General features: G+C 38.4%; 1 protein-coding gene, 1 long non-coding RNA gene and 1 pseudogene across 20 annotated transcripts; 2 read left to right on the forward strand and 1 right to left on the reverse strand.

The window, feature by feature from the left end:
• Positions 1-24,367: 24,367 nt before the first annotated feature.
• On the reverse strand, positions 24,368-957,675 carry TRPM3 (transient receptor potential cation channel subfamily M member 3; the record flags this gene model as incomplete). Of its 18 annotated transcripts, XM_082401338.1 has the most annotated exons (28): positions 539,673-560,748; positions 279,348-279,427; positions 277,795-277,999; positions 261,571-261,784; positions 258,320-258,444; positions 244,528-244,699; positions 227,033-227,107; positions 204,848-205,022; positions 184,955-185,078; positions 151,431-151,503; positions 126,822-126,922; positions 125,292-125,426; positions 119,428-119,478; positions 112,186-112,221; positions 111,887-112,027; positions 110,698-110,727; positions 109,619-109,908; positions 108,741-108,969; positions 106,401-106,568; positions 101,565-101,705; positions 94,837-94,965; positions 90,066-90,317; positions 83,486-83,660; positions 44,945-45,095; positions 44,629-44,828; positions 42,523-42,655; positions 32,457-32,740; positions 24,368-30,793 (listed from the first exon to the last, which is right to left on the reverse strand). In XM_082401338.1, exons 1-28 carry the CDS (start codon positions 539,847-539,849, stop codon positions 30,771-30,773), a joined length of 4,089 nt encoding a protein of 1,362 aa, XP_082257464.1. In that variant the 5' UTR covers positions 539,850-560,748. The 18 variants fall into 18 exon arrangements, with proteins under 18 accessions (XP_082257464.1, XP_082257477.1, XP_082257472.1 ...); XM_082401351.1 differs by lacking the exon at positions 539,673-560,748 and adding an exon at positions 952,310-957,675 and having other exon boundaries at positions 24,368-32,740; XM_082401346.1 differs by having other exon boundaries at positions 24,368-32,740; positions 125,346-125,426.
• LOC309633142 lies at positions 58,924-83,474 on the forward strand. The gene is made up of 3 exons (XR_014247341.1): positions 58,924-72,561; positions 72,884-73,039; positions 74,396-83,474. It is a non-coding gene; the product is annotated as an uncharacterized lncRNA (long non-coding RNA).
• LOC309633115 (transcription and mRNA export factor ENY2 pseudogene) lies at positions 228,396-229,310 on the forward strand (annotated as a pseudogene). Its single transcript has one exon. The product of its transcript is annotated as a transcription and mRNA export factor ENY2 pseudogene (transcript).
• Positions 957,676-1,086,844: the final 129,169 nt, after the last annotated feature.

Genomic DNA, 1,086,844 nt, shown 5'->3' on the forward strand with positions numbered 1-1,086,844 from the left:
AATCTCATCTCTGACTTAATTCTCATCTCTTCTCTTCCCCTCAGGAATGGGGACCTGAGGAGGAAGGCATGGTGTACTCTTTCCCTTCCTGCCGCCTCTACCAGGCGTCCCCTGTATGCAGGTGCTGGAGAAAGGATGAGGAAAAGGTACAGGTCTCTCTTTTCGTAACCAGCTGCTGAGATAGTTTCGTCTTTCTGCTAGTGTCTCTGGCTAATGGAGGCTGTCTATGGAGCAAGAGTTCACATGCTGATTCTTGCAGGTTGGGCTAGGTTATGCTGTGGTGACGCATCATTCCCAAATTTAGTAACTTAGATCATTAAAGGCTTACTTCTCTTTCATGCTACATGTCCACTGCAGGCCACGAGAAGCTCTGCTCACCGGATCACTCGGACTCAGGCTCATGGGACAGCCCTCACCTCCAACGTTGTCAGACCCTACGGAGGGAACAAGAGCTTGCAGAAGATCTTACACCAGGACTGAATCCGGAGGCCTGGAATGACTTCTACTTGCATCTCACTGGCCAGGACTGGTCATGTGGCCCCACCCAACCAGAATGGGAACAGGAAGTACAATCTTACCACGTGCCCAAAAGGAGTGCTCTGAACATTTGAACATTTGGGAGCAGCACTGATGATTACAACAGGGCACACGTGTGAGTTCTTCAGAAGATTCAGCATGGCCTCCGTCTCCGGCAAGGAAGGTCAAACTCCTGGCTGAAGACCACTGTCCCTCCCCTCACGTTACTGAAAGTATTACGTTCCATGGCATCTTCCTTCTGGATCTCCTCTCCCCACAGGCAGCCCTGGGTGACTGACAAGATGGCTGAAGCCCAGCTACTGTTTTTTAAAGAAAAGTATTGTGGTCAAATATACAACATGAAATATGCCAATTTATTTTAAAGTATACAAATGCGTGGTATTTAGTACATTCATAGTGCTGTGCAACCATCACCACTATCTAGTTCCCGAACCTTTTTTTTAAAGCATCTTTATTGGAGTATAATTGCTTTACAATGTTGTGTTAGTTTCTGCTGTATAACAAAGTGAATCAGCTATATGTATACATATATCCCCATATCCCCTCCCTCTTGCATCTCCCTCCCACCCTCTCTATCCCACCCCTCTAGGTGGTCACAAAGCACCGAGCTGATCTCCCTGTGCTATGCAGCTGCTTCCCACTAGCTATCTATTTCACATTCGGTAGTGTATGTATGTCCATGCCACTCTCTCACTTCGTCCCAGCTTCCCCTCCCCTCCTCCCCCGTGTCCTCAAGTCCATTCTCTACGTCTGCATCTTTATTCCTGTCCTGCCCCTAGGTTCTTCAGAACCATTTTTTTAGATTCCATATATATGTGTTAGCATACGGTATTTGTTTTTCTCTTTCTGACTTACTTCACTCTGTAGGACAGACTCTAGGTCCATCCACCTCACTACAAATAACTCAATTTCGTTTCTTTTTATGGCTGAGTAATATTCCATTGTATATATGTGCCACATCTTCTTTATCCACTCATCTGTTGATGGACACTTAGGTTGCTTCCATGTCCTGGCTATTGTAAATAGAGCTGCAATGAACATTGTGGTACATGACTCTTTTTGAATTATGGTTTTCTCAGGCTATATGCCCAGTAGTGGGATTGCTGGGTCATATGGTAATTCTATTTTTAGTTTTTTAAGGAACTTCCATACTGTTCTCCATAGCAGCTGTATCAATTTACATTCCCACCAACAGTGCAAGAGGGTTCCCTTTTCTCCACACCCTCTCCAGCATTTATTGTTTGTAGATTTTTTGATGATGCCCATTCTGACCGGTGTGAGGTGATATCTCATTATAGTTTTGATCTGCATTTCTCTAATGATTAGTGATGTTGAGCATCCTTTCATGTGTTTGTTGGCAATCTGTATATCTTCTTTGGAGAAATGTCTATTTTGGTCTTCTGCCCATTTTGAGGTTGTTTTTTTGATATTGAGCTGCATGAGCTGCCTGTATATTTTGGAGGTTAATCCTTTGTCAATTGCTTCGCTTACAAATATTTCCTCCCATTCTGAGGGTTGTGTTTTCGTCTTGTTTATGATTTCTTTTGCCGTGGTTCCCGAACCTTTTAATCACCCCAAAAGTAGACCCTGTACCCATTAAGCAGTTACTCCCTATTTCTCATATCCTCTAGTTCTTGGTAACCACTAATCTGCTTTCTGTCTATGAATTTGCCTGTTCTGGGTATTTCACATACGTGGACCCATACACTATGTGACCTCCTGTGTCTTAAGCACAGCTACTTTTTGAGGTGTGCTGGTGATCACGAGAAGCCCAGGCAGAACTGTGGTACCAAATGGTGGCTGTGCAGGTGCCCCACAGCTGCCTTCTCTCTCCACCTGCTGTCACTCAGATTTCCTTTTCCCTGGCTCAGAGGGAGAGCAGCGCCCTGCTGCCTAAGCAGGCAAAGGATGGCTGCCTCCCTGTCTTTCAGGTGCCTCAGTCTCTATGGGAATCCCTCCCAGACACCGGTGGGAGGTAGGGCGGCGAAGAAGGCATGTCCCTGCTACACGGAGGAGGCAAAGCCACTGTGTCCCCACCCCTCCTGACCCCCACCCCCTCCCCAGTGGAAGTGCTTATACAGCTCTTCAAAGTGGGGGGGGGATTAGAGTGGAGCCACAGCTAATCAGCTGTGGAAGAGTGTGGTATCTGGCCCATGTTTTTCCTTTATTTTTCACAATATGTGTTACTTAACTGCTGTTGTTTTCAGCTGTGGTCCGAGCGCCAATCCTGCTGCAACAAGAAAGGCCCTAGTTTGATATCTTCTTATACATCATTTTGATAATGTTCCTCTCGCTCCACGACCTTCCATATCTCACTATTATGAATGGAGAAATTCCGAAGGCTTGTCTTGGCATTCAAGGCTCTCTTTACCCCCCCATCCCTGCCCCCCTTCCCCAGTTATCCTCAATAGGATAGGTCAAAAAGCAGCCCCAGCCCAGAGTGTATTCCTCCTTGGCAAGCTCCTCTGTGTGCTGTGCCCAGCTTTGTTTTTGTGTGTCTGGTTTAGTTCGTTTCAGTGGGAGGGACTGATTTGTGCCTTGGAGGAATTATTCCCAGCCCTGGAGAAATGCCTAGCCCAGAGCTATGGCCACATCCCAGTGCAGTCTGACCTTTCTCAGGATGGCCTAGAGCCACCCTAGACCAGAAATTGCCCTTGGTCATGCAGGCACTTGGAAGTGGGCATGCCCGGTGCCTACTGCCCCACAGCCTGCAGGGGTCGGGTGCACTCTGTCTCCTTTTAGGGTTCCAACTAGCCAACTAGGTCTCCCTACATCAGACCAGGCTGGCAGCATTCTGTGTTGAGGCACTCTGACTTTTGCAAATCCCTTGCTCCCCTAAAAGTGAAGGCAGAGGCTAGAGGCACAAGGTGTTTCAAGAAAGTTCGCAACACTCCAGGCTTCTGTAAGGCCTATGACTTGGCTTGCCAGGTGAGGGCGGCCCACTGCCCTCTGTTGTCTAAACATTCTCTTTTCACTTCACTTCAATAATGCTAAACATTATTCCCCTTCACAAAGACTTCTCACTTAGACCTCTATGGCAACTCTCCAAGAAGCTCTCTTCCTCTAAATTCTCCCCTCCAATCCATTCTCTCTGTGGCTGCTAGATTCATTTTGCTAAAGCCGTGTATCTTGTTATTCTTCCACTCAAAAACCATCAGTGGCTCTTATTGCCTGTGGTATAAATAATTAGTCTGTGTAATCAAGGTATCCTGTGCTTAACTCCAGAGGATACAAACCCCATAAATTCTGCCACCCCTCCCTGAGTGCAGGCCTGGGAGCTGGGGAGAAGGAGGGACAATATGTCATATCCCATTTCCAGTTCTGAGGGGTGCCACTTGGGGTGCTGGTTCTGGGATGCTCCTGCCTTTTAGCCAAACACCCTTTATATTTGGGACCCCCTCTTATCCTAGACTTTCCATCAGGCCCTCTAACAACATTACTTATATGAACCGAAAAAGGGAAGTTCTAGATGAGATAAGAGTAAGCCAGTGATGGCTAGTTCTTGGCACACATGCTATCACATTTCTCCTCCCCTACCCATAGCAGATGTGACTAATCCACATTTGCCCAGTAAGCCCAACGGAGGCCTGAAAAATCCTTTTCAACACTACTGTAGGCAGCCCCTACCAATCAACTGAACTTAGCAAGTGAGACGAAATCTGTTACCCCTACACCCAGCTCTTCCAAGGAGTGAAACTTTAAACCTTGTCAAGATGGATACAAAAGACACGGACAGGCCGCTAAAGTGGACCCACAAGTGGCCAGGGGCTCACTATTGTGGGATAATTGTATTATTTTGAGGTTTAACCAAAGTTTTCCCCCTCATTTCATTATGCCCCTAGTCCTTCCCTGAATTCAGGCTAATGACATTCTGCTTCTAGTCTCTTGGTGAATGAATGACTCTGAAAATGCAGAGAGAGAGCTAAGAGTCTAAACAGACTTTTGAAACTCCTGGCAGAGATGGTACTTTGAGAAAAAAAAAAAAGAAAAGCTTAAGTTTTGGAGTTTCAAAAGCATTGTGTCATAAGGGGACTCAGAGCACAGAAAATATATGATGAGTAGAAAAAAAGAATGAAAACAGGCAAAAAGGGAAAAGCTCTTCAAGAGTGGAAGTCAGAGTGGGGAGAAGAAATATGGGGAGAGGTGGGCCTTTGGGAAGAATTTCTGTGCCCTGCATGGCCTTGGCCCAAGTCTGGAGGAGGAATGATGGCACCCCAGGTAGTTTTGAGAAACTGAGGCACAGGGCATGAAGGTTGAGCCCAAGGAAGTGCCCAGCAGAGTATGGACTATGAAGGTCCTCAGACAAACCCTCTGAGTTTCTTGAAGCCCAGGATAGTGTGAGAACTGCAGCCTGGACCCTGTGCTTCTGAGAGTAGCATAGACGAGGCTCAGGGAGCCAGTGAGCAGGGGGGACCAGAACAATATGGCAGAAGACGGTGGGGGTGGGGACCCCTCTGTGATGCCAGCACGGTGGATGACGACACGGAGGACCTGGCGACGCCTTCCCCTGAAATCCTGGGAGCCCTGAAGGAATGGGGATCTCCAGGAATCCTGAACGTACTGAGATTAAAGTTCTGCCACTGAGCAGAGTGGGAGCTGAAAAGGGGAACTTAATCACAGAAAAGAGAGTTATTATACACTGTGGGCACAGTTTAGCTGCTATTTGTATGCGTTACACATAGAAAGGCTTTCCTCAAACAATGAGGAGGAGGTGACATTTTCTGGCTCTTGACTGTGGCCTGGGAAACATACCGGTGGTCTCTGGTAGGAAGCGTCCAGCTCACGGCAAGGCTCCCCTCTATCTGTAGTACTGGCTGTGGATCTGGTCCTGCACTCCAGGAAGGACCGGCTGTACGGCCTTGGAGAAGATGCAGGGATGGGCAGCGGTGAGAGAAGCAGGAAAGTTGGCGGGGACAGTGCTGACTCCCGATACAGCTGTGTAGTTACGACTGTGGCCTGGAATGCACGGCGCTGATAGGAGATTTAATGAGAGTCGACAAGGTGAGGATTTAATCCATGAGGGCCCCATGGATTGTTCGTGAATTCCTGGAGCACCGCAGATATATAAACCAGGCCAACTAACTAAGATCGGAGGGAAGGGAAGATTTTATGGCTCACAGAAGGTAGTATATTTCTGGGCCTGTTAGCCCTGTAAGAATAGGCAGGTTGGAAATATAAATATTTTAAAGAAGGGGTTAATTTAGGGTTTCTCAACCTTGGCACTACTGGCATTCTGAGTCAGGGAATTCTTTGTTCGGGGTGGGGATTCTTGTCCTGAGCATTGGAAGATGTTTAGCAGCATATCTGGCCTCTGCTCATCAGCTCCTCCCCCACCTCTGTTCTGATAACCAGGAATGTGTTCAGATAGTGCCATATGTCTCCTAAGGTGCAAAATTGCCCCCAGTGGATTAGTTTAATGTTCTTCTCAAATGGAACATGGACTAGGGGGTCATACAAAAAGAAAGTGGGGTCTATAGTCCAGTAAGTCTGGAAATGCTGAATGAAAACAAGCTAAACAGAGCATTTTATTTGTAGGGCTTCTCAGGCCTGCAATATGCTGACGGATACATTAAATCTCCAAGAGGGAAGATGTGGCATTAGCGTGCATTCAATACATGCTGGGCGTTGCTTTTAGGTACGTTCATGGGCTGTAAACACAAGGGTTAATGACAACAAACGTGTCATTAGTGCTTTACAAGTTAAGTGTTTGCCAAATAGATTTTGCGTTTTCCTTATCACAATTCTCCAAGGTAGGTATAATTATTCCTTCTCAGAGGAGAGAGAATCGGGACTCTCTCGATTAAAGTATTTGCCCATGGCCACCCAGCCAAGAGATGGGGAGACTGGGGCTGGAACAGATTTAGATTCTCAGTTCCATATTCTTAACAGGCCTCTGTGCGGCCTCAGGGGCACGGCCCTGCGCTCCTGAAATTAATGTTGTGCCAGGGTCAAAGCACATCCTCACTCTTGGGGACACGGATTCCTTTATATTTACAGTTCTCCTGAGAGACACTGTTAGCTGCATCCACATTTACGTGGGCAAACGGGGGCTTGATGGAAAAATACTGGCTTATCTGTACGGTGAAGAAAGTTTCTTTTCATTACAATTCCTATGTAAAACTTTTTTCTCCTTTCTGAAAATGAGAATTATATAACTGTGTTGTTTTATTTTTCCTTGGTTGCCAGGAAGCTCAGATTCAAACTTTCCATCTTGTCTGACAGTCTCGTGCCCTTTGCCTTTGCTTCTATTAATCATGTATTGTATGTACTTTTATATGGTATGTACACTGACTCAAAGGCTTTTGAGGATAAGAAGGGATATAGAAATACATATAATTAATAAATGGAAACTTTTCAAAATATTCACCCCTTTAAAAAAAACCCACATTGCTTAAAAATGGTTCCATCTGATTTTATTTCCCAATTCTATTGGAATGCCCATGTGTGGATTGCAGCTAGGAGCGGTTACACTTGAGTGAAAGATAAGTAGCCATCTATATGGGATGATTAGTTTTTTTTAAAAAAATCAAACTGATATTTGCATAGTGTTCTGGGCTTACAAAGCCTTTGCATAGACATTCTCTTATTTGATCTCATCGCCTGACTTCTCCGAGAGCTGCAGCAGTATCATTAATGACTATCCTCATTTGACTGCTGATGAATAAACCCTGGCTCAAATATTTTAGGTGACTTATTTTTGCTTTCTAATGTTCCTGGCCCGGACCAGCTAGTGGAAGAGTTTAGGAGTAGATCTGGGTCTTTTGCCTCCAAATGGGCTGTTGGTCTTGAGCAGGGGTGGCAAATCTGTGTTATGTGTAATCCACACATCCCTCCCTTCCCTCTGTCCCCCCCCAGACACACTCCGGGGGCCGAGAGGTGGCAGTTGCAGCCCCAATTGATCTCAGCTCTCTTTTCCCATTGAGCTCAACCCTAACCAGAGTCCTCAACACAGTGCCCCAAACATACCACCAGTGACATGATACAATACATCCCAGGACTAGACATTTTTTAGAATTTTGTTAAACTCAAAAAATTCTCCAATTGTATGATTGTATACTATATTAGAAACCCGAGATCATCAAACATGATGGATTTATCTGTAGCACCTGCATGGCAACTTTAAAAGTAGCAGTGTGTTAGTCTGCTCGGGCTGCCATAACAAAATACCATAGACTGGGTGGTTTAAACAACAGAAATTTATCTCTCACAGTTCTGGAGACTATAAGGCCAAACTCTGGGTATTGGCCAACTTGGTTTCTGGTAAGGGCCCTCTTCCTGACTGGCAGACTGCCCAGATTCTTGCTGTTCTCACATGGCCTTTCCTTAGTGTGCTGGCATGGAGAGACAGAGAGATAGAGATTTCCCTTTTCCTCTTCTTATAACTCCACAGTCCTATTGGATTAGGACCCTAACTTTATCACCTCTTTTAAACTTATCACCTCCTAAAAGCCCTATCTCCAAGCACAGTCACATTGGGGGTTATGGCTTCAACATACGAACATAGGCAGACACAGTTTAGTCCATAGCAAGCAGATATGTCATTCAGGAGTAATTTTTATTCCCAAGGTTCTTTCCAGTCTGGATGTGCTAACTTTTAAATCAGCCATTACTAATGGACTAAAATAGCATAGCCAAACACCTAGAGCAAGTATTATACCTTAAAAAAAATCTGGTTGCTTCAGCTACATGGCACTGAATTCCCTTCTTAGCTGAGACTTGGAATCCTACACTCACAGTAAATGCAAGTCTTTCTCCAGGTCCAAGATTTTGACATAGGCCAATATTACAGGATAGTAGCTATAGAAGCTGTTTGGGAAGAAGGAAAAATGTCTTCTTAAAGGATGACTCAAGCAGAACCCAGTTCTCTGTCCTCATGGACTCCACAATGTCAGGGTTTTGGTTTAAAAACAAACCATTCATTTCTCTAAAGCCTTGCCTTGTGTCTGACTTGCAGAATAAATTAAGAGCAATTAAAACCAACATCCTCCTCATTGCATTGTATTGTTCATAATAAATTTGCTTCCTTTACTCTGTGGTCATAGATGATATAAGATCTCTATTATCATTGAAGAAATCACAGCCTAGTGTTCTTCATCTAAGGATTGTTTGTTATTTAAGGCCACGTTCTTGTTCTTTTTGATCCCATTTTCTTAATTTCATATACATGTGCTAGAAAATGACCAAATGAAAAAGGAATCTTTGGACCATTGATTGACAATCATGGATCATCCTGTTTCCAACCTTTCTCTCTCTCTCTTTCTCTCTCTCTCTAAGTATAAGGGATCCTGAGCCTTGCACGATAAAGTCACAAATGGAACTAAATTATGCTGAGCAAAAATAACTTCTTTTACTGAGAATTTCCCAGGAGTTTTGATATTTTTGACTCTTACTCACTAAATATGGAAAACATTGAGACACCATGAGAAGCAGGGGAGCTGTTCTGCTTTTTTTAGTCCTTCTTTTAAGAAATCATTTCATCCCTTTAATGCTGTGTTCACAATATATCCGAAATCCCGTCCCTGTAGAAAAGTCACAGCCCTTGGCATGGTCACAGTTTCTGGAGATGCTCTCTGAGCTTCCATTTTTATATAAAGAGTATATATTTTTATATATATTTTAGACAAAGGATTTATATATTTTTATATAAAGAATATATATGAATTATAATTTATATTTTCTAATGGTCTGGGTGTTGTCCAACACATGGAAATGATAGAAATGGACATTTCACAGCATCTTTCATCTTTAAGGAATCAGACCCCTTTAGACATAATCTCCTCTCTGTCTCCCATTCAACACAGGTTCAAAGTATTATCCAAATTCAGGGGGTGCATCAGGGGAAATATGGTGGAAAGTATATACATATACATATATATATATATATATATATATATATATATATATATTATTTATTTATTTATCCACCTGTGTATAAGGGCTAGGGAGGGAATTTTGTCCTTCCTTATGCTTGTGTAAGATGCTTCCTTATGAAAGAAAGACATGATCAGAAACTTCAGGGTTTATTTTGAGGATATGATTGTGGAAGTCAAGAAGAGGTGGAACAATCTGAGCAGTTAGGTGGCTCAGCTTCACTGAAAATGGACACATTGTCAATAATCCTTAGGACTCATTAAGAGTTTTAGCAGTTTGACAGCGATGTCAATCCGAGAGCAACCTAGTAACCTGCAATACTCCTGTTTCACATCTTCCCCTGGTGCCATTTAATGCATTTCTCTATCCCTTGTGGCGCATGGTGCGTGAAAATTTATAGTTAGACACAAACATTTGGGTAGATTCTCCTCCTCACCCCTACCGCCTGGCCCCCACTCTTCCCCCTCCTCCTTTTCTTGGCTAAGACTTCAGAATTGTTCTTGTATTTCTGTTTGGTTATCTCTCCCTTAGGGTTTGAGCCATTGATATTGATTGCCTGGATGCATTAATTCATTGGGGTTGCAAGATGGTAGCAGTCTAATTTTATCCTTCTTTACTGGCTGGAACACATCTATGAAGAGAAACCTTCCCATGTCAACTATTTGGTTGCCTTGACATACAGCTCCTTTGGAAAGCAGAATAAATGCTTGATTCTTTCCTTCTATTTGTTATTTTTCAAGATAATGAGTTGGTTCATTAGCATCTTCCAAAAGTAATCAATGATGATGTTTAAAAAAAAAGTCACTATGAAAATACAGATATAAACATATTTGTTGTGTTTTCAATCTCTTAGTATCTTTATCTTTATTGATTGCCAAGTTTTCCCATTTTTGACCAATAGGCTGGTTCCTGAGTCTTTGGTATGATCCCAGTGATCTTTGGGAAATTCCTTGCTTTCAGATATGACAAAATGTTCTAGGCTCGTCTTGTACACTTTTGGCTTCAGACCAGAATCAGCAATTTTTCTAAGTCAGCCTGGTTCCTTATAGTGGAAAATGATCTTTAGACTTTACCGTCAGGGGTGCCAGAGGAGTTCATTAACACTGGCTTGGTCATTGTTTCAAAGTTTTTTTAGGAGACAGAGATAGGGAATTTTAATTTCTGTTTTAAAGACACATTATGAATTCAAAGTGAAATTTCAAATTTAAATTTAGTTCTACAGGGTTTTAATTTATCAGCCTTATGTCTGTATCTCCTTTCTCTCATGTTAAAAATTATGATTTCTAATGATACAATATAACTGCTAAATTGCTTTATTCTTGCCCCCTCAGTCTAAAAATAAAAATACCAACACCACAACCAATAATTTAATGACTAAAATAGGGTCTTTTTTTTTTTTGCAGTTCTATATCATGAAATGATTTAGATTAGTTCATCTCTATGTGGTTCTGCCACCAACTAGACATATGGTTAGGTTCATTTGTTTTATTCTGCTTCTGACTTCTCAGGTTGTTTTTCTATTATATTAACTTTGTTGTAATTACGCAAAATAGTAAATAGTTCCAAAGTTAAATCTACAAAACAAAGGTATATTCAAAGAAGTCTAGCCTTTTTTCTGTTCCCTCTACCTATTTCTTCCTCTGTCTATAGGTAACATTAAAAAATTGTTTTATTATTCCATTAAAAATTATAAGCAATGTGAATATATCTACTTATATCCTCCTACTTCTTAGATAAATTAAGTCTACCATACACACTTTTTCCCCTTCTTGTTTTTTTTGTATTTAACAATCTATCTTGAAGATTATCCTGAGTAGCATATACAGATATTCCACATTTCTAAAAGGGCATATTTTTCACTGTATTCATGTACTAACCAAATCTTAACAGTCTTCAGGACCACACAGGAAAAAACTAGACCCTATTAGGAGAACCTTCCATACACAATTGCTGGAACTGTCAACTGTTGCAACCACTTTGAAAGGCAATTTGACAAAATCCGGAGCAGACAAAAGTGTTCTGGCTATAACTCAGCAATTCTCTTTCTAGAGAAACTTAGTATTGAAGGTGTACAACATCGTTCGTAATAGTGGGAATAAAAAAAGAAAACCCTAAATGTCCATCAAAAGGAGAATGGCTAAATTAAATCATGATATATTTAAGTGATAGAAAACTATATAGCAATGAAAAGGGATGAACTAGTTCAATGACAACCATACAAAATCTATGGGATGCAGCAAAAGTAGTTCTTAGAGGGAAGTTCATAGTGATATAGGCCTTCCTCAAAAAACAAGAAAAACCTCAAATAAACAACCTAAACTACCACCTAAAAGAATTAGAAAAAGAAGAACAAGCAAAACCTAAAGTCAGAAAAAGGAAGGAAATAATAAAGATCAGAGACGAAATAAATAAAATAGAGGTTAAGAAAACAATAGAAAAAATCAATAAAACCAAGAGTTAGTTCTTTGAAAGGGTAAACAAAATTGACAATCCTCTGGCCAGGCTCACCAAGAAGAAAAGAGAGAGGACCCAAATTAGGTCAATATATAACAACAAAGGTTTCAAAAACATAATATTAAATTAAAGAAAAACATTATAGAATGAATCCAGTAACATCATTTATGAAAAATTGAAATCCATAAAACAGTACTGTGTGTCATGTATGGCTACATAAATAGATAGTAACAGTATTAAAACATGAATAAAGGTCTTTTTTTTCCATGAAAGAAGGAAACAGAGAGTTGTACTTTGTAAATTGAAGTGGTTTTATAGTGTTTTTCTCTCTGTTTCTCTGCTTATTGCTCTGCCTTGCCTTTCAGCTTTCCCCAATGATTTAGGATTGATTGATTGATATTTTCACTTTGACTCATCTGTGCCAATGGGTACCAAGAAAAAAGTATTGACCATGCTGGGCAGCAATGCACCCTGGGGGACGAGGGGGAGGCAACAATGGTAGCTGAAGTAAGAGAGAACCCCAAGGCCATAATTACTTGGTTACCTCTGCAACTTTCCAGAAGGAAGAATATTCTTGTATAAACATGTCAGATCTGTCAAAAGTACACCAAATCAGCTCCTGAAATTGTGAAATATCAGTTACAGTGTTATATGTTCTATGACAGTGTAAAGTGCAAATTTTCATCATCGTAGAAGACAGAAACAAAAACTGAGCCCTGGGCAATGTTAGGCAGGAGCCACAGTGTTTTGGGTTGGGAGAAACAGTCTTACACCATGAGAAATGAGATTCGGAGCTACAGGACACAAACTGGCATCCCACAGACATTTTTTGTTGACACTGATTTCGAAAAAAGAATTTGTTGAATTTTTATTGAAAAATACTAAAAAATGTATTATTGAAAAATTTGTGAACATTTAAGTATTAGAGAAATAGGTGAGGGAGATTAAGAGGTACAAACTTCCAGTTGCAAAATAAATGAGTCATGGGGATGAAATGCACAGGGTGGGGAATATCGTCAATAAGTATATAGTATCTTTGTATGGTGACAGATGGTAACTAGACTTATCATGGTGATCATTTTGAAATATTATATAGAAATATCAAATCACTATGTTGTGTACCAGGAACTAACGCAATGTTGTAGGTCAATCATACTTCAAAAACAAAGAAACAAACTCATAGAAAAAGAGATCAAATTTGTGGTTACCAGAGGTAGGGGGTGAAAGAGGGAAGGGGGAATTGGATGAAGGTGGTCAAAAGGTACAAACTTATGGTTATAGGATAACTAAGTACTAAGAATGTAATGTACAACATGATAAATATAATTAATACTGTCATATGTTATATATGAAAGTTGTTGAGTGTAAATCCTAAGAGGAAAAAATCATCACAAGGAAAAAATATTTTTTTCTATTTCTTTAATTTTGTATCTATGTGAGATGATGGGTGTTCACTAAACTCACTGTGGTCATCATTTCATGATGTATGTAAGTCAGATCATTATGCTGTACACCTTAAACTTACACAGTGCTGTATGGCAATTATATCTCAATAAAACTGAAAGAAAAAAATGTATTATTCGAAAATGTATAAACATCTGTGTTGGAAGATTTCACATAAAAAAAAAAATCCAGATTTCTAGAATTTCTTGAAAAGAGAGATTTGAGAGAAAAGCTTTGGTACCACGGGGCCCACGGTATAGCGAGGTGGAGAGCCGTTGCCTGGAGGTGCTGCCCCCTTTAGGTGGAACATGTGCTCTCCTGCTAACCACAGTCCCCACCTGACAGTGCCACTTATTTACGTTATCTCCCTGATTATCAGATTGGTAATGCCTAGTTTAGGGCAGTAGATAATGGCATTTGTATTTTCCCCCTAACACCTTTTCCTCCCTCTAAACATTTTAGTCATGTGTTTCCAAACTAAATTCAAATTGAAACTCAAAGGATGTGCAAGACAGGGCAGCTAGGGCCTCACCATCCTTCCTTAGGTCTTTGTGTTTTGGTGGGGGGGGGGTTGGACAGTGTGATTCAATTAAAATTACGATCGGAAGGTCCTAGAGACCCTGCTTCCTCAGTGGCAGGAATATGACCTTAGAGCTCATTCTTGGTCCTATGTGGCTGTGAAAGATGAGTAGGAATAGCAGAGTGCACCAGGCCACCAAAAATAATTTTCACAATTCAGAATGCAGACCACTCTCTAATATTTATAACACCCACAGAAACAATTCCCAAAAAACTAAGTCAAATTAAGAATTCCTGCTCATCTAGTGAGAAAATAGATTAGAATGCGTCCCAGATGCCATCCATGCCTATGGCATGGGGATGGTGGGGTGGGAGGATGAGGGCTCCCCAGGTGGTCTCTGTCGGGAGAAAGGGAGGCCCAACAATAGGCTCAGATAGGTCATTCAATCAAGGGACTCATTTCTGCAGGGCAATCTCTCAGAAGATTTCCTATCCTATGCTGTGGGCGGAGGTGGGTTCAGACGAGTCAGTGCAAATTGAAAGACCCAGATGTGGCTGGACTAAGTAGAACACATGCAACTATAGCTAGACTTTTTCCAAAAAGTGGTCGCATGCATTATGTGAACCTAAGGATGTCGGGAAGAGATGATCCAAGGGATATCCACCACCACTACCAGGTTTCAAATTTCACTTTCTATCTCTGCTTCCTTGCCTGACTGACATCCCATCATTAGAGTCATTCTTTGTATTCAGGCACTATCCTTAGGCATATCTCCTCTTATATAAATATCTTATGGAGAAGCTTTTAAAAAGCTTAAAAAAAAATTTACTGTATGTGCCAGGCTGTTTCTTATGCATAAATTCATGCCCAAGGTTACATAGCTAGTAAGCGGTCACCTGGATTGGAGCTCCTCTAACTCCAAGTTTATTGCTCCATGCAGTGATTTTCAGTGTATGATCCTGGGACATCTGGGGGTCCTGGAGACTATTTCAGTTGATCTGTATAATCAGAACTATTTTCTTTTTTAAAATTATACTTTTAAAAAATTTTATTTAATTAATTAATTTATTTTTTGGCTGCGTTGGGTCTTCGTTACTGCGCATGGGCTTTCTCTAGTCGCGGCGAGCGGGGGCTACTCTTCACTGTGGTGTGCAGGCTTCTCCTTGTGGTGCCTTCTCTTGTTGCGGAGCATGGGCTCTAGGTGCGCGGGCTTCAATAGTTGTGGCACGCCGGCTCAGTAGCTTTGGCTCACGGGCTCTAGAGCACAGGCTCAGTAGTTGTGGCGCACAGGCTTAGTTGCTCCACAGCATGTGGGATCTTCCCAGACCAGGGCTAGAACCCATGTCCCCTGCACTGGCAGGCGGATTCTTAACCACTGCGCCACCAGGGAAGTCCCAGAACTATTTTCATAGTAATATTAAGACAGTATTTGCTTTTTTTACTCTCATTCTCTCATGATTGTATGGTGTTTTCCAGAGGCTACATGATAGGTGATATCACAATGAATCAAATGCAGAAGCAGATTTGAGAATCCAGTTGCCTTCTCTTAAGCCAGACATTAAAGAAGTTTGCACACATAAAACAACGCTGTTCTTTTTCTTTTTTTTTTTCGCTTTGGAGCTTTTTGGAGTCCTCAATAATTTTGAAGAGCGTAAAGCATCCTGAGATCAAACTATCTGAGAACCACTGTTCTGTGGCATAGCTAGTGTGGTGCCTAGCCATCTTCATCAGAGTGTCAGCTGAATTCCTTTTTCCTGAGATAGCAGTCAAGAAAGGCACTGGGTATGGGAGTGGGGTGGGGAGAGAGATGGTCTTTGTCCATGGAGGATGCAGACTTGGAAATGAGAAGATAGCATGGTCTTCAGGAGAAGGAGTGGGCACAGAGAGGGGAGTCAGGAAGAATTAGGAACAAGACTTTGTCCCTGGGCTTCCCTGGTGGCGCAGTGGTTGAGAATCTGCCTGCCAATGCAGGGGACACAGGTTCGAGCCCTGGTCTGGGAGGATCCCACATGCCGCGGAGCAACTAGGCCCGTGAGCCACAACTACTGAGCCTGCGCGACTGGAGCCTGTGCTCCTCAACAAGAGAGGCCGCGAGAGTGAGAGGCCCGCGCACCGCGATTAACAGTGGCCCTCGCTTGCCACAACTAGAGAAAGCCCTTGCACAGAAATGAGGACCCAACACAGACAAAAATAAATAAATAAATAAATAAAAATTAAAAAAAAAAAAGACTTTGCCCTTGCCCAGGACTGATAGTTGGATATTGTGATGTAGTGGCAGGAATCAAGACCTGGTTCAGAAGACCTGCTGGAGCAAAGCCACTTAGAAGTGGTGTGACCTGGGCAAATCACTTATCTTCACTGGGGCTTTACTTTCCTTGGCTGTTGGTTGAACTAGATCAGGATTTTCAACCCAGGATTACGGTAGAATAATAGATAATAATATGTATAGCAGTAATTAAAGATAAAATAATAAAGTTGCAAAGTTTGTACACATTTACTTAATAAAAAAATGAAAGCAGATTTAGCACTGTCTCCTATCATAATGTCACTCAACTCATTTGAGTTCTGATGTGCTTTCTTGAATGAGACTACTGCTGGCACAGAATGGCTTAGCCCAGGGAGCATAAGTCATCATAGCAGAGAAGAGAGGCAAAGAGCCGTTGAAAGTGGGTAGCTTAGTAAGTTTCTCTTTCAGCTCAAAGTCTCCAGAGGCTAAAACAGTGTTTGATGCCCATCCTTTTGACACATGTTCTTAAAGAACAGAAGAGGGACATACTTAGAAGGAGGGTCAAGAGTTATCAGACTAACCAGCCACACAGACCTGGGATTATTTCTCAACTCTGTTATGTGATATTTGCATGTCCCTGAGCAAGAGATATAATCTCTCTAAAAGGGGGATAATAATGCCCACCTTCTAGGGCTGTGGTAGCTGTTCAATGTGAACATGTGTCAAACTGGCTGGCTCAGAGCCAGCACTCAGTAAACACCAGCCCTCTTCTCTTTTATCAAAGTGGGCAAATAGAGAACTGAAAGACAGCACATGGAAAGTCTGTCTTTTTTTGGGTGTCTCTTGATGAGAGGGGGTGCTGCCTCAGACAAGTGAGATTAGAGGACTCAGATGCTGAATAAGAGGGGAAGCAATCTGGCAATGCTGTATCCTGAAGCTGAGCAGGTATGGAGATGCCATGTTGGTGGCCTCTTCCTTCCTGGCAGCCACATGGGAGGTCTCCTCACTCATATCTGCTCCCCTGAGTCTCACTTCCTGGGAGACATCATGGATGAACCACAGCCAGCAAAGACTCTGCTCCCCATTTATCATCTCTGGCTTGCTTAGTGGAGCCATTTGCCTTCCAACAGGTGAGTTGGATGAGATGGATTACATATTGTCAAAATAGAAAGCAATGGGATGTTGTGGTCATTCTTTTGTGATGTGGAAGTGGGAAACATTTAAGCATTTCAACTTAGCTTACAGCAAGCTCAAGAAATAGATATTTATGACTCCAGGCCTCTCTCCCGTTTTACTTATTGACTTTAAATTTAACACAAAAAGTGCCTTATTCGGGTGCTTTAAAAAACCGACTTTCTTGGCACAAAAGTATTTGGAGAAGATAAACACTGTCTAAAACTAAACATTATTTTACAGTACTTTATATAAATAAATATGGTAGGCAGAGATCTGAGAAGTGGTCTGATCTGGGCCAGACATTTGAGGCTGTGCAGGGCCAGTGTTCAACAGTGACACCCTGTGACAACAAGAAGTCATGGCAGCGGCAGACTGATCAGACCTAATCCTCACCTCACTTGAATGTGAAAGTAGGACTGATCCTTTGGATTGAGTAATTCTGGAGGGAGGGAGGGTGCTTTTTGCAATCCGCTATGTAATAATTGATTCAGTCAAGGGCTGTATCAATGGTTACTAAAACCATTAGGTGAAAGGTCGGTGGGGGAACGGCACATTCACGTGTTAGCTAAGTATCACCCCACAGGTGGTGTATGAATTGTGGAGGTAAAATATATCTTAACATTGGAGAGATCTGGTGGTCAAACTTAGCACTACTATTCCTAGCAGAAACACCTGGCATTATGCGTTTCCTGGTGTGGTGTGAAAGTATGTAAGATACTTGTGAAGTATTCCTGCCATAAATGTTTAACCTGAATCTGATGAAGTCTTTAGACCAAGCTTTCAGTTTCCAGGAAATAAAGGGGACAGAGGAGCATGAACAGGACAAAAGGAAATAATCATACAAATTTAGAGTGTGGGGCGTTCTGTAAGACAATTGGCCGGGACTCTTTAAAAAGTCATTGTTGTGAAAAATTAGTGTGTGCTGGGGCCTTGCTCTAGGCTAAAAGGCTAAAGAGATATGTCAACCAAATGTTATGATTTGGGGAATAAAAATTAGCCACAGAAGTAATTTGGAAACAACTGGGGAAATTTGAATATGGACCAGATATTAGATGGCATTAAGGATTATTGATAATTTTCTTAGGCATGATAATGGCATTGTGGTTATGGAGGAGAATATCAGTATTCTTAGGACATAAATTTTGAAGTATGTGTAAGTAAAGTGTTTCAATTATTGCAACTTACTTTCATACAGTTTTGGAGAAAAATATATACAGAGAGAAAGCACATAGAGCAAAATGTCAATAATCATTGAACATAGGTAGAGGGTATGAAAGTCTTCATTGTCCTGTACTTTCAATGTTTCTGTATGTTTGAAAATTTTCATAGTTAAGAGTTAGAGGGAAAAAAGAGGGAGTGGGAGACTCAAGAGCTGTAACTTGTCTCAGCTAACAAGATGTGAGGGTTCAAAGAGATATGACAATAGTTGTACTGCATGTTTGTGGAACAGCAGCTCATACTGCTTTAAAAAAAATAGCAGACGAAGCCTGTTCACTTAGAATACCCGGTGTGACAGAGAGGAAATCTAGTTATGTGTCAACCCCATAAAGTCACGATGAGAAAGGCTGGGTGCTTAGATAGGGGTGGCTTTCTCATCAGCAGACAGTTCTTCATGAGATGCAGGCAGGAAGCCTGATCTTAAGACATACTGAGATAATTGAGGAGACTATTGGTTAACCCTCATTTGCAGGCAGAGCTTCCAGTTGGAGGGCTGGGGAATCTCTGGATTGCTGGAGACTTGAAAGTGCACAGATGGTTCACATTGCTTTCATCGGGAATAGACTGACTGACTTAATTCGGGATCCTTCTGTATCGACTTCAGTGCATTTGTTCAGCAGCTGTGAAGGAGGACGGGTGAGCGCCTGACGCTTGCATCATGGCTCATCCAGCTGTCAGCCTGATTTCTTCTGCAGACAGATGTTTCAAAATGACCCTGTGCTTTCTGCTTTGCCAGGCTCCATGGAGTCTCAGAACTCTAGGGCTGGAGAGACATTTGGTTCTTAACCTGGGTTTCTCAGAGTCTTCCCTTGGTGACACTGGATGGCTTTCAGGGCTTCCAGGAGCCCCTTTAAACAGTCTCCCAAATCTAAGCTTTTTTCCCTAAGAAGGGTTCCTAGCTTTCAATAGATCCCATAAGTGGTTATAATTCAAGAAATTTAAGAGCCACTGATCTGGTCCAACTTCTAAGCCCCACATAACAGACAGAGAAACCGAGAGAACAAATTAGGAAAAGAAGCAGTTATTAAAATTTTTGGAAAGTCTGTATACTTTATAGGACTGACCTGGTTTTCTGCCGCTGCAGACTGAGCTAATGGCCCGGTAAAATTGGTTGAATGAAATAGAGCCACTAGGGAGCTTTTGCTGTCAGCATAGAGATCCCAAATAGCAGAGGCAAGTCTGGTCGAAAACCTTAAGAAGGCAACATAATTTAGGAGCAGCTCCTGCAGTCTCTGGAAGCCAGAGTCATGGGGGAGACCAGTTAGGTTCTTTTGTGTGGATTACATTTGATCTCTGAGAGAAAATATCATTAAAAAAGATCTCTGTCAACAAATTCCATCCCTCCACCCACCTCCTTTCCCACATGGCCCCTTCACCCACTGTCTTAAAAAAATGTGGGTCCCTTGGCAGGATTGACACAAAAGAGGCAAAAGAGAGCTTGATTTTCTTTTTCTTTTTTTGGCTGCACTGCCACGTGGCATGTGGGATCTTAGTTCCCTGACCAGGGATTGAACCCGTGCCCCTTGCAGTGGAAGGGCAGAGCCCTAACCACTGGACCGCCAGGGAAGTCCCTCAGTTTTCTTTCTGAAACAGAGACAGCACTCTATTTGATGAAGCACTGCTGTGCTTACCAAATAAGTAAGATAAGACAGAAAGTTTCTTAATTAAACACTGAGAAGGATAGGGTTGTGTGTATTGTGGGGGGAATTATTGGAGAATAATTATAACTAAGAGCAATGCCATTTAAGTAATTTTTGAAAGGCTTTAAGCATCTGGGTCCTGTATAGAAGGGTCTGGTGGGTCCTGAGGCTGCCTCATCTCCCCATCTCAAGATCCTTAACTTAATCACATCTGCAAAGCCTCTTTTGCCATATTAGGTAATACGCATAGGTTCTGGGGATTAGGACGTGCGCATCTTTGAGAGACCACTATTTAGCCTACCACACAAGGAATTTAAGGACACTGATGTTTTTAGACCCCAAAGGTGAACTACAGTCACGTCCCAGGAAGAGTCTAGAATTTTTCTGTTTTCCATAATTGCTTCTATCTCTGTATTCCTTGTTTCTGTCTTTCTCCTCAGACTGACTTCCTCTGCAGCTCAGCCATATGTAGGAACATGAGGGTAGACAGTTCCTGAGTCCTTAAGTTATGGTTTCAGTAGCCAGAGATTGTCCCCACCCCTACCTCTATTCCAAGTTCCCAAGGAAAAAGCTCTGATTGGCACTCTTGGGTCAATGTCACCTTTCGCCAAAGATGTAGCCAAAACTGTGGCTGAGGGAAAGGGTACAGCTCTTCCACACTGTATAAAACAACTGCCAGCAAGGAGGCATCTCAAAGGATGCTCAGCTGGGCACACAGTAAAAAATAATCCTCTGGAAAGGATGACTAGTTATTCACCAGGGAATTAAGTAAGAGGTTGACATTTCAAACAGAATGTGCCAGCACTTGGTCAAGTGTTTTTCAAATAGTGAGTATCCATGAAATGTTTCTGGAATTAGGAAGAGTTGTGAAATTTCTTCAAAGTGTCTTTTTATCCAGGGGCTTTTATCTCCTTTTGCCTGGAATCCTGCAGTTCTTCTGACTGTACCTCTCCTTCCTCGGCCATGCCATTATCTTTACATGTCACATTTTCGCCCAGAATTCTTCAGGCACTTTCTTTATCTCAGAATAAAGTCCAAATTCTAACCTGGCATTTATGTATAAAATGCCGAGTCACCTTTTCCCCATTTGGGACAGGAGAATAATAATGCCAAATTCACTGATGTACTGAGGAGATTAAGTGAATATCAGGGATTGTTATCCTTTCCCACAAATCTCCAGCGCGAACCCTCTGCCCTTTCAGGTTGGCTGCCCAGGGCTGTCCCAGTGTGCCATATGTGTTCTCACGGCTACGCGTCTGTTTTGCCTGGGGCTCCAGCCTTGGAAATATCTGACCCTCACCTCCTATCTTTTCAGTCCTGCATATTACTTAGGGCCCTGCGAGGCTACAAATACTCATTCTTACCTCTTACTTCTAAGGGCGTCTCTCCTCTATTCTCTGCAGAGTGTCAGAGTACATCATGCAGCCCAATAGCCCAATTTCCTGCCCGAATGTGAAAACCATCCACACGGTGCCTTCCTGGTGGCCATGTTGCTTCTACATGAACACTTTTAGTGTTGATGAGCTAAACTTGGGCCGCTCATCCCATTTTTTCAGCAGCTCTAATTAAATAACTGCAATATGTAATTATCTTTTTAGTCACGACAGTCTTGCCTTTTTAATAAAATGTTCAGTTCTTCCAGAGGAACAGTACCAGCTGGAAAGGCATTGATTGTATTTGTGCCTACAATTTCATGACATTAGTAGTTAAACCATTGCTACCACTTTTCTTTTCTTTCACCTTTACCATTTCTTGGGGGGAGAGGACTTGCCATTACAGGGCTTGTGATTATTGTGACAATGCCTAGAGCAGAAAGAAGGCAAAGAAAACCCTCTTGATTGATGTCTATTTTTTTTTTTTTGGCCACAGTGCACGGCACGTGGGATCTTACTTCCCCGACCAGGGATCGATCCCACTCCCCCTGCATTGGAAGCATGGAGTCTTAACCACTGGACCGCCAGGGAATTCCCTGGTTGATGTCTATTGATGCTTAAACCAACTTCACTTAGGCCACTTTAGATTACTCTTAAACAGTATTTGAATTTTTGAAAAAAAAAATTTCTACTGCAAAACTTTTACTCCTTTCTCTCCCTTTTGGTGTATTCTTCCAGTCTTTTTACTATTTATATACAAATATATCCATATCTATACACTTGGTTTAGTTTTTATAAAAATTGGGATTACACTCTATATGCTGCTTTGTATTTCCTTTTAAAAAGACTTAACAATATACCAATGACACTTTTTCATGTCAATGTACAAAGATTTAATTATTTTTAATGGCTCCATGCGGTGGCACAATTGATCTATATTTTTCTCCTGTTGATCAACATATTTCCAATTGATTCTTGAATTCTGATTTCTTTACCTTAAAAGATATTAAAAAGACAGGTGTGTGTGATAGTGTGACCATCACACTCCTATTCACAAATTCACCCAGTGTTAAGGGTTAAATTTTGCCACCCCAAAATTTATATGTTGAAATCTTAGCCTCTAGTACCTCAGAATTTGACCTTATTAGGGAATAGGGTCATTGTGGACACAATTAGTTGAGGTAAGGCCATACTGGGGTAGGATGGGCCCCATACTGGTGTCCTTATAAAAAGGGAATATTTGAATACGGACCACAGGGAGAACATTATGTGAAGATGAAGGCAAAGATCAGGGTGATGCTTCTATAAGCCGAGGAATGCCAAAGATTGCCAGAAACTCACCAGAAGCAGGAGAGAGGCCTGGAACAGATTCTCCCTCACAGCCCTCAGAAGGAACCTATTCTGCCAGTACCAGATCTTGGACTTCCAGCCTCCAGGTCTAGATTCAATACATTTCGGTTGTTTAAGCCACCCAGTTTGTGCTGTTTTGTTAGGGCAGTCCTAGCAGATTAATACAGTCTGTAAAAAAAAAAATTGTTTAGTGCCTGAGGTAAAGAATACTGGGGCAACAGTTCATGATTTTGAGTGAAGGCCTTTCTAGGGTGTCCGCATTGTGTCATCATGTCTATCTGATGATATACTGTAAGATAATGACTGTGACACAGCCCAAGGTTTCTGGGAAATGGTTCATACTATAAAAAAGTAATGTGCTGTACGTTAGGGCAGAGGCCAAGTTAACGACCAGAGATCAGGCATGGTGAAAAGGAAATAATTACTGAGAACTTTCCACAGACAAGGGTGTGGTAAACCAGGCCTTTCTATGGTAAGCTGTCTTCCGGCTTTTAATCAAATTGGGTAATGTAAAAAAGGAAATGATGATATATTGTCTCTAGAGAGTTTAGTCTTTCTCTACCTCCATTAATACGTCCTTCAAGGAAGCCCCATGTTGGTCTAAATCTGAGATTTTGGCAGCGAATGATGGTTGACCTGATTTTACAGGAAATCTGAGGGCACATGATTGAATATTGTATGTGTTACATAAATGTGCAGAAAGCTATGCCAGCCATTCCATTTTCAAAAAATTGACTAGACAGAGCCAGTGGGAAAAGTAAAGATAAAGGTGCTCACTGGAACAAAGCCTCATTCTCAACATCAGGGTCCATGCTGGAGATGCAGCCCGTGAAGCTGGGGCTGCTTAGAGGTTCTAACCAGGATGAAGCACTGTAACATTTGGCTGCTTATCAAATTAATGTCCCCCTTACCTTTAAAAATTGTGAATCACTATATTGTACACCTGTAGCTTATACCGTATTGTACAGTAACTATGCGTCAATTAAAAAAAAAAATGTCCCCCTTACGTGGAATGTCCTCGTATCGGCTAGTTAAACTCCCCTTGTTCTTCAGGGCACATTCTGGTGTAGCCTACCCCATAGGGCCTTCCTTGCCCTGAGACACAGAGCACTGTCACTCCTCTGAACCTACAGATTCTTACTTTTCATGCTCTATTTCTTAGGCGGCGAAATGGTAATTACAAAACTATATATGATTACACTTTATTACAGTTAGGTTTAAAACTCCACAGGGGTAGGGCCTTTGCCTGCGTTATTCACCTTGGCACACTACTGGGCACAGAGTAGGTGCTCAACAAATATTTTTTAAAATAAAAGACTGTACATATATGTGTTCTGCAATTTCTCTTCCCACTATTATTTGAAGTGAACATATTTGTGCTGGACAACAACACCCCTTCTCTGCTGGCTAGATATGACCCACAGACCACCAGTTGCAGCCTCTGCTCTACAAGTAATTTATGGAGCCCAAGGCAATTGTCTCTCTGTACCCCAACAATTCTTGGCATGAGAATGGTGGAGATCACATGGTGGCAAATAAATGCACAAGGAAGTCCAAGTCATGTTTTGAACTACTGAGTTTTTCTTTTTTTTTTATTGCAAAACATTTGTTACAGAAATTTCAGAAAGTTTCTCCCGTAGTATCTGCCAACTTCTGCTTTGAATTATATATCTAAACGAACAAGCTCAAAGTGCACTGTGAATCCAATAAGAGACCTTTAAAAAAGAACAATTCCTCTAAGGATTTATATGTATTTATAATGTCGATAGATATGCAAACCACTGTCTGTCTATACACAAAGAACGAAAAGATGTATATGTCTTTAAGAAACCCAACTGCAAAATTGTTTATAGGAATTCATTTAAAAATGATATTTGAATAATTTTCCCCATTATAAACTATGGTTAGAACGTTTACAAATGAGAGGCTAAGTCCTGTGTTATGAAACGGCTATGAGTACAGTATACCGCATGGATCGTTCTGCACGGCAGCAGCAGTAAGAACTCAGGTCAGACACTGTAGTGACAGGAAGCAGACAAGCCTCGATACAATGCTACGGTCCTCTTCTTCTGAATCTTCCTCACAAAGATCCTGACTTTAGGTCCAGAATGATGCAGCTAGCAAATATACATGCACATATCATTTGGGAGAACACGAGGAACCCTGAATAGGGTGAGTTTCTTTCCCTCCCACCTCCATTTTCAGTGTATTTTGTGTATATACTCAGTAAGTTGGAATCAAGAATATGATCCTGGTTGGCTCTGATTCAGAGGTCCCAAACTATTGCCTCTGGGACTGAAAGCTGCTGGCAGACACGTTTGTTTGGCTAGCACAGTGTTTGCACATCTGAATGTGAATGTCTTTGCAGCAGGACACATGTTCTCTCGTGCCCTACAAACCCTACTTCTTCCTGTTGTCTTTCGCCAGCCCAACTGACACATCTGTGTTCTGGATCCAGCTTCTCCACATATTTGAGTTTGCAACCCCACAATCTAGGTGCAGATGGCCGGTGCTGACGACATGTGAGAAGCTGGGGTGAAGATGTGAGGGTTGGGATTCAGACAGGCAAAGAACTGATGAGGCTGATGCAAACACCAGCCAAGTTAGGAGCATGTGGGGTAGAGTTGCGGGGAGGATGAAAAGCCAGTGGGAAGGTGAGGGCTGGACAAAGTCTGAATGTTTGTAACCACTGTTTCAGTTTACTGTGCCAGTGTCCAGAGGGTATTGAGGTAATAGGAGCAAGAGTCAACTGGTCTGGCAAAAAACACCTGGTGCTGGGTCAAGAGAAAGGAAGAAAGTTAAAGGGGTGAAGAAGGCTGTGCACCCAGGCACAAGGTTGAACTCCCCTCTGTGTCCCACAGCTCTCAGCAGCCTGCCTGCTCCAGAGGAAGGCCTGGGTCAAGGTTGGCACTGATGTTCATCAGAAAGCCTATGGCCTTATGGCCACACATGTCCTTTTCACTTCCCAGCACACAACACTGTGTAAATAGGCAATGGCCTGAAGGTTTAATGGGGCCAGTAGACTAGGTAAGTTAGGGGAGGGAAAATTCACCTCACTCTTACCGCCGTCGGGATTACTGGGCCACTGAATTCCTCTCTTAGATGACATGTAGACACGGTCATGTCTTGATTTCATTAGCAGCGATCAGTGCAAGGAATTCATCAGAGAAAAGGTAACACAACTACATTCTCAAACGAATTACAAAAGAAAAGGAAAAAAAATCTTGTTTTCCTTAAATCAGAACCAACCCCTCCTTTGGCTGACTCCAATCTGAGAAAGAGACTGTTTGACAGGTAAAAAGGAGAGAAAGCTTAGGCCAGTGCAGGCTGAGAGAAAAGTTCTCTCTACTCGTTGAGAAGCCATCATTTGTAAGATGTGTAAATTGTGCAAATTGGCTCCTCTCTTGTCCAGATGTTGAATGGCTTCTAACAATGAAATGGTGATTTCCTTACAAGGCAAACTCTTCAGAGTCACCCAGTGCTCAATCACACACCCAGTCACCCATCTCTCGCCCTCCCCTGGGCCAGGCTCACACAGAAGGTGAAAAAAGCCCCAAGGTAGGAGCGTGGTCATATGTTGTCCACTGGATTCATTCATACTGATATGTGGATTTCTACACTGTCACGAATGGACTTCTCCCTCTCATCTCTGTTTTAGCAATCTGCACCTAATGGCCCTAAAGAATCAGAAACATGTCTTTCATATATCACAGATGCACCAACACCTAGACCTTAGTATTGGCTAGCTACATCCAGGTCTCGCATGGCTATATGCCCTGTGGTTAATACTTTAGTCCATATTATTTGTGCAGAGCTTAAAAAAATAATAAAAAATACTTGGTTGCTTTTTTGTTTTTAATTTTAAAAAACTGGACATAATCCCCAAACAGTGTAAGAAGCCCGACATTTTGAGTGAGTTCCTAACTGGTTTAAGTGTCACAGCAGGCAACAGTAAAATGTTAAGTGCCTTTAAAAAGTCAAAAGAAACGCATAAAGCAGTGCATGCATTTTGTTGCCACAAAATTAAGACTGGATTTGGAGCGGGATTACTTCATTTAAGTCACATTACTATTATTAAAGAAAAGTGAGCTATAATGCAATATCTAGAACAAGGATATAACCACCTACACACTAGCATCACTTTATCTAGAGACAAACATATCAGTGTTACTACATGAACATATTTATAAAATACTGTACACTGCTTCCACATTGGGTTAGCAGATGTAAACAAACAGCTAATTCAACTGGAGCTTAAAATACTATTTTCAGTTCATTTGTCATATAGTCTTTTGTATAACATGCCAGTTTGTCTTTCACAGAATCACAACTTGCCTACCACAGCTCGCAGGGCTGGTTAGAAGATGCACATCAGCTTATACGAATATTTTACAGTGGTCTACGGGAATGTGAAAGACATAAAGCAGATCAGGAACAAAAGTGCCCATTTCACGAGGATGCTAAATAACGTGGAATTGGGAACATCATTAATCCTTGCAACATGTGCTTCTTTATTGAATGTTACAGATTTGTAAATGATTATAAAGCTGTCCTGTAACGTTCATTAATACAACCACATGCTACAACTATGCTGAGTTAAACATGGGTTACATATATGTTTACATGTGTTTTATAATACAGCATTGCCCCACACACATCGAATGGTATAGCCTATAGATATAGCATGATCGATGACTGGATAATATTTATTATCATTACAGAAGTTAAACAGCCCAAACATTCAGAAAGATTAGACTGTACAGCCTCAGAAAGTAGAAAAAATGTGCTATCCAGTTACCTACCATAATATTATCTATAGAAACCATCTTTTAGAATACATTTGAAACATTCAGAAGAAACACATTTTGTGTTCTTGCAAGTACATTTTTCTCATTCGATTATTCTGATATATATTTTTTAAAGGGGGAACTTTCAAAGTGCTATATAATATCCTAGACCTGGAAGCTTAGACTTAAAAAAAAATCCAGTTCTGTAAAGTGCTGCATTCTGACCCCTAATACACCTTTTGGCTGGAGAAATACTCAGACTAGTCACGACAATTACACTCAAGCTTTCCAGCTTCACTGAAATCCATTAAGGAGGGAGTTTCTAAGTATAAGTATAAAGTATGTTGGTTAATCAGGAATTTCCATGGTCATTTTCATTAGACATCCTTACTTTTTTTTTTTTCAAAAGGACTGAGTAATTTAGAACAAATCATTACATATAGTAGTATATAAAAATTGGCACCTCAGAAGCATATGATTAAACCAAAGCTATTACTTCCTTGAGCGCTCTATGACTTTATTTACATTCCTCAGTAACTTGCTGCTCACGGGCTGCTTAATTCACAGAGACAGGTAATTAATGTCCCCTCGATCAGGGACATGGTGAAATAAATGAGCTGGACACAAGCTGACTGTACAAGGCCACAGAACCAATGCCACGTCGGTGTGCAGAACACCCAGAAATGGAAAGAAATGGGTGGAAACATAATACACATGTAAGTGCAGAGGAAAGAAATGGCTCATGAAAGTTACACAGGTTGTGTTTAAAGTCACTTAAATTTGGCTTATATATTTCACACACTTCACAAAAGATGTAAGAACTTCATTTTCATGCACAACAAAAGGACCAGGTAGTCACAAGGTCAGGGCTGTTAAATACTTTGTTTCCCAGGTTCTGCTCAGTTCTCTCCAGAAATCACGATGAATGGAAACACGCATGCTCATAATTTCTTTCCCCTACTTTCAATCTGGTCCAGAATGAGGCTCTGGAGGTGCTGTGATATCCTGCTCTGTGGTCAAAGAATAATGATTTCACCTCCTTCTTAGATTCCTCTACAGATTTAGAGAGGCTTCTGGCTTTGTAAATGTGCTCCATACGTAAAACCATCAAAGTGTTAGGATGTAAGTACATCAGACTAGCAAAAGCTAATCTAAGGAACAAAAATAACAAAATCTTGGTTCAAACTCTGGTGCTGAGACTTGGCCTTCCTGAGAGTCACAGAGAAATGGTCTTGAAATGTAAAGTGCCTACTACAACTGCATTGATTATGAACAAACATGGTTCCTCCTCCTCATTCTCAATCAATATGGAACCAGGGGTGCATGAACCCTTTAAGGTATATTGCAACTTTGCACGTACGTACATTTTTTTCTGGGAAGCGGGCCCAGAGCTTTCATTAGATCCTCATAGAGATTCGTGACTCAAGGAAGTTTAAGGGCAACTGATCTATTCTCAAACGTGTGTTTGCTGAGGGGGAAATAGCCAATATGGAGTTCAATAAAAATTAAGTGTTTCTAGAGCAATTATATATGAGGGACTCTGGTGACTTATTTCTTATTCACTTAAATCCAAGGAGTGAAGAAGGAATTCTTTAATTCTTTATATGTGGCCACATCATTATCTCTACGATTGAAAAGCTTGTGCAGAAGGTTTTGGGTTTTGTTTAAATATTTAAAGGCTAGAGATTTTGTCCACGTACTTACTTGATTTCACATAGTGAGACAATTTGGAGTTCATAACTACAGAGAAACAAAAGAGCCAGGTAGTATTTGGGGTCAGAGACATTAAGTCTTTTTCCTTAAAGATGTTGATTCGCTTTGAAATCAGTGATCCAAATAGGAATCCGAAGATTTGAGGGTCAAGAATTCTTTATCCCACTTGAAATCCAGACTCGGATCTAGAAACATATGCCTGTATTCTCGAGTCCATAATACTATCTGGCTTAGACTGGCATGTCTATTCTGATTGTACTTGGCATAATCGCTTTGTGTAGGAGAAACCAGACTAAATGAGACGTCATGACAGCAAGTGCTTCCGCACAAAAAGGGGCAGAGGGAAGGCAGTGAGTCATGTTCTAGTTTGGTACAAGGAAAAGCTGAGGTCATAGGGATTTAAAAAATTCATAATTTCAACATCTGTCAAAATTTAATATAATGAACTCTTTCAATGGAACTCCTTGGATAGTAAAAAATCCTGGTTATATCTCAAGGTGATAGAAAAGTCCAAGCCTTTTAAGAAAGCTCTATATGTCTGTTTATATACTATATATTAACATGTCTCCCTGGGTAAATGCATATATATGTATATAAGCAGCATATACTACAGAACTCTTTACATGTTTGTTTTCTATTTTAGTCTACTGTATCTTGTTTATAACTCTGTGTATAAGAAAAATATTCATGGTATGCCTGCAACTGATGGCTTGGGTTGATACCAAACTCCCAGTCAATTCTAAGGTTATTTATGGTTTTGAAACTTCCTTAAAAAGTGCTTTGGAACATTCCATAAAAAAGATACCAGCCCTTGAAAAACTCCAATTAAATTTATGCTGAGCTCAGATTAAATGGCAAAACTCTAGGTATGAAAATATCCACATGTAACCAGATATTCATATACAAAATGCTCATGTGATGAGTGGTGCAGGAAATTGGCAGTTACATCCTGGAGACGTTCAGAAGACATGGTAGACTCATACAAATGATGAAGGTCACACAGCAGCATCACACATGACATGGATGGTGAGAAGATAACAGTATCTCATATGGCAGTTTTAGGTGAGTTCTGCCTACTATTTTTTTAAGTTCACTATTACATATTCAGTGAGTGGCTTCACTGAAGACAGGTGAGATACAAAATAAATTAAAAAATATAAAATTATTTAATTACATTCATCCTGAGCTTGCTTGACTATGCTTGAATGCCCACTGTTTATAATAAACCACTTGACATTTGTTTTTAACATCAATTCTTCTTTCATTTTGATTGCAATACAAAAAGGCATTTCTTTTCCCTTTATTTTCTTCAAAAAAGATAAAAGTTGTGGCACCAGAAACGAATATATAAGAGACAGGTGAACTATGACTGTTACCTTGTTTTTTCTTTATAATGATCAATTACAGAAGTGTTGGCATGAGAAGGATGTGGGACGTTAGGTAGAACTGCTTGCTGCCGGCTTATACTGAATAAAAAGGATGCTCTTCATCAGTCACCAGTGATGGAGCCAATGTGAAAAGAAAACAGAATTGAAAGTTTAGAATATCTCATTTGTATGCTGACTATTTTATTTTATTTTTGCAATTTAGCCCTGCATCCTAAAACTCTTGATAATGGTCAGAAATGGAAAGATGCCTCCTGGCACGGACAGTGCTTGAAGCCCCATTCATTCCCAGAACTCATGGCTTTCTGAAGTGACTAGTGATACACATTCACCTCAACCCTTCTTCTCCCTCTTTCCCCTCCCTACCCATCAAGTGTGAACATGACTTAAATCCCGTGTTTGGCACTGGGCCAGAACAAATGCTTTCTTGATCTCTGGCCAGAAGTCACCTTTGAGTTAATACCTCCCAAGGCAATATTTGTTTTGCTCAGCTAAGAATAAAGCAGATAAGTTTCAAGGAAGGGGAACAGGTGAATTTTGGGGAGAGTTTTAGGGCTGGATTCTTGAGCCTCCTGCAAAGCTTATTAGAAGGTTTAGTTGTGTTTGCTTTCAAAGCTGTGGAAAGCGGATGTTCTGGAGAGTCTCCTCATGGACAGACTGTCCCCTTGGCCCTCTGGCTTGGAGGACTTACTCCTCTGGAAGGCATTTCTCAGGCTTGCTGCGTTCCGCTGCCTGTCAAGTTTGTCACTGATGGAGAAGCTCTTCCTGGTGTGTGCATATGGCACACTTGGCTCCTCTGCTGAGTAGCTGTTGGCACGCTCTATCCTGGGAACTGTGATGTTGTTGGACAGGGTTCTGTCTGAATTATCACCCTCCTGGGGGCGTACTGCAATGGCGGCTCTCCGGCCCTTGGCCTCATTCTCCTCACTGTCAGAGCTGGGGTGACTCAGTTCTGCTTCTCGTTCGGGATGGCAGCATGATGAGTCCTCCACTTTTCCTCCAAGACCTCCCGGGAAGGTGGCTCTGTCAGCAATCACTTGGGGGGCATTGACACACCTTGTGTCAATACAGTCTGTAATACTTGTGTATTCTGCTGTTTTCACAGGCACCCCAAGGTTGGCATAATAGCTCCTCGAAGGAGAAAACATAAAGCTGTGAGATTTCACGATGGGGGCCTCTTCTAGAAGAAAGGGGGCGGTGGCTAGGTAGCGGCTACTTTTGGAACGCTCAATGGTGTGGTGCATCGGAGGCTCAGTGTCCCACAGGTTTTGGCATTCCGGGTGGTGGGTGTAGTCTGAAGAAAAAGATTTAGTGTCCATGGAGGTGATGTCCTCGAAATCAATGTTCCGGCTTGGAGGTCTGTCTGTGGGTGCAAGAGTTGCATAGGCACTACTTGAAGGAGCTGTGGAAGGTACTGGAGCCGAAAAGCTTGGCTCTCCCAGCCCAAGGATGTTCATGGAATTGTCCAGAGGGTCTATATCACAGTGGAGCTCATCCATGGCAGAGACATAGATGTCTATACATGAAGACGGTCTCCTGGAATCAGGAACAATGGCCAAGGTGTTTGCAGGGGCTGCAGGAGCTTTGGATTCTTTTGCTACAGAGTGGGAACTAGTAGCCCGGTGTAGGCTCAGGGACCTTTCTTTAAAAAGACTCTCCAACTTTTCTATCCCACCTTTGTCTTTCATATTGACTGAATAGAAAGAGTGGCTTCGCATACGGGGCATTAGGGTTGGAGAAGTTGGGGACAAGGTCTCCTCACCTGCAGGATCTATGCTTTCCTGGAGCTTGAAGGTGTTCCCCTCCTGGCTGTTGAAGCTGCTCTGGCGGACAATGTAGGCTGCGTCTGTGCAGTCTGAGGAGGTCCGCGAGCGGACTTTGTTGGACTCGGCCCGCTCCAGACCCGTCAGGCGCTCCAGGGCTGTAGCCATGCGCCCGATGAGGTCCTCGAGCTGTGCCAGCCGGATGTCCACGGTCTGGAGCGAGGCCCTCATGCAGTGTTCTCTCTCGTTGACTTCCTCCAGCCGCATGGACATGTTCTCCACCCTGGGAGGGAAAAGAGAACCAGAGTCACTTGGGGCTGGTTTCTCTGTGGGAGGCTGGAGAGCACAGAGGGGATCACAGTTGCACCCAGACTCGGTGCCCTCGCTGTCCCACTGGAGGGAAACTAAGGGGGGTGGGGAGGAGAGGATGGCAGTGACCCTGCCACTGAGAATCACAGAATCTCCATCTTCTGGAGCTGGAAGAGGCTTTAGAGATTACTGAATCCAGCGGTTTTTAGCTACTAATCCCCTTTTCCCTCAGTGAAAATTAATGCTCAATCCCAATAAATAAACACCAAAGTTGAGTAGTTCTTCTTGAAGTAAAGTGGGCCAAAGTCCCACCTTTTCTCACCCTCCTGGCTTTGCTGTGGCTTGGGGCAGGGTTCAATGACCTAAATAAGTATTAGGGTGTTGGCTTATCAGTCACCAACAAAATGAGAATGTTACATTTGGATAACTTTACCCAGAATTTTGCAGTGGAACTGCAGAATGTAGCTGTTCTTACTGCAGTGTACATTTAAATTTGTATTCTATGGACTGGGATTATGTTTATTTTGCCTTTATATAATAATCTTTTGTTGTTGTTGTTATTCACAACAATCCTTTTAGAATGGAGTGCCTCCAGAGGAACTGATATAGTACTGTTACTGAGTCACCTGGAGCTGATCTAATTTAACCAAATCCTTTCATTAATAAAGGAAAATCAAACATCAAGAAATTCAGCCAAGATTACATAGAGTGATTTATGGTAAATTACTCTGGAGTGGCTATCAATAAATGAATAGTCCTACTCCTCTCTCTCTGTCTCTCTGGGTAGCTGATCACAGATGCTTTATATTACAGTTATTTCTCCAGGTCTTGACCCTCCCTACTGGAAATTCTTAGGCGTGTGATCTGCCTCATATTCCTGTTCCCATTTCCGTGTTGCCAGCCCAATATGTGCCAGGTGTCAATAAAGGTTCACTGAGTTAATCACTGTGATGAACTTGATTTCAACTGTCTAATAGGTTGCCTGGCCATTTATTTATAAAGACAGAGACCACACATTTAAAATAAAATTGTGCCACATTTTCACCTGCTCAAATTAACTTGGAAAGGACAAACCAAAGCCAAGTTTTGGTTTGAGCTCAAACTTTCACTTTTAGATGCCCAAAGGCAAATCTTTTGGAGAGTCTAAATAAGACCCATTCACAACTTTTTTGGGGAGGATAAAGATACTTTTCCAATACTTCCAATATGCACAGCTAATCACTTGACTGCTGACCCTGAAAAGGAACATGGCTGCATGCATTACGAAGAGCGGTGGGCATCAGACCTGGGTCCCTCCAGCTGGGGTGGTGGTGGTGGTGATGGTGACGGTGGGTTGACAGTAGCAGTGCCTCTATCAGAGAAGACTATACGTTTCAGTGCCAGAATGAAATGAGAGGCATGTGGTCCCCCTCGCTGAGGGACCTGAGGCCTTTTAAAAGTCTCCTCCTCCTTCTCTGCTGCTGCGGCCTTGGGGCCCATCTCTGCCTCTCTTAGCAACAACCTCCCAACTCACTCTACCTACTCTGCTCTTTTACCTCTCAGCTTCCCTTCACTGGTCCAAGGTTGTGGACTGTTCTCAAGAGCCCTGCTTTGGGAACATCTTTTTCTTTTGCTCCTTCCTGCTGCTCCATAGCCAATCCAGAGCCTCCCAGGGTCCAGGCACACTCTGCCATCATGCCCAGGTGTATTTCCAGAAGACTTATAAATCGAGCAATTCTGTGTCTGGCAAACACAATGTTATTCATTCAGCTAACACAGATGATTCAGAAGGAAAATTCAACTTTCCTCTGTTTCACTTTGTTTTGTGGTATAAACATAGCCTGAGAAACAAATTACTTACAATAATAAGTTTGTGTGTCTTACAGACTTACAATTCACTTCTTCACCATCTAGCCTATGGAGTTTTCAAGTATTACAATTTCATTTTTTTTGTAATTCAATAAGCTTTGAGTAAGTGGACAAAAATACTTCTTCATTAAAGTCAAGAGAAGGACAGATGGTACATTTCTATAGAATGAGGAGTTTTGTTTTGGATACTCTAGGTACTGGGTCCACCTAGCTTTTTAGTGTTGGCAGAGTAACAAAAGGCAGGATAGTTTTCTTCCTCCCTCTCCTGCCCTTTCCTGGAGTCTGGTGCATACAAGGTCGGTATGGAAAGAAATAAAGATGCTCTCTGAGCATAACTGCATGCGATCATTGGTTTGAGCATGGTGAGCTATCTCCCTGCACTGTGGGACCCTCCCCTCCCTGCATCCCACCTCGCTTTAGCCCCAGGATCCAATACTGCAGAGAAAACTAGCAGGTGAGAGTCCAAGCTAAGGCACCAAGAGGCAATTGAAGACTAAGGACTTGGTTGTGGGGAATAAATGGAACCCAGAAACTAAGGAGCCCAAGGGGATGGGAGGAAGAGAGAGGAGGTACAAGGAGGAAGAGGGTCGTCCAGGAAAGCAAGGAGGTGCCCAGTGGAGCCTCAAGAGCAAAGATAAAGAAGCATGGCTCCAGGGGATGGAAGTAGGGGAGGAAAGCCTGCTAGAACAGGACCAAGGAGCTATTCTTCACCAAATCTTAACTCTCCTGTGGGCTCTGAGGTGCTTTGGAATGTAAGATTTGAATTTAAAAAAGAAAAAAAAAAAAGGACTGTTTGATCCATTTCCTTTCAGAATTCTAGATGTGTTTAACCACCTAATTATATCATCAATTAGGGCACGGATATAACTGATAGGGGTTTAATGTAGGAGTTATAAAAGAATAAACGTTCCTAGAGTCAAGTTTACATATGCTTGTTCCATAAATAGAGTACTTCTCTTAATCTTTAAAAAAGAATTCTTGAAAAGTTATTTGCAAATGGGCACGCATCACAGATAAAAATAGGTCTGAGGAACAAACCGAGAGTTTCGAGTCATGATTGTAGTTTCTAGGAGCTGACTCCAGTCAAATAAATCAGGAGATAAAATGGAGATAAGAATTATAAGAACTTAAGGATCAATAAGAATCCTTAACGAGATAGATATGGGAAGTGACTAAGTAAGAAAAGAAGAAGGAACTGTGGAAAGGAAGATGTTGTATGAAGGAACACTTTATTTTTCTTTCCCTCTTTCAAATCTCCAGACCTTGCATGGCTTATTTCAGAATAACTCACAAGGCAATCACAACAGGGACCCAACAGAACCCTGGAAAGATGTGAGGTGGCTCCTGTTCCCGGGAGGCCAAGAAAGTGACAGCAAGGAGCCCATTAGAGAGGACTCAATAGGCTGGTAAAACAAACAAACAAACAAAAACCAGGTAGTAAAACAACCAGCCTCTAACAGCCAGTGTGATAAGGAAAAGGGCATTCAAAAGAAGATTCTGGTGGCACAGAAAACTTCAACTTCAATATGTAATTTCTTAAGGATTATTGTATTACCTTCCAGAAATTCATCTTCTTTTCTGATAACCTCAAAATGTAGTTAAAGCAAATATGGTAAAAGGAAAAAGAGAATTGGCAGACCATGCCTGCTCTAAATTTCAAATACTCCCTGGAGTGCTAGCAGTAGAATGGGTGTAGGATGAAGAGCAAAAACAATCCCAGAACACATGAACCCAATTGTGGGGACTCTTGCGGGGGGGGGAAAAAGGGTATACTGACACAGGTTTTCAGGTCAAAGGCAACGATGCAGAGCAGCTAAAGCTAACTCTTGCTTATCCACAGACTGATACCTAATTTGTGAATTATTTAAGTCCTTTAGGGTCACCTACCCTTCCCTTTGGGGCAATTATCCTTCTCACTAACCAAAAACAGGGAGAAAGGTTTAAACTTGGTTCTATCAATGGAGATATCAAAGATCAGTTTTAGAAAAAGTCATGGTGGCAAGTGGGTGAAGCCCATTTTTTTGGCTTACATTATTTTTGGATTATTTATAAATTTCATATATCCTAAGTTATTCCTCTCTCTTTGTTATGAAAAATTATAAGTTGTATATACTATTAATAGTCATTGTCTAATACTTTTGGGATCTAGGTGAAGTGAAAAAAGGGTATAGAGCCCATTGGTCTGGGAAAGATAATGTTAGATTAAAAGATGACAACAAGGAATACTGTATATCCCAGTTTGCTTAAATTGTTACTGTCAAGGAGAAAATTCAAACTGAAACTTCTGACAGGTGGGGCCCTACGGGTGGGGTGATGGTGAGGATTAACTGGAAGCTTTAAGTTAGGGGTCTGAGAATCAAATGCCTATAGAAGGGCAGATCAAGTAAGTAGGTGAAGCAGGCAAGGCATAAGAGAACAGAGGCAAGGATTCTGTGGCAGCAGAGAGCACACCCAGTCCAAAGGCATTCGGAGTGAATTTTAACAATCACTGCAAGCTCAACACAACAGCCCTCTGTGGGCAGATGCTGCCCACGAGCAACCAGTTTGCAAATTCTGCTTTAAATGAGTTAAAAGAACCAGAAAAGAACTTCCGTCTCTGATCAACAGAAAATGTACGTGACCCTTAAAAACCAAAGGGAAGTAAAAAGAAATGCCGGGGACTTCCCTGGTGGTGCAGTGGTTAAGAATCCACCTGCCAATTCAGGGGACATGGGTACGATCCCTGGTCCGGGAAGATCCCACATGCTGTGGAGCAACTAAGCCCGTGGGCCACAACTACTGAGCCTGCGCTCTAGAGCCTGCAAGCCACAACTACTGAGACCGCGTGCCACAACTACTAAAGCCTGTGCGCCTAGAGCCCGTGCTCCACAACGAGAGAAGCCACCGCAGTGAGAAGCCCGCGAACTGCAATGAAGAGTAGCCCACTGCTCACAGCAACTAGAGAAAGCCCACGTGCAGCAACGAAGACCCAATGCAGCCAAAATAAATAAATTAATTTAAAAAAAAAAAAAAGAAAAGAAATGCCAGGAGACTGCAGATAGGAAATGTTTTCCTGACATTCAACATTCCTGGATTCTAGGAATTCTGGGAGTTTGACATCAATTCTAGGCAGCATTACAGAATGGCTTCGTCGTAGGTAATTAAGCAGATGGTATCTTTTGAGTACTTTAAAGAGATAGGATTAGTTAACAGAGACTACATGGGCTCAAGATTACAATGTTAATCTTGCCTCTCTTTTGATAGTCTAGACTAATAGAGAGACACAGATGCACAATACTTTTGATGAAGTACATTGTGATTTTAGAAGGGAGGTTGACACACTGGAGTGACTAAAGAAATGTGGACACCTGGCTGCCTGATTAACCAATGGGCCGATGTCGCCATGAGAGGTATTTTTTGGAGTCATGCAATATCTTAGTTCTGTCTTGGTTCACCTGATCTGTGCTGGTGACATTTTGGTGGATTATGTTGAAGGCATAGTAGGTATGCTTATCAAGCAAACAATGATATAAAAAGAATAGGATGAAAAATTAATAGACTGATGATAAAATCAAGATCCAAAGTTGTCCTTAAAAATGCTAGAATAATGAGCCAAAGGGGGAACAAATTAAAGAAAAATTTCACAGCGATGGATGTTAAGTCTTGATTTTAGGTTAAAAACAAACATTTCACAAGAAGAGGTTTGAGGATATTTGAATTAGCTCACATGAAAAAGCCCTGGTTTTAATTAATTGTAGTCTCACTCTGAACCAAAGACATGACTTGGCTGCTATGATTGTAATGCAATCTCATAGCAAATAAAATGTATGGATCAAACAATAACTAACAGTTACTGAAAGCATAATATCTCATATATGTTATCTCAATAACTTTTCAGATTCTACAGTTAGGTATTAATACTTCATTTTACAGATGGGGACATAGGTTCAGAGAAGTTAAGTAACTTGTTCAAGGTCACACAGCTAGTCACTGCAGAATTAGTATTAAAAACTTTCCATTATACTGTGTTCCTTCTCTTGTAACATGAAAAGAACTGCTTGTTCTATTGTACTCTGTGATTATTAGCCTAGCATATAGTAGATGATAAAAACAGTAAATGAATGAATAAAGGAATTGAATCTAGGCTCTAACTAAAACACAGAATTAAGTTCCATTTAGAGACTACATTTAAAGGGTGACGTTGACAATTTAAAGTGCATACTGAGAAAGTAAGCAGGGTAGTGGGAGACCTGCTGTATGCATGGTAAGTGGTTAAAAGATCTTGCTTGGGATATTTAGTTTAGAAAAGACAAAGCAAAGTGGGGAGATGATAGTGATCTTCACCTATGTAAAATACTTTCTCAGAGAGAAATGAATTTAATTTTTTTCTGTATTTATTCATAAGGCTGGTATCTAAGGCAATTTCTCCTCTTTCTAGGAGGTGCTCAAATAGAGGCTGAGTGTAACGACTATGCATTCTTTCAAAGCAAAGTCCTTATATCCCCACCCCTAACACAGGCCCTGCTCAGTACATGCTTGTCAAAGTGCTGTTGGTCAGGTGTGTGGGAGAAACACTGCTTTGGGTACAAGTAATCTGTATTCACTGACCTCCCAAACTTATTCTGAATGTAAGGTGCCGAATTTTGCATGTTCCACAGTGAATAATTTTGCACCGTCCTCTCCTACTTTAACTTTTATCTTGTCCATCGTATTCTATTAGTGGTCCCCAAAGTGTGGTCCAGAACCAGCATCAGCATCACCTGGGAACTTGTTAGAAATGCAAATTCTCAGGCCCCACCTTAGACATAGTGAATCAGAAACCCAGAGTGGGGACGGACGCCCAGCAACCTGTGTAGTAACAAGCCTTCCAGATGGTTTTCAGGCCTTCTAAAGTCTGACAACACTGAGTTAGATGTTTCTGGCTGTTCCTGCCTTGGGTGTACACTGGAACTCAATGAGACTGTGTTTTTTGAGGACAGGGTCCTGCCTTATTGTCTGGTATACAGTAAAGGTCCAGTATGCATGTACTGAAACAGAACTGAACTAGTTAAAGGATGATGAGCACAGAATTTGATGGAACAAACTCCAAGGATTGGTTATCTTCAGCCAATAGTCAAAAAATCCTCAGAAAAGAAGCCAGTCACCAATGTTGCTTAATAGCTTAAAAATTTGGTTATTTTAATATAATTATCACCAGCTAGATATTGTCCCAAATAAGTGAGGGCACTGGTTACAATCAATTAGCTCGTTATATTCTGGAACAGTACTGCTTTAGATACATCATGGTCATTGCTATATAAAAATGGGAAAGCCAAGGAGTTTTCAGGATCAAGTTCCTCCAAGGTGTTAATGATCTCCTGAATATTGTATTGAGCCCTATACATACCATTTGGTGACAAAAATATGATTTAATAATGATCCATTTAAATAGACAATTATGGAAGTATCTTTGTATTTCTAAAAAGATTCATGCAAATAGAACAAGTATAAATAAATTGTATTTTAAAGGCAGTAGCAGGGGGAGAAGCATGGGGCTCACTACGTGAAAAAACCCTTTTCCCAAGTTTTTAGTAGAGCAAAGAACCAGCTCTTAATTTTTCTGATTTCAAATCTCTGTATTGAGGTTATCTAATATGAAGAGAAAATTATAAAATATTTTATATACTATATAGAATGTGCACAGTCAACTTATGTAAATTTAACATATGTATTCAAATATGTGTTTATACATATTTATCTATTTATCACTTTCTACCCATCTATCTATCCATCTATCCATCTAGCTAGCTAATGTAAAACAGGACAGGTGATTTCGCACGCCACTCCACTTAGAAAGGACACGGCCTAGAGAATGTGTGAGATTGGTAACATGGACACACTCTTCCCTTGGTTGATTCCCTTATGCACCTCGTGGTGCTTCTATTGTGCTGAGTATAATCCTAGTGTTTAAAGATGTTATATTTGGGTACATTTACAAATGCAAAACAAACCAAAACTACCACCACCACCAACAAAAGCAAAACCTCAAATAAACACAGACAGAAGCAACAGAAGCAGAATGAGGCCTGGGCTTAAGTTCACTTCTCTGGCACCTGGGCTTGGCTGAGAACTCGTCCTGGTCCTCTAGGCCAATGTTACTCCAGGAGGTCAGCTAACGCCTGGGACACAGGGAGGGTGGGCCTGCACGCTGTCCTGATTTCTGGGAATTGTTCATCTTGGTCACGCTCTGAAGGGTGGGGCTCTGTAACCACCCACAGAAGAATAGGGCCTTGGGGAAGAAGTCTCCTGGAAGCGTTTGTAGGTGTGGGGTAAGAGCCTTAGTTGGAGGTGCTATAGATCCTTTATGTTTCCATCCAAAAGGAATTGGTGACAAGGTCACAGTTTACATGCCCTGGCGTCTGTACCTCTCATTCTAGTTCCCCAGAAAGAAAGACAAAGACTTCCTTGCATCTTAACACTCCTTCCCCTACCTTTCTTTCCTCCCAGGTCTGTGGTTTTCTGAATCCAAAAAGCATTTCAAAGGCCCCTGGACATATGCTTTGGAAATATGTCTGAGCAATGGACAATGTGTCCACAGGGCACAATTTTCTGGGAACCACGTGGCTGTATGTCCATTAATAAATAGCTTTTTCAAGACCTCAGCATGAGAGAGATCTTTAGATTTGCAGCTCCTTCCTCTGTTTGCTGGAAAATTGCTTCACACCATATCATCATAAAATGCTCTATTTTGCAATGACAGATGTGTATAAAATCTGTCCATGGCTTTAAACTTTATTAATATTGGCTGAGTACCTATGGATACAATCACTCAATGGCATATGTGTATATACTCACTTATCTAGACTGCATTCTTTAAAGAAATAAAGGGCCAGGGACAGAAAAATGCCATTTGTGTAATTTCTACAGAGCCACTAGAGAAAATGTATGACATGGGTAAGCAGACAGAATGCCATTTCATGAAAACTAGAGGCAACTGACTCAAATCTTAGTAGTCTGAGTCATATATCATCTGAAGTCATCAGTATACCATCCTTTTCCCATTATTTATAATTTGCTTCTGCCATCTTTATATTGAAAGTGCTTAAAATTTAAAGTTACACTAATGCTTTGTAACACTCGGGGTGTTCTTTAGAAGAGTAGTTCCTAAATGCTGGGTTCTGAGTGCCAGCCTGGAATGAAGTTTGTATTAGTCTACAGCAAAATGGGGAAAATAAGAAAATGTAAGTTCATTTACATAAACTTATATTTATTAACTTTAAAGGATTCTCTTCTCTTCATTTTGAGATTTTTTTCTTACAGCCCTACTAGTCTACAAAACTATTTGGCCAATGAGATCTAAAATTATATAATAAGTAAGTAAAAAATCTGCTTTTATTTCTTTGCTTTTATCTTGTTCTATAAGAAGAAAAAACAAAACAATTGAAAAAAAAAAAACCCTCAACCATTATTCTAACTAATTCACAAGTCTCTTGCTATTGTTTATTCAGAAGGTATTGGGCACCCATATAAGCCAGGCACTAGGACCATCCTCACCTTTGGAGAAGAAGCTCAGTGATCTATATGAAACACAAACTTGATGGAGAGCCTTGAGTTGGGCTGGGTCTCTCTTGGTTTATGTCTGTGTCAGAACTTTCCAATTTCTGGTCTGAGCCAGCAACTCTTGCCTTGTCCTGGACTCAACAATCTCTAGTGTCCAGGAAGGCGGCTGCTACTGCCTGCTGGAGAAGTCTAGGGTCTATAAGTCTGGGACTTTGATCTATAGACATTTCAGACAACATTCTGTTCTCTCATAAGCTCGATGATTTCTTGGACAATAAAAATAAGCACAATGGGGTCTCTGTTTTTTTGCAGTCCTGCAAACAAAATCAATTGATAAGGCATGCCATGGTATAAAACATCCCCAGGAGGCATGTGCCCGTGGGAACACACCTTTCTGAAGTCACTCGTATCCTCTCATCATTGGACGAGTTGAAGCGGTCATCCTTTTCTCTGAAATATTCCTCTATGCACTGCTCTTCAAAATCATGTACTTTCTTGAGCTCATCATCAGTTATGAAGAGCTCTGTGGAAAAGAAATGAGAGATATGAGGCAGAGAAGTAAAAGCGATGGCACCTGACTTGTGGGTCTAATGACATTCCTAATCTAACTCAAGGTTAGGGAATGGGGCCCAGATTCTTCACTGAGTCTCAAACTAAATCCAAATGTGGTCAGGCAACTTGTGTCACTGTCCTCTTTCTCTGTGTTAGATTCATTATGGGTCTCTGAAGCTCACCTGAGTATACCTGGATTACTGCAGAGACCAGTTAGAATTATATATATTGTAAGGACAAGAATGTAGCTAAATAAAGGAAAGGGGAGCTATGCAGAGCATGGAGGTTTCTTAAAAACTCAACTTCAGGGCTGAGGAGTGTGGCAGACAAGACATTGTTCATTCACCTTACTAAAGGCCCTTTGCAACCCAATTTCCCTTTTCCCTTTTCCCACTACTGAGACTGGAAAGCCAAATACACATGTTTCCAGTGTCCCTTCAAGCTAGCAACAACCATGAGACCCAGTTTGGCTCAAGGAACAAAAAAAACCTGCTGCAGGAAAGGGTTGTGTATTGAGAAGAGATTTTGCTTTCCTGATAAACTATAAGTATGTGGCTGTTTCTTTCTACCTTTTTTCACCTTCATGCTTCTTTCTGCCCTGAACATGAATGTGATGACTGGAAGTGCAGCAGCTATTTTGCTACCATGAGACAAGACAGTGTGACAAGGAACAGCTGAGCCTAAAAATAGGACTTGGGGTCTTTGACTTCAGTGAGTCATTGTTGAGCTCTGGGCTATTTATTTACCGTTTCACTTTCTGTTGTGTGAGAAAAGTAAAACCTTATGTATTTGTGTTACTGTTAGTCTGGTTTTCTGTTTATAGCTGGTAAACAAATTCATAACTGATTCAGTGGTAGAAAGAGCCCAGTGGAAATCTGAACCTTTTCTCCCCCTGAGCTTTCTACTTGCCTAAATTGGTGTTTCAAATGGAAACAGTGAATTTTGGAATTCTTAACCCCTCTCCAACTTTCCAATTTTAATGTCTCGAAAGAAGTCAGGCACTGCTGTGTCAGAGAAGTTGTTAAAAGCTTCAGACTTAGAGAAGCAGTTGATTATTAAGTGGCTTTGGTTTCAAACTTTAGTTGCACTAGTGATCACCTGGAGGTAATTCTTGGGCCACAATCCTAGAGGCTCTGGTTCAGTAGATTTAGTGTAGGTGGTCTATTTGACACACTTTGAGAAATCACGGTAGGTTGCTTGTATGGGGGCTGGATTCCCAATGGTTCTTAACTGTGGGTGGTACCCAGGGGACATTTAGGAATCTGCAGGAGCTATTAGTATTCAATGTGTGCAGGCCGGATGTGCTAAATCTCCTGCAATATGTGGAACAATCCTATATAATGAAGAATTACTCCACCCCAATGTCAATCTAATCTCCTTCTAGAAACACTGGGCTAGAAGGTGGTTGGTGGAGGGTCTTTTTTTTTTTGTCCTTGGAATCATGGAAAGCAGGACTGGTTTCCTCATGAAGCCATATAGGCACAACCCTTAAGGCTTGGGAAATGTTTAAGACCTAAAAACATGATAGATCCAAAAATGACCATGGAAAATCAAACTTAGTCACCTACAACTCAACTCATGTCAGGATACTTAAATTATATATACTGCAGCATTGGGAGCATATTAACATGGTTGATATATCTTGTGGTGGGATGTCTGTAAAGTAAGAAGCTTAGAACCTATGAAGATGCTAAAACAGCCCTGCTAGAGCCTGGTTTTATCTCACTAAGAAAGGTGTGAGGCTAAGAATGCTCGCTTTCAGCCTCTCCTGTCTTCCTTCCAGCACCATTTCTCATCACGCATACCCTCCCATCCCTCCCAAGTCTTCAGAGCTGTGGGCAGGAAGTAGGAGGAACCAGGTGCCCAGTGGTCCTCCATGACCACCTATAGACGCGGTGGGGATTTCTGCTCTGTAGTTGCAGGGGGTGGTCACTCAAAGCTTACTCAGGCCATAGTCCCTTTCATCTGGGTCACTCTCGTGTTTTCTCCATCGGCAACACAGGTGCTGGAATATCATGGTCATGTGGCTGAATATGATCAGAGGTGGGGGCAGAACGGGCCTTTCATGGAAAGTCATGATGAGCTGATACCTCTGAAACTTCCACACTTGGTTGGATATTGATTTTACCTCAAAAAATGTATTGCTGAAATAGAGACCAGAGAGAATCAAGTGAGGAACACCCCTGCTTTCTGGAGCGTCATGCCCCGCTCCTGCCTCAGTCTCCCTACTTCCAAGGGCTCTGAAGAAGGACCCTCTTACTTAAAGACAGCGATGAGGAGGTTGACCAGCAGGATGTTTGCCACTAGGAGGTAGCAGGCCATGATGGCCGGCACGATCCAGGCTCCTGTCTTGCAGGGAGGCAGTTGGATTATTTTACCATCCTCTCGAGTCTCATTCTGTCCACAGGGAGCTGGAGGAAGCAGCACAGGCAAGATGTGAGAAATCGTGTGGCTCTGTGATTGAAATCACAGACTGATTTGAAGGAGGGGTTTTTAGATGAAGGAAAAATACAGCCATCTCAAAACAAACAGAAAAAAAGAATTCCAGAAAAGCCAAAACAAACAAACGAAAGCTTCATGAATATCTCTAGGGGCTGTCTCTGCAGAGGGGAGTTGGTTCCAACAGTCTCCCAAGTTGTCATCTGACACGAAAGAGGTGGGTGGAGCCCCCTGCTGGCTTGCCGAGTCCCTGGGGCACTTGGTGTCCCCAGGAAGCCTGGTGAAGGCTTTCCCAGGGAGTGCAGGAGGGGCAGATTCTCACTGCCCCATCAAGTTACTTTCAAAATGTGCTGTGGAGGCCAGAAGCCGACAGCTGTAAGAGCAGCAGCATGGAGGGGCTATTGACTGGGAATTAACACCGGGGCAGCTGTTAATTGCTTCAAGAAACAACCCAGGGACTCTGAGTTAACGATTTGCTGTCTCAGTGTGGAAGGAACGAAACAGGGCAGCACTTTGGGAAGTATTTAGGGGGACTGTAGCTCAGTGCTCCTGATGGATGGCATTTCATGGGGAGGGGCAATGAGGGGAGATGGGCCAGGACCCTGGAGCCTGGAGCCACCTGTTTTTTTTCCAGCAGCATTTCCATTCCAAAAATGTTCTTCTCAGGGCACAGGGAACAAAACCCAAGTGCACTGAATAAATGGGCAAACAGAGAAAAATAAAACATCTGACTGCACAGGGGACCATGTGGGGATCTTTAAAAACTGCCAATGCCCAGCTCCACTCCAGTCAATTGAACCAGAATCTTTGAGGGTGGCCCCGGCATCAATATTTCTTTCAAAATTTCCCAGGTAATTCTCAGGTGCCACTAACATGAGTCTACTGAACTAGAATTAGGCTAGAAACATTATGTGATTTTTGACATGCTCTGAAGTCCAAAATACATCTTCTCAATTTACGAGGCTTTTAGTAATATCGGGACACCAAGACTCTGTTTTTATGGCCAGAAAAAGATGGCCAAAGTGCTTCCTTTGGACCTGCTTGTAAGATGATCAGGTGTTGATGGACTCAGATGTTCTCAAGGAGCCGGCATCTTTTTTGTTGTTGGCAGTTGTGGCACTATGCACCCAAGACAGCCCTGTAGGAGGTTCTGATCATTTCCTCCTTTGGAAGGAAAACCCAGTGATAGAGCCCGCACTGACTCCAGGATGAGGTCCAAACTCTGAGGGTAGCTAGCCTGGTGCCATCTCTTGCTACTTCCCACATCTCCCTCTGAGCACAAACTGGACCAAGTTTCTTGCAGTTCCTAGAACTGTCATGCCCTCTCTTACTTCCTGATTTTGAGCCATGCTTCTTCTTTCGCTTCCAGAAGGCACCTCTGACACCTTGCTCCCACTCCCATGCTTTACCTGGATGAATCCTATTCACTTTTCAGTGCTCACTTAGCTTTCAGCTAACTTTCTGCTCCTTTCCAGCTGGGACTGGGATAGGTATTGACAAAGATCCTCTGCTTGACCAAACTCCACTCAGGCTCTTCTGAGCTCTTTTGTGGCCTCAACTTGTGGACTTCCATGCTTGTCTCTCCATTTGTCCAATTTCAGCAAGAATCCTGCTAAGTACGTTTAGCCAGAATCCCCATCCTCAATTTCTAATCACCATCAATATCTAATCAGTTTCCTCATTCTCCACCATCCTCCATCTGAAGTCTGATCACACTGGTCTGTCTTCAGTAAGAATCCATTACGTCAGGTAAGCCAGAACCCCCCTTACTCCTGATGTTTCCTCTTAGTGATCTTCCATCCACTGACCCACACCCAGCTCCTGGCTATAAATTTCCTTTTTTTTTCTTCACTCAGAGTCGAGCCCAATCTCTCTCTCCTATTACAGAACCCCACCGCAGTAGCTCCCCTTGAACAAAGTCTTCCTTACCATTCTTACCAAATGTCATGAATAATTTTTTCTTTAACAAATAATTTTTTCTTTAGTAATTTTGTCTTCCATATAATCCCAGAACTCCCTTTGCTTGCCCCTTTGGAGGGTTTCTCAACACCGTATCACTGCTGCCAATTTACTGGTCTCTGTGTCCTACATAACATTTCCAGTGGTAACATGTCTCTTCATGGTTTCCAATTACCTGCCTCAGTGCATACACACAGCACATACACAAATCTCCACACATGAAAACTGTTGAGTGAATAAAGATCATTAAACACAGTTTGGTTGTTGCGCACTAACACTCACCACAGCTCTGCAGGCCTACTCATGACGGACAGTTCTAGCTCTAAGCAGTTGCTGGCTCCTTCCTTAGATTCTTTCAAGAAATCCTGCCCTTGGTCTGGCAAGAAGGCTTCTCATGCTCAAACAGATGCCTGAGTCTCTGATACCCACTTGGCTGCAGGCCTCATGGAATAGCTCACTTTGCTTTTCTCTCCTCAGCGAAGCTTGCCCAGCCACCCTACCCCCTTTCTCCTGAGTTGACCTCCCTTGGGGCTGTCACTCCTGTGCTGCCCTTTTCTTTGGTTCCTGCTCAGATCTCTATGGGGAAGCCGACAAAGAGCAGGAGAAAGAACTGTTTGGGGTAGGGTACAAAGTGCACACAGTTTTTACAGGTGTGATCCCTGATCTCCATTTAATGATGTCATTCTGAGATTTCTCTTTACATTCTGGGAGAACGTAAAATAAACTTGTGAGGGGCAGAGCTCATCCAGCTTTTGACCCCGTATTTAGTGAAGATGCAGACACTTCCTCCACTAGAGAAGAAACCTTCTTCCAGCCTAGAGAAAAACCCAGGGAGAATAGTAGGTGCTGGCTAGTTTCAAGTGGCCCCTGCACATTTCCATGGGTCTTTAGATAGTGTCATTAACATGTCTCTAGATCTCTGCTTTATTCCCCTACTAGCTGGAAAATTGGACCAACTCATTACCTTTATACAAGATTTGATTTGATTTGATGTCATCATGATTGGCTCTGGGAACTCTCTGCCAATTCTTTGGGTGTTAATTTATTCCACTTTCCCCCACCTTTTTTTCATCCTGCCTTTATAGAAGTAGTATTACTTTAGTGGTTAGGAACATGCATTATAATCTGGCAGACCTGGGTTCAAATCCCGATTCCACCATTTTCAAATGATGCGACATTAGCTTACTCCATGAACTTCAGCCTCCTCATCCGTAAAATGGGGTAGTAATAGTATATATGGGGGGAAACTGTCAAGATCATTAAATGAGATAATGCATGGAAAGCACTTAGCTCAGTATCTAGCATACAGCACTTAATTAACATTAGTTGGTGTCATGATTGGTATTGTTATTTTGTAATTAGTAGACTTGAAGCGTCTCAAGGTTAGGGACTATGTCTTATTCCTCTTTATTTTACAATCACTAAGCATAGCACTTATTCTACAAACATTCATTGAGTGGTTATAATATGCTGGGTACAGGAGATGCTGGGGATGAAAGAGACAGTCCCTGTTTCTAAGGAACTCACAGTTTAGTAGGGGGCACAGAAAGGCAAGAAAACATTGCATTTAACGGGTGATGTGAGCTCTGCTGGGGGCTCTGAGGAAGCACAGCAGAACTGCTGCAGTCCTTCTAGCCTGGGTCACACTGAGCAGGCTGGTAGTCAGGATCAGCCTTGAGGACTGTCATCTAGACTCTACAGCAACAAGCGCAGTATACATGAATTAGATGATCCTTGTGATAATGATAATAAAAATGAATCAGTAAGAAACAGCCTTCATTTGGTAATATCACCAAAGAGGCAGTTTGCTGATATTATATGCAGCAGTTAGTGCAAAACATTGCTTTGTAATGGCTCCTAGCCGTGTCCTTGCTCAGAGCATTTATCTGCACTAGAAAGTGCTATGACTCAAACTTACAGATGTCGACCACTGATGAAGACGAACTGGGTGCCTTAAAGCCCTGACAAGCAGATTTTAGGTTGGGGAATAAGTTATCTGGATTGTCGAATGGTACCAACCAGTATCTGGGGGCTCATATTCCCAGGGAAATACTCCAGGGCACACAGACCCAAGATGGCACACGGGTGGATGTTTAGCAACGTGTGGGCTGGTGGCTACCATTGCGCCTCCTCCTTCCCTGCTTTGGAACCTGACACGAGTGGTTTTTCTCCCAACCCTCCTGCAAGAAGTAAATGCACAGTCACTACCACCCTTATACCAAGTGACATGTTGTCATCTCCCTCTTTGTCGGTGACAGTCAGTGCAGAGTGCCTCTGGTGGATGTTTGGTGGTTCCACCTGCCTAGTATATACGTTTCCCCTTCCTCTGCTAAGAGCATGCTGGTTTTCCTTTGTGGAACTGTCCCTCCCTACTCTCAGTGCATGAAGTTTGGGCGAAATGAGCTGCATGCCGTTCCATACTGAGGAAATTAATCCGTGTATTTTACCTCCTGATTGCAGTGATTAGTTCAGGGATGGACATGTGATCCTAGCCTGACCAACCAGAGCCAACGAGCATAAAGCTTGGGACTTTTGCTAGAACTCGTATTAAAGAGAAGCTCTTTTTACAATGCGATATAAGTCTACCAAGCCAAGAGAGCCTGCCCAGGAGTGACTCCATCACAGAGAAGAGAAACAGATTCCTGATTCAGCCATGCCTAAAACCAGAATTCTTCAGTTATATGAACCATAAAATTCCTTTTTTCCTTAAGTCAATTTGAATTGGGTTTCTATCACTTGCAGTGAGTCCTGGCTAATACAATCACCCTTGCCTCCCTGTCCCCTGTCCACGGTCATTAAGGATGTTGGTATTTTGTTTATACCACTCCTGGGAGGCTACATTTGGAGCCTTGGGGTAGCATGAAGAGATTGGAAGAGGCAACTGGCAATGTGAAATCTGACCTGACATCAAGGTTGAATCACAGTTTCAGGGTTTCAGGAGCCAGAGGCTCTGTTGCTCTTTTTCTTCCCCAAGCATAGAAGAACTTAAGGGGTCTACACTGCTCAAAGCTCAACTGTCCTCTGACTCAGAAACTAATGATACAGATTTCACTTATTATCAAGTCAGCAGGGTAAACACACTTGGGAAACTGGCCAAAGTTTCCAGCTACTCCCAAAGTGAAGAAAACCTTGCTCTAGAAGCTGATCATAGACAGATTAGGCCAAAGAAGCCCCGGGGGGTGGGGTGCGGGTACAGAGTGTAAAGGCTACATCTATGCAATTATGGCCAAATGAGAAGGGATCAAACATTTGGAAATTCAGATTCTCTACGGTTTATCTACGTGGGTCACAATGACACATCACAAGGCAGAAAGTTGGAAGTGCATTAACGAGTAGAAGTGAAATTGAAGACTGGGCTCTAGAACAATGATAGGTTTGTGCAGTTATAATCCAGCCAGATTATGCAGGTCAGAGTAAGAAAGTCTTCCCTTTTCTGTACATGTTCTGGAGAGCAGCTTTCCAATGGTTGGAATTTTTATCATAAATAAATTTTTATAATAACTAAAATAAGGGTCAACAGAATCCCTCACTAGAACGTAAGCTTCGTGGGGAAAAGTGTTTTTGTCTGTTTTGTTCACTAAAGAAACAACAGCTATAACATTGCCTGGCACATAGCAGATGCTCAATAAATACTTGCCAAATGAATGCAGGCAGGAATATCACATACTGTACATTTGACCTGCAATGTCAGGCATTTCTGTAAGGGTTACATGTGATCAATTTCACTGGGTCAGTGTTTCTTTTCTTATTTACTTCAAGATCTTAAGTGCCACCATGACCTGCTAATATGAGATGTTTCCTGTAAGAGCAAAAATCTGAAAGAGGGGAAAAAATAGATTCTTGATTATTTGTTTGTTTTTGCAATTAACTTGCAAAGGAACATGCCTGGCTTCGGTAAAGGCTATAGAAAATCTCCCTTCTGAATGCTGTTGCATAAATCTCCATGGCACACCAGACATAACACCCCATGTTAAACTCACGGCAGACATTTGGTAATCAATCATTACACTCTTCTGTCAGGCTGTAGCCTTGGAATCCTTTTTACCACACAACTCCCCAAAGCACGACTAACCAACTGAAGTTGACACAAGAGATGGAAACTTTCTTAGTTCTTTCAAAAATGAGAACATGAGGTCTCAGGGAAAGATAATTTCTATACCTCTGTTCAGGATCCTCCTTATGCCCACATGGCCTGGCCTTTGCCCAATCTATACTACCTTGAAGTTGCCCAGGAACAAAAAAGGGTCAAATTAGACATCCTGCTTTTCTTAGACCCTGACATTTTTGATGAAGGGCCACCTACATACGTCCTGGGCTCCTGGACACTGCCCACTGCCCATTTTAAAAGATACCTTTTAAAATGGATACTTCTGGGACTTCCCTGGTGGCGCAGTGGTTAAGAATCCGCCTGCCAATGCAGGGGACACGGATTCATTCCCTGGTCCGGGAAGATCCCACATGCTGTGGGGCAACTAAGCCCATGCGCCACAACTACTGAGCCTGCACTCTAGAGCCCACGAGCCACAACTATTGAGTCCGTGTGCCACAACTACTGAAGCCCATGTGCCTAGAGCCCGCGCACTGCAATGAAGAGTAGCCCCCCGCTTGCTGCAACTAGAGAAAGCCCACGCGCAGCAACAAAGACCCAACACAGACAAAAAAAAAAAACAAAAAACTAAATTAAAATGGATACTTCTAGTGGAACTGCTGATCCTAGTTTGTTATTTGGGATCCACTAAAGTGAAGGACAGTAGAGATTTGGAATAAACAACTGTGGAAAGCATAGCATGTGGCAGTCTCTGTGCTGTGTACTTCACATCAGCCATTGCACTTAAGCTTCCTTGCAACTCCATAACAAATGTATTATCCTTGCTTCATAGTTGTAGAAACATGCACTGAGGGGTGCAATGCCTTATCTAAGATCACACAACTAAGAAGGGAATATGCCAGAACCATTCATTCATCCATCCAAAAAATAATGAGTTCCTGCTACGTGCCAGTGGGAATTGGCTCTGGAGATGCACTTATGAATGAAGCAGAAATGGGTCCTCCTCCTCTCTGACCCCAAAGCCTGTATGTATGCCTCTCTATCTCATACAGCCTTTCCAGTGTAATATTGCTAGTGACTACCAATCGCAAGCTTCAGTGTAAGGCCCTGTGCTATGAGCCGTACCTGTATCACCTTATTTTAATCTTTATAATACTTTGACACGATCGATTTTATTGCCCCATTTAAAGGTGAAGAAGTGAGGCTCAGAAAATTTTAGTATCTCTGTCAGTATTTCAGAGACAGTAAGAACAGAATCAGGATGTCCATGCAAACCTGTTCAACTATAAAGTATCTTTTCTCTGTGCCTCTGAAGAAAGAGCCAACATGGGGCTGAGAGGAATCTCAACTATGAACAAATGTAAAGACAGATTGATAGACATCTGAATTTTTCTTGTTTCCATCAACACGAATAAAGCCTGAGCTGTTCAGATCATGTACAAATGTATAGAACACTAAAATTCGAAGTGTGGAGAAAGAAATTTGATTCATATAACAGGTATCAGGTGTAGGAACCCACATCCCAAAGATTAAGACACTTGCCCCTTTGATTTTATCCTATAAGGCATGGGGAAAAGAAACATTTGTTTACTTAATACGCATACCATACTGTTTCCAAAAAGCTTGAGAGATTAAAAATGAAACACTAATATATGACACAATGAGCATCATCTTTAAAAATATGAAGAAGAAGGATATTTCCAGAAGATCATCTCTTCCTCACCTGGCTGAAGAAATGTCTCAATAGCATATTCCAAATCACAGGCAATGGAATAAAGAGCTTAGTTAAACATATGACTACATTTATCCTATTTTTTTTAAACAAAGGATATTCAACTAAAAATCCATCCTGAAAAGGAGACAAAGAGGATTTCCCCACCTCATTTTGAAAATCCATACAGTTTGCCATGGAGGGTTTAGAATGCCATTACACAGCTCCTATAGCTTACTCCAAGGAACCAGATTTAGATAGCTCTGTTTTTTTGGCCTTTTTCCTGACACACTGCTTTCCTTGGCAAGAGAACTGGAGATGCCTCCTTTTGTGTGGCTCTATCTATCCAGAAGCTCCTGATCTAAGAGTCCTGCATAACAGTACATCCAGGCAGAAGTCTTCTTTATGTAAGTAAGGGGGTCTTTCTGCTTCTTTTAATAGGCTATAGTCAATGTCCTCTAGAAATGGAGGTCAGGAAGAACAGAGGTAATTGAATACCAGGTAAGCTCCAACTTTGTAGAGTCGAAAGCATCACCCACCAGCTCTTTTACTTCTTTTGTAGTTCATTTCTTTTCCCTTCCCCTATCCTAAGTGTTGGGCAAGATGCAAGTTGGTAGTGACATGGTACAAAGGCAACCATGAGAAAGAAGTAAGAGGTCTCAGCTCCTCCGTCTGTGAACAGAGGGGCTTGGACTACTGATACCCCCTACAGTGCACTGCCCACACAACTCAGGAAGCCCAGGATGACTGTGGGATACAGGCACAGCTCACTAAGCAGCACTGAATTGGACAGTGAGAAAGTGATGACCTTTTCAAGCCTCTTTCCATCTTCCTGACTCCATCAGAGAGAATGCGTCAGTTTGAGGATAATATTTCTTTAACACTTCCTTCACATCTGCTAAACTTCCTTTTCAGTAAAGACTGGGCAGGCTGAAGGCTCAAGCATCTGGACAGAATTTCCTAACAATGCGGTGTTTTCATTCTGTTTATTTTATGCTCATTTTCTATTACATCAAATCACACTGATTTTTCAACTTACAGCCATGATGTAAATTTTTAAAAATAAATTAATTTAGGTTTTAAAATTGAGCCAATTTAACTAAAAACATTAAAGAGTGGACAGATGTTACAAAACAGTGAATGGTTTATGTGACTAACTAAAGGTTGGGAAACGCTAGATGATCTCTAAGCCCCATCTAGTCCAGACATTTTATTACTCTATGAATCTAAGAAGAGGAGCAGAAGACCAGAATAAGCCCCAGGCTGGATTATCCATCCCAGGAGCTAACTGTAGGTCACCTATAAAAGCTGTATTCTTTTTATTCCTGTCAGAAAAGCAAACAAATACCTAGCCCCCACCGCACAACAGAGAATCCAGCCACCACTAAGGGGGAAAAAACTCACCAATGACAGAGCCTCTAACTCTTCACAGGGTTAGGGTTACACATGCTCAGCTTTCAGCTATTTAGGAAGCACAATTAAATTAATAAGCTTTGTTTTTTAATCTAGTGAATCAGAAAGCAGGATGTGCAACTACTGAAGCCTGCACGCCTAGAGCCCGTGCTCTGCAACGAGAGAAGCCACCACAAGGAGAAGCCAGGCATCGCAACAAAGAGTAGCCCCCGCTTATCACAACTAGAGAAAGCCCACGTGCGGTAAGGAAGACCCAACGCAGCCGCCCCCCGCAAAAAAAAAAAAAAGAAATACATACATACATACATATATATATATATATATATATATATAAAGCAGAATGTTATAAGCCTAGGTATGTTGTGTGTGAATTGTGGGCGGGGGAGGGGGGAAGGGGAGAACATCCAATTCCCTCTGTTATCTTCGTTCTGTGTTTTAGTTATTCTTAATTTCTAGTTTTACTTAGAGACAAACCTGTCATTTATTTGCTGTTATTTGAGAAGGATTCAAAATTCCAACCTTGGGAGTTCATTATTTGGGATCAGGAATGAGTATCAGTAAGATCCTATGCAAATTTTGCCAGCAAAGGATGTGTATCTATACTAGCCTGTAGTACATGTCAGTGAATTTGTTGCCATGATGCAGCAGATTGATTACATTAATAGCTCCAATTTCTCTCTCTGTATCCAACCTCCTTTGCCATGTGAGTTGACAGTTTCATTTCTTTCAATAAACAGGCAGGATCTATTTCCTTGCCCCTTGGTTCTGAGTTTAGCCATGTGAGTTTCTTTGGCAATGGGGATATTAGCAAATGTGACCCATATAGAAGCCTGGAAAAAACCTTGAGTGTTTTTGTTTCCACTCTTCCACTTCAGCCATCACCACGAGGAACATGCCTGAGCCAGTCTGCTGGAGGATGAAACACGGGAGCCTCTGCTCCCAGTCATTTCTGCTGTGTGAGCTAAGGTTGTTTTGGATCAGCTGACAGCCAGCTGACTCCCTGGCATATGCCCAAGCCCAGCCAAGACAGAAGAACCATCCAGGCAACCCACAGGCTCCTGAGCTCAATAAATGTTGACAGCGTTAAGCCACTGCCTTCTGGGGTGTATGTCAAAGATACCTGATATACATACTCCACTTCCCTTGCCCTGCTCACAGCTAGAAGAGGTAGCCCTCTTCTAGGGCAACCTGTAGCCCTAGGTCTCACAGGTTAACACACCCTTTCCTAATTTCTTCATCCTCCCCCCTCAATTCAGGTCAAATCCCATCACTACCCAAGGAGCGAGGAGCAAATCCATTGAATGACCAATGGCTAATCAGACTTGGTTTTTAGAAATTAAACTGAGATGCAGAGACTTTAGTTAGGTGATGGCAGGTACTTAATTGAAGATCATATAGAATCAGACCAAGTTAGGTCATTTAAAAGTAAAGCCAGGGACTTCCTTGGTGGCGCGGTGCTTAGGAGTCTGCCTGCCAATGCAGGGGACACGGGTTTGATCCCTGGTCTGGGAAGATCCCACATGCCACAGAGCAACTAAGCCCATGCACCACAACTACTGAGCCTGCGCTCTAGAGCCCACAAACCACAACTACTGAGCCCACGTGCCACAACTACTGAAGCTCGCACGCCTGGAGCCTGTGCTCCACAACAAGAGAAGCCACCGCAAGGAGATGCCCGTGCACCACAATGAAGAGTAGCCCCCACTCTCTGCAACTAGAGAAAGCCTGCAGGCAGCAATGAAGATCCAACACTGCCAAGAAAAAAAAAAAAAAAAAAAAGGGAAAGCAAGCCATCTGAGAGAGGAGAGGGGAAGGAAGGGAAGGAAAGCAGAGAGACAGCTAGAGAGCAAGAGAGATGATTGATTGATTGAGCCTGGAAAGAAGTAGAAAGAAAAGCAGACGAGTGGTCATGTCTTCAGATTCTGGCTTCCCAAAACAACTTCCAGCTTCATTTCCAGTCAGTTTATGTCATGCTTTGCTTCCTGTCTTTGAATGTTTTTGAGGTTTCCTCTTAGACACTTACAGTCAATCTTTCTTTATTTAATCTAGTTTGAGTGGGTTTTGTTTTCTTGCAAGCAACGTTTCTCTAGTTGAGGGCACAGCCATTAACACCTTAGAGAGAATCAGCTTCTCAGGCTGGTAGTTTCATCAGAGCAGGCCAAGATCCAGCAGGCTGGGAACTCATGGCAATTAGGGAGGGGGCCGGGGACGGGGGAAAGGGGCCCAGGGAAGGGTCGGAAGGATGGGAATAAAAAGCATTTAACTTACAATTTTACTGAGGGCTCATCTCATTCCTTTTGATAGTTGCCTAAGCAAAATAGGATTAGATAAGCTTTTTTCTGCTTCAAACCAAAAACAAAACCATTCAGAGAAGAAGTCAAATAAATGATTTACTCTCCCAGATTTTGTGCTATGTCCACTTCCACTGTAACTCTTGACTGTGACGTTCTTGTACCAACTCCTCATGTTGGAAGAATACACTCTCCAGAGCTACAAGGGCAGAAACAGGTGTCCCTTCCATCCCAGGTGCAGGGAGCGTGATTCCCTTCTCATTGCCTTAACTGGGAAAGGCTTCCCCTGTGGGTCCATTCTACCTGAGCCACCATGCCTGACGTTAAGGAACATGCTTCTTGTTTTTGTTTAAAGAGGGACTGCATAATTTTTCAGAAACCCGTACATCTGTCCTGCTGGCTGTATGAAGTGGGAGGAGCCAGGGCCTTCTTCGAGAGGGAGTGTCTCACGAAAAGAAACTAGCAAGCTGACATCAGGGTTCTTTGTGCTGAGAAGGATCAGTCTAGCGAGCCAGGCTATGTACATCTGTGTGCGGATGTACATCAGGGAAACTAGGCTGGACCAGCTCCACGGAAATGATCCACAGCTCCTGCCAGCTCCCATTGGATTGCGCCCCCGGGATTATAGGACATAAAGGGAAACAATCAATGTGGCCCCTAATATTCAGGAATGTGCTGGTAAGCAAACACAAGCTCCTGCTGACGTTATTTACAAATCCCCTGGTAAGTGACAGATAACGCAGGAAATCCATTTGTACTCAGAGCTCACGCTCCTGGCTCAGTCTCCTGGCACACGGCCCTCTTGGGGTCTCTCCTCCCCTTGCTGCCCCCTCCAGATCCCAGGCTCTGTTCTCCCCGCCCTCTTCTTTTTACTTTAAGGCCCCTCTGCCCACTTGTTTCTGTTTACTGCTAAAATGTGAGCTTTTCACACTTCAACTCCTGCTCTTCACACAGCAAAGAATCTGGACCATAGTCAGTTCACGGGCGGGCTCAGATTACTGACATCATGACATCACTTACTGTCATGTTGTGAACAGGCGTCCAACTGTATGCAGAATATAAACATTATTATTATTATAACAAAAGACTGGGTGACAGTACACCCTCGTACAGTGGACTACCAACTTTTTTCTTTCCCAGAGCAATGTTAGCAAATGTCAGTGAAAATAAAATAAACAAACACTTTTATCTTGAAAGATTTATCTGTTAAAAATTAGAAACTCAGGTGCCAATCAAGTGGAGAAGCAGGGTGGGGGGCATAGAAAGGAGCAAGATGGGAAAGGCACTTCGCTGTTAATTGTGGTTTGAATATTTTAAATAATCTCCTTGTTGTACATTTCCTGTTTGGGGATCTATCCATAGGTGACCCATCTTATTAAATCACTCTTTGAAGTCACTAGACACAAGCTACTAATCTTAGTGAGCTCAGTTTGAGTCCTAGACCTGACATTTGCCATCTGTGCACGTCATAGAGTACGTCAATTAAAATGTCTAAGCCTGATAAAATAACAGTAATGTTAATAGAATATAGTAGTAATAGAAATAATATTAATAATGATGATGATACATGCCCAGATTCCCTCATCATTCATTCAACAAGTATTTATGAACCCCCTACGATGTGCCAGACACTGTTCTAAGTGCTTGGGATACACCAGTGAATGACGCATCAAAGATTCCTGCTCTTCTTCAGCCTGCATTGGGAGAGGTGGGTGGACAGAAAGTAAACAACAGCATCATAAATAAGTAAACTAAGTGGTGTGTTAGAAGGTGATAAGTGCTGTAGAAGAAAAGAAAAGTAAGGCAGGGCAAGAAGGATCAGGCGGGCGTGTGGGTGCCTAGGAACAGCAATGAGAAGGTGAGACGGGAACAGACTCCAGTCTTGGATGAGGGAGTTAACCAAGCAGCAATCTGGGGAAAGGGTGTTTGAAGCTGCAGGCAGGGCTAAGGCAAAGGCCCTGGGGCAGAAGTGCTCCTGCTGTGTTCTGTGTCTGCCGTAATGCAGAGGAGAGCAGAGAAGAAAAAAAGAGTGCTAAGGGGTGGAGGGAAGTTGAACTTCAGGTGTGGCCTATGGAAGGACCTCCCAGGATCCAGTCAGATAATAAGGCATTGCTATTTATTGTAATCCTTACTGGCTTTATTAAAGAAGCTGAGTAATTCCTCTTCATCCATTCCAGCTCCTGTTGGACGGTTTTTTGACTTACTCAGTAAGCCCTCTCTTCATTATTTCTGTTTTTCCCAGTAGACCCCCAATGCCCCTAAATGAAATAGGGACCAACGCTCTGTCCCCTGGTGGTGAACTGAAGGCAGCTGAATCCTGGTTCTCCACAATCTGCAATGAACGGTAGCTCTCAGACTCCCTCTGCGTCCACCTACCATAAAGAGATGGAAGGCTAATGAGAACAGGTGCCTGGGCTCGCTCTTTCTCTCAATCCTACCCACATCAACAGCTATCCTCCCTTTATCGGCCAAACAAGCAGCCTGCTGAGGGAAAGCTGATTTCTAATCTAATTTGAGCAAAATCAACTTTTATAAATAGAAGAAGTCCTCACAGTATGAGGCTTGGGAGAGGGAACAAGGTTCTTACTAATGACTTTAGAGTACAATCCAGCTTTTCTCATTGCTGCTAAACTCCTCAGTGGTTGCTGCTTAGTGCAAACTATTTGCTGTACCTGGTGTGTCAAAGAACAATAAGCTTAGGGACAGGCAAAGCCCCTTTGTTCCTTAAGTATCCTAACCTTTCCCGAGGCAGGAAACCTAAGCAAAGGCTGTAGCCAGCAGTTAGTCTGAAAAACTTCTAGACGGTTTTATTCAACAGTGTGCCTACCCACCACAAAGTATATGCAGAGAAAGGGTGGATTTAAATTCTCATTTCTTTTCTTCGTGAAGATAGGAAGGTTGTTACTTCTTTTTAAAGTGAAAATAGATGGTTTATACAAAATCTGTATTTTTCTCCTGTACCTGGACAAAACTCACACATACAAAGATGTTGCTTTTTTCCACAAATGATCAACTGAGTTGACCATGTTGATTCATGTATTTGAAAATTGGATGGCTTCACTTTGTCATTGCACAAAGTAAACTAGTGACATGTGAAAGCCGACATACATATACATACACACACGCATATTTTTTAAAAGTCTTTCCCAATTTTCATAAGCTTATGCCTCATGCAGCTCTACTCTAAGCAATGCTGTGCAGTGGCATTTCCTTTGGCCAAGTTGGTCTGAATAGACCTGTGGGAAAATCTGAAAACTAAACCAAAAAGCAGTATAAAATTGGCTAGTTTCTGGGTCCTACATAGAAAGGAAACAAGTTGGGCTTCTTCCACTATATCCCTTGCCTAATTGTGAAACAAAGGCTGTTCTTTGGGCTCTGGTGGACCAGCTTGTGGGCTGCAAACTTGGGGAGTTTGTAAGTGAATGTTCTGCCTTCCTTTCTCCGTATCTTATACAACTATTTAGTAAAAAGAGGATGGTTAACATGCAGGCTCTGGGCTGCATGCTCAATGCTGACAAGCATACACGCATGCACACAACCCCACCCCCAGCAGGAGAGAGAGCGGAGAGAAAAGGAAGGAAAGCTAAAAGAAAGTTATGGGGTAAAATCCAGCTTGATTGCTAAGTTAGCTAACAAGATGTAAAGGAACAGTCTCCTATACGCATTTAATGTATGACCTGACTACAATCAAATCCCAGTGCAAGATGCAATTCTACTTAAGACGACGTAAAACCAATGTCCAGTGGATTGAGTGTGATCACTGTTCCTTGGGGCCACAACAGGACATGTGGACTTGGACAGACATAAGGCAGATGGCCAGGTTTTTCACTACAACTTTGCAAAGAACAGGGTTGATATGGGTCTGATGAAACAAGTTGCGAACTCAAGTACAACAAGCATTTATAATTATACAACAAACAACTGTGGTTACAAACACCCTAGAGATGGGTGTATCAGATTCTATGCCAGATGCCTTCACATATATTAGCTCATTTGTCATGATAACAAACACATTTTTAAAAAGATTATTAAGATTATGGAGGCTGATCATAAGACAAAGTGGTGGAAACCCTGCAAGAAACACATTAGAATTTCCCACCCATTCATTTTTTTTTTTTAAATTTCATTTGACAATCAATTAATAAAACACTTGCTATATTTTAGGCATTATTCTGCATGCTTTATAACTTTCAGCTCATAAAAATATGAGAAAAAAAATAAGGTGGTGTCTTAGCTCAAACAGCCATAAGAGAAAATACCATAAACTGGGTGGTTTATATAACAGACATTTCTCACAATTCTGGAGTTTAGGAAGTCCAAGATCAAACAGCCAGCTGATCTGGTTCCCCAGTGAGAGTCCTCAGCTTGGCTTCAGATGGCTACCTTCTCACTGTGTCCTCATAAGGCAGAGAGAGAGGAAGAAAGGTCTCTGCTGTCTCTTCTTATAAGTGTCTCACCCTTGTGATCTCATCTTATTACCTTCCAAAGGCCCCATCACAGTCACACTGCAGGTTAGGGATTCAACACATGAATTTTGGGGGGACACAATTTAGTCCATAACAGGTGGATTCTATTATGTCCATTTTAGAGGTGAGTAAACTGAGGCACAAATAGGCAAGTAACTTGCCCAATGCCACACAGCTAGTAAGAGAAAGAGACCTCAGAGCCTGGATTCAAACCTAAGATTCCATCATCTTAACTACCGCATTGTGCTCTTTCTCACGGTGAGGGAGTTGAAAGTTACATTAGAGTCATGAAGGTTTGAATGTCCAGACATCTGTATTTAGACTACCCTTGTGTTTCATTCTTTTGTCTGGGTCAGTGGCTCTCAAGTGGTGATGTCCATAAGTAATACTCTTTCCATGATATAAAGACTTTTGAGAGTAAGTTGGATCAGAAGTGATTTTTGGCCAACATGCTTACTTTAGAACCACGTTTGTGTGGATAATACATTCAGTGTAAATGGAAAATGTATATTTATCACCACAAATATAATGAAAGAAATTTAAAAGCCCAGTTTTTATTTTATTTATTGTCCAGTGGTGCCTTTGAAAATGAGTAAACTAATATTCTTTGGAAGGGGTATGAATAATGCCAGGCCAGGAAATATCATTTAGAGTGCCCTGGGCAAGGCGCTTCATCCCACAGGCTTGAAGACTCGATTTAAGCCCTCCTTGGGTCTCATTTATCCCAGTTAACTGTGTAAACAGTCTGTTTTTAACCCATGGAAACAGAGATTTCTCTATTTCACTAGAGTGTGTAGATGGGCCCAAGAATAAGCCGTTTGCTTAGGCATAGCTGTTTACACCCACCATGACTGATAGCTTCATTTAACATAGTAGTGTTGGGTTGGCAGTAGGATCTCTGTTGAGAAGAGGCTGAGGACCAAAATAGTGTACAATCAAGGAACAAAACCAAATCTTGTTTTGCTATGTGTTATAAAGAATAGACTATTATTTCATATTACTAGGTGAGTGAAGGAATTGGCTATACTGACGGCTGCCATGGATATACACTGCTCCAGCTGGTCCCACATTACAACAGGAACCAGTGATGTCAAGTCGAGGAATATCAAATGAAGGGATTTGGCTTTACTAACTGGTGGAAGTCTGTGTGTCAGCATCTGAGACCAACAGAGATGTTCACAATCATGTTTATGTGCTTCAAAATGCAAGAGACTTGCCACTGTTATGGCAGGTATACAGGGCCAAGTGGGCAGAGGGGTGCCAATAATACAGTCCTTGCAGTCTCTTTCATTTAATTAATTAAATGTTCATATGAATTAGTTAATAATTTTTTAATACTTATGCCTTGTTTAGGCCTGGCTCTAGTCTAAGTTATATTTCCGCAGAACTGACCCAGAATATTGACCCACAAACAATGGTTCATGGGACTTAATTTATTTTATTTTGAGATTTAAAGAGATAAAGTTAAGGATGTTTCCATATTTTTGTAGATTTGGTGATCTGAATTATGTACTGCTCAAGATTTAAATTACTTTAGATTCTTAGACTCTTTATTTGTGTAGAATCATCTTGCTAGGCAATCCATAGCTAGCCTAACTTAAGATATTGTACATGAAAAATAATAAAACTGCATTTAAAAATATTCTGTAATTCAGATTTTTTTTTTCTAATTTGATTCATCTGATAGTTAAACTTAGCAGAGTTTTAGGTCATATTATTAAATGATACTTTAAAAAGTTAATTTGCTGGACAGCAACATTTGGGTACTTTTTTCTTCTCTGCCTAAGAGAATCTGGGTGTAAATTAAGTAGACTGAACATCGGGCCATTATGACATGACTACTAACTGTTCGATAGAGTAGATCCAAGCACCAGATGTCCACTGAATGGCCAGCCAATCATTTAAGAGTAGGAAGAAGCTAGCCAATTGCAAATAAAATACTTGATTCCAAATATCTCCAGCATAGAAACATCTGAAATACCTTCTATAGTCCATCTTCCAGTCTTTCACATTATGTTTCTCTCAGTCTGTTCCATTATCATTCATTCTCTCTTTTACTTCCTTATTTTTGAAGAGATTATGAGGTCAATTTTCTATTCCATCAGAATAACAATGTCATTCATTTTGAGCTGGCCAGAAAATACAATGTCCCCTTCTTGTGTGTCCTTCCAATGCAAAGCCCCTAGCAGCTGTACTGAGGTTTGACAGGAAAAGCCTCTCCTCTCCAGATTATTGGGTGATTATCATACCTACCCTCAAGAGTAGTGACGCAAAGATATATGAGTTGTTGATACACGTAAAACTTTAGACAGTGCCAGGTACACAGTGTGCATTCAGTAAGTGCTGGCCATTTCTATAAGAGGCCCTCTAGCTGGTAGTCTTCCAGTCTAGACTCCTGACCCAGCTGCCAGGGTTCAAAGTTCAGCTCTGCCTCTCAAAATAGCCATACACTTTAGGCAAGTTACTTATTAGGTCAGACCATATGAACTTTCTGAGAGTAGATCATTTTTGACCTACAAAAACGGCAGCTTCACAGGGTTGAACCTAACACGAATATAATATTCTCTGTGCCTCAGTTTCCTTACCCATTAAAAATAGAGGCAACGGGCTTCCCTGGTGGCGCAGTGGTTAAGAATCCGCCTGCCAATGCAGGGGACACGGGTTCAATCCCTGGTCTGGGAAGATCCTACATGCCACGGAGCAACTAAGCCCATGCGCCACAACTACTGAGCCTGCACTCTAGAGCCTCCAAGCCATAGCTACTGAAGCCCCGTGTGCCACAACTACTGAAGCCCGCACGCCTAGAGCCCATGCTCTGCAACAAGAGAAGCCACCCCAATGAGAAGCCCACGCACAGCAATGAAGAGTAGCCTCCGCTCGCTGCAACTAGAGAAAGCCCGTGCGTGGCAACGAAGACCCAATGCAGCCATAAATTAATTAATTAATTAATTTTAAAAAGAGGCAATGACCCTACCTCATAGGATTGTTATGGGGAATACATGAGTAAGCATTCAAAACATGTGGGACAATGCCTGATTACAGAAAGTGCTATTTAAGTATTTACTATTATCATTTTTATTACCCTCACATCTCACTACTGCTTGACACAAACTTTTCCCAAGAATAGCCTGCTTCTGTCAATCAGCCTTTCTGTCTTGCCTGCAATGCCACTCTCTCTCCTTCAAAGCTTGGTCTCAATTCATGTGATCGACTCCCCCACTCTATTCCATTTCTGCCATGTCTCTTGGCATTTGTTTATTCACTAAGGACAAGTTATTTTACATCAGCTGACAGTGGTTCCCATGTTGTCTTTGTCTTCTTCATATATTGACCCTGGAGTGTGAGGGTCCAGGAAGGTTATGACATTTCTCCTGTTTTAATTGTATCTTTTCATGTGGTGATTATTTTATATCTTTAGAAAAATTAAGTGATCTTTAAATGTGGGACCCCTAATGCCTTCCTATGTTTTTTAAAAAAGACTTAAAAAAACCCTTGAATAATGGACATCCACATGCCAAAAGAAATAAACATTGACCTAAATCTCACACCTTATGAAAAATTAATTCAAAATGGGTCACAGATCTAAATGTAAAATGTAAAACCATAAAACTTTTAGAAGAAAACACAGGAGAAAATCTCTGTGACCTTGCATTGGGCAAAGATTTCTTAGAAATGACACCAAAAGCACAACCCATAAAAGAAAAAAAACTGTTAAACTAAACTTCATAAAATTTAGAACTCTTCTCTAAGAAAGACATTGGTAGGAGAACGGAAAGACTACCCACAGACTGGGAGAAAATATTTGCAGAGATATATGTGATAAAGGACCTGTGTCCAGAATATATAAAGAACTCTTAAAACTCAACAACAAGAGAGCAAACAAGTCAATTTAAAATGGGCAAAAGATCTGAAGTCACTTCACCAAAGAAGACCTATGGGTGGCAAATAAGCACATGTAAAGACGCTCAACATCACTAGGCACTAGAGAAATGCAAATTAAGACTATAACAAGATATCACCACAAGTCTATCAGAATGGCCAAAATAAAAACGAAACAAAGAGGAAGAAGAACAACAAAAGTGACAATACCAAAGAGGATGTAGAACAATCAAAACTCTCATACATTGCTGGTGGGAATGTAAAATGGTACGATCACTGGGAAAACAGTTTGGCAGTTACTCAAAAAGTTAAACATAGAATTACCACATGACCCAGAAATCTCAGTCCTAGGCATTTATCCCAGACAAATAAAAATTTATGTTCACACAGAAACTTACACATGAATGTTTACAGCAGCTCTATTCATAACTGCCCCAAACTGGAAGCCACCAGAATATCCATCAACAGGTGAATAAGCAAACTGTGATACATCTATACAATGGAATCCTATTCAGCAATAAAAAAGAATGAACTAATAATACAAATTATTGATATGCAACACCATGGTTTACTTTCAAGGGCATTTTGCTGAGTGAAAACAGCCAGTCTCAAAAGGTTACATACTATACGACTCCATTCATGTGATATTCTGGAATATAGTTGTCAGGGATTGGGGTCAGGGGGAGTCTGATACAAAGGAGTTTTTTGGGGGTAATGGAATGACTCTGTATCCTCATTGTGGTGGTGGTTACAGAAATCTATGCATGTATTAAGACCCACAGACCTGTATACAATCACCACTACCAAAAGCCAATTTTATTATACGCAGATTAAAAAAATATAGCTCCTTGCTTATTTTGATACCTAGATCTACCTTGGTCAATAAAGCAGAAACCTGAAAAAAAAAACTTGAATAATTTTAGGTTTATAGAAAAGTTGCAAAGGTAGTACAGAGAATTCCTGTGTACCTTTTACTCAGTCTCCTTTAATGTTAAGGTCTTAAACAACTATTGTGCATTTGCTGAAATGAAGAAATTTATATATATTGGTATATTACTGTTAACTAAACTCCAGACTTGAGTCAATACTTAATCAGTTTTCCACTAATGTCCTTTTTCTCTTCTAGGATCCCATCCAGGATGCTACGTTGCATCTGGTCATCAAGTCTCCTTAGTCTCCTGGTTTGTGACAATTTCTCAGTCTTCCTTGTTTTTCATGATCTTGACAAGGTTTTGAGGAGTACTGGTCAGGTGCTTTGAAGAATATCACTCAATTTGTGTTTGTCGCATTTTTTTCCCCTCATGATTAGACTGGGGTTATGAAATTTAGGGACGAATACCACAAAGGTCAAATGTCTGTCTCATCATATTCTACTGAGGGTAAATGACACCCACATGACTTCTCACTGCTGGTGTCAACCTTGATACCTCCCTGGGTTATTTAACAAAGTAAAATTTTTACATAGAACTCTCGAGGTATTAAAGTTCCCAAGAGACTCTTCAGAGATAGTAAGTAGCAAGATTCCTAAAATCATAGTATTTTGAATTACCAAACATGCTTGTTCAGTTGTTATCAACCTTATCAGACCCAACACCTCTTTTTTATAGTAAGTATTTTCTACTGCCTCCTTTACTGTTCTGAAATAAAATTACTGATGGCATAATTTACTTGTGTGCATAATCAGAAAAACCAGAAAAATCAATATAATGTCCTAATTTTAAAATAAAGGGAAAATAAAAAGGCCAGTGATTTATAATATAATAATAAATATTTCAATATATAAATGCTCAGGTCTGACTATTCCACAAGCCACAGTGAAGTGGTCAGATGCTTACACCTACATGAAGAATCTCCACGTATGAGAGAGACACAAATGCAGACTGACAGAAGACTCAAGTATAATGGGCAGGATTGTCACTGGTGAGTTGATTTTCTAAAAGGGTGAACAACCCTTGGGAAAGTTCCAAAGCAAACAAAATACCACTGCCGTCAATCTTCATGGTGGTTTCATTCCTGGAAAAATTTACTGCTTATTAAAAACATGCAAAAATATTGTATCTTTAAATGTAAAACAGAGCTAGGCTCAGATAATCATAGCCAGGTTTTTCACCTACATGAATGCCTGCAGGGACTCTGGAAAGCTGTGTGGGACAGAGAACAATGCTTGATTGTGGGAGTGGCCTGTATATTGCAGGACAGGGGCCCTCCCTGGACTCCACCTACTGAATGCCAGTGTCCCTCCCAATCAGGGAGGGCAAGCAAAAACACTCCTCGAATTTCAAGATAAAATTTCCAAAATATGGAGGCCATGCTGCCCTGTCAAGACCACCACTCATCTAGTTTAAGTCCAATCAATTCAGTCCACAGCAAGGGGCTGGGTTTAGGTCCACGTAGCCAGCATACGAGGGCAAAGCTTAGCCTGAAATTCAGGTCTGTGCTCCTATCCTGCATGATTTGGTGCTTGCTGAGCCCTCAACAGTACCCATGGTAACTGTTGGATTGAGGCTGATTGATCAAATCATGCAATTCACATCACATACACCAACACACACATAAGCATGCACACATATATACACTACCACAACCACCACTGTCATTACTATAGCTAAATTCCTGTACCAAACCCTTCAAAGATTTTCCATTAAATGTAAGAGAAAACTCATATCCTTACACTGGCCTAGAAGGCCCTGGACAACTTGACCTTCATTTGCTCTTCAGTTTTTTTTCAAACTATATTTTCCCCTATATGTTATGCTTTTACCATGCTGGTCTTCTCCCAGTTACTGGCAAGAATTACCTCCTTCCAACCTCAGGGCCTTGGCACAGACTATTCCTCCTCCCTGGGTTCTTCTCCTGCTCGTTGCTTGACAAACTCCTACTTATTCTGCATAGCTTAGCTCAAAAAGTCACTTCCTCAGAAAGCCTTTCCCTGAGTCTCCATGTCTGATGTTCTCATATCACCTCTATTTCTTGAACACACACTTAACAGAGCTTATGATTAAGTATCTCTGTGATTCTATGCTTGTTATCTGATGCCCCCACTCAGATTTTACTCATTACTGTACCCCCAGCACCCATCATAACGCCTGGAACAGAGTAGGTTCATAAACATTTGCTGAATCCATGAATGGATGAGAAATTGTGTTAGCTGTCCAAAATGACTTTTGGGTTGGCTAGAAGGCAGACACAATAGGGCAAACAAGATCGTCGTTTTTCATTATGATCAGCAGCAACAGACTCTTGGTTCTATTTTGCTGTAAAGAGAGAGAGGCATACTATTATTTGAGACAGATTGTTTTGGCTTAACTGTTTCAATGGGCTTTGTTTGAAAAGAACACAGTGGAATAGAGGATGCTGGAAAGCACCTTGTTGTTTGGATGACTCAAGGCTCCTGCACCTATTTGGAGCTGGCTTCCCTGCTGGAAGGGAACAGAGGCTCAAGCAACAGATTTGCAAACTTTGGCTTTATAGGACTCAACCCTACAAGCAACCGCACTTCATCCTTTCCCTGTTTACTACCAATAACACCTTATCTCTGATTAGTCCTTGGTATTGTGCCTTTTAAAGTGCAAATTTTGGGACTTCCCTGGTGGCGCAGTGGTTAAGAATCCACCTGCCAATGCAGGGGACATGGGTCCGAGCCCTGGCCCAGGAAGATCCCACATGCCGCGGAGCAATTAAGCCCATGCGCCACAACTACTGAGCCTGCACTCTAGAGCCCGCAGGCCACAACTACTGAGCCTGCGTGCCACAACTACAGAAGCCCGCGTGCCTAGAGCCTGTGTTCCGCAACAAAGAGAAGCCACCCCAAGAGAAGCCCATGCACCGCAACGAAGAGTAGCCCCCACTCGCCACAACTAGAGAAAGCCTGCACGCAGCAACGAAGACCCAACACAGCCACAAAAATAAATAAATAAGTAAATAAATAAATAAAGTGCAAATTTTGTTTCATTCTTTCCCAAACTTCCAGTCCTTTGGGTATCACTTTCATTAATTTGGCATATCTGCACATCACCAGGGTTATTATTCATTAATGTTTTCTTTGAACACATCACACCTTGACACTGATGCAGATTTTAGGTTCATCATAAACACTAATATGCATGAACTCCTGTATTTCTTGGGCTTATTATACCCATTGGGGAAAGACTGCTCTTTTTCTTAACAGTGTTCCTGGCGGGAGGTTTACCAAGCCAGACCTCCTTACTGTCCTTAATTTGTTAAGAATACTGAAGCACAGAGAGGTTCACTAACTTGCCCAAGGTCACAGAGTTATCAGAGGTGACAGAACTGGGATTCAGAGTTCCTGGTTCTTGGTTCCATCATGGGCTGTCCCTGCTACAGTAACTCAAACCATTCTTAACTGAGTTCTGCATGCATACCAGGCACTCATTTGTAAATGTGAACTGCTAAGGGACTAATAATGATCACTCCCCAAAGCAAACTTTTCTGTAAGATTTTTTTCCCTGAGTACGTTATACCCAGTGCACAGTGCTGGTATCTCAGGGCTAACACTTTTTAGCTGCCTCTTCCCAATTTGTAATCTTCTGACCCATCTGTGAACACGTCTCATTTACAAGTGCTGTATTCTTGTTTACATTACTAAGATGTTCACCGTTTTGATGATGGATGCTATCTGAGATACTCATAGCGACAGGTAAATCTCCTCTTTGGAGGTACAATGTGTTATTCATGTGGGTGTCTAATTCATCCATGATGGGTGCTTCTGAGAGTGTCCAAAGTATCACCATCCCAGTGTCGAAGGAACCCTTCAGTGAGGCCACAGGATGGCTCCAACAGTGGAGGCAGCTCCCTTCCTGATCCTGGAAGCCACCGGCTTCTGGAAGATTCCCTACCCTCCTATCAGCACATGGTGGCATGCTGTTTCCTGAATGACTGCAGAGTTGTTGATCTGTTCTTAAATCCAGTCCCTAACTTAGAATTAAGCCACACATTTGCACCCAGGATTTCCACTATGGCATGTTAATACCAACCTGAGCTGCTTTAGATCTTAAACTCTAGTCACACTGGTATCCTTTCTGATCCTAGTTAAGCACAACTAATAGATCATTTTTACCACATGGCTTTTGTCCTTGCTGTTCCCTCTGCTGGAATGTTCTTTCTCCAGTTCTTGCCACACTTGTTTTCATCATTCATATTTCAATACAACCTTATCACTTCAAGGTCTTCCCCTGACCATTCTATGTAAAATTGTACCCTAATTCCTTGCCCCAATGACTCCCTAGACTACTACTTGGATTTATTCTCTTTATGGAACCTATTACTATCCCAAAGTATCTTATTTATTTGTTTACTAATTGTCTACCTCCCTCCTGCCCCCAGTAGACTATAACTCCCACTAAGGGAAAGATGAGGTCTCTCCTGTGTACCACTTTCTCTCCAGGGCCAAGTAGAGCACTTGATAAGTAGTTGCTAAGTAAATGAATGCATAACTGTGGTCCAGTCACTGGAGCAAGGTGCAGGGGAGAAAGAAGGCCTGTGGAATCAGATGGAAGCAGCCTTCTGTTACAGTGTAGAAATGAGAGCACTGACTTAGCAGTTAGACAGGTCTGGGTTCCAATTCCGCCTCTGCAACCCTGGCTGTGTGCCCGAAGGAAGTTATTTAATCTCTGCTCTTTCTGTACATCAACAGTAAATCAGGATTAAGTGGGTTGCAGCATATCCTGTGCCTGGTCTGGTGCCAGCCACTGTAATAGGATCTCAACAAATGTTAATTGACTTCCCTTTGCCTAGAAATGCCAGAAGAAACCCATGAAACTCATGACACAGCCTTTGTAACACACCTGACAGCTAATAAAGCACTCAGGCATCCTTATATTTAGTACAATCTGCTTAAGTGCAACTGCTGTACATTTTTCAAAAAGCAGTGACATTTTCGACATTTGGTTATCTTATGTAGACTCCTGACAGGTTGTATAATCTTAAATCCACTGAAAAGAATCTAGTCTTTTAGTGCCTGACCTGTTTGATGGAGATGTCCCCCACCCTGTATATTCAATTACTCGCTGTATAATAGAACCGCATGCGCCATACACAGTTCCTCTGGTCGTTGAACACTATGTTCCTCAGGTGGCATCTGTGACTTTGAAGTACTTGTCAGCAACTGGCTTTCCTGCAACAGTACTGCAACCACTTAGTTCACAGTGGCGTTTTACTTCTAAAGCCCTTGTTCAGAATATTAAAAAGGGCATGCCACAGACTCTATTCCTTTGCTTCAAGGACTGTGATTTTGTAAAGCTGGATCCTGTGGTCTACTCAGGAGAGAGTCACTGGCTCCAGCACAATGTTTAAAAACGGTTTTGGATTTGGTCCAGTGGTGTTAAGTTGGTCAGTAACTGTAACTATTGAGTCTGATTATGGGGAGTGTGGTTCTCCTTCCTGCTTCATCTCAGATGATGAGCTAGACTGATTGAACTGGACAATTTCACAGGACTTCTGAGGTCACTGAAGCCACTTTCTCTGGTCATGCAGGATGATCCTTTCCTATTAAAAAATCACTGACATCTCTCAGATAAAAACTTGGGAAGTGTTTGCTAGATTTTACCTGGATCAGCAAAATATTTGGTGAATTCTGAATGATAAGTTAAGACCTCTGGGTTCTCCTCATTCTTCACCGCAATGGTAGCTGGATTTATTCCATCCAAAACTGGTCCCCAAGAACAGGAGATGGGACCTACTGGTGTTTGCTAAAAGTGGCTTGTCATGTTGACCATTCTGACACCATAACTGCATGATGTCCTAACTTGGTCTTTGGTCTGAAGATCAAATGAGTGAGCAGAGTGGAGAAAGATGTGAAACTCTGTAAGCAATGGCAGATGGGGGCCTAGAACACTGTTCCTGGCATCAGGTAGTGAGGACTTGGGATCTTTTCAGATCTGTCCTTTAGGACTTTGCAGATGTTGACGGCAACTACCTTGTGCCATTTTTTTTTGAGAAGCAACAATAAGTTGAATTTTGGATTCTAATAAACCAGGTTTTCTCAACCTCAGCACTACTGACATTTTGGGTTGGAAGGTTTTTTTTGCTTGGGAAGTTGCCCTGTGTAGTAGCATCCCTGGCCTCTACCACTAGATGCCAGTAGCATCTTCCGAGTTGTGGCAAACAAAAATACTTCTAAGCAGTGCTAAATGTCCCCTGGGGGTGGGGCTGGGGGGCAAAATTGCCCCTGGTTGAGAACCAGTGAGGCAGACCTAACTGTGGGAGATTCTGCGGTCACAAGAAAACTTCTTTGAAGGTATTCCAGCTTCTGCTGGCTTTCCCGGGGCTTTTTTAGACCTTTGAGTTCCCTGGGAAATAGATTTTTAATGGACCTGAAAATAAATAAAGGATGAACTAAAGGAAAAGGTGAGAGAGGGTGGTACCTGAATGCATGTGACTCCTCCCCTCTGTCTTCCTCTCTCTCTTTTGCATCTGTTAGTCTCCTAGCAGGAAGGGGCGGGGTGTAGGTGAGGAGAAACCTGGCTGAACTGGAGAAGCAGGAGTTGGGAACTCCAGCACCTGCAGCCTGAACTGGGGGGAGCCTGAGGCTTTTAGAACTTCAAGTAGTCCTGATATTTAAATTCAGGCATCAGCAATTTATTGCAGACAGCATAGAAGATGGTTTTTGGAGGCAAGCCGGGCATCTGCCAGGGCCCTTGGCAAAACTGCAAGGTAGGCGTAGCTGCTTCTGCCACCAGCTCTCTTTCCGAACCTTCCCCACACCCCGTCTCACTTTCCCTGCCCTCCAGGCACACAGTCGCCTCACGATGCCCTCTGGCTGCTCAAAGTCTGCCTCACCCTCCGCTGGAGCCATCTGCTTCCTTCGTGACCTGCCCCCATTTTAACTTTCCTTCCCTGAATGATGATTTCAGCTTTTTTGGGGGGTTAAGATGAAAGATTCAAATACTTCACACTAAGGGGAGAACAGTCAGTAGGTTTAACCCATTCAGGGGATGTTTTGACTCTTCAAAACTTGCTATTTCTCTTTTAAAAGACATTTTGGAACAAAGGGCTTTTCTATGGCTCACCGAGCTTCCCTGAAATGAGCGTCACGGTTGTATACTTTCCAGCCACAATATCCCCACTCGGCATTCACAACCTGCGAATTCCATAAACTACAGCCTTAACTTAGAAATGAGCTCCACACAAGGTAAGCTGTACCTTTCCCATAAGAAAAGATTCAAATTCCTTAGCCTGGCATACAAAGGCTTTACAATGTACGTTTCTAACCTCTTCTCCATTCATTGACTCAAATATGGTGAAAAAGATGGACACGAACCCCGGCCTTCACCCTCCCAAAATGCATATAGTCCAGTGGGGGATACACATAAGAAACCAGAAAAACCCAATATGGTGCCATGTGTTAACCCAGGGTAGGTAAAGGAGGCTTGGGAGCACCTTGTAAGGGGGATTAACCCTAACTGACCGGTCCAGGGAGGGAGTCTCACTTCTCTGCTGTCTCCACATGCCTACACCTGGCATACCTTGTCACCTCTCTCTAGCTTTGTGCATGATGGTCCCTCTGTCTAGAATGCCCTCTTTATGATCTGTCTGGGAAACTCTTAATACCCTTTATGATCCAGCTTAACTGTTACCTCCAGGAGAATTTCTCTGGCTGTACTTTGCCTTCTCTTGTTTTTCCACTTCAACACGTTCCCCTCACCCCACCAACCCTCAAATAAAAGTATGTTCTTAAAAAAAAGAAAAAAAAAAAAAAAGTATGTTCTTTCCTTTGAGCTAAGTCCTTATACATCACGTCTATGGAAATATATATCATACTGATTTGTTTACTTGTCAATCATCCCTATTAAACATTTTTCGAAGCCAAGGCAATAACGTATGTTTCTTTTTACTCCCCAGCTCCTCGCACAGTGCCTGGCACACAGAAGCGCTCAGTAAATGTCACTGAATGAATGAATCCATTCTAACTAGAACCTAGAAAATGTGATAGCAGCCTGTCTGCTTTATTCCTTTTTATATTACATTGTGAGATACATCATATACACAGAAGAGTCCATAAAACATATATGTCCAGTGTAAAATGAAAACCCATGTAACGACAACCCAGGTCAAGAGATAGCTCCTCAGGTTTTGACCCATCAGTGGATGTCATGTACTTGAACTGGGTGTGTCACCATGGCAAGGACTCACAATTCTATACCTGATCTGAAGTTACTGGGGTCTTCTGCCAAGCATGCCCTCATCTTGAACCTCAGGCCTGATACTCTAGACACCAAATATCTGGCTGAAGGCCAAGCGATTCAGTCAAATGTCACTTGCCAGACAGAGTCTGAAATCTAGCGGCAGGAAGCTCTTCACTCCACTGGACAGTATCTTGTAAAAGATCTTGAGCACCTAACTTCCCCCTCCTCACTGAGGCTGCAGGCTTATTTGGACTCTTGTCACATTTGAGAAAAAACAATTAACATGTGAATCTTGCTGGCCCTGTCTGTTAATAGTTAACCTGTGTGGAGGTCAGTCTATTTTTTGGTTGTTGTTGATACAGGTCAGTTAAAATCTTGCCACGTTATCAGAAGGGATGTACTCTGCTCTGCTTTGAGTGGAAATCAGCCATCTGCCTCGTTGCATTTGGTCAGAACACTGTGCCTGTGGAAAGGCCCGTAGTTACACGATGCATGGCAACCACCTCCAGTGTGGCACAACGTGGAGCTGGCAGGGCTCTCTGTTTGGGTCTCATCCAGTCCCACTGCTGGGCTCACACAGCTCTCTCTTCCTTCCTCAGCTGCCCTCAACAACCAAATGCCTACCCTCCCTCCCTCCCTTCTTTCCTTCCTCCCTCCATCCCTCCCTCCCTCCCTCCTCCCTTCTCTCCCTCTCTTCCTTCCTCTCTTCTAGCTACCCAACAATCAATCTCTGCACATAGTCTAGAATGATGACTTGTTCAATAAATATTTCTTGAATGTGGCTGTAATTCTCTTCTTGAATACAAATTCAGCTAAATTGCAGGAAGTTATCAACTCTAGGATCCCATTTGAGTTCACTTTTCTGTGTGTGTGTGTGTGTGTTTGAAGTATGAATCCATGATCACTACATTTGACTTAACCCAAATTTTAAATTCCTTTATAATAAACTTTTCACCCTCTCAATTGAAAATTTTCAAATTTCTTTATATGTATCATTGAAATCTTCTTTTTTTAAATTATGTAAAGCAGATAACAACCTTACTTTCTTTCTATTCCTTACGTCAAGGGGTTTATTTCATGCACCAACTGTTTCCTGAGCACCTACTTTGTGCCAGACAGTTTGAGATGCTGAGGCTACAGTAGGGAACAAGGCAGATGTGCTTCCAGCTCTCACAGAGCTGGTGTTCTGAAGGACTAGAACTGAGCTGTCCCATAGGGTAGCAATTAGCAATGTGCAGCCCTTTAAATTAAAACTTCAATTAATTAAAATTAAACAAAAATTCAGTTTCTCATTCACACCGGCCACATTTCAAGGGCCCGCTAGCCACGTGTGACTAAAAGTACAGGACTAGATCAGTTCCACCATCACAGAAGATTCTACTGGACAGGGCTATTCTAGAAGAACTTGCAAGACCTACTACCATTCTGAGAGTTTAGGAAATCCCCGCAGCAACACCATGAGACGATTTATGATTCCTTCACATTCCCTTTGAAACACAGAGGTTACATCTAGCATGCCTGGCGCCAATGAGTTTATTTTTATTTGGGGCATCCTGTTTTTACTTACAAGATGGTTAAATCAGTGTGGCGGGATAGCACTATGAAATGCTCATTCACATTTCCTGCTTGTTTTGCAAGCAGGTAATGGCTCTGTATCAGGGAAGGAGGGGTTGTAAGGCACAACCCAGAGACAGCCTTTGAGTCTCTGGCTGCTTTTGTGGTCCGGATGTACAAGCTCTCAGGACTTTCAAGCATTTGTAGAAGGGGTAACAGAGAGAGGAATTTGGGAATAGATGAAATTATGCTGGCAGGAGCAAGACTGGAGGGGAGAGGAAAGAAATGTGTGTCTGTGTATACGTGTGAGGGTGTTTGGGAGTGAACGCCAGCTTGCATGTGCTTTGTGGGCTCAGGCTGCGTGGTTTTCCTGGCAGTTCTTTTGTGGGTAGCAGGGCCCCAGAGGGAGCAAGTGTCTAGGATTTGGGACTGTGGGGAGACCTCATAAGTCAGCTACACTTGGAGGGTCACACTGACAGGCATAATGGACATTTTAGCAGCAAACTGTGTGGACAGATTACTCAGAACTACAACCTGCTCCCACCCCCCCAACATTAACCCACCTCAGGGAAGGTAAAGAGGGCTGAGCCTGAGGTCATGATTTTCCCCCAGCATAAGGGGGTAGGTGTTCAAAAGAGAAATAAGCAGAATTATAATAAAAAAAAAAAAGTTGATTTTCTGGCAGCCTCTGCATCTGTGATCTGGGAGCCACACCCATTCCTCAGGCACCAGAGCAATTTGTCCCCAACACAATTTTGGAAACCTGAGCAATGACCACTCTAGTCTGCCTCTGAGACCTAGATCTCATCAGCCTCATCTGGCCTCTTATGCTACTAGGGCTCCAGTCTCCAGCTGCCTCAAAACTCTGGAAAAGTTATTCCCACCATACCTTTCTTACCTATGATCCTCTATATCTGCAATGCAAACTCCTCTGGTTAACTATCCTGCCTTATGCTACTGTCCTCATATGATGTTGTGCTTTCTGCCCACTGAATTTTCCCATTTCTCCCTTTCCTCCCTTTCCCCAGAGCCTTCTGGAAAACCCTTACCACTGAACACAAACTCCTCTGCTTTCTTACACTTAACATAAGAACAATACCCCATTTTCTTGGCTTAGCTAAACCCATTTTGTAGGAAGACATCACCTCCCTGTAACCTTCTCAAATGGAAATCCCACATTTCTGCTCATCTGCCAGTGTGGTTCCCATAAGTAATGTCTGCATTCTCGCTGATACTCTTTGCCTCTTCTAAACCACTGCTTTTCACTGTTGTGCAAAAAGCCCTTTCTCCTTTGGGTTTCAGGTCATCCTGCTCAAAGTCTTCCCCTCTCTTGTCATTATCATGGACACTTCAACATCTGTAAGTGACAAACACAGAAGAACCTAGCTTCACGATGTGTGACCTTGATTCCAGCATATCCTAGAACCCATCCTTATAGCCACTCCTGGCTCTTATCATTATCCTAAATTGTTCCACCTCTCAATTTTGAAGGCCAGTTTACCATTCTCTGACCACAGCACGTTATCATCACTACTCTCAGGATCCTTAGTTCTCAGTGTCCTTGGTGTTCAAGTTAGAATTCTAGTCCTTTGATTATTCTTTTTTCCTCCCAGGTACTTACCAACATTGTACCTTTATTTTCTTCACCCCCCATCCTAGACCTTATAATGCAAAACTTTAAGAACCCTTGCAAGCCTCTTCAAAATCCCTAGGCCCCTTTCTTTCTGCTGTAATGGCACAAAAAATCTTCAATCTTGACTTAATCCACCGATTTGTTTTTCCTGATCTGGGCTGCTAAGTCTTGACTGAGAAAACAGACAACCTAACTATGCAAAGAGGCAGCCCTAGGCAATTCTTTGATATGTATGGGTCAGTGACTTTCCTGAGGGGTGATTACAAAACAATACTCTTCTTTTCCAAGCCTCACTGCATTGACACCCCCGGCCCCATACATATACAACACTTGTCTCCCTCCCTTTTCCCTGGTAAATGCTTTGCCTTGCTACTCATTTACTCTTAAATCACTGTAAATGATTTTTGCACTCTCCACTGAAATGCAAATTCTCTGGCCAAAGTCACCAGTGACTTTCTAAAGGTCAAACTGAATGGACTCTTTTAAATATTCACCTAGTTGCACTCTTCTCTTGCATTTGATACTGTTGACTCCTCCATTCTCAGTGTTCTGCTCTGGCCTTCTCTTCTCTCTCTACTTGTGCTCTCTGGAAAGCTCACCCACTCCCATGGCTTTGACTGGTGGTTTATATTCTTGACCCCCAAATCTATATCTCCAGTCCAGCTTTTTCTACTTAGCTCCAGAGTTCTATAAACAAAATAGCCTTCTTCATAATTTTTTTGGAATTCCAATGGAAACTTCAAGCTCCATCCAAGCCCAAGTGAACAAGTCCCCTTCCCCCCACAGTTCCTCCTCCCTGCTCCTCTATCTCAGTAGATGACAGCACTGTTTAGACTGAGCCAGAAACCTTGGAGTGAACTTCATCTCCTCCATCTTAAATCCTCATCCACTTCCTGCACTCCCGCCTTCTGCACCATCTGACTTCTATCCAGGTCCTTCTGATTTTACCTTCCTGAAGTTTCATGCTGCCTATCTTCTCCATCCCAACTGCTACTGCATTAGCTAATGTCCTCCCACCTTCCATCTCCATCCCTTTTATGGACCCTTTACATTTTGCTTGATAGCTCCAACTAAAACATATATCACATCATGGTACTACCCTGAGCAGGGAGTATAACTCCGCTAAGATCTATACTCCTGTCTCTCTTCAGACCCATCTGTCCTGCTTCCTGCCTCCTGCCTCTCACCCTGCAGTCAGCCATATTAAACTACCTGCTGTGCCTGGAACTTTCCATGCTAAGTCTCGGTTTGGAATGTCATTCTTCTCCTTCACACCCCCCTGCTCCCATCTGTCTAGCAAATATCTACTTAAATTTCAGGGCTCAGCTCAACCTTCCCACTCTTTGCAAGGCTTCATCTACTGTGCTCTTCCTTTCACCCCAGGCAGAACTGACAACTTTCTTTCTGGGGCTCCATCTCCACATATATGGACCACGTCAGTCTGCCTCTCCTGGACTGTAAATTCCTTGAAGACAATGTCTCTGTCACATGCATCTCTGTACCTCGATGCTCAGCTCATAGTAGGAACAAAACAAATACTCATTGACTGAGAAATGAACAAATTAAAAATGGAGCCTAACCTGTGAGCAAAGGCTAAAATCAGTATGATGACAATGGAACAAATGTTGGTTACAATAGTGAAATGAATCATCACAATGGCCTGTCTGCAGATAGTTCTGCTGTTTGTAAGCCCGCTAACCCTCAGGTTGCATTAGTAAACAAGTCGGGCGGGGATTCTCTAGAGTGTAAGCTGACTTTCAGGGACAGAAAATGGGGTGGTGCCTCCTATTGGCTTGCTTCCTTAGCAATTTGCAAAAACAAAACCCAGCAAAACAATACCCCCTTTCCCAAAAGTTGGCACAGGCTCGAGTTTGTCTTTTCCAAAATACTTTCTTTCGTCAGGGAACACTCCCCACGCCACAACTGTCAGGCATAGTGTGCTCTGAATCCATTAGAGAAGGTCAGTCCTGAATACCAAACAGATGCAGAGCCCTGAGTTTCCAGAACTGGAGTCTATGGATTGAAATGCATAACAATAGTCATCTTCTCTGTTCTTGCTGTTCTAAGCTTCACCATAAGTAGGCATATTTTAGAGACTGGCCTTGAGCTATCCTAATTTCCACACCTGAAGTGAGCAACAAATGATTTGAGACAGAAAAGTAATACAGGAGAATGTCTGAGCTTTACATGCCCATGCATGCTCCTTGTTTCCTGACAAAAACAACACTTTAAATCCAGTCAACATCACAGAGACAACAGGCCTATAGAGTTTTTGAACAGCAAAACTTCAGTACTAAATAAATAAATGAGCAAAACCAAATCAAACCAAACAACAACACAAATATCCCTCTTACTCCAGATAACCTATTAATTTCAGACGGAAAGGCCCTAGGCAATAAGGGAAATAAAATGTGATCCATGCATTAAGTAGGTTGGATGGTTAATTTAGGGTGAATAGAAACGGCTAAATAATAAGTTGTCACGGTAGAAAGTAAGTTTTGGACATTCTGCTTCCACATTACTAACCAAACTTGTGAAAATACTCAGAGAGACAGAAAAAAGGACTAAATTTAGATGCTGATTTAATGTATTCAAGAGCATGATTCATTTTCCCCCTGCCCTGGTACAGCCTGGGGAATCTGTGTGTATGGCAGGCAACACAAGGATGCCCAGTAAATAAAGGGAAGTCTCATTCATTCAGAGGCTCGAGGAAGCTAGAGACACCCCATTTTCTCTGCCAACAGAGGTGAACTTCCAAGCACCTCACACACAAAAACGTAGAACCAGATTTCTTAGCTGGCGAAAATCCATCTAATTTTAGCTTTGCCCCCGCCTTGGCATGAATGTGCTGGAAATTTATTCTGTTGCTCCTCTACTCTCAAGTGGTTTTTTTCCCCTCAGGCTCCAGTGGGATCCTGACCAGCTCTCAGAAGCCATGCAACATGGGTCATTTAATGAGATGCCCAGAAGGATATCATCATTCGGTAGCAATGCTTTTAGCAACCTGGAGCCCAAGTCCCCTCACGGTAGCCCATAGATTGGGTCTTAGAGAGCTAGTATATATAACATAAATACCTGAGATGATTTTGGGCTATGTGAAAAAAACAAAAACCAGAAACCCACCAATCAGACAATGACAGCAGGTTCAATTCCCATCCATTAATCAGGGTGTTAGGCAAAGTGTGTAGACGAGCAGATCATCACTGTTCCTTCCTGAGTTTCATTATCTGCTGTTTCCAAACACGTTCTTGCACTCACTTCTGCTCCCAACACCAAAGCACATGTTTTAGCCTCTACAGATAATTGAGATTAAGGCTGGACTATCGTTTGTGTTAACCCAACTTGGCTTAGAGGTCAAAGTATATGTCATTTTGTAAATTTACATTCTTTTTTTCCTTTTGCTTTTAGTCTTTAAGCACATTTGGAAAGTAACCTTAGAAGTCTCATTCTAGCTTTTTTGGCCTTATTGATAGTCTCTGGGTTTAGGACTAACTACAAGAAAAAAATGGAATGTATATTAAAAATCTGTAGTTGGGTAATATTGCCTCCCAGAAGTGAGGGCATTAAAGCTGTCCTCCCTTCTGAGGTGTGAGACAGATGTTAATAACCCACCCCGAGGGCCCCAAGATACAGCCATATACACTCACTTAATTAAGAAAGATTATTTCTGCAAACATGAAATAGGTATAACAATTTTGCAGCTAAAAACAAAAAGAGTTAGACATGGAGCGCGTGCATTACGTTGGAAATGAGCTGCTCTGAGAAGGTGTGCGAGAATGAGCAGCACTTGGAGAGGTGCCCACAGGGCACATCCACAGGATGGGGTTGGTGGACCCTGGGCAGGGCTGTGGGTCCAGGTGGATATGAGATCCAATCAGCCTGAATACATGCTTCACAAACCGACCTGGACACGGCACGGAAAGTAGGCAAGACACCGCAGGGCAGCATAAATGATTTGTACCTTTCTCAAATAGCTCGGTACTTGGGTCTCCTGGGCAGTTCTGAATGTCCGGGCAGGGCCATCACCCAATCCCCCTTTGGCCCACTCAGTGCCATGACATGAGAACCAAATCATTTAGAGGACAGGGATGTTCAATGACTTTGGCCAAGTGTAATGACAGATTTGGGGGCAGTGTTCTATGCCCATTTGAGAAAGGACAGATACTCTAACACTCTAGACAGAAAACTGGCTGATTTAGCTTAGAACAGTGGCCACCATTGCAGCCAATTTCAGAATATCAAAAAGGAAGGTAAGTGGTCGGGGGAAGGGTGTCATGAAGGTTACATCCATCCAAGGCTGAGTTGGCTACATACTGGGATATGTGGGATATGGGGTAGAAATTTCTTCTCACACACATAGAGCACCACAGACCTAATTAACAATGTGGGAAATCTGTATTCATACTTCACTCACACAAAACACTGCACTTCCATCTCCAGGGTTTTTTCAAGTTCTAAACTACAATCAGCCCTTCTTTTAAAATAACAATAATAGAACCTCTGATTCAGCCAGATGGTGGTGTTTGTTGCACTAGGCTGGGTTCATAGTACAACATCAATAAATGGCCACTTGTAGACGGACGGACAGAATCCCACTCATAAAGCACACCTACACCTCCCTCCTTCTCCCATCCCAAAATGTTGCATTGTCAAAAGACCCATGGGGGCTTAATTTCATTTGGGGAAAGAAAGGAAAGATAGAAAAAGTAAAATAATGTAAGTGGAAAAGCAATTTCTTGGGGAAAAATAGTACATTTAATTTCTGAGGAGAATGATCATAGGTGGGCTTTTTAAGTGTTGTTTTGTGTTTAGGGACCATTTGAAAGAAGGAATTCAAAAGAGTTTTCCCCAGCCCCTGGAAAGCTGTCTTGGTGAAGGCTGCACATTGTCAAAGATATTCCAACTGGGAGATGGAGTTAAAATTCTTGCTCAGTGAGATGGCTAAGTCTCATGAAATGAGTATTTGTTCCAATTAGGTGTTACAAAAAAACTTCTTGCCTCAGATAACTCATTGTGAGAAGGAAAGAGTATTTGTTCAAAACCCATCATGGAAGGGAAAATGAGAGACTGGTGTGTCCTGTGGCCAGTGTACACATGCTCTTCACAGGCCTGTAGGACTCACACTTTTTGGTGCTTTGTCCTTATTTTCCTGGTCTCAGTCCTACCTGGGACTGGCAGGGGTGGGGTGGGGGAGATGCTGACTAGTCTTTGCTCCTGTTCTTAATAAGCTATACTACCTAGTTATGTAACCCTAATCCATGTCCATAGTCCAGAGCTCAGATGGCTGGCCTGTCAGCAAAAAATGTTAGAAAAATGTTAATTCAACAATGTTGGAAGGATGTTATTTCTAGAGTTAAACTCCTCAGGGAAAATGAGAAATGGTTGCTCCCGGGATTCAACTCCTCCAAACTGAAAGATATTTCTTTCCTGATGCTTTCTTCCCAAATAATTTCCCAGTGCCTGGTATGTCCTGACATTTTATCCAAATAAAATGCTGGAACAGACTCCTAGAACACAACTATCTACAAACTCTGTACAAGAAGGGTGTTTATTACAGAGAATCAGCATCTATTAGGGCATGAAACATCGGGGGCCTGCTGGCACTCGCTCCTCACAATGAATCACTTCATGATATAGATACTATTTTTTTTTCTGGCATTTACAAGCAAGCAACTCATTTTATAACCTAAGGCATTTTCCATACTTCCAGGCAATGAATACTAGCTTCTTTTGAGTCTCAACAGCACATAATTTAAGACAGTGGGAAAAGGAGCTGGAGAATAGTTTCCAGTGCAAGGAAAACATGCAGATGTTTGCCCTCACTCTTGAATTCTGATGGCGAAATTGAGAATTGTTTATTTGTTCTGAAGTCAAACCCAAGGAATTTATTTTTTAAAGGCTGGGGGCTGGGGTAGGGTGGGGAGTAGTGACATAATATACTCCTAATATTGAAATATTCAACACATGGCCCTAGGATTTTGAATCCCCAAAGAATTTAGACCTTTTTAAATGGTTCATTCTTGATCAAATTTGGCACATCAGATGTCACAGAAAGGACATACCTGAAAAAAGCACCCGAGGACTACTTTGCTAAAATTGTATATTCACCTTCTGTAATTGTTTTTTTTTCCTCCAAGATAGCAAGCTAGGAATCAGTCCTCTATCTTGAGCCATTTATTGAAAACAAACAAATGAACTTGGAAAAGATGACCCAAATGAAGTTAAATACCTGACTTTGGTGTATGAGAATCATAAACTTGCTTACGGTCTATCTGGTCTGCAAACACTTCCCCATAAATCATCCAATAGGGCATGTAGAAGATGTTCTTGGCCAATTTCCATGATGGCTCCTCGTTGGGAAACAGAATGGCTTGCCTGGCGACCCCAAAACTCATCAGTACCACCAGCATAATGATGACAAAGTACATCATGTCTATCATCTGGAAGGGTGGGGAAGCAGAGGGAGAAACAAAAGAAAACCAGAATGACTGAGTATTCCTGTGGTGCTGACATTGATGGAAACCTTTGAAGGAGGTGCACTTTTGAGACTGCTGATAAGGGATGTTGACATAGGGAGCTGTGTTCAGGTAAGAGAACACCTGGTCTATTGAAGCCAATGTCCATACAAGCTTGTCAGTAACTCAAAAATCATTAAAAAAAAAAAAAGACAGCACATGCACAATGGAACCCCTTCATCTTTCATTATTTTCTGTGGGACCTAGTCAAGACTAGGCATGAGAGTCATATAACACAGAGGCTTGAGTCTTTATATTAATGCAGTACTAACTTTTTTTCTGCTCCTGGGAAAGGCAAATGTCCTTGCTGGGTCTCTTTCTTCTTAGCAAAATTGGAATTGAGATAGTTGAACTATTTCAACAACTATTGCAATGCTGTAAATTCCCTAAATTCTGAAAGGCTTATGGAGAGCTGAAAAGCTCAAGAAAATCATTTGTTAACAAGGCTAGGACAACCCAAATATCCACCTTATACCGTCTTATCCTTGTGGCCCCGACCTCACTGAATGGTATTCTACCACAAACCAGTCTCAGAGAACCACTTCTTCTGTGCTTTCCTCTGCAGTGCGTCCTATCAGTTACGGGGCGTGTTTTCGTAGGCATTAGAATCAGGTAGCCTAATGGCCCATTCCAGTGTTTGCTGTTGAAATGTTGGATTTTCATCTCGACATGTTTATAAAATTCTCGACTCCATTCAAGTACAGTGTTATCTCTTATCCCTCTTTATTCCTTTCTTTTTTGCTTGTTTTCATGATACATGTTATCTGGGATCTGTTTCTCACATGCCAAATTACTTTCCTTTTATCACCGAAAGTAGATGAGGATGTACTAACTATTATTTTGCCTGGCCAGACAGAACCCACTGCCTCCTTCTTTCAGAAACAGTTCCCACCCATTTTGGCCCTAAAGGTAGGTGTCTTTTCCAGGCTGGGTTAATCATGGTACCTTGCCCTCTGGCAAGTGACAAGAGGTAGGCATGCGTCACAGACAAGCCAACCAGAATCCCTTCTTTGGATTTTTTTTTTTTTTTTTTTTTTTAACTGAAGCAGGAGAGAGAAGCTCCCTTACTCTCTCTGTAATGATGTGAATTCAGAGTGTCTGAGGCTGAGTCTCCCACTAGTGAAACTGACCAGAGTGAATGAAGCAGCTATTCCAGAGAGAAAGAGTGCGCTGTGATGGTAGTTGGGGGCCTGGCTGCAGTAGCTTTTAAGCCCAGTTCCATCATGCCCTGCTGTAAATCAATTTACCCCTCCTGGGCTTAAGCTAGTTGGAGATTGGTTTCTATCCCTTACATAAAACCACCTAATACAAAAGGCTATCTTTTCTTGGATACCAAATTTCCTGAAGGAATGCCCATCCACAAAGAAAAACTGATGATAATTTTATAAATGGTAATGAAGGCTTTAAATTAGTTTTAAAACTTTATTTTGCAAGACTACATTTCATGGTGCCAGTTATTGGAATTAAAACATTACAGCCTTCCTGTATGCCTTAGGACACTGGGGGCTCAATACATTTTAGGCAAATTAATCAACTTTCAAGGCAACTTAAAAATCTCTCAAGTATTGTCTGACTTTGAATCTAAATAAGAATCTCTCAAAATTTGACGTTCATTCATATTTGTTCACTGTCCTTAAAAATATATGCTGGTTAATTATTCTTTTCACAACTTAGTGGCCTCAGAACTCTCTTAGAAGTGAGCAAGCCAGCTGTGCTGAAACAGTTTTATAGGGAATGTGGGTCTATTTCTCATCCTCTCTCTCTCTTATAAAATTCTTTCATCATTTATTTACAAAAAGTTCTGTTAGTGAGAAAACACAAATGGGTCCTTCATGTTATGTTTATTTAGACTGATGAAAAGGTGGGTGGGGAGAGGAAGGTGTGTACTTATGAGACTTAGGAACTAGTCTGACCCAAGAAAACTCAGCCAGTAAATACAGCAACTGTTCTAATCTAATTTCTCAGGACTGTTTTCATTCAGCTTGATTGTAATATCTATTCAAAGGGTCAAAACAATCAAAGAAACATTGTTCCCAAACACTCAACTTCATATATTTCAAAGGAGTCTTAGCTTCCATACAAATACTGATATCTGTTGGAGTGAACTGCAGAAACAGGACATTATTAGTGAGAACTGGGTCTGGCTACCTTTATTTTTATTTTATTTTTTAATTAATTAATTTATTTATTTTTGGCTGTGTTGGGTCTTCGTTGCTGCGTGCGGGCTTTTTCTAGTTGCGGTGAGCGGGGGCTACTCTTCATTGCAGTGCGTGGGCTTCTTATTGCGGTGGCTTCTCTTGTTGTGGAGCACGGGCTCTAGGCGGGCGGGCTTCAGTAGTTGCGGCACAGGCTCAGTAGTTGTGGCTCACGGGCTTAGTTGCTCCGCAGCATGTGGGATCTTCCCGGACCAGGGATCGAACCCGTGTCCCCTGCACTGGCAGGTGGATCCTCAACCACTGTGCCATCAGGGAAGCCCTGACTGCCTCTGTTTTTAAAGCTAAGTTGTCCAATTGGTTTAATATGAAGAGAGCTGATTGTGTCTCATTCTTTCAAATACCCTTTGGTTGGTTTCTATAGAGGAGAGTACATACTGTAGCGGTTAAGTATGTGTCCTCAGGTGTCAGACTACCTGAGTTTTCACCTTGACTCTGGTAGTAAAAACAACTAGGTAATCTTGGGCACGTTGTTTGGTCTTGTTTCTTTTATTTGTAAAGTGGGGATAATAATAATAATGTATATTATTTTTGTAAGGATTAAATGAGATAATGTGTGAAACAATGTGGGTAGTTCTCAGTAAAAGTTTATTATTAGAATTGAAAGGAGGTCAGGCTGTGGAGTCAGATAGACAGGAGTTTGAATCCTTCCTTTGTTCCTTGTCTAGTTTCAGTTTGTTCAATTATGAAATGAAGATACTAAAACCTATTTCATGGGGTTGTAATGATGATTGACATGTCTGACATGGTATTTGGCACATAGTAAATGAAACCTATTATTGTTGTTTTTATTCCACATTATATAAGTGAGCTTAGTGCTAGGTTTAGAGACCCATTGAGAAGTGGAATATGAAGAAAAGGGGTTGGAATTCCATTAAGTGATCCTGGATCTGAAGATTAATTGGAATCATACTTGATCAGTATTGAGTCCAGGTACTTTAGCAGCCTGCAGTCCCTAGACCACAGGGCATAGTGAGTTACTTGGCTGTTTAGTACTAAACAGGGGCTCTCTAATATTGGGGGCTTTCGGTATAATCACATCTGGGCATATTTTGTTAAGCTTCCATCCTGGCAGTCCATCCAGCTCACTGATAATTTCTATAGGCATAGTTTACCTACCTTCTGGATCAGTGACTCTATTACTAACGATCTTAAAAGCCCCATGAAAGCGAACAAAGCCCCCAAATATACTCATTTTCTACTTATGAATGACTTCACTAATCAGTCAAGAATAAGTTAGAATGTAGAAAAACTGCAGTACAATCTCTCTCGCTCACTCCATGGTAAGGTTTCATTCTCATCAAAACTGGGGATAATTATGCCATTATTAAAAAGATAGATATGAATTCGAAAATAATCTTACTGCGCTTCCCTGGTGGCGCAGTGGTTGAGAATCTGTCTGCTAATGCAGGGCACACGGGTTCGAGCCCTGGTCTGGGAAGATCCCACATGCCGCGGAGCAACTGGGCCCGTGAGCCACAGTTACTGAGCCTGCGCGTCTGGAGCCTGTGCTCCGCAACAACAGAGGCCGCGACAGTGAGAGGCCCGCGCACCGCGATGAAGAGTGGCCCCCGCTTGCCACAACTAGAGAAAGACCTCGCACAGAAACGAAGACCCAAAACAGCCAAAAATAAATAAATAAATAAATAAATTAAAAAAAAAAAAAAGAAAATAATCTTACTGCATTAGTGTGACTTTAGTTATTTCAAGTATTTAAATGTGACTCAACCTCTTAAAACTAATATATCTGGCTTGCTTGGGTCTTTCCCAATTTTATTTATTGAAATAAGATAAGGTAATGATCAATTACGAAAAACAACCAATCAAATAATGTATTCACCTAATGTACTGGTTCTCTACAGAGGGCAATTTGCTCCACAGGGGACATATAGCAATATCTGGATGTTTTTGTTGTTGTGAGTGTGTGTGTGTGTGTGCGTGTGTGTGCGTGTGTGTGCACATGCATGCGTGCACACATGCGCTCACGCACACACGTTACTGGCACCCAGTGGGTAGAGGTCAGGGATGCTGCTAAACATCCTATGATGCACAGGACAGTCCCCCGCCCCCAACGAAGAATTATCTAGTCCAAAATAGCAATAGTGTCAAGAATGAGAAAACTTGGCTTAATTTTGCAGCTGTTATAGTTCTTCACTTTCACTGGGTCTATTTGAGAATATATTTGAGAATTTCACATTTGAGAATCTCATAGATGGTCTGTCCCCTCTGTCCAGAAAATTCATACATCTACACATTTTTATACATAAATTGTGTGGAAAGCCAACAGATCCTCTCTCCTAAACCTCTTCCATAGACTAAGTGGAGACTCTGCTTTTAGATGTGGAAATTTTCACCACCATCTCAAATTCATCACTAAAGTACAAAGATGATGTAAGAGGTAGTGTTGTACAGTAAGATACGCATTTGTTTCCTACTCAAAAACCCCCCAAATGAACTGGGATTCAGCTTTGGGTAAGTAACTCAAGCTTACTGAATTCAAGTTTTTCCACCCTAGAGTGGGCTTTGTGATATATTCCCTAAACAATGCTGGTTTTATAAACACCAAGCTTTTGTACAAAAGGATTAGGAATAGAGCAAATAAGTATGCTCACCAATTTTTCCTTTTTCCATTGTACTTTAACAATGATAACAGATATAATTTATCAACTACCTACTGTAAGCCAGACATTGTTGACCACTTAACCTGTGTTATTTCTAATTATCACCACAACCTGACGAGATATGCATTTATTATTACTACTTGGAAATGAGTGAACTGCATCTCAAAGAGGTTAAATAAATTGCTCAAGGTTTTATAATCCTTTCCTTTTAGATTCAGTCTCCCTCTCTTTGTATGAGTTTGCCAGTGCTTTTGTAGGAAAAGTTTTTGTTATTTAAGACTCATTTTAGTAGAGTTACATACATACACACACACAAAATAATAATAATAATAAATATTGATCTGCTGACTGAAAGGTAAGCAGTAATGATGTAAATAGTAAAACTTGAGTGAGAATGATGAAAGATATCTGTTGATCAATTGTTCAACTGTTTCAAGAGCTGATACAATGGGAGTAGAGTGGAGGACATTAGGAATGAGATTTTTCAGTAAGAGCTGTTTGCCACAGTAAAATGGATGTACTTGGCTTTTCCATATATGCCCTGTAAAGGTTAAGTAAGGGGACACACTTAGAAAAGTGGGGTAACTGATAAAAAGCACCCAGTTTCTGAGCATCAGACTCTGATTCTTCCTCTAGTAAGTTTGGAGAGGGGGCTGATTTACTTGTGCATTCCCAGGGTTACACCGATGCTGTCCTGTGAGGGCTCAGTCTTTATGGAGAAAGTCTGGAAACTAGTGTATGGTCCAGGAATACCAGAACAAGTCCACAGCCATATGTGGGGAAGCATATTAACTTGGCACTTGGGATTCTTTTTTAAAAAGAATAAGATAAGTAGGAGCATCATTCTGGAACCCAGTTTTCAACAGATATCATTCTCCAGTAATGTAACAAAACACATAATATATTGACAGAACTTAATGTTCAGCTCAAACTCAACCTAACTCAACTCAAATAAACTATGTTTTTTTCCCCCTCTGCGTAGGGAAACATGTTTTTCTAGAACTTCATTAAGAAAAAAGGAATCTGTTAAAAATTTACAGTGGAGATCCATACCTTCTCCGATATAAAATGTAACTTCTGTGTGAAGGCTTCCCTGACCAACCGTCTCTTTTCTATGCTCCTGAGGTATTTTATACACAACTCTGTTGCAGCATTCTCACACTGTATGGTAATCACTTCTCTCTTTCTCTCATCATCTACCTCATTAAATGAGAGCCCTTACATACCCAACTCCTACCCAGGTGCCTGGCACAAAATAGATGATGTTTATAAATATTTGTCAGTAAGTGAGTGAGTGATAGTTAATCCTCCAGTTATGTATTAATAATATATAGTTATAGTCAAACTTCTGAACACTCAAAAGGAATTAAAAAATAAAACACCCCCAGGGCCATCTCAGACATTGATAGCAGACCCAAATGAATGATTTCCCTCTTCCTATGATAACCACTCCTTCCCTGAGAACTTATAACATGGAATCAGAGGACCCTGCTTACCATTTTTCCAATCATCATTACATATGGGCCCAAATACTTGTTCACGCCGAAGATGTCTAATAGACGAATGTACCAATAGATGATGTTCACACAATAGATGACCCTCCCGTCACTCCTGAAGGGCTGGTCTTGGAGACGAAGGATCATTCCAACAGAGAACAGAAGGATGGCTATGAGGTCTGTGACATTCCAGTACTCTTGCAGCCACACCTTTACTTTTTGTAGCAATTTCCCTGGCTCTGACATCAAAATCTGAAAGTCAGGAAAGAGAGTGGGGTTAGGTTTGATTTCTGTCTATATTTTCAGCCCAGTTGGAAAGTGCTTGGTCTGTTAGCTGACAACAGTAGCTTGTTTTGTCTACCTGTATCTACTCATCTGGGTAGCCTAAGCTTAGCTCAGTTGTATATAAGCAATAAGTTTGATCCTTTGGGACGCCTTACAATTCTAAGACACGCATTAGGGTTTTGCTATAAAATTATTGATTCCTAATACCCTGCAAATCTCCAAAATCCTCCTTCATCTGAGTAAACGGTATCACCATATTGAGTTACTCAGGCCACTAACTTAGGAGGACTCCTTCATTCCTCTTTCATACCCATATCCTCTGCATCAACATGTCCTCTTACCTATATTTCCAAATACGACCTAGTCCAACCACTTCTCACCACCTTCAGTGTCGCCACTCTATCCTAAGCCCCATTACATTGCCCAGATGATTGCAACAGCCTTCTAACTGGTATCCCTGCCACCACTGTTGCCCGACCAGCCTCAGTGTATTCTCTGAGCAGCACACAGAAAGACCTTTAAAAGCCTAAGCTGTGAGCTGGGTGGTGATTACACAGTTGTATGGGTAGGTAAAAACTCATCAAGCTCTACCCTTATGAGTTGTTCATTTTCTTACTGGTGAATTATACCTCAATTTAAAAAAGAGAGAGACTTGAGAGACATATGAACAACAGCAAAACTAAAGTAAATTGTGATAACTGAAAACTTAAGCCTTCTGATGGCTTCCATTATGAATACAGAAAGATCCAAACTCCTTACGGTGGCCTCATTTCATGTCCCACCATATTATCCCCATTCACTACCCTGAGGCCGTAGTGGTTTGCTCTTAAGCATAACACATCCATTCTATACTCAGGACATTTGCACTTGTTCCTTTTGTTGGGCATTTTCTTCTCCCAGATTTTTACATGTCTGGGTTCTCCTTATACTCAAGGTCTCCACTCAAATTTCCCCTTCTTAGGAAGAACTTCCTTGACCACCTCCCTGCAGTGGTCTCCACATGCCCAAGCCACTAATACATTATCCTACTCTATTTTTTGAAGATTTTTATCACTATATGGAAATCTTCTGCATGCATGTATATGTGTGCGTACATGTACACATGCCAGTCTAGCTAGCTAGCTATCATCTATCTATGCATCCCTCTCAACATCCATCCATCTCTCCTCTCATCTATAACTGTAAACTTTGAGGACAGACCCTTTGTTTCCCAGGCCCTGCTACATAATAGACACTCATGTGTTGACTGATTGTTGCAGAGACACCTCATAGCAATTCTCCACTCCCTTGTATATCTTAACTGCTGGGTGGTACTCTGAATTATCTTAAATCTAGAGGGGTTTTTTGCTGCTCCACACTCTATAAATGAAGAGTTGGACAGTAGGAGTTGACACCCATTCTGCAGCACAGGATGTGAGGAACCTGGTGAGGCTATACAGCAGGGCTACCTTCACGAATCACTCGTGTTTGCCTCTGAGATTTCCACCTCTTCAAGCCATGACCCACCCCTTTCCCGACTCAGGACCTCTCAAAGGAGAGGAGTGCAAAGACGGGGGCCAGGTCTAATCTACAGCTATTTATTTGAATCCTCACGGTGCCTTTAATAGCTTGCCTTGGCCTGAAATATTAAGGAAGGGAGGTTTTATTAGTGAGTCAGGACTGGGGCTTGGAAGGCTGAGCAAGATACCAGGAGCCACGTGGTAGCCTCATTCTTCATCCTCTAGTGCCTCATTCCTAAACCCTAGCCCTTAGCATGCATCGGAATCACCTGGAGGGCTGGTGAAAACACGGTTGCCTGGGCCCCAGTCCTGGAGTTGCTGCTTCAGTATGCCTGTGTGGGGCTTGAGGATTTACATTTCTAAAAGCTCCCAGGTCATGCTGGTGACCACCGGTTGGGAGCCACTGTCCTACCCATGAGGAATTCCTGCAGCAGCTATTGTCCTGATGGCTTCCCACCCAGGCTCCACCTTAACTAGGGGAAAAAACCTGTCTGCGCACAAGCGTACGTGCTGGGGTGGGGTGGGGAATGCCTTAGAGTTTCTCTAACCCTTTGCCCACACTCGCCTAAGGTTTTTAGTATATATGTATATATATTTTAAATAGTTAAAGTATTTTTCTGAAATCTCAACATAAAAAGAGATAAAAGCAGAGTGGCCGGGGTGAGGCCTCTCTTAGGATCCCAGGGATCCGGGGCGCGTCTCAGTTTGCAACCTCGCGGGAAGTGGAAAGAGCCGTGGGCCTCGGGCCGGGTCAGTCGGGTTTAAGACCCAGCTCTCCTCTCTAGCTGTGGGATGCAGAAAAATTGCTCAATCCCTGGGTCTTGGTTCCCATACCTGTGCAGTGGAGATGTCGTCACAGCGCGCCACCTACCTCACGAGTCGCGGGGAGGAGGCCCCACGTGAGAAGCTGTCTAACCGCACCCGGGAGCTGTTACGGGCTCTTACGGCATGACCGGGCTTGTTTGGCCGACCGCGCTTAGAAGCAAGTGTGCCGGGAAGGGGCGGGCCCAGGGAGAAACCACAGAGCCCGCCTATGTCCCCGGGGGCGCGGAAGCCTACAGCCTTTCCCCTGTTCTCAGGCTCCTGCGTCTGAGGTCTGGAGGGCCCGCGTGCTGTGAGGAGGCACCAGGCGGGACGCTCGGCGCCTGAGCATGTCCTTAATGGGTTCAGGGACGTGGGGTGAGGGGCCAGGGGGCAACCTCATTGGGCCGAAGAGAAGGTCAGACACTTAGGTGGTCAGTGCCTCCCGCCCACTGCTTCCTCGGAAACAAGGACTCTTGGTTGACCCCCCGCTGACCCCAGGCTCCAAAGCCTGCTCTCCCCGCTGTTATATGCCGCCTCAGGAGAAATGGATAGCCAGCCTGGAGATTCCTGGCAGCCCGCCGGCTTGGCAGCCTCTTCCAGAACAGTCCGTGGAGTACAGACTGCTCCCTGTCTTCTTCCAGTCTAGTCCCTGGAGAGATTCCAGTCTCCCTGCTCAAGTCTCTCCCTTTTCTGCTTGTCCTGGGGAAGGAATAGGCATCTGGGCTTTAAATCACAAAGCCAGGGAGCTGGCGCTGCACAGCAACAGGTCCCGCAGCAGTCGCGGCCTCAGTTCTCAGAGAGCTACACAAAGACCAAGGCGAATTTATTACTGTTTTCAGTTTACAAACGGGAAATGCACAACAGTGGTCAGGAAGTGGAAGGCATTATGAATGGGAAAGCCTAAGGGGAGACAACTAGCTGGAATGAGGCAAAGGCAGCCACTTAAAAAAAAAAAAAAAAACAAAACCCAGTCCCTTATAAAATGGGACTCTCAGGATAGGGGCATGCTGGTTAGAATTTAAATATCCCCAAAGCAGTTAAAAAACCCAAGGAAGGGCTCTAAATATTTATACGTTTGTTTTTTTTTAAAAATGATCCCACTTTTTCTCTGGAGAACATTCTAGAGCTAAGCCCTAAGATAGTAAGGCCCTTTTAACCTTAGTAATGAAGGCAAGGGTGAATTTGTGGGTCTGTAGGAATCCTTTTTTCTATGGAGCTCAATATACTTTCCTCCTCACTGTAGTACAGCAAGTAGGGTTGTTCCGGAGCTCTCGAGAATGCAGTGGACTTGACAGGGAGTAATTCTTCCAGAAAAACCTCTCCAGCTGATTGTAGTTCCGGGGGGAAATGCAGAGGAATCACCGTACCTTACAAGCCTGCCTCCCCTGTGGGCTTGGGAATGGGCTTTGGGAGCTTGTTGGGCAGGGTTGCAGAGCCCTCTGGTGGATTATTGCTTGACTACATTTATTCTAATGGCTCTGAATCTGATGACCCGAGGCTAGCTTTGACTTCACGTCACAGGAGGGTGGCATTTTGATGGCCCCTTTTATGCGATGGCGTTGGGGGGAGAAGAGAGGGACCCACATCCTCAACCTGAAGGACAAGAAATATGTTCAATTCACTTAGGGCTGGGAGAGAGGCTGGCGCCCAGCAGGGACATAATAAATGTTGAGAAGGAATAAACCAGGGAATAAATTAACGAATGAAAGCATAGTTCCTCCTAGAGCTGCTGAAACGCATTTGCAGAATCACAGGTATTGGTGGACTGTGTCCAAAGAGACACAGAGTAATGGGTTGCAATGGGAGTTAAAAGTGGAAAATTTAAAGATTAAAAAAAACTTTTTTAAAGTAGAAAAAATTTTAAAGTCATGTTTATCAGGACGAGGAAAGACAGGTGTAAACACTGTTGAAGACAACTGGAGGGTTTCTTGGGGGTAAGAGATAACTCTAGCAGAAAATAGACTAGATCCCAAGCACGCATGGACTGACAACCCTATAAACACACACTGAAGCCTCCCAGGTCTGTCAGCAGCCGTGGAAGCCAAGTCCTTTATTTCTGTGGCAGTGTTAAGAGAAATAGTTTCTGGCTTAACTTGGATCCCGAGTGTTCCATGATCCCCTCTATCCACAGATGTAACTAGCCACTGTCTTTCTCCTCTGTTCTCTTTTATGAAAGCAGTTACCTCTCTCATCTTTTCTATTCCCAGGGTGAAAATATAGGAAATGACGATCCATTCCTGGGTGGAAGGCCAGCGCTCCATCTTCACTAACACGATATAGTTGAAGAGCATCAAGTATCCGATGTACGCCAGCTGTAAGGAAACACAATACAGTGCTCTGGCTGCGAAGACCTTGGAGCCCTGCCCTTGGGCCAGGCCACTGTGAGTTAGGACACAACAAGGTCAGCAAGCAGGACTAGGAATTCACGACGAAATGAACTTCTAGGCTCTAAACGATCAAAAGAATTTTAAAAGACTGTAATTTTGAAATAATTTGATATACAATCTTCCTTTTGATCCTTGCGTGTCTCTGCGTCCCAGTACTTTGCTTGTACCTATGTGTCATGATGCACCATTTTGTTTTGCAATTCCCCGTTTCTCGTATTTTCTTGGCTAAACATGGAACCTCTTCTCTCAGGGGCTGCTCTTGCTCATGCATGAGTCTTGCGTCCTTGAACTAGGACAGCACAGTGAATTTTTGCCTAACGAATACCAGGTAGATTAAATGTCTGTAAGAAGGAAAGGCAGACACATGCTATACGTGTCAATTGGTCAAACCGACATAAATAATAGCCCGGAATTTCTTGGAGCCCCACTTTAATTCTCTTCCATGTTAATGTCTTCTTTTTTTCTCCTATCTTAATGTGCTTGGTTTGGCGGTGCCCTGGGAAGGTTTTACCTCTTATCCCAGGCACTGCTTTCCTGCCCTGTCCAAGCTGGGATATTCCTTCCTGGTTTCTGCTTCTTTGAACAAAGCAAGAGAAGACAAGCAATTTATAGGAAAGAATGAGTCTGTGAGGCCTGCTGTGGCTTGGAGTAACGTTTAATCCTCACGAGGCACTAGCACTGGAGGTTGAGCCCTGATGGAACTAGCTGAGTTGCTGGGTGTCCCAGGAAGACTCCTCAGGCTTCAGGTTTGGTGAATGTCACTGGACGACTCAGGTATGTCTAGATGAATGAAGTATAGGAGGGCTAGTGAGGTTCTTACGTAAGGGGCTGAGGAGCCTCTGGAGAAGAAAACTCATCCTAGGGGCAATGGCATAGAAGTTAAGCCTTTTCTAGGCAAGGCTTCAGGTCGAGTAAGGTACCTGCTGCCTTTAGGGGCCTCAGGGGCTGTGAATAGGAACTACGAGTGAATTTATTGAAATCTGCACTCTTTGGAGCTTAGGTAGAAAAGAATAGGATACGGTGTGGGCAAAAGGATTGAGACCTTGAGAATTTTGGAGATACCGCATGATTCCGGAGCCCTGGAGGGCAGCTTAGAAGGTGGAGAAAGATGCAGCCTGGCTGGGAGACAGGGGAACGGGCAGCCCTGCAGAGCTAGAGAAATGCTGCTTTCTCTACTAACGGACCTCTTTCCTTCTTTCCTTCCCTTTTTCTTTTTTCTTCCCCTTTTTTTCCTTTTTCCCCTTCTTTTCTTTTTCTCTCCCTGTTTTTTTCATCCCCCTTTTTCTTTTCTACTCTCCTTTCTTCCTGTTTTATTCCCTTTTCCTTTTTACTTTTTATCCTCTCCCCTTTTCTTTTTACCCTCCCCTTTTCCTTTTTTCCTCCCCCTTTCCTTTTTTCTTCCTTTTTCTTCCCCCTTTTCCTCCCTTTCCTTTTTTATCCCCCTTTTCTTTTTTCTCACCCTCTTTTTTATCCTCCCCCCTTTTCCTTTTTTCCCCCTTCCTTCTCATTTAAAAAATAAATGAATACATAGGCCCTTAATATGAGTCAAAGGTACTTTCTGAGACCCTATTACATTGACGGATTTACAGACACGGTGATATAACGTCTCATCTCTTGAAGGGTGGGCATATGTCAGAGTTGAATGAGATCACGTATGAAAGTGAGAGGGCAGCTGCATAGATGCTGGAGGATCAGCAGGCCTCCTCCTCCTGCGAGATTCGCTTTGGTATACGCCCCGCCCAAGGACCACCATTTATAACCATGCCTCAGTTCCTACCCCACCCCCTTCGGGATCATTAGCACGTTGTGAAAAACCTCACCTGAAAAGAGTCTACTCAACGTGAAATCGTGTAGGATGGTGTTTAGAGTGTAATTTGTTTCATATGATTCCTGTTTACCATTATACACTGGCATCCACTCTCTAGTCCCTGTGAGTTCTGTATTTTACAAAACACAAGGAAAGGACTTCAGTGGATAAACGGTGAAATATGCTCTTAGCCTCCTTCTGACCTGAAATCCTTCTCTCTTTCTAGTTGCTTCCTTCTCCTTGTTGGACCAAATTCCACTGCTTCTGGTGGGCCTTGTTAACTGCCCAGGTTTTGTCATTTTACTCAGTTCATTACAAAACATTCCAAAGCATTATCTTCTCTTGTCACAGGTAGGCCCAGTGACACACACACAATTCTTCCAGAACCTCTTCCTTTTAGTACTTAAATAACTCCTTCAATCTGCCTCTCTCCTCTGAACACAGGTCTAATGTACTTGTTTGGCAGAAGGACTAGTGTTTGGTGGAAGGAATACAGACGCAAAGTCAGTGAAACTTGGATTTAAATCCTGGCTCAAGTACATCCCAGCTGTATCTTTTTGTGTAAAATCACTTCGCCTGCCTGGGCCTCCCTTCTGTGAAATGGAGATGTTTGCTATCGACCCTGTAGAGCTTTCAGAAGGATGGGGGAGGGGAATATGCATCTACCTCCTGATACAGTATAGAGGCCCAATGAATGGTGACTGATATTATTATACACCTCCTTCTTCAAGAAACTTCTACGCCTCTCGCCTCCTCTTATCTCAGTCCTTCCTTCCTTTTTACCCCCCTTAACTACTCATACCTCTCTTCTTTTTTTTTCTTTTTTAAATTGACCTCATGGCTTACGCTTCCTCCACGACCATCCTTTTTAGCTCCTGCCTATTTTTAAAATCAGTTACTCTACAATGCTTTTCTTTCCATAAACAAGCTACAATATAATATTTTGGGACAACTCTCAAAATACAGACTTCCAAAATAGGGCTTTAAACATGTTTCAGGGGTACAACAGAGGACTGGATGCTTCCTTGGAAGAAACCTATCTTAGAACTCGCTAACATTCACGGGGCCTTGCTGCAGATAACCCTAACGTGACATGCTTTAATGTGTGTGTGTGTGAATATATATTCACATATATACACACATATATATTCTGTAAGCTTTAACAAGCTGTGTGTGGAATGCCATAGCTTTGAAAAGAAACAGAACCTTGTGATTCTTAAGTTAGTGGGAATCCTATAAGAATTTGTATTTTATTTGCTTATATATTTTTATAAATTTACCATTAACCAAGGTGCGTGACTCCTAAAGTATGAAATGCAAGCACCAAAGCCTGCTGAAGCTGCGTGGGGATCCCTGGTGGGCCCTGGCCATTCCTCGCTTCTTCCCAGGCCTTTTCCTACTGCCACTAGAGCGTGGAGGGGCCCATCGTGTCAGCAGAGGAAGGAGTCTGTTCCTGCTGGAGAAGCCCGGAGCACACCCGGTGCCCTCTGACCCGGCACCACTTTGCACCTTGAATTGGCATCCCCTCCAGCTGGGCACTTGAAACAGGCTCTCACCACAAACTGGTCTGGGAGCCAGTTGGATCCCTGCCTCCTTTCTTCTTGGAACAGAAGAGGACTCAACCTGCTCCTCTGGAAACTTGCTAAGATATGGAAGTGAGGTTAGGTGGAAGTGAGGTGTGTCCTACCTTTCAGAACCTTGGGAGTGTAGAAGGGGATACTTTGGGAAATCAGGGTGGGAACTACTCTTACAGAAAAAAACACAACCAAAAGCAAATGGGCCCTTTGATCTAAAGCTGCATTTTATTGTTAAGCATCTCTGGGGACTTCAAAGATTGACACTCCGCATCTCCATTTACTTCTTGGAGGCTTTGTCAATACATATGGATTTCTGAAAATCATTGTGGAAACACAATCAGACATGACTGGAGCATCCAGTCTGATGGGTCTGTGGAGGGTAACCCAGTCAGCCATGCAGAAGGGAGCTGGACACGTGGGCCCCACTTCTCAAAGGGACAGCCTCACAACCTGCAGTATATGGTACAAGAAAAGCAGTATGCCCCAAGCTTCCCAGACCACAAGACTCACCTGGGAAGCTTGTTAAACACAACCGCTCGGGCTCCTCCCTGGAGATTTCATTTAGTGGGTCTGTGATGGGGCCAGGAATTTGCATTTCTAACACAATCCCTTATCATCATGGAAGTTTTGGAAATACCAGGCTGAAAATTCAGCCCTTTGTCTAGGGCAGTGGTTCTCATCCCTGGCTACTCATTACAACCACTTGGGAGCTTTGAAATATCCTGATGTCCTGGCTGTGCCCCAGAACAATGTCAACAGAATCTCCGGGAAAAGAACCCAGGCATCTTTTTAAGTAGATAAACATATAGATTAAATAGAACTCAAGTTTTTTTTTTTTTAAGCACTCCAGGTGATTCTAATGCGTAGCCAAGGCTCAGAACCACTGGCCAAGGCATTTGTGATTTAAAAACATTCTTGGCTAACAAACTGCCTCAACTAAGTAAATGGGGACTAGAGGAATCAAGGAAGTAAAATTAATACTGAACTCAGACAAAGAAAAAAAGAGATGCCTTGGAAGGATAAGAGAAGCTAGTATTCTATTTGTAAAGGTGATAGATAATTCTTGATACTACTACTGGTTTCTTTCATGCTCTAGATCAGGAGTCTGTAAACATTTTCTGTAAAGGACCAGATAATTTTTAAGGCTTTGTGGGCCAGATGGTCTCTATCGCAAGTAATCAACTCAACAGTTGTAGCACAAAAGCACCCAGACTGCAGGTAAATGAATGAGTTTGGCTGTATTCCAGTAAAACTTTATTTATGGACACATGAATTACATGTGAATTTCATGTAATTTTCATGTGTCACAAATTAGTCTTCAGTAGATTTTATTTCAACTCTTTAAAAAGGCAAAAAACATTCTTAGCTCACAGGCCACAATAATGGGCAGTGGGCTGGGTCTGGCCTGTGAGCTTTAGTTTGCCTCGCTCCGTCCTAGACAATTAAAGCAGTCTAATATAAGAGAAAGGTAAGTATTCAGTAAATGATAGTTTATCATTATTGACTGGGTGGATGAATAAAACACTGACCGTTGCTCTGCAATGGGACCAGCCTAGGAATAACAACAGTTACATTTATATTGTGCTTACGTGTTCCAGGCCCTGTTCTAAGTGCTTATATATTTCAACACATTTAATCTTTACCAAACCTTATAAAGTAGGTACTATTACTATCCCCATCTTAAGAAAACTGGGAACGTAGTGCTAAAGTAACTTGCTTAAGGTCACACAATAATAAAGAGGCCCAGACAGGATTTCTACTTAGGCTGTCTGACTCCAAAGTCCATGTTTGCCACCACTCTGTTGTTTTCTGCAAGGTAAAAATAGTGTATATCTGCATGCAATAGATAAATAGAAATGATTTCTGTATGCCTTAGTTATTTTTTTTGGGGGGGGAAGGATTTTTTTAATGTTAATAAATTTAAACTTTTTAAATTTTTACCTCACTAAAAAAGTCATATTTGTATTTTAATAATTTCCCATCCTCTCTGAAGAACAAACTTTGAAGTAGTGGTTTTCAGCTTGTGGCAGTTTTACCCCACAAGGAGACATGTGGCAATGTCTGGAGACATTTTGGTTGTCCTACTTGGGGGCTGGACGCCGCTACTGGTGTCTAGTGGACAGAGGCCGGGGATGCTGCTGCGCATGGACAGCCCTCCTCAACAAAGAATCATTCCGCCCCACATGTCAAGAGTGCTGAGGTTGGGAAAGCCTGGCTGACAGCCAGCGTTGAGTGTTAGCATACAGGACCACACAAAAAGGACCTCATCTGGTCATTTGCGTCATCTCGGCCTCAGACTCAGACTCTCCTGTTGCTGACTCAAGTGACTGGTGTGGAGCTGGTTGTGAAAAAGGCCAAAAATACAGATGCACTATCTTTCATCTGGCACAGCTCCACTGTTGGCTGGAGAGCAGCAGAGACGACCTGGGTCAAAGCTCACCTTAAGCTTAAAATATCATGAAAAACGGGGGCAGACAGGCCATTTCTCCCATATGAGGAGGCTATTTCAGGGATAATCTTTTATCTTGTGGGCAGAAAATATTTGCAGGGTGTGCTTACTGGACAGTATTTGCTGTGATTGTAGGTTGCTTTGCATGTTTTTTGCTGCTTTGGTTAGCATGTTGTTTAACCGTGTCAGAGCAAGAAAGGTTGTTTGATGACATACCGGATTGGGAGTAATTACACACTTCTGATCCCCATCTTTCGTGGTTTTCCTTCTAACGCTCTGCTCAGCCCTTACCCACCAAATGTCCCCCCAAACCCAGGACTGGTGTCTAAAATGGGCAACTCTGATCCATTGCTCGTCCATCCAGAACAGGAAGCGTTTTGTAGAAGGACCTCTATTTCCCTTCTAGACTAGACTCATATTCATCTCACCTCTATTTCTGCTAGTTCTCCCTTTTACCATTTCCTTTATTTTCTGCAAGGAGGAGAAATGTAGAAGCTGTGGAAGCTGCCTCACAAACTCCACAAATCTTGCAAAGCTATAGGAAAAAGCAAGGTCATAGAGCCATTATTCCTGCCTGTATGGTCTTTATATAATGACTTGTAGAAGAAACCACCCAGGTGTGTGAGAAACTGACATTGGCTCTTTGTGGCCTTGTCTCCTTTAAGAAAAGGAGAAAAGGAAAGACGCTTACAGTGTAGAACCAGAACTTCACAATGGGTGCGTTGTAGAATTCATAGATTTTTCGGCCCAGGGGGATTAACCGGTGTCTGCTCTGAACCTCCTCTTCATCCTTCTTCCTGGAGGACTCCCCGTTGTTTCGTCCCAACATTGCCTACAGTGGAAGAGAACCGATACCGTCACAGCAGGCTTCTGCAGAACATGTTTCAACATGTATCTCATTTTATAGATGGGGAAAGTGTGTTCATAGAACCTAAGAGCTTTGTTCAGGGCCCCCAGAGATTTAGAGATTGTGCCTTCCCTAAGTGTGCATTTGCATTATACATAGAATCTATGTACCCTTTCCCTGGGATGGAAGGCCTTAGGGATATTTCTTGACCATTCTCTTCTCTTCCAGCCTGGAACCTCTGGAAGATGAGCTGTTGGAAGATACCCAGAGTTCTGAGAGAAAGAGCGTAACCTGGAGAGGCCAGGAATCTGTCATTCCTCCCAACCCCTCTCTCCCTTTATATACTGTGAAACAGGCAGGTCTGGGTTCTCTACTCATGCTAACGACTCTTAAGTCAAGGGTAAATTGGACTAGTAATACCTTATTTATCCAAAGGTGTTGAATATTCAAGAGGTTAAGTTATCTGTAGTGCCTGAACTTAGGAATATCTACCCAACTCTTAGGCATATGCCTCGGTTCCCCGATTTCAAACCCTGTAAAGCCTGAATTACTGCTGGTGCTAGTTTGGTGATTCCTGGGCACACGGCCTTCCTCTGCATGGCAGAGTCAACCAGATGGGACTGGAAGTCAGGCCTGACCAGAAAAGGCCCTCATCTCCCAAGTTGTTGCAGATCTCCTTAAGAATTCACTATTTCCTCCTCATTTCTGACAGGAGAAGCGGCAACAACAATTAAACATCACAAAAAAGGCAGAACTTGAGAAAAAGCGGACATACTCAGAAAGGGACTGGGTCCTACCCTGGACACTTAGAATCTGTGGCACCTTGGGCAACTCTTTTAACCTCTCTGAGACTTAGTTTCTTTAACTGTAAAATAAGTAATAGCACCTGATAGAGGGTTGGTTTACAAATCAATCGGCATCTGGAACGTAATAAGTGCTCGGTAAAGATGAGCTGGTCTTTAAAGTGAACTAAGACTTTCTCGGATACTCGTGACTGAAATGATCTAGTTGGGATCTCTCACAAGAAAAAAAGAAGTGTGATATTAGGCACCTATTACAGCATAATTTATTGGCTTTAATTCTTTCCATATTGTTCTAAGCAAGGTTAGTTTTACAATGTTTGGGAAATGAAATTTTTATTAAGTGTGAGAACAGGGTAAAACCTTATAACTACTGAAGACAGACAAGGATTTGGGGGAAGAAAAAGTATAGGAATATGGGTTTAAAGTTGAAGATCTAACTACCAAAATAATTTACCTTGAAGTTGATAACAGAGACAACCACTAGATAATTCTGGTTTCAAACTACCTTACCCACAATATAGATATATTAGTTTCAACTATTTTTGTCACTGCCTCAAATATCCACTTTACTCAAATATGTAACAATCACAAATGATTTACCTGTAACCATTGGATTTCGGGAAAGGGTAACTTCCATTCCTTTATGGACTCTCTGGCTGGAAAAGTACCTTGAACTAATGAATAGGTAAGATTCCATACTATGGCCTATCTAAGAATTTATTTTGATCAGTGAGCTGAGTCAATCTTTGTGATGGATATAGCACACTAGACAGCAATAGGGTTCTATAAATATCGATCATCGACCTCAGGAAACTCTGAAGTTCATGATATTTATCTTCTATAATTTATAATATATGTAACATAATTATCCTACTTCTATTCTGCTTATTTATATGCTCAATAATACAAGACCATTTGGGTACACAATTAGATGAGAGTAAAGGCAGCTTGGAGGGTTTTAGGCATCTTGGAGAATGGCATCTTGGGGTAACCTCTAGGGATGGTGGCTTTCCCAACAGAGTTGTAACAATGCCCTGGGTCTGTGGATGTGTTGAGGCTTTATTAGGCAAAATTCAAGACACTTACCTAGCAAGGCAGGTAAAACAAAGGGAAAAACAGAACAATCTATTTTGCCTTTATTGTTCAAAAATATTTCAAAGTGAGTGCACTTTTAAGAGGCTTGTCTTTCATGGTTTAAGTAAAGCATTTTCGACATTTCATTAATTCCAGCTTAACTTGCTGATTTTGTTGATTTCTCTTCCCAGTAGTCAAACATTTCCTTAGCCTACATTTCTTAAAGCAGATTGTAACAGGGTCAAATACAGACATGACTGCACAATATGGATTTCAGAATCTTTGCTGGCTAGACACAGATGTCAAGTCCGGGAAAGATCCTTTGAGGTGAACTAAGCTATTAAAGGCTACTAAAGTGAAGCAAACTGAGGCTGATGTTTCATGTATAATTTTGGAAGGGCCAAGGGAAAATGTTCCATTCCAAGAGAGGATATACTGATTTAACACAGAAGCTCAAATATCAATGCTATGAAGGGAGTGGAGTTGTCAACAAGCTGCATTCTCCAATCCTGTCTGGGGTGAGCTGAGACCAGTGGTCCAGCAGTAACAGAATTTGTCATTAGGGTCAAAGAAAGTGCCACCTTAAAAACAAGTGCTGTCCAACCCTGACTTTGCCAGCCCATAAGTCCTTTCCTTCCTTTCCTTCTCCCTGCTGTTTCAGCCTGTGGAGAATCAGCTCAGGCAGTAATGCTGTTGTAGTGTCTTCTACTTGGGTTCTCAGTAGACAATGGCAGGGGCTATTCTTTGGGAAGTAGACTTTGCTCTTAGTCCAGAGATGCATCTTTTATTGTGGCTTCTTGAAAGATCAGATCCTCAAAACTCTGGACCGAGCAGAGAGGCAGCTGCCTCTTTTGTTATCTTCCTTGAGACCCAACCAGAAAGAATACTGCTTTAGCTTCTGGCTACCTTCCTAGGTTCCTTCTTTGAGCCTTCCTAGGATGTACACCAATGTCAAGGCCATGTCATACTTGACACAGGAGGCCCATGCATCCCTATTGGATTCTTTCTACTACGTGGTGGACCAAACCAGCTGAGCTCCTACATTTGAGACTAGGAAGAAATTCTTTGCATCCCTTAGGTTTATCAGGTAAAAGCATGGCCAGTGGAGTCTGCATGCCTGGGTTCTAATCCCGGCTTTGCAACTAATTAGGTGGGTAACCTTGGACCATTTAACCTCTCTTGAGTCTCAGCTTCCTCATCTATAAAATGGTATAACAATAGTATCTACCTTGTGGGCTTGTTGTGAGGATTCCATGAGTAAGTGTACGGTTAAGCATTTAGCACCATTATAGCAATATTAGCAAACATTTACCATGTGCTAGGCACCAGTCTACATTAGTTACATGTACACTTTTTACATAGTTTACATGTACCTGTCAGCTAGTAATACTAATAATGTCATTATTCCCATGTTAGAGGTTAAGAAACTGTGCCCAAGGTTGCACAGCAAGTAGGTGACAGGGCAGGATTCTGGCTCCAGAGCGCACACTCTTTACCCCTCTGCTGAAGCATTCAATAAAGATTTGGTATTACTACTACCAACGTTTCTGCTAATGATCAAAATATCATTTCCTATCCTTGAAGGGGTTCAGAGGCCAAAATTATGGTAAGTTCTTTAGGGAAGACAGTCATTTGATCCTGTCATAGAGGGAAGCCGACTCCTCCACTAATTTATATAAGGATCCTGAAATTGAAAGCAAACATAGGACTTGAACTCAGTAAGTCAAAAGCAGTGAATGATTAATCAATCCAAAGAGTGGCCCAATGCATACCCCCTGTTGTACTTGGGGCTGGGAATGTGCCTGCAAATAGATCTTTAGGAAGGACCTACTGAAGGAAATAGTGTTTATCTGGAGGAAAAAAAATTCGCAGGGTGGTCCCACTTAGGATAATAATGCCAAGGCCTTTTGTCACCTGAGCAAAACCAATTTTTTGCTTTTTCCCCAAACAGCTTCTTCTGGCTCATCACAGTAATTGGTCAGGGTGGTGGGGAGGGTGGGGGGTACCCAGGAAGTCCTATGGAGCTGTTGCCTTATGTCTCCAAAGCTCTGAAGCCTTGTTTGTCTGTGATGTTTTTAGACTTTGGATACAATCCAGTGGTAGTCATGCTGCTCCAGCAGGGGTTGCAGGAAGCTGTCCCATGCCCAGCTGCCCCATTCCCCCTACAGAACAAACCATCCATGCTCTATAATTATACCAGGAAGAGCTAATAAAAGCCTTCCATACAAACCCCCAAATTCAATTAGTGCTGTATTTGTGAGCCTGACCTCGAAGACAGATAAAGGCTTAGCTTCTGATCAGCACAACGGCTCCAGCTCAGTGGAGCCAGCTGCTCCCAAATCAGATTCCCTTTCCTTCTTAGTGTGCTAAGACTGCCACATCACCTGTTGTTTATAAAGTATCGCCTGTTTGGAAAATTCAGGGTGTCTTGCTTCTGAATTTCATTGGGTTGTTGAGTGCCACTTACCTGGCTGAAGGATTAGAATCAGTCCCTTTAGTTATGTTATTTGTGTACAGAGAGGACACTTATTTTTTCTTGGCTGCACCATGCGGCATGTGGGACCTTAGTTCCCCGACCAGGGATCAAACCCGTGCCCCATGCATTGGAAGCACAGAGTCTTAACCACTGGACCGCCAGGGAAGTCCCCGAGAGGACACTTTTATAATAACCTGGTCTCAATACTTAAATGAAAGTACCTGGTGGGAGGCTGACCTCAAGAGTTATTAAATCTTAAGCCATATCCATGGGAGAGGTGGATTAGGGGTTCTCCCCTCTGACAATAACTGCATATTTTTTTCTTACTGTCAATTCCATGTCCTCTTCGTCTTTTTCCTTCGTGGGCTTCTCTGGTTCTTCTTGCTCCTTCTCTTGGAGGTGAATTTCCTGGGCCTGAGTCATATAGGGCATGTCATCTTTGTTCTTGAACTCCAAGCTGAGAATTGAAGGAGGAAGTAGAATTCCCAGAATTACCTAAAGTAATAATAATGATAATAATAATAATCACATTTAAAGGATTAAGATAAGGGTGGTTGCTTAGAATCAGAGAGCCTGGGGGGTGGGGTCTGTGTGTGTGTGATGTGAGGGTGTATGAGTGTTGGCTGTGCCCACAGTGGGGACCTGCATATCTGAGTAACTAAGAACATCCATGCTAAGAGGGTCACTTCTGCCCACGTGACTGGGAACTGTTAACTGTTAACTCACAGTAGCTCAGTCTGATTTTGGAGAAACAAAGCATCTTACCCAAATACATCTTGTCCAATTAACACCTACTTTGCATGAGGGAAACGGAGGAAAAAGATTCTACCCAAGGCAAAAATGGGAAAAAATTCAGATTCCCATTTAGTCACTTGATGGCACTTTGTGAAATCAGTTCATACTTATGTCCATTGGCATTTATTTATTAATATGCCAAGTGGAATTGATTATGTGTCATCTGGTTATCTCCGTAAAAAATACTGTCCTAAGTTGACCTTGAGAAAGTCCATGTAGGAAAACGGTATTCATTTTAGAGCATCCCTCAGCATTTGCTACTATCCAACAGAAACACACACACACACACGTGGGCTCTGCATCACTATGAGAATCCCTCTGCACAAATGCCCCAGGAGGCTCTGCATTGTATTTCTCTCATTATAAACCACATGCTGAAATCTCCACGTGATGACACTAAATTCATTGGCTTTTCTCATGAGAGGGCAATAATTTCATTCTCTATTTCCAGGGACCAAGTTTCTGAATGATAATACTGACATCTGATTTGTGTTCCCTAAATCTTCTCTCACCTCTTCCCTCAGTCCTAAAATGGTTCTGTGTACAAGGCTTCTGAATACAACCCTCCCTGAAGAAAGTATACCAAGGTGAGGGGCTAAGAGAGGCCATGAAGGATAAGTAAAAATGATCCTCAAGTAATGAGGCAGGGACAGCCTGTGCTCGAGTGCCCAGGGACTTGAGAGCAGCTAAGGGAAAGGGGAGAGTGGTGACCCTGACTCAGGGTGCCTGGCAGGCCTGGGAACGCTCAGGTGGCATGCCTGGCAGTCTTCAGGGGACATGACACCCTGTCCTCAGAGCTGAGAGCCAGGCTTGGCGTTGGTTGCAGTGTAGTGATGGAATGCCCATGACCCACTTCATGGAACCCTTCTGTGACTCTGGGCCAAGAGCCCACGGAAAGGGTGGAGTCGGGGAGGGTTGCTGGTTCAATCAGGGTGGCCTCAGCAGATTGCTCTGGTCTGGTGGCCCTTTTGTTTTGGGCTGACCTCAGAGTTACCTAGAGCAGGTAGTTCTAGGTAAGTATAAGCCTGGCTGGCTTCAGTTGTAACAGCCACAGACTCTAAACAGATAGAGCATTTAAAAACATTATTTCCATCTTCCCTTCCCATTTTTTTTGCCTTTTAAAAAATTCTCTCAGTTTAATGTTTTCCTTGTAAAACACTGAAGAAAACAAAAAATCAAAAGCCACTTATTATCCTATTTCTTATACTTTCAACCCCAGGGATAACCACTACAAACAATTTACTGTGTATCCTTTCTATTTTTTTTTTTAAAAAATGAAGTTGTACAATAGAACTATACATGTACATGCTTTAAAAAAACCAAAGAAATGGACTCAGGCTCTACATATTGGTCTGCAACTTGTTTTCCTTCAATGAAGAATAGATCAGGATTACCTAGCAACATCTTTACATATAAATCTATCTCATTTTTATTTCATTTAAAAAATTTCTAAAGTACAGCTGATAAGAGCCAATGTCTCTTTATGGTGCCAAGGAGGGGCCAAGGCGTTCAGGCTCGCATGGAGGTGAAAGGTTGCCTAAGTTAAGTGTCTCCTGGTGCAGCATGGCTTGTGACAGAGCAAATGATACCTCCTATGGTACTTGTGTGTGACCATCACCTTTGGATCTTCTGAGAATATTACTGTCTAGGCATGCCATCTCTAGAGGTTCTGATTTAGCAGAATTTGGGGTAGGCCCTCGTCTCTGTATTCAAAAAAACAACCCATTATACAGAAGATTCTGATGCACAGTTGGGGCTTAGAACCACCCTCCCAAGTTAAGAGAATGCCTACTACCACTGCAGATTTGGCTTGGAAAGCTCCCACCAGCCCTCTGGTCCTCATAGCCAACAGGGCCTTCTGGACTCACTGACCTTGAGGCCTGAGTTCTTGCGCATCCGGAGCCGACCCATCCACATGTCCGTGAGCAACATCTGGCTGCATGTGTGTGCGATGAAGTCACGGTGCTTGGCAGCTACCGCGAGCTGCAGGCATGTGGCATTGCTCCAGTTCTTCAGCTCATACGTCAGCAGTTTCATGGCCAGCTGCTCATCCTGCTTGTAGGACTGGTCCAGGAGCTCCACGGCCAGCTGGCCAAAGTCCCTGAATGAGAGAATGTGAGGAACTGTCTTTTGGCCATCTTGGAGACTTAGATGATGAAAGTGGGGACCCACTGGCCAAGCCACAAAGGGTGGTCGCTGAGTGGTCTAGTTGTTCCTTATGGGGTCTAGTCTGTTCATTCATTCATTCAGCCAACACCCAACACCCACTGTGTGCCAGATACCATGTTTAGAACTGGGGGTGTAAGTCAAATGAAGCACAATCCCTGCACTCAAGGCCCCCAGTTCAAGGCATATGGATGCGGAAGGCAGACCCAAAACTCAGAGTGCAGTATGTCTTCTTAAGTGTGACAGACCTCAGTTCCGAACTGGTCCTTGTCAACCACAAGTGTGTGATCTTGGACAGGTTACTTAAATTCTCTGAGTCTCATTTTCTTCAGGTGTAAAGTATGCATCATAAGGGACCTACCTCTTGAGGCAGTTGAGAGGGTGAAATGAAATCTATGTATCTGTATGTACCTCTGTATCTAGCACTGTGCACTGTAAATGTTAACTGTTTGTGTCCACCCTCTGTGTGCACCATTGGGTTGATTCTGTCTCCCCTTGAAGTACTGGATAGCTCAAAAAACCTGTATCTGGGGACCACCTTCGCTTCTCTTCCCCTGACCACGCCATTTGCTAGGCTGTCCAACCTGGAGTTGTGGTTCAGCTCCTGGGAGATGTCATCGACCATGTCGTTCTCAGAAGCCTCGTGGGCCATGGCTTTGCAGAGCTTACAGGCCACCAAGGCCTTGGCCATGGCCTCCTCGCCGTGCTGCCAGAAGAACAGGGCCATCTTCTGCCGCTTCATCAGGACGGCCCACACCATCAGCTCATGAAAAGGAAAAGGGAAGTGGTTGATCTCAGGGTCATCCAAGTCAATGTCCACCTCTTCCTCACGCTTCTTGGTTGTCTTTCGTCCTCGCCTCAAGGGAACATCATCCTGTAATTTTAGGGAAAAAACATAGAGATGGAGTTAGAAATGAATCCATTCAATTCAGTAAATAGTTCTTGGATGTCTACTACTGGCCCAGCTCTGGGATAGATACAGAAAAAATGAACTATCTTTTCCTAGCTTCTATTCTAAAAGAACTCACAAGCCCCTGCATGCCTAACTTTAAAACAAGTTATAATAAATGCATAAGCACAGTCCTATGGGAACATGTCAGTGTTATACTTTAATTTTAGAACAGTATTTTTTAATGGGCTTTTTTTTTTTTACCTTTTGTCCATTCTTTTCCTCTACAAGTAGGGTTAGTTGTACCTCATGATGGACAGCACTACCCTTTCTGCTGAAAGGACAAGGACATCCTATACTTGAACTTGGATATATGATAATAACCACATGAACAGAAGATGGGAGGCAGATAATCTATCTTGAGTTTCTGAATACGTCATTAGATGCATTTGTGAAGAATTTCTGGTCTTTGGATCTGTTGCCATTTGTAAGCACCCATGAATAGATTTCACTTACTGGAATTTATATGCTTTCTTGGTTTTCAAGTCAGTACTTCAAATAGGATTTATTTTTTTGTTTGCAATGCTAATATAACCCCATGATAGAATTTTCAAAGCTACTGTGACCTGCCCCCTCGACACTGGAAAAAATTTCACCTCCTTATTTTAGAAACATGTACTAAGCCCTACCACTGGAATGAACTTATATATATATTTTGAAATGTTTAATAAAGAGAATAAACAATTGACACTAATAATTTGAGCAAACACTTACCTCCATTCCCAGCAGTTTCAAGGCTTTGGGCTGTTAAAAAAATGTTATGCACAAAGTTAGATCTTTCTTTATAGAGGTAAGAAAAGAATCCTAATGTATCTTAAACAGGTAATGGAACAAATCTATTGTACCATACAGCATTTATTCATTTCACTAAATAAAATACCACAGGGGAAACTCTTTATAGAAATTCTAAAAGAATTAGGGATTTAGTGATTTTGGTGAATTACAGAAAATTAGGAAACTGGAGAGGCATAATGAGATTGCCCAAGGGTAGAGCCTGCAGGTTTATAATCTCTTTTGTGGACCAAGATTTCTTCCATCATCCTAAAACCATCCCGCTAGGCCGACCTCTCCATGACATCAAGCACTTGAGTGAACAATGAGACATTCAGTCAAACCATGAGATGTTTCCCAAACCTCTGAAAGACCTCTATTATCTGGAGACTTGGGATATTATTCAGAAATACTATATGTTGAGATGCTTCATGCTGGCTATCTCTCTTTGCTGCTGTCCAGTAGAGCAGGGTGAGTGGGACCAGAGGGGCATGTGCGGACGGCAAAAGGCACTCAATGGCATGGAAAGTGTAAGCACACACAGTAGCACCACTGGTGACGCTGGGGATGTGCAAAACAGGCACAGACCAAGACGGAAGAGAAGGCAACTCAGCAAATTATAGAACAAGATGGAACTCATATAGATAAAAAGCTTTGGGGGGGGTCCTCAATAATTTTTAAAGGTATAAATAGATCCCAAGACCAAAAACCTTGAAAACTGATGAGGTAGATAATAAGATTATTTGAATATAATTACTATTCTCTGACCATTAAGGTTCACTTTTTTTAAATGAGAAAAATTACTTTTTTAATATACAAAATGACTTATTTAGAAGTTGAGCATGTCATCTCAATTCATAGCATGTAGAAAAGCTAAAAAAGGTTCACTTTCAATGCCAGTTTCTGGTTTGAATTGGATCTAGTGAGGAAAAGAAAGAAGTGTAACACCCAGTATATTCCTTTTTTTCTTTCTTCTTTTTTAAACAGATTTGATGGCAGAAGGAAGAAGAGGCAGGGCAACTGCCTTGTCATCTGATCTCCCCCTTGGAGATGACAAAGTAGCCACACTCCAAATCTACTGCACACTAGTCCTCCCCGGAGTCCAGGAAATGGAATTTGCTGCCAGCCTCACCCTCTTGGGTCCAAAGAGATTGTGGTAGAGCGTCCGGAAGCGCTTGCGCGTGTAGTTGCAGCGATAAGCCCCTCCCATCAGGTACTCGATCACCAGGCCAATGTCTATCAGGCTGATTCTGTAGTCTGGGGGCAGGTTCCCCTATCAGGGAAGAACGGAACAAACAGACACATCCAAAAGACAGCGTGGTTTACTAGGGATTCTATTCCATGTGTTTTGTAACTATTTTAGAGTAAAATAATAATAATAATTAAAAAAGAAACATATGAATGTATTATTATTCTGGTTAATCAATTCACCTTAAAATAGATCCAACCGAAACCTGGATATTCTCGCTTGGAAAGAAGACATAAGTTAAATAAGAAGATGCAGTAATCGTCGGCAATAACAGAAAATCAAAATATTTATTCAAGTCTTCAGCTGGGGAGAAAAAAACACCAGTGTAGCAGAAAGAAACACAAGGCTAGACATGGCAAATTCTACCACTCCCAGCCACTAGGAACTATGTTCCCCAGATACTCCCCCTGGACCCCCTCGCTGCTCTGCCTCTGACCCAGGCCTGTTACTGTCCTCTTGCTGATCATTTATTTCTTCACACTCACTAAATGAAGACTCCTTCCAGAAGATGATTGTGATTACCAGGGACTGCATCAGGTGAAATATGCTGAGAGCTCAAATATCGTTTATACAAAACTTCTATTAAACTTTTAAAAATTGGCACCTTTTTAATAAAAGGAGATCAGGATGGATGTCATGACAAAGCCCTTTATGAACATCCCCTGTGTTTAAAGAGAAAGAGGGGTGAAATAAGAGAAGTTTTATCAACGGAATGTTTATTTTCTCAGAATTAAAGAGGTTTTTCATATTTTCTTTCAGAGAATAGTGCTTCTTAAGGACCTAGAGCTATGGTATAAGTTTAATGTTGTACATATAGATGCAAAAACAAGAGTTTTTATTATTATCTGCTCATTACTGGTTTCTACTTCAAAAGGGAGCTCTATAGGGTCTGAGGAAAATCCTTGTTTTGTTAGGTCCAGGAAGAATTAGTTGTGTTTGTGGGAAATTCTGAGCTCACAGTGAGTTCCAAAGGGTACAACTGATCAAGTCTCACTGTCTGGTTTAGTTCCCTGATGCAGAAGTGTGCTCTATACCATGAATGGCAGGGGTACCACACCGTGTTGGAAGCCTGGCACACTGCATTCTTAGATACATTATGGAGGGGCCTGAGGGCTTTGTCCACTTTGGGGTTTGTCTTTAATGGAGGATCCATCCAGGATGCTGTGTGAGATTCCTGCCACTTCACAGAAGTGGCTCATAACAGTGGTGGTTTTCCAACTTTGTGGCATCTGAACCATCTGAGGAACTTGGTGACAATGCAAAGGTCTGGACCCTATCCTGCTTCGAGTAGAAGACTCTATGCACTTTGTGAGCTGTCCAGGTGATTCTGAGGTCTACTAAATAAAGTTCAGGTGGGATTACACAGCAGAATTGGGAAATTCATAGTGTATGAAGGTAATCATTATCACTAGGAAATTAGCTTATGTAGTTTTATTAACTGAAGGTAGGTTTTCAGTTATCCTTATCAGCTTTCCTGTGGTCAACAGCAATCACTTGAAAGGGCTTCAGGATTACAGGTGGCCCACTGTATCCTGCTATCAAACCTATAACTTCATATTTTTAATTGTTTTATTTATCTTTGTATTCCCAATGCCTGGTGTATGGTAGGCATTCAAGATTTTTTTTTTTTTTTTGGTTAAAAATGTGAATAAGTAAAACACTGAAATTAATCAATGTATTTGGGATCAAGTCTCAGTTTGGGGTTCTTCAGTATTATGTTCTCAGTAACAACTAACTAGTTACAGTTTATGAGTCACTCCTGGGTGGGAAAGCCCCAGCTATCCTCAGGTTATCAAGAAAGACCAATTGTCTGACTTCTTTAAAAGGGAACTTAGAGATTTATTTTAAGGTAGTAACTTTTTATGTATTGTCCTTTCCATAAACATTAAACTGAATCTAAAAATATTACCTGTGCCACACTTCTTCTCCATTATTTTGGGCAGGTTAACAAGACTGCACTTTCTGTATTGTCTGGCTCTTACGGGACGGTTAGGCAAGGCTATTATTTCAAGAGTAGAAGAGCCCCAGAGCTTCTCTGGGCACATCTGGGTCAGCCTCATCTCCTGTGCATTTTGCTCCTACACGGATGACCTCCAGAGGAGGCTCACCCCATCTGTGCTATTTTCCTTGGCACTGTGAAGCTGGCAGGGGAAAGAGCACTGGCTGCGAGTCAGTTGCTCTGGACTCTGTCCATCCTTCACAAATCATCCACTTTCCCTCAAGGCCTCAGTTTTCTTCCCTGTAAAAGGGGCTGAACTCCATGCCCTTTATGGCCTGTAATGCTCAAGTACCAGGTTTCAGAAAAATCCCCAAAAGGTTTATTGTGATGCTACTGAACAACAATCATAGTGGGTCTATGAATTTGTGCCTATTTTTAGTCTTGTAACGATTTTCCAAATTTAAAACGTGGGTAATAGTGAGCCTAACACCTGTATATTTCCTTTTGAGGAACCTATGTGTGAACATCAGTTTGAATTCTAACAAGAAGAACCAATATTGCCTGAAGACCAATATTGAATGGCAATATTTATGCTTTTGAGGTCTCTGTAAGAGTGGGTTGTCAGGAAAGTGATAATAGTAAAATTCAAAATAAACAAAAATTTTAGAGGGGCAACACTTTTTGCAAATGTTCAGCAAACATTGGCAACATTGTTTTGCAAAATTTTATGGAAATTCATAAAGGGCTGATAGGCTTACATACTACCAAAGAAGGTGCTGGAATCTTCTTTTCCTAGAAATTTCTTATATAAAGCTTGATTATTTTGGAGTGATTTTTGTATGATCTGGTCTGAAGTAGGAGAAAAGATTCTGTGACCATTCTGGGTTACTGAGCTTTGAGTGACGGCCTGAAAGGAACTGGCCTGATTTCTGTTTGACTACAACGGGGGCAATGGTCACCTAACACAAGGCAATGAGGGTTCTCTCTCTGTACTTCAATTCATGCTCCGAAAACAGGCAATGTGGACATAGTTACTTATAAGGTCCTGTCTGTTTCTAAAGGTCCAGTTGTTTGATCACTACCTGGAAGGCTGCTCTTATTTCTATGCTGCCAGGTCCCTGGGCAAAGACCCCTGTCCAGAGCTTCCAGAGTTGATGCAGTTTCTAATAATCTGCTGGAATTTGGTTAGTAGAGATGGAGGCTTAGAGAAAAGGGAGGGTAAAGGGTTAGACAGGGATGGGCTTGTGCTCATAACATCCACCTCCTTCAAAAAAAAGCAGAGAAAAATGCCCCCTCATATTCCACAGGTAATGTCCAAAAACCTCTGGAGGAGTCTTCCTTTGCTTGGCTCCTTTTCGAACAGGAAGTCAATATACTGGAGTAATATTCATTCTGCCTGCTGTTTCTGTTATTCCCTGCTCCCATTTTTTGGTAATTACTTTGGTAACTGGTAAAGTCTGAACACTTATTTCCCATTTCATGCCTTAACAACACATAGCAAGCCACAGGATTCAAATAATTTGATCCACAGAGTAAAATAGAGAGGCTTGGATCCATGGGTAGGTAAATTTTACAACTTGAAAACATTGTCTCCTTTTTTTCATGCCATGAGATACTACTCTGAGGCTAAATTTTAATCCATGCCATGCCTAAGGATGTCTTTTAATTAAAAGAATAACTTAAATTCACTTATTAGATCTGCTCTTCTAAATGCACTCTGTTTTTCAGATGTCAGCTCATGATATCACTATCAGATTTCAGCTGTTTAGGAAACTTTTTTTTTTTTTCTTTGAAACTCATAACAAGCCTTCAAAGAATACTGTTTCCTTCTGATGTATGCAAGGTATAAAATGATAGCTGGTTGTCAGATTTACCAAGGGAGAGTGGGGAAAAGACCAACCTGGTGAAAATTCATGGGAAAAGAGGACATTCCCTCAGTGTTTGGCATGGCAGTAGACTGGGCAACCAATCTTTTAATAATTAAGAATGCTTTTGCAAATTTGCATGAATTTAGCAGATGGAGTTATGAAAATGTCCTTTCTTTACCCAAAGTGTGTCCGAAATGCTTTTTCTTTAAAATTCGGCAAAGCTCTGGGTCTTGATTCCCATATAAATGAATTTTAAGTTATAATAATTTCACCACTACTCTTACATAATACTCAAATATCACCCTTCTTTGGTGGGGAAGGATAATTGAGGCAATCTAAAGAATTAGTACATTTAATTTAAGAAAGAAAAACTACTACTTTAAAACATACAGAGGCACAAATTGAGCAGACAGTTAGCTACTAAAATGGCAAGTTAGATTTCATGGAAAAGCGGACAGACTCAGGCCACTCTGGTTTAATATGAGAGCATTGGTACATCCAATGGATTTATGCACGAGAAAGGTTCAGGGAACTGGGTTGGGTGATATTTTAAATTTCTGATTGATACTAACTCTACCTCATTGCTCCTAGATTTCTCCCTTGATATAAATAATTTAAGATTTTGAAACTAGCTTGGGAGTAATTCTCCACGTTCAGTTCTGTTGGTTTCAAAGGATAGTTGGACTTGGAGATATGCTGGTTAACTTAACGATGGTCTGATAATTCCTAAATGCATTCTCTGGGTTCATAAGAGTTATTTACATTTTATTTTACAGACATATTATCAAACACTACGTTTAACGTCCCGAACTGTGTTTCTAATTTTTGAACAGCATTCATTTCATACTAGGGCTTATCACTTACTGATTAACTTTTGTCATAGATTAAATCAATTAATATGTACATAAAGTCCTATAATCATAAAGCACAAAGCACATGCTAATTATTATGTTCCTTAATTTTGAAAACTGTTTAAACTGCCCAAGATTTTCTTAGCATTTTAAACCTAGTTTTTGTAGATTTTGTATATCTTACTGGCATAAATTGATGGAAGTCATCTGGAACCATCTGAGGAAGATGTTTACCAATATTAATTTCTCTCTCATTCACTTCTTAAAAAAACACAAACAAAAAAACCTAATTTTTAGCTACTTTCATCCATAAAACATAGACACTTACAGCTCCTTTGGCTACCATTGTTATTCTTTCTTGCTCTCCAATAGTCAGACACTCACCTTTATCACAGAAATAAATGGAGTCTGCATTTCCTGCCCCTATTTCTTCCCAAGGGAAGAAGCTAAACATAGGCTTTTGTTTCTCCCAACCATATTGGCAGTCTCTTTTCTCAAGAAAAAGGATAAATTTTTCCTAAGCCATTTCAGTACTATCCTGAGTGATTTCTTATTTTTTTCCTGTTACTAAATTAGTAAGTAAATGAATCCTTATATAACTATATTCTTGCTCTGGTATTTGGATCACACTTGAAAGAAAAATAAAACTGCTCCTAACTGATAGTCCTCCCAAATTCTTACCATCCTGTCCTTTCCTGTTAGTCTATATTATTTTTGAGGTATACCTTTAGCTAAGAAGTTAAAGAAAACCCTACCTTAAAAATACTCTACATGCCTTCCACTAAATGTAAGCAAATGTAAGAGGCAGCTAATGGAACTTCAGAAAAAAGAAAATGATATGCAAAGCAAAGTCCTACGAGGAAGAGAACCTATTAGGAGGGATTTCAATCATTTATATTCATTAAAATCTAACTGCAAAAATCTCTTTGAAAATCAGGCAAGACATTGAGAAACTTGGTGATGGAGGTAGATGAGTGACTTTATATGAAGGCTTGGCCTGCCCAGTGGCTGGGACTAAGGGAAAAGGCACACAGCTGTCTCTTCAGAAAGCCTCATAATTCCTTCAGTGACACAGACTAGATTAAGGTGAGGGGGATATTTTACTTATTATTTTAGAAAAACTCAAAACATTTTGAGTTTTGAACATGAGCAACAAGTATCTTGGCAAAGAATACACGCTGGGTGTGTACATCTAATCTTCTGAGATACTTCTGTTTAGTTTCCAGGCAATTTTATGCCAAGATAAATTAAACAAAATAGGAAGACTTGAGGAAAAGAGAAATGGGTTTGTTGAGGGCAGGTATGTTTATGGCTTGAAATGAGGCAGACCATGGAAAGGTGAGATCTTGGTAAAATATACAGATGGCATAGCACCTATTTCCCTTGCTTTGAAAGAACTACAGGCTTCACTCACTCACACGGATGAGAAATTTTTCAGTAAGGTTGTGCAGAGATGGGAGTAAAGTTCCCAAGGGCCTACAGAAGGAGGTTTTTTAGTACTCTTTACTCATTATCAGCAAAGGTCCAGCTGGTTAATAGGTACATTATAATCAGTCCCAGGGCCTTTGATTGGCCTTTCGAAGGAAAAATTAGTAAGTGGCTACAGGACACCTAAAGGGTAGTTCTAGCCTATGACTTCCTATGAGATGAAGGAATGGCACTCTACTTTTTACCTCACTTTGTAGCTTTCTCCGAGTATGTCCTATGGACTTTGGCAAAGAATTGCTACCAACTGGTAGGTGGTATGTGTGTGCGTGTGTACGTGTGTATGTGGTAGGGGAAGTGCCACCATTTATTTTATCCTTTGGTGTTAAAACATCACTTTCTGGGAACCCTGCCAAGGGTTCAGAACTGAAGCTACCTCAGAAAGAGATTGTATGGGGCAGAACAAGCACTTGGTTAAGATTAAATGTAACCTCCCTGTGCCTCATTTTTCTTATCTATAAATGGGAATAACACTATATAGTAAAAAAAAATAAAATAATAACTCTACTTCATATATTTGTTGTGAAGATGAAATGAGCTAAGACACATAGGATTAGTGTCACATACCTTGTCATCACTAAATCCTAGGTACCATTACTTATGATTATGATTATTAAAGGATTTGAGTTCTAAATCTAGCTCCTTACTAACCACTCAATACAGTTCTCACCTCCTTGTGTTTCAACCTCCTCATTTTTAAATTGGGCATGAATCTACTAGATCCAAACCAACTGGCTTTTTCCCCCATCAAATTTGATGATGTGAAAAAATATATTGGAGAAAATAAAGTGTTAGCAGAATGGAATGTATATATATGTTGTAGTCTCTGTTTCTCTAAGACTTTTTGAGCTACACTTACTATATGCTCTGTGTCATGCTAGACGTGGCAGTGATACACTGTATCAGGAGCTAGTAAATAAATATACCTTTCATGGTCAGTTGGATAGCATGGAAACGAGTTCCCCAAATAGTGAGGAGCACATGGAAAAATACAGGTAATGGCATAAATCCACACGGCATGGGGGGAAAGCCTAGGGTTCCACTATCCGAAAGCATTATGTCCAATGAAAGCATCTAAAACCATGGAGACTGGCGATAAAACCGCAGCTGCATCATAAGCAGAGATGTCAAAGTTAAAAGACATACACGCACACTGTGTCCTGAAATGAGGGGGTCTGGCAGGGACAGGAATACTCTGGCAGCTCATGCAAAACAGGCACTTTCTAATCACAGGAAGCAGTCAAGACAGGGCCTCCGACCTACAGTCGAGAGGGTTCTTACCTTTTTGACATCCCTGACCAAGTGGTACAATGTGTTTGAGGGCCCATGTCTCTGAAAACAATAAAGAAGAATCAAATGGTTTTGCTAGTCAGGGGCTCTCATTGGCAAGGCAACAAGGATCTGGAAGGAAGGGTTCTGGCTGGCGGAGGGGAAGTTCATTAAGATGAACCTTGTTCTAGTTGCTCAGTTGTACCTGTCTTTTCTAAACAAATACAGTGGCAGGTTTTTGGATTGTGGCTCCTCAAGAAAAACCACTTGAGGTTCTAGATTCAAACTTTGCAAAGGAGGCCATCAACTCTGTTGACAGCTGGGCCAAAACATCATTCAAGAGGCTAGTTGTGCAGCAGGGGGAGACAAAAGGGCCAGTTTACTGCATTAGAACTACAATTTGGCACACTGCCAATCGCAACTTGTTTATTACCCATAATGAATGAGAAACTGGCTAAAGCAGGGTTTGGCAGACTTTTTCTGTAAATAGCCAGATGGTTAATATCTTAGACTTTGTGGGCCATACAGTCTTCATCGCAACTGTTCAACTCTGCCATTGTGCAAAAGATCCTTACCTTTGCTTAAGGTAAGAATAAAGTGAAGTGGTTTGCCATTCTCTTGTCTTTCAGGAATAGGAATATCAGATGAAACACAGGATGCCTAGTTAAATCTGAGTTCCAGACAGCCAATGAATAACTTCTTTTTTTGTTTTAATTTTCATTCATTTTATTAATTCTTAATGTTGAACTTTTTTTTTGTCATATTGATGGCCTTTTTTTTTTTTTAATCTGTTTTTATTTTTGGCTGTGTTGGGTCTTTGTTGCTGTGTGCAGGCTTTCTCTAGTTTCAGCGAGCGGGGGCTTCTCTTGTTGCAGAGCACGGGCTCTAGGCGCACCGGCTTCAGTACTTGTGGCACGCAGGTTCTAGAGCGCAGGCTCAGTAATTGTGGTGCACGGGCTTAGTTGCTCCGCGGCATGTGGGATCTTCCCGGGCCAGGGATCGAACCCCTGTCCCCCGCATTGGCAGGCGGATTCTTAACCACTGCACCACCAGGGAAGCCCTGATGGCCTATTTTGTATTTCTTTTTAGTATTCATGTATTTTTTATGTATCAAATTAAAAGTTTTAAATGTAACTATATCTCTTAATCTTTTGATTTACAGCTTCTTTTGTTTTTATGTTTCCTCATCTTTTTTAAATTGAGGTATAATTGACATATTTTAGTTCCAGGTGTACAACATAGTGATTCGATATTTGTATATATGGCAAAATGATCATTACAATAAGTCTATTTAATATCTGTCACCATACATAGTTCCTAGATTTTTTTCTTGTTATAAGGACCTTAAAGATCTACTCTCTTAGCAACTTTCAAATATGCAATACAATATTATTAGCTATAGTCACTGTACTGTATATTACATCCTCATGACATTTATTTTATAAATAAATTTGGAATTTTGTACATTTTGACCAATAACAATGAATAATTTTGAGTATAAGTATGTCTTGTGCAATATTTGAGACATACTAAAAATTATTTGCTCTTTATCTGAAATTCAAACCTAACTGGGAATTCTGTATTTTTGTTTGCTAAATCTGGTGACCGTATTGGAAGATCCTGAACAGTGATGGCAAATCCTTAAGCACTGCTGGAACAAATTCAAGTATTCAAGACAATCCCTGTGTACCGCCTCAACCACTGGCCCCTTCAGGCAGACATACTCATCAGAACTCTTTTTCCACTGAGGGATGCAGTATTGTGTCGGGATTAAACATGCAAACTCTGGAGTCAGAATGCCTGGCTCCAAACCTGACCCTGCTGCTTACCAGCTATGACCATGGGCAAGCTGCTTAACCGTGACTCAGTCTTATTATCTATAAAATGAGGATAATACTACCACTTATCTGGTAGGGCTGTTGTGAGGATTAAATGATGAAATGTTTATAAAACTATTAAAATAGTGCTTAGAAAATGTTAGCTATTCTTATCACTGAGGCCATTCACTGTTCCATAATCCTTTTCAAGAGAGTACTCTAGGGAATGTTGATTAGACTTGACTGGAGTGATGAAATCTATTGGCCTTTCTTGATCTATAACTTTCCTACTTACTTCTTTCCAATCATTGGAATAAATCACTCTACTCCCTTGATTCTCTAATTTATATGAAGGTCATTCAACTCTGTGTTTTCATTTATTTATTTTACTGAAAACCCCATTATTATTTTTTCCCCAGTTTTATTGAGATAAAATTGACATGTAACATTGTGTAAGTTTAAGGTGTACAATGTGATGATTTGATGCTCGTATATATTGTGAAATGTCTACCATAATAAGGTTAGTTAACATATCCTTCACCTCACTTAATAATCATTTTGTTGTTGTTATGGTGAGAACATTAAAGCTCTGATCTCATAGTAACTTGCAAGTATACAATATAGTACTGTTAACTACAGTCACAATGCTGTACATTAGATCCCTGAAACATATTCATCTTATAACTGAAAGTTTGTATCCTTTGGCCAACATCTCCCCATTTCCCCTGCCCCTCGGCCCCAAATTTTTGGAGGAACCTCCATATTGTTTCCTATATTTTGTTCCCTTGTCTAATATTAGTTAACTGTATATGCATGAGTTTATTGCTGGGCTCTTGATTCTGTTCCATTGGTCTATGTGTCTGTTTTTATGCTGATACCATACTATTTCGATTACTGTATCTTTGTGATATAGTTTGAAATCAAGAAGTGTGATGTCTCCACCTTTGTTCTTCTTTCTCATGACTTCTTTGGTTATTCAGGGTCTTTTGTGGTTCCATGCAAATTGTAGGAATGTTTTTTTCTATTTCTGTGAAAAATGCCATCAGAATTGCATTGAATCTATAGATGGTTTTGGGTAGCATGAACATTTTAACAATATTAACACTTCCAGTTCATGAACATGAGATATCTTTCCATTTATTTGTGCCTTCTTCAATTTCTTTTATCAATGTCATAGTTTTTGATATATGATCAAAGATCTTTCACTTCTTTGAAAGATCTTTTAAGATCTCAAAGATCTTTTAAGTTTATTCCTAAGTATTTTATTGTTTTTGGTGCTGTTGTAAATGAAATTGTTTTCTTTATTTCTTTTTCAGATAATTCATTGTTAGCATACATAAATGCAATTGATTTTTGTATGTTGCCTCTGTATACTGAAACTTACTGAATTTATTAGTTCTAATAGATTTTTTGGTGGAGTCTTTAGGATTTTCTGTATACAAGATGCTGTTATCAGCAAACAGAGACAATTTTCTTTCTTCCTTTTCAATTTGGATAAAAAATTTTTATTTCTTTTCCTCCTTTTTTTTTGGCCTAATTTCTCTGGCTACGACTTCCAGTACCATGTTGAATAGGAGTGGTAAGAGTGGGCACAATTTTCTTGTTCCTGATCTCAGAGGGAAAGCTTTCAATCTTTCACCATTGAGTATGACGTTAGCTGTGGGTTTGTCATATATGGCCTTTATTACATTGAGGTGTGTTACTGTTATACTCAATTTGTTGAGAGTTTTTACCGTGAAAGGATGTTGAATTTTGTTAAATATATTTTCTGCATCCACTGAGATGATCATATGATTTTTGTCTTTCATTCTATTAATGTGATGTATCACATTTATTAATTTGCATATGTTGAACCATCCTTGCATCTAGGAAGACTCCCACTTGATCATGGTATACCATCTTTTTAATGTGCTTCAATTTGGTTTGCTAGTATTTTGTTGAGAATTTTTGCATCTATATTCATCAGGAATATTGACCTGTAGTTTTCTTTTCTTGCAGTGTCCTTATCTGGCTTTGCTATTATGGTAATGCTGGCCTCCTAAAATAAGTTTGGGAACATTCTCTCCTCTTCAATTTTTTTTGAAGAATTGGAAAAGAATTGGAGTTAATTCTTTAAATGTTTGGTAGAATTCACCTGTGAAGCCATCTGGTCCTGGGCTTTTCTTTGTTGGGAGGTTTTTGATTCCTGATTCAATCTCCTTACTTGCTATTGGTCCACATGCAGCCTTGGCTGATGGAGTGTACTCATGTAGCTGCAGGGTCTTGCAGTTCTAGGGTCTTGCATTTCCACAGCAGTGGCGGTGTGTGTCAGGCCAGCAGTGTACAGGTGCACAGCCAGAGGTGCTAGCTTTCAGAGTGTGCACAGCAGTGGAGGTCAGCCATGGGGGTCTAGGCTGGGTTCTTGCAATCGTGTAGCCACAGAGGCCTGGGCTGGCTGCTGGTGTGGACCCCAGGCACCAGCAGGGGTGAGGGGAGAGGGAGTGGTGAGGGGCTTGGGTGACTGGTGTCTATGAATGCAAATATCTGTAGAGCAAAAGCCAGTGAAATCTGCAGGGGTCTGTGGCAGCTGTGCTGGTTATTGGTTTCTTCACTGGTGAAAAATGCCGGGGTCCTCTGCAGAGCAGGTCTCTGGGAACCATGGTTACTCAGCCTTCAGCCTGGCTGATACTGTGCTCCTAGCTATCACAGTATGTCTCAGCTTTGCAGGTCTCTGGGTGGGGTGAAACCAAAGTGTGTCCTTTGTGCAGTGCCCTGAAAGGCTCACTGGCTCTCTCTTTTCCAGTGAGGGGAACTATTTCTAGCTGAGGAGCTTCCTCTTGGCACAGAGCTGTGCTGGCCTCAGGGGACAGGGTGATACAGACACAATGAAGCTGTTCTTCCTCTCCTTTTTGTGTGGTTATTTTCAGATATTTTTTGTTCCACTGTTTTGCTGAAGTTTCTTAATTGAACTCTTGAGCTCTCCTAGAGCTGTCTTTGTCTGTGGATAGCTGTCTAATTGTTGATCTTTGTTGGGGGGGCGGATAGAGGCTGGGTCTCCCACTCTGCCATTCTGGCGTATTGTTACTGAAAGTCTTAGTATGTGGAACTGAGAAAAATCTGCAGAGAAAACAGAAACGTGGGGTCATTCCGCTAACTTGTTTTCTACTTCCAGCAGTGGGAATGTTACAGAGCCAGGGTGGCACCAGCTAATACCTATCACTGGCTGGGGACAGGTCAACAAGCTCCATCTCATTAGTGCTGTGGGTGGTGGGACAAAGAGGCACTGTGACAAATGAGGGGAAAAACAGTCTCTGAGAAAGAAGCTTTGGTTCAGTACTGGCTTCTGTCTTTACTTAGAAATTTTGTGATGTTGAATAAGCCAATTCTCTTCTTGGCCTCAGTTTCCTCATCTGTAAAATGGGGAAAACAATACCTACTCTTTAAACTTCATTGTATTTTAGTGAGTATCAGCTCAGAGCTGATGTACTTAACTCACTGGATACTCTCAACAACTTCATAAACAGTAGGTTTTCTTTTGATTACTTCTTGGTATCCCTAGTGAATGAATTAACAAATCATTATAAAACAAAACAAAACAAATCTTTCTGGGTAACTCCAAACGAGAGGTTTTTACATTTTATCCTATTATAGTGGAATGAATGAACTTCATAGCTCTGAGGATAACAAGATGGTGCAGGATAGTTAATCGGCCTCCTTTGATGCTTGGAGTTATATCAATCCTCCTCTGCTGATTGCCTCAAACACCCTCTGGGCTTACAGAATAAAGTGTGTTCTAATTTCCAGAGCCATATGCTTTTGTGTAAGAACCTGAGAACATTAACTTTTGGTGATCATGTAACTTTCTGCTTCTTAGATGCTGACAACTGAGCAGTTAAAACAAGTGGATTCTTGGTGACTTGGTGTTTGTTGTCTATACAGGTCTAAGGGAGCATTTGTGGAAAATGATCCATGCATTTGGAGGGGAGGGCAGGGACTCACAGATATGTGGGGGGCAGGAGAAGGTAAAACAAACAAACAAAAAAAGTAGAGAAAATAAAATGTGCCTTAGCTTGGTCCTACCGTATTGTACAATTCCTCTAGTCTGGAGATGGTGAGAAAACGGTGCATGCTTACTCCATTCTCTATGAGCAATTTCACAAAATCCACTCTGTCCAGAACTAGGGCATCCAACATGGCTTGCTCCAGAGACCCCACCTGCAAATCAAGTCAGAGTTAGTCTGACCCAGGGTCTAAGGATGTAGTTCTCTGGCATTCTCCTGAATAGTTTAGAAATGGATGCCTTTGACATCTGGTAAACCTTCAGCACCTCCAAGAACATGCTAGCAAGAGTTTCCCAACCCCACTTTTAGGACAGTCACACTCTCTCCTGTGTTTTGGGGCTTGTCTTTGCAAACAGAACACAAGGATCTCTAGTTCCAAAAGCTATTTCTTCCTTGAATCTCTTTTTTTGTTCTAGATTCTGAGAAGGTGCACGGGTTTAAAAGGCTTTCCCTCTTCCAACTCTCTGACCAAACTTCTACAAAACCAGTGAAGTTCCAAAGTGAGTACTTTACTGTCTTCATTGTCATCTTCCTTAGGCTCTAAATTGGACTCCTGGCTGACCTGAGAGGAGGGATCCTAGTAAACAGACCAGAAAGAAGGCTGCTCTTTTTTTTTTAAGTTAAGTGATACTACCTTGTCTCCACCTCGCCCATTTCTACACGGAGGCCCAATAACTATTTAGGTCATTTGGTCTGTTTACTAGGGTTTTATTTAATTTCTTTCACAAAAATTTCCCAGTGTCCAGACTCCTTGACAAATCTTTCCACACTAGCAATTCATTTGCACTAAATGAAGCCAGGGTTTCAATCCTAGGCAGAAGCTCTCTGGGGCAGAGGAAGGGTTAAAAAAGACCTGTACCTGAAGGTGTGTCCTGCAGTGATTCCAGGCACAGAAATCAAATCCCAGACTGTTGGCTGCCTCCTGGGCATACAAGCATACACTACCCAATGGCCAATTTCCAAGTTTTTATTTTTGGTAGAGCCAGTTGACGGAAACAAACCAAGAACAGTTATATAAAGCTTTGGTTGCCTCTGTATTGTTCTTGGGTTCAGGGAGGACCTGTGCTCAGCCTCCAGGACCAGATGGCACCGGCACGTGGAAGCCTGCTAATTCTGTATCCTAAGGTGCGACCCAGCCCCACACCAGCATGGGGTGCCACCACATGGCAGCAGAAACCTCCGGGACAACCAGAAACAAACTGCTAACTCTGCTCCTTCTTTAGTTTTAATTAACACAATTTTGTCTTATATATATTTTTTCAGGCATATAAAAGAAATGGCATTAGTTGCAGCTAAACATTGCTATCAAAGGCCACTCAGAGAGATGGAAATGTTTGGAACATTTGGAGCTGTGCTTTGTCATATCTTCCACCAGATGACAGTGTTTTCCTAAATATAAGAAAGGGAGCTGAGAATGAGGGCAGTTACAAAGGAACGTTTCTACCCTAAAGAAAAAGCAGCGCTTTCCCGAGCCGCTCTCAGAGTTTCCTTAAACAAATACCCTTGCCCAAGCAAGTGGGCTTTTCAGGGGTGACGACATATACTCTACCGGCCACTGTTGCCCATAAATAAAGATCTGGCTGCGGGCGATGTCGACTCTGTTCCAGGCTAAAGCTAAGCTCAGTTGGTCTGGGGCCGAGGCATTGGCTCCTGTGTGTAGATAAGTAGGAGAGAAGAATGAGAGAGAGAAAACAGCACTCAGTTATTATACCAAGAAGACCCACTCCATCGCTCTCCCATCCACCCCCTCTTCCTGGAGAGCAGACTTGGCTGTACAGCAGGGGTTCTCATACTTGGCCCTATTGCCATTTTGAGCAGGATAATTATCATGTCCTATATATTGTAGAATATTTAGCAGCATCTCAGGACCCAGTAGATGCCAATAGCACCTCCCCCACCAAGCCATGACAATCAAAAATATCTCCAGACATTGCCAAACGCCCCCAGGAGTGAAGGGAGACAATATTAACCCGACTGCTGCTCTACAGCTCTGCTAGTCAAGGTGTGGTTCACAGGGCAGCAGCAGCAGCATCACCTGGGCACTTATTAGAAAGGCAGGATCCCAGGCCCCACCCCAGACCTACTAAATCAGAATCTGTATTTCAACAAGATCCCAGGTGATTCCTATACATGTTGAAGTTTGAGAAGCCTGCTCTACAACACATTTTGTTTCTGCTGGCCAATCACTGGTTTCAAGGCATCATTTGAATTATATATTGCATGGTGATGGTGCCCTTGTCAAGAAAGTGAGCCAGGGGGCTTCCCTGGTGGTGCAGTGGTTGAGAATCTGCCTACCAATGCAGGGGACACGGGTTCGGGCCCTGGTCTGGGAAGATCCCACACGCCGCGGAGCAACTAGGCCCGTGAGCCACAACTACTGAGGCTGCGCGTCTGGAGCCTGTGCTCCGCAACAAGAGAGGCCGCGATAGTGAGAGGCCCGCACACCACGATGAGGAGTGGCCCTGCTTGCCGCAACTAGAGAAAGCCCTCGCACAGAAACGAAGACCCAACACAGTCATAAATTAATTAATTAATTAATTAATTAATTAAAAAAAAAAAAGAAAGTGAGCCAGCTTTAACACTCTATTGAAAAAGAGTTAAGAAGATCTTTTAAGAGAAAGGCAAACAAATGGCTGAGGTTTACTTCGATTTGTGAGTAGAAACCACTGAACAATTTTTCAGTTTCCCATTATTCTCCAGACTCTGTCGCTAGATCTGCACTGTCTACGTGTGGCTATTTAAATCTAAACTAATTAAAATTAAATTAAAACTTTAATTCCTCACTCATAGTAGCCACATTTCAAGTGCTCAATAGTCGCACGTGACTGGTGGCCTTTGAATTGGACAGTGCAAGTACAGAACAGTTCCATCAACACAGAGACAGTTTACTGGGACAGAGCTGGTCTAAATCAATGTATCCTGTCCATAAATGCAACCTGCCAAGCAGCGGGATGTGAGATTGAGAATGAAGAGAAAAATGGGCTACAGTCAGAGGATCTGAGTCTGCCATTTCACTGCTGTGTGGCACTGGACCTCTCTAAGCCACTGTTTTATCATCTGTAAAATGGGGACAATAAAAGTTATCCTGTTTACCCAGCTGAGATGTGAGACTGAAATGGGATTATATAAATGAACTCACACGTGAACAGGGTTATTTCAATTCATCAATATCCTTGGTGTACTGAGCAAGAGACATCCCTAAATATTTGCCAGACTTCATGCTGCTGGATGTCCCACCACCAGGGGAGCAGGATAAAGAGAGGACACTCTTTCCTGCATCAGATGTTTTCGAATGGCAAAGTATTAGGCACATCCACATGTTATCATATGTAATGTCTCAAATAATCCTGGGAATTTGGTCTTACTGTCTCCATTTGACAGACGATACTGAGGTCCAGAGAGGTTAAAGATCAAACAGCTACTAACAGAGGGTAAACAGAATAAGCATTCATTATGTCAGAGGTGAGATTCAGACTCAGAGAGTTTTCCCTTCATTTTGTCCCTGCTGATTCTGATGTTTGTGAAGGAAGGAGGGACAGAAAATGCTGATGCTGCCCATTCCTCTGGGTTCTTCATCAGTGGAAGCCCAAAGCAAGGAGCTGGGGATATGGCTGCTGTATCAGTGATTCCCAATCTCTGCTGTACATTAGAATCACCTGGGAAGCTTTTAAAATATCCCGGTGCCCAGGTTGCACCTCAAACCAATTGTATCACGGTGCCTTGGGTGGCAAGCCAGGCGCAGATAGTTTTTAAGATCTCCAGGTGTTTTCGATGTGCCAGCAGAGTTTGGGGACCACTGTGCCACATGTTTCTTTCCTCTGCTTACCCTTACCTCTTCTCTCTGGGCTTTGAGATAATGATGTGAACAATTAGGTAAGTGAAGTGTTCTCTAGATGACCCCTTCTCAAATTTGAGCATGCATAAGAATAATCTGGAGAGCTTTTTAAAACACAGATTCTTGGGCCCCACCTCCAAAGATTCTGATTCAGTACATCTGGGGTGGGACCTGAGTTTCTGTATTTCTAACAAGCTCCCAGGTAGTGCTGAGGCTGATGATCTAGGGCCACCCTTTGAATAACAAGGCCCTAGAGAGCTGTGGTGCTATGTTCCCTTCATAGGTCAAAGAGCATTTCTGATTCTGGTGTCCAGATATTGATGGGTTCAGTATAAACCACATACCTGTAGTAAATTAATTAGGAATTAAATTAATTGGAATGATAAATATTAATTCAGTTTACATAGGGATTTTTCCATTAAGAAAAGTATTTCTTGTCTCCTCAGACAACAGCAGGGACTGCAAGCTCATACCAGGGTAACTGACATACATAAATGATAAATAGGAACGTGTCAGAATGTACTGTCAACATTTTGAAGGAGAATGAAAAGTGAAGGCTCACTGGAGTTGCATTTGGAAAGGTAGCACTTTATGCTAACTTCCAGCTAAGGAAGCTTAGCTGCCCTATTGGTCCTTGCATTACCTTGCTGTAATGGTTTAATCATTCCCTTTGCCATTTGTATGCCACAAATTTGTATGTCACCCAAGTCAATAGTAGCCACACAAATCTGAACAAGAACACATAGCAGAAAGCAGTCATTGAGGTCAATGTGAACTGCCTGAATGTAATTAGGTAAGTGTCAAATGAAAGCACGAAACTGATGAGTCTTGACTTTTCAAAAATTGAAAATATATCACTCAAGATTGGTGCTGGGTGACAGTTCGAATCAGTGGTTCTCAACTAGGGTAACCAACCATCCTAGTTTGCCTGGTATAGTCACAGTGTTAGCAGTGAAATTTCTGAATCCTGGGAGACCCCTCAGTCCTGCACAAACCTGGATGGCTGGTCACCCTATTCTCAACTGTGGTGGAACATTGAAATTTCCTGGAAAATTTAAAATATACTCATGCCTGGGATGTATCCTCAGAGACTCTGATTTAACTGGTCCTGAGCACTGCAGTTTTAAAAGTTTCTTAACAGCTTTTAAGAACTAGAGATTCTTAACAGCTTTTAAGAACTAGAGGTTCTTAACCTCATTTACACATTAGAATTGTGAAGACAAGGTTAAGAACCCCGAGTCTAGATATTATATGGTCATTCATTCACTCATTTATTTATTTATGTATACATTCAAAGATATTGACCTCATGCCTTCTCATATGGCAGGCACTATGACAGTATGAAGACCAAGGTGAATAAGACAAAATCCTTTGTCTTTTGAGAGCTTACATTCTAGAGAAGGAGAGAGGTCTGTAATTAAATACACTATTTCATGCAATCATTCATTTATTTGCTCAATAGATATTTATTGAATACCTTCGGTGCCAGGAACTGTTTTAGCACTGAATGTCTGGTGGTGAACAAGATAGCTAAGGTCACTCTTCACATAGCTTACTACTTACTTCTACTAGTGGAGGAGTGGCACTCAGAAAATAAATGAATAAATGAATTAATAAACAGTATACTTTCAGAACGTGTAAGTGCTATGAAGGAGCAGTGTCATTCCCAGGATATATGGGACCTGTGTCTATATAAAAAATTTGAGTCATTCCAAATCAAAGTGGCAGCAACATTCTGGCAACCCATTTCATATGATCCCAGGACAAAAGTATTGTGCCAGTCAGCTGGAGTGATCTGCTGGCCAGGCTGCCCTCCTGAAACCAAGGCTGGACATGGAGCCACTGGATAACCTCATAGCACAAGTCTGGGAATACTTTGGGGCATCTGGTTGATCCCGTGTGGGAAACAGAAGTTTCAAAAATGCCCTGAAGTATTGAAATGGGTCTGGGGTCTATGCAGGTCCTGGTGTCAGCTCAGTCCCTGCCCTCCCCAGCATATGGTACTACAGCCCTAGCTGGTGTGGGATCCCAGGTGGCCATGGAGAAGGCCCTTGAAAGCAAAGGTCTAAGGATGGTACTGATAATGATCAGGGTGGTGGAGCTGCTCTGTTAAAATGAGTGAACAGGAGACCCACCCCCCCCCGAGAGAAACACTTGAACCGAGATCTAAATGATTAGAAAAAGCCATCGTGTGAAGAAGTGGGGGGAAAACATTCTGGGAAGAGGAAACATCAAGTGCAAAGGTCCTGACGTAGAAATGAAAACAAGTAGGTATAAGACATTAAAATATGGTTTTATTATTTCCTCTTTCTGCAGGTAATCTTCCCTGCATAAGTAATGGCCACACTTGGTTTTATGGGATTAGTTCACTAGACAAATGAGAGGAAGAAAAGTGTTCTAGCAAAGAGAATCATATATGCAAAGATTGGGGAGTTAAATAACTCAGTGAATTTGGAAAATTCATGGGAAGATATTGAAGATTCAGTGCTTGGGGTATAGTGTGAGTTAGAAGCAGAGAGAGATGAAGCTAGAATAGAAAGACTTATAAATGATATGGAAGAGTTTTGTTTTTTCCTGAAGTCATGAGGAAACCACTGGAGGACTCTGTCTCAGAAACAACGCAGTCAGATTTATGACTTAGGAAAATCACTAGAGCAGTGTGAAGGATGGATTGGAAGAGCAGTGGACTGGAGAAGCAGTTAGGAAAGTTCTGCAGCATTCTAGGAAAGGGAAAATGAGCACCTGAAGAAGCAGCTTGGATGGAGAAAGCAAAGTTGATAGCCTTGGGTGAGATTTAAAGTGGGGAGCAAGAGAGAAAGAGAAGTCAAATGTGATCCCCTGTCTCCAGCTTGGGAACCCAACTGAGATTGGCAATGCAAGATAAAACAAGCATTTGGGGACAGAAAAATTTCATTCTTTAAGATGTTGAGCTTAAATGCCTGTGGTATGTCCAGGTGGGAATGACCAGAGGCCACTAGATATTGAGGTCTGGGGCAGGGGAGGGGTCAGGCCTGGAGATACAGATTTGGGAAACATTAGCATGAAGGTGACAAGAAGAAGAGAGCAGAAGATGGGTAAGTGAAAAACCAATACTTAAAAAGTATGAAAGCAAAGCAAATCTTTAGAAAGAAAGCACACACACACACAAAAACAGAGAGATAGGAAGAGAACTGGAGATCATGGTGTCCTAAACTATGGAAAGAGAGGTTCTCAAGAAAGAGGGTATGGTCAATAGGGCAAATTCTGCAAAAAGAGCAAGTGAAAAGACTGGTCTTCCTTCTTCACAACTCTTCTCATTACTGAGCACCAGCTTATGCATCTATTAGTTTATTACTTATTTCCTTCACCAGAATGTAAACTGCAAGAGGTCAGGGACTGAGTCTTCTTTATTCACTGTTGTATTCTTAGAGTCCAAAACAGTGCTTGGCACATAATAGGTGTTTAATAACTATTTGTTGAATGAATAAATGAACCCAAAAGTGTGCACTGGATTTGGCAATTAAGAAGTCCTTGATGAAAACAGTGTGTGTACTGTCAGCAGAGTACGGGAATGGAAGCATGTCTCCTAACTCTTCCCTCAAGGAAAGTGTGATCTAATAAGAATGGAGGTGGAATGGAATAAAAGGAGAGATATGACAAGTATACAAATCACTGTATCAAAGAACAAAGTGGTAAGTTCTGTAGAAGCTATACACATAAGTCTAGAGCACTTCCTGTCAGTTAAGTCAGAGCAACTTTAAGGAGGAAGTAGAATTTTCTGAGAGATGGGGAAGGATGAGGGAGACTTGAACAAATGGAGTTTGTGGTAGGCTGAGTGATGCCCCCATCTCTCAAAGATGTCAATGTCCTGATCCTGGGAACCAGTGAAGCTGTTACTTTATATGGCAGAAAAATTTTGTTGCTGTAATTAAGATTTTGAAATGGGGAGATTGTCCTGGATTACCTGATGGGCCAAATGCAATGTAATCACAAGAGTCCTTAGAAGAGGAACATAGGGGGATCAAAGTAGTAGCAGGACATGTGAAAATGAAAGCAACAGGGTGGACTGATGCAAGGTAAGAGCCAGAAGTCAAGGAATGTAGGCAGCCTCTGGAAGCTGAAAACGGCAAGGACATGATTCTCCTCTGAAGCCTCTAGAAGGAATATAACCCTGCTAACACCTTAATTTTAGACTTCTGGTCTCCAGAATTATGAGTAAATTTTTGTTATTTTAAGCCACTAAGTTTGTGGTAATTTGTTATGGTACCAATTCTCAAACTTTAATGTGCATATCATTTACCTGGGGATCTTGTTTAAATGGTGATTCTGATTCAGTTGGTCTGGGGTGGGCTCCTAATCATGTTTCTCTAGACAGCAAGCATTAATTAGTTTTCTATTGCAATCATGATAAAATTAAGTGCATGTACCCTTTCTCCCTTTCCTCCACCATTCAATTTTAGAATATAAGATTGTATTTTTAGTGTTTTACTCTGTGCTGTCAAATATGTTTATATTTCTTTTACTAATACTTGAATTGTGTCTTAAATTATGTTCCTTAGGCAAAAGGCATAGATATAATAATGGGCAAAAAGCCTACCAACTTTACCTTCACCCTTTTTCCTCCTGTTAATTTTTGTTGTTGTTATGTAAATGGCAAGTAACATTTACATTCTGTTCTGTTACTCAAATTCCCATTTTTATTTTAAATCTTAGTTCTATTAGATTCTAGTATCAATGCTCACAATTAGTGATTTTACCAACGAAGCATCTCTTGGTTGGTAGCTTGAATTCTCCAATAGTTTTTTTCAAGAGGAACTTAAGGGAACAATACTGCCAGAGTTCTCGACTGTTTTAAACTGTTTTGTTTCGCTTTTTCAGTAGTCATTGTAGCTGAATGACATTGGTTCAGTATAAAATCTGTTCCTCAATGGACTCCTGGCATTGAATGTTACTGTAAGAAGGTCTGAGGCCAGCTTGATTTTCACCTCATAAAAGACTTGATTACTTTTCCTGGTGGCCCAAAGTATCTTTTATTTTTCTTTGACGTTCAGTAACTTTACTAGGATTTTAAGTGTGGGTGTTGAGGATTCTGAATCCATTTTTTTCCTAGCATAACGTGGCCCTTTCAATATCCAGGTCAAAGTTTTAAAAAATTTGAATAAAAATTCTTAAATTATATTTTTAAATTATGTAATTATATTTCAAAATATTTGCTCTGATCCGTTATTTTGGTTGTCTTCTTTGGAGTCACCAAGTATGTTTATGTTGGATCTCTTTTCTATCTTCTATAAATATAACTTCTCTTTAATCCCAATTAACTCTGTTTCATTTCATTTTTGTTTATTTTCCTCATTTCTACTCTTTGTGTCCTGCGCTGGGTTTTTCACAATGTGTATTTGATCTTGTACCATTTTCCATTTCTTCTGCAATTCTGTGATAATTTTATTTTTTCCCCCTTTACTTTATTCCTGAGTGCTATTCACATTTTATCTCCTCTTGCTGCCTCACCTACTCTTACCTGAACTTTGGTATTCCAACTCTGAAGTATTTCTTCATAGGTAAGTGCTTCATTGAGATTTAATTTTTTTAAAGTTCATGGTAAAGTATTTACTCATAATGTTCATCTGTTCCCTGGAAACATTTTTATAGAGTATTAGTCTTCTGTGAATACATTTTGCTCTTTTGTTATTTTTTTCTTAGAATAAATCTGTGTGCTAATTCCTTTTTTATTTTTTACCATTTAGTGAGTTGGGTTATAATGGGCCCAGGGTAGCATTCCAGGCTAGTTATTACTCACAGCTGGAAGGTTTTCTTCCCAGCTACCATGAAGGAAAACTCTCTCCTGCAAACATGGCTTATCTGAATAATTCCATATGTGGCTCACCTCCTCTACTTATATGTACTAAGTCAGGAACAGGAGGGTCTCCTGCCACCATCCAACTCCCTCTTGTTCTTGCACATGCTGTTCCAGACAAAGGAGAGAACTTTGTACCTTAGGGTGTTCCTCACATCTAGGAATTACATTTTTGTTGGTGCTTTCTGAGGACTGTCACTGCTGGTTTCTCTCTCCTCAGCTTTCACCCTTTCCTCCTACAGATGTCCCACATATACAAATATTTTGGAATTTTTCCTAGTTTACCAAAAATGGAGTTTGCTTGCTGTTGTCTTCCTTTTTCATTATTGATTTTTGAAGCTTTCTAGGAAGAGAAAGATACATTTATGTTGCCATGTCTATACTGGAAATCCTGAAGGATTTTGTAGGTAGAAGAGTGTTTTGATCAGATCTTTGCACTAGTAGTATTCCTCTAACTGAAGCATAGAAGATGGATAGGAATATGTTCAACAAGAAGCAGGAAGATCCCTTAAGAGGCCACTGCAATAATTCAGATCAAAAGTCCTGAAGGTCTAATGATGCTGAGCAAGGAGGGAAAAGAAGGGATAGACATAAAGGAAATTATGGTGGTAAAAATGCCCAGAATTAGCAAGAATTTGCTCGAACAAAGGGAGGAAGAACTTGATGAAGGCTCTGAACCTTGACAGCCAAAAGGATGGCTGTTATATGAACATAAATGGCAGAAATCAGCTTTTTGGGCAAAGAATTTATTTTCATTTATTTATATTTATTTTTATGATAATTAATTTGATTGAATTTGACTACCAAGGGAGTTATCCAGTAGGCAATTAGAAAAGGGAGCAGGGAGGGAAGCTAGGGTTGGAGGTGAGTCTGGAGGTTATTCATGCAGATGTGCTGTTTAAAGTTATGGTACTTTTAAAGTTTGACAGAGGCAGAGTGAAGAAGTAAGAGAGTTTAATGAAAGAAACAAAGGAGTAGTCAGAAAGGCAGAATATTCAGTATCTCTGACACCAATGAAAAATAAAAATAATTGCCATCATACATACAATTACATGCTAGGCATTTTACATGTATTATCTCATTTAATGCTCACAAAGATCTGTACAGTGAATATCTTTATCCCCAGTTTGCAGATCAGAAAACGGAGGCTCAAAAATTTTGTGAGTAGAATATGTAGCTAAGCTTTTTGAGATTTTCAGAACTATAGTACTTACTTTCTAAGGAATTAAGTGGGCTCCTGGAAGTTGTAAAAAAATGAGAAAGCAGAAAATGGCTGTCTTCCCCATATAAAGAACTTTAGAAAACATCTTGTCAACATGTAGCTTCATGTCATGAAACGAACATATTTCCAACAAAATTGGAGAAGGTAGGGGCAAAACTGTGTTGAGTATCTGTCTACTCTTTCTTACCTTGATTTTGAAGGATCTCTACTCACTAAATGTTATTCATAGTACTTACTACTAAAATCATTTTTAACTTATTTTTTAAAATAGATTTTCTTACTTTGGGGGATCAGAAACAAGATGACCTTGTTATATTTATGATATGACAGTGAAAAAAGCTTTTTAAAGTATACTCAAATAGATTCTATTTTATTCAAATTTTTATTCCCAGTCCAAAACACTTTGTGAGCCCCTCTTATGGGTCAAGAACTGTTGGTTGAACTAAACTGAACACAATGTATTAACCCTCAAAAATTCCATCCCTCTTTCTTTAGGACATACCATAGAAACCACCCGAGAAAATAAAGACATGATGCTGCTCAGCCTTTGGAATAATTTTGAATCTGTCACTGTCAGTATGAGCTGAAAACAAAACATTGTGTAACATGTTTTAAGCATTATTATAAGTCCTGTGTTAACAGTTTGTGTGTATCCTGCTCTGATTTTGAAACACATATGTATGTAGATAGAGAAGTGGGCATAAATTTTGTTAAATAAAGCAACTATAAAATTTTAAAAAAAGAAAAGAAAATAGAGGCTCAGAGAGGTGGATTAACTTGTAGAATGAGGCTTTAAATTGAGGCCTTCCCTCAAAATAAAAAAGAGTTGCAGTAAGAAGAGGATAAAGATGACATCATCAAGTCACTGAAAGCTGTGTGAATAAATTGGCTGGGAAAGAATATGGAATGCAAGAATTTGCAGAGTGAGTAAGTGAGTCAAGAATTTAGAGTGAGTGGAGGGTGAGGAATGCTGGTAGAAAGGCAGGCTACCTTTCAGAGTTTGATGGTTAAGATGAGAAAAGGAGGATGCTTCCTTGAGGGTCCTGGTGGAGAGGAGCCAGGTCTTCTTAGGTGACAAGTACCTGGAGCGTATTTATAGCAGAAGGGAAAAAGCCACTGGTGAGGGAGGCATTGAAAATGTAAAAGGAAAGAGCAAGTGCGTGATGGTTGAGATCCTGGCAAATGGACGCCAGGGAGTAGTTGGTTTTAGCAAAGAGGGGTCTTCAGGCAGAGGAGGAAAAGCAATGAGGCTGAGTGAAGAAACATATTCATGAGAGGAAAAGAAGGGAGCTTAGATGAACCTAAATATTGTAAGTTAAGTAAGAGGGGATACCATCTGCTGGGAGTGAGAGGAAGTGGGGACTTGAAGGAAGGAACAGGGAGAATGTGTCTGAGGCTGAGGCTTAAAGTATGAAGCAGTTTTGGAGCACAGTTAGAGCCCACTTGAGGTAAGGCATCCCAAATGTCATGGCACCAATGGGTACGTGTTGCAGGCAATATTTATTTAGGGACTTGAGCATTACTATTAGGGAAAGTTATGTTTTGTTTTGTTTTTTATTACCCTGAGGGTCACTAAACACTTCAATGGGTTGTAAATAGAGCTGTGGACCCTCTTTGGGAGAGTTTCCAAATAAAAAAGTTGGGTGAGTCATTTGACCTGGATAGTTAAGCATGATCTTGCTTGATGGACTGGGTGGTAGGGGGAGAGGGCAGGAGGTACTGACCTTGCAAGGTCTTAGTAGTGCGTTGATTCTGTGATATATAGGATGATGCAGCCCATCCCTAATTAATTGAGGAACATTTCTTCTTGCTGGGATCTTTGGGCCTTTCCTTGTCTTATCTAAAGAACCTTGCCTGGATTACATATTCTTCTCAGGAATTCTATTCATTTCTATCAATTTACTTTACTGCTAAGTTTTGCAACTAAATGCAGTAAGTCAGTGAAAACCCATCCATCCATTCATTTAAAGACTTCAGATTCTCTACCTACATGAAAACCACAAAGGTGGAAGGAAAGTAGTTGAAAGGCCCTGCCATGTGACTTGGTTGCTAGGATACACCTTCAGTTATCTCTCAGAGCAGAGACATGACCTAGCCTTGTGAACCTCTCTTAGGAATGCAGCTGCTATGTTGAGAAAAAACAAATTAAAGGCTTGAAACACACACATATAAAGTATGTGAGGTCTGTGGATAATTATTTTTTGCTCTATTTTCTTACCTTGAATGATAACTATCTCCTCTTGGTAAAAATCACTTCAGGTAGACTCCCAGGAGAAAGTTAAAAGGAATCAGGAAAAATTGGATTAACTTTAGCTGAAGAAATTCAGATTTGGCTTGTAAGAGAAAACCCAGACAGCTGAGTGAAAGAGCCCTTTGTGGGGAGATGGAGTTTTCTTTCTTGGTTTATCTTTAGTAAATAAGAAAGATAATAATAACTAATATTTCTTTCATGCTTAGCTTGTGCCAGGCACTGTTTCTAAGTGTTAATGTATTGAATTCTCACAACAAGCTCTGAGGTGCCATTATCCTCATTTTACAGATGAGGAAACCGAGGCACAGAAACTTGTCCAAGGTGAGATGGCTAAGAGGTTCAGAGATGAGATTCAAACTCAGGCAATCTGGTTTTAAGAGCTGAAATTTTTTTTTTTCTGATCATAGAAATTTAGAACATCATACCTACAACAAAAAGGGAAGGAGGCAAACAGGTTTTTGCTTCCTTTATCACAAAATAACCCACATTGCATTAATGAAGTAAGCCAGAATATTCTCTAATGCCCTATGATTAGGTCCAAAATTGACAGTAAAATGTTACCTAAAATTCACATATCAGCTTCTTTAATTATTATTATGATTATTAGTCAAGCCATTTGGGCTTGAGGTTTTATTTGTTTATTAAAAACATCTTCCCCCAGTTTTACTGAGATATAATTGACATAAAATGTTGTATTAGTTTTAGGTGTACAATATAAATTTTGTTAACATCTATCACCTCACATAGTTACAAATTTTTTTCTTGTGATGAGAACTTTTAAGATCTATTCTATTAGCAACTTTCAGATATAAAATACAGCATTGTTAACTAAAGTCACCATGCTATACATTACCTCCCAAGAACTTACTTATAACTGGAAGTTTGTACCTTTTGACCTCATACACCCATTTCACCTACCCCCACCTCCCACTCCTTGCTGAAATTCTTGATGTCTTCATTTCACTGCATCTAGGGGCTGCCTTTAGAGAAGAGAGCTGGATCCCCAGCTGTTTTCATTTACTCAACAGATTTTTATTGAATTCCAATTCTCCATCAGCCTTTCTTTTAGGCCCTGGGGAAAACAAGGTTGAACCAAATTTTCTACTCTCAAAGGAAAAAAAAAAAAAATATATATATATATATACATATATATATATATATATAAAATAAATATAAATATAAATAAAATAAATATATATGCAATCTCCTGAGTCCTCCTTTGGATTCTATTATTGAGTCTCTTATTTTGGATAGAGTCCTTAGACGACTACCTAAGAGTCTATGCCAGTTTTTGAAGTGACCCAAAATGAATTCAGTGTTCTTCATTTCCTTTGGAACAGAAAAGATTGTCCTAAATTGGGCTCCATCCACTCTACCCTACCAGCTCCATTCATTTCAATTATCCCATCTCTACTGCCACCCCTTCCTGATAGTCATAAATAGGAGTTCTCCATTTGAAAGTCTCATGCTGAAACGGAGCAGGACCCTATGGTCCTTTCCCCACCACGTCCACTGCCTGCCTTTCATCTGTAGAAAAACTTTAGTCAAAGAATAAATTTAATCAGAGAAGTGAGAAAATGCAGAAGCAAAGGAAAACAGTCAAACAGGACAAAATAATAAAAATTTAGTCATTAAGGGACTTCCCTGGTGGCGCAGTGGTTAAGAATCCGCCTGCCAATGCAGGGGACATGGGTTCGAACCCTGGTCCGGGAAGATACCACATGCAACTAAGCAACTAAGCCCGTGTGCCACAACTACTGAGCCTGCACTCTAGAGCCCGCGAGCCACAACTACTGAAGCCCATGTGCCTAGAGCCCGTGTTCTGCAACAAAGAAAGCCACCGCAATAAGAAGCCCACACACCGCAACAAAGAGTAGACACCGCTCGCCGCAACTAGAGAAAGCCCACGCACAGCAACAAAGATCCAAAGTAGCCAAAAGTAAATAAATAAATTTATTAAAAAAAAAAAGTTTAGTCATTAAGCAAAGTCAAGGACCTTTAGTTCCTCCTCAAGGGCTATGAATAATATTCTGAGCCATGTCCTATGAGCTGTTTTGTAGATACTAAAACCCCCACCAGGTGGAAGAAGTGAACTACATGATGACCAGGATGTAGCATGACATAAGCTGCCACAATTCTGAGAATTGGCCTCAAAGAAATGGGAACAAACTGACCGGGAACTGAAGACTAACTGTACTGAAAACAATCAAGATGACACTGATCAGACCACCACACGACCAACTTCAAGATGACTGGCAGAGCTGACTGTGCTGTTTCTGCATGTGGCCCCCTCCCTCCGCCCATAAAAGCTCTTGCCCACTGATTGTCAGTTGCAAGGAGTTGGCCTTTGGGCACGACTCCACCCTCCCCCACAGTTGCTGGCCTCTGAAATAAAGCAAACTTTCCTTTCCACCAGCCTTGCCTCTTTATCGGCTTCAGAGGGATGAGCAGCCTGACCCCACTTTTGGTAACAAGATTGTAAAAGTGAATACTTACAGAACAGTGACTTAGGTGATATTTTTGTAAAAGGATTCTCTTTTGCAAAAGGACTTATTCTCTCCTTAATTAGGAATTTACAAGTGTGTCTAAAGTATGATACAGTTCAAAAGATACAATTTACAAATACATTTTAAGGAAGGTACTGATTGGATAAAATGATGCACACTTGTACAGGCAAAAGAAACCCTGTTCGGACATTCTTATATCCTGTTTATTTGGAGGCTCTGATTTTCAGTCTTAGTAAGACTTTTTAAAAAAGTATCTTCTTCTTACAGACTCACAGACTTGGGAGAGCAAACTTGTGGTTGCCACAGGGGAAGGACGGGGGGACGGATGGACTGGGAGTTTGGCATTGACATGTACACACTGCTATATTTAAAATAGGTAGCCAACGGGGACCTACTGTATAGCACAGGGAATGCTGCTCAATGTTCTGTGACAACCTAAATGGGAAAATAATTTGAAAAAGAAAACAAACAAACAAGTATCTTCTTCTTGATTTTAAATTCCTCTGAAAAAATAATTGGCATACTATTTATTTTGGATTTCTCTAGGCTGTTTATTCAATATAATAGGCTTAGTATTCTGAACTGCAGAGGTGCATTTCAAATGCTGCCTCTATAATAAAACTTCCCCTGGACACACAGTCTCTTTCATTTGCACTTTTTTAGCATTTTGTTTACGTTTTACACTGGGGTCTGTACTCTACCATATTTTAAGACTTTGAAGACTTTGCAGCACTTAAGATAATGCCTTATAGTAGGTGCCCCAGCGATTAGGTTGTTTATCCTTGATATTACCTGGGGGGGCTTGGAAACGTTACTTATCCTCCCAAGACCGAGTTTCTTCACGTAAAACAAAGTCAACAAGATCTCCCTCAAGGGACTGAGGATTAAATAGAATAACAGATGAAAAAATTGTTTTGTAAAATTAAAGCACTGTGCAAATATTTTGAGTGTCTTACACGTTCCCGACAATAAATTTACCAGGTTAAAAATACTATTTTAATAATTTTATCAGGTTAATAATGCCATTGCCATGTAGACACTCCTAGATGGAGAACAATTACCACACAGAATACCAACTGTATAGTGAAACAGTAATTCTCAGTAATTACTGAGAACAGTAATTCTCAGAAATAAGTACTGAGGTCCCTAAATTATCAAGGGCTCATATATATGTCAGAGTTGCCAATGGGTGTTAAGAGTGGTTTTACAAAAAAAGGATCTTCCAGTCTCCTCACTGGAGGATGAAGACCCCAGCCACCAGCATGCTGGGAACCAAGTGGAGGGCGAAGGGCTGGGGTCTCAGCATCTGATATCTATTAATTTATTTAGCACCCCCATTGTCAGTTCTATAGCCTAGCCCTCACCTTGCACCTGGTGTCTCCTGGTGCAGAGAATATGCTTTACCCTCTTCAGAGAATAAATCTTTGCTTTTTGATTGGAGAGGGTTTTGGAGTGTAGGGGAGTCTAGGGGAGTGGATATGGCATTCTGGCTACTTCTTTAAAAAGACTCCGTGTACCCCACCTTTCTGGGCCTTTTGAGCATTTTGAAGTGTAAGTCAGCTTGGTATCAGCTTAGTATTCAGTTTTCTTTGGTATGTTATTTTCCATTCTTACATTGGCTTTTCATCTTCCAGGTCTAGAAATGGCTTACACCACTTCTGATCACATCCCTTTGGTCGAAGCACAGTCACATGGTCCCAACCTCTCTGGAAGGAAGGCTAGGATATTTAATCTTCAGTGTGCAAGAAGAGAAATCAGTGTGGTGAACACAAAATATTGTTTCTGCTCCAACACAAAATATTGTTTCTGCTCCAACAACAAAAATATTTTAATAAATAACCATCTACTCTTGTTTTAGAGGGATTCAGTGGGACTAATAATAGTAGATCCACGTATTCAGTGGACCATATTTAACTAGGAATCTGTATTTTTTTTTTTTATACATCAAGGAAAGTTTAGCCACCATTTATTGTTCAGAACATGTGAAAAATGGGGGTAGTCCTTAATATCTGATCCTGGCCATAGAGGCTTAGGATGCAGACCAAGTGCTCTGGACTCAAATAACTTGAGTTCATGTCCAGACTCCATCAATTTCTAGCTGTGTGACCTTGGCCAAGGCAGCCTGCTGTGCCTCAGTTTCCTCAAGTGTAAAATGGCTAATACTGATAGTACCTGCCCCATTGGAATAGTGTGAGAATTAAATTAGTTAATGCTTGTACTATAGTAAATGCCATATTAGTTGTTATTGTTACATGTTTTACTATTGTTATCACTATTACTTTTGTTATTAATGTAAACTATTCATTTTGGAATCATGCTCTTACCAATCTGCATGGTTATGTAATTCAGAATATTCAATAATTGATTTAACTGATGGCTGATTCATTGCTCTCAGGCAAGTCAAGGAAGAAAAGGTACAATTCTACAGCACTGCTGGGCAGTCGGCAGTGTCTTCACAAGCTGAGAGCTGCTCAGGAGCTTTGGGTTCGCAATTAGCTTAATGTGCACATGGCATTGTTCCCGTGCCAATCCTGAGGCATGAGGGAGCTGCAGAGTGAAAGGTGTTTACCTTTTGTGTAACAAGAGGCCAAGGATGACCACATCTGCCACCAGCACTGGCTGCATGATGCAGGGAAGGAGTAACAGACCCGTACATCTGCAGACCTGGATTCCAGTTCCCCTTTGTCTGAACATCAGCAGAGGTCTCTCCCTACCCTAGACCTTTACGGTTCTATCCAGCTGTGTAGTTCTACAACGAGACAATCTTATGGACATGGTCATAATCTTGAAAATCTGCTAGAAATGGCCCGTCCACGGCTGCAGACCTGGGGGCCGACGTTCACAGTTCTTGCAAGCATTTGAGCCTCCTACACATTGTAACTTTTACTGCTGGTGATTATGGCCCTGGAGCAAAGAACATCATACTCTCATCTTCTGATTAGAGACATAAGTCCAAGCCCCACTCTCTCACTTACTACCTACATCAAAGGAGCTGAAGAATCACTCTCTCCTATGCGTTGGAACAGAACTCTGCTTAGGAAGGAGGCTGTCTTTGTTTGTAAAAATACCCTGCAAAGCTGCTTAGGGTAGATGAGCCCTTCAGGGCCAGGGCCAAAATGTCAGAGAACAGGGATGAAATGCTCTGTTTGAAGGACTTTGTTTTACTCTTAGAGGGGAGCATGAAGAAGAGAACAGTGGGAGAAGAGGGGGAGAAGACTGTGAGACAGTGTGACATTGGGGAAGTCAAGGGTGAAGGATCCATGGGAAGTCCCTGTGTGAAATAGCCAAAGGACGTCAACATTGGAGATGCCTGCTGTGCAATTAGAAGCTATGTGCATTATTGAGAAGTAAACTTCTCTTCCATCCCTACCTACTTTTTTAGAAAAGTCTACTATGTCTGTTAAAAGCTTTGTGTAAGTGAATTTTGTTTTTTGTTTTGAAATTGTGGCAAGGCTGAGTTTTACATTTTGCGTTCTGTGATGAGAAACAGAAATATCACACGTGGAATCAGGAACCTGAAGGCAGGGGTGACCAAGAGAACTTACATCTTTCAGGAGTTTGCAGAAATCCTGGGGAGGATGTGGAATTTGCATTACTGTGGATCACTGAGTTGAAAGGCTGGAGTCCACCTCAGTGAACTCTCAAGGGGTAAGGAGGCCCAGTTTATGTCTAGGTTGTTTATATGACTTTAGCCAGTGACTGATGGGCTTGGGACTAAACTTCACTTCTTTCAATCAGTGGACATTTATTGAATGCTTAGCGTATGTCAAGCATTTTTCCTGGTATTGGGATATGAAGGCAAAGAAGACATAATACTTTTCTTCTGGAAACTTCCTAATTGGAAGGTGGGTGTTGTAATCAGGATGATCACTCTTCCCAGTTTACCTGGACATTCTTGGTTCATTCTACTTGTTCTGTCATAATTATCTATACCTCCCACTTTCATGCCCCAGAAGGCCCAGTTTGGAGATAAATAAACTGGCAACCATTCCACAGAGTTGTTATAAAGATTAGATGATAAAATTTACGTGAAAATGCTTTGTGAATTGTAAAACATTACACAAATAGAAAGATTAAGAGATTTAAGTTCTTTTATTGCATTCTCCTATTAGAGACAAACAGAAGTGTCCAAAATTGCTCTCTACCATGGTCTCTATTATCGCTCTGAGATCTACTTGGATATGGAAGAAAATAAACTTGCCAGAAAATTAACTTCATTTTAAGGCAGCTTAGCATGTGCTCAACCATTTTCAAGATTAAATTTCTTTTTGTGGTCTGTCTGTTCCTTTACATGTATGCTCAAGGGTTTTGTTGTTGTTTTTCAAATTTATGTGTCCTTTCAAAATTAACATTTTATGATGCTGTTGGATTTTGGACATGGGGGGCATCCTAATCCCCTAGGAATTTTTAAAGCCTGTCTTAGAAGGGGAAGAGTATCAACGCATTAAGTGCTCAGTATTTACCATGAAGAAGGCACAGTGCCTGCCCTCAGAGAGCTTCCAGTGTAACCATCTCATGCGGCCCTTTTAAACCAACCCACATGAGAAAGGTACAATTTCCCTTTTCACAGTTAAGGGAACTGAGGCATACAGAGGTTAAATAACTTGGTCAATTCTACAGCCAGCAAAGAACTAGGAGATATATACATATATATACATATATATATATATATATATATGTATGTATGTATATATCTCATCTTATCCCAAAGCATGTTGATCATTTATTCACGCATCCAACAAATATAACATATTGAATACTGACGGTGTGCCAGGCACTGTGTATATGTGTATATCATCATGAGTAAAACGGATGTGGTCCCCGTCCTCATTTCTAGTTTGGCATCATCATCATCATGATCTGTCCAACCATCATTTATTAAACAGAACTTTCCAGGTACTGTTAAGTGCTTTACTTGCATTATTAATTACAATTGTTACAATGACTGTAAGTGAGGTATGATAATTATCTCAGTTTTACAGATTGGGAAACCAAGCCTCAATGAAGTAAAGCAATTTGTTCAATCAGGGAGTAGCGATGCTTTGAGTATGGCTGTAATTCTTAACATTATAAGGCCCTTTACTAGTGGTCTCACTGTGGTAAGTACTATTCTGAGGGGTTGGGGTGGTAGTGGAGGATGGGGTGGATGGTGTCTAGTGGGGAAAGCCTGGGACGATTTGGTCTTCCCAGAATCATTTTTTCCTAAGGGATAGACTTTGGTCTTGGGGAAAAAGTGTTAAGAATGTAATCTCCTTTAAAATTTTTGGCAGAAATAATCAAGTACAGACAATTAAAATTGAAAAGGGTAATAATGATTATAGTAATAAATAACAATATATAGTAAATAATATTCATAAATTGCATATTTAGGTCTACCTAAAGTGAACTGTATGAGAATGCCTTGGGAGAATGTCTGAACCCTGATTAGTATTCATTTGACCTAGTTCCCATTTTTGTCTGCTGAGTGAAGAATTTATTCCACTAAGGTGCACGAGGTGCCAGCATGTGAGGTAAATCTGACACTCTTTGACCCTCAGTACTTCTTTTAATACAACTGCAGAGACGTGTATATTTTTTAGTTGCTTTTGGTCTTCTCAGCACTCTTTCCTCCTCTACTTTCTGGCTACAGAACCTCTTTTATGTGTTGTTGGGAATCTGTAACTCTGAGACTCAGGTGAAGCTGATCCCATCTTGTATTTCATGCTTATAGGGATTCTCCCATCTTCTTTGCCACGGTGATGAATTCAGGGATGGGCACTGAACCAAGGCAAGCAAATCCAAATGCTCCCTGGGACTTCTCATTGTAAGTACGAGGAAAGATGGCTCTTTTGAATTGGGGTTTGCTCAGTGGATTGGATGTGAGCTTGGCACTGCTGATTGCTGTTTTGCATAACAAGTGTACAGACTAACGTCTAAGAAATGGAGTATAGACCCTGATGACACCATTTGAGTCCTGCATGCTACTCTGCCTGAACTCATTTTACCCGCAGACTTCCTGGCTGTGTGAACCATTTTATTTCTTTTTGTTTGAACTAGGTTGAACTGTGTTTCTGTCACATGTAACTAAAAAAATTCCTGGTTAAGTCAATATTTCACCAGAGGTCTAATCTTTAAAAATAAAACAAGTGTCAGACTATACTTTTTCTTCCATTACATTAGGTTAAATTGTGGGCATTCTAGTTTCATCATTAAGATATTGTGTGTGCAGCTAAGATCATCTGGCAGCTGAGGGCCCTGGTAAGTGTTCTGATAGTTTTAAGGAAGTAGATGTCCTGATCTGTTATCATTCAGATACCCCTGGAGTCAAAGGGGCAAATGCCTGAAATCTCTGTGGCAGTGTAGAGCCAAGAAATCCTGGATGCCCCAAAGACTCATACATGTATGTAAAGAAAACAACAGAAGTGAGGAGACCTGAGTTTAAGCCTTGGCTCTGCCACTGATTTGCCTAATGATCTTGAATGTCTTTTAGACTCTTTGGCCTCAATTTCCAAGTTTGTAAAATGCAAGGGAGTAGCAAGGTGAAAGAGGGTATTGTGGCTTCAGGGTGGCTTTGGGATGAAGTAATAATAAGAGGCCAGTAGGAGACATAGGTCTGGGGGGCCCATGCTAAGGTTCTAATGCTCATAGCCAATCTGCTCCGTGACATCTAAGTTAAAGATTTGGCTAAAGAGGTAAAATGAACCATCAGGAAACAAGTGCATTTGGGGGAGCCTGATTTACAGTCAAAGGACACAAGGAAGATTAAAAGTGGTCTCATACAGAGAAGGGCTTAATAATACTTTTGTTAAGAAAATACACTGTAAAAAATACTGGGTGAATTTTATCGCTACCTGAAATATTTCACTGTTCTCCCACAGTTTACCCCCTATGCCCTTTTAAACCTAAAATAAATATGCCACACATTTCGACTCTGGAGATATCTTTTGGACAAAATTTCATCTATTTCCATTGCATAATATTTAATAACTTTGCACTGCATATAAATGATGAAAGTGTCAACATGAATGTCTCTTTTTTTTGGCTTTAATAAAGCTATCTAAACAGTTCTGGGTTAAAAAAAACAATATTAAAAAGAAAGCAATCATGCATGTGTTATATTAAGCTGCCTACACACAGAAAAAAGGGTGGGAAAGATGGAACACATAATTAGAAATAATTTTTTAATTTTCAAAGCAGAGCCACAGTAAATTCCCATAAAACCTATTCATTAATCATCCAAGTTTAAGCAAAGACAGCTTCTCAGTAAACATTCTAGGGTGTTAGTTACTTATGAAATGTATCTGGTGCAGAGAATTATTGGACAGAAACTACTTTAGAATATATGTCAAAATTTTTGTTTTATCAAGGATTAAATTAAACCATTTAAAAATGAGTTATTTAGCAAGACTAATTGTGTATTGATATCAGTACTAGTTTGTGACAATAATTCTGCATTTTCTGGTTAATAGAGTTGGAGGGGCATGCATTCAGAAGTAGTTTAAAAACATTAGATTTTACCCACTTTTATTTCAAATTTAGGGTTTTTTTTAAAGATATAGTTTTAAAGGAAAATGACTCTGAAAACAGTGATTTTCATTGTTTTGTATGATCTAATCTAATCAATAGCATTCTTACTAGAAATTTTTTCTAAAGTTAGAACATATTGACTTTCTTTTGGCATTTGAATTTTTATTGTAAACTTTCTTCTTTATAGTTTGAACAAATTAACAAATACATATCTTAAAAAGAGTTTTTCTTCCTCTGCTTAAGAATAGGTAAGTAATTAGTTAGTCTATTAATTACTGATAGCATTAATTATGTCTGAAGAAGTGAACTGTATAAAATAAAATGGTAATTATCTCTGAAATGATTGTATAAGTCCATAGGACATTTATTTCCTACAAATTGTTTTCTGTTAGTTCTGTATTCATTACATGTCTTAGATTCCCCAGTGGTATTTTTAATCGTTTCTTACATCAGTAGTGATCAGCTATTATCCATGCCTATGTGATTTATATAGATTCTTTATATTAAATACTGCCTACGCATGTTATAGTACTTTGATCATATATGTACTTGACTTGTACAGTTAATCCCATAAGAGGCTTTTTCCTTTTTTTGTCATTTTGACATGAAAGAAGTGTGGAGTTTTCTTGGCTACAGTATGTCTCCTCCTCAGATACATAATATATGATAGCATAAATTTCTTATTTTTCCCTTAACATTTAAAAAACCCAACAAACTAAAGTCCATACTTTATTAAGATTTTCCTAGTTTTAACCTAATGCCCCTTTTTTCTGCTCAAGAATATTATCCAGGAAACCACATTACATTTAGATGTCATGTCTCCTTAGGCTCCTCAGGGCTAGGACAATTTCTGAGACTACCCTTGTTTTTGATGATTTTGACATTTTTGAGGAGGAATATATTATTTTTGCACTCTCTTTTAAAATACCTTCCAGAAAAAGAAATAAGCAATAAAAGTTATTCTCTCTTTATGCCACAGGTGAACTTCTTTACCAATGAAGATTAAACCCAAAGAAAAAGAATTCCTCATTTACGGAGGATAGCTATAATCACATATTACACTTCAGTGCATGTACAGAAGTGAAAGAGTATACACCTACACGATTTAACCTCCAAGGTGTATGAGAAAAGATGAAAAAAATTGGAGTAATTTTATGCACAGAAAGGGTCAAGGGACCACTTACAATAACTTCATCTACTATGAGTAGATGTTTTCTGGCTTCATTGAGCCTGGAGCAAGAGGTTTATACTGCTGCATGAGGGATGCAGATAGGATAAGGTGACCAACAGAGCAGGTTGATAAGCACTGGAAAGTTTATTAAGGCAAGTCTGGGGCCCTTTCCAGTGGAAATCTCTGGTTGCTATGATTAGGCCCTGAAGATGCTTTGTGGCTCAACCCATGCATGGTTCCTTAATTCTTCTGCATGTATATATTCTTTAGTTCGTTAGAATGAAATGCTTTAGTTCATTAGGATGAAATACTCAACTTGGGACACACGATACACTTCATCGGATTGTGAACTTCCGAAATGTGATCAGGATCTTGAATGAATGTGCACATGTACCTTTGGGAATGAATGGAGAGGATAGACAGTTTCTAGTATCAAAGGGGTCACACGTGGTACAGTGAAGAACTAGACCTACTTTGGATCTAAGTCCAGCCTTATCAATTAGCATAGTAACCTTGAGCAAGTTACTTAAGCTCTTGTAGCTCCACTTACTCTATCTGTAAAATGGGGATTAAAAATAGCTCTAATGTGATGTAGTTGTTGGAGTAATTAATGTTTACAGTATTTGTAAAAAGCTTAGCACTTAGCATAGTGGCTGCCACATGATGGGTACTCAAGAAACTATTAATAGTGGAATAAGGGTAGGTAGAATGGAACTTAGATTACAATGGCTGCTATTCTGAGTTTAAAATTTGGGATGCTGAGTCTACCACTGAATCACTGAGTAATCCATTCATTCCTTCATTTATTCAACAAAAATTGATTAAATGCTACTGTTTGTGCTAAGAAAGCGGTAATGGACAGGACACATTCTCTGCCCTCGCAGGGCTTATAGTCTAATGGAGACTTACAAACAGGCAGTAATCAGCCATGTGATAAATGCTGCAGCAGGCATAAACTATGGGGCTTAGCGGGAATGTAGGAGATAGCTCTAACCCAGAACCACAGTCAACAAGGTTTGTGGTTTTGTTTTTTCTTATTGTTCCTGTTTTCACTTCAGTGCTAAACAGAGGCAATTTCCTTTTGTTTATTTTAATAGTGAAAATTATTAGTTAAATGTAATATACCTATTAAGGGACATTAAGGGCAGAATCTGATCTGCAGAGCCTGGAGGAAAATGGTCTTTTCCTGGATATGGTTCCAAGGATAAGGACCTCTTTATGATATTAGGACTAGAAAACAGGACAAATGCCCACCTTATAAAGGAAAATCATACAACCCAGGGCATTTCTATTCTTATCTGAACTTCTAGGAAGCTTAAATTTAATGCTCAATTATAACAAATACAGTAGCCCAATTTTTTTGTTTTATTTCTTTCTCCCTTCTTCTCAATGGTTTTGATTTTCATTTTTAATGTATTATAATATCTCCATATCTATCTATCTATCTATCTATCTATCTATCTATCTATCTATCATCTATGCCATATCAAATGGTTTTTGAAAGTAGGCAGGGTAATAATTATTAACTAACCTTAGTAACTTAGTTTCTTACATATTACATTAGCCTTTTAATTAATATATTTTTATGATTCAATGGACACGGATGAATTGCAGTACATTTAAATTTCATGAAATTGAGTCACACTGTAAGAGGTCTATTATAGGGGAATTTAATAGCATTAAGAATGTCTTACAACAGAGGCCCTTATGTTATCAATAATTAGATGTGTCATGGTATCATTTGGAATTATATCCAACTCTTAGGAGACATAAGGTTACTGTGTTAATCCATTTAAATTATTTTTGCACTCTCTGGACGTAGAAAATCTTTACCTTTAAGCAAAGCTGTCAGGATGGCTAAATCAATGTCCTGGTGTCCTTCTGATCCCATCCGAAACACCGTAATCTGAAATTTGAGACAAGGTGACCATTAGCAATGCATTTTTTCTCTCAAGAGAAATTAAATCAATGAGACCATATTTGAACACAGACTATCTTAATATCTATAAGGTAGATTCTTAACCACAGGGAAAGCATGCATAGCAAGAATTCAATTAGAGGGGTCTGCAACTCATTAAGAGGAAGATGCCTCAGTAGCCTCCAAACAGAAACCAACTTAGATAATTCATTGATTATGGTTACAATCTCTGAAACAAGAGACCAAAGAAAATGTCCCCTTCTACCATTTCAGTTTTAGAATTAAAACTTGCCAGATTTGCAAAAATGTGTAAGCCATAATTTAAACTATGAGTTGAGAAATTGTTTAAAAATAGCTAGTTAGTATGCCCTTCAGTGAGTGGCCCCACTATGTATGCATGTGTGCCCGTGTGTGTTTTTGTGTATATGCACGTGTGCAATATAGCCATCACTACACTCTCTCCTCAGCAATAGTTATTCAAGGGTTTCAATATTGTGATGCCTCTAGATCCTTCAGTCCTCTCAATAACCTTAAACCTTCTTGAGAATGACTTAGCAGTATCCAGGTTGTAAGAATGAAAAAGCAGACAATAAAATAACATTTTTTCCTCTTAAATCTGGGAAGAAAAGTATTCTCTGGGGATGAATGATGGGGAGGAGAGTACAGATGTAGCAGTGAAGGGTTAATACATGTTGGATTAATATGAAGTCCCCACATCATGCTTAACGATAATGAAGATTTTTTTTTTCCAAGTCAGATGGAAGCTACTTAAGGAAGCCAAAAGGTTATTTGAATATATACATTGGTTGAATTACTACTGTACTCAACTACTTCAGACTTCAAGTTTCTTTATCTGTAAAATGGGAAAATAATAGGGCTTCCCTGTTTCTAACCACATAGGAAGTAAACTTTGTAGGATTTGCTCATGTATAATTCTAAGTTTTGCCACCATGAAGAGAACAGGCACCTAGAATCACAGACTGTTAAACTGTCAGTTGCCTTAGAAATCCTCTAGTCCACTATCCAGAGACAGAGTAACTTGCTTATGGTCAGCATCAAGTTAGAAGAACAGCTGTGACTGGAATCAAGAACAGAGATGAGAGGCAGTTCTTCTCTGTTCTGAACTCAGAAGTGCCTTAATTGGGAAGAAAACTTCAGGTCTACTGGAGAAAGAACCAAGGGGCAGAAGTGGAATTTTGGCTAAATCTTCAACTTTTTAAGCCAGAGCTGGCTAGGGTTTGAAAGGTATTACCGTGTGCTGAGCTGGTAGCAAGCTGCGGACTACCAGGATAACATCTCTCATTGTTTTAGAAGAATTCAGAAATTAGGCATCAAATGGAATTCCTTAAACATCTGACCTACTTGTTCTGCAGATGCCTAAATTTCACTGCCTAATTAGAGATCCCATTTCAGATGCAAATTCTTCCAAGGTAGCAAATAGATAAATTTACCCTGAAATATAAGATTATCAGGTTTTCTTAGGAACAGCTTTGAGGAGGGGAAAGGAAGGTTTACAGTGTGGAGCTGCTAAAGGATTTCAGGGTGGGGGTGGTGGAGATGCAGATATGTGTGCTGTTGTTTGTCCAGGAGCCTGAAATAGCATAGTACTCTGGGGCTTCACAGATTTTCTGGAAAACTGGTGTGGAGGGGATGGCTGTCCACCTGTCTGTGGCACCCCATCCCCATGGTGTGCTTAGACTGAAGGACCTAAGGATCCTAGAAAGAGGGAGAGGAAGCACCAAAGGGAGGCTGGAGGATCCAAAGATGAAATTTATTTCATAATTTTCCCTTGAGTTGACCTGAGATATTATGTCTCCACTACTCTAAACTTTTAAATTTGAAATTAAAATTTAAAAAATATCAATTACTCAATTTATATGTCTTTCTCAGAAAAAAAGAAAAGTCAAACAAGAAAATCAGAGTCGTCTTCTCCTACCACCCCTGGTGTTGGCAAAGATGCAGAGGATTTTTGCGTCTATGTTCATCAGTGATATGGGCCTATAGTTTTTTTTTTTGTGACATCTTTGTCTGGTTTTGGTATCAGGGTGATGGTGGCCTCGTAGAATGAGTTTGGGAGTGTTCCTCCCTCTGCTATATTTTGGAAGAGTTAGAGAAGGATAGGTGTTTCTTAGCTCTTCTCTAAATGTTTGATAGAATTTGCCTGTGAAGCCATCTGGTCCTGGGCTTTTTTGTTTGTTGGAAGATTTTTAATCACAGTTTCAATTTCAGTGCTTGTGATTGGTCTCTTTATATTTTCTATTTCTTCCTGGTTCAGTCTCGGAAGGTTGTGCTTTTCTAAGAATGTGTCCATTTCTTCCATTTTATTGGCATATAGCTGCTTGTAGTAATCTCTCAAGATCCTTTGTACTTCTGCAGTGTCAATTGTTACTTCTCCTTTTTCATTTCTAATTCTATTGATTTGAGTCTTCTCCCTTTTTTTCTTGATGAGTCTGGCTAATGGTTTATCAATTTTGTTTATCTTCTCAAAGAACCAGCTTTTAGTTTTATTGATCTTTGCTGCTGTTTCCATTGGTGAAAGTGGGGTGTTAAAGTCCCCTACTATGATTGTGTTGCTGTCGATTTCCCCTTTTATGGCTGTTAGCATTTGCCTTATGTACTGAGGTGCTCCTATGTTGGGTGCATAAATATTTACAATTTTATATATTCTTCTTGGATTGATCCCTTGATCATTATGTAGTGTCCTTCTTTGTCTCTTGTAATAGTCTTTATTTTAAAGTCTCTTTTGTCTGATATAAGAATTGCTACTCCAGCTTTCTTCTGATCTCCATTTGCATGGAATATCTTTCTCCATCCCCTCACTTTCAGTCTGTATGTGTCCCGAGGTCTGAAGTGGGTCTCTTGTAGACAGCATATACACGGGTCTTGTTTTTGTATCCACTCAGCCAGTCTATGTCTTTTGGCTGGAGCATTTAATCCATTTACATTTAAGGTAATTATCGATATGTATGTTCCTATTACAATTTTCTTAATTGTTTTGGGTTTGTTATTGTAGGTCTTTTCCTTCTCTTGTGTTTCCTGCCTAGAGAAGTTCCTTTAGCATTTGCTGTAAAGCTGGTTTGGTGGTGCTGAATTCTCTTAGCTTTTGCTTATCTGTTAAGGTTTTAATTTCTCCATCGAATCTGAATGAGATCCTTGCTGGGTAGAGTAATCTTGGTTGTAGGTTTTCCCCTTTCATCACTTTAAGTATGTCCTGCCACTCCCTTCTGGCTTGCAGAGTTTCTGCTGAAAGATCAGCTGTTAACCTTATGGGGATTCCCTTGTATGTTATTTATTGTTTTTCCCTTGCTGCTTTTAATATTTTTTCCTTGTATTTAATTTTTGGTAGTTTGATTAATGTGTCTTGGCATGTTTCTCCTTGGATTTATCCTGTATGGGACGCTTGTGCTTCCTGAACTTGATTAACTATTTCCTTTCCCATATTAGGGAAGTTTTTAACTATAATCTCTTCAAATATTTTCTCAGTCCCTTTCTTTTTCTCTTCTTCTTCTGGGACCCCTATAATTTGAATGTTGGTGCATTTAATGTTGTCCCCTAGGTCTCTGAGACTGTCCTCAATTCTTTTCATTCTTTTTTCTTTACTCTGCTCTACAGTAGTTATTTCCAATATTTTATCTTCCAGGTAACTTATCTGTTCTTCTGCCTCAGTTATTCTGCTACTGATTCCTTCTAGAGAATTTTTAATTTCATTTATTGTGTTGTTCATCATTGTTTGTTTGCTCTTTAGTTCTTCTAGGTCCTTGTTAAACATTTCTTGTATTTTCTCCAATCCATTTCCAAGATTTTGGATCATCTTTCCTATCATTACTCTGAATTCTTTTTCAGGTAGACTGCCTATTTCCTCTTCATTTGTTTGGTCTGGTGGGTTTTTACCTTGCTCCTTCATCTGCTGTGTGTCTCTCTGTCTTCTCATTTTGCTTAACTTACTGTGTTTGGGGTTTCCTTTTTGCAGGCTGCAGGTTCGTAGTTCCCCTTACTTTTGGTGTCTGCCCCCAGTGGCTAAGGTTGGTTCAGTGGGTTGTGTAGGCTTCCTGGTGAAGGGGACTAGTGCCTGTGTTCTGGTGGATGAGGCTGGATCTTGTCTTTCTGGTGGGCAGGTCTGTGTCCGGTGGTGTGTTCTGGGGTGTCTGTGACCTTATTATGATTTTAGGCAGCCTCTTTGCTAATGGGTGGGGTTGTGTTCCTGTCTTGCTAGTTGTCTGGCATAGGGTGTCCAGCACTGTAGCTTGCTGGTCATTGAGTGGAGCTGGGTCTTAGCGTTGAGATGGAGATCTCTGGGAGAGCTTTCACTGTTTGATATTATGTGGAGCCGGGAGGTCTCTGGTGGACCAATGTCCTGAACTCGGCTCTCCCACCTCAGAGGCACAGGCCTGACACCCGGCTGGAGCACCAAGACCCTGCCAGCCACACGGCTCAGAAGAAAAGGGAGAAAGGAAGGAAGGGAGGGAGGGAGGGAGGGAGGAAGGAAGGAAGGAAGGAAGGAATAAAATAAAATAAAATGAAGTTATTAAAATAAAAAAAAATTTAACAAAAAGAAAGAAAGAACAACCAAACCAAAAAAGAAATCCACCAATGATAAAAAGTGCTAAAAACTACACTAAAAAAAAAAAATCTGGACAGACAGAACCCTAGGACAAATGCTGAAAGCAAAGCTATACAAATAAAATCACACAAAGAAGCATACACATACACACTCACAAAAAGAGAAAAAGGAAAAAATATATATATATTGTTGCTTCCAAAGTCCACCGCCTCAATTTTGGGATGATTTGTTGTCTATTCAGGTATTCCACAGATGCAGGGTACATCAAGTTGATTACGGAGATTTAATCTGGTGCTCCTGAGGCTGCTGGGAGAAATTTCCCTTTCTCTTCTTTGTTCACACAGCTCCTGGGGTTCAGCTTTGCATTTGGCCAAACCTCTGCATGTAGGTTGCCTGAGCATGTCTGTACCCCGCCCAGACAGGATGGAGTTAAAGTAGCAGCTGATTAGGGGGCTCTGGCTCACTTAGGCTTGGGGGAGGGAGTGGTACAGACTGCGGGGCGAGCCTGCAGTGGCAGAGGCTGGCGTGGCGTTGCAACAGCCTGAGGCACACCGTGTGCTCTCCGGGGGAAGTTGTCCCTGGATCACGGGACCCTGGCTGTGGCGGGCAGCACAGGTTCCCAGGACAGGAGGTGTGGATAGTGACCTGTGCTTGCACACAGGCTTACTGGTGGCTGCAGCAGCAGCCTTAGCGTCTTATTCCCGCCTCTGGTATCCACGCTGACAGCTGCGGCTCACGCCCATCTCTGGAGCTCTTTTAGGTGGTGCTCTGAATCCCCTCTCCTTGCGCACCCCGAAACAAAATAGAAATAGAAAATATAAACAGACCAATCACAAAGCACTGAAATTGAAACTGTGATTAAAAATCTTCCAACAAACAAAAGCCCAGGACCTGATGGCTTCACAAGTGAATTCTATCAAACATTTAGAGAAGAGCTAATACCTATTCTTCTCAAATTCTTCCAAAATATAGCAGAGGGAGGAACACTCCCAAATTCATTCTACGAGGCCACCATCACCCTGATACCAAAACCAGACAAAGATGTCACAAAAAAACTATAGGCCCATATCACTGATGAACATAGACGCAAAAATCCTCAATGAAATACTAGCAAACAGAATCCAACAGCGCATTAAAAGGATCATACACCATGATCAAGTGGGGTTTATCCCAGGAATGCAAGGATTCTTCAATATATGCAAATCAATCAATGTGATACACCATATTAACAAATTGAAGGATAAAAACCATATGATCATCTCAATAGATGCAGAAAAAGCTTTCGACAGAATTCAACACCCATTTACGATAAAAACTCTCCAGAAAGTAGGCATAGAGGGAATTTACCTCAACATAATAAAGGTCATATATGACAAACCCACAGCCAACATTGTTCTCAATGGTGAAAAACTGAAACCATTTCCTCTAATATCAGGAACAAGACAAGGTTGCCCACTCTCACCAATATTATTCAACGTAGTTTTGGAAGTTTTAGCCATAGCAATCAGAGAAGAAAAAGAAATAAAAGGAACCCAAGTCAGAAAAGAAGAAGTAAAACTGTCACTGTTTGCAGATGACATGATACTATACATAGAGAATCCTAAAGATGCTACCAGAAAACTACTAGAGCTAATCAACGAATTTGATAAAGCAGCAGGGTACAAAATTAATGCACAGAAATCTCTTGCATTCCTATACACTAATGATGAAAAATCTGAAAGAGAAATTAAGGAAACACTCCCATTTACCATTGGAACAAAAAGAATAAAATACCTAGGAATAAACCTACCTAAGGAGATAAAAGACCTGTATGCAGAAAACTATAAGACACTGATGAAAGAAATTAAAGATGATACAAACAGATCGAGAGATATACCATGTTCTTGAATCAACATTGTGAAAATGACTATACTACCCAAAGCAATCTACAGATTCAATGCAATCCCTATCAAACTACCAGTGGCATTTTCCACAGAACTAGAACAAAAAATTTCACAATTTGTATGGAAACACAAAAGACCCTGAATAGCCAATGCATTCTTGAGAAAGAAAAATGGAGCTGGAGGAATCAGGCTCCCTGACTTCAGACTATACTACAAAGCTACAGTAATCAAGACACTATGGTACTGACACAAAAACAGAAATACACATCAATGGAACAGGATAGAAAGCCCAGAGATAAACTCATGCACATATGGTCACTTTACCTTTGATAACGAGGCAAGAATATACAATGGAGAAAAGACAGCCTCTTCAATAAGTGTTGCTGGGAAAACTGGACAGCTACATGTAAAAGAATGAAATTAGAACACTCCTTAACACCATACACAAAAATAAACTCAAAATGGATTAAAGACCTGAATGTAAGACCAGACACTATAAAACTCTTAGAGGAAAACATAGGCAGAACACTCTGACATAAATCACAGCAAGATTCCTTTTGACCCACCTTCTAGAGAAACGGAAATAAAAACAAAAATATACAAATGGGACCTAATGAAACCTAAAAGCTTTTGCACAGAAAAGGAAACCATAAACAAGATGAAAAGACAACCCTCAGAATAGGAGAAAATATTTGCAAATGAAGCAACTGACAAAGGATTAATCTCCAAAATATACAAGCAGTTCATGCAGCTCAGTATCAAAAAAAGAAACAACCCAATCCAAAAATGGGCAGAAGACCTAAATAGACACTTCTCCAAAGAAGGTATACAGATTGCCAACAAACACACGAAAGGATGCTCAACATCACTAATCATTAGAGAAATGCAAATCAAAACTACAATGAGGTATCACCTCACACCAGTCAGAATGGCCATCATCAAAAAATCTACAAGCAATAAATGCTGGAGAGGGTGTGGAGAAAAGGGAACCCTCTTGCACTGTTGGTGGGAATGTAAGTTGATACAGCCACTATGGAGAACAGTATGGAGGTTCCTTAAAAAATTAAAAATAGAACTACCATATGACCCAGCAATCCCACTCCTGGGCATATACCCTGAGAAAACCATAATTCAAAAAGAGTCATGTACCACAATGTTCATTGCAGCACTATTTGCAATAGCCAGGATATGGAAGCAACCTAAGTGTCCATGAACAAATGAATGGATAAAGAAGATGTGGCACATATATACTATGGAATATTACTCAGCTATAAAAAGAAACGAAATTGAGTTATTTGTAGTGAGGTAGATGGACCTAGAGTCTGTCATACAGAGTGAAGTTAGTCATAAAGAGAAAAACAAATACCGTTTGCTAACACATATATATGGAATTAAAAAAAAAAAAAAAGGTTCTGATGAACCTAGGGGCAGGACAGGAACAACGACGCAAATGTAGAGAATGGACTTGAGGACACGGGGAGGAGGAAGTGTAAGCTGGGACAAAGTGAGAGAGTAGCACTGACATAGCTAGTGGGAAGCAGCTGCATAATAGAGGGAGATCAGCTCAGTGCTGTGTGACCACCTAGAGGGGTGGGATAGGGAGGGTGGGAGGGAGACGCAAGAGGGAGGGGATATGGGAATATATGTATATGTACAGTTGATTCACTTTGTTATACAACAGAAACTAGCACAACATTGTAAAGCAATTATACTCCAATAAAGATATTAAATTTAAAAAAAAAGAAAAAAAATCAAATGATATAAAATATGTATAAGCACTGTATAAATGCAGCTTATTGTTTTTCTTGCTACTCCTTTCTTTGAGGATAAATATTACATCCATCACCTGTTCTGAGGCAAATTGGCAAAGACAGTTTTCTTGTCAAGACTAAAAGTAAGACACGAGAGAGACTTGGTGTTGCCCAGGAGAACACATATGGCTATTTAAGTTTGCACTTTCCGAGGAAGCTAATAAAATGAAATAAGAACTTAAAATAAATAAATAAATAAATAAATAAAAAATAATAAAAGCACTACATATTCATTTGGCTGGAGCACTGTGTAAAGGGAAGGTAACTAATGAAGGAAGGTTGGGGCCGAGTTGTGAACCATCTTCAGTGTCAAGGAATTTGGACATAATTCATTATGTACTAGGCCTTGTGCCAAGCACTTTATATATATTACCTTGTGAATCTTCACATCAACCCTGTGAGGCTCCGAGATTAGATAAGTACCCAACAGCGCTTAGCTGGTAAATGGCAGAGTCAAGATTAGATCTCAGATCTGCTCAGCTCTAAAGGCTATGCTCTTAGCCTGCTAGGCTATCTTGCTGAAGTCAAATACTGTTGGATGCAAATTAATCTCAGGGTACAAATTGGAGGTGAGGCCCAGCTTCAGGGCTGTTGCAGCAGGTTTAAGGTGAAGTATAACAAGGGCCTGGATTAGGACATGGCTGTGTGATGGAGAAGAGACTCTGTGCGAGGAACATCAAGAAGAATCACAAGGTGGGTTGATTTTCAGGGGTCAAGAGACAGGAAGGAATCAAAGATGACTCAATTTTTCAGCCTTGGTGCTGAGAGCATGGGGCTGCTCTTAAGAGAAACAGAAAAGCCAGGAAAAGTGAAGAGTTTTCCATAACTTCTATTCTTTTTGACTCAGAAGTTGAGTATTGGCCCAGGGCAGCACACTACAAGGTAGGGGGTGATTTTAGACAGCGCTCTGCAGGGCAGTGAAACCAAAATGAGTAGAATCCTTGCTGCCCATACGCCCTCGAAATCTTCCCACTGGTAAGCAAAAAGATGAGCTCTTTGTTAAAATGCCTTTGACTAGAGCTACACCAAAGCCCTGGGGAGATTCTGAAGAGTAGGGAAAGGGAAGGATTTGGCAAAACTTGAGGCTGTCAACAGCTTTTCAGGTTATAACTGCCACAGAGCAATGTGTATGTATGTGGAGATACCCAGGACTGAGAAAACAGAAGCTCTCATCAAGTTGCTCTCTTTAGGGAGCAAAATTGGAGGCATGTTTTACTTACATCCTATCACGACAGTAAGGAGGTATGTGCACGTGCACACACATACACACACACAGTGGTTTTGTGAGTCACATGACTTGGCAATATTAAATATGCTAACCGCCGCCCCAGAAAGCAACTCTGTACAATTTGAGTGTGGTTCTCTTGGATGGAAGAATGTACCTTTCAACCAGCATCGCCTTTCCCACAAAGAACCCTCAGAAAAATGTTCAGCTTTACATTTACCACTTTCATCAAATGCTTGCATTTTTTACATATTCCTGTTACATTGATTGTACAGTTATATGATGATGTCTATCTTATTTGGAGATATTAAAGAATGATGAATTGTTCTATAAAGGTGAATTTTCTAGTTAAATATGAGTTATTGCTTGACACCAATTGAAAACAAGTTAGTTCTCTTGGATGGAAACTTTTCTAAAATGGAATAGACACATTTGTCTTCTTAGACAACATTAAATAAAATGAAAATCCATTTATTTTTGGTGTGACTTTGTGATGTTCTAATTGACTGTCAGGAAGGTAGGACTACTTCATCCTATCGAAATGACCTCAGACCGTTCATGTTCAGAGTTCATGTATCTGCTATTTATTGGTTCCTCACTCTACAGTCTGACTAACTCTTCTCAAAACCATCCCTGAGGCATAAAGGGCAGGAGTACCAGACCAAAACTGAACAAAAGCGTGGTGGTTTCTGTGGCATTTAGTGCTTTTGACTGTGTGGGATTTAGTGCCAGATTGTCTGATATTAATGACAGCATTCAAATAACTCTCTTTTTTCATTTCTTATTTCCTGGTCTGCATAGTTGAGGTTTCTGTATAAGAGATCTACAGATAAATTAGACATTGTCATACTTTTAGCAGGAAATTTTTCTAATTAATTTTATTTGAACTCTTTCTGCTAATCCCTACTAGGGAGTTAAGAATTGAACATGTCTAACCTCTTAAGGAGAGCAGCTGCTAAGTGACATTAGCACATCTGCCTAAGGTAAGAATAGAAGAGAGCTCTTAATCATAATAATAGCAGCTGTAGTGTGCAAGCACTCCTCTAAACATTGTACATGTACAACTCACTAATCTTCCCAATGACCCTCAGTATTATTATTCTTATTTTCCAGTAGAGATACCTGAAGCTTAGAAAGGTAAAGTAACTTATTCAAAGTCACATAGCTGGAATTCTCATGGCGTGTGCTCAAACACTACTGTTGAAGGCCTCCCCGCTCATTCTGCTGGATGATTCATCAGAGTTCCCTGGGTTTTATGGAGGGACAGAAAGAGAATGAATGGAAGCTGCACTGAGGTCAGAGGTAGTGTCCATATTTGATGTTGATGAAAGAGACAGCATTATTATTCAGTATTGAACCTCCTCTCTGTTGCTTTGCCAAGAGCACTTACTGATTGTCAGATATGCAAACAGATTTTTATCATTTATCATCAGCTCTTTTAGACTTTGCTTTTTAAATAGAGAATTTCCTAGATGCCCCAAAGTAGAAATAACATGGAATAAAGCAAGCTGCTAAAGAAAGTCAAGTTCCCAAAAATAGGCTTGATAGAATGGCATGGAAAGGCATATATTTTTAGCTAGCAATTATAAAGCTACTGCATTAAACTGAAGTAACAGTGGTGCAAAGTAGAATGTAATTATTTTCTGTCCAGCACCTGTCTTTGAGTCTGTCACTTTGTTATTCATTTCTGGACATCAGTGAGAAATATTTCTCTCCTTTTTAATCTTTTCCTTATCATTCAACTGCAGCAGAACATCCCTTAGCTTGAAAGTTATGTATGGAGAGATGCATGGGAACATTCAAGAAACATCCAAATGTTGAGTCCCTCTCTCATGCAAACACTGCATTTCTTTCAGTTATGTTTTTAGCCCCCCCTTCTCATTTCTTCCTCATTCCTTCTCTCCTTTCCTTCTTTGCTTCCAAAATTATTAACTAGGAGCCTTTAAAGGGCCAGGCACTGTGCAGGGACACACACACACACACACACACACACACACACATATATATATATATTTTCTAGATAGAGATTTGTTTCTATGGAATAGGAACAGTAGCTAGGTGAAGCTCAGTTCAAAATTTATAACCTTAAAAACTGCATCAAAGGAGTAATTTTATTAGTTAAAAAAGCAAATATAGTTCTTACATGATGAGAAAAGTGCACCTGAGTTTATCTGGCCATAGTTGTTTAAAATAAGAAACAATATAACATATTAGCAGCTAAATGAAGCTAAATTTAGATGCGAAAAAATTACACAATTATGTACTACTCAGTGGGTCTCTGAAATTCTGAATAAAAAGGAAATTAGTGGGTTTATACCAGATACAATGGATAATGCTAATCCCTTGAAAAGAAAGCAGGTTTTATTTTTATTCACCCTTCAGAAAAGAAAAACCTAGTTTTAACTAAGTAGTAGAGTATGTTTGAGAGAATGACACCATTAGTGGCTCTCCATAATTATATCATCAATCTGAAAAAGCATGTAAGGCCAAGTTTACCCCATATACAGATACCATAATTCTATGGGTCTAAGAGTTGATAGAACTGTGGCAGCCCTAAAATAAATTGGGCAACAGGAAGAATTTTTTTTCCAAAAGAAGAAATATCATGTGAATGACAAATCCTTTTGTTACTCAAGACAATATTTTATCAAGTACCTCATCATCTTTTAAAAAAGGCCACCAGAAACATGACCACCATGCTACTAGGAACTAATGAGGAAGACAGCCCACAGCCGCCAGCATGCCTGATGTTGCAAAGGAGGGGCAGCTCAGGAACTTTTCTCCAGGTTGCTTGGTTTTTTGAGTCTATCTGTCAGGCTAGTTCAATTCCTCCAAGAATTCCCAGATTGACAGGCAGTCACCAGCTTTGCTGGGCAGGACAAGTTCCATTTCAAGGAGTCCAGTGTGTATTTTCAAGTAGACTGGCTGCTGTTATGGGCCCAGTCAACTTCAGGTTTCAATTGCTTTTCAAGCACTGCTTCACTGAGCACACTCAGCAATCACAGAACCACCCAGACCAGTGTGACAAAGGCTGGCAGAGAACTGGAAAGTCCCTTAAAGGAAAAGCATATTTTAGCAGCTTTCTAAATCAAGCATCCTAAACATACCTTTTTACAGTGACTGATCCTATACTTTCTGATATGGACAAGGAAAGGAGGCATTTCTGGAACTGGGATAAAATCGAGGGAGAAGATGTCCTCCTTGTCTTTGGTGACTTACTTATGCTGACTTGTGAGAGAATATTGGACATTCCTGCTCTCTAACTCAAATTTTTATCAGGCTTTACCTACAGTTTCTAAAATAGCCAGGTTTTAAAAATTTACAAATTTTTTACTCAGCGTCAAACAAAAGAAGTTGAAAAATGGCATCCTACATTTTACACTCACACCAAGTACACATATTAAACACACACACTCACTATGCACATGGAATTTTCCAGAACTGTCTCTATTTCAAATGTTCTGCCCAGTTTATAGCTCACATCCAAGGCCACCCTGTCTACATTTTAGTTCTGAAAATATGGTTTCTGGACCCATATTATCCACTATTACGACTCCAAGAGAGAAAGTCAGATTTTGAGTCAACAGATATTTTCTGAACACCTTCTTCAGATGCAAGGTTGGTGTTTTAATTCAATATCTAGTGAAATCAGAAGACCTTTATTACGTGGGATATGGCATGTTATTTTTTCCTGGTTTTCTTTAACAGCACATAATGGACTTATTGCAACCCTCTTCAATGAAAAACAAAATGCACAGAACCTTGCAGGAAAATGGATTTTTGTAAGTTTCAACATATAATATAATAACATTTATTATTATATAACATCATCGTATTGTGACATTTGACAGTTATCATATAAATAACGTTATAGACAATGTAATATAATGATATACACCCACATAATATATTAGGTCACTTAACTGGCTCTGTGGCTTCAAGCAAGTCACCTAACTTTTACAAAACAACAACACTAACAATATCATCTTCATAGGTTGTTGTGGGAAAAGTGAATTAACACGTGTAAAGCAGTCAGAAAAGAACTTGGCATATTCTTGGAGAAACTGAACTGGCTTTACAGGTGAGCTAAAAAAACCAAACCACCTGGGAAAAGGTAAGTGCTCAGTAAATGCTGTTGCTATTGTTATTATTATTGTTATTATTTAAAGTCCTAGTTTCCTCATCTGTAAACTGGATGGGTGGATTTCATCTTGATGATCCCTACAGTTTCTTTGTTTTGGTGACCTCTGTTAAAGTCCTTCAATTTTCTATGGAGGGACCAATATCCTAAATCAGTGGATCAGGTTAACATTTAACACAAATGAAAATTTACCCTGAGGTATTAAGAGCTCATGGCAGCAAATGGAAGCATAAGAATAACTGTTTTGTCTTGCTCCATGCAAATACCTTCTGTTTGTTTTTTTATAGTGCCAGAATGATGAAATGATAATAAGCAGGTAATTTCTCCTGGGGGCTTAAAAACTTGGCCTAGCTTTGAATGCTTTGGGATCCAGAAGGAGAGAGGCCCAGCTCAGCCTTAACAGGGAGTAGAACAGCTTGTCAACTGGTTGTTTTAGCTCCCTGGAGGCTCGCTTGTTCTGATACGGTAATTTTATTTTATAAATCTGGGAGAATGTTTGGACAGGCTGACGGCCAGTTGTTCCAACAACTGCTACTGTAAATCCTTCATTCCCCCAAATGGTTGCTCTCTTTCTCAAATATCTTCCTATGCAGAACAAATGCTAGTCATGGGGGCTATAAGCTGCTTACAATTAGGCTTTGAGCTAGTGAGTATGTCCTCTTTTGAAAAAGAGATTTTTTACCTTACATTTCCCTGTATTTAGGCTCCACCAAAATCCAAGGGCTATATTTACTGCACCCAAATGCATTAAAAAAAAAGTATTAAAAAATTCTGGTGAGAGACAAAGCAGTCAGGAAGGTACAATTTTTCTAGGGAACAATAGTCCAGAGAAGAAAAAAAAAATTGCTATTCATCAGTAGTTTGATTTCAATGGCATTTTACAAAATGAACCACTTCCGATCAGACATAGATTTACTGGAAATACCCCTTGCAAAAACAAAAGGAAAAGAAAGACAAAAAGATAAATAGAGCATATATGAGAGAAAGAATGAAAGGGGATTCTCTTTGGTGGTTCGAACTGGTTTCTAACATTGTCTCTGATACAGCTTTCGCTGAACATAAAGAATATACTGCACAGTGACCCAAGACCTCTTCAATAATAGGTCATTGTTTTGTTAGTCAATAGCTGGTATGTAAGTAAGCTTGCTGGCTGTATAATACCCAGGAAACAGGAAGCTTACAATGGAACTTTTACCAGGGCCCGCATTATAGCCACATTCACGGAGAATGCAAAATCAAACAAGGTAGGACTGGCAGGAGTACATCAGTGAAAGGCTGCATTCATCACAGATGTCAAGTACAAGCTGGGTCTTCATATTTCTTTTTGTCATGCCATTTCTTGTTATGCTGTGGCTCCTTCACATGGACTGTCTATTTAGGGGACAAAGGTTCTCTAGTAGGTTGTATTCCATAATGTCTAAGAATCCATGACACTCACCAAGTCTGCAAATTGCCCAATAAACTGTTTGGACATTAAGTGAATTCAAATTAATTGTATTATATAAACTTCACGAGTGAAAAGGGACAAGTAGTAAAGGTCGTCTCTACATTATCCTCTGTTCAAATGCTGGACTATTCAGTACATGATCATAAACAGCATTCATGTGCAATTTTAATGGTTAGGAAGGGCTTTGTTAAGCAGAGGTGGGGTTGGCATGTTTCTTAATCCAAAGTTTTTTCAAGTGTTCTCAGCAGGGTCATAACACTGATTAACAGGATGACCCAAAAATTTATACTTGCCAAGGCAGATCCCCTACTGAAAGTAGGTTTGAGAATCATGGTGGAGAACCCTGGTAGAAGAAGCTGCTAGTAGTACTGAGTCATGTACCCTTATAACCAGACACCTATTCTTTTCTAATAGCATGGCTGGGGGACTTAAGTGCACTATTCATTCACTTTTCCCAATAAAACTCAACCTAATGTTTTCAGTGGGGAAATCTCACTATAACATAATGAATAATTTAATCCTAAAAATGTATACCTATGAATGGTATGAAAAATGCAAATATTTTAATGTTAAATGAAAAATTTTACTTTAGAAATATATGCTTAATTACAACTGTATTTAAAACAAAATAAATCTAAAAATTTACACATAGAAAAAACATGGAAGGAAACAATAAAAGTCACTGGTGCTTGTGGGGCTGTGGGTGATAGTTTTCCTCCTTTCATTTTTTTGGTGGTCTCTAAATTTTCTATAAAAAACATATTTTCAATCAGCAGATATTACTTTCCCAATGGAAGAAATAAACTAAATCAAAACTACATTAAAAATTAAGTTTAAGATGATTGTTCACTGAGAGATGTAAAATTAATTTGTAAAAAAAAAAAAAGAATTTGAAATATGAAAAAGTCTTTCTTTGTAACTGAATCACAGAATAAAAGAAAAGCAGTGCCAGAGGGACCTAGAGATCTAGATTGTGTGTTCCCTCTGATCAGGTCATTTCAAGGTGAGATTTTTAGGCTGGAGAGTTGAAAGCCTGTTCTTCTCACATTAGAAGAGAGAAAAAGAAAAAAACACAAGATTTTTATTCAAACAAGTCTGGATTCAAATCTTAATGCTGTTCCATAACTCTGTGTCCCTTGGGCAAATTACTTAACCTCTCTCAACTTTAGAGAGGGAAGCTGACAATAATGTCAACTTCTTACTGTGTTTTTCAGGTTTAAATAAGAGAGGGAAATATATATACACACACGTATATAATTGCTTAATCATTAAAGCACCCTCAAAATGGCAGCTTTTAACATTATCATTATTATTTGACTTCTTTGATTCCTCGGTGGCCCCCAGGCCAGAAGTATTTTGATGCCATTTCTCTTGGGTTTAGAAGAGAATGAAGATAAGTACTGAAATCTCTGTCCTGTGTCTCCGGTACTGGATAGGATAAATATTTAAGGTCATGGAATATTTTTTTAATGGACAAGTTATTGTGATATCATCTCTTGATCTCCATTGTCCTCCAGCTCTTCCCCACTTTTTCTTTTCCTTTATTTCAAAATTCCTCACATAGCAGTTTCTACTCTCACTGTCTCATTCCTTACAGTCTCATTCTCTCTTGAATGTACCCTATTCATAGGATTTTTGCCCACAACACCACCAAAACCATGCTCCTTAAGGCCACCAATGAATTCCATCTTGCTAAATCTGGTCGCAGATTTTTAATACTTATAGTACTTGATGCGTTAAATGCACAAGATATATTTATGATAATATATATTTCCATGTATTTATTTTATTTTGTCACCAGCAAAGCCCATTAACAAGTCCCCGGAAATAAAAATAGAATCTGGGTAATAAAGTCTAACCTTTTTTTCCTTTGTGCTTAGTCTAGTGTCACTTGCTCATAGGGTGCCGCCTGCAGAGGCCTTGCGCCTGGCCCTTCAGGCCAGAGTTCCTAGCGCCAAACGCCTGAGCTGACGCCTCGACGCCTCAGCCGGGCAGGCTGTGCGCATAGGCGCTGCGCCCGACACTGCAATTCAAGATGGCGGCAGTGGGCTGTGCGCAGAGGCGCTGCACCCGACACTGCAATTCAAGATGGCGGCAGTGGGCTGTGCGCAGAGGCGCTGCGCCCGGCACTGCCATCTGGAGCCAGAACAGCACAGCCCCGCCCACCCACCAGAACTCCCCTCCCTCCCAGAGGACACGATCCCTATAAAGGAGTTCCGCCCACAGCCTGTCAAGAGACCGTGTACTCTAGAGCGTGAGCTCACACCTCTCCGTTCTCTGATCAAAGAATAAAACTTTGCTTTGCTTCTGCACTGAACACGGTCTCGTTGTATTGGCTTAAATGACATTGGGCAGGAGGACCTTTGCTGGGGCCAGACTCGAAAGGGTCAGTACCAATTTCTTTACTATTTCTTCCCCACTGCAATGTGGGCTGAAATGAGGGCAGGTACTGTTGTATCCCTAGCCCCTAGAATAGTGCCTGGCATGTGGCAAGCGCACAATAAAGGTTAGTGGAATGAATGACTGCAAAAGTAGTCTGTTGAGCAAAAAACGATTGCAGGTAACAACAGACTGCCTTTCCCTGAAGGATACCCTGAGGGGAATGTGAATGTATGTTCCAAGCTGAAGTCCACCCCATGGATGCCGTGAGCAGTTCCTGAGCACATTCTGGACTTCTGTTCAGTGCTTATAATTTGTTGGCATGTGTAATGATTTGGCTTTAAAAAGCGGTGCATTTCCCACTTGGATTTTTCTGCAGTGAGCTTCAGTTGCAAATGCCCATGTTTATGTGTATATGATGTGTGCTGTGCCTGGCATCTGCTCTGCTTCCTGGCCCTCCGTGTGCCTGTGCCCACAGGGCATCTGGGAGCTGACTGGCATGTTACAAGGGTTAGAAATTCTCCTCTCTGAGCTCTCTGGTTTATCCTGTTGGGGATGAGAAAGCTACCAAGTATTCCTAAGCTGGCAGAGTGACAGAATGAACCCACACAAGGAGATAAAACAGCTGTAGTGGAAATGGAGAGCTTCCGAGGACCAATGAAAGAGGAAGACAAAGAGCTTATGGCTCATGGATGGCAGATGGTTGAGGTCTGGTTAGGAATCGAGTTGTTGAGAAACATTTTGTCTTAGGCTGAGTTGGAGCATGGGCATTTAAAGCTATGCATAGGCTAGTGACAGTCCTAGCAATCTCAAACCTTATCTATGTCAGGATTGGGGTCCTCTCACACCCTGATCCATTTTTTTTGTCCACAGTAGAACTTGCAAGTTGGTTCTTGCAAGCCCTGAGTTTTGGGGATGCTGGTGGGGGTGTTATCTGGGCCCTGTACCCTTTCCCCAGAGCACTCAGCCCTTCCAAGGGCATCTCTCTGAAGTTGCAGGGGCTGAGTATGGTGCGTTGAGGTCTGCTGCATTGAGGCTCTAGAAATATAGGTACTAAAAGAGGAGATTTCCATGACTGGAAAAGGAGCTTGCCATTCAAAGTGGCTTTCTGACTTCAGTGTTTCTAAAGGCACTATCTGGGACAGGGATTACTTCCCTGTGTTTCCTGCCAATGGATGTGCATGTTTTTGGCAATGTGAAATGGGGGCATGGGGGGAAGGAATGAACAAATAAAAGGAGAGGAAGAAAGATAAGTGAGAAGCACTGTTGTTCAATTCTTTGGAAAGATTATTCATCCACCCCAATAATCCCTCTTTTTTCCTTAGAGATAGTGTCACAGAGTGAAAAGAGCAAAAGCTTTGGAATTCGATACATCTGTGCTTGAATCCTGACTGTTTCAGTTATGATGCTGGCTTAGGCAAGAAACCTAATTTCTCAAACCTTAATTTCTTAATCTGTAAAATTGGAGAAATAATATCTATCACATAGGATTGTTTTGAGTCTTAAATGAAATATGAGCAAAGTGCCTAGCATAGGGTTTGAAATAGAGCCCACCCTAAATAGTTAAAAAAAAGTTATAAAAAAGGGTAGGGGGAGAAAATACAGCATCAGACATGGCAGACGTGGGCTTTGTTTGCTAATGTATTCAGCAAACATTTAAATGGAGCATCTACATTGTATCTAAAAATGTGTGACTCGCTGGGCAAGATGGATATGCCTTCATAGAGGCTAAAGTTGCAGATAGACAAAAACACATGCAAACATAAATAAATGAGAGAACTGTCAAGTGTGATAAATGCTAATAGGAAACATAGTGGAATGAAAGGGGGAACTGCTTTATACAGGGTGTTCAGGGAAGGCTTCCTGGAGGAGGTGATGGTCAAGCTGAGAATGAAGAATAAGAAAGCACCAGCCACATGAAGACTGGAGGGAAAGGTTTCAGGCAAAAGGAAGGATATAAGCAAATGTCTTGAGACCAAAGAAGACACAGGGGTGTTTGAGGTACTGAAAGAAGACCAGAGTGGCTGAGATGAGAGACCAGTGCTAGAGCAAGGAGAGAAAAACAGGGTGAAAATATTGGTAGTCATTCCTCGGGAAAATCTTTTTTGAGAGTTGGCCACCTCCCGCCCCTAAATGCTGTGTTGTAAGAGATTTCTCCCTTTGGTTATCATTCTGTTCTCTACAAGTATGGAAACAAAACAATGCCATTTGGTTGAAGTGCAGGTTTGCCCAAATGTTTGAATCATTAGTATTTGACTGTTTCTTAGTGTCATTAGATGAGAGGATGGTGGGTTTTTGTGAATACTCTATGCTCTGCTGTTCTCCACAACAACCAAAACTGTCCCCCCATTAGCTCAAGAACAGAAGTCCTCCAGCCCATTTCCTGGGGAAGCCTGGCAAAAGGACTCATACTCCAGACTTTGCATTCATGTAGCACCTGCTGGAACCTGCTTGGTGGAATTTGTTTTTCCCCTGACCCAGGTCCCCTTGGAGGCCAACCACTGCCAGAAAAACTCAAACTCCATTTCTTGGGTCCCAAGTCAGCCTGCCTCCACCCAGAGGGCTGAGAGCTGTAATGCTCCTCCCGCTGGGTGGAGACTGCCCTTCCTCCCACCTGGAACTTTATTTCACTCAGATCTGGAGGGTCTGTGTTCCCTGACCTTCAAAACCAGAGCAGTAGACTTTGAACAGGTGACGACAGTAAGGCAGGAGTGGTAGGAGGAAGCCTGATCAGACCACTTGCTAGCTGAGTGACCTCTAGTCACTCCAAGCAACTTTTTTGTCTGTAAAAATAGGGATGGCATTATTTGCCTCTGCTGTAGGGAAGATAAAATTGCAAAAAGCAACTGGCAAGCTAGGGATGAATTACTCCCTTTTTCCCTCCTCTTCCACTTCCCTCCTTTCTTCCCTTCCCTCCACCAGTCGGCGACGCCTTGAGACTCTTGTCTTTTATCACTGAATGGCTCGTCGCTGGCATGTGCAGAGAGCCCACGATGTGGTGTGAGACCCCAACAGTCATTCTCACCACTGTTATTAGTCATGGCCGAGTGCGTGGAGGAGGATGTGATCACAACATTTAAAATCAAGTCAGTTTGGGGCCAGTTTTACTTAATAATGCTCTTTCTCTGCCCAGCCCCCCACCAGGCCTGCTCTCATTGTATCAGGATACTTCATTTGCTGGTATCTTTGAAAAAGGAGGAGTTTCACATAAGCTAACTTTTAATTTATTTCACAGGGGTGGAGTCCAGACATCAGCAGTTTTTAAAACTCCCCAGGTGATTCTAATGTGCAGCCAAGGTTGAGAATCACTATTAAGTGGTTTCTTAACACCCCAAGCCTCTATACTTCTGTGAACTATGTATCTATGTTTCTAGGAATTAAAAACGAGAAGAAGTAGGGGAAGGAAACTAATGTGGCTGCCATGGGCCAATGCTAAGGCCCACAAGGACAGGGATGAGTGAAGTGTTAGTCACAACACTGTGGAATGAAGATGACAGACCAGCTCCAGAACAAGGCCTGAGCACCGGCCCTACGGTTGATAGCCATGTGCTGATAACAAACAGTAGAAGTGGGCTGAGAATAAAGAAAATACAAAGGCCAAATGAGAAGGAAAAAGAAAGGAAATATTATTTAATGTAAAGGAGGAGGTTAGTGGGTAAAATATTTAAATTCCCTTTGAGGGAGAAGACGGTTAAGTAAAAACCCAAAGATAAATGATAGAGATAATAGTAGCAGGAGTGCTCTTTATGCAGTGTATGTTTGTCTTCCGATTGGGAAAAATTTTCTCAGGTCAAGGTTTGGGTTTGGGGAAGGCAGATCATGGATTGGGAGAATGATATATTGGGCAACATGTGATCAACACCAGACTAATGGCCCTGCCTGAAACCTTGGAATTCGATGAATGTATTCATTTACTGAGCCTCACATCTAATAAGAAGCAGCATAAATACTAATACAGAAAGAAGTGTGGGTGAATGAGATCAAATGATAGAAGGTATTTTATACACATTGATTAGCATGGAAGAGAAAGCAGAAAGTATCTGGTTTCAGAAACCTGGTTTACAAATAATACACGCATATAAATAGCCTCTCTAGCTCCTTCCCATTTATTCCCCCCCCTCCCAACCCTCCACTCCCTTCTTCCTCCTGCAAACACTGTGGGTCAAAAACAAAACTTACATGTTTGAGTAAAATTGTGGAATCAGAAGTAGAGGAAGTGTCTTACACTGTTGGTGGGAGTATAAATTGGTGCAGCCACTATGGAAAACAGTATGGAGGGTCTTCAAAACACTAAAAATAGAGTTGCCATTTTATCCAGCAATCCCACTCCCGGGCATATACCTGGACAAAACTATAGTTTGAAAAGACATATGCACCCCTATGTTCATAGCAGCACTATTTACAATAGCCAAGACATGGAAGCAACCTAAGTGTCCATCAACAGATTAATGGATAAAGAAGATGTGGTATATATATACAATAGAATATTATTCAGCCATAAAAAAGAATGAAATAATGCCATTTGAAGCAACATGGATAGACTTAGAGATTGTCATACTGAGTGAAGTTAAGTCAGAAAGAGAAAGACAAATACCATATGATATCACTTACATGTCAAATCTAAAATATGACACAAATGAACATATCTATGAAACAGATACAGACTCACAGACATAGAGAACAGACTTGTGGTTGCCAAGGGGGGAGATGAGGTGGGGAAGGGAAAGACTGGGAGTTTGGGATTAGCAGATGCAAATTAGTATACATAGGATGGATAAACAACAAGGACCTACTGTATAGCACAGGGAACTATATGCTATATCCTGTGATAAACCATAATGAAAAAGAATATGAAAAAGTATATATATAATATGTATAACTGAGTGACTTTGCTGTACAGCAGAAATTAACACATGGTAAATCAACTATATTTCAATAAAATTTTTAAAAAAGAGTTATGAAAAAAAAGAAGTGGAGGAAGGGAATAAGCTGGGAAACACCTATTTTGGAGAAGTGATTTTCAAACTTTAGTCCTACGATCTTTAGTTGAATGAACTGTTACTGGAGACGGGTTACAGAACTAAGATGAATTTAAAACAGAGAAAGGGTGGGCTGGTGTCTGTCATATTCAGCATGTTTTTTATCCTTGCCTTTACCCATCATGAAGATGCTGTAGGAAGCAGAGTTTGGAAATGGTTTGAATATGACAGTTGACATCAGAAGATTTCCAAAAAAGACTCAGCATCCTACCTCTTCATTGCCCTTCCCACCTGTATTTCCCCCTTCATTTGTTATACTACCTTGAAGTCCCCTAATCAATAATTCCTTTGGTTCAATAAGTTTCCTCTATTGGAAGCTCAAGGATGTTACGGAGGTCAAAGAGCTATCACTCCTGCTGCTGGGATTCCAGGTTCCCAGACAAGATGCTCTGCAGGGAGGACTTGGAATTGTAGGAGGTGGGAGATGGGTAACACTGGAGGAACAAGATGGGGATGTCCCAAAGAAGGGAATGACAATCTTTTCCTTCTTTCCTACTGCATTTCTTGGTTTCTTGCTCTCAGACTCTTCATAGCAAACCAGAATTTTGCTAAATTATTTACATTTCTTTATGAGAAAATGGATTCTGGGTTGTAAATAGATCCTTGGATCACAGCCCATTTATAAGCTGATGACTTCCTGAAATGCATGATTGACTGTTTTGCATGGAAGAAATTACGTGTACAAAACTCTTATTGAGAAATATGGAGGTTCACACATTTAAAAATTGCTCAGAGTTTAAATGTTTATCCAAATGGGATATCTCTGAGGAACTAAAAGGAATGTGAGACAATGTTTATGGCTCCCATGATTCTAATTTGGTTGCTGCCATGGAGAGGTCTCTAATATAGTGGTTCTTAACTCTTTGGGGTTATTTGTACCTTGGGGAATCTGAGAATTGAATGCATTCTTTCCATGAAATGCGTACACACACACACAGAATCTTATGTATATTTTCAGAGGATTCACAGAACTCCCTAGAGACTTCTAGTTGTTCTTGAACACTAGGCTAAGAATTGTTAGCCTATTGAATTCAGGGAAAACGCTAGCCCATGTATTTCTATTTACAACAGTAAAATTCCTATTTGGAAATAGGCTGTAGGGTAGGGGTGAAGAATCCATCCTGGTGCTTGTAGAGCCTACTGCATTTAACATTTGAGAGAGGATTCAAGAGCTTGCACAAAATACAGAAAGATGTATAAGGCATAGTCTTTTTCCTCAAAGAAAATTAGGTATGGAGAGGCTAGAGTATAAGGGACAAGAGTAGTAGTACTGGTAGTTGTGACTGGAAAGGAGGACTAGATCTGGATCACGGAGGATCTTGAATGCTAGGTTAAGAAACTGCAACTTAATTCTGAAAGCCAGTATGTTCCAGCCTACAGTCATCCTTGTACAATCTTCATCTTTTTGCCATATCTATATCCCAACATGACAATTAGATCTTTTTTTTCAAACTGATTCCCCTTTAAAACTTATATTTTTAAAGGCTTAATATACACTTATATTTTGCATTTTATTGTAATCATTTCAAATACATATGCAAAAAACTGTATCTCCTAAAATAAAAATATCAATTTGCATTCTACCTGAAATGATCTCATGCAATCAGCAGTAGGTATTCTTCACTTTGGGAAACACTAGAGAGTGCAATGGGGACTTCTGAGTGGGTGGGAGGTTATGTTATGAGAGATGCTCTGTAAAAGGAATCCTTCAGCAGTTGAGTGTCAGTTGGAATGGAGAGCCTGGCGGTGCTGAGACCAAGCACACACCAATGGTCTAGGTGAACATGATGAGACCCTGGACCAGGGAGGCAGAGGGAAAATGTAGACTGGAGGTGAGATGGAGTCTTCCTAGAGTTGGAACTCAAACCAATTGTCATGTAAACCATTTAGTAAGTCAGCTCCTAAAGGAATAAAATAATACAATAATATGTTTATTTTTGGGCATTATTTATATTTAATTATTTATATTTTAATGCTTGCTATATTTTCCCTTTGCCTTAATCTACTAATATTTAATGAATATGGTTGAAAAAAGTCAGAAGCATTAAAATTCTATGCATTTTTATTGGTTATGAGAGAGAATGTGAGACCTGCATAGTGGGGTTGAAAATCAGATGGCCATTTTCTGTATACTTCTCTGGTCTTTCCCAATTTGTTTAATTTTTCTGGTTAGCTGAAAAATAGACATGATTCTTGTCCCATTGTTGTGCAGCTCAAATGACACAAGGAGTGCAACAGACCTTTGTCTATTATAAAGTGTTATTATACATCATTAAATGAAAGGTGTTATGATCAGCTATCTTGGCAAGGAATTGTGTAAATGACATTTCCTTCAAATTTCTTTTTTATTTCAATGAATATTTTGTGAGAAGACATAGGAGAGTTGATCACTAATTGGGACTTCTAGTTGGTCTGATTAAGGTATTATGCTGGAAAAGAATAATTTCACTTTGCCCTTGATGTAGAAATTTCAAGTGATTTGGACATTGTACTTACATTTTCCTTGTAGGAATATAATGGCTACAGGGGCAGAGGGCATTCCAGGAATATCAACCAACAATGTATTCTTTTTTTTCCTTCCAGGACTCTAAAAATCTAATAAATATTTGTTCAGATTATTCTAGGAATGAAAGAGAAAACTGGCTCCTACTTTAAAGTCATTTTAACTTGGTCATACCTGATATTTTGAATATAGAATCAGCTGAAATATGGTGGAAAGAGCAGAGGACTTGCAGAAAGATGTTCTTGGTTCAAGTCTTGGGGTGGCCACTGACTAAGCTACACGACGTCGGGCCTGTCACTTAAGTCTTTGAGTCTTGGTTTCTCTCTGTAAAATGGAGATTCTAATACTGACCTTAGCAAGGTTGATTGTAGTATCAAATAAGATGACAAGAAAATTGTCTTTGTTAAAGATAAAGTGCTATATAGACATCATCATCACTGTTACAATAAAAGTATTTATTGAATGCTTATTATGTTCTTTACATATATTAACTCATTTAATCCTTATAATTAACCCCATAACATAAACATTATTATTATCTCAACTTTCTGGAGGAGAAAACTAAAGAGATTAAATAACTTGCTAATGCCAAGTATTAAATGACAGATCTGGGATTTGAAACCAGGCAAACTGACTCCAAAGCCTTCATCATCCTTATTCCTAGAATAGTGATATTCTATCACCTAAAAGAGTTTCAGAACTTCCAAAAATTAATCAGTAACTCAGTGTGTTTTGAGAACTAATATGGAAACATTTTTAATGGAACAATATTTCTCCTCTATCCTCTTTCCATCTCATTTAAGACGTTTGGATTTAAATTGTTACGATGATAGTCAAATGAAATTAAAAGGAGCTAGGTACAATTCAGCATTGATCTCAAAGAGCATTTCTATTTCTCCCCATACACTGTGTTAGAGAGAACTGTTTTCTAAACTTGATACCTGACTTTATGACTTTCAGCCGTTTGGCCTAAAAAGCCTTTCTTCAGCTCTAAGAGGTTTTTTTCCCTTCATGACCACACGAGATCTACTGCACTTGTTTGGCCATTGGTGTTAAACAGGGAAGGCGCAGGCTCACTCCTCTCCTATCACATGGGAGTTTACATATAAATATGTTTCCTCTTGTCTGTCCTCTCTGTCCATGGTGATGAGCAAGGAAGGAAGACGGAACATGAAGATGGATGACAAGTGACTCAAGTCAAACTGTGCCCCAGTAACAATTATAACTATCAATAGGACTAGGGAAAAAACAAGGGTAAGAGCAGGTATCTGTACTTGTACTCTAATTAGCATCTGTAGTGACTTGTCGTATAACAGTAATGATAGCTGAGGTTATTGAGTATCTCCTAGGAGCCACAAACTGTGCCAACATTCTTTGCACAACTCTCCCAGCATCCCAGGGTGGTGGAGGGGTAACTGGGATCTTCAGGAATATTTCCTACATGATGCTAAGATATCAATGCGTCAAGGTACACTAACTGCTCCTACCTATGGTATTAAGAGTCTTACAAACATCTATTTTTCTAAGCAAGGAACATCTTGCACTTTGTGGTTCTTCCTCAGATATAGGATACCCATCTGTGAAAGGAGAGGAAACCTGTTTGTTTAGAAGTCATGCTGGCTTGGTTTTTATGAATCTATGAAATGACAAGTAGAGAGTTGTCTCTCAGTTTCCCAAATGTGGTTAGAGAGTTGTGATGGGACATCAGCATATGCTTTACATATGCCCTCATAAAAGTAATACATCTCCCTGCATTGGAAGGTAGCAGAGTTGGGCCTCCAAAGACTCACCTGTAAGGCACAGAAAACACCCCTCTGTTGCCTTCCCCAGTGTCTAGCGGATATTCATCAGCTCTGGAGCCTGGGACCATCAAGCAGAGGACAAGAAGCCATGTGAGTGACGTCTGGGTACTGCTTGGCCTTGGACTTGGCAGGGCATAGAATAGGGCATGTGAAATCCTCGTGCCAGTTTTAATCTTTTGGTATTGTGACATTTGTCTCATTGTGGTTAGAAAAAAAAGAATCAAAGCATAATCTGTACCAGTAAGGAAGAAGCTCTAAATGTGGCAGATCCTGGAACACATAGGTATTATTACCACTCTCTTTAAAAGCTGAGGGCCCTGGGGCTTAATGGAAGTTAAGTCTCTTGAGTGCTGAAGCCAGAATTAGAATCCAGACTTGTCTGCTTCTACAGCTTGCTCCTCATAACCACTGCATTGGGATACCTCCCATAGGTAGAGCAACTTAAGCAGATGGCCCTGAATCAAATCTACGTCCATAAACCAAATCTACGACGCCCTAAGGAGACATGCTGCTGTGTTAATGAAAATTCTAGGGCAATTTATGGATACTGAATATGTATCTTTCTGCCTTAATGTATATTTATCTGAATTCATTCATTCACTCACTCATCCATTAAACAAAGATTTATTGAGCATCTGCTACATATATGCTATGCTACTAAGTACAACTAGGGATGAGTGAGAATAACGAATTGGACAGAGATTCTGCTCTTAAGAGTTTACATGGGAAGTTAGAGATACACATAAATAACTTAAGGTATAAACGATAAGTACCACAAGAGAGTTACAAATAAAGGAGTGAGGTGTCTTCTAGGTGTGTGTGTGCACGTGTGCATGTACATGCATGTGTATTTGCATGTGTTTGGCAACTGGTTACGGCTAAAGAGAGGGTTCTAAACTTGAACAAATTCAGGGAAGTAGGAAATAAAAAAATGACTGCAAGAAGATTAGTTTGGTTAGTGTAAGGGGTCCATAAAAAAGTGATGGAATGTAAGACTGGAACTATAGGCAAAACGTTATACTTCATATTCAAATGACTGATGTGATTGTTTCTCTGCTCCAGCAAGAGTATCTGGCATTACTATATAGCAGGGGTCAGCAAACCACAGCTTGTGGGTCAAATTTGGTCCATGGCCTGTTTTTCTGTGGCCAGGAAGATGAGAATGGCTTTTATATTTTAAAGGGTGGTTTAAAAACAAATAAGCAAACAAACAGAAAAATTATGTGACAGAACTGTATGTAGTACACAAAACCTAACACACTTACCATCTGCCTCTTTACAGAAAAAAGTTTGACAACCTCTGCAGTGTATAAAATGGATTGTTGGGGGGACACTGGATTAGGGGAAGCCATGTTAATAGGGAAGAGTGATAGGTTAGGAAAGGAAGAATGAGGGGATGTCTGAGAGCATGGACTTTGGAAATGAAGGAGCCTGGAGGAAGACAAGGCTTAACATGTGTAATTTGGGAATTGTCTCAAAATGATAACTGAAGTCAGAATAATGAATGAAAGGGGAAAGAGCCAAGAACTGATCTTTGATAAACATCTTTTTATAGTATGGGGAGGAAGAAGGGGAACTAGCAATAGAAAGATAAATGAACTGTAAGAGAAATGGCAAGGAAACAGAATCTACAGAGTCTAACATCATTGACTCCTCAGGAATGTAACTTGGAAGAGGGAAGAGGAGTTAACAGCATCAAATGCTACAGAGAAGTTACTGAAAAGGACACAAACCTGATGACCTAATATCTTTGCTTCAGTTTATTCCATTAGCACATTTCTATGTCCTTGGCTTTTCCTTGCCTTAAGGTGCCCTACCCAAGTGAGAATGTGATGATATTGAGATGCTATAGCTTCAGCTGCTAGGACATAATAGTGACCTATTCCTTAAATTTAGCTTCTCAGGTTGCATGTGTCCATCATTTTCCAAAGAAAGGTGGGTACCAGGTCCCCTCCAATTCTCCCCAAACTACCTCTTCTCTATACCTGCAGACATCCTTGGTAGATTCTTGACATCTGATGTCTTTAAAAAATCAGTTTATCTTCATTCCTGTACATCCTGAATTGACTAGAGATGAATAAAGAGATTGCCCAGTATGACTGAGGACCTAACTGAATTAGAACCAATGACTCAGCTTTGGGAGTGATGGCTTGGACTCTCAACTAGGAGCAGGACAAAGAAAACCACACTTTAAAATATGCTTCCACATGGATGATCTCAAGAATTTGATCTCAGACTAGCAAATTATGGAAAAGCGTGGCATTCAAGTTTGATATGAATAAAGTGATGGTGGTGGGGGGAGGGGAGGGTGACTGTATTTGGAGGTGAGAATGGAATTTAAAGTCTTGGATTTTAGAGCAGCATCAGTTTGGAGTGGAGACATGATCCTCAGGTGTGACTGGGAAGTGGTGGCCAGATGAACAGCACTGGCCCCTAGGAGGTCCAACGGCTGGGAGAGAAGGGTAGCAAATTAGAGGAGCCATCAGTGTGTAAATGGAAGTAGTGAACTAGGAGCCAGGTGGGTGCCATCCTCCACCATGACTTGTTTAGGGCCACACGTACCATGGGGCTTACATTGCTGAGTCTGACCAGTACCCCATCACTACAGAGTATCAGGAGTACAGGTACTGCCCAGCCTGGGACTGGTGGGTTGGAAGTGGTGATGGGGGGAGGCTTCTGCAGGAGCTCGGAGGGCAGGCAGGAGCTCCAAGAGGCAGGAGGTGGCACTGTCCTCTGGAACTAAAAGGCTCTATGGTTTCTACACACGCAATCAGCCTCAGAGTATGCTATGCCACTTTTCCTGTCCTGATGTGCTTTATGACCAGATCCCTCTTGAGAGGAAGGAGGTGGAGGGCCACTGATCCCTTACATTTGCCCCCAAATTACTATACTGGCTGTGGACAGTTTTTATTGCTTTATTTTTATTTTTTTCCTGAATAACAATGATGGAATTTAGCTCATGGCTTGGTTTCTAGAGGGATATATCTTCTCAGAAGATGACAGGATTTCAGGTGTTTTGACCCAAGTTGGGAAGTAAGCAGAGGAGAAGTGAATTTCTTCAAGAACAATATGAAGTTAGTAGAAAGTACTCACACAAAGGGCCCATCAATGCATATTTTCCATAAGGCCACACAGCCCAGAGGCCTGGGTTTCACAAGCATCTATAGTGCAGATTTTTATGACATAGTTAATAGGATGCTGGGATGAGAAAGATGTACGATCAGCTCTAGAACCAAATCCCTAAGTTGAACTTGGCAATGAATGGTTAGGTTGACCTCAGGATATGACATCCCACTTCATTTGTAAAGGAAATCAAAAGAAACTTGAAGAGGAACCTTCCTTCACTATTGGTGGAAATGTAAACTGTTGCAGCCACTATGGAGAACAGTATGGAGGTTCCTTAAAAAACTAAAAATAGAGTTACCACATGATCTATCAATCCCACTCCTGGGCATATGTACCCAGAAAAGACAAAAACACTAATTCAAAAAGAAACATGCGCCCCAATGTTCATAGCAGCATTATTTATAATAGCCAAGACATGGCAGCAACCTAAATGTCCATCAACAGGTGAATGGATAAAGAAGATGTGGTATATATATATATATATATATATATATATATATATATATATATATATTATATATAAAATATATATATATGTGGTATATATATATATATAATATATATATTATATATATATGTGGTATATATATAATATATATATATGTGGTATATATATATATAATATATATATATATTATATATATATATATACACACACACAATGGAATATTGCTCAGCCATAAAAAAAGAAAGAAATAATGCTATTTGCAGCAATATGGATGGACCTAGAGAATAACATACTAAGTGAAGTAGGTCAGACAGAGAAAGACCAATATCATATGCTATCACTTACATGTGGAATCTAAAAAAATGATATAAAGGAACTTATTTAAAAACAAAATAGACTCACAGACATAGAAAACAAACTTATGGTTACCAAAGAGGAAAGGGGAGGAGGGATAAATTAGCGATTTGGGACTAACAGATATACACTACTATATATAAAATAGATAACCAACAAGGACCTACTGTATAGCACAGGGAACTATATTCAATATCTTGTAATAACCTATAATGGAAAAGAATCTGAAAATTCTTTATATATATATAAAACTGAATCATTTTGCTGTACACCTGAAACATTGGAAATCAACTGTACTTCAATTTAAAAAAAAGTTGCAAAGAAACTCTGTACCTAATACTTGATGGATTAAATCTCCAGTGGGGGAATAAAAACTCTAGACTACCTAATTGAGAAAAGAAAAAAAAAAAAAGCAACTTGAAGGATGTAAAAGTGAAGAGGGGCTCCCTGTGCAATGCTGTTGTGTGTGCTAAGCCAGGCGGCATGGAAAAGATACCTGGGCTCTGCAGCAGGACAGACCTGGTGTGGCTCTTCCTGGCTGTGCGCGTATCTCCTCACCTCCCCAGCCTCAGTTCCCTCCCCTGTTTCTTTCAAAAGGAGAAGAATAATGCCTACCTCCTTCCACCTCCTTTCTAAAGCATCTAGTACTGTCCACACACATAGTCCTTCAAAAATGGAAATTATTTTAATGACATTTATGATTTTAAAAATCCTAATTTCTGTCCAGATGTGGATGGAAATCAGGACAATTTACTGCTTGTTAAGATCACATGTCCTTAGCCTAGATCTAGGGATACCTTACGTTTCTTAGAATAAATATCTCGCGTGAAAATGCAGCTGACCTTACAGCAGGGGCCATGATTAAGCAACAAGATAATTATCAGACAGAAAGAATCCCAGGGAACAGCCCTATAACATACCCAGAAAAGTACATTCAACCTCATTTGATTTTATGACTTCTAACTGGTTCCTAGAATTTTGAGCCTGACTGGCTTTCTAGGAAACTTGCAGGACTGCTGAAATGCATAGTTCTGGTAAACTTTCACAGTCATTGGCCTTAGCATTGGAAAATCATTAATCCTCAGTTAGGAGAAAATCCCTGCTGCAAGCATGCAGAAGCTCAGTTTCATGCCCTCCTTGGGAGTGCAGGAAGCACATGGGCTGAAATGCTGTGAGCTAACTGCCTCCGAGATGGGAGGACGCCAGTGGCACTTTCAGGATTGACAGAGACTCTGCTGGGACACCAGCAGTCATGACTGTGAACCCAGTCTGCACGTGGGCTTCCCTCTGCAGGGCGGCCAGACTACTTAGGTTGGATACTCAAGGATTAGAGGTGCTGTCCCATTCTCCTCACCTCACTCCTCTCTCTCATCCCAAACCTAGAAGCAGCTGAAAGGCTTTTCACAAAGGCTGTGTGATGCTTTCTGGAGTTGGATCTTGTTTATTTGAATCGAATCTTTTTTTTCCTCAATATTTAGTTCCTTAAACTCAGAAATTGCCTCCTTCCCTCCTTCCTGGCAGCCTCAGTGAGCACCTGTGCGTGCCAGCCACTGTCACATGCATAGGGACACCATCGTGAGCAAGACAGTTCCAGCCCGGGCCCAGGGAGCTATAGTCTAGTGGGGAGCAGGCTGCAGGCAGCTCTCTCTAGTTCTTCTCCTCACCACCTACCTCCCTGTGGTTGAGCCTTTTAGGGTCTGGCCCTGGTGCCCCTCTGGAGGAGCAGTGCCGCCCTATGTCTCCGGAGATAATCATTCCAGGATGCCTACGCAGACCTGGAGATCGTCAAAGCCTGAGTGAGGCTGCTGCTCAGGTCTGAACTGCTCCTTTGCCTCCGCATCAGCAGGTGGGCTCACGTGGCCTTTGAGAATAGTCTCCTCTCACTGGGGCCCACCTCAAATCGACCCAGAGTGGGCGATTCACTACATTTGCTTCAACGAGACAATTTCTGAATAAAAATACTTCCCACAGAGATGAAGTACCAATGCTTTTTAGTCTAGTTCCTGATTTACTCATCAGGTGACTTTGGGTTTCTGTAAGGTGAGGATAACTACTGTACCTCTCACATTGGGACAGTTGCCAAGATCACGTGAGCTAATATATGGAAAGATCTGGCACTCTGCCTACTCCTTCAATGTTAGCTCAGGTTATTTCTGTGCACCCTAACAGAAGGTCTCTGTGCTGACACACTTCTAAGACATTTTCCCCAGATGTAAGAAATGTTTCAGTAGTTATTGAAGGACACTTCGGAAATTACAGAAATTCCCACCCTTCCTTGGCTACGTTTCTCCATTTTCCACCTGTACAGATGAACAGATTAGCCTGGACCCTGTGTCGCTAAGATCATTGATGCTAAGCACATCAGTGATTCACGACTCACAAGTCAAGTGAAACTCCAAACCTAAGAGAGTATCAACTGAAGCATTTTCCAAGATAAAACCCGTGTTCTCTTCACCTCATTGGGTTGAGGCAATCGGAGCATTCAGGTGAGCTTCAATAGCAAATGATGCTAGAACCCTGCTGCCCACACTTCATTAGATCCAGGCAGAAAAGTTTCTTAGCTACTGAAGGGAGGAAGCTACAGGGGCCAGTGGAGGCTGAGGATGGTTGTGAGCTTGGCCAGAAAGGAGAAACAGCGGGTGTGTGATTCAAGAAAATGGTTAAACACACAGAGGGAATGTGGGGAGGTCTCTGCCACCCACGGACACACTGTTACCTACCAATTCCTTCTTCTTCATGCACTCCATGAGGATGATGAACAGGTGCTGAGCCTGGGTCCGAGTGTATGTGAAAGTCTTCTGGATGGTCACCAACAGCTGGTCCCTCAAAGATTCGTTTATAAGTCTGCAGTGAAAAAATGTTGAAAGCGGGTTAACTCAGCTCCTATTTAGTACATATTTCTGACAAACATAGAACATGAGAAAGCGTTATGAGGATTTACTTTAGATAGGAGTTATTTCTTCCCATATTTTTTTTCCATAGCAGTTATTTTGATTGTGATAATTTTTTTTTTAAAAGTACATTTAAAAATAAATCCATTTCAACATCTCAGTACCTAAATGAGTAAAGGAAGAAGATGGATTTAGTTCTTTTTTGGCTCTCTCTTTTTTCTTTTATATGGCATATGTCTAATGCCCTCTTGCTCAAGTGCTATTATCAAAAAAATACCTTCAATTAATCCTTTGCATCTTGGTAAAAATTTACTATTAATATATTACTAATTTGAAGGAGATTTAAATTTCAGCTTCATGTCTAACTGTGGAAAGAAAAATTTTGTCTCAGTAAGGGATTGCTGAGTATCAATGAGGAGAAATAGGACTTATGTTTCCTCTAAAATCATTCCATGAAGGTAGTAGCTGATCTGGCCCACAATTCAGGTCCTCACTATTTATGCTGAACTTTTGCTGTGTTGTTTGCCAACAAGAGTCTGACCCATAAAGAGGTATTATATTGACTACTTTATTTAAAGATAGTTTTCGTATTATAGAGGAGTGAATTAAAACAAGGAAGGTGCATCATATCAAGTTAAAGCTCAATTATCTCTTGCATATGGACGAATCACAATTAATTTTAACTCCTTTATCACTAGCCTGGTGAGAACTGGTCTATCTCTATCAGCCATCAAATAGCAGGAATGAAAATTCACTTTGTATTAATAGATACTATTCAAAATCAGGAAGATAAAACTGCTCTTAAGGACTAATGACAAAATTATCATAATTTGCCTAGTATTTTACAGTTTACAAATTGCCTTCACATATGAAGTACCAACAACTCCTAGATAAAGTAGTATACTATAATTATTATCTCATTTGGTGCCTACAGAAACTTGATAGACAAGAGATCTGTCCAATTCAAAAGGGAAGGATATTTTAGCCAGAAAGAGCCAGATGCTTAAGGTCACTCAGAAAACAAGTGGCACAGCCAAAACCAGAACCTAGTTCTTCTGATTCCTTGTCCAGTGCCCTTTCCACTACACCATGCTGCCTCGTATTACACCTCGCAATACACCACTGCCTCTCTTCATCACTGTGGCTACTTGAGCAGGAAATTATAAAATTTCCTTTACATGAAAGCAGGACAAATTTTGTTTCTTAAAAGAAAGCAAGATGAGAGGCTTGAGAATGTCTTCATATCACTGACCTGCTGCTGTGCCCCAGGACTGTGTGAAGATTCACCTAGACCCACGAGGCTGCATATTATGGTGGCCCTACTTTGAGGCAGGTGCACTCCCCATGATAGAATTATACCAAGGATCCTGGAATGTCACTCACCTTGATGGAGGGTTGGGTTACCCTTTTGGCCCTCCAGGAAGATTTATATCATGAACATATACATTCAGAAAAAGAGAATGATCCAGATAAAGTTGAAAAATGATACCAAATCCTCTCAAGATTACTGAATTATTCTGGAGGACTCTGTACTCTTAGTTGTGAACCACTCTGAAACCATCCATTCATTCATTCATTCAGCAATTGCTTAGTGATGTCTATTTAGTGCCAGACACTGTGGTGCCTGCCAGGGCTAAAGGGATAGATGAGATATACACACTCACAGCCTTCGATGGGCTTACACACCAGTGGAATAGAAAGACACGATCCAGCAATTCAACTATAATTGACAGTGGTCAAGAAGTAGAGAAGCTTGTGACAGTTGAATACAATCTAATCTAAGGGGTTCAGGGCAGACTTCTTTGAGGAAGTGCTCTTTTATCTGAGACTTGAAGAATGGAGGAGCATGAGCACTTGAAGCGGGTGGGATGGGGATGGGGCTGGGGCCTCGGTAAGAGCATATTTGGCAAACAAAACAGCATGAATAGGCCTAGTTTGGAGAAAATAAAGAAGGCCAGTATGGCTAGAGCACAGAGAGCAAAAGAAAGAATGGAACAAGATGAGGCTGCAGAAGGGGTAAGCAAGGGCAAGATCATGGGAAATTTTCAAGACTGTGTTAGAGATTTTGGATTTTATCCCCCAGGCAAGGAGAACCATTGAAGGATTTAAGTTGGAGAGTAACATGATTACATTTGTGTTGCCAATTAATTTTCTGTAAGAGTCAAGACATGAGCACTCATACCTGGGCATGTGTCTACTTGACAGTCTAGAGGTTTTTGCAAGATCAAGTGTACATAAAGGTTGTACATGATTAACAACAGAAAAGACTCTCTGATTAGCCACTTGATAGATCCAATCATTCATCTGCAGGTGTTTAATTTTGACAACTCAAAATTTGTTTTCTATTGCCAACCATCTGTAATGAAATCCCAGTTCCCTGAGGTCATTAACTGTTTGAGGGATCTGTCTGTCACTTGTACCCAGTCTGTCACTTTGTAAAAATTCAGAAATGATGTACAACTTAGCTGATTGTGGGCTTCAGTGGCTAGGAGAGCTGAAAGACACTAAGCATCTTATACTTTTTAGTCCAATTATGCAACTGACTGAAATTGTGGCCTTGGTTAAATCATTTAGCAACAAAAACCATGGATTCTACTTCTAGAAGTACAAGAATTCTCTAGGTTGGTGTTTTCCAGAGTGTAGGAAAACTGTCTCTTTTGGAGCTGAGATGAATTTAGGTTGAACAAAGGTGATTTGGTCCTTTCAAAGCATTAGGTTATACTCATTAAACATTAAATAACTGTTATTCCTGGTTTACTTCTTTTTCTGTCCTTCTGATTGCATCAAGAGGAAAATTTCATTTTTGATGCTTCTTTCTTGTGAGCCTTTCACAGCTCACAAACACTTACAAATCCCCCCTTTTGACAGAGAAATGACAGGTTTTAGGTCCCATACTCTTTGCAGAGAGTTTAATAATATTGTTTTTAAAAAGATACTGTATAATGGTTTGATGTGTTCATAGTGCAGCAGTGTTTATGACACACAATGGGCTTCACAGAGATAATCTCATTTGCTCTTCATAACAGTCTGTGAGAAAAGCAGGTATTCATTCCATTTTGCAGAAGAGGAGACTGTGGCCCAAAGAGGTGAAATGATGTGTGCAAAGTCACAAAGCTTGATCATCTTAGTGCTTCAGTTGGGTCTATTGAATTCAGCCTTCCTTCCATGGTGTTGCTTTTCCTGATTGTAATCTATAAATATGCCTTTCACTTTCCTACTCATCTGCACTGGAGGTAGACATTTGCATGTATGTGTTGTAGGAAATTGCTTTTCGTTTTAGTTACATGGAAAATATCTGAAGGAAATCAGACACGTTTGGAGAAGATAAGGGGAAACTGGTAAATGAGGACAACGACAAAGTGCATTTAGTACACTGAAGATTACATTTGCTTCTAATTTTCCACAAGTATTTTCTATGCTGACCTAGATGATTTCCATTTGGCACAAAGTCTTACTCTGTCTTCTCCACCGCACCTTTCTTATTTTGTGACTATACTCCTTATGATACTGGGAGGCCTACTTTCTTGAAATTATTACTTTCCTAGCTCTTCACATATTTTTTTCTGTACAACACTGGAATGATTTAAAAATCTTGACTGTTATATTTAATCATGAGCAAAAAATAGAAATAAGCTCATTTTAGATTTCTTTTTATGGCACTAGAATAGTGACTAAAAATTTCTTGACACCAAAACATGGTCATAGTATTATGTAAAATTTTAGTTTTAGAATTGGGTCTTTGACAAAGGGGTGCCTATTTATGGAAACTGTTAATTTGTGGTTCCATATGTACCAATGCTATTTTTGGTACACCTCAAATTAGAAGGTTTTCTGATTAGGAAGTGTAGTCACTGAAGTGAGGAAAATCTCTACACTACAGCATTTGTGTCTCCATTTAAATGCTGTACTTGTGATCTGAAGCTTTTCAGATGAGTCACAGAGTTATCTGAAATAGGTCAGTTTCATCCAGTGCTCAGAGTAACCAACAAAACTTCCCACAGTTTGCTACTAATATTCTGTTCAAATGCTGGCAATTCAACCCACATGTACATATTTTTCTCAAAATGAATTTACCTGCAATATCAGAGTTTTGTTCCTAGATTTAAAAATTGGAAAACGCGTTCAGAATTCAATGGGACTCAAACAGCTAGGCTTAGGCTAATGGCTTTTGAGGAGAGGGGCCCTTCTTATGCCCCCACAGACACTCTCTATTAACCTATTCAGATACAATGGGAGAAAATTTTACTTGTATAAATAAAAACGACTGTTAATAATACAACTGTTTGGTACTTACAAAACATCATTTCCCATGGAATCTCTAATGGTCTAAAAAAAAGAAATTTTATCATTTGCTTGAAACCAAAGCAAATTACTAAATACAACATTAGGGCACAGAAAGTTTACATGTCTTGTCTAAGGTCACAGAGACTGGTATTTTTCTTTTCTTCTCTTCCATTTCTCCTTCTCTTTCTTCCTTAGTAAAAGTTATCAGTTCTTCCCAAATGGCTGAGGTCACAAGTAACAGCATGATTCTTCCCAGAGAGGCAGGAGAGCATCATGAATAAAAGCATCATGGTCACCAGGGCCTGGATGTCTGGAGTTCAATTGCCACTTCTAGCTGTGTGATCTTGTGCAAATTACTTAGTATTTCCAAGTCATATTTTTTGTATATGTAAAATAGGAATTATAATAGTACTTATAGACTTGTGAATGTTAACTGGATTAATCTTTGCAAAATGCTTAGAAAAGTGCCTGACACACAGCAAGTCCTATGTAAACATTTGCTATTATTAGAGCTCAGTCCTACAATGCTCCTTAGGAAAGCATCACTGACCAGCCCTTCTTGTCAAGTAGCACAACCAGTGGCCAGGGCCTCTGTGTGTAATGCAGAGCTCTCCCCTGGGATCAACAGTGCTCTGCATACCTGGAGAGCCCAGCGGTATAAGGAAACTCCAATCCTTATACCACTGGGCTCGCCAGGTACGCAGTCGGAGAAATAACTTTCTGACTTCAGAGAGGTCAGAGATCACCATTCTTTCTTACATTCGAGACAGAGATACTTAGATTTGGAGGTTTAATTATAATGGAGCCTTGCAAACATCCCATGCAGGCAGCACCTAAACATTCATTCACTCATTCATTCAACAAACAATATTGTGTTTACTATGTGCCAGGCACTATGCTAGAGGTAGAAAGATGAATACTATTCAGTCCTAGCCTCAAGGAACTCACAGGATTGTGTGTCAACATATTCTGGTCATTTATTAATAGGTAACACACCCCAACCTTAGCAATGTAAAACAGTATTTATTTATTGTGTTGATAATTTTGTGGGCCAAGAAATCAGGCAGAGGTGACTCATGCAAATGGTACCAACAGATCACTAATTGGTTTCTTCTCTATGTCCTCTACTATATTCCCCACAGTGTTGATTGAATGGTTCTCTTACAAGGCAAATAAGATTCTATCATATCCTTCTTAAAACCCTGCAATAGCTTCCCATCACGGGCAAGATAACATCTCAACTTGCATATGGCATTTAAGGCTTATCATGGTCTCTCTCCCAGCTAGGCTCATCCCCTGCAACTCTCTCACACATATTCTATAAAATGCTATTATCACCCAAACACACCCGACTCTTGCATGCTTCTATGCCCTTGAACTTGCTGTACCTGCTGCTTGAAATACTCTCTACATCTGATCCCGTCACTCAGGCTCATCATTCATAATTCAGCTCCAAGTCCACCTCCTGTGTGGAAGTCTCTGATTACCACTCTCTTGATGTTCCCATAGCACTGGATACATATTAATTACTACTATTATATTGTATGGGAATTATTTATTTACATGTATGTCTCCCTCCAGTAGATTATGAACTCCTTGAAGGAGTGAATGCATCTTAACACTTCCGGTACCTAAGCTCTAGAAGAGTACATAGTTCATTGTTGGTTCTAGAAGCATATCTGTGGATTGACTGAGTGAATGTGTAGCTGCCTACTCATTAGCTACTTTGTGGCAGCTAACCAGGTGGTCTTCCCCATTCCCCTTTGCTCCTCATGCTGGGATGGACTTCAAACCTTTTTGGGAGAATGAGAGAAGTGGCACAGGGTTTTGCCCCTCATCCCCCAAGAATCTGATTTTCTTGATCGTTTTTTATTCAGTCAGATCCATCTCTAAGAAATATTCTAGTTTTTCTTTAAACTCAAAGGGTATTTAGAAATGAATTGGCCACCAAACTAAATAATCTATATTTGGTTTTACTTCTGGAGACTGTTTTCCCCTTTTGAATTGCTTTGTAGCTCGTCAGGAGGAGATGCATATTCACTGTGTCTCCCCCATAATGCTGAGGGCAATGTCTTGCCCATAAAAGTGCTCAATAACTGTTTAAAGACTTTAAGGATTTCAGTGATATCAAGATAATTCCTTAACATAGATCTTGTTGTTTTTTTATGGAAGTAATTATATCACATAAAAATCAACTCACTGTGATAAACTATAATGGAAAAGAATATGAAAAAGAATTATATATGTAACTAAATCACTTTGCTGTACAGTAGAAATTTAAACAAATTGTAAAGCAACTATACTACAATAAAATAAACTAAAATTAAAAAGATCAACTCAACATACATCTACATTTTTTCAACTAATTCCACGTCATACATAGAAGGGGTGAGGTCAGTTTTGCAATCTTCTATAGAAGATGGAATGTTATAATTAAAGCACTATGATATGGTGCCTTTGGTTGGAATCCAGTTCTTTCATTTACTAGTTGAGGGACCTGAGGCAGGTTATTCAACCTCTTTAAGCCTCCATCTCCTTATCTGTTGAAAGGGGGCAGAATATGTCTTTGTAGGTTGATGTATTTGGAAAAAGATAAGGTATAGAAAGCACCTAGCACTGTTCTTGGTACGTAGTAGGTGTTCAATAATAAGCAGTTTTTTCTTATTATTAAATACCCCAGGGGCTTTCGCACCTGCAGGGAATCCCAACGTTGTGCCCAGCTCAGGGCTGAAGCAAGGTACTGAATATGCAAATTAGCTGGAGGAGACCAATTCTACGCAGGAGGGAAAAACTGCAGTATTTCTATAAAATTTGGATGGAGCAGGTCTGTGAATGGGATAGAAAAGGCTATAATTTTTTTTTAATTAATTAATTTTATTTTATTTATTTTTTTGGCTGCGTTGGGTCTTCGTTGCTGCGCGTGGGCTTTCCCTAGGTGTGGCAAGCAGGGGCTACTCTTCGTTGCGGTGTGTGGGCTTCTCATTGTGGTGGCTTCTCTTGTGGAGCACGGGCTCTAGGCACGCAGGCTTCAGCAGTTGTAGCACGTGGGCTCAGTAGTTGTGGCACGCGGGCTCTAGAGCACAGGCTCAGTGGCTGTGGCGCACAGGCTTAGTTGCTCCGCGGCATGTGGGATCTTCCTGGACCAGGGCTCGAACCCGTGTCCCCTGCACTGGCAGGCAGATTCCCAACCACTGCGCTACCAGGGAAGCCCAAGGCTATAATTCAAAACCACTTAGAAGGGTATCAATGAAGAAAGTTCATTAGCTCTTGTATTATGTTCATCAATGTCATGTAAAAACAAACAAGTGATCCTAAGATACCCTAAAACCACTACTCTAGATAATTTTATGTCATCCTGAAGTCAAACTGCTGTTAGTATCAGAACTGTTACTTGACTATGACCTCCTCCTGAAGCTTATATTTTGATATTTCTAGAGTCTGTGTGTTCTAGGAAAAGTGCTAATCCGAAAATTCTATTGAGGAATTTGAAGTTCAGGATAAAGGAATGATACAACTTCAGAACAACCACTTTACAGATGAAGAATCTGAAGCCTGAACAGGTAAACTGACTTGCTAAAGATTACGTAGCTGAAAGCATCAGAGCTGGGCTTAAGAGAACAAGAGAATAAGAAGGAATAATCTTTGACAATGAATTATACTAACCTAAATATATAGGCTCAGCTCAGTGTAGTAAAGTTAGTGATTTGTTTAAACAATTGGATACAAGAGGAGATTTCTTCTGTTTTATCCCTGAGACAGGATGTTATATATCTTATATGTGAGAAGACTGAGTAATGTGATTTCAAGGATCCACTACTTTCTCAGAGTTACTCCCTTAACTTAGCAGATGCCCCAAGTTCCTTTTAATTAATTAAAAGGCAAACAACTATTTTGCTCAACAATTAGAAGCCCTAACGTGATATTTCATGTTAAACTACTTAGCTATAATTGACTGATGTTGATGTTTTTCAGGAAGCACTAGTTGGATAGAAAGTTGGGGAAGATGTGAATGGGATGTAGAAAAGTGACCAAACTACTTTGCCCAAGTTTTACTGAGGATCAACTCCAGGTACAAATGGCCTTTATTAGCTAAGACATGTTAGAAATAGTACCTCTGATCTTGTTTGAACATCTGGCCTAGAAAAGTTGTTCACCTGGGCTTTTCCTGAGGGTTTCCATCTAGCAGTGTGAGGTAGTTGGAAGGATCTTAGAGAAGCTGCTTATAATTGGGCAAGATGCACATACCTTGATGGTACAGTCTGCTCTCTGGCAAATTTCACCTACCACTAACCATAGAGTGATGTGTCTTACATTTCTTTCTTTCTACTTACCTTCCTACCTACCTATTATCTATCTATCTACCTACCTACCTATCTAATATCTATCTACTTTTTAAAACCCACTCTACAATCCTGAGCCAGATATAGTAAAACAGAAGGCTTAGATACACATACAAAAGGAAACAGAAGGTAGGTGGTGAGGTAGGGTTGAGGGTGGTGCTAAGAGAGGCAGTTAACACCTATTATAAGACAAGCTTTGTGCTGTGCATCTTGTATTTGGCATTTCATAAAGAAAGACAGATTAATCTAAGAAAATCCTAACTAACTCTAACTCCTTGGATGCATGGACTACATGTTATATTACTTATGTACTCCTTCTCTCAGTGTTCATGGATGTGCTGTAGACAGAGGCTTTTCCTCTACCTCCTTATCTTGATTCCCCTCACCCTTCTCCTTTTCCCCATAGTATATCACCTTCTAAAATGTTCTACAGGCTTATTTATTATGTATATTACTTATTATCTATCTAACCCTGCTAAAATTTAAAATGTAAGCTCCACAAAAGAAATGTTTGTCTATTTGGCTCACAGGTGTGTTTTTGCCCGCACCTAGAATAGTGCCTGGAACATGGTAGGTGTCCAAAAATATTGAATGACTGAGTACATAATGTTGGTTGGATGAAAGAATGTAATTTAAAAATGAAGGGAACAATTTCTAATAACATTGGAAATCTATCAGACATTCAAGGGTTCCTAGTGTGGTAGAATCCAATTACAGAAATGCCAGAGCTGTGCGAGCTATCAGCCACATGTGGCAATTCAAATTTAAATTTATTACAATTAAATAAAATTTAAAATTCAATTCCTTAGTCACTCTAGCCACAATTCAAGAGCTCAGTGCCTGTCTGATTGGACGGCAGAGATACAGAACATATCCGTCACCACAGAAAGTTCTAGTGGATAGCGCTGCTCTTGAGGCAGAGGTGCCAAATCCTCCACCTTAGTCAGGGACTAGCGGGACTTAAGGTGAAAAATCCTGAACAGTGTTGGCTGCATCTCTCCAATTCCTCCTCTTCTCTTTGCCTTTGGTTATGAATGTGCCCAAGAGTAGAAACTGAATTGTTGCCAGAGGATATGGGGACTGCCACATGGTCAGGTAGCTTCTCTGCTGCCAAAATTGTAAGGAAAACACATCCTCTGATTTCATGCCAAGTGAAATCCCATCAGTGAATATTGCACATAGCCAGGCAAGAGGAATAATCAAACTTTTATTGTTTTAGGCCCTGTATGAGAGACAGAATCAGAGCTGGACTGAGATGTGTAGGCTCCTTGGGCAGGCAAAAACACTGGCACCTCTTCAACTGACATGCTTTAAACATTGGTCCAACATTTAATTCAAAGGAGAAGTTAACCAGCATGTGAAACAAGAAGGAGAAGATGGAAGCTGGGTGCAGCTTCCTCTGTTTGGAGTAACTCAGCTCTGGGGCAAGTAAACCTCCTGCAGTTCCTGGGGCCCATTCTCCTAGGAGGCAACATGGTGCAGCTGCTAAGAGCAGAGGTTCCAGCCCTAATCTTCCTAGGCAGACCACTCTCTAGCTGTGCGATACTGAACTTTCCTAACCTTTCTCTACTCAATTTCCTCATTTATAAAATTGAGATAATTATCATAGTTACCTCACAGCATTTATGAAACAAAGTGTCTAGATCGGGCTCTTGCATGTAGAAGCTTTAAAAAACAGTAATTTCAATTCCTCAAGTATGCTATTGGGGGGAGGGTCAGGGGTGTGGAGGAAAAGGAGTGGTAAATATCACTTCTCTTTCAAAGTAATTTGTCAAAGTATTCCTTCTAACCCTATATCCTACTCTATGAGATGCTGGGGCAAATATACTTTTCTCTATTTTTGTATGTATTCTGTGATGAATTAGTTCCTAAGTTTTTGAAAAAGTTATTCTTTTTCCTAATACATTATCCATTAGCAATTGCACTTTGTCCCTCAGTCCAGCTCCAAACAGCACCACCCCACAATAAAGAGCCTCTTGTCCCTCATATCCTATGCATTATGCTTGTGTGAAAAGGCTCATATCATCAGATAATTTAAAGACTGATGTGCTTCACAGTGTTGATAAAAAAACTGAGTAGTTCCTAAGTATCTTTTAGGCAGATAAGGTTCTTATTTTTCCCCTGGTTTCATAATTCAATGTGCTGCTTGATGGTTGCCTGGTAGTGATATACACAGGCTAGCTAAAAGATTTTGTTTTTATTCAAGAATAAGAATAGACATCCATGGTATTTTGACTATAAATTTCCTTCTTTGCATCACTGCTAATCTATCACAGTAATCTTTCCTGAGTCCAGATGTGGCCTCAGAATCACTCTCAACACATCATCTTAGGAAGCCACTACTGGTTGATTATCGTTGACACTCAAGATGAAAACTTGTCATCCCTCTACCAGAGATAATAAATCTCAAATATACTGTCAAATGGTGAAAACCAATAAGATCATAGGGTCAAAGAGCTCCAAATTTTAGGCCTGTCTCTAAGACACTGAACTGTGGTTTCCATGGAGTTAGAAGAACTGATTCTTTATTGCTTACTTAAGACCTTTAGGGGGACACTGCTCATGGACGGACACTTCATTTACATTGAATAAACCCAGAAAACACAATGAACATGTATATTAACTCTAGGATGGTTGTCCAGCAATTAGGACAATAAAGGACAGGCTTTACTGAAACTGAATGGAGACTTTTCTAGTTTGTACTTTTCAGAAGTACAAACTTGACTTAACCTTGGAGTCCTACTTTAATGCATCTTTAGTGTTTCTCTGGATGAAGAAGCTTTTTTAAGCAGGTAGTTACTGCTGTAAATAGTTTTCATAAATCCTGTGGCTCATAATCAACATCTGAGAATTGCATGGGGAATCTGAGGGAAATCCATTAAGAACATTCCAAACATTATCTATTATTAATGATCACTGGGTGAGATGTTAATACACTGTATTTTTAGCAGCTGCAGGTTCTAATGTCAGCCAGGTTGATTTAGAATTCATTTCCTCTAAGGTAGAGCGAGGGATTAAATACCAGGAGAGTTTATTATCTGCACCTCACCCAGATAAGTTTTAAATGTATTTTTAAAGCTCTTTAAATGTGGGTTTTAAAGTTCTCATGAGAGAGAAACTATGCATTGGACTTCAGAAAGAAAAATTTCCTAGAAATTAAGTGGGTAAAGAAATGTACATGGACATCTCATGCTAAGGCAGAGAGGCCTATGGCAGCATGCTGTGCTTGGAGAGCAGTGCAGGGGGACAGTTCAGCTGGGTTTCAGGTAAATGGAAGTTTCATTGAGATGGCTCTAGAGAGAGGCTGGGGCCAGAATGCAAAGAGTGTTGAGTTTAAGTAAAGGAACGTGGACTTAACATGTAGATTAATGGTCTTCAACTGGGTTCTACAAAGAAGCCCCTGGAATTTTGAGGATGAGCTCCAGAGCTGCTTCAGAACTGCTTTAGTGGGTGAGAACCAGGCAGAGAGAAGGAGGCTAAGCCAGTGGTTCTCGAAGTATGGATCCGGAAGTTCGTTTTAAGAAGCCCTCTGGGTAGTTTTTTTTTAACGCTAATGGTTTTTTAATCTTTTTTTTTTTTTTTTTTGGCTGCTCCAGGTCTTAGTTGCAGCACGGGGGATCTTTGCTGCGGCATGCTGGATCTTTTTTTAGTTGTGGCATGTGGACTCTAAGAAGCCTTCTGGGTAATTCTGATGCAAGGTAAAAATTGAGAACCAGTGGTCTAGGCCTTCCACCCCAGCTTCAACAGAGTAAACCTGTGTCTTGTCTGTTTTATAAATGGCACTTCTACCAGAGATTTCATTTGAGAAGGGGTCCAGGGGCTTTAAAGAAGTGAAAATCAATACTAGAGGCGAGTGGGAAATTGGGACTCTTAAATGGTTATCCATTGCAATCGTCAAGTTAAAGGAAAGTGAGGTAATACCTTCTAATGCTGAAGTTAATGGCCCCAGTGACTGTCAGTGGCTTCTCAAACAGCTGAGAGCCATCATTCACAACCAACTAGCATTACTTCACTTTTAAGTACTATTGCTTTCCTCATCCTCTTTTCTTTCTCTTTTTAAATTGTTCATACCTTTTGAACTACTCAGAAAATAATTTTCAAGAGAAACAGGGAGGTGAGCTGAATAGCTTTAAGAAATCCATATAAATAAAAATACTAACAGAGAAGTCTCCCAGTCCTGTCTAAATGCGTATTTTTATGCTGTATGAAGAGCTATAGCTTGCTCTTCAAGGGAAGAATTTCCAAGTCTGACAGATGTTTGGAACCAAGAACAGCTGTGATAAAGAAAGAAATGAGGAGATTCATGCTAAATACACTTTTCAAGTCAACTGGGTTCCAAAGACAAAGTTCGGCAGAGAGTACAAAGTGCTTGTGGTAACAATGCAATGACTTGTGTGAGTAGAATGCACATGAGGCATAGAAAGTGAAGAAGCTGTTTTTGGAAACACCAGAGAAATATAAAGAGAAATCTAATGTTTATAAACTTTAAAAGAGCTTCTGCAGCCTCACAGATATAGAGAACAGGCTTGTGGTTGCCAAGGGGGGGGGGGATGGGGGAGGGATGGACTGGGAGTTTGGGATTAGCAGATGCAAATTATTATATATAGGATGGATAAACAACAAAGTCCTACTGTATAGCACAGGGAACTATATTCAGTATCCTGTAATAAGCCATAATGGAGAAGAATATGACAAAGAATGTATATACATATGTATAACCGAATCACTTTGCTGTACAGCAGAAATTAACACAACATTGTTAGTCAACCGTACTTCAATGAAATAAATTTTTAAAAAGTTTCTGAAAGTGTGGTCCATGGACCACTCTTATTGGAATCATCTGGGGTTTTGGTTTCAAATACAGTTTCCTGCACCCCAGCCCAGCTACACTGAATCATAATACTTAGGGGACTTTTTCTTTCACTCTCCAGGTGATTCTCAGGCATGCTGAAATGTGATAACCACATGCTTATTTTGAAAGTTTTCTATATAACAAGTGGCTGAGAGTTAGCTAAGCAAATCTCAGGGGAACACAACTGGTACCTTTGAAGTCTTCACTTGCATTGATGGGCTATCTAAAAGTTCTGGGCAGTGGTTCCCTAAAAAGGATTTCTTTACGGTAATGGATTACCCAGCTCTGTGTTTTTCTCATGTTTGCTCTTTATGTTCAAGACTACATTTTCCCAACTTGGAGTTGAGCAATTCTAAAGTAAATTTAATCAATGTAGAGAACTTATCGGCCAATTTATATAAATAAAAGTTTTCACTGGTACTTTCCTCCATGAACTATCTAGATTTTTTTTTAAGTCAATGCTTCATTCTCCCCATGTTGGCACACATGGAGGGATCAAATAGCAAACTCTAGGGAAAAAGTATTTATTTTATTTTGCACTTTCCTAAATAAATGAAGCTACTCTAGCCTTGTGGAACTTGGATACAGTGACCTAAGTATCCATATAACTATATCTTTATACATTCCACGGAGGGAAAAATTGCAATAATACTCTCTTTATGAAACTTTCTCCATCTACTCCAACCTCTGCCTCTTTCTGCCTTTTAGAATTCAGTAACTAACATCTAGTTGAAAATTACTTTCTATTATATTAGTTCAAATGAGATTGTACCTCTCCAGGAAAGGCTTAAAACAAGCACTCAAAAAATACCTGGTGATTGATTTGAAAACTGAGGTTATCAGTCCTACTTTTAAGTTTTCACTTAAAATTTAAACACACACATACATACACATATTATTATCATTTATATATAAGTATATATACTTAATTATATAAAATTAAATTTTATAGTATTAAATTATTAAATTTATTATAAATATTATAAAATATTATTATTATTAATATATCAATTAACTTCATTACATTGAATTTGAGTATATATAAATTCAGTTTAATAATATCTATCTATACACACACACCACCACACAAAACACCATACTGTCTCATATAATTTGTCCCTTTACCAGCTTTACTTCAATCCTGTTCAGATTGATTCTTTTTTCTGTGTTGACTTGCATAAAAGAGGTTTGTATGTTAGCTTTTCCTTGATCATTCATACTGACCCTCACTTTAGATATAGTTTTTGATGGAAAAGGGGAAGGGAAGCAATAGAGTTATTAATATTGCCATTTTGGGGATAATTAACATAAATGTTTTCATTGAATAGATTCTCATGAGGAATGCCACACTCAAGTGCTTTGTGCTCTGGTAACACTTTATACATTTATCATAGCATACATGACCTTCTCGTTATCTGTATTCATGCCTGTGTTGGAGGTCTCCATTTAATCTCCAAAGTCCTCGACAGTGCCACGTCCTGCCCGTCCTCTAACAGTTAAATGTTAACTTGGAAAACAGTTTACAAAACCAGCACTTTTTTATAAATAAAGCCACCAGTATTCTGTGTCTGTACAAGATGTTTCCAATTTTTCTTACTTCCCTTCTGAGGTCACAAAACAGAATCCAGTTTTGACATGCTTTTTATAGAAAATTCTAGAAAAGAGACAAGGCAAGATGAAATTAACAAAAAATAAAATGGACAGTTGAAGTTGGCATGCCTGCTATTGGTTTCCTTCCTTCTCACTTGACATTCCCATTATGTCTAAATCCTGCTGGAATACAAACCATCGAGATCAATTACTTTCTTTCAGCAGATCTTACAGAGACAAATGATCGGCCTGTGGCATCCTTCAGCTTTAGCTGGAAATCTCTTGAGCAGCAGAAGGAAAGAGTGGCCACCGCACAGAATGATATGCCCTAGGGAATACAGTCTACACCTGGGGTTCTAAAATGACTAGTTTTCTGGTGACTTTCTCCTGTCCTTGGTCATTTTGATGTGTATTTGGAGAGAAACAAACTTGTCACATCTCTGGTAGGATAGAGTTATATAATCTGAAGCCATGCAGCAAAATTTTCCTTCTTCATTTCTACTTTGCGTTCCATTTATGCCTTTATTTCAGCTAATCCAAAAATGTAGGGACCCTATTAAGCTCCCTTTAAACAGGCAAATCAGACTTTTATTTCAAATAAAATATTTATCTCCCGTATTCAAGAGCAAGCCATTGCTCATTTATTCTTCACAATATCTGATGCAAATTCCACTGGCACATAAGGATGTGAAGTCTATTGGTGTTTGCCCCATTAATAACTTTCCAAAAGTTATGACTACTTAAAACTTTAAGGCCTTCTGTTACTGCAAGTTCTGCTTCTTGCCTAGGGTATCTAAAAATGGTAAATCCGGATGATTATTTTTGGGACAAACTTGTCAAAATAAACATAAGCATTGATAATACAATTTGGATGAATGGGGGTAATCATCTCAGGACTCACATTCATTCAGATGCCTTTTTCATGCTGACGGTTTTCGTCTGTGAGTCATTGCTCACTAATTGATAAATGAGGGGCTAGACCACATTTCTCTGCAATCTGAGACTTGGGTTGACAATTATCAAGCAAAGCAATCTCCGACTTCAACTTCAGAAACCTACAGCCGGAAAGGTGCTCCTGACTATGGGTAATGCTGGTCATCTTGGTTAGTCAACACAGCAAAAAGGGGAATCCTAGTATTTAAAAACTGAGGTAATTGAATCTAATGCTACGTAGATAGCATTAATCTATTTATGTCTGCAGTGTTGAGTCATTTGTGATTCAGAAATAATATTTCATAATATTTCTAAAGCAATGAAATTAGGTAGGGAAAGTGACTTGTGACTCATTCTAAACTATGACAGATGAGAAATAGAAAATCCAATATGTCAATAAGGAAAAAAACAAAGTTTGACCATTTCTTTCTGGTAGTATAGTCCACAGAACAGAGATGGGGAAAAAAGATAAAAATAAGAATTTAATTGCAATTGTCTCCTAGTCTATCCAAACCCCTTTGCATTGGGAGAGATACAGTCTCCTAGTCTATCCAAACCCATTTGCATTGGGAGAGATACAGTCTGACTTTTTCTACCTCACATAATCTCATCTACAAAAGTTAATCAGTATTTCCAATGATAATTTGCTTCCAGAGCAATTCCCCTTCAAATTCATATTCTTGGAAGGTAGTTAATAACAGGGAATTTAAAGTCAAAATATCAAGTTCACAAAAGTTAAACTACATAAGTGTGTGTAAATTCTATTCACTCCTCTAGGATTATAAAATTGAAAAGCTTTACAGCTGAATATAAAAATTTATAGTGCTTGGGCCTATACTATTTAACAACCTATAAATGAACTTAAAATTTAAAAAATCATATTTAAATTACCAAAGTAACTGAAAAATAAAAATAAGTGATTTCAAATCCTGATTCATGTTTAATAAACAGGGTATGTATGTTTCCTATGTTCAATAGTATATGTACGATCACACACATTTATTTACATAGATTTGTTTATATGAACATATAGTTATGCGTTTATATCTATTTGCAGTGAAACATGTCTCAACTCTGTTGGACTTTGTTGAAAATCAAAGAAGAAATCCTTCTTGATGAATGAAGTCCAGGTGGGCCATTTTTTTCAGGAGCATATAATAAAGCACACTAATGATTTTTAAAATTGGCTGCACATGTGTGGCTGGACAATTTCTTACCAAGGTAAATAAACATGATTAATTCTGGCAGTTATTCAGATGGCACACAGAAACATTCTGAATGCATTTTATCATGTTAAATTTATAACCGGTTTCCTGAAGCAGAGCGTATTTTTATCATAACTTTAAAATATATATATATATATATTTAGACTGGCAAATATAATGCTCTTTTTAGTCTTCTATATTCTTAATAACCATTTCTAAATGTTTCTGAAAATTATTGAAATTTTAATTTTAATAATTCCAAAGATATAAAATTATATCTTAACTCTTTATCTTCACACTAGTTACACGCATGAAAGGGCATGGTATTTTTGACTCTTAATTTTGGAGTTGAGGTATGATGGTCTGGGTGTGAGAAAGAAAAGAATCTACATGATGTAGAGGTGATCAGCTTGGATGTTGGTTTACAACCAGAAATACATTGATTTTATCTTTCTTTGATTACACAGAATAACAAAAAAATTCAATTATAACAGAAAGCGGAAACTGAAGGCAGCTTAAGTACACCTATATATTTAAAAGATAGTATCACTCAAGTACTATATGAGAAACACTAGGGCACATACCACAAAACACATTTCAGTGAATTTTTATAATACACCAGAAATGGCCTGGGATCATGGGCTGTGTGGCCTTGGGAAAGCACTTAATTTCTCTGTGTATCTGTCCCCTAGGTTAAATAATATATAGAGTCTTACCCAGCTCTAAAATGTATAACATTTCTCCTATATTAAAACAGAATCAGGAAAAGCAACTTATCAGAGATTTTAATATTTTTCAAGGTACCCAACCCGAGAGAATGACAAAAAACAAGCACTAAGTCCAGACTTTCACTGTATATAGACCTGGAAACCTGAAATGCTGAGGTTTCTCAAAACGAAATGTGCATTCTGAGTGCAAACTTGTATCTACTTTTTAGGGATACAGCAAAATAATTGCAAGCACTAAAACGAAAAAAAGCACCAAAGCTAAAAACTGTGTACATTCTCTAACCTATTTCTGAATAAAGAACCAACTGCTATATTTAAATCAATGAGAACTATGGCTAAAAGCAAAGCATAGTTGAGGATCTCGAACTCTTTTTGGTAACAGACATGCGGACACATAGGCAAATGTGACTGATATTCACTATTAAAGAAGAAGATAACAGTAACTTCATTGAATTTGCCAGTAAGCAAACTCCAGCTTGGTGCGTACAAAAATTAACTTTTTTTCTTTTAGTATCAAAAGCTTTAACAGGGCCTAAAGCCACTGTCAATGTTTGCAATGTTAAGCTGAGAGTCTTATGTCTCCAGCCGTCTTCCTTTCGCATGTCTAAGTTCACGTACTAACCAGGGAAGTGTGCTGATTTAATGGCTCACCCAGAGTGCTGGGCTGCTGGCAAAGACAAGAGGAAGACTGGGGAGAGAGAGGGTACTGAGCTGCCATGCCGAGTCTATTTTAAGTCAGGCTGGGTGAGAGAGAGGTGGAGGAGGGAGTGGCCTGAGTAGGCAAGCTCACCTGTCATTACTATTATTATAATGATATGCTTGTCTACTTACAAGACTTGCTATGAACTCTTTGGGGTAGGAATAGCTTGTTATTCTTTTTCATATCGTAGTGCTTGGCACCCAGTAGACAATTACTGTATATTTATGAAAGGAATGAATAAAAGACCCCCAACTCCTTCGGGGTTTCTTTCTCCCACTACTTTCATGTGTTAGGAGAACTGATTAGGTTACGAAGTTCCTTATTTAAAACTTCAACTGCTCCCTTGAGTTTTCTTCCTTAAAGTCATTCACACCTTCAGATGAATGACTTTGATCTAATCTTCTGCAGGAGTGCCTGCACTTCAGGATTCACTGAGGGGGATCTCAGATTTGGGGGGGAGGGCCATGAAAGGAAGTCCTCCATGGGGTTGGGTACTTTGGACTGTTGAGAGCAGCATCCGGGGGTTGCTAGACCAAGGAAAGTGCGTGAGGGGGTCAAGAGCAGGTTACACAGGACAGAGTGGTTACCATTGCAGAGAATCTACTTTCCAAGCCAGTCTAGAGGGATCTGATGGGACAGGCCACCAAATGCTTTTGTAAACATTTAGCATTTGTACACACATGGCAGCTTGGGGAAGGTGGTGTTTGGAGGTCAAGCCTGGAAGCTGCACATCCTAGCTTCTCTCAAGTTACTAACCTGTACTGTATAGTCCAGGTTAGCTGTGCTTCACGTGTTAAAACCCAATTCCTGCTTCTCCTCAGTGGGAGGAGGACAAGAGAGGAGAATGAAGAGAACAGAAAGGAGACCACATCCTATGACCCCTCCATTCCCCTAGTTCTCTTTAGCATCAGTGTGGACTAGTAGAGCTTTCATGGAATTTCCCACTTCATAGGACATGTAGATATGTTTCCCTGCTCTTCCCTACCTCCCTCCCACGCCAAATGATTAATCAACTCACACCCTCTCTTCCAAGCTTGGAACACAAGCTTAGCACTCACAGGTCAACTCTGGGGCCTGGAAAATTACCTACCCGCCTTCTTCTGAATATTTATGCCCAAATGCCAGGATGTCGGATGCCCGTCCACTCCCATCACAGACAACAACTGGCACGGGAGGGGTATCTCGAAGGTATTCCAAGACAATTGAGATCACATTGGGTCCTCCTTCCACAATGAGTGCCACCACTGGAACGCCTTGACCGATTCCTGCATTAAAAAAGGAAAAGAAAAGGAAAAAAAGAGAAAAGAACACAAAGCCAGCAAACCAAAGAAACAAAAAGAGAAACAAAAAGCACAAACTAAAATTACTGAGCATGGGGGAGGTAACAACATATGAAGGGCTAACATACGGAGCAAAAATTTACAGAAAACCCTTTAGCAGAATTTTCCCGCTAGAGAGTCCACTTGACTCTGCCCTCTCCCTGCAACTCCCAGGGTTTTGGGGTTTTAAAGCGCTGATGACTATACCTCAAAGGGGAGGCGTAGAGTGAGGAGGGTGGGAAAGGAATTGGTTAGTAGAGGAAGTGCTGGGCCAGCAGCCAAAAGACTGGAAGCTAAATGCGATCTTAAGCAAGTCTCATATGGATCCAACGGTCAGTTTCCTATATGAAAAATGGGGAGTTAAAAAAATGCCACCTCCCTGAAGTCATCACAGTGCTAAGAAAATGCCTAAATGGTTCTTTTTATTAAAGACTACCAAAATCAGCTGGGGGCATATTTTAACTTGTTGAATCAACTAGTGGCAAAATTAGGGGTCTATCATTTCTGACCATAGGTGATAAGCTTGATTATGGATTCTTAACACTAGAATAGTTATAATAAATTACTCAGGAGATATGGCATCTGTCCTCTGCCATTACTGTGTCCTTCACTACTGAGGAAGGTGCCAGGCACACGATGGGCAAACGTTTTCTGAATTTAGTTGAATTAAGGGATTTCAGCTGTTTATGCTGAGCCACAGACATTGCTGTTTTCAAGTAAAAACTGCCCTAACATCAACACTTATGTATGTTCAACCTAACATAGTAAAGAGAAGTATTAAAAACAAATGTCCATGAGAGACATGATGAGAAAGAAATTAAATTAGTTTTCAAGTGACATCTCAAGTATCATCGTTCATTGAATAAGTTTTTTTGCTCAATTTGGTACCATATTGTATTTTCTCACTCTATCTTCTCAGAATAGTTAGGAAATTGGGCAGTGCCATAAAAATGAAAGGGTTTTGTAAGGTACACAAAGCAGTTATCTTAAAAAATAGAGTCAAGATTCTGTACCACTTCCGGAAATATGAACTGAAAAAAAGCCCTTAATCACCTCAGTTCTTCCTTCCTCTTCCTCCTTCTGTTATGGTTTTATCTTTTATCAAGAAACTGCTTCCCTATGAGAAATAATAGGTTGGTGTTTGATTTCTTGCTCCATTAGTAAGAGATTTTATTAGACTTGTGTGACCTGTTTTACTTCTAAAGTATAAGTACATCAGTCTCCTAGGGCCTTATCTCTTCTAAGTCAGTGTTTTTCATGGTTTGATTTTCATCTGGAAAGAATGGTCCAAAATGCCAGTTACACAAAAAAAGAGTGCTGTTTTAAATTTACATTTAAAAAAGGTAAGAAAATAACAATTGTTGATTAAGGCAAGAAGCTAAGATTTTTTTTTGTTCCCCAGAAGGAATTGGGAGAGAGAGATGACCTGTAGTCCCATCAGAGTTTTCTGTGGATGGGGAGTTTTTGAGAATTACTCCTTCAAATCCAAGGAGAGGGAAGTAAAAGGTCATGCTGTTCTCCTTTGACCCAGAAGCTCTAATGACTCAGACAAAAGGCCACTTTAAAGCTCTGTTGGGGTGTCTATGAAGGAGACACTTTCCCATTGCTATTGCTTATGAGGATTAAGTAAGTTCCTGTTGAAAGGCACGTTAAAGATTAAGGGCTAACTTGAAATGTTAATACAGCACACTTCTTTTGGAGGAGAATTTTCTGACATAAAAAATACCCACCCCATATGGATTTATGTTCTAATGTGCCTTGGAAAAGAGACTCTTTTCCAAGGCACATTAAATGTTATTTTATAAAGTATTTTATGTTTAAAGTTTAAACATAAACTTAAATGTTTAAAGTGATTTTATAAGGTATTTCCAAAATACTATGCTATTTAGTTTTTCCCTTTGCTTTTCTTTAGCACATGCTCTCATATTGTTTCATGTCAAGGGACAATACGCTATACCTACTGTTTTATACCAAATGATATCATTTAGACTATTTCTAGGATCTTCTAAGAGAGGCCTTGGCCAAATTCTGATTCTTGAGCACTGATTCTATCAGTGGATCTTTACTCCTACTCACAGACCAACTGTGATCCACTCATGGAGGAAGAAGTCATAGAATGGACCTTCTAGAATGTTCCAGTGATCCAGAGTCTACCAGACAATAGGCAAGATGGCTGGAAAACTCTCCTCTCTTTGAGAGGAAACACAGGTGCAAAGGATCAATTTTCATAGGAAGATTTGAGAGCAATAAGCTGTCAGTTATATTTGTCAATAAATCAAATTGTTATAACCTCTAGAAATACAGAAGCATTTAGATGGTCAGATTTCCTATATTTGGAATGAAGCTATAATTAACTGAAATGATGAAAAGAACTACATTAATTCAGATATATATTCCAGGGCTAAAAATTGGATGGAGTAAAGTATCAAAATATCATCTATTTTTTCATAAACTGAATATATCCAATATATCTATTCCTCCAAATTCTCTCCCATTTCCTTTAGTGATAATACATGGAAATTTGTTCCACAGACAATGAAAAACCCTTATAGCCTAAAACAAAAGCATTTTTGATTTTCTTAGTTATAGGTGGTAGAGAATCAGGCTGTTCCTAAAAATATGCTTTGTGTAAATTAAACTTGCCAATATATGGATATACGGTAACATTAAGCCTTTTTGTCAACACACACACACACACACACCCATCACACATATTACCTTTTTTCTGAGAAAAGAAAATGATATCAAATAATTAGTAATGACCTAAAGCAATGGTTCTTAGCCTATGTTTTGGAGACAAGAATCTTTGAAAACTTTTGTGAATCTGATGAAAGCTAATGATCCTTTTCCCAGAAAAATAAATGCTCATAAGGACAGTCACAAAAATGTTTCTATGCATTTCAAAAGTTCATGGATCCCTGAAGCCTATTCATAAAAATCTTGCTAATGGACCCTTACAAAGCCCCACCCTAAATTAAGAACACTGATATACAGTTGGTCCTCTGTATCTGTGGGTTCCACATCCACAAATTCAACCAGCTGCAAATCGAAAATATTTGAAAAAAATTCCAGAAAGATCCAAAAAGCAAAACTTGAATTTGCCGGGCGCTGGCAACTATTTACATAGCATTTATGTTGTATTAAGTATTATAAGTAATCTAGAGAAGATTTAAAGTGTACAGGAGGATGTGCGTAGGCTACAATGCAAATACTGCTCCATTTTATAGAAGGGACTTGAGCATCCGCAATTTTGGTATCTGTGGGGGTAGGGCTGGAGCCAATCCCCCAAGGATACTGAGGGACCACTAGATATGCAAAGAGCATCAGTTTGTGTTCTTTTATGAAGCTCACTGAGGCCTCTGAGACAGGTTCTAGAATGGGTTTTCAAACAAAACTCTATGTCCAGGGAAACTATATCACATTATTACTACCCAGTTATAGTGACTGGCCGAAGTTTCCAAGGTGAAGCACTGTCTATAGGTTATCTCTCCTCCCATCCTTCACGCCTTTCTCTCTTCCTTGTTTTTCTTTATTTCTTCTGTTCACATTTTCTTTTCTAAATTACATTTTGGATGTAGGATATTAAAAAAAATCTCTAGAGAAAACCACAAATTTACAAATCTGTAGCATATGACATCATTAGTAAAGAAAAAGCATTTTAAAAAACAAGAATGGTATATTCTTTATTAGTGAAATAAAGAAAACATTTTGGGAATTCACTACAGATCCAGCTGGATTCATAAGGACCACTACCATTTTCTTTATGCCCACAAACAAATTAACATAAATTCCTTTGAAGAGTCTCACAGATGTAAGCCTTGCTCAGCTGAAACTACTGACCGTTCACAAAAAGTAGTTTAGATTTATAGTTTTAAAAAAATATGACTTCTATTATCTATTATCACCAAAAAAGTTCTCATTTTATCTAGGCCCCTCAGAGATCTTTTTGGTCAATACTTGTTCTTTTGGTTTTGGGGAAAGTAGGCTAATTCCTTAGTTGATTGCAATAATTTTTCATTTTCTACTATAACCAAAAACTTCTTAGAGATTTCCATTAGAATTTAATTTTAGAGCAATGCAGAGTTGCTTAATCAGGAAGAGGCAAGATGTTTGCCACACTCTTTAGTTTTTGTAATTTTGGAACTGGAAGCATTATAGCCTACAAAAACGTGAGCTTGAGTAATGGACTTAGCAATTACATTCTAGAGGATTCCAGGTTGACCTAGGGCTTTCAAATTATAAATTGAACCCCAGTTAATGGTCCTTTGCAGAAGATAACCTCTTAGACATTTGTCCCATTTTGTTATGACCACTACGCAGTTAAGCCTGGGCTTCCAATAATTCAAATATTGTCAAAATTGGTGTAAACAAAGATTGGGTTGGGTGGTGTAAAGAAGGGAGGTGGCAGGGAGAGAAGAATGTCTTAAAATTCTGAAAGACCCTTTTTTTCTCTCTCTTTCTGCCGACGTGAGACTATTATCTACGATCAGTTCAGCCACCTGTAAAAATATTTGGTGTATTGTAGTGAAATGCTTGGATAAATAGAATTTTGATCAAACCAGATTAATCCTTTGGTTTACTGTCAACATCATCATATATGATCTAAAACGCCAGTGGGCCTAAGGAATAATTTTTTTTGCTGTTGGAAAACGGTTTATATTTACATGGAGATGGAGCATAGAAGATTGATATTTAGCTAAGTCTTAATGATCAAAGCCACAGATCACGTGATTATTACAGTACAGGTCATTTAGAAAGGAGGCTTCAAACTTTACATGAGCGATGACTTCTTGAAGATCTTAATCACTTTGAAAATGAGTCTGTCAGTGATGGGTAGGCATTTCTGTTTACCAGCTAAAGCTGTTTAGCAATAACATGAACACAGTTAACACACTGGCCTTGCCAGTTCTGGGATTATGTGATTCTTGATGATTTAGAAGTTTGTTTGGAGAATGCATATGCTTTGAAAGTGTGCATATAGTGAGAATTTGTCAATATATTTTATGTTGCAAAATTTTAAATTTATATTATTAAAATGTGTATATTATTAAAAAGCACTGAACATGTCCCCTTTATCCCATTTCTCATTTGAATAGTCTGGTCTTTGATTCAATGGTTGACTCGACCAATAGATATACTGGTCACCATCTCCTGTATTTGGACTAGAACGGGGCCATAAAAACTCACTAACCCCTTAAGATCTTGTATTTTACAAACAGAACTTTATACAGACCTGGGGGGCATTAACAATTACCGTAATGCTGGGAGAAGAAGCAGTCAAGCTATTTGCCTCATTTTAATGGGCACCAGTTTACTCTCTACTTGAGAAATAGTGGCTGAAGTTTGCATAATGCCACGGCTTTTCACAAATAGTTTTAGAATTAGGTTCTTGCTCCCCTTAATGCATCTCTTCTATGATCTGCAAATTGTGGGATGGATTTATGAAAATTAAATAAAGCTGGTAATCAGCTGTGTTTAACTGACAACACTCGACACTATTCTTGTTTATTTAGTTTAAGGCGCTTCTTATAATTAGGAAGATTCCCAGAACATGAATATTCAGGTACAACTGTAGAATATTACTGTATAGAAAGATAATATTTTAATATGCTTTTTTTTGGCAAAAAGAAACGTGATTGGAAATCTGTGAGCTACTAAGGAACAGAGTGAGCCCAAGAAAATATCTAGGAATGACATAAGAAAAAAAAAAATGCATCTCATTTTAAAAAGAATGTCTCTTCAGTCTTCAATGGAAGCAGATGTTTTAGATATTGCCTTCATGTTTTAGAGATAGAATACATTATCTATTCAAGACAACAGAACTATTACTGGAATGTGCCTGATCCTACTTGGAAATGGGTAATAAACCCATTCATTTTAGCAAATCCTGATGATGTATTCAATTGGTAAATGCCAATCCCAGTTCAAACCAATTATATGTATATCCTTACTACATTTTTTTTGCCACTATAATTCTGCACCTAAATGGATGCTTAGAAAAGCATTTGGAAATATAAAATACTGCACAAATTATTAAGCAGTCAAAAGGAAACCACATGCAACAAGATGCTTCACTTTTAGACACTTTTGGTTCTCTAGTGGGGAAGAAATTCCTTGAAAGAGGGCTGGGGTCTTTCCCTGAGGCATAAATTTCCAACCCATTGGAGTACTAGGCAGGGGTAAAGATAATGAGAATTGCTTAAATGTCTTTTCCTATCATCACCAATCCCTATGGCAACTCCCTTGTCGATATTTAACTTAACAGACCCCATCCATACACAATCTTTCCATATTTAAAGCTAGTGCCAATATTCCAGAATAAACATACATGTATATTTTATCTTGGCAGTTAAAATCTCAGTAAATCTGGCTGAAGATATGAGGTTGTCAAGACGTTGAAGATATAGAGTTTGAATTCATGGAAACACCTCTCTGAGACAATGATAAAAGACCGAAAACAGATGGTGCATAGCATTTCTTACCCTGGGGACTAAGAATGTTAAATCTACTGAATTAATATGGCCAATCCCCTTTTTTTCTGTTTGTTTCCAATGCATTTTTTTCTGTTGTTGAACCAATCTATTTTTCGCATTATCAATGCTGCAGGTATTTTCTTAGGAATTTAGTACTAGCCCCCACCAGAAGACTATAATTTTGGACACTGCCTTCTTGCTTTGCTTTCCCATGTAGTGACTGAAGGCCAAAGGCCAGAACTGGGAGAGTGGATGAGTGGATTGAATGTAAAATCTTGAAAGCCAACCAAAGAGGTCACTGTGGCATGTGTACTGGCAACTCCCATCATGTCCTCTCTATCCACACTCGCCTATCAGAGAACTGAGCTGTCCGCAGCACAGAAGGGCAGCCTTACTTGGCATCTTTCAAAGCTGATCGGAATGGTGGTAGATTCCAGACCTGCAGTGGGCCAGATTTGCCTTTCTGCAATTTGAATGGAGACCTTGAACCTGAGGTGAGTAACTGGGAGGGACTGGGAGGGCATAAGTATTTGGGGAGTAAAGCCTCTATTAATGGTGGCTCTGATGTGACCATGTCAGGGTGAATAAACAAGCAAAGAAGTCTGTGTGCAGGAAGAGAAGAAGGGAACAGAGGGCATCACAGAGGAGAGATCACGTGGCCTGAGAGGGAGGGAAAGAGTGTGTGTGTTTGGGGGTGAGAGAGAGAGAGAGAGAGCGTGAGAGTGGGAGAGAGAGAGGGAGGGAGAGAGAGGGAGAGAGAGAGAGGGATTTATTGCCTGGATTATTAATGACTTTTCAGTTCAAGATACAGTCACTTGGCTATAGTTTGTACAGAGTCCCCTATAGATCAAAGGTAGAAAATTTTTTTCTGTAAGGGGCTATATAGTAAATATTTTAGGCTTTGTAGGACAATGGGCAAAATAGAGGACATCATGCAGGTACTTATATAACAAGAGAGAAAACAAATTATACAGAATGTTTATGGACGAATTGCAAAACACAATTGAATACTTTTTTTTTGTACTACAGGTCTACTAACCAGAAAAATGGAATTTTCAGATGGATGCTGAAATTTGAATTTGCTGTAGTTTTCATATGTCACAAAACTATTCTTTTATTTTCAAACATTTAAAAATGAAAAAAAAACATTCTTAGCCCATGAGCCATATGAAAACAGGGTGGGCCATAGTTTGCAAACCTTCCTCTAAACACATTTCTGTCTCTTTATCAAAAATACTCCTTTATATATTTTGAGTGAGTTTCTCTTTATTGCCACCAAACATTCCCCTCCTCAGCCTCACCTCTGCTGACTCTAAGGAAGTCTTCGCCTGTCCTTAACAACATGGAAAGTCCTCAGATGCTCTTTTCTCAGCCTGAGGACCCTCACAGGGAGAGAGTAGTTGAGGGCTCTTTGCAAGAGAAAAATTGAGGATAGCAGAGATTTTTTTTTTTTTTTTGAGGTAGGGCTTTTTTTTTTTTTTTTAATTTATTTGTTTTGTTTTATTTTTGGCTGCACTGGGTCTTTGTTGCTGCGCATGGGCTTTCTCTAGTTGAGGTGAGCGGGAGCTACTCTTTGTTGTGGTGCGCGGGCTTCTCGTTGCGGTGGCTTCTCTTGTTGCGGAGCACGGGCTCTAGGCGCACGGGCTTCAGTAGTTGTGGCACGAGGGCTCAGTAGTCGGCTCACGGGCTCTAGAGCGCAGGCTCAGTAGTTGTGGTGCATGGGCTTAGTTGCTCCGCGGCATGGGGGATCTTCCCGGACCAGGGGTTGAACCCATGTCCCCTGCATTGGCAGGCGGATTCTTTACCACTGCGCCACCAGGGAAGCCCTGAGGTAGGGCTTTAAGAGGCAATATTCAGTTCCAAACTGGGTGTAAGGCTACCATCTACACAGTGTCAGGCAGGCCTTCATTTTGAAGCTTAACTGATGCTCATGTGGGAAATCTGGTTACCAGTCATGGTGAGCTGCTCTGCTTCTCTCAAAGAGAAGAGGACTCACTCATGTGGTCAATCAAGGAACTTCACTCAGACAGCGGAAGGGATTTAGATGGTCTTCAGAGAGCTCTAAGCCCAAGAGCAGAGAGAACAATCCATCCTCTCTGAATACCCTTAGCTCCTGGAGAGTGGCACCCTCTTCTATAAGCCAGCCAGGCTGGGACATTTGCTTGCTCCCTCCCTGGCAATGTGGGCCCCAAGACTGGGGTTTTGCCTTGATTTCAGTGGACTTTTCTGGAAGCACTTCTTCATGCAACACCACGACCATCTCTGCCCTATACTCTGGAAGCCTGGACCTGTCTCACTCAGATGATGACTCTTTTCTTTAGATCATGGGCTGCCTGGCTGGAACTGGGCTGAACCTGGGCTGAACCTGTCCTGTTCTGATCTCTGACTTTGATTCCCAGTTCCATGACTGCCTCTACCTTCATTTGTCTGCTGCTTTTTGTTGACCCCCATTTTCTAACTCAGCATGGGTCCCTCTAGTCTATTTTACCTCCATGCTACTGTAAACTTTGACAGCATGTCTAGACATTGTACTACTAACATTGTAGCTGGAACTATGCACATCCTAGAAAGGCATAAATACATCTTGATATGAATTGATAAACCAACAATACATTTTAGAATTCTACACAGTTTCTAACACACAGAGTTGGCACACAATTCATAGCACTGTTTTGAGTAATGAGTTATTTGTCAAGCACTTAGAACAGAGTCTGGCACTTACTGAGAACTATATGGTTAAACAAATATAAAGATTCTTATATATAGTTATTAGGTTTGTAAAAGGTTTCTATTTTAACTGTACAAATGATTCATGACGACAAATGCATTTTATGGATTTAAACCAAAAGTATGCTCCGACAAATAAATAATTTGAAACACACTTTTCCAAAGTTTGAATATTCTCTCATGCAGACCAGTAATATGCTTAGGAAGGCAAATTCCTTTATCTCCTATCCAAAACACAAAAACTTTCTGCTTCGGGGTAGGTGATCTTTTTGTCACTCCCCAGATGTCTTCTACCAAGGGGCCTCTCGTCAGTGCTTCAATCAGCTTAAGTCTTTTGAATTCTGTGGGTTGGACAAAGATGTAAATGCCAAATAACAAAACTCATAAGTTGACTCCAAGTATATTACATGCTAGTAAACAAACTTAGCTTTTGACTTAATCAATGGAAAACAGTTACTCCCTCATGGCCAGACAGCTCTGATTAAAATGTTCTGCTATTAATGTCCGTATGTTTCCAGGACATCCAAGCGACATTCCACGTGAATCGTTTCAAAAGAAAGGGAACGGCCAATTGCATGGGCTGTAAGGCAAGTATTACTCTCATAAAAGGAAAGAGCCAGAGTTTTTTTCTTTGGGGCCATTGTTTGCAGGCTGAATGTTTTAATGTAACTGATCTAAGTCTACAAGAAAACTCGCCCAAACAAAGCTACAGTCTTCTTAGTTTCTGCTCTGTTCAAAACCCACATCAAAAGGCATGCTTGCCTTCTCAAATGTAAGGTAATCAAAGTGATTCTAACTCATTTTACTTTATAATTCCTTGCCCACACTCCCCTATAAATGTGCCAGGATCTAGGTCCACAGCTCGTACAAGATCCTTTGGCTTCTTGGCAGAATTAGTAAGCAGCAGAGCAGCCAGGGGAATTATGATTTGGAAAGACCTAGCCCACAGTGCAGGGCACGGCTGGGTAGGAGAGGTAAATGGTAAGAGAGAGGGAAATGTTGCTGGTAATGGCAAAATTGTATATTAATTTGCCCTTCCAAAATAATTTTTTAAAAAAATCTCTGCGTCATTTGAAGGAGACTGCAATTACTTCTCCCTGCACCAAATGTGAAAAGTTCTATTCTCTCTTTAAGGCATGTTCTTTTTGACTTACTCTTTCTGGAGAACTTACTATGCATCCTGCAGTTCCCAGGCTCAAAGACAAGTCTTCCTTAGGCCCCTCCCTTTCACCCCCACCAGGCAGAATTAACTATTCTCACTTTTGTGTTCTTATAGCATTTACTTTTCTTAAAAGCCCATACCAATGAATATACTTTATAAATTTGTCAATCAACTACTATGATATCAAGGAAAAAATTCTCATAGTACCTTACATATCTCTTGAAGTTTTCTCTCATTAAATTACATGTTTGGACATCTCTTTTCTCTGTAGGTAGGTTTATCTTTGTATCCCCAGCATATCATAGAGTGTTCTACATGTAGTAGTTGTTCACTAAAATCTGGGGTACAGAAGGAAGGCAGGATACTGAATCACCTCAAGTATATCCTGATTGCTCATAGGTTATATGACAATGTAATTATTTCAATAGAAATTTTCAAATGTTTTATGACATAAGCAATTTTCCCTTAATCAACTGACCTGAGATCCAGGGCACTTAGATCTGATTTAAATTCTCCTGAAATCAGGAATGATGCCAAATGCCCGGTTTCTGCGCTGACTGGTTTTCCTGTGGACTACTGAGATTGCTTCCTAACTGATTTCTCTGCCTCTACAACAATCATCACATAACTGCTAGTCATCATCTGTAAATGCAGTCTTCTCTGTAACAATATTTAGTGGGTTCCCATTGCTTATAGATAAAAGCCCAAATAATTTTGCATGACAGACAAGGCTCCCCATATTCTGGACCCAACCTTTATTCACAGCCTCATCTCTCTCTCCAGAACTTTCTGTTCATTCTGATTCTAGTCTCATCCAGACTATCTTCCTTATCCTCCATCTAGGACTATTCTTAAATTTCCCTTTAGCCATCTTAATTTTCAGAGAGGAGTATCTTTCCCTACTCTTGGTTTCATGAGGAGGAATTTTTCCTAAGCAGATCCTTGGGTTTTCTATGCTTTTACTCCTTGGTAGATTGGAGAATAACTGGATTTGCCCACTCAGTCTCTCTCTTCTTTCTCTTGGCATCTTCCTGCCTGCCGGAAGCCTGACATCTCCCAACTCCTCCAGGGCTCCGTCCCTGTGGGTGTATGCGGTGGGGTGGGGAATGAAGGCTTACTGTGGAATTCTGCCTAATTCTGGGGAGTCAATAATCCCACTTGGTCAACAGTCTAAAAGCCATGTCTGCTAACTTGTCCCCCAACTAAAAATGATATTCTGAGTTCCATCAACTACTTCTTTTATTTCTCAAAGTGTTTAGAACTTGGATGAGGAAAAGAGGTGCTATTTACTGCAGCCCCTCAGAAACCCTAACTCAATCTGCAAAGTCCAGTTCAAATGTTACTAATTCCTGAGGCCCTTCCTAACTCCCTCAGGCAGTATTAATTATTCATTCCTTTGTAGTCCCATTATTTATTTATTTATCTACATATCCTGTGGCAGTTTTTAAATTCTGCCTTGCTTTAATGAAAGTTTCATCTACTACATTGTAAACTCTTTGGGATAGAAACACCCACACCCCTCTTAGACAACATTCTGGTTTCCATAGTGCCTCATACTTAGAAGGTAGTTCAAATAAATGATTGTGAAATAAAATTAGAAGGTACAATGCCTAGGGTCTATACCTTGGGACTAGCACAGCTGAAACGACATGAATAGATGGGTTGTTATAAGGGGACTAAGTATCACACCTCAATACTACTGATGTGGACTGCTGAAAGTGGAGATGACAGCCATTTAAGTGGTCCCTGGTGTCCTTTTACAGGCCTTCACTATTGGCCTTAGTGGTGGTCAGAGACCAAGAAAAGAACACGTTGAGTGACCTGGGTGGGTGCTCACACATTGCCTTGTCCATCTGGATTAAGTCTGCAAGAGTCCAGATTCTTAGGAACTTGAATAGCCAATTTCAGTTCAGCTGTCTTGTACTTTTAAATTGAAGCCTTATTATTTCTCAGAATTGGACGCAGCTGCAGTGACAACGTGTCCTGGCCACTGGGGAGAAAGACGCGAACAAAGGTTTACACTCTTCCCCTTGCTGGAAGGATGTCCGTGAAAGCTATTATTTCCTCCAGTTGAAATAAATAGGGAACTATATGACTGAAGTAGAAACCTAATTCTGTTCTCTCTGAGGTGATGGATATGTTTTAGCAGCTAACTTGCTGTAGGCCAGGAGTGACCTTCATTCACCACAAAGGTTATTTAAGTTATTAGAATAACTGACTGCCATTATCATGTATGAGACAAAGGAAGGGTACTGATTATTTGGAATCTAGTAATGGTATTTAATCCAATTTCTGACCAGCAGTTGGGAAAAGCGATACATTTTTATTTGATTATCTGGCATCTTTTCCAAAAGATAATGTGTCCAATCTGATCAAATTTTCACTGTTACTAAATCCTCAGTGAGAAATACGGTGACAATGTCATGGGAAACCTTTCCTCCGGTGTCAAGTTTCCATGTGGAGGGCTCCATTAATGTGACACATCTAGCCCCTTGTCCTTCTCGTCTCTATATATAGAATTGAGTAACCTGGTTGCTGGTGACTAATGTCCATGTTTCTTGATTGGATAGGACTAGTCTACTAAAAGTCTCTCAGTGAGGAGGATTTAGCATCTTTTTTCGTTTTTCTCTATGGACCAGTGCCAGTCAGTGATATTAGTAAAATTGTTTCTGTAGACCTAAATTTCTCCTCTGGTTGGCTGTCTGAGGGCTGAGGTAAGCAGGCAAACCCATTTGGCCCTCACAATAAGTCATTATCTTCAACTACTTCATCATTAATAAAAGTGATATTTTGATCTCCATCTGCATAACTCCACTGTTCAACTCTCAATTTGAATCTTGTCCTGTCAAGAGTGAGTTATAATTTACTGGACTTGCTCAAGCTCCAACACCATGAATTACAATGCAGTCATTTCTGTTTCTGGCATTCATTTTGCAGCAGCATCTAACAAACTTGAACCTCTGGTTCAAGTTTGTGAACGTGATCTTATTTTTTAGACACAAATATGGCCTTTTCTGAAAGACAATTTTTTCTTAATGTCTTTACAGCTCCTTAAAAGGAAACAACAATTGCCACAGATTTTAAAAAAGCTTATTAAAAATGGAACCCAAACAAGGGAGCTTATCAATTTCTGGGTTGCAGTGAATGACTTCATGTAGTGAAGTCCACTCGGCCAACTGACTGAAGGCAGTTTCTTATTCCTGTAGGGGAAGTAGTGGCTACGAAGCACCCACCAGGTGCTGGGCACTCAGCCAGGCGAGTTGGATATGCTCACTTAATCTGCTCACCGACCCTATGATAGAGATATTATCATCCCCATTTTACAGTTAAATAAATTGAGGCATTGAGAGTAAATCTCATGTCTGAACAGGGTTTCAGAGACCTATTAGGAAATTCAGAGCCTGCACTCTGCACTCTACTGGCTTGTCTCTCACTAGGGTGACCAGGTGATTTATCATACAAAAACCAGGACATTCTTGCAAGTGAAGGGGTCATCATTAATAATTATTCTGGGATGACAAACATCAATATAAACCAGAATTATTTAGTTTTGGACAAACCTGTACATATGATCACTCTAGGGTCTCAAACTCGTTTCTAGCAGATGTTTAAAAATAGATGCCAATTCTGGATATTTAGAAAGGGGCCTGAGTTTGTTCACTGTTCCTTTGTTCACCTCTTCCTGGCTTAAAAAGGCTTAAGACTCACTTGTTGCCCCTCCCTGATTCTTGAGATCCAGTTTCTAGCTCCATCTAAATAAATCACAGCTGTTTGTTATCAGAGATATTTCTTCCTCTAGCCACACAGAGGGATGAAGCTCCAGGGAAGGATTAGATCATTAAGCAAAGGAAAATAGAAACAACAGTACAACAGCACCTGCATAAATCCTGTAGGGGGAAAAGATCAATAAAGTTTTTCTCATGTTCTAGCATATCCTTGATGGAGCTGGATATAAATGCCTTCTACTTTTCTCTCTTATAAATAAATGTCCCATTACATTCTATCACTTAAGCACACTGGAGTGTCGTGATGAGGAATCAGAGACAGTCAAGGCCCAGGGGCATGGGGGCGGTTAACCTCATTACCCTACTCTGTCGAGTTGGTGTGAAACAGCCACTTGAGTTATTCCTACTGCTGCCACCAAGAGTCATTTGACATCAATAATCAGTGCTACTACTATCATTCTAGTAAATGGGTTACCCTAATATTACATAGAAGAGCGTGGCACTCTAAGGACTGCTCTTAAAATCCTGATTCTAATGTGCAAAGAACTAGTTTGTGCATTGAAAATTATCACAAGAAGAGGTGTGTGGAAATGCCCATTTCCAGTCCTCAGCTCTTCTTACCAGTGTGTGCTCTAGGATCTAGCAGGATGGCTCTCAAGCCTAGCATGCTCCAGAATCACCTGGAGGATCAGCTAAAATACATGCTGCTGGGCCCCACCCTCAGAGCTTCCGATCAGTAGGTCTAGAATGGGACTTGAGAATGTGCATTTCTAACAAGTTCCCGGATGATGCTATTGTTGCTGGTCCACGGACCACACTCTGAGAACCAGTGCCCTAGCATAAAGCTGTAGGGAGTGGAGACTTTTCACCTGTGAAAAGAAGTGAAATCTAAGATGTGCCCCCTGGAATAAATTAAGATGAAAGCCCATGGAGTAGGACTGAAATGTCCCTGTTATATTTCTAACAGTCTATTGAAGTCTGACTAGGAGTCAGCAAACTTTTTCTGTAAAAGGCCAGATAGTAAATATCTTCAGCTTTGCAGGCTAGATGGTCTCTGCTGCAAGTTCTCAACTCTGCCACTGTAGCATGAAAGCAGCCAGAGACGGTGCATGAAAGATGGAGCATGGACACGGCTGTATTCCAATAAAGCTTTATTTACAAAGATGAATAATGCAATGGATTTGGCCCACAGGCCATAATTTGCCAACCTCTGAGTCTAACTAATGTGATAAATATGATTCATATATTGCAACATCTGTTAGTATGTTGAGCCCAAGCATGCCTATGATCAATGAGAAACCAACCAAGCTGGAAACCTCTGTCAGCCAAGCACTGACACCTGTTTTAGCTGCACGTGATTGGTTGACTATTGCCCGCACTGGAAGATATGCACTCTTCTTGCAATTCAACCCCTACAACCGTTTAAAAACCAATGGCTCACCACTTCATCCTAATTCAACAGGGGTTTCACTGCACTGCTGGAAATTACGTACATTTAATGTATTCTCTACTTGGTACATTGCCTAAAAGTCAATAAAAGTCAATCCTGTGTATCAGGATCATTGATTGAGTTATCAGTTAATTCATATTTCGTTTTAAATTCATTTTTTCTTCTCCTTATTTCCAAAAGGGCCCACTGGGCTGTCTTTTCTCACAAGAGGTTTACGTTGGTGGCCTGAAGATAAGCTCTCATGATGGTTTTTGCTAAAGAACTAAGCTCGCTGATGCCCTGAAGAGGAGGAAGAGAAAGACAAATGTATTTGATGGGGAGAGGTGGAAGCGGATGAGATGGGGAGGAAGTTATCCAACTCCTGGGACAGGCAGAAAAGACTCGCAACATCCCTGATGGTCAGTTCCCGGGTCTCTCCTTACTTGTCCTGTCAACAGCATTTGACACAGTTGGCCATTCCTTCCTCTTGGAAATATGTTCTTTGCTTGGCTTCCAGAGAGCATTCTCCTCTGGTTTCCCTCTCACTTCACTAGCTGCTCCTTCTTTATCTCCTTTGCTGGTCTCTCCTCTGATAGAAGGACTGTCTCGAAGCTCAGTTCTTGGTTCTCTCCTGTCCTGTCCTCTCCTCACACACTACCTTGGTGATCTCATCCACTCACATGGTTTCATATACTGTCGACACACAGACAACTTCCATATTTATAATTTGAGGCCAAATATCTCCACTGAACTTCAGTCTCACATAACCGTGACCCTCTCGACGTCTCCACACATGCTATGAGGCCTCTCAAATCTGACATGTCCAAAGCTAAGTTCCTGATATTGTCTCATCCCTGCCATCCCCATCCCCACAGTCTTCTCCAGACTGGAAAATGGAAACTCCATACTTCTACTGATCAGCCTCCAAAACCTGGAACCATACCCCATATCCAATTTGATGGTAAATCCTGGGCTTCCCTGGTGGCGCAGTGGTTGAGAATCTGCCTGCCAATGCAGGGGACACGGGTTTGAGCCCTGTCTGGGAAGATCCCACATGCCGCGGAGCAACTAGGCCCGTGAGCCACAACTACTGAGCCTGCGCGTCTGGAGCCTGTGCTCCGCAACAAGAGGGGCCGCGACAGTGAGAGGGCCGCACACCATGATGAAGAGTGGCCCCCGCTTGCCGCAACTAGAGAAAGCCCTTGCACAGAAACGAAGACCCAACACAGCCAAAAATAAATAAATAAATAAATAAAACAAATAAAAAATAAAGGAATTCATTTAAAAAAAAAAAACTTGCCTGGTCTACCTTCATATCATAGTTCAAATTTGACTACTTCTCAGCTCCTCAACTGCTACCACTCCTAGTCTAGTCACCATCAGCTTTTGCCTGGATTAGTGCCATTTTCTCTTGACTGGCATCTCTGTTTTCATTCCTGCTCCCAATTTGGACGACTCTCAACTCAGCAGGTACAGCGAGTCTATTGAAACATACAAGACCACTCATTCCTTTGCTCAAAACTCCACAAGCTCCCATCTCCCAAAGAGTGAACGTGAAAGTCAGAGGTCTTACAGTCCTTGCTGGCCCTGGCCCTTGTTTCCTCTTTGGCCTCCTCCCCACTCCTCTCCTACTCTTCCACCCACGTGGTCACACAGGCCTCCTGATGCTCCTCAAACATGCTGCCCACATTCCCACCTCAGCGCCTTTTTAATGTTGTTTCCTCTGCTGGAAATGGTCTCCTCCAAAACATCACACAACTTGCTCCCTCATTTCCTCCAAGTCTTTACTCAGCTGTCCCCTTTTCAGGGAGTCCTCCCCCTACTCTACTGAGAATTGCAGCCCCTTCCCTGCACTTGCCTTTCTGCCTTCTTTGCTTTCTCTCTCTCCCTGGCACTTATCACTATGCAATACACTATGTATTTTACTTGTTTGTTCTCTGTCTCCTTCCACTCAAATGTAAGCTCCTTAAGGGTGGGATCAGCACAGGCATCTGGTCTGAGGGGGCTGCTGTGAAGTGCACTTTGGGGTGCTGAGTCGGGGCTGCAGAGCCCTGGGCACGGGGATGCCAGCTGCAGCAAAGATACCGCTGGCTTTACTCGGCCAGGCAGCACCAGAGCCTTCCACCCTGGAGGGACCAAGCAGGCTTGGGCAGTTGTTTTTATCAGTGGTCACCTTGGCTGGGGGAGGTTAAAAGGCTCTTATTCAGTTTTCCAGGTACACCGTAAGCATGAGAGAGGCGGGTAGGGAGAGAGAGAGGACAGTGGGGTGGGGAGAGAAGAGAGGAGAGGAAAGAGGGAGAGAGGTGGGGGGACAGGCGAGAGAGAGAGAGAGAGAGAGAGAGAGAGAGAGAGGGTGGGAGAGACCTAATAGATAAAGATTGAATTTACCAAAACTAGATGGAAAGCGGGCTTGGAATTGGATTTATTTGAATTAAGGAAAATTGTTATTATGTGACATTTCCTACATACCTAAGTTTATGAACAATAATTCATACTCAACAGTTCTTATTACTTGAATAATGGAAATAAATAAATCAATGGAACAAAACAAACCCTGCTCCACTCAAACCAAGAAAACAGGATAGAAAAATGGAAATACAGGGTATAATGAACTTTCCACTTCTCCCCAAACTCCACCATGATTTCATAATAAATTCTGATGTGAACCAGAGTCAATATGCACTTCCTGTGTTCTCCCTTTGGGTGGACGAAATGCTGCTAATGAGGAAGGGTTCAGCTCAGATCTTTCTGATGACCAGGAAAGCTGACTCTTCAATCCTCATCCCTCTGTTTTAGCAAAGGTGCACCTGTTTTTCCACCCTGCCTCATTCCGCCAGGAATTGCCCACAGAACCCCATGTGGACCCAGAGACGTCAAGGCTCATTAGCCAACAAGAACTGTTGATTCCTCTGCCTGGGATTTAGGACTTGAGTGTTTGCCTGCCGGGTTGCAGCATGTGGGACTCTGTGAGGCTTGTGAAATCTGGCCTCCTTGCAGAACAGGGACAGCCTGTTCAGTAAGGGTAAGAGTGCTTGCTGCTTCAGCGATGGATGCCAAAAAAAAAAAAAAAAAAAAAATCTGCATGCTTATTTGGCCAGTGTTAGGGCATAACATCTCTATTTTTCTCCTATTTCTCAGGGCTTAATGATCTTAAGCTGAGGGTTCAAGTTAAAAGATTTTTATTCTGTTAAAACTTATGACAACTTTATTACTGACATCTTGGGAGCACTACTTCTAGTCATTTTCCTAGCCTATATGAAATATAGCCTTACATCCACTAGTTTAAATGGCTTGAAATGATCCAAACAGTATTTTCAAAGGATGGGCAAATTATTTTAAATCCTGGGAAGGGGCTCTGAAGGGTCCTATGACAATTGCCCTGGCCTGACCCATCTCCAGTGAATTAAAATCTCAGCCTGCTTTTTTAAAAGACCCCTAGAGAATGAGATACCTTATCGTCTCCAAATATATCCTACTGTAAAATTGTTGATTATGGCAGAAAAGTACTCAGTCAGCACGAGTTTTCCCATCTATTTTATGTTTATCTAACTTTCTAAAGTTAGCTATGCATTTCTACTGAATGGTTGATCCTAATCTAGACTGAAAAGCAGCCATGGGCAATTATCACTTTAGATAAGTGCAGAAAAATCAATACTTATTTCTTTTTCTGTGTAAATGGAAATAATGAAGCCATGATGGCATTGGCTGCTACAAAAATGTATATCCTAGACTCTCTAAATCCACAAGATAGAAATGATTTGACAACAAGCACAAGTCAACAGAAATGCAGTCAAATTTCCAGAATAAACGTTTTTATGCCCATGACAGTTGGAAGTATGCATGATGGTCTTTACCTGTACACGTTCCTATTTATTTATCCTCCCTGACACTATGTATTATTGTTTTATTATGTGTCCTTTCTATATAGCTTTTAGTTTCTAAACTCTTCTATTACATTTTTACGTCAGGCTGGAAACAAGAGTTAAAAATAAGGCCAGAAAACCATATACTGATGTTTACAATAAAAATTTATTGAGCACCTACCTACCTGCATGTGCCAGGCACTGTGCTAGATTTGCAGGATGACAAAAGTGAGTATGACTCAGGCTCTGCTCACATGGAGCTCACAATCTACAGGTGATGGGGAGGAGGTGCAGGCAGACAACCACTCTACCAAAGAGGCAATACTACAACACAGGTTTATACAGAGTGCTGTGGGAACGGGGGTTATGTGGTGAATAACTGAGCCTAAGAGGATCACGGTGTGTGTGTGTGTGTGTATGGTTTCTGACAGTATTTCAGAGAAAAGAAGATTTTCAAGCTGAGACTTAAGAGTGTAGGTTTTTGCCAATAAGTAGAGTTGGGAGAGGTTGGAATTTCAGCAAATGTCAAAATGGGACAAAAACACATCGAACAGGGTATGTCCTTTAAGAGAAACTGCAAGTAGCTTGGACTGGGTGGGACATAAGGTCCACAGGCATTAGGAAGGAGACGAAAGCTAGAAAAACAACAAATGAGAAGATATGGAAGGTCTTCCAGTTAGTGAAACGAGGAAGAGACTGAGTCCCACCAAGAAAGTTGCCATCAGAAGAACCTATTAGTTCTGACCAGCAACAGTAAATGTTGCTGACTTTGAGACCAAAATGCCAGTCAAACATTTGCAACCCAAATCTTTCTAATCTGAAAGGAGATCTCAGCATTCTTCCCTACATGTAAAAGAACCTAAGAGTCTTATCAGAATGGTGGACAGTTACCTGTTTCAGACTCATTTGTTTACAGGAACTGTCCCAGTCCCTGAACAGAGAGTTCCAATGTGGAATGGGGTTCCTTCCTAAAAAAGAGAGAGCTCCTAGCTTGAATTGGAAAATAAGTCAGATAAACAAGACAGGCAAATACCAAGAAACAGGTTTCACTAAAATTTGTTCTACTCCTTCAGTATTATTCTTTTGACTCCTTTATTTTCTTGATTGACAGGGTGACTTTTCATTAACAAGCATGGCAAACAGTTCAGTGTCACAGCCAACTTCTGTCAAGCCATTTTATAAAATGAAGAGAGGGCAGATGTTTAAACTGTAATTGTCTTCTTCACACAACCTATCCTTTGAAGGGAAAATTCTTTAAAAGGCAGAGAAAACTTCAAACAACACATTCAGTTGAGAGCATCTGGAAAATGGCAAGTTATCACAGTCCAAAGTTAACTGATCATGAATTTGGTATTTGTATTTTGGATGGTCTTCTACTTGATTGGTTGATTCTACCAGTAGTAAAAAGTCTGAATGATTAGGCTGAACATGTCTTGGATTAGGCATCCAAGGAAGACAATGAGATGTTCCTGATATACATGTAACCTGCCCAGAGGAAGTTTAACATCCTTTTTAGGTCACTTGATTTGAATCCAGGGCTGTCAGTCTCTGAGAATATAAATTCACTGTTTCTTACTTCCAGGGCTCCCTGGATGAAGTTCTGCTATGACCTTTAACTTACAGAGTTGTTATTTATCTCATGGAACAATTATGAGCTCAATGATGGAAAACTTCATGTCATGGTTATCCCAATGCATTGGATGATGGTGCAATGATCAAAAAGATGCCAGTGATGACAATTGAACGTCCCTTTGCCTTCCCAGCCTCCTTCATATATTCTCAGGCATAGGATGACAAAGGGAAGTCCACGAGTCACATGAAGAAAGACTGTAGCCATGGGCACACGATCAGGAGCTCCTCTGTTTGTCTCCACCCCTACCGCCCATGCCACCACCCTGTCCTACTTCCTCCTCATCTTGTTCCTGTGAATTCCTCTACCATCTTGCCACTAACCACTGTCCTCCACCCAAAGTTCTGCTGATGATTATTCCCAGCTGAACCAATATTCATCCCGTGTCTGACACAGAGTTTGTGTTCAAATAGTTGTTGAATGAAATAATGACCCCCAAACCCTCCAAGGTAACAAAATTTTAGGGGAGTGTCTTTTTGAATGAAATAATGCTTCCTACGTGGGGTGAAAAGAGCAAGGGTTTTGGAATCATATCAGCCTAGGTTTGTACCTGTCTGTACCACTAACTGGATATAAAACAAGGGCTTAACTACTCTGAGATGCCATTTCATCTACTATAAAGAAGGAAGATAATAATTCCTACTTTGAAGGGTTTTTGTGACTATTGAAAGAGACAGTATATATGAAAATGCTAGCACAGTGCCTGGAATATACTTGGACCTCAATAAACACTCATTTCTCTCTTCTCTGTCTTATGTGGTATTATTAAGATGATAAATAATAGGGAGTAATTAATCTCTGGTGTGGTTGGATGTCTTAGAAGAGATAAACAGCAGTCACACGGAGGGATAGTGTTAGGAATTTGTAAAGGAAATGATTATTTCTATGGTTAATTTTCTTGGTTGGGGTTTAAGAGGAAATTCATGTTGTCCATTAATTATACTTACCAATTGGGTCTAATTGGCAACTACCCCAAAATGAATAAAACAAGCGGGAGTCAAGAGAGAAAAACGGCAGGCATCCTGTCAAAAAACAAAATCTTTGAAATTTCTACAACCCAATGGTTGGATTCACATTTTATTAAAGCAGTCCAATCTCCCAATTTATAAATTTACACATGTGATGGCAACCCAATTGCATATTCAGACCTATGCAAAGCATCAAACAGCACTCTGTACCAGCTATGCCTTGTCTCATTGCCCCCTCAGATAAACGGGTCCTTAAAATCAACATTCCCTTTGCTGGAGGACATAGCCTTCATTATTCTGTTTCAGCCTAGATAACTGTTGTAGTGGTTAAAGGGTTAAATGAGTTAATCCATGTTAAGTGCTTGTAACAATGCTTGGCACTTAGTAAATCCTCAAGAAATGTTTGTTTTTGTTACACTAATTATAACAATAATTATGTCTTCCAAGGCTGAATAAATACTGGATTCCTCCCTCCCTCCCTTTAAAAATATTTTTTTTTCTGATTTCTAGAGATACATGTCTTATTCTCAGGTAATTAGCTACTTCTGACCTAAAAGAAGTACTTTTTCAGAGGCTAATGTACTTAACTTTTCTTTTTAAAAGGGAACTGAAACCAATGCCAATGTGTCACTCAACATATCTCATGTTCTTTACTGAACAGATCCCCACATTTCCCTCTCTTCTCTCATGGGCCAAGAAAACGACCAATTAGATAGATAGATAGAACCATATATATCTATATCTATCTGTCACATATTATCTGTATCATATACCTCTATCTATCTACCTACCTACCTACCTTTCTATCTATCTTCCAAAAAAAAGTCGTCAAAGACATTTCATTATAATAGGTTTCCTACCAATTCTGGCTATTCTATCCCAAACTGGGAGAGAAATTTAATGGTAAATAATGTCTCTGGAATTGTTAACTTTCTAACAAGCTAGTTTTAGGCTAGATGACTCAGGCAGGATCTCATTTCAAATCTAGGCCTCAGGAGAATCTGCCTCTGCCCGTTTTTGCTCCTTCCCTAAAACAGCATTTACAGAGGGGCCCAGATCCTTGAGTTAGGTCTTCTAGCCCTAGTGTCCTAGGATCAAGCCAGACTTCTAGCGCAGCCACAGCTTGGGGTGGTAGTTGTTGGTTGCTGGTTGGGCAGGGGGTAGCTGGTTGGTGAGAGACATAGTAGGGTCTCACCCCATTTTTCATAAAACATGACTTGGTAATTCCTCAGTGCCCATAACTTGGCAGGGCTGCCTTTCATAAGAACGTACTCATTGGGGAAAACACAAAGCAATATCACTTGAAGCACAAAATATAAGGGTTGGTTCTTCTGGATTATCAATAGTTTGCAAAATAACAAGCCAAGGAGGGTCTAGGTCCGGGCAGCCGAAGAGTGTGGTAGGTAACCGTCGTCAGCGCAAGGGTCATTTCGTCACTGGGAAGGGACGGCCCTTGCCCGCGGTGATGGTGGTTAGCAAGATGAACAAAGATGCGCAGATGAGAGCAGCAATTAACCAAAAGTTGATAGAAACTGGAGAAAGAGAATGCCTCAAAGAGTGGCTGAGAGCTAAATTAACTGAATGTGGCTGGAAGGATCAGTTGAAGGCACACTGTAAAGAGGTAATTAAAGAAAAAGGACTAGAACACATTACTGTTGATGACTTGGTGGCTGAAATCACACCAAAAGGCAGAGCCCTGGTACCTGACAGTGTAAAGAAGGAGCTCCTATAAAGAATAAGAACATTCCTTGCTCAGCATGCCAGCCTTTAAGACTGAATTAGATTGTGTTGTTTTGTGGTTTTATTTCTGAAAGTAAAACTTGCCAGACTTCCCTGGTGGCGCAGTGGTTGGGAATCCGCCTGCCAACGCAGCGGACACGGGTTCAATCCCTGGTCGGGGAGATTCCGCATGCCGCGGAGCAACTAGGCCCGTGCGCCATAACTGCTGAGCCTGCGTGCCTAGAGCCCGTGCCCCGCAGCGGGAGAGGCCACTGCAATGAGAAGCCCGCGCACCACAATGAAGTGCAGCCCCCGCTTGCCACAACTAGAGAAAGCTTGTGCACAGCAAAGAAGACCCAAAGCAGCGGGGGTGGGGGGGGAACTTGCCATAAATTAGGAATCGATTTCCCAAAATAAAATCCTTTTTTGTATGATGGTATACAGTTTTCAGTAATGATGCATACATTTGTATTGATTTTTTTCCCTAAATGTGTTATTTTAATAAATATCTCATGAATTAAAAAAAAAAAAAAAACAAGCCAAGAGTAACTACTGTACATTTTCCAGAAAGTTACTAATTAGCACCTTCCTGAGAACATAAATTCAGCTTGGGAGCACACACCTCCCCAGGTCACTCCACCACTTTGTGCAACAATTAGACAGATTGCTAAATATTACGAGCAAAACCTCAAAGAGTTGATGACACAAACCCTCCTGGAAATTTACCACAAAAGCGCTTGTTTAAGGAACCAAGCACAAAATTGGCTTAGCTGCGTCTTTCCTGCAGACTGAACAGCACACTGGCATTTTTAGTTTCTTTCTTTCCCCCCACAGTTACCAAGCCCTAATGAACAAAAGTTAAATGACATTTTAGTGCAGATCAACCAGATTTCTTGCCTATTTGTTGCACGGCTAAAAATGGAAATGTCTGAACATCCAGTGTCTGTTGATTGTGATTCCAATTCTCTCGATACTTCCTTGCTTACCCTTCAAGATGCAGTGGAGAAAATGGTCTCAAGGGGAAAAACTGGAGAATAAAGGGCTAAGGATTTTGCATCAAATACGTTGATATCCTAAGTGCCCTGATTTTATTCCTTGCTCAGGTGCCTGGAGAACCTTTTCTTATTTGAGTTCCCCTGGTGCTTTGTTAAATAGAATAAGAGAAGTACCTCCCAAACTAAGGTAGTGACAATGCTGAGCAAAGAGTAGCAGTTAGGAGTTTGGAGTCGTGAGTTCAGGTAAAAGCTGTGCCAGTTAATTCACTGTATGAATTTAGGTAGGACACTTGATTGACCTTTTCCAAGTGGGCTTTCCTATCTGGAAAATGAAGGCAATGAACTAGGTGAAATATATATATATATATAATACCAATGATAATATATAGTTATAGATATATAGAATCCCATGAGTATGAATAGCTCTGCTTCTGCCCCATCTATATATCTATATCTATGTATACACAATAATGTCTCATTTATCATATTACACTATCTTCTACCTTTACATCATTCTATTAAGGAGGGTCAATAAAAGGGAAACAATGAAACATCTATATCTTATCCTTATGATTTTGATGATTGCGTTTCCTAAAAAACAAACTAAGCTTAGTTCACATGTAGACCTTATTTATATTTGCAGCTGAAACTTTGCTTATGAAGATAGGAAAAACAATTTAATGAAAGTAAAATAAATGTAATTAGACCACATGCTGTGCACTACCTTTCTAAATGTTGAAAGCTTTCACCCACATGGCTTGCAATCCATTGCCCACATTCCATCTGTCAAAATCTTCCTGAGAATACCTTGACTACACCGCCCCCATGAACATTCTATCCAGAAATGCTTTCTGAATTCCTGTTGTATTTCGTATCATTCAAGGGCATCTGACACTTGTTGCTGTTTGATGCAGCCCTTTGCACACTGAGAGCCCGTGGAGCACACGGTTGAGGCATGGACGCAGGCAGACTTCTTGGCTCTGCCACTTTTTAGCAGTCTGACCTTGGGGGTTATTACTTGACCTCCTTTGTGCCTCAGTTTTCTTTTTGGCCAATGGGAATAATAATGGTACTCACTTCATAGGGTCGTTGTAAGGACTGAATCAGTTATTCCTTGTAAAGTTTTAGAATAGCACTCAATAGCTAGTTATTGTTAACTTATTTGTAAAACTCTAAGTTCTTCAAGTGCACAACTATGTCTTATCTTGCTACCTCTATAGTGCTTTGTATATTGTAGGCACACAAGCAAATACTGGTGGAGTAACAGAAGAACTATCAAGGGGAAAATAACAGAGAGAGCGATCACTACTTATTTTAGATGACAGATATTTTGAGTTCTCATTCTTGCCATATTTAGAAAAGCTGATGAACTTCTGACATGTATTTTGGCTCCATACAAAGCATCTTAAGAGTACAGTGGAGTCAAGAATATAGTAGGAGCCATTTTTTCCAGTGTGAGCATCATAGACAACATTCAACATGAAATGGCTGTTGAATGAGCTGTGTGTGAGCCTACTCCATCACAGGGAGTAGGATCCAGGGAGAGGCGAGCTGGACTTTGGGGTGCCCCAGAGCCTAATAAAAGGAAAATGAATAATTTAGCTCTACTGAATTGTGCTCATGGTAGAGATATAGAAGTAGGGCATTTTCAGTAGCCCCATTATACTAGGCTATCTGGTTATGGCTAAGGATTGGGAATAAATTTAGGCTATTTTGTCATTTACCAACTCCAAACAGGGAAGATAATTTTGGTTCTGATTTCAGCCACTATCAAATATAAGATTCAAACCTGTTATGTTGTCTTACTGTTTTATACACATCCTTTATATGATTTGAGAGTATTATTCTCCATGGCATGTCTTTAACCAGCCTCTTCCCTTAGGTCTCCTGACTTGACTCTTTCCTTTTGTCTTAGATGAAGCAAAGAATTGCCAGCAGACTCAGTGGGCAAGAGAAATCAAGGTGTGTCAAACACAGCTGTGTTGGCTCCTTACCCACAGGTCAAGAATGATAAATATACACTTGTGGGAAGAAAGTACTGAACATGGATAGGCTGACTACTTCCAAAAAGTTTTCTTCCTTCATCCATCCTTCCTCCTCTCTCCCTCTCTCCATCCCTCCTTTTCTCTCTCCCTCCTTCCCTTCCTTCCTTCCTTTTATAAAAGCTATATTTGGTCATTGTCAAAAAACAACATTGAGAGGTTTTTAAAAGGTATTAGTGGAAAATGTCAGTTCTCATCTTACTTCTTACTTACCTCAAGTCTCATTCTCTAGAAGCTATAATTGTTCACCTGTGTCCTTTCAGATATTTTGTAAGCATATATACACACACACACATAATTTTAAAAAACGTAAATGTGATCATAAACACACAGTTCTACTGTCGTACAACAGGCTTTAACTTAAGAAAAGGACATAAAAACTACCACTGGGTATCTTTCCATAGGAGCCCAAACAGAGCTATTACATTATTCATAATAACTTTACAGTCTTTCACTGTTATGTCTACGTATAATTTAATTAGTCACTTATTGGTGAATCTTTGAATTATTTCCATTTTTATTACTGTAAACAATATGGCAATAAATATGCATAAAATAAATCCCTAGAAGTAAAATTACAGGGCCAAAAGGTATGTGCATTTAAAATTTAATAGGGGTAGCCAAATTATCTTCCAGATAAGGTTGCCCATATTTGCACACCCTCCAGTACAGATTTCCATACACACTTATTGACACCAGATATTTTTAAACTTTGTTTTTTGTCAATTTGATAGGTTAAAAAACATTTCATTGTTGTCTTAGCTTTCATTTCTTTAATTTTGAGTGAAGTTGAGCATTTGTATTTTCTTCCCCAAGATTTTCCTGTTGATATACTTTGCCTATTAAAGGATTTTCCTTTTGGATTTGTAGATGCCCTTTACTTATTATGTAAATGAGCTCTTTGTCATGGTTGCAAATATTTTCTTTGCTTTCCCATTTGTTTTTTGAATTTATTTATACTATTTTCTAATGGGGTTTCTAAACATTGAATCTATTTTCTACAGAAACTTAGTTTGTCTGAATGGAAAAGTCACAATACCTCTGAGTTTGGTACTATAAAAAGATGAGGGAAAAAGATATAGGCAAGGCAGAAACAAGGCCAAGAAACTGTTCTATTCAAAGAATACCCAGAGAGGAAAGGCAAGGTTTATTTTTAAAGTGCCGGCCTCTGGCTTCATTAAATCTGTACTGCAATAGATCCTCGTAGGCTTTATTCACTTAAGATAGAAAAGAAACCCCGACTGCTTTTAGCTCTATCTTTTTGGTTTTACTGAGGAACACAAGCTAAAATCAAAAGAAAAACTAACTAGGGTTGGATCAATAATACACATGTATCTCAGTCTCTAAAACAAGGTGACCCAGTTCACCATTTGTTAAGAGAAGTTCTACTGATTAATCTTCTTATAACTGTCAGTGTCAGGAAATACTCTTAATTATATATTTATAGGCATTCAGAAGGTTTCAAGAGCCTTTCAGCTGTATCTTGCCAAATTATTAGTTATCACTTAGGGGTTATAAAATGTAGGAATGTCAAACTGGATAACTGGCATAAGAGAGCTTTAAATCCCTCACAAATGCATCTGCTTTCCAGGTCTCCTCAAACGTTTCCTCAACAGAGTCGGAGGATGCGCTGCTGCTTTTACTCCCTAAGATGGGTTTCTCATCCTTTCTCCCCAACTGGGCCAAGGCCCAGTTACAAACTTTTCCCCTCAGGGAGGATTTGAGAGGCGAGCAATCTCCATTCTGCTGCCTGTTACCAAGAGTACAGTCCTGTGTAGGTCACATGAGAATTATTTCCTAGGATTTATCTTTGAAACATTAATATTAAGTACAATGTCATAGAAACACAGAACTGAATCTTTTCTATTTATTTTTAACACTTAGGCATTTAAGGTTACAAATGATGTGCAAGAAAATATGTGGCTACAGATCCATTATGGAATGTATACAAATTATGCATAGTATATAGCCTATGCAATTACTTTGAGGCTAGGAGGATCTGTTTGAGTTAACCTAAAAAGTTAACTAAACCAGGATGGTCTAAAATAATGTATATAATTTTAGACAGCTAGTCTCAATCCCATTTCAAGGGGAATTACAATTTCCAGAACCAGTGGAAGACTCTTCAACTACATATGACTAAGAACCACACACGTGAAGAGTGAAAGGGCATGATATGAAGCATATGCTACAGGAGTTATTTATGGACAAAGCTACTCAATGAACACACTAGAACATGTAGGTGTATCTTATTTATGAATGGCAGGTATGTTTTACCTCATGTGCCAACTCCAGCCAATTCTTAACAACCATCTGTAATGCTATGCTGGAAAGGTGTGGCAAAAACTGCTGGCTGTACCCTAGTATCTATTTTCCTCCTTCATAGTGATAGAACTTTAGCTGTATGCCCAGGATAAAGACTACATTTTTGAATCCCCCTTTTGCTAGGTGTGAATATGTGACCAAATATTGGCACATAGGATGTAAGCCAAAATCCTGTATATGACTTCCTCATTGTGCCTTTAAGGGAACAGGTTATGACTTTTTCCTGATTCCTTCTGAGCAGAATGTAGATGTGATAGTGAGTTCCCGCAGACCATGAAAACAGGGATGTGCAGAGCAAAAGAAAGAAGAAATCTGAGTCCTCAACATTGTGAGGCTACCACAAAAGGCCTGGACTCATGTTCAGAATAACACATGCATAAGGAATAAACTCCTGCCTCATTGAGGCATCCATTGTTTTGAGTCATTGTAACAGCAGCAGAACCTGTGTCTTAATGAATGCAAAATGGTCCTGAGCTGTATCAAGGCTCAGTGGGAAAAGTGTCTCGCTAGGTTTGCAATGTCAATAGTGGGCAAGGGACCCGATGGTTCCATGCCAACTCTAACCTCTTACTGTATGGCTATCCAACTTACTCCAAAATGGAAAACTTTCCAAGGAAGCTCTGATGTGACTCATACCTTAGACCTTCCCTTTGCCATATGCCTCCCTCTCTGTGCTATTGTTGACACTCAGGTTTGGTCTCTCTGTATTTGGTATAAATACAAAGAAATGAGACTTACTTAACAGTCATAATAAGAATAAAAATAAATAATTTATGTAGTATTTATGATACAAATTATTTATTTATATATAAATGACTACAATCCTTTAAAATAGCCTCCCAGGAAGCTACCTGCTTATTTCAGTAATGCTGCTGCTGCTAAAATATCTTTGGAATTTTTTGGAAACTGTAAATTCACACATTTCTTGTAATAATATGACTGGGTCAAAATCACTTAAATTTGTTTCATACCAAATCAGCAACTCTTTATTGAGCACTTACTATGCATAACATTAACGCTAGTTTTGGTGTCAGAAAGGTTGGTAAATAGTAAGGATTTAATAGTAAGGATGTCAATAGTATTCTTTAGATAATCTATGTCAAATTTCCAGGGTAAGTCGGCTTCATAATTTAACAAGAGAAAAATACTAATACGTATAAGGGGTCTATTACAGTCCAGGGAAATGAGAGACATATATTAGAAATTAAATGTGAATTTTTAAAAAGCACTGCTTTATGGCATTTTACATCATGAATTTATTCATTCACTCAAGATTTATATTACTGCCCTGCTCCCTTATTTCCAACATAATTCTCAGTAATACATAGATTAAAAATTAGAGGTCTCTTTGTATTCAGTTGCAAACTCTTTATTCTCCTAGAACCTTGGTTTATTAAAATATTCCCTTGGCAATGAATTCTAGTTAGTAGGCTCTCCAGGGGCCTGCAGGTAAAGCGACCACATTTCTGGGCTTCTGTTTCTACCCCCAAATCAGTTATTAACTGTGGACTGTAGGATTTCTCTGAACATCAAGGACTCTGACAGTAGAGTCCCCAGCATCGAGCACATTTCTGGAGTCACTGAGCCTGAAACATACAAAGCAGTGGTGCTAAGAGCGGGTGCTGCCGAAATGGAAATTCTGATTTACTTCTTGAGTCAGTTCTGCCTGTTAAGCAGGTCAGTGTGTCTCTTCAAATGAAAAACAGCTTCCTTACAGCCATTATGGCAGAAAGGTCAATTCAAGTCCATTTAGTTTTCAAATAAGCTGAGAGCTCTAACACAGATGATGACTTTGGTCCTCACCCAGAAGAGAACGGATTCAGAGCAAATGAAGTTGGATATAAGGGAGAACTTCCCAACAGCAAGGGATGTTAAGATCTAAAGGACATGTCAGGGCTGACATCCAGCCTATGATGTGGACTGAGGACACTAAAGTCTTCACACGTTGTTCGATATTTTAAATCTCACTGCTGGCTCATGATTGCTGCTTCTTCTACGTCTTTAGACTAGGACAGAGTATCTTGGAAGTGTGTGGTCCTACCACATCAGGTGTGGGCTATTGGAAAGATTTGGGAGAAAAAAAAAAAGAAAAACAAAACTCAAGGAAACAAAATCCGAGTAGTGTTTCCTAAGGGATGGATTGGCATTTGGTCCAGGCAATTAATTCTTCATGTGAAACCGTCCTGCACAAGGTAGAATATTAACATTCCCTCCTCCTCTCTGTGTCATTTGGGAGCACCAGAAATTGTGTCAACCAAACCCCTCTGATATTTTAAAATACCTCCTACGGGACGCAGTGTCACCTTGGTTGAAAACCACCACAGCCATGTTTAAGAATTATCACCAAAAAATGGTGGTAATCGAACAAGGATACAGTCATGAGTATTTTTTCTGATTATGGAAACTTCACTGAAACAAAATGCTGTAAAATTGATGAGTGTCACATCATGATCTTTTTAAAATAAAATCTCCTGGAACCCATAAGACTTTATCACTCTATGGATTAGCCTGTTCATGGGACTCCTGTACCAAACAACTCAGTGGAAATCAGAAACATCTGTTCCCATCATAAAGCATAACTTACCAGGGATGACATTCGGTGCTACTGGGTGACATTATTATCATTATTATTTTTTGTTAGTTTGTGTGAGTTAAGCACACAATCATATATAAATAGGTGTACTGGTTTAGGGACTGCATAACAAAACATCTGTTCTTTTTTCCCAGAGAATTCTAAATAGCAGTATCCTCAAATACCAAATTTGATTGTGTTTTATGAGTTCTGTGATCATTTCTGCTACTTGTTTGCTTAGAACTGCCAAGCAGATTTTAATCTACTGCTTTAGAGAAAGTATTCTTTGTGGCTTCATTAGAGGAGGCTATGCTCAAATGTCAGTTGTTACTCTGGGGCAAAGAAAATGCACAGCATCAAATTCTCTTTCAAGAAAACCCTGATGGTGGCAAAAGCGATGGTTACAAAAATCTAAACCTACTCAGACATCCCCATTCATTAGTACTGCAGAATGGGTGTATCTATAATGACTTGCCGTGGGGACAGAGTCTCTTAGACCAGATTTAGTCTGACATAGATTTCACTTTATAGTATGAAGATGACAAAGTTGGAAAATTCTAGCCTCATAATGAAATTTCCAACAAAGTTAAAGTTCACAAATTAATTAAGATATATAATCCAAATAAAACTTTGCATTTAGCCAAACCTAAAATAAAATTCAAACACAAAGGAGTAACACTTTCATTAATTAGAGCCCAAAACCAACTAGATTTCTGTCCTCTTCCTCCAATCTCCTTTTTAAACAAAATAGTAAATTATAAGAAGGAAATCTGATATTGGCCTAAATCTAAACTTGACATATAAATCTAATCTTATATATTCTGGACCAATTCACATTTAGCCCAAATTCTAACACCTCCACCAAATAGAGTTCTCTGCAAACTTAACTGACATTCATAACGATTGCTCCAAGACACTAGAATAGCTTGACTCTCTAAAGAAATATTAAATTTTCTCCATTATATTCTTCACTCAAGCAAGAGGAACAACTACAGTTTAGAATATATTTTCAACAATAATGAAAAAACAAGAGTTTTCTGTTTATTGCTGCAATGATCAAGACTTTAAATCAACTACTCTTTAAGAAGTAATGTTAATAGAGGCTTGATAATATGTTTCAGAATACAATTTTGAGTCTTATTTTTTTCTTTGGACCCTTTCTGTAACCCCAGAGATACATGGCTTTTCCCTAACAAGCAGAGACAGGTTCGATTTGTGGTAAAGATATTCTGACAGACACCCTAGACTCTGATGTGCTTCAAATGAAGGTCTGGATTTCAGGCTGGAATCTATGGCAGCCCATCAGGCTATATCAACACAGAACATGGTTTCCCACTGGGGGACCGCTGTGCCACCGAGAAGGCAGGAAGGGAATCAGTGTTTCTGAACTGCCACATGCCAGAATCCTTTCATAGGTTGACTCATTTAATCACCACACTGTGAAAAATTATTATCCCTGGTTCACAGACACAGAAACAAAGTCTGAGAGAAATACGGTAATTTACCTAAGGTCACAGAGCCATGAAGATCTGAACCCCCAGGTCTCCCTGTTTCTCTCAGCTTATACCACTGGCAAAAGGCAAAGCCTTCCTTTTTTCCCAAAAGTTATATTCTTCCCTTCAAATGATTCAAAGAAAGCCACAATTGCTGGGGATTTTTCTAATCTTCCTTTTTAAGAACTGCAAGGTAATATTTGTTTTAAATGTTTTTTGGCCAGCTTAGTGTAGAATTTGGGACAAGAAAAAATGATTATCAAAATTTTAGATAAATTTTAACATGTGATAACATAGTTCTTAATTTTTATTTTTTTGAAAGAATTGTTAAAGGGTTCTTGGATAAGTATTTTCCATTATGTTGCTCCTAAGTTAAGGAAATACTTTAAAAATCTACCTTGCATGTGGTCCACGCAAGTTAAAGAAATGCTTTGGTGCTGAAATATTTATAGATGAAATGATACACCGTTTGGATTTCTTTCAGACTTACCCGGAGGAAGATGTAGGTGGTTATATACATAGAGGAAACAAGATTGGCTATGGGCTGGGGTGATAGTTACGGGGGTTATTATAATATTCTCTAATTTTTTTGGAAATTTTTTTAACAGCAAAAATGTATGCAGAAAATATGCTTGGGATTTTATAGGTTCATCAGGCTACTTACATGTTACTTTCTGGAGCAGTCCCTTGGTATTCAGTCTTTCAGGTAACACGTGTTTATTGAACAGCTACTATGTTCCCAGCATTGTGCTAACTTGATTCAACTTACATGAATACGTAAACAACAATAAAATAAATATGAGGAACTGCTTATTATGAACCTTTGCTTACTTAAATGGTTTGAACTTAACATATGTAATGCTTGGCAATACTAACTAAAGGTGTGGGTCACCTTTGATAATTCTCTTAATTACTTCTCTGCACCTTATTCTGATCTTTTAGATGAATGATTTTATGTTCTCGTGAATGGGCACAGATGTGGGTGGGAAACCACTGCTTTCATCCAGACACTGACAATACTCCTGGGATATAGGTATATAGAGTACATATAGCCTCACTCCCTTGCCTCTCTCTTCCTCTTTTCTACTTGCTTAGCAAAATCCCAATAGCCTCTCAACCCAAGTCTCTGCCTATTCTACTATTCAAGCTGAACATGCCTGGAAAAAAACACACATCCCTGATGATTCATGCCACTGCAAATTTATGACCACAAATATCAAGTGGGCAGTCCTACATTTCCCTAGTCAGCTCACTCTCCCAGGCTCTACACTTGTTTTTTCTTTTTTCTCCCTAATCTTCTACACCTCTTGCCTTTCCACACTCTTAGCCAATGACCTCCTGTATTATTTTCTTCAGATATAGAAAGCATCTATAAAGAACTACCTGATCTTCCCAGCAGAAAATGTTCCATTCCACCTACATCTGCACACATAAACTCTGCCTTCCCTCCTGCTACCCAGGATGAAACTCTTCCTGTTCTACCTATGGCCACATTCTTCATTTGTGCACTGAATCTCATCATCTCCCTCCTTCTCAAGGACTTTGTCCCAACTCCCCAGAGATTAGTCCTCAACTCCCTTTTCTGTAAAAACTTACTCCTTAGGGGCTCCCACTAGCCCCATTCTTTGAAGAATACACTGGTGTCTGTAAGGATGACTGTTCAGCATCCTTGATGTGTCTATTCCTTCCCCTGAATGCTCAATTCAGTAGCAAGTTCTCTTGAGCTCTACCTTCAAAATGTATCTTAGGACCAATATCGTATGATTCTACTTATGTGGGTTACCTAGAACAAATTCATAAAGACATGAAGTTGAATCACGGTTACCAGGGGCTGGAGGGAGGGAATAAGAGCGTTTAATGTGTATAGAGTTTCAGTTTGGAATGATGAAAAGTTCTGGGGATGGATAGTGGTGATCATTACATAACAATGTAAACGTACTTCATAGCACTGAACGGTACACTTAAAAATGGTTAAACTGATAAATTTTATGTTATATATATTTTACCACATTAAAAGAAAGATCAGTTAAGAAAATAGATATGTATAAATGTGAATCCAACCGCTTTTTACTACTTTTATTGCTGTCATCCTAATTCAAAACACTGTCATCTCTCACCTGCATTACGGCAATAGCCTACTGAAACATCTACCTGCTTTTAATCTTGCCCCCTGCGTCAGCTGGATCTCTACACACAACAGCAGAGTGGTGTTTTAAACCACGAGGGAGATCCTATAACTTGCCAGATCAAAACTCTGTCAGAATAAAATTCAACTCTTTACAAAGGTCGTACTCTTCATCAAATACCTGGGTCTTTGTTCCTGCTTTCACTCCCTCCAGAATGCTCTTTTCAGAGCTGGCTCCCTCACTTCATTCAGGTCTCTGCTTATATATTACACCATACGCAATCATCTAATCTAAACTATCCTCCCATCACACACATGTGCATGCATGCAGACATGTGTATCCATGACACATACATATATCCCTTCCTCTGCTTTTTCTTAATAGCTCTCTTACTACATATATTTGCCTATTTACTTATTTATTTATTACTCTGCCCCTCTTGACGTAAGCTCAATGAATTATCTACTGCTGCTTTTCTAGACCTTAACCATGACTGGCACATAATAAGAGTTCAAGAAATATTTGTTTACTAAAGGCATGATGGGGATTGTTTGAGGCTTTGCATGTTAAATTTGAAGTTTAGAAAATTTCAGATGGAAGTGTTCCTAAGTGGCTCATGTCAGAAAGGATTCTCCTTTAACAACAAAGAAGTCCTTCAGTAACCAATGACAACACTTCCGGAAGGACTGTTAACAGCAGGAATGAGTGGAGGGAGGGGAGAGTTGAGATAATGGATGCCAGAGTGCTGAGAAAAGTCTAAGATGCTGGTGCTTGTAATATTTTATTATTCATAATTGTCATGTTGATGAGAAAGGGCTTAAAGGTCTCTTGAAAATATTCTTCAGAAGATTATGCTATTTATGCAAGAAATAGACTTGTGGAAAGATTCCTATGTTATGCATGTCATCCCTAAGTGATGAGGAGGAATGGCACTTTAATGAGCAAAATGCTGAGTGTATTCAGACACCCCCAGGGTCGTGCTAAGCGTAATAGGTGGTGATAGTATTATTGTGGTATCCTGGTAGACGGTCTAATTTCAGGAGGCTAAATTGAGGTTTCCCAAAATTGAGTTCCCCTGTTGTATTTTAGATTTCTTAGACTTTTGAAGAGGGAAATTAAGAAGTAGGTGAGATTTTTAGAATTGTTATAGAATAAACTTTTATTTTAATAAGAAGAATTACATTATCACTAATTATGATATAAAGAAAAAAATAGTGTTCAGATTAGAACAGAGAGTTACATTAAAGGTCTATATTCTTAGTTCTGCTGTTTCTTATTTTAACCAGGTCAACTTTTCCTCCTTTTTTCTCACTCAGTCCTATTCTGGAGGCTTCCAGGTTCTCAGTGGGCACTTTGCTTTACTGCTAACTGAATGGAGATCTCAAGGTCCTGCTCTACTTCCAGAGCCTGGGCCACTCCTTAAGCTCTGAGGCCCTCGCTGCTCCTTCCCTGGTTTGCGGGGTGAATGCAGTAAAAAGAGAAGTAGAACTAATGACTCCTGAGTCTGACTTGGAGGGCGACCTGCAATCTCCATTTGCCTGTGATGGAGGGGGCCCAGGGACATGGGACTTTCAATGTTAAATCTGAGAAAGTCCCTGGGAAACTGGGACAAGTTGGTCACCCTCCCACTACTAAGTTCAAGGATAGAACTGGTAGAAGAGTTAACACATGGCATCATTCACTACAGCTTGTGGCAAATTCTTGGCCCTGAGCCTTATAACTTCCTGTGACCTCAGGGATCTCCTCTGGGCATCTTTAACCTTCTTCTTCCTATTTAATTATTTGCACTGAATGGGAGTCTGTGGATTCCTATTAAGCCTCAAATATAGTCTCCAAAACAAAGAGGAAAATTGTGTTTATAAATTATGACGATTACAATGACTATTTGCCTCTCTCTGCCCCCATCCTGTTCCAGCTACTATCACTTAACCCAATCTAGGGGCTCAGCCTCTACCCCAGGTCCGAGGCCTAATCCTGTTTGTGGACTCGGAACATTTTAGGAGTCTCAAGCCAGCTTCTCTGACCTGGTGCTTCAGCTTGGAACCTGGGTCTGTGTTTATCCCCTACTTTGCGCCCTAGACCCTTGACTGGGATTTCACTTGGCAATGTGTTTGCATGCCGCTACCTGCCTTGATGTGCTCACAAGGGTCCAGTGTCACACGAGTGGCATAAGGCATGTGCCTGGGGTCCTGGCTCCTCCAGCATCCCTGATGCCCTGACCACCAGCCTTGGCCTTCTCCTGGACTCTATGCTGCTGGGCTCTGCTCCTCACGGAGGCCTGGCCACTGTCTATGAGCCTCCCCTTCAGGGCAATCCCCACGTATAGCAACTCTGTGAGCTTTGGAGACAGGTGCTTCCCCAGGCACAAAGGTTACAAAACGATGTCCCCTCTGGGATGACTAATTAGAAAAGAGTATCCTTTCCTTGGGCAGCCTATGAGGCACAGGGCTTGGCAGACAGAGCTCTGGCTGGGTTTTAACTCCTGCTGGCACCACCGTAGCTGGGTGTTTAAACTTACACAACCGCACACCTAGCTCTCCTCCTAACACTAACAAATACCTGGCCCAGCTGCCACCAGGACCTGGCACAATGGCATGCTTTGTGTGTCTGGACAAATTTGGTCTCACTATTGAGCACTGAACTTGACCCTGCATTTGCTCTTTGTCTACCCTGCTCCCATCTTCTTCAGCTTTCAGGTTACTCCTATTTAGGCTCATTCTTAACCTGCTGGTGTAAAAAAAGTAATGCTACAGCCAATAAAAACCTAAATGGATAATATTAATGATATGAGTTTTGTCCTTCCTATCAAGTATTATAATAAAATTCAATTTTAGTTTAACAAAACCTACCACCCATTGGCTATAGTGCTTTGTCACTTTGGATCTCTGCTGGTTTCTGGATGGATTTTCTAGTCTTTTTTACTCTTTTGTTCCCAAAAGATGTTTACCTTTGGGTAATCCTGTGTTTTCTCTTTCCAAAGATAGTTGAAGATTCTTAGAAGAGAGTTTTCTAATACAATGTTGACTTCAGGCCTACACCAAAATCTATTATTCCAGACTTCTCTGTGAAAAAGATGAAGGTATGAAACTTGACTGCTTAAACAGTAGTAGCTCCTAAAAGGTGGAACCAGAAAAGAGAGTACAGGAAAGAGAAGTTGTGGTCTGATAGGTTGGATATCCTAGTTCTGGGAGGAAGGTGGCGAGAGCAAGCAAAATCCATTCGGGACAGATGCAGAGAAAAGACTGGAGATGAGAAAAGCCATTTGGACATGTTGAATCATATTACACTGAATTTTTGAAAGCTTATCAAGCCAAAGAGAATCTTTTGTTACTTGGAATTGCAGGTTTTGAAAGTTTAATCAATTAAATCCAAGTTTCCCTGATGGAACATACAATTACCAGAAAGCTTGAGCCTGCCGCGAAGCCATGTGTTACTTTGTGAAAACAAATTGAACTTTATTTTGTGAGGAAGGTCAGTAGATTATTTTCTTACCTCTACCACATTTAAATGCAAGCCACTGAGTGATCTGGGGAGCGTTGCTGTTTTTACAATGCTACCTTCTCATAGTTAAATGGGTACACAATAAATACTGCATAGAACACATAAGTACTTAAGAGATAATTTCAGTGTAACTATGGGCTAAGTATTATGTGGTACCCATAAATACACACATATATCTAAATATATAGGTATCTAGAAACAGTGAATGAATACATACATAAAATTAAGAGACAGAATTAAAGTTTCATCAACATGGTTACACATTATGCTTTAGTTTAGACAATGTCAGTTCCCTCGAAATGCCTTTGCACAGCCAGATCTATGCTAAGATCAAAACCTGTTTCTTTTTCTTTTTTTCTTTTCTTTAGCCACCAAAAATAGCTTAATAAATAGAAAAAAATTCTCCAGGGTGCTTTTCCTCCTTAGAGTATTGTAAAAGATGTAGAAAAAAGTTTGGAAAGAAAAGCTTATCTGCATTTATAAACCCCAGACAGGGTTGAATTTTTCACACATAATAAATGAGCTTGAGTCCACTAATTGTGTAAACACTTATTGCGCCTCCAATCATCCTCCTTTAGATGACCTCCTCTAATTCTAACCACTGGCCCAGTAGAAAATGATCTGTGTTTAAAATTTGCTCAAGTTTTCTCACTTTCAGCCTATTTCCCGTGAAGCATGAGTGGGAACAGCAGCCGACTTACTTGTGTTTATCTTCTGGAGTGAAATATGCTTTTCCAGTTGTCTCCTAAGTTTCACCTCTGCTCCGTACTTTCCGGTGGTCCCATTGTCGGCCAGAATGAAGTGAGAATGCATGCTGTTGAGAACAGTGAGCTTGCTCATGGGATTGGACATGGTCTGATATGGCCGGACAACCTGCAGAATTTCAAAAGGAAGGGGCAGAAGTCAGAGAAAAGAGTGCAAAATATGAAAAGGAGAACCAGACAGACAGGAAAGAGAGAGAGAGAAGGGAAATCAATTCTTTGGTACAGTGAAAGGATAGTCTACATCCTCCTCCTAATACTGCTTTGGGTAGAAGCAAGATTTACAGTAAGTGTTCCATTCATTTTCTGGATTCATACAGAAATGAGAGTTTGTGCTTTCACTGTACTCAAAAACTGGCAAGTGAATGTCTGTTTCATTTTGAAGTTGATTGTTTATATGCTGATGAACCAAAAATAATTTTTAAATTTAGTTATTTTGTTTCTTTCTTTCTCCTCTCCATCATGTCCATACTCTAATAGGCAGAGAAGAGCAATCATGATTCTGGAGTACAGTGGAGGGTGGGGAGTGGAGGGTGGAGAATGGGGTCAGGGGTGATCTTCTTTGTCAAGCCCATTCAGCAATCTGAAGGTCTGTTATTTAAACAGACCTTAAGACACCTTAAGGTGTCTTATTAGACACCTTAAGTGGAAATGCTGAATGTAAAATAACTGTATCATGAGATAAATACAAATCAGGCTCACAATGTTCATCTCTGTCTTAAATTTTTGTTGTGTTATTTTAATTTCATGGTGAATCAGACTACCTGAAACAGAACAATTCTTCGTATGGTCTTTCAGACTTTTGATCTGAAAAGAAAAACAAAGCCTATTGTGCGCTAGTTGCTTTATATACATTATCTATACTCCTTGCAATAATCCTGCAAGGTAGATGCTGTTATGTTTATTTTGTAGATGAAGGAACAGAGATGGAGATTAAGTAGGTTTTACAAGAGTTTACCACGCTCAGAACCAGAAATCACAACCAGGTCTGCCTGATTCCAAAATCTATGCTTATTCATTCCCCTTTCCCAAACTGCTTAGACACAATGGAAACAAGATGATGTGTTGGAAATCTACTCCTAAAATATTTAGGCAGAAATTTCACTCAAGACTATGAAAAGGAACATTTAACAAACTCACTGTTACACGGTCTCCATACAGTTATCTCTGTAGTGTACCACTGAAATTGACAAGACAGAAATAAATGCTAAGGGACTTTTATTTCTGTGCCTTTATGCAGTGTATACATTAATTATAGAGTTGAGATGCACTTGTTCATTTTAAGTAAGTAATAACTCATCAGGCAAAGCTGTAGTAAGATTGAGTAGTTTGCTAAAGGAATTACAAAGTGATTCAGTAAAGACAGCGTCAGTAGAAAAGATCTCATAAAAGTCAAATTTTACACCTTGATGCTGATTCAAAACCCCACATTTCTGTATGCCTGGCAAACAGAATCTCCTCAATGAATAGTGAATGGATTAATTCAAAAGACTTGAGACAGACATGCTTTTATTAAAAGTTGAAAAATAAAAACCCCCTCTTATCTGAATTGTTTGGGAATTGATCTAATCTAAATTTAAAATGGGTAATTCTGAGCTTTTGAAATATCTTTCAGACCTTTTAATAAATGTCCCTATTTGTTAATATACCACTAATATAACATTAATTCACAGCTTATTCTAGATGGCTCTCATTTATAAAGTAAGCCTATAAATTTGTGATTATTGTTTCCAGTAATCACATGGAGCAGTATTCAATTACTCCTTTGTCTAGATGAGTGAATGAGAGTCCCCCCTGAACTACAGAGACAGCGGTTGGCTAACCCCATCCTGAGTTCTTTATCACTGGAAGAGTAGGTCGCTTGTGGTTAAAATTCCCATTTTGCTGTTACGCATTTTTGATCATAAAACATTCATTCTATAACAGAGTGCAAGTTAATAAATATTAATGCTTTGTTGAAAAAGGCTTAGCAGAAAGACTTTCTCCTATTCTTAAAGTACCTCTGCACTGTACTTTTGGACAAAAGAAAAAGCTTTAGGTTACTGTTTTCTCTTTCCTAACGGCAGTTCCCCAAGGCTCCATGCCAAGAAGGAGGGAACCCCAAAGCAGTTCTGTGAGGGTCATGGGACAGTGGATTTTCTAGAGGTTAAACTATTTGTGATGGAGAACTCCAGACACTTGTTCTAGCTGAGATACGGGGCACATTTTCTAATTCTTGGGAGCTTAATTAAAGCCCACCAGTGAAAGTGACGTTTTCAAACAAATAAAGGAGTGAAAATGATTCTGGGTCAACCTGCCTTAATCACCACAATCTGAGAATAAAAGAACATAATGAAATCATCTGACTATATTCTATATATCTGTTTCCCCCACCACAGGATTCTAAGGACATTTGTGCTTCAGCCTTCTGAGTTTTGACCTTCTTTTCTTGTGAAACATGGTGCACCAGCTCTTTGGGAATACTGTACATTTGAATTAATCATGATAAGAGGATCAAGTTTACAGTGTCACTCATGAATTTTAATTTCTTCATCTTACTGCTCCCCATTTCTTTGGATCTTATGTTAAAGTAAGTTAAAGGTAGTTATATTTTGGCAGGGATTTTTTCTGCCGAATAATGGATGATATAAATCCAAAAAATAAGTTAAATGTCCTAAATTATTTTCCAGTCATCATTGGAGGAAGGTATGTTGAATCCTGGAACAATCATGAACGTTTGAGGCATGGAAATCTCTTTGAATCCCAGTTCTGTCAACGGCTGTGTGAATATGAGTCTCACATTTTTAATCTGTAAAAGGGAAATGATAAAACCACTTACCTCATGGGGGTTAGATGAGATTATATGTGCAAAGTACCTGGCACCATGCCTGGCTCCTAGTAGGCAATCTACAAATGTGAATTTCTTCTCAAGTCCTGCTTTATCTTAACAACTATAAACTGATTTTCCAGTTGCAAACTAGTGACCAAAATGAAACGAGGGGAGACAAATCAGTCACTTTTGTTTTACACAGGGATTTAAATCAATCAATATGAGTAGAGAAAACAAATTTATCAGTTGCCAAAATATGCAAAGTGGTTTTTTTTGCATGTCCTCCTAGGTCATTTAAGACGGTGATTTTCTGGAAATATTTGTTGATTAACTGCAAAGTTGGAAATAACTTCCCAAATACTTCAGAGGAATGCATTTTGGTCTAACTTGTCTACAAAATCCACTTAATATTCTTCATAACAAACATACCAGCAGTCTATTTTTGTTCAATTTACAATTTGCATATCTACAAAAGATTTGCTGATCTTCTGTTAAGTTTTTCAAATAGAAAAAAATAATGCCTTTGTATCACATGAATACAAATGAATTTTTCCTTCTGACAAAATTTTGGAGGTAATGCAAAACTTTTATTGTTAAGAGCATAACATAAAAAGGACTTTTTTGGAAATGTGTGTATGTGTGTGTGTGTGTGTGTGTGTGTGTGTGTGCATGCGCATGTGTGCATAGCTAGAACAATTGTGACCTGTAGGTATACAGATTAGCACGTTTCTCAGCCAGTGTTTCCTGGGAGAATCAAGCCCTAATGCTCTGCAGTATTCGTTGTATGTAATGGATCACCTTCTCTCCTAAGAATATAGGATGGTCCACGTTATGTACCATCCTTGAGAGAATTGAGAAGAGAGTCATTCAAATAATTTTCTGTGTTTTGTAGCTCAAATGAGGAATCTGGGTCGAGAAAGACTGAATTGTGTCTGAAAGGACTACATATCAAGTGATCTTTCATGATTGGTAACTACATTGGTATCTATACCTAGAAGGGAAATCTGCTTAGAAATGGATTTTAGATACTTAGTATTTCACTCATTAATCTATTGTACACATTTTGTATTGGCTGATTGGTAAAGCTCTGTTTCTAAGGCCTCTGTGTACCTTGACTTTGCAACAAAGAGGGAATGTAATAGAAGCTGTTCAAGAAGTTAATGAGGTGGAGGGCCTTTATATAAGATATTTGTAGGGCCATTATCATTGCCAGGAGAGAACTGATCTAGAGACACTGCGGAGAAACTGAACATCGTTCGTGTGTTGGTGCAGCGTGCTGCATTTATTTTACTTGGATGGGCTGAAATCAATCATTTGGGAGCTGATCTAGGACACCTGCTGGAGTTTTCCTAGCTATTTTCATGCATGTTCTGGTTTCACCCAGGAGTACTTAGTAGGAAGTCAGGAGATGGGACTTCAAGTTCTAGTTCCCCTAATTACTTTTGTGAACTTGGGCAAGTCTTCAAATTTATTCATTCATTCGTTCACACACCCATTCAGAATTTCTCTAGGAAATGTATGTGATAAGTATTGGACTGGCTTGAGGAGACATATAATCTTGCATCTAAGTAATATCTCAAATAAATATTCAAAATATATTAATTGAAAGAAACTTTTTGGATGGTGGTTTTCTCATCTGTAAGGTAGAGGATTTGACTATAAATTCTGAAGGCTTTCTACCTCTAAAATTGAGTCTGAACAGTCTGTATTAAAAAATACATTTGCCTTTTCCAAGTTAGTATAGAACAATGACCTTCTGGGCATGCTGGCCACAAAAAAAGTAGTTCGCTCATATCTTGGGGTCTCTTCCATTTTGTGGTGCTTTCCACAATGCAAGGGCAGTTTGGGTATCTGTGACTCCTTTCCTGAACAGAATTGAATGGAGTTAAATCAGGTTTCTGAGTCATCAATCACAGGCCCTCTGCAATCCCAGACGTTATTACCTGGTGAGGTGTGTGTCAACCTGCCCCAGGCAATACCAGGGTAGGGGATGTGTAGCCCACTGAGTCATTCTTTCCCTCCTAATAGCACCATGATTATAATTTAGGCAGGAAGAAGATTAGCATTCTTTGACTACTTATTGTACGCCAGGCACTGTGATAGCCACTCTTACATGGATTAATCCATTTCATGCTTATTTTAAAGACACAACTATAGAAGCTCAGAGAAGTAAAGTGTCTTGACCAGATCTGCCCCACTAACCTCACTGTTTCCTATAAATTGCATGTAGACCTTAAATTCCTTTACAGGGCAGGAGACATTTAGAGGAAAGACAGAGGACCCAGCCTGATTTTAAATTTATAAAGGATATTATGGTTGGTTTTGCTGCTGGACATTTTTGTCAGTGACTCAGCCGGGCATTAAAATCCTGCTGACAGCTGATCAGATTATTTCCAGATGAGTTCTCCAGAACTGTATAGTAGACAGAGGTCAGGAAAGGCACCAGCAGGCAGCAAAACGGGGTTTGTGCTTTGGTGAGAGAGACACAAAAGGAGCGGCAAGGTACTCTTCAGATCAGGCATGCGTTTCTGGGAGGGATGAGGGTATACTGCAGAGAAGTGGGAAACAACCTGTGTCTGAGGTAAAGAAACAAGCGGACTGAGAGAATGAAATAAAAAAAAGAAAGGCACTGTGTATCCTCAGAATCATAGCAAGGCCTGAGCTAGAGGGAACACTGCCTTGTTGTTTCCTATTTAGGCAGCTCAGCTGCCAAGTCTAGGTATGAAGCAGGGTCATACTGAAACCCAGATGCTGACTCTCAGCTCAGCAATCCAAACAAGAAACCAGCAAACCCAGGGATCCATCTCTAAAGAATGCCCAGATACTTGAGCCGCGTGACTCCCACTAAAATCCACGGGAAAACAACTGCATCTTTTTGCAGCACTTTGAAAATGTGTTCTTCACCTCACGGGATGCAGAGTTGCACCGTCCACATTTCAGGCTTTCTGCTCGAATAGGCTCGCCTCCCTCTGCCCTGTCCTGAGGTGGACTGTGTACCATTCAGATACAGGGCCTACTGGTTGTGGGAAAAGGCCTTGAGTTCTGAAAGGGGTTACTTGCTTTAGAAATCACCATGTATCAGTGGGGTGATTTTAAAATTTGTTCAGAAATTCTTTGAAAATCTTCCCTTAGTCTGGCTGGATTCAGTGACACACTTCTAAGCAGAATAAAACAGAAGTGATGGTGTGTGGCTTCCAAAACTAGGTCATAAGAGGGTTCCCTCTTAGCTCTCTCTTGGATCACCTACTCTGGGGGGAGCCAGTTGCCATGTTAATAAGGCAGCCTCCTGGAGAGATCCACATGGCGAAAACTCCTCCCAATAGCCATGTGAGTGAGTCATCTTGGAAGAGGGGACTGTAACCCCATTCAATCCTTCAGATGATGCAGTCCCAACTGACATCCTGACCGTGACCTTACGAGAGACCCCAAGCCAGAATTACCCAGCTAAGCCACTCACAAATTCCTGATCCGCAGAAACGGTGAGATAATGAATGTTTTAAGTCGTTAAGTTTTGGGGTAATCTGTTATATGGTGATAGATAACTAATATAATAGTGCATTATTATCGTTTTCTTTGAGACTTCAAAATGTATTCTCTTCCCTCTACTCTGGATTCACTGATGCGTCATAATTTCATGAACTCCATCCTGCCTCACTCTAGTCCTCTAAGCTGCCTGGCATTCCATCCCTGGGCTCTGATCAGTTCTGGTTTCTGTTCTACACTGGGGCTATGACTACCATCCTCCACGCTCCTCATACGTCTGACCCCAAACACTATCTCTCCTCATTTGGCAGATGATCTGACTCCTGTGTTTACACATTTGCCAGCCGGATGACCCAAGGCAGGTTATTTACCTTCTGGTCTCAGTGTCTTCATTTGTAAATGGAGATTAATAATGATTATAACTACCTCACTGGGTCATTTTTAGGATTCAATGAGATATAGAACTCATGAAGTGATCCACATATGAACTCAAAAAAATGAGAGTTGCTCTTATATGAAGAAGTAATATTGCATAATAGGTAAGAATATGATCTGGGGAATTGGATGGCCTACGTTTACATCCCAGCTACATAATTTATTAGTTATGTAACATTGGGCAAGTTACTTAATCTCACTGTGTTTAGTTTCACCATCAGTAAAATGGGAAGGATCACAGTGATACTAAAAATAGCAACTTCTGAGTGCCATTATGAGGATTAAATGACCATCTGTGTAAAGTGCTTAGATGGATGCTGATACTTATTAAACTCTACAATTGTGTTGATATTATCATTGTTGTTATTATTATTTCAGTGATAAATGATAAACCTCCAGCTAAACTTCAAAATCCTGCCATCAACTCTCTGCCTACATATTCTTTCCTCGTCTGCTTCGGTTACAAGGGTACAGATGGTTAATCTCCCCTTTAGCTCTGGACCCCAGCACCTCAGGGCCACTCTAGGACTTATTTCATTAATTATCTCCTCTCCATCCCTAACTCCATTTCTACCATAAACATATAAACAAACTCAGGTCTCTCCCATCTTGAAGAAAAAAACCCTCAAATTATGGCTCCCTTTGGCTACTCATGTCCCTTCTCCTCATCCCAGACAAACCTCTAAAAGGTAGTTTCTACTTGCCATCTCTACTTCTTTTTTTTCCTCCTCAACCCATTGAAATATGGCTTGATCCTCCATCATGCTTCTGAAACAGCTCTGACCAGTGATACCAATCATGTCTGTCTTGATCAACTGGATGAACACTTCCAAGTCCTTATCTTCCTTAGACTCTCAGTTGTACTTGGCATTGCCCTTCACTCAGTTCTTCTAAAACACACTCTTCCCTTGGCTTCTAAAACACTCCCTGGTTTTGCTCCTCCCTCTTAGCCCTTCCTCTGGTCTCCTTCGCAGGCTGCTTTTCCTCTGTTCTCCTTTGCAGGCTGCTTTTCCTCTGCTCAACCGTTAAATATTGGCTATCACCAGGATCCGGGATATCATCAGGCCCTCCTTTTCATCACTCTACATACTCTGCTGTATGTAGTGATCCATCCACTGCAGTGGCTTTAATTATCATCTATATGCAGACACCTTCTGAATCTAAGTGGGTAACCAGATCTTTCTCACTGTCCTGCTGGACATTTTCACATACATATTTCAAAGGAACTTTGAAATCAACATGTCCAAATCCAAACTCAACACTGTGTTTACTGAAACTGTATTACCCATGCAACTGAATGTAGCCCTGAACCTGAGTGTGGTCCAGGTTTAGCTAGCATTGGCTCCTTCATGACTATAAAGACTTGGGTGGGTCTCCTTGTCTCAACCTCTCCTCTCACATCCTCTGAATATATCTTATCTAACCTAGTCATAGAAGTCTAATAAACTCCATGTAAGAACACTCCTGGGAGGTTTTCTGAGCTTACAATATGAAGTCACATTTGGCTTGCATTTGAAGTAAATGAAAAATGTATTGAGTTGAAAACTACACTAGAATTATCAATTGCATTATTAAACTTGATTTTTCTTGGCTTAAAATATAAAAATGACATCAAAAGAACACTTGCCAATTAAATGTAACAACTCTTAAAGGTTATAATAGTCTGAGAATATATATGTAGCTTAGGGAAGACAGAAGATATTGAATGTCAACATAATTTAATAACCACGTAAGATGATGCTTTGGAAATCTACCTTGTGTTTTCATCCTCAGGCTAAAATGAAAAGTGCTTTTTCTTGTGATCATGTCTAGATTTGTCATTTGGCATGTGTTTTGTTAATCTAAATTTGGGAAAAGACAAACCATAAAGGCTTCAGGAACTGTTCAATTACTTGAAACAATTCTGGTCAGATTGTTTTCTAAAGCAAGAATCTAAGTCTGAAATGAGTCATATACAAATCACAATTCACTGGAATTTCTTTCTTGACTTAACACTGGTGACACTTTCATAATCATCATTCCAGATCAAGAGTATTTAGCGACAAAGAAAAGGGCTCAGGTCACTCTCATTGAGTCTACTTTTGAGTTCAATTTACAGGCATAAGATATCTGCCAGTATCTCAACTAACAATAAAAACATAATATCATTAAATATTTTCTTATATATCACTTGGCATACTATTGGGTTGGCCAAAAAGTCCATTCGGGTTTTCCCATAAGATCTTATGGGATAACCCGAATGGACTTTTTGGCCAACCCAATACTAGTTAAGAGTATGGGCTTTGGAGACAGTGGATCTTGGCTTAGTTTTTTTTTTTTATGGAATAAAACATATCTCAGCAGGCTAATATATGCAATCACAGAGAGCTTCCTCAAATAAGAGCTCAATAAATTACAATTACTATTATGATTATGCTCATCGAAGTTGTATAAAATAGAGCAAATGTTTTATAGTCAACTTAGAGATGAAGAAATCAAATCTTATAGAGTTTAAGTGACATGTCAATGCCTTATGTTCATGCAAAGTATTATGTTAGTGGTTACCATCAAACAAAGAAAACAATTTAATCCCTATTTTTGAGGAGTTTTTAATTAAGTTGGGGAAAAAGACAGTTGTGGGAGAACTATAATCAGGCATATGATATTGTGGGTGAAGCCAGGGAAGCCGTCTTGGTGGAAGGGAGCCTTGAGCTTAGTTTGATGGAAGTATAGGATTATGGGTTGCCATAGAAGAGAAGAGCAGTAGGAATAATATGGAGACATCACAGAGGTGGAGTTAACCTTAAGAGCTGGACAATATTCATTTTCAGGTCTAATGGCAGGGAAAAAGATTGTTACTGTCTCAGTATTCATAGCATTATTCTTCACCAAAGTCTGTTGTTTTTATCTATTAATTGAAAGATTTGGTTAAACAGAGTTGAAGGTATTTAAATTTAAAGAATCAAGGCTAGTTCTATCACTCAGTTGGGAGGATCATGCATCTTTCAAAGAGGTTACAGAAGAGCCTCTTCTCATTCCACATTTCTTTGTCTCCATCCCCAACGTGTAGAGGCTTCACCATCCACCTCCTAACCTGAGCTGCTACATAAAAAAATAGTTTTATATTCAGACACTTGGTTAAAAAAATCCCTCGACTATAGCTACTATAGTATGATCAAGCTCTGTAATATGAGTAGAGATTAAGTTGCGGTAAAGTTGTGAACCAGATAAAATTTATCATTATATTTTTTCCATAATGTTTATTTTCCCTGAAGCCTGAATTTCATCATGGCCAATCCATCTCCTCAATATTTATTGAGTACCTACTATGTGTGTGGCTCTAAGTTGAATTCAGAATCCAAAGATACATGCCTTATATCTTTAAAGTCTAGTTAAGAGATCAGACTTGAAGGGAAGTAAATTTTTCAGAATATCTAGAAGCACACCCTAGGACAAATTTATCTTTCTTCTTTATTTTTAGGGCTAGTATTTGCCTTTATGGTGCCATTCCAAAGGTGTATTCAAATTCTAAGATGAATAGCAACTGTGATGTCTACTACTTCTATCAATAAAATAACTCTAGTAGTACTTGAATTTTCAGCTTCTAAAAGTGCTCATCTGAGAGCCAGCCCCACAGAAATAAAATGATCTATATTTTCTATTGGTTTGGATATAAATCTACTGTAATAAAATATCTGGCATAAGATATAAAGCCTTTCTTTTATCCTTATTTTTTTATTTATTTCAAGTAAATTTCCTAGATTTCCCTTGACATTTATTTTGTGCCACTTCAATCTTATTCTGGAACATAGACATAGACTTGACCAAAAATGCAACAATCCTATTTTTTCAAATGATTGCATTTTGATAGAATTCTGAAGTGATCAGGATTTTTAATAATATGTTGATTGTTTTTCTCTGCTACCTGATGTCTGATCCTATAAGGTTTCCTTTTTGATGTTTATTACATGTGTGTTTGTTTATATAAAATGGAAGAAAAAGGATAGAAGGTATTAAATCAAGCTAGCTATGAAAATTATTGTAACTACTTAAGAAGCTTACCAGACAGCACTTCTGTTTTAATGAATTTTAGGGAGATTTTCACCAGTGACTACATATTTCATTCAAATACTTCTTTTTATGACAGCCTAACATCATATTCCTTTTAAATTATCATTTAAATTATACATTAGAATAATAAACACATATTTAAATGTCCCTCAAACTATGTCATAAATCCTGTATACCAAAAACAGCACTTTTGGGAATTCCCTGGCAGTCCAGTGGTTAGGACTCTTCGCTTTCACTGCCGAGGGCCTGGGTTCGATCCCTGGACAGAGAACTAAGATCCCACGAGCCGCACGGTGCAGTAAAATAAATAAATAAATAAATAAATAAATAGAAAAGAGGAAAGAATCTATAGGAAAGAGAAAATCACGATTGGAAAGCGAATCACCTAAATAGGCCAGTACACAGATTAAAAAATAAAATTAAATTAAAAAAACCTCACAAAAAAACAGCGCTTTTGCTCCAAATAATTTACAACTTGAAAAACAAACTCTTATTATATAAGAGCCTGAGAAGTCCTATGTGTATTCTGGTTTCCCAATTTTGGGGGAAAAACATGCCAGAGTGGTTGAAATTCAATAGATCTTGGTCAAAGATTTACTAAAAAATGAAAATACAATTGTTTTTCCTGTGCTCTCTACAACCTGCCAATTTTACTTCCTTTTCTCGGTCTCTCCGCAAGTTCACGTGGATCTTTGTGAGCCATGGCTTGCCTTTATTAGACCCCTGTGAGCAGGGACAATGAACGTGCACATTTTATTGAACTTATAAGTGGCTTTTTCTGCCCCCTGAACTGGGATCAAGACTAGTTTTTTATTGGGAAGTCAGACAATGTAAGTAAGTCCCGTTGGCATAGGCATATGTAAGTTCCTATTGGCACAGAACAGGTAAGAAGTACAGGGAGAAAGAAAAGAAGAGTGAAAAAGAGGAGCACATGTGGAGATGAAACCAGAGAAAAAAAGCTACGATTGGAGGAAAATGAATTAGGGGTGATTCTCCCAACCCAGCAAGGCAAGTAAGTACAATATAAGTACAGTCTTCCACAATCATACAGAATTAGAAGACAAACAAAATGACACAGAAAGGCAGTAGGCCAGCATTCTCTGCAAATGATTAGGCAACTGAGGTAATTATATGGTTACTCTATCTTGAATAAAGAAATAATCAGCTTTCATTTATTCATAGTTCATCTGCATGAGAAAGTTCCAAAATCGAATAATAACAACTCAGGTTTACAAGAGAGATGCTGAAACTATGAACATTTAAAAATGACTTCTGAATCATCACAACATTTTAAATAGTTAATTCATTTGTTAATAAAATGAACTATTAGATGCTCTTGGTATTAGGGGGCATTTTAGCATATTCTAATTCTTTAAGAACTGTATTTGTTCTAGTTCGCAATTGATATATACGTAAAAGCCAACTTGGAATCTAAGGCAAATATTAACCCAAATACGTTCCATCAAAGACTAGTCCCAGATACTTTGAAAAAATTAGTATTACTTTTCCAGTCAGTTCTGCCAACATAACACTTTGGGAATTGCTGCTTGAGATATTCAATTTTTGTATGATACAAAACAGCAAGTACATTTTAGTTAAGAGAATATTACACTGATAAAACTATCTCATTCCTTATTCTACATATTCTGGATAAATTCGTGTTTCTACATGTAATTTGGTAGCAGAGATATGGACATTTCTTATCACTTAAAATAAAGTTATTTATCACTTAAATAAAGTTCTGAAGGATTCAAAGAGTGTTTATTTACTGCTTCCATTTCATGATCTTTGATTTTTAAATTCAAAGTATTTTGCATTGCATTTTAAAAAATTGCACATACTGTGTTGCACTGAAATAAGATGGTTTCATTATACTGCAACACAATAGAAGAAGCAGTTTAGGACCAGTTACTTCTCAACCTCTTTGATTAAAAAAAAAATTTTTTTTTTTTTTTTTTTTAACTCAGACAGACTTCATGTTACTTAGAAAGAACTGCGAAACACATTTATTACTCTATGGCAGGTCTTGATTGGGAATGGAGGATTGTATTGATCTGATATAGAGAAGCATTGATAAATAATTAATTGCTAAAATTATTGGGGACAAAAGAAGTAAATAATGCATGGCAATCTGTGTACATAGTTTAACCCATACCAGTGGAATTTTGGGAAGTATTACATAGGGGAAAAAGTCTGGTGGTTAGTAGGAGAGAAAAACCCTAGAAGGGAGGTGCGGAATGACCTGTTTGTGGTTTTAAACAAACGAAAAAGAGACCCTGGAAATAAGACAGTGACTCAGAAGAAATACGACCAAATTATCTCTGGCAAAACTGTTGATTGATTGGTCAGTGTGTGGCTTCGGACATCAGAACAGGAAAGAGAGGTTGACAACCTGCTGAGTTTGGTCAAGGGCTTCTGAGTAGTTCCAGAGCGGGAAATAAAGATCCCAACTGTGCTCACTCCTCACCCAAGCATTTAGCAAAAGAAAGGCCAACCAGGGAAGCCACAAGTTTGAATGGAAAGAATCTCCCTCTGTAGCCTCCTGTCCTAGGTGAAGGGCACTCAAATAAAGAAGCTGGAGACCTGGGGTGAGGGTAGTCCTCATTTTATGTATCAGTCAATGAATTCATGTTGTTAATTAATCTTAACATAACTGTGCCAAGAGCACTTGCAAAATTTGATGGGTGATAAAAGACCATTGCTTGATTCAAACCAAGAGGGTAGTTGGTAAGTCTTACTTAGGACCTTTCCTAATCCTAAGAGTTGACATGGAGTTCACATAGATAGATACTGGAAAATAAACAGTCTCCCATAACTATTCCTAACATCAGTTTCATTTTGGGAGGTGGGGACTGACAGAGTAATCCAGTATGCATAGTTTGAATTCTAATTTTATTTTACTCTTTTGATATCGCCTCTATGAGAAGTCACATACAGGGAGCTCCCAGGACTTACATCTCTTCCAATCAGGTCCTCCTGGTTTTCCACAATTCCCCAAGGGGCGATACCTATGGTACATATCTTCCCTCGAGACTTAGATGCATGGTCCTTCAAGGCATCTCCAACATGACGAATAACACCTAAGAGGAAAAAGAGAAGTATTACTCTTGCCTTTTAAAGCAATTACTTTCCATTGATCTAAAGGAAATTGTGGTAACTGTTTTTCCTAAGATTAAATGCACTGAATATAAAGTTTTGACACATTTCTACACGAACTACACGTGTTCAGGAGAGAACATAAACTTGCAGCTCTAATGCCAGATACATCTGCTGGACTTGTATATGAACTCTAGTAATACATTTCTTATTCTATCTCATATGAAAAACAGATGTATACAATATCTATAAAAAGAATAAATACAGGGACTTCCCTGGTGGTCCAGTGGTTAGGACTCTGCACTTCTACTGCAAGGGCCATGGGTTCGATCCCTGGTCAGGGAACTAAGATCCCGTAAGCCGCGTGGCCAAAATAATAATAAAACTTCATTTAAAAAAAAAGAATAAATACGATACTTTAAACTTAGAGAATCTTTTCTTGTATTATAAGTATAATGATGTGTTAGTATGACTAAGAACTAATAACATGACAATATCCTATAAAAAGCATCATAAATAATATTATATTAAATCTATACCACAGTTTGTGTATGAGTTAGGGTCAGCAAATAGAGTAATTACTTAGCTCAGATTCTGTTAATCTTGATTTCACCTTCTTATTTATGGACACATAATGTGGAGACCCTGCTTGTAAAGAAAATGTTGATATATTCTGTGGAAAATTTATGTTAAAAATACATAAATACACCTTTTTAGACATCATTCTAATTATTTTCCTCTTCTGTCATAGTGGCCTTCCCATTACCACGCCTTTCCTCACCATAGTTAAGAGTGAGAAAATTCAGTTTACAAGATGGTAGGGAACTACCTTTTATCTTTTAATAAACCATTTAAAGAAGATATAATTTCTAATCTTGTAACTTCTCTCTCAAGTGATCATTTTTATAGAAGATATAAAATACATTCTCTAAGAAAAGATGTTTCCATTTATACTTTAAGGAAAATTCCACCCATTCTTCAAGGGAAAACTCACACCTAGTTCCATCTCCTATATGAAAGCTGAGTTGGATTTGATTTCTTCTCCATTTGAACAGGGTTGCAGTTTGTATATTTTGAATAGTTCAATATGTCACTGAACATATTCTTCTTTGGCTCATAACCACATGTGAGGATGTCTCTGCTCAGAGTAAACTTACTGAGGGGAAGGCTGGAGATCAGCGGCTCACTCTCTTCAGGTGCCAGCACAGAGTGAGGGCTCAGGAACTGGGCACTGAACTAACTAAGCACACAAAACACACCAGGCAATTTAATCACAGGAGACAACAGACATGTGTGAACAACTCAATTCTGAAATATTCCTAAGATCAAACAGAAAGAGCCTCCTTTAAAAAAAATCAAACAACAGAGTAGTGTAAATAGCCACTAATCCATGCTGAGCTGTGCTGGGAGCGTTGGCAAGAATATCAATTTCACTTACTAACTCATCTATGGATCTTCTAAGAGAAAGTACTGATAAAGAAAACCAAATACAAGAGTAAAGGTGTGAATATTAGTGTTAAGTTTTTTCCTATTTATATGCAAAACTCATTTGGGGTCCAGTCCTGGACAAGAAGGTTAACTTCATGGTAGCCCCTCCCTCCATCTGCCACAATTCCACCGTCACCTTTTACCCAAGCAGAGCGTTCAATCGAACACTCAAAAAACCTCACTTAGAGTGTTGGATTGAACACTATGCCTGGAGAGAGGCAGAGGTGAACTCTTTGGTTTACAACATTTACGCTGTTAATTCTTCTTCTGATATTGGATGCATTTCACAAAAGAAGAAAAACAATAAACAATGTTCCAAGTTCCCCCAAACAGAAGATTGGTAAGCATTTCTTTTAGAAACCTTTGAGTTGATCTCCACAGGAGATGCAGGTTATGCCAGGAAAGCGAAAGACTGAATAATTCTAGGCAAATGATGCCTGTTAAACTGCGAGTGAAAGTTGGAGCTTAAAGCCTGAACAGCCACGGAAGAAAACTGCTCTGTAGATATTTGATCGCCACAAAGTAAACAGTAAAGAGCCGGCTGAGCAGGTCATTCTAAGATCATGTCACTACACAGACTGAGTCAGGGTTTCATATGACAACGACGGGCACGGGCGATATGCAGATTTCGCTGTGTAAATGAACCTACATTGTTGTGAGCTGAATGTTCCCAACTTCTAGGTATGGAGGAGAATTCTGAGTGCAGGTCTCACTCAAACATCACCTAAACTACAAACAAATGAATAAACAACATTGAGATAACATTTTATTTAAAACTAGTTGGTCCAGGGTTATGTTCAGCATGTCCCACTAACTTCAAATGTGTCCACATGCGCAGACTTTGAGTCTTGAAACAAGTCTGAATTAATTTACTGCAGCATTACCTGTCTCTTCCAATTGGCACTTCTGACTCAGGCTGGGGAAATATATCAAAACATTTACAGCATCCATTCCATTATCTGCTGCACATTCATAATGTTCTGCAGATAAGCACTTAACTCTAAGTGGGTTTGTAAGAATTGATTTGACAGCTTGCCTGGATCACAATATAGAAACTCATTTGGCAGGCAGAAAAGACCGCTTGGAGTTCAGAGTGGAGTGTGTCTTCTGTTGGTGCAGAGTTGATTCAATGAAATACTTTAAATAATAAACACATATTACTCCAGACTTTGCTGTCACCCCAGATGGAAAGGGCATTCTGCAAAATCTAAAGCTATTTGCATCAAACTTAAAATCACTTAAAGAACAGAGTCTCCAATTTAGAGCGAAAGTTATTCTTTAAAAAATTACTGGATGCCTATTTGGCAACTTGAGGTATTGAAAATATCCTGTGAAATTCCATTAGTCGTGTTTATAAATTCTGTAGAGTCAAGTATTAAATATCCCAATCCTTTTCTTAAGTGTAAATAATTCTTCTTGGTTGAGAAATGACAGTACAGTTATCATTTAGGTAGAGGAAGGAGAGAGACTCAGTGAAAGGAGCAATAACCAGCAGGTGTGGACACACAGGTGTAGGGGATGAGGTGGGGGAATGTAAATATATTTAACCTCAGGGGAAAATGATCTTAGTCACAACATTCTCGTGGCCTTACGTTGTCCTTCTCTGTCCCACTTCCAATTACCTGTGTTAACACCTCCAGTGAATATCCATGCTCCAGTTGTCATGGCTGCTTTGATGAGACCTTTCCCAAAGACTTGCTTGAGTTTTGGCTGGAGTTCAAAGTTCTGTAGGCCCCCATGAACTGAGATGAGAAGCTTGGGAAGCTCCAACTGCCATTCCTTGGTCATCAGGTGTAGGAGGAGATCAGGTTTTGTATCGAAAGACACTCGTACGTACTAGAAGAAGGACGACCATTGATTAGGGAGACAGGGCAGGGCTGACTGCTTATCTTTACTGATTGCAATAATATGTATAGTTACTTGAAGAAAACGTCTTATAAAAACTAGATTTTTTAAAAGGGGAAAATCAATTGATTTACCAAAAGAGCCTTCTAGACAAAGGGATTCACCATTTTAAAAGGTTTTCTTGAAATTCTGAATGACTACAAATTTTTAAATTATTTAACTTTCTAAAATGCAGTGTAAACACAACTTTCCCTGGGATGGGCTCTTTGCACAGAGGAAATCGTATTTATATTTTACCAACCTTAAAATTTGTGCAACAGTTCAAATGTTGCTAACATTTTCAATATAAATAATCCCTCTATACCAACTGGACCTAGACATGACTGTTTCTGTGACTCTATTATTTTGAGAGGTTTTGAAAATTCTACAGTTCTACATAATGTAACAAGAATTTTAAAATATGGTAACAGCTGATTATATTTATTTAAATCTAAAAATACCTGCATACCAAATGTTTTCTTTATCTTTCAAAGAAAAGTGACAAAAGTCATTCCAATTATTTTTGTAGAATAGTTGAAAAAAATTGAAGTGCATAGCAGATATCAAGGTATTACCAGATGCAACTGGAAATAAAGTTATGATAAGTATATATAAATAAAATACTGGGCAAATACACTTGAAAGCCCTTTGAAATGTATTGCTGAGCTGGCATGAAAAGAGAGAATATGCAGATACCTAAACAAAGTGGAAGCTGGAATCTCAGGAGGTAAGGAAATACCAAAGCAAGCTTTGGCCTTGAGGCTTTCTCCTGAATCCTGGAAGACCATGAGCAGCTGCTTTGGTAGCTTAATGCAGTATGGGGGGTGCCTAAGTGCCTAAGGAGAGACCCCACATAAAGCGGGGATACTTCAAAGGGCTCCACTCTCAAGTGTAAGGAAGAAAAATAAATAAGGCTGATGGTCAGAAGAACAGAGCAAGGAAACTTGCCTGCCTCAACCTTGACTCTCAGCAGATGGGAAAAAAAAATTCTCCTCTGGTTATTTATAAACAAAAGTGGGTCCTCATACAGGTTCTGGTCCACATTCACACTCTCAGTGTGGTTTGAGAAACATCAGAGTATTTAATATAAGGTGGTTCTGGTGGGGTAATGGCTCCAGATAACTGTCAGAAGCAAATGCAAATCCTCTGTGGAGGATTACATCATCAACCCGGGTCTCAAATAATTCCCATGGGAAAATAAGCATTTCATTGTAAAAAAATAAAATCACAAAAGGAAGTAAAGCAACATGAATGAGAACCAAAAGACACAATGGGTAGCAGAATAAGATCCTCAAAGATACTGAAATGCTCAGACAGAGAATATAAAATACCTACATTTAATATGTTAAAAAACATAAATGAGAAAATTGAACATATGAATAAAGAACAAGTGATTATAAAAAATGATCACATACATTTGAAAAATAGTAAAAAACAGAACTTCTAGAAATTAAAATATAACAATTTAAATAAAAAATACAGGGGATAAATGAAACTACAGATCAGACATGTTAACTACAGATCCAGAGAAATAAGCCAGATGCAGCCTAGAAAAATAAAGGAATTGAAAACATAGAAGAAAATTTGAGAACTTTAGAGGATGTAATCAGAATTCTAGATAGGAATAAAAGAGATAATGTGGAAGAGGCAACACTTGAAGAGATATTGGTTGGGAATTTCTCAGAATTACTAAAAGATACTAATTCTCAGATTCAAGAAGCTCAATGAATCCCAAGCAAGATAAATAAAAAGAAACCCCACGCACAGATACCTCATAGAGAACACCAAAGGGTAGGGGGAAAAGCCTTCAAAAGGAGCCAGAAAAAAAGACAGATTACCTACAAAGAAACAGTCATTAGACTGATGGCTTACTTTCAACAGCAACAATGGATGCCAGAACAGTGTCTTCGATTTGCAAAGAGAAATTGTCTGTCAGTGTAGAATTCAGCAAAAATATCTTTCCAAAATGAGAGCATATTATAGACATTTTTAGACTACCAAAACTGAGAATTTACTTCTAGCAGACTTCACTGAAGGAAATTTTAAGATGTATGTAGCAGGCAGAAGCTACATGATCCCAGATGGATGATCTGAGATACAAGAAAGAATGGTAAACAAAGATATTAGCACATACAGGGTAAATCTTAAAAAGCACTGGTTGTAAAATATAAAATGATAATAGTGTCTAATATATGGTGGAAAGGGATAGAACTAAAGCACTGGATAATATAGCATATAAATTCGGGAGTAGTAATTAGAGTCAAAGCATTCTAAAGTCTATATACTGTGTGGGAGAGAAAAGTTTTAATTTGGAATTTGTGAAGTATTAATGTTGAAGTTGCATAACCACAAAAAGAACAGACTTGCATGTAATCATACAAACATACGCTTTTGGATGTATAAATAAAAAAGGTTATGCAGGAGATGACAATTTATTGTAATATTTTTTGGATCGGGGAGACCCCACTGTTGCAAAAACCTTAAAAATTATATGTCAATTCTTTTGTAAAAGTATATTTTAAATATATTTAGCAGAAATGTGAGGCACAAACATACAAAATATGAAAGTAGCTTGATAAATTAAGCTGCATAATCAAGAAATACAAAAGAGCTAAAGTTTCCCATATACATATACTAGAAATCCAAAGAAGTGTTAGAATCTAACAAGCTGGTTCTATATTGATTTAATCTACTCAGCAAAAATCAATTCCAGAATGGAAACAGTAAAGGTTGGCAATTTTAGCTAAGTACATTATATCAAAAGAATTACAACACTTATTTTACATTTGGTAGTGTATAAAATAAGTGATATAATAGCTAGTGGGAAGCAGTTGCATAGCACAGGTAGATCAGCTCGGTGCTTTGTGACTACCTAGAGGGGTGGGATATGGAGGGTGGGAGGGAGGCGCAAGAGGGAGGGGAAATGGGGATATCTGTATACATATAGCTGATTCACTTTGTTGTACAGCAGAAACTAACACAACATTGTAAAGCAATTATACTCCAATAAAGATGTTAAAAAAAAAGAATTACATCACTTATATCAATAGAATTTAACTAGAGTTTACAATGTGGGAAGCTGCATATTTTGTACACAAACTCTCATGTAGAGGGCAAGAACTTTCAGATATCTATCAGCAGAAATCTTCAACAACATGTGCTTTTGTGTCATGCAAGGAGCCCTGGGGCTGGAGAGAGGGTACTGCAGTGGTGGAAGCAAACACAAGGGTTTCTTAAAAGCTTTTAAAATTATCTATTGTTATATTAATTATCTCATTGAGTGACTGTTTATAAGAAAGCTATCTATATAATGAACACTATAAAATAAAAGAATAAAATGTTTTCTGTGCCTGTACACTGAATTTATGCTAAATTTATGTTAAAATTTGGTAGCTTTACTAGATTAAATTTATACCATTTTGAATAATTCTAGAAAGGGATATTTAGTAAAATAAACTAGAACTGAGACTCACAAGGCTTCCAAACCAAGAATGTTCATTGTGGGAGAGGCTAAGAAACTGCTTCTCAAATTATTCAATGACTTTATTTCAGTATCACTTTCTTATTCCTTCAAAAAACCCCAACTAAATAAGAATCCATATTCTTCTAAGGTGAGATATAAATTACATTTCTAAATATAGACAAACATCTAAAGTATAAAAATCCTTCTAAAATTACGTGCCCCTTGCAAGCCTAGATAGTAGTTCCTAAAATTTCTGAAGAACTGTAAAGCTGTAGTCCCAATGATTAGAGAAGGCTTACTTGAGAACAGTAAAATGTTTTGAAAAACAAGAAAAGTAGTGTGATTATGGCTTTTGGAACTTCAAGATGCCTCACTGAGCAACCCCACCTGCACGTTTCATTTAGCCAGGTAAATAATGTGAGATTCTGAGCCACAGGTAGTGTCTGGGAACAGACACACATACATTATTAATTAACTCAATATGAAGAGATATGGCAATCATACTAAATCACTACAGAGAATGTGTAATAATTTTAGTATGTGTAACCTAGCTAAATAACATATTATGGGAACTTTCCTGTGATCTGGTGGGTAAGACTCCACGCTCCCAATGCAGAGGGCTTGGGTTCAATCCCTGGTCGGGGAACTAGATCCCACATGCATGCTGCAACTAAGAGTTCACATGCCACAACTAAGAAGCCCACATGCCGCAACTAAAGATCCCACGTGCCAGCAATGAAGATATTGCACACGTCGCAACTAAGCCCTGGCACAGCCAAAATAAAATTAAATAAATAAATAAATAAATAAAAAATATTTTAAAATAACATATTATGGAGTTCCATTATTTATAGTAATTAGTAATAATAATCCTAATGCATTTTTAGGAATAAGTCTCACTTGGTAAATAATTCCCTTTGGGGCTTCTAAAGTTACAACTTACCCATAAGGAACCCAATTTACTGATCATGTGAGCAGTTCACTGGAAAGTGACCAACGAATCTAGTGAATATGTTAAAATTCCTTTTGAACTAGCTTTATCTTTTTCCTAGCTAGGAAACGAAGAAAAGCTTGCTGGTGATCACGAAACACTTCTTACTCAGTTAATAAGTGCTCCAGTGGGGGAATGAATGAATGACCTTAGATCACCTTGTCCCTGGTTCTCTGTCTTACAGAGGAAGAAACAGAGGTATTCAGTGTCTGGCCTGTGTAAGGTCATGTTGCTCATACGCTCTCCATGCATATTTCTCTCTACTCTCAATTTCTTAACTACTGAGAAAAAACCCCAAACCTACAATCAAATCCCTTGTGTTCCAGGTACATACGTACTGTGTGCTTTACATGCATCATTTCATGGACTCCTCCCAATTACGAGGTTGGTGGCATCCACATTTACGGGGGACAGGAAAGAACAGTAAGTTCAACAGCTATTAAGTGGTGATGACAGAATTCACACCCCAGGTCTGTCTGACTCCACGTCCTTGCTCTTGACCTCAAAAACATAAATGCCTCCTCTCTCCTTACTTTTCCTTTTCCTTCACTTACAACCAAGCAGTCTGCGAGTCCTAACGATCCATTTCTCAAATGGTGCTCTCATCCAGGCCTTTCCTTCTATTGCTTCAGTTGCTATTTTAAGAATAAATAAGAATGCTCTTTACTAGGATGTCATTTTGGGTTGTGGCAACAGTCCTACTGGCTCCTCTAACCCTGTGTTCTCAATGAGACACCAACAGGCAGATTTCTTTCCCCAATTCCTTTTTGATCCTATTATTTCTCAATTCAAATAGTTACATCATACATAAACTCCCATTCTGCCTGTCATGGTCCCCACAATTTGGCCTTACCCTACTTATTTAAGAGGCGTTTCCCCACTTCTCTCTGTATTTGGCTAATGTTATTCCCCAAGTCCTAGAAAACCCAGTCCCTCCCCTTTCATCTACATAAATCATTCTTGTCTTTCAAAGGCTCTTACTGACTGCTCCTTGGAATGCAAGCTCATGTTGACTCAGTATAACTCTCAGTCAAACCCAGTCTAATATATATTTTTTTCCGGCTGTTTCTTGTATGTGTCAGTTTTATCTCCCCATTTGCAAGACCTTTGAGTGGAGGGATCATGTTTGGTCTGACCTATGATTTTGGATAAGCCTTTCAGTACTGGCTATGATGTAGTTACAATCTTAGAAATAAAAGGGAGTTTAGAAATATCTTAGCAATCATGGGAACTAGAAATACTCTATTTCAGTTCTTCTGCTTTACAGATGAGGACACTGAGACCCAGGGAAGGTGAGTGACTGGGAGTCAGAATTAGTTATCTAGTAATTAACCACTCACCTAACCCATTATTAAAGCTACTGTTACACTGGAAACTCTAGGTTGAGCTATGCTTCTCAAACTTTAACATGCAAAACTCACCCAGGGGACCTCAAAAATGCAGGTTCTGATTCAGTAGGTATGAGGTGGGACTTGAGGTTTTGCATTTCTAACTAGCTCCCCAGGGACCACAGGAGTAGCAAGGATTACAACTCTTCCCCAGACCAAAGATTCTAAGTGGTGTGTCTAGCGTTTATCACTGGGCCCAAGGGAAGAAAGAACACTCAATATTTTACATGAAAATCAAAGAGAAGAATGGAGGAAACACTGGAAAGTTACTCAGGCCATGAGAAGTAGGAAAGTGCAGCCACTGATAAGCTACTCAATTTCAACTACCTAATTCTTTTTCACCAGGACTAATTCTTATACAAAGGAACACATGATTAATGACAGCCCATCCCTGATTATCCAGAAACTGATAAATAACAGAAATACTGGGTGTCCCTGTTCCTTTAATGTTGGCCATTATTTTAGATTTATTTTTTCCTTCCCTTGGAGAATAAGAGATTTTTTAAAAAAGGAAGCATTTAAATGAAATCAATTTGTTACTTTTTGTATGTTATTGTTTAGCAGCTCAAGGAAACAGTTTAGGGATAAGAGGATAATTAAAACTAAGGGATAAAATGACACTTTATGATTACCTGGAGATTTCAATTTTTAAATTATATTCTTATACCCATAAAAATCAGGTTATTCAGTAATTCTCCCGGTGCTTGTAATATAACAGTTAACTCAGGTGCCGAATCAGCAGCTTCAAGGTCATAAATGGTTGTACCCAGAGCAATTAATCCATTCCTGCTCAAAGGTCAATGTGATTTGAAATTAGGAGCTATTTTGGTTGTCAAGATAAGCAATTTTGACTGTCCACTTGTGAGCTCATTAATTGCCAAGGGATCACCTTACAAATAACAAGAAATCTTCCTAATGTGTATATTAAATTTTGTTACCTGGGCAGTACTCTGATGTGGTGATGTGTGCTCCTATTTACAGGTTTCCCAATCACGTGTGGCATCACACTCTAGCATCAGATACAGTACTGGCACTGTAAGTCATTTAGATCAGTTTGAGACCCTCTCTTGCGAAATAAGGGTGATCCTGACCCCCACACAGAACACTAAAGATTAAATTCTGGGAAATGCCTGGAATGGCAGAAAAATCAGTATATGTAAATTGGATAAGAGTTACGAGCACTCACGTTATAAATGACCTCTGCATACAACAGGGTCCAGATAACTTGCCGTCAGCTCTTTCATGTCCCCTTCAAAGTAGCCCTTTGTCTCTCAACTCTGAGCTATCTGAGGAGTGACTGGTGCAAGTTATAAAAAGTACCTGTCCAGAGGGAAAATGCTACCTCTGTCTGGCTACCTATCCTATCCTTCTCCCTCATGCCCTGAGCTCCCTAATTTTAATTTCTAGAAATAAATTGAGCTCAAATGACTTACCCATGCCTGCACTGCCATCATTAGTGCCCCTGCCTGGCAGCAGAAAGCCTGTGTGATGAGCTAATGAGATTCAGAAGAGCATCTAAAGAATGTACTGTATAAAACAGAAGTTAGCTCTACTTGAAATTGTACTATTTGATCTATTCCTAGGTGCTCTGGAGGCCAATGCATACAAGCGTGATTTTCACAAAAACACGTACTTTGAATTCCAAACCACAAACTTACAAATGAAATTTTGCAAGTGAGCCTATAATAGCAAACTAGAGCTTTTCTTTTGTTCGAATGGCAGAGGGCTTTGGTAACTAAAACTCTTGAGTCTTTGCTTTTTCCAGTTGCTAAATTTATTTTTGTTTAGCAGGTGATTTCACTGCACTTTTTTCTAAAGCCACTCTAACCTGCTTCATCATTAGAAATGTTACTATTCACTTGTCAAAGCAGAATTCAACTTTACTATGGCCTCACTGCATTAAACTGGTACAGAGGTGTCACAAACCAGACAGTATCCTTCCCTTTACAACACCCAGGGCGGGTGAAGGCTAGAAAGTGGAGAAGCAGCCATCACTACTTAGAATAGGCTGGGGTTGTTTAATTAAAAATAATAATAATCTTCCTTTGGTATTCTGATCTTGACTTGCTGTGGAGCAATTTGTCTCTGATAATTAATCTGTCACCTTTTCAGCCCTAAATTTTTACTCACATCATTTTGCCCAGCTTTTTAAATGAAAAGGGAAGATATTTACAGAACAACAAATCTGGTTATACTCTAGGAAATGGTAAATGACAAATCTTTCTAACTCTCACTGCGAAGCCATCTTTAATTTGGGGAAATAACCAATTGGTATATTTCAGTAGTACTTTTTCTGAGTAATGGAACTACTACAGCTAAATCTATTTTAACAGTATTTTCAATGCCTCTCTTCCGAGCCTGTAGTGGGAATTTGTCCCATTTTCTTTTCTGTTGAGATCTGTGACAAGCATCATTTCATTTTCTAATTCTCTGTAGCCCCATTTTAAATGAGTATTTTTAATTAAAGTTGTGGCCAAGGAGAATATGTTGCATCAGACTGCTGAGACCACTTTGCTGATATCAGCTTTCCAAGTCCATGGAGCCGTTGGTTTTGCACCAAATGTTTAATGCTTATGGTGGTTTAATGTATGCAAAAGTTCCCTAGAAAGAAAATATGTGGAAGGTAAATGTAAGGTGTCACTGTTATTGGATTCCTAGTTTGATGACCCACAAAACTTTGGGAGTGAAAATGCCATTGTAATTTCTTCTATATTGTTTTTGTGATTCTTCAATGTTAGATAACAGGTGCTTCCAGGTGATGGATGCTGATAAGCCAAAGCTAAAGGTTTAGAAATAATACAAAACTTCACTGAGCATATCACCTAGTTGCAGGGGTACTCTATGAATTTTCTGCCAGAATTGCTTTTATATAAAATTTTCTAGAACAAGATGAGTCTCTTGAGGAATGTCGGTTCTTCCTTCTCTATAGGTCTATGATTGAGATCAGAAGTTTAAGTGATATCGATACGTTCTAGTTTTATTCCCAGCTTCAGAAAGGTTTTCCAAAGGTACTGCCAGTCTAATGGTCTAGAGATTTCAAAGTGGAAACTGGAAAGCAACAGAGCAATTACAAAACCCCTCAAAAACCATACCTTGCTATATAAAGCTTCTTAGTTAGCTATAGTCCAGTGATTAGCTATTTTGTTTTGTGAACTGGGATTTATTTAATGTATTTTGTGCACGTCAGTCAACGATTCCCAGATCAAATCTGCATAATGCAAAGAAAGATAATTTTTTAAAAATCAGATTTAATCCTAAAGGATTTTAAGAGTATAAGGTTGTAGATGTCAAGCAGCTGACAGCCTCCCCACCCCCTTGAGTATCTCCTCAGTTTTACCTACTCCCTCTCACACACTCTCTGGTAATGCGCAGAGAAGAAGGCTTGCATCCTGGCTGACTCAACAGTTACAGCTCTAAGTGTAAAAATGAAGCACAGGAATAATTCTCTAAATTATACAAAAACTGTAATAAGGGGCTCAACCTGATCTAATAAGCTGAGTAAACAGCAAGGGAAAACCCAAAGAGAATTATGTGGGTGACTTGAGAAGTTTAAATACAAGTCCTTAATTAGGTTATACTTACCTGGTCTGTAAGTCAGCTCAGCACTAACTGGAAGAGATGATTAGTAAGCAAATAAGAGTCTGTCTAATTAAGTCCAGCACTGCTTCCTTTTCTAAATAATTTAATAGACTCAGCCCCAGATAAAGAAGAGTCTTTGAGAAAGGACCCAACAATGTCTGCTGTTGGGCCATTTTGGTATTGCTCTCTCAGTCAGTTTTAAAAAGTTCCCTGGAACCCAGTCTAGTAAGAAAATGCCTAAACCAGAGCTTTAGTGTCTCAGTACCTTCTTCCTTGGTCCTCATGTTCTGGTTTTTATGAGGCATCTGCATGAACTGCCAGGTTGTTTAACAGCCCAGGAATGGATTTGGGGGCCGTGAATTTTTTGGTAAGATGTGGCTTGGTATAGAGAAGAGAGAGGAACGAGAATCCTTCACTTACTGTCAGCTCTGAATGTCTTCATTCTGTGTCACAACTTCTTTCTCTGTAAAGCGTGAGAGACACTGATTTCACTGCTATTTCACTGGGGTTTGTCAAGTCTGAGAATTGAGGACAGAATACCACAGAGTCCTGGGAGGGGCTCAGAAAATGGCTCCATTAACCTAGGATGTAATTTTACAAAGAGCTCTTCCTGCTCACAGCTTTTGAGTGTAATTAACCTCACCAAATACTAGAGATTTTATAATTCTATTAGAAAGTTTTCAAAACCCTTATAAAGAGTTAGAAACATAATAGTAATTAGCTTCCTTTCAAAACATCTATTATAGGCTGCACCAGGAATACATGACAGAGAAGAAACAGAACTGATGGCGAGTGCTAAGGATCCTGAGTTTGAGAACGATCTTTGTCAAGTAATTGGGTGACTCAGAAAATAATTTAACCTCTCTGGGCTCGAGTTGCCTCATCTATAAAATAGGTAGACAGATTGGGATTATTCAGTATTTCTTAAGCCTGGCTGAACAGTAGATTAACCGGGCTAACTTTTAAAACACGTTGGGGACTTCCCTGGTGGTTCAGTGGTTAAGAATCTGCCTGCCAGTGCAGGGGACACAGGTTTGATCCCTGGTCTGGGAAGATCCCACATGCCGCGGAGCAACTAAGCCTGTGCACCACAACTACTGAGCCTGCGCTCTATAGCCTGCGAGCCACAACTACAGAGCCTGTGCTCTAGAGCCTGTGAGCCACAACTACTGAGCCCACACGCCACAACTACTGAAGCCTGTGCACCTAGAGCCCGTGCTCTGCAACAAAAGAAGCCACCGCAAAGAACAGTAGCCCCTGCTCACCACAACTAGAGAAAGCCCGTGCACAACAACAAAGACCCAATGCAGCCAAAAATAAATAAATAAAATAAATAAACAAAACACTTTGAATGCCCAGGTTCTATATCAGACCAATGAAGGAGACTCTCTGGGAATGATTCCTGGGCATGGGCATTGGTAGTAGCCCCACAAGTTATTGTGAGCCTCCAAGTAGAGAACCATTGCACTGATCCCTCAAGGGTCTTTGGTGATCAAAGTCCTGTGACACCATGCTGTACTGTCTATGTGGTAACAGAGATACATATGTGAGATATGGTTCTCACATAGCCCACCACATTTTAATAATGAGTCCCTTTTCTCCCACTGTATCTTCTACCAAACTATGGCAGATTCTGCCTCAAATTGGGTCCAGACCACATCGGCATTCTGAAGACCCAAGTGCTTTATTTTGGGCTGTCTTGAGGGGAAAAGTTAATGTTATATCTTATTTTTTTAAAAATTAATGAAGGTCAAAGTTAATCTGCCCTTTAGAATTTTTTGACCACTTTGTTAAAAATCATTTCAACTTTCAAATATTCTTGTCAGGAGAAGGGGACCAAAGACATATTAAGTTAGTTGACCTGATTCACTTCAATCTTGGTGAATATTTAACCATGGCTTCCCCATCTAAAGACTGGCACTCTTTAACAGACAGTAGTTGCTGATTTTTCCCTTTGATGAACTGCATGTCGGTTTGTTGGAGAGAACAAGAGGTAAAGAAGGCACAGGTTGGCACAAAACGACTGTCCTGCCTGATAAAACAAGTCATCTGTCCTATGCATAACTCCACCCTTTTGTCTAGACAGGAGAATCGGAATAATTCAAGGCCAAGTATCTAAAGTGGACAAAATGCTCATCGTGCCTAGATGAACAGTGGGGACTCCCACTTGTTAAATATTGGGTTGTAATAAAAAAGAAAAAGTGGTCCTCATTTGGCAGGTTAGAGTCAGAAAGAAAGGTTTCCCCTTGAAGTGACTGCTCTGAGACCACCTAGGGCAGGCGAGACCTAACCTCAGTGCTGGCTTCATGGTCGTGCCACCAGCCCAGTCACACTGCTCAGAAGGGCAGTGTTCAGGGTTTAATGTTCTGCACGTGCTGTCTTGAAATTCTTGACAAATTTACCCTTGAATCCGTGTTTTGTAAGTGAAGCCTGATGGGACAGTGGAGCATGTGCAGAGGGCCTGGAGCCTCGGCTCACACGTCGCTACAGTCCCACGTCCTACCTCCTGCTGCCTCGCCAGAATGGGATTTCATTCATACACGCTCCTGCCTTTAGTGTCCCTGCCAGCCTAGCCTCCCCTCCCCAGCCCTGCCTGGGGCAGCGGACAGGGCCGTGTTCCATCATTACCCTCCATCCCTGGCTGGTACCTGGGTGCAGGCAAGGGCAGGGGCAGGGTCGGGCATGTGGCCTGTAGCATTTGAGGGCAGGTAAGGATGTAGCTGTCTTTGCCTTGGGCTGGCAGTGCCACGGTGGGTTTTGTGGGCAACTTTGTGGGAAGCCTCCCCCACTGGATACTGAGCACTTCCCAGTGTGGAGATGGCAATCCATTGACGGGTTGGGGCTGTAGTCATGGGAAAGGGGCATGGATTTCCCTACCCCTGCTGAGGGCCTACATTTTCATTTTATACTGGGCTCCACAAATCATGTAGTTGACCTTGCCTAACCTGACTGCCAACAGACAGCTCTGGGTTGGACAGAGCTATGTGGGACCTGGGGAGGGCTGTCAAGGTTCAATGTCCTTATGTGTTCACTCTTCTGGAACAGAGTGAAAGATCTAGCTGTCTCTTCAAGTTTTTCCTCTACTGTTAAATACCATAATATACACATATCATATAGTAGCTGTGTGACACAGGGCAAATTACTTGACTTTTCTGTGCCTTAGTATGTTATTCTGTCATGCAGGAATAATAATGCTAGTGTCATAAACATGAAATATACCAACATAGATAAGTACTTGGCACAGTGCTGGGCACATAGTAGATGTTTAATAAGTTTTAGTTGTCATTATTATTTGCTACAGACCCTGAAAACAGTTGCAAAAGTATTTTGATTGATACTTTGAAGGACACATGTTCTAGTAAATTTATTTGGAGATTCAATCTCCAGGATTCTTAAAAATTTCAAATGCACTAGAAATTTTTGGGAGGGGAAAAATTTCAGGTAGAAGAAAATTGTATCATGAGAAGGAATCTTGGCTTTGTCCATCATAAAAGGCACAAATGCCACACCCACAGTAGCTGTCTAATTGTTGAAGTCTACAGTGAGTAAAGTAGAGAGGATACCAGGTAACAGCTCATTTTCCGTTTTGCTAGAGTAAGTGGATGCAGGAGGTTGACTCAATGCAGAAGTCAAAGTGTATAATGTGGTGGTTTACAAGCCACATGTCTCCAGTCACTGATGAGCTGGTGTCCACAGTGGTAGCCTCCAGTTAGTGACCGTCACTGACACCAGCTTATGCAGCCTGGTACTCCTGTGGAAATATGTTAACATATCTTTGGATTCCTAGGAAGTAAACGAAGCTGCTTCACTGTGCCATTACTATGATTTTCATAAATATATTGAGCACTAGCTGTATACCAGGTGATTTTATATTCTCTCTAATCCTTGTAACCATCTCATAAGGAAAACATGCCCACTTTATAAATAAGAAATCTTGAGGCTCAGCTAAGTTAATTGGTTTAACCAAGACTTTTTAACTAGGCAGAGAGAGTGAGTGTTTAGACACAGTTCTATATGACTTCAAGATTATGCATTTTATTTTAATTGATTGCAAAGCCTCTCCTGTAACTATAGTAAGTGAACACTTAGTGGAAGTAATAACATAGCAAACATTAATTTAGCTTTAACACCAGGTACTCTTCTAAGCACTTAATACATATTGACTCACTTAATCCTTGCTACAGCCCTATAAAGCAGGAATTACTATCCTCATTTTGCAGATGAGGAAACTGAGGCACTGGGAAGTTAAATAAACTGGGCCAGATTTTAAACCAGTAAGTGACAGGCCAGACTATAAACAAAGCAATGTGGCTTCAGATTCGGGGCTTAAGAACTAGGTGAAGAAATCAGAACTTCTTGAATTATTTTAAAGGGTTAACTGAAAAATTATGATTTGACTTTCTAAAATAATATACCAAGATATACACCCAAATGTATGTCCTTCAGAGTATTAATCAAAATATTTAAAAAATTTTTCAAAGCCTGAAGCAGATAATAATGATGATAGTAGTACAAATAACAGTTAAAATTAATTTTACAACTATTATGTGTCCTGGCACTGTGCCAGATGACTTACATATGCCATCTATTTAACATTTATAATGGTAGTATTATTATTCCTAGATAACAGAATAAATTACTGAGGCCCAGAGAATTTAATTGATGTTTCTCATGTCACACAGCAAATATATGATGGTTCTGGGATAAACTTAGACTGTCTGCATCCAAACCCCACATTCTTCACTTCCAAACTAGAACTCCATTCTTTCAGAATTTTTAGTGGTGGAAAACTTTATCTTCTGAGAACAGACCTGATTTTTAAAAACTAGCAGAAGCCGTTTGTGACAAAGCCCTAAGTTTTTTGAATTTTAGGTACTCGGGATTAACTTCTGATCAAAAACATCATTTGAAGAAAATACAGAGTGCTTTTCTCTCATGATCTATAAATTGTCTGAAAGCAGTCCCCAAAACACGTTCTGTGCACTCATGCATCACGGTAATTAGAATCTCCCTAGGTGATGACTTTGGAGGAATGCTCCACTTAAGACCAAATTTATGCTCTATATTTGACAGATACTGCATATTAATGAAGGAAATAACGGCTAAAAGTTTATCATGTGCCTCTGGGCTTGTGGCATGATGCTTACAGGCATCATTCAAGCACCCTATGAAGTCACTGGGTATACTACTCTATAATGATTATTGACCGCTAAACCACTTCTTCACCTGCAGCACTCTTCTTATAGGGAGAACTTTCGTGACTTTTAATTAATGCACGGTTCCAGAGCATCCACACTGCATATGGTTCAATCTCATACTGTGAATGGGGACTGTACTGTAATTGGGAACCCTTAAGGATCTTGTGTGGGCATATCCAGCCGTTAAGTGGATGAGGAAGTTACCAAATCTTCATTTCCCTTGGTTCTGTCCAGGTCAAGACTACCTAACCCTTTCCCTGTTTTCCCCAGGCCTTTCTGGGGGTTGCACATAGCAGCCTCCTTTTCAGTATATTGCTCAGAATTAATTTTCTTAGGGAAGAACTGTGAGAATAGCTTGGTCAGCTACTCTTGGTGAAGAAAATACTGCAGTGGGAAGGGGGGGATGGGGGAAAGGGGAGAGAAGAGGAGAGAGACAAGAGAGGTGGCTTTATTGCACATTTTTAGACTGTAACTGGTGTGAAGTGAGTTCTCCTGCGTTTTGCAGTATGCTTCTCTAAGCAAAATTTCCTCTCCAAACTCAGAAAACTCCGTGGCATGCCTGAGAACAGTCACCTCCAACTGCTCCACCCTCAACTAACTAACTCTCTCTCAACAGTTAGAAGCAAGCTTGTTGGAATACAGCATTTCTAGAATTTCCAAAAACACATGGTAGACTTTTCTCCTGGCAAAATCTGTCAGCCAAGTAGGGAGAGGTCCATGATGAAAGCTAAAATTTAGAAGCAACAACTCTTAGAAGTAAAATTTGTATACTTCCTACTGCCTCCTTTCCAAAAAAAAAAAAAATGCTTTTCATATGGAGCTGTTCTATTGAGAACATTATTGAACGCAGCTGCTTGAAGAAAAAGCACTCAATTCGGATGACAAGATCTCTGTTAGAACAGGGAAGGAAATAGTCTGGGATGATCATTTCTACCTTGAATTGAGAGAAATGCTAGTTACCAATAGAATGAAACAGAGACCTAAAGTTAAGATATTTTTTACCAAAGGAGTTAGAAGAACATGTCTCAATGGATGAGACCCAGAAAATAAAATAATGAACAGTGGATAACTGTAGAAAGCTACTTGTTATTATTATTAAAAACAAGAGTCACTGTGTCTGATCTCATACTAATCATTTCAAAAGTCCTGAGAGGAAGGTTTTCTTTGCCCCATTTGACAGAGGAAGGGCAGAGCTGCACAGGAGCAGCACAGTTAGAGCAGGTCACCCAGCCAGGAACTGGCAAAGTTGGGATTCAGCCCAAAGACTAAATCTCCAGCTCTTCACCATTCCTTTGCAGGACTTGAGACAGAATTTGAGAAGTGACTGAATGGTTTCTGATTACCATGGCTTTGTTGGAATGGCCGCCTCCTTGGAACTCAATGGTCCCAAAAGCATCTGTGGGGCTGAGTTGAGTGTGCTTGCTGATGGACCACTTCTCAGACTGGATGTCATTTCGGGAGAGGCGACTTTCATTTTTCTCATTCTGAAGAACTGAGATACTGGGAGTGAGGCCGACATGCTGGCCTATTAAACGCCCGCAGCAACACCTATAACATAAGAGGTCAAAGTGAACCCCTTGTATTAGCAACAACTGTAATACACACTGAAAGCAACCTGCTGGAGAAACCTACAAACCATAGCAAGCCAGAGAGTCAGTTTTCAGGTGGAAACCATAATGTGGCCATACCTGGCAAATGGTGAACTTGGGATTTACTTGACATATATTTCTTTTCTTTTCTGGCCCCTCCACATTTTCCTCTAGCTGTATAGGCTGTAACATGCCTCCCATCCTTCTGCACCTACCCCCTTTCACACCTGCCACATTGTTCAGGATTGGAACGAAAAGAACGAACACCATGTAGATTTTTCTACTTCTCACTCTTCCCATCTATCAAATCTTGCACAAAGGACACTGAACAGCTTTGAGGGAAGAATTTTAACAGGTACATTTAAATAAGGACTCTCAATCATATGTGAGTCACAACCTAACTTGTCTTTTCCCAATTGACACTCTGTCATATATCCAATTCTGAGAATGAAGATCTGCAGCTTAAGTGTTGTTGAAGAAACAATGAAAAAATTATTCACAAGGTATTTGAAAACAAAATTCACCCCTCATACCATGAAAATGTCCTTCATACTTAACTACTAGCACTGTTATGACTATTAGCAATAATGCTGATACAGAGCTATCATTTATTAAATACTAACAGTGTGACATTCATTTTACGGGTAAAATATTATAGTTTTGAAGGTTAGGTAATTTGTTCAAGGTTATACAGCTGGTCTATATGATTCCAGAGTCTATATTTTAAACTACTCCATTATACTGCCTTTTCATAAGGGCGTTTCCAGACATTCATATGTTACTTTATCCCAAATGCTTCCCACCTTATATACTGTTGATCTTCAGGAAGGTAAGCAGAATATTAAAAATGTGATTGGATAGAAATCTGAAGGTCTGCAGTCTAATTAGTAATCTGCTAGGAGTATTTCCTTTAGAAGTCTCTTTTACACTGTAGCAGAGCATTTTAGTTAAAAAGTAAGCATTTTGATGAAATGCTAGAAAGGGAAAACCAGTAACCACACTAAATATATATATCTCCCATTCATGTATATATATATATATATATATATATCCCATTCCTATAGACTGTGATGAATTCCCTTCCCAATGGTGTAGCTTTTATTTTGTACAGGCTCTCAGACAATTAACTGCAGGCATGGCATATTACATGGTGTGTATATATGAGATTGCTTCAAAGATGTCCAGCAACAATTAAAAAATGATCTTTAACATTCGTTCTCTTGCAATGGATAGTGATTGGTATCGTATTTTTGGTCCCATAATTGCTACTTCATGTTCTTGCTACATTATAGAGACAGCAAGATTACCTATGGGGGTCTTTGGTGCTGGGTATGATGTGAACACATTCTCTTTTATAAAACGCTCTTTCTATCCAGGACTTCTGAGCCTGAAAAAAAAAAAAAAAGAAGAGGAAAGGTGAACACAACCTTTAAGTATTTTTGACTAGAAAGCAAAATTTCATAATCACTTAAGAGACTAGTGTCTCATAAACTGAACTGAAACTGTGGTTACTTCACACATAAACACTGCATATAACAAAATCAATTATTACCAGAATCTGCTGGTTAGGTTATTTAACATTATAATATGAGAGTTAAAGGAAATGACCATAATAAAAAATGTTAGTAATGAAACTATATACAAGTTCATAATGACTTCTGAAGAACAGAAAAATAATGCTATTTACAGAGAAAATGAAAGCCATAGAGCAGGATGTTTATAACCCTTTAGTTAACAAGTATTCAGTGGTAGGAAGAAATATATCTAAATAAGCATACGGTTTTCATGGCTGACACTTCCGTTAGATTTTCCTTATAGAAAGAAAGAAAAACGGTGAGGAAATTACATAATTCGAGCCCTAATCCATCACCATGTTTTTTCTAAAATCCAAATTAGCAATGTTTGAATATGGAGGGGAAAAAAGGAAATGGAAACATAGGAAGATAAATGTCTTCATCACAGTCCAAAATTTCACAGGTAATGCCTTTGGAAGGAAGGAAGATACCACATTTTTTGGCATCCCACATGCCTTTCAGCACAGCAAACATGGCTTCTTAGAATGAACACTGTTGGGACTGTCCACCCAGAAGCCTGGCCACTGAGATTGGGCTCCCAGAAGGATGAAGGAAGTTTCAACAAACTGTACCATCCTTGTTCCAAAGCAGTGTCCATCCTTCATCCCTTAACCCCTTTTTTTAGCAGCATTTGAAACAGTAGCGGAGCCTCCTACGAAATCCAGTAAGCTACTCAGAAGATTCCTTCTCTAAGCGCGTGTTTAAAACAGAAGTTGCTAGAGTAACATGTAATGTTGTATCTACATGGCATCGTCTTCTCTCTAACCCAGCATCAGGACCAAATTCCTACTTTTGAAATATACGGGACTAAAGCGCAACTAAGCTGTTTACCTGGCCTGTCCCAATGACCAGTGTTAACTGTTACAAGCCCCTGTTTGTTGGTTGTAATCGATATTGACTCTGCCAGGGACCCAAATGTCTGTATAAGTTGTGCTAAGGTCTGGTTTGCCCTCAACCCTTTAATATTGCACCTGCCTCCTCTCTCACAGTGGAGTCTATGCGAGCATGTGGCACAGAAGGAAGCAGTTGTCTTATATTCATGACAAAGCACATTTTAAAAGTAGCAACGCGGGGGGATGCTTGAGGGATACAAAGGACCTGCATCCTGTTTCAGTCATGGTTACAATCAGGTTGCATAATTTCTGAGTGTTTATACATTGTCCACGTGAAAAGGAGCACCCACCCTGCCACAGAGATCCCTGGGTCCAGGTGGCCCTCTGCGCCCTCACACCACAAAACTAACATTTGCAGTCATTTGTCATCTGGGCATGGAAAAAGCCCCAGTGTCTATTCTTAAAGATTTTTCTTCTCAAATACATAGGAAAAACTAGTGGGTACATCTTTGCAGCAGAAATGAGCTTAGCAGCATAGATAACCAGTCTTTATCTTTGTAAAAAGCCTGTAAGTTAAACTATTCATAGGCTGTGATTTTTCCTAGAAACTGAATACTTTCTTTGATAACATCTCTTGGCAGATAGATGGTAAAAATATTCCTCACTGGACATCTGCAACCAACTTTTCCTACACCTTGGGGAGCAGAAAAGGGAGAGCATACTTTCCCTTTTTTTGTGGCCCACTATCTGGGAATTTCAGGGAGTTCTGATCAATACTCATTGAGAGAAAGCAGGAATGGCAGTATCATGGGTAGACAATGACGTTTGCAGTCAGAAAAAGTTGTGCATGGGATTCTGCAGCTTGGACAAAGTCGTATAATTTCTCTGATCTTCGGTTTTCCTCATCTATAAAATGGGCACAAAAATAATGCCTGACACAGAGTTGTTATCATTATTTAGGTACCAAGTTTTCACTTCAAGAACAGGGACCGGTCCTAGGTTGGCCTGGTACTAGAAGTTCAGATAAAGGTTTAGATGAGATTACTATGAAACTGCTGTAGCAGATCTGACCTAAATTGATTTCACTTTGCACTGGAGATGATATGCTCTCAGAAGGCCTGGCTGGCCACAAACAAGGTATACAGAAAAGCTATTTAACTTTCCTGAGCTTTTTCTATAACATGAGGGTACCACAGCTACTTTGGAGAGTTGTTGTATTAATCAAAGCAAATGATTCAGAGAAAGCACCTGGCACATAGTAGGCACTCAGTAGGTAATAACAATGCTTAACCTTTATTAAGGGTTCATCATGTACCTGGAATTGCGCTGTATACGTATTATCTCCATGGAGCCGCACAAGAACCCCGTGAGGGAAGTACTACTATTATGTCCATTTTACCAATGAAGAAATTGAGTCAGAGATGCAGCAGATTAGAAGACAGAGTTTGAACGTGAGCAGTCTGACTCCAGAGTTCACACTCTTACCCACTCTGCTCAACTGCCTCTCCAAATTAGGTTTTATTGGTATTAAATACCCTAGATCTGGGCAGTGCCATCTGGGCTTGCCTGGGATGCCTTCTAGAGGCATGTCTGGGAACCAGTTCATACATGCACCTTTCCCCTCCTTATTTCCCCCTGCCAGTCCCCACAAGTGGAGTAATGAACACTCTGCTCTCTGTTCCTCTCTCCTTGGGGTCAAGGATTGAGGTGGGACATTAGGCAGACATCAGAATATGAGAAAGACATAAAAGAAGGGGGGGATCATTATAACGGCTACCCCAAAGAAATGTAATCACACAGGACTCCCAACTTGAGAATCTGGGGGCCACAACAAATAGATTACACTTTTCAAGGGCACCTCCATTATTTCTCTCACTCATGGATCCTGGTTTCAACTTGGAAGGCCCTGGAAGGTTTACACAGATGGTGTGTAATAAGAATGACTGCATATGGATTGTCAACTTGTTTGTTAGTCTTTAAGTAATCTGACTTGTGTGCAGTTTAGCAACTTAATTACCTTCTCAAAGGTGAAAAGCTACCTCACTGTCAGCAAAGGGATTGAGGATCAGTTTCTATTTCTTATTATTAGCAAACGAACAGTTTCTCTTGCAAAGGCATAGAAAATTGGGAGGGGAGAAAATGTAAAATAATCTTTCCATCATTCATAATTGAGTCGGATTCTCTTTTTGAGAAGAAAAGCATAATACATAACAGGAAGAGTGCACGTATAGCACATGAATTAGGAATTCTACCAAATACCAGGCATAATTTACTATGCTTTACTGTGGGCTTTGTTTTATTGTGCTTTTATTCAGTCTTCAGTGTGGATGGATATTAGATTTTTAAAATCATTTTCTTGGAGAAGGCATATTTGATGTATAATCATGATTTAACTTGTTCCCTAAACTAGTTCCCTTTTCCTTTGTTCAAAGGCTTTGAACTACTCTGTGTGAAGCTTTATACTTGGTTGCAACACCCAACTAAGTTAGCACAGAATGGCTATCCTTATTGTTAGAAAGCATGAAACAGTTTTGACATGCCATATTTCTAGCTGACCCTTTAACTCTCTTCTAACGCAAAACTTCAACAGCATGCCCTAAAATCTCTTCTTTCTAAATATGCTTTGGAGGGCTCATGTACTCTTAGAAAAGGTGGCTTCTATCAGCTCTTAGAAAATCACTTTTCTAAAGGCAGAACAGTCACATCACCATGACTGAGTTGGCGAAGGGCTATTTTCTTTCTTGTCTTTCTGCATTATCAGTCATGTGTGATGTGTAATAGGGAACTGTTTTTCAAAGGCTAATAATTAAAGGACATCTTATTCAAAACAAAAATGAGGACATTCACATTTCAAGAAAAGTATAATAATAACCCTCAAAGAATAAAGTACGTATGAATTTTGAAAGTCAAATGTACAGTCAATAAAGCATCAAAATAATTGGAACTGAAAAAAGAAAAAAAAATGGTTTCATTTAACAAGGTTTCAACTCTTTTTCACAAAGACTCTGCTACAAACATTAGTCTCTCAAACTTCTTTGACTCTTCCTACCACCCACTCCCCATTAGCTACAGAATTAAGACCTTCTCCGGGCAACATGATTTACAAGTACTTACATAGAGTATGTATTAAATCTGTCTACAGAAAGTCTCAGAAACTGCTATTGCAATCTACCCTTTAGCAGGGCAACTTAACAGGACACCAATCTAGTCCAGTAACTGCAAGATTAGAAAAAGCGTCCACTAACTTTATAGGAACAAATTACGAGCAAAACTTTACATCCCTCATTTTGAGACTCTCAGGTTTAAAAGGTACACTCTGCCCTAATCAGAACAAAACACCAAAGACCCCAAGGTACTGAATGCCTGTGTTCATTTTTACCTTTTGCTTTCCCTCAACATCTCCCTGGCATTCCCTGGGTCTTCCTCTAGATCCCCAGATCCAGTACTGGGAGGCTGAACAAGAAGAAAATGAGCTGAAATCATTTTACCTGAGCATTGACTCTGGGTGGTGGCAAAGGCAGTCCCACGAGCAGCTCTTGTTGCTTTCATTTTGCTGCGTCTGGGGCTGGTCATCCCGTTAATAATGCTCTTATGACCGCCCACTGGAAAAAAAGTCACTTGCCCGGCTCTTCCCCCAAGAGACGTTTCAAGTAAGCAATGAACTTGGGCAGATTAGCCCCTTGGAATGTGCTGCTTTGGGATTAGCCTCACTAAGAATCCCATGGACATTCCCTCGCAGCCCTCAAACACTGCTTGATTTGAACATCTAATCTGACGCCAGAAGAAAAACAAATCCCCGGAGAGATCGGATTTAACTGGCACAAGTCCTGACAGGCTCTCCCCCCTTTTCTTTTTCCATTTTCAGAGAGAAGGCTTGTGAAAGTGTGATAAGGTGTTCTGAGTTCTGAAAAGTTCAACTTTGGAAAGCAAATCCTTCTAAAGAAACAGTATATTAATGCTCCGAGTGGTTTGAACACACAAGCGGCATTGTTCATTCCTCCCCAAAGGATGGAATGATAGCATTTCTTTAAAGAGGAACTGCTAAAAACTCTGAATGTTTCAAAAGGATAGCTGGGTCCCTGAATGTGAGCCCAAGGAGAATAAAGTTGGGGTCTGTCAGTAACCTTCCACAACTTCTGAGATGTCAATAAATAATAATAATACAACTGATCACACTTCTTATCCTGCAGCCCCTCCCCCACTACTGTAACTGTGTGACTAGAAACCTACACTCCCCTGTTTCCCTATTAAAAAAAGATGAGCTGGGACTATTACAGCACATGGATGCAGGCTGAAAGCAGTGGCATTGTGATGTGTTTATCTGGGGCGGGTGGAGGGCAACTTAGAGGTTCTGGCTCACACAACACAAAAGGGCTCTTTCAAATATCTTCCAAGAATAAGTTTTTTAGATAATAGTAGTTCTTAGCTAGATAAGTGAACGAACTGGGGAAGAAGAGAGCTCAACTTTCAACACGGCAAAAATACTTTTAAAGAAGTGACTATGTGAACACTTCACCTCCAAAAGACTTATCTTTTCTTGCAGATGGAAGTCAGAGCTGAGAGGTGTGTTTATCATCAACTCTGTGGGCTGTGAACCTCTGAGGGCAGTGTCATTTTGAGCTTCATTTTCCCACAATCTCCTCTCAAAGCACCTAGTATGTGTTATGTGGGCACTCCCTGAGAATCACAGTGGGAACTGGGTGACTTATTTCTAGCTTGGATCAGATCCATAGCCTTCTCCCTGCCTCTCTGCTGTTTCCAGGATGGATCTCTTTCAAACTCCCCCATCTTCTGGTCTCTCACTTACCAAGGTTTCCCCGGAGACAAGGGGCAACAAACTACTTAGTGACTTTCAACTGAGGAAACATTACAATAAGCAAAATGCAAATGAATCATCATCAGACTGAGCGTGAGCATTAAACATGAGATGGAGAAGTCCCTTTGACAGTCTTCAGGAGTTGGCTGCAGAATAATACGTAGTGATGGCCTTCACAATGAGGATACCTATCCTTCTATGCAGCTGTAACACTCCTATGCATTTATTCTTAGGGAATCAACAGAGATGTGAGCACACAAAGATGTTCACCACAGCGTTATTTATAATTCAGAAAAATTGGAAACAAATGAAAATTAATGGGAGGCTAATTAAACTATGGTTCATGCTGTTTGATGACCACAATCAGGTTTCAGAAGACTATTTAATTACACAGAGAAATATACATTTTCACATTGTTATGTGAGAAAAGCAGGACAAAATTTTAAGTAGAGAATAATTACAAATTTTAAATAGATACAGAGATGATTGGGAATATACTAAAGTGGAAACTGTAGCTAATTTTTATTTTCTTCCTTTTGCTTTTTTATATTTTCCAAAGTTTTCTTCTGTAACCATATATTTATAGTCATGAAATTATATTCTATATGGTCAGAAGATTTCCAGATTTTTTTTTCCAGCTGTTAAGCTCGACCTTATGATAATGGGAAGTCATTAGGAAAGAGCAGTTCAGGAAGTGACGTACGAAGAGCTCAGTTAAAAGAGAGGGCTCAGTGGTTAATATTTGGAAAGGGAAGTTCTATAATGTACAGGATGAGTTTCCTAGGGTATAAAGGCTGGAGAGAGAGAGAGAGAGAGAGAGAGAAGCAGGGAAGGGAACAGAGAAGAGGAGGAGTAGGTGGAAGAAGACCGGGAGGGCTAGCTGACAGGCAGGCATCTGAGAGATACTGAGATCTGATATCTACTTCACTAGATACTACTTCAGTTCCTCATCTGACTTACTTTAAATCTTGAGTTCAATCAGATCCATACTGAGTCTTTTAAATATTGCCCATTTTTTTTTTTTTTAAAGATTTATTGATTGATTGATTGATTGATTGATTGCTATGTTGGGTCTTCGTTTCTGTGCTAGGGCTTTCTCTAGTTGTGGCAAGCGGGGGCCACTCTTCATCACGGTGCGCGGGCCTCTCACTATCGTGGCCTCTCTTGTTGTGGAGCACAGGCTCCAGACGCGCAGGCTCAGTAGTTGTGGCTCACGGGCTTAGTTGCTCCGTGGCATGTGGGATCCTCCCAGACCAGGGCGCGAACCCGTGTCCCCTGCATTGGCAGGCAGATTCTCAACCACTGCACCACCAGGGAAGCCTGCCCATGTGTTTTTTTTAGCCTTATTCTCTCTAGTCTTACTCATTTTTTGTTGCTGTTTTTCTTTTCGCTTATTTTTCCTTCCTAGAGAGAAATATTTGACAGGGAAAAGGATATGAGGCACCTTCTATGAACTTTACACCAAAGACAAAAATACTGCCACCAGAACCACGAGCATTCTGTCTATGTGAACTAGGAAGCCTGAGGTAAAAATCAGCACAGCATTTCTTTCATATGAGGTCACAGATGATCTTCAGGACTCTGATTTGAGAAGGTAATTAGTTCCAAAGAGACTTGCAGCTCTGGGCCACACTGTCCACACAGATCTTTTAAAAACCCTATGCAGTACCCAACAATGCAACTTCAACTCCTGACAGGATATATCACCATCTTGTTTCAGATGTAGTTTAGAGAGAATATACTTTGAATACTAACAAGAGGAAACCACAAGTGTAATGCGAACTGTGGTTATTCTTCACTCCTATCTTCATGTAATGGCAGATTACCTTATTCTTCCAATTCATCGTTAAAGAAAAAAGATCACACTTGAATAGAATATACTAAAAAGTTCCCACTGGTACATAACTCAATTTTAAAAAATGAAATCAGATTTTCTACAAGTAGAAACTAGACTTTGACATGGATGATTTGTATTCATTTTTATAAAGATGTCCAAAGCATTCCTTTCTGTGATGTCCACATTTAATAACAACAATGACAACAAGAGCATGATATAGAGGAGGGGTCAGTAAACATTTTCTGTAAAGTGCTGGATGGTAAATAATTTAGGCTCTCTGTGGGTCACATGGTCTCCGTCACAACATTCAACTCTGCTGTTGCAGCACAAAAGCGCTCATAGGCCAGATATAAACAAATGAGCATTGCTGCGTTCCAATAAAACAGGCAGTGGGCTGGAACTGGTGTGTACTGATCAGCCCTTGCTATAGAGGAAGGGGGTATGTCTGATGGGGCAGCAGGGGAGGGGGGTGACGGTCCTAAAAACCAGGCTTCCATGGCACCACCACTAGCTTGTCTTGGCTCTTCCTTAAGCATGTCAGGCAAGTTCTCAGGTACTTTTGCTTCTGTTGTTCCTTCTACCTGGACAGCTCCATCCTCAGATTGCCCACAACTTGCTCCATCAGCACATTAGGAACACTGACAGGCCCGGACACTCCATCTGAAGGCACACCTGTGTCATCATTCTCTACTCTGTAACTTCCCTCTCTTTTCCTCTTCACATTACCTTCACATTACCTAGCATTATGCCATGTGTTTACGTATTTATTTTTCACATTACCTAGCATTATGCCATGTGTTCACGTATTTATTTTTTGTCTATTTCCTCCACTAGAATGTAAGTTCCTGAGGGCAGTGATTTTATTTTGTTACTGCTGTCACTCCAGCACCTAGAACTGTGTTTGGGATGTGGTCAGCATACAAAGGTGACTTAGGGACAACATTTGATTTACTTGTACATCAATTCCTCACCTGTAAGATGATGACATCAGATGGACCTGTGTTTCCCAGAGGTGGTACCCAGATGCATTTTTCTTTTAACAGTTGGATTTATAATAATATATAATATTTAAGCAATGGCTAAACCTGTAATTTAATAAATATTATTGTTTGGTGACATACATTTTCTTTTGTGGAGTTATGAAAAAATGAATCCACCCAAAATATTTAATAAATTAGATTAAAAATGATTTGTAGATAATGATGGTACCACATAAGCAAGTGAAGTTTGGGAAACACAGGACCAATTCCTCTTAAATGCCCCTTTGGCTCCTTGTTTTTATTCTAATGCATGAAAATAAATGTATTGTGTTCTCTAATATTCAGAATTGCCCTTGACCTATAAAGTAAAACAATGCCAGAGGAACATGACAAAGCCATCTGCCTCTGGAGCATAATACCACCAACATGGTTTTCCTAAAACAGTCAATCAGGATACCCCCTGGTCAATACCCTTCTTTAGCTCCCCAACCCCAACAAGATCAGATCAGTTCAGTATTTAAAACCTTTCAGGATCTGCCTCTGAAACTATCTGTTCAAATCTCTCAATCTCCCTCCAAATCTTTAAACACATTATGCTCCAGTACACTAGATTATTGATTATTTCCCTAATGCACCATGCTGTGCCACACTCCTCAACCTTTGAATATGCTGTCCCATTTGCCTGGAATGCTAGGTTCCTCCTTCTGTACTTAGCAAACACCTGTTTGTTCTTCCTAACTGCACAAAATATTGTATTCTTTGACAAGCTTGGCTGGCCACTGCCAGACAGAATGAATCACCACAACTACTGATCCACTTCCATACCTTGCTCACACTTCCATTAGAAGAAAAGTCATATAATTTTATAATTATTTGTTTTCATTTCAAGATTTATAATCACCCACTGCCAATTTCTGCTGCAAACACACAGTACTCTGGGTCTATCATGGCATAACTAGAGTTTCATAGCCTTGCCTAGGACGCTCTCCTTCTTTTTCTATTTTTAACATTGTTTCTGCAGAAATATCAATTTCTCACTCCTAGTCAGTCATCTTTGGGGAATAATTCTTTGTGGGTTATTTATACTAAATTATTTTAATTACTATAATTAGTATATAAATTATTATACAAATTATTTGTACTAAAATTCTCCTTATAGCCTCTAAACTTAAATCATATACACCTTAACATAAAGTTAAATTAGATTATATTTTTATCACTAGATTTGCAAAAAATTCAATAAATTATGCTTTATAATTATAACTGAAACATCTTTTTTCAGTAGGTCATGCTATGTAAATTACACTTAAAATACAGGCAGAATTTTATATAGATGTACTATGAATATATACTAATGTTAACCTCATAGAATTTTTGTGAACAATTTAAAAATATATTTCATGTTTCTTTGGAAAATTGTTTCATTATGAATCAGTTAATTATTGCTTGGCAATAATATATTACATTTATAAACTATTCTACAGTTCACAAATGCTTCCAAACATAGTATTTTATGCAATACTCACAATAACTCTGTAAGGTAGGTATTATAAAATTCCATTATTCAAATTAAAAACTGGGGTCTACAGAGGTTTAGTCTCATTCCTAAGTTGTACATCAGCTATTGGCTTAGCCTGATGGAGCCAAAGCCCTTGTGCTTCCATAGGGTACAGAGAACCCTGCATCCTCTATATGCTATGACTAACCTTAGGAATGCTGAGTCATCTTTTTCTTCTTTGTGGTGGGATAAGTGCATTTTAATCATTATGATCTTAATAAAAATATACACACTTCATCAAGCCTAAAAGACTGCTGAAAAATTGAAATGAGGACATAGGCTTCTATTTCAAAAGTATCCTAATTATGATCAAGGATTAGACATCTGTTCGAATATAATAGCTATTTCCATACATGGTGACATAAAAACTTAAAAGCTCCACACATACTTTTAGTGACTTCACTGCCTTCATTGACCAAAAAACATACCTACATTGGAGCCAGCTCTATAAAACCGGTGTACATCTTAGGAAGATAATAATAGGATAAACTTCACCCAGAGAAGCAGGAAATGAAAGACAAAATTATGACTAACAAAATTATAAGACTGAGATTTGACATATTCAAGAGCTAGAAAGTTTAAAATGATAGGTCATTTGTTAGAAAGCAGCATCAGTGTGACAATGCCAGTGTACAGCAAGTCACCAGGAGGGCTTTCTACATTCCTGGAGGCCGCATACATGGGAAATACAACCTTGTTTTCTGTCAAGTAAATGCAGAGCTGGGGCAATGTAATGTCATCCTTTAAGTCCTTAATTCTGTTTAGCTTTCACAATTCATTCCCACATCATTCTGATTTTGTCAGGAACTAAAGAAATGTGCTGAGTCATGAAATTGGAACATTCTATGTTATGTTGAAATGTGAAGTTTATGTGACAAATGATAGCATAGATTCAGAGGCTGATTTTTACTTTGTTTGCCTCTTTTGCCCTGGAAGGATGAAGATGCTAAGAAGAAGGGGACAATGGATCAGTAGCTGTACTTCTATCTGTAATAGAGTTCTCAAATGAGGATTAACTGCTTAGGAAATCAGTGTCTCTCTCTCTCTCTCTCTCTCTCTCTCTCTCATTTTTATTATTTTTAGTTTCTTTATCATCAGTCCTAATTACCTTAAAGTATTTTGGGTACAGAAACAGACTCAATCAATGAGTGATTAGTTCAGTTCAAACTCTTCATCCTCACAAAGTACAGACTTAAATTTGGGGCAGGATTTTATTTCTGAAATCCTGATTTTCTTTATCCATTCAAAGGCAGAGCCTAGTGAAAGCATGACTGATTAGGGGTCCCAAGATACGCATCCTAGCCATGCCTTGTTGACCCCTAGTCGTGTAAACTTGGGGGAGGACTTAATCTTGGTGATCTCATGGTCAACCCCAGGTCTCAGAGCTGAGGATTCTGGGAATCAGAACCTGACAGCTTTGTTATTAGTTCCTCATTAATGTGTACAAAATAGATGTAGAGGTGTTTTTTTTTTTTAAATAAGAGGGTATTTTTATTTTAATTTTTACAAATTCATGAAATCACTATTCTTCTGAAAACAAACAAAAATGTAGCAGAGCACACAGTTTTGTGCTTACTGAGCACAAAGCACATAAGGAGATTTGAACTAATAAATAATCCCTGAAAGAATTCTCCCCAGACTCCAACCATTCTTAAGAATGCCCCTGGTTTAGCAATCTGGCACACGTGTCAAGTCCTAATTCTGTTTCAATAAGACTTCAAGTATTATTAAGACATTACTGCAATTAATTAATAACTTGACATTTCTATTTCTGCTATTGAGAGAGTTTTTAAGACCAGAACTTGGTGTTCTCTTGCCCTGATTCCCAACCAAATGATAAATCAAATCTTGATGGTCATTCCAGTCAGAATATGCAGAGTCTGCCCATGATTTGTAATTTTTCTTTAACCTAACAATCAAGAATTACTTAACTGAAGAAACTGAGGCCAAATCAATACCATTTTTATCATCAGAAGTAAGTTATAAGCAGATAGGTCCAGCGATGTAACTGTAAAGCTATTCCTATCTCTCTCTGGAAATGAAAAATTATTAGGTATTAAGTTAATGCAGCATAAATGTATTTCTGTCTGATAGCCATCTTTCTCTGTCAAATTACTAGATTGTTAGGTAGAAAATAAAGGCATCCACATAAATTCAGCCTCTGGTTATGTTGTACTAATGTGACAGTTCTAAAGTGGTTCAAGGTTATTAGCTTCCATATATTGTCAATGCCTTTCCTTACATACTCCCTACCAAAGCCTGTATCTTTTTGATTTATTCTTACCTTAGTATGTTAATAAAAAAATTTCTCTGAAAGATTTTAGGTCCTGGAAGATACTAATACATTTATTAGCTTTCTTTAAATATATTAATTTAAATTTGATGCACATAGAAACGAACAAAAATTCAGAAGTAGGTGTAAAAAATGTTAGTAGGTAGTGCAAAAATATAGATTTAGTTTCCAAGCTGTATTCCATTGGATGGCAACGTGGTATTTTTCTCTTGTTTTCTTACCACCTCACCCTTACTCTGATGTAGAGAATTCTATTCTTTGGATATTTGATGCCAAAATGAAATTCTGATAGCAAAATTCTTCTGAAGGAAGCTATATTAGTAAAGCTATTTTTTAAAATGGACTGTGCTGGCTTTCTAATTTGTCCCTTTAATTCATTCTCCACCCAGCAACAAGAGTGATCATTTTTTTTCTTAATTAATAGACTTTCTTAGAGAAGTTTTAGGTTTAAAGAAAAATTGACCAGAAGTACAGAGAGTTCTCAAATATCCCCTCCCTCCACTTATCCCCATGGTTTCCCATATTATTTAACTCCTTGCAGTGCTGTGCTACATCTGTTCCAAATGACGACCTGATACTGATATATTTCCATTAACTAAAATCCACAGTTTACATCAGGGTTCACTCTTTGTGTTGTACAGTTCTATGGTTTTGCCAAATGCATAATATCATGTATCCATCATAGCAGTATAATATAGAATAGTTTTACTGATGACCATTTAAAATGATGTATTAGCTCATGGCATTCCATCTCCCTTACCACAAATCACTCAGTGACTCCCAGAATAAAATCGAGATTCCTTAGCAGGTCTCAGAGGCCTTGCACAGTCACATCCCAACTCACTACCTCCAGCCATACCAGCCTTCTTTCAGATCTGCAACTTTTCCACATAAAAGAGATGGAAGAGTAAAAATGTCATGATAGAATTTACTCTTTAATTTGAATACTCCTTTTTGAGGGGATACAAATAACACTCATGACCTGGGTGGAGGGGGGTGTGGATGATCTGACGTCCGCATTTTGAATGTAAATTTTCGTAACACAGATTTGTTTAATTTGATAATGTAGTTTATTTTAAGATATCTGTTTGGCACATGAGAGGTAAGTATGATAATGATTTTGGAAGTCATTAGTAAAGACGTTAATCACTGGAAAATCATGGAGCAGAGACCAGGTATCCCAATTCATTTCTTAATTTAATCTTCAAACCCTAAGTTTGCAAGAGATCTTAGGTCCTTTCTCCAATATTTAATAGAAAACTAAGTAAGTTCTTCTGGTGAATGACACCTTGTTTCTAGCTGGTGAGATAACTGCAAAGGAAAATCATAAATACACACATTCACATGAAATTCCTGACTCTGGGATGCGATCCTTTTCATTAGAATACTGTCTGTGACCAGTCATTAAAACTGCCACTACAGGTAAAGGCATAAAATATACTATAATACTGACTTTCACTCACACACACACACCCCCCCAAAATAATAATATATTTCTTTTGTTCAAACAGGTATTTCTTTTCCCTTTTACTTTTTTCTTTGACATACTGATATGTATACTACTGTTAAATAGTGCTCTACCTGAGGCCATAGTAGATGAAGAACAAGGATGAAATATGAGACTCATATTAACATACATGTGTATGTGTTCTGTCTCTCTTCAGATCCTAATGTTAGTTATTTGAAAGTGAGTTATTATGAAAGTGGGCATGTATTTCTACAAATGTACAAATCTAATATTTCGCAGGAGAGAACCAAGTAGAGAAAACACCTTCCTGTGCATATCAGTTCTAACACAGAAGTCTTTAAACAATCATTAAGCATAAGATGTAAACAGAAGCTTAGTCGTACAACTGCTAATTGTACTTCATTAAAGTTGATGCTACCTGGAGCTCTGACTCCAGCCATCACACAGAGGATTTGAAAACGGGCAGTCAGAGTTGTATTCACTTATTTTTAAATGAATTCTCACAAGCATTCAAGAATATCTGTTGAACACGAACCTTGTACAAAGTTCTTTTAGTTGATGAGGTGGTACCAAACTTTACAAAGACCTCCTATCTGTTTTTAAGTTTATGCTGTGTTCTAGAGCAATGCTTCTCAAATGATTTGTGGTGAAGGACCATTTTAAAAACTTTTTTCGATCGGTTACAAACTCATAGTTCTGTAAAATGCCATGAATTGATTATGCACTTGGATTTTGTGGCAGTGGCAAGTTGCTCTAAAAGTTTCCAAATGTTTACTCTCAATTTTGCTCTTCTCTCATCATTCACAAACAGTTCGTGAGCCAGCACCAGTCTGTGTACCGTAAGGCACTACTCGATGAGTAGTCCATGAACCAGCAGCATCAGGGAACCTGTCAGAAATGCAGATTCTTAGGCCCCACCCCAGACCTACTGAATCTGCATCTGCATTTTAATAAGATCCACAGGGGAAAAGCACTGTTCTGCAGGGAAATCAATCAGACGAATGAAAGATTACAATAACATTTAATAATAGCAATAATAGCAAACAGGTTTACAGCCCTTACAGTAAGTACGCATACACTGGTCTAATTATTTTCATTTATCAACTAATCTGATCCTCATAACAAACCTGTGAAGTTAAGTGCTTTTATTATGCTCATTCTGCAGGTAAGGACACCAGACAGTAGAGATTAACCGTCTAGTTCAATGTCACACAGCTAGGAAGCAGAATGTAGGAATGAGAATAGCTTCAGGGACATGAGAGAAGTTGAGACTGACTGAGAGGGTGCTCAGATGTGGGAAGGGTCAACTTTGGACAGGACAGGTATTTGAGCTGGGTCTGGCACATAGCTGGCATTCCTAGCATACAGTAGGCACTTAAATGATTTTGGTTGCATTTCGCTGAGTTACATAACTTTTGTCCTTCCCTATTTCCATAGTTTCAGGGAGGTGGTTTCAATTTAATTACCTGTTCTCATAACTCTACACTTTTTTAGATTCAGCTCAAATTTTTCTTTCTTCTCCTATTTCCCCTGTTTCCAACTCCACAGTGAAAGTGTTTGTTTCCTTCCTTGAGCTTCCCTATACTTTGTTCTTTCCTGGCCCATTAACACCTTCTGTCCTGACTAATAGTGTGCAGCTAGCCTACGTCCTCAGGCTCATGTAGGGAAGGGACCACATCTATTTACCTTCTTCTTGAAACCCAAGTGCCTGGTACCTCAATAAACCTTTGTTAAAATAATATAAAGTTACCAAGAAAATAGATCGTTCGGCTGTGGGTGGAACATTCTTTTAGATATTCATTGCTCTCTATTTTCCTAACACGTTCTGCACCAAAACCTTAACATGAACTGTCAAACCTTAAAATATTAGCAAAATATAACTGTCAGACTTAAAGCATTGCCACTGAGTTGACTGATTACACTGATCACATGCCCACACACATCGTGTTTGTGTGCAGAAACACACACACACACTTTTTTTCTGTTGGAATCTGGTAGGCACACACCAAGTTCTACTTTTACCAGTTCTATATTACAAAAACATGCTGGAAAGCACTGAAAATGGAGAAATATATAAAAATGTAATTCATCTCCACCCTTCCTTTTGTTGGCATTATAGCTTGTTAGTGCATTTTAAGGACAATGGGTCCATAGATCATTCTTGAATGCTTGGACCTTCAAATTAATATTCTGTAGTCTAAGGATAAAAATCTTAGAAAAGTTCTGGATTGTCAAATGCTATTTTGGGGGTATGCAGTCTTTTCTTAATGTCAGTAGATGTCATTATTTAAATTCAGCCATTTGTTAAACAGTATAATTGCCCATCAATTATGTTTTCCCACTGAATTTAGACACATGTTATACCTCCCCTCTGCTCAAAAATTTTCAGGTCTTAGAAACTACAGGCTGATGGAGATGATCTGAAAAATAATTTTAGTCAGCATAATTCAAAATTATAGAGAGGATCAGAACTTTTACTACCTAGGTAGCTTTTAAATGACAGTCCTTGCTAGATTCTGTTTTACCCAGATAGAAAATTCTGCATTTTATATCTTAAAAAAATAAAACTATGCCAGCAGAATCCTAAACGGATAGGTTTTAGTTGGCATTTGCATGTGTGTGCCCTGGACAGGTTTAAATGATTAATTAGTCCATAAATTGAGGACAAAATCCTGAAATGCTTTGTTCAGTTATTTTTATGGCTCCCTTTCCTTGCTCTTAGGTGCACAAATCCTACCCTCATCTGTACTGCACTGCTCATTATTTAACATTTAAGACCTAACTGATGAGTTCCTCATGGCACTGTTACTATCAACTTGAGTTTCTGTGCCAGACATCAATACAAATCACTTGGAGAATATCTATGTGAATCCTAAACCACTCAATTAGTGATTCTGTTCTAACAGTCCTCCCTTACCTGGACTGCTTAGCAAAAGAAAGAGGAATGAAATGGTAGCCTGCTGGTGTTCCCCTCTATGACTGGGGACAAAGCATTCCATTGCCTCCGTTTCTCCTTTTGCAAACCTAAAGAATACTTCTCTTATTACCTCGCAAGGGACTGTGGTCTGGATTGATAACATGATGACAACCTTGGATTCTTTGAGTGTCATATGAAGACTTGTTACACAGAATGCTGGCTTGCTGTATGCAGAATAGAACATTCTTTTTAAGCTTTCTTTTTATGGTAATAGGTGGTTGAATTTAAGCAGTTCTAAATTACATTCTTGCTTGACTTATACCTAAATGTCAATTTTCTCTGGATTAAAAAAAGCACTATATGAATTCATGTGACAAAACACACACACACAACACACACAAACACAACCAACTATTAGGAATTTTCTAAGATTTAAGTAACATGGAATTTGATTACACAGTGCATTCTGGGGCTCAGCCACAGCAGGCTGCAGATACCAGGCAGGCTGATTATGACTTAAGCATTGTTTCAATGTGATTTTGCAAAGGATTTCATTTAATGCAGATTAGTAAGTTTATTAAGCTGTTGATAATTGAAGCCTCTTAGGTTCAGTAGGTACCATCCAGCGAGGTAGATTAGTGGGGTTTAATTTGTTGCTCTCAAATAGCAAACAAAGACTTAGCAGAATAATTACATCTCCTCTGTGGACTAATAAAAGGCGACATCACATTGGTGCTTATGGCCATTTCTGCATTTCTGCAGTTTCTTTTAGAGCACTGCCTTTGGAGTTTCCCGCATCTCTCTCAAGTGACATCAAAACCCATCACCTGTGAATTATGTTACTTAGAAATTAAGGTTAGTTACATGAAATGTGAGCCACAAATGGAAATATTCACTTTAGAGCAAGCTGTGCTCTCTCTACCTTAGTCAGAACTTTTCCACTATTTCCTAAAATTTTCTGTCTACCCCCTTGTCCAGATTATAAGTACCTCAAGGGTGGGGGTCGTGTCTCTCATCTGATTCCTTAGCAATTAGTACCATATCTGGCATATTGAGGCACTCAGTCTGTTTGCCTAACAAACAATGAATTATCTTAAATAATCAAAAGTATGCTCTAAAAATAACATTATCACCAAGTTTTCCAGTTCTAGGAAGTTAGTCTTAGCCAGAGTATAAAGTTGCTGTGTTAGCCAAAAGACTAAGAGTCAACATATGAAAGAGATTGTACGAAAGAGTAAAATGATGATTTATTACCCAATAGATTCTTGGACACACAGAGCATTCAGCCTGTTAGTCGACTAAATAAATTAACTTAGTGTCTTGACATGACCCAGTCCTCACTTTAGTTGATTTGGTTACATGCGTTTGGTGTCATCACAACATGAAGAGACAGAGGCCTCATTCCTCTGGGACTCCTAGGTCTGCCATATTTCTAACAGAGTCACAAACCAGACAGTGAAAAATGCTATACTGGGGGGAGCTGACATAAATAACATTTCTTAACAGGAAATGCCAAAGCTGTTTGGAATGGTTAGGAATAAGTTTCTAGAAATAATCTTGGTATTCTTTCTCTTCCATTCCTGGATATCAGATTATTAGCAAGACTGCAGGTGTGGAGACTCAGGCCTTAGGAATCACTGCTGGTTTGTTTTCTCCACTGGCTTTTCAGCTACTTTATTTTTTCAGAATGACACCTGAACTTCAAAGTTAGTGAGACATTTTGAGTATTCTGGAACATAGCACCTTCCTCAAAATTAGTTTTAAACTTAATCCCACTCCTATGTCTCCCACTTCATACTATTGATCACATGAGGTCTACCTTGACTTACTGGTAAAGTTCTCCCTTGCAAGTGACTTTGCAAGGATGTTTGGCTGCAGGCCATGGCAACTGTTCCCAATGACTTCACAACATCATAAAGAGCAGAGAAGAATGAAACCTGATTCTGGTCCTTCATTTGAGTGAGTGGTGATTTTGTTTTAGACTGGGTACCGTTTAAACCATGGACCCATTCCTCAAGACAACATCCCTAGACATATATGTTCCCTATAACACTTAATATGATAGTAACAAACCTCAAAAGGATAGATATATAAGAGTGCTAAAGCAGGGATTATAAAGAAGTACTCAAACCAGTGTGCTTCCTAGAGATCTCAGTTAGTGCCTGCCTGTCCATATGTAGCCATTTTTATCGTGATACCATATCCTCACCTACTCCCCCACCATGGTCATAACTGAAAGACCAGTGGACCAGTGGTGGTGCCTGACATCACAGCAAAAAAGTCATAGGCTGTCCACTACCTTTGACTTATGAAGGACCCCAAAGAGAAGTTGATCAATCATAGTCCTTTTCTTGGAAATCTGAACTTAGAAACTCAGAGAAAATGAAGCCAGGAACCATGGGGAACTAATGCAGAGAAGTCTTGAGGCAGAGGAAGTTCCAACTAGGTAACAACACTTAGGTATAAGTAGAAATTCAGAGAGGGGAACATGTGCATTATCAGAGTACTCCATAGTGCCTGTGCAGTTAGAAGTAGAAACGCTGTGTATGAGAGAGAAACAAGGTAGCCCATGAAAGACAGAGAGATGGGGAGAGTAGTCCTGCTTCCTGATGATTTTCCCATTCCAATTCTAGTCAATTTCTAGGCTCACAATAATTTCCTCTTCCTTAACATGACTTGAGTGATTCTCATTAGAACAGCTAGGAAAGGTAACAATAAAATCTTATGAGCCAAAAGATACCAAAAAACCTTATTTTTTCATAGTTCACAGATCCAACTCTCAAGTGCTGTGTCTCATTTGCTCTACCTGAGCTCCATGTTGGGAGAAACTGACATTCAGAGAGGGAGATAGGACTTGCTCAAGGTCACACCACTAGCAACCAGCAAAAGCAGAATTAAAGCCAGCTCTTCTGATCCAGACACCTGTGCCATCCAGTCCCATCACACTACCCCCTCCACATGGAAGGCAGAGTCAGCTGGCATCTAAAACAGAGTATTTTCATCTCTGAAAAGGGGCTGATTTGTACGACAAGTACAGAGAGGCTGACGCATTCTGCTTGTATCAGGGACATAATCCTAGTTGTTATTTTGCTTTTGGAAACAGTTACAGTGTTAGCTCTGACATCCATGAGTCTTGGATGTCCCAACATTTCCCTTACTGGGATTCATCTAAAGGAACTTAATGGGTGGGCCAAAATGTGCCTTCGGTATTTTAAATAAAAATAAAAGACACATTTCTCATTTTCACTAAGAACTTTATTGAACAACGTATTCACCCTTTTGTTCCACTACCTTCTGCCATTTTTCAGGCAACTTCATAATTCCATCTTCCCAAAACTTTTTATCTTTTTGAGCAAAGAACTGTTCCAGGTGCCTTTTACAGTCTTCCTGGGAATTGAAATTTTTTCCATTAAGAGAATTTTGTAAAGACTGAAATAAATGGAAATCCAAAGGTGCAATGTCTGGTGAATACAGCGGATGAATCAGAACTTCTCAGTCAAGCTGTAACAGTTTTTGCCTGGTCATCAAAGAAACATGCAGTCTTGCGTTATCCTGATGGAAGATTATGCATTTTCTATTGACTAATTCTGGACATTTTTCATTGAGTGCTGCTTTCATTTGGTCTAACTGGGAGCAGTACTTGTTCAAATTAATTGTTTGGTTTTCTGGAAGGAGCTCATAATATAGGACTCCCTTCCAATCCCACCATATACACAGCATCACCTTCTTTGGATGAAGACCGGCCTTTGGTGTGGTTGGTGGTGCTTCATTTCGCTTGTCCCACAATCTCTTCCGTTCCACATTATTGTACAGTATCCACTTCTCATTGCCCGTCACAATTTGTTTTAAAAATGGAACATTTTCATTACATGTAAGTAGAGAATTGCATGTGGAAATACAGTCAAGGTTTTTTTTTTGCTTATGTGGAACCCAAACATCAAAGCGATTCACATAACCAAGCTGGTGCAAATGATTTTCAACGCTTGATTTGGATATTTTGAGTATGTCAGCTATCTCCCGCGTAGTATAACGTTGACTGTTCTCAATTAATGTCTTAATTTGATTGCTGTCAACTTCAACTGATCTACCCAACTGTGGTGCGTCATCCAGCGAGAAATTTCCAGCACGAAACTTCGCAAACCACTTTTGACGTGTTTGATCAGTCACAGCACCTTCTCCATACACTGCACAAATCTTTTTTGTGCGTTTCAGTTGCGTTTTTGCCTTTCTTGAAATAATAGAGCATAATAGGCCAAAAATGTTGTCTTTCTTTCATCTTCAATATTAAAATGGCTACACAAAAATTCACCAATTTTGATGTCTCTTTTAAAATGCACGCTGATATGACAGCTGTCACATACAACCTTACAAAATTGCTTCGAATGAAGTTAAAGACAACTAAGTGCTACTAAAGCCATCTTATGGAAAAAACTGAATGAACATTTTGGCCAGCCCAATAATTCTTGGCATTTGGGTAGTTGTTTTCTTGGCTATATTGAAAAACATATTTTGGGGATCTTAAGAAATCTAGGGACATGTATTTACAGTGAGATTCATCCCCTTTCAGTCTCCATCCTTTGCTGTTGTTCAAAATGAAGAGCTTCCTAGGGCGTTTTCCTGTATTAGGGGTGGTTTACAATGATCGCTTGCAGGGACAACGCCCACATGCAAACTCTTTAATTTGCTTTTTTACAACTTATTTTGTACATTCTTTCTGTCTTACAAAAGTTGTGCTAATTCACTGAGGATCCTTTGGAAAACAGTTACACAAAGAGAAGAAAATATACGTTACCTCTAATCTTGACTCCTACCCACAGAGAACTCTGATAACGTGTTGGCATATGTTCTTGGTGGAAAAGTATAGGATACCCCAGAAGCCTACAAGGCAAATGTCTGATTTCTCCCTGGGATGCAATGACCTAGTGAAAGCATGCAGAACTGAATTAACCATTCATCTGAGAATGTGCTGATCAGGCATGTGAGGGCAGAACTAGTGATGGCCCCAGCATGGGGCAGAGTGTGCATGTGGCATGTGGCAAAGGTGCTCCTTATTACAGGAGAGATGTGGCATTTTATACAAATACCCCAAATAGTTCCTGTATACAGAGGACACAGCTATGCCTTTGTTTTTGCAATATCCTAAATATGGTTGATTTATATCCCTGCTTCACAGAGCTGGGGGACATGTATTTTGCTAATTTAAGTGATTAAAAAAACTAGGATAATCTTGGAGATAATTATAAGCATTCTGATGTATTAGAAAACAAGTTTAAGAATCAATGACTTGAAGTGGAACTCCTGCTAAAAATTGTTCCAGGAGTTTGTGAAAAATGTACATTATGGTCCCTTGTTCATAGATTATGCATCTGTAGGTGATAGTGGGTCTCCAGCATCCCAATTTTTAAATAATAACCAGAGTTAGTTCCGTGAACTACTGTCTGAGCAACACTGCTAAGATTTCCTCTCGGCCACTGGTTGGCATCTGAGTTTCTCGAAGTCGGCTATTTATGTTTATTTGCAAGATGCCAAACCCACTGCCACTGCCTTGGTTAGGTCCTCTCTCTCACTCCAACACCATTACTCTAGGTTTCCTAACAGGCCTCTCTGCTCCCCACTCCCTCACCCTATTCCATCCTTCACAGTGCCATAAAAAATATCTTCTTAAACCAGAATTCCTCAACCTCAGTACTGTTGACACATGGGGCTGAATAATTCTTTGCTGGGTGTGGGTACTGTCCTGTCCTTGTAGGATGTTTAGCAACATCTATGGGCTCTACTCACTAGAAACCAGTAACATCCCCATCCCTGGTTGTAACAACCAAAATTGTCTCCAGTCATTGCCAAACATCCCTTTGGGGCAAAACAGACCCTGGTTGAAAACCACTGCTCTTAAACCTTAGGTCTCTTCTTCTATTGTCCAAATGTTTTACCATGGCAATCAAATACCTATGTGATCTGCCTCCAAAACAGGCTTCCAGCCGTGCCTACTGCTAAACTACTCAATGATCCTTGCTCTTCACCGAACTAGGCCATTCTAGTTTACCCAATATCAAGAACCATTGATATTCACAACTCTGTACATTAGCTTCTGCTTTTTCTCAAGCCTTAAGCATCCTTTTCTTTTTTTGCTTGCTTTCCCAGGAAAACCTGACATCTTCAAAGCTTAGCTTAAAATCCACCTTCTCCAAAGTTTTCTTGATTTTCCTAATTATCTCCACTCCTTCCTTGTGTGTACTATTTTTTTTTTTTTGCCTCTATCTAGAGCTTTTTCATTCAGACTTGTCCCACAACCAATTTTTTGCCCATCTCTTTCCCTCTCAATTGCAAAGACCAGAACGTATTTCTTCCCAACTCATTAGCACTGAGCATAGGGAAAGCACAAGTTGGCCCTTAATAACTGCGCAAATGAATAAAAGTGACATTTAAAGCACACTACAGAGAATAAAAGTTTTTTAATCTATATGTTATAACTGACTCACCAAGAATGATGGAAACAAAATTAAATGTGTGTGCTATAGACCTACAGCATTACACTTTAAGTCAGGATATTAGCCATCAACATTTTAGAATATTTAATTTGCAGTAAGTCCTTAACTAAAGTTAAGTTAAAATCAGTAAGAAAAAGTGACCAAACTACTCATAAGCAGCCCAAAATTAAACAAAACCAGTCCCAAACCAACACATGAGCAATGTTCACTTTAGTGTTTTCCTGCTTTTAATAGATATAAACTATACCTCAAATCACCTTTGAAAAGCATTGATTCAGTAGGTGCTATGTTAGCATCTTTGGTAGAATTATTACAAAGGGAACTCCCAAGAAGTTCTAGGTTTTAGGAATTACTCTATTAATGGATTAACAATCACAGTATTTTACAACAGTTAGCTTGTCTCCATTCTCCCCTCATTGCCCTGTGTCCTTACTTTATGTTGTATAACAAATGCATCTAGTTGATCCTAAACATCCAATCTCAGCCCAGATCTAAAGCGCCTATTTTGACCACCTTAGCTACCCTGAACTCAGAAGGAGGAGATGGGGACAACAGCTCAAGGGTGAAATGAGGACTACTGAGGAAGATGGTGGTGGTGGAGGTCCTCTGAGAGTTTTTCTTTTTACCTAAAAGGTGTCTTTATCACTAATAACTGGGAGAAGACAAAACCAAAACAAAGTTTTAAAGGAGAGTCATTCTTCTAAATGGAAATCTGTAATTGCATTCTACCTAAGTTTACCAATATATACTACCTAACTCCTAAGCTATTTGGAGTTCTTTCTTATCACCTGTGCCCAAGTGATCGGGCTCCTGCTTAGAAAGAAAGGGGTCTGAGGATATGAATTCAGGTGACTTAGTTTAGATTGTTCCAGGTCTTATTAAGTCCAAATTGTGTCACATCTATACGTAGTTTTCCTCCTAATTTCAATGTTGAAGTTACAAAAGGAAAATGGAAGATTATTTAAGTGTTGGGAAGATCTTCAAAGAGCTAATTATTCACTGTCTACATTGTTACTCATCTAAAGTGCTAATAAAACTTAGTGAGAAACAATATAAGGAATATAAATATAAAAATGCGTTCTCTTCCATTTTTAGAGCATTTTAGAATATACAGTGATGCAAATCTAATAGGTATAATTTTATACTATAATATTCATGTCAATATAGATGCCTTCTTTTTATGAATTATTACAGAAGAGAGTTTCCCTGAATATCTGAAATGACAAGAATAAACTTCTGGCAGGAAACTATAAGTTTCCCATTTCAGTAATTTTAATTCTTCTCATTTATGTTACATGTGGGTGAGCGAGGCAGCTCATACAAATCTCATATTTTATTGATATCTGGTTTTCTGTGTGTTTCAACATCTGTTTTTCAACTATCAATCCATTTATTCCTTATCACCAGACACTGGTTTGCTCCATTTTATCTATGTACATAAACACAACATATTTAACTCTCATATGCAAGAAGACTTACATTTGGGCAGAAGCACAGATATTGTAAAGGTCTATGAAGTACCGTGTTCCTTTCCCATAACCATCATATGAAGAAAAATAATGTCAACAACTGTGCAACTGCAGTATGACAAGTGTGAATGCCCTAATTGGTCAACTGGACCAGAATGATGAGTTGTTATTTTTTTTTAAACCGATGTCACTTCTAATCTATTACAACGGGAATGAACAGCCAAGCAGCCTATTTCCCACGGATATCTTCAAAGCTCTACAGATTGCCATTTGAACCATTCTTTAATTGCATCTGGCACAGATTGTAGCATGCTCCATAGAACCAAGAAGGCATATTAACAAGATTTGGCTTTCCCCAAATCACTATAATGATGAGGCTTTATATCACTGAAGGAAGCTTAGCTTCAATCTTTACTATGAACTATTATAACCACTTAGCACATAGTAGTTGCCTGAAAACTTGAATTTTTATAACAATATTTTCATTTTTAAAAATTTCTTATTGGGCTAATAGGAGTTAAGAGAGTACGTTTTGCTTTTGTGTGTGTGTGTGTGTGTGTGTGTGTGTGTGTGTGTGTGGTTTATCCAATCTTAGATGTAAAATTTTCTGGATAATTAAGATAAAACTGGAAATAACCAGATAGTATATAGTCTCCAAAATTTTTCTCAGAAAATTTCTCTGATTAGGAGATTTTATTTTTGAATTTATTTTGCCATTGACAAATACATGTTTTGCTTTCAACTTCTGCTTATTGTCTTACCTCCACTGTTAATGTACATTGCATACCATTTTAAAAAATTCCCGTGATAACTGGAAGGACTGGATGTACCTTACCCTCCCCTTCTGAGGTCGTGACAATTCACTAACATTTTTGTCCAGCTACTTTGGCTCAGCAGAGACACTGACTTGACTCCTGGGCCTAGGATGAGAAGAGGAAGGAGATATGGTTCCCTTTGGGCTGACCTTTGCTTAAGTTAAGGAGTGATGATGTCTGTTTTGGAATGGGAAGAGACTGAATCAATAGCTCTTCTGATCAAACATGGAAGATTGAATATACGCAGTTTTCCTGGTTCTTCTTAAATATTCTCCTACAATGACAGTAAAGGAACAACAACAAAGGCATAGCCTATGAGGACAGGAGCATGGAGAAGGAAGTGGGAACACATGAAGGATGTCAACAACATTTTTGGAAGCTTCAAAGTAGATGAGTGGTAACTGATTTAGCTGATGAGGGACTCTTCCAAGCTAAGGGACTGGAAAGGGTGGCATAAGCCAACAACAAAGAAGCTGATTCACTCTGCTGAACCTCAAACAGGCTTAGAAATAGAGGCATCGGGGTATTTTTGAAGGCTGGGATGTGGGTGGGGTTGTGAGGCCAAGCCCACAGGGATAATTAGTTGAAAATATTTAAAAGAAGGAGCCAAATTTCCTCCTCCACTCCACAGAGCCAGGAAACTGCCCCTGTCCCACCCAGGCAGAAGACCAGAGGTTTACTCTTTTGAGAAGTTGAACCTCAGAGGATTGGGTTCTGGGGCAGAGCTGAAACAAGGCATGAGGCACAAGACTGAAACAAAAATATTGAGTGAAAGTGTACAAACAGACCAGTGAGATCCCAGAAGTTCCTTACCTCTCTCAGCTACACATGCGCAGACTGGCTGAATATCCTCACCACCCTCCCTGATCACTCTTACTCCATTCTGTACCCACTTTTAGGCAGGACACTGGAGGACTTTCCTTTGGAAATACTAAAGAGCACCAAACAGAGACCTAATGATCTTGATTTGGGGGGGGAGGGCTCTCCCAACAAAATATTGGGTACCCACTGAAAAGGCCATCAGTCAAAAAAATCCCACCTCAGTAAAAAGAATTTCCAATTTGCATTTTAGTGTCTCAGTGTTAAATATAGTAACAGCCAAGGGTTACCAGGACTTGAAGAAAGCCTCTAATATGAAAGACAGAGACCATTGAAATCAACAACAAAGGAAACAGTGTTGAGAACAAGGAGAATGGGTATAAACAATAGTCTCAGAGAGATAAAGAAGCCCCATGCATGAAAGGAGAGAGATTATAACAAAGGGCATTTCAAAAACATCAAGGGATTATTAGAAGCTAAAGATATGACAAAAAACCTTAAAAAAAAACCTAAATAGAAGTGCTGGAAGATAAAGGTAAGGTTATTTCTTCGTAAACAGAACAAAGAGAAAACAGGAGAAAAAAATAAGAAGATCAGAGAATCAGTAGCGAAGGTTTGCAGAAAAAAGAAAATAGAGAACACCGAAGGAGAAAATTATCAAAAATCAATATAAGAAAAGCTTCCAGAATTGCAGAACATAAATTTCCGAATTGAAGGAGCCACTGTGAATGAAGATGGACCTACACCACGGTATAACACTGTAGAATTTCCAAAGACTGAGAAAAAGAGAAGGTTCTATAAGCCTCCAGACAGGGGAAAATGGGTTTCATAAATAAGATCAAGAGTCTGAAATCTAGAAAGCAGTGGGGGTTACCTCAAAATTGTGAGTGAAAGTAATTCTTAATCAAGTGTAAGAATAGAATAAAGGAATTTTGGGATCTAAACTACCTCAAAATTTAACCTGCTATGCACCCTTTCTCAGAAAGCTACTGGAAAATACGCTCCATAAATATATGAGGAAACATGGTATGCAAGAAACAGGGAACCAAACATGGGATAGGAGCAGAGTGAAGTGAGAGGAGGATGGAAAAACCAAGGGCCAGGTTGACAAGACAGCTACACAGCACACACAGGACCAACCATTCCAGACTAGGGTAGAAGGACAGACGGGGAAAACTGGACCCAGACATTTTACAAAGCTGCTGAGGGTACCAGAAAACCTGGCTAGAAGTACAAAGAAAATCACGCATATGAAAACAACAACAACAAAACCAAACAAACACAGATAACCTTAAATACTGTTCAGGAAACGAGGTTTAATAATCTTGCTTGTCTTGGCAGTGAACAAAGTTTGCATAGTCATAAAGAACACTGAATATGGATTGAAAAAAATTTTATCAACCGTCTTTTGGGAGTAAGGGGGAAGAGGAAGTGTATGTTGGGGAAGGAGAGTAAAATAGCTAAATCCTATCTTTCAGGGTAAAAATATCTACTACGAAAAATAAAAAATGTAGACATATAAGCATGTTATTTACAAACAAAGATAAATATCAGGAAAAGATGCTAAAAGAGTGGAAAGTGAATGGGAAGCACGAATGTGGAGTGGGAAAGGGACTCAGTTTTTGGGTTAAAGATCTTATAGTTCTATTTTATTTTTTAAGCTATATAATAAATTATGTAATAAGAATTAAATGAACAACAACAACAAAACTTGAGTAGGAGGTTGGACTGTTATCCTTCCAGCTCCCCCAGGGTCGTTATTAAAACAAACCTGTATTATCTATTACAAGCCCCTGTGTTAGGCAGTCTCTTAAGCACTATTTCATTTAATGCTAATGACAACTCCATGAGGCAGGCATTTTTGTCCCCACATCCCAGATAAGAGAACTCAGGCTGAGTTCCAAAGGCTTGTCCAAGGTCAGAGGGCTAGCAAAGTCACACCCTACCAAAAGCCTTTTTCACCCTGAGTTCCATGCTCTCACCATATTCTGAAGTCTCATTTAATTATATATGGAAGCTTGATTCTAAGAAATTGTTATGGACTGCATGTTTCTCCTAGCCTTCATAGCGTTTCATAATAAAGTGGACATCTAGATGATAACTTTAATCCTTCTTTGGGGGAATTTATTTATAAAGGAAGAGGGAAAAAAAAGCAAGATGTGAGAGGATTCTTTATTTTCAGAATGTATTATCCACACTATTTTAACATCTTGTGTCTTAAACTTTTGAAAGACTATATTTAGAAATTAATTTTTCATGGGAGTAGAGAATTTACTTTTTTAGCCAACAGAGTAGTATACACTATAAAAAAGTAAAATGAATTAATAATATTGAATAACTTTCAGAGAAAGAAGGCACTATTATTGTCAGACATTAAGCTAGGCATCTATAAACTGGTGGAAATATCTAGAAATAGGGTAATTTGCTTTTCTTCCTTTACATTAATGGGGTCAGACCTTGAATTTTGAGATTAAAGATAAAGCCAATTTCTGATATTTGATTAATTTCTGGGGAATAGTTTTAGCTATTACTGAGATTGTGCCACTTTTTATTTTTTAAATAATTATCTTGAAAGAAATTCTATGGTTCAATTCAATTCAATTCTGGTTACTTCAATCCTTTATCTTTTGAAATGAAAAAAAAAAATCCCAAATTAATACACTGTTCCTTCTTTAGATTCAAGCTTTGTATTGGCCTATTTGGCTTCAAAAAAGGGATCAAAAAATTAGCCTATCTGTAAACATTTATGAAAAACTATCATGTTCATGGATGGGAATCTATTCAAGGGATCTATTAAACTTAGGGAATCTATTTCTGCAAAAGGGTTTCCAATTAAAGAGACTCTTCTAACTCTTAGTCAATACCAAGATATAAGTGGTTAAAACTGGTAATTGTCATTCCAACCATAGTGTGTGCTGGAACAGAAAAAGGAGAAAAGGGAACCCTCCTACACTGTTAGTGGGAATGCAAATTTGTGCAGCCACTATGGAAAAGAGTATGGAGGTTCCTCAAAAAACTAAAAATAGAGTTGCCATTTGATCCAGCAATCCCACTCCTGGCATATATCCAGACAAAACTATAATTCAAAAAAGATACACACACCCCTATGTTCATAGCAGCACTATTTACAATAGCCAAGACATGGAAACAACCTAAATGTCCACTGACAGATGAATGAATAAAGAAGATGTGGTACATATATACAATGGACTATTACTCAGCCATTAAAAGAATGAAATAATGCCATTTACAGCAACACAGGTGAACCTAGAGATTATCATAATAAGCGAAGTAAGTCAGAAAGAGAAAGACAAATACCATATGATATCACTTATATGTGGAATCTAAAATACAATACAAATGAACATATCTATGAAACAGAAACAGACTCACAGATATAAAGAACAGACTTGTGGTTGCCAAGGGGGAGGGGGAGGAGGTGGGGGAGGGAAGGATTGGCAGTTTGGAATTAGCAGATGCAAACTATTATATATAGGATGGATAAACAACAAGGTCCTACTTTATAGCATAGGGAACTATATTCAATATTCCATGATAAATCACAATGGAAAAGAATATGAAAACGAATATATACATGTATAACTGAATCACTTTGCTGTACAGCAGAAATTAACACATTGTAAATCAACTATACTTCAATAAAATTTTAAAAAAAGAAAATAACTCAAACAACAAAAAAGAATACTATAGTTTTCTTGTTCTGATGTTACCTTCACATATTTAGAAAAGTCACTTAATTACATGACCAAATATGTCAATAAATAAAATTGAGAAAATACCACCCACTGCAACTACTTACAAGGTTATTAATATGCTGTAACATGAGATGGCACTTTAAACAAACACAAAGCACCATCTTTGCACAACATATTCTGAAAAAGAGGCAACACTGATGATCTATTTCCCCAAAGGACAGTCTCCTGTACCAGACCGCTATTTCAATATATTGATGCAGATATTGCCTGGGATAGCAGTAACACATTTGCTAATGAAACTACTCTCCAAAGGTCCTCCAGATTGGAAGGGCTGCATAACCATACTGTCGATATTTGCTTGGTGAAGTCACTTAGACCATACCAGCGGCTTGGGTCAAAGAGCTGGCTTTGTCACAAGGAACCTTGGTCAACTTTCCTAGCCCAAATTTTCTCATCCATAAAAAGGGATCCCTGTTTGCATCACAGGGTTTTTGTTAGGGTCAAATGAATAAAGAATATGAATGTGTCCTGTACAGGAAGCTCTTTTATAAATGATAAGGTAACAGAGAAATATGTTATAATGATATGACTAATACAAATAATAATAGCACAGCATAAATATCAAGATGCCCCATGGTGACCACCAGCAGCTTATGGTATATTACGGATATTTTTAGTTGTACCTTGATAACTTTGGGATTAAAAGTACACCTCTTAGACATGGAACAGTTAGGGCTCTATAAACTTATTTATTGAAAAGGGAAAAGTAATTCATGTAGCTGGAGTCACATTACTGTGCTAGCAAAGCCACCAGCGCCACCCCAAATCCCACACGTGGTCAGATTAAAGGGCTAATGGTAATTAAAGACTGACACACAGTGAATAAGATTAATATTAGAAAAGGATTACATCAAAAAAGATTTACATCAAAGGATTCTTTCTTTTTTCTCCCAAAAATGCCTGGGATATGAAAGAAGTCTTATGCAAAGCATTCTAAGCCTCTCAGTTATTTTAAAAGAAGTTGAAAAATATGACAAGGTAAGCACAATTTTTTTTCTCCTGGAAAATACCAGAAGTTATAATATGTGTAAGGCTTTATCCCACATATAGGAAATAGCACTATATTGGAGGGAAAATTGGGTCATGGTTGTCCAAGAACTTGGGAATCTTGTTTGGAACACGTAGAGGAGAACACATACAGCAGACAGAATGAAAAAGTGTTCATAAGCCATCCCAACACATTTCAACACTGATATGTACTCCTTGTTGAGCTACAAAGATGTAAGTTTTCTTGTATGGTATCATGTGCAAATGAAGTGGATGCATGTCTGTGTTTGCACGTTAACAGTCATCTAACTATGATGTATAGCTTTAGAATACACACACACGTGTGTACACACACACGTCAATCAGGAATATGATCCAAAACCAAAATAAAAAATAAGATATGCAGAAAATTACCATAGAAAAAGTCTGCTTTGCTTTACAATAGCTTAAAAGTTGGGAAGTAACTTCATGATAGATAAGCACATGTCTCTAATTTACAAGTGAGGAAAGAGTTGTTCTTCAGAATCACAGCACCAGAATGTGAAAGGAGTTTAGAGACCAAGGAGCTTGCTAAGGTGCAGGGGCCCAGGATTTTCCTTCCAGAGTTGTTTTGAGGCTCAGACGCCATGTATATGAAGACACTTTGGTAACTGTTACACAAACAAACAAAAGGGAACATTTTCAGTGGCGTTGTCCAGTGACACTGTCAGCTAAGAGCAGTCAAGCTTAGGACCCAGCTGAGTTTTGCCCTGGGCTATGGGGTGAATGGATACCTGGGCAAGGGGGACCACAGGACATCAACTGGGCTTCCTGGGACTGCACCACTTTGGTTTGCTATATTCAGTGTTTGCAACTCATGGAATATCTCTCTATAAATCAAGGTCTGTGCCTTTGGTACAAGAGCCAGGGATACTGTCATCACTTTTCATCCATTTATTTATTCAACAAATGTTCCTTGTGCACCTACCATGTACCACACACCATTTTAGGAACTTGGTTATATAGTATTGACCAAGAAAACGTTGAACATGAGAATAAAATACAAGGTTAGGTGCACTTGAGAATTCTGTAAAGAATAGAAGATGTGGTATTAGGCCTCTCCAGGGCCCTGACCTATATCTGTTTGGGCCGTCATATAGAATTGTGGTAACATTACTAACATTTAAATAAAAGTACTTGACATCTTGCTAGTAACATCATGTCAATACTACTTCCTACAATAGACCTTCTTGAGGGTCTATATCTTCAAGAAGCTTACATCTCAGGGCTACACTGGTTTAACAGGACCCATGAGAATCCTAAATGAGAAAAAGAGCACAAGTTTTAGAGTCGCAGACAACATCGGCTTGAGAGCTGCCTCTACTGGGTGCTAGGGCCAGGCCTTGGGGAGAGCCTTATCTTTTCAGAGCCTTCATTTCCTCATGAGCCCAGGGAAGATGATAAGAGTCCCCAGCTCTAAGGTGAACTGAACATCAGATGAGATATTAAAGTGTCAGGTGCTATATAAACATTAGTAGTATTATGACAATTCTGTATGCCAGTCCAAACACAGGCAGATCTGAGCTTTGCAGAGATCCAGTGCTGCATTTTTGTTCTTTATGGAATTCTGCAGTGTACACCACTCTGAATTTTGTTCCTATGCTTAATGCTTATTAACTCTGCAAAAGGTTTTTAAAATCCGTAATATTTTCTACAACTTGGCAGGACCACCTGGCCCACTCTGAATAGGCCCCTCTATCTACTAAATAGCTTATGTGCCACGGAAAATCTAGAGGAACATATTAACTGCCCAAGCTATTTGAAATGAAACTACATAATTAATATCTGGATGGAATTCTAATTTTTCTTCTCCTTCACATCTGATATTTTAATTAGAATGATCTAATACTACAAACATATCAATTAGAGATGACTTATGATAACTCCCAGTGTTTATATAGACCAATGGATTACAGAAAATTCCCAGAATTTTTTAGGCAATTTTCTACTTAATATTATATATGTATTATATACATGTTGTATATATCATACATATGACATGTGCTATATGTTATATATTCTAATATATATTTTATATATATTTTAAAAACACTGTATTTGTGGATAAAATATGTCTAGGATAGTTTCAAAATAATATTAGGAGGGGAGAAAGTGGGTGGTGGAGTCATTGAAGCAAGATTGGCCATGAATTGGTAAGACTGAAGCTGGGTGATGGGTAAATAGGGGCTTATTGAATATAGTATAATACTTTCTATACTTCTGTGTATATTTAAATTGTGCTAACCTCTATATTTTTAGGAAAAACTCACCATTTTCAATGAATTTACCACATTACAAGCTATTTTGGGGGAATTTGCACTGAGGATATATTTTAAAGATAGAGAAGAAACTTAGAAAGTTAAAAGATATTTATACCTTACAAAAAGAGACAGATCATAGAATAGCCCTCAAAATGCCCCAGAAACTAAAAGGGATAATCTTATAAGAAACACATCTGGAAGAGATAGCAAATTTGAGTAGAGACAGCAAAAGTATTAGATAACCCTAAATTAAGAATGAGGGGATTATCCAGAGAGTGGCTCTGGTGAAATTTCATCACATAGGGAAAACATCCCCTCTTATAAAATGCATTACTGGTCAAATGGGTCAGACAGCAGGTGGCCTAAATGATCAAAAAGAAATTAAAAAAATTATAATTGATGAGTCACAAGAAAGATAATTAGAGATTAAGAATACTTTTGGAGAGAAAGATGAGATGAAGGTCAATACGCAGAAAAAGAGATAGAGATTAGAACAGCAGCATTTCATAAAAAGGTTTAGGGTTCAAAAAGTACAAACTTCCAGTTATAAGATAATTAAATACTATGGATGTAATATATGACAAGATGACTATAGCTAACTCACCTCTATGATACATAAGAAAGTTTTTATCCTGAATTCTAAGAGTTCTCATCCCAGAGAAAATTTTTTTCCTTTTCTTATCTTTTCTTTTCTTTTTATTGTAACTTTATCAGAAGATGGATGTTAGCTGAACCTATTGTGGTAATCATTTCATAATATATGTAAATCAAACCATTATGCTGTATGCCTTAAATTTATACTGTGATGTATGTCAATCGATTATTTCTCAATAAAACTGGAAAAAAAGATTTAGTTAAAAAAAAGGTTTAGGGTGTTATCTTTTGTTTTGTGCTAACCTCTATACTTTTGGGAAAAACTCCTCATTTTCAATGAATTTACCACACTACAATGTTTTTGCTGTGTAAGGTGTCTGCACAGTGGCAAATTTTAGGGATGTTCACTTCTATCTGCTTGTCATGCCCTGCTGGAGTAGGCTACACAGGATAGTTCTATAGCCTAGTGGAAAGTGGTGATTTAATCTTACAAATTTATTTAGCTAAATTGATCACTCAAAGGCTAAAACCCTTCAAAATATACCGGGGTCTGGATGAATTTCCTACTTCAGCTACACATACTGATTACACTAATTAGATAGCTGCCATAGCTTCAATTTCTTTTATAAGATACAGACAGTCACAGAAAATAAAGAACCAGATGCTAGAAGACAAAAGGACTCAAAAGTAAATGTGCATGAATTATTACACAAAAAGTACTAATCGATTTGTGAACAGATAGAGACAATGAGTACTTTCAATAACAAAAAACAAAAAAACCCCCACAGAGCTGTTTAATCACTACTGATGTTCATTGTGCAGTAAGATATTTGAACATTTATTAATAAAAGCCTAACATGTTCATTGTATATCATTCTTGGATTGAATTAGGCAGATTTTAATTAAAAGATTACCACTAACAAATAACAATGATGAGATTTGTAGGGACTAATGCCTAAATCAGGAGATTTATGTTTTATTAAAACCAATTCCTCTAGTTTACAATAGTGCTCTACGTGCCGAGCAGTGTAAAGAACTTCCTAACACCAAAGAGCATTTTAGAGCTAAGCAGACCTTCTAATTTTTTTTGACAGGTGAGAAAATTGAGGTGCACAAGGGAGAAGGTCTAGTTCCAAACCTGATATCCATTGAATTTTTTTTAACAATTCCTTATGAAGGTCTTTGATTATATTGGACAGTTGCTCCAGAAAGCTCCAGTAAGTCTTGGGGTTAAAAGCTCCAAAAAGTCTAGGCTGAGTTTTGAAGAGGAAATTATTTTCCCAGAGGTAAATTCCTAGAAAAGTTAGATAATCTGTAGGTAAATGTCTCCAAATAGGAGAAGGAACTGATTATATTTAGTGAAGGGAAGACTCAGAGTATGTTAATGGTTTGTAAAATTAAACAATGGCTTCTAAAGACAATTCTCTTTATTACCGTGCACCAGCTCACTGGCCATTAATAGCATCTCTTATGAAGGTCAAGGAGAGTCAGATTGATCAATTACAGCAAGGCTGAAGCTGTCTAGGTAGTTGTCATTAAACCAGAGATAATTCAAGACAAAATAAAGCACCACTCCAATTTCTGGAGCTTTTCTAGCTCTGGGGATACCCCTCTTGAATAAGATCCCTGACAAGTGCTACGAATTGAGCAACTCATTAGAACAGTCTTTATTTTGGTATTGAAGGAACCCGAATTCTCACTCAACAGCTCCCAATAAGTTTAAAAGTAAATGTTTTTGAAAGATTTACTTGTTTTTTCCTCTACTTCTACCAATTTGAAAGCAGCCTGAGGAGAACAGAAGCTACTGATAGAATTTGGACTGACTTATTAGGAATGAAGGTGGTCCAAATGGCTTTGGGAAATGTGTGCCTAACTGGCAAGCTTGTTACCAATATGCAGCTTGGACAATAGAAATAAATGTACTATCCCTCTGTAGGAAACAGTCAGAGAAAGGAATAGAGCCAAGGCCAGTGCCTGTGTAAAGTGTTCAGAGAACCTGAAATCTGATGCTTCCAGAGAAAGAAGCAGGGCAGGGAAGACAAGAGCAAAGACAGAGACATCAGTGGTACTGGAATGGAAAGCAATAGGGCAACCAAAATTGAAAGAGGGAAAGAAAGAGGGAAAGAAAGATTTAACTTTAGAGCATAATACAAACTACCATCACTGAGTATAAACCTGTTACCACATTTTGTTGTAGCCTTAAAAGATGACTTGTCATTCCTGGAGGTAATCTTACAGTTACTGTTTATTTATTAAAACAGGGTCTCTCAGGCAATCTGATCAGATTCTTCAACAGATCCTCATTGCCTACAGATCTGTGTCCAAACTTCTTATCATCTGAGCTCTCTTCCATCTCTTTCTTTCCTCATCTTCCACTCTGTCTCCACTTCACACCTCACACTTGAGTCACAGAACCACTTCCAAAACCCTAAACTGCGTATATTGGTTCACGTTCCTTGGTTTTTCTTGTATTGTTTGCTGTGCCCAAACTGCTTTTTGTCCCTTCCCCTGCCCCCCTATGAATCTACTACTGTCTTGCAAAACTCAACTATGCTATACAGTAGGTCCTTGTTGGTAACAACCTAGTTGGGAAAAAAATTTGTAGGAGAATAGATACATGTATATATGTAACTGAATCACTTTGTTGTACACCTGAAACTAACACAACATTGTTAATCAACTACACTCCAATATAAAATAAAAAGTTTAAAAAAACTCAGCTGAATCATTATCTCATCTATGAAGCTTTTCCTTACCTATACCTCAGGGAGAACTGATCACACACTCTTCTGTGCCCTAATGCACCCTATAGATGCTTAGACCGTAGTAATAATTCCACTTTATGGCATTTGCTTAATTGTGTGTGTGTGTGTGTGTGTGTGTGTTTTTTTTTTTTGTAATATTTATTTATTTATTTATTTTTGGCTGTGTTGGGTCTTCTGTTCGAGTTGAGTTTCTGTGCAAGGGCTTTCCCTAGCTGCGGCGAGTGGGGGCCACTCTTCATCATGGTGTGCGGGCCTCTCACTGTCGCGGCCTCTCTTGTTGCAGAGCACAGGCTCCAGACGCGCAGGCTCAGTAGCTGTGGCTCACGGGCCTAGTTGCTCCGCATGTGGGATCTTCCCAGACCAGGGCTCGAACCCGTGTCCCCCGCATTGGCAGGCAGACTCTCAACCACTGCGCCACCAGGGAAGCCCAGTTGTGTGTTTTTATCTACAAGACTGTGAACTTCTCTGGGTTAGGAACCCTCTTTGCTTTATCACTGTAGAAATAGTTCTTAGCATCCTGTTTGCATAGGTAAGTCACTTAATGTTTGAAGAATATATGAATGAATGGATCAATCAACCAATCACTAGATAAATGTATACTTGAAGAGGCTCAACCAATCACTAGATAAATGTATACTTGAAGAGGCTGGTTTTAATTATACTATTGCAGCATGAAAATTGCTTTAAAATGTCTGCAAAGAATATAAAAACTAGCACTGCATAAACTCTCATTATCCTTTTTTTCTTAGACAGAAGAAATATTTCAGAGAATCTCAGGGGTGGAAGGACCCTTAACAATAAATTCATCAAAAAAGAAAAAATCAAGTTCCAATATGGAAATCATAACTTTAATGACATAGATAAAATCAAACTTACTGGAGGTCAAGAAATAAATTTCTAGAAAATCAAATGATATAAGGTACAAGCATGGGTCATGGTTCAAAGATTTCTTGCAGAGATTAGGAAAGTAAAAAGAAAAAAATGAGTGGCGAAATTTGGAATTCAAGGGCACAAACAAGGAATAACAGAAGAAAATGGACACAGGCATTATAAAAATAGGTTATTAAAATTAAAAAGAGAAGCAAATTAAATACCTTACCTCAAAAAGCACATTCTATACGTTATAGCAAAAAATTGGGCAGTATCCACAAATATCTTTTAGCAAGAATTTCTAGTCTTTTCCCACTATAAGTGGATCGTTCACTTGGATCAACCTTTATGCAAACACTCTTTTCATTTTTCTCCAAGTCAAAGTTACTATACAATCTGACAGGGCTTCTGATTCTGCTCTAAATTGTGGTCATGGTCATTGGCCTGATCATGAGTGAGAAGGGTCAATCGAGAGGAAGAATCTGTGTCTGGCCTCACAGGCAGGCAGCCACGCTACTTTCGTATGGGAGGTTTCCCTTCTGGGCCAGAGACTCTATGAATACTTATGTCTTTGAAGTTTATAAAGAGCTTTTAAAATTATTTTCTATGATATTCTCAGGGAGAAGTAGAGGACAACTTTTCCCCCATTTGTGTTCAACAGAAATCACTGATTGGTTTGCCTTAACTGTCCTTTGTTTCAGTACTATTTACATACTACCTTGTTCCACAAGGAACAGGATAGACTAAAATGAAAGTGGCATGAAAAAAGAAAGAAAAATAAGGGTGGAGACCTAAAATGTAACCAGGAATTAGGTAAAAATGCATAGTTATGAGCGTGGATATGGTAACACAAATTAAAACCAAAGGAAACACCCTTGATCATTGAGCTCAAAGGGCACATTCATTAATGACCCCATAAGCATTTCCAGATACTACAGAGTCAGTCCTTAGAGAGAAAATCCCCTGAGGCAGCTCCAAACACCATCAACTAATATGAAGAGGAGGCATGTTTACTTTGTATGAATAAAATTATCAAGATGTAACATTCAGCTTTTTATTTTTTTCCTTAACAAGGTAGGTTAAAAAATTTGACTTCGGTTAGCAACATGGTAGATGTTGTGTCCATGGTGGTAAAACATTTTATGGAATTTGAAATATACCGTGAAAAGAACATACTTAGGAATTTTATTATATATCCAGAAATAAATTCAACAAATAAATTGAAAATAAAATTTAAGCATTAAAAATAAAAAAAAATTAGTTGTTTATAATAGGAGAGGAGCAGCAATATGTGGAGCTGTGAATAATTATTAGGCTTTGACAAGTTAAAACATCTGAAGCAGCAAAGGTTTAATGTTACTTAATGGCACAGAAGAACAAAAAGAAGGCGAGTTTTGTTTCTAAGTTATTAACTTCCAAGTTACTATTAATTAATGAATGATCCCAGAGAACAATTTATAAGCAAGTTCATGAGAGCATATATTTGCAAATTTTAAACCAGCTGAGGATGTTCATCATCATAATTATGTTTCTATTAAATGTCATTTATTGTGCTTGTCGTAGAATTAGGAAAGATGACATGGGCAGACACCCGTAGCCACACAAAGCAGTCTTTATGTTCTGACATTCTTGTTCTTTGGTGGTTAGGGGAGGAGTCACATAGAATGTGAGGGTCCACACTGAATATCTAGCCAGCAACACACAGCAATTTTTACGTAATTCTCCTTTACAAGGCCTGCTTCTCTCCAACATGTCTAGCTAATAAGAAACCAAATTCACCCCACTGGTGAGCAAATAACACATAGCAAAGGCAGGATGAGAGAAGTTCCAGGAGCAAATAAGCAGAATCTTGCAAGGTTGGTCATGGTTCCAGCTCCAGTTCAGGCATGCCCCTTCATCTCAACATCCCTCACACTCTGCGAAGCTGTGGTTATGCTTGACGTCACTGCACTCAAGATCTGGGAGGCCTCATTTCTTTTGTGCCTGATACTGTACATATTCAATAAATGCCGACGACTGAATGGGAAGTGGTTAAGATCTATTTTGTTACTCTGGGGGCCACTTATTTTAATCTCGGGGAGCATAAGGGAGGGACACATTTCAAATTTTGCACGAGACACAAATTCATTGCATCTGCATGAGACAAGTTAGGGTTAGCTCAGTTCTTCTTCCAATCTTTCACCTATTATTTGAATAAGAATCATGTCAGCTGCTTTCTTCCTTCTTCTAGAGAAGTTACAATGAGCAAAACGCAGGCCATTCACTCGTTGATTCAGTTTTTGAGGACATTTTCAGCCCCAGGCACTATACTAGGTGCTGGGAGTTCTAGATGAATGAATGAACAAGTGAATAAATATGTACCTGTGACTTGCACTAGTGATGTTTCAGGGGAAGAGAAAGTTGTTGGCTTGACTGTAACTAGAATAAGTCACAGAACCTTTTGAAAGAGCTCACGGTGTCATGGCACAAATAGCAGAGTGACATAACCTTGTTCCAGCCTCCAGTTTACAGTCTGGGCAGAGGTTGCCCAGGCACATAAGATGGCTGTAATACAAGCATAGTGTGTCCTGCTGTAAATGTAAAAGAGGAAACGAAGTGGAGGGGGACGTGAAGATGTTATCCACGTATCTGGCCAGGGGAAAATTACAGCCGGAACTCTTTCCCAGGAAGGAATTCAGAAACCAAATCCAGTACAAAGGAAAGATGACTCCGTGTTGGTTTGTACCTTACTGTCCTTTCCTGTGTTGAAACGTTAACATTTTCAGATATAATGGGTCCTTTTTCCAGGTCATGAAGCACAGACAATGTGCCGGAGGCCTGAACAAAGTTGGCGCATCAGCAGGGTTTTGCACTTGAAACAAAGATCTGAGCTTTGCTGGTTGTTTAAAAGAGAGCTGGGGCATTAATACGCAGTGAAATGACTGACACATTTTGTGTGGGGATTAGCTCCATTATATGGAAATGCCACGTTGGCACTCCTACACTAACATTCTGGACCTCGTAAAATGTGAATGGAGGCTTCATCCACCTCCCCCAAAAGATAATTTCCCTTAAAGTATTCTGTTAAAAGTGTTCCTATTAAAAGGGTACTATTTTAAAAAAAAGGGGAATTTGGCAAAAAGAAAGAGATCACAATGAGGAATCAACATACTTTTTTCCTTAACAAGGGAACTGAAAGACATTTACTTTTTTTGTTGAGTTTATTTATCATGAAGAAAATGAAAAAGCAAAATGGTGCATATAAAATACTAAAGAGTGATTTAAGGTAAACTCTACCTACAGAATATTGTTTATTAGCTAAAACTACTAGACAGTTAGGGCAAGGATCTATTATAGTTTGCTACAGTTTTGGTTGTATTGCTTGCAAACAGCAGGGTTCTTCATATATAAGAGGTACGTGATAAATGAGTTTGTTTAAATATTGTTCAATTAAGAGTCCATTGTGTATACGCAAGAATAGAAAGGAGAACATGTTTTCTCTGAGATACAGAATTATGTAGGATTTGAAGTTATCATATATTTTCTTTTTTGCTTATTTTTGAAATTAATTAATAAAAATATAAAGATTCTTCGCTTTTCTGGCAAACCTGACCATCCAAAACACAGTCCCAAGCCATAATAATATTTGTTGGCTGAATACATGTTTGATAAAAAAAAAGACTAAGAAAGTTTTCTGAAAAGTTACTTCTTTCTAATCAACGAAGTGCAAATTAGGTGCTCAAGGGCCCACCTTCTCTAATTTACTACTTAAACCAACAAGTGTAATACATATTGTGGTTTCCAAAAGCCCAGCAGATTAGAAACAGCCCAGGGAAGAATGTGAAGGAGGAAGAGGGGTAAGAAGGAAGGAACTCAGAGGCAGATAAGAAGTAATCCCAGAAAGCGGAGCAACCTGGGCCCATCTAGGGATGGGGTAAATGGCCAGCATATATTAATGCGCTTGGAGCAGCAATGCCTTTCAACACAAAATGTCACAAAATGACACAGCCTTCAAGGAAGGGCTAAATTGGGTTTCACATACTCAGTTTGAAAACACATATTCACAGGGTAATCGAATAGAATATTTTCTCTTCAAAGGTGTTGAAATGAAGTTTTGCTAATTTAAAGACATTTTAAAAGAAGACTTAGGCTTCCCTGGTGGCGCAGTGGTTGAGAATCTGCCTGCCAATGCAGGGGACACGGGTTCGAGCCCTGGTATGGGAAGATCCCACATGCCGCAGAGCGACTAGGCCCGTAAGCCACAATTGCTGAGCCTGCGCGTCTGGAGCCTGTGCTCCGCAACAAGAGAGGCCGCAATAGTGAGAGGCCCGCGCACCGCGATAAAGAGTGGCCCTCACTTGCCGCAACTAGAGAAAGCCCTCGCACAGAAACGAAGACCCAACACAGCCATAAATAAATAAAATAAATAAATAAATAAATAAATAAATAAAAAGCTATTCAAGTACAAAAAAAAAAGAGAAGACTTAGAGGAGAGTTTTTAATTGATAATTGGCTTCTTTTGAGATTAACAAAATTTGAAGGTAGCTTTTCTAAAATTTTTGCTTATATTCCAGAGTTTAAATTTTTCTTATGGCTGGGGAAGCTTTCCTTGTATGATCCCTGAATCTCATAACATCTGCTTCATTCACAGTGTGGTTTAATGAAGTAGGTAAGCAAAAACTCAATTGTTTTGTTAGGTTTCAGGATATCCTGGGGAGTTGCTAATAATCCTGAAAAGCCATCTCGAGAGCATCGATAACAAATAGACATGGTTCCTGCCAATCACTAATTATCCATTTTCCTCCACTAGAATTTCTAAGTCTACAAAAATAATGTAGGTCATATTCTAGAGTAGTATTTTCAAATTTATGCCTTTCATAGCATTATTCCCACAAGTTGTTTCTTAAAATGGTTCTGAAGTTAAGTATGTTCAAGATTGCAGTACACTGTAATCTCCTTCTGGAGATGCCCAATACATGTGGACATATTAAAGAGCATAAGTGCTGCAGTAAACAAGCTGTTTAACTTTGCTTAAATCAACATTTCCGAAACAAATTAAAAGTCCCTCTCCTCTTTGTTTACAGACCAGTAGCAACTCTTAATATCTTGCAGAAGGTATCAAAATGCCTGTGTTGGAATTTTCACTAAGTGTCATTAAAACCAGCTGAAGGGAATGGCCTCTATTTAACTGTAATTATATTATTTTCTCTCAACAAAGTATATTTAATTACTAGGAAGAGTAACATACCACTGTGCAAATAGACCAACAAGATTTATAGCCATAAATAGAAGCTACAACATTTTATAAATACCTGGACGTTAGAAATGCAATGAATAAGCGTTTGTCATCTCTATGATTAATAAATACACCCAAGGGATGATCAATACCAAGACAAAGCATCCTCTACTTCCTGGACCTGGATTCTGATAAAGGAATCATTTTTTGTTGGAGAATCCTCTGGCTTCTCTCATCACAAACAAACTAACAATAACAGCTCACAGGAAGACAGAATACAATTGTGACTTTGTTCTTCCTTCATAACTTAAAGAATCTTCTTTTTTCTGAATATTTATTTCTGTAATAATATTTAGGGGAAAAGGTCTTGTGAATCAGTAGCTCTTTCCTACTGTATACAAAGAATCCCAGGTAGTAGCCAGGGATTTTGGAGTTTACATCTATCACAGAAAAGAGATGAAGAGGTACAAAAAAAAGAAAATCTTAAAATGGGAATGGCACATAGTTTCATTTTCTGCCATGAGCCTGTGAGGGGGCCAGCTGCATGATTCTTCACTCGGCCTGGGCTCTGAGGAGAGGGTGGAAGTCAAAGGTGAAGAGGGCTGGTGACCTCTGGCAGGTGAAGTTAGTGCCATCCCTTTGTTAAATTTCAGGGAAGTAAATGCCAGAAGAGTTTGGGGGAGTTTCTGGAAGTTTGGGGAAGAATCCTCCAGGCTGAGAAACAGTTAGATGGGGATTTTATATATTCAGTTACAGTGGATAAGAACAATGCTTTAAAAAAGTTCAGATACAACACAGGAAAGGTAGGGTAACTGTGGGATAAATAATGAATTCAATTGGACTAAAACATACCCAAATGTATGAGTTCTGTATACATTTACTATTTACTTTTGAAATTTATATTTCTTTAATTATAGCAGAGCTTATTAAAAACAATAAAATTTTACTCGGATAATACAGTTGATTCTTTTTAGTCATGGATTCTGTATTTTTTAATTAGCCTACCTATGATAATTTATTTGTAACCCCAAATCAGTACCCATGGCACGTGTTCACAGTCATTCCTGTGCAGAGGGGCAAACACTTTGACTTGCTTGACATGTGTGTTCCCAGCTGAGGTCGAACAAGATGACTCTTGGCTTCTTGTTTCAGCTCTCATACTGTATACTTTTCACGGTCTATTTAGACACATTTTTTACATTTTTGTGCTTTTTGCTGGTGATTTCTTTATTTAAAATATTCCCCTAACATTATTCGTAAGTGTCTTCTAGTGTTCTTGAGTATGCAAAGGCTGTGATTTGCCTTACAGAGAAAATGTGTGTTAGATAAGCTTCATTCAGATATAAGTTATAGTGCTTTGGGCTGTGAATTCAATGTTAATGAATAAGCAATATATATTAAATAAGATGTCTTTAAACAGAAACACACATAAATCAAGGTTACGTATTGATCAGTTGATGAAAATGTTATGAGAGCAGAGGCTCACAGGAACCTAACACTGTATTTCCCCTAGGAGCAATGATCCCATATTTGCTATTTCAGTGTTCCTGGTGACTTTACAGAAAATAATTACAGATAATGAGAATCAACTGATTACATAATATTTAATTATTTAATACAGATAGGGAGAGTTTCACTTCAGGCAACACTCCCACCAAGAACAACTACATGAACTGGACAAAATATACATCAAGTTTTGAAGACATTGGAAAGCTGTGAAGGTAACAAGGACTTGTGGTGCCAAGGTCCAGGACAAAAGGGAAGTCCATAGAAGCAAGCACAACAATACTGAAAGAAACTAAAGACCTAAACAAATGGAGGGATACTCCATGTTCATGGACTAGATGATCCAAACTTGTGGAAATGTTGAGTCTCCCCAAGCTGATTTGTATTCAATGTGATTTCAGTTAAAATCCCAGGGCTCCAAATAGTCAAAACAAGCTTGAAGAAGAAGAACAAATCTGGAGTATCCACACTAGCATATATGAACACTCATTATAAAGCTACAGTAATTAAGGCAATGTGGTACTGGCTCAAGCATAGACAAACAGACCAATGGAATAGAACAGAGGTCCAGACACAGACCCTCACATATGTTGACACTTAATATATGACCAACATGACACTTCAGAGAAGCAGATAAAGGATAAATGATGCTGTGTTAACCACATATCCATATGGGAAAAAAAATACCCTGATCTCACATCATCAAATGACAATCTCAGCTGGATTGTAGATAAAAACGTGAAATGTGAAATAAAGTTTTGAGAAGACAGTCAAGTACCTTTATATCTTTGGAGTAAGCAAAGATTTCTTAAAACACAGATCATAAACCACAAGCAAGAAAGAATGATTCATTATAATACATTGAAAATATGAACTTCTGTTAATCAAAAAACTCCATTATAAGAAGTCACGTAATGAAGAAGATATCTGTAATACACATAACCAATTAGTTTACATATATAAAGTCTTTTAAATCAATAATCCAGTTTCCCTAAAAAATCAACCCTGAGGGAAAAACAAGATAATGCTTTATTGGGGGGTTAAAAGTCCAGGGCAGCAAGAGTAAAGGAAAATAGGAAAGAGAGGCAGGGAAAAAGGGAAAGCAAATACCTAGCTACCCCACAGCCTTATAAGAAAACCTAGCTGATTGCTCAGTTTCCAGAGAGGACATAGAGAAATACCTAGAGTATATGGAAAGGAGGGAAGGGGAATAATTTGTATGCTGGTTTCCTTCTAGCTCATGTCTTTCACTGTCAAATTTTTATATTTCCAGATTAATTCACTTGGCCTTTCTAGGGAACCCCTAGGGAGGTGGTGGGAGAAGCCAGATCCTCCATAGTTTGGTAGGGTTGGGGTTGGGAACCAGAATTGCTGTAGCCCCAGGCAAGGTGGGCATGAGGGAGGCCATGCTGAAGCCCAGCCCTTATTCTGAGGAAGCCCTAGGCAGCCTGTGGTGTTAAGGAAAAAAAGCAACAGCATTGGCAGCTTGGGCTGTCCATTGATCAAGCAGCTAAGGGCCCAAAAAGTTGGGGTTAGAAGGAGTGAACTGGGTGGAGGGTATATAAATTGGGTTCAATATACAGTCTAATAGGAAAGTTGGCAAAGGACTTGATGAGGTCCTGTGAAGATATCCAAATGGCCAATAAATATTAAAATATATTCAACCTCATTTGTCATTAGGAAAATGAAAATTAAAACCACAATGAAATACCAGTACATTCCCACCCTATGGCTAAAAGTAAAAAGATGGACAATATAGAGTGATGATGATGATATGAGAATGAAACCCTTGTATGCTGGGTGGAGTATAAATTGCTACAATTTTGAGTGTAAATTGATATAACTACTTGGAATTTCTACTCATGTTGAATATATGTATTCCCTATGACCCAGCTATTCCATTTCTAGGCTAATAGCAACAGAAATGCATACATATGGTCACCAAGTTATGTATAAATCAACATACACAGTATCATTATTCATAGTAGCCCTAAACTGGAAACAACCCCAATTTCTATTAATTATAGAACAGATAAATTAATTGTGGCATGCTGGCACAACAAAATACTATACAGCAGTGAAAAAGAATAAACTACTACATGCAGTATGGTTGACTCTCACCAATATAATGTTAAACAAAATAAGTCATATGGAAAAGAATACATGATTCCATTTATACAAAGTTTGAAGACAAGTAAAACTAATCATGCTGTTCAAAGTCAGGATATGGTTATCTTCAGGAAAGAGGGTATGGATAGTGACTGGGAAGAGGCAAGAATAGGGCTTTTAGTGTGCTGTCTGCACCTGGTTGGTAGTTACTTGGGTGTGTTCACTTTGTATCAATTTATTGAGATATATACTTTTAGTTTATGTGCTTTTCTAGTTGTTATATTTTAATTTTAAAAATTTCTAAAAATAAAAAGAATAAAACTTGGTAAAATTATAATTGGAAAAATACACCTTAGAAGCTGAATCTTTATCACTTTTATCACTTTCTACTCACTTTTTAACTTCTAGAAATAAAGATTCTGCCATAAAATGCAACCAAAATTGCCAAGCTATGAATAAGAGTTACCAAATAATAGCTGCTCTCAGCAGTTTGCATACACTTTCTATTTCTATCTTTTTTTTTTAAATTTTTTAATTTATTATTTATTTATTATTTTTATTTTTGGCTGTGTTGGGTCTTCGTTTCTGCGCGAGGGCTTTCTCCAATTGCGGCGAGTGGGGGCCACTCTTCATCGCAGTGCGCGGGCCTCTCACTATCGCGGCCTCTCTTGTTGCGGAGCAGAGGCTCCAGATGCCCAGGCTCAGTAGTTGTGGCTCACGGGCCCAGTTGCTCCGCAGCATGTGGGATCTTCCCATACCAGGGCTCGAACCCGTGTCCCCTGCATTGGCAGGCAGATTCTCAACCACTGTGCCACCAGGGAAGTCCCTCTATCTTTAAGAAAGTTCTACAAATTAATAGTATTGTCTGAGTTCTTAACCATTGCAGTCACTGCCAAATGCAATAGATGGCTTTCAGCCCTAACCTGTCCTTGATTTTGTTGCAGCAATGGAAACAGATGACATCCCCCTCCTTGGTGTTCTCATATGTAGACTTCTATTACACTACCTCTAAAGTGTGTTTCAGGAATGGTAGTAGTTGTATTGAATGTTAATGAGATGTACTGTGTCTGAAAAGTGCTCTGTGGCCCAACATGTTGAGAAATTCCTAGATTATATAACTTGAACAATTTTCCTTACCAGAAGACTCCTCAGATGGGGACTCTTCCAGGAAAGAATATATCCTGCAGCATTTGCAAATTTATTTGACAAATGAACCCCATTTAACATCAAATCATAGGAGTACTGTCCTGCAGCAATACTTTGGGGAACATTTTATTAGATCAGTTACTCTTGGATTTTCTGGCCATTCTTTATTGACTTCTTTCGCAAGGTCCTGTTTTTCTGACCACCTTTGAAACACTGGTGTTCCCTACGGCACCATTTAGGCCCTCTCTTCATTTATCTCATTCTGTACTCCCTTCCTGGGTAACTTCATACAAAATTGTACCTTAATTACTATCTAAAATTTGGTGATACCAACATTTTTACTTGTATATTCAGCTATTTATTAGTTATTTCCAGTGAGACATGTCAAAGGTATTTTAATTTCATATGTCCAAACATGAACTCATGGGATTCTACTAAAACCTGCTTCATCTATATTCTCTATTAGTAAGCAGCACAATCATGATTCCACCAGGGATTAGAAACCTGGATGCCAATAGTCTCCCCTCTGTTGTTTACTTTTCCACTCACCATCTAAAAGTCACCTAGTCTTACTAATTCTAGTTTTAATTAATTTATTTAAATTTTATTCTTTTTTTTTTTTTTTTTTGGCTGTGTTGGGTCTTCATTGCCGCGCACGGGCTTTCTCTAGTTGCAGCAAGCAGGGGCTACTCTTCGCTGCGGTGCGCAGGCTTCTCATTGCAGTGGCTTCTCTTGTTGCGGAGCACGGGCTCTAGGTGTGCAGGCGTCAGTAGTTGTGGCAGGTGGGCTTAGCAGTTGTGGCCCACAGGCTTAGTTGCTCCGCGGCATGTGGGATCCTCCTGGACCATGGCTTGAACCCATGTCCCCTGCACTGGCAGGCGGATTCTTAACCACTGCACCACCAGGGAAGTCCTGATTCTAGTTTTTCAATTTGTTGTGAATCTGTCCTCTCCTTTTGGTTCCCATTGCCAATGCAACTGTTTTAGTTCATACCTTCATCTCTTTTTCCTGCACAACAGCAACACCCTCCTAGCAAGCCTCATCAAGTCCCATCATCCCGTCTCCTCATTTGCTTCCCTACGACTAACAGGTATCTCCTGCATACCCCTCACCACCCTCACCATCCCTTCTATCCCTTCTGGCCATGGCTGGACCTAGCTTGGAGGGACAAGGGCTGAGTAGCCATGCATGAGGATTGTGATACAAAAATAAAGGAGTTGGCTTGGACTTGAGGAAACAGAATGATGTCTAACCAAAGAGAAGAGTTAGAATAGAGTCAGAATAGTCAAAGTGGATTCCTCCATGATTGTCTCAATCAGTCAGGACAATCTTTATGGCCAATATCGGCAGGAAAAGTCAAAGAGAGGAAGAGGAGGCAAATAAATATTTAAAAGGATTAATGCAATCTTCCCTGAGAATCATTATATTAATTTTTAGTTTTCCAGGAACTTTTAAATTCTCACTTAGTATTTTTTATCCCAAAGGTTAAAAGTTAAGAATGTTTTCTAGAGGTTAAACAGTTTCTCAAAGTTAAAACCACAAAACAAAACAACTCTTTCATGGGTAAAATATTATGTTTGGAAAAAACATTGGTACCTGTTAAAGAATTAAAAACAGCAATTCTAAGGTGTTCTACAAAATTCTAAATAGTTGCCTCAACAGGCTTGATAAAGCAAAGTAACCTCAAACAGCTAAAACAAATTGGAATTTCTTAGTCTAATTTCTCAGATAGAATAGAGGGTGGGTGAAGAGAGTGAGGAGAGACCAGGGCAGCCCAGCAGAGTAAATGTAAAAACATGTTTGGGCTGCTTATCTGAAAATCAACGAAAGTATTTAGAAAACACTGCTCAGTGAAAGGAGCAGCTGATGGGAAGCCAAAACAAATGTGGACATTGCCCCCTAACAAGTGTTTGAGATCGCAAACTTGGAACGAAAGCCTGGAAAAAACAATAAATAATGGAAAGGAAAAACAAGCTGAAATGCAATGGGCACCAACTCTGCGGCAGTCACCCATTATGCAAGGTATTTTAGGTTTCCCTCTCTCTGTCTCTCTTTCCGTCTCTTTCTCTGTCTGTTTCTCTCTCCCTCTCTCTCTCTCTCAATCTACTCTTCAGGTTTACAAAGTAATTGCAGTAGCACACCACAACTAGAGAGAAGCCCACGCACCACAACAAAGAGCCCGCGTGCCGCAATGAAAGATCCCGCATGCCTCAACAAAGATCCCATGTACCGCAGCTAAGACCAGAAGCAGCCAAAAATAAATAAAATAAATAAATAATAAATAAATCTTTGAAAAAAAACAAAGTAATTGCAATACAATTGACACTGAATAAACTACACATACATGAAATGGGTTTTGATATATATATACAAGCATGACACCATTACCATAATTATGATAACATACACTTAACCATTCTCCAATGTTTCCTTCTCTTCCTTTATAATCCATCCCTTCCCAGGCAACCACTTATATACATGGGTATCCTGCTTATGAGAAGGCATCCTGTAAAATAAAAGCTGGGTGGGCAACCTACAAATGTAGAGTAGGCATATGTTTACCCTCCCAATGGTGAAATTGTCAAACCCAAAACAAAATGGTAGAAACAGCCATTTTTTTCCCTTTTCAAAATTTGTGAATGAGTCACTTCCACGTATTTGGTTTTGTTTTCCAGGCCTCTGTTTCTTAGACATGTTTCAGAGGTATGAACTATAAACTTCACCTGTACACAGAGGTGTCCCAATAGTCTTATTTGGTTTACCTAGAAATGATTTACTGTAGTCTCTGAGGTCAAAAGTCTTTGGGGGGGCTTCCCTGGTGGCGCAGTGGTTGAGAATCTGCCTGCCAATGCAGGGGACACGGGTTTGAGCCCTGGTCCGGGAAGATCCCACATGCCGCGGAGCAACTAGGCCCGTGAGCCACAACTACTGAGCCTGCGCGTCTGGAGCCTGTGCTCCGCAACAAGAGAGGCCGCGATAGTGAGAGGCCCACGCACCGCGATGAAGAGTGGCCCCCGCTTGCCACAACTAGAGAAAGCCCTCGCACAGAAACGAAGACCCAACACAGCCAGAAATAAATAAATTAATTAATTAATTAATTAAAAAAAAAAGTCTTTGGGGGTCAAAAGTCAGTGCTAGAACTAGTACAGAGTATAGTGACCTCCTTTTCCCTGGATTGGTGAAGATCATCCCTGGATTTCACATTTTTCACATCACCACCACTGAGAGTGGGTTAGAGGGTGATATTAAGTAGAAAAAAAGGTCATCAAGTTCATGTACATTTATTTACAATGTTCAAGTTCAAAGGAGTAGAGGAAAATAGCCACTGTTAAAATTTCCATGATTTTCTATAGCAGAAAAAGACACAAATAACGAATAATCAATGATTTAAAAAAAAAATGAATAGCTTAGTGTTATCGAGTATTAACTATTCTAAAGCAGGAGGCATAACTCTCCCAGACTTCAGACAATACTACAAAGCTACAGTAATCAAAATAGCATGGTACTGGTACAAAAACAGACATATGGATCAATGGAACAGAATAGACAGCCCGGAAATAAACCCACACACCTATGGTCAATTAATCTTCAACAAAGGAGGCAAGAATATACAATGGGAAAAAGACAGTCTCTTCAGCAAGTGGTGCTGGGAAAGTTGGACAGCCACATGTAAATCAATTTAATTATAATACACACTCTCACCATATACAAAAATAAACTCAAAATGGCTTAAAGACTTAAACATAAGACATGACACCATAAAATTCCTAGAACAGAGCTTAGGCAAAACATTCTCTGACATAAATCGAACCAATGTTTTCTTATGTCAGTCTCCCAAGGCAATAGAAATAAAAAGAAAAAGAAACAAATGGGACCTAATAAAACTAAAAAGCTTTTGCAAAGCAAAGGAAACCATAAACAAAATGAAAAGACAACCTACAGACCAGAAGAAAATATTTGCAAATGATACAACCGACAAGGGCTTAATTTCCAAAATATACAAAGAGCTCATACAACTCAACAACCCAATCGAAAAATGGGCAGAAGACCTAAATAGATATTTCTCCAAACAAGAAATACAAATGGCCAATAGGCACATGAAAAGATGTTCAACATCTCTATTTATTAGAGAAATGTGAATCAAAACGACAATGAGGTACCACCTCACACCGGTCAGAATGGCCATCATTAAAAACTCTACAAATAATAAATGCTGGAAAGGATGTGGAGAAAAGGGAACCCTCCTACACTGTTGGTGGGAATGTAAGTTGGTACAGCCACTATGTAAAACAGTATGGAGGCTCCTCAGAAAACTAAAAATAGAGCTACCATATGATTCAGCAATCCCACTCCTGGGCATATATCCAGACAAAACTCTAATGCAAAAAGATACATGCACCCCTATGTTCACAGCAGCACTATTTACAATAACCAAGACATGGAAACAACCTATATTTCCATCAACAGATGAATTGATAAAGAACATGTGGTACATATATACAATGGCATATTCAGCCATAAAAGGAATGAAATAATGTCATTTGCAGCAACATGGATGAGACCAGAAATTATCATACTAAGTAAAGTAAGCCAGACAGGGAAAGACAAATACCATATGATATCACTTACATGTGTAGTCTAACATATGACACAAATGAACCTAGCTATGAAACAGAAACAGACTCACGGACACAGAGAACAGGCTTGAGGTTGCCAAGAGGCAGAAGGTTGGGGGAGGGATGGAGTGGGAGGTTGGGGTTAGCAGATGTAACCTATTATATATAGAATGGATAAACAACAAAGTCCTACTGTATAGCACAGGGAACTATATTCAATATCCTATGATAAACCATAATGGAAAACAATATTTAAAAAAGAATGTATACATATGTATAACTGAATCACTTTGCTGTACAGCAAAAATTAACACTTTGTAAATCAACTATACTTCAATAAACAAAGTATTAACTGTTCTAGAGTAGAATCTGTGGTGTCCAGTAGTACCAGCATAAAGACAATAGGCTGTTACTAGACCAGTGGATGAATTAGGCTCTTTTAGGTTTAAATCTAATTTCCTAAGTCTCTGTGGTATTCTGAGCATCTAACTGTCTCTCCCAAATTTCCCAGGAGTAAAATATTAACTTGTCTATCAGTCTTAAAAGCATAAAACATGTCGAGCTTACAAGTTATTGCTTTCCTCTATGTGATGGCCAGCAACCACACCTAGACCCCAGTGCACCAACATGTTCTATTGCGCATGAGAAAGACCAGGTCAAAGAATAGAGAAATAAAGTTACAGATTTCTCATCATGTTCCCTGGGCAAAATAACTTAGATCACAATCTTTAATGATGGCTGCTAAACACCATAATCTGTATCTCTCAGAGTCACTGGAGGTATAATGAGAAAAAAGCGGTGTCAAAAAAAACTTCCTATAGAGACAGATGGTGAAGCAGAATAGACATGTGCAGTGTGATGATGAAAGGGCATGGATCAAGCTGCGGTTACAACTAAATAATGACTATGCTTTTAAAAGTGTGTAAGAATGACTTTACATATTTCTTTGTAATTTTAAAAACATTTAGACCCTCAAGAAAGGAAATGCCATTAGAATATATTTTAATGATTTCTAGTCTTGAAGAAAGTGGTACATCTACAAAAACACCCCTGTTTCAAGTTAAATGGGGCCTGCGTTTGTTTTGAAATCTTCATGCCATTTTGTTGGAACTGACCACCACTACTCAAGCATTTAAGTGACTGTCACTTGCTTTGTTCTAGGACTTGGATGTGGATGAGCCTGTGATTCTTCCTTCTTGTATATGTTTTCATCCATCCCTCATCCCCAGAATAAAATAGAAACCCCTTATTTTAAAGACAGATCAGTGCAGTAAAACCCTTAGTCTTGAGCTAATGAAGGAGCACGTTGGCTTGGGCATTGTACAAACATAAAATGATGCCATTTGGGGGATGCTCAGAGAGGAGCACCTACTGGATAAAGAGAAAATCAAATATTTCGAGAGAAAAGTCAGCTTTGGGTGTACAGATTATTCATTTGGGCAGTTTTGAGTTTAAAAAATAAATTTCCTAGGTTCCCACTTAAAAATTATGGTGACAAATATGTAATAAGTGTTGTACAGTAAGATGATGCTCATGTTTTTCATATGAAGCAGATTTATATTGTTCTACCCAAATTAATGTAGCATTTTCTATAGAAAACCTAAAAATTATATTATAGATTCAATCCACAATTTATTCAGTCTCTTTGTTCCTTTCCACTTCTATTGCTACTCATTAAATATGCGCCTTCATTGCCTCTTTCTTCGGTGGTTACAATAGTCTCTCAATGGAGCAGACAATAGTTTCTCAAGGGAGCTGTCTGTCTGTCTCTCCACTGCCTTCCCCTTTTCCAATTCATCCTATAACCTATCCTTCCAAAAGAGTAACTTTCCTAAAGCACCAGGTTATCACACTCACAGTGAAAAATCCCTTAATAGCTACTCATCTGCTAAGAAACAAGTCCGAACTGCTCAGCATGGCAACCAAGGCTCTCCATCATCAGGCTGGAATCTGCTCTCCCAGCCTGACCAGTCACTTTTCTTCAGGAACCTGATGCCACAGTCAAACTGAGCCCTGCTCTAGAAACATGCCCGGCCTCGGCAAGTGACTTCACAATGGGACAAACCCTGTCCTGGCCTGGAAGGTCTTTTACTCTCCGCCCAAACCTCATTATGTATGTTTGTTAGTTTCTTGAAGGCTAGCTCAAGTAGAATTATTTTCATCACTTTCCTCAGCCAGAATTAATCTTACACCTCTCTACACTCCTGTGCTATTTTGTTCATTTCCCTATTATAGTACTTATATTCTACCTTATCTTTTATTTATGTATGTCCATGACTGATATTTAGTTGTAAAGGTCTAACTTGGTGTTCATTTGTCCATCAACTAATGCAGATATTTTTGTGTAAATGGGGTCAAAAGTACAGAACAGGCTCTCCGCAGGTTTGACTAAATTGACCTTCAAGAATACAGTTTGCTTTCTCTAATCTGTCACATCAAGTCCAAGGTTAAAAAAAAACTGACATAATAGACAAAGATATTTACTGTGGATAAAAAATTATCCCATGTTCATCATTTGGTGATTACTCAAAAAAGGTAAGGAGCATGTCTTTTTTATTACTTCGTTCCTAGTACCTGTTATAAGAGAATTCAATTTTTGTTAGTGAGAAATCAATAAACTTGGGATAAAAGCTTTTCTTCCCCATTGACTACAAGCTTCTTGAAGGCAAAAACTGTGCCCTGTTCTTATTTGTAGCCCTCACAATGCCTATGTGCCTTGTACATAGTAGGTGCTTACTAAAATTTTGTTTCATCATTTAGTGAGTGGGGTCAGGGCTTTGAAAAGTCTATTAGTTTTATGCGGTGGTAATGAAATAGGAATAATGAAATGTGGTAATACAATAGAAACAAAAAATAATGGAAAATGACAGACCATTTTAAAATGTCAATAATTTTGGAATTTTAAGTCTCCTCTATCAAACTTCTGGCCAGAACTCTAACAAGGAGCTAAAACAGCTGATTTTGGCTTCTCTATATTTTCCTAAAACTACATATTCGTTAATATCAAAAAAAAAAAAAAAAAAAGTGATGAAATACACCATCAAAAAAATCTCTGAAGGTTAAGAGTAAAAAACATGAAACCTCCAATCTAAATAATCAGACATCTACCCTCAACAGTTTCATAAATAAGAGGAAATATTTATATTCCCAAATATAAAAGATAAAATGCCAGAGTAGATTTATTTATACTGAATAAATATGAAATGCTTACTATAATATCTTTACTTCTTATTCCATCCTGAACTGATGAAAATTTTGCTGTAGACCAATATTAGGGATTCATTTTTAGCAGACCCCCTCAAATACAGGTTGCACACTCTTAGTTCAATATTCCTATTCTCTGTGGACAGAGAAGTGTTGCTGTAAGAGAAAAGTAGGCATCAAACACAGATCCAAATCACCTTTTCTTAGTCCTTCCAAATGTTTGATTGCCTTCCCTACTGATTTTCTATTAACAAGTAGATTCATTTCTCTTACACCTGTGTCCTCATCATTTTTTGCCTATTTTATTATTAATTGAACGAATGATTATACTCTTCTATACAAGATGTTCTAGTCTCTCTTCCAGTTTTATCACAGTTCTCATTTTAAATTGTTTTCCACAATGCACTTAAATAAAATTTTATAATCTGCTTCTCTATTCTCTGCTACCTCTAGATTAAAAGGTAGCAGGATATTAAAAGTGAGTACTTCCTGCCTCAGTTTTGCTGAACTCTAAATGCTGAATTATAAATAATTGCCAACTTCCTTCACGTTGTATAGCAAAATGATAGCTCATCAGTACAGCATTTGCAAAGAAGCAAGCTCCATCAGATTGGTACTGTCAGCAATTATCCAGGCCTCCCACTATCACAATCTACATAGGAGATCAATATTAAACAGTCCAAGAAACAAAATATTTGTGGGGAGGGTGATGAGGTGCTTTGACAATTCTCCACTGGGAAAAGATGGTTGCTTTTTCCTTAGCCAAGTGATAGATCCAAGTGGGTCAATGAGCAGCCCACTAGGAGAGTTTGGTAAGTGTCTCTTGGAAGGAAGGCTGGACAGAGAGTGACTGTTTCAAACACTAGCAGAGCATAGGTCTTCTTGCTCTGTCTTTCTCTCTCTGGTTCTTCTCTCTTGCTTTCTCTGATGAAGCAAGATGCCATGTTGTGAGTAGCCATGAGGCGAGACCCATATGGCAAGGAACTGAGAGTGGCCTTTGTGCAACAGTCAGCATGAAACTGAATCTTGCCAACAACTACTTGAAAGAGCTTGGATGAGGTTCCATTCCCAATAAGGCTTTAAGATGAGACAGCAGCCCCAGCTAACACCTTGACTGTGGTTTTGTGGGAGACTCTGAACCGGAGAAATCAGCTAAGTCATACCTGGATTCTGGAACCACAGAAACTGTGAGATAATAAGTGCTATTGTTTTTTTGTTGTGTTTTTTAAAATTAATTAATTAATTTTTATTTATTTATTTATTTATTTATATTTATTTTTGGCTGTGTTGGGTCTTCGTTTCTGTGCGAGGGTTTTCTCTAGTTGCGGCGAGTGGGGACCACTCTTCATCGCAGTGTGCGGGCCTCTCACTGTCGCGGCCTCTCTTGTTGCGGAGCACAAGCTCCAGACACTCAGGCTCAGTAGTTGTGGCTCACAGGTCCAGTTGCTCCGCGGCATGTGGGATCTTCCCAGACCAGGGCTCGAACCCGTGTCCCCCGCATTGGCAGGCAGACTCTCAACCACTGCGCCACCAGGGAAGCCCTAAGTGCTATTGTTTTAAACAACTAAGTTCCAAGATAATTTGTTACATAGCCGTAGATAACGAATACACTTGGGAACCAACTCTGGACCCCATGAATGGGATCTGGTCTGAGAGTGTCTTAAAAAGGGACCTCCTTGCAGAAGAGCATCTGGATTGATGAGTGAAACCCCCCAGGAGAGGGATGAACAGTGGAAGAACAAGATACTAGCAGGGAATCTTAAGTAGGCAGCCAGAGGAGGAAAGACACTGCCTGAAGCAAAGGAGTTGGAGAAGACCTTGGAAAGTTGGGGTGGAGAGTATGCTCTAAAGAAACAGCAAAAGTATCCCATGAATGAAAAAGTCTGTATTGTCCAAGCATTATACCAGAGAGCACTGATGCCAAATTGCAACTGTACCAGTCATGTAATTCCCTGGCCGCCTGGGCTGGACTGTAACGGGCATAGAAACAGCAGCTCAGGGACCAGAAAGCTAGGCAGGATAGGAGGGAAGAATCCTCTAATCATGCCCCTTTCCTGCTGCAGGTTTCCAGCAGGCCTGGGTTACTACATGGGAAAAATGTTCACTCCAAATAAGCTTTTAAGTTTTGACATTTGACCAGATGAAACTGGAGTTATTTGATAATTTGCTTAGGGTGAATCCTTAAGTGCTTGAAAGTGACCACAGGACTTTTTATTACCATAAAATGACTGATGAGAAGATATGTATCCTGCCTGACACTTTGTCCACGGTGGGGACTAGCAGATGCATGAAGTGAGTTTACAGGAGGGTGTCTCAATCTTGGCACTGTTGATGGTTTGGGCAGAATAAGTCTTTGTTGTGTGTATGGGGGGCTGGGGAAAATATCCTGTGCAATGTGAGATGTTTAGTAGCATCCCTAACCTCCACCTTACTAGATGTCAATAGCATCCCCCTTGTTGCGATAGCCAATAATGACTGGAGACACTGTTAAATGTTCCCTGAGATGGGGTGGAGGATCATCCTTAGTTGAGCACCACTGGTTTAAAAGAAAGTAGTAAAAAAAATAATTTCTGTACTTCTCCCTTGCTAAGCCCAGTTTGATCAATAAGCTGGTTATGGGAATCAGATGGAGAAAGTGGAGGGCAACTCACTGGCTCTCCAGGGCCTTGCCTAAAGGAAGCTCTTAGGAAGTGGATTTGCCATCTGGCAAGAAGAGCTCATAGAAGATACATGTCTATGCATGGATTGAAGAAATGTTTTCTGACATATAACTCTTAAAAACTAAGCATCCTTTCCCCTTTGCATTAACTACATTCCTTTATAGTCAGTTCTTGGCAAAAGAGACTCAATTCTGAATACATATCATCTCTCCAAATCCTGTCCTCAATCACACACACATGTGTGATGCATCATGTTATTAACGTTTGACTTGGACAATAAAATATTAGGCCTCAAAAAGAAGTTCAATTGGTGTGCTGACTGCACAGTTCTGCACATTTCCTAAAAATTATTGAACAGCCACTCAAAATGAATTAATTTAATCTTAGGTAAATTATACTTTGATAAAGCTGTTAAGGGATTTAAATAGCAGGAAGTCAGCCCTTATATTTTTGCATCTCTGCAGGTCTTCTACAGATATTTATTCGTTCTACTGTATTTGAAGATATGTAATACTTTGCCTTGATTACCGTTTTTTCCACTAAATCATTGCTTTCAGAATTTATTACAACTCCTTGAACTTAGCTTGTGGCTAAACCCTCACACACTGATACTGCATTGCTGAGAGAATTTCATTTTGAAAAATTGGAAAGGGAACCGGCCCGCTCATTTTTATTTGATTTCAGTTATTGTTGGGCTGCTAAGTGGTCTCAGGCTCGTTTTCTCTCCACATATTGAGCTTAGATCTCCAAAAGGTTATTTTTCAAAGGGAGATTTTGCAGGTAACCAGCATGTTATATAGAATGTAATATTTGGGGCCTGAGGAAAGAGAATCGACTCTGTAAACACATTCCACAAAAGCTCACCTTCTACGAGCTCAGCTGAAACAGTGCAAATGATCTGCTTGGCAAAGATCATGTCCACCAAGAATAAAAGTGATTGGTCTGGGCTTCCCTGGTGGCGCAGTGGTTGAGAGTCTGCCTGCCAATGCAGGGGACACGGGTTCGAGCCCTGGTCTGGGAAGATCCCACATGCCGCGGAGCAACTGGACCTGTGAGCCACAATTACTGAGCCTGCGCGTCTGGAGCCTGTGCTCCGCAACAAGAGAGGCCACGATGGTGAGAGGCCCGCACGCCGCGATGAAGAGTGGCCCCCGCTTGCCACAACTAGAGAAAGCCCTCGCACAGAAACGAAGACCCAACACAGCCATAAATAAATAATTAAGTAAATTAAAAAAAAAAATTTAAAAAAAAAAAAAAGTGATTGGTCTTTCTGACTTTGGCTTTCTAAATGGATTAGACAATTCAGCCTATGATAATCTACGGTACCTATCCAGGAACAATTAACTGGAGCCTAAAAATTTCTTGATTTATTAATTTGACAATTTGAGTAAACTAATTAATGAAAAAGAAGCCAGGAAAACCTGAAGGTAAGTGTTATTAAGATAACAACGTGTTTTCATTTTCATGGCATTTTAAACTTTTCAGTACATGTTCATATTTACTATGGCAATTATGCAGGTTTTGTCCGATTTTAAGATGATGGAAGGGATACAAAGAGCAGATGAATTCATCAGGATTACATCAGGAAAACACTAGCCAGGATTCAAGCATTTGCTTCCTGGTCTGCTCTAAGGGTTTCTTAAAACATTTACTTTTTCTGATAACAAGTTAATTCATGTTAATTGTAGAAAAATATGTAAAGTATAGAAAGTGCAAAGAAAAAAAAGTTACTCATCATCTCAGTCTCTTTTGCCAAGAAATGACCATAAAGTAATGTAGCTAGTATAAAGGGAAAAGGCCTAAGTTCCTAAAGGTCATATGTCAGAAAATCTTTTTTTTCAATCTGTGAATAGATATGTATCTCCTATGTGTTCTTCTTGCCAGATGTCCAATCCACTTCCCAAGAACTTCCTTTAGGCAAAATCCTGGAGAACCAGTGAGTTACTCTCCACTTTCTCCATTTGATTCCTATAACCAGTTTATTGATCAAACTGGGCTTAGTACATGTACAAGCACAGAAATAACTTTGTAATGTTTTTACTACTTGCCGTTAAACCAATGGTTCTCAACCAAGAGTGATTTTTGGCTCTCAGAGGACATTTGGCAATGTCTGAAGACATTTTTGGTTACATCTGGGGGAAGTTCTACTATCGCATCCAGTGGCTAGAGGTCAGGGATGCTGCTAAATATCCAACATAGAGGACAGTCTCCCAAAATCCACAACAAAGAATTATATAGTCAACAATGTCAACAGTGTTGATGGTGTTAACAGAGATAACTGCTGTTGACATCTCACTGAGTGTCTGTCAATATCTTTTTTCCTCTCTTGATCCCTTCTTTTCTTTTTCCTTCCAAAAGTTATAATCACGCTGGTCATTCACATTCAAATCCCATATTTTTTTACTTATAATTAAATTATAAATATTTCCTCATATCATTATTCCTCAAAATGGGATGTTTAATGCTGCACACTATTCTATCATGGGACTTACTCCTTACTGATATTCATCAGTTTGTATTTCCAGTATTTCAACACCATAAATAAAGTTAGTACGAATGTTCTTGACCATAAATCTATTTCCACATCTCTAATGATCTTCTTTGGATGGATTCCTAGAAGCACAATTACTGAGTCAAACTAGATGAATGTTTTTAAAGCTCTTCCTCTTCTTGCCAAATTACTTTCCCAATTAACAGTCTCTCCAGCAGTGTATTAGAATACTCAACAGGCCTGCTCTGCTTCTACTGCATCTTGCTGAATTAAAATTTGATATGCTAACACTAACACTTATATCTTATACTCTAATGTGACTTACAGGGTACAAAGCACTTTAACAACCATTCTTTCATCTGACTAATGTGAGGTAGGAAGCTTAGGTACTACTACCCACACATCCCAAGACCCATATAAGGAACTCTTATTTTAAAGAAGTGATCTCCTCAAGGTTACATGGATTTAACAAAAACAAAACCACCAAAAAAACAAAAACAAAAAAAGATGAAGAAGGCTGAACCAGACCAAAATCCTATTTTCACTCTGTGCTCTTTCCACTGAACCATAAAACGTCATTATCATTGAAATACCACAATTGCCAGTTCAAAACATGAATTATTTGAACATGGATATGCACACACTTGAGCCAGTCAGGGATTTTGGTCTTCAGATTCTCCAACACTTGGCTAACATGTGTTTCTCTACCTACCCCCTTCCAGCAGATGGTGCTGTCTTTCCAACATTTAAATTTGCTACACGGCAAATTTATAACTTGACTGATTTGAGCAGGCCTGCTTAAGGCTGTTCAATGAAGTCCACTTTGCGCACTGATATTATTGAAATTGCTCACAGGTCCAAAACTGAACCTGAATATGAGACTGCAGACTTCAAATACAAAACCAGTCTTTGCTCAGTATTGAAAGAAATCTGTTTTCGGGGGTACTGAGGGCAAATAAACGATGACTCACCACCTAATAGCAATGATGTATTAAACCAGACCTTTTTCCTAAAGACACATAGGTAAATGTTTTTGGGGAGGCAGTGGGAGTCAGAGGTGGGTCTTAAACAGGGTAGTTATAAAAAGATTACGAGTCATTATACAGACTATATTGTTTCTGTGATAGCTTCACAGAAATGTTGGTGGAATATGGATTGGATGGCTGGGATATTAGCAGTGACTCATTTTCCAAAATAATTTAATGTTAAGATGGAAGCAGCAGCACAATATGTCCTTTTAGGCAGCACAATGGAGATAAATTTCTTACTGTCAATACAGGTTAGAAGTTCTCTTCAACACAGTTAGGATTTGGAGGAGAACAGCACCTTTCCTGTTTACAGTGTGGAACCAAGGCCAGTCTCATTTCTCTGAAAACAGCGTCAGTTTAGGTGAGGGATCAGTTTCAGTTAGGCATTTTATGATCCACTCGTAACTAGAAAAGAAAAAGGCTTTGAAAAAAATGAAACAAAACAACCTCCCCCCACCTTTAAAAATCAATCTGTAATCTGCATATCTCAAACAACTATTATTAATACACACAGAAAAGTCATCCTTCTTTCAAGGAGACCAAAAATGGTCCATAGGCTGCTGGTATAGAGACTGCCGACCAATAATATTGACAAGAGATCACCTATAATGGTTTCCTTCTCAAATTTGTAACTTGACAAGAAATGGAAATAAATTACAAATGTGGGTTTGGGGGCTTGTGTGATCTTCAGAGTGAGGTGTCCCCAAGACCAAAGTGAGACAAAGCATTTGTAAAATATTTCAAGTCTAGCCCAAACTAATGTATTTGTTCATGAAGTTATCTGTATTTATTTGTAAAGGTTTGTGGTTATATAATTCAGAGATACTACTGTATGTACCATATTCTTCTGCAAAATCACATGACTACATGTGATTCCATAGAGAGACTCACCAGAAAATGAAAGGTAGGCTCTCCCAAAAGGCAGCATTTGAAAAAGAGGCAGGTAGATAGCAAAGGCAGAGCTACTTTTTAGATATTAAAACACCCTGGAAAAAAACTACAACTTTTTCTTCATGTAGTACTGCTTCAAAGAAACATAGAGGCACTTTTTAACTCAACTCACATCCTGGTCTGGGACTTCAATAATAGAAGTTAACAACCAGAACCATTTTTCTATGACCTATTATTTTTAAGCAGCTTTTGAAATTTTTGTCGTAATTTACTTAGTCTTCTGCACATCCATCTGATGCTGTGTTGCTCCTAAACATACTATAACTGGTGGGAAATATCAGTCCCGAGTGTGCTTAGGGAAGGCATTTTAAGGACTAAATTTTCAAAGTTGTCAGCATCCTTGCAGATTTGAGATCGCAAATACCCACACTGCAAGAACATGTCAACGAAATCTTCCAACCAGAGGAGACCTGTGTTGACAGCTCTCCCTACAGCAGGCATTGGATTTAATCAGAAAATTTCCAGCTTAAAGGTTAAGTGCTAACCTGAAAATGCACCATATCTAAGGAAATTACATTTCAGGTAACATGAAAATTTATTCTAGTATTCTCCACGACTGTCATAGTTGAAGGGCTCAGTCTTACTTATCAGGGTTTTATACTGTAAGTTATTACTGACATACTGAAACATTTTCCTGTTTATCATCACTTTGTATCTGAATTTATTGTACTCTAGTTCTTTTCAAAGGATGTTGAGGGGGCCAAAGAAAAGTTCCCTTATTTGGAAGCTTGAGAAAGAATGTCTCCTTACATTTTATGGAAATTGAGATGTACTTTCATGCTATTATGTTCTGCACATAAGAGGTGAAAATACATTAAGCTGCAGGTAAGACATTATTGAATGCTCCCTGAATGATATTGGTAAATGCCGTCCACAAAGTAACTGTTGGACAGTTCTGTAGGCCAACAGACAACATTTAATGAAATTCAAAGCATGAGAAAAGGTAAAGGAATCTCAATGAAACTAGCAAAACCTTAAAGGCATCCAAATCTTCCGTTTTAATTTTGTAACTTAGAAAAGTACATGAAGGTTTTCTCATGGAGATAGAGAAAATATGTTTTATTATATACTTTCTTGGGCTGCCAGCTTCCAATGGTTGGTTTAATGATCTCTGCTATTCGCAAGGACTTTCTGAATACTTTTCTCCTGTATTCTTCTTTTCAGTGTTTCTCCAAGGCTTGGGCACAGAGTCTGAGGTGCCCCACTTTATACATAAAAGGGAGATCTGGCAATGTCACAGCACCTGATAGGACCTGCCAGCCAGAGGGCTTTAGGGCAAAACGCTAAAAGCAGGCACAATCAATTGGGTCTCTTGTCTCCTTTTGGGTATCGTCCATTCCCCCCTAATTTAGACTATTTTGTCTATTTTTAGCTTGGGAGCAGCTTTCTCACCTCCCACTAATTAATAGTTTCTAATAGCATTTAAGTGCAGTATTTTTCTTTTTATGAAGAGCTTTCCTGAGACATCTCTTAATTCCAAGATAATGAATACACTGCTTGGAAATGTAGAAACTATTTTGGAGCCTTTAATTCTTTCTGAGTTCTTATGACTTCAAACAAATTGCCCCCATTTTTGCGGGTCATCTGGATATTTAGCTGTTAAGGCAAAATCGGAAGAACATGAGCTTCGGGGTCAGAGAGATACAACTGGGATGAAATGCCATTTTTTTGTGACTTACTAGGTATGTGACATTAGGAAGGAGCTTTAATATCTTGGAGCCTCTGTTTCTTCATCTGTGAACTGCAGATAATGCTATCTGCAGGATTGCAGGCTGAAGCTCTATTAGAGATATTTGGACTTGTCTGAATAAACCAGGTCTCCTCACCCCTTTTAAAAAATCACCTTCTCTCTTCAATTCTTACTAAAAGGGTGATCCTAGGAACAGGTGGATTTCATACAGGTGATCTCGACCCTCTGGCCAAAGTGAGAGAGCAATGTGGAAACCTGACACCAAGAGAACACACCTAGGGATTAAGTACGGCCTATTACAGTGTCTTTCTTGAAAATTCAATCTAAAACACACAGGCCAAATACAGTTGAGACAATATGGAGCACTGGAACTCTGTGACACTGACTATCAAATGGGGTTGCTTCTCTATTTACTTCACTGGGTCTGGCAGCTGAATATTTTTTCAGCTGGATCCAAAGGAAACATGGCAAACCTGAGCCACGGATGACAGGAGGCTGTGAGAAACATGATCTCAGAGAGATGTGGGAGAACAAAGCAGGTATGTGGAAAGATGATGAAGCGAGGATCATGCAACCTCATGAGAGACCTGGCTGACCTTTGCTCTTTGCTCTTGGGTATCTGAGAGGTTGCCCTGACAATTAACCATCCCCACAGAATCTAGCTTGAATGTGTTTCAGTAGCTTGCAACCAAGCTGTCCCTAAGAAAAGCCCTCAGTTCCTGTTCTGGCACAGCACAATATATGATAAAAATTACTATGATTCCTAGTTGGCCAGCCAACAATGGCTTCCTCCACATTCCAGGAAAGACCCAGCACACGTACAGGAAAGAAAGGATTCTACATCCTTGTGGTTTTTCCAGCCATATTCACAAATGGTAGAAAGTAGCCTCTTGGTTTACTTAGTTGGTATCTGATAAGTTCCAAGAGTCTTCAAGCATTGCCTTCTTTTTTGCATCATCTCTTAAATATAATTCTTCCTCATACTTTTTCATGTCTTTGGAGCCTAAGCTATACGATAATAGTGTTTTACAAAATCATACGTTCTGGATGGTCCTTGAAGACAGTTCTATCCAAAAGCGTTATGTTCCACTGGGTCCTGGCTGATTTTCTATGGCTGACATTGATAACTGGAAAATCTATTGTTAATATGGTCAGGGAAAAATTGCTTCCTCCCACGGTTTTCTGGCACAGAACCCTTATCTTACCAAGAGCTTCTCCAAGGGCTTGAACATGCTTAAAGAATTTTTTGTGTTTTGTTTTTTTTAGGACGCGCTTTTGCTGTCCTCCTCCCCAGCCCCTCAGTCTAGCCTTTCTTCCCTGTATACAATTAGAATTAGCCCTCAATATTTCAGCTCTTCAGTCTGTCTGGTACAAGAGAAATTGTGGAAACTTAAGTATCAACCACTGGGTGTACATATGATTTGCTCTTCACAACAATTTTTTGAGGTAGATATTTTTATTCTCATTTTACCTGTGCAGCAACTGAGGCTTAGACAACGTAAGAAGAGAAGTACAGATTCTAAACATAGTAAATGGTGAAGTTGGGATGCAGTGTCCCTGGTTTTCCACAGTTTCTCTTTCTACATTTGTTTAAAGGTGGTGGGAGAAATGAAGAGATCCACAGGAGACAATGCAGGATAGGGGTGGGGTGAGAAAAAACAAATTAGTAGATAGAAATATAGTCACATTTGTAAAGTACCTAGCATAATGCCTTACACTGAAAGAATATAGAAAATGGTAGCTATTTAGTATTATCTTTTTCAAAACTGTAGTTCAAGAATTTGTCCATGTTGTCACTTAATGCAGATTATATAAGTTCCTATGTGAGGATTCAGCAGTGTCATGGAAATTGTTTCTCTGGGTGAATTTTTATACTTTCTTTTATCATTGTTATGATTTTCTTACAATTGTTTTTTGATTATTAAAAAATAACATGTATATGATTGACTTATTTCATTTATTTAAATCTTAACATTTAAGCCACAGTGTGTTAATATTTGAATACACAATAAACAAAAAGTTAAGGATAGAGCAGAGCAGCACACATTCTTATTAATGTTACATTAGGAGGTGTTAAGGAATGAAATGCAGGATTATCAAGGAGCAGTGAGGTCCTGTGACTTAACTGCGCGGTTGTTTTCTTGTAATGAAATATGATTTCAACTCAATTAACTTAAATATAGAAAGTGGTTTCCATAACTACTTTGGCAAAAGCAAGAAAACTGTTCATTTTAAACAGTCACTAAAACCAAGACAAAATCTTGCCAATGTGTTTGGTCGAGATGTGGGAGTTGGGAGCAGGAAAAGCAGAATAAAGGAAACTAGCTGTGGGAAAAATACAACACACACATTTATATGTATCAAGTGCAATAATCAAAGCAGAGAAAATGTAGATAACTTTGAATATTGGGGCTCCAATAATCATGTTTTCCAAGCTCTGGATTGGATAAAGAAGCATAATATTCACTTTGCCCCAAAAGTAATTTTTTTAATGTAAAGAATTGTTTCCTGCCTTTTATGAGTTTTATAAGGATAATAATAAGCAAGGCAACTTTGGGAAGACAATGTTCAGACTCTGAAGAAACTTATGCTCAATAGGGTTTCTGGTGTAATGATAATTATAGTAAATGCATTTAAATGCATGTATAAGTTATATATTTTAAGAATAATTAGAAATGCATTTGAAAAAACTGTAAGAATAAATTTTAAAAACTCCTATTTTGTGAGTGCACTCAAGAAATAAAAAAATGCAAAGATTATGTAATTTTAAGACAGTGTATTCAGAATGCATTAAGAAAACACACAAAGAAAACAAGTCCATAATTAAGAAATAAGAATGGCTTCATAAATCTGAGCTCTTGATGACTAAAACTGATTGGAGACAGAACCCAGAAAATAGAGCTATAACAACAATAAGAGCAATAACAACAATAAAATGAAGTTTGAAGAAAACATTTCATTTAAAGACGTGAAAGGCAGGATTGATCACTATTTCACTCTTTCTGTTTTCTGTGCTATAGTTTTTTTTTGCAGCATAGAGAATGATCAGAAAGAAATGGAAAAATGAGCTCTCTGAAGAAATATGTATTTTTTCCAAATGACAAACCTTTTTTTTTTTTTATTTAATTATTTATTTATTTATTTTTGGCTGTGTTGGGTCTTTGTTTCTGTGTGAGGGCTTTCTCTAGTTGCGGCAAGCGGGGGCCACTCTTCATCGCGGTGGGTGGGCCTCTCACTGTCGCGGCCTCTCTTGTCACGGAGCACAAGCTCCAGACACGCAGGCTCAGTAGTTGTGGCTCACGGGCCTAGTTGCTCCGCGGCATGTGGGATCTTCCCAGACCAGGGCCCGAACCCGTGTCCCCTGCATTGGCAGGCAGATTCTTCACCACTGCGCCACCAGGGAAGCCCGACAAACCTTTTAATAGTTTCACCAATGCTTTTTAGATTCGTATAAAAACTTTAAAATCAAATTTTTGTAATAAACCTTGAAGTCTGTCAATCACATATATTTGGGAGTTTCTAGGATAACGAGCATAAAATTGAACATTCTACTTGATGCATAAACCTTTTTCTTTTTAAAGCTTTTTTAAAAAATTTATTTATTTATTTTTGGCTGCATTGGGTCTTCGCTGCTGTGCGCGGGCTCTCTCTAGTTGTGGCAAGTGGGGGCCGCTCTTTGTTGCGGTGCGCAGGCCTCTCATTGCAGCGGGCTTTCCTGTTGCGGAGCACAGGCTCTAGGCGCACGGGCTTCAATAGTTGTGGCTCGCGGGCTCAGCAGTTGCGGCTCTCGGGCTCTAGAGCGCAGGCTCAGTAGTCGTGGCTCACGGGCTTAGTTGCTCCGCCGCATGTGGGATCTTCTTGGACCAGGACTTGAACCCATGTCCCCTGCATTGGCAGGCAGATTCTTAACCACTGCTCCACCAGGGAAGCCCGCATAAACTCTTTTACTAAACTTAATTCCTAAAGTTACGGAAGCTACAAAACTGCATTCCCTGGCTTCCACTGCTGTACCAACATGCTGGATAATAAAAAAACTTCCCCTGGCTGTCCAAAACATGTATTTGTCAAAATCTTTTTATAAGTGTACCAAAATCCTTGGAATACACAAAGCAGTATCAAGATGTGCTGAGTCCCAGGTAGACTCAGGAATAACAAAGAAGGCACAGTTGAAAAATTTACAATATGGAAGGATAATGAGAGGATTTGGTAAGAAAACATAATATTTGATGATTCTAGGATTATGCTTGGGAAAATCAAAGAGCATTTCAGGTTTGCTTTATAAGCATAAGTGACAGTATTGGGGAAAAAAATAGGTGTTGGAATCAGCTAGACTTGGGTTCAAACCCCAGTTCTATCATAAGCAATTTATTTATTAGTCTTTCTTAGCTTCAGTTTCCTCATCACTAAATAGGAATAAAATATGATCTCATATGGTTGTGAAGATTAAAATAAACAATATATGAAATATATATGATGTATGCATTAAATGTACTTGCAATACATTTGTAATACATTAAGTGTAACTTGCAAAGTTATTATGATGGTGAATTTGGGCTATTTAACTACTCTAAGTATCAGTTTTCTCAACTTCTTCATCCTAAATATGAGGTATTAATAATACCTACCACCATAGACTTGGAGGAATCAAACAGGATAATGTAGGTAAAATGACTACTACAATAAAATTCCTCTTTCCCTCAGAATAAATGTCAAATATCTTTGTTTCTTTTGCCCGTGTGTGTTTGTAATGAGGAGGTGTGCCGCTGAAGTACGTGGGAAATGTAATTTACATGTAACTAGTGGGAAATTTAACCTGAGGTTTTATGAATTGTGGCATACAATGACCAGAGAAAACAACTGGGTAATCATGGGCTTGTAAATTTTGTAGGAGAGACATTGGCAGTCTAGAAGACCTTTCCCAAGGTATCAAGTTCTCAGAAAATGAAACGCAAATCCTTACAAAAGCCTTCATAGTTGGACCCCAACGTACTTCATCACCTCATCTTCCATCACTTCCCTATGCCCTACTTTGCAACTACACCAAAGTCCCCATCCCATCCCTTTCCACCCACTGCTTCTCTTATCTACCTCATTAACTCCCACCCACTCAATGGAAATATTCCTTCCTATGAAGATTTCCCCAATTCTCCAGGCAGATATCTTTTCTAGGCTTACAGAACACTGGCATTTTGAACATACCCCCATTTTAATACTTACTGGGTTGTATTTAATTAGTCTGTTAATTGATTTGCCTTCCCCACCAGACTTTGAGCATCTCAGGGGGCAAAGGACTCAATCCATTTTTGGAACCACGTTAGTGCTTACTCCAGGCTAGGTACCATGGTGCTCAATAAATGTTAGATGAAGTAAAGAATGAATCCTGGGGATACTTTTAATGGCAAGGCTGACTTGCACAATTATCTAACATATATATATATATATATATATATATATATATATATATATATATATATATGAAAAAATACCATCTAAACAGGAAGTTGTTTACACTTTATAGGTTGCCTGTAAATATACCTAAACTTTGGCCTGTGCATACTGAAAATGCATGATATTATCCATTACCATTTTGCACCTACTTTGCATCTTTCCCTCACCGATGTGTGTCCTACATATTTGTCTGGGTCACTGGCCTCTAGGAACTCTGACAAAGTAATTATATCTAATAGTCTGATTCCAAGAGTAGGTAGACACTTAAATGTTTTCTGGATGAGACTTAAACATAATCTTGTTTATATTTGTGAACTTTTTAAAAAGAAAATGATTTTCCCCCCAAGCATGATAAATGCTCCACATCCTAATATCTTTAGGTATGCTGTTCATTCAAATCAGTAACCCATTTCCAAATTTCCTCTAGTGTGCTTCAAAGCTACAAAGATTAGGAAAAGGAGTATTAGCAGTCCAGTTATTGACAGAACAAAAGGCCTGCAAATACTTGTGCATTTATGCACTTCCCTTCCTTCAGAAGCTTTCTGATAATGCCAAAGACACCTGGCATCGCTTTAGCAATAGGATTAACTTTGGCTGCAAAAACATAGGAGAGAGAGCTTTCTTGGGGTGATTGCTCCATGGAAGTAACTATAATTTCCAGTCTTCAGCCTCCAAGGGTTTAAAACTTGATTGTATGGCACAAATGTACTGTAAGTTCAATAAATGCAGTAAATGAGTAAGTAAATAAATGACTAACTGTACCACCCTTCAGATGTGAACAACAGTATTGCTTTGTTTGATTCGATGTTTAGGAATTTCTAAAACAAAGCAAAACAAAAACTTCACTCAACCCCATTCACTAAAATCTGTATGAAGACCTCCAGCCACAGAATTTTCCATTGAGGGAGAGAATTATGTCCATCCTCTGTGAAATTTGGCAAAGAATGAGATTCTGTAGTCTATAGCTCTTGACAAAATGTTTAATTAACCCTTTGGAATCAGACAAGGAAATTCAGGTTAAACTGGTAGAAATGGGACACCTCAGCGGGAAAGCAATTGATTTATTCAGAGACCACTAATGGGTTAGCGGAGGAGTGGAAATCAGAACTGATAATAGTGTGATCACTACTAGGCTGCTGGGTGATTTGCCTAATGGTTCAGATGAACTGAAAGCTACAACCTTTACCCCTCAAAAGTGTTCGTGAGACTTCTGTATCACACAAGTCTCCTCCTATGCTTAGAGTTCTGTTGACTCAGTAAATAGATTTTCATTATGACTCAATGAGATATACAGTCCACCTTCATTATCCGAGAGTTTCATGTCCGTGGATTCAACCAACTGCAAACTGGGTAGGTTGAATCTGTGGATGCAGAACAGGGGGATATAGGACCAGCAGACACAGAGGGCCAACTGTATTCATAGTACTACATAAGACGTTTTATATAGAAGACTTGAGCATCCACAGATTTTGGTACCAGTCTGTGGCTTCCAATCTGTGGGGGACTGGCTTCTGGAACCAATCCCCCACGGATACCGAGGGATGACTATACTCTTTGCTCAGGAGGAGAGTTGTTCTTACAGGTGAAGTAAACTAAGATCAACCTCATTTGTATTCAGCTCAGCTAACTCCAGGCTTTAGCATCTAAGAGGAAATTTAAGTAGGATTTCTGTGCCATAACTCGTATCTGTCAAGATCTTCCAGCCTTTAGCTTCCCAGACCATACAAAAGGTACATGGCTTATCACCAGTTTTTAATCTCTACTATCTCAAAAGCCTTCGGAAACAAATCAGCCTGTGGCATCAATTATCATACTTTTGTTCAATATTAACACAATGAGGAAATATGTCATGAGCTGAAAATAGTTTTAAAAGAATTAATGAACTTGTTTTATTATACATTTTGATGAAACGTCACCACATGGCATGAGTTGATGAGATAACTTCATAATTGTACATTTCAAAATGAAAAAGTTTTAAAAAGTGGTTAGTTAAAAGTGGATAGATAGGCATAGAAACAGGCACTGAGCTTGGAATCAGGCTTAGGTTTCATGTTATTCTCTCGTTTCTCTTCTCAGCTTGGCCACAAACTATCATCTTTGGGCAAATCTGTTAGGTACCTCTCCCTCAGCGTAGCCATCTCTAAATGACAAGATTTATTTATGACTTTAAAATCAATCTTTTGAGGATCTAAATTGTAGGAACTATACTGGAATCAGTAAACATGGTAATTTTTTATATTATGTTATTCCGTAACATCTTATGGAAAAACCCAAATGAACCTTTTGGCCAACACAATATTTAATTTCATTCTTGTTAAAATAACTTTGCAACATATTACAGACAGAAATGTCCAAAGTTACTGAGACATTACAAATTTTCCTGTGAACAAAAAAACCAAACCAAACAAACAAAAAACCCTTAAAAAAATTCACTAACAACATTCTTGAGTTAAAAGAAACTGAATACATGGCATAGTCCATTGACTCTTTTGTACAGAAACTTCACCAGAAAAGAAGCCTCAAAGTGTGACTGACTGAAAATGTGGCCATCCCTAAACAGAAATTTGAATGTTTACCGGGTGGACTGCGAAATCCTCTTTCAAAGTTCCTGGGGCAGGAGGGCTCCAGCAATTGTATCCATGAGCCCTTGTCACTCTCGCAGGTCCTGCAGAAATCAGCTGAGAGCCTAACTAGACTCTCAGACTAAAAGCTATCAATGTTTTGGGAGGGGGTTGCTTCTAAAGAACTCCCTTTACAATTTAATAATGTTCAGAAATTTGATCTCTTAGTTGATTTGAGGATTTGTTCTCGAATTTGCTACTTTCCTATGAGAAACCTCTTCTATTATAATTTCTCAGTATATTCTGTCCAGTAAGTAAGCAGAAGTTGGAGACCACTTTCAGGACTTCTAAATGTTCTGGGGTGGGGAACAGGACCTGGGGCTGCATCACTATAATGGTGTAAGGGAGGGCTGGGCAGCGGGGCTAAAGTGCTCTGTGATTTGTGTTGTGAGTTTTGAATTGATGGGTGAGGGTGCATCAAAAAATACAGAGATCTGGACAGATTCCAAAACACCAATTCAAACATGTAGTAACCATGTCATTCCCACTTCCTCAGGTTCTGTTCCCTTCTCAGTTTACTGAGCCCTGAGCCCACTCTACTCAAGGCACCAATGACTCTCTGTTGCTAACTCCTGCATGCTTTATGGGAGTTACCTTCTATGAGCCCTCCTCACATCTGCCCCTGCTAACCACAACTTCCTCCTGGGTGCTCTCTCTACCTTTGGTAAGTATGTCTCCATTTAATCATGCTTTTCCTTCCATCTCTCTGTTGATTCTTTCTCATTCTTTGCAGATTACCTGTCCTCTGAACATTCTTTAAATAGTGATGCTGCCCATTTTCAGCCCCCTTCATATCATGAAATGTTGCCAATTATCAGTAATATTACTCCTTTCTCCCTCTACCAAGGTGTCTCAGCAGCTGAAATTCCACCATTAGACATTTGTTTCTTTATGGTTTACCTTGTGTAATGCAATAACTTATGCAAGAGATATCTTATTAAACTACTAATGGGTTAAAGTACACCTGCTTTTCAGAGCCATTCTCCTCTGTGAAAGGTGGAGGCATCACAAATAATGGCTATTTCAAAGCAACTAAGTAAGAAGGGGAAGAGAAGAGTGAAAGGGTGGCACAGAACACTAAAATGAGTTTTGTTTCCTTTACAGTTTTGTTACCAAAATTCTCACCAAAGTTACTGTCTTGATGATAGAACTTTTCAAAGTGAGCAAGAGTTTCCACCTCCTCCTGCTTTGCTAATTACCCAAGAGTCCCTGAAACTTCTCTCAGAACTTGATAGTACTTCCTCCCCTTTTCTCACATACGTTAATTATTCAGCAAGATTAATGAGTTATCACTCGATTTCAGCAGCAGAGCAAGTATCAGTCAGCCCAATTGCTTAAAGAAATACAGGATCTGAAAAGCTGCAGAGAGATTTACTTTAATGCTTCAAGGAACAGTTTCTTAAGATAAATCAACAAATCCCTAATTGGGTTATAGTGATCAGACACACCCACAAGGGTTGATTTTGCCAGTGAAAGATTGGAAAGAGAAGTTTCCTAAGATAAATCCAACTAAAATTTATATTGAGAGAGAAAACAGGAAATCTAAATGAGGGACAGCTCAAGCATTTGAATTGAGTGGTGAATTATGAAACAGAGTTGCTGTAACCTTTTCCAAGCACCTTTATTCACTCTTTCTATGGCCCTGGGGAGTCCCTTCTCCTCAATGTACCCATCTATTAAAGTAAAATTAATTAATACTGCTAATGACATAAGATGTTGTTCCTTGAAGTGTGAAGGTGGCAGGGTCCTTTAGAATTCAGCTTGATGAGGGAGATTCTCCATTATAATTACAGTAAGCTGCTTTCTAGCTAAAGTTAAGAAGCTAAAGTGAGGAATCCAGATGATGTCTCAGTATTTAAAACACACAACACAGGTTCTCAGTTGGGTGGTTTCAACCTTCCTGTCATCAATTCAGAATTCCTGCAGGTGTTGGAACCCCTCCCTGTATGGAGCTTTTGAAACTATTCTGGCCAGAATTTATCTGCCAGCTACTATTTTAAAAAGCATATAACGTGTTAACTTGTGTAAGACTCATTACAACCTTCTGAATTAGATACAAGTATTATTTTCAGTATATAGAGAGGAAACTTAGACACAAAAAGGTAAAATGTTTTGCCTAAGTTCACCAACCTATGAAGTGACAAAGCTGGCATTTAAGCTTGTGTTTTTCATCATCAAGTTACATTATCTAAGTTTCTTTGAAACTTTGTTAGGATTCCATTGGAATATAAAAACAGCATGATTAGAAAATACTCGGTAGGGAGTGGAGACAAGAAAGTGGCTCAATCTCAATCTCTTAGTTTTGGTGGTCCACCAATTCAAAATTTCTTGAACATCTACTATGTGCTAAGTGTGATGCTAGGCGGGGGGTACTCCTTGCCCTTATGGGGCTTATGGTATGGTGGGGAAACAAAGACATATATAACAAAGGTGGTAAACAAAAATATATAAGGGTATACAATATAAATGGTGTGAAAGAAACAACTGTGAAGCAAATAGAAGACCAAGGCACAGACCTGTTTCTATAAGGTGGCCAGGAAAAGCTTCTCGGAGGAGGTGGCAGTGGAGCTAAGGCTGAAGGATGAGGAGTTAGCAATGAGAAGTTTGGGGACAGGGATGGAGAGTGGAGGGAAGGGAGTGTTTCATGCGAAGGAGCATGTGTGCAAGGGCTTGAGGAGAGAAGTAGTTTGTATTTGAAAAAATGGAGTACAACCAGCATTGCTGTGTCCTAGTGAGGGACAAAATTAACTCTCTATTTAGAAATCATTGCAGCTTAAGTATTAATTAAGATTCTTCTTTAAAATAATAAACATTTTACGATTTCTAACAGTTTGCATATAAGAATGCAAGAATGGAATTTGAAAATCATTGTGTAGGGCGGGGCAAAATGTGAAGAGGGTATCAGTGTGTTATCTGCCCTGGGTGGATTTTGTTGATGCACAGGCTGATTCAGAAAGGCAAGGGGCATTTTATTAAAGGTGGCAAACTGTCAGCTTTCTATTTACACTGCAAAAGACCCAGAGGGAGTGAATTGTACCAAATGAGCATCTGGATGACATTTTGTTCCCTTGAATCTCAGGCACCTTCTGAGAACTCATTGGACTCTTTGGAAAATAGATCTGATTACTGTTTATCTTGACTCCACAATTCAGCAAGTAGTTTCTATCCCCAAATCTGTTACGTGAAAAAAAAAATTAACCAGTCTCTATCGGTTCCAAAAACAATCAGTAGAGGCCCTTATATTTTGTTCTAAACCTGTAAGTTTTTTCCTCTTAAATCTTACCGCATACTGTTTTCAACTTCTCTTTGGATGCCATTTGATTTTCATCTGGGAGACAAATAAATCATGCAGCTCAGGTTTAGCAGGCACTAGCAAGAGCAATTGGCCAACCTTTAACTGAGATAGTTTCCAGCAACAGACTTTTGAAAAAGGAGAGACAATCTTCCTTCTTAAAAATCTACACCAGGACCATTTTTTGACATTCTTTTTAGAGTTAAACTTGGGAATCTCACACAGGCTGTTATGCAGGTTTGTATACACACACACATACATACACAGACAAATGAATTAACCATTCAGGTTAGAGAGTCTCAGGCGGAGAGATTGGCAAACACATTTAGGCCAAAAAATGTACAGAAGTCCAATAGGAGAGGCAAAAGAAAAGGATGGCAAGATTCAGGAAGAAGGGGTAAGCATCTCGACCTTCAACAACCATACTGGCACAATGCACAGATTATTTACAAATCAACTTTGGCTCTTGGAGATCAAAACCTTGTTGGAAAATTCACTGGGTGGGGATTCATTTTCTTCTTTATCAGTGATCATATCATGTTTTTCCACCTTCTTCAGTAATAAAGACTGGTTCTAGGTAGCATATGCCTTCCTTGCCTTCTATCTCCACTGGCATCCCACTTCAATTTCAGAAGCAATGATTTGGGATCAGACTGGGGTTGAGTCCTGGCTCCCATTTGGAGCTCCACCAATGGCTCCAGCATTGCCTTTGGGCAAATTATTGTACTAACCTCTGTAGATCATCTCTAATATGGAAGGTTTTGACCAGTGTTTCTCAAATTTCAGTGGAGAGCTAATGAAGAACACAGAGGTCAAACTAATTAAAGGAGAACAAAGCCTGGGTATTTGTATTTTCATCAAGTTCTCAAGGTGATCCTCATATTCAACAAAGTTTGAGAACCACTGATTTTGGAGATTAAAGACGAGCTAATGTAACAAGTACCCGGCCCACTATAAATGTTTTTAAACTAGGATCATGTGGTAAAATGGAAAGGAGTTTTTTGTCTTTGTGGAGTCCAAGATCTGAATCCCTATTTGGGTTCTACTGCCTACTAACTGTGGGAGTTTTGCTGAGTCACTTAACTTATGTGACCCATAGTGTCCTCATTTGTTAAACAGGGATGATAATGCCCACATCAAGGGGTCATGAGTTTGATGAGACAAGGTGGCTCACAGGAGGTGACTGACAGGTGTTGGCTGAAGAAGAACCTCTTACTACATCTGGATTTCTTTACATATATAGAAACTTCTAGACACAAAACTTACATGGCTTAACTCCATGAAAACTTTCTCAAGACTTAGATCACAAATATCATGAATGTAGAAATTGAAAGTATGACTGCCACTGCATTTACCCATGACACTCAGTAAAACTTCTGACACAAAATGCTTTGATTATATAACACATAGTTCCTGTATGGTTGGTTTCTTACACCCATTCAATAACCTGAGTTAACTTTCCCTAAAAGACTGAGGGAATATTTGTTTTACTGGGTTAGAAGTTATTTTTATTTACTGTGTGCAAATCCTCTTAACTTATGACCAAAATCCTAGCTAATGGCAAACAAAGGTCACAGTTACTAAACTATGCTTCCAAGTTAAGCCATTTTTTCACTCTATTAAACTCAAAAAAAACCCCAAAAATCTTACCATTTGGTTAAAAGATTTTGTACAGGCCTCAAAGTCTCTAAAAATGTCTGATACTGAATAATAATGTTATTGTGCATGAGTAATTACAATGGTGATAATGATTTTAATTTTTTTCGTAAAAAAATTGACTCCATAGAGTTATACAAGTAACAGAGAAGAAAGCTCAGTCTGGCCTCTGCTCTAGTTGGCAGTACAGAAAAGGAACTAGTTGGAGGGCTGGAGGTGGATGAATGAAAAGCAGAGAAGAGAAAACATGCAGCAGCATCATGAATGACCACCCTGCTTGAACAATCCTGCCTTCATTAAGCAAAAAGGAAGACACAAGCCTAAGTGAAAAGCAGTCTTGGAGCAAGGCGTGTGTTTCTCTAATGTACCTTTATTTTGTCTTCTGACTTCTGAGTCGGCTCCATCACTTTAGACCACAGAGCCCACAACCCTCCTTCATTTCCACACTCTCACTTTCTCTTATTTTCTCATTCCTTTCCTTCCTTTTTCTCCTTCTCTTTTTCTCTTATCTCTTTTTTTCTTCAAGGAATGAGATCATAAGTGAAGGGTTATTCTAGATTCTCCCTGTAAAGACTTGCCCTTTTCCTTCTCCACAAACACCCCTCATACCTTAATGGGTAAAGGTGGATGATAATGTCTTTTGACACCAATTCAAATTCCTCCATATGGACAGCGTATACCAGCAGCAGACTAAGAGACACTTAGTAGAAAAATTATAACATAACTTCATATTTCCCTTCAGTCTTTTCAAAGATTTCTTGATTAAAATGTTCAGGAAGATGACATTAAGCCCTTGAATTTTAAACTTTTAACAATAATCATTTGTGGTTTGCAAGGAAATGTTTATGCTCATTTATGTTGGGAAGGTTTTATCTTCTTCCATTGCATAGAGACAGATTACTCTGCTCATGGGGGAAAAACCCACATAAAAGCCTCAATAAAAACTAGGTGAAGGATCAGAAATCAATGTAGGCATGTTCATGTTTTGTATTAAACTGAAAGCATCAACAGAAGCTAGTGCTGTCATTCTTTGGGCCTCATTCGTTTTTTGCTTTAAAAGGTATTATGCCTAATTAAAGTCTTTCTGCAGGTGAAGCACGGACAGAGGTACTTTTTTAAAAGCTCGCAGTGTATTCTAATGTGCAGCCAAAGTGGAGAAACACTGTTTACAAGGAAGTGAGAAGGCCCAGGAGATTCTGCCTTGAATTTCTCAGGACAAAATAGAGTTCCTGCCCCAGCCTTGCTGGTCTCTTTCTATCTCACCATTCTGTTTTATTCCTTTTTCATAGCATTAACCTACCATTTAAATTATCTTTATATACTTGTCTTGTGTGTTATTTGTGTACGATCACTCTCCTCTCTCAGGAATGTAAGATCTTGTGGACCCAGAACAATATTTGGTACAGGGTAGTTACCCTCTATATATTTGTCAAATAAATACATTTAAATTCATTAAACATCAGCTTTCTCATCTTACAATGAGCAAAATACTACCTACCCAGCTAGATTGCTGTGATGATTCAATGAAATCATGGCCACATAAACTAATGTGGATAATGTAAAATGCCAAGAAATGTTATTCTTATTACTACAAAACACTACCCAACACAAAATGTTTCCCCGTATAGCTCCTGGCTTGAAATTTTCAACATTAGGTTCCTTTATTCGGCTGTGACTGACTATTGTTAAAATGTAAATTCCTTGTTTGGTGGAATAATATTAATTAGATGAGTTCTTATCACTTGGCAACCATTAGCAACCCTAAAATACAGAACAAGGTAATTCTGAATTAAATTTAAAATTGAGGGAGGTTCTGTACTATTCAGGCAGGGCAGCCCTAGTTAGTAAGAACTGGCTGGAGAGGTACAGAAGAAGAGAGAAATGGAGCAGAGTGTTGAGGACACGGGGTCCAATGGTACAGAAAAGGGAGAGAGAAGTATGTGAATAATAAACTTTGTTGACCCTGAACTAGGAAGATCTTGGGTCAACTCTGGTCAGAAAGGTGGAGCAGACATGCTTTTAGTTAACGTTAGTTAAACACCTTGTGAGCTAGACAAATGTCATATACATTTGGCCCTCTTCAAAGGGCTCTGTGGCTGCAGATTCAACCAATCATGGATTTGATCCTTGGTTGGTTGAATCCACGGATGCGGAGGCCAACCGTAAGGGACTTGGGCATCCATATATTTTGGTATCTGCAGGGGGTCGCCCGCAAATACCGAGGAATGACTATATTACATCAAATGATATGTTACTTAATCCTTAGTGCAACTTTTGATGTATTATTATGCTGACATTATAAAAGGGAAAATGGTAGTTCATAGATATTAAGTGCCTACGGAAGCAGAGCAGTGTAGTGGTAAGAACACTGAATTTGTAGAGAGGCAGGCAGAATCGGAAACCCAGCTCCAACATGGACCAGCCACGGGGTCTCTGGCAGGTTACATACATTTCCATGCATCAGTTTCCTCTTCTGTAAAACCGGGGTGATAATAATCATAATTATCTTCCAGGATGATGATTAAATGCATCACTATTTATAAAGCTCTCAGAATACTGGCACAAGAGTGAGTACTAATCATATACAAGGATGCACAGCTAGTTATTGGGGGCACTAGAATTTCTAAAAGCTATTAAAATTTATGTATACCTTGATAGATTTTCCCACACTGAAAACACTCATGTAACCAGCATCCAAACCATGAAACAGATTACCAGCACCCAAAAGCTCTGCTCATGCCCCCTTCCAGTCATATCCCCACACCCTTCATAACTGATAGTCTGACTTCTAACACACAGAAGAGTCTTTCTTGTTTTTGTAATTTATATAAAAGGAATCATACAATATATAACCTTTTGTATCTGGCCTCTTCTACTAAACTTTGTACTTGTTGTTATATGTGGATAAAAATCCTTTATTCTCAAGGTTGTATGTTATTTTATCTATAAATTTCCCACAACTAATATATCCAATCTACTGCTGATCCACATTTGAGGAGTTCCTAAATTTACGCTATTACTAATAGTACTGCTATAAACCTTTCAACAATGCTTTTTGGTGAACATGTATACACATTTTTATTTGGTATATATCTACAAGTGGAATTTCTGGCTCATAAGGTATTAATACAATCAGCTTTAGAATATAGCGTAAAACAGAGATTCGTTGTAAATAAGTACTCCCCATGAGTAGAATACGGAAATTCTACTTTGTCTTCTTCATTCCAGCCATTCTGGAGGGGTAGAGCGGTATCTCATTGTGGATTTACTTTGCATTTCCTTGATGACTAATGAAATTAAACACCTATTTATTGGGTATTTGGATATCTTGTATAAAGCAACATCAAGATTTAAACTGAGGTTTTTCTAAGTCAAAAGCCTGTGCTCTCTCTTTTTTATTTTATAAATAACTATCCTCACCTTTCATTTTATAAATAACTGCCTCTCTCCAAAGCTTTTCAAAGAATTTTAAGTTCTAATTTAGAAATCAAGGGCATTCACTATTTTTATTCTGTATTCACTTTTTTTTTCTTTTGTAATTTAGAGAATTACCCTCTGGTAATGGAGGGGAGGAAGGGGGTCTTTTATAAAAGACTTTCTTGCACTTCCTTTTGTTTCCATTCAAAGTGGAATTAGAAAATTATCTTGGCTCTGCAGGCCTGCTTAGTGTTTGGTGGGGTGGGGGTGGGGGGGAGAGGAAGACAGTATGGAAGGATGACCTACTTCTGGAGGCTCCATGACAGTTTTTAGTGACTGCAAGGTGTTTTCATGACATTTATGTTTGAAACTGAGCCAGAGGTGCGTGGGGGGGAGGAAGATTGGGTGTATGTGTGAGAATAATGACAGTACAGCACATCTGTGAGTATTTTGCAGGAGAATGCATGATTGCAGCTTGGGTTTTAAGTTTTACTTTCACTGTTAGCACATACAGGTGTACCTAAGTCTCCCATACTTCCTCCAAAGCCTTTTGTAGGGACAGTAAATAGGGAAAAATTAGTATTATTAGATATAACTCTTGTAAACACTTAAGTTGTTCCTGCTTTTCTTTATATTTATGAGAGTGCACAGAAACACCACCAAACTCCTTAACATAACTTGATTTTATAAATAACAGTATTAGTATCACCCAGGATACAGCTCCTACATATTTATTCTCACCCTCAAAAGCCTTTCTTGCCTTCAGATAGAACACTAAACTGCTCTTCATTCTCATAAAAGGGTTCCAGCTAATGAATATATGTTCTTGGCTTACGTTCAAATCACACACAATTTTTCCTCTCCTGGATTTGAAAGAATTTTCTTCCTTTAGAATCCTTCTCAAATATAAATTATTTAAAAGAATTTTTTTATCTTGGGAAACACTAGAGAGGTACATTTTGAATCATTTGTGCCAATGTGAACATTGCAGAAAACAAAATATACTTTAACAGTTCCAACTGTATGCATTCCTTGTCCTTTTCTCTAATGAAACACTAAGCTTGAAAAATAAAGAGCCTTTTGACGACTGAAATAAGTTTTTTTAACATGCTTTCTGGTTTGGTTACGTCGATAAAAAATTGAAACTGTGACCAGTGGGCTGGGTTGCAGGTTAAAGATGAATGAATATATTAACAATTGAAGAGACTGTCTTCAAAAACATGGCTTGGGTAGTTGAGAGACTATTAAACAAATATCACCCTGTTAGGAGTTTACAAGCAGCAAAGAGAATTTCTGCTGCTCTCAGCAGTTGGTATTCCAGCCACTACTCACGGTAAGTGGCCAGACCAAAAGATAATCCCTGCCTCCAGCGAATTCACAACATGACATTGGACCTGGAGCCACTTTTGACACAGATTTCCCTGAACTACTTAAACCATCTGCCCTATTGCCAAGAGTGGTAATTAATGCAGGAAGATGCTGACTTTTTTGCTTCAAAGGTATGATCATATTATATCCTTACTACAGACTGATCTACTGTTTTGCTGATTCTGGAATTTTTCTCTATGTTGTGGTTTTAGAGAAAGAAAGTGTAATGCCCTTAGCTTAAATTTTCATGACATCTACCTGACTCAGCAATTATACTCAAATTTATTTGTTCTTTCAATTAGTATTTAAATACCTACCATAGGCTGAGCATGGAATCAAACCCTGGGCAAGCAGTGTTCTATAAAATAGACATGACCTATGGATTCATGGAGCTCATAGGCCACTGGGGGTGAAGGAGACAGTAATAAATATGTAGATTATCAGATGTATATTTTATCAGAACTTTGGTGCTTTGAAGGAAATGCACTGCATGCAATAATAATGAATAACAGAGGTAAGGATTAAGTTAGATACAGTAGTCAGGGAAGGGCTTTCTGAGTCCGCAGAATTAACAAGAAGCACATGTAGCAGGAGTACAGTGTCCAAAGAGAAAAGAACAAATTGAAGATGGGTATTTATCATAAGGCAATAAATAGATAATTATACAAAAATGATTGCACTAATAAGCTATTTATTGTGGCATTGTTTATCATACTGAATACTAGAAAAATAGCTTCCATGTCTAACAATAAGGGAACTGTTAAATAAATTAAAGTTCATGCTTACAATTTTAAATTGTGCATCCATAAAAATAAGATTGAAGATGGATGATAGTGTTGTCCAGTGGTTCTAGACATAGATTTAGAGCAAAACTGTCTAGGCTCAAACTGAGGTTCAGCTACTTAGTAGCTATGTGACCTTGGGCAAGTTACATAATTTCTCTGTATTTTAGTTATCTATAAAATGAAGATAATGACAATCTACAATAGGGCTGTTTTGAAATTTACATGAGTTGATATATGTAAAAGACTTCGAAAAGTATCTTTTCACATTAAGGACAATTTTCATCATCATCTACATTTATTGACTGAGAAAGTGGGCCATAATGAAGTCTAAAATGAAGGTTACACAACTACACAAATAGCATATCTAATATATTCTTTAAAAATACCTTTGCATTAAAAAGGACAGAGAATATAATAGAGAATATTAATGGTGGTTATATCCGGATAATTTTTATTTTCTTTTTATTTTCAGTATTATTTGCATTACATTTCTACAATTAGCCTGTATTACTTTTATAATCAAATAAACTAAAAAACTCAATTCACCTTTATAAAAATACATTTTTGTATTTCTATTTTCAAAATCTTCCAGTGAAGTGTGATCTTATTTTTTGTATGTGGAATTAAAAGAAACAGAACAATGACAGCAAAATCCAAGCTCGTAGATACAGAGAACAGACTGGTGGTTGCCAGAGATGGGGGTGGGGCATTTGGAAGGTGGGTAAAATGAGGGGGTCAAAAGGTACACACTTCCAGTTATAAAATAAACAAATTGTGGGGACTGAAATTTGCCAAGAGAATAGAACTTAAATGTTCTCACCAAAAAAAAAAAAGATAAATATGTGAGGTGATGGATAGGTTAATTAACTAGATGGGGGGAGTTCTTTCAAAATGTGTTTTTAAAAAGAAGTGTTTTTCTACTATGCTGTGCTGAACATGATGCTGAACACTGGGAATACAGTGATAGATATTATGACATTTCTTCCCATAAATAGCTTACAATCTAGTTGAAATAAACAGAAAAGTAATAGTTATATTACTTTAGTCCTATAGGTACCAGAAGTGGTCCAATATGTCTGAAAGGCTTCATGGAGGAGGTGACTCATGAGGTGAGTCTGGATAAATAAGTAGGGACAAATGGAATGGTTTAGGCAGGGTGGCACAGTGTTCTAAGAAGATATAGCCACATTTGGAGAGCATGGTGAGTGTGGACACACACAAGATTCATATGGCTGCAGCTTCAGGGAGAGAGAGTGAGTTAGACTACAGAGGTTGGGGGTGGGACATGCCATCCTGGAAGGACTTGGACTTCGCCATGACAGGGAGTTTGAACTTAATCCTAAAGACAATGAAGGGGAGCCAATGAAGGATTTTAAGGAAATACGTTATGAAGATGATACGATGTGTGTTCATAAATAAAAAACAGAAACAGACTCACAGACATAGGAAACAAACTTATGGTTATCAAAGGGGAAAGTGGTGGGGGGATAAATTGGGAATCTCGGAGTAACAGATACACACGACTATATATAAAACAGATAAACAACAAGGACCTACTGTAGAGCACAGGGAACTGTATTCAATAGCTTATAATAACCTATAATGGAAAAGAATCTGAAAAAGAATATATAAATACATATATAAAACTGAATCACTTTGCTATACACCTAGAACTAACATAACACTGTAAATCAACTACAATTCAATTTTTTAAAAAAAAGTGAAAAAAAAGAGAATGATGCAGGTTTCCAGAAAAAATTCAACATTCTCTTATTTCTAGTAATAGGACTCATCTCCTTCATTTGTGACATGGGAGTCACTGCCTTGGCCAAGCGAGGTCTGCTTTTCTTTCCCATGCCTAAGCTATAGGACAAACTGACTCCTGTTACAGAGTCCATGTGACACGTGGAAGCTCCCCAAAGGCTAACTTGGCACTGCAGTTGGGAAGGATACTAATGCAATTCACTTTGACTGATGAGTTGTTCATATGTTGTTTACAAAGATTTGGAAAAAAAAATATCTGAAATGCTCCCTGTGCAGTCATGATCTTTCTCTTAAATAGAGATGGCAAAGTCTATGTGGTATTGCAATTTCTATCAAAACCTTCTAAAGCTGCCTTATTTAAACAATTTAGAAAGTATTTAAGTAGCAAAACGGCTTTCTTTTTAAGTAATGCCACAGTACAGATGTATTTAAATTCACACCAGAACATGATTTGTAGCTTCAAAAAACCTTTCAAAGAAATCTCTATTTGTTCTTAATAAAGAGTTGTCGCACACTCATGGTGTTATTTTTCAAGTGGCTGTGGTACGTTTTTAACTTGGTCCATCAAAAATTGATGGTCAAACCTCCTCAATATTTTCATGGATTTGGGTGATATATTAATTGTAGGCTCCTGACAGTATCACAGAAGGAAAAATAAGCTGGTTGAGAACAAAGAGAACTGAGACCACCTGTTATTACATGGGAATCCTTTGGAAAAGGTATCCTTTTCAGGGAACAGGATTCTTTGAGTTGAGGCACTGAGAATGAGGGTTCCTCCACAGTTACCGGACAGACACGTTCTAAAGCAAATGGAATTAACCAAGATGAAGAGAGGAGGAGAAAGCCAACAGCATGACCCATGAACTGACTGAAATTAAAAATCTGAAAAGGCCTATTAAATCTTATGCAGCCTCTCCAGACTGCACTGAAGTTTTTTCTTATAGCACATATACCTTGTGGTTTATTTAATTTATTTTTCAGTTATTCAGCCTTCAAGGTCTCCTGATCTCTTATAAGAACATATTATGATTTAACCAACTTAGCTTGTGGAAACAATGACTAGATATTGCATCTTAGGATTCATCCTTAGTAGATGCTTAATAAAGAATTATGTTTGAATAGGTGGAAAGAGAGAATGTCAACAAATAATGACGATAAACTTCTTGAGTAATTTTCAGTTCAATGTAAGTAACTCTCTAAATTGGTGAACCATATGATCAAGGTAATCAAAAAAAAGAAAAAAGTACACTTGACAACATTCTATTATCCTGTAAATAATCAAATTATGGATTAGAGGAGTTTGGCATGAAATATATATTATGCATGTAAAAGATCAAAGAAAATATAGGTACAACATTAAGAGGTAAACTAAATCTTTTAAAATATAACATATTCTATTTTATTTTATTACATTGCTAGCTTCTCCTCACTAAACACACTCTGTAAATCAGGCATATTAAACCATTATGATCCTTCTAGAATTTGAGAAATAGGACAGAATGTGAGTACTGTTGCTTACATACCCAAGGGCAGTGAAGCTTATTGATAATATTTCCATTATACAGTCTGTTCTTGAGTCTCTGCAGTAACTTCCAGGGATATACAGATTTTGCAGAGCTAAAGGAATGTCTTCTGGAAGGGCTGCTTGTTCTTTTCTGTTTCCTAATAGCACTCAACATGACAAATGTTTTGGTAATGAGGATGGAATTCTATTTAAACAAGCAAAACAACTAATATACATTCAAAGAAGCTGTGACTTGTTTCACTGCACTTCAGCCTTCTAGAATTACTGATCAGTTGAACAAAGCTTTCCCCTAAACCTATGGGCTGACTCCGTGCTAAAAATGGCTGCTCTAGGGCAGACCAAAATGCTCAAGGTCAGGAGGCTCCCTGGGATCCACAACCCAAGAAGCCTTGATTCTACCTCCAGAAAACAAATGCAATGCCCTGAAAAGAAAAGCATCATCTCCTAACCATCAATGAGCCCAAATTGCTTCCTTAAAAGATTTGCTCACAGTCTTTCAACTAAGATTCTAATATTTGATGAACTTGTGGCACTAATGAAAGCACACTTTTCTTTAGCAGCAAAGTTTTATTGCTCATCTTATAGCCTGAGCCCATAGACAGGGATGGTCTCACTCCTACAACTACAATTTGTTGAATTCTTAAATGGTGTGTTAGGACACATTTTTATATGTGGAATTCATAATACAGCTCTTAATAGGGACTTTGGTAATGAAGAGATTCTTGCTAGTGAGATGTCACGGAAATTAAATGAGCAATTTCTAGTAATCGTTCACATTACCTAAGCAGAAGACTCTTGACACTGGGATAAAGTTCATGCAGAAAATGTACAATTATAAAGTTCATTTCAGATACACTGATTGTTTTTGAGCACCTCTGAGGTACCAATTTTCTGATAAGCACCAGGAGTTTGGAGATGAATAGGACATGGCCAATCTATGGAGGTGCTTAAAGTCTGCTCTCCTGAAGGTTAAGTAGCAATTCATCTGAAAGATGAAGGGAGGGAGGGGAGTAGGGGAGATAGGAAGCTAGACAGAGGGGTTAGCAGGTGAGCATGAGTGTCGGAGGAAATGACAATAGCTTAGTCAGGCTGTAGTGGAGCTGCAGCCTGTGGGAGGTCATTGGAAGATGAGTCTGGATAGGCAAGGAGGAACCAGTTACTGAAAGTCCTAGTCAAGTCATGTGAAAAAATCTGAACTTTATCCAGAAAATAAGGGAGAGCCACTGAAGGAATTTTTAAGCAAAGAAGTGACAAAGTTGAATTAAACTCAGCAAAGAAATGATAAAGCATTCAAACCATTTTTCCTGCAACCATGCCAAGTACTAAAAAAAATGGTTTCTCTACTGACCCAATTAACAGAAATAACCTCAAAAAGGGGTGCTTCTTTTCTGGTTAAAAGGATATATTGGCTAAAATTGAATACTGGTCCATAGCGCTGGGACCCCAAATGTTTCATGCTTCATTGCTGCTCAACAGAACTTCTATGGCACAAATATAAAAGACAAGGTCTATGACAGACCCCCAAACATTCTCTTTTCTTTTCCCATGGTGGGGAGTTTGCCTGACAATGTTTCATGTAATGGTCACCCAGTTTCAAAGTGCTTTTGCTTCTCAAAGTCACCTAACCAGCTTAGGCGCTGATGAGAAGGCTGTCATGTTAGCATTTATGATAGGGGTAGGGTGTCCATAGATATTCTTCCAAAGTGAAACCTAGTTCAGAGTGAACCAATCAGCCCTGGAGAAGATTACTGTAGGTAATAATCTTCTTCTGGTCTCAAAAAAAAAAAAAAAAAAAAAAAAAACCCAAAGTAGGACACAATACCATTTCCAGAAAAATCTGTGACATTATCAAGCATTTTTAAATGTTTCATCATGAGTACATATATACTCTTTTCAGACATCAGGAAATACATTTTTTGAAAATCCTGATGGTTAGGAAAATAGTTCTATATATGTAGTTTTTTTCAACCCTGTTAGCTGCACAGGGTAGGCCTTGGGCCTAGAATACATTCTGACCAAAAATTTAAAAATCCTCAAAGCCTCTGTTGGACTTGAGAAAGAAGAGCATCTTTCTCTGTTTCAGACTCAATGTGAACTCCTTTGTTCTGCTTAAGCGTATGTGTCATATGGCACCTGGTCAGCTCCACAGCTCTACCTGTCCCTTACAGGGAGGGGACGGGGTTTCTGTTCTCTGTCACAACTGGGGTGCATGTAGGCACCATGGGTGATGGATCCCCAACTACTGAAGCTGGTATTGCTCTGTCTCTTCTCTATTAAGTAAAACACTATTCCATCCAGTACTTGACATCATTGTGTTTTCCTTGGCAACTCTAATATCAAGATGCAGTAGGCGGAAGTGTTTGGGCTTCTACTCTGATAACAGGCAACATATGCCAGTTGCTCAACACTGATTATATGCTAAAATACTTAAAATTACTTTCTAGGCAATAAACATGGCATTATTCAATACAAAGTGAGATCACCACAGAATTTGGCCAAGAGTCCAAGAATCTAGGTCATAAATTGGCCACCGCTCTTTACCAGGTTCCAAAGGAAATTTATGTACACATAACCACTAAACTCCAATGCAGAACTCTCCAGTGAGGTGGAAGAGGCCCTGGGTAGAACCACTATGGCCTAAACAAGGTGGATTGAAAAGACCACAAGCCAGAGGAGAGGGCGCCACTGGGCCCAAGCCCAAATCTCAGCCACACCACTGCAAAGGCTCTCATCCAGAGCCAGCCCAAGAGCTCAAAGAGGAAGATGGAGGAAACATTTTCTGAAACACCTATAGTAGATTTAGTTTAGAGAAACTTCGGTAGGTCTTCTGAGGCTGGGGCACCAGGAACATCCCTGAAGAAATAGCATCCCAAAAAGAAATACACAGAGAAGACCAGGCTTCTTCCAGGAGGAAATGGGCCACCTCTACCCTGGTCACATGGGGACAAAGGTCAGAAGGGAGCAGAAGGAAACCAAAGAGAAAGAGACAACTAGCTACTTCTCCCTAGCATAATGTAAGGAAGTCCATGTATGGAGAGACTGTGACACCCCCTGGTCCCCCTTCCTTCTCTGCCCAGGACAGTGACATTCTCTCCATTACCCCTATAGCTCAATAACCAATAATATATCCTTGAGCATGTCCACCAGACCTCTTTGGTGGTAGAGGAAAATGCCTTGATCCTGACCCAATTTGATTAAAGGATCATTTGTCAGTATGTAGAAGGATGTGAGAAGGATAAGGGATTTCCAACTTCCTCCCACTAGAACCCCCCAACATCACAGTAACATCCTATTTCCTTGTCTCTAAGACTAATCTCTGTACTATGAACAACAGTGATTTGGGAGGGGGCAAGTCTTCCATTGGATGTGTACTTTTTATGTTGCTTTTTTTTTTTTTTTTTGAAAAGCTCTTATTAAATTAATGGTGCAACTCCTAATTGTTGGAAACTTAGAACTGTGGAAATAGTATAACATATGAGAGAGTACAGAAATAGTCTAGTTTCTCACTCTCAAATAATTCTGATTTAACATTTGAGATCCTTGCTTTCTAACTCTAGTCTTTTCATGCAAGTGTTACTAAAGAAATGGCTTTGAAGAGCAGGAGTGTGTCAGCTGTGTTGTCAACTGCACATCACTCCCATCCTTGGGGGGAAGCCTGGTACCCACACTTCCTGGGATCCCTCACCCTCTAGGTTCCAATTTGAATTATGCCAGTGGGAATCCTTGCAGGAAAGCTGGAGCACAGAAGAGGAGAAGCCTGCATTCTTCAGCAGCAGCCAGGCGAACACTGACAGATGCCTAGAGCAGATTTTGCCTGGGGCTTACTACGTGAGCAGTGGCAAGTCACTCGGGAATTGCCAGCAATTAAAGATCATCAGCAACAGCTTTTCTGTGTTTCCTGCACTTCTGGAGTTCCTGAAAACCAGCAGCATTCTCCTCCTGACCTTTGCTTCCGCAGCCCTTCCAACAGTTATATCAGCCTCTAATTCCCTATATTACATTCTTTTTTGCTTGAAGTAGAGTGATTGAAAACAAGTGACAATCACATTCTTCTTTTTCCTATGTAACATCCCTCTGCCTTTAGCTATCAAAATTTTTTTAAACAGTTAGGGAGTAGTCTGTTTTTGGAGGCTGTTTCTGCATTGCAGAAGAGATTACAGGAAGAATGAGGAATATTCTTTGGCTTATTTAGTTCCTTACCTCATCTAATAATTATCCTTATTTATATTTATACTTCATACTCCTGTCTTTAGATATCTTCACTATTCCACATGGCTATATAATTATAGTAGCAGTAGCAGTTAAACATCTCTCTTGTTCCTAATACTTTTTAATTCATATTTATATATTTTATTTCACTTGATCTTCACGGTGCTTTTATACCTACAATGGAATGGCATTATATCTTCCTAGTTAACAGGTGGGAAATTTGAAACCCAGAGAAGTGATTTATTTAAGGTCACACAGAAAATCAGGGATTATGCTAGAACCAGAATCCAAGATTTCTGACCACTACTATTCCAGGGTGTCTGATAGTATTCTACTAGCTCACTAAGATGGTGACTCTGCATATATCTTTCATGATTGGTGAAAATTTCCTATAGAATGAGGCCCGTGAATTCTGAGTTACCATGTTTCTTTTCTGTGAATAGTCTTTATCAATTCTTCGAGTCTCATTTTTCAAATTAATATAACAAGCTCAATGGGTAACTGCAAGATTATTGGGGGGCAGCTCCATGATTATTAATTGGCATCTAATATATTTGGTGTACTGGAAAAGTATAACAATAGTGAGAGTGACAGTATATCATTATCTCTGACAACCTTTCAGTGGCCAATGCCAATTAGTCAGTAGTCTAATATCTACTGAATGAGTTTTCATATCAGAGGCACTCCCAGGATTCTAATTGTACTATTTGACAGTGTTACTTGAAGGGCATCCAACTGAGAATCAGAAAGATATACATATTTGCTTACTCCAAGATAAGCTTTTCAGAATAAAAAGATGAAGAAATTGGGCAATATTGAGAATAGCATAGCACAGAATATACTTAACATATAAATAAATGCAGAATTTAGATAGCTTGTAGGATTTAATCTTATTTTTTAGTCACATGAATAAATATAGCCAAGACTCTACTTAGACAAACGCACATTTTTCACTTCAGAAAGGTTTGTTAATTAATTCAACATTTCTACCTAAGGATAGTAAATTTTAAATAGAAAAAAATAAGAAAAAATAAATTTGCGGGCTTCCCTGGTGGCACAGTGGTTAAGAATCCGCCTGCCAATGCAGGGGACATGGGTTCGAGCCCTGGTCTGGGAATATCCCACATGCTGAGCAGCAAATAAGCCCGTGTGCCACAACTACTGCGCCTGCGCTCTAGAGCCACAAGCCACAACTACTGAGCCCGCATGCTGCAACTACTAAAGCCCACGTGCCTGGAGACCGTGCTCCACAACAAGAGAAGCCACCCCAATGAGAAGCCCGTGCACCGCAACGAAGAGTAGCCCCCATTCCCCACAACTAGAGAAAAGCCCGTGCACAGCAACAGAGACCCAACGCAGCCAAAAAAAAAAAAAAAAAGGCAACATATTAGCAAGGCAAATGGAATAATTGTAGCAAGCTTTTAATGCAAAGATAAAGATGTTGAAAATCTGTAAGAACTTAGCATTGACTAAAGATAGGGATGTATTGATATGTGTATGCATTTATATGTATATCATATCTAAATGAATGAAAGTTTTAATGGTTTACTTCTTACATTAAAAATGCTTCTAACTTTTGAAGTTTTATTTTTAAACTGCACTTGTGTATAATTGCAATGACAACATCAATTTAAGAGCAGAAAAACTGGCCTGTTAAGTTTAGACCAGTAAGCACTTAGGAAGTACAGGAACACCTGGTTTCACAGATACTGTGTGTTTTACAAATTGAAGGCTTGTGGCAATGCTGCATTGAGTAAGTTTATCTGCACCATTTTTCCAACAGCATTGGTTCACTTTGTGTCTCTGTGTCACATTTGTTAATTCTTGCAATATTTCAGCCTTTTTCATTATTATTATATTTGTTATGATGATCTGTGATCAGTGACTTTGATGTTACTGTTGTAACTGTTTTGGGACGTGGAAACCGCGCAAATATGACGTAACTTTAATCCATAAATGTTGAGTGTGTTCTGACTGCTCCACCAGCTGTCTGATTCCCCCATCTATCCCCCACTCCTTGGGCCTCTACTTCCTGAGATACTCCTATTTTGAAATTAGGCCAATTAATAATCCTACAATGGCCTCTAAGTGTACAAGTGAAAGGAAGAGTCACATGTCTCTCACTTTAAATCAAAAGCTAGAAATGATTAAGCTTAGTGATCAAAAGCTGAGAGGCTGAAAGCTAGGTCTCTTGCGCCAAACACTTAGCCAAGTTGTGAAGGCAAAGGAAAAGTTCTTGGAGGAAATTATAAGTATTACTCCAGTAAACACACAGATGATAAGAAAGTGAAACAGCCTTATTGCTGATATGGAGAAAGTTTTGATGATCTGGGTAGAAGAGCAAACCAGCCACAACATTCCCTGAAGCCAAAGCCTAATCCAGAGCAAGGCCCTAATCCTCTTCAATTCTATGAAGGCTGTGAGAGGTAAGGGAAGCTACAGAAGAACAGTTTGGAGCTGGCAGAGGTTGGTTCATGAGATTTAAGGAAAGAAGCTATTTCCACAACACAAAAGTGCAACATGAAGCAGCAAGTGCTGATGTAGAAGCTGAAAGTTATCCAGAAGATCTGGCTAAGATCATTAATGAAGGTGGTTACACTAAACAAGATTATTAATGTAGATGAAACAACCTTCTACTGGAAAAAGATGCCATCTAGGACTTTCATAGCTAAAGAGGAGAAGTCAATGCCTGGCTTCAACACTTCAAAGGACAGGCTGACTCTCTTGTTAGAGGCTAATGCAGCTGGTGACTTCAAGTTGAAATCAATGCTCATTTACCATTCTGAAAATCCTCATGGGCCCTTAAGAATTATGATCAATCTACTCTGCTTGTGCTCTATAAATGGAACAACAAAACCTGAATGACAGCACATCTGTTTACAACATGGTTTGCTGAACATTTTAAGCTCGCTGTTGATATATACTGCTCAAAAAAAGAGATTCCTGTCAAAATATTCCTGCCCGTTGACGAGGCACCTGCTCACCCAAGAGCTCTGATGGAGATGTACAGTGAGATTAATGTTGTTTTCATGCCTGCTAACATCATGGAGTCATTTCAACTTTCAAGTCTTTTTATTTAAGAAATACTTTTTGTAAGGCTATAGCTGCCATAGATAGTGATTCCTCTGACGGATCTGGGAAAAGTCTACTGGAAACCTCCTGGGAAGGATTTACCATCCTAGAACATTTATGATTCATGGAAGAGGTCAAAATATCAACATCAACAGGAGTTTGGAAGAAGTTGATTCCAACCCTTATGGATGCCTTGGAGGGGTTCAAGACTTCAGTGGAAAAATAATTGCAGATGTGGTGGAAATAGCAAGAGAACTAGAATTAGAAGTGGAGCCTGAAGATGTGACTGAATTGCTGCAATCTCGTGATAAAACTTTAACAGATGAGTAGATGCTTCTTGGATGAGCAAAGAAAGTGGTTTCCTGAGATGGAATCTACTCCTGGTGAAGATGCTGTGAAGATTGTTGAAATGACCACAAAGGATTTAGAACAGTACATAAACTTCACTGATAAAACAGTGGCACGGTTTGAGAGGACCAATCCCAATTCTGAAAGAAGTTCTACTGTGGGTAAAAAGCTCTGTAGTATTGCAGGCTACAGAGAAATCATTTGCGAAAGGAAGGGTCCATCAATGTGGCAGACTTCATTGTTGTCTTATTTTAAGAAATTTCCACAGTCACTCCAGCCTTCAGCAACCACCACACCCTGATCAGTCAGGAGCCGTCAACTTCACGGCAAGCCCCTCTATCGGCAAAAAAGATTACAACTTCCTGAAGGCTCAGATGATGGTTAGCACTCTTTAGGAATAAAATATTTTTTAAATTAAGGTATGTACATTGTGGGATTTTTTTAAAATATAATACTATTGCACACAATAGACTAAAGTATAGTGTAAGCATAACTTTAACATGCCCTGAGAAACCAAAAAATTCATGTGACTTGCTTTATTGCAGTCATCCGGAACTGAACACCCATCTCAGAGGCAGGCCTGAGTGTATTACCACTGCCCAAGGTGTTTACACTGTTGAGGTGGAAAGTCCTCTGGCAGGACCGAATTCAAACTCCAGCTTTGTCACTCAGTGGTTGTGGAACAATAATGTATTTGGGTAATTTCTTGCAAATCCTTAGTTTCCATATCTGTAAACCTCATATTTTGTTTTAAGATTAAATGAAATGAATATTTAAATTATTTAGCAGAGGCTCAATAAATAAATACTCACTCCTCTCAGTTTCTCTAAATCCCACAATAATTCAAATACTTTGCCCAAAGTCTTCAAACCTAGCAGCTACCCTGCTCCCCCTTCCTCCAACTTCCCCAAACATCAACTGGTCCATGGTGTCCCCATCAATATAATCAGTAAGAAGAGGCAGAACTTTTTCCATTTAGGAAACAGACTTTCCTCTACTATGATATAAAAGTTCCCCTCTAGTTCTTCAGCACTCTTGCCAAGCTTTAGCCTCTGTAAAGGGATGTTACGTAAAAAAGATCGTGGTTTACTTTCTGAACTCATTTCCATGGAGATATTCTCTGAGTGCACAGGGAAGAGGGTTTAACAACCAGAAAATTCGGAATACCATGTATGAGACACCTAACTAGACATGGAGCCTGCAACTTCCCAATGAGGCACAGAAAGGGACACTGGGTGGCAGGAGAGCACCGACTTGAGGTCACCTTCCCCTTAGGGTCTCTCCTGATTACCACAGTGGCTACCACCTAATGTCAGTGACTCCAGGGCCATGGTCCTCTTCTGTCTTACACCCCAAGCATGGGAAACGGGTTCAAAAAGGATAGTTTGCTACTGCTTTGTAGTTTGTTTGGTTTTGCTGTATGAGGTGAGGAACTCTTTAAAGGTGGCAAACACGGGCATGAATTCACTAGAGGTCATCGCTCTTGAAAATAATAACACTCCCATAGTGATTTTTTAAGTACAAATGCCTTATTATGTTGTGTAGTCATTATTTGTTTATGCACATGTTTCTATCAATCTAGTATATCTCTAATGCTCCAAACCCTGAGTCTTATAATTTCATGCAATATAACAATAATGATGATAATAACAATAAACACATCCCTGGACTTATCCTCCTTGGGACCCCATTCTGAAGTCTGAGCTCTTGATGACTGAAGGGCAAGATGTTCTTGAATGAAGAAAATGGGAAGTATCACTTTCTTCTTTTTTAAAGGAAAAAGAACCAAATAAAAAAAGAGGCATATTCAGTTAGCAGCCAAGGAATACATTCTCCTTAAAAAGCATCCCTCTGCCAAGTTTTTGGCTTCTGTTTGCTGTTGTTTAAAAGGTAAACACAATTAAGAAAGAAAACAGCAAGTCTTTAAAAGCAAAGCTGAATATTTATGTTTTCCCTCGGAGACTTCTGGGCTTATTTCTGAGGATCTTTCGTTGCTATTGAACATTGTAATAGTTATAAGTCACCAAAATAACTCTGCTATACCATTCAGCCTTGCGAAGGGGGAACATGTTCACTTCATAATATCCATCCCTTTCAGACTGTGTTGTAATTCCTCAAAGTTTGAATACCAACATTATAATTTTCTTTCCCGTTGCTGAAAACACAAGCTTTTGTTCCAAAAATTCCATGTTATCAAGTCTTACTAGGCAGTTGGGTGCAGCTATCTGATACCATCTTAATTGCTTTACCCTAGATAAGCAACTACACTGATGACAGGATCCCCAAATGAGTTAATAAACCATTTGGGCTTGCTCACTCCTGAATTATCTGAATTTGTTTGGCCGGAGAGGCAACTCCAGCCTTTGCCTGTATGTCAGTGAGAATTCTCCTAAAAATTTCTCGGGCTGCTGCAAGTCTGCTAATTCATTTGATCCTTGGGATTTGGGGTTTTTTTTGTTTTTGCCTAATTTCAAACCCGTGTAGAGCCATAGTTACAGCTAATTCCAACAAAGCAGTGTCTGAACAAAAACTCACTGTGTGTGACAACTTATTTCAAATTTTGGACAATGTAGAGAGGGAAAACAATAGAGAGGCAAGTTAATGAATAGCATCTCAGCTCTGCTCTGAACACCATTCAGACTTCTTGTTAATCAGATCACTTCTCCTGGCTGCCACTATGTGACAGTCCCTGCCACCCCAGGAAACAGTCTCTCTGGGAGATCACTGCAGCTTATATAATTGCCCATTACAGACTACTTTTTAAAAGATCTTCTTAAAGTATGGAAACCCCCTTGGAACACCTGGTCGGTTGTCTGGAGAGGTTACTCCCAGCTCTCTGAATGTCCCATATTTTGAAGTATAACGACAATTACTTAGAAACCAAAATCCCTGCATATCACCCATGCTCTAGCAGGAATACTGGGAGGCAGGAAGAGGTGCAGGTCTCCTCGGGTGGCTGCTTTCCCATGGCTAGGCAAATATCCATTTGGAACAAGCTTAGGCAGTGTTCACAAGTACAAGCGTAGGTGGACATGTGGGTGGTCTGTCACCCACACCCACACATGACTGACACACAGGCAAAGATGACACACCACATGCACACTGTCCAGTGATTGACTCAGCACTCTGCACTGGTCTCCTTGTCTCTATGCTTTTCTAACCACTGCTCTGCCTTTTACTCTGTGCTTTGCTCATGTCACTTCCCAGATTGAAATGTTCAATGGTTTCATGTTACACCAGGTAAACTTCAAAGCCTATCACTTAAAAACCTCCTCAGTATGGTGCTGAGCTAAATCTACAGAATAATGCCTCCCCCTACCACCACCCACAGATGTCCGGGTTCTGCCCCCCAGATCCTGTGATCATGTTATCTTACCCAGCAAAAGAAACCTTGCACATGTGATTCAGTTAGTGTAGAGATGATACACTTAGAGATAATCCTGGACATTTCCAGTGGGCCTAACATAATCACAGGGCCCTTATAAAAGGAAGGCAGGAGGGTCAGGGTCACAGAAGGAGATGTGATGACATAAACAGAAGTTGGAATAATATGCTCTGAAGATGGAGAAAGGGGCCAGGAGCCAAGGAAAAGCCAAGGAAACAGATTCTACCCTAGAGTCTACAGAAGGAATGCAGCTCTGCTGACACCCTGATTTTAGCCATAGATCTATTTTGGACTTCCGACCTGCAGACTTTTACATAATACATTTGTGTTATCTGAAGCCACCAAGTTTGCGGTCATTTGTTACAGCAGCAATAGGAAACAAATGCACTCAACCTTCTACCCTCTCTCTTCTCGTCTTCCTGAATCCTTGGGTAAAGCCATGTTTATCAGCCAGGGTGTTTTACAGTCTGACTCTGCAGATCCTATTCATGTTCTAGGAGCACCTTCAATCCTACTGCTTGACGGAGAGAATGGACTTGAGGACACGGAGAGAGGGAAGGGTAAACTGGGACAAAGTGAGAGAGTGGCATGGAAATATATACACTACTAAATGTAAAACAGATAGCTAGTGGGAAGCAGCCACATAGCACAGGGAGATCAGCTCGGTCCTTTGTGACTACCTAGAGGGGTGGCATAGGGAGGGTGGGAGGGAGACGCAAGAGGGAAGAGATATGGGGATATATGTTTATGTATAGCTGATTTACTTTGTTATAAAAGCAGAAACTAACACAACATTGTAAAGCAATTATACTCCAGTAAAGATGTTAAAAAAAAAAAAACTCACTGCTTTTCTGACCATGTGATTCCTGCTTTCTCTGAACATCTGTGGTAATTATTCTGAGACCACCTTAAATGTCCTCTTACTCATAGGCACTACAGTTAACATTTCTACTACTGCTTTGAACTAACATTTAACTTTCTGTGATTACATCTTTGTCCTCTTCCCCAACTGAATTTCAAGCACTCTGAGGATGGGGCTTATGTCATGTAATTTTTTGTTTTACCCCCCTAGAATAGTATTGTGCACAAAAAAAATACTAAATAAGTATTGGTTTGACATATTAAATAATGTTGTAAGAAGATTTATTACAAAACGTCTTACCAGCAACTTCATAGGATTAAACCTGGCAGTGGGTTTTTACAGGGGCTCTCTAAATTTCTGAGGTAGCATCACGAATGACTCTATAGGGCTGTGATTACTGGTCAATAATGGAAAATAAAGAAATACGTAAAACTGTTATAGAGATAAAAAGAAGGAAATGGTAGTAGAACTAGAGAGGGCACTAAAATCCCCAAAAGCACTTTCCTAGATAACATGACATGCTCCAGTGCAGGGGTAACACAATAAACATAGATTTAGGCCTTAAATTTTAGGGCTTTTAATGAGGCATATGTGGCCTGTGTCTTCCAAACTCTGTTCACTGAGAACATTTCCTAGTAAGGTTAGAAGGGAGAGTGTAAAACACTTTCTTATTATTTTTTCAACCAAATCTCTCCAATAAGTTGAAATCTACATGGGATAACTTTTCCCAAAGAAGTGCAGTAAAAATGACAGGATCTGTTTGTACCAGGGCCCTGCACATCAGCAGCTAGCCAACATTCTGGAGATGAACTGCCTAGGTTGAAATCCTAACTCCATCTCCTAGAGGCTGGGTAAACTTTCAAGTCTTTCTGGCTTCAGTACCTCATCTCTACAATGGGGATAATAGGAATACCTTTCTCATTTGGCTGTGGTGGGATTAGATGAGATAAAGTATGTGAAGTGATCAGTAGAGGGCCTGGCACATAATGAGTCTTTAGGAAAAACTACTTATAACTATTGTTCTATCTGAAAACCTGCTTGGGTCACTTCTACAAGCTTCTGGTGCACAAACCACCTGAGCTCGTTTGGAGACTAATGGAGAAGGAACAGCTACTCCACAGGAGGAAATGGCATCAGGAAAAGAAGAATTAACTGCCAAGATAAAGGTTCATGTTTTAACTGTAGATCTCAAGGCAAGGTCAGGTCTATCAAATACTTCCAAATCCATCCCATCCTTATCACTAGCATTTCTGCATGTTCACCTGCTGCTTGTGAACATGGAACTAGGGAGGATAAACCACTCCCCTTTTCTCCCAACTAGTTGGTAGCCATGTACTTTCCATGCTGCAAAATTCCAATATCATTATCGTAACCACGGTATAAGGTGGGTATGATTTCCCCCATTTTACAGATACAGAAATGTGCCTCTGTGAAAGAAGCCAGACACCAAACAATATGTATGATTTGATCCTATATATGCATAAAGTTTTAAAAAAGAAAGTACAACACTAAATTGTAGTGTAAGAAGTTAAAAGACTGGTTACTTGAGAGGAGAGAGGGGAAGTGATTGGAGGTGGCCTGAGAGGGGATTCTGATGGGCTGGCAATGGCCCACATCTTGGTTTGCCTGGCTACACAGATTTCTTTTGGAGATAATTCATTGAGCTGTATATTGATATTTTGCAAATTTTGTGTGTCAACTAAAAGGCTTACAAAAATGAGGTTCTGAGTGGTTAAATAATCTGTCCATGTCCACATGGAAAACGTGTGGAAGAGTACAGATTCACACCCTTGTTTCTCAGTGTGGGCACCAAAATCCACAGTCTTCCCCAAGGTCTGCTGCCCTTAAAGAGAGTGAATAAAATATGAGTCTTTTGCGTCAATAGCAGGCCATGCTTTGGTCTAGAAAGTTTCTGTCCGGGGTCAGAAAGAAATGTTTTAAAGCAAGATTCTTTTGTTGTTTTTTAGCTAATGAGGGACAATTACGACATTTAAGATCCTGTTAACTTTATATTCTTTCCTTGGAAAATGTGTTTTCTCTGGCAGTGTCTTTTTTGGGTTAGAGACCTTTCTAACCTTTGTTTTAAATGTCACAAGTGCTTTACTGGCAAATCAGTGAGTACAAATCAATATAATACAGTGATTTCTCAAAGGAAGGTGAAATTTCTGTTCACCTAGACCTGTCATACTGAAGTATTCGCCATCATTATTTTTAGTTTTATTATTTATCCCAATTATGATTTTATATATATTTTTTCTTGTTTTTTGGCTCTTCTGCTAGACCATAAACCCTAGGAGGGCAGAGTGTATATCTCGTACTTGGAACAAAGAATAGGCTCAGGGCTTCCCTGGTGGCGCAGTGGTTGAGAATCTGCCTGCCAATGCAGGGGACACGGGTTCGAGCCCTGGTCTGGGAAGATCCCACATGCCGTGGAGCAACGAGTCCCGTGAGCCACAACTACTGAGCCTGCGCGTCTGGAGCCTGTGCTCCGCAACAAGAGAGGCCGCGATAGTGAAGAGGCCCACGCACCGCGATGAAGAGTGGCCCCAGCTTGCCGCAACTGGAGAAAGCCCTCGCACAGAAACGAAGACCCAACACAGCCAAAAATAAAATACATAAATAAATAAATAAATAAAAGATTACTATTTAAAAAAAAAAGGCTCAAAGAAGAGGTTTTGAGTGAATGAATGAATGCTTAAATTAATGAATGAGTTAACAGAGAGGAGACAGAATAAAATGAGTTTAAAAACTATGAGGCATTTTGGTAAATGACAGAAGTGCGTTTCTTAAGTCAAGGCAACAATCTCACTGTCATTGTTTTTTCCTTGTGGTTCCTAATTATTTTTTGGTTTTTGTTTTTTAAATTGAAATACAGTTGACATACAATATTATGTTTGTTTCAGGTATACTACATAGTGATTTGACATTTACATACATTATGAAATGATCACCATGATAAGTCTAATTACCATCTGTCCCCATATGAAGTTATTTACATTATTATTGACCATATTCCTTATACATCCCTGTGGGTTATTTATTTTTTAACTAGACGTTTGTACTTCTTAATCCCCTTCACTTATTTTGCCCAACCACACTCTCCTCCTCTCTGGTAATCACCTCTTTGTTCTCTGTATGTACGAGTCTGTTTTCATTTTGTTTTCTTTGTCTGTTTTTGTTTTTTAGGTTCCATGTATAATACATGAGATCCTGCACTGTCTTTCTCTGACTTATTTCACTTAGTACGCTCTAGATCCATCTATGTTGTTGCAAGTGGCAAGATTTCATTCTTTTTTATGGCTGAGTAATATTCCAATATATGTATATGCATATATTTGCACATCTTCTTTATCCATTCATCTATCGATGGGCACTTAAGCTGCTTCCATCTCTCTCATTCTGTTTTATTTACCCACGTGACTAATCTGGAGAGCAAGTATTCTGTTCCAGTTACTGTGCAGTTACTACATTCCAGGCTCTGTACGTGTGGTGGGAATAATGTGGTTGAGGAACTCATAGATAAATTTCCAGTTATATTCTGAACTGATCTGTATTATTATAAATAACCACCAGTTTAAGTCAGAGCCACAGGTGTAATTGTTATCCTTGACTAATTTTCATAAATCATAATTTGAATTTGACTAATGGTATTATAATTAACCACAGGATTTCAAATAAATCACCCTTTGTGTTCCAAAGATTCTGCTTAGGTGGCTAGTTCTGTTTTAGAGAAGCATGAGCATTTTCAAAATCAAACCTCTTCTCTTTCCTATCATATGAAGCCACAGAAATTTACATCAATCTTTATTTCTCTGCCTAATTTAATTTTCTCTCTGTAGACTGAGCACCACATTTAGCTTGTGGTTGTTCTTAAGTTAGTACAGTAAACTAGTGCCTGACACAATCTTTTTGTACCTACACCCCGGTGTGGCTGATCACTTGATCATCCTCTCCTACCTAACTCCAGCTTCTCCCAGGACAGCTACAGTGCCACACCCTCAAGCTATCCTTTATTTTTTAAAATTCATAGTAGAAGCAGGTTGTGGGCATTTCCCTTTAGCACAGATTACATTTCCATCGGTGCATTAGTCAGAGGGCCAAAGGGTGGTTCTCTTGCAAGAGCAGCACTGAGCATATTTAGGACATTTTAAACAGAGTAAACACTGTACTTTAATTTCACAACTTTAATAAAAGGGGTCCCTGATAATAAATAAAGTGCTAAATTTCAATTAGGAATGTTGCACTTCATCATTTTTTTAAAAAAAGTGATTCTGAATAGAGACTCACAAATTTCCATATAGCTGGGAAGTGTTACAAATTAAAAACAATCAAGGACTCACACAGGGAGAAGAGTCATTATTTTTTGCAGTTGTATTTTTAAAAAAAGATATATGAGAAATTAAAATGTAAATCCATGTCCAAGTTTAGAAGACTCAAACTGAATATCTGTTTTTGGTAAATAAAATTTTTGTAATTGTGTACTCAGGACTGGATCACAAAGAAGAAAGCAAGAAAGAAAGCAAGAAAGCTAGTTTCCCCTTGTGAATTTCTTCCGGAAGGCTAATGAGGAAATGTTGCCTTTTGTTTTAAAACTGTGGCTTTCTCACAAATTTCAATCTATTCCTATTCAGCTCCATCAAATGTAGAACATTTTAATTCCGCATAATTCTAGTTTCTTAGAGACGACTCCGAAGCCCCAGTTCCTTGGGGACAATCAGTGCTGAGACAGGGCAGAGAACAGAGGGATCCCTGTGGGCTAGAGGGGAGGGAGGCTTGGGAAGATTCTGTGAAAGAGAGAAACCTTGACCAGGATTTGAGCGCCTTGAATTTGGATGGTAAGACATAACCCTAAAATTTATTTTTATTTAAAAAATATTCAAGTGGGCAAAGCCCACAGGTAGAATGAGAAGCTAAAGTCAGACACATGTTCTGACCCAAACAAACTGTGTTTACTTTGTAAACTTATACTAGTTGTACAAAATAATGTGAGTGATCGTATCACTTTATACCAGTATACAAAGGACTTTCATTTATATCAGCATCTCTCACGCTGTGTTCCATGGAAGTTAAGGATGTTAACAGATAAACTCTGAATAAAGAGGTTCTGTGGTCAAAATACTGGGGAAACCCCTGAGTTAAACAAGGTTCAACCATTTCTTTTTAACCTTAAATGCTTCTCAGCATCATTACAATGTGGATGTACACTGAGAACCTATAAAAGAAAAAAATAGTCAGGGTTTTTCAAATTTGTTTTAGCATAAAACCTCTTCTCTTGGGATATTTCAAGAGTCTAGTAGTTCCTAAAACGAACCGTGGAAAATGCTGATCCACGTTATGTCATGTGAACTACATAGAAAACAAGCTGGTATCTTTATCCCTTAAATATCTACCTACAGCTATATCTATATAAAGTTTCTTAGAATAGTGCTTGATACATAGTGATGGTAACTATTACCACTACTCCTATTATTACTATTCCAAGCTTGAATAGCTAGTATATAATAAGCTTAATTTGAAGCTAGGTCTGCAGGTCTCTACACCGTACAGTAAAATCAGTATTCACGTGCTAAACCAGGGTCCCAGTTAAAGAGGCATCCTGAACAACAGAAGAACATAAGCTCTAGCATCAGACAGAACTGTGTCTAATCCCAGTGGAACAGATCTTTCACCGTGTAACTGGGGTTAAGTCAGGTAAACTCTCCAGATCTCAATTTCCTCATCCATTATATGGAGATGTTAAGACCTGCATTTTTTCATTGAAAGGCTATTATGAATATTAGAACTAATTTATGTAAAATGTCCCGATCACAGTGACTTTTACAAAATGGTCATCTTCACTAACGAAAACAAATGATGCTGGTTAGGGTCACAGTCAGGAAGAGGTTGGTTAAGGCCCAGTATCTTGAATCCAAATCCTAAGCATTTTTCATGCATCAAAGCTGCATCAGAATTCCTTTACGCAAAAGGCAAATTAAGATTAATTCCTCCATTAAGTCCACAAAGGCTGCTGGTCACTCCTTCTAGATGCCCGTGCTCATTTATTACCATTCAAGGTTTTCCAAAGAGAGCTTTAGTACAGCTGATAGGCCTTTTTTCCCTTGAGGGGTGGGTAGCAATTTCCTAATACTGCTTTAGTCTACTTCTTCCCTGCTACTCTCCTCGCTGTAGTGATTTCTCGCTCTTTTTTGAGCTCACATTATTATCCTCAACAGCATTTGCTCATCGTCTTATGTTCCAACTATATTCACTGCAGTAAGACTGAAGCTAAAAAGAAAGCTGGGAGGAAATGAGGCTACAGTGAATGCTTTTAAGCAGCAAAGCTGATCTGCCTGGCAAATCACTTACAAAACATGCACCGGCTAGAAAGAATGTTGGCACTTGGGAAGCATCCTCATCTTCATCCTCATCATCGCTAGCCGTGCTGAGTAGTCTCAGCAAAAGAGAACACTGGAATAGTGGTTTATCACCTACAGATCTCATATTTCTATAATATGACATTCAGAATAAATGAAAAACCAAAACCAAAAATAGAAAGTTTTTTTCCTCACTCATTTGACAAGACTAAATAATCGATATAAAGCTATTTAGAGTTTTCTTCCCCCTTCATGTTATATACTTTTGATGCTGTGTTTGCTTATGGGATGCTGCCTCACCCTACTCGGGTATTATATTGTATATAATACATGACACACCTACTGTAATATGTTCTAAAATCTGAAAAATACCGAATTATAAAACAGATCTGCCCCAAAGTATTGTGGATCTGTATAATCAAAACACTATAACTTTGTATATTTAAAAGTAGGTTTCCTTCCCCCTTCCACTGACCAATCTCTCCACAACCTAATCTCTCCCCCACTGTATTGAGCTGACCTATAAGACCCTTTCTGCTACCTCAACTGTTGTGAACATGTTGGAATAGTTGAAGCTCATCATCATAGTGTTCTTGCTCTCCCCTTTTGTGCCTTTCTTTTATTCATTTGGTGATTCTTATTTTTTGCTATTCAGGTATGTGGGCTCTCTACTCCCTCCTAGGACCACTCTCCATCCATTACTCTACCAAAACTTGCTTAGAATAATGGTATGGAAAATGGTACCAGAATTTCCATTAGGGAGAAACCTTTTTGGGGGGTAGGGGAATACATTCTTGCAGAAAAGCAAGTGAGAAACCATGAGGAACTCAAGTAAGGAAATGAAGAAGTTAAGCTGTGCTACATGAGAAAATGAGAGACATTTGCGTTTCGGTTCTCAAGAGCCTGGAGAGAAGTACAGGGGAGAGAGAGAAGAACTGAACAAAGAAAAAAACCACTTAGAAACTGCATCATACTGGGGACAATTAACAGTGAATATCCCTTGGCCAAAAGAACTCTGGAGGTTAGAGATGCCTAAAATGTGATTTTAGGTTGTTTGTCTGATATATGATGTGACTATTAAAATTTTTGTAAAGTATACTATCCTGGGGATGTTTTATAGAAGAGGAGTTTAGGTGTATGTATGTGTATCTGTGTGTGTGTGTGTGCGTGTGTGTGTGTGTGTGTGTGTGTAGAAATCAAGGAAGGGCCTGGTTTTCCTGTGTGTCAATGTGAGAACAGAGACACTATGTACAGAAGTAGGAGCCTGAGGGTAGAGTTACCATAAAAGCATCAGTGCCACAGCACACAGAAAAATTAACTCAGTTAACTCAAAACTGACCTAAGACCTAAATGTAAGAACTCTTAGAAGAAAACACAGAGGTCAATATTTGTGACCCTGGATTAAGCAATGCTTTCTCAGATATCTATCTCAGATATTTAGATAACTAAAGCACAGGTGACAAAAGAAAAAATATATAATTTTGGACTTCATCAAATTTAAAAACTTTTGTGCACCAAAGCACACCATCAAGACAGTGAAAAGACACCCACAGAATGATAGAAAATATCTTCAAATCATACATCTGATAAGGAACTCGTATCCACAATATATAAAGAAACTTTACAACTCAACAATAAAAAGACAAATAATCCAATGAAAAATGGTAAAAGGACTTGATAGACACTTCTCTGAAGAAGATTTACAAATGACCAATAAATACATGAAAAGGTGCTCAACATCATTAGTCATTAGAGAAATACCCATCAAAACCACATTAAGATACCACTTCACAGCCACTAGGATGGCTATAATGAAAAAGGCGGACAATAACAATTGATGGCGAGGATGTGGAGAAATTGAAATCCACCTACATTGTTGGTGGGAATGTAAAATAGTCCAGCTGCTTTGGAGGCAGTTCCTCAAAATGCTAAATAGAGTTAACCATATGACCCAACGATTCCTTTCCTAGGTATATGCCCAAGAGAATTGAAAATGTATGTTCACATAAAAAAAGTATACATGGATGTTCATACCAGTATTATTCATTATACAAAATGGAAACAATCCAAAGGCCCATCAATTGATGTGGTATACCATACAATGGAATTATTCAGCCATAAAGAGGAATGAAGGTGTGATACATGCTACAGTATGGATGAATCTTGAAAACATTATGGTAAAGTGAAAAAGGCCAGACATAAAAAGCCATATATAATTCCATTTATATAAAATGTTCAGAATAGGCAAATCTACAGAGACAAAAAGTAGATTAGTGTTTGCCAGGGGTAGGATGAGGGGAAATGGGAACTGACTGCTAACTGGTACAGGGTTTCTTTTGGAAATGATGAAAATGTTCCAGATTTAAATAGTGGTGATGGATATACAACTCTGTGAATACACTAAAATCTATTTAACTGTACACTTTTAAAAGGTGAACTGGGACTTCCCTGGCGGTCCAGTGGTTAGGATGCCTTGCTTCCACTGGAGTAGGCATGGGCTCGATCCTTGGTTGGGGAACTAATATCTTGCATGCCTCACGGTGCGGCCCAAAAAAGGAAAAAAAAAAAAAGATGAACTTTTTGGTATGTGAATAATATCTCAACAAAGCTGTTATTTAAAAAGTGCTTTAGGAATTTTTTTTAGATTCTTGAAGAGGGCTTTGGACTTGTATCAGTGCAGAATTTTTTTCTACATCCCAAGGGGCAAGAAACCCCAGACAGTATCTGGCTTATAGTAGTTGTAAGGTTTCATCTGGTAAGCATTATTCAGCTGGGGGCCCAGTGTGACCCACCACTATTATTATTTTCTGTGGAAGCTATGATATCGAAAGGATTGGGAGCATGGACTGAGGTTACATATGATCTGCCTTCTCACGTCCTCACTTTAAAAATCTAACCCCTACATAAGATGCCTCATCATTCATATAATACCTTTGGTTTTTAAAGTACCTTGGTATTTATGCTTTCAATAATTATTATTTCCAATATAAAGATGAAACATTTGGGGCCTAAATGAGATTTTAAGTGACATAGATAGAAAGATGTGGACAGATTCCATAGATGGAATGTGAGTCTGCTGAATCAGTCTAGTCCTCTTTACATCTTACTGTGTACAATTATTTCTTAATTCAAAGGACTGACTTTATCACATCAATGACAGGTTGTGGGTGGTTAATACTAGCAGAGATCTTTTTTCCTTAGTCTTCTTATCATACTGACAAGGACACTGCTTACTTTGCTTATTTAAGCTGAGTTAGCCCAAGTGCAAGGAGGTCTCATTCATTTGTGAAAGCATTTAATTTCTAGTAAAAGTGACTCATTCTTATGTAGTCTTCCTACTGGTTTGTGTTTATATAAGATTTCAAACCTTATCAACTATACCTACATGAGAAGGTAGTAACTATCTGGCAACTAATATCCTCCATTTCATGAGACACTTTTTTTTTAAACCTTATCTAGGAATTTAGGTCATTCTCACTAAACTCAAATTTACAGCATCTTTAAGATAAGATATAAAAAGACCACACTCACAGGAGCTGCTTGTTAGCATTTCTTCCCAATTCCACATTGTGACACCAAATTAGCCATGGTTACACCATAGGAATTGGCCAATGATACAAATTAGGGTCTTAATCCCTTCCCCAAGCCTGGTTGTTAAACATCATCCATCTGGTTATTAAACATTTACGGCACACCACTGGGTCAAAACTATCTCCCATTGGAAAAAAAATCAAAAATTCAGACTAAAGTCACTGAAAAAAGGACTACCAACTGTAACAAAAACTTCACTGAATACAAATTTTAAGATAAAGTTCTTTAAATTTCATAGCCTAGAATTGCTCAATTTCAAAGTTGTGATAAAGTTCCTCACTAACAGACAGGGAATTTTATAAAGTAGTTGATGCCTAAAAGGACAACATTCTGAATAAGTTAGGTGAGTTACTATTCACAAAATGCCTGGCGCATAGTAAGTGAAGTATACATACGCACTTCATAAGTAAAAGGGAATGATACTTACAAAGGCTATTAACTGCCTACCAACCAGAGAAACCAGCAGGCTAATCCTGAAAAGTAATCCAGTCACCATGGTTTGAAAGCAAATTCTTTCTCTTTGTACAGCATGATAAATTTACTGAAACATTTTCACACGTGTAATTTTTTTGATGGATATAACAATTTCCAGATATAAATGAGAAAGGTTTTTTGTGTTTGTTTTTAATAGGAGAAATGTGAAATTTACAAAGGTTAAGAAATGTACATAAAGACAAAAATTCAAAATTGATTACAGTTCCATGAGAATGAAAGACCATTAATTTCTTCAGGAAGCTAAAGATAACTTCTGCAAAGGAGTTGCTGAGTAGAGCCATCTTATAATGTTACTCCTATTTCAAAATGTATTTTTAGAGTAAGAAATAAGAGATGAATAAAGGATTCTTTAAAGGAAAAAGAACTTGTTACTTGCACCACAGCCATTCCTAGGAAATACCTAGAGGAAAAACCTTTTGTACATCTACAATGTTACGAACACCTCTATGTGCCTTGGAGCACATACATAATACTACCCAGGGCCTTAAGCCAGAATGCATTTTGATTCATATCAGTAAAAAAATAAGTGTTTATATGTACACTTATCTAACATTGAATAGTCACAATTTCTAAAGAAGATTCTCTAATTAGTTGCAGTAGATAAATACCACGTAAGACCTTAGGCCTGGAGAACCTCTCAGGTTCAGCTCAAAGGTTAAAGATGTAAGCTGCATGTGAGGATCACCTAGGAGCTTACTTCAGCTAGCCACCTGCGTTGTCTTGGCCAGCATGGTATCATGGAAGGAACACACTCTCTGGAATCAGATAGGACAGAATCTTTTAGCTGAACAAACTTGGGCACGTTACCTAACTTCTCTGTGCCAAGGGTCCTCATCTGTAAGAATGTAGATAACAGGTACCTTGAAGATCATAGACCCAAATGATCAAGCACAGTGCCTAGGACACATATTTTAGTGTCCCTTCTTTCCATCCCTGCTCTCTAAAGCCTGATCTCCATTCCCAGCCTTAGAATGCAAGGGGACTCTCACTTCACTGTATTCAATATGCACTTTCATTGCAATTACTTCATAAGAATCAGTCTGCTTCCAGTGTAGAGAAGATTATCCATGGTGAAATTTCCTGGACAATAAGAGGAAGGCGAACACAGATACGCTCTTCACTCCTGGTGCAGAACAACTCAGCATGAGGCATTGTCAAGAAGGAGCAGGGTGAACTGAGTATTATGTCATGAGCTAAAAACGCAGGAAGTGAAGGGTTTGTCTACCGTGAAAGAAAACACAAAACAGGGAAGCTCAACTTCTCCTGCCTAGGAGGTCACGCAGCTAGTGATTTCTCCACCTGATTCGCCAACATCCACACCCAGGTGAACGTTTTCACGAGGCCAGGTCACTAGGCAGAATGTGCAAAGTACACACTGAAGTCAAGAGATTCAAAAGCATCCCAGCCCATCTCAGATACCACTTATCCAGAGAGCAGAGGTGTTCTAAAGCATCGGGCCCAGTCACAAGCACCTGAACATAAAAGATTTCTGGGCCCCAGCCCAGACCTTCTGAATCAGAGGGTTCCTGGAGATTCTTATGTATACTATAATTTGAGAACATCTTCTAAAAGCTCATTTCTTGGGAATTCCCTGGTGGTCCAGTAGTTAGGGCTCCACGCTTCCACTGCAGGGGTCACGGGTTCAGTCTCTGGTCGGGGAACTAAAAGGTCCTGCATGCTGTGTGGCACGGCCAAAAATCAATCAATCAATCAAAGCTCATTTCTTTGAAAGTGCTTATGTCTTTAAAAAGGCAGTCTGTGCACTGGTTAAGGGCAAAGAATCTGAGAACCAGATTGCCTGCATTTAATGCTTGGCTCCTCACCTTAGTAGCTGTGTGACCTTGGGTAAGTAAGTCTCTTAACCACTCTATGCTTCAATTTTCTCTCTGTAAAAAGGTACAAATAATAGTTTTTACCTCACTGGATTATTGTGAGGATTAAATGAGATAATACATCACTCTACTAGATTCTAGTAAGTCCTATGTAAATAATAGTTATTAATAATAAAAATTCTTGCCTGAGAATGAAGAAACCTGGATGCAGCCACAGATGGACAGTGGGCAAGTCTCTGAAAGATTCTTCTGAGTCATGATTTTCTTATTTGTGAATCACCATAATGTGATTCTCCTTTAATTCCAGGGATTTTTTTTTTAAGAGAAAGGCACAGCATTACTTTAAGTATGAAGGTCAAAAAAAATTTTTTTTTTCTTCCCATCTGCCCCTCAGCTACACCTGAGAGTATAACTTCAGAAAGGATGGATAACTGAATTTTATAACATGGAGAAAGTTAAACTGTTTCTGGTCAAAAAATATTTAAGAAATTCATGTGACTAATGTGCACAGGTGAAATGAAAAATGTCTTGGATGCTCTCAGGGCAGCTGCCTGCTTGGATATTTATGTCTAGTGACCAAAGCAAATGCAATTCAGCCCACTGAGTGTAAGAAAAACCAGCCCCATGCATATTCCACAATCTGTCAGTATAGTGTATTTTACTCTTTTGCAGTCAGTTGAAATTGCTCAGAAAATTCCTTCACAGGTTTCTCCCTTCCCAAAACTTACGTTTTTTTCTCTTTTTCCAGCAACAATCCTATTTATTTCATGCATCTACGAGAGATGCTTTTAATGATTTAGAGACATCATCAGGATTCAAGTTATTTCCGATGCCATGGCTTGCATCATAAGTTCCTGAAACACTGCCTCCACGAGGAAATATTGTAGTTCCCATCATGGGGTAAGGCATTTAAGCTTAGTGTTAATTTGCCATCAGCATAATTTAAACAACTTCATAAAACATAAATGGCATGAAATGGAAACACATTTGTTTTGGTGTCAGACGGCTCTGTTTTATATCAGGAAGTTTGTCTCCTGGCTACATGCTTACTGGGTGCCCTGCCAGTGTCCTCAACATAAAACCTCGAGGTTGGATGCCATCCATATTCCAGGGAAGTGAACATAATTGTTCCAAAATGCCACACTCATACCTTTTCCGCAAATGCCAGAGAGAAACAAGTTAAAATGAGACTTTTCCCCCCAAGGAAGAAAGAAAATTGGAAGATTGAATGTTATTGCCCTGGTGGATATCTTGAGATGAGTCATCTTAAAGGAATACCTTTCTAGAGCAGAAAAGAATTCCAACTAATACAACTACTGCTAAGATTAGGTGTGTAGTACTTCTTGAAACCAGTGACAGGTCAACATACCAAGTCCCCTTTGGGCCAAATGGCTGTTTTTTCAAGCCCACGCCTTTCACTTGGCTTTCCTTACCTCCTGTTACACCTCTCCATTTGCCATCCCATTGCTCAGACTTGGGGAGATGTGGGTGTGGTAATTTCATTCATCCACTTATCAAATATTTATCATTTGCTTATGTGCCATGGATTTTCTACTCATGATGAATGCAAAGATGAATATGACGTATTGTTAACTTTCTCATTTTAACCCCAGTCATCCTAATGCATTCTGAGGCATCTCTATGAAACATATGATAACCAGTAAAAACCATCATCTTTTGTCAAAAGGATTGTCCCAGGTCTCTCATATCTGCCTGGATTGGTGAATTCAAGGAAGCTAGCCTGTGCTAGCATGTGGAATTTTCTACTTCTCTTACTTTTGACATCTACTGATAGCACTTCAGTAGAAGCTGCCTTTTGCAAGAGGCTTTCTCTCACATTTCACACTAACTCAGAGCTCTTGGTCCCCATAACCCTGCTCCCCTCTCAGACTTCCCTATCTCAGTTGATGGCTACTCCACTTTTCTGATTCCTTGGGCAAAAAACCTCGAAGTGGGTCCCTGGCTCTTCTTCTCTTTCGCTCACACCTCATGTCCAATCTGTCAGGAAATCTCACTTGTCTCTACCTTCCAAACCTATCTAGAATCTGATCTTTACTTCCAACCTCTCTGTTACCTCCCTTGCCCAAACTATCATCTTGAGCCCAGATTATGACAGTAGCTTCCCATAAGTCTCCCTCCTTCTACCGTTGCCCTCCTACAGTCTATTTTCAACAAGGCAACCAGAGCATCAGTTTAAAATGCAAGTCAGATCACATCAGTCCTCTTCCCAAATGCCTATAATAGGTCACCACCACTGCAGTCAGAGTAAAAGCCAAGTCCTTAGGAAGAATGAGGCCCCTTTCCCTCTCTGACCTTACCTCCTACACCCCCCGCCCCACACCCAAGCCCCTCTCCACTCCATTCTGTCATACCAGCAGCCTCTTTGCTGGCCCTGAACATGCTCGGTGTGCATTTGCACTGGCATTAGCGGTTCCTTCTGTTCATTTACCCGGAATGCTCTTCCCCCCGGGTATCTGCATGGTTGACTCCTTCATCTCTTTAAAGTCTTTGCTGGAAAGTCATCTTCTCCCTGAGGTCTTCCCTGACCACCCTGTCTAAATTTACAACCTTCCTCCCTTTCTCCTCTACCCAGTACATTCCATCCTCCTTATCTGCTCCATGTTTTCTTTCTGCATCACACTCATCCCTTTCTTACATATTATGTAACTTATTTCTTATGTCTTTTGTTTAATATATGATACCCCCATGGTTGTGCCATGTAACTAGTTTTTGACAATAAGCTGTGAGCCGAAATGCAATGTGTCGCTTTCAGGTTACAGCATTTAATTGCCGATGTGAGACACTCTAGAACTCTCTTGCCTCTATATGGAGATCAGCAATGTTTGTGGATGGTGGCTTTGGTCCCTGAGTTACTCCAATGAGCAGGAGCTTCTCACCCCTCCAAACCATGATAAATATAAAGCATGAGCAAGAAATCAGCCTTTGTCATCTTAAGTCACTGAGATTTGGGGGTTGTTAGCTAGCACAGCATCACCCAAGCTACTCTGACTGATAAATGAAAGATGGAGAAATTGCTTGCCTGATGTCACACAGCTAGGAAGTCCAGATATTCCTCTCTGGCACACATAACAATTTTCTGAAAGTGTGTTGGAAACACAATGGTATGAAAGTCAAACAATATATCTGCATGCTTTATATTGAGATCCAGTTCCAAGGACCTAAAGCATTTTACAAAACCCTAGATATGGCCTGTGCAGCTGCAGCCTTCTTCAGAATCCAACAACTAGTCAACAGGTGAAGACTCTGATAGACAACTAGGCTAATAAGTTATCAGCAGATGCTGGTTAGGTCCATCCAGGCATTTTCCGTTTCCACTGGAAGGGAAACCACTTCAAGCAAATCCCTGATGAACCTCCTTAACAAGCTGCCTTCAGAGCTGAACTGATTATCCCAATGTTTCTCAAACTTCAGCATGGCTCAGAATTACCTGGAGGGCTGGTTAAAATACAAGCTGCTGGGCCCCACCCCCGGTGGGTTTGGGGTAGGCCTCAGAATTTGTATTTCTTACATATTCACGGATGATTCTGATGATACTGGTCCAGGGACTACACTTGAGAACTAGTGGATTTAACAATAAGCAGCCCAATATCAACTCTTTCGAAAAAGAAAAAACAAACTATTTATATTAGAGAAAGAATTTAGGGGGTAAGAATTTGATATTTCCAAATCAAATTAGTCATCATGGAAAAAGAACTTTCTTATACCTCTTTTATGGTTTTGAGTTGAGGTAATCACACATCCCCATTTGCTCAGGACATTCCTGGCTTGTGTCTGCTGTCCTGACATTTGTCAACAGCTCCTCCTTTCTCACAAGTGTCCAGGTTTGGGTGACAAGGTGTATGGCTATTCCATTGAGACTTATTTACATTTTTGATTTACATATGAGAAGAGGTTCTATATTGGTTCCAGGGTTTAGGGCCTCAGGGGTTTTAATCCCACCCAGGTCGCAGTGCTGTGGGGAGGAGAGGGCATAGGGATGTGAGTTAGGAGGATGTGTGGTCCTGGGGGAGGAAAGAGTTCCAGGTCCTCGTTCCTGACCTTAGGACCCCTTTTGGTTTTCATGGGGGTTGGGGGATATGGGTAGGGATGGAGGTGGGAGGGAGGATGTTGAGCCTGGGCTCTCTTCCTCTCCCCCTAACTGGCCAGCACCCTGCAAGAGTTAGGAATCAGCATTGCTCATTGATATATGTAATACAGAATCTGGTGCAAGAAAGGCTTTTGAGGTGCTGATGTATCATGTAGGAAAAAAAGATGCAAGAAAATGGAAGGTCTTAATAGTCCCCCTCCTCCCGACCCTTGTAATGGGAAGAGAACCAGAATTAGTCTTCCTGCTAAATGGCCACTGCCATTTCATATTCCAGGCTAGCTCTGAATGAAGTCTTATAGAGGGCAAACGTGCTTTTTGCCAACCTTGCTAATATTCTTTTCTGAGGTCCATGTTGCTAGATTGGAGTATCTAATGATTAAAAAGGGTGACTTCGCAGGGGCACATTTATTCCTCACATGAGGAGAGCCCCACAGGGATCACCCTCTTTCTGAGTCAGAGGGAAGGATTCCTTGATGTAAATTACCATGTGGGTGTGCTGGCCCAGGGAGGAGAATGAAGCATCGTCCCTCCACCTGCTTTTAACAGCATCTAATTACTTGCAGGCTTCTCCTAGGCAGTTTTTCAGCACAATAATTACGGTAGTAGGGAAAGCGCTTTTTCAGCTAAGCTGCCATCTAATACCTACTTCTTGATAACTGCCAGTGTCCTTACTTGAAATAATTTATCTGAGTTGAGTTCTACAACTAAAAATGCATACAGCTGGCTACAGCTTTAATTTAACAGAAATGCTATAGAGTGTGAAAGATCTACACCTAATTGGCAAAGCCTCTCAATTCTCTGGGGTATTAGGTAACTTTACTCCAACCTTGTCCTGTATAATCCAGAGCTTCCAGTACAGGCATACTTTGGAGATGTTCCGGGTTTGGTTCCAGACCACAGCAATGAAGTGAACATTGCAATAAAGCAAGTCACATGAGACTTTTAGTTTTCCAGTGAATATAAACGTTATGTTTATACTTTATATTGTAGTCTACTAAGTGTGCAATAGCACTATGTCTAAAAAGATAATGTACATACCTTAATTAAAAATACTTTATTGAGAGGAGAGAAGATGGCGGAAGAGTAAGACGCGGAGATCACCTTCCTTCCCACAGATACAGTAGAAATACATCTATACGTGGAACTGCTCCTACAGAACACCCACTGAACGCTGGCAGAAAACGTCAGACCTCCCAAAAGGCAAGAAACTCCCCCCGTACTTGGGTAGGGCAAAAGAAAAAAGAAATAACAGAGACAAAAGAATAGGGACGGGACCTGCACCAGTGGGAGGGAGCCGTGAAGGAGGAAAGGTTTCCACGCACTAGGAAGCCCCTTCGTGGGCAGAGACTGCGGGTGGCAGAGGGGGGAAGCTTCGGAGCCACGGAGGAGAGCGCAGCCACAGGGGTGCGGAGGGCAAAGCGGAGAGATTCTCGCACAGAGGATCCATGCCCGAGAGGCTTGTCTGCTCACCCGCCGAGGTGGGCGGGGCTGGGAGCTGAGGCTCCGGTGGTTGGATCTCAGGGAGAGGACTGGGGTTGGAGGCATGAACACAGCCTGAAGGGGTTAGTACACCACAGCTAGCCGGAAGGGAGTCCGGGAAAAAGTCTGCAGCTGCCGAAGAGGCAAGAGACTTTTTCTTCCCTCTTTGTTTCCTGGTGTGCGAGGAGAGGGGATTCAGAGCGCCGCCTAAACGAACTCCAGAGACGGGCGCGAGCCGCGGCTATCAGCGCGGACCCCACAGCAACAGGGGCGCAGAGGAAAAAACAGAGAGATTCCCGCACAGAGGCTCGGCGCCAAGCAGCACTCAACAGCCCGAGAGGCTTGTCGGCTCACCCGCCGGGGCGGGCGGGGCTGGGAGCTGAGGCTCAGCTTTGGTCAGATCGCAGGGAGAGGACTGGGGTTGGCAGCGTGAACACAGCCTGAAGGGGTTGGCGCACCACAGCTGACTGGGAGGGAGACCGGGAAAAAGTCTGCAGCTGCCAAAGAGGCAAGAGACTTTTTCTTGCCTCTTTGTTTCACGGCGCGCAAGGAGAGGGGATTCAGAGCACTGCCTAAACAAACTCCAGAGGTGGGTGCGAGCCGCGGCGATCAGCGTGGGCCCCAGAGACGGGCGTGAGACGCTGGGGCTGCTGCTGCCGCCTCCAAAAAGCCTGTGAGCGAGCACAGGTCACTCTCCACACCACCCCTCCCAGTAGCCCGTGCAGCCCACCACTGCCAGGGTCCCGTGATCCGGGGACAACTTCCCCGGGAGAACGCACTGCGCGCCTCAGGCTGGTGCAACGTCACACCGGCCTCTGCCCCCGCAGGCTCGCCCCGCCTCCTCTGTACCCCTCCCTCCCCGCGGCCTCGGTGAGCCAGAGCCCCCGAAGCAGCTGCTCCTTTAACCCCGTCCTGTCTGGGCGGGGAACAGACGCCCTCAGGCGACCTACACGCAGAGGCGGGTCCAAATCCAAAGCTGAACCCCAGGAGCTGTGCGAACTGAGAAGAGAAGGGGAAATCTCTCCCAGCAAGCCTCAGAAGCAGCGGATTAAAGCTCCACAAACAACTTGATGTGCCTGCATCTGTTGAATACCTGAATAGACAATGAATCATCCCAAATTCAGGAGGTGGACTTTGGGAGCAGGATATATTAATTTTTCCCCTTTTCCTTTTTTTGTGAGTGTATATGTATATGCTTCTGGGTGAGATTTTGTCTGTATAGCTTTGCTTTATAATAGCTTTATTTTACTTCACTATATTATAGCCTCTTTCTTTCTTTCTTTCTTTCTATTTTTTCTCCCTTTTACTCTGAGCCGTGTGGACGAAAGGCTCTTGGTGCTCCAGCTAGGCATCAGGGCCGTGCCTCTGAGGTGGGAGAGCCAACTTCAGGACACTGGTCCACAAGAGACCTCCCAGCTCCACGTAATACCAAACGGCAAAAATCTCTCAGAGATCTCCATCTCAACATCAAGACCCAGCTTCACTCAACAACCAGCAAGCTACAGTGCTGGACACCCTATGCCAAACAACTAGCAAGACAGGAACACAGCCCCATCCATTAGCAGAGAGGCTGCCTAAAATCATAATAAGGCCACAGACACCCCCAAATACACCACCAAACGTGGACATGCCCACCAGAAAGACAAGATCCAGCCTCATCCACCAGAACTCAGGCACTAGTTCCCTCCACCAGGAAGCCTACACAACCCACTGAACCAACCTTAGCCACTGGGGACAGATACCAAAAACAACGGGAACTACGAACCTGCAGCCTGTGAAAAGGAGACCCCAAACACAGTAAGATAAGCAAAATGAGACGACAGAAAAACACACAGCAGATGAAGGAGCAGGGTCAAAACACACCAGACTTAACAAATGAAGAGGAAATAGGTAGTCTACCTGAAAAAGAATTCAGAATAATGATAGTAAGGATGATCCAAAATCTTGGAAATAGAATAGACAAAATGCAAGAAACATTTAACAAGGATGTAGAAGAACTAAAGAGGAACCAAGCAACGATGAAAAACACAATAAATGAAATTAAAAATACTCTAGACGGGATCAATAGCAGAATAACTGAGGCAGAGGAAAGGATAAATGACCTGGAAGATAAAATGGTGGAAATAACTACTGCAGAGTAGGATAAAGAAAAAAGAATGAAAAGAACTGAGGACAGTCTCAGAGACCTCTGGGACAACATTAAACGCACCAACATTCGAATTATAGGGTTCCCAGAAGAAGAAGAGAAAAAGAAAGGGACTGAGAAAATATGTGAAGAGATTATAGTTGAAAACTTCCCTAATATGGGACAGGAAATAGTCAATCAAGTCCTGGAAGCGAAGAGAGTCCCATACAGGATAAATCCAAGGAGAAACATGCCAAGACACATATTAATCAAACTGTCAAAAATTAAATATAAGGAAAACATATTAAAAGCAGCAAGGGAAAAACAACAAATAACACACAAGGGAATCCCCATAAGGTTAACAGCTGATCTTTCAGCAGAAACTCTGCAAGCCAGAAGGGAGTGGCAGGATATATTTAAAGTCATGAAGGAGAAAAACCTACAACCAAGATTACTCTACCCAGCAAGGATCTCATTCAGATTTGATGGAGAAATTAAAACCTTTACAGACAAGCAAAAGCTGAGAGAGTTCAGCACCACCAAACCAGCTTTACAACAAATGCTAAAGGAACTTCTCTAGGCAAGAAACACAAGAGAAGGAAAACACCTACAATAACAAACCCAAAACATTTAAGAAAATGGGAATAGGAACATACATATTGATAATTACCTTGAATGTAAATGGATTAAATGCTCCCACCAAAAGACACAGGCTGGCTGAATGGATACAAAAACAAGACCCATATATATGCTGTCTACAAGAGACCCACTTCAGACCTAGAGACACATACAGACTGAAAGTGAGGGGATGGAAAAAGATATTCCATGCAAATGGAAATCAAAAGAAAGCTGGAGTAGCAATTCTCATATCAGACAAAATAGACTTTAAAATAAAGACTATTACAAGAGACAAAGAAGGACACTATATAATGATCAAGGGATTGATCCAAGAGGAAGGTATAACAATTGTAAATATTTATGCACCCAACATAGGAGCACCTCAATACATAAGGCAAATACTAAGAGCCATAAAAGGGGAAACCGACAGCAACACAATCATAGTAGGGAACTTTAACACCCCACTTTCACCAATGGACAGATCATCCAAAATGAAAATAAATAAGGAAACACAAGCTTTAAATGATACATTAAACAAGATGGACTTAATTGATATTTATAGGACATTCCACCCCAAAACAATAGAATACACATTTTTCTCAAGTGCTCATGGAACATTCTCCAGGATAGATCTTATCTTGGGTCACAAATCAAGCCTTGGTAAATTTAAGAAAATTGAAATCGTATCAAGTATCTTTTCCGACCACAATGCTATGAGACTAGATATCAATTACAGGAAAAGATCTGTAAAAAATACAAACACGTGGAGGCTACACAATATACTACTTAATAACGAAGTGATCACTGAAGAAATCAAAGGGGAAATCAAAAAATACCTAGAAACAAATGACAATGGAGATACGACGACCCAAAACCTATCAGACGCAGCAAAAGCAGTGCTAAGAGGGAAGTTTATAGCAATACAAGCCTATATCAAGAAACAGGAAACATCTCAAATAAACAACCTAACCTTGCACCTAAAGCAATTAGAGAAAGAAGAACAAAAAAACCCCAAAGCCAGCAGAAGGAAAGAAATCATAAAGATCAGGTCAGAAATAAATGAAAAAGAAATGAAGGAAACAATAGCAAAAATCAATGAAACTAAAAGCTGGTTCTTTGAGAAGATAAACAAAATTGATAAACCATTAGCCAGACTCATCAAGAGAAAAAGGGAGAAGACTCAAATCAATAAAATTAGAAATGAAAAAGGAGAAGTAACCACTGACACTGCAGAAATACAAACGATCAGGAGAGATTACTACAAGCAACTCTATGCCAATAAAATGGAAAACCTGGAAGAAATGGACAGATTCTTAGAAATGCACAAACTGCCGAGACTGAACCCGGAAGAAATAGAAAATATGAACAGACCAATCACAAGCACTGAAATTGAAACTGTGATTAAAAACCTTCCAACAAACAAAAGCCCAGGACCAGATGGCTTCACAGGTGAATTCTATCAAACATTTAGAGAAGAGCTAACACCTATCCTTCTCAAACTCTTCCAAAATATTGCAGAGGAAGGAACACTCCCAAACTCATTCTACGAGGCCACCATCACCCTGATACCAAAACCAGACAAAGATGTCACAAAGAAAGAAAACTACAGGCCAATATCACTGATGAACATAGATGCAAAAATCCTCAACAAAATACTCGCAAACAGAATCCAACAGCACATTAAAAGGATCATACACCATGATCAAGTGGGGTTTATCCCAGGAATGCAAGGATTCTTCAATATACGCAAATCAATCAATGTGATACACCATATTAACAAATTGAAGGAGAAAAACCACATGATCATCTCAATAGATGCAGAGAAAGCTTTCGACAAAATTCAACACCCATTTATGATAAAAGCCCTGCAGAAAGTAGGCACAGAGGGAACTTTCCTCAACATAATAAAGGCCATATATGACAAACCCACAGCCAACATTGTCCTCAATGGTGAAAAACTGAAACCATTTCCACTAAGATCAGGAACAAGACAAGGTTGCCCACTCTCACCACTATTATTCAACATAGTTTTGGAAGTGTTAGCCACAGCAATCAGAGAAGAAAAAGAAATAAAAGGAATCCAAATCGGAAAAGAAGAAGTAAAGCTGTCACTATTTGCAGATGACATGATACTATACATAGAGAATCCTAAAGATGTTACCAGAAAACTCCTAGAGCTAATCAATGAATTTGGTAAAGTAGCAGGATACAAAATTAATGCACAGAAATCTCTTGCATTTCTATACACTAATGATGAAAAATCTGAAAGTGAAATTAAGAAAACACTCCCGTTTACCACTGCAACAAAAAGAATAAAATATCTAGGAATAAACCTACCTAAGGAGACAAAAGACCTGTATGCAGAAAATTATAAGACACTGATGAAAGAAATTAAAGATGATACAAATAGATGGAGAGATATACCATGTTCCTGGATTGGAAGAATCAACATTGTGAAAATGACTCTACTACCCAAAGCAATCTACAGATTCAATGCAATCCCTATCAAACTACCACTGGCATTTTTCACAGAACTAGAACAAAAAATTTCACAATTTGTATGGAAACACAGAAGACCCCGAATAGCCAAAGCAATCTTGAGAACGAAAACTGGAGCTGGGGGAATCAGGCTCCCTGACTTCAGACTATATTACAAAGCTTCAGTAATCAAGACAGTTTGGTACTGGCACAAAAACAGAAATATAGATCAATGGAACAGGATAGAAAGCCCAGAGATAAACCCACACACATATGGTCACCTTATCTTTGATAAAGGAGGCAAGCATACACAATGGAGAAAAGACAGGCTCTTCAATAAGTGGTGCTGGGAAAATTGGACAGATACATGTAAAAGTATGAAATTAGAACACTCCCTGACACCATGCACAAAAATAAACTCAAAATGGATTAAAGACCTAAGTGTAAGGCCAGACACTATCAAACTCTTAGAGGAAAACATAGGCAGAACACTCTATGACATACATCACAGCAAGATTCTTTTTGACCCAGCTCCCAGAGAAATGGAAATAAGAACACAAATAAACAAATGGGACCTAATGAAACTTAAAACCTTTTGCACAGCAAAGGAAACCATAAACAAGACCAAAAGACAACCCTCAGAATGGGAGAAAATATTTGCAAATGAAGCAACTGACAAAGGATTAATCTCCAAGATTTACAAGCAGCTCATGCAGCTCAATAACAAAAAAAACGAACAACCCAATCCAAAAATGGGCAGAATACCTAAATAGACATTTCTCCAAAGAAGATATTCAGATTGCCAACAGACACATGAAAGAATGCTCAACATCATTAATCATTAGAGAAATGCAAATCAAAACTACAATGAGATATCATCTCACACCGGTCAGAATGGCCATCATCAAAAAATCTAGAAACAATAAATGCTGGAGAGGGTGTGGAGGAAAGGGAACACTCTTGCACTGCTGGTGGGAATGTAAATTGATACAGCCACTATGGAGAACAGTATGGAGGTTCCTTAAAAAACTAAAAATAGAACTACCATACGACACAGCAATCCCACTACTGGGCATATACCCTGAGAAAACCATAGTTCAAAAAGAGTCATGTACCAAAATGTTCATTGCAGCTCTATTTACAATAGCCAGGACATGGAAGCAACCTAAATGTCCATCGACAGATGAATGGATAAAGAAGATGTGGCACATATATACAATGGAATATTACTCAGCCATAAAAAGAAATGAAATGGAGGTATTTGTAATGAGGTGGATGGAGTTAGAGTCTGTCATACAGAGTGAAGTAAGTCAGAAAGAGAAAAACAAATACAGTATGCTAACACATATATACGGAATCTAAGGGAAAAAAAAAAAAAAAGGCCATGAAGAACCTAGTGGCAAGACGGGAATAAAGACACAGACCTACTAGAGAATGGACTTGAGGATATGGGGTGGGGGTGGGGTGAGATGTGACAGGGTAAGAGAGTGTCATGGACATATATACACTACCAAATGTAAAACAGATAGCTAGTGGGAAGCAGCCGCATAGCACAGGGAGATCAGCTCGGTGCTTTGTGACCACCTAGAGGGGTGGGATGGGGAGGGTGGGAGGGAGGGAGATGCAAGAGGGAAGAGATATGGGAACATATTGTATATGTATAACTGATTCACTTTGTTATAAAGCAGAAGCTAACACACCATTGTAAGGCAATTATACTTCAATAAAGATGTTTAAAAAAAAATACTTTATTGCTAAAAACCACTAACCATCATCTGAACTTTCATTGAGTCATAGTAATAACATCAAAGATTACTGATCACAGATAACCATAACAAATATAATAATAATGAAAATGTTTGAAATATTGAGGGAATTTACCAAAACGTGACACAAAGACACAAAGTGAGCAAATGCTGTTGGAAAAATGGTGCCAAGAGACTTATTTGACAAGGACTGCCACAAACCTCCAATTTGCAAAAAAAAAAAAAAAGCAGTATCTCTGAAGTGCAGTAAGCCAAGTGTGATATAACGAGGAATACCTGTATTGCTATATCTGGGTCCCTGGTTTCAGGTAAACAGAAATTTAGGGGAGGGGGGAGCCGAACGGATACATAAAGAAAAATAGGCAGAAGACATTTGTCATTTCTGTATTAAAAGAAACAGCAGAAATTTACTGGTATTTATTAGGTACTGGTGTCACATAAACACTTCGCTTATTGTAAATACAGTTAAATTGAGAATCCTTGCCTTATGGGAGTTTTATTCTAACAATGGATGACCTAAATTCAACTAACAGTCTTCACAACTGCCGCTACCCACACACACTGCCATAGACTGCTTGGGCTGCCATGACAAAATACAACAGACTGGGTGGTGTAAACAACAGAAATTTTTTTTTTCACAGTTCTGAAGGACAAAAAGTCCAAGATCAAGGTTCAGGCAGGGTTCAGGTTCTAGTGAGGGTTCTTTTCCTGGCTTGCAGACTGCCTCCTTCTTGCTGTGTCTTCACAGGGTAGCAGGGAGTGAGGGGTGGGGGATTGGTTGGGCAGAGGATGGGACGTCTCTCTTCCTCTTCTTATAAGGCCAAAATCCTATCAGATTAGGACCCCACCCACATGACCTCACTAAACCTTAATTACCTCCTAAGTACCCTATCTCTAATACAGTCACATGGGGGCTAGGGTTTCAACATATCAATTGGTGGGGTAGGCAATTCAGTCCATAGCACGTGCACATGCTCATGCACACACAGCATGCTAAGCCAAGAGCTAATGCTGTGGTGAGGGCACTTGTCATTAAATATTTACACTGAGGGTAACCTTCTTAAATCAGGCCTTGCAGTGTTCTCTGCCAGACTGCTGGAGGGAGGAGAAGTCAGCGCTACCTCTTTTCATTTAGCCAGGAAAGGCTTTATGGAGGAACTGGGATTTCTGGACATCTTTGGAGGGCAGAAGATTTGAGTGATAACACAGGATAATAAGACCAGAAGGAGCGGTAGCATGAGAGATATCAGTGTTAGAAGGAAGAAAGATGTATGAAGGGGGCAGTCTGGGAGAGTTTTCATATTTTCCCTTTGCTTTTCCAAAGTGTTTTTTTTTTTTTTTAATAAATTTATTTATTTATTTATTTATTTATTTTTGACTGTGTTGGGTCTTCGTTTCTGTGCGAGGCTCTCTCCAGTTGCGGAGAGCAGGGGCCACTCCTCATCGCGGTGTGCGGGCCTCTCACTGTCGCGGCCTCTCCCGTTGCGGAGCACAGGCTCCAGACGCGCAGGCTCAGTAGTTGTGGCTCACGGGCCTAGCCGTTCCGCGGTATGTGGGATCTTCCCAGACCAGGGCTCGAACCCGTGTCCCCTGCATTGGCAGGCAGATTCTCAACCACTGCGCCGCCAGGGAAGCCCCCTCTAAAGTGGTTTTAAAGTGGTTTTCCTTCATGTTCCTGAGGTAGGAAGCTAATCAATGTCGGCTATGTGTAGGTGTTCATTTTTCTTTCTCCCTCTGCTCAGTTCTGTTGGCTACTCCCTGTGGTTCTAAGGCATCAGTTTCATGTTCTTCTTTTGCTCCAGTCTCTATCAAGCTGACTGATTAACTCATCCCTCTACACGCACTTATCTTGTTTCCATCTCCTTTACTTCCCACCCCCAATTTATTTGTTCGGTAGCATCCTGGCCCCTGCCAACACATACCCCCTTCAACTGCCTTACCTTGAGCTTCTCTCTAAAAAAAGTAGGCAAAAGTGATTAAAAATCAACTGAACTATTTTTTAAATGTGGGAACTCAATCTTTGGGTACTTTGTGCTTTCTTTGCCTAAATTTCTAACTAGATGTTTCACCAGAGATAGGCACACTGCTGTGGCCTCTTCTCTCCTTTTTCCATTCTCCCGTACGTTTTAGGACTCAGGAAATGCATTATATTCACTTGTTTTAAGAAATCTATCTCAGGGACTTCCCTGGTAGCGCAGTGGTTAAGAATCCGCCTGCCAATGCAGGGGACACGGGTTCAAGCCCTGGTCCGGGAAGATCCCACATGCCGCGGAGCAACTGGGTCCGTGAGCCACAACTACTGAGCCTGCGCTCTAGAGCCCGCAAGCCACAACTGCTGAAGCCCGCACACCTAAAGCCTGTGCTCCCCGACAAGAGAAGCCACTGCGATGAGAAGCCAGCGCACTGCAACAAAGAGTAGCCCCCGCTCAATGCAACTAGAGAAAGCCCGCGCACAGCAACGAAGACCCAATGCAGCCAAAAAATAAAATAAATAAATAAATTTATAAAAAAAAAAAACAAAAACAAAACAACTCCAAAAAACCCACAAGAAACAGAAAAGATAAATATGTGAGGTGCCGGAAAAGGTGTGTTAATAAACTAGATGGGTGGAGGGGGAATCCTTTCAAAATGCATACATACATCAAATTATCACAATGTACACTTCAAATATCTTACAACTTTATCAATCATACCTCAATAAAGCTGAAATTTTAAAAAACAAAAATAAATCTAAAGCAATTTCAATACACACATATGTGAGTGCACACACATGTGCATGCACACACAAGATGCCTCTTTCCTTGGGTGACTGGAAGCTCAAGAGTCACATCAAATCAGTTGCTTCCTAATTAGCATAAGCTTTGATGAACCTACAATCTGTCACTTCTCTGCTCTCCCATCCCCACAGACCTACTCACTTCTACTGAGAAAGATGACAATGTGATTTGTTCCAGAGCAACAGGAGTCTTGATTTTAGGGCCCTACTGAATGAAAACAGTAGTTACCTCTTCTGCAGTTTTACAGCACAGAATGACTTGAAAATGGGAGAGTAAAAGCAACATTAGAGCGATCTCACTGATTTAGGCCAGTGTCTCCAGAAAGTTTCCTAATAAATAATGAATACAATGTCTGGGAGTACATGATTAACCCATTAGCAAAGAATGTTTTATTGCCTTAGTTGGAAAAGAGATAGAAGCTGTCTCATCTTGGGGAGGTGGGAGTGTCAGGCAAGGTCTGAGAAAGTAAAGCTGGAAGAGAACCAGGAATTTCCTGAAGATCACTTTCGCTGACATAACAATTTTGCCTGAGAAGGTCCTGGGTTCTGGTCCTGACTCCATCATTTCCCAGTACGGGGATCTCCAGCAAGTCACCTAGCCTCTATAAACCTTAGTTTCCTTGATTGTAAGATGGAGATAAGAATGCTATCTAAATTACATGGTTGTTGGGAGGATGGAGTGCGGAAATGTAGGCAAATATGTAGCACAATGTCCGGCTTACTGTAAATACTCAATTAATGCTAATAATTATTATTATGTGAGGATGATAGCATCTCTTTCCCCATTCCATTTGAAGCTCGTGCATCTAAGATGTGTAATACAAATTTCAAAAAAGTAGTACAAAAGCACAGAAACATCCTAATCTTAGAAAATATTATCTTTATATTATTTCCAAACAAATTGGACTTCACCCAATAAAGCACTAAAAGTATTCTTAGGAGATTTATAAAACACTAGTCCCAAGAGGACATATGCTAAAGTGCCTTGATATACTGGTGTGACTCGAACAAACCTTGCAAAGCTTCTTGTTCTTCCTGAAACCTTGGAAGACTGGGGCTATTTCACCATCTAAACCTTACCAATCCTCAGTTCTGGGTTACATACACTCTCCAGACTAATTTCACCTCACCCATCATGAATATTCTCTTTTTCCTCTCAGCCCAGCATGGAATCTATCTGGTGATTATTTCCTCCGAGTCAGTTGTACTGTACAACCTCACTTTCTTGGATCAATTTACTGATGTGACAATAAAATCAAGATTATAAACTTCAAATGGGCCTTCAACTATACCTAGCATTTTCCCATCATTTCCCTGGTAAACTACCTTGCCTAATTTCCACAGTGACTACTTGAAATATTTCTAGTATCATTATATATTATTCAGAAAATCAAAGATTTCCAAAGGAACCCACTTGAAAATGACAAACCCACTGACCTAGTCAACAGCCCTCATCGTCTTTCCCGTTAGATTAAAGGAGTTCTTCCTTTTTATTGCCTAAGCTTTAATCTCTCTCCAGTCTCCTCAGGAACATGACACATGACTATTCATTTTCCCCTCGCATATAATCAACCAATACCTTTCAAATGAATCCTTCTTGTCAGCATCTAAACACACGCAAACCTTAGGTATTTTCAAGTCCCTCTCTGATCCTCACATTCTACCTCAGCTCCCAGCACATTTTCATCCCCCCTCTTCACAGCCAAACTTGTTGAAAGTTCTTTAAACTTTTGGTCTTTCTTTTCTCATCTCTCTTTCTATTCAATCTCCACAAGTCTGGAATCCATGCTATCACAGTAGCATTTCTGCTAGGAGCACACTGACCTCCATGGTGCTAAATCCACTCAACTCTCATCAGCATTAGATGCTGTCGATCAACTCCTTCTGAAAGCTCTCTTCCCTCGAAATCCATGACCTCATGGCCCTTGTTTTTCTCCTATCCCCTTCTCATCCTTTCATACTTTTCTGCAGGCTGATACAGCTTTTTCCAACCATTAGATGTGGGAGTTCCTCCAGGATCAGTTCTAATACCTCATATCTTCTCACTTTGTATATTTCTCTAGGCAACTTTATCCACCCTTCATAGCTTAGGCCCTTCAGACCAATAAATCTAAGTGCCTACTTAACATGTGTATTTTGATACTTCAAAAGCATCAAACACATACTATCCAAGATTCATTTTCTTTCATTTCAGCACTTTCTCTCTCATTGAAAGATACCTCTGTGGAAATAAAAAGACGACTCAAACGAGAGCAAGCAAAGACTATTTATTCACAAAAAGGGAGTCAGCCACCATCACCGGTGTTTGGCAGAGACTCAAAGGCAGGCAGAGGAGTGGGAATGCTTTACAGTCAAGAAAAAAGGGCTCCAGGTATGCCCTGATTAGAGGCTGTTGGCATGGGAAAGCTGGACGTGGGCTAACTAGAAGTGGGCCTCCTATGTGATTGGTTAGAGGTATATATTTGGATTCCTCCAGTTGGAGAAAATATAAATGGGAGGTTCACTTCCTGGGCTGGTTGATGCAGATTATGGGTCAGAGTTCTATTTTATATATGGTCTGGCCATTGTCCACTTGTATATTCAGTCTCTCAACTCCCTCAGTCCGGTCTCGTAAACCAGAAACTAAGGAGGCAATATAACATGATAATAAGAATGTGAGCTCTGGAATCATACTGTGTTTATATTTCATAGATCTACCACACATGAGCTCTGTAACTCTGGACAAGGTACTTAAATTTTGTTTTAATTTTCATTTACTTAACCTAAAAATTAGTAGAATGGGAGACTTATCTGACATAGACACAGTTATTGCCTACTGAACAGCCATTACCCACACTTTTCTGAAGTGTTAAAAACATTTAACTACTGGCTATGTTCTTGGTCCAGTGATAATCAGGAATGGTGCATTATAAGTAACAGACCCTAAAAATGAGAATTTGATTGAAGGCAGAAAGGAGATGGAGGGTGTTGAGAATTCCACTATTGCTAGATTGGAAGTTGATAAGCTTTGTCATTCAAGGTCAAAACGCTTGGTTTAGTTATTGCATTACTACCTTGTAATGAAGACAATTTTACTAACAAGGCTGATAGTAATATAAGGAAAATTCAGCCTACTCATATGTGTTAGCTACAGCCCCGCAGAATTTAGTATAGTATTTTAAGAGTCAAACTTGCTAAGAGAAGCTTTCTGTGCCAATAGCCTGAAATTAAAATTAACCAAGACTTCTATAATTTGCAGTCTTGCAGTGTTGGAATAATGGAATTCTCAAACCTGAATTAAATAGAGAGAGAGAGGTAGGATATACACTTGAGAAAACAGTGGGCCTGGCATCTTAATCATTCTCTGCTTGACAAAGGGGAAAAGACTGATGGCAAAAATAAGCTTAAAGGAGGTGTGTTCCCATATCACTGAAGATGCTATTCCATATTTTAACATTAAAATCAAAGCTCTGGGTTTAGCAGAGGAAATGTGCCAGTGACCAGAAGACAGATACTCTTAAGGATTATGTACAAGGAGATTGTTGGCGCTGGTTTTACAATATAGAGCTGCCTGTGGGGAAAAAAACCAGAATGGAAACCTAATAATTTTTTATTTCTGAGTACTACACTGCTAAATTTACCACGTGCTTGGCTAAAAATAATCTGTAACAAACCTTACAGTGATTTTGGGGCTCTACACTCATACTTACAAGAAGTATAGTGCTAAAACAATTGGCTCAAAGGAAGGACATTCTACCCAATAAATGTCTCAGATGTCACTCAGAATGACAACAGATAAGAAAGATCCTTCCTTAGGGCAGAACCAGAGATGACCAGAATGACTGACTGATCTCTACCAGAGAGTCCTGACCTTTCCTGTGTAACAGGATATAATATATGCCATATTTCAGTGGGCATGTTATTTCTCATTTTCCCCCTTTTCTTTTTTTAAATCTTTTTATTTATTTTTTATTTTTTAACATCTTTATTGGAGTATAATTGCCTTAAAATGGTGTGTTAGTTTCTGCTGTATAACAAAGTGAATCAGCTACACATAAACATATATCCCTTTATCGCCTCCCTCTTGCATCTCCCCCCCACCCTCCCAAAGATGAACTAAATAAATGGGGAGGTATTCAGGGAGAGGAAGACTCAGTATTTTCAAGATGTCAGTTTTTTCCAAATTGATTTATAAATTTGATGTAATCCCAATAAAAATCTCAGCAAGTTAATATGTGGATCCTAAAGTTTATATGGAGAGGCAGAAGTCCCAGAATAGCCAACACAGTACTGAAGGAGAAAAACCAAGCTGGTAGACTGAAACTGCTAGACTCCAACACTTACTACAAAGAGGCAGGAATCAAGACAGTATAGTGTTGGTGAAAGAATAGACAAATAGATCAATGAAACAGAAGAGACAGCTCAGAAAGACCTACATAAATACTGTCAACTGATCTTTGACAAAGGAACAAAGGAAATACAATACAGCAAAGATAGTCTTTTCAGCAAATGGTGCTAGAAAGACTGGACATCCAAATGCAAAAAAAATTGAATCTAGACACAGACCTTACAACTTTCACAAAATTAAATCAAATGGATCAAATACCTAAAGTAAAATGCAAAACTATAAAATGCTTAGAAGATAACACAGGAGAAAACTTAGATAACCTTGGGTATGGTGATGGCATTTTAGATTAACACCAAAGGCACAGTTCATGAAAGAAATAATTGATAAGTACACTTAATTAAATACAAAACATATGCTCTGAAAAAGACACTATCAAAAGAATGAAAAGACAAGTCACAGACTGGGAGAAAATATCTGCAAAAGACACATCTTATAAAGGACAAAATATTCAAAGAATTCTTAAAACTCAACAATATGAAAACAAACAACCCGATTAAAAACTGGGCCAAAGACACCTCAACAAAGAAGATATATGGATGACAAATAAGCACATGAAAAGATGCTCTACATGATATATCATCAGGGAAATTCAAATTAAAACAACAATGAAATACCACAACACACCCAAAGTATGGCCAGAATCCAGAACACTGGTAACAGCAAATACTGGTGATGGTGTGGAACAACAGGAACTCTCATCCATTGCTGGTCAGAATGCAAAATAGAAGCCACTAAGGAAGACAATCTGGCAGTTTCTCACAAAACTAAATATGTTCTTATCATATGATCCAGCGATCATTCTCCTTGGTACTTACCCAAAGAAGTTGAAAACTTATGTCCACACACAAACCTGCACACAAATGTTTATAGCAACTTTATTCACAATTGTCAAAACTTGGAAGCAACCAAGATGACCTTTAGTAGGTGAACAGATGAACTGTGGTACATCACGTGATGGAATATTATTTAGTGATAAAGAGAAATGAGCCATCAAGCCATGAAAAGAATGGAGGAATCTTAAATACATATTACTAAGTGAAAGAAGCCAATCTGAAAAGGCTATATGCTGTGTGATTCCAACTATGTGACATCCTGGAAAAGGCAAAACTATGGAGACAATAAAAAGATCAGTGGTTGCTGGGGACGGGGTGGGGGGGGGCGGTGCGTGGAGGGATGAATAGGTGGAGTACAGAGGATTTTTAGAGCAGTGAACTACTCCACGTGATACTATAATGGTGGATTCATGTCATTTTACCAAAGCCACAGAATGTACAACACCAAGAGTGAATTGTCATGTAAACTATGACTTTCAGTGATTACAATGCGTCAATGTAGGTTCATCAATTGTAACAAATGTACCACTCTGGTAGAGAATGATGATAATGGGGGAGGCTATGCATGAGTTGAGGGCAAGAGATATATGGGAAATCTCTGTACTTTTCTCTCAATTTTGTTGTGAACCTAAAACTGCTCTAAAAAAAAAATAAAGTTATTTTTAAAGAATGAAATAATGCCACTTGCAGCAACATGGATGGACCTAGAGATTGTCATACTGAGTAAAGTAAGTCAGACAAAGAAAGACAAATATCATATGATATCGCTTATATGTGGAATTTTTAAAAAGGGTACAAATGAACTTATCTACAAAACAGAAATAGGGACTTCCCTGGTGGCGCAGTGGTTAAGAATCCGCCTGCCAGTGCGGGGGACATGGGTTTGATCCTTGGTCTGGGAGGATCCCACGTTCCACAGAGCAGCTAGGCCCGTGCGCCACAACTACTGAGCCTGTGCTCTAGAGCCCACGAGCCACAACTGCTAAGCCCAAGTGCCACAACTACTGAAGCCCATGCGCCTACAGCCTGTGCTCTGCAACAAGAGAAGCCACCACAATGAGAAGCCCTGAGAAGCCCGCAAACCGCAACAAAGAGTAGCCCCTGCTCACCACAACTAGAGAAAGCCCGCGTGCAGCAACAAAGACCCAAAGCAGCCAAGAAATAAATAAATAAATAAAGTGTCCAGCTGGATGGCTTTAAAAAAACAGAAATAGAGTTACAGATGTAAAAAATAAACTTATGGTTATGAGGGGATAAGGTGGGGGAGGGATAAATTGGGAGATTGGGATTGACATATACACACTACTACATATAAAATAGATAACTAATAAGTACCTACTGTATAGCACAGAACTCAACTCTATACTCTGTAATGGCCTATATGGGAAAAGAATCTTAAAAAAGAGTGGATATATGTATATGTATAACTGATTCACTTTGCTGAACACCTGAAACTAACACAACGTTGTAAATCAACTATACTTCAACAAAAACTTTAAAAAATAAAGTCTTTTTTAAAAAATGTATACCTGAGCAAATAGAAAGATATACCATGTTCTTGGAAAGAAAGACTCAATATCAAAAAGATGTCAATTCTCAGAAGTCAGTTTATGTACATAATAAAATTCTAACAAAAGTACCATTTGATTTTTTTCTGGAGCCAGATAAGTCAGCTACAAAGTAATTTGGAAGAATTAGCAAGCAAAATTTCCAAGAAAACTTTAAAAAAATCAATGTTGGGAAGGGGGACAGGGGTGGCAAACACATTAAAATATTATATAAGCTTCTACAATTAAAATAGTATGCACTGGTACATGAAGAGAGATACAAACCAATAGAACAGGATAGAAAATTCACAAATAGATCCAAGTACACTTGATAATTTAGAATACGATAAAGACAACTTCTCAAATCAGTGATGTGAAGTGAAAGGATGGACTTTTTATCAAGTTGAGACAACTGAGTAGAAGTATGGAAAAAGATGAAATGGGGTGGGTTTCTCACACTGTACACCAAGATATGTTCCACCTAGAGTGTGTCAAAATAGGAAAAACATTTGCAAATTAAATTACAAACAGCTAAATCTGTAATCTATAAAAGCTTCCTCAAAATTTAGAAGAGACCAACAACCCAGTAGAAAAACGAGTAAATGATAGGACCAGGCAGCTCACAGAACAAATGGTCCTAAACATACTAAAAGATGATCAGCCATACTTCTAATAAGATAGATGTAAAATTAAATATAATGTGATTCTACTTTTCATCTATCAGATTTTCAAAAACCTGAAGTCTGACAATAATCGTCACTGGCCAGGCCAACACAAAACAAACAGCCTTATATGTTGCTAGTGGGGAGGCAAAGAGGTACAGCATACACTATGGAGGGGATTTTGGTGTTTACTGCTGAAATTACACATGTATATACCCTTTAACAGAGCAATCCATCTTCTGGGAATCTATTTTGAAGATACACAGGAAGAAATATGAAATGGGGCTTCCCTGGTGGCACAGTGGTTGAGAATCTGCCTGCTAATGCAGGGGACACGGGTTCGAGCCCTGGTCTGGGAAGATCCCACATGCTGTGGAGCAACTGGGCCCGTGAGCCACAACTACTGAGCCTGCGCGTCTGGAGCCTGTGCTCCGCAACAAGAGAGGCCGCGATAGTGAGAGGCCCGTGCACCGCGATGAAGAGTGGCCCCCGCTTGCCACAACTAGAGAAAGCCCTCACGCAGAAACGAAGACCCAACACAGCCAAAAATAAATAATTAATTAATTAAAAAAAAAGAAATATAAAATGACATGTATGAACAGTTTGCTCAATACAACACTACTTGTAATAGCAAAGACTAGAATGTATCTAAATGTCTATCAATGAGGAACTAGCTGAATAAATTCCAGTACAGCCATAAACTTAGTGCCATGTACTTCTAAAAAGGAGTGAGGAAGATCTTTTTACATTAGTGATCTTTGGGATATACTGTTAAGCAATAAAAATCTATGGGTAGAGCAGTGTGTATAGCATTCTATCCTTTGTAAGAAAAGAGGAAATAAATACATCCACATATTTGTTTTTATTTTCAGAAGGAAACAGTGTGAGAATAACCTCCAAACTAAAACACATGCCTACCTAAAGAGGAAAGAAGGTAACAGAAGGAGACAGGGATGGAAAGTTTTTCTTTTTGGACATAGCTGTATGAATAGTGATGGCTGGAGCTGCTGCAGCCAGCTTGCAACCATGAGGGGGGCTACCCAAAGCACTATGGTACGCACTGAGATGACAGAGTGAACACACAGAATGAACCTGGGTCCCAGATGACATTAGAGCTGATGAATTAATTCAACATCAAAACTGCCCTACCTGCAGACTTTCAATCTACAACATAAGAACATGTTAAGCTGGCATTTCTGTCACTTGAAGCTAAAAGTATATTATGTTACTGTTTAGTTACTGTGAAAAATGAGATAATCCACAAAAAAGTTATTTACCAACACATCTCGCACATAGTAAGTATTTAATAAATGTTAGCTAATGTTGCTATTATCCACCTCCTTATTTCCCAACCTATCATCAAAGTCTTCCCATCATCATCTCCTCAGTACCACTGACATCTTTTCTCTTTTCTCCATCCTCGCTGCTATCAGTTACCATAATATCTCCTCTGCACTATGCAGGAAAATACTCACTGCTAATCTTATCATACAGTGAACGTGTCTTTCTGCTTCCACCCAACTAAAAACCTTTCCTGGCTTTGTTTTTGGGATGAAGATAGAAATCTTTAGCATGGCCTACAACAGTCTTCCACGGCCTCTGCTTAGCTCTTCTGCCTTATTTTCCATTACATTTTCCCTTGCTCCCCGTACTCCAACCATGCTTACCTTATTTCAGTTCCTGGAATAAACTTTGCTCCTTCTCACCACAGAACCTTTGCACATACTGTCCCCACCATCTATCTGGAATGCATCCAAACTATCCCTCCTTTGCTGAGTTCACTCCTACCCATCCTTTAGCTAAAGTATGGTATTGTCAGGGAAACCTTTCCAAAAACCCCTGTCCAGATCAAGTTTTTTGTTATGTGCTATCATAGAAAGTTTTTTCCATCCTTATATTTACTATATATCATTGTAAACAATGATCTCAACAAGACAGAAGATTTTTGTCTATTCTGACATAGATACATGGCAAATCATTCCTTCTTCCCTGTTTCACATTAAAAAAGAAGGGGGTTGTCAATGTAGCACTTTATTTCCTAAAAGATTCCTCGACTACTAAAGGCATAAACGTTTTAGTCCCTAGAGGCTACATAGCAGAGTAGTATAGGGAATATGGACTTTAAAGTAAGATCTTGATTCGCACCCTGCTCCTGCTCCTGATGAGCTGCATGACCCTGGGGAGTTACCTCTGAGCCTCAGCATTTTTCCTATACAATGGGGACAATGCAGGTTGTAAGGATTTGCCATTATTTGTGTAGAGGGCCTAACAGAGTACCTAAGAGGTGCTATTATGGTTGTTCTTCCTCTCTCCCATATTACATCCTTCCTTTATTTAAAGTCTATTTCCAGGCAAACCTCAGAAAAATTTCCCCAAATAGCTCCATTCATACTTCAACTCCTTGCATAGTTTGGGATTCATGAGTCCCCCTCATAGGATTCTTATAACTGCTCCTTCAAAGCACAGTAATGTTCTGCAGCCCTTAGGTGCATAATAAATACTGGTTATGTGGTTATTGGCATCTCTCAAAACAACCTTATCTCATGCTTAAAATGCCCTTGATTTTGAAATTTCCTTTTGAAACTAGAAAAAGACTTCAGAAAGTGGCCTTTTGAAAACTGTTCTCTTATGACATCATACTTTATCTGTTATTGGCACTGGTATCCACACTGCCACTTTTTTTTTTTTGGTATCAAACTGACATCTTAAAAATAAATGAGAATGATGCTTAGAGTAAGTAGAAAGGAGACATGATGCAGTGTGAAACAGAAGCTTCCTTTTCTGTTTTTCCTGTTTTGACCTCCTGGATCAACTTTCCCTTAAAACATTACAAATAAAGCTCTTGTGCATATAACATATATATAATCTGCTTTGGCAGGCATAATAGCATTAATGTACTGGTGCATTTGAGGGGTAATTTTTCTTGCCTGATCCTTCTTAAAAATTATGACTCAGACACCCGCTTTCTGCCCTAGATTCCAAAACAGTCAATTCAGGTAAGTCATGTCACCTTATTTGTAAAAGAAAAGAGGTTGCTGCTTGGAGATGCAAAACTCCGTAAGAAAAGCATTTATTTAGTGCCTTATAATTAATAAAGACTTCAAATAAGTTGTGTTTCCTGATCAGACATTTGTTTCCTACTTCCACATATTTTTGATGGTGTACAATGGAACTTCCTATATGTAGTAGGCTGAATAATGTCCCCTCTCCCTGCCCTCCCCCAGAAAAGATGTCCACGTCCTAATCCCTGGAACCTGGGAATCTACTACCTTACATGGTGAAAGGGACTTTATAGTGTTAAGAATCTTAAGATTGTGAGATTATTTTGAATTATTTGGGTAAGCCAACATAAACACAAGGGTTCTTATAAGAGGGAGGCAAAAGGGTCAATGGAACAGAAGGTGATGTGACAACAAAAGCAGAAAATGGAGTGAGGAATCCACAGGGCAAAAAATGCCAACCCCCTCTAAAAGCTGGAGGAGGCAGGGAACAACATTCCATGGAGCCTCCAGAAGGAAAAAGCCCTGCCGACATGTTGATTTTAGCTGCTTAAGATTCCTTTTGGAGTTCTGACTTCCCGAATTGTAAGAGAATATATTGTATTGTTTTAAACCACTAAATTTGTGGTAATTTGCTGAAGCAACAATAGGACGCTAATATGTCATCCACTGTCTCATTTACCTACAGATTATTTGGGGTCATGTGGAGCTTCCTGAACCTGTATCCTAGGTTCCAGCTTTCTGCTGTTGGGTTCTTTATCTCAAATTAAAGACACTTTAAGATGCAGACGTAAACAATACCCAGCAGATGGCATGGAGTGCCAAAGAACAGATGGGAAAAAAGAAGAAAAAAGTAAAATGAAATGAGATCACGAAGGTCTAATTATGGCATTATTATCTACAGGGCTTAGGGACAGCTTACTGTGGCAGAGGCTGTTGGGGCCAGTACCAGACATTCCTTAAGCTGAAAATGTCAGCAGTAACCCTAATACCCAGTGCTGACTAATTTAAGACCTCAGCTGTAGAGTGTCTGGGAAAGAATTTTTTCTTAAAGAGAGATGGATGAAGAGAGGACCTTTCCTTCCCTCCCTTCCTGCTTGGTGTGCCTGATGTCCGGACATGTCATACTGAATTTCTGCAGCCATTTTGGAACCATGAGGAAGAGGCCAAGAGAATTCTAAAGAGGGCAACCCAGTGCTCTTACAGCACTGAGCCTCTGAACCAGCCCTGGGGATGCACATTTCCAAACTTCTTTTTGTACAAGCAATGAAATGTCTGTATTTGTTTTTACTCAGGAATTTATTCTATTACTTTTGGTCAAAAGTATTATAACTAAAATGCTACTTAAAAAATGAAATTTGGCTTCTAAATACATCTAAAGTACTTGCTAGTAATCTCAGCTCCAGAGTCAAGTGTTTTCTGAGAACTGACTTTTTCCTGTATTGGGCTCTGGTGGGTATAAAAGTGGGCCAGATATGATCCCTATACTCAGGGAACCTATAATCTAACAGGGAAAGAGAAACATACTCTATTTGCAATATTATAATTTTATTACTTATATTTTAATAAACACCCAAAACCCAAAACTTGACTACACATTCATCTCAAGAGGAAGTCTGTTATGATTCAGAATCACCTGGTGCTTTGAGATGTTTTCCCCTTGAACTATCTAAGTTAAGTCAGACAATTTCCATGTGAGGTCAATATTATGATCCTATTTCACAGGTGAGGAAAGAGAGACCTACAGATGTATGGTGACGGGTCTGTAGTAGCAGCATTCACAAGTGAATTAACCAGATTTTGAAGCAGCACTATTATTCTTCTACTATATTACTCTGCCTCTTTCTTTAACATTTGTGATTTCCCAAAAATGTAGGCAAATAGAATACAGGCAAATGTGCAAAAACAGATGTTTAATCTAGTGGAGCCTCTTCAGATCTCTGGTTTTAGAAAACTCTTCAAAAGAGCACAGGTCACATCAGTCTCTTATTATCTGTAGTTAACCTTCTAGGAGCATCATTTAGCCAATGATGGGTCAGTATATTCCAACAGAGATTTCTGGATGGTGGAAATGTTCTATATTTCTGCTGCATCTTTCCAATATGTAGCCTCTAGCCACATGTGGCTCTTGGGCATGTGAAATGCAACTAGTGTGACTGAGGAACTGGACTTTTAATTTTATTTAATTCTAATTAATTTACATTTAATTTATTGAACAGTACAGGACAGATTACAGATCTCATTAATCTCTTTCATGATGGATGGGTAAAGAAAATGTGGTATATATACAATGGAATCTTATTCAGTCATAAAAAAGAAGGAAATCCTGCCATTTGTGACAACATGGATGGACCTAGAGGGCATTATGCTAAGAGACAAAAGTCATACAGAGAAAGATATATACTGTATGATCTCACTAATATGTGGAATTTTTTTAAAAACCCCACAGAGGTGGGGTGGGGGTGGGGAGGAGTGGGCGAAATGGGTGAAGGTGGAAGTTTAATGAAAAAAAGAAAAATGTAAGGGTTCACAACCTTTGTTAATGTAAACCTATTAAGAATTCCCAAGCACTCAGTTTCCTTATCAACAAAGCTGAAAAATACTATTTTAGCTTCCATAAAGCTGTTTCCAAAAGATGCTTATTTAAAACAGTGATGGGAATACATGTGGACACTTCCTTTTTATTTTTAAATTCTCAGCTCATCTCTTCTTCCTTCCTCTGCCTCCTTTTCCTACTTTTTCAAATTTAGTTGCATTCAGCTTAAACATCACCATGTCTGTGAATCCCCCAGTCAGTCACGGACAGAAATCCAACTCAAAGAGCTTTAAAGCTTTAAAAAGTCCTACAAGAGAATAGTATTATATGTCCATTAAACTCCATCAGTGTAATCATATGGACTCAGCAAAATCAACACAACAACGATGACACAACAACAAAAGCAAAAAACAAAAACCAACATGTGTTTTTAAAACACAAAATGGCCCCCAAACTTAAGCCAAATACTTGAACTAGTGCTTAACTGAAGAAAGTATGATCTGTTCTATCCCTTTATTTGGTTTCAAAGGTAATTTTGATTTTACGTAATTTTTGCATTTCCTGCTAAATTCTGAACACAGGCTCTGAGTAAGATGCAACTCTCATGTGCTATATTTGATGTAGATGGTAATTGTAATATACTCACTGTTTGGAAAATTCTGCTTAATTCTTCCATTTCTTGTGTCCTTTTCTAAGATCTCTAAAATCTATTATATTCCCCAATATTTTAAGAACCAATATTATTTCTGATGTGAAATGATCAATTTGTTGCCATAGAGATTATGTCCAATGACTAATTCTGGTATTTTTGAAACCTGAAAGCCAGAGACAAGTATATGTGATACAATAACTGTCACTAATAAGTCAGAATATATATTCGCACATATACGGTTATATGTGGGTCAACACACACATATATTAGTTACGTGTTTTACAAGCAATGAAAACTCTTTGGGAACAGAACCTATGAAAACAAGATCAGAGAGGCTCTTGCTGCCATATTATCATCCTGAGGCTATAGTCATACATACAGAATAAAATATTGTTAATCTAGTAATCTATCAGCTGGAACTTTCCATTAAGTAGTCCTTCTGCACATCAACCGAACAACAAAGATTAATTCTCTGTTGGTTCCTGAAATGTCTTTGTGGAGTGTTAAAAAATTTTAACATTATATTAAAATATTCCTGTGTTTTAAATTATAGTAAAATTTTATTTCATGGATAATTAATGACTTGTATGTTATGTAAATAACTAATTTAAAAATACTCCAACTATGGTATAGAACACTGGTTCCCAAATGCCAGACCTGGGATTAGTAAATTTCATGACAATTTTGTTATCAGTTTATGGAGAATTGTGAAAAATAAGGACCTAAGAGATTATCTCTTATTCTGTATGTTCTTCTAAATTTTTCAGGGTTAAAATATCTGTTCTCCATGTAGGTAAGCTTGTGTTAGCCACTGAGATTCTTTGGAATCTCTGGGAAACACTGCTATAGAGCAAGATTTCTTGAATAGTAACTCCTAGACCATGATCCAGAGAATCAGAATATCTGGGAGGAGGATCTAGAAATTAACATGTTTAACCAGTTTTCCTTGATTCAAATACATCCTAATGTTTGAGAACCACTAGTATGGAGTAAAGTGTACAAACTTTGAATCCAAATACTCAAAAGTTTGAAATCTTGCCTTGTCATTTACTAGCTGGGTAACCTAAGATACTTTTAAAGTCTGGCAGCCTTCATTGTCTCCCCTGTAAAATGATTGGGCCTTTAGGAGAATGAAAACATTAATCAGTAGAAAGTTTCCCACAGCACTTGGTCCAGAAAAGAAACCCAAGAAAATCAGTTCTCCACCATACCCTTGTACATGCTAGTTATACCCTTGTACATGCTAGTTAAGTATTCACCATACTACTTAAGTGTCCATTATATACCTTGCATATGTATTTCTGGAGAGGCAGCATTTGAGATGGTCCTCCCCAAATTCCCAACCACCAGTTATTCAGTTAAACACGAATCTAGGTATTTCTGTATAGGAATTTTGCTCATGTAATTAAAGTCCCAAATCAGTTGATCTTAAGATGGAAAGATTATTCTGGTGGGTCTGACTTGACTACATGAACCCTTTAAAAACAGAGAGATTTTTCTTGCTGGTTGTCCCACAGGAAGTCAGGGAGATGCACTTAGGCAGGGCTAGAAGAAGGCCAACATCCATGTTGTGAACTGCCTATGGGGCCACATGGCAAGGACCTGAGAGTAGTTGCTGAGATCAGTCCCCAACTGTCAACCTCAGCCCTATGACTGCAAGGAAATGAAGTCTGAAACAACCTAAAGGAGCAAAGGGGGAGATCCTTCCCTAGAGGAGCCTCCAGAGGAGCATGCAGCTGGCCGACATCCTGATATCATCTTTGCCATACACTGAACAGAGAACCCAGCCATGCTGTGCCAGACTTCTGACCTACAGAACTGCGAGATAATAGTGTTCTTTTAAATCTCTAAGTTTGTGATAATTTGTTAGATGACAATAAATATATATATAGCAGAATTGTATTATATGATTGTTTTTAAAAGTTAACATTATTTGAAGAACAAATTCCTCTTCTTGCCTTTTCCACCATACACCTATGCTTGTATCTGTAACAGAAATACGAAGTGACAGTTCTTATCTTCCGAGGGCCAAATGGAAGGAGAAACAACATATTCACTATTTTGACATATTACCAAGGACTACATAAATGCACATCTCTTTCACTCCATCTCTTTTAGTTTGTTATAAATGCCCTACAGCGAAATAACGTTCCCATCTTGCCCACAGGCTTAGCTAAGAATCTAGAAGCGACAGGAACTGAACTTTTAACTTGAAGTAACAGCAATTCCCAAAGGTTTACAACTGTGAAGAGCTTCCTTCCTTGTTATTGTTGTTGAATTTTCATTTTGTTAGTCCTTCCATATGGTTGGGGGAAGGGAACTGGTACTTTTGGCCTTCTGATCTGATCAAGAAGATCAAGATTTTTTTTTGGAAGTCTTGGGACTTCAGTAAGAATACTCAGCTTTAGATGTTGTTCAAACTAAATCCCAATTGGTTTGGATTATTTAGACCAGGAACTTAGACATTCAATCAAACTCCACCTTCTAAAGTATTTCAAATAAAAATAAATCATGTCTCCAATCTCAGTAAGATCAGATCTAATAGGAGAATAATTATCTCTTTTCCCCTTTTTATAACCTGAAGCAAGTGTATACAGGAATTTCTACTTGTGTAGGAAACATGTGTGCATTTCCCATCTAGACAATAATACGCAACATTTATTAAGCAATTGTATGCCAGATCCTGTTGCGGGCACTCTAAATGTATTAATTTAACTGTCATAACATCTCTTCTAGAAAGGTAGCATAAGTTCTAACATTATGCCTTTTGTACAATGCAGAAACTATATATAGTGTACTTAAATAATTTGCCCAAGATCATATAGCTAGTAAGTGGAGAAGCTGGAACCCAGAAAGTTGTGTATATAATGCTTACTCTATTTTGAGATGAGATATATTATTTCTCTTAGTTGACAAATCTACTGCATGCAAAGTGCAGCCTTCAGCAGAAGATGCAGGACCTTCGTGTCAAAGAATGGTGCCTCTGCTTGGAGAGGCAAAATGCAAAGGCGTGAAACAAGGAAACATCTAAAAACCAGTAACTGAGTCCAGACCTTTCCCTCTCCTTCACTACTGCTCTTGGCAAGAAAAATGAAGGATACAAAAGCCTACTTTAAAGCTTCTGCCTAGAGCCTAAAAAATTCAATAAGGCACCATAAAACAGATAGTATACTTTAATAGTTTATAACAAGAGAGAAGCTTTCAGTTCAAGTTATGAGATGTATAGGTCTTGAAGGTGACTCCTTGGATTCCTATTCCTTTACAACATGTTCTTGGCCCAAAACACCCTGTGCTTGAAATGCCTGTGTTGAAATGAAGGAAGACACAATTCACCTCTCTTGGTCCTGGGCTATTTGTTACTGTCACTGACATCAGTATATTAAGCAGTGTGTGTGTGTGTGTGTGTGTGTGTGTGTGTGTGTGTGTACGTGCATACACACATGTTTAAAAACAAAACAAAGGCATAAAATGCACAGAAGGGATCTTTTTCCTGGAGTCACAATTTAGAACTATTCAGTTTTCTTCCCACCATGTTAGAAATGAGCTTTGAAAACAGAACTAGCAGGGACCTTCAAGATGGCCGAGGAGTAAGATGTGGAGATCACCTTCCTCCCCACAAATACATCAGAAATACATCTACATGTGGAACAACTCCTACAGAGTACCTACTGAATGCTGGCAGAAGACCTCAGACTTCCCAAAAGGCAAGAAAATCCCCACGTACCTGGGTAGGGCAAAAGAAAAAAGAGAGACAAAAGAATAGGGAGGGGACCTGCCCATCTGGGAGGGAGCTGTGAAGGAGGAAAACTTTCCACACAATAGGGAGCCCCTTCACTGGTGGAGACGGGGGGTGGCGGGGGGAAGCTTCAGAGCCACGGAGGAGAGCGCAGCAACAGGGGTGCAGAGGGCGAAGCAGAGAGATTCCCACACAGAGGATCGGTGCCGACCAGCACTCACCAGCCTGAGAGAGGCTTGTCTGCTCACCCGCCGGGGCGGGCGGGGGCTGGGACCTGAGGCTCGGGCTTCGGAGGTCGGATCCCAGGGAGAGGACTGGGGTTGGCTGCGTGAACATAGCCTGAGGGGGGCTAGTGCGCCACAGCTAGCCGGGAGGGAGTCTGGGAAAAAGTCTGGACCTGCCTAAGAGGCAAGAGACCATTGTTTTGGGGTGCGTGAGGAGAGGGGATTCCTTCCCCGTCTGCCCATAGAACGCAGAGCACCTCCTAAACGAACTCCAGAGATGGGCACGAGCCATGGCTACCAGCTCGGACACCAGAGACGGGGATGAAACTCTAACACTGCTGCTACAGCCACAAAGAATCCTGTGTGCAAGCACAGGTCACTAACCACACTCCCCCTCGGGAGCCTGTGCAGCCCCGCCACTGCCAGGGTCCCGTGATCCAGGGACAACTTCCCCAGGAGAACACACGGCATGCCTCAGGCTGTTGCAACGTCACACTGGCCTCTGCCTCCGCTGTCTCGCCTCGCATTCCAATTATACCTACCGTACCTCTCTCTCCCCCCAGCATGAGTGAGCCAGAGCCCCCTAATCAGCTTCTGCTTTAACCCCATCCTGTCTGGGTGGGAACAGAGGTCTGAGGGCGACCTACACACAGAGGTGGGTCCAAAACCAAAGCTGAACCCCAGGAGCTGTGTGAACAAAGAAGAGAAAGGGAAATTTCTCCGTCAGCTTCAGGAGCAGCGGATTAAAGCCCCACAATCAACTTGATGTACCCTGCAACTGTGGAATACCTGAATAGACAACAAATCATCCCAAAATTGAGGCAGTAGACTTTGGGAGCAACTGTAGACTTGGGGCTTGCTGTCTGCGACTGACTTGTTTCTGACTTTTATGTTTATCTTAGTATAGATTTTAGCACTTGTTATCACTGGTGGATTTCTTTATTGATTTGGTAGCCCTCTTCTATTTTTTTATTATTACTTTTTAAATTTTTTATTTTAATAATTTTTTTAATTTTAATAATTAAAAAAATTTTTTTAAATTTATTATTATTATTTTCTTTCTTTTTTCTCCCTTTTCTTCTGAGCCGTGTGGCTGACAGGGTCTTGGTGCTCCAGCCTGCTGTCAGACCTGAGCCTCTGAGGTGGGAGAGCCAAGGTCAGGACACTGGACCACCAGAGACCTCCCGGCCTCACGTAATACCAACTGGTGAGAGCTCTCCCAGAAGTCTCTGTCTCAACACTAAGACCCAGCTCTACCCAAAGTCCAGCAAGCTCCAGTGCTGGACACCCCATGCCAAACAACTAGCAAGACAGGAACACAAACCCACCCATTAGCAGAGAGGCTGCCTAAAATCATAATAAGGTCACAGACAACCCAAAACACAACACCAGATGCTGTCCTGCCCACCAGAGAGAAAAGATCCATCCCCACCCACCAGAACACAGGCACCAGTCCCCTCCACCAGGCAGCCTACACAAGCCACTGAATAAACCTTACCCACTGCGGGCAGACACTAAAAACAATGGGAACTACGAACCTGCAGCCTGTGAAAAGGAGACCCCAAACACAGTAAGTTAAACAAAATGAGAAGACAGAGAAATATGCAGCAGATAAAGCAGTAAGGTAAAAACCCACCAGACCAAACAAATGAAGAGGAAATAGGCAGTCTACCTGAAAAAGAATTCAGAATAATGATAGTAAAGATGATCCAAAATCTTGGAAATAGAATGGAGAAAATACAAGAAATGTTTAACAAGGACCTAGAAGAACTAAAGAGCAAACAAACAATGATGAACAACAAAATAAATGAAATTAAAAATTCTCTAGAAGGACTCAATAACAGAATAACTGAGGCAGAAGAACGGATATGTGACATGGAAGATAAAATAGTGGAAATAACTACTGCAGAGCAGAATAAAGAAAAAAGAATGAAAAGAATCGAGGACAGCCTCAGAGACCTCTGGGACAACATTAAATGCACCAACATTTGAGTTATAGGGATCCCAGAAGAAGAAGAGAAAAAGGAAGGGTCTGAGAAAATATTTGAAGAGATTATAGTTGAAAACTTCTCTAACATGGGAAAAGAAATAGTCAATCAAGTCCAGGAAGCGCAGAACATATAAATCCAAGGAGAAACATGCCAAGACATATAGTAATCAAACTATCAAAAATTAAATACAAAGAAAAAATATTAAAAGCAGCAAGGGAAAACCAATAAATAACATACAAAGGAATTCCCATAAGGTTAACAGCTGATCTTTCAGCAGAAACTCTGCAAGCCAGAAGGGAGTGGCAGGACATATCTAAAGTGATGAAAGAGAAAGACCTACAACCAAGATTACTCTACCTAGCAAGCATCTCATTCAGATTTGACAGAGAAATTAAAACGTTTACAGACAAGAAAAAGTTAAGAGAATTCAGCACCACCAAACCAGCTTTACAACAAATGCTAAAGGCAAGAAATACAAGAGAAGGAAAACCTACAAAAACAAACCCAAAACAATTAAGAAAATGGTAATAGGAACATACATATTGATAATTACCTTAAATGTAGATGGATTAAATGCTCCAAAAAAAAGACACAGACTGGCTGAATGGATACAAAAACAAGGCCCGTATGAATTCTGTTTTCAGACCTAGGGACACATACAGACTGAAAGTGAGGGGATGGAAAAAGATATTCCATGAAAATGGAAATCAAAAGAAAGCTGGAGTAGTGATTCTTGTATTAGACAAAAGAGACTTTAAAATAAAGACTATTACAAGAGACAAAAAAGGACACTATATAATGATCAAGGGATCAATCCAAGAAGAAGATATAACAATTGCAAATATTTAGGCAAACAACATAGGAGCACCTCAATATGCAAGGCAAATCCTAACAGCCATAAAAGGGGAAATCGACATTAACACAATCATAGCAGGGAACTTTAACACCCCAGTTTCAGCAATGGACAAAACACCCAAAATGAAAACAAATAAAGGAACACAAGCTTTAAATGACACATTAAACAAGATGGACTTAATTGATTTATAGGACACTCCATCCAAAAACAACAGAATACACTTTCTCCTCAAGTGCTCATGGAACATTCTCCAGGACAGATCATGTCTTGGGTCACAAATCAAACCTTGGTAAATTTAAGAAAATTGAAATCGTATCAAGTATCTTTTCCAACCACAACATTATGAGACTAGATAACAATTACAGGGGAAAAAAACTGTAAAAAATACAAACACATGGATGCTAAACAATATGCTAATAAATAACCAAGAGATAACTGAAGAAATCAAAGAGGAAATCAAAAAATACCTAGAAACAAATGACAATGAAAACACGATGACCCAAAACCTATGGGATGCAGGAAAAGCAGTTCTAAGAGGGAAATTTATAGCAATACAATCCTACCTCAAGAAACAAGAAAAATCTCAAATAAACAACTGAAATTTACACCTAAAGCAATTAGAGGAAAAAAAAAGAAAAAACCCCCCAAAGTTAGCAGAAGGGAAGAAAACATAAAGCTCAGATCAGAAATAAATGAAAAAGAAATGAAGGAAACGATAGCAAAGATCAAAAAAACTAAAAGCTGGTTCTTTGAGAAGATAAACAAACTTGAGAAACCATTAGCCAGACTCACCGAGAAAAAAAAGGAGAAGACTCAAATCAAAAGCATTAAAAAAGAAAAAGGAGAAGTAACAACTGACACTGCAGAAACACAAAGGATCATGAGAGATTACTACAACAACTATATGCCAATAAAATGGACAACCTGAAAGAAATGGACACATTCTTAGAAAAGCACAATCTTCCAAGACTGAACCAGGAAGAAATAGAAAATATAAACAGACCAATCACAAGCACTGAAATTGAAACTGTGATTAGAAGTCTTCCAACAAACAAAAGCCCAAGACCAGATGGCTTCACAGGCGAATTCTATCAAACATTTAGAGAAGAACTAACACCTATCCTTCTCAAACTCTTCCAAAATATAACAGAGGGAGGAACACTCCCAAATTCATTCTATGAGGACACCATCACCCTGATACCAAAACCAGAAAAAGGTGTCACAAAAAAGAAAACTACAGGCCAATATCACTGATGAACAAAGATGCAAAAATCCTCAACAAAATACTAGCAAACAGAATTCAACAGCACATTAAAAGGATCATACATCATGATCAAGTGGGGTTTATCCCAGGAATGCAAGGATTCTTCAATATATGCAAATCAATGTGATACACCATATTAACAAATTGAAGGAGAAAACCCGCATGATCATCTCAATAGATGCAGAAAAAGCTCCTCACAAAATTCAACACCGATTTATGATAAAAACTCTCCAGAAAGTAGGCACAGAGGCTCAATATAATAAAGGCCATAAATGACAAACCCTCAGCCAACATCGTTCTCAATGGTGAAAAATTGAAAGCATTTCCACTAAGATCAGGAACAAGACAAGGTTGTCCACTCTCACCGCTATTATTCAACATAGTTTTGGAAGTTTTAGCCACAGCAATCAGAGAAGAAAAAGAAATAAAAGGAATCCAAATTAGAAAAGAAGAAGTAAAACTGTCACTGTTTGCAGATGACATGATACTATACGTAGAGAATCCTAAAGATGCTACCAGAAGACCACTAGAGCTAATCAATGAATTTGGTAAAGTAGCAGGATACATAAAATCCTGTTCACAAAATGAATGCACAGAAATCTCTTGCATTCCTATACACTAATGATGAAAAATCTGAAAGAGAAATTAAGGAAACACTCCCATTTACCATTGCAACCAAAAGAATAAAATACCTAGGAATAAACCTACCTCAGGAGACAAAAGACCTGTATGCAGAAAACTGTAAGACACTGATGAAAGAAATTAAAGATGATACAAACAGATGGAGAGATATACCATGTTCTTGGATTGGTAGAATCAACAGTGTGAAAATAACTATACTACCCAAAACAATCTATAGATTCAATGCAATCTCTAACAAACTACCAACAGCATTTTTCAAAGAACTAGAACAAAAAATTTCAAAACTTGTATGGAAACACAGAAGACCCTGAATAGCCAAAGCAATCTTGAGAAAGAAAGACAGAGCTGGAGAAATCACACTCTCTGACTTCAGACTATATGACAAAGCTACAGTAATCAAGACAGTATGGTACTGGCACAAAGACAAAAATATAGATCAGTGGAACAGGATGGAAAGCCTAGAGACAAACCCACACACATATGGTCACCTTATCTTTGATAAAGGAGGCAAGAATACACAATGGAGAAAAGACAGGCTCTTCAATGAGTGGTGCTGGGAAAACTGGACAGCTACATGTGAAAGAATGAAATTAGAACACTTCCTAACACCATACACAAAAATAAACTCAAAATGGATTAAAGACCTAAATGTAAGGCCAGACACTACAAAACTCTTCAAGGAAAACACAGGTAGAACACTCTATGACATAAATCACAGCAAGATCCTTTTTGGCCCACCTCCTAGAGAAATGGAAATAAAAACAAAAATTAACAAATGGGACCTAATGAAACTTAAAAAGCTTTTGCACAGCAAAGGAAACCACAAACAAGACGAAAAGACCACTCTCAGAATGGGAGAAAATATTTGCAAATGAAGCAACTGACAAAGGATTAATCTCCAAAATATACAAGCAGCTCATGCAGCTCAATATCAAAAAACAAACAACCCAATCCAAAAATGGATGGAAGACCTAAATAGACATTTCTCCAAAAAAGACATACAGACTGCCAACAAACACATGAAAGGATGCTCAACATCACTAATCATTAGAGAAATGCAAATCAAAACCACAATGAGGTATCACCTCACACCAGTCAGAATGGCCATCATCAAAAAATCTACAAACAATAAGTGCTGGAGAGGATGTGGAGAAAAGGGAACCCTCTTGCACTGTTGGTGGGAATGTAAGTTGATACAGCCACTATGGAGAACGGTATGGAGGTTCCTTAAAAAACGAAAAATAGAACGACCATATGACCCAGCAATCCCACTACTGGGCATATACCCTGAGAAAACCATAATTCAAAAAGAGTCATGTACCACAATGTTCATTACAGCTCTATTTACAATAGCCAGAACATGGAAGCACCTAAGTGTCCATCAACAGATGAATGGATAAAGAAGATATGGCACACATATACAATGGAATATTACTCAGCCATAAAAAGAAACAAAATTGAGTTATTTGTAGTGAGGTGGATGGACCTAGAGTCTGTCATACAGAGTGAAGTAAGTCAGAAAGGGAAAAACAAATACCGTATGCTAACACATATATATGGAATCTAAAAGAAAAAAAATGGTTCTGATGAACCTAGGGGCAGGGTAGGCATAAAGATACAGATGTAGAGAATGGACTTGAGGACACGGGGAGGGGGAAGGGTAAGCTGGGATGAAGTGAGAGAGTAGCACTGACATATATACACTACCAAATGTAAAACACCTAGTGGGAAGCAGCTGCATAGCACAGGGAAGATCAGCCCGGTGCTTTGTGACCACCTAGAGGGGTGGGATAGGTAGGGTGGGAGGGAGATGCAAGAAGGAGGTGATATGGGGATATATGTATACATATAGGTGATTCACTTTGTTATACAGCAGAAAATAGTACAACACTGTAAAGCAATTACACTCCAATAAAGATGTTAAAAAAAAAAAAAAGAAAATAGAACTAGCACAACTTTATCTCTCCAGAAATACTGTGTCTCTGAAACGTACATATCTCAAAGTTAATATAAATTAAATCTTAAATAAGGTAAGGGGGAGCCTATTTATAAGGGACTTGTGATGTATCATTTCTAATAGAAAAATTACCCTTTAAATGATCTATTTTGGAAGTGAATTTGTGCCACATCTGTTTTAAAGGAATTGCTCCCTTCAAGCTTCCTCATCTCTCACTGAACTATGGTAATATCTTTCTAACTGCTTTCCCTGTCTCATCACAAGCCTCACAACATTCACCCTTATTCTTTCTCACCCCCAAGTTTATTCTCCGTATCACCTACAATAGGGGCTCTATATCTGGACCCATGGATAGAATTCAGTGGTCCATAAACTTGGATAAAAATAAAGTATCTTTATTTTCACTAATCTCAAACCGAAATTTAGCATTTCCTTCTACGATGAAAGGAGAAACAAATTTCAGTATTATTTGTAGTAGATGTGAGCTAGTCGCCAAACAAAACCACAGACATTTTCATCTCTCACTACAGTTACAGCAAATATCCCCAATATCATGTAAGTGCACCACCATTCAAAATTATCTTAGTTATTAGACCTCCTCCTAGATCTTATTATTTAATGCATTTAATAAAGAAGCACATATATAGCTGTATTACAGATTTGTTTCTTTTTTATATTTTGATCACTGTATTTCAATGTAATTGGTCTCCTTTGAAATTCTATACGTCTATTTAAAAAACACTTCTGAGAAGGGATCTCTAGGCTTTCCCAGACCGTTAAAGCAGCCCATGGCACACATACAAGAATTAAGAACCTCTGCTCTGGAAGGTTCTTTCTAACGTTTTCATAATGTTACTCCCTTAACTTAAACTTCTTCAGTGGCACCAAACCATCTCCCTAATAGCATCCAAATCCTCTGTGGTTCACAGAAGACCTTCCATGAGCTACATGTCTCCTTCCACTGCCTCGCTGCCTGTGTGTTGATCCTTGAACTCTGCTTTCTATCTGTTCCAAACTGTTTCAAGTTCCCAGATGCAATGAACCATCAAAGTTCTCTTTTATTTCTGGCACACTGTTCTCTCTGATAAAAGTCTCTCCCTAACTGACTGCTGGTAAATTCAAGACCCAGCTCAAGGGTGAAAAATCAAGAGTTCAGTTTTGGATATGCCAAGTATAAAATACCTATTAGACATCCAAGTGGAAATGTCATGTCTGGAATTCTGAGGAAAGGTCAGAACTGCGAATGTGGGTTTGGGAGGCAGCAGCATAGAAATGGTCTTTGAAGCTGAGGGACTTGATGAAATCAACTGTGGGATGAGCCCAGACAGAAAAGAGAAAGTGCTCCAGGAGGGCTGGGTATGCTGACCAGCACCTGCACAGTGGTTATTCTCTTTAGATTAGGGTCACTTCTCTTTGGGGCAAAATGGGCAAATTCCAAGGGCCCAACCATCAGTGACCCAAAGTTCACACCACAGAGGTGTACTCTGAGTTTTGCACTGAGCAAATGGCTACAGTCACGAAGGGGGAGAACCAACAGTTACTAGCTGTGTCACCCTGGACGATTAGTAATAGCACCTCTATTTCACAGAGAATGTAATTGGTACACAGTCATACAGAATTGAGTTAAAATCCTGACTCCACTCTTTATTGGCTGCATAACCTTGGACAAGATACTTAATGTCTCCCAAATTTCATCAGTAAGTGAAGCTGTAAGGAGAATTAAGTAAAATAATGGATACAAGTCCAATGCCTAACATATAGTAAATGCCCAAAATGCATTAGCTGTTGATATGAAATACCTTGGTCAGTGTTAGTAATCCTGTTACTGTGCCTAAGAAATTTACCCAGGTGTACGCAACTCCAAAGCTTGTGTGATCATTCCACTGTGCCATGCCACGACTCCTGTGCTTGAGAACTATCTGATTTTGGCTCTATCCCTTCTTTCTCTGTTTACTCCTCTAATGCTCCCTAAGAATAATTTTTTAATTTAATTCATTTTTTTTTAATTGGAAAGTGCTGTTTCCTGAAACTGGCTCTGCCTACTGCTCTCTGGCAGGAAGTATGTAATTTCACATGGCCTTTGTAAATGTGTGCCCAGGGAAACCCAATGTTTCCCCTTTTCCTCCTCCCAGCCCACCTTACTCTCCAGGGGAACCTCACCAGCTTACTCAGCATGCAGGGCTTGCCAGCAAGGCATACAAGCACTGTTCTTTTCCCAAACTGCAGTGAAACATGTGGATTAGCTACATTCCTGCTGACTCTGCTTTCGTTGTGCACTCTATTTAATAAATCTTCAACCACGGTGGATATGAGAAACAAAAAAGATGGGAGACAGTTAATTTATCCCAGCAGATCAATTAGAAACATGGACCCAGTCTAGCATGATCATCTTCAAAACACCTTTTCTTGTTATCTGCAGAGTGTGCTCTCCATCCCACTTTGTATTTGTACAGGTGATTCATTGGATCCAGGTGGATGCTCCTAATGAACAACCACCACTAAGGCAGGTATAGGGGACTCTTGCAGAAATCAGAGCATGTAGGTTTCCACGATTCCTGCTTCCTCCTCTGTATGAGTGTAAATGTGTATGTGTGTTTGTGTGTGTGTGTGTGTGTGTAATCTCATCACATTTTTCTGTCTTAATTTGGTTGAAAATTGGTCTAGGAGTCTTTATAGTGCAATACATGGGTGCTGACCATTTTTTAAAGTCATTTTCTAAGGTTAAGGAATCTACTTAACTCTCTTTGAACTGTCCTCATCAGTGTTTCCTAAAAGGATTTACTAAAAAAATACATTTAAATCAGCAGTTCAAGCAAATTTTCTCTAGATCAGGGTAGATGAAAAGTGGAAGAGAGATGGATCACTTGCTGCTTTTAACTCTTATCTTTGCAAAAGTGTACAGATTAGATTATTCCTTTTTAAAAAAAATTTCATCAACTTAATCTCCAAGCCCAACAAGCTGGATCCATTACTCTTTATATCTCCTTCTGTTTTAGCATTTGTCATCCCTGCCCATCAAGTGTCCTTGTATCAATTAGGAAAGACATCCGCTAGGATTTTTGACATTTTTCTTCCACTAGTGTGGCAGAATCTGCTAACGAACAGTGCGATGTTGTTTGCCTAGCCATTCACAATGCCACAACAAGAGCTATTTGTTTTAATTAGCTAGGTCAGAGGTTCCTAGCATCTTTCCAGATGTGTGGGCAAGACGATGAATAAATTTAGCATTCCAGGCTCTTAAAAATTAATTGCTCAAAATAAAGCCCTGCAAAACCCAAATGCTGTCTGCTTCTACGGACACTGATTTACACACATGCATACTGCTGGACTCATTTACTTAATTGTTCTAGCTTGGTGTCCCAACTTTGGTTCCTAATTGCCATAATTTTATGCAATTTCAGGAAGAAACTCTAATCTTGTCCCTTTTTCCTCTGTAATTCTCTGGATCCATTAGCTCTATGCGTGTCTTTACTGCACCTTTGAAATTGGCTGGGGCTTGTTTACCCCAGTGGACTGAAAACTGCTTAAGGGCAACTACTGTCATATTTACTTTTGTAATCACAGAATCTAGTGTCTTATACATTGAAGGTACTACAATATATTGTTGGATTAATGAAAGGCCCTTCTTAACTTTGGCAGATGAATGGCCAATGATACATTCTCCTTAGAAAAACTAAACACATATCCATAGAAATGGAATCCTGCCTACCATTTGAAGCGATTAAGAACTTGATCTATACACAAACTCACCTTGCTCAGTCTATCTAGAGAGTGAAGTCCTAGGTGGTGAAATGCATAGATCCAATACTGTTGAAAGTCACGGGGAATCTGATAAGAGGAATTCTGTCCTCTTGTTCCCTGCTCCACAATGACACCAAAGAACTTGGGCCATCTATGTCTACTGTAAACAAATCCTGATAGTCCAACCAAGTGAACAAGATACCCAGGAGCATTCATTATGTTGGCTTATGAACGACGGAGCAAACAGGGATGGTAAATATATGGTTCCACTTACATCTACATCCCATGGCCTTAGCACTCAGATTGTATGCAAGGCTAACAGTGAATCACTGGCCAAGTCACAATATTAAATCACACTAATTTCTCACATTTAGGTCAGCCATTGGGTCATTCCTAGTGTACTGAATACTATCTGCTTTAATAGTTTATTTGGGATTTCCTTTTCTTTTCACCTTAAAAGTAGCCTCAAGTTTTCTTTTGTTGTGTCGGGTAATTATCCAGTTAAACTGCCTCCAAAAGCTTTAACATGTAGTACCTAGTATCTCAAAGTAACGAGAAATTTGGATTAAATTTCTTCTGATGTTATTTGGCACTCATGACCAGGTAAATGGGAAGAACACTTTTTAGATCTCAGGAGTTGTGGGAAGGTTTGCCATTTTTTTTCATAAATGAGAGTAAACTTATAATCAGTCATAAATATACCTTTAATGGGGGTTTATGACTCCTGTGTTTTTCTCCTGTGGGCCATATTAGGGTTTCTTCTGCCTTAATCTTTTTAATGCTCTACTGAGTATGGTTTGTTGTCTGCACCTTAAGAAGGACTAGATGGACAACATATTTTCCAATTACATAGCTCAAAACTGTTTTATACCTTCAGTAATGTATATTCATTTTTCTTTTCTTTTTTTCTCCCCTGTGTCACATTTTTATACTCATTAACCTTAATGCTTTCTTTGGCTTCCTTCTACCTTTTCAAAATCTGATTCTTGCACAGTCTTTCCCAGACTATCATTTCCAATCTTTCTGGAACCTAGTCAAACAGAGTAGATTTTCACCTTCCCCTTAAGAAGGTAGGCTAGCTTCTTTTGAAGGCCACATCATTGATGTCTAGTTCCAGATGATCTTCAGAACACACACACTGTAGTTAATTTGACAGAATCCTCAGTGTTCAGGGTTCCTGGGTATCAATGTTAATTATAATCCACTGTGGATTTCTACTAGAACTTTCTTTTCTTTTTTTTTGCATTTCTTGGATGAACTGTTTTGCCCTTCCTGATATGCTGTGTCTACCTCCTCTGAATTGAGAGTCTTTCATAAGTCTCAACACTCCTCTAATACCCATTTACACAGCACCCAACAAGATCTCCCAAAGCCTCACAATAGAATATCCCACATCCCACAGCCCACACAATAACAAGAAATACCTTGCCCAGGAATTCAACCAAGATGGCAGAGTATAAGGACGTGCTCTCACTCCCTCTTGCGAGAACACCAGAAGCACGACTAGCTGCTGGACAATCATAGACAGGAAGACACTGAAACTCACCAAAAAAGATACCCCACACCCAAGACAAACAAGAGGCCACAATGAGACGGTAGCAGGGGCGCACAGTAAAATCAAATCCCATAACTGCTGGGTGAGTGACTCACAGACTGAAGAACACTTATACTACAGAAGTCCACCCACTGGAGTGAAGGTTCTGAGCCCCACGTCAGGCTTCCCAACCTGGGGGTCCAGCAATGGGAGGAGGAATTCCTAGAGAATCAGACTTTGAAGGCTAGTGGGACTTGATTGCAGGACTTCGATAGGACTGGGGGAAACACAGACTCCACTCTTGGAGGGCACACACAAAGTAGTGTGTGCATCGGGACCGAGGGGAAGGAGTAGTGACCCCAGGGGAGACTGAACCACACTTACGTGCTAGTGTTGAAGGGGCTCCTGCAGAGGCGGGGGGTGGCTGTGCCTCACCGTGGGGACAAGGACACTGGCAGCAGAAGTTCTGGGAAGCACTCCTTGCCTTGAGCCCTCCCAGAGTCCGCCATTAGCCCCACCAAAGAGCCCAGGTAGGCTCCAGTGTTGGGTTGCCTCAGGCCAAACAACCAACAGGGAGGGAACCCAGCCCCACCCATCAGCAGTCAAGCGGATCAAAGTTTTACTCAGCTCTACCCACCACCAGTCCCTCCCATCAGGAAACTTGCACAAGCCTCTGAGATAGCCTCATCCACAAGACGGCAGACAGCAGAAGCAAGAAGAACTACAATCCTGCAGCCTGTGGAAAAAAACCCCACATTCACAGAAAAATAGACAAGATGAAAAAGTAGAGGGCTATATACCAGATGAAGGAACAAGATAAAACCACAGAAAAACAACTAAATGAAGTGGAGATAGGCAACCTTCTAGAAAAAGAATTCAGAATAATGATAGTGAAGATGATCCAGGACCTTGGAAAAAGAATGGAGGCAAAGATCGAGAAGATGCAAGAAATGTTTAACAAAGACCTAGAAGAATTAAAGAACAAACAAACAGAAATGAACAATACAATAAATGAAATGAAAACTACACTAGAAGGAATCAATAGCAGAATAACTGAGGCAGAAGAACGGATAAGTGACCTGGAAGACAGAATGGTGGAATTCACAGCTGTGGAACAGAATAAAGAAAAAAGAAAGAAAAGAAATGAAGACAGCCTAAGAGACCTCTGGGAAAACATTAAATGCAACACCATTCACATTATAGGGGTCCCAGAAGGAGAAGAGAGAGAGAGAAAGGACCAGAGAAAATATCTGAAGAGATTACAGTCGAAAATTTCCCTAACATGGGAAAGGAAATAGACACCCAAGTCCAGGAAGCACAGAGAGTCCCATACAGGATAAACCCAAGGAGAAACACGCCGAGACACATAGTAATCAAATTGGCAAAAATTAAAGACAAAGAAGAATTATTGAAAGCAGCAAGGGAAAAATGACAAATAACATACAAGGGAACTCCCATAAGGTTAATAGCTGATTTCTCAGCAGAAACTCTACAAGCCAGAAGGGAGTGGCATGATATACTTAAAGTGATGAAAGGGAAGAACCTACAACCAAGATTACTCTACCCAGCAAGGATCTCATTCAGATTCAATGGAGAAATCAAAAGCTTTACAGACAAGAAAAAGTTAAGAGAATTCAGCACCACCAAACCAGGTCTACAACAAATGCTAAAGGAACTTCTCTAAGAGGGAAACACAAGAGAAGAAAAGGACCTACAAAAACAAACCCAAAACAATTAAGAAAATGCTAATAGGAACATACATATTGATAATTACCTTAAACGTGAATGGATTAAATGCTCCAACCAAAAGACACAGGCTTGCTGAATGGACACAAAAACAGGACCCATATATATGCTGTCTACAAGAGACCCACTTCAGACCTAGGGACACATACAGACTGAAAGTGAGGGGATGGAAAAAGATATTCCATGCAAATGGAAATCAAAAGAAAGTAGCAATACTCATATCAGATAAAATAGACTTTAAAATAAAGAATGTTACAAGAGACAAGGAAGGACACTACATAATGATCAAGGGATCAATCCAAGAAGAAGATATAACAATTATAAATATATATGCACCCAGCATAGGAGCACCTCAATACATAAGGCAACTGCTAACAGCTATAAAAGGGGAAATCGACAGTAACACAATAATAGTGGGGGACTTTAACACCTCACTTACACCAATGGACAGATCATCCAAAATGAAAATAAATAAGGAAACAGAAGCTTTAAATGACACAATAGACCAGATAGATTTAATTGATATTTATAGGACATTCCATCCAAAAACAGCAGATTACACCTTCTTCTCAAGTGCACACGGAACATTCTCCAGGATAGATCACATCTTGGGTCACAAATCAAGCCTCAGTAAACTTACAAAAATTGAAATCACATCAACCATCTTTTCTGACAATGCTATGCGATTAGAAATGAATTAAGGGAAAAAAACGTAAAAAACACAAACACATGGAGGCTAAACAATACATTACTAAATAACCAAGAGATCACTGAAGAAATCAAAGAGGAAATCAAAAAATACCTAGAGACAAATGACAATGAAAACACAACAATCCAAAACCTATGGGATACAGCAAAAGCAGTTCTAAGAGGGAAGTTTATAGCTATACAAGCCTACCTCAAGAAACAAGAAAAATCTCAAATAAACAATCTTACCTTACACCTAAAGGAAGCAGAGAAAGAAAAACAAACAAAACCCAAAGTTAGCAGAAGGAAAGAAATCATAACGATCAGAGCAGAAATAAATGAAATAGAAACAAAGAAAACAATAGCAAAGATCAATAAAACTAAAAGCTGGTTCTTTGAGAAGATAAACAAAATTGATAAACCATTAGCCAAACTCATCAAGAAAAAGAGGGAGAGGACTCAAATCAATAAAAGTAGAAATGAAAAAGGAAAAGTTACAACAGACACAGCAGAAATACAAAGCATCCTAAGAGACTACTACAAGCAACTCTATGCCAACAAAATGGACAACCTGGAAGAAATGGACAAATTCTTAGAAAGGTATAACCTTCCAAGACTGAACCAGGAAGAAATAGAAAATAGGAACAGACCAATCACAAGTAATGAAATTGAAACTGTGATTAAACATCTTCCACCAAACAGAAGTCCAGGACCAGATGGCTTCACAGGTGAATTCTATCAAATATTTAGAGAAGAGCTAACACCCATCCTTCTCAAACTCTTCCAAAAAATTGCAGAGAAAGGAATGCTCCCAAACTCATTCTATGAGGACACCATCAACCTGATACCAAAACCAGACAAAGATACTACAACAAAAGAAAATTACAGACCAATATCACTGATGAATATAGATGCAAAAATCCTCAACAAAATACTAGCAAACAGAATCCAACAACACATTAAAAGGATCAGACACCAGGATGAAGTGGGATTTATCCCAGGGATGCAAGGATTCTTCAATACACGCAAACCAATCAATGTGATAAACCATATTAACAAACTGAAGAATAAAAACCATATGATCATCTCAATAGATGCAGAAAAAGCTTTTGACAAAATTCAACACCCATTTATGATAAAAACTCTCCAGAAAGTGGGCATAGAGGGAACCTACCTCAACATAATAAAGGCCATATACGACAAACCCACAGCAAACATCATTCTCAGTGGTGAAAAACTGAAAGCATTTCCTCTAAGATCAGGAACAAGACAAGGATGTCCACTCTCACCACTATTATTCAACATAGTTTTGGAAGTCCTAGCCATGGCAATCAGAGAAGAAAAAGAAATAAAAGGAATACAAATTGGAAAAGAAGAAGTAAAACTGTCACTGTTTGCAGATGACATGATACTATATATAGAGCATCCTAAAGATACCACCAGAAAACTACTAGAGCTAATCAATGAATTTGGTAAAGTTGCAGGATACAAAATTAATGCACAGAAATCTCTTGCATTCCTATACACTAATGATGAAAAATCTGAAAGAGAAATTAAGGAAACACTCCCATTTACCACTGCAACAAAAAGAATAAAATACGTAGGAATAAACCTACCTAGGGAGAGAAAGGACCTGTATGCAGAAAACTGTAAGACACTGATAAAAGAAATTAATGATGATACCAACAAATGGAGAGATATACCATGTTCTTGGATTGGAAGACTCAATATTGTGAAAATGACTATACTACCCAAAGCAATCTACAGATTCAGTGCAGTCCCTATCAAATTAGCAATGGCATTTTTTATGGAACTAGAACAAATCATCTTAAAATTTGTATGGAGACACAAAAGACCCCGAAGAGCTAAAGCAGTCTTGAAGGAAAAAAACGGAGCTGGAGGAATCAGACTCCCTGACTTCAGACTATATTATAAAGCTACAGTAATCAAGACAATATGGTACTGGCACAAAAACAGAAACATAGATCAATGGAACAAGATAGAAAGCCCAGAGATAAACCCACGCACCTATGGTCAACTAATCTATGACAAAGGAGGCAAAGATATACAATGGAGAAAAGACACTCTCTTCAATAAGTGGTGCTGGGAAAATTGGACAGCTACATGTAAAAGAATGAAATTACAACACTCCCTAACACCATACACAAAAATAAACTCAAAATGGATTAAAGACCTAAATGTAAGACCCGCCACTATAAAACTCTTAGAGGAAAACATTGGAAGAACACTCTTTGACATAAATAACAGCAAGATCTTTTTTGATCCACCTCCTAGAGTAATGGAAATAAAAACAAAAATAAACAAATGGGACCTAATGAAACTTCAAAGCTTTTGCACAGCAAAGGGAACCATAAACAAGACGAAAAGACAACCCTCAGAATGGGGGAAAATATTTGCAAACGAACCAACGGACAAAGGATTAATCTCCAAAATATGTAAACAGCTCATGCAGCTCAATATTAAAGAAACAAACAACCCAATCCAAAAATGGGCAGAGGACCTAAATAGACATTTCTCCAAAGAAGACATACAGATGGCCAAAAAGCACATGAAAAGCTGCTCAACATCAGTAATTATTAGAGAAATGCAAATCAAAACTACAATGAGGTATCACCTCACACCAGTTAGAATGGGCATCACCAGAAAATCTACAAACAACAAATGCTGGAGAGGGTGTGGAGAAAAGGCAACCTTCTTGCACTGTTGGTGGAAATGTAAATTGATACAGCCACTATCGAGAACAGTATGGAGGTTCCTTAAAAAACTAAAAATAGAATTACCATATGATCCAGCAATCCCCCTACTGGGCATATACCCAGAGAAAACCATAATTCAAAAAGACACATGAACCCCAAAAATGCAGCGCTATTTACAATAGTCAGGTCATAGAAGCAACCTATCCATTCATCTGCCCATCGACAGATGAATGGATAAGGAAGATGTAGTACATATATACAATGGAATATTACTCAGCCATTAAAAGGAACGAAATTGGGTCATTTGTTGAGACGTGGATGGATCTAGAGACTGTCGTACAGAGTGAAGTAAGTCAGAAAGAGAAAAACAAATATTGTATATTAACGCGTACATGTGGAACCTAGAAAAATGGTACAGATGAACCGGTTTGCAGGGCAGAAGTTGAAACACAGATGTAGAGAACAAACATATGGACACCAAGGGGGGAAAGCAGCGGGGGGGTGGGGGGTGGGGGTGTGATGAATTGGGCAGTTGGGATTGACATGTATACACTGATGTGTATAAAAGTGATGACTAATAAGAACCTGCTGTACAAAAAAATAAATAAAATTCAAAAAAAAAGAAAAAAAGAAATACCTTGCCCATATGCCTTCAAGCCTGTTTCTATTGTTTTCAGGTTATCACTGTTGCTGAAAAATTGTTTTTAATTTTATTCTCTATTTATATAATCCATATATTATGATTCAATTCTATTTCTTAGTTTCAGTTTTTTACTTACCCTGATGCAACCACTTTTACTGAATTTTATTTGTATCATTATCACTATTTTTTAGCTGTTTTCTGGTACATGTTCTTTCACCACCACCCACTTCTTCCACGAAAAGGACACATTATTTACTCAGAACTCAGATTACAACACCAACAGTTTCACTAGCATGCTTTTAGAAGTCCTGGAACTGCGTTTCCATTTATTTTGCAATGATGGTCTTCACATCTTCTTTAAACTTTTACTTTCTACCCCTTGGTCCCCTGCAGTACTACACAGTGCACTCCTTATTTTCATACTTTCCAGAATTTTTTGTTCCATACTTGCCAGATATAAGGCACTGTGATGGAAGGTAGGCACATTTACGAGGCATGATTGTAGCAAAGCCCCGTATTTCTGCCTATTGACAATCACTGCCTTCTTTATGTTCTTGCTCACTTCCAATTTCACCTCAAGATGAGTTTTCCATTTTCCTTCAATTCCAGTTGCCTTTCAGAGAAGGGAGCACGCTGGCATGAAAGCACTCAGTAAAGATGAGTCAGAGTATCTGGACTATCTCCCACAAGGCCTCACTAGAAAGAAAGAATTATGAAAGCATTGACCTGGTAATATGCTGTCTATCACACCTGTGCTTTCAATTGAATTGATTTTTCCAGCTGTGTGAATGGGGCAGTCTTTGGATGTTCACACGTCTTCATTTGGACTCCTTCCAGCAGTGGTTCATGCCAGAAGTTAGCATCATACTTAGAATTTACCGGGACAGTGATCAGAAATAATAAGCAGAAGTGGTGATACTACCCTGGATGAAACCAGAAGAAATCTTCACTTCTTTTCAAAGGCAAAAGGGTAAAGAGTTAGGTAGGTAATATCAGGGTAAATGAAAGACTGGAAACCCCATTATAATTATTCCTCTACAATAATGTTTCTTGGCTACCACATGTAGTATCATGGGTTCGGCCTACTTTAATTGCCTGTTATCTTCGGCAAGGTGGCATTTTAAGTTTTTGTTCCCTAACTGCAGAATGGATAAATACTGCATTTGACTCATATGTTGATCCAGGATTATTTTTACTCTCCAGCACCTTCCAATATCACAGAGAGAGGTGCAACTCTCTCTGGGCAATCCTCCTTACAGACGGTCTAAAATATCCATGCAGGACAGCATTCCTAATGACTTTCAGCAACATCTGAAACAATCCACAGTGTGGTTCAGCAGAAGTCACTTGGGGGAAATGTGTCCCTTTTCTGTGACTTCAGCATTCGGGCCGCACTTAAACTTAAGAGCCCTCTGCAAGGGAGGGGCAGGGCTGTGCCAAGCCTTTGGCTTCATATCTTGTGACAGCTTGGTGCTTTCCTGACCTCATCCTGAGAAAGCTGTCAGAGGCGGCCCCTGCAGAGACAGCTGGCCCAACTTACGGCTTCTTTCAGGGCAGGGAAACCCCTCTAGGACAGACAGGAAGCGATCTTTCAGCATAACGTATTCCCATTGGGAGCAAGTAAATAGCTTACTTTTCAGTTCAAAGCAGTGAATTCAAGGCACATAAGTTAGTTTTGGCTCCATGTGACCCTAAAATCAAGTCAAATGGAATGAGTTTACAATTTAGAGCCTTAAGATTCTGTTTGGCTGAACACTGAGGTTAAAGTGTTGAATTCCATCTCATTGTAGTTATCATTTTTTCTTTAGCCATTTCCAAAGTACTGCTAAGTTTTGGAAATAAAATAAAGAAAGTGCTAAATTGGTTTTCAGATCCATGACCGGGCTTTCATGGTGTAAAGATACTCCCCTGAGCTGTGGTGCTTACATGAAAAATAAATTTTAAAGTGTATATATACAACCCAAATAAAATTTCAATCTAGTTGGGATCCAGAGAAATTTAGATTTTGCTTTTTAATTTATTTGACTTTCCTCTTCCAGCTGTCAAACTTATCTAGTTTTATTAACTTTAGAGCTAATTAAACACAGTTCGCTGATTAAATCACAGAATCATCTACCATCATAAAGGAAAGGGATCTTGCTCTTTACCTCATTAACCTAGACCCCTCACACAGTTCATGAGAAGCTGACAATAAAGTGCGTACCTGCTATTTAGTCCACAGGATTGACAACACCCTGAAAAGGGAGGTGGGCTGTTCTTCCAGTTCTTTTCATTAGTATGCACAGAATAAAAATCTTCACAAAATCAAGATAAATTATAATCATATTGCAATTTATCAGTCCTGTCACTTTCATAGCAGAAACTGATATTAGTCTGATAAGTTTTGTCCCTATAAATATAATTCTAGCTAGAAAACAAACAAAATACCTTTTCTTATTAGAAGGGTCTCAACAAATTACATGCAGAATGCAAAATAATGATTTGGCCTGCTGAATTTCCTCAGTTCTACCTAATTGCCTTCCACTCCAATAGATAAAACATTGGTGTAGAACATATTTGAATGGTGGTTGGTGGATGGGTGATTGAGTGAATTCTGATTATTAGTGCTGTTGGAACCCAAAGCCAGTTCTGAGCCACTCCAGTGCCCGGACCTGGGAGTCCAGACTGTGGTAGGTGGTGTGGTATGAGAACCCTTGGGTCTTCCCAAAAGCAGTCCCAATGTGGGGGTTATGTCTATAACCAATTCAGTAGTCACTGTGCCTTTTGATTAATTTTATCAACCCTAGGATAACTAACAAATAGAGATAAAGAAAAAAATATATACACACATGTCATTTTCCCTTAGATTTTTACATTTGTTCTTTCTATTAAGGTCATTTTAAGCTTAAATATATCTCAGCAAACCTAAGACTTCTGCTACCTCATAGTTCTAGTTTCAAAAGTTATGATATTCCTACTGATCTACATGATTTCTGAACAGGCATACTGAGTTACTTCTAAATGCCTTGGTGCCATACAATGTCCATTAAGGACAAAAAAGCCAGGAACAATAGAGACATTGTAAAAAATAAAACAAAACACTCTCCTCTTTTTTTGTCCTCCTATAAAAACAGCAAGTCCCTAACCCTGAAAAATTAGCCTTTCTGATGTAGAATCCAAAGCAAAACATCATTCTAACGGAAGGAGGACTGCATTGTTGATCCCCATGTGTCTAGGCAGCTATTTTGATTTCTAACCCAAGAGGGAGTATGAGACACATGGCACCTATTGTGTGTTGGTAGTAACTTGAAACTTATTCACTTGTTTCCCCTTTGCTACTCAGTTGGCGGGGGCATATGTGAAAGAGATGGGAGCTGCTCAAGATGGTTCTGTATAACTCCAAGGAAGAAAGGAAACACCTTTGGAATGGCACACAGGCCACAGATCAGGTATTGGGTCTTGGGAGCCCCCTTGTGGTTGACAAGCTACTAGAGATGGAGGAATGAACAATGAAGGGGTGGGAGATGGAGGGTTGCAACCTTGTTTCTTACATGCATCTTTTCCCTTTCCGTGCTCCAAGCATACTGACCTTCTCTTAGTTCCCAAATGCACTATTCCCCTCGTTTTTGTTCTTTGTACGTGCTGTTCCCTGTGCTTAGAATACTTTCATCTATCCCATTTGCCTAGTTAACTCTTATCACCCTTCAAAGTTCACCTTTGACATCAATTCAAGGAAGCATTCCCTGACTCCATGTACTAAGTCATTTTATGTACTATATGCCATAAGCTATCAGCAGTTGCTAGAAATACTTCTCTTCATTGAAACTGGAGCCAGTGGTTTTAGCATTCAAACTTTAAAAAGGAATCTCAGTCTCCAGGAAACCATCTAATACAAGGGACTACATTTCTTTTTAATGAGAAGTCTCAGAGAAAATGAAAGACCAACTTTTTAGACACACAACACAATTATTCTACAATGAGGTTTTCACTATAACTTCATCCATCACGGTGATCGTTTTTCTGCTTTGACTCTTTTCTCCTTCCATTATACATATCTATTCTCTACCACACCTCAGACACAACAGGCATTCAATGAAGGCTTATTTGGTTAGGATGACCAATTTATTACTATTTAACGTTACTTAAATGTAAGCTCAAACTGCAATGAACTACAAAATAAGTAAATGGCATAGCTCTAATTTAAATTATTTTTTATCATGGACATCCCTTTTGTCCCTCAACTTTTTACTTGAAAAATTTCAAGTCTGATTTTGAGTTGAAATAATAGTACAGTGAGCACCTCTATATTATCTTCAGCTAGACCCGTTCTCCACATATATCCTTTAGAATTACTTGAATGCAAGTTGCAGATATCATTACACTTCATCCCCAAACACTTCAGCATGTATCACTTAACAACGAGAATGTTTTCCTACATAACCACAATACCAATATCTCAACCAAGAAATTTAACATGGAAAAGTATGATTTAATATATAGTCTATATTCAAGTTTTCCAAAGATGTCTTTTTTTTTTTTTTTTTTTTTTTAATTTATTTATGACTGTTGAGTCTTCGTTTCTGTGCGAGGGCTTTCTCTAGTTGCGGCAAGTGGGGACCACTCTTCATCACGGTGCGCGGGCCTCTCACCATCGCGGCCTCTCTTGTTGTGGAGCACAGGCTCCAGACGCGCAGGCTCAGTAATTGTGGCTCACGGGCCCAGTTGCTCCGTGGCATGTGGGATCTTCCCAGACCAGGGCTCGAACCCGTGTCCCCTGCATTGGCAGGCAGATTCTCAACCACTGCGCCACCAGGGAAGCCCCAAAGATGTCTTTAATAATTGTTGTTGTTGGATCCAGGACTCATTAAAGGATTACTTACAGCATTTGGTTGTCAAGTCTCTCTAGTATCTCTTTTAATCTAGAATAAAGTCTATTACCTTCATATTTTTTTTTTCTGGTTATTATACTGACATTTTCAAAGAGTCCTAGGGTTAGTTATCTTTAATGATTTTTCCACAAACTGACTTGTCTGACTATAGTTTTAAGACTAGATTTAGTTTAAATATTTTGAATCCTTTGAATCTTGCTTTTTTTTCCCACTTGACAGTATATCCTGGAAATCATTCCATAGCAGTTCAAGGACATTTTCCTTATTCTTTGTGTTTTCTTATGTTCAGAGTACTTCAGAGTACTATGAGAGTGTCCCCTTACCATTACACTCTGGAGTTTATCATTTGGGGTCTTTTACATTTGTTTTGTGTTTTCTATCAATTAAATCAGAGCTTTCCTTATGAAAATCTGCTAAGCAAAAAAGAAAGCCAATGAACCAGAGTAGTCCAGTTTAATTCAGTAGAGATTTTGGGTCTATTTTTGTTTTGAATGGAATATCCATGTGTCACACTGAGGAGCAGGTTTTGGACAGTTCTCTACATACTTGCTTCAGCGTAATAATAATAAATCATGAAGGAGGTAAAGAAATTCTGACGACATTACCAACTGTGAGTATACTGCAGATCTCATCAACATCTCTTTTATAAACTGTGGTAAAATATACATAACATAAAATGTACCTCTTTAACCATTTTTAAGTGTACAGTTCAGCGGCATTAAGTACATTCACACTGTTCCACAACTATTACCAACATCCATCTCTAGAACTTTTATCACCCTCCCAAACTGACACCCTGTACTATGTGACTAAAAGAACTATAGTAACTAGAAAAGAACCTAAAAATACATTTTTAGGATTAGTAAGTGAAATCATTTAGTTCATTGGCTAAAGGTCAATACACAAAAATCAATTTATTTCTATATTTCATCAACAGCTAAAAATGAAAACTTAAAAAGTTTCTGTTTATATCAAAAATCTTCAAATACCTAGCAATAATTCTAACAAAAGAAGTAAAAGAAGTGTAAGTACCCAGAAAACTGAAAAAAATATATTGAGAGGAGGTTTTTAAAGAATTAAATAATTGGGGGGATATATATCAGATTCACAGGTTGGAATATTGATATTGTAAAGATGTCATATCTCTGCAAATTGATCTATAAATGTCAAAATCCCAAGAGAATTTTTTTAAATGATAATCTGATTCTAGAATTTATATGGAAATTCAAAGGGCCAAGAATAGCCAAAACAATCATAAACTGGAGGGCTTACACAACCACATTTCAAGAATCAGTAAAAAGCTAAAGTGTGTGCTAGTACAAAGATAGGTAAATAGAACAGTGTAACAGAATAGAGGGGCAGAAACAGACCCACACATCTATGGACACTTGATTTATGACTAAGATTTCACTGCAGAACTTTGGGAAAAGGATGGCCTTTTAAAGAAATGGAACCAAATTAGTGGATATTTATATCGGAAAAATATATTTTGAATCCTACCTCACACCATACACAAAAATTAATTTCAGTAAGTCTAAATAAGAAAGGTAAAACAATAAAGCTTCTAGATGAAAATATTATGCAATATTTCTATAAACTTGGGATAGGCAAATACATTTTAAATGGGGCAAAAAACACTAACCAAAACAGAAAAGATTAACTGGATAACATTACAATTTTTTTTTGCTCATTTAGACAGTTTTAAAAAAGTGAAAAGCCATAGAATAAACAAAAATAGATTCAAAACCAGAATATTTAAAGAACTAGCCAAAAAATATGAAAAACTATTTAACCTCATTATTCATCAGGAAAATGCAAATTAAAATTACAATGAGGTAAAAACATCTACTCACCAAACTGGGTAAAATTAAAATAACTGCCAAGACTAAATGTTAGTGAAGAAATTGATCAAGTAGAATTCTCATACATGTTAGTGAGATTATAAACTTAGAAATACTGTTTAGCAGTATTCATTAAACTTGAAAATATTCATATTCTATAACACAGTAATTATACTCCTAACACACGCCTAACAGAAAGTTTGTATGTATATACTCAAAGACAGGTAAAAGAAGATTTAAAGCAGCATATTCACAATAGCCAAACTGGAAAAAAAAATGCCCAATCAGAGTTGGAATAAAGACATTGTGGTATTTTACTACAAAAACTACTTTACAGCAACAAAAATAAAAGAATTACTGCTGAATGCAACCACAAAGATGTCTCTCACAAACTTAATGTTAAGTAAAAGAAGCCAGACCAAAAGATTAATATTGTATCTCTCAATTCATATAAAATCCAAAATCAAATAAAACAAATACATACAGTGTTTGAAGTCAGGAAAATGACTGGGGAAGGACAACTGATGACTGGGGTGGTGCAAACAAGGTTTGGGGGTACTGCTAATGTTCCATTTATTGTGAAAATATATCAGGCTATACAGTTATAATCTTTGCTTTTTATGTATGCATATACTTCAATAAGAAAATTTATTCCAAAAAGATTGATAATATGCAACTCAAGGAGTAATAAGAAATGCATCATTCAAGTGTGAAGTAATCTAAAAGGTGACTTAATTTTGACGATGGTGGGGACAGTCTATTCAACTTGTTATTAGGAACATTTATAATGGGAATGGTCCATAGGGTACTATTTGGCACAGTAGAGAAATTTATGATTAAATATTTACAGTTTTAAAAAGCTAATAATACCTACTGATTTTCAACTTTTCAAATCAGACTATAAAGAAATAAGACAATTATCATTCATTACAAAACAGAATGAAAATGTTGAAAAGTTCAACGATGTATAAGACAATATGAGGTGAAAGAGTTGGGGGAGCAGTACTGTCATCTAACAAAGAGGGAAGTCAAGAGAAGAAGGTTCAGGTATGTCTTTTTAAGGTACACAAATGACCAGTGAACAAACAAAAACTAGTGGCTTAACAATAGCAAAAGGTAGGAGGGAGAGGGAGTGGGGATTGATTTAAGTGAGCTAAGACACTATATATTATAGCAAAAAGTAATGCAAAAGCATCAAAAAGTTGATAAATCAAGAGGTAGCAATATATACTTTTAAGAAATAAAGGGTAAACCACCAAAAGAAACTAAAATGCAATTACTTCACAGATGTTGCCTCCAGGAGGTCGGAATAAGAATGTAAGTGGAGCATGGGCTGTTGCTTTTCATTATAAATTAACATCATAAATTAAATATTAAATAGTTAAAGCAAACTTGAAAAGGACTAAAGTGGGAGGAATCACTCTACCCAAAATCAAGTCTTACTATATGGCTTCATTACTCAAGACAATATGGTATTTGTAAAGGGATGTGCACATAGATTAATGGAACTGAATAAAGAACCCAGAAATAGACCCCCACAAATACGTCCAACTGATTTTTGACAAGGGTGCAAAAGCAATTTATCAGAAAAGATAGCTTTTTCAAGAAATGATACTAGAGCAATTGGAATCCACAGGCAAAATGAATAAATAAATAGGTGAACCTCAACCTAAACCCACACCTTATATAAAAATTAACACAAACAGATTATAAACTTAAATTGCGAAACATAAAACTATAAAAATTGTAGAAAAGAAAACTGAGAAAAACCACTGAGATCTAGGGCTAGGTAAAGAATTCTTAGTCTTGATACCAACAGCACGATCCCTAAAAGGAAAAATTGATAATTTGGACCTTAACAAAATTTTAAAATTTTGTTCTTTGAAATACTCTGCTACATGATAAAAACACAAGCTACAGACCTGAAGAAAGTATCTGCAAACTACATATCCAGCAAAAGACTATTACTTAGAATACATAAAGATCTGTCAAAAACTCAACAGTTAAAAAAAAAAAAAAAAAAACCAATTAGGAAATAAGCAAAAGAGATGAACAGACATTTCACAGAAGCAGAAATAAAGATGGTAAATAAGCACATAAAATGTTGTTCAACATCATTAGACATCAGGAAAATGCAAATTAAAACGACAATGAGCTATAATTATACACCTATCAGAATCACAAAAATTAAAAATAGTAACAGTACTAGATGCTGGTGAGAATGGGGAGAAACCTGGCTCACTCATTTACTGCTAGTGGGAATATAAAATGATAGAGTCACTCTGGAAAACAATTTAGCAGTTTCTTGTAGAACTAAGCATCAGCTACCATATAACCCAATAATACTCTTGGACATGTATCCTAGAGAAATAAAAACTTATGCTTACACAAAGATCTGTGTGTGAATGCTCAAAGCAGGCTTATTCATAAAAGCCCAAAGTGGAAACGACCCAGATGTCCTTCAACACGTGAACTGTTAAACCAATTGTGCAATACTACTCAGCAATAAAAAGGAATGATTTTTTGATACATGCAACAACTTGGAAGAGTTTCCAAGGTATTACACTAAGTGAAAGAAGCCAATCCCCCCAAATTACATATGGTAATTTCATTTATAATAAACATTTGGAAAGACAAAATTTTAGAAATGGAGAACAGGATAGTGGTTGCCAAGGTTTAGGAACAGGGAAGGGGAGGTACAGGAGGAAGATGGCGTGGTTATAAAAAGGGCAACACAAAGGATCCTGTGGTGATAGAACTCTTCTATATCTTGACTGTGGTTCAGACACATGAACAGACCCATGTGACAGAACTGTACAGAACTAAGTATATGCACGCACACACACACACACACAAATGAGTAAAGTAACACTTGGGAAATGTGAATAAGATTGGCGGACTGGATAATGTCAATATCCTGGTTGTGATATTATACTGTGGTTTTGCAAGATGTTACTATGGGGGGAAACCAGGTAAAGGATACAGGATCTCTCTGTATTATTTCTTACAACTGTATGTAAATTTACATTTATCTCAAAACAAAAAAGTTTAATTAATTATTGAACACAAAAATATATCTCCGTTATAAACTCAAAGAAAGAATATATATGTAGTGGATGGACCTAGAGGGTATTATACTAAGTGAAATAAGTCAGAGAAAGACAAATACCATATGATTTCACTTATATGTGGAATCTAAAAAATAAAACAAATGAACAAACATAACAAAACAGAAACAGAGTCAAAGATACAGAGAACAAACAAGTGGTTGCCAGAGAGGTGTGGGGTGGCGGGGGGTGGAAGAAATAGGTTTCTTTCCTGAGGGAGATTAAGAGATACAAACTTCCAGCTACAAAATAAATGAGTCATGGGTATGAAATTTACAGTGTGGGGAACATAGTGGATAATTATGTAATGTCTTTGTATAGTGACAGATGGTAACTAGACTTATAGTGGTGATCATTTGGAAGTGTATAGAAATGCCACATCACTATGCTGTACACCAGGAACTAACATAATGTTGTAGGAAAACTATACTTCAAAAACAAACAAATTCATAGAAAAAGAGATCAGATTTGTGGTGGGGGTGGGGGGAGGGGAACTGGATGAATGCTGTCAAAAGGTACAAACTTCCAGTACAGCACTGGACATGATAAACATGATTCACACTGCTGTAGGTTATACATAAAAGTTGTTAAGAGAGCAAATCCTAAGCGCTCTCATCAGAAGAAAAACATTCTTTTCTATTTCTTTAATTTTGCATTTATATGAAATGATGTTCACTGAACTTACTTTGGTAATCATTTCACGATGTTATGTAAGTCAAACCATTATGCTGTACACCTTAACTTTACATAGTACTGTATGTCAATTATATCTCAATAAAACTGGAATAAAAACAAAAAACATATGTACACACACACACACAAAACACACACACAGGATAGAGGTGCAGAGTACCAAAAACTGAGCCGTTATCATTTTCTGGAAAAGAAAAAACAAATTGGATACAGGGTATCAGAGAGGTAGAAGTAAGTACTGGTTAAGACTGAAACTGAGATTTTAAGGAGGAGGTAACAAGCTTCTACTTAACTAGGGACGAAAATCCAGGGCAAGTATCTCGTGGTGCCTTCTTGAACAGAATACATCCAAAATATACAGTAGAATATAACTGTTGAGTGTGAGCTCTAAACTTGACTGCCTGAGACCCAATATCAACTCTGTCAATTATTAGCAGTATGACCCTGGGCAAGTTATTGAAACCTCTCTATGCCTCAGGTTCCTTATAATATATGAATCCTATAAGCCTATTACGAGGGCCAAATAAATTAATGTATATAAAAATCTTAGAAGAGTGCCTGGTATTCAGTCTTAGCTGATTGTATCATTACCTGATCACAGGGCAACATAAGCTATAATTTTCCTGTGTCTTTCTTATTACTTACTGTGTTTTGATACTTCTACTAACTGAGCTTATCCCACAGTAGCCGGAGAAACTGACACCTCTGCATCTCTGATTTCTAAAGCTGTTTGAAAGCAGACCAGAGAAGCACAGTATTGTGTAGGTGGCTGCTTACCCATCCAAGTATAAACAATGTTGCTTGGAGAGGGAAACCAGTTCAATACATCTCCCTCAAACCTGTCCCCTTTTCCTGACTGATTTCCAACAAGATCTTTGTTTTCTGAGTCCAGCACAAATTAGAGGTAATTCTGCGGTATCTTCACCTTCTCAGCACCAAGCAACCTATTTATTCTCTGACGAAGTACAATGCATCACAAGTAATGAAACACTCATTCCCCAAAGAGAAACTGTAATCATCATTTTCCAGCCCTGCTGGTAAAATTTTTTCCTTATTTTGCAACCCTCTTGACTGATGAAGATTGACAGGCAGTAATGATCTAGACTGAACTTGTTGGCTCTAAATCCCCTACAGATAGACTTGCTCTGAGTAGTGCAGAAGGAGCTGCTGAAGTAGCCCTGAAGCCTACAGGATGACAGCTGTGAGAATTCCACTCTACGAGAGCCTGAGCTTTACTGGCAAGAATACATGACGCATAGAAAAGGAATAAATATTTATGGGCATGAACTATATGAGGCTCATATTTTCTAATGAACCAGGATATGATCACTTGCAGGGAAAATACCAAGTTGGTGGTATTGGCACATTTCTTCTTTAATAAGGACAAGCACTGACTTAGCAGCCATCGCTGTTGGCATACCATACACAACATGCAGCCAGAGAAACAAAAACCACCACACAGTGGGAACACCAGAATACAGTCCAACTGTATGGCTCCTGTTAATGTCACTGAAGGGTATTTCGTCACATGCAGTGGTTGTCCTGTCAATAACTTCAGTAGTTTAAGCATGTGGGTTTATCATTTTAACATTCCCTTAATGAAATCCCATTGGAAAGCCACTATTCACATACTCAACTGTTTTCAGCCCCCCTTTTTTGTTTATATTGAGGAATACCACCATTGGAGATTACCAGTCCCATATGTTTATTACTTGCAGTATATAGTGATTCTGTCATTTATTTTTATTCAAATTCTTGAATCAAATCCCTTTTAAGAGTTCTATGTTCAAGAACTTGATTAATAGAGCCATCTCCACCTTATTTATAATCTTCAAATTTTTACAGGCCTTGCATTTGTTCAGTTCTCACTTTCTCAAATCAAGGGATACATCCATCCGCTGATCATTTTAGTTACCACTCACTCAACTTCCTCCATATTCTTTATTCTTTTGTGGAAGTACAGGATCCAGAAATATACCTCTGGCAAGGGTGTATAATGATAATCAGCACAGGATTTTTTTTTTTTTTCCTTCTGGAAATTTTCCTGAAGATTACCAGCTTTGCAAGGGTGGAGATGAGTGGGAAAGGGGAAGCATCTCTGGCTGCAGACACTACTACACTTTGGGAAACAGTCAACCACGGCTTCTAGATTTAATAGTCCTCTTTCTAGAACTATATTCTGCAAATTTACTACCTTTCCTTATGAAAGCACATCTGCCATGTCTTACTAGGCCTTCTTGAAATGATCCTTATTAATCTGGCAGCGCATCACCTGGATGAAATTAGCATCATGTATAAATAGAAATATAAGAAATTTCCTCTTCTAGATCATCTGGGATGACCCTTGTTTACTCTTCTCCATCTATCGTTTAATCATTCCCTTTTGTTTGTTTTGAAGTTTCTTTCTTATCCAGTTCTTCCAAGTTCTATAGTCATTTTTAAAGTATGAAAACTAATCAAAAGATATTTTTGAAGTCTAAGTACCAAGAAAGATACTTACACTGTGTGTTGGTATATAATCCTAATGTTTGGAAGAGTAAAATAAATAAGTGAAAGATACAGTCGCATCATCAAAACAGTTTTTTGTGCATAAACTACATCTATTTACAAAGAAAACCTATTATATTGAAATACTAAAACACTAAATATTGTCGTTGAAAAATTAAAGCCAGATATTCGTTATAAAAATATGCAAGCCCTTATTAACACACTAAATATCAAGATCTAGCAGTAGGTCTAATAACTTCCATAATTTCTAAGTAGTGATGAATGTAATGATATTTTAAGATATCTATAGCAACTATAAAGTGACATGAAAATATCTGTGAGTTTCAGTGGTGACAAAGTCAGATATTGCTAAGAGTACTGTGGTTTGTTGTCTACATTTATAATTGAAGAAACTGCTAATTTTAGTCAGAGGTTAGTGAATATGCATATGTATATGTTTTTCAATACAAGTTCACAGACCTTATGAATTAAATCCTTGAACCCTTGGGAGTCTGAGGATTCTAGGTAAAGAACTCCCGACCTATAAAATGGCCATCATCAAAAAATCTACAAACAATAAATGCTGGAGAGGGTGTGCAGAAAAGGGAACCCTCCTACACTGTTGGTGGGAATGTAAATTGTTGAGAACGGTATGGAGGTTCTTTAAAAAAATAAAAATAGAGCTACCATATGATCCAGCAATCCCACTCCTGGGCATATATCCAGAGAAAACCATAATCTGAAAAGATACATGCACCCCAATGTTCACTGCAGCACTATTTACAATAGCCAGGACATGGAAGCAACCTAAATGTCCATCAACAGAGGAATGGATAAAGAAAATGTGGTACATACATACAATAGAATATTACTCAGCCATAAAAAGAACAAAATAATGCCATTTGCAGCAACATGGATGGACCTAGAGATGGTCGTATTGAGTGAAGTCAGACAGAGAAAGACAAATATCATATGATATCACTTACATGTGGAATCTAAAAAAAAAGGCTACTAATGAACTTATCTACAGAACAGAGATAGAGTTACAGATGTAGAAAATAAACTTATGGTTACCAGGGGGTAAGGTGGGGGAGAGGGATAAATTGGAAGATTGCGATTGACATATACACACTACTACATATAAAATACATAACTAATAAGGACCTATTGTATAGCACAGGGAACTCTACTCAATACTCTTTAATGGCCTATATGTGAAAAGAACCTAAAAAATAATGGATATATGTATATATATATAACAGATTCACTTTGTTGTACACCTGAAACACAACATTAAAAAAAAAAAAAACTCCTGACCTATAATAAGACCAAAATATTCTCATAAAGAGAGAGTGAAAAATAAAATACTATCAGAAATTAGCTTAATAGTTGTAAGAGGGATTTTTAACATGTTCTATGTATTCACAGATTTCTAGAGCCAAAGATATACAAAATTCAGTATGGAGTAAAAGCTACATACTGAAAGGTGACCAAAATATAAAATGACACCAAATTAAGATGTAAATATTCATCAATAAAAAGTTCAAGATTTACCCATTCCAAATTCAATTACTATGTGAAGATATAATAAAGGAAGAGAAATACCATAATACAGTTTAGACAATCTAAGCTTATGACCAAAAAAAGGAAAATCAACAGATTTTTCATGCATGTATTCTGGGGAACAGTCTTTCAGGAATTAGAAAGTCTTTCAGAATCAAGGTATATAATGATGAGTTATGAGAGACCTTCAGCAAAAAAACTACATTGGTCACTCCATATCCTTACATAGATATGCATTCAAATGTCAATAGATACTATAGATATTGATAATAAACAATAGTCAGACAGATAACTGGAATTCAGGAGAGAATATTTAGTAGGAAAATTAGAGTAGAATTAGGGCTATGACATTACTTTGGTGGGCTGCTTTTATCATTTGAGTCATGTACCAGGATACAGACTGAACTCTTAGCTAAAAGAAGCTACTCCAGGGGTCCAAAAGCCTGAAATTACATGCTGAAGCTTTCTATAAAGACAAGAATGTCTGATTCATGTTCCCTTTCTACTGACTCACTTATCTATAAATAAAGTATAAAGTCTGTTAGCAAACACAAACAAATGTTAATGAACATTCACTGTGGTCACCTAAGGCTAAGGAGGTATAATTATTTTTAAATTTTTGATCATATTTTCTAAAGTTTGTTCAGTAAACATATTTTATAGTTAGGGAAAGTTATTAGAATTATTTAAAAATAATCTGCCATGGGACTTCCCCAGTGGTTCAATGGTAAAGAATCCACCTTCTAATGCAGGGGACATGGGTTTGATTCCTGGTCAGGGAACTAAGATCCCACATGCTGCGGGGCAACTAAGCCCACGCATCACTACTACTGAGCTCGTGCGCCTCAACGAGAGAGCCCCCGTGCCTCAAACTACAGAGCCCACGCACTCTGGAGCCCACGCGCCACAATTACAGAGCCCACGTGCCCTGGAGGCTGCGTGCCACAACTAGAGAGAAGCCGGCGCACCCCAACGAAGAGCCCACGTGCTGCAACAAAAAAGATCCCGCATGCCTCAACGAAGATCCCGCGTGCTGCAACTAAGCCATGACACAGCCAAAAAATTAATAAAAAATAAATAAATAAATATTTTTTAAAATAAAAAAAAAATCTGCCATGATTTTGTTTTCAGAGGTAACAGAGATGCCTTCTTTGACATGATGCATTCAATTTTTTTCTAATGACAGAAGCATAAATTTTAATGAAGCTTAGATGGCTAAAATGACACTCAGGTTTTCCTTGACCAATCGGGCTAAATGGCATTTTAAAAACACAAAACATTATTTTAGTATAGACAAGATTATTCATTTTGGAATCTTGTGCAGCAATGAGAACTTGGACATAAAGGGTATATTAAGTTTTAACAGCTAATTCATGAATCCAATGCCCAGGATGTAGTCAAAGCTATTTGGTCGTTTTATCTGGGTTATAAAGACTGAATGAATCTGAAGCTATTTCTCCTAGAGAATTTAATTCTTGCATTTATTATGCTGATATTGACATGAAACATATGAAAAGAAATTACATAGGCACAGGGTATTTATTGATCTCCATAGAAATTATTTGAACTAAAGTTTGAATTGTTGAACTCATTAAAATTTTTAATTTATTTCAGCATCTCTGTAGTGTTTCATAGATTACATTTGGGGGCTCCTACTGCTGCATGCTGAGAACTAAAATGCTGCAACCACACTAAGTCATATGGTCTCATTAAATGTCTGAAAGTTTGACAAAAAATTTCAACATTATAATTCTCACTTTCAGATGGAAAAAAATAGGACAGCTAACAAGAATTTAAATGAGAGATTTCAATTATTCTTTCAACTCACACATACACATTGAATGCCAAGCAAATTATTATGTGCTAGAGATAGAAAGATGAGCACAACCAACACGGTCTCTGCCCTTTCAGAGCTTAAAATCAGATGGCCATAGTAGTAAGAGAGCAGAATTATGGTCAGCTTGATCTGAGTTTGAATACTGGTTCTCCCTCATATTTCTCTCTAAACTTTTCTAAGCTTCAATTTCTTCATTTATAAAAACAGGATAGTGTTAACTCCTTTGTCAAGTTTCTCTCAAGAATGAATGCAAGGGACTTCCCTGGAGGCGCAGTGGTTAAGAATCCGCCTGCCAATGCAGGGGACACAGGTTCAAGCCCTGGTCTGGGAAGATCCCACATGCTGCGGAGCAACTAAGCCCGTGCGCCACCACTACTGAGCTTGCACTCTAGAGCCCGTGAGCCACAACTACTGAAGTCCGTGTGCCACAAATACCGAAGCCCGTGTGCCACAACTACTGAAGCCCACGTGCCTAGAGCCCATGCTCCACAACAAGAGAAGCCACTGCAGTGAGAAGCCCGCCTACCGTAGCAAAGAGTAGCCCCCACTGGCCGCAACTAGAGAAAGCCTGCGGGCAGCAACAAAGACCCAACGCAGCCAAAAATAAATAAATAAATTAATTAATTAATTTTTAAAAAATAGAATGAATGCAATACATATGAAATACCTAGTATATACTCAGCACATAGTGATACTTAAGAAAGTCAGATGCCTGGCACAAAGTAGATACTTTAAAAAAGCATACTCACTATTACTATTTTTGTGGCTGTTGTTGATATTTTTAGGCAGATTACAAAATACCATGCCAAGTTATAGTCCCCTAGGGCCTTGAAACATTCAATTTCTGAGATTCTGAGACATTTACACACTCCCTTTTCATATGTAAACATCTTAACTTGAGGGTCAAGGCTGGAGACACTGGGCTAATCCTACCCTGAATATGTTTAGCCACTGATTCTTTCATAAAATATATTTCACGAACCATAATTTGAAAACCAATGAAATTTGACACTTCCTAAATATTAACCTAGACGGAAGATATTGGGACCCATCCTTGATGTATTTACTAACACCAAGGTTTTTAAAAATAAATATCAGGTTATAAACCCACCATTAATTTCAACATATTACTGAAATACAGTCTGAATACTGCAGAAGTAAAACAAGCTAATAGGACAAGAGAAAGAAGAGAAGAAATTGCAGAAATGAGGGGTAGGATAAGAAGACAGTCATTCTAAGTCTCCATAAATGTAATAACATTTTAACTAAGTAAGGATGATGTAAAAGTGTGACCCATAGATTGAAACAACAATCACCTGTGTCCAATTAACCTCACATCTGAAAATGTGGCATTTATTTTTTTCTACCACAACACCAAGGGGTATGTGTATGAGTGTGTGTGTTTGAAATCTGTTTTATAGCGGTTTTTCCATGAAGATTCCTCCTGTGTGGTACACAGCTATTCATACCATCAACGGTCTCAGTGTGTATCTATCTATTAACTTCCTCCCTCTCAGAAGCACTTTACTTATTTGGATTAAATGTAACCTTTCTTTTGGAATTATACTCTATTACTTCCTGGACTCCATTTAGCTATCTATTCATCACCCGTCCCATTTACCTTGATTACAACTCCCTGCTTTACTTAGTGCCAATTACTGATTCTAAGCAGAGTCAAACAATCAGATCCTATTTCCATCTGACTCTTCTGGCACCCGTTTGATACTCCATTCATGAGCCATCTCTCCATCTCAAGCAGGCTGGGACTTGCAGTCTCTGAAGCAAGAGGGAACACAGGAAATAAGGAGAAGGGGTCCTAAACTGCTGGGAAGCCAAACAGACAGACTGAGTTGTTCAAAGAAGCAGGCTGTGGCTGAGAACAAGGTCACTGGGAGGCTGCCTTTAATATCTTCAAAGCCAGGACTCTGAAGCTGCTCTTTCTCGTTCTCATGGTGGCCATGCCCCAGCTCTGCTTGGACTAGCAGAGATCCAGTCAGCACTCAGCTGGGTCAGTAAGTTTGGGTCATCAGCAAAATGACAGAAGGTTTGGTGAGGGCTCCACGCTGACAGAGATCATTTATCAAGTGAATGTGTTTCACCAAAATGAGCTTATTCCCATGAAGTGGCAAGCCTCATTGTTCTGTTTAGTTGCCTGAAACATGGGAAAAGAAAGGCGAATATTTCCTTCTTCCGGTTTAGATGCTTTCATACTGGATTCTGGGTCACACCTCTATATATGATTCACAGGATTCAATATCTGAGATATTAGAAGTTAAATGGTATACTGGGGCCGAGTGTGCAGTGGTTTGTTTGAGCTGGTTTGCTTCAGTGTAAGAGCTGAGTGTGCACATCTCTTCCTAACTGTGCTCAGTGACATCACCTTTGAAGACTGAAATTGGCCATGATGGGAGAATTTATGCTGGAAATCAACAACGCTGCAAATCAGGGTATTTGTATCATTATTTTTTTCCAGAGAGCTTTGCATTGTTAAACATACATCAGCACACTACTCAGTGTGTGTCTGTGTATGTGTGTGCATGCACACATTCTGGAAATTTAATTTCTGGAAAATTAGTCAAAATAACTTTAAATCTTCCTCTAGCTCACCCATGCATTTAAAAATGGTCAGATATATGTTTTAGCAGCTACAAAATCTCTTAACAGTTTCCTTATGCTTATTCATTTTTTACAGTGGGAAGTTGGTAACAGTGGACTAATCTCAACCTGTTGGTAATTCCAGCCCACTCTTTCCTTTAGTAGGCCAACCCTTTTGTTGAAGTTAATTAGAATTATTCCAAAAGCTTTCGCAGTTGAGCTCATTTGCTTTTCTTCATTAGTAAAAACTTGGTTAACAAGCACTCAGCTAACTGCACCCATCAAGTAACCAGCAATTCAGAGAATGCCGATTGATCAGGAAGAGAAAGATGAAACTACCAAAAAACAAATGAATGCAAACTTTGAAATCTTTCCAGAAAATATTCTAACAACAACAACAACAAGCCAGAAACTACTTTTAGAGACTTAGCATATTTCAAGAACAGGCATTAGGAGACACAAATTTTCCAATTCATAAAACATAGTATAAAAATTTACTCCTTCATCAAACTTTATGGGGGCCTGCAATAATTAGGATTTCTCAAAGAAAAAACTCCAGTATCAACCCTTAAAGAACTCATCATCTAGTTGGCAGCAGATCACAGATTATAATATTTATTAAATAGAGATAAGTATACAGGAGGTTTTATAAAGAAATCAGAAATCCATTCTAATTAAATTTATTGTATACCATGTTAAAACTCAACTTGGTGATGGAAATATTTTTTAAACAATTTTGGGGGTTTTTTTTTCAGTTTCTGTAAGAGAGAAAACAAAAATAACCACTAACCCTAATTTTATGATCTGGAAAGAGGTTTCAGACTGAATTTTTAAAGTCTCCATCTTCTAAGCAGTTAGATTCCCCTCTTTGCCACATTACCTTTTCACAACTATGGACATTAATTTATTAACCCTCAGCTGATTGAAGGAGTCAGCTAAATACAATACCTTATTCCCTAACCAAACAAGCAAACTGAAGTGTAACTGTAATTGCTTCTTATCCAGATGACAGAAAGCAATTTCAGTGACTGCTTTACTTAATTAGGATGCATGAAGCAGGGACCTCCAGGTCACATCTCTGTAAATTATGCCTCTTCAATTTTCTTCAGAAAGCACTTACGTCTCAGGCACCCTGACATGGTTTTTACTAAGACCATATAAACTCAGTGCAACCAAATTTCACTTATTTGTGGGTATATTATCTACACTGCCTTGTGGCTTTTCCACAGACCCCAGTTCATTTAAATTACTTATTTTTCATTTGCTGGGCATTAACTAAAAAGTTAACAGTACAAAGGCTTCACTACACATTTGTTGGCACACTATTTTTGAAGGAACAGGTGAATGCATGAGGGAACTCCCTCAATTTACTTTGCCTGAGGGAAACACTTCGAAACAAAAGTTTTTGGCCCTATGCCCAGATAAAGAGAATTTTTGAAAGAAGGCTAAGTTTGCATTAGTTTGAAGTAGCTGCCTACCATTATGAAGCAACTTATAAGAATGGCAGCATGGGGAACTTGACAACTCCTTTGAGCCTTGGGGAAGTCATTAGGTGGTTCAACAGGTGTTGAGGGACAACAGACTCTCAAATATGAGTGAAAACACACATTTCAAAATTAACACAGATTGATCATTTTTAAATTATGCAAAATTTAGGACAATCTAGTACAATATGATTATAAGCATTTATTAAGCATCGATGATGACAGAAAGCTATGATTGAGATACCAAGAAATATGAGACAGAGTTGCTATACTCAGCTCATGACCAATGACAGCAGCAACAAGAGAAGCAGCAGCAATAATGAAAAACTTTAAAAAGTGTCCCACATGAAAAGGTATGCTATAAACTCTGTATTTATTTTCTTCTTAGGGGTGTTAATTGAGAATTAACTGTATGTTGATCATCCAGCCGTGTTCAAGTCTTATCGTGATTATGTTCAACTTACAACAGTGAGGAGAATTCAACACTTGGATACTTAGGTATGTAAGACTAGCCTAGTTTAAACAATTAGTAGCTACCCCCTAAACCTCAGAGTAAGTTTTGGTACCATGGGAAATACTACATTTAAAGTTTGAATATGTAACACAAATCCAGTGTTTTGACTGGATTTAACTTTACTGGGTGGAATCCAAGTGTTTCCTAAAACTCAGTGGAGTCTCATGTGTTCATTAACATTTGTATGTATATACGTGATATGTGTGCATAAAATGTATGGCTTCAAGTGAGACAAGCTCATACATACGTGTGTGTGTGTGCATGAGCAGAAAAGTGGCCCTTGCCCATCGACTCAGCATAACTTGTCCATTATGAAGTTACAAAACTGCACTTCTTGCTTATTCAAGTCTTCCCACCTTAGCTGACTGTGTGGTTTACCTCATTTCTCAGCTAGCAGCCTGCAGAACACTGGTATGATGTGGCAGGCATATGCAGAAGCCTCTCAGTGAAATGGATCACCTCAGATCTAATCAGTAATGTACAGAGCCCACTACCTGTTTAATACAAGCCAGTCTGCTGTTCTTCCCTCCTGCCCACCCACACAGTTCCATCAAGCGTGGATGCCACAGGCGAATCCGAATCAAGAAAAACCTGGATAACATCAGTCGTCCTAGAAAATGACATTTATGCATTCAAATAAATGGTGCAGCCTATCATTCTTGCTGCTAATGCTTTTACACGCTGTTTTGGTCTTTTTCAGTCAAAATATAGTAGTGCTTACAGATTACAAGGGAAAAGAAATCGACAAACTGATTTTAATGACCCTACTGAATTTTCAAAAGTCTTAGCTTAGTGAGATAAAAGCTGGAGTTACAGAGCATAAAGTGTTTTCAAACAGATTTGTATTGTTCAAGGCTGTGGGCTGTTTCAGTCTTTGGGGAGTTGGAGGAGAAGTGGAGAAGTGCATATCAGGCATTTGAGAACACTTATCCACTAACAATTGCAATTCTGGAGAATGACAGAGTTTGAAGAGATCTGAGATGCCTCCTGTCTTCAAGTTCAAATCCTTATTTTACTGATAAGGAATTAGAAGTTCAGAGAGGGGAAATAATGTATTCAATGCTATGGAACAAGTGAATAAAGGGGCATCTGAATTCATCTCTACTGGCCTTAGGTCCAGGAAGTTTTTGCATTACAACATGCTTATTGTATACCGTGAATGAGAATTTTTCTCTTCCCCTCTCTCTCCCCTTCCCTCTTGTCTCTTTCTCTTTAACAATATTCCTCCCTCCTTCCTTTCCTCTCCACCTCTTTCCCCTTGTCTTTTTCATTTCCCTCTTTCTCTTTCATCCACCCATCCATCCATCTATTTAACAATTATTTGCTGAGCAGCTATTATGTACCAGGCATAGGGTTAGGAACTAGGGCTTCAGTTGCATCCCTGACCTCATGGAACTTATAGTCTAGTTGGGCACATGGACAGGTCAGGAAAAGCTTTCTGGCGAAGTCATATTCACACTGAGACCTAGGGATAGGAGACAGGCTGTCACAGAATGGGGGTATATAACATTCCAGGCAGAGGACATGGTTTGTGCTAATGTCCCACAGCAGAAAGCTGCCAGAAGAGGCCACTGGAGGATCTCAGCAAAACTGACCCATCAGGCAATGGCAGAAGAGTATTATCTGACTGTCTTCAATGTCATGGGCCCAATTCCCAGACCAAAATTTCCTCTAAAATATTTTCATTTCTGTATAATTTTGAACTTTGCATTAATAAATCAGGAATAAACATTTTGAAGTAAACTTAAAAAAAAGAAGAAATAGAGGAAAATGTGCCTTGCATCATGTCAAAACCCTGTCACCTCAACCATGCAACGTTGGTCTTTTTCTTACCCACACATCCCTGCACTCTTATGAAAGCCAGTGTTGTCAGGGTGCTATATGGATTGTGGACTCTGAAATCAGACAAATCATGGAATTTAATCCTGACTCTGAACCTTATGGTGTTTCGGTCTTGAGCAAATCTTTCTATCTCTAAGTTACAGCTTTCTCACGTGCAGAATCAGAATTAAAAACTACCCTCCAGGAAGTATGGAACCAGGTGGTTATACATGTAAAGAGCCCAGCATAGTGCCAGGCATATTAAGTATTCAACAAATATTTAGTAAGTGGGTAAAAAGGTATGTAACATTTTAAAAGTAGAAGTTTCAAATCATAATATCAATAGATGCTCTTTAATAATATCAACGATTTACAAAAATGTAAATCTATAGTCTCTAGCTAGATACTGTCAGGGATGAAAGAATGTGCTATTTCAAGAAAACATATTGGGTCTGGAAATGCCACATGTGGCCATAAAAGTAGAAAATATCAGTGAGCCTCTTTGGGCCACAGGCATGGTCAACTCAATCTCAAGACTATTCTCATTAACACAAATGAACAAAGATAGGTTCTAATTCTCAGGATTTATGAGTAGGACTCACAAACACTGGAAATGAAATGAAGAGCACTTAAATCTCTGTCTCAGTTTTGTCTTCTGTAAATGGGGATAACACCTCAGAGAGTGGTTTTGGATTAAATGAGAATATATAGACTATTAGTATAGCCTGTACCTGGGGCATAATAAGTGATCAATAGATGTTATACTTTTTTATTCATGGTATACAAAGATCATATTTCAAAATACAATATTTGAAATGCTAATACTTGATCATTTTATTATAAGGGCAATAATTTAAAAAGTGGATAAACTTTTTTCTCTTCCAATACATCTCACAGGTACTATGAGAATTAATTTTTTGCTATAATTTTCAAGTAAGGGGTAAAGGGAGCAGGAGTCCCTATGCAGGAAAGAGAAAGCCTGTAGCTGTTACAAACAAGCCTTTAAAGGCTTCTATTCTTTCAGTCATTTACAAATAAGTTTATTGTTTGAGTAAAAGCAAAAGACAAAATTCTTTACGTCTTGAGGCAGAAACAAGTCCTGGTGGCCAGAGCTAGAATTCTTCATAAAAATAGTTTATCTCAAAGCACACAATATTTCTCAATATATTTTATAGATAAGCATTAGTGAACAAAGCTTCCTCTATAACAGAAGCTTTGAAATGCATAGCTGTTCATCAGCCTGGTATTACCTCCCAGACTTTCTCAGCAGTGCTATCCCCACGACATTAACAGTCACAGCTGGGTGTTAGGGATGTTTCCTCACGCTGTATAAAAAACATTATTTCAGGGTGGCATTCTGTAAACTAGAGGCATTCACATAGAGTAGCATCTCTCTGATTACTTAAGTTTTTAAAATTGCTTTTGACATGGACTTTAAAAAGCCACCATTTGGCAGCCATCATCGTTATAACTGATTAAAAAGAGTCATCAGTGGATGCTAAAACAAGTAGTATAAACTTTGATTAGTAACAGGATATTTACATAATTGCAAAGTGAAGCAGAGGCAAACAGGAGAAACCTAGTAGGTACTGCCTTAACCTAGTGATGAAAATGAACATCACCAGCAATGAGAAACAGGCATCAGGTGCCTCCAGATATGATGCACAGGGAAGGACACAATGACACTTCTGTGGCAAAAATGTATAACCTGCATATAATCACAAGGAGGTATCAGGCAAGATCAAAGATTGAGAGAGTCAGCAAAATAAGTGTCCTAAACTCTTCAAAGTGTCAAGGTCAGGAAAGACAAGGGAAGACTGAGGCACTTCCCCAGGAAGAAGGAAAAATCTGGCAAAATCTGAATAAGGTATGTGGATTAGATAATGTTGTACTTGTGTTAATTTCCTGAATTAGATCATTGTCCTATTGTTATGAAAGAGAATGTCCTTGTTAGGGGAAAATACATTGAAGTATTCAAGGGTAAAGTATTTAAGTGTGCCACTACACACACACACACACACACACACACACACACACACAGAATCTAATTTAACTCCTGCATCTTCTGTGAGATAGGCATTATTGTTCCCATTTTAGAGCTCAGAAAACTGAAGATCAAAAGTTAAGACAAATTTTTATTTGTCTGGCTTTGTCTGTTCCATTCTCATTTCCTAAAGTATATACCTTAGAATGTTGAAGTTGTTATTTGAAAAAAAAGGGGGAGAGTACAATGGTCAAATATGTTTCAGATATATTGCATTAAATGAAATTAATCAACTCAGCCTCTACTGTGCTAATTTATGTCACTACTCTTCTGTAGTATGCATTATACAGCATTCCCCACATAATGTATACCATGCCGCTCAACAGCCACTTTAAAAAAGTTGTTTGTAGCTATTTTATGTAATTTTGTTTAGTCGCCCAAAGATAGTATTTACTTGAAGAACTCGATGTACCTTACACTTCAGTTTCTTTTACATGTTAAGCAAATAGTAGATATTCAATAAATATCCCATGATTACTGGCAGGGACACACTAAGCCTCTTATACTGTTTCTTTTCTTCTTACATTATCTCGTGGTATTGAATTTTCATCCCTCCAATTTCCTCTATCTAATATTTACATCCAAACTAAGTGACCTTTGGATGTCCTGAAGCTGACTCCTAATCATTAATAGAAGCTTCAGCATTCTGACAGCCTGTGATTACATTTGTGTAACTCTTCATTCTCTTCTTACCCAGATAAGAGTCAATTTTGCAAAGAGGAGAGTCCTTAAAAGGTTTTGAATAGGAGATGAAAAATTTAATTTAAATAAGCATTACATACCTGGCAGTTGGGAAAAATCAAAGGGCCATAAACAGTTCATCAGGAAGCACCATGGTGTTTTAAATTATAGGTAATAAAATCATAGTGTCATGAAGGAAATCACTACACAGACTTTGAAATGACTTTTCTAAACTGTGAGAGTTGCATTAATTCTTATTTCTTGGGATTACACACGAGCATGACTGCATTTGGTCCAAAGCACAGGCTTTCTGCCAAGTTCTTGCAGTTTTCTGAGAAACAGAAAATTTGATATCTTTGCAAAACAGATCTTGAGTTTTTAAGCACATAAATGTAAGGATGCACATACTGCTGCATTTTCAAGGCTAAAGTGATGTCTGACATATTCTCCTTATCCTTTAAATAGCTAAATTCTTTGCAGAGAGCCTCAAACCTAGCTATCCCCCAACTTTGGTAGTTGAGGTGATGGTCACACAACTGGTATATTTTGGACATAAGATAGAATTCGGGGGCAGTTTCTGGCAAGAAGAGATGGAGGAGTTTAGAAGAGGTGACTACACCTAAGGCTACATTTAAGAAGTCTTTGCTACTAGAGCAAGGAGAAAGAAATGGCTATTGGTTATCTTCAGTGTATGGCTAGTCCCTGAGAACCTAATATACATAAGCTACCGTGCTGGATGCTATGGGAGGAAAATTTAGTCCCCAGTCTACAGCTCTTCCCCATCTTCTTTTCATAGGCAAGTATTCTGAACTTGCCTCCATTTGCTACACAGACATCTAGATTATCTTTTATTCCCTTATTCTCTTGCATGTTACAATCTTCCATCACTCTATTACAGTGATTCTCAAAGTATGGTTCCTGGACTAGCACATCTGCACCAGCATCAGCTGGAAATCTGTTAGAAGTGGAAATTTCTGGCCTCATTGTAGATCTACAAAATCAAAATTTTGGCAGAGAGTGATTAGGGAAGAGAACTGAACAGCCATCTCTGCTGTAACCAGCCCTTCAAGAGATTCCCACGCACACCACCGTCAGAACACTGCCCTCTTGGAACCACTCTCTCAAAGTTCAGTAAGGACCTCTAATTCACCCAATCTAGGCGTCTTACCCTAGCCCTGATCCTTCTTTATCCCTGTACCATTTCACATCACTGCTTGAGACTTCCTCCTCCCTTGTTTTCTGTGGTTGTACTACCCTGACTGATTCTCTTTTTACCTCACACCATTCTTTTACCTCTTTCATTGACATTTTTCCCTATTATCTGGAGCTTTCCATAGTTAAACCTTGCCTCCCTTCACTTCGTACTTCCTTCCATGAGAATCTGATGCATCGCTATGATCTCAATCATTCATTTTAGTCACAGGACTTTAAAAATTTTGTCTTTTATTCAATCTGAATAGAGTCTCCAAGTTTACCTTTCCAACTGCTTGAGTAGAAATGCCATCTCTGTGTTCCATGGCTTCTTATAAGGAATACATCAAAACCCAAACACCCAGTCCTCGCCACCCCCAAAAGCCCCTGCTCTTCAGCTTTCCTATTTCTCTCCCTAGACTCTCACACAAGAAGGCTCAAAGACTCAGACTCATCCTTGTTTTTCAGTCACTCCACAACTGATTACTTGCCAAGTCTTGTTGAGTCTGTTTATATTATTTGCATGTCCATCAACTTCTCAGTAGACCCAGCCTCTAGTCATCTTTCACCTGAGTTTTTTCTAGTAATTGCTACTAAGTTAATCTCAAGGTTTTGATTGTATCATTATAAAGACATTCAATGATTCTCTAATACTTGCCACTGCCTCACATATAAAATCTTCATTCATTAGCTTGACACATGAGATTATCTATTACATTACATAACTCCAAACTTCCTTTCCAGGCTTAGTTCATACTGCTCCCTGTTATAGTCTAGCCAAGTTGGGAGACTCTCCATTAAAGAGTCTCTGAGCTTCATCACTATTTTGAATATTTCTGTAATTTTATTTTTTAATGCTTTCACTCAACCTAGAACACCATTTCAGTTATCCTCCATGTTTCCTTCTTAGGTAGCCCCCATTAGGACATTATCTTTCCTCTATTTTCACCTTCTTTATACCCTTCTTATCGCAGGTGACACATCTGTAAGTTATTATGATAATGTGCACAATGGCTTCTCTTCTTCGCTAGACTGTAAACTCCTTAAAGACAGGTACTGAGCTGGTCTCTAAGTTTTCCTTTCTCACCTGAGTATCTGAGTACCTTGTGCACAATTTGTCACGCTATAGATGCTTAATAAATATTTTTGAATTGAATAAATTCTGCCTAAAATTTGCCCATGAGATGATTGATGGGTCTTATAAAAGAAGCAACCAAAAAGGAAGGTGGAGGAACAGATGAGACATAAAGCAAGCAGACAAGCAGTCTTATGACCTGGAGAAACAAAGACTAGAGTATCCTCCAGCAGAGATCTAAGGAAGTAATGTGGATTTGTTTTCAATTGTGGAGAGTGCTAACTGCAGGCTAAGGGACTCTTAGGGAAGAATACTTGACAGGGGTGCTTCCCATAGAATTTAGCATACTGCGCAACATTAGTTCTGAGTAAAATGAGTAGCTGTTAGCTATTTAAATTGGGGGTTCTACGGTCAAATAATTGGAGAAAATCTGACACACAAAAATGAAAAGGATTCTTCATTGTACCACTTCTTAAATCTTTCATTTAGTAATGTATGACTTTCCAGGAGAATCTGCAGCTTGTGGTATTTCCTGCACTTATGTGACCACACAGTCTTTTATTACAGAGCATCTTGTAAGAACAGCATTCTGAGGAACTCATGTTGGGAAACACTACATGACTGACCCTCTGCAACTTGATATTTTGTGAGCTTTTAAATAAGAAACTGAAGGCAATTCTAATATTCAGTACCTTAGAAATGGAAAAAATAAATTAGCTGGCCCATAAAATGGCAAAAAGGGCACTTCTCTTTCAAGCATCCAAATAATGTTATCTGCTCCACAGTCCCCTCTCCTGAGGATTTCTCAGACTATCAGTTATTTGTTGCCTGTTTCTAGCTCTAGCCTCCACTAACCACCCCTCTTCCCTATTTCCACTTTGTGAAACATGTTTTTTGTTGTTGTTGTTTGGAGGGATTTTCTTAGCAATCCAAGCAAGGCGGGAAAAAGAAAATTAACTACACATACAACTCTCAGACTCATAATTTAAAATAGGTTTACCATGATTTGAAAGTGTTGCTAGAGCAACATATATATCGAACAGATATTTTGCCTGAGGGCACAGAAAAACTGATCAGAATGGAATAGAGTTAATATTCTATCTGGTCTTTGATATTTCATAGTTGTGGCCCATTTTTTTTCCTAAATGCCATGACATTTACTTAAGAATGTTCAAAATAATACTTTAAATTAATAAGTGCCAAATACCACATGACTTTCACACATATGCCAAAATAGGCTTACCCTTGTAATCCCTAAGAACTGCCCCTTGGAATATTTTAAAGGCCAAATGCAAGCTGCCTTTGCAGTGTTTAAGGATAATGAATTCCTCAAAACTGTTCTTTTAGGGAAAGAAATGTGTGTGTGTGTGTGTGTAAAATCCATTTAATGAAATGCTTTTCCAATAGATGAAGAGGGTCCCAAATTAACCCAAGATAAAAGTTCATATGTGGAGATCTTCTGGCAATTTAGAATCAAGATCATTAGAGATTAATAGGAATTATTATATACTGATTATGCAGATGTATAAATATGGTATAATCTTTAATCATTCATGGACTTTCAATTATTTTTCTATTATTCCAGTTTTTGTTGGTTTTCTTCTAAACATTCAAATGTTCTAGCCTGAACTGATCATCAGGTAAAAACATTTTAATAATTTTTTTTTTCCTGAAAGCCTTATGGTATACTTTACCTGAATGCCCCAGAATCAGGAACCATCATTAAGAACCTAGGCACAGCACAAATAATGTTGGAAAGAATTCAATCAGTAGCTTGATTTTGTGTAGGGACTAAAATCTTCTGATACAAAGGAGGCTGTCCCAAACTCCTACAACTTTGGCTACCCTCTGCATAAGTCAACATCTTGCTCATCTGATTATTTCACTTGAAGAGTATCTTGGAGAAGACAGGACCTGGTCTTCTGGCTCACCACATGCAAAAATCTCATTCTTTCATGATCAGTGAAAGCTGACAATGGCTAAATCTGCCCCACAGACAAACTATACAACTGCAAGTTTACAGATATTCAATCACCAGAGAAAATCACTGCTTTCAAAATGCAAGCCTACTGGTTGCATTCCTCCAGAACAAAAGGGTGTCAAGGGCAGAGAATTTGACTTTCATTCACCAATGATTCACCAATGCTTTGTGGAGTGCCTGGAACACGGTTATGTGCTTAATAAGTATTCGTTGACTGAATAAATGATTCCGTATTTTCTACTCTTGCCATATCATCATTCAACTCTAGTATAGATATTTAATCTAATATGTTATTGACACTTTTTTTGAAAGGGGAGGAGTAGTTTTTCATTACCCCATCCACAACAGAGCCTAGACTGGTGTTCTGCTCAGAATAGGTGCTCAGTTTATTTGTTAAATGAAAGAATGGCTAAAACTATCTTTTAACTTTTTAGAGCATTTAGTTATTGAGTTACCTATCTCATTTTATGCCAAAGAACTAAGTAACTCCTCTAGTCTCAACTGCCCAGAAGGTCAGCTTCCATTTAGGGGCAGGCCTACTGGCCTCAGATCCTTATATCTTTGGGGACAGTTTACTCACTAGCCATCCGTGAAGTACCCAACCTTCCCCAAGCAGGAATGCTCGTCGGAGTGTGCTTTCAGCAACAATACTATGGTTCTCACCTACCATAAAATCAGGACAATTCCCTTTTGGTTCTGTTTCCTCTCCAGGTACTTTATGGCTCCAACCAGCGGGGAGAGCCTTGTCTTGCTCACCTCATTCAATTCTGTGACATGAATCTACCGTGTTTTATGAATGGGTTAGAATCTGAGCCTTGCACTGGAGCAGGGATGGACAACTGCAGGCAGTCACACCCAGGCACAGAAACTGTGTGACTGAAAAGCAGTGGCCAATTTTTGAGACGGCCACAGACAGCAAAAATCTCACTCTGATGCTGATGTGAGAGGAATGTCAAGACAGATTTCCATGGGGCATTAAGTAACGAAAGGGACTCAGAATCCCTCACTGCTAATGTGAAGGAAACATATGATTATTCATCAGGAGCCTGAGCTATGGCTCCATTTTGGCCCACGCTAGCCATTATGAGATGAAATCAGATGAAAGTTACTCATTTCCTTCAAATCCATATTATTCAATGCCGTTTTATAAAATAAAATAGCTTTGACATGATCTTTTACTTCCAGGGAAATAACAATAAATGTCTTTCCCCAGAGCAGGCTGAAGACCCTTACTTTCTTCACCACATCTTTGCTGCACTAACATTTTTAGCACCATTCTTGCTGATGTGTCACAGTCGTTGTCAGTGACTCCATCTCACTTATCCTTTTCATCACAAGGCACACCCTGACTCCCTCTTTCCGAGGCTATGCTGACCTGCCTTAATGACTTGATCCTCCTCCAGGCACATAGCTCCTGTCTTGTACCCAATGATAGCCACGTCAGCCAAAATGCTCAGAGTCATAACCAGAGTTAAGTACTCATCTTTCAGGGCACGAGAAAACCCTGTAAAATAACGCTCTGGCATGTCCCAATCTGAAATGTGAGTTTTAGTTTCTAAAAACATCATTTTATATGCAGAAACCAAGTTAACCAACTTTTATTTGGTTCATGAGAGGAAAAGGAAAGGGTGGCCCCAAGGAGCCCAAGCCAGTAAGGAGGCATATGTGTTGCCTGGGTTTGAGGGAGGAAGGGAAGAAGTGGCCAAATGAGAGGGTCCTTGAAGCGACTGGCCCTTAGCCAGTTCTACGTTTCCTGGTCATTATAGGTAGATTGTATCTGCCCAGCTGGACTGTCGCTCTTTGAAGGCAGAGGTGGCACTGTGGTGTAATGGAAAAGAGGATAGGTTCTAGAGTTCCAGCAGCCCAGGTTAAAAATCCCATTTCCTCCACTTTCCAGCTGTGTGAGTCTGGGAAAGTTATCTCAGTCTCTGAGACTCAGTTTCCTTATCTGTGACCCAGGGGTTAATAATAACTTCCCTTCAGATCTTCTGTACAACACTGTACCTAGAGTCAACAATAATGTATTGTACACTTAAAATTTGTTAAGCGAGTAGAGCTCATATACAATGGAATATTACTCAGCCATAAAAAGAGCAAAATAATGCCATTTGCAGTGACATGGATGGACCTAGAGATTGTCATACTGAGTGAAGTAAGTCAGACAGAGAAAGACAAATATATGACATCGCTTATATGTGGAATCCAAAAAAAATGGTACAGATGAACCTATTTACAACACAGAAATAGAGTCACAAATGTAGAAAACAAACATATGGTTACCAAGGGGGAAAGAGGGTGGAGGGATAAATTGGGAGATTGGGATTGAAATATACACACTAATATATACAAAACAGGTAACTAATAAGGACCTATTGTTTAGCACGGAACTCTACTCAATACTCTGTAATGACCTATATGGGAATAGAATCTAAAAAAGAGTGGATATATGTATATGTAGAGCTGATTCACCTTGCTGTACAGCAGAAACTAACACAACACTGTAAATCAACTATAGTCCAATAAAAATTAATTAAAAAAAAAACGGTATAGTTCTTGTTAAGTGTTCTTACCACAATATAAAATAAAAGCAAACAGGGCTTCCCTGGTGGCGCAGTGGTTGAGAATCTGCCTGCTAATGCAGGGGACACGGGTTCGCGCCCTGGTCTGGGAAGATCCCACATGCCGTGGAGCAACTGGGCCCGTGAGCCACAACTACTGAGCCTGCGCATCTGGAGCCTGTGCTCCGCAACAAGAGAGGCCACGATAGTGAGAGGCCCGCGCACCGCGATGAAGAGCGGTCCCCGCACCGCAATGAAGAGTGGCCCCCGCTTGCCGCAACTAGAGAAAGCCCTAGCACAGAAACGAAGACCCAACATAGCAATCAATCAATCAATAAATAAATCTTTAAAAAAAAAAAAAAAAAAAAAGCAAACAAAAAAAATCTCCGTCCAGATTTTGTGAGGCTTAAATGGAATACTGTAAAGTAAAGTAACGACTGGACTTGGAACACAGAAGGTGCTCAAGAGCCTTATTAAGTGTAGCCTATAATTATTAATTGTGCCTCCCTCAGTGTCATGCAAATACTAGGAAAACAATGCATATAGGAAATTGTTATATGGGAATTGTGACATTTTCATTATTGTTTTGCTGGTGTAGAGCATGGTGCTTGGGACCCAGGAAGCTCTCAACTAATATTTAGGCACATAAATTAGATTCATCAATTAGTTTTTGTGAGACTCATGTAGGTCTCAGATACACCTTGGTAACAGATAAATTAAAAAATAAATAGAAAAAAGTACAATTTGTACCTTTCAGTAGGACAGGGATAAGGCACAATGTTGCTTACAGAAATGGAAGTGTTTCTCAGATGAGTCCTGAAGTTCCTGCCATGTCAGACAGCAAAAACTTGGCTTTCCATAATAAGATTTTCTTTGAACAAAGTATTATACTATAAAGAATCTACTAGGATGGTGATCTTAGCCTCTACTGCTTAACTGATTTGCATTCATTCAGCATGTCTTTGAGCATCTCTACGAAAACTCTAAAATGTGTTTAAGTGCTTTGCAGTTTATAAAATGCATTACTAAATTCATTATCTCATTTCAACATTGCTGTGAGGTCGATAACATCATTCTCCTCCATTATGAAGATCAGGAAGCTGGGAAGCCATGTATCCAAAGATACACAGGTAGTCAGTTACGGAGCTGACACCCGAGCACAAGTATTCTGATTCCCAAGCCTAGTGTCCCTACCCCACCTGGGGGGAGCACACTGCCTCACCCACATACCTGCTCAGACTATACTACACAAAAGAAGAGAGAAAGGGAAATGGAGGATTGTTCAGTCTTACTCTGCATTCCAAATGTGCTCTGAATATTGAGGCCAATATGTTATTTGGCCATTTCTTTTTACTGTCACCATGGATTACTGAAGAACACAGTTCTGGTGTTCATTTCAGTCTCATCATTATCTAGGGGATAGGAGGGGAAAATCCATTATCATTTAATTTCATCCTCATTAGTGTTCAGGTCTGGCATGTCTTACCTGCTTCTGTACTACATCTCTTAATCAAACATATTCCTGGCATTGGAATAACTGTATCAGAAGGAGAAGAAAAGCAGGCAGGGTGAAGGAGAAAGTTTAAAGGCAGTAAATGGTTGGTTCTGTATCATGGGGGAGAGTGAAAATTTAGGGCACAATTTGGCTTCATGTTAAGGAACCATGTTTATATGTTCATGGTACGTATTATTATCTCCATTTAATACTAGAGGAATGAGATAAGTTAAGAAACTTGGCCAAGGTCACACAGCTAGTAAATGGCAGATCAAGAATTCACACTCATTAATGCAAATCAAGCTAAATTAAAAGTGTTGTATTTAGAACCCATATCTATTTCTTGGATGCCCACAGGGATGAATCTCGGAATAGCAATTGGGTTTTAGGTGCTAGATCATTCTCATTAGATGACAGCAGCTTCCTGAATTGCTGTGTTGAGAAAGGATTCTGAGGTCTTGATCCAAGTCAGGAAAGAGTGCCAGTTCAATCTGTTATGTCTACAACGGGTGTGCAAGCCAGAGTGAGGCCATGAGTGCTCCATGTTTCAGGACCTTCACTCTACCTATTGACAGCAGAAAATAACTAGTGCTCATCATAATTTACAGTAATTTTTAATCTTATAGGTCATACTGAAGGCTTGTTTCCACCTCTATTCACTAGCTGAGCCAAAACACATATAACCTTCTAAAAACACCTACAACTCCAGGTATCTAAGAGTTTGCTGCAAATGAACAAGGTACCATCATTTGCTTCCTTCAGCGCACAAAGCAAAACTCAGTTTCACCAGATAAAATGAACTTCCCATAAGTTCATGTGAGGTAGCTATTTCTCTTTTTTACTGAAATGACCGTCCGAAGCTGTACTTTCATGGCAAAAATATCACACTATTACAAAAAATACAATAACAAAACAATATTTACACCTACCCAAAGTGCATCTCAGTAACTCTCTTGGCATCAGCGATGCATCTGGAGTTTTATAACACAGAGCAAACTAACGTACCTTTTTTATAGAACCATGCTATGAAAAAGAAAAAAAAAACTGAGCAGAGAAGGAAGAGGGAAGGTATCTTCCAGTCTAGCAGTAAATCTTGCAATTAAACAACCTGGAAGGGACCTCAAGATCATCTATTTCCAATCCCAGGTGAAGAAGAGTCTCTTCAAAGCTTGAGCCACACTGACCTCTGCAGATGTCTGTGCAATGCTGGCCTTTCAAGCTAACTCATCCTGCCTCATTATCCTCACAATATACAGTGCTGTCCACTCACTTCCTTTCACATTCATTTAAGTACCTCTTATATCACTCCAGAGAGTCTGAAGGGAAAGTGTCCCAGAAGTAAAAAGATTTATAGTTAAATACACACACACAGTTTGTGGCCCTGAGAATTTCAGGTCCTCTTTCAAGGTCACGGTGGCAGAAGATGAGGGTCAACCTGCTGATTGTGTATGAAAACAAGATTATAAAAGAGGTGTAGATGCCACCTACAATTCCACTACCCAATTTTGAAAAATGTGTCATTTTTCAGTTCTTTTAGAGAGGTTATCTGACAATTTGAAAATATCTGAAATTTGAAATATGTAAAATTTTAAGTATCGAATTGCCTCTCAGTGACATGGACTTGGCAAGAGAAGCTTTGTTCTACTGTCTGCTCTGCCTCCACACCCTCCCCAGCCAGCAGCCCTCAGCAGATGTGAGCCAGACCAAGCTGCATAATGGCTGAGACCCCTCCAGCAGGTCCTGCATGGGGTAGAAGTATAAAAATCATTACCAAACATCACAAAACAGAGTAAAGGATCTTCAGACAAGGGAGTGTAAGAGCCTCCAACCAACTCAGAGTCAGAGAGAAGATGTGGGAGATTCACTGAATTTTAGAGCTGCAAGGGGCCTTAAAACAGTAGCATTAAGGCTTTAAATTCAGTTAGTCAGCTTAAACCTTAGCTCTGCTCATACTAGCTGTGCTAGTTATGTTACGGTAGCTGTTACTATCTCCACCAGCCCCTCTGCATTAGAGATGAGGAACTTGGTCAAAGAGGTGAAGTCTTGCCCAAGACAACCCAGTAAGTTGAGTGGACGCTAAGCAACCAAAATGGTCCCCAGGAGGGCAGCAGCCTGATTTTGTTGACTGGCCAAGATGTTTCCCCATGTGCAGAGTTCTGCATCTTTCGTTATTCAGGATGCCTGCTATGAAACTTTATTCCCTCTCAGAGGAGGCCACACATCAGCAATGTTCTTTTATAGGTATGAACTCATAAAGTTCACAGAATCTGTTTATTCTGCCCTTGAGGCAGACTGAGGTAGTTGTGAAGTGAAATGAAATTTAATTCAGCTCAGCTTTTGTTTATGTAAGTCCTTACAGTAGCACTGCATACCACTTTGCTTTTTACTTTTGTTTTATGCCTTATCTGAAATCATCTGTTCTGTCCACTCATTCAAACAGGTATTGAGTATCTGTTATGAGGCTAACACTATGCTAGATCTTATGAGCACAAAATATATATACAAATATACACACACACACACATATATATATACATACACACACACACACACACACACACATACATACATATAGTGGCATCTCCACGGTTCCTATAATAAAGGAACTTACAATTTTAACTAGTGGAGATGCTTCAGATGTACCTTAAAGGCCTGACTGGCAGATGTGAAGAAGCAGCGTTTGGGGCAGAAGGAAGGCTTTGGAGTCAGGTAAACCCAGCTCCATCACTGCTAGTTGTGTGACCTGGGGAAAGCCACTTAACCTCCTCAGCCCCACTTTCATCCTATAAAATAAAGATAATAACAGTATCTTACAAATATTTCTTATAGAGTTACTGTGATGATTTAAAAATACGTATAAATCACTCCACACAATGCTTGGTAGATACTAAGCACTCGTATCTACAAATGTTTGCTATATATGTAGTTTAAGTAGTGAGTTCAGAACAGATTTGGAGATTCCAGTTCATTTGAAACACAAGTTAGGAGGTAAGGTGCTGTTTAGTTATGTTGAAGCCAGAGATTAGGTTGTGCTTAAACCATTTTGGAGGCAGTCTGCTAACTAAATATTCACTTTTTCAAGTGTTGGGTTGAACAGAGTCACATTTTAAGAAACTTAATCAGGTAAGTGGATGGACTGGAGAGGAAAGAGAATAAAGTCAAGGAGACTAGTTATAAAAATAATAATCTTGTCAGGTGTCTACAAGATTTCAAATATAGTGCCTAGAAAAGTAGAGTATTCAGGCTGAGCAACAGAATCAAGAGAGGAAAGACAAAGGGTCCAATTCCCTACTTTTCAGCAAATATTTTTAAAGTCAGGGCTTGTGAGTAGCAGGAAAACATTCAGTACACATCCTTTCTTATATCCAAGTGGACCATTTTTCCAAAAAGGCAGCTTCAGATGAATCAGAATTCAAATGCATGCATGTCCAGGCGGTATCACTTACTGCTTTGTGCTATCTGCTCTGACACCTATTATATAATCTCTAGCCTGGCTGCTTGCTCTCTTAAAGGAATGGATAATGTAGATAGAAGTCATAAGGATTCAGATCTTTATGCCAATTCCTTGAAGATAATATTACATGTGCTGAGGCCACTACAGTTCAATGTGAGCATGTCCTTCTGAGCTTGTGAATGAATGTTGATTTGAATGATTTGGTAGTAATCCAGAATAGCTTCTGTTCTTGACAGAGAGCATGAGCTGAAGGGGACCACACCTTCCTTTCTAGTTCTTCCTAATCTGACAGCTAAGAATCCACCCTCCTTTCTATATACCCTGTATACAAATAACCCTTAGAGCTCTACCTATCACGTATTGAGCACCTGCTGTATGCCAGGCATTGTACAAAGCACTTTAGAGCCATTATCTCCTGTTATCCCCTTAGCCTCCCTATCAGGTAATTATCATCCCCATTCTAACAGCAATAGACTGTGACCCAGATGGGCAAAATTGCCCAACGCCACTCCAGCAGCTAGTGGCAGAGCCATGATTCAAATCAAACTTAAAGATATATTAAAATAACATGTTTGGGTGTAGAATTGGGACTAGAAAAATTGAAGAAGAATAAATCATATTCCAGTGTTTACAAAGTACTCATTAGCTGTGAATGGAAATTAAGATACCAATTACAGTGTGCTGCCTCTTGTTGTAATCTCTTCATAACGTGTTGAAAGGATATCTGATTTTATTAATTTTAAAACTTCAGAGAAGGATGATTATTCAACTCTAATCTTCAGGAAACACTGCAAAGATACAGATAATTAGACACTCTTCATTGAAATGAAGATGAAGCTTGTGGTCTAGTCAGCAGGTCCTACTGTGTGAATTCTTTTCTTCCAGGAGCAGTTAACAAACATGTGTATGGGCAGAGTAGTGTCTCCCCAAATTCACATGTTGAAGTCCTAACCCTCAGTATCACAGAACGTGACTATATTTGGAGACAGGGCCTTACAGAGGTACTTAAGGTACAATGAGGTCATGAGGGAGGACCATAATCCAGTATGACTGGTGTCTTTACAAGAATAGGAAATCTGGGCACAGACAAGCAGAAAGTGAAGACACAGGGAGAACACGGACATCTGCAAGCCAAGGAGAGAGGCCTCAGAAGAAACTAACCCTGCTGACACCTTGACCTCAGAATTATAGCCTCCAGAAGAGTGAGAAAATAAATTTCTGTGTTTAAGCCACCCAGTCTGTGGTACTTTGTTACAGCAACCCTAGCAAACTAATATAGCATCCTTGGGTTCATCCACACTCCAGAACCTGGCCTCCCTTGTGAGGAAAAGCTTATTAGTGCATTGACTAAGATGGACAAAACAGTGACAAGGAAATGCTTTGGAGGCTTGGGAGTTTAGTGACAAAGTGTCCTATCTTAGGTTTCAACAAAATAGAGGAAGAGGATAAACGATTCAGTCTGTAGTGTTGTTTTCATTTTACTGTCTCCAGATACCCATGTAATGGGCTCATGAGACCCTGATGCAGAACTGGATCTCCATGCCCCTCTCACTGCTCCTCCGCTGGACCAGAGGGTCCACGTCACTTTCTCCCTTTCCTCTGAAGGGCCAGAGAGCTGTCTGTCCTTCCCCTCTGAACCTTTAACTGAAAAATCTTTCATGACACTTTCTATACCACTGAGTCTACTTCTGTACAGAGTCTAGCCTGGCCTCCCCTGATAGTGTCTTCATGTTCTACTTTTGTATCTGAAGCTACTGTCAGAAAATGAAGTGCTCTAAACACAGTTAAAGGAACTACTACACTGACGCAGTCTCACAATTTAAATAGTTTTCTGTCTTTATGTCTTATGCTAGATCTCTAGCCTTTGATCTCACCTTTTTGATAATTGTGCCATTTTCTTCTAACAGATCTAAAATACTAAAAGCAATAATTTCTATTTATGGAGTACCTATGATGAGCCTGGCACTTCGTATTATTAGCTCTAATCCTCAAAATTATCCTAAAGGTTAAGTATTAACATTTCAATTTTATCGATGAGACACAAAAGACCATAAAGAGGCCATAATGGAACTGATATTGGAACAAAGGTCTGATAGTAAAGCCCAGACTTTACTCATTGGACATGTGTTTTCTAACTGTGGTCATTCTCATGTCACTATCATAACTTTTACCATATCTACATACTATCTGTACTATTATCTATTGAACATTTTTCTTTAAATAGCCTCAAATTTTTACCTTAACGTTGTCTTAAGCAGTATGCAACAGCTATACTTTTATATAGCTCAGTGAGACAACTATACTTTTAAAATAGACATTAAGATGAATATAACCTTACAACACATTTCACAAGAATATATACTAAAATAAATAAGCACACAAATCTAGAATAAAATATGATCATCCATGTACCACCTAAAATTATCTGTGAGTCACCAAGAGTATGGGTATCATAGTCTGTGAAATACTGCACTACAAACTGATGCCACTTATGAACAAAATAACCCACGGCATAGCCCAGTGCAAGCCTTGATGTTTTTCCAGAAGCTACGATATACATGTTTTAAGCAAGTTGTGCAGCCACCTGGCAGTAGCTTCAAATTCAGAGCTCTGACTGATGGGTATTGCAGGCTACAATATTTTTGAAGTAACGTGCTCCATTCTCCTGTTTTCTCCTGCTGATTCGTCAGCTGCTCAGTCCCTCTTAATATTAATATGGGAATTAGAAAACCAACCCAGGGCCAGAGGCAGCACAGCTGCCAAGATGTAGGAGGGCTGGCCTTGCAAGGCTAACCGAGTACACACAGTTATCGCAGAGGTCAACCTCCTGACCTCCTTCACAGCCTCCTGACAGGGACAGTGAAGAGATGTCAGGAATGGAGAGCAGCTGGTCCACCTGATGGATCTTGTGCCTGTTTCCAAAAATATCTCCCTCCCTGCCTGCCTCTGGAGTCTGAAGTTCTGCTGCAATAAATACATTGCTATGACTTTTTTTTCGAATTTCAAGAGTCATCTATTAGGCTATAAATAACCTGTAGGAGAAATAACACTGTAAGTTACTATTAACTAGTGTTATGCTACTAGCTTCTGGGTGGCAGTTAGGGACATGTGAACAGAAGGGTTGGTTGGGAGATGAGGGAAGGGTATGTTAAAGGCTACTGGAAACAAAGTAGGACTGTGTCAAAGAAAACTGTCTCCTTCCCTCCTCCAGGCTCCTTGACAGAATCCCTCCCTCCCCCCACTTCCTCTGATCTGGGGTTTTCCTTTGTTGTCAGGCACCCTCTTACCTGGACCAGGAGCTTCTGCAGCAGGGTCCATACCTCCTGCTTGCAAGGGCAGCAGATATGTTTAGCACAAACAAGTCTGTGTGGTCTGGCTATTTTTTAAAAATTTAATAAAATCTTAGACCACATTAACACAAAAGTAGTTTCCAGATCGAGGGAGCTAACACTCGCCCGTGTTGGACTCTAGTCAGAGCGAATGTTTCATGCTCAGTTCTGGCATCATAGTTTAAGTATATCGTCTGTGATAGTTACTTTTATGGCAACTTGGTTAGATGACAGTGCCCAGTTATTTCATCAGACACTACTTTAGGCATCGCTGTGAAGGTACTTTATAGATGTGGTTAACTTTAAGCAGCTCACCGTTGATAATGTAGGTGGGTGGGCCTCATCTAATCAAGTGAAGGCCTTCAGAGCAAAAACTGAGGTTTCCCAGGAAGAAGAGATTCTGCCTCCAGACTGCAGCATCAGCTCCTGCCTGAGGTTTCACAGCCTGCTGGGGCCTGCTCTACAGATTCTGGACTTGCCAGCGCTGGCAACGGCATGGGCCAATTCCTTAAAATAAATACATATTGGTTCTGCTTCTCTGAAGAACCCTGACTGATACACCACCCAAATGGAGCATGTGTGGGGAGGGAGGCAGCCAAGACTTCAAGGGATCTGGAAACCAGGAAGGTCTGGAAATGACAGTATGTGAGGAGAGGCTGAAGGCACTACAGATATTCAGTCTGGAAGAAGAAGGTCTAAGTGGGATCTGACAGCTTCCTTCATATATTTGAAGGTCTGAAATGCAGAAGAGAGATCAGCCGTGTTCTGTGCTGCCCCAGAATACAAAACTGGATCCTAAGGTTAGAAGTTACAGTGGGCAGACTGGCAATCAATAAACACAAGAACTGAACCATTTGAACTGGATCAGCTCCCAGGGACCAGCTTTCTAAAAGGACTGTGATACGTGGCAGGAGATTAAAAAAGATTCTTCTTGATTAGGTGAGAAGAGAGAGTATGACCTGGAGGTTCCTATCCAGCTTGACAGTTCCCCGATCAAAGCCACCATTTACTGAGTCCTCCCTGCGCGCCAGACACTGTGCTCAGCACTTAGATATCTGATTTCACAACGTCATCCTCCCAACTTCTAAGGTGGCCTTAGTGCCCTCACTTTAAAGACAGGAAAAATAAGGCTCTTGGAAGCTCAGTAACTGGTCCAAAGTCAACCAGTAAGTAGATTTCAAAGCTAGGTTTCAAACCCAGGCCCACCTGACTCCCCAGACTCCCCTGGGAAGCCACTGTGTAGAGGGCAACTCTCTGTGGAAACACTCTCCTTACCCTGTGAGAGAAGGACTCAAAATCTCATGCATGAGCCACAAGTCATTGTCTGTTCAATCCTTAGTACATGCACCCTAATTATATGTTTCTCTGCCTTGAGTACAATGTAGTGAATTCATCTGTGATGGGGCCATGCTTTATTTTTCAGAGCATTAAAAGTGAAAGAATTGTCTTCTTTCATGAAACAAATGCTGGTTGATCACAGGTACTAGTCATCCAGGAATACAGCAACAAACAAGATAGACACGATCCCAGCCCCATCAGATACATACATCTACAGAGAAGGTAAATATTAAATTAAAATGTATTGATGGACCTCCCTGGTGGTACAGTGGTTAAGAATCCATCTGCCAACGCAGGGGACATGGGTTCGAGCCCTGGTCTGGGAAGATCCCACATGCCACGGACCAACTAAGCCCATGCGCCACAACTACCGAGCCTGCGCTCTAGAGCCCGTGAGCCACAACTGCTGAGCCCGCGAGCCACAACTACTGAAGCCAGTGAGCCTTCAGCCTGTGCTCTGCAACAAGAGAGGCCACCGCAAAAAGAAGCCCACGCACCGCAACGAAGAGTAGCCCCCGCTCGCCACAACTAGCAAAAGCCCCAGTGCAGCAACGAAGACCCAATGCAGCCAAAAATAAATTAATTAATAAATTTAAAAAAAAACTTACCATTTAAAAAAATGTATTGATAAGTATTTAATTACAATTGTCATCAATGCTGAGAAGGAGAACAGAGTGCTCGGAGAGTGAGTAACAGGTGGGTCCTTATTTCATCTGGAGGGTCAGGGAAGACATCCTTCAGTAAGTAATTGCCAGGGTAAGAGCTGAAGGATGTACAGTGCTCAGCCAGGTGCAGTGTATAGCAAGGCCCTGAAATAGGAAACCACTTGGAGCACTGAAGAACTGAAAGAAAGCCAGGGTGCCTGACTTCTTATTAATAAAGAGGGCAGTGGCATCAGATGCAGCCAGAGAGGTGGACAGAAGCCACTTCATGCAAGGCCATGTAGAATATGTAATTTTCTAAATGAACCAATGAATGCACAAGGACAGAGATAACTTGGTGGCTTGGGACATCCCAATCACATAGTCCTCAATGCAGTTGCACATGGAGGTTGGGTGGTATGTACAAACAGCACAGCAGACCTGACACTGCTATGCCTATAAGTCCTGTTTGCAAGGTTGGCCCTTGGCTGTCAACAGGACACCTGGATATTGAGAAGATTCCCACCCTTCCCAGAACTGATGAGAGTGGCTCACTGTGTCTAAACTGTACAAACAATATGGTTTCTGCTGAACACCTGCTTTCTTTCTGGGAGTCTGGAATTCTGGTATGTGCTAGGCAGAGGGTGCCTACATGACTAGTCCGCAGTAAAAACCCTGGGCACTGAGAGTCTAATAAGCTTACATGGTATACAGCATTTCACAAACATTTTCACAACTACTGCTGGGGGGATTAAGCATGTCCTGTGTGACTCTACTGGGAGAAAGCACAGAAGCTTGTACTTAGTTTTCTTTAGGCTTTACCCCATGCATCTCATCCTGTTGTTGATCTTGCTTTGTGTCCTTTCCCTGTAACACATCTTAGCCATGAGGATGACTGTATAAGTCTTTTGAGTGTTCCTAGTGAATCACCAAACCTAGTGGGGCAGGGGAGGGTGGTCTTAGGGACCCCTGATACAGGGCTTGTGACCTTGCTGACCCCAAAGCCTATAGTGACCATGTAATCAAAGCTTCCCTTCCAACCACTGAAGGGCTTACAAAGGTGGGTTAGAATGGGCAACTCTCACCTCAGCAGTTGCTTCACGACTCTAAGGTCTAGAAATGTCTACACTGAGCCACGGCTGGGTAATGAGAATTTAAAGACATATACTAACTTCCAACAAAGATTAATAATAAATATTAAACAACCACCTGCAATCCCCAGTGCCACTGCCCTGCATTTGCCCAGGAACATGGCATCTTACCTTCAGGAGTTCAGAAAACCAATTTCATAATGCTCTATAGCTTTAATTTACCTGCCTTTATTAAAATGCAGGTTGTGCCAATGAATGTAATAAGGTCATTTTCATTTTATATCTTTATATTAAGCCAGTCAACGTTACGGTCTGAATGGCCTCTTTCTCTTATACTTTCAATTTATTATTCAAAACCTAGGAAAGTTGGTCATTTCTTTGTACTTTATATTCTGTTAATTGCAAGAACTAGCAATACAAACATACTAGAAAACCACAAAGGCAAATTTTACAAAATATATGCCAACTTCACTATCTCCAGTAGAGCAAGGCTTAAAACTGGATATTGCTTACTAAATACTTTTGTTTCTTTGAGTAAATGAAAATCCAATATACTTACTCTTCCATTCTCAGGAGAGGAAAACAGCAAATAAAATATTGATGAGATAAGAAATGGCATGGAAGACAAATCTTTCTTTCTAAAGTAAACAACCAAACAACACTACTGGTCTTCTTTCCCTGGAATCCGGCCATCTTGCTCACATTATCAAAGCAAGTATAAATTCCTATCACAGCACTTACTCTCCTCCCATGAACTTCCACTTGGAAGAGTCAGAAAGCTCTCAAACTTGACATCTCTGAGGAGCCCGGCATGCTGTTCCTATGGAGATGCTCACTGATATAGATCTATAGAATGCCTTCACCTTTGCTGAGTACAGTTAGAATCCTTTTAGGAAATCAATCAATATTTACTGGGCACCTACTTCATGCAAAACATGTGCTGTGTCCTGAAAGTGACATAGTCCTTGATATCTAGAAACCATCAGCCTTAGGTGTGTAATCACACACTGCAATCCAATGAAACAATAGAAAGGCTATGTTGTTAAGTAAGAAATGCAGATTACTATTACGAGTTCAGAAAGGAAAGAACCCTCTGAGGATGTAAACATCTTTACAGGAAGGATCTACACTGAAATATGAAGTCTGGTGGTATACAATGCTCCAAGGTGGGAGATCATTTCCGATGGCGTTGATATGTGCATAGATGCACATTCAGGAGACAATGAGTAGACTAAGGCGGCCGAGGGGAGACTGTGTTTAACGTAATAATGCACAATAAGGCTGGGTAGGCAGCTGCAGCCAGGCTGAGGACAGCCTAGAATGCAGTCTAAGAAGGCTGGCATTCCTCTTGCTGGTGAGGGAAGACCACCAAAGGTGTCTGCAGAGCAGAGGACTTTTGCTTTCAATGTGGCATTTGTGGATGCTTCGTCTGGAGGTGTGGTATAAGAATGACAAAACTGAAGAGAGGTATGAAAGAGGCTGTAAATCATTGAAACAGAAATCTGGAAATTTCAGCATAGCATGCCTACTGAAATAAGAAGAGGTCGAATTAGCTTGCAAACATGCGAAACAGAAAAAAAGAAATGGATATGAGAGGCTAAATGACAGCACAGCCAATAAGCACTGGAGACACTTTATGATATGAAGGTCCCATAAACGAAGTTTTAAAAAGTTGGTTTTAATACTACACTCATATAATGTGCTAAAATTCTAATTCATAGCCTTCATTATAATTGTAACAGAATAACTATTAGTGTAATTTGATTTATTGTTATTCTTTTATAGCCCATAAATTTCTGCAGGCTGGGATTGTGTCTCAAGTACCTGGTGTAGGGCGTGGCATACTGCAGTTGTTCAAAAACTGGAATTAATATATAGGCATATTAGGACGAGGGGATAACTTGAAAAAATATATGATAAATCAAATTTTAAACAAGGTGAATTAGAGGTGAAATGTCTAGTAGGAGTAGCTTATTTATAACACACTCAACTACACTTAGGTGGTAAGGCTTGTAAGCAATTGATAGATCAGATCTTACATGATATTTTGCAGGTGACATTTGTATAAATCTCTGCAATAATGAACTGTACCATATGAATGAGTTTTATTGTCAAAGGTAACAGTTGTTGAAGAATCTCAAAGCTAATGGATGAAGAAAACATGTTCAAGTAGGATTGTCAAGTAAGGGTGACTTTTCATGCTAAATTATTGAAAATGCTTCTAACTGGCTTCAACTGCTTTCAACATTGTATGTCTTTGAAGCCCCGTTCCCTCTTAAGTCTCCATAGCTTTGAAATCATTCTGCACGCAAGTATAAAATTAATCCTTCTGCTTAAACTACCACTTTGATGAATGAATGAATGAATGAATAAGAGCTCTGACCCCTGGGAGATTTAGGAGACCATCAGTGCTGCTACTGATGGGCTGCTGCTGACTGGCTAAGTCTTAGGCCCCAATCACCAACACAGAATTCTGTGACTCCATCGCTCACTCCACCTTTCTAAACAATGGGACCACTAACCTATTCTAAATACTTTGAGAGCATATCATTAAGTGAATTCATTAAAAAACATTAAAATATCTATTGCTGCTCATAGCGAAATATCACTTATCTAAAAAACATTTGTCTAATCACCTCAATTACCTAAAGCAATCCTGGAACCAAGGAGATTAAGGAAAGTCATCAAAATTCATACAACATGTCTATGACTGGTACACTGGTAAGAGGAAGAAATGATATCTGGAAGTGGGATGGATAGTAAGCGAAGAGATCACAAATTCAAACGCAGACACACAAACTGACCCAAGAAGGCAGTCTGGGACTTACATGCAGGGGGAAACTGCTACATATGCACCAATGCTTTCTGACAATTATCAATTGCATGTACAGTGGTGACCCCCTAGTCACCCAGAGTACAGTGCTTTGTTTCAAAAGGGACAGAAATGTATCACATATTTGAGAAATGTTTAAGAGAGAAAAACATGTGTTCAAAGTTAGAGAAAATAGCCTTAACACGTTAAAGTTATGAAACTCAGTCTTCTGAAAAAACTTACCAAACTGAAATATTTTATATCCTGATGACAATAATATCTAAGCAAAACTTGACTCTGTGAACTTTATTACTAAAACATTGGCAACCTTGCTTATGGTGCAGCTTGACACTTGAGAAATGTTAAGTTTCCTGAAAGACTAAGGTAGGGTCTGATTCTCATAACAATAGATACAGTTTAAAGAAATGAATTCCATGTAGGTTTTCCAAGGAATTATCCATTAACTTGAGACTTGAAACTGAAACAAACTCCATGACACAGACCTTCCCAGCCATAAATGTATTCTAAAAATGTTTTGTAAATGGGGTGTTGGCAGATAGGGTGCCATTTTTAAGCTGTGCTGACACTCTTTAGTGACAGCAAGGAACAGAGAGGGTCCCTGATGGCCTTATATGCAGAGCAGGCCATATTTCATGCTGCTCTATCTATAATTAACCACTCTGAGTTTTGGCATAACAGACACACACTGACAGATCATTCCTGAATAGCACTGAAGGCTGTTGCATATTAAATTACTCTTTTTTTAAAAGGTGTGGAAATCAGGGCTGAACATCATTTATTCTTCAGACCACCTATTCGTATGTGGCTTATCCTAAAGCTTTCCTCCCTGCCTGTCTCTGCTGGCCCCTGTTCCCCCTTTTCATTTAATCTCACCATCATGTCCAGTCTTTGTTTACCTCTCTGTACACAAAAGTTAACTCCTACCATTCATCCATTCAAAGTGTTCTCTGGATAATGTTTGAAGGAAAACTGTTTCCTTTTAGGGGTTGGTGCTACGGTGCCATATTTCAACCCAAGAAAGCATTAGAACAGTTTTGTCAGCCCTTGAAACTCCCACTGTACAAAAGCACTCTAAAGATAGACAAGAATACACCCCAGAGGCCCAAAACCTGACAGCAAATGTCTGTAGAAGTCAAGGATCCCTTTCAATGGTTTGAGACAAAAAAGGAGGCAATGAACTTCTGGGTTTCTTATACTGTGTATAGTATCTTTTAAATAATATTTATTTTCTTTTTGACTATCAAAGTGGCAGATATACTTTGTAGAAAACTGGGAAAACAGCAAAGCACCAAGCAAAAATAAAATTGCATACTGGAGAACTCAGAGATAACTACTGTGGACATTTTAGTGTATAACCATCTTGTCGTTTATCATTGAAAGCATCTCAATGGTGTTTCTTCATTCTAGGGCTCACGTTCAAGTGCAGAAAGTTCGCGGGAACAGAGCCAAGATTACCTTCTCTCATGTCTCATGAAAATGTGGATCTGTAAATGATTTGGTGCTCATTCTCCCAGCTGACATTAATCATCATTTCAGAGAAAGAAATAGCATAGCGTAATGATGAACATGGTTGTGGAACCAAACTGCTGGACTTTAAATCGTAGCAGATAAATTAATTTCTTTGTACTTTCTTTTCCTCATAAATAAAATGGGATGATAAGAACAACAACATATTGAATTACTTTTTTTTAAGGTGGGGAAAATCACAGCTGAACATCATTTATTCTTCTGACCACCTTTTGCTATGTGGCTTATCATAAAGTTTTCCTGCTGCCAGTCTTTCCTGCTCCCTGTCCCCCTTTTCATCTAAATCTCACCATCATGTCCAGTCTTTGTTTACCTCTCTGTACTCAAAAGTTACTCCTACAATTCATCCATTCTTAGTGTTCTTTATGCAGTGATTATGAGACTCAGATGAGCTAATATGTAAAGTACTTAGAACAGTGGCTAGTACAAGGTAAGCCGTCAATTAGCATTTTCTATTACAAAGACTGCAAGTCCTGGCAATGACATGTTCCTTGCCAAGGGCTCTTACTAAGCCACCTTCATATGCTATTTTCAAAGTCTTGGAGATATCAATCACCAGATATGAAGATTCCCATATTCTGGCCCCATCCCTGCCACAAATAATTATGTGACCTTGGAAAGTCATTGCAATTCTTTGGATCATTGTTTCATCATTGGTAAAATGAAGGTGCTAGGCTATATGGGTGGTCCTTAATCATTTTGAGAAGATCAGAAACTCCTTTGACACAGTACTTAATGATTTTGTGGGGTTTACTGACCTCTGGAAGTTAAAGGGTCCCTTCTAGAGGCTCCACGTTAAGAATCGTCATGTTACATGACCTCTCATGGTTCTTCAAGCTCTGGCATTCTGTGGTGGTCAGTCCTACAGAAATGGTCTCATTCTTATAATTCCTGACCTGACTATGGTGGAAACAAGAAGGAAGTGAACGGTAAGTTCAGGAAGCAGTTCTTCCTCACTGAAGATTTCTGTTTTCTGTCTCATTGGAGATTCTAAGAGTTTCCTAATTAAATCCCTTGCACATACTTTCAATTCCTGGTGCATTCAGGATTTGGGACTCCAACAGCACCTATTTATATGCTAATTTGCTACAGAGAACTAGAGTCTTTCTCAATCTCAAAGGCACAAGAGAGAGATATTCAGCCTCATGCTTTGCTGCACCCACTGGCACCTAAGGCAGCCTGTACAGCCAGGGTGCAAAGTGCGCTGGAGAACAAAGCCCAGCCCAAAGCACCACAGGGAACCAGGTGGCAATGGGATCAGGGAATGCTTCTGACTACCAAGCATGATGCTGTACACAAATACTATACACACCCAGGGACTATCTACAGCTGTGTGTTAGAGTTTGACTCAGGGATCACTGCCGCAAACCATCTGGAGTATATGTTCAAATGAGTATTGCAGACCAGAACCTCTATGTTCCACTCTATGTGAATAGCCATGATGGAGTTGGGCTACCTGGGAGAGCTGTGTTCCAGCAACTCACCCCAGACATGCTCATGAGAACTTATGAGAGTGCCGCCCAGGAGTCTGCATTCTCAAAGGCGGCTAATGATTCTCTTGTACTCTGAAGTTGAGAACCTCTGGCATAGGAAAACTTACTTGTGAGCATGTGAAGGAAGGAGATTTTCTTAATAATAGCCAATATTTAAGAACTGATACTATTGCTTCCACCATGGTGATGTAATATGAATCCACCTACCAAACCCTGGAAGATAGAGATTACCGTGGAAGCACTGTAGAAGCTCCTAGAGCCTTGGTTTTCTCTGAAAATCCAGATTAATAATGCCTACTTTAGAGTTGAGGATTTAACTAAACAATGCTCCTCAGACTGGTAAATAAACTCTGACAGATCCACAAAAAAGAAACGATGCAACTCTATGAAAGAATGACGAAGCTGTCTATGTACTCATATCAAAAGCTCTCTAAGATGTCTTACGTAAGAAAAACAAAGTACACCACAGTATATATAGTACTGTATATATTAGGTTGGCCAAAAGGTTCGTTCGGGTTTATGAACCTTTTAGCCAACCCAATATATACTTTTTATATAAGAATGGCAGGGGAACATGTATTTGCATTTATATGTAAATGCATAAAGACAGTAGTAAGAATGGTTACTATAGGGCCTCACATGGTGGGGAGAGACAGGTAGGGAGGAACAGGAAGACCTGTTTACCAAAATTAATTTTTTTAAAAAAAGTATGCCTCTTAGTCTCTTCCCCTAACATAAATTTATTCTAAGCAAAGAAAAGTGGATTTAATGTCACCAGTCTAGTAACTTAATATGCTGAGTTATCATTTTTGTTTAATTTAGATTTTAATGAGTGTTGACCATACAATGATTATATTTCACTCTAACAGTTGCCAAAACTCTCATCAGCCAAATCAACTTCCAAATTAAGAGGAAACATATCGGGATGAAGTGTTATGATTAAAATGTATCAGTAATTTGCTCCTGAAATGGGAGGGGGTAATGTCCTAGATCAGCAGAAAACAAAATGGAGATGTCTGTAACCTATTGGTGAACTTATTCATGCAGTGGATTTCTGCACTGATTGTTATGCACTCTGTCTACTCCATCAGGTCATGAATGATGCATGGTGCTACAAGAAGTTCAGCCACACAGCTCTGCACTCTGATTGAAACAGAGAAGACTGTTAGAAAGCAGAGAAATATGCTTCCCTTTGCTTTTAGCTTTGCACCAGGTTGTGGAACAAATCCATTGCAATTTCTGTAAGCTTTGTTCTCTAAACTCTCTTGGGCCAGATTTCTTATCAGATGTATTTTCTTTTAAAAAAAAAATAAAAGCAAAACAAAACCACAGCAAGATATTTTATAAGGACAACGTTTGTAAAACTCTGAGTTGCCAGATACGCACTGTCAACTGATACCCATGCAAATAACAACATATTCACCTTTTTTTTTTTTTAATAATGAGGTTTGGAGAGGGAGAGAAGAAGAGATATCCAATTCTGAAATTATCTTTGCAGTGTAGTTATTGCCTTTTTATGATACAAATATAAATCTTCGTGTCTAGTTAATATGAACACAAATCTCATTTTTCCTGTCTCACATGCAGCACTCTTCATCCTGGGGAAGGGCTGGACATTTTTCCAACTCAGCTGATGGGCCTGGGATATACAGACTTTTACATATGTCAAAACCATAACTGTTGCTTTAAAAGATTTCTTTTCAGCTCTAAAGTTGACATAACCCTATGTTGGCAAGGCTCCAGGGAAAAAAATTGAATGGGTAAGGTGAGGCGTCATCACAGAGGGCACTGGAATCTAGGTCAGCTTCAATAACAGAGACAGTGAGGAGTCTCAGAGGTTCTTTAGTCGGGGGTAATGAGTCAGAGACCACTGATTGTGCCCCAGTATATATTTTCTTTTCTTTCTTTTAGCATAGAACATCTATCCCCACAGTCACTTGGTTAGAGGGTTCTCTAGTTTTGTAGCTAGCTTTGTTGTATTAATTAGTCTGAGCCAATAAGATGTGAGTGGCAGTAACATGTGCCATTTCTGGGCTATCTCCTTGCCTTGGCCTACCTCTTTCCCACTTTCTTGGAAAGAGGCAACATTCAATGCAATGTTTTGAGGATGGCAGGGCTGCTTGCTATTCCTGGATTGCTACATGAGACAGAAATAAACTCTTTTGCTTGAGGCACTATGGTTTTGGGTCTTTGGGTTACAAAAGCATAGCCTGACCTCATACAGGAGAGTGTTTTAGGAAATTAGCTTAGCTAATGAGTAATCAAGAATGGGTAGGATCACAAAGAATAAAGGATGAGAGGTTGTTAGAAGATTGTAGCCACAGGACTTCAATCATGACAATGAAATAAGCAATATTAAACTACCCAGGAAAACCTCTCTTCAAAAATTTACAACACGAGGGACTTCCCTGGTGGCACAGTGGATAAGACTCCGCGCTCCCAATGCAGGGGGCCCAGGTTCAATCCCTGGTAAGGAACTAGATCCCACATGCACGCTGCAACTAAGAGTTCACATGCCACAACTAAGGAGCCCGTGCGCCACAACTAAGGAGCCGGCGAACCATGACTAAGGAGCCCTGGAGCTGCAACTAAGGAGCCCGCCTGCTGCAACTAAGACCCAGTGCAACCAAATAAATAAATAAACACATAAATATTTTTTTAAAAAATGTTTAAAAATTTACAACACGAATTGTAACCCAGACTGTACAACCACTGCAACTGATTCCTAATTAAGCAAGACTGAATTAACACATTATAGCTATGTCTTTATCCACAGACTCTGTGGTAGAGTGATAAGATATACAGAATAGGCTGTATCCATAAGAGAATGGGCTTTAGCACCATACAGACCAGGGTTTGAATCCAACTCTATCACTCACTAAATGTAAGATGTTGGGACATACACTTAAGTCCTCTGAACCTGCAACGTAAGCGTGGATATTAATACCTGCTTGCAGCATGAGGATGCAGGCTAGAGCTTCTAGTAGATAACCTGGTTCATGCACAGGGAATCAACAAATGTCAGCTGTATTTATCTTTCTTCTACTCCTTCAAAGGACATCACAGAGATCTCAGCGCCAGGAAAGCAAGAATGAAGGAGGCAAGAAGAAAGAGTAGAAAGTGGGATTCCAATTTTTTATTTTTTTGGCATTTGATCTCTTGATTAGGTACGATTAATCTCTTAATAATGTAGTAATCTTAGGATTTTTGGCCCAGAATTATAAGACATAACTTCAGAGAGGAACTAATTGACACTAATGTCACAAAACACATCCCCGTCTGACTTGGGAGACCCAAACATTTCAGATCTAGTTTCCAGTAGTTTATGGAATGCCTTCATTAATGACAATGCCTACATTGTTTGAGATTTCTCTATTTGCTGTTACAGTTGGTGAGTATCAGGGCCACATTTTGTTTTCAGGGTCGTCTTCAGTTAATTTTCCTTTAAGTTCAGGTAGTTAAACCTATCATCATCTCTACAAAGCATTTTATCTTATATTTGCCTATTTCTCTTCCACCTACAGCATGTCTGTCCATCTGTCACTTCAGTAGCTAATACTTACTGAAAAGTTACCATGTGCCAGACTCCCTTCTAAAGCACTGAACATATATTAACCCATTTAATCCTTACAGTAACCCTAGGAGTCGGGTATCATAATTACCCAATTCTACAGATGAGAAAAACGAATGACAGATGAATTCAATCGTTTGCCTGAGATCGCACAGCTCTTGAGTGGCCGAGTCAAGATCTGGTCCCAGGCAGTCCTACTCCAGGGCTCATAAAGTTACACTGTCTCTTCAAGGATTCAGAATAACTTGCAAAAACTAAAACAAAACATAGTATAATGCATAGGAATGAGAAAAAAGTAAAACTATGAACTGAAGCCTAAAAAGGGAAATTGAAATAATAAGGATGAGAATGAAGGAGTGGAGGGAAGGTGAGGCTTAACAGTCAAAAATGTAGGCTTACTGCAAGATCCTGTATTTGAGCCAAACTTGTGCCTCTGAACTTCTTGTAGATCGAGACAAAAAGGAAGATTAAATATATGACATGGTTCTCACTATATGGTAAAAGGAAGATTACAGTTTTCAAAAAGAAACATGCTGTATCCTACTATATCCTCAGCTCTGCATTTAATTTCCTGGTTCTGAGCTTGAGAAAGTACAGAGGTCTCATCAGTAATTAGCCTCTGACACTATCTAATTGCTTTAATTTTGCTGGCCAGAGATGCAGCTTCAACTAATGCCCATGTTCTAATATACCCATTTGTATTTTCTTGAATTCTATTTTAAAGCAAAATGTAATGTGTTTCCCTATTCCACTCCACCAATCATCAATGAACAATAAACCAATTTATTTGGAAAATCTTATTTCTTGTATCACATAATATTAAAGCAGAGAGCTTTGCTTTTCAAGCTGGCAGCTTACATATGGCAGGGACTCCACGATGCACAAATTTAATATATTTAATATTTAAAAACCCATAAAAATATTGCTGAGATAATGTTGAAAAAGGAATGCTGAATTTTATAGTGACACAAAGGCATTTATCATTATCTTGATTTCATTTCCCTAAGGAGCTGTTAAAAAGTTGGAAAGTCACTAACCTAAGGAGAAAAATATGCTTCCAGCGTACAAAACTACTCTAATTTAAACTTTCTTTGCTGTACCATTTTTCTTCTATGTAAAGAATACATCTTTTGATTCTATTAATTTGGAGCTTTTAAATAATAATAAATAACTTTAAGAACTACAACATGCTTTTTTTCTTCACCTAACAGACTAGCAGCACCATGATTACTGTTAACAATATAATTCAACAGCCTGCAATTAATTCCATTTTAGTAACTACCAGAACAGGCAAGGTATATATAGTTAGCTCTTATTTAAGTTACTGTCCAAATATTACACAATATTTTTCTGCTTATGGGGCAAGCAGTCTGTGCAGCTGTTTCTTGCAGCATTTCAAACTCTGATTAACATGTGAATAAGCCAGTTATTAGGGAGAGGATTTCCCGGTATTGATATTTATTAACTCCTGTTAATATAATATTTATCTTATGTTTTAAAGTAGATAAGAATATGACTTTTGGTCACTTCACCATTAGAATTTGAGGAGTTAAGCATTTTAATATTTCTTGGCCATTATGTCACTGGTAAACACTGGCAGCAGGCTCTGGTATCAGATTACCTGTGTCTGCTTCCCCTCCATAGAAAGTTACTTTCCAGCCTCTCAATTCAGTTACTTCATATCTAAAATGCAGTTAATAAATGTTTCTACCTCACAGGGTTGTTGTAAGGATTAAAAGAGATGACACTTGTGGAATACTTAGAATAGCACATAGGCATAGAATAGTACATAGCATATTCTCAATAATTATTATTGTTGTCCTTATTACTAAAAAAGTAGGGACCTGGCAAGTTCTGGATTGAATTCAGGAGTACATCATTATGGTTATTTAAGGATAACCATTACCTGGAAAAGGCTGACTTGAAATGACCCTAATTAAAGCAGGAAAAAACATTTCATTATAAATAATGAGGGTGAAGTTTGAATGGCACTTTACCCAGGAAAAATGACAATAAAATTTTGGCAAATTTTGATAAATTCATAAAAATTATTAAAATAACATATGTTATACATCAAAAAACTAAATTATAATTGCACCCACTGTGTACTGTTGTACACAGTGAATTAGGCTACTGTTTCTAAGAACAAGTGGCTCTACTGTAATTGTTCTTGTTTTCTGCGGGTTTTTTTTGTTTGTTTTTGGTGGATGGGAATGTAGCTAACTTTCCTAACAAAATTACATGATACTTTGTAGCACCATAATTAAGAGAGCCATTTTGGCAAAAATGTCTATCAATTTTTGCAGAGGTCTCTGTCAATATTTTGATGTTGAATAATTCACTCCTGAAAAACCTATCCTATCTTCATCTTCAGATTTCTTTTCTACTTCACCTCTTGATTCAGATGACTCAATCAGATCACCATTTGTTTACGGCTCTGCACAAGATTCAAACCATTCACCAACACTGCCTTCAAAGAAATTCCTCATATTAAAGGATTTCCAATGCACTTTGAAGCCAGTTTGCATTGCATTTTGTTCAGTGTTTAAATAGATAAGATGTCAAGTGGAGGGGGTGGTTTGAATGGGGGCTAATTTTATAAGTGGTCAGTTCATTTGTGAATATTTCTATGATATGTTCAACTTTGCTCCCCTATGCAACCTTAATTCCCTTAGAGATTTGGATAATAAATGTTCAAAAAGCAACCACCCGCTCTCCCATACTACTTGATAGACTTAATTTAAATATACATCTGTTTTATTTTTTAACATCTGTAAAACTTCCACATTATAAGTCAACCTCATAAAGCCACCTAATGAGTGTCTTGTGGGTCATAAATAAACCATAAATAATATCTAGGCCATTTATTTAAATTTTGAAAAGAAGCAAATATTAAAACAAAATTTTTTTCTGCTTTAAGGAAAACTAGCTCTTTTGGCATAAGCTTTATAACAAGATGTCTCAGAAAAGAAATATTGTACACTATTTTTAATTGTGATGTTCATGTCAATGAAGAGTCTTCAGAGGTCATATTAACTAGCAAGAAGATAAGTTGTCCCTATAAATGAAAAAAAACAGGGCAGAGATGTAAATCACTGGCACAACTTTAGCCTCAATACTTCATTTTGGTTTTTGTTTTATTGTTTGATATATCACTTATATACAATAAAGTGCCAACTGTACATTTATGTGAAAGAAACTATCGAAAATAAAAAATGATTGGAATGCAGAGGGGTGGAGGAAAGATACATCTAGTGGTGTGCTGGCTTCTAACTGCTCAGGATTGCTACTTGTTCCGCTTTCAGGAACCTTGCAAGTGAGGTGTTTAACTGCTGTCAGCTTGAAATCAGCCATGGGAGAGTACTTACACCATGAAATTAGCACACACTACCAGTCACGGATTCTGTTTTCTTTCCAGAGCCGGTTGTTAAACATTCACTAGCACATCACAAAATCTTACAATAAAAACAATGGACTAATTTGCTACTGGGTCAAGCAGCCATTCTTAGGAAGAGGAGAAAAGCTTTTATCTGCTCTCAGATGCTTGGACTGGGCGGGGAGTTCCCTGCATCAACCATCAGCTGGAAAAGGGACAGTTGCTCCACACACGGGAAAATCCTCTGGGAGTCACTGAAGATCATAGCTCTGCTGCTCTTAGAGTTCTCCATCTCTTAGTACGATGAACAAAACACTCTCTCTCCTCATCTCAAAAATTTTTGACAGTACTAGCATCTTTTCTTACACCAGAAATCCTGGAGGAGAGGGGAGCTAAGTTGGGAGAGGAGAAACACTGGAGAGAGGTTACTGCTCCCTCTTCAACCTCATGCAAATTTAGACAAGGTTCTCAATACTTTCACTGTTGAGAATCGCCTGGAGACCTTTAAAAGATATCAATGCTTGAGTCCCATCCTGGAACCAGGGGATCACATCCAAGAATGGACCAGGCATTAGGTGCAGGGTGATTGAGAATCACTTATCAGAATCACTGAAGAGAGTAAAAACCAGAATATGAACTCAAAGACAGCAGGGACCTATCTTGTTTACCATCCTGTCCCCAGGAACAGAGGATTCGTACCTTCCACTGTTCCAAAAAGAGGAGACTGCCCTTTTCTGAAATATAAATAAGCATTCCATACATTACAATCACTTGGCTTAAAGAAGTGTTTTTTACACCATCAACAGGTTACATATAGTCTTTCTCCCCTTTCACCCAAGGCTATGAAGTCCAGCCCTGTAGTGGTTCTCAGCCCTGGCTAAATATCAGAATCACCTAGACACATTATGCACTTGGACAGGAAAACAGAAATTTCTTATCAAATCTCCAGTATTGGAGCCAGGAATGTGCATTTCTAAAATTTCCAAATGACTGTGAAGAACTTCCAGGTTTGAGAACCACTGGTTTAAAGGAAGCACTACCAAGCCCACCCGCCCTCTCAAAGACCAGCCAAGGCATTTGGGACAAACATCATAACCTCCTGGGCAGACTGTAAAATTGTGTGACTCCAAGCTTCATCACTCAACTATTCAGACACTTCTCAATTCCATTTCAGGACACCTCTTTCTCATGGAGATATACACACGCTACTTGAATTCATTTTTCTTTCTACTCTTTCTTCCAACTCTTTTCTTTTTACCTCAGGAAAACCTTTCCCTCTGGCTCATTTCCATGAATTACAAAACAAAGGGAGTGCAGAGGACAAAAAAGTAGAAATTAGGATGGATTGGCTAGCTCCGAAAGCCCCTGAAAGTTTCCAGAGAAAGAGCCGGTACCTTTCAGAATCTCCACAGACCTCTTCATCTTCCTCTAACCAAACCTAGTAGTCTTCAAGTGCAGGCATTGATGGTAAGCTACTCATTTAAATTGAATTGTTTTTTTTGCTTAATTACCTGATCTTACCAGAATATTACTGCCTTCTTTAACCACATATGCACAATTTTTCTGCTACACTGTGGGAGAGATTGCTTTTATATGGTTTAGGAATTGTTACAATTTATGGCAATGTTTCTGTGAGGAAAGGTCCTCTAAGCTCCAAATGGACTTAAACCCAACTTTTGGAATTCAACCCATGGTTAAACAGGGAGCAGCCCGTAAATCAGTTCTTCCTGAATTGTACATAAATGCTATAGGCTGAAGCAGAAAGATATCTGAGGTACAAAAAAGTACTATAAACATGAGCCCTCTCCCCACCAACCCCACACCTATCTTAAACCTTCTCACCTGTGCTTCTCTAACACCTGTGTTTTCACCCACAACTGCCTACACTAGTGGACTGGGGACCCTGTCAAGGTAAGACAAGCATGCAGCCTTACTCACCTGTGTACACCTTCCTCCCCATGCCCTCCAGCTCCTTCTCATCCATCTGACACTGCTCAGTACACAATAGGCACAAGTGTTTGATAAACTGAACTAAACTACTTATTGTTTTTAGATTCCATTTAAATTACTATTTCCTTTATGCTTTTAGTAGAATATATTAATTCAATTCATAGTCATCTACTTTGGTTTTATATCTGTCTTTTTCTATTCAATCACGGTTTTTCAAATGCTAACCAGTCACACAAACTTCTTAGAGTGTTTGGAAACACTTATCACAATTTTTAAGTGCATGTATCTTTCGAGCCAGCAACTCTACCTCTAGAAAATCACCTTATACATGTATGTACATATGTGGGCAAAAACACAGTCATGAGGTTTTTTTACAGTGTTGTTTGTAATTGCAAATATCTAGAAAGCATCCTCTTTGGATGATTTGTTACATAAATTAAAAAACATCTTTGAAATGGAAATATATGTAGATGTTAAAAAAATGAGATCTATTTGTGCTGATAGGTAACTACCTCCTAGATATAATTTTACATGGAAAAAAAAGCAAGATGCAGAATAACATGTAAAGTATCTTCTCAAGTGTATAAACACACACTTCTGTTTATATATAGCAAATTTCTAGAAAGATACAGAAGGAATTCTTAACAGTAATTGCCTCTTGGGATGGAGAATTTGGAATTAATTATTGGTGATGAGATGTCATAATACTTTTCATTGCATGCTTTCTTGTACTCTTTAAAATTTTTGCCATAAGCTATATTACTTCTTCAATTAATAATTTTTAAAAACAGAAACCACCATAACTAAAAAGAGTTCTAAAGTATTTAGACTTACATGCATATATGTAGGTATAACATTTTGTTAAATAAAAGTTTGCAATGTTAAGATTACCAATAGGCTCTTCCCCTAATCATCTTGCTTCTTTAAATATATGCTGAGAGGATTCCTGCTGGCAGGGCCTAATGGAAGAGCCCGTTATGAAAGTTCATCAATGAGCCTAGAATTTCAGCTAAAATATTTTCCAATAGCACATCAAATTATAGCATAATAAATCCAGGAAGAAATCCAGAATAAGCACAGAAGCTAATACAAAGCAAATAGGTGGCAGAACTACCACCCTTTTTGCCCTGGCACCCAGGAAGCCACTACCAAAGGCAAAGGTACACTTTCCCACTGAGCCCCTGGGTCAACTTCAGAATCCTCAAGGTACTCACTGCCAGTTGAGTAGAATGAAAACCAGTTTTTCCACATCAGGCCTCAACAGTGTACCCTCACATCCACCTTGAACTCTTGGGGAGGCAGAGAGGAGAAGCCTCTGTGCTGGCCTGGCTAGGGCTCTGTCTGTATAACCCAAATATCTCAAAGAAGAGGAAAGATTTTACCGTGTCCATCAGAGTTGGTGATGGGTTTGTGGGTGCTGTGTAGTGGTTTGATACTGCAGACGAAGAATGTTGCCTGCCATTCCGGTAAACAACCAATGTTACCTGTCATCAGCAGCCCACTATGGTGTGCCCTGAGGGTAATTCAGGATGGAGGGAACAGGATACCGGACCTAGATAGTTAAGATGCAAATCAAAGTAGTAATTTCAATGAGCCCAGACTCTTGCATCTTCCCATATATAGAAAAGCAATAAAATCATTAACTTGAAATGTTTGGGGTTTTTTGTGTGTAAATTAGCAGTTATCTTTTGATGTTCAACTATATGTTCTTTTTTCCAACAAAAACGCCTATGTATCCTGTCTCATCCCTTACCTCTTTGGAACAGTCCCTCAGAGCTATCTGAAAGGCTGATTCTCTGGGCTATAGCCCTCAGCAAAGTACCCAAATAAAACATAACTCTCAACTTCTAAGTTGTGCATTTTTTTCAGTCGACAGTAGGATTTCAAATCCACTTGTTTTTTATGACAAAAAACTCTAGGCTCATTTTTAAAATGAAGTTGTTTTTAAGAGTAAAGTTGTTTTGGTCTAAAAATGAAGTTGTTTTTATAAGTTGTTTTGATATAAAAGTGAAGTTGCATGTGGGGATGTTGTCATCCACACGTGTGACTACTGAAGAGCACTCAGTAGCTCAGCTGCTGGGGGCGCCACTGGGGCTTATTAATAAGAACATACACAGAGGCAAGTATGGTGATGGGACATTTAGACTACACATACTCGGAGTTTCTGAGGCCCACCTGAGAGTGTTCCGTCTGGGCAAGGCGGGTCTTTGCTGTTGCCGATCTAATAGCTCTGGGAAGACCTTGGGGCATTAGCTCCTCCCTTGGTAAACTCCACTCTTTTACCGGCAGTGGTGAAAGCTAAGCAGTGGCCCTGTGAAGGAGATCATCTCCCCCAAACCAGCACCATCACTCCCTAGCAACGTGCTCCAACAACAGGGGACTTTCGCTTTTGCCAGCAGCTGGACATCAGCTGATGATTGACTAAGTTGCCTCCCCAGAGTACTAACTCATAAAAAGGTACACCTCAACTAAATTTGGACTTTATTTCTGTCATCTCCCCTCACCTAGAAGAATAGTGTAATTATCATCATTTTAGAGTATGTTACTTCTTTATTGGCTTGTTAAGAGACATTTTCCTGTATGCTATTGGCTTGTGAAATTATAATTTGTACACTGAATCTTTCTTAAATAAAATACTGGCAATACAATCTCAGTCTCTGAGTATAATTTGCCCTGAAACAAAACATTGGATAGAACACCTGAAAAATGCACAAGGTGAAAAAAGAATGTGCTCTCTGTGGAAAGAAAAGTTTATCATCTGTGGACACTGACAAGTTGGGGTTTGGAGTGAAGGAATGATTGAGAGGGTAGCACTCTGGACTGTTCCCTCAAGTTGGCTTCTGTCTCCAAAAACTTGTGCCAGATTTCGAGGGAAAGGTGTGCTGTGTTAAAGACCAGGCCGAATCTCTGGAGGACTGTGACCTTAGGTAAGTCAAGGCACCTCCCCAGGCCTCATTTTTCTCTTTGGTAAAGTGCCTGGCTGGGAAGGGATGATTTCAAAAGTCCCTTTCAGTCTGCACATTCAGGACTGTACCATTTGGAGATAAGCTGGGAAGTAGATGGTTCTTTATTAAAAATGCATGAGAGTCTTCCCAATGGAGTGTAAAGCTTGGTTAGTAGTCAACAATGTTTCTCAGTGAGTCCAGTGGACGTGAAGACTCTCTGCCATCATAAAGTGGTACAAGTCATCTTTCTGTTGGGTTGCACAGGCTTGTCTATCCTCAAATGGACTTCCCATAGTGCCCTCATTACCCCCAGTGGTCCTCTGGTCACCTTGTGAGACTTCATAAAGACACAAAGGAGATGCTTTGCCCTCGAAGATTTACAACCTAGTCATTGGGATGAGACAACAATACCTCAAAAGATGCTATCACCCTAACAGCGGAAGGAGCAAAAGACAGCTTAGACGGGCTTCAGCCATATTCTTCATCAGCTCTGACCCCTAAGTCAAACCAAATTAATATGTATAAAGAGCCAGCTTCATGGGTCTGGTCTGCAACCAGTGCTCTAAAGGGGGGCCTACCCTTGGGGGTTAACTCTGCAGCTACCATCTTGAAATTCTTAGTACTTTTATTTTGAATTTGTGTTCTGTGATGTCTGATGAGACAATGAAGGATGTGCTGGGCCTTCAGAGCCTAGGCTCAACCATGGTCTCATCTCCCACTGCCTCCTTGGAGTGGACTCTTGGTCATTCCCAACCACAACCCCACTCAGCCACTGCCCTCTCCCCATCTCCCTCCTGCAGGGGCCCTAGGTGCATTCGCTTAGTGAGTTCCCCATGCCTGAGGGAGCACAACTTTAAATAGCAAATAAAAACCACCATGACAGGTTGAGAGAGAGACCACAGAAGAAAGGCATAAACTTTTTCCTGCTTTTTGAATAAAAGGTCACACCTTTTTATTTTGCACTAGACCTAGCAAGTTATGTAGCTGGCCTTGTGTTTACACAGTAGGCATGGAAGTGCCTAAAGTCCCTCTCTCACAGGTTGGCTAAACCCCTTGTATATACACATTCTGCAGTCGATCCTGCACCTGCAAAGGATAAAACCAAGGACCAGGAGCAAGTGAGGGAAAAGACTAGAAATGCCAGGTGGTTGGAGGCAAGACTGCCCCTTCCAGCTTGGCCCTCAGAAAGTCCAGGACACTTCCTCTCTGGGCATGAAGCTAAACTGGTCTTTACCAAACAAAATCTACTCTGCCTTTAAGAGTATAAAGAGGAACAGTGCCTACAAAGCATTAACAAACTACCTGGAAAGACAGGATATAATGTCCCAGAGAATGGTAATTAATAGTGAACAAGTGAGGCAATCTACAGAAGTAATTAGGAAGGTTGTGCCTGGATTCCACTCCTGCCTCATCTTTCACAGGCTGTGTGACTCTGGACAAGCTGACCTCTGTATTTCAGTGTTTTCATCTTTAAACATAGGATAATTAGAATAACTTCTCTAGTAACTGTTGGAAGGATTAAATGCTTAGAACAGTACTCAACACACAAAAGTGCTTCACCAGTGTTAAATATAAGGGTTCAAACAAGGGAAGTTTTTGAGGGACTCAGGATAATCGGGGAAAGATTTGTAAGGTGCCAAGACAAAAGTCCTTTATTGAAAATTTGTATGGCATTGCTAAGAAAGAACTGTGAGCTTAACATAAGAACTTTTGTTAAGAAGGATCTTTGGTAGAATATCTAGATGAAAATGCCTTACGTCATTGTTATTTGAAAACACACACACACACACACACACACACACACACACAGGAGCACTTAGAAATAAGAGACTTAGTTTAACTACATGCTTTGTAAGCTATTTCTGAAATGATTACCAATGGTTTTTCCAAACTCACAGTCTTGATTTGGTATCAAGCAGTTCTAATAAAAGTGTAAACATCTGTCTTACATTCTGGCTCTTCCTTTAGCTGTACTACCACACTGACTTAGTGGAGTTATAATTTCGGATGATTCTCAGTAAGATAACAGCCACATCTGCCTACCCACCAATCTTTTAATTTTTCTCCTAGCAGAACCTTATGTCTCTGCACAGATGTAACAACATCAACAGATGTTTTAAAATAAATCCTATTGGAAAGAATGCAGAAAAAGTGCATCTATCAGGCTATGAATGTTTTACATGTAATAGACAGTATTCCTGAAATACCAATATAGTTAACTGTGTGTTAATAGTTGTATACTCTCAACTAATCCCAGCGCCAATCTCAAGGATCATGGAAATATATCGAATATGCTAAGGGAAATTCCCTTGGTGTTTACTGATGATCATTTGGTTGCTTTGGATTTATGAGTGCTTGCTCCTAATAGTATATGTACAGACTGCCAAATAGCTGATGTCGAAAATAAAAGTTAGGAAACCATTCAAATGATGCCAATTTTCCTGACATCGATGGAATGTTACCTTATTAACAAGGCTGCATAATTTTACTGTTCTATCATGTCTTCTCATGTAATACCTAACAAGACAAGGAGCAAAGAGAGGATGACCATAAGGTAGGTTAGAGCCATGTTCTAATTTCATTCCAGGTAATTAAAGAGAATCTATGTTTGGTTTCAAGACATAAATCTCAGACATTGAATGATAGTTCACAAGGTGCCTTAACTTCTCAGAACTTCCCTTTTATCCTGTATATAAAGAACAAAGTGAACTAGATACTCTATAAAATGCCTTCCAGCTCTAATGGTCTATGATTCTTAGTGGATTACATGATCTTCCATGGCCTGATACCCTGTCAAATCAAGGAAGAAAGAACAGGTTGTTACTGGAATTAAAATGATCTGTGTCAGGGAAAAGAAGTCAAAGGTTAATAATGTAACCATTGAGAGTGGGTTTAACAAGAAGAGTATCTCTGTGGTAGTAAAGGCAAGAAGAGTCATATAAAAACACAGTAAGGTACTAAATTTTACTTCTGTTGTATGAGATTTGAGGATAGCAGGAAGGAATTGAAAAGGCAGGAACAGGACAGATAACATCTTAGAAGACAATCTGAAAAAATTCTTTACATGAAGATTTCATATGGAGATGTCTAGCTTGTCCTGAATAGGGAAATCTTTCAAATATCTCTATGTATGTGTTCCAAAGAACAGCCTTCATTTGGATCATATGACAGGTACTGCATTTCACAGAATCCACTGAACACATAAAGGAGGTATGAGTCTGAATTCCAAGTAAATCCCTTAGAATATACATGGATTGAAGTGGCTGAGTGATTGTGTGAGACAGAAATAATTTCCTAAAACTGTAATCAATGTCATTTATTGTTACCACTTATTGAGTGCCAACCATGGATCAGAAACTACACTGGATGATTTACATATATCATCTCATCTAATACTTATAGAATTGCAGGGAGGGGCAATTTAATATCTTGAACAAATATTCAGAATGGTAAGCCACCTGCTCAAGGTCACAGGGCTGGTAGATAGGAGATTTAAACCCAAGCCTTCCTGATTTAAAGCCCATGCTCTTTCCCATTCTGCATCCTGCATCTCTCTGAATCTTACTGGGTAAGCCAATCTTAAGAGCTACGTATTCTGAAGTTGTAAACATCACAATGCTCTGCACACTGCACTTTTTTTGATGGATGGGAACGTATATAAAAAAAGTTAAGGTAGCCCTGTTTTTAATGACTATGACTTTACATACTACGTGTTGTTTTTGGACTCAGTAGACTTGTACATTGAAGGGCATGCATGTGTATGTATATATATGTATGTGTATGTGTGTGTGTGTGTGTGTCTGTGTGTGTGTGTGTATATATATATATATTTTTTTTTTTTTAACCAACTTTCCTTCTAAGTGGTGGAGTACAACATATTAAACCAATCAATTAATTGCCAGGCATAGGATATTCAAATAATACTTCAGAAAAATTATCTTAGCAGTAGAATCTTGAAGTTGAGTGATGTGGGCCCAGTCTGTGGGGGAGAGAGTGATTCTACAGAGGAAGGAGATCTTTAAGAGAGGGGAAGAAAATGAGCCAGTATTTGATTGAGGACCTACAATGTGCCAATGTTGTGCTAGGTCCTTCCTGAATATCTCCTTTGTTTCTCATGGGTGAGAAACAGGCTGACTGACTGTAGAATGGATAGTCATATGTAGTGTACACTAATTTTAACAATGGACCACACGGTATATTTATAAAATGAAAACTGCTCTAAGAATCTATGATTGTACAAGGCATCACATAGGCAATCAATAATGAACAAGCAGTAACATGAAGGGATCTTGGCCACAAATAAGCAAATGTTCTGTGTCACCTACTTCTTGGTTTTAAAAAAGAAGAGATTCATTCTAATTTTTTCCTCCTCTTCTCAGCAACCTTAAAAATGGGCAGAAAGTCTGGATTATCATAATGGACCACTGACACAAATTCATGGCTCAGAGTTTGGTGCTCCTCACCATTCAGTCGATGTCCTTTTCTCTACCTCAGACTGAGAATCTAAATTAAAGAGGTCAAAATGAAAAGACCTGGGAGTCATTATTTATCCTGTCAGGATAAATGGGAGCTTCAGGCTCATGGAGGTAAGACCTTCTTCTTCTAATTGGCCTGGTTCAGTGTAATATCTCATTGCAGTGCAACTTTTCTATGTGAATTAGCCTTCCTCTCCCCTTACAGAAACTGAAAATGGTGGCCCAAGGCAAGAATCCAGTAGACCACTTTGAGAGTACTCATAGGAAGCGAGTTCTCATAGGAAATGTCACGAGTATCTTTTACAGTAATGCCAATTTAATATTCCAGGCAGTGTCAGAACTAGATTAAGGTGAGAGAGGTACAATTTCATGTACTTTCATGCCCCTAAGAATGAATGCCTCCTATAAATTTACACCTTACTCACCTCACATGCTTTGCCCTGGTTCCAGCACTTATTTGAGAAGAGGAGAGTAATGTCTGGGCATTTTATTTCCTTATGAAGATTATCAGGTTTCCTCCTACTTATAAATTCTCTGGCCACTGGCTCTGATGCCTCTGATTCTTGAAAACATTTAAACATCACAGCTTGTCTCTTCTTTTCTCTGCCTTAAAAACTTTCATTTTCTCTCTGCTGCCTGGGAAATTAAAGCAAGATCCTCACCTCTTACCAAGAACTTTTGACCCAAATCTGACTTTCCAGTCTTATCTGATACCCCATCTCCACTCCTATATCCCATCTGTGCCAAAGAATAGCTTTTAACCTTGTTGCTTCCAGCCTTTTGACCAAGACATTTCTTCCTCTTGGAAGTTTCCTTCACACTGCTTATACTGTACTATGTTTATATAACGAACTTCAAAGCTTGATTCAAATGCCCTTTCCTCTGAAAGGCCTTTTCAGATCCCACCCATAGCAATTAATTTTGTCCTTCCTTGTTCACAACATTGAGAGAGCATGTATCTCAGGAATCCTTTATAAAAAACATTATTTACAGTTATATCTGTTCTGTGAATACCGTTTAGACTCCTGGAGGGAAGTGTCCATTTTATTTGTCTCTGTACTCCCACAGAATCCAGCACATGGTGGGCACTCAATATATTTGCACTTCACTGCATGACTGGGTACATTCTTTAGTAAAATAACTGTACATGGATTAATAAACTTTGGGAGAGAGCAAGCAACCAAGTACAAGCTCATTTCCTTCTTTTAATCAGCAAAGTAGATTTTAAACATAGGCCATTGCACGTTTAGGCCAATTCTACTGGGTATAAAGACTAGGAAAACACGTATAACTAATAAATGACTTCAGGGTGAGTACATGGAGTAATTGTATTTTGAAAATTACAAACTGCATAAATACAAAGCAAATAAGTATTGGAAACTCAAATATTTGAAAAGCTCAAAAAAATGTAGACATGCTGTTCCTTTTTTTTAAATCGAGGTAACATTGGTTTCTAAGATTATATAAGTTCCATGTGTACAACATTGTATTTCAACTTCCGTATACACTACAGCATGTTCACCATTGAAGGTTTAGTTTTCATCCATCACCATAGGGTTGACTCCCTTTACCCATTTCACCTTTCCCCCACCTTGCTTCCCTGCTGGTAACCACTACTCTATTCTCTGTATCTATGTGTTTGTTTTTGTTTTATTTGTTTATTATATTTATGTTTATTATATTCTACATGTGAGTGAAATCATATGGCAGTTGTCTTTCTCCACTTACTTCACTTAGCTTAATACCCTCAAGGTCTATCCAAGTTGCCACAAATGGCAAGATTTCATCTTTTTTTTCCATTATGTATATATATGCATGTATATCACATTTTCTTTAGGACATGATGTTCTTTGGATTTAAATGTTGCCAGAAAGCAACTGCATCTATGGCAGTAGATCTGCCTTAACCCTTATACTGTTATTCATTCTTTAATCAAGAGGTTACTATGTGTCTCCCTTATGCTTGAGATTGGACTAGTTGCTAGAAATAAAATAAGACCAAAACATGTTCTTCAGTAATCTCCTGTCAACAATGAGATACAGTTATACCTATCAGGTTACAGTGACTCCACAGTCAATTGTGGAAGAAAAGTAGTTTGAGACAAGTGTTGGTAGAGAGAAGCATTTATGAACCCATGTTATACAGAAGATAGAACATTTGGTTATAGCTGAAAAGAGAAAATGGATTTCAGGATAGAAGCTGTTCAAACAGATTCTGAGTGGGACCTTTAGAAAGCAAGGGAGGAACTTCACCCTACGAAGTAAGAACAGAAATATATGGAGTTCTGAATGGGTTTGATATACCCCAAAATCTATTATATCATATTTTAAAGACTGATATAAAATATCTTTGGAAGGCAACATAATATATAGATATAATCTAATTATAGCTTATTATACAAACTAAACTGTATATATATGGTTATCGAAATGTTTCCAAATATATCAACGTTTTTCTCTTGTTCTAGACTCAAGCTGACTACCATTACTTAATTTCAGAAAGTCCAAAATTTTCTGTGCTAACCAGAAAACCAAGTGACACTTCTAGGTATAAGCAGCAGAATTTCCAAGGCATAATGAGGTTTCCTCATTTTCACCTAGCCCAAGGTAACATAATTGGTATGTGGTTGTTGGCAAGGCACTAAATATCCACAACACCACTTCACACAATTTTCCTCTCTTTGAAAGATTCTTTATGCTCTTTTGATTTTGGAACTCACTCCATTCAAACTTGTTATTTGCACTAGTACATTGAGACCAGATGATAAGATTTGTAAGTAGAGAGGTGGAAAGAAAGTGGGAAGAAGGTGTAATGGAAACTTGAGGGGGAAGGAGACAGCTGCTGATATACTGTTCTCTTCTTTCTCTAGTTCATCCTTTCTGAAAAATAATCCCGGCACTATTTCAGCTGCTTTCCAGGGTAAAAGGCAACCTCAAATATCAAGGCAAGTTTATACATCACTGTAAGTGTGTATATGTGTGTGGATAATACACATATGCATTGTATATATACATGTATACATATATAATGTATGTATATATGGTTATATATATGTTATATATACAAACATTTGCTTATAGGTATATATAGTTTCTATATAACTATAAAATGAAATGATTTTTGCAGAAGGGTTTTATAACTCTAAACATGCTATACAAGGATATAGCATACATGCAAGAATACATAAATACAATACATACTTTTCTTAATATGGCATTTATAGCTCCATATAACTTGTATAGATCTACTTAGGGATAGATAAAAGTAACAAACTATGGCTATGTTATCTGTATCTTCCTTTATATTGATATGACCTGAAAATATGTCTGTCTAGCTAGAGACATCTAGATACTTAAGAGCCAGAAATTCATTTACGATTTTTTTTTTGTCAGATGCATAAAGTCATGTTTCAACAATGATGTGAAAAAAATAAAAAATAAGTGCAAAATTATGCCATAAATATCATAGACTATTAGAATAAATAGGGTCTTGGAAGTCATTTCATGTGCCTTCCACTTAATGCAGGGATTTATCCCCATAATCACTGTCTTCAGCACACTCTGTTGAAGATGATTAGGAACAGGAGCTCCCGTCTCACCAGCCAGGCCATTTCAGGAGGTGTCCTGAGCATCTGCTGTGTGCAAGGCCAAATGGGGCACTCTAGAATGGTTCATGGATGAAGCTGGCAAAGCACTCGTCCTCAAAGAACTTAAGGCTAAAGTCAGAGATAAGATCTCTACATTAATGAAGCACAGCACAAGGTCCTAAGGCAAGTGTCTTAGTGCTCTGGGAGTTACTGGAAGGAGATACCTCACTTGATGGCTGTGGTGAAGGCAATCAAGCAAGGTCTTGTGGAATAAATGGCATTTCAAGCTTTCAAGGATGGGTTGTATCTAGACATGTGAAGAGAATGGAGAAGCACTGTAGACAGAAGTAACAGAATATGCCAATGGGTAACTGCTAAGAAGTCTTACCTTATCTGCAAACTGTCTTTCTGAAACATCCAACAACCATTCTATGCAGGGTAAGTATAATTACATATCTGTGAGCCAATTCTCAGAAGTAGAATGGTACAAACTGAATGTGTATCCCCAAAATTCATATGTTAAAACCCTAAACCCAATGTGAGAGTATTTGGAGATGGCATCTTTGGGAGGTTATTAGGTCATGAGAGTGAAGCCGTCATGATGGGATCAGTGCCCTTATATGAAGAGACATGAGAGAGCCTGCTTCCCCTCTCTCTGCTCTCTACCATGTGAGGACACAGAGAAAGGACAGCCATCTGGGAACCAGGAAGAGGATCCTCACCAGAACTCTGCTGGCACCCTGACCTCAAACCTCTAGCCTTTAGAATTGTGAGAAATAAACATTTGTTATTTAGGTCTCCTAGTCTATGGTAATTTGTTATAACAGCCTGAACTAAGACAGAGGCAAAGTCATCATGTCCTTTTTCCTCGATATGAACGTTCTCATCTGCCAGTTTCCAGAATCATCACCATCTTGGCCATCTTCTACACCATGCCTTCATGTTTAGGAAGGTCTCCTCTAAAATACGCTTCCCAGGCTGTTACACTGCTCTTCCTGTTTGCCCCGAGCAGTACAAAAAGCAGGCTTTTCTTGCTATGGGTTGTTTCTGTTAGAAGGGGTTGAAGGCACAGGTTAAGTTATTATCTCTCAAACTGCACCAAATTTTAGGGCTGGCTTCACTACACTCACTCTGTGATCTTAGACAAGTTATTTAACTTCTCCAAGCCTGAGCATCTTCATTTGTAAAATGAGGATACCTACCTACTTCATGGGATTACTGAGAAGATTAAGTGAGGATTAAAAGTATTTAGCATAATGTCAGGCTTGTAGTAAGTACCAAATACACGTTAGGTACTGTTAGTATTACCGTACCTAACTGTGCAATGATTTTAAAAGCTCCAGTAAAACTTTCAAATTCTTGATTTATATCTATAGTAGGAATTTTTTAACACCCACTCACCCCTTTCTTTTAACAAGTCATAAAAATTTACTGTAACTTTTTACTTTCTAAATTAATTTTTGCTTCATGGCTGTTGACCCTACCTTTTGACTCTGGCTTGATAAGAAACACCTTGAAATAGCAAAACTTAAAAATGCTATGCTTGCCATTCCCTTGCAGACAGGACGTCTCATTCTTTAGCATATTGGCAGCTTTTATTACAAGACTTGTGTTGATTGTGGTAAAGGATAGATAAAGAAGGTCGATTTTCTCTTTGTGGCCTGTGTGATTGACATCTACTGTTCCAGAATTCCTTTCACTCCACTTCTGGTAATTGAAACTCAAACTTCTGAGGAACCACCCCTCTCTCAGTCTCAGTCACTAGTCTTCAGCTGGAGAATCCACCCCAGTTCAGGGTTGGAGCGTGTAACGTAGGTCTAAGCTGGTCAGAGCATCACATTCCCCTTGCAACAATGGTTGGTTTGGATTTGCCATAGGATCTGATCAGAGCCTTTGAAACACGATCACATTAAGTCCAGAACTGTTGCCGCCATCTTGGGTCACAAGAGAATGGAAACAACCCAGAGTAAGTGTAATAAAAGATGGAACAAAGGAAACCAAATACTAGCGACACTGTCTACTTGAAGCCAAATAGCTCCTTGGATTTTCAGTTACAGGACCCAAAAAATTTACTTTGTGCTTTAAACTGGTTGGCATTGCATTTTCTGTGATTTTCAGCTCACAAAGAGCCACAGCTGATACAAATGAAATCACTCGTTACATGGACTGCTAAAGAAAATCAAGGATATAAACCCTAGAAAAAGGCCAGTTTCCAAGCATTTTCTAGTACTAGAAAGCCCCTGGGAAGAGGGAGTTTTGGCTATTGCGAATGGCAAGGGTGTATCTGATGGATAAAGAATTTTGTATGGATGACCCAATTTTAAAATATCATAATAACCTTGATCTGTAGCTATCCAAGCATAAGCATGTATTATATATATCTCTATACATCTATACCTCTGTATGTGTACCACTTAACCATCAATCACGTCTATCTGTAGATAAAGATACTACGACATCAGTTTAGTATTTTCCATTCTGACAGATGGTAAATCTCTTTTAGAGATCATGTCCTACTTATCTGCAAGGTTCTAGCCCAAAATTTGACATAGGTATTCAATAAACGTTAAAATAAATTATCACATCACACAAATATGAAAAAAATCCCTGGATAAATTGATTGTTTTTGCAAATAGGAATCTATTTAGGTTAGGCCTAAATCATCTATATGGACAGAAGGAATGGCAGGGCTGCCAATGGCTGTGAAACTACAGCACTCCTTTAGCCCAGAGCACCATTCACATAGATTCACTGCACTGGGAATGGTGCCCTCTGGAGTTGTGCAGTGAAGCAACCTGAGCAAGCTTTTTAAATTACAGAAAATAAAATAACACTGATTATCTATCTTCACGATAAACATAAGGAGATAATGGATTTATTTAAATTTCAATGTGATTTCTCACAAATTTGTTCCCCTAATGGAAATAAGACTAACTTCTTCACTTACTAAGTACAGACTTTTCTGCTTTCCCTTAACATTTTATAAATTATAAAATAGACTCAATTTGAAATTTCAGGATCTGATTAGGAAGTTATCCACAAATAATGTCAGTATATTTCTTAAGACTATAATACTGACTTAAGAATAACAAGGGCAAAATAAGTTTTCTACTTCTTTCTGCCCTGATTCTAAATTTCTGAATCTTTAAGACCAATACAGAAGCATGTGTTTGAATTGATAAAATCAATGTCCTCAGCTCCTTGAACATTATTATAATGTATCTTTTACATTAAACATTGTGATAAATTTAATATAAACATTTATTTAAAAATATTTGGTTGCCTCCATTTGCCAAGCACTGTATTAGGTGCTAGGGAATGCAAGAATGAAAAAAGAAAAATAGACAAGGTTCTTATTGTTGTATAAACCATCTCTTGACAGACATGTAAGACTGGAAAATTGCATCTTCTTCCAGGCCTGCATATTATCATTTTATTAGCTTGACTTCTTCTCTATTTCTCTTCCATTTCTAAGTATTATGCTTTATTTTTTTTAGAGAATCCATAGTATTTCATGGAAGAGACAGAAGAGCAAAGCAGAAGGAATATAATAGGAGGAAATCAGTTAGTAGTTAACAGCACAGACCAGGTTCAAACCTCAGCTACCATTTCCTACCAGCATAATATCTAATGCTCTAAGCTGTATGTAGAAAGAACGATCTTTTGTCACAGGTCTGTTGGGAAAATGAGAGAGATAAATGTATGAAAGATAGTAAGCACAATGCCTGTCATACAGTAATTGTTCTGTGATACATTAGATGTTGCTATCATGGCACATTCTAAAAATCAAACTTTGCCTCTGGTTTAATTATATATATTGTTAAAGAAAAAAGAATCCATCCTTATAAAGAAGTGTGATATATATATACAATGGAATACTACTCAGCCGTAAAAAGGAATGAAATAATGCCATTTGCAGCAACATGGATGAACCTAGAGATTATCACACTAAGTGAAGGAAGTCAGAAAGAGAAAGACAAACACCATATATCACTTATATGTGGAACCTAAAATATGACACAATGAACTTATCTATGAAACAGAAACACACTCACAGGCATAGAGAACAGACATGTTGTTTCCAAGGGGGAAGGGATGTGGGGAAGGGATGGAGTGGGAGGTTGGGGTTAGTAGATGCAAACTATTATATGTAGAATGGATAAACAACAAGATCTTTCTGTATAGCACAGGGAACTATATTTGGTATCTGGTGATAAACCATAATGGAAAAGAATATAAAAAAGAATGTGTGTATGTGTGTGTGTGTGTGTGTGTGTGTATATAACTGAATCATTTTGGTGTACACCAGAAATTAACACAACACTGTAAATCAACTAGACTTCAAAAAAAAAAAGAGAAAAATCTATCCTCAGAATAGAACACAGACTTGCAACTCAGTAATGTAACATTGATCTCAATGGATATAGTCAGGGTTTACAGGGAGGACCAGGAAAAGGACAGCCATAAAACTCTCAAGTTTCGGAAGTACACACGGCTCCAGCCAGGAAGGTCCTAAGTCCTCTTAGCATACTCCATCCAAAACAACCACTTCGTATTCAAAAGAGGAACTATATCATCCCTACAGATGAGTATCTACAAAATGGACTGTAATCCAAGCCCTGGGAAATGCCTTGGCTTTCATCTGGAGTAGGGCTCAGAGGACATATTACTTTTTCCTTTTTTGCTTCTTGGACTGAGTTTCTGATTACATTTGGCTGTTAAAATTCATGTGAACAAAAACTCTCCTATTTTCACTAACAAAAGATTTGCTTATTAAATGAGTACAGAAGGGGTCAAACTGACTCTATCATCGTGTATAAGAGATAGAACCATTTTCCAGATTCCCTTCTTTTTCTTCTCTCATAAAAGAACATGGAATTGGAGGGAGGTGTGATGTGGGGCACAAAGGGAGAACACTTTATTTATGCTCTTGGACTGTTTCTTATAAGTTCTTAACCACAAATTAAAACAAGCAGAAGACAAAAGTAACTCTCCCAATGCAGGAGAATGAGAATTTTCCATTTAAGTTTATTCTCTTCTAATAGCTATGAGGATATTTCCATTGCTCACTTAGATAGCTGTCAGAGATATGGAATGGACACTTGAGATTTTCATTAGCATAACTTCTCAAGGAATTACAATTCTCCTCTTCCACTTTCAGATAGATCAGTCATAAAAATTAAAGTGGGCCTATGTTTTTCTTTTCTGGAGACCACCATGGCTTTATCAAGTTAAGAGTTTTAAAAAAGGTATTTATCCAAGCAGGATAACTTTCCAAGATTAGCTTTCTTGATTCTGGAGGACCAAATATGATTTTAAGTCAAGTTAATGTTTCAAAAATAAGTTCATTTGCTCCAATCTAAAAATAGATCGGCAGTTTGAAAAAAAATGTAAATTTCAAATAATGTTATAAATACTATGCTTCTATCAGAATCAAAACATCAGAGTATGGTAAACTCTTATAGCAACTGATTTTTAGATATAGTTGCTTTTCTCTTTCTTTACTAAAAATTGATGGAACTACCCTGCTAGGATCTAATGGAAGACAACAGTCATATCCATGGTCAAATTTCTAACTGAAAATCATTAGCATAACCTCAGTCAGGAAACCTGTGAAAAAGCAAAGACGACATACTACATTACCTCTGGGCTCTATGGAACTCTTCCAGAGGTTAAGAGTGAAAATGGGACCTAGTAGATGAGAAGCTTGCAGGATCTCCCACTGACTGCTGGAATCCCCATCCCCTGTGTGCACATACACCCGATTAAATAAAATGGAGAAGGAGTACAGGAACCTACAATGGCAGTGGCAGATTTTATGTACCTGGAGTGCTGCAATCATTATCTGTAAAAAAAACAGTCCTTCATAACTAAACGCTAAATTTCAAATCAGCTGGTGGTCAACTTAATTTGTTTCTGGAGTTTCTGTGAGTGAACTCTCTGCAACTATTTGAGAGGAAATACAAATTTAGAATTCAAACATAATCAGACTTTGTCTCTAGAAGAGAGGCTGGAGTAATCTGTTTGGTTATACCATCTCAGTCACCTCACTGATCACATATATTGTTTTGTCTCAAAATAGCTGGGACCTCAAAGAAGGAGATGGGAGTGGGGATGGGGGGTGGGGACCAATTCCTGTGACCTATTTGGCCAGAGCCCAGGGAACATTTGCAATTTCTATGTCCTTCCTGACTCTGGCAGCTTGTATGGTGTGCTGTCAAAAAGACTCCAAGCATGGATTTGCTTTACAATGTTTGGCTGTTCCTTTCTATAAAAGGCCTCCAAGCTCATTTAAAAATTTGAAAAACCCAGAAACTATATAAGAAAAAATAAATTTTCTGTAATTCTGTCATATAGTAATATTATGAACACCTTCAGATATACATACATATACAACTGGCCAACACTTTTTGTACACACACCCACATACATATACAAATGTATACATGGTGTAAATGAGGGTATGTTTAATTTGCATGTCTGTATGGTATTTGTTTATACTTAGTATTATGGACACAAAATAAATTTATATATATATACTTTTTAGTTTCTTGGTTCCAAACTTTTCTGAGCTTAAAAAACACCACGGACAACTTTCTGACTCTTCTAACGCTGTATTCTCTTTATTCTCAATGCCACCACTGAATATCTCCTAGAACCAAATATACACCCCATAGGAAAATCAAATTTCCCATTATTCAAGCTTGTGTGCCTCTGCATTTTAGGGCCTAAAAAGAAACAGAGGTCTAAGTGCCCAAAGGTGCCATATATAAAGGAAATGATTATCCCAACATAACAGGTGACAAAATAACCATTTATGGTTTTGGAAGACATTACCAATAGATAAAATACTTCCAGCTTCATCCAAACCAACAGATGCTGGGGCCAAGAAGTATTCTGGATATACCAGCAGCTGCCAAATATCACAGATGGCATGAAGTTAGAGATGAAGGGAAAGGAAGGGGCATATGATTAAATCAGTCCAGGAAGGGAAAGATGCAGAGAAGATAGCTCCTCAAACCATCCAGGACTCTCATGAGCATTCTTCTATAAAGAGGAAGAAAAGAAAATGCAAAAATTCACCCAATACCAGCATGGCCTCTTTGATGTGTGCTCAGGCCATGAGAGTTTCATTGTGTAATGATCGCTCTGTAGTCAACACTGGAATACCTGTAATATGTTTACTTATCTCCTATTAGTCCCTTTAATAGGGCCATGGATCATGCAGATGTCCTCACTCTACTAACACAATCCCAAACCAAAAAGTAATGAAAAAGAATAAAAGCAACAACTAAAACAACAGGGTAGAAATCAACAGTCCTCAGTGAACCTAGTGGCACCTCAACACTAATTGATTTAGTGTGTAGGAGTTAAGGAAGTCTGTTTTCACATCATCAGTTAGCTAGCAACCGTTAAAGAGAGACAAAAGGAGCAGATGTATGTAGGGAAACAAACCAAGCAGGCTGCCTGGCTGTCCATACTGGCGTTTTCTGGTTTAATGCAATCGCTCTCATATATATTCAGCTCACTCACACTTTTCATAATGCTAGTAAGTAATGGACATATGCAGTGGTGAATACTCCCTTGTCACTCAAACTTTGTTACACAGATTCTTATGGCAGGTGATCCTGGGAACATTACATAGGCTCTCTGGACCACAGGTTAAAGGATAAAACTGAACCAGCTGACCGGTTACATTCTTCTCAGCTCTAGAATTCTATGTAATTCCTATTCCCCTGACCACAATGGCCTGGAAGTTGTAAATGTATGGATATAATTTAGCTCAGTTCTCTGTCTCTAACGTCAACCAAAGGATTTCTAATCCTCCTCAAGTCTTATCCAAAGATGTCTTGGACTCCCCTGGAGATTTCAGTGGCCAGGTGAAACCTATGACGGCATCTCACAAGGGTCACCACCTCCAGACCTACCACTCAGGAAATGATATCCATGCCTCCCTGGGCATCCCTACTTCCTTCTCTCCCAGAGCTGTCAGAGTGGTGCTGCTGCAGGCACCAGGCTGGGCTGCTCAGCTGAGGGGGAAAGTGCTGTTCCCTATTCCTTAGGCCTCATGCCATGACACTGAAGCCAAAGCAATGTTAGCTGGTACTTCCAATATCTCAGGCACTTTACAGAAAAGAGCTCTCCCATCTCCCCACTATATTTAATTCATAATCCCTGTCTCCTGAAATGCACAGGGTAGGTACAATGCTGTATATCACAACCAACCCTCCTCTCTGGTGTGGGGCCTTTTCAATGATCCAAGCATATGTATGACTGTACCTCTAGATGAGTTCTTTCCCAAAAAGCCTGGGGCAAGCCCACTGTACCCATTACATACCTACCAGGATAGAATATGCAACTTGGACTCCAGGAGATCCATGCTATACTTGTCTTATGACTCTAAGCTCCCTTTCCTTCATTCAACATCAAATAGTAATCTCTAATACTTATTGAAAATTTACTATGTGTAAAGCCTTAAGTAAGTGCTTTATGTGCATTACTTTGTTTAATATTAATAACAACCCAAGGAAGGAGGTATCATCTATTTCCTTTACAGATGAGGAAACTGAGGTTTAAAGAGATTAAGTAATTTACCCAAAGTTTCCAGTGACTGAGATGAGATTTGGACCCAAGCAATGCCTATGATATCCTGCATCCCTGTTGATGTATATTGAGCCTATTATGTGCTGGACAGTGCACTGTAGCCTCGTCCATTATTTTTAACACTGGAACAAGTTTTATATGCCTTTATTTTAGAAATTTTACCTGACATAGCAGAGCCTCAGATCTTATTGGCCACACTTCAAGGGACTGGTATATTTCTACGTTTCATCATGTTTTATAAAAATTAATTCCTTTCTGACTTTCAATTCCTAAGTTTCATATCCCAAATTTTAACTTCTTTGATTTAACTTCTTTGATTAACACATCAGTTAACAAGCAGCCAACTGACTACAATAATCCAAGCATTTTGCTAGCCACTGAAGGAAATTCAAATCTTGAATTTGAAGAAAATTCAAATTCAAGTCTTCACGCTTAATGAATATATAATCCATATAGCAAGATCCACATAAGCATAAGAAAATGAGAAACCATCGGAAAATTAAAAGCAAAGGATACTCCCTATGTCAGAATCTCAAAACAGTTAGTTGTCTGAGAAGATAAGATGAAGAAGAGACTTCTGAAAACTGAAAAAAAAAACAAAAACAAAAACAAACAAACAAAAAGCAAAGGATACTCAAGCCTCCAGCCTCATTCCCTTACCATCAGGAAGCAGTGACGTCTGGAGGCAGAGTCCCTAAGTTCAAGTCCTAGCTCAGCTACAACTGTTGCTTAAGTCTAGATCACTATAAGGTTAAGTTTTGTTTCCTTAACTACAAATGACCAAAATACTACCCCCCACTCACAGTGTAGGCTTATGAGTAAGGATTAAATGAAATAATATATGTAAAGTACATAACATGACACCCGGCATACAACGATCATTTCCTAAATCTTGACTACAATTACCTTAGATGATTAGATTTTTAAGAGTTTCCAACTTCCTTTTATTCTCCATCAGAATTTTTGTACCTTGAGCCAATCTTTTTTCATGTCTTAGAAGATGAAGTGTCTTTACTCACCCATTGATTTATTCAACAAATATTTACTGTGTGTCCACTGTTAGACTTCTCAGCTCCAAGGAAAACTCCTGGCCTCTGATTTTGACTCATCTTTTCTTCTTAAATCATGCTTGAATTCTAAATCTTTTTTCTTGCTTTCTGTCATGTGTCTAAAAGCTAAATATACCTTTCTTTTGGGACCATGTAACCACCTGAAGCCAACTCACTATGTTTCCTCTCCTCCACTGCTTATCTTCTTGAAATAGTATACCCACTGCCTCTACTTCCCACTTGTTCATTTACTGATCCATTCAGGAAACATACAAGCATCTGTGACTTCAGTGTAGGTGTTGTGCAATGAAACATGAAAAAGGTATGGTCTCTGCTCTTGAGATGGTTGTGGGTATTTTGCTCCTTGAACACCCTACCATAGATTCTGACTGAGTCACCCTGAACCCTACAAATCGCTCAACCCAAGGGTCTTTTCTTAGTCCTCACTGACATCCTCCTTCCAAGGATGCTGACGTAAGAAAACTGCTGAAGTAGTCTCAAACAATTGTTAAGACTGTTTCTGATGTCTGAAGGGAGGGCTGAATTGTGTATGTGTAACTGAGACAGATATAAAGGAGAAAAGTGGAGAACACAGGTAGCAAGGGATAAGTAATTCCCAAGGAGTTAGTTCAAACTCAGTTAAGAAAATCTAAAAATTGGTGCAGGGCTATACTGTCAAAGATGAATATTGTAAAACACTTGTTCCATCAAAAGCAATTTGTATAGGAAATACAATTATTTTCTTCACGGTAATGAAGGCCCAAGACATTACTTTCTATGAGAGAGAGAAGACTGTAAATGCACTCTCCGCAAGCATTCTGACCCAGTTTAGTGACTAGTTTAATATTCAAAGGGTAGATGTGTCCTCTTCACTTTAGGAAGTTTGATGTTCAAAGACAATTTAGGTCACTGGCTCCTGTGGCAGCATTTCCCCTGTGAGAAAGGTACATTTAAGCACCCATCTCTTATATTATTGATTACAAAACTGGTTAAAAGCCTGCGAAGCCCAATAGCTTTCTCTCTGGGCCTTTCAGAAGAAGCAATTAAATCAAGACTCCAGCTTTCCTTTTAGGGGGATATGTGTGTGTTTTGAACCAAAACCTGTGAAAGTGGAGTTCTAGTATAAATTTTTCTTTTCAAATGTATTTCAAGCATCCCCTCCATGCCAAAGCAAAATCAGAAATGACATTACTGATTTATTAAGCTTTTGGTTCATAACCTAAACATTTTTGTCTTGGTAGTGAGTGGAATGTGTCCTTTCAAAGGTAAAGCAAGGGCTTCCCTGGTGGCGCAGTGGTTGAGAATCTGCCTGCCAATGCAGGGGACACGGGTTCGAGCCCTGGTCTGGGAAGGTCCCACATGCCGTGGAGCAACTGGGCCCATGAGCCACAACTACTGAGCCTGCACGTCTGGAGCTTGTGCTCTGCAGCAAGAGAGGCCGCGATAGTGAGAGGCCCGCGTACAGCAATGAAGAGTGGCCCCCGCTCGCCTCAACTAGAGAAAGCCCTCGCACAGAAACGAAGACCCAACACAGCTAAAAATAAATAAATAAATAAATATATTTTAAAAAAAGAAAAAAAAAAAGTAAAGCAAAACAAGCACCTTCCCTTCTGCTCCCAGCTCTCTTCCCATGAGGTAAGAGAACCACCTATCCTTGAATCAACCACATTACTTCTATGTCGGTCTAGCTCTACTTGGGATTTCTCAGCGCTGGGAATGAATTTTTATTCATTATTGTATTCCTAGTGCCTAGTTCAGACTCTGCCACACAGCTGATTTCTGTAAATATCTGTTGAATACATTTTCCCCTAAGAACATTTTAGAAACAAGTTCAGATGTAAAATCCAAGCTACTGAACACTGCACATGAAAACCTTCTCATTTCCTGCCCTAGTTCCTTCTGCAATGTCTCCTTTTCCCTCCAGCCCACTTTGCTCAGCTACACTGATCAACTTCAAATCACTGATCAACTTCAAATCACCACACACGCCATGCTCACTCACACCACGATGCTTTTCCACATACTCTTTTCTCCACCCAGAATGTCCTTGCCCTCCTTAAAAGATGTTGAAATCAACTTTTAAGATTCATATGAGCCCAATATAACCCATTTTTGATGCCTTTTTCTTCAGGAAAAATTAGTTATTTTACACAGTGTTCTCTTTTAATACATGGAACATTTTTCTATTATATTTTTTATTAGAAAGCATTATGGTTAATTGTTCATGTGGATTTCTCCCATAAGTTGTTCAGATCCTAGAATGTATAGAGTATGTCATTTTCATCTTCGTATTGCTAACACTCAGCATGGAGCGTGGAACATAGGAAATGCTCAACAATATTTACTGAATTGACTTGAAATTATGAGAACAGCACATATGCTTTGCCCCTTCTGACAAACTAGGACATTTCTCCCCCTCCCAATATTTGTGTTTTAACAGAATTCTGAGGTATAACTAAAAAATTTTAAAAACTAGCCAAAGAAGATTTTAGTTTTAAGTAAAGATATTATTACCTCAAATCCTCTTTGACGTAAGAGGAATGTAAGTAAGTAAAGAGGATAACAGCTTTGGTCATTTAAAGATACCTATCCCTAATAAATCACATGCTGAATTGCACTGTTTGAAGTTTTCTCAAACACCTGTATTATTTTTTCCATTGAATCTTGATTGTAACCAATGTAAATACCCCTATTAAATTTTATTACAAAATGAGAATTACTAAAAAGAAAAAGTGAAATAGGAACCTTAGAACAAACTGATGAGTATCTTCTCTCTTATCACCTGAGTATCCTATGAAAACTAGTCTTTCAAGCTGCCGAGGTCAAAATATGGCTATTTGAGAAGCCTTCCAAATAAGGTGAGATTTCAGAAGTCAAAGTTGAATAAAAAATTATGAAATACTGGCACAGTCATTTGTGTCACTGTAATCTTTGATATTTATTTACAGGGACCTCAAAACAAAACTAAAAACAAAAACAAAAGCCTGCCCCAAACACAAAGATCTTTCTAACTGCAGAGTCCTGGAAGCTGTTAAGTCTTCAAAAGCACCTGACATGGTCTAAATGGAACTGATTAAGGAACTAGATGTGATGGGCTGGGAAAATAGAGTACACTCGGAAAGATAGTCTTTTCTTCTTTTCAGCTCCATGAAATGTAACTATAATCACTATACAAGTTTGTATTTCCAGCACTCAGTATGACATCCCATGCGTAGGAGGCACCTGACAAGTTTGGTGGAAGCAGTGAATACATCACTCAACTAATGACATCCTATGCCCTCCTTCTGAAACGTGGACACTCTCCATCCAAACCAAGCTCTGTGGAATAACTATAGCTCAGAATAATCAGACCCATTTAGCAACTCTTCAAGGGTGACCATCACTACTAATATTGAGACATCCCTAGTAGCACAGCCAACACTGTATGAAACTTCCTCATGTTGACTTCAGATGGGTAGATCTATAGCCTACCACATCTTGACTTTCCTTAAAAACCACAAACTAATTGGTTTTTATTTACAATTTGTAGCACTATGTTTCAAAACAGCAAAAACATACTGAGTGCTGCTCATATGCCAAGCACTATTCTCAGTACTTGAGAATATACAACACAATGTGTATAAATGTGTATGATTCATTTATTTCTTCCAACTATATTGCAAAGTAATTAATATTATAACTATCCCTGCTTTATTTAATGTCTCTTAATCATAAATTCCTTGCCTAAAAACTGGAGATAATAATACCTCATTAAAGATTAAATGGCAAGATATAAATCATGCATCATGGTTTCTAGCCACCATAATAACTCAATAAAAATTAATTTTCCTCCCCTTTCCCTAGGTTTATCCATACATTTTTTGCTATTGTTATTATTTTTTTTAATATGTTTACATGTGAAATTTAACATCACGTTACTCAGCAGGGAGATGAAAACTATAATACAGTAAGATACAACTATACACCCAACAGAATGGCTAAACTTTAAAAGAAAGATAGACAATGCTAATTTTGGTGAGAATATGCAGCAACTGAAACTCTCACATATTGTGTAAAAGGGAGTATAAAATGGTATGACCATTTTGAAAAACTCTTTGGCAGTTTCTACTAAGGTCAAATATATGCCTACACTATAACCCAGCAACTCCAATCTTAGTATATAGCCAACACAAATGAGTGCATAGGTTCACAAGAATGTTTACAGCACCTTTATCCATAGGAACTCAAAGTGGGAAAGAACCCAAATGTCCATTAACAAGAAAAAGGATAAACCAGTTATAGTATTCATACAATGTGATATTACACAGAATGATAGACAAAACAAAATGGATGAATATCAGAAACACTATGTCGAGTGGAAGAAACCAGACACAAGAGTACACACTGTATGATTCCACTTATTCAAAATTCTAAGTCAGGCAAAACTAATATAGAGTGATAAAAGCTTGACAGTGGTTACCTTGGGTAGTGCTGGTTGTAATGGTATTAACTGGGAAAGAGCACCAAGAATTCTTTGGAGTGATGTAAACTAATATGCCTTGATAAGGGTAGTGCTCATACAGGTGATTACATTTCCAAAAAGTTATTGAGCTTAGAATGAAAACTCATGAATTTTACTGTATGTAAGTTTACCTCAACTTTAGAAAGTCTTCTTGATGATGTTTAACTGTTCACTTGAGTAGTTCACCTGGTAGAGGCTTTTACAGGATGATGGAGGATGACTGAAATCCCAGAGAAGTCAGTTTAGATTTAAACAGTCTTGATGTCCAGAGTTCACTTGTTTGCTAAATGGGGACACATCTGAAGGCACACCTACTCCCTCTACTCAGTGATATGCCGTTATTGACAACTACACAGTAAGCTCATTATCCCCTGTGCCTAACACTTTATAGCTGTCCAGAGCAAAAGAAAGATGTTCTGTGTCGTAGCTTTTGTTTACTATAATTTTCATAAGGCCATTATCACTCTCGATGAAGACACTTTAAAATGTATAAAACAGGACAAAACATTTCTCCATGATGAGGCAAAGTGTGTTTGCCAGGGACACAAAAAAAAGGAAGAAGGAAAAGAAAAATGAAGAGCTCTCCTACAGTGTAACACTCTTAATAGAGCATCCTGCAGCTGCTGAACAATTCCTACATTTAATGATTAATGAATCTGAGTTCGTCTCTGCATTTGCGCAGCTGGGGGCAGTGGTACTATCTACAGAGCTTCTTTGAGGCAGAGGGTGAGGAGGTGGCAGCTTGCACTTCAATGTGAGCAGCCTAAACTGGGCAGACTGTCAAGTGACTACGAGCTGTACACGCCAGAGCAATATAAATACACCCCACACCCACCACCAGAAGTAGTCCCTTAGCTACATGGCACTCTTTTTGGCCTACTTCTCTCCATGACAATCCCTTTACACTTGATACTTCAGCTTCCCTCATGGGAGTGCTCTCCATGAGCTATACTCTCCAGGATCGCCTTGCCTTTGTACATGCCACTCTATTTATCTGGAATATTCTTTCTACCCAACTTCCCATAGGTATCTCTTTCAATATTCAGTTCAGGAGTTACCTTTTCTAATACCCTCCAGGCTATTATTTGGTGCCCCTTATCTATGTTCACCAATTATCAAACCACAGTATCCCTTCCAATTTGCTTGTTTGTCTCCCTAACTTCATTTTATCTCTTTTTGATGGGGAGCCTAGTTATTCTTCATCTCTGAATTTCTAATACCTTTGCATGTTTCTGACACATAGCAATAGATAATTGTAGAATGAATAAGAGTGTGAAGAATGAATAAATGAATGGGGAGAAAAGCTAATTTTATATTCCTGTTTTGATTTGTGAATTGCTTGCTGTACACCTAGAAACAAAACAATACTCACTTTGACAGCATTAAATATCTATGAACTTTTCCCGTTCACACGAACACTGAGGAAAACAGGAATATTCTGACTAAAACACTAATCTCTCAGACTGAATTCCTTTAGCATGGTTAATTTTTTAAAAACATAAAACTTTTCTCATATCTAGTTCACCATCACGTTACTACTTCTAAACAATGTGCTATTTTGCTTTTCTCAGGGATATACATTTGGGATGGTGCAATTTCATTCAGTCAGAAGAGCTGACAAACCCCATTAAAAGCTCCATAGGACCTTTCAGCAGTGGTGAAACCATGAAAAATGGGAGAACTCAAGGGGACACTGGAGCCCACCATGCCATCTTGTAGTGGACTCTAAAAGCATTTCTTCTTTTTCTTCTTGATTCTAATGGAGGAGAGCCTACTATTTTCCCTGGTTCTCTAAGCCCTTTCCTCAGAAATATTGTCTTTATAGTACACCTAAAATCAGGTTCTATAATTGGAATCCACTTCCTCCTGTTACATATTAGCAAAAAGGTGCAGATTGTTTATCTGCACTTGCAGAATGAAACTTTAGTTTTGGATCGCTTGCTGTAACTTTTGGGCCTGGATGGCTTCCAGAAACATTAAGCTATTGTGTGTGTAGGGGATTCATGCTAATTGAATTAGTGAAGCATTGTGCCTATATCCTTGCTAAGAGGATCTGCCCCTGCCCACATCACCTACTAGAAGAATGTGTCTAGGTGGCCATATTTATATCAGGTGATTCAATTTCCTTGACCAAAGATATGTAGGCAAGGATGGATATCTGACCAAACCTGAGTCAGGGAGATTCCTTAGGAGAATGGGAGAGACAAATTGGTAAGATGTAAGGAATGCAACAGCAAGATCATATAGAACTGCACACTGTGGCAAGTATGAGAGAAATATAGAGTGATAGAGGAAGCTAGTCTACAAAGAAAAGTGGGAATACAGAATAGATGGGCTAAGAGAAGCCAAAATGAGAGATTCTAGGGCCCCATTACAGTGAAGCTTGGGTCCCTGTGTTGTCGGGATGTATTTCCATTCCAGTTGCTAGCTATCCCAGAGATTAGCCTTAGAAGAAAATCTTTATTTAAGTTAGCATGAGTGGATTTCTGTTATTTGCAAGCAAAGTACAGTTGACCCTTGAACAATAATACAGGAGTTAGGGGCAATGACTCTCCACACAGTTGAAAATCCACATGTAACTTTAAAGCCAGCCGTCTATATCCACAGTTCCACATCTTTGAATTCAACCAACCTCAGACCATGTAGTACTGCAGTATATATTTATTGAAAAAAAAATCCACATATAAATGGACCTGCACAATTCAAGCCCATGTTGTTACATCTAAAATAATAACTTTAACTGTAACAATGATCTATGCAATGGCCAACTTTATGTGTCAACTTGTCTAGGCCACTGTGCTCTGATATTTGGCCGAACATTATTGTGGATATTTCTGTAAGGGAGTGTTCGGCTGAGACTTACATTTAAATCAGTGCTATTTGAGTAAAGCAGATTGCCCCCCATAATGTGAGTGGGCTTCATGTAGTTGGTTGAAGGCCTGAATAGAACAAAAGGCTGACCCTCCCCCAAACAGGACGGAATTCTCCAGAAGACTGACTTTGAAATTCATCAGCAACATCAGTGATTCCTGGTTCTACAGAAGACTGCCTTTGGACTAAAACTGCAGGCCTTTCCTGAGTCTCCAGGCTGCCAATGTCCATCATCAGATTTTGGACTTGCCAAGCTTCCACAATCATGTAAGCAAATTCCTTAAAATAAATCTTTTTATTCACACACACACACACACACAAATGCTTCTGTTTCTTTGGAGAACCCTAATACAACCTACAATAACTACAAAGTGTAATTAGCTGCACGTGAATAGTATGTATTCCCTAAACCCAAATTATTACAAAAGACATCTTGAATTTTGTTCATTTGCACTGCACCATTTCTGTTTTATTAGGCTGGAAGGGAGGAACTCATATTAACTGAATACTGGCTATAGAGTATGCCGACACCAAACATATTAATTTCTGAACATAAAGCAATATTTTTATTTAATTTATAATTAAGGAAATTAAAATTTGGAGAAGTTTTCCTATTTTGTCAATGATCATTTTGAGAATATGCCATTTAATTATTTTGGTAGCAAGTACCCAAATGATCAGCTTGTGTGTATTATCAATGCATGAGTAACGCTATCATCTAGCTGGGTTTCAGATGCAGAGAGAGTGAAGGTGGTGGGGATGGGGCAGATGTAAGAAGTGTGCAACAGAGGGAATTCTGAGCTCAGGAACAGCAAAGTCCAATGATGTGGGTAACCTAGGTGGGTCAATTCTTCAGCTCGAAAGAGGGATAGCCATGTTTTCTATACTTGTGTCACAGGGTTGCTATGAAGTTCAGTTTGTTTGATGTAAAGCAAAGAACTCTGTAAACTGAAAAGGACTTTTTAAATGTTAAGTTTTAATATCATTTCACTTGTAGTCTCTGCACCTTTCAAAATAGTTTGTGAATAATGACATCTTCTGAAGGACAGAGACATTCAGATTGCTGGAGATAGAAAACAAGCATTCCCTACTAACATTTACTAAATGTGAGCTACATCACGAGACAGTAACTCTACTCCACACCACTCTCCAGTGAGCATGAGATAACATTATTATAATAAATGATTTACTCTCAGCTCTTTCAAATATCAAACTAATTTTAAAATAAATAGGAGCATGAAATGGCTTTCTATTATTATGAATTAATCCAAGAATATTAGAGCTATAAGGGAACTTAACAATCATCTCATGATTGGCAAACTGCACTCCACAGGCCAACTACCACCTGCCCTCTGTTTGTGTATAGCCGATAAACTAACAATAGTTTTTACATTTAAAACTGGTTGAAAAAATGAAAATAAGAATAATATTTTATGACATGTGACAATTACATGAAATTCAAATTTCAATCTGTCTTAGTCTGTTCAGGCCGTTATAACAAAATACCACAGACTGGGCAGGTTATAAACAGCAGAAATTTATTGCTCACAATTCTGGAGGCTGGAAGCTCAAGATCTGGGTTCCACCATGGTCAGGGTAGGGCCCTCTTCTAGGGCACAGACTTCTCTTTGCTGGAAGGGGATAGCGAGCTCTCTGGAGCCTCTTTTACAAGGCACCGATACCATTCATAAGGTTTCCACCCTCATGACTGAAGTACCTCCCGAATGCCCCACCTACTTATACCATCACCTTTGGGGTTAGGATTTCAATATATGGACTTTCAGCACATGAACACTCAGACCATAGCACAGTGTTCATAAGTAAGTTTAACTGGAACACAACTACATTCATTTGTTACGTATTGTATGTGGCTGCTTTCTCAAACTACAATGGCAAAGCTGAACAGTTGTGACAGACAGGGTAACTATATGACCCACAAAGCCACTTTACCATCTGGCCTTTTATAGAAAAAGTTTGCCAACCCTTATCTAACCCAATCCTGTCATTCTACAGAGGAGAAAACTAAAGATAAAACTATTTACTCTAGGTAACTCAGCTAGGATATTAATTAATCAGAATTAGGGCTAAAACCTAGTATTTCTGTCCATTTGATCATGCTCAATTTAATGATTAAAAATTAGCTTTAATTATACTCATCTTTAAATTATGTAGCTTCCTTGTGCTAATTACTAGATTTATCTCAGAATCTTTGCTCACATAAGCTAACATTATACAAAAAATTCATCTTGATGAAGTAAAATATTTTCTTCATTTATTCACTGAAATGAATTTTATATTGTATTATTCTTAAATAGTTCTAAGTAGAAGTTACTGTAGAATAAAATAATGGTAAAAATTAAATATTTTGCTTAACACATCAATCAACTGACACATGCTCTGCTTGTAATTCATAAAGCAGTAATATATGGAAATTCAAACACTTTCAGAGAAACTGGCCACATTCAATTTTCTTACAAGAGATGACTGACAATAAGATGAGAAAATAATACCTTAGCCTTTCTGTGTTTAGTGACTAGAACTTGACCAGCTAATTTCCCAAATGTAAATTGGGATGTAAATGTAAATGTAAATTTCAGTCTTTTATAAAATGAAAAAGGAAGTGTGTCTAAAGTTAAAGCATCCCTTTTACATCACTAGGATGTATCTGTTGGGTTTCCAGTGTAATCAATTACCTACCCTCCATATTTAAGAGGAAATGTTTAAAGCAGTGCTTCTCAACGGGGGATGATTTTGCCCCCAAAAGGAGATTTGACCATGTGTGTAGACATTTTTGGTTGTCACAATGGGATAAACTAAAACTTCTATTTTATAGCAGTTATCCATGATACCTGATATAATAAAATATTTCTATCCATGATACCTGATACAGTTAAATAACCTAATGCTAACAGAAAAACAAATCCTAAGCCACATTTGCCTTTACATGAAAATGACAAAATACTTCAATATAATTGTCTACATAATTATCTCTAGACATTAGCCAATGGCATATTTAAAGATTAAAGCAAGAATAGCCTGAGTTTAACAGTGTAGTTTTTCTTCTAATAGTACTTTCTCTAATTCACAGTGTAACCCAGCCAACATTATTGAAAGTAACATATTAAAGTCTCTTAGATCACTAAATTAAGGAATGCCCTTTCTCCAACATAAGCAATAGATGAAGTAATTTCAATCTCTCACTTTCACTTTCAGTAAATATTTTGAAAGCAGACATCTGGTGCAACCTACTTACAGTTTCTTCCTTGAGTACATATTTTACTCTGCATCACTTTTACTGAGTAATAATTATTAGTTCAATTCCCTAACTAATCTTCCAATTTGGGGAACATATGAAGTATATCAACTCAAGCTCAAGGTATCCTTTAATTAGACAAAAATGCCAAGACCCTATAATACCATTTGGTTCTTCTAAGCAGTGGCTTCAGAGCACTGCATCAAGAGCATAGTTATCCATGCTCTCCAACATTTACCTATTCATCTAGCGCCCCAATTATCCTGTGCTCTCCGCTAAATGATGTACACGGGAAATTGTCTAAGATATGGTTCCTAATTTTAAGAAGCTCTTCAGAATGAGGTGAAAGAGCTAATAATGCTACAACATGCTAAAAGCAAAGACAGAAATACCCACTGATTTTTATGAATTTTTTTAAGAAAAAAAGAAGAGCCTAATCTAGCTTTAGAGATTCAGGAAATTTTTCTTGAACTCATCCAACTCACTTGAGTTGAGTATTAAAATATGGGCAGGAGTCAGGTAGGAGAAGATGTGGTTCAGATTTTCCAGGCAATGGAAATAGCTTGTGCAAAAAGCCCAGCTAAAAGGAATTTCATGAGTTGAGAAAGGGAAAAACAAAGTATAAATGCAGAGAAGTAGGCAGAGGACAGATCACAGAGGGTCTTATATACCAATCCAAGGAGTTTAGGATTTTATTCTACAAGAAATGTCAAACATGGCAGTATCCTGGTCTTACCTGCATTTTAAGTGGACCATTCTGGTGGCTGTGGAAAGGATCAATTTGAAGTAGACGGCTGTAGTATTTTGGGCCCAAGAAAAAGAGAGACTGGTCTTGGGAACTAGGAATAGACAGAAGCGGGTGGATCAGAGACATATGTATGAGAAAACGTGGTAGAACTGATTGGCTGATTATGTAAGGGATGAGAGCAAACAAAGCAAAAGGCATAAGCCCAAGTTTACCAGTTTGGGCAACCTGGTGAATGGGTGATTCTAGCAATTGGGAGAAAACAGAGGAAAAGGAGCAGGTGTGAGGGAGCTTGCTTATTTCAGCAATGGCTGAATGATTAGGGCAGAAGTTAGACTCAGTCATACTTAACAACAGGCAGTCTTGGACCACACTTTGAGAAACACTCCTTCCTTCCTTCCTTCCTTCTATCTATCTATCTATCTATCTATCTATTTACTTATCTATCTATCTTTCTATTTGTCTATCGCCTACCTATCATCTAACTGTCACCTATCTGTCTGTCTCTCTGTATATGAAACTTAGAAATTCTTTAATTATTTGGGGGAAAAGAAGCAAAAGTTATCAATGCTATCCCTAAACTTCAAATTTCTATGCATGTGCCTCTGAAAATGGAAGTAGAGAAGAGCCAATGGCTGGAACAAAATTCCCAAATGCTTTAAACATAAATTTTATGTGAGACAAATGTAAAAATTAAATATCTCCCTCTTAGAGGTTTTGTTATACCTGCCCCCAGCTTACCCAAGCAATTATAGCTTTGTATCTTTCTCACATGCTCAGAAGCCAAGAAAATTTTGTTCAGCTCAATTTTCCACATTTAATATTTAATACCAGGCATCATTTAAAAAATTCAAATATAAAATTAATTTTGAGTTTGAACATGCTTTTTCAAATGAAAGCCCTGGATGTTCCATTCCTCCCCCTCCCTGTCCAGAATCTCTTCCTTAGTTTTTGAAGGATGTAGGGTAGAGCAGACAGGGGGCAGGGGTGGGGGTATTATCTCTACTAATGTAGTCATCAGTTATGGCTGCTTTGGCCTTGGTCCCGAAGTGAACTGACCACTGCTCAGTTGGTACTATCACATACTACTGGAATCTAAGGGACATGCACTTGAGTGACCACTGCAATTCCAAGTACCATCATAGGGAAGTTTAAAGGGGGCATAAGCAGGATGCTCCAGAATCTTGACGATGGACACTACCTTTGGGAGCTCTGGTTCACAATCATGCCTCTATATAAATTCAGTAGGATAGAAAAATCTAAAATTGTATGTCATTGCCTGAAAAACATCATGAAAATAATACACAGAGAAATCTCAAATAGATAAACGAAAAAGATAAAGAATAGGGACAAACATTCCTTCACTTTATGATGTTATATCATCTACAAACCAAAACGGGGCAGCTGAACTCAATTACTTCTCTATATAAATGATCTTTCATGATTAAAAATTTTGAAAACCCGTGAACTGTTCACTTAAAACCCTTTGCTCCCACTGTTAACTAACACATAATCTGTTCTGCCCAGATGCCAGCAAAAGAGAGAGGGCATTTAATTGAGTTTCCCTCCAGCTCAGTTGAATCTACGGCAGTTTTTCTCAGCGTGCGGTCCTTCTAAGGGGTGTTCATACCAGAATCACTGAGAGAGCTTGTTAAAATGAAAATTCCTGGGCCTACAACCTACCTACTGAATCAGCACCCCCAAGGGGCGGACGTGAATATCTGCTTTGCTCACAAGCTCCCCAAGTGATTCCTAAGCATTCTTAGCATATCATGTATCATTCACATGTTCCTTCACTCATTTATTTTTCAATAAACATTTACTGAATACATTCTGTGAGCCACAGTCTTTAAAACTCTTTTTCATGTTAGCTAATGGAAATGGAGAAAGGATATGATCTAGCTGTCCGCAGATGAGCTTGGAGCCAGTTGAGATTATACCACCAGACTGAGAGGGGGGGAGGATGTAAAGCCACTGCTGGAGAGGCAGTGTTCCTGCCACCCCCCACGCCTCCCCACCTGCCCCCTGCAGGAAGTCATCTACAGGGAAGGCAGAACCCTTTTCCTTGACACAGACCTTGCCCCATTTTACTGTGACTCCACAAGTCATCCCAGAACCAGATGGCCCTGAGCTTGGACATCCCAGCTATGCCCTTCCTCATTCTTCAGTGACCACACACTTTCATTCTTTACTCCACAATGGTGGGCATCAGAAGACAGAGCTCTCCAGAGAGACAGGTTTCTTGTTGCCTCAGGAATTTCCTTCAGGCTGCCCGAGGAACATTTCACAAAAAAGCAAATCACATGGTCACTGTTCAGCAGTCTGAGTTGAAGCCACCACTTGAAACACACCAGACAGATTTTGTCTCTCCTGGGTTTTAGTTTGGGCACATTTTCTTTTCTTTTTCTTATTTTCTTAAAGGGAATCTGAGGCTGGCATGCTGAGATGGAAAGACAGAAGTTTCTTTATTAGTAGCCCTTAAAATTTGCCTAACCACACACTGCATTTTCCTAAAAGCAATTTATTCTTCAAGTTTCCCATCTTTAAGGTGCTTAGTGGAATTGATCCATAACAAGTTCCCTGACCTCACTTACCACCATTCATGAACATGTCTAGATATAATAGGTGTATGTTTCCTCTCTTCCTGTGGGAACTTAATGGCTACTCACCAGCATGTGGTTTAGGAGTGCCTTGTCCTGGCTAAGGAAAAGCTCTGGTGTATTAATATTATTCTACCTGCCATGTAAAGATTCAGAATTTTAGATGTGAAAAGAAGGCATTAAAAGTAATAAATTTAACACACAAATTGAAATGAATCTCAACATAATTGTTTTCTAAGAGTCTGAGACCAGCAAAGGGAAGTCAGTTTCTGGAATGCCTGGCATCAACTGTAGAAGACAGACCCAACTTATTTTGTCATCAGGATCTTGCTATGATTCAGAGACAATACAATGGACATTGGTTACCATGACATGAAATTATAGGAGTAGAAAACATTGGTACTTGGGCAGAATTTGTGATCTGGTAGCCTAACTTGATCACTGCTCTTTCAATTATTTCTCTTGTGTCATACCCAGTTCACCTTCATTTATCCCTCTTTGCATAATAACATAAAAGAGGGAAAGGAGGGGAAAAAATGAAATGAAACTCTGAGCTTTTTGACTGGATTTCAAAAAATTGGGAATTTACTATGCATTGTTTTATAAGAGCAAAAAAAACACAATCTAAGAAAACTAGAAATGATATTTCTGATTGTATATTACTTAATCAAAGAGTTCTGCTATCAGGCATCCAATGGGGCTCTTTTTTTTTTTTTTTTTAATATATTTATTTATTTTATTTTATTTTTGACTGTGTTGGGTCTTCGGTTCGTGCGAGGGCTTTCTCTAGTTGCGGCAAGCGGGGGCCACTCTTCATCGCGGTGCGGGGACCGCTCTTCATCGCGGTGCGCCGGCCTCTCACTATGGCGGCCTCTCTTGTTGCGGAGCACAGGCTCCAGACGCGCAGGCTCAGTAGTTGTGGCTCACGGGCCCAGCTGCTACGTGGCATGTGGGATCTTCCCAGACCAGGGCTCGAATCCGTGTCCCCTGCATTAGCAGGCAGATTCTCAACCACTGCGCCACCAGGGAAGCCCCCAATGGGGCTCTTACTCATCAATGACATGAAGTTACATGCCTTACTTTTGTCTCAGTCCCACTAGAATTAGTAACTGGCATACCCTTTCTAGCTCACCAAAGAACCACCAATCAAGAAGCTCTGTCTTTCCTTCTCAGGACCTTGATTCTCAGACACTGGAACCACCACCACTGGGACCATCAGACAGCAAATTAGGATATCTGAAGGTATCCTAAATTCTTTCTTCCACCACAACTAATCGATTTAACAAGTCCCTATTTATTTTACCTTCATTACTTTTGCCTTAGCCCTGGTCCTCATGAATTCTTCAGGCCTCTAATTTAATCTCTCAGCTTCCAATCCTACCATCTCCCATCCACTCTAGACACTACAGCCAAAGCAATCTATTTAATAGCTGAATCTAGCAATCGCTTCTTTGCTAAGACCCCTTTAATGGCCCTCCCTCGTTTTCAGGATCATTGTCAACTGCCTTGGCTTAGCAGACAAGGCCCCTTATGATCTAAACTCTGCTGACTGTTCTAGTCCTTCCAGTTTAATGTTCAATCCAGCTTAGCTACTTTTAGCCTCAATAGACTCTGTTCTTCCAGGCCCACAGAGCATGGCAGCCTTCACCACAAGGAATCATAGCATTGAATCTAAGTCAAGACCTAAACTCTTCATTTTAAAGAGAAGGACACCAAGTTACAGAGAGGTTAAGTAATTTCCCAAGGTCACACAGGTGATTAGGAACATGAAGGAATTAGGACCCAGTGTTTAGGCCTAACTGTCCAAAGTACAATTTCTTTAATCTCTTTCTGACATTACTCAAAGTGGCAAAGTCATACTCTTTCTTTGAAAATCATAAAATGATACAGACCATTTGGTCCTCATTAAGAAACTGGCTTAAACATGTGTATCCAAAGTCTGTTACAAGTGCAGAGTTTCCTTTTCCCCAAAGCAATCCATTTTTCAGAAGCCCCTTTACTAAGTCTACCAAGACGTCAATACAAAGAAAGCTCTCTGCTCTGGAGAGGGTGTGGAGAAAAGGGAACACTCTTGCACTGTTGGTGGGAATGTAAATGGATACAGCCACTATGGAGAACAGTATGGAGGTTCCTTAAAAAACTAAAAATAGAACTATCATACGACCCAGCAATCCCACTACTGGGCATATACCCTGAGAAAACCATAATTCAAAAAGAGTCACGTACCAAAATGTTCATAGCAGCTCTATTTACAATAGCCAGGACATGGAAGCAACCTAAGTGTCCATCAACAGATGAACGGATAAAGATGTGGCACATATATACAGTGGAATATTACTCAGCCATAAAAAGAAACAAAATGGAGTTATTTGTAGTGAGGTGGATGGACCTAGAGTCTGTCATACAGAGTGAAGTAAGTCAGAAAGAGAAAAACAAATACAGTATGCTAACACATATATATGGAATCTAAGGGGGAAAAAAAAAAAAAGGTCATGAAGAACCTAGTGGCAAGGCGGGAATAAAGACACAGACCTACTAGAGAATGGACTTGAGGATATGGGGAGGGGGAAGGGTAAGATGTGACAAAGTGAGAGAGTGGCATGGACATATATACACTACCAAACGTAAAATAGATAGCTAGTGGGAAGCAGCCGCATAGCACAGGGAGATCAGCTCGGTGCTTTGTGACCACCTAGAGGGGTGGGATAGGGCGGGTGGGAGGGAGGGAGATGCAAGAGGGAAGAGATATGGGAACATATGTATATGTATAACTGATTCACTTTGTTATAAAGCAGAAACTAACACACCATTGTAAAGCAATTATACTCCAATAAAGATGTTTAAAAAAAAAAAAAAGCTCTCTGCTCTAAAATTAATATTCAAATTCAACAGAAGTAACCAAAATAAAATCTCCTAAATAAAACAACGTCAGAGACAGACCTTATAATGAATATAAAATATGCTAAGAACATTCTATCACTGAAATAAATTATACTTTTGGAGATTAATAGTAAGATGAAATCTTGAAACACATGAGAATGAAGCAAATGACAACTGAAGAGAAACATTTTGGTAAGGGTCCCATTTGAAATGTATCCGTTTGAAAACAGCCTCTGACTTTTGGCTATCATGGTCATGTGCCTGTCCAAAAATTCATTTTCAAATGATATTTCCGAATGCAATCCCAAATTTAAAATGTGAGTTGGCTGGCATGTTCAAAATTTTCTCTGAGATGGACAAAACAACAAATGAGATGTTTTCAGAAGGAATAATAAGTATATTCCAACACTCATTGGGTTTAATTCATGCTTCAGATGCTGGCCTTTCCCTTCTAATTCTTTAGTATCCTGTTTTCATCAGGAAATGGGAAATACAGGAAACAGGATTATGAAGCCATTTCTAAACATTAGCATGGTACTGAAGTAAGTTAACAAAGAAACACACATTTTCAAGGAAAGGATAGGGAGGGAAATTGGCTTGAGCCCTGTCTGTCAGAAACGGTGAGCCATCTGAGTTTAGTTAAATCTAATCATGCCATCATGTCCTAAACTGCATTTACTGACAAGTCAGGGCATTGGAAAGGGTGTATCACACCAGAAAAAGCTTGAAAGAGGAACAAACATCACCTATTGAATAGGAGAACTGGGTTTATTCACTTACAATTTCAATAGACAACAGAGAATCCATCCGTTATACTAACACGGTTGTGGTAGTGTGGGGGACAGAATAAGAGACTGAGAGAGGAGGAGGAGAGGGAGAGAACCAGCAGAAAGTACGGAAAGAACAGTAGGACTGCTGTTATTAAATATTTAATTTATAGACTATACCAGGAAGAACACTGAGCAACAGTTGCAAATGATTACTCAGAAACTTCGATTTTACTCAAAATGTAAAAGCAGAGCAAGAATACACAGGGACTAGGAAAGCAAAGACAAGACAGCAACAATCTAGAGGGGAAAAAAATTACATGGCATTGATATCCAGAATGTTGATAATACAATAACTCATATACAGAAGCAGCTTTTATTTCTTTCCAAATATTGCTGAAAGAATTTGGTAGCACTTTTTTTTCTAGTTTGAAATGTGCTCAATATCTGAAGTCTCCTAGGATAGGTATAATCTTTCAAAAAATACAGATGTCATTTGGAAAGAAAGTTCTCAGGTAAAACAAATCCTATCTTTCAGATATTGAGAGAATTGGAAGGATACTCATGAATGCACTTTATTAGAATGAATTGTTATAAAGCACCATGTTAATAAACCATGGTAAGACCAAGCTGTATGCCAACCATGGTATTGGTGTAGTATTGACAATGTCTGCTGGTATATAGCATGGATGGTACTTTCAGCTAAAAAAGATGAGAGCTCTTCTAAAAATAAGTAATGTACCTCAAAGAGATGCTTCTCTGCTGGTTTTGTGACTAGCAAATGAAAAATAACATTTCCATTAAAAAAATGAGAGTATTAATGAATAATATATTGAAGGTGGTATACACACACTTGTTTAAAAAATCATTATGTAAGTTAAAAAGCATTACTTTGGGGTAAAGCCAATGAATGATTTAACTGAAAAATGTTTCTTATTGCACATGGCATTGCTAAAGTCAATTTTCTCAGTCATAGTTAGGTTTGACAAGACACTCTTCGCCCCAGACCCTGGATTCAGGAGTAATTCTGGAAGAAAATTTACATTTGTTTGTTAGTTCCCTGGCCTCATTCTTTTTCATGCCCTATCACGCATGTTGTTCCAATACAGCAAAAGCCCTTATATCCAAGGAAGCTTCTCTCCCACTCTCAAACCTGCTTTTCCTCCAAAATACTCTTTTAGGGAAGCAAACCACCATCATAACAACAATATGAGAGGTGTTTGAACAGTACGTGAGGGTAGCCTTTGAGAAAGTTAATCTCAGTTTGTGCTGAACAGAATAAAGGAAACTCAGACAAGGTAATATTCCACTGTAAGAAGCCACTTAGCTGTACAGAACTAATGGTCCACATCAAATCTGACCCAACTAGAACACAGCCTCAGAAAAAAAAAAAAATGTTGCAAGCGTAATTTATTCAGGGTTAACTTATTAATCCTCTATTGTGACACTGGACTCAAGGTCCAGTGGTCATTATATCACAGTATCATATTAATATGGAAAAGAGAATTAAGAACTTCACCTTGCCTTTTTAACTCCACATGGATGTGGGAGGAACATCCAGAGATATGCACTTTTCCCAAATAAGTATTACCACATTCTCTTTTCTGAGGGAAAATACTTGTTTTCTGCACCTTTTAAATTTTACTTGTATTTCCTTCCCTACAAGGCAGATGATGAAGATGAATTATTATGAAGTTGTAGGGAATTTCTCAGTATCTTTAATGTATTTGCTTCTAGAAAGAGGAGTGCTGCAGACACCAGGTAGCATCCTAGCTCAGGTATAGTTCTTTTGTGTAACTCAGCTAGAGAGAAAGCTAGAGGCACACACTCGGTATATATTTAACAATACTTTCCCACTACCGACTTCACTTAAGAGACTAAAATTATCATGGCTTTAAAAAAAAAAAAGTCACCAAAAAAGTCACAATCTGATGAGGCTTGTTCTTTGTCTTTATCTGAGAGACCAACTAAGGACACAGGGCTTTTAAACTAATAAGGAGAATCCTTTGTTCTCCCAGGTTCCATTTAAAGGAAAACTGGGTCGAAAGGCTTCCCCAGGGAGGGAAAAGAATCCAGGAGCCAAACACAGGGGAGTAAGAGATTTCACTCCCACCACTGTTCCCACCCTCCCAAAGAAGTTAATTAATTCTATTTTAGGGATTTTGGGGGTGGGGAGCACTCAGGCAGCCCATTCTATACCACCACAATCTCATTCTCAAATGTGGCTCAGACCATCCTCCCTCCCTGACACCATGGGGTGAGGGGCATTTAGAACCTCTCTCCAGCCATGGGCAACAGAGCCAGTACTACAAGGCATCTATACTCCCCAAAAGGTGTGTCCCAGCCCAAGTGCAAAGTTGGGTATTTAGACCTGCAAAGCACAATGAGAGCCATTCAAAGCAGCAAGTTACAGTACCTTAAGAAGTCTGACAGATGGGAGAAAGGCTGCGTGGCACAGCTTCCGGATGGTCCAGTTTAGGGGTCGAGGAGCATCAGTTTGATTCATGACCCCGTCCAAATTCCACCGGGAAAACCAGAAGCCGCAAACCTGAGCAGTGCCTAGAAAATAAACGGTCCCCCACAGCCCTGGCATCCCATGGTCATCTCCACACCTGAGAATTCCATCAGGGCAGAGGCTTCCTGCAACTTGGGAGACTAGTCAAGTGGCGTTGCCTGAGCCACTGAACCTTCTTAAGAAAGCCACCTCCCCTCTCCCTGCAGCCGTGCTCATGCATACCAAATGTGGCTGAATGGAGGCACACTGCCTGCTGCTTCGGGGAGGGGATGCACGGTTTTGAAGGAGAGGGACAGCCTGCACGGAACAGCCAGCGGTCGGAGTCAGAGCAGCCTGCTCAGAATGTGCGCTCCCTCTCCTACTCTCCTCCCAGTAAACGCAGGTCAGGCATTGGGGGAAAACCCTGGCCATTTGTTCTGCTCACTTGGTTTGGGGGGGAGCCAGGAGGAGAGCAAAAGGGAACATCAATAAAGCCAGAACAGGGAACTTGCACTTTCTGGTACAAAGCATCTCTGAGGGGCTGGAAACTGGCACAGGGGGGAGGGGCTAGGACACAGAAGGAAAAGGGAATGCCTCCGAATGATAAGATAAACACTTTTGATTTATGTGACAATAAATTGAGAGCTACTGTAAAATGGATTTACAATAAAAGGGATCTCTGTCATGTTCTGGGTTTTTTATTAACTGTGATTGACAGTCCTCACCCTGATGTATACATTATATAGATTAGAGGAGGCAGACGGCAGAGAGAGAAGCAAACTAACACACACAGAGGGAGCGGTGAGTTATTCCTTTCATAGAAAGCAGTGTAAACTAATGTATCTTTGCCTTACCTTTTAGAAACAGCAGTTTCTAAATTGGGGGTTATCCCATCCTGAAAAGCCACTTGATACTCTATCTGCAACAAAAGTTTAACCCTTAAGGTGCCACATGGAAGGAATGCTTTCTATAAAAGATGGAGTTTCCTGAATTGGGGATACCCACCCCCACCATTTCCTAAGGGAAGCTTTAAGAGAGAGTTGCTGCGTTGGTGTGAATAGTCTTTAGGGCTCCTGTGGTGAGAAAGCACAAAGGGGAACTCTTCCAGTTGAAGGCAGTGAGGTGGTTGGGAAGAGGAAGTCACAAGCCCCACGTAAACGCCCCCATCCCGAGGAATCAGACGTCAGTGAGTGCAGTTGACTGACGGCTGCCCAGGAGAACCCTCACATCCTTAGAGCATTTCCATCTTATTCTTCCTCTTTATGTCCCTCCCTATGACTGTACTGATTTTCAATTTTGAATTAACTAGAAGAGAATGGTAAATCCCAGCTCCATGACTATTATGCATTCTGAAGCAGAAACGGGAGATGTGAGAGCAGATGTGATACACAGAGACCCTGCTGTAATTCAGAATTTGGAGCAACATGGATCCTCCCTGGAGTGTAATAAATACCTGACACACCACATTACAACTGTATTTCCCTCACAATGGTCCTGTGTTACAGATCTAAGGACACTAAGGATTTTTTTATAGAAAATCTAGTCCATGGGTAGAATCCAGACTACTGACTTGCCTTGTGTAATAAAATTCATGCATCTGATTTCCTTCTATTAACCAATATCACTTTATAGACCCCCCACACACAGTTGGTTCACTATCTGCCACCATTCTATTTCCACCAAAGATTAAAGGCAGCTTAAAACAGTAACAGCTAACATGTCTCTATCAAGCATTGTGCTAGGCACTCTAAATGCATTATGTAAGTTCATGTCAACAATAACTCTATGTAGTACATGCTACTGTCATATCCACATTTCACAGATTGAGCGACTGAGGTCTTGAGAAATTCGTAATGAGTAATTGAGAATTAGTAATGACATAACTAATAAAACTGGGATTTAGACTGAAACCAGTCTACAAGACTATAAAGACAAGCTTTATCTTCTTTCCTATTTCTTTCATAGTTATGGCAGCCACAGCATTTAAGCTACTGCTTCAGCTTTCTGGTGATTTAACCCTACATAAGAGTTGAGCTAAAAGACCATGAAGAAAAAATGCTCAGCATCTGTTTCAAATTATTTCTTTGGTTTAACGTTGATATAGTAAATACCATGAATTCTAGAATCAGGCTGCATGGTTCGAACTCTAATTCTGACCCTGGCCTTGGGCAACTTACCGGCCTACTCTGTGCCTTAGAGTCCTCATCTGTAAAATGGAGATAAAAATGAAACCACACACCTAAGACTGTGAAGACTAAGTCAGCTAAGAGATCAGTAAAGCACTTAGAACAGTGCCTGGCGTATACTGAGTCTCTTATACCATGATTTATCTTCCAGGTAGCAAGCACTGATGCTGAGGTGGGAACCTGCTGATGATTTCCTTAAGCATGCACAAGTATATACACTTTTAGTACCAGGTAATGAAGTCAAGCAAGGCAGATTAAACCTGACAGCTTCTTATATGAGTTACCATGAGATTAATAAATGGGGTAAAGAGAAAAGTGGGAAACTAAGACAGCAGTATGGATTTCCTCATGCTATACTGCAGAGTGGTATTCATCAGATTGCAAGATGTTGCCTTTGGTTAGGCTACCAGGCACCAACCTCCGTAAGCTATTAAATGCTATTAAGTGGTCGGTTAAAGTGCTGAAACACTGCAGTTACCTCTCCCTTGCCCCCACTGTTCCTCACTGTTAAGGACCCCACAAAAAGGACAGCATCATTCTGAAAACACACAGCCTTTGATCCTCCTAGCCCCCTTAATTTTTACTGAATAACTTTGGTCAAAGAGAATAGTTTGGAACTCTGCGGAATGGAGAAGTAGGAGGATTCACAGCCCTCTATAATGGCAATTAGAGGAGAGAGCACAAAACCTCTAGAGAATTGGAGACTACACCGCAAAAGAAGTAAAGATCAAAGAAGAATGACAGTGCGTGAGAGGAGGTTTTTCTTCCATTGTTGGAATAGTTTGGGCCACAATTGTTTGCTATCACAACATCTGAAGCAGTTCTCAGGATCCCGCCCTGCTTCAAGAAATGATATTTTCACATGGAATGATGTCTTCCTGGCTTTTAGAGAGGAGTCTAATGAGGAAAGAGCAGAGAGGAGCAAGCCCAGCCCCAGACGTCTGCATCTCATAAATCCAAAATGCCTGTTTACCAATTTTATGAATGTGGATGTTTACAAAGCTACACAATAAATACCAACAGACTTAAAAGCCTGACATGACCACATCAGCTTTCAGTATCCCCCAAAACAGCAAGCCCAGCACATCAAATCTCTGCTCTCCGAAGCCTGTCTTTGAACTAATTTTCTCCTATGCTATGTAAGCCCACTTCCCACTGATCATCTTTGTGTTTTACTTCCTGTCTTAATGATGCTAAATTTAGGAATTATGATAAGATTTGAGCTGTCTCAATGCTGATGACGAGCCACAGTACAGACAGGCTGCCTGCCTTCCTTTTGACAACCACATTCCCTCTCCTTAAAAAAATCATGGCATCCTCTACATAGCATTGCTCCACTTTGCACACTGTCTTCCCTTATATTTCTTAGATATACAAGGGGCTGATCCATGAAAACCTAAGAAAACACAGAAAGGAAATGACACAGTATACGGGTAGGTTCAGTGTTCCAAATCTGCCGCCTAAGATGTGTTTTTAAAAAAATGCTCCAATGTAATTTTTCACAATGTTGTTAAAACATGGAAATTCATACGTATCTGACATTAATTGAACAGATATTTCGAGGCTCTCACAGTGAATGTAGTGTACCTAGTTCAGAAGGACGATACTCAAGCATCCCAGTGAAATAGCAGAAACCAGTCCAAGGGTAAGCCTTTGCAAGATAACTTCATTTGCCTTCATATTTTGTAATTTCAATATCATCACCCTATTTGTTGTGTTTGATAATTCATCACTTTTATCAGAAAAACATTTGTGTTGTGAGCACTGGCAATTTACCATTTTTATCAAAAAACCATGCTTTTCCTCTTTCTTCGCTTTAACTGCGCTCAAATACAGCCATAAAATTTTTAGAAATTTTAGATCCTTCAACAATATTTTCTAAGGTATTAAATCTCTTTATAGATTCCATTGATACAGAACAGTTCTTAATTTAGTTTCAAATATGTTTTCCAAATAGATTAAATAATTTTGTTCTGCACTTATTTTTCCCCTTTTGGTATCTTTTATAGATAACAGATTCTAACATACATTAAAATCTATTAAAACCCATGACTCACTCAGTTAAGTAGCTTAAACAACATTTATGCTGTATAAAATTAAAAGGTCTCAAAATTAGAATAGTTGTCTACTCCATTTCTCCCCGGCTCCTGGAGTGCTATCCCCCCTCTGCATGCAGTGGCAGGGAGTGGGTGTGTTTCTAAGGCATCCCATTCCATGGGTGGACAGCTCTAGTTGAGAGAAAGTTCTTCCTACAACTAAGATAAAATGTGTCTCCCTGGAACTTCCCAGTTGAGTTTCTCTTCCAGAGAATGTTCTCCAAAAGTATAAAGACAGGCAACAAGCTCCACTCAAACCTCTTCTCCATACTGGACATCTTGGACCTTTGATCCTTCTTCACATGATGGAGTATCGTTATGTAAAAACCCTCTTCATGGTTATAGTCAATATTATGTCATAGGGCACTTTAAATATAATGGTGTCTAATTCTCTTATGTCCCTTGAATTACTTCTCATAAAGGTCCTGTAGGGAGCTCTGAGGGCAAACTCACTAATAATGTAGTATCTCTAAAAAATTTTCTTCATGAATTAATCAGTTTACTCAACCTACAGTTTAATAACTGACTCCCCCTCTCTCCCTAAGTGAAGTGTGCCATATAGAACCTCTGTTACAAAGTGACCTCCATTGTATCTGAAGCCTGAAATGCATGTAATTTCCTCTTTTTTGCCCCTGTAATGGAGGTAGTGATAAGCTCCGGCTAATGAGAAGCCATGTTATCTAGAAATGGGCAGGGATTGGTCTATGTTTCCTTCTCCCTGTCTTTACTTGCTAGCTTTGCAGTCAGATTTAATTCAAACTCAAGTCTCACCTCTCACAGCTGTGTAGCACTGGGCCGGTTAACCTCCCAGAGTCTTAGTTTCCATGTTGTAAAATGGGGTCCACAGCAGTTTCCACCTCAAGATGTTTGTGAAGATTAAAATCAATTGGCTCAGTGCTTATATAGTAAACACAAGTGTAATTATGATGAATGATGATGATTATTGTTATCTCTTTCACTGAAAACACTGGCACAGTGCTTAAGAGCACAGGCCATACAGCCAATGGCCTGGATTTGAACCCCAGCTTTACCATTTCATGTAGCTTTGGGAAGTTTCTTAACCTTACCATGCTTTAGTTTTTTCATCTGTAACTTGGGGAAAATACTACTACCTATGTCAAAGGAATATTGTGAAGTAATTAGCTAATATATGCAGAACCCTCAAAAGAGGAACCAGCACATGGTAAAAGCTCAAAAAATATTAGTAATTGATTATTAATAATATGAAGTCAAATGTACTGTCTTTCCCAAAGCTGCTGCTCTAGGAAAAGCAAAGCAAAACGCCTTCACTTCCTCCTTTGCTTGTTCCAGTAAGAGGATAAGCTTCAGAGAACACAGAAGAAAACCACACCTGCCTTTACTTACTGCTTTCCTCTCTGCAGCTGGGAGGGGATCACATATTCCACTAACAAGAGTACAAAGCTTTAATATATAAAATGTTTCAGTTGGAAAACATTAAGGTATATAAGCAGTTTCTGTTTCATCAAAAATAGAAATCACACACACACACACACACACACACGTATAACAAGTATTCAAAGGCCAAGAGCTAAAATACATCCTCATGCAAGCTTTGAAACCCTAATACTTTCATTCACAAAGGGGATTGCTTTTTTGTACAATTCCGAAAATTTTAATGAGTCTATGGAGGCTTATTAAAACTACAGGAATTTGAGATGTGCATTTCTAAACCGCTTAATATTTGCATTCTTTTAATACTTGCAATGCTATTGATTACTGCAGATATTCTCTATTCTGAGCCTAGACATCTCACATACACACACACACACACACACTCAAGTGTACCACACACAGAGAGAATACAGGTATTTTAGAGACTTCTCCATTATGAAAACCACAAATCTGGCCAACTTGGTACAAAACTTGTGAATGAACATCTTTTGGGAGGGAGATTTAAGCAGTGAATCTCCAATTACTGCTTGAATAAACTGTGTGAATTGGAGGGAAGCTCAATATTTCGTTGCTAACAGTGCAGCATAAGTCTGATCTTTTGACTAACGCATGCTCAAATAAGATACAAGTTCAAGCTCATGCCTCACATATACCTTCTCAAACACCATCTGACACCCACCCATGAGAGCAGAGAAACTACCTGAGCTGCACACTCCACCTTGTGCATCTGGGCTTCTGACACTAATGGCTACCACTGTGTTGAACCATAAGGTGTGCTCACCTGGGAAACAGACATGCTGTGATCTGGAAAATCCTCAAAGCAGTAGATCTGCACAAAAGAGGATTTTAACAAAGAAAGCTAATGAAAACCATACTTGCTATCTACTTTTGTCAGCCTACCATAAAATGTATCACTGTTGATGCTTATTCTGATATCACATTTTTAACAACCATGAGCCTTTCATTTTTATTTTAATTAACAATAGTGGTGGGGATTACACGATTCTAGTTTTTGAGCGATTGGTCCAGTTTTTGTTTTGTTTGTTTTGCTTTTCTTATGAGGCGGCATAAAATCAATGCAAACATGGATTTCGAAATCAGGAAGAACTGGGTTTGAATCCACATTAAGTCATTGGGCAATTTATACAACTTTTATGAATCCTCATCTTTAAAATAAACATACTAGTTAATTATAATAATGTTAAGATGATGATTGACAACTTTGAGCACTTATTATATGCTAAAGTGTATTAATCCTTCTAAGTGCATAGCTCATTTAGTTTTCACAACAAACCTATGAGATTTGTAGCATTATTATCCTCGTTTTACAGATGGGGAAATAGTCTCAGAAAACCAAAGACTCAAAAAAGTTAAGAAACTTGCAGTAAGTCATAATAAAAGAAATTTTCACATATTGAGATACAGGGAACTCACTCTGACTTATACATGAATTAATTTGAATTTTATGCTAACTAAAATAGTCTGTTTGTGGCCTATCAAACACACACTGTACATCTGCTTTAATGAAAGAAAAGCGCACATTGACCAGAAATAAAGAATGTCCATGTTAAAAATAAAGATTAAATGCCCCTCTTCCTAGAATGCCAACACTGGTACTCCTCTGATGATAAGGCTACCTTCCCAGGTGCCAAGGCCATACTGACTCACTGTGTACATGCTGGTCTGTTCTTTTTTTTTGAAACCCTGAAGAAATGTAACCCCTGAAGAAATGTTTAATGTTCTTTGTTCTGACAAGACATAAAACTGTACTGAAAACCCTGCTTCTCTGGAGCGGTTTCTCAGAGTAATCTGGGAAGCACGCTTCCAGGCTAGTCCTCAGTTTGGCTCAAATAAAACCCTTTCCTAGTCTTATTACTGACTGTTTATTTATTATTTTTGTCAACAGTCACATGGGTAGTAAATGGACTTGAATCCAGGTCTATCTGATTCTATAATCTGTGCATCTGGTTCTATAATCTGTGCTGTTCACACTACACCACTACAATTAAAAACAAAAAGATTTATACAAGTTTTTGGTTGCATTCCAAAAGGAAGGTGGTATTTGATCACTGACACAATCTGAAAACAGAAAAAGTAACTTGCGCATCTAACCGTAACATAAGAATCCTGCAGAGCACAGGAGGACCAATGGTTCTCCCAATGGCTCTGGGTTTCTTTTCTTTGTTTTTTTAATTAATTAGTTTATTTTTATTTATTTATTTTTGGCTGCGTTGGGTCTTCATTGCTCCACACAGGCTTTCTCTAGTTGTGGCAAGCAGGGGCTACTCTTTGTTGTGGTGCACAGGCTTCTCATGGTGGTGGCTTCTCTTGTTGCGGAGCACGGGCTCTAGGAATGCAGGCTTCAGTAGTTGTGGCACGCGGGCTCAGTATTTGTGGCTCACGGGCTCTAGAGAGCAGGCTCAGTAGTTGTGGTGCACGGGCTTAGCTGCTCCGCGGTATGTGGGATCTTCCTGGCTCTGGGTTTCTTATGTTCTTACTGCTAACATCCACATCCCTTCCCTACTCTCCTGTTCCATCTGGCTGGGGCAGCCTGTCCTGGGCTAGAAGCTCAGGTCTCTCTGGTGAGACAATGATTTCTCCTTAATCATTTGGTATGCCAATATTTTTAACACAAGGCCCGGGACACAGTATTTAAGAAGCGGAAAAATGAATTTTTCTGAAGGATTCACATGATTCTTGCAAATGTGGGGTAAGTTCTCCATATACTGAATATATATACATATACATATATGAACTCATTTAATTCTCATTACTATCCCACTTTTATCCCCACATGCATTTTCTAGATGAGAAAATGGAGGCACAGAAAGGTTAAATACTTATTCAAGTTCACACAGTAAGTTTCAGAGCCATGGTTTTAATTCAAATATAAACTTGAGATATTGTGTAATGTTTTATAATATATAAAATAAAAATAACATCTATTTTTAAGGCAACAGAATTAGTTTCATATACTTTAGTTAGATAGCTCATAAAACCAGCAGTCTTCATGACTGAAAGACAATATTCTAGATACTTACTAGGGTAACAAGAAGTTTCAATTACACAAAAAATACACTTGGCCTGATAACTATCATAGTAAGTAAATACCAAAGGTATCTGTGTAATCATATAAAATTATGGTGATTATTCAAAGTTACTTGACCCTCGTATGAAATGTACAAAAGCATCTGGGGAGAAAACAAAATAATATCAAAACTTTACTACTGACCCGAAGCTGTTAAACTAGAAAATTAGGTAGCAAAGAAAAATTTGACTTACAATAGCTTCTAAATTGGCTAATAAATCAGATTCCGACTGTTGTTATTCTAAAATCTAGCCAAAGCCACCCACAGGAGCCTAAACAATACATGTGTTGGCATGGGGTATCTGGTTGACTGCATGGGACCCCCAGGTGTTCCTGGGAAGCCTTCCCCAATAAGGAAGTGGAGAGATGATAATAGAGGAAAGAACTATAATGTCCTATTGTACCTGAAATTATCTCAAAGCGAAAATCTTAAATTATTATTTTAGAAAATAGGTAGATAGGGACTTCCCTGGTGGTGTAGTGGTTAAGAATCTGCCTGCCAATGCAGGGGACACAGGTTCTATCCCTGGTCCAGGAAGATCCCACATGCCATGGAGCAACTAAGCCCGTGTGCCACAACTACTGAGCCTGCACTCTAGAGCTCACGAGCCACAACTACTGAGCCTGCGCACCACAACTACTGAAGCCCACATGCCCTAGGGCCTGTGAACCACAACTACTGAGCCCACACACCACAACTACTGAGCCCACACACTGCAACTACTGACGCCCGTGCACTCCAGGGCCCACGTGCCGCAACTACTGAGCCGACGTGCTGCAACTAGTGAAGCTCATGCACCTAGAGCCCGTTCTCCACAACAAGAGAAGCCACTGCAATGAGAAGCCCATGCACCGCAATGAAGAGTAGCCCCCACTCACCGCAACTAGAGAAAGCCCACACACAGCAATGAAGTCCCAAAACAGCCAAAAATAAATTAAAAACAAATTTTTTTTAATAAATAAAAACAATAGTTACCATTAAAAAAAAACAAAAGAAAGTAGGTAGATAAAGCTTTAATATGTGTAAGTTTTCTTTGCATCTTAATTAAATTCTTTGCAATTAAACGGTTGGTTATAGATCAGATGAGAGAATGATCAGTTCGATTTTATGAAAACACTCAGGATTAAAACAGATTAAGGCACCCCCATGAGTAAAACCATCCAGTTCTCCCCAGGGAGTTAGGACAGAGCCCAAAGTCTTCATCTCAGTCTGATTTGATCCTGCTTATTAACTCTCCGGCTTCAACTATGGACCTTTCCGTATTCATCGTGTGTCAGCCATATTGATTTTTTTTTTTTAGTTCCTGTATTTCTTGTCACAGGGTATTTACACGTAGTGTTTCTTCTTCTCCTCCTAATGCTCTTTTCTCCAGCTCTTCCCAAGATTAGCTCCTTCTCATGCTTCAGGTCTTGCTTAAGTGTAGTCTCCCTGGAGATTCCTTTCTTGATTTCTCTAGCCTTACACTCCATCACCCATTGCAGTTTTTGTTTGAATTCTTTTTACTCTTATCAGAATTTGTAACTATTTAATGATTTATTTTTTGTCTTCGTCTCCTACTTGATTGTAATTTCTATTAGGACAATTACCAACTATATCCCAGGTCCTACAGAACGTCTAGAACATGATGGAAACTCAATCAAAATTTGGTGACTGTAGAATGAATAAATAATGAATGAATGACCTAGACATGTTCATTGTATCCTTTCAAGTTATTTAAAGTTATTTCATGGTGCTTATCTGCAAACTGGGTTGAACATTTATTGGGTTTCACTGCCTTTTGTTTCTCCAAATCTTAACTCCATTCCCTTGAAAAGTCTAAGAATTACTTATTAGATATTTAAAAAGTTAATAAAAGGAGTACATTCTTATACTCTAACCTGCTAGTAGAGACCAAGCTCTAAATGTAGAGGGATTTGGAAAAGAGAAAGAGGAAAGGGGGAAAGTATAGATATCAGAACCTGAATCTGAAAATAACTCATGCTAGAGAATTCAATCATTTACCACTTGTGACAGTCTGGTCCATTCTCAAACATCTCCCATGACAGCAATTTATTAGGACTTAACTTAATGTCAGAATATATCTTTACGAAGGCAGTTCTCTATTTCACATAAAGGCAAATCTCCTTTTGAAGGGGATAGGTACACTGACCTACACATCAGCAATAATAATCATACTCACAATAATAATTAAGACAGAAATTGATACACATGCTTCACAAAGTGGTTTAACAAGCATATTCTAATTTGTTACCCATAATGATGCTGAAGTATGGGTAAGGAAAATGTTATTTTTAACCTCATCTTAGAGATGAGCAAACTGAGAATCAGAAGATGTAGATGACTTATCCAGACTCTCCAGCCTCAGTATTTCTTCTTTTCATTATGCCCCATCGCCTCTTCACCCCTGGGTTAATTCTTGGAGTGAGCCACATACTGAATATTCTTTCAAAATAAAATCCTTAGAACAAAAAGATGGCATATATAAGCAGCATGGATCTCAAAATGATATATGAAATTCTAGAGAGGACAAACAATAGTGACAGAAAGAGCAGAGACTGCCAGTAATTGTTTGAGGATAGAATTGACTGCAAAAGGACATGAGGAATTTTTTAGGGTGATGAAAACGTTCTGTATCTTGAATGTAATGCCAGTTACTCAACTGCATATAATTGCTGCAATTCATCAAACCATACAATTAGTGAATTTTTTGTATGTAATAAAGCTGGGGAAAATATATTTTTTTCCCTGATTATAAAAAAGAACTTTTCAATACAAAATTTTTTTAATTCATAGGAGTATAAAAAATTAAAAATGCCTATAATTTCACTACCCATAAATAACTATTCATGTGACTTAAGAAATTTTATCAAGCATTTTAGGAATTATACTTTATATATAACTTAATATGATGATATCATAAATTGACCTCCATGTTATCAAATATTCTTAGAAATTATAATATTAAATTGGTATATAGAATTTTATTGTGTTATTTTATTCACTGCAAGTTATCAGCCTGGTTCCATTTTCATTGTAATAAATAATACTATCTATGGATAAACTTGCTCATACATTTTTGTGCACATCTCTGATCATTTCCTTAAGATACAATTAGGTTGAAGGATAACTGGTTCATAAGTGATGAATATTTTTTTAGGTTCTTGATAGGTATTTCCAAATTGTTATTCAGAAAAATGTACCATTTTACATGCCCCTCAGCAATAGATAAAAATGTCCTTATTACTGAATCATTTACAAAACCAGGTATATCATTAATTTAAATTAATTTCTGGCCAAGTCGATCACAGAAAAAGAAATGTATTGTGCACTCACTGAGTAACTTATAAAGCTCCATTTTTCCTGTTGCCAATTGCAATTCTTCTAGTAAATTGCTTCTTCTTTGTAATAGAGTTTTATTTTTCCTCTTTATCCATAACAGCTCTTTTTATACTAAAGGTATTAACCCATCGTCATATGAGTTGTTAGTATTTTTACAGTTTTCCACTTTTTTTTTTTTTAAATATATTTTGGCTGTGCCACGAGGCATGTGGGATCTTAGTTCCCTGACGAGGGGACGAACCCGCACCCCTCTGCAGTGGAAGCATGTAGTCTTAACCACTGGACCGCCAGGAAGTCCCTCCACTTGTCTTTTGTTTATGTTCTTTTTGTTAATTTATAAAATTTTTTTTAACATTTATACATTCAAATCTAGCAGTCATTTCCTTTGTAGCTCCCATCATACACGTTAAGCTAAAGGAAGGCCATCCCCGACCCAGGCTCCAATAAATACTCATTTATATATTCTTATAGCTGTTCCATAGTCCGTTAGCATCTCTTAACACCATCTCTGGTCCATTCACCTTCCTTTGTGACTTCATTATTTTGCCTACTATTTATAAAAGTCTGTGTGTGTGTGCACGTGCACACACACATGCACACCTGTCTCAAATTCTCTCTTTCTTTCTCATTATATTTAAACTATTTGGACTAACATTTCTTTGCTGATACTTAACCAAACTGCAATCCTATATCACCCTTTTTATTAAAGGCCCATCCAAATGGTGTGATAAAATTCCTTGAACAGCAACTGTGACTAAAGGGATCTTCTGTTCTATGATATAATCCACAATCTGTTCTAAATAAAGCTTATTGCTTCATATTTTCAAATAGTATTAAGCCTTCTTTTCTCTTCCACAATCACTATCTCCATAGAATAAAAGGATCCAAATGCCATGAAATCTGTCATCTCAGTCTCTGAGAGATGCAATCCTGCAGGTTCAATGTGGCTATGATCTCTGCCACAAAAATGACTGGTAAAAGCAATGAGTGATTGAATGTACCTTATTGTCTGGCTACTGAATAAATGTAACATGGATTTCTGAGTTTGCCAGAACTTAAGCTACTAGAGACTTCGAGGATCAGAATCAATACCTTAAACTAAGCTCTCTGGACTAGTAGCCAGAAAATGGAGAACATCTGTTTCTAAGAGCTGTCAACTGGTAGCAAACCAGTTGGGGAAAAATCCAACTTGAAAACTCAATAAACCTTAACGATAGGAAAGATGGGCAAGAAGCAAAATGACAAAGAAGAAAGTCAACAAAAGGAACTCATCGTAACACAACCTTATAAAAACATACTTAGCTAAATCCAAAATTTCTGGAATTATCAATTATGACAATTTTTAGTCTCTTCGAATTATGTGACTCCTTAAGCATTCACCTGGAGCCAAAACTTATTTTTGGACCTACTGTAAGGTCATATTCTGTTGGCATCTTTCCCATACACTGGACAGCAAATTTTCAATCACCCTTTAGCTCCCTATTTCCCTCTGCAACACAAATTGCCATGTGTCACCTCCAGTTCTGATTGGGGTTAGAGAGGAGGGCGACAAGCAGAAGCCATAGAGACGTGATTATGTAGAATGGGAGTAGTATGGAAGCCAAGGCAGCTGGATTCTTCTCCAGGCTGTACCACTAAGCAGGAGTGGGGAATTTTGTGATGGCACCTCCCTCCTCTGGGCCCAGGATAATGGTATAAAATAAGGGTGATGGTCATGAAAAGATGTTCAACATTGTTAACTATTAGAGAAATGCAAATAAAAATTACAATGAGGTACCACTTAACAACAGTCAGAATGGCCATCATTAAAAAAATCTACAAAGAACAAATGCTGGAGAGGGTGTGAAGAAAAGCAAACCCTTCTACATTGTTGGTGGGAATGTAAATTGGTGCAGCCATTATGGAAAACAGAATGAAGGCTCCACAAAAAAACAAAAATAGAGTTGCCATATGATTCAGCAATCTCACTCCTGGGCACGTACCTGGACAAAACTATAATTCAAAAAGGTACACGCACCACTATGTTCATAACAGCACTATTTACAACAGCCAAGACACAGAAGCAACTTAAATGTCCACGAATGGATAAAGAAGATGTGGTACATATATACAATGGAGTATTACTCAGCCATAAAAAAGAATGAAATAATGCCATTTGCAGCTACAGGGACGGACCTAGAGATTATCATACTAAGTGAGTAAGTCAGACAGAGAAAGACAAATACCATACAATATCACTTATATATGGAATCTAGAATATGACACAAATGAACTTATCTATGAAACAGAAACAGACTCACAAACATAGAGAACAGACTTGTGGTTGCCAAGGGGGAGGGTGGATGGCAGAGGGATGGATTGGTAGTTTGGGATTAGCAGATGCAAACTATAATATATAGAATGTATAAACAACAAGGTCCTACTATATAGCACAGGGGACTATATTCAATATTCTGTGATAAACCATAATGGAAAAGAATATGGAAAATAACATATATACGTATGTATAACTGAATCACTTTGCTGTACAGCGGAAATTAACACAACATTGTAAATCAACCATACTTCAATAAAATAAATTTTAAAATATAATAAGAGTGATGTTGATGCTCTGCTGAGTTTTTTCCAGAGCTAACATTTTAGATTTTAATACTAATTCCTTCCTAGATAGTTTCCATCTATTTCATTGTGCCACAAATAAATCATTTTCAGCATTACCCATTTTGAATAAAAAGTGAATACTGCCTAACACTTACTATAGGGTCTGTGTAATAGGACAGCCTCATAAACTCACCCAGAGCCAACTGGCATCACAGATGTAATTGGAGAGTTTTATTCTACTGGAGTTTATGCTATGAAATATCTGGGCCAGATAGATATACCTCAGCATATGCTTATCTTCAGGAAAAAAGAAAAACATCAGCAAATTTTAGATGTGCCTTTATTTTTCTCAGTAAAATAGAGTAGAATTTTAAGGGCTGTTAACATAATACAAATGCTACATATTGTTTGCTGAGGAATTACATAAATATCTATCCCTAGGTCTAGAATTTGTTTGGTGCCACACTTGCAGCCTAACCCTGAATTTAAGATTTTAGCAAATTTATGAAGACACCATTTAAAAGTGATGTAATTAACATTTACCAACTCACTGGACAGATTTGTTAATCTAACCACCCTCTGAATGTCTGCTATGTGCCCAGAACTATGCCAGGTGCTGAGGATATAAAATGATTAGTATATAGTCCACACAATAATGGAACACACAAGCACATTACTTGAGAAAACAAGCAGTTCACATAGCATGGTAAGTGCCAGACTAAAGGCAAGACTGGACAGAGACAGCCTCCTAGACAAACTCAAGACACAAATTCTTTACGTAGTGGCTCAAGAAGGGCTACATTTAAACCTTACTTTGGAGTAAGGTGAGTGTCACGTGGGGAATGATTTAAGATCGCTAGGCCCAGCCTCTCCTCTATTGCCCTGAGTCGTTCAGCTCTAACACCAAATATGGATACTCCATCTGGTAATGCAAAAGTGTCACAGGTAACTAGACTCATATACCTGAGAAGGTAGTTTGGGACTAGGACCACCTTGTGATTGGAATCTACTTCCTGGGGATTTTTACTCTTCAATCCTACTTACTTTTCAATCAAATCTTCCCAACCACATACCTTAGTCTCCTTAAAATGAGCTCTAATAAATGTAATGCCCTCCTCCTTGGGACATTTCCAGTGTTATGTATGTCTAAGGAAATTAAATGCCCATCACAGAGCAGGGACCAGGTAGGGACTCCCAGGTTTGCTCCTTAATCCAGATCTAGACAGGGCTACACACAAAATGCTAAAGGGAGCACAGGAAGGGGAGCATCTCGGGGTGTCCTCTCAGTCTGGAGCACAGAGAGAAATGCAATTTCTGGAAGCAAAAGAGTTTGGCAAATTTAGCCACAGATATGAGAGTAAGATAGCACTCTAGATAGTAAGAACAGCTCTGGTAAAGGCAAAGAAGTAAGAGGACCCATGGTACTTTCTGAATATAAGAAGTGTTGTATAGCACAACAATAGGCTGGGGGTGGATAGGGACAGTTTGAACTAAGATGTTTCAACTGTATCATTAAACTGGATGGGGTGGGAGAGGTTTTAAGGTTTTGTGATCAGGATTGTGTTTTAGAAAATGACTCTACTATCCGTAGAAAGTAGATCAGAGTGGGGCAAAACAAGAGGAAGGAAAGCAAACTATGTCAATTATAGAAAATTATTAATTCTTCAGTTTTTAGTGGTTGATACCAAATTTTCCTTCAACTTCTAGACCCAAAGGTAAAATTTTCTTATAGAATGGAGGTAAACATAATGTTCCAAGCATGTGCTTCATAATGCAAAAAGTTATTCTTTATGTTGTGGCTTTTCCTTAAAACTTAATTTAAAAAACTATTGAAATTCACACAAAATAGACAAAGATATTACTTCAAAGAAATAAAGATTAAGTGCCCCCATTTTCACAGCTTCAGACTAAGGCAAAATTCTATTACATTTGATATAGCCTCTCCTCTGTTAAAAAAAAAACAAACGAGTATCAAATAAAAATCTAATAGTCTAACAAATGTCAAGTGAATAGATGACCTTAAGCACTTAAGTAAATACTTAACACAAGCTTGTCTGAGCATAACACAGTAACATGAAGAAATGATAACTGAGTTTTGAAGATTCATTAGTGGGATTACAGACAATATACATATTTGGCAATTGTGTCAACATAAACTTTGGTAAAATGGCTAAGCAATCCAATTATTTTAATCCTTTTTTCAAAAAGATGGTTCTTATCTTATTTCTCTTTAATTTTCCACATGGAGGAGCACATGACTTTGAGCTGTAATCCTCATCAGTTCCTTACTTTTGACATGTCACTGAAGGACTCATATGCAAAAGATTCAAGTTCTGCAAAATGTCCAAAAGGAAGCTTCAGGCTTGGACGACACTTTTCAAGTATTATTTTTAGGAAAGTAACCTTTTTACATCATTTAAACAGTTGAAAATCTATGTTCAAGGAACTTTTGCAATTAGAAATAGACAACGAAACTTTGGAAAGAGAAAGTATTAGAAATCAAGAAAAAATAAAAATGAAGCATGGCAACAAAAACCTCCTTTGTCAAACTCACACACCTGGTTCCACATCAAAGGTCTCTCCAATTTCCTTCTCCTCCCAGCTTTCTCTGTCTTTGTTTATATTTGCTCCCAGTCATCTGAGGAGAAATGCTGGTGCTTTTCTGTTCCCAGGAAGGTGATCCTGTGCTAACACTAAGGTTGCCTGAACTCAGGACACAGAGAATGATGCAATGCATAAATATTACTTTTAATTTGTTCTGGGGTTTTAAATGAAAAATTTGTCTTCCAATTGATTTTTTAGTACTTCCATAAACTTCTAATTGGAAATCAGCATTTTCCAAGCATTCTCTCTTTATCTTTTATCTTTTTTTTTTTTTTTCAGTTTGCTTCACTTAAAAATAATAGAATGAACCACTGAATTGTATACTTCAAACGGGTGAATTTTATGGTATAAAAATTATATCTTAATAAAACTGTTTTTAAAAAAGAAACAGAATACAGCATACAAACAATAATAGGTCTGGGTTTTAGTGCCATTTTCCCAATACTTCAACCATTTATTAAACGGAAATCACATCAGGTTTCCCTGGGGAGATACTCTCTCTCTAATTGGGCTTCTGATCCTTCAGTATATCTGTGACATATATTTCAAATAGTCATGTATGTTTCTGCTTGCTCCAATATAAAAATTAATTTTTAAAATGTGATTATTTGCTTTTCTACTTAGAAACATAAAAATACTATTGTTCAAGGCTTCTGACTTTGCAAGTTATACTGGTATATAACTTGTATAATATAAAAGACTAGTGATTAGTACATTTAAAGAGGTCTCCTAATTTGCTAGCATAAAAACTGTGATGTAGATTTTATTATTTTCATCTTTCTGTCTCTTCTCTAGAGGTCATTTTTCATTTTTGTTTGTTTTATTTACCTCTTTGGTATTCTTACTTGATTCCCTGAATACATGCTTTTTAATCTTCCCCAAATGCTGTCCTCTCTTACTACAATTCATGTTATAACTGAAATAAGTGATGTCCTCAAAGATTACATTGATGAGAATAGCATATAAGATAAATTTTCCCATTAGCTAAATAGTCCACATAGAAATGGCTGTGTGGCAAGTTATTACCTCAAGAGGTTCTCTGCAATGAAAATTTTATTAGTTGTGAAGCTCTGAGGTAAAATTCAACCTTAATTCCTGACGATATTAAAAATAATTAAAACAAAAGTTTCCACTCATCTTAACTGATACGTTAGAAAAACTACTGTTTACATTTCAGTCCTGAAAACAGGAAAAAATGACTTCTCTTAGTTGGCAATTTACACAAATCAGAGTAGAGGTGTGATAAAGAAAGGGTAGGGGTAGAGATAATACTAAGAGGAGAACAATAGTAATGTCTGAGTTTGTAAATAATTTATAAAAATAATTGTAAGTGGTAGAAAGGAGTCTATATTCCCTTGGAAAACCTTTACTAATACTGGATTTATTCTCTTCAATGCATTCCAGAGTAGTTAAAATAATAACTGTAGTATGTATCAAATAAGTATTCAATAATAATAACAATAATAATAGTAATAATAACAACATCAAATCTGTGCCAGGCATGGTGCTAAGCAGTAATAATCCTTACAACAAAAGTGACATATACTCTTGGCTGGCAAGTCAGCTCCCATTCTTAACCACTTTCTTATTTGTCCTTCTGCTGGAAAGGCTAAGACTTGTTTCCTAAACCTCCCTCACCTTTAGCTCTAGTCAAAAAGGGAAAGAATTGATGTGCGGGTTAGGGGAAAGATTTCCCTTCGTGAAAAACAAGAAAGCCACCAAGTTCTCTTGCAGCCCCCATGCCAAGCCACTTACCGTCCCTCTACTTGTTCCCTACCTTTGGGATGCTGTCATTTGAGAAGGGGAGGCCTGGAGCTATAACAATCAGCTTGAAGCCATGAGTGAGAGGTCAAAAGACAGACAGACATGGCATCCAGTGCCCTCATATCCTGAGCTATTGAGCCAACCTACAATCTACCACCTCTGAGACTTCTACTTATACAATATAATTAAGTGCTTTTAGTATTTAAGCAGCTAGTAAGCCTTCTGTTACTTGCAGCTTTATGCTTTAGGATAAACAGCCTTATGAAGCAAATTATGGATGAAGAGACTGAAGGACAGAAAAGCTGACCTCCCCAAAGTCACACAGCTAAGAAGTGGCAGAGACATGATTTCAACCCAGGCAGTTTGTCTCCAGTGTCTTAAATCCCCGCTCTACAACATCTTTCATTTCCAAATGAAATTGCACGGTGTTTGAAAACAGAGTTACTTCCTTTTCCTTCTTCATCCTCCTAATATTTTCCAATTCTACCTCTTTTAATCTCCTCTTCTTCCTCAATATGGCATCCTGACATCTACTCAAGTTTGGTCCTTTGTGCCACCCTAGAATAATGTTTGTAAGTATTTTAATGTTATGGTAACTTTAAAGCCAACAGGCACATAACTTTCCTCAATGACTGCTCTAAATTAGCATATTTTTCATTCTTTCACTCATCTATCCATCAATCCACCCAAACATTTACTGACCTTCCACTATGTGCCTGGCCCTGAGGTACAAGTAACAGGACTAGTGTCTAACAGTTGAATCATACATGCACTTATACAGAAAAATACTGTATTTTAACATATTGTATAAACAGAGTACAATGAAAAGCATAATAAAATAAATGTAAACAATCTATGATTTTAGCAGAGGAATAAAGCAACTGGCTCTGTCTGGGGTCATCTCAGGGGTTCAAGAGGGTGTGCTTGAGCTGCACTATATCATATTCAAGTATAATTAGTTTCTATGCTCAGAAGTATGCAGATAATACCCTTGATGTCGAACTCATCTGTCATGTGTTCAGTAATGTTTAAATGTAAAAATTATGCATATCCCATTTTTACCTTTTTATATTTACAAGATCCAAAATCAAGTACACTGAACATGATACATTTAACTTTGACATGTAAAATTAAAATTTCCACAAAAACCTAAGAAAGCTAGACTATTAGCATGTTCTTAAGCTTCTGGTTCTTAATCTGCTACTTTCAATAATTTAATTAGTTGTATTAAAAGTACTATAATTTACCAATGCACTTAGCTTCAGACATCTTTATAAATAGCATCTAGTTGACTGGGATTCTGATATCCTCGCACATTTTACAAATACTTTGAGTACTTAATATAAACACAAAAAATACTAAAACTCATATTTAAGATGGATTTTCATGTTCAAAATGATTGTAACAAACTGTGAACACCTAGTTTTTAATTTGGGGATGGATATAACTGCCTTTTGACCTCTGATTCTGATTCTATTCTTTTTCCGATGATTTCAAGTAGGTCTTTCTTCACTCATCTTTTAGTTCCAAGACATCCTCTTTTTCCATGCGTTATTTATTGAGTTAAAGGGACTTTTCAAACACAAACCTGGAATATTCTGAGTTAATGAGATTACATGGACAACATCTGACTGTCTGAATCTGCAATAAAACATGACAGTGTTTGAAGCATTATCTGTGAGGTCTTGAACAATGGAATTAATAATATTACTACCACTTAAAATAAATTTTTATTACATTTCATAGGCTGACTACATTTTTTTATATATCACTTTCACTCATGTTTGTAATTCTGTTAGTTGCTCTTCTGCAAAATCCCAATTATGTTGGCATGACCTTTTGATTTCCCATGAAATGAAGCTGCTTCATCCACAATAACATCTTTAATACCCTGTTACTATACTTGTATTTTTTTTTTTTTTTTTTAATAAATTTATTTATTTATTTATGGCTGTGTTGGGTCTTCGTTTCTGTGCGAGGGCTTTCTCTAGTTGTGGCAAGCGGGGGGCCACTCTTCATCGCAGTGTGCGGGCCTCTCACAATCGCGGCCTCTCTTGTTGCGGAGCACAGGCTCCAAACGCGCAGGCTCAGTAGTTGTGGCTCACGGGCCCAGTCGCTCCGTGGCATGTGGAATCTTCCCAGACCAGGGCTCGAACCCGTGTCTCCTGCATTAGCAGGCAGATTCTCAACCACTGCGCCACCAGGGAAGCCCACTATACTTGTATTTTGATGGTTTCTGAAATTCCATTCACTGGGTCTGTAATACAGTCAAGGACCATATCTGTGAAGGATATCATCAAAAACACCAGTATATAATATCTGAATGTTTTCAAAACTGAGCAGAAAGGGTTTTGTTACCGCTGCAGGATTTCTATCTTAAGCTTTACCTTTGTTATATATATATTAAAAAAAACTTAATGTTGACTAGTGTCAAAACACTAAATTTGGAGCCCAAAGGGTAGGATTCTTTCTTTAGTGTTTGTGACACTGGACCAGGCATCAATCTCTCTAGACCTCCAGTTTCCTATTTCTCAAGAGAAGAGCTTAAGCCGGGAAATTTCTTGACAGAGCATCTCTAAAATGCCTTTGGACATGGTGGCCACTTGTTCTGAAATGTCTTAAATATCTGAGGTTGAACTCCCTCCAAAACAAACCCTGGAACAAGAATTTGAGCCCTAGCAGTTTGTTTGGTAGTTATCCCAGGAAACAAAGAAGGAAAGGAAGAATTGAAACCAGTTAGGGGAAAGACAATGAGGATGTTAAGTTATCACAGTGAGTACCTGGAGCTTCATTTCTCTGGGATGCTTTGTATGATGTTGAACCTGCTTCCCAGAGTTATCCTACCCAAAGGCTGAGGGAGCCAGGGCATTCGTACACCAACGCCTGTCAGTCATTGGTTGGGGGCTACTGAGAGGGGAGAGTTCTATTCACCAGCACTTCCAGACTGCCATGCAGGGCTCTAGAAGCCAGCATTATCAAGCAAAGAGATACAGATGTGAGGAATTTTATGTTGAGGCAAAGTGCACTGAAATGGGTTGAAAGGACATAGGTGGAATCTACTACACCACTCCTTCCCATGCTCCTCTCCCAATCTACCTGGCAGACTTGTGATCATCCTCTGAACTAGCTCAAATGTTATATCATCTGTGCACAGCTTCCCTTGACTCCCGAGCTCTGTCGTACCACATACATCATTATAGGAATGATTGCACTGCATGCCTATCTCCACTAAACTCTAAGTTCTTTCTATCTCTAGCCTAGTAGTCTACCTACATCTATTTGAGCAATGCTATTGGGTAAGCCTGTGGTTCTTTTGTAAAAATTTAGCATTCACCAAGCTGTCTCTTATCGCATTTCTGTGAGGAAACAGAGCATGCAGAAATGACTACAGTTGTTTATGCCAAATAGCCATCCCTCGCTGTAACTCAAATTATTTAGACATTGAAACAGTGGAACAGTTTATGTTGACATTTTAATGTTGTTATCAAATTCATAACACCAAAAACTTGGTGAGCCACGCTGGAAAATTCATCCAGCAGTAGCAGCTCCAACAAGCATATATTGAATGTCTACCTAATATGTTTAAGGCTCTGGGCTGTTTAAGACTTTTCCATTTTTCTATATATTTTATATGTATAATTTAACCTGAGATCAAATCAGATGTTTAAATTTTAATATTAAAATCATATTATCAAAAAACACCAACCAAGTTAATCTGAGCACACTAACTTTAACAAAGGTAACATTCTCAGATTTATTTTTCACTGATAATTTATAAAAAAGAAGCTTGCCTTGCAATTTATATTAAAGTTGTCTCTTCTGCCTATGTGAAGATGCATTTTTCACGCACTGTCAGATTCTGTTACTTTATATAAATAGTACACAATCTTCAAAGCAGTTTTGTATTTTTCCACTGGTAGCACCTTGTCCCATTAGCTATTATATTAGTTAATAGAGCTGGCTTTTAAAAATATATATTCTAAACTTCTTTTCATATTTGTCAGTTATCAAACAAAATGTGTATTTTCTCTGTTATGTTTCACCAAAATATCCCTTACTTTATGGCCAACCCTGTGGGGAAAAAAAGTACAAAAATGAGTAAGAGTTCTAAATTTCATAAGGTTCATGATTTTTAAACTTCCGTGTACCTAGCAGCAGTATGTTTTATCCAAGCAAGTTACTTTAACAAAGTTTCATCTGATCATTTTAATTTTAGTCTTACCCAATCTTGGTCTACTCAAACAAACTAAAAAACCTTTCCCAATTCTTTTTATCTAACTCTTTGCTCCTGGGCAACCTGACCTATACTGTTTCCACCTACCCATCCATTCATTCTCTTTCCCCTACTTTCTTAGGTATCAATGTGTTTTTTGGACTTCCCTGGTGGTCAAGTGGTTAAGACTCTGTATTCCCAATGCAGGGGGCATGGGTTCGAATCCTGGTCAGGGAACTAAGATCCCGCATGCCACATGGCATGGCCAAAACAAACAAAAAACCCCAAAAATATAATTGTTTCAATATGTTTTTTGCACACTGTACCCTTTTGTTTTTTTATTGTACCCTTAAAAGGCAAAGCACGGGGAGATTTGCCGACTTTTTTTAGGGCGAGCTAGGGTTTTATTTTTTTTTCCCCTCTGGGTCAATTAAATTTCTATGAGCTCCCTAGTGAGTTGGTCTAACACATTATATAAGCATTATTCTGAGAGTTATATATAGACCTGACTTGACATATCAGCCGGAGAAAGGAAAGGCAGCAAAAGTCAACCTAGACTGCTGATCAGTCATTTTGACACACAGTTTAAACTGTGCCCTTTGGCAATATAATGTCTTTAGAGAAAAAAAAAAATCGAAAGAAAAACAAGGAGCAATATGCTTAATAAAATAACCTTAGTGAAAACGAAAATGAACCTCAATTACAACAGCAGTTTTTTGGATTACACTACATTACATACTAAAAATAAACAGGTAGTTCTGTAATAAATGTATGAAGTAAGTTTCTTCATGTACGTATCCATGACAACCCACGTTTACGTTTTTTACTTTCAAATAGCTATGTTACCAGGAATATGTAAATTATTTAAAACACATTGTAATAAGATAAAATTATGTTTCCATAAACATCCATTAGCTAATAGTCCAGCAAAAAAACTTTACAGCAAATCAAAATTATGAAAAGTTTTGATTATCATTCTTCATGAGAAACTAGAAAAGCTGTTTAATATCATAATTATAATGAAGACCAAAGAGTCAAGGGTCACATATCCTTCAGACTACTGTGAAGTCAAAAAGGATATGAAAATATGAGAAAATGTAAATGCTATCTTAGATACCAGATGGAACTCCATTTGGAAATCTGATAGGGCAACTTCCCTAGAGGTGATACACTCCAGAGGAGAATAACAATAGAAAAATGACTGAATGTGGGCATTCAGGCAAGGACTTCTGCTACTCTTTCCTTTTTCTAGTAAGAGATGTAGGTTCCTTTAGATATGGGACTTTGAGAATGGATTCTGGAATACTCTATAAGTAAGAAAGCACTAAATACCACGTCATGATTTTGTGTTTTCTCAGCCAACTTTGAGAGCCCTAGTAAACTGCTGTGAAGCCTGGAGGTGCCCTGCAGGAAAAAGCTGCATTTCTGGGAAAAGAAAATAGACATAATATGAAGAATGGAAAGAACGAGCATTCCAAAGTCTATTTTTTCATGTAAAATCCTAATTTTAGTTTTGTGTAATCAAAAAAGAAAAGTATACTACTGTTAATATATTATTATGAGTAATATACCAGAAAAAGCATTGAAAGAAACATGGCTTAAAATATGGAACTTAGGGCTTCCCTGGTGGCACACTGGTAGAGAATCCGCCTGCCAATGCAGGGGACACGGGTTCGAGCCCTGTTCCGGGTAGATACCACATGGCGTGGAGCAACTAAGGCCGTGTGCCACAACTACTGAGCCTGCACTCTAGAGCCTGGGAGCCACAACTGCTGAGCCCACGTGCCACAACTACTGAAGCCTAAGCACCTGGAGCCCGTGCTCCGCAACGAGAAGCCACCGCAATGAGAAGCCCTCGCACCACAACAAAGTGTAGCCCCTGCTCGCCACAACTAGAGAAAGCCTGCGTACAACAATAAAGATTCAATGCAGCCAGAATTAAATTAATTAATTTTAAAAATATGGAATTTAAATTTCAGATTAAAATTTTCTAACAGAGGAAGAATTAATATTGTTAGAATGGCCATACTATCCAAAGCAATCTACAGATTTAATGTGATCCCTATCAAATTACCCATGACAGGAATTCCCTGGTGGGGCAGTGGTTGGGAATCTGCCTGCCAGCGCAGGAGACACAGAGTCGAGCCCTGGTCCGGGAAGATCCCACATGTCACAGAGCAACTAAGCCCGTGCGCCACAACTACTGAGCCTGCCCTCTGGAGCCCCCAAGCCACAACTGCTGAAGCCCACACGCCTAGAGCCTGTACTCTGCAACAAGAGAAAGCCACCACAATAAGAGGCCCGTGCACCGCAACAAAGAGTGGCCCCCACTCGCCACAACTGGAGAAAGCCTGCGTACAGCAACGAAGACCCAATGCAGCCAAAAATAAGTAAATTAACTAATTTAAAAAAAATTACCCATGACATTTTTCACAGAACTAAAACAAATAATCCTAAAATTTATATGGAACCATAGAAGACCCAGAATTGCCAAAGCAATCATGAGGAAAAAGAACAAATCAAGACGCATAACCCTCCCAGACTTCAGACAATACTATAAAGCTACAGTAATCAAAACAGCATGATACTGGCACAAAACCAGACATATTGATCAATGGAACAGAATAGAGACCCCAGAAATAAACCTATACACCTATGGTCAATTAACTTTCGACAAAGGAGGCAAAAATATACAATGGGGAAAAGGCAGTCTCTTCAGCAAGTGGCGTTAGGAAATTTGGACAGCTGTATGTAAATCAATGAAGTTAGAACATACCCTCACACCATACACAATAATAAACTCAAAATGGCTTTAAGACTTAAATATAAGACATGACACCATAAAACTCCTAGAAGAGAACACAGGCAAAACATCTTCTGACATAGGATACAATATTTTCAACAAGGAGATAACTCCATGATTTCCTATTTAATACTCAACAGAGCTTAAAAACAAGAAATTCATTAAAGGATTCTCCTTATAAGACATTACAATGTTGCAGATAGAGCAAAAGTTTCCCTTGCCCACTCCAACAGCCACCATATCCATTTTTATCAGTTTAGTTTGTATCCTCAGAACTCCTTTTTCTTCATGTTTACAAAGAGAAGATGGAGAGAGGGTAAATGGATAGATGGATGAATGAATAGGTAGATACATAGCCTCTTCTACAGATGTAGGTATAAAAATAACAGATTGATGAGTGGATATGTGGGTAAATGAATAGACACAGAAGTAGTTTATATATAGTTTAAAATAACTGAATCCTTTTATGTATGGTTGTATGTGTTTGCATCATGTTCCACTTGCTTATCAATACCTTGTAGTGCTCCTTAAAGTGTCAGGATATATTGATCCATCTGTTTTTAAATGCTAAATAGTTCCACTGAGGTGGATGTATCATCATTCATCTATGGATGAGTTTTCTTTTTTTCTTTTATAATTCTATGGATTTTTTTTCTTTTCTCTTTTACAATCTACACAATGATACAGTAACAACCAACCCCAGGTCTTTCAAACTCAGCACCTGACTTATATATATCCTAGAGGACACTGCTGATTATAGGAAACGAGGCATCACCCATGTCCTTGGAACCTTGAAAGAACATGCTTTCTCTTGAAGATCTCAGCAGCTGGAAGCCTTGCATAATTTATTAATATTCCTTCATAATGAACATTTGTTTCATTACTGTCTCATGCAACACACTGTTCCTAATTCTCAGATAGAAAAACTGAGTAGACTTATTTCATGCCTTTAAGGAGTTCATAGTTTATTGAAAACAATAATCGTGAGAGGAATATATATCACATACACATAATTATTGACAAATTACTATATGTCAGGCTCTTTGCTAAGTCCTTTACCTATGTTACCTCATTTAATCTTCATAAGGACCCTTCACATCATTCCCATTTTACAGATCAGATTAAGAGCCTAATGTCACATAGTTAATGAGGCTCAGAGATGCAATTTGTCTCTAATCTCTGTCTACAAATCATAAGTTTATAAACATTTCATAAACTACACCTAGAATAAATGAGAATTTAAAAATTTTCTTGTATTGAGTGAGAACTGATTAGAAAGTAAAGGTGCAGCAAGAAGGACATGCCACAGGCCTGACTTATTAATGATGGTCACAGGGAGGCCACAGACTTTGGGTAAAGGATGTTGGATGCTTAAGAATCCCTAAGGCCAGGAAATGCCAAACACGCCACAGAGCCCCCACTTAGTTCCATGTACTTCCCAAAGTTCCCATGAATTTGGTCTCTGTAGACAACTGCTTCCATGGATTCTTGGAAGGTATGGGAGGTATTTTATATATCTGTGTTTCTCCAATTCACAATGCTCAACAAATGTTTGTTGAATAAAATAAAGAATTAAAATATGTAACATACCTTTAGCTGTACCTTAGGAAACAGAAAAGCCTAGAAATTACTGTAAAGATTCACAGTGTATTGAAAGGCATGGGTTAATTTGCTCCTGCTTTAAAATCTTCATGTGTTAAAAATAGACCTTGGAACCTTTAGAACAGAAATTCCATACAGGAACTACTAAAATATAACTGTACCACAGTTTAGATAACTATTTTTCTTTAAAACAAAATACACACCTGTCATTAAATACTCCCCCTGACCTCCCCACACACACCCAGAACAATAAAAATAGTGCTGGCTGGTTAATGGAAAGCAAATTCAACTGTTTTTCCTCATAATGGAACTTTTTCCCAGAGCTTCTCTGAAGTCCTAGGCCCATACTTGACAGAAACCCTCAAGAGATCTGAATTGAGAATCACTCAGTGATTCTTTTCAACCAACCTCCAATCTGAATGGAAATCAGGTTAAGACAGCATTTTGGAATTTAGCCTGTTTCAAGTGCTCTAATCACATAATTGACTGAAAAAATAACTTCGTTTGCTGCCAATCCTGCTGATTCAAGTTCTCAGAGATAGAAAATGCTGCCTCTGGACAAAAGGTAGGTACACGACTCATATCTTAGACCAGCTGGAAAAAGTGGCAACACTATAAACAGGGCCCTTACAAGCGGTACTAATTATGTGGCACTTTCTGACCAGCATTTCATTTTCCAGGGATCTACAAATATGCTCCCCTTCCCTCTACCTTGACAAAAATCTATACAAGTCCAGAGTCACCTCATCAAGAAGCTTGCCTTAAAAAATTTAGTCTAACAATGTTCCCTTCTGCTTCTCCCTACCATATTTCATTTGGTACTAAATTACCGATTCTCAAACAGAAATGACAGGGAGTGGTGGGATTGTCTAATGTTTTAAAATCTTCTCAAGTAAATATGCCATTTGTACTCCCATTTGAGAAAAACTGTTATAGGCAGAAGTACCATATTTTTCTTGAGTCCTTAGGATATAAGTAATTTCACAGAACTAAACTTTTTAATCTGCTAAAATTACCAGATGTTTAAAATATTAGACTAATATAATTAATACTAATTAATATAATTAATCAGTAGAGGGATATTTATAAACAAATTTACATTTGCCTGAATTTTTATAAATAACATTGAAAGTAATTTACATTTTTCTTAACACCCTGGGACATGGTAATGTATATCATTATCACATGACATGCTACAATAATGTTTTTAGATACAACTGAGGTGTACTGGATGTTGTTTTGAAATGCTTTGCTATGGAGGGGATTTATTTTAGATTTTTATGATTTTTAAAAATCTCCTCTCTTGTTCTTCTGTCAACTGTTCACACGATTCTCCGGAGCAGAATATATAACTAGCACATAGTAGAGTGATGCCTGGGAAGATCTTAGGAAAAGCATGAACCAAGAATTTTACTCCCAACTAAGCAATCATTTTTTTTTTTAACATCTTTATTGGAGTATAATTGCTTTACAATGGTGTGTTAGTTTCTGCTTTATAACAAAGTGAATCAGTTATACATATACATATGTTCCCATATCTCTTCCCTCTTGCATCTCCCTCCCCCCCCACCCTCCCTCTCCCACCCCTCTAGGTGATCACAAAGCACCGAGCTGATCTCCCTGTGTTATGCGGCTGCTTCCCAGTAGCTATCTATTTTACGTTTGGTACTGTATATACGTCCATGCCACTCTCTCACTTTGTCACAGCTTACCCTTCCCCCTCCCCATACCCTCAAGTCCATTCTCTAGTAGGTCTGTGTCTTTATTCCCGTCTTACCACTAGGTTCTTCATGACTTTTTTTTCCCCCCTTAGATTCCATATACACGTGTTAGCATACTGTACTTGTTTTTCTCTTTCTGACTTACTTCACTCTGTATGACAGACTCTAACTCCATCCACCTCACTACAAATAACTCCATTTCATTTCTTTTTATGGCTGAGTAATATTCCATTGTATATATGTGCCACATCTACCATACGACCCAGCAATCCCACTACTGGGTATATACCCTGAGAAAACCATAATTCAAAAAGAGTCATGTACCAAAATGTTCACTTCAGCTCTATTTACAATAGCCAGGGCATGGAAGCAACCTAAGTGTCCATCATCGGATGAATGGATAAGCAATCATTTGAGTATAAAGGCCAAAGAAAAACACTTTTGAACATATAAGAACTCAGAGATCACTGTTCCCAGAAAGCTTTCTTGAAGGAGTTTGAAATTTCTTGAAAGTCAGAAGCTAAATTGCAGCTGAAGAAGAGGAAAATGGAGTAAGAACAGCAAATGCAAAGGCTACTGAAGTCATTTAATTCTAGGATAAAGAAAAAATGCAACCCTGGGGCCATTATGGTAATAGAAATATGAAATGTAAAAATAATATAACTACCAAAACTTAAATGAGAAAGAAGGAGACTGTAGTGGATGTATGCTGATATTCTCTCTTTTTAGAGCTGGAGATTCAAAATGCATCATATACAGCTGATAAATCAAATAACAGAAAGAGAGGATATTTGAAGATATAATTTAAATTTCAGGACTAGCAAAAATGTAATCACCTAACAACTGACACTGCAGAAATACAAACGATCATGAGAGATTACTACAAGCAACTCCATGCCAATAAAATGGAAACCTGGAAGAAATGGACAAATTCTTAGAAATGCACAATGTGCTAAGACTGAACCAGGAAGAAATAGAAAATATGAACAGACCAATCACAAGCACTGAAATTGAAACTGTGATTAAAAATCTTCCAGCAAACAAAAGCCTAGGACCAAATGACTTCACAAGCGAATTCTATCAAACACTTAGAGAAGAGCTAACACCTATCCTTCTCAAACTCTTCCAAAATATTGCAGAGGGAGGAACACTCCCCAACTCATTCTACGAGGCCACCATCACCCTGATACCAAAACCAGACAAAGATGTCACAAAGAAAACTACAGGCCAATATCACTGATGAACATAAATGCAAAAATTCTCAACAAAATACTGGCAAACAGAATCTAACAGCACATTAAAAGGATCATACACCATGATCAAGTGGGGTTTATCCCACGAATGCAAGGATTCTTCAATATACGCAAATCAAACAATGTGATACACCATATTAACAGATTGAAGGAGAAAAACCATATGATCATCTCAATAGATGCAGAGAAAGCTTCGGACAAAATTCAACACCCATTTATGATAAAAACCCTCCAGAAAGTAGGCATAGAGGGAACTTTCCTCAACATAATAAAGGCCATATATGACAAACCCACAGCCAACATTGTCCTCAATGGTGAAAAACTGAAACCAATTCCACTAAGATCAGGAGCAAGACAAGGTTGCCCACTCTCACCACTATTATTCAACATAGTTGGAAGTGTTAGCCACAGCAATCAGAGAAGACAAAGAAATAAAAGGAATCCAAATCGGAAAAGAAGAAGTAAAGCTGTCACTATTTGCAGATGACATGATACTATACATAGAGAATCCTAAAGATGCTACCAGAAAACTACTAGAGCTGATCAATGAATTTGGTAAAGTAGCAGGATACAAAATTAATGCACAGAAATCTCTTGCATTCCTATACACTAATGATGAAAAATCTGAAAGTGAAATTAAGAAAACACTCCCGTTTACCACTGCAACAAAAAGAATAAAATATCTAGGAATAAACCTACCTAAGGAGACAAAAGACCTGTATGCAGAAAATTACAAGACACTGATGAAACAAATTAAAGATGATACAAATAGATGGAGAGATATACCATGTTCCTGGATTGGAAGAATCAACATTGTGAAAATGACTCTACTACCCAAAGCAATCTACAGATTCAATGCAATCCCTATCAAACTACCACTGGCATTTTTCACAGAACTAGAACAAAAAATTTCACAATTTGTATGGAAACACAAAAGACCCCGAATAGCCAAAGCAATCTTGAGAATGAAAAATGGAGCTGGAGGAATCAGGCTCCCTGACTTCAGACTATATTACAAAGCTACAGTAATCAAGACAGTTTGGTACTGGCACAAAAACAGAAATATAGATCAATGGAACAGGATAGCAAGCCCAGAGATAAACCCACGCACATATGGTCACCTTATCTTTGATAAAGGAGGCAAGCATATACAGTGGAGAATAGACAGCCTCTTCAATAAGTGGTGCTGGGAAAACTGGACAGGTACATGTAAAAGTATGAAATTTGAACACTCCCTAACACCATACACAAAAATAAACTCAAAATGGATTAAAGACCTATATGTAAGGCCAGACACTATCAAACTCTTAGAGGAAAACATAGGCAGAACACTCTATGACATAAATCACAGCAAGATCCTTTTTGACCCAACTCCTAGAGAAAGGGAAATAAAAACACAAATAAACAAATGGGACCTAATGAAACTTAAAAGCTCTTGCACAGCAAAGGAAACCATAAACAATACCAAAAGACAACCCTCAGAATGGGAGAAAATATTTGCAAATGAAGCAACTGACAAAGGATTAATCTCCAAGATTTACAAGCAGCTCATGCAGCTCAATAACAAAAAAAACAAACAGCCCAATCCAAAAATGGGCAGAAGACCTAAATAGACATTTCTCCAAAGAAGATATACAGATTGCCAACAGACACATGAAAGAATGCTCAACATCATTAATCATTAGAGAAATGCAAATCAAAACTACAATGAGATATCATCTCACACCGGTCAGAATGGCCATCACCAAAAAATCTAGAAACAATAAATGCTGGAGAGGGTGTGGAGAAAAGGGAACAGTCCTGCACTGTTGGTGGGAATGTAAATGGATACAGCCACTATGGAGAACAGTATGGAGGTTCCTTAAAAAACTAAAAATAGAACTATCATACGACCCAGCAATCCCACTACTGGGCATATACCCTGAGAAAACCATAATTCAAAAAGAGTCACGTACCAAAATGTTCACAGCAGCTCTATTTACAATAGCCAGGACATGGAAGCAACCTAAGTGTCCATCATCGGATGAATGGATAAAGAAGATGTGGCACATATATACAATGGAATATTACTCAGCCATAAAAAGAAACAAAATAGAGTTATTCGTAGTGAGGTGGATGGAGTTAGAGTCTGTCATACAGAGTGAAGTAAGTCAGAAAGAGAAAAACAAATACAGTATGCTAACACATATATATGGAATCTAAGGAAAAAAAAAAAAAAAGGTCATGAAGAACCTAGTGGCAAGATGGGAATAAAGAAACAGACCTACTAGAGAATGGACTTGAGGATATGGGGAGGGGGAGGGGTAAGATGTGACAGGGTGAGAGAGTGGCATGGACATATATACACTACCAAACGTAAAATAGCTAGCTAGTGGGAAGCAACCGCATAGCACAGGGAGATCAGCTCAGTGTTTTGTGACCACCTAGAGGGGTGGGATAGCGAGGGTGGGAGGGAGGGAGATGCAAGAGGGAAGAGATATGGGAACACATGTATATGTATAACTGATTCACTTTGTTATAAAGCAGAAACTAACACACCATTGTAAAGCAATTATACTCCAATAAAGATGTTAAAAAAAAAAATGTAATCACCCAAAATTGTGAAGGGAAAGACAGGAGGGAAGGCAAATGAGACAAAGTGAAAGTATACTAATTTAAAGACCACATAGAGAGGAGGGCCTATAAATTGTCTAAAGAAATAGAAGGAGCACATATAGCACTAAATATAATGACAGAATTAGGCCACACAAATTGGTCTTATATATAATTGCAAAAAGAATTTCCTTGTCTATTGAAAGACAGATATTCTTGAAAGCAAAACAGCTATATGTGGTACACAAGAGATACACTTAAAACAAGGTGATTACGGATGGTTGAAAATGAAAGGGTGAGCAAAGGTATTCGAAGAAATGTAAACAAAAGAGGTTTAAGGGTTTATGAACTAATACCAAACAGATTAAATTCAGGGCCATAAACATTAAATAAAAACAAAGAAAGCATTCAATGATGGTGATAATGATTTCAACCAACGAAGGTTTACAGCTATGATATCTGTGAATCAAATAACATTAAAATTCATAAAGCAAAGACTAGTGGAAACAAAGAGATATAGATGGAAAAACATCAGTGATAGGGAATTTGAATTCCTCTTTCCCCCACTCACAAAAGAGCAAGTAGAACAGAAATAAACAAGGTCTTCTTATACCTAAGGGACAAAATTAACAAGGTAACTGATATAAATTTCTATAATCTTTAAACAAACAAAATAACTTCTTTTGAAGTAATAATAGAATAGCCACAAAAAAATAAACCAAGTATTAGGCCATTTAAAAAACCTAAATAAATCTCCCCAAAATATAATTAGTACAGATACATGTGAGTTAAAGAGGAAATAAATTAAAATTTACAGAATACTTAGCAAACACAGATAATGAAATTTATCTTAAAAATGGCAAGAAATAGCTAAAGTCAGGTTTAAGAGAAAATTTAGTCTTAAAATATTTATGTAATAATGAAAAAGAAAATCACTGATTAATAATTATCCACGTATTACACAAGAATTTTCAAAAAGAAGAGGAAAATGAAACTAAGCAATACAAAAAAGAAAAAAAAACACAGTAAAGAGAAATGAAAACCAAATAATTAGAATACAAAAATGTTGTAGGGGCTTCCCTGGTGGCGCAGTGGTTGAGAGTCTGCCTGCCAATGCAGGGGACACGGGTTTGAGCCCTGGTCTGGGAGGATCCCGCATGCTGCGGAGCGGCTGGGCCCGTGAGCCACAATTGCTGGGCCTGCGCGTCTGGAGCCTGTGCTCCGCGACGGGAGAGGCCGCGATAGTGAGAGGCCCCCGCCTGCCGCAACTGGAGAGGGCCCTCGCACGGAGATGAGGACCCAGCACAGCCAAAATAAATAAATTAATAAATTAAAAAAAAAAAAAAGGAAGGCCATGATATTTGCTCATAAATACAATTTAAAAAAAAAAGAAATGTTGTAAAATACAAAAGAGTCTTTTTTAAAAATACAGTTGAATAAACAATAAACACAAGCAAGGAAAAGTGGGAGATGGAGACACACACATACATACATACATGCACACAGTGAAAGGGGAAGTAATCCCAACAGAGGAAATTAGAAGAAAGAAGAGACTGCTATTATTTTCAGCAATTTGAAAATGAATTTGAAAATCTGTATAAAATGTATGGTTAACTAGGAAAATATAATTTTACAAAAACGGAGCTAGAGTGGGTGAGAGATGAATAGGCAGAGCCCAGAGGATTTTAGGGCAGTGAAAATACTCTGTGTAATATTATAATGATGAATACATGTCATTATACATTTGCCCAAACCCACTGAAAGGTACAGCACCAACCCACTGAAAGGTACAGCACCAAGAACCCTAAGGTGAACTATGATGATGTTGTATCAATGTAGCTTCATCCTTGGTGAAAAAATGTACCATTCTGGTGAATGATCTTGTTAACAGGTGAGGCTATGGGTGTATGAGAGCAGAGGGTTTCTATACCATCCTCTCGATTTTATTGTAAACTTAAAAGTGCTCTAAAAAAATAAAGGCTTTATAAAACCACTGACCTAAATAAGCAGAATATATAAATATCCTAATTGGTGAAAATAAAATCGAGGAAACACTAGAGGAGTGATTCCTCTACCCCCTCTTATACCTTTAAGCACAAGTCTCAGATTTTCCCAGGAGAAAAAAGTCTATAAAGAGTAAACAGCTCTGATACCATATCAAATTTGAAAGTACAGATACCTCCAATACTATTGAAACAGTTCCAAAGCATTAAAAAAGAAGAAAATCTTTTAAACTATTTATATGAATTTAGTATAACATGGATGCCAAAATCCAATGAAATAGCCTCCCACTAAAATCACAAATGAATAACACTTAAGAAAATAGATGCACAAATCTTAAATACAATTGTAACATATTTTTTAGACCTATACCAATCTGTTTATTTAATTCATGTGGAAAATAAATGTGTACAAAAAGGAAATTTTTAGAAACGAATTCTAATGAAGAAGAGGGGGTGGAATGAAAACTAGTTTTATTATAAATCTACTGCTACTAAAATATTGTGGTGAAAGAAAGAAAGAAAGATGGAACAGAACAGAGTCTATACATAAAACCAAATAAATGTGGGACTTCAGTTTATGATGTAAGTGACATGTAGGAGAACTAGATTAAAAACTGAGACAACTGGGAAATCATCTGGGAAAAACTAAGGTTGGATATCTATCTCATAACAAAATAAATTCCAGATAAAACCCTACAAACAAATAAGAGAGAGAGAGAGTGTGTGTGTGTGTGTGTGTGTGTGTGTGTGTGTTGGGGGGGGGAGAATTTGCAATGAGAAGTCATCAAATTAAAGATTCATAAATTGAATAGGTAAAAAAGAATCTAAATTTTCTTCAGGACAAAACATGTACTAAACTGCTTCAAGATAAATGACAAATGAGGAAAAATAATATTTGCAAATCCTATCACAAAGGCATAGGTTTTCCAATATGGAAAGAGTTTCAACAAATCAGAAAAGAACAATCTAAGATTTAAAAACAGAACGTAAAATACACAGAGCGTTCATAGAAAATGAAATATAAATAACTTCAAATGCTCTTATTTGTAACAAGAGCTGTGTAAATTAAACGTGTTCAGATACCATTTTTTACCTATCAGGATTGGTAAAGATCTAAAAGCTTGATGTGAAGAATTATGTATCTTCTCAAACCCCTGATGAGAGTGTAAATTAATACAACTTCTATGAAAGACAATTTGGCTATCTTTATCAAAAATAAAAAATGCAATAAAATGTGCAATTTTACTGCTAGGTATTTATTCTGCAGAGTATTCACCCAAAAGCTCAATGACATGGACACAGACATTCTTTGCATCATTGTTTATAGCAGCAAAAGTTTGGAAACAGCATAATTTCCATCCATAGGAGAATGGTTGACTACATTATATAAATCCAAATAAAAGGAGTTTAGTATCCCTTAAAAAGTATAAGGCAATTCTATACACACTAATATGGAATGGGCTCCCAGTGGGAAAAAAAAGGTTGAAAACAACCATGCTTCCGTTATTACAAAATTATGCGTTAAACTCTCGTGTGACCGTTCTGAGGTTTTTGCTTCAACTATCTGCCATCAACAACTGAAAAATGTACATTATAAAAACCACTCTGTGATATATCTGCCTTTCCTTTCAAAAGAGGTATAAGAACCATGGCTTGTTTTTCCAGTCAATTTATATGTCATAGCTGATTTTATGGTAATGTGGGTTTTTAAAATCTGGACACATATTATAAATAACCAGAAGTACATGTTCTTAATCACATATAAAACTGTGAACTCCTTGTTGATAAAAATTTTATCACCTTCAACTTGCTCTGCTATAAACTATAAGAGAAATAATTCTGAAGTTTACTGCATAGTAACTTGGAGATTTATTTCTCAAGTCAAGGCCAAGGCTAAAAAACCAAGTCACTTTAGAGGGTATATGTTACGTATTCTCAAAAAAGGGGCTGGATGTTGACTGCCTTGTACCTTGCTCCTCAGAACTTAATGACCTAACAAATTTCTTTATAATAGTATTGTACTTATATGAGTAAATCATTATTAAAAGGTTTCAATCTCAAGGAAATACTTAAATGGGAGAGCAAATACAGCTTTAACATACCCCCGCTCAAAAAAGTTCTATTTTCCATTTAACTGGATCATTAATGTCCAATGAAAGTAATATAAACAAGTGAGAATTTTATTTTATGAATTCCAACCCATTATATTTCAGATGAATGGAAATACAGAGGGGAGAGCCAGCAGAATTAGATATAGTCTGTCCTCACAATGGAGTGATCACCACTGACTCTTCCTGGCCTTACTGCTGCCCAAGAAGGTTGAGGCCATCTGGGGAGTAGAATTGGTACTCAACTCTCCTTTATTAGCTCATCTGTCCTATTAGGACAGAGATTAGAGCTCTCAAAATGATAACAAGATCCCCAGTTAAGTAACTTTTAGATGACTGTATACATTCATTTGAACTCTTCAAAGAGGACCTATTCCACATCAGGCACTTACTTGGTAGACTCAAAGAATAAAACAGTGCAATGACCTTACCCTGCAGAAAGTCTACTAAAAGAGATATCAGGTTGATAAGAAAGTCAACATAATACCAAACTTAGAAACCTGAGAAAGAGCTCCTGTCACAATGGCCAATGACTACCATTTATACAGTCATAGCAGCATGTTACCTCATGGAATCTTTATAACGCCCTTGTGAAGTTGGCATTATCAGGGCAGTCACTGGCAATACTGAGCCCACAGAAAGTAGAACCATCAGATCATCTTGGTAATGCGCCTCAGGTGTAGGTATCAGTAACAATACTTGTCACATGGTAGCTTCCTGTTTTAATTACTCTTTCTTGCTAATTAGGTACTAAGCTCAGTGCATATGCTGTCAATATGCAAATGTTACGTTACTTTAAATGACATCATTAAAATTTCAATTTTTAAAAGGTTTGTACTCCCTTAACATTGGTGCCTTGGGACACACCCTTCCCTGTTTAGTTCACTTCACTGTACTTTTATCTCAGGGTAATTTTGCAGCTAAGCCAAAGGAGGGTCAGGGATATTCTGTCACTTGCCCTAGAGCCCTGGCTCATAAGCAGTAGTGAGACTTGTACCCTGTTAGACCTGACTGAAGTCTGTGCTTTTTCACTACATTCCCATAGGAGTTGGAATTCTATACCCCTAAAATGGGACCCAACAAGTATAATGAGCACCTTCATTTTTTCTTGTAATTTAGCAACCTGATTTACTTGCACATAGTCAAATAGAATATTTTCTTTCACATTCCTTTAATGTTTCACAATTTGAGGTTTATGTAGCCATTTTTCTGTAAGGCCAATGTTAAAAACACCAGGAGTAAATTTAGTTTGGCACTGTGAGAGTGAACCTGAGGGAAGCTGCAATGGCAAAGTTCAAGTCTTAAACAACAAAAACAAAAACAAAAAAAACTTTGAAGCTTATTTTCCTTGAATTCTCCAAGTAAATGTTATTCTATTTTAGATAGATCCACAGAAAAACTTTAGCTTCAAATTGGCACTTCAAATGATTGCTTATGCCTTAGGTCTCTTATCCAGTGATATTTTGCATTTATATTATACATATATAATTGTTAATATACTTAAAACATGTATTTTTAGCCTTTATAAGTACAAAGCAAAACACTTCTTCTCGAAAAAACACCAGAAGATACAAGAGCAAACCTTTCACTACATTTGCTAGAAAGGCAGAGCATGTAGCTACACTGCAATTACTGAGGGAAGACAGAGTTCCAGATTTACTTCTCCTATTTGGGCCCCAGTTTCCTTGATGTAAAATAAAGTGATTGAACTAAATGGTATGTAAGTCTTCTTCACATTTAAAGATTCTTAAGTCTATTGCTACTCTGCAAGCTAACAAACTTTAATCAGCAGCAGGTCAAAAGATACTTGCACGGGATGAAACCCAACTGACCTCCCTCCTTCAAAATATTCTAACTGAAGAAAACTTCCCCATCTCACATTAAGTACTAAGCCAATGTCAATCAAGAAGTGAGCTTTCTTTTATATTATTCTATGAACTTGCTTCAGCGGTTTCTAGGAACTGCCATCCTGAATAAGCAGACAAAGACCAAGAGTTATGAGGTATTTTAATTACTCCCTGTTATCCAAGTTCCCATTTTTAGAAACTCAACTTTCCCAAATATTAATAGTTTTATTTTATCCAAAGAATATTGTGCCAAGGTTATCAAAGAAAAGAATGATACAGTCTAGAATTCAAAATCAAGATTCCCTTCAAAATGGTATAGACTTACAGAACTACATCCAGTGTACTAATGACATACTCGAAAAGCATTACCTTAGACCTTTATTTTCGCTGGATAGTCTAAAAAACTAGACTTGCTACATATCAGAGATGTCAATTTATTGTAACACAATTAATATTTTCCAGAAACATGGTTTTATCATCAAGTAAGAGTCACAATTCCAGCTACGAATGAAGGCTTTATCAAATCACCTTAATTTTAAACTGAATTCAGAATACCTCTACCTGTGTACCAGGTGTGTTCTTTTTCCAGTTATCTAGGAAGTAAGGTACACAGAATTTGTGTTCAAAGTTGGGAGAGTCAGTTTAGCTTATAAGCAGATGGACTAACCAAAAATCTATGCTAAATTTTCACCGTTCATTCATTCATTCAACAGACATTTATTGAGTACTTGAGCCAAACTCCACTCCTTGTGCTAGGGATAGACACATATTAAAACAAGACAGACAAGATCTCTGTTTACATTTTGCAAGGAAGCCAACAAAAAACAAATAAAAATAAGACAATTTCAGGAAATTAAAAGTGTTTTAATGAAAACCTTTAAAAACAATGAGATAAAAAATCGGGGGAGGTATTTTGGGAGACACTCATAGACAGTCTCTCTAAAGGAACAACAGAGTGGAAACCTTAATAAAGAGAAGAAACCATCCAGGCAAAGCTTCAAAGTATTGCAGGCCAACTGCAAAGTCCCTGAGGCTAAAATGAGCCTGGCTCATCCTGAGATTTAACGTTTGTAGTTAAAACATCTGATTGTATATTTTATTTTAATTAATTAATAGTTCAAATATATTAAAAATTAAACTTGAAACAAACTTGAAGTATTTCCACTGAATGCTGCTGTCTTACAAGACACAGTCTGCCCTAAATAAATGCATCTATATCTCAGCTACACATTAACATCAATTATAGGGCAATTTAAAAAAATACCAGTGTCCAGGTCTCACCCAAGACCAATTGAGTCAGAATCTCAGGATGTTTTAAAATTGCCCAGATAATTCTAATACAAAATGAGAGTTGAAAGCCATTGTTCTAAGTTAATCTAGAAACTGCCATATTCTAGTAACCAGACTGTGTGTTGGGATTCTTCTCCCTAGTGGTCAACCCTAGGCTGATGTTTGTTAGTTCAGGTACATTGGGAGTTTGAGAAAGGCCATGCGTCTGCTGGTTGAGGTCCTGAATTCTGCAGTCAGATCATTCCTGGTTTGAATACTGTCATCAGACTTGGGCAAGTCATTAAATTCTTAAGCCTTTGTTTCTTTATACAGAATATAAGTATACCACCAGTATATACATTGTTCATCAGCTTATCACTACACCAGATACATAGTAACTGATCAGTATATACCAACTATGATTATTAATAATTAAATGATTAGCCTAGTCTTTTCATCCACTTTTTTTTTAAAGCAAATCAAATTTCTCGCTCTCTTTTAAAGATTTAAATGAGAAGAACTGATTGTGCTTAGGTTGCTACCCATATAATCCCATATGATGCTATAAATGCTTTTCAAGTTATGAGAAAGACAAAAATGTACTTATATTTCTAAATTACTCATGACCGTACTTAGGAAAACTTGCTATAATAAGCATTCTTCAGGATTCTTAAGAGACTTGTAGACTTATTCTTAATATAGGATCAGGAAAATTTCACCCTGTTAAAAATTTGCAAACCCTTATGAAAGAATGCTAGATGTCACTTGTGAAAGCATTCCAAATTGCTTTGGAAAGAAAAATGATCACAACTTGATGTCATAATAAGCATCTTCATGACAGTCATTCTCTAAGACCAAATCACTTGAAAGTGCTCTAGGTCATAACCCTTGTTACAACAAAGGGGCTTCCATGAAAATTGTGTCCAAGAATGTCAAAGTCCAGTATAATTTCCATAAAGGATATTTGATCAAATATTTAAATGTTTGACTTCTGCCTGCTTCCCACACACATGGATGAGTGAGGGCTTCCCTGACTGCAATAATCCACATTGGACACACACTTTCTTAGACTCCAGATTTATTTTCCAAATATTAATAGAAGATGAATAATAGTACATTATAAACAAAAAGCATAACACCTACACAATGTTGAGGGAACATTTTGGTTTGCTGAGCTAACAAATGTTACAGTTCTGAAGGCAAAGAATATTTTGCCTAAACAAATAGCAAAGTATCACAACTTAAAAATATCAGAAGCAAATTACCATAAATTTGTCTATAATGCTATCTAAACATCTTTAAAAGTTTTACTTTTTATTTCAAAAAGTTTTAAAAGCTATAGCTATTAATTTCAAAAAATGTTAGTTTCTACTACCTACAGTATCCTACAGTATCATTTGTCCAACTCTTGCCTCTTTCATAGTCAGAGCAAGATAAAATTAAACCAAGGGCACCCTCTAAGGAATCTTATTACACTACAAAGATAATATCAATTAAAATCTGTAAGTCAAAGAAAAGCCATTCTGATTTTCCATTAATACATTTTTTCAGAAACTTAAAACTTTAATCAAAGTTCAGTAATTAGCCAAGCTATTAGCTTACAAATGCTTTGCTACATCATTATTGTTTTTAAGTGTGACCAGGACATAAGAACTACAGATCTGTGATGGCCTAATATTTAAGCGACAATATTTGAGGGTAGATAGCAAGTAATAAAGGAACTGGGTTAAAGATATGCTATTTTTAGTTAGTCTTTCATGGATAGGAGGAATCAAGTAGTTTAGTAAGAGAAGACCTAAGCTGAAGAGCACACAGATTGTTGAAACTGAAATAATTAAATTATTTCAAAAACTATGAGGACAGATTGTCAAAAAAATTTTGCATTTGGTACCACAGAACATTTGACTGGGTTAAATGAGGTTAACACAACTTGCCATGCAAGACTGGCCGTGAACTTTTCTAATTGAAACCTATTATAATATTACACAGGGAGCGACATTACATGCAATCTTAAAGTTGTGACATAGCTTGGACTATTAATTCTTGATATAAAAATATGCTCTGCCAACCACACAAAGAAAAGGTCTTACTATATTCAACTAGCAAAAACGGAAAGCTTACTTAGTCCAAAATATGCCCTTATTCAATTCTGCCAACAACTCTGCAAGGTAGGCGTGAATCTTCACTTTATAGATCAGGAAATGAAAGCTCAAAACTGTACAGTAACTTGACCAAAGTCATACCATTCATAGAGGGAAAGTAGCATTTGAATCCAGGACTTTTAAATGCCTACTACCTAAATTAGTCTAGGACACCGTATCGGGCAGAGATAAACACCCAGTAGCTACTACCCTATTAACAATTTATTCCTTCTCTGGACTCTAGCTACATATGGTTCAAAGGGAATTACAAGGAAGATGAGAATTCAATCATGTGGAAATTACAAAGGATTTGGGGTCAGAGCAATATGAACTAATATTATAGCACCACAACAAATAGACTGTGTAACTTGGGCGAAATTAGTTTACCTCTGTAAGCTTCAGGTAACTCTCTTGAAAATTTGACTAAAAATCTCTGTCTTATAGAGTCATTGTAAGGATAGGAAATAAAGTATAGTGCAAACAGTAGTGAACACAATGGGCCAGAGAGGGCCATTAACACAAAAACTATGTTTTTGTACATCCTTGCTGTAGATAGAGTCATGTGAAAAAATAAGGCTTGGCTACATCATCTATGTTAATTAAAGAGAAAACCCAAATGTCATTATGTTGAATAAAACATATCAAGCATGCATACTTCAATATCTGGCCAAAAAAAACACATATACGTTTTTTAAAAAATCCTAATGAACCTAAAACCTACAAACATATTTTCTCTCCATCTTTCGTTTTTAAGAAACTTATTAACAGAATTTTTTTTTTTTTTTTTTTTTTTTTGTCTGAGCTGCTTGGCACGCGGGATCTTAGTTCCCCAACCAAGGATGGAACCCGCGCTCCCTGCAGTGGAAACGCGGAGTCTTAACCACTAGACCACCAGGGAAGTCCCAAGAAGCTTATTTCATAGCTACCGTATTTCTTTCTAAAAATTCCCTTTGAATATTCTGGAAGTCAAAACCTTTCCAGTGAAAAATAACTCCTACCTGTTATATCGAAGGCAACACGCGAGCGCCTCAGAATCCGGTATTTTTTCCATAAGCTTCTTTGCCGTAAATGTTTGCCGCAAGCATTTTGCCGCAAAACTAATTGGCCGTAAGGCAATTTTGCCGTGAAAGATACAATTGGTTGATAGTTTTTGGTTCAACAGTTTGGTTTCAACTGCTTGAAATACATTAGCATTTCTTCCAGTTAGCGACGTTACTGATGGCTTTGTCCAGCTGACAGATGAGGATGATTTGCCTCAAGAGTTGGTTTCTTATTTTGAAACACACTACATTGGAAGAGAAAGAGGCCAGGGCCTCCAAGGTGCAGACTTGAATGCACATTCCCACAGGACTTTGGAATGTCTGTCAACGGACATGTGACAATATGCCAATAACAAACAACAGTGTAGAAGGCTTTCACATGAAATACAAAGCTCACGTACGAATATACATCCTAGTATTTGGAAACTGATACCTCTCTTAATGAAAGAATTTTCGCAAAAAAGAAAAAGTGTGATGCCAAATAAGGACATGAATCAACAAGCAAAAAAAAAAAAAAGGAAGAAAATACTAGGAGAAAATACTTGGAAGACAAGTGCTTAGGTACAACCCACAAAATAAAATCAGTTATTTATGCAGAACTGCCATGAATCAACACATTTTAAATGTAATCAAATATTTTGTATTTCACAATAGTTTTCTAATTTTGTTATTCATTTCTCATATTTCATTATGTCCTTTTAAATGTCCCTCTTTTATTTTTTGTTACTGTATCTTTTATGGAAAAACTGCCTTACAGCCAGTTAGTTATGTGGTGAAAATGATTGCAGCAAAGATGCTTGCAGTGAAAGTACTTAGAACCATGTCAATCATGGGGGACATGTAACAATCTGAAGTACTGCTTCCTTACTATTTGAAGTCTAGCAAAATCATCTCCCTTCCAGAGATCTGTATGGTTGAGTCAAAAAATGTGAAATAAAATAGACTATGTTGATTCCATACACTGTGCTATGAATAGATGAATCACTACATCCCTTCCAGGTAACACTGCCTCCATGTTTTCTTTGAGATTCTAAAACTGTGGAACTGTTAAGAGTGTTCGGGGAAAATATTGGCAGAGGAAGCAAGAAAGGTCCTAAACCTTCGATTAGACCCTATAGGACACATCCCCACCTGCATCACACACCACTTTACCTGACTGTGTCTTCTACTTCTCTCCTCTGCACTCAGCTCCAGTTATACTGGTGTCCAAGTCATTCCTTGAACAAACCAAGCACACTTTGGCCTCATTGCTCTCTTCCTGGAGCATTCTCCCCTAAGATATCTGAATGTTTCTCTCCCTAATCCCTTTCCAGGCTTTGCTCAAAGGTCACTTTCTCAATGAATTATGTTTGGACCACCCTATTTAAAATGTTAACTTGCATCCTATAAGGCACTACAATCCCCCTTACCCTGCTTTATTTTTTCTTTTATTTTTAATAATCACATTATCACTTATAAAATCCTTTAAAACTTTCCTATTATGATTATGGCTTATCATTTCTCTCTCTCCACTTGCACATAGTACGTGCTCAAGGTTTGTTGAATGTGGAATACAGAGCACGTTCTGCCACATAGGGCATTTCCTTACCGTGCATCATGCCACCTCTGTGCCAACCCAAGGAGACAATTCATCATTCTCCTTGCTCTCCCTAACTTCCATGTTTTCCCTCTGAACATATTTTAACTACAGTGGTCTCTGTACTTCACTTCCACTTGTCAGAATCCAACTGTCTTCAAAGCCTGCTCAAGTTCCACCTCCTCCGTGAAGCCTTCCCAGATTCCACTAGGGAGGATCAAATCCTCTTTTCTTCTTTCCCATTATAACTGGACCTTAGTTATAGCGTTCACCTTATTTGTGCATCTCTTTTTCAAGCTGTTCAAGAAGCTCTAGTCTTCTAAAAATTGTCTATATATTCCTCTTAGAGCCTAGCATAGTGCCTGACCCTTTATAGTCACTCAACTATATGTATGAGAGTGAATTGGCCATAACTTTCTGGTTTTGTTTTTTTACTAGACAAAATATTAGACATAAGTAAGCCTTATACTTTGTAGAGAAAGGTACTTAACTACTGCCAACTCAGTGCAAATAGATTCAGTCTGCTAAAATATGAGATTTCCAACTTAGTGGCATTTTACTGAGCAAAGAGGCAACACAAGGAACTCAGTATTTCCCCCTTGATGCTTATGCAAAATTATATTTATCTTCCCCATAAAATAAATGGAAATTTTACTTTCTGGCTTGGTAGTCTCAGTTTTACAAATATCCTTCGATTTAGTTATCATGAGTTTTAATGCTTTCTTAGGAAGAAATCCCAACTGCTTTCATGGAATCCAAGTCCTTCTCCATCTCTTGGTTACCTCTGGTTTCGCCTCATCTTCTACCATGTCCTAACACAACATCCTTCACTCCAGCCATAATCAAACCTGATTTCAGAGCTAATCTGAGTTCCATGGACCCAGGAGGGTCAATGAAATCCTTTTAGAGCTCTATGACCCCCTGAACTTTTAACATTTGTGAGTATATGAGTATGTGCATTTTCCTTGAGAGAGGACTACATCAGATTCTCAAGGGGCCCACAGTTCCAAGGAGATGAAGAAACACTCACTCTACTTCCTGTTCCCTGCTGTATTATACCCTTAAATAAACCCTTGGCTTTTCAGAGAATATATTAGGGGCTTTGGTGGGTTGAAAATCCTCTAAATGTGGTAAAACTGAAAGGAAGAAGAGTTTCAAGGACGTAGACTCAAGAAACAGTCACTGAGAACTTGCTGAGTACCTGGTACCATGCTAAGGAGAAGGTGAATAGGGGAGTCTCTGATTACTCAGCCTCTAGGGGAAAGGGAGACTGTTTTAGGAAAAAGCCTTAGACTTTAAGAAAGATACTATATTCCAGGAAAATGATTCCAAAAGGACATTCTTAGTAATTTAATATGTTGCACAGAGATGAGTGAAATACCTAAAAGTTTGCTATATTCACGTTACTGAGTATATGCAGATGTCAGAAGATCTTTTAAAACAATGTTATTAAAAGGAAGTAGCTGCATTGGGGGTAAGAGCAAGATTAGTTCATAATAAAATATAATACTTCTGACTTTCTCATAACCTACAGGTCCCTTATCTACTGTATAATAATAATTGACAGTCATAACAATGAATAAAGGACAGAAAAACAATGTAGACTGAATCATTTGGACTACAATATTTTGTAGCATGCATTTTATTATATTCTTATTCAATAGAATGGGCATACTTTACATGGCATAACTAGCTTTACACAATACTAATTGAAATATGTAATTAGCAAGAATGCAACTGCCCTCCAAACATGCAAAAGAGTATTTTAAAATAGAAATAACATTACGTAAATGAAATTGTTCAGAGGAATCGTCTGTATTTTTAAATAAGAAAACTTCTTCTGTTTTAATTTTCTTATATTTCACCCATTCATTAATATATTAATCATTTAATAAACAATTATTGATTAGCTCCTATGTACTGAGCTAGGTTTGGGGGAGATAAAGTAAATAGGTTTGGACTTAGTGTAAGAGACAGAAAAGTAAACAGACTATTCCAGAAGGGTATGATAAGCATTAGGGCAGAGATATGTGTGTATTCGAGGCTGTAGGAACACAAAGGAAGAGCATCTATGTTAAGCTGAGGGGTCAGAGAAGGTTTCCTTGGGGAGGTGATGCTTCACATGGGTCTTACAAACAGGTGCGAAACATTAGGGTACATGGCACATTTAGGAAATGCCATGTTTGCTATTGCTGGAGTGATGAATACATGTTAGAAGGCAAAAGAATAAATGATAGAGAGCTAAACAGAGGCTAGGTTACAAGGTTTCATGTTACATGTTACCAGGTTACATGTTCATGCTAATGAGATAACTCTTTGTTCTAAAGGGAATGGACATCAATGACAAGGTTTACCCAGAGAAGTGATATGATCAGAACAGCACCTCAGAAGCTCCCTCCAAGGCCACAGTATGAAGGACAGATTGGAGGGAGATAAGACTGGAAAGAAAATAATTATTCAGAAACAGCTGTAATGATTTGGGAGAGAAAAGATGCAGCTCTGCACTAAGGCAGGAGCAATGGTGATGAAAAAGAAAGACAGAGGGGGAAAAGGAGAGGGAGAAGCAAAGAGGGAGAGAGTGGTTGATGCTGACTTAGAAGGTGGAAATGGTAGGATCTGGTGACTGAATGGGATGACAGAGAAGGCTAGGTGGAGTGGGTAAACAGTGGTGCCATTTACCAGATGGGCAATGTCAAAGAGGAAAATTTGGAGAAGGATGATGATGAGTTTGAAGTGCTTGTGAAACAACCAAATTGAAACGAGTAAACAGTTGTTATGTGTCTAGAGACCAGTAGAGAGGCCAAAACAAGAGATAGAAATTTGGGGATTTTAAGTAGAGATGCATCAGTTGAAGTCATGGGCATGGATAAGCATGTTTAAGAATGTAAGGTAGGGACTTCCCTAGTGGTCCAGTGGTTAAGACTCTGTGCTCCCAATGCAGAGGGCCCGGGTTTGATCCCTGGTCAGGGAACTAGATCCCACATGCCGCAACTAAGAGCCCGCATGCCGCAATTAAAGATCCCACATGCTGCAACTAAAAAAAAGATGCCACATGCTGCAACTAAAAAGATCTCACACGCCACAACAAAGATCTTGCAAGCGGCAACAAAGATCCTGCGTGCCACAACTGAGGCCCAGTGCAGCCGGATAAGTTAAGTAAGTAAGTAAGTAAGTAAATAAATAAATATTAAAAAAAAAAAAAGAATGTAAGGTAAGGTAACTAGAGGGTCAGAGCCTGAGTCCTGAAGAAACACATTATTAAAGGGAGTGGGTGGCTAAAGACAGATTTGTAAAGATGACAGAAATAACAGTTTATTTAAAAAATAAATTTTTATTTATTAATAAAAGAGAAACCACAAATCCTGGAAAGAAGGAGTCTGGAAACAAAAGAAAAAGATTTTAAGTAGCAGAGAATGGTCAACATTGCAAAAATCAATAGGATTATCAGGAAATATAATGACAAAATTGTAGCTACTGGATTTGGCCATATGGAGGTCAATGGTCTCTGTGACCAGAGGAATCTCACCAGAGAATCCAAAATCCAGCACTAGGCTAACCATAACCGTAACTCTAACCCTAATCCTAACCCTATCAGTGTGTATCTACAATATAATATACATATTAAAAAGTCCAGGTTTATACTGTGAGCAAGACAGGTGCACAGACCACAAGTGATCATAGGAACTCTGAAAACAGGAGAGCCAGATGGCCCCAGAGCTTTCTGCTTCTGCCACTCCCAACAGACCTGCTCAGAGACTAGCTGAACTAAGGTTCAAAACAGTCAGGGTTCTTTCCATCAAGTCACAGAGGCCAACCAGCTTAAGCACAAAGCATGCTGGGATAGGTCATGGTATCAAAGCACAAGCTGAACAACCAGAAAGGCAGGAACCAGGGCAGCCTCAGGGCCAATATCCCAAAAGACAATTCACCATTTTACCAGCTGACTGAATGGCCACTTCATTTAAGGCTGGATTGCTGAAAGTCAATCCACCAAGTAACAAGTTCACTGAATCTACTTGTTTCTTTTTTCTCTTTTAAATTGGAGTGTAGTTGCTTTACAATGTTGTGTTAGTTTCTGCTGTACAATGAAGTGAATCAGCTATATGTATACATATATCCCCTCCCTCTTGGACCTCCCTCCCACGCCACCCTGCCATCCCACCCATCTAGGTCACCACAGAGCACCAAGCAGAGCTCCCTGCGCTATACAGCAGGTTCCCACCAGCTATCCGTTTTACACGTGGCAGTGAACATACGTCAATCCCAATCTCCCTATTCATTCCCCCCTCCCCTCCCCCACGTCCACACATCCATTCTCTACATCTGCATTCTCTATTCCTTCCCTGCAAATAGGTTCATCTGCCATTTTTCTAGATTCCACATATATGAGTTAATATACGATATTTGTGTGGTACATATATACAATGGAATATTACTCAGCCATAAAAAAGGAACAAAATTGGGTCATTTGTAGAGACGTGGATGGACCTAGAGTCTTTCATACAGAGTGAAGTAAGTCAGAAAGGGAAATACCTGCTTCTTTTAACAATTGGAAATGGTTTACAGAAATGTGTATTGGATGGGGTAGAGATAAGAGCTTGTGAAAAATGTATGCCATGTTTTAGCTGACCAGTTTTCTTTTTTTTTTTTTCTCCATTAGAGCATTGTCAAGAGAGCCGAATTTGCCCCAGATACCCATTGTCAGAACTGCAGGGAGCTGGCCAGAGAAGGGGCAGAGGGCAAAGAACGCACAGCAGGAAGAGAGCAGAGAGGAGACTCGGTGCGCCTCACAGCTGGTGCAGTGGACAGACTGAGGGGAAAATGAGCGGGTGGAGAACGAGGGGCAGAGCTCGAGACAGAGGAGGAGAGGGAAGGGAAGTATGAGAGATATGGTCTGAAAAGCATCTGTTTAAATCTGGGAGAAGATCATCAGTGATTTTAAGGAGGTGCAAGGTGAGAACAATGGACTTCATCGTTCTGAACTCTGATTTTTATTTTCTTATCTACAAAGAGATACCAGATAGTGTCTGAGACTAGATAACCAATATGGTTTGAACTTTTTAAACTTACCTTTAAAAACATATCTAATATATTCAGGGACAGTCACTCATTAAGTAACTGTTTTGACTCATCTTTAGGAGGAATTGTTTTAATGTTCTCAATTCTTTCGGGACAAATTTTTGGCTTACATTTAATCTGTAAAGTTTCATATTCACTGAGTTCAACAATAATTTATGAAGTTGCATGCATAAATAATAATAATCTGATTTTTCTCTTAAGTAAAATAATTCACTTAAATTAAAATTTAATATGTTCCTTCACATACTAAATCAGACTGAGCAAATTATCCCTGTTTCTAATTAACTTTACCAACACCTGTTCACAGTAAGGCCCTATGCTTGTGACGAGGACAATCAATATTGATAAACCTCAGAGCCAGGCTGCCTGGGTTCCAACCCCAGCTTCATCGCTTATCAGCTGTGTGACTTTCAGCAAGTTACTTAACCACTCCATAACCTATTTTCACAAGCTAAATTGCAGCAATAACAATACCCACCTCGTAGGGTTTGTGAGGATTAAATGCATAAATATATATAAATCTTTTAGAACAGTGCCTGACCTAAAAAGCACCATTTACTATTTTTACTATTATTATTACCATTTTGATATCAATTTTACTGTTAAAGTAGTAGTTAGAAGGATGAAAAAGCTGCAATATATGGTTTCTGTCTCAAAGTAGCTTAAAATCCATGGAAGAGAGAGGCTGTCACACACACACACACCCCCAACAGCATGTAGAGAGGGACCTTTTACATAACAGGGAGGGCGCAATATTGTACTAACAACAAGCCCCCCAGATATGTTCCTCTTCTCAGAGAGGCAGAAGCAGCTACCAGAGCCCCCGTTCACTAACTTTTTCTCTGTCCTCTATTCCCCCAAGTGCGCAGATGAACGATCCTGAGGGTCAGCCTTAGACTTAATGGCTATGCACTCTTTGTGGTGAGAGGTTACTCATCCCTGTCCCAACCATAAAAGAAAGCAAGAATAATTTTTTGCTAAAGCCAAGCATGTCAGGGGAGGAGGAGACTCATGTACAGCAGTGGGTGAGGAAACCTGGCTGGCTGATTCCTGAGCTGGAGTTGAGAACAGTGAGAAAGTTCTCAGGTGAGGTTAACATCCACCCCCTGAAATGTAGGATAATAATAAATATAGAACCTGGTGCCCATTTCTGGGCTAGGGTTGTCTGAAAGCAGAAAGGTCTTCAGAGTAGTCTATTGTCAGCAAGTCTTAAAAGGACTAATGTCCATTACACTTGTGAAGAAAAATGGTGGGGCAGCCCCTTCTAAGTTCCCAGAGGCCATCAGAGGGGACAGAAGAAGCCTCCTATGACTCCTGTGGCCCCATATGAAGGAGCAAGGAAGACAGAGGAAGGGCAGAGACAGATGAGGAAGTACCAGAAGGAACTGGGAACATGGCCTTCTGGAAGGACTCACGGGAAACTAGCTGTCTTTCTCTGCAGGAGTTGTCAGCAATAGAGGTCATCAAAAGGAGGATGAACAAAGCCCTCACTCCCCCACCCCCACCCAAATGTAACATCTACACGAAGACCATTCTCTGAGTAGATCACAGATGGAATCAGAGCAGCTTAGTTACAGACAAGCTCTGCTTCCACTATTCCTCTCTCTCCCTATTTCAAGAGACTGGACCTTGAAAAGGAAGAGGTAATGAAGGTCTAAAATGCAGACCCTCCTACTCTCCAAAGTCCAAGTAGCCAAGATCACAATCTACAGCTGGGGGGAGGGAAGAAAACAATGAAATCAGATATGATATCGGAAGTTAAACAGGATTAGACTAATTATAATAAACCAAAGTGACCAGAAATTTACGGTGACTGGCCAAAATGGACTGGAAGGAAACAAGAAATTCAACAAACACAGTAGGTTAACAGCTGTGTCTAAAGAAATAAAAATATAATGTTTCCATGTTAGTATATTCTTTTTCTTAAAATTTATTATTTATTTTTGGCTGCATTGGGTCTTCGTTGCTGAGCGCGGGTTTTCTCTAGTTGCCCTGAGCGGGGACTACTCTTCCTTGTGGTGCACGGGCTTCTCATTGTCGTGGCTTCTCTTGTTGCGGAGCAATGGCTCTAAGCGTGCAGGCTTCAGTAGTTGTGGCGCACAGGCTTATTTGCTCTGTGGCATGTAGGATCTTCCCCGGCCAGGGCTTGAACCCGTGTCCCCTGCATTGGCAGGCGGATTCTTAACCACTGCACCACCAGGGAAGGCCTGTATATTCTTTAAAACAGTATTTTGGGGCTTCCCTGGTGGCGCAGTGGTTAAGAATCCGCCTGCCAATGCAGGGGACACACGGGTTCGAGCCCTGGTCTGGGAAGATCCCACATGCCGCAGAGCGGCTAGGCCCGTGAGCCACAACTACTGAGCCTGCGCGTCTGGAGCCTGTGCTCCGCAACGGGAGAGGCCGCAACAGGGAGAGGCCCGCGCACCGCGATGAAGAGTGGCCCCCGCTCGCCGCAAGCGGAGAAAGCCCTCGCACAGAAACGAAGACCCAACACAGCTGTAAATAAATAAATTAATTAATTAAAAAAAAAAAAAAAAGTATTTTGAAGAGAAGAATTAAAAGGACTCATGGACCATCAATATATAGGCGCAAAAGTGAAACTTAAATATATCTTTCATCATAAAAAGGTAAATTTAGCCATACTATCAAGCATAAAATATTTGGAAATTGACTATTTAAGACAGCAACAATGTAAAATAATGTGTTGCACAGATTGAAAGTTCATACAAATGACTGGAATCATACACTGATTAATTTAAATTGATTAAAGGAATTATGGTGAATAACATGGAAATACCCTAGGTACTGTCCACATCACTTTAATCTCTTCTCATCATCTTGTTTAAGAAAAATGAGGTAAATTGCAGAAGGGATTCAAGAACTCCATTGAATATTCCAATATTATACCAAGTAAGTATCAGTGCAGATGGTCTCTAAAATATAGTTGGTCCACATTTTTTCTTTAAATGTTTTATGCTGTTTCAATGATTTTCTTCAAGTTTCCCCTTTATATCAGAGAGATCATCATTTTACTCTCTTATGCCAAACTATATTTCTCAACCAATACATATGTACTAGGCTCTCTCAAATATCTGGCACCACAAGGAAAAAAAAAAATCTAAAATAAAAAGAAAAGCAAAACTAAAATTTATTTATTACAGCCATTATTTCAAAAATTTGAGTCAAATGAAAGACATTATTTGGGCTAGTCAGTGGTTGTTATAAAGCCACTGACCAAAAGGCAGTAGAACAATATCCAGATAATTCTGAAAAAAGACGTATTCATTTCAGTCTGACCTACCTGGATGATTTCCTCATTTATTTATTATACCTCCCTCAACATGTTTTTCCTCAAGAACACTAAGTACGGTATAAAGATGTTATCTTTTATTTAAAATTCATTGTTATTTTTCTCTGCTATCCCCATATTTTATTCTAGAACACAAGAGTGAACTTACCAGAATAATACCTCCTTTGTCCATAAAACCAATGAAAGAACCAATTACTTCCTGCCCCCCTGCCAAAAAAATAAAACAAACAAAAAACAAAAAACATACACACACTTCTTTCTCTCATGACACATTTCATTTTGGATTATTTATAGATGTCACTTTTCCACGTAGTCATAATACATTCCTAAATTCAATAGTCTTCTATTCCATGCAGAAGTTAATTTTGAACCTAATTAGCAGTTTTCAGAATTCTGAGAACTATACGCTCATGGTTGAGGTTTCAATTAAAACTCCTTAGTAACTTCACCCCTTGCACAAGTTGAGTAAGAGTTTTTTGGTTTTGTTTTTTTAATGTTTTCCCTGCTGAGTTATGAGATATTTACCAAAACTTTCCCAATAAGCTAATTATGGAGGGAATCATGACAGCATAATTTTTTTAAAACTCTAACAACATTCTAGCTTCACTCTGCAGAAGAAAAAATTGAGAAATTAGAAGGGGTAAGTGGAGGGCAGGATGTGGGAGAATGGAGGAAATAAAACAATACTTTTTATTAGGTACACGGTTATCGCACCAACAGCTGCATAATACCATGACAAATAGACTGCTATGGAATTGTTTTTGTTGAATCTGAAAATAAGTGCACTACGACATACCTCATTTAGAGGAAAAAATATTGTTATCATCTTACGGAGAATACAAAAATAGATTGCCAAAAATGGTATTTTAATGGGCAAAGCAAACCAAATTAACACCCATCATTGTATACTATTTATTGGTGTTGTTTGTATGGCTTTGAAGCCACCAAGACACTTCTGCTTCCAAATGGCATACAGACTACAATGACTCTGAAAATAAAACTTATGTGCTGTCTTCCCTGTGGTCTAGTTTTCACTCATTTGGATTTCTAAGTATCCAGAGGGTAAATTAAGACAGATCCTACGCTGTCTGTCCTCTCCCAATCCAGGCCCCATATTCCACTTGTGTGGAGAGGATGAGACAGCAGTGGGTATTACACGGTGATCTAGAGTGGCAAGAGTTTAAGTCAGAGCCTTGCTTCACTGTTGTTTGCCACTTCAACATCTCCAACACCTTCCTTTAACCCTGACCTTCCTTCTACATGGATTCTCCTATGCCATTGGCAATGAGTTACTTCCTGGAATGTTGTTATTATTTTAATAATATCATTCTTTTTATTTTTCAAGGGTCACAGAATATGTGTACAAGAACAAGAAAGTAACTTAAATGAGTGAAGATGCCTGGTTAAAGTTCCACAAACACATTTTTTTTTTTTTGCATTTGATATATAAAAATATGTGTCACTGGCACAAGGAAATAAGCTACTTCCACTTTTTGCATGAAATAAACTGCCCTCTCCAGTCATTTTTCATTTTCCTATAATTGACAAAACCAGGGATACAAGGAAGTATCTCTCCACAATAAGAGAATACAGTGGAAGAGCAGAGATGCATTAGACCTCCACATTAGGGAGACAATAAGGAGTGGTGATGACTGTGGTCTATAGGGAGTGGATATCTGTATAAATGAAGTAATTGCTACTAAGCCCCACTGATTTTTACCATGTTGTAAAGTGGATCATCTGTTGGATTTCAAAACAAGTTTTAAAGAAAACTTGTAAAGCTGAATTCTTACGTGGAATCTTCCAATTTCATTTGTTAAATAAAAAATAATTTTTCCAAGTAGTATGCTTTCTAAATAAAGCACATCTGCAGGTCGAAGTCCCCAGTTTGCAAGGCTTGCTCTTCATGTTCACCAATGGCTGGAAACAGGACCCCCCAGATCTCTTCTATGTAAGAGAAAATTGGAAATGCAGACTTGAAAGGAGAGAGTATGTAGGTGAATGTTGTTTATATGCAATAGACAAATGATGTGCAGAATGAGGCCACACATACAGATCAAGGGTGGATTAGGAAAGTCACCTAAAACCTATTTCTAAAAATAAAAAAATATTTTTAACCTATTTAAGAGGCATGCACCCTAATCAGTTATTCTCTTAGACAAACAGATTTGATATCTAATTGATATTACTAAACCTATGGATTTTTCTTCTCTGCCTTCCTCCCAACAGGGGAGGAAGGCAGAGAAGAAAAATATACAGCGATATAAAAATCTAATTTCAACCTTTATTGCTGAATTTCTAATTTTTGGTGGCAAGTGTGGAGGAGGATGGGAGAGATGCACAACAGAAGTTAAGAGGGGGAAAGACCTGGAGGAGAAACTGGAGTTGGTAGAGTTTAGAAAAGATTCTCCAGTACTTGTTCCATAAAGTTAATGAGTCAGGGGAATAAGGTGATAATGGCCAATGACCAGGATTACAGCAGATAGAGAAAGGGATGGGGAATAGATAGGGTCAGAAGGGTACAAGGCTCTTAGAAAATGGAAACCCCGGTATTTTGGATCAGGAGTCAGAATTGGGGAGAAAGTCTGGACTGCTACACCTATAAGTCAGGATATGTAACAACAGTGTGAGTTAAGCATAGGTCTTTAGAGACATCATTAAGGTATGAATTTTACAAAGAGGTTCCATTCAACTTCTTTCTTTCCTTTTCACTAATAAAATAAACCTTTACTCTGTAATTACTATGGGTGGAGAATTAAGTTACAGTTTCTGTCTCTAAAATACAGTGTGTTAGGGGACAGAATCATAAATAGAAAGGAAGAATAATATAATAGTTGAGGCATAGGGTACTATGGGAGAAGCACCCAAGGCTGCTGTGTACTGCCGCTCAGGCTGTGAGCTGCGTAAATCCAGGAGGTGTCACTCACATAGACTGGAAGTAAATGGCGTCCCCTGGAACTGCATAACGTGGCAGCTTCTAACATCAAAATGAGAATAGTTTGGCATCATAGAAGGCTTTTTGGAGGAAGTTGCTTCTGGAGTGAGTCTTAAAAGTATCAAAAGAATTTAGCTACACAGATACTTGTTGGGAGAGAGAGGGAGGGGAACAGGGATGACCTCATTCCTGTGAGATGAATGTGTTAAAAAAAAAAATAGACTACAAGTCCTTAAGAGTTTCATCATTGTTATGCTTAAAGGACATTTGCCACCAAATAATAAGTCATATCTTTAGCTGTGAGGTCTCAGAGAGGAACAATCAAAGCTTTCTCATTGTAGCCCAGATTTACTGAATGTGTTGTACGTAAAAGAACTCCCCAAACAGAATAGCTAAGTAGGTTCTTCTCATTGAACTAAAACGGATTGAATCAGGGTGCAGCATAAGAAACACAAAAATTAAAGATGGTGTAAAGTTTCGCAAGGACATCATACATGGAAAACAGAGGTATCCAAAGGGCAAAGGCATTTACAAAATATTAATACATGACAAAGCAGAAAGTCACATAGATGTGGGAAGGAAGGAACAGCTGGTAGACATGGTTTTTCTGCAAACCATGTCTTCTTCCTCTGAACACCTTTTGACTGGACCATCCACTTGTCAACGATACCCAATTGCCTTTATAATTGTTGTTCTCTCTTCATAACTAGACTTGTAAGTGCCTTGTCTCATAACTGCATTTTCCATAGTGCCTCGAGCATCAACCCGTGCCATGAATATATGTTGATGACGAATATGAGTAGAAAACAATGGCATCACAACTGCTTTCTGCTATGTGAGTTGTAACACCACCCTATGCAGCCACCACCATGCAGTCTTTAGGAGTGCCATCAGTGTGTAGGAGTCTTTGCATTTCCAGAAAGCATCTACTTATACTGAAAAGGATTAGTGATCAAAGTTGACTTCCCTGAACATATTACAGTATAACTGGAGAAAGGCATTGTGTCTTATTCCCTACAGCCCACTTCCTAATTCCTCATTTCACATGTTCCTTTTCCTGCAGTCCCTTCACCCAGCCTCCTACTGGGGTTTCCCACACTGTGGGAATATACCGGGGCAATATATTTATCATTTTTCCCTGATCTTCCTTCTCTGCCCCTAATACTGCTACCACTTTCTTATGCATCGCAATTTAACTTTGCCCCAGATTCTTCAAATTTCCATACAAACACTTAGGAACAGTTTAAAAGGACTTTCTTGTTCCAAACACCCATTTTCCTTGGTAGAGTCTTATAAGTAAGTTTTCCTAATTACAGAAAAATAAGGACAGCTAGAGAAACAAAGAATGCAGGAGGTAAACTGTAAATGATGGGGTTCAGGACATACTATCCCAAAATATGTCACCTTCGTATGTTGAATATTGTAAGCTGAAGGAGTTTAAGAAAACAGTAGAAGCAGGAAGGTCACTCTGACCTTCCCCTACAACTTCTCCCCTGAAACAGGTTGTGACTTCAGAACCTCACATGTGAGAGGTATAGATAAGGATGCTCCTCTATACCAGGAAAGGAGCATCCTTATCTCTGGAGACAAAGGATGCCCAGAAGAATCCGAACAAACAGGTCTTGCTAATTTTTCCCCAGATTACTACACTTACCTCATACTCTTTGACCTATCATATCTCTTCACATCTGACCACTCTTCATCAAACCTAGCATAAAAATACTCAGGGCTAATTGTTTCTTTGGGTCTCTATTTCCTTATGAAGGCTCCCATGTCACATAAAACTTACATTAAATAAATGTGCATGCTTTTCTCCTTGTTAATCTGTCTTTGCCAGTTTAATATTCAGACCTAGCCAGGAACCCTAAGAGAAAAGAGGAAAACTTTTTTCCCTCCTATGGAACATATATGGAAAGGCAGTATATTTACCTTAGAATCTTACATTTGGTGGTGATGAAAGAAACAAGTTATACTTTGCAAAAATGCTATTCCTTAAAATGTAGTTGGCAAGTATCTCCCTACATTTGGGAGAAGGTAGGTCCGTGGCTGTGCACTGATGGAGGTGTCTGGGTTCTTTATGGAAAATTCCATGGGGGGCGGAGGGGAGAGACAGATTACTACCTGCCTGTAAACCCGCTTTGGAGACAAGCATGTCACAAATTGTCCAAATGTTTTTTTTCTACCTTCATTCAAGGTAAGAATGATATTGAAATGGCCGGAGGACAGCATGAGTCAACTTTTAATTTGTTTTTAGATGTACTACCTAGGAAGACCAACTTATTCCCTGAAATTACTGTTCTTACTTGTGAGTTTTTACTTGTAAAAATACAATGAATTTGATCATAAATAACTGACATGATCTGGGCATTGCATTACATTATAAATTGCTAAAAATAAAATCATTCTACATTCACTGCACTCCAAGATAAACCAGATCACAATAATCATCTGCAATACAATGTACTTCCTATGAAGGAAAATATTTCATAATCTACAGAAGTAATAACTGAGTCTGCATATGATTATTTCAGCGTCAAGTCAAAAGAGTATGTTTCCGCTAGTATCATATTTCTTCCCTCAAAAATTAAAATAAAATAAATTTGGAAATGAAAAGGCATTTGGAAAAAAATGTCAAAGGGGAAAGGCTTTGGAGAAAGATAACTGATGAACTTTTAGACAAGCTAAATGGAAGCAATCATAGGAAAATTAAGTTGGAATGTCCAGTAGGCCTTTGAAAATAGAGTTGTAATTCTAGAGAGAGATTCATGTGGCGACATATCTTGGGGCATCATGAAAATACAGTTGATAGTTGGAACTGGGGAATGCCAAGCAAAGAAGCAGGAGGGAAAAGTATCAAGGATAAACTTTTTAAAAAATATATTTAAAGTCTGAAGGGTAAAAAGGAGCTATCAGGTAACAGGAGGAAAACAGGGTAGGACTATGTATTGGGCAGAATCTGGATAAAGCAAGTTTAGAAGTCAGAGTCCGAGAACATTAAGAGATGCTGCTGATGAAGGTGATGCAGCCATCAGGTGAGGACCACACATTCTAACAGCTCAACAGAAGGGACAAAGCCATGTTTGAGTAATAAGATTAGAGAATGAGGCCAAGAAAAACACATTTGGCTGTTTTGTTTTCAGATACTGAGGGCTAATCTTGCTTAAAAGTAGAAGAGGAGCAGCTGGGGCTACTGGAATTGAATGAGAGACGGAGAGCCTTGAAGCAGTCATAAAGAGAATGGCAGGTGGGCCAAATACCATGGGGGCAGGGAGTTTAGGGAGAAGATGACTGGGAGGAAGGAAGCAACTGATGGAGGTAAACATGACCGAAGATGCAGAGCAGCTCCTGCCAGACTGTAATGATCTTAGCCATGAATTTGGAAGTGAGGGAAGGCAGGATTTGGATTCAAAGAAGAGAAAAAAGGTCACAAGTAGCCTCTGGGAGAGTAAGGTTAGGATTGCACAGAAGAGAAGTGAATGGCTTGCGGAGCTGCAACGATAGCCAAACTGCATTTGTGTGAACCTGGAATAGGCTCGGCCTGTATAATTCTATGCTTCTCTCCCATCAAGCCTGGCAGTTGAGGAGCAGAAGAGCAGAGGACATAAGCTGAAACAGTTGCAAGCGTTACCAGTGCATTTGGGAAACAATGAGGCAGACCAAGGGAAATGTGGGTAGAAAAAATAAATCTCTAATATAATGAAGACTAGAGGTAAAAGGGAGGGAGGAGTGTGATGAGCTGGCAGGCAGCCAGTGATGTAGATGTGACAGGCAGGCTGGTCTCAGTGGTGGTAGGGCGTGAGGATGGTATAACAGGGAAAGAAAGAGGACCAAGAAGAGATCTCTGAAGCAAAGCAATACTCATTGTACTTAGTGTCTGGGCTGCTGCTAAGTAGCTGTGCTATCAAAGAAGGCATAAAGCCAGGTGATGGAGGAATCAAATGGCTTTTAACATAGAAATTGAAATCATCAAAAGGTAAAGGACACGGATAGGAGAGGCATTAAAAATCTAAGCCATGAGGAGAAATACTGGAAGGTATGAAAAGCAATCAGCACGCTGAACACCCAAGTTTTCACAAACATAGACAGGATTCAGTGTCATTCATGCATTAGGAAACCCAGCTATTGCCACACACAAATACTCAACTTAAAAAAGACCCAAACGATATTATAAATATTCTTAAAGTTACTAAACCTGGACCCCAAATGTCACTGGGTTTTTAGACTTTTAGCTCTTGCCTCCTCTGCCTCTGGGACTAGCACACTAAGGCTTAGTTTTTAGCCATATGGAAGCACCACATAGGGTTATCCTAATTGACTTTTATGAGGTTTTCATTTTTTGTTTGCCTTAAGTTCCTGAAGCTAACAGGGAGATTGTATTTTTGTACCACAATGGAAAGGATAATTTGGAACAAAAATGCTTCTAACGAACCTGCCTTTGCTAACAGAAAATGTTTTATATTAAACCAAGATATGATCTTAAACTCAGTATAAGAATTATTCAGCTTGGTAATTTTTGGAATTCATTTTCCTCTAGATAAGATTTTTATCATATAGCCACACTGTAGAAAGAGTGCAATAAACCTACACATGGCAAATGTAGCAATGGGTAATATATGATTTACAGTGTATTATTGCATTTATATTGATAAGACTTGCAAGGAGGAATTCTTATGCATGTGTTATACATATTTACAGCTTAAAATACAACAGAGTGGAGAATATTACAGAAAGTGGGTACGTAAATTCAATATGTTTTATTTTAGGTAGTATAAACATAATAACATGTTTCTCATAGTAGTTTAATATAAAAGCTTCTGTATAGAGTAGGTTACACACCCAGGCAATTTATAATGAAATGAGGAAAAAGAGATGGTAACTATGTGATGGGGGTAGAGGTGGTCACTAACCTATGATGGTAATCATTTTGCAACATTTACATGTATCAAATCAACATGTATACCTTAAGCTTACATAATGTTATGTGTCAATTATATGTCAATAATGCTGGAAATAAATAAAATCAAAAGGAATGTAAAAACAAAATATAATTTCTCTCACTCTGTAAGACTGTAGGCACCCTTTCTTTTTAGACATTATCTTTATGTTACTGGTATTTAGAAGATAGTATTTAAAGAAATAATCACTTAAGAGTAGGCAAATTAGAAGATGAAAACATGCATGAAGAGGAAATAGCAATTTTATAAGATTCATTCAGTTTCTAAGAATATATCCCAACTAAATACAAGACATAAATATTATAGCATCCGTAACTATATCAGAGTCATCATCCCCTTGTCCTTGCTATTCCAACCTGCTGTTAAAAATGCCTTCATCCTTCACTCTGAAACCCTGACAGGCAGAGGCTGCTTTCTTACTTTAAAGGAATTACTTCTAGGAAGTCAAGGTAATTAACCTATTTTATTCCCTCAGTGACACTGCAGCTGCCGTAGAGCCTAGATTCTAAAAATTAACTTTTGTTTAAAAATATTTTAAGAGGACAGTTTAAACTTTTATTAATAGAAATTTCATACATTAGAATGATGAACTAGATAAAGGAGAACTTCCAGAAGATATTGAACCATGATTTTCCTTAGTTCTTAATCCCAGCATTTCCCTAGCTTTCAAGGAATTGATAACCCAGTTTAGGAGAAAAAGTGAACACACTTGAAACAGAACAATTTGATGTGAAATGCAGTGTGCCAGCTAACCATGCATTGTTAGTTCCAAAGTGAGGGCCTGGACTGGACTAGTTAGACTGAGCCTAAAAGAAGTGATAGGATGAGCCGATTATCAAGAGGGAGAGGGAAAGGCAGGAGGCATCACCATTCATGATTCTAAAGGGAGTTATTCGACATCAAACATTTATTTGTCCAGCAAAATAGCAAAATGTACACCACATCCAAAGTTGCAGGCAAAGAGAGTGCCCCATATTCCTGTTTTTTGTTCTTGTTGTTGCTTTGCTTTATTAAGAACCAAATCCCAATGCATATTATGTGAAATAAAATGGAGGATTTGCTAATTTTTGGTAAATTTGATCAGTTTAGATAATTTTGAACAAGTCAGTTTTTAATGGCATCTACTTAGTAAATACTGAAAGCATAAAACAAAATTGTCCTGAAGGAGGCAAGGCAGTAAGGAAACCAGACTCTACACTTTTTCCGAATGGGCAGGATGCTGACTTAGCTGAAGACAGCTGTGATTTGTAGTGATCTAGAAGTGCTTTACTTGTCACAACCAATTAAACATAACCAACATATATTCCCATTTGGGGAATATTTTTTTCCATAAGCATCCTCTGTAAACAAAATTTTAAAATCATAATGAGACTTCCTAATCAAATCTGCCTCCCAGAATAGGAAGTAAATTTTAGTGGCTCACCTGGCAATAGCAGCAGGACTCACCATATGGCATTAATGTGTGTCGGATGCTGGTGTTCATCGTTGTAGGAAATTGCTTTGTTGGAACTACCATGTTGGAAATCATCTCTCTCTCAGTAGACTATAATAGATTTTACATTACACAATAGAAGGGGAGATCCTTATCATCCATCTTTCTTAGAAAGGGACATCATTTACAATGTATTTCAAATTCAGTTCATCTGAACAGGAATTTAACCTGGATATAATTCCCTAAGGTGTGTGGGCCATGACCTGACCCCATTTCTATCAATAGAAAGAAACATATACTCTGTTAAGTACTACACTTAGTGAGAAATGTGAGTTGCAATACCTCACATGGGAATCCATAACAGACATTCTAAGGTCAGATTAATTTCTGAAAACATGTCCTATTGGATACAAAGGAAGGAGGCAGAGTGGCTATATGGTCCCCACTAAAAGTAGTAGTGAGTGGCAGATGTCCTAGACCACATGTTCTCTTTGTTGCCTAACGAATTCTGAAAATTTTTACCAAAAAGAAGAAAGCATAAATCCCTAGGAATTTCTCTCTTGTGTAAAATAAGATTTGAACAATTTGACCCCAGCTAAAACGTCTAAATCCCAAGATTAGGCAGTTAGAGTAAATAAAAGACTAATAGTTCTTCTAAAGAGGCCTTTCATCTCCCCCCAAATTCTGGCATATTGGATTTTCTAATTATAGGATAAAAGTACTCTTTAAAGGTTTGGCCTTTCAGTCCTCTGTGAATTAAGTTGCTAGAATAGAAGCAAGCAGTTCATAAAGGCTCTAGTGTTTACTTCCATCATGCTAATTTAGTCACAGGGGGTTGACAAGACTGCGCTTACCTGAGGACCCAGATGCTTCAGAAATTGGATTCATTTCCATTAAAATTAATGTAATGTGCCTTTTTTTTTTAATACTCCTACTTTATAGAGCAAGAAAGATCTTGTGACCTTCCTGAGAACAAAGGCATTATCCCAGTCATTCACCAGACTATCTAAGGTTCTCTTTTAAATTGGATGGAAACTGATCTTGTATTACCACATCCCTCTACAACTTTGAACCCTATAAGTAAAAGCATGTAAGCATTTTTTCTACTCCAACTCCTGTTTTAATCAAAATACTTTTGTTATTTTTCAAAAGAATAATGGAGTCGGTAACTGCTATTTTCTTTTGATGCAGAAAAAACCTAGCTCTTCAAACCACAAGATGACAAACAAGCCCTTAGGTCAACTTACTTTACTAAAAATAAAGCAGAGAATAGGAAATGCATAGCTTAAATAATAACTAAACGATAACAAGAAGAATACATCGTGTTTATTAAACTTAGTATTAGACATTATGTGAAATACTATATGAAGTATTTTACAATCACTATCATGTTTAATCCTCCCTATGAGATAAATACTATAATATTGCATTTCTACAGATCAGTTTTTCTTTCTGAAACTTACAAACGAGATGTCAAACTTACCATTGTCCTTTAGCAATAAGAGGTCATTTTTCACTTCTGTGTTCTTGTATCTTGCCATACACACTCACTCATGTGGGACTGCTATAGCTGAACTAGCTGCTGAGTAATCCTTAGATATAACTTTTGCTCAAATGTCTGGCCCCAGGTAACAATTTAAAGATTATCTCACAGTGGTCAACATAAAGCACAGGTTTAAGATTACCCTCTCAGTGTCTCCTGTACCAGCTGCATCATAATCACCCAATGTGTTTGTAAAAGTACAAATTCCTGAGCCACTTCATACAGAACCAGACTCAGTGGGGGCGTGGAGATCTGCATGTTCGGCAAGCCCCACAGGCCATTTTTAAGCACACTGAATGATGAAATCCACAACATCTACATGATTCATGCCCTGTACTCCCTTTTGCCTATCATCCTCAGCTTTCTTGTTTCTTTTTTATATGGACCATATTTTACCAGACCCAGACAAGCATATAACAGGCACTTTGGGTGTGTGTTAAATAAACGTTCATTTGTTTTTCTTTCTACACCTAAATATAATTTGGTACTAAGATTTCAGAGATGATTAAGTTGAAGTCATAGCAGAGAATAGGAAAGAAAACAATTATTAGGGGGGTTGTGTGATAAATATTGCTAATCTATCAGGCCACACATAATAGTGATGTAAATACTTCCTGTCCCATTGAATTTCCCACCTCAAAAGATAGTCACAGGAGGAAGAGTAGCTCTCCAGGATTCCAAGGGTTTGAAAAGAATCTGGATTCCTCTGAATCTTTAAATATTTCTACATGGCCAAGTAAAATCTGATCATTTCTTTTTTTTAAATTTATCTTAACATGGCAGGTAAACCTCAATGAAGAAAATGGTCCTAAATTTATACATATCTATCAAAAACATAAAGGAGTCAATTTGTCCTAAAAGATATTTTTAGCAACTGTGAATCTTATTTGATCGAATTAAACATAACAAAACACAAAATAGTATAATGGCTTACTTATATGACCAAAAATGCTCACTACTGAAAATTTTTAAAGCAAGCAGTTCACTCCATCAAGGAATCGAATGATTTTACTCATTCCTCAAGTGGGGTAAAAAAAGACATTCATTTATCTGGTGACATTACAGATGGAATGTACCTGGCAAGGCAGTAAATAGGGAATTTAGTAAATAGAAGGATATATTATGAGATTATCCATCACTCACCACTTGGGTGACCCAAAATCAAATAAGTATTCATGATCCAGGACCTATTAATGTGCACCTGAATTAGATCGGCACAGTCCACCAGCCCTGCAAGGTCAAGTCCAAGGCCTTTACTGTGCTTTCTCATTCTCAGCACCACCTGTTCATCTTCTCCCAGATTCTCTAAGGATAATAAAAGTAGGCAAACAGAGAAGAAAAACATCTCACTTGAATCAGATCTTTCTCTTGGAAGCTCTCCTCAGCTGGAGGCATTTCTCCCTTTTGCCATCCAGCCCCTTTGAAAGTGCCTTTCCTCTTTTGCTCTTTAATTTCCTGTCTTATTACAATTATTGGCTCCTTCTCCGGCAACTACTCCGAAAACAGTCCTAGCCAAGCACAGTTGCATTGCATAATATTTTTCATTATATACCAGCCTATTCTTTTCTAAGCTTTGCTTATCAATTTCATGCTAATTCCAGAATTTATATTTAATATGATTTATCTAGAGTACTTTCACATCGAAATACACACAGCTAGGAAAACCTTCTCCTCTAGAGCTTCTATCCTATCACTACAGCTAATAACACTGCTTACTGAACACACTAATAACATGAATGATAGAAGTGGTATAATTTTCTCAGTGTCTTCTGTTCCTTAACAAGTATATCTATCACAGTGTAACCTATGGGGGCATTAGAAATAAAAAGCATTGGGATGTTTCCACTATGTGGAATACAGGCTATGGAATAGAAGAAGAAAATACAATTAACAGCTTTCAGGCCTCACTCATACACCCATTACTGTACACAGAGTAGATAATTCAACAGCAATTCAGTCAGGACCCCACTGACAAATAGTGAGCAGTAGTATCACAGCTCTGCCACATCCTGTCTCATACCCTTGTCAGGAATCGTCAGTTCCTACCATTAGCTCAGCCAAAATCACGACAGGTTTCCAGCTACACAGGTAGCCAGGTTTTTAAGATAACTCTTCAGGAGCAGTTTTTGGGGACCTTCTTCCAGATGTCCTCAGGGTGTGGACATCAGAGAAAAACACCTCTGACAATGAGGTATCTCGCTATTAACTAGGAATAATTGATCTCAAACACTCCACGTGGAAATGGATCAAAGGATAACTAATGGTATCAGTCCATGCCAGGGCCTGGGATGGGGGCTCCAAGAGGACCACTCGGCCCAATGCTCATTCTTAGTAAGGGTCTCCAATCTAGACTCCTGGCTTTCTCTGTAAATGAAAGAAGTGTTAACTTTTTGAATGTAATCATTTAAACCATAGAACAGTTTTTGTGACCTGACTTGGCACTTCTCTCTTTTCTTTTCAAAATTATTGAAGCCCTGAAAAATAGACGTGGGCTGGGCCTCTCCTGATATCTGCTCATCTTCAATTCATTCCATAATTGTTTTCTGCAATGATGCCAGCTGAGCAGATTCTGTATCTGCATTGAGCAGGCAGACAATCTTCTTGTTGTGAAGTATTAACCTAGAACTAGCCTTGGGCAAAATCATGAAGAAGGCAAAGAATTCTCATAAGCAGCCTCAGTCTTTGCCTTTTTTCCTGTCTTGTTGACCCAATCTTTATCCTTATGCTTACTTCAGTCTCTGATCCATTAAAAAAAATCACTAGTGCAAGTAAGGATCTGACACCAGCTTTTGCATGCTCATCCAATTAATTCCATGCATTGCTCATTCCCGAAGAATCTACATTTAGGTCCTATTTCTAATGAAGAAGTTTGTTTCATTCTCACACACACACAAAAAAAAGTGGAGAAAGTAAAAGACTGTCAGCACACACACACACAAACACACACACAGAGATTAGAACAGCAGTTATCAAGATACAGGATGACTGCCCTAAGATTTGTTGGTCTTTCATAACAAGCAGATATGAAAGTCCATACATTGATGGCTAAACAAATGTTCAGAGAAACCAAGTGACTTTTCAAAGACTGTGCTCTCGAACGAACCACAGGGAACTTTTGGGGGTGGAAAACTTGCTTTGGGGAGGCTACAACTACAGTAATAAAAATTCATTGTACAACTGGTACACGTAAGGAAAGAGGAGATATTATGAAAGAAATCAGAGCAACCCTGGGTACAAAACTTAGAACAACCACAGCTGTTTCATTTCTACCCTTTACTTCCCTGCTTCTCACCACTGAAAGCATAATCCTATCCGACTTAAAGCAAAGATATTAACCTGTAGAAATTCCACAAGTATCTATATATTTTATGTGGAATGACCACCGCCACCACCAACAACAAAAAACAGAAACAACAACAACAACACAAAACCCAAAGCAGCTTGTTTTAGAAGTAGATAGACCCTCTATGCTTCCTGCTAAGCTGTTTGGACCAGTGGGGAGTAAACCCAATCACTGACACAGACCTGGCTTCTCTTACTCAGACACTAATTAGGACAGACTTCAGACAAAGGCTCTTGGGGAGTAACCTTCTGCCCTGCACAACACACAGAGAGGGAATGCATGAGAATTCACATGTACCTCTGAAGCATCCATTATGTGCCAGGCTCCATCCTCCGTGTTTCATGTGTGGACTAATACGCCATTAGGTATTAGTCTAAATATTTTACAGATTAGGACACTGAGGCTCATAGAGATAAGGTAACTCATCCCTGGGATCACTAACCACTCTGGGTATCAGGAAAACTTTGCAGAGAAAACAGCACGTGCATATGAAAAGCATCACAATCTCACATTCATGGGCAAATCATTCTAATTAAATGCTTTAGTTCCTAGGTTATTTACTATATTAACAACATTGCAGAGATTAACTAACCAATGAATTTAAACTATTTTCTAACTGCAAACTTAGAAAAATCTAAGTAATTATATTATAAAGGCCACCCAAGCCTCTACTTCTCCTTAAATTCATATCCTCTCTGTCTTTAGACTGTATGTTTTTTGAGGGCAAGTTCTATGCCTACCTTAACTTCCTATCTCCAAGGCATTTTGTTTGCAAATTATCCCTCAGAAAGGCAACTGATTAATGTCCAATGATGAACTATGTCTGACTGAGAGAATATATAAATGAATCATGGAAATATGTGGTCAGCCCAGACTAAGATTAGGAATGACATCTATTAGAATTCTATAAAAATTTGTAATATTCCTAAATGGAAATATATTAAGGGCAGAATTTGCTATTAATTGGTATACTTAGCTCCTTTAAAAAATAATAGATTTGAATGTCTATAAAATCTTTAAGCCTTTCTCGCATGTATTGCTGCTTGACTAATGTTTTGTATAAGATGAGCTAGCAAAAGTCTAACCATCTCATTCTACCTCAGCTGGGTCTATGCGCCAATCTGAGAATGCCATAGGGTTTTAAACACATCTCATAAACATGTTTTCCCCTATCAGTTAAAAACTCTTCTTAAAAATCATCTGCAATAGTGCATAATACTTTATCATGTGAGCATACAGTTCTGGGCCAGTTTTAATTAAAAGATAAGGTTGATTTAAAATTACTAGTACCTTTGCATACCAATAATTAGCTCACTTATTGTTAACAGGAGTCCTATAGAGCAGATAAAACAAGCCTTTGGCTATCCTTATAACAGTACTATTGTGCTCGGCAAATCTCTTCTCATAGATCAGATAAAGTTAAACTTTAGTTCAATTTAAGTTAAATTATTCCCTCATTTCTAATTAGTCAATCTACATGCAAGAGGTTATATGCTGGCATCGCAATCTTTGTTTCCACATAGTTTGCTCCAACTGAACTACCTTTCAACACACAGTATGAAGTTTCCTCTTCCCTCCAGGAAATTCCCAGTCACAACAGCAACAAATTCTTGCTCACCTCTTATTCCACCTCTTATTGTTCTAGGCCTACAGGCTAGAAGAAGGAAGGAAGGAGAAGGAGGAAAGATGTGCTCTGTTGGTCATTCTAACCAGGCATATATACACATTGTACCACTCACTCCATCAGGAAATTTCTGGGAGACTAGGGTAGGAAGACTGGCATTAACGCAAGTGGGAAACACAGAATCATCTTAGGGAGAAAACTATAACAAAATCAAGTGATTTTTTTAAACCTAATGTTCATTTTTATTAAAAAAAAAAAGCAACATGCTCTTCATAAAGTTAAAATACTCAAACGATACAGAAGAATATTATGCAAAACTTAAAAGCTCCCCTCCCTGCTTCCCCATTACCCAAAGCGGACCACTCCTAATTTTGTTGTTATTTCTTCAGGCATTTTCCAAGAATATAAGATCATACAAGGGCACATACTTTTTACAGCACAAAAAGGAATATACTTTCCATGTTATTCTACAATACCCTCCTCTCTGAACATACCATCTCTCTTCATGTCTCTTTGTATACACACAAACCTTTACATATATATAGACAGAGATATGGTTACGTTAACCAGTATTCAATTATATAGTTATAATAATTTAACATTTTTCTCTCAACGAACATTTAGTTTGTTTCCATTTTTTCTATTATAAACCACTGCAATCAACATCCGTATACACCTTCCTTTGGACACAAATGCAAGTATACCTATACAATAACTTTCTAGAAAAAGAAGTACTGAATAAAAGTTTTGCACCATTTTAATTTTAATGGGAAACCTCTAAAGCTATACCAGTTTACACTCCTGGCAGCACAGTGTGAGAGTGCACGTTCCCCCACATCCTTGCCCACACCAGGTACCATCAACATCTTTATCTTTTCCAATCTGATCAGGAAAAGGGAAGTTCTTAATTTAAAACATCATATCGACACAACAGCAGTGCCATCTATAGTTGACATGCATAGGCCAACCATGTCCCTTGATAAGTTTCTATCCCTGTAACAAGACTGTACAAGCAATTTCATATTTTCTCTCCTTGTTTAATCTGCTGGATGATACTTTTGATGTTACCATGTGATATTTATTATTATAACGCTGCATAATAGAAACTCCTAATTGTAGACTTTGAAGTGCGCTGGGAGACAGGATCTTAGAGAGCCCAGGAGCTAGGGGAAAAGTGCCTGTCTCTCAAACACCTACAGAACTGCTCTCAGCCCACCTCTGAGCACGGTCCGCAGACACCCCAGTATATTCCGTCGTGACCCAGGAGCCACCATGCTACCTCACCTGCACATGAATCTATGTAGCTACTCACTAGCTTTGTGCCAGTGAGCAAGCTACTCAACATCCCTACGCTTTGTTTTTTTCTTCTGTAAACTATAGATAATAAATGATACTTATCTCTTAAAATTTATGTTAAATTAAATAAATAATGTATACAAAGTAATAGGCACAGCACTTGGCATACAGTAAATGTATAAAATTGATATTTTTATATTACTGTGCTTTTTTTGCACACGTGTCCACCAAGAAAAAAAGGACCTATTTTACAAATTCAAGAAAGGAAGAGACTGATTGTTCTCTTCCCCAAACTTTGAGCATGTAATACCTAGAAGTGTTTTTTGTTTGTTTGTTTTTTTGGCTGCGCCACGTGGAATGTGGGATCTTACCCTGACCAGGGATCAAACCCGTGCCCCCTGAAGTGGAAGCACAGAGTCTTAACCACTGGACCGCCAGGGAAGTCCCCTAGAAGTGGTTTCAAATCAATCTGTGCCAACACCATGCCAGTAAGGATGCTTCCAAAAATCAGGTAATCAGCAATAGCCTCTCTCTGTTGTCCATGATTTCTGGGATTCCTGGGGTGTCCAGGATTTTTAAATCTTTTATCTCCAAGAGTTTACATATCAACAGACATATATAGTGCTTCCACTTCCATGCACTATTCATATAAAAATCCATCCGCGGCCCATAGTAACTAGGAAAGACTTTGCAAAATCAGCAGAGGATTTTTTTCTCCTCTTGACTGATTTTGGTGTCATTTTTATACACTTGAAGTTACAAATTGATTTCCCCAATGGCCATCAGGGATGTAAGAATTTGAAAGAGTAAATCTAACACCTTGCCCTTTGCCTTGACTTTTGTATTAAAGGTACATGGGCTTGGCTGTGTTGACAGTTCAGTACATAAAGCAGGAGCAGTAATCACATCATGTCATTTTGCACAGTTGCTCAATATAAACAAGGTAGCAGTGGTACTGAAATCCCATTCGACTTGGGATCTACAAGTGATATCTAATATGCTGAACAAAGCAGCTCAGTCCATCTTACCTCTAAAGAACTTGCACAAATATCTAAGTACTAAGCCTTCAGTTAATATCTGCTGAGTGAATGCCCATCGTTTTCATATTCTCACCAACGAAGGTACTCCCACACATATCCGAGTATCAAACTGAAGAAGCTCTTGCCACAGAGATTTAATGGAATTAGCTCAAAGACAACAATCCTCTTTGCACATCCAATTATTTTATTTAATGTATGAAATATCTGAAAACATTCAAGTCTTCCAGGCATCTGAGGCCTCTCTATAAGAGGGGATGGGTAGGATAATGAAGGACTGGATAAAGGGAATGTTCAACAGTTTATAAACTCCTACAGGTAACGTCATATGTTCCATACATTTATAACACGCACTTCCTTATGAAGTCTCCACATCTACCTAAACACAGAAGACCACAATATCATTTTTCTGGGACATCAAGCTTGAAAAAAAGCCACCCAGCTAGCCAAGCCACCCAGCTAGCCACCTTGCCCCTCTGATCTAGTCCACCTGCTATACACCACAGTGATCGTGATATTCCCTGGGGGCTTCCCTGGTGGCGCAGTGGTTGAGCGTCTGCCTGCCAATGCAGGGGACGCGGGTTTGAGTCCTGGTCTGGGAAGATCCCACATGCCGCGGAGCAACTGGGCCCGTGAGCCACAACTACTGAGCCTGCGCATCTGGAGCCTGTGCTCCGCAACAAGAGAGGCCACGATAGTGAGAGGCCCACGCACCGCGATGAAGAGTGGCCCCCGCTTGCCGCAACTAGAGAAAGCCCTTGCACAGAAACGAAGACCCAACACAGCTAAAATAAATAAATAAATAAATAATAAAAATAAAGGAATTCCTTAAAAAAAAAAGAATATGGTAAAATGATAGTTGGTATCATTTAAAAAAAAAAAAAAAGAAAGAAATTTACATTAGAAGAGCCTCCTGTACCAGGAAGAGGGCTATTACCAGAGATATCCATTTAAAAAAAAAAAAAAAGAAAAAGAAAAATGATATTCCCTGGGCAGGACTCTCCACAACCTATAGAACATGCCCAAATTCCCAGACTGGCACTGAAACCCTTTCACAGATTGTCTCCCAACCAAGCACCTGGATACATTTCTTACTATTCCACTAAATATAAGCTTCAATCCAGGGAAGAGCAATTCTCATTTTCTGAGCTCTTATTACATACACACCCTGAACTGTTTAATAGCGGAGATAAATCTTCTCATTTATTCTTCTCATTTATTCCTTACAACTGCCCTGCGAGGGAGCCTTTTTCTTTCTTTTTTTTAATATTTAGAGATGAGGAAACTTAAGCCTAAAATGATAAGGTAACTTTTCTAAGGCCATACAGAGTAAAAATAACATAGCCAGTGTTTGAACACTTATTCCAAGCCTTCTTAAACCTAAAGCTGTATTGAACAGGCCTGTAATTTCTGACTTCAACACTTGTCTCTATCCTCAGTGACAGCGTGGTACATAGTAATCACTCAATAAATTTTTTTTGAATAAATAAAACAAGATCTGTGGGTTTTGTCTGTTTGTTTGCTTTTTCACTATGTTGAAAATGCCCATCTACCTACCTACAACCTTCAACCCCTTTCTCAAGTTCACATTCTTCCATAATGCTTTCCATGACTGGACTTAGCAGCTTACCTCAATCGCTCCTTAATTCATGGTCTATACTAGAAAATCATAATTAATACCCAAATTCCCTGTAACATTTATGTATTTGTTGTCCTTCTGTTTCACTTATTTTTATTCTCATGGTCTCATTAATTCTTAAACTTTGAATTCTTTACACCATCTAGCTTAATGTCTGGTCCCCAGTGATAACGTATACAGGCATTTTCTGTGCTGGACTACTTGCCTGTAATACTATGAGATAAAAACTGTTTGTAAGTATTGCTGTTTTGACAATTTGGAGCACTTCTTTTTCAAATGTAAACATTGTATCCTTTGTTATGGACAAACTATTATTTTAACTTTAATCTGTATTTGTTTCCTTAAGAAACAACTGAATAGCAAATTTCTGAACCCACCACATCATCAAGGATCAGAGAACTGAAGTGTGAATTCAGCTGCTGGGAGCCTTGGCCTCAGGGTAATACAGTATCTGTGAGACACAATACCTTTTTCCATTTTCTGACCTGGAGAGCTGGTGAGAAGGTGCCTTTGACTGCTTTATTCCCTCACATAGAAATGAATGCAACATTCTGATAGATTTGTTACTTTATTGCGCTAACTTTTCAGTAGTGGAATAAAAAAATTTTTTTTAAGAAAAATGTATTTAATATACGGTAACACTTATTTCTAAGCTAAAGGAAGACACTGTCTTAAATCTATTTTTTTAATCTCTATGTAAATATAGCAAAAGCACAAATTATTGAACAGAAATTCCAACGGGTATCATTGTGATTCTCTCCTTTTTAGAGCATTTTTAATGTTCTCTTCTCCCAAATCTAGGCTTCAGGGTGGGGATGGGGCTGAAATAAGGCATGAGGTTTCGGTCTCTGAAAGTAATTTGGCAGTTTAAGGTTCAGGCTAAAGGAGACTAATAAATGAATGAAAGTTTCTTTAAAAGAATTTATAACAGATGGCCTATAGGCACATGAAAAGATGCTCAATATTGCTAATTATTAGAGAAATGCAAATCAAAACTACAAAGAGGTATCACCTCATACAAGTCAGAATGGCCATCATCAGAAAGTCTACAAACAAGACATGCTGGGGAGGGTATGAAGAAAAAGGAACCCTCCTCTACTGTTGATGGGAATGTAAACTGGTACAGCCACTATGGAGAACAGTATGGAGGTTCCTTAAAGAACTAGAAATAGAGTTACCATATGATCCAGCAATCCCACTCCTGGGTATATATCTGGAGAAAACCATGGTTCAAAAGGATACATGCACCCCAATGTTCACTGCAGTGCTGTTTACAATAGCCAAGACATGGAAGCAACCTAAATGTCCATTGACAGATGAATAGATAAAGAAGATGTGGTACATATATACAATGGAATAATATTCAGCCATTAAAAAGAATGAAATAATGCTATTTGCAGCAACATGGATGGACCTGGAGATTACCATACTAAGTGAAGTCAGACAAAGAAAGACAAATACCATATGATATTGCCTATATGCAGAATCTAAAATAATGATACAAATGAACTTATTTACAAAACAGAAATAGACTCACAGACATAGAAAACAAACTTAGGGGAAAGGGGGGGAGGAAAAATTAGGAATTTGTTATTAACAGATACACATTACTATATATAAAAAAGATAACCAACAAGGACCTACTGTATAACACAGGGAACTATATTCAATACCTTGTAATAACCTATAATAGAAAAGACTGTGAAAAAGAATAGATATATTTTACAAGTATAGTTGATGCTGAAGTTGTTTCACTTTATTGAAGGGGTGATATTTTTTGCAATTTTTGTAACTTGATAGTTGTAATTTTGTGATTTTTGTAACCGGTAGCTTGAATCAGGTTCCCCCCTCCCTCACTTTGTTTCTGCTAAAATAGAAAATTGAACTTACAATTACAGATCACTGGAATTTTTAGTAAGTGATTTTTGGCTCTAATAGTTCAGGATTTCTCATGGGAAGGGGGTGAGAATGTTCCATGTATGGGAGGAAGAGTGAAATAGAGATATGGTGACCAAGAGGGTCAATGGTGACAGAGACTATGTGCTCACTAAATCCTTCTCTTCTTCCTTAACAAACACACAGCTACACCATGTTTCCCAACCTCCTGTTAGGTGTGGCCCTGTTGCTGAATTCTAGCTAACAGAATTGGGCAAAAGAATGCATTCTACTTCCAGACCCTGTCAGTCCATGAAAACCCCCTTCAGGTGATTGGCTGGTTGGAATGACTATGGCCCCCAAGGTGAGCCTTGGTGTCAAACTGATGACAGTGAAATCACAAGACAGAGAGAGCCTGGGCCCTGAATTACTGTTTGGAGAAGAGATACCCAACCAGGGACACCCTCACTGAACTCTGACATGTATGAGAGAGAAACTCCTATTGTGCTAAACCACTAAATTTATCTGCCACATCAGCAAGCTTTACCTTAACTAATATACATGCATTAGAAAATATTTTTAGAGTAGGACCAGTTGTATATGGATCATATTAAAAGTATACAGTTGGAAGTGTGCTGAAGTTACTTAGAAAAAAAAGAAAACACTGATTTCAATTAGTTCTGAGAACTCAGCTAGACTTGAAAAGGGGATCAAATGTTACCAAACTGTATACAACAACATCAAAAAAAACCCCCCAAACAACAAACAAAAACAAATAAAAACCACCAAGAATAATCACCCTGAACCAATTTCTCAGTAAGTAATTCACTAGGAGCAATGACATGTATATTACCCATAGAAACACTGACACCCTATCTCTTATTTCATTGAGTTAACTAAAAAGAAGCAATTTATAATAGGCACCGACTGTCACTTTAAAGACTACTATAAAAGATATATGCATTTAAAAAATTCCCACAAAATAGTGTTCTGTATCTTATTTGCTCTACTTGTGGTATATTTATTTGGCTTCCCAATTTCTTGATCTTTAATATATGTTTCTTTCCCTTCTTTTATTTTATTTTTATTTTTTACTTGTTTTCTTTCCCTTCTTTTTAATACTTCATTTCAGATAGTATTGAAATAACAGAAAGCAAAAAAAAAAACAAAACATTACTTCATACTCACATCCTCAATTGCATTGTTGAAAATCTATCATTCTTTGGTCCTTGTTCATGTGCATATTTGGTATTTACATTTTTACCCTAGTATCACAGGTAGAGTTTTATAGTCTACATTTTCTGTTTACAAATGTCATGTGTATTTCACCAGATTGCCTCCTTTTCCCCTATATATTGACCTATCCTGCTGCTGTCACCTCACCCCACCTCCACCCCAAATCATCCCCAATATTTGGTTTCCTCATTGACACCTGGCAATTAAATTCCTGCTAAACCAAATAAGTATCAGATGCATTAAAAGGGAGCTTTTCTCTTCTTTAAATTTTATTTAGTAATACTTATAAGACTTTTATATATTTCTAAAGAAAACTAAGATATGAACAGGGGATTAAACCATTGTTTATGCATACAGGTGGCACTGCACAGCACTCTTTGTTATGAGGCAGAATGGATCACAGGTTAGGTCCTTGTGTACATCTCACAAGAGAACTCGATTATTAACACTTTAAAAGGATCTTGTTATAGAGTTTTCCGGCACAGACTTCATAGGCAGATAGAGATCCCAGGCTGTTATTTTTAACACTTTCTGACTTTTGCTTTGTGCTTACTCTGAGCGTCTTTCCAGGTATAGCGTGGCAGGTACATATAAGCCTCATGGGGAAGACCCATGGGCCCAGGTACTCAGTTGGACAATGTAGGATTATGTGTCAGTTTTTGGTTGTAACACTTTAGCAAAGAATCATTTTTAAGAGCTCAGACTGTGCAGCCAGACTGCTCAGATCTGAATGCCAACTATGCCACTGACAATGTCCTTTCCTCCTTTGTACCCTCATTTGTGAGATGAACCTAATGGTATAGCTGACCTCATAAATGTGTTGTGAGGGTTAAATTAGAAAATGTATGTGAATAGCTTAAAACAGTGTTTGATACATAGTAGGTATTAGAAAAATGTTCTCTAAGCAAAGACATTATAAATATTGAATTATGGGGCTTCCCTGGTGGCGCAGTGGTTGAGAGTCTGCCTGCCAATGCAGGGGACACGGGTTCGGGCCCTGGTCTGGGAGGATCCCGCGTGCCGCGGAGCAACTAGGCCCGTGAGCCACAACTGCTGAGCCTGCGCGTCTGGAGCCTGTGCTCCGCAACAAGAGAGGCCGCGACAGTGAGAGGCCCGCGCACCGCGATGAAGAGTGGCCCCCGCTTGCCGCAACTAGAGAAAGCCCTTGCACAGAAACAAAGACCCAACACAGCCATAAATAAATAAATAAAGTTTTAAAATATTGAATTATGCATTTCTTTTTGTAAAAGAGAAATCCCCAAATAGGCAAGTAATACCATGGTATGCCCACTGCAGTGACTGTATGAAAACAGTATCAATTATTTAAAGCCAAGTTACAAATTGGTGGCCTGCAGGTTGGCCCCCAGAAGTGTTTGGTTTAGCCAGTATAGATATATAGCTGGTTCTGCTTCTCTGGTTGACACTGACACATACTCTCTGAGGAAAGTCTAGTTCCAGAGAAGCAGAGAAGCTTTGGAGCAGGACAGAGCTGTTTAGAATGCTGGCTTCACCACTTTAGTGTCACTCTGGGCACATTTATTAACCTTTCTTGGCTTCATTCTCCCTTATCTGCAAATCTGAAAAATATCCCCCTTACTGGACCATCGTGGCTCATAATGCATATTCAATATTATTGTTACCCCCACCTTTCCCTTTTAACATGTTTCAGTAAGCTGTAGCCAAACCTACCATTCCTAATTTTGTACCAAAATGCAACAGACACAAATTCCACTCTATGCGTTTATCTTCTCATGTTTATTCAGCCAGAATTACATCTCAAAGTCTCAGTAGGGGCTGGGTAAAACTGAGTGCTAATGATATTAGAAAGGCAGAATAACCCTGGAGACAGATTGTCTGGTTTGAAATCCCAGTTCTGCTATCAACTATATTAGCTGTGTGACCTTGGGCATGTTGCTTGACCTCTTTGTGTCCCAGTTTCCTCATCTGTAAAACAGCAATTATAGTTGTATCTACCTCTGAGGGCTGTTGTGTGATTAAAGGAATTAATACACCTATGGTACTTTGGATAATGCTTGGTACAGTGTGAAGAGCATTATGGAAGTATCAGCTAACATCAACCATCATCATCCTAAATGCAATTTGGTGCCACAGATAGCAGTAGAATTGTTACTAATACCATTTCAAAGATTTGAGTATAAAAGGAGGAAAAAGATTACCTCTATGAAAATACATATTAGTCTTTATTCTCAAAGCTTAAAAACAAAGCTACTCATTGAGTTCAAAATGAATTTAACTTGTTCTGCTTTGCTTGAATTTATGAGTGCCCTGCCCAGGTTTTTCTCAGTGGGGTAGACAGTGGTTGAGGAGGAATGGGGCTGGACGGGAGGGTGAGGAAGATGGAATGGCACCCATGTCAAGTTTGTTGGGCAAACACTTTTAAAATAAAATTATATGCAATGCTGTGTGAAACATTAAAACACACTAGGGATTGTTTGAGGACAAAATAAAGTGTATCACTAATTATGCATTTTCTTAAAAAAATATGCTGATACATTTTGAACTATATACTATGTAGTTTGAATGATATCAGCTCAAGAAGTAATTACTCATCCTTCTCAAATTCACATTTCATGTAGCATTAAAAGTGATTAATTCACGTTAATTAATAAATATCTCTTGCCTAAGACTGCAAATGAACCATCTCCTGGTAGTTTCCATGAGAAATGACAGGAATCCTTGTGTTTGCGCACTACGGTTTCAGTAAAAATAAGAGTGTGAAAGAGTTACCTCAGGGGAAGGAAACAGCAAACGAAGCCTTGGCTTCCATTCTAAGAACACTCTTTGAGGAACTTGAAAGGAAAATGGAGTTTTAAGATGAAGGATACTGGACAGCTGGGGTAAAGAAAAAGCTTACCAAGTAAAATAAATGCAATAGTTCCCCCTTACCCACTGTTTCACTTTCTGCATTTTCAGTTATCCATGGTCAACTGAGATCTGAAAATATTTAATGGAAGATTCCAGACGTAAACAATTCATAAGCTTTAAGTTGTGCACTGTTCTGAGTAGCAGTGCTGAAATCTTGCGCAGTCACACTCCCGTCATGCCCGGGATGTGAAATCATCTCTTTGCCCAGCCTATCCCTCCCATTAGTCACTGAGTAGCCACCTCGGTTATCAGATCCATTGTCACAGCATCACAGTACCTGTGTTCAAGTCACCCTTATTTCACTTAATAACGGCCCCAAAGCGCAAGAGTAGTGATGCTGGCTGTTCGGATATGCCAAAGAGAAGCAGTAAAGTGCTTCCTTTAAGTGAAAAGATGGACGTTCCTGATTTAATAAGGAAAGAAAAAAAATCGTATGCTGAGGTTGCTAAGATCTAGGGTCAGAATGAATCTGTGAAACTGTGTTAGTTTTGCTGTCACACCTCAAACTACAAGTTACAGCCACAGTGTGTGATAAGTGCTTAGTTAAGATGGAAAAGGCATTAAATTTGTATGATAAGATATTCTGAAAGACAGAGAGAGAGAGACCACATTCACAAACTTCTATTACAGTATATTGTTATAATGGTTCTATTTTATTATCAGTTACTGTTGTTAATCCCTTACTGTGCCTGATTTATAAATTAAACTTTATCATCGGTTTGTATGTATAGGAAAAAAACATATACAGTGTCTAAACAACGTTGATTTGAACTGTGTAGGTCCTCTTATACTCATATTTTTTTTCACTAAATACATACTATAGTATTACACAATCCACAGATCGTGTGGATGACTGAGTCTGAAGATGTGGAACCACTGATATGAAGGGCTGACAGTAAAGTTGTGCAGGGATTTTTGACTGCTTGGGGGTTGGCATCCCTAACGCCCACAGTGTTCAAGAGTCACCTGTATAGAGTTGGGTACTATGTGCAGTTTCAGGCATCCGCTGGGGGTCCTGGACCATATCCCCTGCAGATAAGCGGGAACTAATGTACACAAGTTTGCCAAAAGCCTTGTAGGGCAAAAATGGTTTATGTAGGTACCAAAAGGTTTCTCTAACTTACCTCAAAGAATAATTCATGACCCCGAAGCTATCTCAAAGATGGCCTTACTGGGATGTTCTTCTTTTCAGCAGTTGAAATGGGTACAGAAGTTAAACAAGAAGACTGAAGAAGTAGCTACCAGTATAAAATAAAGTGTTGATCTTTTAAATCCATGCTATATACCTGGAAACTGATTAGGAATGATAGCTTTCTTCCTTGAAATTTTATGGAAGAAGCAGCTGATTTCTACTAAAATTTCTTTTTCTTAAGTAAAAGGATTAAGACACTATAAAAACATCTAACATGCTATTAACAATTACAGACCTGCTTTCTGGAATAAATAATACATCTCTTATGTATCTTACCTCTTTTAAATGAAAAAAATATACTGAGATTCTTCAATAGTGTGCCCAATTAAGTCAAATCGGTCATTATTCCCTAAATTGATTTTTGGCATAAAAGATAAAGAGATAAATGTGAAATATTCAACATATATTTTGTAATAAATATTACATACCATTTGGTTAATTCTTCAGTGGGAAATCTGGCACTTTATAGTGTGGTACTATAAAATTTCCATATAGTAATGGATAGTGTAATCACAGAAACTCCCTGAATCAGTTATTGTTCAAAATGAGAATGAACTTTAAAGTATTTTTAAATATGTCACAGAAAACCGGTTGGTCTATTTTAATGCCTTTCAACAGATCTTCATTGCCCTTTTGAAAAAAATCAATATGAAAGAACAAAAAGAGTTGATGTATGTCAAGTGTTTTAAATTTTCATCAGTTCTCCATATAGCTTAAATTTTTATTTTTCCTTAACTGCTCCAAAATTATGCTGATCCATTCTTTGATAGGAATTGTTTCCTTATTACCAAAGCCTCCCTTTCTTAGGTCCACACTTGACCAATAGAGTAAGGCATCTTATATCAGAAGGGGTAAGGAGGAGGGAGGGCAGTTAACAAAACAGGAAAAGGCCAAAATTATTTCAATTTTGTTCTTCCATCTCTAGCCCTGAAAAGGACAAGGAATGAGCTCCTGAAAAAAGCATTTTGGTGTTTTTCCAGAAAAACAGCATAGACAGAACACATTTGTACTTTAAGCTAATTAATTTGATCTGGCATGCCTATCCAACCAGTAATTGATATTGACCTTCACTGGAACTGACCACTGAATAATAGCGCAAAATTATATTGCTGGGGTAAGGGGAAAGGTGAGAACACAATTTACTGTTGCAGTTTAAAATTTTCATTTTAAACAAATCATTCACAAAATATAGCAATAATTTAGGTATTAAAAAGTTTTGGAAACATTGAGTGAAATGCTAGACCTTGACTTTCATCCTTTACCCAAAACCTGGAATAAAAGTCAATAGAAAACATTCCTGCAGTAGAAGATATACAAACACTTGGTGGTGGTGGTGCATGTGTTAAGAATAAATAGTTCAAATTGCTTTATAAAGGCCTAATTTGGTTTGCATTCATTAACACTGACTGTGAGGTCAGTTTCCAAGAAAGAACCAAGAATTTACTTGGGTCTTTGAAGTCAATCAAATTAAAGCATCCTATAATTAACATGAAAATTTTTAAATTAACTCATCAGAAATATTTACCATCATAGAAGTATATTTCATGGTCAAAATAACATCTCTAAATATTTTTATGATATCTGCTAAACTAGGCACTACAGCTCTCCCTTTATTGTCCTATTTTCCAAGGTAAAAATAGAAATGGCCAGGAAAATATAAACATAAATGTAACCCTCAGGGATTTAAAAGTTACTATGAAGTTTTATTACATATCTTGGAAACCCTAGTAAACCTAAAATATGTCCAGTTGTGAAAATATCAAGACTTTTAGTAGTGGTCCCTGAAACTATTTTCTTGTGAAGAATTTAAATGAATATATCTTAGCCCATCCAGACATAACGTAAATCACGAAACTTCAATCCTTTTAATTATTCATATGCCATAGCTAGAAATTGAATTCTAGCTGATGTTAGAGTGGGAAAGAATAATTAGCAAATTGATGCCCCATTTCTATTTTGCATAATGGTTGCTAAAACTAACTGCTTGCTTTTTTAAGGAGTAAGCTTATAATTTCTCAATATTAGGAAGTGAACATTCACATTTTCATAAGCAAAATTTATTCATTTCTTAAGTTTTAACTCGTGTCTAAGGGAGCCAGTTCCAAAAGTGATTTTTTGAGTTAAAACATCTAACCAAATCAAGGGAATTTAAACTGGAGAAACAGAGATAGAGTTAGGGACAGAGATAGAGGAGAAAGAGGGAGAGAGGAGAGGAAGAGAATGTGATGCTCTTTAACAAGAGAATCAAGAACACATTGTCTTCCTGTCAATCTCAAGAACACGTTGCCTCCTCTAACATGAATATAAATCGACTGGACAAAAAGAAAAAAACTTTTTCAAAATAATCTCAAGCAAAACAATACCTGGTAGTGGAGCCCATCTTAGTTGCTCCCCTACATCTACCAAATATGTACTGTTGGCGCACAAAGAACAATAGTGAGCTTGGCAAAAGTTGTGGGAGAGGCAAAGAGCACAAGATGATGGAGAAGGAGGGGAACTGTCCATGGTGAGGAGGCAAACTGCTGCCTACAGGCCAGATCCAACTCACTGTCTGTTTTTGTATGCACATGAGATAAGAATGAGTTTTACATTCTAAAATGGTTGAAAAGAATCAAATAAAGAATACTTCACAACACAAACATTGTATGAAATTTAAATGTCTGTGTCCATCAAAGTTTTATAGGAGCACAGCCATGTAAATCTGTTAACATTTTGTCTCTGGCTGCTTTTGCACTACAATGGCAAAGTTTAACAGTTGTGACCAAGATTGTGTGGTGCACAAATCCTAAAATATTTCCTAGCTTAACCTTTACAGATAAAAGTTTGCTGACCACTAAGCTAGATATTCACTTTATTTCTTTCTTTGGTTTATGACATTTAAGCTCAGAATAAATAACTATTATAAACATGAATTATAAACTATTATAAACATAAAGGAATATGACATTTCATGGTCAAAATAACATCTCTAAATATTTTTATGATATCTGCTAAACTAGGCACTACAGCATCTCCCTACAGATGGGAAACATCAGTTCTTGAGGCTACTAGGAAGTGGGAGTGCATTCAAGAGATATTACAAAGATCTCCAACTTTTAAATTCTGACCAGAAGTCAAGAACACCTAATTTTTTCCGATACCACAAACACACAATGGAACCTGTTTGCCACAGTAGACCCTGGTGCAAATTTATATTTACTTTGAAAACTTAAGTCTTGTTAAAAAGGAGACAGCAGGCCCCAAATGGAGTCACTTGTGCTAAATCCCACGTCAGCAAACAAAGACTTAATATCTAACCTAACTGCAGTCCCTCCCGGAATGTAACATTTAACCCATCAACCTGGAATTACCTAGTCAGCACTAGTAAGGATAATCTGTTCCCCTTTGGAGGGTGACCTTCCCTGAAAGAATGCATTCCTTGCTAATAACTTCCTATTTTTCAACCTCTTTCCACCTTTAAAAACCTTTCCTTTTCTACAGCTTGGCCTCTTCATGACGGTCATAAGTCTATCATTGTTTACTTTATGACAGATTTTATTGTTATTTATCTGTCCACTGTTGCCAACACACACACACACACACACACACACACACACACACACACACACACACACCCAAACCCTCAAAACTGTAAGCTCCATGAGGATAGGAAATATGCCTTATTCATGCTTAATACAGATGCCTGACAAAAAGTTGTGGTTCATAAAGTATCTGCTGAACGACTAATATCCCTGAACATAGCTCATATTTTCATTAGAAAGCAACATTTTTAAAAAAACCTTACTTCTTAATGTATCTTAAGACAGTGAATTTGGCTTGCATATGGAGCAGACAATTGAAAAGCAGTCATTTGAAAAAAGCATGCCAATAAACCAACAGTGAAGACAAATACCATTGTTTCCTGGCATCTGTTTGTATTATTACAATAGGCATTCTCTGTCACCTCCTCTGTGAAAGCCTCCAAAGTTAAGTTAAACTGGGGGCTCTGCTTTGCAATTCATTTATGCCCAGGATCACGAGTTTAATGTTAGGATTCATGGAATTATAGAACTTTTTAACTCCTCTTATTTTTCAGCTTAAGAGATTCCTTCAAGAAGCAATCAGTTAATTTTTTTTTTTTTGCTTTGATCTTGTCTTAACTAAATGTATTATTGGACCACTACCAATGGATGCACTAAATTTTCTTGACGTTCAAATAGTAGTCCAAAGCAAGACATTAAGCCATTAAGTTGGTGGTCAAACAGCAGGGATAGGAAACTAATACACACATATTATATAAACACAATTACATTTGAATAATAGATTTAAAAATCAGGTATTATTTAAATGTTACATTTAGATTAGTCCTTTCAAGGAGCTCAACTCAAAGTGCTCCAAAGGCACTGTGTTCCACTGGAGACTTAAAAGATGTCTGTAGCTATAAGCTACCATACTTTACAAATTAAAAATAAATAGCCTTAGAGAACAGGATTTCAAGCAAATGTTGATACCAAGTGGAGTGGATTCTAAGAAGGAAAAGAATATAGCAAATATAAAGAATCTGTGCTTCCAATCTAGACTAACACTAGAACCAGCATTGTTTGTACCTCTTGTATGTTAGTCTGGCCTGTGCTAGGTATCTTGTTGCACTAGTATAACAACCTGCCAAGATCACACTATTGATTAGTAAAGTGTGGAACCAGAGGTTAAACTGAAGCTGATATGACTCCAATGTGCATGTTGTCAATGTTCTACCATCCTGCTTCCCATGTACTCACCATGAGAAGACTGTCTGTTCATTTTCCTTACCCTGTCCATTCACTGATGCATATTCTAATGCATATATAAATTGGATTCAGTGTCAAGGTACCTATTCTTTAACTTGTGCCATCTCTCTTCCTGGCCCACAACTTAAGTTTGTGTCTCTTCTCCCTGCACTGTGTTGTCTTTGCCCCTCTGCTTTGGTGTGCTAACTCTCTAGCCCCCATTATCACACCACTGTGTTGGGGGAACATGGGGTTCACCTTGCTTCCATGAGCAGGCTCTATCAGCCGTCTGTCTTCAGCCTCTATCAAGGAGTGACTTGCCTCCAGCCCCAGACTCCATCTGGGGTTACATTTGTAAGTGCCATATGTAGCCCAGAAAAGGCAAGCCAGAGACTTCATTTTACCATCCTGCTTTACTTTCCAACAGTATACATCATCCTTACCTAAAAGAGCATAGGACAATTGAATTAACAAACCTAGTAAACCTATAAAACCTAGATAAGATTTCAAATCAAATCAACTTTATTTCCTTCTTTTAAAATTCAAAAGGAGCATGTCAAACCCACAGCCAACATCGTTCTCAAGGGGGAAAAACTGAAAGCAGTTCTTCTAAGATCAGGAACAAGACAAGGTTGCCCACTCTCACCACTATTATTCAACATAGTTTTGGAAGTTTTAGCCACAGCAATCAGAGAAGAAAAAGAAATAAAAGGAATCCAAATTGGAAAAGAAGAAGTAAAGCTGTCACTGTTTGCAGATGACATGACAGTATACATAGAGAATCCTAAAGATGCTACCAGAAAACTAGTAGAGCTAATCAATGAATTTGGTAAAGTAGCAGGATACAAACTTAATTCACAGAAATCTCTTGCATTCCTATACACTAATTATGAAAAATCTGAAAGAGAAATTAAGGAAACACTCACATTTACCACTGCAACAAAAAGAATAAAATACCTAGGAATAAACCTACCTAAGGAGACAAAAGACCTGTAGGCAGAAAACTATAAGACACTGATGAAAGAAATTAAAGATGATACAAACAGATGGAGAGATATACCATGTTCTTGGATTGGAAGAATCAACATTGTGAAAACGACTATACTACCCAAAGCAATCTACAGATTCAATGCAATCCCTATCAAACTACCAATGGCATTTTTCACAGAACTAGAACAAAAAATTTCACAATTTGTATGGAAACACAAAAGACCCCGAATAGCCAAAACAATCTTGAGAAAGAAAAATGGAGCTAGAGGAATCAGGCTCCCAGACTTCAGACTATACTACAAAGCTACAGTAATCAAGACAGTATGGTACTGGCACAAAAACAGAAATATAGATCAATGGAACAGGATAGAAAGCCCAGAGATAAACCCACGCACATATGGTCACCTTATCTTTGATAAAGGAGGCAAGCATATACAGTGGAGAAAAGACAGCCTCTTCAATAAGAGGTGCTGGGAAAACTGGACAGCTACATGTAAAAGAATGAAATTAGAACACTCCCTAACACTATACACAAAAATAAACTCAAAATGGTTTAAAGACCTAAATGTAAGGCCAGACACTATCAAACTCTTAGAGGAAAACATAGGTAGAACACTCTATGACAGCAAGATCCTTTTTGACCCACCTCCTAGAGAAAGGGAAATAAAAGCAAAAATAAACAAATGGGACCTAATGAAACCTAAAAGCTTTTGCACAGCAAAGGAAACCATAAACAAGACAAAAAGACAACCCTCAGAATGGGAGAAAATATTTGCAAATGAAGCAACTGACAAAGGATTAATCTCCAAAATATACAAGCAACACATGCAGCTCAATATCAGAAAAAGAAACAACCCAATCCAAAAATGGGCAGAAGACCTAAATAGACGTTTCTCCAAAGAAGATATACAGATTGCCAACAAACACATGAAAAGATGCTCAACATCACTAATCATCACAGAAATGCAAATCAAAACTACAAAGAGGTATCACCTCACACCAGTCAGAATGGCCATCAACAAAAAATCTACAAACAATAAATGCTGGAGAGGGTATGGAGAAAAGGGAACCCTCTTGCACTGTCGGTGGGAATGTAAATTGGTACAGCCACTATGGAGAACAGTATGGAGGTTCCTTAAAAAACTAAAAATAGAACTGCCATATGACCCAGCAATCCCACTACTGGGCATATACCCTGAGAAAACCATAATTCAAAAAGAGTCATGTACCACAATGTTCATTGCAGCTCTATTTACAATAGCCAGGACATGGAAGAAACCTAATTGTCCATCGAAAGATGAATGGGTAAAGAAGATGTGGCACATATATACAATGGAATATTACTCAGCCATAAAAAGAAACGAAATTGAGTTATTTGTAGTGAGGTGGATGGACCTAGAGTCTGTCATACAGAGTGAAGTAAGTCAGAAAGAGAAAAACAAATACTGTGTGCTAACACATATATATGGAATCTAAAAAAAAAAAAAAAAAATGGTTCTGATGAACCCAGGGGCAGGACAGGAATAAAGACACAGACGTAGAGAATGGACTTGAGGACACAGGGAGGGGGAAGTGTAAGCTGGGATGAAGTGAGAGAGTAACATTGACATATATACAGTACCAAATGTAAAACAGATAGCTAGTGGGAAGCAGCTGCATGGCACAGGGAGATCAGCTCAGTGCTTTGTGATGACCTATATAGGGGTGGGATAAGGAGGGTGGGAGGGAGACGCAAGAGGGAAGGGATATTGGGATATATGTATGCATATAGCTGATTCACTTTGTTATACAGCAGAAACTAACACAACACTGTAAAGCAATTATACTCCAATAAAGATGTTTTAAAAAAATTCAAAAGGAGCATTATCAATCCATATTAACTTTATCAGACTCCATGCTTTCATTTTATAAAAGCCGAAATCACTTATAGTCAACAGACATCTCATTTGTCTCCAAATTACAATTTGATAATTAAGGTTGAGTTTCAATACCAAATACTCATATTTCAGTCAACATATCTGCTTTAATTATATGCAGATATCTTCATTTGTTCCTTTCTTGGTATAAGTAGTATATGCAAAAGTAAAAGGCATGTTAAAATGGGAGAGAGTCTTATTTTACTTTGCAAAGGCATCATTTATGCCATAAAAACAAAACCATCATCGTATACATCATCCCATGGGGAAGCAGCCTTGATAATTTTGGAAAAGCACTATGCAAATTCTAAGAAATTGCAGAAATAATTGCCACCTTCCAAATTAAACTAAACTCATGTGAACATGTGTTTTAAATTACAGGTAATACACTGTAGGTGTTATTATTAGCATTAGAAGGTCTTTCAGAGTTTTTAAGAACCCCAACTTTCAAGATCCTAGCCAAATATTCAGTTAGCCCTTTTAAATGTCATTCTAGGCTTGGGATTTCTTTTGCAGTGAAGCTCAAAAGTCTTTTCCTTTAATTCAGACTGAATGAAACCCCACTGATCAAGTTTGAGATTCACAAGAAGGAATATAGCTATCTTGGTGAGTCCTTTTCCCTTTAATTATTATACTAATTATCTATCGTTATGTAATAAATTACCTTCAGATTTGCATTATAAATAAAAAGAAGTAACTGGAAAAGTTGAGTTAGAGCAGTGGTATATAAGCAAATAATCTTATTTCACTTAATAATAATCAAAAGAAAGGTACTATTTATTCCTCCTCAACTGCTGTTCCCAATTCATCTCTAGAAGGTTTTCTGGAGGTTTAAGTTATCACACTTCATGTCATAAGAGTAGTCATACAATACACAATTCTATTGATTGTTCAATTGGAGGAAAATAAGCAGCACTATTAATTCTGTTAAAACAAAGGCAGGTGGCATTCAATTAGCTATGATGACTTTCATAATTTGAACTCTCCACATATAAGACACCCTAGTCACAAACATTAATTAAGTCCCCTCAGGACAGAGGCAGGATAATATATCTTATGTCTTACAGCAATTACCTAACTAGAATGCTCAATAATTGTTCACAATATGCCAATGTGTTTCTCCCTACAGCAAGTTTTGTGCAAAACTTTTCGTACATTCCGAGCCAAAAAAAAAAAAAAATTCTGTACATAAAAGTTGCTAAATGTTCAAATAGTTTAATTCTGAGCTATACCAGAAATGGGTACAATTAGGCTGTGTGGTTTTCACACTTCCTGATTCATGAACTTGACCTATCTAAAGTCTTCTTAGTATACTCGTGAATCAAATATTCTTTGCTTTTCTCTGAATGAGGTGATGATAGTGTGAACATAGTTCTAGAGCATGTCCAATATGACTTTGACATTTGTCTAAACCATACCCTTTCAAAATACTTCCTTCTTGGGATTTTAGGTAGTCTTTCTTCATCCAGGTACACTGTTTCAGAAACCTGCTTCAATTTCTTACAAAGCGGCTGGGGGAGGAGGTATGGGTAGCAATAGAAAGCCCAAATTTTATACTTTTATTTATTAGGTGGTCTGGAAGATGAACTCCATTGTAAAGTCTTTAGGCACTTCTGATAGGATTTAATTCTTTAGGTTTTGATGCCATTTTCAATATAAAAATGAATCTCCCAAGCAAAAGATTAGAAGACTACCAAAAAGTGATTGGCAGATCTTTCACCTTCATATTCCCCATTGGGGCATGTAGGTTATACCTATCAAATTTCTAATGGCTCATTACAATGAAGGATTAGCAGAAATTCAACATGTTTTTCAAAGTAACACATTTTCTGCATATCCATAATACACTTCTATGAAAAATAAAAGCAGTAGCAGCATTAAATTATTAATATAACCATTTTCTCCTCAGTAAACCTACTTTTATTCCATCTCACATGGATCATGAACAATGTCTGCCAAAGATGATGCCCAGTATTTCAGGAAGTCAGTCTGGCTTCCTTCTCCATATATCATTCCCTAAAGTCAGGTAAAATGACAATTATCTCTCCCTATCCAAGTGTTACACAATGATGTAAATTAAATTATCAGCTCAACCACAGGAAAAACATTCAAAGTGAAACCAGGCTCTGATGTCCTCCTTTATTTTGTCCTCAGTTAATTCTGACCATCTTGCTCCTTTATTTCTCGGGTTTCAGTTCTTAAGTTTCCATGCTCCAATATCTACTGACTTTTTAAGGAAGCCCTCTTTCTGGAGTTACGAATAAATGAAGGTACCATGAATATAAAATTTGGCATTACACATCTTTATTCTTCAAGGGCCATTTACTCATAAACTCAATGTACCTCTAATCAGTAGAACTTTAAGCAATGAGATTATGTGAGATTGTCAAGAAAACTTAGGGAAAGGGGATTCTTCTTGGTGCTACTTAAATCACAACTCACAAACAGTCATCTACTCTTCCTTGTAGAAGGGTATTGGGCTTTCTTTTTCCCTAGCACACCTCAAAAGTATTAACATTACTTTTGAAGAACACTTTTGAAAAACTGCAACACTTATTCTAAGAGATATTAATATTCTCTTTGACACGGCCCCCTACCAAGTGTGCAATGTGGTACAAAATATCTCAGATTAGAATATTCCAAAATATATGATTGTATTCTGTCAAACGCACTTCTCTTCTTGAGATGGCCTTCCCTACCTCCTTCCCTTGAAGAAGGGATAAAATGACAGAATTTTACAAATCTCGTGCTACAAATCCAATGTGGAATTTTTAACATTTCATGCAGTAAAATTTAACCATATTAATATGTTTTTATTTATAGCATTTCTCATACCAGAATGGCAGAATAGGTTTACTACCACTACTATTGGTATATTTTGAAAAGTCTCTCACAGATAAACATTTCAAAGTGCACAGCTCTTGCAATTCAAATATCTTCAGGGCACTTCTAAATCACTGAGATATTAAATTACAATCACTATAGTTCAATGTTCTATAGGAAAACATACAACCACACTGATCCATGAATTTGTCATTCAAAAATCATCAAATAAATATTTTGAAGAAAATAACTTCACAAAAAAGTAGCATAAATTTAAAACAAAATCACCTTTCTACATCAAAAGTCATGAATCAAAAGAGGGATTGCATTAGTTACAGAAAGTATTTGCATGTTTCCTTTGATATAAACTCAGAATATAATTCAACAGGAAATATAATATACTATTCATTCCTTAGAATGACAATATATTATGCATTTCTTAGAATAAGTTATTGACGGCCTGTTTTTTTCTTTTTAGTTAAATAGGAATGAGGAAAATATGTTTTCATGCAATTAACCAACTCCAAGTCCTTAAATATGCCAAATATAAAAGTTATGCACTGAAACTATAATATCACCAAGATTCAGCCTCATGGATTGGGGTTTTCAAAGATTACTTTGCCTATTTAGATCTTTGTTAGAAGAGGGATTTCATTGTATTTAGAAAATGGAATTAATTTGGGCAGCCTGTGGAATTTATTCACATTTGCTATATAAGAATTTATTTGCTTAAAAGGTTTCATTCTTTTGTCAAGGATTAGCTGAAGAGACCTTTATAGCATCTAAATATAGCTCAGAGGAATAATTTAGTGCATCTTGAAATTCACTACATAAATGTAAAGTTTTTTTCCCATTGGAACTGGATGAGCCTTACATATACCAATTTTTGCACCTGTTTCAGATTCTTTATTGGAAATTTATTTTATAAATTTAAAAATAATTTTCTACATAGACACTGAATAATTATTTGGATTCTTTTAGGGAAATGTTAAGTTATTGTCATACTCTTCAAAATGACCATCAGGGGAAAAGAGATTGGCCAGATTACAAATTCCTGGACGGCAAGAATTAGGTCATAGTCATCTTTTTATCCCTGGCATCCCATTTACTGAGTAAGCAATAACAAGTGTTATCTTGAATGAGTGAATGAGTAAATGCATTGTAAATCTAGCCATGACTTTTAGCCAATGGGATGCATTATTTTTACCATATGGCTTTACCCATTAGTTTAACATCTTTTATCTAAGTCTACATTTACTCTAATACAGATAGTTTCTGAAAGTGTCAATATAAGTTTAAATGTTTGCATTAAACACCCAGAATTAAACAACAACAATAACAACAAATGTATTTTTTCATGTTTGGAACCAAGAAAGAAAATTTGAAAAAAACAATTTCTTGTGTTTAATGCTTTTACAAAAGCATTTTTAGTGTTTAAGGTAGATTTGGAGAAGGAAGAGAGGAAAGAAAAAAGAGAGAGAAAGGACACAAGAGTGAGAGAGGGAGAGAGGAATACCAACATTTTTGAGAAAAAGCAAAATAAAACAGAAGTCTGTAGTCTACCCATTGTAGGATTAGGTCTGCTACAAGGAATTCAGAGTAGTATCTAGGTCATGCCAGGAATAACATTTTAATTGAACGTTTTTGGCTCCTAGAAGGATACCAAATTTTCTGTGTTGAAAATTTCCTACAATGTAGATTCTGCTTTATATTATTAGTTGATCATTAGAACTTTTCTGAACATTGTGTCCTTGTTAAACTATTTCTTTTATTTCCAAAGATATAAAAAGCCTTAAAAATGCTCTAAGTTTCTTAGATTCCAAGGGAAATGCAAATGGAGGAAAATACCTCAAAATGATCACTTTGTAAGATTTAAAGTTAATAGCAGAATACATTCCTTCACCTACATGCACAGTTCTTCAAACAGACCTTGAACCTCAGGCAATCACACACTCACCAGTTCTCTTGTTTCACACCTTTAAATTTAAAATCCTTTTCAGTGGTAATGATGGCAAAGCTGCTAGAGCTCTTCCTGCTTATGCCCTCATAGCTCTTTTCACTATAGTTCTGGTGGCCTTTTCTTAACCATATCTAGCCAAAAATTCAATTGGTTCAACACTTTAAAAATAATCCTGGTTGGAAGCCTGGGTTCATGTAAAAATGCTTTACAGAATATACTGGAATTTTATTATGCAATGTATGAATGCTTCATAAGCTTACTAATTTGATATGCTATGAAATCTAAACTCAACTGGCAAAAAAACAAGTTATAGAAATAAACATTATGTATGCAGACTCATTTTAAAAGTAAAGGTTTAAGAAACCAACTTTGTGCAAATTAGTGTTGATTTAAAATATTCTTAGGCGAAAATCCATCTCATGTGACTTTATTCAGGACATTCATTTCATCAGACATCCAGCAGCAATGCTCATTTCAACAGTGAGCACACAGAATCAGGATGACTCAGATATACATTGCTTTTGGAAGGAGACTTTAAGACAAAAGCATCTGTCACATTTGCATATGTGTCAACTTGGGAAATCACTGCCTCTCAACAGCTTTAAATCGTTTTTTTGTGGCAGACAGATGTGGAAAGCAATATTTCAGGCATAAGTTTCCATTGTCCTTTAGCAGCACAAGGTACTGGGCTACGTGCAGAGGGTGGCTGTGATACAGACTAGAAGCCACAAAGAAATTGAGGCATCTCCAGCTTAGGTCACTAAATCCTCAGAGGCAGTTTCTTCACTGGCAAACGATCCACAGGATCCAGAGGATGACTTTCAGCTCTAAAAGGCTGACCCTGTGAAATGATCAGTTAGCTGAGGAAGTGTCTGATTCCCCGCAGCCAAACACCCTCTATAACTCTATAGCCCTGCTCTGAAAAGTCTAGGTCCTTAATGGGTTAAATAGAGAAAAACCTATTCATTTAAGATTGACTTTTGTTAACAGAACAACATTTCAATGAAGGAATTTAGATTTTGATGCAATTCCATTCCTGGGTATATATCCAAAAGAAATGAAAACGCTAATTTGAAAAGATATATGCACCCCAATGTTCATAGCAGCACTATTCTCAATAGTCAAGATGTGGAAGCAACCTAAATGCCCATCAGACAGATGAATAGATAAAGAAGATGTGGTGTACACACACACACACACACACACACACACACACACACACACACACACAGGAATATTACACAGCCATAAAAAAGAATGAAATTCTGCCATTTGCAGCAACATGGATGGACCTAGAGAATATCATGCTTAGTGAAGTAAGTCAAACAGAGAAAGACAAATGCTGTATGATATCACTTATACGTGGAATCTAAAAAATAATACGAATGAATTTATATAAGAAAACAGAAACAGACTCACAGATATAGAAAACAAACTAGTGGTTACCAGTGGGGAGAGGGAAGGGGGGCAGGAGCAAGACAGGGGGATGAAATTAAGAGATACAAACTACTGTATATAAAATAGATAAGCAACAAGGGTATATTGTACAGCACAGGGAATCAAAGCTATTATCTTGTAATAACTTTTATTTTTTTGTAATAACTTTCAAAGGGGTGTAAACTGTAAAAGCACTGAATCACTATGCTGTACACCTGAAACTAATATTGTAAATCAACTATACTTCAATAAAAACAGAAATCAATTTAAGTTGGCTACCTAAAAATTTAATTCTACAGTATTCAATTCAGAACCTGACAAAGAAAGATAATTCTATATTATCATCATTGCTGTTATTTATTGCTCTTATTACTGATACTAATGTTGATGTTACTTTTTATAATTATTATTAGTTCTACATCTATTACTGTGACCATTGTTATCATTACCACAACCACTCTTTGCCTGGGCCTTCTGTAATAGCCTCCCTACTAATTTTACTAGCTCTACTCTAATACTTTCATTATCCATCATTGCCTTCATCACTTTTATCATCCATTCTCCATACTGCAACCAGACTGAGCTTTCAAAAGTATGAATGAGACCTAATTCAAAAAGACACATGCACCCCAACGTTCATTGCAGCACTATTTACAATAGTCAGGTCATGGAAGCAACCTAAATGCCCATTGAGACAAATGGATAAAGAAGATGTGGTAGAGAGCCTCCCATCAAGCCTCTTAGATAGCCTCAACCACCAGAGGGCAGACAGCAGAAGCAAGAAAAACTACAATCCTGCAGCCTGTGGACCAAAAACCACAGTTACAGAAAGATAGACAAGATGAAAAGGCAGAGGGCTATGTACCAGATGAAGGAACAAGAAAAAACCCCAGAAAAACAACTAAATGAAGTGGAGATAGGCAACCTTCCAGAAAAAGAATTCAGAATAATGATAGTGAAGATGATCCAGGACCTCGGAATAAGAATGGAGGCAAAGATTGAGAAGATGCAAGAAATGATTAACAAAGACCTAGAAGAATTAAAGAACAAACAAACAGAGATGACCAATACAATAACTGAAATGAAAACTACACTAGAAGGAATCAATAGCAGAATAACTGAGGCAGAAGAACGGATAAGTGACCTGGAAGACAGAATGGTGGAATTCACTGCTGCGGAACAGACTAAAGAAAAAAGAAAGAAAAGAAATGAAGACAGCCTAAGAGACCTCTGAGACAACATTAAACGCAACAACATTCGCATTATAGGGGTCCCAGAAGGTGAAGAGAGAGAGAAAGGACCAGAGAAAAAATTTGAAGAGATTATAGTCGAAAACTTCCCTAACATGGGAAAGGAAATAGCCACCCAAGTCCAGGAAGTGCAGAGAGTCCCATACAGGATAAACCCAAGGAGAAACACGCCGAGACACATAGTAATCAAAGTGGCAAAAATTAAAGACAAAGAAAAATTATTGAAAGCAGCAAGGGAAAAACGACAAATAACATACAAGGGAACTCCCATAAGGTTAACAGCTGATTTCTCAGCAGAAACTCTGCAAGCCAGAAGGGAGTGGCATGATATACTTAAAGTGATGAAAGGGAAGAACCTACAACCAAGATTACTCTACCCGGCAAGGATCTCATTTAGATTTGATGGAGAAATCAAAAGCTTTACAGACAAGCAAAAGCTAAGAGAATTCAGCACCACCAAACCAGCTCTACAACAAATGCTAAAGGAACTTCTCTAAGTGGGAAACACAAGAGAAGAAAAGGACCTACAAAAACAAACCCAAAACTATTAAGAAAATGGTCATAGGAACATACATATCAATAATTACCTTAAACGTGAATGGATTAAATGCCCCAACCAAAAGACATAGACTGGCTGCATGGATACAGAAACAAGACCCATATATATGCTGTCTACAAGAGACCCACTTTAGACCTAGGGACACATACAGACTGAAAGTGAGGGGATGGAAAAAGATATTCCATGCAAATGGAAATCAAAAGAAAGCTGGAGTAGCTATACTCATATCAGATAAAATAGACTTTAAAATAAAGAATGTTACAAGAGACAAGGAAGGACACTACATAATGATCAAGGGATCAATCCAAGAAGAAGATATAACAATTATAAATATATATGCACCCAACATAGGAGCACCTCAATACATAAGGTAACTGCTAACAGCTATAAAAGAGGAAACTGACAGTAACACAATCATAGTGGGGGACTTTAACACCTCACTTACGCCAATGGACAGATCATCCAAAATGAAAATAAATAAGGAAACAGAAGCTTTAAATGACACAATAGACCAAATAGATTTAACTGATATATATAGGACATTCCATCCAAAAACAGCAGATTACACGTTCTTCTCAAGTGCGCACGGAACATTCTCCAGGATAGATCACATCTTGGGTCACAAATCAAGCCTCAGTAAATTTAAGAAAATTGAAATCATATCAAGCATCTTTTCTGACCACAACGCTATGAGATTAGAAATGAATTACAGGGAAAAAAACTTAAAAAAGACAAACACATGGAGGCTAAACAATACGTTACTAAATAACCAAGAGATCACTGAAGAAATCAAAGAGGAAATAAAAAAATACCTAGAGACAAATGACAATGAAAACACGACGACCCAAAACCTATGGGATGCAGCAAAAGCAGTTCTAAAAGGGAAGTTTATAGCTATACAAGCCTACCTAAAGAAACAAGAAAAATCTCAAGTAAACAATCTAACCTTACACCTAAAGAAACTAGAGAAAGAAGAACAAACAAAACCCAAAGTTAGCAGAAGGAAAGAAATCATAAAGATCAGAGCAGAAATAAATGAAATAGAAACAAAGAAAACAATAGCAAAGATCAATAAAACTAAAAGTTGGTTCTTTGAGAAGATAAACAAAATTAATAAGCCATTAGCCAGAGTCATCAAGAAAAAGAGGGAGAGGACTCAAATCAATAAAATCAGAAATGAAAAAGGAGAAGTTACAACAGACACTGCAGAAATACAAAGCATCCTAAGAGACTACTACAAGCAACTTTATGCCAATAAAATGGACAACCTGGAAGAAATGGACAAATTTTTAGAAAGGTATAACCTTCCAAGACTGAACCAGGAAGAAACAGAAAATATGAACAGACCAATCACAAGTAATGAAATTGAAACTGTGATTAAAAATCTTCCAACAAACAAAAGTCCAGGACCAGATGGCTTCACAGGTGAATTCTATCAAACATTTAGAGAAGAGCTAACATCTATCCTTCTCAAACTCTTCCAAAAAATTGCAGAGGAAGGAACACTCCCAAACTCATTCCATGAGGCCACCATCACCCTGATACCAAAACCAGACAAAGACACTACAAAAAAAGAAAATTACAGACCAATATCACTGATGAATATAGATGCAAAAATCCTCAACAAAATACTAGCAAACAGAATCCAACAACACATTAAAAGGATCATACACCACGATCAAGTGGGATTTATCCCAGGGATGCAAGGATTCTTCAATATATGCAAATCAATCAATGTGATACACCATATTAACAAATTGAAGAAGAAAAACCATATGATCATCTCAATAGATGCAGAAAAAGCTTTTGACAAAATTCAACACCCATTTATGATAAAAACTCTCCAGAAAGTGGGCATAGAGGGAACCTACCTCAACATAATAAAGGCCATATATGACAAACCCACAGCAAACATCATTCTCAATGGTGAAAAACTGAAAGCATTTCCTCTAAGATCAGGAACGAGACAAGGATGTCCACTCTCACCACTATTATTCAACATAGTTCTGGAAGTCCTAGCCACGGCAATCAGAGAAGAAAAAGAAATAAAAGGAATACAAATTGGAAAAGAAGAAGTAAAACTGTCACTGTTTGCGGATGACATGATACTATACATAGAGAATCCTAAAACTGCCACCAGAAAACTGCTAGAGCTAATTAATGAATATGGTAAAGTTGCAGGATACAAAATTAATGCACAGAAATCTCTTGCATTCCTATACACTAATGATGAAAAATCTGAAAGAGAAATTATGGAAACACTCCCATTTACCATTGCAACAAAAAGAATAAAATACCTAGGAATAAACCTACCTAGGGAGACAAAAGACCTGTATGCAGAAAACTATAAGACACTGATGAAAGAAATTAAAGATGATACCAACAGATGGAGAGATATACCATGTTCTTGGATTGGAAGAATCAACATTGTGAAAATGAGTATACTACCCAAAGCAATCTACAGATTCAATGCAATCCCTATCAAATTACCAATGGCATTTTTTACGGAGCTAGAACAAATCATCTTAAAATTTGTATGGAGACACAAAAGACCCCGAATAGCCAAAGCAGTCTTGAGGGAAAAAAATGGAGCTGGAGGAATCAGACTCCCTGACTTCAGACTATACTACAAAGCTACAGTAATCAAGACAATATGGTACTGGCACAAAAACAGAAACATAGATCAATGGAACAAGATAGAAAGCCCAGAGATTAACCCACGCACCTATGGCCAACTAATTTATGACAAAGGAGGCAAAGATATACAATGGAGAAAAGACAGTCTCTTCAATAAGTGGTGCTGGGAAAACTGGACAGCTACATGTAAAAGAATGAAATTAGAATACTCCCTAACACCATACACAAAAATAAACTCAAAATGGATTAGAGACCTAAATATAAGACTGGACACTATAAAACTCTTAGAGGAAAACATAGGAAGAACACTCTTTGACATAAATCACAGCAAGATCTTTTTTGATCCACCTCCTAGAGTAATGGAAATAAAAACAAAAATAAACAAATGGGACCTAATGAAACTTCAAAGCTTTTGCACAGCAAAGGAAACCATAAAAAAGACGAAAAGACAACCCTCAGAATGGGAGAAAATATTTGCAAACGAATCCACGGACAAAGGATTAATCTCCAAAATATATAAACAGCTCATTCAGCTCAATATTAAAGAAACAAAAACCCCAATCCAAAAATGGGCAGAAGACCTAAATAGACATTTCTCCAAAGAAGACATACAGACGGCCACGAAGCACATGAAAAGATGCTCAACATCACTAATTATTAGAGAAATGCAAATCAAAACTACAATGAGGTATCACCTCACTCCTGTTAGAATGGGCATCATCAGAAAATCAACAAACAACAAATGCTGGAGAGGGTGTGGAGAAAAGGGAACCTTCTTGCACTGTTGGTGGGAATGTAAATTGATACAGCCACTATGGAGAACAATATGGAGGTTCCTTAAAAAACTAAAAATATAATTACCATATGACCCAGCAATCCCACTACTGGGCATATACCCAGAGAAAACCGTAATTCAAAAAGACACATGCACCCGAATGTTCATTGCAGCACTATTTACAATAGCCAGGTCATGGAAGCAACCTAAATGCCCATCAACAGACGAATGGATAAAGAAGTTGTGGTACATATATACAATGGAATATTACTCAGCCATAAAAAGGAACGAAATTGAGTCATTTGCTGAGAAGTGGATGGATCTAGAGATTGTCATACAGAGTGAAGTAAGTCAGAAAGAGAAAAACAAATATCGTATATTAATGCATGTATGTGGAACCTAGAAAAATGGTACAGATGAGCCAGTTTGCAGGGCAGAAGTTGAGACACAGATGTAGAGAATGGACATATGGACACCAAGGGGGGAAAACTGCGGTGGGGTGAGGATGGTGGTGTGCTGAATTGGGCGATTGGGATTGACATGTATACACTGATGTGTATAAAATTGATGCCTAATAAGAACCTGCAGTATAAAAAAACAAACAAACAAAAACAAACAAAAAAAACAATGAATTGGCTTGTGGGGAGGAAAAGAGATGGCATTTTCTTGAGCTAAAAAGACTAAAAATAGTGTGAGGTTTTCCAAGAGGCTGTAGTGGTACTTCAGGATGTGGCTATGAAGCCTTTATTTCAACAGCTACTGGCAAGCTCAAAGCCAAGACCACTCACCGTGATGGTTGTGGTGATGGTGACACACTGCTCACCCAGCTCCCGGGGGCCAGCAGAGATGCACCTTGCTCCCATCTCCACGTCTTTCTCATGCTGTGCTCTCCCCAGAATGGTCTCCCCTCTCCCCAACACTGAGTCACGCCGCCCCAAGCCCTGAGTTCCAGCCACCCCTCTGAGTAGCGCTACTCAAATTTTTTCCGCCAAAGCACCCCGAAGAGCAGAGGAGAAATTGCAGTGGAAGGTTGCAGCGGGGAGGGGAGCGATATGAAAAAAAAAAAAAAGATGTGGTACATGTATACAATGGAATATTACTCAGCCATTAAAAGGAACAAAATTGGGTCATTTGTAGCGACATGGATGGATCTAGAGACTGTCGTACAGAGTGAAGTAAGTCAGAAAGAGAAAAATAAATATCGTATATTAACGCATATATGTAGAACCTAGAAAACTGGTACAGATGAACCAGTTTGCAGGGCAGAAATGGAGACACAGATGTAGAGAACAAATGTATGGACACCAAGGGGGGAAAGTGGTGGGGTAGGGCTGGTGGTGTGATGAATTAGGAGATTGGGATTGACATATATACACTAAGATGTATAAAATGGATAACTAATAAGAACCTGCTGTATAAAAAAATAAATAAAATAAAATTCAAAAATTCAAAAAAAATTTTAAAAAGTATGAATGAGACCTTATCATACCTCTGCTGAAAGTCCTCCAGTAATTGCCCATCTGCTCAAAGTAAAATGCAAGCTGCTGATCCTGTTAAACATGAATAATCTCATCCCTGTTTACCAATTTCATACCACACTAGTGTAGCTGGGGTACAGCGGAAGGCACAGTTCATTGTACACTGGCCCTCAATGACCCCAATCTTACCGAACTAATTTGGGTCCCAGAGCCTTTGCACCTGCTGTTCCCACCACCTGGAATTCTCACGCCCCAGCCTTTGTGTGGCGCTTCCTGATAGCTACTGTCATCTCCATTGTTCAACTGTCACCTCCTGATGGAGTGCTTTCCTGAATGCCCAGTGCTGTGCTATCACTCTCTAGATTATCATCTCATCTTTTTATTGCTTTTGGCATAACTTGCAATTTTTCTGTTCAAGTTTTCACTGTCTCTCTAAGATGTAAACTTCATGAGGGCAGGAATCTTGTCTGTTTTCACGTAAAATTGTGCTTAATCCATTGTAAGTACTCAATAAAAATATTTTGAACAAACAAGTGGAGGAATAAATCATTATTAATGGGAGCTTGTATTTACTGATCACTTACTAAGAACCGATGTGCTGTGATTACATTATCATAATTAATCTGCAGTGTCAGACTGTAAGGGAAAGAAGTGTTAATTATCTCAGTTTTATAGCCTATAACATATGCAAGGCTTAGGGAGGAGGACAAATGGGGACCCAGACACTTTGAGTCCAAATACTCAAAAGTTATAAACCAAGCTAAGAAACTGTTACATAAAATACGTTCTCTACTCTTATCTTGGCAATATAACATCATAAAACACGTAAGATCAGGCTTGAATTTTTTAATTCCTCGGATTCCACACAAGGATGCAGAGATATGGGAAAAGATCATTGTGGACCCCCCCCCGCCCCGCCTACCTCCCTTATCTCCCACCCTAGGCCATGTCCCACACTGCGAGGGACCTTGTGTAGAGTCTGTGGACAGCCCAGCTCCCACGTCCAAGCTCAGTCCCTGCCCCATCAAATAGCTCTCCCTGGAGGACACTTTGTTCCTGTGGTCTACCCATGGGAAGACAGGTGAGGAGAGAGGCCTTTGCAGGACCTGGAAGTGGGTACAAGGTCATGTGCACAAAAGGCCTCAGGAATCCAGAAGCATGTTCTAAAAGTGGAGATACAGGCTCCAGGTAAGAACATCCTTTTGGTGGCATGAACTCTTCATCTTGTGAAGAAAGGTGTGGCCAGAGGAAAACCAGAGCTTTCTAAAGCAGGGACCCCTTTCACCCGAGTCTAAAACTAAAACTAAGACTCAAAAGTTGGAGCCTTAAAAGAGTGAGTGGCAGTTTGATTTCAAATCCAGCCATTCTGATTCCAATACCCATGCTTTTAAGCACTCTGACAACCTTTTCAAATCAGTTAACATAGAAAATGACAATGTTTGTAATGCATACTGGGGTAAATCATTCAAGGTACCCTAAGCCCTGTCATGCTGCCTTGAATGCTAAGAGGATCAGTATTTAGACATATCAAAGATCGTTTGAGGCAAACCACTGCATTGAACACTAGAAAGTTGAACACTGTGCTTTACTTTTCATTGTAAATGCCATGAAATTATAAAGATCACATCAAAATGTAAGCCAGACTATTTGAATAACAGGTAATTTCATTCCAGCAAATGTTACTGAGTTCTTGCTTTGTACAAAACACTCTGCTAAGTGCTTGGGGCAGGGAAGTGAGAATAGCTACAAAGATAAATAAGATATAGTCACCATCTTCAAAAGATGTGTCATTTGTGGAGGAAAATGCAAATGTACTATTGGATACAATAAAAAGCAGGATAAGTGAAGTGATTTGATAGCACTATAAGAAATTTAGTTTAGGAGTACAGGGAATGTTGGGTTAATTCTCAACGAAGGATCAAGAGAAGGAGTTTATGAAACTCCAGATGGCATTTGAAGTGGATCTTGAAAGATAAGTAGGACTTCAGTAGTTCAGGTTGGTGGGGAGGACTTCCTGGGTTGCTAGAACAACTTGAGCTGAGGCAGGACAATCAGAGTGACTGGTACATCATGGGCAAGTCCAAGGTGGGCAGAATGGAGAATACTCTGGGAGAAGATGTTGGAAAAGTAGTTTTATGTCAGACTAAGCAAGAGTATGAATGAAATGTGAAGACATCTGAATTTTATCTTTAGACCACAGGGAGGCACTGATGAATTTTGTTGAGGCAAGGAGTAACGTAATTTTAATTGTTTTGAGAACATAGCTGAAGGAATTCGTAAGAAGAATAAATTAGTAGTGCCAAGGATGTGCAGATGAGCTGGGTTTTACACAGGGCAGTAGTGGTGGAAATGCAAACAATTTGATAGAAGAATTATGGAGAAGTTGAATAAACTGGGATGAGTAATCACTTGATAAGGGGCTCCCAATAGGGGCTGACAATGATTTGGAAGTGTGTAGCCTGGACAACTAGAAGGATAGTGGCTAAAGGCTCGGGAGACAGGAATAAATGTTATCAAATACATGGGTTTGGAGTTTATGTTGGAAAAGAGGAGGGCTCAACTGCCCCAGAGAGGGAAAGAATGGAAAAGAGATTTACAGAAAAGAAGTGGTAAGGATATCTCATGAAGTTAATAAAGAATGGCTCGGGGCTTCGCTGGTGGTGCAGTGGTTGAGAATCTGCCTGCCAATGCAGGGGACACGGGTTCGAGCCCTGGTCTGGGAAGATCCCACATGCCGCGGAGCAGCTGGGCCCGTGAGCCACAATTACTGAGCCTGCGCGTCTGGAGCCTGTGCTCCGCAACAAGAGAGGCCGCGATAATGAGAGGCCCGCGCACTGCGATGAAGAGTGGCCCCCACTTGCCGCAACTAGAGAAAGCCCTTGCACGGAAACGAAGACGCAACACAGCCATAAATAAATAAATAAATAAAAATTGTAAAAAAAAAAAAAAAGAATGGCTCGTATTTTCTCAGTGAAGCAGAATCCAAGATCATCAGTTGAGAAGGAAGGGATTAGAGTAGGGCTGGGGTTTTAAATAGTTTTAAAACTTTTAAAATTATGGGACTTGAATGAGGTTTGGGAAATGGATTGCTGAATAATTTGGATCCTTATTTGGTTGCCTAATGTACTCTTTACTTGATCCACTGATAGGTGGAGAAGTAAATTCAATAAAAGTTCTAACACTAAAATGTTTTTGCCAGAATGTTTTATGTTCTTCTCTAGAGTTTGTAGATGCTTAAATGATTTTTTTAAAATTTTCAAAGTATTTATATTTTAGAAACAATTAGAAAAAAGGCATGTTTATCATGCCTGCAAATAAGACTGATCATATTTTGGATTTGTGAATGGATGAAATCAATGAAAACGAGTAGAACAGTGAACAGAGCGTCGTGCACAAACTAAATAAAATTACTTAAGGTGCTTCCCCCTTTACACTTTTTAGCATATGGTTCTGGAAAATGAGATGTTTCACCAAGCTCTTCAGTCTTGGCGATAATATAAAATGGATTGAGATTTTCAACTAAAAGGAAAAAAAGAAAAGTAAACAATGGCTTTAATGAAAAGCACCCAGAATTGAATTGGCCCTATTTAATAGCCATTTTATACAAATAGCTGGTTTCACAAAACTAACTGACATTTGCTTACAATACTATCAATCTACTTTTAGGGAGTAAATAATAATGGGATTTATTTTGTCATCTCAAAATTGGCCCCTGTAAATTCACACAGTTCTAATTTATCTACCCTAATATAAGGAAGATTTAATTGTAAGACACTTTAATTAGTGCTCTCTCTGTACTTGGTAGTTAGTTGCTACCATTTCAGCCTCTTCAGGTTTTATGTGCATCCTGCAATTCTAGTGTACTGCAAAGCAAATATAGATCACCAAAAGGTTACCTCTCAGAATACTTAATAAAGATAAAAAATAGCAAAATAGAAACTCTATTTCAAATGCCAGACTACTGCACAACTCGATTAAAGGAGCATAACCTGAGCTCCAAGAACCTAAAATTATTTCAGTACGAGACAACAGTGGCAGCAGGAAGGAATGAGTGACACCTGAGAGGAAGAATAGAAATTGGCACCTCATTGCATGTGGGGGTCAAAGTCCAAAGTGTCCAGCCCAGGTGACCTGGAGAAGGACTGGGATGACAGAGCTCAAGGAGTCAGGAAAGAAAAGAATCAAAAAACTAGCGGAGGAAATAGGAAGGGAGGAGAGGTATTCCATACTTGAAAATGAAAGGGAAGGAGCAGAGACTCAGAAATGACAAAGGGAGGACCAACTGATGTGATTCCTATGCACTGACCTTTATTTTCTCAGGGATACAAGGTAATCAGCCCAGTGTGAGGGAACAGCTGCTGTGGGAAACCGGCTAGTGGAATACAGGGCAGATTCCCTTCTCCTGCCTGATCATCACTGAGGGTCTAGAATCAACATTCCTGGCAGAAATATGAAATCCAACATTTACGAACTAGGGTTTAAAACAAGGAGGTCCAGGACCCCAAGTCTTCATTTTATAAATACTCTATTTTACTAGCTAGAGTGAAGGTTTTAAAGCTGATATAAGAGCGAAATATTTGAGGGAATAAATAGGAGACCAGTTTTTCCTGAGCTGACAGCACAATCTCAAAGGCTAATGGATCATCATTCCCAAAGGGTCCACGAGCCAAGAACATTACAACTACTGAGATTTTAAGCAAATTCTCCCTCTTATCTGATTACCGAATTTTCCCAAGCTCTCCCACACTTCCACCAAGTGAGAAAAAGGTAGGGCACCAGAAATTATTGGGTGTCTACCCTAAGCCCATCCACCCTTCTTGGCTGTTTTTCATTGGAAAATTCTCCCCTCCACTATGTGACTCAGTGGTAAACTAAATAGTCTGAGCCATCATGGAAATCAAATTGCTTTGCAGAGGAAATAGTAGGAATGGATTGGTTTAGAAAGGAGTATACATACAACAAATTCTGGCCAATGAGACCTGAGGGAGTTGCCTGCACAGCCTCTGGGTATGGTTAAACATTATCTTTTTTTCTCTGGACATTCTGGTATTTGAATGTGGCTTCTGGAAAGATACAATCATCTATTAACCATGAGGGGACAAGCCAGAAGACAATGCTGACAGGTTGGGAATGCTAGAAGGGGAAGACAGAAAGGATATCTGTCAGGTTCTATGTTAACCAACCCTGGAAACATCACACCTCAGCCCTCTTTTCTATATGAGATAACACACTTTTCTTACATGTTACTTTAAGTTTGTGTTTGTTGCTAGTTGGAGCAAATCCCATCTTAACTGATTTAAAAGGGGGGCGGCATAAGAGAAAGCTCCTATTCTCAGCTAATTACCAATGTTTCTCATTTTCTGATTGATTCTCCCATTCAACAAAGGCACTTTAAAAAAAATTTTTTTTTTGCCTGCATTGGGTCTTCGCTGCTCCGCGCAGGCTTTCTCTACTTGCGGTGCGCAGGCTTCTCGTTGCAGTGGTTTCTCTTGTTCTGCAGCACAGGCTCTAGGTGCGTGGGTTTCAGCAGTTGTGGCGCACGAGCTTAGTTGCTCCGCGGCATGTCGGATCTCCCTGGACCAGTGATCGAACCTGTGTCCCCTGCATTGGCAAGCGGATTCCTAACCACTGCGCCACCAGGGAAGTCCCCAAGGCACTTTTCCCCAAGGCACTTTTAACAGAGCCCTGGTCTGTGTTATAGTGCACATCCAATTATTGTTATACACTTACATAGCTCCCTAGGGTTGTCAACTTCCCTGAACACCAACATTTTGAAAGAGCCCTCAAGAGCATAAATATAAGTTCTGTGAATTGTGGAAAAAAAGAGCCTTATAGCACAAAGTACAAAGAAAAGCCATTTGAGGATACACAGATAAAATTTTCATGAGGGAAGAATATGAAAACAGATTTCTTGCAAAGCAGATCAACTCTAATGAGCTTTAAGATGTTTATGATTTGCTTTTAAACAGTAGGTAACTCAAACAATGTTTCATGTGGAATATACTCTCTGACTTAAAAACAGCATTTGCAAAACTTGGTCATTTATTTGCAAACTGCTGGTTAATAGCTAAACTTATCTGGAGCATCTTTTTTTTTTTTTAATAAATTTTTATTGGAGTATAATTGCTTCACAATACTGCGTTAGTTTTTTTTGTACGCTGAAGTGAATCAGCCATATGCATACACATGTCACCATATCCCCCCTCCCTCTTGAGCCTGCCTCCCATCCTCCCTATCCCACCCGTCTAGGTCATTGCAAAGCACCAAGCTGATCTCCCTGTGCTATGCTGCTGCTTTCTACTAGCTATTTTACATTCGGTAGAGTGTATATATGTAGATGCTACTCTCCCTTCGCCCCAGCTTCTCCCTCCCACCCCGTGTCCCCAAGTCCATTCTCTATGTCTACATCTTTATTCTGCCCAGCAACTAGGTTCACCAGTACCATTTTTTTTTTTTTTAGATTCCATACATATGTGTTAACATACGGCATTTGTTTTTCTTTCTGACTTACTTCACTCTGTATGACAGACTCTAGGTCCATCCACCTCACTACAAATAACTCAATTTCGTTTCTTTTTATGGCTGAGTAATATTCCATTGTATATATGTGCCACATCTTCTTTATTCATTTATCTGTCAACGGACATCTAGGTTGGTTCCATGTCCTGGCTATTGTAAATAGTGCTGCAGTGAACATTGTGGCACACGTCTCTTTTTGAACTATGGTTTTCTCTGGGTATATGCCCAGTAGTGGGATTGCTGGGTCATATGGCAGTTCTATTTTTAGTTTTTTAAGGAACCTCCATATTGTTTTCCATAGTGGTTGTATCAATTTACATTCCCAACGGTGCAAGAGGGTTCCCTTTTCTCCACACCCTTTCCAGCATTTATTACTTCTAGATATTTTGATGATGGCCATTCTGACTGGCATGAGGTGATACCTCATAGTAGTTTTGATTTGCATTTCTCTAATAATCAGTGATGCTGAGCATCTTTTCATGTGCCTCTTGGCCATCTGTATGTCTCCTTGGTGAAATGTCTATTTAGGTCTTCCACCCATTTTTTAATTGGATAGTTTGGTTTTTTTATACTGAGCTCCATGAGCTGTTTGTATATTTTGGAGATTAATCCTTTGTCTGTTGTTTCACTTGCAAATATTTTCTCCCATTCTGAGGGTTGTCTTTTTGTCTTTTTTATGGTTTCCTTTGCTGTGCAAAAGCTTTTAAGTTTGATTAAGTCCCATTTGTTTATTTTTGTTTTTATTTTCGTTACTCTAGGAGGTGGGTCAAAAAAGATCTTGCTGTGGTTTATGTCAAAGAGTGTTTTTCCTATGTTTTCCTCTAAGAGATTTATAGTGTCTGGCCTTACATTTTGGTCTTTAATCCACTTGGAGTTTATTTTTGTGTAAGGTGTTAGGTAGTGTTCTAATAACATTATTTTACATGTAGCTGTCCAGTTTTCCCAGCACCACTTACTGAAGAGGCTGTCTTTCCTCCATTGTATACTCTTGCCTCCTTAATCGTAAATTAGGTGACCATATGTGTGTGAGTTTATCTCTGGGCATTCTATCCTGTACCATTGATCTATATTTCTGTTTCTATGCCAGTACCATACTGTCTCAATTACTATGGCTTTGTGGTATAGTTTGAAGTCGGGGAGCCTGATTCCTCCAACTCTTGTTTTTCTTTCTCAAGACTGCATTTGCTTTTCAGGGTCTTTTGTGTTTCCATACAAATTGTGAAATTTTTTGTTCTAATTCTGTGAAGAATGTCATTGGTAGTTTGATAGGGATTGCACTGAATCTGTAGATTGCTTTGGGTAGTAGAGGCATTTTCACAATATTGATTCTTCCAATCCAAAAACATGGTATATTTCTCCATCTGTTTATGTCATCTTTGATTTCTTTCATCAGTGTTTTATAGTTTTCTGACTACAAGTCTTTCGCCTCCTTAGGCAGGTGTATTCCTAGGTATTTTATTCTTTTTGTTGCCATGGTAAATGGGAATGTTTCCTTAATTTCTCTTTCTGATTTTTCATTGTTGTTGTATAGGAATGCCAGAGATTTCTGTGCATTAACTTTGTATCCTGCAATCTTACGAAATTCATTGATTAGTTCTAGTAGCTTTCTGGTGGCATCTTTAGGATTTTCTATGTATAGTATCATGTCATCTGCAAACAGTGACAGTTTTATTTCTTCTTTTCCAATTTCTATTCCTTTTATTTCTTTTTCTTCTCTGACTGCCATGGCTAGGACTTCCAAAACTATGTTGAATAAGAGTGGCGAGAGTGGACATCCTTGTCTTGTTCCTGATCTTAGTGGAAATGCTTTCAGTTTTTCACCATTGAGTATGACGCTTGCTTTGCATTTGTCACATATGGCCTTTATTATGTTGAGATAAGTTCCTACTATGCCAATTTTCTGTAAAGTTTTTATCATAAACGGGTATTTAATTTTGTCAGAAGTTTTTCTGCATCTATTGAGATGATCATATGGTTTTTATTCCTTAATTTGTTAAGGATGTATGTATCACATTGATTGATTTGCGTATATTGAAGAATCCTTGCATCCCTGGGATAAATCCCATAAATCATGGTATATGATCCTTTTAATGTGTTGTTGGATTCTGTTTGCTAGTATTTTGTTCAGGATTTTTGCATCTATGTTCATCAGTGACATTGGTCTATAATTTTCTTTTTATGTGATAACTGTTTTCTGGTTTTGGTATCAGGGTGATGGTGGCTTCGTAGAATGAATTTGGGAATGTTTCTCCCTCTGCAATTTTTTTGGAAGAGTTTAACAAGGATGGGTGTTAGTTCTCTAAATGTTTGATAGAATTCGCCTGTGAAGCCATCTGGTCCTGGACTTTTGTTTGCTGGAAGATTTTTAATTACAGTTTCTATTTCATTACTTGTGATAGGTCTGTTTATATTTTCTAATTCTTCCTGGTTCAGTCTTGTAAAATTGTACCTTTCCAAGAATATGTCCATTTCATCGAGGTTGTCCATTTTATTGGCATATAGTTGCTGGTAGTAGACTCTTATAATTCTTTGTATTTTTGTGGTGTCAGTTGTGATTTCTCCTTTTTCATTTCTAATTTTATTGATTTGTGTCCTCTCCCTTTTTTTCTTGATGAGTCTGGCTAAGGGTTTATCAATTTTGTTTATCTTCTCAAAGAACCAGCTTTTAGTTTTATTGATCTTTGCTATTGTTTTCTTCATTTCTATTTCATTTATTTCTGCTCTGATCTTTATGATTTCTTTCCTTCTACTGACTTTGGGTTTTCTTTGTTCTTCTTTCTCTAGTTCTTTTAAGTGTAGGGTTAGACTGTTTATTGGGGATTTTTCTTGTTTCTTGAGGTGAGATTGAATTGCTATAAACTTCCCTCTTAGAACTGCTTTTGCTGCATCCCATAGGTTTTGGGTCATTGTGTTTTTATTGTCATTTGTTTCTATGTATTTTTTTATTTCTTCTTTGATTTCTTCAGTGATCTCTTGGTTATTTATTAGCGTATTGTTTAGCCTCCACCTGTTCATATTCTTTACAGTTTTTTTCCTGTAATTGATATCCGGTCTCATGGCACTGTGGTCAGAAAAGATACTTGACATGATTTCAGTTTTCTCAAATTAACCAAGGCTTGATTTGTGACCCAAGATGTGATCTATCCTGGAGAATGTTCCTTGTGCACTTGAGAAGAAGTGTATTCTGCCACTTTTGGTTGGAATATTCTATAAATATCAATTAAATCTATCTGGTCTATTGTGTCATTTAAAGCTTGTGTTTCCTTATTTATTTTCTGCTTGGATGATCTGTCCATTGGTGTAAGTGGGGTGTTAAAGTCCCCTACTATTATTGTTTTACTGTTGATTTCTCCTTTCATGGTTGTTAGCATTTGCCTTATGTGTTGAGGTGCTCCTATGTTGGGTGCATAAACATTTATAATTGTTGTATCTTCTTGGATTGATTCTTTGATCATTATGTAGTGTCCTTCCTTATCTCTTGTAACAGTCTTTATTTTAAATTCTATTTCAACTGTTAGGAGTATTGCTTCTCCAGCTTTCTTTTGATTTCCATTTTCATGGAATATCTTTTTCCATCCCCTCACTTTCAATCTGTATGTGTCCCTAGGTCTGAAGTGGGTTTCTTGTAGACACCATATATATGGGTCTTGTTTTTGTATCCATTCAGCCAGTCTGTGTCTTTTGGTTGGGGCATTTAATCCACTTACATTCAAGGTTATTATCGATATGTATATTCCTATTACCGTTTTCTTAATTGTTTTGGGTTTGTTTTTGTGGGTCTTTTTCTTCTCTTGTGTTTCCTGCCTAGAGAAGTTTCTTTAGCATTTGCTGTAAAGCTGGTTGGTGGTGCTGAATTCTCTTAGCTTTTGCTTGTCTGAAAAGGTTTTGATTTCTCCATCAAATCTGAATGAGATCCTTGCTGGGTAGAGTAAGGTTGTAGGTTTTTCTCTTTCATCACTTTATGTATCTCCTGCCACTCCCTTTTGGCCTGCAGCGTTTCTGCTGAAAAATCAGTTGATAACCTTATGGGGATTCCTTTGCATGTTATTTTTTGCTTTTCTCTTGCTGCTTTTACTATTTTTTCTTTGAATTTAATTTTTGTTAGTTTGATTAATATGTGTCTAGGTGTGTTTTTCCTAGGGTTTATCCTGTATGGGACTCTCTGTGCTTCCTGGACTTGGGTGACTATTTCCTTTCCCATGTTAGGGAAGTTTTCGACTACAATCCCTTCAAATATTTTCTCAGTCCCTTTCTTTTTCTCTTCTTCTTCTGGGACCCCTATAATTCGAATGTTGGTGTGTTTAGTGTTGTCCCAGAGGTCTCTGAGATTGTCTTCAATTCTTTTTTTTTTTTAAATGACTACATTTATTTATTTATTTTTTGGCTGTGTTGGGTCTTCGTTTCTGTGCGAGGGCTTTTCTCTAGTTGCAGCGAGTGGGGGCCACTCTTCACCACGGTGCGCGGGCCTCTCCCTGTCACAGCCTCTCTTTGTTGCGGAGCACAGGCTCCAGACGCGCAGGCTCAGTAGTTGTGGCTCACAGGCCCAGTTGCTCTGCAGCATGTGGGATCTTCCCAGATCAGGGCTCGAACCCGTGTCCCCTGCATCGGCAGGCAGATTCTCAACCACTGCGCCACCAAGGAAGCCCAAGTGTCTTCAGTTCTTTTCATTCTTTTTTCTTTATTCTGCTCCTCGACAGTTATTTCCACCATCTTGTCTTCCAGCTCACTTATTTGTTCTTCTGCCTCAGTTATTCTGTTATTGATTCCTTCTAGTGCATTTTTCATTTCAGTTATTGTGTTATTCATCTCTGTTTGTTTGTTCTTTAGTTCTCTTCTAGATCTTTGTTAAACATTTCTTGTATTTTCTCAATCCATACCTCCATTCTATTTCTGAGATTCTGGATCATCTTTACTATCATTACTCTGAATTCTTTTTCAGGTAGATTGTCTATTTTTTCTTCATTTATTTGGTCTTGTAGGCTTTTACCTTTCTCCTTCATCTGTGACATCTTTTTTTGCCGTCTCTTTTTTTTTTTTTTTTTTTTTAATGAGTGGGATTGTGTTCCTGTCTTACTCGCTGTTTGGCCTGAGGCTTTCAACACTGGAGTTTGTAGGCTGTTGGGTAGAGCTGGGTCTTGGTGCTGAGATGAGGACCTCCGTGAGACCTCACTCCGATGGATATTCCCTGGGGTATGAGGTTCTCTGTTAGTCCAGTGGTTTGGACTCAGAACTCCCACTGCAGGAGCTTTGGCCTGAGCCCTGGCTCAAGAACCAAGATCCCGCAAGCCGTGTGGGGTAGCAAAAAAAAAAAAGAGAGAGACAATAACAAAGAAAAAAATAAAATTAGACTAGGAAACTAACAGATATGTTAGAAAGAATATAAAAATAAAAATATAGATGAATCAACAACTGGAAGGTACAACAGTACCACCATAGTAAGAAAGAGGAGGAGGGAGAAGGAAAAAAAAGGGGGGGGGTAGAAAGGCCTTGGCTGTGGAGGGCGGGGCCTAAGCAAGGGCGAGGTTTAGATGGTGGGCAGGGCCAATGCTCAGGACCCACAGTGCTGGAAAAGGCCCTGGGGGCTGTGGGGGGTGGGGCTTAGGCTCAAGGAACAGAAGGGGCCCAGGTGTGCCCCCAACCCCTGGTCTCAGAGGGTGGGGGACCTCACCTGGGAGCCCAGCAGGCTTCCTGGGCTCGAGTGGGTGGGGCAAATGCCCTCCCCTCCTCTCCTGTGGAGTATCTTTAAAATGCTTGAAATAGTGACCCCTGAAAGTATGATCCCCCAAAGCTTCACTTTATATAATGGCCTTATGAGAATTTTGGTTGACAAGTCAAATATGTTAACGAGATAATATCCTGAAAGGAAAAATTACCAGCCCTTAAAAATACATACACACACACACACACACACACACACACACACACACATACACATACTTTAAAAGGTTAATTTGCCTGCAAACACTATAAAATCAAAGTCTAAATTACACTGGAATGCTGATGTGGTACTACATTTTACCCTAATTTTTTTTTTAATCAGGAATTTTTAATAGGCCAAAGAGGTGTAAATAGTCTATATCTTCCTATGAAGAGTAGAGCTTAAAGCTCCCTATATGGAATCATAATATTATAGTTCAACAACGTGATGCTATTGTACAAGCTAATCATAAACCCTTTCAACAAAAACATCACTCGCTCACACACATTTTTTCCATTATAAATATGCGTGTGTGTGTGTATATATATGTATATATAAATATATATAATTTTATCATAATATTTAAAGAATCCTATGCAGCTTTCTGTTGCCTTTAAAATACAAGAAAAAAATTCTTCTTTAAAGTACATTTTAAACAATTAGAGTGGAAATTTTTCACAATGAATAACATTCAAAGGAATGTCCTAAAGACCTTCTCTTTAGGGAACTGTATGCATGACTGGCACTGCAGGTGGGAGTCCATGTGATAGGGAAGAACTGCAGGAGGAAAGCGGTGCAGACAGGGAACACAAAAGGAACCAAGATGAGTGGGTCAAGAGTTCTTGAAAACAATGAGGAGATGCCATCAAGTGGCTGAAGAAAGAATTCTTTTTGAAGTGGGAAAGTTTTCCCATACACTGCCATCTGGTGGCCAATACTGAGAATCATTTTAGACTGATAAAACTATACAATATGAATACCGGTCTTCCACGTGGTCCATAGTTTAAGGCTTGGTAACTCCCCACTGCCATTAACAGAGTAAACCCCATTAACAACACTTATTCTTTAACTTAGAGTAATGACAGATTCATAAGGAATGTTAATAATGGATTATCAGCCGCAATTCTATGGGGGAGAGGGAGTATGTTTAAAATTATTACATTTGGTTTAATAAATGATGTTTAAGGAATTTTACCATAATAAATTCAAATTGAGAAGATGATTACATGTATTTAACCTTGAAGCTATCCTTTTTTAAAATTGACTCATCAAATGTTTACTTTTCCTTCCCATACCTATTGGCAAGCTATTGGTAGGATCATATGTTTTTGTTATTGTTATTGCCCTTGTTTTCCTTTTTTGCTTTTTACCTGAACTAGACCTTGATTAATTCATTTCCATCTTTAAAAAAATATTTCTTTAAAATCTTCGTTGAACTGGGCAGTGATCTAGGTAATGGTTATACGACAGTGAGCAAAACAGACATTTATCCTTCCCTTAAGAAGCTTATATGTAATCTAGTGTAGGGATAAACACTTGAAGAGAGGTATTTGTCTACACATTCAAAGTATACATATTAAGTATACACTATTTCTTGTGCCTTGTTCAGGGATATATTAGTGAACAAAATAGACAAGGATCCTACTTTCACGTAATGCTTTGAAGTGTAATGGAGGAAGTGAACAAATGTTGTAAATAAGGACCTTTTCTAGGCAGTGACATTTAAGCTGTGATGTAAAACATGAGAAGGAGCCAGCAGAGTGCCGTGCAGGAGCCAAGAGCAGAGGGACAGAATTGAAGGTACATATGTAATGGTCCTAAGATAGGGAAAAAGGCAGAATAACTGGAAGGAAGGATGGAAGACACGAGAGGGTATTCTTGCATTTTTAGAGAAAGTTTCCTTTTACTGTTTTGTTTGAAGAGAAAACTGAATTTGAGAACAAGCTACTAAAACCATATCACAGCTTTCTACCAGCTTTATTAATACTAGAGGATGAAACTTTTGACCTGCAAATATTCCTGATATATATTATTGTGCTCAGGAAATCAGAAAGACAAAGAGTTGATGCTCATTTTTCTTCATTCACCAGTTATAATTCTTCACTGTCTCATCTGAACTCCCCTATTACAGCACTAATCTTACCTTCTGATGAATTAGCCTGGTTATTTAGTGCTCATCTTCCCTACAAGACGATAAGTGCTTGAGAGTAAACACTGTCTTCTTCATTGTTTACAGTCCCACAATACTGTACTTTATACATGGTAGCTATACAATAAATACTTAACTAAATAAAATTTTACGTATAATACTAATTCATTGTAACAGAGAAATTTAATTTTTAAAATTAGAACCTTCGCCTCCCCAAAGGAAAATTCAGATACAAGCTAATTTTGAGTTTCTTTATTCTGTTAGCTTTTCTAACCTAAAAGAAAAACATTCTTCTTTCACATATTCTAATTATAGTCAATGGAGGTAGAATACATGATTCTTCATTAACTCTACTGCTCGGCTCTTTAAACAAGGGAAACACAGCATTTTAGGGTAACAATAGTTTTTCTTGGGAATTTATGTGACATTCTGAGTTCAGTTCATTGTCTTTAAAGTGATGGCACTGTTTGCCTGATGTGGACTTTGCTCATTTCACATTTCTCAAAATGATGGAAGTCTGTGATATCGATCACCTCTGTCACAATGACTCGCCACATCAACACAGAACAGTGCTGTCAAAGTCGCACACCAGGACCAACTTCTTCCAGCATAAAATTGTGCAATTTTTATTGGGAGCAGGTTCTTATAACTAAAATCAATGACTTTCCTGCATCCATGGGGCTAAGAGGGGCCTCATCTCCCAGGGAATGTATCTAACACGGGAGAAACAGCTCTGAAATAATCCAGAGATGCCTTTCATTACAGAACTTCCCTGAGTTCTTCACTCTGAACTTGGTTCTGCATTCTCGGAGCTTGCGTGGCACCATGGACTTACCTCTACAAAATTACACTCGAACCCTATACAGTAATGATTTATTTCATATACCTGTCTTCCTTACTACAATGTAAGTCCAGAAGGGCAATTTCTTATTTATTTTTGTATCCCCAGGATCTGATTAATTATAATATGTTCAACACATGTGTGATGGATAAAGAAAAAGGGATTTCAGCACTAATTGAAAGTTTCCTGACTCAAAGGCAAGTTTTCACTTCATAGTAAGCAGGAAACGATACATTGTGCTTTAGGTCAGTAATTTTCAACCTGTGGCAATTTTGGCCTCCAGGGAACATCTGCCAATATCTGGAGATATTTTTAGTTGTCACAACTGGGTGGGCCAGGGGTTGTGTTACTGTCATCTAGTTGGTAGAGGACAGAAATGTTGCTAAACATTATGCAATGCACAGAACAGCCGCCTACAACAAAGCATTATATGGTCCAAAATGTCAATAGTGCCAAGACTGAGACATCCTCCTTTAGGTTAAGGTTTCTATTACTTTTCACACATATTAAAATGAAACAGCAGCCCCCAAATTTATCCTACTAGAAGCTGCTTTGGTTTTATCCAAAGTCTTATGATCTATCAAAACAGTATTTTTAAGAGGTTGAGTGCAAAAGCACTTTAGCATTCTGGCCCTGTATATCCTTAGATAGTTTGTAAAGATTTATGTGTGGATGGTGCTAAAGTAAAATACAAAGTGGAGACTCAACTTGAAAACTCCCTGAGCAGACAAACCATTTAAGCCATGTAAGCAAAACTAAATCATAAGCAAAATTTAATTTAGGTAAATGCTGGTAAATGTTTCTGGCCATCATAAAAGAAATTAAAGTCATCTTCCTTAAAGTATAAGATAAACACTTTTAACCAATCTCCTTCCTTCTAGAAATCCCCACTGTAATAACCAATCTTTATAAAGGTTAACCAACTTCCTCATTTTCACTTTACAAGCCATTCTGTAAGCCTCACATCAGTTTGGGGTTTGAAAGCTCCCAGTTCATGAACTCTTCTTATGTGCACAATAAATTATTAACAAATACTATTTTACTGATCTGGTTTTAACTTTTACTGTTGCTGGATTTTTGACAATGGTAAGATCAAATCTCATGCAGCCTCTAAAGTGCAGAGGCGGTAAGGGCAAGGAGAAAAGATAAACTATCCCTCCTACCTCTCCTTCAGATAAGGTTGGCTGAAGCTTCCCAAGTATCAAAAGAAAGCCCCTCCCTACTTCATAGATAGCCCTCATCCCAGCAAGGGCACACCCTGTTGGCTGATTTCGGTAGCCCTGGAGTTGTGTCCTTCCTTTAGCCAGCCCAACTGAGTCCACAAAAGGATTACGACAAAGTCCTTACAGCTACCACCAATCCATCGCTGGGCCTGCTCTAAGCAAACACGACCAGAAGCTACTACTGTGACCATCTCTGTTCACGTCTGCCTTCCCATTGCCTCATCTCTCAGTTAACCTGCTTCCATAAACGGTAAACTTTTCTGTTGTTTTTTAACAAAATTTTAAATGCTCATTTTAAAGAAAATGCTAAGTGGTGAGTCAATAATACGTGGTCTTCTGTACTAGGAAACAAAAATGAATGAAAATTTAAGAAGAATGCTTTAGATTCATCTTGCAAAACTTTTACAAGATGGTGATCCACCATCACTCCCATTGGCTGGCCAAGCATTCGCCCACCCTGCCCCAATTTACAAACACCACCCGTCTCTTCCTAAATCATTCCTTGATACCCTCTCCATGTATCTCTGTAAAACATCAGTTAGTGTAAAAATTACTTAAAAGACATATGCTCTACACGAATGAAAGATAAAGAGACAAAAGCTTGACAATAAGATTTTGCCGGCTGATCTTAAAGTCTACTTTGCTTTATTTCTCTAGTCTTATGTGAGTTGTATTTTTAAACATGACTAAAAACATACCTTTGCAACTTAGAAAATGTAAGTTCTCATGACCCTGGGCAAGTCTTTTACCCTGTTCCAGCATCATTTTCTTACGTGTAATAATATGGGTTCTATTTGCCCCTTTTAATTGTAAAAACTCTAATGTTATTATTCTGAGTAAATTTACTCTCTGAATATACTTTGTCCTGAGATAAAGCCGACTCTGCTATTTGCTTCTTACAGAGAGCTGTGGCCACAACTATCTTGATTTCAAAAATGAATGATCTATATAGCTAAGCAAGAGTGAGTGGTTAAATTAAAAGGGGGGAACCCCTATTTATTGTTTCTCCTTTGACCTCTTTCCAAGACCTGAGATGTGACATATTCAATAATGATTCCAGCCTCTCTGAAGGCCATTCTGTTCTTTTCTCTTTTATTCAGAGATATGGTGATCAGGAAAGCAGAAAAAAAGGTAGGAAGTAACCTTCAATGTTACAAATGCTCACCATTTGATTTGAGGACATCGTTGTTAGTAGACAAAGGCACTGGTATTCAGAAGCTGTTTCTGCTGAAAATGTTTTCATGTCTGAAGTTGCCATGTATTAATTAGCAAACGCAGTCTTGCCTCTGTGATTTCATTAGAGTCTTAACTTGATTACACTGCATGTCTCTCCTCTGACAATAGGGTGTCCATTTACCTCTACAGAAGCACCACTCCTTTTCTTACTGAGCATCAATCATGGACCAGATGCCAGGACACAGGATCAAAGAATACTGACCATTAAGGAACCCCTAGTCTGGCACAGAAGGGGGACTATATACAAATATTTTATTTTTAATAAAATTTGATTAGAACTACAAGAGAGGTAAGTACCAGCAAGTATGGAGGAGAAAGAGACTGACTGCTTGGATCGGTCCAGGAACATTTACAAAGTAGGTGTCATTTGTACCCCATCCTTCATCTTGAAGGATAAAGAGTTCATCAAGCAGACAAGGTAAGAGAAAATATTTCAGGTAGAGAGAGAGCAGTGCATGTATCTCATGACAATATACAGGACATTGGGTCTAAATATAGTTTGACAGGATCAGAACAAAAGGTGTGTGTGCAAGAGCAGTAAATGGGGCTAAGGTGATACCAGGAAGCTGACCACAGAAGTTCTTATAAGTTATGTTAAGGAATTTGTGCTTTATCTCACAGGTTAATGTGGATTTGGAGAGGCAAATAAAATGGTATTTCACAAAGTGCATTCCGAAGGACATCAGCCCTCTCTGTACTATACCCCACCCCACCCCCAAAAAAGTTTTTGGTCAGTACAGTTTAGGAAAAATTACATATTAAAACACCGTTTTGGGGACTTCCCTGGTGGTTCAGTGGTTAAGACTCTGCACTTCCACTGCAGGGGGCGTGGGTTTGATACCTGGTCAGGGAATTAAGATCCCACATGCTGGAAGGCCAAAAGTTTTTTTTGAATTGAATTAAAATTAAAAATTAAAAAAAAAACACCCTTTGGACATCATAATGTATAAATCCCAAAAGCCCTGATAAGTCTTACAATGAAGAATCATGTTTTAACATGATTTAACCCAGAATTTCCCAAATGTAACATCTTTAACATCCTGCAGAATGAATATTTGCAGAGCAATATGGGAAATGTCTGGCACCGTAATTAAATTTGCATTTTAGAAGAGTTGCTTTAAGGTCATCTTCTAAAGTAATTTAATAGACATAAGAGGAAGAAACAGGTAGGAAAGTGCTATAATGGTACAGATGAAGACGACAAGTTCTTTAATAGGATAGCAAAAGATTCCCAGGGGAGAGACTTCTGAGAGTGTGGTAACTGACTGGATGGGAGGTGGGTACTGTGTAAGGAAGATGAGGAGAAGATGGACCCTGTGTTATCAAACAGGGTAACTTAATACATGGTGGGGTCATCTGATAAAAGAGGGAAATAAGAGCAAGTTGGGAGCAAATAATGATCTTGTGCTGATGTGGTGAAAACCTTCATGCCATGGGCTCAATGGCTGGTCAATAATAGCATGTGACAGTGATGACTAAAGTATTACATATGAAATATGTTTCATCATAATAGCAAAGGTATGGGTCTGATTGAGCTATTTGAGACATATTTTCTTTACATATTTATATATACCAACTTATCTAAATGGAGTTGATTTACACCAAGAGAAATTACTTATAGAAATCCTCAGGAAAATACTTTCATAGAACCTATAACCACAAATGAATGCATTTGTACTAACTCTGCACCTGAATGCTTGCTGATTTTTAAATCTGAGATAAGCAGAGTGCTGGTGAGTCTTCTGATAATATCATTTGACAGTCAATACTCCTCCATTCCAGTTAATATCCTAGTAACTGAGTGAACTGTTTTAATTTTCATCCAGAGGTCTTATGGCTTCACTTCCTGAGAATGAAGTGATATTTCTTTATAAGAGACATAAAATTGGGGGTAGGGTAATATGGTCACTAGGTGTTAAATTGCTCTATGGAATGATTTGCTTATACTCATTCAATAAGTATTTACACCTCGAGAACACACATCTGAAGATTTTCACCATCTAAAAGCATTAAGGCTTACATTTTCCAAGAATGATATTTTATTTTATTAATACCATAAGTGGTTTCTTATCAAATCAAAATTGGATGAATGGCTAAAATTATGGAAACAAACTTATAATAAGGCTTAAAACTTCATAATCACATTTTCTAAGTAAATTACATGGCACTCATTAATGTACCAAGTGCTGCTCTTGGATCTTTACACGTATTGACTCATTTAATTCCTACCATAACAGTATCAAGTAGGCGCTGTTATTAATCCTGCTCTATAGATGGTGAAACTGAAGTTAGGTAGGGTGTCCAAGTTCATGCAGCAAAGTTGGGACGTGAACCCAGGCAAACTGGCTAAGAGTATGAGCTCTTGACCTCCTGGCCATCACTTATTTGTATTTGTCTAGCATTAACCTTTAAAGCAGGTGTCCCCACTGTTCCCATGAATTCTTTTTATTGTAGGAAATCTATCCGTCTAGACTTTGTATCTATCCATGATCTGGATTTTTAACATTGAGAAAAAGTTTCCTCTTATTTCTTATTTTCTTATTCAAAAATAAATGACTTTCATGATAATGATAAATTGGTATTTACCTTGTAGAACTTTCACTTTAAATTTCTATCCCTTGAAGTAATGTTTTTATATTTTAATTAATTACATCAATACTTCTAAATATACCAACTCATTAAGATCTTTGTGTGATTGCTGACTGCCAGGTACCATGGTAATTGCATTACATGCATCATCATATTTAATCTTCCCAACATCCACAGATTATTTTAGAGATGAGAAATCTAAGAATCAAAGGGGTAAAGAAATTTTCCCTGGTCTCAGCATCCAGAAAGTAGTCCTCTTAAAAATTACAGACTAATAGCAGCACTATCTACAATAGTCAAAACATGGAAGCAACCCAAGTGCCCATAAACAGACGATTGGCTTAGGAAGATGTGGTGTATGTGTGTGTGTATGTATATAAAATGGAGTATTACTCAGCCATAAAAAAGAAATATGCCATTTGCAGCAAGGTGGATGGACCTAGAGAATATTAGGCTTAGTGAAATAAGTCATATAGAAAGACAAATACTACATGATATCACTTGTATGTGGAATCTAAAATTAATACAAATTAATCTATATACAAAACAGAAATTCACAGTCATAGAAAACAAATTTATGGTTACCAAAGGGGAGAGGGAGGGGGGAAGAAACAAATTAGGAGTATGGGATTAACAGATACAAACTACTATATATAAAATAGACAATAAGCAACAAGGATTTACTGTGTAGCACAGAGAATTATATCTAACATCTTGTAATAACCTATAATGGAATATAATCTGCAAAGAAAAACGAATCACTATGCTATACATGTTACACCTGAATCACTATGCTGTACACAATACTGTAAACAAAATATACTACAATTTTTAAAAATTACAGACTTCTTACTATTTTAGGGATCAAGATGGCTTTGTAAACTTATTTCCTGGTGATACTTGTAGTTGGGTACCTGACCTCCTCAATTTTATTTTAAAACTACATTTGTAAGAACTTTAGTGGACTTAAGGAAAAGAGGAAAAAACTAAAAATCACTATAATCCTACATTTCACACTGACTAGCATTGCCTTTTTTCTCTTCTCTCTAAAACTATTATAATATTGATTTCACCTAACACTATGTCATGTGTTTTTATAATTACCATTTTTAATGGCTACATCTTATTTCACTTAGTCGACATTATAACTTAGTTAACTTTCTTCCAAACATCTGGACTTAGTTTGTTCACAATTAAAATATACTTTTAAAAAGTTACAGTAGCTGGAGGACCTTCAAGATGATGGACGAGTAAGACATGGAGATCACCTTCCTCCCCACAGATACATCAAAAATACACCTACATGTGGAACAGCTCCTACAGAACACCTACTGAACGCTGGCAGAAGGCCTCAGACTTCCCAAAAGGCAAGAAAATCCCCAGGTACCTGGGTAGGGCAAAAGAAAAAAGAACAAACAGAGACAAAAGAATAGAGACGGGACCTGCACCTCTGAGAGGGAGCTGTGAAGGAGGAAAAGTTTCCACACACTAGGAAGCCCCTTCACTGGCGGAGATGGGGGTGGTGGGGGGGAAGCTTTGGAGCCACAGAGGAGAGCGCAGCAACAGGGGTGCGGAGGGCAAAGCAGAGAGATTCCCGCACAGAGGATCGCTGCCGACCAGCACTCACCAGCCCGAGAGGCTTGTCTGCTCACCCGCCGGGGCGGGCGGGGGCTGGGAGCTGAGGCCCCGGCTTCAGAGGTCAGACCCCAAGGAGAGGACTGGGGTTGGCTGCATGAACAAAGCCTGAAGGGGGCTAGTGTCACAGCTAGCTGGGAGGGAGTCTGGGAAAAAGTGTGGAACTGCCTAAGAGGCAAGAGACCATGGTTTTGGGGTGCGCGAGGGGAGGAGATCCAGAGCACCGCCTAAATGAGCTTCAGAGATGGGCACGAGCCGCGGCTATTAGCGTGGACCCCAGAGACAGGCATGAGACGCTAAGGCTGCTGCTGCAGCCACCAAGAAGCCTGTGTGCAAGCTCAGGTCACGATCCACACCTCCCCTCCCGGGAGCCTGTGCAGCCCGCCACTGCCAGGGTCCCGTGATCCAGGGACAACTTCCCTGGGAAAACGCATGGCGCGCCTCAGGCTGGTGCAACGTCACGGTGGCTTCTGCCGCCACAGGCTCACCCCGCATTCTGTACCCCACCCTCCCCCAGCCTGAGTGAACCAGAGCCCCCAAATCAGCTGCTCCTTTAACCCCGTCCTGTCTGAGCGAAGAACAGACACCAGAGGGCGACCTACACGCAGAGGCGGGTCCAAATCCAAAGCTGAAACCCAGGAGCTGTGCAAACAAAGAAGAGAAAGGGAAATCTTTCCCAGCAGCCTCAGGAGCAGTGGATTAAATCTCCACAATCAACTTGATGTACCCTGCATCTGTGGAATACCTGAATAGACAACGAATCATCCCAAAATTGAGGTGGTGAATTTTGGGAGCAACTGTAGACTTGGGGTTTGCTGTATGCAACTGACTAGTTTCTGATTTATATGTTTATCTTAGTTTCGTTTTTAGCGCCTGTTATCATTGGTGGATTTGTTTATTGGATTGGTTGCTCTCTTTTTTTTTATTACTTTTTTAATTTTAATAATTTTTAAAAATTTTTTATTTTAATTATTTTATTTTTCCTTCTTTCTTCCTTTTTGTCCCTTTTGTTCTGAGCCGTCTGGCTGACAGAGTCTTGGTGCTCCGGCTGGGTGTCAGGCCTGAGCCTCACAGGTGGGAGAGCAGAGTTCAGGACACTGGACCACCAGAGACCTCCCAGCCCCACATAATATCAAGCAGCGAAATCTCTCCCAGAGATCTCTGTCTCAATGCTAAGAACCAGCTCCACTCAACGACCAGCAAGCTACAGTGCTGGACACCCTATGCCAAACAACTAGCAAGACAGGAACACAATACCACCCATTAGCAGAGAGGCTGCCCAAAATCATAATAAGGCCACAGACACCCCAAAACACACCACCTGACTCGGTCCTGCCCACCAGAAAGACAAGATCCAGCCTCATCCACCAGAACACAGGCACCAGTCCCCTCCACCAGGAAGCTCACACAACCCACTTAACCAACCTTACCCACTGGGGGCAGACACCAAAAACAACGGGAACTACGAACCTGCAGCCTGCAAAAAAGAGACCCCAAACACAGTAAGTTAAGCAAAATGAGAAGACAGAGAAATATACAGCAGATGAAGGAGCAGGGTAAAAACCCACCAGACCAAACAAATGAAGAGGAAATAGGCAGCCTACCTGAAAAAGAATTCAGAGTAATGATAATAAAGATGATCCAAAATCTTGATAATAGAATGGAGAAAATACAAGAAACATTTAACAAGGACCTAGAAGAATTAAAGAGGAAACAAACAATGATGAACAACACAATAAACAAAATTAAGAATTCTCTAGAAGAAATTAATAGCAGAATATCTGAGGTAGAAGAACGGATAAGTGACCTGGAAGATAAAATAGTAGAAATAACTACTGTAGAGCAGAAAAAAGAAAAAAGAATGAAAGAATTGAGGACAGTCTCAGAGACCTCTCGATAACATTAAAGGCACCAACATTCAAATTATAGGGGTCCCAGAAGAAGAAGAGAAAAAGAAACGGACTGAGAAAATATTTGAAGAGACTATAGTTGAAAACTTCCCTAATATGGGAAAGGAAATGGTCAATCAAGTCCAGGAAGCACAGAGAGTTCCAGACAGGATAAATACAAGGAGAAACACGCCAAGACACATATTAATCAAACTATCAAAAATTAAATATAAAGAAAACATATTAAAAGCAGCAAGGGAAAAACAACAAATAACATACAAGGGAATCCCCATAAGGTCAACAGCTGATCTTTCAGCAGAAACTCTGCAAGCCAAAAGGGAGTGGCAGGACATATTTAAAGTGATGAAAGGGAAAAGCCTACAACCAAGATTACCCAGCAAGGATCTCATTCAGATTTGATGGAGAAATTAAAAACTTTTCAGACAAGCAAAAGTTAAGAGAATTCAGCACCACCAAACCAGCTCTACAACAAATGCTAAAGGAACTTCTCTAGGCAGGAAACACAAGAGAAGGAAAAGACCCACAAAAACAAACCCAAAACAATTAAGAAAATGGGAATAGGAACATACATATCGATAATTACCTTAAATGTAAATGGATTAAATGCTCCAACCAAAAGACATAGACTGGCTGAATGGATACAAAAACAAGACCCATATATATGCTGTCTACAAGAGACCCACTTCAGACCTAGGGACACATACAGACCGAAAGGGGATGCAAAAAGATATTCCATGCAAATGGAAATCAAAAGAAAGCTGAAGTAGCAATTCTCATATCAGACAAAATAGGCTTCAAAATAAAGACTATAACAAGAGACAAAGAAGAATACTATATAATGATCAAGGGATCAATCCAAGAAGAAGATATAACAATTGTAAATATTTATGCACCCAACATAGGAGCACCTCAATACATAGGCAAATGCTAACAGCCATAAAAGGGGAAATCGACAGTAAGTTAAATAATAGTTTAAGTGGGGACTTAAACACCCCACTTTCACCAATGGACAGATCAACCAAAATGAACATAAATAAGGAAACACAAGCTTTAAATGACACATTAAACACGATCGACTTAATTGATATTTATAGGACGTTCCATCCAAAAACAGCATAATACACTTTCTTCTCAAGTGCACAAGGAAAATCCTCCAGGATAGATCATATCTTGGGTCACAAATCAAGGCTTGGTAAATTTAAGATAATTGAAATTGTATCAAGTATCTTTTCTGACCACAATGCTATGAGACTAGGTATCAATTACAGGAAAAAAACTGTAAGAAATACAAACACATGGAGACTAAACAATACGCTACTAAATAACCAAGAGATCACTGAAGAAATCAAAGAGGAAATCAAAAAATACCTAGAAACAAATGGAATACACGATGGCCCAAAACCTATGGGAGTTAGCAAAAGCAGTTCTAAGAGGGAAGTTTATAGCAATACAATCCTACCTCAAGAAACAAGAAAAACCTCAAATAAACAACCTAACCTTACACATAAAGCAATTAGAGAAAGAAGAACAAAAAACCCCCCAAAGTTAGCAGAAGGAAAGAAATCATAAAGATCAGATCAGAAATAAATGAAAAAGAAATGAAGGAAATAGCAAAAATCAATAAAACTAAAAGCTGGTTCTTTGAGAAGATAAACAAAATTGATAAACCATTAGCCAGACTCATCAAGAAAAAAAGGAGAAGACTCAAATCAACAGAATTAGAAATGAAAAAGGAGAAGTAACAACTGACACTGCAGAAATACACAGGATCATGAGCAATTACTACAAGCAACTCTATGCCAATAAAGTGGACAACCTGGAAGAAAAGGACAAATTCTTAGAAAAGCACAACCTTCCGAGACTGAACCAGGAAGAGACAGAAAATGTAAGCAGACCAATCACAAGCACTGAAATTGAAACTGTGATTAAAAATCTTCCAACAGACAAAAGCCCAGGACCAGGTGGCTTCACAGGCTAATTCTACCAAACATTTAGAGAAGAGCTAAAACCTATCCTTCCCAAACTCTTCCAAAATATAGCAGAGGGAGGAACACTCCCAAACTCATTCTATGAGGCCACCATCACCCTGATACCAAAACCAGACAAAGATGTCACAAAGACAGAAAACTACAGGCCAATATCACTGATCAACATAGATGCAAAAATCCTCAACAAAATACTAGCAAACAGAATCCAACAGCACATTAAAAGGATCATACACCATGATCAAGTGGGGTTTATCCCAGGAATGCAAGGATTCTTCAATATACGCAGATCAATCAACGTGATACATCATGTTAACAAATTGAAGGAGAAAAACCATATGATCATCTCAATAGATGCAGAGAAAGGTTGCGACAAAATTCAACACCCATTTATGATAAAAGCCCTGCAGAAAGTAGGCATAGAGGGAACTTTCCTCAACATAATAAAGGCCATATATGACAAACCAACAGCCAACATTGTTCTCAATGGTGAAAAACTGAAACCATTTCCACTAAGATCAGGAACAAGACAAGGTTGCCCACTCTCACCACTATTATTCAACATAGTTTTGGAAGTGTTAGCCACAGCAATCAAGAGAAGAAAAAGAAATAAAAGGAATCCAAATTGGAAAAGAAGAAGTAAAGCTGTCACTGTTTGCAGATGACATGATACTATACATAGAGAATCCTAAAGATGCTACCAGAAAACTACTAGAGCTAATCAATGAATTTGGTAAAGTAGCAGGATACAAAATTAATGCACAGAAATCTCTTGCATTTCTATACACTAATGATGAAAAATCTGAAAGTGAAATTAAGAAAACACTCCCGTTTACCATTGCAACAAAAAGAATAAAATATCTAGGAATAAACCTACCTAAGGAGACAAAAGACCTGTATGCAGAAAATTATAAGACACTGATGAAAGAAATTAAAGATGATACAAATAGATGGAGAGATATACCATGTTCTTGGATTGGAAGAATCAACATTGTGAAAATGACTCTACTACCCAAAGCAATCTACAGATTCAATGCAATCCCTATCAAACTACCACTGGCATTTTTCACAGAACTAGAACAAAAAATTTCACAATTTGTATGGAAACACAAAAGACCCCGAATAGCCAAAGCAATCTTGAGAATGAAAACTGGAGCTGGAAGAATCAGGCTCCCTAACTTCAGACTATATTACAAAGCTACAGTAATCAAGACAGTTTGGTACTGGCACAAAAACAGAAATATAGATCAATGGAACAGGATAGAAAGCCCAGAGATAAACTCACGCACATATGGTCACCTTATCTTTGATAAAGGAGGCAAGCATATAGAGTGGAGAAAAGACAGCCTCTTCAATAAGGGGTGCTGGGAAAATTGGACAGGTACATGTAAAAGTATGAAATTAGAACACTCCCTGACACCATACACAAAAATAAACTCAAAATAGATTAAAGACCTATATGTAAGGCCAGACACTATCAAACTCTTAGAGGAAAACATAGGCAGAACACTCTATGACATAAATCACAGCAAGATCCTTTTTGACCCAACTCCTAGAGAAATGGAAATAAAAACACAAATAAACAAATGGGACCTAATGAAACTTAAAAGCTTTTGCACAGCAAAGGAAACCATAAACAAGACCAAAAGACAACCCTCAGAATGGGAGAAAATATTTGCAAATGAAGCAACTGACAAAGGATTAATCTCCAAGATTTACTGGCAGCTCATGCAGCTCAATAACAAAAAAATTAACAACCCAATCCAAAAATGGGCAGAAGACCTAAACAGACATTTCTCCAAAGAAGATATACAGATTGCCAACAGACACATGAAAGAATGCTCAACATCATTAATCATTAGAGAAATGCAAATCAAAACTACAATGAGATATCATCTCACACCGGTCAGAATGGCCATCATCAAAAAATCTACAAACAATAAATGCTGGAGAGGGTGTGGAGAAAAGGGAACACTCTTGCACTGTTGGTGGGAATGTAAATGGATACAGCCACTACGGAGAACAGTACGGAGGTTCCTTAAAAAACTAAAAATAGAACTACCATACGACCCAGCAATCCCACTCCTGGGCATATACCCTGAGAAAACCATAATTCAAAAAGAGTCATGTACCAAAATGTTCATTGCAGCTCTATTTACAATAGCCAGGACATGGAAGCAACCTAAGTGTCCATCATCGGATGAATGGATAAAGAAGATGTGGCACATATATACAATGGAATATTACTCAGCCATAGAAAGAAATGAAATGGAGGTATTTGTAGTGAGGTGGATGAAGTTAGAGTCTGTCATACAGAGTGAAGTAAGTCAGGAAGAGAAAAACAAATACAGTATGCTAACACATATATATGGAATCTAAGGGAAAAGAAAAAAAGGTCATGAAGAACCTAGTGGCAAGACGGGAATAAAGACACAGACCTACTAGAGAATGGACTTGAGGATATGGGGAGTGGGAGGGGTAAGATGTGACAGGGTGAGAGAGTGGCATGGACATATATACACTACCAAACGTAAAATAGATAGCTAGTGGGAAGCAGCCACATAGCACAGGGAGATCAGCTCGTTGCTTTGTGACCACCTAGAGGGGTGGGATAGGGAGGGTGGGAGGGAGGGAGATGCAAGAGGGAAGAGATATGGGAACATATGTATATGTATAACTGATTCACTTTGTTATAAAGCAGAAACTAACACACCACTGTAAAGCAATTATACTCCAATAAAAATGTTTAAAAAAAAAAAAAGGATCATACACCATGATTAAGTGGGGTTTATCCCAGGAATGCAAGGATTCTTCAATATATGCAAATCAATCAATGTGATACACCATATTAACAAATTGAAGGAGAAAAACCATATGATCATCTCAGTAGATGCAGAAAAAGCTTTTGACAAAATTCAACACCCATTTATGATAAAAACGCTCCAGGAAGTAGGCATAGAGGGAACCTACCTCAACATAATAAAGGCCATATATGAGAAACCCAAAGCCAACATTGTTATCAATGGAGCAAACTGAAACCATTTCCACTACGATCAGGAACAAGACAAGGTTGCCCACTCTCACTGTTATTATTCAACATAGTTTTGGAAGTTTTAGCCACAGCAATCAGAGATGAAAAAGAAATAAAAGGAATCCAAATCAGAAAAGAAGAAGTAAAACTGTCACTGTTTGCAGATGACATGACACTATACATACAGAATTCTAAAGATGCTACCAGAAAACTACTAGATCTAATCAATGAATTTGGTAAAGTAGCAGGATACAAAATTAATGCACAGACATCTCTTGCATTCCTATACACTAATGATGAAAAATCTGAAAAAGAAATTAAGGAAACACTCCCATTTACCATTGCAACAAAAAGAATAAAATACTCAGGAATAAACCTACCTAAGGAGACAAAAGACCTGTATGCAGAAAATTATAAGACACTGATGAAAGAAATTAAAGATGATACAGATGGAGAGATATACCATGTTCTTGGATTGTAAGAATCAGTATTGTGAAAATGACTATACTACCCAAAGCAATCTACAGATTCAATGCAATCCCTATCAAACTACCAATGGCATTTTTCACAGAACTACAACAAAAAATTGTACTGTTTGTATGGAAACACAAAAGACCCTGAATAGCCAAAGCAATCTTGAAAAAGAAAAACGGAGCTGGAGGAATCAGGCTCCCAGACTTCAGACTATACTACAAAGCTACAGTAATCAAGAGAGTATGGTACTGGCACAAAAACAGACATATAGATCAATGGAACAGGATAGAAAGCCCAGAGATAAACCCACACACATATGGTCACTTTATCTTTGATAAAGGAGGCAAGAGTATACAATGGAGAAAAGACGGCCTCTTCAATAAGTGGTGCTGGGAAAACTGGACAGCTACATGTAAAAGAATGAAATTGGAACAATCCCTAACACCATACATTTAGGTCTTTAATCCATTTTGAGTTTATTTTTGTGTAAGGCCAGACACTATGAAACTCTAGAGGAAAACAGAGGCAGAACACTCTATGACATAAAGCAAAGCAAGATCCTTTTTGACCCACCTCCTAGAGAAATGGAAATAAAAACAAAAATAAACAAATGGGACCTAATGAAACTTAAGAGCACAGCAAACGAAACCATAAACAAGATGAAAAGACAACCCTCAGAATGGGAGAAAATATTTGCAAATGAAGCAACTAACAAAGGATTAATCTCCAAAATATACAAGCAGCTCATACAGCTCAATATCAAAAAAACAACCCATTCCAAAAATGGGCAGAAGGCCTAAATATACATTTCTCCAAAGAAGATACACAGATTGCCAAAAAACACATGAAAGGATGCTCAACATCACTAATCATTAGAGAAATGAAAATTAAAACTACAAAGAGGTATCACCTCACACCGGTCAGAATGGCCATCATCAAAAAATCTACAAACAATAAATGCTGGAGAGGGTGTGGAGAAAAGGGACCCCTCTTGCACTGTTGGTGGGAATGTAAACTGCTACAGCCACTATGGAGAACAGTATGGAGGTTCCTTAAAAACTAAAAATGGAACTACCATATGACCCAGCAATCCCACTCCTGGGCATATACCCTGAGAAAACCATAATTCAAAAAGAGCCATGTACCACAATGTGGTACAGGGAGATCAGCTCAGTGCTTTGTGTCCACCTAGAGGGATAGGGGGTGGGAGGCAGACGCAAGAGGGAGGGGATATGGGGATATATGTATACGTATAGCTGATTCACTTTGTTATACAGCAGAAACTAACACAACAATGTAAAGCAATTATACTCCAATAAAGATGTTTAAAAAAATTTTTTTAAATAAAAAATAAAAGTTACAGTAACCAAATCTATGCATATTTTTTTCTTCTTTGGGGTTAATTCTATAAATTAGACTTTAAAAATGAGCAGGAGATGATGCAGTCAAAAGACTGTTTATTTTGCTCGAAATTTATTTCCAAGAGCATGAGAAAAAAAATCCCAAAATATAAGACAACTTCTGGGCCTACAACTATCTATTTCATCTTTCAATTCTTTGAGCCATAATTCTCATGGCCCTTATCACAGATCTCCATGGCACTGTCAGTTAACATGTATGCCTGTGATGACACATTCCTTAGGCTAAGTGATCTTGTCTTATTTACCTTCTCTATACTCTTAGCACTTAGATTATTCTGCATAGAAGAGATAAGCAAAGCTGTGTGTTAATTCAGGCATAATCACAGTGAGTCCAGAAATACTGTGCCCATGAATATGTACAAGGGTGACAGAACCAGCCAAGGGAATAACCACCCCAGATCTCAAACATGCAACTCTCCCCCTGTTCAAATTTGAACTAATCCCTAACTCCTTGTTCTGGCTCACACAATTAATGCTCTTACCTTTGATCCAACTGTTAAGATTCTGAAGTAACAGGAGAAGGGAAAGGAAACAAAAGTGACAAAGAAAAGGGTAAAGAGCTGAATAAGGAAACAACAGTGTGGGATGGTATGCCGGTCTAGAGGGTAGAGAGGAGAACTCATATTGCTAAAAGTGGGCTTGACCTCCCTTACCTTCTCTACTGCCTGATATCCCCAGGGAACAACAAAGTGAATGCTGTTTCCATAGTCACATTAAGTGACCCAAAGGAAAGTCCCCAAATCAGCATAGGAATAGCCCTCCTCTTAGAAGAAAATAATACATGAGGCTTATAGTAGATGAGGCTGTACCATGTGCAGTCTCTATGTGAGCTTTGCATTCACTTATTTGATCCTCACAAAACCCCTATGAGGGGAGAACCACTACCGCCCATTTTGCAGATGTGGAAACTGAGGCTAGGAAAGTTTGGGTGACTTGCTCAAGGTTGCCCTTGAATGGAGCCTCAGTAAGAATCCAGACAAGTGTACTTCAGAGCTGCACACATATCCATCGTGCCTCTCCGTCTTTCCTTAAGCTTCATTTCTGCCTTCCTTTCTTCCCACATTATAAAAGTGTTCCATCTTCTAGCCTTTGTGTCCCAAAGCAGAGATTTTTATGGTAAGGTATATTTTGAAAATCCACTTAATTCCAAATTAAAAAAAAAATTCTTAGAAGTAAGTTGGTTGTGTGTGGGTGTATCATTTCTCATTAATACTAGAGAAAAGAATGTTTAAATCTTACCACAAGGTGTTTTAACAAAGAAATACATTTAATTTGGATGATAGCAAAGAAAGATATTTTTATAATATGCAATACCCACTCGGTTCTCTTAAATCCAAGTGTGGGATCTTTATTATTTCAATATGAATTAAGGGAGAAGATGAATTAGAACTTCTCTGACACAAAGAAAAAAGGTTAATAAAGCCACTCTTGTATGTTACTTACAAAATATCTTTAAAATATAAAAAATTATTTTGTAATTTTAAATTTTCTTTGAGCATAATGATACCGAGATGTCCTATGGTAGTCACATAGACTATCATCCTGGGTTATCTTTCTGACATTAACTTCCTCATGCAGCTTATTAAACTTGTTTTCTCTCACATCCTTTAGAAGAGAGAATCATTTGGATAAGAGATGGAACTATAAATTAGTAAGACTGATTTTTAAAAGCCTTCTTTGAAATGGGTGACATCTGGGGATGTGTAAGTGAACGTGTGTGCTAAATAGCTATTGCTTTATTGTCCTGTCTGAGTACATACATCAAGTTAACTGAGTTCAAGACACCTTTGATTCCAGTTTCACTAATTTTCTAATCCCTCCTCACCTACCTCATATGTTTTCAAACATCTGTTTTTAAAAGATGCTCAAAGCTCTTTTAACTGATTTCACTCCTCCATGATATGTAGCCTAGGGCTATTCATAAGTTTATTACAAGTGCTCAAGCATCAAGGACAAATCCCCTTGGTATTAAAAAACAACATCTTTTGTGTATTCACATTTTCCTTTCTAATGTCCAACAGTTGGCTGTGTTAATTGGCTATTTACTGTTGTAGTTCTTCCCTTACACGGTCACCTCTCCTAACCAGTGACTATTCTCTTCCTCTCTCACCTTTTTTTCCCCATATGCTAAATTCAAGTGCCCCACTCAATTAAAATTCAAAACTGTTGCAGTTATTATCAACTTACGTTGCACCCTGATTTCTCTTTGAATATAAGTAACTTACCATACCATTCAGTGTCAACCAACTTGCTGCGCTTGTCCCCTCTCAGGCTAGAGAAAGGGAGTGGGTGTCTCTCACCAGTGCCAACACCGTGAGTGCTTGAGGCATGTCAGGCCTCTCAAACCTAGGGGCTCTACTGCAGCCAAACACAGAATCCTAAGATATTTGCTATTTCCTGGCCATTTTCATATTCTAGCTCACCCCTTTGAATTCCACTGATAGGACTAGTGAACTGAAGCCCATCTAGAGCCCTGCCTCCATTTTGTCCTGCTCTCAAAATTAGGCGATCTGGGCACTGAAACCTGGAGAATAATTTATTTGAAGATGTCAAAATAAACACAGACTAACCTTGTAACTTTTATATCATGAAGGAATGAAAAAAGATAGTGATCTAAACCTTGATGTTCCAGCAAGAAAGGACAAAATCATTTTTTAATAGCTGATACAAACAATGCATCACTCTATTCATATTTTATTCTGCTATTTTCTCGTTCTCTGCCTTTGTCCCTCCAGTAATTCCTTCTAGGAGTCCTCTCCTTCCTTTTATCTCTCTTTCTCTCCCTTCCTAACTCTCTCCATAAATGGCAGAATGAGCACAGAAGCATAAACAAAAATTGTTTTAGTGTGTTCTGTATTTTTATTAATGAACAAAATTTGAATCCTTTGAATATCATATCTTTCTCCTTCCCCAAAAAAAGTCATGTCAAAAGTAAATTTTAATTCCACATAACTCAAACTTTAAAAAAAAAGCAAGAAACCTAACTCTGTCCATCTTTTATGGCAAATTCATCCATGGAGAGTGCCCGAGGGGCTGTTCTACCCACCTGGAGCTTGATCTCTCTCCCCCATCCTGGCCTACCTGTCCTTCTCCCCATGCCCCATTCTCTTTGCCTGACTACCTTATCCTTTAAAATTCAACTTAACTGTCACCTCCTTAGGAAGGCCTCCTAAGGGCCCCCACTAAGTTAACACCCTACCCACTATTACATGCTCTAACAACCCAGAATATTACTTTATAGTACTTATCAAAAGGATAGTAGACAAATTATTCATGTAATCATGTTTGTCTTCCCTTCTAGACTGGAAGCAACATGAGGGCAATATGCTTCTGTCTCATTTATCACTGTACCCAGCACAGTGGCTTCACATTGGGAGAGCTCCATAGATGGTTGCTGAATTCATGAATAAACACATACACAGGTAAGTAAACAGATGATAATTTCCCTAAGGACTCTGTACTGCAGCTCCTTCCTGTCACTCCCCCCGGCACAGAGAAATTCACAAGTCCCAGGGAGGCTCCTCACTCAGACTCTATTCATCATCTCTGCCATTCCTCCCTCAGAGGACCTAAAACTCCACAGCCCGTATCCCACTTTAAATGCCAAGGCTCACTCTTTCTGTGTGATTGTTAATTATATTTACTTTTTAGAATGCCCAGAGATGTGAGTCGGCATTTGTTTACTGCCACGTAATCTAAATAAATGGACATGACAGAAGATGAACTTGCGAGTATCATGTTTGATAATGTTCCCAGTGAGTGATAAATGATGAGAACAATCATCACACAAACAATATGAACCTCTGATCTTCCTGACTGTTGCTACCAAAGCTTCTAGGGTGTATAAGAAAAGTCAGGAATTACTTTCCATCTCAGTGGATTTAAAATCCCTTGAGATCAGTCACCCTGAAGTTGTTCCTTTTCTTGAAGCTGTTACAAGATTCTGATGAGCAAAGGACACAGAAGCATATTTGCTTGATAACACTGAAATACTTTATATTGATTACTTAAAATGGTTTTGGGCTGACTGGTTAAGATAAATATTTATGAGCCTATGATATATCAGAGACTATGAATTGAATTATGTCATTAAGCAATTATGGTACTTAGAACTAAATGCTCTTTGCAGAGACCTGAATGTCCTAGCATGGGTTTATGGTGGGAAGTGGAGATAGATCTACTTATAGGCATCAGAGAAGGCTTCTCAGGGGAAGTGATATTTGTATTGAACTTTGAAAGAGAAATATAAGTTCATGAGAGAAGTAAGGTTAGAGGACATTTCAGGCAGAGCAAACCACATGAACAAGGAGTGAAGACAGCCAAGTACATGGCATACTCATCGGTGACTAACAGCATAGGGTGTAGGGTGTGGGCACAGGTGGAGAGTGAACCAAGATATGGGTTTTCAGTTCTACAATGCAGGTACATTCCAACTGTTAGAAATATTTAAATAATAAAGACACACAAAATTTAGTAGATTTGTATTTGAGGAGCTGGTACATGATATGCAAGTCAAATGTTCCTGGTCTTAAGTAAAAAGAAGGAAATGTAAGCAGTGAAGAGATAAGAATGTCACATCAAACCATTAGACTTGGAGCAAAGGTTAATTTTGTGTACATGATCAGGATCAGAGACTATGAACATTTTTATGTGCATAAAATACATTCTATTACTGTTGAAATGTTTTGAGGGGCATGGCAGGTAGTTAAGAGAAAAACTGAATACATCCCTCCTCCAAGTCAGTGAACCATGGCCAGAATCTCAGCACCTGCACAGAGCAACAGAGCAGAATAATCTCATTTAAAATAAAATGCTGCGTTTTCTCTGTAGGTTAGAACCACCTTCTAAAGGGCAAGACATCACTGGTCAGTGAGCTGAGAGGGTGGGGCATGGTGTCAAGAGAAGAAAGAGCTATTCTTTTACGTCTGAAGTGAATTTTCTAAAAATGAGAAAATTTTTAGAAAATTTTCCTGCCTTTTAACAGCACGAAAAAGAACTGGAGAAATCGGAGTGAATGACATTCTATCTGGCAAACAAAGGGGAAAACACCCAACTGCTTCAGCAGGAATTCAATCTGACCTTTGAAACATTTATAAAATACCTCAATAGGTATATTCCTGCCTGAAATTCCCTGCGGGTTTTGGTTCCTATAAATGGTCGGGGTCAAAAGTACAGCCTCCTTTTGATGACAGAATAGGGAGTTAGGGCTAATTCAGAAACGCTCACACTTTATGCTTAAATCTCTGGATCAATTTTGTTCTATTACTCAACAGAGTTGAATAAATACATGTCACATCTTTGATGCATTGACACAGTTTGACCATCAAGAGTCAAAGTCAAAAGTCTTAGTCAAACTCATTCTCTTTAGTATTACAATTTTTCAGGTCCAATTCAGTTCTTCAAAGTGTACTTTTGTTCAACACGTACTCATGTGATTCGGTTATTCCTCTGCTTAAAACCTGCCAACAATTTCTCCCCAGGTTCAGAATATATTCCAAACCCCTGTAAGGTCCTGTGTAATCTGGCCCTTGCTCTTTGGACTCATCTTATGCAACTCTCTCATTTACTCAATCCAGCCTTGTATCGATTCCTTGAAAATACCAAGTATTCCCTGCCTCAGTGTTATACGAACTGTTGTTCCTGCCAGCTGGGATGCCCTTCCCCTGAGCATTCACCTAACAGATTTTTTTTCTAATTATCCTGGCCTGAGTTCAACTAACCCTTCCTGTGGTAACCAGCATCCAAAATGTCCCCCCACCCGCCAAATGATCCTCACATCCTGGTATTCACATCTTTGTAGTAGTGTCCTCCCACCTTGCACCAGCATTAAACTGTGTGACCAACAGCACAGAAAGTGATATCATGCGACTTCCAAGGCTAAGAAATATATTGCTACTCTGCTTTGCCCTCTTGGATCATTTGTTTGGGGAAAATCAGTCAACATGTCACAAGAACACTCGTGTGCTTTTATGGAAAGATCCACGGGGGAAGGAACTGAGGCCTCCTGCCAACAATAGTGGGAGTGAGTTATCTTGGAAGCAGAATCTCTAGCACCAGTCAAGTTTTCAGATGGTTGCAATCTCCTAAGAGACCCTGAGATAGAACTACCCATTTTAGTCATCACTGAATTCCTGTCTAACAAAAATCATGTGATACAATAAATGTTTTTAAGCTGTTAGATGTGGGGTGATATGTTACACAGCAATAATAACTATTATGTCTTCTCATATAGGTCTCCCCTGACATATAACCCAAGACGCTACACATTTTAAGACCCTGTCACATTTTATGAAATTACTCCATTTTATTTTCTTTCTTACACTTATCCATAGCTTATTGTCTTGTTCATTTTTATTTTGTTTAGTGTCTGTCTCCCCACCACTGGAATGTAAGCTTTTTTTTTTCAGTTTTTTTTTTGGGGGGGTGGCACGCCACGCAGCACGAGGGATCTTAGTTCCCCGACTACGGATCGAACCCACGGCCCCTGAACTGGAAGCGGGAGTCTTAACCACTGGACCACCAGGGAAGTCCTGGAATGTAAGCTTCTTGAAGGCAGAAACTTTATCTGCCCGATTTACCAATGTTTATGCCAAGAATTGTGTCAACTAGAGTAGATGCTCCATAGATACCCGTGGAGAGAATAACTTAGCACTCTGTGAAAATTTGATTTCACTTTTTTCTCCAAGGCATATGAGGTTGGTGAGTTGAATCCTTCTCCCAACCTGTGTGGTGGCTCAGATTCCATCCAAGAGTGAGAAGTATTTGAATCCAGACAAGAAGAGGAACCAGGGCTCAGTTATCCCTCGAGCAAAACTGCATGTTCTGAACTGCAGAAAGGGTAAAATTTTTTGTTTTGTCTTGTTTTGCGTGATAGCCACTATTTAGGGAAGATTTTAGGGCAGAGAATATGGAGATCTAGTAGAAATGTACATGATGTAGAGAAGTTTTTTTTAAAGCAAGAACCAACTGGGGAAAATATTAGAGGACCAGAGTTAAGGTAGAAGAGATGATCATCAGAAAAAAAGAAAAAGAAAAAAGGAAAAAGAAAAATATGAGGAGGTGGAAAACAATTCAAACAAATGTAATAGAGGTAATCTTTTGGCTGTCTTTAGACCTTCTAAAAGATTTGTACCCAAGTTGTCCAAAGTAGTTTCAAAGATCCAAGGCAGGGAAAACTGCTCTATATCCAGCCACTTTCTCTGTTAAATAAAACATACATTTTTAAAACTTCTACATAATATGTATATGGTTTTAAGACTTCACCAGTAGGTAGTAGGTGTGGCATATACAATTCCATGACCAAAAATAGGGGTAAAAGATCTACACACATCCAGCATGCATGGACATGCAAATAGCATGTACTTTATGTGGTTTTCTCCAAACTTTCAGTGGAGAAAACTAGATCTGTTTCTTGGCTTCATTTTAGAAAGCGCTTTCAGCCTCTCTGGTTTAGTCTTGCCATCTGTACAAAGTCACAGCCGCAGAAGGTGTCTGTTTAATCAGAGCTCTCAAAAATGAAGCAACGTTATACCCCCTCACACCCTCACATACTTGCAATGCATTCCTGTGAGTGTGACTTCCCAATCGTGCTGCAGTGGGAAGTATAATGGCATTCGTGTACCTACAAAGACACAAACCATCCAGTGTGTCTAATTCCAATCAAAATTTTAAGAGGAAATAAAATACAGTTCTCCTAAATTTGATGTGGAGAGTATTTTCCATGCAGTTAAGACAGAAATTTTGCAGGGAGTGGAGCTACTGGAGTTTTGAATAAACATATCAACCCTATAATTTACAATAAGTGCTAGTAATAAAATGAGTCCCAGTTGACAAGTATAAAAAAGTGTGAGTATTTTTCCCTTTTTCCTACCTAAGAACAAAATTGACAAAGAATTTCCCTATATTCAAAATTATTAAGCCTATTTTAGTTCCAAAACTTAACTACTGAATTAAGAGAATCACAGTTGGAAAGGGTCTCATATCTTTTGACTTAATATATTTTCTGGATTTCTCCACCATGGATGCAACTTAGCACCAGCTTATCATGGTCATGGGTAAAGGAAATGTAGATCATTCTTACAACAAGGAAAAGGAGAGTGGGCTTCTGAGAGACCATGATAAGTCAGGAACACAAATTCCACTTAAGGGGCAGAAGAAGAGTGTCTGGTTGTAGAAAAAACAAAAGCAAAAGTTAAAAATAAAATAAAAGAATCACAAGGGGCTCCCAGAGGGACCTGGTTTGACTTGGAAAATGACTAAACTGGCAAACACACCTCTCAATGGGAGGTGTCATTATTGTCTCCAGGAGCCCTAGAAACGAAGTCCCAAACACACGTAGTCATTTTTCCACTTGATGAACAGTAACAGAAGCTGTCTCCTTCAATCAAAAGACATGAGAGAAAGGGGTGAACAGGAGTGTGATGGGAGGAGGAAAAGGATAGAGATCTATTCATTCTCTATCCCTGGGGGGCCAAACTAGTGGCTCTCATCCGTTGTCTTATGAAGAGCAGACCTGTACCACTTATCCCAGCCTTGTTTTGCCAGCTGGATCATCTGAGACATAATTTTGGGTAATAGAGGGAATACCTTTTAATTCAAAACTTAGAAAGCTAAGAGTTGTGCTTCAAAGGAATCTTGGCAAATGAACCCTGCAGGTAGTAAACTGAATGAGAGAGCATCCTATTCAAACAGTGCCTGGGTATGGAAGAGAAGTGTTCGATTTTTCTCTCTCTCTCTCTCTTTTTTAATTTTCAATGATGAAGACATCAAGAAAGTAGAAGTGGCATAGAAAGAAACTGACATTTCTAAAAGGTGATTACAATTTCACATAGCTAGATTCTAAACAATAACAAAAAATTTTTAAGTTAAAAATACAAAACCTTGTACATTAATGTAAGGGGTATAAAAATAATGAAAGTCTATTTGGCAATATAGTGCACAAAGCCCAAATAAGCCAATATGTACTAACCACTTTTCCTAGAGAAATACCAAGTATTTATGTATTTATGTACTTACGTATTAGCTCATTTATTAATTTACTAACTCATCCATGTATTTATTCATTCAATAAGTACTTAAGGAGCCTGGGAAGTACAAAGATGAAACAGACTCATAAGTTTATAATCTGATGAAAAGATTAAATGCACCTGTATCCAGCAGACCAAGCTCACATGCCTGAATATAGTTTATTCTTCAAGTCTAACACAGTGAAATTAGCCCATTTGTAATAGGAATCATACAAATTTAAAATTTCATATTATATATTTTATCATTTTATATGATCATCTATTATAGGGTTATAGTATTTATTCATAATTATGCTCTATGTAGAGAGAGCTCAGATGTACATTTCTAGGAAAGCAAAGAGCCAGGATCTAAAAAATTTACATGAATTTATAAGATAGAAATGATATTGAAGCATGTTTAATTCCTTAACAATAATTTTACATGACCAGAATCTTAAAGTTAAAAGGGAAAAATCAAAATCTGACTTGTTCTATGTCCCCCTTCACCATCAGAGACATGTTCAGTTCCATCTATACAGTCCTTCAACAGTGGTTACTAGAGCAAAGCCACAATCACTGCATTGTGGTACTGACAACAAACATGACAACACGTTATCAGAAGAAAGGAAGGATGGCCCTGCCATCTGACTTCTCACCACCAATCCTGTTTTCCTGTCTTCTATTCCCTTTCATCTCTTATCACAGGAACAGGGAGATAGCATTGGCAAGCCAAGTTGATATCAATAAATGATAACTTGATAAAGTATCACTATGCCTTGCATTTTTCCCTGTTAGCACTGTCATTAGGATGTCAGTAAAGTTATAAATTAAGTTTACAATACCAAAAGGAAGACTTTATGTAATTCTGGGAACTTTACAATGTTTACTATTAATCTACTCCTTAAAGTGCCAATTAAGCATGTTGTGCCCATAATGGGTTTGGAACTCTTGGGGGAGATGATGAATCTCTAAAAAACATTTCAAGTTTCTGCATCTTTTTCATGTTTGTGCCCGGAGCAAAGCCTGGCTTACTCTGCCCAAGAGACATGTCCACTAGGCCTAACGAAACATGTTTTCTAGGCCAACCAACATCCTAGTTATAGCCTACACACTGTTCCCCAAGATGCTCCTCCCTGAGTTAACCTGTGTGTCTCAACTCTAGTTCCTGACAATATAGGATATGCCATCTCTTATCTCTGAGCAACTGTATAAGAATAACATATGCCCATGGATACAATCCACATATTTCTTCATCTGTGACCAGTGGTTTCTGTATAATGTTCATTCTCTCCTTCCCTGGAGCTGTGAATAAACTATCTCCCTTGTCCATATTCACCCAAGCAACAGGCTGCTCCTGTGACTCAGGGCACTTTCACTGAGACAGGGGTGTGTCAACCAGAGGTGCTCTTAGATTTGCTATGCCTGGGATTGACTTCTAAAGCCTCCAAGTGGATTTCAGGAGGATGAATGTCTACTACACAGAAAGCCTTCTTTATGTGAGGACCAGCACCAAGTATTCTGTTTTTATTTGGGATGGAACTGAGTGGTTTTACTGAGTGAGACTTCAGAGGCTCTGTTTTTGTTTTTTTTTTAGAATGAGACAGCTGTGTAGTACAATTGTCCTATTTTTTTTCCATCACTTACACTTACCCAGTAAAGTATTGGTGAAAGAGCACACCAGGTCCCTCATATATTTATTGGGACAGTTAAATGGAACTGCAAGCACCCTGCCACCTTCCCTTCCTCCAGAGAATGCTGCAATGACTAGTTAATCTGTCACCCACTGTGTTGCTCTCTAATAGAGAATTTTTGCAAAGGAATTCCTTAAGAAATTGTCCACTGAGGGAGCTGGAAAATGCTCTGACGATATTTTCCTTACTGGAAAAAGTGTCATTTTCTTGAATCTATTCACTATGTAGTGGGAATGTACCTTAGTCTACAAACTTAGGTGTACAAGAAATAATATCATTTTATTTTTCTCTGATAGAAATTAATTTTTACTTTAAGATCCTAATATGCTTTGTGGCAGAAATATAAATTTAAGCTGGCACTCTCTCCTTTGCCTCCAGTGATTTATCTCAACTTAGGGGCCTACACAATATTAAGATCTAGTGCAGACAGAGAGAGCCCATCTGATTCTCAATGTTGAAATACTGAAAGTATCTCTTGAGTTTGCAAAGAAAGGCAAAGATGCATGTTATCACCCCTTCTGTTTGCCCTTGTTCTGAAGTTCTTAGCCAATAGAGTAAGGCAAGGAAAAAATAAAGGCATAAGAATTAGAAAAGGAAAAACAAAATTATCTTTATTCACCATGATATGATAATGGTTGTAGGCAATAAAAAAAAGATTCAAACAATAAATTACTGACTTTTAACACACTTGGCAAGATTACTAGATATAAAAATCAGTGCACACAAAAAAATTTGTATTTCTATTCACTGGCAACAAAATTTAGAAAATGACAACTTAAAAAAAAGTCACCACTTAGAGTAGCATAAAAAATCACATGCAAAATCTCTATGGGGAAATTATAATATTTTATTGAAAGACATGAAAGAATAATTTTAAAAGTGGAAATATTATATTAACAGACTGGAATACTCAGTATTACAAAAATATTATTTGATCAAAAATTTATCTATAAATTCAATTCCAATCAAAGTCCCAACTCTGTGGGTGTGTGTGTGTGTTTTATATGTGATGCTTGAAAAACTGATTCTAAAATATATAAGGAATTTCAAGGTTCCAATAATTATTGCTAATATACTAATGAAGAAGAGGAATAATATCATGGGACTTGACTACCAGATACTAAACTTTATTATAAAGCCATATTAATAAAGGTAGTCAAGTATTGGAACAGGGATTAAAATAGAGCAACGAACCAAAATAGCCTGGAAATACAATGATGACTGCACAGTCAAAATATATGACTGAGATTATAATACAGATCAGTGGAGAAAGAATGAACTTTTTAAAATAAATTGTACTGGGACAATTGACTACATATGTGGGAAGAAAAAAAATCCCCTTCTAGACCATACAGATAAATCAATTCCTGACGAATTAAGCATTTAAATGTAAAAGACAAGATTTTAGAAGCAATTTAGGAAAGATTTATTTCTTCTTTACCTTGGGAGATAGAAAATTATTCCTTAAACAAGGCATAGAATGGGCAAATTATGAAGGGAAAAATTGGTAAATGCAATTATATTTTTAAAAGAAGTACAAAATTTAATTAATATAAAATATATATAAATATATAAATAAAATAATGTAAATAAATAAATAAAAATACAAGCTATAAATTTGGATAAGACACTTAAAACACATAATCAAAGGGTTACTACGCAGTGTATATAAAGAACTCTATGAATTAATAAGACAAAGTCAAACAACACTATTGAAAGATGGGAAAGAGGAATGAACATGAATTCAAATAGAAGAAACAAATGGCCCCAAAGCATATTGAAAGATATTAACCTTTTCAGTAATCAAGGGAGTGTAAATTAAAAGCACAATGAGATACAATTCATGCCCACAAGTTTGGCAAAAATGTAAATGTAGGGTAATACTAAGTGTTGCCATGAATATACACAGAGGATTCTCATCCATTGAAACTAGGTATGATACTGGGTAAAACTACTTTGGAAAATCATGTAGGAAAGTTGAACTTGTTGCCTAGCCTATGATTCAGAAACTTCATTACTAGGTATTTATCCTGGAAAAAATTCTCACACATGTGCACCAGGGAATACGTATATTTACAATTATGCTGCTCGAAATAGCAATAAAACTGGAAAACCCCTATGTGTTCCTCAAAAGAAAATGGAAAAATAGTTGTGATATATCCATACTATGAAATACTATGTTGCCATGAAAAAGAATGAAAGTTGCATTCATCAAATAGATAAATTTCAAAAATACAATGTTGAATGATAGAATCAAATCACCTAAAAATTCATGTGGTATGATTTTACTGTAATTACCTAAATTACAAAACCAGATAACTGAACAATATAATATGTCAGAATTCCTAGAAAGTTTTCTAAAAGTTATCAAGAAAAGTAAGGGAATAATTAACACAATAGTATTCAGGATAATGACCCTCCCCACAAAGGCCTGCACAGAAAAAAGATGAGAGTAAAATGGAAATGGTAAATAAATTTCTTGCTTTAAGTATATAGAGATATGCATTTCTTTATTGATTTAAACTTCATGTTTTCCTGTGCCTTTTCATATGTAGTCATTATTCCTCAATAACAATCTTTTTTCATTTTTGCTTTCTAAAAAGAGTTTATTTGTAAAGCAATTATACTGCAATAAAGATGTGAAAAATAAATAAATAAATAAATAAAAAGAGTTTATGATGAACTATTTATACTTGATGTAAAAGACAACATTTATGAGGGGAAAGTTTTGGAAAAATTAGTGTGATAAATCACAGTAGCATGACTGGATTTGGTGATTTTTTTTTTTTAACACAGGCTTGAAAAAGAAAGATGTGGTCAGCAAAGAATAGTACAAAGTGGGAAATTCTAAAGTCTATGAATGAGGTTAATGGCCTACAATATGTTTATGATCAGGTAAAATGCAGAGCATCTCCCCAAATAGAAAATGCCTACAGTCCAGCCTGAATATAATGATATGACTCTTCTAATTACATTTTTTTCAACAAACATCTAGCCTATATTTAAGTAAAATGAAGAGTAAAATATTCAAATAGGAAAACACTTCATCATGGTGTAATACACATGCACATGAAATAGTTAAACATTGCACTCAACAGATGGGTTTCAGGAAAAGGATGCAGAGACTAGAAATGTAAGGAAGGAGGTTATTTTGAAAATATAAAAAGGAAAATAAATTAGAAGGAAAGAAAAAGGAAGAGAGATCTAATTAGAAAGAGTGTAGGATCACAATGCAATTCAGCACATTTTGTTCTCATGGTCCTATTATGTGTATCAGTGCTGCGCTGAAAAGGTTACTTGCATGTATATCACATAAGCTATAAAAATAACGACTCTATTCCTTGATCCGTGGGAAACTCCTGCTCAAGTAGTTTAATTCAGGTAAAAGGAACATAAATTGGGAATTTATTATGAGGCAACCAGTATCTTAGATCCTAGGACTTGGAAGTAAACAAAATGTGGTCCCAGATTGGAGGTGGAGAAATCAACAATCCCAGTAAATGTGGTAAATTCCAGGGGAGAAGGATATACACGGTCCCACCAAAGCACAGAACATTAGCACCAAACCAAGCTAAGGGGTTCAGAGGAGGCTTCCCAGAGGGGGCAATTCCTGAGCTGAAGCTAAAAAGAGTTAAGGCAGGGTATGAACACCACTGTATTAGAACAAAAGCAAAAGGCACCAAATCAGATAAAAGCAGACTATGTTAGAAGAGAGTGTTTTTAATACACTAAGGAGTAATAAAGTACTTATTTTCAAAGAAACACAACTCTTAAAGGATTATATAGGTTATTAGGCATGAGAAAAAAAGTACATATGAAACAATATAATCTGGGGTGAGTACAAACTCCAAGTCATAAACTATTTAGGTTGAACCATTTGTAATTTCTATATTATTTTTTTAACCATGTTTGAAGTACAGAAACAGCAACAGCATATGGTTCAACATGATATAAAGAAATAGACAGATCTGACCAGAAATAAGAACCTGGAAACATATATGACAAGAGCGTTAATGATTACATACTAACATATCCGTATGTGACATATATAGAAATCTTACTTATCAATAAGAAAAGTAAAACCTCAAAAGAAAAATGGCTAAGAGACAAGAAGAAGCAATGCACACCAAGTACACCTAGAGATAGTTCATCTCAATAGTAATCAAAGAAATGCAAGTTAAAACAGTAAGATGCTACTTTTTGGACATCAGACTGGCAAAGATTACACTTATTTCTCGATTTCTCTTCTCACTAAACTTATCCCGTTTCAGCACAAAAAACACCCAATGACCATTTCTGCTTATTATTTTCTTCCAGTTTCTCCAAATTGCTGAATACCCCATAGTGGAAATGAAAGGAAGTAACTTAGTTTCTTTAACAGATTGTCCTTTACCACAAGTATTTCCTTTGCCCCAGCTACTAAGCCCGAAATTTTCACACAGGCAGAGGAGGGCAACCCCTTCCTGTGAAAGTATCAACAGCTGGAGTGTTACCCACTGGGTAAAAAATACACTATGAAAAAAAAAAACCCCAAATATGGACAGTTACACAACAGAGCTCAAAGGTATGTTGGCTTATTGAGATTTACCAAGGCAATTCAGAGTGTAGTTAAATATTTGTCTACCTGGAACTTTAGGAAAATACAGTATTTTTAAAGGAAAAACAAAATCTAGACTTAAAAGGAAAACTTTTTTATCTAAGTGAAAAAAATTAAAATTGTATCTTTTTACCAAACATGTGTGTTGGTGACAGGTGTCTCAGAAGGGTGTCAAGCCTCTGAGGAGGTCTGGTATGACATGGGAGACTGACAGGGACTCTGTGACATCCTAGGAAGAACAGTGGTGGGAACATTTAAGTACTGGTCCCCCCGATGCTCAGAAAACAATCTCTGAGAACGGAGTCTAGGTGGTGGGACTCAAGGTAGACAGGGAGAGGTGGTTCTGGGAGCAGTGCTGATTCAGACTTTGTCAAATGCACTAATATCCAGCATGGATGGAAATAATCCCCAAGTTCCTGAAAGAGGGGTGTGTAGGGAAAAGTAAATAATGGAGTCAAATTTTACCATCAGGTTTGCTTTTAAGAGACAGATTCAGGGCACTGAGTATTCCAGTTCCAACTCAGTCCTGCAAAAGCTTTCGTGCAGATCCTTGAAGGCGCCAGATTTTACTCCCCTTGGCTAAGGGACTTTGTACATGGTGTTCTCACGGCCTGAAAAGCAACCCTCCATCTTCCCCTCACACACATACACAAACACATAAATTAAAAGGCTGATTCCTTTCCTTCTTCCAATCTCAGCCTAAATGGTACACTTTCTAGGAGGAGTCCCCTGACCACCACGTCTTACTATTCTGTATTTCAAAAGTCTGTTCGCTTCCTTCGTAGAACTTATCCGATTCACTTGAGTGTTTACAGGTTTTATGTTGTTTGTTTTTCTTCCCCCTATCTAGACAATAAGCTCCATGCAGGCAAGGACCATGTATGTCTTACCACTGTGCCCCCAAGCACCTGGCACAGTGCCTGACATATAATGTGTTCTCAATATAGACCTGCTGAAATCATCAGTGAATACACTGGAGGAAGAAGCACCACTACAGACAAAATCAGGACCCCAAAAGAGAAATTGAGAGGTGTATCAATATGAAAAAGACCTATCCTGGCTTGTTGTAACCTTACCAGGTTAACCTACACCATACACGAAGCCAAGAAGGCAGCAGCAACTCAGGACACAAGGGACAGAGGAGAGGCAAACTTCAGCAGGGACAGTGATAGAACCAGAATGACCTTTAAAAAGAGTACTAAAGCACCCTGAGACACTTAAAGGATCAGGAACAAACTTGGGTCCCCTTATCTCCAAAACACTCACCTCCACCTAGCATACTATCCATTATTTACCTATTTTATTTTCTAGAATAAGGCTCCAGGGGAATGCATTTCTCCATTGCTGTCTCCCCACATAAATAACTGGTATGCACTCAAATATTTAATGATTGCATGAATTCTGCTGCTGGGGGTTTTAAAAAAAATTCTTTTTTAATTGTCACTTTTGTTATCTACATCTCTTTGATTGTAGTTTTCTAAGCTGGAGAAGTGTGCTTTTCATATTATTCCAGAATTTGCTGGATCTATGAGCCATCATATTGTTCCTATCCCGTTAAAACCATTAAAAGGACAGGAAAACCACGTTTAAGCGTACATGGACATTCTCAACCATAGTAAGGTACATCTAAATGTGAAAAGGGTAATTATACAGAGTTCCGCTCACCCCAAGGGGTTGAGAGTGTGGTACTATTTTTAAAACAAGAGGTATGCCAAAGCATTACAAAGTCTGTGTGTATTTGTGTTTGAAGCCTCAAGTAGAGTTGTGATTTTTAGAAGTCTGTTGCTTGGAAACATCTGTTAGCACCATCTGTATAGCAATTCAAAATCAAAAGTAGCAGCCTGCTTTTTCTTGTTTGAGGCTCACCAGCAGGATAACTTAAAACCTTTGGATCAGTGTTTTTATCTAAGGAATACTAACACCCTGCCCCCACCCCCTGTGAAGTAACTCAGGTACTTCAGACTGAGTATAAGACTCAGTCTGATTATAAGGGTATAATCAGACTCTAAATGTGGCTGATGTGACCAGACACCTTTAGGTCAGCTCAGGTGTTCTTATTCAAGGAGGCGGTGTGTGGTGTGTTGGATGACCAGCACTGCCATCTACCCTCAACTGGTGAGACTGTCTGTTCCCTCCCCCGGGGCACTGCCAGACGGCAGCTCTCCCACCCCGCTGACCATTCCTTTGTCGTGGCACTTTCAGGCCACCTTTCCTCTTCTCTGGTGTTCCCTAAGCTTCCACATTCTGACCCCTCCACTCTTAGCAAGAATTCCTGTCTGGGAAATTGTATCTACTCCTATATTTTTAAAGTTTAATGTTTATTGAGGTATCACTGGTTTGTGACATTATCTAAGTTTCATGTGCATAACATTATGTTTCTACTTCTGTATACATTACAGAGTGTTCATCACCAAAAATTTAGTTTTCATTTGTCACCATACAGCTGATCCCCTTTACCCATTTTGCCCTCTCCCACTCCACCCCTTTCCTTCTGGTAACCACTACTCTGTTCTCTGTATCTATGTGTTTGTTTTTGTTTGGTTTGTTCATTTATTTGGGAGTTTTGTTTGTTTTCTTACATTCCTCATACCAGTGAAATCATACAGTATTTGTCTTTCTCCGTCTGACTTACTTCACCCTGGCGTAATACCCTCAAGGTCCATCCATGTTGTCACAGATGGCAAGGTTTCATCTCTTTTTTATGGCTGTCTACTCCATTTTTAACTACCACCACTATTCAGAAGTTTAAGATTCCAAGCTGAGTGCACTTTCTAATACACCAACATCTATGTGAGTACAGTTATTGTCTTCTGAAGTTTGTGTTTTATAATCCAATCTGTATTCCTTCTTTTTTAATGCATTAATCTGTCACATGCTCCAGTGGGTTCCTCAAAGTCTTCTAACAGGGAGATAATATATCAGGAAGCCAGACTGCCTGGGTATGAGCCCTGGTCTGCCACTTACTAGCTAAATTACCCTGGGCAATTTCTTTAACCTTTACGGCCCTTAGTTTTCTCATCTGCAGTACACCAGCCTCAATGGGTTGTCGTAAGGATAAAAGGGAAATAACACACGAGAAGCATAAGCACTACAGTAATACACAGACCAGTGCCTGATATATTAAAAACCAAACAAAAAGGCTAGCCATTATTACCTTAGATTTTAAATTGGAATACATTATCTTTGAGAAAATAAAATCAACTTATATTTCTATATAAAAATAGCTAGTGATTCAGGTTAAAAGTCCAGGGTTTTTAATACTTCAGGTAGCTTGCCTCAATGTTTATGAAGACAGAGAAGTTCAATTTAAGTTTTTCTTTAAAATCAGCCATCCTTATGTGTGAAGAAAACATGAAGAACACAACTCCTGACCTGTCTAATGGAAAAGGAGACTGGACGAGACGGCCTTACAAGTTCTTTTTCGGCTCTTGTCTCTCTGAATCTGATTCCAAAAAGCTCTGTACTGTTTTATTAGCCTACGGTCCTTTTGAGTGGTGAGACTGCATATTTCTGGCAATAAAGAAACACATTATATGCTTAAAACCCATTCACAAATTCAACTATTTGAAAAAGGAAACATCTATAAATCATTATCTAGGAGCTTTTTAGTATAGAAAACTCTGTGACTTAGTAACTTTATTTGGAACTTTAATTTTTAAGAAAGAGCTTGTAATTGAGCACAAAACCACAAATCTATATCCCCTTTAATTCAAGGAAACAGTCAAAACTGGATTGCTTATTTTGTTTCAGAAAATGGACTTTTTAAGGCCCTAGTTTGAGTGGGAAGTGTCTTTCATTAATGTTTTTGCACTTCAAGACTGAATCAATCTTATTCCATTGTACTTGGCAGGTTCTGGCTCCCACTTTGCAGATCTTCAAGCCAATTTGCAAATTCCAACATTTCTGCTTATGAGGTTCATCTATTTCTAGAGTTACCAATGGATAAGCAAAGTTGAATATGCTGATCACTAAAATACTCTCCTCAGGTTAATGAAGGCAAAGTTATTTACTAACTTTACTAACTTTGTACTTTACCATACTCAAGTAAGATTTTATAGGTTAAAGACTAATGTGTTATACATTACTTAGCACATACATTTCTGAACTCAGCTAGGGAATAGAAGAATAGTCATTCTGAGAAATGCTATAAAGGCTGGATTAACTAATTCTAAGAAAGAAAGAATTAAGTTAAGTCTGAATTTTGTATTGTACTTAAAAACTATATTATAATTTTGTCCAAACTTTTATAGACTAAAAAGCTGTAATTCCCAAACATTAAAAAAAAATATTCTCCATAATTTCTATTTTATTTAAAGTCAGCAAAAACAGAATCCAGTAAATCCAGAGGTGGATCTACCATGAATTTCATGAGGTTTAGGTGATAAGGGAGGAATCCTAGTTGTGTTTACATGTTTGCCCGTTTTTGTAAAACTTAAATAAGATATTTTGCATTTTTTTCTAAAAGGGACCCCTAAATTGTATAAGCTTTAGGCCTCACTAACCCAAACCCAATCCTGCCTGGGTATGCGTCATTTATCTGAAGGCTAGAAATAATCCTATTTTTCCAGACTTGCAGTTCAAATTACCTGCATACTTACCATCCCCCACTAGAGGGCGCCAGCTACATTATGTAAAAAGAGGCTCTGTGCCTCTTGTCTTTCTATTCTTTTTTGTGTACCCAGACAAGCAAGGAAACACTGAGCAAACAGTCTAACTCTCAGAGTTGAAAAGGTGCCTATTAGCCCGTACTGCGTACAGCTGCCATCAAGAGATTGATGTGGCAGAAATGTCTTGCTCTGTTCTGCAGCTGCCAACCCTGTCCTTGGCAAACTCAGAGTGAAGCAAGGCCCAGCATGCCCTTAAGTTTAACAAAGTTGAATGAAAGGCCATTTCATCCCAGGGCTACTTAGTCAAAATCAAATAATGCCAGTGCTGTTTGGTCCAAGTCTCTCAAGTGCTCAGACATCATACAAGGCTCTCTCTGCTGAGAACAAGCGCCAACACCACCAGTTTCTATGCACATTTAGCTTGCTCCTGCTGCTTTCTGTAGCCTAACTTCCCAGCTGGGGTTTGTACCAAATTTCAAAATCAAGTCTCACGGAGCAATGCCAACTAGACTCCCTTTGACAGTCACCCTGCAGGTGCAAATTACCATTATGCCCCATAATTTCAAAATAGTAAACATATCCATTTTACAAAAGCAGGAGATTGATAATGTCACAAAATTATTCATATTTGCTTGCAATTTTCCTTCAAATACTTATTTCTTCCAATGCAAAAAGCCATGCAACTGTCAGAAAAGAATGGCCCTATGTCAACACTTCTAGAGACCTATAAGCCACAAGACCAAGGGCCCCGCATCTATGAGAAGGTTGTGAGAAGGTTTAACGATGTCCCCTAAGCTCCTAAGAATCCCCTTTCATAAGCTCCTCCTATGGGTAGGAAGGTGTGGTAACCACTGAAATGCTGTGTCATCAGATTAGAGATAGTTTAATAGCTTCACGATCAACTTGTTGATAAATCATGATTAACAGTTCAGGAAACTCATATTAGACAACACTAATTCAAATTAAGCTAAGCCAAGGGAGGACATGTAATTTATTCAGATTTGTGATCTGTTTATTGCAAGAAGCCAGAATCTTGCTGTGATCTGCCCTTCATGTGCAAAGCTCACTTTTCAGAGGGAATATCTCTTCCCAGAGAATCCAGACCTTAATACATTTAATCCTTAATCCCTTACTAATCAAACTAGCTTTTGTGGTCATTTGAGTTATGATGAGTGTGGAAGGCTGAGACAGGAAAAGAGACTTTCACTGGCATCGATAGCTTAAGCAAAGGGAATAGCAGCAAGTTTACAGGGAGAAGAAACAAAATGAAACAGAAGTCAATATGGTAAATCCTATTCAATTGCATCTGGAATACTGTTAGTAAAAATCACATATTAAATGATCCAGCCCTGGTCAGCTTCTCAGATTTCATCTAGTACCAGTCTATGCGCCTTGTTTGTTATGTTCCAGCTACAACGGCCTTCTTCTCGTTTTTCAAAATGCCAACCTCTTTCCCCTGCCTGGATTGTTCTTCTCTCATATCCTCACATGCTTGGCTTCTCCTCATTGTTTAATTCAAAGCTCGAATATCACCTCTTACCAAGGTCTTCCCTCCACCTTAGCCAAAGTGATCCTTCCCATCCCACATCCATTATGACTGCATAGCACTTACCACTATTTATAATCCATTTTAATTTACTTGTTTATTTTCCAGTCTCTCTTAAGCAGATGTAAATTCCATGAGAACAGGGCCTTGTATCTCTTGTTCACTGACATGCATACCCTAGGACCTAGAACTTTTCTTTAAGGTGCTTTTTTTTTTTTAGGTGCTTAATGAATACTTGTTAAATGAGTGAATGAATGAATTAGGGATACGATTATTCTCAAAAACTTAATAATATATATTGAATAATTAACATAAGAAAACCATTTCAGGATACCCACCCTCTGGAGATTTACCACCTAATTTGAGAAATACAGTATTGAGAAAAACAATACCTGGATGCATTGTATAAATGCCAAGAGGAAGAATTATAGGCATTCAGGGAAGAGACAATGACTTGCCTTTCCTTCCTGAGTCTCAGAAATCTTGGAATATACACCAATGTGCTTTCGTGGCTGCATATCAAACAGATTTTAAAACCGGAAGTCACTATAGGGTTGGCACACAAACTCCACCTTATGTGGAGTATAGAAAAAACACTAACCTGGGTACAAAAATCTACATGTGCTCCTGGCAATAGACAAGATGTTTTTGAATGCTGATCGACTTCAGAAAAGTGGGAACATGACAAGTGTAGGTTCTCAATTTGGGGGATAGGCAGGAAGGCCTTCAAAATTCAGTTGCTGGATTTCAGTGCATAAAAAGGCTAAAATTTCAGAATCATAGAACATGTTGTCACTGACTCAGAAAAATAAGACTGGCCTATTAATACTTTACATTAATCACAAACTGTATATCCAACTGAATAAACTATTTTATTTCTCACAGCAGCTATATGAGACAGACACATTTATTATTTTCATTAAATTCATTTAATAAATGAGGAAGTGGTGGTTAGAGAGGTTAAGAAAGGCATCCAATGTCACCTGTACAATAAGAACTGGCATTTTAACTCTAGAAGCCAGCTCTGCAGGCAAGGTCACATTTCTGAGAAGTCCTCTGCCAATTTGCTTATTTACAGGTACTGCCAAGGACGGGTACCTATGGCCCTGAACTTAAACTTTCTAGAAGATAGAAGGCCTATGTTAACTGTCTGTTTTCTGTGACCAAGTCCAATCCTAAGTATTTTTTAAATTGGCTTATCCTTTGCTGGCTGGAGGGAAACTTTATAAGATTTGCTACTTCCTGAAAGTGAAGGGTTTTTCCCCCCATCATTCCTCATTCTAAATGCCTGAAATTTTATCTAAATTACGACATCAAAAAAAGAGATACCTTGGGGATAGGAGAAGACATTTTAGCACAGGAACAACTTCTAAATCTACAATGCCATCCATAGTGTATGTTATTTTCTGTATGTAGAGCTAAAATTGTTTGATTATTAGCAAAATAAAAATTTATGATGCTATTTATCCATAGCTTTCAATTGTTTAACATATATTTGTATATGTTAAACACATGTATATGCAGAGAGGCACAAACACACAGACAATAAAAATAAGGCTCATCTGAATATAAAAAAAAGTTCTCTAGTGAAAACTATGCACGTTTACCTTCCAGTAGTATGGCAGGCTAGTTTTAAACACACACACAGACATCTTTATAATACAGAACTAAAAATGATAGATTTTTAAAAATTAATTTCAATGCAGGGCTGAGTTGATGGAGAAATGAAGAGAATTCGTTGGAGGAGAGAAATGACAAGAAAGGATGAATTCAGAGAGGTAAAATAGCACTGAAGCCAGTGTTTACTCTGGGAGTATCAGCCAAACCATAGTTCCCCAGAGCCTGGTTTTTTGAAGATTGCATGACCAGAAAATAGGGGGGAAAAGCTTAAGGCCCAAGTAGATGGGAGGTCAGACAGAAGACCAGTGTACATATAGCTGGAATCTCTTAAGTGTTTGAGAGAAAAATAAAACCTCCTGCAGAGGGCAACATTGGGTATCATCCCTTCATGCTCTTGACTATAGGCGGGAATGAGAGAAAAACTTTTCCCTGAGACTTTCTAATCCCACATCCTATTGTACAACCTGATTCGCTCAAGAATCCCTGATGTACACATTTACTTTAAAGAGAGACAGATGAGTAGTGTCTCTAACACCAAGCACAAAGCAAACTCAAATCCTCTCTAGAGGAACACACTGTAAAACCAGGCCTGAAAGAATTTCCACAGGTGAAGTTCCAAGGAACAGAAGCTCATAAGAAAAAAGTTAACAAAACATGTAAGGCAGCAGTAGACTCAAATAGTCAGCAGAAAACACAAACTGCAGGGGCAGTCCTGTAAAACCCAGAAATATTTAGTATCTATAAATGCTTTCAGTGCAACAAATAGAAGATGACACTGAGAGTACCTCAAAGGAAAAAGAGACCTTCAAAAATTAACCACAGAGGGCTTCCCTTGTGGCACAGTGGTTAAGAATCCACCTGCCAATGCAGGGGACACGGGTTCAAGCCCTGGTCCGGGAAGATCCCACATGCCACAGAGCAACTAAGCCTGTGTGCCACAACTACTTAGTCTGCGCTCTAGAGCCCGTGTGCCACAACTACTGAAGCCCACGCACCTAGAGCCCGTGCTCCGCAACAAGAGAAGTCACCGCAATGAGAAGCCCGCACACCACAAGGAAGAATATCCCCCACTCGCCACAACTAGAGAAAGCCTGCACGCAGCAACGAAGACCCGACACAGCCAAATAAATAAATTAATGAATTAATTAAAAAAAAAAACAACCTCAGAGTTTTGCAAAAGAAAGCACTAAAACTTCTAGAGATAAAAACCTATAATAGAAATCAAAACCTTGATAAATGAGTTCAACAGGAGGTTGAGCAAAGCTGACAAAAAAATTGTGAAACTAAAAGATAAATCTAAAGAAATTACTCTAATGTAGCACTGAGGGGCAAAATATAAAAGAGGCTAAAAGGCTAGAGAATAGAATGAGAAACAGCAACACAGATCTAGTCAAAGTTCACAAAAAAGAAGAAAGACAAAATGGGACAGAGGCAATATTTGAAGAGATAATAACTTAGTATTTCTAAGATAGTGATTTATATATTTAAGAAGTTCAAGATATCCCATGAATAAACAACAAGAGATACATACTTAAATATGTCATAGTGAAATTTCAGAATACCATAAACAAAGAAAATAGATTTAAAATAAAAATCTACATTGACTGATGATATTTACATGCAATAGTGGAAACCAGTAGTTGGAATAATACTTTCAAAATACTGAGAGAGAAAAAGTCAACCAAGAATGTCCAGTGTAATGAGGGTGGAACAAAGATTTACAGACCAATCGATAGAAACAGTATTTAGAATCAAGAGACTCTCTCTATAGGCCCTTCTAAAGCTTGTATGTTAGAAAAAAGAAAATGATCTCAAAAGGAATATATAAGATTCAAGAAATGATGAAGAAAGGAAATTTGCAAACATATGTGTGACACTGTATATAATTAATAATAATAATAATAATAAACGCCTTAAAAAAAAGGAAGAATCAAAATATTGATCCCTTTAAAAAATAAATAAATTAAGCTAGTGAAAAAAAAATACATGCCTTATTTCTGGTGTTAAAAGAATCTAGATATAGATAAAAGCTAGGACAATTATACAAGTCAGAACGAAAATACTAACTAAATCATTCTAAAATCCTTTTATTATTTGGGTGGATAATAAAATATGGATTAACATTAGACTCTGATAAGTTAAATATGCATTTAAAGTGTATTGAGCCTAAAAGAACAGACAAAGCATACATAAATTCTAAACTCAAGGAAGAGAATAATGGAATGAGAAAATAATTCTGGAAAAAAAAGACAAGTAAAAAAATATATACAAACACAAATAATATGTTAGAAATGAAGACAAATACACCTGAAATATTCAACATAAATGAACTAAATCTCCAATTAATAAAAAATATCAGATGATTCAAAAAAGAAAATTTACATATGTGTTTACAAAGACAAAAAAAGTTAAAAGAAAAAAGGCAGCAAAAGTTATATTAGTAAAATACTACTTGAACCAAGCTAATGCAATTTATTTTTACTAATCATAATAGACTAAGGTAAAACCTTAGCAGAGGTAAAAGTTTGTCACCATCTATTGATAAGTTGTTTAACTTACCAAGAATGTATAACAATTCCAAATTTCTATGAACCTCAAAAACACAAAAGGAAAAATATAAAAACAAGAAAATGATAAATCTGCCATGACAGTGGGAAGTTCTGATATACTTCACTTAATAACTGATACCATAAAGGAATATTAACAAAATTGGTGAAAACAGTAAAGACTTGAATAACATAATTAGAACCTTGATCTGATGGACAATCATTAATTGAAGAGTATGTATTCTCGAGTTCACATGGGGCATTTAAGGAAAACTGATCACAATGTAGGACAAAGCAAATCTCACCATATTTCAGAGGATCAATGTCATATAGATCATGTTCTCTTATTATAAACAAGGTAGAAACAAATAATAGAAGAGATAAAAAGAGGTGGAAGACAAAAAGAGCAAATAGAATAAGGAGGAGAAAGAAAAATAGAAATTAAAGAAATACGCTTCTAAATAGCACATGTATAAAATAAAGCATAATGAAAATAAAGAAATGCTTAAAACTCGAAGATGATAAAAATACAATGTATCAAAAAAAAAATACAATGTATCAAAACTTATAAAGTACACTTAGAAGGAAAAGTATAGAATGCATATACATACACATATACATGGTTAAAATAGGCTAAGGCATTTAAGGTGTAAAAAAGGGAAGTCTTTTTTTAAAGCTGGCAGTAAAAAAACAACATAATTAAAAGCAGAAATAGAAAATAAAGAATGGAAAATAGAAAACAAAGATACAGGAGAAAGGATTAGAGAAGTCAAATTTTTTAGTTTTTAATGGCTAAAAAAACTGAGTAATCTCCAGAAAAAGACAGATTTTTTTTAAGAAAGAAAGGCACAAATAAACAATTTTAGGACTAAAAGAAACAATTTAAAAGATAAGAGGACATTACAAACAACAAAATACAATTAAATATGAAAACAAAGTAGAAAGGACAAAGTCTTAGAAATGTACAAATTATTAGTCCTGAGTCAAGAAGAGAGAAAATTTGAATGCTAATAACACTTAAAAAAAAAAAAAAAAGACAGCTATAAAAAAAATCTTCTTTTCAAGAAAGCATTATACCCAGGGCATTTTAAAAGCAAGTTCTACAAATCCTCAAGGAATCAATAATCTCATATTTATTAATCTTAGGTAATAGAAAGGAAAGAAACAATCTCCAAATAATTTTATGAGTAACTTTTGACACTAAAACCAGACAAGCAGATAGGAAAGAAAAATACCAGGCCAATGCTAATTATAGAAATAAAAGTATTCTAGAGATTATCATACTAAGTGAAGTCAGACAGAAAAAGATAAATATCATATGATAGCACTTATATGTGGAGTCTAAAAAAAGATAATACAAATGAACTTATTTACAAGACAAAAATAGACTCACAGACATAGAAAACATCGTTACCAAAGGGGAAAGGGCGAGGAGGGATAAGTTGGGAATTTGAGATTAACAGATACACACTACTACATAAAACAGATAAACAAGGACCTACTGTATAGCACAGGGAACCATATTCAATATCTTGTAATAATCTATAATGGAAAAGAATATATACACACATATATATACACACAAACATATATATATAAAACTGAATCACTTTGTTGTAAACCTTAATCATTGTAAATCAACTATACTTCAGTAAATAAATAAATAATAAAAGTATTTAAAATAGTATGACAAACACAGCAATGCACAGAAAAACCCTAAATTTTTATGACCAGATTGTGTTTATCTCAAGAATGTAAAGTTGGTTGAACATTAGAAATCAGAAACGTACTTCATATTAACAGTTCAAAGGGAAAAAATCTACATATTCATCTTCATTAACTGGTAAAAGCATTCTATAAAATTCAGCATCCCTTCATAATAAATTCTTTAAAAACTAGAAATCAAAGAACTTTTTTATCTTGAAAAGTGTACCTACAAAAAAATTCGAGCAAACATCTTATTCAGTGGTGAAATATCAAAATCATTCCTTTTGAATTTACATTTAAAAAATGCCCACTATCACTTCTATTCAACATTACCTTTGATTTTTGAATCAGTGGAATAAAAACAAAAAACAAAAAAAAACATACAAATGGTTTGTAAATGAAGAAATAAAACTTCTATTATTTCAGGATAACATCATTGTATATATAGAAAACTTAAGCATTTCCTGATTATCAAAATTAATAAAAGTACATTGCTTTTTAATAGAACAAATTAGAAAATACAATTTGAAAACACATCATTTACAAATCCAAAAGATGAGGTACCTAGAAATAATTTTAATATAAAGATGTGCAAATTCTTTATGTAGAAAGTACAAACCTTTATTGAAAAATCCTAAAGGAGAGCTAAATAAATGGAGAGAGATGCTATTTTCATGGACAGAAATACCCAATGTTGTAAACGTATCAACCCCCTTCCCCAAATTGATCTACACTTTCAATGCAAGTTCAATAAAAATCCCAATGGGACGTTTTATAGGACTTGACAGAATGATTCTAAATATCTTCATGTAGGAGTCAAGAAAATGATAAAAAAGGTTAGCCCTACCAGTTATTAAGACTTATTATAAAGCTAGAGCAATTTTTAAACTATGGTATTATCCCAGGGATAGACAAATAGGCTAACAAAATGAGAGTGAGAGCTCAGAAACAGACTCATGCATAATTGGAGAATTGATATATGATAGAGGTGGTAATGCACATCTGTGGGAAATGGACACATTATTCAATAAATTATGCTGGAATAACTACAAATTCACATGAAAACACAATATTCCTTCCTTGAAAAATCTATTCAAGGACTTTAATGTGAAGAGTTAAACATTAAGGGTTTTTGAAAAAGGTAGGAGAATATCTTTATGACATCAATATGGAGAATGTTTTATGTGCCAATTTTTAGAAAAGGAAAATACTGGTAAATTCAATGATATTAAAATTTGAAACTTCTGTATATATCAAAAGGAATCATGAAATGACAATCCGAATAATTGGGAAAAGGTGTTTGTTGTACATATGACAGACAAAATAGTACCTAGAATATGTAAAAAGAACTCATAAATCAGTAAGACAAATACAAAAAAAACCACGAATAAACATTTCCTAGAAGAGAAAATGGGAATGCCAAATAAATATATGTAAAGATGCTCAGTGTCTTTAGTAAGCAAAGAAATGCAAATTAAAGTCTCAAGGAGATACCATTTCACACCTGCCAAACTGGCAAAACTTGAAAGCCTGACAGTCTTCCTAACAATGTTCAGGAAGATAGAAAGCCCCGTGAATTTTTGTGTACCACTGGAGGGAAATGTAACTTGATATAATCACTTTGGAAAGCAAGTTGGTATTACACAGGAGAGCTGAATATGAGAATATCCTATGACAGAGTCATCCAATTCTAGGTATAAACCTTAGAAAAACCCTTGCACATATGTACTAACAAGCATAAGAAACTGTCCACAGCAACACTGTTCATAATAGCAAATAACTGTCAACAGTTCAAATCAACAAGATGGGGGAGAAATAAATTGTGATTTATTCACACAATGGAATTCTGTACTAAAGTGAGCCTGACTGAATCACAGTTGTATTCATCAACATGGATGAATTTCAAACACATAACATAAAGTGAAAAAGCAAGTCACCAAACAACATATACAGTATGATTCCATTTGTATGAAGTGAACAAAAATAGGCAGAACTAAACTTATATTGTTTAGTGATATAAAGGAAAGTAAAGAAATGATTATTACCAAATTCTGTAAATAGAGGGGGGCACACAGGGAATGTCAATGGTACTGATCATGTTCTATTTTTACAACCTGGATGGTGAATAGAGATGCTTATTTGTTATTGTTTAAACTATATATATACACATATATATATACATATATGTGTATATATGTATATAAATGCTCATGTTACACACATTTGTACATATGATATATCTCAATACTTTTCAATGTGTACAATTTGATCAGTAACATAGGTACCTGAATATGAATCTTGCTAATTCAGTATGCAAATAACATGAAGCTCAGAAGGGTAGAATATGGATTAGGTATGGAAAATGATAAATAATTATGGTCAGCACTTTCAGCTTGGAAATAAAAAATTTTAATTACATTAGGATTTAAAGTAGACTGAGTATAACACTATAGAATGAGAACTCATTCCAAATGTTGAATCTTAGCAGAGTTGAAAAAATATAGATGATTAGCTATATCTTAAACATTTTAAATGATTACAGGATAATGAATTAATTCCATCATGGGTTCAAATTTGTTCTTGTGGTTTCCTTTCTCTTTAAAAAGAATTATTTGTATGGAGTATGAAAATATATATAATTTCTCTTAAAACTTAAATGCTGAATAAATTTTACTATAGAAGTTGGGTGACATAGTGAGAGACATCCTGGACCAAAAGAAGGCCCAAAGATGGAGGCTCCAGCCCTGACTCTGCTTCTTTGCACCCTCCAGATATTAGGGGGAAGGGCAGTCTCTTGAGCCTCTTTCTCAGTACCTTTGAGGGGATAGAACAGGAAAATGAGGAAGTGGCATAAAAATGCTAAGGAATACTAAGGACAGATACTAAGCAGCTTCCATCTGCTAAGTACTGAATTCAGCTGCTTTATGTGTAGTTTCTCTTTTAACCTTCAAAACAAGCTTGCGAGATGGGGACCATTAGACCCTCAAGCAAAACTTCATTCAGTCATTAAATATATACTTAAATGGAAATAATAAAATTTATTCTAAATGCCCATGAACAAGACTTGCATGATCTCTACCCCCGTACAGCTTTACTTTCTGGTTAAAGGATAGAAAAATAAACACATAAACAAATTTAAAAATTCAGATAGAGTGTGTTGGGGGCTACTACAGTGATGGCAGATTGTCTTTCTGAGAAGGTAACATGGGACTCAGACCAGAATAGAGAGAAGGACTCAGACCAGAAGAGAGAGAAGGAACCAGGTTTATAAAAATCTGTGGAACGAATATTGTAGGCAAAAAGAACATCAAATACAAAAGACCAAGGTAAGAACAAAATTTTGTGTTTCGCCAAGATGTCCAAAGCACTGTGAATGAAGGGGATGAGATTAGGGAGGCAGCTAGGGACTTTGAAGATCATGGTTAGATGTCTGGATTTTATTCTAATGCAATGGGGCCATAGGCAAATTATTTGATGTAAGTTTTAAATAAGCACTCTAGTTGCTACTGATAAAGGGACTATGCGGGATCACAAACCATTAGATGGTTATTGCAGGATTCCAGGGAAGGGATGGTGGTGGCTTGCACTGTGATAATATTAATAAATATCTCAAAAGAACAGGTTTTGAGATATAATTTGAAGGATATTTTGAAGGTAGAGGACAAAGAACTTACTAATTGGCCTCCTAAGTTTGGGGCCTGAACTACTGACTGAAGGTTAATGCCATTTACTGAGATGGCAAACACTATGGAGAGGAGAAATTTTAAGGAGATAAAAATTTAACAATGCGTGAACCTGAGATGAGACTCTTTCCATTTCTTCTCAATATCTCCAGGAGAGAAGTCTGCAGGTTCCCTTAGCAATCATCACTATCATCATAGTAGTATTAACGTTTATTGAAAACTTATTATGTACCAGGCCCTGCTCCTGGTCTGAACCCTACAATGTAGGTACTATCATCATGTCCATTTAACTGATGATAGCAAATGAAGCACTGAGCTTCTTAACTTGTCCCACTCCTCAAGGTGAGTAAGTGGCAGAGGCAGGGCTTGAATTTTGAATCCAAGCAGTCTGGTTCCATTATCTTTATTCTGGACCACTTGACTGCAATAATTTCATGGTTTACTTAGCACGCCCAGAATGTAATTGACCCTCATATATAATAAAAGGTGAAAGGCATAGCTCAGTAGACTTAGAGAGTTGGCTACCAACTCATCTGATCTCAAATTATTTTTTGGAAACATAGAGTCGAAATGTTTACAGTTGGGATTTAGAAATACTCTAGTCCAGAGTGGTCAGTCCATGGTATGTCAATGAACTGTGTCACCAAAAAAGTTCTTTTAAGACAGTGAGTCAAATAAATCTATCTTTACTGAAGGATACTTTTAGTCTTATAATAATGTGTATTATGAATCTCTAAGAGGAATATAGGATGTATTATATGCTGAACTTATTTGATCTAGAATAAGGATTTGTTTGGTTTGTTGCTTGTTTGTTTTGCATGATATCAGGAAATATAATCCATAGACCCAGCTGGATCAGTCCAACAGATCAGGAAACTCATGCACTGAGCTAAGTGACCTTTCTAAGCCCCAGGGGCAGAATATGAGTTTATGGCCCTGTGAACAATAAATTTGATCCTCCAAATTATCATGGAACAAGAAAGGACTTTAGAAATAATCTGATGAAATATTTTTTTCTTACTTAGATGAGGAAATCAGGGTTCACAGTTTTAAGTTTGTTCAGCAGCAGTAATGCTTAGTATGGCACTTCACTAATCCTGAGACCATCATCTACTCCTTTTTGTTTTAGTTTTGTTTCTCTCAATATTAGGAATTCAAAGCCTAAACAGATGTCCTATCACTGCTTGGCCAGGGCCCAAGACCAAACTGCAGGTAGCAACACAGGAAAGACCTTCTAATGTCACCTCTACGATCTCTCTACACTTTCCTCTAGCTCAAAACAGGCCTCCTTCAGGGTACTTGCGTCACTAAAGCAAGGTGTTTGCACTTGCAGAATAAATATGAGTATTTTTATAGAACCTTCCCTTTTAAGGAAAAAAAGACACAGAAGCAAAAAAGCAATATGGGAATAAGAACCAATTCAAATTATATAGCCCACATTGTCCTACTTTTCTAGGTAAGGCAAACAACTCAGTATTTTATTCTTCCCATTTTCACAAATGTAATACCAGATAAATCTTTGTCCAAAGATAAGTAAAAAATAAAAAGACACTATTGGATTTGATTTCTTAATGTCCTCCTTGAACTTAGAAAACTTGTTTCTACTCATGACTGTTACTTCGTAATGCACACCTTTTGAAGGATGAAAACCACTGATCTTGCTTGCAGAGTAGAGGAAAGGCTGATGAGACAGACCCAAAAGATCTGACTTCAAGTTTTCACATTGCCACTAACTAGCTGAACTACCTTAAGCAAGTTAACCAACACTAGGACTCTTAAGACTATTAGGGCTCTCAGATTCTAAGTCTGTATCTGTTTTGACTGAGATGATGTTAATTTTAAGAGCAAATATCATTGTGCTTAATTTAATCACCAAAACTTCACTGCATACTTACCATGTGCCAGGCACTGTGCTAAGTGCCAGTACATGTTAATTTAATATCAACAACTCTCTTAATATATATTAGGTACTAATACTATCCCAACCTTATAGATAAGGAATTTGAAACCTAGAAATGTAAGCATGAATGGTACTACTTCCTCATTTTAAGGTCAGAAAACTGATTTTGAAGGACTGTGCCTGCCATACCTTGCCATGGAGTTTGAATTTTAATTTTTGACCAGACATTTGAAAACTTTTTTGGTTTGCAGCACTCTTAGTGTCAGTACTATTTTCATTGAGACTCTAAGCCAAAAGAGATAAATAACAGTTCTCTTTAAGTAGTTATGTCTAAAAAACACCAATAAATATTTATGTCTTAAAACTTAGTAACCATTTGAAAACATAATACACATAAATTTAAAAGAAAATTAACATTTTTATTTCATCCTTAAGTAGCCACATTACTTACCAATGGGACATTCTTGCTTGGGCACTGCACATCTTCACAGATTTTGGAATCAGACTGAACACTGCCACCTTTTTTGTTTTACATTGTTTTTTTACACAATGCTTGCTTTTCATCACAGCAACCACTGAAAACTCAGCTTTGTAAAATATGACATCATCAGAAGGAATGGAGCCAATCTAATGTTGAAACTGAACTACCTCAAGCTGTTACAGAGGGTGTTTAAGGGATAGATTGCTTTGTTTCCCCCAAATATTTAAAATATCCCATGGTACTGATGTGAGTTAACTGCCATGCCTGGGGTGCCCTAGCACACAGTTTGGGAACCACAGCTATAATCAGTGAGGAACCATGGAAAGATGTGAAGCAGGAGAATGACATGATTCTGGTGTACTCTCTAACAAGATTACCCTGGCAGCTGGCTGGAGAAAGGATGGAGATGCCAAGACTGGAGACAAATGGAATAGTTCAGATATGGCTTCAGTATTCCAGGAGTAAATTCTGGGTGATATCAAACCACAGAAAAGCTCTGAAACAGCCTCTTTAATGAGATTATTATATTAGAGAAATTTTTTTTAAATCATTCATAAAATTACACTATCAGAGCGTAAATAAGGATAAGTGGTAGAGGGAAAAAAAGAGGATGTGGGCTGAGGTTATTTCACTGTATCCTTGTGAAACATGCATTATTGGGCTTCCCTGTTGATGCAGTGGTTAAGAATCCACCTGCCAGTGCAGGGGACACAGGTTCGAGCCCTGGTCCAGGACGATCCCACATGCTGCAGAGCAACTAAGCCCATGCACCACAACTACTGAGCCTGCGCTCTAGAGCACGTGAGCCACAACTACTGAGCCCGTGTGCCACAACTACTGAAACCTGCATGCCTAGAGCCTATGCTTCACAACAAGAGAAGCCATGGCAATGAGAAGCCTGTGCATCGCAACAAAGAGTACCCCCGATTGCCGCAACTAGAGAAAGCCCGCGCGCAGCTACGAAGACCAAACACAGCCAAAAATAAATAATAAGATAAATTTATTTTTAAAAAATGCATTATTTTCACTGATATAAGACAGTCCTATTACATAGCAGTGCTTGACAGGTATTGCAATAGAGGGTTGATGTACATGAAAGATACAAAAGAAAGAGTTTTTATAAATACACCATTGTTATGTAACATGTTCATTTTGGGGGAAGCTAGATGGATGGTATATGGAAATTCTTTATACTATTTTTATGACTTGTCTATAAACCTAAAACTATACCAAAATAGAAGTGTAAAAAGTTAAAGAGTAAAATAGATATAAAAAGATGCTAGGAAAGGAAGGAAAGAGAAGAAATACGAAGTAGGGGGAATAAGGGAGAGAAAAGAGAAAAAGAAAAAGGAAGGAAGCAAAAAAGGAAGGAAGGACTACAGTAATGGAGAAATTATTTCAATTTTCCAACTGTAACATTATTCAAGTATTAGTTTTAGTGTAAAACGTGCCTCGCAGTTCTCAGAAAAAAAACCAAAGAACACTTTCTACCTAGAAAGTTCTTGGAGTTGTGACTAAGACTGCATGCCTTCCCTTAAAATGGTCTTGAACACGTTTAAAACATAAAAACTGAAAAAAAATTGTGAAAAAATATAACTATTAAGGAGCAAACTCTAGATAAGTGGGCAAAGATCACCTGAATTCAAAGAGATATGTCACACTTCAATGTAAAGGAGAGGGAAAATAGGATAAAAATCCCCAAGAAGGGCGCATTTATATGGGAGAGATTTGTGGTAGAGGTCTTCTAGGAAAGTCTAATAAAATTAGCTAGGCACAAACAGAATCCAACAGCACATTAAAAGGATCATACCCTATGATCAAGTGGGGTTTATCCCAGGGATGCAAGGATTCTTCAATATATGCAAAGTAATCAATGTGATAAACCATATTAACAAACTGAAGAATAAAAACCATATGATCATCTCAATAGATGCAGAAAAAGCTTTCAACAAAATTCAACACCCATTTATGATAAAAACCCTCCAGAAAGTAAGCATAGAGGGAACTCACCTCAACATAATAAAGGCCATATATGACAAACCCACAGCCAACATCATTCTCAATGGTGAAAAATTGAAACCATTACCTCTAAGATCAGGAACAAGACAAGGTTGCCCACTCGCACCACTATTATTCAACAGAGTTTTGGAAGTTTTAGCCACAGCAATCAGAGAAGAAAAAGAAATAAAAGGAATCCAAATCGGAAAAGAAGTAAAGCTGTCACTGTTTGCAGATGACATGATACTATACATAGAGAATCCTAAAGATGCTACCAGAAAACTACTAGAGCTAATCAATGAATTTGGTAAAGTAGCAGGATACAAAATTAATGCACAGAAATCTCTTGCATTCCTATACACTAATGATGAAAAGTCTGAAAGTGAAATTAAGAAAACACTCCCGTTTACCATTGCAACAAAAAGAATAAAATACCTAGGAATAAACCTACCTAGGGAGACAAAAGACCTGTATGCAGAAAACTATAAGACACTGATGAAAGAAATTAAAGATGATACAAACAGATGGAGAGATATACCATGTTCTTGGATTGGAAGAATCAATATTGTGAAAATGACTATACTACCCAAAGCAATCTACAGATTCAATGCAATCCCTATCAAACTACCAATGGCATTTTTCACAGAACTACAACAAAAAATTTCACAATTTGTATGGAAACACAAAAGACCCCGAATAGCCAAAGCAATGTTCAGAAAGAAAAACAGAGCTGCAGGAATCATGCTCCCTGACTTCAGACTATACTACAAAGCTACAATAACCAAGACAGTGTGGTACTGGCACAAAAACAGAAATACAGATCAATGGAACAGGATAGAAAGCCCAGAGATAAACCCACGCACATATGGTCACCTTATCTTTGATAAAGGAGGCAAGAATATAAAATGGAGAAAAGACAGCCTCTTCAATAAGTGGTGCTGGGAAAACTGGACAGCTACATGTAAAAGAATGAAATTAGAACACTCCCTGACACCATACACAAAAATAAACTCAAAATGGATTAAAGACCTAAATGTAAGACCAGACACTATCAAACTCTTAGAGGAAAACATAGGCAGAACACTGTATGACATAAATCACAGCAAGATCCATTTTGACCCACCTCCTAGAGAAATGGAAATAAAAACAAAAATAAACAAATGGGACCTAATGAAACTTAAAAGCTTTTGCACAGCAAAGGAAACCATAAACAAGACCAAAAGACAACCCTCAGAATGGGAGAAAATATTTGCAAATGAAGCAACTGACAAAGGATTAATCTCCAAAATTTACAAGCAGCTCATGCAGCTCAATATCAAATAAACAAACAACCCAATCCAAAAATGGGCAGAAGACCTAAATAGACATATCTCCAAAGAAGATATACAGATTGCCAACAAACACATGAAAGGATGCTCAACATCACTAATCATTAGAGAAATGCAAATCAAAACTACAATGAGGTATCACCTCACACCAGTCAGCATGGCCATCATCAAAAAATCTACAAACAATAAATGCTGGAGAGGGTGTGGAGAAAAGGGAACACTCTTGCACTGTTGGTGGGAATGTAAATTGATACAGCCACTGTGGAGAACAGTACGGAGGTTCCTTAAAAAATTAAAAATAGAACTACCATATGACCCAGCAATCCCACTACTGGGCATATATCCTGAGAAACCCATAATTCAATAAGAGTCATGTACCAAAATGTTCATTGCAGCTCTATTTACAATAGCCAGGACATGGAAGCAACCTTTGTGTCCATAGACAGATGAATGGATAAAGAAGATATGGCACATATATACAATGGAATATTACTCAGCCATAAAAAGAAACAAAACTGAGTTATTTGTAGTGAGGTGGATGGACCTAGAGTCTGTCATACAGAGTGAAGTAAGTCAGAAAGAGAAAAACAAATACCATATGCTAACACATATATATGGACTCTAAAAACAAACAAACAAAAAGGTTCTGAAAAACCTAGGGGCAGGACAGGAATAAAGATGCAGACGTAGAGAATGGACTTGAGGACACAGGGAGGGGGAAGGGTAAGCTGAGATGAAGTGAGAGAGTGGCATGGACATATATACACTACCAAATGTAAAATAGATAGCTAGTGGGAAGCAGTCACATAGTACAGGGAGATCAGCTCGGTGCTTTGTGACCACCTACAGGGGTGGGATAGGGAGGGTGGGAGGGAGACAAAAGAGGGAGGAGATATGGGGATATATGTATCTGTACAGCTGATTCACTTTGTTATAAAGCAGAAACTAACACACCATTGTAAAGCAATTATACTCCAATAAAGATGTTAAAAAAAAATTAGCTAGGCCAATGTCTCATCTGCCTCTATGTGCTATTTCCCATATATAAAGAGAAAATGGAATTTCTAATTGAAAATTTTCTCTTCCTGTGCTTGGAGCAATAAAGAAACAAGACATCACTGGCACTGTCCCTCATTTCATGGCTCTTAAAGATAAAAAGAACTCTATAATGAAATATTTTTTTAGTGAAATATTTTTAATCATAAGACAATCAAAGGAAAAGTAACTTAAATATTAACTTTATAAAAATTTAATTTAAATATATTCTCACTGGTGGTCAAAATATTTTCAAAATGCATGAAGCTGCAAGCTGGTTTTAATGGTACTATCATGGAAGCCCAGAACTGAGATGCCTGCCTATTAATGAGATAGCAAATTATTTAATTGGATTATTTTTCCATTTATTTGTAAAGTATATGCATTTTTTAGCTTACATAAGGTATCTTAGCGACTTCCTAAGGATCCTATTTTGCCAAAATGTAGAGTGAAGGTGTAAGTGTTAGGACCTACACACTTAACCACAATTTACATATTCAACACTTTCAACTCAGTACAGTTAAGTCAGAATGACTGTATGAATGATGAATACAGCAAGGCCTTTTAAAATATATGTTTGTTTTTAAAGATCATATTGATTTAAACAGAATTCTAAGTCATAAATTTTCTCACACTTCCCAATTTAGAATCCTTAACCCAAGGTCATTCATTAGTAAGAAAAGCCCTGACAGTTTTTTCCAAGTTGTGTAATTCCTAGATGATATAGTTCAAAGATCTTTTCCTTATGAAATGAAAAGAAAGCTAATGATGTCCCCAAAAGATATATGGGATTTCGGAGCTTAGAAGGACATGAGCTAATGACTCATGTTCTCAGAATCAGATTGGACCCTCAATCAAGTCTAAGTAGTACTTTGAAATTCACTTTAAAGTAATTAATACATATTGAATAGCTAATATGTGCTAAACTCCATGCTACTACACTGAGGCTCCTTTTAACCATGATCTCATTGCATTACCATCAAATGAATATGTATAGGGCACTTCTTACATATACGACATTTAAAATACACACACACATACACACACACACACACACACACACACACACACACACACACACAGTATACCTGCTCCCGGGAACTATCTCAGGGCAACATGTGCCAAAAACCTTTTAATTTAGTGTAGACATCTGATTACATGTAAGAGATCACATCTTTGTTTTCTGAGTGAATGGTATAGTACCTTGCCCACAGCCACCCAAGTAATGTTTGGGACTTGCATGTGATGATGAGTAATTTTTCACTTTATGGATAGGACAAAGCATGAAACGGGAAATCCTTCTATTTCTAAAATAATTCCCAGGAGGGGAAATAATGCTTTATATGTTATGTAGATTACTGTTATTCCCAGCTCCCTAGAGTCAGTGAACTTGTGCCAAACTATTGTGTCCAACTGTTCTCAAAATCACTTACACCCAGTTTCAAAGTCATAAACTGAATCAATAAATAAGAGTTAGAGTAAATGTTTATACTTTATGTGAAAACAGTGTTTAAAGATTTGACTAAAAACTCTCAACAAAGCTGGTATAGAGGGAACATACCTCAACATAATAAAGACCTTGTATGACAAACCCACAGCTAACATCATACTAACAGTTAAAAGCTGAAAGCTTTTCCTCTAAGATCAGGAACAAGACAAGGATGCCCACTCTCATTGCTTCTATTTAATATTATATAGGAAGTCCTAGCCACAGCAATCAGACAAGAAAAAGAAAAGCCATCCAAATTGGAAGGGAAAAAGTAAAACTGTCACTATTTGCAGATGACATGATACTATACATAGAAAATCCTAAAGACTCTACAAAAGAACTATCAGAACTAATAAATAAATGTAGTAAAGTGGCAGGATACCAGATTAGTAATAGAAATCTGTTGTAATTTTATACACTAATAATGAACTATCAGAAAGAGAAATCAAGAAAACAATCACATTGAAAAGAATAAAATACCTAGGAATAACTTTAACCAAGGAGGTGAAAGACCTGTACTCTGAAAACTATAAGAAGTTAAAGAAGGAAACTGAAGATAATACAAATAAATGGAATGATATCCCATGTTCATGGATTAGAAGAATTAATATTTTTTAAGCGTCCATACTCTACAAAGAAATCTACAGATTTAATGCAATCCCTATCAAAATACTCATGACATTTTTCAGGGAACTGGAACAAATAATTCTAAAATTTGTATGGAACCATAAAAGACCCCAAATAGACAAAGCAATCTTGAGAAATAAGAACAAAGCTGGAGATATCATGTGCTCTGGCTTCAGACTATACTACAAAGCTACAGGAATCAAAACAGCATGGTACTGGCACAAAGACAGACACATAGAGCACTGAGACAGAATAGAGAGCCCAAAAATAAACCCACGCTCATATGGTCATTTAATTTATGACAAAGGAGACAAGGATACACAATGGGGAAAAGATGCTCTCTGCAATAATTGGTGTTGGGAAAACTGGACAGCTACATGTAAAGAATGAAATTAGAACATTTTTTCACACCATACAAAAATAAACTCAAATGGATTAAAAACCTAAGTGCAAGATCTGAAACCATTAAACTCCTGGAAGAAAACATAGGCAGTACTCTTTGACATTGGTTTTAGCAATATTTTTTTGGATCTGTCTCTTCAGGCAAGGGAAACAAAAGCAAAAGTAAACAAAAGGGTCCCAATCAAACTTAAAAGCTTTTGCATAGTGACGGAAACCATCAACAAAACGAAAAGGCAGCCTACTGAATGGGAGAAGATATTTGCAAATGATATGTCAGATAAGGGGTTAATATCTAAAATATATAAAGAACTAATACAATTCAACATCAAAGGAAACAACCTGATTTAAAAATGGTTAGAGCACCTGAATAGGCATTTTTCCAAAGAAGACATACAGATAGCCAACAGGTACATGAAAAGATGCTCAACATCACTAATAATCAGGAAATGCAAATCAAAACCCCAATGATATATCACCTCACGCCTGTCAGAATGGCTATTATCAAAGAGACAACAAATAACAAGTGTTGGTGAGAATGTGGAGAAAAGAGAACCCTCATGCACTGTTGGTGGGAATGTAAATTGGTACAGCCACTGTGGAAAACAGTATGGAGGTTCCTCAGAAAATTAAAAACAGAACTAACATGATCCAGCAATTCTACTCCGTGTATTTAGCCAAAGAAAATGAAAACGCTAAATCAAAAAAATATATGCACCCCAATGTTCATAGCAGTATTATTTATAAAAGCCAAGATATGGAAGCAACTGAAGTGTCCATCAACAGATGAATGGATAAAGAATATGTGGTGTGTATATATATATATGTGTGTGTGTGTGTGTGTGTGTGTGTGTGTGTGTGTATATATATATATATATATATATAATGGAATACTACTCAGGTGTAAAAAAGAATAAAATTTTGACATTTGCAACAACATGGGTGGACCTAGAAAGTATTCGGCTAAGTGAAATAAGTGAGAGAAAGACAAATACTATACGTTATCACTTATATGTGGAATCTAAGGAATAAAACAAATGAACAAATATAACAAAACAGAAACAGACTCACAGATATAGAGAACAGACTGGTTAGTGCCAGAGGAGAGAGGGGTGGGGAAAGGGTAAAATGGGTAAGAGGGATTAAGAGGTACAAACTACTAGGCACAAAATAGATAAGTTACAGGGATATAATGTAGAGCAGAGGGAATATAGCCAATATGTCATAATAACTTTATATGGAGTATAATCTATAAAAATATTGAATTACTATGTTGTACACCTGAAACTAATATAATATTGTAAGTCAACTACACTTCAATTTTTAAAAGTTCTTAATCATTTTATAATTATACGATTAACTTTTTTCTATGAATGACTATCTTTTAAAAATATTACCTTGGGGCTTCCCTGGTGGCGCAGTGGTTGAGAATCTGCCTGCCAATGCAGGGGACATGGGTTCGAGCCCTGGTCTGGGAAGAACCCACAAGCAGCAGAGCAACTAGGCCCGTGAGCCACAACTACTGAGCCTGCGCGTCTGGAGCTTGTGCTCCGCAACAAGAGAGGCCGCGATAGTGAGAGGCCCACGCACCGCGATGAAGAGTGGCCCCCACTTGCCGCAACTAGAGAAAGCCCTTGCACAGAAACGAAGACCCAACAGAGCCATAAATAAATAAATAAATAAACAAACAAATAAATAAATAAATAATAAAAAATAAAGGAATTCCTTTAAAAAAAATTACCTTATTCAAATGTCACCTACTGCTTATCTAATAGAGAGGAAGATTATAAAAGCTGATTTTAGTGTTTGGCAATGGGTTGTAGGGGAGAGACCTAGTTTTTAATTCCAGCTTGGCCATGTGCCAGTTGCTTCATTATAAAATGCTTCTTTTACTATAAGAACTACCTACCTAATAGAAACTAAGTAAAACATCATATACATATGAGCTACTAGTGTAGTACCTTGGCATACAGTAGATGCTTCATAAATATTAATTCCCTTTATGTTTCTGTGGAAACATGGATTTGCCCTCAAGGGGTCTTCTCAATAGTTGTAAAATCTGATCAGTTATTCTCCCTACCAATTCTGCGTTGAATGAACCTTATTAAAATGGCTTGTGGGGACTTCTCTGGTGGCTCAGTGGTTAAGAATCTGCCTGCCAATGCAGGGGACATGGGTTTGAGCCCTGGTCCAGGAAGATCCCACATGCTGCGGAGCAGCTAGGCCTGTGCGCCACAACTACTGAGGCCCGCGTGTCTGGAACCCGTGCTCCGCAACAAGAGAAGCCACTGCAACGAGAAGCCCACGCACCGCAACGAAGAGTAGCCCCTGCTCGCCACAACTGGAGAAAGCCCGTCCACAACAACAAAGACCCAACGCAGCCAGAGAACAAATAAATAAAATAAATAAATTTATAAAAAAGAAATGGCTTGTGTGTTTCTGCCCTTCTTTACTCTGAACCATTAGAGATAATTGCCGTAGCTTTGGAATAATAGAGCAAACTCCAAATATACATTTTTTTGTTTTGTTTTATATATATAATTTAGTGTCACAATCAACTCCTACACAGTAGGTTTTTAAATTGCTTTCTATGTAACTGTAGTTTTAAAAACCTACACAGTTAAAAAATAAACCATAGTTGTTTAAATCACACATTGAGAATAAGGGTCATTGCAGATACTCCTTAATATGTCTGGGATCATAGAAATTTGCCAATAAATATTAGTAAATATTTTATGCATCCTTATTATATACTATTTTATGATCAAATTGAAAAGCCAACAGACTATTTGAGTAAATAGGGCTATCTAATTCATGTGAAAGTCCAAAACCCACCAAAATAGTCTCTGAAACAATACTGGACAAAACCATTATGTAAGATCTGCAGCACATAAACTTATTTGAAGTGGTAATATCAAATAATTCTGAAATGTTATTTGATATAATTTCATTTATTTAATTATTGCTAACCCTTAGTCTGTGCTCCTTGAAGTTGAGGTATCGGTTGGTTCAGGAGAAAGGCAGAATCCAGCAGAGAAAATAAAATGATACTCTACTTTTGAATTCCAAAAAAAGGCTCTTAATGTCCATTTTAAAGACGACACTTGTGAGAACAAAAGCTTTTATTTTGTAAGAGCCAGGCATTGTTGCAAGGATGCATTCAGAGGACCAATGAGTCAAAGCTGGAAGATTCGACACAGAGATAAATAAGGTCAACTGCAGAATACGGGAAAAAATTTTTTTTTTTTTTTTTTTTTTTTTTTACCAAAAAAAGGTTTTTTTAAAAGCCCTTTACAAGCTGTATTGCAGAATGAAGAGACTGTAAAATGAGAAGTCTAGCATTAAGATACTGCCTGTGTCCCTGAGAAACCCTGGCTGGGGTGAAGATGAGGGTCCAAGAGGAAACTGTATAAACTACAGATAGATTGAAGGGGAAGTTAGAGAGGGATTGTGCCCTGGCTCATATCTGGGGCTCTGAGAGGAGAATACCTGGTGGCCACAGTGAAGTTAAAGTAGACGCTTACAGAGTTGCTGAACTTTGAGGCCTGATTCTATCACAGACTCCAGGGACACTAGCAGTGGTGCTGACTACTACTCAGAGGTGAATAAATCTGGTTACCTCACCCACAGTGGCCAGAAGGAGACTGAGGACATCCTCAGCACCCATTCCATCTCACTACTATAAGGTTCGATAAGCTTTCCCCTCTTTCTCAAGACAAGGAAAGAGAAAGGGGATGGTAGGAAACAATCCAGGACCCACTGCCTTATCTAAAGACAAAATTGTATAAAGGAAGAAAACAAATTACTTTGAAAAAGTAAAAGTTTATTTTCCCCCACCATCAGCAGAAATGGGAGCTCATGATCAAGTTGAGTTCAATTACAGAAAACAAAGTCAAGTTTCTGTACATGTACATCCTACAGTGTAAATCCCAATAGATGACAGTGCTTTCCTAGGGGTTAACTTTTGAACACTGGCAGAAGAGAGAAGCAGAAATGTTCAATAAGAATCTCTAGAGAAGTAGAAGGTTGGCAAGAAGCCCAGTGGATACAGATAAAAGATGTGGGGACTGTCCTCATCCAGGGGTCTTAATCCCATGTTTTTTTTGGCATATCACTATTGTTAAGTTTTTAGCTCAGCAGTGAGAAGAAGAGATGAGCTCCTTGAGGAAGAGAGGAGAGGAATGGTCACCCTATAGAAGAAAGCTCAACCCTTACCTAGAGTTAGGCAAAATTAAATCTAAGAGCCTAGCTTGTTTCACTAGCTTATTAAAATAAAAAGAGACAGAAATTTTTATTATCAAGACTTCAAGAGAAAAGGTAGAATATAACGATTTTTGTATTATTTTAAATGGGTTTTTAACAGAAATACTGAAGGAAAGCAAAATTATGCTTTATGGTCATTATATTACAATGATTATTCAAGGGTTGTTTTTGTGCATCATAAAAACAACCAAACAAAATGCTCACAGACCTATACAAAAACACACACATCAACACACCTGTGAAGACTGAGACACACACATTTTGGGAACCAGTATAGAAAATTCCTAACTTGAAGAAACTGAACACATAATTGATGCAACAAGTTGAGCTTAATGGACTTAAAATAAACTATACATTTACATAATGATATCATATAGTTATATAATCATATCATAACCTTGTTAAATTAACATATCAAGATAAGAATAATTAGAGTTCTCCAGGTGTGGTTTTGATTTTGGTTTTGTTTTTTCACATGGACTTCATTTCTTCCAAACTAGTGCTGACTTTGAAAAACTACAGTAGCCTGCTTGGTGCACCCACCTCATTCAATGGAGGGTAAAGTTCCAAAACCCTTTTTGTTCAGGGAAATGAGAAGTCTGTATTGCAAGGACTGGTTTAAGCTGTAAATAAGCACAGTCTCACAAGGCATCAGCCATATGATCATTAGAATGAAGATTTACAAACTTCAAAGAAATCCGCCCTAGCTTTTATTGTGAAGGTAATCCTTTAATTAAATCAAGTTCCATTTTTAATTAAGCCTAAATGAATTATTGCCAAGAATCCACATTAAAAATAGTGCCTAACAGACATATGACGCCACCATGTAAAAATGAAAGACAGTACTAAAAACTAGGTCAACAATCATATTTGCACAAGTTACTTTTTTAGAGCAGGACTCTGACCTGCAATGTTCTCCACTGACACATTTTAATACTTTGGAATAAAGTACAAAAGTAATGTAGACGTGGTGAATTCATGTGTAGACACAATGGAGTTACATATGATTTGTTTGATTTGGTTCTGTGGCTTGGGTGAATATCCAGTTTTGATCATGGCATCTTCTCCCCACACAGAGGGTTCCAAGATCTTCTTAGGCCCCATCAACACCACAAAAAACAGCTCCCACTTATACAGCACTTTTTAGCAGGCACTATGCTGGGGACTTGGGTCTCCTCATATCTGATCTTGCAATATCCTTGTGAGACAGGGATTATTCCTACCATTTTACAGATAAGAAAACTAAGGCTGCGAGTGAGCAAGTAATTTGCCCAACCTACTCTGCTGGTAATACTAATACAGATATGTCTGTGAAGGCCTTGCTCTTCTTATCACACGAGCAAGAGAGGCATGAACATTTGGTACAGTGAGAAAGCCAATGTACATACCTGTTTTAAAAGGTATACTTATGATTAAAATACATTCAGAATTCTGCAGGATCAGGTCAAGAACCAAGATTTGGAAACTCCTAAGGTTCACTGGGTTTGAAGATGCTCTTTAGACATTTTTGGTAAAAATAACCTTTCCAGGAGTGGCGAACCTCATAAAATAATGACTGAATTTATCATACCAGGGGAGTATAATGCAGAAAACTGCCCGTATAGATTTAATTTATTTTAGGCCTGCTGATGTTGTGGTTGCTATTTTTCTTCAATTTAAGGGTCTGGTAAATAAAATTACAGGAAAATATAATGAAAAATATCAGCAAAGATAGAGCTCTTTGAAGCTGACTGATACAGCTAGAAGCGACTAAAGTGACATATTTGATACAAATATAGTTTTGTTTAACAAAATTAAATTGCCATATAATTTAATGGGCTCCAATGTAACTAAGAGCACAACCTCCCAAAATACTTTAGTCTGTAAAAAAAAAAAAAAAAGGTTCACAGTGGATTTGAGAGTTATTATTTAGCCTGCTAGGGAAGCCGAGGTTAATGAAGTAGCTAACAGCTGAGCTCAGAGAAAAGGCAACCTCTGCCCAGAGCAGCCATGCTATCTAGAGTTGTACACTGTAATCATCAAAGCATGGTTCCAAAACCAGTAGCATCAGCATCCCCTGGGAACCTGTAGGAAATGTAAATTCTTAGGCCCCCAACCCAGACTTACTCAATCATAAATTCTAGCAGTGGGACCAAGCAATCTCCAACAGGCTTTGCAGGTGATGTTGATGCAGGCCAAAATTTGAGAACCACTAACCTAGGGAGATTTGAAAATATAACAAGACCAGGCTCCACCTTGGAGCATCAGATTTAATTAGTCTGGGGTGGGAGTTGGGGGTCGAAGCATTCAGCCTCTCACCTCGAAGTTGCCTAGGATTTTTTGATGTCTCATCCACAGCTGAGAATCACTGGCCTGTTTCTTTGAAGATTTGTTCCAAATGGTATCCTTCCCAGAAAATAATACAGAAAAAATATCTGGCTGAACTGAATATACTTATGCTTTCCCTCTCTCAGTAATTCTGACCTCCAGAGAGTTCAATTACTAGGTCCATGCCTGACAAATGGCAGCTCCAGTAACTAACATCATAATAACAAGGAAATCATAAGCAGCTTCCAGGATGGGCCTCATGATTCAACTGTCTTAGAAGATAACACCAGATACACAAAGACAAGGAAAAGACAGACACCACACTTTCAACCAGACAATCCAAGAACCCGTATTTGGACTATATGAGGTACGGGCTCTGGGGTTCCCCAGTCACCATCCCCGTCAACATGCCAGGAAGTTTGGAAGTACAGAAACGGCTTCCATTGATCGCCACAGAAAACTTAAAAGGATAAGGATCTCAAGTGGCTCCTACAATTGTCAATTAATAGAACCTGAAGATTAGTGCTGGCCCTATGAAGAAATACTTTATAATATTTATTCAACATTTGTATTTTATTTTATTCAAAGGAGAACTCTAACACACACACCAAAAGAACATCATTTCCCACTATCAGAGACAAAGGTACAAAAATAGGTTAGTGGGAAAATGAGAATTAAAGATCCTAGACCTGAGGATCCAAACTGTAGTTCCCAGACCAGCAGCAATCAACACCAGCAGGGAACTTGTTTGAAATGCTAATTCTCAGGTCCCATTCCACACCTACCAATCAAAAGCTCTGGGGGTGGGCCTGGCAATCTGTGTTTTAACAAATCATCCCAGATGATTCTGATGTGCACTGAAGTTTGAGAATCACTGCTCTCCAGATATAAAATCAATCTTTTGTCTAGCCAGCCAAAGGAGAACATATTTTTCTCCCCAAATTCTCTCCAAGAACCAACTTGGTGAAAAGGCCATATGGCAGATTATGTGAGCTGTTTAGATCATGGTGGTAACAAGAGGAAGACAAGATTTCCATATCAACAAGCCACAGGATGGGTCAACAGTGCAAAGATCTGTTCCAACACCTCAGACTTGACTGATGTTAGTTCCTACAGTTCTCATCTTCCCCACTAAGCCCTGCCAGAGTCTATAGAATATGCCCTGCCCCTGGTAAGAGCCGATTTAATGTTACTGTAGAGTCACTCATTATCAAATCTCTTTGGCCAGTAGTCTAAATCTGACCACATGCCTTAAGTCTAGTGCCTTGACCTTATTTTTGAGACAAGCATCTTTTGTATCTGAATCTGGACCCTGCTTATTTTATAGCCAATAACAGATTCTTTCTGAAATGATGCAATAAGGTCAACTGGTTATGCAGCCTCAATAGATTTGCCTTAGACCAAAACATATGAACTGCCACCCTGCTGGCCAGATTTAGTCTGTGAGCAGAAAAAGCCCACAGATGTGTTCTTTGGCTTGCAATGTTGATGTACACTGAGTTTTTTTATTTTAAATTGAATTGCCAATATATAAATACTGAGTGACTTCATACGCAAATCTGAATCTCTGTCTTCTGAAATATCCGAAAAATATGGCAATGATTGGATCTACATTCCTGCATGGTAACCAAAGGCCAAGGTTGAAGAGCAGCTGCCATGGTATAGCCTACAAATGTTGATTGTCTTTTATTATCACCTTAGTGCTAGGTTTTCATACAATAAAGTAAAAAGTGAAATATTTCTTGTGCTGAGCTCTATCAAAATTGGCCAAACCAAAGATAGGCCCAAGCCAAAAACAGACCCAAATGTATTTTGGAAAACACTTTTTTTTTTTTTGGCGGGGGGTGGGTGGAAGAACAAAGCATTCCTATACATTTAATATGTAAGCAAATTGTTTGCTTTGAAAAAATACTACTGAAGACACAACTATGAAAAAAAAACCTGGTCAGCTTTACTCATTTGCACTACCTATCAGGACCCCATAGATATTTCATAAAATAGGGGTTGAAAATAAACATAACTGTCTTAAACCACTGACACTTCATTAAGGCACTGGTTCTCAGCCTTAGCTGCATATTGATATCCCTTGTGGAGATTTAAAAATAATGATGCCTGGGTCCACCTCCAGAGATTCCATTTTAATTGCTCTGTCATGGCTTGGGTGTCAGGAATTCTTAAGCACTCTAAGGTGACGCTCATGTGCAGCCAGGCTTGAGACTCACTCTACAGAATACGTGAGAAGGACACAGAATATGAGCTCTCAGACTAGGTTTTAGAAATTCCAAAGAGCTAGTGTTGTCCTGCTTTCTCTCTTTCTTTAGATCATGGTGCCTATTCTTCACAGCTGTATCATCTTATTACGAGGATTTACCTTATTTATGTATGCCAGAATTATTTCTTTTGGAAATTTCTTTACGCAATCATGGCTTATTCCTGATCAGAATGTTTCTTTGCAATTTTCTCTAACTGTAAGGAGAACATCCAAGAAAAGTGGCTCATGTACACTAGATATTCCTATTCTGCATTTCAAGTTGATAGTTTGATCCTCTTGTAGGGCTTTATGGTTGCCATTAATAAAAAGGATGTTTGATTGTCATGCATATACATAATTGTTTTAAGTGCATAGGCTCTTAAGCAAAAATGCACAGGGGCCTTGCTTTGCTACTTGCTATTACCATAAACATATTTGGTCCGTTATAGTTTAGAAGGTAGAAAGAAACATTTTGGTTACTGAGATCTTATCATAATCCTGCAGTCTAAATTCTGGACTGAACAGGAAATCCATGCAGATACTTCTGTTGGCCTCCAGGGCCTGCATTTGTAACTGGCACCACTCGGCAGCGAAAACCCTACCTGAATCGAATGAGGAACATCCATATGAACACTTTTTTTCATTTTTTGCTCTTAGTTTCATATTTTTATAAGTAATAAACAGATATAGTCAATATGGAAAGTTTCCCTTTTTCTCTCAATTTAAAGTTTATTCTTTTTATATTACAAAATCCAATTTGGCAAACAGAGTGGGATATATATATAAGCACTATTCTACTATCTATTAAGTTTTGTCTATATTTCTTTTCAAATATAGAGATAGTTAAAAAAAAACTTCAAGTATCTGTTCAAGGATATTTTGATATTCTCCATATTGTATCATTGTCACTGTCCGTAAAAGATTCCCTTGACATTACAATGAAACATAATTTAACAATTCAGATATTGTTCACTATTTAGTTTGCTACCAATATTCTTACTAGAATAAATGCTGCTGTGCTAAACGTTTCATGCATCTTTAAGCCTAATGATTTTGGCTTTATCATCATTTAGATTAATCTGGGATGCCAGAGTGGGATTACTGGGCCAAAGGCTAGGAACACTTCTGTGAATACTGATAATTTTTGAAGTTAGTTTTATGTGGACTGGTTGCAGCAGTACATGGGACTAGTGGTTTCATGGCAACCTCATCAGGAGAAACCATTTTCTTCTTATTTTTTAAAAAAATTTCTTTTAGCTTTGTTCTTTTAATTTTTCCTAACATAATAATGCTTTGATCTTTCTCTGTTTTCATGTTTATTTATCAATAGGGCCCCTCTTTTATGAATTTTACATTAGACTTGGTCCTTTATCTACTTGATTAAATACTTTTCTTACCAAATTACATATTTACATCATACATTTATTTTATAAATACATTATACATTTATATATTACTAATATAAATACATTGTCTTTTGAAAAATTCTATTTCCTCTTAACATTTTTCAAGTATTGTACTTAGTTACCTAATTATTTTGGTTCCTTAGGGTGCCTACCTTTTTAGAAAAGTTATTTAATTAAATTTGTTAATTTTTTTCCTTTTAAACTTCTTCTGGCACTTTTAAATTCAGATTATTTTTTCAACTGAGAGCTAACACTCAATTTTATTATTTTTTCTCATTTATGTATTTATTATAATTTAATTCCTTGGAAATTATTGTAGTAAATTGTATAAAATGTGCATCTAACTAAATTTGTCACCCAAACTGACCACCATTTATTTAAAACTGTTTTTATCTAAAACTTTTACTCATATTTAATAATTAAATGCTTAAGGTTTATGTAAGCCTCAATATACTTTAACATCCTTGCCTCTCAAAATTAATAAAAATAATTTATACTTACAGTCTATATGAAAGTACGATAACGGAGAAATATTTATCTCAGAAAAAAAAAAAAGATTACTTGTTTTTACACATTGTCATCGTCTGAGCATAGAGAATTATTTGAGATTTTCTCAGCATGAATCCAGGAGAACCGAGGGGAAGAGTAATAAGGTTGTTTATACATATAATTTAAACACCAATTTGTGATTACTACATTTATCTGGTCTTATTAGCAATTCAGGCAGAATGTATAGTTGTCATAACTATTTAATGATCAGTTATTTCATTAAAATGCCTCTCCTAAAGGTAGTACTTAACACCCTTAAATTAAAGAACTTAGTCATTTTATTTTCTGAGGCCAGTTGGAGATTAGGTAGGACTTGTTCTGGCTCAGAATAAAAATTATTTTACACTTCAGCAAAGTAATGGGGGACTTTGACATAAACAGTACTGCTGTGCTCTGTAACTGAAGCTCAAAGACAGACCATGAAACCACAGAAGCAGAAAACCAAGGTAAACTTTCAGTGAAAATATATACAGACCAATGGGCTTCACACCGATTTTCCCAGTCTTTAGGAACATAAGATTATGAAGCCAATTCTAATGAACTGAGATCTTGTACTGGTATTAAATTATATATTTCCCTAAATATCTCTCTTTCAAGTTTACCAGAGACTATTTTGTTCTAGCATCAAGTGACATCGTACTATAAGATTGACTGGCACTCTTGTCTGGTCAATATTTGAAGATCCTGCTACGCTACATGTTCCAAAGCATCACAGGAGTCACCTTATGAAACATAACTTAGTGTGAGAGATAGAAACATCAACATCTGAAACTCACTTTTAATTTTTTAATGGGCATTGAATAACATAGCTTCTTCAGATTACGTATCCTTTTCAAAAGGACCACAATAAACATTCTAGGCTATTGCCCATTTCCTTACAGCTATAATTTTAGGACATCTAGACTTTTTGAGGTGAGTTTAATAAATATTCCACTTTTGTGTTATATTCGTGGCAAAATTTCTATTTGTTTCATGAATAGTCTTAATACAAACAGGCTCAAAGTAATAATAAACATTTTTCATATTTTTTCCATAAAGATATCAATGTAATAGTTTCATTTTCAATGCATGCAAAATAGACATTTCCCAGCACAAATTGTTAAAGACAGATTCATTTTAATTACTTAGTAGACACAAGCAAAGTATTCCAGCCATCACTGTAAACACATATCACTCAAAAATAAAGTATGCTTGGCAAGATCCACCAAACTTCACTTTTCGAATGCTGGATCTGTCATTATTTTCTTGATTTTACAACTCTGTAATTCTGAAATAATGTACAAAGGAATAACAAACGCACTGTATTTAATAATACTTCAGGGGAAAACACAACTTGAATATTTAATTCATTGTTTTGATTTTCTTAGAATGACATTCTTCCTACAACCTTTATACTGACATGTTAATTTGCAACTAAAATATACATTCATTTTCATCAAAATATGAAAATATCATGGCAGAGTTGACAAAAATTACAGCAAAAAATTCCCTCAGCATACGTTTTTACTTTCTGAAGGTGATTTATGGAATTTAAAATTGAATGAAGGATTTCTATCATTCAGCCCATAAACCAAATTATGAAAGAACTTTATAATGAAGAACAAACCTTTAAAAAGAATTTCTTTCATAAAAGAAAGAGTATAACATATATTAAGGTAGATAGCAAAAATGCTATACTACTGATATTTGTAACTATCAAAATAAAATATAAAATTAAAATTCAGATCATAGGTATAACCTATCATTCAATATGCTACAGGGAAAGAAAAAAAAGCCAAAAGAATAAGGTAGAACCCTAAATCAAAGTATGGTAATCTCTGAAATTAATGGAGGTAAGAATCAACATACAATAGCTGGAATTCATTGCAAACTATACCATTATTTTCAGATAGTTTATTTTTTTAGAGGAAGATCTGTCTCCAAGAGTTAACAGAACTAACTCATAGTAAAATTAAACAAGTGAGAAACATACTATAAGCTTGGAAATAGAAACCAACATTTCATGAAGGATGATTTCATGACAGTATGTTTCAGTAACCTTATACAATCTAGAGAAAGGAGTGGTAGGTTAAAAAAAAATTTAAGGAAAGATCTGAGCAACATCTCTTATTATAATAGAAAAATTCCTAGAGGGGCAAAGGACAAATTATCAGGCTCCTCTAGCTGGAAAGAAATATCTATTAATATTCAATTCCCACTGGTCTAATTTCATAGCCTCCAAGCAAGTTTCCTATCTATAGTTTGGCCACTAGAGTACATCTACTCACCCAAAGGGAGTGTCTTGTATAACTGATCCAGTTATTGTACTAAATGTAGCTCCCACTGTAAATTAATGAGTGGGCATTAAGACTTATAAATCAGTCTCTTGTGACTTTGGCTAATATAAATCAATCTTTCAGGCTGTATCACCTCCAGCTGAACAGACATGCTCTGAGATCTCAAGCATAGAACAATATTTTGAATAAGTTTCTTTACCAAAATGTTGGCACCAAGGAAGGCTAAACCTGAAACAGCTTGATGTATTTCTTTATCACAGAGCCAGTCAAATAAGAGGTGAAATAAGAGATACAATTTTCAAAATTTTAAGAAATTATAATAAATCATTGAAACAGTTTCTAATCTGATATTGATTTAACTTCTCAATCTGTTCCTCTATTGAGTTTTATTCTTCAATATAAAGTTCTACTAAAAATTATTAGAAAAATTACTCTAGAACTGTGGCGAACAGAAACCACAATGTTATACTTTTTCTTTCTTCATCTCTTTTTCCTTACATACTTTTTGGAGAGTGACTTTAAAGAAAACACACACACACAAAAGAAAATATAATGTCATTCTGATAATTATTTCATGTCTATCCTTGCACAAATGAGTAGTTTAAAACTTGTATGCAAATATGTATAGTGAAACCAAATTGTCACTAGGAAAGTGTATTTTTCTGTAAATTCATTTTTTCAACACAATTTAAGCTCTTTAGGATATTAGAACTAATTTCAACATTAGAGAAACATGTTCTACAAGAACAATTATGTTTTAGAAAATATGTATCACAGTCAAGTAAAAAAAACTCTAATACCTTCTTTTAGTTTTCAAAGTAGTATCTCTTCAAGACACTGTGGTATTAGTGAAAGAATAGACAAATCGACCCGTGGAAGAGAATAGAGAGCCCAGAAATAGACTTGCATAAATATAGTCAACTGGTCTTTGACAAGAGGAAAGGCAATACAATGGAGAAAAGATAGTCTCTTCAGAAAATGGTGCTGGAACAATTGGACATCCACATGCAATAAAATCTATCTAGACACAGACCTTATACCTTACACAAAAATTCAATGTGGATCATAGACCTAAATGTAAAATGCAAAACCATAAAGCACCTAGAAAATAACATAGGAGAGAATCTAGATGACCTTAAGTACAGCGATGATCTTTTAGATACAACATCAAAGGCACGACCCATGAAAGAAATAATTGATAAGCTGGGCTTCATAAAAACTTCTGTTATGTGAAAGACACTGCTAAGAGAATGAGAAGATAAGCTACAAACAGGGAGAAAATATTTGCAAAAGACATATGTGATCAAAGGCCATTATCCAAAATACACAAAAACTCTTAAAAGTCAACAATAAGAAAACAAACAATCCAATTAAAAATGGGCCAAAGGTCTGGACACCTCATCAAAGAAGATATAGCGATGACAAAAAGCTTATTGAAAAGATGCACCAAGTCATATGTCAATAAAGAACTTCAAATTAAAACGCACTTAACAGAATGGCCAAAATCCAACACATGGACAACACCAAATGCTGATGAGGATGTGGAGCAACAGGAACCCTCATTCACTGTTGGTGAGAATGCAAAATGACAGTCACTTAGGAAGACAGTTTGCCGGTTTCTTATAAAACCAAATATAGTCTTACCATATGATCCAGTGATCATGCTCCATGGAATTTACCTAGAAGATTTGAAAACTTACATCTACACAAAAACCTGCACACATTTATAGCAGCTTTTTTTTAAATTACCAAAACTTAGAAGCAACCAAGATGACTTTCAGTAGGTGAACAAACAAAAAAACTGTGGTCCATCCAGACAAGGGAATATTATTCAGCACCAAGAAGAAACAAGCTATCAAACGATGAAAAGACATGGAACAATGTTAAGTGCACATTACTAAGTGGAAGAACTAATGTGAAAAGGCTACATGCTGTATGATTTCAATTATATAACATTCTGTAAAAGGCAAAGCTATGGAGACAGTAAAAAGGTCAGTGTTTGCCAGGGGTTAAAGAAAGGGAGCAATGAATAGGCAGAGCACAAAGGATTTTTAGGGCAGTGAAACTCTTCTCTGCATACAATAATGGTAGATACATATCATTATATATATGTACAACACCCAGGTTGAACCCTAATGTAAACTATGGACTCTGGGTAATAATGGTGTGTCAATGTAGGTTTATCGATTGTAACAAATGTACCACTCTGGTGTGGGATGATGATGGCGGGGAGAGGGAGGTTGTATTTATGTGGGGGAAAGGGGTATAAAGAAATATGGGAACTCTCTGTACTTCCTGTTCAATTTTGTTTTGAGCCTAAAACTGCTCTGATAAAGTCTATTTAAAAGAAATAAAACACTAAGAATTTAAAAAGTAATATATTTATGAATTTACATAATCTAACTCATTGCTTACTGATGTTAATCCCCAAATATAGTACTTTAATAACTTTAAAAAGGATGAACTGATACCTGATAGCTGGTTTCCAAATTTCTACATGACCTGTGTGGTTCTTTAGACAGAGCTAATCTTATATCAAAGGAAATTACAAAAAGTAGAACACAGCAAATGCATTAACATACTATTTGTATTTTACTTCAAAATTATATAATTGACTTATGATTGTTTCTACAAACAACATTTTAATGTCTAAAACATGTGCCTTATATGATTCTTGACACGCCTTTTCTTGATTCATTATAGTTGAAAAATTGTTGCACAACTTTTCTTATTATTTTTTCCTATTGCTAAAATAACATGATAATTAGGTGTACAGTCACCATCTGATTTCTACTGGCTTTAATCTAAACAGAAGGATCACTGAATCAATTAACTTGCAGTAATATTAAGTCTCATCTGGCCAGGAAGATCTTTTGTTTCCTCACTGGCCACTTGAGAATACTCATAAAATCTTCTGCTTTTTGTTTTTCTCATCATGGAATCTTATTTGTTTTTCTGCTTGTAAGTGTTGGAAAAAATACAGTGAAGCAGAAAAAAAAAAAAAAAAAACAGCAATAAACCAGAATTCCCCAGGCAAACACTGTTAACATTTTAGCAGTTATGTTTAGAATTTTATGCAATTTCATAATTAAGAAAAATCATATCCCCAACTTTCCATCTTGTTTTTAAAATATTACTGTAAAGGTTTTTTGTTGTGTCACTATTAATTCTTTATAAACATCAGTGTTAAAGACTAAGGATATCACATTGAGGTACAATCATTTTATTGTTGCTGGGCATTATGAGGTAATCAACACCTTTTCACAGTAAAGCCTGCCTATATTTTAAGTTCCCCCATAGGTGCTTTTCTAAATGATACCATACTGGCCTTAAAGATAAAATATATCTGTGATAAATACACCATGAACACAATTATATTATTTTTTTATCACATACAAAGATCACATAGATCTGCATCCTTTTCATCATATTTTCCACATATTCCTGCCTTCCTTACTCCACAACACGTAAGAGGTTCTTTTCCCCTTTCAGTAGCCTGTGTGATAATTCCTTTTATTCTCTAGTTTCAACTTCAGTCCACATTATTGAAGTTCTTTTAAAATAAGGAAAAATGATTTGGGCCCCACGTTCTATCCTGTTAACCCCTGATGTGTATAAGGAAGGGAGCAACAGATAGGGAAGCAGGAGTACTCCGAGCAATCTCATGTGAGTCAATAAGACAGGAAGATCCGAGCTGAAGTATAACCATGCCCTGTCACCATGCAGAGAGCATGGCTGACTTCATAGTCCATCTGTTCCTGGAGAAGATTCATAACTTGGAAGTGAGGCCTTTGGTTAAAGGAGTAGATGGCTCACACAACTATAACAAGAATGGCTCCTTGACTTGAAGGCTTTTCTGATTTGGGGCCCTGGGATACTTTGGGGAATCCTGTAAACCTGTCAGTGTCACCGGTTTTGAGGGACCCGCCTTTCTTTTCGGTACACAGTGCCTTCTATTTAAGGAGAGGAATCAGAAAAATGGGTCTCAAGGTTCAGGAAGGAAGCATAGAGACAATGAGAAGAACAAACCTTTGGAGTCAAGTGTACATGAGTTCAAGTCAGGCTTTATTGCCTAGGGTATGTTTGACAAAATTCTTGGCCACTGTAAGTTTCATTTCTCTTTCTTGGATAATAACTAAAGTTATGGCAATGCGTGTAAAGCATGTACCTAGCACACAGTTGGTGGTAAGAAGCATTCATTCCCTTCCCTGCCTCCAGATGGCCTCCACTTCACTCAATCTTTCCCATTTCTCCTCCAAGGCTCAAGGAAGAGTGAAATCAAGCGAAGTCTGGATTCTTTCTAGGTGTCTAGCCCACTCCAGGAGGTGGAATAAGAGAATTATACAAGTAAATATGGTGTTAATTTACAACTATATAGAGTTAACTTTAAAAAACAGACCAAATAATTCTATTGCACAGTTCAGCTATTTGTTATATATAAAACCAGTTTTTCCTTATAAAGATCAGAGAGCATTTTTTAAACGTTCTACATATTTAAAGCTGAGGAATTTCCCATGACACACAAAATTATCTTCCCACTCTGTCTGGATCTCTGCTTTACTCACCTGTCACTGATTTTATTGCTTGAGCTCTAAATTGCAAACTACAATTAATTTTAAGACCATCAAATCCAGCTATATTTGCAGCTATCTATTAGATTCAATTGAATATTAATTTTATCCAGCCCATTTATTAAAATCAATTTAAAAAAGAAAAATACAGGGCTTCCCTGGTGGCGCAGTGGTTAAGAATCTGCCTGCCAATGCAGGGGACACGGGTTCGAGCCCTGGTCTGGGAAGATCCCACATGCCGCGGAGCAACTAAGCCCGTGAGCCACAACTACTGAGCTTGCGCGTCTGGAGCCTGTGCTCCGCAACGGGAGAGGCCGCGACAGTGAGAGGCCCGCGCACCGCGATGAAGAGTGGCCCCCACTCGCCGCAACTGGAGAAAGCTCTCGCACAGAAACAAAGACCCAACACAGCCAAAAATAAATTAATTAATTAATTTAAAAAAAATACAGTTTAAAAGGATTCTGTAAGGAATTAAAGGTATTTAATTAACTAAAACAAAAAGAAGTGTTTTTAAAAGATTCTTGAAGTATAATCTGCCTTTCCTTATCAACTAAGTTTTGTGAAAACTGGAATTTTTTTGTTTTGCTAATTTAAAAGCTAGAACTAATCTTGCACTCCTATTGATGTTCACATATCAGTTTTATCTATGTAAGTAAAAAACATTTTCTAAATGTTTTATCTTCCTTATCTTTAATACATCCTAAGCAAGAAACTCTAGGTTTAAAAATGGTATTAACCTAGCTTTTCTTTTACACTAATAATTGTCAACTCACTCTCATAAATGTTTGCTACAGAACTTCAAGTACCTAAGTGATGGAGCTGTATCTGCTACCAGATTGAAAAACAGATGACAGAACAGGCCCATTCGTGTAATTAGCTTATTTAAATATTGACTGAACAAAGAGGATTGCTTTTTACGTGCAAAGTGTGGCAACTCGTACATAACTCAAAGTGCTATCCTGATGCCTGATTTTCTTTCTGTTGATAATTTTTTTCGTTTGTTGACTCTTCTGTTGAAGACCACACCAACAGATACTCTCCAAAACATATCCATTAATTCAATCTCTCCCTGCCCTTGTTTTAGTCCCTAACTGTTCTAGAATTTCACCCATATGGGAGGCAGAATAATGGCCTCCCAAAGATGTCTATGCCCTGATCCTTGAAACCTGTGACTATGCTACTTTTAGTTGCAAAGGTGACTCTGCAGATGCGACTAAGGTTGAGGACCTTGAGAAAGGGAGATTATCCTAAATTATGCAGGTGGGCTCAAGCCTAATCACATGACTCCTTAAAAGAACATTTCTGGCTGAAATAAGAGTCAGAGGTTACAGAGAGATTCTATCTTGCTATTTTTGAAGATGGAGGGAGGAGGACATAAGCCAAGGAACACAGGGCAGCTCTCTAGAAGCTGAAAAAGGCAAGGAAATGGATACTCCCTTAGAGCCTCTAGAAGGAAACACAGCATTGCTAACACCTTGGTTTTAGCCCAGCAAGACCAGCATCAGACTTCTGACCTACAGAACCCTAAGATAATAAGTTTTTATCGTTTTAAGCCACTAAGGTAGTGGGAGTTTGTTATGGCAACAATAGAAAACTGATACAAACTCAAAAGCTCTTGCACAGCAAAGGAAACCATAAACAAAACGAAAAGACAACCCACAGAATGGGAGAAACTGTTTGCAAATGATGCAACCAACAAGGGATTAATCTCCAAAATTTAAAAACAGCTCATGTAGCTCAATATCAAAAAAACAAACAACCCAATCAAAAAATGGGCAGAGGATCTAAATAGACATTTCTCCAAAGAAGACATACAGATGGCCAAGAGGCACATGAAAAGATGTTCAACATCGTTAATTATTAGAGAAATGCAAACCAAAACTACAATGAGATATCACCTCACACCATTCAGAATGGTCATCATCAAAAAGTCTACAAACAACAAATGCTGGAGAGGGTGTGGAGAAAAGGGAGCCCTCCTACACTGCTGGTGGGGATGTAAATTGGTACAGCCACTATGGAGAACAGTATGGAGGTCCCTTAAAAAGCTAAAAATAGAACTACCATATGATCCAGCAATCCCATCCCTGGGCATATATCCAGAGAAAACCATAATTCGAAAAGATACATGCACCTCAATATTCATTGCAGCACTATTTACAATAGCCAGGGTATGGAAGCAACCTAAATGTCCATCAACAGAGGAATGGATAAAGAAGATGTGGTACATATATACAATGGAATATTACTCTGCCATAAAAAGGAACAAAATAATGCCATTTGCAGCAACATGGATGAACCCAGAGATCGTCATACTGACTGAAGTAAGTAAGAAAGAGAGAAATGAATACCATATGATATCACTTATATGTGGAATCTAAAAAAAACATGATACAAATGATCTTATTTACAAAACAGAAACAGACTCACAGACATAGAAAACAAACTTATGGTAACCAAAGGGGAAAGGTGGGGGTAGGGATAAATTGGGAGTTTGGGATCAACATATACACACTATGATATTTAAAATAGATAACCAACAAGGACCTACTGTATAGCACAGTGAACTCTGCTCAATATTCTGTAATAACCTAAACGGGAAAAGAATTTGAAAAAGAATAAATATATATATGTATAACTGAATCACTTTGCTGTACACCTAAAACTAACACAACATTGTAAATCAACTATAGTTCAATATAAAATAAAAATTAAGAAAAAAAACTGATACAACCTACAAGAATTAATCTTATTGTAAAGGACAAAAAGTCTTGTGGGCCAACTGACTACTATGCTTTTCAGACAAATAATGTCATTCAGGAGTCTACACTATCACTTCTAAAGTATTTTTTTCTATTAAGATAATTTATACATATTGAATCCCCACCTTTGGGGGACATGGATGACTTTGAGGTTATACATAAGCCATATTCCCTGTGCTTTTTGGTTTCTGTCACTGTTTTGCTCTCTTCCCCAGAAGATGTCAATGATGCACTCTTACAACCAGGATGTAATTCTGTCCTGTCATATGACATCTGCACTGTATCACCCCCATGAATGCTGAGATGAAAGGCTCAAAAAATGAATGCACAAGAAAGAGATTAATCAACTCTTTCTAGTGGAAAAGGAATGGTGAGTATCTTGGCTGGAATGATAACGATGTCATGTTAAGTAAAAAATGATGATTGATAAATATAAACAACTTTTATGTTTTCTATAGGGTCAAGAAAACAAATTATTCAAAATATACAATGGCAAAATAATCCTGTCATCTTAATTCTAATTACATTTTTGAACTGCTATCCTTTTCATTCTCTCACTTAATGAACTATTTTTTATTTTTAAGAAAGTACTCAGAAGTTATCAAAAATAACATCAATCTTGTTCATTCAATTTTGATCCATCCATAAAACACAAACAAAAATGCATCTTTTGAATTCATCCTAGAAAAACTGCAGGTAGAATGTTGGGTTTCAACATTTTAAATAGACTGAAAAACTGAATCTTTCTAAGAAACGTCTATTAATACAGACTTTGTAACAATTCAGAAATGTATTTGATTATTACTGAATTCTAAGTTATTAAAAAGTAGTCAAAATCAGAGGTTTTAAAATGTGAGCCATTATATAATAGAGGTTTAACTGTAAATACAATCATGTTCCATTAATACAGCACTATCTTTGACAACTAAAATTACATTTTTCTTTAAAAATGTAAAATTTTGACTCATTACAAATTTGGAAGGAACTTCCACAACTCTACGTTGATGAGGTTTTACAGCATATAACTAAAGGACATCTGAGTGGTAAGTAGAGTGTTTCATTTTTCAGTAACTCTGTTCACAACATGCACAGCTCTCGTTCAACCACCAAGGATGTTAGTATTTCAGAGCCTCTTTCTCTCAGTAGATAAGGTTCTGAGAAGGAGGAGATGCTCTGTTGGAAGGGCAGTTGTTGAGAAATTGCAATCTAATCATAACCAACTAGCCCTAATGCTTGGCAGAGAAACTTTCATAAAATATATTGTCCACTTTCAATCTGCTCACCTCTAAAATAAGAGGAACATAGAAAGTGAGAGTTCAAAGGGACATTAAATTTGATTTTTCTTGAGTCACTTATTTTTTTAATATAATTTACTGAAGTATAATAAACGTTAAATATGTATTCAATTTGATTAGTTTTGACATTTGAAACCACCACCACAATCAAAATAATGAATATTTCTATTAGCTACTCAGGTTTCCTCCCACCCCTTCATGATCCATCCTAGGCTTCTGCTCTACCCTCAGCCCCGAGCCGCCAGCAACCACTAACCTCTTCTGCCACTATAGATACATTTGCATTTTCTAAAATCTTACCAAAATAAAATCATACAACATGTATTCTTTTTTGCCCAACTTCTTTCACTCAGCATAATAATTTTGAGATTCATCCATTTTGCTGATATCAATAGTTCTTTCCTTTTTATTTCTGAGTAGTATTCCTAATTTTTTTATTCATATAATGAACCCTGAGTGGACAAATTAATGAGCTGGCATTCACGGTTTTCTCCATGGCCAAATGCTACATGCACTTTGCAATATAATATTATTAAATTAATGTAATATTACTATTAAAAAATGTTAACCTCAGCCTCAGACATTCCATTACTCTGGCAACAAGCAAATGGTCCTTAGCAAATGGTTATTATTGCACGAAATGGAAAGGAAATTTGGAGAGGGGAAAACATACACTCCATGTGCCATTACTGCTGGTTCCTGTGATGCCTGAAAGGAGGAATTACAAAATCCCAGTTTGAGAAAACATTTTTATTATGTTATGTTAAAATAACTTTGTTATTTTAAGAATTGTGCTACTATAATTAGAACATATGAGCAAAGAGCAGTTAAAAGATAACTTCCTATAAAGCTAAAAGAAGAATAGGGATTTAAATAAGGGAGAGGGGGGCTGTCTTCCGGGCCATAATCATTCCAGAAAACTATCTGTCTTCCCTAAAGTGTGAAAGTTCTATTAAAAAGAGCAGCAGCAGAGTGTGATGTTAATTCTGGAATTATATTTCCTGCATTCTGGTGTTGCGAACATATTTGCAACGTTAACTAAAAAGAAAAACAAATATATTTTCTATGGTTTAAGCACTGAGCAGTTGCTCATGAAACAGAATTCTCTGCTTATCAGAACAGTCTCCACAAATGAATCAGATAAACATAGATAGTGTGGAAATAAGAAAATATCAATGTCAGTCAGAGACGAGAGAGGGTAAAACCCTCTTCTATTAATATCCTGTACACTCTTTATCACTTGTTCTGTCATTGCTCCAGCCCAGCAGAATCCAACCCTGACAATTTCTCCTCTATCTCCTTTTCAGGTGTAACTTCCTCGACCTAGTGGGTAAATGCTCAAGTCTTTCTGAGCTCAACTGTCAGACCCCTCTTTTTTCTCTGACAGTCTCATCCATTGCAATGTCTTTAACTGCCACCTATACATGATGACTCACAATAGTGTATCTCCAGCCAAGACCTCCCTTCATAGCTCTAGACATACATATTCACTCATCTACTTGAAAAATCTTCTTGAATGTTCCAAAGCCATCTCAAGATCAACATCCCAAAAATAAACTTTTGATCTTCCTCCCAAACAAGATCCTCTTGAACAATTCCCTAACTCAGTGAATGATTCATCCAGCTACCCACACATCAGGGCCATCCTTGACCCTTCCTTCTTCCTTATCCCCCTCCTATATTTAAGCCATCATCAATTCTTGTTTTTAAGCCTCTAAACACAGTATCTCTCTTAAATCAGTCCACCTCTATCCATTCACCCTGCTTTCGTCCTAGTCCAAACTGCCATCATGGACAACAGCAATGACTCCCTAACAAGTCAACCCATACTTCTTCCAGCCTCCTCTATTTAGTCTCTGCAATTCAGTCAGAGGGATCTTTTAAAACACAAACCATCCCCTCTTGCCCCTCACCCTATCTGAAATTCAACCAAAATTTTTTATTATACCTACTAAATATCCCTTGCATCTACCCACCTTTCTCGACCCCCAAAGTCACTCACATCTAGACTCTGATATCATCATCATCATATCTTGCCTAGATTATTGAAATTGTTCTTTGAAACCGTTCTCTTAACTTACAGCCTTTGCCTCACTGATCTGTTTTACAAGTTCAGTCAAATTGATTCTTCTAAAGTAGAAGATTTTAATCTCTCCCTTGCTTAAACCACTTAGTTGAAATCATACAAATAGAAAATTCATTAACATGTAACTATGAATATGCATAATATACTTTATCTCATAAGAGGCATTCATGAGACTTCCCCCTCCTATAATGTCATAAGACACAAAGAACACAAAAATAAACAATTAAGGGACTTTCCTGGTGGTGCAATGGTTAAGAATCCATCTGCCAATGCAGGGGACATGGGTTCAATGCCTGGTCCGGGAAGATCCCACATGCTGTGGAGCAACTAAGCCCGTGTGTCACAACTACTGAAGCCTAGAGCCCATGCTCCACAACAAGAGAAGCCACCACAATGAGAAGCACGCACATGGCCATGAAGAGTAGCCCCGGCTCACCGCAAACAGAGAAAGCCCGCGCACAGCAACAAAGACCCAATGCAGCCAAAAATAAATAAATAAATAAATAAATAAAATTATGTGGGGGAAAACAACCAAAAAAATAAAATAAAATATTACTTGGTATTTATAGGACATTCCATACAAAAACAACAGAATACACATTCTTCTCAACTGCTCATGGAACATTCTCCAGGATAGGTCATATCTTGGGTCACAAATCAAGCCTTGGTAAATTTAAGAAAACTGAAATCATATCAAGTATCTTTTCTGACCACAACACTATGAGACTAAATATCAATTACAGGGAAAAATCTGTAAAAAAATACAAACACATGGAGGCAAAACAATACACTACTTAATAACCAAGAGATCACTGAAGAAATCAAAGAGGAAATCAAAAAATACCTAGAAACAAATGACAATGAAAACACAACGACCCAAAACCTATGGGATGCAGCAAAAGCAGTTCTAAGAGGGAAGTTTATAGCAATACAATCCTACCTCAAGAAACAAGAAACATCTCAAATAAACAATCTAACCTTAGACATAAAGCAATTAGAGAAAGAAGAACAAAAAACCCCCCAAAGTTAGCAGAAGGAAAGAAATCATAAAGATCAGATCAGAAATAAATGAAAAAGAAATGAAGGAAACAAGAGCAAAGATCAATAAAACTAAAAGCTGGTTCTTTGAGATAAACGAAATTGATAAACCATTAGCCAGATTCATCAAGAAAAAAAGGAAGAAGACTCAAATTAGTAGAATTAGAAATGAAAAAGGAGAAGTAACACCTGGCACTGCAGAAATACAAAGGATCATGAGAGATTACTACAAGCAACTATATGCCAATAAAATGGACAACCTGGAAGAAATGGACAAATACTTAGAAATGCACAACTGCCGAGACTGAAACCGGAAGAAATAGAAAATATGAACAGACCAATCACAAGCACTGAAATTGAAACTGTGATTAAAAATCTTCCAACAAACAAGAGCCCAGGACCAGATAGCTTCACAGGCTTATTCTATCAAACATTTAGAGAAGAGCTAACACCTATCTTTCTCAAAATCTTCCAAAATATAGCAGAGGGAGGAACACTCCCAAATTCATTCTATGAGGCCACCATCACCCTGATACCAAAACCAGACAAAGATGTCACAAAGAAAGAAAACTACAGGCCAATATCACTGATGAACATAGATGCAAAATCCTCAACAAAATACTAGCAAACAGAATCCAACAGCACATTAAAAGGATCATACACCATGATCAAGTGGGGTTTATCCCACGAATGCAAGGATTCTTCAATATATGCAAATCAATCAATGTGATACACCATATTAACAAATTGAAAGAGAAAAACCATATGATCATCTCAATAGATGCAGAGAAAGCTTTCGACAAAATTCAACACCCATTTATGACAAAAACCCTCCAGAAAGTAGGCATAGAGGGAACTTTCCTCAACATAATAAAGGCCATATATGACAAACCCACAGCCAACATTGTCTTCAATGGTAAAAAACTGAAACCATTTCCACTAAGATCAGGAACAAGACAGGGTTGCCCACTCTCACCACTATTATACAACATAGTTTTGGAAGTTTTAGCCACAGCAATCAGAGAAGAAAAAGAAATAAAAGGAATCCAAATCGGAAAAGAAGAAGTAAAGCTGTCACTGTTTGCAGATGACATGATAATATACATAGAGAATCCTAAAGATGCTACCAGAAAACTACTAAAGCTAGTCAATGAATTTGGTAAAGTAGCAGGATACAAAATTAATGCACAGAAATCTCTTGCATTCCTATACACTAATGATGAAAAATCTGAAAGTGAAATTAAGAAAACACTCCCACTTACCATTGCAACAAAAAAAATAAAATATCTAGGAATAAACCTACCTAAGGAGACAAAAGACCTGTATGCAGAAAATTATATGACACTGATGAAAGAAATTAAAGATGATACAAACAGATGGAGAGATACACCATGTTCTTGGATTGGAAGAATCAACATTGTGAAAACGACTCTACTACCCAAAGCAATCTACAGATTCAATGCAATCCCTATCAAACTACCACTGGCATTTTTCACAGAACTAGAACAAAAAATTGCACAATTTGTATGGAAACACAAAAGACCCCGAATAGCCAAAGCAATGTTCAGAAAGAAAAACAGAGCTGGAGGAATCAGGCTCCCGGACTTCAGACTATACTACAAAGCTACAATAACCAAGATAGGGTGGTACTGGCACAAAAACAGAAATAAAGATCAATGGAACAGGATAGCAAGCCCAGAGATAAACCCACGCACATATGGTCACCTTATCTTTGATAAAGGAGTCAAGAATATACAATGAAGAAAAGACAGCCTCTTCAATAAGTGGTGCTGGGAAAACTGGACAGCTACACGTAAAAGAATGAAATTAGAACACTCCCTAACACCATACACAAAAATAAACTCAAAATGGATTAAAAGACCTAAATGTAAGGCCAGACACTATCAAATTCTTAGAGGAAAACATAGGCAGAACACTCTATGACATAAATCACAGCATGATCCTTTTTGACCCACCTCCTAGAGAAATGGAAATAAAAACAAAAATAAACAAATGAGACCTAATGAAACTTAAAAGCTGTTGCACAGCAAAGGAAACCATAAACAAGATGAAAAGACAACCCTCAGAATGGGAGAAAATATTTGCAAATGAAGCAACTGCCAAAGGATTAATCTCCAAAATTTACAAGCAGCTCATGCAGCTCAATAACAAAAAAACAAACAACCCAATCCAAAAATGGGCTGAAGATCTAAAAAGACATTTCTCCAAAGAAGATATACAGAATGCCAAAAAACACATGAAAGAATGCTCAACATCATTAATCATTAGAGCAATGCAAATCAAAACTACAATGAGATATCATCTCACACTGGTCAGAATGGCCATCATCAAAAAATCTACAAACAATAAATGCTGGAGAGGGTGTGGAGAAAAGGGAACACTCTTGCACTGTTGGTGGGAATGTAATTTGATACAGCCACTATGGAGAACAGTATGGAGGTTCCTTAAAAAGCTAAAAATAGAACTACCATACGACACAGCAATCCCACTCCTGGGCATATACCCTGAGAAAACCATAATTCAAAAAGAGTCATGTAACAAAATGTTCATTGCAGCTCTATTTACAATAGCCAGGACATGGAAGCAACCAAAGTGTCCATCAACAGATGAATGGATAAAGAAGATGTGGCACATATATACAATGGAATATTACTCAGTCATAAAAAGAAACAAAATTGAGTTATCTGTAGTGAGGTGGATGGACGTAGAGTCTGTCATACAGAGTGAAGTACGTCAGAAAGAGAAAAACAAATACAGTATGCTAACACATATATATGGAATCTAAGTAAAAAAAAAAAAAAGGTCATGAAGAACCTAGGGGTAAGACAGGAATAAAGACACAGACCTACTAGAGAATGGACTTGAGGATATGGGGAGGGGGAAGGGTAAGCGGTGACAAAGTGAGAGAGTGGCATGGACATATATACACTACCAAATGTAAAATAGATAGCTAGTGGGAAGCAGCCTCATAGCACAGGGAGATCAGCTCGGTGGTCTGTGACCACCTAGAGGGGTGGGATAGGGAGGGTGGGAGGGAGGCAGATGCAAGAGGGAAGAGATATGGGAACATATGTATATGTATAACTGATTCACTTTGTTATAAAGCAGAAACTAACACACCACTGTAAAGCAATTATACTCCAATAAAGATGTTAAAAATAAAAAGAAAGAAAAGAAAGCATACACACACAAAAAAATCAAAATGGATTAAAGACCTAAAAGTAAGGCCAGACACTATCAAATTCTTAGAGGAAAACATAGGCAGAACACTCTATGATGTAAATCACAGCAAGATCCATTTTGACCCACCTCCTAGAGAAATGGAAATAAAAACAAAAATAAACAAATGGAACCTAATGAAACTTAAAAGCTTTTGTACAGCAAAGGAAACCATAAACAAGAGAAAAAGACAACCCTCAGAATGGGAGACAATATTTGCAAATGAAGCAACTGACAAAGGATTAATCTTCAAAATTTACAAGCAGCTCATGCAGCTCAATATCAAAAAAACAAACAACCCAATCCAAAAATGGGCAACAGACCTAAACAGACATTTCTCTAAAGGAGATATACAGATTGCCAACAAACACATGAAAGAATGTTCAACATCATTAATCATTAGAGCAATGCAAATCAAAACTACAATGAGATATCATCTCACACTGGTCAGAATGGCCATCATCAAAAAATCTACAAACAATAAATGCTGGAGAGGGTGTGGAGAAAAGGGAACACTCTTGCACTGTTGGTGGGAATGTAAATTGATACAGCCACTATGGAGAACAGTATGGAGGTTCCTTAAAAAACTAAAAATAGAACTACCATACGACCCAGCAATCCCACTACTGGGCATACACCCTGAGAAAACCATAATTCAAAAAGAGTCATATACCACAATGTTCATTGCAGCTCTATTTACAATAGCCAGGACATGGAAGCAACCTAAGTGTCCAACAACAGATGAATAGATAAAGAAGATATGGCACATATATACAATGGAATATTACTCAGCCATAAAAGGAAACGAAATTGAGTTATTTGTAGTGAGGTGGATGGACCTAGAGTCTGTCATACAGAGTGAAGTAAGTCAGAAAGAGAAAAACAAATACCGTATGCTAACACGTATACATGGAATCTAAAAAAATAAAATAAAATAAAATAAAAAAATGGTCATGAAGAACCTAGGGGCAAGACAGGAATAAAGACACAGACTTACTAGAGAATGGACTTGAGGATACGAGGAGGGGGAAGTGTAAGCTGGGACAAAGTGAGAGAGTGGCATGGACATATATACACTACCAAACATAAAATAGATAGCTAGTGGGAAGCAGCCGCATAGCACAGGGAGATCAGCTCGGTTCTTTGTGACCACCTAGAGGGGTGGGATAGGGAGGGTGGGAGGGAGGGAGATGCAAGAGGGAAGAGATATGAGGACATATGTATAACTGATTCACTTTGTTATAAAGCAGAAACTAACATACCATTGTAAAGCAATTATAGTCCAATAAAGATGTTATAAAAAATAAAAAAATAAAATAAAATAAAGTTAAAACACTTATGCATTGGCTAACAAGATATAAATTGTTTTACATACATGTTTCATCCACTAAATGTCAATAGTAATAAAGCAGAAACTAACATACCTTTGTAAAGCAATTATACTCCAATTAAAGATGTTAAAAAAAAAAAGTTAACAGTTACTATAAAAAGAACTTCCTGGTAAATATATTAGACATGAGAGATTAAAAGTGCCTATGAGCTGTTGAGGGGTCTGAGCTGGGGCTGTTGTCTGTAAAGAGAAAAGTTCTTACTTATTCAGAAAATACTTATTGAGTACATGCACATTAATTTGATGAGCAACTTTTAGTACAGAGATGTAAGAAATGATCCTTACTTGCAGGGTCTTCATAATCTAGTTGAGGAGACATAACTAATATATAACAAAAACTTTAAATGCATGCAACCAGAAGATATGACAGAAGGAAAAAATGAGGTGAGGGAAAAGAGATTAATAGGTTTATACAAGCTTTGTAGGAAATAAACAGAAGTAGGAAATCTAAATGTTTAGCAAGAAGTTGTAGATGAAGTAGCCTATGGGTTGGGGCAGGAACTTTGATTTATAGAAGCTTTCATCAAATAATTTTTGGTTGTAAAGACAACTTGGATTTTTTGTGATAGTGAGGAGTAATGGTATACCATATATTTAATCTACTTTAAGATTCAAAATGTTTAGTAGTTTTTAATTCCCTAAATATTTTAGATTATTAAAATCATCATTCATTTGGCCATAAGCCATCTTAGAGGGCAGGAGAGACCCCACTGGTATGTTAAATGAATGTTGGCCTGTGAATTTGCCCAGATATTTCACATCTGGAGAAATCATTCAAATGATTCATACAATCAGATGATGATGCATAGTTGTTGGGATGAAATATTGTTATTCAAAATATTTCTTGTAAGGTTGCAGTAAATTCGTTAAGCATCTTCATATATAACTAGCTATTCAACCTGATATATTACCCTGCAAATGACATCTCAGCCAGTCATATTGCCTCAGGTTACAGCAGAGTTAGACTATGCTAGCATGTTCTGTGTGAGTGAGGTGGTTACAATGAAAATGTCAAGTCCTCTCTCATGAACAACATTTTAGGAACAAGGCATAAAAAACGCAGTTAGTTTTTTCCAATTTATATTTTATGACGTCAATGGAGACAATTAAAAAATAAACTACACTAGATATTTAGCCCAGGATTTCATGTAAAAGCACCATATCAACCAGTTAATTATTTTTTGTTTATTTTTTGGCTGATCTCTAAGTTCTGATATATTTTCTAAATGATGAGTTGCACAGTTAAGCAATTCTTCCCAGATTCCATCATTTCCAAAGTAAACAAAAAACAAACAAAAAAGCCAAAAAACAACAAAAAAAATGTTCTTAAGGCAAACCACAAATTAAGCACATTGACTTGATAAAAAGTATTTAGTTCAAGTTCAAGGTAATAGTTCATCTTAAAAAGTGTGTTTGCTGAGAAAAAGATCTGCCATTCCATTCACATTTTTTGCAATATTTCTAAGTCTTTTTTGCCTTTTATAATTAAAAAAAAAAGGTGATACATTCTAAATGTCAAGATTAGATGGATATTAAATATATTTCAACATTTGGGAACACAGTTATTTTTTCTCCTCTGCAGTTCAAGCTAATCTGTCCTGTTTTCACACCCCAGTAATTTAAACACACCGTGGTCTCTATTCATTCTTCAGAGATACCATTTCATCAGCCTTCATGTCTTATAGCACGATTGGGACTTAAGTCCTTGAAATGAGTTGGCGTGGATGTAAAGGGGAATAGCTGTAGACTCAGAAATACTAGCTGCCGAACACTTCAACTTACCCAATATCCGTTAACCCCTAAACAGAAGTCTTTACACTTTACCTATCAATATTTGATTTTGATTCTCACATTATACTTTGAAGGAAGTAGTGTTATCCACATTTTTTCAGGTGACAAAATTTATCTGAATCTTATCCAAGTTTACTAAACTAGTAACGGTTTTACTAGATATGGTTTGCTGTCTGTACCCTTCCCAACCAAAACTACTAAACTGATCAGGCATGGATATTTGACCCCAAACAACCCATGAGATTGTCTTGAGAATTTGAACCAAGATACAAAGAGACTGTTGTCAGTTGGATGTAAGCATCAAAAATGAAAGGCCACACTGTAGTCTGAGGGATGAAAAAATGACTTTGTTAAGCCATATGAAATATGAGCAAGCCAAAGAAACTGGTTAAGAAAATAAAATGAAGTTGACACACTGAGATCAGAGAGAAAACAACATGAAAGGAGCCATGCAACCTAGAAGAGATAAAGAATCTTGTACCTGGCTTTCCAATTCTGATTCCCATGAGGTCTGGCTGCACTTTACTTCCTGATCTTGGATGACAATGAAATTGACTACTAGGGACAATGAATGCTTTTGCTTAAGCTAGCTAGAGTGGGCTCTGTCACAATCCAAACTGCCCTGACTAAAAAACAGAGACCTAATTGGAACCATCATGCTCTGGATTTTATTCCCACAGTTCTTTGTCATGCACAAAATTGTGAATTTGCTCTTCCTTATGGAATCTATTTCTTTGATAGCCTTAAATAGTGTCAGAATGTGCTCACTGGTATAACTTTCTATTCAATTTCTATATAGAGATATATAGATTTATTGTTGTTTTATTTATAAATATAATAGAATTATCATATATATAAATAATTAGGAAAATAATAATCGGAAAATAATTAGGGAAAATGTGTAAATGAAAAGAGTCTTGGAAAACACAGGTCTCCTGAATACGTGATCCAAACTCATGGAATTTTCTGCAACCCAAACCATAAATGCAGACCTTCCCTAGCACAAAATTTTAAAACAGGCTTCCACATGACTGTGAAACAGGACTAATATCAACAGAAGCCAATTTCTACATTTAGAGCTGTGAAATAAAATTCATAGTTTATGGCAAGACAAGAAAAATTTAAACAAAAAATTTTCTCTGCCCTTTGGCCTCCTCTCTCCCCTTCACTGTGCGTCGCATATCTGTGTTACGCATCAACCAAACTTACCCATCAGCAGAAATACCTGCTCAACCATAAAGAGCAACATTCTCCTAGCACCAACAAGACAACTCCTTTAAAGATAATGTTCCTTCTTGATCTTGTAAGGGGTCACATGACCTACCACTTTGTACTTGCAGATCTGGATTGTGTAAACTGTCAATAATACGTCATTTAACGTACAGTCCTCCGTCTCGAAAAACTTATATAACTGTGCTTTGACTTCTAATGGGTAGAATAGTTCTTGGAGCTTTCTGAGGGGCTGTTCCCGGGTTATAATCCTCAATTTGGCTCAAATAAAATTTTCTATTTCTTTCTTAGATTGACTGATTAATTTTTCATCGACAGAGCTGATATGGTAAGAAAAGGTGTTGACATGTCTTCGAGCACCAGTTTATTATCACATGTCATCTTTGAAGGCTACTGGCATATGTGTGACCTTTTTTTCCCACATATATGCTTGTTAAATCCTCATAAAAATCTTGTGAGGCAAGTGTCCCCCATTTCATAGGTGAGGAAATTGAGGCTCAGAGAGAGCAAATGTCAAGTCTAGATTCACAGAAATTTTAAGTTATAAAACTAAGAATTGAAGAAACCATCACGTAACTTCAAATACATCTTTGCCCGTATGCGAAAGAGGACAAGACACATTTTTGAAGAACTGCCTTTCACATAGCAGGTAATTAAGTTTGTTAATGAATGAAAGAATTGCTTAGGCAGAAAGATCATGGCAATAACCAAGTCAACAAAGCTGCAACTTCTCCCTTCTTTGTTCTCAAAGATGCCAGCCATATTCTCATATTCTCTCTCTCTCTCTCACACACACACACACACGCATGCACGCACACATGCACACAGTGATCCAGATGCTGCCGCATACTTCATTAAATGGGCATGGTAATTTGATGATTTTCCTTGGGGATTTTATTTCTCTCACTCTGCTTATATTTTTAATTGCTAATCATAACCAAATTCACCTAGGGATTTTACACATTTGTGGCCGCTTGGGCAGAATCTAAGACTATCATTTCAGAAGATATTTCTACTATAGCAGAAGTCCATTCTAAAGATCAGATTCCAGCCATATGATAAATATTGCATGGTACTTGACTTATATATTTCCTTCAGTTCAATAGTACTTGCCCATGTGAGAAAATATCTTTACTTCTCAGGTTTTAAAGTGTTAAAATATAGTCGTTGTATTTTATTACCATAATATTGTTGTTCAAGTATTTGGTAACTGTGGGCAAGAGCACATGTAGTAATTGAACCAACAAATTGAGGCTATCAAACAAAATATTCTGCATTCCTAAGAAGGACATTTATTGATAACAGGTCAGAAGGAATCATGGAACATCCAACTAGAGAAGAACCAAGAAACCATTTCATACAACGTTTCCATTTTAGATGAGGAAACTAAAGCTTTCCCAGGTGACCGGCAGGTTGGTAATGCTTATCAGGTGCTCTTAATATTGCAATTATTTCCTTAGCTGACTATGAGCTTGGGACTATGCATTTCCCTCATTTTGTATCCATAGCACCCAACAACTTACTTGGCTCAGCATGAGTGTGCTATTAAGTATTGTTTAAATGAGTCAAGAATCTGTAAAATGCAACTCAAACTCCTCAAGCATGAGTTATAGCAAAGGCAAATAAGGAGATGATTGCTGTTTTAATGCAATTTTTACCATGGTTGACGCTGCCACGGTGTGTTTCTGATTGGCTGGCAAAGCAGCCCAAGAACACTCTTTTGTGACAGGGAAGATCAACAGGAGAAACAGACAACTGGAGCTTTTCCAAACCCAGAAATATCTTCACATCCTTAGTAACTCTGAGCCCTGGTAATGGATGAGGGTCCCCTCTCATGACCTCCTCTGACCCAGCAGACAAGAAACAGGGCTAGTGTCCCTGGTGTGGCTCCCAAGTCCACAACTCTCTCACTCCAGGTGCACAACACACTGATGATGAATTCACCTGGCATGATGACGTCAGGACTGCCTCTCTAGATAAGGCTGCATGGCCAGACCAATTGTGTGTGCTACTGGGAAGCATCTACTACTATGGAAAACTCTCCTCAGTTACAGATCCAAGATTTTACACTTAGACTAGGACCTGCTGTTTGCAGTTATGTTACTACTCCATCTTCCTTGGACCACAGCATTTGCTTTCTTGTGGTACTGAGGCTGGAGGTCTCAGCTTTTATTAAGGGGATGCCGAAGATTTGCTATTAAGTTGGGATTTTGTTTAAATGTTACAAGGGTCAAAAGATCATTGAAAAAAAGGTGAGTGTGGAGAGCAATGGACAACCATCCAATGGTAGTACTTCTGGGGATGTCTAAGCACCTAGCATGCTACAACAAGCTAACTGATCAGCCACACCATACACTCTGCCTCTCCAGCTAATGTTGCCTCCAGCAGAGATGTATTGGCTTTCCAGGGATACAGAAGAATTTTTATCCGCAATAAGAGTCACACTGACAGCTTCTGAGACAAAATTCACTAGATAAATATGAAATATGATATTAACACTATAACCAAATGGAAGAGTGCAGAACAAGTCACCCACTGGCTTCCAAACCAAAAGCTATACATCAGTGTTTCAAAAGGTTTAAATAATGTAGCCTGGTTTTTAATTCTGTGTATCTTAAAGAAAACACACAGTGTTCCTAGGTTCCCTCAACTCTTCTTTTATCTCTCCAACAACCTCTAAATTCCGATCAGAAGTTAGCTTTGCTTTGGAAACAATCTGCACCTACTAACATCTTCCTAAGAGGTTCTACCAATGTTTTAAAAATGTTGTAATGTATTAATCATTATCTCTTCCCCGCTTCCAAAAAGGATGTAAGGGGAATCAGTTCATGAGTGCCAGCTACGTGTGGTATTTAACATTAAGTAGCACAATGGGAATGCAGCCCTTCCAGGAGCTGTCCTCCTGTCTGAAGCTGTGCTGGCTGCTCTACAGCACTGCTGAGGTGGACTCATTTGGGAGTGAGGATGAGTCTCTGAATATCAAAAAGAGTGGGAATGACTAGAGATGGCATTAGCCAAGGAAAAGATATGCTTTGCTGAGTAAAAACTACCTAAGTGACCAGAATGAAGAGGCCAAAGGGTCCTCAATCCCCTATCTATATTCTGGCTTCTCTTTCATCTTTGCTACCTCTCCGGAAGCCCAACTTGTCGGGTTTGTGAGTAGGGTGTCTAGGACACCTCATATTTCATCCTGATCTTCTCTCCTCACCTCTATCAGGCCATGGGGTATCAAATGATCAAGAGCTCAACATGTGACTGAGGTGGAGCTTCTCTGAAATTCTGAGCCAAGGGGAAAAATCTTTTAAACTAATTTACTAATACTCAAGAACTGATTGACCACAAGAGTCTAAAGATTGCCAGTAACTACTACTGTCTGAGTGACTGCAATTAGGTTTCATGCAAGCAGGTTTGAATTCCTCTACAATTGCTATTGGGGCAGAATATGATCAAATAATTAAGAGGTTCAAGTTTAATTCCAGGAGAATTTGAAAGATTGCAAAAAAAAATGAAAAATAGGTATGAATCAAATATCCGTGTCCAAGCAATTAATGTTAAATTCCCACCCAATACTTCTTTGACAAGCAAGAATCACTGTTACAGACTGAAAATTGCTATTAGTAAAAATATTCAGGCAGCCCACAAAAATATCCATTTTTTACTCTGTCTCCCAGTTCTGAAGAAAACCTTGGTGGAAAGGAGTCCAGTATACTGATTTCTATTGCTAGATCTATTCCTAGCCCTGTAACCTAGGACAAGTCATTTAAGATCTTTTGGTATATTTCCTCATCTTTCCAATGTGCATAGCAAAACCTGTTACAACATTAGCTTATCATGAAAAATTCATATCTATGATAATGTATATAAAGCTGCTTTCAAAATGCAAACGATTATTCAGCTGATTTGTAATTTTTGTTGTGTCTCATGCATTGCATTATAGCACAGATCTCATTTATATTTTAACTGCTACCTTGAATGCTGTCAGACTAAGAAATGCATCCCTATCGCCATGCCCCAGAGGCCAAGACCTTCCATACTCACATATGGACAACTCTAAATGCCAGCAAAGTGTAACTATCAATAGTCTGAACACAGCAGGTTTCAAAACTCAGCTCTGGTGCCTATGGGCAAGGCATTAACCTCTCTGATCCTCAGTTTCCTCATATGTAAAAGAGGGGTGACAACAGAGCTGTTATGAGGATAAAACAGGTTAAGGCAAGAAAAGTACCTGACACTATTGAATAAAAGTTAGCCACTATTTGTTATCTTGGGTTTTGCAGCATCCATGAAGAGTATCAACAGCAAGAACCCCCAGACTGTGATATTCTTAATTTCTACTGCCTTGACTGTTCACCCTTATTTCATGTATGTTTATCTCATCTCTTAAGTCAGCATCTGGAGAAACATGACTGGGTCTTATTTTCTATATTTTGTACAGCATCTAATGTGATTTAAAGCATACAGTAGTCAGAATAAAAAAGTTTTAATTATCTGATGATTCTTCAATATGTCAATTGGTCAAGAAGAGTTGGGTACAGAGTCTCCCAAAGCCATATAGCTGAGCCGAGCCTTGGGGATACAGCAAAGGGCTCAAAGTAGCCAAGGAGATACAACTTCAACTACAGAAGCTTTACTTTATATGCTTTATAACTTGGAGATCTGAATGAAATTGAAATTGGGTAAAAGGACCGAATTAAAGAGGAGTTGAAAACCATTGCCATGGGTAATCAAAATGACATGCCACCTTAAAGACAAATCAATACACATCTTAGATACCTTGCATCAAACCACTTATCTCTAAATACTAGAGTGATCATCTATACTCTTCCTGCATTCTGAGGAAAAGAGATATATGCATGACCCCAGCATTTGGGGGATACTGTCTCCCTATATAAAAAGGTAAAAATGTGTTTTATAGTCCTGAATTTTTTAAAGGAGCATTCCTGAGCACCTGCTATGTGCTGATTATCCAATAACTCAAACACAAGTATTCATAAACCTTTATAAAATTATAGAAAACTTTTTGGAAGCATCATATTCCGAGTTTTAATTTGAAGGAGTTGTTGGAGGTAAGCTGGCACACCAGGAAAAAATAGTGAGAAAAAAAGACCCATATTTAGAAAGACAATAGAAGAAAGCTAACCCCTCACAAATCACAGCCTGGTAGCAGCTGTAGCACAGTTCCCAACATAGCACCCAAAAATACATTCTTTATGCACAGTCCTAGTGCATCCTTCATGCAGGCAACTCACATCTGTCAGACCACAAAGAGGAACATCTCACTAATGTTGGCTAATCAGAGCAATAATTGTAGTCTGGATTTCTGAAAAACTAAATTGCAGAATTTTTTTATGTTATGTAGTTTAATTACTTAAGGACACACAGTAACTCAATTAGGCTAACAAAAGGTTTTTAGTTCAGCGTGGGACCTGCTTTAATGAGAGAAAAATGTTTTTTATAGTCATTGTATTAATTCATACATAAATGGCATTCCCAAAATTCAGAATCTTATACTAATTAGTTGCACTAATAGAAGGATAATGAGCATTATTTACTGAATACCAGTCACTTACCAGGTATTATATTACTAATGATCACAACCATCCCTGAAATCTTAGAATTTATTATTGTCAATATTTTTGTAATACTGGGAAATTCTCAATATGGTGTAATAGAAAGAGCCCAGAATACATTTCTGATTTCTCCATCTCAGAGAAGCAGGAACAAAGGTGACGGGTATCTCGAAAGCTAACACTGAGGCATGTGCTAAAGGCTGCAGTGGATACAAGGATGTGGAGGGGAAGTGTGAGAAGAAAGAAAACCATCCCAGCAACTGTCCATCCAAATAGGCGAATTTATAAAATTTCTTATAAAAACAAATATTATATTCAGATTGGAAAAGGGAAATCTGAGAATAGGATTCCGCCTGTATTAGAAGTATTGATTGACGAGATAATAACACACCTATTTGAACACCAGAGTACCAGCAAGTCTTCAACTTTAATAGGTGGGCTTCTAAAATTTCAACTCTAAGCTAGCATTTAGCACATACTTTATTGTAGCAAAGGATTATAAATGGCAGTTGGATTCCCATATCCATGTACAAATGCCTGTCACTAATTATCTGCCATTTCAGATAGAACTCGAGAGTTTCAACCAGGAGGCTGCTAATACCCCCAGTTCTAGCGGTGGCCTCCTCCTGAGGGGCTTTTTATGAGTGTCAGGAGGGGGTTAGCATGAAAGATGGGATGAGGCAAATTCTTTTGGGTATCAGGTTCCTTAACCACATGGCACATCTATAGATAATACAATAAAGCCATTTCCATATTGGAGTGATAAATGGGGTGAAATAAAAACAAATACTACGCAACAGAAATGCATCAAAAAAAGTTATATTGTGAACTCTTAAAATATCTATGTTTAAAAGCACAATAAACTTTTCGTTAATGTTTGGATAAACTAGCCACATATTTATTTTAATGCATAAGTAATAAATATCCTTGAAGAATGTAGACTTATAATAAATATGATTAACTAACATTTGATTTGCTAACATTGTTACTACATATAGCTGCCACAATTCTCTACTAAATTCTACCCAGAGGGGGGGATAAATACCTAAGAGGAATCTCAGGAGATCTAAGCATACGTTTTATGTTTCTTATCATTAAAGTGATATCCTAAAAATAGTAATAAATAAACATGGTAAATAAAATAAGTATTTAGATAGGTTACTGTGTAGACATAGTGTTTATAAAATAAACTCTGCAGGTCAGGGAATAGCAAATTCTGGTTAATTGAATATGGTAGTTAGGTAACATAATAATACCTCTGGGTAACTGATAATCTCTTCAAGGTGTAAACTATACTCTGAATATTAAATCTTGGAGATTAAAAAAGACACTTCAGAAATTTGCTGCACCTCAGAGTTTGTATTTTAAATATGCCGCTCCACTATATCTTTTATTCTAAATGGCTACTTTATGATTTTCTTTAGGAATAATACACCTTTTACTGGAAATATCTCTTGCTAAAGTTTCTTTAACCTAAAAGAAAATTATTCCAGGTCAGTAGCTTTGAATGTTATTTGTTTATGCTTTTTAGTAGTGAAACTCTTTGCTCAAATGAATTCTTACACAGTACTGCAATTGAGCTAAAAGTGGCATTTTATTAACGTAAGTTCATGTTTTAAAAAATTTACTTATAAAGTCAATGAGAATACATTGATACGTTGATCTGATAAACCGAAAAATGTGAAATCCGAGTATTAAAGTTACAGTGTTATATCAGCTTCATCATCAATTTATTCATATATTTCATTTTAGTTATACAATTTCATGAAGAACTTGCTTCATACCATTCTACCTAAATGCTTCATACCACTGAGCATTCATGCAGAATTTCATAGAACTTTTTAAAAAAAAATCAGTGCAGTGTCACAAGCTTCTAGTTAATAACACATTTAGAATACTTTAAAATGTATGTGCAAATGAAGCTTTGCTGGTTTCTAAGTGTGACAACTTTTACTAAATACCTCTAGTGGGTTTACTTAAACAGTTTTTAAATTATTGAAATATCTGCATTAATAAAGTTTAATTCAAAATTTGAAGAATACCTAAAGAACTTCTGAAAAACTAAGTGGTATATTTTAAACAACTAGTTTATATTAAATCTGGTCCTTTTCAAATCTACTATTCTGACTTCATGTGGTTATTTTGTCTCCACAGAGCAGAGAAGGGAAGAATTTGGAACTGTGGAAAAACATCTCCACAAAAAAGATTGTGATTCCTGTTTAATGTCATTGTCACTAACTCAACTGCATGTAGAATCCCAGCAGGGAACATAAAAAGGTTAAGGGGACTGGACGAGGTCAGCTCTGGACCAGAGAGTTCATGACCCACTCATAAGGAGCCCGTCGTGACTCAGCTCTAACACATGCCTGTATTGTGAAAACTCATGAACAGGGAGCAATGGATAACTTTTAAAACAGCTCATGACAGCATTCATTCCCTTGGGTAATGTCCTCCCTTTGAGCATGGGTTGGACCTAGTGACTTGTGTCCGATGGAAAAAAAACACAGCAAAATTGTCTGGATGGCATTTCCAAGATTAGGTTACAAAAGACTGTGACTTTAGTCCTGCTAGTACTCTCTCTGTCTCGTCTCATTTTTGTTCTGATGAAGCAAACTGCCGTGTGATGAGCTGCCCTATGGAGATACCCACATGAAAAGGAACCGAGGGAGGCCTTAAACCTACATCCCCTGAGGAGCTGAATGCTTCCAACCACCTTGGCAGTGAGTTTGGATGATCCTCCCAGTGGAATCTTAACAATGGTTGCAATCCGAGTACACACTTTGAGTACAGCTTCGTGAGAGGCCCTGAGCCAGAGGGGCCAGTCAAGCCGCACCTGGATTCTTGACCCACAGAAACTGACATAACAAACATTGTTGTGTTAAGTGGTAGATAGCTAATGCAGAGTGTCACCAGATTTTCCAATTTTTCCAAAGTAGCTGGAAATTCAGATTCAGGTATGTGAAATCTCCTAACTTTTAAAACTTGAAAACCAATTCATTTAATAGATAAATATATAGCCACATCTGAATGCTAAAGGGGATTACAAATTTCCAGTTTCTGATACACTAACAAGGGAAATGCCAGAGATGATGACCAAAAGTGAACACGCATTGATAAGCATGGGAATGAGGATAAAGTCCTCTAAAATAATAAGCTATTTCTTCTTCCAGTTATGAAGTATAACATGACAACAGAGATGACATATTAAAAGGTAAGAAGTTCCTGTTTCAAGGATGTATGATAATCAGTAATAAAAGTAGAAGAAAAAAATCATAACTAACTGAGCAATTCACCAGAGACCTTGAATCAATCAAAGCTCTAATATTAAAGCTGCTTAACATTTGGCTCATGTGTTTCTACCAAATGGTAATAAGCAAGCAGCAAAGTAAACCCAAGGGATTATTTTTTCCTTTTTAAATTTAAAAACCTATACTATGGTTAATATACATGAGTTCCTAACTGCTAGGAAAAAGAGGCCAATTTCTAATATAGAAATGTACTCAGGGATATAAGTCATACTAAAATATTTTAAGACAGAATGTTTCTATAAATTTGTGCCACGGAATTACCATAGCATCATCTGCTTTCATATGGATGATGGCTAATCCCATTTTACTCACTTTCAACATTTCATCTATCACTTCTATGAACATGAATCCCAAATATGCATTTCATCCCTGGCCAGATTCTTAAACTACAATCCTTTATCTCAAATTGTATTTTCTCTTAGCTATTCTATTTCTTATTCAACACTCATTTTTCTCCTCAAATTGCCTCCCCACTGCACTGCTCCACCATAGCCATCTTCATCCAGTTACCAAGTTGGATTAGATATTCTTTATTTTATTTCTTTAATCTAATTATCTTAAACATTACTTCCTTTATATTTCTACAAGAATGACGGTGGGTTCAAACCCTCACCAACTAACACCCTAATTACTATGTCATTTTCTTCTATTCATCTTTTTCTTTCCAACTATTCACCCTTTTATTAATTTATACTATACATACCAATATCAAACTCTTTAAAATGTCACTGAATAAAATATCAATTGTTGATGATAAAATGATAGAATTTTGCCCCACATTACAAAATGCAATCACAACTGAAATTTTAACCACCATAACGGGATGAAATGAACTATAAGATATTAGGAAGGAGATTATGGATAACCAAAAATTATGGATAATAGCAACTATAATCAATTTTAGTGACATGAAAGCATATTAATAAGTTTGTAGACATGACTCATAGTCATGGCTCACTGGGGACTTGTAGTTAGCTCTCCTTTTTGGCAAGGTTTGCTATTTAGCATAGATTATCACAGATTTCAGTGAACCTAAACCCTCCCCTAAAACCCTGGGTAGAAGTTTGGCAAATCAAACTCTTTTAGATTACATTTTATTTATATCAGAAGACCACTTTTACAAAACCAACATTAAGGAAATAATGCTTTATAAAATGAGTAGCCATTCTTAAACTTAACAACTAGTAGTTAAATTCTCAAATACTGAGTACTCTTAAAATAGAACACACCTTTTATAATCTTCCCATTATATGACTCATACCAACATTTTATAACTTGATGAAGCTGCATATGAAAGTATCTCCTCACCATTGACATGAAACAACTCTGAAGACAATTGCCAAAATTAAATTCACCACTTTTCCATTTGAAATAATGAGAAAGAAATCATAAGTTAGTCTGTATTATGCTCTAGAACCAATAAACTGGGTTACTTGAAAGAACAAGCAAATAACCATTTTTTAAATGAGTTTCTCTCTTACAGACATACGATATACTTTCCAAATCTTCACATTCAATTTATAAACATGAGGAACATCTGGGAAAGGTCTATTATCAAGTAGAAGCTAACAAATATAACATTCGTAAACTAGTTTGGGGTTGCAATATAAAATATCTTTAACCCTTTTAGAAGTGGCAAGATATGGTACTCTTTGACTTCAGATTCTGCATATAAACAACATAAAATCAAGAGAGGGGTTTACCAAAGTCAGGCAAATTATCATGGGTTCAGTGAGACTGATCAGTACAGGAGAAAATAGTCACGGTAGTTACTCCTCCAAACTACCGATCAATTCATTAAAAACAGCCAAACTTAGTTGCAGCATGCAGACTTCTTAGTTGCGACGTGTGGGCTTCTTAGTTGCAGCATGCAAACTCTTAGTTGTGGCATGCATGCGGAATCTAGTTCCCCGACCAGGGACCACAGGCCGCAACTAAGACCCGGCACAGCCAAAATGTAAATAAATAAATAATTAAAAAACAAAAAAACAAAAAAAAACAGCCAAACTGTTGGCTTATTACCACACTCCAAGAAGACTACTTCTGGCAATCTGGCTTTGAAAAATGACCAGAAAAATAATAAAACTCATTTCTCGCACCTAGGGAGTACCAATAAAGTAGGTAGGGAAGTGTGGTAAAATGGAACGAGCATACACTGTGGAGTTAATTCCACTGGGATTAATCTTGGTTCTGTACTTCTGGATTCAAGTAATGGCAGAGTCATTGTATCAGACTATATTGTATCCTGCCGATAACAATAAAAAAACTAAGTAAAATATTTTTAACGTGTTTGGAGGTACTGGAAAGTGACTGAAAAATAGATAGGAACTGGACAGAATCCATCCCTTGAAAAAAGAAATGACACTGAATGAGATCCACATGAATACAGCTTTTCCTCTGCAAGCACAATCTATTCGTTCCAGAGCAAGGGCTAGAACTCAAGCAGAAAACGGTAATCTTAATGAAGTGAGGAGTCCAATGTCAGAGTTTGGGGTTGCCAGAAAAACTATAAATCAAGGAGGAAACTCCCTGAGAGGAGGGAGCTAAAATGTAGGGAGTCCCAAAATCTGCATAAAATTGTCTCTCAGGATGTTTGGGTGACTTCTAACTGCACTGCACATGATTAAAGGCAAGACCCCAAACAGCCCAAGGAAAAAAAAAAACACAGAATACTGAAAGAACTACTATACTAAGTCAGAGGGGCTTAGTAAACACCTCAGCCATTCCACTGAAGGTCTCAGTCTACCTGAGTAGTATATATCATATTCCATGACTAAGATGTTGCTTAGATTAAGGGAAAAACTGATACAGGGCCACTCCAACAAAACCTGAAACCAAGCCTCCAGGAAATAAAGGTGATCTGCCAGTAATGTAAGGGCTTGCGAGACAACCCTCAACACTCTTCAGAGGGATATGACAGAACCCAAATCTCTTCAGTGTGTCATATGTAATGCCCTGTATCTTATCAGAGAAAAAAATACGACTCCTGGTCAAGAGAAAAAAGGTCAATATAAACAGATCCACTGACAAGGCAGACTTTGGAATTAACATACAAGAATTAGAAAACAAAAAAGAATATTTGATCAATGTTAAACTCCAAGAAAAGATGAATTTATGTGTAAAGAGATGGGGATTTCAGGAGAGAGATGAAAACTATAAAAGAAACCAATGGAAATCCTAGAACTGAAAAAAAAGCACTGTCTGAAATAAAGTATTTAATTGGTAGCCAAAAAGCCTTTGAAAATATTCAACAGTTATTTCTAATAAAACCCTTGATGAAGAATGGATGGATACCTTCTTACACACACACACACACACACACACACACACACACACACACACACACACCCATCCCTACCTCAGTCTTGGAGTCAGCATTTTACTTGACGAGGAAACAGCATAAACATTCCCATTAAGATCAATAACAGAGCGAGGATTCTAATACCCACTATCTCCAAAACTATTTAACATTGTACTGGATGTATTAGCCAATGCAATTAGACAAGAGAAAAGAAGAGATAAAACTGTCTTTATTTGTAAGTAACATACCACTATACCAAGAAACACCTAGAGAATCAATGTTAAGACTAACTCAAATTATAAAAGAATTAGACAAGGTAGCAGATACAAAATTAGCAAGCAAAAATCAATATCCTTTATATAACAAATAACAAGTTAGAAGATAAAATGGAAGAGAAAACAATTCACAGTAGCAACAATAAAGATAAATACTCGGAAATGAACTTAGCCAGTTAACTTCAAAACCTTTATGAAGTAAATTATAAAATCACCCATAAAACATATAAACAGAGACTTGTGTAAATGGAAAACATCCCTTTTATTGGTTTTAAAGTCTCAATAGCATCAGGATGTAAGTTTTCTCAAAGTTAATTCATAAACTTAATTTGATCACAATAAAAATCTTTTTTTCCTGGAGCTAGACAAGTTGACACTACAGTTTAAGTGGAAAAAACAGATATGCAATAAAAACTGGGAAAACAGTGAAAAAAAAGAGCTCTGAGGAAAAACTAGCTCTACCTGATATTTAGGCATACTACAAAGCCTCCAAAATTAAAGCAGTGTGTGTATTGGTGCATGAACAGACAAACCAATAAAACAGAACAGAAAGCCTTGAAATAGACCTAACAACTTATGGAAATGTAGCATATTATAAAGGTCGCATCTCAAACCACTGGGGCAAAACATACTCAAGTAAATAGTATTGGGATTATTGTATAGCCATTTGGAAAAAGGTAACATTGGGTCTACCGAATCAATTCCTCATACTACATACTAGAATAAACTCCAAACATAAGTGATCTAAACTTTAAAAATAAAACTGCCAATATTAGAAGGGGAAAAATGAGTGAATTCTTCTGTAACCTAAGTGTTAGAAAAGTTCTCAAACTATAACTCAAAAATCTATATTCAATAAAATTATAGATTGATAACCTTGACTACTATATACAAATAAAATGATTTACATGGCAAAAAATACCGTATTAAGAGAATGAAAAAGGCTGCCGACAGACTGGAAGAAAATACTTACAAATCACATTTTTGACAAAGAACATATATCCAAAATATATAAAGAACTCTCAAAATTCAATAATAAGAAAAGAAACAAAGCAATTTTAAAAATGGGATTTTATTTTGTTGACTTGGGTTTCTCCTCCAAGTGCATGAAGTTACCACCTCTGTCATCTAACCTACAAATCATTTGCCAAAATTTATGTCACCCAAATTTAACAAGTGCTATCTTTATTCATACAGCAGAAAGGATGTGTCTTCTGGTGAGACCATTTGAAACATCACTGATAACTGATATTGAAGATATTTTGGGGAGAGGATGATAGATATCAATATGGCCTAATCACCATATGGAGCTATCTCCATGCTCATGAAACAAATATTTCTAAAATTTTCTGAATTAGGAATGGCTAAAAACAGCCTTTTTAAAATTTAGAATTCAAGACTGAAAAGACCCAGAGTGTGACAGGATCTGATTGGGTGACCATTTCTTACAATAAATAATTCTTTTAAAGGTGAATCTGCTGGGCAATCCTGAAGAAGCTGATATGAAAATATTTTCCTGTAGATACCTACCAATTTACTGGTCTCTAACAAATTCACTGGACCTAGAAAATATTAAGTTAGGGAGTATGACCAGAGCTTCAGCTTTATTATGGCTCACTGGCTCCTCTCCATTTAGAAAGTCACCATTAGTTCCAATTGTAAGCTTAGGCACATAGTGTTCAAGCTGTAATTAGATTCACACAAATTTAGTTATTGCAATGTTGTCTGTTTTTCTTTAATCTTCCTGAAAAATGGCTGTATACCTTAGATGATCATTGAAAAAATGGAGGAAGGAGGCAGCTATAAATGGCAAAGACTGAATAATTTAAGTTATAGGTATAATTAGTCATGAACTTGATAGGTTGTTTCCAATTTAAATGCCTATCAATAGGAGAATAAATAAATCATGGTCTTTTTAGATTGTGAAATACTATAAAGCAATGAAAATGAATGAAGTAGTGATACACACCAATAGTGATAGATCTTCAAAGTGTAATGTTGGGCTAAAAAAAAAAAAAGTTGTGGAAAGATATGCAGAGGAAGCTATGATTTTAAAAATGTTTTAAAATGTCCAAATTACTATATATTTTTAGGGTGATACACTTACATAGAAAAATATTTTTAAATGACCTAGATGTTATCATTTACTATGTAAGGGTATAACTCTAAAATATGTAGTAATTTGGACATTTTAAAACATTATTTAAATTGAACACCAACTGAAACTGAACACCAAGTTCAATAAGAAGTGTTATGGGAGGGGTTGGGTGATAAAAAGAAGGGAGAAGGAAGGGAAATCAGGAAGATTTTTAAAGTGAATAGGATACATATAGGTGTTCATTATATTATTCTTTTTATCCTTTTATATATTAGAAAAGTTCCATAATACGAAAGGAAAAAATCTGTAAGATTTTTAAAGAAAACTGACTTAAGAACTTCTCTCGTGATTACTTTGAAAGTGACTCAAATACAGTATAACTTCAGAGATATTTTTCACTAGATTACGTAATGAACCTTTTTCCTAGAAAGAATAGCATAAAGATGTCACTGAGACAACCAAAACTGATGGTCCCATTTATATTCCTTTACGGTTTTTTGTTGATAAGAATGGGATAAGCTATCACAGCATTTGGCCTATGACATTAATGCAAAATATCTACAAATGTTGGCACAAAACTAACAGACACTTGCCACATGGTTCACATGTGAGAGAGGGCACCTGAATGAACACTACTCATCATGTGATTTAACTCTGCCACAAGTCTTTGAGAATGAAATACTTCCCCAAATACAGTTTTTCAAACAAGAAGAAAATAGGTCCTCTCATGTCACTTCAGCAACTCCTTGAACTTATGCCCCCTGGCTGGTCCAAGCCACTCCCAGAATGCCCTCAGAAGGTCCAGCCTTTGTCTGTCTCAAACACCACCCAAATCCACCCAGAGCAGGAAGCTCCCTTGGAGGTTGTAATCTCTGGCATCCAGCCAGGTTCTTTTCCTGTCCTTTTCCAAAATGATTCAGAACCTCCAGGAAGGACCTTAGAATATGTGGGGTTCCTGAAGCCAAAAACCTAAAACTCAGGGTTCACAAACCAGCCTGACATTCAAATCACTCTGTTCACAATATAAATGCCCAGGCCCACACCTGCCAAACCAGAATCTCAAGTGAAACTTAAGCTGCTACGTCAGCACCTGTCCAAAGTTTAAGTGCTAGCTCTAGATTCTTCTCACTTGTTCTCTCTGCTACAAACACTTTTCTCTCTTTACCTTCTTTCTTCTCCCTTCACTGGTGTGCATCCGTCAAGGTACAACTTGAATGTTACTTACGGGATGATCTCCCTACACACACACACACACACACACACACACACACACACACACACACACACACACACACACACACACACACACATAAACCTACGTTCTTAACTGTACCCGGTCCCATATCAGCACTTCTTGCTGATCAGTTGCTACCACTTTGATTTATGGATTCAGTGTCATCCTTTACACTAAACTCATGACCCAAACCCCATGGAACTGCTTCATGGATACTTTAAACAAGCTTCTGATGGGGCCTCCTTCTTAACCCCAAAGGCATTTATTTCTATGCATTTCCCACAGCTTATTTATCCAAATATAATTCATTTTTAAACTGCAGAATTTAAATACAAAGTAATTTTATTTTAAAAGATACCTGAGTATTAATTAACCAAAAGATACAGCTTGTCAACTTTTCAGTTAATCCTGAATTTTTTTTTATCATTAGTTTATACAGTCATTGTTCGTAATTAAACTGTGTTCTTTGTAGTAAATCCTCAACCTTGAGACATCCCTGACACCAAAATGTCTTATCTTATTTCTAATTTATCTTCTGTTATAATCACCACCAAGAGACTACACATATCCTACACAAAACGCTCCAGTTAGGTAAAAGACTTCGTTTTTATTTCTGCCCCTATGCTCACAAAAGCCCTGATTCACTTCCTTCCATGAGGTGGCAGAGATAGGTAGAGATGCAGGGCCATCAAACTACTGAGACCATAAATAATATCTTTGTGTTCTTTTCCCAAATAGTATCCCTCTGCTATTCATACATTCTTAGCAGGTCAGGCTATTTGGTTAACATCCATAGTCAAGTCTTAGTTCTTTGAGCTGCTAACCTTTCTTAAACTCCTAGCAATTTCTGAAAAGAAATGTCTCCTCTTCAAATTTCAAAGAGCGGTGCAGCCATCACTAGTGCCCTTTGCTATGTATTTCCATGTCTCTTCCTTTCTAACCTCATGGTCTAATTGTACTTCATGGTCCTTGTTGAGGGTTGAATTTATCCTCCCAAAAGATATGTCCAAATCCCAATCCCTAGTACCTGTGAATATGACTATTTGGAAAAAGCGTCTTCGCAGAAGTAATACTGGATTAGGGTGGGCACTAATCCACTGACTACTGTTCTTATAAGAAAAGGGAAATTTAGACACAGATTCTGGACCCACACAGGGAAGAATCCCATGTGAAGACAGAGGCAGAGATTAGAGTGATGTTTCTACAAGCGAAGAAGATTGTTGGTGAGCACCAAAAGCTAGGAGAGAGGCATGGAGCAGATTCTTACTCAGACCTTCCGAAGAAACCAATCCTACCAACACCTGGATTTCAGACTTCTAGCCGAGATCTGTGAGAGTAAACTGCTCTTTCTTTAAGCCACCTAGTTTGTAGTAATTGTTATGGCAGCCGTAGGAAACTAATACGGCCCTTTTATGGCTATTTGGGGCTATATGACTATTTTTCTCCAATAAGCTATAAGGAGAAGTACATGTATTACTTACAGGAAAAGCAATTTACTGCTGATGTGAGACCCTCCAGAATCTCTCATTCCCTCATACACTGGTCCCTAAAATCCTACAATGGACATGGACACACAGCATGAGCTAAACAAAACCTTTGTCTCTGCAAACCACTTATAGTTAGGATATTTTTATCACAGCATAATGCAGTCCATCCTGGTTTTCCTAGGGGCTATACTTATTATAAGCCTTTGAAAGGAGAGAATACACTGAAAAAAATTAAGATTTTTAATGGAGAGCTAACACATTAAAGTCCAAATGATCTAAACTATGGCACTTAGAAAAAGCACACTTTAGGAAAAACAAAATCTGCCGGTTAGTAGCTCATTAGGCATCAATGTGTTCTCACTCCTGGAGAAAACCCCTAATTGTGAACTTTCAGGCAATAACCAGCAGGTGGGTCTCTCTGCCACACATGAAATCATGCCAAGTAAGTGACTACCCATTCAGCCAATGAAAACAGCTACACTGACTGGCCCAGAAGATCATGTACTTTTAACTGAACTCTTTTCATGGGAGGTCTGTGACCCAGGAAATTCAGAGGTTAATGTGTCTATACTATAAGATAGTAGCATAGAGAAGTGATTAGGAAGATGTACTTGAATTCAAATCTCAGGTTCTTTCCACCTTTATGGGCATATTACTTCACTTGGATAGACCTCAGTTTTCACAGCTATAGAATGGGGATAACAATGTCATTAGGTTGCTGTGGGAATTAAATGAGATAATCCATGGGAACTGCTTGAGTCAGTGTCCGGCACATAGTAGATTCTCAGTCGATGCTTGAGACGCTCAATTGTTATTTATGAACAATGTAACTTTTTGACATAGTAGCACAAAACCCAGAGACTTTCTACCACATTGTTTATTATGCATATTTATTTCTTAATCTTTCTTACTCCTCCTGTATCCCAACCCTGAGCCCCAAGGAGAGAGGCTAGTGGAAGGGCAGGAACCACATGATTGGACCAAATGGAGACAAGAAAATTCTTCCAGAGCAGTGGGCAAACCATGTTGTTGATGGCACCCGTGAAAAACAAAATAGTGAACAGGGACAACAGGATGTATATGAACAGAGAGCCCACCCTCCAGCATACCACTGCACTTAGGGTTACCACAATGCTAGGTTTGCTATGGGAGGAAATTGTTTTTAAAAAATGAACACACTACTCAGTTAAAATTGATTTCTTTGACTCATTTTCAAACATCGCAAGCTTTACTTCTTGCTGCATTACCAATATTTTCTGTGTAGTCTGTTATTTCTAAAGAAGCAAATGGTACATGTAAAGATACAATTTCATGTCATTTATCTTCAAACCAAAATGTAATATTTCCTAAAAAGCACGTTCACGTTCTTCAAGTGACACTTGCTCAAACAGTGAGAGATGTGTAACGTGACAATGAATCAAGCTCAGGAGTTCCAAACGTGAAGCTAAGCAGACACGTTTTATTGTACTGACATTCATAACAACTCTATCACTCACAAAGACAGCACTACTGTGCGCTCACTTTGGCTTGAATTTGCATCCATCAACATTTTCTGGCCTAGTCTCTAACAACAGTATGCATTTTGCCAGATGTTTTGTTGGAACTGGGAACCCTGTCTGATGTCACACACCGAAACTGACTGACCTTCTCTGAAATACAAATCATGCCCTCAGTTCACTGGAACTAGGCTCAAAGCAGGCTTAACTGCTTCATACTCAAGTGATATGCTATCTTTGAAAGAAAAAAAATTTTTTAAATCATTATAAAGAGATCCAGAGTCAAATAACTATTCAGTTCTAAAGCTTTTCCCATGAACCTGTGATGAAGGAAAGTGATTCCAAAAGCATCTGGAAAGCAATTTGAAAGATAATACTCTGTTGCAAACAAATTTCAGTTTATCAAAATGGGCTAGATTACTCACTCCACATTTCTGTCCCAGATCCTAATGCAACAAGGGCTTTGGGGAGTAGGAAAAAGTATAGAAACAAATGAATACAGTGGAGGTAAAATATTTGTCATATTTTAAGAGAATACAATACTTCCTCAACAGAACCTAATTACTGACAAGAAGGTAGCAGGCATTTTATCTTCAATAAACTAGATAAATTTGGGCTCAAATCTCACTTTCGGCAAAACAGTCTGAAAGTTCAGTAATTACCAGAACATCCATTTAATTTGTTATCAAACATTATCATTCCCAACAGTGTTTGTTGTTATTGTTGTTTTCTCTTTTTCTTCTTGGCTTTATCTAAACAATTCACTCATTGGTAGGGATTAATGAGGCCAAGGTTATAGGCTCAATCCCCACATGGATCTGTTAACTCTACATCACTTTCAAGAGCACAGACACTTAAGCCTAAAACACTCTTTTAGAAAATGTGCATTATCTGTGCGGCATGGCCAAGTGAGATGCACAGCTAGACAAACACAACACACCACCAGTAAGGCAAAACAACTAAAGGAGACATATACACTATTGATACTATGTATACAGTAGGTAACTAATGAGAACCTACTGTATAGCACAGGGAACTCTACTCAATGCTCTGTGGTGACCTAAATGGGAAGGAAATCCAAAAAAGAGGGGATATATGTATACATATAGCTGATTCATTTTGCTGTACAGTAGAAACTAACATAACATTGTAAGTCAACTATATTCCAATAAAAATTAATTTAAAAAAAAAACTAAAGGAGTCTATCCTAGAGATTGTGGGTTAGAATATACTCCAAAATGAAGGGCTCCAGGCATCCCTATTTGCTCAAGCTTTCTGTTCTCTTCAGATTAAATGGACCATAAACCGAAATGTTTTACAATCTACTGACAATCCCTCTAATCACAAGATATTTCAAATTTCAGATCCTAAATGTAAAGGTACTGAAAATAGAAAATAGGGTGTGGTCAGAAGACCAGAAAGAACAGATAACAAAGCAAGGTGAATGGGGAAGTCAGCAGAAGTTTTAAAACTGGGATGTGACATCTCTCTTCTACCAAGTATCTGATCATAGGGGAAGGAAATAAAACTGACAGATCTAGAATTTTTTTCATGGAGGAACAAAGTTTTCAATACAGAGATAAAACAATTTTTCAAAGAGGAGTAAACGCAGAAGACTTTCCCTATCATATGTGAAGTCATATAACAAATCCACAGAATTTACAAGAGCACAGTTCTGGAACAATAACAGATAAACAGAACAAGGAAATATAGTAGAGAATACAGAAACAGAAGCATTTACACAGGAACTTAGAATGTGTCAATCTGGAAAGAATGAACTATTTAGTAAATAGTGTTGGGGAAATTAGGTCTATATATAGAAGAACATAAAATTAGATTAATACTACATATCAAATTCAAAAGTTAAATCCAAATATACCAAAGATATAAATGTGGAAGGGGAAAAAAAATCATAAAAACTACTAGAAGAAAATGTAGGAGAATATATTTGTGACTTTGGTGTCACAAAGACTTCTTCAAGCAGACCTGTAATGCACAAGTCATTAAGAAGAACATTTATAGGTTAAGTTTTATGGAAATTGCATACTTTTGGGAATTATCATGGCTTGTAACACACAGATGCTACTGCTAAAGGAATGAACAGATATAGCCTGTAATTCCCAAACTTTTTGCCAGCAGCAGTTATACCTCAGGCCTTTTAAATTTTTCTAAAAATAATTTATGACTTTTATACATCAAAATAAATTTAAATCACTCTATTGACCATTTGTTTAAGAATTCAGTCATATTTCTTTTGATGATATGGTGCCTCATTGAGCCTTGAAACGAAGGCTAGGTGTCATTTACCTAGATGTTAAGAACTGGAGTTAGGGGAGGATTAATTATATCAATTATCCTATTCTACCCAAAGAGAGAGAATTAGGGGATAACAATCAATATGTAGAAGAAAGAGGAGGCTTAGAGCTTGAATGTGAGGCAATAAATCTGTTAGAATTTAAACAATCCATTTGGTGAAGAGTCAAGAAATGGTTAGTAAGGAAAAAGGGAAACATGCCTGTTTTGTGAGCTATATCTGTGATCAAGTATAGCTGCACCCATGAAGAAAGGAAATCTGGAACAGAAGTCACTGAAACCTTGACAGAAAATTCTAAAATGCACCTAAGTAAATGCTATTATTCTAAGATATAAATAATTTTAAACCCACTGCATTAACTTGTCAATTTAATTGCTGGAGACAAATTTTATGGTTAACCTCCCATAGTTCTTATTATGCCAATATTTAAATTTTTGTATATTCTTAATAATTTTCTCTTTGGGTGCATATTTCCATCCTGGAGTTTCACATTAAGAAGAAAATTTCATTATTTTCAGGACTCAGGCTAATAGAAGGGGGGCACACAGGGAGTATTTCTTGGTTCCTAAGCAAGAGTGTCAAGATGGCTCATGAAAGATGTTAAAATTTTAAATTAAGCACCACCCTCGATTTTGGTCACAACACAAATGCCTTCGATGTCTTAATGGTTTTAATCCACTTCAGAACTCTTCATGGCTATTTCTACCCATGGATTCTTCCATAGAAGCCTTTGCAATTTAGGTCCTTTGAGACCCAACTTAATGTCCTTAACACTTATATTTAATAGCTCACACTAAGGAGGGAAACTACCCTTACTCTGTATGAAGCCTTTAATAGGGAAACAAACCTAACTTTCGATTCTGAAGGGCTTTGTTTTACTTTTTAAATTCAAACATCTCTGTATGTTAGAGTCTGTCATACAGAGTGAAGTAAGTCAGAAAGAGAAAAACAAATACAGTATGCTAACACATATATATGGAATCTAAGGGGAAAAAAAAAAAGGTCATGAAGAACCTAGTGGCAAGACGGGAATAAAGATACAGACCTACTAGAGAATGGACTTGAGGATATGGGGAGGGGGAAGGGTAAGATGTGACAAAGAGAGAGAGTGGCATGGACATATATACACTACCAAACGTAAAATAGATAGCTAGTGGGAAGCAACCGTATAGCACAGGGAGATCAGCTCTGTGCTTTGTGACCATCTAGAGGGGTGGGATAGGGAGGGTGGGAGGGAGGGAGATGCAAGAGGGAAGAGATATGGGAACATATGTATAACTGATTCACTTTGTGCCATTGTAAAGCAATTATACTCCAATAAAGATGTTAAAAAAAAAATTCAAACATCTCATCAGTTGGCATATTTTCTAGGCACACTATAAGAGAATGCTTTTGTTGTTAAAAGCAAATTCTTAATTTCCATGTTGTCAATTTCTGGCTGCTTTAATTCATGTCTTTGGCTGGTTATTACGTCTCTCGCTTTCTGATATATTCTTGATGAGTCAGTACTAGAAATATGCTATATTTCTTCTTATTTCCTACTTTCTTCTCCCATAGAAGAGCTATCTTTTAGAAATAAAAAAAAGGACTTAAAATGTGGTAATGATATATTTTAAGAAGTCCATTTTCCTTCCCTCTAAATCCAATTTTATATTGACTGACTTAGGGCATCTCAGCTGGGCAGCTCAAAGATTGATCCCAAGGGAAAAAGCTGCTCAGATTTTGAAAGAAGCCAGCCCTCTGTGTTACCATCAGAAAAATCACAATCACAATTGAGGATCTTACCTAACATACCAATGACTGAACAAGTACGGAGATACAACTGTCCCCTTGCCTCCAAAAGAAGTTCCCTGGAAACAGGTTGAATCACGGGGATATAAAATCTGTTTGCCGTCCATGTTTCACTTTTTAGGATAAAGGTAAGAACTTCAGTAAGAAATGCAGAACTAGAGGTGCGGCATAGCAGAGTGATCACAAATAAAGGCTTTGGAGCTCAATATGGAGACGATAGGGCATGATGCTTATAATAATGGTTTCTGAAACCAAACCATCTGTATTCAGATTCTGCGTGTTACATCCTACCTGTGTGACCTGGAGTTTAAGATACTTCAACTCTCTGTGACTCAATTTCCCCAACAATAAAATGGGGAAAATAAAGAGTAGCTATCTGTAAAGTTGCTGTATAAATTCAAATAGAATGATCTACATAGAATACTACTACAAGATAAGATGCATGAGAGCAGGGATTTGGGGCTTTACTTATTGCTACATTCCAGCAGCTAGAACAGTACCTGGCACTTAGTAGGAATTCAATACACATTTATTAAATAAAGGAGAAAGAATGAACAATGTTGGTGGAAAAGTAGCTGACACATAGCTAGAATAATTGTTGGTTGGTATTTTCATCAGTATTGTTCTTATCATCATATTTGTCCTAATCTTAACTTTCTAGCTGTGTAACCATAAGGTAGTTATTTAACCTCTAATTTCCCACTGGATTTTAGAAAGCACTATGAGCTGGTGGTAAATGTCCTGGCCGAAGAGTCAGGGATCAGGAGTCCAGTTCTAACTCAACCACATACAATTATTCAACCTTGGACAAGTCTCTACCATTTTGGTAATCAATGAACTGATAGAATGGTATGATAAGTATCACAGTTTTGCTATTAACATTTCTGGGTACAAAGATCACAAGAGCTAAAACAATGAATAAAAATGTTATGAATTTCAAAATGATATCTTAATTTCACTGAAATCAGCTTTAAAATAAATTAGAATTTCACCATAAATTGTTGGATTAGGTATTATAGTTGGATGTAAAAGGGTAACAAAAGCTCATTCAATTTCTAAATTTCTAAGGTATTCTAATCTAAATTGAAAACCACAGTCGAAATACTGTGAACTCACTTAAAAAAAAAAAAAAAAGAAAGTTGCTCTCACAAACTTGCATTCTAGTAGATGATTCACTAATAAGATAGTTTCCATATACCAACTCTGAGAGACTGTATGATTGCATAGCGTCATCATAACATCATCTCTTTGGAATCAGACAACACAGCCTAGCTGTAGTTTTCTGTACATTCAGAGTTTTTCTAATTTAGAAGAATTTCTAGTTTAGAAGATTCAATAGCCAGAGCCCAGCACAACATCGTTTTATATCACAACACTTTTAACTGTAGCAGTAGAGTTTGTAGAAAAATGCTCCAGAAAAATAGTCAGGAAGAAAGCAAATTGCCAACATGTTTAAAATTGTGGAAGCTAGAGGATAGATATGTGAGGAGTAATTATATTATCTTCTTTTGGGTATATTAGAAATTTTTCATAATAATTTTTTAAAAATTAGACATTGATAAATCTTAACTCTAATGTAACTTTGAAATGAGCCTTGCATTTCCAAAAACTGATAAATATATGAGAATGTCCCTATGATGTTTTGAAAGATCACAGAATAATAAATTTAACTCTCAATCAAAGATCTTCAGGAAAATGAAAGGGACAAGTTAGAGACAGAGGAAACAAAAGGGATGAGAAAAATTTATCCAAAAACACTACCTCCCTGAGGTGGAAACACTTATGGCAGGAATTGGTTCATGTGCAGTCCTTGTGGTTGACCATACCAAAATTGTTGATTAGACAGTGGTAGCTATAGAAGCTTTACATACGAGGGGCGCAGGTATAGCAAGCTAGCTGGAAAAGAGAGCAAGTTTTTCTCTTGCATGTGTGTTTGCACCCAAGCTCACTCTTTTGACCAGATTGCTTACTTATTGGTGGTTATTGCTATGGCACTGCCACAGCAATGGAGAAATCCTGGTTTGTAAAAATGGCTTTCATTGTTTCTAGTGCCTATGAATTATTCTGTATGAAATTCTTCCAATTTTTTTCAAAGTCTACACTACTCTACAACTTCTACCCAAAAGCTGACAGTAATTAAACTGGATTTATTGCTGAGTTGAAAGACTAGTCATTTCTCCCTAATTAGTTTCAAATATATTTGAAAAATAAAACCTTTCCATTGTTTTTTTTCCTGCAGTCCAATGGAAGCAAGTGTGCAAAAAGACATGAAAGAGATTACAGAATCACAGGATGTTCAAGTTGAAGCTTTTTCATTTTGCCGGCAAAAGATCCAAGGTTCAGCTAGGAGGCGATTTGCTTCAAGATCATCACACCTTATTTAATGCCACATTGGGATGGGGCCTTGGACAAACTCCCCTAGTGCTCTTCACCGCATGAATGATGCCCATGGATAAGGCCACACACGTATATATGGGTGACTGGAGGAACTTCAGGCAAGGTTCCTCCATCCCCCGTCTAGGCCTGTTCACAGCCTGAGCATCTTTCATTGCAGAGAAGGCTTCTTAAAGGTTGCCTTGTTCAGGAATAAAGAATTACAAACCCAGTTCCCCTGGGAGGAGATGTGCCCGTAGCCATTAACAGTCAGCCCAGAACAAAGGATACTGACCTTGGGAAGGGCAGGGTTCAGTGAATAGGAAGTCAAAAGTGCTCACTTCAGGGCTTTCTTCAGAACAGCAAGGAGAGTTGTGGAACAGGAAGCTGTGACTGGATCCAAGAAAAACTGTCAACTTGACTATTTCTCCTGCGGCTGGCCCTGAAGGACTTTACTCTTACCTATTTAAAGCAAATTTCAGCAAGGGTAGCCCTTGTACTCACACATTCTAAAAATACGAGTTGAAATTAAAGTTTCAAACTACCAACATCCAGAATGATCCTCTCTCTTTAATATTACTGCCTGTCTCTATGACTACAGATAAACCTCCTGAACATAATGGACAACAATTCTTGAAACTTAATTAAATACATTTTCTTCTAACATAATAAATTAGATCTAAAGTTTCAAATTAAACAGTACCTGTGTCTACTAAAGCTGAGTGACTTGGGAACACAGATTATGGCTCTAGTTAACAACTGCATAAAATTTAGGCCAGAACTTATAAAGATAATAATAATAACCATCTTAGGAATTAAGCTTAGTAAGAATGGGTTTGGGGAAACACACTGGCATTTCATTGGAATTGCTTAAGATCATAAAGAGCAATTCTTTCATTTAAAACAAGCAAACTAAAAAAGCAAAATCTTCTTCAGAACAATACTTTGAAAACAAGAAGCCTTGCCAGTACTACGATTGAGAAACCAGAAATGTTGATTTTATTCATTTTACTACCTGTACTACTTACTCCTGAGGGATCATTCTGATAAAATTTTCATATGGCAAAATTTCTGCATGTGGGTTCTGCTAGAACTTAAATAACTACTGGAAAGTTAAGAGTATATCAAGGGAAACACTCAGCTAAATAAGAGGATACCTGCCATCACTCCCAGGTTAATAACACCATTCTACCATCCTTTCTTGGTATGATCATGGAATAACTAATTTTGTATTAAGTCCTGTCTATACTAGATATATAAGCAGTCCACCAGCCAACAGACCTGGAGTTGTGCTTTTTATTTTTATGTTACAAACCAAGCTGAGAGATTATAGTTACCATTAACTGAGCCCTTGCTCTATGCTAAGCATAGAGTATATGCTTACATTATCTTAATTGATCCAGAAATCACTATCAGATGGCTATTATTATTATAATAATTATTATTCTAGAGATGGGGAAAGAGAGGGTTGGTGATATCTACTTGTACAAGCTAGTATGTAGCAGGGCCAGAACTAGAACACAGTCAGGGTAACTCTGAAATCTTGGTCCCCAGCCACTACAGTGACTGCTTCTCATGCAGATGCCCACACATATTGCTTAAATGTAATGTGCCATGAAAATGCTCTCCACAGAATCTGGATTAAGAGCTTGTTAAATAAATACTCTTAATTCCATCAAGTTCATCTATTTTTAAATTAAAGGAATAAAACACAGAACTCCAAAGTTGTGCTCCAGAAAACCACATAGCAATGGTGACTCCAAAATGTTGGCATAGGTTCTTAAGTCCAGTAAGAACATATAAAATTCACTGTGTTTGTAAAGCTAACTTCATTTGTATTCACTACTAACTGAAGAAAATTTCAATGATCATCACCATCTTTCCTGGCTTGGGTAATTTTATCCTGAAAAAAAGGTGCCCATGCCATGTCATGAATAAGAGAGCAAAAATGGTCACTCAAATCAAATGCCTTTCAGTAGACTAATTTGCTCACCCTATTTGCAAATGTTTAATGTGACAGATTGCTTTGAGTCCTGAATCAGTAACAAAAATGATACCATTTAGACAGGAGCTACTGTATGCTGATACTTTATACCTCATTATTTCATCCAGACAAACCCTAGGTAGAGAAGAGAAAACTGAGGGTTGGCATAGTTAACTAATGTGTCCAGGGACACACAATTAATAAACAGCAGAGGTGCGATTTGAACCCAAGTCCCCATCATTTTAATGTCATTCCATTTTCATGTCACCACACTGCCCCATGTGGTTTCATTATGTTTTATTTTTTCAACTCAATGAGTTGCTTTTCGTTTGAAACAACCCTTCTGTCCCTAGCCATCTTCATAAAATACATCTGTTAGAACTAGAAGCTCATAAGCATAAAAAGTAAAAATGTATTTTTGTAAAAATCTCTTTTTCTAAGCTAACTTATTCTCACCCATCACTTCTCAGCCTACAACATATCCTCCTCTGGGAATTCTTTCCTGATCCCTGAACAGGAGGACCCTGACACATGTTCCCATAGCTCCCGTGCACTACCAGAATACATCACACTAGAATTAAGTGCTACTCTCTGAGAGTAGACCCTGAACATGGCTTAGACCCCACTGTGTGCTCAGGCCTAGCACGTACAATAATGTACAAAAATATTTATGAAATAAATGGATGAAATAATATGCTAAGCTTGTGGTATTGAAGTTCATTTGAATCTTGAAAGCTGGTTATTTGTTAATGCCAACCAGGAAAAATAATAGGACTGGAAAAAAGATTTAGTGCTATCTCGTAGTAGGAAAGTAAGACATCTTTATGCAAAAAATAAATAAATAAATAAGAAGCAGAGCCCATGGAATATGACCAAGAAAAAAATAAAGTACTGGGCTCCCATATACAAAGAGAACATCGTCCATTCCTGGGGCAGCCTTAATATTTCTGTTCACCACTATTAGAATACATCAATTCCAAAAACAATATTGAAAACTAATTCCTTAATCACTTAAGGAAACTTGAGCACTCAAAGATATGAGACACATGCAGTCATCATTTATCTTTGCCTAATTAAATGGGATATTTTTCTGAACATTTTCAGCCACTAATTGGTTGGGGTAAAACGTGTGTGGTGGGCAGATTACCTTAACACATCTGCCTTCGGCAGTGTCAGTGCAGAAGGGAGAGTCATTAGAAGAAGCTTGGCTAATTTGTTTGCTTATTGCAGAACCGACTGCTTATTCGAAATGACTATAAAAAATTATAAATCCTCTTAGAGTTTAACGTGAGGTTCAGAGCTAAACTGGGACAAAGAAGTGATTTTAAAATCTTCACAAATCCTAGGAGAGGGGAGGTGGTAAGGATCCTATGGATGAGAGACAATAAAAGAATATTTATACCTACAGCTTGAGAGTAGTGTGTGTGTCTCATTAAATGTCTTTTATCATCCTGGGTGACCGAAGTTACTGATCCAGGGTACTAAAAGTGACAACAGAGAAGTCTACAATTAAGAAAACCATGAACCGTGAATCACTAAAGATTTACTCAGACACAGGAATACATCCCTCTTCTTTTTAACTGAATAATCACATGAACGTTCATAGACATTTGCCTGGGGGAAAAGAATCTATTTTTCAGAAAGGAAACAGAATAATAAGATACAATCTTGTTTCTCACTAGAATCTGCTCATTTTAACAATGTAGACCTACTGACAAAAAAAGAAAGACCTGGTATTAGTGACACCAGGTCAGAAAGGAAAAGGAAAAGGAAAAAAAAAGGTACAGAAGGAAATAAGCTAACTGATAGGGGATTTAAGAGAAGAAGAGCTGATTACTCCTTGAGGTCACTGTAGACAACAGGCAAAGACCCCTCTTCCCACTCCATTCCATGACCCTGGGTCCCAGGAATAAATGAGCAAATGGAGTCTACCACAAACGTCCCACCACTGGTTCCTAATGAATTGCTTTTTTATATTAAATCACATAATAGCATGGTTTTGTTTTGTTTTTTTTAACGTTTTTATTGGAGTATGAGTGCTTTACAATGGTGTGTTAGTTTCTGCTTTATAACAAAGTGAATCAGTTATACATATAAATATATCCCCATATCTCTTCCTTCTTGCGTCTCCCTCTCTCCCACCCTCCCTACCCCACCCTTCTAGCTGGTCATAAAGCACTGAGCTGATCTCCCTGTGCTATGCAGCTGCTTCCCACTAGCTATCTGTTTTACGTATGGTAGTGTTTATATGCCCATATATACACTACCACTCTCTCATTTTGTCCCAGCTTACCCTTCCCCCTCTCCATGTCCTCAAGTCCAGTCTCTAGTAGGTCTGCGTCTTTATTCCCATCTTGCCACTAGGTTCTTCATGACCTTTTTTTTTTTTTTTAGATTCCATATATATGTGTTAGCATACAGTATTTGTTTTTCTCTTTCTGATTTACTTCACTCTGTATAACAGACTCTAGGTCCATCCACCTCACTACAAATAACTCCATTTCGTTTCTTTTTATGGCTGAGTAATATTCCATTGTATATATGTGCCACATCTTCTTTATCCATTCATCTGTCAATGGACAATTAGGTTGCTTCCATGTCCTGGCTATTGTAAATAGAGCTGCAATGAACATTGTGGTACATGACTCTTTTTGAATTATGGTTTTCTCAGGGTATATGCCCAGTAGTGGGATTGCTGGGTTGTATGGTAGTTCTATTTTTAGTTTTTTAAGGAACGTCCATACTGTTCTCCATAGTGGCTGTATCCATTTACATTCCCACCAACAGTGTATGAGGGTTCCCTTTTCTCCACACCCTCTCCAGCATTTAGTGTTTGTAGATTTTTTGATGATGGCCATTCTGACTGGGGTGAGATGATATCTCATTGTAGTTTTGATTTGCATTTCTCTAATGATTATTGATGTTGAGCATTCTTTCATGTGTCTGTTGGCCATCTGTATATCTTCTTTGGAGAAATGTCTATTTAGCTCTTCTGCCCATTTTTGGATTGGGTTGTTTGTTTTTTTGATATTGAGCTGCATGAGCTGCTTGTAAATTTTGGAGATTAATCCTTTGGCAGTTGCTTCATTTGCAAATATTTTCTTCCATTCTGAGGGTTGTCTTTTCATCTTGTTTATGGTTTCCTTTGCTGTGCAAAAGCTTTTAAGTTTCATTAGGTCCCATTTGTTTGTTTTTGTTTTTATTTCCATTTCTCTAGGAGGTGGGTCAAAAAGGATCTTGCTGTGATTTATGTCATAGAGTGTTCTGCCTATGCTTTCCTCTAAGAGTTTGATAGTGTCTGGCCTTACATTTAGGTCTTTAATCCATTTTGAGTTTATTTTTGTGTATGGTGTTAGAGAGTGTTCTAATTTCATTCTTTTACATGTAGCTGTCCAGTTTTCCCAGCACCACTTATTGAAGAGGCTGTCTTTTCTCCATTGTATATTCTTGCCTCCTTTATCAAAGATAAGGTGACCATATGTGTGTGGGTTTATCTCTGGGCTTTCTATCCTGTTCCATTGGTCTATATTTCTGTTTTTGTGCCAGTACCATACTGTCTTCATTACTGTAGCTTTGTAGTATAGTCTGAAGTCCGGGAGCCTGATTCCTCCAGCTCCATTTTTCTTTCTTGAGAAATAGCATGGTTTTGAGTTTTGTTTTCCTACTAAGCAAACCCCAGACCCCATGTAGAGGCCATAGGGATATTTTTTCTATTTTCAATGTCCAGGTGACATATTGATCTTCATATTATTTCTCTCATCCTGTAATGTTACTTTTCACTTCATTTCACTCAAGACATCACTTTAGAGTCTAAAATTCCCCCGATAGAAACATGAAATGGGCTAGCTATATGGGTAGAATTGATAACAACCTAAGCATTATGATTTTAGGGATTCTGAATGGTGTGACTTAACAAAGAACTGTCTCTTGAAGAGCTAGTGGCATCTGCCATTTATTTAGTTAGGATCTCTTGTTGGTATGTGGGGGTGGGAAAAGTTGCACTGTGATGTAAATAAGACATGAAGGATTTGGGCCCAAACAAGCCTAGATTCCCACCCATTTCCACACACTTTCTAAGTGTGTGGCTTTGAGCTTATTTTTCTAAGCCCAGTTTTTTTCAACTGTGGAAATAGGGATAATGTCCAACTTCATTCAACAAATATGCATGTAATACCTATTGTTCTAAATACGGGGAAATGGTGGCAAACAAAACAAAGGTCATACCCTCATGGGACTACCATTTTAGTTGATGTGACAGAATATTAACAAACATATGATCAATATTGGATATAACACCAATGTGATAAATGATATAAAACATAATGAAATGGAAAAGGGGGATAAAGGGTGCCATGCTATCTAAAATCTTTTGGAAGGTCTTTTGGAGGTTACACTGGAACTATAATGTGAATAAAGTGCGGTGAAGGCTGTTAAAAGAGCTTTCCAAAGATTAACCATTATGCAAAGTTTTACAAATAAAGGAACTAGTACAGTCAACGCTTAGCACCTAGTAAGCACTCAAACATAGTAGGTGTCGTAACAAAACTGTAAGTTTCTTTTCTATTAAGGCCCATGTTATTAAAATACACAAGTGTTATTACTTGTACAAAAGCGTACACAAGCACCTTACCATGGACAGTTTTATCCTCTTACTGTTTCCTTGCAAAACAGGAGAAATGGAGTTAGAGAACCTAAAGGAATGACACTTTGTGATGGTACCAGGGAGAAGAGCAGGGAGGTGGATGGGGCTTGAGACACACACTGGCCGAGGAAGGGAAGGGCCATGTTAGGCTCAGCAGCCAGCAGACAGCCTGGAGTCTCATGGAACAAGCATGAAGAGAGGCTGAGGTGGTGTGGGGAGGAGAGAAGGAAATATGGGGTCCACACCTGAGCCCACCTATGTGACCAACTTGCTTAGGACTTGACCTTATAGAGCCACTGTAATTCTCTTTGTATTTTAAGGGCACAGGGCCAGGTGCTATCTTAAAATATTATCTCCAAGAGAGCATTCTCCTACTAATAATTTATTCCATAGGGCAGTGGGTCATGAGAAGAAGAGTTTCTTTCTAATGCAGATTACTCTCTAGCAGAAATAATTTGGCAGTGATGAATCTGCACATTCAGAAATTTAAAAGATCATTACAAATTCAAATTCAAATATAGATGAGATTCCACCAACTGAAAGAAGTGGAAGATTTTCATAAGGCGAATGAACCTATTTAATTGACTGTTTCAAAGTGCCAGGCAGACAGAGGGCATTAACTTGTATATGATAAATAGAATTAATAAGGGATTTCCTGCAGATTTTTTTTTTAGAACTGTCTTGTTCTAACAAGATGGATAAACAAAATAAAGTGATCATAAGAAAAACATTCAGTGCAATCTCAGAATCAAATTTTCTTCCTTAAAACAACAGTTTGAAAAATCTGGGGATATTAGCAATGCTTTACCCCAGGCTAAGAGCACAATTCGAAAAGGATGTATATAAACAATGAAAAGAGACTACACACAGTAAAGCATTTTGGAACGTGTTGCATAATAACAGCTGACCCCTCTGGAGTGTTTGCCTCTGTTAGAGGTGCTGGGGATAAGGCCATTAATCCTCAGGAGAACTCAATGATGAAGATTTTATTTTCATTTCCATTTGGAAGATAGGGAAATGGAGATTTTCTGAAGTTCAACAAGCTGTCTATGGTTTACACAATAAAAGTTTATAACATTTTGTGACGTTTTGATCAGAGACAGTCATGTAGCAGAAAAACAGTAATAGGAGGAGAAAGAAGACCTGAGCTCTAGTTACAGTTTCACTACTCTCCCCCAGCCTGTTTTCTCATCCAAAAAGATCTAGGGCAGGTACAAACTCACCAAAACCATTAAATAAAAGGATAAAGGCAAAAGTGCTCTGTAAACAGATGAGGACAGACATGAGGAATTAGCAATTTCTCTATGTTGCTAAGTTACTGGCAGAATACCCATGGGGAATTTGTCACCTCTCCTGGGGAATATGTGCTATTAGTGTCTTCCCAGGTCCTGGGCAAATGTTCAGTTACTCTTAGGATGGTCTGAGGTTGCTTTTTTGCCATCCTCCTAATAGATATGTTTCTCCTACTTTGAATGTCTTAAATACCTGGTCTTTCTACTTGCTGTCATAGTATCTTCCTCTGAGTGTGTGTGTGGGGGGGTGTCTGTGTGTGTGTTAGGTTAACTGACTAAAGAACTATCAGTAACCAGGGACGGATCTGCAACCATTAAAGAGAGGACCAAGATTTTAGATGTGCCACAGTGACCTTAAAATAATTTTCTTTGGTAAAATGTGATGAAGACTCCCAACAGCGCTATTCCCTCTGATTGTGAGTACAACTGTAGAAGCTGATTTAGACCTTCTGATTACTTGTTTGACAGCTACAGAGTTTATCCATTAGCTCAGGGGAGCTACTGCTACCTTGAAACTTTTACTGAAAAACTGAGGATTAGAATAATCCTCAATCAGCTGGCCAAACTCCAGGCCTGAACTCCCATGTGAATCCTAGTGACAGCAAGGAAATTTTTATCCCAAAGTCTTATCCCAAGGCCTATAGGAAAAAAGTTCCATCATTGGATTTTTTTTTTTGGTACCTAAGGAGTAAAGCAGTGCCCCAACCAGTAGATGGAAAGCCCTGACAACAAGGACCCTGTCTATCTTGTTTAATTGTGTTTGCCCAGTGGGAAACAGAAGGTCTACATTTAGTGATGTGGTCTGGAAAATGTTTATTAAATTAATAATAAATGAATAGACCTGCAATAAAATGTGTATGTATATCTCGGGGAAGGGTCCTTTGCATCTACACTATGCAGAGCTCCTGAAAGTGCGTAAGTTGAGTCTAAAAAAAAAAAAAAAAAAAGGAAAAAAGGCAAAGAAATATTATAGTCCCATATGTACTCTAGGGTAATTCATAAATAATACATGAGTATTTTTATTATCTATGCCATGACTTTTTCCAATAAAGTTTAGAGACACAAATCATAGGAATTCCTACAACTCTCAATTGTCCTAAGTTCTGTGTGTCCTGGAGTTTCCTGCTTAATAGCATTAATCAAATCGCATAATGTAACCTACTACAATGGGAAGCATGAGTATTTACACTGCATATCGCAGACATGATGTGCATCTTTAGCAAGAGGTGCCACAAAATATACACATATGTGGCCCTGTGTACTTTAAACCACACTGTTGGTTTAACTGATTCACCTATTTTTTCTTCTTCTTTTCACTTTCACTTTCATTTTCTCTTCGAAAAGAATTTCAGTAGCTAAATTTGCTGGTTGATTTGTTACCTTGCTATTTCATTGGCTATCTAGATAATGCCTGCTTGCAGTAGTCACAGGAATACAATCTAATGGCAGCCAGAGAATAAAAACCTATATAACCATATTTATAACCATATTCTCATGTAAATAAAGGTTTTAAAATTTCAAATTTGTAGACTTCAGGTAGTATTTACTAATCCACTGTCCTTTAAAAAAAGGGAAATAAGGTCAGACAAAAATTTTTTTTACCCATTAATTCCTAGGATCTTAAAGCTAGAAGAAAATTTAAAGTTAAAAGAGGTTTAAGAATCACAAGTTCAGCTAACTGAAGCCATTTCATCATGAAGAAACCAACTCACTACAACACAACAAAGTAAAATCATAGTTGGTCACCCCAAGAAGTGCTTTGGAAAAAGTAACACAGTATGAGGATTATAAGGTCCCACCTCTCACTTTCATACATGCTAAGTACAAGCTAAAGTGTTTTATTTCACAGAAGCCTTCTCTTATTTTAATGGAATCTCTAATTTTTTTAAGAAATTTCCTCCTTCCCCCCCAAAAAAACCCCACTGAGCCTACAGTACAACCTGCATAGACATATCAGTAAGTCCCTTTAACAATGTATAACAAAAAGTTGCAATAATTTCAAGCTAAGAGAAAAGAAGGCATAATTATCAAATTCTAAAGACGTTAGGTTTGGTAATACAGTACAAATAAACATCACATTTTTTAAAATACAAAGGATTTTCCGGCTTCCCTGGTGGCGCAGTGGTTGAGAATCTGCCTGCCAATGCAGGGGACACGGGTTCGAGCCTTGGTCTGGGAAGATCCCACATGCCGCGGAACAACTAGGCCCGTGAGCCACAATTACTGAGCCTGCGCGTCTGGAGCCTGTGCTCCGCAACAAGAGAGGCCGCAATAGTGAGAGGCCCGCGCACCGCGATGAAGAGTGGCCCCCGCTTGCCGCAACTAGAGAAAGCCCTCGCACAGAAACGAAGACCCAACACAGTCAAAAATAAATAAATAAATAAAAATTTTAAAAAATAAAAAGGATTTTCACTTACTCAAGTAGCAACTTTTAAAATTCCCGTATACTTTATTATCTCATATACCTAGAGTATTGCTTTGGGAACATTCACAAATTCCTCACCAGGAACTGGAAAATGCACTACATGCAGCTGTTATAGGAATATCCATATACCTGTTTTTAGAGTCTTATCACTTTACCCTGTTGTAGGGATCCTCTGATTTTTCTTCCTAACAATGATGTTACTCTTCATTGTAGGCATTGTATACTTTAGGTCAAAATATATAATATGATACTAGATTTTGAGTCAAGATTTTAGATTACCTTTAAGATTTTTCTTACTATTGAAATGCTACTGCCTCATAAAAATCATTAAACTATCCTTTGATATGTAGAAATATAAGATCATGACTCACCAATTACTGTTATTATTGCTCCTCTAAAGCATTTAATATAACTTTCAACACTCTGTCTTTTTGGGCCAAAAGTTTCACTTAATTAGTACAATTTAAATAGCACTTTAAAGATGACATATTAATTTTAATCTATGTTTTTCTAAATGTCATAGCATTGAAATAAAGTTTCTTTCTGGTCCCTTATAAATTAAATTTCATTAGTACCCTAAGCAGAGCTCCAAATATCCACCAATTTCAATATCAGGCTAAGATGAGCTTAATCTTCCATTATTCTATATTAGTATTAAGGTTCTAAAACAACAAATCAAAATAGGTAATGCTTAATATGTGGTATTATTTATAATACCTTTGTTGTATAATCGTCTGTAGCTTTAATATAATTGCATGGAATAATTTTTAGTGATTTACTGTTCTGAAATGTTCTTTCACACCTAAGTTTAGGCAATAAACAAAATGCTTTGGCTCTGGTTCATGAAAAGAATCAAATATTTTCTATATGATCCATAACAAAACAACTAGATAAATACTAAAACAAGCAAGCTAGACAATTTATAATAATGGACTTCTGTTGAATCCACTCAATTTTGCAGAATAAAATATTAAATGAAAATAAACTGTATGACAAGCAGCAATTCCCCCCAAAAAACAGGTCAATAAAGAAATCACAACAGAAATTTAAAAACCGGTAAACTGAATAATAAAAATAGGACATACCAAAACATGTAGGATATAGAAAAAACCATGCTTACTGGGGATATAGTCTTAAGCATATATATATTACCAAAATAGCTAAAAATCAATAAACTATCCATCTTAACTTAGAAAAAGAAATACAAATTAAATCCTTTAAAAAGGTAAAAGGAAAAAAATAATGAAAATGAAAGAGAACACAGATGAATGAAATGAAGATAAACATATAAAAAGAGAAATTAACTGTTTTTCTGAAAGGTCTAATAAAATTTCTAGTAATGCTGATCAAAAGACAAAGAAGGAAAATACTAATTCTAATATCAGGAATTTAAAAAGGGATAATACTCTATACATTTAAAAAATAAGAGGCTATTATGATCTTTATGCCAATACACTTGAAAATATAAATAAAAGGACACATTTGTTTAAAAAAATCAAAACTTAGAGAAACTAAATGAAGACAGACAATATACTAGTGCTACATCTAGGGGGATATACTAGTGCTACATCTAGAGGAGGCTAGTGGGGGATTTCTGACTTGCTGATAATGGTCTTGATTGGGGTTATGGTTACACAAATGTGTTCTTTGTGAATATTCAATCAGTTTCTACACCTATAATTTGTTGTTTGTTCACGTATATTATACTGCAATAAAACATTTCTTTAAAAAATTATGTAACTAGATACTTCCTGACAAGAGTGCAATCTCTTTCCCCAAACTCATAGATAGTAATTTCTAACACTGAGTGGTGAGGGGATGGGAGTTATAGTAAAAAATCTGAATTAAACTAAATAAAATCTGGAAAAAATAAACTTTTATATCTCATTATCATTTAGGATTATGGGAGATCAGACAAAACATGACAGAATTCTAAGGCCAACTCTTGCAACTTTGAGAAAACAACTTTCCCCTCCAAGTGATTTACATGAAACTCCTTAATAGAGTAAGATTTAAAATCTACAACACTGTGTTTCATAATTATCAGTAAATGGTTACATAAGTAATCTTCCAAGAGTTCTATATTTGTAGCATGTTTTAAATGATGTCTTAACTTTACTCATTTCTTGTCAGTATAGTAGGAATATAAATGTTCTATTTTACCCAAGTTGTTAGGACTAAATAGGAAAATGCATATGGAACTAGTAAAACAGTGCCTGCCACATAGTAAGGGCTCAATAATTGCTTGTTATTTTATCATCATCATTATCATCTTGATCATTAGAATCATAACTCCTTTTTTCCATATTAAATGCATACATCCAGGTTCTAGTCATCAAAAATAAGTAATATGATTTACATTCAGTGCTATTCGAATTTAATGACATGCTAAGAAAACCGAAAATTTTGAAATTCTGTGTTTCTATTCACAAAGGCACAGTGAATCATGGATTGAAAATTTATATATCTGCTTAATATTTAAGTTAAATTTGAAAGTGTTTCCTATTTTCAATGCTATTTATGAAATGTAATCTTCATCTATATCACTGCAATTAAGATTCTCTCAAAGAATGGAATTTAAAATTCAAAAGTCTATAAAAATTGCATAATAGCTACCAATTATCATGTATCTACTATTTGCTATGAAAGTGTTTCTCTGAGTACTACACAACTGAAAAATGGCTCAAAAATTAAGGAAATTACACAAATGCGAACAACTGATACATGACCGAAATGAGTTTCAAACCACTTTTAGGAGATGCCAAGTCATTTTTTTATTTCCACCCTGCTTTACTGCCTCGTACGGATAAAATATTTAAATATAATAGCCATTTATTAGAAATTCCTATTAACCAAAGATATTTTGGTAACAGATTATTATAATAAACCTGAGATATATGGGCATTAAAACATTCTAATTATTCTTTAACCTCAGAGATGGAGTATTAACCACTATCCAAAGATAATCATTTGAGTCATTTGACATGAAGGAAATAATCATATGGAGGTTCTCATCTAAGTTTCTTTAGACCAAATCTCAAGTTTAAGCTTAATATGAAATATTGGTTCCATTGAATTGCTCGTATTCAGTAGCCAAAATTTTGATGTGACCCTGACCAGAACCAGCTCATCATAAGGTAGATCTATAATAAATCACCATGCCCATTACTTTTCATCTTCTGTTAAAGAGTTTCTATTTTTGATACATTATCCTTCTATAAGTGGGGTTAGTCTATATCTTTTTTATGTAAAGTTTTTATTGAAGTATATAACATACATATAGAAAAGCATACATATATACAGAAAAGTATACAAATCATTAGAGTATAAGGTTTATTTTTAACTAAGTAAACACACCAACATAACCAATATTTATGTTAACAACACCTAGATATAAAAACAGAACATTACTAGTCTCCCATTGATTACTTTTGCCTGTTTGCATTGTATCAGACCATGTATATAACATTCACATACTATTTTGTATCTGGCTTCCTTCACTCAACATTTTGTTTGTGAGACACAGCTACTGGGTTGGCCAAAAAGTGCCTTCAGTTTTTAAGTAAAAATAAAAGACACATTTTTCATTTTCACCAAGAACTTTATTGAACAACGTATTCACTCTTTTGTTCCACTACTTTCTGTCATTTTTCAGGCAACTGCATAACTCCATCTTCCCAAAACATTTTACCTTTTTGAGTAAAGAACTGTTCCAGGTGCCTTTTACAGTCTTCCAGGGAATTGAAATTTTTTCCATTAAAAGAATTTTGTAAAGACCGAAATAAATGGAAATCCAAAGGTGCAATGTCTGGTGAGTATGGCAGATGAATCAGAACTTCCCATCCAAGCTGTAACAGTTTTTGCCTGGTCAGCAAAGAAACATGCGGTCTTGCGTTATCCTGATGGAAGATTATGCATTTTCTGTTGACTAATTCTGGACATTTTTTGTGGAGTGCTGCTTTTAGTTGGTCTAATTGGGAGCAGTACTTGTTGGAATTAATCGTTTGGTTTTCTGGAAAGAGCTCATAATACAGGACTCCCTTCCAATCCCACCACATACACAACATCACCTTCTTTGGATGAAGACCGACCTTTGGTGTGGTTGGTGGTGGTTCATTTCGCTTGTCCCACGATCTCTTCCGTTCCACATTATTGTACAGTATCCACTTTTCATCGCCCGTCACAATTTTAAAAATGGAACATTTTCATTACATTTCAGTAGAGAATCGCATGCAAAAATATGGTCAAGAAGGTTTTTTCGCTGAACTTATGTGGAACCCAAACATCAAAGCAATTAACATAACCAAGCTGGTGCAAATGACTTTCAACACTTGATTTGGATATTTTGAGTATGTCGGCTATCTCCCACGGTATAACGTTGATTGTTCTCAATTTGATGGCTATCAACTTCAAATGGTCTACCCGACTGTGGAACATCGTCCAGTGAGAAATCTCCAGTACGAAACTTCACAAACCACTTTTGACATGTTCGATCAGTCACAGCACCTTCTCCATACACTGCACAAATCTTTTCTTGTGTTTCAGTTGCATTTTTACCTTTCTTGAAATAATAAAGCATAATATGCTGAAAATGTTGCTTTTCTTCTTCCATCTTCAGTATTAAAATGGCTACACAAAAATTCACCAATTTCAATGTCTTTTTTTAAATGCACACTGATATGACAGCTGTCGCATACAATCTAACAAAATTATTTCGAACGAAATTAAAGACAACTAAGTGCTACTAGAGCCATCTTATGGAAAAAAAACGAATGAACCTTTTGGCCAACCCAATATGTTGTCCATGTAGCTGTAGCCCATTTTTTTCATTGCTATATAATATTCAACTGTATGAAATTACCACAATATATTTATCCATTCTATTATTAATGGACATTTGGATTGTCAAGTGACACTATTCAAAAAATAAAAAGCAAGCTTCAGTGGGCGAACATATTTGCCATACACATGTCTAAATGACTCATATCCAGAATATATGAATAACTCAAATCAAAAATAAAAAGATAACCTTATAGAAATACGAACAAAAGATTTGAAACAGGTAGTTAAAATATGCAAATAGTCAATAAACATGTCAAAAGGACTTATAGTTTCACTAAGCATCAGGGTGATACAAATTAAACCATAATAAGATACTACTATACACAGACTGAAATGGCTAAAGTGGAAAAACACTGAAAATACCAAGTACTGGCAAGAAAATGGAACAATTAGAATATAGGCACACTGCTGAAACAACCACTTTGTAAACTGGTGTAACTATTTTAAAAAACTATTTAGCAAAAATGTTCATAGTAGCACCATCTGTGATATTCCTTATTTAATAATGCTACAGTTAGAGCCATCCAAGGCACTGAAAACCTTTGCCGTAATTTTCTTGATTCGGGCAAAATGGAAATGCTATTCAGCCAAACACTTACTGAATACCTAATAAGTCATAGACATGGTACCAGTTTCTGAGGATATAAGACTCCAACTTAGTTCTTCCCTCATATTTTCATGCTGAGATGCTTCCTCTTGCTGCCCCTTGGAACCTTTGGGGGATGTTTCTAAGTTGTCATTATTCAAATTATCAAAACATTAGACTATAACTTTAACGATGCCCTTTTGAGTGAATATCTTCAAATACCATCTATGTAAAATTTTAACAAGTTGTTTGTTAAAAAATTCCCTTTGCTAGAACCTAAGCATGTCCATCTTTGCTTTAGATACTATTATAGCATTAGATATTACTGAATAATAATATACAGTGTGTACAACTATCGCTGAAACAGTCAATGGTGTAATTTAGATATATCTTTGTTCTTAAAAGTCTAATGATAGTAAAATGAGAATTGGTATGTGATATGAGTGTGAAGATATTAATATTAAAGGAGCATAAATTTTAAGTAGCAAAAATAATTGTTGTCTTACTTTTTAAATTCCATTTTAGGTACAGTATTGCATCACAGAAATTTACAACTACTTGGGGTGACTTAAAGGACATGGAAATAAGACCATGTTTCTCTTTCTTTACCATATAATACTTAAATAATATTTTGACTTTTTAATTTTTTTTCAAAATGTTGGAGTTTTGTTTTGTTTTTTAATCACTAAGCACATTGTTTCTTTTTTTCTTTTCTTTTTTTATTGGAGTAAAATTGCTTTACAATGTTATGTTAGTTTCTGCTGTACAATGAAGTGAATCAGCTATATGTATACCTATATCCCCTCCCTCTTGGACTTCCCTCCCACCCCACCCCACCATCCCACCCATCTAGGTCATCACAGAGCACCGAGCTGAGCTCCCTGTGCTATACTGCAGGTTCCCACTAGTTATTTTACACATGGTAGTGTATTTATGTCAAACCTAATCTCCTGATTCATCCCACCCTCCACTTCCCCACCTTGTCCACATGCCCGTTCTCTATGTCTACATCTCTATTCCTGCCCTGCAAATAGGTTCATCTGTACCATTTTTCTAGATTCCATATATATGTGTTAATATATGATACTTGTTTTTCTCTTTCTGGCTTACTTCACTCTGTATGACAGACTCTAGGTCCATCCACATCTTTACAAATGACGCAATTTTGTTCCTTATCATGGCTGAGTAATATTACATTGTATATATGTACCATGTCTTCTTGATCCGTTCATCTATCATTGGACATTTAGGTTGTTTCCATGTCCTGGCTATTGTAAATAGTGCTGCAGTGAACGTTGGGGTACATGTGTCTTTTTGAATTATGGTTTTCTCAGGGCATATGCCCAGTAGTGGGACTGCTGGGTCATATGGTAGTTCTATTTTAGTTTAAGGAACCTCCATACTGTTCTCCATAGTGGCTGTATCAATTTAGATAAATGTAGAATATCAAGTGGCATATTTATAAGAGAATATAAATGATATAAATTCTTAATCATATCTTTATGACATGACAGAACAGATCTTCATTATTCAAGCAGGTTAATGCAAATATAAAGAGCATTATTTGGAATAATATTTTAAATATTATCAATTTTTCTAAGACAAGATAATGATTGCCCAGGTTTGTAAAAGCAATGCATTAATTTTCACTGCTTTCACAATCCTTCAACATAGTCAATTTATTAATATGTGTAGATTCAAGAAGTACAAATCTTGATTTAAAAGGTTAGTGTCCAACAGTCCCAAAATTAGAAAGGACTGCCATTTTTCCTCAATGTGCAGTGGTCTTCTTGGTTATTTGCCTAGGGAAATTCTTCTTTCTAGGAAAAGATAGGGTTATAAAATGTCATTGATGTTCTTTGTGCTTGATACAGTAAGTCCTTGGCCATTCCAATCCCAAAGGATAATACATACAAGGCAGAAGAAGAACAAATATATGAAATAGCACGTAAACACTTTAAATCTTGTCCTATGTTATGAGAAATTATGCATGCTTGTGATTTTGTAATATTATCAACTAGAAGACAAAGAATCCCAACTCTCAGCACCACAATTAAGAACGGAAAAGTTGAAACTTTATTTCATCTTTGTCAATCATTTCATTGCCTAAGGAGGGAGGCAGGTCATTTTGACCCTGGAGAAGCAGTAACCAATTTCAATCCACAGGGCTGAAACATGGATCAACCTCCCTAAAGCACCCCCTTCTAAGAAAGACAATTCTTCCCAGGGAAAGAACCTTCATCAGCAAAGAGCTGAGAAACCAGTACTGTATGGCCAATATCTGGTTATTATTATTGAACATTCTATTACATAAAAAATAAGTGACTTCACTAAAAAAAAAAATCCATTCTTCCTGAGTTTTGTCTCTTGGATTTCTAAATCTTTCACTCACTACATCATAAATAAAACCTACTTAGTAACTTAGGGCCTGACAGGGAGAATGCACTCCCCTGATCTTTGGCCAAGACGACTCTGAAGCACTCAACATCTCAACTCAGAACTGCTTAAAACTTACGAGGGAAGAAGTTTTGCATCTTGCCCCTAGGTACGAGGGAGTAGAAGATTGAAGAATGAAAAGCTGGAACTATCTTGTAACCCACTGGAAAGACATTACACACACAGGTTTAGATAAGCAGAGTCAGGTCAGTCCCCAGGTTGAAATAAGGAGCAACCACGACTAAAGAAATATAAGACATAATCACTGCCCTTAAGCCTCATGCATATGGAATGATACCAGATGACCTCAGACAGCATAAAATAGTGTTGCATTATGTGGTAGAGACTAGAACACTCAGCCATCAATAAACACTAGAGGATAGAAAAAACTTTTTAGAAGAATGAAAGTTGGAATTAAATCTTGAAGAGCTAGTAACAGTCAGATGGGGGAACAGAGAAGATGATCATCCCAGACATAAGGATGAATATTATCAAAACCACAGAGGTAGAAGAGAGCAGGTGAGTACATCCCCGAAGAAAACAGAGTAGGAAGAAATAGGAGTCCCGTAAGTATGGTCAAGTCAGAACCTGGCCATTTCAATGACTAGGTAAGGCCCCATGTGTCATTTAGTACTCTCAGTGATTAAGTGGGACTCTAGGCAACTGCCAAGTTCAAAGTTGAAAAAATATTTGTGGCTGAATTGAAAAATATATGGCACTAAAGTATTATTATTATTGAATGTTTAATATTTGTCAGCATACAAGTGCTCAGGACAACATAATGATGTAGCCACTATTAACCACAACTTACAGGTAAGGAAACTGAGGCTCACAGAAACAAGCAAATTCACTCTAACAAGCAAATTAAAATGTGGAAGTGGGTATGTCTATTTCAGAGCCCACACAATTCATTATGTTACATGGTTTTCTCTAATATTGGGAGGGCTTCAGTTCTTGGACAGAGGGATTATTAAATAGTCTCTCTAAGTTCCTCATCCTTCCTATTTGTCCCCAACACCTAGAGAAGAGGCTGGGTTCAGTAAATACTGAGCGATTCTACAGTTTTTGAGCACCTCCTCTCTACTTAGACCTGACCTCACAGTGCTGACAGATCCCACGGGAGAGAGGAGAAAATAAACAATCACAGTATTCTGTGACGCATGCCATGGTTGATTGAATAAATGAATGGATAAATAAATGCATGCCCTTTAACACAATTAAGTATTTGAAACTGGTTTTGGTTAAGAACATTGCTTTAGTGTCTGACTTTATTTTGAATCCCACTTCTGTCATTTATTACCTACGCAGCCTTGGGTAAGTAATTTCTCAAAACTCCAGTTTATTCATCCATAAAATGAGGATCATAAGACCTAGGAGTTACAGGGTCCCTATTCAGGTTAAGTGAAGTCATGTATGTAAAGCACTCAGTGCAGTATCTGACATTGAGTAAGCACTCAATAAACTGCTGTCATTCTGGTGTTAGAAGTGGTGGTGTCCTGTGGTCTAAAGTCTAGACAGACCTGCGTTTCCATGCCACTAGGCACAAGCACTAACAAGTTTGAACATGAACAAATGTCTACCTTTCTTGCTGTTCATGAATGTATACAATTACCACATTGGTCAGTGAATTCAAGAAAACCAATTCATAGTTTCTAGAGACTTGGAACTTGAAATACTTGTATAAGTTTACAAGAAGCTAAGTATGTATAACTCATGGAGCCAATCTAAAGATTCAGTTATTAAACTGAGTCCTCGAAAGGAACTACTAGTTTCACCTAGGGGGAAATGAGTCATGGACTAGAAAAGTCAATGAGAATTTTAGTTAATTAAACTTTTGAAATGGTTACTTCTCTAACCCTCCATAAAAACCTGACTGAGTGCTTAACTGATAAATAAAAGGACAGGCTCCACTTCATTTATAGGGTTTACTGTGCAGCAGCTGCATGTGAAAAACCTTTCCATTTATTATTTTCTTCTAAGTTCACATTTTACAGATAAGGAAACTGAGGCGCTAATGTTAAAAATCCAAACCACACTACTAGAAAATGGTAAAACCAAGATGTGAATTTGTGTTTTTGTTTTTTTTACTCTAAGTACCGTGGTATTTAGAATTGAATTTAAACAGTAAGAGAGGGGGGAAAAAATCCACACGTAAGACTATATAAGGGAGAACTAATAGAAAATGCTTGCCTTGCGTAGACCCAGCAAAAGCACCAGATGAACCCTGAAATGAGTGATATCCTGATTTTTCTTGTTTGAAAATCTTAAAAAAAAAAAAACCCACCTCAAAACAGTTATAGAACTTTTATGTCTGTAAAGCCATAGTTTTTGCAGTTTATCCCATATTGCTTTTAATGTCCTTCAGTCTCTTGAATACACATTCTTCTTTCTCATTTAAATCTTTAGCTCTTTAAAGGCCAGAGCAATGTTTTATACTTCCTTTTTCACCTTTACTCAGAAATCACCATATGCTTTTTATTTATCAATTCACGGAGAGTTGATATTACATATTGTCTCAAAGTAGAGAACAAACATGAAAATAGCGTCTGATAATCCTTTTCAGGTCTACAGTACTGATCTTTAGAAAAGGGGACTTTTTTAGCTTACTTTGTATAAACCCCAAATAATACTGTATATTATATATGGATACTGGATAAATGACTATGAACAAAGATGAAATAGAACTCATTTTAAAACGACATTCGTCAATATTCTGTATTACTATTCAGTTTTGCTTTTTTTAAAAAAACAGAGCATAAAAAGATTTCTCTAACATTTTACATCAATATTTACAACACTATTAACCCAAACTACTATACATACACGTATGTTATGTGATATTTTTAAATCAAGCTAATTTTTATTCTTGACACTTCTAAATGTCTCACTTCTGGTAGTGCTGGATATCTTGTATTTGCCCCTCTAGATTCATTTTCCACCCTTCTTTTCCCTGTTCTGTGCCCTTGGCAATGGACCTTCAGAGACTATTTGCTTCTTTGCCTTCTGACTTCTGTTGGGATCAGCCGATGGGAAACACCAATGAGAGATTGAGAAGGGTGGAAAATGTGCTCGGGGTGTTTACTCTCAGCTCCTGCTCTGTTAGGCTGCTCCAAGTTAGTTATCTGTGTCCCTCTACAAAAGTGCAGCAGCTCCTCTCTCCAAGTTCTGGGATTGCCTTCTTGTCCTGGTTAGCCTAAATGCTTCCAGCTAGCATCAGCCCAGAGGATGCTATCCCTTTTTCCTCAACCCTGTTTACAGTTTCATAAATTTTACATTTCCTCACTAATACAAACAAATCAATCTTACCAAGCAGGTCTCAAAAAATGATTACACAAGCATCTGCCCATGAAATGAAAACAAAATGTGTTCACCAAGTGTTTTAAACCTTAGGCATAAAGCCAGTGTTTATTTCTATGGTTGAATCGATCCTTAACTAACACTATGTATATGAGTCCTTAATTATGCACACAACACACTAACCGCACGGTCTGTTTCCCTAGTGCTTACATTAGAGATTTCAAAATGCAGCAGTAAGGAAAATTCGCCAAGAGCTCTTAGAAATCGAAGCATAAGAAGAACTTGAGTAGTAATTAGTCTTGAGCATTCTTTTATTCTATGACTGCTGTAATAAATCCTGTCTTTCTGATACAACAGGAGCAAAGCTTTAATACATCATGCATTCTGGCTGTTGATTTATGTTCAGAAACATAAGTTAAATAACTCTGTAGTTATTTTCACATTTGGAGGCACTGCTCTCTGAAATAAATGTTGAAATTTAAAAGTAAATACATTTTAAAAATCTGTACTCTTTGGGTTCTTTATCTCAGACATGCTGCCAAAGGAGTTATTTGTAAGTCAGTAACCCCTTTTGTAACAAATATTCAAGAATGCTACTTTCTCAAATATTGGAACAAATGGAATTCCTTATTTTGACTGTGTATTTTTTAGGGAAATAATAATAGAAAAAAATATTGATTTGGCAAGGATTTTCTTCTAAAATAACCCAACAGGCTTTTAAAACAAAATCTCATGAGCGTACATTTCCCCATTCACAGTGCTGTCGTCATGGAGACCAATCTCTGGCACATTTGATGGTGTAACCTACACATCTTTTTAGCCTGAAAATTCCGTTGTTGCCATGGAAACCGCCAGTCACTAGCCTTTCTATTCCTTGACTCTCCCATAGATACCACTGAATTTTCCGCTATGATTTTCTTAGGCTTTAGCAGTCTCAGGGCTTTCTGGCAATGCCAGAAAGAAAAAAAAAAACAAAAAGAAAACAAACAAAGAAAAAAAAACTGTTGGTATCTTGTACCTAAATGTAACAATTTCAGTCATCGAATGCTGTGCAATGAACACAGTATGAGCAAGAATTCATTTTAATACAATCCCAGGTGAGCCTTAAAACTGCTCAGCTTTCAATATTGTTAAATAAAAGATTTATAATGTCATTTAAGAAGAATCAACAGTTATAAAAGGCATTAATTCTTCAGTTAATAAAAATCTCTCAAATAATGGAGAAGAAAAGTTAATATAATAGACTTTGAAGTCTAACCCCTTTGGCAAAATGTAACCGAGGAATTATAAAATTTTGAATCTCCTGAGATAATGGGGACACAGTTACCTCCCATTCCATTTCGAGAGTGAAACTAAACTCTTCCTATGATAAAAGGAAAGACAAAGAAAAGATCTAAAAACTTCAAGCAGCACACGGAGAGCCCTGAATTTGGATTATGAAAGTTTGTCCTTGAAGAACCAGAGAATGGTTCCAGAATATAAGGAGGTAGAATATTATCTCCACATTTGTCTCTTCAGTATTCTCAAAATATCAATCTAGAAAAATCAATTTTTCTGAAAAAGAAGTTATTTCTTTAATAACTATTTAGGGAAAAAAATTTGAATGTATATGAAACATAGTACCCAACATGATCTATATGCATAGATCTAAAGGTGGCAACCCAGAGGGTAAACTGGATTTATAGAGTTTATTAACTAGCCTGGCATATTCTTTATTTAAACTAGAAGCTTACATTTAAAAATCAGGAGTTGACACAAAGATTCAGATTTCCAGCTTCTCTTAAAATACTGGAATATCTGAAAACTCGGAGTCTGCACTTCTTCATAGCTACTATTCAGTTTGCCACAATCCCTGCCATTCCCAATCACTTTACAACCAAACTGTGATGCTCAAGTTAAATGACTAGCCCTATCTACAATAAAAACATACTAGTCACTACACTGACATTCACAGATTATCTGTTATTTTTAAATAATTTTTAGAATATACAGGCATATAAATCAGTAAGAAATGGTGGTTGGGGCTTCCCTGGTGGCGCAGTGGTTGAGAATCTGCCTGCCAATGCAGGGGACACGGGTTCGAGCCCTGGTCTGGGAAGATCCCACATGCCGCGGAGCGACTAAGCCCGTGAGCCACAATTGCTGAGCCTGCGCGTCTGGAGCCTGTGCTCCGCAACGGGAGAGGCCACGATAGTGAGAGGCCCGCGCACCGCGATGAAGAGTGGTCCCCACTTGCCGCAACTAGAGAAAGCCCTCACACAGAAACGAAGACCCAACACAGCCATAAATAAATAAATAAATAAATAAATAAATAAAATTAAAAAAAAAAAAAAAAGAAATGGTGGTTGGTTGGACTACCACCACTTGGAACTTACAAGGGAAAGAGTGGAACTAAGAATGACTGAGATTTCTGGGTTGGTGGGGATAAAGGGGAAGAGTGGTACACTACTACCTAAAATAGAGAATACAGGAAGAGGATACATTCAGAGGGGCAGAGGTAGCAGAATTAATGAGCATAAATCTAGAATCATTGGCTTCATAGTACCTATGCAATATTGAGGTTCAGATATATCAGGTAGCCAATTGGATATTGGGAGTGTGTGTATATATAGCTAACCTTTATTAATTTTCATGCTGCTAGTAATGGTAATCCCTAGAAAATTTTACTAATAATATTGTTCATCGTGATACTATCACTCAATATATACTTGGCCTGTAGCTTAAGCGATGGATAAGGACTCAGTTTATAGGAATAACTTAAATATTTTAAAACCTGGGAACTTAACAGAATTTCTGAAGAAAATGACAATAGAAAATTTATAGAAAATATTCTATAAATTCAGTTTGATTCTTAGTTGACCATGTGGCTTGACTGACGGACATATACATAAAGTAAAAACATTTACTTTTCTAGTAAGAGCACCATTTCTCCAGTGGCACTGAGAGCACACAGCTGAATAACAATCAGAATACTGGAAAATGTACTTGTAGGCTGCTTTTCCCAGAGAGAGCATTTACTCAACTGATGGTTCCTACACTCATTAAGGTTACCTTACACATCAGAATGACTAGCGTTGGAGGAGGTCATCAAGAGGACGTGACTACTGGTTGACCCACGAGCCGGACTCTGGCAATCGAGGCTCCTCACCCCATCACTTGTCCTTGGGATATATATTCCTACTGTTCCCATGCCAGCAGCCATTTCAAGGACATAGCCTTGAAAGAATAAGGTGTTGTTGAGACCATCTAGGTTGAATATATGACTAAACTCAGTTAAGAAGCTTCCTAAACAGCTTCAGCAACCACTACATTGTAGACCACCAGACACCAAAGAGCTGACAGTTGCCAAACATGATGCTAAACATGATTCTGAATTCTAAGTCTTCATGGTCACATGAAATCAGATATTAGAACCTATTCTTTGATTGATAACAAATTATCTGTGGGGGATATCTATCAGGGAAGGACCCAGTGTGGGCAGATCCAAAGATAAGTAGAAGTGACAGGGTTCTAAATACCATCTTTATTTTTGCCAATAACCATGGTATTTTACATCCATAAATTGAGTCTATGAAGAGGGTTCTTAAACTACAAGGAAATAGGATAGGCTTTGAATCCTTATGAAAAGTAATGTTAGTGCCACAACTTTCCAAGTTAAATATTTGATAACTATATACATCACTTTTAGTATAGTTGGAAAAATAGGGAAAAGAAAAAGGTAGCATTCTTTAGAAACATTAATTTTTATTGTTTTCATTAAATATTACTTGTGTCTTATTAAAATATGTATAATATTACAAAATATGAGAAGCGAAATAATTAGATAAGGCATAACAATGCCTGACACATAGTAGTCAAGACTACCTACCAGTAGCTATTTCTACTATAAAAGTTTTCTAAAAACCAAAGCACTGTCTCCAGAGATAACTGCTACTAGCACTGAAATGCACATGCAGGCACACACAGATACAAACACATATAACTCTTCTCTCATTGGATAAAAATAAGATCATACTTTAGACACTATGTTGTAAAATGTTTTTCCACTCAATCCTACATTGTAAACATATTTTCCATATATATACATACACATATATATTCACCTATCTTCTCCAAAAACTTTTCCATTGCCAAATAATATTCTTTGGACAGCTCCAGTTCTAAGAAGTTGAAGGATTCTTTTCCTTTCTTCAAAGAAGCCACAGAAATCAAGGGCTCATTAGTCAGAGATTTCTGTGCCACTGTCTGGAAGATTTTGGCAGCACCCATCTTACATAGCTAGACGAGAAAAAGAAGACCCACCTTCTACATGAAGAACCAGGAGGGGAAAACCTTGCCTTTGGGCTTGTTTTTTCATACTTTTAATTTTTACAAGCTTACACAGAAACACACATAGGTACACAAAATTTAGAGGAATAAAAAAAGTCAAAGTGCATCATCTTTTTTCAAGAAAAGTATAAAATCTGGCTATTTAATTATGTCTGAGAGAATCAAATTAAGTCTGGGCTATGAGAAGGACTTCAAATAAAAATTGAACAAATGAGAAGGAAAGCTTGCCACAGCTCCCTCCCCACAAAGTTTCTGAGATAAAATCTTAGAGTACATACATGGCACTTGCTATATTATCTTGGCCTCATAATATGGGATGTGTGTAGGAAAGCCAATGGCAGTATGAAAAATCCCTTAAGGAACATGTAAGTCATTTGCCGCTAAAGCAGAAATTAATCCATGCTCCTGCCCGATCTACCTATTTCAGCCTAGAGAATAGCTGACATAGTATATTAGGGTCTACAGGCACATTTTACTAGCCTCTAAATTCTCTACATATACCAGTCAAGGAAGACTTTATCTTCAGAGCAAAGTCATTTAAAACTCAAGAACAAAAAAATAATTTTTGTCTTTAATTTCCCTAATGTGGCTTCAGCTCCCCAGGAGAGATTACTCTCAACAGTTTGAGGAAATGCACATTTGCAGTCCACAGCCCAGGGATCAACACTCTACTGTTTTTCAGAGAAATCAAAATGAGAATTCTGGGGACTTGAACTGATGTGAATAGGTTTGGCCACTTGAAAAGTCTTATCGTGCTATAAGAACTATAGCAAAGCAACAGCTTCTTAGAGCAAAAAGAGGAGAACAAAATGTTATGTGATAAAAATAAGAGATAATCTCAACCCTATATAAAATTCAAACAACCCATCTAGAAGACTTCATATTTTAGACAAGACAGCATTGACTATACATACATACACACACACATATATACACACACAGATAGACATGTATACACACATAACATACATTCATCTACATTCTCCATATGAGATGGATAAATAGATCTCACTGGCACACAGAAAAGAACAAGAGGTAAAACTATTAGGAGCCCATTTATTTAAAGGAAGAAAGGAAATGAGAGGGAGAAAGGAATGAGTGTACTGGAGAAAGGAATGAGTGTACTATGTCCAGAGTATTAAGTTTCCCTTGTTTATGTGCATAACAAACAACTAAATAACTTTCTTCATCTCAATCAACAATTGAACTTGGTTGTTGTCATCTAAGCAGCACTTATATTTCTAGGAGTTGTCTAAATTTCAGCTTCAGTCACTTGCATATCTTTAAATTCTGACTATTCTAAATGCAGAACACAATCATTGGTTTGGCTAAAGACAGGACTCTCCTTTCTAGCAGCTCCATAAATAAGAATCAGTAGTCCTCTTTTAGACACAGTTTAAGCTGGCAAATTACCTTGAGGTGACCACCTAACAGACTCTTCCTCCATCCTGATTGTACATGCACCACTTTAGATCTAGACATTCACTAAGTAGATGTCAGTCAGTCATTGATTCTGCAAACATTCACTGAACCCTACCCTACTATGGACCAGGTACCATGCTTGGCCCTGTAGTGATGGCAGTAAATTAAACTGACATAGTCACTGTATTGGAGATTTTAATCTAGTGAAGGAGAAGATAATAAACACTGAAGTACATGGTTGCTTTTCACTGCAGTTGTGGTTACATGCTACGAGGGAGAAAGCACAGAGTCCTGGGAGAACTGTCCTCATGAGTATGGGGAAGACTATAGTTCAAGCAAAGATTAAAAGATAACCTCGAGTTGGCTAGAACTGAGGGAACAGCAGTATAATGAAGAGGTAAAAGGTGTTGAACACAAGGCCAGAGAGCTTAGGCAAATCCAAATGAATAACATATGAATAAATAAAAAAGCAAACATTCCCCATAGCCTTGATGACTACAAATTACCCTCATTTATCATCAACATACTCCCTAAGACCATCCCTGCCTGAAGATCAAAAGAAAGGAAACCAACATGAGCATCTATTACACGCTAGGCACCATCCTTGGCCTCTTGATGTATATTATCTTTGATCCTCCCAACAAACCTGTGAGGGGTATTATTACCATTATTTCTATTTTATACAGTAGAAAACTGAGGTTAAAAAGATGAAGTGACTTGTTCAGAACCAGAAATCAAGTTCAGATAACTGATTCTACAATAATACAAAAGCAACTACATCTATTTACCTCTTTATTTCTTGAAGAAAAAAAATTTACACATAGGTAAAATATATAAAGTGATTCTCCTAAGATATTACCTTTTCTCAAAACTTTTCCGGGCTTCCCTGGTGGCGCAGTGGTTGGGAGTCTGCCTGCTAGTGCGGGGGACACGGGTTCGAGCCCTGGTCTGGGAGGATCCCACATGCCGCGGAGCGATTGGGCCCGTGACCCACAATCGCTGGGCCTGCGCGTCTGGAGCCTGTGCTTCGCAAAAAGAGAGGCCGCGGTGGTGAGAGGCCCGCGCACCGCGATGAAGAGTGGCCCCCGCCTGCCACAACTGGAGAAAGCCCTCGCACAGAAACGAAGACCAAACACAGCCATAAATAAATAAAAAATAAAAAAAAAAAACTTTTCCTATTATAAGTATAGGTTAATAATGGTTATTATTCATATACTTAGATTAAAATGACTTTTTAAAATTCTAATTCATGAATATAATGGTCAAACTTTATTAAATGTTACTGGAATTTTTCCACATGAAGGATGCTAAATAAATGAACTTCTACTCACACAATTAAAAAATTCATTTTAGGAAGTTTCATAAGTTTGCAAATTTAAAAATCAAATTTGATTTTTCTTATGTTGAACTGTTTGAAATTGTTAATATTCAACCATTTGGACCAACACAAATAACAATTTCATATGGTTCAACCTAATATTTGTTGCACTCATGCTGAATGTAAGGCATTCTTGTGGCATGAAGAACTTGTAAAACATTTCTAGCTCCCACATATCTGGTGCTGAAGATACCGGGTATAATAGTTAAACATCTATGCAAATTTAATCATTAAATCCATAGACATTTTAAAGCAGTACCTAATTTCCAACTGATGGAGATAAAACAGTAAGTTCAGAGAAGGAAGAGAATTTAAAGATAGAAGTCATTTCGATGGGCTAGAGTGATTTGGAAAATCATTAAAGAAAAATTCAGTAGGATTTGAACAAGCTCATAGGGATTGCAAACTCAAATGCTGACAAGGGCCTGGGTGGGAACTAAAAGGAAAAGCCTTTTTAAAAAAATATGACGAGAGAATTTAGGGGAACTGCGGTGAATGAGAGCATATGTGCCCCACATTCAGGCATTCAAATTTAATTTAAAAACAAACATTGTACCTGTTAACAAGACATATCTTCAGAAGTGAGTCAGGACCTGTAACTGATAGTCTGAACTTTGGTTATGGAGAAAATGGGAAAGAGCCTACTAACAGAAACACAAAGGCAAAGACATGAAGACAGGGAAATCAAGGCATTTGTCAGAGGAGAAAGTATAGGCCAATTTCGTTAGACCAAAGGGTGCATTTAAGGACATGAAAGGAGTTAAGTTAACCAGAAAGAAGGTTGAGCCAAGGTCTGGAAGGCCCTCAATGCAAGACTAAGTTTAAACTACAACTTGAATTTCCCCAAATGTGCCTTGGCTCAGTGTCAGTCTTTATTCTTATTCTCCCTGTTTTCAAAGCCTATTGCCCCATTTCTCCCTCATCTATATCCCATTCATTCTTTCAGTTCTGGCTTTAACAAGCCTTCCTTACTTTTCTCAGTCAGAGGGAAACATCATCGCACTCCTCTCAAATTCACTATAACTTCCTACCTCTCAAAATTTAGAGCACCTTCTATCTAGCATTATAGTTAACTACGCCCATCTTGGTTTTCCCACTGAACAATTTCTTGAGTGACTATATCTAAATCACATTTGTACGCTACACAGCATGGAGAAAGGCATTTAAGACATGTTAGTTGAATTACTGTTCACTTGAAAGCACTTTACCCTCTAGGAAACGGGAAAGCCATTAAGAGTTTTAGAGTACATGTGTAATGTGGTCAAAGTAATATTCTAGAACATGATTTGGTAGGAATATAGAATACAGAAATACCAATCTAGGACATAAATTATTGTCCTGGATTAGGCCAGTAGTAGTCAGAATTAAAAGGAGGAAGTGATTTGTTTTCTAGGAGGAATTAGGATACCATAGTTCTAAACGGCCAGTGAGATGAAGATGTCGAAGATGACAGGGCAGTTGAGTCTGGGAGGATTGAAATAATGTAGCAGTAAGAAAAGGAGAGACCGATTCAAGCCAAGGGAGTGAGATAAATGAATTAACTTTTAAACCTGTTAAAGTTTCTATGGCAATAAAACAGCCAAGGGGAAGCACAGAGTTAAGTTTGAGAACACCACTTTCTAGGTATTTCTATAGATACTGAATAGCATAATATGGGGTAAAATGCTCCACATATTGAGAAAAAGGTATCCATTTTCATTCTTGGGTCCCAGAATTTGGCCTAGGTTGAAAAGAATAAAACAGATGAGATTGTGATGGGGCAAGAAATGAAAAAGGAGATGCTGGTAAGTGCTACTTAAGGGTGCTTGTGGGGGAGAGTGGCAGTAGAGCTTAACTTAAGGATGCAATATCAAACAGAAGGAATAAAAACACCTGAAGGAAAAGTGGGAAGTCACCAACAAAAATCTGGATACTTCCCAATTCTGCAGCAAATCAGCAGTGCTCAGAGAAAAAGCCTTATCTCTAGACTCTTTGGAAATGTGGACATCAGTTCTTCCTATGTTAATAACTTAGAGACTCTTCATATCCCTTCCAACACTACAAAGCCAGTTCCATCAATAAACAGGTTCTGGTACAACAGCCTGGAATAAGCGAACTCTAGATGGCCTCAGGGTTCAGAACAGTTGGCAACAGCATACCACACAGCACACTCATGTCATTAAGTTCCACAGAGACCACCAAGTGACAGACATCTCAACAGTGGCATTCATTCTTCCCCTGACATTTCCCGCATTTGAGAGAAAGTTTATGCTGAAAAATAAGAGTTTGTAATCCAAGATCTGTATTTCTTTAAAGGATCCACAGAGAGTCTTCAGGTGGTCTAGAAATATTTTGAGCATATACATATATGCCTTTTTTCGAAGGGAGATCCACTGACTTCCTTAGGCCCTCAAAAGAGATGTAGGATGCAAGAAATTAAGAACCATTGCTAAAAGATAAGAAAAAAAAAAAATCAATGACACCTACTTGCCAGGATTCATTTAACATGAGAGGTTTCATAGAACTGATAATAGACAAAATATACTACAACTGACTCAATCATTCATATTAAATATTCTATTGATGCATGACAAATATGCTTATAAAGAGTTCAATATATATGTAAAATACTTTCATCAGAACTTTAAGTGGAAAAAAAGCAGGAAACTACAATGGATGTATGAACCATAGAAAATATTTTGAGAAAATATCCCTCAATTATTGAGGTTATAATTTTTAGTTTTTCTTCCCCACAATGTTTGGTGTCCACTAAATTTTCTTAAATAAGCATGTATTGTTTTATCCTTTTTAGACTTAATCTGTATATGTATACATAATTTATAAAGATACATGGAGAGTACAGGCTTCCAGAATTAAATGTGACGATATTTTCCCTGTGTAGGTGTATCAGTCAGCCAAAAATGACCAGTCCCAAATTTTTCTGGAGACTCACCAATTTCAGAAAATTATATTTTGTTGGTGCCTATGTTGTCCTCACACATCCCAGTCTTTTTAATTATGTATGATCTACCTATCTCACACATGATTTTCTCTAACCTCCAAAAAGGTTTCTCCTGGATGACTGAAAAACTCATTTCGAAATAACTTCAAAAGAAAAATCCAACCTATCCTTTAAAAATACTCAAGTCTACACCTTCTAAAATATGTTACAGTGTGAATAAATAAACCTCTACTTCCTGTTACTTGGCATCATAAACTCTGCCTGGAAAAGCCAAAATCAGGACTCCATAAAAGGATGGCATGTTCCACAGTGGTTCCCAACCAAGGGCAGCACAGCACCCATGCAAGTGTTTTGGACCTCTGTAGGGTATTTTGATTACACTGTAACTGGAATACTGCTGTCATTTAGTACCCAAGGACCAGGGATGCTAAATATCCTGCAATGACCAGAGCAGTCCCTCATGATGAAGAGCAGTACTGCCAAAATGCCAACAGCACTTCTACTGAGAAGCACTGAGCCTTTGTCTGTGTTCTTCCCATACGCTCTTATTCTCCTATGGGGCTCAAGTCCAAATCCATCTTCTCTATGAAACTTCCCCCAAACACTTCATCGCATCCCTTCTCTGTATCTCCATCTCTTGTACTCAGTTTGGTACTTAATTATGTTTTTTTTATATAAGGATTAACAACTTCATATATAAATGCTTTGCATTCCTCAACAGAACCTTGAGGTCCTGAGTGTGTGGTCACCTAGGAAAATTCTGAGTACTATCATCTAGGAAATGCTAAGCTCTATGTCAACAAATCAGAATAGGTTATATAGAAAGAGGTCAGATATTGCAAAAACTTCAGACTTTCTAGGGAGAGTTATTTTTAAAGAAACAAGCACATGTTGAGCTGAACTGTTAACCTTAACTTAGTATAACTGACAATAGCAGTACTGTGCTCAGGCAATATTGGTACCACAGTAGATGATCAAACATTAACTATTTCCCTTTCTGATTTTTCTAGCTGCTAGAAAATTAATGAAAGCTTACTTCAACATTTGGATTAGACATCTTGACTAAGGTCTTAAACTCTAGGTTAGTTCATTCTTTACCATTATGATCAAAAGAACTTATTAGGTTCATGTGCTGGGCAAGCTTCATACCAATTAAAATTGACCTAAGGTTTTTTAGTAGGGGGTCAAGGAGAGAGAGCCTTGAAGCAAAAGATGTGAACAAAGAAGAAATTGCATGCTTTGGAAAAGACACAGCTGGAGGGAAAAGTAATGCCCCTCTTTAACAGGTAAAGATTTAGTGGGAGAAATGGAATTACAGAATTAATGTAAATTTTTAGGAGCTGACAGTCTGAAAGCAGGGGGAACAATTTCCACTGGGTGTGAATTTGGGGAATGAACAAGGTTAAGAGTGGGAACCAAAAAAAAAAAAAATCAAGTGAAGAAAATGTTCAGGAAAACCACCTAGAAAAGCTAAAATGGAAAAAAAAATGAAAACAGGAAAAGTTAACAAAAGTAAGAGGATTACATTGAAGAAGAGTTTGGTCTTAATTCCATGACCAGTGGAAAACAACTCCTAGAGCCATAAAATGGATTCAAGCAGGCTGGTAATAGAAATAACTTTGCAAATTGTTTTCTGCTCTGGCTCATGATATTTAGAATTTATCACAGACTACTTAACAGATATACTTTTTCTATATTTAACTTTATAAATTGTTTTTAAGAACTATTGTTTAAAAAGATACTCTTGATGTACACGTTTATACATCAGTAATGATTACGGTTATCAAAGCACAGTTTTATTTAACAACTTTTAAGAGTCTAGAGAGTGACACAGTTTGGTCTTAAACAGCTGTAAAACAATCATAATTTACAGAAACTTTGATTTAGTTTTTATTTAAAGCAATAGGTTTGTTGCTACGGGACAGAATATTTTAAAGTCAGAGGGCCAGTTTTATATGTGAGTCATCCTATTATGCCCTTACACTTGGGAAATTCCAATCATAGGAGTATCAGCTCAGAAGACAGATGTTTAAGAACCATGTCTAGGGAAATTAAAATCAATCTTTGGAAAAAAATCCTTCTGTAAGAAAAAGAATACAACATATACAGTTGAATAAAAACACACACAAGCTTTGTTTTGCCGATGTTTATATCTAATTATGTTAATTTATTAGGCAGGAAAAATAGTCTCATATCACAAATAAAATAGAAGCTGTGTCTCCAATGTAGAAAATTCAATAACATTCATGTAGTACAATAAGATATTTCTAAATAAAATAGTACAGTTGGTACCCAGGATAAAACCATGCCCGTCCAATGATGAAATGTGTCTCAATTTAGAGAAGGACCACTTTTGAAGCTACTATTATTTCTTTACAGCCAGAACAGTATAGCCTTTATCTGGAGGGTATTGGCCAGGGATAATAGGTTTTGTTTATAAGGCATATATTTTCTAATACTATTCTACTGTCTGTTTTTTAAGACCTTTAAGTATAACCACTCTTCGATTTTTGCTTCTCCTTTTTACTCTAAAGTATAGTCTTTCTGAATCAAATAAACTTATAGACCATATCTTAATAACTCTGATTCCTGATACCCTAAGGTCTCTTGATTATTACATACAACATCACAATGAATGTTTGTTAGATTAAACCCAAAAAATGCAAACTTTACAGAGAAAAGTTGGGGCTTACCCTCTGTCCCCCATAGTTCTCTGATACCTTTTTTCAGAAGCACAAGGAATGACAAAGAGTTAAATCCCTGGCATTAAACATCTGCCCAGGGGCTTCCCTGGTGGTGCAGTGGTTAAGAATACACTTGCCAATGCAGGGGACCCAGGTTCAAGCCCTGGTCCAGGAAGATCCCACATGCCGTGGAGCAACTAAGCCCGTGCACCACAACTACTGAGCCTGCACCCTAGAGCCTGTAAGCCACAACTACTGAGCCCATGTGCCACAACTACTGAAGCCAGCGCACCTAGAGCCTGTGCTCCACAACAAGAGAAGCCACCGCAATGAGAAGCTTGCGCACTGCAACGAAAGAGTAGCCCCCGCTCGCCGCAACTAGCGAAAGCCCGCACACAGCAACGAAGACCCAACACAGCCAAAAATAAATAAATTTAAAAATTAAAAAAAAGAAATCTGCCCACCTAAATCAGAGGAGTCTGAAATGAAATTGTGGACGAGGATTATGCAATTTGAAATACAGTGACCTGAACTCATGAGTCTAATATTACAATGCATTTTCAGAACTTATTTTTATATCATAAAGAAAAAGACTGAAAAAGATGGGGAACCTATATGATATACTCCAGAAATATTGAGTCCATCAAACCTCATCAACTCCACATTAGAGATTCTTTAAATTGGCAAAAATTGCTTTCAAATGTAGGTCTGAACATTGCCTGATAAATAGAATGGATTCTTTACTAAGACAAACTCCCATCCAAACAGGTTAGATTTTCAATCAAAACATGCACGCTCCCAGCAACTTTATCCAGTTTATCCAACATAGACTCTGCCCGTTTATTTACTCAGCAACCATGTATGAAGTGCATCGCCTGTGTCGGGCACTGGCATAGGACTGTTGAGTTGACCAACACTGGTCTGTGTCGTGATAAGCTTCATGATACATCTATTTAATTACACTTGATACTCTCATATAGTATTAATTTTTCTTTACAAGTTCAAGGATCTCTCCTTTGAAAAGGTTTCCTTTAGGCCAGAGTACTGTTGAGGGAAAAGCTTTAGGATAACAGTAAAAAGGCATGTTCTGGTCCCAGCTGCATCTGTCAGCCCATTACCCTAAGCAAGCAGTTTAGCTTTTTGAGTCTCTCTTCATATATAAAATAAGGCTCATACATGGCCCTATTCTCCAAGAAGGTTGTTACAATGAGTAAATAAGGTGCTATGTGTACAGATCTTTGACTTAAGATGGGGTTACATCCCAATAAACTCATCCTAAATTGAAAATAAAGTCAAAAAAGCATTTAATACACTTACCTACTGAACATCACACCTTAGCCTGGCCTACCTTAAAGGCACTCAGAACACTTAAGTTAGGCTACAGTTGGGCAAAAATCATCCAACACAAAGCTCATTTTATAACAAACTATTGACTATCGAAAGTAATCTAGCGAATACTATACTGAAAGGGAAAAACTAAATTTTTTTTTTTATAGTAACGAATCTTTATTTATTTTATTTTTGGCTGCATTGGGTCTTCATTGCTGCGTGCAGGCTTCTCATTGCAGTGGCTTCTCTTTTTGTGGAGCACGGGCTCTAGGCGTACAGGCTTCAGTAGTTGTGGCGCACAGGCTCAGTAGTTGTGGCACGTGGGCTTAGTTGCTCCGTGGCATGTGGGATCTTCCAGGACCAGGGATCGAACCCGTGTCCCTGCACTGACCGGCGGATTCTTAACCACTGGGCCACCAGGGAAGTCCCTGAATGATTCTAAATATCAGTTGTTGACCTCATGATAGCACTGGCTAACTGGAAGCTGCATTGTACCTCAGATTGCTAGCCTGAAAAAAAGATCGAAATCCAAAATCTGAAGTACGGTTTCTACTGAATGCGTATGTATCACTTTCTCACTACAGTAAAGTCAAAAAATTGTAAGTCAAACCATCATAAGCCAGGGACCGTCTGTACTTTGAGTCTGTAAATCACTATACAAATGTAAAGTGAGAAATGTGAGGAGCATCCTCATAAAAGAAAGGCCACATGGCATGAACAGGCAACTGATAATATAATCCATAAATGTTAGGAAACTGTTCAATTTCATAAATAAGAGAAATGCAGGCTTTAAAATTCCCCTTTTATTCATTAAACAGAAAGAGAACAATCTCAAAAGTGATAATATTTATCAAGGGCATTAACAATACCCATAATTTGCCTTTAAATAGAAGAATTTTGGCCATATGCTTTGCCTCAATTCTAAAACAACAGTATTTACCATTTAAGAAAACCCAAATATGTACAGAAACATCTGTGTTCAAGAAGCTTCAGGGCTTCCCTGGTGGCGCAGTGGCTGGGAGTCTGCCAATGCAGGGGACACGGGTTCGAGCCCTGGTCTGGGAAGATCCCACATGCCACGCAGCGACTAGGCCCGTGAGCCACAATTGCTGAACCTGCACGTCTGGAGCCTGTGCTCCGCAACAAGAGGCCGCGACAGTGAAAGGCCTGCGCACTGCGATGAAGAATGGCCCCCGCTTGCCACAACTAGAGAAAGCCCTGGCACAGAAACGAAGACCCAACACACCCAAAAATAAATAAATTAATTAATTTAAAAAAAAAAAAAGAAGCTTCATAGCAGCAATTTTATAAGGAAAAATATGGCAACAACCTAAATGCACAAAAACGGGATGTTAAAATAATATAGTATAATTGTAAGAAGGAATATAATGAAGCCATTAACCATCAGGACTTGGAAGACTATTTAATGTGGAAATAAGCAGAGGGGATTGTCCTTGTCAACACCCAGCATACAGCTGAGAATTTTCAAAGCACTGGGAGCTGAGTGGAGAGTAAACAGACAAACTCCCTGCTTCAAGGAGCTTAGAGTCTAAGTGGAAATAATGAGATAAATTATATATTTCATATGGTCACAGTGATTGTAGTTATGTTATGTATTATATGTATTCAAACAAAGACTACAAGGAAATCTAAAGTGAGAACAATGTTATCTTCAGATAATTAGAAAACAGGTGTTAATTTTACTCCTACACTTTATTTGCCAGAGGTCTTAACAAGGAAAAAGACAAACTTTATAAAAATACATTCAAAGAAGGGGTTTCTAATTTTCATTAAAAAAAAAAAAGATCAGGGGCAAGATGGCGGAAGAGTAAGATGCGGAGACCACCTTCCTTCCCACAGATACATTAGAAATACATCTACACGTGGAACTGCTCCTACAGAACACCCACTGAACTCTGGCAGAAGACATCAGACCTCCCAAAAGGCAAGAACCTCCCCACATACTTGGGTAGGGCAAAAGAAAAAAGAAATAAGAGAGACAAAAGAATAGGGACGGGACCTGCACCAGTGGGAGGGAGCTGTGAAGGAGGAAAGGTTTCCATACACTAGGAAGCCCCTTCACAGGCGGAGACTGCAGGTGGCAGAGGGAGGAAGCTTCGGAGCCACGGAGGAAAGCGCAGCCACAGGGGTGCGGAGGGCAAAGCGGAGAGATTCCCACACAGAGGATCGGTGCCGAGCAGCACTCACCAGCCCGAGAGGCCTGTCTGCTCACCCGCCTGGGCAGGTGGGGGCTGGGAGCTGAGGCCCGGGCTTCGGTCGGATCGCAGGGAGAGGACTGGGGTTGGCGGCGTGAACACAGCCTGAAAGGGTTAGTGCACCACAGCTAGCTGGGAGGGAGTCCCGGAAAAAGTCTGCCGAAGAGGCAAGAGACTTTTTCTTGCCTCTTTGTTTCGCGGCGCGCAAGGAGAGGGGATTCAGAGCACTGCCTAAACAAACTCCAGAGGCGGGCGCGAGCCGCGGCTATCAGCGCGGACCCCAGAGACAGGCATGAGACGCTAAAGCTATTGCTGCCGCCACCAAGAAGCCTGTGTGCGAGCACAGGTCACTCCCCACACCACCCCTCCCGGGAGCTGGTGCAGCCCGCCACGGCCAGGCTCCTGTGATCCGGGGACAACTTCCCCAGGAGAATGCACGGCGCGCCTCGGGCTGGTGCAACGTCACGCTGGCCTCTGCCGCCACAGGCTCGCCCTGCATCCGTAACCTTCCCTCCCCTCTGCCTGAGTGAGCCAGAGCCCCCGAAGCAGGGGCTCCTTTAACCCCATTCTGTCTGGGCAGGGAACAGACGCCCTCAGGCGACCTACACGCAGAGGCAGGTCCAAATCCAAAGCTGAACCCCGGGAGCTGTACGAACAAAGAAGAGAAAGGGAAATCTCTCCCAGCAGCCTCAGAAGCAGCAGATTAAAGCTCCACAAACAACTTAATGTACCGGCATCTGTTGAATACCTGAATAGACAACGAATCATCCCAAATTCAGGAGGTGGACTTTGGGAGCAGGATATATTAATTTTTCCCCTTTTCCTTTTTTTGTGAGTGTATATGTGTATGCTTCTGGGTGAGATTTTGTCTGTATAGCTTTGCTTTCACCATTTGTCCTAAGGTTCGGTCCGTCTGTTTTTTTTTTTAACTTAAAAAAATTTTTTTTCTTAATAAATGTTTTCTTAATAACTTTTTCCTTATTTTCTATTTTTAAAAATTAAAAAAATTTTTTTCTTAATAACTTTTTTCGTATTTTTTATTTTAAAAAATAAAAATTTTTTTCTTAATAATTTTTTTATTACAAAAAATAAATTTATTTTTAAAAATTAAAAAAAAATTTTTTCTTAATAAATTTTTTCTTAATAATTTTTTCTTAATTTTTATTATAATAGCTTTATTTTATTTTATTTTATCCTCTTTCCTTCTTCCTTTCTATTTTTTCTCCCTTTTATTCTGAGCCATGTGCATGAAAGGCTCTTGGTGCTCCAGCCAGACATCAGGGCTGTGCCTCTGAGGTGGGAGAGCCAACTTCAGGACACTGGTCCACAAGAGACCTCCCAGCTCCACGTAATACCAAACGGCAAAAATCTCTCAGAGATCTCCATCTCAACATCAAGACCCAGCTTCACGCAATGACCAGCAAGCTACAGTGCTGGACACCCTATGCCAAACAACTAGCAAGACAGGAACACAGCCCCATCCATTAGCAGAGAGGCTGCCTAAAATCATAAGGCCACAGACACCCCAAAACACACCACCAGACGTGGACGTGCCCACCAGAAAGATAAGATCCAGCCTCATCCACCAGAACACAGGCACTAGTCCCCTCCACCAGGAAGCCTACACAACCCACTGAACCAACCTTAGCCACTGGGGACAGATACCAAAAACAATGGGAACTACGAACCTGCAGCCTGTGAAAAGGAGACCCCAAACACAGTAAGATAAGCAAAATGAGAAGACAGAAAAACACACAGCAGATGAAGGAGCAGGGTCAAAACACACCAGACCTAACCAATGAAGAGGAAATAGGCAGTCTACCTGAAAAAGAATTCAGAATAATGATAGTAAAGATGATCCAAAATCTTGGAAATAGAATAGACAAAATGCAAGAAACATTTAACAAGGACGTAGAAGAACTAAAGAGGAACCAAGCAATGATGAAAAACACAATAAATGAAATTAAAAATACTCTAGACGGGATCAATAGCAGAATAACTGAGGCAGAAGAAAGGATAAGTGACCTGGAAGATAAAATGGTGGAAATAACTACTGCAGAGCAGAATAAAGAAAAAAGAATGAAAAGAACTGAGGACAGTCTCAGAGACCTCTGGGACAACATTAAATGCACCAACATTCGAATTATAGGGGTCCCAGAAGAAGAAAAGAAAAAGAAAGGGACTGAGAAAATATGTGAAGAGATTATAGTTGAAAACTTCCCTAATATGGGACAGGAAATAGTCAATCAAGTCCTGGAAGCACAGAGAGTCCCATACAGGATAAATCCAAGGAGAAACATGCCAAGACACATATTAATCAAACTGTCAAAAATTAAATATAAAGAAAACATATTAAAAGCAGCAAGGGAAAAACAACAAATAACACACAAGGGAATCCCCATAAGGTTAACAGCTGATCTTTCAGCAGAAACTCTGCAAGCCAGAAGGGAGTGGCAGGATATACTTAAAGTCATGAAGGAGAAAAACCTACAACCAAGGTTACTCTACCCAGCAAGGATCTCATTCAGATTTGATGGAGAAATTAAAACCTTTACAGACAAGCAAAAGCTGAGAGAGTTCAGCACCACCAAACCAGCTTTACAACAAATGCTAGAGGAACTTCTCTAGGCAAGAAACACAAGAGAAGGAAAACACCTACAACAACAAACCCAAAACATTTAAGAAAATGGGAATAGGAACATACATATCGATAATTACCTTAAATGTAAATGGATTAAATGCTCCCACCAAAAGACACAGACTGGCTGAATGGATACAAAAACAAGACCCATATATATGCTGTCTACAAGAGACCCACTTCAGACCTAGAGACACATACAGACTGAAAGTGAGGGGATGGAAAAAGATATTCCATGCAAATGGAAATCAAAAGAAAGCTGGAGTAGCAATTCTCATATCAGACAAAATAGACTTTAAAATAAAGACTATTACAAGAGACAAAGAAGGACACTATATAATGATCAAGGGATCGATCCAAGAGGAAGGTATAACAATTGTAAATATTTATGCACCCAACATAGAAGCACCTCAATACATAAGGCAAATACTAACAGCCATAAAAGGGGAAATCGACAGTAACACAATCATAGTAGGGGACTTTAACACCCCACTTTCATCAATGGACAGATCATCCAAAATGAAAATAAATAAGGAAACACAAGCTTTAAATGATACATTAAACAAGATGGACTTAATTGATATTTATAGGACATTCCACCCAAAAACAACAGAATACACATTTTTCTCAAGTGCTCATGGAACATTCTCCAGGATAGATCATATCTTGGGTCACAAATCAAGCCTTGGTAAATTTAAGAAAATTGAAATCATATCAAGTATCTTTTCCGACCACAATGCTATGAGACTAGATATCAAATACAGGAAAAGATCTGTAAAAAATACAAACACATGGAGGCTACACAATACACTACTTAATAACGAAGTGATCACTGAAGAAATCAAAGGGGAAATCAAAAAATACCTAGAAACAAATGACAATGGAGACATGATGACCCAAAACCTATGGGATGCAGCAAAAGCAGTTCTAAGAGGGAAGTTTACAGCAATACAGGCCTACATCAAGAAACAGGAAACATCTCGAATAAACAACCTAAACTTGCACCTAAAGCAATTAGAGAAAGAAGAACAAAAAAACCCCAAAGCTAGCAGAAGGAAAGAAATCATAAAGATCAGACCAGAAATAAATGAAAAAGAAATGAAGGAGACAATAGCAAAGATCAGTAAAACTAAAAGCTGGTTCTTTGAGAAGATAAACAAAATTGATAAACCATTAGCCAGACTCATCAAGAGGAAAAGGGAGAAGACTCAAATCAATAGAATTAGAAATGAAAAAGGAGAAGTAACCACTGACATTGCAGAAATACAAACGATCATGAGAGATTACTACAAGCAACTATGTGCCAATAAAATGGACAACCTGGAAGAAATGGACAGATTCTTAGAAATGCACAACCTGCCGAGACTGAACCAGGAAGAAATAGAAAATATAAACAGACCAATCACAAGCACTGAAATTGGAACTGTGATTAAAAATCTTCCAACAAACAAAAGTCCAGGACCAGATGGCTTCACAGGCGAATTCTATCAAACATTTAGAGAAGAGCTAACACCTATCCTTCTCAAACTCTTCCAAAATATTGCAGAGGGAGGAACACTCCCCAACTCATTCTACGAGGCCACCATCAGCCTGATACCAAAACCAGACAAAGATGTCACAAAGAAAGAAAACTACAGGCCAATATCACTGATGAACATAGATGCAAAAATCCTCAACAAAATACTAGCAAACAGAATCCAACAGCACATTAAAAGGATCATACACCATGATCAAGTGGGGTTTATTCCAGGAATGCAAGGATTCTTCAAAATACGCAAATCAATCAACGTGATACACCATATTAACAAATTGAAGGAGAAAAACCATATGATCATCTCAATAGATGCAGAGAAAGCTTTCGACAAAATTCAACACCCATTTATGATAAAAGCCCTGCAGAAAGTAGGCATAGAGGGAACTTTCCTCAACATAATAAAGACCATATATGACAAACCCACAGCCAACATTGTCCTCAATGGTGAAAAACTGAAACCATTTCCACTAAGATCAGGAACAAGACAAGGTTGCCCACTCTCACCACTATTATTCAACATAGTTTTGGAAGTGTTAGCCACAGCAATCAGAGAAGACAAAGAAATAAAAGGAATCCAAATCAGAAAAGAAGAAGTAAAGCTGTCACTGTTTGCAGATGACATGATACTATACATAGAGAATCCTAAAGATGCTACCAGAAAACTCCTAGAGCTAATCAATGAATTTGGTAAAGTAGCAGGATACAAAATTAATGCACAGAAATCTCTTGCATTCCTATACACTAATGATGAAAAATCTGAAAGTGAAATTAAGAAAACACTCCCGTTTACCATTGCAACAAAAAGAATAAAATATCTAGGAATAAACCTACCTAAGGAGACAAAAGACCTGTATGCAGAAAATTATAAGACACTGATGAAACAAATTAAAGATGATACAAATAGATGGAGAGATATACCATGTTCTTGGATTGGAAGAATCAACATTGTGAAAATGACTCTACTACCCAAAGCAATCTACAGATTCAGTGCAATCCCTATCAAACTACCACTGGCATTTTTCACAGAACTAGAACAAAAAATTGCACAATTTGTATGGAAACACAAAAGACCCCCAAATAGCCAAAGCAATGTTGAGAACGAAAAAAGGAGCTGGAGGAATCAGGCTCCCTGATTTCAGACTATATTACAAAGCTACAGTAATCAAGACAGTTTGGTACTGGCACAAAAACAGAAATATAGATCAATGGAACAGGATAGAAAGCCCAGAGATAAACCCACGGACATATGGTCACATCTTTGATAAAGGAGGTAAGCATATACAGTGGAGGAAAGACAGCCTCTTCAATAAGTGGTGCTGGGAAAACTGGACAGCTACATGTAAAAGTATGAAATTAGAACACTCCCTGACACCATACACAAAAATAAACTCAAAATGGATTAAAGACCTATGTGTAAGGCCAGACACTATCAAACTCTTAGAGGAAAACATAGGCAGAACACTCTATGACATAAATCACAGCAAGATCCTTTTTGACCCACCTCCTAGAGGAATGGAAGTAAAAACACAAATAAACAAATGGGACCTAATGAAACTTAAAAGCTTTTGCACAGCAAAGGAAACCATAAACAAGACCAAAAGACAACCCTTAGAATGGGAGAAAATATTTGCAAATGAAGCAACTGACAAAGGATTAATCTCCAAGATTTACAAGCAGCTCATGCAGCTCAATAACAAAAAAACAAACAACCCAATCCAAAAATGGGCAGAAGACCTAAACAGACATTTCTCCAAAGAAGATATACAGATTGCCAACAGACACATGAAAGAATGCTCAACATCATTAATCATTAGAGAAATGCAAATCAAAACTACAATGAGATATCATCTCACACCGGTCAGAATGGCCATCACCAAAAAATCTAGAAACAATAAATGCTGGAGAGGGTGTGGAGAAAAGGGAACACTCTTGCACTGTTGGTGGGAATGTAAATTGATACAGCCACTATGGAGAACAGTATGGAGGTTCCTTAAAAAACTAAAAATAGAACTACCATACGACCCAGCAATCCCACTCCTGGGCATATACCCTGAGAAAACCATAATTCAAAAAGAGTCATGTACCAAAATGTTCATTGCAGCTCTATTTACAATAGCCAGGACATGGAAGCAACCTAAGTGTCCATCATCGGATGAATGGATAAAGAAGATGTGGCACATATATACAATGGAATATTACTCAGCCATAAACAGAAATGAAATGGAGGTATTTGTAGTGAGGTGGATGGAGTTAGAGTCTGTCATACAGAGTGAAGTAAGTCAGAAAGAGAAAAACAAATACAGTATGCTAACACATATATTGGAATCTAAGGGAAAAAAAAAAGGTCATGAAGAACCTAGTGGCAAGACGGGAATAAAGACACAGACCTACTAGAGAATGGACTTGAGGATATGGGGAGGGGGAGGGGTACGATGTGACAGGGTGAGAGAGTGGCATGGACATATATACACTACCAAATGTAAAATAGATAGCTAGTGGGAAGCAGCAGCATAGCACAGGGACATCAGCTCAGTGCTTTGTGACCACCTAGAGGGGTGGGATAGGGAGGGTGGGAGGGAGGGAGATGCAAGAGGGAAGAGATATGGGAACATATGTATATGTATAACTGATTCACTTCGTTATAAATCAGAAACTAACACACCATTGTAAAGCAATTATACTCCAATAAAGATGTTTAAAAAAAAAAAAAGATCACATATTCATTAAGAATCAGTGATATAGCCACTAACCTCTGCTTTCAAGGAACTTAGAGTTCCATTTAATTGAAACAAATGGACATAGAGTAGGATAAAGATGAGAAAAGGATATCAGAGTAGGCTGGGGTAGTTAGGGGATGTGGGGAACTGAAGGCGTTCAGAGGGCCCCCAGGATTCATATGAGCAAAGAAAAGGCAAGCAGATGGGGGACATGGTTCTGGCAGGCCTAAGGGGCAGCAAATAATTCATCTGTTGGGAATAGTGGGGTTTTTTTAAAAAACAACTTTATTATATCTTCTACGTATAAATATTGTATTATTTAAGGTATATAACAATGTTTTGATATATGCATACATTGTGCAAAGATCACAATCAAGGTAAGTAACTTATTACCTCTACATAGTTACAATTGTGTGTGTGTGTTCCAGTATACAATACAGTACTGTTGACTATTTTCACCATGCTGTATACTAGATCTCCAGAACTCATTCCTCTTGTATAACTTTGTACCTTATTTTCTCTTTTCCCCGCCAACCCTGGCAACTACCATTCTACCCTCTACTTCTATGATTTGGACAAAAGATATCTGCACTCCATGTTCACTGAAGCATTATTCACAATAACCGAGATATAAAAATAGTGCTTTAAGTTAGGTGAAAGAGAAAATTGAGGGTTGGACAGACAGGATAGAGCTAGATTTTAGCAGTCTTTAAAGCAGAGCTGAAGAGTTTGCTCTTGATGATGTGCATAGCAAGGATTCATTGAATATTGTGGAACTGAGAATGATCTCCTGAAAGCAGAAGTAATACACAGGGTGGTTAGAGAGTAATCAGAGAATGGGAAAGGAGCTGTAAGGCTGAAGTGCTAAAGAGCTGAACTTGAGTGATGACAATGGGGAGGAAGGCAAAGCCCCTGTTTGTCATTTCAAAACAGTCTTTGAAAAGATTGACACAGCCTAAGATTCCTTAGGCTAAGTCAAAATAAAGCTTAGACTCAAATCTGACCACAGACAATTGAATAACTGAAGAATTATTTCAAGTAAATGATTTATCCAGCTGAACAGCCATTAGGAAGAGGCAAAAATCGAAATTTCAAGCTAATATTATCTGCTCAGATCACTCTCATGGGTTACTAGGAGAAAGAGTTCTAAAAGGGCACACGATTCATGATCAATATGTAAGCAATAAAGTTACGGCTAGCCTACATACCAGAATTGTTTCTGCCACCTTTTAGCCAGCAAGGTTGAAATGGAGAAATGAACACTCAAACAAATTGTCATCAACTGCTTATCACAAATTAGAATCAGCATGCAAGTCTACATAGCCTGGCACTTTGCTGCTTACATATGCCAAAATAAATTTAAATCCAAAGCTATTTTAGATATTGGATTCATTTTTATGTGTCAAGATAACTTAATGAAAATTCGAAAAGATGCCACAGAACCTTGCTGCTTCAGTAGTCAACAATAAGAAATGTACACAATCTCCCAAAATTGGAGAAGAGATGATAGAAAATTATCAAATTTAAGATATCTGGTTTGCCATCTTCTCCAGATAATTCTTCTTTGATAATTTTGGTAACCCCTATCTTTAACCTCCTCCCTACTCAGCTATGTTGAAGACGCCCTAAGGGCTTGTATGGATGTATCAAAGGTCCATGGTATTTCTTCTACCTACTTCAATAATCTTATAGGACAGGTACTTCCAAAGCATACAATCAACACTCGCTTTCCAAATTTTCCCCCACATCATTAAATTTAAAATTGCACTTAACTGAATCATCCCATTACTAAGAAATGAACGAACAGTTTTTATTAAATTGTTTCACTTCAATGGCCTCTGAAAGTTGTACTCTTTTATAGGGAAAATACTTTAAAGCAAACAGAAAGGAGTGGTATATGCCGATTTCATGTTATCTATGAGACAGAGAGGCCACGCCTTTTGCAAGTATGAGCCATGCTGATTTGGCCTCAATTTGAACCTTCCACTAATGTTATCAGGTTAGCCCAGATTTTGTAAAGAGCAAATGAATCACAAAGTCAGTGCACAGCATCCTGTTAATGAGATTCATCCATTTCCACAAGAAACATTAATGAGACTTCTCTCCCCTTGGAAAGGTATAAAAAGCCAGAAAAGACAAGATGCAATCCCTGCTCTCACATTTCTCAGTCTTATAAGAGAGAGAGAGACAAATAATTTCCTAGGGGTAAAGAATGCTTGGTTACAGGTAGCATGAATGGGTAAAGGCTCATCTAGAAGAGCACCCACCTCAGACTGGGAGCTTCCAGAGAACTTTCCAGAAAGAAGGTTGGCAAAATATGCCTGCCAGTAAAACCAGCTCACTTGTTTTTGTGAGGAAGCTTTATTGGAACATAGCTTCAATTATTCCTTCGATTACTGTCATGGCTGCTTTCGTGGTACAATGGCAGCATTAAGTAATTGCTATGGATACCACATACCACACCCTAAAATAGGCCCTGTCTGGCCCTTTGCAAAAAACAAAAACAAAAAAAACTTGCCAACTCTTGTTCTAGAGAAAGAGTCAATGGAGGATTTGGAGATAGGATTTGGCCATCCTGGAAGGGAACCACATGCAAAGATCGCAGAGTGACAAAAAAATTGGTTGTTTCAAAGCAAACTGTGTGTGGCTCAGAGTAGCTAGAACACACAGTGTGCTTGGGGAGTGGGGAGGAATGTGGCTAGAGGGATAACCATGGACCAGATTACAACGCACTTCATGCGTAGGTAGTTGAAAAAGATTAATAATGACTACCATTTTTTAGTGTTTGCTTTTTGTCAGATACTACTCTACTAATCCTCTCACATTCATATCTCGTTTAAGTTTCACAACAGTCCTCTGAAGTAAAACTATAACCTTCATTTGATAAGTGAGTAAATGGATGCAGAGAGAACGGAAGTGAGGTTACATAGCTAATGAATGACAGAGGAGAGGTCTGAACCCAGGCGGTGTAACTCCTATGCGCTATACCACTAGTAAGGCAAGTATGAAGCAGTTATCATCACAAAGTCTTCGGGAGATGCCATCCAAAGAGGTAGGACTTACGGAACCCCACAGACTCCTATAGGATAAAGGACATGTGCATTTTCCTAATGAGAATTAGGAACTCACAGGAATAAGACTTAAAGGAATTCAGAGGATGTCAACAAGTTGGTGCTTCCTAATGACCAATTAGGAATATTTCTCCTTTCAAAATCCTGAAAATGCAGGGTATATGAAATTCTGACATACAGAAGCAGAGTAAGCTAATGAAAAGAGCAGAGTTTCAGAATCAGAAATGTCCAGTTTTTGTTCAACTAGTAAACCTCTTATAAGTTCAATTACACAGAAAACTAGATACCAGAGTTTCAGCATCCTCATATATAAAATTAGGACCGTAATACACACATCCCAGGGTGACTGTGAGGATGATAGAACATCTGATATCTAAGATATCTAGACAGAAACATCTAAGTGCGCAGCACCATGCCTAACACAAAGTAGTAGCTCAATAATGCTAGTTTTTGTTATTGGATTTTTAAGGATAAAAGAGTGTCCAACACATAAGAAATAAACAGGTGTTCAATGATTGTTTGTTACATTAATAGACTTTCATTAGGAAATAAATTTAGCTAATATCAACCTTAATCAGATGCATTCCACTTGAATAATGTAGCATAACATGGGAATATTCTGAATTTGAAATTATTCCAGCTGTCTTTCTCTTACCCATCTTTCATCACTCCCTTTCCTACAATTCAATTACTCACCAATTTCTTTCAAAGCTACCTTATGAAATCTTAAATCTCTCCTCCCTTTCTTGTCCTTATGTCAGGTAGATCCTGGTCATCTCTTGACTGGACTGGTGCTATCACCTTCTGAAGGCTTTAGTTGTGTCAGTCTCTTTCTCTCCTCCAAGCTGTTCTCGAAACTGACCAATGGGGGTCTTAAAATGATGCCACTGGTCGTCTTAGAACCTCCAATGGCTTCTCGTTGTATGGAGACTGAATTCTGAACTTTTACACACAACCCCCAAGATGCATCCTTACCTGGCTCCCATCTAACTATCCTGCCTCAATTTCTGCCACCTCCCCACAAACCAGATTCATCGGCCCTTGTCTTGTTCAACACCTAGAAAATCTTTCTAGGCCTAAACCAAGTATCTCTGTGCTTTGTAAGGCCCTCCAACTTATCCAGGCAGCATTGGTACATGACCCTTCCAGCTCTTGCAGTACTTTGTACATACCTACATGTTGGTATTCCTGTATTGTACTATAATTAACATGCATGGGTCACACCTAAACTGTGGGTACCTCTAAATTGGAGGTTTCTTTTCATTTGACTTCATATCCTCCACACTTGGTATATTTATCTAATTACTAGTAAATATTTGTCAACTGGCAAATGTAGTGATAATTACTCCTTGTCTTACTGTCTCCATAGATTCTACCATCATATAAAAACAACTTCATTCTGAGTCTATTAGAATTTAGCACTTCCTTACCATATGTATGGCCCTGTCCTGTGCCCAGTGGAATATACAAAGTCAAAAAGAAATAGGATCTTTCCTCCTGTGCTAAATTCTAGGAATTTAGGAAAGGGCACAAATAATCATTAGACATTGGGTTTAGATTAGGTAGAGACACAAACCAGCTGCCCACATCCTCCTAATTCCCAGAGGTAGTACAACAGTAGTAGATAATTGGTAGGTTTTCTTTCCATGTAAACAAGACCTGAAACTTCAACCATAAATATGGATTTTTTTCCTGCTTGTCAATGTTATACAAATAGATTTGTGTCTTTTCCTTTTGGAAAATGAGAGGAGGACAAAAGTAAGCTTAAACCACTCTAACCACCGTAAGTTCAGAGAGTTCTGTTGGAAAAATTTTGTTTGCTTTGTACATATTGAGATCTAATTATAATTGCTTGGTAACAAAAATGTCATTTTATGCATTTCATCTCCTCCTGATGATTCCTTTTTTCACAGTGCTATGCAAAATTATCAACTCTATTTGTCTTTATTCTCTGTACCAGGCATGCTTCAAAGAACAGTAATTAATAGTTGGCAGATCACAACTAATACATATTCAAGATGAAAATATATTTTAAAGGATGCCAAAGGCTAAGAAAACATCTCTGTACCTATTCTTTGTTGCCTCACACCTATTCTTCATTGCCTCACACCTAAGTGCATAAATACTCAAAAGGTAACAGAGTAAAACAAGAAAAATAAAGCCTTCCATTACTGAATACAGTGTCATTATTTTAAAACAATAAGAAGTTGGTAAATAGTTCCCTTTATAAAAAAAAGATCCAACCTTGTCTATTTTGTTTACTGTAGTATTCCTAGCACCTAGCACAATGCCTGGGATATAGGCAGTGCTTACTATTTGTTGAATTAAAGAGATGAATGTAGAGCATGGAAGAAGGCACACAATATGGCCTCTGTCTACAGAGATACAGTTTGTAGAAAAGAAAAAAGTTAAAAGTAGACCAAAATTTTCCTCAAGGAATAAGAGGACATTCATATATATTAGAAAGGAGTAACTCCAAGGGAAGAAAACATCTGAGAATTAACTTAAACATTTCCAACATCAGCATTTAGCTAGAGCCTGCCTTCCTAAATATGAAAACCATTTACATCAATTTACCAAGAGAAAAACACAACACACACCACACATAAATACACATACACAGGAAGCAAAAATTAGTTTTGTTTTGTTTTGACATAGAGAAAATGGAAATTCTGTCCATGGAAAAAATGTAGCTGAAACTTCTCCAGATATTTAGAGTGACCTGAAATCAACCCAACCCCAATGTGTTTATTTTGTTCCAATCGTCTTTGTTACAGTCATGTCATTTGTGTCACTGCCTTTATGAACCATAACAAACAGTTTCCATTGGATTAGGGGACTTTGTTTCGAGGTATTAAGTCCTCTTTAAAAATGGAAATAATGGTATTGATTGAGGGATCAAGGACTGAACTCAAAGACAACAAAGTGGTCTGGAGTCTCAGAACTCAGACTTTAGGGCTGCAGGTTTAGAGTAATGATTAGGTTTGATGTGGGGAATTTGAGGGCCAGTTTGGAAGTTGCAAAGAAGCTCTGATCCATACTGAAGGAAAAACTTTTGTTGGTCATATGCATTGAATATGGCCTACTTATTAATTTGGATGAGGGTGGTCATGGCTTAAATTCATCAAACTGGCTATTATCTCCTATATGGTTTTATATCTAGTTCAGACCCTGAAAATCAGTAATTCATATTGTTAAACATTTAGTATGTGCCAGTCCTAAGTGCTTCTTAAAGTTCGTCTAACTTAACTTTTAAAAGTATGAGATAATTTCTATTTCATCCGTTTTTTATAGATGAGAAGAAAATAGACTTTGGTAGCTGAGATTAAATAATTTTCTCAAGGTCATAAAATTAGTAAGTGGTCACAATGTGATGTGATGTGTATGCATATGGGCAGGGCCCCCAAACTACACCCTTAACAAGCCTCTCAACCTTGTACAGGCTCTTTATATTTGCTCAGTGGATGAATGAATAGTGCATACTCTTCACTGGCTTGTATACTGTCTACTCACTTTTCACTCTTCTGTACTTCACCACACCTCATTGATGGACACTATTCTAAAAATGGCTTCCCAAGAATGACCCTTTGCTTTGTAATATTCATCAGGCTAAACTGAAATATAACCTTTTAATTGTGCTGTGTAAAAATAAAATTTAATTTGTCCTATTGTACTGTAATTGTTGTAGCTCCATTCTTTATGACGTATAGGGTAGCTCTGACCTCTCACACAGAAGCAGCATGTTCTGTGGCCTACAAAGCTAAAAGATACTATTAAAATGAAAAAAATATACACCATTTGAGGGAAGATGTCAGCATCTAAGTGAAACCATGGAAATGAAATTTTAATATGATGGATTTTTTTCCTACATCAATGCCTTATTACAAGAATCATTTCATCATAACAATAGGCTGTCATAATTTTATGTTGTGAAACAGACTTGATATTGCCACTCTTAACAGCTTATTCATTGATTACCTTTTTACTTCCTTTCCCAAAGTGAAAAAAAATAGAAGTGGGATATGGTGAACTAGCTTTAAAAAACTGAAATGCCGTTATTCTCTTGAACAGATACTTTTAAAAGTCCTACTCTATCAGATGGTCTGTATACAGCAATCACATTTTCTGAATCAAGAATTTAGCATGTAATAAACACATTGGTTAACAACAGGACTGAATATTTTAAATTAATACTATCAGTGAAATTCTCAGGTTCACAGTACACGGCATAGTATCACATAGGTCTTGTGCTCAAAATCTTTACTACTGTAATGGAGACACAGGACACTAACTCATAAGGCAGAGAAAACCTAAGATTCTTCTGATTATTGTAAATGACAACAGACAGTGTCTTATACAACAGAAATAGTCTTTTTTGGGGTAAATAAGTAATATATTTAAACTACTAAATGTGTAGGAAAGACCATATGTGCTTTGAAATGACAGGAAAAAGAGCAATGTAATCAGCATAGCAAGCTTCATTTTTTAGGTGTTTGCAGTAGCCTGAATAATGACATTCAAAGATATGAGGTCCTAACTAATCTCTGGAAACTGTAAATGTTACCTCATTTGAAAAAAGGGTCTTTGCAGATGTGATTCTGGATTATCTGAGTGGGCCCTAAATGAAGTCACAAGTCTGTCTAGGTCAGAGGGATATCTGACCTAGACAAAAGAGAACATGGCCATGGAAGCAAGGATTGGAGTGATGTGGCCACAAGCCAAGGAATGCCTAGAGCCACCAGAACCCGGAAAAGACAAGGAACAGATGCTCCTCTAACGACTTTGCAGGGAGTATGGCCCTGTTGACACCTTGATTTCAGATAGCGATATTAATTTCAGACTTCTGGTCGCCAGCACTACAAGAAAATTAATTTCTGTTGCCTTTGTGGTTGTTATATTAGCCATAGGAAACTGATACAGTCATAATTAAGTTTCAATATGATATAATTATCTAATTATTATTCTTCAAATACATATAAAAATATTTTTCTACTTATCTAGACCTGTTAAAGACAACCTAATAAGAAAAACTCTTTTTCCTAAATTATAAATAGAAGTATTAAGGGTGCTACCAAAATATGCTTTTAAGGAGATAAACCCTCAAGTTTCAGAACTATTAAAAAAAAAATGCAAACAGACTTAAATTATAAACCTCCACTGCTATGTATGGCCATTAAACTCTTAATGTGGAAGTTGATTGACTCCAGCTTATAAAATGCTTCACCTACTTTCTACTGCTGCTTCACTGGGAGAGTTTTCTATACCCTGCCTCTCCAAATGGGTATCCAAGAGACTCTTTGTGAGGTTCTCACCTATAATAGCCTCTCTAGATTTATAGTAAATGGATTTTTTTAAAATATAAGCACTAAAAAATGAAATAGTGTTAGAAAAGTAAAAATTTAAAGGAATTGTGAGGAGACTGTTTCCTGAAAAACTTACTTTGAAATTGCATTAAAAGAACAGATGGTAGAACACTGAATTTCTATTATTACCTGAGGCCTCAGGAAAACATTTAATAATCCTGTTATACTATCCCATTGATTTTTTTTTGGTAAGGTATTACTTTCTATTAGTTGACCGGAAGGCTGAGTATCACCATACCAATAAATGAGTTTTTAATATGCTTTTATTTCACAAAGAAAGAACCTAGTCATTTTACCTACAGAATCAAAGTATTGCTTGGGTTTTGTCTGGCACCTGTTAAAAGATACATGTCCATGGAGATGATTTCACAACATATAACTTAAAGCAGGTGTTTAAGAAAGCAGGGGAGAAATTAACACATGGTTTCTTACAATTTTAATAAAACATAATAAAATATTGAGTTAAGTATGTTAAAATTATCATTTTTTATATTTGATAAATCAGTTTGGATTGGTTGACAATTTATTACCACCTAGCATAAATTTTTTTGCTGTTGCTGTTTTAACATTTTTCCCCCAAACTAGTAGCACAAGCTACTTAAAGATATGAGGACTTGTCTAACTCTTGTTCCATAATAAAAGATTATTTAATAGTGGAAAATATATTTGGTTTCTTGGATAATTTCCCCATCCTATATCATTGTAAATAGATGGGAATTTTTATTTAAAATTCTCAAAAAAGCACTATACTTTTAAAAATATAACAAGTGCCTTGTGATGTTTCCATTTTAATTACAGTCATATTTCAAATTGGCTTGTAAAACAAAAAGACAGTATCCACCTACATTTTGCCAGTGTTATTGAGGTATAACTTACATACGATAAAATGCACTCATTTTAAAAGTACATGTCAATGAGTTTTAACAAAATTATACACCTGGGAAACTACCACCGTGAGATACAAAACATTTCTATCACCCCCAAAAGCTTCCTTGTGCCCCTTCCCAAACACCTTAACTCCCACCCCTAGGCAATCCCTGCTCTGCTATAGATTTTTTTTTTTCTGGAATCTCATATAAGTGAGAGCATACGATATGTACTCTTCTGTTCTCTCCTTCTTTCACTCAACATATTTTTAGGATTTAACCACGCAATTTTATATATCAGTTCATTTCTTTTTATTGTTGAATATTCTATTATATGGATATACCACAATTTGTTTATTAATTCACCTATTAGTGGACATTTGGGGGTGTTTCCAGTTTAAGGCTCTTACAAATAAAGCTGCTATGAACATTCAAGTGATAGTCTTTGGGTGGTGATATTTTTGTAGGGAAGACAGCAATATATGGTAAGTGTATGTTTAATTTTATGAGAAACTGTCAAACTGTTTTCTGAAGTGTTGTATCTGTTTATATTCTCAGTAACAAATATGGGAGTTTCACTTGCTTTACGTCCTTACCAACATTGGGTATTGTCAATCTTAATTTAGTCATTCTGTTTGGTGTGTAGTTGTATCTCATTGCGGTTTTAATTTATATTTTCCGGATAAACTAGTGATAATGAGCATCTTTTCGTGTGTTTATTGGCCATTTCTATATCTTCCTTTGTGAAGTCCCTGGTCAAATCTTTCAGAGAATAGTCCATTTGTTGAAAGATATCTACCCACTCTAACACAATGCCCACCCCATAAACACTCAATAGTGACTGAATAAATGACTTGGTATTCCGAAGTATTATCTCATAATCCTATGACATTAATGTCCTAATCTAAGTTAGTGGATAAAGAATCTACAGGAAACAGGTATTAGAAACACATGTGAGAGGGCATAAAAGAAGTAAAGTGCCAACAAAATGGAAATATTAAAGAACACAGCATGCTGGGTTCTTTTACTATCTCACATAGACATGTAAACAAGAAGTAACTCTAAGAAAATGACTTCATAGTTTAGGAGGAGACGTGATTACTTCGAAATCCAAATATCAAACAATTTCACACCCATCTCTATCTAACCATTGACTTACCTCAACTTTGAGGTAAGATTTTTAAATTTTCTCTTCAAAACACATTATTTGCCTGCACTAGATGAACCATTTCTCTTTATCATGCTCTGTCACTGTCAGCAAAAGGCCTGAAGAAAAAAAAAATTTTAAGTTTCTAAAAAGTCTAAAAAGACTAAAAACTTTCCTTTGGTGAGAAGGGCATATGGAAAGGGGGAAAAGGAATGGGAATAAACATTAAAGTAATTGGAAATCTTTTTTTAAAAGGATGAGCAATTGTTTTAATTAGCCTTAATAATATGCTTTAAAAGAACCAATATTTGATGGAACATCATGAGGGAATAGTTGGGTCCAAGCAATGATTTCTACCACACCGACACTGGGAATGATCTTGTGTTGGTTTTGGGGTGGCAAGCAACAGAAAAAGATTCCAGCAAACTCAAACTAAAGGGAATTTACTGAAAGGTTATCAAGGACTCCCAGAGTCTCCAGGAGGCTTCAGAACCTGGAAAAGAGGAAGCAAGGCCACTTCAGATTGAGGAAGCTGGAAGCTCTGCAGTGCTCTCAGCAGGAACAGTCACATCAAGACATGCCTCTGATGAGATGGAGTAATCTCAACCTCTAGCAATCTCATTGTTCATGCTCCAAAAAGGGAGCCTCTAACCGCCTGTGCTTTAGGTCTCATACCTGCCCCCACGACCAGGTATTGGTGGGCCCCTCACTACAGCCCTAGGTGACTATATCTAGGGGGAAAGGGTATTCATGTGTTGTCAGGAAAGAGAAAAAGGTCCTGAGCATTCAGGAACTAATCAATCTCCACTAATGACCTCAGGCAAGTTAAATATCTCAATCCATAAAACTCTGAGAATGGCCCCTCCTCCCCAACTGAAAGGTTCCTAAAAGGCTCTAATAATACAATATATGTACATAAGTGCTTTGAAAACCATAGGCACCTAGCAAATGTTAACATTTCATTACACTGATATGAACTTAAAGAGGACATATGAAAACACATAGCAGTGAATGTAAACCTAAGGGAAATAAAACTAAAAAGCTATCATAAAATGTAAAACCTCAGAGCTATTATGGGTTTTGCTCATCTTAATATAGCACCTACTTCCTAGGGCAATTTTTCTTCCAAAATAACTTATAGAACTCATAATAGAAAAGGTCTTATTGACAGGATTTAATGCAGTACAATAATTATTTATGGTAGTAGTAATGTGTGGATATTTGTATTATAAAGACTTTGAATTAAAAAATTTCTCCCAAAGGACCAAGAAATCCAATGACAGTTTAGATAAGATTGAGAAATGTCCAGTGTATATACCAGTGGTGTTTTTGTTTGTTTGTATGTTGGTAGGCTTCTCTTTGCCTGAGGAATAATTTATTTCTGAGCATGTTGAAAAATCAGTCAGGTATCAAGTCAGTTTATTTATTTTGGCCATAAATCTTGAATTCTCTTAATTTTCATAATTGGATAATAGCAAAAGAGATCAAAACATTTGCAAAAAAAATTTATAACCAGAAATACATGTCACAAAACGTGTTTCCTTAAAAGTTCTAATATAACAATGTGAAGGTAGTTAATGCCATTGAACTGTACACTTAAAAGTGACAAAATGATAAATTTTATGTTATATATTTTACCACAATAAAGTAAAAATACATTAAAAAGTTGATATAAAAAATCTCATTTTGGCTTATTTCCTTTCCATAATATGTGAGACTAATGGTTTCTGTTCTATAATGAAGGTCAGAATAAGGATAACAAATGCTCATATCTTCGTTCAGATACATATTTAAGGTATAATTCTGATACTCACCAAACATTAAAGCTCCTAAGGTTCAATGAAATCCAACAAAGCTATTCTTTTAAATCAAATTATGAATTGTTATTAATAGTCAACCAATCACTGGGACTTCCCACAACTACTCCACGCTTCCAATGCAGGGGGCATGGGTTCAATCCCTGGTAGGGGAACTAAGATCCCACATGCCACGTGGCACAGCCAAAAAATAAAATTAAAAAAAAAGAATAGTCAACCAATCACAGTCCAATTGGTTATACATTCTTACATTTAAAATGTTCTGCTACATGGAAAGATGCTCAACATCACTAATTATTAGAAATGCAAATCAAAACTACAATGAGGTATCACCTCATAACAGTAAGAATGGCCATCAGCCAAAAGTCTACAAACAGTAAATGCTGGAGAGGGTGTGGAGAAAAGGGAACACTCTTGCACTGTTGGTGGGAATGTAAATTGATACAGCCACTATGGAGAACAGTATGGAGGTTCCTTAAACTAAAAATAGAACTACCATATGATCCAGCAATTCCACTCCTGAGCGTATATACAAAGGAAACCATAATTCGAAAAGATACATGCACCCTACTGTTCATTGCAGCACTATTTACAATAGCCAAGACATGGAAGCAACATAAATGTCCATTGATAGAGGAATGGATAAAGATGTGGTACATATATATAATGGAATATCACTCAGCCATTAAAAAGAATGAAATAATGCCATTTGCAGCAACATGGATGGACCTAGAGATTACCATACTAAGTGAAGACAGAGAAAGACAAATATCATATGATATCACTTATATGTGGAATCTAAAAAGATGGTACAAATGAACCTCTTTACAAAACAGAAATATAGAGTCACAGATGTAGAAAACAAACTTATGGTTACCTAGGGGGTAAGAGGGGGGAGGGATAAATTGGGAGACTGGGATTGACATATACACACTACTACGTATAAAATAGATAACTAATAAGGGCCTACTGTATAGCACAGGGAACTCTACTCAGTACTTTGTAATGAACTTTATGGGAATAGAATCTAAAAAAGATTGGATATATGTATTGGGCTGGCCAAAAACTTCGTTCAGGTTTTTCTTTAACAGTCTATGGCAAAACACGAATGAACTTTCTGGCCAACCCAAAATAACTGATTCACTTCGCTGTACAGCACAAACTAACAGAACATTGTAAATCAACTATACTCCAATAAAAATTTTTTAAAAAGTAGGACTCCCCTGGTGGTGCAGTGGTTAAAAATCCGCCTGCCAATGCAGGGGACACGGGTTTGAGCCCTGGTCTGGGAAGATCCCACATGCTGCACAGCAACTAAGCCCCCGCACCACAACTACTGAGCCCACGCACCACAACTACTGAAGCCTGTGTGCCTAGAGACCGTGCTCCGCAACAAGAGAAGCCACCGCAATGAGAATCCCTAGCACCACAATAAAGAGTAGCCCCCCGGGGCTTCCCTGGTGGCGCAGTGGTTGAGAATCTGCCTGCCAATGCAGGGGACACGGGTTCGAGCCCTGGTCTGGGAAGATCCCACATGCCACGGAGCAACTGGGTCCGTGAGCCACAATTACTGAGCCTGCGCGTCTGGAGCTTGTGCTCTGCAACAAGAGAGGCCGCGATGGTGAGAGGCCCGCACACCGCGATGAAGAGTGGTCCCCACTTGCCGCAACTAGAGAAAGCCCTCGCACAGAAACGAAGACTCAACACAGTCATAAATAAATAAATAAATAAATAAAAGAACGTGAATTTCTTAAAAAAAAAAAAAAAAAAGAGTAGCCCCCCACTCGCCGCAACTAGAGGAAGTCCGCACACAGCAACGAAGACCCAATGCAGCCAAAAATAAAATAAAATAAATTTATTTTTTAAAAAAGTAGATAACCAACAAGGACCTACTGTATAGCACAGGAAACTCTACTCTATATTCTGTAATAACCTATATGGGAAAAGAATGTGAAAAAGAATAGATATATGTATATGTATAACTGAATCACTTTGCTGTACACCTGAAACTAACACAACATTGTAAATTAACTATACTCTAATATAAAATAAAAATTAAAAGAATAAAATAAAGTGTTCTGCTGCGCGTCATTTTAAATAACAGTTTTCATAGTTTCCATATTTAAAATCTTCATAAACATTAGCTACCATCTTTGTCTTACATTACTCTTCATAATGAGGAGAGAATCTGAGGAATCTGAGCCATAATGAGGAGAGAACCTGCAGGAATCTGAGACATCACCAGGTGGGTGGTGTGGGTGGGAAGTCTGGTAAGGAGGGGACTGGAAAAGGAGAGAATTAGGTGACTGAAGAAAAACCAAGGACAGGAATGCTACACAGACTTGCTCTATTGCCCACTTCCTCCCGTAAAGGGCCGCCTAATTAACTGAACAGATGTGTCTTATATAAACCCCTTTTTCTTTCAGGATGGTGTTTAGAGCAAATATGTCAAGCACAGACTCTGAAGGGAGTACTGGAGCAAATATCACAGAGGTATGATAATATGACTACTAACTTAGGAAGGAACCATGACCATTCTGACATCATACTAAAAGGAAAATATGAAAAAAAGGAATCAGTATCTCAGATGCTGAAGGAAAATGTGGCAGATTATCTACACACTTATAAATAGACACTCACAGCAAGCAATGCCATCTGTATGTATTATTTAAGGCAACGGTTTTCCATCCTTTTGACTAGGGTCACCTTCTGCCTATGAGACCCCTCAATCTGTGTTCACTACTGGACCCAGTGGCAAAAGTTATGACCGCATGACCACACGCCTAGTTCCCCAAGGAATCCCAACAGACATTTTATGAAAACCTGGGATTTCACCAAGTAGTTTGGAAAAAAAAAAAAATCAGTTTCCTTATACTTTAGGTAACATAATTTGAAGATTTTTCTAGTAGCATATCTCCAAAGGCTTCAAGGGAGCTAAAAACATTTCCATGATCACTGAAATTAAAAAGGGAGTCCAAATGAGACACATTTGGCTGAACCCATGTCATATTGCTATGCTTGACTTCTTACAAACAGTTAGCTTTTGAAGATTATTCAGCTGATAAAATACTAATTTTCCAGTATCTCCGAATCTTTGAGACAACTACATATTATAGCAACTCATAAGTTTTTGTTCAGTGGAGATTTAAGAATAATCTTAAAACTTTGGCTTTATCAGCTCACCCCACATACCCAGTGATATGGGTAACCTTTGAAGTGCCCCCCACATTCATTACCACATCAATATGCAATATCTACAAAGCAAAAACTGCTCTAATTCCCATCCCAGTGAACTGAACAAATGAATTCTATGACAATCCTCTATATAGCTGATTAAGAGTTTCGTTCAGTTCCTAGCACTTTCATTTCAGTCTCTCATCACTTGCTCACTAAAGCAAAAAACCTGGAGCAAAACTCCATTCCCTGCTGTGAGCAAGTCACTTTCATTACCATTAAATTTACTTCTGTTCATAGCAGATTTTCACTCTTTGACAGACAACTTTAAACTAACATTATACAAAATAAACAGGAAAGATCCAGTAAGGATGGCCATAAAACTCTTACAATAGGATTTTTTAAATTTTCTATTTATTACTATAATTTTTTTTTTTTTTTTTTTTTTTTTTTTACGAACTACCCTTTAAAAACCAATCGGAATTTGCCATTTTGTTTTCAAGATTCATCCTTTCAGACTATTTGGGAATGTGACCAGAATACAGGAGAAGCAAACACTGCATCTAAGCAATAAATAAACCTGGCATTTTTGAGTAGCCATTCCTTTGTTCTATAGGAGTTATTTATTGTCACCATTCTCTACAAAACAGTCTTCCAGAACTAAAGCCTGGCACCATAAAAATAGTTTAAGTTTGTTTTCTCTCAATATTTTATGCTCATTACTGAGCTTCTGTGAATAGAAAACAGTATCATGTTCTTCTAGAAATAAAAACAAACAATGTTTTTGCTTTTAATGTTTTGTTTTTTATATCTTTGGCTATGGAATTTAAGAAGTACATATTTGAAAAAATCTCAAAGGATAATTCAGGATGTTAACATTATAGAGCAATGACAGCCTTGCCTAAGCCATTGAATAACATTTTTCTGCTATTTCTGACAGTTTTTCTTCCTAAATCTTAGCCTCAGCCCCCAATTTCTTAACCCAGAGAAACAATGTTTTTTTCTGATGAGGCTAAAATTATTAAAATGTCAACCAAGGCTTCATGTAACTAACCTACTTCCTTCATCGGCCTCTCTTCCAAATCCAGTAATGTTTCCACCTTGTCTGGGACAAGGTGACAGAAAGGGCTGAAGGAAATCGGGCTGGCTGAGCTTCTGGACCTTGAGTGCTCCCAGTGAGAGTAAGTACAGCTCAACGGTTTTCCAGCTTTCCAGGGTCTGCCTTTTGGTTTCCACCCAGAGCTCATATCATTTGCATTCTTAAGGAGGCCGTATAGATCACCGTCAACTTTACAACATCATAAGGTTTCTTATAGATAATTCAATACACAGCCTTCTGTGAAGAAATCTCATTTCTTTACTGTTTTTTATCCCAATTCAGCAACCCTAGGTCTGATGTGCATTTGCACTCCTTCCTATACTGTTCAGAAACAGTCATTTTGTGCCTTATGGCAAACCATCTACCAATTCTTAAGATAGCTGGTTCAAATTTCCATTATTTTCCCCACTACAACATTTTAGAAAACTCATCTGGATGACACTCATGCCAAGATACTGTGCAAGAGGTCAGGTAAATTAGGCATGTCCTCTTCCTCTGGGAGCTGACAAGCCAAGGAGAGAAATAAATATACAAAACAGGTTAAATAATTCAAATACAAGCAATATCATAAGGCAGGACATAGTTCAAATGTTAGGTTTACCCTGCTGGCCACTTATTCTCAGTGAGTCACTCTGCTTTTTTGCATAATTCTATAGATCCCCTCAGCCTTCTCTATGACTTTGTGTTTAACAAGCATCCCTTCTCTCCATCATTATTCTTTCCCTCTATGTGGTATCATTCCTGTCAGCACACAAACATGCCCTGGTATTATTCATCCTAAAAGAAAAAAAGTACCTTGACTGCACATGCCCTCTTAAATGCTCATCCCCTTTTTTTCCCACTCCTTTGTACATTAAACTTCTCAAAATATTGAGTATACACCCTGTCTCCACTACTTCACACCTCATTCCTCAGCCTACTCCAATCTGGCTCCTGTCCCCATTACTGTAACAAAACTGCTCGTAGCAAATTCACAAGACTCTAAATTGCCAAATACAATGGGCTCTTTGGTATCCTCATCTTCCTTGATCAATCTCTGCTGCATTCAACCCTCTTGGTCACTTCTCCTTTCCTGAAAGATCTTCTCTTGGCCTCTGTAACATAAGAGGTTGCTCTGTTTCCTTGGATGGTCCCTCTACTAAATAGATCCACAGGGGTCTTTTCTGGACTCCCTTATCTATGTACTGTCATGCTAATCATCATTCATTCCCAGGGCTTTAATACTGATATAATCTATAAACAGATAACACCTGGATTATCTCCAATTCTGACCTCTCCTCTAAACTCCAGTCCCATATATTCAACTAACCAACTTGATACCATCATCTCAAAATCAGCATGTTCAAAACTGGACTTCTCACTCTCCTCCAAAGCCTGTTTTCCTCCAGGTCTTCATGATTTCTGTGAATATTACCATCCACCCAGTTGCCCAAGCCCAAAACCTGGGATCCATTCTTGATTCATCTGTCTCTCTTCACACTCACACAAATCCCAATTGCAAATTCAATTGCTCCTCCCACCAGAATACATTAGAAAGAAACTCAGTCAATTTCTTCCTACCTCCACTGTCACAAACCTAGTCCATGCCATTATCGTTTCTCACTGGGTTTTGCACAATAGCCTCTCACTTCCTCTTCTGTCCCTCTCCCAACTATTATATGCAAAGCATCTGGAGATATTTTAGCAATATCCATCGGCACATCATTTCCCTACTTAAAAGTCTTCAATGGTTTCCCATCACGCTTAGAATAAAATCCAGACTTCTGACTCTCACCCACAAAGGGCTACATTCTGGTCCTATGTTCCTCCCCGATTTCATCTCCTACCACTCTCTACCTCATTCTCTAGTAGGCTTACTGGTCTTCTTTTAGTTCCTGAAACACACCAAAGTCTTTCCTGCTTAAGAAGCTTTGCATGTGTTGCTCTCTCCAACTTGACTTCTCGTCTCCTAACTAGATTTTCCTCACCTGTAGATTGTAGCAGTTTCAATGCCACCTCTTCAGAGAGGCTTTCCCTGGCCTCCCTCCAAGGCCATACCTCTTGCGTCAGTTATTTCCTTCCATTGCACTTTGCATTTCACAAGTATGTTTTCATCTACTTGTTTACTGGCTGTGTCTCCCACTAGACTGTGACCTGCACAAACACCAGCACCTAGGACACTGCCTAGCACTTTATAAGCAGTCAACAAACCTTTAATGAATTTGTCAGTTTTATAAGAATATGAGAGATGACACACCCATACTGGGGAGATCAATAATAATATTTAGAATTTTTCAAAATTGTCTGCCCTATGCCATGTGCTGCCATAGAGAGTTTCATCTATTCCCTAACTTGTTTTTCTCAATGGGTTTTCAAAGTAGGGATTATTCAACAAACTGTACATATCAAGAAACTGAGGAGCAAAAGTATATCACTCAAAATGACACAGTGTCAGGGATGGAATTCAAATCTAGCTCTAGCTCCAAATCTCTTGAAGCCCCTTAGACTCTATACCCAGAGCTGGCTTCATGGATGTGAGACCGTGTTAGTCTCACAGGGTCCCACACTTTGTTTAATACTTTCCTGTTGCAGTCTTGAAATCTTAGTAATTTCTGAACATGGGCCTCACATTTTCGTTTTGCACTGGGCTCCACAAATTATGCAGCTGCTCCTGCCTGTACCACAGATTTTGTTGTGAAGAGATTCCTAAATTTATTTCTACTAGCTTGGCATTTTCTTACTGGGAAGAATTTAGGATCTAAGTACACTGAGTGATTTACCACGGTATTCACAGTTGTAAGACATTTACTAGCATTAAAGAAATTCCCAGACCTATTGCCAAAGGTAATTCACTATTTTGTTTTCTGTGTCTTTAAAAATGCTTGCTAATCTCCTTTTCACGTCTGTCGTTAAATCTGATCTCATCCTTGAACAAAAGATTTCCTTCGCACATCCACTTTTTCCAATTCCGTGAAACTAGATTGTTTTAGAAGTTCTTAGTCTTTGGCTTATAAATTATATTGTCCTTGTTAAGCCATTATTCACAAACTTACTAAAAACACAAACAACTGAATTGGTTGAATATACCTTAGAGCACTAACGTTGCCTTACTCACTATAATTTTTTATTTTTAAGTGGTCACTGATTCTATCCCATACCATGAAGTCTTCCAGATCCCATTAATGAAAGTCATATTGCTTACCTGTCCGGCTGTCGCCCACATCCTACTCTGAAGTTCTTATAAGTCATGGCTCCAAAAGTGCAATGCTCAGACCAGCAGCGGCCATTACATGTGGGAGCTTGTTCAAAATGCAAATTCTCAGACCACGCCTCAGGTCTATTTATTTAGAAACACCGGAAGTTAAGGCCCACTGGAAGTTAGAGCCCACCGGAAGGTGGTTTAACAAGCCCTCCAGGTGATTCTGATATGTGCTAACATTGAGACCCACCATCACAGATAATACTTATAAAAATAGTAGTATCCAAATATGGGTTATCATCTAAATCACGTGAGGATCTCGTCAAATTATAGTTTTTCCAGCCTTGTCACAGAGATGTTAAGTCCACAGGCAAGGTGTGGCCAGTCTAGCAGTCTATAGTTTCAAACAGTTCCCAGGTGATCCCAATGGCCAGCAGATTTGCGAACACTTCTCCAATGCTGTGGCTATTTACAATCAGTTACACATTTCAGTGAACTGTTTTCCTATTTCATAGTTAAGTTCCTTCAGCATTCCTGGATAGATTTTTTGTTTGTTTTAAATCTCACTGACGTATCTCTACAGAGCTTTTGACAAATTTAATCTAAAACTACTTGCTCTGATGCTTCTGGCACGTTTCAGCAGCCAATTTACAAGTGAAACAAGCCTAAGAGTCTTGCTCAGTGAAAAACACAAAACACAGACACACACACACAAAAAAACAAAAGCAATAATGAAAACAAATTTATACTGTCTCATGGCTTCTTTTAACCCTTGAGCACATATTTAATACATTATAATCATCCAACTGCCCCAGGTTTCAAAAATTGGCTTCTTCATTTAATATAAAGATTATTTTTTAAAAAAGAAAAAATAATATAAAGAATATTTTTAAGCAGATTTAATGAGCTCTTTATTGAGGACAACTATGTGCACAGTACTGTACTTCACTGGCTAATCACCTTTTCACCCTAGCCAAAAGCCAGAGGAAAACTGAGATGAGAAAATACTTTGACTAATGTGTATCTTCACCATCCTCCCCAACTGATTCTGCCCAAACTTCCTTTTATATTTTTCAGAAGGGTAAGAGTAAACTTTGTTTCTGATAGGTCATCTGTCAATCTTTGTTCCATACTTCAGGAAAGTGATGGGAGAAGATTTAAAAAAGAATTTTTAAAATTGCTCCACATTTTCTTTCAATCTCACCATTCTTTAAGAGTACAGAATACAGAGCCAGGCATCCTGATTTCAAACCTAAATTCCATGGCATTGGGCAAGTTACTGTATATCTCTGTCACTCGGTTTCCTCTTCCATAAAATGGGTACAATGAGGTTGTTATATGGAGAAAATTATTCAATACATGTAAGTCTCACAGAACAGTTTCTGGCCCATGAAATTCAACATGTGTAACTGCTATTAACATTCCCATGTCAGTGCTCTTTTCATTTTAATCTGCTCTTTGTAGTTTGAATCTGCAAGCCCACATTTATGTGTATCCTAGAGCCCAAGCCCATGTCATCCTGCCTCCAACAAAACATCTTGCCGTCCTATTCCTGATTTTCTACAATAGTTACAGTCCATACTACAAAGTCTCAAATTGTTTTCAATTTCCTGTGTCATTCTCTAGTGCTACACATCTTCCCAATTCATGGTGTGAGAGGAACGTTGTGGACATCAGTTTGGAGTCAGATAGACCTGGGTTCAAATCAGATTTTATCTCCTTCCCCTTTCATCCTGGCTCATTCTGCTCCAGCGTCTTTGGTTGAACACATCAGACATTCCTCTGCCTCAGGACACTTGTACCTGCTGTTCTCTCTGCCTGGAATGTTCTTCCCCAGGTATCTCCATGGCTTGTTTCCTCACTTCATCTTGACATCTGCCTAACAGCACCAAACAGAGAGGCTTCCCCTCTAGCTAAAATAGCACCCTCGCTCATTCTTTACCTCCTGGCCTTGTTTTATCTTTCCTCATAGTACTTATAATCACTAGACATTTTATTACATATTCACGTGCTTGTTTGTGTATCTTCTGTCAGCCCTCACTAGAATATAAGCTCCAGGAGGGATGCTTACCTAATCAGGTTGTTGTGTGGACTGAATGAGATAGCATGTATAAAATATAAAGCCTTCATAAATATTAAAAAAAAGCCTAACAAAGTGCTGAGCATACAGCAAATGTTCATTTTCTCCCATTCTTCATGATAACAAGTAAAGAGGGTGGGCACGTTGCCTCTCTTGTATCTCTACCACCACTGCCATCCCCCACAATGAGTATCCCAGAGACCTGAGAAGAATGGATGGAAACTTCAATTTTATGGTCATTATTTAGATTTACAGCAAATGTCAGCATATCCTAATTAGATTTTAAACACCCTTGGTTGTGAAAATATAGGCATATACTTCTTACACGCACACAGAGTACGATTAAATAAGAATGCTTGTGAAAAGGGTTCTTTTGATTGTTTTCTTCCTAGTTAATCAACAACTCATTTTCTTTCACCCATTGTTATTGAACATCTCTCTTCATGATCTTAATGCAGCTTCTCGCCTTAGTAAGTAGGAAGCACGGGACACAAACCCATCTTTCTCTTATGTCTGAGTACAACACCTTGGCTCAGGGTCATTATTATGGACACCAATTCCATTTGATGTAAGATATTAATGATACGGTATATTGGCCTGACTCTACTCTGACCTCAAGACAAACCAAGGTAATTACTTTCTCAAATTAAACTCCCAGGAAAGGTTCTTATTTATCTCTTATTTGTCACATTTTTCTAACACACACACACACACACACACACACACACACAGAACCTATTTAACAAGGGTTCTATACTCAAGTTTCACTTGAAATTATAGTTTTCTAAATCTGGTTCTGTTTGACATCACAAAAATGAAATAACCAGAGTTTATTTAAAACTTGAAAGAATAAGTAAATGACTCAACATATTTTTTAAAATAAAGGAAATAAAGTGTCACAATCATGTAAATGCAACTATATTGCCCTATTCTCACCCAACAACAGTAAGAGAAGTAGCAGCAATAACAAGTTACCATGTTTTTGTTTTTCCATTCAATAGTTTATTCCTGGGACTAAGCTTGTTGGCAGGACTGTTGACAATACAGTTTAATTGCTTTCATTACTCAGTGCTGCTCTGATTTAGTCTCACTACCCGTAGTGACCTTTAAGCCACCTCCAAGAACAAACCACCTTTGTGAGGGAAGAGACATACATAAACTTTGTTTATGCTTTTTAAATCATCTTATCCCTAGCTCACAAGTCAGCAGAGTATTGAAAAAAAATTAATGGATGGTTGCATTTGATTTCTATCTCTACCATTTCCCAGTTACCCTGGTAAGAACTGACTTGACTTCTTTGAAATTCTGCTTCTTCATCTGTGCTTTGGGCATCCAAATCAATCCTACATCAGAATAGTGTACAGAAGATTACATAAGAGATCACTGAAAGTGCCTGGTATTTAAAAATACCAAAATAATGTTTATTTTTCTTCCTTTCTTCACCCTTTTTCTGTCCAAGGTATGAAACATCTAAGTCTAGAGCATTTTCACTATGTTCTCTCATTTACTCCACATACAAGTACTGAGTTTCCACAACATGCCAGGCACTGTGCAAAATGTGGGGCTACACTGGTAAATAAAATACAAACCTCATGCTAAAGGAGATCCTAAACCAAAGGACTAAATTATACTCCAGGTACATTTAAGATTATATTTGACAATCAGACATTTTCCCCAGGAAGAAGAAATAATGCCCAGCTATCCAAAGGTTTTACAATGTGTAGGATTCACAAACTATGCAGTAATACAATATCCTGTGAATTACCTCACTGCCCAGATCAAGGCAGGACCATGATGTTATCATACCAGCTTAGTCGTCTATCTCCATCAGTGGACCCAAAGGCACCAGTTATACAAGGTACAGTATAGTCACACATTTTTTTTCCCTCCCCTCCCCTAAGTGTACTTAATGGGTAATGAGACAAAAGCAGGACTTAGCCATTATTTATCACTGGTTCCTTCTGCATTCATTTTTTCAAAGTCTATTCACCTGGAGTATGTGATTTTCATAACATGAATTAAGCTCTTGTTTTAGTTACTGTTACCACTGCATTCTATAGTTACATCCGATAACGTGATACACCTTTTAAACAATGAGCTCTTTTTGTAGCTGTAATCCAAATCATTCCCACTTTGTCCTAGGCTCTAGTAATTTGAATCATTATTGTTTATCTTTTAAAGAAAACTAATTTCATTTAGTGCTAGAGTATCTAACACTTTTAAATACTTAAAAACCCATATTCCCACAAAATGGCTGCCAATAACTCCGAAAAAAGGAAAGCAATTTTAAACTTTATCTTTTTGTTAAAAATGTGTCTTTACATGGGGGGTCAACTTTGTGATATAAAGTCCAAACAAATGGAAATAGATCTTATTCTGAAACTGGCACCCACAATGCACAATGGGCTGGTGACAAATGTCTGTCAGGTCCAATTCTGCTACTTCCCCTCAATAATTCCTGAAGGTTTTATTTTATGACAGACTTTATAAAGTCAAGAAAAAGGGAATAAAATGGAGTTTACTCACCAATATTACCTTAAACCTAATCACACATATAAGTTGTAATAATTAATAGTAACAATAATACGTAGCTATAACCACAGGAAAACCCTTAGTTAGGAATGATAGAAGGAAATGTCTTTGAGTCAAGGTCCAGATCTTTTGTCTTCATCTTGGTCCTTCTGCCTTTTATAGTGATCGTATAACAATATATAAATGTATCAAATTAACGTGTTGTATACCTTAAATGTACACAAGGTTATAGTCAAATATATTTCAATAAAAAAAGAAATAGGAACATTTTTAAAAAGAGAGACTCAATTTCTCACCCTATTTGACCTTAGCATTTTGAAGACTCTATCTATTGCTATGTCCTCACTTGGTGCTAATTATTCATCCTTCTTTCTTTTCTATTAACAGTGATTTATAATAATTATCTATTGTTAAAATTATTGAATAAAGGAGACAAGCAATTATATGAATAATCAGATGTACTCAAATAACGGGAAAAAACATTAAGAGCCCTATTTAAAAAGTAGTTGTAATTCAAAATTTCAAGTTAAGGGTTATTTTCATTCATTAAAAAAATCAATAAAATATTTACAAACTAGTAAAAATTGCTTTTTGAAACATCTACATAGAAAAACTTTTGCCATTTTCAGCAACATGGATGGACTTGGAGGGTATTATGCTAAGTGAAATGTCAGACATAAAGATAAATACTGTATGATATCGCTTATATGTGGAATCTAAAAAATACAACAAACTAGTAAATATAACATAAAAGAAGCAGACTCACAGATCTAGAGAACAAACTAGTGGTTATGGGGGGGGGCTGGGGGGGCAGAATACAGGGGTAGGGGAGTGGGAGGTACAAACTACTGGGTGTTAGACAGGCTCAAGAATGTATTGTACAACACAGGGAATATAGCCAATATTCTGTAATAACTGTAAGTGGAAAGTAACCTTTAAAAATTGCATAAAAGTTTAAAAAAAATTTTTTTAAAAAATACTAATTAAAGATATCCTAAAAAATCATTTTACCTGTACAGCTTCAAGTCTGTGGATCAAAAACTGAAAGTTCCACCATGGGTCCAATCAACTGATTTTCTCAACCATTTGACAAGTCTTACCAAGCTTTTTAGCAGACTAATAATATAATTAAGGCAATTTTAAGATACTTATGAGTAATAGTCAAAATATATCATTTATGTATAATTGCTAACTATATACCTAATATGTCACAGTAAATATATCATGTTATATGCCAAATTATAGTTTCATCCCTCCCACCAATCACAAGTAAGTCTTCCAGAAGTCTTTTTCACATTTCTTTCTCCTGTAGCATTTGAGACTTTACCTTGTACAGAGTGGGTGCTCATTAAAATGTATGTCAAAACAAAACATTCATATCGCCAAATCTACTGAATATCCACTGGTAGGAAAGGTAATTTTCACTTCTACAGTTTTCACTGTGAATTCAACATTCAGAAAACAAAAGAGTATAAGTTTCAGTTATGCAGGATGAATAAGCTCTGGAAATCTAATGTGCAGCATGGTGACTATAGTTAACAATACTGTATTACGTACTTGAAATTTGCTAAGAGAATAGATCTTAAATGTTCGCACCACAAAAACAGAAAGGTAACTATGTGAAGTGACGGATACGTTAACTAGCTTGATTGTGGTAATCATTTCACAATGTATACTATATCAAAACATTATGTTATATACTTTAAATATATATAATGTTTGTCAATTATAGCTCAACAAAGCTGGGGAAAAATAGGGGAGAAAAAGAGTGCAGTAAATTCTTATCTATTCTGTTCCTTTGTTTGCCAGCAAAACATCATTCTGAGGAGATGAGTATTTATCATGGGTTTAAAGGCACCTCAGAGAGGATCTTTCACCACCACCTTCAAAACTTTCTAGTATTGTAAAGCAACTATACCCCAATAAAAATTTTTTAAAATAGAAAGAAAAACTGTCTAGTAAAGATTTAACAAACCAAACAACGATACCTTAATGCCCATGATAGGCAAAATAGTGGCCTCCAAAAGAGGGCCACATCCTAAATCTCCAGCACCTGTAAATACATATGTTACTTTCCATTGGCAAAGGGTAATTAAGATTGCTAATTACTTGACCTTAAAGAGAGTCTTCTGGATTATCCAGGTGGGTCCAATGTAATCATAAGACTCAAACATGGAAGAGGGAGGCAAAAGAGAGGGTCAGAGAAAGCATTGTGACAATAGAAGCAGGGGTCAATGACAGACAACTCTGCTGTCTTTGATGAAAGAGAAAGGAGCCAGGAGCCAAGGAATGCTGGTATCTGCTAGAAGCTGGAAAGGGCAAGGAAATGGATTCTCCCCTTGAGACTACAGAAAGGAACACAGCCCTGTCAATACCTTGATTTTGGTCTAGAGAAACCCATATCAGACTTCCGAACTACAGAACTATAAGATAATATAAATTCGCGTCGCTTTAAGCCACTAAGTTTGTAGTAATTTTTTATGGCAGCAGCAGAAACCTAACACAATGCCCAGGGTTTTTTTAAATACTGAGAGCAAAAGCCTTAATACAGAAATAGTTTGACAATATGTTTTTACATATTCCATTTCTTAATGACAGTTTAATTGGTCTCCATAATAAAGGGCCAAATATTTTCTGATGGTTAACTGAACACAGTGACCCAATTAAAATCTAAGGCTTGACAGTAAACTAAGAGATCAATGCCACCACGTAGCTCCTATTATTATTATTAGCTCAGCTTTTTAAAACTGTCTCTCCCAAATATTTATCTTGACTTTATGGTATGAATTATAACTCAAAGTAAGCAAATCATTGATGCAGTGGTTCCTATTTATAAAATTTCAGCTAATAAATGAAAAAGGAAAGACAGAATTGTATATTATCATTTTGCAATGCCCAATAAAGCAATGGATCTTAGTCAGGGATCAACAAACTCCAGCTAAGGGCCAGATCCAGTCTGTGGCCTGTTTTTTTCTTAGCGTGTGAGCTAAGAATGATTTTTACATTCTTAAATGGTTAAAAAAATTAAAGAAGAATAATATTTCATTACATGCAAAAAATTATATGAAATTCAAATTTCAGTGTTTATTTATAAAGTTGCTTGGGAACATAGCCATGTCCACTTATTTATATAATGTCTATGGCTCCTTTGAGGCTGTAATAGCAGGGTTGAGTAGTTCTAAGAGACCTTATGGTGCACAAAACCTAAAATGTTCACTATTTGGATTTTACATAAAATGTCTGCCAACACCTGCTCTAGACAATGATCATCAATGGTAGCTAATACCTAAAATGAGAGGAAACCAGAATATCTATGCAGTATCCTCTCCAAAAAAATCAAAACCGATCAAGGCTCCTGAGCAAACTACCAGTTCATAGGAAATACAATGGACAGAGGAACATGTAAGATTAACACCATTGGGATGTATTCTGCAAAATATATAATGTAGGAAACTCTATAGGACAAATAAATTTCTTTGAAAAATAATTTTCAACAGAAAAAAAGGAGACCTGGACAGGAAACTTATAGACTGAAAAACACAAATAACTGTAATGTGTAAATTACAGCTGTATTCTGATTCAAACAAACCGTGGGTAGAAAACAGAATTGTGAGATCATTAAGGAAATGTGATCCCAATTTAATATATGTGGGTATTAGGAAATTATTAATTTGTCTAAACTTCATAATAGTATTGCAGTTTTGTTTTGATAAGGGGTCCTTATTTTTCAGATATTTTTTAGAAGAAGTAATATGATATCTGGAATTTGCAAATAATCTAGTGAAGAGGGAAAAAACAGGAAATAGGGGTATACAAATGAAATACGATTTGTCATGTTTTGACAATTGTTGAAGCTGGATTATGGGTAAATGTGGTTATTACACTATTCCCTCTAGTGTTGTATATGTTTGGATTTTCCTTAATAAAGGTATTTTAAAAAGCATTCTTTCCCAAAAATCTTGAGGTTCATGAAGATAACAATTTTATAATCATAATTTATTTCAAAACATAAAGAACCCAATGGTAAAAATACCAAAAGCAAAGAGTATCCTGTATTTCAATATGGTACAGATTTCACATTTTATTTCTAAAAATGTCAATAAATTTACCTTCAGTAAAAACATAGAATAATGGACATTTCAAGGACCAGAATCAACTGTGGAAAACAATCACCTTGGAGGAGACAAGCTGACTTTATTTTCCGAAGCACTTTCAAAACCAGAAGCCCAATACAAATGATCATTAGCCTTATATTACCTCTTGTCTGTAACCAACATTTTAATTTCAAAAGAATTAAAGATTATAAACACTTCCCCATCAAAGGCAACTTCTTATATTTGTTGTAAGACCTCTGATTAATACCAAGAGTTAGGTGACATCCATTTAACAAGTAGCTCTTGCAGACACTGAAATACCTACACACATCAATACACTTAACATTCACAATTCATCCTGGAGACAGGTATTCCCATCCTCATTTTACTATAAAGGACTGAGACACAGAAAGATAAAGCTGCAAAACCAGTTAATGACCTGAGTCAGACTGGAAATCAAGTCTGTCTGATCTGAATGTCAATCCAGTATTAAAGAAGGCCAGCACCATTCCCCTTCAACTCCTTGCAAATTTTGGATCTGTTCAGAGATTAGGAGCTGGACAAGCTTGAACTTTCTCTAGGGAAGAAGCCCTGGTCCTTATATCTTCCAAAGAGCAAGGTCAGTTCCTGAGTTTATATCCTATTTTTGCAAGTTAAGGACCAAAGAGACAAGTACAAAGATTATCATTGAATATTGTTTGTAATAGCCAAAAAAAATAAGGAAATAAACTAAAATTTTGCCAGTAGAGAAATGACTAAATTACCTGTTGTACAAACATACTGAAATAATACGCAACATCTACTTCTAACTCCTTGATATACCTCAAAAAATACAATGTTGAATGAAAAAAAGCAAATTGCAAAAGTATACTATACATTCACGTAAAAATTTTTAAACATACAGAACCATACTATTTATACATAGTTATGAATAAATAAATATGTAGTAGAGATTTTTTTAAATAAACCTATATGAGAAGAATGAACCTCAAGTTCAGAATAATTCTTAGCTTCGGAAGGAATCAAGAGAATGGTAAGGGGATATTTTAGCTGTGTCTGTAGCAGTTTACTCTTAAAAAGATATAAAGAATATACGGCAAATTGTTAACCTTGGTTTAATGTGTATTATGAGTATGTGAGTTCTTTTCATAGTATTTTCTATTTTTGCCTATTTGGGCCAATTTAAATTTTAAATAAAAATAAATACAATAATTACTTTTTCTTTATTAGGAAAAAAAAAAAGAACACCAGTGAATCTTAAACAGTGGGAAAGGAAGACGGAATCCTCCTGATAGAACTGGGGAGAAAACTGAGAGAGGCCAGGGTTCCAATATAGATCTGCTTGCTTCCAAAGCCACCATACTATTCTCTAAAATCAATTCAGATTGTCCATAGAACTTTCCAAGTAGAGATGAACTGCATTCAAATTGAGCCTGTTGGGAACACTTACCCAAAAGAGTTGTCCCTCCTAATCTCACCATTATAAAGTTCATTCCCAAGGAAGTCCTAGAAAAATCAACGCTTGTGGAGGACAAAACCTACTGATTATCACTGTGAATGTGTTCCGTTTTGTGTGACTATTTTGTGGTTGAAGTTCTGGTATTCTACAGAGGCATTTTAAATAAATATATAATCCCATGACATTGTATGCAGGGATTGGCAGCTTGCCATGTCAACTCAACTAAGATAACCATCCTCAGGAAAACTGAAGTACTGATTCCCACCTTGTTGAGATCTGAGGAATTTCCCACATCTCTTGAGGTATTTGGTGAGATCAAAGAATTCAGGTACTTAGAGAGGTCAAAGATACAAAGTAGCATTTCAGCAATCTATTAATTATTAACAAACAATAGTTTCCCAAAAATACATATATTTGCGTGATAATTTTGAATTATTCACTAACACTATAGACTAAATATGTACTAAGTAAAACCTGCAAAATAATCAACAATCGGGTCCAATTTCCACCAGGCAAGTCCCTAAGACAAAGAGGGTAGAGCCAGGATTGAACATGAGGGCAAACAGATCTTTAACCCTCCCATTAAACAAATCCCAACTCCTCCAAATGTATAAACTAGTTTCATCGCTTTTCTCTCTTCCTACTTGTTTAAACCCTCCTTCTCTAATAGGTTCTTCACCCAGCAAATAGAAACCTCAAATTTCTCCCATCTTGAAAAAAAAAGAAAAATTGCCTATATTTCTTTTTTCCCTCATAGCTAAGAACCTAAAGTCTACCTCACATTAATCAAAAAGCACCATTTTACAATTAATTAGTCACTTTATTCATTGAACAAATATTTGAGTGCTTACTATACACCAGGCACTATTCAAGGCATCTGGATAAATCAGTGAACAAAACAAAGATCCCCACTTTTGCTTACAGTCTAGCTGAAGTCAGGCAATAGATAATAAATTCCGTGATGCTGGCACATACTGAGTACTACCTACGTGTTTTGCCTTGTTGCTGTCATCGCTGTTACTTCTCTGTCTCATCTGCTGTGCAGTCAGGCATCGACCCTCATGAGTCTGTTACAATGACTGAGAAAGGAATTATTGCCCTCTTTCCAAACTGCCAAAGCCAAGCAACTCTTTTTCTTCCTCATCTTTTGAGAATCAGGCACCAAGTCTAGGATGCTTCTTATCTAAATTTTCCATCACCATCCATTAAGAGGCATTGACTACTTTCATCTTTGCTCCACTGTATTCTGACCATGAAGCTAGGCTATGTATAACCCTGTCTTGTTGCTTTGCATATCTCTGTCTTGTGTTAAACCATTAGTTCTATTGAGGAAGTTGTTCAGTACCTACCATGGTGCCTAACACTTCCTAAGTACTCAATGAATGTTAGAGGAATAAAAGTTTCTTTAAACATTGTTCTCTATAATCCTTTCATATTTGTTCTACCAGCCCCCCATTTGGCTTTGCAAATGAAAGAAACAAAAAGTAAAGCCAATGCACAGACCAGCACAGCTGGTCAGAACAAATGAATATGTTTTGCTACTATTTATAAATGACTTTTAATGATTCAATTCTTTTTCAAGATCTCAATAAATAATGGCAGAAGAAACTGCTGTAATATATTTGGGAATAACTGAAAACATGTTTAAAACCATCCCCATACAAGGATATTTTTCCTCCTCAAAACTTAAAATATTTGAATTACTCACGTGCCACCTAATACCATGGCCCTCAAATTAAAGATGAAACTAAATTAAATTAAATTTTTAATTCACTGTGATTGATGAGAAAAAGCTTGTTAGTTATATTAATTACTAGAAAAAGAATTCAGAAATGCTTAAGCAAAATAGACGATTATCAGAAAACGGCTTTTTTCCCCATCAAAAAAATCACAATATCAAGAAAATACAGCCATATTCCTAAATGATACAACATTGTCCCTTTTTTTATTTTTTCAACACAGGGAGTAAAAGGCAGTAGACAAAAATCACCTGTCAAGAAATGGTTTATTCAGTAATGGACTAGCACTACAGGGGATTTGTTCTGCTTTCACCAGCGAGCCCTTTGTGTAACAAGAACAAACTATTAAGGGTTTAATGACACTGCAATAGCATATTAGACACTGAAAAAGGAAACAAGGATTCTTTTCACCAAGTTGCTGTTGTTTCTACGGCCACCATGGGATCTACCATTCACACAATCCTCAAATGGGCAATCGGTTAGGAAATGAGTTTTTCTGACTTTAGCCCTGCCTTTGACTCAGCTTTCTCTCATTTATTTTAAGATCTTGAAGAACCCAGCTTTTGGCAGGAACAACTGGAAGTCACTTGCTCCAAAAGAGACAAGTCAGCCTTGGAAATGGACCAGGTTTGTTCATGGAATCCCCCCTGCGCACACAGCATCTCAAACAGCTGTGGGAGGAGTGAATGTAGTACCAGCTGAACGGGTCTCATCTACTTCGCAGGACTGCTGTTTCATAGACTCACTGCTGCTTCTATACGCTCTTAGCTGCCCTCTTGTCTGCACAAGGTGTGATGTTCTGTGGTGGGCACCTGCTGATGAGGGTAATTACAGCATTAGTGGAAGCAAGCATGACGTCTAAGGTTGAAAAACAACTCCATCATTTGACTCCCTCAGAACTGCTGCTTCTTCTTTTGCACAGAGGTTACTCAGAGATTAAATTAAATCTGCATCATTTGAAAACAAGCCTTTAAATAGCTGTATAAATGGACTAGAGGAGGAAATCGCCTTTCAAAATTAAAAGTACTATATGCACAGGTGAACATTTGATATCGTATCACCAGACGGCACTTGCTGACTCAGCTTTCAATAGATTTCCAAATATTTCTGTGTGGGTGGAATTAAAACAAATAATAGGAATAACAAGAACAATACTTCAAGGAGAAATATGAAATCCAGATCTTACAGAATGGAGGCAAAGAAGTTTTAAATTACTTTTATGCTTATTAACCAATTCAACAGAGACATTACATAAAACATTAATATCCAGAAACTTCATTTCATATCCAAAATTCAAATATATAACTTTCATATTAATTTAACTGTAAAGTTGATATAAAATTCCTTTACATTTACTAAAAAAAAAAAAAAACTCAGTATTTTTAGATTTTAAAAAATAATCCATGATGCACTTTCAGAGAGGAACAAATTCCAAGGAATGAATATGATTAAATCCTACTTCACTCTATCAGAATTTTATGATTTGGGGTACATTTTGAGTATTGCAGATTACTGGATTAAAGCTTTCATTGTCAACCATGAAGACTAAAAATAAGCGGAGAGGAGAGTGTTTCTTGAATTAGAAAAATGAAAAAAAAAAAACAAAACTTTTCAAATCAGCAAGGATTGATTTGTCAGACACACCTAGGACTGTGGCCCAGAAATTGAAAACATGCCCTTTAAATGCCACTGTTAGGACTCAGAACGGCTGCCTGTTCTTCCAGCTATTGCACAGGGTAGTGCTGCTTCTGCAGAACAGAAGCAGACCCCAGAGAGATGGGGCAGGGATGGCACACACTGTCCTAATGTGGGCCTGCCATACTCTGTAAAGACTATCAGGAGATCATTTTCTGAGTACCAAAGGGATTGCCAGGAATGTGACTTTTTGATTTCTAATAGCAGCATTAAAATCATGGGACCACCCCAGCCTCTAAGATATTTCTAAGACAACCCCAGCATATTTAGTGATAGGCAGGAAATCTAATTGCCAAGGTTGATTCAAACACACCTCCTCTATACTTCACACACAAAATCACCATGACTCAGATCACAGAAGAAAAGTACTTCTGGATAACCAAGAATATGGCAGACCTCTCTTTGCTGAAGAAAATCTCCCCCATTATCCATGATGTATGTCTGCTTTGTTGTTAGTGAAAATGAAAAATAATGCAATCATTCCCACTGGGGACAGAGTCATAGGCTGTATCATTCCCTGGGAATAACTTTAACTGGAAGTGATTTCAAGACTCTAACTAAAGCAGAAAAGAGAGTTAACAAAGGCCACGTTATTAAAACAACTATATAATCATTTTACATTCTCAAAAGAAAGAAGACAGAAAGATGTTAGAAAGCTTCCATGTTTTATTAACTAATTTTTTCCCCATTTATCTATTTTGTCTTCAAAGGAAAGAGTAAAATCCTTATACGATTTTTATCAGGATGGACGCCACAATATTTCTGAGTACAACACAAAATGAATAAGATCCAAAGCCACATCACAGAATATCTTATTTATTCATAAGAATAAATAAAAAGCAGTATTAATCAAATTAACTGCTTTAATCTCTTCCTAATCTCTATAATTTAAGCTATTTTTTACATGAAATAGAGTGAAAGTTGAAAATAGCACCAGCTCACTTTAAGAGGGAGAAAAACATCTTACCTTAAAGATTAAAAACTTTTATAAGCATATCTGTTGCAAACATTATTATTGCTTCCCTCCTGTTTGCATAAATAAGTTGGATGTCTTACTTACAAATGAAGTAGAAAGTCTTTGTTATGTATTAATGGAATCAAACCTTGGTTAAAAACCATCATCCCAGCTCCAACATTTACAAAACCTCATTATATTTGTTTAAAAAATTCTGATAATTAAAATCACGGCTAGGAGCACTTATTAGATTTTTTCAGAACAAAATCAATATCAAACTTGCCATGCAATGTGAGAATAAGCACAGGCTTTTGCCATAACTTGTTTTTAGCTGAATTACTAATGTTGCAATTAACAAGTACTACAGAGAAATACAGCACCATCATCACCCTTAGTAAACAGGAGACATGGTTACTTTTCCAGATGTCTTCTGGTTGTCATGGTATCTATTATGTCCTCTTTCTCTCACATTTTTATTCTAGCTAACAGACCTGTAAGCTATTTAATCTAACTTACAGTTTTATGAAGATTTTATATGTTCCTGATATAGACTCTGAATGTACCTGTTGAACAAAATCAAAGAAGCAGCACAAGAAGTTACTTAAATTGATATTTGGACTTTTTATTAAAAAGGGGATAAAATTAATTCTTAGTTCACATAATTGATAGAAACCAAAGTCATCAATTTTATATGTTCTACATAATTTATTTCAGAAAAAAACTATCTTCAGAATATTTTCCTTTTAAAAATATTTTCAAGTCTACATTTCTAGAAAAATAATATTTCAATGGCTGAAATAAAATTAATTGCATTTTAAGTGTTCTATATCCATATTTTAATAAAAAACCTACCCATTCAACACACTAAATATTAAAATATTTCAAATAAATATCTAATAACATTTTCTGCTAATAGTTTTTGTGAGCAAGCAAACAAACCAAACACAAATACCAAAAATGGTATGCATTTATATTTTACTCTTTTGAAGGAATATTTTAGACATCCTGCTTTTTAGGGATTCATTTTTGTCCTGCCATGACGACCTTTCAAAAACAGAACAGGGTAACATTATTCGTGCTATACAATGTTTATGTACCATCCTTTTTTAAAAAAATGAATTCAATTTCTCTTCACTGTACAATCTCTGCTGTCAACTCCTCTGGATGTAAAACATAAATACACACACACTGATGTTCTCAGTGATGTCTTGGAAGTTAAAGTGGTGTACCCTTCTTCCCTAGGAGCAACAGGAGGGCTCTGCACTCTCTTCTAGAACAGAGTTCTCTCCCTCTAGGCTGAAGGAAAACATAATATTTAAATACTAAAAATGCAAATGCGGCTAAAGTTTTTATCAACTGTACTTCCCTACACACACACGATGCCCATATTAATTTCGCTTGAGTGCTTTTATTGCACTAATTAGACATTGAAAAGGAGCTGGCACATGGGAAAACTGTTTTCTGGACGCTGTATATGTTAACAGTCGGATTATAAACACCTGGGATATTCTTGCTATTCTCTGCGTGCAAATGACTCTGCAAACAACTAAACGCACCTATTAACATAGTGGGGGTGTGCGATGGAAAAGAGCCAGTGTTAAGAGTAAAAATATGGCATGCCCTCCCTATTCCGCCCTCATTCAGCGGATGCCTAGTACCTTTGAACACGCTGCACAGGCAGACCCTCGGGACGTATGCGAGTCACAACAACACACTCGACAACATCTCCCACGCCCCGCTAATTGCAAAACTCTAATGATCTGACAGTGAGCCCTCGCCTCTCGAACATGTTTTCCATTTTTTGCAGAGACACCAGAGACGTCAGGAGACCCTCCCCTAGCTGAGGAAAGGAAAGTCGTTCCTTCTTGCCCCTCCTCACAGCCCCCAACACTTTCATTAGAAGCGGCTCCACAAGTTCCCGGCTTGAGCCTCTAAGGAGGCAAGTTCAGCACCATGGAAAGGGCTCGAGTCGCGTGCACGGGGGGTGAGGGGGAACACACCAGGGGCTCTCCCCCAGCCACTCACCGGCGTCTGCTGCGACGGGAGTCCCGAGCGCTTGGTGGATCCCTGCTTGGAACTTAACCTTTTCCACGACTCGGCAAACCTGCCCCGGCTGGCGCTCCGGCTGTGCCTGCGGCTCTCCGCGCTGTCCTCGCGGTCCGAGCAGCCCCGCTCCATTTCGGCCGCGTCTCTCCACTTCTTCCCCATGCTAAGTTCGCCTCGCTCGGCCGGGCAACACCCCGGGGCCGAGCGCTCTCACTTGCTCCTCAAGCCGCCGGGTCGCACTCCCGCCTGCGCGTAGCTCACTGTTGGCGCCGCCTTTTTGCCTCCGCCGGCTCCGGCCACAGCCCTGCTGCACTCCGTTACCGCCGCCGCTGCCACCAGGCTGCGCTTGAGCCCGTGATTGGCCAAACTGGGGGCTGGGGCTGCGAGCGCCACCTGCGCCCAAGACAGTTTCCTTTTGCGCCCCCCAAACTGCTCTCCACCCGAGGCCGCCGCCTTCCCTGGGGGGAGGGAGGGCACGGCCCACACCTGGGGCTATTGATGCGCCGCTGAGTAGCTACCTCCGGTCACCCCACCCCGCCCAGTCCCCCAGGCCTGGAGATCAACCTCACCCCACCACGAGCTGCAGGGGCAAGCCCGGGTTACCCACACTGGGTGGGTGGAGACTCCAGTTGGCTTGGAGAAAGACTGGAAACGTATAACTTTGTTCTTCCTTTTCTCTTTCTTCCCCTTCTCCCCTGTGCAGCAACAACTGTCTCCCAAGTATCCTTTGGGAAAGTAAAGCTTCGTCCCCTTGTCAGACGCCACGCTAGTTCCTTCTCACGCTTGGTCAGACTAACCCACTTGTTCTCAAACTTGGCTGCACACTGGAGTTAGCTAAGGAAAAAAAATTTTTTAAATGCTGATATTCCTCAGAGTCTAATTTAATTGGCCTGGCTGTAGCCTGGGAATCAGGATAGTTAAAAGCTCCCCGGGTGATTCTTGCTGTTCTAACCGCAATTAAGAGCCTTCAAGGACCTGCGCTATAGGGACAGGGCAGAGGAGGATCCTTGGAAGGGAAAGAGGATTGATACTTCTTAAATCAACACACTTCTCTCTCCGAGGTAGGAATGGGTATTCAGTTTACCCTTTCACTCCTGGGGCAAGGGTGGTACAGCCGTTAAGCAGTGAGGATGATGCTTGAGCTTCTGTTTGTTGTACATTCTTTGACACCTCCACCTCCGCCTGTGTTCACGCGTCTGCCTTCTGCTCATCAGAAGGAAAGCCGGCAGGCTCTCATCGGTTTTGTGTTAGTTATTTTACCAGACTGAGCTGTCCTCGTATTCAGAAATGTCCTTGATCAGATGAGAGAAGGCCGTAGGGGGCATCATAAATTTACAAAAACTGAAACAATGACCTTACTCATTACTAAAGGGAAGGAGACCTAAACTCGCTCCTAGTTGAAAAGGGCTGTCTGGTTGCTTAACTGTTGCAATGGCAACAGATGTATTTTCATTTCTTTCTGAAATCCAGCATTCTCCCTCCTATTTGAGTAATTCCAGGTCTTCCCAGGAGGAAAAGGTGAAAAGGGAATAAGAGGGAAGGAGAGAGAGTGAGAAATGCTGTGGGAAAATTGGTGCTGTGGTGCCAGTTATGAAAAGCATAATTTGATTTGTCAGTGGTCAGTCTGATTAAGCAGAGGTTTTGGAATTGGCTAGTTCACAGGAATGGAATACAGAGCCCTAATATCCCACAGCTGTGCACCTGTATGTAGTGCTACATTAATATTAATCTTGTCATTTTAAGCAAAGGGACTCACAGAGCATACTTTCTACCTTTTTAAACAATCCTCTGTGTCCAGAAATCACACACCCATATTAAACAAAATGAGACTCTAAACAATGTTTGCAACACACAATGCCATTTAATGAGAAAACCACAGGCTCCATTCTGCGTTTTCACACTTCCTATCTAGGTTCATGGATTTGAAATTATTAGTGGCATTTCATGGAAATATAATAATTCAGCCCAGATTCCTCCCCCTGACAAAAACAAATCAAAATGATTATGCTTAGTTTACAAATTAGACAACTATGAGAACTAAATACCAATTAGGGTGTAGAATAAAAGTCAACAAATTATGATAAAGTAAATGTTTACCTTTTCCTTTAGTTGTCAGTGAAGGGAAATATAGGTGAGAACTCCCTAGAAGATGAAAAGCCTGTGTGCCAACTTGGATGACTTGAAAGTTCATTCTTTAGGTGTAATGATAAAATCCCTGAAAAGGAGCTACGAGGGGCCTTCACAGATATATCAAGGCACATAAAATCCAAGAATGCTCAGCTCACAGAGCCACAAGCCCCTGGCTCACCTGCATCTGCCTATTAAGGGGAAAATAACCCTGCTTCAATCAATGGTATCTGTCATGAACGATGGTACCAGCACATCCATGAGCACTCAGAGCAACTGATGAGTTTTTTAAACACACTTAGAAAAATTTAATGATGAGTTTTGATTGCATTTGTCATTTTTTTTAGCTGTTTGGTCTCAAAATGAGCTTTCAATGGCCCTTATCTTAGAGCAATATTTTTAAAGCCTTGTTTGAAGACCATCTCTGCATTTCTTTTTGCATTTGACAAGGACCAAAAATGTCTGTGAACTGTACAAGAGGCTAAATTAGACATGATTATAAGCAAGCAGAAAATCGACCCCTTCCTCTTCTGATGTTCATTTGTCTTTTTTCAAGTTCCCTAATAGCCGGGAACTGGAAAACTAGGTTAAATGTCTATCATATTTCTCACAAACTTAGCAGAGCATAGCAGCATCAAAACTAAGAACATGTTTAAAATCACCAGCATTGAAATTCTGGGAGCAGGCTTAGAAGCCATTTCCAGAGCACCTTAACTTTCCCGGAAGAGTCACCACAATTACAAAGGTGGATGTTAATACATTAAAAAGGTAAACGGGAAGTATGACACAAACCTTTTTTTCTCCATTGTTTCTTGGCATTAAAGAATGTTAATATAAATAAAGATTAAGGCAAAATTACTTATATTGTTAAATAATAGATTTTCTACATAAAATTTTAAAAATTTTATGCATGAATCAATCAAAATATAATATTGTGAAGTGTTCTGGAAAGTGAACTTCAAGTAGGACTCAAAAAATTTTTTTTCAAGAAAACATTAGATGCCAAAGGTCCTCTGTTAGCCCTAGGTACTCTATGAACTCACATGGTCCTACTAGCCTGTTGAGTCTATTATGAGTCTATAATCAGAAGAAACTCTCTCCAAATCCCATTTGCTCTGGGTCACATGGCCATGCACTGTATTGCAGGAGAGTTAACAGTAAATATATTTTCCTTTGGTTATTTCTAGTACGTGTAAACCCACAGGCATGCCCTGGGACTAACTCAAGCAAAGTGTGAGAGGGGAGAGTAAACATAGAGAAAGTGACAAAAACTACAAAGCCATGTTTGATCCACAATTTCTCCTCACAAAATAAGAGAATATGAACCATATTTCATCAATTTTAACACTCTCAATTTTTTACGTTTTAACCTCTCTGAAATCGGGATGCTTTTTATAATAGATGGTATCTCAAATTCAGAATAATACGTTTTACTGAATCATAGAGATTTAGAGTGAGATAGACACTTAGAGGTCTGTCCTTAGAAACCCAACAAGCTATCATTCATCCTCTGCCTAAACATTCAGTCTGCAGCATTAGATATCTTCTTTCTCATAAGCAGGACATTTCCTTACTAAACAATTTTAAGCATTAGAAGCTCATCCTTATAAACTAAGCTGAAACCCATGCCTTCTATGCTTATTTCAAATTCTAGAGTCACCCTAATTTAACATATGTTCTTTTCCTCATGATAGTCATCAGGTCCTTGAAGATGGCCTTTACAAGCTTCCTAACTTTTACCTTCTCTTAAGCTAAACAATGTCTGGTTCCTTTTGTCACATCCTCACACACATGGAGGAGCAAAGTCAGAACTGGCATTCTAGCATACTAAGAAATTTGAAAATGGTGAGTGTGAAATGAATTTGGGGCCAACTGCTTTGTGAATTCACTAAAAGCTTAATCACTATGACTAGACTCACAGTGAAGTGGGATTAGTCAATACCCATGAAGCAGGAGATAGGATGTGTTTAGTTATGATTAGATTTCCTTCAGTAGATATGAGGGCTGATTCTCACACAAGCCAAACAAATGTGAGAGTTGACACAATTACTCCTGTAATTCGAGCAAAAAGATCTCCCAACGACTGTTAATGAAGAAAAGGAGCAGTAGGTTTATCCTGGTTATATAAGTTTGCCATCTGTGTGGATGAAATTCTCTGGGGATCCCCTCCTGAAAACAATGTCATATCTTTCCTGAAATACCAGCTGATACAGCTGGTACACACCCAAGTCCTCCCTGCAGGAGTCATTGCAGGTCAGAGAATCCAGCTGCATATCTGCACTGTTCTTTTCTTTATTTCCTTCCTTCCTCCCTCCAACCCTTCCTTCCTTTCTTCTTTCTCCCCTCTCTCTTCCACTCTCCTTTCCCCCTTCCTTCCTTCCTATTTTTAATTTTTCTGTAGACCATTCCCTCAACATAAAACAAAATCCTCCAACTGCCCACTAAACACATTATGATTTGTAGAAATTTTTAGTATAAACCCTCTTTATCTTTCATTGATGTATTTGCATAAATTTTAACACTTTTCCCTCTTTCTAAATCTACACGGTTTTTAAAAATTTTATTTCAAAATTAAAAGATCATGACTAAAGTAAGTTGTATAAGGATTATAAAAATAAATTAATAGAATTGAAAATAATTTAATGATTAAAACTGGGGGAAAAGGAAGAGAGAACAAAAAAAGGAAAGCGTAAGTGAACTAAATTCTTATCTATTATAAAATAATGTCTAAGATTTTTAAATATTAATATAATACTAGCAACAGAATGGCTAAAATTCTGTAGATAGAAAATTTAAGCAGACAAAAAAATACCAAGTGTTGCCAAGGATGTGGAGCAACTGGAACCCTCACACTGCTGGTGGGAGTATACTGGTACAACTATTTTGGAGAACTATTTTGCACTGTCTACTAAAGCTGATGATATACATACTATGACGCTGCAATTCTACTCCAAGGTATATACCCAACAGAAATGCATGCATACGATCAATAAAATACTGAAAAAATAGTCACAGCAGCACTATTTGTAAAAGTCCCAAACTAGAAACTACACAAATGCCCATCAGCATAAATATGGATATATAAGTTTTGGAATAGTATACAGTAACAAGAATGAATGAACCACTGTTACATGCAAAACCATGGATGAAGCAATAAGAATAACGTAGTGTAGACAACTGTAAAAATAAGAATAATAAAGCAGAAAAAATACAAAAGTTCACTTCCACCAGATTGCTCTACAGTTATCATTAATATCTCTATTTTAAAAAAATGAAACAGGAAATTAGATGCTACACGATGGATGTGGTTTATGTAAAGAGGTAAATCAGAGGTTCAATGACTAGTACCATTGTCAAAGAAAAGACTTTATCCTTATATCAAAAATAGTAAATAAATATAATGTTTTAAGTTAAAATACGTTGTTTAAGCTTAACTGACTTTTCAACTGATAGAAGATTCAGCTATCCCCAGGAGGAACTGGTCTTGCTGACAGTCAAAAAATTGGTTGCTACCCATCTAGAAGGGACACATGTTTTCTCAAACTGCTTTTCTGACATCATGGATACCTGAACCTTTGTAATTCCACTACTTTTCTTCTTTAAAAATGCCACTCCTTCTTCAATGAGTAATCCTTTAAATTTTATCACTCATTAGCACCTTTCTAAAGTCAAGATTTTTTTAGGTGTGTAGCAAGAACTCCAGGAGATTGGGAGAGAAGGATACTCAACACAGATGTGATAAGGTGGGTACAGAATGCAGCACCTGGAGGTTTCTAAAGGGAAACTATTGTTTCCTTCCTCCTCCTGAGTTAGACCACTAAAACAGAAGGCAATCATTTCTGCTGAAGTCCAGTTATTTCTGTTTGTCCAGTATAAAGAGCAGGAAAACATCAAAGGTCATCTTCAAAACGAACACAGGGTCTAATCACTAGAGGAAGACTTTACTTTTTCTCCTTTTTAATTTTTAAGAAAGTATGAATATCTAAAAGCACCACACAGGTAAATAAAACTATTCAGTAATGTCCTAAACAGTTAGGTCCAGCACTTAAACACGTTTAGTTTCCTAAATGTAAGTGTATTAAATGGCTTTATGAAACTAAAACTTTAAACTGTCCACTTGAATAATTTTGTGCAATCTTGTCCTTTTCTGAAGAAGGACAAGTAGTAATGTCATCTGCTCCAATACAAAACAGAGTGAAAAGGGAACATGTAACTGACCATGCAAAACTCCCATATTTCTTAAAGTCACAATTTCTATTCACACTGGAAAAGAATTATTCAAATGTGATTTTTGAATTTGAGCATATTAATTAGAATCCTATTAAGCATTTTTCACTACTCAAAACAGAACAAATTTGTGCATTTTCCCCCCCCCAAAGTATAAAGGTGAATGAAGTGAAAGCAATTAGTTAAACAAGAAACAGCAGCTTAGTTACCTTTTCATCTTTGATGTATTTCAAAGTTAATTTCCTCCAACTCATGCAAAATCATTATGGGGGTTTGAGAAGAGTCTGAAGGCCGAGGCTCAATGAACTAAAACTCTCAAGTGCTTCACATTCTCCTTTGACTTCCACAAAAGAAACAAAGCCAACAACAAGATGCTAAAAATGAGACACGCTATTGTCATTAACAAAATGTATTCCATTACAAATTATCTTTGCCTGGTGAATGGGCTCTTAAGAGGTTCAGTAGATACTCCAATGCCTACTATAACACTTGAGACTAAAAGATGGTTTGTATTAAATTGGGTTAAAAGAAATACATGTACCAAATTATGTAGAGTTGTGCCATTTAGCTGAAAAGAAAGTTGGTCTGACTGGCTGAAAGGTATGAATTATGTTGCAACAATGAAAGAACTTACATGTCCAGTTTGGTGGCTTGAAAACAAAATTCATCAGTGTTAAAACTACAATAAGATGTAAAGCAATGCCAAACTGGTTAAAATAAAAATTTAACCAAAATGAGAATGCAAATGGGAAAGTCATAGTGCTCTAAACGCTTCTTTTCTGTTAAGGTTTTATTGACAAATGTTTCTTTTACCTAAAGGTGAACATTTAAGTGATTTTTAAGATCTCTAACAACATGATGCCTCAGTATTTGTTCACTGGTTAGTTAGCTTCACTTCTTACTTTCTACCAGTATTTTTCAACCAGACCTAACGTGGAGTCATGGCAAAAACATGAAGCACTCCTGTTCATTACTTCGATCATACCCACTAATACAGATTCTGTTGGATGCTACAAACCGTTCACCTGTGTGAACAACTTTGCAAGATGGTTGAAAGTTTCTAGCCAGCTTTTCTATGCATGTATAGAAATCTATGTATCTGTCATGACCACATTCTTTCCAAATTACTTTATGAGGTAAAGTAAACACACTGATTAAGATCATGGCAGTAATTTTAGTTTCAAGTGTCAACAATTTATTCATGTAGTATTCAAAAGTGTCCCTAAAAGTCCAAGTAGCATATGACAAACTAAAACACTAATAACAATCGTATTAAAATGGTTAACATTTATTAAGCACTTACTATGTGCCAGGCTTCATCCCTCTCTGTGGATTAATTCATTTAATTCTCACAGTAACTCCATTTTACAGATGAAGAAACTGAGGCAAAAGAGGCTAAACAAATCGCTTAAGGTTATATAACTAGAGAGTGAGTGGCAGACCCTAGACTTGAACCCAGGGAGTCTGGCTCCAGAGCCCATCCACTTTCCCACTATGTAACTATGTGCAAGTAAGCAGACAGAGGGAGGGAGTGATTATAACTGCCTGATAGGGACTGCTTCCTTTGTGCCAAGCACTGTGCTGAGTGTCTTGAATGAGATCCCTAATCTTCTCAGTAACCCTAGAAAGTAGGAAATGTTATTTTCATTTTGCAAATGAGAAAAAAAGAGACTTTCACAGGACAATAATAACATGGCCCAAATTATTCAATTTTTAAGTGGCAGCATTGAGATTAACCTCAAGTTAGCCTGACTTCTTCACAGTAACAGCAACAATAACAATAATACAGCTCTACAACAAATGCTAAAGGAACTTCTCTAAGTGGGAAACACAAGAGAAGAAAAGGACTTTCAAAAACAAACCCATAGGGGCTTCCCTGGTGGCGCAGTGGTTGAGAGTCTGCCTGCTAATGCAGGGGACACGGGTTCGAGCCCTGGTCTGGGAAGATCCCACATGCCGCGGAGCAACTAGGCCTGTGAGCCACAACTACTGAGCCTGTGCGTCTGGAGCCTGTGCTCCACGACAAGAGAGGCCACGATGGTGAGAGGCCTGCGCACCGCGATGAGGAGTGGCACCCGCTTGCCACAACTAGAGAAAGCCCTCGCACAGAAATGAAGACCCAACACAGCCAAAAATAAATATAAAAATAAATAAATAAATAAAAGATTACTATTAAAAAAAATTTAAAAAAACAAACAAACCCATAACAATTAAGAAAATGGTTAACAGGAACATACATATCGATAATTACCTTAAACGTGAAGGGATTAAATACTACAACCAAAAGACACAGGCTCGCTGAATGGACACAAAAACAGGACCCATATATATGCTGTCTACAAGAGACACACTTCAGACCTAGGGACACGTACAGACTGAAAGTGAGGGGATGGAAAAAGATATTCCATGCAAATAGAAATCAAAAGAAAGCTGGAGTAGCAATACTCATATCAGATAAAATAGACCTTAAAATAAACAATGTTACAAGAGACAAGGAAGGTCACTACATAATGATCAAGGGATCAATCCAAGAAGAAGACATAACAATTATAAATATATATGCACCCAACATAGGAGCACCTCAATACATAAGGCAACTGCAAACAGCTATAAAAGAGGAAATCGACAGTAACACAGTAATAGTGGGGGACTTTAACACCTCACTTACACCAATAGACAGATCATCCAAACAGAAAATTAATAAGGAAACACATGTTTTAAATGACACAATAGACCAGACAGCTTTAATTGATATTTATAGGATACTCCATCCAAAAACAGCAGGTAAAACTTTCACGTGCACACAGAACATTCTCCAGGATATATCACATCTTGGGTCACAAATCAAGCCTCGGTAAATTTAAGAAAATTGAAATCATATCAAGCATCTTTTCTGACCACAACGCTATCAGATTAGAGATCAATTACAGGGAAAAAAACGTAAAACACACAAACACATGGAAGCTAAACAATACATTACTAAATAACCAAGAGATCACTGAAGAAATCAAAGAGGAAATCAAAAAATACCTAGAGACAAATTACAACGAAAACACGATGATCCAAAACCTATGGGATGCAGCAAAAGCAGTTCTAAGAGGGATGTTTATAGCAATACAAGCCTACCTCAAGAAACAAGAAAAATCTCAAATAAACAATCTAACCTTACACCTAAAGGAACTAGAGAAAGAAGGACAAACAAAACTCAAAGTTAGTAGAAGGAAAGAAATCATAAAAATCAGAGCAGAAATAAATGAAATAGAAACAAAGAAAACAATAGCAAAGATCAATAAAACTAAAAGCTGGTTCTTTCAAAAGATAAACATAATTGATAAACCTTTAGCCAGACACATCAAAAAAAAGAGAGAGAGGACTGAAATCAATAAAATTAGAAATGAAAAAGGAGAAATTACAACAGACACCACAGAAATATAAAGCATCCTAAGAGACGACTACAAGCAACTCTATGCCAATAAAATGGACAACCTGGAAGAAATGGACAAATTCTTAGAAAGGTATAACCTTCCAAGACTGAACCAGGAAGAAATAGAAAATATGAACAGACCAATCACAAGTAATGAAATTGAAAATGTGATTAAAAATATTCCAACAAACAAAAGCCCAGGACGAGATGGCTTCACAGATGAATTCTATCAAACATTTAGAGAAGAGCTAACACCCATCCTTCTCAAACTCTTCCAAAATATTGCAGAGGAAGGAACACTCCCAAACTCAGTCTATGAGGCCACCATCACCCTGATACCAAAACCAGACAAAGATACTACAACAAATGAAAATGACAGACCAATATCACTGATGAATATGGATGCAAAAACCCTCAACATAATACAACAACACATTAAAAGGATCATACACCATGATCAAGTGGGATTTATCCCAGGGATGCAAGGATTCTTCAATATATGCAAATCAATCAATGTGATACACCATATTAACAAATTGAAGAATAAAAACCGTATAATCATCTCAATAGATGCAGAAAAAGCTTTTGACAAAATTCAACACCCATTTATGATAAGAACCCTCCAGAGAGTGGGCATAGAGGGAACCTACCTCGCATAATAAAAGCCATATACGACAAACCCACAGCAAACATCATTCTCAATGGTGAAAAACTGAAAGCATTTCCTCTAAGATCAGGAACAAGACAAGGATGTCCACTCTCACCACTATTATTCAACATAGTTTTGGAAGTCCTAGCCATGACAATCAGAGAAGAAAAATAAATAAAAGGAATACAAATTGGAAAAGAAGAAGTAAAACTGTCACTGTTTGCAGATGACATGATACTATACATAGAGAATCCTAAAGATGTCACCAGAAAACTATTAGAGCTAGTCAGTGAATTTGGTAAAGTTGCAGGATACAAAATTAGTGCACAGAAATCTCTTGCATTCCTATACACTAATGATGAAAAATCTGAAAGAGAAATTAAGTAAACACTCCCATTCACCACTGCAACAAAAAGAATAAAATACCTGGGAATAAACCTACCTAAGGAGGTAAAAGACCTGTATTCAGAAAACTATAAGACACTGATGAAAGAAATTAAAGATGACACAAACAGATGAAGAGATATACCATGTTCTTGGATTGGAAGAATCAATATTGTGAAAATGACTATACTACCTGAAGCAATCTACAGATTCAGTGCAATCCCTATCAAATTACCAACGGCATTTTTTACAGAACTAGAACAAAAAATCTTAAAATTTGTGTGGAGAGACAAAAGACCCTGAAGAGCCAAAGCAGTCTTGAGGGGAAAAAAAGGAGTTGGAGGAATCAGACTCCCTGTCTTCAGACTATACTACAAAGCTACAGTAATCAAGACAATATGGTACTGGCACAAAAAAAGAAATACAGACCAATGGAATGGGAGAGAAAGCCCAGAGATAAACCCATGTACCTATGGTCAACTAATCTATGACAAAGGAAACAAGGATATACAATGGAGAAAAGATAGTCTCTTCAATAAGTGGTGCTGGGAAAACTAGACAGCTACATGAAAAGAATGAAATTAGAACACTCCCTAATGCCATACACAAAAATAAACTCAAAATGGATTAGAGACCTAAATGTAAGACCGGACACTATACAACTCTTAGAGGAAAACATAGGAGGAATACGCTTTGACATAAATCACAGCAAGATCCTTTTTGATCCACCTCCTAGAGTAATGGAAATAAAAACAAAAATAAACAAATGGGACCTAATGAAACTTAAAAGCTTTTGCACAGCAAAGGAAACTACAAACAAGATGAAAAGACAACCCTCAGAATAGGAGAAAACTTTTGCAAATGAATCAACAGACAAAGGATTAATCTCCAAAATATATAAACAGCTCATGCAGCTCAATATTAAAAAAACAAACCCAATCAAAAAATGGGCAGAAGACCTAAATAGACATTTCTCCAAAGAAGACATATGGATGGCCAAGAAGTACATGAAAAGCTGCTCAACATCACTAATTATTAGAGAAATGGAAATCAAAACTACAATGAGGTATCACCTCACACCAGTTAGAATGGGCATCATCAGAAAATCTACAAGCAACAAATGCTGGAGAGGGTGTGGAGAAAAGGGAACCCTCTTGCACTGTTGGTGGGAATGTAAATTGATACAGCCACCATGGAGAACAGTATGTAGGCTCCTTAAAAAACTAAAAATAGAATTACCATATGACCCAGCAATCCCACTATTGGGCATATACCCAGAGAAAACCATAATTCAGAAAGACACATGCACCCCAATGTTCATTGCGGCTCTATTTACAATAGCCAGGTCATGGAAGCAACCTAAATGCCCATCGACAGACTAATGGATAAAGAAGATGTGGTACACATATACAATGGACTACTACTCAGCCATAAAAAGTATTGAAATTGGGTCATTTGTAGATACGTGGATGGATCTAGAGACTGTCATACAGAGTGAAGTAAATCAGAAGGGAAAAACAAATATCGTATTTTTTTTTTAATTATTATCTATTTATTTATTTATTTGGCTGTGTTGGGTCTTCGTTTCTGTGCGAGGGCTTCCTCTAGCTGCGGCAAGCGGGGGCCACTCTTCATCGTGGTGCGCGGGCCTCTCACTATCGCGGCCTCTCTTGTTGCGGAGCACAGGCTCCAGACGCGCAGGCTCAGTAGTTGTGGCTCACGGGCCTAGTTGCTCCGCGGCATGTGGGATCTTCCCAGACCAGGGCTCAAACCCGTGTCCCCTGCATTAGCAGGCAGATTCTCAACCACTGCGCCACCAGGGAAGCCCCCCAAATATCGTATATTAACACATATATGTGGAACCTAGAAAAATGGTACAGATGAACCGGTTTGCAGGGCAGAAATAGAGACACAGATGTAGAGAACAAACGTATGGACACCAAAGGGGGAAAGTGGCGGGGGCGGTGGTGGTGGTGGGATAAATTGGGAGATTGGGATTGACATGTATACATTAATATGTATAAAATGGATAACTAGTAAGAACCTGCTGTATAAAAAAATAAATAAAATTGAAAAATTCAAAAAAACCCAATAATAGTAAACAACTAATATTCATGGAGTATTTCCTATGTAACCAGGCACAGTGCAAAGCGCAGCTGAGCACACACTTAATCTCATCCTCTCATCTGTATTAAACAGTAAGAAACTGCAGTTTGGAGAGCCTCAGCAACTTTCCGAGGACACACAGGGAAGTTTTTAACTATACTCTCTTCAAATATTTTCTCACGTCTTTTCTCTCTCTCTTCTCCTTCTGGTACCCCTATAATACGAATGTTGGTGCATTTAATGTTGTCCCAGAGGTCTCTTAGGCTGTCTTAATTTCTTTTCATTCTTTTTCTTTATTCTGTTCCGTGGCAGTGAATTCCACCATTCCATCTTTCAGGTGACTTATCTGTTCTTCTGCCTCAGTTATTCTGCTACTGATTCCTGCTAGTGTATTTTTCATTTTAGTTATTGTGTTGTTCATCTCTGTTTGTTTGTTCTTTAATTCTTCTAGGTCTTTGTTCAACATTTCTTGCATTTTCTCAATCTTTGCCTGCATTCCTCTTCCGAGGTCCTGGATCATCTTTACTATTATTATTCTGAACTCTTTTTCTGGAAGGTTGCCTATCTCCACTTCATTTTATTGTTTTTCTGGGGTTTTATCTTGTTCCTTCATCTGGTACACAGTCCTCTGCTTTTTCATTTTTTCTATCTTTCTGTGAATGTGGTTTCCATTCCACAGGCTGCAGGATTTTAGTTCTTATTGCTTCTGCTGTCTGCCCTCTCTCTGGTGGATGAGGCTATCTAAGAGGCTTGTGCACATTTCCTAATGGGAGGGACTGGTGGTGGGTAGAACTGGGTGTTGCTCTGTCGGATAGAGCTCAGTAAAACTTTAATCTGCTTGCCCGCTGATGGGTGGGGCTGAGTTCCCTCCCGGTTGGCTGTTTGGCCTGAGGCGACCCAGCACTGGAAGCTACAGTCTCTTTGGTGGGGCTAATGGCGGACTCCAGGAGGGCTCATGCCAAAGAGTACTTCCCAGAACTTCTGCTGCCAGTGCCCTTGTTCCTGCAGTGAGCAACAGCCACCCCCCGTCTCTGCAGGAGACCCTCCAGCACTAGCAGGTAGGTCTAGTTTTGTCTCCTATGGGGTCACTGCTCCTTCCCCCTGGGTCCTGATGTGCACACTACTTTGTGTGTGCCCTCCAAGAGTGGAGTCTCTATTTCCCTCAGTGCTGTTGAAGTCCTGCAATCAAATCCCGCTAGCCTTCAAAATCTGATTCTCTGGGAATTCCTCCTCCCGTTGCCGGACCCCCAGGTTGGGAAGCCTGACGTGTGGCTCAGAACCTTCACTCCAGGGGGTGGACTTCTGTGGTATAATTCTTCTCCAGTTTGTGAGTCACCCACCCAGCGGTTATGGGATTTGATTTTATTGTGATTGTGCCCCTCCTACCATCTCATTGGGGCTTCTCCTTTGTCTTTGGAGGTGGGGCATCTTTTCTGGTGAGTTCCAGTGTTTTACTTTTGATGACTGTTCAGCAGCTAGTTGTTATTCCGGTGCTCTCCCAAGAGGGAGTGAGTGCATGTCCTTCTACTCTCCAGTCTTGAACCAATCTCCACATTTTAAAATAATGTTTGGCACCTGTATATTGTTTCCCTTTTTGATTACAAAATCAATTTCAAGTTTTCCCAATAGCCCTGTGAGAGTATGGAGGAAAATAGTTGCAACAGATATAAATATACATATTTAAACTGCTGTAAGGCAAATGCTGGCAATTTATTTAATGGAGAAAAGCCACCCAGTTCTTGATTTCTCATTTCCAGTACAACAGCAGTGATGGTGCTAGGGGTTATGAATGATAATGATGATAATATGCTTATTTGTATAAGTTTCTACTACTTTATCTGCTGTTGATTTTGGCCTAATCCAGGATGACATTATCAGGCATTTCAGTGCTTTGGGAAACACTTCCCACCAGCTGGATTTCTAGCCAAACTTGTAAGCTAACAACTGAATACTACATAAGGTCTATCACCCAGCCACCCCCATACTTGCTCCCCAGGGCTGATGGGGAATGGGCCATGAGTCATGGAGGCAGTTGGTGGGGAGGTGGCAGCTCTACCCACCAATGATTATTTTTTAAAATAACTGAGGGCTCTTATTGTACCTCAACCCACAATTTCCTTGCCTCCATCACAACCGAGCCAATGTGGTGGGGTAAACATCGTCAGTTTTTTACTTCTTTTCATGTTTTAAATTTGTTTTAGCTGGATTTTTTTCAGCATTCTGATATCAAAGTAGAGGGGAAGGGAGAATATGCAGGATAATTGGCCCAAGTTCCTTATCTCTCTAGCAAATGCCAAGACTCCTGAATTGTACTATTTTCTGTGCCTCATAATTCCTTTTTTTTTTTTGAATTTTAATTTATTTTTTTATACAGCAGGTTCTTATTAGTCATCCATTTTATACACATCAGTGTATACATGTCAATCCCAATCTCCCAATTCATCACACCACCACCCCCACCACCACCCCCCACTGCTTTCCCCGCTTGGTGTCGTTTGTTCTCTACATCTGTGTCTCTGTTTCTGCCCTGCAAACTGGTTCATCTGTACCATTTTCCTAGGTTCCACATGTATGCGTTAACGTGCAATATTTGTTTTTCTCTTTCTGACATACTTCACTCTGTATGACAGTCTGTAGATTCATGCACATCTCTACAAACGACCCAATTTCGTTCCTTTTTATGGCTGAGTAATATTCCATTGTATATATGTACCACATCTTCTTTATCCATTTGTCTGTCGATGGGCATTTAGGTTGCTTCCATGACCTGGCTATTGTAAATAGTGCTGCAGTGAACATTGGGGTGCATGTGTCTTTCTGAATTATGGTTTTCTCTGGGTATATGCCCAGTAGTGGGATTGCTGGGTCATATGGTAATTCTATTTTTAGTTTTTTAAGTAGCCTCCATACTGTCCTCCACAGTGGCTGTATCAATTTACATTGCCACCAACAGTGCAAGAGGGTTACCTTTCCCCACACCCTCTCTAGCATCTGTGTTTGTAGATTTTCTGATGATGCCCATTCTAACTGGTGTGAGGTGATACCTCATTGTAGTTTTGATTTCCATTTCTCTAATAATTAGTAATGTTGAGCAGCCTTTCATGTGCTTCTTGGCCATCTGTATGTCCTCTTTGGAGAAATGTCTATTTAGGTCTTCTGCCCATTTTTTGATTGGGTTGTTTTTTTAATATTGAGCTACATGAGCTGTTTGTATATTTTGGAGATTAATCCTTTGTCCAATGATTCATTTGCAAATATTTTTTCCCATTCTGAGGGTTGTCTTTTTGTCTTGTTTGTAGTTTCCTTTGCTTTCAAAAAGCTTTTAAGTTTCATTAGGTCCCATTTGTTTATTTTTGTTTTTATTTCCATTACTCTAGGAGGTGGATCAAAGATCTTGCTGTGATTTATGTCAAAGAGTGTTCTTCCTATGTTTTCCTCTAAGAGTTGTATAGTGTCCGGTCTTACATCTAGGTCTCTAATCCATTTTGAGTTTATTTTTGTGTATGGTGTTATGGAGTGTTCTAATTTCATTCTTTTACATGAGGCTGTCCAGTTTTACCAGCACCATTTATTGAAGAGGCTGTCTTTTCCCCATTGTATATCCTTGTCTCCTTTGTCATATATTAGTTGACCATAGGTGCATGGGTTTATTTCTGGGCTTTCTATCCTGTTCCATTGATCTGTATTTCTTTTTTTGTGCCAGTACCATATTGTCTTGATTACTGTAGCTTTGTAGTATAGTCTGAAGTCAGGGAGTCTGATTCCTCCAGCTCCGTTTTTTTCCCTCAAGACTGCTTTGGCTATTCGGAGTCTTTTGTGTTTCCACACAAATTTTAAGATTTTTTGTTCTAGTTCTGTAAAAAATGCTATTGGTAATTTGATAGGGATTGCATTGAATCTGTAGATTGCTTTTGGGTAGTAAAGTCATTTTCACAATGTTGATTCTTCCAATCCGAGAACATGGTATATCTCTCCATCTGTTTGTATCATCTTTAATTTCTTTCATCAGTGTCTTATACTTTTCTGCATAGAGGTCTTTTGTCTCTCTAGATAGGTTTATTCCTAGGTATTTTATTCCTTTTGTTGCAATGGTAAATGGGAGTGTTTCCTTAATTTCTCTTTCAGATTTTTCATCATTAGTGTATAGGAATGCAAGAGATTTCTGTGCACCAATTTTGTATCCTGCAACTTTACCAAATTCATTGATTAGCTCTAGTGGTTTTCTGGTGGCATCCTTAGGATTCTCTATGTATAGTATCATGTCATCTGCAAACAGTGACAGTTTTACTTCTTCTTTTCCAGTTTGTATTCCTTTTATTTCTTTTTCTTCTCTGATTGCCATGGCTAGGATTTCCAAAACTATGTTGAATAATAGTGGTGAGAGTGGACATCCTTGTCTCGTTCCTGATCTTAGAGGAAATGCTTTCAGTTTTTCACCATTGAGAATGATGTTTGCTGTGGGTTTGTCGTATATGGCCTTTATTATGTTGAGGTAGGTTTGCTCTATGCCCACTTTCTGGAGAGTTTTTATCATAAATGGGTGTTGAATTTTGTCAATAGCTTTCTCTGCATCTATTGAGATGATCATATGGTTTTTATTCTTCAATTTGTTAATATGGTGTATCACATTGATTGATTTGCATATATTGAAGAATCCTTGCATCCCTGGGATAAATCCCACTTCATCCTGGTGTATGATCCTTTTAATGTGTTGTTGGATTCTGTTTGCTAGTGTTTTGTTGAGGATTTTTGCATCTATATTCATCAGTGACATTGGTCTGTCATTTTCTTTTTTTGTGGTACCTTTGTCTGGTTTTGGTATCAGGGTGATGGTGGCCTCGTCGAATTAGTTTGGGAGTGTTCCTTCCTCTGCAATTTTTTGGAAGAGTTTGAGAAGGATGGGTGTTAGCTTTTCTCTCAATGTTTGATAGAATTCACCTGTAAAGCAATCTGGTCCTGGACTTTTGTTTGTTGGAAGATTTTAAATCACATTTTCAATTTCATTACTTGTGATTGGCCTGTTCATATTTTCTATTTCTTCCTGGTTCAGTCTTGGAAGGTTATACCTAAGAATTTGTGCATTTCTTCCAGGTTGTCCATTTTATTGGCACAGAGCTTCTTATAGTAGTCTCTTAGGATGCTTTGTATTTCTGCAGTGTCTGTTGTAACTTCTCCTTTTTCATTTCTAATTTTATTGATTTGAGTCCTCGCCCCCTTTTTCTTGATGAGTCTGGCTAATGGTTTATCAATTTTGTTTATCTTTTCAAAGAACCAGCTTTTAGTTTTATTGATCTTTGCTATTGTTTTCTTTGTTTCTATTTCATTTATTTCTGCTCTGATCTTTATGATTTCTTTCCTTCTGCTCACTTTGGGTTTTGTTTGTTCTTTCTCTAGTTCCTTTAGTTGTAAGGTTAGATTGTTTGAGATTTTTCTTGTTTCTTGAGGTAGGCTTGTATAGCTATAAACTTCCCTCTTAGAACTGCTTTTGCTGCATCCCATAGGTTTTGGATCGTCGTGTTTTCATTACCATTTGTCTCTAGGTATTTTTTGATTTCCTCTTTGACTTCTTCAGTGATCTCCTGGTTATTTAATAATGTATTGTTTAGCCTCCATGTGTTTGTGTTTTTTACGTTTTTTTCCCTGTAACTGATTTCTAATCTCATAGCGTTGTGGTCAGAAAAGATGCTTGATATGATTTCAATTTTCTTAAATTTACCGAGGCTTGATTTGTGACTCAAGATGTGATATATCCTGGAGAATGTTCCATGTGCACTTGAGAAGAATGTGTAATCTGCTGTTTTTGGATGGAATGTCCTATGAATATCAATTAAATCTAGTCTCTCTAGTCTCTCACACACACTTTCACCATAGGTGTTTCTCTAGTTTTTGAATCATCACTTTTTAAACTTTATTTCTAAATATTTGTAGATTTACAGGAAGTTTCCAATAGACTACAGAGTGTTTCCATGTACTCTCTTCCCAGCTTCCATCAATGGTTATGTCTTATATAACTAAAGCACAGTATCTACGTCAGGAAATTGACATTGGTGAAATGTACATCATTCTATGTCATTTGACTACATGTGTAGATTCCTGAAACTACCATAGGAATCAAGATACAGAACTACCCAGCACCAAAAAAATCTACTGGTGTCAACACTACCAGAGTGAAAACACCTTCCTTTAAATTCCTTTTCCTCTTCCATTTATAATACAATTGCCTTAAATGTTTCCTCTACACATACTGTGATCCACATCAGACAGTGTTCTACACTTTGCTTAGATCATCCAACACAATTTGGAAAACTCAAGAGTGAAAGGAAAGTCTATTGTATTTACCCACATTTTGGCTCTTTCTACGATGGCTCTTCCTTCCTGATGTTCCAAGATGTCCTTCCTCTTTCAAAAACTTCTTTTAGATCTTCCCTTAGGATAGGACTGCTGGTGAAAATTCTTTCCATTTTCCTTTGTCTCATAATGTCTTCATTCCTGACAGAAATTTTTGTGTGATATAGAATTCAGGATCGAAAATTCTTTTCTTTCAGCACTTGAAAATGTTGTACCACTCCTGTGCTCCATGGTTTCTGATGGTAATCTAATGCAATTTGTGTTATTCCAAAGGTGTTGCTTCAAAGGTGAAACAATAAAGTTTTTTTTTTGTCTTTAGTTTTCTGAAGTTAATTATGATGTGTGTTGACATGAATTTCTTCGGGTTTATCCTGTTAAAGGTTTGTTCAACTTTTTTTATTTTAACAGCTTTATTGAGATATAATTCACATACCATAAAATTCACCCATTTAAAGTGTAAAATGATTTTTAATGTATTCACAGACTTGTGCAACTTTCACCACAATCTACCTTTAGAATAATTTCATCACCTCAAAAAGGAACCCCAGGCCCATTAGCAGTCACTCCCCATCCTGCTTCTCCTTCCCCAGCTCAGGCAACCATTAAACTACTTTCTGTCTCTATAGATGTGTCTTTTCTGGACATTTCATATAAACAGAATTATAAAATATGCAGTTTTTTGTGCTTGGCTTCTTTCCCTTAGCATAATGCTTTCAAGGTTCATCCCTATTGTAGCATATAACAATACTTCATTTCTTTTTATTGCCAAAAGATATTCATTGTATAGATATACCACAAATTATTTAGCCATTCATCAGCACAAGGACATTTGGTTTGTTACCATTTGGGGGCTAGTATGAGTAAGGCTGCTAGGAATGTTTGTGTACAAGTTTTTGTTTGCATGTAGTTTCCATTTCTCTTGGGTAGTGAAATTTCTGGGTCATATAATAACTGTACGTCCTATATTTTGAGGAACTAATAAGTGGTTTTTCAAAACACCTGTTCCATTTTACATTCCCACCAGCAATGTATGAAGGTACCAGTTTCTCCACATCTGTGTCAACACCTGTTATCTTTTTTTTTTTTTTTATCATAGCTATCCTGATGGGAGCAAAGTGGCATCTCACAGTGAACTGGAATTACATTTCCTTGATGACTAATGATGTTGAGGATTTTTACATGTGGTTGTTGTATATCTTCTTTAAAGAAATGTTTATTCTAATACTTTGTCCGTAGATTATTTTTGTGTATTTTTATAATTGAGTTGTAAGAGTTATTTATATATTTTAGATAAAGGTCTCTGTTCAGATATATGGTTTGTAAATACTTTCTCCCATTGTATGGGTTGTCTTTGTGGTTGTATCCTTTGAAGAATAAAGATTAATTATGATGAAGTTCAATTTATGTATTTTTCTTTGTTCGCTTGTGCTTTGGTGCAGTAACCTAAAAAACTATTGTCTAATTCAAGGGCATGAAGATTACCCTTATGTTTTCATCTAAGAGTTTAACAGTTCTTACATTTAGTTTGATGATACATTTTGAGTTAATTTTTTTGTGTGGTGTAAGAAAGAAATCCGAACTTTATGTTTTTGCATGTGGATATACAGTTGTCCTAGCACCATTTATTGAAAAGATGATTCTTTCTCACATTGAATTTTCTTGATAACTGTTTTGAAAAATCAATTGATCAAAACTGTAAGTGTTTACTTGTGGACTCTCAATTCTATTCCATTGTTCGTTCAGTCTATTTTCATGCACTATCAAACTATCTTAATTACTGTCACTTTGTAATGAATTTTTAAATAGAGAAATGTGAATCCTCCAACTTTGTTCTTTCTTAGGTTATTTTGGCTATTCAGGGTCCCTTGCAATTCCACACAAATTTTAAGGTCAGCTTTTCCACTTCTGGAGAAAAAAAAAAAAAAAAAAAAAGACCACTGGGATTTTGATGGAGATTGCATCAAGTCTGTAGACCAATTTGAGAATATTGCTATCCGAAAAATATCCTAATAAGACTACTAATCCATGAATGTGAAATTTCTTTTTATTTAGATCTTTAATTTCTTTCAACAATGTTTTACAATTTTCAGTGTACAAGTTTTTTATATAGCTGGCTAAATTTATTCCTAAGTACTTTATTCTTTTTGATGCTATTTTAAATGTAATTGCTTTCATAATTTCAGTTTTTGAATGTTCATTGCTAGTGTATAAAAATATAATTGATTTTTGTATATTGATCTTATAGCCTGTAACCTTACAGAATGTATTTATCAGTTTTAATAGATATTTAACTGGATTCCTTAGAACTTTCTATATACAAGATTATGTTATCTGCAAATAGAGATTGTTTTTCTGCTTCCTTTCCAATCTGGATGATTTTTATTTCTTTTTCTTGCCTAACTGCCCTGATTAGAACCTCCAGTACAATGTTTAATAGTAGTGGTAAGAGAGGACATCCTTTTATTTTTCCTGATATTAAGGGGAAAGCATCCAGTCTTTCACCATTAAGTATGCTGTTAGCTGTGGGTTTTTTGTAGATGCCCTTTATCATATTAAGGAAATTTCCATCTATTCCTAGTTTGTTGAGTGTTTTTAATCACAAAAGGGTACTAGATTTTGCCAGATGCTTTTTCTGTAACTATTGAGATCATCATGTGTTTTTTAAACTTTATTCTATTGATACGGTGTGTTACATTAGTTGATTTTCAGGTACTGAACTAACCTCACATTTCTGAGATAAATCCCATTTAAACATGGTGTACCTTTTTAAAATGACTTATGGATTCACTTTGCTATTTTGTCAAGGATTTTTGCATCTGTATTCATAAAAGATATTGGTCTGTAGTTTTCTGCTCTCATGATAATCTGTATCTGGTTTTGGTATCAGAGTAGTATCTATATATCTCATAGAACAAGCTGGGAAATATTCTATTTTTTGGAAGAGTTTCTAAAGAATTGGTATTAATTCTCCTTTAAACGTATGGGAGAATTCAGCAATGAAGCCATCTGAGCCTGGGCGCTCCTTTGTGGGATTTTTTTAAATTATTAATTTAATCTCTTTACTTGTTAAAGATCTATTCAGATTTTCTATTTCTTTTGAGTTCGTTTCCATAGTTTTTGTCTTTCTAGGAATTTATCATTTCATCTAAGGTATCTAATTTGTTGGTATACAGTTGTTCACAGTATTCCCCTGAAATCCTTTTTTACTTCTGTAAGGTCAGAAGTGATGTTCCTTCTTTAATTTCTGATTTTAACAATGTGAGTCTTATCTACTCTTTTTCTTGGTCAGTCTAACGAAAAGCTTGATAATTTTGTTGATATTTCCAAAGAATCAACTTTCAGTTTTATTGATTTCTGTCTACTGTTCTACTTTCTATTTCATTAATATCCATGCTAATATTTATCATTTTCTTCCTTCTTACTTTTCGATTCAGTTTTCTCTTCTTGTTCCAGTGTCTGAAGGTGGAGGATTAGGTTATCAATTGGGATCTTTCTTTTTTTCTTTTTTTTGAAGAATAATTGACTTACAATATTATATTAGTTTCAGGTGTATAACATAGTGATTCAATATTTTTATACATTACAAGATAATCACCGTAATAAGTTTAGTTACCATTTGCCACCAAAGTTATTACAATGTTATTGACAACATTCCTTATGCTGTACATTACATCCTCTTATTTATTTTATACCTGGGAGTTTGTACCGCCTAATCTTCTTCACCTATTTTGCCTATGTCCCCACCCGCCCTTCCCTCTGGCAACTACCAGTTTGTTCTCCATATCTATGAGTCTGTTTCTGCTTTGTTATGCTTATTCACTTGTTTTGGTTTTTAAATTCCACATATAAGTGAAATTGTACAGTATTTCTCTGTCTGACTTATTTCACTTAGCATAATGCCCTTGAGGACCACCCATGTTGTCATAAATGGCAATATTTCATTCTTTTTTATAGCTGAGTAAAGTTACCATATCTTGGCTTCTATAAATAATGCTGAAATGAACGTGGAAGTGCATATATCTTTTTGAATTAATGTTTTCATTTTCTTTGGATAAATATCCAGAAGTAGAATTTCTGGGTCATATGGTAGTTCTATTTTTAGTTCTTTGAGGAACCTGCATACTGCCTCCATACTCCCTCCACAGTGGCAACATAAATTTATATTTCCACCAACAGTGCACAAGGGTTCCCTTTTCTCCACATCCTCACCAACACTTGTTATTTCTTGTTTTTCATAATAGCCATTTTAACAGGTGTGAGGTTGTATCTCATTGTGATTTTGATTTGCATTTCCCTGATGATTAGTAATGTTGAGCATCTTTTCATGTACATGTTGGGAAAATGTAAATTCAGGTCTTCTGCCCATTTTTAAATCAGGTTGTTTGGCTTTTTTCGATGTTGAGTTGTATGAGTTCTTTGTATATTTTGGACATTTAGCCCCTTACCAAACATATGATTTGCAAATATTTTCTCCCATTCAGTAGGTTGCCTTTTTGTTTCATTGACAGTTTCCTTCACTGTGCAAAAGCTTTTTAGTTTGATGTAGTCCCATTTTTAATTTTTGCTTTTGTTTTCCTTGACTGAGGAGATATAAAAAAAAATATATATATATATATATTGCTAAGCTCAAAGAGCTTACTGCTTACAGACAAGCTTTTTGCCAAATTTGGGAAGTTTTCTGCCATTATTTATTTGAATACTTTTTTACCTCTACCTTCCTTCCCCTCTCTTCTGGGACTCTGATGACATGAGTGTTAGCTTAGTTATTTTATTCTCATTGGTTCTCAAGGGTCTTTTTTTTTTTTTTTTTTCACAGTCTATTTTGGCTCTGTGGTTCAGATTGGGGAATGTTTTTTTTGCTACTTTCAGGTTTCCTGATTATTTCTTCCATCCCTTCTATTCCGCCATTGAACCCATCTAATGAGCTTTTTATTTTGGTTAGTGTTTTCACTTCTAAAATTTCCACTGGTTCCTATTTATATCTTCAATTTCTTTGTTGAGACTTTTTTTTTCACTTGTTTCAAGAATATTCATAATTGCTTATTGAAGCATTTTTATAATATCTGCCTTGTCAGATAATTCCAACACCTATGTCATATTGAAGTTTCTGTCTGTTGATTGCCTTTTCTCATTCAAATTGTGATTTTCCTTTCCCTTGGTATGATGTGATTTTCAATTGTATAATTGTGTATCAGTTGTATATTATATAAATCTGTTTTAGCAAGCCTCCTCTAACTCAACGCAGGTTGGGGAAAGGGGGCTCTAACTCACTACTCCCAAATGGGAGTGAAAATCCAAGTTCCCCATTCACTCTCCCCTAGACAGGGATGAAAGTCTTGACTCCTAATTAGACTTTCATGGGTGGAGGGGATAAGGGGAACCTCATTACAGCTGGATGAGGGTGGAGGTCTAGGCTCCCCACTCAGCCTTTGCTGACAAGAGTGGAAGTGGGATTATTATGGTTTTTCCCATGGTGATTGGATAAAGTAGAGTGGCCATTGTCTAAAAGTTTTCTGTCTCAGTAGGCTGCCCTTTTCTGGTCCTTTGGTTAGAAACAGGAAGCTTTCCTTGGGGCTTTTTTGGTCTGCTCACAGTGACATTTTCAGTGCGTCTCCAGCACTCAGTCCAACATATATGAGGCAAAAAGATAACCTATGTTGCCATGTTGTTCCTCAGGTCTCCAGGACCATAGCCAACCTATCTTCTCTCTCCACTTTCAGAGTCTTATGTTTGTTTTATATTTAACGTCCTGGGTTTTTAGCTGTACTTAGTGGGAGGAATAGGGGAAAGTACATCTACTCCATCTTGGTCCAGAACTAGAAGCCCATTGTTACTTTTTGAGATTTGCATACAGCTAGCTGTCCACTAGTAGACTAAAAATTTTCTTCATCTGGATAAACTTACTGTTTCAGTTCCTATTAGTCAAGGAAGAAATAACGGCTCTGGTGTCCCCTACTTTGGGAATCTTCATTTTAATAAGGAACTCACAAGGACTGAAAATAAAGCAACACCTAAGTGAATTCTCTTCTGAGAGTATAATTTTAGGTGCTACTTCTAGCCAATGGAGGAGATTACTTGTTCACACTAAATAGCCACGAAACACTGTAACTCATTCAAATTCAGTCCTCGATCTTGGCATGTAGAAATTAAAACAGAGTCTCATGAACTGTTCCAGGTGTGGATTACATTTAAAAAAAATTTTTTTTTCAAATTTATTTAAACTAAAAAACGAAACAAAACCAATACACCATTTATTCCACCTCCACACCCTCTGCCTCTGGCAACCACCAATCTGTTCTCTGTATCTATGAAATAGATAATATTAAATATATAACATATGTATTTAAATTTCACATATAAGAGAGATCATACAGTATTTGTCTTTCTCTGTCTGCCTTGTTTCACTTAGCATAATGCTCTCAAGGTCCATTCATGTTCTCACAAATGGCAAAATATTGTTCATTTTTATGGCTGAATAATATTCCATTATATATACATGCCACATCTTCTTCATCCATTTAACCATTGATGGACACTTACGTTGTTTCCATATCTTGGCTATTGTAAACAATGCTGCAATGAACGTTGGGGGTGCATGTATCTTTTTGAGTTAGTGTTTTTGTTTTCTTTTGATAAATACCCAGGGTTGGAATTGCTGGATCATATGGTAGTTCTATTTTAATTTTTTGAGGAACCTCCATACTGTTTTCCATAGTGGTTGCATGAACTTACATTCCCACCAACAGTGTACAAGGGCTTCCTTTTCTCTACCTCCTTGTCAACATTTGTTATTTCTAGTCTTTTTGATAACAGCTATTCTAATAGGTGTGAGGTGATAGTTCATTGTGGTTTTGGTCTGCATTTCCCTGATGATTAATGATGTAAAGCATATTTTCATATACTTGTTGGCCATATGTATGTCTTCTTTGGGAAAATGTCTAATTAGATCTTCTGCCTATTTTTAAATCAGATAGTTTAGGTTTTGGTATTGAGTTGTATGAGTTCTTTATATATTTTGGATATTAGTCCCTTATCAGATATATGATTTGCAAATATTTTCTCCCATTCAGTAGGCTGCATGTTCATTGCATTCTTTTGCTGTGCAGAAGGTTTTTAGTTTAATGTAGTTCCACTTGTTTATTTTTGCTTTTGTTGCCTTTGCTTTTGGTATCAGAATCAAAAAAATCATCACCAAGACCTACGTCAAAGAGTTTGCCACCTGTGTTTTCTTCTAGGAGTTTTACAGTTTCAGGTTTTATGTTCAGTCTCTAATCCATTTTGATTTAATACTCATGTATGGTGTAACACAGCAGTCCAGTTTCATTCTTCTGCATGTGGCTGTCCAATTTTCCCAACACTATTTACTGAAGAGAGTATCTTTTCCTCATAGTATATTCTTGGCTCCTTTGTGGCAAATTAACTGACCATAAATGAGTGGGCTTACTTCTGGACTCTCTGTTCTGTTCCATTGATCTATGTGTCTGTTTTTATGCCAATACCATACTGTTTTAATTACAACCACTTTGTAATATAGTTTGAAATCAGGGCACATGATGCCTCCAGCTTTGTTCTTTCTCAAGATTGTTTTGGCTATTCAGGGTCTTTATGGTTCCATACAAATGTTAGCATTGTTTGTTCTATTTCTGTGAAAAATGTCGTTGGAATTTTGGTAAGGATTTCATTGAATCTGTAGATTTCTGTGGGTAGTATGGACATTTTAACAATATTAATTCTTCCAGTTCATGAGCATGGAATATCTTTCCATTTATTTGTGTCTTCTTCAATTTCTTTCATTAATGTCTTGTAGTTTTCAATATACAGGTCTTTCACCTCTTTGGTTAAATTTATTCCTAGGTATTTTATTCTTTTTAATGCAATTGTAAATGGGATTGCTTTCTTATTTTTTCAGATACTTTGTTATTAGCATGTAGAAATGCAATAAATTCTTGTGTATTGATTTTGTATTCTGCAACTTTGCTGAATTCATTTATTAGTTCTAACAGTTTTTTGATGGAGTCTTTAGGGTTTTCTATATCTGATACCACATCATCCATAGTGAAAGTTTTACTTCTTCCTTTCCAATTTGGATGACTTTTCTTTCTTTATATTGCCTAATTGATCTAGCTAGGACTTCCAATGTTATGTTGAATAAAATTGGCAAGAGTAGCCATCCTTGTCTTCTTCCTGATCTTAGAAGAAAAGCTTTTAGCTTTTCACCATTAAATATGATGTTACCTGTAGACCTGTCATATATGGTCTTTATTATTTTGAGATATATTCACCTATACCCATTTTATTGAGAGTTTTTATCGTAAATGGGTGTTGAATCTTGTCAAATTTTTCTCTGCATCTATTAAGATAATTTTTATCCTTCATTTTGATAATGTGGTATATTACATTGACTGATTTGTGGACATTGAACCATTCTTGCATCTCTAAAATAAATCCCATTTGATCATGGTGTATGATTCTTTTAATGGATTGCTGGTATTTTGTTAAGGATTTTTGTTCATCCCTATGTTCACCAAGAATATTGCCTGTAATTTTGTTTTTGGTATCAGGATAATTCTGGCCTTGTAAAATGAGTTTGGAAGAGTTCCCTCCTATTCTGTTTTTTGAAAGAGTTTGATAAAGATTGGTATTCATTCTTCTTTGAATGTTTGGTAGAATCCACCAGTGAAGTGATACAGTCCTAGTCTTTCACTTTTTTTTTGTTTTTTTAAACTTTGGGTTTGTTTGTTTGTTTATTTATTTATGGCTGTGTTGGGTCTTCGTTTCTGTGTGAGGGCTTTCTCTAGTTGCAGCAAGTAGGGGCCACTCTTCATCACGGTGCACGGGCCTCTCATTATCACGGCCTCTCTTGTTGCGGAGCACAGGCTCCAGACGCGCAACCTCAGTAATTGTGGTTCACGGGCCTAGTTGCTCCACGGCATGTGGGATCTTCCCAGACCAGGGCTCGAACCCATGTCCCCTGCATTGGCAGGCAGATTCTCAACCACTGCACCACCAGGGAAGCCCTCTTTCACTTTTTGAGAGAGTTCTGATCACTGATTCAATCTCCTTACTAGTAATTGGTCTGTTCAGATGTTCTATTTCATCATGGCTCAGTTTTGGTAGGTTGTATGTTTCTAGAAATTTATCCATTTCTTTTGGTTTTCCAATTTGTTAGTATTTAATTGTTTATAGTTGTCTCTTATGATCCTTTGTATTTCTTTGATATCTGTTGTAACATCTCCTCTTTCCTTTCTGATTTTATTGAGTTCTCTCTCTTTTTTCCTTCATGAGTTTAGCTAAAGATTTGTTGATTTTATCTTTTCAAAGAACCAGCTTTTTAGTTTTATTGATCTTTTCCATTGCCTTTTTAGTCTCAATTTCATTTATTTCTGCTCTAATCTTTGTTATTTCTTTCCTTCTACTAACTTGGGTTTCATTTGTTCTTCTTCTAGTTCCCTCAGGTGTAAAGTTAGATTGTTTATTTGAGGCTTTTCCTGTTTCTTGAATAAGGTGTTTATCATTATGAACTCTCCTCTTAGAACTGTTTTTTGCTGCATCCCATAAATTTTGATATGTTTCATTTCTATTTTCATTTGGTCATAAGGTATTTTTCAATTTCTCCTTTGATATCTTTTTTGACTCATTTGTTATTTACTAGCATGTTGTTTAACCTCCACGTATTTGTGAATTTTCCAGTTTTTTCATGTCATTAATTTCTAGTTTCATACCATTGTGGTTGGGAAAGAAGCATGATATGATTTAAATCCTCTTAAGTTTACTTAGATTTGTTTTGTGGCCTCACATACGATCTATCTTAGAAAATGTTCCATGCACACTTAAGAAGAATGTGTATTCTGTTGCTTTTGGATGTAATGTTCTACAAATATCTATTAAGTCCTCAATCTTGACAGTTAGAAATTAAAGTACAATCTCATAAACTGATCCAGCTATGGATTACATTTTTATATCTAGGTGGGAGAAGGACTTTAGGATCATAATCAGAGGTGATAGAAAAGCTATGATCGGCAATGATTTTGACAAAGTTTATTGGTTTCACTGCTTCTATGACCAGGAGAAACTGATGACAGTATTCATTTCACATCTCCCAAACTCCAAAGGACCTCTTTATTAATCTATGCCTTTAATAACATAATTTCTGCCAGGGCCACTGGATAATAGCTGAGCTTTTGATCATGTATACCATGTCTGCAGGTGACTACTCCAACTCTTATCTCTGTGTTTATGCATACAGGTTGTTGTCCCAGAGATAAAGACATAATAGAAATGTTACAAAGGACAGGAGGAGGATATGGCCATCAACCTAGTTAAAATGAAGACAAGTAGTTTACCTGAGAATCTTACTCCAAGAGAAAACAAAGGAAATTTCATTTTTATGCATGCTCTGAGGACGTAATCAACTTTATGAGGTGAAATGTAATATCTTCCAACCTCATAACCATATACAATCCCCCAGCAGACTGCAAACACAAACTTACCCTTTTTTAGTGTGAAAGATGAGAAATATAAGAAGGGAAAGTGAAAGAACATAAATATAACCACAGGAAAAGATTATGGATAAAGTCTGTTCTTGAAACAACAGTCTGTTTTAAAACTTCTCCTATTCTCCTTCGTTTATGCATGTTATTTTTCCTAAAATGAGATAAGCATCTTTTAATTCCAGAAGTGTATCTTGTGAATTCTGCAAATAATTGTTACCATGGAGCTCTAAGTATCCCACAGCAAGCTAATATGTTCTTGGGGCTAATGCTATTTTGGCATTTAACATGCTTACTACTGAAATAAGAGAAACCTGGAAGGAAAAAAACCTGCCTCAATTCTCAATGATTCTCTTTCAAATACATTTGTGTTCCTACTGGATCTGCAGAACTGTGTTAAAAGAAAGGCTCGTAGATAAGAAAAAAAATTTTTTTAATAATTTCTTTTTTTTAATTTATTTTATTTATTTATGTTTGGCTGCATTGGGTCTTCATTGCTGTGCACGGGCTTTCTCTAGTTGTGACGAGCGGGGGCTACTCTACATTGTGGTGCATGGGCTTCTCATTGCGGTGGCTTCTCTTGTTGCGGAGCAGGGCTCTACACACGTGGGCTTCAGTAGTTGTGGCACGTGGGCTCAGTAGTTGTGGCTCGCCGGCTCTAGAGCGCAGGCTCAGTAGTTGTGGTGCACGGCCTTAGTTGCTCCACAGCATGTGGGATCTTCCCGGACCAGGGATTGAACCCGTGTGCCCTGCATTGGCAGGTGGATTCTTAACCACTGCACCACCAGGGAAGTCCCATGATTTCTTTTTTATAGCATTTATTTAGATGTATGCCATGCAAATCTGAGTGTGCTAAAATAAAACAGACATATAACTAAAGAGATAAGTAGTAAGTTAAAAGAGAACTTTCCATTGTGCAATTTGTTGCTGAAAGTCTCAAGAAAAAAAAAAATGTAACAGAACATACTGATTTTAAATTGCCTATAACACCTTTCATCTGAAGCTTTTAAAGCATGTTACAAATTTATCTATCCCACAAATAATCATGGGCAGGAAGAGAAATGAGAAAAATAGATGTAGATCCAGGACTTTTGCCCTTTTCCCATTATATTATCATTTCTTGGATGACACAGCAGTAATCTGATCAACCTCAAGAAAAAAATCCCCCAAAAGATTGTCATGCTGAAGTGTAACAGATGACGACAGCTATTTTATAATGGGAACTTGAGGGCAAAGAACATATGAATTTTTTAAGGCGCTCTCAGAAAGTTAACTACTTAACCAAACTTCTCCGTACTTTTATTATTCCTATTGCTACTGATAATGTTGTTGCTTTAAATTGTAATACCTTGCTCTACAGTTTAAAAAGAATTCTCAAATACATTTTTACTTAATCCTGAGAACAATCTTATGTGGTATGTGGGCAGGTATTACCTTCATTGGATGGATGGAAAAACTAGAGTTTAAAGAAGTTGTATCCCTTGCCTAGAAGCACATACCTAACAGTAAGTGAGAAAACAGAATTTTAAACTACTCAGTAGAACGTAATTGTTGTGTACATAGGTTCGGGAATCAGGCTGCCTGAGTTCAATCCTCAACTCTGCCACTTGATAAGTCAACTTTGACAAGTTACTGAATATCTCAGTACCTCAGTTTCCTCATATAAAAAGTAAGTATAATGAAAGGATTGTTACTAAGGTTAAATTTAAAGTATATAAAGCAGTATGTAGCATATGGCAAATACTCAAAGAAGTTAGTTAGCTCTTTTTATATTCTAATAACTCATTTTTGTTCTAGATATTTTTAGCCTTCATGCCTGTGGTGTCACAAATCCCTTCTAAAGGGCACAGCCCTACTTACCCATAGCCCCAGAATTGGGAAGCCATTGATGGATGATGGATTAGACAAGGATAAAGGCACTTGACATAAATACAACAAGTCCACTGTACACAGATGAGCTGGGCCAATCTTATTCTCAGGCAATTTGTATTCTGGAAATGGTGAACAAATTAAGTAGTTTGAAGATAGGCCAATTTTTTTTTTAAATGTCATGAAGGGGAGAAGTAGAGCTGGAATTATGAGGGATAAACGAACCACGAGATAGAAGGAAAGAGTTTGGGCTTATCTTCTTGGTTCCTAACTTCTCATCTCCATTCTATTTAAAGTTTTAAAATACTTTCCAATATGCTTTTCCAAAGGCATGTGGGTCAAGTGTGGCCCTCATCTCAGTCCTTTTAAGACTTTTGAGGCCAGTTACTCTTTTTAGTAGTGTCTGTTTTCCTAAGTCTACTCCACTCAGCTCTCTCATCTACTGACTTCATTGTTTCCATTTTACTTACTGCATGCCTTTTACTTCTGAATCATAATTTCTGTCAATTCATAACTCCATCTTGTCTCATAAGCACCAAAAACTTTGTCTTATTAACCATTTAATTATTGAAGGAATGAATGAATAAATTAATTTATTATGTATGTTTATTAAGAGCAACCCACTCTTATGAACACCAAAGGCAGTGCTTGTGTGGTCTGATAACAGGGATATTGAGAAGGATCCCCTATCCTTCCTCCTGTGACCCTCCTCCTGGGAAATAATTTTTGTCTTCTACAAAGTTATAAGGTGCTTTCCTGAGAGCAGACTTTGAAAACTGAATGGCATTAGAGATCCAAAGAAGACGACACAGTGTGGAGGAGAGAGCTACTAGAAGAAAAGATAAATTGAAGGCCCTTCAAGTCACCATATACTTGCTGATAGTTCTCCTCCATCATGTGTTGCTAAGTGAGGAAACTGTCTTCCATTCAGCTCTGTGTGTCCGATTTTTGAGTTTTTGGTTGTTAGGTCAGAAACATGTTATTACTTTGTAGCAAATCATTTAGCAAGGAATAGCAAGGAATAATTTTGGTTTTAGAAGTTCAGTGTTATAGAGCAACAGTTATAGAGAAAAATCTATTTTGGCAATTTAAAGGCTCTGCAGTAAGTATTCATTAAAAATTTCCTATCCAAAATATTTGCTATTGCATGAGAAATGAACCACTCAAGCGCAGGGGTCTCTACAGGGAATCAGGGAAGTCAAGTCAGGCAGTGTGGATTATATATTATGAATTATTTGTCATTTCATTTATTCATTTATTGAATACCTACCATAAGCAGGTCAACATGCTAGTTGCTTAATTACTAGGAATGGCATGAAGAGAATGTCCCCACTGCCAGCCTATAAGATTCTTGAAACCAGAATTTGTATATTGTATCCCCAGGACCTAGCACAGTGCCTGGTGGAGGGTTGGAATTCTTTATATATTTTCTGAAAAGAAGGAGGTATGTAATAAAGGCAGACCACACTCCTGAGAATTATATGAACTACACAGCCCATCATTTTATTCAAAATGGTAGATAGAAGAGAATCTTACCAAGTCCATTTGGTTGACGAGGCTAATTTTCCTATAAGCTGTATCATCTTTTCCTGCTACCCCAATCTCCATCAGAGTGTGCAGAGGTAGCCTCTGAGCACTGGCCACCCATCATTCTTAGCCCAGAGAGGACTGCCATCTTATTGATGGCTGCCCTGAATGAATATTCTGAAGGCTCATTTTCTATACTGGTGCTTTCAAAAGTAATGTTTAAGTTTACCATTTTAAAAGAAGAATATTTGCAAGCCCAGATGAGGCTTTTTCTGCAGATGCAATGAGCCACTTGGATGAATATTATATGCGAATTCAGCTAAGTGTTCAAAGAAAACCACTCCCTGAAGAATCAAGCTAAGTTGATCTTCCAGCCATCCTTCATGTAGATGAGCCGTATGTGGCTTTTCCTTGCCCCTATTTACTTTTTAAGCCTATACAATTGAACAATTCCCAAATTGCTGTGTTTCTTAAAAAAGAATGGTCAGGTCTAGGGAGCAGCTCATGTTGTACTGAAGCTAATAAATTAGTGCTTTGTTTAAGTAGTGACTCATTCTTTACATCAGAGATATGAAATGATAAAATGAAAATGATGGATATTTTTAACATTTTTAATAATAAATTTTGATCTTATAAGATGGTTTAAAATCCTCTCCCTAAGTACTGACTAAATAAATGAGGCATTGACTCAACTCAGTACGCAGACAGGCTATCAAACAATGATCTAGAAAACTACAAATGGATTACAAAAATTGTGCCATCATCACTTTCTAAGTCTACATGATTTCTTACTAATAACCTTAAAATATTTATAAATTTGGTTGAAGATTACTTGCCTGACTTCTATTCTATCATTACCATTGTTAAGTCTCTTGTCTGGTCTATTGTAATAACTCCCTGATTACATCTACATATATACACCCACACACATGCATACTTTCTATCCAGTCATATTTCAGTAACTGACTACACCATGACCCATTTGCACAATTTAGAAACTTGCAAGTCATCTTTGACGCCTCCCTTTTCTCCATCCCATATATCCTATCAATCCCCAAATCCTGACAATCTCATCCATCTGCTTTAATCTATCCCCACCTGACTGGATTATTACCACAGCCTCTGAATTGATCTCCTTACTTCCATTTTTAGTCCCTTCCAACCCATTCTGCTCACTAAAGCAAGATTAAAGCTTCTAAAATGAAAATCTGATCATACAGTTTCTCTGCTTGAAACCCGTGATGACGCCCTTTTCCCCTTTTGATAAAGTTAAAATTTTTAACATGCCTATAATGTGTTTCTGCCTACTCCTCCACATTACTCCTTTCCACTCTCTCCTTTTTCATTCTATACTCCAGCTATATTGAATGTTTTCTGGGTCCTGGCAGGCTCAGTGAATGGTACTGGTCACTTCTGGTTGTCTGTACATGTCATTCCCTTGCCTACAACATTCTTTGCCCTCTTATTTGCCCTGGTAATGCCTATACATCCCTCAAGTCTCAGCTGAAATGTAAGTCCTCTAGTAAGTCTCTGATATTTTCCCTGACCTCAGATAAGGTTATTCTCCCTTGTCACGGGTTCTGTGTCTCCTTCCACTGTACATATTTCATTGAGTTGTATTTCCTTGTTTAAATAGCTGCCATCTTTGCCAGGTTACAAGCTTTGAAGAGCAGAGGCATTTTCCATCTCTCTTTCCATTTTAACCCCTTCATCAAACACATAGCAGGCACTTAATAAATAATGTTACATAAATGAACACATGCCTGCCAGAATAGCTCTCCCAGAGTACAGCTTTCCCTTCAACAAAAGCATTTTAGCAGATTCAGAAGAAAGATCCAATAGACTTACCTAGGCTATTGCCTTTATGCCACCTCATATACTGTGTTTCTAGAAAATTCTACGTTCCTCACACTTAATCTTCACTCTTCTGCTTATTTCCTTTTCTCATGCTGAAATACTAGTCCTGAGCATCTCTAGCTGTTAAATCCTATCCATCATTCAGCAGCTAACCAAGGACTATTCACATTTTCAATGATTATTATTTCCTCCTCCTACAAGTTCAATCTCTTGTCACTCCATGCAAGACTAACTCTCTCTCCTATGACACTTAGTACATTTTTGATAATATATGCCACATTCTGCTTTGCAGTGTAGTTAATTGTCTGTACATTTGCTACAGTAATAGACTGTAAGTTCTCTGTAGGATATTTTTTTTTCTGTACATCTGTCTTCTCTAACAAATGAGATCCTTAGAGAAGGAACGATGCCTCTTTCATTCATATCCTCTAAATAGCTAGTATAGTTCCTAGAGCATTGTATAGGTAGTGGGAGAGTAGAAAGTGAAGGCATTTCAGAGTCAGACATATTTGGATATTTGATATTGATCATGTTGCTTAATATATGTCAACCTTGGTTTTCTCATTTGTAAAATGGGGATTAAAGGGCTGCTGTGGGTTAAATGAAGTAATATTTCTAAATGCTTTATCATTTAATAAATATTAAGAATTTATTATGCATCATTAATTTGTTCAACAAATATTAATACAGCACCTACCACGTGGCAGGCACTGCTGTGGGTGCTTGAGTGGCATCATTGAACAAAAGAGACAAAGATCTCCACGCCTGTGAAGCTTACATTCTAATGGGAGAAAAGACAATAAACATAATAAATCAGTAAATTTCATGGTATATTAAATGGTGATAAATGCCATAGAAAAAATAGCACAGAGGAGGGGAGAAGGAGTTCAGAAACGCTAGGGATGGGTGGGAGTCATTATAACAATAAATAGGGCAGCCAAGATAGACCTTACTGAGAAGGTAATAAAGACAAATTTGAGCAAAGACTCAAAGACGTGAAGAAGGTGAGTGAGAGAGTGAGCTATGTGGATATATGGAGAAATAGTGTTCCAGGCAAAGTGAATGAACAGCCAATATAAAGGCCTACGTGCAAACATGATGAGTATATTGCAGGAAGAGCCAGTGATTGTGTGGACATGGCAAAGCAAGGAGGAGAGGAACAAGACATGAGGCCAAAGAGGCAACGAGAAGTCACCTCTTACAGGGTTTTGCAGTCCACTGTAAGAACTTTGGCTTTTACTCAAAATAGTGTTGAACCAAAGAGTCACATGGCCTGATTTATATTTTCACAGGATCCCTTTGGCTACTATGTTGAAAATAGACAGTAGGGGACAGGAGTGGAAGCATGGATATGAGACAATTGGCCATAACTCAAGAGAGATTAGGCAGAGTACGTTGAATCAGGGTGGTAGGACTGAAAGTGGCCAGAGTCTGGATATAGGTTAAAGACACAGGTAACTGCATTTCTAACAGATTGGATGAGGGGTATGGGAGAAAGAAAGAAGTCAAAGATGACCCACTATTTTTTTATTTGAACGTCTGGAAGGATTTGTTCAGCATTAGTTGAGTTGGGAATACTGAAAGTAGAGTAGGTTAGGGGAGATTAAAAGTTCAATTTCAACATGTTAAGTTTGAGATGTCTTTTAGACATCTGTATGGAGGTGTTGAGTGGCTATATGAGTCTGAAGTTAGGAACTGTTGTCTGGGCTGAAAATACAGATTTAGAATTGTGGTCATATAATGGTATTTAAAGCCACAAGCCACAGGAATGATATGGTGGCAAATGAAAAGCTTCTGCAGGTGGGAAGCTTATAGTCTAGGGACGGAACATAGTAACTACTCACAAAATATCTGTCCTTTTCCCCAAACAGTGCTACTTAGTGTATGCTTTGTAGAGTATTAGCATTAGCACTCCCTGGGGACACTGTTAAAAATATAGATTTCTCGGCCTCATTCCTAATCCAATGAATTAGAAATTCTGGGGGTGGATTCTGAAAACACTTTACATAAGCCTTTCAGGTGATACTTCCATGTGATATTTGAGAACTACCCTAATGGGACCTTCAATATTTATTGAACTCATTCACATTTTTAGGTTTTAATTTCTATTTAATGACAATGTGACACTCATCGGCTCAATGTGATTTCATTTCTAATCATAATTGTGAGGCTGAATTTCAATCCATATCTTACATATTAGTGATAATATTTCCAAGCTGTTGAGTATCACACTGTGAAAGCTCAAATGATGGATGGCAGGGAAAAAACCCAAGTGGTTCCCTGATCCTAACTTCCTCTGCTAGCATGGGGAGAGAGCACCGGCATTATACAGTGTGCCAGCAAGAGGGAAGAGAATCAGGGTTCTGTTTTTTGTTTTTCTTTTCCTTGTTTTCTTTGTCCTGGGCTCTCCATGGGAGGCAAGGCCAAATGATTTCTCAGAGGTCCTCCCAGTTATATCATTCCATGATTTCCTCCCCTGAGGCTTCTACAAAGAGCACTGTGGAAAGCATCACCTACAGCCAAGGGTGATCACTCACACAAGCACACATTTTCAATTTCCAGCCCAGGGCATTCAGACACAGTCTGTAGTTAAGTGGGCAATCCCAGGGGCTTCATGCAGCCACCACCAGACACAAATAGCCTGGTCACAGCCTGCTTCTGGCCCTTCAAAGAAAATGCTAAGTATTTTTTCAAGAAGCCTGTGAATATGTGAGCCAGGAGGACAGAACAAGAGAGTAGAGGATCAGGGGTATTTTGAACTGAAGTTGATTATGCATTTCCAAAGAGTTTGTGTTAATTCAAAGAGCATCTCAGTCCCTACCTTGCCAAGCTCTATTCAGCTCGAAGAGTGAAAACTTTTTATCTTCAGCATTAGTTCCAACCTAATTCATATCTGATCAGGAATAAGTTTTGCTCCTCCAGGAAGTGAACCCTGGTTACCTACAGGTCCACAGAATTGCAAGTTTCCCTTACCCTCTTTTTACTTTGCCCCAATTTATGATGGGATTCTGGTATAATTAGCATCCCCATTCCCTCAAAGGACAAGAACCCTGTCTCCAAAGCCAGTTGGTATGGATGGGATAGGGAAAGGAAGGATAGATCCAAGCCTGCCATGCTGCCTATCTTTTGTCCCAGCCTTCTCTCCTGGAAGGTTATACCTCATCCTCAATACCTCTGGCTGATGGCTCAAAGCCTCTGCTATATTTGCCAATCCCCTGGAACCACAGTGTTTCACTCATCAGCTTTGATCATCACTCCCTTGCTGAAAATGACTCTATTATGTCCCACTAAAGCAACAGTTCTAAACTTGGGGGTACATCAGAATCACCTGGAATGCTTGTGAAAACACAGGTTACCAGGCCCCACCCCCAGCATTTCTGACTTAGTAGGTATGAGAAGAGCTTGAGGGGCTGCACTTTGAGCAAGATGCCAGTGATTTCAGTCTGAGGACACACTTTGAGAACATCTGCATACAGAACTAGATCACTTAAATCTGGAAAGAAGCCTATGTGTAGCTTGTGTTTGAGGGCATAGACAGATAATTAATAAAGTTAATATTTATTGAGGGCATTGTGCTAAATACTTGACACTTCTCACTTACCTCACAACCACCGTATAAATTGAGTATTGTTGTTATTAATAATACAATATTAATGTTCCCATATTACTTGGGAATTTTGGCTTAGCAAGTTCACATACACACTAGATGGTGGAGTTGGTCCTGACTCCTCAGATGTCACTTTTTTGGTAACAACTACATATATTTCCCTATATGTTGTACTTCTGCTACTCTCTGCTGGTCAATGCTATAGTCAAGAGCCAAGGTATGCCCCCCAATCCTGCTCACTCACCAGTTCCTTCCCTCCTCCACCATCAGTGCTGTCAAGGTCTCAACATGCCTCAAAGACAGACTCACCCAAGTTATGACCATGCTCTGTTCTTCAGGATTTCCACATCAACAAAATAATCAATAAACATGCCCACAATGCAAATAATTTAATTTAGTTACCACACATTAAACTGCTGAATGAACCAATATAACTTAGTATTAGCCATAGCTGTATGAATGTAGTAACTGCTCCATTGACAGACCTCTGGCATACTGCCTGTCTTTGGGTTACATGCTATAGTTGAGCAGCTGGAAGCGTAGACATTCCTCATCTTGACTGCCCAGTTCCTTTGAGTGTTGAACACACAGCCCTACCCATTGTAAGCTACATGTATTTAAACCTACCAAAATATAACAGCAAACTAAAGGACAGAGGCTGCTAGGGAGGCACCCAGGAGGAAAGGAGGGAATTTCCAGGTCAAGCAAAACATGATGGAGAGTGGGAGGCAACCATGTCATTCTTCAAAGGAGTCTATCATAATGAAAGTGTATATTAAGGATCTGAGAAGAAATTATTATAGTTTGAGCCCAAGTAGATTTAAATATGGTGAAATTGTCAACCTGTACTTTTTTGAGGACAGAATCTGTGTTTGAGTCACCTCTCCCTCTACAATCTTGAATTATGTTTGCACATATTAGGGACAAGTAAAAATCTAGTGAGTGAAGAAGGGAAGGGAAGAAAATGAAAGGGAAGGGAAGAGAAGAAAAAAGAGAGAGAAAAAAAGAAAATGGAAGACAGAAAGGATATTGTTGTAGCCATTGGCAAGATTTTCATTAAATCACCAAAGTAAAAAACACACTCCTCCAAAATTACCTTGACACCAAAACCAGGTAAGGACACCACAAAAAAAGAAAATTACAGGCCAATATCCCTAATGAACATAGTTGCAAAAATCTGTAACAAAATATTAGCAAACCAAATTCAACAATACATTAAAAAGATTGATCATACACTATGATCAAGTGGGATTTACTCCAGAGATGTAAAGATGTTTCAAAATCTGTAAATCAATCAATGTGATACATCACATTAACAAAACGAAGGATAAAATCATGTGGTCATCTCAACAGATGCAGAAAAAGTATTTAACAAAATTCAACAGCCATTTATGATAAAAATTCTCAAAAAGTGGATATAGAAGGAACATGCCTCAACACAATATAGGCCCTATAGGACAAGACCACAGCTAACATTATACTCAATGACGAAAAGCTGAAAGCTTTTCTTCTAAGATCAGGAACAAGAAAGCGATGCCCACTTTTATTCAACATAGTATTGGAAGTCCTAGCCAGAGCAATAAGACAAGAAAAAGAAATAAAAATCATCCAAACTGGAAAGGAAGAAGTAAAACTATCACTATTTGCAGATGACATGATTCTACATACAAAAAATTAAAAAGACTCCACCAAAAAACTTTTGAACTAATAAACAATTTTGGTAAAGTTTCACAACACAAAATCAATATACAAAAATTTGTCACATTTCTGTACAACTAATAACAAACTACCTGAGAGGGAAATTTTTTTTAATTCCATTTACAAGTGCATCAAAAAGAATAAAATACCTAGGAATAAATTTAATCAATGAGGTAAAAGGCTTGTACTCTGAAAACTATAAGAAAATGAAGAAGGAAACTGAAGATAATACAAATAAATGGAAAGATATTCTGTATTCATGAATTGGAAGAATTTATATTGTTAAAGTGTCCATACTACCCAAAGCGATCTACAGATTCAGTGCAATCCCTATCAAAATTCCACATGCATTTTTCAGAGAAACAGAGAAAACAATCCTAAGGTTTGTATGGAACCACAAAAGACCCTGAATAGCCAAAGCAATCTTGTGAAAGAAGAACAAAGCTGGTGGTATCATGCTCCCTGATTTCAAACTATATTACAAAGCTATTATAATTAAAACAGTATGGCATTGGCATAAAAACAGACACGTAGCTCAATGGAACAGAATAGGGAGCTCAGAAATAAACCCAGGCATATATGGTCAACTAAGTTACGACAAAGGAGCCAAGAATATACAACAGGAAAAGGAAAGTCTCTTCAATAAATGGTTTTGGGAAAAATGAACAGCCAAATGCAGGAGAGAATGAAACTAGACCACTATCTTACACCATTCACAAAAATTAACTCAAAGTGGATTAAGGGCTTGTATGTAAGATCTGAAACCATAAGACTCCTAGAAGAAAGCATAGGCAGTAAACTCCTTGACACAGGTCTTGGAAATGATTTTTTGAATCTGACTTTAAAAGAAAAAGCAACAAGTGCAAAAATAAATAAGTGAGACTACATCAAACTGAAAAGCTCCTGCACAGCAAAGGAAATCTTCAAAAAAAGGAAAAGTCAATCTACTCAATGGGAGAAAATATTTGCAAATCATATATCTGACAAGGGGCTAATACCCAAAATACATAGCTGGCCCCCAACTTATGATGGTTCAACTTACAATTTTTCGTTTTTATGATGGTGTGAAAGCAATATGCATTCAGTAGAAACCATACTTCGAATTTTGAATTTTTATCTTTTCCCAAGCTAGCAATATGTGGTATGATATTCTCTCATGATGCTGGGCAGAGAAAGCAAGCTGCAGCTCCCAGTTAGCCATGCAATCACAAGGGTAAACAACTGATACAGTTACAACCATTGTGAATGCATGCAATCATTCTGCTTTTTACATTCAGTATTCAATAATTTACATGCGATATTCAACACTATTATAAAACAGGCTTTGTTAGATGATTTTGCCCAACTATAGGCTAATGTAAGTGTTCTGAGCACATTTAAGGTAGGCTAGGCTAAGGTATGATGATCAGTAGGTTAGGTGTATCAAATGCATTTTCAACTTAGAATATTTTCACCTTACCATGGGTTTATCAGACGTAACCCTATCATAAGTCGAGGTAGAGCTGTATAAATATATATATATACATATATATATATATACATATATATGTATATATATAATGGAACATTAGTCATAGAGAAGAAGGAAATCTTGCCATTTGTGACAACATGGATGGATCTCAAGGGCATTATGATAAGTGAAATAAGTCAGACAGTGAAAGACAAATACTGTATGATTTCACTTATATATGAAATCTGAAAAACAAAACAAATGAAATGAAACTCATAGATACAGACAGCAGATTGGTGGTTGCCAGAGGGGAGAGGGGTAGGGAGAGTGGGCAAAATGGGCGAAGAGGGTCAAGAGGTACAAACTTCCAGTTATAAAATAAATACACATGGGGATGTAATGTACAGCATGGCGACTATAATCAATAAGATGATATTGCATATTTGAAAGTTGCTGAGAGTAAATCTTAAAAGTTCTCATCACAAGACAAAAAATATTGTAACTTTGTATCATGATAGATGGTAACTAGACTTATTGTGGTGATCATTTCACAATGTATACAAATATCAAATCATTATGTTGTATACATGAAACTAATGCAATGTTGTATGTCAATTATACTTCAATAAAGATGTAAACAAAAGAAAACACATCACTGCCTCTTCTAAACCATCCTGTCTCCTTTTTGCCTATGCTGATTATGTCTCTCCTTTTCAAGATTTATACTATAAAAAAGGTTTTCTTTCCCTAACACACCTAACCAACTTCTATTTCAGTCAATTAGATTAAAGTTGTATATTCATAGCCTGTCTTTATCACTTTTAACAAAAAATAGATACTATTCATCTCTGGATACATTGTAAAGCACGTCTTTTACCCTTGCCATCTCTCTGCAGCCTACCACTGCTCTCTACTTTTCTACCATTGCAATCCCTGAAAAATGTTCATTACATAGAATACTAGGTATAGGTCAATATAGTTCTCCAGGAAGAGAAGCAAAGAAAAAGAAACCTTACTTCTTATTAAATGCTTGTTACTGTGAAAGCACAATAGATTTGGTGAGCTCTTTGGTTTTGCTTTGTTTTGTTTTTTAATAAACCGGAGGTAAGGTCAGCCTACGCTGGATGTGAGTTTGTTTTCTGACCAAGTAATGAGTCACTCTAAATAGGAACATTAATTTATTTGCACTTATCAGGGTGAGAGGGTGGGGACAGGTGTATCACCTAAAAGTAATGATCAGGAGGAACTTCTATGAAAAAGTTAATACAGGCAATCGTGCCTTATAACTTTGTCAGAAATAAAAGTTCAGGAATTTTTTGTCAAATGTGAATGGAGAAAATTGCATTACAATGTAACTCACTTCTTGTTTTGTTTATACCTAACACAATAAATGGCTCCCCTGAGGATGGTGAACCAGAGGAACAGCATCACCGGGGAACTTGTTAGAAATGCAGATTCTCAGAGCCCACCTAATACCTACCAGATCAGAAACTCTGGGGGAGGAGGAGACTCAGCACTCTGTGTTTTACCAAACCCTCCAAGCCACCCTGATTCATCCTAAAGTTTAAGAAGCACTGCTTAATGAGTTCTACTTTTATAAAGAAAGAAGTATCAATCAACCTTAATGTGAGTTAATTAGGTGTGTGCAGCTTTATCTGTCTGGCTAGTGTTGGCAGCTCTGTTGATTCTTAATAAAGGATGTACAGACCAGGAGGTGATCTAGCTAGAAAGCTCTGTGATGGAGCCAAGGCCATTGAGTTCAACAATATGACCAGCCACCAGATGGCTGTTTCAGCCTTCCAACTTCATCTGACAACATCCATGACCCATGACTGAGGAACTCTAAGAAACATCTTCACGTGTGGGCTGACTGCCAGCCACCTGGTTTTGATTTTGCCATGGAATAAAAATGAAGCAATTAGCTTCCTGTTGCTAAATGGACTTCTCCTGATGCTTCTTACCCATGTATTTTTCCCCTGTTGAGCCTTGCTGTGATTAATTTGGAGTTTTATTGTCCCACCCTGCATTCCACATTCTTAATAAATACAAAGATGGCTCTGTTGGAAGGATCTGAAGCTACAAACACCACACCACCCGATATCTGTCCAACACTGAGCTGCCCAGATCTAATATCACAGCCCACAAAACTCACAAAAATAAATCTAAGTTCTTTTCTATTTATTTATTTAGATACTTCTCCCAGATATTAATTCTTTCTAATCTGTTTTATTTATGTTATGATAAAGAAATCATTCTTGCTGAAGAAGAGACTGATATTTACTTTATTTCTTCAATAAGATACAGGATTGGGAAAATATGGATACAGGCTTTTTACTTCTTTATATCTATTTCTCTACTTTTAACCATAACAGGCAGAAGTAAACATATTATCAATATACCATTGTGGGGATAGCCTGTAAAAATATTAATTCCATAAAATATTACTCTTGGTCCTCAAATATGCATTGACTTCATCCACCTCTGGAATTTTCAGACATACCTCTTTTTCCCAACTTTTCTACTCTTAGATTCTGACCCTTCCTGCCTTTGCAGCATATTTCAATGCAAAGTCATAACTCTAAAATGATAAAATAAGTTTCATGCTTGACTGTAAAATCAGCCTCAGTATTTCAGAGTCGTAACTCCTATGTACACATATCTATGTCTTTGTATAGCAATATTCTCCAAGTAAATGTTTCCATTAGTTTCTATGGAGTGTGTGTTTATGAGGATACTTCCCCAAACAGGCAGCCCTATGATGTCCCAATTCAAGCACTTTTCACAAGGGCTAAAAGTAATAACAACAGAGCCCTACTCTTCTACTCTTGAAGAATTCATGTCATTGGCACATTCAGGTACAAGAGGACTCTTTCCTGAGAAAACTGGGCAGCTAATTTTCTGAGATTGTGGTGCTGGGAATCATCTATAATCAAAACGTTTGATTAAACTAATGCCTAAATGAATGAATTAAGAATATGTGAATGAAGTGATGAACAAATGGAATACTGGCAGCTGAATTTGTTGCTATGGGCAGAGGCCTCCCAGGACAGTATCTTGAAATAGTTTGAGTATTTTCTTGCATTTCTAACAGTGCTGTCCTGCTTCATGATACCTACTCACGGCGCTCCCAGGGTTGGCTGCTCAGAACCCTCGCTCTCTCCTAAACCCCCGCCCCCTTCTACTGCAGTGCCTTTCCATGGGCAGCCTTCCTAAGAGTAAACACAAGCGTAAGGTAATGTATAAAGTTCAAGATATTCTATGACACCTAATCCAGACCAAGCCTGACTCCTGCCTCTGAGCCATGGGATGCCAAGGATCAGTCAGGTATGAAAGAATATCTTCTTCCTCAGGACATTTAGGAGAAAGTTACTTTCAAAGAAGAAATTCCCTTCACCTTAGTTGATGGGTACAAAATGGAAACAATTGAGAGGAAGTGAAGGCAGGGAATAAAAATGCCTTCATTCTGCCATGGGAGAGATTAAAAGACTAAAATGATGGAGAGAAAAGTGTGAGAATGAATTATGTTACCTTGGAGGCCAAAGACAAATAGCCTACCAGAAAGGTACTTAGAATTTGGCTACAGAAAACTGAATAAAACAATATTAAAATAGATTCCCATAAAAATCTTTTGATTTCATTTTTGTTCTTGGTGTATAAACCAGTATTTACATGTTATAAAAACACGTGTATTAAAAGGTTCAAAAGTAAGAGGTTCTGAATTATCAATTCCTTGAAACAGAAGAACAATTTCCTTTCAAGTTTAAAGTAATACAGCAAAACCTAGAACCCACCAGAAATACCTTATTAATATCAAATGTCATGTTACCGAATATTCACTTGGAGATGCTGTTCCTTTTAAAATCTTTCAGACGAGAAAAGGACAGAAACCCAGACTTAGAAACTGAAAATAAAGATTTTTGTTCCAAAGTAGCAGAGCTGACACTCTTAATGATGGTGGCCTTTTGACTTCAACAGATCATAATAAAGTCCTGTCACCTTTAGCCCATCTCCATAACTCTGCTCAAGTCAGTGAGCAAAGAAATCATGTAAAAAGTGCATGAAAAATTAGCTGAGAGCAACAGCTGTGACATTTATCTGGACCCCTCCATGGATTTTGGTCATGGCTTTCTCCACCTAATCTTAACGCAGGCCTAATGATCCTAAGAAGAGAGGCTCTAGGCAAGTTGTGACTTTTAAATTAATCCTCTTTCAGGCAGAGAAGTTCCTATAAAATATTACTACTGTTTTCATTTCTGGTTCCCAGTGAAAAATAATGCAAGACTGGTTTTCTCTGCACATTCTTCCAAAATATGTAAAACGTAAGAACTTTCACATGTTCTAGACTATGAATTCTTAAAATACATACTTATAAATACCTATATACTATGTAGACAACACAGAAATGCGGGGAGAACATTGTTGTTGGAGACCGAAACACTGGGTCTGGGTACCAGCTCCAGCGCCGTATGATGGGAGTGAATCTCTGACTTCTCTGAGCTTTAGTTTTCAGATTTATAGGAATGCTTCCCATTCCCACTTGGCTTGGTTGTCACAAGGCTCTAATAGTGAGGAATAACCTGTGAAATCACTTCATACCCTATAGAGTGTATAGAAATTACAGTATTACTATGCTTACTTCTCACTTGTGTTCATGTTTTGTTCATGTAAAAGTGTCAGAATTTTTTATAGTACTTGTGTCTCTTTGGCGTATGTCTTTTGCTGTTGGTTAAACCTTATTTAAGATCTTCACATTAGAATATATGATCAATTAGTCAAACCCTTTGGTAAATCCTTTATAAAGAATTTGCTTGTTTTTAAATCTAGTTTTTCTCACAGGCTGCTTAATGCAGGATACTCTAAGATTTATTATTAAAGCAGGTTTCCTCAACCTCAGCACTATTGACATTTTGGGCTAGATCATTCTTTGTTATAGGGACTGTCCTGTGCATTGTACAACATTCAACAGCATCCCTGGCTTCTACCCAGTAGATGCCAGTAGCAACCCTCCCCGCGCGCGCGCGCGCGCACACACACACACACACACACACACACACACACACCCAGTTGTGACAACTGAAAACATCTCCAGACATCGCCAAAGGGCACACCTAGGAAGCAACACTGCCCCTGTTTGAGAACCACAGCTCTGGAAGCAGAGTATGTAGAGAAAGGAGGGGAAAAGATTTGAAAAGGATTTAGGAATCCTGGATTCTAATCCAACCCCAGCCCTGCCTCTGGCTCTGCAAGCTTGAGCAATTTACTAACTTTTCTGAGCATGTTTCCACATCTGCATGAAGCAGTTGGACAGATAACCTTTAAGAAACCTCCCAGCTCCAATGTTCTATAGCTTTTGTGTATTCATTTACTGATTTTCTCCATGAATAGATTTGTCTTTTCAAGAAACTGAGACTTTATGTCTTTTATGTTACAAGAAGGACAGCTTCAGTGTTATTAATGTATACTTCATAAAGGCTTTTTATTTGGCTGGCATAATTATGTTTCCACATTCCATGTTTGTGTTCCACAGTTCCTACAGCTGGCACTTCGTCTAATCCACTGCATTTCTAAGAAAAGAGGAACCCACATAAGTAGACCTGGAAGGAGAGTGATCTCCTAGGTAACTATATACTTCTTGCCTGGTTATTAATTGTGCTTCCTTTTATCTAAAACATCCATTTGTTGCTAGCTGTGAGTCAAACTTCTAAAGGAAACATTATATTCTGCATCACTCTGAACCAATTATTTTCTCCAAAAGAAAATACCAAAACAAACAACTTTGTTGGTTGATTTCAGGGGCAATACGAAAAAGGTCTAACATTTTTTTCCCCACTCAAAGATAATGCTCAAAAATGAGAGACATGTAGTCCCCACCTTAAAGTATTAAGACTTTATGAATTACCCACAATGAATCTCCTACAATGATCCTACTTCAATGACAATAAAACCCTTCCCCAGTCTGACCTCAGAATCTGCTGTTAATGGGGTCTCGGTCCTTCTTTCCCTTCTCTAGGCTTGTCCCTCATTGCCACAGCCCCATTCTCTGCAGGAACACTACCCCAGTAAGAATTAGAAGGCCACGGAGTGATAAACCTCCAGCCCAAGGAACCTGTGGTGAGTTAGGATTGAGAGTCCTGGGCTCTAGATAATACAGAGATCCAAGGACATGTGGCAGGGTGATTAGGGTTGATTTGATTTGGGCTACATTGTGGGTTCCATCATGTCTGATGAAGGGACTTAAGAACCTAACTTCTATTTACATCATTTTGTCTATGAGTATAGTTATTCAAAGTTCTAAACTACCTACTGATATTAGAATTTTTTAAATCTATGAAGATTTAAATAAGAATGGAATTGATCAAATAATAATAGGATTTACATTTTTTAATTCATAAAGAAAAATTGGGCTTTAGCCTACAAATAAGTTTGGAAGATGTTTGTGTAAGCAAAAAGATCTTCTACTTTCAAAATAGCTTCTAAAAATATACCACTGGTATATATTAAAAAAACAAGAAAAAGAAAACGCATTCCTCCCATTTCCCCTTCATGAAAAGCTAATGTTATTTTCCTTTCTAAAGTGTAACTGAAATGTTCTCAAGACCAGTCACTTCATTGGACAGTTTCCTGTTACAGTTAAGACCATTCCCTCAGATTAATCTTGAGAAAACTTGGCTTATTTTCATGTGCAATGACAATTACACCTCACTGTGCTTTTGAGCGAGGCCATAGTGACTGTCCATTTTCAAATGGAATAACAATTACATTTTGCCCAGGTTTTACCAGATTATTAGGCATTGTGTCTACCATGAGTCATTACCACAAACTTTGCCATATTAGGTAGGGACCAGTGACTGGAAGGCCCTCTAACGATGTCCCCTCCCTGATGTTCTGGATAAAATCCACTGCAGACCTGTGACTCCTCCCAGTGGAATCAAGCCTTACTACTCACAAATAATATAAGGGTCACCTGGGGGACAAAAATTCATTCTAGGTTATCATTGGCATCTGCTGTGACCTGCAGTCCTGCATTCTCCTCTTCATGCTTCAGTTGTTAATTATGATCTCCTCTGGCCCCTTTAAATATACCAGCACTACATATGTGAATTTTAGCAAAAGCATCCCTAACATTAAAGGGTTTCCCTTGTTTCTAGATTATGTCTCTTATGCTAATATGAGCAGATCACATGGCACCTCACAAAGAAAATAAAGACAATTTCATTTCATTCCACCGAGTGTGGTAGGCAAGAATAGCCCTAGGTAAAATTATGAGATAGATAAATATCTTTAATTCCTGCTACACTTCCACACCTATGTTCCTTTTGTAAGCAATTCCTGCCTTTAGCATCTCAGTGTTCTCAATTAATCCTGGTCCTTCTGCTACAAAGAAGCTGATTAATGTACTCATATTGAATCATCCTGTATATTTTAGGATACAAACAGAGTTGAAAGTTTTAAATACAAAGGAATGAATTGGTAATGGTGGAATTTCAACTCTAAACTACATATTACTTGAGGAGATTTAGATTTCACCATCTAGACTGCACCTCCACATAAGTGTAGCAATGGTTTTAAGATGCAGGCAGGCTTCCCAAACAGGATCTAAGGCAGCTTTCAAGATTTCTTCTCATCTTACTAAATTCAGTAGCCAGAAACAGTCAGGAGCCTATGTCAGTCTCATTCCTCCCTGTCCAGACCTAAAAGCTGAGTGGGATCTGAGAATGATGGGAAGGGTGGTATAATTCTGGCTCGTACCATGTTTTCAACTGCAAAAACTCCATACTGCAGTCCCCCTTAGATAGAGTTGGACACTCCTGGGAACAACCATCATATGACTAAAGGGCCTCCTGGAGAAGATAGCATGTGTGCAGGACTATGCTAGCTGGAAGAACATGATTCCGTGGCAGGAGAGAAGATGGCTGTAACTGTTACCAATGATGGGATGAGTGAAGAAAGGTGTGAGAGTTAGGGGAAAATACCTTTTATGCCAATCTTCAGCTTTCAAACAGTAGAAGATCTGGGCATTTCGGCCCAGCTGGATGCCTTCTGCACCCCGATTACACTAACACATACCTCATCTTTCAAGAGCAGGGAGACAATAATGGAGTGGGGGACTGGACCATTCCTTCCTACCAATGAAGAAAGCCACTGAGGACATGGCCTGCCCCAGCACTCAGTGTCCTTCTATGCCAGGGCAATGCCAGGGCAAATTTTGCTAAGTCAGGGTATTTCTTCCTCATTTTGGTAACAGAAAACTGACTGTAGAGCTGACTGTATCTTCCTATTGTTTTGGCTGACCAGAGAATTTAAACCAAGTTGTTAGTTTAATCATAGCAAGTAATCAAGATTTTATACATTTTTTATCTGTACTACTTTCTCTCAATCTTGACTTCTTACTCAAATTGCTTTTAAATCTTCCTTACTTTTTATTGTTTGCTTGTTTATGTTATTTTTAAATCTATCTTTATCTTAAGCTATTTCTACTTCAAGTCTTTTGTGTAATAAACCAGGGGATACATCCCGACACCAAGATGGTAAGACATGTCACCCTGTATCTATGTGAGACAGTTCTGCTCTTTATCACAAAGGTCCAATGACGTCTATATCAAAGCGTGAGCTCATGACCACCTTAAAAAGAATCCCCTGTGGGATTTACTTTAAATGCTGATTTTCAGTCTCGTTCAAGATATACTGAATCAGAAACTCTAAGGTGGGTCCTGGGGATCTAAAGTTTTAATAAGCAGCCTTGAATAGACTTATTATCATTCAAGTTAGAGAACCAATGATATGAGGGAAAAATATCTTTCTCTACTGCATGCGTAGTATGTCACAGACAAAAGTTAAAGAACGTTAGTATTAGGGACATGAATTTGAATTTGGAGGACTGGTTGTGCCTTACATTGCTTTACCATCCAAGTATCATGGAATTCCTTAAAATAAGTTTAATTAAATCTCCAGCTTCTACAAATTCTGTATCCCAACTAGCATTAAGATATTCATAAGGATGCAAGGGTTAGTTGAATGTTTCACCAACTTACAAAATTGAAATGACTCATTTTGTAACCTGTCAGTGAAGAGTCCCTGTATGTTTACAAAAAATTCAAGAGATCACAGCGTTCCTGGCCACAGTATAACCCTTTCCACTGCTGGCAGGTATAGATCATCTGCCAATGTTCTGCCTATCTCCAAAAGCATTTCTCCCTAGGGAACCATGCCCATGTTTCATTTTCATGATGCCACATCAAATTAGTTCCAATGGGGTGATGGTCTGGTACCATTATTTGCAAACCAAATGGTTTTTGCTCACCTGTTTTATAAAGACAATGAATTTCTGAAATTAGGATTAACAGACTGGGACACCCTACCAAGAACTGAATATTTATACTAATTACGTCTTTATTTTCATTTGGTGTTTAGGTAACATGAGTGAGAAAATGTTTATTTGCTCCCAAATAGAGACACAAACACTAATTAAAGAGGAAAAGGTGAAATGTTATTTCAGTCAAAGGCTGATTTAGTCTAATAACATTTAGGGCATTTGTAGCTAATGGAAATATCTCAGACTAAGAATGCTATTATTTTAAAATCATTTAATGCTCTTATCTGCCAATCATTCATTCATTTGTACTCTGTTTTCACCAACTTGATGATCCCATTCAAAGCCAGCTGAATCTGTGTCTTGCACATTATGCCAGAGAATTCATTGTAATCCAGTATGCTAAACTTATTCATACTGCTAGATCATCAGTCTGTTAAAAGTCAAACCTTAAGTGAAATGGCAGACTAGAGTTTATCACTTCATGAGTCTCCTCTATAAACTATCAAGGTCATTTTCAGGCTTTCCTCAAGCAGCAGAGTGGAATGTGGTATACTGGGTAAAATTTGATGTGCTAAATGGAATTCATTTGACCCTTAATTTATCCAAGAGTCCTTATGTGAACTTATCAGCCTCTTCACAGACTGAATGGTGAGAAATAACTGCAATGTCTGCTAAAGGTATCCTACTTGGAAAAAAAAAATTCTGTGTCTGTCCCTCTCCACTCCTACTTGTGCAATTTCTATTCTTCCACTCTATTAATTTTACTCACTTTCTTGGCAATTTGGCTTCAGAAAATTCAGCATACAGGTTGGCCTAACGAAGAATAATTGCACTAATAACTAATATTTGGGCCTCCAAATGAAGACAAATGCAGCTAACCTGAGCCCAACACACAGTGAAAAGCCAAGCTCAATCAGACCTACTGCTTGAAACAGTTACCCAGCAAAGTTCAGCCTTGATCATATGACTCCCAGCCAACTCACAGACATGTGAGAATTGATAAAAGCTTTTAAGTTTTAGCATTCAGGTTTATTACACAGCAATGGCTGACTGATACAGAGATCTTCTATGAAGTATGGCAACTTGCCTAACAGCAAACTCCCCAATAGACATGATGGCATTTGGCTTCAACCAGCATCATCTGTTAATTCACAATATATGATGGCCAGAGGGAAAAGCAGTTTGCTGAATAGGTAAGGACCCTCCCTGGACCAAACGGTTTGAGTCATATCTGGCTGAGACGCAAGCAATGGCCCCCAAACTGTAATAATGGCTATAATTAAATATCCAAGAACATGTGAAAATTTTGTCATCACTGAGTTATCACTATAAAGATAGGAAAATATCTCACAATAGGCAGTGTAATCACTTAACCTCTGGGCCACTTTTTTTCAACTTCAAAATGAGATCAACAATAATACCTACCTTAGAGGATTGTTATGAAACACATTTCATGAAAAGTTAAACATACATCTACTATATAACGTAGTCATTCCACTTTTAGGTATTTATCCAAGAAAAATGAAAATATATATCCATACAAAGATTTGTACATGAAAGTTCATAGCAACTTTCTTTGTAAAAGCCAAAAACTGAAAGTAACCCAAGTGCCCATCAACAGATGAATAAAGAAATTGTATTACATCATGCAATAGAATATTACTTAGCAATGAAAAAGAATGACATACAACAACACAGATAAATCTCAAAGTAATTATGCTAGGTGAAAGAAGCCAGACCAACAAAGTACATATTGTATGATTGCATGTATATAAAGCTCTAGAAAATGCACTAATCATAGTGACAGAAAGCAGATCAATGGTTGCATGGGGATAGGGTTGGGGGAAGGGCTGAGGGGAGGAGTGTGAAAAAGGTATTACAAAAGGGCAGGAGGAAACTTAAGTGCTAATAGGAAAATGTGATGGAACAAAGGTAAATTTTGCCTACTTAGAATGGCCAGGACTAGTGCTTCTCAGTCTGTAACAGTGCACACAAGTCACTTGGGTATCTTCTTAAAATGCAGATTCTGATTCAGTAGACCTGGGGTGGGGCTGCCCACACTGCTATCAAGGTGGGTGGGTGGACAGATGGATGGATGCCCATGCTGCTATCAGGGGATCTGAGCTGGAGTAGCAAGGCTCTAGAACCACTTCTCAATGTGGTTGTCTATTATATTCACCTGTGGAGTTTCAAAAGAAAAATCACTGATGCCTGAAGATTCTGATTTAACTGATTTGGGGTGATTCCAGGGAATTGATATTTTTTCCAAAAGCTTCCCAGGTAATTCTAATATGCAGCTGAAGTAAAAAACCACTGGCTTAGGCTGTGATTGAAGCTGTACAGATGGCATCTTCATGAGCTAAACTGTGTGCAAAAGAGGCACGTGTCACTTTCCTAAGAGGTTAATAGCCCTGATAATTATAATAACAGTATGCTTGAAACAACAGACTATTGTTTACAAAACCAAATCTGGCTCATATCTGTTAGGTATTCCTATAATGCCACCCAACTCCATGGTTACAAAGGAATTTTTCTTCATAGATACCCCAGGGAACTCCATAGCACAGCATGACTCTGTTTTCCTTCCTCTTTCTTCCCCTTTACACACTCCCGGAGCCTCCTGTTGTCTCACCATCCTTAGGGCTCCCTGATGTGGCCTCGTATCAGTGCCAAGCTGATCATTTATCCCAATATTCCCTCTTCAAAGAAAATGAACATTTCTAGCACTTCAGCTGACAGGAATTGTTCTGTGTATCAATCAGAATTCAGTCAGAAAAATTGCAGCCACTCCACATTTTCCAAATTTGGAAATAGAGACATACATAGCCATCGGAAGTGTTGAGAGAACAAAGGAGTAGGAAAGCTGCCACCAATGAGCTCAACCTATGGCCCTTTTGTTGGAAAGTGGCTGTGAATCTGCAAAACTTCTGAAATGCTCCCACCAGCTTTCTCAGCCTTTACCATGAAGTGGGTGGCTCTCAAGGAATTACCTAGAAGCTGCTTGGAACTGCTTATTTGGGCACACATCTGTCCACTGCTGCATAGGGAAAAGAATGGTCTCTCCTCCTCCTCTTCCTTCTAACATCCCACAAGTGGCTTTCATTGGCAGACCCTAACTAAGATCCCTATGACAAAGGGGATTCTGGGAAACATGGTTCCTCGCATTTGGAAGAAAGTGGTGGGGATACTGACTTGATAACATATAATGCAGCACATGCTGAATATTTTCCATCTGTGTCCTCAGATCCAATGTCCACGCTTATCTACTTACCCTAAGCCCTTGGAGGCTCCCTTGTCTCTGGCTACTGGTTGGACTTGGCTAATTGGAACTACTAGAAAAAGTAGGAAGACAGCGAAGCCAGGGAATGTCTTGCCCGGGATCCCTCCCTGTCAAGTTGTCAGAGGTTGGATGTGTCCCTCTCCAGGAGGTCACAGCTCCTGTCAGAAGGCCGCCTCTACACAGCAACTTTGGGTAATAGGTAAATGCTCCCTCCCATTGCTCCTTCAGTCAAAGGAAGGTAAGACACTTCTTGGTTTCCCTAAGCCCTAGCCACACTTTTTCCTTTTATTAAATGCTCTTCAGTTACTCCATATGTTTCTTGCTAGGTCTCTGACTCACAGATTAAAGGCTAAAAAAATGAATGAGGAAGGAAAGAAATAGGTGGAGTGAGGGGGTCTTTCCCAATTTAAGAGGAGGGGCATCAAAACACCCTTCCATCAGAGATAAAGGCATCAAGATTGGACATGCCAACTCTTACGTGACAGCAACAAATTTCTCTAGGAGAGAGTGCTCATTGCTTATCTTTGTTTTGGTTTTCCATCTTGTCAAAAAAACAAACAAAAAACATGATTTAAAAAAAAACGAACCGCGACTTATGCTTCCAAATTTAGGTAGCTATATTCATGTTTCAGCTTCTATCAGATTTCTGACAGTTAATAATTCATGTATTCCTCAGTTTCATCAGGAATGCATTGTGATATGGGAGCAAAATAATCTGGGGTACGCAGAAGCTTATACAAAGTATAACAAATTATTAATTTTACATCATTTGATTAAATGGCACTTTAAACATCATTTCCAGTCATATGTATAACATGGTATTTTACACATTGAAAACATTCAACAAATGGGTATTAGAAAAATTAATATGAGTCAATATATTAGTAAAAAAATGATGTCCATAATTGTAATGGCTCCAAAGTACAATGAGATATTGTGTTATCTTCTGAATAATCAAAGAATGGCCAAACATAACATACGTTCCACTAATCAAGATATTTATTGTCAGAGCATCTTACTTTCTAACCATGGCTACTACAGAGAAATTGCTATATATAGAATTTTGTAGTAATGAACAAAATATACTTGGGGGCAGAAAAATCAGACGAATAGTAGTACTGACAAATAAAAAACACCTCATATTTACAAAATGTCTTTTTTTTTGTTGTCCTGAATCATCACCCTTGTTATAGGAAGCAAACTGACTTAGACATATGATGATGTTAAAAACTCCTCTATTTCGGCATATTCTCTGGAACATTTACCATCTCTAACTCCAGTGCAGAGAAGTCATCTGCCCTGACTTAACGGGCTCATTAGAAACCAGCAGTAATGCCTCCAGAGTTGAATACCTTTGATTCATTATTCAGTATTGGTATATTTTGGTATAAAGAATCATATGCATTTGAAACCTCTCTTTGAAATGAAAAATACCCAGAGTTTTTACGAGTGTTCAGCCATCTATTCAAATGTGTGCCCTTCTTAATAAGAGATTTAAAAGTAACCTATGTAAATGAAAAATAATCTTTTTTAGATTTTTTTTCTCTTTGGATTATGTTTTGTTAGCAAGATCCTTGGATACTGAATTTGTAACTGGTCTTTAGCATACTCTGTTCCAACTACTTAACTCAAAAAGAGCATCCTCTAACTTAAAAAACAACTGGTAAACTAGACCACAGAAGTTCTATAATGTGGAAATAATATTGCTACCATACTTCTCAATGGATTAAAGTAGTAAGGCAAATAGGGCCTGGGAGTCAATTAACATCAAGTGCCAATATGTAAACACTGTTATAGGCCAAAATGGGAAAATAGGCAATACAGTCTTGCTTTCAACAAATAGATACTTGCTTTCATGAAAATCATGTTATTTTTCTTTAAATAATATACACATTGACAATAACTTTGACTCACTCACTATCATTAAGACATATATTTGGAATGTCCAAAGATAGATAATTTTATAGGTGATCAAATAATCATTTTGTAGATAAGCACAAAGGAAAAAAATAAATCAACCCAAGTAGCCACGGCTTGATTATTATTTTTTTTCCTCTTGGCACTGAAAATTTTAGTTAAAATGAAATTCTATTTGGTTATCTGAAAATGAGTGATATTCATGTCCAAGGAAATATACTAGTAAAGAACTCATTAGTCATGTTTACATGTGACTAAAAGAAGGCATAGGGTAGGAGTGGACACTTGAAAGAAGAAAACAGAAATGAGCTTCCTGATTTTTAAAGCCTTTAGTTTAAGGGCAGGTCCCTTCCATCATCATGCTGATAGAAACCTGCAGTTTTACTGGCTTGATAAAGAGAGAGATTTCAGGACAACCACAGTAGCTGGAAAGTGAGGAGAGACGTTCCAGAAAGAAGAGAACCAGAAAAGTGATAGCCCCAAATTTGGTATAAAAACTCTGTCCAAATCTCTCGCTGACCTATAAAATTCTAATAATCTGGTAAGACTCCAAGCAGCTCAGCTAAAGCTAATAAAACTAACCTGAGACTTAGCTTCTGCCCACACAGGGGAAGTTGAGTTGAAAATATGAGTTCAGTCCATTTAAATGTCTGCTAGAACAAAATGGAAAAGGAATAAACAAACAAAAAACACTGCAGAGAAACATAATAAAATGTAGAGTCTCTGTAACATACAATCACAATTTGCTGGATACAATCCATAATCACTAGATTTATGAAGAATCCAAAAAATACGGCCCATATTCAAGGGAAAAGGTAATCACTAAAGACAGATCTCCAAATAATCCAGATATATGAATTAGCAGAAAGGGTTTTTAAAACAGCTCTTCTAACTATCCTCAAAAACTAAAATCTATCAATCAAGACAATAAACTATCAAATAAAATTTGTTATATCTCCTCTCTTGAGAAAAATGCCTTTGCTATGATCTGAAAGACCAGATTCAGGTTTAGAATTCTTGAACTCCTTGAAGTTTTAGTCCAGAATGCAACAGCCAACCCCTGGAGAGCATGGCAGCACCCTGGCTGCATTCATGCAGCCTCCTTCTTATCACCCTCAATTTCATCCCACACCTCAAGGTGCCCCATCTCCTTACTGTGTACATACCAGCTTACAAGTCCACTTGGGGTTTGCACACCATGGATAGTCCATGCTCAGGAGGATACACTGGGGATAAATCTAAGCAAGTTTAGGAAGCTGGCTGGGGACTCTGAATGCAGAGAATTCCAAGGCCCTGAGTACCCAGGCTGTAGTGTAGAAGAGGTTATAGGCTCTGGGTGAACATGTCCCCTTTGCTCCTCAGGCTCTTGCCTCTTAGGAAAGGACACAGCCAAAGGAGGGTCAGAAGAGATCCTTTTAAGGGTAGGATGAAGTGCAGGGGACCATTGGCCCAGGCTGAAAAGTGGTACTGGTCATAGAAGACCTTGGGCTTTGGATTAAGACAGAAAAGTTTCCAGCTCTGGACCTTCTACTTACTAGTTACATGACCTTGAGCAATTAATTTAATCTCTACAACTCCACATCCAAAAAACAGGAATAATAAATACCCAAGTGTTCTGCAAATATTAAATAAGATCATGTTCTCTGTGCACAAAATAAACTTTCAGTTAATTTTGGCTACTATCATTGTTTTTGTTTTTCTCACGGTTATTGCTATTATAATTTATTATTGTATTTCCACAGATCTGTACAAGTTACATATCTGAATGGTGTTAAAGTATAAGCTGTTAATTTATAAAACCTATATAACATCTTTTTTTAATTTAAGAACTACTGTGGTATTTGAACTGAAAGTGAGCCTTTCAAATTCTTCTTAGCTACCAGATAATGAATAATGCACAAGTTCTTGCAATCATCCATAATGAATGAGAATGCTTACATCCAGTGAATGTCTATTAAATGCCAGGCTTTGGGCATAAACCTCTAGATAGAGTATTTCATTTAATGTCCTTAATAAATGAAACAGGAATTTTCCCCATCTTACAGATAAGCAAACTGAGGTTCAGAGAGGTTTAACATACCCACGGTCCCACGGTTAATAAGCAGGCATATTGAGATTCAAATCAAGCAGCCTCTATGATTTTTTTTTTTTTTTTTTTTTAGCCTCTATGATTTTTGATTCAAGTCATTTGAAAATTGCTACCTGTTGTTAGAAATGCCCTTTATCACACACACAACTTAAGGAAAGTAAAGCTATTCTGTTTTCAGATCCTTTCAGGTCATGCTCTCAAGTTCACAGAGCATGAGTAAATAATTTCCTTTTATACATTATGTGAAGATATTAATTACCTTTAAATGCACAGCATAACTCTATTTCTTCCTATGTGTACATGGATAAGGTCCAAAGACAGTCTTCAGAAATCAGCAAATCGTGAAAAGAGGAGTGATGTCATCAAAATGGTGACACAGTTTGTTCCTGACTTCGATCTCTCTCACAAGAAGGTCAACTAGCAACTCTTCACAGGCAAGGCACCACTGTGGGGACTTCCCTGGTGGCACAGTGGTTAAGACTCCACGCTCCCAATACAGGAGGCCCAGGTTTGATCCCTGGTCTAGGAACTAGATCCCACATGCATGCCACAACTAAGGAGCCCACGAGCCGCAACTAAGGAGCCCACCTGCCTCAACTAAGACAGACAGACAGACAGACATGAATAAATAAATAAAGAGACACCACTGTGAAAATCCCAGAACCTGGGGCCCCCTGCACCACAGAGACGGAGAAGGACTGCATTAGAAAGGTAAGAGGAGTGCACTTTGACTGAACCACCTCTGTCCCAGACTAGCACAGTGCCATATGAGGGAAACCCCACCTCAACCCTGGCCTAAGGTCTCTCTAGTGGGGAAAGAGAGCCCAAAGTGGACAACCAGGTTCCCCTCCTGGGGTGCTTCCCAGGAGGCCCATTCAGGACTCACCTCACAGGGAACGCTAGGGGAATCTGTGGAGCTCAACACTGGTGATCAGATAGAGACAGAGAAGGGGCCAAAGCTTACAGCAACTAGCGCTCAGATTATGACGGACAACCTTCCCGCTTGCAGCGGTGCCAAAGCAGACTTCCCAGCCAGTGATTCTGCCCATCTGCAGAGTTGAGCTGGTGGCCCTCTCTGCTCAGGGAGCTCAGTTGGCAGTTCTACCTGACTTGGATCCCCAGCCAATGAGCTGTACCAGCTACGGAGCCACCCAGCAGCCAGCAGCCCTGCCCAACTGTTGAGGGTAACCTCTGGTTTCACACAATCAGCAAACCTGAACAGTGGTGCTGACTAGCCTTGGAACCCAGCCTACAAACCCGATCCAGCAGCAGAACCCAGCCTATGGCCATGCCTGATTGCTGTGCACAGCCTGTGGCTTTGCCAGGCAGGCAGGCCAGACAGTGAACCCACCCAGTTGCAGAGCATAGCCTGAAGTCCCGCTCAACCAGGGAGCGCAGACACTGACCCAGCCTGACCACAGAGCAGTCTCCAGCCCTACCCAACTGGAGGGTACAGTAAGAGGCCCTACCCAACCAGAGAGCCCAGCCAGCAACATTTCCCAACAGTGGAGCATAGCCTGTGGCCCTGCCTGATCACACAGAGCACAGCCTGAGGCCCTGTCTGACTGAGAAGCTTGGCCTGTGACCCTGCCTGAACACGGAGTCCAGCCAGCAGCACCATCTAGTTGAGGAGCACAGTCTGATGCCCCAGTTGACCAGGAGTAATTGTGGAGCATATCCTGCAGTCCTGCCAAACTGCAGAATCCAAAGAGTGGCACCGCCCTGCTAGGAAACACTGCCTGACCAGAAGTGATTGCAGAGCCCAGATAGTGGATCCATCTGACCGTAGAACACAGTCAGCAGCTCCATCGAACTAGGGAATCCATCAGCATCTATTTGAATAGGCCCAACCAACCACAGAGCAGAGCCAGTGGCAACCCCCACTGACCTCCAAGCATGAGCAGTGACCTTACCCAACTAGAAACCCTGAAAGCAAGCCCTGCCTACCCATGAACACTATAAGCTGACTCATCTAGTACACCAAACTGAGCTGACTGATGAAGGTCTTTCCCTGATGAAGTGAGCCTGCAAGTTCTAAAAATACTCAAGAATACTCAACAGAGAATACTGTACCTGGAAAAGCTGTCCTTCAAGTATGAAGGAGAAATAAACACTTTCTCAAACAAACAAAAACTGAGGGAATTAATCACCACTAAACAAGCGTTACAAGAAATGCTAAAGGGAGATCTTCAAGCTGAAATGAAAAGATAATTAACATGGTAAAAACATGCATGTGTAAAACTCATCAGTAAAGGTAAATATGTAATGAAAGTCACATTCTCTTATATTGTAATAATGGTGAATGAATCACAATTCTAGTTTAAAAGTTAAAAAACAAACATGTTAAAAACAACTATATATTAATTATTTATTGGATACACAATATAAATTAAAAAAATATTGTAACATCAAATCTTAAATGTGACGGGGGAGAGAAGAAAAAATATTGTTTCTGTATGCTATCAAAGTTAAGTTATTATCAACTTAAAACAGCATGCTATAACTATAAAATATTTTATGTAAGTTTCATGATAACCACAAAGGAAAAATCTGTAGTAAATACATAAAAGATTATGATAAAGAAATCAAAGCATACTACCCCCAAAGTCATCAAATCACAAAGGAAGACCGGAAGAGAAGAGGCAAGGAACAAAGGATCAGAAAACAATGAAAATGGCAATAGCAAGTTCCTACCTATCAATAATTACCTTACATGTAAATCAATTAAATTCTCTAATCAAAAGACACAAAATGGCTGAATAGGTTTTTTTAATTTAAAAATTAAAAAACAAGATCCAATGATTTGCTGCCTACAAGAGACTTTAGCTTTAAGGATACACATAGGCTGAGAGTGAATGGATGGAAAATGATATTCCAAGCAAGTGGTAACCAAAAGACAGCAGGGGTGGCCATGCTTATATCAGAAAAAAATAGACTTTAAGCTAAAAATGGTCACAAGAGTCAAAAAAGTCATAATATAATGATAAAGGGATCAATTCAGCAAGAAGATACAATAATTGTAAATATGTATGCACTCAACATCAGAGCATCTACAAATATAAAGCAAATACTAACAACTAAGAGGAGAAATAAATAGCAATACTATAGTAATTGGAGACTTTGATACCCCACTCTCAGCAATGGACAGATCATCCAGACAGAATCAATAAGGGAACAGCAGATCTGAACAACACTATACCAAATGGGCTTAACAGACATACAAAGAACATCCAACAGCAGCAGAATACACACCCTTCTCATGAGTGCATGAAACATGTTCTAGGATAGATCATATGTTAGGCCACAAAACAAGTATCAACAAATTCAAGAAGATAAAAATTATATCAAGTATCTGTTTTGACCACATGGTATGAAATTAAAACTCTATAACAAAAAGAAAGCTGGAAAATACACAAAGGCATGGAAATTAAACAACATTCCTGAACAACCAATGATCAAAGAAGAAATCAAAAGGGAAATTTAAAAAATCTTAACAAGATAAACAAACAAAAATGGAACAGAGCATAACAAAACTTATGGGATACAGCAAAAGCAGTTCTAAGAGGAAAGTTTATAGCTATAAACACATACATCAAGAAAAAAGAAAGACCTCAAATAAACAACCTGACATTATACCTCAAGGAATTAAAAAAAGAACAAAGTAAGTCCAAAATTAGCAGAAACAAGGAAATAAAAAAGATTAGAGCAGAAATTAGTGGAATAGAGAATAGGAAAAAAATAGAAAAGATTAACAAAATTAAAAATTGGTTCTTTGAAAAGATAAACAAAATTAACAAATCTTAGGTAGACTAACCAAGAGAAAAAGAGAGAGGGCCCAAAAGAGGAGACATTACAATTGATACCCCACAAATACAAATGATCATAAGAGACTACTATGAACAATTATGCAGCAACAAATTAGACAACCTAGAAGAAATGGATACTTTCTTAGAAACCTACAAGCTACCAGAACTGAATCATGAAGAAAAAGAAAATCTGAACAGATCAGTAACAAGCAAGGAGATAGAATCAGTATCAAAGAAACTCCCAACAACAAAAAAAGCCCAGAACCAGATGGTCTCACTGGTGAATTCTACTAAATACTTTAAAAAGACTTAACACCAATTCTTCTCAAACACTTCCAAAAACCTGAAGAGAAGGGAACACTCCCAAATTCATTTAGAAGGCCAAAATTACTCTGATACCAAAGCTAGATAAGGACAGTACAAGAAAAGAAAACAAGCCAATATCCCTGATAAATACAGATGCAAATTTTCTCAACAAAATGAACAATAAATGCTGGCGAGGGTGTGGAGAAAAGGGAACCCTCCTATACTGTTGGTGGGAATGTAAATTGGTACAGCCACTATGGAGAACAGTATGGAGGTTCCTTAAAAAACTAAAAATAGAACTACCATATAATCCAGCAATTCCACTCCTGGGCATATATCTGGAGAACACCATGATTCAAAAGTATACATGCACCCCAATGTTAATTACCACGCTGTTTACAATAGCCAAGACATTGAAGCAACCTAAATGCCCATCAATAGATGAATGGATAAAGAAGATGTGATACATATATACAATGGAATATTACTCAGCCATTAATAAGAATGAAATAATGCTATTTGCAGCAACATGGATGGACCTGGAGATTATCATACTAAGTGAAGTAAGTCAGACAGAGAAAGATAAGTATCATACGATATCATTTATATGTAGAATCTAAAAAAAAAAATGATACAAATGAACTTATTTACAAAACAGACTCACAGATGTAGAGAACAAACTTATGGTTACTGGGGGGGAAGGGTGAGGAAGAAGGATAGATTGGGAGTTTGGGATTGACATGTACACACTGCTATATTTAAAATAGATAACCAACAAGGACCTACTATATAGTACAGGGAACTCTGCTCAATATTCTGTAATAACCTAAATGGGAAAAGAATTTGGAAAAGAATAGATACATGTATCAGTATATGTATAACTGAATCACTCTGCTGTACACTTGAAACTAAGACAACATTGTTAATCAACTATACTCCAATATAAAATAAAAATTAAAAAATAAATAAATTAAAATAAGCTACAAGGATATATTATACAGCACAGGAAATACAGCCAATATTTTATAATAACTATAAGTGGAATATAACCTTTAAAAATTGTAAATCATTATATTGTACATCTGTAACATATAATATTGTACATCAACTATAGTTCAATAAAATAAATTAATAAGGAAAAATAAATAAATGATACATCACATTAACAAAATGAAAGATAAAAACCACATGATCATCTCAGTAGAAGCAGAAAAAGTGTTTGACCAAATTCAACACCCTTTCATGATAAAAGCTCTCAACAAATTGGTTATAGAAAGAACATATCCCAACATAATAAAGACCATATACAACAAGCCCACAGCTAACATCATACTCAATGGTGAAACTCTGTAAAATTTTCCTGTAAGATTAGGAACAAGACAAGAATGCCACTTTCACCACTCCTATTCAACATAGTACCTGAAGTCCTAGCCAGAGCAATCAGGCAAGAAAAGGAAATAAAGGCATCCAAATCATAAAGGAAGAACTAAAATGGTCTCTGTTTGAGGAAGACATGATCTTATATATAAAAAACCCTAAAGACCCCACGAAAAAACTGTTATAACTAATCAATTCTGTAAAGTTGCAGGATACAAAATCAACATACAATAATCAGTAGTGTTTCTATATAATAATAACAAACTATCTGAAATAGATATAAAGAAAATTCCATTCACAATATCATCAAAAATAATAAAATACTTAAGAATAAATTTAACCAAAGAGGTGAAAGATCTGTATAGTGAAAACTATGACACTGATGAAAGAAACTAAAGATTCAAATAAATGGAAAGATATCCCAAGTTCATGGATTGAAAGAATTAATAATGTTAAAATATCCATATTATCCAAAGGCATCCATAGGTTCAATGCAATCCCTATCAAATTTTTAAGAGCATTTTTCACAGAAATAGAAATGACAATCCTAAAAGTTGTATGGAACAACAAAAGGCCCTGAATAGCCAAAGCAATCCTAAGAAAGAAGAACAAAGTTAGAGGCATCCCACTTCCTGACTTCAAACTAAACTACAAAGCTATAGTTATCAAAACATTATCATACCGTCATAAAAATAGATAGTCCATAGATCAACAGAACGGAATCAACAGCCCAGAAATAAACCCATTCATATACAGTCAACTAATATTTGACTAGGGATCCGATAATACTCAGTGGGGAAAAGATAGTCTGTTCAATTAATGTTGAAATTGGGATTGGTGTTGGGAAATATGGATATTTGCAGCAGTGAAGAGAGGAAAGGTCCAGAACACTCCAAAGTTCTAACTGTCCAGAAGTACAGAGTACACTCAGGGCCTGCATTAAACTCCCCTTTATTTATCTGCCTCACTCTGTCTCTAAAACACAACAGGCACCATATCACATCTATTATTCTTATGACTTGTCTGTTACATGCAGTCTAACAATTTAATACAGCTTGTCCTGTTTGTTTCTTTTTTGGTTTTTGGTTTGCACATCTTGCTAGTCTAACTAGAATACAGGCCTCCTATTGCAAGTACTTTGACCCAAACCGCCCTTGTACCATGTATGGTTTCTTCGTATGCCCACTGCATAATGGAGCTAACAGTCAAAAAATCCAATTGAGAAAAGCACTTAGCCAAATAAGAAATCAAAAGCAACTCCATCTGGGGACTTCCCCGGTGGTCCAATCCCTGGTCAGGGAGCTAAGATCCCACATGCCTCAGGGCCAAAAAACCAAAACATAAAACAGAAGCAATATTGTAACAAATTCAACAAACACTTTAAAAATGGTCCACAATAAAAAAAAAAAAAAAAGGCAACTCCATCTGATCTACTTTCCTATGCCTCTTGGCTTCCTGATTTTCTCAGAATTCTATGTTTACTCAATTCCTTGCTTACTTATTTATATACTTTCTCTCCCACCAGATTTTATGCTCTAGGAAGAAAGAGATAGGTCTATTTTGTTCACCACTGTTTTCTCAGAATATAACAGAGTGACCTAGTTCAAAGTGAGCACTGATCACAGATTTGTTGAATTAAGAAAATGGATGGATAAAAGGGCTCTGATGTCATTTTCTGTATGCAAATTTCTGAATTCCCTTAAGCCCAACAATAGGGGAGTACTAGAAGGAATGTGATCTCTCATTCAGCCAGCTGTGATTGTGGCTTATGGGAATTTTTCAGATGCAAGGGTATTTAAGAATTTTGGGGGTTATAGGGAATGAGAAAGAGTGGGCTGGGATAATGACCTGACAGTTGGGCACCAGTATATTCAACAGAGACCTTACTTCAAACTATGCATTTACTAAACCACTTGTGCTGAAATTTGGCTTGTGAGGCCTTGAGTGAATTTGTTCTTCTTCCTACATTTTCTTAAAGTTGTTTAATGCATGTGCTTTTTGAACTGGAGAAAAAAAGAGTCATAATTGTTCAGAGTATTACTGAGCACCTACTACATGCTCAGTTCGGTGACAGGCAGAATTGGGAAGACAAAGAAGGTAAGAGGCATGGCTCCTGCCAAAAAGGAACTCACAATTTAGTTCTAGCCTTAGAATGGTCCAAGGCTATATTTAGTTGTTTGTATTGCTGAGATCTCTGTAGGGCTTTCTCCTCTTTTTATATCAGCATTGGTCTAAAATTGATTCAAACTCAGTTTGGTAGTGTAGAAGCTGCAGAACCCAGGCAAATAGCCAAGAAGTCTCTCATATTTGCAAAACTGAAAGGCAGACTACTCAGATTTGTAAAGAAAATCTGGGGCATATTATTTGCAGATCCTAGGAGCAAAGAGAATTCTTGAAAAGGGATTATGATGATTAATGTTTTTTTTAAAGATATGACTGCTTTCTGGTTTAAAAAATGTTCTTTGAGTGATATCCTCATTTTTCAAGTGAAACTTTATGTTAATTCATATTGAATTGGCAGCTTTAAAATCCACGGCCCATTTGATAAGAAAGCTGTTCCATCTGTAGCAGCTCTGTCTTTGAGTAGCAGAAACCCAACGGTTTCTAAGGAGTGACAGGATAATACATTGTTACTTGGAGAGAAGGAAATACAGTTGGAGAAAGAGCAGTGCAGCCATGACAGTGAGCTTTCTGCTTGCCAGCGGTGAGTGAAAAATTAGATGCCAGCAACCTTAAACTGCTGTTATTATAGGGGACAGGATGCTTCTGCTGCAGCTGCAAACTAATGCTTCAGAAGGCTACACTGCTTTGACTGGATAATAACTGCTAAAAATAGAAAGATGTGAAATATCATAAATGATGACAAAAACAGCTATGGAGAATCCTACAGAGTTGAGAGGTGATGCTGACATAGCAGTTTACATCTTTTGAAGTTAGTAAATAAGAGTCTTCTTTCTGTGAAAAAAAATCTATCTATAAAGGTAGAACAGTAGGAAATGTAGGCTTTTCTTTCCTTAGCAATGGAAGAAGTCTGTTTTATACAAGTCTCCCTGCGGGTCCTCAAGGAAGCTGAGCAGAGGTAGGACTGTGATGTAGGTGAAGAATGAAGGACACTGAGAAATGGAATATCCCTGACCCTACACATCTGCTAGGATGTGTTAAGCCAGTTTTTCCTTTTATTCTTGAAACTACCTATGACAGTACCATTTGAATCCAAATATTTGCAGACTCCAGTGATGGAAATGAGCAATTTAATTGAAATACCTTTAAACAATAGAAGCATAAGTGCATGTGTGTCTAAAGGACGTTTTCATCATATGATAGCACATTATGACAGAAAGCCACGCCCTTATCGCAGAGGAGGAATCAGGCCTTCTTGTTTGCAATGACAACAGGACCCATCTGTGGGTCTAAAACAGAATCGGGACATTTAGGTATACTTGTGGAAGACCTTTACATCTGGCATACCAAGAATTCGATCTATTTTGATTCTCCTAAGGCTGTTAAAAATGCAGGTTTTCATAAGCATTAACAGCTAAAGCTCAAACATTACAGCCAACTTCAGTTAATTTGAAAAGCTGTTAAGAGGAGAAAATATAAATGAGTTTTGGATCCCTAAAAACATATGAATGTTGCCTTGTTTGGTTGGTATAGGGAGAACCTCTGATCTCCCTAATCCCAAGAAATAAATTAGCACTTGTCACAAAAATGAAGGCCTTCCTACCCCCAGAGTATTTGACCACACAGCCTCCCTCAGCACTTGTTTCTAGAAATGATATACCTATTTTCATGCCTGCAAATCTCTACTGAGAGACCCAGTCCAAATAATTCAGATATTCAAATGTCAGTTCTTGGGGGACATGAAAGGAACTGTTTTCATTTTCAGTTTCCACTGCACATTTGTCCTCCACTCAACCTTTTTGAGATCAGTAGGCAATCTGCAGGGTACAATCAGAAATGAAAACCCATCCAAAACATGGAGAAATGCATGTTGGACCAAGGAAACAGCACTGGGAATATCTACTGAATTCTCCAGCATTTAGCATGTGTAATTTTTCAGTAAGGAATGTGCATTAGGGAATGTGGAAGGCCAGAATTTCTCCCTCTACACTCCCTCTTTTTTTAAACCATAAACAGAGTTCTCTTTGACTGAGTTTAGAGGGGCTTCAAGAACAGAGGCCATAGGAGGCCAATGTTGGCTCCAAATTCTAACCATAAGGATTGTCCAACATTTGCATTCACTCAGCCTCACTTGAAATCTCTGGTTCTGGAAAGAAAAAAGAACTTGACAATCTGGTTAACATCTGGTTTTCTGGCAGCAACTTAAAACTTTGCTGCAGCTCTCAGTTTTAAGACATTGTGGAACTCCCTGTAGATAGTGCCTGATCTTGGAAAGTTTAATGAAGCAGATGGCTCTCTTAAATAGAAAAATCTAACTGCAGGAGGCAAACACCCAACAAGCTCCCTCAAAGGAGCAATTGTTCTATTCTCCAACACCCACTCTGCCAACACCATAGGAAATCACTTTACAACTTGTTACCAACTTTTTAAAAAATGAAATAATATTTAAAGACCAAAGTAGTCAATTACAGTCTTTTATCTCATTTCTCAATCTCTTGGTTATCAGCATCTTCTATAACTTTTTCTTAAAGAAATTCAAATTTCTTCCTTATCTAGAGTCTTCCCCCATCCAGGATAAAGATTTTATTTAATATCATTTTCCTTCAAAACAAGGGAGCACCCACTTAAACTTCTGTTCCTCAGAACTACCTTCTATTCTAAGGTTTTGTATTATTTCAATCAATTATTTTCATTAATACATCCACAAATCCCTCATGGCTTAGGATGCACACATCAGGAAGTGCCTCATAATAAGATGTTGTGTAGTAAATAAATGCCTCTCTGTTCACAACTCCTTCTAGAACCTCAAAGGAACAACTTAGCAACTGTGACTAATATCTTAAATCAACCACAAATACTCTGAACACCATATTTTTCTCCTGTATGGAGGAGAAGAGAAGACATATGCCTTCCCACTTGGCATAAGAATGAAATTCTAGTACCTACAGCATGAGAAAAACTACCTGTAGTCCCTTAGAATGTCAGCTTCCAGTTGCTTCAATTTTTACTGAGAACCTACGTGGCAGAACTGTGCTTATTGCTGGGCATACAAATAGTGAATGAGAAAACACGGATCCTGCCTCACACAGCTTATAGTCTAATGATTTCCCAATCCCTCAACCACATTCTGCTGTGAAAATATGATAGATGAAGCACACATGTGTCACACACTGCCGGAGGTGAGTTCAAAATTATAGGCAATTCTCACTGTGCTATCCCAAACTCCACCTATTCTCTTCCCACTAAGGAAAATGTTGAAATGCGAATGAGTAAGAGTGGCATCTTTATAAACATAACTTAGAATGTACTCTTAAATTTTAAAAGGGCTTCATAAACACTGGATCTTTATGATTAATAACGAATTACTGGCAACAAATAATCTACCCCTCACAAATTATGATGGGATTCCAGGGTATCTACATTGGGCTTGAGAACCACAGCTCTAGTTACTACTTCTTTAAAACTGATTTATAGGTTAAAATCAGTTTTACTCTTAACATCTCATTCAACTTTTATAAACATCTTGTAAGATAAGTGGGGCATGCATTATTAGCCCCATTTTATTGATAAGGAAATTATGGCTCAAGTCACTCACCTAGACAGTAGCTAATTCTCTCATAAGGTCTTGTGGCTCCAGATGACATGCTCTTACACTAATGTGAGAGTTAGCCATATATATCTTCCGGGTAGCAAAAAATACATAGTGAGGGCTTTACAAGCATGAAAAACTACAACTGAAACACTGACATCAGAGAAAGTGGAGAACAGAACTCTGAGGAATTTGATAGTTGTCTCCATGCTGTATAAACTAGGTCTAGAGCATATGTATGGTGTCCAACTTGGTCCAGATTAATACATCTACAAGACAAGTCAATCATTTCCTCTCTTTTGCCCCCTTCAATGTTAGAGAATGCCCACATCCTTCTCTCAGGTCATCACTTAGCCCTTTCCTGCTGCAGAGATAGCAAGCTTCTCTGAGCACTGCTAGTTGGATCAGAGTAGAAACGGGACCCAAGCTAGGCCAATCAGATTCTCATTCTCTGAAATTTGAGTGTTGGATATGTAAGACATGTAAAGTCAGGGCTGAAGTGGCCATGCTTAAGATATGAATGATGATGAGCAAACAGAGAAAATCAGACTACAAATCAAAATACAGAGAAACAGAGAAGGATAAAATAGGAACACACACAAAAAGAGAAGAGAGGGTCCAGAGAGAGAAAAAAATAGCAAAAAATAAATAAATGTTTCACTTGCTGTACATTCCCATATGAGGCACTAGTCCTCTGTGAGTCCAAACAGTATGTCTTGTCCTTTGAGACACTCCTGTATCCTTCCAGTAAATTTCCTTTTCTTCTTCTCCTTCTCCTCCTCCTCCTTCTTTTTTTAACTTCATTCAGTTGAAGTAGATGTCTGTTTCTTGTAACTAAGAAATAGTTAAGACTATCTATAAATGCCTGTTTTCCAGACCAGCAAGGCTAGAATACTTTCTTTCATTCTCAGGTTCCAAACTTTGGGGAAGACCAAGGCCATTTGTAAATAGAGTCCATACCCACTCTTTGGTTTAAGATAAATCTGCCCTCCCCAAAGATTCTGCCCCCCTCCAAATTTTGTTGTTCTACATTCTATAATCCCAGAAATCTATTATTCATACTTCCTAGGTTTACAACCTAGGTCAGCCTCCTCATCAAATATTTGTGATGAACCCAAATCTTTTCTTCCAATAGCTTATTACTGTCTTTTTCCCTTCTTAATTTTAAACTTTACCAGTTTAATTCTTTCATTCTTTCCTACTGCCAATTTCTGTAGGGGATATGGGGCACCATTTACTCTGTCTCATATCATTATATTTCTTCTCATTTCATTAAACAGCTTTCAAAATTGTACAAATCAATACTGACTTTTGGCCAATATAAAGTAGAACTTCCCTAGTACATAGGGCAGGTATAACTATGACACTATATTAGTCACTATACTTTTTGCTATCAAAAATAGAAGTCCTACTCAAATTGATTAAGGAAAGGGAGGAACTTACTGGCTCACATGACTGTGGAAAAGACAGTAAACAAAGTGCCAGTAGGACTTTTTCATTTTTTTTTTAAGATTTTTTTTTTGATGTGGACCATTTTTTAAAAGTCTTTATTGAATGTGTTACAATATTGCTTCTGTTTTATGTTTTGGTTTTTTGGCCGTGAAGCATGTGGGATCTTAGCTCCCCGACCAGGGACTGAACCTGCACCCGCTGCATTAGAAGGTGAAGTCTTAACCACTGGACCACCAGAGAAGTCCTTAGAAGGACTTTTTCATTTTTAATCTCTACTTTTTTTCTGCCTGATGGTTTCATTTTCTCCTCTCACAGAAGGGTCTTCTCCACATGACAAAGTACCTAGCCACTGAGAGCATCTAAGCTTCACAGTTTCCCCTACAGAGAAGGCTGAATTATTTTCTCCACTTGGAAAACTCCCAGGGAAGAACTCTTACTGGCTTTGTTTGGATCAGGTATTCACCTGTCAGCCAGCTGTGACAAGGAAAGGCATGGTGATGACTGGATTGGCAGCTTCCATCAGAACCACACGGCTGGAATAGGGATAGGGGCAGTACTCCTCAAAGAAGAGGAAGTATGCCAGCAATTCCACTTCTGGGTATGTACCCAAAAGAACTGAAAGCAGGGTCTTGAAGTGATAGTTGTACACCCCTGTTCATAGCAGTATTATCAACAATAGCCAAAAGGCGGAAGCAATGTAAGTGCCCAATGATGAATGAATAGAAAAATAGAATGTGGTCTATACGTACAATGGAATATTATTCAACCTTAAAAAGGAAGGAAATTCTGACACATGGTACAACGTAGATGAATCCTGAGGACATTTTGCTAAGTGAAATGTCAGTCACAAAAATATAAATACTGTGTGATTCCACTTATATGAAGTACCTAGAGTGGTCAGATTCATAGAGATAGAAACTAGAATGGTGATTGCCAGGGACTGGGAGGACAAGGGGATGGGAAGTTGTTGTTTGATGGATATGGAGTTTCAGTTCGCAAGATAAAAAGAGCTCTGACAATAATATGAACATACTTAAACTACCACTAAACTGTATTCTTTAAAATGGTTAAGATGGTAAATTTTAAACAATTTTTAAATTTATTTTTTTAACTGATAAAACAAACTTAATATAAAATTTACCATCTTAACCATTTTAAAGAGTACAGTTTAGTGGTAGTTTAAGTATGTTAAAAAAAATTGTTCAAAAAGAAGAGGAAGTACTATTCCCAGAAGGACAGGATGACAGTAAGATGAAACAACCTAGGCCACTGCAGTTAGAGGTGGGGAGGAAGACTGTTTATCCTAGCACTAATGGGAAAGATTGTAGGGATGAGTGAGCAAAGGAACCATGGTGTTACCCTAAGGAATGAAAGGAATCTTGTCTAGAATAATTGCACACAACTAGAATGGACAGGAAAGAAAAACGCAGCAAAGCTACCAACAACAGCTTCATACAGATCTACAGCTTATAACTATAAGCGAGGGACCATTCTTCTGGCATGCGGGGGGTGGGGGTAAAGAATTTAACATTAAGTTCCAATTGCATTCACAAGTTTGATTTCTTTAAAATACACTTTTAAAAAACTGAATAAAAACCAAATGCAGGATAGCAATATTGAGAAAAGCTGAAGATGTCCGAACTCTACAACTCAGTAATTCCACTCCTAAATATATATCTTAGAAAAACTCTTACCCATAATTACGAGATAACATGATCCAGGAATCTCTCTAGCAGTGTTACTTGCAATAAGAAAACATGAAATCAACTCAAAATGTCCCTTGACAGAATGGCTAAATGAATAGAGGAGAGTTTTTTTTCATACAATGGAATACTATGTAGTAGTGAAAATAAATGAACTACAAGCTACCCACATTTACATGAAGCATAATGTTGAGCAAAATAAACAGAATACATATTTATTTATATAAAGTTCAAATCCTGCATGCTCAAAAATCATTTATGGAAACACGCAGATATAAAGTAAAGCTTTAAATCCCACTACTGGGCATATATCCTGAGAAAACCATAATTCAAAAAGAGTCATATACCACAATGCTCACTGTAGCTCTATCTACAATAGCCAAGACATGGAAGCAACCTAAGTGTCCATCGATAGATGAATGGATAAAGAAGATGTAGCACATATATACAATGGAATATTACTCAGTTATAAAAAGAAATGAAATTGAGTTATTTGTAGCGAGGTGGATGGACCTAGAGTCTGTCATACAGAGTGAAGAAAGTCAGAAAGAGAAAACAAATACCGTATGCCAGCACATATATATGGAATCTAAAAAAAAAAAAAAAAAGGTTCTGAAGAACCTACGGGCAGGACAGGAATAAAGACGCAGACATAGAGAATGGACTTGAGGACATGGGGAGGGGGAAGGATAAGCTGGGACGAAGTGAAAGAGTGGCATGGACATATATACACTACCAAATGTAAAACAGATAGCTAGTGGGAAGCAGCCGCATAGCACAGGGAGATCAGCTCAGTGCTCTGTGACCACCTAGAGGGGTGGGATAAGAAGGGTGGGAGGGAGACGCAAGAGGGAGGAGATATGGGGATATATGTATATGTATAGCTGATTCACTCTGTTATAAAGCAGAAACTAACACACCATTGTAAAGCAATTATACTCTAATAAAGGTATTATAAATAAATAAATAAATAAAGCTTTAAAGAAAAGCAAGAGATGGTAATAGCTTTCAGAATAGAAGTTATCTCTGAGTAGACGGATGGGAGGGGTTTTAAGAAAGGACATGCAAAGGACTTAGAAGGTACTGATCTATTTCTTAAGCTAGTTGGTGATTACACAGGTGTTCTATTTATTATTAGTCTAAATGGTACATAAACGTTACACATATACATTATACGACCTTTTAGGATACAGTTTATAGCAAAATGTGTTCTTAGAAAGCTAAATAAAGAGAATTCTTTTTCACATGTCTCACTGTGCTGATGCTGTAGGACCAAATTACTATTTAAAAAACACTGGACTCCAGGGTGTGTTGGAAATCAGCTACCCAATATTGAAATGTGCAACAAACAAGGATAGATTTTATTTTGCATTTGTCTCTTCAATGCATTTGTGTTTTTATATTATCTTCTGACACTCAGAAGACAGAAGAAGAAAAAACATAACGGAAAAAATTATCTGGAAGGAAAAGTTGACATTTAAACATATTGCCCAATAGACAGGTAGAGTTATGCATCTGCACAATTCACAATGAAGTTCTACATGAGCAGCTGAGAAAAAAGAAACAAATATGGAGCTGGAGATCTGATAAAAATACATCCTTATTTCAATGCTTTATGCTTGCAATGGGTGGTTCAAATCACAGCTCCTCGTAGGTTATATAAAGCCTTACCCCATGAGTGAAAATATTTCTGATTAGAACACTCCCCAGGTTACCTACTGTGTTCTGTTTATTCAGCTTATTTCAAACATTTGCAGGGGAGGGGGCACAACATTTACACAGAGAAAAAGGACGAAAGCTGTGACGTGGACTTCTGGCTTGACTTGGCAAATTGGAACAGGCCCATGGATATAATACCCAGATATTAAAGTTCATAGACACTGAATCTGTCTCTGTCTTTCAACCAAGTAGGGTGATTAATCACTGCTGAGATTTTTGACATATGGTCCTGGACTAGTTGACCTTTGCTGGAACTTAATATGTGTTTCAAAAGGTCTCCACATAAGGGGATTAAAAAATAAGTAAACTAGTGGCTTACATATGCTATCCAGAGTGATGGGTATCTAGAAAATGTCCTTTATCAACCTCTGAGCAGCCAGAGACTTTATCAATCATTCCATTTGAAAAGGAGCATTCTCTCCCACAATAGAGGTAGGACAGATTTCATAAATAGTCTTTGGGAATTTAAAAGAAAAGGTTTGGTACACAAGAGCTGTCATCTGTTTTTTCTTTCAAAAGGAGAATATAAGTGGGAAAACATGCGGGGGATATGGTTTATACAACATCTGTTCCCTCTGAGTCTCTCTGAGGCCACAGAAAATTATCCAAGAATACTGGATACCAAAGGGAAAACAAAATTGGTGACCTCACAACAACCCAAAATAAAGCCAGAACATGTACAAAATAGTATCTGTAGGAAAAATTAATTTGAAGCCTATGTTCTTTTTGGCAGGGCCATAGACATGAACGATAGCACAGGAAAAAATTACTCAGAACTATATAAATGAACTTCACTGTATACAGCTTTAAAAATAGTTCCAACAGTTGCAAAACAAAACAGAAAGCAATTCAAAAATTGTCCAAGACCACAGTCCGCAATCATCAAGTCTGCCCAAAGAGGCCAATATGGAAACATTGTGTGGGTTAGACTACAGGACCTTCCTTTTGGAATATCTCCTCAATACCTATTCGACATTCAGGCAACATTTATTATTTGCTCCTAAATACAGTTTTCTGAAGTTAAGCTCTCTAATGAGTTGTCCTATTAAACTACCTAGAAACATATCTGTACACAGCTGACAGAGAGGACCTTTTAAATTTAGCGAGGTGTATTTTGTTATCTTTGTATGTCACACTTCACACAAGAGAGGAAACTGAAAACAGATTCTACTTAACAGAACCTTTCTTTGGATGAAATGAGCTCATCCATTTGGAAGCTCTGATCGAGGTGAAAACAGGAAGTGACGCCCTTTAAAATACCTTAGAAATGATTATAAATAACAGTGATCTGAGAGGGTCAGAAAAGAGTTTTCCTAATCAATAAGTAACTTTAGAAATTACGATCCTAACAAGGTTCCAATGTGATTTTTTATGCCAGTGTTCTACCCAGCAGAGACCTTCCCTGGAACCTAAAAGTGTTATGAAATGGTGGAAACTAATGGGGTGAATATTTTTAATTACATAATTTTTTTTTTACAACCCCTCAGCTCTCCTTTCTATTGGAATTAGAACATAGAGAAATACAAGGCACCTGTGCAGAGGTAGTTTAGAGACAAATTGTGAATTGTCACTGTCCCAACACTTATTTTTGTTGTATATAATTTTTCTTTAACACTCCACTCTTCTACAGTCAGAAAGACATCCTCTTTCCCCAACTCCCTACATTTACCAAAAGGTAAGTGCTCTAATGACCCCCTATTGATGGCTTTCTGCTATATCAACTTTATAAACTAATCAAGCCAACTCAATCCATGCACTGACAGCAAATTGACTTTGTCCCAAGGTCCTATTCCAATTAATTGGTAATGCCTCCTGTAGCATGTAATGGCAAAGATTCTAAGGCCCAATTGAGATTCAGTGGCAAAAATACTACGGTTGATTTGCAGGAGTAGAGGATGGTTACCATATATGCCATGCATTTGTCATCCTTATGCAAACATTACTCCTCCTAGATGTTACAATTCTATAGCTTTCTTTTAACACAGTTTCACCAGACAAGTTCTTTATCCAAAAGCATAATTCTGAAAGGAGAGAGCTCAGTCCTGTAGCTACTTGACGGAGGAGAATATATGGGGTGGACTCAACTTTGCAACTTTGCAGAACTTCTTAGTTCACCTTACATAGAAAGCAACTGCAATGAGTTAAGAAACAAGGAAGTATAGGGCTTCCCTGGTGACACAGTGGTTAAGAATCCGCCTGCCAATGCAGGGGACACAGGTTTGAGCCCTGGTCCGGGAAGATCCCACATGCCATGGAGCAACTAAGCCCGTGCACCACAACTACTGAGCCTGCGCTCTAGAGCCCGCGAGCCACAACTACTGAGCCCACGTGCTGCAACTACTGAAGCCCGCAGGCCTAGAGCCCATGCTCCACAACAAGAGAAGCCACCACAATGAGAAGCCCGCACACCGCAACGAAGACTAGCCCCCACTCGCCTCTACTAGAGAAAGCCCGCACCCGGCAACAAAGACCCAATGCAGGCAAAAATAATATAAATAAAATAAATAAATTTATTTTTTTTAAAAAAAGAAGGAAGTATAAAAGGCACATTTCTTATATGTTTGTTTTAAATAACAGTTCTCTTCTGCTAATGGTGGCCTGAAAGGAAACCAACAACAGTCTAGGCAGCATTGTAATATGGTAGAAGACAGCTGTGTTGACCTTACATATGCATAAAGGCAGGAGGAGATGAAGGTTTGGAGTACAAGATATAGTCTGGTGCCAATAAAAACATGGATACATAAAACAGCACTTCTCTTTATATAAAAGTATTTTTAAAGGTGAGATGACTATGCCCTTTGTAAATGGGGCCTCTCTAATAAAACATAGATAGAGTCAGACCAAACCATTGCCATGAGTTTAGAAGTAAATGGACTCAGAACCAAGGAACAGCCAGTTTTCCTCAGAACTGTGCAGTGCTTTCAGAAGGGAGGGGGCCTTCCTACTTCCTCCACCCGCCCCCTCCATCCCCTATTCCCTGTAATACAAAGCATTTACAAAGACAAGTGGAAATGTGGATTCGCTGCCTGTTGTAAACTTTAAATGGCCTTGGCTCACTTCTAGTGTGTCCTAGAATATTCTAGATAGTCTAGAAGATGTTCCAGCCAATCCCTCTCAGTAGCTGCAAGTTTTTTTTTTTGGCTAAGGACTATTTTTAAGCTCTTAATACATATCCAGCTCTTCTTTCAGGTTCTATGGCTAAACTTTCCTCTCCCCCATATCCCATAATCAGTATTTCTCTCCTTCTATATTATGTTGTCTCTAAAAAAAATGAGAGTCAGGCTAAAATTACTCTGGTATCCTTCATCCATTCTATTGGATATCTGAAGACCATCAGACTTCTTATAGGCTAGAGACCCCCTTCTAAAGCTTAGGGTAGGGAAGGTTAACAGACTTGAGAAGCACCCCATGTTCCTCTTTCTTGATCCTTTTTCTCTTAAACTTCATTAAAAACTTACATGGAAACTCATAAGACAAAGCCCTTCCAACGTGTCAGAGAGCTAGGATGTTTTCTTTCCTATTACTTTGAAAATGTACACCCACCCTTACCCTAGAAGATCCTTAAGAATAATTCTAATCATGGTCTCAGGCTCAGGGATTGAGAAAGTATTTTTGGTTAGGTGGGCTCTTCTGTAATATCAGATTACTCCAAAAGGAAGGTGTTTTCTCCACCATCTCTGAGATCAGCCCATCGTTAAATATTTTCAGAACTTTACAGTGGAAGAGAGTGAGCCTCAGCAGAGTCAGGAAATTCAAAAAGGATCTCAAAAAATGTGACCCAGTACTGTTTTTTTAAGGACAGCCATTCAGACAGAAATCTAAATGCTCTGGTAAACTGATACTGCATATATGTCACACTGAAAGGAAGACAGGCAGAATTCAATTGCTATTCACCAAAATCCCCTAATGAGATAAATGTAAAAGGGGTCTATTCAAGTAGGGAAAGGCAGGAGACATTTTTTTTAGAAAAAGATCAAACACCTTTCTATGACTTAAAAATCCCTCATGACCTTGTCACTCTCTACCTTGATCTCCCTATCTGCCAACACTCTCCCATATACATCACACACAGGATTCTAGTGGTTCTGTTCTCTCAGGACTCTGAATCTTTGCAGATTCTGTTCCTCTTCTTTGGGCAGCTCCCACTTCCAGCTAACTGCCAGTCATTCAAGGACCAAGGAGCACATTCACAGGGAAACCTTCCTGACCTTCTTTTCTTTTCAGGCCTGGCCTTTGTACATGCATCCCTAGTGCTCTCTAGTAATTTGAAGAGTATTGAGTGTGTTTTCTCACCAAACTTAAAATCTTGATGGTAGGAAGCATTCATTTTTTTTCTTTCCAGCCATAACCCACAACTAAGCACCTAAGAGAGCTGAAATAATATTTATTGAGGAAAAATAGTTAACTATTTAACAGATGAAAGAATGAATGTTTAAGTAAATAGCTGAATCCAAAGGACAAAATAATGGAAGATGTTTTTATGGCAAGTTGGGCTGCAATGCAGAGAAGTGGGATCAGGAAACTAGTATTGGATTTAATTATACATAAGGAGTTTGCAGGAAGACAACCTAGTTCCTGGCAGAGCTGGGGCATTAAACAGCGCTTCAGTCAAAAAATGACATGGCAGAAACTGGAGTCCTCAGTAACCAGAGAAGGGGAGTAAAAAGAAGTTGATCATAAAGTTAGAAGTGGTCAAGTTGTTGTCACCCTACAGAACAGGACAAGGAGTCATTTATTGTGAATCCAATAATAAGCAGTCATAGCAGGAACTCAATAAATGGAGAATTAGGCTACCAAGTTTGGAGTGAGACCAAGAGCAAGACTGACTTGATGCTGTACTGGTAAATTATGCACGGTGGGCTCCCTATGTGACTCTCACCTTTCTAAGATTAAAAGGAGGGCTGCCCTCTAGACCCTGAAGTGGAACTGCAGTCAGAAATGTGCACCAACCATGCTCAACCTCCTAGGACTGAGGGATTTAAAAGGACAGAGAGTTCAAGAGGGCATTAACCCTTTTATCATTGTTTATTTTATAAATATCTGCCATACCCATTCCTACTAGCCCAGAATACTATTAGTGCTTTTATTTCTTTTCTAGTGGATATTCATCATCATAATCCCATTTTGGAAACGGTTCTTCCTCTACCTCACAGAGCCTTGCTTCCACCAGAATGAAGGTGAACATGTGACCCAGACTGGGCAATCAGATTACATCATCCCTCTAGGCAAAGTGATTATTCAAAGATGGGCACCAAATCCAGGTAAGGCTGATCAGAGTTTCCCTACTAGATTTTGCTGAAATTCCTAGCAGAAAGAATAATGTAAGCCTAGATCAGTCAGTGGCCAGCCATCTTTGCCTCTTCATGGAAAGAGTCTTCTTAAACATGAAGCTAACACAGAGAAAACCCGAGTTGAGACAGACCAATTCTCATTGGCGTCAATTGTACCCCAGCATCCAGTTGTGCCTCAATCTTGGATTACGATATTTACTTACATAATAAAATACTTTATTTTTGCTTAAAATAAGCTGTTTTGAGTTCTTGTTACCTGCTACCAGAAAACAAAAACACTTATTGAACTTTCTCCAATAAAATAACATGCAAAACATCTAGCAGAGTGTCTGGCCCAGAATAGCCCTCATATTAGTTCCCTTTCCCCCATTCACAAAATTCTCATGCCCACTTTTCTTCCTTCAGCTTAGGGTATCCTTTTATCAACAATATATCTGTGTTCAGAACTCTCTTGTACATGAAAAACAGAAATATTTTTAGAAAAGAATTCTCAGCTCTCTCAAGGAATTTGTATTTTCTTAGATGATGAAGATCTCCATACTCAGAGTTTATCCCAGGCATCTAGATTTCATGAGGAAAAGATAAGAAACTGATTATTCTCCTGGAACAAAATGTTCCTTCAACATTTTTATCAATACTAGGCACACATTTTCCTTTAACCTTTCAAATGTTTCAGGTATTTGTTTCACCGAAATAGGGATAATTTTCTTGTTCAGATTATTTTGGGGGTTGCTGTCTGAAGCAGATGAGTTAAGATAAGAACTCTAAAATGTAATCACATCTTCAGGATCCAAGGTTTAGTAACAATTAATAGACTCAGATGGAAAAGATTTTTATTAATGTATTCCATAGTCTAGTCTTCATTTTTAAGATAAGTTTACTATATACAAGTAAATATATAGCCACTAGAAAAGCTGGATTTGTTTATATTGCTAAGTAAAATATAAGACTATAAATAGAATAAGCTGAATCACAATACTAACCCAATATTTGGGAAGTCACTACCACATGGTCTTTTACTTCTTAAAATATGACCCTTTTATAAATAAGGATAATATTTCTTCTGACAGGAAATTCTCTTATAAAGAAAAAAAATCAGAGCAAAATTAGAGCAGGACAAAGAACTCTGGTAAGTGCCACAGAAAGAAAAAGAAATCTATAAACAGTTTTAAAATAATAATACAAGAGAATTATAATACTAGATACATAATACCAGGAATGTCACATGATCCTTTACAAATAAACCATACAATAATAATGTAGTAGTAGTGTTAGCTAACACATATTATTAATATATGTCAGGCACTGTTTTGAGAACTTTACATAAATAAATTCATTTTATCCTCACAATAGCTGTATGGGATAGGTACTTTTGTTATTCTCATTCACAGATGAGGAAACTAAGGTACAGAGAAGTTAAATAACTTTCCCAAAGTCACACAGCTAATTGGTGTCAGAGCTAGTGTTTGAAACTAGAGTAAGAATGTAAACTGAAACTTTAGGAAGGGAGAAATCTCCATAGGTCTGAGTAGTTTAAGAGACATAATGGAGGGGAAGAACACGAGACAGTCCTCAAAGGATAAACAGGATATGGCAAGAAGGCATTAGAAAATGCCATGGGGAAGGAAAAGTGCATTGCATGCTTAGAGAACAGTGATTTGACCAGGTTGCCTGGAGCAACAGCATCACAAGATCACAAGCAATGGGAGGGCAGGGACCAACCATTCCTTACCAGTCCATGGCACATGGTAGATGCCTACTAAATATTTCTGAATGAATGAATGAATAATACTAGATGCAGGGAAGTAATTGGCATGAAGGCAAAAGGTTAAATTAGGGTCAGATTTTAGAATCTCTTTGAAGGAAGTCTAGCCTAGCAGTTACATTCATAGTCTCTGGAGTCAGGTAGATCAGCTTCAAATCCCAGCTCTACCACTTATGCGCTGTGTGATCTTCAGACTATTACTCAAACTCTCTGAGCTTCTCTTTCCTTTTGTATAAAAGGGGGACAATGGTATCTACCATATAGGATTATTGTGAGGAATAAATAGAACAATGTACATACATAGCCCTTAGTATCTGGTAAATAATGAATAAATGGTAGCTACTTTTGATTGGCAGGCTAAGTAGTTTACCTATCAACTATTGGTAAAATGAGTCATTGAGCCACTGAAGGGGTGTAAATGATGAAGCAGGCACTCAGAAGAGATTAATCTGAAGAGGCAGAATGAAGTGGAGGGGGGGACACACGGGAACAGAGACTGCTTAATGTGTTATTAGAAGAGTCCAATGAAATAAGTGTCTGAATCTAGTCAGTGGCAGCAGAAATAGAAAGAAAAAGTGGAACAAAACTCATGGTTAAAACAATTTTATGTAATTTCCCCTGCTGTGTATTGAACTAACATTCTAGTTTATTAAGTTAGGACTTCCATGAGAAATATATGTTAAAAACTCATTGTAACCATTTATATTAAGTGCTAAATTGATAGCAAAATAAAAAACGATAGGTAAAAATCAACAAACAAGGAGAAATCCTACACAAATATTAATATCTAATGGGCCAACCCATCTTTTCATTTGTAGACTCAACTATTTCAGTCAAATTACACTACTTGTACCCAATCCTTCACCTTTTGATAGCAACAAAATTGTGGCAGTTGTTTATCTTCTAATGGTGTATGTATTATTTTAGAAGGTTTTATGGATTTTTGTGAAAAATTACTAGTTTGGGAGCTGAAGAAAAATTTTTGAAGCCTGACACCATGGGTTAAATCTGGGCCAGTGGGTTAAATCTGTGCCAGAGTACATTATAATTACAGTGCAGTTAGTTTTAGGTTAGCTACAGTAGCAGTGTCGTCATAATAAGCTCTGTCAAATGTTCAAAAATAATTTTTGTAAATTACTCATTTAATTGTTTTCATCTTGCATATAGAGACATTCTTTAATTAGGCATGAGTCAACTGTTTCACAGGCTAATTTGCTGATATGAGTAGAGTTTATACAAGAAGCAGAGTGTAACCCTGGAAGATGCTTTTTATAAACCTTCCAGTCTTGCAGGAATGCTCTTGAGTGTTGCCTTCTTCAGCATGAACGCCATTTCTACATGTGGTGAACTACTCTTGTCAAACAGAATAATATATGGGAGGGTGCCATTTCTAACTAAGAACCTACAAAAATATAAGCCACTTTTTGTAGATTTTATTGTCAAATACCAAAGGTACATTAGCATTGCTGACCTGATCAGAGAGAACTTACTTTTTCAGAAGCATCCAGAGATATACACTAAGAATTGGGTTAAGAATTCCTATTTGCCCAAAAATAAGCTTGCCTCTATGTTTATGTAATTACAATGTTCCTGTCTATGACAGCCCCTTTGTACAGGTGAGCAATCCACCACAAAAAGCAGCCCCACTTGGCCCTCCTTACCCTTTCTTGTTCCAAAGCAGCAGGCCCTTTTCTTGAACCTATTCTTTTATGTTTCCTTACCTTCAATTTCCCAGAACTGGACAAAACTCACCAGTTTCATTTTTTCTAGTTTAAGAATTGCAAAGAAGACTAAATGGATCATTCCCATCATAATTTTCTTTCCTGTGTAAACCTGATTTTATTCTTCTGTGCATTGACCGGTAAGACTGATGTCCAATTTCCTCAAGAAATTTTTCAATCACCTTCCTTTTTGTTCATCTCTATCATTGTATTAAGATTCACTGAAGAACAAAATAAGACAAAACAGTAATCTCTTAGGTACAAGAAAAAATTTGCCAATCTAATAAAGATCCAATTAGATTGACAACCACGGCTTGGGTATAAATTCTAATATTCTATGAATAGAAACTTATCTCATGGCCTCATCCAAAGCCTTCATGTTGCACCAAATATTAAAGCAATTTACTTTCCTACTGTTAAGAAAACATGCCATCACAAAAAAATAAAAAAGAAAGGAAAGAAATGTACTTCATAGTTACCAAATAGGAAATAAAGGGGGGAAAGTGTATATGTTTTGGAATAAGCTGCCCTTACCAAGTTTCCCAGAAATAAGTATACTTGAGCCCTGACAAACCCAAGCACAAATGAAGTGTCTGGACCAGGACATTTGAGTTGCCTGACTGGACAAGATGGTGGGGTCTTCCTTTCAGGTACCTTCTCTAGCATGGGATTTCTTCATTTGAAGAGACACTGGGCCCACAGTGGGTCCACATGTGTGGAACAGGAAGGCTGCATTTGAAAATACAGCCATTGTGGATGACACAGCAACTATGAGGCAAGAGGCCAGGACAGTGAACATCATGAAGCTTCAATGTAAACACTTCAAATGGTCTTCAAAGATTATTGCTTAAAAAAAAATCACAAAACTATGTACCATCTATACTTTTAAGTTAACATTTAAAGTTGTTAACATTTTAAGTTAACATTTAAACATCGTTATATGTTTAATAGTTGCTACAGATGTAATTCATGGCGTATATTAAAATGCATATGACTTAAATATTTGTTTTTTCAAAACCTTAGAACTGAAGATTTAGCTCATTTGATTTAGAGAAAATATCTGTCATATTAACCTGATAGGTAATGTCGGTCCTCGTTGTCAAATCCATCAGCCAAATCAGATTTATTTTTCATCCTAAAGGGCCAGGTTTCATTTTCATTTTAAATAAATGTATTACCACACATGCCTATGACAACCAGGTCACTTCTGAATTCCTATCTAAGATAGAGAGTGAGAGAGAGAAGCCACAGGGACTCGCCATGAGTTTACTGCATGAATGACATAAGGTGCCACTGCCTCACCACCTATTTCTTACTGAAAACATCTTTGCCTTGCTCTAACTACTTATTCCCTATGGAGTTATGGATTCTCAACTGTCCCTTTGTTTGGCATCCAGAAATTTACCCAACTTAGGGTCATTCACCACAGTAAGAATCAGCATGGGGAAGAGGTTTGCCTTCCTTTCATAAAATGAGAGAAGTGTAATGTGACCATACAATGCAGTTTTATCCAAAATAACCCCAGTTCACACTTGCTGCCTCACCATAATTATTAAAATAGTTCCCTCATTCACTCTCAAAAGTGTTCCAATTTGAATGATAATTACATGGTAACCCAAGAAAGGGCAATCGTGGAGGGTAGGATTGTAGAAACCCAACAAACCTCAGGCCCACCGGTATTAGGGGAAAGTATACATAAATGTTAAGAGTCTGGGACGTCTTCATGCTCCCCCAGTGTGTGTGAACCCCCATGTGAAGACAGCTACCTTGGAACACTGTTTTACCTGACCAGAACTTTCGCTCTGAAGTTTTTCTACACCAGACCTAAAATTATAAACAAAGTACAACTGTAACCCGAGCCAATGCCAAGGCCCATTATTTACTGAGAATCACTTGGAAGTCAGTCTGTTGTTATCCATGAGATGAAATAACACCCAAAGTCTTTTGCCAGAACCCAAGAATGACAGAGTCATTCAAGACCCAAATACCTCCTACTCAATAATGCTATCCATAATGACTAAGTAGGCACTCCCTGCACATTTGTTTTTAAACTGTTTCTAGGCAGAGTCCACTGCCAAAATCCACATGGATCCACCTCCCCAGAGATCAAGGCTCCTCACAGGCACACACTGCAGGAGCATAAGTCTTCTGTGTGTAGAGAGAACATTCAGCATCTGTAAGCACTGGTGTCAAAATGGAGGCAGGCAGAAAAGAAACACTGAGGAGGAGTCCATACCAATGTTAGCACATCTTGGTTTGGAGTTTCTTCATCTTTGCCACAGAGAAAATGGGCCCCCTAGATGAGATGATGATACTAGAAAAGCAACTTCCTATCCAGAATGGTCTTCCATGACCCTACAAGCCATCACAACTTACACATACATTGCCACAGGCCACACGCTCACCCCAGCACATCCATTCTGCCCGTGACCAGAGAGTGATCTGCAAGTCAGGACACACACCTCCCCCCGACACACAAAAACACAAGCACACACTGTTATAGAGGAGGGTGCTGTGGTATTGTCAAAAAACACTATCAAGCTGGAATCCCAGAGAAGCAGAAATGTGCTCTGGCCGTGCCCCTGGCTGGCTGGGTGTCTTTGGGAGACTGAGTTAGCCTCTCGGACTATCAGTTCCCCCATCAGTGGCAGAGGTGTAGTCATGCCCATTTTGGAGGGTGTTGTGTGGTGTCCATGAAGTGGTTTGTAGGCAAGTACTCTGCAGTCTGAGCAAGACAGCATAATTCCAAAGAGTTTTCTTAATCATGCACGTGACTCCTTCTGGCTCCATCAGAGCATGCCTCCTGCCTTTGATGAGTGGTGGACAGTCGCTGGTTGGTTAGTGACCTCTTTGTTCGCTGAAATATGTTTTGGAAAAGCTCTAGGTCAAATAGGATGGACTTAAGAACGTTATGCAATGGACTAATTTGCAAAAGCCACCATGAGGCTCTTCACTGAATGTACAGATTTAAGGACCCTGTAAGAAGTTCCTGGGATACCCCTGACCTATTACTTTTGACTTTAGTTATGGGCTTTGGTATTGGAGACATTTTGTGGGAGATACTCTGCTAGAACAATGTCTTACTATAAGGAAATTCTGCATCATAATAAATATAATACCTCAGAACAGATACAAAAATCCCCAGGCCCTATCTTAGAACTTCTGATTCTATAAACATAAAAAGGAGAGTAGTAATCTGTATTTACAGTGTATTTACAGACACTGTTATTCCTAACATCAGGCAAATTGGACAAATATTGCCCTAGGGAATGGCAAATTAAAATAGTCACACTGAAGCTTGTACTTTAGGTGAGTGACTAAAATTGGTTAATGTAAAATAGCAGAACATGAAAGAGACAGTCAAGTTACCAACTGGTCCTCAATGAAAGGTCTGAGGTCATCTATCATAGTTAACTAGGAATGAGATAGAGAAGCATCAGGAATGGCTGTCCAGTTAAAGCTTCTTCTAACAGCAACTGCATGGATCACTCTGGTGTGGTATTGAATAAAAAAAACAAAACTTCAAACAAATATTCATCATAACCATATTTCATGAGCTCCAAATGTTGATTGAGAAGAGGAGGTAACATATACTAAGCCAACAGGTACAGCTGTCCAAGTTATACACTGCACAATTTAAGGGTTGCCATTCATTTTGATAACGGTAGAATGAAATCCCTCATACAATCCCTAGAGTTATATGTACAAGCCTAGTTAGTAACCCTGCATGAAGTGGGGGACTACCATGAAACCCACACATTTCTAGAACCTGAAGACAAAAGTGTCATGCTTATTTTACACTGACTAATTTTTATGTAGAATATTTAAAATATTTTTTAATTTGTAAATTTGCTTTCAAACTGATACTTCAAAGCTACGGGATATCAATAGTAGAAGGAAATAAAATTGAAAAAATTCTTGAACAATGTACTTGCTTTACTTGAAGAGTGAACTAAAAGGAAATTTAGAATCTGAATTACCTAGTTGAAGACAGCATTAGTTGGAGAAAGGTGTCTAGATGTTGACCAGATAGGAAAGCTACAGGTGTAAGAATCGTTGGTGGTGTCTGGCACATAGTGGGGGCTCCATCCGTTCATTCAAGTGTTTATGTTCTCAATAAACTGGTTTTTGAGCATATATTTTGTGTTCCTGGCTTTCCTCTCTGATGCACTGCAGCTCCTCATCCTTGGCCAGAAGCATGCACAGAATACCTTCAGCCTTTACTCGAACCCTTAAGCCTCCCTTCCTACTCTCAGCTTTATGGACAGCCTTCCTGTCTATTCCAGTTTCAAAGGCAGGACACCAAATAAAGCATTACGGAACCACTTGAAGCCTAAAAGAAATAAAGATAAACTCCAAAGAAGGAATCCTAGTTACATTATAAAACTGCAACAACCACACAGGCGTAGCCATCAGAAGCAGAAGCCTATGAAATTTTAGTAGGTTGATTCTTCACAGCTATTTGCAAGACTATATTATAGTATTATAGCACATTTTCCCATCTGCTCTTAGCATCACAGTGTGAAAGCCTACATAACCACAAGGCAGAGCCCCTAGATATAATCAAAGCTAAATTTGAGCTCAAAGAAAAAAAGGCCACAGTAACTGATTTTACATTAGAAAGAAGTCTTAAATGAAAATTGTCTGCTGATAATTCTTGGCAGACTCTGATTTTGTGCATGCATTTATACAATTATACAGCCTCTGATTATTAATGAAAGAATTTGTTTTACATGAAAATATCATTATGCCTTCCTGTTAGTTTAAAATGGTGATTCTATTTAGGGTTGAACAAATATTTCAAAATATCATATTTCAAAATGCCTTTAATCTAACTCTACATAGTTTATTAATTGAACTACTAAAGACTTGATTCTATGTCATTGTTTTCAATATCTACATTAGGAAGTCTATGGCATTTTGAAATCAGAAAATGACAGTCTGTCATCAGTGTTTAGAACACAACTACTATAGAGAGAGCTGTGAAGCCTGGGATATATTTAAGATCAGGGCTGGGAGCAATGAAAAGAAGATTGGGAATGACCAAGAAACAGAAGACAGAATTCCTGACAAATATATGTGAAATCTAGCTATAGACCCAGACCACCAAGTCATGAAGCAGCACATCTGCAGTACAGTCATAACTACTAGTATTCATTAATGTCATACAGAAGAGAGGTGTGGCTCTAAGGTGTCAACAGCAACAACAGGGAGCAGCAGGCACTGTTTACACGTGGTAACTGACAATCTTAACTTGCAATGTATAGTTGAGGAAACAAAAGCTCAGAAAACCAAGTATCAATATGCAAATGGCTGTTAAAACTTTAACCAACTCTGCCTGACTTCACTGCTTATGCTCTGTCCACTAGACAATACTACCTACCCTAAAGATGAGTGAACTGTAACCAGGTATTAAAGGAATTAATGCACAGGCAGAGCCAACAGAAGGCAGAAGAACAGACAAATTGGTTTATGTGATACAGAAGTTTGGGGGAGGTAGGCTGCGGCAGCTGATTGGCAGGGGTTGTTACTGTAATCAAGCAGAGGGCACTGGGTAACAGTTACAGCTGCCCTGCTTATCACAGACAGTCTTCACACACTCTCTCAATGTCTATTCACAGCCCTGCTGGGCATGATATCCACAGCCTTGGCTGTCCACTTGGAATCACCTGGAAAGGAAAACTTTTTAAAACTATAAATGCCTGAGCAAAACACCCAAGAATTCTCAATAAATCCATCTGGGGTGAATCCCAGGTATTGATGTGATTTTTAAAAATTGTTCAGGTGATTCTGATACACATCCAAGGTTGAGACACACTGACCTCAGCATAACGTTTTTTAAACTATGGTTCAAAACACTGGTATTCAAAAGAAGGGATAGGATAGCTTTCAACCCAATTTTGTTTTTTTCCTATTTTCAAAGGGAAGCAATGCGTTAATGAGTAAAACATTACTAAGTCAATCTCTCATGAGTTTTCTTCACCCTTTGGTTGCTGCTACCACTTGTTTATAATATAATCTCATATGAGATTATGTGTGATTGAGCTCCAAAGATACGTTTAATAATTCTAAGTTTGTCTTATTGTTATTATGCTGTGCCACAAAGAACTCTCCAGTGTTCAGGTCCTCAGCCACCTGAATAAGTTTGGGAGCCAGCACTGCAGCACCTTGCAGGTGGGAGGAGGCTGTGAGGAGGCTAAATTGTGGAAATGGTGGGGGGGATGGTCTGTACACAAAAGACAAAGGAGAAGGATACAAAACTGAACTAGTATGCCTTACAACTCTCAGGAAATCACTATGAATATCAGAAGTTCGGAGTGCCATTTGGTTGCTCACCTCTCAAAAGAGATTTTTCCACAAAATGCCTAAATGGCACCACTCAATTCATCAAGAGTTGTCAGGTCTTTCACAAGGGAATTCTCATAATGAGGTGAATGAAAAACAGAATAGAATTGTGTGATTTTATGGCTTGATGGCTAAAGATTGATGCAAAGACCCACACTAAGAAGGATATATTTTGCTTCTGCTCATACTACCTTTACATCAATTCTAGGAAACTCAGTTTCTGTAAGCATAATGCCAAAGCAATAATTTTATCTGTAGATTCTGATGGTATGTCTGACTGATTAGAAGCTTCATTCTCAATGCTAAAAATAATGTAGATGGGAAAGAGCACTAAAAGTAGTAACAGCCACAAAGGCTAAGGATAGAAATAAAGAGAGAAACCACAGAGTTACTCATTTCTTGCTAAAATATTACACATTTTTCTTTTTGCCTTTAGAACATCAGCCTGCTTTTGTGGTTCTGTGTGCTTCATATCATTGACTTAATAAATATAGAAATTATTGGCCCAATGACTGACAGGGAACTGATATCTCTTTTTTTTCTTTCCTCTGAAGCTTGATAAATGTCACATGCAATGCTTTGACCATGTTCTACTCACTTATCTTTCAAGAAAGATATTTCTCAGTATTCTGTGCTCTACATTAATAAGAAAGATCTCATAAATGAAGGAGTTTCTGCCAATTAAAGGACTGTTTTCTAGCTTCCACTTACCAGAGATCTCTATGATCTTTTTAACCATATGCTTCATACAGTATCTTTTGAGAAAAAGTAAGATGATATTTCCCATCACTTCTCTATTGTGCTGTTTAGCATTTACCATTTTATACAAGTCCCTACCTCAACTTGAACAGAAATTAAACTTGCAATTTTAATATACCTCCATTAGGCAAGGCTAATCGGTATTTAAAATCGGTATTAGAAATCGGTATTTAAAATCGGTATTAGAAAGCAATTTTTAAAGAAGTTTAATCATCAGAAAAATGTAAATCAAAACCACAATGAGCTATCACCCCACACCTGTCAGAATGGCTATCATCAAAAAGTCTACAAATAATAAATGTTGGCAAGGATGTGGAGAAAAGGGAACCCTAGTACACTGTTGGTGGGAATGTAAACTGGTGCAGCCACTATGGAAAACAGAATGGAGATTCCTCAAAAACTAAAAACAGAACTACCATATGATTCAACAATTCTACTCCTGGGTATATATCCAAAGAAAACGAAAACAGTAACTTGAAAAGATACATGCACCCCAATGTTCATAGCAGCATTATTTACAATACCCAAGACATGGAAGCAACCTAACTGTCCATCAACAGATGAATGGATAAAAAAGATGTAGTATATAAATACAGTGGAATATTACTCAGCCATAAAAAAATGAAATTCTGCCTTTGCAACAACATGGATGAACCTAGAGACTTGGTGAAATAAGTCAAACAAGGAAAGGCAAATAATGTATGTTATCACTTATATGCGGAATTAAAAAAATAAAACGAATGAATATAGCAAAACTGAAATAGACTTACAGATATAGAGAGCAAACTAGTGGTCACCAGTGTGGAGAGGGAAGAGGGAGTGGCAAGACAGGGGTACAGGATTAAAAGGTACAAACTACTATACATAAAATAAATAAGCTACAAGGATATATTACACAGCACAGGGAATATTGACAATATATTATAATAACTTTAAATGGAGTATAATCTATAAAAATATTGAATCACTATGTTGTATACCTAAAACTAATATAATATTGTACATCAACTATACTTCAATAAAAAAATAAAATGAAATACAGTTTTTTAAATAAAGTTTAATATGCTTCTCATTGGTACATAAGGTTTCCTTTAACCACACACTCTGAGCTTTTCTTAGCTTGTAGTGAAATGCTCTTCCAGGAAGTTGGTCCTAAACTTTCAGTGCGGTTTAAATCAGTTGACCTCAAGCTGCCTCTCACTCTCAGCCAAGTTTCTCTTCAATGAGCAGTTAAAAGTCTAAGCGTTTCCCCTAGGTTACATACTTAAAATGTAAAACCTTATTTACCTTTCCCGTTTGTGAATTCTGTTTTTTACTTATTTCCTTTCTAGGTATTGAAGAAAAAATGGCCATGAAGGAAATAATTAAAGAGAACCCAACCAACCCCCTCAATATCACCAGCTTTCCTGAAAAGGATACATAATATTGTTAGCAGCCACATCCACTGTCTCTTCGACTTTTCAAAAATCTCAAACTATCTTTTATAATAGCTGTACTTCTGTGACATCCTTTCCCATTTGCAAAAGCTGCAACTCGACACCCTTCAACATAATTTCCAGAGTTTTTGCTTAAAGGCTTATATGCATGTTAAACAGCATTGTTACAGGCTTTTTATCAAAGCCCCAAATGGTTTCACTGCTACTTCTATACTATTTACAGACAGGAAGAAAGTGAGAAAATCAATATATCCAAAGCCACAGACTAAAGTCAAACTAAACCCAGAAAAAAAATCACCTAAAATATACCTTTTTCCAAGGTCAGTTGTCAAGAGGATTAACAATAATGATGTTATACAATCGTTTCTTGAACACACAGTATCTATAAGCTCTAGGGTTATCTGTCCTGGCATACTTTCCAGAACCTCCCCAGGCCAAGTTTAGAACTCTGCCTACCTTCTCTCCTAACATGTGTGTGCCAAGTGGTATTTATCATATCATACTGTTACTGTGGGGTTACTAATAGTTGTGAGCTACTTGATGTTAGGAACCCTAAAATCATAACAATTTGCTTTCTCTGTCCTCCCAGAACACTATTAAATACTGTTTCCTTTGCAAATCACTCACTTCTCTACATACATATGACTTGATTCATACAGTTTATTTTATCCATAAATACACATATTTTTAGTCTCAAATCAGCAGAATTTAATAGCTTATGACTCTCCTCCTAGCTATTATTTATCTTAGTTTATTGTTTTCAGTAGCATACCAAGATGACATGTGATATGTTTACTTGTGAGTGTCAATATACTTAACCATTCTTTTGCCTTGTGCACAGCCAAAATTTTAGTTGAAAAACACCAACATAGGTACAAATGATTGAATTTTATATTATTAGATTTTATCACTGACTTATTTACATATAAATATTTCTTTGCTATAAATTATCAGCTCTAGGTCAAGATCTTCCCCACAATCTGGAAACCATTTAGACCTCTTAGCTCAACTTTAAAAGCACAGTGTTTTGAATTGCCTTTGTTAATGATGACAATAATGACAATGATCAACAATAATATTGAAGAACTGATGACCTCTTATTTTCACAACTCAGGAAATGTCCTAAAAATTTTCCTCCAGAGCTATTATACCTACATTCATCATTTAGGATTATTAGACCAGTCGTACTACATATCAGTTCTGCATTAACCTGGGTGCACTGGATAAACGAAACTCCTAGACAGTGGAATCTTAGCCATCCAGGTTAATTTCTTCCACATGAAACTCTCTGTAAAATACCAAGTAAAAAAAATCTACTGCATGAAGGTGAGGAGTGGGAGGAAGGTGTATTTCATCTCCTTTCAAAGTATCTGAAGCACAAAGTGATGACTCCTGAAACACCTAAAGCAATGATTCTCAAAGTTTACCTGGAGATGCCTGTTGAAAGGGCATCCTAGGGCCTTACCTCCAGCAATTATTATTTTGCTCCCACTTTGATAAACACTGATAGAGACAAGCTGCAAAATGAGATTGGAGCAGGAGGGGATCTACATAAGTTAAAAACTAAATCAGCCACCTTAAAAAAAGTGTCCATCGACAGATGAATGGATAAAGATGTGGCACATATATACAATGGAATATTACTCAGCCATAAAAAGAAATGAAATTGAGTTATTTGTAGTGAGGTGGATGGACCTAGAGTCTGTCATACAGAGAAAAGTAAGTCAGAAAGAGAAAAACAAATACTGTATGTTAACACATATATATGGAATCTAAAAAAATGGTTCTGAACAACCTAGGGGCAGGACAGGAATAAAGGCACAGATGTAGAGAATGGACTTGAGGACACGGGGAAGGGAAGGGTAAGCTGGGACAAAGTGAGAGAGTGGCATGGACTTGCATATACACTACCAAATGTAAAATAGATAGCTAGTGGGAAGCAGCCACATAGCACAGGGAGATCAGCTCAGTGCTTTGTGACCACCTAGAGGGCTGGGATAGGGAGGGTGGGAGGGAGATGCAAGAGGGAGGAGATATGGGGATATATGTATATGTACAGCTGATTCACTTTGTTATAAAGCAGAAACTAACACACCATTGTAAAGCAATTATACTCCAATAAAGATGTTAAAAATAAATAAATAAAATAAACAATGTCCCAACTGGGAAGCTGCCTGAGAATCAAAAAAAAAAAAAAAAAAAGTGAAAGGATGGTTCAATCCCACAATCAATTTTAACTTTCCTATTTGGTATAAATTCTATAAAAGGTAAGGTCATGACAGACAAATGACGAGAAATGAAAATCTGGTCTGGATAAAACAATAGCCATAGTTTGGCAGGTTATGCAACACCACCCAACAGGGCTTGCTGTAAATCAATAATCTCAAAGGCATTTTCTCTTCAAATGCCACCAGATCAAATGGCACTCAGAAAATAGCTTGCCTGTGAAATTTTAGCCTCTCTGCAACAATGCTGATTTCCACATATGCCAAACTGTCAATTTAAAACTAGCAAGGTCTCCCAAAGTTTACAGAAAAGGTTTTATTAATGAATTTTAGCACACATCAACTGCATCCAAAGAAACTAACGGAAATGGAATTGACCTACAAAGAATACAGGAATGAGAAAATAATTTGGACATCTTCCCGCAGAATTCCCAACTCAAATCTATACATAATCCAGGGTTCTACACAATTCATATCCTTTTAAGTATGCAAGTCAGGAACTTTTCTCCAGTTCTTTGGAAACTTATTAAAAGAAAAAGATATCCTTGGCGTATGTTTTATTTTCCGTGTACTGAAACAAAACTACATTGTTATTTTAGCAACTGTGATTGAAAGAACAACCTAAAACAGTTCCTATTCTATTCGCTTCCTGAATCACTTCCAAATATTTGTTCTTTGGATAGCTACATATCTGAACATTTTGCTTTCAAGGAGATGCTTAGGAACTTTGAGGTAAAGAAGCAGCACACCCAGACATTCGTGTCTACAAGGAGTGAATATGCTGTGAAAACAATTGTGTGCTAGTGCTCAGGTTGCACAGATTCCTAGCTTTCCACACCTACTCCAGGCTACTGTCGACAACCCATTCTCTCAAAACTATAATGAGATACCACCTAACCCTGGTCAGAATGGCCATCATCAAAAAGTCTACAAATAACAAATGCTGGAGAGGGTGTGGAGAAAAGGGAACCCTCCTACATTGTTGGTGGGAATGTAAATTGGTACAACCGCTATGGAGAACAGTATGGAGGTTCCTCAGAAAACTAAGAATAGAGTTGCATATGATTCAGCAATCCTACTCCACTCCTGGGCATATATCCAGACAAAACTATAATTCAAAAAGATACATGCACCCCTATGATCACAGCATCTCTATTCACAATAGCCAAGACATGGAAACAACCTAAACGTCCATCAACAGATCAATGGATAAAGAAGATGTAGTAATATATATATATATATATATATAATGGAATACTACTCAGCCATAGAAAAGAATGAAATAACGCCATTTGCAACAATATGGATGGACCTAGAGATTATCATACTAAGTGAAGTAAGTCAGAAAGAGAAGGACAAATACCGTATGATATCTCTTATATGTGGAATCTAAAATATGACACAAACAAACTTATCTACGAAACAGAAACAGACTCAAAGACATAGAGAACAGACTTGTGGTTGCCCAGGGGGAGGGGAAGTGGAGGAAGAATGGACTGGGAGTCTGGGGTTAGCGGATCCAAGCTATTGTATAGAGAATGGGCAAATAATAAGGTCCTACTGTATAGCACAGAGAACTATAGTCAATATCCTGTAATAAACCTAATGGAAAAGAATATAAAAAAGAATGTATATATATGTATAACCTAATCACTTTGCTGTATAGCGGAAATTAACACAATACTGTCAATCAACTATACATAAATAATTTTTTTTAAAAAACTCATCCTCCTAATGCTTTAAAAAAAAATGAGGGCAACTACTCCCATTAGGCTCAAATAGTTACAGTATTTTGCCGAAGATGCTCAAGCTATTTGTTATGTTTATGTGATTTTAACTTCACATAGAAATCTAAATTGAGAACAAAGCCTCAATGGTAGTGACCATGGCCTAAACACTCGAAATGGGTTTACACTATTTCTTTTGTTTTAGAAATTATGGAATCTCTAGTAGGAAAAATTTCATGGCAAACTGCTTCATTGATTTACCTAAAAATGAAACTTAAGGTTGCAATGCAGAGGCCTGTTATAAATTGTCTGAGGTTTACGAGTGTGCATAGTTTAAAGATATCATTTAATAACTTACTTAAGTTTTCATGTCCTACCTGTGTGCAAATTTTCCCCATCATCTGATCCAGGACAAACATCACATCTCCTATTCCGCACTCAACACAATTTTCTATATTCGGGGTGGCTGATTTAACATGAAGTCAATTTCCTAAACAGAGTTTTGTTCTTTAAACATCTAATGCCCCTGATTACGATGCATTCCTTTTTCCTCTAAATTGTAAGAGAGAGAGTTTAAGGATGATTTTACTTTTCTAAGACTACTTAAATCCAAAGAGAAAAGGCAAATTTATTGCAAAACCAAAGAGAAGTAAAGCCCTAGGTTTTTTATTGTGTTTTCACAATTAAAATACCGTGGAGATAAATCTTGAGAGTCCCCAGTGACAACAAGCCGAAATGGCATTAGATATGGCATACCACCTTAATATGCAAAGATATTTCCTTAGTTGTCAGTTGTAAGAAGTAGTTATTAATCTAAGAGCACCAAGATAAAACTAGTCAGCTTGTAAGCCTAATGTGTGTGTGTGTGTGAGATCTTTACCCAAATCCAAGTTACTTTCAAAAATATCCTCCCCCCAAATTTGCTTTTGTTTGCAGATTCTAAGAGCCATTTAAAATATTATTAAATTCTAATTTATAGGGGTATGTATCAAATAAAAAATATAATAACTATCAGAAATTAGCACAAAAATAAATTCTCTGATTTGATATTTTTAAATATCCCAACAACTTGTGTACTTATACAAAAAAAGTGTCAAATCTACTTGTTTCATTAGTTTTTATGTAATGGTTTGCTCTATTACATATACATTTCATATTTAACTTAATATTCTCGGAAGACAAAGCTTTTGTATTGTCTTTGACCTTTTAAAGTATGCACATATACAAACCCATGCAGAAATTTTTATACACTAAGACAAAATATTGGGTATGTCATATAAAATACTCTTAAGAGTCATAATTACTCACATTATGACCTGTCATATACTTTTTTAAAAAATATGTAATGGGTGAGATCACCAATGACAGGCAGAGAAAAGGGCTACACAGAAAAGCCTTTAAGACTAAAAATTATTTTAAATTACTGGGACAGGCACAATAATGTAGAGAATGCCTTCAGCTCATCTTCCAATGATTTAAAAACTGCTGATGCCTCAAAGAAATATTCAGAACAATATTGTGCTTGGAGGGGGTTTTATTTTATTTTTCATTTTGTACTGCATCCATCTGGAACAAATCTCCCTGGGTGTGTTACATCTTGAAAACACAATTAAAAACATTAATCAGATCTGGCCCACCAGATCACATAACCTTGGTTGCCCAGCACTCTCTGACATTCTCTAACTAGAGCAAGGGGGAAAATTGCTGAGATTTTAAGAGTTGTTTCAGGTGTGGTTTTTGGTATGGCTATTCCAGGAAGGAAGAAAATCTGGGTGACTAAGCAATCCTTGTCTCTTTACCACAATACCTAACCAACCTGTGTGTGATAAACTAAAAGGTGACTGTCACTGAGACTTCAATTCAAAAGGAAAATAGAACTATCGACATCTTCCCATTAGATACCTTCACTAAGTAAGAAAAAGCAAATAAAAGGAGAGGCAAGAAAGACCCCAATTATATTGTTGGCACACAAATGAATACAAAACTTATTTTAGTTGTTTTTCTCTTCTTAGTTAAGGATAATTTTCATTTTTTTGATTCTTATCAATAAATATTATATACAGATTATTTTTAAGTCAAACAAAAATCACTCATAATCCCATGATCTCAGCATCCAGAGGATAGCCAGATTATCTTCCTTCTGGTATTTTTAAAATATATCTGTTATCTAACAGAATTGCAGTCAATTTCAATAAAAAGAATTCAGCCAGGTGTTTGCCGACAGACAAGGAGGCAAGGAGACTTTCCCTTGACCTCACTCTTGGTCACCTGGGCTCTGGTCACATTCCTTTCTCAGTTTTGCTGCTGGGACGTAAACTGATTCGCACAGCTCCCATCCCAATTTCCAGGGTCTAGTCACACTTGCATCAGGCTCTGCTGGCCTTGGTATTTCTCCTACCTACACAGCCTGGGTTTCTGATGCTCTAAAGATAAGGCCACCACTAGGACATGCAAGGTCTTTGTATGAAACACAAACACACACACACGCACAACTACACAATTTCAAAAAGGCACTGTTTCTTTTTGAGACAGCCTCCATCTGCCCTGTTCATCTGGGGCACAAACTGCACTGCCCAGCTCAGGTAGCCCTGGCCGAAGAGATAGAGTAACACCATCAACTCCATAAGTACTGCTCCTGGGCTTCTCCCAGTCTCTCAGCCTGCCTGCAAAGCTTTACTGAGTGATGCAGGCCACCACCAACACTGTTAATGTTCCATCTTCTTTCTCCACAGTTGTTTATGTGGTCTACCACCTCTGACAGTTTTAGAAAGACAAATACTAATATTTGGGAGAGGCAAGGACAGAGTACTTTGGCTTCCTCAAAAGCAGCACCCAGTAAAGAGATGGAAACCCAGTTCCCTGTTTGGTATAGACAGTGAGGTTGTAAATTAAGAATCAAACACAAGAAAAAGTATAAAGTGGATTTCTTCCTACTTTCTGGTCACACTGAACCTTGTGTTACAGATATTTTCTAGCCCAGTGAAATGTCTCCCAGATCTTAGCAACAGGTTGACTGTCAGTAGTGGTCTTTGGAAGTATAATGAATTCATCTTTTAAAATGCCTTCCTAAGAATTTTAGTGTAAGGTAGGAAACTGTTGCATCAGGGACTGCTAGCCAAATGTTAATTTAAGCTAGTAGCTAATAATTAATATTTAAAAATCCATCATCCCCTGCTGAATTTATAACCCACCTAAAACCACAGACCTCAGCTGACACTACTATTGCTATATTAGAGGTAGTAGTATCAGAAGTACCTTGAGAATTTTAATAAAGACAAATATCCCTCTTGCTTGCAAATATACAAGTGGGAGGAAAAGTGTTCTAAATGATTTGTAAAGGAGACTCTTTACAAGGTGCTCCCTTGATGTATTAATGGCATATTAAGTCTTTTAAATGAATCTTTGTAGAACTCAATCAATATATTAGCTATAATAATAGGTGTTTCCAATGCTTATCACTAAAATTAAAATGAAGGTGTTGAAATCACTCAAAGAGCCTCTTTTATCCATTTCCAAATGAAACATTCCATTTTGAGAAGTGAAAACTCATTTGTAGAATAGGGAAGAGCCAGTGTTTTCAATACTGCATTGTACCAAGAAAATCCTGCTGTATCCACTTACTATAAAATGAACCTTTAAATGTCAACAAATGAATATTTTAAAGAATTATGGCTTATCCACTTAACAGACTATCATGTATTAACCTAAAAATAGCCAAGAGTGCTTAAAAATAATTAATGTTTTATGGGGAAAATCAAAATATAGTTTGTACACATTATGACTCCACTTTTTAAATTATACATGCTTTATAATAATAAATACATCATAATATTTAATAGTTCTCTCTGCCTATTGAGACTGACTGGTTTTTATAATTGTTTTTGTACTTCTCTACATCTTCTAATTTAACTACAATGAACATGTACCATGTTTAAAGATTTTTTCAAAAAGTAACATGTATTTTACTTTGAATTAAAAGACATCTTGATGAAGTTTCCAGCTCCAAAGTACCTTGTGAAACACATACCCCAGTCAATGTCTAATGAAATTAATTAGAGGCTTTATTTTACAAATTGGATGGCTTTACTTTATAAATGTAAATTAAAAGATGAAAACTTAAACATATACCATTGGGTACTGAAATAAGAAAAATGGTAGCATTTTACATAGAAGGCCAAAGATGGACAATCACAGTTTCTTTCCAAAAGTCAAATCATATTCCAATTACCAAATTAAAATGTTTCTGAATTACTCCTCAAATTTGAGGAGAAACAAATAAAATGGCTTTTTGATGCATAGCTCTAAACTGTTTTTAAAGCTTCATTTCCAGAAATTCTATACACATAGTTTAAAAACTAGAGTTTCTCTTGCAATTAGATGTGTACACGTATTCACTTGCCTTCTGTTGGAGAACCAACCAACGCTATAGCTCAGCACTTTTATACCTGAATGAGGACCTCATTTGTAATTCCCCTCATAAGCTGCTTGGTATGAATATGAAATGAAAAACCTACCTTTGGGGGATCCTGTCCTCAAACCTACCTTTTATGGAGCTAACATCTTAGAGGCTAAGAAAATGAAAATCAGGTCAACGGAAGAAAAAAATACATCAAGGAGGTTAGGACTTATTGGAGGAAGACATCAATATCCATGGTCAACTGTGATTTAGAATTATGATGATGACAGTCAGGAGTGTTTGATGTTTAACCTTTATACATTATTTAATTCAAGAGCTTCTTCCACACTCACTTTCTCCTTCCCCCTCCTCAGCAAGCCCCTTAAAGTTGTCAAAGGAAGATTCAAACTTGACCAAAATGACGAATTATTAAATAGTTCTCAATTAAATTTGTGGATTAAAATGATTTCAGGTGGAAATTAATTTTTAGATATATTATTTTAACCAGAAAAAAAAGTTAACTGAAAGCAACTAATTAGTTTAGAGAACAAATAGAAAAAAAAAAAACTCGGATTAATCGAGATAGATTTTTTTCATGCTTACAAACATCATCAACAACCGAAATGTACCATAGAACACATTTGCCTTGTTAGTTCTATCCCCTTAGCATATTTAAAAATTTTCTGATGCAAAATAGAGAAGTGAGAGGGATCAAGAAGTCATTTAAAGCATGTCAAATTAAAGAAAAATAACTTTAAAGTACAAACCATTTACAAACCAGCCATTTCCCAATTCTGGTCAAAATAAAATTAAAACTGCAACTTAAAAACTATAATGTTTATGATTTTTGTGTTCAGAAAACTGGAATATTCAAATACTATCACTTACTTTTTCTACTGCAATCTACAGTAAGTAATTTTACATTCTTTTACAAATAAATAGAAATTTTAAGAAAATTAACAACTGCTAAGTTACTGATAGAAATAATAATTAACCATTTTTTTGCCCCAATCACTGGAATCTAAGCTATTTAAAATATTGCAACGTACACTGAAAAGAATATGCCAGTTATTTTCCCTACGCAATGTCTTTATATTTTAAGATATAACTTCAAATTTGGAAACTGAGATTAATCTTCATCTCACACCAAGTACTGAAATTACTGAATGCTTTGTAACATATCTTTGTTTCTCGCTACGAAATTGACAATTAATAGGCAATCAATCATATCACCTTACCATTCTATTAAATAAATATTTTCAACTATGCCCTTGACTCCTACCACCCGAAACAGAAATACAACCTCAGGGCTCACTGCACTAACACATTCTCCACAGGATCATCAATGAGGACACTTAATGAGCTTTATAAAGAACTTTTCACAATTCAGACGAGTTTAATAGACCTAATCCTCTTCTGCAACTTCCTTCTAAAGTTTTCTAACAAATCTCCAACAAGGATCAAGCCAGGAAGAACACTTTGGTGTCCTAAATTTAAAAGGCTCCTTTGATCTCCTACACCACTTAGCAGCTGCATTTCTGTACACTTAAAAGAAACACGAAACTCACCAGATTTGTTTGTTTGTTTTTCATTTGGGCAACCTTCAAACAGAGGAAACTACGGTGACTCCAGCTGTCTCCTCATATCCTTCTGCCAAATCCGGGAGGTGCGACAGGTGCAGGCGAGCGCAGCCGGCGTGCGGAGGAGCAGGACTGAGGGGTCGGGAGCCGCCGGGGCGGGGCAGGGGGGAAAGCCCAGGCAGGAGCCTGCCACAGGTTGGGGCAGCGATTGGCTTTGGGCGGCTCTGTCTTCTAGCTTTGCCTCCAGTGGCGTGGTGAGTTAGCAAATGACGGCTAACTCCTGTGCTCCGAGGGCTGACTCCTAGAGAAAGCCCCAGTACTCCGGTGTCCACTGTGGAGCTGAATCAATGCAAAGAGGAAAAGCTGGATTAATCAAACATTCCTTCATGCGGTCACACCAAAGGCCACCTACAACAAAGGAAATCATTTCTTCGTTTCCTAACGGGATAATGACTCTGGCCCTCACCTTACACTGTCTGTGTAGTGCATTGATTATTAATACTCCCACAAAACGTTTTCTGACCCAGGTCCTATTTATAGCAGAAGTCTCCTTTGTTTACAGCGCCTTGTGGGATCAGGAGGGAATATACCATTTACCCTGCGGAGCTGGGGCTTTGCCTCCGGAAGGCTCATCTCTTACGCTAAATATAAATATGAACCATGATGCTTCATATTAGTAACAAAGTGCAATAAAACGAATGGTGGCTGCATCCTTGTTCACTTTTCTCTTTTATGCATGAGTGAGTGCACAGATTAAGATGAACCTGATGAACCACCAGCATCCTGATGCTGATGAGGTGCTACCTTCTGACATAAGAGTCTCACCTGGGGAATGTACACAGTTCTCTCCAGAGATGCTAAAAGTTTGTTCTGTTTTCCTACATTGTGCAATGCTCCAGAAATAGAGGCAGGGCTCACATCTAATCCAACTTTCACATTCCTGAAATGTTTCAGAAAATAAAATTCTCATTTCCTTTTTTGTGACTTTAGCTATGTTTTGCTTCTCAATTTTACAATGAAATTTCTGAAAAGTAATGATGATCATCATACAGTTTTTTAAGCACCTTTCTCAAATTAGACCTCTTCTTGCCTTCTTAAATCAAAATCCGAGGGTGCTGATTTTAATGGACTTTTTTGGAGGCGGGGGGGAAGATGATAATACCAAAACTAAATAAATGAAGCAAGTGGGCCAGATTAAAATATATGATGATAATATGCAGTATATTTGATATGGGTAAAAATCCTATAGCAATTAATGTCAACATTAGCCAGGAGGTGTTAAGTATCAAGACCTTAAAGAGATCTTGAACAGGCCATCACGTCACATATCAGGTCACTGAAGCCCCCAAAGGTTGTATGACTTGCTTGATGTCCCATAGCTAGTTCACTTGTTCATGAGGAATGAACCCAGGTATCCTATGTTCCAGAGCTGTGTTCTTTCCATAACATCGTGGTTTGTACTTGTTAAGTATTGTATTCATTTTCTTTTGCTGCATAAGAAGTTACCACAAAGGTAATGGCTTAAACAACAGACATTTCTTATCTCATACAAGTTTCTATGGGTCTGGAGTCCACGCGATGCCTAGCTGGATCCTCTGTCCAGAGTCTCAGAGGTGTCAGCCAGCCTGCATTTCTTTTTGGAGCTCAGGTTTTTCTTCCAAGTGCGTGTGGTTGTTGGCAGAATTTATCTCCTTGTGGTTGCAGAACTGAAGGCCCTGTTTTTCTTGGTAACTGTCAGCTGGGGACCACTCTTAGCAACTAGAGGCCACCCACAGCTGTGGCCCTCTCACAACTTGGCAACTTACTCCTCCATATGGACCAGCAAGAGAATCTCTCCCCAGTCCACTAAGACAGAGTCTTATGTAATGTAATGCAATCATGCGACTGACTATCCCATCACCTTTGCCATAATCTATTGGCTAGAAGCAAGTCCCAAGTTTTGCCTCCATTCAAGGGGATAGGATTATGCAAGGCCATGACTCATAGGGGGTCATCTTAGAATCTTGCCTACCACAAGCATAATTTAAGAAATAAAAGTACCGACATATGTGTGCAATAGTCCTGCCACTTCCTATTAGCTACTGTTACAAGACTAGTTGCATCAAGGATTTCTGTTCAATTGTTTGCGCCTTCGCCTTAGTCTGCTCAGGCCGCTGTAACAAAATACCACAGACTGGGTGACTTAAACAACAACGGTTTATTTCTCACAGTTCTGGAGGCTGGGCAGTCCAAGATCAAGGTGCCAGCAGATTCAGTGTCTGGTGAGGGCCCTTTTCCTGGCTTCTAGCTGTACTCTCACATGGTAGAGAGAGAGAGAATGCTTCTGTCTCTTCCTCTTTTTATAAGAGCATTTAATTACATCATGAGGGCCCCACTCTCATGACCTAATCTAACTCTAATTACCTCTCAAAAACCCCACCTCCAAATGCTATCACATTGGAGGTTAGGGATTCAACATATGAATTTTGGGAGGACACAAACACTCAGCCTATATCAACCTTATAGTTTGGTTCTTTTTCTGTTTCTTTCACCATAGTAGCCTGAAGCTGTGAGGTCTTTTTATTTTTGTCAGTTGTCTTATTTCTTTAGCTCACAGGCTGAGAAAATCTTGATCGTGGACTATCTTAAGGACCAGCCTATTTTACTTGAAACAGGAGGCATCTAATAGGGCTGAGCCTTCTTTTGATGCCATGCATTTGGGAGGTACCCAAATGATTTCACAAATGGATAGCATTTAGCCAAGCAGAGATTGGGAAAAAATAAATGGTATGTTGACAACCAGAGGAGAAATTTTCACTATTTGGTATGAGCAGCTTTACAGACATCCATGGCTAGGACTTGGATGAGTGTTGAGTTTTTGGAAGGAGCTAGGAAAACACTTGCTTAGCAGCATTTGTGATATAATAGAAAGGAAAAAAAATGGAATTTGAGATCTGGATTAAGGTCACAACTAGCTCTACGACTTTTGGCAAGTCAATGAAGACCTCTGATTCCTTCTTCCACATACTCTATATAAATACAGGGATAATAATATCTTTTCAGGCTACTGATGAGAAGTAGATGAGAATATGAATGAGAAAACAGCATCTTAGCAATCACTTAGCATAAGGAGAATAAATTCACTTTGGGATAAGATCAGAATTTGGTTTAGGTTATGTTGGCCACAGGCCAGGGCTGATATGTTATTTGATTGAGTCAGATTTGTAGAATCTAAAAGTTATACATATGTAAGGTATTACATACTATTTAAATTTATTTGGTGTGTTATAAATTACAAAATTCACTCAAGCTTAGTGTAAGAATTAAAACAATGCATAATAAAAGGATAAAGATGTAATCCCATCCTTGTTCCATTCCCACCTCCTAAAATATGCAATATTAAGACTAGTATGTGCTTTTCCATGCCTATTCCCTTGCCCATGTTTGTGTATAAATATATACATATATGTGTAGAAACATATACACACAAATATGTGATTATTTACTTGTTTTAACAAAAACAGAATCATATTATACAAAGCACTCTGTAAATTAAAACTTGACAGAGTATCATGGGCCATTCATATAAGGCAGTATACATAAAACTACATTTATCCTCTTTCCCCCTAATTTCTGTATGTGAATTTGTGTGTGTTTATTTGGATATTGCACATCTACTTTTTAGTCTAGATATTTTTATCCTTGCTTTCCATCTATCATCTTTCCTTTGCCCCCAACCCTATCACCACCCCTCCAGGTAACCCATGTTAAAATTTACTGTGTATCTCTCTAATCATATACACATACATACACCCAGTCACTTATATGGGAGAGTCGTTATTGTTTTATAAGAATTAGATTGTATTATACATATTTCTCCAAATCTTTGTTTGCTTAGTCAACAGCATTTCCTAGAAATCCTTCCAAGATGACTGATACAGGTCTAGTTCATTCTTTTTAATAGACGCATAACTTTCCATGCTGTGGGTTTGTCATAATTTATTTAACTATTATGAACAATATGACAATAAATATTCTTATTTATATTTCCTTTTGTAGTTGACATTTTATTTCCATGGAATACATTCTATAAGAGGAATTGCTAAGACAACAGATATGTATATTTTTCTTTAATTTTAGTAGGCCTTGCCACGTCTCTTTCCAAAAGGACATCACAAATCCTATCATCAGCGCATGAATGTACTCTTTTATGTGTGTGTCCCCCAAGACAGGACTTTACATTTCCATGTTTGTTTAATTTTATCAGTCTAAGGTCAGTAAATTGATATATCAACTTTTCATGCATTACTGAGCACATACTTTTTCCATATTTCTACTAGTTTGTCTTAACCAAGTTTTCAGTGAAGTGTGTATAATTATGGATATAAACCCTTTGTCTTTTGTATTACTAATACTTTTTCTAAACTTATCATTTATTACTTTGATTATGCTATCACATATCATAACTGTTAAGTTTTTTTTTTAATTAATTTATTTATTTTTGGCTGCGTTGGGTCTTCGTTGCTGGGTGCGGGCGTTCTTTGTTGCAGCCAGCAGGGGCTACTCTTCGTTGCGGTGCGCGGGCTTTCTCATTGCGGTGGCTTCTCTTGTTGCAGAGCATGGGCTCTAGGCACGTGGGCTTCAGCAACTGTGGCTCGCGGGCTCTAGAGCGCAGGCTCAGTAGTTGTGGCACACAGACTTAGTTCCTCCGCAGCATGTGGGATCTTCCCAGACCAGGGCTCAGACCTGTGTCCCCTGCACTGGCAGGCAGATTCTTAATCACTGCACCACCAGGGAAGCCCACATATCACAACTGTTTTTAACTTTTAATAAATATAACTACATTTTTCCTTTATAGGTCTGAGTTTCCAGTCTTGATTATGCATTTCTCTCCCACTGCTCTATGTAGTCTAGGTTTTCTTGCAAAATTTTTTTTTTCAAGACATATAGGTTGGGCTCCAATGTTTACAGTTATCAGGGGAACTACTTTTTAGATCAAATTTGGAATATTTTTTTCAAGAGAAGTTAAAGTAATTAACTGTGGCCCAAAATATCTCAATAGAATATTTTTTTCAGATAGATTTATACTTTCCCAAGGTTTTTTATTTTATTTTTTAAATTTTTATTGGAGTATAGTTGATTCACAATGTTGTGTTAGTTTCAGGTGTAAGCAAAGTGAAACAGTTATTCTATACATATATCCACTCTTTTTTTAGATTCTTTTCCCTATAGGCCATTACAGAGTATTGAATATTAGTTATCTATTTTACATAGTGTGTATATGTCAATCCTAATCTCCCAATTTATCCCTCCCCCCACTTACCCCCAGTAACCATATGTTTGTTTTCTACATCTGTGACTGCTTGTTTTGTAAATAAGCTCATTTGTACCGTTTTATTAGATTCCACACATACGCGATATCATATGATATTTGCCTTTCTCTGTCTGACTTAGTTCACTCAATGACAATCTCTAGGTTCATCCATGTTGCTGCCAATGGCATTATTTTGTTCTTTTTTATGGCTGGGTAATATTCCATTGTATATATGTACCACATCTTCTTTATCCATTCCTCTGTTGATGGACATTTAGGTTACTTCCATGCCCTGGCTATTGTAAATAGTGCTGCAATGAACATTGTGGTATATGTATCTTTTCGAATTATGGTTTTCTCCGGATATATGCTCAGGAGTGGGATTGCTGGGTCATATGGTAGTTCTATTTTCAGTTTTTTAAGGAACCTCCATACTGTTCTCCATAGTGCCTGTGTCAATTTACATTCCCACCAACAGTGCAAGAGGGTTCCCTTTTCTCCATACCCTCTCCAGCATTTATTGTTTGTAGATTTTTTGATGATGGCCATTTTAACCAGTGTGAGGTGATACCTCATTGTAGTTCTGATTTGCATTTCTCTAATAATTAGTGATGCTGAGCATCTTTTCATGTGCTCTTTAGCCATCTGTATGTCTTCTTTGGAGAAATGTCTATTTAGATCTTCTGCCCATTTTTTGATTTGGGTTGCCTGTTTTTATGATATTGAGCTGCATGAGCTGTTTGTATATTTTGGAGGTTAATTTCTTGTCAGTTGCTTTGTTTGCAAATATTTTCCCCCATTCTGAGGGTTGTCTTTTTGTTTTATTTATGGTTTCCTTTGCTATGCAAAACTTTTAAGTATAACTAGATCCCATTTGTTTATTTTTGTTTTTATTTTCATTATTCTAGGAGGTGGATCGAAAAACAACTTGCTGCAATTTATGTCAAAAAGTGTTCTGCCTATGTTTTCCTGTAAGAGTTTTATAGTGTCTGGCCTTACATTTAGGTCTTTAATCCATTTGGAGTTTATTTTTGTGTATGGTGTTAGGGAGTGTTCTAATTTCATTCTTTTACATGTAGCTGTCTAGTTCTCCCAGCATCACTTATTGAGGGGACTTTGTTTGTTTGTATGAATATTTGCATTCCCATCTTTAATCATCATAGAGACCTAGCTTCTGATTTCTAAATTCATTCTGATTACTAGGACAAATTCCTAAAACCAAACATTCAGTGTTGGACTGATTCATTTTTCTCCTTTCTACAAGCCTGACAGAAATCTTACATTTCTGATTGTCTGATGTTTTATCCTCATTTTCAATATATTCAAAACAGTCATTTCTAAAACTCTTTCATTGAGTTTAAGTTAAGTGATTAAAGTGTAATTCAAAGTTTTTCTTTCCATATCATGGCATAAATATAATAACTGCTTTCATTTATTCATTGCACAGAAGGATAGTGTATTGAGATATTAACATGGGCTTTGTTCTTGCTGCAGCAGAACACAAGAGGTGCCCCACAGAAAGTAGAAATATTCTGATATCAGTCTCCCTTCCTGTCTTTTATTCTTAAAATGTGAACTTCTTGAGATTATGTTGGGTTGGCCCAGAGGAGGATGGGGGGTGGAGGAGAAGGAGCATCACTGGGTGAGGAAGGGGAGACACTGACTCATCTGCCGGGCTGCGGGTTCAGTGAGACTGGACCCTGCCCCCTGCCTCCCATGTAGCGAATCTGGGCTGGAAGCTCCCAAGTTCTAGTGTCAGTCAACAAAGTCCCCAAGCCTAGATGCAGCACAGAGTCATGTGACATGGCCATTTGAGAGTGGCATGAACTTCCAAATATTTTAGCAATTAAGGGCCTCCATTTCCTTTACCCTAGGCAAACAGAAGGAAATCCATGACTAAGGTTGGAGTTTGAACAAATCTGACCGAAGAAGAAAGCTCCAAAGAGATTAATACCAGCTTAAAAAACAATACTGTGGCCCTTATTTATACTCTTTAATTTCTTGAGGTATGCCAAGTTCTTTACATAAATGAAGTCTTATTTAAAGGTGATAACCCTGTGAGTATGGTACTGTTCTTCTCCAGATGAAGAAACTTATATTAGTTCATCCAATATCGCATTGCTGGTGCGTGGCTGAATTATAGTCAAAACCCAGATTTAAAGTGTGGACTTTTAACCATTTTTCTCTTCTGCTTCAAGATGACATATATAAAAGCATTTTGTAAACTATAAAGCTTTATATAAATATAACACAAATGCAATATAAGTTGTAACTACAAATGTAGTAGGATATTTTTTATATTAAGTTTCCTTCCCTACCTGCCCTTATCCACCTCTCTTTGAACTTGTTATCCTTTCCACCAGTAAAGCTGAGCCATGAACACAAGGCTAACTTCCCTGGATAAAGGGAGGGCAGATACCTCCTATAACAAAGAAGTCATTGCTTGGCTTTGAGTTTCAAATAAAATGTTTTCATACCCAGAGGAAAAATAATCCTCCAAAAGCCAAAATGCTTTTGATTAGTCAGAGCTAGGCACTAAAGTGGAAGGAGGTTATATTTTGAATTGCAAAAAAGACCAGGTTTAGAGGACTGAGCTCAAAGAGTTTGCAAAATTAGGTCATAAAGTAGAGAAGGAAGAGGATTTAATTGATGTGAGACCGGGGTGGGTCACTGAGACAGTTTCCAACACCCTATTCTCTGAGCCTTAGCTGCAGGGAGTGTGAAATAATAGGACCCCCAAGGAGGCTTGGCAGAATAACAAAGCTAGTCAGCTGGGCCCACCGGCTTTCCAGGGAATATCCTGGAAAGAGTATAAGCTGCCTCAAGGGAGCTTGGCATTCAGCCTGCCAATGCAGGGACATGGGGCTTAGGTGATAAAAATAGCACCTGTGGATTGGCCCAGGGGAGCCTGAGGGATGCACACATTCTGAGGTGGTGCAGAGAAGGCAGCCAAAGTTTTCTGGGCTTTGTAGAGACCAGGATGTCTTGTGAACCAGAAGAGACCCAAGTTTGAGATAAGGAAGCTACAAAATGTAAAATCCTCAAGATCACAATCATGGCAGAACCTGGACATCATCAAGGCTTCCAGCTGATGCTCAGTAACCCAGGCAGGTGCCAAACAGGATAACCATGGCCAGGCAGGACTGCAGTGGGATCCAGGGGTCAGAAGATGGCGGCAAAGCAGATGCTCCCCTCCTCATAAGAAACAGCACTCAAACCACCCAAAGACAGACCACCCTCTCCATGAAAAAGAAAAGCTTTCTTTCCTCAAAGAGACTGAGTTAACATGGAAGAGACTAAGTCGTAAACGGAAAATTGCTGAGTGACCTTTAAAAGACAAGTAAGGGCACAACAGTCCACTGTAAATCAAGTGTCACTTGATTTATATCACTCAGTATCACTTGATATTTGAGTCATAATGTGAATATTCAGATCTGACTAAACTACATTTCCTATTAAATAACCATTTCCTGTTGTACTGTCTTTGAGGACTATAACAGAAGATACTCTGTCACCAATGGAAGCATCCACCTTTGGCTCATTGTAATGAAAGCTGTAACCTCTCTTTTGCAATCTAATTCCAAAACAGTTAATCATTCCTTAAATATTTATTGAGTGCCTGTGTGCCAGGCTCTGTAGTCATACTGAAGATACAGTGGTGACAAGACAGAAATGATTCCTTCCCTCATGGAGTTTACAAACCAGCAGCAAGAAATACATAAAGATGCTTAGTGGTCCAGTGTGGTAACTGTTACAATGGGAGGGCACCAGCAGCTATGAAAAAGCATAGACAGGCCAGTTTGAGCACAGGATAGGTGTAAGGCAGTAAGGGAGCTCTTGGCTGATCCCTAGAGGGAAAATCAGTCCCTGATAGGAGGTGATATGGGGGTGTGGGTGGGGGGACTGCTCTGGCAGTAAGAACAGCAGGTGCAAGGGCTGGAACTATATGCGAACACGTGATACTCAGTTTGGCTAGAACATATCTATGTGTCCAGATTTTTCTTTCTTTTAAATGGCATCTTTGCAGATGAATCACTAAAATCTTAAAGCTCCACTGTCCAGGATCCATAAATGTTACCTTGAGTTTCTTAGGCAAGGCTTCTCCTATTCTCTTGACATTATTCCAACTGCACAGTCCTCATAGCCCAACCTTGAGTTCAGTCATTCTAAGATCAAAATGGGATAATGGAGGGCAGGAAGTTAGCTGTCAAGACATTAAAGAATCGACCTCCCCAGGTATGCTCTATAAATATGGCCATGGTGAATAATAATATAAATAATGCCTACTGTCAGAGGTTCCAAAATGTTCTCAATTCTTGGAGTCCTTAGTGTCTTCGGAATTTTTTCATGGCTCCTCTAGGCACAGATATATCTAAAAATTCCACTTACTAAAGTAGTTAGGACACAGAAACTGCCAAGATATCAAAAAGGAATGTAGCACAATCTAATGTTGAATCTGTGAACTACCTTGAGCTAGTATTGCATGTGGTGTCCAACATATCAAGTATTGCTGTGTTAACCTCAAAAAATTTAAAATATCCTGCGATGTCTCTGTGAGTTTGCCGCAGCACTCTGGGATGCCTTGCTGCAGATCTAACACAACACATATGTGCCTCAGATCCACAGCTTGCCTTTCTCCAGCTCTGCTCAGTCTTTCAGAAGAGCTGACTTCTGTAGGTGCCCTTATCAAATGACTTACAGCAAGGGAGATTGGACTGTCTACTTTGGAGTGGGGCAGAGTGGGGAAGAAGCAGGTCATTCTCCCATTCTCTCTACGCTCAGGTAGCAGAGAGTTTGGCAGCAAAAGAGTCTTCTCCACAGCCCACCTCTGGTCAGACAGCTTACTGTGGTCCTAGCTCCTGTCAGGTGGAAGCTGATCCACCAGGCTCTTGTGAGACTGCCCCCTCCCTCTGTCTTCCAGACTAGCAGTATGTGGTAGGCAGCTTCTAAAACAGCCTCCAATGATGTTCACTGCTATGGGTTGAATTGTGTCCCCCACAAAAAATATGTATTGAACTCCTAACCCTCAGAGCCTGTGAATGTGACCTTATTTGAAGATAAGGTTTTGCAGATATAGTCAAGTTGAGATCATTAGGGTGGACCCTAACCCAATACAGCTGCCATCCTTATAAAAAAGGAAAAATCTAGAGAGAGACAAACACAAACACAGGGAGAACATCATGTGAAGATGAAGGCAGAAATTGGGGTGATGCATCTACAAGACAAGGAGTGCTAAAGATTGCCAGCAAATCATCAAAAGCTACGAGAGTAGCATGGAACTGATTCTCCCTCACAGCCCCCAGAAGGAAAAAAACCCTGCTGACACCTTGATTTCAGACTTCTAAACTCCAGAAATGAGACAATAAGCTTCTGTTAAACCACCCAGTTTGTACTATTGTACTTTGTTACCGCAGCCCTAGCAAACTAATATACATACTTCTGGTATTCTCACACTTGTGTAATCCTCCCCCCCTTTGAGTGTGGGCTGGACTTTGTGACTCACTTATAATAAATAGAAAACAGCAGAAGTGATGGGATATCATTTCAGATATAAAAAGACTGGGGCATGAGTGAAATAGGTGAGGGAGATTAAAAGGTACCAACTTTCAGTTACAAAATAAATTAGTCAGGGGAATGAAGTGTACAGCATGGGGAATATAGCCAATAACATTGTAATGTCTTTATATGGCAAAAGATGGTAGCTAGGCTTACCATGGTGATAATTTTGTAATGTATAGAAATATCAAAATACTATGTTGTGTGCCTGGAACTAACATACTGTTCTATGTCAATTATACTTCAATAAATAAATTTTTTAAAAGACTGGGACTCTATCTTGAGTGCACTCTTTCCCTCTCATAGACCACTTGCTTTAGGGGAAGCCAGCTGCCGTGACGTAAGGGAACCCTGTGGAGAGACTCACATGGCAAGAGACTGGAGCCTACCAACCTTCACCTAAGTGAACTTGGAAGTGGATGCCTCATCTTAGTCAAGCACCCATAGGTAAGACAGCAACCCAAGCTAATAACTTGACTGTAAGTTCATGAGGGAATCTGAGCCAGAGGTAAACATCTAAACCACACTAATATTCCCAACCCTCAAAACTGTATGAGATAATAATTTTGTGGTAACTTTATGGATAATTTGTTACACAGCAACAGATAATTAATTTAGGATGGTAATGACTTCCTGCTGCTGTTAATTCCTGGATTACCTAAGTGTCCCCCATTTGGTTTCTCAGCTTTTCTATCACCTGTTTAGCCAGTCTGGTATTAAATCTCCTGTTTTAACCTCAGAGTAGTTTCTATTTGGAGCCTGGCTGATACTTATACACAATATCACACATTCTAAGGTACAGAAATAATATAGCTGCTAAACAGTATCCATATTTGTTTTATACAAAGGTAAGCTTCGTCTGAGAATTTTAATGAACATTCCAATAAATCAGAACACAACAGACCCTGCTCTTTTTCTTGTAGCCAATGGCCTGAAGGTAGTGTTTCATGGGAAAGAATGTTAATTTACACCTTGATTCATCAAAGACGTCTTCAAATAACTGTCAGTGAGAAAGAGGTAGCATTTCTAAGGTCATCCCAGCATCCCAGGCTCTTGGACATAGATGAAGCGAACATTTATTATTTATGTACTGTCACAGCTATGTAGTCATAAAAAATAGCTGACATTCCACATGTCAATTCTGAATTCCAAAGAGCTTAATAGAAAAATTACAACTTAATGCCAACTCCAATTCCCTTAATTTCTAGAGCAGTAGTTTCTATTTAGCAGGTTTCCCAACAATCTGAAATAAAGAAGAAAAAGATTTTTTGTCTGTATTATTCATCTAAAAAGGTATTGAGGGACATTTATCTCCTCTTCAAAATCCTTAGTCTAGGAGCTTGCATGGGGACTCTGCAAACTGTATTGCTTTCTGAAATATTTCTGTGGGCTATGCATCTGCCTATGATCACTCTTGTTCATTTTCTCAGACTCCCAATCTGTGTGCTTCAATTCCTGGGGAGTCTGACTACAAATCAGAATACTGCATTACACATGCAGGGGTCACAATTAGAAAGTTTTCTCAATTATAATTAATTATCTGTTTGCATTTTATCATAGAAGCCACTAGACTACATTCTTGGTTCTATGGGCCTATATATATAATAGTTGGTTGAAACTGTGTGTTTGGGGAGGGTAGACAGAATTGGAGGATTCTGAAGAGTAGGTGATGGTTGTGGTGGTGATTTTTTAGGACAATTTATACATCTGAGGGCCTTGAAAATATCTGCAGGTGTGGGGTATTTGTGGGCAAACCTTGGGAGCAAAGAACTCTCTACTAGCTATTCCTGCTTTACATAAAAATTATGCCTTCTCACTGAGCCACACTGAGTGCAATGTAATGTTCTGATATGTTCAAATGATGAGCCACCTAAGAATGAAATAAGCTGTGGGCACAATAGCCTCCAGTGATAAGAGGAACGTGATTCGCTATTTACAATAGCCAGGACATGGAAGCAACCTAAGTGTCCATCAACAGATGAATGGATAAAGAAGATGTAGCACATATATACAGTGGAATATTACTCAGCCATAAAAGGAAATGAAATTGAGTTATTTGTAGTGAGGTGGATGGACCTAGAGTCTGTCATACAGAGTGAAGTCAGAAAGAGAAAAACAAATACCATATGCTAACACATATATATGGAATCTAAAAAAATGGTTCTGATGAACCTAGGGGCAGGAAAGGAATAAAGACACAGACGTAGAGAATGGACTTGAGGACACGGGGAGGGGGAAGGGTAAGCTGGGATGAAGTGAGAGAGTGGCACTGACATATATACACTACCAAACGTAAAATATATAGCTAGTGGGAAGCAACCGCATAGCACAGGGAGATCAGCTCGGTGCTCTGTGACCACCTAGAGGGGTGGGATAGGGAGGGTGGGAGGGAGGCGCAAGAGGGAGGGGATATGGGGATATATGTATACATATAGCTGATTCACTTTGTTACACAGCAGAAACTAACACAACATTGTAAAGCAATTATACTACAATAAAGATGTAAAAAAGAAATTTTTTTTTAAATAAAAAGAGGAACGTGATTCCAACCTCAGAAAAATCAGTGAGGAAAAATGAGCTGTTCCCATACCTCTATTATTGCTCGTTTTTCACTAAGAGTGGCTTCTGGTACTATTTGTGTGCCTTTGGCCACTTGGGATTCAGAATCTCCCTCAACATTTTAGAAAGCCCACAGCTAGCAGTAGCATCTCAGCAGAGGTAAGGACTGACTAGTTTATATTGCTTGTTCATGAGATTTTTTTCTGCCTCTTTTGTAGGCATCAAAGAGATTGAAATGATTTGGGCTAATTCATTTTCAAAAGGTAAACATTAGCATAGTTAGTCCATTCAGCTATGTGTCCATTCCAGGCTGGCTCCCAGGAAGACCGGAACACTTTGGTCACTCTTTACAGGTACTCTCAAACAAACAGACAAGAAAATAGTGAATTTTAACAAATAAGTAGTCTCTCACATATCTGAAGTATCACTCAAATTTAACATGTGTTTTGCAAGGATAGAGTGCAACTGTGATATCTTTAAGGGAGAATCGTATGTTGGAAATAAATAAATGAAACTCAAGGGTAGTGCATAATATTTTTGTTTATCCCAAAGCTTTTTACTAGTGGCAAATATTATCATTGCTTTTGTATTCTTTATGCCATCATCATGTAATCTGCACATAATAAAGGCAATAGAAAAAATATTGAATTTGGAGCACCACTCTGTTTAATGCATCAGGGTTAAAAGTTGTGAATTTTAAAGACATTAATTTTAAGATCTTAGTTGTTTACCTAAGTTTTTCCAATACTTTGAAGGCAAAGAGAAGATTACCTGTATTTAAATAATGGCTAAAAACAATTGTGCTTATGGATTTTGTTGCCTCAAGTAAAGCAAGAGCTATAAGGTATATAAAAGCAATAACCACTCTGCCCTAAGGAAGTCATAGGCCAGCAAGGTAGAAGAGTCCAGAATTGCTATAAGTGGACACTTTTTAATCAGTCTCAGAAGCAATGCTGAAAGCTCAGCAGAAAGAGAGGATAAGGAAATGAAAAAGCCTCGCCTCTAAAATTCATATTACCCCCAGTTGGAAATAATACTGTGAATTTCCACATCACATGACCACACATTATACAAGCAAGGTTGTGGGAGTTAGACCAACTGGGTTTCTAATGTGCATTACATGAATTTTTATGTCTGTCCTTGAGCAAGTTACTTAACTTCTCCCAGCCACAGTTTCCACATCTGTAAAATGATGATAATGTAATAATCCTCTCATGGAAATCGCAAGACTAAATTAAAGACTACACATACAGTCTTTAACCCTGGTAGCTAAAAACTGTTGTTTGTATAATAAATAAAACTATTTTCCAATAGAAATACAAAAACAAAACATTCAGCAGCATATATGATTTTCATATTGCCCAATATTTGGATATTATCACACTTTTGCTCATCTCCATTAACACTGATAATTAAAAGTTAGATTTACAGTTTAAAAGTTGCAAAAATGCATAACCTTTAAATCCTCTTTGAAATAAGGAACTTAATGATATGCATCCCACTCATCAATATTTTTATGTATATAGTAACCAAGTCATACCACCTACACAAATAATCTCACAGTTAGCATGCTACAGGTCAACCACATGTGATGAGAAAAAATCAAATTAAATCTATAAGTCACTGCCATCTTTAAATACATTGTATTTTGCAACATCAAAGTATCACTTCTGATGTGATACTTCCAAAAAGAGGGAAATATTGGCCTGAGGAAGCAGGTCCTTCTCCCTCTGGCCATAAACGAGATTCATAAGTAAAATAAGACATCTGCACTCTGATGTTTTAAAAACATAATTGGCTAAAAAATCAAAAAGAGGTCAAGGGCTTCCCTGGTAGCACAGTGGTTAAGAATCCTCCTGCCAATGTAGGGGACACAGGTTTGAGCCCTGGTCCGGGAAGATCCCACATGCCGCGGAGCAACTAAGCCCGTGTGCCACAACTACTGAGCCTGCACTCTAGAGCCCGTGAGCCACAACCACTGAGCCCACGTGCCACAACTACTGAAGTCTGCGTGCCTAGAGCCCATGCTCTGCAACAAGAGAAGCCACTGCAATGAGAAGCCCGCACACTGCAACGAAGAGTAGCCCCCGCTCACTGCAACTAGATAAAGCCTGCATGCAGCAATGAAGACCCAACCACAGCCAAAAAAAAAAAGAAAAGAGGTCAAAAGCCTCCCACTCAACCCATAAAACAAGTATAAAACTGGGGGAAAAAATCCAAAACAATCACCTCAGGCCTCTGGAAATTAACTAAAGGCAGACAACAAATTAAGAAGCATTTATTCATGAAAATCAGCTGAACTTTGGGTAAGAGGAGTAGAATTCTGCAGCCTTTTTGCCTAGGGCTGCTCCCATTCCACTTCTGAATCCCCCAGTTTGTCAATGCAGTAGGATTACAAAAGCAAGGCTGACCCTGAAAACCAGCAATTTTCTGCCAGTGCAGGAAGCCTTGATTTGGGACAGAAGGTAAAAACCCACACCCAGAAAGGCTGTCAGTAAAAGAGGCAAATGCAGTAGAAAAAGAATAGGGCAAATCTACAGCTCTGCTAGCTTGAGATTGAAGTACAGTTGGGGGAAGCAGCAGACCAACCAGAAAGTTAATAGGGAAAATCTGAAAATGAGAGAGCCATACAAGAGCTAGATAAGCTCTCCACACATCTCTGTGTGACTACGAAACTAAACATGTGTGCAAGGGAAATTTGAGATGGTCTGGTGGTAAATAAAAGTTAAGGCAGATAAGAATTACCTGAACTTTGAACATGCTACCAAACATGCATACTGATCCATCAGCAGAGGGTGGAAGATTATGGGGTTGAGGTGTTTGAGTACAACCTCAGCCCAAATCATTGTATAACAACTGAGATATGAAGACACAGGGACAGCCATTAGGAAGCTGGACTAGAAATAAAAATAAGAACTTAAAAACTACCACATACCACAGGAAAGATTCTGCAGATCAAGTCCAAGTAAGTTACAAAATACAAAATAAAGCTTTTTGTCAATGGAAAAAATTAAAATACAGAGGTGCTTCAAAATATTATCCAAAATGTCCAGTTTTCAACAAAAAATTACAAGACATGCAAATAAACAGAAAGTAGGACCCGTACTCGGGGCAGAAAAAGAACAGTGAAAAAAAAAATAAACAGTCTAAATCTGTCTATAAAAAAACTGTCTAAATTTGTCCTTGTCATGAGAAATCAGGATTTACTCTCTTAACAACTTTCCTATATAACATACAACAGCATTAATCATATTTATCATGTTGTACTATACATCCCTAGTACTTATTTACCTTGTAACTGGAAATTTGTACCTTCTGACTGTCTTCATCCAGGTCCTGCACCCCACTCTGCACTTTTGGTAACCACAAATCTGATCTCTTTTCTATGAGTTTATTTGTTTGTTTGTTTTTGAAGTATAATTGACCTACAATACTATGTTAGTTCCTGGTACACAACATATTGATTCAATATTTCTATGCACCTCAAAATTATCACTGCAATAAGTCTAGTTACCATTTGACACCATAGAAAGATATTACATAATTATTGACTATATTGACTATATTCCCCATACTGCACATTTCATATCCATGACTCATTTATTTTGCCACTAGAAATCTGTACCTCTTAAACCTGTCTCTCTCCTCCCCTCTGGTAACCACCTGTTTGTTCTCTGTATCTATGACTCTGTTCCTATTGTCATTTGTTTTATTTTTTAGATTTCACATAAAAGTGAAGTCATATGCTATTTGTCTTTCTCTGTCTGATTGATTTTGTTTACCATAATACACTCTGGGTCCACACATGTTGTCTCAAATGGCGAGATTTCACTATTTTTTATGGCTGATTAATATTCCATTATATATAAATATATGTATGTGTGTGTGTGTGTGTATATATATATATCACATCTTTGTCCATTCACCTATTGACGGGCATTTAGGTTAGCAGACTAGAACTTTGAAGCAGCTAATATAACTATTTCAAAGAATTAAAGGAGAATATGATGAGAATGACTCAACAAATAAGTAATCTCAGTAGAGAAGTAGAAACAATAAAAAGAACCAAATGGAAATTTTAAAGTTGAAATGACTGACTGAAATGAAACATTCAGTAGACAGGCTCAACAGCATATTTGAGATGACAGAATTAAAAAATCAGTGAACTTAAAGTCAATGGAAATTATCCAATCTGACAAATAAAAAAAAAAGAGGAAAAATGATTAAAATCTCAGAAACTTGTGGGACAACACCAAGCGTACCAACATATGTATAAGTCACAGAAGAAGAAGAGAGAGAGAGAGAGATGGAATAAAAAAATTATTTGAAGAAATGAGTGAAACTTCCTTAATTTGATTTTTAAAAATAACATTAATCTAACAATCCAAGAAGCTCAATGAATACCAAGTACTATTAGCACAGAGATCTACATCTTGACATGTCACAGTCAAAATGCTGAAAGTCAAAAACAAACATAAATATATCAAAAACAGTAGGAGAAAAGTGACTCATCACGTACAGAGAAGAACAATACAACTAATGGCTGACTTCTGATCAGCAATAAGATAGCCCACAAGGCAATGGAATGACATAATCAAAATACTGAAATTAAAAAACTGTCAACCAAGAAATCTATATCTAGCAAAACTATCCTTCAAAAATGAATAAAGACATTCCAAGGAAATAAAGACATTCCAAGATAAATAAAAATTCAGAAAAACTGTTGCTAGTAAACCTGCCTTGTAAGAAATGCTAAATGTTGCCATTTGCAGCAACATGGATGAACCTGGAGGGCATTATGCTAAGTGAAATAAGTCAGACAGAAAAACACAAATACTGTATGATATCACTTATATGTGGAATCTAAAAAGTACAGCAAACTACTGAAAATAACAAAAAAGAAGCAGACTCAAACTAGTGGTTAACAGTGGGAAGAGGGAGAAGAGGTGCAATATAGGGGTGGGGAACGGGAGGTTCAAACTATTGGGTGTAAGATAGGTTACAAGGATGTATTGTACAACACAGGGAATATAGCCAATATTTTGTAATAACTGTAAATGGAGTGTAACCTTTAAAAATTGTATAACAAATAAAATAAAATAATAAAACTTTAAAACAAAAATTTTTTAATCCTAAAGGTAATCTTTTACACTGAAAGCAAATGACACCAGAGATAACTGAAATACGCTGGAATAAATAAAGAGTACCAGAATTGATAAATATGTATGATAAGAACAAAAGGCTATATGAGGAATTCCCTGGCGGTCCAGTGGTTAGGACTCCACGCTTCCACTGCAGGGGGCATGGGTTCAATCCCTGGCTGGGGAACTAAGATCCCACAAGCTGCATGATGCAGCGAAAAAAAAAAAAAAAAAGAAAAGGCTAAATATATTTTTTATTTTCCTCTCAATTTATTTTAAAAACATATGATTATATACAGCAGTAATAACAACACTGCATTATAGGGATTAATGTATAACATATATGACAATATTAGTACAATGGCTTTGTTGGAACAAAGTTTCTACATTTTACCAGTATTGAGTCAGTACTAACCTGAGTAGACAGTGATAAGTTCAGATGCATGTTGTAATCCCTAGAGTAACGACTAAGAATATAACTCAAAAAAAATTTTAATTAACAGAGAAGTTGCAATGGTACACAAAAAGCTTTGTTTAACACAAAAGAAGACATTAAAGAGAAACAAGAAAACAAAACAACATGAGATATATGCAAAACAAATAGCAAAATGGAAGATGTAAATCCAAATATATCAATAATTACATTAAATGTGAATGAACTAAATACTTTAATCAAAAGACAGATTGTCAGACGGGACAAAAACCAAGATCCAATGAGATGCTGTCTACAGGAGACAAACTTTACATTCAAATCCACAAGCAGGTTGAAAGTAAAAGGATGAAAAAAAGATATACCATACAAGTAGTAACTTTAGAGAGCTGGAGTGACTATATGAATATCAGACAAACTAGACATTAAAACAATAAATATTACTAAAGCCAAAGAGGGACATTTAATAATGATAAAAGAGTCAATACATCAGGATGATATAAATGTATACACACCTAAAAACACATAGTAATGAAAGAAAGAAACAAGTATATAAATTTCAAGGTAGCCTCCCTTACTGATTCCTTACATTTTCTGCTGAGTTCAGGGACTAAATTAATACAGTTTTGAAATACAGATTCACAGGGAGTTACACAGATAGTACAGAGACATCTTGTGTACTCTTCACCTAGTTCCCCCATTGGTTAGATCTTACGCAATTATAGTACAATATCAAAACCAGGAAATTGATATTGGTATAATGTGTGTTTTTAATTCTATGTCATTTCATCACATGACTAGAACTGTGTAACCACTGCCACAATCAAAATACAAGACTATTCCGTCACCACAAGTATCCCCCTCATGCTACCCCTTAAGCCCATACCTACTCCCTTCTCCCCACCAACCCTAACCCCTAACAACCATCAACTGGTTCTCCACCTTTATAATTTTGTCACTTTAAGAATTTTATATGAATAAAATCATACAGTGTGAGAAATTTTGAGATTGGCTTTCTTTTATTCAGCATGAGATACTTCCAAGTTGTTGTATCACTAGCTTGTTCATTTTTCATTGAGTAATATTCATGGTATAGATATATCAGAGTTTGTTTAATGATTCACGTATTCTAAGACATTTTGTTTCCTGTTTGGTGCGATTACAAATAAATCTACTGTGAACCACTGCATACAATTTTCTTCTGAGGACAAAAATTTTCATTTAACTGGAAAAATATGCACAAATGTGATTACTAGATTATATAGTAAGGGTATATTTCATTTTTTTAAGAAACTACCAAACTATTTCCAGAATGGCTATACCATATTACATTCTCAACAGTGATTTAGAGATCCAGTTTGTTAGTATCCTTGCCAGCATTTGGTGTTCTTACAATTTTTTATTTCTGCTGTTCTAATGGGTATGGAGTAATATCTCACTGTGGTCTTTTTTTTGGCTGTGTTGGGTCTTCGTTTCTGTGCAAGGGCTTTCTCTAGTTGCGGCAAGTGGGGGCCACTCTTCATCGCGGTGCGCGGGCCTCTCACTGTCGCGGCCTCTCTTGTTGCAGAGCACAAGCTCCAGACGCGCAGGCTCAGTAGTTGTGGCTCACAGGCCCAGTTGCTACGCGGCATGTGGGATCTTCCCAGACCAGGGCTCGAACCCGTGTCCCCTGCATTAGCAGGCAGATTCTCAACCACTGCGCCACCAGGGAACCCCTCACTGTGGTCTTAATGTTCATTTCCTTAACGGCAAGGGATGTTTTACATCTTTTCATGTGCTGATTTGCCACTTGTTTATCCTCTTAGGTGAAATGACTCTTCATGGTTTTTGCCCACATTCTAATCAGATTTCTTGTTTTCTATTACTGCTGAATTTTGAGAGTCCATTACAAATTCTAGATATGACTCCTTTATCACATATGTAGTTTGCAAATATTTAAATGTAAAATATAAAACTATAAAACTTTTGGAAGAAAACATGAGAGAAAATCTTTGGAACCTAGGGATTGATCAAGAGCTCTTGGACATACCAAAAAGCACCATTTGCTTTGTGACCACCTAGAGGGGTGGGATAGGGAGGAGATATGGGGATGTATGTATATGTATAGCTGATTCACTTTGTTATACAGCAGAAACTAACACACCATTGTACAGCAGTTATACTCCAATAAAGATGTTTTTAAAAAATTTTTTTAAAGCACCATTAATAAAAGAAAAAAAATCAATAAATTTTCACCAAAATTTTTAAATGTTGCTTTGTGAAAGACCCTGTTAAGAGAAATGTTAAGAAAATGGAATGGGAATGCTGCGAGAAGCAGGTATGAAATACCACGTGCTGTGTACATTTAAGTTTACGATCCATTTTGAGTTAATTTTTGTATAACATATAAGATTTAGGCTGATTTTTTTTTTTGCCTATTGACATCCAGTTGTTCTAACAATAGAAAAGACTATCATTCCTCCATCTAAGTGCTTTTGTACACTTGTTAAAAATCAGTTGAGCATACTTTTGTTTGGGTGTATTTCTGGGTTCTCTGTTCCATTCCATTGGTCTAAGTGTCTATCCCTCTGCCAACCACACAGTCGTGATTACTATAGTTTTATAATGTCTTGAAATAAAGTAGGATGATTCCCCCCACTTTGTTCTTATTTTTCAAAATTTTTTTAGCTATTTTAGTTCCTTTGCCTCTCCATATAAAACTTAGAATGATCTTGTCTATTTCTATAAAATACCTTGCCAGTTAATACAGTTCTAGGGGCTAGAATACAGCCCCTTGTACAGTTAATACAGTTCATTAAGTGCATATAGGATTCATCCAGAGCTCCTTCTGCCTAAGTAGTCATGCCTATGTGACCCCATACCCAACTGTTTGAATCTGGAGTGAACATCTGACTCAGAAGTAACCCCTATATTGACTGACTGTAACTTAAAGCCTAGAACAAAAAGCGAAAATTTGGCCAATTGGGATCATCTTCTTGGTATTGGAATTGGGAAATAAAAATGCTGTGGTCAGCTGCAGAAGTCGAAGAGAAAAAAAATGAAGGACAGTGTGAGATGGAGTTGGCATGCTGCAAGCCAAAACCATGGACAAGACAATCTTATGGTAAAGAAGAATGACAAAACTCTGAGTAAGCAAAAAAAGTCACTTTAAGGAAAGTGCGAAGAAAAAAAGAACAGGATTGATGTGACAAGCAAGGATGAGATACCAGATGATGTAAATTGAATGCTGTACCCCCAAAAGATATGTTTAAATATTAACCCCTGGTACCTCTGAACGTGACCTTATTTGGGAATAGGGTCTTTGCAGATGTAATCAAGTTAAGTTAAAGTCATACTGGATTAGAGTGGGTCCTAATCCAGTTTGGTGATTTTATATAAGAAGAGGTAAATTTGGTTTTTTGTTTGTTTAATTTTATTTATTTTTGGCTGTGTTGGGTCTTTGTTGCTGCATGCGCGCTTTCTCTAGCTGCAGCGAGTGGGGGCTACTCTTCGTTGCGGTGCATGGGCTTCTCATTGCAGTGGCTTCTCTTGTTGTGGAGCACGGGCTCTAGGCGCGTGGGCTTCAGTAGTTGCAGCACGCGAGCTTCAGTAGTTGTGGTACATGGGCTCAGTAGTTGTGGCTCGTGGGCTCTAGAGCGCAGGCTCAGTAGTTGTGGTGCACTGGCTTAGTTGCTCTGCAGCATGTGGGATCTTCCCGGAACAGGATCAAACCTGTGTCCCCTGCATTGGCAGGCAGATTCTTAACCACTGCACCACCAGGGAAGTCCCAGGCCAGTACACTTTAAAGCAGGGTTGGTAAATTACAGCCTATGGGCCAAATTTGGCCATAACCTGTTTTTATATGGCCCTCACACCTAGGTATAGTCTTTACATTTTTAAATGTCTAAAAAAAAAAAGAAAGAAGAAGAACGTTTTGCGACACATGAAATTATGTGAAATTCACATTTCAGTGCCCATAAATAAAATCCTATGGGAACACAGCCACACTTATTCATTTACATATTGTCTATGGATGCTTTTACGCTCTAACGGCAGAGTTGAGTAGTTGTGACAGAGACCGTAGGACCCACAAAACCAAAAATATTCACTATCCGGCCCTTTATAGAAAGTTGGCCAAGTCTTATTTTAGAGAATTCAGTTAGATAGTAAGTTTGCTTGATTTTAATCTTTACATTATGAGGGTTTTACCCGTCCATACTTCGGTTGAATAGGAGTAGTTGCAGGAGGAACTCATTCCAGTAGACTAGTCTATAACATGTGGTTCCAAGTTACAGCCATGCCTGCCATTATATGTGTATTTGCCCCCTGAACAAAAAGAGCTAAAAAGGTTATTTTACAGTGATTTGTCTTAAATCTACTGAGTATACAAATTACTATTTCACCTGTTGTCATGTTTTCTTCTTTTTTAAAATGGTATAAAAGAGCATGGCTTATTTTGATATATCTCACATACAATCATGTTATCAAACAAAACTGCCCCACCGATCGTTTTTGCGACATAACTGTGTCATTGCTTTTGAAATACAACTACAACATCTTTCTGGGACACAACAGACCTTCAGAACAAAGATAGATGTGGATGTAGATCACAAGGTGAATTAGTAAAAAAAGGTACAGTAAATCATTAATATTTTTAAATATATGCCCATGTTTAAGCTTCCACATCTTCCTTCCAAAAACCAAATATTTTCACCCCATTTAATATGACAGCCTCATACTTTAAAAATCTGACTGTATATAATTAAGAAAATCTTTCTACTATTCTTGCCCCTCAATATGATGAAGTTTTCATATAATATTCATTCTTACTTGTGTTTTCTTCTTATAGACTCCTTTTATTACCAATCAACTTTGGTATTTCCCACAAGCTTTCTTTTTCTTCCTCTAAAGCTCAAATAACAGTAAACATTAATGATAATTGTTGCTCCTGGCACCCTTTGCCTAATTCAAAACAAATACCCAGTTGTACTTTTAAAATTGAGGCCCCCAAACAAAAACTCCTGCAAGAGAGTCTCAGAATTCTTTATTAATGAAAAAAATTTCAAGTGCTCCTGGGGGACTATAATATTGAGCCAGATATCCAGTCTCCTTATACTTGAATCCCAAATATCCAAACTATCAAATTATAGAAACGAAAAGCTATATATGGTTTTTACTATGTATGGCTATATATGGCTCTTAATGGTTATTTACTTGGCTACAGTTGAGAGAGATTTCTTTTATTTCAATTTACCATGAGCATTTCTTCTTAAAATAAGAAAAACGAAATTTAATGGAACTAAATTTGGCACAGTTCCTAGCATATAATAGGCACACAATATATATATTTTGAATGAGCAAAAGGAATTGTAATAAATTATTATTTAGTAGTGTTTTATCTCTCCAAAGCATTTTTCCATTTTCACACTTTACCTATCCCTGAGAGATACACAGGTATGTTTTCTCAAAGATTACACAGGTAGATACCTCAAAAAATATACCTGCCAGACCTTTGTCAAAGACCCATAGGGCTGTTTCATTAGACACAGTCTGGTGAATATTAGAAGCTACAATCTCAAGTGTCTGGCAAAAGAGTAGGCTTGAATGTGTCAATTACCTAAGCAGGAAAAGGAATTGGACCTTCTGGAAGAGGTCTGGGTCCATGAAGCTACTAAATGCCCCAAAGTACCATTTTTATTCTAGGGAAACTAAATAAACATATTAATGCAACAGATGGCAAGTTAGCAAGTAATATAACAAGTCACCTCAGTAATTAATCTGCAGCCGGTATCAGAAATAGAGATAGCCATGATTACCTACCCCTGATTTCACACACATCATCCCCCTTCTTAGAGAAGAATCTGCCACCTAAATCCCTGGAAAGTGCAGCCCTATGTATAAAGGCATCTTGTTTCACTGGCCATAGACGATTGGTTTAGGGATGGATATCTGACTCAAAATGGATTGTTCATATCCATTCAAACATGAGGAACTGGGACACTGAGTATAGTGACCATTTGGTTTTGGCTTTTTGGGCTGCCCAGAATCTAAATACCCTTCTTGGGTTTGAGGAATTTCCCACCTTATGAGACATGGTGGAAGGGATAGCTCTCTTTCTACTATAGAGCCTGAAAGTTCCTGATACTTGCTTTCCCAGCCTCCTGTGCAGCCAAGGAACTGGCACATGACCTAGGCTTGACCAATCAGAAGTACCTGCCCTGGATTTTGAATTGGAAGCTAGTGATGCACAGTTGTAGGGACACTAGAGAATCTTACTTCAAGGGGGCCAGGATGGGCAGCAGTAGAAGTAGCAATTCAGTTAAGTCCCCTACATACAAACATTCAAGTTGCAACTTTCAAAGATGCGAACCTGCCCCTGTATGCCAGCTGTTGCACTGTACTACTGTACTTTTCAAGGTACTGTACTGTAAGATTAAAAATGTTTTATTTTTTGTGTTTGTTTGTTTTTTATGTATTATTTGTGTGAAAAGTATTATAAACCTATTACAGTACAGCACCAGAGAGCCTATTGTGTTAGTTGGGTACCTAGGCTAACTTTGTTGGACTTACGAACATGCTCTTGGAATGGAACTCGTTCATATGCAGGGGACTTACTGTATTGAATCCAGTGACCCCAGGGTCAGTGGCCTAAGCACTAGTCAGGTCTAGTACTTGGCAGCAGTAGTGTCCTTACAGGACCTGCTCTGTGGCTCTGGTTCTGGCTATGACGTCCCCTGTTTCCTGCCCATTTGCCAACACTTTCCAACAATTCTGTGAGCTCCCCAGTATACCCCAGTAAATTCTTTTTCTGCTTAAATTAGCCATGGTGGTTTCTGATGCTTACAATTAAGAAGAGTGACTGATACACAGAGTCCAGGTCAGCTGGCTGCCAACATGAGACTATAAAATAGGGAAATTTGAGAGCTGAAGCTGCCATTTGGAGATGGCCATGATAGGCTATGCCAGCAGCAGAAGACAGTCTACAGATGCTCCAAGAAAAGCAGACAGCAAATGACGTTCCAGAAAGAAAAGTAAGAGAGAGAAAGAGAGTTTGCACCCTGACAATATTTCCAAATCCCCGTCCCGTAAGAACAGGCCACACTTCATTTCCTACCTGTGGATTGCCTTGAAATCCCCTGTTGTATCCTTAAAATGAATCCTTCATTTTTTTTAAGCTGATTCATTTTACTCAGTTTTATTCCTTGCAACCAAATGTACCCTGATTGAGTTAGCCAGATAAGTAGTAGATCGTAATTATCTAGGAATATGGAAAATAGCACAACTGGGACATGGAGGAATTTAGGGGACAAACCATAAGAGCAATCTCTCTCCCTTTCTACTCACAGTACTTAGTGATGACTCTACCTTCAATTCAGGGGTGCTGCAAACATCATGTGCGTGTATTGTTGTACTCAAACTTATGAATTAGCAGGTTATTTATACTACTCGGTATGCATGAAAATCACTAGGTCATGGCTATATACTGCCCAAAATAACAGAGAAAGATTTAACTAAAATGTTAACTATAAATTGAGAGCTGAGAAAGCTTCTCCAAAAACAAAAACAATTATAACATCACGTAAGAACCATCTGTCAAGATGGGGCCTGAATTACAGAGAAGATTGTGGCAAGGCCTGCTGACAGATGGAGAATCAGATCCACCCTGGGAGGAATGTGGACAGCTGGTTCCTATAGCCCAGGCTTCTGGCCATCCTTCACACATCACGACTACATTATGACTACTCCCAAACATGGACAAAAACTTTGAGAAAGCCACCCAGGATGGGCTGACTGCAGCTTAGAATCCTATGGGAGACAATACCACAGTCCACTCACTGCCTGAACCAGAAAGTGCTCGATTCTGTCCTATCCCAGGGAGGGTGTCAGAAACCAAAGACAGGTCATCTGCTCTCCCCCTCTACCGTCTGCCCTTTTCTGCCTTCTGATCTTTTATTCATTTTCCAGGTTAACTAACTTGGGAAATGATGAAAACCCTCTAGAGAAGCCACGTTGCTCTTGTTCTCAGAGTGTTCCTAAGAGACATTAAGCAAAGTTGCCTCCTATCAAGGAAAGCTAAAGAATGATCATTCCAGTTTTGAAAATCAAAGCAAAAATACCAATGTTGTGGGAAATTCATAAGAATGACAGTGACAAGACCTAAAGCCTGAGCAAACCACAGATCTCTATAAGTCAGTTTTTTCTCACTGGTAAAAATCTGTAAAATATTTCCAATTTGGAGATTCTGGGAATCCAAGATTAACTGTTGAAACTTTGGAAAATCTCATAATGTCTCTGTACAACTAACATAAAAATAGCTCTGTTTACCTCAATGGTTTGTTGCAAGAATCAAATGAATAAGTGTGAGAGTGGTTTCAAAGATGTGTAGTACTAAACAGTCACAAAGCATTATCATTAGAGGGGTAGTGCTAATATCTGTAGATATAGTTACCACTACTGATATCTTTATCAAATTATCAGAATCTAGGACCTGATCTTTGTAGATAATTAAATGCTTCCATTTATGTAATGCACTTAGAACCAGTGTTCCATGGTAAGTACTCTCCAAGCATGAACTATTTTATTAGGATGATGATTACCAGGAGTAGTAGTGGTGATGGTTACCTTAATTCTTATCATTATTTGAAAATAATGAAGTAATGGGATGGGGTCTTTGGCTTTATGGTACTATATAACTTTCTTATAATAGTAACTCAAGTGTTTGGGAATTATCAATCCCCTAATGCTGTCAGCTGTGATTACCTTTAGTGGCATCTTATACCCAAGAGGGCACTGTCTCACTACCGCCTTGAGACCCAGATTCAACACAGCTGCTGCCAACAGACCAATGACTACTGTTACATTTGGTTAAGACCCCTTCTCAAAGTTTATGTTTACATCAGCCTCTCCTAACAACCCCAAGGTCATATATTTCTTTTAAATTAAAATGAAAGAAAATTTTCTTTGCAGAATTTCACAGCAGCTCTAAGGCATCACTAAACCCAATTGGGGGAATCACTGCGTAATAATTAAGTAATATTGAAGACAGTCAAAAAGCTTTCTCATGTCATCCTAGAAAGTCTCAAAGCATAGTCTACATACATAACAGGTGATAAATTTTATACTCCATCATAGCCACAAAACTAACCCATATCACAGCCTGCTACAGCAAAAGGTCACTTCATGGGTGTCCCAGGGCCCACCCATTGAAACAAGCCCAAAGTTAGTTTCACCTGATGGCAATACTAGCATTCAACTGTCACCCTCTCCTTACATTAGCATGCTGTGATTATTCCCAGCAGCGGAGCTGGGCCTCCATGGTAACGCTCTTCAGGGAGCTGGGGAAGCTCTTTAATTATTAAAATGAATAATTCTTACCAACACATTTAATTGGGAAATATTACATGTTAAAGGGGCACTAATGGAACAGCTCTGAGAATCGAGCGGTATGACAGAGGATGCTTTTTGATGTGAATTTTAGCAATACTCTCCTTATCCCATCACACCATGCATTATTTAGTTGCTTTAAAAAAAAATCTATCATTTCATTTCTAAGTGGAGATGGAATTATTGAACCCGCAAAAGCAAAGCTTTGAATTACTCCCATGTGTTTGAACCATTACCAACCCACAATAATCAGACACAGTGAAGCGTCATGTTATCTCTGACTCTAGGAAATCAACCAAAAAATACCCTGAACATTACATCAGCCAGTTAATACAGAGTCAGGTTAGCTTTACAGAAGGATAGCTGTAGTATTTCCTTTCTTGACAAAAAAAAAAAATTCGGATATTGAAAGCATTCATCTAACATCACCACGGAAATCTTAAGCATTTTGCCATATTTATAAACTGTCATCTCAATGTGTATTTCTCTGTGTATTATGTATTCTCAGAGAAATGAGACTCACCCCAGAGAGAGACAGAACTCAATCTTATTATTAACTTGTCACATGAAAAGACAGATAATTTAAGCCCTCTGACATGTTTCCCTTAATGTTCTTTATAAAGAAAGTTTTCATCATTGAAGAAGAAAAGAAAAATACAGGACCAGAATTCTCATTCAATCTCTTCATTTTGAGTAGATCACAAAGCTGTTTCTACGAGGGAGAAAATAATAAAAGATAATAACACTGGAAAACTAAAGAATGGAAGGCAATCATATTTGTCCACTGGCAAGAAGCTGTGTAATCAACAGAAATTTCACCCTTCAACTTGTAAGCATATTCTCTGGAAGTAAGATGTTGCTGATACTAGGTTTAAGGCTTCCAAGAATTAATTTTTTTTTTAAGCTAAAAGAAGCTACTTCGGTTCGGGGACTCTATGTAGAGCTTTTTGTACATTCAGTTTAATTAATGTAAGATTTCATAAGCTTTGAGGGATGATAAATATCTCACATGCTGCCTACAAGAAAGATGATGCTATACATCTTCCTAAAACTCCAAGGGTCACTGGCACAGCACCCTTGGGCCCTCAGAGAGCTAGAAAGATCTCATGGGAGAATGGTGAGAGCGGCTGTTAGTGTTCCCCTGACCTTGGCTGGTTCTCCTGCCCACCTCCTGCCCACCAGTACACATCTGTGGGCCCTGGGATTCTTGCTCCTCATCTCCATTCTCATCCCACACCAGTTTGCCCCCGATGAATTTCCACTTAGCGATTAAAAAGCATGACCCAATGCACTCTTCAGATGATACAAATATCAAATTACATGCTGTCTCCAAATTCCCTAGCCAAATTTCCAGATTCTCTAGCTTTCTAAACCACCCTTCTTGTTTCGCTGTCTCTGTCAGGCTGCCTGGTCCCCTAATGCTGGAGGAAAATCAAAGAGCTGCTTGACTGGAAAGGGGTAATTACTATCAGTGACATTTCCATTAGGAAGTTTCCTACTGAGCTGTTCTCATCTTAATACCAAATACTCATATTAATGTCCCTCCCCAACTCAGCTCCCTACACTAATTTTTAAAATTAAAATTCTAATGATTTATAATGAATGACTGCTCACTGTCAGGCTGTAAAACCAATGACTCAAGGGCACGTAAATGACATGTGTGTCTAACCACCTAGACTTCCATGTGCCTGATCTTAACTGTTTGGTCCATATCACACCTCACTGTTCGATATACATCATATGATAGCCTTCAGCAGTTGTCAGTTGCTTAATAGTACATGCAGCATAGGATACATGTAAGCAAATAGAACAGTGGTTTCAAACTTGCTTTAGCAGCAACCCTACTTTCAGATGAAATCTTATATTAAATAAGTATACAGGCATTATTTATTAACATAAATTCATTAGCATAAATTTGATGTATAAGTTCATATACATAACAATTTTATTAAGTCAGTAAGTTTATTTTAATGAAAAGAAAAAAAGCAGAAATCAGGGCTTAGATGAGAATTAGATTATACATTAACCTCAACATTCAATTTATCTGCATAATTTTTTTGCCTCTTTGCACAGATAAACTATTTCTGACAGTCTGCCTTGTGTTCTAAAGCTATTCTTCAATTCGACAGAAATGGCAATGGTTTCATTCCAAGGCCTACAGGGCATCAAGATAACCTGGCACTCTAAGTTGTTTATTAAGTGGTCCTTAATTATTGAAATTTGGTATATAACACACATGAGTTATTTCATGTGGCTTGTTTACGTGTTATTTTATTATAGTTTTAATAGTTGAACTATATTTTTAAATGAAATCTGGAGCACACATTTAAGAAATCACTAAAACACGGCCATGGAACACTAGGGCTCTGTAGAACACAGTTTGAAAACACCACTGACACAAATTTGATCGATGTTTAGGAAGAAACAAGTAACTAAAGAGATAAGGAAAAGGTTAACTTGGAGAAGGCTGTGGCAGTTACTAACTGTAACCTCTTAACTCCCTCAGCACTTTCTTGTATTCCTAATCCAGTGCTGATTCCATTCTCCTTGCATTCCAAGAAGTTGAGCATGTCTGTCCCCTCCAGGAGATTACATGCAACTGAAGGTAGAGGACTGCTGATATGGACTGGATTGTGTCCCTTTAAAATTAGTACATTGAATCCTGAACCCCCAAGTGACTATATTTGAGATAAGGCCTTTAAGAAGGTAATTAAAGTTAAATGAGGTCATAAGGGTGGGGCTGTAATCCAATAAGGCTAGTGTCCTTATAAGAAGAGGAAGAGACACCAGATATCTCTCTCTCTCTCTCCCTCTCCCTCTCCCTCTCCCTCTCTCTCCCTCTCTCTCCCTCTCTCTCCTTTTCTTTCTCTTTTTCTTTCTTTCTCTCTGTGTACTTGCAGAGGACAGGTCATATGAGGCTACAGCTAGAAGTCAGACATCTACAACCCAGGAAGAAAGGCTTCCCAAGAAACAAATATTGCTAGCACCTTGATCTTGGACTTTCAGCCTCCATAAGTTTGGGAAAATAAATTTCTGTTGTTTAAGTCATCCAGCCTGTGGTACTGTGACATGGCAGCCCAAGCAGACTAACACAATCATAAAACAAACATCCAGAAAAAATATTGTTAAAATGAACACAATAAACGAAATGTCCTTTCTATCATCGTGAAGTCATCTAAATTTGATACGCTACAAAATGCTCAGTAGGATCACTCCGTAAGGACTGTCTATATTCTTCTGCCTGAATAAAAGTCAAGCTTTTGGCATTCAGGATTTAAAGCATGGGTGTCCACGGATTTGAAGGAATCCTGGCTTTATCTAATAGTTCTTTGTCCCCAGAGCTCATAGTACAGGGTTTTGTACATACTTTTAAGCAAGTTAATGTTAAATTGGGAAAAGACATTTTAGACTTTTTGAAACTAATCCATTTAGTTTTTACATCATTGTTCATCCTAGTTTCTTTATCTTTATTCTTATTATTCTTCTAATAAGAACCTGCTGTATAGCATAGAGAACTCCACTTCGCTGTAGAGCAGAAACTAATACAACATTGTAAAACAACTATACCCCAATTAGAAATTTTTAAAAAAAGAATTTGAACCCAGACCCCGTACTCATTTTTTTTTAAATAAATTTATTTATTTATTTTTGGCTGCGTTGGGTCCTCGTTGCTGTGCGCAGGCTTTCTCTAGTTGCGGCAAGCAGGGGCTGCTCTTCCTTGTGGTGCACGGGCTTCTCATTGCGGTGGCTTCTCTTGTTGTGGAGCACAGGCTCTAGGCAAGCAGGCTTCAGTAGCTGTGGAACACAGGCTCAGTAGTTGTGGCACACAGGCTTAGTTGCTCCATGGCATATGAGATCTTCCCAGACCAGGGCTCGAACCCGTGTACCCTGCATTGGCAGGTGGATTCTTAACCACTGTGCCACCAGGGAAGTCCTCTCCATACACATTTTGAGGATGATAAGATTTCTTCTTTGTATGCTACTCTAGATGATTCTTCAAAGCTCCGCCCTTCCTCTGAGTCTGCCGGCTGCAACTGCCTCTCCCTTATTCTGCAAGGTTTCTTCCTAGACCTTGTGTATGTGAATTATCTCTACTCAACCATAGTCCAGGGATGGTCTGCCTGGGCTTGGTATTGTCAGTGGGGAGGCTGTACACAATGACTCATGGTCCTGCTCTCTAGCCACTCCTGCCCAGCCTCAGTCCAGTCCCTGATTTCACTCTAGCAAGCATAAAGGAGCAATATTTGGTATTATCTGCTCTGGGCTTTTTAGTTTCCCTTTTCAGGCTGCAGTCAGGCCCTCCAGGTTTATGTCTTGGGGTAGGACAACCACAGGAGAAAAACAAAGAAGAGTCCTGTCTCAGCTCTCTCCGTAAGGAGATCTAAAGCTCTCAGCACAGGAAATACATTGACAGAGATGCTTCTGGGTCTCAAAAACTGGGTTTTAAGGACCAAGAAGCAAAGTTTATCTTACAAATAATAGATGACTTAAAAGCCAGTTCTCAGGCTCAAGTTTGATTAAAAGAACAAAGTAAAAGTAAGAAAGTTAAGCCCTGCTAAGTGTCCCCTACAAGTGCCCACCTCTCTTGGGACAGATCTCAGGAGAGGGACAGTAAACTCCCAGAATACAGTGGGGCTTCAAAAGCAGAAAGGACCCTAAAGCTGTGCCCCAAGACTCTTACACAAGTCTGTGGTGGTATGAGAGAACTAAAATTTTCCTGAATTCCCAAAAGGATGTCGAAGTGGTTAAAAAAGGCTTGCAGACTGAGCAGCTCTTTGCAAACAGGAACAAGTGTACCCTGAATGTCCTGACACTAAGACATTCACTGAATGACACTGAAGGTCAGTGGGCACAGATGTGAAAGACCAAAGTCCAAATGGGATGAGTTAAATCTCCTATCAATCAAAGGGACAGCTGCCAATGCCAGGGGACAGGACTCCCCCAACCCCACCACAGTAAGCCCCTGGATTTAAGCCCCTGGAACTGAGAAAGAGGAGAGAAAATAAACTCGAATTTGTGATGTTGTGGGTCAGAGAGAGGTTTGAAGACCAGAATTGTCTGGATTGAAACCTGAAATAACTGAAATTAGCAAAAAATGACGGAGATTAAGTGTTCTGTCATTAGGCAGACACATCTTCTAATAAAGACAAGATGTGTTATAGAAAAACTGAAGCACACCTAGTTAAAGATTCAAACTCTCGGGGCTTCCCTGGTGGCGCAGTGGTTGAGAATCTGCCTGCCAATGCAGGGGACACGGGTTCGAGCCCTGGTCTGGGAGGAGCCCACATGCCGCGGAGCGGCTGGGCCTGTGAGCCACAATTACTGAGCCTGCGCGACTGGAGCCTGTGCTCCGCAACAAGAGAGGCCGTGATAGTGAGAGGCCCGCGCACTGTGATGAAGAGTGGTCCCCACTTGCCACAACTAGAGAAAGCCCTCGCACAGAAACGAAGACCCAGTACAGCCATAAATAAATAAATAAATATTTAAAAAAAAAAAAAAGAAGATTCAAACTCTCTCATAAGTTTTGGGGGTGGGTCTAGGTCTGTGTGGCACAAGGATATCTTCCTGTTATCCCCATATTATGTTCTCTGATAGATACATATATATTTATATATATACCAGTATTTCTGGTACTATACCAGAAATAGTACACGAACTCCCAACATACAAGGCTAAGTTCTTTCCATCTGACCCAAACCCATGCCACCAAACAGACAGACTAGCAGTACTATTTGAAAGGCCCTGCCAGCATACACTGTACCTCTTTAGAGGCCAGACTCTGCCTAAATAGAGAGAGAGAGACATGGCACAAAGTGGGCTTAGGAGGGCTGCTTCTAGCCCACTAAGCACTTTTTCTTTACAAATTAGAAAAAAAGATGCCTGCTATGCCAGGTACTCTTGTGCAGTAAACAACCTGCCCAACTGTACACAGTGGCCCTTGGTTGGAAAGTGAGATATTTAATCTATGTTCTTCACAAACAAGAGCTAGAAGGAGAGATGCTCATTTACTGGTTGTATTAGCCCTGGCACTACAAATAAGGAGCAAATGTGGAGGAAACATGATATGTTTTCCTGCCTTTTTGTCAGATCGTCTTTATTTTATGAAGTAGCATCATAGTAGAACATGTGCTAATTTTTAAAATTCAATTAATCCATCTGCAAATGTCTTTTAATTAACGTCAATTCCTGGCCAGATATTGGGTTTAGTTGTTCTTGATAAATGCAGATGTTGCGGCCACAGAAACCCTATGTAGATGGCATTCAGACTCAATGTATCCCTTACCTCTCTCCACAGAGCTTCTAGCTCCTAAGCTAAGTCAGCAGAGACAAATAGAGAGGATAAATTACCACTGTGCTCTCCCACAGTCCTTCCAGTGTTCTGCAGATGCTGTATGTACTGATTCTTAAAGCTGTTTTTAGTATTTTCTGGAGATCCAGCATGCATGTAAAATAGCCCCAGGTGGCCATCCCTAAGCAAGTTATGTAAATTCGCCAAGCCTCAGATTGCTCATAATCAAAATGGGGCTTATAATATCCACCCTGTAAGATTTTGTGAGATTTTGTGACCTGGCATGTGTGAGGACATTTAGTACAATGCCTGGCACAGTGAATGTGTGTGTACCTTAGTGTCATGAGCCTGTGATTACGATGAGGTCACACTGCCAATGAGAATGCAAATTTCCCTTCCACATGCCACGTCTGTATCATGCAGGAGCTGCAGATCCATTTCAGAGATGTGTGTGGTTAATTGTGGGAAATCCTGGAGGCGTCCCTGTGATTACATTTAGCATTCATATAATTTCCATCAGGGATTCCTCACTTAACCCTGCTACTTGCAGAGTCCCTTAAGGGCTGGACCTCCCCACAACCTCTATTGTAGATTCCACCAGAATTATATTGGTATCAGTGCTCCTGAAACAAGCCATCATGGGCCAGAGTAAGCACTGTATTCCTGCTGCTTACTGAGCAAAAGAAGGCCATCCTATCACCAGTTTCATTGTACCCCTTCTTCACAAAGCAACTCCTACAGTTTGCAGGGACACCAACTGCCCTTGTTTTCTCAGGACTATCCTAGGATTGGCTTTGAAAACCCCACATCCCCTGGAAACCCTCAGTCCCAGGCAAACTGGAACCATCAGTCATCCTAAGTTTCAGACATCAGACCCATGAAGCCCTCAAGGAAACAGACACCATTCTCTCTTCTCCAACCTCCTCCTGCCCCAGCTCCATCCCATCTATGTTTGCTCCTAATAAACAAACATAAACCAGTATTAGTTTCCTATTAATGCCTAACAAATTACCATGAGCTTAGTGGTATAAAACATTACGCATTCATTATCTCATTGTTTCTGTAGATCAGGAATCTGAGTGTGTCCCTTGGGATCTCTGCTCAGGGTCTTCTGTAGTAGAAATCAAGGCATCAGCCAGTCTGAGTTCTCATCTGAAGGCTCTGGGGGAAAATCCACTTGTAAGCTCATTCAGGTTGTTAGCAAAATTCAGTTCTTTGTGGTTACAGGACTGAGGTCTCCATTTCCTTGCTGGTTGTCAGTTGACAGCCACTCTCAGCTCCTAGAAGCCACCTGTATTCCTTGCCATGTGGCCCCGTCCATATTAAAAGCCCCCAACAGGAATCTCCCTTGCATCAAATCCCTCACACTTCCAATCTCTTCAGGGAGAACCCAGTCCCTTCCAGGGGCTCATGTGAATAAGTGGGGTCCACCCAGGATTTCCCTTTCTCAAAGTCAAGTGAGACATATAACGTAACTCATACAACATATAACCAACTCAATCATGGAGTAATATCTCATCATATTTAAAGGTTTCACCCACTCTCAGGGAAAGGCGGTTATACAAGGGTGAGGGTCACTGGGGTTCATCTTAGGATTCTGCCCGCCACACCTCCTTTCCCCAAGTATATCAGAAGTTGCAAAGAGATGCTGGATGAGAGCAAGACCCCAGCAACTCATCAGATACATCCAGACAGTCTCATTTGAGGTTCTTAAGATCAACCAATGTCTTTAATACATTCATGTATTCTTTCTCATGGAACGAATACTTATTGAAGGTCTATTATGAGCTTGGCACTGTGTCAAGTGCTGGAGATCCATGATGAACAAGAGATATATGATCCTTGCCCTTGTCTAGTGGGGAAAAATTAATCAAATAAACATAAAATGTGAAATTGTGTGTTTGACCAGTGTGAAAAATGTGAGGTATATAGTGCTATGAGATCCTATAAAAGGATGACTTTACCCCATCCAGATAAAAGAGCAGGGACGTCGACTGCTGGCTGCCCACCAAAATCCACTCTCAATTTCTATCACAGAAGAAGGCACAGGGCTGTCCAGCTGCACTGCATTCCCCAGCTTTTTTTCACCGTTAGGGGTGGCAATGCGACAAAGTCCTCCAAAGAGTACAAGTCAATGGTGCCACTTTCAGGCCTGGGCCATTAAACTCATTCCTACAAGTGACAAAAGCATGACCCAGAGCAACCACAAGTCACGTGTTGAGGATGGCAGAGCCACAGTCAGCCTAAGTCCTTGAATGACTGCATGGAGAGAATCTACCCCCACCACCTGATCACTACCACTGTCACCACTAAAACCACCCTGGACTGTTATGTGGGAAGGAAAAAAACTTCTCTTTTTTTGAGCCATGACTTTTAGGTCTATTGTTTTAGCAGTTTAGCTTTCCCCTAGTAATACAGAACTACATGCTGCAGGTAAAATAAAACATAACGCTTTCTTATCTTACATTCATATAATGTGTCTCTGAAAGGCTTTCACATCTAGTAGGAGATTTAATTCTCTCAGTAACCCTGTAAGACAAGTAACAGGACATCTATTACTACACCACCTGCCAGATGAGGCAGAGGAATTAGTGACTTAGAGAGGCTCCCATACCTCATTAGTCACTTCTGGGATCTCTGCCACTGGCTCACCATTTGGATTTGGACAAGTCATCCCTTTCTTTCTTCATTTGTAGGATATGGTTATTCCTGTTTTCCCAACTCAGAGGAAAAAATTCCATGTGCCTTGTCTGTAAAATACTCTAGCAGAAAGACAACACAAATATGATACTCAGTTCCATAAGTTAGGTATGCAGGAGAGATATTATTTGACAATTCCTTCTTAATTATTTACTCTTCAATATCTTGGGTCCACTGGAAACAAATTGCTATGCAAAACTATAGCCTACTAAGTTACTCTTGGTCTTTGATCCCTAAATTTTAACATCTGAGGTAATTGCATCCTTGGTCTGATTTTTGGTGGAATCCTTTTGATTTCATTTACTTACCTATATACATTATCAGAAAATATACCTTTCAAAATCTTCATTCACTCATGCTCACAAAAATTTACGAGCATTTACTGTGCAAAAGTCACTGTGCTAGGCAATGGGTATCCAATAGTAAAAACTGCAGGCCCAGTCCCTGCCCTCAAGAAGATTACAGTCTAATCAAGATAGAAGATAAGAAACCAGAAAAGATGCAATTTTATATAATTACAAAGAGTTGTAGATGCAAAAAAGGAACTGAGCAATAAAGATGATGAGAACTGAAACTGAGTCTACTGAACAAGCCAAGGTTAGGACTATTCACAAAAGTATTATTTCCAAGCTGCTAAGACAGCCTATTTTTGACTCCTGGATGCTTAAGTAGTTTTGCTTTGCTTCTAGGAAGTTTAGAGCTACAGTACATTTGGTACACTGCTACAGTAAATGGCCAAACTAGGGTTCCTAATTCAGGTATTTTTCTACTCCTTTTAAATTGTTTCTGCTTTATTTCCTTTTTCTGGTGGGAAAGGATAGAAGGAAAGAGGGAGGGAGGGAGGGAGGGAGAGGAAGAAAGGAAGGGAGGAAGGAAGGGAACACTGTTATAAGTGAGAATCTTGCTCTTTTGCACCCAATATTCTGATCACCTGTCCTCAGGCCCTGACTGGGCGACTAGATGTGATGTGGGCACTGAACCAAACTGAGAGATACTTCTGTTCAAGGTCAAGGATGCCCCAGAATTATTATAATTTGAGAAAACTATGTCCTTGCCCTGAAAGCTCAAGTAGAAACAGTGGCCCTGCTACCACAGTTCTGCTTCCACAAAACCTGCTCTATGTCCCCAAACAAGATGGCAGAAGAGTTGGTAAAATCTGAGGGCCAGGATGAGGAGGGAAATAATTTTAGCAAAGGAAAAGAGGAGAACATTTATTGAGTGTTTATTACATGCTTATTATATGTTCTAAGTGTTTTCATGACCATTCTGCCATTAAATCCTCACAACCTTATGGGTCCACAGTCTTCTCAGAGCATCCCCCCAGCCTGCACCTCCCGGCCCAGAAACGTTAGGGTCTAACGCCATGCTTTCCCATAAACTTCCCTGCATCTCTAAACCCAAAAGGCAGAGGTAAGCCCCCCATATAGCTAGCCTGGTCATTTTACACACACCAATTCCCACATTTAATTAACGAAAAGCTTACCAGAAATTAGGCTGAAATTTTTGCCAGATCATAGGCTCAGAGCCATATGGCAATGAGAATAAAACCATAGGGCTACACATTTTAATCTCAATCTTTGTTTCAATCTCCTGCTCATGCAATTTTTTAAGCCAGAAGATATAGCTTTGATGTCCCTGGCTCCCTACACATCTATGAGACACACCAGCACAGAGGTGAAACCTTGAGGGAACTCAGACCCAAAACATTTAACAACAGAACATATGGCTTTCCTGAAGCAGAGTGGCACAGTGACATGTGTCATTACAAACTTAACAGGCTGTAATCTGCTACAGCTGCTATAGAACAGCCTGTCTCTCTTGGCTTTTGACATCCTCTGTTCATGAATTAACTATTCAGGGGGATTTAGGTATGGAAACCTGACAGCTTCTGAAGTGAAAGAGGCGTCTTTTTTTCTTTTTTTTCTTTAATTTATTTATTTATTTTTGGCTGTGTTGGGTCTTTGTTTCTGTGCGAGGGCTTTCTCTAGTTGTGGCGAGCGGGGGCCGCTCTTCATCGCGGTGCACGGGCCTCTCACTGTCGCGGCCTCTCTTGTTGCAGAGCACAAGCTCCAGACGCGCAGGCTCAGTAGTTGTGGCTCACAGGCCTAGTTGCTCCGCGGCATGTGGGATCTTCCCAGACCAGGGCTCGAACCCATGTCCCCTGCATTGGCAGGCAGATTCTCAACCACTGTGCCACCAGGGAAGCCCAAACGAGGCTTCTTAAGGAAAACTAAAAAGCATATTCAGATGCTGGGCTGAGTACTCATTATATTTAGCTATTTTGTTGGTTAATAAAACAGTCATTTCTTTATCAGTCATAGAAACATCAGCATATCTATACTGAAGGATCACAATTTTGTATACACAGTTTTGGGGGGAAATGATACTTTCTTGTCTGGGGAGGAATCTCCAGATATACAGCTAGGAAAAGCGTAGGTCCTCAGCAGTTATATGCTTCTCTCCACCACCACCATCACATCACTACCACCACCCGCTTCACCTCTCACCAAGGTCTGTTTTAGATGCTTTCGGGTGCTCCTGTAACAATGGCCCATCACAGTATTTTCACTCTGTTGTAACTCCCTCTTTACTTGCCACTACCCTTGCTAATATGGAAAGTCAGTGAAGACAGAAGTCACATTAATATTGCTGACCACTGTATGTCCAACACCTCTCACAGAACCTGACATATAACAGGCCCTCCATGAGGATTTGTTAAACAGAAAATAAATTCCTTCTACTCTTACAGCGGATTTCTTCCTTCCTTTTGCACACTTTCCCCAGCCTTGGTGTGTGCTTCCTGGCCTCAGACTTTATTGTCCCCAGTTGGTACCTCACAAATGAATTTTGTCAAAATCCATATTTGCTTCATACATGCGTTAACTGCAAAAGAAGCACACTTACAATGCACGTGCAATCGAAGAGTGGGTTTGTTCATCACAGCCTGGGTGGAAGGAAGATTCCTCTGTCCTTGAGACCATAGAGAAACAGCAATATTTTAGAATCAGCTAACATCTTAAAACATGATTGTTCCGAGGACTTTTTCCTCTGCCTAAATCACACTGCTGAATTCCTTCTCCATATGACTTTTTCTAAGTTTTATTTTGTTATTATAAAAGTAGCTACTGCTCATTGTTAAGATAGAAGAAAAAAGACACAAAAAGTGAAAACAAGAAGAATACTGAAACCTCCCCTGGTGCCAATGTCCACACGGGCACTATTAGCATGTTTCCCTCTGACTTTTTACTCTGTTCTTTCGCGGTACAGTTATATAATGTAATACCTGTCCCTTAAATATTGTGGGTTTTTCCTAGGATTCTGTCATCTTTTCCCTCTTTTCTCATTTTACATACTGTCCCTGTCTTCTCTATTTACTACCAAGGCTTCAGGTACCCTACTTGTTATTTAAATGCACTCAGAGTTGAGTTAAACTGAATTGAATTGAATTGCCACTCTCCCCTCCTTCCCTTTAAGACCTAGCCAACAGAGTATGCACACAGAGATCACTGGCCAAATAAAACTTGCTGTTTACTATGGCATTAGCAAAGCAGAGCTCTAGTGAAAGCTAGAATGGGAAATACAGCTCAGGCTCAAGGTCATAGTGAGACCCACTGCTTCCCAGCCTTGAGACCTAAGACTCAGCTATGCCTGGAGTTAGTGAGCAATAAAGGCCAGCACTGCACAGCAACCCCACATCCACTTACATATCTACTCACATGGACAAGAATCAGAGGCCTGCCTCATCAGCCCCAACACAGATGAACAGAGAGACAGCCACGGACAGAGCAAGCTCAACGCCAAAGCTTTTTTCTGAGCTTACCTGAGTTTGCAGTCCCCCACCTGACAACCAGTCTGACCCATGTGGGAAGATCAGAGAAAGGGAGTAACCATACTTCACACAAGGGGAAAGTCCTTGACAATCTAACCTGCCAGCAGCAAGGATGCAGAGAGCAAATGAAAGAAGAGGACATGCCATTAATAACATTCACCATTAATACAGTGGCTCAGCCCACAGTAAAATGCAGTCCATTAACTTCAAATTCTGAGCTACCGATGAACCTTTTCTCCCTCCCTTAGTGAGGAGTGAACAAAGGGATGTAAGAAGAGACAAAGCACCCTCCCTAGTACTTCCTCAAATAGTCCAATTATCTATGGGCTACAGCTACAGTAAACGGAGAACAGTGCTTCCCAAAATGTGCCTGGCACACAGTAAATACTCCATAGATATTTGTTGACTAAATAAAGAAATGACTCCTGCATCTGCATCTCCAGTACAGATTCTTGTCATGAACTCCAGACCTACATATATCCACTTTCCCCCAGCCTTCCTTCCTATAGCCATCCCATCTTAGTAAATGGAACCATTATTCAAGTCATCATCTTTCAACTCTGCATAACTCTCTCTCTCTCCATTAAGCATGGATCACCTGAAAAAGAAATTAATTTTATTACCCAGTAGTTAGTCATATGCTTGCGCTCTCTCTCTCTCTCTCTTCCCCACTCCCTTTCCCTCTCTCTAGAAAGAGACTACTATCTACTAGTCAGTTTCTCTCTCTCACTGTCTCTTTCATATTTCTAAGGACAAGCAGGCAAAAAGATATTTGGCTTATCAAAGGAATTTATCTATACTTCTGGTGTCCAAGAAACATTCCTTGAAGACAACAAAGGTTGAGTTCATTTCTTATTGCCTTCACTGTATTCCCTTACTTGACGGGTAATTTGCCTGCAAACTTTCCTCTTCATATCTTATGAATTATCTTTGTCAGATCATTAATTCAAGTATATAAAATTATCTTTTTTATGAAAGCCCCAGCCCAAAAAATAAAACCTCCTTAGATGTTGTTTCTTACATACACTGCATTTCTTAAGCAACTGAAATTATTCTGCAACTGTTTCTTGTATTACACTGGTCAAAATGATCTCCCATTGCCTTATTATTCCACGTATTTTTTCTTGGCTTTAAAATATTGGAAATCATCCTTAACTACTGAATTATCAATCAAGAAAAAGCACTATTTTCTCTGTGATATGAAACTTTCAAAGGAATGTTAATAACTCTTTTTTATACAATATAAAAACATCTCATTTCCTCTACAAGTCTTCTGAAAATAGCCAAAACTCAAAGTATCAACATGAAAGACCCATATCAATACCAATATCTTCATCATACTTTATATACATATTTTTAATTTGCCAACCAGTGCTCATCTTAGCAAGAGTCTGGATAACTAACTCATTTACAGAACACCTTGTAGTTCACTGGTTTGATTTTGCTAGAAGTGACTCACAAATGTGTAGCATGACAAGGAATTCAAATAAAACAATTAGGTATGTTATCAAACAGTGCTTGAACTGAAAGAAAACAGGTATGAAACCAAGGCCTGACTGTAAAAATAAATTAACAAATGAAATGTGTAGAGAATGTAGAAACAAAATGTTGGCCCTACTATAAGACTATTGTGGAAGGGGACATAACATTCATGTATTTATTCTTGATTATTAGAGAAGAATACGATTTCTGCCCAGGAAGGACCTCAGAATATTCCTTCACTGGCTCATAGCAATACTGCCCTGCATTTTATTTTAACTAGAATATTTGAATAACCAAAAATATTCCATCCATCTATATTATGGAAATTAATAATTTTTACTCTATAAACTAGTTCTTGGCATTCTCAGGCATTATCCCTCTTTTTTTATTATCTGGCCTATATAAAACTATTAAAGTAATTCTTTTCAGGATTGGGTACTTTTTCTGAAGAAAGTATTTGTAATGACTTCTTTTTAACTTATGAATTTATTCAAATTAAATATAGGCAGGCAGGGTCATCTCTGGAATATGAAATGCTTGAAAAGTTCATATTCTATGAAGTTAGAGATCTGTCTTCCAGTTGTGAATCTACCACTTCTCAGCTGGGTGACCTTCAGTAAATCCTGTTTTCTGACCTGCAATTTTTTCAGTTGCAAAATAGAGATGATGATAATATCTACCTCATAAATTTTTTTCACCGAAAAATTCTGGTGAAAATTTAATAAAATTATAAATGTAATGAGGCAAACACAGCTCCGAGCACATGTAGACATCCAATAAATGTTGTTTTCCAAGAAAATACAGGTGAATAATTTTACATCTTTAAATGAGGAATGCCTTTCCATGCTTAGTGCACAGTCAGAACCATAAATGAAAATATTGAAATTTTATTAATTAATACTATTAATGTAAATATTAATTATGAAAACAATTAATTATGTTTTATTTTCATAAAACATAAAGATTTTTTAATAACAAAAAGATTTCGATCAAGGCTATAAGAAAATACCTAGAGAAAAATGTTTGCAACATACATACCAGGAAAAGGGTAAATATGCATAGTGCATCAAGTTCTTATAAATCAGCACAAAACAGAAAGAAAAATGGGTAAAGAATATGAATAAGCATCAAAAAAAAAACAGGGCCAATAAACATATGAACAGATGTTCAGCCTCACTAGTAATCAAAGAGATGCAAATAAAACAACAGATTGGCTATAATTTAAAAGATGGGCAAAACCCAGTATTTGTGTTTAGGCAACAGGCTTCTCTCATACATGTCTGGTAAGTATGTTGATTGACTGAATTTGAAGAGCTCTTTGGTGATATGTATCAAAATTTAAAGGACTATTCTTTGTTATTTTTTTTTTTTTGGATATGCTATATAGGTATTATTTCCACAATCAGACCCAAAAGAGAAGCTATTTTCATTCTGTAAAATTAAAATACAGTTGACCTTTGAACAACGCAGGGGTTAGGGGCACTGACCCCCACACAGTCGAAAATCCATGTATAACTTTATAGTCAGCCCTCTGTATCCACGGTTCCTTATCCATGCATTCAACCAACCACAGATCGTGTAGTACTATAGTACAAACTTATTGAAAAAAATCCACATATAAGTGAACCTGAGCATCTCAAACCCAAGTTGTTCAAGGGTCAACTGTAGTTTCTTCCCTTCTTCTCAGGATTGTTATGAGAATGAAATTACATTCTCTTCTAAATAAGATCTCAGACAGTCTTACAGGGAGTGGTCATAGCAATAATGACTACTGACATCCATGTAGTACCTCATGGATTGCAAACTACTGCCACTTATCTTAATTCTCACAACTGCTGGTTGTAAAGATAGCTGAAACTGGGTTTCCCTGGTGGCGCAGTGGTTGAGAGTCTGCCTGCCAATGCAGGGGACATGGGTTCGAGCCCTGGTCTGGGAAGATCCCACATGCCGCGGAGCAACTGGGCCCGTGAGCCACAATTACTGAGCCTGCGCGTCTGGAGCCTGTGCTCTGCAACAAGAGAGGCCGCGATAGTGAGAGGCCCGCGCACCGTGATGAAGAGTGGCCCCCACTTGCCGCAACTAGAGAAAGCCCTCGCACAGAAACGAAGACCCAACACAGCTATAAATAAATAAATTTTTTAAAAAAATGCAAACCTTTAAAAAAAAAAAAGATAGCTGAAACTACCACTGCTCCATTATGAATAGTTAGGAGCCTTGAGACACTTTTTATCCCCAAGTGGCATCAGGCATTGCCCCACAGACTGTCGAAAAGTGGAAAGGGGGCCAAAATTCTGGATCCTGGAACCATCTTCTCCACTGGCCACGCCCTAGGGGGTGCTCAACTGTCAGTAAATTAGTATCTGCACAGCATTTTCAGGCCCTTTTGCCTATGATTCCTTCGCCTACTGCAATAAATTACATAAAAGAGACTGCTTGCCATCTGTTGACTATTAAAGAGACCCTCTCCTCATTGCAAGTTTGTGACATCAGTCCTTTATTTTCAAGCTCCTTAACAAACCTGTCCATGGAATGTAAGAATTGCCCCTTCTCCCCATAAGGCCCAAATTTTACACTCTTATCTATGACCACATCAGAAATTGTGATGCACAGGCGAACTGCCCTGTAGCGATCCCAGACCCCAAATTCATAAAACCTCTACCCCTGCCCCCACATTCCCTCACTCCCTTCACCCTCCCACCCCCGCCACTGTACCAACCCCCCAACCTTCCCCATCACACTTGTCAGGCCACCTTCCTGTATTAGGTACCCAACATCATTATCCTCTTCCTCAAACAACATTTTTTAAGAAAGAATCAGAGAAAAAAATTCACAAGGCTTCTGAAACTCATTCGCCATAGAATAAATGATGCTAACAGCTATAGCATTTCATAACCATGGAATCAAAACGTAAAATAATAAGGTCACTATAGGTAGGATTTCACAGTATTCAAATATTGGAAAAATATTAAGGCAAGAAGCTGTTTTCTGACATCACATTAATAATGGTGGTGTCGACAGGAATAAAGACGCAGACATAGAGAATGGACTTGATGACACGGGGAGGGGGAAGGGTAAGCTGGGACGAAGTGAGAGAATGGCATGGACATATATACACTACCAAATATAAAACAGATAGCTAGTGGGAAGCAGCCACATAGGACAGGGAGATCAGCTCAGTGCTTTGTGACCACATAGAGGGGTGGGATAGGGAGGGTAAGAGGGAGATGCAAGAGGGAGGAGATATGGGGATATATGTATATGTACAGCTGATTCACTTTGTTATAAAGCAGAAACTAACACACCATTGTAAAGCAATTACACTCCAGTAAAGATGTTAAAAAATAATAATAATAATAATGGTGGTGCTGATTAACATATGTCCAGAGCACCTGGGCCCAGATTTAACCAGATACAGGTACCTGAATACTGTTTATCAGTATGTCCTGAAGGTTAGGAAATTTTTCTGAAATACATTCTAAACTTCTATGTGGGACCTTAAACCTCACCAGCAATTGTTTGACTGTTAAGGCTGATATGACCATTAAGTTTACCTAGAATGTTCTGGAAAGCCTTAAGAGACTTAGAATTTTTTTTAGAGGCTTAGAAAAGAATATGCCAGGTGGCCAAGATGGTGGAGTAGGAAGACCCTGAGCTCACCTCCTCCCACAAGCACACCAAAATTACAACTATTTCAGAGCAACTATCTATGAGAACAACCTGAAGATTAACAGGAAATTTTTCTACAACTAAAATTTCTACAATTTGCAGCAAAATTTTCTACATATAAAGAAGGAACCACAGTAAGACTGGCAGGAGGGGCAGAGATGCAGTATAGTCAAGACTCGCACCCTTAGGTAAGTGACACACAAATGGGAAGATAATCATGATTGAAAATGTTCTCCCCAAGGAACAAGGCGTTTGAGCCCCACATTGGGGTCCCCAACCCAGAGGTCCTGCACCAGGAAGATAAGCCTCCAGAATGGCTGGCCGTGCATACAGGAGAGCCACAAGAAACACAGACTCAGCTCTTAAAAGGCACATGCAAAATCTCACATGCTATGAGTCCCAGCACAAAGACTGGGACTTTGAAAGGAGCCTGGTTCAGATCCACTTGCTGATCTTGGAGAGCCTCCCAGAGAGGCAGAAAGCAACTGTGACTCCACTGGGGACACAGACACTGGCAGCAGCCATTTGAGGGAGCTTATTCTACCATGAGGACACTGGTGCTGACAAGGACCAATTTGGATTCTTCCCTCTAGCTTATTCATGCTGCAGGATTACCCATCCACCACTAGGCCAGCACCAGGTCTAGGACCCCTCAGGCCATGCAGCCAGCCATGCTGGGGAATGCCCAACCCACCAGTGGGCTGGCAGCCACCACATGAGGCAGGGCCTGGCAGCCAACTAGGCTGGGGGTTAGCCCTGCCTACCAGTGTACCCATAGTATTCAGCCCTGCCACAACAAAAGGGTTCATGAAGCCCACAAAGGGGACACCCCTAAAGCATAAAGTGCTGTTGACTAGAGGGGAGTGTGTTGCTGGGCCCCATAGGATGTTTTGTACACAGTGTCACCTCTCCAACAATCAGAAAATGTAACTGATCTACCTAATACATAGAAATAAAATAGAGAGACATAAAGAACAAAGTGATGGTTATCAGTGGTGAGAAAGAAGGGGAGAGGGGTAGGGATTAAGAGGTACAAACTATTATTATGTATAAAATAAACAAGCTATAAGGATATATTATACAGCACAGGGAATATAGCCACTATTTTATAATAACTAAAAAATAAATAAATAAAAGAAATAAACAGAGAATAAGGCAAAATGAGGAGACAGAGATATATGTCTCAAAAGAAGAAACAAGACAAAACCACAAAAGAACTAAGTAAGTGAAATGGAAATAAGCAATCTACCCAATAAAGAGTTCAAGGTAATGATCATAAATATGCTCAATGAACTCAGAAGAATGGATAAACACAGTGAGAAATTTAACAAAGAATTACAAAATATAAAGAACAACTGAACAGTGATGAAGGATACAATAACTGAAATGAAAAATACACCAGAAGGAATCAACAATAGGCTAAATGAGGGAATTCCCTGGCAGTCCAGTGGTTACGACTCCATGCTTCCACTGCAGGGGGCCCAGGTTCAATCCCTAGTAAGGGAACTAAGATCCTGCAAGCCGTGTGGCCAAAAAAAAAAAAAAAATAGACTAAATGATACAGACAAACAGATCAGTGAACAAGTAGACAGAATAGTGGAAATCACCCAAGCTGAGCAGAAAGAAGAAAAAAAGGATCTTTCTAAATGAGGATAGTTTAAGATTTTAAGATTTCTGGGACAGTATCAAACATACTAATATTTACATTATAGTGGTCCCAGAAGAAAAGAGAGACAGAAATGGGCAGAGAACTAATTTAAAGATGATAGATAAAAACATCCCTGACCTGGAAAAAGAAACAGACAGCCAGGTCCAGGAAGCACAGAGAGTCCCAAACAAGATCAATCCAAAGAGGCCCACACCACGACATATTATAATTAAAATGGTGAAAATTAAAGATAAAAGAATCTTAAAAGCAGCAAGAGAAAAGTAACAAGTTCTTCCCAAGGGAACTACCATAAGGCCATCAGCTGACTTTTTAGCAGAAATTTTGCAGGCCAGAAGGTAGTGGCACAATATACTCAAAGTAATAAAAGGAAAAAAAACCTACAGCCAAGAATACTCCACCCAGAAAGGCTATCATTCAGATTTGAAGGAAAAATAAAGAATCTTACAGACAAGCAAAAGCTAAAAGAATTCAGCACCACTAAACTAGCTTTACAAGAAATGTTAAAGGGACTTCTCTAAGCAGAAAAGAAATGACCACAACTACAAATACGAAAATTACGAAAGAAAAAAATCTCATTGGTAAAGGCAAATATACAGTAAAGACAGTAGACCAACCACTTATAAAGCTAGTAGGGAGGTTAAAAGACAAAAGTAGTAAACTCATCTATATCCATAATATCCACAATATCCACATACATTCATATATATATATGCTGTTGTATATGAACCTCATGGTAACCACAAACCAAAAAACCTATGATAGATACAGACACACAATAGAGACAGGAATCCAAAAATAACACTAAAAATCATCATCAAATTACGAGAGCAAAAGAAGAAGAAAGGAACAAAGAAGAACTACCAAAACAACCTGAAAACAATTAACAAAATGGCAATAAGTACATATTTATCAATAATTACTTTAAATGTAAATGGATTAAATGATCCAATCAAAAGACACAGAGTGGCTGAATGGATTAAAAAACAAGGCCCATATGTGTACTGCCTATAAGAGTGTCACTTCAGATCTAAAGACAGGCACAGACTGAAAGTGAGAGGCTGGAAAAAAATATTCCATGCAAATGGAAATGAAAAGAAGGCTGGGGCACCAATATTTATATCAGACAAAATAGACTTTAAAACAAAGACTGTAACAAGAGACAAAGAAAGACACTACATAATGATCAAGGGATCAATCCAATAAGAAGTTATAACAATTATAAATACATATGCACCCAACATAGGGGCATCTAAATACATAAAGCAAATATTAACAGGAATAAGTGAGAAATTGACAGTAACACAATAATAGTAGAGGACTTTAACACCTCACTGACATCAATGAACAGATAATCAACACAGAAAATCAATAGAGAAACACTGGCCTTAAATAACACATTAGATCACATGGAGATATATAATATATATGTATGTATATATATACATATGGAATGTGTACATACATTCCAGCTACAAGCAGCAGAATACACATTCTTTTCAAGTACACACGGGACATTCTCCAGAATATGCTAGGCCACAAAACAAGCCTCAGTAAATTTAAAAAAATTTAAATCATATCAAGCATCTTTTGCAACCACATGGCTACGAAACTAGAAATCAACTACAAGAAAAACACAGCAAAAAACACAAACACGTGGAGGCTAAACAATGTGCTACTAAACAAACAAAGGGTCACTGAAAAATTCAAGAGGAAATGAAAAAATACCTGGAGGGACTGCAGTGTCGTTCGCCCCACTTATGCACAGAGCCCGCCTGAGCTGAGGTGTTGGCGGCAGCCATTCCGCACTAGGAACTCCAGTTGGAGGAGCCGGATGAGAGGCCTCTGCACATGGCCCTCTGTGAGCAAGTGAAACCCGACTAAGCAAAAGGAAAAAAAAAGAAAAAAAAGCCATCTCAAGCTGTGACTATTTTCAAGGCTACTGTTTTTCTCTGTGGAACACTGCCTTTGGGGCAAAACAAGGAAGAAGCAGATGATTCTAATGTGCAGCACAGAAGGAGAGCCACTGCAGGCCAGTTTCTCCAACTCTGAAGGCACTCCAGCTGTGTGGCTGACAGGGTCTTGGTGCTCTGGCCCGGTGACAGGCCTAAGCCTCTGAGGTGGGAGAGCTAAGTTCAGGACATTGGACCACCAGAGACCTCCTGGTTCCACGTAATATCAATTGGTGAGAGCACTCCCAGAGATCCCCATCTCAACGCTAAGACCAACTCCACTAAACGACCAGCAAGCTCCAGTGCTGGAAATCCCATGCCAAACAACTAGCAAGAAGGGAACACAACTACACTCATCAGTGGAGAGGCTACCTAAAATCATACTAAGTTCACAGACACCCCAAAACACACCACCGGACGCGGTCCAGCCCACCAGAAAAAAAGGATCCAGACTCATCCACCAGAACACAGGCACCAGTCCCCTCCACCAGGAAGCCTACACAACCCACTGAACCAACCTTACCCACTGGGGGCAGACACAAAAAACAACAGGAACTACGAACCTGCAGCCTGCAAAAAAGAGACCCCAAACACAGTAAGTTAAGCAAAATGAGAAGACAGAGAAATATGCGGCAGATAAAGGAGCAGGGTAAAAACCCACCAGAACAAACAAATGAAGAGGAAATAGGCAGTCTATCTGAAAAAGATTTCAGAGTAATGATAGTAAAGATGATCCAAAATCTTGGAAATAGAATGGAGAAAATACAAGAAACGTTTCACAAGGACCTAGAAGAACTAAAGAGCAAACAAACAATGATGAACAACACAATAAATGAAATTAAAAATTCTCTAGAAGGAATCAATAGCAGAATAACTGAGGCAGAAGAACGGATAAGTGACCTGGAAGATAAAACAGTGGAAATAACTAGCACAGAGCAGAATAAAGAAAAAAGAATGAAAAGAATTGAGGATGGTCTCAGGGACCTCTGGGACAACATTAAATGTCCCAACATTCAAATTATAGGGGTCCCAGAAGAAGAAGAGAAAAAGAAAAGGACTGAGAATATATTTGAAGAGATTATAGCTGAAAACTTCCCTAATATGGGAAAGGAAATAGTCAAGTCCAGGAAGCGTAGAGAGTCCCATAAAGGATAAATCCAAGGAGAAACATGCCAAGACATATATTAATCAAGCTATCAAAAATTAAATACAAAGAAAAAATATTAAAAGCAGCAAGGGAAAAGAAACAAATAACATATAAGGGAATCCCCATAAGATTAACAGCTGATCTTTCAGCAGAAACGCTGCAAGCCAGAAGGAAGTGGCAGGATATATTTAAAGCATTGAAAGGGAAAAAAATAAACGAAGATTACTCTACCCAGCAAGGATCTCATTCGGATTCGACAGAAATTAAAACCTTTAAAGACAAGCAAAAGTTAAGAGAATTCAGCACCACAAAACCAGCTTTACAACAAATGCTAAAGGAACTTCTCTAGGCAGGAAACACAAGAGAAGGAAAAGACCTACAAAAACAAACCTGAAACAATTAAGAAAATGGTAATACGAACATACACATCGATAATTACCTTAAATGTAAACGGCTTAAATGCTCCACCCCAAAGACACAGACTGGCTGAATGGACACAAAAACAATACCCCTATATATGCTGTCCACAAGAGACCCACTTCAGACTTAGGGACACATACAGACTGAAAGTCAGGAGATGGAAAAAGATATTCCATGCAAATGGAAATCAAAAGAAAGCTGGAGTAGCAATTCTCATATCAGACAAAAGAGACTTTAAAATAAAGACTATTACCGGAGACAAAGAAGGATACTACAAAATGATCAAGGGATAAAGCCAAGAAGATATAACAATTATAAATATTTATGAACCCAACATACACCTCAATACCTAAAGCAAATGCTAACAGCCATAAGAGATGAAATCGACAGTAACACAATAATAGTAGGGAACTTTAACACCTCACTTTCACCAATGGACAGATCAACCAAAATGAAAATAAATAAGGAAACACAAGTTTTAAATGATACACTAAACAAGATGGACTTAACTGATATTTACAGGACATTCCATCCAAAAACAACAGAATACACTTTCTTCTCAAGGGCTCATGGAACATTCTCCAGGAGAGATCATATCTTGGGTCACAAATCAAGCCTTCATAAATTTAAGACAATTGAAATCATATTAAGTATCTTTTCTGACCACAAAACTATGAGACTAGATATCAATTACAGGAGAAAACTGTAAAAAATACAAACACATGGAGGCAAAACAATATGCTACTAAATAACCAAGAGATCCCTGAAGGAACCAAAGAGGAAATCAAAAAATACCTAGAAACAAATGACAATGAAAACACGACAGCCCAAAACCTATGGGACGCAGCAAAAGCAGTTCTAAGAGGGAAGTATATAGCAATACAATCCTACCTCAGGAAACAAGAAAAATCTCAAATAAACAACCTAACCTTACACCTAAAGCAATTAGATAAAGAAGAACAAAAAGAAAACCCCCAAAGTTAGCAGAAGGAAAGAAATCATAAAGATCAGATCAGAAATAAATGAAAAAGAAATGAAGGAAACAATAGCAAAGATAAATAATAGATATTTATCTTTATAGATAAATAGATATATAAATATATAAATAGATATATCTATATATAGATATATATATATATTTAATAGATAATAAAACTAAAAGCTGGTTCTTTGAGAAGATAAACAAAATTGATAAACCATTAGCCAGACTCATCAAGAAAAAAAGGAGAAGACTCAAATCAACAGAATAAGAAATGAAAAAGGAGAAGTAACAACTGACACTGCAGAAATACAAAGGATCATGAGAGATTACTACAAGCAACTATATGCCAATAAAATAGACAACCTGGAAGAAATGGACAAATTCTTAGAAAAGCACAACCTTCCAAGACTGAACCAGGAAGAAATAGAAAATATAATCAGGTCAATCACAAGCACTGAAATTGAGACTGTGATTAAAAATCTTCCAACAAACCAAAGCCCAGGGCCAGATGGCTTCACAGGCGAATTCTATCAGACATTTAGAGAAGAGCTAACACCTATCCTTCTCAAACACTTCCAAAAGATAGCAGAGGGAGGAACATTGCCAAAGTCATTCTACGAGGCCACCATCACCCTGATACCAAAACCAGACAAAGATGTCACAAAGAAAGAAAATTACAGGTCAAAATCACTGATGAACATAAATGCAAAAATCCTCAACAAAATACTAGCAAACAGAATCCAACAGCACATTAAAAGGATCATACGTCATGATCAAGTGGGGTTTATCCCAGGAAAGCAAGGATTCTTCAATATACGCAAATCAATTAATGTGATACACCATATTAACAAACTGAAGGATAAAAACCATATGATAACCTCAATAGATGCAAGAAAAGCTTTTGACAAAATTCAACATCCATTTATGATAAAAACTCTCCAGAAAGTAGGCATAGCGAGAACCTACCTCAGCATAATAAAGGTTATATATAACAAACCCATAGCCAACATCGTTCTCAATGGTGAAAAACTGAAACCATTTCCTCTAAGATCAAGAACAAGATAAGGTTGCCCACTCTCACCACTATTATTCAACACAGTTTTGAAAGTTTTAGCCACAGCAGAGACAAAAAAGAAATAAAAGGAATCCAAATCGGAAAAGAAGAAGTAAAACTGTCACTGTTTGCAGATGACAGGATACTATACACAGAGGATCCTAAAGATGCTACCAGAAAAACTAGAGCTAATCAATGAATTTGGTAAAGTAGCAGGATACAAAATTAATGCACAGAAGTCTCTTGCATTCCTATACACTAATGATGAGAAATCTGAAAGATAAATTACAGAAACACTCCCATTTACCATTGCAACAAAAAGAATAAAATACCTAGGAATAAACCGACCTAGGGAGACAAAAGACCAGTGTGCAGAAAACTATAAGACACTGATGAAAGAAATTAAAGATGACACAAACAGATGGAGAGATGTACCACGTTCTTAGATTGGACTAATCAACATCGTGAAAATGACTATACTACCCAAAGCAATATACAGATTCAATGCAATCCCTATCAAACTACAAATGCCATTTTTCACAGAACTAGAACAAAAAATTTCACAATTTGTATGGAAACAGGAAAGACCCCAAATAGCCAAAGCAATCTTGAGAAAGAAAAATGGAGCTGGAGAAATCAGGCTCCCTGACTTCAGACTATACTACAAAGCTACAGTAATCAAGACAGTATAGTACTAGCACAAAAACAGAAATATAGATCAATGGAACAGGATAGAAAGCCCAGAGATAAACCCACACACATATGGTCATGGTCAGCTTATCTTTGATAAAGGAGGCAAGAGTATACAATGGAGAAAAAACAGCCCCTTCAATAAGTGGTGCTGGGAAAACTGGACAGCTACACGTAAAAGAATGAAATTAGAACACCTCCTAACACCACACACAAAAATAAACTCAAAATGGATTAAATACCTAAATGTAAGGCCAGACATTTTAAAACTCTTAGAGGAAGACACAGGCAGAACACTCTATGACATAAATCACAGCAAGATCCTTTTTGACCCACCTCCTAGAGAAAGGGAAATAAAAACACAAATAAACAAATGGGACCTAATGAAACTTAAAAGCTTTTGCACAGCAAAGGAAACCATAAACAAGACCAAAAGACAACCCTCAGAATGGGAGAAAATATTTGCAAATGAAGCAAATGACAAAGGATTAATCTCCAAAATATACAAGCAGCTCATGCAGCTCAATATCAAAAAAACAAACAACCCAATCCAAAAATGGGCAGAAGACCTAAATAGACATTTCTCCAAAGAAGATATACAGATTGCCAACAGACACATGAAAGAATGCTCAACATCATTAATCATTAGAGCAATGCAAATCAAAACTACAATGAGATATCATCTCACACCAGTCAGAATGGCCATCATCAAAAAATCTAGAAACAATAAATGCTAGAGAGGGTGTGGAGAAAAGGGAACCCTCTTGCACTGTTGGTGGGAATGTAAATTGATATAGCCACTATGGAGAACAGTATGGAGTTTCCTTAAAAAACTAAAAATAGAACTACCACATGACCCAGCAATCCCACTACTGGGCATATACCCTGAGAAAACCATAATTCAAAAAGAGTCATGTACCAAAATATTCATTGCAGCTCTATTTACAATAGCCAGGACATGGAAGCAACCTAAGTGTCCATCATCGGAGGAATGGATAAAGAAGATGTGGCAGATATATACAATGGAATATTACTCAGCCATAAAAAGAAAGAAAATTGAGTTATTTGTAGTGAGGTGGATGGACCTAGAGTCTGTCATACAGAGTGAAGTAAGTCAGAAAGCGAAAAACAAACACCATATGCTAACACATATATATGAAATCTAAAAAAAAAAAAAAGTGGTTCTGAAGAACCTAGGGGCAGGACAGGAATAAAGACACAGATGTAGAGAATGGACTTGAGAACACAGGGAGGGGGAAGGGTAAGCTGGGACGAAGTGAGAGAGTGGCATGGACATATATACACTACCAAATGTAAAGTAGATAGCTAGTGGGAAGCACCCACATAGCACAGGGAGATCAGCTCATGCTTTGTGACTACCTGGTGGGGTGGGGTAGGGAGGCTGGGAGGGAGATGCAAGAGGGAGGGGATATGGGGATATATGTACATGTATAGCTGATTCACTTTGTTATACAGCAGCAACTAACACAACAATGTAAAGCAATTATACTCTAATAAAGATGTTAAAAAAAAATACCTGGAGGCAAATGAAAATGGAAACACAATGATGCAAAATCTATGGGGTGCAGCAAAAGCAGTTCTAAGAGGGAAGTTTATAGCGATACGAGCCTATCTCAGGAAACACAAATAATATCAAATAAACAACCAAACCTTACACCTAAAGGAACTACAGAAAGAAGAACAAACAAAACCCAAAATTAGTAGAGGAAAGAAATAATACAGAAAATAGCAGAAATAAAATAGAGACTAAAAAAAATCGAAATGATCAGTGAAACTAAAAGCTGGTTCCTTAAAAAGATAAATAAAACTGATAAACATATAGCCAGACTCATTAAAAAAAGAGAGGATCCAAAAAATATCAGAAATAAAAAAGGAGAAGTTACAACTGACACCACAGAAATAAAACAGATCATGAGAGATTATGAACAGTTATATGTCAATACAGTGGACAACCTAGAAGAAATGGATATGTTTTTAGAAATGTACAATATCCCTAAACTAAATCAGGATGAAATAGAAAATATGAACAGATGAATTACTACTAATGGAACTGCATCAGTAATTAAAAAAAAAAAAAAAAAACTCCCAAGAAACAACAGTCCAGAACTAGACAGCTGCACAGGTGAATTCTACCAAACATTTAAAGAACAGTTAACACCTATCCTTCTCAAACTATTCCAAAAAATTGAAGCGAAAGGAATGTTTCTGAACTCATGCTATGAGGCCAGCATCACCCTGATACCAAAACAAGACAAAGACACCACACAAAAAAGAAAATTACAGGCCTATATCACTGATGAACATAGAGGCAAAAATCCTTAACAAAATATTAGCAAACTGAATTCAGCAATACCTTAAAAGGATCATACCATGATCAAGTGGGATTTATCCCACGGATGCAAGGATTTTTCAATATTCACATATCAATCAATATGATACACCACATTAACAAATTAAAGAATAAAAATCACATGATAATCTCAATAGAAGCAGAAAACGCTTCTGACAAAATTCAACACCCATTTATTATAAAAAAAAACTCTCAACAAAGTGGGTATAGAGGGAATATACCTCAACACAATAAAGACCATACACGACAAACCTACAGCCAACATCATACTCAATGTTAAAAAGCTAAAAGCATTTCCTCTAAGATCAGGAACAAGATAAGGATGTCCACTCTCACCACTTTTATTCAGCATAATATTGGAATTCCTAGCCAATAGCAATCAGAAAAGAAAAAGAAATAAAAGGAATCCAAATTGGAAAGGAAGAAGTAAAACTGTCACTGTTTGCAGATGACATGATACTATATACATAAACTATCCTAAAGATACCACCAAAAATTATTAGAATTAATAAATTCAGTAAAATTGCAGGATATAAAATTAATATACAGAAATATGTTGCATTTCCATATACTAACAATGAACTATCTGAAAGAGAAGTGGAGTTTACAACTCCATCAAAAAGAATAAAATACCTAATAATAAATCTAACCACATAGGTAAAAGATCTTTACACTGAAAACTATAAGACACTGATAAAAATAATTGAAGATGACACAAACAAACGGAAAGATACACTGTGCTTACGCACTGGAAGAATTAACATTGTTAAAATGACCATACTACCCAAGGCAACGTACAGATTCAATGCAACCACTATCAAAATACCAATGGCATTTTTCACAGAACTAGAACAAATAATTCTAAAATTTGTATGGAAACACAAAAGACCACAAATAGCCAAAACAATCTTGAGAAAGAAGAGAAAAACTGGAGGTATCAGGACTTCCCTGGTGGTCCAGTGGTTAAGACTACACATTTCCAATGAAGGGGGGTGTAGATTCAGTCGCTGGTCAGGGAACTAAGATCCCACATGCCACATGGTGTGGTAAAAAAATAACCCAAAAAACAAACAAAAAAAAATGGAGGTATCATGATGCCTGACTTCAGACTATACTAAAAAGCTACAGTTATCAAAACAGTATGGGGACTTCCCTGGTGGTCCCGTGGTTGAGAATTCACCTTTCAGTGTGGGGGGTGTGGGTTTGATCCCTGGTTGGGGAGCTAAGATCCCATATGCCTCACAGCCAAAAAACCAACACATAAAACAGAAGCAGTATTGTAACAAATTCAATGAAGACTTTTAAAAAATGGCCCCCATCAAAAAAAAATCTAAAAAAACAAACAAACAAAAATGGTATGGTACTGACACAAAACCAGACAGATAGATCAATGGGACTGAACAGAGAGCCCAGAAATGAACCCACACTTATATGGACAATTAATCTACAACAAAGGAGGCAAGAATATACAATGGGTAAAAGACAGCTTCTTCAATAAGTGGTGTTGGGAAAACTGGACAACTACATGCAAAAGAATCACACTGGACTACTTCCTCACAACATATACAAAAGTAAATTCAAAATCGACTAAAGACTTAAATATAAGACCTGAAACCATAAAACTCCTAGAAGAAAATATAGGTAGTATGCTCTTTGACATGCATCTTGGTAATATTTTTTTGGAATGTCTCCTCAGGCAAGGGAAACAAAAACAAAAATAAACAAATGGGACTAGATCAAACTAAAAAGGTTTTGCACAGCAAAGGAAACTATCAACAAAATGAAAAGGCAACATACTGAATGGGAGAAGATACTTGCAAATGACATATCTGATAAGAGGGTAATATCCAAAATACATGAAGAACTCAGACAACTCAACATCAAAAAACAAACAACCCAATTAAAAATGGGTAGAAGACCTGAATGAACACTTTTCCAAAGAAGACATACAGATGGCCAAAAGGCACATGAAACGATGCTCAACACTGCTAATCATCAATGAAATGCAAATCAAAACCACCTCACACCTCTCAGAATGGTTATTATCAAAAAGACAAATTACAAGTGTTGATGAGCATGTGGAGAAAAGGGAACCCTTGTGCATGTTGGTGGGAATGTAAGTTGGTACAGCCACTATGGAAAATAATATGGAGGTTTCTCAAAAAATTAAAAATGAAACTACTATGTGATCCAGTAATTCCACTTCTGCGTATTTTTCAAAAAAAAAAAAAAACACTAATTTGAAAAGGTATATGCGTCCCTATGTTCACTGCAGCATTATTTACAATAGCCAAAATATGGAAGCAACTTAAGTTCCATTGATAGATGAATGGACAAAGAAGATGTGGTGTATATACATACAATGGAATACTACTCAGCCATTAAAAAAATGAAATCTTGCTATTTGTAACAACATGGATGGAACTAGAGGGTATTATGCTAAGTGAAATAAGTCAGACAGAGGAAGACAAATACCATATTATTTCACTTACGTGTGGAATTTAAAAAACAAAAGATATGAGAAAACATAAAATTGAAACAGACTCATGGATACAGAGAACAAACTAGTGGTTGCCAGAGTGGATGGGAGTTGGGGGGATGAGGGAAATAGGTGAGGGAGATTAAGAGGTACAAACATCCAGTTATAAAGTAAGTCACAAACATGTAATGTACAGCATAGGGAATGTTGTCAATAATATTATAATAACTTTGTACAGTGACAAATGGTAACTAGACTTTTTGTGGTGATCATTTTGTAATGTATAAAAGTACTGAATCACTAAGCTGTACACCTAAAACTAATATAATATTGTAAGTCAATTACACTGCAATAAAAAATAATAATGACAATATTAAAAAGGAATTTAAAAATGAAAAAATAATATGCTAAAGTATAGAGGTAGCAGTCTTTTGGCCTGAAATAAATCATAGCAACTACTATGAACTCTATTACAAAAGAGGTCTATTAATTAAATCTTTTATTTTCTATATCAACAAAGGAAGGTCAAATCTACTATAGTCGAACAGCATGAGGTCATTAAGAATGACAATACAGATTTATATTTGAGGAAACAGAAAGCTGTTTATGACATTATTTTTTAACTAGGTTACAAAAGAGTATGACAAGTATAGTACCATTTTGTAAATGTACATAATACGGTTTTATTTTTGAGGAGGAAGAATTAAACCAATGTATTTTCATTCTCAATAATCCATAGTTCCAAGTTATCCTATGGCTCCAATGTCAAGATCTCTGTTGGATGGCCTCAGAGAGGTTCTGCCATAGTGCAGAGAGGACACTGCTTCCAACAGTAGGAATCTATCCTGAGGCTGCCCCTTTCAGAATTGTGGTTAAAGAAAGAATAAGGGAAATAAGGTAGAGGATGCTGTTTGCCCAAGCATCCTTTCTCAGGGCTGATGGCTCAGAGTTGAGGAGGTAGGAGCCCATGTGGGATGTTAGTTCAAGAGAATGCCTAAGGCAGAGGGAATCTGGCCCTGCTTCCCTTAAGCAACCCTGAATTGTCACTCGGTTTTTCTCTGTACTTAACAGGCATCACAAAGGAAGTAAACACACTGCTGGAAAATTAAAAAGATATATAGGGGCTTCCCTGGTGGTGCAGTGGTTGAGAGTCTGCCTGCCAATCCAGGGGACACGGGTTCGAGCCCTGGTCTGGGAAGATCCCACATGCCGCGGAGCAACTGCGCCCGTGAGCCACAACTACTGAGCCTGCGCGTCTGGAGCCCGTGCTCCGCAACGAGACGCCGCAACAGTGAGAGGCCCGCGCACCGCGATGAACAGCGGTCCCCGCTCGCCGCAACGGGAGAAAGCCCTCACACAGAAACAAAGACCCAAAAACACAGCCAAAAAAAAAAATTATAAAACAAAATAACAATCTGTTTAGAAAAAGAAAAAAGATATATAGTCCTCACTGTATCCCCATATCATTCACACAAAAATAAACACAATTGTGTGTGAGGTTGCGGAAGGGGGAAGGGGGAAGGGGGGAGGGGCCGGAGTGATATCTCTTGCCCAGTAGGAGGTAGATAAATAATGTGGCATGTGACTTAGAGCAGGCATTCTTCCATCCTGATCTGGCAGCAAACCTTTCTCCCTCATGGTAAGTGCAGGCTCCATCTTGCTTTCAAGCCCGAGCCACTTTGGGCCACTGGAAACTGAACAGTTCTCCAAACTAGACAATAAACCAACTACTGCTTTCAATTACTCATTAAAAGTGCACTGTTAAGTAGAAAGAGTATGTTCAGTGACCAACCCAAAGAAGAATCTTCCCTAAGGAAATTCTGATTAGGATTTTCTAACAGCACAGCCAAGGAGAAGTTCTAGACAAAGCAGGCTGTGATTAGCAAAAAAAAAAAAAAGGAGGAGGAAAATCTCATGGTTTGGGTTTCAAAACTGTCTATGTGCCATTTAATACAATAACATGTTGCCAAAAGCAGTCAGGCTATGGAAATCATGGCCTGTAATCATTAAAAACAGAGATTATGTCTTCTCCATTCTCAACAAATTTAAATTTAGGACAGATGACATGACTAGCCTCATCCCAGCCAAGTTAGAGAGGTTTTGTTTTTCCCCCTCTCATTATTCCTAGAGTATGATTTTCTAAGAACTAAAATCTTTACAAATGTAATTGATCCAACCAATCAGAGTTGCCAACTGGTTCTGAGCCGAAGGCCATGTCCAGGGAGTTCCATAAACTTTGTGTAGTGCCAAATACATGATTCTGGTCTCTAAACTTTCACAGTATGCTTTGACAATGGCAAGACAAAGGGAAAATTGTTATTCTAGTTAAAGCAATTGTTCAATGGAGCCCGAGGCTTGTGGAAGAACGATGACTAGATTGAAAAACATAGAATCTGACTTCTTGGGTATGACACGGACCAAGGCACTATATGAGGCACAACAAACAGCTTTCAAGGCATTCTGCCTGCTGAGCAAATGGAACAAAGCTATACAACCATGAAGCTGGAAGTCAAGACTCATAAATTAATTCTGGTATCATATTTGATTCACTCCTGCCAAGTTTTGCTAAACATCACCATCCAATACCACGTAAATGTTTGGAAATGCTTTAATTAATATGTCCTGTGACTATATATTTTGCCCTTTTTTTGGAAACGCCAGAAGAGCTTAGTCACCAATATTGTTGGAAAGGAACAAAAGTTGGAATGCTAAAACAGAAAATACTTCAAATATCATTGTGTGGCTGTTTAAGCCAAGCTTGGTCTTCTATGTTTTGTCCAAGTTAATATTAAATGCAGTTTCTTTTTTCTGAGCACATGGTCTAATGGGGAGGCAATTTTAAAAAGAAGTATTAATTGAGAACCATGGAGCAATGTAGTACCATGCCTACCTTGCAAAGTAAAAATAGGCAAATGAGATTTAGCACGTGCCTTTGGGAATGTGCGATTCCTATATTCAAGTTAAATGTATTTAGCATATATGATAGGACAAGAGAGCCATAATCCCTGACTTCACAGGGCACACAGAATAGTGGAAATGACTGATAATTAAACAAGCTATTACAAAGCATTGTTATATGTGTCACGCAAGAGGAAGACAGGGATGGTGTGGGAGCACAAATGGGCACCTAACAGGAGCTTAGAAAGTCAGGAAAGGCTTTCCAGAAGAAGCTGAAGCCTGAACAATAAATAGACTTTTTGAGATAAAACAGAAATACTCCCAGTTTTAGAGAAGATTACACTGATGAGGGGAGGTGTTTGTTTGTGGCTTGTTATTATTCATTCACCAATTCTGCAAATATTTATTGAATGCACACTGCATTTCAGATATATAGTAAAAGAGATTCCCTTCTTAATTCTATTATAATAGTAGTAATAGTAGTAGTATCGAAGATAACTATCTAATAAGTTATAGATCATGTGTTTATTAATTTTGTCTTTCATTCAACAAACACTAGGTTGAATGCCTAGGACAGATAGCTAACATTCCTCAGGTTGTTGATATAAAAGGAAGTCAAAATCAGGCAAAGCCTCTGCCCACATCTGAAGTCAGTTCAACTGGCTAGATATTTATTCATTGTACTTCAATCCTTTGTGCTATTGAAGCATGGTGATTTTAAAATACAGTTAGGAAGTTCTGTCAGGGATCTATGATTCTACTCACTCCATTCATATAGAATACTAACTGTGTAACATAATATTAATAATTTTGGGGGGTCTAAACTATATATAGTATCAAAATATATGGAAACAGTAACATAAATGGGAATGGAGACAGCAATGTGTTAGTAAATGTTCAACAAGTTCTCAAAAAAACTAAAACATCCTACTTTGACTATTTTCAGTTCCTGTGGGATAAATACTCCCACCACAGCCAATTTCAAGCTACCAATGTTTCAACAGTTGGCTTGCAAAATTTCTGAAAATTTATCAAACAGCCTTCAGGGGCTGGTTTGAGCCAGGTCCAGCATAGCACTGGATGAAGGTAAGGGGTGTAAACTCTCATAAGTCTCTTGCATTGTCCTGGATGTTTTAAAAGTAACAATTTATATTAGGCTCTAATAAATAATGATATATAATGTCATTTCTAGTAACTTAAAAAAAGAGTAGAGGAATGTATTAATAATAAGCAAGTAGAGAGGAAATGGAATAATAAGAAATATTTAATTAGTCAAGAGAATGCAAGAAAGGAAAGAAAGATAAATGTAAAAATAGGTTGGACAAATAAAAAACTAATAATAAGATTGAAGACCTAAACCAAAATATATCAGTAATTGTATTAATTATAAATGGACTACATACTCCAATTAAATGTCAGAGATGTGAGGATAGATATAATCCAAAATCTAATGATATGCTACTTAACAACAAACACACTTTAAAGGTAAAAATTTAGAATGAATAAAACTAAAATAATGGAAAATATATACCATAGAAATACCAACTAATAAAAGCTCATTTGCCTATACTAATATCACATGAAGTAAATTCTAAGGCAGGAAAGTTACCAGAGATAAAGAGGGACATTTCACAATAATAATGGGTTAATTATAAAATATAAAAATTAATGGGTTATTTTTATAGGAAAATATAAAATTTTTTAACTCATATTCAACAATTGAAAAAATTGATGAAATTAAGAGGAGCAGTAGACAGATCCACAATTATAGTTGAAGATTTCAACTATAATTGTGGATTATAAGATTTCATTTCTCAGTAATTGAGAGTATTTATTCTCTTCAAGTGTACATGGAACATACACAAAAAACTGACTATATGCTGGGCCATAAGGCCAGTTTCAACAAATTTTTAAATGACTGAAGTCATACGGAGAACAGTCTCTGACCACAGTTGAAATCAAAAGATAGCAAGAAAACTCTAAATATTTGAAAATTAAGCAATATATTTCTAAATAACCTATGAGTTGAAGAGGAAATCACAGTGAAAACTAGAAATATTTTAACTGAATGACAGCAAAAATATAACACACCAAAACTTGTGATTTACTGCTAAAGTAGTCTGTACAGAGAAATGTAGTACCTTAGAAAAGAAGGCTGAAAATCAATGACCTAAAGATAGAGCTCTAGAAGTTAGAAAAAGAAGAGCTAATTACACCCAAAGAGAGAAGAATAAGAAAATGATAAAAATACAAAGAATAATGAAACAGAAAACAAATTATTCAGTAGAAGAAAATTAACAAAGCCAAAAGTTGTTTTGTTTTAAAAAGACAAATAATTGATTAATTCCTAGTAACTCTTACCAAGAAAAAATAGAAAGGCACAAATTACCCTTACCAGAAATAAAAAGGGGACATCATAGATTTAACAAACATATTTTTAAAGAATGATGTTATAAACTATCTTATGCTAATTAATTTGAAAATGTAGGTGAAGTGGACAAAAACCTGGAAAAACACAACTTAGCAAAACTAACCCAAGAAAATATAGAAAATCTGAACAGTCCTATATCCATTAAAGAAATTGAACAAAACCTTTCCACAAAGAAATCTGTAGTTTCAGCTAGCTTTATCTGTGATCCTCTAAATATCTAAAGAAGAAATAAGATTACTTAATATTATTTATTTCCAGAAAACAGAAATGAAAGAATACCTCTAATTCATTTGATAAAGTCAGTACAACCTGATCTCCAAATCTGACAAGTACATTATAAGAAAGAAAATTACAGGCTAAAGTTTCTTATAAAGAGATCCAACATACTTTAAATTTTTAGAAAATCAAATCAGCAGTATGTGAAAACTGTGATACATCCTAATCAAGTAGGGTTTATTTCAGGAATGTGTAGATGATTTAACATTCTAAAATCAGTCTAAGGGCTTCCCTGGTGGTGCAGTGGTTAAGAATCCGTCTGCCAATACAGGGGACAAGGGTTCAAGCCCTGGTCCGGGAAGATCCCACATGCCACGGAGCAACTAAGCCCGTGCGCCACAATTACTGAGCCTGCGCTCTAGAGCCCGCGAGCCACAACTACTGAGCCCACATGCCACAAATACTGAAGCCCACGCGCCTAGAGCCCGTGCTCCACAACAAGAGAAGCCACCGCAATGAGAAGCCCGCACACTGCAACGAAGAGTAGCCCCCACTCACCGCAACCAGAGAAAGCCCACACACAGCAACGAAGACCCAACACAGCCAAAAAGAAAAATAAAATTTAAAAAATAAGTAAATAAATAAATAAATAAAATCAGTCTAAGAAATTCTTCGTATTAACAAGAGGAAAACCATGAAAATCTCAATAGATGCAAAAATATCACTTGATAAAATTAAAAATTCATTTATGAAAACATAATGCTGTTAGCAAAATTGGAACAGAAGGGAACTTCCTTAATCTTATAACAAGTATCTACCTAAAAGCTACAGAGCAAATATTTAGAGGATTAGTCTAAGAGGTCAATATCTGAATATTAGGAGTTCTCAAAAAAGAGAACAGGAATTAAAAAGGAAGAAAATATTAAGGAAACAATAAAGGTGCTATCATAGAACAAAAATAAGAACAGTCAAAAAAGAGAAACTACTCTAGAAATTTCAAACAGAGATTTTTTTTTTCTGTCCATTTATTAAAAGAAAATATTGCCTTGAAGAAAAGACTATGTGAAATCTTCTAGCTCATATTTGCAGAGAATCTGGACCAAAGACTAGAAAATCTTCATTTGCAAAATCTTGGGGCCCTAGAATTATCCATCTCACATTAATCCTTGCTCTCCAAGGAAATGGAAGCAAACACCTCTGCTTTAAGATACTGGAGTTTTTGCAACCATACTCAGCCTACCTACCCCTTTTATAAGAATCTCCCTTAGGAACAGAAAGAAGTCTTAAATCACTGACATAGTAAAACCATAAACACACATTATCTTAGGAGGAACTCCTTAATCAAAAATGACCATGTTAGTAACATGCAGAAAAATATTTTATGAAACTCACAAAAATATAGAGAAATTATAAAAAAAGCAATAAGGTATGTTCATTCCCTACAGCCCCTTAATTAAGAGATAGATGTATTTGGCCTGGATAGTATTTTTAGAAATAAAAATTTCACATAATTTTCTCTTGATAACATTGGGTTTCTCTTGAAACACTTGAAAATCTAGCAATATTTGCCTGTTTTCACAAGGCAACAACTGGCTGGTGTTGAAAAGCAGCTACTCCTTTAAAATGCTAATGTGCCACAGCTGCAACCCCTCCCTATTGTCTTACACATGGCCCACTTTTATCACTTACATTACTTGGCTGGTACCTCTGGGCAGGTAAGTTTGTGACCTATGTCCTACATCTATGCTACTCAAAATGAAGTCCACAGACAAGCAGAATCAGTGATACCTAGAAGTATGGGATAAATGCAAATTCTCTAGCCCTACTACAGACCTACTGAATCAGAATCTCTGAGAATGGGGTCCAGGAATCTGTGTCTTAACATAGTCTCTTATTCATATTTATGTCCTATGTGAAACTCTATGTCAGCAGTTGCTTTTAGAATTTACTTAGCTACCAGAAAGCTCAGACACTAAGTTTGTGGATCTTTCCTAAGGTAACTGTACGGTCCACACACCTCTATTCTATTCCCCCTTATCACTCACTGCCCCCTTGCTTTTTACCTCCTATTGAAACTTATTGTTTTCTGGGCACCAACATTCTGGGGGTTTTTTATATCAAAATTTTATTGGTACTTGTTTCTTTTATTGTACATATTTCTTGAAAGCAATCTGAAATCCATTATATAGTGAAATGAAGGTATAAATAGATAAACTGGTTTTGAAGTTTGACTGCCTTGGTTTAAATCTTTGCTCTTCCATGTACTGGCCATGTGACCATAGATGAATCACTTAATGATTCTGAGCTTTCATAATCTCTTAAATGGGAGTAATATTTGTACTTCATAGGATAGGGCTGTTTTTAGAGTTATATCAGATCATTCATGAAAAGCAAGTAGCATGCTGCCAGCAAGTAGCATATGTCAGCTGCATATAACAGAAACTCTATGCAGGAATTACCAAATAAGAATTTACTGTCCCTCAAAAAACTTCAACTTGAGGTGGTCCAAGGCAACATCTCCACAGTGTCATTGGTTGTCCCAAGTCACTTCTTTTTCTCTGCTCTGCCAGCCTCAGTGAGTGGGGCCCTCAACCTCATTGTCTCCCTGTGGCCTCAAGATGTAACTCTACCTCTATCCTCATCTGAACCTTCTGATCAAAACGCAGAACAAGGAAGTGACAAGAAGAAAGAGGAAGCAGCACTATTAGGAAAGGAAAACTTTTCCAGAAATCACCCAAGACATCTACTTTCTTTTCCTTGGTCAGAGCTGTGTCACATCACCACTTCTAGCTGCAAGAATGCTAGTTTTTAGCAGGGCACATTAGGACTTTGTCACGAAAATGGCAGAAAAGATATTGTGTTGAGGGACTTCTCTGGTGGCGCAGTGGTTGAGAATCCGCCTGTCAATGCAGAGGACACGGGTTTGATCCCTGGTCCAGGAAGATCCCACATGCGGCAGAGCAACTAAGCCCATGCACCACAACTACTGAGCCTGTGCTCTAGAGCCTGCGAGCCACAACTACTGAGCCCACATGCTGCAACTGCTGAAGCCCACGCGGCTAGAGCCCGTGCTCCGCAACAAGAGAAGCCACCGCAATGAAAAGCCTGTGCACCACAACGAAGAGTAGCCCCCGCTCGCCGCAACTAGAGAAAGCCTGCACGCAGCACCAAAGACCCAATGCAGCCAAAAAAGAAAAAACAGATATTGTGTTGATAACCAGCATTCTCTGTCATATAAAGATTCAATATATGTTAATTATTTTATTTACAAACACACAAAACTAAGAGATCAATTATATACACCTGATAAAGCTCTCCAGTTAAATGTTCCTACGCAGTCTTACATTGTTCAGGATACTTATAAAATCACCAGTAATAATAATAGCTACTGGGTATGTCCAGGCACTAAAATATTTTTATACATTATTACATTTAATCTTCACAATATTTTTATAGACAGCTATTCATATTTATACCCATTATACTGATGTGGAAACCCATGTTTCAAAAAGATAATAACTTGCCCAAACTTAGATAGGCAGTAAACGGAATAGTTAGAATTTGGACTCAAGTCAGACTCAATTCAAAAACCTCTGTTCTAAATTCCTCTTTCTAAAGATCATTTCTTTTCCTTCCAAAAAGAATATTTACTATTTCTTAACAAAGTGAGCCAGACCATCATTACCCCCTGAGCAGTTTTTTGCCCAAACATTTCTCTCCTAGGCAGAATACATTTCTCATTAAAATATGGTCCACAGTTCCTCCTCACTGCCTGAACAATGTTCCTGAGTAGGTGTGGGTTTTTTCATGTTTCTTTTTCAGGCATTGAAACATACAGTCACCCCTCAGCTCTTGGCCTTAGCCAAAGACCACGTCGCTCCTATTAGACACACTGAAGCTCGCAGAGATGCATTTTAATAGTATTTTTGCAGAAATATTGTAGATCTTTTTTCAACCCTCAGACCTAAGAAGAATGTGAGAAAATGGCATGTGGGAGGACAAGAGTCCCTTGCAGTTTATTTGAGAAGACAAATTGCTTTTTCACAGAAGATGAAAGATTACCAGAAAACAGCATTCATTGCTAAACACACTTCAATGTTAGGATGCTTAAAAAGGAATTGGCATACCATTGGAAAAACAAATTCCAGAAGGACCACAGAGGGAGAGAGTGGCTACAGCCTGTCAACCTGTGCTATGATTTTCTCCTTGCTGTGAAAGCAATAACAAAGTCCTGAGCTATTCAACTAGATCTTAGAGAACTGAGAAATACACATAGACTTGAAAAAAGAAAAAGAGCTAGAGTTTCAACCTAGTTTTCCTCTCTCATAGCCAGTTTTCCCTTAAGGATCCTTACAAAGGATGGCTTATCCTCATAGTCAGCAAATGAGGCATTCAGGTCCAATAACATACTTCTAATGGGCAGCTCCTTAAAATAGAAGGATGATACTTTTGCGTGTCTCTCATAGAATGAAGTTATAATAATTGTTTCCCCACAGATACTCAGTTAATAACTCTAGATTACATTCCCCAAATAGAGGGTCTTTCTGAGTATTTAAACTGGATAACAAAAGACCAGACTGACAATCTTACATATTTAAGTCTTCACAATTATTTTTCATTAGACTTCATGGAAGCTGCAGAAGATACTACAGATTGGTACATTCAACACCCACCTCAGGTTCTTTCTAGTATGCGCCTTCATGTGCTAAAAAGCTAATATCTACATCACCCAGGTTCTCTTGTAGAAATTTACAAGATTCTCTTATAGAAATATATTTCAGAGACTTAAAATACGTTAACAAATTTTTTGGTACCAATTTTAAGTACAGTTTTATTTAAGGCATTGCATTTTCCACTTACAAAACAGTGCTCATAAAGTGCAATGTTATTTCCTTTCCCGGTGCACATTTTCCATATTCAAGTATCAAGAATGCCCCGTTACTTACTATAGCAGCTGAAATTTAAAACTGCCATGGAATTTGCTACAAATTTGGGTCCTTCAATGTTTTGTGTGGTTCAATGCTAAATCTAAGCTCAGGTTGGCTTATTCAACCTCTTCAATGGTGGGCCTAGAGGAGGCATCACCAGATGGAGAAGCTCCACCACCAGGGAAACCCCCAGGCATTCCTCCTAGCATGCCTCCTGCACTATGGTACAGCTTGGTAATGATGGGGTTGCAGACTTTTTCCAGCTCTTTCTGCTGATGTTCAAATTCCTCCTTCTCTGCAGTCTAGTTCTTATCAAGCCAGTTGATGATTTCACACTTGTCAAGAATCTTCTATTTGTCCTTATTGTTGATCTTGCCTTGACATTTTTCACCTTCAACAGCTGCTTTCATGTCGAATACATAGGATTCAAGCAAATTCTTGGAAGATACCTTGTCCTGCTTCTTGTAGAAGAAAATGTTACAACATTCTCTTGTAGAAACACCTTTTAGAGACTTGTAATGCATAACCAAACAATGGTAGGTGGCAGCCCCACAGGGAGATCAGAACTTTTGACAAGAAGAGGCATTTGGCTTTCCTGCAGTAACTGTGGCTGAGGTTCTACTCTCATGCCACTAGTATCATAAATGTCAAGGAGCATGCAACAGCAACAGGAAAGTTTCCATTAAAACAATTCCAAGATGGTTTAGAGTTTCTCTACACTTATGTTTTTCCTGATTGTACAGTATATCCAAACTTAGCTCCCTGACCCTCCTAGAAATTTGGCATGTTACATAATGCTCTAAAATTAATCACTTTCTGTATAAACAACTTAAAGTAGATTCTGTTGTCTGCAACTAATAATGCTGGTCCATATGGGAATTTGTACCGGAAATGCTTACAAAAAATGGATCCTTTAAGGAAATGGGAATTTAATTTTGGTTATTGTGTTAGCCTGCTTCGGTTGCCATAACAAAATACCAAAAATGGGGTGTTTAAACAACAGATTTATCTTCTCCAAGTTCTAGAATTTGGAAGGTCCAAGATCAAGGTGCCAGCCAATTTGGTTCCTTGGTGAAGGCCCTCTTCCTGGCTTGCAGAGAGCTTCTCTCTCACTGTGTCCTCACAGGGCAGAGAGAGAGAGAAAGAGAGAGAGAAAGATGTGGTCCCTCTTCTTATAAGAACACTAATCCCATCATGGGAACGCCACCCTCATGAACTCATCTAAAACTAATTATGGTCCAAAAATCCCACCTCCAAATACCATCCACATTGGGATTAGGGCTTCAACACATGAGTTTTTTTGTTTGTTTGTTTGTTTGGGAGGGAGGGAGGGAGGGAATATAAACATTCAGTCCATATCAGTTATCTATTCTAATTAGGTGTGAAGTCAGTCAGTGCTGGTTAGCATTAGAGGCTGGGGCACTAATTATCTAATGAGTTTCCATGGAATTCAGGGTCAAATTGTCACTATGGTCCCCATGAATGAACAAACTACTAAAGGCTTTCGTGTGCCAGGTTACTGCTATGAAAAGCAATTTTGAAGAACATCATGCATACAATGATCGTGTTGGTAGTAGGCTAGCTATTTCTAACTGTGCTGGAGAGCTTTAACAAAGAAAATGACATGCTTGGGCTTTTAAATTCTTGGCCAAAGGCACAGTCAGAGAAACATGACTTCCCTAATATGGACATTATCTCTTGTAGCTGCTGGGCAGATGTAGCCCAGAACCTGCAAGGTCTGATCCTATTGATTGCTAAATTATAATATAAGGTCAATTCCAACTTCACTCAAAAGTCTTATATGAGAGTTAGGGCACTAATTTGCAAAGAGTAAGACCTCAAAAATAGAAATAGGGAAATGTGGGGAATTTGGAAGACTTCAGGTTATCCATTCTCTTAAACCCCACTGAGCCTCTCTTATCAGCAAAAGTAGTCTTTACTGCACTGCCTGATAAGACTTTTGTTGCCTCACTTGAAGACTTTATCATGTTACTTTAAAAGGAGTTGTCTGAAGTCAGGGAACATGATTCCTTCAGCTCTGTCTTCTTTTTCAAGACTGTTTTGGTTATTCAGGGTCTTTTGTGTTTCCAAACAAATTTTAAAATTTTGTTCTCTGTACTACAAAGCTACAGTAATCAAAACAATATGGTACTGCCACCAAAATAGACATATAGATCAATGAAACAGAATAGAAAACCCAGAAATAAACCCACACACTTATGATCAATCTACAATTAATCTACAATAAAGGAGGCAAGAATATACTATGGAGAAAAGACAGTCTTTTCAAATAAGTGGTGCTGGGAAAACTGGACAGCTACATGTAAAAGAATGAAATTAGAAATTCTCTAACACCATGTACAAAAATAAACTCAAAATGTATTAAAGACCTAAAGTTCAAACCCATGTCATTCAAGGGTCAACTGTAGTTGCACAGCAAAGAATTCTGCCAACTGACTCTGGGAGGGCTCACGCCAAGGAGTACTTCCCAGAACTTCTGCTGCCAGTGTCCTTCTCCCACGGTGAGCCACAGGAGACCCTCCAACACTAGCAGACATGTGAATGACATGGTCTTGGTGCTCCAGCCTGGTGTCAGGCCTGAGCCTCTGAGGTGGGAGAGCCGAGTTCAGGACATTAGACCACCAGAGACTTCCTGGCCCCATGTAATATTAATCAGTGAGAGCTCTCCCGGAGATCTCCATCTCAATGCTAAGACCCAGCTCCACCCAACGGCCAGCAAGCTCCAGTGCTGGACGCCCCATGCCAAACAACTAGCAAGACAGGAACACAACCCCACCCATTAGCAGAGAGGCTGCCTAAGATCATAATAAGTTCACAGACACCTCAAAACACACCACCGGACGCAGCCCTGCCCACCAGAGACACAAGATCTGGCCCCACCCACCAGAACACAGACACCAGTCCCCTCCACCATGAAGCCTACACAAGCCACTGAACCAACCTCACCCACCCGGGCAGACAACAAAACCAACGGGAACTATTAACCTGCAGCCTGCAAAAAAGAGACCCCAAACACAGTAAGTCAAACAAAATGAGAAGACAGAGAAATATGCAGCAGATGAAGGAACAAGGTAAAAACCTACCAGACCAAACAAATGAAGAGGAAATAGGCTGTCTACCTGAAAAAGATTTCAGAGTAATGAAGTAAAGATGATCCAAAATCTTGGAAATAGAATGGAGAAAATACAAGAAATGTTTAACAAGGACTTAGAACTAAAGAGCAAACAAACAATGATGAACAACACAATAAATGAAATTTAAAATTCTCCAGAAGGAATCAAGAGCAGAATAACTGAGGCAGAAGAACGGATAAGTGACCTGGAAGATAAAATAGTGGAAATAACTACTATAGAGCAGAATAAAGATAAAAGAATGAAAAAAACTGAGGACAGTCTCAGAGACCTCTAGGATAACATTAAACACACCAACATTAGAATTATAGGGGACCCAGAAGAAGAAGAGAAAAAGAAAGGTCTGAGAAAATATTTTAAGAGATTATAGTTTAAAACTTCCCTAATATGGGAAAGGAAATAGTCAATCAAGTCCAGGAAGAGCAGAGAGTCCCACAGGATAAATCTGAGGAGAAACATGCCAAGACATCAATCAAGCTATCAAAAGTTAGATACAAAGAACAAATATTAAAAGCAGCAAGGGAAAAGCAACAAATGACACACAAGGGAATCCTCATAAGGTTAACAGCTGATTTCTCAGCAGAAACTCTGCAAGCCAGAAGGGAGTGGCAGGACATATTTAAAGTGATGAAAGGGAAAAACCTACAACCAAGATTACTCTACCCAGCAAGGATCTCATTCAGATTCAACGGAGAAATTAAAACCTTTACAGACAAGAAAAAGTTAGAACTCAGCACCACCAAACCAGCTTTAAAACAAATGCTAAAGGAACTTCTCTAGGCAGGAAACACAAGAGAAGGAAAAGACCTGCAAAAACCAACCTGAAACAATTAAGAAAATGGTAATGGGAACATACATATCAATAATTACCTTGAATGTAAATGGATTAAATGCTCCAACCAAAAGACACAGACTGGCTGAATGGATACAAAAACAAGACCCATATATATGCTGTCTACAAGAGACCCACTTCAGACTTAGGGACACATACAGACTGAAAGTCAGGGGATGGAAAAAGATATTCCATGCAAATGGAAATCAAAAGAAAGCTGGAGTAGCAATCCTCATATCAGACAAAAGAGACTTTAAAATAAAGACTATTACAAGAGACAAAGAAGGACACTACATAATGATCAAGGGATCAATCCTAGAAGAAGATATAACAACTGTAAATATTTATGCACTGAACATAGGAGCACCTCAATACTTAAGGCAAATGCTAACAGCCATAAAAGGGGAAATCGACAGTAACACAAAAATAGTAGGGAACTTTAACACCCCACTTTCACCAATGGACAGATCATACAAAATGAAAATAAATAAGGAAACACAAGCTTTAAATGACACATTAAACAAGATGGACTTGATTGATATTTATAGGACATTCCATCCAAAAACAACAGAATACACTTTCTTCTCCAGTGCTCATGGAACATTCTCCATGATAGATCATATCTTGGGTCACAAATCAAGCCTTGGTAAATTTAAGATAATTGAAATCGTATCAAGTATCCTTTCCAACCACAAGGCTGTAAGACTAGATATCAATTACAGGATAGAACTGTAAAAAATACAAACACATGGAAGCTAAACAATCTACTACTAAATAACCAAGAGATCCCTGAAGAAATCAAAGAGGAAATAAAAAAATACGTAGAAACAAATGATAATGAAAACATGACAACCCGAAACCTATGGGATGCAACAAAAGCAGTTCTGAGGGAGTTTATAGCAGTACAATCCTACCTCAAAAAACAAGAAAAATCTCAAATAAACAACCTAATCTTACACCTATAGCAATAAGAAAAAGAAGAACAAAAAAACCCCCAAAGTTAGCAGAAGGAAAGAAATCATAAAGATCAGAAATAAATGAAAAAGAAATGAAGGAAACAATAGCAAAGATCAATAAAACTAAAAGCTGCTTCTTTGAGAAGATAAACAAAATTGATAAACCATTAGCCAGACTTATCAAGAAAACAAGGGAGAAGACTCAAATCAATAGAATTAGAAATGAAACAGGAGAAGTAACAACCGACACTGCAGAAATACAAAGGATCATGAGAGATTACTACAAGCAACTGTATGCCAATAAAATGGACAACCTGGAAGAAATGGACAAATTCTTAGAAATGTATAACCTTCTAAGACTGAACCAGGAAGAAATAGAAAATATGAACAGACCAATCACAAGCACTGAAATTGAAACTGTGATTAAAAATCTTCCAAAAAACAAAAGCCCAGGACCAGATGGCTTCACAGGGGAATTCTATCAAACATTTAGAGAAGAGCTAACACCTATCCTTCTCAAACTCTCCCAAAATAAAGCAGAGGGAGGAACACTCCCAAACTCATTCTACGAGGCCACCATCACTCTGATACCAAAACCAGACAAAGATGTCACAAAGAAAGAAAACTACAGGCCAATATCACTGATGAACATAGATGCAAAAATCCTCAACAAAATACTAGCAAACAGAATCCAACAGCACATTAAAAGGATCATACACTATGTTCAAGGGGGGTTTATCCCAGGAATGCAAGGATTCTTCAATATACGCAACTCAATCAACGTGATACATCATATTAACAAACTGAAGGAGAAAAACCATATGATCATCTCAACAGATGCAGAGAAAGCTTTTGACAAAATTCAACACCCATTTATGATAAAAACACTCCAGGAAGTAGGCACAGAGGGAACTTTCCTCAACATAATAAAGGCCATATATGACAAACCCACAGCCAACATTGTCTTCAGTGGTGAAAAACTGAAACCATTTCCACTAAGATCAGGAACAAGATAAGGTTGCCCACTCTCACCACTACTATTCAACATAGTTTTGGAAGTTTTAGCCACAGCAGTCAGAGAAGAAAAAGAAATAAAAGGATTCCAAATTGGAAAAAAAAGAAGTAAAACTGTCACTGTTTGCAGATGACATGATACTATACACAGAGAATCCTAAAGATGCTACCAGAAAACTACTAGAGCTAATCAATGAATTTGGTAAAGTAGCAGGATACAAAATTACTGCATGGAAATCTCTTGCATTCCTATACACTAAAGACAAAAAATCTGAAAGAGAAATTAAGGAAACACTCCCATTTACCATTGCAACAAAAAGAATAAAATTCCTAGGGATAAACCTACCTAGGGAGACAAAAGACCTGTATGCAGAAAACTGTAAGACACTGATGAAAGAAACTAAAGACGACACAAACAGATGGAGAGGTATACCATGTTCTTGGATTGGAAGACTCAACACTGTGAAAATGACTATACTACCCAAAGCAATCTACAGATTCAGTGCAATCCCTATCAAACTACCATTTGGCATTTTTCACAGAACTAGTACAAAAAATTTCACAATTTGTATGGAAACACAAAAGACCCCGAATAGCCCAAGCAATCTTGAGAAAGAAAAGCAGAGCTGGAGGAATCAGGCTCCTTAACTTCAGACTATACTATAAAGCTACATTAATCAAGACAGTATGGTACTGGCACAAAAACAGAAATATAGATCAGTGGAACAGGATAGAAAGCCCAGAGATAAACCCACACACATATGGTCACCTTATCTTTGATAAAGGAGGCAAGAATATACAATGGAGAAAAGACAACCTCTTCAATAAGTGGTGCTCAGAAAACTGGACAGCTACATGTAAAAGAATGAAATTAGAACACTCCCTAACACCATATACAAAAATAAACTCAAAACGGATTAAAGACCTAAATGTAAGGCCAGACACTATCAAACTCTTAGAGGAAAACGTAGGCAGAACACTCTATGACATAAATCACAGCAAGATCCTTTTTGACCCACCTCCTAGAGAAAGGGAAATAAAAACAAAAATAAACAAATGGGACCTAATGAAACTTAAAAGCCTTTGCACAGCAAAGGAAACCATAAAGAAGATGCAAAGACAACCCCCAGAATGGGAGAAAATATTTGCAAATGAAGTAATCAACAAAGGATTAATCTCCAAAATATACAAGCAGCTCACGCAGCTCAGTATCAAAAAACAAACAACCCAATCCAGAAATGGGCAGAAGACCTAAACAGACATTTCTCCAAAGAAGACATACAGACTGCCAACAAACATGAAAGGATGCTCAACATCACTAATCATTAGAGAAATGCAAATCAAAACTACAATGAGGTATCACCTCATACCAGTCAGAATGGCCATCATCAAAAAATCTACAAACAATAAATGTTGGAGAGGGTGTGGAGAAAAGGGAACCCTCCTGCACTGTTGGTGGGAATGTAAATGGATACAGCCACTATGGAGAACAGTATGGAGGTTCCTTCAACAACTAAAAATAGAATTACCATATGACCCAGCAATCCCACTACTGGGCATATACCCTGAGAAAACCATAATTTAAAAAGAGTCATGTACCACAATGTTCATTGCAGCACTATTTACAATAGCCGGGACATGGAAGCAACCTAAGTGTCCATCAACAGATGAATGGATAAAGAAGATGTGGCACATATATACAATGGAATATTACTCAAGCAAAAAAAGAAATGAAACTGAGTTATTTGTAGTGAGGTGGATGGACCTAGAGTCTGTCATACAGAGTGAAGTAAGTCAGAAAGAGAAAAACAAATACCATATGCTAACACATATATGGAATCTAAAAAAAAAAAAAAAATAGTTTTGATGAACCTAGGGGCAGCTAGGAGCAGGATAGGAAGACACAGATGTAGAGAATGGACCTGAGGACACGGGGAGGGGGAAGGGTAAGCTGGAACGAAGTGAGAAAGTAGCACTGACATATATACACTACCAAATGTAAAATAGATAGCTAGTGGGAAGCAGCTACATCGCACAGGGAGACCAGCTCTGTGCTCTGTGACTACCCAGAGGGGTGGGATAGGGAGGGTGGGAGGGAGGCACAGAGGGAGGGGATATGGGGATATATGTATACATATAGCTGATTCACTTTGTCATATAGCAGAAACTAACACAACATTGTAAAGCAATTATACTCCAATAGAGATGCTAAAAAGAAAAAAAAAGAGCCAAAAAAAAAAAAAAACACAAGCAAAGAATTGTGCCAATTGGCCTGTATGAACCAACAAATTCAAAGATGCTTAAAATATCTATCACAAACCAGGATGTTTTGTGGTAATTGAAGCAAGTAAAAAAAGAAGGATCACAGTGTAAGCCCTTTGGAATTTGGGAAAAAACCATGAACTTTTTAGCAAATTACTATTTTCCTTCTAAAATAAAATTTCTGACTTGGTCCTGGACCCTGAGAACATGGACAATGAAACACAAAGTAACCATGAGATCTGAAATACATATGATAAATTGGGGTTATTGATCCACCAAGCCATAAACTTGAGTGTGCCCAGCAGCACCTCATAATCAATGAAGTTTTATATTTAATATCAGGCTCAAGTATGTCATGAAAACACAAATAAGTTACAAGAGCATATATTTTTATATAAATACTTCTAATATGCCTACTTCTCCTATACTGCCACATATATGACCTGGTGGGAAGCTACCTTTCAGCAGTTTATCAAAGAGGGGAAAAAAATTATATTAGCTTGACTCACAAATGGTCTTCTTCAATATACTGGCATCAGCCATAAATGGACTACCGCATAATTACAGCCTTAATCAGGCCTGGCCCTAAGGAGAGCAGATGGAAAATGCCTAGAGGACAAATGCCTGGGGACTCAGATCTACAATAATTCACAGAAGGTTGTGGCTAATGGTTTGTCTGGATGGTCATGGACTTAAACTGATGACTAGGTATCAGGAAATAAGTATATATATGATATTTTCAGAATGAATCAAGTATTATTACACCTGTATACCAATACTCATCCAAAATCCCCTGCTTATAGCATTGAACAATAATTATGTGGACAAGATGACTTACTCTCTGGATGTCAGTTGGCATCTTTATCCAGACACTTTTCAATAGGCTCATCTATCAAGTAACAATAGTGGCAAGAATGGAAAGCATGCACTGGTATAACAACACCAAGGTTTATCTGGCTAATACCATTGATGACTATCCAAAATTCCAATCATAGAACCCAGCTGCTAGCACCATACCTCTGGGAGATCAGCCAGGCACCTGGTGGAGTGGAGGAAGTAATTTGTCTTCTCTGAAATAGACATTTATCCTGGACATGGATTTGCCTTCCCTGCCACCCATGCTTATGCCAACATCACCACCCTTGGACTCTCTCATTAAAGGAGACCACAAAATATTGCTTCTGACTAATGAATTCAATCTTATAGCAAAAGAACTAAAGCAATGGGTGCCACTCACAGGAGTCACTGATCTTACGATGTCCTCCATCACTCAAAAACAATTGACTTTATTAAGTAGTGGAACTGCGTACTAAAGAGTCATAACATTAGCTGGGAGTTTGGGTTGCTCTTCTACAGTTTGTTCTAAACAAGTAAATAATATATGGCACTGTTTCACCCATAGCCAAAATATATGGGCTGCCATCATAATGTACCATATAGACTGGGTGGCTTAAACAACAGAAATTTATTTACTTGTAGTGCTGGAGGTTAGAAGTCTGAGATCAAGGTGCTGGCAGGGCTGGTTCCTTCTGAGGGCCATGAGAAAAGGATCTGTTCCAGATCTCTATCACTGACTTGTAGATGGCTGTCTTATCCCCGTGTCATCACATCATCTTCCTTCTATATGTGACTGTGTCCAAATTTCCTCTTCTTATAAGGACACCCATCATCTTGGATTAACGCACACCTTAATGAATTCATTTTAACTTGATTTCCTCTGTAAAGATCCTCTTTCCAAATACAGTCACATTCTGAGGTACTAGGGGTTAGGATTTCAACATATAAATGTTTGAGGGGACACAATTCAGCCCATAACAAGGGTTAGAGGGGTAAAAATTAGAACGGAATTTCTCAACATTACCTCTAATAAACTCCTGACAAAATTTTTGTTTTCCATTCTTGTGTCTTTGGGCTCAGTTTGTGTAGTGATCTTAGTACCTAAGGGAAGGACAACTTTTGCTGGCAAATAGTTCCACTGATCAAGAAGGTAAGAATGCTACCTGATCATTTTGAGTTCCTCCGTCTCCGCAATGTGTTGGAGAAAGGGCTGGGGGAATACTTTGTTGGCTGAGGTAACAGACCCTAATAATCAAAAGGGAAGAAGGTTGTTTCTCTACAATGTAAACAGAGAAGCTCATGTCTAGAAGCCAATGATTCCTTTGGATCCTCCTAGTACTGCCATGTTCAGTAGTAATAGTCAATGAGCAACTACAGCAACTGCATAGAGACAGGACCACTGAGGCTCAGACCCTTAAAAATGAAAGCATGGGTTATTCTGCCAGGGGTATTGTACACTCACTGAGGGTAAAAGAATGGGAAGTGAGAAAAAGAAACTGTTAATGTGTTGTAGAAATGATGAACATAGCATACACTCATATTGCTCAAATATGTTAACTAAGCTTTTCTTTTTAAAAAAATTTCCCTTTCCCCTTTTATTTCATATATGGTGCATTCATTGTAATTACTTTAACAATTTAGTTATGGGATATCAAGACAGGATTACAATTAGCTAGAATAGGGGTCAGCAAACTTTTTCTGTAAAGGCTCCAACAGTGAATATTTTAGGCTTTGCAAGTCATACTATATCAACAGCAATTACTCAACTTGGCTATTGGAGCACAAAAGCAGCCACAGACAATATTTAAACAGATGAGTATGGCTCTGTTCCAATAAAATTTTATTTACAAAAAAAAATGAGTGGTAGCTGAATTTAACCTGGAAGTTGTAGTTTGCCAAATCCTGAACTAAAGGATAAATGTACATCAAAATATTTGCATTAGGGACTTGCCTGGTGGTGCAGTGGTTAAGAATCCGCCTGCCAACGCGAGGGACATGGGTTCGATCCCTGGTCAGGGAAGATCCCGCATGCTGCAGAGTAACTAAGCTCATGTGCCATAATCAATGAGCCTACACTCTAGAGCCCACGAGTCACAACTACTGAGCCTGCGTGCCACAACTACTGAAGCCCGTGCACCTAGAGCCCGTGCTCCGCAACAAGAGAAGCCACTGCGATGAGAAGCCCATGCACCGCAACGAATAGTAGCCCCCGCTCACTGCAACTAGAGAAAGCCCGCATGCTGCAACAAAGACCAAATGCAGCGAAAAGATTAATTAGTTAATTAATTTTTTAAAAGGTATTAAAAAAAGATATTTGCATTAAACTGGTGAGACTTTGATTCCCCCCTTTGGGAGGAAGGTAAGAAATAGTTGCATTACGTTTTTCAAGTGTTCTTGTTGCCATTGTTGTTTTGAAGTTTAATTATAGGTCTTTGTGGACCTAGCCAAAGAGGTAGACTGTGGAAGGTATTACAAACTTGCTCACTAAATTCCTAATGCCAACCCCTTTATCATGCTTTTCTGTATAACAGAGGGTGGAAAGCTAACACTACATTTCTATGAATCCCTTTTACCTGGGGCTTTACATGTGACCTAAGTTCTACCAAGAAGACACATTCATTCAAGATCTGAGAGTAGAAAAGAATAAAGGTAAGTACACAGTACTCAAGGAGATTAGATATTCAGACAAGCACAGCAGCAGGACTGTTTGGTTCTCTTAGGGCTAAAATGGTGAAGATTTTACTGTGTGGTCCCAGAATCACTGGAGTTGAGCAGAAAGCAGCAATGGAGGAAAACTGTACTAGAATAGTTTTTGGCAGGATCGGAGGTTTCTTTAGATGGCATTCTTTCCAACTGTTAGCATCCAAGGTTACTTTACTGCCTTCCAGGAAAGTAGAATACTAAAAAATAATAGTTTTTATTATATGAATCTCTTCTCTTCTGAATCAGAACTCTGTTTTAATAATTTTTTATTTCCCAGAAATTTGTATAATGACTAACACATAGTTGGCATATATTAAATTGTAGTGAACTGAAATTAGTGCCTCATTATTATCCTAAATAGAAGGGATTCTTGCCTGAAGCATGTAGGGCTGGAGAACGCTGCAGTGGTATGACAACTTTCTTCTCCCCATATCAACCAACTTCTGGGACTTTGGCAAGGGACACTAATGACACAAAAGCTTTTGAAATAAGGCTCAAAAGTGGAAGGCACAGATTTTGTTAGGTTAAAACTCCACCTTTCACAAACAAAACAGATCTCTAGAGGTAGCAATGGATATCCACACAACAGCACAGAGCCTGATACATAGCAGGCCCTCAGTAACTATTTCTTGAGTGAATGAATGAATGAATGAATGGATAGATGAATGAATGACTACCCTGTGCCAGGAATATTGCTAAACACTTTACCTTAATTATCTCATTCAATCCTCACAACAAACCTATGAGTTATGTCCCTATTTTTAATCCCCATTTTGCAAATAAGGAAGCTGAAGAGCAGAAGTATAATAACTTGCCAAGGTTTACATACACAGTGAGTGACAGAGCTGAGATCAAAGTCTGGTAACTTTCCACTACACCATACTGCTATTACTATGTATTTCAATTAGCATCTTCAGATAGATTTTTATTACCCTTCACATGAAAGTGAAGAATAGGCACTTCAAGACAAGGAAACAATCACAAACATCATTTTATCACTTGTGAAGGCTGCTACAGATGGATGAAAACACAGTATCAGGGTCAGACTTGAGATTGTTTTCACACTTTTATGGTAGGAGGCAAAACCTGGGTATTGCAGAAAACAAACTTTGCACTGTTTGAACTTTAGAAATAGTTCAATAAATCCTACTGTATACACTGAACTTCTATAACAGCATAATTTAAAAGAGTGGTCATTTTAGGCTTTTGCAAAAAAAAAAAAGTCACTAAATAAAAAGCTATAAATAGATGAGTGTTTTCCATAGAATTTTGCTTTTCTGGGAAATTATCTTCACAAATTCCATCATCTGGATTACTTACTTGTAAATTAACTTTTATTTATGGATATGTATATATTCAGACAGGATTTTTATGTAAATGCATAAATGTAGGATGCTTTTGTTGTTGTTGTTGTTTGACTTTTTCAAGCTTTTATCTTCCCTCTATACACATTAGCCCTTGTTCCCACCCCAAAGGAATTCACTTTTAAAACTTAGTCCATATCCTTTCATATATTATTTATGCTCACATAATTCTATTTAATCATATATATATTTATACATACACATCTATACATCATAATGCCAAGTTTGGGGGGCATTGTTTTACAAGAGGGAGGGCACATTATTTATGCTTCTTTGCAAGCTGCTTTTCTCCCTCAGCTCCTCATGGAAATCCCTCCAAGTCCACTGGGATTGCTCTAATTCATTCATACATAGTGAAGTCAGTCAGAAAGAGAAAAACAAATACCATATGCTAACACATATATATGAAATCTAAAAAAAAAAAAATGGTTCTGAAGAACCTAGGGGCAGGATGGAATAAAGATGCAGACGTAGAGAATGGACTTGAGGACACGGGGAGGGGAAGGGGAAGACAGAGTGGCACTGACATATATACACTACCAAATGTAAAATAGCTAGCTAGTGGGAAGCACAGGGAGATCAGCTCGGTGCTGTGTGAACACCTAGAGGGGTGGGATAGGGAGGGTGGGAGGGAGATGCAAGAAGGAGGGGATATGGGGATATATGTATACATACAGCTGATTCACTTTGTTATAGAGCAGCAACTAACACAACATTGTAAAGCAATTATACTCCAATAAAGATGTTAAAAAAAATAATAATAATAGAAAAATAAAATTAAATGGCTGCATCGTATTCCATGGTCTGCATATATTGTATAATGTATTCAGTCCCACTCCTATTGATAAGAAATGTTCTTTTCCTACCGGCCACTAGAGAGCACCAGTGAAGCAGTGTCAAGTTCGGCAGTCTAGTTTGGGGTGGAAATTTGGGGAGAGATTTGTTATTAAATTTGCCTCTTTATTCTCACTGTCCTGATCAAGGTTTTATTCATCCTCAGCTCAGGGAGGGAACCCAGAACTCTCTGGCTGTCTCCAAGTAGTATCTTACCATTCCACCCCAGGGGATGTAACAAATTCACCAGGATTCTTTTTCAGATTCCCTGCAGTTGTTCACAGGCCCAGAGCGAAAACACTCTGCAGAAATACTATAATCGGCATAACCAACAAAAATAGCCATTATCACTGTTGTCACTGCAATTACTACAATTTATGGAAAGCAAAAAATTGGCAATAATCAGGCTAAGACCTTGACAAGTTATCGCACTTTATCTTCACAGCAATCCTATGAAGTAAGCACAACTGTTATCCCATTATACAGATGAAGGGTGGGTATAGAGATAACACACACACATATCCAGACCCTTCAGAGAACCCAGGGATTTTCCTCATGCCTGTGTACTGAGTCTGTCACTGGGTGGCCCCTCCTGGATCTCTGTCTTCAACTGCTGGCACCAACCATCTCAAACCAAATCCAATCCAAATTACCTCGTTTTCCAAAGGCTGCAGCATTCCTTGGAATTTGCATTTGCTATTACTGCTGTCCTGTAGGCCTTCCTCAGCTTCGCAAGGGGCATCACGGGACCCCAGTCAACCCCTTATCTTCAATGCAAACTCCTCCTCCTAAAAAGGAGCCAGACTACATTTTGCCCTGTCTGGGGAGCTTCCCAGGTAGACTTAAAAAGGTTCCTTGTACCTCAAGATAATGGAAAAAGTTACTTATCTAATTCCCCTTCTAGAAAAAAAGTTCTAAAGCCGAGTTTTACTGTTCTTAGGAACCCTGTGCCTGGCACATTGGCTGGCACGTAGCAGATGTTCAGTATATGTTCATAAATGAATAAATGACTAAATGAATGATCTGTAAGGGTTCTCTCTTAAAAAACTAGAGTCAAGCCCAATTCTTAACAGCATAAAATAAATAAATAAAAGCCAATAGACTTGGGTCACTTCCTTTGAGGGAGGATTTCTGTGACAAATCCATTTACCAAGCCAATCAGTATCAAAGAGCCCCTGGCTTTTGTTCTGCAGCTGAGCCTGCAGTGCTTCTTTGCCTGTGGATCTAGACAGTTAAAACTGAAGAAAGAAAGAGTGTGTCAGGCTATTCACATATGCCGAGGGTCTACTATTAGTTGCTGCTGAGAGATAAGGCACAATTTTTATTAGAACAGAAGTACTGCAAGCTCCAGAATTACAAAGCAGTTGTTGGGGAGTGGGGGGCAGAGAGAAAATTCATCTTTCATCAGAAAAATTTGTGGTCAAAGTGAGTATTATTTTTCTCTTAAGAACACATGCATAAACTGGCTTGGTTGCTCTATTTCCTCTTGCAAAAGACTTACCAGTCCTCCTGGGGAAAGAAATGAAGACCTAGCAATGTGAAAGTCACTGGGACCGCTATTAGAAATGTTCCTTTTCATGCAGTGTTTTCTTTTCTGTAAACTCCAGATGCCACTAATAAGAACACCCAATTATTACATCTGTTGACCAGGAGCAGTGCTCTTTGCTGCCCAATAATACAACCTTCTCTGGCAGCTCATTCTAATGAGAAACTGGGTTATTGCAGGATTCTTTATCCAGGAATACAGTTGGGAAGTTACAGTCTAAGTTGAATTTGCAGCCACAAATGCATACATTCAGAAGTATTACAAGGAGACGTTTAGAGTTTTTTGCATGTTTCAAGTCAAATCAAGTAGAAATACATATACAGTATTTTTCCTTTTTGTACCTCCAAATTTTAAATGCATTTTTAATATCACAGAATCAGAGATTTGGAATAGGAGCTCTAAACATTATCTGCCCCCCACACGCAAAACTCTACTTAACTCATCAATGCAAGCAAACCACCCACCCTTTCCTCAGGAATATCTCAAAGGGGCATCATACACTGGTGCATCCTGCTATCTCTTGGCACAATTTGCTTCCTTGAGGCTCAAATACCATTGTCTTCATTTCCTCTATAGCTCAAGTAGGAGCTTATCTTTTCCACTGCTTTCATTTCCTCTTCTGCTCAAGTAGAAGCTTTGTTTTTTTCATCGCCTCCAGAGTCACTGTGGGCTTTTAGACTGTAGAGAGAGCTGTCTATAGACAGGTCCCTTGTACACTTTGTGCTGTTTTATGTCTCTGTGTCTTTGTATATACTGTGCCATCTGCCTGGAAATCCTCTCTTTACTTATGATTCACCCTCTCCCACATTAAGCACTCCTATTGAACTTGCAAGACCCAGGTCCTTTGTGAAGAGCCTCCTCATATGCATGTTATGCCACTCTCCAGTCTAGGATATTAATTACTAGTTCTGATGCTGAAAACTTGGCCTCTGTGCACCAGTGCTGAATCGAATCTCGGAGACAGAGTTTTGGGTGAAGTAGAAAAGGACAGCTTTTATTGCTTTGCCAGGCAAAGGAGGACACAGCAGTCTCCTGCCCTCAAAAACTGTGTGTCCCCAACCCAGGAGGATTTGGTGAGGAATTTTATAGCAGTGGTTCAAGGGCGGGATTGCTGAGAAGGATTAGGGTGTGTGCAGGGCTTGCACTCCTTTAAGCCGGCTTCAGGTAGTCTCTTGAAGAGCTTCTCTGGTTCATTTAATCTGAAATGAAGAATGCTAACATCTTCCATTCTGGGGGGATTTTAGTTCTATAAAGAGCTTAAAGATGTTAATATGTGTATCCCTTGAGGCGGAACCAGGACCCTGCCCCAAGGCTGAACTATTGTTTCTTGGCTGCTCTCTTGTCTCTGCATCCCCTCCTGAACCTGCCCTTCTGGGACTCAGGGAAGGTCATGGAGGCTGGAGTCTATTCCCTACAAATAAGAAACGAAGGACACAGAAAGGCTTCTGTGCCCAGGAGCCCCACAGGGTCCTGCTCAATTTCAGTTCCTGGGTGCTACCAACAGCTCTTCTAAAACTGTGCTATTCAAAATGTGGTCCTTAGACCAGTGGGAATAGCATCACTTGGGAGATTATTAAAACCAAGCCTTCATAGGCCCCACTTCTGACCTACTGAATCATTATATCTAGAGGTGGGCGCTGGGAATCTGGGTTTCAACAAGCTTGCTTAAATTTAAGAAAGCACTATTCTACAGTAGTTTAACCTCAGATAAACTTTGGCAATTGTGGATTTAATATTCTTGATCGACCAGAAGAAGGTCCATAACATGGAATTATCATTTTACTGAACAAAACTGGAACAGTAGCCTGTGGAGGTCATTTAGTGAAAAGGAATCTATAAAAGCCCAGACTCTACATCTCACTGAAACTGTTGCTCTTCACTCTCAATTACAAACATATTTGTGGGGTGGGGGGGTTATATGGCAAATTTGGAAAGCCACAGATACCTCCCTTGAGAATTCCAAGGGTCAACACTTTTGCCCTTTTGACATTATACTGCGATTATTCCTTTGCACGTTTGTCTCATTTCAGCCATAAAGTCTAGATCCATCTCTCATTCATTTCAGAATGAATATGCACAGGCCCTGACACATATATAACATTTAAGACGTTAATTGAAACAGTGAATGAATGAATGTCCTCATGAAGCATTTCTTTCTGAAACTTCACTGCCTATTTTGGATAACACAGCCGCCAAACTTAGTTTTGGTTTGGTGGCTGCAAATAGTTTTGGCTTATGCTACTGTTTTTCAAACTGAGGTCCCTGGACTGACCAGCTGCATCAGCATATGGGATGTATATCCTGTGCAGATTACTAGACCCACCCTATAATACTGTATCTGAATCTCCAGTTTGTGGGCTCTAAAATCCAAGGTGATTCTTACATAGACAAAGTTAGAGAACCAATGGATTATGTGGTTACCCTAACTTGTAGCACTCTAATATTGGTCACTAACCATGAAATAAGGAAAACACATCCCTAACCAGAAGGTTCATTATCTAAATTCAGCATAGGAGGAGTCCTAATGGGATAGGGAAGAAAGCAAGAATCCCACAGACAAACTTCATTATGCAAAGATTCCAAACAGTCCCATGAGTTCCACTGTATGTTTGGATTGAAATCCATACCTTTGTCAACAGTTGCTTTGGGAAGTGGGAAAAGAGTTTAAGAAGTTTCTTTTGCTAAGCCACCTCTTACATTAAAAAAAAAACAGTGAAATATACTCCCATGGAAGGAAGGAAATCAAGGAAGGAAAACAAGTGGAGGAAGTGGGGGAATTGTTTAAAAAAAAAAGAAAGAAAAGAAAAAGAACTAAACATAGAGTTATATATTCTTCCCAAGCCCCCTTTCTCTCGAAAGAGTCTGATGCAAAGGCCCAATAAATACCAATTTACCATGGTATCATTTCAAGGGGTTGAAAACTTGATACCTGTTCCCTGAGAGCTCTGGAGATGTGTTTTCCTGTTCTTTAATTTGAGATAATACCTAAAACATAAATATCCTGAAAAATAATACACTGGCTTAAATTCAAAATAGAATAGAGGAAGACAGCAGTGAGAGAGTATAGTTTTTTAATCTCCCTGAATCGCCCCATAAAAACAGAGCCAAACCAAAAAGCCACAGACAATATCTACAAGTTAAGGAATAAATTACTCTCATGAACCCAAAATAGGAATAAGTGCGAACAAGTCACAGACCCATACAGTATCAGCATCTATACAGGAAGAAGCCAAGGAAAGTAAGGAGGCATCTATTCTCATGAACCCAAAATAGGAATAAGTGCAAACAAGTCACAGACCCATATAGTAACAGCATCTATACAGGAAGAAGCCAAGGAAAGTAAGGAGGCATCTAACAGATCTGAGAACAAAATAACTCCAAAACTGCCAACATATATTGACTGGAAAGCATGGGTAGCCAATTTGAGGACTGCAGCTGAATTGGAAGGGGTGTTTACAGGTAAGTGCACCGGGATGGCAGTAAGAGTTTAAGAGGCTGGATTAATCTGAGACTTACAAACTGTGGAAATGAATTTGCCAAAGTGTTCTTCCAGAGCAAAGCTCTACATGAGGAAGAAACTGCTGGGAACAGAACCTAAATTGACCAAGAGAGGGAAGAAAAGAGCAAGTCCAAAGAAAGTGGAGATGAGGAACAAAACCAGGAGATATCCAAAAGTATGAGACCATGTTTTTGAACAAAAACAGTAATTAGGGCTTGCCGGGTGGCGCAGTGGTTGGGAGTCCGCCTGCCAATGCAGGGGATTTGGGTTCGAGCCCTGGTCTGGGAGGATCCCACATGCCGTGGAGTAACTGGGCCCGTGCACCACAGCTGCTGAGGCTGCGCTCCGGAGCCCGCGTGCCACAACTACTGGAGCCCGTGCTCCTTAACAGGAGGGGCCGCCGCAGTGGGGGGCCCACGCACCGCAGCGAAGAGTGGCCCCTGCTCGCCACCCACGTGCAGCAAAGAAGACCCAGTGCAGCCAAAAATAAATAAAATAAATTAAAAAAATAATAATAATAATAATTAACAGAAAGAACTCCACAGCAATGGAGCTAGAAAAGTTATCCTAACTCATCCCTTCTTCCTAAAAGTTGAGGAAAACTAATCTCATGTAAAAAATAAGCAACAGAAAAGAATCATAGTTGAATTCTATACAATACTTTTATAAGAAATAGAAAATTAGGTGCAAAAAAACATCCCTATAGATAATTAAAGCACTCCAGAAAAATGACCACAGAACAGATGAAAGCTGTAACTTAATATTTTTCAAATTAACTAATGGAAATTTTTTAATGATAAATTATATGAAATAACAGCATAAATCAGAATTAGAAAAACTCAGAAATTCAGTGATAGAACTAAGGACAAAATAAGAAATTTTTTTTAAAAATCATTTCAAAATATAACATGAATCACACCACAAAAGATATCCAAATGGCCAATAATAATATGAAAAAAAGCTGTGTCATTCATCATCAGAGAGGCAAATTTAAACCACGAGATATCCCTACATACCCATTAGAATGCTTAAAATTGAAAAGACTGATAATACCAAGTTCTAGCAAGGATGTAGAGCAACTGGAACTCTTATACACTGCTGGTGGGAATGTAAACTGTTACAGCTGCTTTAGAAAACTGTTTGACAATTTCTAATACAGGTAAAAATGCATCTGCCCTATGATCTAACAATTTGGATCCTAGACATTTTCTAAGATAAATGAATGCATATGTTCTCTCAAAGGTTGATATAAGAATGTTCATCACAGCTATAATTTATAACAGCCAAAATCTGGAAACAACACAATGTCTATCAACAGAAGAAAGAATAAATTATGGTATATATATATATATATATATATATATATATATATATTTATATGAACTGCTGATGTACACTACAATGGATATTCTATTGGATATTTTGGATATATTGGATTTTTTAATGCATTTCAAAAAACATTACCTTGAATGAAAGAAGTCAAACATGAGAATCATACTATTATGGTTCCATTGATGTGAAATTCAAGAACAGGCAAAAGCAATCTGTGGCAATAGAAGTCAGAAAAATGGTTAGCTCTTTTTGGAAGTAAGGGTTTTTACTGGAAAGAAGCATGAGGAAACTTTTTGGAATGATAGAAATGTTCTATATCTTGATCTGATTGATAGTTACACAGGTGTAAACATACGTGAGTCAGGGGACCACAAGACCACTCTCAGTTCAATGATTTGCCAGGAGGACTCAGAGGACTCAGCATAAAGTTAGACTCATGCCTGTCATTTATCACAGAAAAAAAAGATGAAAAGTAAAAGCAGAGAAAAAGCACATGAAGCAAAGTTCAGAGTAAACCAGGAGCAAGCTTCTAAGAGTCCTCTCCCAGTAATGTCACACAGGATGTTCATTCCTGCAGCAATGAACTATGAAATTCATTTCATAGGCTATGTTGTATCCCAGGGAAACCCATCAGAGAGTCAGTGCCAGGGTTTTTACTGGGAGCTAGTCACAGAGGCAGCTTCTGCAGAGCATGTACTAAAACTTCACACTTCCAGAAAAAAAGTCAAGTGTTCAGCATAAATCTTATTGTTCGCATACACACACAGTGAACCATTCTCATCAGGGAAACAACACAAACCCTCCTGAAATTGAAGTTCCTAGATGCCAGATGAGGGCCAACCTTACAAGCAGGGCTTTCTAAGGATAGAATTCAGGCCTGCTATGTTAACTCTTTTTTTTTTTTTTTTTTTTAAAAGATTTATTTATTGATTGATTGATTACTATGTTGGGTCTTCGTTTCTGTGCTAGGGCTTCTTGTAGTTGCGGCAAGCGGGGGCTACTCTTCATCGCGGTGCGCGGGCCTCTCACTATTGTGGCCTCTTTTGTTGCGGAGCACAGGCTCCAGACGCGCAGGCTCAGTAGTTGTGGCTCACGAGCCTAGTTGCTCCGTGGCATGTGGGATCTTCCCAGGCCAGGGCGCGAACCCGTGTCCCCTGCATTAGCAGGCAGATTCTCAACCACTGCGCCACCAGGGAAGCCCCTATGTTAACTCTTTACTGCACAATATGTAGGAAAAAACCGCCAAGCTGTACATTTAAGATTTTGGCATTTTACTGCATGTAGATTATGTATCAATTTTCTTAATTTAAAAACATAGATAATATGAATGACGGGTCCACAGATTCTCTTCTATGAGCAGGTTGTCAGGAGTAGTTAAAGTAGTTAAAGTTAAACCACAACAACTTTTGAGGCCTTCAAACAGGATGAAGTGAAGAGGCACAACCTCCCCCAACTTGTTACAGCTCAACCCTCTACGGGGCATGAGTAGTTCCTGTTCCTGTTCTTAAGCTGCACAATGTAATAGAAAGAACATGGACTTTAGCATCAGACCAAACTGGCTTTAAAATCTGTCTCCATCATTTGCTACCTGGGAGATAACAGTCAAGATAGTTCACTTCTCTGAGCTCCAGTCTCTTCATCAGCAAGATGACAATGTTCATATTTTTCACGGAAACGTTTTAAGGATTAAATGAAATAGCACACGCAGCTAGCACTCAGAAAACATCAAGTTCCTTACAACAAGAGCTAAACCTCTAGAAGAAAAGATAAAATATATATATATGAAAAATTATAAGAGAAAAATGGGTAAGAGCCATGAGGGTTGTTCAAAGGTTCAACATCTATAGGAGGCCAGATGGAGAAGTTCCTGATGGCCTGAAATAGAACTTTATGAAAAAGGTAGAATCTGAACTGGTGGTTAGATACTTGGTAGGATTTCAAGATTCAGAGATGAAGAGGAGGGCATTTTAGGACCAAGGAAGGGTACATTCAAATTAGCAAGTTGGATTTGTCTTGGGCTTTTGCCATCTCAAAATTTGCTGAAAGAACTAGTATTTATTTTATTTACCTACATGACTTGCCATGACCAGGCCATTATGGGCATCAAATAATGCCATGCTGAATGGGGTGACACAGTGGGATCTTCCAGTCTGGATCTAAGGCAGATGCTACTTTTTGCCTCTTGACACATAGCAACATGGAGCATGAGTATGACCTCAAGAAGGAACACTATAGAATCCACAAAGCAAAATGATGTCTTCTAGAGAAACATCAAATACATGCACAATTGTCCTGTTGTTTGTTACAGTCTGGTCAGACTCTTTTTTTTTTTTTTTCATTTACTCAATAGATATTTATTGAGTGTGTAGTCTGTGCTAGGCATTGTGCTACATCCCAAGGATGAAATATATGTGTCCCAGCCCCAAGAATTTCACAGACTGGCCAGAAAAGCTACATGCAAATGCATGGATTTCACTACAGAACAGTAGGAGCTTTAGGTGAGAGATGAACAAAGGACTTCAACATCATACAGGATAGGACTGAGCCCTAGTTTGATGCATCTGGTTTCTACTTTGACAATATACTCACTGCTGACTGTTAAACTGAAGAATGGATATGATAAGCTAGCTCTTTTCCAAAACTGGGCAAATGAAAAAAACACTGGGCTCTAGGTAAGGTCAGAGTGCCCTCTGCTGAAACACAAAGCTGGAATTAGAAGACAAACTATTCTGAGTTGGTCTATGTAAAAACACTCTCCATACCCTTTTATTTGAAGAAATGAATAAATACCTTCCTCTCCTAACAATAATCCATCTTGAGCCTTGTTGGATTCTTATGTTTATTGAGTTGGGAGGCAATAAAAGAGAACCAAACAACATCAAACAGTTCTGAACATCCCAATGGCAAAAACAGACAGGCAAACAGGAATATAAAAACTTTCCAGATTGACTGGTGGGTTATCAAAATCCAAGGTGTGTTAGCCTAGGGTGTTTTCACAGAATGACCACAACACTGGAGGCCCAACTCCTGGCAAGCTACCATGTGTTTTCATTCTCCCCACCCCAACACAAACAAAAAGAAATGTTTACATGAATAAAAAGAAATTCAGCCAGGAAAGACATGAAGGAAACTTAACTTCAAATTACTAAGTGAAAGAAGCCAATGTGAAAAGGCTACATACCATTTTACATTCTGAAAAAGGTAAAATCATGGAGACAGTAAAAAGGTCAGTGGTTGCCAGGGGTTGGGGGAGAGGGAGAGATGAATAGGTGGAACACAGAGAAATTTTAGGGCAGTGAACACTACTCTGTGTGACATTATAATGATGGATACATTTGTCCAAACCCATAGAATGTACAACACCAATAGTGAACCTTAGTGTAAACTACAGACTCTGGGTGATAATGATGTGTCAATGTAGGTTCACTGACTGTAACAAACGTACCACTCCAGTGCAGGATGTTGATAGTCAGGGAGGAGGCTACGTGGCAGTGGGCCTAGGGGTATGTACATGGGAACTCTGTGTTTTCTGCTAAATTTTGTTGTGAATATTGCTCTAAAAGAAAATCTATTAAAAAATTAATTCTGGCTAAATTCATTCTAAAGGCAGGTCTCAGAAGGCAAAAGAGGTAATCTGTCTTGCCATATAAAGGGGCTGTAGATAGGGAGAGAGGATGCGTGTAATGGAATGTATGGTAGTATGAGCTTCGAAGCAAGCCACCTTACTTCCTTCCTCTTGCCCAACCTCCCTACAAAGCAGCAAGTCCCAGAGATAATGACCATCATTACATGTGGTTTAAATTCCAATTCATTTAGTAGAAATGGAAGCATTTGCTCCAAAGTCACAAGGATTATAATCTTAACTTTTATTTTTAACATACATCTCAAACTGTAGAACTCAAACCAACATTCAGATTAAAATGTGACACCAAAAGAAAAGTGACTTAAGGACCCACCTCCAACAACCTGGAAATGCCTGGCCCCAGTGATTGGCATGTGCTAAGGATACAACATCCATGTAACAGAAAAGAAGGGGCAATCCTGTGCCTTATAAAAGTAGAAAATCTACAATAAGTGACTCTTCAGCAAATGAGTTACCTTATAGCAGCAACAGGGGCTGCTACATGTCAATATCTTTCCTTTGGGTTGGATTATTTGGTCTGAAGTCCTTTTTCTACTCTGAATTAACTTGCTAAAGTGGATCTCATATTTTGAAACAGTGTGATTAATAAATCTTCAAAAATATCCCAGGAGGAGCTCTATAGTCATTTACTTAACTGGCATTTAAAGTAATTAACAATTTTAGAAATTTTCGTAGCCTCTTTTATTATGTTGTGAGACTAAATATTTTGTCACTCCTGCATGATTAACATGCTAGAGCACATGAAAAGGTAAGGGGGCCGGGAGGTCTCTTTGGACAGGTGTTGAATACCTTACTTGCAATAAACATCTCCAGCCAGTTTGGATATCTGGTAGAGATTTTGTAGTGCTGAACATCTAGAATTCAATTTGCTACATGTAATAGAAACTCCTTCCATGAAAAAAACAAAAAACAAAAAACTCTTCTTTATTCAAAGTAATTTGCAATCTCTTAAAATCCACTCACACCCCCGACCCAGCACCTTGGAAAAAAAAGTCTCCACAATGCCTGTTGTTGAAACCCCTAGGAGTTTCTTGGCTTTGCAAAATGGTAACTTAATGCAGTTCAAGCAAGGTTATTCCAGTTCTTTCTCCCTCATTTCAATCCACTGATGAGCTCTGGCTTTATAATTAAAGTGACCCCTTACAACACTTCAGCTTAATTAGTCAATGCTGTCATCTATTCGATAGCCTGTGGATTCAACAATACGTATGAAGACGTGTTAAGAGGTGTGGGGAAGAAAGGCAGCAGGGAGTTTATTTGTGTTTACTGCATACAATGTTCTTCTCCTGTGGAAATGGGGTTTTGTGACTGTTCTTTTCATAGTTCATTAGACTGCTTGCTCTACTGCAAATGACTGCTACCAATAAACACCCTTACTTTCATTTATGAGACCCAACCACCATTTCCGGAGATAAAGATGGCTTAGATTTCAGCACAATGTAAAACATATTCCAAGACATTTCTTGAATGGAGTCAGGATATTTAAAGAAAACCTAACAGACAGACCTTACATAAGATGGCTCTTCCTCTTTTATTTTTTGCCATTCTCAAATGCAGGGCAAACCCACCTCCAGAAATCAAGAAGGAGCCTTGTGATAACGTCAGCCTCTTCTTCAATCTCAAGGGTGACAGGCTGCCCCACAGGATGAAAGGCTAGAAGCTGACATTTAGATCCTGATTGTGTCTTTCCCAATCCTTTCTAAATTTGGCCTATAGGCAGTTTCATTTGCAATATAAGCCAAAAAGTACTTCTCAGGATGATTTCCTCCTCCATTGAAACAGATCCCAAAAGGAAACGTTAACTCTGACTGTTCCCTCAATTATTCATATTCAGCATTTCATTTCCTACCATCACTAACACCCATCTCATTAAATGGGAGCTGTCCTCAGTTATGGCTGTTACAAAAATTTTATGTTCCATTCTTTCATCTATTTCTCCTTGTAACAAATTTTCTCTTTAGAGCTAAAATATCAGATTCAATCTGCTAAAGCCCTTATTATTTTTTTAATAATTGAAACATTAATTAATTGCCTGTGAAAAACATGTTCAATCCAGAAAAACACATCCCTGTAACTGGAACCTTTTGAAATGGAAAGTCATATGGGAAATATACAATATGGGAACAGTTTAAGTGGGTTTCTCTAAGTCGGTACCAGATGAGCTTCCCGTAGTCTTTAGCTTTAAAACAAAATGAAACCTTTACTCAGTCCTTGGCTGAGTAAAGGAGGACTTGTGGTGGTGGGCTTTGTGTATATATATTAGATTGGGAACATATGTTTTTAAGGAAAAGAACCTTGACACAGTGAAACCTTTTCACATGACAAAGGAAGGAAATCGATCTGAGTGTCTTGTCTGTAATGTGCCATTTGCTGTGATCAGTCTCTCATCCAACCCTCATCTCTGGTGTCCCTGTTTGTATTGGAGCCATTTCCTGAGTGATAGTACATTCCTGTTTGACACACCATGCCTGGGAAAAGGCAGTATCACTTACCCCCACCCAGCAAGCACAAGCTGTAAGACGTCATCAACCCTCTCTGTTTCCGTTGCTGGGCGTGGGTTATTCTGCAGGGTTTGCATCTTTCTCTATTTACTTCCTGCTCAGTTAAGGGAAAACTATAGAAGTGTCCAAAACTTGGTTTCAAAATGAATTGACAAAGCTCAGAAAAGGAAGGTGAGAAGGAGGAGGAAATATATTTCAAGGTTCGAGATTTTATAATCAGAATTTTTAAGCCTATAGAATTTATCTCTTCCTTGCTACTCAGATATGATCCATGGACGAGCAACATCAGAATCACATGGTTGCTTATTACAAAGGCAAAACCTCAGACCCCACCGAAGACCTGCTAAACCAGAATCTGCCTTTTTAACAAGATACTCAAGTAATTCATGTGCATGCTAAAGTTTGAGATGCATTGATCTAGTTCAACCCTTTTATTTACAGATAAAGAAACTGAGTCTCAAGTAAGTAGCTTGTGCCAAACCACACAGATGTACATCAGAGTGGCTAGGACTAAAACCTTAGTATGAACGTTCCGTCTAGTCTATTTTTATTGTGTATGAAAAGAAGACATGCAGCTCAAATGCCCAGGGACAACATTCCTTCAAACTGGTCATCATCTTTCAACCCAGAGGCCAAACCAATTTCTCCTTACCCATCAGAGGCTCCTCACTTCTCTCCTCATCCATCTCAGATTCCACTACAATCCTTCTCCTGTAAATTCCTGGACTTCCCTAGGACCCTTGTCTCAAAGTACCCACCCTGAGTGAGTTCAACCACTCACCTGCCCCATTCCTGCACCCAAACAGCTGAGCAAAGCTAGAGAAAAATCATTCAGCTTTATAGATTGCTATCACTTTACATTTATAATCAGCAACATCAACTGAGCCCTCAACAGTGCCCATTAATCTTATTTTTCTCTAGTAGTAGCTTTTCTATTTTATACCTTTTCAATTTCCTCAAACTCCCATACCCATTCTCAAAGTGATGACTTGTCTCCAACTTCCCTGAGATAATAAAAGTAATTAGCTATCAAACCCCTCAACTTCCTATCACTGATTCTAAATATACATACCATCCTGCATCTACCTGCACCCACCTTCTCCTTTTTCCCCCTTTTACAATAAATCGCTTACCTCCTAATAAAGGCTAGTTCCAAATGGGCTGTGAAACTTACTAACTCTACTCTTCTCTTGATCCATAGATCAAGATGATCCATAGATCATCTCCCTAAATATGCACATGCACACATCCTTGCTTCTAAATCCATTTCATCTACATTCAGATATATTCTAGTACCTCTCTTGTTAAACAATAAGCAAACTAGCAAAGTTTTAGAGAAAACCTCCCTGGTTTCATTCTATTTCAATTCTCACCTTCATAGTTAGCTTCTTGGGAGAGCGTGTTCTCTACACATGTAGTATGTACTTTTCCATCTCCCATTCATTATTTTTCAGAATGACTTCATTTTCCATGATTTTTTTTTTATGTGAGCAACAGGGGAAAAAAATGAAAGAATAAAATCACCAGAACTCTCACAACCCCAAAATAATCATCTCTTTTCTCTTTATAACATTTTTTCTATTACTATATACCAACAAGAGGGTGGATAGATAGGGGGAAAAGAATGTAAGATAGAATTGTATTGTAAATGCTGTTTTTTAAGTAAAATTTAATTGTTTTTGAATTTAACAGAAGAAATGTTTAGAGTGAATGAACTGAAAAGACTGACTCTATACTTTGAACAATAAGGAAGTTAGCCTTTTATAATTCCCTTCACATTCTTAGTTTTATGAGTTATATTGTGGTTTTAATGCTGTCAAGATTTTTAATACTTAAAATTTGTTTTGTAATTATAATCCTCCAAGTGTTTACCCTTAGTTTTCTATTTAAATGTATTTGATCCTCAACACTGATCATTTTTACCATAGGTTTTCCATTCCTGAGTATACTCAACAAATATATTTGAGGCATCTAGACACTGGGGAGATAAGACTGAAAAACAGGTAAGATTCTTACACTCATGGAGCTTACCTCCTAAAGGAGGAGAGAAAAAATAAACAAAACACGTAAGAAAAAAGCCCACGATAGTTTTCAGATTGTGTGTGATTGGTGCTATGTACATAAGGACACATGGTAAATAAGTGGGGAAAAGCCTATTTTAGCCAAGAAAGACCTCTCTTTAGATGTGACATATGAGCTGAGTCCTTGAATGATTAAAAAAAGTCAGTCAGAAAACTTCTTTAAGGGGAAACATTCTGCATAGAAGGAACAGAAGATGCCTAAGGCAAAAATAAGTGTAGCATGTTTGAGTACCAGAAAGAAGGCCAATGTGGCTAGAGTTTACTGGAGATCAGGAGAGGAGAGTATACGGTTGGAGAGGTAGACAGAGTCATTTCACACAGGAAATTTTAGGCCAACATATGAGATTGAGACTTCATTCAAAATATAATGTAAAGACTTTAGAAGGTATAAGCAAGAGGAGAAGGACATGAACTAGTTTACATTTTTAGAAGACCAAATTTTGATTCCTGTGTAGAGAATGAATTGAAAGAGATGGTGGAGTGAAAAAGTAGAAGTAGGAAGTCCAGTTAGGAGATTACTGTAGTAAGCCAGGCAAGAGATGATGATGGCTTGGACTAGAGCAATAACAGCGAAGACATAGAAGAGTAGCAGATTTGGGATACACGTTACAAGTAGAGAAGAAGGGACTTCCCAGTGAGATGGAATTCGAGGTGGAGGAATGAGAAAACTGGAACCAAGGACAAATTCTAGTGTGTGTTTGCTCATTTGGTTGGTTGGTTGGTTTTGTTTTAGTCGAGCAATAAGTTAAAATTAGTGCCACTTATTTTTTTTTTTTAGCATCTTTATTGGAGTATAATTGCTTTACAATGTTGTGTTAGTTCTGCTGTATAACAAAGTGAATCAGCTATACGTATACATATATCCCCATATTCCCTCCCTCTATGTGGTCACAAAGCACCGAGCTGATCTCCCTGTGCTATGCGGTTGCTTTCCACTAGCCATCTATTTTACATTTGGTAGTGTCTATATGTCAATAGTGCCACTTATTGAGAGGGGGGAGAGGCTGGAGAATAGGTTGAATTGGGAACAGGAGTTTAGGAATGTCTCATTTGAGATATCTGTTAGAAATCCAGTAGACAGAGCTATCTATATCTAGTCTAGAGTTCAGCGGAGAGAGAAATTTAGGAATAGTCAACACATGGATGGAATTAATACCAAGGGGGAAATCACCTTGGGTAGACAGTGGTCCTTAGTCCTCACTCTGCAACAAAACCACCTGAGACGCTTTAAGAAATACTTGTGCCCAGTTCCCCACCCCCAAATAAATCAGCGTATGTGAGGATGGGATGTGGCATCAGTGTAGGTAGAGAAGTGGACCCAGGACCAAGCCTTTGAATACACTCACATCTGAAGTGGAAGGAGGAGAATCCAGTAAAGAAGACTGAGAGAGAGTAGCAGGGAGGGATGAGGAGAACTAGCAAAGCCCTAGAATAGAAAGTGTTTCATGAAGGATGGAGAGGCCACTCTGCTGCTGAGACATTGAGAAAGATAAGGACTGCGTAAATATGGAGGAAGTCAAGTCACCATCTGTTTGCTTTTATCAGTCATGTAAAGAGAAAACATCAGCTAAGAGAGTGCAGAAAGAGAGCGATACTAAAGGTTGGAGGAGAGAAAGTGTGTAAAGGTTATTTTGAAGAATCAGAGAGTAAAAAGAACACACAAGAAAAGCCAGGAAGTATCAAGTGCTCTTTTGAAAATTATGAGCACAAATTTATAGTGGGACTAGTCATTCCATTTGTATTAGTAATTCCAACACCATTCAAGTGCTCAGAGTAGAAGATAGTTGGGTTTAATCATGCAGGGTTTTTGTTTTGACTTTTAATTTTTGTTTGTTTATTCGTTTTGCCAAATGAATATAATGAAGGGAGAAGAGGGGAAAGGGAGTTAAACTCCTGGTTTCCCAGGGGCTGACTGCAGCAACAGACCATAGCATCAAAGCTTTCAATACGTGAAATCTTTTGCTCTAAACCAAGCACCATCCATAACAGAAGGGCTGTCATTCCAGTGGGAATTTGCCAAAAAACAAAATAAAAAACATTATTCAGATTTTCAAGGAATGTGTTTTTAAGTAAATCTAAGCTGCATAAAGAGGAAATAAGGCTAGACAGCTTGACGAATAATGAGAAGTGGTAGGATCAATGGACCGGGGATCCCAATGAGGTAGAATTCGTAGAGTGTGAACATGAGCATGAGCAGAGGACCAATGGCGGTGAGACTCTTTGTTCTAATTGCTTTCAACTCTTGCATTTTTCCTCTGTGCTCACCATGATTTCCTCCAGCTTTTTCTCTGTGTAAGTAATTTGATTTTCAGCTGTGTGTACTCTGTTCTTTGTTGTCTCTAATTTATGTATAAGTTTGGTAATGACGTTGTTTCGGTTCTTAATTTGTTCCCTTAGCTCTGAAATCTTCCGCACTTCAGGCTGTTGTTTTGTACCATTCTATCCTTGAATTCTTATTTCTTATAACCCTGTTCTTAATACGGAATTCCTGTTCATAATTCTTTTATGACCCACACCACTCATAGAAATATGGACTGAACTATTCATCTGTGTTTTGCCCAGTATGTTCCCACTTCCTTCCCTCCTTCACCCTCTTCTTTCCTTCCTTTTCTTCTAGTTTGCCTTTTCCTTCCGTCCCCCCCTCCCTTGCTTTTTCCTGCCCTTCCTCCTTCCCCTTCCTTCCCTCCCTCCTCTCTTCCTTTCTTCCCCTTTCCTTCTTTCTTTCCCTATTATCAATCTATTTAACACCGCGGATTTTTTTTTTTTTTTACACAAGCTTAAGGTAGACAACTCTAACCAAACCTCTCTTTGCTCTGACAGAACGCAAATCAATTCTTGGTGACACTATTTGCAGCTCATCTGAACCTGCATGGTTTTCTCCTCTGAGCTACAGGTTAAAGAGAGATTATTGTATTAGATTCGTTTTTCTATAGTCTGTGGTGCAAGGGGAAGGGGGAAGCTCTGCTGGGGCTCTGAGCAATAGCCCAGAACTCACGGGCTATTGAGTGAGTTCTAGTTCTTCAGAGAGTCTCTTAATATCTTATCTGAGAATTCACATCACATAGTTGTGGGTGCCATTCCTCTAAAAATATTCCCATGGGTCAAGGGTGCCCAGAGTCTTCAGATTATTGCTCAATTTATTTGAAGCCCTGGAAAATGTAAAGCTCTGGAAGCCCTTCTTTTCTCTACTGAAACCCTGTAATGATAGTTAAGGGTTTCTCCTGACTTTTTTCAAAGCTGCCTACTGCTAAGCCTAGCCATGCTAGAATCTTCTGATTTTCTTTGGCTACCAGGTTTTCACAGTTAGAGAGTGAGACTGTAACTATTTCCTTGTTTGATCACTGCTGGTGAACTTATTGCTGGTTTCAACTATATTTGCTGTTTGAGAGACAGATTTTTGTGATCCTCTTTCACACTACAGTCTAACCAGGGAGCACCAAAAATGAAGTGTCTGTCTTCATGGAGCTCACATTCTAGTGGAGGGAGACAGACATTAAATAAATACGTAAACAGGAAAGTTTCTAAATATTTCAACAGAAATATTTTGCAGAGAAAATAGCAATTCTTTAGAATCCTCTCACTAATTTTAACCTCTGTTACTCCCTGGATCTATCATTCATAAGGATCTAGCCCTACAAAGAGCACATTAAAGGCAGTTTCTTTGGTTGGATGCACTGAAGCTTTAAGTGAGGCTGCTCTTAAGTGAGTTGTGATGTAACATTTAATTGAAACTTTGTTATTTGGGATAATCAATGGGAGCAATGACAGGTCAGACACACTAAACCAGTTCTGTAAACTGGCTCTCCACAGGTGGAAGGAGCCCTCACTTACAGTGTTTGCAAATTCCTGTGATAAAAGTACTTACACCATGCAATTTCAAACTACTAACAACTTAATAATCAGCTTGGAAAGTCCTGAATATTTAACAATGGGCTCTTGTGAGCCAATACAAAACAGGAAAAGACAAACCTTTCAACCTGTGACCACGAGGGCTGCTGCTCCCGAACCCAAGCTCCAGTCCTTATTTTCCGAGTGGCCTTGAACAAGTTATTTAGTCTTGTTCAAAGTCTCCATACTTTTTTCATTAAAGGATCAATGATATTTAACTGATGGGAATTTGTGAAGGTTAAATCAGAAAATGTTTAGTCCATAAAATCTTCCTAATTCATCAAGCACATACATTGGGGGTCTATTGTGAGCTGAGCTCTGAACCAGACATTTTGAGAAGCCTCATAACAACTGAAGACAGGTTTCTCCACTCAATCTCTATAATAGCTCAGTGGCGAGGGTGCATTTCCTTCTCTTGGGCCCTCTTTCTCATACACATAAATATCCAGTTTAAGCCACCTGAATGTCCAGTGGTAGAAACTCAGCTTTTAGTGCTGACTTCCTTGGGGACTTTGGACAAGTTATTCTGGCTCTTGGCCCTACCACTACCCCATGTGGAAGGGGAAGCTCATTCTCAGCACTCATACCCACAGACCTCACAGAGAAACTTTCCATGGTAGGTGGTATTAAGTAAAAATGTTTACCTCCCTCCATAGCCTCTGGTCCATTATTATATGTGACCTTGTGAATCCTTTTCCTCAAAAACTCCCTAATAGGGAAATCTGCAAAAGGCAACCAAGACGACAGGAGGGAAATGTGTCTTGGCTGTTGTGGCCCAATGGAGGACAAGCCCTGTCTGTGCATTACCTAGAGAGCCAAGCTCTGTCCCTCGAGGCAATAAACCTCCTTCCTGGAAGGCAGAAAGCACTAGGTTTGGATCCAGCAGATCTGGCTTTTAAAAAGGGCTTGGTTTTTCTCATCAGTAACCTGGGCATAATAATTGTATAGACTTCATAGTGTTCTATAAACATTAATTGAGAGCATGAATGTAAAATACTCAGTATAATACTGGGTGCCCCTAATGCTCATAAATGTTAGCTAAAATTATGATTAAGTGTAGCTTCTTATTATTAAGGATATCTTTCCAATCTTCGAGAAGTTCTGCCTATGACTTTCTTAAAACATGTGCCCTTAAGTAAATTTCAAACTTGCTGTTTCAGGACTTGTTTCACTATGTTGCTACTTTTTAATTTATCCAAAACAGTATTCCATGATCCTTTATGCCATTTTGCCTGATAGGAATTTTTCTGTCTTTCCTTTACATGTCAGTTTTGACTGTTTTAAAAACCCTATTCAAGATTTGTTCAACATTCATTTCTAGCTTCTTTGAGAAATCTTTTTATCTTATTTCTATTACTTCCCTCTTTTCTTTAGTTTTATAATGAAGACTGAGAAGCAACCAGCACCATGACGGCCATGGGGAAAGTTCTTTGGGAAGGCTAGATCCATTTATTCATTCCATACACATCTCTTGAGTACATGTCTTATGCCTATGTGCAAGGAACGACCCTAGGATCTGAGGCCACAGAGAACAGAAACACAGTCCCTGGCTTAGGGACCCCAGAGATTAAGTAGGGATACAGACAGGCCAACTGGTAATAAATGTATGGTGTGATAAATGCTAGATCCAAAAATTCTATGATGCTACAGAGCCTGTGGGTCAGAGTAAGCTAAATTGGGAAAGGAGGAGACAGGGAAGAATTTTTGCAGTTTGAAAGTAATAACTAGATGACTGAGCTACAGTCAGTTAAGAAAGGGGACAAAGAAGTTCCAGGCAGAGGGAACAACATATGCATAAGCACCAAAACATGAGAGAGATTGGTTCGCTCAGGGAACCATATGTAGCTTGATTTGTTGGAAATTAGGAACAAGGAGAGGAAATTCCAGAGATGATGCCTCTCCCATGAGCCAGATCAACCTGTTTATATTGCATCCTGATGTCCATGGCGAGTGATCAAAGGACCTTAATCAGAGGAGTGAAGAGGCCAGCTTTGTGCTTTGAGAGGTCACTGTGGTAGTGATAAGGAAAAGACTGAAAGACAAGTCTTTAAGTCTTTAAACAGAAAAAAGCCTGAAGATGGAGAGACCTGTTAGTAGGAGAATGCAACAGGCAGAGAATGAGGAGGGTCTAAGCTAAGGCAACAGCAATGGAATTGCTGTTGAGAAGTAGATAGCTATAAGAGATATGAAGTAGCAAAATCAGTAACTCTTGGTGACCAAACAGACATAGTAGAATGAACTCTTAAATGCTTGGCTTAGGCATCTAGACAGATTATAGTGGCACTCACTGATAGGAAGCATTAGAGGAAGGATATATTTAAGGAGTTAAAAAAATTATCCATTTTAAGTGTCTTCGGTTGAATTGTCTGTAAAATTTCCAGACCAGACAGAAGTGTTTAAGAATGGTACAGTAAACATTTCTCAATATATATGTGTATCAGATCATCACATTGTACACCTTAAACTTACACAATGTTACATGTCAATAATATCTCAATAAAGCTGGGGGGGAATAAGGGTATGCAATATATCTAGCTTGAAGTTTAAGAGACAGATCTAGGCAGGATACAGCTGGTAGTCAAGGACACAGACATATACAGAGAGTGAGTAGAATGAGAAGAGAATAAAGGGCCAAGGAAGGAGGACTGGGGAACACAACATCAAAAAAGGAGAGGTGAAAAGAAAAAGCCAAAGAGATAGGCAGGAAATGAGAAGGGTTGGAAACCACATTAATACTCAAGTTTTAAGACTCAGTTCAGGTACCACCTTCTGCAGAAAGGCTTTCTCTTGGTCTCTCTGAAACTGAGCAGGACCCTGTGGGGCTCTTGGGCACAGAAGCCTTTCTGTGTCCCCCGTTTCTTGTTTGTAGGGAACAGACTCCAACCTCCATGAACTTCCCTGAGTCCCAAAAGGGCAGGTTTAAACAGTTGCTAATCAGGGAAGGGAGGGGATGCAGAGACAAGGGAGGAGCAGCCAAGAAACAACAGTGCAGCCTTGGGGCAGGGTCCTGGTTCCACCTCAAGGGATACGCATAACAACATCTTTAAGATCTTTATAGAACTAAAACCTCCCGAATGGACAATATAGCATTCTTCATTCCAGAGAAGACCACCTGAGGCCAGATTAAAGGAACCACAGAAGCTTATCAAGAGATTACCTGAGACCAGATTAAAGGAGTGCAGGCCCTGCACATACCTTAATCTTATCAGCAACCCCATCCTTGAACTATTGGTATAAAACTCCTCACCAAATCCTCCTGGGATGGAACACACAGTTTTTGAGGGCAGGAGCCTGCTGTGTCTCCCTTTGCCCGGCAAAGCGATAAAGCTATTCTTTTCTATACTTCACCGAAAACTCTGTCTCTGAGATTCGATTTGGCACCAGTGCACAGAGGCCATGTTTTCAGCATCATCTCCCCACCTCAGCACACTAACTTCTTTTCCTTTTTGCTCTGAAGCAGAGTCATAGCCCAGACCCCATGACATTCTAATGAAGCAGCATTTACCTGTCTCCCCCCACCCAAGCTCCAGCCTCTGAAGCTCTCAAGGGCAGGTCCAGGTCCTACTCATCTCCACACCTCTAGCACCCAGGGTGGCTTCTGGCACATTGTAACTGGTCCATCAATAAATGCATGTTCAACACAATTGAAGTCAAGGGCAGAAAGACGTTCAAATAAGAGGAAATAATCAACTCTATGTACTACTTCCAAGAAGCCAACTCAAAACATTATACTTACAAACAAGATATCAGTTGGCAAATTCTTGGCAAGAGAACTTAGTGGACTAAGAGGGGCAGCAACAAAACAACCATGGAAGTGGGCTGAGACAGTAGGGAAAGGAAAAGTAGATCTCTCCTTCAAGAAGTGTGACAGTGAAGCATTATGCTACCTCATGTAATAGATGGTCAGGAAAGGATTTTCACCATAATGGCTCTTCACTTAGCAATAAAGTTTTCAAAAATGAATTGAAGTTGTTGACGGAGGAGTAGACGTAGTGGAAATGAGAGGGTCAAGGGGGAATTTTTTTTTTAAGTAAGAAGATAGTTAAGCATAATTACACACCAAAAGGAAACAAAAACACATAGGAGAGAGTAAAGACACAGGCGCCAGAGGCACCTATGATAAAGTGATATTCTGAGAAAGTAAAAGGAAAGGAGGTCCACAACACAGACGGATGAATTAAAGTAGAAGAAAGGCCATTGTTCTCACAGAAACTAAGGGGAATAGAGAGAATAAAGGCTTCAGATTCAGATCTGTGGGTCAGGAGAAAGACGGGGAGAAGCTCAGGGAGGAATGCCTACTGACCTCTTTTTCCCTGATTAAATGCTGGATGGTATCATCTGCTGAGAGTTTGGGTGCTGCTGAGGAAGGCTGGATACTGGTGAAGGTTTGGGCAGTTATTGTGGACAAGCCAGAGGTTGCTAATTGGAAATGTGCAGAAACATTACTGGACATTTGTATGTAAAAGATACTGCCGGACTGAAGCTGCTAACAGCTGACTACTACCTATGGGCTCCTGTTCCTGGAGTTCTTCATGTTTGCACAGCATCTATATGAATAAGAGTTGATTTTGGGGGATGGGGGGAATGGGGAAGAATCTTCCGTGTGTAACCGGTTTATAAGAATTATGTATATGAGGGAAAGAACACATTTTTCTCACATATTTTTTACCCATGTTCTATAACCTAAATAAAAATACATGAAAGATTATCTTTTTAAAATCCAAGTATCCAAATATCCAAGTACTTACCACCTATACTGAACAAAAGTTATTTTTGCCATATTTTCACCATTTGTTTTAAGAAATAAACATGACGTGGTGGTTACCAGGGGCTGGGGAGTGGGGGAAATGGGGAGATACTGGTCAAAGGGTAAAAACTTCCAGTTATAAGATTAACAAGTTCTGGGGATCTTGTTAATATACAGCATGGTGATTATAGCTAATAATACTGTATTATGACCTTGAAAGTTGCTATGAGAATAGATCTTAAATGGTTCCACCACAAAAAAAAAAGGTAATTATGTGACAGGATGCAGGTGTTAGCTAATGCTAAGGTGGTAATCATTTTGCAAAATATAAGTCAAATCAAAATACACATGTACACCTTAAACTTACATAATGTTATATATCAACTATATCTCAATAAAGCTAAAAATGAAAGTAAGAAATATGACAGATATCATTGAAGACTCTTGGTACCTCTCACTTCCTCTCTCCCCAGAAATCACCAGATTCTTTGACTACCCTCCATGTTTTCATAATTTATCACCATGGCATGTTATCTATAAGTAATATTGATATTTACTTGATACCACAGTTTCTGGTAAAAAAAACATTATATGGAATACATATAGCACTGTTTTGAATGTTTTGTTTAAATAAGTGTCATCTTACTGTACATATTCACCAATTTGCTTTTTTCACTTTATTGTTTTTGAGATTTACCATGTTAATACATGTAACTGGAAAATTAGATTCAGCATTAGAGTTTTAAGTTAATGTTAGAAGCACTAATTTATCTTACTTGAAAAAAATCTTTTTGCAGGGAGGAAGGTTTTAATTACACTTTCCTAATTTAACTGAGCAGTTTTTATATACTGGTTGTATTAATTAAAACAAGAACAGAATGACTAACATAGTTTATTTCTTTCAGTAATAAACGTAATTCTCTATTACAAATATTTGAACAAATGTAGTTTCTTAAAACATACAGACATTGTCTCAAGTTTACAAGTCAACAGTCTTTGGACAATAACTATTAAATAAACTTTTGCATATTATAGGAAAGTTTTTCCCTTTTAAGTAAACAGACTTATGTAGAGACAATTCTGTGATAACAAAATACAAAAAAAGTGTAGATTAATTTTAAAATATGATTACTGGAATGTAAATATTATTCAGCCTTCTGTGTTATCGTTCTAATCTTCACAAAGAATAATGGTTAACCCAGTGCTTTGGATTCTCAAAATCACTTACGTCAATACACTTCATTGAAGTTTCTTATTTATCACTGAAACATTATAGTTTCTACTGTAGTATTAACTGATGCTGGTTCAAGGTATTTGGGGTTAATAATGTTATATAATATATAACACTGAAGAATCTGTAGGTAGAATTTACCTCCGCATAGTACCAATTAATTCTAATTCTTCAGAGTACTCCATTTTATGAAGATCCTACATTTTTGTCACTCCCTAGTGAAAGAATTAGGTTATTTCCAGCTTTTCATTATCACAAGCAATGCTTCCAGAACATTTATGCACACACCTCTGTACACACATACATGCAAGAGTTCCTCTGGGTTCCTCGTAAGCAGAACTGCTGGGTCACAGAGAATGTGCATCTTCACTTTGATATAACATGAGGATTATATCCTTACTAAATACAGTCAAATTGTTCTCTAAGGATTGTATCAATGCACTCTCTCACCACCTATGTGTGAGACTTCTGTCTTGTTTCTTCACTTTCCCCGTTCACATTTAGAATTATGAGACTTTTAAGTTTTCACCTATCTGTTGGGTATGAATCCATGTCTTAATTTTGTATTCCCCTGGTTTGTGGTGAGACTAAGCACTTTTCATATGCTTACTTGGGCATACTGCTTTTCTTTTTTGTGAATTGCCTTCATATCCTTTGCAAATGTTCTCAGGTTTTGTCTTTTTGTTTTAGATGTTTGCAAAAGTTCTTAATATAGTCTGAATATAAATTCTTTTTCAGTTTTATGTGTTGCAAAGACTGTCTTTCTGTCTATGGGTTTAGTTCTACCATTTTAACTTTTGCTTAGCAATCTTTTTCCTCCTTATTCTCTTATGTTTTCTCCTAACCTGCCTTCTGTTGTACTGTACAGTAATTTTTTAACCTATGGTTTTAAAGTTATACATAGTTTCTATTCTATTATCGGTCACCCTTAATTTTTTGATCTACAGAGTCAGCTACAATATTTTTCTAATCAAGTCTGGAGGACTGGTTCTAAAAGTGTGGACCCCAGGCCAGCAGCATATGCATCCTCTGGTAATTATAAGAAATGCAAATTCTCAGGTCTCACAGACCTAATGAATCAGAAACTCTGGGGATGGGACCTACAACCTGTGTGCACCAAGCGATTCTGACAGATGCCACAGTTTGAGAAACACTGGCCTAGAATTACTTAACATCTCTATCCACCGCCTAAACAACCCAAGTCTTCTTTTTCTACCCAATGAAAAGACCTTGACTCCCACTTCTGCCTCCACCCTCTTTCTTGGTATTCTTATCTAGAATTTTGAGTGTGTGTGTGTGTGTGAACAATGTCAATGGTTAATTAAACATAACAGCATTTTAAGAATATCAGTTTCTCTTGTTCTTTGCATCTTGATCCTTGCATATGTGTTCATGGTTCTTTCATTGAGGATCTTAAGTGGTAAATTTTTCTAATGATGTCTGAAACTGTCTTTATAAGGTCCTTATTTTTGAGTCATAGTTTAACTGTATTTAGAATTCAATGTTTGCAGTTATTTGCTATCAGCACCTTGAAAACATCTGTTGTAATCTGGCATCTGTTGCAGGTGAAGAGTCTGCTGTTCATCTATGGGTATTCATTAACAGGAATTCTGTTTTTCTCTCTTGTGGCTTTTAAGACTCTTCTCTTTATGCTTGGAGTTCTGCAATATTACCATCTTGGATCTACATGTGAACTTATTTCTATTTTTCCTTTTCATTATTCTTTGTGCTCTTTAAAATGTGAAGATTTGTGAATTTCTTTAAACTCTGAAATGTCTTCACTCTCCTCTGAATATTTTTTTCACCATCCCTTTTTTCTTTTGAACTTCCTGATGGATGTATGCTGGCACCCTCAATCTATATCTTCCAGGTCTCTTCCCTGCTTTTCCATATTTTTTCTCTTATTCTCTTCGTGCTGCATTCTTGTGGAACTGCTAATACAACTGTCCAGAGCACTATATTTTCTTCAACTGTGGCAGCCTAGAATATATTGTGTCTCTTATTCCACTGCCTACATTTGTCATGTACAAGATTTTTATTTCATATGCATCTTTTTGTTTCATTTCTGCCCGTATGAAAGTTTTTCTTTCATTTACCATTCTGATGATCCTAAACACATGTACTAAAAGACTTTTTCATATTAATCTATTATTTTAATTGTACCTAAAATGAATGTCTCAAATTGTTGGCTGTCCTTCTAAGACTAGATTTCTTCATATGTTTTAGGGTTTGTAGTTCAAGCTCATTTTGGTAAAATGTCTTTTTTTTCCTTCCTTTCCAGCCACTCCCAGGTATAGCGGCAACCAGCAACTGCTTCTCTTCCCCTATGTCCTTGATGGTATTGCAGATATTAAAGATTTGCCATTGTGTGGGGCTTGCCTCATTTTCAGGTTGTGAATGTGTACAAAGTATCTTTCTTTCCTGGGCACTAAGTTCACAGAAGTGACAGCCCTAAGGAGCTCTCCAGCCTCCTTTCTTAACCAGGAGAACCCCACTCAAGGCCCTAGTTTGAAGAAGCTTCTGCCTGCTTTCAGACATACCTCTCAGCATGGTCCAGCACTAACCCCCAATGATAGCTTTGTTGTTCTGTTGTGCTTCTGGTACAGGGAAATGTTATTCTTTTTTATTAGTATATCTATTACTTTCATTTTCTCTTTTTAAGCTGCTATATGTTTCAATCAAAGTTGGAACTTCAAAAAGTAAATTATAATGGCTCCTTGACACACAAGATCTGACAAGGAATCTGCTTTGTTATCTTTTTAAGACCCAGGAAAGTATCCAGAATGATGTGGACTTAAAAGTCTCTGGTCCAGCATGTAAAGAGTTTGAAAGTTGCCATACCATCCTAACAACAAGTAAAATGCTAAAATAAAATTAAAATTGACAATTCTTATATTTATCAGAGAAGTGAGGTCACAGGGCAAACCACTGCCCCCAAATTGGAGAGACAGACAGGTAGATGCAAAGAAATCACAACTTAACCAGAGCAAAAACCCCACAGGAACCACTACCAGGGTAGGAAAACCTAAGCTGTAATTGAAAAATTGCTGGAGGCTCAGTCTGGACAAGTCTGAAAGTTAAACCTCCAAGGGGACCCAGTCATCAGGAGGGCCTGACACTTTTGTGAGTTCTACCTACCAGGTTCTCACAGTGAATATTGTAGAAAAATTCTCTCATGCTTCCAGGGAGGGGAAAGGGAGCCATTCTGAAATACTCTATTCTTTTCTTAACAAGGTCTGCCCTCAAGAGAAACTATTTGACCAGAGCCTAACAAATTGGGAGAAGGGAAATATCCAACTCCAGCCTACTCTGGCTGTCCTGTCCCATCTATGGGGTAGAGTTGGGGAACTGAGAAGCACTTGTGAAGTTCACAGTCCAGAGGCACAAGCTCACTAGAAGACTGAGACTTAATCATGGCACTATAAAACACTTCCCCTTCCCCCAACACTTTACCACTATATCACTAAAGTCCTATTTCCTGGAGTTTCTTTTACCCAATACATCATGACTGACTTTCAACAACAACAAAAAAAGCACAAAGCATACTAAAAGGCAAAAATCAGTTTGAAGAGCAAGCATCAGAACCAGACTCAGATACGGCAGGAATGAGACCTATTATTAGACTCATTATTATGAGACCAGGAATTTTTAAAAAATTATGATTAATATACTAAGGACTCTAATGGAAAAAATTGACAACATGCAAGAATAGATGAGTAACATAAGCAGAGAGATTTGTTTCTAAGAAAGAATCAAAAATAAATGCTAGCAATCATAAACACTGTAACAGAAATGGAGAATGCCTCCAATAAGCTCATTAGTTGACTGGACATGGCTGAGGAAAAAAAATCTCTAAGCCTGAGCATATGTCAATAGGAACTTCAAAATATGAAGCAAAGAGAATAAAGACCAGAAAAAAAAAAAAAAATCCAAGGACTGCAGAACAACTACAAAAAGTAACACAAGTGGAATGGGAATATCAGAAGCAGAATAATGTATAATAATCAAGTTTGCATCTATATGACCAATCAAATTTCATCTTCTAAGCAGTTCTCTTGGAAGATAAGACAAGTACTCTCACTGTAATTCTTTGTGAAATTTCTTCATAACTAAGTTATAAGCCACCCAAGAAAAGCATCCTTGAAGTCACATCTCATGCAGCAGGGACCAATATAGAAAACTGCAAAGACCGTTAAGTGTAAAGTAGTTTGCATAAGGTGTAAACAAGTGACGGCAAATGCTCAGCATACACACCATGGCTGACCTAGGTAATTAATTGCTGTACTCTTCCCCACTGTGCCTCGGCAGTACCTCATGACCACTCTCAATGCAATGCACTTGGCAGTCACTTCCAACTTCCTGGAGTTACATGCAAAGTGAATTCTGTTCACCAACATTTCTTAAGGTGTTTATGGGCAACTTCCTTCTATAAAACATTAACTGGTGAGAATAATAAGGTCAAATGAATTTTAAAATACTGAATCAAAATTATACAAGTTTTTTTTTTTGTCAGACTTAACACTATACGTTATAAATTTCTATTTTCTGAACTTCCTAAACCAGGAACAGCTCATAGAATTAGTGTTCCCTGAAACATACTTTGAGAAATAGGGCTCCAGGAATATTCATGGACACACTGTTTAGGGGAAGGTAGAAAAGTTTAGCGGTAGAGAAGGGATCGGCAAATTTTCTCTGTAAAATGCCAGACAGTAAATATTTGGGACTTCGCAGGCCAGATGGTCTCTGTCACAACCAATCACCTCTGCTGTAGTAGCAAAAAAGCAGCCATGCTCAACATTGACTGTAGCTGTATTCCAATAAAACTTCATTTCGAAAATGAGGCCTTTGGCTATGGTTTGCCAACCCCTACTGTAGAGGAAAATGAAGATGCTTTGCCACAAAACATTCCTTCATTCAACAAATACTGAGTGCCTACCATGTGTGTTCTAGGTCCATAAATATTGTTGGATGCCATAGTGTTTAGGGCACAGAGACTACAGAGTCCTGGAACCTTCATAGTTTACATTTACATGTGATTTTTCACTTGACTTTTTTTTTAATCAGTATTTTTAGTATCACCATTGCACAGAGGAGGACACTGAGAACTTCTTTTGGTGGCTGAGCCAGAGATGGCATCTAGGAATGGTAGGTGTATAGGCATACCCTCAGTATGGCATTTCTAAGTCACTTATGCTTCCTGTGTCAACTTGACATTGCCTCCAACTTATAGTGTAAGTCCTGCAACTACTGAACCACAATAAAAACATGAAATATTAATTAGCTTTTTCCTCAGGCAGTGGAAATCAATCCAACCCTGCAGTGTTGTATGTTCCAGGATGGGATAGATTCTTGAACTGCTCAAAGAAACTGACTGCATCTTTTGCCACATCCAACTCACTACTCCTCTAACTGAATTCAAAACCTGGCCAGAAGCAAGGAAAGACAGAGGCACCCTCTGTTTTTTTCAATGTTTTGTTTTGAAATCCTGATAGAAAAGCTTTATTTAGATCTGGCTAGCCTGCAAAACTTTCCAAACAAAGCCTTCACAGCTTGGTTCTTTTCCTCTGTTGACTCCTGTAAATCAAGTTAACTTCAGTCGTGTTTGGGCTTTGTTCAAATCACCAGCAGCCTCCACGTCCATGCCTGTTTCCCATGCCAGCTGTTTGGACTACGGCATTCAAATATCTGCTTCCCCCGGTTACACTCTGCCCTTCCTAGGAAAAGAGAACCCAAGAAGATTCAAGCATTTAGCATCTGACAACTACAGAAGCAAGGAAGAGGAAGCAGTTTATAGTGAAAAGAGAGATTGGTGCCCATGATCACTTTCTCAAGCTCTGTTCCACAATCTTTTCTAATTGTAACCTTTTTGAATAAATGCTAGCCTGTATTTGACAAAAGAAAACACTGATGTCCCCACAGCACTATATATCAAGTTGTTGATGTGAAACAATGAGCATTATGTCCAGACACAGGACTCCAATTTTAAAAAGAGCTATGCTCCTTGAAATTCCTTAGGTTTGGCTGCCCTGCTGGCCACAGACCCAGCCACTGGAATGTTTAATAGAGCAAATGTTGCTCTCTGCCTAAGCCATTTGTTTCTCTTCCTAGGTTCTCTATGGAAATTTTCCTATGAAACAGATTTGAGAGTCAGGATGAACAAAGAACCTCCTTTTGAACAAATGACTTCCACTCCCCACTCCCCCACCCCCAGTCACACCAGATGAAAGCAAAAAATGTTCTCAGATTGCACAAGTGAAATTTGGGCCTTACAGGACTTACAAGAGCTAGAAAAAGTGGGGGCCATTCTTCACTGGGTTCAAATGTCTGATCTACATGAAAGCAAATTTCTGGGATTCCCTTTCAGCTGGCATCATTCAGTATAGCTGTTCCCAAATAAATGTACTGCTACTACATCACCTACAGGGATTGTCACCACTCATAAACATCTGTAGATTTAACTCACACCAGAGCTCTGAAGAGTGGGAAATCAGGCATTAGTTATTTCCATAAAACAAACCTACCTTGACCCAACAAGGGACAAAAACAAGGCAAAGCAAAACGAAATGACAAGAGACAGGTGTGACTAATGGAAGGCAGAATACAGAGACAAGGGAGAGGGCTTGTTCTTGGAAATGTGTAATAGACAGTAAAGAATGCCTGACCAGCTTTTAGAACCATGCCTTGAACAAGGAGACCATTAGGCCAAGATGGTTCTAATGCTCTGGTGGCCTACAGAAGCAAACCAAATCTAAGCCTATATTTGCCTCAAGGTTACAAAATCAAAATGCTAAGGACAACCAATCACAAATGGCCAACTAGGCTTTAAGCTATAGCCAATCAGTAATTTCCTTACTTTGCTTCCATGTTTTCTCTATGAAAGCCTCTCCCAGTTCCTGTCAGTGGAGCACTTCTAACCACTTCTGGTTTGGCACTGCTTGATTTAAATAATTATTTGCTCAAATAAACTCTTAAAATTTTTAATATGCCTCAGTTTATCTTTTAACAGTTCTGATGTCAGAAGAGGGGACTGAAGAAGCTCCCCCACCCCACAGTGTCTAGGGAGCAATGGGCAATGAGGCGGAGATACCTGCTGAGTCCCTTCAGCTTGCTGCTTTCTTGCTGCCTCTGGAGGTGGTGGGTAAGTCCCTTTTGGATCCTAACGCCACGCTTTTTGCATTATGAGCTTTCGAACTTTATTTGACAGTTTCCTTTTCTGAACTGGGTCTGACTGAGAAATCAGGCTGAGTCTGGGGTCAGACTGGAACCTAGCAGGACTCTGCAGGGCCCTCCCAAGGACAAGTCCCTCCATGTCCCCAGCTTCTTATTTGGCTTTCCCAAGAAGTGAGGGAACACAGAAACAAAGGAAAAGGAGTCGAGCAAGAAACTAATGATAGCTTAAACAACAGTTCAGCAATAAAACAGAGTCACAGGACACCTAGTTCATCCTCAAGGGATATACATAACAGTCTGACCCATATCTTTGAGTAGCTCTGCAAAAACTAAGATCCCCATCCAGGTGGAGGATGGTGACTACATGCTGACCACAAGCATATAGACCCCAGACTAGTTGGAACCAGAAGGTTGATGATTAAGATTCCTGAAACATCACCTGTTACCTCACCAACAAGCAACCAGAAGAATGTCCATGAGCTGATCACACACCCTGCAACCCTTACCCCTAATGTTATCTTTAAAAACCCTTGCCTGAAAGTCATCAGGGAGTTCGGGTCTTTTGAGCATGAGATGCCCACTTCCCTTGCTTGGCAACCTGCAATAAATGCTGTACTTTCCTTCACTATAACCCAGTGTCAGTAGATTGACTTTGTTGCACATCTAAGGAGCAGACCCAAGTTCAGTTCAGTAACGGGAGTGACTCTTGGTCTTGGTGTTAGGGGAAACACTGACTGAAACTGCCCACCCTGGCCAGGCAAAGACAGTAACAATTTGCATGAGTTATTTTACGACAGGAGCTCCTGGTAAGGAACACAGAACTAACAAGCCACCACCAACCAGAAGAATACAGGAAAGGTCAAAAAGAGAGAGGAGACGCCGGTCCACTTGTCCTAGCAACCTCCCAGAATCCTCCTCACTGGAATCCATCTTGGCTGAGTGGTTTTACACACCACCAGAAAGGACCCTGAGTCAGAATGATTGGCCAGAGACAACCCGGAAACTAACCCCATCACCATAAAACCCGAGACTGCAAGCTATGTGGCGGAGCAGTCCTCCTGGGTTCCCTTACCCTCGTGCTCTCCGCCCGGGTGCCCCTTCCCAATAAAGTCTCTTGCTTTGTCAGCACGTGGGTCTCCTCAGACAATTCATTTCTGAGTGTTAGACAAGAGCCCACTCTCGGGCCCTGGAAGGGGTCCCCCTTCCTGCAACATTTCGAGGATAGTATCTTCAGTACTTCTTTGGGAAATGCCTCTTTCATTCATGAGGTTGTTCAATACTCCCAGGTATATTTATTGTTTGTCCTGGCTGAAGTCTGACAAGATACTCAAGAAGATTTTTTTTTTTTAAGTAGCTCTATAGCAAAAGTTAGCCAAATTGGAAACTGATATTCAGAGCCTGATAGGAAGTTCTTTTTTAGGCCTTCTCCCCTAAACTAAATGAAACTATGTACCCACAGAGAAAGAAAAACATTCCAAAGACAAACAGTTCTAAATCTAGAACATAGGAATCTTTTGATTTCCATCTTAGTTGAAGCTCTCCCTTATATAAAAAAACAAATTAAAAATGTTGTAGTTGAATGAATCAGTCAGCCTTGCTATCATTCAGGTTGCAATTCAATTCTTCGAGGAATTAAAAACTGTACTTGCCTTACAAATCAAGTCTTTCCAAGAACATAAATTGCCCACCTAACCTTTTTACTAATCCCAAAACCTCCCCTATTCACTTCAAAATTCTTGAAGGTACTGCAAAATTCTGGATTTAGGAAACAAAAGTCCTTCTTGGAGGAACCTACATTCTTTCCCTGTGCCTTTGAGATGTAAATGTTCTATCCAGTCTTCTCTAGGAGCTGTGGAACATCTTTTTGACATGCAAATTTCAAGAGGTAATCCTTATCAGAAGGGAAGAAAAAGAAAAAATGGGGGAAGACTATTTGAAAACTAGACAAATGAAAAATCTTAACAAAAGCTGAAAGATCTCTGTTTTCATCTGTCTGTATACTTGTGTGTGTCTGTGTATACATGTTATGGATGTGTTATATTTTTCTACCTCTGGATGGTATTGCGAAAACTAATTTACTGTTTTTGTTTTTTTAATTTTTGTTTTATATTGGAGTATAGTTGATTAACAATGTTGTATTAGTTTCAGGTGTACAGCAAAGTGATTCAGTTATACATGTATCTATTCTTTTCAAGTTCTTTTCCCATCTAGGTTATTACAGAATATTGAGCAGAGTTCCCTGTGCTATACAGTAGGTCCTTGTTGGTTATCTATTTTAAATATAGCAGTGTGTACATGTCAATTCCAAACTCCCAATCTATCCCTCCCCCCAACCCTTCCCCACTGGTAACCATAAGTTCATTCTCTAAGTCTGTGAGTCTGTTTCTGTTTATTTTTAAAGAGCTCTATTTGTTAGGGAACCATCGAATGAAACCACCTGTCTCAGCCAGGTATGATAATAACCACTGGCAAGAGTTGTCTCACAACAGGAGGTCCCAATAAGGAACACAGTGCTGCCACCGAAAACTAACCAGGAGAATTCATGAGGGACCAAAAGGAGGCAAGAGACACCAGCCCATAATATGTCCTGCCAACCTTCTAGAAACCCTCACACTAGAATCCATCTTGGCTGAGAGAAGCACGTGCCACCAGGAAGGACCCTTCAGTCAAACCAAACAAAGACAAGATGACTGGCCAGAGACAACCCAGAAACTAACCCCATTACCATAAAACCTGAGACTGCGAGCCATGTGGCAGAGCAGTTCTCCTGGGTTCCCTTACCCTACTGCTCTCTGCCCAGGTACCCCTTCCCGATAAAGCCTTTTGCTTTGTCAGTACGTGTGTCTCCTCGGACAATTCATTTCCAAATGTTAGACAAGTGCCTACTCTCCGGCCATGGAAGGGGTCCCCCTTCCTGCAACTTATTTAATTGGCTAAAGGTCAAACAAATGCTATGTAAATTAAGTATGCTCTCAGAACTATAAACACTAACCCAAACGTTTTTCAAGTGCATGTGATCTAGGATAATCTTCAGTAAATAAAAGCTAGTTTCAGTCTGCTGCTTTAATTAAAACAAGCATGTCTTCAGAATTACCAGCATTAAATTTAATGCAGACATGCAACTTTTATTCTCCCTGGATTTACTAGTCTATTAAGTTATCTCTGTTACAAAATTTGCCAGCAAGAAAACAACTTTTAAAAAGATGACGGTTAGCTCTTTAACATCTGGTAGAATTTTCTTGACTTATGTAAACATGATTGTTACAAACGTGTAAATCAAATAGATGTAAGTGGAGTAAAAGTTTATAAAACTTTTCAACAGTGATGAGATTTTATAAAATATGTCTACTTAAAAATAGTTTCTAAAGTCTTTTGGTAACTTGGAAGCTTAGCGTTTCACCAAGTTAAATGATGGAAATTCACTGACTCTCTAGGTCATTTTCAAATAAGATAAAAATACCGAAACATTGATTAATCAATATAGGTTTATCTACTTCCGGCTCCCTATTACAGAAGAAAGAGCAGTTATAATTAAGTTTGAGGTTTATTTGAAAATTTTGATTACCTATTTCTGTAAAACTTTTAATTTGCATATTTCAGCAATTCTAAGGTACACTTCTTTTTTTTCAAATTTAATACATTGAACTTGGATTTTCTTACAATCCAAGGAGTTGCATTCACAATCCCTGCCAGCCAGGCACCGTCACAACTGAGCTGTCATTGCTGGCATATGCCCCATTGGTCACAGTTGTTCATATGAATGTCATCACCTCTGTTGCGTTATATGCAATCTGGCACTACAGTGCTGAATTTAACTGCTGTCTAAACGTTTTCAAAAATCTTTCACTACGATTCAGCATTTAAACAAAATGTTTGGAGAATGCAGAAAGGCACAGAAACACAGCAGAGGAATATAAATTTGACATGAGTGAAACAAACAGTCTATTGTATACGCAGAAAGACATGGAAACTGAGCAGAAAATATTCCTTGTAGGAAGAATGACCACGCTTCCATATTTTCTTATAAAGGAATAACTGACTGCTTGATAGGAACTAAGAAAAAAGATGTTTACAAGTAGATAATGTTGTATTTCATTACTGAGATGTGCGCAAAGGACTATCACAAGTCAGCGAATACCACTGGAAGCAGAAGAAATTGCCAAACACTCAGAAAAGCTGAGACATTTCAAAGCAATAATTGGCTTCTGAACCAATTCATATGGAGTTGTTCCTTTCTTTTTTAGTAGTACATAAAATAATGGTGAGTCTTGCAACTGATGGAATCCTAAAGTTGATGAAATATATCTTCATTATGGCTGAGTATCAAGTAAACCTTGATAAGAGTTTGAAGTAATATGTTGTACTGTACTTATGACTCACGCACAGAATCTCTTCCTCTTCTTCAAGACCTCCAGGCCTACAAACCCTCAGAGCCATAACACACACGTCCAATCTTGCAAACCACCTGAAGGGACAGTCTGCAAAGCATATCTGTGCCTAGCCAGCTACATGGGGAATTGTGTGTTGCCTTTCATGCCTCAGGCCTAGAGAGCTTCTAGAAAACAGGTTCAAGTCATCAGTCAGGTTTACTTACTTAATGGAAGAGATGAGTAGGAGAACATATCCACCCCACAGCATAGCGTAAAAGTCAGCCTGGAAGAGTATCAGGTGCTACAAGTGAATTCCCCAACCTCACAAATCAGATTAATCACTCTTACTCCTGTGCAGAGAGTGGCGTAACTGGAAATATTATTCTAATGCTGTTCCCTCTTGAGAAGTGGAGCACAAGTCTGCTATTGATTTTCTAGTACTACTATTAAAAATTACCACCAGTTTAGTGTCTCAAAACAACAGTAATCTGGCAGCGTGGGCCGGACAGAGGCGAGCAAGTGGCGCAGCGCCAGAGCAAGTGGCGCGCTCAGGCCCGGAGGGCAGCGAGGAGGAGGAAGCCATGTCCAGCTCTGGCTCAGGTCTCCCGCGCGCCCAGACCCGGGGCCCTTGCATCACACCAAGGCCCGGCCAGCGGTGCCCAGCTCAAATGGTCGCAGGAGGGGACAGGGGAGGGCTGCTGGGTGACCCTGGTGGACGGGGCGACCTGTACAACTGGGAGGTGGCCATTTTCGGGCCTAACACCTACCACGAGGGCAGCTACTTCAAGGCGCGCCTCAAGTTTCCCGACTACTACCTAACTCCCCCAACCACCACCGGACTTTTGTTTCCTGACCAAGGTGACATCTACAGCGACATCTACAAGACGCTGACATGCGTGTCTCCAGGCTCCACACACCGTGCCAGGTGAGGAGCCCCGGGCGGGCAGCTGCCCTCGAAACATCGGAACCCCAACTGAGCCTCAGGACCACCCTCCTGCGCGTCACCTCCCTCCTCAACAACCCGACGCCTCCTCACCAGCCGTCATGATGTGCAGGAAGTGGAAAGAGAGCAAAGGCAAGGAGCCGGACCACAGAGGCTGAATCATCCCGAAGCACTTCCTAGGACCAAGGCGGACGCGGAGCGCGGCAGCACGAAAGCGCCCGTCACGCGAGCGGTGAGCGCTGCGTGAAGACCAACGCGCAGGCGCAAGCGCAGGCGCAGGCGCAGGCGCAGGAGGAGGCTTTGAGCTCTTAACACCAGCACCGCTGCTGCGAGGACCGCGAGGCAGAGGCCAGGCCCAAGGCTGCTAACGGGAGAATGAGGATGACTCCGCAACCAGGAGTCCTGACTCTGAGTCCTCCACCGAATAAACTTACAAGTTTTACCTAAAACAAACAAAACAACAACAACAAACAGAAATGTACTTTGAAAGTTCTAGAGGCCAGAAGTCCAAAATCAAGGTGTCAGCAGCATTGGTACCTTCTGGAGGCTCTGAGAGAGAACCCATTCTTTACCTCTTTTCTACTTTTTTCATGGTTGATGGCAATCCTTGGCATTCCTCAACTTGTAATTACATAACTCTAGTCCCTGCCTGCATCTTCACATGGCTTCCCCCTGTAACCCTGTGCCAAACCTCCCTCCCCTTTCTCTTACAAGGATACCAGTCATTGGATTCATAGCCTACCCTAAATCTTAGATAATCACATCCCAAGATCTTTAATTTAATTACATCTGCAAAGATCCTATTTCAAAATAAGATCACATTCACAGGTACACATTCACAAAGACTTGGACAGATCTTTGGGGGGAATACTAAACAATCCTTATGAAAGCATGAGAACAAAGATTCTCCCCCTACCTCTCTTTTATTCCAGGAACTGTGCCAGGTACCAGAGATCCATAAATGAGTAAAATCAATTCAGTCCCTGTCCTCATTCTTCACCTTCCCTACTGCCAATGGCCTATTAGAATGGTCTCCTAATTTTTCTCCCAGCCTCAAGTCTAACTGATCTGTCAGATCTGAAACAAAACGAAGCAAAACAAAGAAACCCTATAATAGAAGAAACAGGCAAGATTATGCTGCAATAACCCCTGTATCTCAGTGTCTTATAACAACAAAGATTTGTATCTTATTCATGTCTGTGACAAATAGCTGAGGGTTTTCTTTATGGCATTCTCCCTCAAGGACCAAGGTTCATGCTTCCATAAGACCTAAGGCAGGAAAAGACTCAATGGCAAATCAGATAGTGTCTCTTAAAGTTTCCGCACAGATGTGGCATACATTAGCATTGGTCAAAGTAAGTTATGTGGCCATGCCTAGATTCAAAGGCAGATGGGGAAGTATAATCCTAATATAGGCTTAGAAGTGGGAAGAACTGAAAATATTTGGTGAATAGCTCAAATAACTACCATAATCATTCTACCGTTTAAATACTTTTAATGGATTTATCTCACCTACCAGCTCAAGTTTACACTCTTTAGTGTGGCATTCCAGGCTCTGTAGAGGGATCCCAATCTCAATTTTCAGCCTCATTTCCCCCTCCTTCACTGCCACATATATATGCTCCAGCTACACTAAATTTGACTACTCACAATTCCTTGCCATGCCATGCTCTCTCTAGCCTCCAGGCATTTGTTCACACTGTTCCCTTTACCCGGAAGAACCTTTGCCTTAATTCATTCTCCAAGTTTTTTCTTAAAGGTGTCTTCCTCTTTGAAGCTGTCTCCTTAGGTAGAATTAATCCCTCCATATGCGAACACATTTCATTTTTACTTATCTCATTCCTTCACTGATTTATTTACTCAAGAAGCAAATCATGTGCCAGGCACTGTGCTGCAATAAGAGAAAAGTGCATAGCTCCAGTCCTGGAACAGTTATCATGTAGTGGGGGAGAAAGAAAAGTAACAGGCAATTATAACTCAAATTTGTACGTGCCACTCTAGGAGAAGTATGAGGTGCTGTGGGAACCCCTGGCACAGTGGCAGTTTCCCAGAGGATAGGATGGTTAAAATGAGATCAGAGGTATTATAGTTAGCCAAGAAAAGGAGTGGGGAGGAGAAAGATCTGGGTAGAGAGAAAAGCCTGTATGAAGCTCAAGAAGAGAGAACACGTGGTGAGTTTGGAGAACTGAAAATATGTACTTAAAAAATACAGGGGAAATATGTGGCATACACTGTAAAGCAAATTGAAGACTGAACCACAGTTCCTGAATTGGAGAACAAGTGAGTGCCTATTTCCTACTTTTGTGATTCAACATGGGGATTGGTTCCTTAATTTAGCTTCCCTGGCCTATCAGTTTTTCTAAGAGAGCTATTTCTCTTTGTCCCTTAATGCTACCTCCTATCATTATGTTTCCTTCTTTTTTCGCTATGCATTTTCTTGCTTAGTATTTTAGTAGTATTCTATCAATATTATTCAATATTAATATTGTTACATCAACTTTTTTGTATATAATTTAGTATATAATTTTCTCTTTTCACTTTTAATCATTCCATATCATTTTGTGTAAGGCATGCCTATAAACAGCTTATATTTTATTTTTTTAACCAGATTTTTTAATCCAGTATTAGAAAAGTGAGTTTAATCTGAGGCTATTTACTGTAATTATTGATATATTTGGATTTCTACCATCTTACTCTATATGTATACTTTTTTTAATTTGGCTGCACCGGGCCTTAGTTGCGGCATGTGGGATCTTTGTTGCTGCATGTGGTATCTTTAGTTGAAGCATGCGAACTCTTAGTTGCGGCATGTGTGATCTAGTTCCCTGACCAGGGATCGAACCCAGGCCCCCTGCATTGGGAGCATGGAGTCTTAGCCACTGGACCACCAGAGTAGTCCCTATATCTTATTTTTTGCTATTTATTTGTACTGCTTTTCTCTTTTTTTGCTATCTTTCATTAAACAGATTTCTCAAACTTCTTTCTTTTTGCTTTCCAGTTTGGAAGTTATGCATTTTGTGCTTGTTTTTTTTAGCAAGCATTTATAATATGATGACAAAGCCAATCAGTATCTCTTTTCTCTACTGAAAAAGACAAGGACCTTAGCACATAATAACTTCCTCTGCCTCATAACTTCCAAGTTATTATGTGGTATTTTATTTCTAGTCTGTTTTCAAACACAAACACAAATATGGTTATGCTTGTTACTTTATGGAAAGTATTTTTTAGAATTATATTCTATGTTTTACTGCTTCCTTTGTTTATCATCACTTCTTTTACCCCATAGCTTCACTCTGCAATCATTTTTCTTTTTCCTGAAGTATAGTCCACATGGCTATTTAGAGTACCACCCTCAGACCTGGGTATATGGCCCTGATGTCTGACCTAGCACTTTAAAGGGTCCCTCTGGCCCTCCATCCAGTGTGCCCATCTTTAAGAACTAAGGAATCCAGGAGCCGAAGAAGATATACCCATCTGGGCATGTACCTCTTGTTTACTTCTGGACCATTTTCCAAAGATTCAGGATGCTGGAATTTCCTGCCTGGGTGGCAAATGTTAGGGGCAGAATTTTGGTCTAAGTTTCTGGTCCCCATGGAACTTTAGCTCCTGCTCTTTGTTACTAGTTCCTTTCCAGTTTCCAATATGTTTAAGTTTTCCAGTATTCATTTTGAGCTCAGCTGTGGGGGGGGGGGAGGGGTGTATGAAAAATATGTTACTTAATAAATCTATATATTTTGAGTAGAAGGATTGTTGAGGGCGAGGGGACACTGGACTTTGCAAGTGCTAAGTGCACTTCCTTAACCTTAATTTTAACATGTAAATTAAGTGTAAAATTTAAGTGAAGTAAAATTAATTGAATCACATTGATTAATTTTAAAATTAAATTAAATTGCTATACATTAAGTGATCCTCTTACTGTAGCCCAAATCATACCTTGGACTAGGTATGATTAACTGTATGACCTAGGGCAAATTACTTTATCATTCTCAGCTTCAGTTTCTCTTTTTAAAAAGGAGATTGGTATGAGCTGCACATCATGACTTCCTTCCAAAGAGTACAGCATGGAAAGAGGGGACAAAGGGATAACTTTACAGCTGAAAAACCTGACAAATACTATTTCTACCAGGTGATCAAGGTTACCATCAAAGGTGATAAGTAATGTTAATAATAGGCACTCTTGGGCTTCCCTGGTGGCGCAGTGGTTGAGAATCCACCTGCCAATGCAGGGGATGCGGGTTCGAGCCCTGGTCTGGGAAAATCCCACATGCCGCAGAGCAACTGGGCCCGTGAGCTACAACTACTGAGCCTGCGCGTCTGGAGCCTGTGCTCCGCAACAAGAGAGGCCGCGATAGTGAGAGGCCCGTGCACAGCGATGAAGAGTGGCCCCCGCTTACCGCAACTAGAGAAAGCCCTCGCACAGAAACGAAGACCCAACACAGCCATAAATAAATAAATTAATTAATTAATTAAAATAATAATAGGCACTCTTGATACAGCGTGATGAGAATGGTACTTTACCTCTATGGTCTTCTTCTCCAAAACTGAATCTAATCATGAGAAAAATATCAGACTCCAATGAGGGACATTCTACAAAATACCTGACCAGCAACTCAAAACTGTCAAAGTCATAAAAAAAAAAAGTCTGAGAAACTGCTACAACCTGGAGGAGCCTAAGGAGACATGACTAATAAATTTAATGTAGTATCCTAGATGGGATTCTAGAACAGATAAAGGAATTAGTTAAAAACTAAGATAATCTGAATAAAATATGAACTTTATTTAACATATTAGTTCAGTAATTATAGCAGATATACCATACTCATAATGTAAGATGTTAATAATAGGGGAAACTAGATGTGGGGTATATGGGAACTCTCTTCACAAATTTTCTATAAATCTAAAACTATTCTAAAATTAAAAGTTCATTTTAAAAGATTTTTAAAAACCAATAAAAAAGGAAAAGTTTGGATGAAATAATAACGTATGAATGATAAAGCAATTTTAGCCTGAATATTCTGATATCAAAATATAAAATAATAAATCTCCAAGGTTAGCAAGAATAGAAAGAAAACCTCTTGTTAGAGATAGGAAATTGGATCATGCAACTTCAACAATATGTTTGTATCCATAAATATTATGTTATTGTTTCATATGTATCAATTTGTACCTTTGTACCTATACTGATACACTAAGACACAATTCATTCATTTTGACTGGAGTATGGTAGTCCCATGTATGAGTATACTATAATGTATTTATGCAGTCCCTCAATGACGAGCGTTCACGTTCTTCCCAATTTTTCACCCATATAAGCACAGCAATAAATATCTCTGCACGCCTCCTTGCACATATGAACAAGAGATTCATAGGCATATATATAATTAGTATAGCATACACACAAAGCTATTAGATACTGCCAATTTGCTCTCCAGAGTGTTTGTACCTGTTTACATCCAGCCAATGTGTCCAAAAGCTTCATTTGTCTGCATATTCATGAACCCTTTGAATAGTATTTCACTTTTTAATTGAATTACCCTTAAATAATAATACAGTTAGACATCTTTTCATACATGTATTTGCCTCACATTTCCTGTTCTATGAGTTGGATATGATTAAAAACTGCCCATTTTCCCCTTGGTTTGCTTTTATTTTTCTTAAATGATTTAGAGAAGTCCTTAGGTTTGTGATACTAATTCTTTGCTGGTTATACTTGTTAGAAATATTCTATCCAAGTTTGTGGTGTGTCTCTTGACTGCTTATGGTATTTTTTGTCACACAAAATTGGTAAATTGTAATCTAGTAGAATTCTTTTGTTTTAATGATTTGCGTTTTTCATGTATTTAAGGTCATTCCAACGTCAAAATTATATTCTTCTATATTTTATCTAAAAGTTTTATTTATTTATTTATTTTTTGGCCACGCCACACGACTTGCGGAATCGAACCCGGGCCCATGACAGTGAAAGCGCTGAGTCTCAACCACTGGACCGCCAGGGAATTCCCACTCTCTAAAAGTTTTAACAGTACTATTTTCCACATTTAAATATTCAATCTACATGGACTCTATTTTTCTTCATGGTATAAGGTAGGGATCTAACTGCATTTTTTTCTATGTGGAAAATCAACTTTTCTCACATTATTTATTGAATAGTTTATTCTTTACTCATTGATTGTAATGCCATCTTTGTTACAAATCTATTTCTGGGTTCTGTGATACATTCCACTGGTTATGTCGCTTATTTAAATGCAGACTTCTGGGTTTTAAGCAAAGATTCTAATTCAACCCATCCAGAATGGAACCCATGAATCCACAGTTTTAACAGTAAACCCCATGGTTCTGATGGAAACGGCCCACAAAATGCATTTTAAGAAGGATAATCCTGTACTTTGGGAAACAATAGAGAATGGCAGAATCCAGGACAGGGATTCCTTCCTCTTTATTTATTTATTTTTTAATTAATTAATTAATTTATATATTTTTTTTGGTTGTGTTGGGTTTTCGTTGCTGCCCGCGGGCTTTCTCTAGTTGCAGCGAGCGGGGACGACTCTTCGTTGGGGTGCGCGGGCTACTCAGCACGGTTGCTTCTCTTGTTGCGGAGCAGGGGCTCTAGGCCACGCGGGCTTCAGCACTGCAGCACACAAGCTCAGTAGTCGTGGCTCACGGGCTCCAGAACACAGGCTCAGTAGTTGTGGCACAGGGGCTTAGTTGCTCCACGGCATGTGGTATCTTCCCGGACCAGGGCTCGAACCTGTGTCCCCTGCATTGGCAGGCGGATTCTTAACCACTGCGCCACCAGGGAAGTCCTGATTCCTTCCTCTTTAAAACCTGTTCATTTTCTATGTGGTATCTGAAACCTTTTCATAATTCAACAGCCCATTTCAAAGCAATTTGACTCACAGAAGTCTAATCAGAGGGAAAGGTTAAACCCTCTTTCCCTAGCTCTAAACTTAATACCAAGCAGGTGAGTGTATCTAAATAGCTAACTTCCCCATGGTAATTAACAGTAGACTTAACCCTTGAACCACTGACAAAGGCTCTGTCCTTGACCAAGCTTGAATCAGGCTCCTTTGGGTCCTTTTTCTGACGAAGCCCCTGACCTTGGGCTCAGTCCTTGGCCTTTTTAATTCAGTTTTCACAAAACTCCAGTTTAGTGAAAACTCCCCATCCTTGATATCTAATCAAATTTCTCATCCCCCCTCCCTGTTCTCAGGTATCTTATTACCCTGGCCCACCTGCTGCACAACTCCCGTCAAGCCAGCATCCCCCTACCCCTGTGTTTTCTTAGTCACTTTACATCCACCAATCCCCACCCTGCTCCTTGGGTATAACTCGTCACTTTTCCTTGGTGTATTTGGAGTTGCACTCCATCTCACTCCCCTACTACAAAACTCCATTATAACAGCCCCCTTGAATAAAGTCTGCCTTACCATCTTTAACAAGTGTCCTGAATATTTCTTCTTTAACACCACACTCACAAGTGTAATATTCTCTTTGTAGCTAGCCCTCACCAAAATAATGATATTGGTACAATGAATAAACTTTCAGACATGAGAGCAACACACACACACACACACACACACACACACACACACACACACACACTAACAAGGAGGGCAGGATTTGTTTAAAATAGTATTATCTCACTAAGCAAACTCAGAAATTCAATGACTAGATAGATTCTACTGGCTCTGACTTGCTAACTTAAGTATGGAAATAGTTAATGTAAAAAGTTAAAGAAGGCCAGGATGGAGTCATTCTTCTCCCTCCTCATCCTTTACTTCCAAAGTTACTAATCTTTAAGTCTTTCATTGGTTACCCTTATGCTTCATATTCATCATTTACCTTCTGTAAACAGATAAAATAAAGGACCAAATAAAATTTAAAGGAACTCTCAGGTTATTTCAATCAAATAGGTAGCAGCCATGTAGGTATTAAGTTGATAAATTAGAAGTTGACTGTCCAAAATACCCAACAATTATACTTGTCAATAGATTTTAAATATAATATTTTTGATATCACATTAAAAATTTATAACTGAAATCAACAAATTAACTCATTGCAAGGAATTGGAAATAAGACAGAAAGTATAGATCATCATTATAATAAAATCATACTCCCACCAGCAAAAAAAATAATTTGGGGTTTGTAATTGACCTTTTTCCTCTGGATAAAACTGCACAGGAAGCCCCCAATCCTCATGATTCCTAATCTTGTTTATATATCATCTATCCACTTGGATTCTTACTTAACCTTGCTGGCACATGTTTTCAATATAAAGCTGCAACAAAGGAAAGCTATAATTACCAAATCTCTTCCTTTCAGCTATTGAAATAAGGTGATTTACAGAAATGCAGGACACCATAAGCAAAAGGGATTTTCCAGTGCTCACAGAGCACAGCTTCCAGGAAGATGCTGGAACAAACACACTTTTTTGCGGCCAAGACCCTGGGCCTGGAATCCAAATGGATTATATGTTTCAGAGCCAGGTAGAGTTACTCATCTAGTCTCCATGTTCTGAGAACATTGCTTAAGCAGGAGGAAAATCACAGTATTATCCATAACCTTCCTGAAGATGGTCAAAAGGGACTCTATTCAAATACAAGTATTCATATCCACTTCATATCCATATCTACCACTACTAGACGGTAGTGACTCCATTACCCAGGGAATGATTATCCAGTTTGTTAATTTTCCAGATTCGTAACTTCCTCCAGGCTTCAATGGAATCAGCCTCATACGCAGGTGAAGTATGTAGGAGGGCAAAATTGCCTTAAAAACTAACCAGATCAGATAAACAAAACTTCCAGCACCATATTACTTTTAGCATTATGGGCACTGTGGGCAGATATTAAAATGGCCTTGCTGCCTGAGAGGGAATATGTTTCAGACACGAGGACCAATCTGACTTTGAATTAGTTTACAAAGGGCTAGCTAAGGATGCCGAGGATTGGACATGGAACACGTGAGCAATGACGGGGAATGAAAGGTACAAAGAGGGCTGGGAACATGGTCTTGCCCAGTGTGACAAGGCTGCAGCAGTGGACCCTGGGCAGTGACGAGGAGGTGGGGGTGTGACTAGAAAGAAACGGGGTGCAGAAACATAGGAAGATTTGTTGCCAAAGGCACTCATTTTCCAAGTGCTCTAACTCAGCTTCAGCTCATCATATAAACCTTCACTCTGAACCATCTCATTGCATGTTAGCGTTTTTCCTACTTGGTAAGAAGGAAGAACGAAATGTGGGTAAAGTACTGAGAGAAAACCAGAAATGAGTTGTTTGCATTCCATGTTAGTTTACGCCAAAAGGGATTGGAAGAGGCAAACCATGAACTGCAGTTTTCCCTCACGAGAATGCAGAGCAGGAAACTGCACACACCAGCTGCAGAACAGGGTGCAGCCACATGTTTTCACTTCATAGTTGTCTTTCCACATTTCATAGCTTGAGTCCGTACACAGCTGTTTGCTGAGTTACGGTGCTAGTGCAAGGAAGGGCCTAAATGCAAACCTCATTCTGGATGCTCAAACCAATTCACTAAACAAGCACTGCCTGGCCTGAGGGCCTCTTTTCTAGATACAAACAACTTAGTATGGGAAGTGTGTTAAAACTAGGGCAGGGGCTTCCATAGGGCATTCTCAGTGGTTCCCAGATCTTGCACTATCTCTGAAGTTTGTTTAAAAGATACAGATTCCCTACAGCAGAAACTAACACAGAATTGTAAATTAACTGTACTCCAATAGAAATTAATTAAAAAAATACAGATTCCCTAATCCTTAGCCCTCAAAAAAAAAAAAAAAAAGACTAAATTAGAATACATGGTGTAAGCAGATAAGGTAGGAGGTCCTGGGAAAAAGAGAACCAGGCATGGCTTTCTTGATATAAGAGAAGCCATTTTGGGCCTGTCATTTTGTGATCTGAGCCTGTCCACAAAGCTTGCCCTTGAACAGGTCTCAAAATAATCAACTTAAGGGAACAAAAGAACTAACTGTTATCAGGCAAGAGAAGTAACAACAGCAAAGATAACAAATCAGTTGTAAAAACTCCCAGATTTGTTTCAATGGTGAAGACTAGCCTGAAGCACTTTCTTGAGTTGTTTTGCAGGAATTAAACCCCTCTCAGGCACTCGACCTAGGAGGTCAACTGGAACCTACAGGACGATGATGTTGACCTTCTCTGACCTTTGTGACTTCAATCAATTAAAGCTGGGGACTCTGTCAGCCGCCCAAGCCTCTTCATGAATATACATGTACCCTTAGCTTAAAACTTCCCCAATTTTGCTGTTGGAGGAGACACTGCTTTGGGAAAGATCCCCAGAGTTCTCCTTACTTGACTCAAGTAATAAAGCTTCCTTCTCCCCATCTTTGGCTTGGTTGTGTCTTTTAGCTCAACACCCAGCAAGAGGCAAACCCAGTCTTCGAGTAACAAATTGCATGGAAAACTGATTTTCTTTGTAAACAAAGCACCCAGGTTTGTTGGCTACTCTCATTTGATCCCTTTTGTAATTTTACGAAAGTATTAGTAGTCCCATTTTATATATGAGAAAACTGAGGATCAGGAGTAGGAAACTGGTCGAAGTAACACTGCTAGTAAAGAGCCTTAGGTGGCATCAGACAAAACACCCACCATACCTTCAGCAACGAACTGCATTAGACACTTCCATCTGTTTGGAATCTACTAACTACTCACTGAGCCATTTTCCTTAGAAGAAGACTGTTCACATGCACATTTTTGAAGGAAGCAACAAGTTCTGGCATGGTCTTTCCCCTGTGAGAACTCCCTCCTCCTCCCACCCATATTGGAGCTAATGATGTTCCTTGCCTCCTGAGTTTGTAGAGCCGACATTCTCCCACGTCAGAAACCTATCTGGAAAAAAAAAAAAAGAAAGGAAAGAAACCTATCTGACCAAAGCCTTCCTCCCTCAGGAACTAGGTGTTCTGATCAGTGTAAGCTGGTGGGAGAAAGTGGAAAAAGATAAACCTCCCATGCCCTCCCAGAGTGTACCACCCTCCTTCCTGGCAAGGACCAACTTCATTATCCCCCTAAAATCCACCCAACCCCCTCCCACCCCCTCCAAGAAGCTCATGTATTAAAAGGCTTTTGTGTACAAAGCAAATTGCTTATATAAAATAATTCATTCTACCTTAAAAAAAAAAAATAGACCTGCAATTGCCAAGCAGTACTTCGATAAATGTGAAATAACTAGGGTGAATGCAGTTCCACCCAAAAGCAAAGAAACTTATGTTGTTAGTCTGTGCAGCCTGATTGTGGCTTATTGTACATTTTCCTTTAAACTCCTTAAAATAATAAAAAGAACTCACAAGGATGGATGGGATTTCACTGTAGGAATAATTGTAGCCAAAGGAATAATTCAAACAGTGAGAATTTCAGACAGTGGAGAGACTTTATCACAGGATCCAAACTTTTGCCCCAGAAACAGCCAGGTACTGTGTCGTGCACCAGATCCGCCCTGCATTAGTGACCAAAAGTTGTGGGGAAGACAGTGTAGCTGGAGCTGTTCGAGTTAAACAAAATAACGTTCACATTTGTTCAGATGTATTGTGTTAAAGAGGGAGAGAGATAACAGGGGCTTACTACCTGCTATGGGGTTCTCAAATGTTACTGCTCGTAAGAAACACCTGGGGAGCTTGTTATACAATTATATTCCCAGCTGCAATTCCCAGAGATGCCAATTATCTGGTCTGAGTTGGGGCTTGGGATTCTGCATTTTCATCAAGTACCTCAGGTGATTCCGATGGAGGTTTTTCCCTTAACTTTTTATTTTAAAAATTCTCAAGCCTTAGGAAGTTTCCAAGAACAGTACAATGAACACCAGTATATCCTTCACCAAGATCAAGGGTCAGCAAACTCTTTCAGTAAAGGAACACTGATCAGGCATATGTCAGAGATACTTCAGGTCTGGTTCCAGACCACTGTCATAAAGCAAATATCACAGTGAAGCAAGTCACATAAATTTTTGGTTTCCCAGTACATGTTATGTTTACACTATACTGTAGTCTATTAAGTGTGCAATAGCATTGTCTAAAAAAACAATGTACATTCCTTAATTTAAAAACTTTATTGCTAAAAAAATGCTAATCCACATCTGAGCCTTCGGTGAGTAATCCTTTTGCAGTGGTAACATCAAAGATCATTGATCACAGATCATGATAACAAATATAATAATGAAAAAGTTAGAAATATTGCAAGTTACCAAAATGTGAGACACAAAGTGAGTAAATGTTACTCGAAGAATGGCACCGATAGACTTGCTCCACGCAGCACTGCCCCAAACCTTCCATTTGTAAAAAACACCATATCTGGGAAATGCAATAAAGTGAAGCACAATAAAACAAGGTACGCCTGTAAATATTTTCAGCTTTGTAGGCCATATAGTCTCTGTGGCAACTACTTAAACCTGCCATTGCCATATGCAAGCCATAGTCAATATGTAAGCAAATGAGCATGACTGTCCTCCAACAAGACTTTATTAATGGACACTGAAATTTAAATTTTACATAATTTTCTCATCATAACGTATTACTCTTCTTTTGACTTTTTCCAATGTGTTGTATTTGAAGATGTGAAACCACTCTTAGCTCAAAATTAGTACAAAACCAGTCTGGGGGACAGGTTTGTCCTACAGGTCAGTTTGCCAATTCCTGACTTATCAATTTTGATTGTAAAGTCTAAGCTTTTCTGAGGATGAATTTTAAATCTGTTACTGCTTTTCATATCCAGACTAATCACAATGTCCACCTTAGAAAATTTTTTAAAATGTATCTATGAAGTTGCCTTCTGACCCACTACTTGTTGGATTTTCAGATATAACATTTTCACATCTTGCTATGGCTGATATTTTTGGATGCCCTGTGGGGCACAGTTCCTCATTTAGAAATCATCATAGTTCAATCAGTCATTCTCTAATTTTATCACTTAAAAATAAAGTGGTGTGTGCCCTTCCCTACACCAGTGCCTAATTAGCATCCTTTTTTCAGCTTCTCTCTCATACTGAAGATAAATATGAGTAAAAGACCCTCAATCTTCCAAATGATGCCAAGAGTCCAGCAAGATGTGAACAGCATTTTGTTATTTGTGAGCAAGGGACTGGAGATGCCTTTTCTTGATTTTTTTTCCTCCCTGAATTTTTGTTGAAAATGAGCTCCAATCCAGTGTATGCTCATATTTCTAAAAGACTGGGTTATTACCAAGTTAAGACTAACTATGGTGATACAAATCTGTTACCCAATTACTCCCATTCATGGTCTTCACTTCTAGGGGAATTTCTCAAGTTATTAAACATGATTTCATAAGTATCTGAAAGCCAAACAAGAATTCTGGAGGGTAAACTCCAACTCTGCATCATGAAATCAACAAACATTGTCACAATGGAATCTAAGTACTTACCTATTAGGACCAAATGAAACAAACAAACAAACAAACAAAAAAACACAAACTAAGCACATTCCTGCTTATTGAAATGCCTTTCAACTGGACTTATCCAAACATTACTTCATCCCTTAAGGAATGAAAACTTAGTTACCTGAAGTATTCAAGCCTCTATCCATCACTTCATTGCCCACCCCTCCTCCCAAACCAAATACTCCATTTAATAGCATGAGGATATGTTCTCTTCTGATGGAGCCAGAGAACAGAGAAGTCATAAATACCTCCTCCCCACACCCAGGTCTAAACATCAGTTTAGCGGCTGCTTTGGAGTCATAGTCTACAAGACTATGAGCCTGCCTTTCATCTTCTCACAAGCACTCTCTTCCAGCCTCTGAAGATAATATACAGCACACTGATTCAGGTGGAGAGGCAGAAATCTCACAGGAAAGACTTAAAACCCAGGTCTGTCGACATGAGAAGGCCCTGCGTTTCTCATCAGCTGGCTGATTTGTGCACGGCCACATTTCTGGAGCTCAACCAATTGCCTCCCCTGATGGAAAATGCTTACGAACTTATAAATCATCTTTGAACACATTTTCTCAGTAGAAATAAAACAGATTGCTAGCTCCCAACTGCTGAAATGTGTATATCAGCTTCGATAACCAATTTAACAATCTGAGACAATTAAGGACTA

The sequence above is a fragment of the Balaenoptera borealis genome (genome assembly GCF_965194805.1).
Source record: "Balaenoptera borealis genome assembly, chromosome: 8".
NCBI lineage: Eukaryota > Metazoa > Chordata > Mammalia > Artiodactyla > Balaenopteridae > Balaenoptera > Balaenoptera borealis.